This window comes from Ambystoma mexicanum, chromosome 12 (genome assembly GCF_040938575.1).
Source record: "Ambystoma mexicanum isolate Mex_15411 chromosome 12, UKY_AmexF1_1, whole genome shotgun sequence".
Taxonomy (NCBI): Eukaryota; Metazoa; Chordata; class Amphibia; order Caudata; family Ambystomatidae; genus Ambystoma; species Ambystoma mexicanum.
The window spans coordinates 33144031-34149497 of record NC_090936.1 but is presented as its reverse complement, the minus strand read 5'-3'; the positions used below and the strand labels follow the sequence as shown (position 1 = coordinate 34149497).

Sequence of the window (1005467 nt, the reverse complement as noted above, 5' to 3'; positions counted from 1 at the left end):
AGCATGGCCAACAGCGGGGGGAGCACATCTTGTTTGTATGTTTTATTGAATTCACTGGGGAGCCTGTCCGGCCCCGGGGCCTTGCACGTGGACAGGTGCTGAACCACTATCTCCAGTTCTTCTAGCATGATTGGGGCATACAGGTCCTCTCGTTCCCGATCATCTAGTTTGGGCAGGCCTATGTCCTCTAGTGTTTACTGAATTCTTTGATCCGTCCCTTCCCCTGCATCTCTCTAAAGACGTTTATAATATCTAAGGAACCCCTCATTAACTCCCTCTTGGGTGTCCCAGCACTGGCCCTCGTCCCCTTTGATTTCCCTGATCACTGGCCGAGGCGTTTCATTTTTATATAACCATGCCAACAGCCTACCAGGCTTGTCTCGACTCGCGTGTTGCCTTTCAACGTATTTCTTGTAACACAGCTTGCATAATCTATCCCAGTGCTCGCTGCTAGCCTGGTGTAACAGCTTTATCCTCTCCGCATCCTCCTGTGAGTTGCCCCCCTTACGCATTATGTCTTCCAGCTTCTTCTCTGTTTCTTGCAACTCCCGCTCCACGCCCCCCTGGAGCCCTCTAGATTTTTAAATGGCTACTCCCCGTATTACTACTTTGAATGCCTCCCACAAGGTTTCCTCCGATTGGACACTACCCATGTTAGTATCAAAATACTCGGCGATCTCCTCCCTCAAGTCCTCCTGGAATCCCGAATCCTGCAGGACCTCGGCTCTGAGCTTCCACATTGGGATTCTCGCTCGGGGGGCTGGTGTTACCACTCCAGGACCAAGGGGGAGTGGTCCGATAGCACTCTAGCCTTGTATTCCGCACCCGTCATCTCTCCCACCAGCTCTGAAGCGGCAAAAATGTAATCCAGCCTCGTGTGCAGGTTATGTGGAGCTGCAAAGTGTGAATACTGCCTATCTGTTGGGTGTAACTGTCTCCAGACATCTTCAAGTCCCACGTCTTTCAGTAGGGCCTGCAATGCCTTCGCGGCTGGAGTGGGTCTGTCTGGTTTACCATCTGATCTGTCCATTTTAGGGTTTCATGTACAGTTAAAATCCCCTCCCCATAAGATCCAATAGAGGGCCGATTTTGCCATATAGGGTCCTAAAGTAGGCCACTGTATCTTGGATAGGGGCATATAGATTTATAATGCTCACTTCCCTGTTTTCCAGCATCCCCCTCACCACTGTCATTCTGCTTTCTGGGTCTATCGTGGTCTGAAGCAGTTGGAATTGTACGTGCGGTGCCACCAGCGTGATGACCCACCCTTGCGTATGCTGGGTATGTGGCTCCCGTGGGGCACCCTTTCCACTTTCTCTGGACCACCTCCAGCTTCTCCCTAGTGAGATGGGTTTCCTGTAGTAGCGCTAAGTCAATCTTCAGCCTTCTCAGGTACATCATTACTTTATTGCACTTCAAGTAACGGTTAAGGACCCTCACGTTCCAAGGCACCACCCTAAGGCTACTCGACACCATCTATGGGTTGTCCCGCCTCTCCTGCCAGTTTCTCCCTCCTGCCTGATTTGACACAAGATTGGGCTCGTTTCCCTCGCGCTCCCAACACTGCACACAACCCCTTCCTCCCCCCACCCTACCCAACCCCAACAAGTGCCCAGCTCCATCCCTGGATCTCAGGCTCCCCCGCTTTTGGTCTAGCTTCGGAGCACCGAATGCAGGACCCGGCAGGGTGTCACCGGTCTGCCGGTGACCCGACTAATCTATTCGATGTGGGGATATGAGGGCTAGTTCCGTTAGGCTCGTATGCCATTCTAAGTTCCTCATGCTCAAGGATCATACATGTATGTTTCGCCCTAATCACACACCTCCAGCAGGCTATATCCCTTACTATATTCAAGTCCCAATGTCTTAGGCTGCGACACCATGTGCCGCATTGACGTGTTACTTATCTGCGCCATCTTCATTCTGGATGCCCGATTCTTGGGGGCAGCTCTGCATGTCTAGCCATTCCATAGCGTCTTCCGGGTTTCAAAAAACAGAGTTCTGCTCTTGTGGAAGACCTTCAGTTTCGCCGGTTAGAGCAGCATGTATTTGTGACCTGCTTCACGCAGCCTCCTTTTCATGGTCCCGAAGTTCATGCATCGGCGTTGCACCTGCAGGGTGTAATCCGGGTATGCAGTTGTGTGTAGATGCCCTTTGTATTGTTCCGCCCTTCCGGAAATGCTCAAGGATCCTCTTCCGGTCACGGTAGTTCAGGATCTTAGCTATCACTGGTGTGGGGGAAGTTCCCGGTGGTGGCTTCCTCATCAGGGCCCTGTGCGCCCTTTCCACAGCAAACCCCTGGGACAGCACTCCCCCGGTTATCTCCTGCAGCAACATTGATTCAATATATTCCGTAGGGTTAGGTCCTTCAGCTCCTTCAGGCAGTCCGACAATGTGTATATTATTTCTTCGGGCGCGTCCCTCCGCTTCCTCCACCCTACTTTGCAAGTTGCCCACTCGTTGACGAGGGCATGAAGTTCAGATTTGTGAGCTGCGCATGCCGCTGTGTTCGGGGCCACCTCTTTTTCTAAATCACCTGTGCGTTCAGCCAGCGCTCTGACGACTTGCCGGAGGAGGTTTACTTCTTCTTGTACTGCCCCGACTTTGAGCTCTAGTGCGGCCTTCAGCTCGGTCATGGCCAGTCCTAGTTTGGTTTCCCAGGCTACTTTTAAGTCAGCAATCGCAGCGAGGATCTCCTGGTCTCTGCCCACAGCATCCACCCTCCGACAGGGTGTTTTATCTTTGCTCCTGGTCCCTTCTACACCTGGTGATGTTCTGGCATATTCATCAAGCGTGGGTTGCTTGCCCTTCACTCTGGGCAGTTTGGTGGACATCTCAGTGTTTCAGGGCTGCATATACGAGCCCGGCCACTTGAGGTTTTGGCCCTCGCAAGATTGGACTGCTTCTGGTGCCCGGACCCTGGTAAGCGGCACCAGGAGATCTCTTATACGGCCAGCTCTGCTCCTGGAGTGGGCTGTCCTCCCACGTAATTTTTCTAGGGTGAGTCAGTCCGCTGTGGCTGCCCGCCCACACCGCTGTTGGTCCAGTCCCATGGGCCCACACTCTAGTGCCAACAAATCTGTTCGGGTGCGAGCACTGCCCCGACGTGTGTTAGCCCTAAGCCCCGCCAGGTCACCGTTGCCCCTTGCACTTAGGTAGTAATTATGGAGCTCGGCGCCAGGCATGCTTCTCTGCGCCCCCCAGGCTAGGTGGTGTCTCCCTCTCCACTGCCTCTATGATGACTGTACGCTGTTCTGAATCCTGAGGGGCATGTTGACAACTTTAAATGTTTGTACTGTCCAACTAATTCGTATGGGCATGTCACTTGCACCCAGGTGTTCCAGCAATGCTTCCACCCGGAGTCCTCTTTGTTAGTATGCAGCCGATCGTGCCTCGGTCAGCTTCAATAGGTTTGAATGCTCCCAGCTGCCTCCAGGCGAGATTCGGAGCTGCGGGGCTCAGTTCCTCACATCCCAATAGCCGGCCTGGATACAAATGTAGCGGCCGCTCCTCTATTCTCTCGGCGGCCTCACCTCCCGGGGCGCGTCTCTTGTAGTGCGCTCGCCGGGGCCCGTGAGGCAGAGACAATGTTGCGCTCCGGACAGGCCCGGCTTCTTTGTTATACACACGCAGCGCTCCTTGTCACGGGCGGACCCCACTCGGTTCCCGCAGGCACACTCTGGCTCCGCACCTCACAGGATTACAGCCTCACACCACTGGGCCAGCCGCGTGCCCCCGTTCCTCGTGCCCAGCTCTCCCCACGTACCTCTGGCACAATCCAGACACAGGCCAGACTCTGTTTGTTTGTTGGCCGCTCAGGCGACGGCCACTTTCCTTTTGTGTGCCGCAGACCCTTGCGTTGCAAAGCAGGCTCTGATGTCTCTTCCACGCAAGCGATCCATGTATTATGATCCCAGGATATGCACCGCTGCTTCCCCTGCACGGGTGGTTATTTGTGGGATGGATCTTGCGAATATAGCACGATTAATACAGGATGTTGTTCGGATCGGACGGAGCCCTGGACGGACACGTCCTCTTACATGGCTTCTTAGCCACGCACCCCCAGAAACACATTATCTACATCCAGAGTTAGCCCTGAGGATGGACTTGAGTCTGAAATGCTTCAGCTTTGGGTTCTGTATCTGCAACTTGCATGAAGGCTAACTAGATGCCAATAAAGGACTATCACCAAGAAAATCTTACGACATTTAGCATTTTTGTAATGAAGTTCTCAGGTTTTGGAGATATGTGATAATGCAGTAGTTGTTACTACAAGGGGAGTCAGCGTCGCCAATGAACTTCGGTCATCCGGCTGTCTTTATGTTGTATTAAACCCAAAATATATGTCAGCATTGAAATTGTTGATCTTCATGATGGCGGTGCACTCCTTCACCAAACAAATAAAGGCACAATTCACACTTCATAACATTAAAAAAAAAAATTGCCCTAAATTTCATAAAAGGAATTGGGCAAAAGGGTTTATTTCGGTTTGCTTGTATGAATGTAAAAATCAGAGAAAAGCACTCAGGAGTCGTATCGCAAATGGACAAAGCAAGACTACATTTATTAGATGGTTGCAACTAGTATAAACAGATAGCATCCTATCAACCCACCGCCCAAACTAATAACACAAACCGCCTCCAGTTCACCTTCCCTTATATACCCGCTAAGTTTTGTTTTCTTACATTGGTGGTACATCCGTTTAAGTGTCTCAGCCCGTTCATAACAATGGAACACATATTGTATACAATCATTGTCTGTCTTCAGTTTCCATCTATCCTCCTGAGACTGTGCTGTTCTTCACTTCTGGGTCAGTTGCTCTAACCTGACGATATCCAGTGTGGTCCTCCTCAGGAGAGTGGTGTGGGGCCAATGCCACCTAATGCACATCCGTTCGAGAATAGTGCCCCATAATCCAAGCAGGTTTAGGCCAGTACAATCCAGGATGGAGGTACAGGTTACCTTCACCCAGTGCCTCAACAGTCCTTTAGTGCATGTCAGTTTTAGCAGAAGCTCTTGGTGCAAGCCTTACCAACAGTCAATAGGCGGGGGTAGTCCTATCCAATGTCTGTGTAAAAGAATAATATCAATGTGACGGGCACATACATAATTATAATACTGTAGGCATAGAATACTGTTCCCGGACTTCTCCCATATCATGGTTTATTTACCCATTAAGATCATAGTCATACAATAACCTTTATGGCAACATTTTACAGTAAAAATCAGATTCCCCCATCAGCGTTAACAGGCCCCCCTTTTGCGCTTACTGTGCAACTAACCTAGTTGATCTAATACTCCTATGATATCCCCAGTTCACCTGATTTTCTGTTTTTCATTTACACAGGAAATTATATTCTAAACCTGCCATTACTGTGGCTGTTAGGGAGACTTCTCATTTATGGCTAATTTCCCTTATCTAGTGAGTCCCTCAGCAGCTTTGCCGGATTTCTGGGGTTTATTTCTTCCACCTGGTAAGAGTGTGAACCTTTTTCCCACTCTTACATGTGTTTTGCCATGTGTATTTCTACTTTTTGTGTGATCTTGGGCTCTGAAGCCACTCACTCCATGAGCCCAACGTTTTGTGTGGGTTACACAGCACCTTCAGTGCAGTGACACAGGGTTGTCTGTAAGACTTCCCACTGATTCAATTTTTCTGGGGCTGACTACTGTTCCCCAGAAACAGGTAAAGTTGCCATTTACTTTATGTAGTCATTTAACCTACAGACCCAGTACACCCCATCTTGCATGGAGTATTGGAAAGGGATAACTCTGATCCCTTTTTGTCTATACCCCCTGGAGCCTTGTTACGCTCCATTAACACTAAGACTTGGCTGGTGGCAGTGGTATCTAACCTAACATTTGTACCGCGATTATTGTGTATAAGCGTGGTACGGTTTAGGCTATTGTGTTAGCCTCGAACATATACCCGCTTGACCAAATATACTTTATTTTGGCTCCGGTCGGGTTTAGTCGCCATTTCTTTGTGTTAACATCCTTCTTGTGTTTTACTTTGCACGGCAAACCAGGTTTGCCTTCTTTGTTCGCCGTCCTTTGGCGGGCTTCTGCGAAGAAGCCCTCCTTTGGCGTCTGGGTGTCTAGGTGGGCTGAATGTGAGGGAGGGGTTTAGTAACTCCCTGCACAGGGTCTCCTTGGAGACCCAAGACGCACTTTGTGTCCATTGGCTGAGGTGGTTGTCCGGGCTGGACAACCCCACTGCTGTGTGATTGACAGCCAGGCTGTGTGAATGGGGGATTTTGGCATAAAAGGCAGGACTCTTGGGCTGAAAGTCAGAGTTGCCACTGGAACTACAAGAACCGAAGAAGAAGACGGCTGCTGCAACCTTCGGGTCCCGGTGAAGCCATGCTGCAGTCCTGAGCTATCTACCCTTCAACGACAGAGAAGATCCAGTCCAGTCTTCTTCCCCTGAGCCTGGCGGGATTAACCAGGTCACCTTTCTACAGCCTGAGAATCCTGTCCTGGGTCGAAATCACTGCACAACACTGTAGTGGTCCGGATAGCCATCAGAAGAGCCCTCTCCTGTTTTAAAGGAGCTCACCTTTTATTCACTGTTGCTTTGCTGCTGCTGGTCTCATCCCTGGGTAGTGCAGATCGCTCCAGACGTCCTCCTTCTTGTCCCCACGACTGAAGCTGCAGGAACTACCAGGAACAACTGCCGTGGCACCAGCTTTCTTCATTCGAACAAGGTACTGTGTCCATTTGGTCGTTCCCTCCGTCCGACCTTGAGGAATCGGGGTGAACCCTTTTCCTTACTGGAGGCTTGTCCTTTCTTCCTTCCCTCTTATAACTTGTGCCTCCCTTTGACAATATCCAAGTACTCCTGGCAATGTTAATCTCGAACTATTCTAATCGTGTGATCCTCAACAACATAGCCCTGCTCCATCTGACACTGGCGCAGGCCTATTGACTTTATCTGTCTCTTAGAATACATCCTCTGATTCAAGTGCCTTGACAAAAGTATTTGCCTATGATTTTTATCCCCTTTTCTTTGGTTTTTATTCAATGTGCTAAATGTGTTTTGACTACGGTTACAATTCTCCCCCTGGGTACGCTTTTCTTTTGCAAGACCAAACTGTCATTACTGTCAAAAAGTGAGCGCTGCTTAACCCCCAGTAACGTCTTGTTTCACAACACCGGTCTGTCAAATCCTAATCTACTTACCTTGAATTGACCTGAACCAAAGGAATTGGTTGTGTGTGGTATATTTAGAGTGTGGCTTTGTTTAATAGAAGTGAAGTTTTTTGTGAACAGATGGTTTAAAAATAAATGTACTTACTTTTTTTTTTTTTACCAGAAGCCTTGAGTTAGTGTTTGTTTGAGTCACAGTAATTGTAGTCCTTGGTGTAATCCCTATTACTGCTCATTTGCTCTTGAGAAAAGTCTGGCTGCTCCGCTACTGCTACCACTATAACTGTGTAGTACAGGCTTGTACCAAAGGTGAAATAATACTACCACTTGTAGACTTAATTGTCTGTAGTGTTCCCTAAGGGTACTGCAGAGGATTCTGCCTGACAGTGGCCCATTCCTGCTTTTTTCGTTTGTGCAGGTGAACCATCTACTTTTTCCACACTTGATCAACAATACATACAGTCATTGTCATGTTTTTTTTTACATTTCCCAAGCTCTTGTTGCACCATCATACTGCCACCCCCACTGACTGCTCAGTGGCTGGCTTCCACTTCTAATCCCTCTACTGCAGTGGTCTTCAAACCTTTTATGCCAAGGCCCCCCTGAGCAAAAAATGCATTGTTTGGGACCCCTCTGCCCCGCTCCTCTGTGTTGATGTTATTTTTCTTTTTATAGAGATGGCTGCAGAATGCGTGGTGCCATAATTTTGAAAGGATATGTTGTTGGGGAAACATTCCAAGACAGTAGGACAATCACTTCCAATCCACATAGAAACCATGCAAGTAAACACAAAATTCTCCAGTAGGGCTTTTATTTTCTCAAAATACATTCCTATTGGTATATTCAGCAGAAGGCAATTTGATTTTACAGAGCTAGTACTAATGGGAAGGGTGGGCCTGTCTCTCTGCAGAAAGCAAAGCAATGCGTGGCTTTATTTTTGAGACCTCCACCTCTGAGGTTGTCCTCCACTTCCAGCGTTGTGCGGTATTTCATTTTCAGTAGAGCCAATGCTGAAAAGCATATCCCGCACAAGTAGGAAGACCCAAAGGGTAAGAGAGACTGTATAGCAGACTTTGCCAAAGTAGGATACTCCAGTATTACCTTCAGCCAAAAGTCACCCACTGCAATGTTCCTAAATTCAGATTGCAGAGTAGTGTCCGACTGAACCTCAATCATCTCCTCCTGGACATCAAATGGAAGATACACCACCTCCTCTGCCAGAAAAGGCAACATCACCCAGTGATTAATGCCAGCATTTTCTTCAGGGAAGTATTTATCAGAAGCTGGACCTTAATGTTGTTAGATGACTTGATCAGCATTCAGTGAGTATTATAACCTTGTAAAAATAAAATGCAGCTTTGCATTAAATTAAAGAGAATTTTGGGATTATCAGGCACAGTGAAGGCCCCTCATATGAAAAAGTTGAAATGCCCTGGTGCCTTCCCTGGCTACTGCTGCTGCAGGAGAAATGAGGACCATGGGGTCTTTGTTCTATTCCCTTGTACAGAGTCCCCACAGTCCTCATTTCTCCCCCGCTTAGAGTGCAACCAGTCTGCGGCACACAGTTTGTAATGCACAGCACACATTTTAAGCACTAGAACAAAAAACAGAGACTTGAATACATTGCTGAGCTAAATTAATTCTGACTGGCAACATGGGGGCAGTTGCCCCACCCACCACCCTCTCCCATCTGAAAGTAGGGCAGTATGTCACTAATGAGCCATCATTAGTGATTTCCTGCTCTGCATTCAGATGGGAGAGGTTGGTCATCCCCCAAAATAGGGTGTGTGCTGTAATTAGGGCAGTTTCTAGCCAACTCGGTGCCCAGGGCGAAACATCAGAATGCGCCCCCACTGTCTGGCACACGTCACTCCCAAACTACACCTCTGCCGTGCGACAAAACCCCTCCTCAATATGAATAAATGGCTACATAAATGAACTTGGTTTCATTCCATTGTAATTCAAGTACTTTACAGAAGACATCTAATGTGAAAACACAGCTGTTGCGGCCCAAGTAAATGGTGTTTCTGTCACTTGCTCTGAGGGAAGGCCTTGCCTGAATGCAGTTTCAAACTGTCAGTACTGGCACACTGCGGTGTGAATAGCCTATCGGGGTCTGAGGCCCACTGACCTGGCCCTGTGTTGCAGGTGTTCTGTTCGTACCACCTCACTTGTATTTCGTAAGGTGCAATACTAGACTAACCATATGAATTATTTTCTGATAGAAGGTTATCATTCCAAGATGGACATTCTGGTACACTCTTATTGTACTCTTTCAAAATACCTCTCTGAGAGTGGGAAAGGGGACAAATAGCACCAATGAGGATCCTAATCACAGAGCATTTCAGGACTATAACAGTGATCAAAGATCTCTACATTTGATAAACAAGTCTGTGATAAAAGTGTGAATCTCTAAATGCATAACTGATGCATGGCTTGGTGCTCACATCATGGTTCACAATACTCACCCTAACATTAAAATATTTGTAACCATGAAGCATACATGCTCATTTGGACAGCTTCGGTTTTTGGATGCGAGTATAAAATGGCTCCAACATCAGCCACTCCAATGAGGTACAAGGGCTCTTTTGCTTCTTGTTTCTGAAGAATTTTAGAGGAGGAAGGGCTGGGTCTCAGTGTGGGCATAACCAACCCCACTACAGAAACATCTTTAGGGAATTATATCTACAGACAGGGCAGAATACTGCACAAGAGAGACCCAATAAACAATGTACAGAAAGGATTGTACGTCTTTCAAACTTTAGCCTGACCACTAATAAACTGATGAAGCGTTTTAAACAAAACCGGCTTCTGATGCGTGGTATAGGACCCAAAGTTCCTCAGCCGCTACCTCCTCACCATTGTGCAGGCCTCGGGGGTTATTTCGGCAAAAAAGAGCAGGCCCATGCTTTATCTAAAAGAACTGGCATTAGCATCTCTTATTAGTGCTGGCCTGCAGCTAGTGAAAATCATGGTGTGGCAGTGTAGAGAGGGCGTTTGGCCTCATGGATTTACAACTTGAGGCAACTTCTTTGATTGCTTTATGTGTTTAAGTGTGGGCACAGTATGGCATGCTCGTCAGAGTCACATACACAAAACAGTCCAGTGTGCTCTTGTATGGACATTGGGATATCAGACAAAAACAGGTATATGTGCTGTTACATAAGGGAGCACCACATAAACACCATTAACCAACATGGTAGTGACTTGTGCAACGCACAAATCATTGCTGCACACATCACTGCACTAATTTGCCATGGACTACTGTCTGTATGGTGACACATTCCTAATCAAGGTGCCAAGTGACACTGAGTTGCCATCTGGTGTGCTCGCTAGGCAGTGGCTGGCTTCTTTAGACAATTAAAAGACCTTTGATGCTGAGAGGATGCATTTAGTCCCTGTCCCAAAGCAGCCGCTAGAGTTAACCTGTCCAGGGATGTCCATATGCAGCTAATAAGTAATATTAAAAAAAAGGTTTTGGTGTGTCAAATAAAGAGACAAAAAAATAAAGAAAATAGTTTTAAAAGTTCTGTGTGGCACGTTAATTCTATTTTAATTGATTTAAGTGTATTTTAAATTGAAAAACATAACATCTTCGTCAGTGACATGGAATTCCCTGGTTTTATATAGAAAGGCGATATGAGGCGACAACATCCCGCAATTTATATTCCTAAACATGATTTGTAAATGCTGACGCGGATAGCCTTATAACTAAGTGGAAAATTGCCTGTGAAGTTATCCCAGAGCAGCTGAAAATGGATAAAGAATGCGTAATGAAAGATCCAAATGCAGTAAAAAAAAATTATATGAGCAAGATTGGATTGAAACGAATGATAAAAGAATCCAACATACAAGAATGATAAACGCGCCGGTGGAAGCCAAAAAACTGAATGTGTAGCCGGAATAAATGGCAAAGTTCCCTTGCAAGATGATAAGGGCAACATTTCTAAAGTTCAGATTGAATACACTCGGCACAAGGAATGTCTGTCATGATATGAAGGATGTCGAGAAAAAAAAGACTATCTGTAGACTCTGTAATTGCCAGGAAGAATCTTTGAAAAATCTGGTCAATTTCTACCCCAAGATGGGAGATGAAAGAACAAGATATATGGTCAGAGAATTGGACAAATATCCATCTCGATGTGCAGGAGATTGGTGGCTGATAATGCATGATGGCAGCAACAATAAGATGATCTTTGCACTAGCTTTTTATTTGTTGATGAAAGAGTCTATAGAGGGTCATCGATGAGGAGTCATGATGATAGTCCAGAGCTATGTACTTGATTTATTTTTTATTTTTTCAAAGGACTAATCTGGAATATGTAAATAGGGATTTTAAACTGTTTGCCGGTTTAAAGCGAACGACCCTCCTCCTCACCTGAATCCAGATCCTCCTGTTGTAATTTGTGTAGCCTCCTCTCCCAAATGCTTCTTTTTTTTATTGGTGGATGTCGTTTGCCACGGAATGAAGCCACCGTGGGAGTTGAAAACAACAACCCATGGGACCCTTTCCGGAATAGGGGACAAAGCCCTTAGGCACAAAAAAAACCTTTTCTCGTATGTCGTGCTGGTCCCTGTTGTAAGAATCTGTGGAGACTGGGTGCCAGAGAACAGCCGTATATGTATTCAGGTGAGGAGTGGAGTGGATGGCGGACAGAAAAAAACACTTGAAATACCAGGAACAACAAGAAACGAAGGTAAGTCTGAGCGAAGAAGAAGAGGGAGTGGCCAGAGTACAAGAGGAAAACACTGTAAAGGAGGAGAGATGGAGGTAAAAGAAAGCAAGGTAAGGCGCGGAGAAGAGGGAGAAGAATGGCTAAGAAAGCCACCGTAGCGGGGTAAGGAGAGGAGAGACAAAGGCAGAGTACGATGTGTACTAGAGCGGAAAAACACTAGCGAAGCCTCCCAAAGAGGAAAAGCGAAACGCCGAGCCAAGGGTTGCAACGCGCCGTCTGCCGGAAGAGGAGGGAACATATACCCGTCGGCGGACAGCTTCAGAGCAACTAGACCGCTCGAAGCGTTTCCAAAAACGAAATGGCACTAGTAATGGCGGTTTAGACGCCAGCGGTCCCACAGATGACTACCAACTCGAGACATGACAGGATGGTCGGCATGACAAATGCCTCTACTAGTAGCACCCGGACCACGATGGGGATAACTGTTCCATCTGCAAGTCCTTCTCGAAAACTCTACGTGATCGTTGCAGAAGGTTGGTGACTTGGCTGACACGGCCTCAGTGCAAAGTCATGCTGCTGCCCGGGTCAGTAGATAAATTGAGCGTACTCTTTCTACTAAGAGTTCAAGATCATTTGAAGCCTAAAAAGGAGAAGCAGCCCCATATATTCAGTCATCAAAACTGGTGTCAGTTGGAGTCCATGACTAAGTCATGGTCATCAGTCCATCGACTGAAATCTCTTACCACCTCGTCATCGGCCCCTCCGTCTACTGTTGTATCAACGGTTTTGACTACTTCGCCTGTCCCGTCAACGACTAAGATAACCGTCCACCAGCTTGCTCTACCTATACAGCCGCCCTCATCCGGCCCATCCGCAGCTCCATCAATGACACCGCAGGCTCCTGTCATCGCCTCCTTGCTCAGGGCTGCAAGTGTGGACAAGGAGATGGCGCCATCTCTGCTTTCTCCCAAGACCTACCAAGGCATAACCAGTCAACACCCTGTTATCTGTTGTTTCTCCAAGAGTGTTACCACCTGCTCAACTACTTCATGCAGGCACTCCTATCAGGCAACAAGCCCCCAGGGTCTTTCTCGTCTCATGTGGAAGAGGTCAGGGATTCTTCTGACCCCATTCTTCCTAAACCTAATCACTCTCCGCAGCCACCACTGTCTCCTCGCTCTCCGCAGCCACGATTAACTCTGCCAACGGTGCCCTTGCCTGCAGCTCCAATCGGAACAGAGCCAAGAGACTTGTCCTTAAACATCCTGTATACTCTGCAAACCTTGGTTTCTGAGCGGCAACAGCGCCTGTTTCCAACAGCTCCCCAGGCTGGTCCCTCTAGCTGACACCCATCTTGGACTTCCTCATGGAGGACAAGAAGAATAAGGCATTATATTTCACGAGGGTGAAGTTGCCTCTGACACAATTACGGTGGCTTTGGACATTGCGGATTCAGATTTCTGACAAATGGGCAATGTGGCAGTGCTCTGCATGTAAGGCTGGTTGAAGGCCTCTAACCTTTGCCCAGAGGCCCAATCGAGAGTTATCGATATGCCTTTTGAAGGCGTGGACCTTTTCGGCAACACTGTAGATGAGATCCTGCAGTCCATAAAGGCAGACCCAGATACAGCGCGCTCGCTGGGTACCCTTCAGCAACGAATGCAGTCCTTTCGTTCATCCAAGGGCTATTTCTCCAAGTGCACGAAAGAGTACAGGCCAGCATATCACCAACCTTTGCGCTCCGGCATGCAGCATCCAAGAGGCGTACAGAGGATGTTCACAGTCCTAAAGAAGGGGAAAGCATCGCCTGCAGGGACATCCTTCAGGATGCAAACATCCAAACAGGCCTGACCACGTCCAGGGCCTGGTCCCCCACTTCAGCACCCCATTGGGAGGAAGTCTATCACAGTTTGTCAGTGAGTGGCACAACATCTCCACTGATATGTGGGTGCTCAGCACTGTCCAGCAGGGTTACACCCTCTTGTTACTGGACAAATGCCCCTCCATTCCTCCCATCATAAGATAGAAGCAACACATGTCTCTGTTCTTGCAAGGGACCCAAGCACTTAAAAAAAAAAGGGCGGGGGGGCAATAGAGATGGTGCCAAAACACCACCTGGGCTCCGTAGTGTTCTCCAGATACTTTCTGGTGAGAAACAAGTCAGGTGGATGGAGTCCCATCCTTAACCTGAAGCAATTCAACACATTTCTCAAGTCTCCGAAGTTCTGAATGGTCACATTGCAGCATGTGCTCAAACAACTGGACCACAGAGACTTACTGGCTTCGCTAGACCTAGAGGATGCCTACTTTCACATCCCATTCATCGTAGGCATCAACCCATCCTCTGGTTTGTAGTAAATGGCAGACATTACCAATTCAAGGCAATTCCCTTCGGCCTCAAGTCCGCTTCAAGGGTCTTCCCAAAGAGTCTGGCTCCATTGGCAGCCCATCTACGGTGTTCAGGGATCTGTCTGTCAATTCCTAGATGACTGGCTGACCTGCACCCCCTCTCGTCCACTGGCCTTAAGCACACCGAAGAGACCATCAGTTGCCTGTCTTCTCTGGGATTCTCAATCAACTTTCCTAAGTCCTGCGTGGTGCCTTTGCCGGACACACTTTCTAGGCTCACATCTCAACACACGGACGTGCCTGCCTTCTACATTGGAGGAGAGGGTCGAGGCCATCTTGAGCAAAGTGCAACAGCTCCCAATCTTCAAGTGACAACCGTCCGCTCCATCAAATCTCTGTAAGGGATGATATCGTCATGCATAGCCCTACTCCCTCATTGTAGCCTGCACATGATGCCTCTACAACAGTTCCAAGATGCCAGGTGGCAGCAAGTATCAGGCCCCTGGAATGGCAAGATCACCCTCATTCCAGTTTTCAGGAAGACCCTGCAGTGGTGGTCCGTTCATCAGCATCTCACGCAAGGTGCTCCTTTTCACCTTCCAGCGCATCCCTGGAAGGGTGGGGAGCACACAGAGGTAAACCTCATGCCAGTGGCTTATTGGCACCCATAGGAGGAGATGCCCATCAACAGCTTGGAGATGCAAAGAGTGTTATGGGCTCTCAAGTCATTCAAACCCCAACTCCAAGACAAGGTGGGATGCATATTCATGGACATCATGACCACCATGTTCTACATCAGGAAACTGGGGGGAACCCGCTCTCCCATTCTATCCAAAGAAACGCAGGCGATGTGGAAATGGGCGCTAGATCAGAAGATTGTTTCCCATTCCATTCCATCTTGCGGGCATTCACAATACCATTGCAGTTTCACTGAGCAGGGAACTACGATCCTGCAATGAGTGGGAACTTCATCAGACTCAAGTTCTTCTGCTCTTCTCCATGTGCGGTCACCCTCAAATCGACCTATTCACCAGGGAAGCAAACGCAAAGTTCCCCAGGTTTGCCTCCGAGTACCTGCAATCAAGGAGTCTAGGGGATGTCTTCTAGTTCCCCCTGGGAGGGTCAATTCCCCTGATGTGAGTGATAAGGGCACTCACAGACCCATTGCAAGATGATACTCATTGCTCTAGCATGGCACAGGCAGGTCTGATACTCAGACCTTCTCCACCTGTCTGTGGCTCCTTACATCAAGTTTCCTCTTCTCCCAGATCGGTTATCCAGAGAGGGAGGGTCTGTCCTCCGCCACAAGCCAGCATCCTTGTTATTGTCAGCTTCTCTCCTGCCAACCTAGAGTTTGGCCATTACTCATGCCTGCAGAAGATATATTCTGGCTAAAGCTAGGGTGCTTGGAGGGTACGATATCCCGGCAGACTGCTAAGGCGGTGCTTGCAAAGGCCAGGGCGTCCTCGACTTTTAAGTGCTATGGACATAAGTGGAAGAGGTTCTCTCTCTGGTGCCGTGTACAGAAGATTAACCCTCTGCGGATTACGGCCCCCCCAGGTGCTGCCGTGCCTACTGTCACTGGCCAAGGCGGGGCTAGCCCACGCCTCCATCAAGATACATCTAGCGGCGATCTCCCGCTACACCAGAACTCAAGGACGATCATCTCTGTGGTCCCATCATCTGGTGAAGGGGTTTATGAAAGGATTGTTCCAATCATTCCCTCCGGTGAAGGCTCCAGCCCCGGCGTGGGAGCTCAATGTGGTGCTGAGCAGGCTCATGGGGCCGCCATTCGAGCCTCTGCATTCGGCACCGTTGAAGTTCCTCTCGTGGAAGACTGCGTTTCTTGTGGCCATCACCTCCGCACGACGAGTGTGAGAGATCCAGGCCCTCTCCTGTAAACCTCCATACCTGACTTTCCACGAGACGAGGGTGGTGCTGAGGACGCATCCCTCCTTCATGCCCAAGGTGCCATCGGACTTCCATCTCAACGAGCCCTTGGTGTTGCATGTTTTCTTCCCGTCGCCAGCCGAGAGGACTTTGCACTCGTGGATGTAGCCAGAGCGCTGAAGTTCTACATAGACCGGACAAAGAGTTTTCGGAAGACATCACAGCTGTTTGTGAACTTTGGACCTGTGAACCAAGGGAAGGCCCTCTTGAAGGCTTCCATTTCCAGATGGCTCTCCGGCTGCATCATGCACTTTCACCGGTTGGCAAACCGACCGTTGCCCGGCCGTCGAGAGCCCATTCGACCAGAGCGATCGCAGCCACCACAGCGTTCCTATCTGGTGTGCCCCTGCTGGACATCTGCAGGGCTACTACGTGGAGGTCGACGCACACCTTCACTAGATTCTACTGCGTCAACAGGGATTCCAGGGAGGAGTCCAGAGTCGGCCAGGCAGTGCTGCGCAACCTGTTCGCCTGAAGGTGGGCCTGGTGAGGAGTTAAGAGATGCTTAATGTTGAGTGATGAAATGCTTAATGTTGAGCCTTGCCACCTCCCGTGGTTGTGCATGTGTGTACTGCTATGAATTCTTAAATTCATGAGCATGTGAAGCCAGACCCCATGCTGGAGAAGGAAAAAGTTACTTACCTTTAACTGTTGTTCTCCAGCATGGGTCTGGCATGGATTCACATGCAAACCCTCCCTCCTACCCCTCTGCGGCTCTTCTCTTGGTCCTACTGCCACTTTCCGTGCTACCAAATCTGAAGATGGCTGCCAAAGGAGGGGCTTAGGTAGAGGGCAGTCATTGGCTGGGGGCAGTATGACCCAGAGACCAGCGATTGGTTACTAGTAGAAAGACAGTTCAGAAAAGAAACAAACAGATTTTTTCTTTACCGAGGATTCCCAGCCTGACGACAGGGAATACCATGAGCATGTGAATCCATGCCAGACACATGCTGAAGAACAACAGTTACTGGTAAGTAACTTATTCCATCTCATGGTTATCCGGCTGAGCAAGCTCTTCACAATTTTGATGTGTCCTGGTTTTCTAGAGGTTTGTTCATGGCTGCCATGCTCTTTTATGGCTGTATTTTCATTGGATGCCTCCAAGGCCACTATTGCCAAATGAATTGCTGTGCGTCTCAAAGGCTTACATCCTCTGTGCATTGTCACTCTGCCCCTGACAGACTATATGCATGTTAAACCAGTTCTAAGGCTTCAGTAGTTTTCCATTTCTGAGATCTTTTGGCTATCCATGTGGTCCATTTCCTAGATATTTCCTTCAGGCTAGTCCCTTCTATTGGCCATAAGTGTTGCATACTGTGTTCACCTCAGATCTCCTGACAAATGGTGCACTTCAATCGCTGAAAATCAGCTAACTGATACTTGTGCTGGCCTGGTGGATAAAAATGAACCATGTACAGCTCTTAACACTGAAATGTTAAGCATACAGTGTATAAAAAGAATGGCTTGTTAAATGAGCCATCACTTATAAATTGCCCCACTTGAAAGGCTGTAAACACAAAGAATGAGGGGCGCATGTTGTGTGACTCCAGAGCAGCTCACATGCTGCTTTTGGAATATGCGTTCCCCAGCACCCGGGCCAATAAACGGGGCTGCATGTAATTTTCTCTTTTCAGGTTGTGGATGCGCGCCCCCCCCTTGACATGAGGCTGCGGCCCACCAGAGGGGCGCACCCCACAGTTTGACTACCGCTGTTCTACTGCCTCTGCCTCTGCCAACAGCTCCCAGTTTGAAAGCATCATATTTTGCACCCCACCAGAAGCTCGAGTTAAGTGCCATAGAGGCCCCGGTTGTTAGAGCAAACAGAAATTGTGTACATTTAAATGTTTGAAAGCATGAGTAGCACAGCATGCGCAGTAGTACCCAGCCCCCTGCCTGCTTCCTCCTCCGTCCACATCCCTGCCTCCCAGCCCGTCCCTACGTCCTTATTTGGTCCTCTCCCACATATTAGGCAGCACTCTAGGGCAGCCCCTCTGCACAGCAGCCCCTCTGGCTAAGGGCCCAGAGGCGAAGGGCGGCTCGCACAGTGGTGGCTCCCGACTGTCTCTGCAGGTGTCAGCAGGGGAAGTAGGCACCAACTAACAACCCAGCCTAAACAGCCAACTACCCCCTCAACCCTCAGTCACATATATAACAAAACCGACCCGCTGTGCCCTACTATCTAGCTCCTTCTCAACGCTAAGCTCAAGGAACAGGACCAGCAGTGCTCCCACCTAGTTCCCCGGGCACAGTAGTAAACTCTGCCTATTCCCCCTAAGCAACAGGCAACTTGTTCCTTGCTGCCACCCTACTCATTTCAGTGGTTGCCAAGGCATAATTCCACCCGCAACCAGCAGTAGCAGCTTGCGACAGTGTCCAGACGCGCCAAACAAGGACCAGACTTCCGTCAACCAGCGTCAACGGATAAGGTAGGCGCAATCACTGGTACTTATAACCATATTAACACCCCACTGTACACCATCACAACTTGCATTAATTACACGAACCACGCACATCCGTCACACTCTCTAGAAAATCTGCTGTGAACACAACTGTTTAAAAGCATATTGTATTGTGAAACCTAGGCCTTTTTCCCACTAGACAGGAATCGCATATGTAGGTGTGTTCTCCCATATCTGCCTATTGTATTGGGAAACCTAGACCTTTCTCCCAGTATACAGGAACACAAATCTAAGTGTGTTCCCCCATATCTGCCCATTGTATTAGGAGAACTAGGCCTTTCTCTCACTATGCAAATTGACAAGGGGGGGGTCCTGGGAGTCTCTCTGCCAGACATTAGTCCTGGTTACGAGAGACTTACCCAGAGTCTTTAGCTCACTATCTTTCACAGAGAAGAAATATCCCAAACATATCAGTCTTTGTCCTGCCCTGGGGCAGTCCAGCACCGAAATGCTAGGCAATTCTCCTCTGAACAAGAGTACCAACAGCATCCCCAGACACGTGTTTCGGTCTGGTTGGACCTCATCAGTAGGGAGGAGCTGTGCCTCTCTAAGAATAGTGAGCAAGGGGTCCACGTCTGGATTCCCCTAGTAACTTAGGGTGAGACCCAAAGTTACTCTCACTATACAGGAACTCAAATCTAGGTGTGTTCACCCAAATTTGCCTATTGTATTGTGAGACCTAGGCCTTCCTCCCATTATAAAGGAACTCAAATCTAGGTGTGTTCACCCATACCTGCCTATTTTATTGTGTGAGAAACCTGACGGTGTCTCTCAAACTTGTCCCCGGGAATATGTCATCCAGGTGGCCAGGAAACGGCCATCACTATTGGATCCTGTTCCTGGGGGTGGGCCAGTGAGGGAGGATCACCTGGATGAGGGAGGGGGATCCTAAGGGAGTGGAAGTGGGACACCGACGGGTGAGACACGATAGCCCCCTTCTTATAACACCTTTTCCCCATCCTACCTCGTTGGATATAGAAACACTCTACCCCCCCACTTCCCTTATCCAACTCTAACACTTTCGCACATCACGAAAGACGACGGACAAACACCACAGCCGTTTACCTGACGTGTCCCAACACCAGGGTCAGGCAAAGTCAGGCAATTGACCAGAATCACACACACACCCGAGGGCCCTTTCCCTCCCCAACAGGGATAAAAGGTGCACAAGAGCACCATACGAGCAAGGCAGACCGCACAACGAGACCGCTATCCAGGCATGGCAGTTCAAGAGCAGGAGAAAGACTGCGCAAACCGAGAGGGTGACGAGGATAGAAGCAACCTTGCCCTTTCTGACCAAGGCCTGTGAGACCTCCGTGGAAGTAATTGTAAGACCTCGAACAATAGCCCAAGTGTGTTGTAGCAGATGAAAACAATACACAAAGCATACCTATGCTGATAAGCAGGACAGAGGGAGAAGCCTGCTACCGTGGTACCGGCCTTGACTCTTGATACGAAGAAAGCCAAGCGGTTCATCACAGCCGCTGAGTTGAGGGGAGAACCGATAAAGAAACCCGAAGGAGGAATGCCGATGGAAAGGGGCAAAGACGAAAGTCCCAAAGGACAGTGTGTTGACAAGAGTGAACCCAGCAGAGAGTTGTCCACCCTGAACTGCTTAGAAAGACATTAAGATTAGTGAATACCACAGAGGGGCAGCCAAGGGTGAAAAAGCATCACCCAACGTAAAAGCAGAAAGGAATTTTTGTTGTTATTTTGAATGCATTAGGCCCTCGAAGGCAAGAGACTTTTTACAGAGCAAGAGACTTGGCCATCGAAAATCTTGATAGATGAAAACAGAACTGTCGTCTCGTGCTAGGAAAGCTCGAGCGTGTGCTGTGTGCCAGAATCCTGCCTTGTCCTGTGCTCAAAACATGGGGAAGGGAGACCACGACTACTGCATCCTGACTTATTATTTCTAAAAATTCATTTCTTGTGAGCCCTATCCCACACTCTTTTGTATTTAGCGTAAGGATTGGCAATAGGTTTTTCTTAGTATAGGCCTTTTTATTTTGACAAGATGCCACTACGACTGCCTTATTTTTGATTTGATGGTCATAGCTTGCTCCCATCTTAGGTTTAGACTAGGCGTTTTTCCAACCTACCTATACAGTTTAATAACCACCCTTGAACTGTGATCACTTTTGTCCGTCTATTCTTGATACCGTGACGTCCTTACAAACCTAGGCCTTTCTCCCACTATACAGGAATCTCAAATCTAGGTGTATTCTCCCATACCTGCCTATTTTATTGTGAACTCTTTCTCCAATTAAACAGGAATCTCAAATCGAGGTGTGTTCTCTCATATCTCCCTATTATATTGTGAAACCTAGGCCTTTCTCCCACTATACAAGAATCTCAAATATAGGTGGGTTTTCCCATATCTGCCTACTGTATAGTGAGACTGAGGACCCGTCCCACTAGACAGGAATCGCACATCTAGGTGTGTTCTCCAATATCTGCCTACTGTATTGTGAAACCTAGGCCTTTCTCCCACCATACAAGAATCTCAAATCTAGGTGTGTTGTCCCATACCAGCCTATTTTATTGTGAAACATATGCCTTCCTCCGACTATACAGGAATATCAAATCTAGGTGTGTTCTCCAATATCCGCCTACTGTATCGTGGAAACTAGGCCTTTCTACTAACTCTACAGAAATCTCAAATCTAGGTGTGCTCTCCTGTACCTGCCTACTGTACCTGCATACTGTATTGTGAAACATAGGCCTTGCTCCCACTATACAGCAATCTTAAATCTAGGTGTCTTCTCCCATATATGCTCATTTTATTTTGAATTCTTTCTCCCACTAGACCAGAATCTCAAATATAGGTATTTCTCCGATATCTGCCTATTTTATTGTGAGACTTAGGACCCCTCCCACCCACTAGATAGGAATCGCAAATATAGGTGTGTTCCACCTTGCGTGCCATTTTGCCAAAACCCAAGACTTCCCCACTATCCAGAACACCCAGCTAATCACCGAAAGCAATTGCTTAGAGCTAGGTCACTGCCCCAGTTAAACACAAACTCAGTCTAGTTTGAGGAACTAGTCATACCAATTGCGCTACCCTCACTCAAACCCCTTAGTAATCAGACACTGCCCTGCTCAGACCCTGCACCCTCGGAAGGTAGAAGACCAGAACCGTAAACCACTACCCGGCCAATCACTGTGAAACCTTGAGCTATCCAACCCACATCCAAGAACAAACCAAACCAGGACCCCCCCACATCTACAACTCAGTCTTATGCAGACACCCCAGCCAACCTACAACAACTGCCCTCAAGAGAACCTCCACCTTTGTATCATAACCAACCTACAAAGACAAGCCCACAGAGTACACTCCACTATCACAGCGGAAGAGGACAAAACCCAACAACATCCAAATCACACATGGTCCTGCAGGTGGGCTACAACCCCTGTAACCCAAACTCCGAACCATCCCACCACCAAAGATGCCCCGACAGAGCTGGACACCGCCAAAGAGAAATGGAACAAAGAACAAACCGACCGGAAACGCGCCCGCCTCCAGCAGAAACCGCCGCAAATACAGAACAGACTCAGAAAAACACCCCAGCCAACGAAACAAACATCACAAGAAGAGACACATCCCTATATCTAACACTGTACCTCACAACTGCCTCACCACCTCAACAACTCAACAGCACTGACATGTCTTGGCACGAAGAGAACCCACCAAAACCCTGCAGGAAAAGAGAAGATCTGAGACGAGAAAGCAACAAAACCAACGCCCTCACCACTTACATCACAAAAACACAAGGGCCCTGGGAGCAACCACATCAAAACATAGAAGATGAAGAAGCAGAAGAATTAACATCAGACCGACAATCAACCTAACACATAGGTTCTGCAAGGAAGCAGACTACACAGAGCACCAATACATTTGTGACCAAAACACAGAACTCCAACAGAACAACCACAAGACAAAGCAAGGATTAAAAAAAACAAATCTAACTGCGTCAAAAAGATCCACCGCAACCTAATCAACACCAGATCAATGTCCAAACATGCCACAGAGAATTACGACCTCCTATACAACAGTGGTATCGACATCTTATTCATAACCGAAACATGGCTAGACGACAACTACAAAACCACATTGCATAACTGCATCCCTCACAACTTCAAGTGGTCACAAGCAAACAGGAAAAACAAAAGAGGAGGAGGACTGGCAATAGCATACAAAGAACACCTAAACATTAAAACGCATGAATCACTAAACATCAAAAACTGTGAATCCCTAATCCTTCACCTAACAGCAAATCCCAAAACAAACCTCAAGTTTGTTCTGGTATACAGACCACCAACATACGATGTAACCTTCACTTGTGCATTCACTGAAGACATCACCAACCTAGCCATTGAGCAGGAATGCCTGATGATCCTGGGAGACTTTAACATCTGGTTTGACTAAGAATCCGCCAACTCACAAAAATGACTAGCCAAACAACTGAAGACAATGAAACTTCATCAAATAGTGAAAGGAGAAACCCACACAGCGGGACATATGCTAGACGCAATCTTCGCCAAACAAAACCTCATCACCACGACGCCACCATTCCAGATCGTCTGGAGCGACCAACTCGTCATTCCCTTCGTGTTCTAGCTCCACACGACAACAGCCAAACAGCCTGACAAACTAACAACGATCATGAAAAGAAACTGGAGAGCCATCAGAAGTAGCAATTTAGCAGAACTAGAAATCATCAAATCACCAACGACAACCCTGCACGAAGCTGACCTCAATAGAAAAACAGAACTTAATAAATGGATTGCTGGAACAATCAACAGGATCTCCAAGGAAAACCTTTGACCCCATCATGCAAAAGAGCGACCTCTATGTTTTACCTCGCTAAAAGTGGAGTTCTGTTGGAGTTGTTCTGTGTTTTTGTCACAAATTGATGGTGCTCTGTGTAGTCTGCTTCCTTGCTGAAATGATCTGTTAGGTTGATTGTCGGGTTGATAATACATTCTTCTGCTTCTTCATCTGCTATGTTTTGATGGGGTTGCTCGTCTCGGGAAGATAGCTCAGGGGCAATGTGCTCACCTTGGAAGCAAGACAACGCAGAGCAACACAGGTTCGATCCCAGGGTCCATGCTTAGAAACCTCTAGGTATTGAGCGTTATAAATAACCCATTACAATTACTCAGCGCCATGAAAAGGAAAAACAGGAAGCATGAACTAGAATGGAGCTAAAAAATGATTGGGTGAAGAAATTAAAACTTTAGCGACAAATTAAATTATACAAAAAGGAAATTCATAATGCCAAAAAGAAATACTATGACAACAGAATCACCAAAGCCACCAACACCCAAAAAGAATTGTTTAAAATTATAAACGAAATGAGAAACCCTCCTGGCTGCAACAAACTCAGATACCTTCATTGAAACTATGCAATGACCTTGCAGACCACTTCAAAAACAAAATCACCACCATCCAACAGATCATACAAAGCAGACCAGTCAACTACAACATGCAACCCATCCAGCCATCCCAGAATCACCAGAAAAAACTCTGAACCTTCCCCCAAATATCAGCGGAGACATTCGCCAAGCTGGTAAGGTAAACAATAGCAACAAAGCAGGTTCCCCCATGGATCCATGCTCCCCACAGATACACAAATCAATCCTTACACAAGGAATGCCCATGGAATACTACAGAAACCTTTTTACCCAATCACTTTCAACAGGGAAAGTACTGCGATCATTCAAATCGGCATACATCAAGCTGCTCCTCAAGGACAAAGCAGGAAACGTGGAAGTTCTGTCCAACTACAGACCCATATCCAACATCCCCTACCCAGGGAAACTACTCAAGACAGAAGTCTGATATCAATCTGGGACAATCTAAAGACTATTAGAATACCCTAGTGGTGTTTTCAGGGTTGTGATTGGTCAATCTGCGGGCTATACGAACCGGTATAGCCCGCAGATTGATTACAGCCTGCAATGGTAAGTGGAGTTGCTTACTTGTGGCTGCACCACAGCTGCGGGCCATTGAAGGCTGAAAAGTTGCTTTCTGTGTAATTGCAGAACAGAAAGAGTTAACGTTCCGTTCCATATTACATGTAGGAAACCAACGTGAGCCACACAGCCCCGCCCGCTGAAATTAAACAGGAAGAAACGCTTTCGCAAGGAAAGTGTTTGACAAAGTAAAAGCAGAATGTTTGCCTAATACAGAACGTGTGCACTTTAAATCTTTCAGCGCAATCATGTTAAGAGGAACCTTGCCCTGACGTCCTTGGTGCAGCGTACTATGGGAATGGCAAATGAAATGGAAGAGGATGTAAAGGTAAGTTGATGGTGCTTTCTTTATTTGCATGTTAAGTTAGTGTGTGTGGAAAGACACGTCAGAAATGGTTTGCTACTAGATGTAAATGTGCATTGATTGAAAGGTAAAGGTTTTGGAGTGTATAAAAAAAGAAACACCTGAAATGTACTTAATTAGGACACTGGGCAAGGCATACACAAACCTTCCACCACCCTATAAAAAAAGCAGAACCAAGGCAATGGCAGCAGCATTTTCAATTTGTTCTACTTTAATTAAACATGTCTCATTTATTCTACTTTAATTAAACACTGAGGGTGTTCTAATAACTTTATAGACCTGTACCGAGGGCCGTACCAGGCGTTATGGTCCCTCCTACGTTGTTAAAGGCCCAAGCAAAGCTCAGGCCATTGATCCAGTCTTCAGAGCCCATAACACCCATGTATGGGGCTCGCTGCAGGTCTATAAAGCTATAATGCAGAATCAGACAAAAGCACAGCTCTAATACTTCTGGAGCTCTCCGCAGCAATTGACGCCGTCAACCATGAAATCCTCAGCGGGAGACTAGAAGAAATAGCAATCACCGACTAGCCCTACAATGGATTAAATCCTTCCTAACAAACATAACAGAAACCATATGGATCAAACCTTTCAAATCTACTACAAGGGGATCCACTTGCAGAGTACCACAAGGATCATCCTCCTCCCCATTGCTGTTCAACATATACCTGATGCCACTAACTAAGCTCATTAAAAACACGGCCTCAAATGCTACAACTACGCTGATGACACACAGATAGTCTACAAAATACACAGGAAGAAAACAAAACGCTGAATTACTGCATACAAGAGCTCTACAGCTGGATGAACACAAACAGACTCAAACTCAACCCAGGCAAAACAGAAATAATAATCATAGCAAAAAGCGGGGAAAACAACCACTACATACCATGGGCGTCGGAACTGGGAATAGTACCAACTCTATCAACGATAGAGAAGAACCTGCAAGTCTTGATGGACAACAAACTAACACTTGAACCACAAGTAAACGCCATCAAGAAATATTTCTTCCTGCTACACGCAGTAAAAAGGATCATGCCATTACTCTCTTTCACCCACAAAACACTCACCATCATCGCACTCCTGTCCAGAGTAGACTATGCCAACAGCCTATACCTAGGAATGCCAGAACGACTGCTAAAAAAACTTCAGTGCATCCAAAACACTGCAGCAAGACTCCTGCTCAGACTACCACGAAGAGAAGACATTACCCCAGCATTCAAAATGCTACACTGGCTACCAATAAAAGAATAAAGTTCAAAACAATGTGCATATCGCCCAGAGCAGTCCACGGCCAAGGAACAGAGTGCCTAAAGAAAAACATAAGTCTACCATCCAACAAGATCACTCGGATCAAGCAACAACATTCGCTTAGAACCAAAACCATACAAGAACAGAAAATTCAGAGGATCATCTTTCTCTCCCCTGGGAGCTATAACCTGGAATAACCTACAAAAAAACATATGCAACACAAGAGATCACCTCGAGTTCAGAAAACTACTCCAAACTTGTCTCTTTGCTCCAGAAACGGGAGGAAATGTCTAGGAAGCATAGACCTAAAGGGAAACGTGAATCCCCTAACTTGGTCCTCCGTTATCTAAGCAGGGGAGGTGCCCGCCGCCCACCCATGTCCACACGCCGCCAATCCTAAAGGGAACTTGGATAGATGGACCGGATGGGCACTGAGGGACCAGAATCTTCTGACCAAAACATTGCCAGACGCAGAGCAGGGGAACAAGCACGGAAACCAGGTACATACCCACACCACTGGAGTCACACAGAGGAGGGCTCCCACTCCTCAACTTGCTTGCCAACTAGGCAGACAAACTACAGTACCAAACATACAGGATAACCCTAGAGGTTGGGCGCAGAAACGCAAAGACAAAGAGGTAAGAAATCGACAAAATATATATTTAAAAAATAAAACTTTAACCCAACCCTATAACCTCAACTTTCTGCATACACTCCTCATACAGAAACGGATACAATCACCTCTCTGTACAACAATCCACACGCACTTCATCACACTGCAACAACAGACTAACAACAACTCTCACTTTCCTATTCCCACTACACCCTACTAACCACCCCGTTTCCTCGCCTCTTCACACTCTCCTTTTCAGATCTGCCAGCGCACCTGGGGACCACTGCAATAATGACAGTGCGCGGTACCAATACCTTTAACATTAACATATAATAAAAGGCCAAATGTATGTTTGTCCGAAGCCGGCCTGCCTGCTTTGCTTGTTATCACCGCTAGAGGGAGCTGTAAGACTTCAAGTTCATCTTCCAGGTGAACACACATTTCAACAATGTAACATACAATTAGCTGCAGGAAAGACCCAAAACAAGAATACTACTTTAACAGCATACTTCAAGTTGCATACACCAAGAAAATATATACATTTTGTTTTTAAAAAAACATATAAACAGAAATTCATTTGATTACGCACGATTTCTCTACCAAAATTAATTACTTTTTTATTTTCAATGTACTTATGTAAATATTAATTGTAATATTTCTTTGTGTGTATTATATCACTAATATTCTTCACGTACCTTTGAAACTTTGACTTCAATTTACTATATTTCATGATCTCATGTCTACTTGAAATCATGCTGCACATGAATTGTATTACTCCGACATCTGTCAACATAGTATATTTGAGTCCAAAACCCGTAAGTGGAATCCAAGAGAATGAAGAGCAGATACAACAATTGGCCATATCTAATATGTTGAAATTTCAACAGATTCTGTGGGATTTTGTTTGAGGTTACTACTCCTCCACGTAAAAGGAGCAAGATGCTTTACAAACATTAGTTTTTTCTATTAACATAAATTATGTCAAAATACACCACGTAATATATTTACACTCTGAAAATGTCTTCCTTTATGCACATTAGCCCGTATAAATAGGCTTTTTCACTGGTATTCAATAATGAAATGGTTCACTTTGGCTTACAAATGGGCTGTGGAATTGAGGGCATTGAACAGGATCCAGAGGACTCGGTTGAGTTCCTGTGATGTCAGTGGCCTTGACACCATCGGAGATGGAATTGATGGGTGAAGGGATGGCGAGTAAAGGTTTTGGGCCCCACGGCTTCTCATAGCATGGTGAGAATGAGGTTCATCAAATGGTTCCCTATAGGATCACGGGGTCTCAGCTTTCAGGAAGTTCAGGATCCTCCATAAGAGAAACGCGCCACTGATTGTGTTAGTGTGCAGAGTGTAACGAAAGCCAACTGTCCAAAATTACAGACATCTGACCCTTGTGGAGTGGATACTAATGTTGGGTGTACTTGTATGTAGTTTAACCCTCTGTGATATAGTTCTGCTGTAGCGCCTAGACACACTCATAAGCCCGCCACTGCACAGCTCATCTTGATGGCACACCACCAGCATGTTGGCATCTGTAGATGTGCATACACACGTGTGATTTGTGAATCGGGCTGCACACCTCATTAAAAACATTTTGACTTGAGCAAAGAATGTGCAAGTTAAAACAAAATGCTTAGTGAATCGGCCATATCTTGTTAAGTGCTTCAGAAAAGTGACCTCTGATCGGTGCATCTTTTGATAAAAGTTCAATGTTGCCTAAACAAGCAACAGAGTATAGTAATTACTAAAACAGCAAAAGCAAACATGAAATGCATAATTTTATTTTAAAATAGCGTACAATTTCAAAAATCGTGTATTTAATCTACCAAATATAAGGGACAACAATCAAAATGTTTTTCCTCAATGCTGAAAGAAAATATCAGGCTATGGACTGCAATGTTTTTGCAAACACCATTTGAAACTGAGAGCGCGAATGCCGCCCGCGCTATGTGTGAACGCATCATCAAAAAACATCATTTGATCAATTTTCCCATTTTCGCCATATTCTTGTGTTGAACCTAGAAAAACAACTTTCCTCATCACATAAACTGGATGCTAGATTCACTCGGGACGCATGTCACAAACATTTGATTACGGCCGGATCAGCATTTTCATCAGCTCTTTGAATGCTTTATTTCACAGGTTTGTTCTCACTCCTTGTACAAGTTTTGCTCTGAATTGCCAAATGTCCTAAAGAAAACAAAGATATTTTAACAACAAACGCATGGCCCATCTTCAACAAACATGAAAGATTAATCTTTACAGGCACTTATTAAAATGTGGCCTCTAAACTAGGCTTTTTTTTTTTTATAACTTTGTTTTTATTGTCATATTACAAAAAAGGTAGGGTGCGCGAGCAGTCCCTGCCAGCAATACACTGAGCAAACATAATTGACAGAATTTGTTTTACTTTTTACTCCCATCCCACCTCCCCCCCCCACCCTACCCCCCCCAACTTTTGCAACATAATCCCCTTCCCCCACCCCCCACCCTCCCCTCCCCCCCAGTTTTGCAACATACCAAGTCTTTAGGTTTTTGCAGGTTGCGGAAGCAGCAGTGAGAACTTTCAGACATCATTACATACACTTGTTTTACAATTTGACATCGTGGGAGCAGCGCGGTGCAGAGCAGAATGGTGGAGAGTCTCCAGTTTTAAGGCCGGCGCTAGGGTATGCTCGGGGGACATATATTGGGGTCCAACATTACAATCGCATAGAGACACATTCGTCGTGGAGGAGAACTGCTGTCCATTCCTGTGAGAACTCCGAGAGTTTATCGTTTTTCACTGCCGTAAGTTTTTCATAAGTAAATATACCCCTTAGTTTACAGAGCCACTCCTCCTTGGTTGGTGCTAAGGCGCTTTTCCACTTTTGGGCCAATGCTAACCTCCCCGCCCTCAGCATGGCCCCGATGACCCTCGGGAATGCACTCTGTTCCGTTTCCGGCATGGGGGAACCCAGGAGGATTTCCAAGGGGAGAAGCGATGGGCAGAATCCCTCTATATCCTTAATCCAGCTGAGGAGCTCTGACCAATACACCTGGATAACCGGGCATCCCCACCACATGTGGAACCATGTGCCTCTTTGGTGACACAACCTAGGACAGTAGGGGGATACTTCTGCGAACATTTTAGAGAGAGTGGTTGGGGAGCGATGCCAGGAGTGCAGAATCTTGAAACTATGCTCCATGGCTGCGGTGTACAGAGTACCGGAGAATATGGTTTTGAAAACTGCCCTCCATGTATGGTCATCCAACGCCATACCCAGCCTTTCTTCCCATATACGTTTGAAGGGTTGCCTACCCTCCAGGTTGGCCGTTATCAAGGTACTATAGAACTTGGACAGGGAGCCTTTTCGAGAGACACTTTTAGCTATTACTTCCTCAAAGGGGGTGAGGGGGCGGGTCAAGTTGTCAGCCCAGCGGGGGTGACTAAACTAGGCTTTTAATGCTGCAATGTCCTGCTTGGCACTGAAGACTTGCACAGTAAGAACTTGCTGCTTTGTGAGTGCAGAGTTCATATTTTCTGTTTTTCTATATGGGCATTATGATGTCAGCGCACCCTGAACAGGAGAACACTGCTGCCATGATAATTACTATATACAGTGGCAGACCTCCTAAGGCCAATGAGAGGTAAGCACAGTAGTATAAACCATAGGTCTGTAATGAGGCACTGTTCCTACAAGGCTCAGACACACCAAAGGCATGGTCAGCAGTTTGCAGGCAGTCAATCCTTACATATGGTGGTGCGACCCACCAAGATTAAAGAGTGTGTATATGTAAGACAGAGGTGTATAAAAAGGAAATATGTCACTCTTAATGAGCACTGCCAGTTAGAAGTTGTTCGCTGGGAAGCTTAATAGTTAATTTGATTAAGGATTTATAATGTGACTCTTACATACTGAACTGTGGCACAGAGCTCTACTAATCGGTATCTACTGCAGAAAGGGAATTCAGAAAAAAGCATGAGTTTAAGGCTTTTCAATAGCGAGGGAGATTGTTGATTTTGATATCGTGGATAAGGGAAGCTCATTCCACAAACATGGTGACTACATCAAATCTACACTCGCCTTGATTTTTGGAATTGGATTTAGGAACAGCAAATTAATTGATGCTGCTAAGCGCGTTCTTGCTTCCATGACCAGCTGGTTACCCCTGAGCTATCTGTCAAACCCATAATAATATATTGTTACCTACCCTGTTGAACGCTCCAAATCAAGCAAAGCGAGAGGAGTCTCGTGCCAAATGTAACCAAATCGTGTATCTCGTCACTGATTTATGCTTCTCATGGTCTAAAATCCACTGAATCCTTTACGCGCTAATTACCGTAAACCAGGCTCTAAGCGCGCAACCGGGATTCAAACCTGTGTTGCTCTGCATTGTCTTGCTCCCAAGATCAACTTGTTACCCCCTGAGCTATCCGTCTGACCTGTAAATAATTCTTAAAATTGATTTTGGTTCAATACATTTACTGAGAAATGTTACAGGAGTCTTTGAGCCCCATATTTATTCGGCCTGCTAAAGAGAAATGCTTTTCACACTAGAAAGTATAAAACACATAATATTTAATAAATGAGCATTCATCTAAGACAACACTAATGTCGTAAAGCTTAACATTACTTTTTTTGAATTCATCATTTTGCAGTTTTTAAATATAAAGCTTGGATATCAAAGTTATTGCATCATCCCAAAGTTTCATAAAAGCAACCGTTAGAGGAGGCTTTGATCCCACCATGCATCTACCCCAGAACATTGTGGTCGACAATATGTCAGGATTGTGCACAAAACGTCCCAGATATTCCATTTGTCTACTTTGAAGTACCGGGCACTGGGTAAGAAGATGCCTTAGTGTCTCTGATACTCTTTTGCCTGAACATAGACGATGATACCGGGCTTCCGAAGCCGGCAGTGTGAATTGTCTCATGAGCCAAGGGTTGGGAAACTTGAGTAAGTATGACTGCAGACTGCCAACAAAGTACGGATGTTCACACATTCCTATATTAACTTGTAACCTTTAAGCAGCTTAAAATTGTGGCAGAAATCCCAGGTTTTTGCTTTTGTAAGCAATTACTTATTTAAATGGTGGAAGCCTACTGCCCAACCAATGTTCCAGTCAATTTCCTCGATTTAAAGAGAGACCTGTCTCTCTGAATCTGCTTAACACTTTGCAAACCCAATCTCCAACTTCTTTACCCAATATAGCATATATATGGAAGTTTTCCTGAAGTCCACTTGAGGTACGACTTAAGAAAACTATCCCTTGGCATGCAGGTCCCCAACTCTTAGTGTAAGTCTGTACTGCTCAAGGAACCTTGGTAGAGTGGCAAAGCAGTCGGGTTTAATATAGAAGGAAGATGTGGGCTTTAGGTAAGTACACAGAACCCAGTAAATGCAATAATCCAAATAAACATACTTAAAATGTTATATTAAAATTTCTGATGTTTGTTAATCTGCTTAGAATCACATATCACATGCTGTGCATAGTCCGACATCCAGTGGTCACTGCAGAGTATTGCATTTTGTTTTTCGTAGTCGAAAAGGGGGCGTCGACAAGGCGTGTCTGTAACACTATCCCTATAGTGACGTGCAGTGTACCCACAACCCCTCACGCGTCGAGGTCCCTCAGATTGTTTTTTTCCGCCCAGTTATTGGTCACCTTTATGCAGAGCTCCTCGAGAGACATTGCAAAATCATTTCCTCGACCCTTGGTCGTTTATTATTATTAATAACTATCACATAGATCCCTCCCTCGACGTAGCTGCCAAGCTGTTCTCTGCCGAGCAAGATCTTCGACGGAGGGACGAGCGGAGGAGATCCTTCGGCACTGCCGAACACGTGGCCTGGCCTCGCCGGCCTAACACAGTAGGGTTGTGTGGTAATTTCTTTGTTTCACTCTGAGAATGCCTTTCTCTTTCCCCTCCCTCTCTTTCAAGGTCATAATCACATTTCATGCCCTCAGCTATGGAGAGGACACCCTTTAGGTTTTGCCCGCGTTGCAAGGGCAAGTTTACCTGGAAAGACAAGCATAAATGGTGTAACTGTTGCTTGCCCCTCGATCACAAAGAGGACGGCTGTGCGGCGTAGAAGAGTGTACGTAGCCAGTAAAGACTCGGCACTGCCTAGCGCGACGGCGAGCGATCCCTCGACGGAGAAGCTGATCGCCGAAAGCCTTACGCGTATAGCTTCTAAAGACGGCCAGAGACGGACGGCGGGTGACACGTCGAAAACCGCTCACAAGGCCAAAGAAACGCCGAGGACGCCGGAGGGTAGGCTGGGACAGCTCCCACTGTCGACAGAAGACCCTAGCCAGCGAGAAGGTTTCTCAGAAGGCGAAGGGACCCTATCTTCGACGCTATGGGACAGAACTAAGCAACTACAGGGAGAGGAAACTCCCTTTTCACTCTCAGACCGCTCTGGCCTACTTACTGGACTGTAGAGAGGTTCCAGTCATGTATGGACAAGCTAGACAGGTCCATGGCCATCCCAGAAAATAGGACACCCAAGAGACCAAGGGAGGTACTCCAGGAGGGGCCAAGGGCTAAATACCCGAAGCTCTTTAACCCCCTACAGGAAGACATGAACTCTTACGACCTCACTGAATAGGACTCTCACTCCCAGGAAGAAGATGAGTTTGTGAATAATGAAGACCAACAAGAGGAAGAAGGTTTTCATGATGACACTAACATAGGTGAGGAGGGCTACGAGGAGGACCCAGGTGAAGGCAGCTCACAGCCCTGGCAGTCGCCATCAGGGTCTACAGACCCCGACATTATAGACATTTCTTCTCCTCAGACCACACCGGTCAGGAACCCATCTCCAGTAGACGATCAGCCCACCTTCAATGCGCTACAGCAGCACATTTTGAAGTTGAAACTGGGGTGGTCACCCCAGATACTGATTTCGTTGAAAGGATTATTAAAGAAAAACCTCCCACTAGTCAAACTATTCCTATCCTCGCCTCGGTTAAGAGACGACTCACACCATCGCTGTCCACCCCCGCGCTGGTAAGAGGGGTCAATCCAACAATCGAGAAATTGTTCTCACCCTCTCAGTCAGACCCATTATATATCAGGGGTCACTCAGTCCCAGACTCCTTAGACTCCTTAGTGGTGACTAACACAAGGAAGAGAGCTGGGGTTCCACTGTCAACCAGCGAGGCACCCCCAGATAAAGAAGGGAAAAAGCTATATGCCTTGGGCAAAAGAATTACCGCCTCGGCAGCGTTTTCAATTAGGATTGCCAATAATAATACAATGCTGGCAAGCTATGCTGATGCTCAATGGGGAAAGCTTAAGCAGGACATCGAAGAAGCCCCTGAACCTCTAAGAACTCGCTTATTGGCTACAGTTACAGAAGGAACTCTGGTCAACCAGAGCATCATTAAGAACACTCTTGATGCGGCAGAAACTGCGGGCCGTTCTTTGGTGCAGGGAATTCTGCTGAAGCGTCACGTCTGGCTTCGCAATTCCGGTTTCAAGGCAGAAACGCAGGCATCACTCATTAATAAGCCAATAGAAGAGTCAAATATCTTTGGAAGGGCAGTGGATGACGCACTGGAAAATGCGAAGAAAGAATTCAACACCATTAAGACCTTAGACCAAATCTCGAAGACTCCAAATAGGCGGGGATTTGGCAACAAGTGCTTTTTTCGTGGCCAACGCCAACAGCAGCAGCAACAGCATTACACTGCGGGAAACTGGCCCTCTAAACAGGGTACCAGTAACCAGTATACCCAAAGAGGACAAGGCCGTGGCAAGGGCAGAGGCCGGGGCTCCAGCCCCAGAGGCACCCCGGCAAATAACACCAAAAGACCCGAAGGTTCGGGTCCCCTCCCATGCGTCTCCGGTTGGGGATAACATCGTTCCTATCAGCATGGGAGGGAATAACATCAGACCGGTGGGTATTGTCAACCATAGCCCACGGGTACTGTATAGAGTTCAATCGGTCCCCCACCTACAGACCTCCAAGGGGACGACGCCTGTCACCAGAACACCTCGTCATCCTCCTGCAATTAGTAGAACAGCTGCTACAGAAAGGAGCAATAGAGGTCGTGCCCCTATCTCAGGTAATGGAAGGTATTTATTCAGTGTACTTCCTTGTACCCAAAAAGGACCTAACCATGCGCCCTGTACTAGATCTGCGCCCAGCGAACAAATTTGTAAAACCACAAATATTTCGTATGGTAACATTACAGGAGGTAATTCCCCTGCTATCTCAGGGGGACTACATGACAACACTGGACATGAAAGATGCTTACTTTCATATTTTGATGTTGCCAGGGCACAGAAAATACCTCAGGTTCATGATAGAGGGCAAACACTACCAGTTCAGAGTACTACCCTTCGGCATAGCGTCTGCACCGAGGGTATTCACGAAGGTACTGGCAGTGGCAGCGGCCCACCTGCGCAGGTTGTCCATACCGGTATACCCTTACCTCGATGATTGGCTCATAACAGGGGAGTCTTACGAGACATGCTTCTCAAACACCCAAAAGACAGTAGACCTTTTGTCCCAACTGGGCTTCTCCATCAACGAGAAGAAGTCCAGCTTAGACCCCAGCCAAATCAAACAATTCCTAGGGGCGCTAAATCGAACAAAGGACGGCCTTGTCTTCCCCTCCAACGAGAGGGTCCAAAATATGCTGTTTCAGATCCCTCAATATGTGGCCGGTCGAGAGGTGACGGTACGCAAAGCAATGCGCTTGCTAGGAATGATGGTGTCATGTATTTATTTGGTACCTCACGCGCGCCTGCGCATGCGCCCAATGCAAGAGTGGCTCAACAGCCAGTGGTGTCAAGCCAGCGGACAATGGGACGATCTAGTGGTGGTCTCGCAGGCCTTGGTTCTCTCGCTACGGTGGTGGTCGAAGGAAAACCTGGTAATAGGGAAATCATTCGCCACCCCCGCAGTGGAAGCCACTCTAACCACAGACGCAACCCTCACAGGATGGGGGGGCTCACCTATCCCATCAAACTGCTCACGGAGTTTGGACTCCGAGCGTAGCTTCCAAGCACATAAACTTACTGGAGCTACTTGCGGTGTTCAAGGCACTAAAAGCCTTCCAGACACACCTACAAGGGAAAACAGTGATGGTCCTCACGGACAGCACCACAGCCATGTACTACCTCAACAAGCAAGGGGGCACTCACTCTCCAGGACTGTCCAAGCTGTCCCAGAACATCTTGAAGTGGGCTCTCAGACACAACATGTTCCTATTGTCACAACATGTACCAGGGGAACTCAATCTGCTAGCAGACGAACTCAGCAGAGACTTCCCTCTGCCCTCAGAGTACGAATGGCGGTTACACGAAGACATCGTCTTCGACGTCTTCACACAATGGGGCTTCCCAGAAATAGACCTGTTCGCAACTCTGGAGAACTCACAATGCCTAGATTACGCCTCCAGATACCCACAGAACCGCTCCAAGGGGAACGGTCTCTGGATACCATGGTCAGGGAAATTTGTTTACGCTCCCCCCCACCCCCCCCCGACTCCTCTGCTGAACAAGATAGTGCACAAGATGCACCAGGAACCAGTCACCATGATACTGATAGCCCCGATGTGGGCCCGCCAACCATGGTTTGCGCACCTGATGGAGATGTCCCTGTCCCCACCGGTGAAACTGCCCTGCCCGTACAACATGCTGTCACAGGACAAGGCCAAGACACTACACCCATGCCCACAGAACATGAATTTAGCAGCCTGGCTCCTGAGGTCATAGAATTTGGCCATTTACAACTCCCACAGAGATGCATGGACATTCTCAAAGAAGCAAGAAAACCCAACACTCGCCACTGCTATTCTAGCAAGTGGAAGAGATTTGTCATCTGGTGTAGAGGTAAGAGCATCAACCCAATCCACTGCTCTCCCACACAAATTGTCCTTTACCTGACCCATTTACTGGACTCTGGTCTAGTGTTCAATTCTATTAAAGTCCATCTAGCGGCACTTTCTGCATACACCACCTCTCAACTTAAGGTGTCATGGTGGAAAGTCCCAGTTATCAAAGCCTTCATGGAGGGGGTAAAGAGAATACACCCTCCGATAGCAAACCCAGCTCCCGGCTGGGACCTTAATGTGGTACTTACCAGGCTCATGGGCTCACCCTTTGTACCCATGCACAAGGCAACTCTTAAGGACCTCACTCTTAAGACTGCTTTCCTAATAGCTATCACCTCCATTAGGAGAGTAAGTGAAATACAGGCTCTTTCTAGTTTAGACCCCTTTGTAACAGTGCACAAAGATAAGGTGGTTCTACTCACACACCCAAGGTTTGCACCGAAATTCATATCGAAATTCCATGTCAACCAGTCAATAGAACTACCAACGTTCTTTCAAAACCCTTCCAATTTGGGAGAAAAGAGCCTGCATACACTTGATGTGCGCAGAGCTGTCATGTTTTATATGGAAAGAACTACGCCACTGAGAAAGACTAATCAGTTCTTTGTCTCAGTGGCAGCAGGAAGAGAAGGAGCGAGAGTCTCAAAGTCCACTATATCTAGATGGATTGTTCAATGCATCACTCTCTGTTACACTCTTGCTAAGAGAGAACTACCCTTCAAGCCAAGAGCACACTCTACTCGAGGCACTGGGGCATCCATAGCATTCATTGCAAACGTTCCCCTCGAGTCCATTTGCAAAGCGGCAACCTGGAGTTCTGTACACACCTTTACAAAACACTACTGTCTAGATGCTCACTCTAGATCTGATTCCCAGGTGGGACAAGCAGTATTAAGACATCTTTTCTCTACTGTTCCTTCTTACAACCCACCTCCAACTCCGGGTACTGCTCGCTAGTCTATGCACAGCATGTGATTCTAAGCAGATTAACAAACATCCGAAGACAATGGGCCTCATTACACGGTAGGCGGTAAGGGTTTACCGGTACCGGTATTTTACCGGTACCGGTAAATCCTTACCGCCTTACTACGAGGTCCCTTTGCGGGTTGGGGAATTTAACGCCTGCTTTTTGCAGGCGTTAAAAACCAACCCGCAAAGGGACCAGTGGAGCTAATTACGGTACCGCAATTTGCGGTACCATAATTAGCGCCTTCCCCATTCCCATAGAGCCCTATGGGGCAAAAATGGGAATGGGGAAGGGCAATGGTGGAAGGGGAAATTACCGCCGGCCAACCTTGGAATAGGGCGCTAATTCCCCTTGCCACCAAGGCGGTGCCGGTATTTTACCGGCATGAACACCGCCTACCGTGTAATGAGGCCCAATGCATTACTTACCGTAAAAGCATTTCTGATGGTTGTATCTGCTTAGATTCACATGCGCCCACCCTTCCTCCCCGCTCGGATGGAAGGAACATAGACATCTTTCTACATCTCTCTCTCTTTTCTGTACTCACTCATGTATAGAAGGCTCCCTCAGGCCAGAAAAAATACAAACAGAGGGACCTCGACGCGTGAGGGGTTGTGGGTACACTGCACGTCACTACAGGGATAGTGTTACAGACACGCCTTGTCGACGTCCCCTTTTCGACTATGAAAAACAAAATGCAATACTCCGCAGTGATCACTGGATGTCGGACTATGCACAGCATGTGAATCTAAGCAGATACAACCATCAGAAATGCTTTTACGGTAAGTAATGCGTTGTCATATACATTTAGTATATGTCATGATGCCTACCCCCCCCCCCCCCCCCCCCCCCCCGAGCACCAGGCCAGGCCCAGCACCCCCGGGAGCAGGCATCATGCCCCCAGGTAAAAGCTCAGCGGCCCCTTATAGGGGCTCTTTGGACTCTGTCCTGGCGCCTTTGGCGCCAGGCTCATAAAGGAAGGTGTTTTGTGCACTTACCTGATGCAGACCATGCTGCAAGATTCAGGCCTCCCTGAGACCTGAAGGGGACTATTTTTTCATTGGGACTATTTTGCCACTCGGGCGTGGCCAGGGAAGGATACTTACCTGGAACTACTTTGGGGCTATTTAAGCCACGCCCAGACAGTAGCTCACGCTTCGCATTGTTCTGCATCCAAGCATCTGAACGCTCACCGTGTCTGCTCCTGCATCTGGTCTCCAGCCACGCCCGCCTCGATCCTGGAAAACCTGTAAGGAAAGAAGAGAAGAGAAAGGTGAAAACCAAGAATTTTATCAAACTTCTTACCTGCATCCGGAACCTTCACGCCAGCGTTCCTGAGAAAAGACTTTCATTTAAAAGCACCGCGTTGCTCGCTGCAGCGCCGCACTTCACTCACCTGTCCTCGGGGGTTCTTCTGGCTCCACCGCGACTGTCTGCACTGGTCGCCACATCTCTGCGCCTAGCGGAGAGAAGAAGAGACAAAAGGTGAGCAGAAGGAACATATGAGGAAAGCCTAATTTTCCGCCATAACACTTACCGGTCTTCTGTTGGTGGATCATTCCTCATTTCGGGTCGGCGCTGCTTCGTTGGCAGGTACTGCACCCCGGCCCCTATGGGGAAAGGACAAAAGACATTACTGGAGGAATATAAAGACATTAAGAGGGATCGCCCCCATCGCTAACTCACCTGAGTTTACCATCGGCAATTCAAGCCCTCAACGCATCGCCTTCATTCTGCACCTGAAATAAAGGACAGATCACAGGTTAGGAAGGCAACAGAAAAGGAGGCTCAAAACTTGAACTTTTGTAATCTTCATACTTACGGCGTTCTGCTCGGAAAAGTCAAGTGGATCTTGCCAGAGCCATTCTGAAAACCAGTGAAGTAACTGGACAAACACGCGCCCCTGCACCAGAAGCAGGATGGAGAGTTCATCCTTTCAAACCATAAGGTGAGCTTCAACCGGGGATTTCGGAGGAAGTTAGAGAAGAACGAAGGGGGCAAGGGGGGATCAAGCACACTATTCTGCAGACTGTTCATCCCCTTTCTCATCTGCAGAAGGATATTCCTACGGGCCAGACAAGCAAGATTTGAGGGTCCTGTTCAGTCGGTGTTCCGAGTTCTGCGCATCACGCTCAAAGAGGCCACAGCAAACCAGACTAGACCAGCGCCTCCGTGGGAGTCAGGTGAGCGTTACAGTATATTTACACAAGAAGGGTCAATTAACCAACACACTTAGGAATACTTAAACCCACTTTTCAAAGGCCACTGTTTCAGAGGTAGTTACTTGCAGTCCAATTGTTACAGAGTTTGACACTAATGATAGTTGTACCGTATTATCGGTATGGCCCCGCACGCACGTGAAGACAAAGATATAATGGAATTGTATTTAGTTAGCAAAACCACTGAAGATAACGTCTTTTAGGAAGGAAAAAGGTTGGTTTATTACACAGCAGCAGAGCTTAATGTTCTAGAGACACTTTTGCGGGAACACTAACGCTTTTAAAAGTCCAATCCCTAACTATATGAAAAGGTCAGTTTGGAGTGGATTCAAAGTCTTAAAAAGCAGCAGAACCGCAAAGGTTCCTCAGGATACTTTTAGTCTCTAGGAAAGGATCCTTGGTAATTCAACAAAATGATGGCCCTGCAAAAGGACTCATTAAAGGGACACAAGCCGACAGCTTAGGTCAGGGGTAGAGTGGACACCCGGGACACCTCTTCAGGTACTCCAGTCACTCTGTAGTGACTTATTGGTTCAAAATAAGTTCTACCTTTTCACCCGACAGTACCTAAGTTTAGAAGAAATGCTGGCAGCTGTATTCTCTTTGGTGCAGCAACAAGGGACCCGGTCTCCTGATTCATCGGTCTGATGAAAGTAAGGACTCTGAATGGGATGTCTCAGCAGCAGTCTCGAGAGAGGACCCTTAGCATGGATTTCATCAGTCTCCTTGGTCGGTCTGCAGTTTTGATGCCTTTTTCTCAGCAACAACAAAGGACTATATTCGCCCAGTCGATCTTTGATTCTGGAGTCCTGCACTCTGGTGAGGGGACTTGGATGAGCCGAATTGTGTCTCTGTAGGTTCACCTGGAGCTCAGCAAAGACTTGGATGGATTCGGCCTTGTAAAGACGATGCACTTCAAATGGGTCAGAGGTCACCTGGTATTCGCGGTCTGCAGCTCTGAAGAGGCACAGCACCACAGGAGATTGCTCAATTTGTAGTTTGTTCCAGGGTTGGTTGGTCCCACCAGCCAAAGGGAAGGAGTCATCCACTTTAGAGCTCCTCTGTCAAGTCAAAAACCCAGCAGTGGTCCCTCCACTGTGATGAGAAGGGTCTGCAGGCTTCACTGGTCATCTTCAGCTTCATTAACGTCATTTTCCAGTGGTCGACTTGCCTTTCACCTCAGGAACCTTACCTTTTATTCAGATTTCCCACACACTCCTCTGCGCTTGGCTCAATAGACATTCCTACATATATATATGTATATGCGTATATGATACATTACTCACCGTAATCGTATTTCTGATGCTTGTATCTGCTTGGATTTACATGCTATGCAAAGGCCGACATCTAGTGGAAGCTGTAGAGTATTACAGTTGTTTTCGAAATGGGACGTCGACAGGGCGTGCCAGTAATACTATCCCTAGTATGACATCTACTGTACCCATGGTCCTTCATGCGTCGCGGTGCCTCGGATTGTTTTGTTCTGACATGAGGTTGCATGAAGTGTAATGTGAGTACAGTTGTATCCAAGCAGATAAAGACAGAAAGCTCATATAACATCTATGCACATTCTCCCAGGGGAGGAAGGGTGGGCGCATGTGACTCTAAGCAGATACAAGCATCAGAAATATGATTACGGTGAGTAATGTATCCCTTCTGAGGCTTGTGGAATCTGCTTAGATCACATGCTACGCATAGATTAGCAAGCAGTGTTATGAGAAGGTGGTGGGTCGTGAGAAGGAGCAGCGGCAAATAGATGTTTTAGAACCGCGTGACCGACCTGGGTGTCGGCTTTGGAATGTGTGCCAATGCAGTAATGCCGAGTGAACATATGTAATGAGCTCCATGTAGCTGCTTTTCAAATGCTGTCTAAGGGGACATTTGCTATAAAGGCCAGAGTAGCTCCAGTGCTCCTTGTGGAGTGAGCTCTTGGTGTAAAAGGCAGCGTTTTGTTTGATAATGAATAGCACAATTGAATACATCTTACTATCCATCTGGAGATGGCATTCTTCGAAATGAGGTCTCCTCTGCCTGGTGCTATGGAGACAGTTGATCTGTTTTCCTAAGCGGTCTAATCTTGTTTAATTAGTAAATGACCGCCCTCCTCAAATCCAGTATGTGAAGTTCTACCTCTCAGCTGAGCTAGTTGGTTTCTGAAAGAAAGCCGGAAGCTCAATAGATTGGTTCACGTGGAATTTGGAAATGAATTTAGGGGAAAACCTAGGATGATTACGTAAAACCAATTTGTCTTTATGTATGATAAAGAAAAGGACCTGCACTGACAATGCTTGCAACTCACTAACTCTTCTTATGGAAGTAATAGCCACTAAGAAGGCAGTCTTGTATGTCAGGTGTTTAAAGACTGACTTATGCATAGGCACGAATGGGGGCCCCATGAGCTTTGCTAGCACTACATTGAGATCCCATACTGGTGGTGGGTTTGAAATAGGAGGGTGGAGTCTCTTGACTCCCTCCATGAATGCTTTAATGACTGGTACTTTCCACCACAAGACCTTGCTCTGAGAGGTGGTATAGGCTGAAAAAGCTGCCAGGAGCATATAATTTAAAATGTGTGATGGAGTACATTCCACGGGATTTGTTTTGTTTTGACTGGCACCAAATGACAAATCTTTTCCACTTGTCGAAATAGCAGTGCCTAGTGTTTGGTTTTCGTGCCTCCTTGAGGATATCCATACACCATTGTGGAAGATTCAGGTGTCCAAACTCTATGACTTCAGGAGCTATGCTGCCAAGTTCATTGAGTGTGGTTGTGGGTGCACCGTTGTCCCCCCCTTGTTGGGTTAACAGGTTGCTTAGGTACGGGAGCTTGATGGGATCGCACATCGCCAGCGTGTGCAAATGTGGATACCACGGTTCTCTCGCCCACATAGGAGCAACAAGGATGAGCGTTGTCTGTTCTCTGTGCATCTTGTTTACTATCCTGCTCATTAATGGTGTCGGGGGTGGGAGGGGGGGAAGCGTAAGCAAATTTCCCTGACCAGCTCATCCATAGGGAGTTTCTGGTTGGGGGAACCTGGACGCGAAGTCTGGGCATTCCTTGTTTTCTCTTGTAGAGAACAAGTCTATTGTAGGGTAACCCCACTGAGAGAAGATGCGGTCTACAACGTTTGAGTCTAGTTGCCACTCGTATTCTTCTGGTAGCGGGTCTCTGCTCAGAGAGCCCGCTAGAGTGTTGAGTACCCCTGGAACGTGTTGGGAGGATAGGGACGTCCCACGTCTGAGTGCCCACTTCCAGATTTTCTGAGCCAACTTGGACAGATTTGGAGAGTGTGTGCCCCCCTATTTGTTGATCTAAAACATGGCAGTGGTGCTGTCTGTTAGAATTTGAACTGACGGATTTGTCAGCTGCAATTCGAATGCCTGCAGTGCTTTGAAGAATGCTAGTAGTTCCCGTTGGTTGATATAGTTCTGTGCCGTGACTTGTGTCCACAAACCGTGTGCTATGTGGTGAAGATAATGAGCCCCCCCAACCAGAAAGTGATGCGTATGTTGTGACAATCGCTTGTGCTTCCGGATCGTGGAAGGGTTTTCCCTTTAACAGATTTTCTCTCGACCAACAGCGTAGGTTTTGAACGAGTGTAGGCGAAGCGACCACTAGATCGTCCCACTGACCACTTGCATGAGACCATTGTTTCGCCAACCATTCCTGCATTGGTCACATGCGCAAACGTGCATGTGGGACCAGATAAATGCACAATGCCATCATGCCTAGTGACTGCATTGCTTTGCGTACGCTTATCTGGAGACCGGCTTGATACTGGGGTATTTGCCGAAGCATGTTTTGTACTCTTTCCATGGACAGAAAGGCTAAGCCTGTCTTTGTGACTGCCAGGGTTCCCTGGGTCTTATTCTGTGGTTGATTTAGGGTTGTTGATAGAATCCCAAGTCAAGATGGAGGGTCACAGCAGTGATCTGATTGGCTGAGAATTCCTTTTGTTCAGCTGGAAGGAGTGCTCAACTGCCTTTCATTGTCTACCATCAGCTGAGCAAGTCAAGTACTTTAGAAGATCCAGTGGTGGGTCCTCTTTGCCTGGGCCTGGCCTAGCTTGAGAGAGCTAAGAAGACAGTTTTGGTGTTTTACTGGAGAGAAAAGGAATTAACTGTGAGCTGTGGACGCTTCAAGTTAAAGAGATAAGTGCCTGGCTGACTTTTACCTCATCAGTTAATTGACTGATACAAGTAAATAAGTGGTTATAATCAGATATTATAATCTGTGAGACTATGCAGTAAACCAGGTTTTATTTTTTGTCACGTACGCGCATGACTTTCTTTTATCTGAGCCAGCGCTATGAAGAAAGCTAATTCTTTCCTAAAAAGAAACGTGATTTAATGTAAATATTCTTTGAGAAATATTCGCTGTGTTTTAGGCTAGAAAATACTTCAGCATGTCCATAAATTACAACCCCGGCGGCCGCTGAGGGAATTACATTTTAAAAGTTGATAAGTGATAACATAACAAAAGTTAGTTTATAGATATTAAACAGGTATGCAGCTTAGGTGGAGTTAGTAAATAATTAAACAGTGGTTAAGGTTGTAGAGGACGTGTGATAAAGACTTTGAAGATCGCAGTGACTTTTTATCCATCAGCGGAGACAGGAGTGCGGAAGACTCAGTATTCTGTTTGCATCCAGGTCCATAAAAACAATTTGTTTGAACAAGAAGTTTAAAGAAAAGAGGTTGAGAAGACAGAGCTTAAAGAGCAACTATTTCTCTGTGCATATCTTTATTCTTTGGAGTAAAGACAGACTGATGTTTTGTCAACACAGTTTTTCAGCCACTCTAGGGAAAGCTGTATTACCTTTATTTTGGTGAAGCTTTAATGTTTCCATCCTCTGGGCAGGTTGCAGAGGATTAACAGGTACAAGAGTTATTCAGCAGTTCATTATACCTTGAAGCCAAAGTTAAAGTTGATTTTGTATGTTGACTGCATAATCTTTGCTTCCTTCCTTGCTGCAGATATCCTGAGGGTCCAGAGATCTGGAAGGAGTCTGTTTGTTGTTTTTTCCACATCCCCTATCCCCCCCGAGATGTGGAATATTTAGCTGTGGAAATTATTGGTTGAGTGTTTCACACCTTAGAGGGTATGTCAGGGTTCAGCAGCTTCCGCAGATCATCAGACAAGACTCAGCCTGAGAGTATGAAAGGCCAAAGATAATTGAGTCTGCCTGAGCTGCTATGAATCCCGATGAGACCGCTATGGATGTTTTGGGAGATATGATTAGGGAATTGAGAGATGAGTTAAACATTTCTCATAGGGAGAACGAAAAATTGAGTGAGAAGGTTACAAGTTTAGAGGAGGCAGAGGCAAGAAGAATGGGGGATTTCAGAGTTCAGGATGGAGAGGATCCTCCTGTGTTATATGGGGTGGATGAGGATCGATCTCAGGCAGGGAATAGCAGTGGAGTGACAGAGGGAATTCGCTCTTTACTTTTGCCAGTTCCATTGGCGGCTCCTGAGCGGTATGAAGGAGAAGCTAAAAAATTTCAGATTTTCAACACACAATGCGAGCTCCATTTTTTGACTAAACCAGAAATGTTTTCTTCTGAAACAGCTAAAGTCACATTTGTTATGTCTTATTTAACAGGGGAGGCGGCCGCTTGGGCTAGGTTATTGGTAACTCAGAAACATTGAGCCCTGAGAAACTTTGCTTTGTTTAAAGAAGAGTTCTGTAAAATGTTTGATAAGAGTCAGACCTCTTTTGAAGTAGATGTAGAATTATTAGAGCTGCGTCAGGGAGGACGTGATCTGGTGTCCTATATTACTCAATTTAAGTCATAGTTTTGGAAAGTAAGTGGCCGGAAGAAAAGAGGTCTTCTCTTTTGTATAGAGGCTTAAGGGAGGAATTGAAGGATGCTTTATCCAATGTAGTGACTAGGCCCTCCTCTTTTGAGGAGCTAATGGATAGTTATTCAATTGGACTATCGTTTAAATGAAAGGAGGAGTGAGAGAAGGCGAGCATTTGGTGATGGCAGGAGTTTGGGCAGGGTTGAGCGGCCAGTTAAAGTGGAGTTCACAAGTAAAGAAGTAAGAGTTAGAGGTATTGAGGCTAAGGGATCAGAACAGTGTTCTAGGGTAAGAGCCCCTTTAATTAAGGAGGAAAGGGAGAGAAGGCGTGCCAGTAAGTTTATGTCTGTATTGTGGACGGGGCAGTGATTTTCTAGATATGATAATGATATGATAGGTTATTTATAACGCACTTAATACCGAGAGGTTTCTAAGCGCGGACCCGGGGATCGAACCTGCATCGCTCCGTGTCGTTTTGCTTCCAAGCCAAGCACGTTGCTGCTGAGCTATCCTCAGAGGACGAGCTATCCATCCTAGGGAACTGTCCATTTACTCCCAAGAGACCAATTACTCAGCGGTTACAGATCAGCAGGTGGCGAATACCATACAAGCAGCTGTTCCACATATTACAGTGAAAGTATCCTTGTTTGATAAGGTAACAACTCTAAAGGGTTCTGGGCCTGTAGTTATTGATTCAGGAGCCACGGGTAACTTCATGGATTGCGGAGTGGCCAGGGCCTTGGGTATTCAGTGTATCCAGAAGGAGGTTGTAGAACAAGTGTGGGCTGTTGATGGAACTTCGCTCTCATCAGAGCCTATTACCCATGAAACTGAAGTGTTGAATATGGTTCTTGTTGGGGGTCATAGGGAGGACATTTCTTTTGAGCTGATAGATGCACCTCAGCTAAAAATTATTTTGGGTATGCTTTGGCTCACTTTCCATAATCCCCAGATAGATTGGGGACGAAGGACAGTTGAAATGCAGTCCGAGTTTTGTTTGGAACAGATCTGTTGAAACTTCTTCTCAAATAGAAGGGGTATCCGTGTCTAAGGCTTTGGCTGAAGAAGAAGCTTCTGTAATTCATCATGCAATTGGGGCTGTAGTGGAGGAACTACCAGATTGTTATCAGGAGTTTTGGGACATTTTTGATGAGGATTGCAGGTGAGTTACCCCCACATAGATCTTTCGATTGTAGGATAGATCTGGAGCCAGCAGTGGTATTACCCAGTAGTAGAGTTTATTCTCTTACTGAGAAAGAGAACGAATACCTGAAAGAATACCTGGCTGAGGATCTAGAAAAGGGATTTATTCGGCATTCACAATCCCCTGCGGCTTTCCCCTTGTTATTTGTGCCAAAGCCAGACGGTTCTTAAAGAACTTGTATTGATTATCGTGCAGTGAATAAGGTGACCATTAAGAACAGGTACCCTCTTCCATTAATTTCTGAGATACTTAATCAGATCCAGGGTGCTACCATTATCTCGAAACTTGATTTGCGAGGAGCTTATCATTTGGTCAGGGTTTAAAAGGAGAATGAGTGGAAGACGGCTTTCAAGACCCGGTTTGTGCTCTTTGAATATCAGGTGATGCCTTTTGGCTTGTGCAATGCTCCAGCTGCTTTTCAGTGTTTCATTGACGAAGTCTTTCGTGAGTTTTTGGACGTTTTCGTGGTAGTGTACATTGATATCTTAACTATTTCTTCCAATATTAATCAACATAAGATTCATGTCAAGAAGGTGCTCCAGAAATTGCGGGAAAATCATCTGTTCGCCAAATTGGGAAAAAGTCAATTTCATTCTGAATACATCAAGTTTTTAGGATTTATTATTTCTCCAAAGGGGTTAGAAATGAATCCTCGGAAGGTTCGGGTAATATTAGATTGGCCCTCACCCACTAAGGTGAAAGAGGTCCAGAGTTTTGTGCGGTTTGCCAATTTTTATCAGAGGTTTATAGAAGGATTCTCACAAATAGCTTCTCCAATTACCAAATTGCTCAAAAAGGAGTGAAGTTTGTTTGGAGCTCAGAGGCAGAAAAATCTTTTCAATTGCTAAAGGCTCGTTTTGTGTCTAGTCCAATTTTGATTCACCCTGATCCTGCGAAGCCTTTTTTTGTTGAGGCAGACGCTTCGAACCTAGCTATGGGGGCGGTTTTGTTGCAAAGGCTTGCTGTGATTGGACAGTTACACCCTGTGGCTTTCTTTTCTAAGAAATTTTTACCAGCAGAAGTCACACTATTTCTGATCGAGAACTTTTGGCCATAAAATCAGCATTTGAGGAGTGGCGACATAATTTGTTGGGAGCTAGACACACGGTTACGGTTTTAACCGACCATCGCAATCTGCTATTTTTAAAATCTGCAAAAACCTTGACTCCTAGACAGTTGAGGTGGTCCTTGTTTTTCGCAGATTACGATTTTGTTGTTACTTTCAAGCCTGGGAAACTTAACGGTAAGGTGGATGCCTTGTCTCGCCAATTCCCGGGAAGCGAATCTTTGAGAATTGACTGCAATCCTGTACCACTGATTGCTCCGGAACGGTTCGTGGCTGCTGGAACTCAAGACAAGAGAAATTTGGCAGAAATGATAAGGAAGGTAATGTCTGTAAAGCAAATGGATGGTTGGGAGCGACAAGATCCAGCTCGCTGCATTCGTAATGGTTTGCCTTATTTTTACCCTCTCTGGAGTTGAGGGAGCACGTATTAAAGGATTGCCATGAATTTCAGTTGTCAGACCATCCTGGTTTCAGAAAGACCCTTGAGTTAATCAGATGAGAGTTCTGGTGGGAAAGAATTAGAGAAAATACTTTGAATTATGTGAGGACTTGCCCGGAGAGTGCGCGAAAAGTCAAACTGTAAAGCCAATGGGTTTACTGGAGCCTCTTCCGATTCCTACTTGGCCCTGGCATACTGTAGCTTTGGATTTCATTTCTGACCTGCCTAAAGATCAGGGTTGTTATTCCATTTTGGTGGTGGTTGACCTTTTGACTAAAGAGGGACATTTTTTATTGCCTAGTAAGATCATTTCTGATAGAGGATCTCAGTTTATTTCTAGGTTTTGGATAGCGTTTTGAAACGATTGGGGATGGCGGTCAGTTTGAGAAAAATATCTGAGGTGCTATTTGAGTGAGGGTTCTGAGTGGCCGAAAGCAACACCTCCATCACGTCTTCAGGGAGGTCCAAATCCTTATACCTCATCCTTTCAGAAGCCAAGCGTGAAGGTTGAGGGATCTGACCTCGGGATGGAGAACCTGACCCCCCTCCCATGAGAGCAGATCGTCTCGGTAGGGAAGACGACGTGGAGGGCAGATGGACAAGTCGAGAAGATCCGGGTACTTCGTCCTCCGGGCCCATGCCGGAGCAATGAGGATCATCCGGGAACCGAACCTCTGACCTCCGCAGCACTTGCGGGATGACGGGGACTGGAGGAAACGCGTGCAGCAGTGGGAAGGACCACTCCACCACAAACGCGTCTCCTAAGGCTCCTCTTGGAGGAAATTCCAGCGAGCAGAACCTTTCATACTTCCGGTTGACACTGGAGGCGAAGAGATCCACTTGAGGGGTCCCCCAAAGGGCGAAGATCTCCAGGAGAATCTCCTGAGCCAACTCCCACTCGTGAGAGATCGCGCTCTGCCTGCTCAGAGCGTCCGCCGTCTCGTTTCCATCTCCGGCCAGATGAAATGCCGAGATCGAAATTTCCTGCTGGATGGCCCAAAACCAGAGCTGCATCGCCTCCTTGCACAGAGGAAGTGACCCTGCCCCTTCCTTTTTGTTGAGGTAGTGTATGGCCACTGTGTTGTCCGGAATCAGGACATTCTTTCCTTGCACAGTTGGCAGAAAAGCCTTCAGGGCAAGCCTGACGGTCCTCAGCTCCAACAGATTGATATGGAGTCTGGACTCCGACGGAGACCAACGACCGCTGACTGTCAACTCGTTGGCATGAGCTCCCCATCCCATGAGGGATGCGTCCGTCACGATCGTCACCTCCGGCCAGGGTAGCCAAAATGGAGCCCCCCTCATCAGAGTGCCTTTGTCGGCCCACCACAGAAGGTCCTGAGCGACTGAGGGCGGCACCTGAACGGGGTCCGACATCCTGCCGGAGGACTGTGACCACTGCATCTTGAGAGCCCATTTCAGAGATCTCATCCGCAGCCTGGCCTCTGGCACCAGAAGAATGCAGGATGCCATGACACCGAGCAACCTCAAGAGCTCGAACGCTGGGAGACTCTGGGCATGTTGAAACTTGTGTACCATCTGCTGAATGTGATGAGCCCTCACCTGGGGAGGAAAACACTGCCCCAGGGATGTGTCGAGCACTGCTACGATCTACTGGAGCCGCTGAGTTGGCATCAGGTGGGACTTCTTTAAGTTAAGGGAGAAGCCCAGCTTGTGAAGGGAGTGGCAGATGACGGACAGATGATCCAGGACTTGCTCGGGAGAGCGTGCCCTGATCAAACAATCGTCTAGGTAGGGGTAGACGTGAATCCCCCCTTTCCTGAGTTACGCTGCCACCACCACCACCATGAGCTTGGTGAAAACCCTCGGGCGGAGGTCAATCCGAACGGCAGGACCCGAAACTGAAAGTGTGAGTCGCCAACCGCAAACCTCAGGTACTTTTTGTGCTTCGGATGGATCGGCACATGAAAGTAAGCATCCTTGAGGTCGAGAGACACCAACCAGTCCTGAAGTTGAAGGGCCTGGAGGACTTGAGAAAGAGTAACCATCTTGAACTTGTCCTTCCTGAGGAGCTTGTGCAAACCGCGCAAGTCCATGATGTGTTTCAATCCCCAGTCTTTCTTTGAAATCAAAAAATAAGGGGAATACCATCCCTTGTTCCTCTCCGCTACAGGCACCAATTCTATGGCGCCTTTCTCCAGCAGGGCTTGTATTTCCTGCGCAAGGAGCGGATCCGGACTCTTTAAAGAGAGATTCCCTGGTAGATTGTCGTGAGGCCTCTGCCGGAAAGGAAGACATTAGCCGTGGGCTATGATCTCCAGAACCCACACATCTGAAGTAATGGCTCGCCATTCTACAAGATGCTGCACCAGCCTTCCCCCAACCGGAGAACCATGGGACATGGCCTCATGACTGAGCTGAAGCGGCTGCGGCATTGCCCGAGGGTAGAGAGGCTACTGCCCGAGCGGCCTTGGCACCTCGAGTACCCTGTTTTCCACCTCTGGCACTCCTACGGTGGCCCCTTTGACTTGCAGCTCCTCTCGATCTACTAAAGGATGAGTAATATCGAAAGGAACCTCCCCTCCATTGCTGTCCCCTAGGACGAAAAGGCAGAGGTTTGCGAGCGCTCAACGACTTCGCTGCAGCTTTGGAGGTCTACAACCTCTCAAGGCTCTCGTCAGCCTTGCTTCCAAAAAGATGTTCACCATCAAAAGGGCATGTTGAGGAGCCGGGCTTGCACATCAGGAGCAAACCTCGACTTCCGCAACCACGCAAACCTGCGTATTACAGTGCTCGCCGCCATGGACCGGCTGACACAATCTGCCATGTCCAGACCCGACTGAACGGACTCACACATGGTATCCTTGCCATCCTGCACCAAGGCAAGAAAATCATCCCGTTCCTCCCCTTCGGGAATATGATCAGCCGCTAACGAAATACAGTTCTACAGAGTGTGCGTGAAACGTGACAAGGCACACACGGAGTTGGCTGCCTGTAAAGCCATACCCCCTGAAGAAAACACTTTCTTCGCCCAGCCATCAAAGTGCTTGTCGTCCCTATCGGAAGGGATGGTAGGGTACGACGCCTGCTTTGCTGGGGCCGTAGCCGCCTGCACCACCAAACTATCCGGAGTGGGTTGCGTGGTCAAGTAGCAGTGGTCGCTACTGGCTGGACGGTATTTTCGCGGCAAAGACTTATTCACTGCCGGGAGACTCTCCGGGGCAGTCCAAGCCGCCACCACCCTTCTTTGCAAGGCCATATGGAATGGCAGTACCGGGTCAGTTGGTGGACCTTGGTCGAGGATATCCGTCAGGCCATCCTGCAGAAAATCTCCTAGTGGCGCAGACCACCCCAAGTATTCCGTTACCCTCGACATAAGGCGCCGGTACGAGGACTCGGCATGGGTGCCAGGCTCAGGCCTACAGAACTCCACCTCCGGAGAGGTGTCCAGAACACTTGTGTCGTGCAATGACTGCCGCAGGTCTTCAATCTGGCTATGCCCAGACAAAATCTCGTCAGGTAGCTCCTCAGGAACCAAACCTTCCTCGGACCCTTCATCCACCTCAGAAATAAAATCCAGAGGTTAGAATGAGGGCACAGAAAAAGGGACAGACATTTTTAGCCTTGGCCAGAGCTTTTCTAGGGGGTTCCACCGTGCCATGGGGTACCTCCGACAAAGCAGCCTCGAAAGGAGTCGACGGAATCGGCGTCGACAACTTCGACGGCGTCGACACAGTCCTCAAGGGCGTAGCCCCGAGCGTGTCCTTCGACAGCCTGGGCGCCGATGGCGTTGACGGCTTCCTCGGAGGCGGAGCCTGGAGAGAGTCCCTCGACGACCTTGGCGCCAAAGGCATTGATGTCTTCCTCAAAGACTTCACAGACTCCGACAGTTTCAAGGGCGTCGATGACCGGGACCTGGAACGGGCATGCCTAGAGCGACCAGCCTTGTCCGACCAGGACCTCGAAGGCGCCCGGCGGTCGCGACGACCGCTCTAGCCCGAAGGCACACGAGTGGCGTCTCTAGCACGCTCATGCCCGGCGTATTTCGACGGCGCGGACGGAACGGAGCCCTGCGACTGAAAAATCGTCATCATCTCCTGCCGGAACTAATCCCATTCCTCAGGAGTGGAATGCTTGTTGGGACAGGCAGAGTCCTCGGATGAGGACGGGGAAGGCAACCTGTGATGGCGCTTCCGTGAGTACCTCGAGGAGGCAGAGGAATGGCGAGACCACTCCTGGACCAACACTCCCCGAACTCACGACGACGATGCAGAGAGTCGCCCCTCGAATCGTCCGTCGAAAGTCCAGTGGATCGCAACTTCCGGGGCTTGGCTACCTTACCCACCGACAGCTTCTTCTTACGCTCCCGCAAGGCCTTCGATGTAAGCGACTGGCAGTCGACACAGTCATCCGTATCGTGGTCCTCCCAGAGGCAAGCGTTGTGCGTGTCCGTCAACGACATCTTGGACCCGCAAACCCGACACTTCTTAAAACCCGACCGCAGGGTGGAAGAAGCCAAAGACATCATTGTTAATACACAAACAAACAGGTTCGAAGAACCTAAAGAACAGGATTCAGTAGAACCGAGGCGCGCCGAGATCTCCGAAGCGAACACGTTGGCGGAAAAAACAGAACTGAGGCTACGGGCGTCGTGCGTCCTACTTGTAACATCCGGTGACGTCGGCTCAACGGAGGCCCTCGAGGACAGCGTATAGACATCATCGATGCAGGACGCAGACAATTTTCCGAAGCAGCACAGCTGTGGTGATTACTGTCATAGATATGGAATACGTCGGAGGACCCAATCCCCTCGAAATTGCTTTACTTGACTGGGCACTAGACTTGACTTCTTTACGTTTATAGACAGCAGATTGATTGTTTGCTGCTTGTTTTGAAGGCACCTCTATGGAGAGTCCCCCGTAATTAGCCAGTCTTCCAAGTAAGGGTACATTGGAATGGACTGCCTTTGCAAGTGTGTGGCCACCACTGCTAGGACCTTCGGGAATACCCAGGGGGCTGATGAAATGCTGAATGGTAGCACAATTTAGTGAGCGTTTTGGCTTTGAATGTTAGAGGGAGAATCAAGCCTGTAGACTTACCTCCTTCAACACCGAGTGAAGCTGCAGAACCAAAGTGACTCTACAGTTACACTCAACAACCCTATACCAAAAAGGGAGAGTAGAGGAATAGGAGTTTCATTTATGTAGCCTTTGTTAGAATGAAAAGACATGTCAGGTAATATCAAATAAGGAACACATGTATGGTTTCATATTTGCCTATCGCAACAGGCTATATATTCCCATAGACTCACCTTAAGGGATACCTCAGATTCCACCCCATGCCGCCTCCTTGCAATTTGTGCCACTTCCTTCTCAATGTTCTCTTGACTTGTCCCTTTCACATCAATGTATTCACAGTCTGAGCTTGCGTAATGGCATGAAATTGCCTGTAATGACAGTTACGTATTTATTCAGAAGAGGTTTTCCAGAGGGGTGTCAAATTTCCACATAAAGAAACTGCGCAAAAACCATGACAAAAAAAGTAGGAGTAGGTCATAACATCAATCATTTAGATAGTCCAAAAAATCATTTGCAATTCCTGTCCAAATAAATACAGGTTATTTCAATTTACAGAGAATATCTCAAAGTGGTGTAATACAAATTGTGATTGCATTTTGAAGGCAATCAGTAAAAATTACTCTGTTTTGTAAAGTGGCTCCTTCAAAATGATGAGGTGTGGGTCGGGAGGATGAAGAGGAGGCTGTCATGGGTATAATTTGTCACTTTAGTGAATGCACTGCACAATAGAAACAGTATAAAATAAATATTGCTAAAATATTTATGAACAGGAGCTGAAAGAAAATGTTTTAGGCACAAGCAGAAAATAAAAGGATGATAAAACCGGTTTGAGGTTACTGGCTCCAGTGTTTTGAAGTGCGATTGAGCAAAAATGAGACTGAGCACTGGAGAGGATTGGGGCGGGGTGTGCGTTTAGCAACTGCTAATAGAAAATGAGATTGGGAACGAAGAAAGTGAGACGGTCGAAAGAGCTAACCAACAAATGAAGAAGAATAAGGAGAGCCAGGCCGTAAATGCACAAAGACAATACATGCAATTAATTCATGGAATGATGTGAGGAAAGACAGAAAAGAACACGAGAAAAGTTGTACACAGGCTAAGAAGAGCGAGTTGATAGGCATGAAAACTAATAGAAAGAGCTGAGCAATTGCTGTTTAAGTATGGGGAAATAAATAAGAACTTGACCTGTGTGAAATAGCAATTGAACACTGCAAGTTTGGCTTTGGGAAGGAAGACCCTTCAGTAAAGGAGATAGATTAGTATTTTTTACTTGAGGTCACTGATGAGCTATTCCTAGCGGTGCTAGATTAAAAATAATTCCCCTAGCCATAGAAATATCTTGAAAAGCCAAATTAATTAGACCTGATCTCCTTGTGAGTGGGCCGGGCCATACCAAGGCAACCAACTAGGGTGTATCCTACACATTTTACTTTATTTAAGATTCCTGGCTGCCACAGATGAAGTCCCTTTGTGTTCCTCAAAAGGTGAGATCAAAACCATGGAGGTGTACTGTATTTTGAAGATCTCGGTACACACCATTTTGAAGCAACTCCCAGCCTTGATGTATGCAATGTGTCGTGCAAGTATTAGAGGACATCAAATGTAATTTAGCTGAACCTTGCATAGTGGGACTTCTACTAAGTCTGTACTAAAAATGGTGGTCTCTTGGCACTCAGTCTGTTCCTATAACCTCTCACTTCCATATAGAACTGAGTGGTGAGGTGCAAAACCTGACATGTTAATGCATGCAGGAATCAGATCGTCTTAGAGGGCGATCTGGCACGGAAGCCATGTTTGGGGGCCACAGAGGAGCAGGGAAGAAAGTAGGGTGCATGGGTGAAAAATGTAAATGCCTTGTCAAGCAGGGAGAAAGAGTAGAAACAGGCCAAGGAGGAGGCTCGTACAGTAGTCAAGGCAACTGATAACCAAGGATCTTAGTATGAGGATCTTGGTGGAGTTGCAACTAAGATGGGGATTGATTTTCCGGGTATCAAATAAATTAATCCTGGCTGGAGTCAAAGCCGAGGTAATAAAGTGATGAAGGTTAAGGTCAATGTCCAAGAGGACCCCAGGTTTGCATGCCTTAGTGAGGGGGGAATCAGGGGTGGGGCAGGGTGCAGCATGAGATAAAGTTCCATTCGGTTGTTGACAGCAGTGAGGCAAGCTGAAATGCGAACAGAGTAGTTGAGAGTAAAAGTAGAAAAGGATAACATGACATCTATTTGGATGAATTGGAAGCATCAGTATAGAGATGAGGACAGCATGCAAAAACTAGCCTTTCTAAGAATTCACCATAGGCGTCCACAAATAGATTAGTACAGTGCTTGTGGAGGGAAAGGAAAATATATGGACCCTGCTCGTTCCTGCTCACTGGGTCCTGCAAGGTTCAGAAGAACTATAAGAGCTGCAGTGTAGAAGAGTAGCAGACCTCAAAAGAATTTTCAGTAGCGGAGCCGCTTGGCAAATATTTCCAAGATGAAGGATGCATGTTTTGCAACTACAGCTAGTTGAGCAACATGATGGCCAACTAGCAAAGGCTGGGCAGACGAAACAAATGAAGCGGGCCTACCCAATCAGAAGACGCACCGCTTACACAGATCACCACACTCAGAATTATTACCTGACTGGGGCCTAACCCTGTCACTCTATACAAGGTGAATGGAGTGAAGAGGATGTGAGGGAGTTTAACTTGTCAGAGTGCAGAAGAGCAGGCGCAGATTAGACTGTGGTAGAATGATGAGTAGGTGAAGGAGAATAGAGGGGATGGTAGAGAATGGAAGAAGTAAGTTGAGGATGTGAAAGCTGAGAGAGGAAGAGTAGTAGAAGAAGCAACAGCAAACAAGACATCCTTAAGATGTGGGACCCTGAAAAGGATCCTTGCTTAGTGGATTCTGAATCCAATAACCAAGCTTAGCTCCGGTTGGGGAAGCAGGCTTGCAACTGCCCCAGAAGGAAGAGAGAGACATTCCCTGTGATTCAAACAGCAAGACAATTTGCTGTCCAACCCGCAAGAGGATAAGAGTACCAGGTGGGGGTACCTGGTAGAAGAGCTCAGGAGAACCAATGAGTGCTCCTGACAACTTCAGCAACAGCACAGAAAGTCTCAACCAAAGTCGAGAATTGGTGGCAGAAGCGTTATGCATCTCAAAGACTGCGACTCAATGTTTTTCCAGCATTGTTGTGGCTGGGAACAATGGGTGGGAGAGGGGAATTGGAGACCATGTTCCTGAAGATGTTTGGGTGGGACAGACCTGAATCCTAACCTGATCGATTCGGAAATTCAATAAACCTCAATTTTTAACTTTTACAGGCTCTTGAGCCTTCCATTGAGCCATTGTCCATGGCACCACGCATACACACACATACACACACACACTATTGTTTAGGCCACTATGCACAGCATGTGAATCTAGAACAGATTTACGTTGCAAACACTGGGTTTTGATAAGACTGATGAGGCAGGAAAATCACTATCAATAAGATCACTGGGGAATCTGATCAAGGGGATGAAGAACAGAGGGCTCTCTGTGATGCTTGTTTAGTTGTTAGAGCACAGGTGTTGCAGTTCTGTTGCAGGTGTTGAATGACAAACTGAATGTGTGTAACATGAGCCGCACCCCCATTGCCAAGTGGCTGGTGTTACCATAGTAGGCGCACTATGGCTTTGCAAGATTTTGGTCATGCAGTTGTGAGGCATGCACTACAGGATAAAGTGCCCAGACGTAGTTATTTGTTTCACTGATGGCAGTGCCTGTTGACTCTCTGCTCATGACTTTGCCTCCCACATCTCCTCTCAGATCACCAAGATATGACACTTTGTCCACCATTCTGCCGGTCATAGCTCCTCCCTCCTTATCCATAGCTCTCACTCCCACCCTCAACACTATCCCACTTTACCCCCATCTTCCCTACTTAACATCTACCTATCCTTTGCTATGATCAGTAAAGGGCAGTATGGAGAGTGTGTGGGGATGGGGACCAAAATGGTGGAGCTATTCTTGTCAGGCAGGAGGGGAGAGAAGATGGGGGTAGGGTTCGAGTGTCCTGGTCTTTACGGGTCAGATTGGGAACAGGGGAGAGTAGCCCTGGGCCGGACTGCTCAGCACTTAGGATGTTGTCTTAGGTAGTGACCAACTGAAATAAGTTGAGTCAATAGGCCTATAGCGACTGGCCACACACACAGGGAGGTAACAGTTCAACTCAGAAGTGATTCATTGCTGATACTGTCTCTTACAAATCTTTGTAAGAACAGCTCATAATTTGTGATAGAGTCACCTACATTATTATTGTGGATCAACCACAAGGAGATCCAAGAACACTTCTGAGAAAAGTCTATATTTTCGCACTCAACTTGTCCGTCCTCTCAAATTCTATTCTCCCGAAAGGACACTTGAACCTCGAAACTTTATTGTACTCCATCTCCAGTTTTAAAGGCCAGTGCCTGGATCTGAATGCACTCATGGTCTACTACTCTGTAGCCCCACCAGCTAACCTTTAGTCCCGTCTGATCGCCATCACCAAACAGTAAGCCCATTTCTATATAGGTATTAACCTCACTGAGAAATAATCACCTTTTGCACTGCTTGCCACCCCAAAACAAATGTAAACCTTCTGGCATGCCTCCCTTTCTTTCCAATGTACAGTTCCTCCTCTCCTCCTTAAAGCCGGTGCTTCTTCCACTAACACTGCCTTCCCCAGCTTCCAATACTTAGTATAGGACTCCTCTCACTTCTGTAAGGAAGGCCTGGTATCAACAGTAAGACAGACACAAATGACCACAGTTCAAGGGTGTTTCATGAGCTTCAGAAAAGGGTTGGAAAACGCCCATCTAATGCTAAATTTACAGATGGGAGCAAGCTATGACCATCAAATAATAATAACTTGGTCCTAGTGGTGTATAGTCAAAATAAAAGGGCTGATACTAAAACCTATTGCCAATCCTTACCTCCAAATACAAATAGTGTGAGAAACAATGTTATGAAAAGAAACAAGTGTTCACAAAATGATATGTCAGGATGTTCAGGCCGTTGGCCTCCCTTCCCCATGTTTTCACAGGGCGGTTCACTCGACCTTAGCACAGTCTCTTGCTTCTCTAGCACAAGGACACAGTTCAATCATTCGCATCAGGGCCTTTTGTGGCCAAGTCTCTCTGCCTTTCTCTGTCTCTTCCTTCAGATGACCTGATGCATCAAATAAACTAAAGTGATTTTCCCCTTTGATTTCACAAGTATTCACTTTCTTAGGCGATTTACCATCCCCCTACCCCCCTGGACCTCCTTCAGCCGGGCTCAGATACTCTTTATACAATGTTGGAACAATATTCTTTCTCGGGGGACTCACGGTTCACCCCGGATCCCCCTCAACCGGGCTCAGATCCATTTTAACACAATTAGGCTCCCTCCGACGGGCTCAGACCAACTTCATTTACTTTCTTTATATTCTTACTATCGAAGACTTTCAAATGTGCCCAGGGTTTTGCTTGACCTGTTTCAGCTTTGATTTCAGGTCTTACGTTTCTTATTCTAGAAGGCTCATGAAACTAACAGTCTTTCTCTGAAAAAGTCAAGGGCACTTCCCTGCTTGCAACCCTCTTCGGGCTTGCCGTCATTTTGCTTGTATTAAACTGTCATCTTTTATCCGTGTGAGGAAGTGTGATGGAAGTCAGGTGTGTGTGTGTGTGTAATGATCAGTAATTACCCGACTCTGCCTGACCATTGTATTGGGACATGTCAGGTAAACAGCTCTGGTGTTAGTCCGTTTTCTCTCACAATGAGCTGTCCAGAAGAAAGTGTTTTTGTTGGAAAAGGGTGGGCGGAGAGAGGGAGTTTTAGGTTCCTAAGTATCCTACCTGGTAGGATTGGGTAAAGGTCTTATAGGGAAGGGGATACTGCGTATTGCCATCCGGTGTCCCACTTCCACTCCCCGAAGACCCCTCACCCAGGTGATCCTCCCGCACCGTCCACCCCCAGGAACTGGATCCAAAAGCGATGGCCATGGTCTGGCCACCTGTATGACAGATCCCCGGGGACTAGCGGTGAGACACCTTCAAGTTTCTCACACTTCCCACTGCTAACTTTCACCACTAAGTCTCAGCATTCTCAATCATGGCTCACCTTCGTATGCTGTCTGCGCACAGACATGCATCGACTTCTGTGCAAATGGAGGTGTATGAGGACCTGCAACTCTACTTCTCTGCCCTAAACTCTCACAAGTCCTCTCTTGATGGAACAAAAATGGAATTCTACCTCACCCTCCAACCATCCTCACCGGCTATAGCGCCCCCTATTCTCACTCCTAAACCGACAACCATCAACTCCTACCTGGCATCTCGCCAATTCTGTCTCCTGGAACAACACCTCTTGACTAATTTCCTTAACTGTTGGTGTTCTACATGGCTCTGTCTTGGGTCCCCTCCTCTTTACACGCTACACCTCTGCTGTTGGGGCATTCATCTCCTCCTTTGGGTTCTCGTACCAACTCTTTGCGGATGACACTCAAATCATCTGGTTTCCTCTCCTCTGATCTCTCTATCAAAATGTCCAACTGTCTCCCTGCCATTAAACATTGGATGGCTTTGCACTCGCTGATGATTAAAGTTGTGCCTATCGTGTTCCTACGAGCCACTCTCCTTTACTCTGCAATGGTGGCTCACCACATACTCCTACGTCCCATTCCCTTTGCTCCATCCTGTATGGGCGTCCCTCGCTAGGGACGGGAAGGGAACCTTTTTCAGCAGGAAAATAACACTTTCCCTTTGAATGTATACGCGTGTGGCCCTGGGAGCATGTGCTCCGGTAACCCTGCTGCCACCCCTCAGTCCTAGTCCATATTCCTCTTTCCGCCATACGTCCCACCGTCTTTCCCCCTAATAAAGAGCAGAGATGTTGAGCAGTTTAATACAGCAGGCACATCACAGGGGACTGAGGTGTTGCACCGGTGGGTGGGGTTAATGGATGGCATGCTCCCAGGACTGCACCCCCGTGCTAGTATAAGTGAAAGTGTTATTTTTCTGGTGAAAAGGGTTCAGTTCCTGTCCCTAGCGAGGGACGCCCATACAGGATGGAGGAAAGGGGATTATGGACTAGGAATACGTTAGTCACTCCGGTGAGTAACACTTAATATCTCCTGAATATTAGAAAAATTAGGCATCACCTTCCTTTCAACACTGCCAAGCGTCTCTTAACCGCTCTTATTGTCTCTAAACTGGACTACTGTGCCAGAATCCTCTTTGGTCTCCTCAACTGTGCTTCCTGTTCCCTCGCTGACGATGCAAAACGGGGCCAGATTAAAAGGTCTTCTCCCGATTGACAAAGCTATCCACGGTAGGGCACCACTATATCAATCCTCCTCTGTCCAACTCTACAAGCCTTCTCCTAATCTCTGCTCTACCTCCTCGACTACCCTTGTGGCACCTAGTCTTCCCTGCTCTTTCTTTTCTTGCTGCACTTGCATGGAATGGTCTTCCCCTGGACCAGTTCACACAACCATGTTCTTTCAAAACCAAACTAAAAGCCTATCTCTTCGCCTCCAAGCTACCCTCTTAACCTACCTCACATCTGCTTTCTAGCTAACATTTTCCCCTTGCCTCCAACCTGCCCCTGTCCCTCACTTTCTCTGCCTCCACCATAGTCACACCCCAAACACAGCTGGCCTTACCACCTTCTACACTTAAAAATGTGTAATGTTGATTGTCCTTAATCTTTATAAATCCACCCATTTATTGACCCCGGTGACTGTTACATACACTCACCTCCACAACCTAGTCAGAATGTCACTCAAACTCACCCCATTGTAAAAGGCTGACTGCTTCCCATCAAATCTTATTTCTGTGTTCAAAAGATCATTGTTCCTTCCTGTATATAAATAAATAAGATCTCAAGGAATCACTCAGAGCTAAATGCTCATCAGTTAGCCTTTTAGTCCTGTCTGGTCACCACTTCCAAACGATAAGCCGTATACAAGTATTAACCTCATTGAGTGTCGTGATCCGACCCCATATACGGCCACCTGGAAAATCCCTTGGCGTCTTGGTTAACACCGAAAGCGCGGCGGTTCCGTGCGGACTACAGCGTCCAACATTCTGCGTTTGTGCCCGAATCGGACACTGTGGTCACGTGACACGCACGGACCGTTTTGTCGCATCCGTACGCGGATAGTCTACTTATTCCAGCATCTCACACGGATCGGGTGCTCCTTAACTGAGTATTATTACCAGTTTCGTAGCGTTTGTATCCTGATATTCCTTCGTCTTGAATCCTGTCTTTGACTTCTTGACCTGCTACTACGGGCTACTCTTTTGGATTGCCCTTGATTTCTGGTGCCTGGTTCCTTTGGATTGATTCCCGATACCCCTGACGCTGCATACGTTTACTCGGATTTCCTTTTGCTTAGTGTCTGGTTACGTTGCTATCTCGGATCCCTGCAACCTGGTTTGATCGCTCCTGAAACTTGGTAAAGTACTTCCTGATTTCCGATTGGACCCCTTTTTTGCCTACCTTTATTTCCTCTCTTTCAATCTCATTTCCTTCGCCTCCTATCCTTGCTTTTACCCCTCCTCCACACCCCCATACACGGACTCACTTACCTACTAATTGGGACGCTTTGCTGAATTCCAAGGATCATTCTTTTTGGACATAAGGGTGACTATTGTGGACGCTCTCCTGTTTTCTTCATTGGTCGCTCCTCCCACTAACACCGGGGCGCTGTGCAGAACGATAATGGACTGTCGTGGAATTGTTCTATTGGGATCGCAGGACTTCTTCTGGAATTTCGTTACCTTGTCTTCATTCTACTTCATCCTGTGTGGCCAAGTAGGTTTCGGGTCTTATTCTTCACGGAGCAGGTAAGAGTGGGAAATAGGGGTGATGGCTGCCAGGGCTGGTATCTTCGATCAAAGTACTGAACTGCTGTTGTTGTTTCCTCTAGCTCTGTTGCTGCTGCTCCTGCCTTTTCACTCAAGCCCCTGGTCTGTCAGGTGTTTTTTGTACTCCTTCAGACTGCGCTCTTGTGAGGAAAGTCTGGTTGCAAATTAGCTCCTGGCTAAAGAGGGGTTGTGGTAAGAACTGTCTAGGTTTTGACATTGAGAAATCATCACCTTTCGCACTGCTCTCCATTACAAAATAAAGACCTCAAGGAATCACTGAGGTAAATGCCTTGCACTGCCCCATGCATCCACAGCACTCGCCCTTCTGTCTTCTCTCAAGAGGCACATCCGTGCCATAATTAATAATATTGCCTCCTTAAGAACAATAAAAAAAGCTCACAACAGCTGGTTCATAGAAGAACTGATAACCCATCACTAGCTACTATGCCTCCACGCCCAATATTCAAAACATGTGGAATTTCCACCTACCAAAGAAAAGTCCCCAAGCTGATATATCTTTCTTTGCTTAATTACATTATTTGTGTACTGTGTCAGATGTTAGCACAATCGTGTTTTCTGTTTAATGGTGTTAGCATGGCCTCTTTTGGGATTGTGATGCTTTAAGTGCTGTGTGAGGGTGCAGGAGTAAGGCTTAGACACAAGTGTTGCATTGTTTTGGCTATAAACCTATATTCATTAAAGTAAAGGGATTGGAGAAAGGCCTTTACTATCCCTAAAACTAAAAGTGGTTTCCCTGCCTCAAAGAAACTAAGGATAACTGTCCGAATTTCCAAATGAAAATAGTCCATCACGGTCATGTCTCCAAACCCTACTTCTGACCCTGACACTAATGACTTACGCGCAAGGACTCAAAAACACCAAAGTAAACAAAGTGACAGTTCTTGGTACTTCAAAGTTCTCAAAGTCTCAAGTGTTCAAAGGAAAACAAATATTCAGTTTCTTAGCACACGATATTCCAGTTACCAGGGTTTGGCTCCTTTCCCCAGGCTTCTAATGGGTTCTGATTAGTATCTTATCTTCTCCTGTTCAGTAGTGAACAGGTTTTTCAGACCCTTATTCTCAGGTCTTCATGTGGGAGCAGGTCCGAGACTTGCAAAGCTGCATCACAAAACGCTGATTTATTCTCTTGACAAACATACTTCCTTTTGGACAGTATTTATTTTTTGTAGGGTCCCAAACCCTCTTATTTGATCCTCATGTGGGGGTGAAGACCCAGACTCGCAATGCGGCAACACCACAACTTGGTTTGCTCTCCTGCCAAGTACATGTGTCCCTTTCGTTTTGTTTCTTGTGGGTGTTCGTGTCCCAGACTACTCTGCTGCTTTCAGGGTCCCGACCCTTCTCACATGCTTTCCGGACTTCTCGCTCTGCTTCCCCAGACCTCCAGCCCTTCTCGGTATGCCAGCGTACCTTTTCTCTTGGTTTGCGTCTCCCGGGAACGGTGCTCTTCTGTGAGGGTCCAGCAGCACTTGGAGACTTGGCTTTGCTGTTCGTCGCTTTGCAGCCTATGGTGTCTTTCTAGGGAGTGGGTCCGCTCCGCGTTGCAGCTCTCCGGTTCCATCAAACATCTGATTAATGATTATTTTTCTTTGACTTTTCTTTAATGTTTTCTAGCCACATAAACGTTCCATGAAAAGCACTGAAACAAATACATTACAAACATTCTGTCACAACGAGGACAGCTTGGCAGGTCTCTCAGGAACCACAAAGTAATGTACACACCAACCGCAAAGGTATAGTTCTACAAACAATAATGAAACTACTGTGCAAATGTTTCCTGGAGGCAGGAAGGCTACTGGACACGCCCTCTCAGTAGTATGATTACTTTCCGAGAGCGAAAGGGGAAAACAAAGAAAGGATTAGACACAAGGAGATGCCAAACCTGACACTTTGAACACTATGTTACCTAGGGCCCCCAGGAAGTCAGCCTTGAAGGTACTGGAAATTCTGTGTTAACGATATGGTGTTAAGCAAAAAATATAGGAAGTATCCTGGAAAGGGTTCCCGGGATACAGGGCCAGGTTTGCATGGAGCCTGGTGGATGGGTTTCCCAGGATGACCTTTATCAGATATCAGGAAGAAAAGGACACAGCAATAAAAGAAATCCCACAAATTACCTAATAACTTAACAGCTCTTCAGAACAAACGTTACCTGGAGTAATGTCTGCGAGAACACGTTGATGTGTGTCTCATTGAGCTGTGTCTCCCATCACTGAATCCGCTAGGCGTGACGCATCTGATTCAAGGAAGGGACCCAGCTTGTTACGCCGCTGCCAGCTTCCGCATCAATTCTGCCGTGGTTGTCTACGGACATAGCTCTCAACTCACACGCTTTTGGCGGGTGTCACCTGCCCTGTAAAGGGCTGACTCACCTGCCAAGCCTCCTGCACGCCCATTAATTCCAATGGGCGTCTCACTCGCCAAAAACAAAATCTGGTGATTTCACCCGCCTTTGTAACAGAAATGGTTGAGAGGTATGTACGGAGATGCTGCCCCACCCTCCACAATAAGTGGTGTGCTGGAAGCCCCCCATAGTGGAACCTAGTACAAGTATTCAAACATGTGGCAAATGGTTCTCAACATGCTTTGTCGCAGTTGGATGACAAAGTGCTGCATGAAATGCCGTTATTGCCACTTGAACATGATGATAGGCACACATCAGTGCCATCTTCCGTCCTTGGAATGATTTGCATTTCACACGTTTTTAATATGCCAAACTTTATTACCATGTCTAATATTTCTTATCAGTTTTTGAGAACTTTGTAGGTTGTCTAGCTAGAGGTTTCATCTCTTTGTCTTATTGTATGGTCCAAAGTTTCTAGGTACACTTTTTCCACTTTGAACATTTTCAGTATACATGTAGCTTCTTTGGGAGTTTATTTTGCTATTTTTCTTCTTTCTCTAGTCATGCTCATTGCAAAAATGTTTGCATTAATGCCAAATCCCAAAACATTCTTTGGGTATTTTCATTTCTGTTTTTGTTCTTTTATCTGCTTCTGCCAGGTTAAATATTGTTTCATTGGTGGTAAAGTTTAATTCTCAAATTAAAAGAACTGTATCTGTGGTAACTTTTAGGGTGTTAAAGTGAAGAGAAGTATTTTTTATCAATGAGTTTGCTGAAGCTCCAAAATGTTCTGAATCTTTCTGAAATAGACCACGTACCTAGCCACAACTAACCTTTTCAATCCAAAATTCGCAGTAGGCGCAATTGTTTCCAAACATCTGTATGTCTCCCGCCAGTGGAAGATAAACTATTGCCAATGAAAGATCAACACAGATGATGTGAGCCTGTGTCAGGAAACGACGGCACCCTTGGTCGTTATGGCAGCGTGGGAAGAGAGCTTTGATATGTGCCCTCTTGGCCTTCCCAAGATGGCACTCACATGTTCTGTCACAAGGTGGAATAGGCACTGTTTCAGTTGTTTCCAAGATGGCGCCTTCGTACTTCGATGCGTTCAGGAAACTGAACGCTACATTCATCCACAAGGAAAATATTGCAGACAGCCAGTCACAGCTGTGCGTCGTTGTGCTCTGATGAGCTTTTCATTTCTGTCTGCCCCTATTCCGTCCTCGCTGTTTCTCCTTACCTTGCTCTTTCCTAAGCTTGTTGATGCCTTCTGTCCTTCATATGTTACACTCGTGCTGTTCCGCTGGGCTTACCTGCTCCAGCTATGCAGTTCAACATTCAGCTGAGTGTCTACACCACAATCCAGCCATCAAGGGTTTTTCTTCACCGGGGAAGTTTTCACTTGAGTGTTTTCCTTTTGGGTACATAACCCTCCTGCTGTTTTCCTGGGGGTCTGACATCCTTTGGGAGATATTCACATTTTCTGTGTTGTCGCAAGTCATCCGGTCAGTGCTCGCTTTTATTGATTTTTGATAGCCTGTTAAGAGTCACTATGTGGCATCTTGGGTACATGTACTATGTAAAGTGCTCACTACTGGAATTTACAAGAGAGCATTATATTATGTCATTTGATCCTTCTAGACTCTACAGGCGTCGGCTGTAGTCCAAGTTAAAACTGCTTGAACCTAGTTATTTGTAACCCGGCTAGTAGAGGCTATGTGCTTGTCCCCTAGTAGGATTTAAAAAAGGGACAGTTGAGAAAAAACAGATGAAGGGAGGAAAGAAGAAGAGACTTACAGGGGGGCTGCTTGCTGCCTCGATCAGCCCCCAGTTCCTATCTTCCATAAGTGGCACTGTGCGGCGGGTGGGGGAGAGCGTTCTAGGGGGTCAAGCTGCTGATGCAAAGGGGCACCTCGGCTAGCCAGGGGCCTTGGCAGCGGTTGGCCAACCCAGGGGCCAGACTGGATGGACCTGCAGTATCAAGGGACCAGGTAGCGTGACAGGTGCTGCCTGGGCCAAAGAAGAACATTCCAGGCAGCGTGTGGGGGCAGCCCAGACCAGGCTCCCCAGCCAAGTCCCTGATGGCGCATCTCATGGATAGCCAGGCGGGCCCTTCCAAAAGAAATTTTGTGGACTACGCATGCTAGGCGCAGCCGTCAAGATGAAGAGCAGAGAAGCCTGCTCCACCCAGGAGAGTAGAGCAATGTAGAACAAGCCTCAGATTGCCCTTACCAGCCAACCCTGGTAAGGAGGAGGAACTCTCTTGCCGCTTTGTTGAGTGTCCCGGGTGAAGGAAAACTCTGACGGCCAGTGGAGCAGCTGCATGCGTCTCATGACACATTTCAGAGGGGGTGGGTGGCCCAGAAGATCAACCAAGATGCAGGAACGCAGCGGCGTTCCCATTGTTATGGGAATGCCGCCTCAACCCAAAATGCCCAGAGTGTCAGTATCAGTTTTGCTTCAGCACTCCTGCCTTACCTGAGACTGCCGCCGACTACGGGTATCGAAGAGAAAACTTCTGTCTACAGAAGAAGCCAGGCTGTCACCCCAGTTATTAGACAGGGTTTCCAGGAAGGCTGCTTCTGAGCACAGACCGCTGAACACAGAGGGGAAACCCTCCAGGGAATAAAACTCCCCTGTGATGTAAAAATGGAATCCAACAACACTTTTAGGCAGCAGGATATCAGCAGAAGAAACTCCAATCGCAAAGTAAACCAGCACAAGCAGATATTAGGATGCAGAATGCAGATTGCAAAAGGAACGTGAAAGTACAATCAAATGCGAGAATACAGCATCAGGAAGCAGTAGGCTGGGTGGGTTGCCAGACATTTCGTCGAAAAAAATTGGTCGACCAGACAAATGGTCGAACCAATTTGGTCGAAAACCAAATGGTCGAATTTTTTTTTTATTTTAACCCTTTTTTTTTTTTTGGGGGGGGTCCCCCCAACCCCCTTTTTTTTCTCTAAAAACCCCTTTTTTAACTAAACGAAAACCCGAAAAATAAATATATAAATAAATAAAAAATTCGACCATTTGGTTTTCGACCAAATTGCAGTCGACCAGTTTTTTTTCGACGAGTTGACTGGACACCGGTTGGGTGTACTATGAAGGAACAAAGAAACAAGAAACAAGAAGATCAAAGAGGCAAGCAGAGCAAGAAACGAGAATTGTGGAAACTCACGAGGACAGTTGCGACGCGGCGATCCTCTTCCAACATCGGAAGGAAAACAAGAGTCTGGATGTCATTCCGCAGGAGTGCTGTGGAGCCAACGAGTAACAACTAGACCACTGTTAACGCCTTCCAAAGACGCTGTAGCAGGACCAGATGACGTGCCTGAACTGTGCCGCACAGGCACTCATGACACACAGGAGCGCATTGGTCAGGGGGGCGGCATCCCGGTGACAACGGGATGCTGCCCGAAATCAAGCTGGAGGCACTGGCAGTCCCCCAGCCAACGGGGCCCACCCCGAAAATTGCTCAAGTCAGCAGCAGTGAGAATGGGCGGTCCCCTACTCACGCAGGGGGCCGCCCGGTCCAGGACAATAAAAAAAAAAGAGTGGCGGCTGCATGGTGAGTGCAGGTGGCCCCACGTGGTGGACGGGGGCCACCCTGAAGAAAAAAGAGGGGCCAAGCCCCATCATTCATCTGAAGGGGACAAGCCACCAGCAAGTCACCTTCCAACCATGCGACAGCCAGCTGTTTCGTTAACCAACTTTGCAGTCACAAAGCAGTTGGCTAGCACCACCAAAGACAGACCCATGAAAGTACTGTGAAGGGGGTGACATGAATGCAGCAGTCACCCCATTGTGACATAGTATTTATACGTAGTATATATATATATATATTGTATGTTAATGTATACATGTATGGGTAGTTATAGGTATATATTTAATTACAGTTATGTAGGATAATTGTTAAGTAGGGGAAGTGTAGAAATGGGGTAAGTATTAGGGGGTATGTTAAGATTTAAAAGTTAAGTATGGGTTGGAAGTTAAATATACATATATGGCCATTCTTTTAAGAAAGCGGGTGAGGGAGGATACCCTAGCGTGAGATAGTGGGTTAGTGTGGCGGCCTGCCTCAGGCTGTCTAGTGAGATGGGAGCACCCACAGAGGCCATCCTCTGGCCTCACACTCCATGTGGGTGGTACCCAAGTTTGGCAAGTAGGGGGGTCTGTTGTGCCAGTCACCCTAAGGGTCCCTGAGACCCCTTGAACAAAGGGTGAGCCGACGTAGCAGGGCACCAGTTAGTTGGTGCTCACGCTAGGGGAATCCTAGGGACGGTAAAAGGGAATTGTGTTTTATAAATAAAGCAGGGTCCCTGTTGGGACTACGTGTACAATTCACTCTAGCGTCTTGTGTCCATTAGTGATCTAAGAATGAGTGTACCCCATCTCCTGTTTTTATTTTGAAGTGCACTGCCACTCCCTGACCGGTGGGTGTTAGGACTGATTTTTCTTTCTCTGTTCTGGGGGACAGATGTATAGACGGCCAACCTATATTGTGACAGGAACAACTCTGGGAAGCTGTAGCCAAAGCAGTTTAGGTAGCAGTAACAGGCGGTCTAGGCTAAGTTCTTCAGAGGTGGTGGGCTTGTAAGGGGTCCACAATGAGGTCACACAATGGGAATCACAGATTACACTTAGACAAATTCAATTATTTATTTATGGCCAAAACACACTACAGAAAAATGACTACTGGCAGGTAACCCTTTCACACAACACTATCAAACTAAATACATATATACATTCACTTTGTTATAGGGCATAATACATATCAGAACTCATGCAAAGGAAAGGTTAGACAAGTATTATGCACTTATGGTCCACAGAGATGATTCCCATCTTAAATTGTCCAGCCCTTTTGCCCAATAATTCAGGTTTGTTTGTTTATTTATTTATTTATATAGCGCTCCAAACCCAAAGGTGTCTGGGCGCGTTACAAGTTGCTTAGAATACGTGGTGGTTAAGATTAATTCTAAACCTTCCAGCCATCACCTCTTCGTTTTTGCTATGTCACCCCAAGTGGGACGGGTATGCCCAGACGTGGGTCCCGTGCCTGCTGGGCCTAGAGACCCAAGCTACTCCTCACTGATGAAGCCCAAAAAGGCCGAAACATGTTTGGGGATGCTTGTGGTCTCGTGCAGAGCAGTTCGGGCTGGACTGCCCCTTTTGGGGTGGGGCCAAGTCTGATTTGTATATGGTATTTCCCCTTCTGTAATGGCTTGGCAGGCGAAGAACAATGGTCTGGAGGGTTGCCCAGAGCAACGCCAGTGGTTAAGATTAATTCTAAACCTTCCAGCCATCACCTCTTTGTTTTTGCTATGTCACCCCAAGTGGGACGGGTATGCCCAGACGTGGGTCCCGTGCCTGCTGGGCCTAGAGACCCAAGCTACTCCTCACTGATGAGGCCCAAAAAAGCCGAAACATGTTTGGGGATGCTTGTGGTCTCGTGCAGAAGGGATGTGACCTAGCAGTTCGGGCTGGACTGCCCCTTTTGGGGTGGGGCCAAGTCTGATTTGCATATGGTCTTCCCCTTCTGTAATGGCTTGGCAGGCGAAGAACGATGGTCTGAAGGGTTGCCCAGAGCAACGCCAGTGGTTAAGATTAATTCTAAACCTTCCAGCCATCACCTCTTTGTTTTTGCTATGTCACCCCAAGTGGGAAGGGTATGCCCAGACGTGGGTCCCGTGGCTGCTGGGCCTAGAGACCCAAGCTACTCCTCACTGATGAGGCCCAAAAAGGCCGAAACATGTTTGGGGATGCTTGTGGTCTCGTGCAGAAGGGATGTGACCTAGCAGTTCGGGCTGGACTGCCCCTTTTGGGGTGGGGCCAAGTCTGATTTGCATATGGTCTTTCCCCTTCTGTAATGGCTTGGCAGGCGAAGAAAGATGGTCTGGAGGGTTGCACAGAGCAATGCCAGTGGTTAAGATTAATTCTAAACCTTCCAGCCATCACCTCTTTGTTTTTGCTTAGAATACGTGTTACAGGTCATAGAGGCAGTACAGGATGAAACAATTGCATGATAAAAGTTTACAACAAGAATTTGACGTTATTATACAGAGGAGTTTACATCACAAATTACAAGGCTCTACGGATAATATATTATATTGAGTTGAGATAGTAATGACATCCTGATGAAAGTTATGAATCTCAGGCAAGGAGCAAACTTTGTGATTTATTTCTAAAACTAGAGAAGGAAGGGTCTGCTCTTAGGGTCACCATAGCAGGACGACACAAACTGACTCAGCAGCTGCAGTCAGACTTTCCCTCCTATCACGGGTCCCCTCGATGCTAGGATGCCGTCATTTCACAGGAGGTAGTTTCGTAGGGCAAGCTGAGGATCCCCCAAGTGTCAGGCCGAAACTTGGTACGGTGACACCGGCAGCCCAAAAACAAAGCTCGTCAGCCACAGGACGGTTCCAGGGCACTTCAGAAGGCTTCCTTTGGTAGGGCATGAGCAGACATCGGGAATGGATGGTGTTAGGCAGAAACCTGTGCAGTTCCATCTGGGACCACTGCAAAAGATTTAAGACTACAGGTGTTTGGCAGTAAACCCACTTGGTAGCAGCCTGTACCACACAGATTCACTTGGTAGCTGTGGCTGAGCAGTCAGACTTCCCTCAAGAAGAGTTAGGCAGCATACAGAGTATTCACAATAGGTCAAGAGAACACAATAGAACAAGTAAACACTGACCAGGGCTTGGTGTAAAAGAGAATTATTTATTTAAAACCACATCTAGAAAAATACACAGGCACTAATAGTAAGCAATTAAAAAACACGGTCACTATAAGATATACACTCCCTTAAAAGAATATTAGACAAGTCTTAAGTAAAGCCCCACTTATTTTCAGACAGCGGTGAGCGCTTAACGTAGATGGCACTCTAATAATTCGTTTTAAAACGGGAGAGAAAAGCAGAGAATAAATTGAAACAGATCCCAACGCTTTTACAAGAACATAACACAAGAGGAAGGCAAAGTAAAACCGTGAAGTTAGAGTTCAATAGGCCGGATCCACTTTAAGAGGATCAAAACGAAATGTGTCCAAGGTCACACGGTTGCAGTGCACAAAAGTCTTGTAATGGTTCAAAAAGGAGTTGGACCAAAGAAAGGGACCAGTTAGAGGGTCAAGGCGGCCAGCCCAGTCCAGAAGGTTAAGGGGTTATTATTACCTTGTAGCAATCTTTAGAAAGGGAGGCCTGGCGGACACGGTACCTTAAGTGGTGAGAATACATCAGCGGGGGCAGTTGTTGCTGGCAGCGGATGCAAGTCGGTGCTTCGTCCGGGGGAAGAGAGGATCTCGTTGTGGAGGAAGACAGGAGTCTGTTGCACTGCCAGGGAAGAAACCAGCCGCGGAGTTTCTCAGGTACAAGGAGCGGTCCGTTGATTCGCGGTTCAGTGGTGAGTGGCTATCCGGCCGCCGGGGTGCTTGGCACGGGCAGTTCGACCACAAACCGGTCTGGGGTACGAAGAAAGAAGGTAAAACTGGTTGTGCCCACTAGTCAGGGGAAGAAGCCTCTCCAGCCGGGAGATCTCTGTCGTCGGGAAGTGGCGAGTCGGTTCCGCAGGGCTCCACCGGTGGTGTCGTCGTGGTAGGTCGGCTCAGCTTCTCCCTCGTCAGATTCTCAGGTCCTGTGGCGACTTCTGAAGTTCCAGTCCCCAAAGCCCTGCTTTTATCTAGCAGAGCCCCATTCACTCAGCCTAGCTGTCAATCAAACATGTTAAGTGGTGAGCCGGCTGGCTCACCACTTGTGCCAATCACACAAGAGTGCGACTTGAGCTACCAAGGTAAATCAGTCCAGGGTGCCTAAACCCCCTCCCACGCCCCTGTGGTACCCAGACAGAGTGGCACCACTTTTGGAGGCTTCAGTGGAGAAGCCCGCCAAAAAGTGGAACAAAGGGCTCGACTTGGGTTGGAGTCACAGAAGAGAACACAAACGCCATTTTAGAATCGAGTCGTGGCAAAAAATACCAACCGGCGAATTAATATTAATTAAATAAACCGGCGGTATGTTCGAGGCTATGAGAATTAAATAATTAAAGTTGGTAGCCTCGAACAATGGGAAAATCCCATAGGAAAATATTCGCGGTCGAATATAACAAGTAGTTTCCACTGCCACCACCCAAAACTCGATCAGGGGGAACGGAGACGTGCCCCCTCGACTAACAGACCCCAGGGCAATCGAATTGCCCCAACCAGTACTTCCACAATATGATGGTTTGTACTGGTTTCTGTTAATAATTTGGGACTAGTAAAGCCAATGGTGACTTTACATGCCCTGGGAGACCGTAGTCAGTCCCAGGGTATGGAGTCTATGGTGGAGTGTCACTATGACACCCCTGTGTTACTGCACGGAGGGTGCTGTGTAACACACATAGTAAAAACACATGAGACCCTATGGAGTAAAGGACCCCATAGCCCATAAAACACATTACCAGTCAAAGGAACACCATAAATCATGTCCAAGAGTGGGAGAAAGAGTCTCACTCTTGGCAGGAGGAAAAAACAAACTCCAGAAATCCAGCAAAGCTGCTGGGGGACTCACTAGGTTAGGAAATTCAGCCTAAAGAGAGAATTCTCCCTAACAGATGGTCCCTCCACTCCAAGGGTCCCAGCTACGTCCCAGGACTGCTAAAGATCACGAGCAAGACAGGACTCCTCCAGGACAGCAGCAGATGTTGGTTGCCAGGCCTCCGTCAGTCAGGTCTCAGGTTTCTTCGCAGGTCTTGCAACTGGACAGGATTCTGGGCTCCTTCAGGTTTCTCCAGGATCTCTGAAGAATGGGCGCAGGGGTCCTCTTCTTATCCTAAAAGCCAGGTAAGAGCTGAAACTCCCAATAGCGGGACTAGCCCACACACACGGAAACATTCATGCATACCACTCGGACACACCGAAACCAGTTTGTGGACTGGGATCAGACAGACCCAGCCCACATCCTGCCAGCAAACACACACAGCCCTCCAGTAGCCTGCCAAAAGCTCCTCCTTTCCCTGGCACTGGAAGTCTTTATAAGGAAGACGGCTAAAGAACAAGATGGCAAAAGAACAGGCAAATCTCGTGGCACGGCCATGTTTGACCAGTAGCCACAGTTAGTAGCCAAACACGGTAAAGCTAAAACGAAAATCCCCAAAAAGTGGGGAAAAGTCACTGCTGCCACCAGCCTATCCTTTTAGCACACCTAGAGTAACCAAAAATCCTCTGAGTGTTTGTCTAGGGCAAATCAAAAATGTTCCCCATTGTACTGCAGTGTAAGCTGCATTGTACAGTGATGAAAAGGTTACCACAAGTGATACAAAAGTAACAAAAAGTAGTAACATAGCAACACGACTAAGGGAAACAAGGTTTCCCAGTACTGACAGCCTGAAGGACATATCAGTTTTCCCATAACATATGAGCAAAAACCAGTGTAGTGAAGCTTAAGGCGTCACTGCACTGCAAAAAGTACAGATCAGATTCAAAAATCAAATCAAAAGGTTTGGGGGTTCAATAAATATGGAAGGAAAGGTGCAGTAAAGATCAATCATTCCTAACAGCGGGTCTGGGGGATGGGTTGGTGATTCCCATGGGACTGTCCGTGGATCTGGCTGAGGGGGGTGCACACCCTTGCTTGGACCAGGGCCGGAAACAGGGGCTACATATTTGTTTGCTCGCTGGTTCTGTTAGACTAACCCTGCACAGTATTCTGTGTACAGGCTCAAATCTAGGACTGTTAGGATGTTTTCTTTCTTTTTAGCCTACATCCTTCTTTCTGCTGGACATTTGGCAACTGTGACGTGATCTCAGAACTACTGGTTATCAGAGGTTATTTGATCTAAGATTCATGACCCTTTTGCACTCTTATTTCATGGGTTAGACTTGTTGCAATTTTGTAGATTTACTGTGCTTTCTATTCTTACACCGAAAAATGATAATAAAAATACTTTTAAAAGTCTCATTGACAAGGCCCCACATATTGGAGGGACAGCATCCCTAAGCAACTAGATCAAAATCCATCATCCACAAGGACTCATGATTTTTAAGTCACTTTTTCAGTCCTAAGATTCTCCATGATGGGTGGGTAGATGAGGGTTTGCAGTCCAATGACCCATCCTCAGGAAAACCTTTCCTTTACAGATACTACAGGAACAGAACCATCACTACTCAGGCACGCTCTCAAGACTCATTTGTTCGCCACATGATCATAATCACATTCTTTTGTATTGCTGCCTCCTTTTCTCCCCCTTTTCTCCCCCTCTCCTCTGTGGTTCCCACCACCCACATCTTACTTCATCCACTTGCACATTCTGACGCGACTGGCTGGCCACATGGGCTTACTAAACCCAACCATTAAATCAATACGTATGTTTTGGGGAGGGGTTTACGTGGACCATATCCTATCCAATGCTATGAAAGGCCCAGCACTACCTGCCTCCTGCAACATGTTTTCTCTTTTTTTTTTAGATCCGCAATCACAAAGTGGATACAGAGGGACAAAGCATAAGAATGTCCCGTGCATTAACCAAGCATACATTATCTCAATGCGTAGTGTAGTCCACGTGTCAAGACCACTCCTGCAACATTTTAAGGGTGATTACGAATACAAGATTTTATGCACTGGCCGTAAAATGTCCCCAGCAGCTCAAAGATGCATATTTCTAAGGAGTTTTGCTGATCTGTAAGCATTACATTCCTGGAATGATAAAAAATGTGAACTGGAGCAAACTGAGATATTCTATCATAACATCTGGAACAGTTGTCAAAAAAGAAGTGTTTATATTTGGAGTACATGGGTGATAATTGACTTGTGGTCAAACATTTTCATAAAACACGTTTTTTGAATATTTATATTAGTTGATTTTCTTCTCCCCATAGAAAAGAACACATAATAAAATACAGCAGTGAAATATGGACACAACAGTGATCCGTTAGATAAAAAAGGTACTGTTCTACAGAGCGATGACATGCAGCATTTTAATGATAATAATTCTGTACCTTTCGAAACCCTGGAGTCCTGTTCATTCCAGACCCATGGATAAGCAGCGGATGGAAGAAAACAGTGTCGCCTTTCTCCATAACAAGATGAACCCTGGGAAGGCTTGGATCATAGTCACGCACGCCATGGTACAATGCATTCACACCACCCTAGGAAGTATAGGAGTATGTCAATATATATTTCATTACATTTCTTATATGGGCTTCGGCTGAAATAAATGTTGGCCTAGCATGAAGAGGAAGAGCAAAGGACAACATTTTAGTGAACTACTCCAGTGTTATTTTTAATTCTTGTTATATGCTATGTGGAATTGCTTAAGCAAGAGGATAGTACAGTTTACCATATCGAACACTGATGTGAAATCCACTAAGGCCATATTGATGGGCTAATTATTAACTTGCTGAAGTTACACCAGCCACATCAGGTGCAAATAGCATAATCGGGTGGTGGTAGGAGGGCAGGGAGGGGTTCTGGTTGCATGGCATTCCCAATATCTGAGATGTAAATATTCAATAGGCACAGTGCCAATAAGCACCCCTGCCGGTCCACAATGTGTAGAAATCCTGCCGGTAGTATCACCATTTGTGTTTAATCTCACTCTGTGTGTGTCCATGCGTAGATATAGTAAAATACTTAATAATACACCCGGTAAACCCCAATCAGGGAGTTTCTGCCAGAGAATAGTACAGTTTACTGCATCGAACGCAGATGTGAAATCCACAATTGCCATATTGATGGGTAAATTGGCTGTTTTAGTGGTTTTCAACTTCAGCAAGTTAATAATTAGCCCATTTAGTGAAGTGCTGATATTCTGATGAAATCCTGTCTAGTATTTAAGTGTCCGTCGAGGATCCGTCAATATAAATACTCCTCCCCCTCTCAAGGGCATTCTCTCCCACTTTCGGAATGTCCTCCTATCGTTCCATATACGTAGTAATGTCATGCACATAGTCTGCCTCTTCCACTGGTTCAGCTATATATGTCGCTGGGTTTACAATTCTGCACCTTACTACCTTTATCGTGGGATTCGAGAAAATTACCTCATAGCCTGATGATGTCCAAGTAGTCAACATGCTTTTGAGTTTTTCGAGGATTGCAAAGAGGGCATGCTCCACGTAAAGTGTGGTGCTGCACTGTCACGCCTGCAAGGCTGTCCAGAATGGCTTCATCTGCCTCTGCTCGATATCCCGTTCGGAAGAGGAGGCTTGTGCAGATTAGACAGCATTATGCAACCAGAACGGCTGCCAGACCCTTCTATTCACGTTATAGACTCTCTCTGAGATTTCCATGGAAATGACACTAGTTGCTTTCAGAAACTCGCATCTTACGTTGGTTTTGTCACATGAGGTTTTTGTCACGTGAGGTTTGGAGGTGTGTCTATTCCCATTTAAGGAATCTTGGGAAGTTGCCCAGTGCTTCTGAATAGTGTGTTTTTCACTCTGTTGAGGCGGGACAATTTGTAACAGTTTTGTCAACTTTCCTGAGCCGTTTCTATTTGGCAATTGGGGTTCTATTGATGCCATTCAACACCTTGCTGCTGTGCCTCCCTTCGTTTGGCACAGCTGATCCTTCCTCCATTGCACAGATCTCCGCAGCTCTTCCACATCCTGCTACTTGACCGCTGCCCACCTGTGGCGTACTTCAGTGGATCTTTCCAGCGCCGCATATATTTACGCGGCTCTTCAGCGTTCCGCTACTTGGCCGCCGCCCGTCTGTGGCCAACCATTCCTTCTGCCCGAGGCCGATTTCTGGCTCTGCTCGCCTGTGCCCCGTCCTTCAGCCGCACGAAGCACGCAGTTTCTTTGGCAACATTCCGTTGCCGGTCATCTGTCCTTGGTACAACTCCATTTCAGCAAACTCTTGCCAATCATTCACCACAGTTGCTAATTTCCTCCTAGCTCTACATGAAGGACGTTTCTCCGGCTATTGATCAACGCCAGCTTTAGTTCACTACTGCCTTATTACAACACGTGTTAATACCAATTAAGTTAACCCTTCTTTTTTTTTTATTTATTTTTATACGGTTTGTTCAACCTTTAAAAAACCCTTCAGTACTGGAATCCTGTAGCCTGGTCAAACTGCTTCCTTAACTACTGGAGACATTTTCTGTTTGAACAACTGGAACTATTGGAACTTTTCATTACTGGAAACTGCTTTTGCCTTCCAATATCATCCGTGCACTGAACTTTAAGATGCTTTCCTGCTTTAAGTGCACCTACACGACTCTAGTGCGTCCCTCATGCCGCCCGGGTTTAGTTCCTAACTAACCCCCATTCCTTTTTCGTTTCCTTGAAGTTTTCAGTTCTTCTCCTCCAGTTCTCCGAGCTTCAAGACTCAACTCTTCATCCTAAGGTAGGAGAAATTAAGAAATTCATCTACAGAACAGTTGGGGGGTGATTAAGTCATCTATTGTGATTTGGTTAGGTCAATACTCAATTCAGCCATCTTCTTTTAGGCGAGGAGATTCCATCCAGCTGAACAAGTCATCCAGCAGAATTAGCAGCACTACAACAATAGTAATAGGGAAAAACTACACCCTTCTCAGTGATTCACTGAATTAGCTTTAAGTTTTATCAGCTGGTGGGGTTGACGATTGTGAAGGTTTTATACCTTCAAGGGTGGTCATCATCTCAGGGCACTGCAACTTCATCCCAGACCTTTGCCAGTCCGGTAAGCTTTGTTTACTTTCTTAATTGAAGTTGCCTTCTTTGTGTCCTGCATAACATGCACCCCATTGTGATACTCGCTTACTTTTCTACTGCGAATTAAGCAGCAGCCAAAGCTTGTTCGCATGGGTAATGTCCCCTCATCGCTGGGTGTAAACACCCACTATAGTAAGCCATTTGCTTATGTTCTAAGGTTGTCTTCTGCGTGAGTAGCGCAGTCATCACTACTCTGTTGGAGTGCGAGAACAAATAACATTTGTCATGTAATCAGGAATCCCTAACACCGGAGCTGTGCATATTGCCTTCTTCAGCTCCTCAAATGCTTCAGTCATTTTGTGTGTCCATAATAGGTTACCATCCCCTCTCTGTGCCTCCCGGAGCCTACTTAATAGGGGTCTCGTGTACTATTTATTACATGTCTATAACGCGCATACAACCCGTAGGCATTTCGGTGCTGTTACAGGTACAAGACTACTAGTCAAGCTAGTGTCATACAGGCATAGTTTTGTCATACAAAACAAAGATAACATAGGTACAATAACCAAGTGGCTTTTATCATACATAAACGAGCAGTAGGGTGGTGGGACTGGAAACAATTCCTGGCGAGAGGCCGAGGGGGTTCGGGTTTAGATGAAAAGCTGAGTATTTAGTGCCTTACGGAAGATCCAATAGGATTTCTCTGCTCTCAGGGAGGGTGAGAGGTCGTGCCAGAGTTTGGCAGCAAGGCATGGAAAGCTGGAGCCTCCGGCTTTGCATCTCTTTACTTTGGGAACAGTTAGTTGATAAATGTAGGGGGTCCTAGTGGGTCTCGATGATTGGGCTTTGGCAATTCTTTTGGAGAGGTATGGTGGTGCTGTGTTGGAAAGGCACTTGTGGGCAATGGAGAGTGTTTTGAAAGTGATCCACTCCTGGATGATGAGCCAGTGTGCTTCTCTTCTAGAGACGGGCTCTCTTTTCAGGATATTCAGAACTGCTCTGAAGGCGTTATTCTGGATGACTTGGAGTTTATGGATATTTCTGGATGAGGTGCCATTGACTAGGACATTGCAATAACCGATCTTGGAGCCAATGATTTCACAGGCAATGGTTAGGCAGTTGTTTTTAGAGAGGAAGGGTCTGGCTGCATTGAGGACCTTGGTAGCATAGGCTGCTGAGGAGTCAATAGCGCTTACTTATCTAGTCATGGTGAGTAAGGCATCCAGGTAGACCCCTACATTTTGTACGGACTCTGAGACCGGAATTGAGCAATTGTCAATTTGGAAGGTAGCGTATTGATTGTTGAGGGTCTTTAGGCCGCTCTGTGGGCTCACAATTAAGATTTCTGTTTTGTCGCTGTTGAGACAAAGATGTTTGGCTGCCATCCAGGTCTGTATTGTGGAGTAGATTGTGTTAAGGGTGTTAGAGTCATCTGTGTAGTTGCCTAATAGAGGGATCAGGATTTGAGTGTCGTCGGCATAGTTAGTATACGCTATGCCGAGGGAGTCCAAGATGTGCAATAGGGGCATGGTAAAGATATTGTATAGTGTTGGGGCGATGCAGGATCATTGTGGCACACCAGGGGTGATAGGAGAGGCGTTAGCGATCTCTGAGAAAACCCCCATTACTCTTCCATTCAGGAAGGATGCTATCCAGGCAGTGGCTGAGGGTGAGAAATGAGCGTCAGTGGTGAGGTGGTGGCAGAGGATTTGGTGGTTGACCAGGTTCAATGCCGCAGATAGGTCTAGACGGAGGCGCAGCGCAGACTTGCCCTGGTCCCTAATCTCGTGTAGTTGATTTTTTAGGTCAAGCAGGGCAGATTTCCTACCGTGCCTTGGGCGGAAACTGGATTGACTTATCCCTAGGATTCGATTGTGTTCCAAGAACTGCTGAACTTTTAAGTAGGCTGCTCAGTCCTAGGGGAAAGGGGGGAGTGGTGATGGGCCTGTAGTTGGAAGGGATGGCTGGGTGTAGGGATATTTTTTTCACGAGAGGGAGAACCCATGCTTCTTTGAGGCTGCCGGGAACAGTACTTTGACCGAAGGAGGCATTTATGAGGGGGTTAGTAGGTCGGCACAATCTTTGATGAGGGATATAGGGCATATGTCGCCTTTGCATTTTGATGGTTTTAGGCTTTTAATCAATTTAGTGACTTCTGTTTCGGAGAGGTCTCTGAAGAAGAACTGAGTGGTGGAGTGAATGGGGACTATATTGAATTTTGCTTGTTGAGAAAGGATTTTCCTGTTCAAGGGGTCAATTTTGCCTAAGAGTGCTGCTTGGATGCTTGAGCGCCACGTCTTGTCTTAAGTGATGGTTGTGGGGGTACTGCTGGGGATTCAAATTCTCTGTAGATGGTAAAAAAATCTCTTTTGCGTCTGACTTGGCATTGCTGATTCTGGTGTTGAAGGAATTGGATTTTGCTGTGATTATGGCTGATTTGTAGTATTTGGAAATTTTTGAGTGGGGCAGATTATAAAAGAGAAATTAGGGGTCTGCGGCAGGGCTACAAGCATTGGTCAATGGGAAGAAAGATGCTGCGTCTCCAGCAGGATGGGTAACATATGTTGCAGTTGATAGGCAAAGGGGGCTCTAGAGACTTGTGGTCAGATATACATCAACTGGAGGGTAATTAAGATTGCAATGTAATCTGGTCTCGGAAGGAGCGTGGATTGAGTACCTGTCAAAGGTCTTTGAAAATTCCCTCAGGACCGCCTTCTTTCCCAATAGGGATGTAGTATGGAGTCTCTCTTTTGATGAACAGACTGTGGTAGATCTAATTATGAGCTGTTCGTCATCGAAAGCAGCTGGTCCTAACGGATTAACATACCAGGTTCTGAAAAATAATCCTCTTCTTTGGGAAAAGCTATTGCTGTGGTTATTTAGAAAGATTCTCGTGCAACAAAAGTTTCCTCTATCTTGGAAATCGGCAATAATCATTTCTTTGTTCAAGGGGGGCAATCGGTCGACACCAACGAACTATCGACCGATCACCCTCCTGGACATTGAAAGAAAGTTATTTATAAGAATCCTTTTGGGAGAGTTGGAGACGTGGATGAAGGAAGCAAACATCCTCTTTAAGTATCAGACAGGATTTATGAGGGGTCTCTCTGCGGCTTTAAATGTGGTGGCAATAAACATCTTAAGGGAAGAGCAACAGCTGTATCGGGCCTGGGTGGATTTCTAAAAAGCGTTTTTATCAAGTGGATAGAAATCGCTTATGGCTGAAACTTAGATACGTGGGGCATCCCAGAAGGGATTCTAGCAATGCTGGTTGAAATCCATAGAGACACCACAGTTAGAGTTTGTTTAGAGGAGGACGGGCATTTATCCCATTAAGGTGGAGAGAGGGGTTAGACGGGGCTGTCTAGGGGCTCTTTTCTTGTTTAATTTGTATCTGGCGGATGTGGAGGAATTTTTGAAGTCATCAGAGTTGGCCAGCCTCTCGATTAACGAAGCTAAGATCCACTGGCTGGCTACGCCGATGATCTTGTCCTGCTGGATAAGATACCAGTAGGGCTGCAGCGTCTCCTAATTAGTGTGAATTGCTATGCTGAGGAAAATGGTCTCACGTCAAACCCTAAAAAATCAAGAATCATAGTCTTCAGACATAGGAATAAAAGGATCACATACCCTGCATGGGTGATTGGAGGGCAGCCGAGTATAAGAGTTGAAGACCTGATCTATTTGGGCTACAAAGTCGATGCCTCGCCGACAATATGTAAGGTGGAGCAGGATGTTCATAATAAAATCATGCAGCTCATCCCACAGATGAAAAAAATCTTAGTAAAATATTGTGGATTCTCACTCATTCCATTTATCAAATATTATCAAGCAAAGGTGGTTCCGGTCGTTCTATATGGGTTGGAGGCAAAACCTCTTATGTGGAATGGTAATTGGCAAAGATGGGAGGGCTTTATCTGGAAGAATGTTCTTGGCCTCCCTCTGAGCCTTCCCATGCCATGCATGAGATTTGAATTGGGCCTGCGTTCACTCAAGGCCCAAGCAGGTTGGACATTGACCTCCCTCCTTCTGCTTATTGTTACGGCACAGGAGGGGACATTATATGCAGATATTAGAGCCCACCTGGAAAATTCCTGTTCCAAAATGCTTCTAATCCTGAAAGCTTGGGTAAAGGATGGGCTATCTAAAGCTGATATGGATATGAAAACCTTAATTGAGAACCCAATGAAGGTAAAAAAGGCGCGGGATGAAATAGACTGGATAGGTACAATAGATAATCTGCGTTCCATGGCCTGTACAAATCTATTCCTGAAAGTTGATAAAAAAGCAAGGGTACATGGCAAAATATCTGGTGAAATTTCCTGATTGGAAGATCAGGAAACATTTTCTTAGAGTACGCCTAAACATGGTCCATACTGGGGAGGTTCTTTCTAAAAGGGGAATGAGTGATACTGCTATCCTTCTTTGCAATGTCTGCAAATGTCCTGATGATCAATCTCTCGAACACTTGCTAATGGACTGTGAAGGTACGCAGCATGTAAGATCTCTGTTATTTGCTAGATTTGGATTTGGCTCTGAATCTTTTCTACCGGAGTTATGGGACAGACTGATTTCAGGGCATGACCAAGATCTTACAATTGCAACGGTCCAGGTCTTGGCAAGAAGCAATACAGTATTTTAATATTTAACTCTGGTTTGAGGTTCACTGAGTGTGAGGTTTTTTTCCCCCGATAATGGGCCGTTTGAGTTGGTCTTTTGACAGTGGTGAGGAGGGAGATTTAAGAAACGTATTACTTTGAGGGATAGTCTGGTGGTCTATCTTATGCATTTTTCGCCTCCTCAGTTTAGTTTCTTTTTGCTTTTTGCCTTGCATTTCTTCTCGTCTTCCTACTCGATTAACTCCTCAATTTTGTTTTTAAGATTATCTGGATATTAGTTCTTAGGAGTTATATCCTGAAATTTACCAATTGTATTTTCACTTTCCTGTTTTGCTTTCTCTCTTTCTTTTTTGAAGGTGAACAAGAATGTATTACTTTGTGTTTTATGAACTGCCATAATTGTATGATTGTGTCACTTTTCTTGTCCTTTTTGTAAAAGGGTATTAACCAAATACAAATAAAAAAAAAAGAATTTGTCTTTGGTGGTGAAGCCAGAAACAATGTAGCAAAAACCTTGGTCTCTGGAATGGCATAACACAAGGTATTTAAATTCTAAGTAGACCTTGCTGTTGAGATTTTACCAAGTGTCTAGAAGGTTTCTTAATTAGCTCTAGAGAGTCAGCAGAATGACAAAGGAAACAGTTTGAAGGAAACAAGGATATGGTCTAGTAGTTATAAGATAGAGTTTCGTTTTCCTGCATCAAGTGCATTGGGAAGTTCAGTGTAACCTATTTCTAGTCTGGAATGTTGCATGCCGGATAATTTTTACTAAGTATCCTTTTGGCCACACAGTCTTTTGTGCTTTAAAATACAATCTAATTTGTACAGTTATGCAGGACCTGTGCAAGATGTGTCAATTGCACATTTTGTAAGGGTGCAAAATGTATGTGGGTCATAAATTCACAAGCATGGCTTGCCTTTAGTATGTTCATTTTTCTTGGGAATTACAAACTACTAAAGCAACCTTCCGTGGACTAGATGTAAAGAACATGGCCAGTTTTTACTCTATTCCAGGTCTGCCCTGGATGGGACAGTCATGGAGTGTTGCAACCCAAATAACTCACTACGTTATATAACAACTTGCTGGAAACACGCTGGTCTGGTTTTCATTCAGGGTGCAGTACATAAGCCGCTACTCTACAGGTGCTGGACGACTCCTTGGGAGGAACCAATAATGTGTTGTTTCATCCTTTCTATATAATAGACATTAGGTTCTGAGTGATGGCAGCCAGAGCTCACTTTCCGCTCCTCCTTCCTTTGGTGTCTCAACAGGTTGTATTTTGTCACTGCTTGACGAATCCTCTGTACTGGATGGCACCTCGGTACAATGAAAACTGAAGGAAATACGGGGGTGGGGGAATAAAAGGCTTGACAAAGTAACAAGACAGAGGCAAAGAAATGAAGGAATGGGCATTTGGAAATTCAAAAGGGCCAATATGGTCTACGATAAAAGGCGTTATAATGAAACTGATAGGAGTGGAAAACGCACTGTGCTTTCTGTAACTTTGGTAAATACCCATTACTGTAATGACTACAATGAGAGAACACCTATCTCTTGAGTTTGCCGGGGAGGTCCTCTTCACAGGATCCAGTTACAGCATTGGAACCCACATATTCCATATAATGAGATATGGAACCTAAACACCAAGGTTACAGATTGATAAATTAACACTAGGCCTCACAATGTAAGCTTTGTATTTTGAACACCATCACAATAAGCATGTTCCACTTTGAGCCAGCAAGAATATACCTCCCACTCAGGGTAGTCGTGCTGTTTCAGGGAACTCTCGTGTGTTCCTGGAAGTACTACTAGACATCCATTGCTCCGATCGATCCTCTCCATTGCAGTCCAAGCACAAACAATCTTATCTGCGGGCCGGAATGGAAAGTAATGGAGGTCCTGATGCATTGGGTGACGAGACGTCTTTTTCCCTGAAACAACATCATCACAGGTGAAATGATGCCTTGAACCTTTGTACAGAACATTTATAAGTGCTTACAGGAAGGAAACAATGTCACACATTAAATGTCTGAGTTAAGTTTAAAAAAACAAAAACTATATCATACAAAATTTAGTCGCCTTCTATTGTCATGATCACAGTTTAAATATCTGTGCGCTCGTTCTATGCAAATGGTGGGTAAATCTCAAGAAAATATTCAGTCTAGGAGATTGAGGAAGACCTGCAGAGGAATATCTGCTCCATCTTGGATATCACTTCTCAATACGACTGCTTGGCTAACCCAAAAATGTTCCTGAAAATGAACCCTTCGAAGACTATCTGCTCTTCTCAAACTCGTTCCAACTATCCAGTCTCATTATCACTATATGATTCTCAATCTCTGATAGGTTACCTTATTGAAATGTATAGAGTGCAGTGTTTGCTGGTATAAAGCCGCCTGAGGTTAGTGTGTATGGCCCGATGAACAATTGCCATTGCGGTTTACAGAAATATACATCTCTACTTATTTTGTAACATTTTATGGCCTGTGATTGGTCACAAAATGTAAATGAAACATGTTCCAGAATGTCTAGGTCTGCGCAGAACTACATTTCTCAATGCATTGGACATACGTAGAGTACCATGCTTTCTTTTTGTTATGAAGGAAGAGTGAGTACCCCCCATACAGGGCTTTCTAGGCTACTTTACATCTGATCTACAATTTACCAGCAGCTAAGGAAGGCTGGTCAGCACTAGGGAGTTGTGAAATAAGCATCAAAGCTTAAATCAGTTGCCGGCCCAATAGGTTCTGTACACTCTGTAATTTCACCAAGTAGTCCATATATGTAAAGCTAGTCTCCACTTGCACTCAACTCGACTAAGAAAACATTGGTGCATTCACTAGAGACAGGTGCTGAGGAAATCTTAAGTAGAGGGAACATCTTTTTCAATAGTCATCGATCTAAGCAAGCCAGCTTAGATGTAGCATTAACCTGTTTTTATAGTCTACCATATGTGGGCCACCCAGTACATCAGCAAAAATCATTAGTAACATGTTTGCCATTCAACTCTATTGGAAGCAATTTTATTCCTAGTTGTTTGTTGTGGCGAGGAGTTGCCAGACCCCCCCTCAAATTTTATGTGAGGCACCAGGGACTGGGCTGGTCCGACCTCTAAACAATGTGCATCCCTATGGTGGACTGCCGTCCCTGCAAGCATGTAGAGGTAACAAGCGGGTGACTTCCCCTCCCAACCCACCACCCCCGACCCTCCTCTGAGCAATTCAAGTTGCATGGAACTACATCTTCCAGGGCCGGGCAGGAACAGCGAGCAACAAAAGATCTGGAGAAGCTGGTATATGCCAACCAAGTGTTGAGAGGCAGGTGAAACCGTCACTCATAGGGCCGGCCCCTCCCCAGCCTCTATATCATAGGAACGAAAGGAGTGCATCATTTATGGCATCTGCCCCTTCACCGCCGCCATACCGCAAGTACAAGAGAAGCTATTCACTAAAGCAGCTGTACCGACCTTATCCCGTAGCGATCGAAGAAGAGATGGATTTGTAAACTCTAGCACACATGAACATGCTGTAACCAAAGATAACGAGAGCAAGAGACATCACAGCTGACATACATAGACGCACTAGACACGAAGCAGATATGCACTCACCAAGAAGATACACCGACACAAGGTCAAACTTGCATTTACACATGAAGAATGTTACCTGCACCAATAGACACTATAAAACATATAATAATCAATGTATACGCTGAAACTAAACGCAAATGAGGTATACGCAAAGCTGATTAATGTAGAAATGCAACAGTAACGAGTGGCTATTTTGGATAAAATGGACGGCGCAGCCACGTTCGATTGACTGGGAAGCATCGAAGAAACCTCAAAGCTGCAGGGAGGTTACACTCACTGAATCATCTTAAAATACAGATCCGAGCAGGTCAGACAGTAGCTGGACAACTCCTGCCAAGGTTATAGTGGAAAAGGTTTGGACTAGCACTGAGGAGAACAGAAGAAAATTCCCAAGAATAAGACACATTTCTCTTAGATTAAGTAAAGAAACAAACAGCCCTTGAAAACCAGGTGCTCATTAATTGAGGCTTAATATTGGAAGAAAGGTAGCTCGAACAAGTCTCCAGTGGCCAGGAAGGGTAAGGACATCTGTATTAATATGGACTAAATCCTAGTAAAAGTCGAGCAGAATAATTCACAACGTGGTCTCCTCAGACGGGACTTATAATTGGAGAACAGTGGCTATTCATTAACTCCAGATACAGATAGACTGAGGCCTTCACTCCCCTCAAGTTCTCAGAACAAAGATGCCGGACAAAGACAAGTTCAAAGCTAAAGTCCTGGCTTGTGGCCTAGGAAATCCGTGCTGGTGTCTTATTAATTGTGAAAAGTAGCACCTTGATGCCGCTCCGCCTACTACTATAGTTGCTCATGACCTGCCAAGTAGTCAAGGTTTTAAAGTAGTCACTTTAGGGATGATCTCAGGTGGAGCCATCAGATAAAGCAGAACCAATGAGGAAACCAACACATACATTGCATATATAGAGGATTCCCCTAGCCAATCCAACCTTCCTGTAGATTTTCTTTGTAACCAAAATTGTAATGAGATGTCAGTTGTGACGTATTTTGTATTCTTAAATTGTTGTCAGGTTCGAGAGCGTGGAAACATCTGTTATTTACTGCTGTCCCTGTTTTATCTGTATTGTTAATAAAAAACCGGCCTTTGTCAATTACCTTGACTCTTCAGTTTTTGGGCACGGGATTTCTCGGCCTGTCCGTTCCGCTCAGGACTGGGGATTTCTACCCCTCCATTACATATGGTAGTGGCTTGGATGGTTGGCCAGAGCCCTCAGATTGTCAAGTCTTCCCACTGCGAGCCAGAGGACTGCGGAGTGACCCATGGAAAAATTGTGTGTGAACTGAGACGCTAGTTGGGAGCCCCCTTGGAGAAAATCTTGCCCGATCCTTGCAGGGCAAGGGCGTAGTGGCCGAATGACGGAGGATCGAGATCAAATGCCTCGGCTGATCCGCAGATTTAAGTATAGAGCATCGAATTGACAAACGAAGGTGGAAGGGATTTATTTGGTATAATGTTGGGGAAGAGTGATAAAGGATTTATTTATGAAAGTATATCTGTAACCAGGGTGATGGAAGGGGGGGCATTAAACCTCGGGACGAGGCACTAAGTTATTAAGTAGTAAAGAGATTTCCTGCGATAAGGTCAAAGAAGAGTATGCCATGCCCCGGTTGGGGTCGTTTTAAGAGAAAAGAGGATACCTTGTCAGAAAGGACAAGAAGATGGCCATAGGGGTTTTGTCTTGTTGTGTTATATTGAGGGTGCACCCATGTGTGTAGTAATTGTTGGCCCCAGCGGGAAGGTGAGAGAAGTGGTTAAAAACAGAAAAACAAGGCTAGAGCATGTGGAGCTTTGGTCTGGACTCAAAGGGCGGACTCCTGAGCGTGGGTGGCGTTTGTGGTGCTTACCCAAATAGTTGGTGTTGTGACCAAGAGGCTTGGGAAAAGGCGTAGAAAGTGTTGCAAATAAAGGAAAGTATTGTTGATAGGAGATTGTGAAGGAAGAGTGAAAAGATAGCAGGTTTGAACGGTTATTAAGGTCCGGTAAGTATCAGCAACCAGGAGCTTGACGTGCCATCATGGGAGACACTCCCCCTATGCATATCCCTGGCGAGATGCAAAAGTAAAATCTGCAAATAGAATGCTGAGTGGGTGTGGGGCACAGCGGGCAAAATGTTTATGGCTTGGCCCCAGGAGGGAACTCTTTCAAAATCAGTGCTGCAACACATGATGACATTTTTACATGCTGCATATAAGGTAAAGAAGCTGCAAGAGAGATTAGCCATTTCAGAGTTATGGAAGATGTTTGGGGACGTGGTGGAGGATAAATCACAGAGTGGATGCTTAATCAGCAAGAAGGAGAGGGCTCGGCTCCTCCTCGTCCTCCCCAGAGCATCGATCCACCAGATGAAGGACAGGGATTCTACCCATTGAAATAATTAAAAGCAGTGGCAGGGTATACCAACGCTGTATATGCGCCCCCCGCTTACAGTAGTGAAGATGCTACAAATTGAGCCAAGTTAAATAATCAAACACCAGTGTCTGTAACGCTGCGAGCTGCAGGTGAATCTAACAGATTGAAGAAGAGTTACAAAAACAGAAAGGTAGACAGTGACAAGGAAGAGACGGTGACCCCCCCCCCAAATGAGTGGTTAGGAGGACAAATATTGCTTAAATTAGACGGAAAGAACATGGACACTAAAGACAGAGAAAGGGAAGTTAAAGAGAGACTGGAAGAGGCACGACAGAAATAAGGAGGGAGGAGGAAGAAAGCGAATGGGATAAAATAATGGAGGAAGAGAGACGGAAAGAAAATGAAACAAAAAGAAAAAGGAGACGAAACGACAGGAAGAAATTAGAAGGGAGCTAGAAGAGAAAGGGAAAGAGTGAGAAAACACAGACAGAAAGGGAAAGGCAAATGGAAAAGAGAGCGAGGTCAATGGAAGAAGAAGGGGACAGATGGCACTGAGGCGAGAGAAATGCGAAAAGAGGTTCAAAGGATTGTCAAGGATCACATACTTCGGGGGAAGGAGAAAAGTGAAGAACAAGAGCAGGAAAGGAGCTTGAAAACGCGCTTTAGAGGAGATCATGAAAAATCATACTCCCCCAGATGAAGATGTGTGAGCAGCAATACGAAAAAGGTTCAGTAACCTGTATAGAAGGAGGGACAGTGGTGTCATCCTTAAGGTCAAAAGGATTGTAGTAGGGTCCCCACAGAGAGGAGAACCAAGCTTATTGGAAAAAGCTTTGAAGGGGTTGTACGGAACAAGCCCTCTAAAACGATTAGATTTCGAGGACAGAGAAGATGAATGAAGTGATAAATTGTGGGACAATGTTTTCAGATGAGGAAAAATATGAAAGTAAAAATGAGGAAGGGGAGGGAGCCGCGCAAGGCACCTCCATGGCGTAAGCCCAGAGAAAGAGATAGTGGTCTGATGGGGAAGAACTAGAAGGGGAAAAGCCTGAACCTGTGTCAGACCCCAAATGTCCAAAAGGACGATCATAGAGTTTGGAGGAGACATCCCCATATGCCAACAGGTTAAGAATATTACCAGGATGAAAGAAAGTGGGCATGAAAGACTACTTTACAAAAATACAAAGGCGCAAATGGTCTTGAACCTAATGCAGGCTTAACGCAATTCCCATTGCTAGAGAAGGGGGGGGCGGATGACTGCAATGTATACCATGGCCATAAATGAACAAAGATAATTTGAGGTGTAAATTGCCAACTTTGACATCGGGAGGGAAAATGGATTAATGAATTAGAGAGACTGACAGCAGGAATGCCGTTAGCAGTGGGCGACATAACAAGTTTGCTCACTGCCACCACTGGTGAGTGTAAGGAACTCATGGTGGGAACAGTAAAGACAGACACAAGTGATCACAGTTCAAGGGTGTTTATTGAACTTTATAATGGGTGAGATATAAACGCCTTATCTAAACCTAATTCTAAGATGGGAGCAAGCTACGACCATCAAATAATAATAAGGCAGTCCTAGTGGTGTCTTGTCAAATAAAAAGGGCCTATACTTAAAAAAAAAAACTATTGCCAGTCCTTACCACTAAGTTACAAATAGAGTGTGGGATAATGTGCACCTGAAAAGAAAGAAGTGTTCCCAAAATGATAAGTCAGGATGGTATGTCTGGGTCTCTCTTCCTCACGTTTTAGGCATGGGACAAGGTGGGACCTCTGAGCACAGCACACTCCTGGGCCTCTCTAGCAAGAGGTTACAGTTGCATTCAACGATACCAGGACCTTCAGAGGTCTCTGTTTCCTACAAAGTTTCTTGCCTTAGAAGGCCTGCTGCACCAAAACAACAAACAAACAAAAGTTCCTTAGGTAATCTTGCACCTTGGCCGATTGCTCTGCGCCACTTGGATCTCCCTCTGCCGGGCTCGGATCCTTCTTGCAACTTCGGCCTCCCTTCGTCGGGTTCACTACAGCCTTTCGAATGCAGCTTGCAATATGCACATTTCTTTTAAACACCTTCCCACTGGGGACTGCCATCGACCGGGTTCACATTTCCTAATTTCACAGTTCAATTTAGTTTTAACACAATGCAAGATTGATTCTCCTTAGCTATCCCATTGGCATTCCTGCGTCGGGTTCATATAGCCATCTTTAACACAGTTCATGCTTTTGCTCACACACACTTATCAGAAAGCGGGGGTTCCCTTCCCCTAGCTTTCTTTCAGAAATGGGTCAGAGTCTTTCGATTGTACAAGGGATATGACATGACCCTTGAATGGCCACTCTGGCACCTCACGCCACCCTCTCCTAGAGCCTTCTAGTACTTTCAGTTTCAAAACAGGTCCCGTTCAGAGTCTTTCGAATGAGCGCCCCACGTGGTGCCAGACCCCTCTGCACCTGGACCTTAACTGGCTTTCTTTAAAGTTAATAAACACACAAGTTCTTTGTTAATCAGTTGCTTGCATTCATACTATGCTGCCAATTGCAACCTTGGGCTCCAAACAGTTCAGTTCGCTATCAGCTTTTCCTGACTCAGTGGCTGTGCGGCACCCATTGACTTGCCTTGCCTCTGCAGTCCAGGACAGTGTCACAGAAGCCAGCGTGCCTCCCTGCTTGGGTTATCGATGCAGGAGGCCCCCATGCACCGTTGACATCAGCTGCTCCACACGTCAGCTGTTAATTCTGGTCTTATGTTTCCTCTTTCAGAGACTTTGCAGGTCTGGGTCAAAAGGGGGCAAGGGCATTTGCCTCCTTGTTGTCCTTTCAGGTCTTGCTGCCTTTCAGCTCTGTTTGAACTGCTGTCCTGGAATAGCTGCTTCCTCGTTGAGGTTGGCCTTGCTCGTAGTGTGCTCTGCCTTTTATCCCCGTGGGGAAGGTAAAGGGCTGTCAAGTGTGTGCCGCTATAGTCAATTGCCTGACCCTGCCTTGGGACATATCAGGTAAATGGCTCTGGTGTTAGCCAGTTGTCCCCAGGAAGGCAGGGGGGGGTAGAGCTTCTAAGTATCCTACAGGGTAGGATGGGGAAAAGGTGTTACAAGGAAGGGGGTACCGCGTCTCAAACATTGGTATCCCACTTCCTCTCCCCCGAAGACCCCTACAGGTGATCCTCCCCCGCTGGTCCACCCCCCCCCCCCAGAACTGGATCCAATAGCGATGGCCGTGGATGACAAATCTCCAGGGATCTGCGGGTGAGACACCTTCAGGTTTCTCACAGGAGAGAGCTGACTACATATGGAAACAAGAGGGGTATCCTGGGGTGACCGCTCAGAACACGGCTCATGATGGAGCCCCATTTAACAATTGCTGGGCAGATGTATGGAGGGCGCTCAGAGCGCAATAGTCCGATATGTCGGATATGATTGCGATTATGAAGCACAAGATGCATGTTGATGAAGATACAGTTGCTTATATTGAAGAGATTCAAGAGCGATGGCATCTTGGCACAAAACTATAGCTATTTTGATCATATATTGTGTCAGGCGTTACCCAAGCCAGTGCAGAGGCAATTGAAAAAACTTGTGGAAATGGAAGCGAAACCATGGCCAGAGATTCAATTGGCTACAGTTCACCATTGTCGATTATTGCAAGAGAAGAAAGAAGCTTTAGGAAAGAAAGCTAGAAGAAGCAAAGTTAGTTCAGCAAAAACTCATTTTCGGGGAAGGAGCAGTGTTGACAAGTGGAGAGGGAGTGGTTACACACGACACACAGGAGATACAGCCAATAGCTGCAGGGAATTTTGCAGGAAGGGGATAATATAATGATTGGCCACGAGGAAGAGGGGTTACACTAAAAGGAACAGGGGTTGGATTTCAAGCTCCACAAGGAGGAAGGTTTAATAGGGGCAGCCCAAATTTGGAGGACCCCCTCAGCAATGTTGGACATGTGGGAAAATGGGTCACATCGCTCGAGCATGCAGAAGCAGGGGGGGATGCAACAGAACTGGCAAGACTCAAGAGAAGGGACGGCATATCCTCCACCATACAGTGCAGAGCCACCCAAATATTATGGCCAGCATCACACACAGCATTAGAGACATTCACCACAAATTCAACTTGTACAAGCACCGATGCAAGCATAGTAAGCCCCCATACAGACACAGCAAACACAGATGCAACCGCAAGCACCAATACAACAGAATACCATGGCAACATGAAATGCAAAAGCAGGAGCACAACACCTACACCCAGAATAGGGAGTGTGGCCATAGTGGGAGGGAACCCTTTCACTGGGACAGGGATGAACCTATACCCACAATAGGACAGCCCACACACTGACTTCATGTGTTCAATTCTATCTGTTACACCAGAGGAACCATGGGTTAGAGTGACCATATGTGGCAAAACATTTCCCTTCCTTGTAGATAAAGGGGCAACCAGGTCCTGTGTTATGGAAGTACCCAATGTCGGGCATTGCCATGAATGCACAAGGTTTCTCTGGGGCTACAAATGTGGTTCCTTTTACTGATGATGATGATTTGCCTATCACCATAGGCGAACATGACCTTTTCATGGCACTATTATAGACCTGCACGACGCCAGTCAACATACTGGGGAGGGATATGAGCAAGCTTAATATGACCATATCATTTACTGACGAGGGGATAGTGCACTCCATGGATTAATTATATGAATGCACAAAAAGTTATATTAGCGTCTTTTGGCCAGAAACCACAGCGGGCGTGCCCATGGATCCCGAAGTATTTCAGTATGGGGTACAACTCTTACTAGCATGACTTCCTGGGATAAGGGGCAAAATATATCGGCTACCTGCAGAATTTGTATTCAGGCCAGAAGTTCCCATGGATGAGGAGGAAGGACAGGTGTTCCAACTAGAATTAGAAGCAGTTATAGTGAGAGAAGAGAGTGTGATTATTCACAGGAGACTGATGACGAAAGGGAAAGCATGGCATTCAGTGACGGCTCTAGATGAAGGACACAGATTGACTGATTTGACAGATGAAGAGTTGTTCAGAGATGATAATCAGATAATGAGGTGGTGTTCTTTATAAGCCTCACGTATTGGGTGATAATTTAGAGCAGGGAAGTGCCACAGAGAATGGCATTGATAAAAAAGACACTTTTTTTTATAGAAGCTTTGGCACAGGTACTTTGTACTCTGTGGACCAGCAGGCTCTATGACATTGACCTGCTGAAAGGAGTAGGTGCAGTTAAAATCAAATTGAAGCCAGGAGCAATCTTGCCAAGAGTAAAGAAATATCCTATGTCAAAAAACGCAGATGAGGGTATTTGAGACAATGTTCGCGTTAGTGCAACAGGGATACTAATGCAATCAGAGTCCCTATGTAACACAGGGGTGTAGCCAGTGAAGAAAAGAAGAAATTGTGGATATTTATTCAGAACCTGCGCCCCAAGCAGAATTTCCATTGGTCTAGAATACAGCCACAATATTGTGCAACATACCATCCAAAGCCAAATATTTTACAGTGATTGATTTAAAGAATACGCTCTTTTCAATCCCCCTCCATGAAGAGTCACAAGGCCTAACTTCGCTTTCATATAGAACCCAGAGGTGGAACAAATTGTTTGCACCAAGGGTACTGTGAGTCCCCATCAATATTCAACAGGGTCCTCCAGATGGACCTGGGACACATACACCTTGACAGTACAGTGATTCAATATGTAAATTACATTTTGTTTTGGAGACAAACAAAAGAACAGTGCAGAAAAGACTCAATACAGTTGATGACAGTCTTGTAAGACAAATGGTATATAGTAGGCAAAGGGAAATTACAGTATTGCCAGGAGGAGGTCTTGTACATCGGACAGTTGATATCTCAAGAGGCCAGGAAAGTGACCCCTGAAAGAGCAGAAGCGATCATGAAAACACCTCAACCAAAAACAATGGGGAGATGCAACAATTTCTGGGCCTTTGCAATTACTGCAGGGCATGTGCCTTTGACTACAGTACGTACGTCAGACCCCTTTTAAAAGGACTCAAAGAAGCCCAGAAACATGACAGTTACAGACTGGACAGGTAAAATGACAGAAGCATTCAATAAATTAAGAGGCGATATGTACAGCACCCGTTCTAGGGATCCCTGATTACAAGGCTCAATTTTTCTTATTCTCCCATTCAAATGGGGTAATAATGACAACGGTGCTCACACAGAAGACTACCCTAGGATAGAAACCACTAGCGTTTTACAGCGGGATCCTAGTTCCGGTGATGAGGGGCCATTATCCCTGTGAACAATCGGCCAGTATCACAATGGGCTATGAAGTAACGTTATACGTGGAGCATGCCCTGTTCGCCATTCTTGAGAAGCCCAAAAGCATATTGACCATACAGAGAGCATCTGTGTACCAGGTGATTATCATAAACCCAGCAAGCAAGATTGTCAGATGTAAAGTAGTGAATCCAGCAGCGTTTAAATAGCAGAGCCAGTAGAGGAAGGAGAGAACGTGCATTACTGCACGAAGTACACTGAAAGTTGACGATATACCCCGTTAGAGAAAATGCTCCCTGTAACGGAAAGTGGGGGGGGGAATGATCCTCTTCATTGACAGTTCATCATCGATTGAGACCAGAATTCAGGGAAGAGACACACGGGGACCGCAGGGGTAAAAGGCAACTTTGAAGTAGTGGCGAGTGCAAGATTGCCTTTAAATTTCTCAGCGCAAGCAGCAGAATTAGTAGTGCTTATTATTATTGGAACGCATGAAGATTAGGAGATCACAGTGTATTCCGACCCCACCTATGTGACGACAACAGTACACACAGGTCTGTCACTTTGGAAGAGGCAGGGCTTCCTACGTGCAAATGGCACGCCAGTGCACCATTATTGGACAGGCTCAGAGACTCACTACAGCGCCTCCCATCGGCAATACAAAATGTTTGTACATGTCCCATGCGAACATTTCCATTACATATCACACCCCACCAGACCCCCATTTCCCTACTTACCTTTCCTTCAGATGCGCTGTGTCCCTGTGGCGCCGGTTCCCTTTCACTTCCGTGATCGGGAACCGGCGCCGCAAGGTCCGTTTCTTTTCTTTTTTTTAAACATTTGCTTGGGTGAGCTGCGGGGTGTCCCCCACAACCCCTGCCTACTATACTGTAAACTATAGTGAGCCGGGTGTTGCAGGGCACCCCCCTTGCAGCCCCTGGCTTTTTTTGTTCTTTTTTTTTGTTCTGGCGGCGGGTTGTGGGAGGGGGTGTCCCCTGCAACCGCCGCCAACTATAGTGAACGGGGGTGTAGCATGGACATTCCCCCTGCCCCCACCCAGCCTTTTTAAAAAAAAAATGTTTTCATACCGACTCCACCAAAACACCTAAACACATACCACGAAACTTTCAAACTTTTGGTAGTTGGAACTTTTCGTGGTGTGTTTTAGGTCTTTTGGTGGGTTTGGTAATTTATATTCTGACATTTCGTCCTATTCCTAATGAGCTCATGAGGAAAGTGCTAATAATGTCTTTAAAGCAATAAGCAAATCACCTTACAAAATTCGAACTTCCTTGCCACTATTGGTGGCAAAAGTACCCGCCAAACCCACAGGCAAAGAGGCTAAAAGAAGGAAAGCAACAGGGAGCGAGACTCCAACACTCCCAGAGGTAGCAGACATGCCTATAAACTCTCCCTTGATTCAAGATGACCTTTTGACGAATGAAAGAGTAGCTTGAGAGTGGACAAGTTTTGTAAAGCCAAGGCAAAAGCCATCTACACCATATGTCGCCGGAGGAGGTAACTACGAGGAGTGTGCACCTTTATTCCTGTACTAACGAACTGGAAGGCTGCAAACAAAGGCCCTACATCAGCAACCCAAAAGGTACGAGTGCAGAAACCCTAGTAGGTGGTTAAGAATAACACCTGAAAAGGACCCTAATGCAAGAGGGAGAGAAATACCAATCCCTCAGAGCAGTTGAGAAACTCTGTCCTTGGTGGATCTATGGTAAAGCAGAGGTACGTGAGGGACCAGTTGTGAAGAGAAGTGCCAAGTGGGGTCTGTTGTGACGCTCAGGTCCTTGAGAGATCCACTATGAAAGTAAGGTCCTTGAGGGATCAGTTGTGAAGATGAGGTCAAGGAGTGACCAATTGTTAAACATTTTGAAGCAGATGTCAACGTGGGACCCTTCATGAAGTCCATGTTCAGGAAGAGTCTGTTGTGAAACTCTGGTCCAAAGACAGATCTATAGAAGCCAGAGATCCTGGTGGAAGAGTACAGGAACCTGGGAAAACACTGGTCAAAGAGTGACAAAGGGTGAATGTTTTTTTAAAACACTTTATTTATTCATTCATAGTCACAAATTTCAAGTACATTGCCAACAGTATCATTCGTATAATTGCTTCAGGCGAATCTGCTTTTAAAAACATCTGTCAGCACGTCATAGCGCTATCGTGAGTAGGAGTTTATTTAATAAAGCCCAAACTTTTAACCATAACTCTTCCAACCCCTCCCCCCGCCCTCCCTCACCCCAACACATATGGCTTAGTCATATTAGTCTGGGTGTGGAACCCTGTTCGTCCTTTTCCACGGGTTTGGCGTCTCGCCCGCCCTTTCCTCTTGTTCAGCAGACATGAATGTTCCTCAATGATGTTGTCTTATGCAAGCGCCCTTCCCTGTCCTTTACATAATCATGAAAGGGGCACCATACTGACAAACATTTCTGATACGTCCCCTCTTTCAAGGCGCTTACTTTCTCCATGGCCAGTACTCCCCAGATTTTGACCCACCACCACACTATTATAGGACGTTCCTCCGTTTTTCACCCTTGCGCCAACGTCATTCTCGCTGCCATTAACAGGCGAGTAGTGAGGGTGGCATTGTTGCCGGTTGCTGCATACACCCCTTCCACTTCTGCACCCAATAGTATCCCCTTTGGATCATTTTGCAATTGTGCCCCTGTGATCTCTTTTATATGCCCTAGAACTTCCTTCCAAATATAATGGCCTTGGGGCACAACCAACACATATGATATAGATCCCCCTTCCTTCCACATTGTCTCCAGCATAGGGGGGAATAGTTTGGATTCATTCTGTGCGGCCTATGGGGAGGAAGGTACTCTCTGTAATAGATTGTATATGCCGTTTCCTTAATAGCTGTGTTTCTAGAAGCTTTGTGTGCTCTCCTCTAGATCTGCCCCCATTCTTCCTCCGTGATAGGCACTCCAAGGTCTTTTCCCCAATTATCCTTATACACAAGCTTGTCTCCCATTTGTGCTGTATCTAGCAACCTATACAACCTTTCTAATGCCCTTGATGTCATGCCCTCCTGCAGGGTCAGTTCTATTCCCAATGGAGTTCTTGTGCCTGCCTCTGTGACCACCTTCTGGGATATCCAGTGCCTTATCTGTATGTATTTAAACCTTTCCCTATCCTCAATACCACATTTCTGTTTACATTCTTCAAAAAGAAGGGGGGTGTCACCCTGGAAGAATTGCTTTAAATGAAGATTCTCCATCTGTGTCCAGTTGTCCCAAAATTTCTTCTGCCGACCCGGGGTGAAATCTGCATTATGGGCCATTGGGGTGTACGGCCCTAATCCCTGTGATATCTTTTGTCTTCCCAGTGCTTGGTCCCGTCCCCGCAGCAACACTTTGGTAGCTTCTAGCAATTGCCCTTCTGCCCCTCGGGCCGTTGCTCTCAGGGCATGTAGCATTCTCAATGGGATGGATGTGACCCCTTGTTCGATGCCCCACCAATCCCTTGGTTTATCATGCCGTGCCCATTTCAGCATTGGTGCCATTTGTGCTGCTAGGATAGATCTTTCAACATCTGGCACTCCCAGACCCCCCCAACAGCGTTGGTTGCATTAGGACATTCCTTTGTATTCTTGATCTCTTTCCATGCCACACAAAAGGTAATTATTTCTTTTTGTAGTGTTTTGCTCATTCGGAGGAGTATGTCTATCGGTAGCGAGCCCACTATGTATAGTAATCACGGGAGCAATGTCATTTTGATGGCCGCAATTCGTGCAAACCACGATAGTTCCTGGGCATCCCATCCGGGCAAATCCTCTTTCAGTTGTTTCCACAGCCGGACTATATTTGCCCCATATAGCCCTTTGTATTCCCTCCTTACATTTATACCCAGATATTCTATGCTCTCTTCTTCCCATACCAGGGGGAACTGTACACCCAACTTATCTATCTATCCCCTCGGTTATGGTCAATGCCTTTGATTTGGTGTAGTTTATGGAGAATCCCGAGACCGTGGCAAACTCCTGCAGCTTCTCCATTACCCTAGGCAGTGTAGCCGTTGCGTTTCCCCATGTATAGCAAAAAGTCATCGGCATATAGCACCACCATATGTGTCTCCTTCCCGCAAGTCACACCTGCAATTTCCTGATCTTGGCTGATTGCCTCCGCCAAGGGTTCCATGGCTACGGCAAAGATTAGGGGGGACAAGGGGCATCCCTGGCGTGTGCCTCTCCGTATTCTAATCCGTGCAGAGGTTTGTCCATTGACCACAAAATGTGTGGTTGGTATTTGGAAATTCGCCATGACCATCCCAGTGAATTCGGGTCCAATTCCGAATTTTTCAAGGACCACCCAGAGGTATCCCCAGTCCAAGCTATAGAGAACCGCTGCCCCGACCTGGTCCCCAAGTCTCTTATGTCAGTGGCCCTTCGTATGTTGTCCTGTGTATGCCTCCCTATTATAAAGCCTGCTTGGTCCTCATGGATTATCCCGGGTAAAACCTTAATTAGTCTTGCTGCCAGCACTTTAGCATAGAGTTTAGCATCAGTGTTGAACAGAGAAATGGGGAGATGGCTGGCACATTCTGTGGGGTCTTTCTCAGGTTTGTGCATTAGGATTTTGGTGGATTTCCCCATGTCCTCAGTGATCTTACCTTTCTCCCTTATGTGGTTAAAAAGCCTTGTTAGTAGGCCTAGTAATTGAGATCGGAACGTTTAATAGTAGCCATTACCTAACCCATCCGGGCCCGGTGTCTTGTTGCAAGGACGTTATGGCATCATGGACTTCTTGTGCCGTTATGAAGCCTTCTAGGGTGTCTCTACCCTCTTTTGTTATTTGGGGTAATTGTACTGTTGACAGCCATCTTATTTGCTGCTGTGTTCAGGCCCTCCTGCGTCTTCGTGAAACCTCTCCATTATTTCCAATTTCTCCTCTTCCGCTACACATAATTCGCCCTGTTCATTTTTAAGCTGGGCAATGTAATTGTGGTATCTTAGTTTGGCAGCTAGAAATCGATTGGCTCTCCCGCCCCCGGTGTAATACACCTGTTTGACGTTTAATAATGTCTGTGCCGAGCGGTCTGCAGCATGTGCTTCCAGTTGGGCTCTAGCTTTTCGGAGTGCTCTTAGCAACTTTTGCGTTTGCTGCCCTTTGTGTTGCGCTTCCCTTTCCTTGAGCTCTGCCTCAAGCTTCTTTGTAATAAGCCCTCTTTCCCTCACGTATGCTGTAGCCTGTGATATGATTTCACCCCGGACCACCGCTTTCCCTGCATACCACACTATTATCCAATCTGTTTCCCCATTGTCGTTGTCAGTAAAGCAGTTATTTATAGTTATCTCCATGAGTTCTCTGGTGCATGGTTAGAGAGGCATTTAACCCCTGTGTGTACCTTTCTTACTTGAGGGACCAGCGTGGGCGAAACCAGGATCATGTCTATTCTTGAGTAGCCTTTGTGTACTGCTGAATAGTGGATAAATTCCCTCTCATGCTCGTGAAAGAATCTCCATGTTTATATTACCCCAGGTCCCTAAAAAATGTCCCCAATGCCTTTCTGTTTTTCCCATTCGTGGTGGTGAGCCGGAAGTGTTTTGTCCAGTGCAGGATCCATTCCGCAATTGAAATATCTGCCTATGACAATCTGTCCTTCGCACCACCCAACCAGTATCTGCAATAGGTCCTGTTTCTCATTGGGGGCATATATTGCAATCAATGTGTATAGTCGGCCCTCTATTGTACCCTTAAGCACCAGGTATCTGCCTTCAGTATCCTAATACAGATATTGTTTTTGGAAGTTCAAATTGGCGCACAATATTTCCCACTTGTAGCATAGTACTGTTTTGGGAACGCTTTATGTATTGTCCTCCATTCGTCTTTGGGAAGGAGGTGTGTCTCTTGCAAGAACACTATCGATGCCTGGAGCTCCCTTACTCTCTGTATTATGGAGAGACGTTTAGCCGGTGAATTTAGGCCTTGTACATTCAGGGTTATAATGCTCAATTCAGCCGTCACCGGTGACTTTGAATTTGCCCTTGACCGTACTTTGCCTTCTTCTCCTTCCTTTATCCACACCCCTCCTGCACGTTAAGCCATACTCCCAACTTTCCCTGAATCTCTGGACCCCAACTTCCCCTCCACTTCCACCCCCCCTTACCCTCTGTTCGTTACCCTTCCCCTTGCCCTAACCTCTTTCTGGCCCAGGTTACCTGGAACCTCCCAGGATAATCCTCAGAGGGGTGTTGGACCCTGTACAACCCAGGCATTCTCTACGCCAGGATATTCACATACCCTGAAATGAGTTCCAAGTTGCCTCAGACTCCTCCCTCTGTCCGGGCCTATACCTCTTCATTCTTTACTAATACCATTCCCTCCTCACTTCCCCTTAACTCCACTGATGAGACATGAATTTATCGTGTGTTCAGTCCTTTACCCACCCTTATTTTCTGTGAGGGCTAAACAGTTTTACTTCTCTTCCCTGCCTCTTTTTGCTGCCTGTTGACCATTCCCATGTTCTGGCACCATCACTTGAGTCACGCTTTGTTGGCTCCTGCTCTGCTTGGTTTCCATCGTCCTCCATCTGTAGCAGCGCCAGGCCTTCCTCACACGTAGTAATCCGCTGTTTGCCCTGCCAGGTGAACAGCAGACTGAAGGGGAATGTCCATTGTTTTGCGATAAGTGCCCTAGTGATGGGTTGCATCAATGTTCTTTTATGCAAAGTGGATAACGCCAAATCTTGGTATAGATGGACCTGTGTCTCATTGATTGACACCTCTTGTTGAGTTCTTGCCGCTCGAAGTATCACTTCCTTCATAGTGTAGGAGGTCAGAGCTATCAAAGCGATGCAGGGTCGTGCCCCTGGGTCCCTTTTCTTGGGTCCTATTCTGTGCACTGTGGATTAATACATCCTCAGGTTACGATCCTGTCAAGAGGCTGCTGAAGCAGTGCTGCATTGCGTCCTTTAGATCCCGATCTGTGATTGTCGCGATTAGGCCTCTGACCCTAATGTTAGATGGGCGGTATCTGTTCTCGAGGTCCTCTGCCTGGATTTCCAGATTGTGTGTTGCTCTAGCCACTTGTTCAAGGAGAATGCTATTCTGCTTCATGTCCTCCGATATCTCCGACAAGCCATCTTCTGTTACGTAAACCCTGTTTCCCAGCTCATTAATTTCTTTTCTCACCTCCTGGAGTGATGTTTTAAGTTCCTCTTTCATCTTCCCGAATTGCTCCTGGAGGGAATTCAACATTCGACTCTCCATCCCTCCCAAACAGTCTTGTAATTCTTCCTTGTTCAACGCCATTGTGGCTCTGTTCTCCATCTTATCGTTCCTCTCTTCCCCCTTTGATGGTTCCACCGTTTGCATTTCTTCGTGTTGTTGTTGCCTCCAGCACCTGCCTCCCTGCGATCTTGTTGCTCCTTTAACTCCTGCTGGGGTGCTACTGGGTTTGGTCCCTGGCATCTGGGAGCTGGTAATGACTACGCAAATGCTCTCTGTGCCACTCTGTAGGAGTGGTAGGGAGATCTGCTTTCAGGCCTACTCTGTCCACCTGTACACCCGCTTTTCTGCATTGTCTGATATGAGATAGGTTTCCACTTCTCCCAGTTTCCACCTCTTCTATCACTCCAGTTTCTACTCCACTATTCCAGGGTGGTACCAGTGGTGGGGCAGAAACACCTCTGTCGATATTACATCCCCACTCCAAGCATGCTGAGGTGCTACCAATCGTATCTCTTTGGGTCTGGCCGCTGCTCCCTGATTCGTTGCCTCTTCTTCCTCAACCGTGCCTTACCTAACCACCCAATACTGGCGCGGTCATGTAGGGCATTTTCCCCGGTGGGTATGCTGTGCTCTGAGGTGCGCACCACTGCCCCTGTGTCCGCTGGCTCTCGGGTGCTTTCTTTCCCCCAATTGTCTCTTATTTTTGTGTGTTCTAATGCCCCTTACTGCGAGCACTGCTTTGTATGTTACGCTCTGTCCAGTGGCTATCCCCATTAATCCATCATGCAAATAAACCGTGCCGGGCTTCCCCCCTCTTGTATGCCTTGCTTCTTTACGGCAGTTTTTGCAGTCTCGTTCACCCGATCTTATTTGGATGAGCACGGGTGCTCCAAATCGTGACTTTAAGTATTACCGGGCTCCCCCCCCTTCCTTCGCGCTTCCGTGCTCTTCCTACTGTGCCTGCTCAGTGTGGGATAGCGCTTCTCTGCCCCTTCTATGGCCCCCCCCTGGTGCCCACCTTCGCCGTGCCTTCCCCGTCTTACTTGCATCGGGCTAGGTGCCTATTGTAGCCTCTGCGTTGTTTGCGCAAGTTCCTGCTCAGCCTCTTCTCCGCTCTGTGTTCCTTCCCACTTTTCCACCGCTCCTCCTATCGGACCGGACCGCCAGGCTCTCTCACTGGGCTCGATGTAGCTTGCTGGTCTGTCCCCTCCTCTAATGTCCCTTCAGTCAGTGGAAACGTGTGGCGCGGATGCCGCTTTGTTGTAGGAGCCTTTTACTGCCTGCTGCTTGCGTTGTGGGCGGTTGCGTTATTACTTTCGTTTTCCTTCCTGGGATTCGATCCTCGGCGGGCCTTGCTACGCCGTATCTCCAGTATTACGTCTCCGCGCTCCAGAACATTGATTAGATGAGTTTCAGCCAGATTCTGCAACACGCTTCCTTCCGCTGGGTAGCCTGTCTTCTCTGTGGATCTTGGGGAGCAAGGGAATGCTCAACCCCCGCTTTCTGTCGAGGCTAAGTCTCCTTATTTAATCTGCCCGGACGGAGCACAGCAGTGTGCACCCTCACGGATCAGCGGCCAGCTTGGAATCCTTCTGGACTTGTTTCTAAGGTTAGATTATGGAACGACTCAAATAGTTATTTTCACGACTTTTCTTTGTCAATTGTTTGAACTTTGTCTTATTAGATTAGGGGTAGCTGGGAAGATACAGGACTAATTGTCAAGCAAACGTAATGCTGGTAACCCATACCAGATATCCTTGGTGTGGCAGGATGAGACAAAGCCACAGAGCCGTAGTGGAGCATATAACTTGGGATAAAGTGATGCAGGAATGCGGTCCAGCACCTTTGCAGTGAACTGAGAAACATTTGGGGGAGCAAACTGGATCTCTCTGCACCACAGGAAGTAACCAGAGATTAATGTGGTGCAAGGACATTGTCAGGCACTGGACTAGGGTAACAGAGCTGGCTTTGCCGAAGAACAAATGCTGGACAGGAGGACCGCCGGCTGATAGAGGAAAAGCAAGGATATAGTCGAAATGAAGTAGCTGGGAAGACAAAAGATGGGCGATTTAAAACCCCAAAGTGCCTGACCTCAAGAATATGGTGCCCTCAAATGGCAACAGATGAAATAAAGGGTTACTGCACAGAACACTGCATAATCACTGGCAGTTAGCCTCGCTCCACACCACACTTCTCAAGTCACTAAAGCCATAACAAAAATACCCAAAGGCAAATTGGCTTTGACTGGCTTATCTAGTGGACATGGATGAGATCATTTCGAACAGACATGTTGCACAAAAAGCCCTATAAAAACAGACCAATGTATGAGGAAACAGGAGGCAGGATGAACTTTCTGCACCAGCACAATCACATACCAATACCGTTATTGACCATGGAGCTGCTCAATAACACGATTTATTGTCCTTTTCCCTCCTCTATGCACCTTAGCCTGTGGCTCAAGCCCATCAGTCAAAGTATGACCTATATCTATATAATTATTTACTGGCCACTTTCACAGTCAATGCTATGTTAAAGTAGTAACAGGCTGTGAAATGTGAGAAACCCGAGGGTATTCTCACTCCTGCACCCCTTGGATCCTCTGCACAGGTGGCTAGGGAGAGGCCATCACTAATGGATCTCGACCCTGGGGGCAGAGAAGTGAGGGAGGATGACCTGGGTGGTGGATCCTTGGGAATGGGGAGTGGGGAGTGGGATGCCCTTGGCCGAGACATGGTATCCCCCTTTCCCTAATGACAACCAACCCAACCCCCTCCCCAAACTTTATGGGCCAGCTCCCCTCATTTCTCCACCATTGACACTTGACAGTACTGGGACGAAGAAGAGGTAACTAAGAGCAATGAAGACTATGCTCTTTTACCACTCTACTGGGAAGAGAAAGATGCTTGCTAGGAGTATTGAAGGTCAGGTATGTCCTTTAATGGGAATCAGGCAGGACTGAATAATCATTCACACCTGCAGCCTGTCAAGGGGCAGAAGGTGTATAAATGGTGCCCAACCCAGTGGCAGAGGGAATCAACGGGAGAGGGACCAGGAGGCTGGTGCATGCAGCAGAGGACCGTTCAGCATGGCGTAGGAGTGAGGGCTCCCTGGAGCAGACCAAGAGAGGTGAAGGGAGCTGTGCTGGAAGGCTGCCCTGTTCCTTTCTATTTAACGTGCTTGTTCCCCTGTGGTGGAGGACCACCCGAAGAGTCTGAGGGGCAGAAGCTGGAGCCCCAGCACAAGAAAAAGGAGGCTGCGAGATCCACACTGCAGCACTAACATCCTAAGCGACCAGTGAGTTCTGGTGCTTAAGAAAGCCGCTGCGCGTGTGTGAACTTAAGCACTTTATGAAATACATTTTATTTAAGTGATCGTGTGTGGCAGAAAGCACGTTTTGGAAGGTCTCTAAACAGTGAACAGCTCAATTAAAGTGGAACGAACATTTATGCTTGTTGAGTATACAAGAAAGGGGAAGACTTTGCATCAGTGTGGTCGCGTGTGGCAAGGCACACATTCTGGAAAGTCTCTGAACACCAAACTATCCAACTAAAGCAAAACAGGCAGTTATATTTGTCTACCATTAAACAAAAGGGAATATATTGAATCGGAATGATCGCATGTAATGAGAAACACGTTTTCAAAGGTCTCCGCACATTGAACTATACATTTAAAGTGAAATTAACATTTATTGAACTTATTGAAGGAAAAACAAACCCCTAATTGTTGAACACCAAATTGAGTGAAGACGTTGTTGTTAAACAGCACCAAACCTTTGAAACCAAAAGGTGACAAGAACAGGCAGACAAAGGACACTGCAGCCTGATACACAGAGACAATTTCAACCTGTTGGAAAACGACAGTCATTTGAACTATGCATTTGAAAACAACATTAACCAAACTCTGGAAGACAAAGACATTTTGTCTTTCTTTTGGAATTGTGTTTTGAACTTGGGGAAGGGAATCTTGAGTCCTGATTAGAAGCCTTTCATTTCAAGGTCATTTTGTGTGATTTGGAACTTAGGGAAAGTGATCTTGAGTCCTAACTTGGGGAAGGAAACCCTGAGACTTCTTTGCATTCTAATTCTAAATAAGGGGATTTCAATACTTTACTTTGTTGAACTGTTTTATAATTGGTGAAGGGAGCTGAAAGGAAGCTGCGAGCTGGAAGAAGCTCAGGACTTTGTGTAGAACACGGTTTTCTGTTGGTTGCCGACATCCCTACACGTTGTGTAGTTATCCTTCTGAGGGCAAGCATGGGTTTTGGACACAGACAAATTCCTAAATTGAACTCTTTGACTCCGACTTTCCTTACTTTTATTTATGTAGGGAAATCCCACCTATCATAGGGCAAATAAGGCTTTTTTTCCCCCATCACGACATTTAAGTTAATAAAAATTGATTTTTTGTATTTGGAATCTGTTGTCTGTGTCCTTCACAGTGAATAGATTGGAATCTTTCCTTCTGCAGCACGATCCAGGGCTAGAAAGAAGCGTTAGTAGAACATACTTATGTTTTTTGCAAATCAGAAACCTGGACCGGGAGCAAGTGACATTTTTCAATAATTCATTCTTTTCATGTCCAACTGTGATTAAGTAACAGCAAAACATTTACCATCACCAGCTTTCTATTCCCTTCAAAGTTGCATTCACATAGACTTAATACAGCGTCCAACCTCATGATGTACAGTTGACTTTTGCAGCAACACTAAACACGCTGCCATGTAACCTACATAACAATCTATAATTACACATGGTTTGGAGAACAGTGCCCATTTTTATGTTATTACCAATCACCCCGATCGGCTTGCTGCATGGAGGATGGGGTAGCCATGTGGGTCAAATGATGATGCTGCCTGCTATGCAACATAAGGCCTGGGCGGTGTGGAGAGAAGCATCTGGCCACCCCACCCCACCATACCATACCCTGGCCGTTCAGCAGGGGCTAGTCACATCGATACACCACACATCCATTAAAAGGAGGACGCAAACGTAGGTACATTTACCGACTAACATGTAACTCGGTGATGCCAAGGCGTCCAAAGTCTACCGCAGCAGTGGTCGAGGTACACCTCCTTCCCCCACATGCAGCAGGAGATTCATTCTCTGCTTACCTGCATCCGGAGGCTTGTTTATCAGCATGGTGTGCATGGCCATGATATTCGGTCCAGTGAAGCATTCCACGTACTTCACAATCTGGAGACAATACAAGATTGCAGCCACAAGTCAGTATATACATTTATTTTTTGATTAACTAGAACTAAAACTAACCTTAACAATAAGAAAAGTTCCTACAGTCGTTCATTTCTGTACGATGTGCACCGTTTCAAATAATTAAACAAGACAAAATGCATGTACTATGTAAATACCACTTTGAAGTCATTTTTTTCTTGGGTACAGCAAGAAGGTGCTTATGTGCACTCAAGTGGAGACAGGTAGTGAGGGCGCTGAATTACTCAGCTGCCCTCCACTCATAGAATTAGGCGTATTTTCTTTTATTGCCAGTTGGAATAGCAAGTGACGCCACCCATTTGTGCTATACTTCTTCCCTGTCAAGCACAATACACCTCCTCCTGCAAATGTGCATTAATGGCAGACCAGGTTTTGTTATTCTCAGCAAATTAATACCCAACCTACAAGGCACACCCACTGGAAGCTGGCATGTGATCACCAAACATACATGTTAATCTACACTTTTAAAATGAAGGGGATGGAGCACCAACCATGGGGTGGATGCCATTTTAAAAGTTCCTCCATGGTACTGTAAAAACAGAGGGGAAAAATACTATTGGTGGTGTGAGAAACCAGAATGTGTCTCACCCACTAGTCTTTGGGATCGGTCATCCAGGTGGCCAGGACACGTCCATCACTTTTGGATCCAGTTCCTGGGGGTGGACCAGTGTGGGAGGATCACCTGGGTGAGGGGTATTCAGGGAGTGGGGCACCGGATGGTGAGATGTGCTATCGCCTTCCCTGTAACACTTTTACCCCATCCTACCCGGTCGGATATTTAAGAACTCTACCCCCCTGTCCTTTTACAACACAAACACTTTCTCACTGACAGCCTGCTCTAAGGGAAAACAGACTAACACCCGAGCTGTGTACCTGACCTGTCCCAATACTATGGTCAGGTGTGGTCAGGCAGTTATCGACAATCACTCACATCCAACTTCCATTACACTTCCCCACACTGATAAAAGGCGGAGCACAAGAGCACACTCTGAGCGAGGCAAAGCACACAAGTAAACAGCCGTTCCAAGGTGGCAGTTTAACGAGAGGAGAAAGACAGTGAAACTGAAGGGGGTCAAAAGCAGGAAGTTCCCTTGACCTTTTTCGACAACAAAACGTCAAGAGAAAGTGTAAGACTAGGAAACGAAGCTGAAGAATACTGCATTGTGTGTCGGAGATACCCGGAGCCCCCCCCCCACGTCAGTAATCAAGGCGAGGTGAATCTCCAGCCACCGTGGTATTGTCCATAGCTCCAAGACTAAAGCCACTTCAGTGAAAGAAACACAGCCGGTGAGATGGGGAGACCGATACAAGACCGGTCTGTGTTGAAGCCAAGGTTGCAAGCAGCAACACTGCGAGTGCTGGAACGAACATTGTTAAAACTTGTGTGATAAGAGATGAGAATGCAGTTAAACTGCTGACGACTGATTGAACTTTAAAGCGAACTACAATACCTTAGACAGAGTGGTCCGGCACAGCGTGGGTGCTCAGTGGAAGGTATCTGTAAGGTACCCAGCTGAGGGAGATCAATTGAAAGGTTTTGCGTTAAAGTGGGTCTGAGCTCGGTAGATGGGGCTCAGGGTGAATCGAAAATCACCCAAGAATGTGTACACAAGAATCCTGAGGAGAAAGGAACTTTTGAATGAAAGTCGCACCAGGCCCTCTGAATTAAGAGACTCTAAATGGCAAAGATACTTTGACATAGAAGGCCCCAATACTGAGATTTGAACTGCATCCTCATGCTAGAGAAGCCAGCTACTGTGCTAAACTTGAGTCTATCACCTTGTCCCGTGCTGGAAACGTGGGAAGGGAGCCCAATGGCCTGAATATCCTAACATATTTCTTGAACACTTGTCTTTTACATAACATGGTTTCCCACACTATTTGTATTTAGAAGTAAGAATTGGCAATAGGTTTATTAGTATATGCCCCTTTTATTTTGACAAGACACCACTAGGACTGCGCTATTATTATTTGATGGTCGTAGCTTGCTCCCATCTTTAGATTTAAGTTTAGATAGTCGTTTTTCAAACCCAGTTGAAGTTCAATAAACACGCTTGGACTATGATCGCTTGTGTCCGTATTACTGTTTGATACCATGCCTTCCTTACAGTAGTCTTAGGGAAATGAAGACAAACTGAAGGGACATACGCCTGTCTGTTCTTCTGCATAACTTCTAACCTTACTTTACTGTATCCTGTAGATTACTTTATGGTGATATGTTATGCAAACAACATATTTTATTGCCCCCAAAATAGACCTAGTGTGATGCTATGCAAAGTCTTTGGAGCCGATGGTCTCTTCAGTTTGTTTTCAGCAATTTCTTAAAGTATACTTTTGTGAAGTCTTAGACATTTTGTTAACATTTAACTGCATTATCACTGCTTTGTCTGGCAAATAAACATTAATAATGCCATGTGTACAACTATCTTATTAGAAGCAACTCTGTCTTCTGCTTCTAATGCTAATTATGAGCTATGCTGGTAGGTTTTTTAAAATAACCATGAAAGGTAAATGAAAATAAAAATGTTGCATAGCCCTGAGCTCTTGGTGTCCACTAGATGAGAAAGCCTATGACTGTTCTGTGTGTGCCAAGTGCTGCTTCTGGATTCCTGACATTTTGTGAACCCAAGTTTCTAGATTTGGTTTCCGAGTCTCACAAGGCCCACGAGGTGATGTCACAGCAGTCCATCTTTTGGGGAGATTGACAATTATAATTGTTCTTTTATAACGTGCTTCTAAGCGCGAGCCGGGGATTCGAACCTGTGTTGCTATGCGTTGTCTTGCTTCCAAGCCAAACTTGGGAGCTATCCTCCTGGTCCAAGACAACAGTTGTCACAATTATTTGCTGAAGACTCCATAACATTTCATTTTCTGCATTCCCTGGGGTACAAGGCCGGTCTTTGCATCAGGCAGCTCAGGCGGCTGCCTGACGTCAGTCACACTCTGGGGGCGCTGCAACAGCAGTCTGCAGTGCCAGTGCTAGAATACATGTGTAACACGTTTGTTTCCTAACATTATAAATGTGAATGTGCCTGTTAATTTTGATAATGTTAGGAAACAAACGTGTTACACATGTATTCTACCACTGGCACTGCTGCAGGCTGCAGCCAGGAACGTAATTTCACCAAAATGCCAGGGGTAGCAGAAGTGACATCACACGACCCTTGACCCCTGACGACATCACAGGAAGTGATGTCATTCGACCCCACCCCAAAGTGATATCGCGGGAAGCCATGGAACACGACTTTTCACCCATTGACAAAACAGGAAGTGGCATCACATAGCATTGTACAATACAAAAAATATGGTTACGATATCATTATAATGTGATGTACATTTCATACAAGAATGGATCACCATATGTATCGTTAAGATCGGTGTGTATAGGCCCATATTATAAAATGACTGTGAATGTAAGCAGACGTCCATGACCAAATGATAATGATGTGTTATTATATAGCGCTTACGCTTAAGCGCTTTATTTATAGAAAAAATATACACCCAATATCACCCAACCTGTGTTGGTACTCATTTATCGACCTCAGAAGGATGAAAGGCTGAGTTGAGGCGTGTAAGAACAGACTAAATCAGTGACTCACCCCCTGAAGTGTGCCTGAAATAAACCTTTAATGAGTCTAGCAATTATTGTCTAGAATTCCAGAAAGACACATTATTTGGTATTCCTATTCGTTCTTATTTGCGGTCAGTGCTGAAAGTGTTAGACTTGTGGCACTCCTGTTGTTATTTTCTTCTATTTTAAGGGGTCTGAACAAGAAAGGCAGCCACTCCAGAAGTAAAAAGCCACATGGTGCTGGCCACAGCCCAGGAGCTTGCATTTAAAAAAAATAAAAACTTTTGTTTTTTTGAGACCACAGAGGTCGCAGTTGCGACCTCTGGCAACCCCTAAATGACGTCCTTGGCTGCAGCCTCGGCCCTCAGGCAGGGCAGTGCTAGCATACACGTGTAACACGTTCATTTCCTAACATTATAAAACTGAATGTGCCTGTTCATTTTTTAATGTTAGGAAACGAACGTGTTACACATGTATTCTACCACTGCTGCAAGCTGCAGCCTCGGCCCTCAGACAGGGCAGGGCAATTGGCAAATAAATGAGCAACATTTGTTGCTTTATTCACTTCCCCCAGCCCCGGGTGGCACCGGCGCCGCTGGCGCCAGCCAGGCCCATGGCGCACGTGCGGCGTGCCCTCCTCCAGGCTATGCGGGCGCACTAACAGTGAAGTGAGGATTGATTGGGGCTGGTTGGCGTTGTCAGCCCCGGCCAGAAGTAACTACAGCCTGCCGAGGCAAGCACACTTCTTCCCTCCTGCTCCCGTCCTCGCAGGTGAACGCTATTGCTGCATAGGCATTTTATTTATTTTAAAATGGTATTGCGGAGATGATTGGGCCAACCGAGCATGGCCTCTCTGGAGGCCACAAAGCTAGACACTTTTGTCAAGGCTCAAGTAGTCATGAAAAAGGAAGCGGGCACTGGTGGTGGACTCACCTCAGGAGATCAAAGTGCCGGTTCACGGAAGACCTGGGCAGAATGTCTCCGTCAGCAGATCTTAGACAGTTGCAAGTTCCAGAGGGGTTGGATTGGTCCGTCTGTCGGCCATAGGGCGAGGTCCTGGGCACCGGTACCATGCTTGGTCCGGTTTGGGGGTTACTACACCCCCCCCCCCCCTAGTTCCCACTCCTTAGCATATTGTTCATCGTTCCCCCTTTCCTGGGCATGCACTGCTGACTGTATTTTAGTGCAAGAGTTTCATACATTTCACTGTTCACTCAGTCTTGTCTTATACTCTTCTTTGTCGTTGTGCTTCTTTTGTTTGGAATAGCAATCACGCTAGTCTAACGAGATAAACAAACCCCTACACTAACACACCTTACGAATGATGGTGTGAAGGATGGATGCAGGCGCTGGACCAAAAGCTGAGCGTAATGTGCACAGCAGCTGGCTTAGGAAAGCAATTTAGCAACTACAGTAGAAACCGTCTCCATGGAAGGTTGGCCCATCTTCCGTATAATGCAAATGCCCAGACTTGCAGAATGCATGCTTCACTTTCTTTCTTCGAGTGGGGGCGACATGCTGTAGCATCAATTCATGCCCTTTAAAATACCCCACACAGTGCAGCTTCTGATCTCCTTTAACACAAACGCTGGGAAATGGCCATGACTAGCTAACGCCACATTAATCAAAGCCAGGTCTCTAAAGAATGGTTCAAGTGTTGGGGAATCACCTTCTCACACTTTCTGTCGTGTGACCAACCAGTGCGCAAAAGATGTTTCGAGGGGATTGGGTCCTCCGACGTATTCCATATCTATGACAGTAATCACCACAGCTGTGCTGCTTCGGAAACTTTTTCGGCGTCTGCGTCCTGCGTCGATGACGTCGATGCGCCGCCGTCGAGGACCTCCTCCGACGTCCGACGTCATCCGATGTGATAAGTAGGACGCACGACGCCAGTAGCCTCAGTTCCGTTTTTTCCGCGAACGTGTTGCTTCGTGTTTCTCGGTTCTAGCCTCGACTCTTTGGAGTTCTGTTCTTTCTGGTTCTTCGAGCCTGTTCGTTTGTGAATATTCCTTCGCAGCGATGTCTTCCACTTCGTCTTCAACCCCGCGTCCGGGCTTCAAGAAGTGCGGGGTGTGTGGGTCCAAGATGTCGGTGACTGACTCGCACGACGCCTGCCTCTGGTGCCTCGGGGAGGCCCACGACACGGATGACTGTGTCGACTGCCTGTCGCTCACTTCCAAGGCCTTACGCGAACGTAAGAAGAAATTGTCGGTAGGTCGGGTGTCCAAGCCCCGGAAGTCGAAGTCGGCGGGGCTTTCGACGGATGATTCGAGGGGTGACTCTCCGCGTCATCGTCGGAGGTCTCGTCGGTCTTCTTCTAGGAGTCGGTCTCGCCACTCCTCTGCCTCTTCGAGGCGTTCTCGGAAGCGCCGTCACCGGTCGCCTTCCAGGTCCTCTTCCGAGGACTCTGCCCGGCACGTCGGTTATCCCACCAGCCGTGCGACGCCGGAGGAATGGGCTTCCTTCGGGAAGAAAATGTTGGCGATTCTTGAGTCGCAGGGTACTCAACCGTCCGCGCCCCCGAGTGGGGTCGGCCGTGTGAGGTCGAGAGACGCCGCTCGCAAGAGTGGTCGGCACGAGTCACGGGAGAGGTCCCGTTCGGACAAGGAGGCTCGTTCTCGCCGTACCCGTTCCAGGTCCCGGTCCTCGACGCGATCGAGACCGTGTGCACCTGTGATGTCTTCGAGGAAGACATCGACGTCTGAGGCGTCGAGGGCGTCGACAGGCTTTCTCGAGGCTCCGGCTCCGAGGAAGTCGTCGAAGCCGTCGACGTTCAGGTCGTCGAGGGACACGCTCGGGGCTCCGGCTTCGAGGGCTGTGTCGACGCCGCCGATATTGGAGGCGCTGCATCTGACGTCGACGCCGATTTCCTCGACGTCGACGCCGATCCTCTCGGCGCCGTTGCCGGTTTTCTCGACGGCGGCGCCGATTCGCTCGACGCCATCGACGCCTTTCGTGTCGGAGGTGCCCCGTGTCTCGGGTGTACCCCCTAGGAAGGCTCTGGCTAAGAGCAGGCACTCTCAGGTGCCTTTCCACCTCTTGGATTATATTTCGGAGGCGGATGAGGATTCGGTTGGCCTGGTTCCTGATCGGGTGCCGGATGACGTTGTCTCGGGCCATAGTCAATTTGACGATTTGAGGCAGTCGCTGCATGATGCTAGTGGTCTGGACACCTCTCCGGAGGTGGAATTTGGTCGGCCTGAGCCTGGCTCCCATGCCGATTCCTCATACCGGCGCCTTATGGCTAGGGTGTCTGAGTATCTGGGATGGTCTGCTCCCCCAGGGGAGTTTGTGCAGGATGATCTGACGGACATCCTTGATGTTGGTCCCCCATCTGACCCGGTTCTGCCATTCCATATGGCTTTACAGCGTAGGGTGGCGGCGGCTTGGACTGCTCCGGAGAGTCTCCCGGCAGTGGGCAGATCCTTGTCGCGGAAATACCGTCCAGCCAGTGGCGACCCCTGCTACTTGACCAGGCACCCCACTCCGGAAAGTTTGGTGGTGCAGGCGGCCACGGCCCCGGCAAAGCAGGCGTCGTACCCTACCATCCCTCCTGATAGGGACGACAAACGTTTTGATGGCTGGGCGAAGAAGGTGTTTTCTTCTGGTGGTATGGCGCTTCAGGCGGCCAACTCCATTTGTGCCTTGTCACGTTTCACGCACACTCTGTGGAACTGTGTTGCGTTAGCGGCTGAACATATTCCCGAAGGGGACGAACGGGTTGGTTTCCTTGCTTTGGTCCAGGATGGTAAGGATGCCATGTGTGAGTCCGTTCAGTCGGGTTTGGACTTAGCTGAATGCGTCAGTAGGTCCATGGCGGCGAGCACCGTGATACGCAGGTTTGCGTGGTTGCGGAAGTCGGGGTTTGCTCCTGATGTGCAGTCCCGGCTCCTCAACATGCCCTTTGATGGTGAACATCTTTTTGGCAGCAAGGCTGACGAGAGCCTTGAGAGGTTGCAGACCTCAAAAGCTGCAGCGAAGTCGTTGGGCGCTGCAGTTCGCCAACCTCCGCCTTTTCGTCCTAGGGGACAGCAGTGGAGGGGTGGCTCCTTTCGCTATTACTCGTCCTTTGGTAGAGCGAGAGGAGCTGGCAGTCAAAGGGGCCAACGCAGGGGTACCAGAGGTGGACGACAGGGTACCCGTGGTGCCAAGGCCGCTCGGGCAGTTGCCTCTTTGCCCTCAGGTAACGCCGCAGCCGCTCCTACTCAGTCATGAGGCCTTGTCCCATGGTTCGCCGGTTGGGGGAAGGCTGGCGCAGCATCTTGTAGAGTGGCGTGCCATTACTTCGGATGTGTGGGTTCTGGAGATCATAACCCACGGCTACTGTCTTCCCTTTCGGCACAGGCCTCGCGACAATCCACCGGGGAACCTCTCTTTGAAGTGTCCGGATCCGCTCCTTGCGCAGGAAATTCGAGCCCTGCTGGAGAAAGGCGCCATAGAACTGGTGCCTGTAGCGGAGAGGAACAAGGGATGGTATTCCCCTTATTTTTTGATTTCCAAGAAAGACGGGGGATTGAGACCCATCATGGACTTGCGCGGTTTGAACAAACTCCTCAGGAAGGACAAGTTCAAGATGGTTACTCTCTCTCAAGTCCTCCAGGCCCTTCAGCTTCAGGACTGGTTGGTGTCACTCGACCTCAAGGATGCTTACTTCCATGTGCCGATCCATCCCAAGCACAAGAGGTACCTGAGGTTCGCGGTTGGCGACTCGCACTTTCAGTTTCGGGTCCTGCCGTTCGGTTTGACCTCCGCCCCGAGGGTTTTCACCAAGCTCATGGTGGTGGTGGCAGCGCATCTCAGGCAAGGGGGGATTCACGTCTACCCCTACCTGGACGATTGGTTGATCAGGGGGAGCTCTCCCGAGCAGGTCCTGGATCATCTGTCCGTCGCCTGCCACTCCCTTCACAGGCTGGGCTTCTCCCTCAATTTAAAGAAGTCCCATTTGACGCCAACGCAGAGGCTCCAGTACATCGGAGCAGTGCTCGACACTTCCCTGGGGCAGTGTTTTCCTCCCCAGGTGAGGGCTCTTCACATTCAGCAGATGGTGCGCAAGTTTCAGCATGCCCAGACGCTCCCAGCGTTCGAGTTCTTGAGGTTGCTCGGCCTCATGGCATCCTGCATTCTTCTGGTGCCAGAGGCTCGCCTGCGAATGAGATCTTTGCAGTGGGCACTCAAGATGCAATGGTCGCAGTCCTCCGGTAGGATGTCGGACCCGATTCAGGTGCCGCCCTCGGTCGCCCGGGACCTTCTGTGGTGGGCCGTCGAAGGCAACTTGATGAAGGGGGCTCCGTTTTGGCTTCCCTGGCCGGAGGTGACGATCGTGTCGGATGCATCCCTCACGGGATGGGGAGCTCATGCCAACGGGCTGACAGTCAGCGGTCGTTGGTCTCCGTCGGAGTCCAGACTCCATATCAATCTGTTGGAGCTGAGGGCCGTCAGGCTAGCCCTGAAGGCTTTTCTGCCGACTGTGCGAGGGAAGAGTGTCCTGATCCTGACGGACAACACGGTGGCCATGCACTACCTCAACAAAAAGGGGGGGGCAGGGTCACTTCCTCTGTGCAGGGAGGCGATGCAGCTCGAGTTCTGGGCCATCCAGCAGGAAGTTTCGATCTCGGCAGTTCATCTGGCCGGAGTCGAGAACGTGACGGCGGACGCTCTGAGCAGGCAGAGCACGATCTCTCACGAGTGGGAGTTGGCTCAGGAGATTCTCCTGGAGATCTTCGCCCTTTGGGGGACCCCTCAAGTGGATCTCTTTGCCTCCCGTGTCAACCGGAAGTGCGAAAGGTTTTGCTCGCGGGAATTTCCTCCAAAAGGAGCCTTAGGAGACGCGTTCGTGGTGGAGTGGTCGTTCCCGCTGCTGTACGCGTTTCCTCCGGTCCCCGTCATCCCGCAAGTGCTGCGGAGGTTACGGAAGTTCGGTTCCCGGATGATCCTCATTGCTCCGGCGTGGGCTCGGAGGACGTGGTACCCGGACCTTCTCGACTTGTCCATCTGCCCTCCACGTCGTCTTCCCTACCGAGACGATCTGCTCTCACGGGAGGGGGGTCAGGTTCTCCATCCAGAGGTCGGATCCCTCAACCTTCACGCTTGGCTTCTGAAAGGTTGAGGTTTAAGGATTGGGACCTCCCTGAAGACGTGATGGAGGTGTTGCTTTCGGCCCGAAGGCCCGCAACTAAGTCTCTGTACCGTTGCCGTTGGCGTAAGTTCTGCGACTGGTGCAGAGTTCAGAATGTGGATCCTTTTGCATGTGACATCCCCATGGTTCTGTCCTTTTTGCTTTCTTTGGCCCACAGGGGCTTGCAAGTGGGTACCGTTAAGGGTTACCTGGCGGCGCTGTCCATCTTTAAGCGCTCATCTGAAGAATGTTCTTACTTTAAAATCCCTTTAATTTCACAGTTTCTGAAAGGGCTCACTAATGTGTTCCCTCCGTCGCCTTTCCTGGTGCCCGGTTGGGATTTGAACCTTGTTCTTAGGTTTCTTATGGGTGCTCCGTTTGAGCCGTTACATTCTTGCCCTTTGAGGCTGTTGACTTTGAAAACTGTGTTTTTAGTTGCGGTTACTTCCGCTCGCAGAGTGAGTGAGTTACAGGCACTTTCTGTTAAGCCACCCTTCACTGTATTTCACAAGGACAGGGTTGTCCTTCGAGTTCGTCCTTCTTTTCTTCCGAAGGTAGTGACGGAATTTCATTTGGCCCAGAAGATTGTTCTTCCGGCATTCTATCCTCCTCCGCATCCTGGTAAGGAAGAGGAGAGGCTCCATAGGCTTGATCCTAGGAGAGCTTTGAGCTTTTATGTTTCTCGCATGTCCCGGGTCAGAGTGGACGATCAACTCTTTATTGGTTACGCTGGTAAGCGCTTGGGGCAAGCTGTGACGAAACAGACTTTGTCCCGCTGGATTATTTTGGCCATCTCGGAGTGTTACCGCTTGGCGGGCAAGGACCCTCCGGCTGGCTTGCGGGCCCATTCTGCCAGGGGCTTGGCTGCATCTACTGCCCTGCAGAGGGGTGTTCCTATTCGCAACATCTGTGATGCTGCCACCTGGGCTTCAGTGCATACATTTGTGCGGCATTATTCCCTCGATTCCATCAGAGGGCAGGATCTGGCCTTTGGCAAGGCGGTCCTTTGCTCTGCTATTTGATTGGCTATTCTAAATTTTGTTTCTAAATTCTTTCCCTCCTCCTTGATTTGGTACTGCTTTGGGAGTCTGTCATAGATATGGAATACGTCGGAGGACCCAATCCCCTCGAAGAACAAGTTACTTTCTTACCTGGTAACGTTCTTTCGATGGGATGGTCCGACGACGTATTCCATATCGCTCCCGCCCTGCCTTCCCCGCTGCAGAATTTCTGTTGCGTTTGCAGCTTACGTTCCGCAAGGCTTTGTGTCGGACTGGCAGTTGACTATTGTCACACGTTCTGGGGGAAAAAACTACAACTGAGGCTACTGGCGTCGTGCGTCCTACTTATCACATCGGATGACGTCGGACGTCGGAGGAGGTCCTCGACGGCGGCGCATCGACGTCATCGACGCAGGACGCAGACGCCGAAAAAGTTTCCGAAGCAGCACAGCTGTGGTGATTACTGTCATAGATATGGAATACGTCGTCGGACCATCCCATCGAAAGAACGTTACCAGGTAAGAAAGTAACTTGTTCTTCAGAGCGTGGGGCTCTTGATGCCACCAGTTTCTGCATTTGATACACCAGCAGCTAAACACACCCCGGGCAGGCAGCTCCTTCTGAATAGTCCATTTCTCTCCTAAGCTCGGGACAATGCTCTTTACCATAATGGAAAATGTGAAAAGGCACAGGGCTGCAAGGTGGGGGTTGGGGGTGGCGGGCAAAGCGCACTACGCTTGGGGTACACTGGAGATGCTGCCCCAGATACCTGCAGTACTCCAAGTTCCTTGAAATGAAATTCGACTATACACTGCACAATGTGCACGGGCCGATGTTATTCAAGCACCACGTGACTAGGAATTTGCAAAAAGTAAACTTAACGAGTCCCAAGAAAAGGCTGCCTTGCACCCTATAATAATTTGATTGTTTTTATGTTTGGATGGTAGACATCATTTTTCTTTGCGATCTTACAGTTTCAGTTTCATGGTGCTGTCAGGAGCTAAAATGAGTGATCACGAGCATCAGCATGAGCAAAACAAGCCCCAATACTCGAACTGCCATTTCGAAGGGATTGTGTTCTCCGACGTATTCCTTATCTTTGATAATTCGTCTCCAGCTTACTGGCCTCGGAAATATTTTCTCTGTAGAGGGCGCTCCCATAAATAGCCATGCGCAGCGTCCGTTGCTCAGTTCCGTTTTTCCGCGCTTCGTGGGGCCTCAGAATATCGTTGCTCAGTTCAGTCAGATAAACCTTCTAGATTTACTCAAAAATACCAACTTGTTCTCGATGTTTTCTTCATCAGAACCGACAACGCCGCGATCCGGCTTCAAAAAATGTGGAGACTGCGGTAAAAAAATGTCGATAACAGATCCACACAGGATCTGCTTGTGGTGCTTGGGAGCCGAGCACCATTGTTCGGAGTGTGAGGACTGCATGTCCATGATGGCGAAAGCCTTGAAGGAGCGCAAGGGGAAGCTCGAGAGAGGTAAGTCAGTCAAAACCTCCTCGAAAGTTTCTTCGGCTGAGTCGAGGCATTCGTCTCCTCGCCGTCGAAAGCATTCCCATTCTAGATCTCGAAGTAGCTCCCACCATTCATCGAGATCGAGAGACTCAAAGAAGAGACGTCGAAGATCCCCTTCCTCGTCATCTTCTGTTTCCCCAGAAAGGGTCTCCTGCCCCACAAAACACAGCTCTCAGGCTGAGTGGGAGGAATTCAGGAAGAAAATGCTAAGCGTCTTCGAGAAAGCGGCCTCGACCCCTCGAAGACAGCTGAGGGTGATACCCCGGGTGAAAACCCCCCAAAAAATCGAAACACTGCGGGTCGCTGCACCCGTCGAAAGAGTCCACCCAAGGGCGCCACGGGCCATCGGGTAACAAGGCACCGCCTTCGACGAAGATCCCTTCGACGCATGGATCGGCGCCATCGACGCCATTGTCGAAGGGTTCTTCGACGCATCGGTCGATCGACTCGACGCCATCGCCGACATCGACGCCGATGAAAGAGAAAACCACGGCTACTTCACAGCCAACGGTGCTACCAAGAGCCTCCGGCACGACGCCGAGACCGTCGTCGACATCCTCGAGTAGGATCCCAATCCTCTCGAGTTCTTCGGGGCCTCTTCCAGTTTTCTCGACGCCGTTCTCGGCACCTTCGAAGCCGGTCACATCGGCATCAACGTTTTCTCGCCCAATAATGACGAGTTTGGCTCCTTCTGCCTTGAAAATGGGTTTTACACCATTTCCGAGGTCAGAGTACCCCGGATTATCTTGAATCTATGAAGAAGGGGAGGATTCTGACCAGGAAACCTTTGGGTTGCAGAGGACCACACTACCTGTTTCAGAGGATTTCACCTCTGAGGAAAGAAGGTTGAAAGACCTACAGGAATCATTACATGAGGCAAGTGGGCTGGACACTTCCCCAGAAGTGGAATTTGTTAAACCAGACCCAGGGGAACATGCCGAAACACCCTATAGAACCCTGATGGCAAGGATTATTGAATTTATGGGTTGGTCTGCGCCTTCACCTGTTTTTCAACAGGATGACCTGAAAGGTATATTAGACAAAGGTCCACAGGAGGATCCTGTGGTACCCTTCCATGCAGCCTAACAAAGAAAGATTTCATCTAATTGGGAAACTCCTGAAGTTATCCTTGCAGACAATAAAAGATGGTCAGCCAAGTATAGGGTAGCTGCGGCTGACCCTAAATACTTATCAAGACACCCGACTCCGGAGAGCCTGGTGGTTCAAGCGGCAACTTCATCAAGCAGCAGGTCCGCTTACCCTACTGTTCCACGGGATAGAGATGACAAAAGATATGAGTCTATGGCAAAAAAACGTATTTTCTGCTTGTAGTATGGCGTAGAAGTCCATCAACGCCACGTGTACGCTCGCCAGGTTCAGTCACACACTGTGGGAGTGTGCTTCATCAGCGGCTGACTGCATACCCGAAGGAGAGGAAAGGGAATCCTTCCTTAACATTATTAAAGATGGCAAAGATGCCATGTGCGAGTCACTTCAAACTGGCATCGATTCCGCTGACAGTATCGGAAGGGCCATGGCGGCAAGTACGACAATCCGCAGGCATGCGTGGTTGCAAAAGTCTGGCTTTTGAATATGCCCTTTGAAGGCTCTTCATCTAAAGCAGCGGCAAAATCGTTAGGAGCTGCAATCCGCCAAACTCCTTTTCGCCCCTCAGGAACCTCTGGGAGAGGAAAGTCCTTTCGCTATTATTCCGCATTTGGGAAAGGCAGAGGACAGCCGGCTCAAAGAGGCCAAAGGAGATCCACCCGAGGTGGACGGGACAAAAGTACTAAAGCCGCAGCAGCAGCAGGTGCCTCTTTACCCTCGGCATCTGCATCAGCCGCCCCCAAACCACTCTGAGGTCTTTCCACACAAAACACCTGTACGGGGCAGGTTAACTCACCATCTGACGGAATGGCAGGCTATAACGTCAGATGTTTGGGCATTGGAGAAAGTTGCCCAGGGTTACTGCCTACCCTTTCTACACATCCCTCAGAGTCATCCACGGGGCACAGTTCTCTAAAAGTTCCAGATCCGCTCCTCTTTCTTCTCAGAGGAACATCCCATCGAAAGAACGTTACAAGGTAAGAAGTAACTTGTTCTTCTCTGCCGCAGTAGTGCACTGCCGTGTGTTTCAATGTAAAGTCCACATTATAATGTTATAATTTTAGAACGCCATCTCTCCAACATTTACATTGGGAGCTATGTTGAATTCTACATGCATGTCAACTCTCTGCATATGTTTAAAGAAGACTTTACCACTCACATGGAGTAGTGATATTGTTTACGTGTGCCCCTCCTAAATCTATTTAACTTCCCATGAAATATTTGATGCAATACATATTGCATAAATGCATGTATTTTAATGATGAGATAGACAGGCTTGTACAGCTATCGGTGGGTATGTTGCTGGTGCTTGTTCTTGGAGGTTCGAGTAACACCGTTCAAAACAAGTTCATCGCCTTTTAAGAGTGGCTAAATGTTTGAGGTCATACGAATGATATTACTGTAGATCTGAAATTGTCGATTCTCTGACCTGAGTCAAAGCAGCAAACTGGCCATTGTTACTAAAAATGAAGAGCAAAAGCAAACTAACATAACCAGGCCTGTTCGGGTTTGACCCTCTTATTGCGGTTTTCTGAGGTTCATGAAATTCAGCAGATGCCAGCATTGACAATTATGTTAACTCATAGTCCCCACTCCCGCTGCTCAGCCCATGACCTATGCAGGAGATCACAGGTCGGGGGTCGGGAGGGCGCCAACGATGCTTCCCAGCTGGGGTGAAATCTGGTGTAAGACCGGCCCTGCTGGGGTACTCAATTCAGCTGAGAGCTTAGACCCACCAGAATCACATCAGGGTTAGCTTCCCTTTCCAGTAAGGGGTCCTTCAAAGCCATTGGAAGAGTTATGCGTGTTGACACTGTCCTCTGCTGAACTGCACCCAATCCCTCTAGTTTACCCAGTAAGTTGGCATGAGACGGCTTAGCTTGGGCTCGGGGAATAGGAACAGGGATGTCATTTCACCAAAATCCCAGAGGTAGCGGAAGTGACATCACATGGCCCTTGACCTCTTATGGCATCACAGGAAGTGATGTCATTTGACCCCGCCCCGAAGTGCCATCACGGAAAGCGATGGAACATGACCTTTCACCCCTTGACAAAACAAGAAGTGGCATGACATAGCATTGTTCCTAAATACACTACAAAGAATCTGGTTACGATATCACTATAATGTGATATACATTTCATAAAAGAATGGATCACCATATGTATCGTTAATATCAGTGTTTATAGGCCAATATTCTCAAATTACTGTGAAGGCAGACAGACATCCAAGGCCAAATGATAATGATAATGATGTGTTATTGTATAGCACTTACGCTTAAGCGCTTTATATAGAACAAATATACATACAATATCACCAAACCTGTGTTGGTCCTCATTTATCGGCCACAGAAAAATGAAAGGCTGAGTTGAGGTGTTTAAGAAGAGACTAAATCAGTCACTCACCCCCTGAAGTGTGCCTGAAATAAACCTTTAATGTGTCTAGCAATTAATATATAGAATTAAAGAAAGACAAATTATTTGTTATTCCTATTCTATCTCATTTAGGGCCACAGCTGAAAGTTTTACACATGTTGACCTCGCCCCCCCCCCCCCCGAACAAGAAAGCCATCCATTCCAGAAACAAAGAGCCACATGGCGCTGACAACAGCCCAGGAGCTTGCATTTAAAAAATAAAATGTTTATTTTTTTTAGGGGTAGCAAGGAAGGATCGATGTTGCGACCCCTGGCAAACCCCAAATGACGTCCCTGAATAGGAACCATCTTCCTCTGTGGGGGTCTCTCTGTTCTTAGACTCACTTGGGCAGAAATTAGTCTAGTTAGGGGGTACAAGACTTAAGGCTGGTAATGGACAGGCATCCCCTCACCCCCAGGTCACCCAAGTCCCATCACCCAGTCTACACATGCTACAAGTTCATTCCATTCTGCATAGCTGCAAAATGTATTCGCCAAAGGCTTGTACTGGCCCCATAGCGCAATAAGGTAATGCCCAAACCCAAAACACATAATGCTTGTGTGGGCACTTTTTTGGGTCAAAGTGGGCCAGTTTTTTGGCCTATGCAGGCCAGTTTGAAAAGTAACTTCACTATGCAGCTAGCAGTTTTGACCAGTGTTACTGAAGAAATACTCTTTAAAAAGGCACGATTTGCATCACATTTTATCAAAAACCTCCCCCTTCGGTACTACTCAAACAGTCTTGTCACAAAAAGGAATGGATTGCCATTTGCAACTTCGGGCCACTTTTTCATTGATGCCCGAGACAAGTTTATGCCCCAGTCCAACCCTGGTTTACCACAGCTATTTAATAATTATAGCAAGTGGTTACAGAAAACGGAGGAGCAGCAAAATTAAAGTTCTAATGCTTTTTACCTGGGGTAACCTGCAGTATCTGAACAGCTCCTCATCCTCCTGATAATCCTGTACTTTAGTGACCGCTTTCTGGTCTGGAAGAAATTCCGATTTCGCGATGGCCACATCTCTCATGATCATCATTCCAGGAACTGAGACTTCTCTTCTGCAGATCCTTTCAAATTCACTCCTGGAGAAAAGTGAGTAATGGAATGTCATTCTAGAAATTAAAGTTAGCTTCTAAGGGACTCTGGCGGGTTCTTTTCTTAATGCATATTTTTATTTAATGCAACAAAACCCTTGAAACTCTGCAGGCATTGGTAGCTCTGTCATCTTTACAATGAGCCCCAATTGCACAGCCCCCAAGCACACTGATGAGATCACAAATGACATCACTTAGAGCATCATCAGTGGCAGCACTGGTACAGCAGATTACGAGTGCAAGTAAGACAGAAGCACAATTTTAAAAGTGTGTTTCTGCATGCAAGTGTAGATTCAAGTGCAAAGCTTGATTGGGGTTTGCATTTAAAAATAGTGTCCATTTACAACCATGGTATTCTTACACATTAAAGTTACTCTGTATTGCATGAGCGTTTACCATGATGAGATGCTCTAGTAGCTTCATCGCTCTGTTCTAAAATCAGTCCCCTTTTCAAAGTAGATATTTAGGTAGTACTATTATACCATCCCACCAAAGAATACAAGATAAATGAGAAGGAACACTTTCCAGAATCAATGCATCTTCATGTATCAGACTACTACTGTTAAAATAACAAGTCAAAAGGTAGGCATTGGCCATGTCAAATGGTAAAGGTTAGGGCAGGTGGCCTGCAGAGGTCAACCATGCGGAAAAACACTTTCATGTTGCAAGGACACCGGGTTATCAGGACTAGTGTAACTAATGTAGTGAGCGGATGAAAGTTGCAATCGTTTTAGTGGTGGGTTGGAAGCCTCCATTTCACTCCGCTGCATGTTTTGGACTGCGACGCCCATGATCCCTCACCATCACCTATGCTTTGTGCAGCTAGCAGAAGTTGTAATTGAAAGCCTCTGGAGATCCAAAGGTTGCAGACTCCCACTGTGCTACATCTGAAATTGTAGATTGCCATGTACAAGAGAAACGTTCTGTAGTTATACTACAGAAAGTTTAGAATGCTTGACAAATGTTTTTGGACCTTCCTAAAAGACATGGCATACAAAATCCTCCTTCTGATGTTACTGCCACCTCCTGTTCCTTCTCCACCTCTCAACTCTGCTGCCACGCCTTTGCCTTTGACCACTGCCAGACTGCCTGCAACAACCCCCCACCCCCCAAAACATGTCTGGGGATGCTTATGGCCTCGTACCGAAGAGATTGGACCCAACAGTTCGGCCTGGACTGCCCCTTTGGGGGTACGACCAAGCCTGATATGCATATGGTCTTTCCCCTTTTGTTATGGCTTGGCAGGCAAAGAACGATGGCCTGGAGGGTTGCCCAGAGCAATGCCAGAGGGTAAGATTAATTCTAAACCTTCCAGTCATCACCTCTTTTGTTTTGGTATTGACAACCCTGTCCAACAACACATACACTGACCCAATGAGGCTGTTGGCTTCTACAAAATATTCCACCTTCTCTCAGGGGAGACACTGTTTGGAAGGGTCTGCATCCCGGTGACTTGTAATTGGGCGCGGGGGGGGGGGGGCGGGTGGGGTTGGGTGCTGGTTCTAAGTGCACCTTGGACCGCTTTATGTGCAGGGGGCTGTACCAAACAGAAACTGGCCTTTCTGCAATTATGGATCCCCTCTCTGACCCACCGTGGAATGTACTGGGTTGAGCTGAGGTCTTCCGTGTTTCCTTCATGTTAATCATACTCTAAAAATACGCTGAGTAAGCCCTAGAAACACTGTTCCAATTTTCTTTCGTTCTTGTCTGCATATAGGTTGTGTGTTCAAATGGAAACATTATAGCCTGTGGCCTGAGATTTTCTTTTTCCAGATAGTAATAAGTTTGTATCTTACTTCCTGCGTTTTGCTTGCAGCGATCAGGGAGCAGCAGGTTTACATGGTTGTATCGGCAGAACTGCAGAACTTACTGCAGGTTCCCTGAACTTTATGGAGAAACTCCTTTGTCGTGTGAAGCTGAAACTCTATCCAGAAACATGGTACTATTATCAATTGAATGAAGAACGTTACTCTTAATGGGGTGGGAGGAGGGGGGAGGTGGGGTTAAGTGGCGTTTAAGAGGTCTGTTATGCCAGAAGTTTCTGTGACTGGTTTTGGCATCTACCCGGATGGGGTTTTGGGCCAGCTGGGAGAGTAACTAGGGGTTCCTTCTATACCCGTCCCTGGACCTCACACCCACTAACTTGGGGGGGATGGGGGGGATGGCTTTGGCCCCAAAGTCACTGCCACAGGACAGCCCAGAATCAGGCAGAGGACTGCACCATAATGGGGATATAGTGCCATGGGTCGGCACTTGTGTCAGTACAAACTAATATTGCTGACATACTCCTCATCAGCATGATGTGTGTAATTGTATGTGCTAGAAAAGCTCAATGCAATGCAATGCAGGCAGCACACAAGTGGCCAACACACATTAATGTACCAAGCAGCAGGGAACCAAAAAACACTTTCGAGTGGATTGTGTCCTCCAACGTATTCCTCATTTTAGATGTATTCCATCCAGCTTTGCTGCTCTTCGGAATTTTTTACGGCAGAGGGCGCCGTGCGTCGATGTTGTCGAGTCGATGGTCCCTCGAAGGCCTCCGTCGAGGGTGACATCATCGGGTACTATAAGTATAAGCGAGTTCTGCCAAGAAATTTAATATAACGAGAAGTAATATTATATTGACGCCGACCACGACCCCGAGATCGGGTTTTAAGAAATGCAAGTCGTGCGGCTCAAAAATGTCGATCACGGACCCGCACCGCGAGGGTTTGTGGGGTCTCGGGAAAGGCCACGACATGGAGGCCTGTTCAAAGTGTCAGGCGATGACGGGGAAGGCCTTGCGAGAAAGGAGAGGAAAGCTACAGGTAGATCGGAAGGATCGAAAAGCCTCTAGCGTCGAGTCGAGACCCCATGGGGAAAAATCTCCTCGACACGAAAGGCCTCAATCTAGATCCCGAAGCGATTCTCATTGCTCGTCTTCTTCGTCGAAAAAGTCGAAGAAACTACGCCATAGGTCTCCCTCCACCTCGTCGTCAGACGAGTCTCCGAAAATGAAATGCCCCACAAAACATTTGTCTATCGAAGAGTGGGAAGCATTCAGGGTCAAAATGATGAAGGTGTTTGAGAAGGCAAAGGCTCGGTCCGCGCCTTCTTCGGAAGCCGGCTGGGAGTGTCATCGCTCTGACACTCGCACGCCCCCGAGCCCGGGTGATCGAAAAAGGAAGGATAGGGAACCTTCCAGAACGCAGAGCGATAAACGGTCGAGTCGAGTCGACCGCTCGAGGTCACCGACGCCGTCCGAGACCTATCACACCTCGAAGAGGAAACCATTGAAGGCCGCCTCGACTCCTTCGAAGCAGTCCCTGTCGACGACCACTATGTCATCGACGCCGTTGACGCCTTTATCGACGTCGACACCCTCGGCGCCAAAGGCTCCAACCAAGCCAGGGCAGCCAGAAAAAAAGGAAAAAGTTAAAAAACATGTAATTCCTTCAGAGCCTGGTACTACACCTCTTCCTCCTCCTCTCCCACAGAAGGTTTTCAAGCCTCTCCCTAGGAAGTTTTTCAAATCCTTGACCTCAATTTTTGAGGAACAGGAGAGATCAGAGGAGGAAAATATACCTTATGTATTGGAGTATGGCACCCCAAATGTCCCAGAATGCTTGATCTGAGACAAAAGCAGAATGAGGGATTTGGTGGAGTCTTTACACAATGCAAGGGGCATTGACACCTCTCCTGAGAATGACTTCGGTAGACCAGATCCAGGAGAGCATGCCAGTCCATCTTACTGTCGGTTAATGACCAAGGTGGTAGATTACTTGGGCTGGGCTAGACCACCAGCCCAATTCGTCCAGGATGATTTAACAGACATATTGGACCATGGTGTAACACTCACCTGATTCCCGCAGAGGCGCCGGTCTTGACTGGGTGAATGCCGTATCTTCAAAGGTGATGTGTAACACATGGTTGGCTCTTTGGGCTGGACCTCTGTGCACTGTATGTCTGACTCGAAGAGTAATATGTCTGCAGATAGAAAATATGGGATTAATGAACTGGGGTTATTGGCTGCCTCTCTCCTCTTCCCTTTCTCTTCTCCTGTAGAACCCCAAACGTTAACACCCTTACCTTAGGTAAGTGAACGCCGAGCTCTCCATCTGCCTCAGGGCAGGGTGCCGTAACCAGTTTCTTCACTGGATAAGGGTGCAGGCCTCTTGACCTCAGAGGACTGCTGTCCGTCGTTAACTGCACGAACGGTAAGTTCTGGGCACTTCAAATGTCTTAAAAGTCTTTTGTAATGATATCTCTTGTTTTGCAGGGTTCCGGCGATGGCGGATGGCGGGCTGATGAGAGTTGAGGATCGAACCCGCGTGAGGAATAGAAGCGCCTGGAAGCACGTAAGTAAGCGTTTGTAGCCTGCTTCACGATGCGCACTAACTGTCCCTTTTATCTTGCAGGTACAAGTTCGGAGCTTTAGAGAAGCTGAAGGGTGCTGGAATACCCACTGGATTCGGCGTGGTAAGGAGTAATGGCACGTGAGTAATAAAGTTGCCCAATGTCTTTAAACGCACCTTCTTTTGTCTTTCAGATGCGGGATGCAGCGCCGAAGGCCTCCGGAGCGTGCGAAGAGCTGGTAAGCTTTTGTCTTTCAGATGCCGGAATGCAGTGCGAAGACCTCCGGAGCATGCGAAGAGTAGGTAAGCCTTTGTCTTTCAGATGCCGGAATGCAGCGCGAGGCGTTGGTGACAGCCGATGGACCAGGTAAGAGATGCGCTGCCACTGAAGACCGTAGTGCTAACCTGTTCTTTCTTTGTCTTTACAGATGCTGCTGAAGACTGGATTCCAGGATGGTAAGCCTTTGTTCCCTTAGGCCCAGGATCAAAAGCAGAAGACACGATGAGCGTTCTGCTGCAGAGAATGCAGAATAACGCAAAGCAAGATTCATCCATCGGGTGTGGTTTAAATAGCCTCCTGTAGTGCTTAGGTGTCTCCTTCCACAGCCACGCCTAGGTAAGAAAAGAGTTCCTGCTTTCCAGAAGAGTTCCAGTGTTCTGAACCTAGGGAGTGGCTCCTGCCCCACCCAACAGGAAAAGTAGTCCCAAACAGAAGAGGATCAGGGGTTCAACTGGCAGGTAAGTAAGCAGCATGGTCTGCTGCAGGTAATTCCACCCAAGCATTATGAGCCCGGCGCTTCCAGCGCTGGGACTGGGCATCTTTATGAGCCTGGTGCCACTGGCGCCAGGACAGGGTCCAAAAGGTCCCAATTGGGACTGGCTGGCACTCGGAGCCGGGGTTATGGGTCTGCTTCCAAGGGAGTCGGGCAAGTCCTGATCTTTTGGAAGCAGAGATCATGACAGCACCCCCCCTCAAGACCCCTCCCAAACCGGGCTTCTCCGGGGGTTTGGGCTTGTTAGGAAATGTTCGATGAAATCTTTTGATTAGACGAGGCGCGTGGACATATTCTGCAGGTTCCCAGGATCTTTCTTGGGGACCGTAGCCTTTCCAGTCAATCAGGTAAAATAGTTTAGATTTGGAGATCTTGGAATCCAGGATGCTTTTGACTTCAAACTCGAGTTCTCCATCAACTAGAATAGGTTTTGGAGATGTAGTTAGTCGGGTTTGAGGTTGCACGGGTTTTAATAGAGAGACGTGGAAGACCGGATGTATCTTCATGTGAGGGGGCAAGTCCAACTTGACCGCTACTGGATTTACTATGGTAGTGATGGAATAGGGACCAAGATATCTTGGGTTGAATGTGCGTGGTCCTTTTAGAGGTAGATATTTGGTGGATAACCAGACTTGATCTACTTGATATTGGGGGGCTTCCTTCCGATGTTGGTCTGCTCCTTACTTGTATTGTTCTTTAGCCCTTTGAAGGTGAGAAACGGCTTCCTTAAAGGCTTGGGTGATTGTAGAATGCAAGTGGTCTACTGCTGGTGTTCCAAGATCTTGGAGTGGATCCAACTCCGAGGTTCGACGGTGACTACCGTATAAAAGAAAAAACGGGGTCTTCCCAGTTCCCGAGTGGACAGAGTTATTGTAGGCATATTCGGCTATCCAAAGGATATCTTTCCAAGTTTTTTCAGTTTGTTGTAGCATGCAGCGTAAATACTGTTCCAGAGTTTGATTGGTCCTCTCGGTTTGTCCGTCGGTTTGAGGGTGGTGGCTGGTCGAAAGTCTCACATCAATTTGAGCCGACTGACAGCAACTTTGCCAAAAATGAGAAATAAATGGACTACCTCGATCCGAAATTAGAACTGAAGGAAAACTGTGCAGTCGGACGATGTTTTCGAGACATTATCGGGCCAGAGTTGCTGCTGTTGATAAGCCTTTGAGTGGAATGAAATGCGCCATCTTGGAGAATAGGTCCACGATTACCAGGATCGTATTGTATCCGGAGCATGGAGGTAGATCGGTGATGAAGTCCATAGAAAGCGTATGCCAAGGGCGAGGCGGGATGTCAATAGGGCGTAAGAGGCCGGCTGGTTTTTCCTTTTGACTCTTGTTTTGGGCGCATACTCCACAGGACATTATAAAGTCTCTGATATCTTTTTTCCAAGACGGCCACCAGAAGTAGCGCTTGATCTTTTCCGAGGTCTTGGTCATACCGGGATGTCCTTCCATTAAAGAATCGTGATAACAAGAGATTACCTTTTTCTGTAAATCTGTGCTGGGCAGGTATAACCGTTCTTGGAAATGTAATAGGTTGTCCTTCACCGTAAAGTCCTTTCCCTGCAGATGCCAATTCTGTATGTCTGCTGGAGTTACCAGTAGCCTGGCTTTATCCTTAACTTCCTCTATGGATTGTGTGGCGATTACACCTAGAATTCTTTGTTCGGGAATGATAGGTACAGGTTTAGGATTGATCAAATGTTCTTCCACTCCCATCCGAGAAAGGGCATCAGCTTTACCGTTTTTTGTACCAGGTCGATAGGTAATTATGAAGTCAAACTCGGCAAAGGATAGTGCCCAACGGAGTTGCCTAGAGGATTGAGCTTTTGCGTTTTTCAAATATTGCAGGTTTCGGTGATCTGTAATCACAGTAACGGTGTGTCGGGCCCCCAGAAGATAATGCCGCCAAGCCTTAAAGGCGGACTTGATAGCTAGAAGTTCCTTATCAGTAATAGTGTAATTGATTTCAGGAGGCGAGAATTTGCGGGACCAAAATGCCACGGGATGCAACTGATTGGTTACTGGGTCCTTTTGTGATAGAACTGCCCCCATGGCAAGGCTCGAAGCATCAGTTTCAACGATGTAGGGGAGTTCTGGGCGAGGACGTTTTAAGATCGGTGCAGAGATAAATCTAGTCTTCAAATTCTGGAAAGCTTGTTCCGCCTCGGTAGACCATTCAAAACATTTGTTTTTCTTTAATAAGGCGGTGATGGGCTGGACTATTCGAGAGAATTCGGGGATAAACCTGCGGTAAAAGTTAGCGAAGCCTAACATGCTTTGAACACCTTTTACGGAGGATGGCGATGGCCATTTGAGAATTGCATCGACCTTCTTTGAATCCATACGCACTCCGCTAGGTGATAATATGAATCCCAAGAATTCAACTTCAGTCACGTTGAAAACACATTTTTCCAACTTAGCGAAAAGTTTGTGTTGACGCAATCTCTCGAGGACCATTTTCACGTGTTTCCGATGTTCAGTTTCCGATGAAGAATAAACGAGGATGTCGTCAATGTAAGCAACAACACACACATCTATGAGCTCTCTGAGGACATCGTTCATAAAATATTGAAAGGCGGCCGGGGCATTGCAAAGTCCGAAGGGCATGACCTGATATTCAAATAGCCCATACTTGGTGCGGAAGGCCGTCTTCCATTCATCGCCCTCTTTTACTCGTACCAAGTGGTAGGCTCCTCTAAGATCCAGCTTTGTATATATGCATGCTTTTCTGACTTGGTCCAGGAGTTCAGGGATCAAAGGTAACGGATATCTATTCTTAACGGTGATCTGGTTCAGGGCGCGATAATCTATACAAGTTCTAAGGTCCCCTTCTTTTTTTGGAACGAAGAACAAAGCTGAGGAAGCAGGGGACTTGAAAGGACGAATAAACCCATTCGCTAGGTATTGATCCAGGTATTGTCGGAGGTGAAGATTCTCAGGCTCGGTGAGGGCATAAATTCTACTACAAGGAGGAGTAGATCCAGGTATCAGGTCTATCTGGCAGTCATAAGACCTATGAGGAGGTAGAGAGTTAGCCTGATCCTTCCGGAAAACATCTTGGAATTCTAGGTATTCAGGAGGTAACTGGGGAGCCTCCGAGGAAATTGCTGCCAGTGCAACACCAGGTCGAGGGTGACAAGTAGAGACACATTCTGGAAACTGAACCGTTCTTGCTCGCCAATCGATCTGAGGATTGTGCTTCTCTAACCAAGGAATTCCTAGAATAATCTGGAACTGAGGGGCCTTGATCACATCGAACACGATCTTCTCATGGTGTCCATCTTGACTTACTAGCGTCACTTCTTGGGTGGTATGCGTTACTGGTCCGGAGGCTATCTCCGTACCATCCACCGTAGTAATGACGTCCTTTACAGCCATTGGACAAAGAGTCAGATTCATCCTCAAAACCATTTCATGATCCATATAATTGCTGATGGCACCGCTGTCGACGTAAGCTTCAATCGCATGTAATCGATCCGGATGTTCAGGGCTAATGAGGACCATAGGTATCACGAAATGCGAGGTCACGGAACTGGTTTTAACGCTCGGCAAGAGGACCTCTATTCTTGTTGGGCGAGGTCGTTTCCCTGCTCAGAGTTTGTGACCCTGGTAACTGCAGCTCCTACTGCCTTCTTGGCTGGTTTCACCGGACAGTCTCGAAGAAAGTGCCCCGAGTTTCCGCAATAGAGGCATAATTGCAGCTGTTTTCTCCTTTCCCGCTCCTTTTGTGTTAGTGGTCCTTTCAGGCCCCCTATTTGCATGGGTTCCCCGGAGTCTACTCCTTTGGTAGGAGTTGGTGGTTTGGAAAATACTCGAGCATCAAACTTGGAACGATCGGCCTTCCTGTTCTGCAGTCTGTGGTCAATTTGAACGACTAAGTCAATATAGTCCGAACAGTCTTGCGGGGGATTCACTACTTGGGCTAACACATCTTTGAGCTCTCCACGTAGACCTCTATAAAACAGCGTAATCCTTTTGTCCTCAGGCCATCGAGTTTCCACTATCAGTCTGTTGAAAGACGCAATATAAGCCAAAAGGTCTTGATTACCCTGTCGCAATGAAAGGAGCTCATTGTCCAAGGCCTGCCCCTGTGAATGTCTTGCAAACAGTTTTTCCATACTGAGCTGAAAAGCTTGAAAATCATGGAGAACCGGATCATCTTGATTAACTAGAGGGATCGACCAGTCTGCCGCATTGCCACTAAGGTAGGAAAGCACGAAAGCTACCTTAGCTTGATCAGTTGGAAAGGCTGCTGGCCGGCATAAGAAGTGCAACCGGCACTGATTAATAAATACTGCAAACCTCTTTGGGTCACCAGAAAATCGTTCGGGCGGAGCCAGAGGTACATTCCCAGGTAGGTTGATCTGCACTGGGTTCGTAGAGGATGTTGAAGGAAGATTTGCCCCTGATGCGGTTAACGGAGTTTGTCCGGCTTGTGACTGTAGCAATTGTCTAGCGAGATCGTCTGTTCTCTCCTTGGAAATAATCAGTTCCCTTCTTAGAGCATTCGTTTCCTGACGGGCTGCATGCACTTCTGCTCTTAGTTCCCCAAGTAACTGGGCTAGCTGGTCGGTATCCGAGGTTTCCATAGCGTCTGGGTGGGAGTTTTGCGATGGGCTTTGCGTTCTGTAACGCTCACCTGATTCCCGCAGAGGCGCCGGTCTTGACTGGGTGAATGCCGTATCTTCAAAGGTGATGTGTAACACACGGTTGGCTCTTTGGGCTGGACCTCTGTGCACTGTATGTCTGACTCGAAGAGTAATATGTCTGCAGATAGAAAATATGGGATTAATGAACTGGGGTTATTGGGTGCCTCTCTCCTCTTCCCTTTCTCTTCTCCTGTAGAACCCCAAAGGTTAACACCCTCACCTTAGGTAAGTGAACGCCGAGCTCTCCATCTGCCTCGGGGCAGGGTGCTGTAACCAGTTTCTTCACTGGATAAGGGTGCAGGCCTCTTGACCTCAGAGGACTGTTGTCCGTCGTTAACTGCACGAACGGTAAGTTCTGGGCACTTCAAATGTCTTAAAAGTCTTTTGTAATGATATCTCTTGTTTTACAGGGTTCCGGCGATGGCGGATGGCGGGCTGATGAGAGTTGAGGATCGAACCCGCGTGAGGAATAGAAGCGCCTGGAAGCACGTAAGTAAGCGTTTGTAGCCTGCTTCACGATGCGCACTAACTGTCCCTTTTATCTTGCAGGTACAAGTTCGGAGCTTTAGAGAAGCTGAAGGGTGCTGGAATACCCACTGGATTCGGCGTGGGAAGGAGTAATGGCACGTGAGTAATAAAGTTGCCCAATGTCTTTAAACGCACCTTCTTTTGTCTTTCAGATGCGGGATGCAGCGCCGAAGGCCTCCGGAGCGTGCGAAGAGCTGGTAAGCTTTTGTCTTTCAGATGCCGGAATGCAGTGCGAAGACCTCCGGAGCATGCGAAGAGTAGGTAAGCCTTTGTCTTTCAGATACCGGAATGCAGCGCGAGGCGTTGGTGACAGCCGATGGACCAGGTAAGAGATGCGCTGCCACTGAAGACCTTAGTGCTAACCTGTTCTTTCTTTGTCTTTACAGGTGCTGCTGAAGACTGGATTCCAGGATGGTAAGCCTTTGTTCCCTTAGGCCCAGGATCAGAAGCAGAAGACACGATGAGCGTTCTGCTGCAGAGAATGCAGAATAACGCAAAGCAAGATTCATCCATCGGGTGTGGTTTAAAAAGCCTCCTGTAGTGCTTAGGTGTCTCCTTCCACAGCCACGCCTAGGTAAGAAAAGAGTTCCTGCTTTCCAGAAGAGTTCCAGTGTTCTGAACCTAGGGAGTGGCTCCTGCCCCACCCAACAGGAAAAGTAGTCCCAAACAGAAGAGGATCAGGGGTTCAACTGGCAGGTAAGTAAGCAGCATGGTCTGCTGCAGGTAAGTCCACCCAAGCATTATGAGCCCGGCGCTTCCAGCGCTGGGACTGGGCATCTTTATGAGCCTGGTGCCACTGGCGCCAGGACAGGGTCCAAAAGGTCCCAATTGGGACTGGCTAGCACTCGGAACCGGGGTTATGGGTCTGCTTCCAAGGGAGTCGGGCAAGTCCTGATCTTTTGGAAGCAGAGATCATGACACATGGTCCCACTGAAGACCCAGTACTACCTTTTCATGTAGCCTTACAAAACAGGGTGGCCAAGAATTGGGAAACTCCGTATTCTATTCCTCCGGTAAATAAATCCCTCGCATCAAAATACCGCCCAGCCAGTAGCGACCCCGGCTATCTGTCAAAACATCCAACTCCTGAGAGTTTGGTCATACAGGCAGCCACAGCTTCCAACAAACTTGTGTACCCGTCTATCCCTCCAGACAGGGACGATAAGCCTGTGGATGGTTGAGCACGGAAGGTATTTTCAGCCGGGAGCATGGCATTAAAATCTGCCAACTCCACATGTGCCTTGGCAAAATTTTCGTACACTCTATGGGAGTGCATCGCAATGGCGGCGGAGCACATACCAGAAGGGGAAGAAAGGGAGGGTTTCCTAGCCATCGTTCGAGATGGAAAGGAGGCCATGCAGGAATCCCTTCAATCTGGATTGGACACTGCGGATAGTGTAAGCAGGTCCATGGGCACTAGCATGGTAATGTGCAGGTTTGCGTGGTTACGGTCAGGTTTTGCACTGGACGTACAGAACCGCCTGGTCCCACTGAAGACCCAGTACTACCTTTTCATGTAGCCTTACAAAACAGGGTGGCCAAGAATTGGGAAACTCCGTATTCTATTCCTCCGGTAAATAAATCCCTCGCATCAAAATACCGCCCAGCCAGTAACGACCCCGGCTATCTGTCAAAACATCCAACTCCTGAGAGTTTGGTCATACAGGCAGCCACAGCTTCCAACAAACTTGTGTACCCGTCTATCCCTCCAGACAGGGACGATAAGCGTGTGGATGGTTGAGCACGGAAGGTATTTTCAGCCGGGAGCATGGCATTAAAATCTGCCAACTCCACATGTGCCTTGGCAAAATTTTCATACACTCTATGGGAGTGCATCGCAATGGCGGCGGAGCACATACCAGAAGGGGAAGAAAGGGAGGGTTTCCTAGCCATCGTTCGAGATGGAAAGGAGGCCATGCAGGAATCCCTTCAATCTGGATTGGACACTGCGGATAGTGTAAGCAGGTCCATGGGCACTAGCATGGTAATGTGCAGGTTTGCGTGGTTACGGTCAGGTTTTGCACTGGACGTACAGAACCGCCTCCTGAACATGCCTTTTGACGGGTCTCACCTTTTTGGCAACAAGGCTGACGAGAGCCCTGAAGGGTTGCAGACCTCAAAAACAGCAGCAAAATCCTTAGGAGCTGCTATTAGGCAACCTCAGCCTTTTCGTGCGCAAGGGCAATCATGGAGGGAACGATGCTATCGTTATTACACCTCATACGGGAAGACGAGAGGAATGGCCACTCAAAGGGGCTAAAGAAAGGCCACTCGTGGTGGACGAGCAAAACGTGCTAAGCCGGCTCCAGCTGCAGCCTCTTTGCCATCAGCAGCTGCAACATCCGCCACAAAACCACTTTGAGGACTTGCACCACAAAACACCTGTAGGAGGCAGGCTGTCGCGGCATCTGCAAGAATGGCGAGCCATTACTTCAGATGTTTGGGCTCTAGAAATAATAGCAATCCACCAGGGAGACACCCGTTGAAACTTTCAAACCCGCTCCTACAGCAGGAAGTTCTAACCCTGCTGAAGAAAGGTGCTATAGAACCAGTACCTGCAGTGGAGAGGAACAAGGGTTGGTACTCCCCGTATTTTTTTATCCCCAAAAAGGACGGAGGACTGAGAAGTTCCTCAGGAATGACAAGTTCAAGATGGTTACCCTTTCTCAGATCCTTCAGGCCCTTCAACTCCAGGACTGCTTGGTGTCATTGGACCTCCAGGATGCTTATTTTGATGTGCCGATTCATCTCAAACATGGAAAATACCTGAGGGTCGTAGTTGGCGACTCACACAATCAGTTTCGAGTACTGCCATTTGGGTTGACCTCCGCCCCGAGGGTCTTCACCAAGTTAATGGTAGTGGTGGCAGCGCACCTCAGGAGAGGGGGGATTCATGTCTACCCCTACCTGGACGATTGGTTGATCAGAGCGCGCTCTGCACTGGATCATCTGAAAATCACCTGCCACTTCCTCCACAAACTGGGCTTCTCGATCAATTTCAAGAAGTCACAGATGACACCTTCCCAACAGCTTCAGTACATAGGAGCTGTATTAGACACGTCCTTGGGAAAGAGCTCGCCTCCCAAGTCGGGCTCAAGACATTCTTCAGATGGTTTCCAAATTCCAAAATGCCCAAAATCTCCAGGCTTACGACTTTTTAAGGTTGCTGGGCCTCATGGCATCCTGCATCTTTCTGGTGCCAGAGGCACGCTTGAGGATGAGATCCCTTCAATGTGCCCTAAAGACTCAGTGGTCCCAGTTCTCGGGTCAAATGACAGATCTTCTTCAGATTCCGAACAAGGTCAGACAAGACCTTCTATGGTGGACCTGTACAGAGAAAATCCTAAAAGGAGAACCTTTTTGGCAACCATGGCCAGAGATCACAGTAGTGACGGAAGCCTCACTCCTGGGGTGGGGAGCTCATGCCAACGATTTGACAATCAGCGGTCGTTGGTCTCCATCGGAGTCCAAACTACATATCAACCTTTTAGAGCTGAGGGCAATCAGACTAGCGCTGAAGGCCTTCCTGCCATCTGTCAGGGGAAAGAATGTCCTGATAATGACGGACAACACAGTGGCCATGCACTTCCTAAACAAAAGAGGGGGCGTGGGGTCACTACCCCTGTGCAGAGAGGCAATGCAGCTCTGGTATTGGGCGATTCAGGAGGGAATCTCTTTAACGGCAATTTATCTAGCCGGGGAAGAGAATATGACGGCAGATGCTCTGAGCAGGCAGAGCACGGTATCCCACGAATGGGAACTGGCTCAGGAAGTCATTCAAGAGATATTCGCCCTTTGGGGAACCCCTCAAGTAGACCTGTTTGCAACCGGAATCAACCAAAAATGCAAAAGGTATTGCTCAAGGAAACTCCCCCCAAGAGAGGAGGCCTGGGGGACGCGTTCGTGGTGGAGTGGAATTTCCCACTATTGTACGCGTTCCCTCCGATTCCCGTCATTCCTCAGGAGGCTGAGAGGGTTTCGGAGCCGCATGATCCCAATTGCCCCGGATTGGGCCAGGAGAACGTGGTATCGGACCTTCTAGACATGTCCATCTGCCCTCCAGTACGTCTTCCTCAGAGAGAGAACCTTCTCTCGCAAATGGAAGGTCAGGTTCTCCATCCAGAGGTCAAAACGCTCAACCTTCATGCTTGGTATCTGAAAGGCTGAGATACAGGGATTGGAACCTTCCAGATGACGTTATGGAGGTGTTGCTTTCGGCAAGAAGGCCAGAAACAAAGTCTCTATACCGTTGCCGATGGAAAAAGTTTTGCAACTGGTGCAGAGAAAAGAATGTTGATCCTTTTCTATGTTCTATCCCGGAAGTATTATCTTTCCTTCTGACTGACCCTAGCAAATAGAGTTCTGAATATCGGAACAATAAAAGGTTACCTTGCGGCGCTTTCCATTTTCAAGCGCTCATCGGAAGAATGCTCCTACTTCAAAATTCCTTTGATAATACAATTCTTAAAAGGACTCACTAATGTGTTTCCTCCTCACCCATTTCAAGTACCGATCTAGGATCTAAATTTAGTCCCAAAATTCTTGATGTGTGCTCCTTTTGAGCCTATGCACACGTGTCCATTAAGATTACTAACGTGGAAAACAGCCTTCTTGGTTGCTCGAACATCAGCAAGAAGAGTGAGCGAATTGCAGGCACGGTCTTCTGGGCCACCCTATACTGTGTTCCATAAGGACAGAGTTGTGTTGAGGGTAAAACCATCATTTTTATCGAAAGTAATATCTGATTTTCATTTAAGTCAGAAAATTGTCTTACCCACATTCTATCCTCCACCCCATCCTTCGAAGGAGGAAAGATTACACAGGTTGGATCCGAAAAGAGCTTTAAGCTTTTACATCTCTAGACTTTCCAGACTTAGAGTGGACAACCAGCTGTTTATAGGTTACACAGGAAGGAAACTGGGTCCATTGGTGACAAAACAGACAATTTCACGCTGGATTGTGCTTTGCATTTCAGAATGCTACAGAATGTTAACCTGATTACCCACTGACCCCTCATTGTACCTCCTTTGACATTATCCTTTAATCTGTAACATAACCTGCCAACTGCCTACCACTACACTGTACCCAGTATTGCAGTAACTATATATTACTTGTTTGATATATGTATGTATATGTACTTATCTGACTTCCTTTGTAACTAAGCTAAAGTTATCTTGTTCTACTGCGCCCGGCTACCCATGGGTTTGGCGCGCAATATCAAATATATAAACAAATAAAAAAACAAAACAAATACAGACTAGCTCAAAAAGACCCCCCGGAAGGGTTAAGGGCTCATTCCACCAGAGGCATCGCCTCCTCCACGGCCCTTCAAACAGGTGTTCCAATAAGATCCATTTGCGAAGCAGCAACTTGGTCTTCGCTACACACCTTCTCAAAATTCTATAAACTGGATGCTTCCCAGTCTAAGGAGCTAACTTTTGGAAAAGCAGTACTATACTCAACCATCTAAGAGTATCGAAAAATCTACCCCCTCCTCCAGAGGAATTGTCCATACTGCTTTGGGAGTCTATCTAAGATAAGAAATACGTTGGAGGACACAATCCACTCGAAGAACAAGTTACTTACCAACTGGTAACGTTTCGATTGGATGTTCCTCCAACGTATTCCTCAACGCCCACCCAACCTACCCCTCTGTAGATTTTTCCGGGTTACTGCTATCTCAAATCTCGCAAGGCTCATACCTGTCTGCCGGCACAATCTACACAGTACAAGATCAAAGATAAAAAGGGGGAAAAACAGAACTGAGGCCAACGGGTGCGGCGCATGCTACTTATAGCACACGATGACGTCACCCTCGACGGAGGCCTTCGAGGGACCATCGACTCAGCGACCTCGACGCACGGCGCCCGCTGCCGAAAGAATTTCCGAAGAGCAGCAAAGCTGGATGGAATACATCTAAGATGAGGAATACGTTGGAGGAACATCCAATCGAAAGAACGTTACCATTGGTAAGTAACTTGTTCTTTTAAAGGTTGACACACCTTGACTAGCTTTTTAAAAAGTGGCCCGTTAGAAGTGAGCTTTCAGTAGAATGTACACATCATGCTTGAAATGTGTATCTGCAATATGTCGGCAGGGAGCAAGGTCTCTTGCGAGACCTCAAAAATAAGAATGGTACATTTTCCTGAGCAGTCAGGAATTTTTCTCACAGCATCAAATTAGTTTCATATGGTATGACGTGTCTCACAAGTGCACATTCATAGTTCTACCTGGGGACGCTTAACAAGAGTTGTAAAAAGGTTATAGCTGCTCCTCCTGACACGTGACAATATTTTGTGCTGATGGAATCTAACCTTACCAGGCCAACGTTACCAGTCCTTTTGTAATTGGCGGAGTTGAGGATAGGTTTATGTTGGTTGTATGTGAAATATGTACTTCAGTAGAGACAAACAGCAATCAATCTTGTACCAAACTCAAGTAGACTTGCAGTATCACAGTCTATGGGCAAACCAGGGTCCCATCCTTCTTAAGCCCAACCACAGCACACTCACAGACAAAAACAACCCACAGTGCCTTCTGTAGTAAATGCAATCAAATTGAATACCTGAACCTTTCGATGTCATTGGGCGAAACCAGATTTTTAATAACAAGAAACCCATTTTCTTCATAAAAAAGTCTCTGGTCTGGGGACAGGAGGTTATTATCCAGGGTGTACCTGTGGCGATAAAAGGAAAGACAACCTTAAGATACAAAACACTAGTCTGGTAAAACGTCGCGAATTCAAAGTGTAGCATACAAATGTAAAAATCACATTAACTATGTAACAGCTTTCACATAGACATGCTACTGTAACCATTTTATTGGGTGTTTCCATCCATAACACAATCTCCATCCTACAACAACCATCCACTCAGTGAGAAGATACATCACATTTGCATATTGTATTTAACGCGTCGCGAACAAACTTAAAACCCCAGAACTCGAGTTTTTCAGCTTGCTTTTAGCAACTTGATGCATTTTAACATCTATACACACTGTGTCCGAAATTAGGGTATAGGCAGCCATTTCCAACGTTTTGTCTTTCGACAATAGCAAGAAATGGCAGAAGTGTCACAACAATAACTGTAAAACTTTCGATTGTATCCATCAGGAAGAATACCAAAGGTCATTAATTTTTATCTTGTAATGGATACATTCCTCCCTGAGATTCCTCATCTTTGAAAGACACCCAAAGCCGTGTCAAAAGACAGAATGGAGGTAGGAAGAACAGCAAGAATGCAGCCCATATAACAGGAAATGCTGCAACGCAGACCTCACAACCCTGGTGCGGTAATACATTGTGAAGGTATGCAAAGAGGCACACGTAGAGCGTTTGGAAGATCACCCCCTCTGTAAAGCTGAAGTAGCTGCTTACCCACTGGCGGGGTGGCCTTGAGACCCCCCTGGAACAACTTCACCAATAGCTAATTTTATGCTCAGAAGAATCCACCTCGAAATAGCTTTAGTAATTGCTCTACCCTAATAGGGACCAGCAAACCCAAGACCTGTTTCAATATGTCATCTAGACAGGTCCAAGGAGAGGAGAAATTCAATTACTATGCCTGTGAGACATAGCAAAGGATCAGTTCACCCATCCTCACACTTTCCTCTGTATCATCTTCCCCCGAGTTAGGTCACAACTTCCCAGTTGTTCCATTTCAGGATTAAGGGCTGTCTGTCAATTGGGTAAGGGTCATTTCACGCACTTTCCTGTTGTCATTGCATATGTTCTTCCGACACAGTCCCGACTTATTTTGATGGTATTGGGCCTTGGGGTGCAGTCTCTTCAATTTCCTGCTTTCCAGGCTATTGTTTCTTCCAGGGCTCTGGTTGCCTGATCCTGTTCCTCCTCCTGTATTCTGGGAACCCATACTCATCTCTGTGTGTGTATTACTTTCTGCTCTAAATCCCCACCAAGGTGGCTTTTTCCATTTTCTGTTTTTCCTCTCTCAGCGTTCTCTTGCTGTGTGTTTTCTCCAGTTGTGGCATATTTTTCACTTAACTTCTCATTCATCTCCCTCTTCTTCCAGTGTACCCTTCACCCTACAAGACTCCTACTAAATTCTCAGTTCACTTTTTATCTCCTCACAAAGGGTGACGCGACTTCTATATTTCCCCACTCCTGCTCCTCTCCCCTCGAGCGTTCCAGTTTCTACAAGTTCTCTACTCTTCCCTTATGCATTAATTCTCTACAATCTTCCTTTCCCCCCAGCACTGCTGCAATGCTTCTCCCTACTCTTAATCTGTCGTCCCAACCTCCTTGTCACTCTTATCGCATATCTTCCCTCCTTTCTTTTCACTCTCGTTCTCCGAGCATTCATATCACTCTCCAAGATGGATATTCTTGCTGTCTGACTAACTTTCTTTCCTGACTCTATGAAGCACTCTCTTACACCTTTGTCTCTGGTTTTTGAGCCTGACACCTCTTTCTCCTGCTCTCACCTCCCCTATACAATGTTTTATCTTTCCACTCCTTTTTCTTCTACAGAGTTCTTACTCCCTTGCTCCTTCCCGGGTCATCTCCCTCTTCTGCTCCCCACCCAATCTCCCGTCTCGCAATAAGTGTGCCTTGCTTTCTGCTATCAGCCCACTTGCCCTTTCTTCCTTCCCTCTAACTTTCTTCTGGCCCTCTCTCCTTAGCACCAGGAGGATAGCTGAGGGGCAACGCGCTCGCCTTGGAAGAAAGACGACGCGGAACAACACAGGTTCGATCCCAGAGTCCGCACTTAGAAACCTCCAGGTATTAAGCACGTTATAAATAACCAATCATAATTGCCCTATGTTTCCTCTACCTCTCCCATTCAGGGTCTTGAGTGTGCCTCCTTCCCCTGCTCCTGCTCACTTCCCCATCACTGGCTGCTTCTTCGTGTGTTGAGGTCACAAACTGTCAGGCTGTGCTTCTTCCTGTTGAACCTAAGCTCCTCTTTGGTCTTCTTTTCCTCCCCCTTCTTGACTGGTGTTCCTCTATTCCATGTCCAGGCACATTCCCTGCATCAGACAATCAACTTTCTGTTCGTCTGCCCAAAAATTAGATCACACCTATAAAAACGAATAATATGGTAATTTTTTCATACATATAAATCTGAAAAGAAATGCACATCAAGTACAGCGGGACAGAGGACACTACTGATCATTCAAATTTCTTCTTGCAGCAATCCAAAAACATCAAAAACTTACACAAGGTCAAAAGCAAAGAAACACTGTGTCCTTCCATCAGCCGAGACCACAAGGATTGCATTGCGTCAGTAAAATCAATGTGCATATATGGGGTGAAATGTAGTCGTAGAGGAGAGGTCTTGGAGAAAAACAACGTAAAATGTTTCAAAGACCATTTCATCATGATTGTCACACAGCCTGCAAGCATGAGCAGTGACTGCAAGTCGTAGTCCTTTACATTTAAGAGTAGGTCGCTGGTTAAATTTAAACCGCATTTCTAACCCGACTATAAAGAAAGAGACCCAAATAGCTAGGAAGCTGGTCTCTCAGTCTAAACAAAGCAGCATAACCCTTGTACATTTTGTAAGAACCTAGACACACTATAGAAAGCTGCCAGTCATATTCATATAGTAGCTTCTTAATTTTCATTGGATTGTTAACCAATTGCTCAGGTCCAGACTCTTTTTACAAGATGGTGTTCATAAAATTGCCAGATTCAGAAATAAGAAACGGAATATGGTTTCAACATATCAGCGAGGTCTATATGGAGTGAATAATGGGGAGGAGATAAGATTTTTAGATATAGGCATCATTTTTTCCAGATAATCTTGGTATTCAATGAGACAAAGCCCATTTCATGTCTAATGATAGGATTCAGGATAGAAAGCGGTAGGTTAAGTACCCGCTTCCATAAGACACCTTGTACTGTGTTATGGAAATCGCCCAAATCTAACTGTGAAACCTCCAATCAATAGATTAAAGAGGGTTCAACTTTGGCAAGGTAGACTAATAGGATCGGAAGAAGCGAGAAAATCTTACAAAAACCTCTTGATTTGGGCTAATAAGGGAGCAATTTTGGATCTCACTTTGAGTTATTCAGATTTGGAAGCAGTTTTGGAAAGTCTGAAACCCAAATAATGCATAGAGGGAACCCTTCCAACTTCAAATCACCTGCCACCCAATGCATTGACTTTGGTTTATATGTGTTGTAATAAATAACTATATTCGATTTGGGCCGTTGATCACACGATTATTTATGATCATGTATTCTGCAAACAGATTTTCTTTTCTTTGCAGACCTAGTGGGGTTTGGTCAATGAATAGCAAGTCGGGCGGGGGGGAAAGGGGTATGGAGCAGCGCATGATGGCTGCTTAGCCCTCGAGCTCCGTGTGGGCCTGGCTGACATCTGCTTGCATCTGCGTTCGCCTGCGTCTAGTACACACATTCTACAGCTGGGCTGCTGCCCCTTGGTGATGGGCCGCAGTCTGTGAAATTCCGGTTTGAATCGGACTCTGGAAGCCCGTGAACGGGCCCCCTCTTGCAGCGGCCTACAGCCTCGTTGAGGCCGCGGCGTTGGCCCGGCCCCTGTCCCCTCCTTGCCGGGGTCCGGTGCGCTGAGCGGCGGCGGGAGGTGAGGCGCAACTCCTGTGGACTCCGCCCATCCCTGTGGGAGCCCCGCTGGGCTGTGCACGGCCCAATCAGGGCACTGTGCCTGCGCCGCTGTCCGCGGCCGCCCCCCCCCTGAGCAGGCCGCGTTGCAAGCAGTTTCCTGCTGGGGCCGTCGCGGGTGCGCGCCCCGGCCCCCTTCCTTCATAAGGTGCAGAACCTCCACCGCCGACCCACAAGGGGTGGATGTGCCGCGGCTGAGCTGCGAGGCTGATCCGGTGGGTCTCGAGGACGAGTGGGACCGCGCCGTTCAGGTGAGGTGCGGGGGAGGGGTCCCGCTCTGGACGACCACAGCGCCCCCCCTGCTTCTTCTGCTTTCCCCACTGCCCCGCTGCTCATCTGGGGCCACAGGGCCCATACACTCTCCGGATCTGGTCCGGAGCCTGACCTACGTGCTTTGGAGGGCGGGCCGCAGGAGGATCCCTTGAAAGGCACCTTTCACGCCCCCGCGGCGCTGACTTGGTCTGAGGATCGCACCTTCCCGCTGCATCATTGTGGCATGCACAACACTTGGAGGACAAAGAATCCGACCTGTGGCCATCCGACCAGTGAAAATATACATACTGTTCCCACATATATAAATCAAGCTTCTGAATCGGCTATACTGTGGGGTCAGTGAACATTCTGCAGCATATATTAGCGACCTCCGTGCCTCCAGATACACTCTCCGACCACTCCTCAAACCTACTGTCATTTGGCATAACATCAGCCATTACAATGGACAATATGGCAATTTAAGGGGAACTCCAGTACAGCCCTAGTGAGCCCTGTGAACACTAAATGCCTGCCCCCATTTCACACCTGATACACAGTGTCTGGGCTCCTCGTGGAGTGGGATTGGCGGACCGGTCCCTAACCCCCTGCATGCACTGGGACGTGCCCAACAACACAACTTCTGCAACTGTTGGCCCTAGGGGCCGGCGCCCTCCCTCTTCTGGACCCAGGGGCAGCCCCATGCTAGCACACCGGCTGTGGCCATCTTGACTCTCTCTCTACTGGAACCTACTTCCCCTGCTGTTAGTGGGAAATCAACATCTGCCCCTTGGCCCCACGGTCCATGGGCCACGCTCCCTCCCTCAGTGTCTACACTTTTGGTCTGCGCCGCTCCTGGGGCTGAATCCACGATGCCAAATAAGTCATGGGGGACCTCCAAGGGGGGAGCCATGGATAGATTGGCCAGAGCTGTCCCGAGGGGAGAGGGGTGTCGTGACTCACCCACACAGGAGGAGCAGGAGGTTGAACGCCATCCCACTGCCACGCCCCCTGATTTGACTACACTCATGGAATCGATGGCTAAAAATTTCGCTTCCTTTAACGAGAAATTGGATGACATCAACGCCAATGTCGCCTCTTTAAAAACACGGATGGATCAGGCGGGGACCAGGATTACTGACGCTAAGAATCAGACATCTACTAATGAGGATGACATACATGTATTACAGGACACTGTTGCCTCCCTGTCGCGCGACATGAAGAGTGTGCGAGCAAAGTGTGACGACTTTGAATCGTGCTCTCGCAGAAATAACTTACGAATTATAAGGGTCCCTGAGAGTGCTCTTAAGGGGCGCATGGAGGATGCTGTGGAAACATTATTCAAAGATCTTCTGGGAAACCCTGCTCTGTCACCATACTTCACAGTTGAGCGCGCTCACCGAGCTCTGTCACCAAGACCCAAGCCGGGCGACATCCCCAGGCCCATTATAGCCAGGATTCTCAACTATCGGGACAGAGATCTCATCCTCTGCCTGTCGCGTGAGAAGGGAGACCTGCGCCTTGATTCACACACTATTAGGATCTTTCCAGACTTCTCGGTAGCGGTGCAGCAGGAGAGGCGCCAGTTCAGAGTCAAGAAGCTGCTTAGAGAAAGCAATGTTCCGTACGCCATCCTATCCCCAGCGCGCCTCATAATTACACACAATGGTAAACTGTACTTCTTCACTGTCCCAGAAGAAGCGGTGAAATTCATTGAGATGCATCTATCGCTTCCCAACCCAGTTGGGGACCTCGCCGACGACGGTTAACCTAGTGAGCCACTACCCGGACGAAATCTACCTCTCGAGTAAATCCGAGAGTCGGAACGTGCCCATGGCAACAATGTACTGTGAATTCAGCGAACCAGGTTCCTTCAGCGCCCGATCGGGCTGAGATCCGGCCCGGGTACGGCCGACACTGATCTTCTGGCCCCAAGGGGCATCGAACTTGCCATGAACCCTAGTCGCCTCTCCAGTCTTGTCTCGCCTGCAATGGCCAGCTGGTAATGGGACGCTGTCTTAAGATCCGTCCATCGCAGAACCTGCCTCTGACAGCCCTCGTTGTCCTACATGTTATGCTAAGAGCCGCCCACACGGCAACAGCACACCTTACTGCAATTGCAAAATTCATGTTTTGTTGGTTTTCACTGTTTTTTGGCCCCTGTTGGGCACTGGAAGGACGTAGCCCTGTTGGGCTTCGCCGCCGACCTCTACTTCTAATTGGTGACGCCTGCATTGGGGGGTGGGGGATCTACCCTGCAAGTTGGGGGTGGGCAGTGAAGGCGGGGGGTGGTACTGTTGGGGACTGGAGAAATGTTATAGTAAAAGGCAGGGGCGGGTTGGCAGAACGCGATACACTAGGGCATCCGCATTAGAGATGGCTCAGTCTCACATCTGAATTGCGGCAGCAGTGGTGGGATGTACATTAGACCTCTGTGATGCTTATAACTGCGCTGTTTAGGAGCACTTGGGGATTGAGTAGCTGTGCCGGGGCTCCAGAGGCTGTGGCACATCTTGGTAGTCATGGGCGCAAGTGTCACCTATGCAAGAAAAGCACTCCATGGGCTCTTTGTCTAAGTGTATATTATTTAGATAATTAAAATGCCGGTAACGATAATGTCCTGGAATGTGCGGGACCTAAGCAACTACACCAAGGGTTGCAGGATTATGGCATATGCCAGCACGGCTACAAAATACTGCTCCTGCAGGAGACACATTCCACGGGTCCACTGGCTAGGAGTATAGCGCCAACCTGGGGGCCTCACAGATATTTCACCTCATATTCCACACGTGCCAGAGGAGTGTTGACGTTGATCCATAAGTCACTTAAATTTGTCCTACACAAGAGTTACATAGATCCTGAGGGGAGATACACTGGGCTGCACTGCGCCATTGTCAACAGGGACTATTTGTTGGTGAACACCTATGGTCCTAATGTTGATTCTCCCGAATGTATTGACCAGGTGGTATCCATACTGCTGGGGTACGTGGGAGTGCCGATCATCTGGGGTGGGGATATGAACTTCATTCTTGAGGCCATGTTGGACAGGACTGGTACAGCCACCAGGCCCCTGCCAGGCGCAGCGCGTAGACTCCTGACCCCCAGCGTGACACTCGACATTCACAATGCATGGAGGGCTTTACATCCGCAAACGCGGGAATATACTTATTACTCATCAGTGCATGACAGTTCCTCCAGGATCGATCTGTTCCTATTATCCGGCCCTATGTTGGGAATCATGTATACTTGCACGCACACTGTCTGACCACTCACCGATCTCGATATGCCTAGAACTGGGAATACCGGCTCCCACCATCAACACATGGCGCTTCAAATCAGGCGCCCTGCAGGACATTGTCTTCAGGGCAGATATCCTCGCTGATATTCAGTCCTACTTTGAGCACAATTTGCCACAGGCCACCACCCTGGGGGTCCGTTGGGATGCCTTCAAAGCCTTCATTAGAGGGGCATCCATCTCCAGGGAGTCAGGAGTCCTCAAAACCATTAGAGCCACCCTGTCCCGCACTGAAGCCAAACTACGGGACCTGGAGCAAGCACATCCGGCCTCTGTCGACCCTGGTGTCCTCTCCCAGATCAGAGAGGAGCTCAAGACCTTCAATGAGCAGGCCAATAGGGAAGTGCAGTATTTCAGCCGGCCACAGGCTGCACGGAAATACGGCAAGGGTGACAGACCCGGCAAAACGCTGGCCGCTTTGGCGAGGAGGGAGTGGGGCCAATCCCAAATTACCTGTGTTAAGGACAGTCAGGGGACGATGCAGTGGTCTGATCAGCATATCCTCGAGGTCTTCACAGGCTTCTACTCTGAACTGTACTCTCAGCCTCCTGACCACAGTGACTCCCAGATGCGGGAGCTCCTAGAACAGATCCCTACCACTATCGTCTCTCCAGCGACAAGAGACCAATTGGATTCCCCTGTTACATTAGAAGAAATTGTGGAGGCCATCTCTAGTCTCCAAAAAGGAAAGGCGCCGGTCCCTGACGAGCTAATGGCGGAATTCTATCAGGAGCATGTGGCTATACTGGCCCCCCGAGTTGCTTGGGGTGTGGAATGAGTCACTCCGGCTGGGATCCCTTCCCTCGTCATTACGCGAGCCCGTTATTACGGTCCTGCTCAAGCCTGGTAAGCCTAGCGATGACTGTGCATCATACCGGCCCCTTTCACTCATGAACTTGGATACAAAAATCTTTGCCAAGGTGATCGCTAACCGCTTCCTACCTGTTATGCCATTCATGGTGCACAACGACCAGTCAGGTTTCGTGCCTGGGAGATCCATGTCACATAATATCAGGAGGCTTCTTAACGTTATGGCATGCATCAATCAAGATGTGAGTGCAGTCGCGGTCACCCTAGATGCCCAGAAGGCCTTCGATATGGTATCCTGGAAGTACATGTGGTTGGTCCTGGAGACCATGGGCATTGGGCCTAGGATGCTTGCATATATCAGACTGCTGTATACCTCCCCGGTTGCCAGGGTCCGTGTCAATTCTCAAACGTCCGCCTTGTTCCCTCTCTTCAGAGGCACCCGCCAGGGATGCCCGTTCTCCCCGATAATGTTCGCACTGGCCATTGAGCCTATGGCGGACTTTGTCAGGGAATGCAACTCACGCAAAGGGATACGACTACAGGGCACCCCCGAAATTATCTCACTCTACGCAGATGACGTGCTGCTGTTCATCAGAGATCCAGACCTCCACCTTGACCCTATTTTGCGTGATATCACTCGTATTGGTACATACTCTGGCTTCACCATCAATTATACCAAATCTCCTCACGGGCTCTACGCTCCAACCTACCACGGAGTACCCGCTCTGGTGGTCCCCTGACGGGATTAAATATCTGGGAATTCAGGTGTCCCTGACCAAAGAAGCCCTCTTAGCTAACTACCTAGTCGCGGCAGAATTGGCAGAGACCAAAATAGCACGCTGGTGCTCTCTCCCGCTGTCACTGGCAGGGAGATTGTCACAGGTTTAAATGGTATTGCTCCCCAAATTGTTGTACACATTCACAAATGTCCCCATATGGCCCAGCAAGAAGTACTTCGCTGACCTATACAAACTGTGCGCGCAGTTCCTGTGGCATTCTGGAGCAGTATGCAAAAAATGGACTGCCATGACTCTTCCCTACGAGAAAGGTGGGTTCACTGCTCCTGACCTGATGCGGTACTGGATCGCAGCCCAGGCACAGTTTGCCACCTACTGGTACCCGGGCCCCCCTCACCCCTCTCGCCCGCATGTCAAGCTAGAAACCCTTGCTGCATCTGGCACCAATATAATGACCTTAATTTTACACCGACGTTACGAGCCAGACTCACCCATAGACCCAGTCCGAACCACCCTATTGGCCTGGAAGCGGATATTTGCTGAAGGCATTGAGGAACGCCCATACTATAAGTGGCTCCCCGCCTGGCAGTTCCCCGGGCTGGAACCCACGAACGACATAGCCCTAGCACGACACTGGCGGAACCTGGGGTACCTAGCCCCAATTGACTTCTACCCGGATGGGCTATTTATAACACCACAGACTTGGAAGCCGGGCCACTCGGGATCACCAATGGAACTGCTACAGTACTACAGACTCTGCGCTGCATTCTGCGATGCTTGGCCCGAGTTTCCCAACGAACGTCCCGACTCCCCCGAGATGTCCTACATTGCCAACTGTGGTGGGGCCCGCAGGGTAGTATCCTCACTATATAAACTCCTTCTCACAACTGCCACACTGCAGCTCTTTAGGGTGCGGGACGATTAGGCTTCCGAACTGGAGGTAGAAATCACGGACCAACTATGGGGGAAAATGTGCTCCCACACTAGGAGGGTCTCCCTGAACTTTTGATACCGCACTATACAGTATAAACTACTGAATAGGCTATACTACACCCGGCGCAGGCTCTCCAGGTTCGTTCGCTCCGACCGACGGCTCTGCCCTCGCTGTGGCGCGGAGGATGCGGGCCATCTCCACATTTTTTGGGACTGCCCGCGGCTAGCCCCATTCTGGGACGAGATCCTGAAAACTCTGTCCGAAATCTGCGATACTGTTATTGAGCCTGACCCCCTGGGGGTACTATTTGGGGTGTGGGGTGGTGAGGGGGCCAGAGAAGCGGCTAAACTCTTAAATGTGTGCTGTATAATTGCCAAAAAGTGTGTTTTACAGAACTGGAAATGCTACGCTCCCCCCTACCTTCCGGAAATGGCTGAATTTATTGACTTGGTCTCGGAACTGCGAGGAGGAATACATTAGCACCCTCCCGTCCCGATCCCGGCCTAAAAACATTTGGACTGCCTTTAATAGTTATCTCAATGGCCTTGACGCCCACTCCTCTGTAGACGACTCACTGTAAATAGTGTTGCCATGTGCTTTGACACTAGAAGTTCTGTAGTGCTGCATTCTCCATGTGTCTATTTCTAACTGCTCATTTGTGCCACTGTATGCTGTGGATTACTCAGATTGTTATTTCATAATTGCTCTGCTGTGCGTGTATGTCATTTGCGTCTGCCAACAAAAATAAAAATTCCAAAAAATGAATAGCAAGTCAGGAACAAAAGGTGAGCACGTTGATTCTGGTAGTACCTATTTGAATTTAAAGCTCTTATCTCATCAAGGTCAGGTAGGTATAAATCAAATTGTGGGGGTGCGAGCACATAACCTTGTCGTAAACCAATAAAAGTACTGATAGGTTGTGTCAACACACCCGCTCTTGTCAGATTTTGGACCTGAGGAGCTGGAACATCCCACTTCAGTAGTTTTGCCCAAGATTTCTCACGTATATCCTGATCGAATATGCTATTCGTATCGATCAAGGCTATATATACTGTGCCAAAGGCACTTTTTTTACTTGGACAAATAAATGGCCTATAACAATGCCATTTAGAGATGTCCGAAGAGCTCTTCTGAACCCAACTTGAAGGTGAGAAAGCAGGTTTAGTTTCTCAACCCATACATCAAGATCCTGGAGTATTAGGGAGCCAAATCATTTGCTAGAGACGTCCAAAATAGCTATCGATCTATAATTGGCTGGTAGTGCGCAATCGCCCATTTTAAATATTGGGATTATATATGAGGTGTGCCAGGAGGATGGAAAATCCAAATAACTACTTCAAGTTGATGGGAATGCCTGATGTATAGAGGAGTTTACAGGTTGTCCCATGGTCCTTGAGCACAGTGTCCTGTGACTCGGCTCAAAAAAGTTAGTCCTCAAGGTAGAGAAAGGTATGCACTTTCCTTCTGTGAAGATTCGTTGCAAACAATTCCAAGACATTTGTGCATACGCTGGGGCCAAAGTCAAAAGCCAGAACGAATGGGAGCAGTGCGAATGGTAGTAAAAGTGCTTTCCTTTACAAAACAAAGGCAGTTCTGATGTTTGGGGCAGATAGCGACCTGAAAGTGTAGTGTAGTAGTGGTCCTGCAGATCTAGCGATACGAGCCAATCGTGCATCGCCAAAGCTTGAAGGATCTGCACCATGGGCACCATCTTGAAATCCAAGCCACCATTACAAGGGAAGGGCTGCCAGCGCTCTAGTGGCAAGGGTACTGAATTCTGAACTGTGCCAGCACCCTTGCCACTAGAGGGCCAGGAATTATTTCCTTTTGTTGGTTGCTTGGATTGGTTTGGCCTGGCCCATGTCCTCTCTGTAGGAGAGGACACATTAAACTGAAGGAAAACAAAATGTAGGGATTGCCTTACTACATAGCACTAAATCCCCAGATCAAAACAGAAAAACTTGAACATAAAAAAAAAAACGATTTGCAAAATAAATCCATGTGCACCTCATTAATCAAGTCATCAGTGCACTACTGGATTTAAAAGTGCTGTATAGTATGTTACACTACACATTTCTCCTAATGTTAAAATGGTTATATGGGATCTAATCCCAGGAATCACAACTAAAGCAATACAAATGTAAAAGATAAGACATTGTGCATTGAAAGTAATGTAAACATTCAAAGCAGATAACATGGAAATGAATTAAGTCAAATTAACCTCATGCTCAAATATCATATTCTAAAAAGGGGTCTATGGATGCTTTTTAATTTGTCGTTACAGGAAAGTTACTCCTGCACACCGAGCGAAGCGCAGCAATCATTCATTTTGTCCCCTCCCCCATTTCCATTCGTACCAGGTTTACTTTGAAAAGAGTGGGAATCTCGCCCTGCCTTACCTTGGGCACTAAACACAGCCCTTCATATTTGCTCTCAGCCATACAACCCCGGCCACAAGCGATTTGCTTTATTGTTTTGCTCCATTTCAAGTTTTTTTAATTTGAATGGTGAAATAGGGTTATCTTTGCATTATTCATTTTTTGCATTGTTTAGTAAGTTACTTTTATGTCTTTATTTTCATGAGTCTTCATTCCAGTAGAGCTATTTTTACTGCCCATTGTTAAATGCCCCCCCTTATCATTCCACATGCAAACACAACCATGACATACGATCAGCAATACATTAAAATCTCGCTTACCGAAACTCTGCCGGATACGTCGCATTCACAACCTGGGTCGATGTTTGTACGGGTGTCTGAAACATTATTGAAGGAAAGTAGTATTTGCAGGAACACACAAAAATTGCCAACACAACATTTATCTTGTGATCTAAATTGTCCTTCGAAGGAATTATCACTGTTATTCATAATCTGTCAGGATTCCATGGTACATTTCTAGAGTTTCAAAGGTCCACAACCTTAAAAGACATACTGTTAGAATTCCAATGTAATTTTCAAAGACTTCATTTGCTTACACATTAAATTAAGAATTCATCATTTAGAAATAAAACCCTGTGGATGTAGTTTTACTTTAGTAGTGTGATGTTTGGGTTAGAAATAGAACTTGTACAAAAATTCCTTAATGCAATTTTCAGGAATCGCTTATTTCCCCAAAGCAAGATGGAGGGTCCTTTCTGCAGCAGTGATTGGAGTACAAAGATTATGAGGTAATTTGGAATGTTGGTCAGAGTTCTAAACTGCCTTTCATTTTAGCTGTCTTAGTGGCAGATCGCAGACTACTTAGCTCTAAGAGTATGTTTTAAAAATATTTATAGTTTGCTGATACTAAGAAGAGTTACAAAGATTTCCAAAACTTCAGAAGAAAAGACTTTGAATTCAAGACTTTCTAGGAAGCAGTGAAGATACAGATGAAGCAAGCTAAGTGATTCACTCTTTCAAGATATATGAAATTGAGTGAAGTTCATTTGCCTTTTCTTTTTGGAAAAAGACGTAATTAAGAAACTGTATTTTCTATTATCAGATTTGATTCCGTTTTATTATCTGAAATCTGCATATTGCGTATATACATTTTTGTGTTAAGTTTTAATATGCGCGATGCTAATCTACTAACATATGCGCGGTTTATTAAAAGTATATATTTTTTTACAAATACAGTTAAGATCGGGCTGTACTTGTAACTTTATCTAATTAGTTAGTTGCTTGCGCAAGCGTATCTTTGTCTCGCTTTTGTCGTTATTAGTAAGGTTAGAGTAAAGAACCTTACGTTCATTACGTGCCGTCGCGTACACGTCATTTCTATTACGGAAGCAGTGCGCGGTTCGTTTTGTCAAGAAAACAAGCGTCGGATGGATGCGCGGTTCGTCTGTCAAGAAATCAAGCGTCGGATGAAAGCGCGGCTCGTTTCTCAAGGAAGTAAGCGTCGGATGAATACGCGGTTGAGTTTTTCAGAAAAGAAGGCGTTGGAAGGAGGCGCGGTACGTTAGACTATAAGGGATGCATCAGATTAATGCGTGGTTCCTATTTAAGTACAGTAGTCATCGTATTACGTGCGTGCAAGTCTAAAAGGCACCAGCAGAGTTTTAAAGAAGAGTGAACAGACTTTATTTGATTTTTGAAGATAAAGAAGTTTAGTTAAGTCAGAAGCGTTTCAGTTAAGGTTATTACAATTCCTTTTAAAATATAAAGACATTTATTCTGATATATGAAGAAAATATAAAGAGACATTTTTAGCAATTGCAATATTGCAAGACATTTTCAGAGGAAGTTAATTCGAATTCTGGCAGCAAGTTATTTTTATTAGAATTCGAGGAAAACCTGGTTAAGAAGTTTTAGGAAATATTTAATAAGAAATAAGTTACTCAAGATCTACAGAAGTATCTACTCAACACCATCTGAAAAGAAAGCCTATCAGCATTATAGCATAGGCAACAGGTATTTATTAGAAAGAAAACAAATCATAGTAAAAGAAATAGTAGACATATTTATCAGTTATATATCAACATCTATATGTTATTGTTTTCCCTAGATTTCACAGACACTGAGGCGAGTAATCCAGTACCAGAGGGCATCAGTGCAATACAGTGAAGATCTGTCTTTGTTTTGTTCTCCAATTCCCCTTTCCCTTTGGGTTTGCCAGCTTGGTAGTTTTATCTGCTGAGAGACGGTTAGGCAGGCAGACTTAGGGGGTCTGGTGGGCCAGCATCACTCCTGCAGGAAGAGTCAAGATTGCACCTGACATAATTAGAAGGGAAGACTATTTAAATGACATTTATGTAACTGAAAAGTTGACGACAATTGCATAAAATGTTTTGTGTAAACCGTATTACATAAAAATGTAATACTATTTGCTATATTTATGGCAGATATCATTATCCTAGTTCCATAATTTAATTGAAATTATTTGTCTTTGCCTAAATATGTTATTTAGGTATGGTAATGCAATTTGGAATCATCTGCCATATGATAATTTCAGTACATTGGACCCTGCGAGTTAAGCGCATGACATTGCGAGACCTACATAACACAGGTGCAGTTCCTGATACAGTCGGTCTTCCTTCTGTGCGATTAGAATAGACATTATCTGCAGGGCTCTGAAGTAATGGTTTATTGATCAAATGTACTTTGCTTCACTGCTGCTCAACAAAGAAAACGTTACTCACTGTACTGATTGCTATACTCCTAGCCCATAGTTCCCTTTGCTCTAATATTATATGCCCCATCCCCCTCCTTTGGGAATGGGATCATGGACATTTCTATCACAAGAGAGCGTTCCCCTGTATCTGGAGTCCTCCACGAGCACATAGTCAATAAGGCATCAGGAGTAATATAAAAAAGGAGCGCAAGCGTACACCAGGAAAGATATAACGCTGTTTATTACAGCTGGGCAAGCACAACTAACAGCCAAGTGGGACAGAACTGGTTGATAGCTGACAACAAAACCCACTGCAGACATCAACGAGAACACAAAATACTTGTTGCCTTTCAGGGATTCCAGAACTCACCTTCTGGTTGGCTCTTCCTGTATCATCCCCTCGTCCCACATCCTTCTTCCCAGGCCCACCTGCCAAGTGGCAATATGAAACTGCTGACCACACTGTCAGTGCCTCCCCAAACATGTTTTTATGAGCTTTCAATTCTCCCCGGTCTTAGAGCCTGGTTCTCTGACCTTGTATGTATCTGCTGGTCCCTGTTCCCAGCGACTACTGTCTCTTGGGAACAGTCAGCTGGCATCATTCTTCCCGCTCTCCATTTACCACGGAGTGCTCTTTGGGAATGGATAGGGGGCATTTCTACAACAAAAGAGCTTTCCCCCTTTAAAAGTGCACATAGGTACAGCCATGGAACATCACTCCCCCGCAAGTCCCAAGCTACAGTCCCCTTTTAAGAACAGGAGTGTTGACCACATTAACACAAGGCATCCACCAAAGCAGCCCCCTGCGCATCAGGAAAGTTGTCTAAATCAAATGCAACTTTGCTCTGTAATCCATACATTGAGCTGTGCGAATTTAGCTGGATTAGAGCAGTCACAGTCACTGATGAGTGTTAAAAACACAGCTAAAGTTGTCGAAAGAACTTACCAATGTTAAATGCTGTGACTTTCCGTGGTTTTCGTTGACACATGCATGGTGTGCTGTTGGAATTTCAGCGCAAATAGCCAGTGGCAGTTTATATATACATTTTGTATACTTTGGGCTTCCTCGTCATTGACCACAGAGGACCACAGAGAAAGCCTAGGTCGCACTCCACAACACTAAACACCAAACGCACTGAGCGCATACTGGTCGCGCTCTATGCTGGTGTATTTTAGGGTGAGGCACAACTCCTTCAACAGCCAGTGAAAGCAGACTCCAGGATTTCAATAGTGCTCCACTGTTAACCGATGATACCAAACACACTGAGCGCACACCGCCACTTCACATAAACCTGTTGGAGCGGAGGGCGATCAAAGTAGTGCTGATGGCCTTCTTGCCATCCATACAGAGGAATACTGTCCTGATCTTGACGGACAACACAAGTGGCCATGCACTACATCAACATCCCCCTGTGCAGAGAGGTAATGTAGCTCTGGTTCTGGGCGTTCCAGAACAAGATCTCCCAGTCGGCAATTCACCTCGCCAGGAAAGAGAATATGATGGCGGACGCCCTGAGCAAGCAAGGCTTGGTCTCTCACGAGAGGTAGCTGTGCTAGGAAGTTCTCCTAGAGATTTTCACTTTCTGGGGAACCCCTCAAGTGTATCTGTTTGTGTCCAGTGTGAACAGGAAATGCAAACTTTTCTGCTCTAGGGAATATTCCCTGAGATGAGAACTGGGGAACGCATTTGTGGTGGACTGGAACTTCCAGCTCATATGTACGTTTCCACCAAGTCCTGTCATTCCTCAGGCGACCAGGAGGTTGAAGAGGTACGGAACAACTATGATCCTGGTTGCCCCGAATTGGGCCAGGAGGATTAGGCCATCTGTCCTCCACATCGTCTTCTCTGGAGGCCAGACCTTCTCTCTCAGGAGATGGGGGGGGGCCGATTCTTTACCCGAGCGTACACAGGCTCAACCTGCACACCTGGCTTCTGAACAGTTAAGCTACAGGGATTGGGATCTTCCGGAAAACCTGATGGAGGTGTTGCTTTCAACCAGAAGGGCCAGTAACTAAGGCTCTGTACGGCTGCCGTTGGAGAAAGTTTTGCGGCTGGTGTAGGGCACAGGATGGGAATCCTTTTTACGCTGCATCTCAAGGGTGTTGTCTTTTCCGTTTCATCTAGCAAGACAGGGTCTTCAGGTCGCCACCATCAAGTGCCATTTAGTAGCACTATCCATTTTTAAGCGCATGCCAGAACATGGGTCATATTTCATGATCCTCTTGGTGGTTCAAATTTTAAGACTCGATTAACACCTCCCCCTTGGTTGTTTTTTTTTTATTTTTATTTATTTAAAGTGCATATTGGTTAATTAAAACCTTATACACTAACAAAATTTAATTACATCGAAAACAAAGAACATACATTAATTTCATATTATCCATACATAAGAAGGGAATATCTCACATCAAATCATGTAAATCATACAAGCAGAATATCACATTTTTAAAATAAGATATTACAGGTTTTAAAAAGAAATTGCTCACTTCCAGATATAAAAGGCTGCCCCAATAAAAACCTTAATTTCACCGTCATAAATTACTGACCAAAATTGATTAGATTCAATCATTTGGAGGTCACCGACTAAATTTGAGTATCCTTTATAATACCATTCCTTTAATTTAATACACATAGTTAAAATGTGTCTTACTGTCTCCACCTCTAATTTACAATGCCTGCACAGTCTTTCAGCACGGGGTATATTTGCCCAAGCCCCAGTAATTTCATTACATGGGAGAGTATTCATACGTAACTGTAAGATAAATCTCCTCAGAGTCCTATTTCCCGTATTTAACAAATATTGTTTCGGAGTGGCTGGTTTAAGACCTTGAAGAGCATACATTGTGTATCGGGGGATATTATATAAATAGGACTGATTTTCACACAAATCCCAGATACATGCTTTTTCTTTGAGATTTTTCAGGATGCGTACTATGTTGTCCTTCCCCGGGAGCTCATTAAAACCTAAAATTTTTAGAAAGACTAGTACTGTATTCTGTAACCTAACCATGTAGGGATTCTTAAACCTACCTTCGGTCTTATTTCGTCCTATGAGACCAAGAAGGCTTTCTTTCCCCTCTTTCCCCAATATTATTTTAAAATAGAGTTTACAACATCCTATTTTCCACCACGTGGAGAGGGAAATTATCCCCAACTCGCATCTTATTGCTTGTATAGGCACGGCTTTGGGCAACCCCAGGACTGGTCTCCAAAGCTTCCCTTCGAGTTGGTCTAATTTACCCAAATATTTACTTTCCACTGTTTCTATAGCGTACATAATTCCTGGGATAATACAACTCTTATATATTTCTAAGAAACCTTCAATGGACTGTCCACCCTTACTAGCCATGTATTTCCTTATTACATTCCATTTTTTCAAAATTTTCAAATTAACCGCCTCTTGGAAAAAATTAATACATGGTTTACTCAGGATGGGCATCCCCAAATAGGGATAGGCATCAACAACTTCTAATTTAATATTATTAATATGCCATCTGGAGATAAGCCTTTTCTTTTCCTGTTTAGTAACTCCGAATGCCATAATTTTTGTTTTATTTATATTAATATTGAGGTTGTTGGCCTCCGAGTAAGCAGATAAACCATTCAACATTCTTTGCAGTCCTATCGGAGTTTTATCCATTAGGATAGTATCATCTGCATACATGAGTCCACATATAGGTGGGAAGGTGTTTAAGGTCTTAAAGCTCTCCCACATATCTAATACATATAGATTATACAGTATCGGAGAGGTAACACAACCCTGCTTAAGACCGATGTTAGTTCTAATGTCAGATGACAACATTCTTCCTTTACCCAAGCAGACAGTCACTGTAGTATCCCTATACATTTCCTCCAAAAAATGAAGGATTTTTGGGCAAATCTTTTTCACTCTCAATTTCTCCCACAAAAGTCCCCTATTAACACAGTCAAAAGCTTTCGAATAATCTATAAAACATACATATAGTTTTTCCCCCTTGTCCTTTGAGTTGGCTATGATGTAATTCAGCATGGTCAAGTTATCCAGGGTGCTATATCCCTTTCGAAATCCCGTTTGTTGAATAGAGAGTAAACAATTTTCCTCTATCCAATTATTCAAGATGTTTACTAACAAGGAGCAAAAAATCTTACAACTACTATCCGCCATTGCTAAAAGTCATTATCCGGCAGTTTTCGGTCCCCTTTCTTAAAAATAGGGACGACAATGGCTTTCCTCCAACTTTCTGGTATAATACCTGTTCCCCATATACTCGTGAATAGTTGGAGAAAGATACCTGCCCATTTCTTAGGGTTGTGCCGGCATGGGACCGGAGCCTGGTGTTTATGGCTTCTCCATTTGAGCCCTTGCATTTGTGTCTTCCGAGACTTATTTCAGGGAAGACGGCATTCTTGGTCGCTATCTCCTCAGCTCGAAGAGCGAGCAAATTGCAGGCCCTGTCTTGTAAAACACCTTTTAAAGTCTTTACCAAGCACAAGGAGACTCAGATTGCACTCTTCGTTCCTTCCGAAGATTGTATCCGCGCTTCACTTGTTGCAGACAATTTGCCAGCATTCTATCCACCTCCACATCCATCGGAGAAAGAAAGGCTGCATAGGCTTGGTTCTGAGTTTTTACATCGCCAGGACAAACAAATTCAGACTGCAAGATCAACTGTTCATTGGATATAGTGGCCCGAAAACTGGCAAGGGAAAAAAGAAAGCAAACTATCTTTAGATTAATAGTGCTTTGGGTTTCTGAATGCTACACCAGAGCGGGTAAAGCAATCCCTGAAGGCTTCAGGGCACATTCCACCAGAGGTGTAGCAGCTACCTCTGCTCTTCAAAGAGGAGTACCTGTAAAGCATATCTGTCAGGCACTGACGTGGTCCACTATACACGTTTGCAAAAACATTACTGGTTTATAGTGATAATACCGAAATACAAAATCTCGAAAAAAAAAAATCTCGAGTTCAAAATCTCGAAAAAAAAAATCTCGAATTTTTTTTTTAATACGTTTTTATCTCGAAATGGGGGGGTTCCCCCCCAACCCCCCTTTTTTCTATTTTTTTTTTATTTTAACCCTTTTTTTTACTTACCCGACCCCAAAAACACATATAACTAAATAAATAAATAATTCGAGATTTTTGTTTTTCGAGATTTTGGAATCGATATTTTTGCAGTTCGAGATTTTGTTTTCGGTTTTTTGACTGACCACCAACATTACTACCTGGACACAGTGTTTGCAAATGAGTCTCGTTTCGGCAGGCCTGTCCTCCAACAAGTGGCATCATAATCGCCAAGGAGTTCACTCCTCCCGCCACCATAATGGTCTTACTGCTGTGGGAATGTATCAAATATAAGGAATCCGTGGGAGGACACAATCCATTAGAAGAACAAATTACTTACCCCTGGTACTGTTCTTTCTACTGGATGTTCCTCCCACAGATTCCTCATCAATCTCCCAGTCTACCCCACCGTTAAGGCGCTCCCTAATTTGATTATACAATGACTTTCCTTTAATGCTTGAACAGCTATCCCGGTCTCTAATCCCTAACATGGCTGTCTAAGGGGAAAAATGACAACTGAGGTCACAGTGTGCTGAGTGCACTATTTGTACCTGCATCAACGTCGCATCCGATCATGAAAATGACTCTGCGTACATCGACTTCAGTGTGTACGACACCCCCTGCTGGGAAAAGGTTTTCGTAGAGCTGCAAAGAAGGAGAATATATACCCAAGATGAATCCGAGGAGGGGAACATACAGTAGAAAGAACACTACCAGGTGTAAGTAATTTGTTCTTCTCAACCCAATTGCCTATATAGTAATCGAGTTATGGAGGTAGAGAAGATAGGTCTCCCCAAGGAACAATGACAATGGATCCCATCAATAATGGCCTACTTTTTGTACCCAACACACACTTAATAGAACTTTATCCAGAATACTCTTCTCTCACCATATATCCAATTATTTCCCCTTAGGAATCTCCAAACATGGTTCTGTAGGACAGAAATATGCAGGGTGCTTATTGTCGTTATATTGATATTTGTATCCAGGAACAATAGGAAATTGGTAACCTGGATTGTTGTTATTTATTCTTGGATTATTTGGTGCCAAGAGTTAAACTACATTTCCGGTTGCCAGAAATCAATCAACTGGCCTGGCTGTATCCTTTATGATGTTTCCACAGTTTACAGGACTGCCATATTCTGAGTCGTCTGGGGCCCTTGGTTCCTGGGGTCAGAGTTGTGTCCAGACTTTCGACTGGGGTTGCCCAAGTAGGTCACTGACTTATGCAGGGGTGGCATAAAGTACAAGCGCTCACACACATAGTTTAGGATAATTGGGTGGCACCTGGGGTGAACAATCAGATTCCAGGGGTAGCATGCACCACACCCAGGCCACGTCACTGCCTGGGGCAGAGAAATCTAATCGGAGTGAGAAGTCTGTGGTATGTCACCCCTCCTGTGAGCATGGCAGCTCCCACGACTTGTGTAATGATCACAATATGCTAACCATGTGACCAACCTATTAAATGCGATGCGTCGCTTCTGGCTTGTCAGTCGAACAAAGAACTGACTCTGGTGGATTCATTGCAGCACCATGCTGGTGCCACACCATATGCAGCCGGCCCACTGGAGGGCCCCCTGCATCAGGACTGTGCCCCTGCAGGGCAACACCGTCCCCCCTGGAATGATTGTGCAATGTGACCACGGCTGTCGGTGCAAGCTTGGCCTGGGTGCCCCCAAAGTCGGGGCTGCAGTGTTCCGCCTGGGGTATCCGGAGCGTGCAGAGTGCTCCCTGCTGTGTGTATACTGCGTGGAGGCAGCCCTGTGGTCCAAGTCGGGTGACCCCGACATCTGCGGTGGCCCGCTCCGGTGCTCTGGGAGCGGGCCACAACAAAGTCCACAAGGAAAGCAACAGGTATTGCTTTCAAAAGGAAGGACGAACTGTTTGTAAAATAAATCTTTACATTTTTCATGGCAGTCCGTTTAAGGTTTAAATTCATGGAATATTTTTAAGTATAGTTTTGTCCAAAAACTATAATGACATGTGCCAAATACGGATTCCACTTAATCCTATTGTTTTGTTTGTATACTGGTTATTTGTTTAAAATGTTACATTTTGTTATAGCAACTGTCACAGATATTAAATAACTGCAATCATTGGCAATGAAACATATAGTTTCCAAACCAACAGTAAATTCAGTCAACTCCATTGTCACAAAAACACATTTGGGGCCAACTCTTTAAAACAAACCTCTTGGCATGATGCCGGGCGTATAGCCGTTATGCGCACAAGGCGTTCATAGCTTCAGCAATCCTCACGCACGTGCACTGTGGCATGCCCCGCCCACGCGCGTGACGTCCTTACTCTCCTGTGCACATGCGCGGATGACATCGCAATGTCACCAAAAGGCCCGCTACGGGTTCTGCGTCACAATATCGCGCATCATCCTTTTTGGATGGAGAAACGCCTGCGTGGGTCCGCCCACGCATTCGATAATTTGAAGCGTCACAATATTCCACATATTACCCCTGACAGGAACGACGCCTGCGGCAGTCGAGCAGCAGAGCAGGTGATTAACATAAAACAGTTTGGGGAAAATGTGAGATTTCATAATGACAAGGCATTACGTTGGAAGCAGTGTGCGGAAGTGGAAACTCCTTTTAGTGGAAAAAAAGTATGAGAGCGAAAAATATCATCTGTCAGCTGGGCAAAGTGTGGCTGCGGCGGAGAACACGATAACGCCGTGTGGCTGTGGTCATTTTTTTTACTAAAGCTTTTTTAAATTACCGCGTAGACACGTTAGAGATAGAAAAGCAATACTATTATTGATATTGTATTTCTATCGCGCTCTTACACAAGTGTTACAGAGCGCGACGAGGCAAGGCAGACGGGAGAACAAAACCACGATTTTACTAGGCCCAGTGACATTGAGAACGCGCAAGTGCAGGGGGAAGGGAAAAGTGCATGAGGGGGGGAGCAAAGGAAAAACAGATAAAATAAAAATTGTGGTTGAGTTTGTTTTGTCAAAACATTTCCACAATCCTCCAGGGGCTAAGATTCCTTACAGGACACTAAATATGATGTTAAGTGCTAATAAACATCTTTAACATTCCACCAGACCTAAACAGCATTTTTTCCATTTCCTAAAGGTCTGGACAAATTCTAATAATATTAAATCTATACTTCTAAAATCTGATTTTAGGTATTTCAGAGGTCGACAGGTCACAAAAGGGATTAGGCATGTTCGGTTTTTTTTATTTTATTTTTTAAGAGATACTTTGGAGGAATTTTTGTCTGGAGAAATAGTTGCTAGGTGGATGGGCAGGGGACAAAGCCACAAGCGAGATGCAATGGGTCAACGAAAGGCATACTTGCATCACAGAGCAGGCGATACACACATAGGGTAGGAGGAGGGTGTCTCAGTTCTACACCTCAAAGAGCTCTGGGATGGAACCAGTGGTGTGGCTTGAGAGCTTTGAGGGTACTGGCCCCCTCCTCTGAAGCCCTGGGGCCCACTAGCTCAGCTGGGCTACTTTCTCTGCACTGTCTGCAGTGCTGTGTCCGCCAGCACACACACATGGCTGCATAATGCTGCCGCACAACAATTAAGAGCTGTTAAGTTCCCCCCTCAGCCAAGAGCAGCCCCTCCAATCAGAATCTAGCGGACAAAACCACTAATGATGGGTCATTAGTGACTTAATGGTTTAGTGCCTACATTCCAATGGGAGGGGAGGTGCAGTGGGTTGTGGTAGTTGGTGTGCACAAAATTCTCTCCAGGAGTGCTTCGGACATCACACGTTGCTCTTTTATAGGCTGCCCCCCAACTTTTGTCTGTGGACTCCTCTGTGCCCTGCCTAAATTTGATTGCTAGCGACACCACTGGATGGAACTAAATCTCTCTTGCTCTAAAAAAGATGTTCTCATCAAAAGAAAGTCCCTGTTCTAAGACATTAGGGGTCGGTGGGGAACCTTTACTGTGCCATCTCCCTTAAAAGGGACATGCAGTCTTGGGAGAGAGTGCTTCAATACATGCTAGCTGTATAATTTTGCCTTAAATTCACTAAATGTATGATTTGCCACAAGCAGGTTGAGCTAAACACCTCCGACAGATGTCTTAATGACAGTGGCACTCGGGTGACTCACCTGAGTGTAGCATTAAGAATGTATATTATGCATAATTTAAAAAAAATGTGAGTCCTTAATTGATTAAACATTAAAGAAAGCATTTGACCCTATACATATCATTTTATCAGGTGTCGGGCAGGACAAGGCACCCAACAAGTGCAGCACAATGCAATCAATAATGTCTCAAATCCCTCACTGGTCACATTAGTGGAGCACACAAGCAAGCAGTAAACATTTTCAACTGGCAAGTGTAAAACTCACTCTTGAACTTCCCATTTAGATCTTTACCCCTTTACCTGACAGGGCAACACTGCATGCTTAAATGTACCTGGAGGAGGGCTGTATCCAGACCAACCTTCATCTCAAGGGGGAAAAAACCACCAAGCCATAATTGGAAAAGGCAGTAAATTGAACTGCATAGGTTGATAAAATTGGGGACTTTGTGGGTGGGGAGCCAATTGAACAATGAAAATACAGGCACCATTATCTCATGAGGTTTGAAGCCTGCTCTTAGTAAGAGAATATGATGGATCAACATTCTCAAAGGCCGTCCATGGGTTGCACTTTATGCAGGATGAAGAAAGACTTTACAAACACCACTATTAATGGTCAATAATGTCCATCAATGCTGGGTTTTAAGCAAGTTCACCAGCGAGGCAAGTTGCTCTAAATGCTTTGGTCAGGGGGAATAGATCAGGGGCAATGTGTTTGTCTTGGAAGCAAGACAACGCAGCACAACACAGGTTTGAATCCATAGTCTGCGCTTAAAAAACAATCTCTGGTATTAAGCGCGTTCTAAAAGAACAATAATTATGCAAAGAAAAGGCTTCTTTTGCAGAGCATGTGTGAGTTAGTCTCCAATACGTGCATCCACCTGAATACGGCAAAGGGGGCACTCTGCCACAAATTACCTTTAGCTTTGTGGCTTATCCCTCCTGTCCGAGAAGACTGTCACAAATGGCTGAAACTGAAAAAGGTTTAAATCCAGAGGGGAGTTAAAGGAATCTTAGAACTAAACTAAAATTGTGCTAATAAACAGCGTCGCAAATATCATAAAGACGCATACTTGACGCCATTTTAAAAATCTGATTTGGGAGCAGACAAAGGCTCTCAGTTCAAGAACGGGATGCAAGCATCAAATGATCTATGGAGAAATGAATATGAAGGATAGGAGAACACTCCCTGTGTGCCAGTAATGGTCAGGAAGACTGGTCAAGAAGAACCTGCTTCTGAACTGTGATGTGTATTACTAAGGCTAGGGGGAAAAGCCACCCCATTAAAGAAAATAAATACATGCTTTGACAGGGCGCAATCTGGTGAAGGTTGGAAAAGCACAGTGCACACATTTACCTTTGCTGTGGCCATCACAAGATATCCCCTACCCCTCAGGGGTATCGGTGCAAGTTCAATGGTCTCCTGTGCATTACTGAACAGCTACTGTAACGCAAAGTTCCATCAGGCTGAGGGTTTTTTTTAATTGCCTGCATCTTAAAAAATCTTATAATGGTGTATCCAAGCAGCCTTGTCAGGGATTGAAATTAAGATTGGATAAACAGGAGCTAAAAGCAGCTCCTGGGTATCCAGCATTAACCAGAGACCAGGAGCTACCACTGGGGAACAAGGAGCTATTACATAGCGTTCCGCAAATCTTACTTCCACATAAGTTGCAAACTTAACATTTTCTTCATTATTTAACACCCCTTATGATTTATAGGTCATAGATATGTGCTAATGCATATTTATAGATTGTCCCAAACACACAGAGTTAAACTCACTTAGATGTGTTTGTTCGGCATCAGTTGCGCTGGGGAGCCAAAAGTGCCTCATGGTAGCTGTTGTTGTCAAGCTAACTAGGCTCTTCTGGGCTACAAGCAGGAGCTAAATAGCTCCCAGCTCCCCTCAATTTCGAACCCTTCCTGTGGTACGTTAATATCCAACTATAAGCCGTGTCTGGTTAGGATGTGGCATCTACTGAGATTACACAATTTTTAAGCCCAAGCATTTGGATGTCCTGTTAGTGTTTGCTTGTTGAGGTGAGCCATTCATGACAATGCTGGGTGTTTAATAGCTATCTGGCCTGGATGTACTGTAAGAATACTAGTCGTATTCCCCCAAGCACACCTCACAACTACCGTATTTAGGTGGCCAAGGAAGGGATGACATGCTCAGATGCCAACTCTGGGGGCGAAAGAGCAAGAAGGGATTACCTCAATGGGGAACATGGGGTTATGCTCGGGGGAGTGCCCCAGATAAGATGCAGTATTACACCAGGGACGAAGGCTAGAAGGACGAAGTCCCTGAAGTCTTCATAGGTTGTTCGTCTACCTCTCTTCCACCCAAAGAATTTCCCTCACCCAAATCCAAGAATCCCTCCATATCTGGCAAATCCCATAGGAATCTAAACCGCGGTACACTCAAAAGCCACAACTGCCAGAATCCCTGTGTTTCTGTTTCCTATCCCAACACTCCCAGTCATTCTTCTCCATGTCCCTCTGATTATGGTTTTTCATGTTCCAAATCTATTTGGACCAAACACTACCGTTCCCACAGTCGCCCCTGTTTATTTTCTGACCATAATCCTGGTCATTCCTGTTTGTTCCATAAACCCTACAAATCTTGCCCTGCTGAATTTACTGAACCTCCTTGTATGAGGGCTATCATTTCATATAACGCCTCTTCTCCCTCCTATCCCGAAGGATACATGGAATCTCTACCCCCCTCTTTTCCGACACAAATATTTGTTCACACCATGATAAACAACGGACTCACACCAGAACAGTTCACCAGACATGTCTCGACACAAGGGTCAAGCAGAGTCAGGCAATTGACAGGGATTACATACACCTGACGGCCCTTTCTCTTTCCCACCATGGATAAAAGGTGGAGCATAATAAGAGCACAGTACGAGCAAGACAGACCGCACAACAAGAGAGCTAACTCAGCACGGCAGTTCAAGAGGAGGAGAAAGACAGCAGAAATCAAAAGGTTACCAAGGAGGGAAGTGACCTTGCCCTTATCGACAGATGCCCGTGAAACCTCTCGAAGGAATAGTAAGACTGCAAACAATAGCCAGCGTGTGTTGCAGAACATGTCAACGGTACCCAGGCAACTCCTTTGCTTACAGCCAACCCGGGGAGAGACGCGTGTCCCAATGGTACCGACCTTGACTCCACAGACAAGAAAGCCGAACAGTTCATCACAGCCAGTGAGTCGAGGGGAGAGCCGATAAAGAAACCAGACTGTGTTGAACAAAAGTAGCAAGAGGCTGATTAAAGAAAGCACAAAGAACTATTGATACGCAAGGGGAAAGCCAGCAGAGTCACCAGAAGGCCTTGGGAGAAAGGCGAGAAGGAGGTGGTCAAAGTGGTCATACATGGGTCTTGTAAAACCCTCTGTACAGTCTGAAGTCTTTGACCGACAGATGATTTTGAAACTAAGGGAAGGGAATCCTGCATTGAAAAAGTTGGCAAGTGTGAATCCGATCAAGGGATGCCAAGAAGAGGGCGCAAAGTCTGAAGTCCCGATTAAGAGTGTGTTGACAACTGTGAACCCGGCAGAGGGATGTCCACAGTGAACTCTGTAAAAGACATTACCATTTGTGAGTGTTACAGATGAAGATTGTGATTGAAAGACAGTGAACCCGGCGGAGGGAAGCTAACAATCAAGAAGGGTCTGAGCTCCAACAAGGGGGATCCAAGGGTGAAAAACATGACCCGACAAAAGCAAATCGAGAGGGGTCGTAACCTGAACGAGGGGTAAAGAGCCGTAACCCGAAGGTTTGTGAAAGTCAACAAGTAAATTGCATTGACAGCCATAGTGAACCCGATTGAGGGAGGCGAACAGTCAAGAGGGGTCTGAGCCCGGAACATGGGGAACCCTGCAACGAAGAACCATCACCCAAGTAAAGAGAAGAACATTTTGTTGCAACTTTTGTTTCGATATTTTGAACATGACAAGATCTTGAAAGTAAGGGAACCTATCCATCAGAGGTCCTGAAATCATTAAGGAACTTTTCTAAGGGTCTGAGCCCGCACAAGGGGGATCCAATGGTGAAAAGACATCACCCGACATGCAAGCTGAAAGGAACTTTTGTTTCTTATTTTGTTGAAGACATCGGGTCCTTGGGAGGCAAGAGACTTTTCTTTATGGAAAAGGGACTTAACCACTGACGTTCCTGAGAAACTGAAAAGTGGAACTGTTAGCTCGTGCTGTGCTCCGGAATTCCACCTTGTCCCATGCTGAAAACATGGGCTAGGGAGAACTCTGGCTAATATCCTGACATCATTTTTGTGAACACTTCCTTCTTTTCCGATGAACATTATCCCACACTTCTTTTGTATTTAGCGTAAGGATTGGCAATAGATTTTTCTTAGTATGGGTACTTTTTATTTGACAAGATGTCTCTATGACTGCCTTATTATTTGATGGTCGTAGCTTGCTCCCATCTTAGATTTAGGTTTAGATTAGGTATTTTTCCAACCTGCAAGTACAGTTTATTTTTTTTTATTAATTTGTATTGGATAATAAAATCCTCCTTTCAAATTATTTAAACATATCATCACAAAAACACCAATTCATACATTTTTGTCATCACAAAATAAAACATTTAGACTTCAAGACATGCATACACCAATCAAAAAACAAGCATATCGGGAAAAATGGCCAACAAAAAATGAATAATCACTATGCGAACTGTTAGCTTGACATTGTTAAATAAATGATGCCAGACTAATCCTGGTTCCATAGTACTATAAAACTACCAATTCATTTTTTAAATGTATGCTCCTCAGATTTGTTAGTTTCAGGCAACCAGTTAGACAATGCTCTAAGTTTTCTTTTATGGATTTGTTTTCACAAAAGCGACAATAAAATAGCTCTTTTGGAATGACTCTCCTTCTCACCAAAATTTCACGAGTTGGCCACAGGTTCATCCTAAACCTAAAATATAGATTACGCATTTGGACATTTGGAAAGATAGTCTGCCATACTTCGAAATTGTTTATGTAAAAACGGATTTGACTTAAAGTCAGTATACCCAAAACACAAGTTTGAATTTATTATCCAGTCGTGTTGGTATAATTTTACTTTTGCTCGATCTGGGTTCACCAACAATAATTCAAGAGTTATGGATGCATCCGCTAGTGCATGCAAGATATAATCGCACCACTCTTTCGTGAATATTTGATCCCGAGCTAGAAGATGTTGAAGTACAGTTTAATAAACCCCCTTAAACTGATCACTTGTGTGTCTGTACTGTTGCCACCATGAGTTCCGTTCAATTCCCACAAAAACCATATTGTACCCTGCCCAGTAAAATTCTCTTTTAACACCCACTGAGAAAGGTTGACATCTTACTCTAGGAGGCCAAAACCCTCCAAAGGTGGTACCCTGGGAACCAGTGCCTCAAACAGTAATGCATGACAATGACCTTCTCTCACCATAGTGCTGATAATTGCAGTCCTTTTGAGTAGGCAGACAGAAGAAGGGGGTGGAGTGAGTTTAGCATAGAGCAGAGATTTGGCCCAGATCGAGGTTTCACCATCTTGGATTCTGCCACAGCTCCCTTAAAAATGCTTGCCCTCCATTCTTCCTGCAGAGAAATTACGCTGGGTGTGGTATGACATCCGAAGGTAAAGGATACTTATTACAGCATCCTGGATTAGACCCACGACAACAGGCTTGCTTTGGACGAATCCGATGTAGGATGTTGCCTTTTATACGGGGGAAGCCCTCCCTTAATTAATGAATCTTTGGACTTCAAGGCAAGAAGGATTCAGCTGAAACTCTGTTGAGGATAAAGTCTATTCCAGACAAATTTCTTAGAAAATCAGTTTATGGCCAGTGATGGGTCCCGGGTACAGGAAACAATGGCTGAAATCCTTCGTAAAGTCACTTCAGATGTTAGACGACCAGGAAAGAGGTTGTAAATAACTTTCTCCGACCTGTCTGTCGCTTCGGCCAGACTAGTGCAAAAAAAAAAGAGAGGGAGTTAAACTCTACCATTTGGAAGGTGAGAAAAAACTGTGAGTGTCCAGAATCGGAAATGAAGAACAGGATCACTTTTCTAAGGAATAATTATAAATCATGGCTGAGAAACCATCGGGCCTCAAGTAATGATGAGGGTTGGAAATACCTGAATAAGTTCATCAGAATAAACAATTCAAATTTTTTTTTGGCACTGGCTGGGAAATCTCCAAAGCATGCCCAACTGACCAAGGGAAATTACCACACTAGCAGAAGCAAATTGGGTCGAGTACATCAAAAAGTCCTTTCAGGGCCCGCAAAATACATACTGGAAAGTTTGCCCGTTGACAAATGGTGGCTGAATATATTAAAATGGTTGACTATGTTGCAAAAATCAATCAATTAAAATTTCTAGCGGAGCGGGCCAAGACGGGCTCACAAATATGATTTTGAAGGCAGATCTCGAGCTATGGGCATTCATCTTAAAACAAACTTATTTACATGTGTGCCAACCAGGGGTAATACCTGAGACATGGAAGAATGCCATCTTAATTCCAGTCTTTAAAAAGGGGCACGAGATAGACCCAAAAACTGCAGATTGCTAGCTATGCTAGACTGTAGTGGGAAAGTATTTGGCTGGATTTGCTTTCCGACTGGGTAGCCCAAAAGTGAATACCAACGTACCACCAAATCTGGACTCGACAACTCACCCAATCTGGACTCTTTGAACGTTAATTTCTGATACTCAAATTATACTGGGCACTGCTTTATTTGCCTGCTTTGTGGACTTTTTGTCTGCTTTTGATAGCGTTGACAGAAGGAAACTATGGGCAATGGTAGAAGATTGGCACATAGATCCCTTGTTGCTCTATGCTATTAAAGCTTTGTATGGTGATACAGTGGTCAAAATTCGACTATCACATGGCGGGATTTTATCAGAGTCCATCCCAACATGGAAGGGACTGAAACTGCACCCCTGTTGTTCAATATCTATATGTCACTACTTGCCCAAGATTGGGGGAAGTATTGAATTCACCGCCTCAATATGGGATGAAGGACTTGGTTTGCATATCGTATGCTGATGATGTTGTAGTCCTTGATAAAAAAAAATAATAAAAAAATAAATAAAAGAAAAATCGGACTACAACGTTCCCTCAATTATCTTTCAAACTTTGCATATGAGCACGCCTTGAAACCCAACATCAATAAAACAAAAATTATGGTGTTTGGTAAAGGCGTAGTAGTATGTAAGTCTAGTGATTGGTGGTTAGGTGGAGAGAAGGTGGAAACAACAACTAGCTACCGATATTTAGGAATTACCATTAGGGCTACATTTTCTGCAGCTGCTATTTTAGAGGAGGTGACACAAAAAGCTTGGAAGAAATGGCTTGTACTAAAAAGGGTGATCCAAGGGGGAGATCCCTAGAAGCCAAGATTCTACCTTACAAGGTATGAATCGTCCATACGATTTTGTACACCCTGCAAGTATTTCCATGGAAGTGGGTAGAAGCAGTGGGCAAACTAGAGGGAAAGATCCTACGCTCTATGTTAAACTTACCCCCAGGTACACCAATACAGGCAATTTGATCAGAACTGGGGCTTCCCTCTCTTGGTATGCTGTGGGCAGTAGCATCTTGTAATTTATGGGCCAAGATAAAAATTTGCATTAGCAGACCCGGACAGCCTACTCTCACTCACTCTCCAACATGGTTGTAGATACGAATCGAGTAAATGGTTTAGTAATTTGGACACTAGAGTCACAAATTATCTAGACGATATTGGTGTTACCCCAATCCCTGAAACATGGTTGGGATTTAATTTAGCAAAGATCCCTGTAAAAGCAAGGGCTCATGATACAGAACTGGCCCTGACTCATCTTAATTACTTAAGAAAGTTCTGTGAATACTCAGGACAATCTTTTGCAATAGGTAGCCTCAAGTCTTATTTAATAAAGGCGATACCCCGCCCTGATTAGGTTCTTTCTCTCAGTCAGGCTCCAAACAATAATGGTCCTTGAAAATACAGGGGCATGGAGAGGTATTCCCTACTACAATAGGCTGTGCAGACTTTGTGGTAAAGCAATTGAATCAGCTAGAAACGTGCTAACCCAATGTGAAATGTTGGAAATCATGTATGGCCGAGCTTATGATAAATTCAAAAATCCTGCGTCGGACTTATTTTGGAGTTTCTTGTTTGGAGCTGGCTCATTAGTGCTGTCAACAGCGGCGATGCACATATGGGAAGTAGTATGTATGAAAGTAATGAAGACTCAATATAATGTGGATTTTAGGTTTTGTGTTTCATGATAACGCAGAAAGCGTATTTTAAGGGAAGTATTAATGTGTTTGTTATCACCGTTTTTAACATGTTTTTGTATGTGTCAGTGTGAAAAGATTGCACAACAATCAAACTGCACTTTAAATAAATAATAATTTAAAAAAAAAATAGTCTGTTCCAAAGTTCTCTGCCATAGAAGTGAGCATAGAAGGCTCCAAGACAGGAAAGCTCTTCTCCCAACCCACCTCAAATCCACAATTGGGATAACCTGTTTGTTGGTGAAGATCCTCTGGTACTGAGACAGTGGTATCCATGAATCGGCTTACTGTAGGTAGTAGAACAATTCAAGTGCATTATACAACCATTTCTGGCGAAAGCACAGGCAATGACACCATGCCTTTGGAGACCCTGGTGTGCATCTCACAGCATATCTGAAAAACAGACACAGCATAAAGCTGGTTTACTGCCTTGAACCACCTTCAAGCTGGCTCAGCCGTGCAAAACCCACTTTGAGCAACTACAAGAATTTCGGTACAGCCTTTGGAACACTAAGTACTTTGAACCGCTTCCCTGTTTAAATGAGGCGTCTCAATGCCAACTCCACCCAGTGAAGCACGACTTGATCGCTAGCTATCTGCTCTGGAAGCTTCTGAGTCGCTGCATCTCAAGACTTGAACCAACTGAAGCATATGTTCGACCCAACCCAATGGAAGCCATCGACTCACCAGTCTTGAGCGCCGACTTGACCCAGAGGAAGCATTGTCTTGACCGCCGACTCGATCCACAGAGCCTCATCTTGAAGCGACTTCTCCACTGGATCAGTGTGATCAGCCTGCCCTGCACAGTCTGTACACAGGCTTCACTGTAGAAAAGCGCCAAGAGCCTGGCTCAATGCAGTTAAGCCCCCAAGACAAATAATACGTGTGTCTGTAGTGGTCTGGTCCAACTTAAAGGGCTGTACTGACTCATAGGACCGCACTCTTAGCTTTTTAAGACATGTCCAAGAACTTCTGCTGTGAAAATCAATTGCCTCCACCACTGTCTTCACCCAGTTTGCCCCCTTTTGCTCTTAAAGTCTGCATTCTCTGTTTCTTTTACAGGGGTGGGTCTTCAGTGTTTTAATAAGTTGTGTACGTTGTTAGATATTATTAAAGTTTCTATTTTTATAGAACCTTGGTTAGACTTTTTTTTATTATGATACCACCGTACTATTGTTTTTTGTTGTTTCTGTGCCAGCTCACACCCCTTCAGTGTAGCCTGCCCTTGCCCCATGTTATCAAAAGAGGCGAAGGAGGTATACCTGTCTGGCTGTTCCTTTCCACCTTTCTGATTGGGAGCACTACTGGTTAAAAGCTGTGTGGAGTCAAGTAGGCCTTTTAGACATTTCTTATCCCTGTACTCTTGCATAGCAGTAGTTGTTTAATCCACAAGTACTTAATTTCTTCAAAGCCATGCTCAACAAGCTCAATACTCTACAAGAAAAAATCATCAGTCACCAAAAAGCCTTATCGCAACAACTATCTGACCTACACCAGAACACCCCATCCGTAATCCCAGCTTTCTCATTCCAGGAGATGATAAAAGAGGAAGTCCTAACCATACTCAACTCATCAAACCTTCCGACTGCAAAGGCGACTCGTGGCCGGCCCAGCTCATCAAGGACAGCGCCCCCACATTGGTACCGTTCTTCACAGCCTTCATCAACGCTTCTTTCAAATCCAACCAAGTGCCATCCTGCCTCAAAGCAGCATGGGTCCGCCCACTGTTGAAAAAACCAACACTAGACCCCAAGATACCAGGGAACTACAGGCCCATCATGACAGTTCCCTTCCTTCTTAAGATTTTGGATAAAGCCTCATACATTAAAGTGCAGAATTACCTTGAAGCGTACCTCAACGCAACGACCTTTGAAACCGGTGACCCTGAGCATTGTGATCTGATGACACACTTACCCCTCCACTCTTACATGTAAAATGTACATAATGTATTTACTGTATACAATTTATGTTACCAGCAACCTGTAATATGCAACCTGTAACCAAGTTCTAAGCATTCTTGTTATTCTGTGCGCCCAGCTACCCAAGGGTTTTCGGGCGCCCTATAAATAAACAAACAAACAAGCTTGGTCTCCAGCAATCTGGCTTCCGCCCCAACCATGGTACAGAAACCGCATTATTGGACCTTAAGAACCAAATCGATGACCTCATAGACGTAGGCAGACCAGCTCTTCTACTTCTACTGGAACTTTCCGCGCCATTCGACTTGGTCGACCATGACACCCTCTGCCATCACCGCTCTACAGCGGGCAACTTTTCAGCAGACGCCACCGCCTGGATCTCATCCTTTCTTAGGGGCAGAGAAATAAGTCTTCTCTGACCTAGCCTGCGCCCAACCACATTTAATTGAGTGCGGTGTCCAGCAAGGGTCTTGCATATCCCCCACATTGTACAACCTATTCACAAGGTCACTATTCAAATATCTCGATTCAATGGGCATCACATACACCAACTACGCGGACGATACACAAGTCCTCATCCCTCTTACAGGCGAGAGGCCGACCAAAAAACCCTTAACTCCATCTACAACACCATCCAAACCTGGATGGATGAAAACTGGCTTTGCCTCAACAGCGATAAGACAGAACTACTTATCAGATCGCCAGTTACAATAAAAAAAATGGGATCCCAATATGACTCCTTCCTCATCGACAACTGCCATATCTCGGTCTGCAAAGCAGTCAAAACCCTAGGAGTTTACCTGGACTCTTAACCTCACCATGGATAGACAGGTGAATGCAATCTCCTCAGCAGCAGCCTACCACTCGAAACTTATCACTGCCGCAATGCCCTTCCTCTCGCAGCAAAACTCCCTCACCATCGCCAGAGCAATCATAGGCTCCCGCCTAGACTACTGCAATGCACTTCTACTAGGCAAATCAGCTAAAAACATCAAAAAAATTCTAATGGTGTACAACAATGCCCTCAGAGCAGCCACTGGAGTCTCTAAAAGAGACCACATCTCGGCCACCAGGAAATACGTCCATTGGCTACCCGTCAAGGAACGGATCCTCTTCAAATCACTGGCACTCACCCACAAATGTCGCCACGACACAGCACCTTGCTACCTTGCGCCGAGATTCTCTGGTCCCCCTTCAAACAGATTGACCGGATCCAGCCATACCAGCTGACTATCAATTCCAAAAAGCATTAGGACCAGAGCAGGTGGCGCCAGCTTCCCAGTCCTCGCGGCCACCAACTGGAACCTGTTACCTGCCTCTATCGGGGGCATCGAGTGCCGCCTGGGCTTCAGAAAAGCAATAAAAACCATGTTGTTCGTGTAAACCCCACTCTGACCTGGTACTGGATATATGCACTTCTCACTTGTCAGTGCTCACCTTGCCAACTGCATAACTTATGTAAGGCAACCTTCGATGTCCAAGCTATTGTTAGACACGCTCTCTCTGTAACATTCACTTTCTATTGCATCCTGCACTGTAACTAAGTCATTTTCTTGAAACAGCACCCCGAAGCCCCCGGGCTGCGTGGCGCTTTACAAATGCAAAAATAAAAAAAATAAAATAAAATGTGTTCTGCTATTCAAGACTGGGTAACAGCCATCTGGTTGATATTCATTGCCGTAAATCAGATCGCAAGGCCTTGTATGACACAGACCTCTTCAAACAAGAGAAATGGTTGCTGCCGTTTACCCTCTCAAATGAGTTCTGTGGCCAGAGCTATACAAGATACAGCATGAGCCATGCATTGACATATTTCCACCTCTTGCTGCAAATTGTCTTCTACCAAACTCATACATCTCAAATACCTCTTTCAATAGTCTCAGTTTACTTTCCTTTAGGTATACTTCTTTCTTTATTATTTGCCTTTCTCATAGCTTTTTCCATCTATTCCTAATGCTCTTTTAATGGGCAATGTTTCATATACCCTTAAGTGGGTAGGAAAGAAAATACACACAAAAGAAACAAAGCAGTTGGGTTGGTGAGCCCGAGAGACTACAAATAAATGCTGCAGAAACACCAAAAGTTGGGGAAGCAATGGTATTCGTATAAAATGTCCCCAAACAATAAACATATGGTAGAATTGGTCGAATTTCGGCTGTACCAAAATTTCGTACAGCCAAAAATGTTGCACAATTATACCATATGTGCCCATTTATAGCAAACAAGGGTAGCAGCAGGGGATCCGTGGGTGAGGTCACGTTACTGTTGCAGTAGGCCATGCGAGTAGAGTTTGCCTAATAGGAATGCACGCGGAGAGGAGGCACAACAAAACACAGCAAAGTGCTCTTGATTGTGATGAATGAGCGAACGGCTGACATCGTGCCTGCTTTTTTTAAATCTTCGGCTGCATGAAGACTTCTAATTTTTGCCGCCATTGTGCTTACAAGACCCCGAGCCTGAGAGGGTGGAAGCTCCTCATGCGAAGATTCTTCCTTTACCCCTGCTAATAACAAGTTGGCAGTGAGGCCGACACCACACTGTGTTCAGAGCCTTTCATCAAAGAGCTGCCCCCGCTTGCTTGCATCAGGTTGCACTACCAATACTTAGAATTGGTTTAAGTGTGTGTAATTCCGATTGTTGTCTACAGTACATCCCCCCTGAAGAATTTCCCGTGAATAATTCTCTTGAAGAAATATGGGAATGAAACATGTCGGGTCTCTCTGGCTGTGAGATAACTAAAAGCTGCTGTCTACTTAGAAACAATAATAGGATCTTAATACTAATGTGATAGATCCACAATTAGACATCAGATTGGTATTTGTACTTAAGATGCTAATGTTAGATAGTGTATTTTTTATGTGTTGTTTAGTATACAATTGGATGTGTGTGTGTTATATTATTAACAACCTTTAATGAGAAATATTGATTACTTCAACTGCTTTACTGTTTTTCTGTCTATTAAAGGTGCAGGTGTTCGTTTTTAAGTTTAACACAGAACCTCTTTAGTTCTATCTTTGGTGTTTTGTTTTCTTTCCTGACTTTTTTATATACTTTTTTTATATTTTTTCACTTGAGGTTTGTTTTGTTGCTCCACATATATGGATTACTGTGGTCGAAATACTGGTTGTATATATATGAAAAAACATTTTAATATGGAATGAATTTTGTAATAAAATATGCATATATTTTTTCAATGACGCTTGTGAGTGTAGTCTGTTGCAACTGAGGAGGGCAGTTCGTTAGGTATCCAAACTATTGCTGTTGGATGCTTAAGGGCGAGGACTTGAGAGGAGCTAGGACCTTCTGTTTGTAATAATACAAGTTCAATTGGGCATTGTCCTAGGCCTCTTTTCACAAAAAAACCCAGTCCTTTGTAGTTCTTTGGATCCGTGGGTGTCCCCCACTTGCTAGGAAAGTTGTTTAAAAACAAAAAAATGAAAGAACCCAGTGGCTCCGGTTTCCATCCACGTAAGTGAAGGGAACTGGCGTTGCAGGGAGATGTAGGCACACAGCGAAGTGTGCCACCAACAGGTAAGTAGGGATGAGGGAGGGGATGCAGGGAATCCAATATGGGATTACACCGCAGTGGACATTTCAGATTCGACATTTTCGAATTCAGACATTTCCGCCATGTTATAAACATGTACATCTGGAATCAACATTGTGCCGTGTTGGAAAAGGACAACAAACGGGGAAATCTACAACAGTATTAGTCGAGATTTAATACATCAAAGATCATTCAAGTTTGAGTCGCAGAAAATTCCAAAGTAAGAGTGTTGGCTGGTAGCATTGTTCCATTGCAACACGCTTCCCTTGGGAACAAGGTGATGCCATGCAGCATCTGGAGACATCCAGCATTAAGCGCGATATAAATGGCCAAGAAAATAAATGTTAAACCAGCGGAAAGGTTGAAGCACATAAATGACCAGCAGATGGGCACATGAGTGGATCAATACAGTGCCCTGCACGAGCTACTACACCAAACGTGTTTTTATCTTTGAAACCAGTACAAAAAGAAATATTACAGAACACGATGATGGCATGATTACAATCAGAGTGTGGAGCTCTGTTGCAACTTGTTTGTCCCTGAATGAATCTATAACTAGATTTGGGGGAGAAACACTAATTTTGTGGGGATAAAAAGACAACAGTCTTCGCACCATGTCTCAGGAAATGGCCCATGTCTATGCGAATGTAGCAGCCCTGGTGGAGGGGGCATCATTGGCATGGGAACGGATTACTTGGACAGCCAAATAAAATGTTGGCAGCGAGATACTAGAAACCAGCAAATGAAAAGGTAAGAACCAGCAAACACAATCCTAAATGAAGAGATAGGCAGCAAGGAGGCAGACGGATGCTGCTCTACGCGCCTCCCACTTTATTGTAATGCCGCAGGTTAATTGAAACCATACAATCAAAAGATTCATCCATAAGGACATTAAAGCCATACAAGTTGCATCCCAAATTCATCAATTCAAGTAGGTGATCTATAAATATCCACATCTTTTCCAGTTTCCACATATCATTATCTTCTAACATCGCGTTGTTACTCAACAGATTTCAATACACTTAAGAAAGCTCAATATGACTACACCATATCTGAGTATCTTCCACTTTAAAAAAATCAAAACATGTCAACTCGTTTATTGCATCCTAGATCTCTCATCAGATTATTCATGTTTTTCACCTATTGAATTGATTCAAGGCTGCTTTAGATGGTGAATACAATCTACTCCATCTGGGAATGTTACGAAATTTACCCTCTAAGGCCCTCAGCATGGGTAGAGCTAGCCTACATTTTAAAACGTATCTTATATGTCCAAATGGAACACTAGAATTGTAAAACTGTGAACTTCCAACTGTCTTGTGTGGGAACGTGTGCCGCATAGACGCAGTATTCCATTTAACCTGTTTCCTTTTATGTGAGGCTTTATTCATGTCCTTATTTTTGCTGTACGCCAGGTAATCCCATCTTCCTTCGACACATTCAACAAGTTGTTGAACTAGGTGTCCCTCACAGCCCAACTACTCATTAGTATTTCTTTATAAATAAGCGTTCTTCGAAAGCATCTCCATTTATGTTGCAGCTGCTCATAAATAGTAATTTCATTTCCCTATTCTACCAGTTATCGGTAGGACTTTCTGTTCAAATCGATTGGGCTCCATGGTACGGAAAGGGCCATGATGGCAATAAGGGATAATATCCTCGTAGTCGACGACTCTGAATCAGTTTCTTTTCTTGCGCTCCTGGGCCAATGCACACAGCTTTCGATACCTGTCAATTTTAATATCTCAGTTCCTGGAGGCAATGGTTACGACTGGGAGCTGCTTGTTCAGGTCCCCTCTGCATGGAAGCACAAGCAATTCCAGACTCGTTTCAGCATGGTTGAGCTTCATAGGCCCAGCTTGGTTCCCTATGGGATCCAGGCACCCACATCTTATGGAGAAAAATAAATCAAATAAATTGATGCGTGGAAGGCTAAGAATTGACCACAAGCACGAACAGTGCTCAGGATTCATGCGGCAACAGAGCTGAAAGGCAAAATGAATGATCTGGGTGTCTGTGGGATTCCGATTCATCAGACCATAAACCCTCTAATATGTTCTCCAGTGTATCCCTAAAGCAGGTGGAGAGATGATGGACTTCACGCTGGAGTACTGTAATGCTCTGTATGCTGCCCTCTACATCCATTAGACAATCAGGAATGCAACCTTCAGACCCGTGTCCAGGCAACAGGCATGCAAACATTACCAAGTTTCTGAACTTAGGAAGACTTTGCACTTTCCCCTTATAAACACTCGGATCGAGTTCAAATCCTATTTTCTTCTGCACAGAGTCTTAATGGGAAAAGGCCATTAAACGTCACATGGCTTAGGTCACTGGGTCCCAAGGTGTTTGCCCGACCGTGATCCGCAGCAGGTAGATAATAAAGGCAAGATTGGGTCCAGAGGTTTCCGTGCGCAAGGTCTGACGTTGGGAAACATGCTTCCCTTGGATGGGTGCCAGAATCCAATCATCTGGGTTTACAGGAAGGACTACAGCATGCTGTCCCAGATGATTTGTTCTTTCGGGAGCAGGCCTTACAAATGCTATCACTCACCTATCTTTTGTTGTTGAGATTGCTGTTCTCTCTTACTTTGTCTGCACACCTACAACCCCTCTACAGTATTTCTTCAATATTTTGTCTTGCATTAAGACTTTTTGTTTGCACATCCCTACCCATTCAATGCTGCTACAGAGGGCACCTCTGCCCCTCCATATGAATCTGCATGGGTGTAATATTAGGGGGGACGTTTGTCACCCCAACTTTTGTGGCACACCATTTTGTCCCACTCATTTGACAGGGGCCCCTTACATTTACATGCCATGTCTCCCCAACATTTTCAGCAAAGTGACTCCACGGCTCATCTATCTGCCTTGTCTTCAAATGAGCCCATTGTCTTGCGTCATCCTATATTGCATGACTGCTCCACCTCTGTACCCCAACGCAGTCTGCCACACTCAACTACTCATTTACCCTAGCTCGATTAAGACATCCAATCTCAATCTCAGGAATGGCCCAATTTCCTTTGGTTCCGCCCTAAAGCCTGCATCGTAATTGCTTTACTATTTGCCTCATATCGAATTAAGCACAAAAACAAAAATATATCCAGTTTTGTAGACTAAGACAGGTAGCAGAGATATTGTTATACACTAGCCAGGGACAGCTCATGGGTTAAGCGCTCAACTCAGACTTGGTGCTAGCATGCACTTTGCACGTCAAATCCCACCAGTGCTGACTCAGCCCTTCCTCCTTCTGAAGATGAATACCATTACATTTAGCAGCAAGAACAGCTACTAATTCAGCAGTTAGAATCTAGCATGACATTTATATTTATAAAAGTCAAAATTTGTTTGTTGGTGGGTTTGTGGCTTGGCGAAGCGTTGTTTCTTATACAATTCCACACAGTTTCACCGGTCTGCACCACCTTTTACATAGTTACCTGTTAGGACCCTCCGGGCATTATTGGCTACATGACATTTGGACACCTCACCCCTTTCCCTGGATTTCAGCAACTTCACACAAGACGGTTGCCTGAAATCGGCGAAACATCAATGTGGAAGGACGTCTCGACATGAGCAACAAAACTTAAGTGACCTCGAAAACCACCTTTTAGTCCCTGGGATGCACGGTTTCCAAGATATTTGCCCCGCAACAAACTGCACCATGCTAGCAGGGTGTGTCAACAGGTAAGGGAGAGAGCACAGAAAGTCTCCGTATGCAGCAGTACACCAACTCTCACCTCCCCCGCCCAACGTCGGCTCTGGGGTATGTCAGCCAGCCACACATGCGCATTCTCAGTGCAGTTGACTTCAGGGTGCAAAGCACATCAAGCGATAAGTTAATCAGAACAGCTACCTATAGGATCATTGATTTTCAACAATTGAGGAGAGTGGTTTCATGTCTGTCTACAAAACCGTTCGAAGAACGGGTACTTTTTGCTAGTACTATTATAAAACCGGACATCAACATATCATAATAGCAACACAAAAAAGTGCACTAATTCATATTAAGAGTTAATAAACGGAGTAAGGCTTTCGGGCAGTAAAGACAACTGCAAGACTAAGATTTCAACTCTAACGCTCTCGACAATAAAGTTAACCTTCCACACATTGGCTTTAAAGACAGTTACGTGGAGAGGCCGTGAAAATGGCTGTATAGTGTACTAGAAAATACTATTGAATACAGTATACAACGGTTGTTTGAAGAGTGGGGTGGAACCAGCTGTGGGGTAGGGGGAAGGGTGTGAGCCCTTTAGTAATGCCACCACATGTATATAGCACATTATGCTACATTCCTTTTGCATCCAAGTGATGTACTAAGTATTCGCTTTACCCAATGTAATGGTGCTCTATGCAGCAACCTTGGAAAGACCAAGGGCTGAATCCGCCCTGCTAGGATTCAAACCTTTGGTGTAGATTTAAGACAAGTCTGTAAAGGCAGTGTTGAATTGGGGGGCTTGCTTCTCATCTAAATGGAGTAGGTGAGACCCAAAGTTACTTAAATATGCAAATTAACAAGGGGGGGTCCTGGGAGACTCTCTGCCAGACATGAGTCCTGGTTTACAAGAGCCTTACCCAGAGTCTTTAGCTCACTATCTTTCACAGAGGAGAAATATCCTAAACATATCAGTCTTTTTCCTGCACTGGGGCAGTCCAGCACCAAAATGCTAGGCAATTCTCCTCTGAACAAGAGTACCAACACGTGTTTTGGTCTGGTTGAACCTCATCAGTAGGGTGTAGCTGTGCCTCTCTAAGAATAGTGAGCAGGGGGTCCACCTCTGGATTCCCCTAGTAACTCACCATTCTCAGAGAGGCACAGCTCCACCCTACTGATGAGATCCAACCAGACCGATACACGTGTCTGAGGTTGCTGTTGGTACTCTTGTTCAGAGGAGAATTGCCTAGCATTTCGGTGCTGGGCTGCCCCAGGGCAGGACAAAGACTGATATGTTTAGGATATTTCTCCTCTGTGAAAGATAGTGAGCTAAAGACTCTGGGTAAGGCTCTTGGAACCAGGACTAATGTCTGGCAGAGAGACTCCCAGGACCCCCCCCTTTTTTTTTGCTTAGTCATATGGGGCCCACTTCTAAATTAAGAGAATCTTCACAATATACATTTCACCTGCCTCTCCTGGTTACGGTCTTGAGGGTTGCTGAATATTTAAGGACTTTTCAGAGGCAGTGAATTGAAACTAAGGACGTATCTGTGAAAGGTTGCGAATCTTGTTGTGGTTCTTTCAATTGTGCAGTATAATTGACTTTGTTGTGACACATACACCATGATGCTGGTATGAGTATTTATGTAGAAATTCCCCATGAATCTTATGACATCTCCATCAAAGTAATATAAAGATGTTTGAGGTTGACCTATCCAGTTACCCCCATGCAGTAGGCCCTCCAGAACACTGGCTGCTCAAGAGGATCTTTAGGGATTGAAGTTATACTGAGAGCCATTTGGCACCTCTGTGTGTAGCTTAGAAGAGGATTGTTCCCTTAATAGAGATTACTAATCATGCCATCATACACCTGTTATTGATCCATTGATATTCCAGTGACGATGCGTCTTAATCACTGTCCAACTTGGAGTTATTTGTAAACTATGTGAAATGATGCAACATGCATTTGTTCTTTGGAATAGACAATGCCTCAAGTCAGGTGTTAATCAGAGGCATAGTACTGAGCAGGCGCGAATTTGTTGGCACGCACTAGAATCTACCATTGAACAGAATGTGTCAAGAATGAAGTTATGAAATGTAATGTTCATTGCTTGGATCGTATTTTGAAGGCAGATTTGTTGCATGCAAGAAGTAGCTCATGCCTCTACCCGATGTCCTGCTCCCGGTTCATTTTAGTTCCTGCTTATGAATGCTTTTTTTTAAATCTCTGGTCCATGGGCAAGTACCTCTATGCAGTAGTGCATGGTATAAATCCCAAAAAGATAACATAAATTAAGAGATGTCCTATGATTTTGATTAAAATTCAGTTATATCATTTACTTGGTTCAAAATCATGGGGTGGTCAACATGGATTCAGCAGTGAACAGATCGAGCTTTTTTTTTTTTTTTAAACTGTCCTTTTAAGTTTCATAGCTATCAAAATGTAAGCAGAGAGCTTGTGGAAAAGAGATCTTGAACTCCGGAAAATGGGAAATGTGGTGCCAATAGCTACTACACTTATACACATAGTCAATCCATCAGTCAGGAAACCACAACCAGCAGCCAAATAGATCACTGTCAGGTCACTACAACCAGAACTTTAAGTGGGCCGGGGCTAGCAGGAGCTCAGCCCCGACAGTATTCGTACACAACCCCTGCCCATGACAAGCCAATGTCACGTCCACTGTGCTCTTTGCTAGGCTTTATGTGGCAAGCGGCCCATTGAATGAAACAGCAAATCCACCAGCTACCGAATAGCACATGTGGTGTGACACTGGCTGGTAAAGCCCGCCCCCACGCCCCCCACTTACAGCACTGACTACAACCCATCCCACTCCTGCCACCACAACAGGAGGCTTCAGCTCAGCACGCAGTGTCCCTCAGACTCTCAAAGTCATGGGCAGGCGCAATATGTTGGAGGATCGTCACATGAAACTGCACTTGCAAATATAACATAAAAAAAGAGAATAGAACCGAGATTCATGCGCGAGCTATAGAAATCACATTCCCCCCACTTCACAACTGACTGTAAGCAAAGCAGCATTAAAACACACGCCGGAGATTGGTGGCAGGCAACTATAGCACAGCTGGGGGACGCCCACCACCCCCCAGGGCCGTTTCTAAGCGCTGGCAGACGCTCGCTCGCTCCCCCGGACTGCGCCCAGTGGGGGTGTCCGGGGTGTTGCGGCCCCCGGAAGCTCGCGTCAGAGCCCCGACTTCCCTCTGCCACCCCCGGTAGTCTCGTCCCGCCATGGCGGCTGAAGGATACGATGTCCGGCGGCAGCGGGGAGATGTGGCGCAGCAGCACCCGCAGGCGGGCGCCCCCCGGGCTGTGGCTCTCTGACAGCGGGCGCTGCATGGCCAGGGCGCAGGCAGGCGGGCCGGCTCAGCTGATGGCTCCTCACCAGGAACTGGCGGGCCGGGCAAAGCGAGCGCAGGTCCCGGGCTCTGCGAGGGACCTCCCCGGCGGCGCAGTGCGCATGCGCCGCTGGGCCACGGCCGGACGCTGCATGCCACCGCAGCACGGCCAGGGTGGCAGGGGCAATGTCCACAGCGTGCGCGTCACCGCAACAAGAACTACCATAAATACAAATATACGGCGAGACATACGCATGCATTCAATCGAGAACTCGACTAACGCCTTTTCAACAGCTCGCTTTATCCTTTGCACATACCTCAGTGGACTTACCTGCACAGGAAAACCAATACTAACAAATGCATCAGTGGGCTATTAGACTGTACAATTACGCAATGAGGTAAAACTCATCCAATTAACACCTGGTTCTCTAAGGTAACACATTAAAAAATCCAGCAAATGCCAGGCCACCACACAGGTTTTACATTTTCAAGGTTCCTGTGTCTGCAATATATGCCAGCATTGCCCCTATGGAACACTTTAATGATGCTGGTCCTCTGAGGATAAGTACATATTACCACTGTAAAACCCTTCCATAATGCTGGTTCCATGATTATATGTCGGCATTACCGATGTAAAACAATTTCACTGCCACTACGTCTTTTATGAAGCTGTGCCCACAAAATGTCAGCATTCAAAATGTAAAACACTTTCATGATGCCACACCCAAAATGTATAGAACAATGTGAGCGGGCACCACTTCAGTCAATAGAGCGTATCAAGTAATACGCAATGTAATAGTATATCCATCAGTATATTCCTGCACTTGCACGATCGGAAAGACGCAGGGCCTAGTAAGATCGTTGTTTTGGACTTCCTGCTGTTTGCCCCTCCTTGTCTTGTGGCGCCTAGAAACACATCTGTACAGGGGCGTTATAAATGCCATATCATAAAATATTTGTAGTGTACCGGCTCGATGCCACATAAAGACCGCCTGAGACCGAAGTTCATCAGAACTGGTGACTCCCCTTTTAGTAACATCTACTGTATTATCACATTAAATCTAAAAAAAAAAACGTGATAGCGTCGTTCCAGAAATTATGTCATAAGATTTTCTTGGTGATAGTCTTTATTGGCATCTAGTTAACCTTCATGGAAGTTACAGATGCAGAACCCAAATAGTAAGTAGGTCACACGCTGCACATTGTGAACTACTTACTATTTAGAGGAACCCTTCCACACATGGAGTGATGACCTAATTGGTGATGACATACATATGATCTACATCCAGAGTTAGCCCTGAGGATGGACTTGAGTCCGAAATGCATCAGATTTGGGTTCTGCATCTGCAACTTGCATGAAGGATAAATAGATGCCAATAAAGGAATATCACCAAGAAAATCTTATGACAAATAGCATTTTTGTAAAGAAGTTCTCGGGTTTTGGAGATATAATGTGATAATGCAGTAGTTGTTACTACAATGGGAGTCACCGGTTCTGATGAACTTCCGTCATCCGGCTGTCTTTATGTTATACAACGCCCAAAATATAGGAATAGGAAGAAATTACCGAATATAATTTACCAACCTTACAAAAATACCTAAAACACATGCCACCAAAAGTTCGAACTACCAAAAGTTCTAACTTTTTGTGGTATGTGTTTTGGTGGATCGGTGAATAAAAAAAAAAAGCCGGGGGTGTCCCCCGCAACAACCCTCTCACTATAGTATACAGTATAGTGAGCGGGGTGTTGCGGAGGACACTCCTGCAGTTCACTCAAGCGAGAAAAAAAAACAGGGGCGGTGGGATGTCACCCGCAACTCCCCGCTCACTATACTATAGTATAGTATGTATACTATACTATAGTATAGTGAGCAGGGTTGTAGAGATGTCGCGAGAGTTCCGCTCTCGCGAGATCTCGCCCGCGAGACAGCTTCGCGCGCATTACGGGACGAGCTGAGGACGCGGACAGCTGCGTCTTCCCGGCTCCTCCGAGCACGGGACTCAATCTGCCTTAAAGCAGAGATATTATGTTTGCTGCAGCTCGACCCCAGTTGGCCACGTTTGGCCCCATACTTACCAGGGCTCTGTTTATATGAGAAACGTTCCGGAGCAACCAGGAGAAATAAAGTACTGGTGAAACTCCTGCTTGGCTCCTGGCTTCTATCGGGGAAAATTTATACTACATAAATTGGCGACGAGGAACACCACCAGAATCCGCGCAGAAGCATGCAGGGAGCCACACCGCCGCCACCCTTTTTACAAACGCCAGGTAGGCCTGCCATTCCTTGGCCACAATGGCAGCCCCTGTTCACGACGTACGTGGAGGCCATGGGCGGAGCAGGATTTTCGGCGGCAAGGCGCAGGGCCATGTTACTCAATGCCTTAGGGGTGGAAGGGCAAAGAATATTCGAGGGCCTTACCCCGATTCCAGTAGAGGATGACAATGATGATGTGTTCAAGGAAGCGGTTAGAAGAATCATCAAGAGGTTCGCCAATAAAGAGAACACAGTACTCCATAGGATACGGTTTTACACTCGGAAACAAGAACAATCCGAACCCGTCGATGACTACGTCACGAAATTGAGAGAACTAGCAGCCCTGTGTAACTTCGGCACCAATGCTGAGAACCGCATATGCGACATGCTAGTTGTCCACACCAACAGTCGGAAAGTTCAAGATAAGTTCATCCTTGAAAAAGAGCTGCAGTTAGAGAAAGCCGTTGAGATCGCCAGAGCTGTGGAAGAAACGGCGGGAAGAAGGAAAGAGTTTACAGGGGCCCAAGGTCCCACTGAAATACAAGCTGTGGGGTTCCATTCAAGAAAAGAAAGATTGGCACCAGACACGAGAGAAGTGAGAAGCAACAAGAAAGAACCCCTCAAGTGTCATAGGTGCACCAGTACCAAACACTTGGCCTTTGACAGAGAGTGTCCAGCCAGAGACAAGGAGTGCTCCGTCTGCAAACGCATTGGACATTTCTCGATAGTGTGTCGATGGAGAAACAAGAAAGTCGCCAGCCTCAACACAGATCGTACAAGGGAAAGAGAATCCTCCTCGGATGAGGAAGGAAGACCCACAGTCATCATGGTGAACAGCACACGAGCCAGGAGAGAGAAGCCCCACTGCGTGATCAAAATCGATGGAAGAGAGACAAGGGTCATGGCAGACTCCGGTTCAGATCTCACCATCTTACCCCTTCAGACATATAAAGAAATGGTGGGTAAAGAGAAAGTGAGAGTGCTCACCACGCGACACAAGCCCACGGTGTTTGGGGGAGCCTCAGTTGAACTCCTAGGTTATATCAACGGCAAAGTCGAATTCAAAGGAAGAGAAACCATCACCAGGGTCTACTTCAGCCACGAAGGGCCGGCAGTGTTGGGCTGGGACGATCAAGACAAATTAAAAATCAGACTAGACCCCAGCACAGAAGATCAAGTCCTATCAGTCAATGCGAGGAGCGGATCCGTTGTCAAGAGCGATTACCCAACACTTTTCTCGGAGGAGCCGGGGCACATTAAAAGTTTTCTTCCCAAAATTGTGCTCAAAAGAAATGCTGTCCCCGTCAAGCACCGGGTGAGACCAGTACCGGCCACAGCAAGGGACGCCCTTAGACAACAGCTAGACAAAATGAAGAAGGAAGGAGTGATAGAAGAAATTGACAGGCCGATTCATGGAATAATTAGCGCGGCGCAAGTGGCCAAAAACGTGCGATTCGCAGTGGAATAGCGAAAATCGCAGTGGAATAGCGAAAATCGCACGAAAAGCAGCGCACATCGATTCAGGGAAGGCCGTGCGCGAGAAAACCATCGGACGTGCGATAAGAAAGTGCGCGGCGCACGTTGGCGCACAGGCCATCTAACGGCATGCGCCAGGTCACAGCGAAAATCGCACAGTCCACAGCGAAAATCGCACATAGCGCGGCGCACGCAACAAAAGTAGGCGGAACACGGGGCGTAACACTCGAAATGGGGAACAACTTGCCAAAATGTGGGCGTCACGGGGGAAGCACAGGGTAAAAGTGCGCAGAACGCCCACACGCTCGCCTACAACACGTATTCATGGAATACAATAGGTCAAAAAAGCGCACGCTCAAACCAGCGCACAGGCACAAACACAACCGCCACAAGAAAGCAGGCGGTAGCGTCTCAGCGGCTGTAAGAAATGTGCGCCAACAAATAGCACCCATATACTGCCATGATGAATGTCCTATACTGTGGCCCTCCAGGACAAATGAGGTGCAAAGGGGTACCCACAAACACGGACACGCTGACAAAAAATACGTGTGCGCGGGAAGTCTCACACGCGATTTGGCCGGGTACGTGGATTTCAGGGGTGCGCGGGAAGGTCCACACGCGATTACAGCAGGGTACGTGCATTTCAGGGGTGCGCGGGAATTTCCACACGCGAATAGCCTGGCCGCGTGTATTTCAGGTGTGCGCGGGAAGTTCCACACGCGATTACAGCAGGGTGCGTGTATTTCAGGGGTGCGCAGGAATTTCCACACGCGAATAGCCTGGCCGCGTGTATTTCAGGGGTGCGCGGGAAGTCCCACACGCGATTACAGCAGGGTACGTGTATTTCAGGGGTGCGCGGGAAGTTCCACACGCGAATAGCCTGGCCGCGTGTATTTCAGGGGTGCGCGGGAAGTCCCACACGCGATTACAGCAGGGTACGTGTATTTCAGGGGTGCGCGGGAAGTTCCACACGCGAATAGCCTGGCCGCGTGTATTTCAGGGGTGCGCGGGAAGTTCCACACGCGAATAGCCTGGGCGCGTGTATTTCAGGGGTGCGCGGGAATTTCCACACGCGAATAGGCTGGGCGCGTGTATTACAGGGGTGCGCGGGAAGTCCCACACGCGATTACAGCAGGGTACGTGTATTTCAGGGGTGCGCGGGAAGTTCCACACGCGAATAGCCTGGCCGCGTGTATTTCAGGGGTGCGCGGGAAGTTCCACACGCGAATAGCCTGGGCGCGTGTATTTCAGGGGTGCGCGGGAATTTCCACAGGCGAATAGGCTGGGCGCGTGTATTACAGGGGTGCGCGGGAAGTCCCACACGCGATTACAGCAGGGTACGTGTATTTCAGGGGTGCGCGGGAATTTCCACACGCGAATAGCCTGGGCGCGTGTATTTCAGGGGTGCGCGGGAATTATCACACACGATTTGGCTTGGTACGTGTATTACAGGGGTGCGTGCGAAGTTACACACGCGATTAGGCTGGGTGGGTCCTGTCACCCTCGACGGCCCCTGCAGGCAGCCCACAAAACAGGGGACTACCCTGCACACCTGCTCATGTCTCCCACCACCCCCACCCCCCCAGTCACCAGGGGTACCCTCCACCAGGCCCCCACTCATGTCTCCCACCACCCCCACCCCCCCAGTCACCAGGGGCACCCTCCACCAGGCCCCCAACCATGTCTCCCACCACCCCCCACCATCCAGGGGCACCCTCCACCAGGCCCCCAACCATGTCTCCCACCACCCCCACCCCCCACCATCCAGGGGCACCCTCCACCAGGCCCCCACCCATGTCTCCCACCACCCCCACCCCCCAGCAGTGCAGGGGCAGCCTCCACCAGGCCCCCACACATGTCCCCTATCACCCCCACCCCACCGCCACCAGGGGCACCCTCCACCAGGCCCCCACTCATGTCACCCACCACCCCCACCCCCCCAGTCACCAGGGGCACCCTCCACCAGGCCCCCACTCATGTCTCCCACCACCCCCACCCCCCACCATCCAGGGGCAGCCTCCACCAGGCCCCCACTCATGTCTCCCACCACCCCCACCCCCCACCATCCAGGGGCAGCCTCCACCAGGCCCCCACTCATGTCTCCCACCACCCCCACCCCCCAGCAGTGCAGGGGCAGCCTCCACCAGGCCCCCACTCATGTCTCCCACCACCCCCACCCCCCACCATCCAGGGGCAGCCTCCACCAGGCCCCCACTCATGTCTCCCACCCCCCCACCCCCCACCATCCAGGAGCAGCCTCCACCAGGCCCCCACTCATGTCTCCCACCACCCCCACCCCCCAGCAGTGCAGGGGCAGCCTCCACCAGGCCCCCACTCATGTCTCCCACCACCCCCAGCCCCCACCATCCAGGGGCACCCTCCGCCAGGCCCCCACCCATGTCTCCCACCACCCCCACCCCCCAGCAGTGCAGGGGCAGCCTCCACCAGGCCCCCACCCATGTCTCCCACCACCCCCACCCCCCAGCAGTGCAGGGGCAGCCTCCACCAGGCCCCCACTCATGTCTCCCACCACCCCCACCCCCCCAGTCACCAGGGGCACCCTCCACCAGGCCCCCACTCATGTCCCCTATCACCCCCACCCCCAGCAGTGCAGGGGCAGCCTCCACCAGGCCCCCACCCATGTCTCCCACCACCCCCACCCTCCCGCCACCAGGGGCAGCCTCCACCAGGCCCCCACCCATGCCTCCCACCACCCCCACCCCCCCGCCACCAGGGGCACCCTCCACCAGGCCCCCACTCATGTCAACCACCACCCCCACCCCCCCAGTCACCAGGGGCACCCTCCACCAGGCCCCCACTCATGTCCCCTATCACCCCCACCCCCCAGCAGTGCAGGGGCAGCCTCCACCAGGCCCCCACCCATGTCTCCCACCACCCCCACCCTCCCGCCACCAGGGGCAGCCTCCACCAGGCCCCCACCCATGCCTCCCACCACCCCCACCCCCCCGCCACCAGGGGCACCCTCCACCAGGCCCCCACTCATGTCACCCACCACCCCCACCCCCCCAGTCACCAGGGGCACCCTCCACCAGGCCCCCACTCATGTCCCCTATCACCCCCACCCCCCAGCAGTGCAGGGGCAGCCTCCACCAGGCCCCCACCCATGTCTCCCACCACCCCCACCCTCCCGCCACCAGGGGCAGCCTCCACCAGGCCCCCACCCATGCCTCCCACCACCCCCAACCCCCAGCAGTGCAGGGGCAGCCTCCACCAGGCCCCCACCCATGCCTCCCACCACCCCCAACCCCCAGCAGTGCAGGGGCAGCCTCCACCAGGCCCCCACTCATGTCTCCCACCACCCCCAGCCCCCACCATCCAGGGGCACCCTCCACCAGGCCCCCACTCATGTCTCCCACCACCCCCAGCAGTGCAGGGGCAGCCTCCACCAGGCCCCCACCCATGTCTCCCACCACCCCCACCCCCCAGCAGTGCAGGGGCAGCCTCCACCAGGCCCCCACTCATGTCTCCCACCACCCCCACCCCCCACCATCCAGGGGCAGCCTCCACCAGGCCCCCACTCATGTCTCCCACCACCCCCACCCCCCACCATCCAGGGGCAGCCTCCACCAGGCCCCCACTCATGTCTCCCACCACCCCCACCCCCCAGCAGTGCAGGGGCAGCTTCCACCAGGCCCCCACTCATGTCTCACACCACCCCCAGCCCCCACCATCCAGGGGCACCCTCCACCAGGCCCCCACTCATGTCTCCCACCACCCCCACCCCCCAGCAGTGCAGGGGCAGCCTCCACCAGGCCCCCACCCATGCCTCCCACCACCCCCACCCCCCCGCCACCAGGGGCACCCTCCACCAGGCCCCCACTCATGTCACCCACCACCCCCACCCCCCCGCCACCAGGGGCACCCTCCACCAGGCCCCCACTCATGTCACCCACCACCCCCACCCCCCCAGTCACCAGGGGCACCCTCCACCAGGCCCCCACTCATGTCCCCTATCACCCCCACCCCCCAGCAGTGCAGGGGCACCCTCCACCAGGCCCCCACTCATGTCTCCCACCACCCCCAGCCCCCACCATCCAGGGGCACCCTCCACCAGGTCCCCACTCATGTCTCCCACCACCCCCACCCCCCAGCAGTGCAGGGGCAGCCTCCACCAGGCCCCCACCCATGTCTCCCACCACCCCCACCCCCCAGCGGTGCAGGGGCACCCTCCACCAGGCCCCCACTCATGTCTCCCACCACCCCCACCCCCCAGCAGTGCAGGGGCAGCCTCCACCAGGCCCCCACCCATGTCCCCTATCACCCCCACCCCCCAGCAGTGCAGGGGCAGCCTCCACCAGGCCCCCACTCATGTCTCCCACCACCCCCACCCCCCCAGTCACCAGGGGCACCCTCCACCAGGCCCCCACTCATGTCTCCCACCACCCCCACCCCCCCGCCACCAGGGGCACCCTCCACCAGGCCCCCACTCATGTCTCCCACCACCCCCACCCCCCCGCCACCAGGGGCACCCTCCACCAGGCCCCCACTCATGTCTCCCACCACCCCCACCCCCCGCCACCAGGGGCACCCTCCACCAGGCCCCCACTCATGTCTCCCACCACCCCCACCCCCCACCATCCAGGGGCAGCCTCCACCAGGCCCCCACTCATGTCTCCCACCACCCCCACCCCCCACCATCCAGGGGCAGCCTCCACCAGGCCCCCACTCATGTCTCCCACCACCCCCACCCCCCAGCAGTGCAGGGGCAGCCTCCACCAGGCCCCCACCCATGCCTCCCACCACCCCCACCCCCCCGCCACCAGGGGCACCCTCCACCAGGCCCCCACTCATGTCACCCACCACCCCCATCCCCCCCGCCACCAGGGGCACCCTCCACCAGGCCCCCACTCATGTCACCCACCACCCCCACCCCCCCAGTCACCAGGGGCACCCTCCACCAGGCCCCCACTCATGTCCCCTATCACCCCCACCCCCCACCCCCCAGCAGTGCAGGGGCACCCTCCACCAGGCCCCCACTCAGAAAAGAAAGATTGGCACCAGACACGAGAGAAGTGAGAAGCAACAAGAAAGAACCCCTCAAGTGTCATAGGTGCACCAGTACCAAACACTTGGCCTTTGACAGAGAGTGTCCAGCCAGAGACAAGGAGTGCTCCGTCTGCAAACGCATTGGACATTTCTCGATAGTGTGTCGATGGAGAAACAAGAAAGTCGCCAGCCTCGACACAGATCGTACAAGGGAAAGAGAATCCTCCTCGGATGAGGAAGGAAGACCCACAGTCATCATGGTGAACAGCACACGAGCCAGGAGAGAGAAGCCCCACTGCGTGATCAAAATCGATGGAAGAGAGACAAGGGTCATGGCAGACTCCGGTTCAGATCTCACCATCTTACCCCTTCAGACATATAAAGAAATGGTGGGTAAAGAGAAAGTGAGAGTGCTCACCACGCGACACAAGCCCACGGTGTTTGGGGGAGCCTCAGTTGAACTCCTAGGTTATATCAACGGCAAAGTCGAATTCAAAGGAAGAGAAACCATCACCAGGGTCTACTTCAGCCACGAAGGGCCGGCAGTGTTGGGCTGGGACGATCAAGACAAATTAAAAATCAGACTAGACCCCAGCACAGAAGATCAAGTCCTATCAGTCAATGCGAGGAGCGGATCCGTTGTCAAGAGCGATTACCCAACACTTTTCTCGGAGGAGCCGGGGCACATTAAAAGTTTTCTTCCCAAAATTGTGCTCAAAAGAAATGCTGTCCCCGTCAAGCACCGGGTGAGACCAGTACCGGCCACAGCAAGGGACGCCCTTAGACAACAGCTAGACAAAATGAAGAAGGAAGGAGTGATAGAAGAAATTGACAGGCCGATTCATGGAATAATTAGCGCGGCGCAAGTGGCCAAAAACGTGCGATTCGCAGTGGAATAGCGAAAATCGCAGTGGAATAGCGAAAATCGCACGAAAAGCAGCGCACATCGATTCATGGAAGGCCGTGCGCGAGAAAACCATCGGACGTGCGATAAGAAAGTGCGCGGCGCACGTTGGCGCACAGGCCATCTAACGGCATGCGCCAGGTCACAGCGAAAATCGCACAGTCCACAGCGAAAATCGCACATAGCGCGGCGCACGCAACAAAAGTAGGCGGAACACGGGGCGTAACACTCGAAATGGGGAACAACTTGCCAAAATGTGGGCGTCACGGGGGAAGCACAGGGTAAAAGTGCGCAGAACGCCCACACGCTCGCCTACAACACGTATTCATGGAATACAATAGGTCAAAAAAGCGCACGCTCAAACCAGCGCACAGGCACAAACACAACCGCCACAAGAAAGCAGGCGGTAGCGTCTCAGCGGCTGTAAGAAATGTGCGCCAACAAATAGCACCCATATACTGCCATGATGAATGTCCTATACTGTGGCCCTCCAGGACAAATGAGGTGCAAAGGGGTACCCACAAACACGGACACGCTGACAAAAAATACGTGTGCGCGGGAAGTCTCACACGCGATTTGGCCGGGTACGTGGATTTCAGGGGTGCGCGGGAAGGTCCACACGCGATTACAGCAGGGTACGTGCATTTCAGGGGTGCGCGGGAATTTCCACACGCGAATAGCCTGGCCGCGTGTATTTCAGGTGTGCGCGGGAAGTTCCACACGCGATTACAGCAGGGTACGTGTATTTCAGGGGTGCGCGGGAATTTCCACACGCGAATAGCCTGGCCGCGTGTATTTCAGGGGTGCGCGGGAAGTCCCACACGCGATTACAGCAGGGTACGTGTATTTCAGGGGTGCGCGGGAAGTTCCACACGCGAATAGCCTGGCCGCGTGTATTTCAGGGGTGCGCGGGAAGTCCCACACGCGATTACAGCAGGGTACGTGTATTTCAGGGGTGCGCAGGAATTTCCACACGCGAATAGCCTGGCCGCGTGTATTTCAGGGGTGCGCGGGAAGTCCCACACGCGATTACAGCAGGGTACGTGTATTTCAGGGGTGCGCGGGAAGTTCCACACGCGAATAGCCTGGCCGCGTGTATTTCAGGGGTGCGCGGGAAGTCCCACACGCGATTACAGCAGGGTACGTGTATTTCAGGGGTGCGCGGGAAGTTCCACACGCGAATAGCCTGGCCGCGTGTATTTCAGGGGTGCGCGGGAAGTTCCACACGCGAATAGCCTGGGCGCGTGTATTTCAGGGGTGCGCGGGAATTTCCACACGCGAATAGGCTGGGCGCGTGTATTACAGGGGTGCGCGGGAAGTCCCACACGCGATTACAGCAGGGTACGTGTATTTCAGGGGTGCGCGGGAAGTTCCACACGCGAATAGCCTGGCCGCGTGTATTTCAGGGGTGCGCGGGAAGTTCCACACGCGAATAGCCTGGGCGCGTGTATTTCAGGGGTGCGCGGGAATTTCCACAGGCGAATAGGCTGGGCGCGTGTATTACAGGGGTGCGCGGGAAGTCCCACACGCGATTACAGCAGGGTACGTGTATTTCAGGGGTGCGCGGGAATTTCCACACGCGAATAGCCTGGGCGCGTGTATTTCAGGGGTGCGCGGGAATTATCACACGCGATTTGGCTTGGTACGTGTATTACAGGGGTGCGTGCGAAGTTACACACGCGATTAGGCTGGGTGGGTCCTGTCACCCTCGACGGCCCCTGCAGGCAGCCCACAAAACAGGGGACTACCCTGCACACCTGCTCATGTCTCCCACCACCCCCACCCCCCCAGTCACCAGGGGTACCCTCCACCAGGCCCCCACTCATGTCTCCCACCACCCCCACCCCCCACCATCCAGGGGCAGCCTCCACCAGGCCCCCACTCATGTCTCCCACCACCCCCACCCCCCACCATCCAGGGGCAGCCTCCACCAGGCCCCCACTCATGTCTCCCACCACCCCCACCCCCCAGCAGTGCAGGGGCAGCCTCCACCAGGCCCCCACTCATGTCTCCCACCACCCCCAGCCCCCACCATCCAGGGGCACCCTCCACCAGGCCCCCACTCATGTCTCCCACCACCCCCACCCCCCAGCAGTGCAGGGGCAGCCTCCACCAGGCCCCCACCCATGTCTCCCACCACCCCCACCCCCCAGCAGTGCAGGGGCAGCCTCCACCAGGCCCCCACTCATGTCTCCCACCACCCCCACCCCCCAGTCACCAGGGGCACCCTCCACCAGGCCCCCACTCATGTCCCCTATCACCCCCACCCCCAGCAGTGCAGGGGCAGCCTCCACCAGGCCCCCACCCATGTCTCCCACCACCCCCACCCTCCCGCCACCAGGGGCAGCCTCCACCAGGCCCCCACCCATGCCTCCCACCACCCCCACCCCCCCGCCACCAGGGGCACCCTCCACCAGGCCCCCACTCATGTCAACCACCACCCCCACCCCCCCAGTCACCAGGGGCACCCTCCACCAGGCCCCCACTCATGTCCCCTATCACCCCCACCCCCCAGCAGTGCAGGGGCAGCCTCCACCAGGCCCCCACCCATGTCTCCCACCACCCCCACCCTCCCGCCACCAGGGGCAGCCTCCACCAGGCCCCCACCCATGCCTCCCACCACCCCCACCCCCCGCCACCAGGGGCACCCTCCACCAGGCCCCCACTCATGTCACCCACCACCCCCACCCCCCCAGTCACCAGGGGCACCCTCCACCAGGCCCCCACTCATGTCCCCTATCACCCCCACCCCCCAGCAGTGCAGGGGCAGCCTCCACCAGGCCCCCACCCATGTCTCCCACCACCCCCACCCTCCCGCCACCAGGGGCAGCCTCCACCAGGCCCCCACCCATGCCTCCCACCACCCCCAACCCCCAGCAGTGCAGGGGCAGCCTCCACCAGGCCCCCACCCATGCCTCCCACCACCCCCAACCCCCAGCAGTGCAGGGGCAGCCTCCACCAGGCCCCCACTCATGTCTCCCACCACCCCCAGCCCCCACCATCCAGGGGCACCCTCCACCAGGCCCCCACTCATGTCTCCCACCACCCCCCAGCAGTGCAGGGGCAGCCTCCACCAGGCCCCCACCCATGTCTCCCACCACCCCCACCCCCCAGCAGTGCAGGGGCAGCCTCCACCAGGCCCCCACTCATGTCTCCCACCACCCCCACCCCCCACCATCCAGGGGCAGCCTCCACCAGGCCCCCACTCATGTCTCCCACCACCCCCACCCCCCACCATCCAGGGGCAGCCTCCACCAGGCCCCCACTCATGTCTCCCACCACCCCCACCCCCCAGCAGTGCAGGGGCAGCTTCCACCAGGCCCCCACTCATGTCTCACACCACCCCCAGCCCCCACCATCCAGGGGCACCCTCCACCAGGCCCCCCACTCATGTCTCCCCACCCCCCACCCCCCAGCAGTGCAGGGGCAGCCTCCACCAGGCCCCCACCCATGCCTCCCACCACCCCCACCCCCCCCCGCCACCAGGGGCACCCTCCACCAGGCCCCCACTCATGTCACCCACCACCCCCACCCCCCCCGCCACCAGGGGCACCCTCCACCAGGCCCCCACTCATGTCACCCACCACCCCCACCCCCCAGTCACCAGGGGCACCCTCCACCAGGCCCCCACTCATGTCCCCTATCACCCCCACCCCCCAGCAGTGCAGGGGCACCCTCCACCAGGCCCCCACTCATGTCTCCCACCACCCCCAGCCCCCACCATCCAGGGCACCCTCCACCAGGTCCCCACTCATGTCTCCCACCACCCCCACCCCCCAGCAGTGCAGGGGCAGCCTCCACCAGGCCCCCACCCATGTCTCCCACCACCCCCACCCCCCAGCAGTGCAGGGGCACCCTCCACCAGGCCCCCACTCATGTCTCCCACCACCCCCACCCCCCAGCAGTGCAGGGGCAGCCTCCACCAGGCCCCCACCCATGTCCCCTATCACCCCCACCCCCCAGCAGTGCAGGGGCAGCCTCCACCAGGCCCCCACTCATGTCTCCCACCACCCCCACCCCCCCAGTCACCAGGGGCACCCTCCACCAGGCCCCCACTCATGTCTCCCACCACCCCCACCCCCCCGCCACCAGGGGCACCCTCCACCAGGCCCCCACTCATGTCTCCCACCACCCCCACCCCCCCGCCACCAGGGGCACCCTCCACCAGGCCCCCACTCATGTCTCCCACCACCCCCACCCCCCGCCACCAGGGGCACCCTCCACCAGGCCCCCACTCATGTCTCCCACCACCCCCACCCCCCACCATCCAGGGGCAGCCTCCACCAGGCCCCCACTCATGTCTCCCACCACCCCCACCCCCCACCATCCAGGGGCAGCCTCCACCAGGCCCCCACTCATGTCTCCCACCACCCCCACCCCCCAGCAGTGCAGGGGCAGCCTCCACCAGGCCCCCACCCATGCCTCCCACCACCCCCACCCCCCCCGCCACCAGGGGCACCCTCCACCAGGCCCCCACTCATGTCACCCACCACCCCCACCCCCCCCGCCACCAGGGGCACCCTCCACCAGGCCCCCACTCATGTCACCCACCACCCCCACCCCCCCAGTCACCAGGGGCACCCTCCACCAGGCCCCCACTCATGTCCCCTATCACCCCCACCCCCCAGCAGTGCAGGGGCACCCTCCACCAGGCCCCCACTCAGAAAAGAAAGATTGGCACCAGACACGAGAGAAGTGAGAAGCAACAAGAAAGAACCCCTCAAGTGTCATAGGTGCACCAGTACCAAACACTTGGCCTTTGACAGAGAGTGTCCAGCCAGAGACAAGGAGTGCTCCGTCTGCAAACGCATTGGACATTTCTCGATAGTGTGTCGATGGAGAAACAAGAAAGTCGCCAGCCTCAACACAGATCGTACAAGGGAAAGAGAATCCTCCTCGGATGAGGAAGGAAGACCCACAGTCATCATGGTGAACAGCACACGAGCCAGGAGAGAGAAGCCCCACTGCGTGATCAAAATCGATGGAAGAGAGACAAGGGTCATGGCAGACTCCGGTTCAGATCTCACCATCTTACCCCTTCAGACATATAAAGAAATGGTGGGTAAAGAGAAAGTGAGAGTGCTCACCACGCGACACAAGCCCACGGTGTTTGGGGGAGCCTCAGTTGAACTCCTAGGTTATATCAACGGCAAAGTCGAATTCAAAGGAAGAGAAACCATCACCAGGGTCTACTTCAGCCACGAAGGGCCGGCAGTGTTGGGCTGGGACGATCAAGACAAATTAAAAATCAGACTAGACCCCAGCACAGAAGATCAAGTCCTATCAGTCAATGCGAGGAGCGGATCCGTTGTCAAGAGCGATTACCCAACACTTTTCTCGGAGGAGCCGGGGCACATTAAAAGTTTTCTTCCCAAAATTGTGCTCAAAAGAAATGCTGTCCCCGTCAAGCACCGGGTGAGACCAGTACCGGCCACAGCAAGGGACGCCCTTAGACAACAGCTAGACAAAATGAAGAAGGAAGGAGTGATAGAAGAAATTGACAGGCCGATTCATGGAATAATTAGCGCGGCGCAAGTGGCCAAAAACGTGCGATTCGCAGTGGAATAGCGAAAATCGCAGTGGAATAGCGAAAATCGCACGAAAAGCAGCGCACATCGATTCATGGAAGGCCGTGCGCGAGAAAACCATCGGACGTGCGATAAGAAAGTGCGCGGCGCACGTTGGCGCACAGGCCATCTAACGGCATGCGCCAGGTCACAGCGAAAATCGCACAGTCCACAGCGAAAATCGCACATAGCGCGGCGCACGCAACAAAAGTAGGCGGAACACGGGGCGTAACACTCGAAATGGGGAACAACTTGCCAAAATGTGGGCGTCACGGGGGAAGCACAGGGTAAAAGTGCGCAGAACGCCCACACGCTCGCCTACAACACGTATTCATGGAATACAATAGGTCAAAAAAGCGCACGCTCAAACCAGCGCACAGGCACAAACACAACCGCCACAAGAAAGCAGGCGGTAGCGTCTCAGCGGCTGTAAGAAATGTGCGCCAACAAATAGCACCCATATACTGCCATGATGAATGTCCTATACTGTGGCCCTCCAGGACAAATGAGGTGCAAAGGGGTACCCACAAACACGGACACGCTGACAAAAAATACGTGTGCGCGGGAAGTCTCACACGCGATTTGGCCGGGTACGTGGATTTCAGGGGTGCGCGGGAAGGTGTCCACGCGATTACAGCAGGGTACGTGCATTTCAGGGGTGCGCGGGAATTTCCACACGCGAATAGCCTGGCCGCGTGTATTTCAGGTGTGCGCGGGAAGTTCCACACGCGATTACAGCAGGGTACGTGTATTTCAGGGGTGCGCGGGAATTTCCACACGCGAATAGCCTGGCCGCGTGTATTTCAGGGGTGCGCGGGAAGTCCCACACGCGATTACAGCAGGGTACGTGTATTTCAGGGGTGCGCGGGAAGTTCCACACGCGAATAGCCTGGCCGCGTGTATTTCAGGGGTGCGCGGGAAGTCCCACACGCGATTACAGCAGGGTACGTGTATTTCAGGGGTGCGCGGGAAGTTCCACACGCGAATAGCCTGGCCGCGTGTATTTCAGGGGTGCGCGGGAAGTTCCACACGCGAATAGCCTGGGCGCGTGTATTTCAGGGGTGCGCGGGAATTTCCACACGCGAATAGGCTGGGCGCGTGTATTACAGGGGTGCGCGGGAAGTCCCACACGCGATTACAGCAGGGTACGTGTATTTCAGGGGTGCGCGGGAAGTTCCACACGCGAATAGCCTGGCCGCGTGTATTTCAGGGGTGCGCGGGAAGTTCCACACGCGAATAGCCTGGGCGCGTGTATTTCAGGGGTGCGCGGGAATTTCCACAGGCGAATAGGCTGGGCGCGTGTATTACAGGGGTGCGCGGGAAGTCCCACACGCGATTACAGCAGGGTACGTGTATTTCAGGGGTGCGCGGGAATTTCCACACGCGAATAGCCTGGGCGCGTGTATTTCAGGGGTGCGCGGGAATTATCACACGCGATTTGGCTTGGTACGTGTATTACAGGGGTGCGTGCGAAGTTACACACGCGATTAGGCTGGGTGGGTCCTGTCACCCTCGACGGCCCCTGCAGGCAGCCCACAAAACAGGGGACTACCCTGCACACCTGCTCATGTCTCCCACCACCCCCACCCCCCCAGTCACCAGGGGTACCCTCCACCAGGCCCCCACTCATGTCTCCCACCACCCCCACCCCCCCAGTCACCAGGGGCACCCTCCACCAGGCCCCCAACCATGTCTCCCACCACCCCCCACCATCCAGGGGCACCCTCCACCAGGCCCCCAACCATGTCTCCCACCACCCCCACCCCCCACCATCCAGGGGCACCCTCCACCAGGCCCCCACCCATGTCTCCCACCACCCCCACCCCCCAGCAGTGCAGGGGCAGCCTCCACCAGGCCCCCACTCATGTCCCCTATCACCCCCACCCCCCCGCCACCAGGGGCACCCTCCACCAGGCCCCCACTCATGTCACCCACCACCCCCACCCCCCCAGTCACCAGGGGCACCCTCCACCAGGCCCCCACTCATGTCTCCCACCACCCCCACCCCCCACCATCCAGGGGCAGCCTCCACCAGGCCCCCACTCATGTCTCCCACCACCCCCACCCCCCACCATCCAGGGGCAGCCTCCACCAGGCCCCCACTCATGTCTCCCACCACCCCCACCCCCCAGCAGTGCAGGGGCAGCCTCCACCAGGCCCCCACTCATGTCTCCCACCACCCCCAGCCCCCACCATCCAGGGGCACCCTCCACCAGGCCCCCACTCATGTCTCCCACCACCCCCACCCCCCAGCAGTGCAGGGGCAGCCTCCACCAGGCCCCCACCCATGTCTCCCACCACCCCCACCCCCCAGCAGTGCAGGGGCAGCCTCCACCAGGCCCCCACTCATGTCTCCCACCACCCCCACCCCCCACCATCCAGGGGCAGCCTCCACCAGGCCCCCACTCATGTCTCCCACCCCCCCACCCCCCACCATCCAGGGGCAGCCTCCACCAGGCCCCCACTCATGTCTCCCACCACCCCCACCCCCCAGCAGTGCAGGGGCAGCCTCCACCAGGCCCCCACTCATGTCTCCCACCACCCCCAGCCCCCACCATCCAGGGGCACCCTCCACCAGGCCCCCACCCATGTCTCCCACCACCCCCACCCCCCAGCAGTGCAGGGGCAGCCTCCACCAGGCCCCCACCCATGTCTCCCACCACCCCCACCCCCCAGCAGTGCAGGGGCAGCCTCCACCAGGCCCCCACTCATGTCTCCCACCACCCCCACCCCCCCAGTCACCAGGGGCACCCTCCACCAGGCCCCCACTCATGTCCCCTATCACCCCCACCCCCAGCAGTGCAGGGGCAGCCTCCACCAGGCCCCCACCCATGTCTCCCACCACCCCCACCCTCCCGCCACCAGGGGCAGCCTCCACCAGGCCCCCACCCATGCCTCCCACCACCCCCACCCCCCCGCCACCAGGGGCACCCTCCACCAGGCCCCCACTCATGTCAACCACCACCCCCACCCCCCCAGTCACCAGGGGCACCCTCCACCAGGCCCCCACTCATGTCCCCTATCACCCCCACCCCCCAGCAGTGCAGGGGCAGCCTCCACCAGGCCCCCACCCATGTCTCCCACCACCCCCACCCTCCCGCCACCAGGGGCAGCCTCCACCAGGCCCCCACCCATGCCTCCCACCACCCCCACCCCCCCGCCACCAGGGGCACCCTCCACCAGGCCCCCACTCATGTCACCCACCACCCCCACCCCCCAGTCACCAGGGCACCCTCCACCAGGCCCCACTCATGTCCCCTATCACCCCCACCCCCCAGCAGTGCAGGGGCAGCCTCCACCAGGCCCCCACCCATGTCTCCCACCACCCCCCACCCTCCCGCCACCAGGGGCAGCCTCCACCAGGCCCCACCCATGCCTCCCACCACCCCCAACCCCCAGCAGTGCAGGGGCAGCCTCCACCAGGCCCCCACCCATGCCTCCCACCACCCCAACCCCCAGCAGTGCAGGGGCAGCCTCCACCAGGCCCCCACTCATGTCTCCCACCACCCCCAGCCCCCACCATCCAGGGGCACCCTCCACCAGGCCCCACTCATGTCTCCACCACCCCCAGCAGTGCAGGGGCAGCCTCCACCAGGCCCCCACCCATGTCTCCCACCACCCCCACCCCCCAGCAGTGCAGGGGCAGCCTCCACCAGGCCCCCACTCATGTCTCCCACCACCCCCACCCCCCACCATCCAGGGGCAGCCTCCACCAGGCCCCCACTCATGTCTCCCACCACCCCCACCCCCCACCATCCAGGGGCAGCCTCCACCAGGCCCCACTCATGTCTCCCACCACCCCCACCCCCCAGCAGTGCAGGGGCAGCTTCCACCAGGCCCCCACTCATGTCTCACACCACCCCCCAGCCCCACCATCCAGGGGCACCCTCCACCAGGCCCCCACTCATGTCTCCCACCACCCCACCCCCCAGCAGTGCAGGGGCAGCCTCCACCAGGCCCCCACCCATGCCTCCCACCACCCCCACCCCCCGCCACCAGGGGCACCCTCCACCAGGCCCCCACTCATGTCACCCACCACCCCCACCCCCCCGCCACCAGGGGCACCCTCCACCAGGCCCCCACTCATGTCACCCACCACCCCCACCCCCCCAGTCACCAGGGGCACCCTCCACCAGGCCCCCACTCATGTCCCCTATCACCCCCACCCCCAGCAGTGCAGGGGCACCCTCCACCAGGCCCCCACTCATGTCTCCCACCACCCCCAGCCCCCACCATCCAGGGGCACCCTCCACCAGGTCCCCACTCATGTCTCCCACCACCCCCACCCCCCAGCAGTGCAGGGGCAGCCTCCACCAGGCCCCCACCCATGTCTCCCACCACCCCCACCCCCCAGCAGTGCAGGGGCACCCTCCACCAGGCCCCCACTCATGTCTCCCACACCCCCACCCCCCAGCAGTGCAGGGGCAGCCTCCACCAGGCCCCCACCCATGTCCCCTATCACCCCCACCCCCCAGCAGTGCAGGGGCAGCCTCCACCAGGCCCCCACTCATGTCTCCCACCACCCCCACCCCCCCAGTCACCAGGGGCACCCTCCACCAGGCCCCACTCATGTCTCCCACCACCCCCACCCCCCCGCCACCAGGGGCACCCTCCACCAGGCCCCCACTCATGTCTCCCACCACCCCCACCCCCCCGCCACCAGGGGCACCCTCCACCAGGCCCCCACTCATGTCTCCCACCACCCCCACCCCCCGCACCAGGGGCACCCTCCACCAGGCCCCCACTCATGTCTCCCAGCACCCCCACCCCCCACCATCCAGGGGCAGCCTCCACCAGGCCCCCACTCATTTCTCCCACCACCCCCACCCCCCCACCATCCAGGGGCAGCCTCCACCAGGCCCCCACTCATGTCTCCCACCACCCCCACCCCCCAGCAGTGCAGGGGCAGCCTCCACCAGGCCCCCACCCATGCCTCCCACCACCCCCACCCCCCCGCCACCAGGGGCACCCTCCACCAGGCCCCCACTCATGTCACCCACCACCCCCACCCCCCCCGCCACCAGGGGCACCCTCCACCAGGCCCCCACTCATGTCACCCACCACCCCCACCCCCCCAGTCACCAGGGGCACCCTCCACCAGGCCCCCACTCATGTCCCCTATCACCCCCACCCCCCACCCCCCAGCAGTGCAGGGCACCCTCCACCAGGCCCCCACTCAGAAAAGAAAGATTGGCACCAGACACGAGAGAAGTGAGAAGCAACAAGAAAGAACCCCTCAAGTGTCATAGGTGCACCAGTACCAAACACTTGGCCTTTGACAGAGAGTGTCCAGCCAGAGACAAGGAGTGCTCCGTCTGCAAACGCATTGGACATTTCTCGATAGTGTGTCGATGGAGAAACAAGAAAGTCGCCAGCCTCAACACAGATCGTACAAGGGAAAGAGAATCCTCCTCGGATGAGGAAGGAAGACCCACAGTCATCATGGTGAACAGCACACGAGCCAGGAGAGAGAAGCCCCACTGCGTGATCAAAATCGATGGAAGAGAGACAAGGGTCATGGCAGACTCCGGTTCAGATCTCACCATCTTACCCCTTCAGACATATAAAGAAATGGTGGGTAAAGAGAAAGTGAGAGTGCTCACCACGCGACACAAGCCCACGGTGTTTGGGGGAGCCTCAGTTGAACTCCTAGATTATATCAACGGCAAAGTCGAATTCAAAGGAAGAGAAACCATCACCAGGGTCTACTTCAGCCACGAAGGGCCGGCAGTGTTGGGCTGGGACGATCAAGACAAATTAAAAAATCAGACTAGACCCCAGCACAGAAGATCAAGTCCTATCAGTCAATGCGAGGAGCGGATCCGTTGTCAAGAGCGATTACCCAACACTTTCTCGGAGGAGCCGGGGCACATTAAAAGTTTTCTTCCCAAAATTGTGCTCAAAAGAAATGCTGTCCCCGTCAAGCACCGGGTGAGACCAGTACCGGCCACAGCAAGGGACGCCCTTAGACAACAGCTAGACAAATGAAGAAGGAAGGAGTGATAGAAGAAATTGACAGGCCGATTCATGGAATAATTAGCGCGGCGCAAGTGGCCAAAACGTGCGATTCGCAGTGGAATAGCGAAAATCGCAGTGGAATAGCGAAAATCGCACGAAAAGCAGCGCACATCGATTCATGGAAGGCCGTGCGCGAGAAAAACCATCGGACGTGCGATAAGAAAAGTGCGCGGCGGCACGCGCACGTTGGCGCACAGGCCATCTAACGGCATGCGCCAGGTCACAGCGAAAATCGCACAGTCCACAGCGAAAATCGCACATAGCGCGGCGCACGCAACAAAAGTAGGCGGAACACGGGGCGTAACACTCGAAATGGGGAACAACTTGCCAAAATGTGGGCGTCACGGGGGAAGCACAGGGTAAAAGTGCGCAGAACGCCCACACGCTCGCCTACAACACGTATTCATGGAATACAATAGGTCAAAAAAGCGCACGCTCAAACCAGCGCACAGGCACAAACACAACCGCCACAAGAAAGCAGGCGGTAGCGTCTCAGCGGCTGTAAGAAATGTGCGCCAACAAATAGCACCCATATACTGCCATGATGAATGTCCTATACTGTGGCCCTCCAGGACAAATGAGGTGCAAAGGGGTACCCACAAACACGGACACGCTGACAAAAAATACGTGTGCGCGGGAAGTCTCACACGCGATTTGGCCGGGTACGTGGATTTCAGGGGGTGCGCGGGAAGGTCCACACGCGATTACAGCAGGGTACGTGCATTTCAGGGGGCGCGGGAATTTCCACACGCGAATAGCCTGGCCGCGTGTATTTCAGGTGTGCGCGGGAAGTTCCACACGCGATTACAGCAGGGTACGTGTATTTCAGGGGTGCGCGGGAATTTCCACACGCGAATAGCCTGGCCGCGTGTATTTCAGGGTGCGCGGGAGTCCCACACGCGATTACAGCAGGGTACGTGTATTTCAGGGGTGCGCGGAAGTTCCACACGCGAATAGCCTGGCAGCGTGTATTTCAGGGGTGCGCGGGAAGTCCCACACGCGATTACAGCAGGGTACGTGTATTTCAGGGGTGCGCGGGAATTTCCACACGCGAATAGCCTGGCCGCGTGTATTTCAGGGTGCGCGGGAAGTCCCACACGCGATTACAGCAGGGTACGTGTATTTCAGGGGTGCGCGGGAAGTTCCACACGCGAATAGCCTGGCCGCGTGTATTTCAGGGTGCGCGGGAAGTCCCACACGCGATTACGGCAGGGTACGTGTATTTCAGGGGTGCGCGGGAAGTTCCACACGCGAATAGCCTGGCCGCGTGTATTTCAGGGGTGCGCGGGAAGTTCCACACGCGAATAGCCTGGGCGCGTGTATTTCAGGGGTGCGCGGGAATTTCCACACGCGAATAGGCTGGGCGCGTGTATTACAGGGGTGCGCGGGAAGTCCCACACGCGATTACAGCAGGGTACGTGTATTTCAGGGGTGCGCGGGAAGTTCCACACGCGAATAGCCTGGCCGCGTGTATTTCAGGGGTGCGCGGGAAGTTCCACACGCGAATAGCCTGGGCGCGTGTATTTCAGGGGTGCGCGGAATTTCCACAGGCGAATAGGCTGGGCGCGTGTATTACAGGGGTGCGCGGGAAGTCCCACACGCGATTACAGCAGGGTACGTGTATTTCAGGGGTGCGCGGGAATTTCACACGCGAATAGCCTGGGCGCGTGTATTTCAGGGGTGCGCGGGAATTATCACACGCGATTTGGCTTGGTACGTGTATTACAGGGGTGCGTGCGAAGTTACACACGCGATTAGGCTGGGTGGGTCCTGTCACCCTCGACGGCCCCTGCAGGCAGCCCACAAAACAGGGGACTACCCTGCACACCTGCTCATGTCTCCACCACCCCCACCCCCCCAGTCACCAGGGGTACCCTCCACCAGGCCCCCACTCATGTCTCCCACCACCCCCACCCCCCACCATCCAGGGGCAGCCTCCACCAGGCCCCCACTCATGTCTCCCACCACCCCCACCCCCCACCATCCAGGGGCAGCCTCCACCAGGCCCCCACTCATGTCTCCCACCACCCCCACCCCCCAGCAGTGCAGGGGCAGCCTCCACCAGGCCCCCACTCATGTCTCCCACCACCCCCAGCCCCCACCATCCAGGGGCACCCTCCACCAGGCCCCCACTCATGTCTCCCACCACCCCCACCCCCCAGCAGTGCAGGGGCAGCCTCCACCAGGCCCCCACCCATGTCTCCCACCACCCCCACCCCCCAGCAGTGCAGGGGCAGCCTCCACCAGGCCCCCACTCATGTCTCCCACCACCCCCACCCCCCACCATCCAGGGGCAGCCTCCACCAGGCCCCCACTCATGTCTCCCACCCCCCCACCCCCCACCATCCAGGGGCAGCCTCCACCAGGCCCCCACTCATGTCTCCCACCACCCCCACCCCCCAGCAGTGCAGGGGCAGCCTCCACCAGGCCCCCACTCATGTCTCCCACCACCCCCAGCCCCCACCATCCAGGGGCACCCTCCACCAGGCCCCCACCCATGTCTCCCACCACCCCCACCCCCCAGCAGTGCAGGGGCAGCCTCCACCAGGCCCCCACCCATGTCTCCCACCACCCCCACCCCCCAGCAGTGCAGGGGCAGCCTCCACCAGGCCCCCACTCATGTCTCCCACCACCCCCACCCCCCCAGTCACCAGGGGCACCCTCCACCAGGCCCCCACTCATGTCCCCTATCACCCCCACCCCCAGCAGTGCAGGGGCAGCCTCCACCAGGCCCCCACCCATGTCTCCCACCACCCCCACCCTCCCGCCACCAGGGGCAGCCTCCACCAGGCCCCCACCCATGCCTCCCACCACCCCCACCCCCCCGCCACCAGGGGCACCCTCCACCAGGCCCCCACTCATGTCAACCACCACCCCCACCCCCCCAGTCACCAGGGGCACCCTCCACCAGGCCCCCACTCATGTCCCCTATCACCCCCACCCCCCAGCAGTGCAGGGGCAGCCTCCACCAGGCCCCCACCCATGTCTCCCACCACCCCCACCCTCCCGCCACCAGGGGCAGCCTCCACCAGGCCCCCACCCATGCCTCCCACCACCCCCACCCCCCCGCCACCAGGGGCACCCTCCACCAGGCCCCCACTCATGTCACCCACCACCCCCACCCCCCCAGTCACCAGGGGCACCCTCCACCAGGCCCCCACTCATGTCCCCTATCACCCCCACCCCCCAGCAGTGCAGGGGCAGCCTCCACCAGGCCCCCACCCATGTCTCCCACCACCCCCACCCTCCCGCCACCAGGGGCAGCCTCCACCAGGCCCCCACCCATGCCTCCCACCACCCCCAACCCCCAGCAGTGCAGGGGCAGCCTCCACCAGGCCCCCACCCATGCCTCCCACCACCCCCAACCCCCAGCAGTGCAGGGGCAGCCTCCACCAGGCCCCCACTCATGTCTCCCACCACCCCCAGCCCCCACCATCCAGGGGCACCCTCCACCAGGCCCCCACTCATGTCTCCCACCACCCCCCAGCAGTGCAGGGGCAGCCTCCACCAGGCCCCCACCCATGTCTCCCACCACCCCCACCCCCCAGCAGTGCAGGGGCAGCCTCCACCAGGCCCCCACTCATGTCTCCCACCACCCCCACCCCCCACCATCCAGGGGCAGCCTCCACCAGGCCCCCACTCATGTCTCCCACCACCCCCACCCCCCACCATCCAGGGGCAGCCTCCACCAGGCCCCCACTCATGTCTCCCACCACCCCCACCCCCCAGCAGTGCAGGGGCAGCTTCCACCAGGCCCCCACTCATGTCTCACACCACCCCCAGCCCCCACCATCCAGGGGCACCCTCCACCAGGCCCCCACTCATGTCTCCCACCACCCCCACCCCCCAGCAGTGCAGGGGCAGCCTCCACCAGGCCCCCACCCATGCCTCCCACCACCCCCACCCCCCCGCCACCAGGGGCACCCTCCACCAGGCCCCCACTCATGTCACCCACCACCCCCACCCCCCCCGCCACCAGGGGCACCCTCCACCAGGCCCCCACTCATGTCACCCACCACCCCCACCCCCCCAGTCACCAGGGGCACCCTCCACCAGGCCCCCACTCATGTCCCCTATCACCCCCACCCCCCAGCAGTGCAGGGGCACCCTCCACCAGGCCCCCACTCATGTCTCCCACCACCCCCAGCCCCCACCATCCAGGGGCACCCTCCACCAGGTCCCCACTCATGTCTCCCACCACCCCCACCCCCCAGCAGTGCAGGGGCAGCCTCCACCAGGCCCCCACCCATGTCTCCCACCACCCCCACCCCCCAGCAGTGCAGGGGCACCCTCCACCAGGCCCCCACTCATGTCTCCCACCACCCCCACCCCCCAGCAGTGCAGGGGCAGCCTCCACCAGGCCCCCACCCATGTCCCCTATCACCCCCACCCCCCAGCAGTGCAGGGGCAGCCTCCACCAGGCCCCCACTCATGTCTCCCACCACCCCCACCCCCCCAGTCACCAGGGGCACCCTCCACCAGGCCCCCACTCATGTCTCCCACCACCCCCACCCCCCCGCCACCAGGGGCACCCTCCACCAGGCCCCCACTCATGTCTCCCACCACCCCCACCCCCCCGCCACCAGGGGCACCCTCCACCAGGCCCCCACTCATGTCTCCCACCACCCCCACCCCCCGCCACCAGGGGCACCCTCCACCAGGCCCCCACTCATGTCTCCCACCACCCCCACCCCCCACCATCCAGGGGCAGCCTCCACCAGGCCCCCACTCATGTCTCCCACCACCCCCACCCCCCACCATCCAGGGGCAGCCTCCACCAGGCCCCCACTCATGTCTCCCACCACCCCCACCCCCCAGCAGTGCAGGGGCAGCCTCCACCAGGCCCCCACCCATGCCTCCCACCACCCCCACCCCCCCGCCACCAGGGGCACCCTCCACCAGGCCCCCACTCATGTCACCCACCACCCCCACCCCCCCCGCCACCAGGGGCACCCTCCACCAGGCCCCCACTCATGTCACCCACCACCCCCACCCCCCCAGTCACCAGGGGCACCCTCCACCAGGCCCCCACTCATGTCCCCTATCACCCCCACCCCCCAGCAGTGCAGGGGCACCCTCCACCAGGCCCCCACTCAGAAAAGAAAGATTGGCACCAGACACGAGAGAAGTGAGAAGCAACAAGAAAGAACCCCTCAAGTGTCATAGGTGCACCAGTACCAAACACTTGGCCTTTGACAGAGAGTGTCCAGCCAGAGACAAGGAGTGCTCCGTCTGCAAACGCATTGGACATTTCTCGATAGTGTGTCGATGGAGAAACAAGAAAGTCGCCAGCCTCAACACAGATCGTACAAGGGAAAGAGAATCCTCCTCGGATGAGGAAGGAAGACCCACAGTCATCATGGTGAACAGCACACGAGCCAGGAGAGAGAAGCCCCACTGCGTGATCAAAATCGATGGAAGAGAGACAAGGGTCATGGCAGACTCCGGTTCAGATCTCACCATCTTACCCCTTCAGACATATAAAGAAATGGTGGGTAAAGAGAAAGTGAGAGTGCTCACCACGCGACACAAGCCCACGGTGTTTGGGGGAGCCTCAGTTGAACTCCTAGGTTATATCAACGGCAAAGTCGAATTCAAAGGAAGAGAAACCATCACCAGGGTCTACTTCAGCCACGAAGGGCCGGCAGTGTTGGGCTGGGACGATCAAGACAAATTAAAAATCAGACTAGACCCCAGCACAGAAGATCAAGTCCTATCAGTCAATGCGAGGAGCGGATCCGTTGTCAAGAGCGATTACCCAACACTTTTCTCGGAGGAGCCGGGGCACATTAAAAGTTTTCTTCCCAAAATTGTGCTCAAAAGAAATGCTGTCCCCGTCAAGCACCGGGTGAGACCAGTACCGGCCACAGCAAGGGACGCCCTTAGACAACAGCTAGACAAAATGAAGAAGGAAGGAGTGATAGAAGAAATTGACAGGCCGATTCATGGAATAATTAGCGCGGCGCAAGTGGCCAAAAACGTGCGATTCGCAGTGGAATAGCGAAAATCGCAGTGGAATAGCGAAAATCGCACGAAAAGCAGCGCACATCGATTCATGGAAGGCCGTGCGCGAGAAAACCATCGGACGTGCGATAAGAAAGTGCGCGGCGCACTTTGGCGCACAGGCCATCTAACGGCATGCGCCAGGTCACAGCGAAAATCGCACAGTCCACAGCGAAAATCGCACATAGCGCGGCGCACGCAACAAAAGTAGGCGGAACACGGGGCGTAACACTCGAAATGGGGAACAACTTGCCAAAATGTGGGCGTCACGGGGGAAGCACAGGGTAAAAGTGCGCAGAACGCCCACACGCTCGCCTACAACACGTATTCATGGAATACAATAGGTCAAAAAAGCGCACGCTCAAACCAGCGCACAGGCACAAACACAACCGCCACAAGAAAGCAGGCGGTAGCGTCTCAGCGGCTGTAAGAAATGTGCGCCAACAAATAGCACCCATATACTGCCATGATGAATGTCCTATACTGTGGCCCTCCAGGACAAATGAGGTGCAAAGGGGTACCCACAAACACGGACACGCTGACAAAAAATACGTGTGCGCGGGAAGTCTCACACGCGATTTGGCCGGGTACGTGGATTTCAGGGGTGCGCGGGAAGGTGTCCACGCGATTACAGCAGGGTACGTGCATTTCAGGGGTGCGCGGGAATTTCCACACGCGAATAGCCTGGCCGCGTGTATTTCAGGTGTGCGCGGGAAGTTCCACACGCGATTACAGCAGGGTACGTGTATTTCAGGGGTGCGCGGGAATTTCCACACGCGAATAGCCTGGCCGCGTGTATTTCAGGGGTGCGCGGGAAGTCCCACACGCGATTACAGCAGGGTACGTGTATTTCAGGGGTGCGCGGGAAGTTCCACACGCGAATAGCCTGGCCGCGTGTATTTCAGGGGTGCGCGGGAAGTCCCACACGCGATTACAGCAGGGTACGTGTATTTCAGGGGTGCGCGGGAAGTTCCACACGCGAATAGCCTGGCCGCGTGTATTTCAGGGGTGCGCGGGAAGTTCCACACGCGAATAGCCTGGGCGCGTGTATTTCAGGGGTGCGCGGGAATTTCCACACGCGAATAGGCTGGGCGCGTGTATTACAGGGGTGCGCGGGAAGTCCCACACGCGATTACAGCAGGGTACGTGTATTTCAGGGGTGCGCGGGAAGTTCCACACGCGAATAGCCTGGCCGCGTGTATTTCAGGGGTGCGCGGGAAGTTCCACACGCGAATAGCCTGGGCGCGTGTATTTCAGGGGTGCGCGGGAATTTCCACAGGCGAATAGGCTGGGCGCGTGTATTACAGGGGTGCGCGGGAAGTCCCACACGCGATTACAGCAGGGTACGTGTATTTCAGGGGTGCGCGGGAATTTCCACACGCGAATAGCCTGGGCGCGTGTATTTCAGGGGTGCGCGGGAATTATCACACGCGATTTGGCTTGGTACGTGTATTACAGGGGTGCGTGCGAAGTTACACACGCGATTAGGCTGGGTGGGTCCTGTCACCCTCGACGGCCCCTGCAGGCAGCCCACAAAACAGGGGACTACCCTGCACACCTGCTCATGTCTCCCACCACCCCCACCCCCCCAGTCACCAGGGGTACCCTCCACCAGGCCCCCACTCATGTCTCCCACCACCCCCACCCCCCACCATCCAGGGGCAGCCTCCACCAGGCCCCCACTCATGTCTCCCCCCACCCCCCACCATCCAGGGGCAGCCTCCACCAGGCCCCCACTCATGTCTCCCACCACCCCCACCCCCCAGCAGTGCAGGGGCAGCCTCCACCAGGCCCCCACTCATGTCTCCCACCACCCCCAGCCCCCACCATCCAGGGGCACCCTCCACCAGGCCCCCACTCATGTCTCCCACCACCCCCACCCCCCAGCAGTGCAGGGGCAGCCTCCACCAGGCCCCCACCCATGTCTCCCACCACCCCCACCCCCCAGCAGTGCAGGGGCAGCCTCCACCAGGCCCCCACTCATGTCTCCCACCACCCCCACCCCCCACCATCCAGGGGCAGCCTCCACCAGGCCCCCACTCATGTCTCCCACCCCCCCACCCCCCACCATCCAGGGGCAGCCTCCACCAGGCCCCCACTCATGTCTCCCACCACCCCCACCCCCCAGCAGTGCAGGGGCAGCCTCCACCAGGCCCCCACTCATGTCTCCCACCACCCCCAGCCCCCACCATCCAGGGGCACCCTCCACCAGGCCCCCACCCATGTCTCCCACCACCCCCACCCCCCAGCAGTGCAGGGGCAGCCTCCACCAGGCCCCCACCCATGTCTCCCACCACCCCCACCCCCCAGCAGTGCAGGGGCAGCCTCCACCAGGCCCCCACTCATGTCTCCCACCACCCCCACCCCCCCAGTCACCAGGGGCACCCTCCACCAGGCCCCCACTCATGTCCCCTATCACCCCCACCCCCAGCAGTGCAGGGGCAGCCTCCACCAGGCCCCCACCCATGTCTCCCACCACCCCCACCCTCCCGCCACCAGGGGCAGCCTCCACCAGGCCCCCACCCATGCCTCCCACCACCCCCACCCCCCCGCCACCAGGGGCACCCTCCACCAGGCCCCCACTCATGTCAACCACCACCCCCACCCCCCCAGTCACCAGGGGCACCCTCCACCAGGCCCCCACTCATGTCCCCTATCACCCCCACCCCCCAGCAGTGCAGGGGCAGCCTCCACCAGGCCCCCACCCATGTCTCCCACCACCCCCACCCTCCCGCCACCAGGGGCAGCCTCCACCAGGCCCCCACCCATGCCTCCCACCACCCCCACCCCCCCGCCACCAGGGGCACCCTCCACCAGGCCCCCACTCATGTCACCCACCACCCCCACCCCCCCAGTCACCAGGGGCACCCTCCACCAGGCCCCCACTCATGTCCCCTATCACCCCCACCCCCCAGCAGTGCAGGGGCAGCCTCCACCAGGCCCCCACCCATGTCTCCCACCACCCCCACCCTCCCGCCACCAGGGGCAGCCTCCACCAGGCCCCCACCCATGCCTCCCACCACCCCCAACCCCCAGCAGTGCAGGGGCAGCCTCCACCAGGCCCCCACCCATGCCTCCCACCACCCCCAACCCCCAGCAGTGCAGGGGCAGCCTCCACCAGGCCCCCACTCATGTCTCCCACCACCCCCAGCCCCCACCATCCAGGGGCACCCTCCACCAGGCCCCCACTCATGTCTCCCACCACCCCCCAGCAGTGCAGGGGCAGCCTCCACCAGGCCCCCACCCATGTCTCCCACCACCCCCACCCCCCAGCAGTGCAGGGGCAGCCTCCACCAGGCCCCCACTCATGTCTCCCACCACCCCCACCCCCCACCATCCAGGGGCAGCCTCCACCAGGCCCCCACTCATGTCTCCCACCACCCCCACCCCCCACCATCCAGGGGCAGCCTCCACCAGGCCCCCACTCATGTCTCCCACCACCCCCACCCCCCAGCAGTGCAGGGGCAGCTTCCACCAGGCCCCCACTCATGTCTCACACCACCCCCAGCCCCCACCATCCAGGGGCACCCTCCACCAGGCCCCCACTCATGTCTCCCACCACCCCCACCCCCCAGCAGTGCAGGGGCAGCCTCCACCAGGCCCCCACCCATGCCTCCCACCACCCCCACCCCCCCGCCACCAGGGGCACCCTCCACCAGGCCCCCACTCATGTCACCCACCACCCCCACCCCCCCCGCCACCAGGGGCACCCTCCACCAGGCCCCCACTCATGTCACCCACCACCCCCACCCCCCCAGTCACCAGGGGCACCCTCCACCAGGCCCCCACTCATGTCCCCTATCACCCCCACCCCCCAGCAGTGCAGGGGCACCCTCCACCAGGCCCCCACTCATGTCTCCCACCACCCCCAGCCCCCACCATCCAGGGGCACCCTCCACCAGGCCCCCACTCATGTCTCCCACCACCCCCACCCCCCAGCAGTGCAGGGGCAGCCTCCACCAGGCCCCCACCCATGTCTCCCACCACCCCCACCCCCCAGCAGTGCAGGGGCACCCTCCACCAGGCCCCCACTCATGTCTCCCACCACCCCCACCCCCCAGCAGTGCAGGGGCAGCCTCCACCAGGCCCCCACCCATGTCCCCTATCACCCCCACCCCCCAGCAGTGCAGGGGCAGCCTCCACCAGGCCCCCACTCATGTCTCCCACCACCCCCACCCCCCCAGTCACCAGGGGCACCCTCCACCAGGCCCCCACTCATGTCTCCCACCACCCCCACCCCCCCGCCACCAGGGGCACCCTCCACCAGGCCCCCACTCATGTCTCCCACCACCCCCACCCCCCCGCCACCAGGGGCACCCTCCACCAGGCCCCCACTCATGTCTCCCACCACCCCCACCCCCCGCCACCAGGGGCACCCTCCACCAGGCCCCCACTCATGTCTCCCACCACCCCCACCCCCCACCATCCAGGGGCAGCCTCCACCAGGCCCCCACTCATGTCTCCCACCACCCCCACCCCCCACCATCCAGGGGCAGCCTCCACCAGGCCCCCACTCATGTCTCCCACCACCCCCACCCCCCAGCAGTGCAGGGGCAGCCTCCACCAGGCCCCCACTCATGTCTCCCACCACCCCCAGCCCCCACCATCCAGGGGCACCCTCCACCAGGCCCCCACTCATGTCTCCCACCACCCCCACCCCCCAGCAGTGCAGGGGCAGCCTCCACCAGGCCCCCACCCATGTCTCCCACCACCCCCACCCCCCAGCAGTGCAGGGGCAGCCTCCACCAGGCCCCCACTCATGTCTCCCACCACCCCCACCCCCCCACCATCCAGGGGCAGCCTCCACCAGGCCCCCACCCATGTCCCCTATCACCCCCACCAGTGCAGGGGCAGCCTCCACCAGGCCCCCACTCATGTCTCCCACCACCCCCACCCCCCACCATCCAGGGGCACCCTCCACCAGGCCCCCACTCATGTCACCCACCACCCCCACCCCCCCAGTCACCAGGGGCACCCTCCACCAGGCCCCCACTCATGTCTCCCACCACCCCCACCCACCCGCCACCAGGGGCACCCTCCACCAGGCCCCCACTCATGTCTCCCACCACCCCCACCCCCCCGCCACCAGGGGCACCCTCCACCAGGCCCCCACTCATGTCTCCCACCACCCCCACCCCCCAGCACTGTGGGGAACCTGCCAGCAGGCCCCCACACATGTCCCCCTGGCCCCAGGTCCTGACGATACACAATCATGGCAGTAATGGCCAGCATACCCAGCACAAACACCCAGGCAAGGATTGCATCCACCCACATAGTGAATGCAATCACATGACACAACCCCAATGCCAAGTATGCAAAAGAACACATGTCCGTCACACACACATACACAATGGGTGCAAGTGAATGTCAAAACCCATATCATGACATGTAACAAACCAATGAGAAAATAACACAAGTGTAAGAAAATATAAAAAATGTATTAAATACCAAAAATAAGGGAACTTTTCAAACATACAACGATGTGGCTAAGTAAATAAATGGTCCATGTCCGAGAACAAAAGTGATAAACAAAAAAACAAAGGAATAAAAAATTAAAATGAATTTGTCCAAAGCAATATCATGTCATAGGAAATTAATGAAAAACCATTACGTCATGGTGAAAACAATAAGAAATTAAAAAAATGTATCTCCCAAAAAAACAAACTATATACAGGAATGTTCCAGGGTCCATGAGCCCAACACCAAAAATGAAACCTACCACTAACTAATGAAAAATATATGTACAAAAAAGTGGCCATTGTCCGAGCGGTCCAAAATAATAAAAATAAATAAAGGAAACCTAGCACTAACTAACTAAATAACTATATACAAAGGCAGCGGGCAAGTCCTGCGGCTCACTTGGTGATGTTGCTGGCCAGGGCATCATCGAACTCCATGTCGATGTCCTGGAGGCGGGACTCTGTCCTGGCCCCGAGGTCTCGCAGGGACAACCCCATGTCCACCTCAAACTCCCTGCGAGCTTCCTCGAGGCACTCAGCCCGCCTCAATGCCCGACGCATGGAGAACTCCGCCCTGACCATGGCGAGACGCTCCTCTTCCGCCCGCTGCCGCTCCGCACCTATCCGCTGGCCAAACTCCTCCCACACGGAACACACCACCATCCCAGGGTTGCCCTGCCCTCCGGCCGATGCCTGCCCCTCTGATCTTGATGGCCCCGAGCCATGATGCCTCCCACGTCGAGCCCGCTGCTGCCTCCGACGCCACTGCCTCTGCCAGCACGACGGCATCCAGGCTGATGGAAACCACCGACGCCGTCGTGCACGTGCCCTGCCCGATGATGCCGTCACATCTTCCATCTGCTGGGGTCCACTTGCTGTGTTGTCCACCCCTGCTGGACCTCCGACTCCCAACTGTGGCAGGGATGGGATCCCCACCGAGCTGGCTGCATTGGTCGGGGCAGGTCCACAGGGGGCCCTGGTGGCATCTGGGCCGGAAGACGGCAAGGAGAACGACCGGTGGATAGCCTGCACAGAGGAGGAGAGGGCCGTCAGATTGGCCAACACATGCAGGAAACCCCCGAACATGGCCGATCCCAATTGGGCCACGTCGGCACGGTGCACTTCGTGATGACGTGCGTGCTCCTCCCGGGAAGCACGCACGTCATCACGAATCACAGCCGTGCGCATCGCGACCCCAATCAGGACCTTCTCCACGCGGCCAGGGGTTACCACGTCCGCAGGTGGAGGGGAGTCAGGTGACATGGACATCCCCTCTACCTGCGGACGGGCCTGGGACGGGGCATCCCTGCTGGTGCATGGTGGTGCACTCACAGGGTCAGGGACAGTGACATGCACAGGCCCCTCCACGGTGACCTGTGCTGCCTCCTGCCCCTGGCCCTGGACTGCACCACTTGCACCAGCAGGGATGCTCCCACCAGGCCCCATGTGTGCACCAGTGTCGGCCTCCTCCTCCTCTGTGCAAACCACCAACCTGGATGGCTCCTCACCGTCTCCCGCCGTAGCAGGCCCCTGTGGGGGCTCACCCACCCCTTCCGCTGCAGCCGTGGGGGCATCCCCGCCGCCTTGCTCCACAGCGCCGTCTCCGCCCTCTTCTTCACTAGCCGCTGCGTAGAGGGAGACAAAGGACACAAGCATCAGGCTACTGTACAATGGTCCCCTAGACAGGAAGCAATAGCAGATGAGCACCACTGTCAAAGTACACTTCCATCATGTCCCTCCACAACACATGGGTCAGTCCAGGCAAAACACACACAGTAACAGGCATGGTGCATGCCATGGACATTTCCATGCATGTCCAATGGACTCTAGAAACATTCAATGATATGTAACTCACATGCATCATGGCTCATGCATATCACATGCACACACTTCACCTCAGTCACATCCATCTGGCCCCAAACACACCGAACACAGGCGAAACAAGGGTAAGTTGGGTGCGTCACTGAATCTGTGCATTGTCACACACATGTGTCATGCATCCATGGCATGCACAAGTCACAGACACGCAGGTCAGGCACACAGACATGGCTACCATATATGTACCTGGCATCAGCACCCATCCTTCACCCCCATCCATGTCCAGGTACAGAGACTGGCATGCTCTCATGTCCAAAATCTGCATAGGGCTCCCCATGCCGCATTTCAACACATGCAACAACCATGTGGGTCACACATCACTGGTCGCACATGCATTACCATGATGTCCCTGCACACATACATGCATACATGGCCCATGGCACACATACAGGCAAGTATCATAGAACCAGCACACCGCAACATGCCCTGTCTCACACAGTAATGCTTGGACACATACCGCTCAACTCCAGACGGGCCTCCCTCTCAAGGACCTGGGCGTGGAGCGCTGGGCGTACGCGTTCCAGGACCCTCTTCTGGATGGAACTCATGCGGCCCCGGCCCCCCTCCACGAGGCGCCGGGCCTTCACAAGGGTCCTGGACCTCAAGTCCTCCCAGCGCTTCTTGATCTTCTGGACGTTGCGGGTTGCCACCCCCTCCGCGTTGATGGCAACCACACAGTCGGCCCAGATCCTCTCCCGTCCTTCCTTGCTGGTGCGGGACGATCCAAAGAGGGCATCATACTGCCCCAGGACATGCTCCACCAGGACACCAACTTCGGTGGCAGTGAAGCTGGTGCCCCTCTGCCCCTCTGGCCTGGGGTTGCCACTGGTGCCAGATGTGGAAGTGCCCGACATGGCAACCCCAGAGGCAGGTGTGGGTGGGCAACTGGGTCCTGGGGCTGGGCTGTGGAGCGATGTAATCCCAGTTGGGAGTCTTCAGTTCCAGCAGGGGTGGACACAGCAACTGGACCCCTGCAGATGGCTGATGTGCAGGCACCAAATGGCAGGGCATGGTGGCAGCAGGCAGGCAGGCAGGCAGGCAGGCAGCAGCAGATAGCACGTGGGAGGCTGCTCGGGGCACTGGGGGGCAGTAACTCGGCCTTCTGGGCAGGAGCGTGGTGTTCCGTGTGTTTTCGTGTGGCCAGCTTGATACGGAGTGATTTGGCACGTGAAAATCCTGCACGTCAGCGTGAAATCCGAGGAAAGGCCCTTAGCGCGTAAGCGCGTCAGCACGCATACGCGATTCTATTGGACCAGAGTCCCTCAGCGCGTAAGCGCGTCTGACGTGACCCGCAAGGGCGTTCCCCACTCAGCACGTGATGACGGAACACACGTGGAAATACTGCACGTCAGAGTGTCATCGCGTGATTGGCCTATGTATGTGTATTTCATTGCGTGTAATTGGACAAAAGTGCGCGTACACGCGATTGGCCTATGTACGTGTATTTCAGGGGTGCGCGGGCACTTACACACGCAAGTACGTCAGCGCACCTGTATGGCTGCTGCGTGGGAATTTCCACACGCTATTGGAGTGGGAACTAGATTCCAGGGGTGCGCGGGTCACACGCTCGCCTAGAACACGCGCAAAGCATTAATTTGCGCACTTTTCAAATAACAAGCCAGATGCCAGGATGAACATACCGTTCCTAGCAGCAGTGGCAGTGGGCTACCAGAGGAGGAGGAGAGTCAGGGCCAGAATATTCACACCCAGAACCAGCCTTTTCGGGATGCCTGATGACCAGGTGTATGGAAGGTACAGGTTTCCACCACACATAATACTGGACCTGGTGAGTGAGTGGGAGGATGACCTCACATCACCCACCCTGTGCTCTCAAGCACTCAGCCCCCTGGAGAAGGTCCTCAATGTACTGCACTTCTTAGCCACTGGATCATTTCAGCGGACAAGTGCCATAGTGGGTGGGGTGTCACAGGCCACCCAGTCACGCTGCCTACACCAGGTCTTGGACATCATCACTGCACGCCCATCAGTCCGCAGGCACATATACCTGCCCAGAACACCTGCTGAAAGGCATGCTGCCGCCCTGGATTTTTACGGAGTGGCACGATTCCCCAAAGTGCTAGGTGCCATCGACTGCACCCATGTGGCTCTACGTCCCCCCAGGGCATCAGAGCACATCTATAGGAACCGCAAGCACTGGCATTCCATCAACGTGCAGGTAGCATGTAATGCCAAGGGAATCATCACCTCAGTATATGCCAACTATCCCGGGTCCACCCACGACAGCTTCATTTACCGAATGTCCACCCTATGCCGGGACATAGATGCTGGGCGGCATGGCGATACATGGCTTCTCGGTGAGTATGTATGCCACTGCACATGCATGCATGTTGGATACTGAGCAAGGTCACAACCCCACCAATGATACCAATCACCACCTCCACAGGGGACAGTGCCTACCCTCTCAGCCCCCACATGATGACGCCAATTCGGAACCCCTCCACGCCACCCGAGGTAAGATATAACACAGCCCACATTACAACCCGGGGCATAGTGGAGCGCACATTCGGAGTGCTAAAGTCACGCTTTCGCTCCCTTGACCGTTCTGGCGGGCAGCTGTTATACGCTCCCCCAGTAGTGTGCAGGATCATAGTGGCAGCATGTGTCCTGCACAACGTTGCAACACGCCGGGGCCTGCCCGTGGACATGGTGGTGGCCCCACATCCCCAACCACATGCACAGCCGCTGCGCATGGGAGGGGAAAGGGCACGAGGGGAGGCAGCCCGTACACAGCTAGTGGCTAATTACTTCACATAGTATTCACTCCCCTGTGGAGTGCACACTGGCCTGGCACATTCCATCTGACAATCAATGATGACTCAACCTGACACTGATCCTGAATGTCTGGAGATTCAACCGTGAAAAGCATATCAGCCTGAGATTGTTCACCTGGAAGTGTTACAATGTGTGCATCCCTACCCACACACAACACCAATGCAGTTTTGTGAAGGAACACATTCAAGCAGCCAAAATTAATACCCACTTGCTAAATGCAACAAGAGGACAGTGCCATGTCACCCAACCCATCCCCAGCACCGCCACACAACACACCGTGCCATGTCATGCTATGTGCAGGTAAACAAAGTAATCCCCACAACGTGACAAGTGTTGCGATGTACAGTGTCCCCAATTGAAACTTCTACACCTGAAATGCTCACTGTAATGCAGGACAAACAACATACTTGAGCACGTACTACCATAAACATGACTTCAGTAATGTAATAAATCAGTTGTCTCACCACCTGGATATGCCTGCACTCCCACCACTTCCAACTGAACAGTGTTGGTGCCATGTAGAGTTGTAGGTGCACTGCTGCCAACAAGGACCCCATCTCCAGACTAGAGGGCCTTGTGTAGACATGAGGAAGGGACCTGCAAATTGGGAGGCAGACACAGATGATGAGTTACACATCAATGCAACATGCAGTGTACAACACAACAGCAATATGCACTAGGAATGTATACACAGTATTGACTAGACTACCCACACATGTAGTGGGAGTCCAATGTCACCATGTACTTCAATGTCACTTGGGCACACCCTTTGCAAGCCCATGGAAACGGGAAGCTGGAGGGGTGTGTGTGACTCAAACCCAGGCATCTGAACCTAATACATGACAAGCCTGCATGTGCCCAGCCACAATGCAGCGTATGCCCACAGGAACCACGGAAGCCAACAATGTGTCCCCAAAAAATTGGGAAAAATATAAAAATAAAAATAAAAATTTAAAAAATATAAAAATAAAAAGAAAATCAAAAATGGCCATTAAAGGGCCCGGGGGGGGGGGGGGTTGGGGAGGCCACCCAGGAGGTCCGAGGTCAGGGTGCACACCAGAAACCACCTGTGTGGATCCTGGGAAAAAAAAACGCCTCCATGGGCTCATGGCCCACACGGCTACCCTATTGTGGGAGTATCACTGCTGTCGCTATTATCACCCTGTGTAGCTGCATCCGGAGGTGGTTGCACTATGGGAGGCAGCCCACGCAAGGCCCTACTCTGTTCCTCCATGGCTGCAAGCATGCGGGTGTGGTAGGTCTCGTTCTGGAGGATGAGGGTGCGGAGGTCCCCATGCAACAACTCACGGGATGCCCGGACCTCCGCCCTCGTTGCTTGCATCTCAGCTGAGAGCGTACGGGTGAGACGCTCCAGCTGCTGTTCTGTCCTTTGGTGTGTTGAAGCCTCTAGCTCAACAAGAGTCGTCCTGAGTTGATGTAGCTCCTGCCTCAGGGCTTCCCTGTGGCCCTGGGACTCTATGGAGATGGCCTCCTGCAGAGTCGCCAGTGCCGCCCGCCTGTCCCTGTTGGACGCCAACATGTCCTCCCTGTGTGACTGGCAGATGGAGTCGGTTGCCTGCTCTAGTCGCTCCATCAGCCTTTCAGGGGGGACAATGGAAGTGGCCACCCTATCCATGGCCTGAGCCATCATCTCGGATGATGCTGCCTGTTGGGTAGCCATACCGTAAATGGATTGCTCCCATACGGTATTGCCAGGTGGCGTACGGCCACCACGTCGGCGGGCACCACACCTGTCTGGGGCAAGGCGGACTGCGCCTTGCTGTGCCGGCACTGCCTGAGGCTGCAGGACTGCATTCCCCCTCTGATCTGCTGGCCCAGGAACAGGATCAGATGTCGCGGAGTGTGACCCTGCATCCGTAACCACCAAAGGCCTAGCTGCCAACATTGACATCCCCATTGAGGGTTCTGACCCTGGTGCAGGTGGGTGGGACAGAACAGATTCCCTCCCTGGAACACTCACCTGCGACGGCACGTAGGTCTCATCATCCGAGTCAACAGCTGAGTACAGCTCGGGGGAGGTGCAGCCAGAGACACCCCTTGAGAGCACGACCTGCAGCACTTGTGGGTTTTCACCCACCAGCACACCACGTCCCTCACTGGTGGTTGGTCGGCCCTCGGACCCCTCCTGGCTCTGCACCATCTCCACAACCCCAGCAGTATCAGGTGCGTCTTCCCCTGCAATGACATAATGACAAAGAAATGGAAACCCGCATTAGCACCATGGCACACAATGAGGGCTGTGAAACAAGAGAACCAGTACTTGATTGACACATGTCCCACATGACTAAGACCCTCCCATGCATGCACCCTCACTGCGTATGAAGGGCAGGCAAATGGCACACACTCATTACACAAAGATGGAAGATGAACACATTTCATGCATGCTGCCTGGCAGTGGCATCACACATTGCCCTGTGATTGCCAGGTGACACACACATGCCATCACACAGATGGCATGTGCCATTGCTATTGAGTGTAGATGGAGAGGAGGGCAGCACTTATTCATTTTGTCCAGTTCCCACATGCAATAGCTTTTCTAATTCTGACAGGTCTGCTTTATCACCTGGAGCTGCCAGTCCAATATGGTCCAATTGCACAGGGACATGTGTGAACATATGATATCCAGGTAACAAAGTAACTCCACTTTACCATGGCCATGCCATACATGTGACTAGAGGACTGAGGAATGCCTAGTATAAGTGGTGGAATGCATACAATCTGTCTGATTGAACATAGGAAAATAATCAACAATGTAGTGGCAAGGTGACACTTCAAGGCCAACTTGGGTGCTGTTGGGCTAGATGTCTACTGTTGGCAGAAGGGATACTGCAATGGCGAAATGCAGCTGCCCAGGATGTCTTGCATGAAGCACATGGCTGACCCATTCGACTCAGGCGCACACACTCTCACCTGGCACACAAACAGATGCCCTCACACACACACCATGCACATGGATGACACACACATGCATGTGCACTCACCGGACAATGCCTCGTAATCAGGCAGATCTCCCACGCCTTGGATCTGTTCCTCCGTGACGTAGGTCCCAGCGACTGACTCATGTGGAGTGAGTTCCATGTCTTCTACTGGAGACCCACCTCCAGTCACTAGAGTTGCGGCATGACTTGAGGCCAGCTTCTTCTTTGCCCTGCGCTTTAGGTCATTCCAGCGCTTGTAGCAATCATTGGCTGTGCGCCTCACGATTCCAAGGGCACTTACGATGTCCGCAATGGTCTGCCAGTGTGCCTGGCGTTGTGCAGGTGTGGTCTTGGATCCTGCAACAATGACCATCTCGTTATCATGTCCGGACACATACTCGACAAGTGCATTCAGTTCCACATCCGTGAAGCTGGGCTTCCTCGACGGACCGGACTGTGTAGCCGTGTCGGGGGCATCAGCCTGTGCCGGACGAGCACTCTTCCTCTTCCGCTTGGAAGGTGGTGGTGATCCTGAGTGTCCTGCGCCGCTCTGGACACTAGGGGCAGGAGCCCTGGTGGGCTCTGTATCAGGTGTGTGGGATTGCACACTCAGCATGGGAGTTGGTGCAGGCATTGGCTCAAGTGTAATGGTGTCATGGGGAATGTCAGCAGAATGGACTAGGACGGACACTGTCCTGGCTGGGTGTGTGAGAGCTGGGGTGGATGGAGCTGCAGCTGCCCCTGCAGCCTCTCCGCCCTGCCTACTTGGGGCAGCAGATGACCTTGCTGCCCCAGATCCACGTGGCATGATAGCATCAACGTGCACCAGCGCACGTGTCGTAGCCCTGCTGACCTGGAAGTCAGCCATGGAGTCAGCCAGGTCTGGTGCCACAATGGGCTGGTCCAACAAGGGCTGAGCATGGATGGTGTCAGCCACTTCAGCCTCAACGGGAGGGGGGGGGGGGATGATGGGTGCCCTTGACTGGTCCTCCACACATGGGGGGACAGGCTCACCCTGCAAGTTACGACCACGTCCCCTACCGGATCCACCACGGCCACCACTTGTGGCTCTTCCACCTTTGCCACCCTTACGGAATCCTCGCCTCCCAGCCATGGCACTGATATTAATGTGCGTATGGGAGTGGCTGTAGACAATTGTCCTGGGCAATTGGGGGTCAAAGGGGTTGGGTACCAGATGGTAATTGTACCCTAGTGCTCTAGCACGGCTGATTGTAACCCCTGGGGAAAGATGACGGGTCACGCAACGCACAGGAGGCCCAAAAAAGGGAGATGACGTGCACGCAACCCCTCCTAGACCACGTGTGCAGAAAGAAAAACCTGCACTACGCTGTGGCACCCAGTAACACAAGAATGAACGTATGCGTGTCACACGCAGCCTAGAATGACCTCTGAAGGGGTAGGCTACACACGGGGCAAGCACAGAAGTTGGATACGTGCGTGACTCACCGTCTGCCAGGTAAAAGAGCGTGAAAAATGAGCGCGTTTGGCTGGCTAAACCCCCGCCAAAAGAAGATGTGTACGCTGTCTGAGAAGACAGGACAACAGTAGAAGGGGACACTGTTTGAGGGAACAGGCCCAGGTAAACCAGTACAAGAGGAAAAATAGAGAAAAAGCTGTCAGAGGTAACAGGGAGTACGAACTGGAAACGCCGTGAAGTAAATCGCGTGTGAAACGACAAGAAGTACAGAATTCACCCACTCGCTCTCCACGAAAAGCACGTACAAGGAAATGGTGTTCTACATGTACCTTATATACAGGCCCACACGTACAGCGTCACTTACGCGGCGTGTACGTTCACCAATCACACGCTTTGTCACTCCTGCGTGTAGATCCATTTTCACCAATCACACGCTTTGTCACTTCTGCGTGTAGATCCATTTTCACCAATCACACGCTTTGACACTGGGACGTGTCACGCAACAATTTCCTGCACGTGCAGGTGACTATAGGCGCGCATATGCTGTTGACGGGTTTACGCGCTAAGGGCCTTTCCTCGATTCACACGCTGACGTGTGGGATTTCACTCCCTATCAGGCTGTCCACGCGTTCACACACGAGAGACCACGCTCCTGGCCAGGAGGCCAAATTACTGCCCCCCAGAGCCCTGAGCACGCTCCCACCTGCCATCTGCTGCTGCCTGACTGCCTGCTGGCCACGTGCCCCACAGTGCTGGTGGGTGGGGGTGTTGGGAGACATGGGTGGGGGCCTGGTGGAGGCTGCCCCTGGTGGCGGGGTGGTGGGGGTGGTGGGGGGCATGGGTGGGGGCCTGGTGGAGGCTGCCCCTGGTGGCGGGGGGGTGGGGGTGGTGGGAGACATGGGTGGGGGCCTGGTGGAGGCTGCCCCTGCACTGCTGGGGGTTGGGGGTGGTGGGAGGCATGGGTGGGGGCCTGGTGGAGGCTGCCCCTGGTGGCAGGAGGGTGGGGGTGGTGGGAGACATGAGTGGGGGCCTGGTGGAGGCTGCCCCTGGTGGCGGGGGGGTGGGGGTGGTGGGGGGCATGGGTGGGGGCCTGGTGGAGGCTGCCCCTGGTGGCGGGGGGGGGGGTGGGGGTGGTGGGAGACATGGGTGGGGGCCTGGTGGAGGGTGCCCCTGGTGGCGGGGGGGTGGTGGGAGACATGGGTGGGGGCCTGGTGGAGGCTGCCCCTGCACTGCTGGGGGTTGGGGGTGGTGGGAGGCATGGGTGGGGGCCTGGTGGAGGCTGCCCCTGGTGGCGGGGGGGTGGGGGTGGTGGGAGACATGGGTGGGGGCCTGGTGGAGGCTGCCCCTGCACTGCTGGGGGTTGGGGGTGGTGGGAGGCATGGGTGGGGGCCTGGTGGAGGCTGCCCCTGCACTGCTGGGGGTTGGGGGTGGTGGGAGGCATGGGTGGGGGACTGGTGGAGGCTGCCCCTGCACTGCTGGGGGTTGGGGGTGGTGGGAGGCATGGGTGGGGCCCTGGTGGAGGCTGCCCCTGGTGGCGGGGGGGTGGGGGTGGTGGGAGACATGGGTGGGGGCCTGGTGGAGGCTGCCCCTGGTGGCGGGAGGGTGGGGGTGGTGGGAGACATGGGTGGGGGCCTGGTGGAGGCTGCCCCTGCACTGCTGGGGGTTGGGGATGGTGGGAGGCATGGGTGGGGGCCTGGTGGAGGCTGCCCCTGCACTGCTGGGGGTTGGGGGTGGTGGGAGGCATGGGTGGGGGCCTGGTGGAGGCTGCCCCTGCACTGCTGGGGGTTGGGGGTGGTGGGAGGCATGGGTGGGGGCCTGGTGGAGGCTGCCCCTGGTGGCGGGGGGGTGGGGGTGGTGGGAGACATGGGTGGGGGCCTGGTGGAGGCTGCCCCTGCACTGCTGGGGGTTGGGGGTGGTGGGAGGCATGGGTGGGGGCCTGGTGGAGGCTGCCCCTGCACTGCTGGGGGTTGGGGGTGGTGGGAGGCATGGGTGGGGGCCTGGTGGAGGCTGCCCCTGCACTGCTGGGGGTTGGGGGTGGTGGGAGGCATGGGTGGGGGCCTGGTGGAGGCTGCCCCTGGTGGCGGGGGGGTGGGGGTGGTGGGAGACATGGGTGGGGGCCTGGTGGAGGCTGCCCCTGCACTGCTGGGGGGTGGGGGTGCAGGGGGACATGAGCAGGTGTGCAGGGTAGTCCCCTGTTTTGTAGGCTGCCTGCAGGGGCCGTGGAGGGTGTACAGGGAACACCTGTGAGGACCCACCCAGCCTAATCGCGTGTGACTTCCCACGCACCCCTGTAATACACGTACCCAGCCAATTCGCGTGTGATGATTCCCACGCACCCCTGTAATACACGTACCCAGCCAAATCGCGTGTGATAATTCCTGCGCACCCCTGTAATACACGTACCTGGCCAAATCGCATCCCTGTAATACACGTACCCAGCCGAATCGCGTGTAAAACTTCCCGTGTACCCCTGTAATACACGTACACAGCCAAATCGCATGTGATAATTCCCGCGTACCCCTGTGATACACGTGCCCTGGCTAATCGCGTGTAAAACTTCCCGCCTACCCCTGTAATACACGTACCCTGGCCAATCGCGTGTTAAACTTCCCGCGTACCCCTGTAATACACGTACCCTGGCTAATCGCATGTAAAACTTCCCGCATACCCCTGTAATACACGTACCCTGGCCAATCGCGTGTTAAACTTCCCGCGTACCCCTGTAATACACGTACCCTGGCTAATCGCGTGTATAACTTCCCGCCTACCCCTGTAATACACGTACCCTGGCCAATCGCGTGTTACACTTCCCGCGTACCCCTGTAATACACGTACCCTGGCTAATCGCGTGTATAACTTCACGCGTACCCCTGATATGCACGTTACCCGCTTTGCGTTCCTTGTTTGGCAGCCCTGTAAACTGGTCCAGGGTTAGCGCAGCCCTTTGCGATGATTTTGCGATTTTGATGGCTTTTCCTTGCGCGAGGGCGTTCTTGGGGGCGTTACTGGCGCTGCTGCAGGGTCGCTGCGATACTCTGCGCCACAGCTGGTTTGGGAGCCTAAAATCCATGAATACGCTGTGCGCGGAAATCGGTTTTAGCGCACGTGCCTGGCGCAGTCAATCGCACGCGGACACTCTGCGCCAGCCGCTTGCAGCCGCTTGCGACACTTTTCTGCGAAATTCTATGAATTACCCTGTGAAGCGTCCGAATGGCTGAGCCCAGTCGTCCTCATAAAGAAACCCCAATCACAAGAATTAAGGGTGTGCATAGATCTACGCAGCCTAAACTTAGAAGTCATCACGGACAATTACCTGCTCCCAAGTATAAATGAACTCATTTTATTAATGAAAGAGGCCAAAATATTCTCTAAACTAGACATGAGAAATGCGTATCACCAAATTCAGCTGCACGAAGAATCGAAACCCCTTACGGCATTTATCACTCCATTTGGCACGTTTCAATTCACCAAAATGCCTTTCGGGTTGTCATCCGCCGCATCAGCCTTTCAACGTATGATGGACGTTCTTCTACGGAATGTTAAAAATGTGGTATACTTTCAGGATGACATATTAGTCTACGCAGGCGATAAACAGACGCACGATGCCGCGCTTGAATTGGTTCTCAGCAAGCTACAAGCAGCAGGAGTGCGATTACGCCATGAGAAATGTTCTTTTGGGGTAAAAGAAGTCGAATATCTGGGGTACAAGATTTCGGAAAAGGGCATCAGTCCAAAACAGAATCTCATGCAAGCCATCAGCAAAGCTCCAGAACCCACCAACAAAGAAGAGGTGAGGTCATTTCTAGGATTGGCTGAGTACTATGCGAAATTCATACCCAAGTTTTCAGAAACCACGTCACCCCTACGCGATCTACTCAAAAAAGGGACAGAATTCTCGTGGAAAGAACCCCAGAAGTTGGCGATAGACACCGTAAAGCGTCATATCATGAAAGCTCCATGTCTCCAACCATTTAACCCAGAGTGGGATACAGTCATCACCACTGACGCCAGTGCGTACGGACTAGGAGCTGTGCTAACGCAGGGGAGAGGTGACACCGAACATGTGGTGACCTTTGCGTCAAAGGCACTATCAGAGGCGGAACGGAACTATTCCACCATTGAAAAAGAAATGCTAGCATGCGCATGGGAAGTCGAACATTTCAGAACATACGTGTGGGGCACAAAGTTCAAGCTGGTGACAGATCACAAGCCGCTCATCCACATGCTCAGTCCGGGAGGCACCAAAGCATCGACACCCAGACTAGCTCGCATTGCAGCGAAACTACAGGAATACACATTTGAAATCCATCACATCTCAGGCTGGAAAAACTCGCAAGCCGACTGCATGTCGAGACTGCCTGAGAACAAGGAGAAGCCCACCACATTCCTACACGGAGAATGCATCGTTGCATCCATTTCAGACATAAGGGCACCAGGCTACCTGGAACTCAGTGAGAGACATTGGGAAGAAGAAGATGGGAACAACCCAACCATGGCTAAGATTCGCAAATGGATCAGAGAAGGGTGGCCCAATGAGAAAATGCTGCCCGAAGGCTTGAGACCATATTGGAAGGTGCAAGATGAGTTGTCGGAAACAGAGGGGATAATCATGAGAATGGATCAAATCATCCCCCCCACAGGAATGAGACGTACAATTCTCTGCAGGGCCCACGCGGGACACCTCGGGAACACGATGACCCGCCGCAGGGTGAGAGAAGCGTACTGGTGGCCGTCCATGGATCAAGAAATACGCTCCATGATAGAGCGCTGCCACGAATGCCTAAATAGCGACAAAAGACTGAAGGTTCGCCAAACACCTCTCATACCCACGGAGATACCAGAAGCAGTATGGTCCAAGGTGGGCATAGACTTCATAGGGCCCCTTGAGGCGATGCCGACGGAACACAGATATGGCATAGTGCTGGTCGACTATCTATCTAAGTGGGTGGAAGCTGAGTTTGTTCCAAACATAACCACTGAGACAGTCATAGAAGTACTCACTGAAATCTTTCAAAGGGAAGGCCTCCCCAAAGAAGTTGTCACGGACAATGGAGTACAACTAGTTTCCAAAGACATGGAAGAATTTTTAAAAAGGAACCACATCAAACAAAAGAAGGCGGCCCTATATCACCCCCAAGCAAATGGACTCGTGGAGAGGGCGAACAGGTTCATAAAGGGGGCCATCCAACTAGCAACAGCGTCGGGCATGGACCCCCTCAAAACCGTTAAAGAAGCAATAGCAGCCCACAGGCTCACGCCAAATGGAATTACTCAAATATCCCCGTTCAAAATGTTGAGAGGGAGGAGTGCGGCATCTACGCTCATCCCACCATGGCTGTCGAAAGTAAGGGAAGATGAAGCAGTAGACATGACAGAAGTGGTTTGGCGCATTGAAAGAAACAAGACACGCATGAAATCGTGGAGTGACGAAAGAAGGAGAACGAAACAAGCGCCCAACATAGAAAAAGGGGACTGGATCAAAATCAAGCTACCAAGAAAAGATCAAGTCACCGGATCCCGGTATAGTCAGCCCATAAAAGTAACTCACAAAGGAACCAATCACGTCCGCACAGAAGACGGGCGCACGTGGAACTTGGAAAGAGTAGCATTATACCAGCGAAGGCAAGAAAAAGCGAGGATCCCAGAGACACCACACATAGAAAGTGAGAGGAACGATGAGAGAAACGAAGAACTAGAACCCGAAGGAAACGACGGAGAAAGAGAAGAAACCGATATAGAACTGGAAGAACCGAATGTAAGCCCAGAACCGGTTCAGCAGGGACCGTGCCCTGGAACCAGTGAGAGGCCCAGAAGGGAGCACAGAAGACCGGTGAGATACAATGACTATGTATTACAGTGAACCCGCTCTGCATTGAAAAAGGGAGATGTGTAGAGATGTCGCGAGAGTTCCGCTCTCGCGAGATCTCGCCCGCGAGACAGCTCCGCCCCCGCGCGCTTCGCGCGCATTACGGGACGAGCTGAGGACGCGGACAGCTGCGTCTTCCCGGCTTCTCCGAGCACGGGACTCAATCTGCCTTAAGGCAGAGATATTATGTTTGCTGCAGCTCGACCCCAGTTGGCCACGTTTGGCCCCATACTTACCAGGGCTCTGTTTATATGAGAAACGTTCCGGAGCAACCAGGAGAAATAAAGTACTGGTGAAACTCCTGCTTGGCTCCTGTCTTCTATCGGGGAAAATTTATACTACAAGGGTGTTGCGGGAAACACCCCTGCAGCTCACTCGAGTGAAAAAAGTAAAAGCCGGGGGCTGTGATAGGTGTCCCCCGCAACACCCAGCTCACTATACTATCTAGTATAGTGAGCGGGGGTTGCGGGAGCCATCCCCCGCAGCTCACCCGAGCAAAAGAAAAAATATAAAAAATCCAGTGGCTGCAGGGGTGTCCCCCGCAACTTCCTGCTCACTATGCTACGCAGTATAGTGAGCGGGGGTTGCGGGGGACACCTATCGCTTACCCGAGCAAAACTTTAAAAAAAGAAAAGGACCCTGCAGCGCCGGTTCCCGATCATGGAAGTGAAAGGGAACCGTTGCCGCAGGGACATAGCACGTCTGAAAGAAAGGTAAGTAGGGGGGTTGGGGTGTGTGTGAGGCTGTGTGATTTTCAATGGATGTCCGCATGGGAAATGTATGGAAATGTTTGTGTTGCGTACTTTTCCCATGCGGTCATTTCCGACGTGGACCTTTCCGCAATGGTATAATCACACAGATCCAAAATATATGCCAGCATTAAAATTGTTGATCTTCATGATGGCGTTGTACTCCTTCACCAAACAGTACTCCTTCACCAAACAAATAAAGCCATAGGTCACACTAGATAACGTAAAAAAGAAAATTGCCCCAAATTTCAGAAAATGAATTTGGCAAAAGTGTTTATTTCGGTTTGCTTGTATGAACATAAAAATCAGACAAACGCACTCAAAAGTCATATCTGAAATGAATAAAGCAAGACCACATTTATTAGATGGTTGCAACCAGTTTTAGGAGAACGGAAAGTTTCAGAGCACCTGATAGGCATCATATCCGCCTTATATGCCAAAACTAAGTCCTGTGTACGGTACAATCTGGGCTGTGAACATGCTACATATTTTGAGGTGGCCCTGGGAGTCAGGCAAGGCTGTGTCCTGGCCCCCCTCCTGTTCAATCTATATATACAAGGAATCGTAGATGAGCCAGTAAGGGGTGGTCAGGACTGGCCAAAGCTGGCGACAACCAAGTGTTAGAAAATGGCAGCAGACACGTGGCGCATCCCAACCACACCTCTCACCTTCCAGTTCACGGCAGGCAACCCCATCTGGCAGAGCTCCGCGGAGGCCAGCAGTCCGCCTACAGAACGGAATTCACAGGGTGGCATCTCCGGGTTTACATCGCTGCCGGTATTTCCAGTGCCAGGTTGGGGAGTTGCCATGGCGACTCTAGCAGCGGACGTGCCTTTGCACACGTGGTTCACTACGTTCCCGATCACGTGTCCACAATGTTGTTGGAACGCTGCTACATAACTACGCCCCCAGGTCTGCTCAGTGCTTCTGATCCCGTATTAAGATACAGACAGCAGCGTTTACCTCGTTTGATCTTATTTACTGACTTCGGCTTGATTCCTGGAATTGTCCCCTGTTTTGACCTTCACTGCTGCACGGACTCATCGGATTGACCTCGGGCCGCTCTTGACCTGCTTCCACTTTCTGAACTCCTCCTTGTTTACCTTTTGTTTTCGGCTTGTTCCTGGACTCCTCTTTCTTCACGAACCTGCTTCTCGTAAGTATTCGATAAAGACAAACTCTGACTGAATCATGCTTTGCTTTTTGGATTACAAACTTTTGCTTCAGGATTGTTTAACAGGCGTCCTCGTGCCAGCGGGTATAGGGAACCCAGTGCCGGACTAGAGACTGCCTCAGCATCTTAGGCGTCCTCGTGCCGGCGGGGTAGGGTTTCTCCTACCGGATCATATATGGACTCTGCCTCCCTGTAGAACAGCAAGGACACACCCCTGTAACACCTCCTTTTGAACATGCATGGTAAGAGTAAACATTCATCATTATCCTTCTTCTGTCTGATCTCTGCCACATCCTGAATTAATCTGATTCCGTTTACCACCCACAGATCACCTTCCTTGGTGGCTGGTTATACTGGTACAACTGTTCTCCTTTGCATTTACTGCAATCCTACCTCATGTTGGTCTCTTTGGCTATTCATTTGTTTGTCTTGCCATTGTTGTACACAAATGTTTCCCACTCGCTTTTTCCCTAAAGCCATTGGGGTTTCCAGTGTGTCCATAACATCTTTCAACCAATTGGTTTCTCAGTCTGGCCACCTGATGCACATCCGTTTGAGAATAGTGCCCCATTGCCCAAGCAGGTTTAGGCCAGTACAATCCAAGATGGAGGTACAAGTTGCCTTCACCCAGTGCACCCGAGAGCTTCCAAAAGCGATGCCTCAACAGTCCTTTAGGGCATGTTAGTTTTAGCAGAAGCTCTCGGTGCAAGCATTACCAACAATCCATAGGCAGGGGTCTCCCTATCCAGTGTCTGTGTAAAAGAAGAAAAATAACAATGTGACAGGTGCATACATAATTATAATACTGTAGGTATAGAATACTGTTCCTTGGCTTCTCCCATATCATGGTTTATTTACCCATTATGATCATAGTCCTCCAATAGCCTTTATGGCAACATTTTACAGCACAAGTCAGATTCCCCCATCAGCGTTAACAGGCCCTCCTTTTGCGCTTACTGTGCAACTAACCTAGTTAATCTAATACTGCTTTGATATACCCAGTTCACCTGTTTTTCATTTACAAGGAAGAACAAGTTACTTACCAGTGGTAACGTTCTTTGGACTGGATGGTCATCCGACGTATTCCTCAACTTTGATATTCGATATCCAGCTTCAGCTGCTTCGTTATTTTCGGCAGAGGATGATGTGCGTCGATGGCGTCGACTCGGATGTCCTTCGAGGGCCTGCGTCTCCAGGATGATGTCATCGAATGCATATATACCATGCGCAGCGCCCGTTGGCTTCAGTTCTGTTTTTTCCCTTACCAATAGAAATACCTGAATAACCACAGGAATGACCATACTCCGCCTTGAAGGAACAAAAGCTGTAATAGCATGGGAAATTTTACTGTGCGGTAGGTTGGGAGGGTAATGAGGAATAGGTGGGAGAAGCATCCAGTCGAAAGAACGTTACCAGGTGTAAGTAACTTGTTCTTCGAATGGATTGTGTCCTCCCACGTGTTCCTCATCTTTGATAGACCCGCAAAGCAGTATTTGATTTGGTGGAGGGAGTAGAATTATATTTTGATGGTTTTCATGAACCGAGTGCAGGACTGCTTTTCCAAAGCTACCACCCTGACCAAGGAAAGATTCCAGGCAGAAATGCTTGGTGAACGTGTGGATAGTAGACCACGTTGTCACATTACAAATACTTTTTATTGGCACGCCCCTTTGCAGGGCTGTGGAGGTAGCCATGCCCCTGGTGGAATGGGCCCTTAAACCTTCAGGAGGATCCTTCCCTGCCCGCCTATAACATTCTGAAATGGCCAGAATGATTCATCTGAATAAGGTCTGTTTAGTAACAGCCTGACCCAGTTTGTGGCCCATATAGACAATGAAAGATATAGAAGTCTAGATATATAAAAGCTTAAAGCTCTACGAGGGTCCAACCTATGTAACCTCTATGTAACCTCTCCTCCTCCTTGCCAGGATGAGGGAAGGGGGGATAGAAAGAAGGCAAAAACAACGTTTTCTCTTAAGTGGAAATCAGAAATGATTTTGGGTAAACAATGAAGGTTAAACCCCTAGAGCAACCATATCCTTATGAAAGATAGTAAAGGGTGGCTTGGACAAAAGTGCCTGCAACTCGCTCCCTCTACTAGCTGATGTTAGAGCTATCAATAGAATGGTTTTAAAGGTTAACAATCTTAAGGGATATGAGTGTAGAGGTTCAAAAAGTGCACACATTAGTACTGTTAGAACCAAATTAAGGTCCCAAATTGGAACCTGGAACGGAGATGGAGGGAACACATTGGTGAGCCCTGTTAGGAAAGATTCACATTTATGTAAAGTTTTCCCTCTAGGTGTGTACCCCCCAACTTGTTGCTGCTGTTTGAAACACCATAGTCTGACTTTGACCGTGGAGCACAGCCTTCAGCTGCACTCCCCTGGGCTTTCGTCTCACTTTGTTATGGGGAAACTGACATGCCCTTAAAGACAGTCAGTATTGGGAGACTTTATTTCACTTAGTCCTTTCCAATGTTGCAACTTTTCTACAACATGTTGCAAGTGAACAATGTACCTTACAGTACAGTGCACTTGGGTGGTCTTCCTTTAATTTCTAAAGGCCCTAGACACTCTTGAAGGATTTTTTAGGAGAAGTGCGGATGTGCCTTGGACAGGGCTACTGGCAGCTTATCTTTTCAAATATTTGTAACCCTTTCCTGCCATGCAAACTGCGTTTACCACATTTGGCACAGAAAGTTGGCCTAGCTCCAAAATGGCCATGCCATGAGGTTCTTTATCCTGTCCTTTGGCCATCATGCCCCTTTGGCATCCTGAGCCCGCTGTTGTCCCGCTGGACCCCTCTGCATTTGATTGAACTAGAAGGTCTTCAAAGACGCTTTGACCCATTGGAATAGTGGGACCAACTATTCTCGGCACCTTCATCAAACCCTGCAAGTAAGCCTTCTTGGAAGTGTCCCTCGGCCAACTAGTGGGCTGACCATCTTGCGCAGGACCTTTGCTCTGACACTGCCGCCGTTTCGTGGAGAGCCTTGAAATTTGGGACATCGCAAGCTCTGTGTTCACAGCACTCTCATACTGAATTTTGTACACCTGGCAGTCCCAGGTCTGAAGTAAAGAGAGAACGCCCAAACCGGAGTGCACGCTGTTACCGTGTCGCCCAGCCGTGGTGACGAACTTGTCAGGTGCCTTGCTGCTGTGCCCCTTTGTGCCCTGAAGCCTGCTACAGTGAAACTGGCCTGATCCATCCACCAGGAGCGGAGAAATCGGCACTTGCCTGTTTGGGAATCAACACAGTAACTTCGCAGCTGAAAGCCGCAGAGCCGCACAACTGCCACATTTGAACCTACAACCGAAGTGGACTTGAATGCCGAAATTTGGTCTGGAGTGTGCTGGGGGTCGATGAGTACTTGCAACTCTTACCGGTGGCCCCTAGCGCATCCACCCATTTTTACGCACGAGTCTCCCCTGAGGGACACTCCCCTTTCCACAGATAGCCTGAGCTATCGAACCATTCCCAACTCCTGGAACCTGTTGTGCCCTTTTGGGGTGACCCTCCACGAACAGTGGGAACTTATTCTGCATCACCACACCCACTTTCCTGAGCTGCTACAGACCCTACAAGAGACCCCGTTTTCGCCCTCTGCACTATCGCGTGCACCAGCACCTGAAAGTACATTTGAGCACTGGGCTTTTCGCAACATAGCGACTGCACTGCCTTTCAGATAGGTATTGAACTTTGCAGAACTGCCTAAATATAATTTGCACTCCCTGTTCCCATCCCTTGCAGGTTGTAGGCCCATTCTGTGCGTTTAACCATTTAGGCCACTTGGAATTGTATATATGTATTTTAATAGGATTGTTTTGGTTTAAAAGTATTACTGTTGATTGTGTTGAAAGTATTGTGTTGAAACTCAAAGGCCTTAAATACATGTATTTGTATTTTTAATATATATACACCTGACTGGGAGTGATTTTTAATTGTCCTTTACTCTGTGTGCTCATTGAGGTCTTTCAGTCACCCTCACCCCTCATGAGACCTAGTCTTGACCGCCGCCAATGCTGCCTTGATTGGTCTGGCTTGTCCAGAAGGTTACCCTGTTCCAAGAAACAAGGCTGGACTTCTGAACCTCTGCCCACCAGGTCAGAGATCAGCAATCCATCTTAACAAGCCCCTTTGGAAATGGTGTCCCCAGTGGAATTTTGAAGTATGAACAGTCCTCTGATGAGCATTTAAATATGGACATCGCCGCCAAATAGCCTTTAATACTACCAATCTGGAGCCCCAAATTGGCTAAAGATAGCAGAAAGGATAAAACATCCTGGGCCTCATTACGACCCTGGCGGAGAACCATGGTGCAATTTGCACCATGGTCCATGGCGCAAAGCTGCCAACTCCGCCATGGGGGTTGGCGGACTTACCGCCCCATTCCGACCTTGGCGGGGCGGTAAGTCCCCAATCCCCATTTACCCTTCCCCATTCCCATTTTTGCCCCATAGGGTATAATGGGAGTGGGGAAGGCGTTAATTACGCCACCGTAAATTACGGTGGCGTAATTAACGACAAGTCCCGTACCGCCATGGATTTTTCCGCCTGCAAAAAGCAGGCGTAAAAATCACCATGGCGCTACGGGAACTCGTAGTCGGGCGGAAAGGTACGCCATGGTTTACGCCGGCGTAAACCCCTTTCCGCCAGGGTCGTAATGAGGGCCCCTGAGTTTTACATAGAAAATGATCTACATTCTTTTCTTTGCACCAGTTGCATAATTTATTCCAACGGCAATGGTACAAAGACTTTGTTGCTGGACTTCTGGCCAAAAGTAAAATCTCCACGACTTCATCGGGGAGGTCCCAATCCTTGTATCTCAACCTTTCCGAAACCAAGCGTGAAGGTTGAGTGTTTTGACCTCTGGATGGAGAACCTGACCCTCCTCTCGCGAGAGAAGGCCCTTTCTTTGTAGAAGACGTATTGGAGGACAGATGGACATGTCCAGAAGGTCCGTGTACCACGTCCTCCTGGCCTAATCCAGGGCAATTAGGATAATGCATTTCTCAAACTTTCTCAACCTCCTGATCACGTGAGGAATGATGGGGACTGGAGGAAACACATACAGGAGTGGAAATTCCCAGTCCACTACAAACATGTCTCCTAGAGCTCCTCTTGGGGGAAATTCCCTGGAGCAATACAGGTCACACTTTCGGTTGACACAGGTCGCAAACAGATCCACTTGCGGGGTTCCACAAAGGGTGAAGATCTCTTGAAGGACTTCCTGAGCTAATTCCCACTCGTGGGAGACTGTGCTCTGCCTGCTTAGAGTGTCCGCCGCTGTGTTCTCCTCTATGGCTAGACGAACTGCTGATAATGAGATTCCATCTTGAATTGCCCAGTACCAGAGCTGCATTGCCTCTCTGCACAGTGGTAATGACCCTATACCTCCTCCCTTGATGAGGTAGTACATGGCCGCTGTGTTGTCTGTCATTATCCGGACATTCTTTCCCCTTTACAGAGGGCAGAAAGGCCTGCAGCGCAATTCTGATTGCCCTCAGCTCCAAAGGATTGATATGTAGTTTGGACTAAGATGGAGACCAACGACCACTGACTCAGATTGTTGGTTTGGGCTCCCCACCCCGTGAGTGAGGCATCCGTCACTACTGTTATCTCCGGCAAGGTTGCCAAAAAGGTTCTCCCTTCAGAATGTTGTCCTCGTAGGCCCACCACAAAAGATCCTGTGCGACCCTGCTTGGAACCTGAAGTAGGTCCGACATCTTTCCTGAGTACTGGGACCATTGAGTTCTGAGAGCCCATTGAATGGATCTCATTCTCAGTCAGGACTCTGGCACCAGAAAAATGCAGGATGCCATGAGGCAGAGCAACCTCAAAAAATCAAAGGCGGGGAGACACTAATAGAAATAACTTATAGAAACGAAAAACCTGTGACGCCACCATCGGCATTCCGGATGGACTATCAATGAACCCTCATCTGACTTTATCGCCATTAACGCATTGTAAACCTACATATTAATGCTCATTGCACACATGTACCCATACCTTCTCAACCCTACCCAAAGCCTAGCGCAACGGCAGGCCACCTATATCTGATTATCACCCTCCACTGCACATGCCTGAACCCCTGTCTACTACCTTGCCAGATACATCTCCATAGCACACCAGCTAGCCGTGTCATACTTACACTGCTAGCTGGCAATCTCCCTCATCCTGTCCCCTCTGCATCATTATGCCTTAAAATGGAAATGTTTGTGTCCTCGCATGTTGTTGCCCCACTGCTTCTTAGCCAAATGTATTATTTTGAACTTAGGTGTTGCCCCATTGCATTTTAGCCTAATGTATTATCTTGAACCTAGGTGTTGTCCCATTGCATTTTAGCCAAATGTATTATTCTGAATCTATGTGTTGCCCCATTGCATTTTAGCCAAATGTATTATTTTGAACTTAGGTGTTGCCCCATTGCATTTTAGCCAAATGTATTATTCTGAATCTAGGTGTTGCCCCATTTCCTTATAGCCAAATGTATTATTCGAGGGGATTTGGTCCTCCGCTGTCTTCCATATCTATGATAGTAATCACCACAGCTGTGCTGCTTCGGAAAATCTTTCTGCGTCCTGCGTCGATGACGTCGATACGCTGTCCTCGAGGGCCTACGTCGAACCGACGTCACCGGATGTTATAAGTAGGACGCACGACGCCTGTAGCATCAGTTGTTTTTTCCGTGAACGTGTTCGCTTCAGAGATCTCGGCGCACCTCGGTTCTACTGACTCCTGTTCTTTCGGTTCTTCGAACCTGTTCGTTTGTGTATTGAAATTATGTCTTCGGCTTCTTCCACCCCGCGGTTGGGTTTTAAGAAGTGTCGGGTGTGCGAGTCCAAGATGTCGTTGACGGAGGACCACGATACGGATGACTGTGTCGACTGCCAGTCGCTTACATCGAAGGCCTTGCGGGAGCGTAAGAAGAAGCTGTCGGTGGGTTAGGTGGCCAAGCCCTGGAAGTCGCGATCCACTGGACTTTCGACGGACAATTCGAGGGGCGACTCTCCGCATCGTTGTTGTGAGTCTGGGGGGTCTCGGTCAGGAGTCAGTCTCGCCATTCCTCTGCCTCTTTGAGGCACTCAAGGAAGCGCCGTCATAGGTCGCCTTCCCCATCCTCATCCGAGGACTCCGCCCGTCGGCAGGTTGCTTGTCCCAACAAGCATTCCACTCCTGAGGAATGTGATTCCTTCTAAAGGAGATGATGGCGATTTTTCAATCGCAGGGCTCTGGTCCGTCCGCGCCGTCGAGGGATGCCGGCCTTGACCGTGCTAGAGACACCACTCGTACGCCTTCGGGCTCGAGTGGTCGTCGCGACCACCGGGCACCTTCGAGGTCCCGGTCGGACTAAGATGGTCGCTCTAGATATGCCCATTGCAGGTCCCGGTCCTCGACGCCCTCGAGACCGCGTGAGCCTGTGAAGTCTTCGAGGAAGACATCGACGCCTGCGGCCCCGAGGTCGTCGAGGGACTCTCTCGAGGCTCTGCCTCTGAGTAAGTCGTCAACGCCATCGGCGCCCATGCTATCGAAGGACACGCTCGGGGCTCCGCCCTCAAGGCCTGTGTCGACGCCGTTGAAGCTGTCGGCACCTCGCACCACGTTGACGCGGATTCCGTCGACACCCTCAATGCCGTTCAAGGCTGCTTTGTCGGAGGTACCCCGTGGCCCGGTGGAACCCCCCAGAAAGGGTCTGGCCAAGGCTAAGAATGTCTTTGTCCCTTTTTCTGTGCCCTCTTTCCAACCTCTGGATTATATTTCTGAGGGGGATGTGGGATGTGAGGAAGGTTTGGTGCCTGAGGAGGTGCCTGACAAGATTTTGTCTGGTCACAGCCAGATTGAAGACCTGCGTCAGTCACTGCATGACGCCAGTGGTCTGGACACCTCTCCGGAGGTGGAGTTCTGTCGGCCTGAGCCTGGCACCATGCCAAGTCCTCGTACCGGCGCCTTATGTAGAGGCTCACGGAATACCTGGGGTGGTCGGCGCCACCTGTGGATTTTCTGCAGGATGACCTGACGGACATCCTCGACCAAGCTCCTCCAACTGACCCGGTATTGCCATTCCAAATGGCTTTGCAACCAAGGGTGGCTGCGGCTTGGACTGCTCCGTAGAGTCTCCCAGCAGTGAGCAAGTCTTTGCCGCGAAAATACCGCCCAGCCAGTAGTGACCCTTGCTACTTGACCACGCCCCCCACTCCGGAGAGTTTGGTGGTGCAGGCGGCCACGCCCCCAGCAAAGCATGCATCGTACCCTACCATCCCTCCTGATAGGGACGACAAGCATTTTGATGGCTGGGCGAAGAAAGTGTTTTCTTCAGGGGGTATGTCTTTATAGGCAGCCAACTCCATGTGTGCCTTGTCAAGTTTCACGCACACTCTGTGGAACTGTATTTCCTTGGCGGCTGAACATATTCCCGAAGGGGAGGAACGGGATGTTTTTCTTGCTATTGTCAGGATGGCAAGTATGCCATGTGTGAGGCCGTTCAGTCGGGTTTGGACATGGCAGATTGTGTCAGCCGGTCCATGGCGGGAGCACCGTAATACGCAGGTTTGCGTGGTTGCAGAAGTCGGGGTTTGCTCCTGATGTGCATATCCGGCTCCTCAACATGCCCTTTGATGGTGTACATCTTTTTGGCAGCAAGGCTGACGAGAGCCTTGAGAGGTTGCAGACCACCAAAGCTGCAGCAAAGTCGTTGAGTGCTGCAGTTCGCCAACCTCCGCCTTTTCGTCCTAGGGGACAGCAATGGAGGGGTGGTTCCTTTCGATATTACTCATCCTTTAGTAAATCGAGAGGAGCTGCAAGTCAAAAGGGCCGCCGTAGGAGTGCCAGAGGTGGAAGACAGGGTACTCGAGGTGCCAAGGCCGCTCAGGCAGTTGCCTCTTTGCCCTCAGGCACTGCCGCAGCCGCTTCAGCTCAGTCATGGTTCGCTGGTTGCGGGAAGGCTGCCGCAGCATCTTGTAGAGTGGCGTGCCATTACTTCAGATGTGTGGGTTCTGGAGATCATAGCCCACGGCTACTGTCTTCCTTTCCGGCAGAGGCCTCACGACAAACCACCAGGGAATCTCTCTTTGAAGAGTCTGGATCCACTCCTTGTGCAGGAAATTCAATCCCTGCTGGAGAACGCACCATAGAACTGGTGCCTGTAGTGGAGAGGAACAAGGGATGGTATTCCCTGTATTTTTTGATTTCAAAGAAAGACGGGGGGATTGAGACCCATCATGGACTTGCGTGGTTTGAACGAGCTCCTCAGGAAGGACAAGTTCAAGATGGTTACTCTTTCTCAAGTCCTCCAGGCCCTTCAACTTCAGGACTGGTTGGTGTCTCTCGACCTCAAGGACGCTTATTTTCATGTGCCGATCCATCCAAAGCACAAGAAGTACCTGAGGTTCGCGGTTGGCGACTCACACTTTCAGTTTCGGGTCCTGCTGTTCGGATTGACCTCTGCCCCGAGGGTCTTCACCAAGCTCATGGTGGTGGTGGCAGCGTATCTCAGGAAAGTAGGGATTCACGTCTACCCCTACCTGGACGATTGGCTGATCAGGGCGTGCTCTCCCGAGCAAGTCCTGGATCATCTGTCCGTCACCTGCCACTTCCTTCACAGGCTGGGCTTCTCCCTCAACTTGAAGAAGTCCCATTTGACGCCAACGCAGTGGCTCCAGTACATCGGAGCAGTGCTCGACACTTCCCCGGGGCAGTGTTTTCCTCCCCAGGTGAGGGCTCATCACATTCAGCAGATGGTGCACAAGTTTCAACACGCCCAGAGTCTCCCGGCGTTCCAGTTCTTGAAGTTGCTCGGCCTCATGGCATCCTGCATTCTTCTGGTGCCGGAGGCCAGGTTGCGGATGAGATCTCTGCAGTGGGCCCTCAAGTTGCAGTGTTCGCAGTCATATGGCAGGATGTCGGACCCCGTTCAGGTGCCTCCCTCAGTCGCCCAGGACCTTCTGTGGTGGGCCGTCAAAGGCAATCTGTGAAGGGGGCTCCATTTTGGCTACCCTGGCCAGAGGTGACGATCGTGACGGACACATCCCTCATGGGATGGGGAGCTCATGCCAACGAGTTGACAGTCAGCGGTCGTTGGTCTCCGTCGGAGTCCAGACTCCATATCAATCTGTTGGAGCTGCAGGCCGTCAGGCTTGCCTTGAAGGCTTTTCTGCTGACTGTGCGTGGAAGGAATGTCCTGATTCTGACAGACAACACAGTGGCCATGCACTACCTCAACAAAAAGGGGGGGCAGGGTCACTTCCTCCGTGCAGGGAGGCGATGCAGCTCTTGTTCTGGGCCATCCACCAGGAAGTTTCGATCTCGGCAGTTCATCTGGCCGGAGACGAAAACGAGACGGCGTATGCTCTGAGCAGGCAGAGCGCGATCTCTCACGAGTGGGAGCTGGCTCGGGAGATTCTCCTGGAGATCTTTGGCCTTTGGGGGACCCCTCAGGTGGATCTCTTCACCTCCAGTGTCAACCGGAAGTGCGAAAGTTTCTGCTCATGGGAATTTCCTCCAAAAGGAGCCTTAGGAGACGCGTTCGTGGTGGAGTGGTCCTTCTCACTGCTGTACGTGTTTCCTCCAGTCCCCATCATCCCGCAAGTGCTGCGGAGGTTCCCGGATGATCCTCATTGCTCCGGCTTGGGCTCGGAGGACGTGGTACCCGGACCTTCTCGACTTGTCCATCTGCCCTCCACGTCGTCTTTCCTACCGAGACGATCTGCTCTCACGGGAGGGGGGTCAGGTTCTCCATCCAGAGGTCAGATCCCTCAACCTTCACGCTTGGCTTCTGAAAGGTTGAGGTATAAGGATTGGGACCTCCCTGAAGAGGTGAGGGAGGTGTTGCTTTCGGCCAGACGGCCGGCAGCGAAGTCCCTGTACCGTTGCCGTTGGAGAAAGTTCTGCGACTGGTGCAGGGTTAAGAATGTGGATCCTTTTTCATGTGACATTCCTGTAGTTCTGTCTTTTTTGCTTTTGTTGGCACACAGGGGCCTGCAAGTGGGTACTGTTAAAGGTTACCTGGTGGTGCTCTCTATATTTAAGCGCTCGTCTGAGGAGTGTTCTTATTTTAAAATTCCTTTAATTTCTCAGTTTCTCAAAGGACTCGTTAATGTGTTTCTGCCGGCACCGTTTCAGGTGCCTGGTTGGGATTTGAACCTTGTTCTGAAATTCCTTATGGGTGCTCCGTTTGAGCCTTTACATTCTTGTCCTTTGAGGCTGTTAACCCTAAAAACTGTGTTTTTAGTTGCGGTCACTTCTGCTCGCAGAGTGAGTGAGTTGCAGGCACTTTCATTTAAGCCACCTTTCATTGTGTTTTATAAGGACAGGGTTGTCCTTAGAGTTCGTCCTTCCTTTCTTCCGAAGGTGGTGTCGGAATTTCATTTGAGCCAGAAGGTTATTCTTCCGGCATTTTATCCTCCTCCACATCCTGGTAAGGAAGAGGAGAGGCTCCATAGGTTGGATCCTAGGAGAGCTTTAAGTTTCTACATTTCTCGCATGTCCCAAGTCAGAGTGGACGATCAGCTCTTTATTGGTTACGCTGGAAGGCGTTTGGGACAAGCTGTGACTAAGCAGACTTTGTCTACATGGATTATCTTGGCAATTTCTGAAGGTTAGCGCTTGGTGGGTAAGGACCCTCGGTAGGCTTATGGGCCCATTCTACTAGGGGTATGGCTGCCTCTACTGCCCTGCAGAGGGGTGTTCATATTCGTAAAATCTGTGATGCAGCCACTTGGGCTACGGTCCATACTTTTGTACGTCACTACTGCCTCGATTCTATCCATGGGCAGGATCTGGCCTTTGGCAAGGCGGTCCTTTACTCTGCAATTTGATTGGGCATTCTAAATTTCTATCTTCTAAATTCTTTTTCCCTCCTCCATACGTTGGTACTGCTTTGGGAGTCTGACATAGATATGGAATACGTCGGAGGACCAAATCCCCTCGAAGAACAAGTTACTCTCTTACCTGGTAACGTTCTTTCGATGGGATTGTCCGACATATTCCATATCACTCCCTCCCTACCTAACCCGCTACAGAATTTCTTATGCGATTGCAGTTTACGTTTCCACAAGGCTTTCTGTGGTCATACTGGCAGTGGTTTGATGCCACACGTTCTAGGGGAAAAAACTACAACTGAGGCTACAGGCGTTGTGCGTCCTACTTATAACATACGGTGACGTCGGTTCGACGGAGGCCCACGAGGACAGCGTATCGATGTCATCGACGCAGGATGCAGACACCGAAAGATTTTCCGAAGCAGCACAGCTGTGGTGATTATTGTGATAGATATGGAATATGTCGTCGGACCATCCGATTGAAAGAACGTTACCAGGTAAGAGAGTAACCTGTTCTTCTGAATCTAGGTGTTGCCCCATTGCATTTTAGCCAAATGTATTACTCTGAATCCAGGTGTTACCCCATTGCATTTTAGCAAAATGTATTATTCTGAATCTAGGTGTTGCCCCATGCATTTTCGCCAAATGTATTATCTTGAACCTAGGTGTTGCCCATTGCACTTTATCCAAATGTATTCTCTTGAACCTAGCTGTTGCCCCATTGCATTTTAGCCAAATGTATTATTCTGAATCTGGGTGTTGCCCCACTGCTTCTTAGCCAAATGTATTATCTTGAACCTAGGTGTTGCCCCATTGCATTTTAGCCAAATGTATTATTCTGAATCTAGGTGCTGCCCCATTGCATCCTAGCTTAAGTGTATCATTCTGAATCTAGGTGCTGCCCTATAGGCCTGCCCCCTACCCAGATCAAACTAGCTATCTGCAAGCCACAGCCTGTTTTTCTCATCCAACCAGCTCCACAACTCAGGCCACCAGTACTGCGTATCCTCGTAGCCAGACCATGATCACCTGGTTCGCTCTTATCATGTTCCCCTTCTGCGTCACACTGGACAACGTACCTTGCAGCGGTAATAGTTACATAGCCTACAAGGACGGCCTAGCCAAACTTGGATGTCCAAGACACTACCCCATCCCCTGCCCCACGCCCTTCCTACCACCTCTGCCCCCTTCCCACCCACTCACCACTTGCCTTCTACTTCCCCCCATAAACATTGGCCTCCCAGCCAACGCTGATATAACCCACATCCACCTCAGACCGAGTGCTCTAGGCAGCGCCTCACCAATTGCTAAGCCTAACCACACCAAACTGAACACTAAGCCCCCTGCCCCACCCAAGCCTCCTGGACCGACCCCCTCTATCACTCCTAACCTCACAGGACGCAACAATAGACTAGGCACTAGGCTCCCCATTACAACTAGCAGGGCAACTGCCAAATCCAACACCAAAACCAACAAGAAGCACAAGGCACCTAATAAGCCCAAACTACTCCCACTAAAAGGAGCTTTACTTAATGTCAGATCCCTTGCTGCCCACCTTACAGAAATTGCCGACATCATTCTAACCAATGATCTTGACTTCCTAGCCTTAACAGAAACCTGGCTTCATGCAGTGTCCGGACCATACTTATCACTAGCCATCCCTGACAAATACTCCATCCTCAGAGTTGATAGACCCAACGCCAGGGGAGAAGGCGTAGCAATCATCTCTAAATCTTCCTTAGACTTCAGATCAGCCTCCTCAGTGTCACTCAAATCCTGCAAGCTACTTACAGTCAAATTGCAAACCTCCCCCACAAGCACAATCACCTTTCACCTCATATATAGACCCCCAGTCCCCTGGGGTCTTTGAAGAAGACATCACATCTCTCATTGCTGAAAACTCCAAGCCATCAGCAGAAATTATCCTCGGAGACCTTAACCTTGGTTACTGCGACCCTAATGACGCACCTGCTGCATCCCTAGCTAATGCCCTAACAGGACATGGCTTTGCACAACTCAATGTCCTCCCCACCCACCAGAAAGGCAGAATTATCGACTGGGTAGCGACCTACAACTGCAACACAACCTGTAAGGACCCCCAACCTCTGGCATGGACGAATCACTACCTCATCCTTCTTGACGTTAACATTAATCATGTAGTACCTAAAAAGTGCCCCACGGCACCAGCCCGTCCTACCAGAAACAGATGCAACATTACTGCTGAGGCCCTACTACCCCTGGTCCTACCCACCCTCAAAGCACTTCCAGCCAATGCTCATCTAAACCTACTGATTGACACCTTCAATGACTCCATGGCCAAGGCGATGGATACCATCGCCCCTCTGAAATTGCGCAAAGATAAACCAAGAGCTCATCTGAACTCGTGGTACACCCCCAAACTCAAGTTACTCAGAAAAAAGAAAGCTAAGGCACAACTCACATGGAAAAACAATCTGCGGAAAATAAATCAAATCTTACGAATATATCTTCCTTATATAAAAGTGAGATAATTCGCACCAAAAAAGATGCATACAACGTCAGGATTGATCAGGCAGGGTCTTCCACTAAAGAATTATTTAAAATTCTAAAAGAACTAGAAAATCCCAATCCACCTACAGACACCTGCTTGAAAGACAAACCTTAATCACAGGACTCCAAACTAAAATTGAGGACAAATGCTAAACAACTCTCCAACAACAAGTTCACCAACCCTGGCTCACCAACGCCCATCGATACCAAATCGGGCTTCACATTCAAGCAAGTAACTACGGTAGAAGTTCAAAAAATCATCACCTCATTAAAACCCTCGAACTGCAAAGGGGATAGCTGTCCCGTGCAGATCATAAAAGACGCAACTAGAGATCTATCCCCCTTCATCACTAAACTTATTAACCTATCATTCATCAATAACTCAGTCCCCAGCAACCTAAAACAATCATGGGTTCTCCCACTCTTGAAAAAACAATCACTAGACCCAGCCATACCCACCAACTACAGACCCATCACCACAGTCCCATTCCTACTAAAAATCCTGGACAGAGTTGCCTACCTCCAAATTCAGCAATATCTGGAATCTAACCAACTGCTAGGAATACGTCAATCTGGCTTCAGACCTCAACATGGAACAGAAACTGCCCTTGTTGATCTCAAAAGTCAGATTGATGAAATCAAAGACAAAGGCAATATCGCGATCCTACTCCTTTTAGACCTTTCAGCGGCCTTCGACCTGGTCGACCACAAAATCCTCTGTAGCCACCTAGCCACCGCAGCTCACTTCACCTCCTCCGCCGTCACATGGATACAATCCCTTCTGGCAAACAGATACATGCGTGTTTTCTCTACAATAGCTGCAGTAGACCCATCCCCATCTCATGCGGGGTCCCACAAGGCTCCTGTGTCTCCCCCACTTTGTATAACAAATTTACAAAGCCACTATTTGACCAACTGGACCGTCTGGGTGTCACCTACACAAATTATGCAGATGACACCCAGATACTCCTCACCATCACAGGCAACTACCATGCAGACTTCACCCTGATTAACAAAATATTCTCCATCATTCAGGCATGGATGGCCTCTCATGGCCTTTGCCTGAATGATGAGAAGACGGAGCTCCTCCTTGCCGGCTCTCCCAGTAACCTATCTAAACTTAATCCTAATTACAACATCATCATTATCGATGGTCACACCATCCCTATTGCCAAAAGTGTGAAAACTCTCGGCTTTTACTTTGATGCCGACTCTAACCTCTCCAAACAAACCAACATGATCGCCTCAGCCTCCGCCTACACCGGCAAGCTTATTAGGGCCAGTGGACCCTTCCTATCATCTAATAGCTGCCTCACTCTTGCTAAAGTCCTCATACAGTCCAAACTGGACTATTGCAATAGCCTGTACCTAAGTGCTAACCAATCTATAATTAACAAATTACAGGTACTTCAAAACAACGCACTACGTGCAGCACTTAACATCCCCAGGCGAGAGCACATCTCCACTGCTAGGAAATCGTGCAAATGGCTCTCCATACGACAAAAGATTGATTTGAAAACCATTTGCTTCACGTACAAGGCATTAAACCACCTAGCCCCACCATATCTCACTAATAAATTCACCATGAAACCCGCCACCAGAACCACCAGATCCTCCAACACCTTATGCTTGACAGTGCCTAGATTCTCCTTAAAAAGAGCTGGAGGGGCCAGCTTCACAGTACTCGCCTCCCAACTCTGGAACACCTTACCACTCAACATTAAAACTATTGAGTCCTTCCAGATCTTCAGGAAACATGTTATCGGTTGGCTCCTAAACAAAGAGTAGCACCACAGATATGTGGGTACACCGCCTTCTGCTTAACTATGTCTGTGAACTCTGTAAATTGTTGTACTTTGAAATTGCAGTACCCCCCGAGATATGTGCGTACACCTCCCACTGCTTAACTAAGTTTGTATACTCGGTAAATTGCTGTATATTGAAATTATATATATCACACTATGTAACCGTCTTCTTTAAGCGCCCTTCTACCTCTGGGTTTGGAGCGCTATACAAATAAATAAAACGAACAAAACAAACACTGGGCACTTTGAAATGGGTTAACCATCTGTAGAATGTCTTGAGCCCTCCCCTCGGGTGGCAAGCTCTTTCCCAAGGATGAATCCAGAACAGCTCTGATGAAATGGAGTTTCTGAGAAGGTGTCATATGGGACTTCTTGTAATTGAGGGAGAAGCCCAGTCTGTGAAGGGAGTGGCAGGTGACGTTGAGATGATCCAGGACTTGTTCGGGAGAACGTGCCCTGATCAGCCAATCGTCCATGTAGGGGTAGACATGAATCCTCCCTCTCCTGAGACTCGCTACCACTACTGCCATCAGTTGGGTGAAAACCCTTGGGGCGTAGGTCATCCCGAATGGCAGAACTCGAAATTGAAAATGAGAACCGCCAACTGCGAACCTCAGGTATTTTCTGTGCTTGAGGTGGATTGGCACATGAAAATAGGCATCCTAAAGGTTCAATGACACCATCCAATCCTGGAGTTGGAGGGCCTGAAGGATCTGAGAAAGTGTAACCATCTTGAACTTATCCTTCCTAAGGAACTTGTTCAAGCATCTGAAGTCCAAGATGGGTCTCAGTCTGCCGTCCTTTTTGGATATTAGGAAATAAGGGGACTACCGACCCTTGTTCCTCTCCGCTACAGGCACCGGTTCTATAGTGCCTTTCTCTAGCAGGGTTAAAATCTCCTGCACAAGGAGCGGATCTGTAATCCTCAAAGAGTGGTTCCCCGGTGGATTGTTCTGAGGTCTCTGCATAAATGGAATGCCGTAAACGTGGGCTACAGTGTCGAAAGCCCAAGCATCCGAAGTAATATTGCACCATTCTTCTAGATGCTGAAACAGTCTGCCTCCCACTGGTGAACTGTGACTCAAGACCTCAGAGGTAAGCTTGTGGGTCTCGGAGGGTGTAGAGGGGTTGGTTTTTGCCATCAACCAACGGTATGTAATATTTACCTTGTTTGTTTCTTCCCTCTAGCTCCGCTGTGCGTTCCGCCTTTTTGCCTGAGCCCTTGGCCTGACAGGTTTTATTACCCTGCAAGCTGTGCTCTCAGGAAGGAAGTCTGAATTACTTCAGTGGCATCTGGTCCAAGTGGTTTTCCAGACTTACGGTGGAACATACGGAGTACGACACTCAACCACTTAACCTTCTTCCTCTGAGGAGAGTTGCCTCTCGACTCGTTGGTCAAAGGTTTTTTGGACCGGGTTAGGAGATTTAGGGATTCAACCTACCTTCAGTTTCCCCTTTCGTTCCTTCAAGACCTTTCCTGTCATCGACTGGCACTTGAAGCAGTCCAAGGTGTTATGGGAACAAAACAATGTGAGGGCTATTGTTTCTGTATAGAATCAATTGTGAAAATTGGTCACTCACTAAAGGCTACTAACCTCACCTATGATTGTTGTGACAATTCGATTCAAACACATTGTTTGACATTGTTAAGTTTCAACTTGATACATTGACTTATGTATATCCTTTTTTTATAACTAAGTTTTTACAATCTGGATGTTATTTACGTCTTTTTAAGATGATTTTTCAATAAAATTGTTGTTGATATATCACTGACTCATTACCATTTTTGAATTTAATTAATATTATGGTACTATCACACCTATGTTATTCTTTTTCTCCCTAGCCTAGAATGTAACAGCTGGGTAGCTTTTGTGAAATTGTGTATATACTATTGTACCTGTCCTCGTTCACAAAGCCCACTGCAAAAAAAGAGGACTGTTGTGCTCATATTGTATTTACCACAATGAGTTCTTTACATATCGTGTCAGGAGTAGGATGTGACTCAATTGAAACTAATTGGGGAACCCTACCATTATAGAGAGATTCTAACCCTTCCATTGCCACCAAGGAATCAATAGGAACGAGTAAAAGTTAAACTTGAGTACCAGGATTGGATAAATACCAATGAAAGAAGTCTGCTATACAAATCTCTAAAACATCTGCCCCCGGTGCACAATCAGTTGAAGGTCCCATTGAAGTACTGTGAAAAATTCCCAGAGAAAGAACTTAGGAAAACTTTCATGCGTGCACGACTGAACCTGCTTCACACGAGGGAAATTCTGGCTATCCGAGTCGGTTCGACTAGATTAAACTGTCGGCTATGTGGATCTACAGACCAGGCAGAAACCATTCGACATCTTCTTATGTCTTGTCCAGCACTAACAGTTGAAAGACAATCGTACTTGGCACCCATTACTTCAGACCCTTCTATTTTGGATGAAGAAACTGGCTGGTTTCGATTAATGGCAGGCGATTCTGCGAAATGGTCTCGGATGGCAGCCAAATTTCTAATAGTGGCACTCAAAAGAGCCAACTTCTCAGATACCACCTTGACCCCGTGTCTGTAGGAGTCCGTCCTTAGCCTAACGGCCCCTTCTCGACCGAAAGTGGTGTCCCAAGTATTGAACTAGTACCTCTAATGGAAGCTTTGAACTTCTTTTGTAAAAACCACTTTGGTTAAACACAAAAAAAAAAATATAGGGTTCAATATCTGTAGCAGTAGGGAAGCTATAATTCCCCTGGAGAAAACAGGAATGATTCCTACAGACTTGGTTTTGATACCCCCTCTGGGGTACTACATAAGATTGGCCTCAAAATCTGGCTTAGCGTGGAAGTTCGGGATAGACTTCATAGCAGGCATTATTGATCCCGACTTCCGGGGAGATTTGAATGTTCTCTTACAGAATCATGGAGAGATCCCCTTTGAAGTAGGTCATGGAGATCAAATTGCGCAGGGATTTTTGGAAAGCTCTATTTCCTCAGTTTAAAGAAAGTTTGCGACTAGTAAATAAATAGGATGCTTCAATCGGTCCCAAATTTGTGACAAGACTGCTCCCAGCCCTGTAAGGGAGGCGTCGGTCAGTAATGCAAACTCTTTCGAGAAATCTACCTTTAGAAGCGGGTTCTGGCAAAAGGTTTGTTTTAGGTTGTTGTAACACACATCGTCCTCAGTCCAATTAATTTTCTGGGGTTCGGCGTTCTTTAATTTGTCTGTCAGTTTAGCTGTCCTGTCCTAGAAGTTAGGGATAAACCTACACTAATAACCAATTAACCCTAACAATGCTCTAAGGTCCGTCTTGGTTTTAGGGTGTAGGAGTATCTAGGACTGACTTTACTTTCTCACGTTGACGTTGGGCATTACCATTCCCTACAAAGAATCTGAGGTATTTCAAGGCTGATTGCGCTATCCTACATTTGGATGGATTGGCAGTAAGCTGCCTTCCCTGAGGGTTCTCATAATAGTAAAGAGGTCGAAAAGGTGGTCTTTGCAGGTTTTACTATAAATTACTATTTCGTCAATACAAGCTCCACAGAAATCCGAGTAGGGCTCTAATATTCTTTCCATAAATCGTTGGAAAATGGCGGGAGCCCTGTGTAAGCCAACAGGGAGGACTTTAAACTGAAACAGCCCCAGGGGCGTCGAAGGCTGGCTTGTCCGTATCAGGTCCATGTACTGGGATCTGCCAGTACCCCTAGGTTAGGTCTAGGGTGGATAGAAAGGTGGCGTTTCTGAGTTTCTCAGTCAAGTCATCGCTGCATGGCATGGGATAGGCATTGAAATCGGAGATGGCATTAACTTGGCGGAAATCTATGCAAAATCTCCAGGTATGGTCCTGTTTGGTGACCAATACTATAGGGGAGGACCAAGGGCTTGAAGAGGGTTTGATAATATTCGCTCATAACATTTAATTCACTTCCTCAACCACTATCTGTTTACAGGCTTTCGGGAGTCTATATGGTTTCAGATGGACCACCTTTCCTTTAGGTGTTCTAATATAATAATAGGTGCCCTTCACTCTTCCTGGTTTCTCTGAGAATACATCGGGAAATGATATAACTAAATCTTTTAAATCTTCTTTTTGTTGATTAGATAGCTCTTGGGGAATGAACTCGAAATTATTTATTTCTCCTGGCACCAAACAAGATAGTATCGTGGCATTAGCGGCTAGAGGATTTTCCTTCCACTCTTTGAAGAGATTTACATGATATAGATGGGTCTTTTGTTTCCTATCGGGTTGGTTTCCTGTTTGTTCCAATCTTTATATATAAGGCAGAATGTATGTATGTGTTTGTGTATGTTTGTCCAGCTATACAAACCCACAGCGTTGAACCCACGTCTACCAAATTCTGCATGGATTCCTCTTTTGCCTGGGGCAAGATCGTAGTCTGTTTGGATGCAAAAATCATATATGCAAGCTTTTCTTTGATGTGTGTCTGTATGTTAGTCCGGCTATACAAATCCGCACTGTTCAATCAATTGCTACCAAATTTTGCATGGATTCCACATTTATCTGGGGCAAGATTGTAGTCTGTTTGGATATAAAAAACTAAAAATTCACTCCGTAGACACCCTTATTTACTGATGCTCTCCCTGATTCACTACAGTAGGAACTACAAGGAGGCAACATTTGGAAAAGTGTCTGAAGCAAAATATTCGATGTGTTGGTTATTCCTTTAAAATGTATCACTACTGTATACAGGTTGAATGGTTTTATTAAGCATTTTTAAAAGGAATAAACATTTTTTTTTTTTTTATCACGCCACTCCAAATATGGGAAATGGTAAGGTTACAGTTTAATTACGTTCATTCACGAGAACAGAGCACAATCTATCAATCTTTCTTGGACATTTTCTCAAATGTGCAGAAGCCATTGAGTGACTGAAACATGCCACACAAAAAACGAATATCACTTGGAAAAGCTCCATCTGATGCAAAGCGAAAATCAATATCAAGAGCTTCTGAAACACAACAACAAACAGCAGCACGACTTGCCGACTAGAGGACAAGAGCAACTTTCTCCAGGGCAAATGAGATGCCAGAGCAAACCGAACCAAGACTTGCTGACATGAAGACAAGAGCAACATCCTCCAGGGCACATGAGGCACCACTCGATCAGGACACAGGCAATGCCGGGTACCCCAGGTAGTATTTCATATGGCCCATGCCCCTTAGAGACAAGTTTGTTTTCTGAAGAGGGTAGGAGAACCAATACTTTTTTGTCATAAGTGGACATTTGTTGTGCTTGGGCTTTTTCCATATGAGTATGTACTAGATTTTGAACAATTTTCATATGCTCCCGCAATCGGTTAGTGGTTTGCAAAAGGGGAATGGTTGCCTCTTCTCTCTCTTCCCAGGTCTCCCGGGGCATGTCCACGATATCTCTGGGTTCTCTGCCCTAGAGTAATTCAAAAGGAGAGAATCCAGTGGATGCCTGAGGGGTTTTCCTTACTGTATATAGTGACCAGGGGATCATACGGTCCCAGTTCTTCCCAACCTTATCTACCAACTTTCTCATGATTTTTGAGTGTTTTATTGAATCTTTACCAATCCGTCTGTTTGGGGATGGTAAACTGAAGTTCTTAAGGTGGTGATATGGAGTAGCTCTTTGACGTCACCCATGATCTTGCTCATTAAATTGGATCCTTGATCCGTCAAGATTTCCTTAGGAAAACCAACTTTGGAGAAATACGGTAATAGGTGTTTTAAAATCTGCTGGGTGGTGTTTTTCCACATAGGAAATGCCTCAGGATATCTAGTTGTGTAATCGACAATCACAAGTACATATTTGTTACCTACTCTAGAGGTTTCCAAAGGACCAATGATATCCATTCCAATCCCTGAGAACGGAATTTATTATTGGTGCAGGCAAGAGAATGAGAGTACTGGTTTTCTGACATATTTCACATGTCTGAATAAAGTTTTCTATATCAGCATGGATACCTGGCCAGTAAAACTTCCCACTGATATGTGCCTCGGTCTTAGATTGTCCTAAATATCCCCCCGTCATATGAGAAGAACAAGTTACTTACCCCTGGTAACGTTCTTTGGATTGGATGTGCCTCCCACGCATTCCTCATTTTATAATTATCTCTCCAGCTTCAGCTGCTTCAGAATTGTTTTCCCACAGAGGGCGCTGTGTGCAGTGTCATAGAGTGGATGTCCCTCAAGGGCCTCCGTTCGACATCATCATCAGTATAAGTAGCGCACGCAGCGCCCGTTGGCTTCAGTTCTGTTTTTCCCTCCCTCGAAAGAGGAATTACCAGGCGTTCCCTAGATCGTAGGCTCACAGAAAGCGTAAAGTGTAAAAACAAGTCAATTGTATGGCAGGGTAAGCTGGGAGGGGCGATGAGGAATACGTGGGAGGAACATCCAATTGAAAGAACGATACTAGGGGTAAGTAACTTGTTCTTCGAATGGATTGTGTCCACCCACATATTCCTTATCTTATTGTAGACTCCCAAAGCAGTAATAATGTGGAGCTGGGAGTACCAATTACATTTAGATCCAATCATGGACCGAATGGAGGACGACTTTTGCAAAATGCCCTCCCAGACTGGAAGATGAATCCAGGCAGTAATGTCTTACGAATGTATGGATAGACGACCAAGTGGCCACTGAACAAATATCATTGATTGGGACACAGCTTTGAAGAGCAGCAGAGGTTGCCATGCCCCTTGTGGTATGTGCCCTTGGGCCTTCCGGCGGGTCCTTGCCCACTAACCTGTAGCATTCGCCAATAGCCAGGATGATCCATCTGGATATTGTTAAGTAACTGCAAGGCCCAATTTGGGACCAGTATAGCCAATAAATAGTTGGTCGTCTTGGCAGAATTTTGCTATTCTGGATACATAAAAACTGAGAGCCCTTTTTGGGTCCAGTCTATGTAGCCTCTCCTCCTCCTTTCCTGGATGAGGAGGTGGATAGAAGGTCGGTATGGTAATTTTTTGTGACAAGTGGAAGTCACAGATTACCTTCAGAAAAAAAGTAGGCTTTACCTCGAGAATAACTTTGCCTTTATGGAATACTGTATGAGGAGGTTTGCAAGAAAGAGCCTGCAACTCGCTTACCCTACGGGCTGACGTTATTGCAATAAGCAAAATGGTTTTTAATGTCAAGAGTCTTAAAAGACATGAGTGTAAATGCTCAAAGGGAATGCATGTTAAAAACCTTAACACAAGATTGAGGTCCCATACAGGTACTGAATGGAACGGGTGGATATACATTAGTAAGGCCTTTCAAGAATTGGACAATCAGAAGGATCTTAAAATTGTTACACTCACCTGATATCCCCGGGGGCGTCTGGAAGGCTCTGAGATCTGGAACCCTGGATGCGTAGTAGCCCAGTGCTGAATCTTAAATATTTGTGGGGTGAGCTATCTGTCCTGCGGTTCTTGTGCAGGGGCGCTTGACGTTTGTTGGCGAGCTGCCCGAGTTGCTTCACTGGTGCAGTAGCCTTCCTTGGGCCAAGGCCTGCTGTGACCACGAATCTGCAGGTAGGTTTGTTAGTTGTAAGTCTTTGTTCTGTTTATGGTGGGAATTTGTTAATGTCTTTATCTCCTTCTTTTCAGGTGCGAAGGTCTTGATGCTGGCGTGCCGGATGGAGAGGCATGTTTTCTAGAAAGCACGATGCGTAGCGCCTTTATTGTCTTTTAAAGCTAACCTGTGTTTTCTTCTTCTTCTCCTCACAGGCCGCTGTGGTGCTGTGAGTGAATGAGAGCGTGATGAAAAACAGGCCCCCGGAATCCGTTAAGGTAAGTACAGCGCTGTGCGGTTGTTTAATATTGAAAGCAAACCCGAATATGTCTCCTTTCCTTTGCAGATGTTGCTGTGGTGCTCCGGATGGAAGTGTGGCGTAGCGCGATGGAATTCAGGTAAGACTGAAGGAATTCGATGTTTTGGAAGCGTGCGTTCTAATATTGTTTTTCCCTTTCTCGTTTTTGAAGGTCGCAATGTTCGAACAGCAGCTGTGGTAGCGGTTCGCCGTAAGTCCTTAAGCTAGTACTCACAGGTGAGTGATGTTTCTTCTTCTCTCGGTTTTCACAGATTGCAGCCCAGTTGAGATGCTGAGTGCTGGATGGTGTTTTCTCAGGTAATACAGAATAATCTTGCTCTTGCAGGATTACAGGAAGATGCTGAAGACCAGGAGCTGGACACGGTGAGCGTCACGCTGCGGGTTGCAGAATAACACAAAGCATGTTCTGCAGTCAGGGTGTGGTTTATATAGCCCAGGTAAAGTAGTACCAGGGAAAGTAGTTCCATGCCTGCCACACCCAAAACAATAGGCCGCATGGCTTGGTTCTTAGAACTAGACTGTGTGGGTGCCCATGTACATAAATGGGACCTAGTTTGAACATCCCTTCCTTCCTACATATGAGCCTGGTGCCAAAAGCGCCAGGACTGGCTCCAGGAGCCCTTTTGCATTAGTTTTAAGGCCCTCAGGGTTCTGGGGGAGCCTGCTTGTGGCACAACTTGTGCCCCCTCACAGTGGTCATGACAAAAATATAAATCCTCCTCTGAGGAGCGCTTGAAAATGGAAAGCGCCGCTAGGTAACCCTTTATTGTTCCAATCTGTAGCCCCAGATTTGCTAAACGGAACAGAAAGGAAAGCACCATAGGTGTGTCACATAGAAATCGATCCACATGCTTATCCCTGCACCAGTTGCTGAACTTGTTCCAACGGCAACAGTACAAAGATTTAGTTGCTGGCCTTCTGCCAAAAGCAAAATCTCCATTACATCATCCGGCAGGTCCCAATCCTTGTATATAAGCATCTCAGAAACCATGCATGAAGGCCGAGTGTCTTGACCTATGGATGGAGAACCCAACCTTCCTCTTGCAAGAAAAGATCCTCTCTTTGTGGAAGACGTATTGGAGGACAGATGGACATGTCCAGAAGGTCCAGGTACCACGTCCTCCTGGCCCAATCCGGAGCAATTAGGATCATGGATTTCACGAACGTTCTTGACCTCCTGATCACATGAGGAATGACGGGTCTGGAGGAAACGCATACAGGAGTGGAAAATCCCAGTCCACCATGAACGCATCTCTTAGAACTCCTCTTGGGGGAAATTCCCTTGAGCAGTACTGTTCGTACTTCTGGTTGACGCCGGTCGCAAACAGATCCACTTGAGGGGTTCCCCAAAGGGTGAAGATCTCTTGAAGGACCTTCTGAGCTAGTTCTCACTTGTAGGAGACTGTGTTCTGCCTGCTCAGAGGGTCCGCGGCCGTGTTCTGCTCTCCGGCTAGGTGAACTGAAGACAGAGATTCCTTCTTGTATTGGCCAGAATTAAAGCTGTATTGCCTTTCTGCACAGTAGTAGTGACCCTACACCTCCTCTCTTGTTGAGCTAGTACATGGCTACTGTGTTGTCTGTCATTATCAGGACATTCTGTCCCCATAGAGAAGGCAAGAAGGCTTTCAGCGCTTGTCTGATCACTCTCAGCTCCAAAAGGTTGATATGTAGTTTGGACTCCGATGGAGACCAACGGCCGCTGATTTCAAATTGTTGGTGTGGGCTCCGCACGCCATGAGTGCGGCGTCCATCACTACCGTATTCTCAGGCCATGGTTGCCAAAAATATTCTTCCTTTGAGAATGTTGTCCTTACAAGCCCACCACAGAAGGTCCTGAACAACTCTGCCCGGAACTTGCATGTGGTCTGACATCTTGCCTGAGAACTGGGACCACTGAGTCCTGAGAGCCCATTGGAGGGATCTCATTCTCAGGCGAGCCTCTGGCACCAGGAAAATGCAGGATGCCATGAGACAGAGCAACCTCAGAAAATCGAAGGCCGGAATTTGCTGACCATCTGCAGAATGTGCTGAACTCTCATCTCGGGTTGCGAGGCTTTTCCCTGAGGAAGGATCCAGGACTGCTCCAATAAATTGGAGTCTTCGGGATGGTATCATGTGGGATTTCTTGTAATTGAGGGAGAAGCCCAGTCTGTGGAGCGAGTGGCAGGTTACCCTGAGATGTTCCCAAGCTTGCTCGGGTGAGCGAGTCTTGATCAGCCAATCGTCCAGGTAGGGGTAGACATGAATCCCCCCTCTCCTGAGACTCGCTGCCACCACCGCCATCAACTTGGTGAAGAGCCTCGGGGCGGAGGTCAACCCGAATGGCAAAACTCGAAACTGAAAATGAGAACGGGCAACTGCGAACCTCATGTACTTTCTGGGTTTGAGATGGATTGGCACATGAAAGCATCCTGAAGGTCCAATGATACCAACCAGTCCTGGAGTTGGAGAGCCTGAAGGATCCGAGAAAGGGTAACCATCTTGAACTTGTCCTTCCTGAGGAACTTGTTCAAGTTTAAGTCCAAGATGGGTCCCAAATCAGTCCTTTTGGGGGATTAGAAAATACGGGGAGTACCAACCCTTGTTACTCTCCGCTACAGGTACATGTTCGATTGCACCTTTCTCTAGCAGAGTCAAGATGTCCTGCACGAGGAGCGGATCTGGAATTTTGACAGTTGTTTCCCGGTGGATGATCCTGATGCCTTTTTTGAAAAGGAAGGCAGTAACCATGAGCCACAGTTTCCAATGGCGCGCCATTCGTTCAGATACTGAGAAAGTCTGCCTCCCACTGGGGTCTTGTGGGTCAAGGCCTCAGAGTGGTTTAGAGGCGGCTGAAGCAGTGGCTGAAGGTAATGTTGCTGCTGCTTGGGCTGACTTAGCACCTCTCCCTCGTCCACCATGAGGGAATCTTCTATGTCCTCTTTGACCGGCTTGTCCTCTTCCTCTTACAATTAAGTAGTAGAATCGAAAGGATCTACCCCTCCAGGAAGATGAGCCTGAATAGGGTTGTTGAGACTGTCTAATGGCAGCGCTAAGGGACTTAGCCGCCGCCTTTTGAGGTCTGCAGCTTCTCCAAGCTCTCATCCACCTTGCTGCCAAACAACCTCGAGCTGTCAAAGGGCATGTTGAGTAGTCTTGTCTGCACATCTGGTGCAAACCCTAACTTCCTCAACCACGCATATCTGCGTAACACTGTGCTAGCCGCCATGGATCTTCTGATGCTGTCTGCAGTATCCAAACCTGACTGGAGACATTCACCTCTAGCCTCCTTACCATCCTTAATGATTGCCAGGAAGCCATCTCTTTCTTCACCTTCCGAGATGTGTTCCGCCGCCATAACACAGTCCAACAGGGTAAACCTAAATCTAGATAATGTGCAAGTCACAGTAGTGGATTTCAAAACCATACTACCTGCAGTGAAACCTTTATATGCCCAGGCATCCACTCTCTTATCATCCGTGTCAGGAGGGATGGATGGGTACGCTGACTGCCTGGTGGACGTAGCCACCTGAACCACCAAGCTTTCTGGTGTGGGATGCTTGGTGAGATATTCGGGTCACTGCTGGATGGTCTGTACTTCCTTGTGAAGTTTTTATTTCCTCGAGCTGCAGTTTCTGGGGTCTCCCAATTTGCGGAGACCCTTTTCTGTACCGCCATGTGGAAAGGCAAAATTGGGTCTTTCTGAGGACTCTGGTTCAAGATGTAACTCATATCATCTTGCTGAAAAGTTGGAGTATGCCTACTCATTCACATACATTCAATAACCTTTCCCATAAGTTTTCTGTATGAGTACGCATGCTCAGAGGGGTCTGGCTTGCCAAACTCTAACTCTGGCGAGGTATCCAACCCACTAGCTGACTGGAGATTATTGTATAAATCTCTTAACCTGTAGGACTCGTCAGCTATTGGTTCCTGTGGCACATTAGGGGTGCCAAACTGTAGATCAAAATGTGATGTATTGTCATCAGAGGGTTAATCTTCCTCATATACAGTTGACTGAGACTTAAAATAGTCTTTTTTAGGTAAAGGCTTGTAAATGTTGTCTTGGACTGTTAATGGCTTCGACAATGTCGAAGTAGTCATCGAAGTCGTCGATGATGGCTTCGAAATTGTGCCTTGTGCTTCTTTGAGGGAACCCTAGATGGACTAGGTTCTCGACTCGTCGAAGCTCTCGACGATTTTTCATCGGATCGAGAACTTTCTCAATGTAAAGCCGGAATTAAGATTGGCTTCAAAGATTTAGTCTTCGACTTCCCCTTATCGTCCTTATGCGGAGCGACTGCAGCATGGCTCTTCTGCTTCTCCTTCGAGGGGGTCAAGGCCGCATTCTGGAAGATATGCATTATCTCACTTTGAAATGCGTCATATTTAGCAGGGGAATCGGATTTCGTAGGACACCCGATTACCTCCATTGAGGAATCACTGGAGGTCAAAGGTGACCCATGACGCCTCTTCTTGGCCTTCTTAGAAGAAGGCGAAGAATGGCGCGATCGACTTCTCGACTGGGACCGGTTTGATTTTTTGCGTCAGGAAGAATCCCTCGACTCATCAGTCTTTTTCTCCCTCTTCGAAGGTGACTTTGACGATAACCTCCCCACTGCCAGTTTACCTTTACGCTCCCTGAGACAAGAGCCACAGTCGGCGGTACGGTACCAAGACACCACAGACATACGTGGTGGGGGTCAGTGATCGACATTTTCGACCCGCAGTCCTGGCACTTTGAAAAAAAAACGACTTTGGCATTGATGGAGTCGAAGAAGAAGACATTTTCCCCAAAAAATCTTTCACTGAAGCGTGCCTTAATTCACTCGAAGCGTTACTGATGATGATGTCAAATGGAGGCCCTCAAGGGACATCGACTCGACAACACTGCACACAGCACCCTATGTCGATTTCTTTTAAAAAAAAAAAATTCTCAAAGCAGCTGCAGCTGGTGACATAATTATCATAAGATGGGGAATATGTGGGAGGACACAATCCATTTCAATGTTCAATTTCTAGTACAATCTTCCGGTGGGTTTTGGGGATTACTAACTGAGTTTTACTTAGGCCTTCTATGGATGTTTCCTTTCTATACAGTAATCCTTGTTTTAAGAAGAAAAAAGGACTTCTCTTTTCTACTCCCTCTCCTTCAGGAATTGCTAGTAGGAAAGCCTCAGCGAGAGCTGGATCATTTCGCTGAGCGAAAGCTGGGTCGGGAAAGATGGTAAGCTTTTCTTCCCTTTTCTCTGTAGTTGTGAAAGGTTCCATCAGCTTTCCCAAAGCCTAAGGTACCTCTCTCAGTATCTTCCAGTTCACTCTCTTCAAAACGAAAAAATATAGCCTTATCAAGAATTCCCTGTGCAATTTTGTCCCCGCAATGTACCTCAAACGGTATTTCCCATGGTTCTGTAAGAGAATCTTTGTCTCCCTGAAGTTGGGATCTATGACGCCCGCTAGAACATCTAGGACGAACTTCCAGACTATGCCCGATTTTGGGGCTAATCTGATATAACACCCAGGAGGCGGTATCAAAACTAAGTCTGTGGGAATCATTCCTCTTTTCCCTGGAGGGATAGCAGCTTCTCTGCTGCTACAGATATCAAAGCCTTTTGATTCTGTTGTGGCAACAGATGGATCTGAGGCTCTATGACTAAGCCTCTGGAATTTTAGGGTTCCCCAATTTGTTTCAGTTGAGTCACATCCCACTCCTGACACCACATGTAAGGAAGGCATGACATCAACAGTAAGACACAAGTGACCACAGTTGAAGGGTGTTTATTAAACTTCAAAAAGGGTATAATAAACACCTATCTAAACCTAAATCTACAGATGGGAGCAAGCTATGACCATCAAAAAATAACGCAGTCCCAGTGGTGTCTTGTCAAAATAAAAGGGCTTATACTTAAAACAACCTACTGCCAATCCTTTCTTCTAAATACAAATAGTGTGGGAAATAAGGTTATGAAAAAGAAAGAAGTGGTCAAAATGAAATGTCAGGTTTTCAGGCCATTGGCCTCCCTGCCCCTTGTTTTTAGCATAGGATAAGCGGTTCACTCGAGCATAGCACAGTCTCTGGCTTCTTTAGCACAAGGTTACTGTTCACTCATCAGCATCAGGCCCTCTGGAGCATATGTATCCTTGCTTCTTTAAAGTCTCTTCACTCAAAGGGCCTGATGCGACCAAATAGATAACAGTTCTTTTCCCTTCTAGATTTTCACAAGTATTGCCATCGGATGATTCACTATCCAACCCGGATCCCCCTCAACCGGGCTCAGATTCCTTTAGCATAAAGTTCTGCTCAGACTTCCCCCTGCTGGGCTCGAGTCTGTCTTTCACCTTTCACTTAATCGCACAATGCTCGTAGGTTATTCCTCTTCAGGTGACTCATGGTACAACCCAGACCCTCTTCTGCCGTTTTCAGATCCCTTCTACACAATTAGTCTCCCTCACCCGGGCTCGGACCAATGTCAATTTTACATCAAGCATCAAAGACATTGAATGTGCACGGGGTTTGGCTTGACCCATTGCAGGACCACTTCGATTTCACAATTCTCTTTCTCTTAAAGTTCACACCCTTTCGGTTGGATACCGAACAGAGACTTTCAAATGAACACCGACGTGATGCCGAACCACTCCGTCTACGGTATCATATTTTAGCTTTAAAGTTCATTCACCCATCTGCTGTCTTAATAATCAACTTAATGCAATGTTGCCGCTTGCAACCTTGGTTTACACACAGACCAGTCTGGTATCAGTCTTCCCAACTCACCGGCTGTGCTGACTTCACTGGTCTTGCTTTGTCATAGGAGCCAAGGACAGTACCACGGCGGCAAGCGCTCCTCCGCTCCTTGACTCTCGATGCGAGGGAGCCCGAGGTACCTCTGACGCACAATTCAGGATTATTTAGCTTTTATTCTAGGTCTTACGTTTCCTACTTTGGAAGGCTCATGAAAGACGCGGTTTGTCACTCGGTTTGCACACTCGAGCTTAGCACACACTCTGGATTCTCTAGCACGAGGGTGCAGTTCAAGAACTCAACATTGGGGCCTTCTGTGTCAAAGTCTCTTTGCCATTCAAAGTCTCTTATTTCAAAGGGCCTGATGCGACACAACAGACATTAAAGTTCCATGCTTGTGAGGATTTCACATATACAACTTCTCGGGTGATTTACTGTTCACTCCGGATCCCAGTAGTTCAACTTAACTTGTGTGTTTTTATCACACACGTTTTAACAATGTTCGTTCCAGCACTCGCCATACCATGTTGCTACTTGCAACCTTGACTTCAACACAGACCGGTCTTGTATCGGTCTCCCCATCTCACCTGCTGTGTTGATTTCACTGATGCTGCTTTGTTCTTGGAGTCACAGGGGCTGCTGCTTCTCCCCACCTTGATTATTGACACTGAGGGCCCCGGTATCTCCAAAACACCATGTAGGATTCTTCAGCCTGGTTTCCTGGTCTTACACTTTCTAATCTCGAGGGCTCTTGAAAGTAACGTTTCCTTGTCTGAAAGGTCAAGGAAATTTCCCTCTTTGCGAACCCCTCCTGTTTTGCTGTCTTCTCTCGTTCAGCTGCCGTCTTGAAACTCCTGTTTCCTCGTGTGCTTTGCCTCACTCAGAGTGTGCTCTGAGTCATGTGCGCTCTGCCTTTTATCCGTGTGGGGAAGTTTAATAGAAGTCATGTGTGAGTAATTGTCATTAATTGCCTGACTTTGCCTAACCAATGCATTGAGACATGTCAGGTATACTGCTTGGGCGTTAGTGTATTTTCTCCTAAAGCGGACTGTCATCATGGGGTAAAATGCAGACAAAATATTCAAATTTTGTTTCAACATTTTTATTTTACTCGTAGAATGAAGTAAGGACTAACGTGCCCTAGGCCAAGGTGGGATTTCCCTACCTAAAGGAAACTACGGTTATTCTGTGTCAGGATGTCCAAATCAAAATGTGTCTGTATCTGAAACCTATACTTTCCCTCACAACTAACTGTACATAATGTGTAGGGATGTCAGCAAGGAATAGTGGTCAAAATAAAGTTCCAAGCTTCTTCCAGCTCTTGGTTTGTATTGTACTCAGCTTCCCCTTCCCAAAGTTCAACACAGTTCACAAAGTCTCTGGATTCCATTCACCAAGTACAACACAGTTCACAAAGTCTTTGGGTTCCCTTCCCCAAATTCAACACAGTTCAAAAAGTGTTGGGGTTCCCTTCCTCAAGAGTTCAACTCTTCCAGGTTTAAAAAAAAAAACACAACCAGTTCAAATCTTCCAGCTTTTCCAAAATAACACAGTTCTTTGGGACACTTCCCATATCCTTTGTCATCAATGCTTTTCACTGGTTCTTATTTGGGGCACTTCCCGGTTCCTTTAAGATTAGTATGTTGTACCAGTTCACTTAGACAGATCTGTTTCTTAACTTCAATTTCATATTTCAAGCTGTTGCAAAACAAACTCCTTTATGTTTACTTTCTTTGGCTCTTTCCAATAAGGGCACTCTGTCTAGGCACAGTTGTCGGGCCACACAGTCCACAAATGACAAGTCACACAACCAATACTCCTTATTGTTTCCATCAACAATTGCCCACTGCTCTACCTGACAGTGATGTATAGATGATTCTCCAATGTCACACTCTTCAGACACTGTACCATGACTTGCTTAGCCAATATACAAGGTTTCCTCTTAGCCTGCAATTCCTAGGCCCCTCTTGGCTTTCGGCCAATACTTGAGTTCTTCTTTTTATACCCTTCTTGTTATTCTCTTGACTTTGCCAATATTTATTTTATGGGCCCATCATAACTTTGGGCCAATACTTGGTTTTTCATTTTTATGCCCATCCTGATATTCTCTTGACTTTGTCAATACGAGTTTCTTGGACCCCTCTTGACGTTGGGCCAATACTTGGTTTCTCACTTTCATACCCTTCTTGGTATTCTCTTGACTTTATCAATACTTTTTTCGTGGGCTCCTCTTAACTTTGGACCAATGCTTGATTTCATACAATGCATTCCTTGCTTTCTCTCTCATGCAATGCTCCACTTTCACTCCATTTATGAGTATTTAATGTGCTTTGCATTCTGTGCAGCATTCAAAGGTGCTCTCAATCAGTTTCAGTTCCCTCAGTATCTTAAAGGTACTTGTTCTGGCATGCAAAAGTACTTTTAGTTACTTTCAGTTTGTTCAACATTCATGAAAAACTTTGTCATGCGTTACCGCAGTGCCCCGACATGAGTGTGTAACTGCTTTGCACTCACCGGTCGCACACGGCAGTGTCCTTCTCTTCAGCATCCTTCGCAACGGGCTTCTCCAGGCTTCTTCGGCTTCCCAGCATCTCTGGACTCTGTGCTCATTAGCAGCCTCTGCAGAGAGCTCTGCTCGCACTCCTGGCTTCCCACAACGGCGGCTGGGGTCAATGGGAATTCCACAGCTTCCACGAAGCAGACCGAATCCAGAGGGTGACAGGACCTCCAGACCTTCGCACAACAGACCATGAGTCCGGCGTCTCCTCCTCCTGCACAACACTGCTCCTGGCACCTGCGTCTCCAGCTTTCTTTCCTCCAGCCTGTTTCCCTTCTCCAAAAGCGGCAGGCATTTTTATATCCATCACATGTGCTAACTGACCCCAGCTGTGGGTCATTGAGTTCCCTTGCCTGACTATGGAGAACTCCATTAGGCGTACATGCGTTGTTGCTCCATTGGTATGCCTCCATAGCCCGCTTCTTTGTCTTAGTACCAGAGTGGCGTTTGTAAACTGTCTGGTTTAATAAAAGAAGCATTAATAACTCTGTTTTGTCTCTGATATGTGTGTACATCAGAAAAATTAGGATGTGTCCTCATAGTTGGTCTCTTCCTTGTCGCAGAAAAGGGAAAGGGTTTACAATACCCTACAAAGGCTCTTTGGATAGAGGGCTCATTGTGAAAAGGAAAAGGGGGATATCATGTCTCGCCTAAGGATGTGCTCTCCCCGCTCCCCAAGTTCCCTCCACCCAGGTGATCCTCCATCGCATATCCACCCCCAGGGTCGGGATCCAAAAGTGATGGCCTTTCCCTGTCCACCTGAGAGGAGGATTCTGGTGGAAAACAAGTGAGGACGCCCTCAGGTTCCTCACAATATCAAAATGATTTTCATGAAAAATATAACATTTTACCTATGTGTAAACCTTTGATACTAAACACAGACAACAGCATGTAAAGCTTAATGCTCATCTAATTCCCATTTGTAAAAAAGCCTTTAAATCCAGCCACATACTACTCCAAGTAAGCATGCTTAATAAACACAAAAAATTAAGTATGTATTTAATCTCTTTATTCATATTTAGTTTTCATCAAACCCTGACTTGGGAAAACTACAGGGATGAAACTGTTGGTAAGGGAAAAACACTTAAGCATCGACAGAAAGGCAATAACAATACCGAGGTATTACTTCTCAGAGCTGTTACTAACCCAGCAAACTAAACATGTGAAAATGTCAGCCCATTAGCTTGACATAAATCACTTTAATGTGACAAGCAAGTAAAACAAGAGAATGTAAACAGACACGTGCCTTCCTTTAATAGCTTGCTCTTGAAACATCTGAATGACATCTGAATGACACTATCAACGCACAATCTGCAGATGCTGCCAATGTCCTGTTAAGGTACCACCAATGCTTGCAAGGCATTACAGTGTGGAGAGTGTGGGGACATGGTCTAAGCACTGGCGTGTCTGTATCTGCAGGAATCCTAGTTAAGATCGTATGAGCAGAAGCTAACAGCCGCTGCTGGGCATCTGGCATCAACCAGTGAGCAGGGCCCATCTCTGAGGAAAGACTGGTACACTGCGTTCTACAAATCTAACTTCCACAGAAGATGCAAACTGTAACATTCAGTCCATTATTTATGACGCAATATACTTTAAATGTCATCTAGGTGTACCTAATGCTAATTTATAGACCATCCCAAACACACAACGTTAATGTCATATGGGTAGGATTGTACCGCATCGAAAAGTAGCTGCTAGTAGCTGCTAGTAGCTGTTGATGTTAAACTAACCAGACTCTCTTCTAGGCTATAAGCCGGAGCAAAGTAGCTCCCAGCACCCCTCAATTTGGAACCCTGTATCCATCCGAGAATGTCATATTTCCTTGTGCACATCCATAGCATGACAAAAGAGACATCTATGAGCAAAAGCTTAATGAAGTGTTGAAGGTTCGTTTGAATGTCGACATGCCCCAAGGTTAATGAAAGTGTACAGTGCTGTGGTGAAAATCGATCAACAATCCTGGGGACAAGATGCTCAATCGATAGGTTAAAACATCTCTATATTGTTAACGCCATGTGCTTGTCACACTCACCTTTTCAAATCATGCAATACCTAACTCACACATTTAACAAAACACACAAAATTCAGATTAAGTGCTTCCTGTTTTTAAAGCGTTACATGTGATAATACTACGAGGAGTAAGCAAGTTGGTGGCCACGTTCTGGATTGGTGCTGCAGGTTTGTATGAACCTCCCTGGAGTACAGTCGCAGAAAAGGAGCTGCAGTTTTTACACATCCGATCCATCTGATAAGTGCCTTTACAAACTAAGCATGGAATCTTGGTCAAACCTTGAAAGAAAGAGAGCAGACCTTGTAATCTCATTCTGTTGAAATACTAAATATACAATATTACAAATACTAGAAAAATACTGGTGATTGCTGTGACAACCTTTGACATAAAATGTTGATCTCACTGTGCAATAATTAAACATGAATGCAATACATTGGTAGTACACAAGTATATAACATGCTGATTAGTCATTCATGATTAAAAAAAAATGCCACTGGTATACAATTGAGTTTAAGGCCCCCCGAAGGTTATAAAATGCAGCTCTTTTGTACCATCCATGCCTTTTTATGGTTCCCGTTTATCCCATGTTGACTGTTGCCTGCTAAGGTCTTATCAGTAAGCGCTCCAAGGACGAATTCATGATGCATGCCCCTGAACGCTCTTCATCCTGAAGGCAGGTTTTTTTTAATGAAGCCACATTTTCCCTATTAAGCATATGTCATCCCAAGGTAGGTAAGGTCGCCTGATTGGTTGCAACGAGCCTGGCTGGCTGGTGGCGGTCTTCACATATTCAGAGAGTACAGTACGACTGTACACCCAGCTTGCACCAGATCATTCCCATTCTAAGATCCAATTGCGAGATCGAGACGTCATTCTGATAGAGGTATGTGTGCGGCACAGAAGTGGGCATATGTAGTCGTGGCTCACTGCCTAGGTTTTCCAGGGGCAGGACCAGCTAACACCAGTCTGAATGAATCCATATTCTGGACCTTTCCCAGGAAAAGCAAGGGAAGATTACCTACTATAGTCCTAGTCCACAGTCCCTTGCCCTCCATAATTAGTATGGAAACGGGGTGTTGCAGAGCTGCATAGTCATGAAAGAAAACATATGCCAAGGTGCATGTGTGGCCATGCCCGTGTGTGGCCCCTTCCTCTAGCAATCTCGGGCCCCTAACGCTTAGTCCTTATATTAGCGCAACGCTACTGGCGTTAGATGGAGGAGACGGCAGAGAGGGCCATATGGAGGAAAGGGGGCTAAGAGTACAGTAACTTTAACTTACTCCTACGTCCCCTATCCTTTTCTCCATACTTATGGAAGAGTGCAAAGAACCCCCGAACAACTCCGAGGATGGCTAAACATGTAACGGAAATGCCAGATGCCTAATGGTGGTCTACCCGAAATGTTGGAGACCATCCTGCCAAAAGCTAGTATCAGCCCTTGAGCTGGAGTTCATAGAATAACGTTTGCAAACCAGGCAGTGGTCCACACTGCTGCCTTGCAGATGACGTGTCAATGAAACGTAATGTAAGCTCTCTTTGCTCTCTCAAAATGGGCATGAAGCCCCTTATGAGGGGTCCCTTTTTTTAAGCAAATAAAACAACTTTGCGGCCTTAGTTCCTGGCGAGAGACAGCCACAACTCACACACAAATGATCAGAAGACCTGAGGTCTCTTGTACATTAAAGATACACCTTGAGGGGCCGACGTACACCCAAGTTAACGCCAAAACCTCTCTGCATCTGTGGGTGGATTGGGGAAAAACACGGGAAGGTTGATAACCTGGTTGAGATGAAACTCTAGCATAATAGTCACAATGCTCATTATGACACAATAGTACTTCTGATAATGAGCATAATAATAATTATAATAATACTGTAGCATTATTAACCGGGTTTGAGGAAGTAAATGCTAGTAATAAGAGACTAGTACACGTCAGGTAGATCCAGGTATAGCAAGGGTCTCCACAAGGGCTAAGGGCAATTGACAACCTACTATGCCCCCATTATGCTCAACTATTAAAGCTAGTAGGCCATGGCCCAAAATCCTGGTTGCTCATAGCATGTTTTTCCTGCTCTCCACTGATTAAATGCGGTTAAAGCTGCCTTTTTCTTTTTTTGTTTTGTTACAGGTATTACTGCTTTAATGCTTGTAAGGGGTTTCCAAGTTTATGAACTCCTCAGATTACCATTCCTCTTGCCCCTGTTTCGTTTTTGGAGCAAATCCATTTGTGTCTCAGGAAATAAATACTTTCTATGATCTGCCCCTGTGTCTCACAACCAAAACCAAAAGTTGATGGCTGGAAGGGTCTAAATATATCATAACCACGGGCCCAGCTACAGGAAATATTCAGACCATCGTTTTTCAGCCTACCAAGCCATTACAGAAGGGGAAAGACCATATGCAAATCAGGAATGGTCCCACCTCAAAAGGAGCAGTCAAGCTCGAACTGCTAGGTCACATACTTTCTGTACGAGACCACGAGCATCCCAAGACATGTTTCGGACTGGTCTGTGTCTCACAACAGCAAAAGATAACAAATCCATTGGTGGTTAGAGCTAGTTTCATGAAGAGACAGGTACGATAAGTTAGGAAAAGAGGGAACCTGTGTGAATATCTAGTTACTGCCTATACCCCTGTTAACCCACTATTCCTATGGTTCCTTTATCAAACTCTAGCTCCTGAACCCAGGCACCAAGATTCTCTCGAAAGATGCACATTAAATAAGCCAAATCTACCACAAAAAAAGGGAACATCGCTAGTTTTGTTATCTCTAAGTGGGGCAGGTTTTCCCTTCCTGGGGGGGATGCAGGTGATATCTTCTGTGACTCTCAGGAGACCTGTGAGCTTCCCACCGTGGCTTGACACCTCAGCCCCAGTGCCATTGCAAGCCTTCACAGCCTCTGAGCCAATCCAGGTTGGTCTGGGAAGATCTGGAGGTACACTCCCTCAACAGATCTTAGTGGCCTTAGATATAGAGGCTCTTTATACAAATATTCCCCAAGACAAGGCTATCCAGTGTCTCCAAGTGATGTTGGACCGCCGACCACCTGTACATGAGGTCCCTACTAATTTCTTGACCACATGCATGGAATTGGTCCTCTCCAATAGTTTGTTTAAGTTCAAAGAGGAGTTCCTTTTACAAACTAAAGGGACGGCTATGGGCTGTGCTTTTGCCCCTAATTTGGCTATCATTTTTATGGCCCTGTTTGAAGAGAATTTTGCTCTGAATGACGGTAATCCTTACATCACTAACATCAAGTTATATCGTCGGTATATTGATGACATCCTATTGCTGTGGGAGGGCGACATTGCCACAGTGCAACTTTTTGTTCAGTGGCTAAATCAAGTAGATTTAAACATCAAATTTACTTTGGAACACTCTACCTCTCGCATTGCCTTTCTCGATCTATCCATTTACAACAAGGATGGGTTTCTGAAGACTGAACTCTACAGAAAACCCACAGAAAGGAATATGTTACAGTTCAAAAGCCAACATCCGAAAAGTCTTTCACGCAATCTTCCTTATGGGATGTTTTTAAGGCTGCGCCGCAATTGTTCCAATCTTACACAATTTAATACTCATGCGGACGTCTTACAGGTTAGATTGTTAGATCGGGGGTACCCGCGCAAACTTATTAAACACTCAAGAAAAAGAGCGCGTTATACCAATAGGGACGCCCTTCTCAGGCCAAAAAACAAAACTGTCGAGAAAGAACAGTTAGTTTGTGTGTCTACTTTTTGCCGACACAGTGAGACTATTAAAGCTTTTGTTTTGAAAAACTGGAGGATCCTTAACTCTACGGATCTCAATTTAGAGAAACCTGTATTTGCTTTCAAAAAAAGCAAAAATGTAGGGCAGAAACTTACTCGGGCAACCAGACTCCCTGTTAGTACCACCCAAGTCAGGGATATTAACCTCAAGCAGGTAAAAGGCCATTATCCATGCACTTCGTGTGCAGCTTGTAAATTCTCAAAAAAAAGACACTTTTCCTACAACGGGAGGTCTTGGGCACTACGTACATTTACTACTTGCCGCAGCAAGAAAGTAATTTACGCCATTCAGTGCCCGTGCCCGCTGTTGTATGTAGGCAGAACTTCTAGGGAAGTCCACCTACGCATCGTTCAAAAATCAGAACACGTAATTTATCGGCTCCACTAGCGATTCATTGTGTAGAAATGGGGCACAACCCAGATTCTTTAATCTGGTTTTGCTTAGAAAAAATCTTTGCCAATAACACAGTACAATTGGCCAACAAATTGTCCTATAAGGAACAAACGTGGATCTTTAATTTAAAAACACTCCACAAAGGTCTCAATACATTAGAGTCGTGGGACTTCAATACTTGCTAGCGATAATTTTTCCTGCCTGCTCCAATGTGCTATTACCATCATGGCTGTGCAGTGAATCTATATTCTCTTGCCTACAAGTTGCGTGTACTATGGCCGTCTGGTCTAGTGAGTTTTTCTTGCACCATTTTCTTGCACCTATTAACGTGTTTTGCTCACTAAGTGTGCCCAGTACATGAACCTAATTCATATTAGGTACTGTCACGTTTCCATCCATTTTTGTTCCATTTATACAATATTTACTGACATTCTCTCATAATAGAGCACCCCCTCTTTGGCTCTTCTTGAGGTAGTCTCTGTGCATTTTTCAGAGACCCTGTGAAGCTTCCATCTTTAGCGCCCAACTGTTGGAACGTGATATTCTACATTAGGTGCACCTCCACTTTCATAATACATTTGGTGCTTAGTCAGCAGCTTTCTATTCATTTTCGCTGCCTCTCTGCACCCGTGGTTCTTTTCTTGTTTTTTCTTTCTAGTCAGTGACAGCAGCATTGACTTATCCTCCAAGTCATTTTCTATTAAGCTGTACTACCTTCTCCAGTATTTATTGGGCGCTCAGCCTGTCAGTTTGAATTTCTATCTTTATTCATTTACGCTTAGCGGTACCACCAGTTCCAGTATTCAACTGGTATTTAATTTGCAGCTTCGAAATTGGCACTTTTTTGCCTATAAACTTTTTTGCCAGCGTCAGCAGCATTGACTATTCACAATCCATTATATTGTATTACCATCCTTAGATTTCATTTGGCGCGTAACTGGCAGCATTTAATTTGTATTTGTTTATTTTAATTTTTTTGTAAATTTATTTTTTAATTTTATTTATTTATTTTCATTCATTTTATTTTCATCCATTTATTATTTACTCAGCTGCACTACCACTCCCAGAATCCATCTGGCGCCTAACTGGCAGCCTCCAATTCACTCATGTGGCTCTCATGCATCTGGGTTCATTTCTCGGCTTTATTCCTCTTCCAGCCGCGATAGTGTTTACTTTTTTACTTTTTGACTTCTTGAGTCAATTACACTCTGGGCGCTTGTATGCGCCGGGCCCTGCGCCAGAGCCTTGATTTTTCAATAAACTATAGCCATGCGCAATATCACATCTCCTTGGATTCAAATAGACCTCGGCTTTCGGTTGGCTGCAGCCAGCCCCCTTTTGTGTAGGTTGCCTACACGCATGTGTGGCGTTTCGACTGGCAAATGTACTTGGAATAAAGTCAGTCATCTTCACTCCTACTGAGCGGGCTATTTAACAGATTCGGCATCTGTTTAATGCAGGTAGGTGGGCGGCCTGTGTTGCTGTCATGTACACGTTAGCTGTGGAATCTGTGATTATGTCAGAGACATGCCGTTTTTCGGATGGCAGCTTTCTGCCGTCATGCATTCTTTTAACATGGAACATTTATGGTTACTTATGTGGCCATAACACTCTTTGCCCCCCTTGAAGGGCCGGGACATCTGCTGTGGACCCACATAGAACTGCAGCATTCGAGTCTTCACTAATGCAGAGGTTGCATCCTTACTAGGTATTTTCGGGTCAATCCCAGCCACTAAGCATTCTAATGGGTTTCTTTGCCATCTGTTGCAGTGACCTACAGACGACACCGAATTGCCGGGCTAAGCCGTGCTGCTTCCTCATTTTTCAACATATGCAGCCTTGGCCTTCCCTATAGTTCATAGGGTGCCCTGCAGGTGAGCCACCACCTCCTTTTCAGTCACAGGTACTTCAGTTAGAGCCCTCACCTTGTTCCATCTCATTTAGTGCATGCCGGGTCTTTTTCAGGTCAGGATTTCATCTTGATTTTTCCAGTGCTTTTGGCCGTACTACATCGCTATGGCCGCTACAGCAATTTGGCAGTCACCAAGTCAGTCTAGTACTAGTCCTTTTGAGGCACCGCTCTACCGTTCTGCATGCCTTATATTCACATGTACCTATATTTCCTATAAATGTTTACACACTTGTTGCCGATTAACTATGGTCCTGAAGGTTCTCTACCACTTTGCATGGTCTTCTTTTGGGAGTCACTAACCCTTTCGCTCTGGTATATATAGCTGTTAGAGTGGGATTCCTATATGCTTACTTGGTATATGGTATATATGATCCCTAAGAGTTTGTTCTCAAAAAATGTTTGGGCTGCCTTCAGCAACTGTTTTCTTTTACATTGTATCATGCAGGCAGTGAGCATAGAATTGGATTTTCTATGTAGTAGTTTATAGCCATGTATTTGTGTGTTCTTTTACAGAATGGTAACATCTACCTCCTGAGGAAGACGTTGTGTTCACTACCACTATATGTCGAAACCGGTTGAGAGATCAATCCTACAGGGATGCGATCCTTTGCACTTGTTCTTCCGATCCACCCTGACAATAGATTATTTGTGAAATTGTTTCTATTGATTGTGAACATAACAATAATGTCTGTTATTATGGGGACTAGTCATGAATTCCTTGTCCTCATAGGTTTTTAGCATGATTCCTTCGTTTTTTAGCTTTTTGGATGCATGTCACGGTATGATGAGTTGTGTTTGAATGAGTGCACCATGAATGGCAAGTATGTGTGACGTTGTTTTAGCCAATTTTAGGCATATGGTTGCTGCTGTTTTGTTGTATTAAAATGTTTAGTGTTTCATTTATTTTTAGTGTTTCATTATTTGCGATTGATTCACCATTGCCCAAATTGTTGGTATCACTTTAAATACATTTTGATACATTTTTTCAAATATATATTCTCTGGACATATCCTTTCTGCTTTTCTATATCATTATAATACTCTGGTCCAGAGGCTAGAGTTTTCCTGCTCTCTTCAGTTTTTTGTACACTCCCTCTTACAACAGTCCCAGAAAAGGGTCGCTGTGCTGGGGTGCTTGGGAAAATATTGCACTTATCTCTGTTGGGCGTGATGATCCCAACCATTAATTCGGGACAACATTCTGCACATGAGACAGAGGAGAGCCACCAAACAGGTCCTTCCACCGACTAAGCCTATAACAGATAACGCACAAGACCAAGACGAACACCACATGCAGGTGTCCCAGATGTGGTCAGGGCCCAGGCACCCCAAACAAATTAAGGTATGAAAACCAGTAATCACTGGCATATGCTGAAGGTATGGTGCCAAGTGGTTAGAGAATGAACACATAGAACAATTAGAAAAATGTTTTTTGTTGAGGAAGTTAGGTGCGACTAAAAAATGAATAAGCTGCAGTGGTGCAAGGCGTCTAGTCCCATGAAGTGGTAAAAAGGACTGATGGGCGAGGCCTGTGGGAAGAGTCAGCGCGGGGGGAACACCTAGGCAATCCCTTAGCCTGGCATACATCTAGATATTCCAGCATTCTGCTCAGTGTGCCCCATGAACCCTAAGACCTCCCACAACAATGTAAGAAATGCCCCTCTTCAGTCCTTCCCCATTATCGAAGAACCCTTTTCCAGGAAAGGCATCAATGTAATGGGACACCTCAGCCTATCCAAATCTGTGAATCTCTATATTCTAGACATATTAGCTTGCACCACCTGATATTCTGAGGCATGTCCCACGAGAAGTAACACTGCTCAGAGCGTGCTCATGCATTTGTTACCATACTTTTCTTGGAGATGGAGGGGACTGCGAAAGAGATCGTTACTGACCAGTGAACTAGTTCCATGTCGAAAGTCATCACCAAAGTGAAAAAGTCTTACAAGTTGACACGCTCTGTACCTTCATCTTTCAACTCCAAATGATGATCTAGTGGAGCACTTTAATTAGACCTTCAAGACGTTTCTAGGGAAGCCAGTGTCCTATGATGCAAACGGTTCAAGAAACTGGGATGAGCTCCTTCCTGAGCCTTTCCCATTGACTGGAAACCAGTCAATGGGAAAGAAGATTAATTCATACTGGCCACCAATGAGAGACTGAGGGTGATTTCTTGCCTGGCTTAAAAGAGAAGCAGAAACTCCTGCATAATCGTCCCTACAGCTGAGTTGCTTCAAGGTTGGGGACCTGGTGCGCATCCTGTTACCCAGTTCTAAGAACAAACACATGGCCAAGTGGCATGAACCATATGAAATCAATGAAGTACTCGTCAATCACAACTAAAAAGTATTATGGGGAGACCGACGAAAGATAAGTGTACCACATGAACTGGCTAAAAGTCTGGCCGGGGCCCGAAGAACCCGCTTTGGTGGCCAACCTACTCCCGAATGACAGTAGACCAAAGTTGGCAGCCCTGACAGAACTGATTTCGGAATACCTCCTGATGGAACAAAAAGATGTTCTGACCTAACTGAAAAAAACCTTGATGTCTTCTGTGATCAGCTAGGAAAGGCTCATGGCTTCCTTTGTTGAATTGTGACTCTCCTTGGGAAGATTGTTCATCTTTGTTCGTATCACTTAACCAGAAGCACGCAAAGAGACTATAGAGTAGGAGGTACATAATATGCTCTAGCTCAGTGTCATCAAGACATCAAAAAGCCACTAGTCATCGCCAATTGTTCTTGAGCCAAACCTTTAGAAGCTGGAGCTTTTTCATCGATTTTCGCAGGGTTCACAAGATATCCAAATTCTAAACCTACCCCATTCAGAGAGTAAATGAAATAATCAAATGGATCGGCCCGACAAAGTACATCTCTACACTAGACCTCACGAAGGAAGAAGAGAAAACAGACTTCATTGTCCGATGGGTCTATACCAGTTCACATTGTTACCATTTGCCATACATGGTGTACCCTTCACATTCCAAAGAGTAATGGGTGTGGTTCTTCATCCTCATAAGGCATCCTTCAGGCATATATCTTGATGATATTATTTACAGCCACACCTGGGCAGATCTCCTGAAGAACCACTACCTGGTTGCCAACAGTTTACGGAAGGCCAGTCTTACTGTTAAAACAGCCAAGTATCATCTGGCCTTGGCTTCAGTAAAAGATCTGGGTTTCCAAGAAGGTAAAGGCATGGTTTAAGCACAAGCGGCCAAAGTAAAGGGAATCCAGGACAGTCGCAAATCAAAGACCAAAAAGGACAGGCACGCCTTTTTGGCTTCATGAGCTATTAAAGGCATTTCATGCCAACATTTACAATCATAGCTGTACCCCTAATGGACCAAATCTAGATCCACAGATCAAGTGGAACAGGGCAACCAAAGAAGGATTTGTTCAGTTAAAGTGTGCTCTATGTCACCCGCCCCTGCTGATCATGGCTCATTTTATAGACTCATTTATCCTTCAAACAGATGCATCATTGGTGTGCAGGCAGTGTTATCCAAAATTATGTACAGGTTGGGGAAACACAATTATCAAAAGGAAGCTCCAATCCAAGGAATAGAATAACACCTACTGCAGTGCGCCTAGCTATCTAGTGGGGCACAGACCCTAAATTAATACTGGACAAGGCAGAAGTGTGAATTGGTCACTGAACATGCCCCTCTGGCTTGGCTAACTGGGCCCAAATATACCACTCAGAGGGTCATGAGCTGTTATTGGCCCAACAGTCCTACACCTTATCAGTAATGCACTGAGGCATCTGCCAACAGGCCAATGTTGATTAGCAGGTACCTGGTTGTTGAAACACCAAGTGACAAAGGAAAATAGCAGGAAGATATGTAACAAAGTCTCCTTCTCTAGGGGGTACGAGGGAAATGACTCCAAGCTCCAGGTGTCTACGCCCGAGCCAGTGAATTATGGATCCAGGGGGAGGATGGGGAGGAACAAATGGTCACACTGCCTGGGGCCTGTCACACAGTAGATAAGGTCAGGTTTCAACAAAAGTCCAATCTCTATCCATAGTGGGGTCTGTTCTTGACCGCAAGCCTGCCTGCAAAGTCCATGAATATGTGGATTTGAAAAACACAGACCTTACAGGGAAACTGAAGATAGGGTTCACACCAAACCCCAAATTTCACTTACCTGTACAACTGCCCTATGCAGACTTTTTCCTCTCCTAGGTCGCTCTGCCTGGCACTGCCTATGTAGACATGGAACACGCGATGGCCACTAGCTTCATATAGACTTAGGCCTGCCCCCTCAGCCTCATTTTCACCCAAAGGAAGTGAAAGGCCTCAATCAATTCCAGCCTTCAGACCCTGGGGAAACACAGGTGCAAGCCCTCAATCCAGGTCCAACCAGAGGGACAGGAAACCAGCCCTGCAACTCATTGGAAGGGTGTAAGCAATTGGTGCAGTTTGTAGCTGGTGGTTGGAAGACTTTGGAGAGAGTTGCAAGGACAGAGTTGGAGTAGAGGCTGCTGGATGAGATAGAGCAAGACTGAGCCAAGAGGAAGAGGTGAAGAACTTGGGGAGGTGGTAGTGTTATGAAGAGGGGGTGAAAGCTGCGAGGAGAGGAAAGCAACATCAGGAGGATGAGGTGGTGAGAGTTTGGAGAAAGGGTTCATATAAGGAGGAGGTGGTACAAGATTCGAACAAGAGGAGGTGACATCAGAATGAGGTAGAGTCTTTTAAGGAGGCAGTATCAGAGGGAGGTTGTGAGAGCTTGGAGTAGAAGGGTTTAATATCAGGAGGAGGCAAGGAGACTATGGAAGAAGAGGGGTAGCATCAGGCAGAGGTGGTGAGAGTTTTGGAGCAGAAAGTAATGTCTGGAGAATATCGGAATGTATGTAGAAGGGGATACAATCCAGAGGAGGTGCTGGAGATCTGGAGAAAGTGGTTACAGCTGGACGCGGTGAGAATGAGAGCAGGAGCAGTAAGGTAGAAGATCAGGTTTGCCCAGATCAGGTGGAAGAGGTGGGAGGAGGCATGAGACTTGGGTAGAAAGATCTGAGCAGTGAGGAGTCTAGAATCCAGAAGCACTTACAGTACTACCTGAAAGGTGAAGGAGTGGCCGGGGACTAGAGAGCGGTAGTGGAAACTCCTGGCTCTAAATCCCAATTTTAGAGAACCTTGAGTACTACTTGAAGTTGGTGGAGGTGACTAAGAAGTGCATCTACCAGGGGTCTCAGGGAGGCATCTCTGACTTGGACTTAGTGAAGGCTGTTTTAGTTACTAGCTGTGGGTATGGGACATGGAAAAGCCTGCATCTATGTAGTTGGCCCAAAGGAGCCGTGATCACTCTGGGAGGAGGGGGTGCGAGTCTGAGTTTTGTTAGTGCTTCAGATGATTTCTCTGATTTGGTATTTCTTTTGTTTTGTGCGCTGTTTGAATAAAAATTCTGCGTGAAACTATAACACAATAAAGAATAATTAAAAAAAGACTTAAACCATACTTCCTTGGTCCAGTCGTTTGTGCCTCCAACTCAACATTCCGTGACAGACCCTGCTGGCCTACCCTAAATATCTCCCTGGTTGTATTGTAGTTCAAAATCTGTGCTTTCTAGATTTCATAAGGAGAAAATTGTTCCTTTCATGGATTATGGAGATAGTTTGGGGGTGCAGTGCACTTGCAAGCCTCTCTGCCCAATCGACTAATGTCCCCCCAGTCCACAACATTTCCATCATTTTGGTAATAAAGACTCAACCTTGCAATAATAAATGTGTGCATAGCACACACAATAATTATCAAAATCTGCCTTGTGCTGGGTGCATGTTACATATTTGGGGCAGACATTCTGTTTCCACCCCCATCCAATGGAGGCATAAATGCTGCTAAGAAAAATATATCCACATGCGCATCATTTTTAGGAGGTGATACAGTTGTTTGTCCCCAAGTCTTTTTAACGTCCTACTGAAGTTTCAGCTCTGCACAGGTAAAAAACCTAAGTGGGCCCAGTAGAGCTATTGAAAGGCAAAATCTGTACATGCCAATCTCTTACACTACACAAGGGCCCTCTCTGCACCCTAGAAAAAGGGAATCAGGTGCTTTAGATTTCCTGAAATTGCTAGATGGCAATGCTTCCATTTCTTTTCACGCTATGCCTATTCTAAGAAACAGCCTAGTTGTAATTATTCACATGAGCAAGCTTTGGCAAAACAGGATTCTGCGATCAACTGAAGAAAGGTTGCATTCGCCAACTCTGTGTTCCAAGTCTTTTGGTTTGATCTTGGAATTAATCCTGCTTGGGATTCTCTTTACAAGCGTATCGACACCTTGCAAAATTATCTAATCGTTGGCCTTCAAATATTTTTGCATTACACCTTGGACCTGTGCCTTAACTCAAAATGTGTCAAAGTACCCCACCAATACAAGCAAGTCATATGCAAGGCTACTATAGTCACTTCTGAGGATTTGTAACTACACACCTTTTTAGATGATAGGAGCATTATCATTGTTGATGCTACACAATCACATGATCCATGAGCTCTATCTAGCAACAGTCTGGAAGAGCAATCTTCTTCAAGTAATACGTCCATCTTCCAAGGTGCATTGTGCAAGTTCTCACCCATGAGGGAGTACCTGTACTCATAGCTGATGCATTCTGCATGCATGCCCGTTCTTCCATAGATTTTTCGGAATCATTTGCCAGCGTGGTGCATGCGTGCATTGAATTTTGCAACACAAGTCTGCTCTGTCTTTTTTCATCAGAGAGAACAATTTCCTCTGTACGTCTTCTCTCTGTGGAAGAGGATTGCATATATTACGGCTTTGATTCAAATTGTAAATGTAAATATGTATGCATAAAGGTCTAGATAGACATCAGGCTGTCCTGACTCCTTAGTTAAGGTTATAACTAGGGGTGCGTGGAATGTTCCTCCCACAAGTGGAATGGTGCGGAACCCGATCTACCACGAGAATGATATGCATAGCATTTCATGTACATTTTTCCATTCACAATAGTAGCAGAGCAGGAGGTAAATGGCTTGCAACGATATGTTTCCATGCAGTTTCTGTGGTCGAAAGGTCCTGGCAACAAGGATGGCCCATAACAACACAACAGACTGTCTGTCACTGTCATTAGATGGAACATTCTTTGCACTCTGGCAGAAATATTAAAGGCCTCTCTTGCTACATGACCTGGCACCCATTTGTGTCAAATCCGCTGGCAGGTGGGTGGCACTGATGTTCTTTCCACAATGCTGGGCGGAACAACGAATGCAATGGAATGCCCCTGTGTGCCCCTCCCCCATTCCACTAAGCAGGTGGATGGTGGAGGATTCACCCATCATTCGCTACAAGATACTTTAAAAAGGAAGTTAACTTTTAGAGAGCCTATTACCTTGGACCCTACTACTAACCTGTACAAAACTTTACAAAAATGAGTCTGGATCATATCGATTTTGTTTTTTGCTAAATGCGCTTTGCCATTGGAAACCGTATAGAGAGTTTTTCAGAATGCATAGCACAAAACATGCTCAATGAAAATTCACCAACTTTCAAGGGCAGATATGTGAGGTCTCATTAATGGCTTGCAGGTTTAGATATTTTTCAACTGTCCAGTTGGTGTAAAACATAAACCTACATGTCAGTGTGCATGTGGCTTCATGGATATGTGTTTACGAAATTCTGGAATTGTTTGGCATCGTACAAGCTATCTTTTCATTGGTTACAGCTGGGTTTACAAAATGTAAGGTAGCATCCATTATACTACATTTGTTCTCAAACACAACATGATTGCAAACGAATGGAAAGGGAAAAACAGTTCTTTCCTCACACACATCATCTATGGGGTTGTCAGTTCACTGCTCGCCTGTTCTGCATAACCCTCTTTGCTACTCACTCCTGGATCCGCCCCTTGTGAATAAGCCAACAAATTTGTGCATCATTTATAGCCTCAAATCTTTATCTGAAACAGGAATTCCAAGCTACAATGAATGGAATCAATGACTGCAACTGGGAACAGTATACAACACTTGCTCATTGGACTTAGTGGGTTCACCCATGATGCACCAGGTGCTTATCACCCTCTCCTAGGAACCAGCCATTGTCACGTACCAACCCAAGGACCTAGCCAACGTGCCACACTCCCAGGATACATCCTGCTTCTGTGACGAATCCTTGGATGCCGTCCATTCTTCCATAGGGGGGAACCCTTCCCATGGGGTCAGGGCAGTGCAGCCACAGTCCAATAGTCCCTCCCCCTGGGAGTGGTGTGCTGTGGGAGGAGCACATGGGTAAGGAAAACCCTTATGGGACGAGACCACAAGGAGAACACATCATCCCTCTTCCCCCTTTTCAGCCTCCCTTATCCTATCTGCCTATGCGGGGTAACGTAGGTACAAATTCCTCAATGTATAGGTGTAAAGTTTACAACCCCACTTTATTCATACTGAGAGGGACTACCCATATGTATCCTGTAATGGGGCTCGGAGGAAGACCACCACTAGTAACCCTAAGGAGGAAATCAGTATAATTACTGAGACAAAGAAGTGCTTAAGAGTACTCCGCGGGAACAACATGAGGGGTCTAGTCTATCTGTATATTGTTTAAGCATACCCGTGACAAAAACCAAGCAAGGACTCATGTTTACGACAAGCCCTCCCTCAACGAACTGCAAAGTTCCTCATTGCAGGTGGAGAGAGGTCAGACAGGGACGCCACGAGAAGAGCAACCCAGCCCAGAAGAGCCACCGAATAGAAGAGGGAGAAGGGAACAGAAGCTCCTGATTGGGAAAGCATCAGCAGTACTCCTCATAGTCACAGTAGCTGGCAGGAGAGTATAACAGGTAAACTGTGCACAAAAGCAGAATTTGTGTTTATGGGACCTGCACCCATACAAGCAATCAAAGGCATCAGCATTGATCATTACAATGTGGTGAATCCAGTGACAACATCATTCCCTCTCCGGGGAAGTTCTCATCCCATGTGGCCAGGGAATTGCAGCCGCTTCCTGATCCCAACCCTGGAGGTGGCTGCCTGCGGGAGGATCACATGGCGGGAGACAACCTTCATGGGAGGGAAGGAGACTCACTGGTAGGAATCTGGTATTCCCCTTTCCTCTCAGCCTATGACGCTCACTCTTTAACTCCCCTAACCTGTATTGCATATTGCGACATAGAACCTGTTCCCCTACTTAGTACTGACTATGAGGCTGAACTAGAGACGCGCTTTAGTCGTTGGAAGTGTCGGACAGGTGCCGGGACATTCAAAAGCCTGCTACTGCGAAGAAGATGGAGATCGAGGGGAAGCAGATTCACTTTACCCGACGCAGGTTGGGGAACGAAGGAGAAAACAGCAAGAGGAGGGGGCAGGCTAGTGACTTTTGCCACCGTCGCATGAGGCTGAAAGAAAGGTATGCCGTCTGAGAGCCTGCAGCAGGAGATACTGCGAGAAGCAGGCCACAGTGAAGCTGCTACTGAAGAGCTGACAGAATGCCGCCAGCAAGATGAGGCTCCCCAGAAAAGGAAGTGTGGATAATGAAGAATGCCAAAGCCACCACAAGAGACAGTTGAGCCCAAGCAAGGGAAGTGCGGCACTTCGTAGCATAGACCGCTCAGCACACAGAAGCGATGTGAAAGCGATGTGAAAGCGAACCCAAGCAAGGGAGCGGAAACGCTGAAAGTATTAAGAATGGAAACCAGTGAAGAGGGGTTGAAAACCCCAGGAATAATCTAACAAAACTAACATATGTTGAAGAAGACCTGGCACGCGAGTATACCAGGCAACGTGTGCCGAGTCTAAGACTCGCACACAAAAGTGTATGTTGTAAAAGCCCTGGAAGAAGCGTACACCAGGCAACAAGCTTGTGAATCTGGGACTGCAACCAAATACAAAGTGTACATTGTAAAGGTGGAACCTACTGTGAAAGCCCTGGCAAGAGAGTATACCATGCACAGGAGAAGTGTGAGAACACAAGGGAGGATACATACCTCTGGTGCAGAGATACAAAGAAGCCCTGGCATGAGAGTATACCAGGCAAAGTAGAAAGGTGCATAGTACAAAGTGAAAATTGTGAAAGCCTGGCAAGAGAGTACACCAGGCAATATGACTGTACTGTATTGCGAAGAGGCAGCTCTTAAGATTGTGAAAACTCTAGGAGAAAGGAAGCGTAACCCTTGAGAAAGAAACCTGTGTAAATTGTGTAATCAAGGAGCGACAATCACTTGATTTTGTTGAATCTAGGGGAAGGGAGCCATACTGCCTGGATTGGAGAATTATATAATTCTAAGACTGAGAAACTCACGGGCAGGAAGCCCCCCTCCTGAGACTTGTGAACTTTGATTCTTTTTTTTCTTTTTGCACTCTTTTGGGACTTGTGTTGAAACTGTGGAAGGAACCACCTTCAACCAGTTGAGAGACTATACCCCTTTTTCACATTATTTTAGGTTTAGAATGTAAGGGTCAGATTAGGATTTCAGACACAGGACATACAACTCTTTTGCTCTGGGACATTCTGACATTAACATCTTTTAGTTTTGTTGAGGCAGGGAAACCCCTCAAAGTGACAGCGCGAGATGGGTCTTTCTACAACCCAATTTTCTGTTGATAAAAGTTTATAGCAATCAACACAATGCCCTTGTGTTTGAGTCTTACTCCTGATTCCTTACACTAGTCACAGTACCTGGTAAAGCAGTGAACCAGGTTGATTGTGAGAAAGCTAAGAATATTCAGGGGAAGGATTCACCTGGTAGTTGTGGATACTGTGAAAAGCCAAGTGAAGGGTGGCATTCTCTTGGTATTGCGAGAAAGATAAGAGGAACCAGTGGAAGGGAGTCATTCTCCCTGGTATTTGTGAGCACTGTAAAGAGCCTGAAGAAGACCAAGCTAAGTGAGCCATTCTCTTGCTGTCAAGGATTGTACTTTGATACTTTAGTTTTTCACATCATTTTGGAACTTTGTCTTACACAGCTTGGAACTTGGTTGGAACTTTGTTTTCCTAAGAGAGGGACTGTGAGCTGGGGATGGAAGTCATTCCCACAAGAGATACTTTCCTAGAACACAAACTGCAAGTCCCTGTCCAGAAGAAAGGAACCATACCCCTGAACCAAGACATTAGCAGAACTATTAGTTTAGTTATAAGTGTGAGGTTCAGAGATAGGGTTTTGACACAGGATGGTGGACTCTTTTAGTTTCACAGACATTCTGACAACTCCTTAGTTTTTGTTGAGGCAGTGAAACCCTTCCTAGAGCTAGGAAAAGTTAGGTTTCCTTTTCTTAATGTTGGTAACAATAAAATTGTCTAGCAACAAGCATGCCATTTGGGGAATCAGGCATGGGGGAGTAGTGTTGGGTTGGAAGAGCCTGTTGAGTCAAGTGGTAGTGAATCTAAGGGTGTAGAAGTGAGAGATAGACAGAGACAATGATCCCACCAAAACGCCCCAGTCAACCCCTCCGTGCACTCACTGGAGACATGATGCTCTTGAGCCCCTGGCTCCTGAGATTGTGCTGCCTCCTTTTTGTCTCTTTGAAGCTCTTGCTCTCTTAACAGTTTTTGCCTATGCAGGTTAAAACCAAACCAAACATGGTCACCAGATAAGAATAAACCTAAGGGAGATGTGCTCTCAATGCGCCCTAGTTTCCAAATTGACAGTCACTCTTCCAATGCTAATAGCCTCAACTGGATTCCTTGATGGTCATTGGCAATGTTCGGCATGATCGTTTCAACCTCATTGTCCCTCTTCTGGACATGCAAAATATTGAAGCCGAGCTCTGCGACCATTTGCATCATATCAGTTTTGTTACTGCCTATCTTTGTCTTAATATGTAGGAGCATTTGGGCAAGCTCACCCTTTTTTGCAAGAGCCAAGGCATCATTCACATATTGCTAGTGGCTGTGAAGAAGTCCCCTATCTGGCTCTTTGAATAGACGATGAAGTCACCATGGGAGCCAGGTGCAATCACCCATTAAAGCTATGAGATTTCTGGGCTGTAAGGGGAGGATCCCTTAGCCCAACACACCATCTGTCTGACATCTGGCAGGAGCTTGTCACATTAGTTCAGCATATGACGATAATCTCTGTAAGGAGAACCCTAGCGTAATGATGGTCAATGACCCTCCTGTAGCCCTGGAGTGATATTGCTTACAAAGTGTACCCTGTAAGTTTTGGGAAGCCAAGGGGCTAATACTAGGAGAATGCTGGATGTCAGGAAAAACTTGATGCATGCAAGAAAGTGTACTTCCCACAGTGCTACTACAGGTGTGGGTAAGTCCCAGGAAATCCTAATTCTATTAGCTGTTAGTTACTGAGCTGAATGCCAATATGAAGTGCAGAGCTTCATGGGGTAGCCCTGCTCCAGATAGGCAACGAGTGGGAAACCAAGTTGGAGTTTTGGAGGGGGATGAAAACTTGGGTCATGGCCCCCAGAACCTAGGGGTGGGGTCAACAGAGCAGCTGAGAGGCTGCAGTTGATCTCAACTCGGGTCCCCCTATCAGATTCAAGACATTATTTTGGTACCCACCTGGGAATGGTTAATAATGGATGGGCTCCAGAGGGAGGGCTAAATCACTCAAACTCATGGGAGTGTTATGAGAGGAGTGTGAGCAATTTTAGAAGCGGACAAAACTTGGCAAGGGTTGGTGGTAGAATGAGAGAGGGGAGGTGGAGCAGGAGAGGTGAGGCTGGAGAAACATTGCAGGAAGAAGTGAGAGTAAGAACAGAGCAGAAAGCAAGAGGATGAGTACAGATAAGAGGGTGGTAGCTGGAGATGAAATATAGGAAAATGTGAAAGGAAGAAGAAATACAAAGGAGCCAGGAGGTAATATCCAGGGGGAAATTAGGGGTGCACGGAGGAGGAGACTGAAGGAAGTTTTGGCCTTCGTGGACTGGAGAGACATTCCTCCAGAGAACACTGTAGTTGAGGTCCTAAACGACTAAGGGTACAGAGGGCTCGGGCAAAACGGCGGTGGGAGGAATTCCACCAGGTTCTCTCCCAGGGCTGCAAGAGAAGGAGGGATCCCTCACAACCTGCAAAAATAAGGAGTATGTGTGTGAAAACAGGACAAATGTCCACATACCTTGACCACCAGGATGTGGAACGAGGGACCGAGGAGTAGGGCAAAGTCTACAGATGGAGAATAGTCGATAGGTCAGAGGGGCCTGCCTGACGTTATAGCCTCACACAGAAGGAACAAGTTCCAAAATTCCACAAGAGGCGGACCCGAACAGCTCGAGGAAGCAACTAGAAGGAAGCTTCCTATGGGAAGCACCAACTGCACAACAGATCCCTGTGGAAGCAGAGGAACAAAACCAGCCAGCAGGAGCAAACAGGAGAATTAAATCCAGACCAACACAATCCCAAGATGGAGACAACTCCAGTGTACAACAAAACAATTCAGTAAACCATCCAAGGTCTAGCACAGTTAAGGAAGAATTAATACAGAAGGAGTATCCAAAGGCACCCCAACACACAATCAGAGGTCAAAGAAATAATCTGAGTAGTAACAGAGGGATAATCCAGGCGGAAATCTAAAAAACGAGTAATACAAAGGTCAGGTAACATAGGTAATCAAGGAAGGCACAGAAAATCGCTACTCGAAAGAAGACGTTGAGAAACACGGTCTTGCGTTAGCTACTTCCTTATATTCCTGTTATGCTCTCTCGATGTGAGGCTTCTTCTTGGGATGGCTCCGCAAGGGTGGGAGCTGGCGATTTCCATCTGGAGAGATAATGTTCGCCGTTAGTCACCCTTGTCAGTCACGCAACTCTGCTAAAGCTCCTCCCACTTCCCAGTGTCCCTAACATATTGAAGGAGGAACCTGCACTGCTTATCCTCAGAGCCCGTCTTGAGGTGATGAAAGTCGTCTATACTCTTCACTGCCACCCCAATGCTACTCATCCTGGCTATTAGTAATTCCCTCTGCAATCTGAACTTTATCCATCTTAAACCACCATCCTTTCAAACCTACTTGTCCCACTCTTAGCCGATTCAGAATAGTTTCCTCTCTGTGTGCCAACTCTGCATTCACCCTACATCTTTTACACTGAACCTTGCTTTGTACCATGTACAAGTGCCTCCTCTTCCTGCTCGTACAGCACCTGCATTTCCATTCTACCTTAACTCTGCCTTTCACCACCACCTGGACCTCAGAGACACTTAAGGGGATCTCTATAGCCACTACCTCCCTAGTCCTAGCCTCATATGCAGCTCTGTCCACAAACTAATTTCCCAAAATCCCACAATGACTGGCAATCCATGCCAACTCAATCCCCATCTCACCCACTGTGCATTTCTCCAGCTGCTGTCTAATACGCAACACATTGTCTTTTCTATCGCCATTCCATTCCTTTATAGCTTTTAACGCACTCAACAGATCCACAAATACCACTACTTTTGCCAGCTGTTTTTCCATAGTGCTAACCACTGCCATATTTACTGCCCTCAACTCTGCCGTGCATATGGAGACATTATCTGATAACCTTGCCTTGTTAAACTCCTCTTCCACCTTAAAATAGTAGGCCATACCTACTTTGTGCTTGTCTGGGTCCCTGGATCCATCAGTATACTCCTGTGCACCTACTTTACCCTCCACATACCCAAGCGCCAATTTTGATTTCCACTCTATCACCCTTCTTTTTCACCACTACCTTTGGAAATTCTAAACAGATTTTCAGTTCATGCATCATCCATATGGGAAACGGCATTCTATCAGCATTCTCCACAACCTGTAGCACCTCCACCCCAAATGCTTCACTAACCCATCAGCATGAAACCCAAAGTTCCACCCTCTTCTCTCCCAGCTTTCACCTTTGTACACATGCATCCAGTTCACCTCCAGGCACTTTTTCACTGGGTGCCATTCATTGTAGGAGTGGCATTTCAACCAATATTTAACACACAATTCTACTCTCCTCAGGTCCAAGGGCAAAACCCCAGCCAACATCTGCACGGCTTCAGTAGGTGAAGACCTTAGTGTGCCTGTCACAATTCTCGAAGCACTTGCCTGAACTATCCAGTGAACCAAGCTGAGTCTTGCTGTAACGAAGCTGCAGTTGTACCCCGTATTCCAACTCATTCCTAACCATTCCAATATACATCATTCTCATGCTCTTTTGACATCCCGCCACTGCTGACCGGACACCGCCTTTAGCAGATTAAGGTGTCGTTTACATTTCGCTATTCTTCTGTCCACCTGTTCAATCTAAACGTTTATCCAGAGACACTCCCAGGTACCTAAATTCCGTCACTAGTTCCAGCACTATCCCACGCAGTCTAAGATCCAGGTTTACCCTTGTTCTACATCTATGAAACAGCATACAAACTGATTTGGAACTAGACATCATAAAACTCAATTTCGTGCATCATCCTTCCATGACATCCAATGTCATTTGCAACCTCTCCTGAATACTCCCACCTCACTTGCTTCTTACTCATAGCACCCCATCATCCACATGGAACCCGACTTTACATCCACACGCCTGGACCTTTCTTATAGGACCATACACTGCTACATTAAAGATGACAGGACTAATAACAATGCCCTGAGGAGTCCCATTCTCCATCAGATATTCCTGGGATAGCATTTCCCTCACTTTCACGCGGAACACTCTTATTTTCCCAAACGTTTTTCACCCAGGAAAATAATTTCCCTTGAACACCTTTCTCCCACAAAGTGTAGAGTAGACCTCCTCTCCATACCATATCATAAGCCTTCTCCATGTCTATTGCTATTGCACCCACCATTTCACTGCAGCTCAAGGCCTCTTCAATGTCCGATGTCAGAGCAATCACAGCATCCATAACTGACCTATGTTTCCGAAATCCATGCTGGAAAACACTGAGTTTACCCTCCGACTCCAGAAACTATACCAGTCTTTCACATACCATTTTCTCCATTACTTTGCATAGGACAGACGTCAGGGCTGTGGGTCGATGAGACCCATAAGAATCAGCTGGTTTTTCCGGTTTCAATATCGGGAGGATGATAGGCCTCTTCCACCCAAGCGGCAACGTCCCACTGGCCCACACCAAATTATACAGTCTCAACACTACCTCCAAGCAGTAATACAGTAACTTCTGCAGGAAGACATAGCGCACACCACCCTCTCCCGGGCTAGAGTCCCTACTTCCCTTCAAGGCTCTCCATAACTCCCAATTAGAGAAAGGCGTCCACACCTGCACATTCTCCAACACACTCACATTTGCAATCATGAAATTTGGCATCTCTTGTCTAGCTGCTGGGGAATATTTGCATGTACTGTGCACACCTGCAAAATGTGCCTCTAAAACCTTCACTTTACTACAGTCATCAACCAATTCATGCCGTCGACAATGAGTGGGACCTGATAAAACCGGCTCACCTGACCCGACATGCATTTAAATCTTGTCCATACCTGCGCCATACTTGTATCTCCAGAAAGATTACTGCACATCTCTTATGTGACCTGATTACACGTTGGGCAAAAGCCCTGGCCTTATTTCTTTAATATACTTATAACCAAGAGGTTTTGTATATACACTATCAAACATTTCACAATAAAAAATAAGCAACATTACGTGTATTTAAAGAAATTATCATAAACTGTGCAAGCTTAAAATAGATAAAAAGATTAAAATAAGAGAACAATACAATCTTTACAACATAAAACATATAGGCCTATAAGGAACCGTGCTAGACCTCCAAAAGTCTCTATACACTTAAGCAGCAATGACTGGGATACTATTTTTGTTTACAACACTCCTTCAGACAGGTGGTTTCAAATATTTATACATTTCCAATAAAACAGTACTCAAAAATATATAAAATTCATATCCTGTCCTTCCATAAGTAAATCCCAACATTGCGAAATAGTGATGTAATTAAACTGATTTTATAGAACAGTTCACTATTTGTAAAAAATGCATTAAGAATATGCCCCATCTTGGGCCAACTAACACATACCTTAAAACTGCAACTGTTGGTAATTCTCTGTGTTCCACTGCGGGTTTTTGCATATTCTACTTGTAACTACATTCTTAGTTCACATGACATTCTTGGAGTTCTATGCTTGAAATGACATTTTTTATGCAACGTTCTGTATGCCTGATTGCCATTTAACCTTTCTACGAGATATGTAAGATTTTGTGTCAGCGCCACAGTCGCTTTTTCTCATTTGAGAAAGTGCACGTATGTTGTTCTACGCACTAGCTTCCCTGTTCCCATGGTGATTGTCCCGCCTTCTGTGACGCCACGAAGGTGGGACCCAAGGCGTACGTGCTACCACACAACGCCGTTGGGTCACCATGGAAACATTCAAATACAGAAACAGTAATTCGTGCGCGTGCTCGTGCGAATGCAGTTGTCACCAACACAGCGTCTCTGACAGGTAAGGTTGACTCCATTTTCCACGTTCTTACGGCTTCAATTAAAGTTTCTTGTTACTGATTGTGGGTTTTACAGGAGCCCGCACTTCTACCCGTTGCTTCTCACGCTTATGGAGAAACATTTAAGAATTATTTGAAACTTAAGGTATGGGAAAAATATTTTTTATAAACAAGGTTTTGTTAATTTGCGGTATATACAGATACTCAGTTATTGACATAGAGCTTTTTCTGCTTCTGTCTTTTCATGTTCTTTCCGTTGTGGAACCCTTGGATTGGGTATGTGTTTAAATTTGTTCATATGAAACGTTGTTGTTACGCAATGGTTGACAATTGTTGAAATGTTCGTCAATGTAGATAGATCACTGAATCAATGTACCGCCCTGATGAAGGTTTATTGTAACCGAAATGCATTGGCATCTGTACATATGATCCTAACCAGATTTGGTGCAGCCTCATTGAATATGACAGAATAATATTCAAAAAGAGCTACAAATAAGGGATGTGAATAAACATTTCTGTAAATCATCATAATTGACAGCGATAATTTATTACTATAAAAGTTGTGGATAAACAATTTGATACATTTTCTTCCGAATGTTCAGCCCTCTTTAGGGACAACTGTGAGCACCAGTTCTTGATAGAGCATTTTTCCGTAGTTAAACTGATTGTCATAACATTTTAAGAACAACATTCTAAGACGAATCAAGCTTTCACATTCAATTAACATTTGCTTCAGTGTTTCCAATTCCATATTGCTACACAGTCTACACCACCTATTAGGTCGTAGACCTCCATCAAGGGCACCCCTCTTCTTCCAGGTAGTGCTAGAATTAAATTTCATTAGCAGATACTGGCTAATTACTTTAGGAGCTGGGAAGGCTTTGAATTATGCCGGTGGAGATTTTTTCGATGGAGGCGATACTCCAAATAGACACCACTAATATTTAGAGTTGCCAAATTTATAATGTTGGTTTCTAAACTGACTTCCTTAGTCTCCTTTTTCACCCATCTTTTAAAGGTGCCTAACGTACACCTGGGCATAGTATTAGCATATTTGTCCCTCCAAATTGTATGAATGCCCATCATCTTACCCAGACATCCCAGCTTGATACAACTCTCAACATCCTTAAACGTTGCCAAAAATGGGACAAAGCACCAATTGTGTTATTATCAAGTATTGAAAGTTTTTCATAGGTCATTGTTATTCTATTAATAACATGTGCAGTAATACTCTTAATGTCAAATTCAAGCAGGATATATTCTATTGAAACACTTTGCAGAAGACGCAACAACTTAAGCAATATTAATGCACTGTGAGAAACCTGGGGGTATTCTCCCTCATGCAGGCCTCGATAATCCCTTATTCAGGTGGGTAGGGAAGGATTGACGCTCTCAGATCCCAACTCTGGTGGTGGGTTGTGTGTGGGGGAATTACCCAGGTGAGATGCAGTATTATACTGGCAAGAAGGAGAAGAGGACAGGATCCCTGAGACCTTTGTAGGCTATACCCGATCTGCCGCCTTTCCTCCCAATGAATCCCTCTTGCCCAGATCCAATGAACCCTCCGTATATTTGTATTTGTATTTATTATGTTTATATAGCTCTTTACTCCAAAACGCTGTACATTTTAACAACTGGATACATATAACATTAACACTAGAAGCAATTTACAATTATGAATCAAACCAACAAAACAGTAAGTAGAGCAATTAAACTGAGAGGTAAGGGTGAGGAGGGGATGGAGGAGGGAAACAGAAGTGGTATAAGGGCGAGAATGGGGTGGGTGTAGGGAAGGGTGGAGGGAAGGTAGAGGATCATAGGGAAGAGACAAAGGAAGGAGGGGGAGCAAGAGGCAGGGAGGGTTTCATGTCGGGGGATGGAGAAGGAGAGATTTTAGGGAAGTGCGGAAGGAGGAGAAGGTAAGTATACAGCGGATTGAGAGTGAGATCCAGTGCACGGGGCGCTAGGAGCTGGTAGGAGCAGAAACGGGAGGGGTCACACGGGGAAGGAAGAACAGTGAGAAGGAAGTGGTTAGTTGAACGAAGGGAGCAGGAAGGAGTGTAGAAAGAGAGGAGGGAGGAGTGATAAGGGGGAGTAAGACCATGGAGAGATTTAAAGACTAAACAGAAGAAATGAAATTTAAGTTGGGAGTGAAAGGGAAGCCAGCCAGGGGAAGTAGAAATGGAGTCTCAGGAGGTTAGTAGACACCGAACCGCAGAATGGTAGATGGATTTGAGGGGGCGAGGTGAGAAGTAGGTAGTCCAACGAGTAAGGAGGAGCAGTAGAACAGGCGAGAGAAGATAAGGGAGGAGATTAAAAGTTTAGTAGCATGGAAAGTGAGAGAGGAGCGGACTTTGTGAATATTAAGGAGGTGGTAGCGACAGGCGCGAGAGGTGAGAGAAATATGATGGGGAAAAGGAGAGGGAGAAGTCAAAGTGAGTACCTAGATTGCGAGCGTGGGCAGAGATGGGAAGATTAGAGTTAGGAAAGTGAATGAAAGGTGGAGGAGAGGGAGGGGGAAGAGAATTGGAGGGGAAGAATAAGACTTCTGTCTTATCAGTATTGAGGGAAAGAAAGCAGGATGACGTCCAGTTTTTAATGGCAGTAAGACAGGAATGGCAGTATATGACAAATCCCCTAGGAAACTAAACCCTGTTGAACTCAGAAACTATCTGTCCCAGGACCAATGTTTTTCTATGTCTTACCCAAATACTCCATCATTCTCCTCCCCATTCCTCTGATTATTATTTCCTGAACTCCCAGTTTGTTTCGACAAAACACTACCCTTCCCACGCCTCCTCTATTCAATTGACAAACTCTGCAAAGCTCACCTTTCTGAGTTGACCAATCAACCCCTTCCTTATGACACCTTTTTCTCTATCGTACCCCGTAGGATGCTTAGAAGTTATACCCCCTTTTCCAACACAAACACTTTCATACACTGTGACAGACAACAGACTAACACCAGAGCCGTTTACCTAACATGTCCCAACACAAGGATCAGGCAGAGTCAGGCAATTGACAATAACGAAGCACAACTGTCATGATCTCTGCTTCCAAAAGGTCAGGGTTTTCCCAACTCCCTTGGAAGCAGATCCATAACCCAGGTTCCGAGTGCCAACCAGTCCCAATTGGGACCTTTAATTGGGCTCATAAATATGCCCTGTCCCAGCGCTGGAAGCGCCGGGCTCATAATGCTTGGGTGGATTTACCTGCAGCAGACCATGCTGCTTACTTGCCTGCCAGTTGAGCCTCTGATCCTCTTCTGTTTGGAACTACTTTTCCTGTTGGGTGGGGCAGGAGCCACTCCCTAGGTTCAGAACACTGGAACTCTTCTGGAAAGCAGGAACTCTTTTCTTACCTAGGCGTGGCTGTGGAAGGAGACACCTAAGCACTACAGGAGGCTATTTTAACCACACCCGATGGATGAATCTTGCTTTGCGTTATTCTGCATCCTCTGCAGCAGAACGCTCATCGTGTCTTCTGCATCTGATCCTGGGCCTAAGGAAAAAGGCTTACCATCCTGAATCCAGTCTTCAGCAACACCTATAAAGACAAGAAAGAACAGGTTAGCATTACGGTCTTCAGTGACAGCTCTTCACTTACCTGGTCCATCGGCTGTCACCAACGCCTTGCGCTGCATTCCGACATCTGAAAGACAAAGGCTTACCTACTCTTCGTGCGCTCCGGAGGTCTTCACACTGCATTCCGGCATCTGAAAGACAAAGGCTTACCTACTCTTCGTGCGCTGCGGAGGTCTTCACACTGCATTCCGGCATCTGAAAGACAAAAGCTTACCAACTCTTCGCACGCTCCGGAGGCCTTCGGCGCTGCATCCTGCATCTGAAAGATAAAACAAGGTGGGTTTAAAGACATTGGGGAACTTTAATACTCACGTGCCATTACTCCTTTCCACATCTAACCCAGTGGGTATTCCGGCACCCTGCAGCCGCTCCGAACTTGTACCTGCAAAATAAAAAGACAGTTAGAGCGCATCGTGAAGCAGGCAACAAGCGCTTACTTACGTGCTTCCAGGCGCTTCTATTCATCACACGGGCTCCATCTTCAACTCACTTCAGCCCGTCATCCACCATCGCCGGAACCCTGCAAAACAAGAGACATCATTACTAAAGACTTTAAAGACATTAGAATTACTCGAAACTTACCGTTCGTGCAGTAAACGACGGACAGCAGTCCTCTGAAGTCAAGAGGCCTGCTCCCCTTATCCAGTGAAGAAACTGGTTACAGCACCCTGCCCCGAGGCAGATGGAGAGCACGGCGTTCACTTACCTAAGGTGAGAGCGTTAACCTTCGGGGTTCTACAGGAGAAGAGAAAGGGAAGAAGAGAGAGACATTCAATAACCCAGTTCATTAATCCCATATTTTCTATCTGCAGACATCTTACCCTTCGAGTCAGAAATACAGTGCACAGAGGTCCAGCCCAAAGAGCCAGCCGTGTGTTACACATCACCTTTGAAGATACGGTATACGCCCAGTCAAGACCGGCGCCTCTACGGTAATCAGGTGAGCGTTACAACAACTGACAGCCCTTTGCCTTCACCACAGGGTGGACCGGCAGTTCAAACAGAGTAGAAAGGCGGCGAGACCTGGAGGGACAACGAAAGGGTAACTGCCCTTGCCCTTTTCAACTCAGACCTGCAAAGCCTCAGAAAGGGAAATCATAAGACCGGGAAGTCCAGCTGGCGTGTGGTGTAACAGATGTCAATGGCACATGTCGCTCCCCCGCAATGATAGCCAAAGTGGGAGGAAGCTCTTGCCGCCGTGGTGCCTTCCTTGACTCCCCAGACAAGAAAACTCTGACAGTTCAGCGCAGCTGGTGAGCCGAAGAAGGCAGATAGTAAAACCAAACTGAGCTGGGCCCACGGTTGCAGGCGGCGACCTCGTTTAACAAAGAACTTGTGTAAATGAGTGGGCAGGCGTCGCAGGGCGCTCATTTGAAGGACTCTAACTGAAGCCTTTTTGGCTTGTGTTTTTTTTTGTTGAAACTACAAAAGCCAAAAGGCCTTAAGAGAGGCTGGAGTGAAATGTTAAAGTGGTCCTATGATGCTCGAGCAAAACCCCTTGTACACTCGAATGTCTTCGACATATTGGAGGAAATGGATCGAACTGTAAAACTGGCCAATGTGAACCCGACAGAGGGATGCCTGCGAATTGAGGGTAAACAGGAATATACCCATGAACTATGAGACTGGTGAATGCTACGATTTTGAGCGAAAGGCCATAGTGAACGCGATTGAGGGAGGATAACTTTACAAGAAGGATCAGAGCCCGGCTGAGGGAGATCCAAGGGGTCGAAGAGCAATGCCCAACATGAAGGATTACCAAAGGAACTTTTGTTTTGTTTATTGTTAATGGTACAGCCGGCCTTCTAAGGCAAGAGATTTTGCAGGAAAGAGACTTGGCCCCAGAAGGTTTGGCATTGTTGAAAAGATCTGGAACCTTGTGCCGGCGAGGCCCAGGAGTGTGAGCTGCTCAAAGGTCCTGCCGGAACGTGGGGAAGGGAGACCCCAGCCCTACCATCCTGACTTATCATTTGGTGAACACCTTTTTTCTTTTCTTGTGAACATTATCCCACACTACTTTGTAATTTAGTTTTAAGGATTGGCAATATTGTTTTTTGGTATAGGCCCTTTTTATTTGACAACACACGCTTAACTCACACAAAAACCGACACAACCACCTCTCTCACAGCAAACCACACGCACATCACCACACCGCAACAACAATCAATCAACACATAGATAGCAACAACAGCACACAAGGACTTGCTTCGATTCTATATTAACACTCAAGCTCAGCGCACAGTGAATACCGAACTGAAGCTGCCAACAGGACACCACTTCTCACTTTCCTGCCACCTCTTCACCGACTAACCCAACCCCACCTCTTTGTTTACATATCCGCCTGAGCGCTTGGAGACCAACTACATTGGTGACTTTGCGTTATATAAATACCTTAAATATTAACATTAAGATGCCACTAGGACTGCCTTATTATTATATGTTGGTTGTAGCTTGCTCCCATCTTAGATTTAGGGTTAGATTAGGTGTTTTTCTCACCCATTATACAGTTTAATAAACACCCTTGAACTGTGATCACTTGTGTCTGTCTTTATTGTTGCCACAATGAGTTCCTTACAGCACATTGCACAAAACTTCACCCAGTCCATTTTTTTAATGTTACAACCCTTGGGGGGTAGAACTGGTCACTATTATCATCCTGACGTTTACCTCCAGCGCCATATATCCATGATCACTCGCCATCCGTCCTCACCTTTCACACGCACTTAGGCACCAAACTCGCCGAAACCCATGTCAAATCAAGGCAGAACCCTTGCCTGTAGTCACGTCCGTCCCTGTATATTCTTTAGAGTTCAACAATACAAGCCCACACTCTTCTGCCATCTCCTCAAGTATTTCCCTGTTCATATCTGTCACAGAACTGTTCCATAAGGTATTATGACTATTGAAATTGCCACCGAATATAAATGTTCCCCCTTGACCCAGGGTGAGCTGTAACGCCCCTATGTCTAGGGGTTTGCACGGTTTATAGAAGTTGAACACAACTATCGTTCCATTACCCACTTGTAACGCTCACCTGGTATCCACAGGGACGTCACTCAGCCTGTTCTGACCTCTTACGACTTCAAACCCTTCCCTGGAGTCTACTAGACTGGAGACTGGGCCTGAAACATAGGATTGGTAGAGTTTAACTCCCTATTGTCTCTGTGTGCTTGAACCCCTTCTTCCCTGGGGTCCAACCCTTCCCTTTGATCCACAGCTCACCTTGTTTTCTTGGAAAGTGTGCTCTCTGTCCTGCTTTCAGTGCAGGGGCGCGTTGATTGATGCGGGCTCGTTGCGGCCTAGTTACTTCACTGGCAAGAGTCCGACAGGTAAGTATAATGAGTCTTTTGAACAGTTCTCTAACTTCGTTCCTTTCCTTCCTTAGATGATGGCCGGCGTCCGGAGATGGCGACGTGCTGCTGAGATGAGTAGCGGTGAAAGCGTGATGCGCAATGTGACCCTTTCGTATTTGTATTGAACTGAGTTCTTTTTCTGTGTCTTTTAGGTGCCGCAACGTTTTCAGCGTGGATGCCAGTTATGAAGAACAACTGCGGTGAGTAAGCGCGGTATGCAGCGACTCTAGATGTTTCCATGCTAACCTGGAGTGTCTTTTTCCTCTTGTAGATGGATGAGAAGTTCCGGAGACAGAGTTCCACTAGAGCGGCTGGGATTCAGGTAAGCGTTTGAAGCTCGTTCAGTCTTTAAAAATAAGCGAAGATTTGCTGAATGCTTACTAATGCCTTTTTTCTGTTCTTTTCCCTTTTCCTTAGTAAGCGGCGTGCCAGGATGGGAATGACACCGCCGAAGATGCCTGCAGAACAGAAGAAGCGATGAATGATGGGCAGAAGCGCCGCAAGGTAAGGCTGTTCCTAACAGTGTTCTTGTTCTTGCAGGAGCTGAGCGCAGAAGGAAGATGCAGGCCTACTGGAGACCGATCCGAACACGGTGAGTGTCACGCTGCAGGTGCAGAAAACACAAAGCATGTTTCTCAGCCTGGGCGTGGCTTAAATAGTCTCTGGGTATCCCAGGTGTCTCTGGGCTGAACCATACCCAAAAGACTAGACTGCACATGCAGTTCTGGGAACCGAAATATGTGGGGGCATCCATCTTGTCCCCATCAATGCACTACAAGTCCAATCCTCAATGCTATCCTATGGGAGTGAGTGAGTCTGGTGCCACAAGCGCCAAGTCTGACTCCAAGTGGGTCTTTGGAGGGATGGAGAGGCCCTTGAGGGCCATGTAGGTGATTGTGGCCTGGCTCCATCCTGACATCTTGGAGGGCTGGGGACATGAGGGGCAGGAATCATGACACCACTGGTATTATGCCTATAAGTTCAATGTCCTTATCAAACTCAACTACTGAACATTGAATACCACTGTTAACCAAAATACCAACACCACCCCCTCTACCTATTACTCTATCCTTCCGATGCAACACATACCCATGAAAGTGAAAGTTGAGACCGCCTCTCAACCAAGTCTCCTGTATACACACAATATCCACATCACCTTCTTTCAGTAACCATCTCTTCAGCTCCTGTCCATTCGCCAATAAACTCCAGCATTCCACTGCCATATTTTCATAAGCCCGGACTATCATGGGTAGCACACCTCCACTCATCATTCTGTGCACATCCCTGTCGGTGAGATTTCCTATCTTCAGATACATCTTTGCAGCCCTCACGACCGCCTGCATCTGTCAGATTTCGACTGGCACTCAAACGTCATGTTAATGGTTGCAATGATAAAACATAACAAGTCCTCCATTTTGACATTAAACCCCTGTACACGCACCTCACCACTCCTATGGATCTACTGCAGCCCCACCTCCACCTGTCCCTCAAGGACTGTAGGACTTCTCACCACTTCCTTCCTCTCCTCTCTCACTTTCTGAACTGCCCCATCATAGCTTATTTTTTGGCTCACTTTTGTTTGCATTACTTTCCAGCCCTCTACTTGCTTAAGGCAACCTCTGTATGAAGCAACATATTCACCACCACAATTACAACACTTTGGTGTATCCTCGCTCACACATTCCTTAATATCATGGGGCCCACCACATTTACTACACTGCTTATCCTTCCTAGATATTCGTGCCACATGGCCATACTCTTGGCATTTATAACATCAAAGAGGTGCCGGGACATACTGCTTGATCCTAAAGCACTGATACCCCAAATACACACATTCTGGTACTACGCTCCCCTTAAACCGCAGTGCCACAGTCATAGAGCTAGTGCCTCCATCAGAAGTTTTTTTCCCCCATCCGCCACACTTTCAACACCCTCATATCTTGCAGTGATTTCACTATATCCGTATCGTGTGTACTAATAGGGACCCCATTTATCACACATTTACATGAGACCCCATACTGTTACATCACAGTAATAGGGTGCTTCCCTAGACTAGCTAAGCCCAAAGCATTATTCCTGGTTTCATCACCTACACCTTTCACCAACAATCTCCCTCCACTTATCACCTGCACAGACTGCACCTCACCAATTCCTTTCTTTACTCTTTCTGAAATGACAAAAGGGCTAACGCCAGCAAGGTCTTCATCAGGCTTAGTCGACTTAATGACCAGTAGCCACTCAAAATCACCCTCCATTGGCTCCTCCCCAGTTCCACCCCTGCTATCAGTTTTTTCACCCAGCTGTCCATTACCTGCCCTCCTAGCTCCTCAACCGTCCTAGCCATTGGGGACCTACTGCGGGACTGCTCATTAGTACCAGCCCCTTGAACACCTTCCCATCTTCCCTTGACACTACTTCCCACTGGAACACCTACTCAAGTGTTACCTCCATCCCCCTCTCCCACCAACAGTCTCCTTGTATCACATTCCCCTTTAGTTCCTCTTTTCCCACTCTTTCTACCACCTTCCTTTTGTGCCCCCTTGTCTTTCACCCCCTCCACTATACTCTTCTGTACTGAGCTTCCCCTTTTCATAAAGAGGCTCTCCCTTCGCAGCAGCAAGCAGAGCTCCATATGCCATGCTTTCCCCTAGTCTTCCAAAAGCAACCCGTGTCAGTGTGCCAGACGATTCACACAGGGGGGGAGCCGTGGCCTAAGGCAGCCAAGCCACTGCGATCCAGCCCCACCCCCTGGGGCCATCCAACTCTCCCCTTACCGTAGTTGCAGCACTTCAGTTTCTCTCAGAAAATGAGAGAACATTTTTCTCTCAGCCTCCTTCCCGAAGTGCCAGAGGTGTCCTTGTGGTGCACTAGGGAATTTCCGTGACGCAGCCCTACTTTTTGCTGGTAACTGCCCGATGTGAAGCCGTTTCTGCATTTGATGTCATCACGGAGAACGTGATCACGTCATTGCCCCTGGCGTCACATCAGTCTGGAAGCCCCCATGCACGTTGCATGGCACCATGGTAGGCGTCATGGCAACTGCCAGGTACTGGTACAGGAGTCCTTTCTTGCCTGAATCCTGACAAAGAGGTTTTATGAGGGGAGAAGAGGAATACCATGAAGAGGTGGGTGGGGGAGAGGGTTGAGACAATTGGGGAAGGCGTTGAAGGGGTCCTATCTGGGGAAAAAGTTGAAGAACATCAAGGAGGTAATTGGTGAAAAAACCAAGCGAGGTCTGAAAATGAGACGGGTGAAAAGGAGGTGAAGGTGAGGAAAAGAATCGTAGAACTGAGGTTGGAGGGATCAAGAAGGAGGAACAAGCACACTACAAGTCCAAAGGGGGAGGGCTAAGGATCAGTGGAACAATGGGCATTTGGCAAATCGAAAAGGAGGTGAAGGAGCAAGATGGTAGTATGATATGATAGATTATTTATATCGCACTTAATACCCAGAGGTTTCTAAGCACGGACCCGGGGATCGAACCTGTATTGCTCCATGCCATCTTGCTTCCAAGGCAAGCACGTTGCCCCTGACCTATCCTCCTGAGACTCCAAAGTAGGTGGAGGAGGACAAGGAGGGCAAGAGAATTTCCCCTAGACTGAGCTGGGAGGATAGCTCGGGGTCAATGCGTGTGTCCTGTAAGCAAGGCAACACAGACCAACACAGATTTGAATCCCAGCCCCGCACTTCAAGACTGCTCTCTGGAATTAAGCATGTTATAAAAGATAAATTAATTGGACATGAGCCTGTTGTGTCTCACCTATGTGGTAGACAAGCTGGGGGTGTTGGGGGAATAGAGCAAGGACCTTGAAAAAGGGAGAAAGAGAGGGTTGTCGCCTATTCCAGTGTATAGAGATGTTTAACTGGCCTACTTCAATCTGGAGCTTCTGGGACTTGTTACCTTAACAACCCACCTCTGCCTTGTCAGTTTTGTTGATTATTTCTAGTCCTGGCTTTGGCTGCCACCCCCAATTAGCCTACATGCATACGTCAGAGATAGGCATGCTTGAAACTCTGATAAAGGGAAGGTCTGGCGGTTATCTGGGATGAGAAGCAGAAGACCCGAAGCTGCATAACCAAGGGTCAAGGAAGAAATGTATGGACACAAATCTCAAGGTCTATGTGTGACTGAAAAGTGAGAAAACATATATCTGGGGAGGAGAACCCCAGATTATGTATCATGATACCCAGAAACCTTGTCTTGTATTGTCAGAGAATTCTGTTGACACCAGAGACTTTTTATGATCCCAGAGACTTTTGGTGACCTCAGAGATTTTGCTATTAAAACCTAAGGCAAAGACAGCCCATTTTTAAAGTTTTAACTCTTGTGCATGGTATATCCTGAATATTAATTGAGGAAAGCTGTAAGAAGTAGATATAGTCCTGAGGTCTGGCTGATCTAGGGATAGGAACCTCTAAGACCATAGCTTGGCATCCTGCTTAGAAAGCCATTTCCCATCCAGCCAAATGGTAGTTGTTTGGGAGATTGGGAAATACACTGCAGCATTGTTTCTTTTATGTTTGATGTGGAAAATTACAGTTCCCTTAATTAAACATATTTATTTTCACTTAAGATGGTCTATGTCTGCCTTTAATTTCCTATCACTTTGAGTGAGTTTCTTTTTTGTCTCTTGGAAGTACATAATATCCTTGATGTTGCTCAATTTGGAGGTTTTAGATGAAGGCATGCCATGTAACTACACAGGCTCTACAAGTGTAACATACTGCAACCCAGCCACCTGACCTGCTCAGTCGAACCTCTCTCTATTTCCTTTGTGTACCACTATCCTTCCTCATTAGATTTCCAGCTGAACTCAGACTGACTGCTTTATGGCATGTAAACCAGCTCTTTGGAGGCAAAGCCCATGCATGAGTGTTCTGGAGATAATCTGGAAGAGTGGAAACAAGGTAGTCACCATACGCCTGCTACACACAACACCTTTCAACTGTGTAGTATCCACAATGGCACATTGATCTGTTTAAATACCTCTGGGTAGGGGCCTACAAGTGCGTCATCGATGTATGGGCAACTGACATTCCGACTAATTATCACATTCACCCATGCCAACTCCTTATGCACTCCTCCTGCTACTGCCTGATGTTCCCCTCCTGCAACCTCCAGATATTCTCTTTCTGCCACCTCTGGATTCCCTCCTCTTACCGCCACCTGAGCTTCACCTCCTCATATTCCCCTACTGTAACTTCGGGATACTCTCTTTCTGCTACTACCGTCCTGTCGCCTCCTGATGGTGCCTTCCTGATCGTCTCCTACCCCCTGGATATTCACCGCCTGCCACCCCTCCTGATAACTCCTAATGTCACTTCTCCCGCTCTTCTCTGCAGGCTCTTCCACTCTTTATTTTCTACATCCAGCCCCCTTCTCTCATTTCCTGCCTGTATCGCCAACTTACTCCAAACTCTGACCACAGCCTTCTCCAAACACCTACCTCTCTGTGTGGGCTTATGTCCCCCGGTGTTCCCTCTACTTAGAGCAGCCTTTTGGAATAGGCCTCCACCTGTTAGGGGAAATTAATGTTGATTTGTGATTAGGCCGATCATACCGGGGTTCATATTTTAGGTGTGCAAGGGCTTGGGGTGGGGTTTTCTATTTGTTTGTGGCCCAAAGTTCTAAAAGCCTGGTCCACCATTTTGTAATTCTAGTTTCTCTCTAGGTGTGCCCACAAGTATGCAGTAGACCCTCAGAGCATTCCCAGAGCTCTTCCTGACCTATCGACAGCAACAAGGTGCCCCAGTCTGTCCCTGTGTAATCTTATGAGCTCTTGTTGCATGGTGTGTACATCATATTAGTGGAACGTCTTGGTTTGGTGCACTTACACTCTGGTAGCGAAGGGGATTTTAAAAACCTGTGGTCCCACTATTACTAGATCTGTGGTGCCTGAAGTACACAGCCTTTCTTCCTAAGCCTTTTCATTTAAAAGGCCAGCAGTGTTTTGGTTGGGCATGTGGCTATCCCCAGCCCATTGACGGGGAATAAGAGGGGATGGACAGGAGACTCTCCCCATACTAGCACCCACTAATTGGGGGAGGGAGCCAAACCCCTTGGTCTCCCCACTAGAGATCCCAAAAGTAAGGAATGGGAATTTCAATCAGTCAAGCACCTTTTATTCGATATCCAATGAATAGCTAAACCTGTTATGAACAATAAAACAATTCATACAAAAAAATGTATCATAAAACCTTATACAAATAAATATGGAGTACAAAGAAAAAAGGCTTCATCCAGCCCGATTAAAACATATCTAAAATTTTAAAAACCGCAAATACTAAAAGGCCTGCACACGAATACTCTTCTTTGCGGTGAGAAACATTGCAAAATACAATAGCTAGTTTGCACATGCGTTTTACCTTGTAGAACCTTTATGTTGGAGCTGTTATATTTTCATTTATGAACACTTTTTGCAAATACCTGGTTAAAGACATTTCCCTTCTCACCTTATTATTTAGTTTGTAGTGTAAGGGTCAGGATAGAACATTTGACACAAGGCTAGCTTTTGATTTCTGATATCCTGACAAAGACCGTTCTTTAGTCTTTGGTTTTAGGTAGGGAAATTCCTCTTAGAGTAGGGTCAGAGAGGCATTTTCCAACCCGTTTATGTTAATAAAAGTCTTTAAACAAAAACATGACAACTTTGTGTTTGGCTTTTATTTCTGACCCCTCGCAATGTAAGTCGTGAAGAGTCAAGGATCTCATCAAGAATATGTTCTTTTTCTCTAACTTTAAACACCGCTTTCACCAATGCTTTGGGGTTGCTGAGTGCAGATATTTACAAACTTCCATATGGCCAATATAAGTCACCAGTTTTCTAACAAAACTGCACCATGGTACAGGGGTACCTCCACTGTATCCTAAAAAGTATTTGATGGCTTATCTATACCCATGCAAAGATGGAGTACTCTAGGTCCGAACCCAGAACAGTAATGGTTTTAAAGCAACCTGCTGATCAATGCATTCTAGATTAATCTCAAGATGCAATGATAAAGTGGGAGAACTCTTGGGAAGAGACAATACTTTCTTTAAGAAACCATTTTCTGTTTTAAAAAGCAAACGGCAAGGCTTATATTCCCAAACCTCTGCCACATAAACTGCAGCCTGCTTGGCCTTCATTTCGTATAACTTGAGGGGTATGGGGGGGAAATGCTCCTTGCCAATGTGTTCTTGCAAAATGTATGTAGCAGAGGATTGCCTAGCTAGGACCATATTTGCTTTGGCAATATGGTCAATCTGACTCCCATTAGAAGGGAATCTAACTCCCAGATAATCAAAAGCTCTAACCTGCTCAATCTGGGTGCCTTCTATTGCTAGATTTAGTTTTGGAATTTGTTTAAAGGTAGGTTGTAGGGCCATGCATTTTGTCTTCTTTTTACTGATTGTGAGGCCTTTATTGTTACAGAATTCCTGGAACACCACAAGCTGCTTCTTAAGTCCTGTCAGAGTGGGAGATATTAGGGCTGCAACATCCCTAAACAGGAGAATGGGGCATTTGTGCTTCCCCAGGATTGGTGCGTCAGTTGGTACGGAAAGCAAATTCACAATAAGTACATTGATGTAAAGCGAGAAGAGCAGGGGTGACAAACACAAGCATGCCAGGCCGGACTCCTTATCGGAATTTGTTACAGGTGCAGAGGAGGCATCATCCGCAATGTTCAAGACAATTGTTGGAGTTAACTGTACTAAGACCAAATAGGACGTATATTTAGCAGTCTGATCAATTATCTTTTGATCACTATTGCTTCACAAGCACTATCTGTGCTCAACTAGTGGCGTAACTTCATACGCAATGTACAACACATACAGAAAGACGGAATTAAAAGTGAATTTTAAAATCGCTGATCTATGTTACATAGAACTTTTAGGATGTTAACAATTACCCACGTGCAGCACCATAATCATTTAATGGTGACTGCAATGCAGTTCAAATGGTTTGGAGTTTCATTAGCATTCATGCTACAACTGTGGACTACGGACCCCAGGTGATTTATTCTAATATACCCTTGCCAGCGCTCAGCATGGATCGACCCTACAATCTCAAAAACCCACTACATGACATGCTCAATAACATTTGATCTCGCTTTGGTTTCTTCACACTTTAGATGCTGGTAACTTTAAATCTTGAAGTATAGGATCACCAGAATCCTAGGTCAAAGCTGCTGTTCAGTAGACATTGTGACAAAGTCCCCTGCCTCGCTTTGGGGACATATAGTGGGGAGTATAAGGGGTCAGGTGCCTCTGCAAGCTAGATGATGGGCCTGCAGGTTCCCCAGGTCACCATCCCTTACCCCCTGTCAAATGGCAGGTAACAGTCACATGAAGAATCTTTATGGCGCCCTCGAGGTTAAAGAGCTTGATGGTCCTCTAGCTAGTGTGACGGATTTGAGGATGTCGTCCCTTCTCCCCTACGGGGAGATCTTTCCCAGGGTGCCAGGGCAGTGTGTCCACAGTACAATAATCCTGCGGTGGGGGAGAGGGGGGGCGGTGCACAGGGAGTTGATCACCTGGGAAGGGAAGCCCTCTATGGGACTAGGGACGACCATCTTCAGGAGACACGGTACTGTCCCATTGAAAATCCTTTCAACCCCTTTCCAGATATCAAATTCCCCTTCCACCTATCCTGATAGCACGGGTATATTCTTTTGTAATATCAAACCATCTCATTCATTTATTCAGACTGAAGATCTGAGAGTGACTTTAATACATTACAACTGAAACCATGTACTGGGACAAGGAAGAGAACTGCAAGCATGAAGATCACTCGGGTGACCTAAGTGAGCAGTCTAGTTTTTTGACAAATCTGATTGGTTGCAAGCAGCTCCTTTACCCAACATGGGAGTTCAAACATAGAACAGCTGAGAGCCAAAAGAGAAACCCTATGGGTAGCTGTGACCAGGGAAACCAAAGCTGTCAGCTGGCGAGCGGAGCACGGAGGTACGAGACTGACACGGATACGGATACCATAAGCTGTTGGCCGGAGAAGCAGAGAGAATGGACATAGCCCGGAAGGTGGCTACACTGAAGCTCACTTACCAAATAGGCGTCCGAGCGATTTACCGTGCCCACAGCAACACCGAGACGAGAGTCAACTGCGAGAGGGATGCAGAACGCTTCAAACAAGAAACTGAAGCGAGAACAAGCCCAAGGACTACCAGAATCTCAGGACAGAATCCCACAGCCCAGAGGATACGAACTAAGAATGAAGGTACAGGGGCTGGTATGAAGTAAGAGGAGGTTTGGGGAAGCCGATAAAAGCACAGAAAGGACCAAATAAGGGTCAGCGGACAGTTTGGTCTAGTACACTGAGAGAAATACGAAGAAGCAAGGGGGTAGTGTGAGAAACCCAAGGATGTTCTCACAACTACTACCAATGGATCCTCTATCCAGGTGACCAGGGAAAGGCCATCGCTTCTGGAGCCTGGTCCTGGAGTGGACAAGTGAGCCAGGACCACTTGGATGGAAGGTCCTTGGGGATTGGAAGTAGGATGCCCTTAGGTAAGACACAGTATTGCATATCCTCCTTTCTGGAGAGAACCCCCATCCCCGAAGTGGTTATAGGACATTGTCCACCATGTCCCCTGGTCTATTAGAAAGGCAGGAGATATTATCATCCCAGATGTGTTAGAAAGAGAAGGAGAAGGATTGGGGATGAGGTACCTTGGGACAAAACACAGTATCGCCCTTATTCTAGTAACAACCTACCAAACCCTCCCACAACCTTTATGGGTCATTACAAGGTAGTGGCCCTTTATTCCCCTCTTGGGGTACCTAACAGTACTGATACAGGGAATACACAACTGAGAGTTAGGATCATTACATACTTTCCCCACTCTACTACTGAGACAAGGAAGAAGCAACTGAGCGTAATGGACACCCCTTACTCTCACCACTTTGGTATTGGGACAAAGAAGATACATGAAGGTCAGGCATGTCCTTATAATCAGAGTCAGCCAGCCAGCCTTAATTAATGGAATACACCTGCACCCCATTAATGGACCACAGGTGTATAAGAGGTGGACTGCAGAAGCACAAGAAAGCAGAGGCAGTGTCATGCTGAGAACCTGGTGTCTGCAGAAGCTGCTGAACCCCCGACAATCCACCCAAAATGTGGCACTCTGAGCTGACATAAATATAACTGCTCAGTTTACCTCACTTTCAGGGGAAAGGGGGAAGGGACAAAGAAACAAACACCAGGCTGGAAGCTATCAACTCGATGGTTCTTCACCTGTAGTTAAAACATAAACATGCAAATTACCTCATTACTCATGGGTTACTATACTAACCTTAAACTCTAAATCCTTAATCAAAATAGTTTAAAAACCATACCTGGTTCTTCTCTTCAGAATGCCCAGAGAAGTGAAAAGCAGACAAGACTTCCTTACTTGTGGACCAGAATCTTATAGATAATTCAGCCTTCTCAGTAGGTCCATGAATGTAACTTTGTAGTTAGTCTGCTCAAATCAAAGATTCTTGAACAAGGTCTTCAAGTAAGATTTATGAAGTTCTTTAAAGTTCTTGTATTTGTTTTTTAATATTTTCTTTGTAGAGAGTCTTTTTCTCAGGAATGAATTTAACTTGCGCTGGAATCTTCACGTAGAAAGCCAGAAACCGCGGGAAGAAGAAAAATCACGCGCTTTTTCTCCAATTCGTGGGAAATACGCACACGCGTAAAAACGCACTCGCGCTAAAGTCTAAGATGCGATATAAATTTCACACGCTTTCCTCCAAGTCGCGGGAAACACGCACACGCGCTGACGATTCAATTCGCTGGTAAAACGCACTCGCGCTGAAATCCAAGACGTGATAAAAATTACACGCGCCTTCCTCCAAGTCGCGGGAAACACGCACACGCGCAGACGATTCAATTCGCGGGTAAAACGCACTCGCGCTAAAATCCAAGACGCGGTAAAAATTACACGCGCTTTCTTCCAAGTCGCGGGAAACACGCACACGCGCTGATGTCCAACTTACGAATAAATACGTACACGCGCAACATACACACGCGCTTATATTATCACGCAGAAAAAACCCTTGCGTAAACGAACAGTAAACGCAAGTCCAAAGTGCACGCTCGCGCTTCACTCTCACGCGCAGAGACACACGCCCGGGCGAAAAGTAACGGACAAAAACTCTCGCGCTAGTTTGATTTGACATGTAGCGATAAAAACAAACGTACGCGTTTCAATCTTTTTAGATACAGATTTGATTTCAGTCCCTTAGATAAATATAACCTTTTTACAAGTTCAACAAATCTGGAAAGTCATTTATCTTGAATAAGACTTGAAAACTTCTTTTCTCAGAATAAATGGAAGTTTCTGACTCTTGTCCTGTGTCTCCACCAAACTCCAAACATGACTCCTGTTATACCTTCAGATCTTCCGCTCAACCGCTAGAAACTTGTCACCCTTGACAAAGTTAAGCAGGAGCAACAAGGCACACGACCTCTCAGCTGGGCAAGGACGGTGAAAGGCAGTTTAGAATGTTCATTGTCCTCCCTATAAACAATCTCCAGCCAATCAGAATTTAGACTGAGAACCTCCATCTTGGCTTGGGGCAATCTCCATAGACTGCAATGAAGGTTAAGGGCAAAATTGGCTGTATAAAAAATATAACCCATAATAACTTCCTAAAACCTTTCTATACTAAATATGTGTCTCCCCTGACCCAATGTAAGTGAGTATATGATACTGTATGTAAAGAATATGTCACTCCAACCTGACAGTACCTGACAGGCAGCAGCTGGGGAAGAGTGAGATACAGCAGAAGGAGTCATGCGGGAGCGCGAGAAGCCGAGACCAAGATCCCAGGAGTCCTGTCGGTGGGACTTTGCTGGACGAAGAACCCTCAGAAGGGAATGCGGGAAGCAGGCGCTGCAGTGGAGCAGAGGCAGAGCGGCACACGAGAGCCAGCGTTTGCTGAATGAAGCACCCGCTTGGAAGAAGCTGCCCAGAGGAGCTGCCGGGTCCTAGTGGGTGTCAGGGACACTGGAACCACCCGGGTGCTCCAAGGACCATAAATACAATGGTGGTTCACGACAGTGAGCAAAGTTGAACACCGAATTGAATGAAACTAACAAAGCTAAATTTATTAAATACTGATTTGAATGAAACAAGTAAAACTTCACCTTTTGAATACCGCATTGATTGAAACAAGTAAAGATGCATTTACTGAATATCGAATTGAATGAAGCAAGCTAAGTTACATTTATTGAAAAACTATTACATTGAACATCAAATTGAATGCAACTATCAAACCTCCTAAAATTGAACCATGAACTGAAAGAAAATAGGAAACTAAGTTGAATGAAGGACTCTAACTGGAGAGTTTAAGTCAAGGCTGAGCAAGTTCTTTTTGTGGAAATGTATTTCAGAAACCACTTGTTTAGTGAAGTTGTGGAGCTGCATTTAAGAAACCACTGGTTTAGCTGAATATTGAACTACTCAAAGAGAACTTCAAGTCCTGGTTATGTGACCTGTAATAGCTGGATCGTGCGATCCAGCAACTGCGCCTAGACCAGAGAACTCCTACATGTTGAATAAAGTACTGTTGAAAGCGAATGCAAGTTTCCAGATTGCGTGACGGTCATGGGTGGACCAACAAGGAAACTTGCTGTTATAAAAAAGGAAAGCTACCATTGGTGTATACCAGACTTAGGGAACGGAAACCTGAGCTGTAAATAATTGTTGAAACACAGTCTAAAGTACAAAAACGTCAAGATACTTCTTTTTGTGACATCTTTTGACATTGAACTTGGGGAAGTGAACCCTGAGAAGTACTGCCCTGGAACGATATTGAACTTAGGGAAGGGCATCCTGACATTTACAAAGTGTGAACTTTATTTCAAGTGCAACAGAAGGTAAATTGAACATTGTGATAAACTGGTTGACATTTGGGGAAAAGAGGCTGCAGCCGAGGAGCGAAGGCCAGGAGAAAAGGCCTCCCGTACTCTTTGCAGCTCAGCTGCGAGCACGCATGATCCCCTTGCAGCTGGATGCCAGATCAGCTGCTCCTTTTTGCTTCGGAGCCGACGTGTGCCCCGTGTTACTGCCTGCCGCGTATCCCGTGGTCGAGGAAGCACCCAAAATGGCGGACCGCGTTGCCATGGAGACCACAACAACAAAATATGCCGCCAAAATCACCGCCACAAGCCCAGGATCCGATTCGCTGCGGCCGCCTGCCTGCCCCTCCCATCCTGCGTTAAATGGAGGGGGTGAGGACCGAGAGGCGCAGCCGAGGAGCGAAGGCCAGGAGAAAAGGCCTCCCGTACTCTTTGCAGCTCTTCGCTGCTCGTCGCCATCAGCCAGGAACGATCTGCTCTCACCGCCTAGAGGTAAGAGGATCCATGCATCCCCTCCCATCCAGCTCCTCATAACTCAACCTAGACATGATCGGCTACGCGCCCGCACCTTCTGTGCTCCACACAGATCTATTCCACAATCTACTAGCATGCGGAATACTCGTTTACCACTGAGACCCATTGCAACTTCCACATCATCCACATCAGGTACGCTCCTGCGCACCAGACCCCTTTGTACCTCCCCACAGATGAACTCCCTCCATGGCCTCCATGGCCCCCACCCTTCATCCAGCACAGCCATCAGATCTGTATCGAGGGCAACAGACACAATAACTAGAGCTAAACTTCTCGCACACCCGAAGGCCAAATCTGAGGTCTACAAAACCGCGACCTTAACGCCTATGACCCCTGAAAATGGGACCCCCACTATTGCCAATTCTTCTACCTCACCAGTTGAATGTATTGATGTACCTGCCTATGTTACCATGCCTATGACCCCTGAAAATGGGACCCCCACTATTGCCAATTCTTCTACCTCACCAGTTGAATGTATTGATGTACCTGTCTTTGTTACCATGCCTATGACCCCTGAAAATGGGACCCCCACTATTGCCAATTCTTCTACCTCACCAGTTGAATGTATTGATGTACCTGCCTTTGTTACCATGCCTATGACCCCTGAAAATGGGACCCCCACTATTGCCAATTCTTCTACCTCACCAGTTGAATGTATTGATGTACCTGCCTTTGTTACCATGCCTATGACCCCTGAAAATGGGACCCCCACTATTGCCACTTCTTCTACCTCACCAGTTGAATGTATTGATGTACCTGCCTTTGTTACCATGCCTATGACCCCTGAAAATGGGACCCCCACTATTGCCAATTCTTCTACCTCACCAGTTGAATGTATTGATGTACCTGCCTTTGTTACCATGCCTATGACCCCTGAAAATGGGACCCCCACTATTGCCAATTCTTCTACCTCACCAGTTGAATGTATTGATGTACCTGCCACTGTTACCTCACATATGAGCCCGGACACTACTGACCCCCCACCAGTCTCCACCCCCCCTCACCCCCCCATCTCAAATGTGCCCTGATCAACGCCCGATCCGTCAATGCCCATGCCTTAGACATCCATGACCTCATCACCTCAAACAACCTAGACATCCTCCTAGTCACCGAAACGTGGCTGCATGAAGCTTCGGGCCCTGCGCTCTCCCTTGCACTCCCACCTGGATACACCATCATCAGGCAAGACCGCCCCACCAAAGGCGGGGGAGTTGCAATCATAGCCAAAGACTCAATTAACATCAGAAAAAACGATAAAACCACGAACAACACCAGTGACTACCTCCAACTTAAACTCTCCACCTCCCACCACTGCACCATTACACTCCATCTGGTCTACAGGCCACCCGGCCCCACAGGAGACTTCCAATCCACTATCACCCACCTTCTGACAGACAACCTTAAGAAATCCACCAAAGCGATCCTCCTCGGTGATGTCAACCTTGGTCTTAATGACCCCAAGGACCCTGCCTCCAAAGCACTCAACTCAGCCCTCGAAACTCTAGGCTTCTCCAACACTGTCACAGACCCCACCCACTCATTGGGCAGGACACTTGACTGGATTGCTCAGCACAACTGCCCTCTAACAATCACTGGCAACTCCCCCTCCCCATGGTCTGACCACCACATCATTACCTTCAACATCCCCACCTACGCCCCCCCACCCCAACCCCCCCATCCCCTACCACCCGCCCTCACCAGAAGCGCTCGCCTCCTTACGAAAGAAAGACTTCTACCATTCCTCCAGGGTCCTGCCTTCAGACCTCCCTTCTCCAATAACCCAGAAACCCTGGCGCAAAATTACAATAAGGCTATATCAGCAGCAATCAACTCCATTGCTCCTCTCAAACCCCGAAAGTCAAAACCAACAAGCCACTCCAACACCTGGTTCACCCCAGACCTACTTAAACTCCGGATGAACAAACGTGCTGCCCTTAAGCGCTGGCAATCCTCCCAAGATGACAAAGATAAACTTGACTTCAAAACCCGCTCAAAGGAATACAAAAAAGCCATCATCCTAGCAAAAGCCAAATCATTTGAAACTAGAATCTCCGAAGCCAACTCCAACACCAAAGAAATGTTCTCCATATTCAGGGAACTTGAAACCCCTATCCCTACACCCCAGAACTTCACTAAAGACAAAGCCTGGTGTGACGGCATCCAAACTGCCATGCGCAACAAACTAGACCTCCTCCAAGCCAAAATCTTGAACTCCAGACTCTCTCTTCCCACCCCCCCCCCCCCCCACTCCCGCCCCCTCCCCCTCTCCAGAGGCCACCCCCACCTTCTCCTTCAAAACCATCCAAGAGAAAGACATCATCACCCTAATGAAAGGAATCAAACCCTCCAACTGCAAAGGAGACCCCTGCCCCGCCACCATTATCAAGGACTGTGCAGAGTCCCTCGCCACATTTATCACAGCCTTTGTAAACGCATCCTTCACCACAGGCATTGTACCCTCCTCCCTCAAGGAAGCCTGGGTCAGGCCACTCATAAAAAAAAACACACTTGACCCCACCTCTCCCAACAACTACAGACCCATCACCACCGTCCCCTTCCTTCTTAAAATTCTGGACAAAGCAGCCTACCTGCAAGTCCAACACTTCATCGAAGAGAACCAACTCCTAGGCCTGAGACAATCTGGTTTCCGCCCAAAACACGGAACCGAGACCGCCTTACTGGATTTAAAAAACCAGATGGACGATGCCAGAGACATGGGCAAACCTGTCCTGCTCCTCCTCCTCGATCTCTCTGCGGCGTTTGACCTCGTGGATCACAACGTCTTATGCCACCACCTAACCTCCACTGCTAACTTCTCAGCCCACGCTAGTGCCTGGATCACCTCCTTCCTACATGGAAGGACCATGCAGGTCTTCTCTGATCTAGCTAGGGCATCCCCAACCATTATGCTGTGTGGTGTCCCTCAAGGCTCCTGCCTCTCTCCTACCCTCTACAACATATTCACTCGCCCTCTCTTCCTCATCCTTGACGCCATGGGGATCTCATACACAAATTACGCGGACGACACGCAGATCCTCGTAACCCTGACAGGTGACTATGAGACCGATTCCAAGGCTCTTAACACCATCTATAACGCAATCCAAACTTGGATGGCCGCCAACAGTCTCTGTCTCAACTCTGACAAAACTGAAATCCTACTTGTAGGCTCCCCTGACACTCTTAAAAAACTTGACGCTCAGTTCTCCCACTTCACCATTGACTCTAGCACCATTCCAGTATCTGAGTCAGTGAAAACCCTAGGCCTCTACCTGGACTCCAATTTGTCCATGACTAGACAGGTGAATGCCATTGCCTCCTCAGCTGCCTACCAGGCCAAACTCCTCAATGCAGTTAGACCCTACCTCTCCAGCGACACCTGCACAAACATAGCTAGGGCTATCACTGGATCTCGGTTGGACTACTGTAATATCCTCTTCCTAGGGACCTCCACTAAAAACCTTGAGAAACTGCAAGTTACTCAAAACAACGCCTTACGCGCAGCACAAGGCATCTCCAAAAGAGAACATATATCTAATGCAAGAAGAGCCTCCCACTGGCTACCTATAAAAGAGAGGATCATCTTCAAAACCTTGACCCTCACCCACAAATGTATCCACTCTGCAGCCCCAGCCTACCTTGCACAAAGGATCCACCCGGCCATATCCGCAAGACCAACCAGGACCCCTTATACTAACCTACTCACGGTACCCATGATAAAAAAATCAAGAGCAGGGGGTTCTAGCTTCCCCTACCTTGCGGCTCTACACTGGAATGCCCTTCCCACTGCCCTGCGAGCTGAACCTTCCCTGACCACCTTCCGCAAAACCTTGAAAACCACCCTGTTTGCTTGATTCCCTACCGTCTATCACCTACACTCGCCACATGTATACCTGATCTTTTGTACGCCTCCATGCATAATATCTGTAACACCTAAATGTCAATGCCAAATGATGTAACCTATGCATAATGTAACTAAGCTGTCTGCAAGTAACAGCGCCAAAATGCCCCTGGGCTGCCTGCGCGCTATACAAATGTAAAAAATAAAATAAAATAAATAAGCCTGAGCTGAAAATAGCTCTGAACTTTACTTTCGGAACACTGCTTAGTTTATGGTTGATATCTCAACACATTGTTCTGTCTTAGCTGTGAGAGTAAGCACAGGTTTTGGACACAGACAAACATTTCAGTTGAACCTAATGACACAGACTTTCCTTAGTTTCTTTAGGTAGGGAAATCCCACCTTAGCATAGGGCAAGTTAGTTCCCACTCCATCTTGGCATTTACTTTAATAAAAGCCTTTTTATACATTGAATCCGTTGCCTGTGTCTCCTTCCATAATGCCAATCTCATAGTAGGTACCCCAGCTAAATGTGAATGCATGACAAATTAATGTTTAACAAATAAACGCCAGACAAAAGGAACATTGGCTTGGCAGGAGAGTGAACCATTTTATTGTAGACAACAATTGTGAGTTTGGGACCTGTAGCCAGTTGAAGTAGAACACATAAGGGAGCCGGAGACTTTGCAGCAAAGCAAGTTTGAAAGGAAGGAACTAGGTCTTGGCAGGAGAGTCACCAACACCCCTGAAGTATTGTGAGTCTGGGATTTACACCCATTAGATATAACAGGGGGCTGTAGCCCTACATATAAGGAAGAAAGAGATTATACAAGATAACTGTGTCTTGGCAGGAGAGTACGTCAAGACCTCTCAAATATTGTGAGTCTGGGATTCACACCCAAATTGAAAGCTGGAAGCAAAGGGGTTTTAAAACCCTAAGACTGAGAAATGTGCTGAATCGTTTGGAAAAAGTATAAGAGAAGAAACACCGGTATCTCACACTAGATTTAAAGTCCCTGAAAGAGAAAAAACAAAACACAGACTTAACGAGGTATAAAGTTATATTACTGTTAGAAAAGGGTATCATTGGGAGAGATATATTATTTTCGTCACACTATTCAGCACTTTTAGAAAAGGGTATCATTGGGAGAGATATATTATTTTCGTCACACTATTCAGCACTTTCCCCACATATTCTAGGAGCTTGTGTGTATAATTGTACCAGTCCTGGATTATGCTGGGAAGGTTGTTTAGTGTGTGAAAACAAATATTGTTTACCCAACAATGTTTTTTTAGTGATAATATCACAATTAACCACGTATTGACATACGGTTTTGTAAATCAGGATTCTTTTAAAACCCCAGACTGTTACGTTGCCAAAGAGTCCTTTCTGAAGATTAACTAACCTCTAAGGCCCAAAGAAATTATCTCTGAGCCCCGAGTTCCTGTGACCAGGGGTGTTGCTAGGTCTGGAAAAGACCCGGGGCTACGCTAATGTCGGAACTGTCGGGACTGGGGGCTAGCTTGCCTTTTGGTTGTAGCTCCTGAGATTCTATCCGGGGCTACAACCAAAAGACCAGGGGCTATAGCCCCCTCAGCCCTGCCCCCCCCTAGCAACGCCTCTGCCTGTGACTGATGCAATGTTACCAGTTCACTGTCTATCGGCAAAGTTTTCACTTGAGATTGATACAAAGATGCAGCTTTGCCATAACAGGCATTCATTTCACACTCAGAAGGAATACAGAGGCATTTAAAGCAGTAATTAGCATCAGTTTCACACACTATGGAAGAAGCATGGGCGTTGTGTTCTTCCTAGCCATCAGTTTCACACACTATGGAAGCAGGGGAGTTGTGTTCTTCCTAGCCAGTACAGTATCAAGATGGCTGATGGGCCAGTTAAAGGCTTTGTCTGGCCCCTAGAACTCAGAAGAATTTCAGATGAGCCTGAGGGCAGCCAATCCCAGACCCTCAACCATTCCAGGACACAGTTACAGACTCTTAACAAACAGCCTAGACCGGGGAGGCAGTGGTGCATGGTTATAAAAGCCCACACTGTCAGTGTGTGTATTTGGAGAGAGGCCAGAGTTTGGAGACAGAGCTGGAGTTGAAGAGAGAAGTTTGACTGACATTGGCAAATACAGAGAGTACACAGAGCAGGTTGAAGGAGAGGTCCCGAAGGCTGGATTAGGCTAGGCAAGGGAGAAATGGGGATAGATAGGAGGTCAGGATTGAGGGAGCTGGGAGAGGCCAGACAAGGAAGCGCTGGATCTGGATGAAGGCTCAGGACCCTGAAGGCAGACCCAAGGTGCTGGGTGAGGCCACGCCAGAAGGGCCCTCTTCCAGACATAGACCGGGAGGGTCAAGAAGAGATTTGGAGCTAGGAAGTATTAAGGAAGAGATTTCTGACGGTAAGGAGGGGTCAGTGATAGTAAGGAGGATATTGGCAATAGTAAGTAGCTGGTGGTGATGGGCATAAGAAGGAGATTGCTTACAGTACAGAGAAGGTTCTTCCCTAATAGCAAGGAGGAGGTTGGTGATAATATGTGGAGATCAGTAAAGAGCATAAGCAGAAGCCAGATGATAAGAAGAAGGTTGGAAAGAACAAGAAGGTGGTTGGGGAAAAGATAGAGTAGGCTGGAGAACACCAGGAGATAGATGCAATAGTTTGGAGGACGTTGTCAAGACAGTAAGGAGCTGTGTGAAAGGTATGAGGAGGTTGGTGATAGTGTGAAGGAGTTTGATACAACAGACAGGGAATTGGTTGAAGATCATAAGGAGGAAGTACGAGTATACGAGAATGAGAAAGTGGGAGAATATCTGGATGTTACAGGTAGGAGGTGGAGAAGATTTCAGTCATTGGCAAAGAGAGCTTGAAGATGTGATGAAATGGGTATTGCCCAGCAATAGTACAGGGCCAGAGCAATGGCTTCTAAGCTTTATGCTCCATCCAGCACAACTACTAGCTCAAAAGTGATCCACTCATAAACATGAAGGAGATGCTCACAAATAAATTGTACACCTCCTAAATTGTGTATCTCCTTTTAAGATAGCGTGGGCCGAGGGCAGGCTATGCTCTTCAGGGTTTGTGAACCAGTAAGGAGGCATCCAAGCAACAATACGACAGTGAAACCAAAATAAAATGAGTGTAGTGTCCACACATTGGGGCTCATTGTAAGTCGGGCGGTCCAGTTAAAAAAGTACTGGGATCCTACCAGCCAAAAAAAACCCTTGTGACCGCCACCGGGAGTCCTATGTGACTCCATGAATGGGGATCAACACTGCTGCACCGGCACCCGTAATCCGACGGCAATGTCGCTGGACCGCTTGCCGGAAACAGTATCCACATTTGCCGGTATCCTGGCGACTCTACCGATAGAATACCGGCAGGGTCGGAATGAGGCCCATTGTTTTCATAAAATATAGATACTTTACTAAAACACAGATAAGTCATTACAAACACTAAACAATCCCACCCTTTTAAAAAGAAAACACAAAGATCAGGGAAACAATAAATATATATATTTTTTCTAAGGGTGCAGAAGTACGATTCTAACACAGTGGTGGCATGCATGTTGGCAAAGACTTATATTTATATATACAAGTAAAGAAAAGGAACTTCGAAGGGCTTGTGTCCTCCGACGTATTCCTTATCTTTGATATAATCCATTCCAGCTTGCTGGCCTTGGAAATTTTTTCCCAGTAGAGGGCGCTGCGCGTTGACGTCCCACGAGTCGGTGTCCCTCGACAGCCTCCGTATAGGCCCCGACGTCATCATGAGTATAAATAGACTTGCGCAGCATCCGTTGCTCAGCTCCGTTTTTCCGCGCTTCGTGAGCCTCGGAAACGTAACACTTGGTTCCTTTCTTCACAAAAATCTTCTTGTTCTTCGAAAATACTAAATTTACACAATGGCATCTTCATCCGAACCATCAACTCCACGGTCCGGTTTTAAAAAATGTTGTGACTGTGGGAAGAAAATGTCTTTAACGGATCCTCACAGGATCTGTTTGTGGTGCCTGGGATCGGAGCACCATTGTTCGGAGTGTGAGGACTGTATGTCCATGACGGCGAAATCCTTGAAGGAGCGTAAGGGGAAGTTAGAAAGAGGTAAGGCTTTTAAAACTTCTACCCCTTCAAAAGTTTCTTCAGCTGAGTCGAGGCATTCGTCTCTTCCTCAAAAGAAACATTCTCGATCGAGATATCGAAGCGGTTCACATCATTCTTCGAGATTGAGACATTCTAAGAAGAGGCGCCATAGATCTCCCTCTTCTTCTTCCTCTAGTTCCCTGGAAAGGGTCACCTGTCCCACGAAACACAGCTCTCCGGCTACGTGGGAGGAATTCTGTAAAAGAATGCTTAGCATTTTCGAGAAAGCGGCCTCGACCCCCTCGGAGACGTCTAAAGGTGATACCCTGGGTGAAAGACCCAAAAAATCAAGGCGATGCAAGTCATTGAACCCGGTAATAAAAATACTCGAGAGCGTCATGAATCCCCGAGTAAGGGCAATAAGACTGCGTCATCGACGCCGTCATCGAAGAATCCTTCGACACATAAATCTGCCTCATGAACGCCGTCGTCGACTCCGATGAAGTCTAGAACTGCCTCTACGTCACAGGCACCCGAGGTGTCGAAAGCTCCGACCATGACGTCGAGAGTGCCATAGACAATCTCGACGACGCCGAGAAGGATTCCGATCCTCTCGAGTTCATCAAGGCGTTTTCCGACACCTTTTACAGGATTGTCGAAGCCAACAACGTCCACGTCGACAACCACAACGCTTTCCCAGGCAGTAACAACAAATTTGGCTCCTTCTTCTCTAGAAATGGGTTTTACTCCATATCCTAGGTCTGATTACTTTAGAGCCTTGATCTCCATATATGAAGAAGGGGAGGATTCTGGCAATGAGAGACCTTTTGGTCTACAAAAGGACTACAGTACCCATTCCAGAGGAATTAATCTCTGAAGAAAATAGGTTAAAATACTTACAGGAATCTCTACATGGGGAAAGTGGTATAGATGCATCTCCAGAAGTAGAGTTTGCTAGACCAGAATCTGGAGATCATGCTGAGATACCCTATAGGGCTTTAATGGCTAGAATAATTGAATTTATGGGGTGGACTACACCTGCACCTTCTTTTCAGCAAGATGACCTTACTGATATATTGGATAAAGGACCCCAAGAGGATCCTGTTGTTCCTTTTCATATCTGCTAATTGGGAAACTCCTGAAGTTATCCCTGCAGTAAATAAAAAACTCTCTGCTAAATACAGAGTATCAGCTTCAGATCCAGAGTATCTAAGTAAACATCCAACTCCAGAGAGTTTAGTTGTGCAGGCAGCGACTTCATCAAACAGTAAATCGGCATACCCCACTATTCCACAAGACAGAGATGATAAAAGATTTGTTGCCATGTCAAAAAAAGTATTTTCGGCATGTAGTATGGTACTTAAATCTACGCCACTTGCACGCTAGCAAGATTCAGCCAAACGCTTTGGGAGTGTGCTTCATCTGTGGCTGACTGTCTCCCACAAGGGGAAGAACGGGAAGCATTCTTAAACACCATCAGGGATGGAAAGGATGCAATGTGGGAGTCCCTTCAAACAGGCCTTGATTCTGCTGACAGCATCAGCATGGCTATGGCAGCGAGTACCACAATCCGCAGATTTGCATGGTTCCGGAAGTCTGGGTTTGCTCCAGATGTGCATCTGAATCGGAATCTGTGCAGAGTCATCGTGAGTCTGCTGAGGGCTGTTGTGTGCACAGTTTGCTTTTCGTTTCCATTGACTGGCTGGGAGGAGTTTTGCTCAAAAAACCCTGTACTCCGCGGAGCAGCGCAGAGTCTGCGTAGAGTCTCGTGAGTCTCTGGAGGCTTGGGGGGCTCGTGAGGCTCAAGCGCACACTTCTACTCAGCCCGCTATTATGGAGCAGGAGAAAGAACCGACGTGGAAATATTGTCAGCCTCTTACACGCTTACAATTCAGGCGCGGTGGAGAGGCAAGTATGGCCAGCTTTCCTCCACCTGTAAGCGGCCCGGAAAGAGATCATTTCAAACGCCAAGTAAGACTTCATTGCTCCATACCTGTTATTTCTTCCGATTCTGTTACTCAGTCACTGAGCGCACTATCTTGTGAAATGTCTAACTTGAATACTAACTTGAACAAGAAGGCAACTATATTTAGTTTTGAGCAGGGAAATTTGACACAACATGGACAAGAAGGGGGGGGGGGTGGCTATACATTGGATATAGCTGCATTACGTGCGACTAGTGCGACCAACAATATAGTCGTGCGCCAGTCGCCAAATTCATCAAACAGCGAATGCGATAATGATGTTGCCCATCTGGGCAATTTGCTTTTTCCTCTTCAAAAAGCCAAAAATGATAACAAGCTGGAAAAAATGACGGAACACATTTATTCATTGCGGACGTTAGCGTGGGCAAAAATACAAACCTTAAAAATGCCTTTGATTCTAGTTGAAGACGCAGATGTCTTTGAAACGAGGCATGGTAGTCGGACCCAGCGCTTAACCTCTGAAATCACTAGTGCTTGGTTTAAAACCGTAAGCGTCCCAAATAAAATAAATACATGCATATTCCTTCCTCAGGAAGTAGATTTGGATATGGAGAAAAGAAGCCAATTGGATTGTAAAATCTTACCAAGTACGATCCCAGCAGCGGTTATTCAACCACCGCCAGCGTCAACAAACAGTGAAGAAGCTAAATGTACCAAACAACAAAGCACATGAGGATAGTGCTATTCAGAGAGAGGAAAACCCGGATACCTCCATACAAAGCAATAATAGGAATGGACTCAATAGAAGTGTGAATATGGGTTCCAGTCCCAAGAAACGGCGTGACTCACTGGCTGTTGCGGATAAACTTCTAGAAGAGCTAACCAGAATGAATGGTGAACATAATGTGAAATCTACAAACAACTACACACCGAGTGCCTGTGGCCTGGACAATCAAAAAAAGGATAATGAAATGCCGGAATCACAAGCAATACCTGCTAGTAGTACTGACCTGATTAGTCCAGTACTCAAATGGCCTCCAGGAGTACGGAAACGCTGTCGAATGGATTCCAGCCCGCTGCCAGCGATCTGTTGTTCTCAAAATAGAAACAAGCTGCGGGATAACTTCACACACTTAAAAGATGAGAAGATTGACAGAAGTGCTAACAAGCAACATTCCATCCATGTAGAGTCCCTACAAGAATGACTTAAAGAAAAACAGACCTCGTCCTCCTCATCTGATGAAACTTCATCAGAATCATCCATCATGGAACGGCAATATCCAAAAATAAGACGCCTTTACTAGAAATCAAACGCCAAACAGGCTCGTAACGAGGAGTACTTGCAGACCAGTGTCAAAGACTCGCTAAATGACTTTAGATAATACATTATGTCTGCTCTGGCTATCTCAATTGCACCCCTGACCAAACTTTACGAACAAATTAATGAAAACGCAAAGGATCTACCAACATTGTCTGCACTTATGAATTCAAAACTGGTAACGAGTGATTTAGACAACACCTCGGAAAAAGTATTGATTTGGGATAACATAAAAAGAATTGATCTGTCACTCAAAGAGTTGGTAGATCAAAAAAGAAACAATAGTGAAGACAAACGATTTCTGGCTGAAGTTGCCAGAGAAGCCTTAGGTCTCCTTAAGCATAATCAGAATGTGCAAAATGTATCCAATCTTAGATTCCCTACAAACTCTCAACAAATCAAAATGGATGCAAAACAGAGCATTGTGACTGCAATGAGTGCCGGAACTGTAGCTGATGTTCAAACAGCAAATGCGATAATGATGACTTCAATGAGTGCCGGAACTGCAACTGATATTCAAATAAATCAGAAGATTGGAACATTAGACAAAAGAGAGACACAGGATCAAGAGAGTGAAGTCATTGTTTTGGAAGAAAGCAATGAACTAGAGGCGGAACCTGTCATTCAAGCGGCTTCGAAGGAAGCTGACCAATGTGGAAGTGGGAACAGCAGAAATAAAGCACAAAATGTTATCCTGAGCTCTCCGAAACCGTCAACGTCTGCTAATGGAGAAGGCATCATTGGTAATCCTGACGCAGAGGATTGCAAAATACTTGAAGAGAGTAATAAAACATACTCAATATTTCAAAAGAAAATTGCGAGCACATCTAAACCACTCCAAGAAAAAAAATTCAAAAAACCAAAAAAGCACAAGAAAAAGGAACAATTTGGGGTCGAGAAAATTTCTCTGAAATCGGAAAATGTCTTTGTTAATTCAGGAAGCCAAGGCCCGAAGCTAAAAAAGGACGAGGAAGTCATTAAACAAAATGTAGAACCATTAAGTATGTCTCAACCTAATACGATCTCATGTGTAGGCACGTCCATGAACGAGTTAATAAACATCTGTACATACGAGGATGACATAACTATGGACACGGACAAGGAAGATTGGGGTGAAGAGAACATAGATCCTTCTCGTGACATAGTGGCTCTGGAAATCGCAAATAAAAGCGAGCTACCAAACGGAAGTAAGGAGACTGGCGAACCTGCGCAAGGCAGAATGTGCTTGCTGGTATTGCCCCCGGAACGCTCGAAATTGACCAAATCTCCGGAGCAAGAAGAGAAATTTGTGACCATGCATGAAAAAAGAAAACGCCTCATATTAGCAAACAAGACAACTAAAAGCAATAATTCTTCGAGAGTAACATTTGAGGATTATGAGCACATTTCCTTACCATCCACGAGCGAGAATAACATATTGAAAAAAACGGACAACAGAAAATTGAATGACCAACCTACCAATGATAACAACAAAGGATTAAATGTGGTAGGAAAGAAAGGAAAGCAAGTTCCGCTAATGAATAAATTGAGTAAACAGCATTGCAACACTGCAAAATATCGACTGATACTTGAACGAATCCTGACAGCTAAGGATGATCTGATCCTAAATCGGAATAATGTACTACGTTTGTTATATCAAGTTCCTGGGCTGAGATCAATTGAATCGAGCGCATACAAACTGTAGAATTTATTGATGAAGCACATAACGACAGAGCTCATCTGCATATAAATTTAAGGCTGAAATGTGACCTCCTTTTGAATGCGATCCCTTTTATTCTATCATAAGCCCACCCCGAAGACACGAATAGAGGAGGCTGCTGAAACTCTCAGCCCTGTAGAAACATCAACCAGTTGGAACTGGCTAGCTGTTGTTGTGGGAGGACACAAGAGTTAATGCCAGAAGGAGCCAGAAGACCGCGACCTAAACTTTATATCCTGGAACACCAGAGGATTTACTCATTTATACAAGGATTCCTTAATATGGACAGATGGCATATCATATGCCTACAAGAAACTTGGATGTCTTGTTGCCCGATATCAGAGGACTTCGAACTGGCTATGAATTCCGCTATAGTGAGAAAAAAGGGTCGTCCGTCTGCAGGCTTGTTGACATTAATCAAGAAAAACTCAGGGTGGAAAATTGTGAGTCAACCAATCATTCAGCTTTCATTCAACATACAGTGATTGAATCCAAATGCAGCTCAACCAAAAAAATCAAAGCGACTAAATCTAATTAATGTATATTGGCTTCATGTTCTAGCAGGTACAACTAAGTTCATAAACATGGTGTGTGAAATAATTGATGACACCAATAGTATTTATGAAGATGCAAATATTATTCTTTGCGGGGATCTTAACCTCGACTGTAGAAAAGTGGAGAATTGCAGTATGGGTGCGAAAAATATCCGGCAAAGAATGGTCACTAGATGGTGTGCTGCGATGGACGAAAGAAATTTAATGATGGCAAATGGCAATACCAAGGGTGATATCCCGACACAGATAACTTGAAGCAATAAGATACAGTCTTCAATCATTGACTACATTTATGTATCAGAAAAGTTGAACGATCAAATTGTCTCCTTGAAAATATGGATGTCACCTTGGAGTGACCACAGCCAACTTAAGTTATCACTTTTGTGCTCAGAGAGAAGCAAGATGGAAAAATGGGCACATAATGTTGTAGTAGAATCTAATCAAATACGGCTGCAAATCAAGCCAAAGGCGGTAAAGCCATTGGTTGACACATATATAAAACACTCAAGAGGTCCTATGGAAAATAAAGTGGAGTAATCTTATCTGCTGACACAGTACACATATCAAGCTCAAGGTTTAAGAAAAGGTGCCTTCAAAGTACTGCACCAGTAAGATAATGAACATGTAAAGAGAAGGCAACAGCTGCGCAGAGAACTAAGACAACATGCCAGTTTAGCGTGTGAGCTAAAACATCTAGCAAAGAAAGCAAGCAGGCAAAGGTATAAAAACTGGCTGATTTCTCACAAGGCGATTCTTCTCCAACAGGATGCAGAAAAGATGATGGCTAGTCTGGACAACAAAAAATCACAGGAATTCTGGAAACATACAAACCATAATAGTTGTCAACAGCAAGCTTTACAAACATCTATGGTTTTGGAGCCCCAGTGGGTTCAGCACTTTGGAAAGGTGTATGAAAAGATCAATCTTGTACCAGAACCAAAGTTCCCAGTTTTAGCAAAATGGGGCCTTCAGTTCGATCTAGATGACATTGTAAAAAAGCATTCAGCGCTGTAGCTCATCTTGTGCACCTGGTCCTGACGGACTGACAAATCAGATATTTAAACAGAATCCAGAAGAGTGGGCGTCATTGTGCCTAACACTATTTACAAACATAACTCACACAAAGACAACGCCAGTGAGTTGGAAGAGTGCGATTGTAGTCCCAATGTTTAAAAAGGGAAATCGAGCGGATCCCAAGGACTACAGACCCATAGCCCTCTTAGATGTTTTAGGCAAGATCTACGCAATTCAGCTGCAAAAACAACTGCTGAACTGGTTAACGTCAAGTGGGCATTTGGACAGTCGACAGACGGGTTTTGAGAGGGGTGTGGCATGTGGACTAAACCTGCTGACCCTTAACCTCTTAAAAATGGAAGCCATTAAAAACAACACCAACATAATATTTGGCTTTCATCGACCTGTCACAGGCATTTGACAGCATCAATAGAGAACTCCTGTGGACAAAAATGATTGCCTAGAAGTGCCCCAAAAGCCTCATTCTAGCAATAAAAGAACTCCATGCGGACACTGTAATAAGAGTAAGACTGGATTAGACAGGCAAATTATTAGAACCTATAAAAACTCATCAAGGCATCAAACAAGGATGCCCCTTGGCAGCAATAATTTTCAACTTGTTTATTTCCGATATTGGTGACGCCTATGTAGGAAACGAGATCTACCCTCCAAAAATTAATGGCAATGAAATCAATTGGATCCTATATGCGGACGACCTGGTCCTACTCGACTTAACACTGATTGGCCTGCAGCGGAAACTAAATATTCCTACAACAATATATCCTCCTAAATGGACTATGTGTGAATACAAAAAAATCTGAAATACAGATCCTCCAAAATCTTCAAAAGAATGGAAGATCGAAAATAAATAGACATTTCACCTGGAAAATGGGAAAGGAGCCAATTGAGCTGGTAACACAAACCATGTACCTAGGTATGTGTGTTAGTGCCAGTATCAATGATGCACCATGGATCCAGAAATCTAGAGCTAAATGCAAGCAACTGACTGTGCAAGCTTGTTTACAAAATAAAAAGTTCGGAAAATGTTCACTAACTCCAGTTTTGAACTTTTACAAGCAAAAAGTTGTACCTGCATTGATACATGGTGCGGAGGCGGCTCTGGATTGTTATCCAGAATTTTGGTCTTCGCTGGAACACTCATTCTGGTCAAAGGTTCTCTGGCTTCCCAAAGGTGTTCCGACAGCTTGTATAAGACATGAGCTAGGCTTGGTTTCAATGAATTCAAGAATTTCTTGGAGCACCCTTAATGAATATCGCAAAATGTCTGGAATCCAGATAGCCCCTCAATATGCTATAATGAAGTATCCTGGAAACGGCCAAAGTGAGAGCGTTGTAAACATGTGGGCTAAACGCTGCGAAAAGATCTTAGAGGACATAAATGCTGACTGCTTGATGTTGATCAATAATCCTAACAAAGTCAAAACTATGTTGTGGACCCAGGATTGGATTGATACTGGGGACATCCGTAGCAAACACCATGAGCCAGGTGCCATTTGAAACAAAAAGGTTTAATGTAGCTCAGAAATATCTTGCGAAATTTCCTGGAACCATACGCAGATTACTATTCTTAAAATTTCGTCTAAACCACATACCAACGAGAGAAAATCTGAAGTTTTGGACTATGGATAAGTCTGTGGACATACAATGCCGCTTGTGTGGAGACCCCTGTGAATCATTGAAGCATTTAACTTTAATGTGTCCAGCATTAACGGAAGATTGAAGGCAGCACTTAGGACCTTTTATTGTAGAAAGGACAACTTTAGGTGTAGAGGATTGGTGGCGGGAACTATTTAGCGACTCAAATCGAAAACGGACTATCGAATTAACATTTTTGTTAGAATTTCTTTTTAAAAAGTTGATAAACACTTGAATATGACATCGCTTACGAGGCTGCATAATAATTTTTCTGGACTACAAATTTATTATGTTAGTCAAAAATTATGTATTGAGTTTTATGTGGTGTGATTTGTTCTTGTGTATTATTTTTATTCCTGTTCGTCCTTTTTCAAAGGTTTGTAACAAACCAATAAAAAAATTATAATATGCCCTTTGACGGCACTTCTCTATTCGGAAAGAAGGCTGATGATAGCCTGGAAAAATTGCAAACATCCAAAGCAGCAGTGAAATCCCTTGGGGCTGCAATCAGGCAAACTCCAAATCGCCCCATAGGTACATCCTGGAGGGGAAAGTCCTTTCGCTTTTACTCTGCATTCGGAAACGGCAGAGGACAGCCAGCTCAAAGGGCCCAGAGACGATTCACCTGTGGTGGATGGGCAAAAGGTACAAAATCCGCAACAGCAGGTGCTACTTTACCCTCAGCATCCGCGTCAGCCGCTTCTAAACCCCTCTGAGGTCTCCCCTCACAAGACACCAGTAAGGGGGCAGGTTAACTCAACATCTGGCAGACTATTACGAAAGATGCTTGGGCATTGGCGACAGTTGCCCAAGGTTACTGCCGGCCTTTCCTACAAACCCCTCAGAGTCATCCACCAGGGAACAACTCTTGGGAGTTTTCAGACTCGCTCCTTATCCAGGAGATTTCAGACCTGCTAGAGAAAGGTGCCATAGAACCGATATCTGTAGCGGAGAGGAACAAGGGTTGGTATTCCCCCTACTTTCTAGTACCAAAGGAGGATGGAGGATTGAGACCCATCTTGGACTTGCGAGAATTGAACAAATTCCTCAGGAAAGACAAGTTCAAGATTGTAACCCTTTCTCAGATCCTTCAGGCCCTCCAGCTTCAGGACTGGTTGGTATCTCCAGATCTTCAGGATGCTTATTTCCATGTGCCAATTTGTCAGGGTTTCTACTGTGACTAATGCAGGTTTGGGGCATTTGTTGCACACCACGCACGGAGGGCAAAAGCCTGGACTAGGGAAAGAGAGGCTGTGGTCCAAGCATCTGCATTTTAGGACTTTGTTGTGTCCTTATTGTAGAGTGCAGGCCTGGAGGCAGCAGAATGCAGCATTCGGCATCAGGACCAAGAAAGACTTCAATTCCCAGCATGCTTGCGCCTTCGCGAGCAAAAGAACTACTTCGGGACAACGCCTGAGGATCAGCGCATGCGCACGACACGCGCAAGGATCCCTGCTTGTGCTAAAGGAAATGGACCTGAGAAGACGTGCGGATAGAGGGCTCCTGCAGGCAGCGACCCGCGGGGCCACACCCCACCTGTGAACACTGCAGGCCCCGCGCACCATGACAGATAAGTGCATTTCTTTTATGGGCAAAACTAATGTGAACAAGCGACTGCCAACGGAATGCTTGCAGAGAACAGCTGATACTTTCGGCGTGTGTCTGGAACACGTCGATTGGGATTCGACGTTTTGTGCACACGTCGGTAGTGGGGGGAAGCCTCAGCAACACTGGGAGGGATTCCAAAGTCCGTCTTAGCGAATCACTTACCCGGTGCCAATTAGTTTGTGTGAAGCAATACGGCCTGTCTAACTCAGCACAGAACAAATTAATGTGTGATTGTGCCGTGTGAGGAAACACGGTTGTTGACATTAAACTCACATCTTTTTTTGTAGCGGCGCTCCGCTGTCATGTACAGCAAGAACTTGTATCGCACCGTAGCGTTACGGCAAGAACTGGGGCACAGCTCGCATACCTCTCAGCAGCGTCACACGAAGCTAAGTGTCTTTTGGGTTATTCCATTACAGTGCTTGGTAATACTTGTTCCAGGGGTGTCTGCGTGGGAGAACCGAGGGTTGAGACTGTGAACAACCCAAGGAGCATGATAGGAACGCTTCCACAAAAAGTAATGTAATATGTGCATCTATCATCATTATGTATAGCGTGAGACCCAACAGGTCTCTGAGGTTATAGCTTGCTGAGTGTAAGAGTGAGTGTAAGGGCGGAGTACCACCGATCTCAGGAACCCCACAAGGGGACAGCAAGACGGACCTTTCCTAAAACCCCCTTTACCTACCCATTACCATTCCCTTACCCTTTTTTCCAGTTACCCTAATTTCCCCCTGCCTATCCAATCCAGCGGACCCTAACCCTCTTTCCCCGGCGGGTTACGGAAGCCTGAGTTTATTACCAAGCCAGGCACCAAGACCCAACGGGGAGGCAGGTGTACGTGCTACCTCCGCGTAAGGTTGAGAGTCTGACACAATTCATCTCAAACACAGAAAATACCTGAGGTTCACAATCGGCGACTCTCATTATCAATTTCGAGTTCTGCCATTTGGGCTGACCTCTGCCCCGAGGGTCTTTACCAAGCTAATGGCAGTTATGGCTGCAAGTCTAAGGAGGGAAGGGATTCACGTCTACCCCTACCTGGACGACTGGTTGATCAGAGCAGTATCCCCAGAACAAGCTCAGATCCATCTAGATTATGTTTGCCACTTCCTTCACAAGCTGGGCTTCTCCCTCAACTTAAAGAAGTCACAGATGATACCATCACAGAGACTCCAGTTCATTGGAGCAGTCCTGGACACATCCCTGGGAAAAGCCTTGCCACCAGAGGTGAGGGCTCAAGATATTCTACAGATGGTCACCAGGTTTCAAAATGCCCGTCTACCAGCCTTCGACTTTTTGAGGTTGCTCGGCCTCATGGCATCCTGCATCTTCCTAGTGCCAGAGGCTCGCCTGAGAATGAGATCCCTCCAGTGGGCACTAAGGACCCAGTGGTCACAATTCTAAGGGAGAATGTCAGATCTCCTACTAATTCCGGACAGAGCAGCTCGAGAGCTTCATTGGTGGGCCTGTCGGGAGAACATCTTAAAAGGAGAACAGTTTTGGCAAACATAGCCAGAGATAACAGTAGTTACGGATGCTTCACTCACAGGGTGGGGAGCCCATGCCAACGACTTGACCATCAGCGGTCGTTGGTCTCCATCGGAGTCCAGACTACACATCAACCTATTGGAGCTGAGAGCGATCAGACTAGCGCTGAAAGCTTTCCTGCCATCAGTACAGGGAAAAAATATCCTGATAATGACGGACAACACAGTGGCCATGCACTACCTGAACAAAAGGGGAGGCATAGGGTCACTGCCACTGTGCAGAGAGGCAATGCAGCTCTGGTTTTGGGCAATTCAAGAAGGAATCTCGCTATCAGCAGTTCACCTAGCCGGAGAGAAGAACTTGATGGCGAACGCTCTGAGCAGGCAGAGCACAGTCTCCCACGAGTGGGAACTAGCTCAGGAAGTCCTTCAAGAGATCTTTGCCCTTTGGGGAACCCCACAAGTGGATCTGTTCGCCACCAGTATCAACAGGAAGTGCGATCAGTATTGCTCAAGGGAATTTCCACCGAGAGGAGCTCTAGGGGACGCATTTGTAGTGGACTGGGAATATCCACTTCTGTACACATTTCCTCCAGTCCCCTTCATTCCTCAAATGATCAGGAGAGGTTGAGAAGATTCCGGAAACCTATGATCCTAATTGGCCCGGATTGGGCCAGGAGAACTTGGTACCAGGATCTTCTAGACATGTCCATCTGCCCTCCGATTCGTCTTCCGCAAAGAGAGGATCTTCTCTCGCAGAAGGGAGGTCAGGTTCTCCATCTGGATATCAGAACCCTCAACCTTCACGCCTGGTTTCTGAAAGGTTGAGATACAAGGATTGGGATCTCCCGGATGACGACATGGAGGTGTTGCTGTCAGCCAGAAGGCCAGCAACAAAGACTTTATACCTCTGCCGTTGGAACAAACTTTGCAGCTGGTGTAGAGAAAAGAATATTGAACCCTTTTTATGTAATACACCGATGGTGTTATCTTTCTTGCTTTACTTAGCAAATTCAGGTCTCCAAGTTGGTACGATCAAGGGCTATCTCGCAGCGCTGTCAATCTTTAAGCGTACTGCTGAGGAGCCTTCATATTTCACATTACCCTTGGTAATTCAATTTCTGAAAGGATTAACTAATGTTTATCCCCAAAACCTTTTGAAGTTCCATTGTGGGATCTAAACCTAGTCTTGAAATTTCTGATGGGTACTCCATTTGAACCACTTCATTCCTGTTCATTAAGGTTTCTCACTCTTAATACAGTTTTTCTAGTGGCTCGAACTTCTGCCAGAAGAGTGAGCGACTTACAAGCTCTATCTTGCAAACCTCCTCATACAATCTTTCATAAAGATAAGACTGTTTTACAAGTGAAGCCCAATTTTCTCCCAAAGGTGGTCTCTGAATTCTACATTACTCAGAAAATAACTTTACCTTCATTCTATCCTCCTCCCCATCCAGGAAAAGAGGAAGAAAGATTACACAGGCTGGATCCACGGCGTGCCTTAAGCTTTTACATTAGCAGACTCGCAAGAATCAGACAAGCAGACCAATTGTTTGTGGGATATGCAGGGCACAAATTAGGTTTGCCAATTACAAAACAAACCATTTCAAGATGGATTATTTTAACTACTATAGGATCCTATAATTTGGCACGAAAAGAGCCCCCTCAACATCTTAGGGCTCATTTAACCAGGGGTATCGCAGCCTCTTTGGCTCTCCAAAGAGGAGTTCCAATTAAGGAAATAGGTGCAGCTGCCACATGGTCGTCCGCACACACTTTTACCAAATTTTACAGCATTGATTCATCCTCTAGCCAAGAGACACAATTTGGAAAAGCTGTGTTGCATTCTGTACATCTTTAAAGGGAGACATTTCATTTTTACTCCCACCTCCTCTATATTCTACTGTTATGGGAGTCTATCACCGACACAATCCCTTCGAAGAACAAGTTACTTACCAAACTGGTAACATTCTTTCAATGGGATGTTCCTCCGATGTATTCCTAATCACCCCTCCCATCCATCCCCGCAGTAAAACCACCCTTGTAGTTGCAGCTTACGCTTCTTCAAGGTTACTAACCAATTCATGCAAAGCAAATCTAAACTTCAAAACGGAACTGAGCAACGGACGCTGCGTGAGTCTATTTATACTCATGATGACGTCAGCACCGATACAGAGGCTGTTGAGGGACACCGATTCGAGGGACGTCGACGCGCAGCACCCTCTATTAGGAAAAAATTTCAGAGGCCAGCAAGCTGGAATGGATTATATCAAAGATAAGGAATGCGTCGGAGGAACATCCCATCGAAAGAATGTTACCAGTTTGGTAAGTAACTTGTTCATCTATCTTGCCCTCTGTCAGGATGTCCAGTAAAGTAAAATGTCCACCGTCCTGTGTCCAAACCTATTTCCGTCCCTTGCACTCTATACTAACCAAGGAAAAGGTAGGTTTCTTCTTGATCCAGAAGGAGGATTCTCTCATTCTGGATGCCAACTGAAATTTGCAGTTCTTGATTAGGAAACACGAGTTGTGTTTTAACTTAAAAGTTCTTGATGTTAGATGTTCCTCCAAACATATACAAAGACACAACAGGATTATTGGGGAATTACTTTCCCTCCTCTTTTCTTTCACAATCTGTCTTATTTCACAAGAACACAGTTCCCAAGTATCAGGGGGGAGTCACTGCCCCTGTTCCTTCGCTGGTTCACAAATGTAACATCAAGCCTGGTTCACTATCCTGCCAGACTTGACTATAGATCTTAGTGTTCCAGAAAATGTCCCTTCTTTTAGCAATATGTCTTTGACCCCTTATCTTCACTTGTCACACTTCTCTCTCTCTCTCTCTTGTGTGACTCCCAGACCCCTCTGGGTTCTCTCGAGATCGCCCTGACTTGTTGTGTGACTTCTCTCTCTCTTTTGTGTGGTTCCCACACCCCTCTATGTTGTCTCGGAATGTCCCTGACTTGTTCTGGGCCCCAGCCACATTGTTGAGTGTTTCTTCGGATTTAAATGGGTCCCTGACCCCTGTGTGCTGTTGTTGCAGTGCTTCCCCGACTTTGTGTGGGTCCCAAACCCTGGGGTGCTGCCTCTGTGGGGCTTCCCCTACTTAATATGGTCCCAGACCCTGGTGTGCTGCTGTTGCAGGACTTCACTGACTTTGTATGGGTGCCAGACCCCTCTCTCAGGTTTATCATATGTTATACCCAGGCCTGGTTCACTAACCTGCCAAGCACTGTTCTCATATGTCCATTTCTTATTTCTCCCCAAGTACTGGGACGTGGGAGATGTGGATATTCAGCGAAGCGGTGAGTGTGCACAGCAATAGTTTTGTTTGTAATTCCTTCGTTAAAACATATACGTCTCTGCATGGGGTGCAAACTCAGTGAGAAAGGTGCCCCCCTGAAAAGCACATGGAAAATGCAAAAAAAGGACCTTTGCTATAAAGCCAGCGGTGTGGGCTGCTCTCCCAATATCCACATAAGTGGTTTCTAATTGTTTAAAATATTCAATAATTGGTAACTCAATTATTCCAATGATGTCTTCATTTATTCATTAGTTGTATTCATAAATGATAATTTTTTCACATTTTTGCGCAGATGCGTAATAGGGCCAATGCATTTCGGACATATGTGTCCTTCATCAGGGCCTGTTATATCCTCTACATATGTCAGACAATTATAAGTCATTGTCCAATCACAGAGTGAACATTATTTCCAAACCCAATTCACAATCAACAATAAAAATCCCAATTTGTAAAATCCCAGAGGCAGATTCATTATGAAGTTCACAATGATCATAAATTAATCATAAATTGGCATCAACATTCATTGCGCATGTAGCACATGTTCATATATTCAATGGTTAAACAAGTTTTGCGGCAGCCATAAGAAGATGTAATATAATCATACGTACTACATGTGGAATTTTGATGAAAGGAGAGTAGAACAAACATTTCAAAGAGAAAGAGAAGCAAAACCTCTATTAGAATCTATAAGACTCAATAAGTAATAGACAATCACTCAATAGAGTCCTAACTGACCTGCTGGCGCTGCTAAGTGCTTGATCATTTCTGTGAACGTGAACAGAGCAGCGTATTATTGATTACATACTCAATTGGTACTCAAATGGGAGAAAATAGAGTCGTGTTTAAGTCCTTAACAGTTCAGAACCCTGTATTCTCATACTGAACTTCGTTGCACTGTAACGCAATTATTCGACTTCCAAATATAATTTGTCTGCAACTGTATGAGAAATTGTATAACTCATTTTAGTGTATGTGCGCGACAACTATACATTCTAATGTCCTTAATGACCTAAAGAGAGATCCTTACCAGTTGTATGAACTGTGCGTGGGCGAACTGAATCGCTTACAGTAGTTCTGTCTTTCTATGTTTCCCACGTGTAACTTTGCTGAGATGCTGCGGCTGTTCAGAAAAATTATATAATTCTACATTGTACTTCTTAATATCTGAGATTGCCATGTGTCTATCGAAATATGCTATTTAAGCAAAGCCGATGCCTTACCACTGTCCCACACTCTCACACCTATGTGTAGTAGTTCCAAACCTAGCCCAGGCGTCCCAAACACCCAGGTTAGTAGATACTGCTTATTAACACCTACTATCTAAACTCTGTCTGTTAGTGAGGGCCTATAGCAAAATTGCCTTATCTATCTAGGGCTCCCTCAGGCACTCGATAGGTGTGATCTACTCATACCCCAGATTAATTCTGAGGAACACAGAGTTGCCATCCAAATACTCTACCTTTAATACTCTGTGTCTCACCCTGTATCTCTGTTACTTTCCCTTCCTACACCTGCTCTCCTCCCTAAACTCCACCCACCTCCTCTTTCTCTCCTTATGTCTTCCTTCTATATCCCTCCTTCCACTACCTGCCTCCACCCTTCAATGTGACTACGCCCTCCTCCACAATACATCTCTGTCTACCACACTACTGCCCCCTCCTCCACACTTCTACTACTACAACTCCATACTACTACCACTCCATTGGTTTTCCAGTCACCCTCCTTTTACTCTGACCCTTACTTTTCACTCTCTCTAAACTCCCTTTAACACTTTCTCCCTTATCTTCCACGCACACTCACCACACAGTACCATTTGCTCTCACCAACCAATACCTCACATCTTTGAAAGGTTGCCTCCACACTGCAGTATGCCATCCTTTCTCCTCCTGGTCTTTTGATCTGTCACCACCTCCTCCTCTGACCTCACCCGAATAACCCACACCTTCCGGTTTCCTTTCTCCCTTCTTATACTTTCCCTCCTTCTCTCATTGGACCTCTTGCCCTGTCCAATCCAGCGCTGTCTTGCCCAGCCATGGGGTGTTACAACTGTAAAAAGATTCAAATAGGGGGTTACGTCCTGCCCCTTTTCTCTGCGCTGGGTCATTGTACTGCAACAATGACGACCCCAGCGGTGTATGCCCCAATTCGTGTTCGGATGTCTTGTTGCTGTAAATTCCCTGGTAGGTGTTGGGGAATCAAGGCTTGTTATATGCTGCTTTGTTGCTCTGTAATATGTCCCTCGTAGTGGGGCTTCCTCTTAGCTGTTAGAACCGGGTGTGCGCTGCTGCCTATCGGAGGTGTGCGGCAGTCTAAGCAGCTCTCCTATTTTCCTAGTTGTTGATTCCCTTTCTTCTGTAAATGCATTTACGTCTGCTGGTTAGCGCAGCGGTAGGCTTTGATGAGCTATATTTATACGAGTTATCCTCTTGCTTCAAGAGGCGTGAATATGCCTGTAATTAAATAAATCACACTGGCAAGCATTTTACCGTCTAGGCTTGTGGGGGGATACAATGTGGTATCATTCATATATAAGCAGTCACTTGGGAAGGAGGCCAGAATTGGGTCACTCTCAGTTACCACCTTCCCCCTCTTGGATAGGATGGTTCTGGCCTCCACTCTGGTAAGCCTCCAACCCCTGGCTGAGAGGGGTTCCTATCCCCTTGTGACAAGGTCAGATTACTGACCTTGATGATTCTGGGTATAAAGGTAGTGAATGGTGTCCCGACTGTCCATATGGCCCAAGGTAAGAATGCCGAGGGGACAGAACCTAGAAAACCCTTTTTTGGGGCCTCTACTTCAGTCACAACTTTACCTCTGTTTGTTTTGTTGCAATGGCACGAGTCATGGTTCGAAGCAGCGAGTAGATTCGTGCAACAGTGGGCGTATTGCTGTTCACAGACTGCTCCAGGAGCATTGAAGTTGCCTCTGCTCAATCATTCGATGGGTACCTCGAAGGTGAAAAGCGGGCAATTCTGTCTCGATGGTGCAATGTGGCAAAATGATCTGGAATTTATGAAATCAGTAGCAAGTGGCCTTTACTTTACAGCTTGACTTGATTTTCTGGATTGTTCGACACAGAGAATCATAGCTTGGAGCTCAGGCGATGGGGAAGCCAGCGCCAGCGGCTTGATTGTTGTTCGATAAGGGCTTGATGTGTATTGAATCAGGAAATACTGACTCCTGCAATCAGCATGGCCAAAGGCAGTACGTCTGGACTTGAAGCTCATTTTGGGGGCTTTCATCACGACCCTTGTGGGAAAATAAAGCTTACCCTGCTTTTCAAAGTCTAGGGAAATACTTCAGAGATGTTTGCAGAGTCTTGGCCATTGTTCTGAAGAGTGCTCCCTGGGTACCAGAAGTCCTCAGCAGCAAGCAAGCCTTGCCTACAGCTTTACCTCGTGTCCCACAGAACTGGTCAGGGAGGGAGCTGCCAGGTCTGCTGGAAATGGCTTTACCTTATGCAAGGGCCATTGTGCAGATGTAGCTCCAAATAATTGCACTTACTCTCAATTAAACTTTGTTGTTTAACAGAGAAGTTTGATCTGGCAGGTCAATTGATTCTGTCATCTTGCATGTCAACATTGTTCAGATATTTTTTCGATAAACCCAGAGAATTGAAAATTGCATTGTTAGGGTGTTTTATCGGATTCTATTGGATTGATCTGAAATCCAGAAAGGCTATTAATAATTCAGTTCATTCTGGGCTTTAAAGCTCATTTTACCAACATGCAGCATTTCAGGTAGTAGACAGTGGTGGCCCATTCTTAATGGGTGCGAGGACCCAGCACTCCCATTTTGGAAGGACTGTTGTTACGTTTCTACTATGACAGTCGTTCTCCTACATAACTGACTTTAAAATACACACATTCTTACTCAATTTGTCGCATTTTTGGGCTGTAAAATGCACCCTTTTAACCCATTATTTTCTGTCCTCTGGGCAAACCTTTCGACCCAGACTGATGCTGCTTGGGCTTGCTTGTGTCTGCTCCATCACAGAATACACATGTGCCAGCTGCCACTGGTGATACATATTGCTGTACCCTTTCCTGAACTTCAAGACACACTTTCCCAGCATGCAATTGTTATAAAATGAATCATGATTGTACTCACCCAGCATGCAGCATTTCACATATCTTTGAAACCTTCAATTCTGGTTCCAATTCTGATGTTCAATGCATCCCCAGCTTTTCATCCATATCTTGCAGTAAGAAACAAGCTTTTCCCCTCCAGGTCACTCTACCTATGTGGTGTGGTGGGTGGGGTGAAATTGCCCAGGTTCCATGGATCTTCAGCAGCATCCTTTTGATCGTTCTGCATGCAACAAGGTTAGTCACTTCATCTGTCCTAGAACTAACAACCTCTGCATCCAACATTAAGCAGCCACTTGGCTGTAGGTTTCTCTTCAGATTTCTTCTGCTTTCGGGAGAAACCGCCTAATGGGGTTTGCACATCCCCTCTGTTTGATGATGCGGTTGCCGGCCTTCCACTCATGTGCTGGCCTTCCTCCTCACAATGGGTGGGTGAAGACACTGACCTTACTTTACTGTGGGGTTTTAGAGGCTGGCACCATTGCTAATTGTCAGCATAATAGAACAAATTACTTACCCCTGGTAATGTTCTTTCTACTGGATATCCCTCCCACGCATTTCTCATCTTAGATAAATCCATATTCTGCTTTGCAGTCTCGGGAAAAGAGTTTGACAGCACAGGGTGCTGTGCAGCATCGAGCCAATGTCCCTCAACAGTTACAATTCCTGCATCTAGACATGACGTTGATGGTAGAATAAATAGCATGCATAGCGGCCGGTGCCTCAGTTCTTAGTCTTTCCATCTTTCTGCACAATCGACATGAGGATACTATAACCTGCATGGGCGTTAAGAGAGAGAGGTATATTAAAAAATGCACCCATAGACCTAGGGGTAGGCTGGGAGGGCGATGGGGAATCTATGGGAGGAACATCCAGAAAAAAAAAACATTATACAGGGTAAGTCATTTGTTCTTCTAATTGATTGTGTCCTCCATGGATTCCTCATCTTAGATAGACTACCATAGCAGTTTTGGAAATGGAGGTGGGAACAGTGGATTTTTTTCCCACTGTTGATTAATGTTGTGCGGAACCGCTCTTGCAAAACGAGCATCCTGACCTGACAGTGTGTCTAATCAGTAATACTTTGAGAAGGTGTGTAGATACACGCAAGTAGCAGCATTAAGCATGTCCTGCACTGGAACACCTCTTTGAAGAACAGAACTAGTACCCACTCCTATGGTTTTCAGGGACAGCCTTTCCCGCAATGGAGTAGCACACTGAAATGCATATGATGACTGAACCGTTTACAGTTTGTTTGGTCACAGCTTGGCGTAGCTGTGGCCTGTATAACCAAAAATAAATTGGTCATCTTGCCTGACATTTTCCATCCTAGAAATGTAGAAGCTGAACGCTCTTTTTGTGCCTAGCCTATGTAGCCTCTCTTGAACCTTAGAAGAATGAGGAGGTGGATAAAAATCCGGAAATGTTATTTTCTGTGTCAGATGGAATTCAGACACCACCTTGGGAAGGAAGGAGGGACGAACCCTCAAGATTACCTTCTCCTTGGAGAACATTTTAAAAGGAAGTTTACATGACAGGCATGTAGCACACTCACTCACTCTGTGAGCAGACATGCAGGCTACCAAAAAGATGGTTTTCAGAGGTAACTTCCTGAGTGGACAAGAATGGAGTGGTTCAAATGGCACTCCCATTAAGAAGTTTAAAACCAGATTCAAATCCCAGGACGAGTCCAGAAAGGGAACCGGTGGGAAAGTATTTGTCAATCCCTTGAGGAATTGAATTACAATCAACCTCTTAAAATAAGAGCCTTGGTCTGGCGTGCGTTTAAACATGGATAATGCCACCAGGTAGTCATTGACGGTAGCTACCTGCAGCCCTGATGGGCTAGGTGCAGCGAAAAAGAAAGCACTGCAGGTGTATTGCAAGTAATAGGATAATATCTTTAGCTCTACCGGTCTACACCTGCTGCAAAACCTGTTCCAACAGCAGTGGTATGGTGGTATGGTGCTTTTGTTGCTGGTCTTCTGGCCGAAAGCAACACCTCCATGACGTCTTCTGGGAGGTCCCAATCTTTGTATCTTAATCTGTCAGAAAACAGGAGTGAAGGTTTAGAGTTCTGATTTCTAGGTGAAGAAGACGGCCTCCCTCTTGTTAGAGTAGGGCCACTCTCTGAGGAAGATGGAATGGAGGGCAGATGGACACCTCTAGAAGGTCTGGGTACCATGTCCTCCTGGACCAATCCAGAGCAATCAGGATCATGGACTTCCCGAACTTCCTCAACCGCCTGATGACATGAGGAATTACTGGGACTGGTGGGAACGCATAATTCCAAGTCCACTACTAACACATCCCCCAGAGCTCCTCTCAGAGGAAATTCCCAGAGCAGAATAGTTTGCATTTCCTGTTGAAAATGGAAACGCACAGATTTACTTTAGGGGTTCCGAAAAGAGCGAAGATATCTAGAAGGGCTTCCTGAGCCAACTCCCACTCATGGGGTAGTGTGCTCTGCTTGCTCAGAGCATCCGCCATCATATTCTCTTCTCCGGCTAGGTGAACAGCCGACAGAGAAATCCTGTTTTGGAGTGCCTAAAACTAGAGCTGCATGGCCTCCCTGCACAGTGGTAGTGACCCTACACCACCTCTCTTGTTGAGATAATGCATGGCCACTGTGTTGTCTGTCATTATCAGGATGTTCTTTCCCTGTATGGATGGTAAAAAGGCCATCTGCGCCAGTCTGATTGTCCTCAGCTCTAAAAGGTTCATATATAGTCTGGATTCTGATGAAGACCAAAGTCCGTTGATCGTAGGTTCGCTCATGTGAGCTCCTCAGCTCGTGAGGGAAGAATCTGTGACTACTGTTATCTCTGGCCACGGTTGCCAAAAAGGTTCCCCTATCATCACATTCTCCTCACAGGCCCACCACAGGAGATCCTGTGCGACCTTGCTCGGGACCTGAAGAAGGTCCGTCATCCTGTTCGACAATTGTGACGATTGGGATCTGAGGGCCCACAAGAGGGACCTTATCCTTAGTGAAGCTTCTGGCACCAGGTAAATGCAGGAAATCATAAGGCCCAGCAACCACAGAGAATAAAATGCTAGTACATGTTGGGTGTTCTGAAGGGAGTAGTTTCTTACCTGTAACTCCATTCCTCCAGCGTTAGTATCTTTCATGGATTCACATGCTTAGAATATTCCCTGTCAGGCTGGGAACCCTCGGTATATTTATAAAGACGTTTTCCCATAGGAAACATTTCGACACTTCTATGTCCTATCTACATCGTTTTGGGCCGCTTACGCCTGCCCCAATAGGACATAGTGGTATAAATAGCCCCGCCCCCGCGGCTCCCTTCAGATTTTAACCCCCAAAGTAGTATGGGGTATATATGGTTTGCATGCAGGGGAGTCCGGAGGGCGCATGTGAATACATGAAAGATACCAACGCTGGAGAAATGGAGTTACAGGTAAGAAACTACTCCCTTCTCCAGCATTGGATCTTTCATGGATTCACATGCTTAGAATAGATTGTATAGCAGTACTCCTAATTTGGAGGTCTGTAATGCAAACCAATATCATCAAAGCCACACATGCATTTTGCAATGGAAAAAACTTCCAGACGTAGTACATTAACAGTAAAGAACACATTAAGATACATTGATAGAAGGATACAACCCCTCTAAGGGGCTTACCTTACTGAAACAGGTGTCGTAGGACTGCTCGTCCCATGTGTACATCCTCTGCATGTTGTTGCTCGAGGCAATAATGCCTGGTAAATGTATGTGGCACCGACCAGGATGCCGCTTGACAGATATCTCCCAGCGGGATTCCGGACCACAATGCTGCCGATGATGAAGTGGATCTCGTCAAATGGGCTGGTGGACGCTTTTCCAGCGGCTTCCCTGCTTTCGAGTGGCAGAAAGCAATCGTCGACGATACCTACGGGCAAGTCCTTGCTTTGAGATCGCTTTTCCTTTTGCCGAAGGGCCATAAGCCACAAATAGTTTCCTTGTACCTCTAAAATCTTGAGTACGATGGAGGTAAAACTTTAGAGCTCTTTTCACATCCAATGTATGAAGAGCTTTTTCCGTGACAGATGAAGGTGTTGCGAAGAATGTCGGCAGTACAATAGAAGAATGCTTGTGGAATATACTCAGAACTTTTGGTATGAAATGAGGGTTGGTTGCCAATACCACTTTATCTTTAAAAAATCTCAAGTATGCTGGATCAATAACTAATGCTTGCAGTTCCGAAAGTCGTTATGCCGAAGTAATAGCCACCAAAAAGGCTAATTTCCACAATAAGAATTTTAAAGATGACAACGACATAGGCTCGAAAGGAGCCTTCATTAGTCCTGCCAGTACCAGGTTCAGACTCCAGCTCGGAGGATACTTTTTAGCTGGAGGAAAAGTTCGAAATAAGCCTTTCATGCGATGTTTAACGAACCGGTCACTAAACAGTGGTGTTGAATGTCTTTTATGAGTGAATTTCGAAATGGCCGCCAGATGAACCTTTATTGAAGAAAAAGATAAACCCCTTTCTGCTAAGTGCAGCAAGTATGGAAGAAGCTGTTCTACCGCGATCTTCAGGGGGTCCAATCCTGGTTGATCCTTGCACCACATGCAGAATCTACTCCACTTACATGTATACGGAGTGTTCGTGGACGGAGCCCGTGCGGCCTGTAAAATTAGACGACAGTCCGATGAAATGGTTAGAGCCCCAAATTCGGAGAAGTCAGGAGCCAGGCTGTCAGGCTGAGGCCGTCCGGATCGTGATGCCATACTGCTCCCTTGTCCTGAGATAGAAGGTTCGGGATCTTCTGGAACCTCACTGGTCGCGTTATTGACAGCTGAAGAAGGTTGGAGAACTACGACTGTCTCGCCCAGTAAAGGGTCACTAGGATCACATAACATGGGTATTTGTGAATCCATTGTAGAGTTCGTCGGATGAGTGGAAACGGAGGAAACGCATACACCAACGTGCCTGTCCAAGGGAAGGAGAATGCTTCCCCCAGCGAGTTGGGTTGTGGCCACCTGCTCGCGTACTGTGTGCACTTCTTGTTCTCTCTCGTCGCAAAGAGATCCAGGGAAGGATGGCCCCATTTTCTGAAAACATTCGCCAGTTTTTGGTCGTTCAACTCCCATTCGTGCAGTTGATTCATCTCTCTGCTGAGAGAGTCTGCCTGTACATTTTTTACTCCTGGCAGGTGGAACGCCAATATACTTATCTTCTGTTCGAGAGCCCAATGCCATATTTCTTGAGCTTCGGTTGAAAGAGTTCTGGAACGAGTACCTCCCTGCTTTCTCAGGTAGAACATTGTTGTTGTATTGTCTGTCAATATCCTTACGACCAATCCTTTTATGCGTGGTAAAAATGATTTCAGGGCCCAACGTACCGCCCTCAATTCCAGTACGTTGATATGAAGGGTCTACTCTTCCGACGACCACAGACCTTGCACTTGCAGGGACTCCAGGTGGGCTCCCCATACCGTCAGAGAAGCACCCGTCACCACTATCATCTGAAACTCTGGTTCTTGCCGGGGCATCCCTCTCGTTAGATTTTCGGAGAGTTGCCACCACTGCAGTGCTTGGAGAACCTTGTTGCTGATAGTCAATTTGTCTGACCATAGTTCCTGACTTTGGGACCATCGGCCTGCCAGAAATTCTTGTATTGGTCTCATGAAGAGACGACAGTTGTTTACTAAGGGGATACACGACGCCATGGCCCCTAGTAGTGACCTGTATTTCCTTACCAACACCTTCGTGTTGGCTTTCCACTCTTTTGCCTTGTGCCCGAGCTTGTGAACTCTCTCCATAGTTGGTTTCACCAGTCCTGACTGCGTCTGGAACTCCGCACCCAAAAATACCAAATTCCTTGAGGGAGTTCAGGAGGATTTCCCGAAGTTGATTGCAGAGCCTAACCGCTTCAGAAGTTGCATGGTGGCTTTTAGACTTGCTTGTGCTATTATCGGCGACGACCCCTTTACCAACCAATCGTCCAGATAAGGGGAAACATGGTGACCTTTTCTTCTTAGCCAAGCCGCTACTGGAGCCAAACACTTTGTGAACATCCTGGGAGATGACTTTAGTCCGAATGGGAGTACTTTTAATTGATAGTGGGTTCGTCCGACTACGAACCTCAGAAATGTTCTGTGTCGTCGACGCATTGGTATATGAAAATATGCGTCTTGCAGGTCTAACGACGCCAGAAAATCCCCCGGCTGTATAGATCGGATGACCTCCTGAAGCGTAAGCATCTTGAACTTCAGACTTTTTAGTGTCTTGTTGAGATCTCGAAGATCTAGAATGGGTCGCCACTTGCCGTTGGGTTTTTTGACAACGAAGTAACGGGAGTAAACCCCCTGACCTCTCTCGGCCACCGGGACCAATTCTATAGCCCCTTTTTTCAGCATAAGCACCACCTCTTGTTGTAATATTTGAAGATGGGGTTGCGCTGAAAACGCAGGTGGAATGTGCGGTGGCACATTTTTGAATTGCAAAGAGTGGACTAGATTCACTGTGTCTAGCACCCACAGGTCTGATGTTATTTTCTCCCACTCGTCGACGCAGCAAGACACTGTGCCTCCCAGGACGTCCTGAAGCTCGTCATTGTTGGGTCTTTGATAGCGTGTCTTTCGTGCACGATGAATAACCTCCTCTTCTTCTCGAAGCCTGATATTCTAGGCCTCTTCGAGTCGCTTGGCCAGCTCGCCTATAGACTTGAGAGGAGTACAATGGCCTGCTGAAGCCCCGGTCCCTGGATGACAGAAATCTGGAATTTCCTGATGCCCCTCTGAAGGGACGAAAAGAACAAAAACTTCTGCCACACTGAAGGGCTCCAAGAGAGCCTGCTGTGTCTGGGTCTTCTTTCATGCCTTTTAAGGCCTCGTCCACTTTCTCCCCAAACAATTGCTCACCCTCACACGGCATATCGAGCACTTTGTATTGTACCTCCGGTCTAAAGTTCGTACACTTAAGCCAGGCTTGCCTCCTCAAAACCACTCCGTTGTTTATTTGTTTAAATCCTGATTCCGCCAGGTCTACGGCGATGTTAATTGAGTGGTTTGACGCCTCTTCCCCCTCACGCACCAGCAACATAGCAGATTTTCTGTGCTCATCCGGTAGATGTTTGTCAGGTTTCCTTAATTACTGTCATCAGGTTTCCTTTAATTACTGTTAGGTTCCCTTTAATTATTTCCCTTTATTTCTGTGTGGGTTTGGCCTTGACCTTTCTATACAGATTCCTGGCTCTGGCCCAAGGCAAGATGGAGTTTTACAATAGAAGTCTTGATTGGCTAGAGAGAACTGCAGGACAACAATGAACGTTGTAAACTGTCACTCTCTGCCTTTCATCGTCGTAACCCCAGCTGAGAGGACGTGTTTGTAGCTGCTCCTGCTGAAGTCTTGGGCCTAGTGGATTTGAACTTTCAAATCCTGGCAGTCGAGCGGCTAATTATGTGGGGTTGTTCAGGAGAAGAATTCAGGTTCGCAGGAGAGTTTCTGGAAGTTCTTTTGGAGAAGAAAAAATTCTTAAGCTAAGTGACTTTATTTGGATATGTAAATCTTTGCTCAGATTCATTAGAAACTTTAGGAGATTGTAAATGAAAATTCAAAAGAAGAACTGATGTTACTCTGTTTATAGTTCAACGTTTAATTTTTAAACGCGCGCAAGCAATGTTAGACTGTTACGTGTGTTCATTGCGCGTGTGATCATAGCGCGAGCGTGAGAAAAGACTGCTACGTGAAAACTACAGCGCGTGAATTCATTGCGCATGTACGCGTGCGCGAGAAAAGACTGCTACGTGATTTCTATAGCGCGTGTGTTCCAGAGCGAGTGTTCATAGCGCGTGTGTTCATTGCGTGTGTAATCATAGCGCGAGTATACGTGCGCGAGAAAAGACTGCTACGTGATTTCTATAGCGCGTGTGTTCCAGCACGAGTGTTCAAAGTGCGTGTGTTCATTGCGCGTGTAGTCATAGTGCGAGTACCCTTGCGCGAGAAAAGACTGCTACGTGATTTCCATACCGCGTGTGTTCCAGCGCGAGTGTTCAAAGCGCATGTGTTCATTGCGCGTGTAGTCATAGCGCGAGCACGCGAGTGCGAGAAAAGACAGCTACGTGATTTCTATAGTGCCTGTGTTCATAGCACAGGTGTTTATAGCGCATGTACGCGAGAGTAAGAAAAGACTGCTACGTGACTTTTTCAGCGTGTGTTTTCTTAGCGCGTGTGTTCCTCAGCGCGTGTTTTTTTCCGGCGCGTGTTTTCTTCAACGCGTATTTTGTACGGGTAAATTTTTGCGCGTGTGCGTGAAAAGGTTTCAACGGACTTTGGAAAAGTTTGCAAGTTCTTCAAGACACTATGAACTTTATTTATTAAGAAGGAAGAACAGGATTCAACTAAGTCTTCTTAACTGGAACATTTAACAGTTTATAAGGCAAGAGTCAAGGTTCTTAAAGAAATGGTTCACCCAACATTTTTTATTTCAAAAATAGATAGGCAATATAAAAAAAAACGATTGGCATTTTTTTTTTCAAAGTCCCCCTATATAACATTTTTAGCAATTCAAGCTCAAAGATACCACATGGGGGCATCCATTTTGTGAAATGGATGCCCGCCACTGTGCTCGCTTTAGCTTTTGCGGCACTAATAAAGGAAAAGCCAGCCAGCTGTAGTAAACAAAAGCTACCACTGGGTGGCTTTTCCTTCATTGGTGCTGTACGCGGAGGACGGGGACCGGAGACTACAGGCAGAAAAGCTGCAGCTGCATCTCGGTAAGTGTTATTTTTTTTTTTTATAAAAATAAACATTAGCTGCGTTTTTTTTTCTAAGTTTTCCGGGCTGGAGGAGCTCGGAAAACTTAGAAATAAAACCGCAGCTTTAAAAACATTGGGCCTCATTACACGGTAGGCGGTAAAAAATGTGATTTACCGTCATGGCGCTATTAGCGTGTCCGCCATCGTAGGAGACCGCTAATAGCGTTCCATTACGAGTTAGCGGACACGCGCATAGGGCCATGCCGGTAAATGACCCTACCGCCATGGCGCAAAAGCACCTTTCCGGCTCCGACCAAAGTGCTGATAGCACCTCCGCCCTCATGCTGCACGCTATTAGCGGTCACCGCTGTTAGCGGTCACTGCTATTAGCGGTCACCGTAAAACACCGGAACCGGAAATAGCGTCATCGCACCGGAACGGGAAAGAGCCCGGCGGCCATCTTTAAAAACACAATCCATTGCCATACCCTGCACTCAGGACCTGCAGCAACACCACGACTGGCAAAACCACATCCCACAAGAACAAACAATGCCCAAGGCCCTAAAGAAAGCCGATGCGCACAAGCGCAAAGAACGCTTCTCAAACGAGGAATTGAAAATGCTGGCAGACACCCTGGCTGCAAATGCAGACGTAGTGTTCGCTAGCGACATGCGGCGCCCTGCACTCCTGAGAAAAAAGGAAATCTGGGCTGAGGTGGCGCAGAAAGTCAGTGCGGTGGGCTCCACCCCCCGCACCATAAAGGACGTGCGCAAGCGGTGGGATGATCTGCGCCTCCGTGTACGCAGCATTTTATCGGCCAACAGGAATCTGGCCATGGACACAGGAGGCGGAGGTGGATCCCCGATGAAGATGCAGGAGTGGGAGGAGACATGTGCCAGCACCATTGGCATAGAATCCATCGAGGGAGTGGGCCAAATGGAGTGTGGTGTGGCAACAACGTCAGATGGAGGTGAGTGACCACGCAAAACACAGCAATGCTAAGCATGAGTCCCTCCCCCAAATGTGAAATGGGAATTAGCTAATGGATGGGGTCATCACACACACGTACACAACCCTGCATATATGCCGTGCACATCCCCACACAACCACATGCATGCAGCACCTCACACACGTGTCACCCTGACACATGTCCGGATGACCCACCCATCTGGCCAACAACCTGCAGGCCCAAACTAGATGTCCAAATCCTAAGAACTGCAGCAACAACAACATATGCATGATGCACGTTGACCCATCACTGATGCTATCCCTGTCTTGCTCCCCCACAGGGTCACATTCTGACAGAGAGGAGCTGGACTCTGCAACGCAGGCCCCACCACCCAAAAAGCAGGCCAAGGGAAAGGATGCAGGCACCAGGCCCAGTACATCGAGGGGCACTGGGATATCTGGAGTGGCCCAGCGTTCAAAAGCCACACACGCAACGACCACACCAAGGATCGAAATGCCATCCGACACTGTGGCAGCACCCCCACCACCCACCCCCACCACTCAGGAGCCAGTGCCAGAAGGCACGCCGTCCGCAGCCAATAGCTCCGTCGGGGAAGCAGCAGCCACGGCACCTATGAGTGATGTGGACGACCCATGTCCGACACCGGAAGGGCAGCGTACACCCAGCTGTCCCCACTCCACAGCCCATGCAACACATCCAATGGCAGCATCCATGAAGTGCATGCCGGAGATTCAATGGATGGATCATTCAGTCCCGTGGCGAGCTCACCTGATGTCGGCCACATGCAGCAAGCTGCGCCGAGGAGTAACAGGGGCAGGGCCGCAGTCGACACCATGAGCCTGATACGCCAGCGCCAGGAGGAGCTCAATGCCCTGGTTGCCCGGCAAGTGAGCGAGGCTGCCTCGACCAGGGAGGAGATCCGGGTGTTGTCAAGGGACATGAAAGCTGCCATGGACAGCAACACGACGCGCCTATGTGACGAGATGGCCGCTGTGAGGCAGGTCCTAACGCGCATTGCTGAGGCGATGGAGAGCATGCATCACTCACAGGGAGCAGATCAACCAGCCACCCCCTCATCTACTAGCTCCGACCAGACAACCATCCTGCGCAGGTCCAGCCGGTCCTTGCGGCGGTCAGACTCACAACCCCCCAATGGTGATAGTGGAGGAGGGAAGTAGGGCCAGCCTGTCCCTGTTGACACTTGGGAACTAATGCAGCACTGATGTGCACACCATGTTTGGTGGAGTTGTGGGGGGAGGGGGGAGAGGGTGTTTGGTGGAGTTGTGGGGGGAGGGGGGGTGAGGGTGTTTGGGGGAGTTGTGGGGGGAGGGGGGTGAGGGTGTTTGGTGGAGTTGTGGGGGGAGAGGGGGTGAGGGTGTTTGGTGGAGTTGTGGGGGGAGGGGGGTGAGGGTTGTTGGGGTGGAGGGTACATGCACGTTTGAATGACATAATGCTCAATACACACGTAATGGCATGGATAATCACATGACTGGACATTGATCATTGTGTATGTGTGCTTTATTGTTGAAGGGTGCACTGTGTTTATGTCCTCCATACACCCCGTGCCCTGAGCTGAACACCAATTGCACCCTCCTAATCCATGTGCATCAGAAACAATGGTCTATCAGGTGCTGCCGCACAGCACGTCCCTCATGGGCATCGCCACCTGCATGACCTGCAGCCCCCTCTCCTCCATCCTCATCCCCGTCATCATCCTCAGACGGTGGTCGCAGTTCTATGTCAGGGGGCATTGGCACATTCCGTCTGATACACATATTGTGAAGCATGACACATGCCATGGTGATCTTGGCCACCTTCTCATGCCCGTACAGGAGTGCCCCGCCCGACCTGCTGAGGCACCGGAAGCGTTCCTTCAATAGGCCGAATGTCTGCTCGATCACCACGCGGGTACGGGTGTGTGCATGATTGTAGTCCTCTTCGTGCCTGTTCTGTGGGTTCCGCACAGGGGTAAGGAGCCACCTCTTCAGGGGATAACCTGCATCACCTGCATGGGTGCAACAATGGGTATGTGTAAGTGTCTACATAATGTGGAGCGTGCACATATCACACAAACAAACATTGCATATTCAACGACATCCACAGATCCAAGCACGCATGGCAATCAGGGTAACTGCTATGTGGGAAGGTGAGGTGGTCCTTGCAAGTGGACATGCACCATGCATGCATACGGCAGGGATTGCCATGTCCCGCCTGAGTTTAAGTGATTTGTGTTTCCTGGCCCTGGCAACGTTAGTGCCACACTGCTAGTACACTGCCATTCCTTAGTTGATGTACCCATGCTGTTTGATGGCAATTCAGTGGTGGGGTACGGGTGTGCCTCACCACAATGGCTACAGGGGATCCATTTGTATGCACTCATGTGCGCGGACCATTTCTGATGTTGTTCAGTGTACATTTCAGTTGTGATTTTGATATGCATGTTGCTGATTTGTGTAATGGGGGGAATGGTGTGTTGTGCGGTGTGCATGTTGTTTCGAATGGCCTGTTTGGCGTAATGGGTTGATATGTTTGTCGTGGCACTCACTTCCAGCATGTGGTTTTGTCTCTGGTCCATTGTGGGTTGCCTCACTGTACAGTGATGCAAAAATGTATGTCCATTCTTCTCATGACACCAGTTCACGCCCAGTTGGAGTATGCATCTCCCCCCCCCCCATTCACGCCCAGTTGGAGTATGCATCTCCCCCCCCCATTCACGCCCAGTTGGAGTATGCATCTCCCCCCCCCATTCACGCCCAGTTGGAGTATGCATCTCCCCCCCATTCACGCCCAGTTGGAGTATGCATCTCCCCCCCCCCCATTCACGCCCAGTTGGAGTATGCATCTCCCCCCCCATTCACGCCCAGTTGGAGTATGCATCTCCCCCCCCCCCATTCACGCCCAGTTGGAGTATGCATCTCCCACCCCATTCACGCCCAGTTGGAGTATGCACCCCCCCCCCATTCACGCCCAGTTGGAGTATGCATCTCCCCCCCCCCATTCACGCCCAGTTGGAGTATGCATCCCCCCCCATTCACGCCCAGTTGGAGTATGCATCCCCCCCCCCCATTCACGCCCAGTTGGAGTATGCATCTACCCCCCCCCATTCACGCCCAGTTGGAGTATGCATCTCCCCCCCCATTCACGCCCAGTTGGAGTATGCATCTCCCCCCCCACTCACAATCCACATCACACTGACATGTGGTCGGCCTGCTACTCACCAAGTAGCCACGAACGTTGTCCAGCATGTCGCTCCATGTATCGTGGTATTGTCGAGTTCCGCAGGACCATTGCATCATGGGTTGAACCGGGATATCGGGCACAGCAATGTGTGATGATCTTGTTGGAGTCACATACCATTTGAACGTTGATGGAGTGGTATAGCTTTCTGTTACGGTACACTGCCTCATTGGCATGTGGGACCACCAGTTCTACATGGGTACAGTCGATGGCCCCGATGCAACTTGGGATGCCTGCCAGTGAATGGAAGCCAACTTTGGTGTTGGAGATCTCCTGGGCAGTCCGTGGCATGTATATGTGTTGACTTGTGTGCTTCAGGAGGGCATCGAGCACCTGGTTCAGTGTGCGTGAGAATACTGGTTGTGATATGCCATGCATCTGACCTACCGTATGCTGGTAGGTGCCTGTGGCCAAGAAGTGGAGCACTGTTACTACCTTCAGTAGAGGGGGGATGGCAGTACGGATGTCAATGAGACTCACAATGTCGTTGTATATCATGTCTACTATGGTGGTGATGGTATCCCAGTCCAGACGGTACAGGGTGTGTATCTGCTCAGGGGTTAGGTTGACTGGACTGGCTCTGATCCTGGGAATTGGTGGCTGCCTCTGTGGTATCACTAGGTGCACTGGTGGTGCTTGCTGCGCCTGTCTTGCCCTCCTCCTCCTCCTCCTCCTCCTGCGTCTCCTCTGTGCTGCCTGTTGTTGTAGCTGCTGCACTGCAATCATGTCCTCTAGCCCATGTAATGCTGCTAGTATTGCATCCATCTTGGTGTGGGAATGGGTGTGGGGAGGGGTGTGGTGTGCTCTTTTGTGCTGCCAGTCTCCATTGCCTCCACCTGTGCTGATTTTGTCCACCTGTGGCAGGTGGGAACTCTGCTGTGCTCTTTTAACGTGTGGTTCGCGATGCCGGTATTAGCGCCTTGCCGGTAAGGGTTCTTTGGGTCTACTACATGCCGGTATTGCCATGTACGCATGGCTCGTGATGCCGTGATATTAGCGCTATGCCGCTATTTCCGGTCTGAGGGGGCGCGCGCTCACGGACTTGCCGCTAATAGTGCCACCGTACTTAGCGGTGCCGCTAATAGCGGTATGTCCGGGTCGTGATTGGGGAGGGGATTTACCGATACCGGTAATCCCTTACCGGTAACGGTATGTCCCTACCGCCTACCGTGTAATGAGGCCCATTGTATTTAAGTTCGCGGTAGCTTTTGAAGCGACCGCAAACATAAATACAACGTAATTGTGTTTGAAAACGCTGCCACATCTCCCTGTCGTATCTCGCCATAATAGCTAGAGAGTTGGCTGCCTTTACCATTGTCGCTCCTATCGACAACACTTTCTTGCCAAAGGCATCTTGCCTCCTGGCCTCGTTGTCCGGGGGGGGTCGTGCATTTATGCTGTGACCTCGCCTTTCTGGCAGCAGCTGCCAATACCACTGATTCCGGGGAAGGCTGAGAAGACAAACATTTCGGAGTAGACTCCGGAGCTTTACATGTCTCTTCCAGTCTGCCTTTAACCGCAGGCTCCGAAAACAGTTGGTGCATGATTCTTAACCCTTCTTGCCAGACGTGGTCTAAAATGGGGACAGAAAACACAGACTTCCTCCTCTTCCCCATATGATCAAACAAGAAGCAGTCTTTCTTTTCCTCCTCCGGTGCCAGGCCAAACTCGGTACATGCTTTTCCCATCATTGCGTGGAAGGAACTGATGTCATCCGGCGGGGATGGTTGTGCCGGACTTCTTGGAGCTTCCACCTCAGCTTCCGACTTCCACGTCGGGTCTCTTGAAGAGGATGATGATATGTCTGAAAAAGACTCTCCTCGTACCGACTCGGACTCTGGTAACCTCTCCTTCCTCCGGGTGTGAGCGTGGAGGATCTTCGCTAACCGGAAGAGCTGTTGGCACTCTGGCCATTGCCCGCGGGGCTGGACCTGGCTCGTCGTCGGCTGGCGTAGCATGTACCACTGCAGGTGCACCAATGTGAGGCAACTTCGCGTCCAACCGGCTCAGTAGAGTCTGCAATGTGGACAATACTTCCAAGGACAACACCGCCTGGGGGGTTCAGTAAAGACGTTGTAACTGGGATACTTCAGCCACTCGAGACCGTCAACGAATTGACACCTTGTAATCCAAGATCCTGTGGACCAACCACCGGTTCACGGTCGTCTTCTACAGATGATATTGAAAGGGCCGCCTCCTGTTGAAACAGGGTCTCTGGTAAGATCGGATCGTACACCTCCGGTTGCCAGCCCTCAGGAGGGGCCACGATCAACGATGCCAACTTCTCAACAGGCGTCGTCTGAATCGACGGAGCGATTGCAGAAATAATCTGCGCTGATGGTAATGAAGCTCCGATCGACGACAACGGTGGTTGTGGCACAGAGTCTTTAGGCGTTCCCGCCTTTTTTGAACTTGACTTATGCTTCAACAAATCTCGACTCTAGGATGACCTGTGTTGGTCTCCTGAGGAGACCTTCAACAGATCTTTTCTCTCCTTTTTTGACGAGGAGGAAGAGGATAAAGCTTTCCCTTTTGATGACGATTCCCTCGTAGAATGTTTCTCAGAGGAACGTTTCTCTGTCGAACGTGGCTTCCTCGCCGGTGGCTCTGCAGATACAGAGCGGCAGAGGGCCACCGGAGATTTAGATCTCGAGGCTAAGCTATGTGTAGAGCCTCCCTCCGAAGGAGGTTACGCTCCCGTGCCATCATTCAGCCACGTCACCAGACGCCTATTTCGGTCCTTCAGGGTCTTCTGTGAGAAGCCTTTACAAATCTCACAACTGTCAGCCGAATGATGAGGATGAAGATAATACAGGCAATCCATATGCCCATCTCCTTCGTAAACCTCTTTTAATCTGCATGTAGCACACGGACAGAACAACGCCTTCCCAGACATTGGGAAAGAAAACCAAAAATCAACCTTGTAAAATAGCAGATAACACAAGGTGATCCCACTACTTTGGTAGATGGTTGAAATCTGAAGGGAGACGCGGGGGCATAGCTATTTATATTCAACGTCCTATTGGGGCCGGCGTAAGGGGCCCAAAATGATGTAGATAGGACACAGAAGTGTCGAAATGTTTCCTCTGGGAGAACGTCTTTATAAATATACCGAGGGTTCCCAGCCTGACGACAGGGAATATTCTAAGCATGTGAATCCATGAAAGATCCAATGCTGGAGAAATGTCATTACCATCTGCAAGATATGTTGAGCCCTCAATTTGGGAGTCGTTACCTTGGCCGAGAAAGAGTCCAGGCCTGCTTCAAAGAATTGCAGCTTTTGGGATGGTGTCACCAGTTTGTGGAGAGTGGCAGGTGCTGTTGAGGGGTTACAGAGCCTGTTCAGGAGTGTTAGGCAGGATCCTGTGCAGTGCCCTTAGGGTCCACTGCACATAATTAAGACTACAGGATGTGATACAAGTTTTACCTTTGGTACAAGCCTGTACTACTATGTCAGAGTGGTAGCAGTGGCGGAGCAGCCAGGCTTATCTCAAGAGTATATGAGCAGTAGCAGAGATTACACAAACGGACCACAATTACTGTGACTCAAGCAAACACTGACTCAAGGTTTCAGGTAGAAAAATATAAGTACATTTATTTTTAAACCATTCGTTATAAACACAACACTTCTATTAAACCTCAATAAAAACCACACGTTAAATATACTACAACTAACCAATTCACTTTGTACAGTAAGTCTCAAGGTAAGTACCCTGTGTTGGAATGAACCGGTGTTAGGCACAAAAACACGATACCGCGGATACGATTGCGATCACTTTTTGACAGTTCGGTCTACTAAACAAACACATATCCGTGACATGAAATGCTACCGGGGCAAAAACACACTTAGCACCTGAGATACCCAGACGGAGTTGTAGGCAAAAATCACAGGCAATATTTTGGTTAGGCAGGCAGAATCAAGAAACACTCAGAGACAAGAGTTCAAAAGTCAAAGGGCCGGAGCCAGGGTCGAAAGACACCGAGGCCAGTTGCCGAAGATCACACGGTCAAACAGTTCACGATTCAACTGAGCCAAAAGTACTTCGATATTGTCAATGTTCGGAAGCAAAAGTTATAAGAAGGAGGGAAGACATGGTCAAGCCTTGGAAATGAAGAAAAAGGGATTCACCCAGTTTCCTCAACCGAACACAGTACCTTGTTCCAATGTTGTTCCTGTTGGTTTCCTGCAGACCCACGATTCCTGGAGCTTCGTCGAGAAGGAGGACGTCTGAAGGGGATCTGCACCACACAGGGATGAGGCCGGCAGCAGCGACATGGAATAAAAGGTGCGCTCCTTAAAAACAGGAGAGGCTCTCCAGGTGGCTATCCGGACCACTACAGCAGTGTGCAGCGATTTCAACCACGGAAGAGGATCCTCTGGCTGTAGAAGATGAGCTGGTTATCCCCACCAAGCTCAAAGGAAGAAGACTCCGGACTGAATCTTCTCTGAGTCGTTGAAGGGCAGATAGCTCAGGACTGCAGCAGGGCTTCACCGGGACGGGGTAGTTGCAGCAGCCGTCGTTCTCTCCGCTTCTCTTCGGTTCCTTGTAGATCCAGTGGTGGCTCTCTGACTTCTAGCCCAAGAGACCTGCCTTTTATGCGAAAAACCCCCATTCACGCAGCCTGGCTGTCAATCACCCAGCAGGGGGGTTGTCCAGCCTGGACAACTACCCTGGCCAATCATGACAAAGTGCGACTTGGGTTTCCTAGGATACCCTGTGCAGGGGGAGACTACACCCCTCCCTCACATTCAGCCCACCTAGACACTCAGGTGCCTTGAGGAGGGCTTCTGGACAGAAGCTTGCCAAAAGACAGTGAACAAAGAAGGCAAACCTAGTTTGCCGCGCAAAGTAAAACACAAGAAGGATTTTAACAAAAAGAAATGGCGAATAAACCCAACCGGAGCCAAGAGAAAGACGATTTGGTCAAGCAGGTTTATGTTCGAGGCTAATATAATAGCCAAGAACAGTACCGCATTTATCTAATATAATCGCGTAGAAAAGTTAGGGTAGATACTGCTGCCACCAGCCAAGTCTAAATGTTAAAAGAGCGAAACAATGCTCTAGGAGGTACAGATAAAAAGGGATACGAGTTAACCCTTTCCTGTACTCCATGGAAGATGGGGTGTACTGGATCTGTGGTAGATTAACTAAGTAAAGTTAATGGTAACTTTACCCTTTTCTGAGGGACAGTAGTGGCCTCAGAAATGGAATCGAGGGAAGTCTCAAAGACAACCCTGTGCCACGGCACTGAAGGTGCTGTGTGACACACACAAAGAAGGGGGCTACTGAAGTGGTGTACTTCCGAGTCCACAATCACAAAAACAGATGGAAACACTTAGCAAAACACAGGTAAGAGTGGGGGGAAAGCTCTCACTCTTACCAAGTGGAAAAAAATAAACTCCAGAAGTCCAGCAAAGCTGCTGGGGGCCTCACTAGGTGAGGGAAATTAGCCATAAATGAGAATTCTCCCTAACAAGGAGAACGGGCTCTGATCAGCAAATCGTCAAGGAAGGGAAAGCTGTCAATCCCTGCCGCCACAGCCATCAACTTGGTGAAGACCCTCAGGGCGAAGCTCAGCCCGAAAGGCAGTACTCAAAACTGATAGTGAGAACTGGCAATGGTGAACTTCAGGTACATCCTGTGCTTGGGATATATAGGCACATGAAAGTAAGCATCCTGAAGAACGAGTGACCCCATCCAATCCTGGAGTTGAAGGGCCGGAAGGGTGTGCGAAAGAGTGACCATCTTAAATATGTTCTTCCTGAGAAACCTGTTCAAGCGTCTCAGCTCCAAGATGGGTTGCAATCTTCTGGGCCTCATTGCAAGCTTGCTGGTCTGGATACAACAGTACCGGTAAGCTTGCCGGTACCGTTGTATCTGGACCAGCAAACTCTGAGTTGTGCTCGCGGGTGCCTTCCATTGCGCCAGGTCTGACCTAGCGGAATGAAAGGCACCCACGAGCACAGCATGCCTGTAGCACAGGCACCATTATGGACTGTGCATGCGCTTCAGGCATCCCCATTCCCATTGAGCCCTATGGGCTCAATGGGAATGGGGATCACCCGATTCCGGCACCCGCAAAAGGGAAATTACTGGGTCCGGCGGGGCCAGAATAACCCGGTAATTGCCCATTCGCGGGTGCCGGACTTTCTTGCAAGTTTCGAGGTAGCCTGCCGGTTTTACCTTGTAATGAGGCCCTGTGTCTTTTTTGGGAACCAGAAAAAAGGTGGAGTACCAACCCTGGTATTGTTCCGCTACAGGTACCCTTTCCACAGCACCTTTCTCCAACAGGGAAAGAGTCTTCTGTTGAAGGAGCAGATCTGGTTCCCAAACAGATTGCTCGCTTAGGGGAGAATATGGAGGTCTTTTAGAAATGGGAAGCAGTACCCTTGAGCCACTGTCTGAAGGGCCCATGCATCTGAAATATTGCAGTGCCATTCTTTCAGATGTTGGGTCAATCTGCCTCCCACCAGGGTCCTGTGCACAAAGTGCTCAGAGAGGTTTTAGGGCTGTGGCAATGGGCAACACAGGGTGGCTGCCTGAGCAGTCTTTTCCCCCATCCCCTCTAGGGCTGGGTGTGAATCTCCTCTGTTTTCTTTGAGTAGCTTGCCATTGCAGCTCTGACAGCCTGGAATTGTTTGCCATTAGATCTTAGCCTGGAAACCAAACTTGAGCTTTTTAAAAGAAAGCTTAAAACTTGGCTGTTTCATTAAGGTCCCCTTCCGCTCTAGTCTTTGACTTCCCTGGACTGTCTTCTTTTTGTTTTCTGTTGTGTTATGTCATGCCCGCGCCATCATGCCTACAGGTTCATTGCTGCGCATTATAGATCTATTAAAGTAAAGTAAAGCTTGGCCTCTTCCTCTTTGGCCAAAAGAGGAGTAATAACGAAAAGAACACCCTCTCCAAGCTTGCAAAGGTGGGTGTTGCTGTTGCCACTGACGGATGGCCACCCCCAAAGATTTTGCAGCAGCCTTAGAAGCTTGCAGCTTCTCTAAGCTATCATCAGCCTTTGGACCGGAAAGGTTGTAGCAATCAAAGGGCATGTCCAGTAACCTTGATTTTCACCAGGGGCAAATCCAGACTTGCCTAGCCATGCAAAACGTCTGATTACCACACCGGAGCCCATACACGACCAACGCAGTCTGATGCATCAAGCCCTGATTGGAGGGATTGGCAGGAAGCCTCTTTGACATAATTAATTATATTGGTAAATCCATCCCTCATTTCACCCTCAGGAATTTGTTCTGCTTCCTAGGAAACTACATTCCATAGAGTATATTTATATATCTATATATATATAAACAAAAAGGAATGGTGGCAGGGGCGCTTCTCTGGGTCCCAGCTGCAGTAATCTCAAACAGTCCAAAAATGTTCTGCCACAATGTTGGTAACCCCTCGCCTCCTCTCCCTATTGAGGGCTGACATTGAACATTGGGGGAGAGTTGGATCCTGGCTAGCGGTACACTACAGATACCAGAATTCCTTGCTGCTACAGACTGGTACTTCCCAGAGGGATTCAACTCTGAACACCTGAAACCAATCAGCCTCCCTGATGATTGTTGAGGCATGAAAGTGCGCTAGGAGGAGAAGATCTTTGGACTCTTGAGCAGATTGCAGCTGGGACCCAGAGTTATGCCCCTGCCACCCCTCTTTTTACTTGCACGTATAACGCGCTTAATACCGTTGACCAGTTTCTAAGTGGGAGACCGGGATTTGAACCTGTGTAGCTGTGCATTGTCTTGCTTCCAAGACAAATGCGTTGCCCCTGAGCTATCCTCCCGGCCCTAGTATATGTATACTTAGCTGGGGAACAAGATGCATTAATGTCTTTAAGTGCCATGCTTTCAGCAGAAAATACCCTTTTGGCTAGTGCATCATATTTCTTATTGTCCCTATCTGTTGGGATGGTCAGATAAGCGGCAGCGCTTGAAGTGGACTTAGCCACCTGAACAACTAAACTCCCGAATAGGGTGTCTCGAAAGATCATCTGGGTCAACAGATGAAGGCCTGTATTTTTTGCCAACTTGTTATTCAAAGCAGCGTTGGTGTCTGGTTTGTGCCAGTTCTCTAACATTTAGAGCTGTGTGACAAGGCAGCACAATCACCTTGGGAGGACCTCGATCCAGGATGTCCGTAAAGGACATTTTGGGTTATGTCCTTTGTAGGACGTTTCCAGCCCCAACATTCTACAACCTTGTTCATCATGGTTCTATATGCCATATAAGAGTGAGCATTTACATCAGGCATATCAAAATCCACCTCAGGTGAGGTATCTAGCCCACTGGCATCTTTAAGGCAAGCAGCTAGATCCTCTAAACAAGATTGATCAGAAATCAATTCCTCTGGAACATTAGGTGTTCCAAACATTCATACCCGAAGGGAATGATATTATCATCTTCTTTAAAGATAGACCCAAAGGACATGAAAAAATCCTTTCTAGATTTAGGTTTAAAACTTACAATTGGGTCCGAAGCCGACATTGAAGGGTCCTTAGATGTCAACTCCTTTGACAAAGAAGTCCCTGAAGCTTTTGGCTTCAATGAAGTCATCCTGGTGGACTCCTTTGACGCTATTCGAGACGACATCTCTGAGGCCTTCTGACTCTGGCTTTTGGCATGCGGGTCAAAGCCTTTCCTGATTCTCTGTCAGTCTTGGAAGACATAGTGGGATTGCTAGCCTTTTCTGCCTCTTTCTGGGGCCCAAGAGGGCCAGCCTTCGAAAACACATCCATCATCTTTTGACTGAACTTTTCTTTTTCGGCCGCCGGGGCGGTCTTATCAGGAAGACGTACCTGACGCTTGTCGGGTGTGGAGTCAGAAGACGAGGAACAATGGCAATTCTTCGACTTTTTTCTTGAAGAAGTCGACGAAGAGTGACAGCAATCGCTCCAACATCCTGAACGCTTGAAATGTTTGGAGCGTTTCTTGGGCCTTTCTGGAAACTTGTCTCCAGTAGAGCTCCTACCTTCTGATGATTTTCTCTTCGAAGGAGTAGAAGATGGGCACTTAGCAAACGACCGACCTAGGACAAGTTTCAACTGTCTCTTTTGTAAGGCCTAACTAGTCATCAACTAGTATAAGCCTCACTCGATGACGTTGTGCACCTTGTCGAGGCACCAGAGACATATTCTGTGATTGATATCTCGAGTCACAGTCTGCACACCTCTTGAAGCCTGTCTTTGGAGTAGACTGTATGGGAGCGAGGGGCCCCCAGTCCCCCTCGCGCCGTACACTCCTCAGTACAAGGCTTGGACCAGGTGCCTCCGGTAGTGGGTTTGCCCCTTGCCCTTATGTAAAGTTAACCACGGTTGACCGCTACATAGATGGGACTACTGAGCAGGACACGGGGCATCCATCTTTTGTACGCCGGTCAAGTGGCACAGCGAGTAGAGCGCCCGCTTTGACACCCGTGCAGAGCCTGTTAACGCAGGTTCGAATCCCGGCGGGGCCAAACTCAGCCTTTCATCCTTCCAAGGTCGATAAATGAGCACCACACACCGTGGGTAATAATAAGCAGCGCTCAGATACCTGAGGGTTTGTAGCGCTATATAAAAGCCTAATTATTATTATTATTATTATTATTGTGCCCCTTTCGACTCCATCTTTGGGTAAACAGGCCTCACTGTGATAGTACAGCAAGGCTCAGCTCGGACAGAGGCACACACAAGGTGCGCAGGCAGCTGGCGGGCCCCCACCCTTGCACTCCCCCTGTGAAGGAAAGCTCTGCGCTCCCATTCTCACGCTGAAGCTGGAGAAAGTTCCAACAACCAATATGATACAGTTTTCTTCCTCTGAGATCACTGCCAGCATGAGAACCAGCATGTGAACCAGGATGAGCTAAGCACTTTTTGCTCGTTCGTCCCCATAAACGTGCAAGCCACCCACCCCCATTTAGTCATTTATTGCCATCCTGACCCTGCGCTCCCTTTAAGGTATTTCTTTCAAGTGCCAGACCCTCGCCTGCGCTGCGAAACCCACCCAACACACCCGCTACTAACCTTAAGCACTTTGCCACAATATATGTTTTTACTTATACTAATAGGTCTAAAGCTTAGGAGATATGTGAAACACAGATTAACTCTTTTTTACATGCACAATAAAGGTCAAGGCCTCCAATTAAAGCCACGAATGACCCAATTGTACTGACAATAAATACTATGTGTGATTTGTGTAGAAATATGAAAAGTAGCATAAAACGTTTAGATAATTTGATATTTAGTGTTTTACGAATGCAACATATTATCTTAGGTAGTGACCACAGTGACCAGACCCTGACCTGCGTGGAGCACAAGATATCTGACATCCATCATCTCGTCAGCCACTCAGCCAACCAGGAGGAAGAAATGCCACCCACACCTACAGCACCACACCGCCTGGCCAATCGGGTCCCTTTAGTATTTTTTGTTAGAGTTACTTTAATTGATATATATATGAGTGATGATGTAAATGAGGTTGGGCTTTTTTGGGTTATTTCCTAGCTGGAGAAATAAACCATCCTTTGAACTCTTGGAGACGGTTCTCAGTGCCTCATTCCCCGACAGGGGTTGTGTTGGTTATTTTATTTTCTCTTACACTTAGTAAGACAGGGAAAGGCATCTACATTTTTGGTGACCCCCACAACGTGATTTAGAGAGGTGCCTCGAGGCCTGCACCGCCCGGCAGCGAGATCCAGGACACCCCCAGCAAGACCATCGCCTCCGCGGTTGACCAGACTGTGCACATCAAGAAGAAAGGGTCAAGGGTTCCCGGTTGACAAATACCCGATCGAAAAGGCTGCTCGCCAAGGCAGGACACGGCTTGGTTGGGGGATGGACCTGAGCGAGGTCTGGCCGTGAGCGGTGACCCTCGGAGTACCTGACTGAACACGTGGAGTCCCGGTTGCAAAGATCCCAAAGGAAGGTAAGGGGAAATAAGGGAAGAAGGGAATTAGCAACAAAGGGAAGGTAGTTAAGAATAGGGTCTGTGTGAGTGACGGCAAGGCTTTTCTGATCTATCCTTTATATGGCCATTAGGTGTTGTAAGAAGTGAGAAGAAGAGAAGTGGTATCCTAGCCCGTACGGGGTAGAAGGCGGCGCCACGTAGCATTTGTCCCGACCAAGTGCAGAATAGAGATAAAGAGAAAATAGTAGGGGTCTCGTATATTGAGTAGACTCGGAGTACTTTTAGAATATTCTTTTTCCGTGGAGGTAAGAAATCTTGAGACATAATAAAGGTGAAAGAGGTGGGAAGTGAATGCGAAATAGTAGGTAGAATAGGGAAGAAGAAAAACCGGGGACAGTAACGGGAATAGGGAAAGAACAAACGTACGCAGGCAGTGCATGTGTATGTTGCATGATTATATGTTTGTTGGTCTGCTTTGTGTATATGTCCTGTTAAACACGCCAAAGTATTTCAGTACAAGTAACTTGTTGATTAATGAATAATAGGCAAAGAAATAAATTGTGAGAGGTGACCAGGTAACACCTATCAGAAAGAACAGCTAATGTGATATACCATAATTGCGAGCATTGATAAAGAACGTATTTTCACATATTGTAACTGACATACCAAGTGAGAGGTGGGAAGGGACTCAAGGGTACCAGAACACACAAGAAAGGAAAAGAAGCATTGCCATGGGGGGAGTAACGCCACTAGCACATATTTGCCAGCACCTTCCACCATATAGCGACAGTATACAGAAGTATCACGATCAGTGGATCAAGGAGATAAAAGGAGATGGGGTTATACCAATTTTGCCAGAAGGAGGGTCATTCGACAAAAGAGTGTTGGACCTAGTATCAACACATTTGCTAACACGATACAAAGGGAAACAGTTACAGAACCGGAGAGAACTATTAGATTTATGGCTAATGTTCGAGGAAGTTACCCCCACGGCAGAGGTAGGCACAAGCCGAATGATAGAAAAGCAGATAATACCTGAAGAAGTAAGAGGGACACCAAAAGGGAAGTGCTCAACAACTTGCAACCGAGAACGAAGTAACAAAAGTCTATCCCTTAATGAGCAGGCCAGCAGTACGGTTTAGTGAGCCCATGTATATACCACCCACCCCCACTGCTCCATGCGGGGCAACAGCCCATGAACCCCCACCATATGACAAAGGAGGCCTGTACGGCCCCACGAGTGCACCTCCTGTGAACCTAGCATGTTTAACAGGCGATTTAAATCGCCAGCTAACACACGCACAAATGGAAATAACACGGTTAAGAGCTCTATGCGACAAGGGGCAAATGCTGCCAGAGGGAGGGGAGGTACCCCCGCTGTCACTGGCAGATCTCACACCTCCGATAGGGGCAGCAAGCAATGCAACCCCAGCAGTCTCAGTATCAGGACAATCTATAGCATCACAAGGGACATCATCACAGCAAAGACAAGAACAAGAGTGGCAGTCAGGACAGTTCCTGTTCCAATTGAATAACAAGCCAGTGAGAATTATACGCCCAGATACACCAGAGAGTCAACAAAGTGAGATCAGGGTGAAAGACAAGGAAGTGAACCCAAGGAAAACTGTGAGGATAATAACGAGCCAGAAATAGAAGAAGTATGGGATGATTTAGATGAATACGAAGAGGAAGCTGCCGCAGAGGGTTCCCCACTGCCAAACTGCCGTTACCCAGACACATATCACCACCATTATGGCAGGGTAGATTAAGACAACGAACAGGGAGGACAGGGAACATACTAGTAAGTAAAACGAAAAAAGGGAGAACGAGCAAAACAGGAAAGAAACAGAAACTACAAATGCCACTGATACATAAAGGAGCAGGTAGGCCAAACTATATCCCGTGGGCCCAAATGGACAAAAACAACCTGTTAAAACCCCTCCCCCCGCTGACGGGAGGAGCAGGTAAGTGGATAAATGTATTTGAGAAGAACACGGCAGGCGTGCCGTTAGCTATAGGTGATGTGAAAAGCTTATTAGTATCAGCAATCGGGGACCAAGCAGACACAATCTGGGAAAGGGCAGGGTTCCCAGGAGTAACAATGAGCTGTGATTGCCACGATGGATCACCATTCAACAATGTTCGAGCACAAGTGTGGGATGCATTGCGGCGTGCTTTTCCAGACGTTCCAGATTTACATGCAGTGATGCAGTGCACGATGGAGGAGAGCGAGGATCCTGCGCAATTCATTTTGCGAGTGCAAGACTTATGGAGAAGTGAAACTGGTACAGCATGGAATCCATCAACAGCCTTATTTTATTTTATCATTAAAAAGGGGTTGCCGAAAGAGGTGCAGAAGGCCTTGGACAAAATAGCTGGGATCGAAGCCAAAGGGTGGCGTGAAATTCAGAGCATAATTGTACACTATTGGAGGAGGATCAAAGAGAAGGAAAAGGAGGTCACGCAAAAGAGGCTGGCCGACGAAGCAAAACTAGTGCAGACAAAATTAGTGAAGGTCGCCGCCATTACTGCCAGTGTAACCACACACAGAGAAAACAAAGGAGAGGAAAACGTGGGAGGAAGGCCCCTTGGGATAGCAGCGCAGTGGGTTGGAGAGGACCAACGACAGTGGAACGGAGAGGAACAGCCATGCCAAGGATCACAGTGGCAGAACAGGCCGGCCCAAGGAAGAGGTGGGTACCGTGGGCAGAGGGGAGGATACAGAGGAATGGGAAACAGAGGGTATGGTGGGCAAGGACCAAGAGGAGGACAACAAGGGGTCATGTTGGAATTGTGGAAGGTGGGGACATTATTCACGAGATTGTAGAATGCGACCATCAAGGTATTTTCAGGGGTAGCAGCAGCCCATGAACAATGAACAGGGGTGGGGCTGCCCACACCCAGGTAGCCCTTGTGGAGCTCCAATGGGGAGGGGGGGACAACAAGATCAGTACTGCTATGACCCCCAAATGCAACAAAGACAGCCAGCCCCACAACAGCAGCAGCCATAACATCAAAACGCACTACAGCCCATGGCAAGACAAAACTCAGTAGGGAACATAAACAATAACCCTTTTGCAGCGGCTGCAAATGGTGCCCTTGCACCATTCCGTGGCGTAACGGTCGTAGGTGACAATGTTTTTTCAGTGCCAGGTCAGCAAAGATACCAAGACTAGGACAGCCCACAGGGAATACTTGCGTGTCCAGTCCTATCCACCACACAAAGTCCAAATGAGGAACCACTAGTGGCGGCAGAGATAGGAAACAAGCAGTTTATCTTTATGGTAGACTCTGGAGCAGAAAGATCATGCCTCATAGAAGGGCGGTTTCAGCTCTCGGGAAGAAATTTGGAGACGCAGGGGTTCTCTGGGGCTATTTTAAAAGTTCCTTACACAAAAGATCTTGATGTAACAGCAGGGGGAAAAACAGTGCGTGCACCCTTATTGTATTACGAAGACGCGCCAATCAATTTGATGGGACGAGACTTGCTCAGTAAGTTAAACATGACCATAGCTTTTACTGAAAGAGGGATAGTGTGCTCGACGCCAGGGGTATGCCCAGTACGAGCACTCCTGATAATAAGCACGATTACAAAGGAAGTTGCAGTAAGAGGGATCCCCATTGACATGGACATGTTCGACTATGGAATACAGGTATTAGCCCGAGTAGTGTCTGAAATAACACAAAAAGAGTGGAGAATACCATCAGACTTCATATTCCACCCAATCGCACCAACAGATGTAGTGCCAGGCACAATTATATCTATAGACATTGAGGCAGTTCAAGTTTCCAACAGACGCATTGTGGTCATAGGCCTGGACACGCAGGGACGTGAGTGGAGAAGTGTGCTATGCATAGAGCCGAACATAATGCTAAAAGATATAACTGATGAAGAATTGTTTACCGATTACGAGGGGGATGGAGAAATAATAATGGAAATAAGCATACCATGTGACATTATGATCCAATACAGAGAAATACACAACCCACTCATGGCTAACATAAAGGCCCCACTGACAATATTTGAGGAAGACATGGCCAGGGTAGTACCTGAAATTTGGACTACAGGGCCACACGATGTGGGATTGTTGCATGAGGTGACTCCCATAAAGATAAAACTGAAACCAGGTGCCCTCCTGCCCAGAGTGAAACAATACCCAATATCCAAAGAAGCAGAGGAATGTATTAGAGAAACAGTGAATGCACTCCTAAGCCAAGGTATCTTAGTGCCATCAACTTCCCCATGCAACACATCGATTTTTCCAATTAAAAAAGCGAAAGGAGGGGCGTGGAGAATGGTCCAGGATCTCCGCCCACTCAATGACGTCATCCAAAAAGAGTTCCCATTAGTGCCTAACCCGGCATCAATATTGTGCAGTATACCAAAAGAGGCAACTTGCTTCACTGTCATTGATTTGAAAAATGCTTTTTTCTCTGTGCCACTCGCACCAGAGTCGCAGTACCTTACAGCCTTTACATTAGGAAACAACAGATATGAACACCGCAGACTCACACAGGGGTATTGCGAGAGCCCAAGCATTTTTAACAGAATACTACGAGAAGACATCGGCAACATGGATGTAGGGAGCACCATTATACAGTACGTAGACGATTTACTCATCTGCAGCAAAACAGAAGAAGAGTGTAGAGAAGACTCGATAACACTGGTTAACGTATTGGCTACCAAGGGATACAAGGTGGACAAAGGAAAGTTACAATACTGCCTTGCAGACGTTGTATATCTCGTCCAGCAAATATGTAAAGATGGAAAAAGAATACTACAAGACAGAGCAGCTGCCATTCGAAACATGATCATACCAAAAACAGTGAAGGACATGCAGAAATTTCTTGGCATATGTAACTATTGCCGAGCATGGATCCTCGATTATGCAGCATACACACGGCCAATGCTACAAGCACTGAAGGAAGCACAGAAGAACAGGGCCCCAATAAAATGGACACATGAGACAATTGCCCAATTCTCCCGATTAAAATACCTTATTGCAGACGCACCAGTCCTTGCAAATCCAGATTATGAAAGGGAATTTTTCCTGTTTTCACACAGCAATGGAACATTGATGACAGCAGTATTGGCACAAAAGACATCGCTAGGCCACAAACCATTAGCATACTACCGTGGAATATTAGACCCAGTAATGCAGGGACATTTCGCTTGCGAACAGGCCCTCGCTGCAGCGGCCTTCGCCATTGAGAAAAGTGCCACGATTGTAATGGTATGTTCAGTGAAGCTATATGCGGAACACTCATTATTTGCTATCTTGGAAAGATCAAAATCTACTCTCACAACACAGAGAGCATCTGCTTATGAAATAATAATATCCAGTCCAAATGTACACGTGGTCAGATGCAAGACAGTGAACCCAGCCACATTCATTACAGAGCCATGCACAACTGAAGATTTACAGGAACACGATTGTAGCACGTATGAGGGAGAGGGCGATGACATTCCCAAAGCAAGAGAAGATGCCCTTACAGAAGGAGAAATCTATTTCATAGACGGGTCAGCATCCATAAAATCAGAGAAAGGAGAGAAACGTGGGGATGGCAGTAGTGCGCATGGAAGAAGACACATACGAAGTGATTGTTCAAAAGCGCCTCCCCTCACACTACTCTGCACAAGCAGCCGAACTGGCTGCACTAATCAGCGCGTTACACACAGCCAAAGATTGTGCAGTAACAATATATTCAGACTCAGCTTACGCCACCACCACAGTTCACTCAGGGCTATCACGTTGGCGAAGGAGAGGGTTCAGAAGAGCAGACGGGTCCCCCATACAACATGCCACGTTGCTAAAGGAACTAATAGAAGCTTTAGCAGAGCCATCGGTAGTGGCAGTGGTTAAATGCCAAGCCCATACCAATAAAACAGACGCTGTCTCATTGGGGAATGCGGCAGCCGACACAGCAGCGAAGGAGGCCTTCGTACTTCAATAAGACACCAACATCAGAGTACGTTGTAAAAACAGCCACAGCAGAACAACCAGCAGAGCATACAGTAACACGCCCATAGCCCAATTGATAGAACTCCAGAGAAGGGCCCCACCGGAAGAGCAGGAGTTGTGGGGCAAACAAGGGTGTAAACAATCAGCCACAGATCTCATTTGGAGACAGGAAACAACAGGCAAGGTGGTGATGCCTGTAGAATTATTAGAAGTAGCGTTCCAACAACTGCACTTCCCAGCTCACGTTGCAAAACAACACATCGCCTCAGACATTCAGGAGGATTGGTTTGTTCCCAATCTGCACGAATACTTGTCTAAATTTGTGATTGAATGTACTACATGCCAAACTTACAATTCAGGAATGACATTACGAACTCTGCGTGGCACTTTGCCACGCCCTACAGGTCCATTCAGAGAACTACATATTGACTACGCTGATATGGGAGAAAGATGTAATGGAGCGAGATACTTGATTGTGGTGGTATGCCCTTTTTCACGGTGGGTGGAAGCGGGCCCCTGTCCCTATCCTGATGCAAAATGTGCTGCCAAGTTCCTTGTGCGAGAAGTATTCTCGCGGTGGGGAATATGTGACGTGATCCGTTCTGACGACGGCACGCACTTTGTGAATGATCTTTGCAAAGAAGTAACCTCCCTTCTGGGGGTGAAACATAAACAATGTTCGATTTATCATCCAATGGCCAATGGAGTGGTGGAGAGGATCAACGGGCTGCTCAAAAGGAATTTATCGAAATTATGCAGCAGGTTGAAAAAAAAATTTGATATACTGTCTGCCCCTAGCACTGTTCCAACTCAGAAATCAACCATGCAAGGATCACCATTTGAGCCCCCACGAGATCGTGACGGGGAGAAGAATGCACACGCCACTCTCTCCTGTTAGGAGGGCGTCTGATGCACACAGGGCTGCCACAGTGTTGGGGGAAGAGTTTAAGGAATACCTAGCACAGCTAACGCGCGCAGTACGCAGCATAGCAAAACAAATTGTTCCGCCATTTACTGAAGATGTAGCAACAGACACCTCCATGCCAGCAGCAGATAGCCCGGAGGGGCCATTAATGCCAGGGAAAGACATCTATGTTAGAAGCTTTGTAAGAAGGTGGAATTCACCAAGATTTCATGGTCCATACACAGTGGTGTACAGCACACCAACTGCAGTTAAGGTGAAGGGACTGAAATACTGGGTACATCTCTCGGACGTGAGAAGGGCGCGCAGTGTCGCACTCCCACAAAATGAAACAGACTGTGTGGATGGCATTGCTAACACAGTCTGACATGATGAAAACTGCAGCTAAGAGAGGAAAAGTATAGTAGAAAAGCAAAATGTTTTTTTTACATATTCTGTCTCTCTCTCTCTCTCTTTCCCTTTTTTCCTCTCTTACTCTCATATGAATTGTTATTTTTCCTATTTTTCCTCATTGTTTTTATGATAAATGGAAAGAAATTGTTAAATGCCTAACTAAGCAAAAGATGAAAAAGAATGAACAATTGCAAATATGTTTCTTTTCATGATGACTTAACAAATTTGTCTCGCCCACATAGGTTCAACATGAGCCAATGCGATGAAACGGCTGAGCAGGCTGAAATGTTAGATAGAAATAGGGATGCCACTAAGGCCAGTAGATTGAGCAATGTGGAATGCGTTATAAAATATGCTGCCATACTATTTGCAATAATTTTTATTTGTGGCAAATGAAATGAACAAAGGGGGGAGCAGGGCTAACATGATAAAACCAGGGTCTAAACTAATATGGACTGGAGTAACAACCATTTGGAAGGACACTTATAACGTTGAATCGAATAGTATAAATACAACGCCACCCTATGAACCATCGCAGGAAAACAAAACTGCTATCCCATTGTTGAGAAATACTATGGCCAAGGAAATAGAGCCTGAATGGGATGTAAATGACGATTACTAATGGTTGACTAACTCCAGAAATACAAGCATGAATACACACATGTCACCATGAACAACATTGATGATGCATGGTCCAGAATATTCCCGCTGCAATATCAACGAGTTGGTACCCAATTAAAAAACAAAAGAGGGAGGAGAAAAAGGGGGGCGGGAAAAAACAGATAAGATATTTATCACAACCTGGGGTTAGATGAAATAGAGGACCCCCGACACCCTGACCAATCAAATAAATGGTATTCAGACATGAGCACTGCAGCAAAGCAAGCAAGTAATGAAAGTTGCTACGTGTTCTCACTTATTCCTCATGCAACTGGAACCCCAAAAATGTTAATTCCACAGAAAGTACGATTGTCTGAGGCCCAATGTTTGATTCATCTGATGCTGTGTAGAATAAAAGACATTTCAGGCACACACAGTCACCATGGAAAAATTGGAAAACAAACAAACATGCACCAGCAGACGACAAGGAGCAATTTGCCTCCAAGAGCCATTTTTCATCATAAAAGGGACAAGGTATGCAGACAACAAGTGGCATGATGAAACGATTGAATGCAAAGCTGAGGGGCTTCGAGAGCTGCCAGACGAAACATACGAGTGGGTAAAATAACGTGCATCCCCATCTGGTCACAGCATATCACCAAGCTGACATGGGTTACACCATTGGAGAGACCCATAAAGATTCAAAAGGAAATACCGCACAAACTTTGCTTCCATGGAGAAGGGAAGGTGAATATGGGAAATGCAAAGCAGTGCAATAAGACTTTAATAATGCCAGATATGAAAAAAGGCACTGCCGCATTAATGGACATATACTGGATCTGTGGCAAACAAGCTTACCTGCATCTCCCAGCATCCTGGAGGGGCACTTGTGCCCTAGCCACACTTCACTCAGCACTAATGGTGATACCAGAGAGCCACATTCAGTTTACAGCAAGGCCTTCGGCTGACAGTTCGACAGCAGGCCAATCGGCTGACATATCGGCAGCAGGGCAATCGGCTGAACCATCAACCGCGCCCGATGAGACAATCACGGAGCCCCCAGCATACGAACTATTGTCAGAAGAAACATTGAGAACTAAGTTGTCACGCAGCAAAAGATCCAATTATATTTCGTCCAAATCGTCAGAACTCCTTGCTGAAATCCCGCAGCAGTACACGCTTTTCTCATCTGCAGAGACATTTTTTGCATCATTTCTAGCACCAGGCGTTCAAGCCAGCACAAACGCGAAATGGCTGCAGATAACACGCTGGGAGCTCATCCAGCTGGCTAACGACACTGAATAAGGATTCAACATCATAAAAATAGAGCTACGTGCACTGCGCCTGATGACGATGCTAAACAGATATGTCTTAGATCTTATCACGGCGATGGACGGCGGTGTTTGCAAAAAAATTGGGGGGGCGTGCTGCACGTTCGTACCAACTTCAGATGCTGATAACGGAACACTGTCACACGTGATAACAGCAGTGCATAATTTAGGAGAAAGAATGAGAATGGAAGGTGGAGCAGACAACAGCGCGTGGTTCGACAATCTGTCCAGCTGGATACCATCATGGGTGAACATAGCAGCGAAGATACTCATTCCCATTATTGTCTTTCTTCTCCTAATATTCTGTGTGTGCCAACTGGGACTAAGATGCTGTGAAAATAATATGCCTAATTCAGCGATGATGATGGTAACAGTGGGCCGACAGACAACGGTGGCTACCATGATAGATACCCAAGTACAAACTGGAGAGTACACCACACTGCGGTATAGAATGACTGCCCTCTATAGGCAGTATGGGGACGTGGTCGATAATTTACGTCACACTACCATTAAAGAACCAAAGGACTTGCTGTGGTATAACGAGGTTTGGATAGATTTGGATGGGGATGGTGGGATATACTTAATGGTCACCCCAGAAGAATGCGCAAGAAGGGGTAACAGCTTGAGAAGTGTGTGCAAAGCATGGATGCCAATAAAGGGTGCACCCGCTTGGGATGAGGCTGTGGCTGAAGCTGAGCGCTACCGAAGGGAAAACGGAAAGAACAAGATAAGTAGTTTGTTACTTTAGATGTAACGAAAAGGGGGAATGTAGGGGAGCGAGGAGCCCCCAGGCCCCCTCGCGCCGTAAACTCCTCAGTACAAGGCTTGGACCACGTGCCTCCGGTAGTGGGCTTGCCCCTTGCCCTTATGTAAAGTTAACCACGGTTGACACGGGGCATCCATCTTTTGTGCCCCCTTTCGACTCCATCTTTGGGTAAACAGGCCTCACTGAGATAGTACAGCAAGGCTCAGCTCCCCCTTCCACCGCAACAGCCAAGGACAGAGGCACACACAAGGTGCGCAGGCAGCTGGCTGGCCCCCACCCTTGCACTCCCCCTGCGAAGGAAAGCTCTGCGCTCCCATTCTCACGCTGAAGCTGGAGAAAGTTGCAACAACCAATATGATACAGTTTTCTTCCTCTGAGATCACTGCCAGCATGAGAACCAGCATGTGAACCAGGATGAGCTAAGTACTTTTTGCTCGTTCGTCCCCCATAAACGTGCAAGCCACCCACCCCCATTTAGAGTAATTTATTGCCATCCTGACCCTGCGCTCCCTGTAAGGTATTTCTTTCAAGTGCCAGACCCTCGCCTGCGCTGCGAAACCCACCCAACACACCCGCTACTAACCTTAAGCACTTTGCCACAATATATGTTTTTACTTATACTAATAGGTCTAAAGCTTAGGAGATATGTGAAACACAGCTTAACTCTTTTTTACATGCACAATAAAGGTCAAGGCCTCTAATTAAAGCCACAAATGACCCAAGTGTACTGACAATAAATATGGGCCTCATTACGACCCAGGTGCTAAGTGAAAAACGATGGCGGTAAATGATTACCGCCATCGTTTTCCGCTAGGTCTGATCATGACCCGTGACCGTTAACTACGATGCCATTAGTGGCATCGTAGTTAACGCTGCCGCTAACTGCACCAAGGACGCGCGCACGCGAGATCCCACACCGTAATTACCGGCATGGCGCAAAGGTACGCGAATGCTGACCCAAGCGGACATGCACCTAACGCCATCACCCAGCCCGTTAAGTACCTTACCGCCATGGTGCTAATTACGCCATCGCAAACCAACCGTAAAGGGCCATGTAAAGTGAATCCAGCTGCCACAGGTGCACAGAATCAGCATAGGTGGAGGCAATACATACTCAGGAAGTACAAAAAGAGCACACCCAACACCTTCCCACACCCAGTCACACTCCACAATGATACCAATAGGACTAGCAATGTTGGGGCTGGAGGACCTGATAGCAATACAAGTGCTACAACTTCAAATACAACAACAACAACAACAAGAGGCTGCACAGAGGAGACGCAGGAGGAGAAGGAGGGCAAGGCAGGGCCAGCAAGCCCCACCAGCACAGCCAGTGGCACCACGCAGGCAGCCCCCAATCCCACGCATCAGAGCCAGTCCATTCACCCTCACCGCTGAGCAGATCCACACCCTGTACCGACTGGACCGGGACACCATCACCACCATTGTGGACATGATACACAACGACATCGTCAGCATGATTGAAACACCCACCGCCACCCCCCCACTGAAGGTAGTGTCCGTGCTCCACTTCCTGGCCACAGGCACCTACCAGCACACAGTGGGGCACTTGCATGGCATATCACAACCATTATTCTCACGTACACTGATCCAAGTGCTGGATGCCCTCCTCAAGCACACAGATGACCACATCTCATTGCCACGGTCTGCCCAGGAGATTGCTAACACCAAAGTGGGTTTCCATGTACTAGCTGGCATACCTGGTTGCATTGGTGCCATCGACTGCACCCATGTGGAATTGTCGGTCCCACGTGCCATGGAGGTACCGTACCGCAACCGTAAACTATTCCACTCAATCAACGTGCAAATGATCTGTGACTCCAACAGGATCTTCACAAATTGTTGTGCCCGATTCCCCGGATCAACCCATGTTCAATGGTCCTGCGTAACTCCACAATACCACGCTACATGGAGCGACATGCAGGGCCAAGATCCTGGCTACTCGGTGAGTCTCATGTCATGAGCATGGAAATGTGAAGTAGGTAGGTGATCGACGTACCAATGCATACTTCACCTGGCAGAAAGGGGGGGGGGGAAATGATGCATACTTCACCTGGCAGAAAGGGGGGGGGGAATGATGCATACTTCACCTGGCAGAAAGGGGGGGGGTGATGCATACTTCACCTGGCATAAAGGGGGGGGGAATGATGCATTCTTCACCTAGCCAGATCATACCCTGAGGCAGCACTTACGTCATCTGACACCTGTATATGTGATGCCTGACCTAAGCAGCCCTAACATGTGAATGAAGGTGTGTCCCAACCATGACACAACCATCTGCAAGTGCATTGTACAAAATGTGACCACATTGACTCCAACGAAATGCACCTACATGCACGTCACCAAACACCATCTACTGAAAGGCCTGTCCCCCATAACTGTGCCCAAAGGAGGCACATGATGGACTGGAACATCAATGCACCACAACACAGACAGCAAGGCCCACAAACTGTCCCTATTAACATCAGTATTGTTCACTGGGGTCATAGTGAGGCAGACAGCAATGTTGCGATCATGTGAGCGTTAACCTCACAGGACACGTGCCAGGTCACCTAAAGAAACGGCCTGAACGTACACAGTGGATGGGCACTCACAAGACACTTGCGCCCCCTGCATACATTGTGTTTTGGCATGCAAAACAGTACATGAGAGCCATGAACATTTACCGGTTGCATAGTGTGAATCCATTAGCGCAACTAAAAGTGGTGCAAAGTTACAGTTGAATGCAAGGCATGGTGGCACGTCATGTTCAGAAATCAATCTCATCCCTGACACATACATTGTTGCCCACATACAGGTGATGCAGGCTATCCCCTGAAGAGGTGGCTTCTTACACCAGTCCGGAACCCAGAGAACCAGCATGAGGAGGACTTCAACCGTGCCCATGCACGTGCCCGTGTGGTGATTGAGCAGGCTTTCGGCCTACTGAAGGCACGTTTCCGCTGCATCAGCAGGTCTGGCGGGGCACTCCAGTACCGCCATGAGAAGGTTGCGAAGATCGTCATGGCATGTGTCATGCTACACAATATGTGCGTCAGACGAAATGTGCCCCTGCCCCCTGACGCAGAACTGCAACCACCTGACGATGAGGATGAGGAGGGTGGGGATGTGGCAGCACCTCAAGGAGGCAGCGATGCACAGGAGGGGCGTGAAATGCGTCAGAATCTCATTGACCAATGCTTCTAGCACACACGGCGGGTGTGTGTAACATGGAGACGGCACTTGGGGCACTGTGTGTGTCTGGGACATGCACACTGTGGACTGTACAACAATAAAGCACACATACGCAATGAGCAATGTCCACACATTGGATTTGTGCTAAACGATAAAGTGTATTATAATAGTGAAAAGGTATGACACACCAACTCCTCCCTCCCCCCACCCCCCTGAACACCCCAACACACCCACTCCCCCCACCCTCCTGAACACCCCAACACACCCACTCCTCCCTCCCTCCTCCCCCCTGAACACGCCAACACACCCACTCCCCCATCCCCCCTGGAATCCCTACGAAGGTGTGGTTCAGTCTGTGCAGCAGTGTGTGATGTAGTTCTTCTCCACTGTCCGGGCACTAATGACAGTCCCCTCCCCTGGCCCCTGGGCACCCCTGCCCGTGCTGCGCAGGTTCCTCCCTGATCTGCGGATGGGGCTGCTCTGTGACGAGCTGGTTGACGAGGAGGGTCCTGGCTGCACATTTGGACGGCTGTCCCGAATGGTCTGCACCAGTTCTGAGAGGACGTGCCGCACAGCGGCAAGTTCTGTGCAGAGGTCCTTCGTGGAGGACTCAATGGCAGCCGTGACACTGTCTGCGCATTTCTCCATGGCATCCCTTGCCCCCCCACACTCTGCAACGTGTTCATTGAGGAGGGTGGATAGCTGCTGCTGCCGGGTGACAATCTCATCCAGGGTCTGCTGGTTCCTCTGGCTCATGGCCAATGGCATTGCCATGCCCATTGGGCTGCTCACCTCCGGCAGCGGGGATGGGGTGTGTAGGGGGAATGTGGGTGGGCAGTGGGGCTTCCATCATCAATCTCCTCGATGCTCCATGCCTCACTGTCGGAGGATGCTGCTATGGCAGCAATTTCACCAAGGGTGCTGCTTGCAGCAGAGCCTGTCCCTTCGGTGGGCACGATGTGTGTCATGTGCGCTGCTGCTGCTGGTTCTGTGGTGACAGTTGTGGTGGCTGTCAGTGCCCTGTCCTCTTCCCCTGGCAGGGTTTGTGGCTGCTGGGGTGTTTTCCTCGGGACGGCAGAGGTGGAGGCTTGCGGCCTAGGCACACTTGTCCTGGCCCTGCTGGTGGCTGTGGAGGCAGTGGTGTCCTCATCCTGGAGGTCTGAATCAGAGCCTGTGGTGGAGCAAAGGAGGGAGAGTGTTATTGATGGGTCTGCGGACATTGTACGTGCATTGTGACGAATGACATCTTATCAGTAGGTGCATGCAGCACATTTGAGGCAGGGGCATACAGGTTGTCTGCCTTTTGTGTGGAAGTAGCATGGTGGTATGTGGGGGCCGGCAGTTAGGGTGTGCATGCTGCATGTGTACAGGGTGGATTTCGGATGTGTCTGTGGGCAGTCTCCTGCTGATGTGTTGCATTTGCACTATGGGGCAACATAGTACTTCACTTGATTGGACTTTGGTGATTTTTGCAAGGCTTGATTGGAGCCACCTACCTGCATCTCCTGATGTCGGGACTCCTCTATCCATCCCTCCGACTCCTTGTATGCTCTCCATTCCAATGGTGGATGCACAGATTTCCTCCCATGCTTGCAATTTGATGGGGGAATCACATCCACCCCCGGTTGCCATGCCCAGGTTCCTATTCGCCGAGAGGATGCTCCTGACGCGGAGCCTCAGGTCGTCCCACCGCTTTCTGCACTGCTGTGCGTTGCGGGGTACGCTCCCCACCGCACTGACACGCTGTGCCACCAGGGACCATATGGCCTTCTTTTTGGCTATTGCCGGCCTGGACATTTGCGTAGAGAAGACCACCGCAGCATTGTCCTGGAGGGTCCCAGCAAGCATGGTTAGTTCCTCCCGGGAGAAGCGGTTCTGGCGCTGCCGATAGCATGCTTTTTTAACAACTTTGGGCATTTTCAGATTGGTAATTGGGTGGGTTATGGGTTTGGACAGGTCTCAGGGTCGGATGTGGAATGGTTGTGGAGGATGGCAATGGATTGTGTTTTTAAAGATGGCCGCCGTGCTCTTTCCCGTTCCGCCGCGATGACGCTACTTCCGGTTCCGCTTATTTACGGTCACCGCTAACTGCGGTGACCGCTAATTATGGTGACTGCTCACTACGGTCGCCGCTATGATCGGTGGCAGTAGTGCACCTTGCGCAGCGTACTATGCCGGTAGGGGCCGTTTTAGGGTCATTTACGCCATGGCGTAATTTACATTACCGGCATGGCTTAATGCTCGTGCGCGATGGGTCGGAATGTGCCGCTCTTTACGCCATCGGACCATGGCGTAAATGTTCATTACGCCATGCCGGTAATGTTCAATACTTACCGCCTGGGTCGTAATGAGGCCCTATGTGTGATTTGTGTAGAAATATGAAAAGTAGCATAAAATGTTTAGATAATTTGATATTTAGTGTTTTACGAATGCAACATATTAGCTTAGGTAGTGACCACAGTGACCGGACCCTGACCTGCGTGGAGCACAAGATATCTGACGTCCATCATCTCGTCCGCCACTCAGCCAACCAGGAGGAAGAAATGCCACCCACACCTACAGCACCACACCGCCAGGCCAATCGGGTCCCTTTAGTATTTTTTGTTAGAGTTACTTTAATTGATATATATATGAGTGATGATGTAAATGAGGTTGGGCTTTTTTGGGTTATTTCCTAGCTGGAGAAATAAACCATCCTTTGAACTCTTGCAGCCGGTTCTCAGTGCCTCATTCCCCGACAGGGGTTGTGTTGGTTATTTTATTTTTTCTTACACGTAGTAAGCTGGGGAAAGGCACCTACAAGACATTGGCCCTTATTACAACTTTGCCAGTCCGGAAACAACGGTGCCGGTAACCTTACCGGCACCGTTGTTTCCGGACCGGCAAAGTACAAGTCTGGTGGCAGGTGCCCTCCTGTCCGGCAGGTCTGACTTGCTGGGTGGACCGGTCCCCGCTCACAGACTTTCACAAAAGCAAGCACCCAACCGTGCTCGTGCTTCCGTGTTCCCCATTCCCATTGAGTCCTATGGGACACAAATGGGAATGGGGAAGAACATGTTACCAGCACCTGATTTACTCGACCGCCGAGGTTGTAATACCCCGGTGTTACCGGCAAGTCACGTGCTGGTAACTGTTTATGGGTCCGCCAGCTACCTGATGGTTTTACTGGTACGGTTACCGCCAGACGCATTATGAGGCCCATTATCAAAATTCAGTTAGAAATTATGAAGTTGAATCGCTGAGGCATGTCGAATTGTTCTGAGAGCGTGCTGTGCGTGCAGAGAAACAGAACTTAGGCAACGGGCGCAGTGCATGTTATTTATAATACCATCAACGTCAGCCCGGACGCGGGAATGGTAACCGTCGAGGGACATCAACTCAATGCCGTACAGCACTCTCCGCGGTCACATTTATTTGCAGAGACTGCAAAGCAGGATATGGATATATCTAAGATGAGGAATCCATGGGAACACACAGTCTATTCGAAAAATGACTTCTATGAGTTGACTCTCCTTTCAGCTTGCAGTGATGATTTATCATGCAATCCAATATTCTAGTATTGCCTGTATGGTGCCAGTGCTCGTGTACAACCGCTTTTTGATTTTTGCAGTATTTCACATTACTTCATGCAGGATGACATATAGTAAAAGGCATTCCACAAATCATCTTGGCTGCACTTGCTGCATCTCGTACAGGGCATGTAGAGAACACAAATAATTTCTAGTTGATAGGCAACCTGAATGACTCTAAATTAATCAAATTGTATTCAATATGATTTATTATTAATCCCACTGCAGGGGCTTGCCTGGCACAAATTAAACCCTCCTTTTACTCTCGAGTATTGTCTGCTTCACTAATTTGTGTACTTTCTGTCCTGAAAGATACAACAGTGATGGCATCATAACCCCAACTCAGCTGGTATCTGTCTGTATCGGAAAAGGGCTCTGTCTGGCACATTATGTTCTGTTGACCAGGATTCCACCAACCACCTAACTGGAAGCTGTAGTGACAGAGGAAGAACGTGGAATGCCACACCAGACAACAGTCTAGTCTTCTGCTTTTAGGAGACCACCCAGAAATCTTCCTGGGTGGCAACACAATGTGTGTTCCACAGTGCTACCTCCCCTACAAGCATGTCTTGTATATGCTGGAGCATTTTACATATGCACACACTGTGAGAATAGATTCTACAAGACCCCTTGTTGCAGCCTGGAACCTGGGCATTGGTAACCAACATGCACATACAAATGTTTATGTTGTCAACTGCAGCTGCAGCATCATTTGCTCATAGTCCCAACATAATATCACAAATAACTGATTATTTAATCTGAATGGACTTTTGCTGCATGTAGAAGCAATCTGGTGTCAATATACCTTTGCCACACTGATCAGATGCCTTGCCTTACTTTGCCCTAGAAGCAGGCCTGTCAATATGTGAGGGTCAGACCTACCTACAAAATAACACGTGTTGAATAGTGCCATGCCGTTGTTACATGTGCAAATAAGTAACATCAGCATACACAACAATGGGAAAAAAGGGTTGGATACTAGACCACCTACAGCATCTAGTGAATTTGCACTAGGTACTTAAGCTTACGACTGGTATGGGTAGCGGCTATTAGTACTATGTATGCAAGTGAGGGATCAGAAGTAAGGCTCGGACACAGTGGCGTCAGCTTTGTGATCAGAAACCTGTATTATATGAAAAAGGGTTGGAAAAATGCCTCTCTGTCCCTAAAACTAAGAGGGGTGTCCCTGCCTCTAAGAAAACTAATGAAACTGTCAGAATGTCCAAATTATAAAGTCTGTTGCTGTTGTGTCTAAAAAAAAAAAGCCTACTTCTGTCCACTCCCTAACACAAATAACATAAACCAACTGTGTAAGGATGACCTCTTCCTAAAGTAAAAATGCTCTGTGTGGCTCCAAGCAATAGAAAAGTTCCCAGTCTCTTGAGTAAAAAGTGGCAGAGATAAAGAAATGTTCAGAACTGTAGGATTCCAATGTTAGGGTCGTGCCCCTTTGCCCTAGGATCCTTTTATAGTGTTTCTCTCCTTATAAGACCCTTCAGGTCTGTACTTGCTTCCACAAATGTCAATAGGCAGTTCACAAGAAAATCTTCCTTATGCTTCTCCTATTAATCCTATCAACATTGGGCATTCCCAGACTCGCAAAATTCAATCCGACTTGGTATACTCTCCTGCCAAGCCTGCCTCTCATTGACTGTCCCTCCATAGGTGCGAGTCCCAGACTCCTAATGTTCACAGTTGCTTGGTTTACTCTCCTGCCAAGTAACATTTTCCAACATACGCTATCGCTCTTTGGGCATGGGTTCCAGACTCGCAATATTCGGTTTTGTTTTGTTTCAAATTCTCATATGGGTCTGGGTCCCAGACTCACAAACTTCAGACTGGCTTTTGTCTTTGGATTTGAAATTAGTGCATGTTCCAGACTTGCACTCGGTTCTCAGGGTCCCAGACCCCCTTTCTGTGGCCTCCACCTTCACCACTTCATTCCCCCGGACCTCCTGTACCACTCTGGTAACCCTCATACCTGTTTGCTTCCCACTGGAAGATACCAGCATTTTTGTGAAAAGCGAGCATTCAGAGCTTCGTCACAGCCAGCAGCAGCTTGCCGGACATCAGCTTCTTGCCGGTGGTGCGTCCTTTCTCCTGAATGCTGTGTCAGAGCTCGGGAGGGCCAGATGTTCCAGACGGCAATGACACTGCAAGTCCTGGCTTCTGGGAACTTGCTTGCGCTCTCCTCTTCCTCTGCTCTCAGCTTCCCTCCAGCTAGCTCTCATGCTGCTGACCGCGGCTCGGCTTGGTGGATTCCTCCTTGGAGGATCATCTCTCAGTTGCATCTCAGCTGTCTGATATTTAAACTCCTGCATTGGGAAAGGGAGCTGCTTTGGCCAATCACGTTCATTGGGAAACTAGAATGCTCATTCTGCTTTTCAATAACGATCCTTGGACTCCTGACCATCTTCTTCTTCTCAGTACATGTCATTGAGTGAGATCTAACTGACTTTGCATTTTCTAGGATTTGAACGCTATCACGTTTATTAGATTGACTAACCTGACTTTAACATATATTCTGTTATAGTATCCCCTGCTTTATTTGCCAAAATAAGGGAGGGGAGGATTGAACATTGGAGAGGGTTTAAGGGGTACTACTGCAGGGACTTACAGCATTCTCTGAAGATAGTTGTCTCTAATCAGATAAGGGTTGCCTTCTCCATGTGATCCTCCCTCGTGCACCACCCCAGGGGAACTACTGTACTGCACCTGCCATGTTTCATCTATAAGTAATGGCATAATTCGCACATGAATGCATCAGGTTGCTGCTCATGATTCCGCTTAAATTAATGTAGAGTCTATCTACAGGGGATAGGTTGTAAAAGTATTCATAAAGAGACAGAGTTCAAAAGAACCACTGACATCTCTGCATTAGGATCACAATTGTTGTATTATTAAGATGCAAAGGCATTTGCACTCTAGCTCTATTAGTTCATGCAAGTGTTTGATAGCCTGTTACCATGGTTGTGTCAGTCGACAGCAGCCATTGTGACATTGGTGCTGAAGAGATCACAAGGTTGCAGTAATGCACGATAGAAATAGCTCCCTATGTATGAGGGAGGTTCTGCAGGGAGCAATGCACACTTAGATCTTCCATGCCAAGATCACCAGGACATATCTGTTTCGATGCTTTTATATTTCATCACCTCTCTATGTACGATCTAATGTATGCTAATGGTGAATGGTCACTGCCACCTCTTTGTGTCTGTCATTTTTCTTTTCAATGTAATAGCCTCATGATGCAGGTCAATTTATTGCATGCGGTCTGTCACAGTACGCAGTGCGGATGACCTTGCTGATGGCTTTACATTTCCCATCAACCTTCTGCCAGACTTTTTCGCTCTATGAGTAGTTACTTGAAATTGTTGCCACAGAACATAGCTTGGTACTTTGGTAGCTTGCAACACAGCATTTGCAGGTTATCTGAACTGAATTTCACCTTGCAGAGGATCAATGATATGTAGTTCTGTTGTCTCAATCTGTGACCAAACCTGCCTTTGGTCGCTTCATCAACAGTGCATGATGTCTGCCTCTTCTGGATGGGTTACTCTTGTGACAAATCCTTGGATGTCGTCCCTTTTCCCCTGGGGGGAGCACCTTTTCATGAGGCCAGGTAGGTGAGGCTGCTACCCGACTGTCCCCCTGGAGGTGGTACTCATCGGGTGGATCTCATGGGTAGGCATCCCCCCTGTGGGGCTGGGGATGACTGTCCAGGGAGAACGCAGTATACTTCCCATCAATCCCTCTCACTCCTGTGGGGCCATAAAAGTGTCAAACCACTCTGAGGTGAGAGAGTCTCACCGCATGAGGCAACTTCTTTACTCTCTGAAGCTTGAAATCCTGAAAACGATAAGACCTGTGAATAGTGGTTCTGAAGATACTAATGCATATAGTTGTCACATCTTCTTGTTTAGGTCTGATATTTCTGATGCTGCTAAAGAATTTAAGCCAGACCTATTCCGTAATTCTAGCTTTTCAGTTAACAACACTGAAAGAAAAAGCCAGAAAGGAAGACAGACCACTACGATAGCAAGGGTTGAAAGTACTGAGGCGAGGAAGAAGAGCACTTGGAAGAATTGGGATAAACATTTTAGTTGATTGGATAGTTCAAACATAAAAACCAAAGGAGGACTAACAGAGTTGTCAGATCCTCCCTGGAGGACCCGCAAGAGCCATGACGGTTTGGGAAGGAAGAGAGGAGACTGGGATGCCGAAAATGGAGCGGGAAGGTCCAGAGCCGGACCAGACATGGAGGACCACTCAAAAAATGGTGAGAAACCTGACGGTGTCTCCCTGTCTAAACCTAGAGGACCCATTATCCAGGTGGCCAGTACACGGCCATCACTGTTGGATCCAGTTCCTGCAGGGTGACAAGTGAGTAAGGATCACTTGGAGAGGGGGTCGTTGAGGGGGAGGAGTGGGACACCCACGGGAGAGATGCGGTTTCCCCTTTCCTTTGACACCTTTTCTCCATTCCCTTACGTACAACATTCAAAGATACTGCCCCTCGCCCCCCCTTTCTGGCACGAACACCTTTACACCTCACAATAGACAACAAACTAATGTTAAACCTGTGTACCTGACATGACCCAACCCGAGGGTCAGGCATTTGACTTAAATCACACACGCCTGACAGCCCTTCCATTTCCCCACTTGGTTAAAAGGTGGAGCAAGAGAGTGCAGTGCGAGGAAGGCGAGTACAGCAGACAGCACAACGAGACAGCTACGACGCGGCAGTTCAAGAGAACGAGAAATGCGACAGGAATCGAGAGGGTGGCGAGCGAAGAAGTAACCTTGCCCTTTTCATCCCAGGCCCGCGGAACATTCATGGAAGAGAGCCTAAGATCTTGAACAATAGCTCAAGTGCTCTGCAACAGATGTCAACGGTACAATTCAATAATGCCATGTCCTTTGCTCTTGACAGAGTGGCTCCGCTTAAACTTAGGAACAGTAAACCAAAAAAGCATCGGAACTCCTGGTTTACACCCTACCTAAAAAACTTAAGATTACAGAAGAGAAAATGCGAAACAGCATGGAACCGGCATCCGACCGCTGAAAATAAAACTAACCTAATAAACATCTCTTCGCAATACAAAAAAGATATTATCCTGGCCAAACAAGAAACTTACAATAACAGGATCACTCAAGCCAACTCCAGTATGAAGGAGCTATTCTCCATCCTAAAAGAATTGGAAACTTCTATCGCAGTACAGGATGATTCCATCAAAGATAAAACCTGGTGTACAGACATACAACTGGCACTAACCAACAAAGTGGCCAACCTCCAAACTAAAATTGCCCTAAAAAAAGCCTCATTACCAACTCAACCTCCGTTGGACAAAATTCCCACACCCAAACCCAAAGAATCTACCCTATTCCGTTGCTCCAAGTTCTCGGTAATTGAGGTAGAGAAGACCATTCTGACGCTTAAACCCTCTAATTGCAAAGGTGACCAATGCCCCGCACAACTGATCAAGGACGCGGCTAGAGATCTAGCCCCCTTCATCACAAAACGTATAAATGCCTCCTTCACTACGGGCACCATCCCTCGCAATCTAAAGGAATCTTGGGTACTCCCCCTTCTAAAAAAGCAAACATTGGACCCCAACATTCCTACAAATTATAGACCCATCACCACGGTGCCTTTCTTACTAAAAATATTAGACAAGGTAGCGTACACCCGAATCCAGAACTTCCTTGAGATGAACGATCTCCTTGGCACCCGCCAATCCGGTTTCCGTCCGCAACACGGCACAGAAACTGCCCTTATCGATTTAAAGGTCCAAATAGACTCACTCAGAGACCAGGGCAAATTAGCTCTCCTCCTCCTTCTAGACCTATCAGCCGCCTTTGACTTGGTGGACCACAGAGTCCTATGCAATCACTTGGACTCGACGGCCCACTTCTCAGGGGAGGCTATAGTCTGGATACAGTCATTTCTTAGTGACAGGACCGTGAGGGTGTTCTCCCCCACAGCGGCAGCAGACCCGATTCCCATCACCTGTGGAGTGCCCCAGGGATCCTGTGTCTCGCCGACACTCTATAATATCTTCACCAAGTCACTCTTCGACGATCTCGATAATCTGGGTATCACCTATACCAACTATGCAGACGATACCCAGATTCTCCTACCACTAACTGGGGATTAAGTCGGCGATCTGGCTTTGGTGAACAGAGTCTATAGTATCGTTCAAGCATGGATGGCCAACCATGGCCTATGTTTGAACGATGACAAAACATAGCTCATCATCCTGGGTATGGCAGCCCGCATCTCCAAACTCAACCAAAACTATTCAGTCTTCATCATCGATGGTAACACTATCAAGGTCGCTAGAGAAGTAAAAACCCTAGGTTTTTACCTTGATGCGACACTATCTTTAACCAAACAGGTGAACTCACTGGCCTCATCCACGGCCTATACATGCAAATTAATACGAGCTGGGAAACAATTCCTATTAGATGACAGCTGTCTTATCCTAGCTAGAGCCCTCATCTTATCAAAATTAGACTATTGTAACGCCCTTTACATAGGGACAACCAAACAAATCATCAATAGAATCCAAGTGCTCCAAAATAATGCACTTAGAGCGGCCCTAAGTATCCCTAGAAGAGCACATATCTCAGAAATAAGACGTAAACACAAATGGCTTTCCACCCAAGAAAAAATCAACCTCAAATCTGCCTCCCTTATCCACAAATGCCTAAACAACAAAGCCCCCCGCTACCTTTCAGAACGCTTCAACAGAAAAAATCCCACTAGACTTACAAGGACAGTCAGCCCTAACTGCCTCCTAGTGCCCAGATTTAAACTAGCCACCATTGGAGGATCCAGCTTCCCAGTCAAGGCAGCGCAATTATGGAACGCCCTACCTCATGCACTTAGATCTGACCAAACGTTCAACAACTTCAGAAAGAATACCATAAAATGGCTCACTGAGAATGAGATATAAATGACTCTCTACCCTCGCACTTCCACTTGTACTTCACCTGACACGCAACGACCTGCTATATTGCTCGTTCGCCATAGATTTGATTGTTTGGCTGCGCTTTGTCTGCACCTGCACTTGTCTTACCTTGCAAAGTCAAGAAATGTCCACTCTGCCTGCTCTGTAACCTGTAACTTGTAAAGTTTGTAACCAAGCTGTAAACTTCCTTGTTCTCTTGCGCCCTGCTACCTCAGGGTCCGGTGTGTACAATAAATAAATAAACAAACAAAAAATAAACAAACACGGGGTAAGCCTATGCCAATGAGCAGGAGTGACGGAAGCTCCCGCGCCCCTGGTACTGGCTCCAGAGAAAGCTGAAAACCATGTGGTGCAACACAGCCGGTGAGTCGAGGGGAAAATCGATAAGCACCGGGCTGTGTTGAAGGAAAATAGCAGAGTGGCGAAATTGAACATATTTAATTAAACTGTGATGGAACTATAAAAGGTGGTTAAGGGGAGACCAGCTGAAGCGGGAAACCGGCACCATGCGGGTGTCAATTCAAGAGACTCTGGTCAAGCCCCATATTGAAAAACTACATAAACCAAAAGGCCGTAGGTAGGCCAGCGAAATAGGTCAAAGTGGTCATACAGAGGGTCGAGCAAAATCCCTGTACACTCGAAAGACTTTGATCTAAAAGCGCTCTGAAAGAAAGGGAAGTGAATCCTTAAACCTTTGAACTGTATAAAAGATATAAAAGGGAACATTGAAAGTAAAGCAGGGTTAGCCACTATCACCCTTCTTGAGAGCTGTGGTAAACCTGATGAAGGGAGGCTAAGAATTGAGAGGGGTCGGAGCCCGGCGGAGGGGGACCCAAGGGTGAAAAGTTGTCACCATGACATTGAGCAAGAGGAAAAGCAGAAACTAAAGAGATGGCAAGAGTGAACCCAAAGGAGGGATGCCAAGGGTGAAGCTATCATCCAAACTTTAAGAAAAGGAAATTACATATAAAAGTAATTAATATGATATGTAAATGACAAGCCCCGAAGAGGGGCACCCAGTGGTCAAACCGTCACTCCCTCTGAACTTTGGATTACAATTGAAAGGGGTCAGCCCAGAAGAGGGGGACACAGGGGTGAAATTGTCACTCCCTCTGAACTTTGGATTACAATTGGCAAGGGTCAGCCCAGAAGAGGGGGACCCAGTGGTGAAACCATCACCAATCTGGAACTTTGATAACAAACTTTCATTTTTTTTGTATTTTTTTTTTTAATTGAATTGGCTAAAATGAATCAACCTTTCAAAAAGATTTATAAAATTCATAAATATTAATTCATATTGAATCACATAAAATCTAACTCCACATCATATATAATAATTCCAATTTCTTCACAAATTAATTAGATTACACAAATTAAATTATTTTAAGCAAATCTATACATCAATTGATTATCATGTTCATAAAACAATCATTCATCATTAAATCCACCAAAAATGACCTGTTTCGTTGTGAATGTAACCTAAACAGAATTAAAAACAATTCCAGTACAAAAATCTTTTTTTTTCTTATCCACCTTCTTTGTCCAAAAATAGATTTTTCAGAAAATTCACTGTTGCTAATTGAATTGGTAAATACGAACAATCCAGAATCATTGACCAGCATTGTTGTTGATTCACATTACCTAAATATCTACAATGTCTGGCGTAATGAGTTTCTCTAGCAACACACAGCTCCGGACACTGAGTAATTAGTTGTTTTAGGGTCTCTCTTGCACCAGGCTTTCGACAAAAACGGCAGATGTTATTTTGAGCCAAGGGTAAATGCCACCTGGCCTGTAAGTCTCTAGTTGGCCAAATAATAAAGCGTACACGCAATATTGCCGAGCGATAAGCCACTGACGGGGCTTTAACTAAATAAAGCGGAATCAACCACATTTCTTTGGTGGAAAGCGATAGATATCCCCTTCTACATATTGCATGCACATCTCACATGTTTTAATCCATTATGAATTATAGATTTTTGCTTTAGGCTTATTTGGATTATTAATCAACATCTCAATGGAGACATCTGCATTTGCAAGAATTTGATAGATGTAGTTCAACCACTTTGTAACAAAAGGGTGCCTAGTTGTAAACATATATGTTGATAACACTCGTAGTACGATATTTAATCTGGTCGAAATCAAGCATTTCCCAAATAAAGAACACAGTATCCAATTATAGAACGTGTGGAGGGAAGTCAGACCTAGCTCATACTGTATCCAGGCAATTGGAATACACAAGGGAAGATGTAACAATTGTTTCCAAAATCTCGATTCCCATTTGTCAAAACGGAATGACATTTGAATGGACAAGGTCTCCAGCCCATACAGCAGGCAAGGAACCACTTTCTGATTCCAATAATTCCAAGCCGGCTTAAGCAAAAATTTGCCATATTTATACATCACGATTTTAGACTGGGATATTGCTGTGTCTAACTTCTTCTCCACACCCTCCAACTGACGACTTGAATGCAGATTACCATCAAAGCTCATTCCCAAATAAGTATATTCTCATACTATCTTCAAAGGAGTATGATTAACAAACCACAAAAAGAAATGTATCTAGATCTTTTTGGATGATATAGGACAATTTGAGTTTTGTCTGTGTTAACTCGCAATTCATTTTGTTCAATATATTTGGTGAATGCTGTCAACAGATTTTGCAATCCTATTTGAGTCTTGGAGATTAGAACCAGATCATCTGTGTACATTAGAGATCTGATTGAATGATCATTAAATTTAGGAGAGTCTGACATTACCTGGTCGAACATATATTTAACATCATGAATAAAGTAATAAAAAATTGATGATGCGAGCAAACACCCTTGTTTGAGGCCACGCATTGTTACAATTGAATCTGATAATGTTGCATCCAGGGCAAGATGGACACGGATGGAAGTATAGTTAAGAGAAACCAGGTTGATGTGAGTACCCATGCCCTTAACAAACCCTGTCTGCTGTGGATCACGCAGGACGTTTGCCAATGTCCAGGAGTTAAAATCCTGCAACACTAGTTTTGTGAAGATTTTACCAGGCGCATCCAACAATGTAATTGGCCGATAGTTTTTGGCCAAACTGCGATCTCCCTTTTTAGAAATTGGGATGATCACTGAAGTTTTCCAAGACGGGGGGGACTGATTTTGTGGTCACCACTAGATGGAAAATACTATTTAGTATCATGGCCCACTCTGTTACATTCGCTTTCAGCATTGTATTATTTAAACCATCGGGGCCCGCCGCCCTGGATAAACCGGCCTTTCTTGGAACATCTTCAATAATTGCAGGAAAGAGTTTTAAATCCCATATTGATGCAGAATGCTGCACATAATGTAGTTGATTGAAAGATGCATCGGCATATAAGTTAGTATAGTAAGAAATCCATTGTTGTTCATTCACTGGATTTAACTGGGCATCTACTTGATGATTTACAGACTGATGATTTAAAAGATGCCACATCTCTGCCGAGTTTCTTTTGGCCATCACACTCTCCATTTGTTCACTGTCCCTTTGGAACATAACAGATTTTTTAGACTTCAGCCAATTATTATAATGACATTTCACTGATTTTAACTCTTGCCAGCATGAGGTATTAGCTGCAGCTAGTATGATTCTCTTCTGTCGTCTGAATTCAGTTAGTTTGATCTGCATGTCATTGTCAAAGACATGCTTGTGTTGAATTCTATTTTTCAGAGGTATGCAGACAGTGTTAACAAATGGCAGCAATAGATCTGTATAGTGAGCTGGGCAACTAGAACTAAAATTGTTATCTACAACCTGACTAAAAGCTGAGAGTTTAACATCGGTTCATCTTACTCTTATCTTAGATGAGTTGACCCTCACAGCTTGATCTAGATGGTGCTTGCTAGATTGAAAAATGTCCCATTTAATAATCAAAGATAGAGGATTATGATCACTGGCTGATTGCTCTAAGATCTCTAATGTCTGCACAAAGAGCCCCTGATCATCATAGATATAATCAACGATACTGGAGCTAGTATTTCGATGCCAGGTCGCATGGGCCAGGATATCTCCAGGTTCTGATCCATTCACCATGTGGAACTGTCTTTTCGACATGAATGCTATCCATGTCTGCACTTCATTTGTTTCACGAGTGGACTCGCAACAGTCCAAGTTCATATCCCCCATGATGATAATTTGGGAGATATCTACTGTGGTGTACATCAAGTAATCCTGCATCGAAAACTTGATCTACTATGCCTGCTGGATTGCTGTACAAATTTATTAGGGCTATGTTATGCTCCCCTGACCTGATCTTGACCAGCTGTATAATATGATAGGTAGTGGGTAGATGAGCATTGTAAATGTAAGTGCCCTCTTGTATTCCAACTCGCTATTTTTAAGAGCGATGGGGTCACTCCTACTAATGGTTAAACCTGCGTGCAAGATGGTCCCACCGGCCTTCTAGTGTGATCAGCTTGAACAGTCAAGTAGATATTTAATTTCGGAAATGTCTGGTGACTTTTGTCGATAGGCTGTTCTGGATCCTGTGCAAGAAGGAAGCCCATTTCAAAGAGTTGCATTTTTGCTTGCCAAATAATATTGACTACAACCTGACTATGGACTGCGTGATCTCTGAACAAAACTCCACTTGGTCTATGTCTCTCGTGGTTATATGTTGTAACTCCATTACATCATTAAATATTTTCAATACATTTCTCCTATTCAACACATATTTGTCTTCCCTACATTTCAAAATGAAGGTATGATATGTTGACTTTGGTAGATATGTTTGTGTCTTAATGGTTCGATGAGGTAGCTCGTTATTAGAGCTATTTAACTGCATTTGTCCTACAGGTCATTTTTGTTTCAATTCTATGGTCACCCTGTTTGGGATTGTTAAAGGAAATTATATTAGATTAGAATTAGTCAATGCGGGAAGTCGTTCCAACAAATAGGCATCAACTGCCTGTTTCAACTTCGTAGTTGCCTCCTGATTTTGTTCTACCGACACCGCCGTTGGAAGAGGTGGTGATGGTAGAGAAAATGTATCTTTCTGCAAAGTGGCTTCTTTCTTACTTCCCCCCCCTCCGGAATCACTGTTTGTTCAATTGAAGAAAGCAGATTATTCAAAGGCGAATATGACAGTGGAGACTGGGCAATGGGAAGCCTGCTTGGGAGCTCACCCTCTGACACAGCTACAGTCACTGAATTAGATTGGTTAAACCCAGCATCATCTAAGATCTGAACTCGTTGCTGCTTTTGTTGTTTATTCATCAATTGTGTTGAACTTCCAATTGCTTGGAAGAAAGCATTCAGGGTATTTTTTTGCACATCTTGCACTAGGCAAGTTCTTAGATTTTTTTGTAAAAGTGCATGGACCTTTACCTTGCTTCTGTATAGGTTGTTTTTTGACCAACACAGGGCTCTCAAGTATTGTATACTGTTCATGAGAGAGATCTATCTTCTGACCAGAGGCCCCCAAATTAGGCAGGCATGGCACATCTGTGATCCGCCCTTCTTCTATTATGGTCGAGGGCATGTTTACATACACTACATCAACTGGTCGGATAATATCTACAAACACAGGTAATAGTGGTAATATATTAGATGGCATTTGAACATGTACTAATGAACAATGTACAGGTATTTGGGGGCTGGTTTCCCCAGTAATATTCATTGAGTCCAGCACTTCTTTCCTACATGAGTGGTAATTACAATCCATGATGGACCCACGATTCTCATTGACCCATTCTATTATCTCTGCTAATTGTAATGTATGTTTGTTACTTTTTTCATCTAATGTTTCAAATAGCTTAAACAAACTCAAAACTGATCTATTAATAGCCGTCAGAGCAAGTTCAACCATGACATTGTGGGTGGACATATCTTTCTGTAGATTAGTCTTCTGAGCCTGCGGAGTTGGATGTGCAAAAGATAATGAAGATGAATGAGCATGTGAAAAGGTGGAGTTTGTCATAGCAGATCCTTTGTCAGATGATGCAAGGTTTTCCTAATGGGAACCAGGGTCTCGCACTGGCTAGCAAAAACAGAAATGCCAGTGCGGTCTCTACTTGTGATTATACATGGAATTGGAGAAATTGGAAAAGGTGGCGACTTAATGTCATACTCTCTATTTGCCTTTATTGATTCCAGCATCATATGATCAGACAATTGAAGGGGCTGGCTGGAATCAATGGCTGAATAGTATCTGTTTTTGGGGATAAATTCACCTTGTAAAGGCGCAGGACTCAATGTATGTACAGGGCGCGTTCTTTGTGGCGACATCAAAAGAGATGTTTCTAAATTACGTCGTGGAATTCTGGAACTGCTCAAACTTCTTACAGAGTTAGCTGCTTTAGCTGGGATGGGAGTAGTAACAGAATGGGGTGCACGCATTTTTTGAAGTGCTGTACTCTCACGAATCTCATTTACTGTATTGGCAGGCATATTAGATTTGAGTGAGTAAGGAGCAAATACCATTCAAGTGCTGTAAGAATCAATACACTCAGGCTACACGCTTTTATCTCAACCCCAAACCGCACTGCATAAGATGAAAGTCACTTAGCAAGAAGCCACAGGTAAGGCTTGTGAGCGACTGCTGAGTGAAGGCAGATGGCTGTGCTTCCGACTGTGGTGCGATCTCATGTAAGGCGCGCGTTGATTCAGGTAGGTGGCGAAGGGCTCTGGAGACTGGGAGCCCATGTGCTGGATCAGGTGAGATTCTTCTGGTCTGCGCTGAGCGTTACGTTGCTGATAGCAAACTAACGCGAAGCGCCATTGTTCGGGTGGGGCCGGCGTATATAGCCTGGCCCCAGCCACTCCCTGTAGGCTCCGTCTTGTGGTCCCACCTAGCTCCTCCTTCAGTCTTCTGCACGTGCCTTCTAGTGTTAATTGGGCCCCACCCGGCCCTGCTACACGTGCCCCTGATATTCTGTGTGCTGAGTACACTTTGAAATGAGCTTGGTGCCATAGGCGCCAAGACTGAGTCCATTGGGAACTTGTCTGTAGTGGAGGACCAGGCTCTTGCCTAGTGACCATGACAGCAGCCAAGCAGAGCACAAAGCAGGAAAGAGGTACTTAGCCAGGTACTTGCCAGTGTGCGCACACGCTGTGCGCGAGCGTGCTCGTTATGTGGGCAGTTCCAAACAAAACCCATGGATGACAGGCGAGGGCGGGACAACAGCACTCACCAACCACAAAACGGCACTTGAATATTATTTGTTCAGCGTTCATCACGTTCGCAGCAAGGCAGCCAAGCAGAGCACAAAACGTGAAAGCGGTACTTAGCCAGGTACTTACCCGAGTGCGAACTTTCATCTGTTAAAGGAACTTTTGTTTTTGATTATCTGAATACATCAGGCCCGAAGGCAAGAGACTTTTTAAGGAAGCGAGACTTGGCCATTGCCGGTCCTGAGAACTGCCATTGGAACTGTCGTCTTGTGCTAGAGAAGCCTGAGATAGTACTGTACTCCAAGCTCCCACCTTAGCCCGTGCATTAAACGTAGAGAAGGAAGGCCCAGGCTATCGCCTCCTGACTTATAATTTGAGAATACTTCTTTCTTTCTTGAAACGTAACCCCCACACCCTCTGTATTTAGTGTAAGGAATTGGCAATAGGTTTTCTTATTATAGGCCTTTTTATTTGACTTGACACCACTAAGACTGCCTCAGTTTTCATTTGATAGTTGACACCTATCTGCATCTTAGAGTTAGGTATAGATTAGGCGTTTTTTCCAACCCACATGCAAACTTTCATTGTTCAATAAACACCCTTGAACTATGATCACTTGTGTCTGTCTTACTTGTGTCACCATGAGGTTCTCACAAAACCCAGTGAGAGAAGCTCTGGATGTTTCTTAGGCTGGGAGAGCGCGAGCAGGGAGAACTGCGCTGTCCGACTGAAGCTTGCAACTGTGGAGCCTTCATAGACTGAAAGGAGACCTCAAGAGTCAGGGAAGCCCCACGAATGGTCACAGGCGAGAGGCTAGAACCAGGACGATCACTCGCGAACCATGAGAAAAGGCACGCTCGTTGCTGGGAAGGCACAGGATCCCCAAGAAGGTGGTGGAAAGCTCAGAAGGGAGAAGGAAGCTGATAATAGAGGATCTGGGACCCTAACCAAGAGAAAGAGTCTTTGTCATTCCAAGGGTCGTACGATAGTACTTGGCAGGAGAGTGCACCAAGTCTATCAAGAAGAAGGGACAAGCAAGAAAGGCGAGTCTCGGAGTGAATCCCTCTGGTGGTCTGGACTACCTAAAAGCCTGAGCAAGGCCAGGAGAAGGGAGGAATTCCCCCATCGTTGTGTTGTCTGAAAAGCCTGATCAAGGCCAGGGGAAGGGAGTCATTCCCTAGTGTATTTGTGAAAATTGTGAAAAGTCAAGCGAAGGGAGACATTCCCTAGGCATTGCAAGAAGCCTGGGAAGAGCCAGGAAAGCCACGAATAGAAAGTATTCTCTTGGCAGTGCAAGTAGCTGAGAGAGAACCCAGAGCAAGGGAGTAATTCCCCGTGCTTTGTTTGTGAACATTGTGAAAAGCCAAGAGAAGAGAGGCATTACAAGAAACCTGGAGAGAGCCAGGAAAGCCACGAGAGGGGAGCCATTCTCTTGGCAGTGCAAGGTGCCGAGAGAGAACCAGGGGAAGGAAGTCCTTCCCTCTGGTGTGTTTTTGAATATTGTGAAAAGCCAAGAGAAGTAGGAGGGGTCAGAAATGAGAGACAGACACAAAGTTGTAATATTTTCATTATTAGGCATCTTTATTAAAAGAAAAGGTTAGATAATGGGTTCTTTGTCCCTATCCTAAAGAGTTTCCCTAACTAGAAAAGTAAAACTAAAGATCAGTCTGTAGCTCGTCAAAACATATAAACTGTCCTAGTGTCCAGAACATACTACTCTGACCCTCACACTAGAAATTAACAACTACGGGTGGAAGGAAATGTCTCTGACTTAGGTTTGGCAAAAATTGTTCACAATTAAAGCAAGTACATAAATCCAACGAAAATAGTATTTTCTGAGGAGAAAACCTTGGATCCAGAGGGTGGATCCCTCCCCCTGGATTATTTAGGTAGGATGGCAAAAGTATTTCTCTCTCAAACAACTGTTTCTTAAGAATGGCAAATGTGTCACTTTTGAACAACAATTCCCTAGGGATGCAAAAGAGTTTCTTTCAAACAACAGTTTCTTAAGTATGGCAAACATGTCTTTTCCAAACCAGAATTTCTTAAGGATGGCAAAAGTGTTTCTTTCAAACAACAGTTTCTTTGGGATTTGTATTCCCAGTTCCAAAAAGTTCTTATGCAAACAATATGCTCCAGCTTTGGACTGGGTTCACAAACAGAAAGGATCTTATTATTTATTTATTTTGTTTATTGTTGTTTGGGTAATGACACATTTTTTTTACCTGTGAGGCTAAAAACCTCAGAGTCATCTTCAACTCGACGCTCTCCTTCTCCCCTCACATCTCTGATGTCTCTAAGAAGTCACACTACTAGCTGCACCTCCTTAGAGGTATTCTTCCTTTCCTCTCCTTCCCCCAAATGTTCACTGTCTCCAGAGCCCTGATTCTCTCTAGGCTGGACTATTACAACAGCCTCTTTCTAAATGTGCCTGCTTCTACTCTCCGTCCTCTGCAACTCATCCAGAACCGGACTGCGAGACTTGTCCTTGGCCTCAAGCCCAGGGATGGTATCTCTCCAGGACTGACATCTCTGCACTGGCTCCCAGTGGCTGCAAGGATTAAGTTCAAAACCCTCTGCATTGTCCACAAGGCCTTCTGGGGCCTGGGGCCTCAATACCTTCAACTCTCTCTTCCTAAATATCTTCATTCTCAAGCTCTTTGCTCATCCGCCTCCAACTCCATCAGGGTCAGTCGAATCTCCAAGCAACAAGTTGGTGGTAGATCACTTTGTTCGGGTGGGGCCTCCCTCTGGAACAGCCTCCCTGCCCCCCTGAAACTTGAGGAGAACCATCTCCGGTTCTGGAAGCACCTCAAAACCTTTCTCTTCTGCTTTTTCTCATCGGCTCCCCTGCTGATTTCCTGGCTGATATTGAAACTGCACTGGGTTACCTGGCCACCGTCTGATCTCGAGCCCAGGTCCCCTCCTCCGCCAGTCGCACACCTGCACTGCCCTCCTGGCAACCCCCGCACTTGGAGACAGTTTTCTCTGTATCCCTACAGTCTCACTACAAGCACTTGCCACCTGATGCCTTCACTTGCCACCTGCTGGCCTTACCTTTCTATTGTTATTTATTCTATTATCCCATATACTGCACTGTGCCCTCCCCCTTCACCCCTGCACTTTCACCCCTCCCCTTCCCATGCACTTGCGCGATCTGAATGACACGTGGCCTAGTAGGATCATTGTCTGTCCTCCATCTGTTCCCCCTCCCTTGCCTTGTCGCGCCTTGAAACATTTGTGTATAGGCGCGTTATAAATGCCATATCATAACCTTTAACCATTTTCTTTTCAAAAGAGAACAAATAACATAGCAATTAAACAAAACAAAAACACGTGTTAAAACAATAATTAAACCAGACCCTACATTGCTATTCTATTTAAGATAAAATCACAGTTCTGTGAAAGCAAAAAACGATATCGAGGCTGAGTACCCAAAAGGGAAATACACCAAACGTGGGTTCAAAAGATACACAGATCTTTATTCTACAACTGAACAGTTTCAAAGGACAAAGCAACAGATAGCTATCAGGCCCTCAGTACAACACAGCGAAAACCAGCCATGTTCGGTGTGCTCAGTGAGTGGGACTGAACATCAGAATAGTCGCACCTTTTATACACTCCAAAACATGATGTCCAACCCACTTGCAGGTTAATGACTCTTGGATCTAGAGTTTGTTCCTAATTTATGCATTCATACATTTAGGAGTTATCCTTAGTCCATTCGCCAACAAATTACAATAGCAACAGTGTGTCTTCGGATTTCCCGTTGAGCCTTTGCGCATATCTTTATACAATATAGTTAAACATGTGTTCACATAAGATGCTCCAACAGTATTGTACACGATATATGTTCATGGATTAATATTGATGTCGCAGGTGATCCTCTATACACAGGTCAACGAAGGACAAGGTCTCAATACGTGACCCTAACATTTGGCCTGCGGGCAGTTTAGACATTAACTTGTACACAGAGGTCAAGACGGCCATGTTACACTCAAAAACGACATTGTCCACCGTTTTAGAACACAGGGTGACTTTAGAATAAGAATCTAAAATGGCGGCTTACCCAGATCTAAGGTCAGGACCTTGCAACGTGGATTTCCTCGCAGCCAGAGGAATGAGTAGGAGAAGAAGGAAGAGTGGAAAGGAGGTAGGAGTCAAGGATGGAGAAAAGGGGTGAGGAATGAGGGGGAGAAGGGAGGTGAAGATTAAAGTCGCTGAGTACAGTTAGAGGAAAGGGGGAGGGAGAGATGAGCGAAAGGAGGTGATCGAGGTCTTCATAGAAAGAAGAGAGAGGGCCAGGTGGTCGATAGATGATTAGAAAGGAGATGGGGTGAGGAGAGGAGAAAGATTTGTTTTTTTTAATTTATTTATTTATAAGATTTACACAAAGAAAAACAAGCAAATCAATTAATATAATTAAAACAAAGCAATTAAGTACACACAGAATATAATATACAAATAACCATCAAAGAACTAATACAAACTTATAAAATCATCCCAGATCTTTTCATGTAATCTCAACCTCCCTTGTCGCTTATAAATCACCCTCTCCATGGTTGCAAGCCCAGACATTCCCTCAATCCAGTCTTCCACAATAGGTGCAATCCGTGTTTTCCAGCCCCTCAGAACTAGTTTCTTGCCCAAACTAGCACCACGGAGCAGACATTTTTTCCATGAAACAGAGAGATCTTCTAGCAATTCACCTCCCCCCAAAATCATCGTCATGAAATCCAACTCAACATCCAAATTCAAAACACGCAAACAAATACAACAAACATCATGCCAAACACACGCACACACTCCCAAAGCAGATGTTCCAAGCTTCCCAATCCATTTCCACAACACCAGCAATCATCCGAATCAATCATCCCTCTCTTGAACATTCGTTCTGGAGACCAAAACACTCTATTGAGTATCTTTACTTGTCTCGACCGTTCCCCCAAATTAATAGCACAAAGCCTAACGTTCGCACACATTTCAGACCACATCACAGGCGAAATCTTACATTCCAATCTCCTCCCCCACTCATCCCTCAATCCAGAGTTCTCCTCATAAGAAGACACAATATTATTGTAAATCCTGCTAGCAATTGAACAACCACCTGGCTCCCTCTCCTTAAGAAAGAGATTCACCATTGCACCCCCTTGTTCTACCACATCACCTATACATCTCATCAATTTTCTGAAATCAGTAGTTCGAAAATTGTCAATGTTAAATCTCGTCTGTAATTCTCTTTCACCTATCCACTCACCGTCCACAAAGACATCGTCAATCCAGTAAATCCCACTCAAAAACCAATCTGGCCAGAATAAAGACCTACCTCCAACAGAAATCAACGGATTCAACCAGATGGATGCATGAGTGGTCTTCAAAGCAACAGATCCAAGCAATTCATGTATATGTCTCCATGTTTCTCTCAGAAAAACTGTCAAAGGCGATTTCTTACACAATGTGTTCGTAGCTGTGAGAATTGCCCTAGGAGGAAGCGGGCCCAGCAAACTCGCCTCAGCAATTGCCCATTTATCGGGTGCGTCAACCAAAAAGGGTACAATGAAGTGACTGGAAAACGCTAAGTGATATGCCTTAAAGTTCGGAACTCCCAGTCCCCCTTTTTCCACAGGTAATTGAAGTTTCCACAACCAGAGCCGTGGCGGTTTGTTATCCCACAAAAAGGACTGCAACAAACCATCAATTTTCCTCCAATAGTGTTGACCAATTTTCACCGGGAGCATACCCAGAATGTAATTAATTTTCAGAGCCGCATTCATCTTAAGAGCATTCACCTTGCCCCAAAGAGACAAACGGAGTAACGACCATCGCAAAAGGCTCATTTTCAAGTTGCTACACACCTCACTCATGTTCACTCTCATCTACCAGCGGTGTCAGCCATATACCCAGATATTTTAGTTTCCTTTCACACCACTGAAACCCAAGTCCAGTAATCAAATTATTATCACAGTATCCCGAAATCGGCAACACCTTGGATTTAGACCAATTGACCTTAAATCCTGCCACTGCATAAAATCTATCCAAAACAGCTAATAAGGCCGGAAGGGACACTGTCAAATTCCGCAATAATAATAGCAGATCATCTGCATAAAACCACAATTTCTGATCGGCACCATGAAAGTTCAATCCCTGTATTTGCACATCACACCTCAAGGTTATCGCCAATGGTTCCATTGCCAAAACAAAGATCAGAGGGGACAAAGGGCATCCCTGTCTCGTACCCCTCTGTAGAACAAAAGAATCTGATGATTGTCCATTAGTCCTGACAGTGGCCGTTGGACAAGCATAAAGCAGGGCAACCCATGAAATAAATTCTTCCCCCAGGTTCATAGCACGCAATACCGAAAAAAGATACTTCCAATCCACACGATCATACGCCTTCTCCGCATCTAAAGAAAAAATGGCCACATCATCATCCAAATCCTGTGCATTCGTCATCAGCAGTAACAAGTTTCTAATATTACTAGATGTCCTTCGACCAAGAACGAAACCTGATTGGTCAGTGTGCACCAGTTTCACAAGCAAAGTCTGCAAGCGCACAGCCAACAACTTCGCCAATATCTTGTTATCCGTATTAATCAAACTGATCGGACGATAATTTGAAGGCAAACTGCCATCTTTATCCTTCTTAAGAAAAACCGAAATGGTGGCGTGGTTGGTAGAAGCGGGAAGCTGACTCCCCACCCTAGACTCCACATACATATCCCGTAAAAGTTCCACCGCTGAATCTGGCAAGATTTTATAAAACTCAGCAGGCAGACCGTCGGGACCAGGAGACTTGCCTGAGTTCAGTTTTCCGATAGCCAACCTCATCTCATCCACAGTCACATTCTCACCCAAGATGCCCTTCTCCAAATCATTCACTCTAGGTATATCCAAACCATCCAAAAAGGACTCATCCACACCACTGACACCCAATTCATTCTGATACAATTTCTCATAATAATCCTTAAACGTCTCATTAATCTGTTTTGGATCAGAAGTCACCATACCACCTACCGTTACAATGGAACTGATTGCACCTTCCGACTGCCGTTGCCTTAATCTGTACGCAAGCCAGCGGTCACATTTCTCACCATATTCATAATAGGAACATTTCAACCTGAATAGATCTTTCTCAGATCGTACTCTCAAAATCTCATTCAACTCTCTCTGCATATTCCTTAGTGACCTCTTATTTTCCAGATTTGCAGGATCATTCATCAAAGCATTTGAGAATTGTTTAATACATTGTTCCAAATCTAAACTTTTCTTCTCCAAGTTTTTTCTCCTGTTACTGGACAAACCCAGGATCAGACCCCGCATTGTACATTTAAAAGCCTCCCAGATTGTCCCAACACTAAGCCCCTCTGTTCTGTTTTCAGCCACAAAATGTTCAGCCTCGGATCTGATTTTTTCCACAATCTCCTCGTCCTGAAGAATAGAGGTGTTCATTCTCCAACAAAATGACTTGGATGTATCAAACTTCAGACCCACATTCAGAAACACCGGTGCATGATCAGTAACAGCAATACAACCAATCTCGCAACCTGCCAAATTCGAGGTTGCAGAGCCAGCCGTGAGAAACATGTCAATACGAGAGTGTGAACCATGTGAGCCAGAATAATAGGTATATTCCCTCAAATCAGAGTTATGCAATCTCCAACAATCTTCCAAGGCAAATTCAGACACAAGAGAGCGGAAAGAACAATATGTCGGATCCCTCCTCCGATTAGCACAGGGACCACTACGATCTTTGGCATCATCCATCACCAAATTAAAAACCCCCCCCAGGATCACATTCCGTGAACCAAAATCCTGCAGCATCTGAGCAACTGTTCCAAAAAAGGAGCCCTCATCCACTGAGGGAGCATAAACATTACAAAGAATAGTTTGGACCCCCTGAACCTCCACCAAAAGTGCAATGAACCTGCCCTCATCATCTGAGCGTGAACGTAAGACTTTAATCGGGGCATTTTTCCGTATCAGAACAGCCACCCCTCTACTCCTAGAAGAAAAACACGAGACAAAAAACTCCCCAATCCACCGTTTGCGGAACAAATTAACTTCATCTAACAATACATGTGTCTCCTAAAGGAAATAAACATCACAGCGCATATCATTCAAACAGTTAAAAATCGTTTGCCGTTTGGTTGGATTGTTGAGACCATTCACATTCCAAGAGGAGATGGACAAAAGATCCCCCCTCCCTGACGGCATTGCAAAAACAGTAAAAAAGACAAAAAACAGCAAGCACAAAGATTCTGCCCCCAAAATAGCCAATAACCCACCCCCACCCCCTAGAACAGAAGTATGAATCCAACGTCAACGAGAACTAACAAACCCCGGTACCCCTCCCAATCACATATTAGAATTTAAACTAGTCAACCCCACCAGAAACACCCCAACGTCTTTCCACAAGTCAAGCAAATGCTCTAAATAAATATAGCAAACATTAGTCATAATCAAAAAGGCATCAAGGATGCACAGGAAACCACCCCTCCACCATAAAGGAAGGTGGAAGATCAAAAGAACCCCCTCTACATGTGTCATCAGCAAAAGGCCGATAACAAAAAAAAAAAAAAAACAAAAAAAAAAACCAAAAAAATTAAAACCCAATTGAAAAACAGCAATTGTTAAACCCAGTACCACTGCAGTAGTAACGGCAAACAATATTCAACCCAATATTAGTCTCAGAGTAGTCCCGATGTTGATGGGAACCACTCCAGTATGTCACTCCCAATGCCTTTTCAAATAAATAAATAAATAAATATATGCTCTGTTAGTGACATGTATCATTATGGGACCATGACATTATCGATAGTTGCAGGTTACATTCTGGCCCCCACCTTTGCATCATACATACATATTATAGGCATTACACCACATCAGAACGTTTGTAGCATTTGCCTATACGAATATATCCATAACATAGTACAATAAACTGAATGCCATTGAATAACCCTAAAGTCCACAGGTCAAAAAGTCCTCAGTCCATGACAATCCCCCACAGGATAAAACTACATATCCCCAGAGCAAGGCATTAAACATCATCATAAATCAACATTTCAAAGATTTCACTAATATCATATCCTTAAAACGGTGTCTTTCTTGCATTACATAACTACATGTCATTTCCCATAGTCCTTAAATTACACGTCGCCTTCTATGCCTTTATATGTAACCATAACATGTTGCATCTCATATCTACCCATAACGTGTTGCACCCAAAGTAAACAATCAATCTTGGCAACATCTTATGACCAATACCTTCCCTAAACTAATAACATGTAGATTGAAGTTCTGTCTTTTCCTTTGCTAGCCAGTAACACAAAACATACCTTGAGTGACTGCCGGCATTTCAAAAAAAAAAAAAAAAAAAAAAAATGGGGGGAAACAGCGACGGTATTATTCCAAATGGGTTCTCATCACTGGCATGTATTCACTCTGCAACCAGCAGTCCCTCTCTTCCAGGACAGCCGGATAGCAGACAAACATTATCTGATGCACAAATGATGCAGGCACCCATCTCCATTCTTTTCCTTCTTTGGCACGTCGTAAAAATTCCCATCCACACGGAAAGCAAAACAAGTGCCTCTTCTGTGCACGTCATCACGGCAGACCACGTTTTCAAGTCCCCTTCCTCTTTCGATGCACTTTCTCTTCTTCAATCGCACGGAGCAAATAAAACATGCTGCTCTGTGTACGTGAAGCCCATACACAGTGGAAATCATTTCTTTTCCGGGCACGTGACAAGATGAAGATGATCACATGGCTCAACAATTAAGCAAAGGGTCCATTACTCCAGCAATAGTCGCATCACGAATACAATACAACAATGCAGCAGTATTCCAATGCCGAAATGGAAACCCGAACATGAAGAAAAACGTTAAACTGTAAGATGCAGGCGGCGCCATTTTATCAGCGCTCAATCCAATGTAAAAAAAAAAAAAAACACACCAGGCGGGACAATGTTGTAATAATTAAATGCATTTAAACTGTTAACTGTTGTTATTCCATTGTATTATGTTCATCCCGCAGCGCTTCCAGCCATGAAATAGCCTCTTTTGGGTCAGATGTAGCCTTCTCTCCCTCTGGCAGCATAAGAGTCATAGTATTATATCTATTCAACAGAGTCTTTACCTTCAGGGACTTCGCCAGTTCTTTCACGCCCTTGAAGCCCCTCCTGGCAACCATGACTTCCTTAGGATAATCTGGAAAAACATAAATAGGTTTCCCTTTGTAAGAGGCAGGACCCTTAGATCTAGCTGCAAGCAACAAGCTCTCCTTCTTCCTGGCCAAGACAAAGACCACCATGATGCGTCTGGGCTTAGAGCCTGGTTGTTTGCCTATCCTGTACACATGGTCTACATCCTCTTCAGTAAAGGACACCAATCCAAAGCAGTCTTTAAAAATTCCAATAATCACTGAAATCAGATTTTCAGCACCAGGATCTTCAACCACTCCAACTAATCTGATATTCCTCTCCCGCAGTTTGAAGTCCATTTCCAATCTCCGGTCTTTCTCAAAATGGAGGTCCTTTTTCAAATTATTGTATGCTCTGTAGCTCCCCGCCATCTCCGAAGTCATAGAGAGTGATTTCCTTTCCAAGTCTTCTACCCTGCCATCCAGGTGACAAACTTTAGAGTTCAGCTCCGCCAGGGTAGTTTTCACTTCAACCATGTCCAGAGATACCTGCTTCAGAAGCTTGTAGATGTCCTGACTACTTGGATTTTCATCTTCCATCTCCAGCAATTGTTTCTGTTTTTTAGAATTAGGGTTTTCTGGCTCCTGAATCTTTTTCTTTGAATTCATAATCATTTTGAAATAGCTTCAGGGAGGGGACCAGGAGCTGCAGGCTCAAGCTGCTGTCACCTTGGCCAACATTCTGGAATCCAGGAGAAAGATTTGTAAAGAAATTCGAAGGAAGGAAAGGAAGGAAGAGATGGTGGGGAGGTAGAGGAAAGGTATTTAGGGTGGAAGAGGAGGCCAATACCTCTTCCACGGCCAGTAGCACAAGAGATATGAAAGAAGGCGGATGAGGAGGTGGTTAGGGATGCGGGGACAGTTGTGTTGTGGGGGGGGGGGTCCAGGTTTCAGTTAGACATAGGAAATGAAGGTTGAGACGAAATAACTTGTCTAAAACGGCTGCAGTCTTGTTGCAGATGGATCTGGCGTTCCAGAGAGCAATGTTCATGTGGCTGGAGGGATGAGCAGTGGGGGTGGGGGGTACAGAAGATTAGGATGGTGAGAGAGGGTAGGTGTAGGGCAGGAAGAGTGGGGAGGGGATTGAAGAGGGGACTGGGCATGAGGAGGAGGGAAAAGGATAGTAGGAGAGAAAGGGGAAGATGGGGTGAGGGAAAGAGGGGGGGAGTGAGGGTGGTGATAAAGAGTTTTGGCAGAACGCATAACAGAGGGACCAGGCGAGACGAGGAGCTGGGATGATCCGCCGATGTTGAGTCTTATGATGGTGAGAACAGGGACCAAAGTAGCAGCTCCTAGATGAGCCCACGTTGGTGTAGGAGTGGGAGGAGGCTCAGCTGCAGAGGCAGTTTGGTAGGTAGTAGGCAGAGAGTCGGGGGGTACAAGATCAGGAGCAGGCTGCGAGGATTGGTTGGTCCCAAGCTGGGAAGGAGGTGGGAAGAGGCTCAGCTGCAGAGACTGTATGGCAGGTGGTAGGTGAGGAGGGGTAGGGCAAGAGCTGGAGCAGTTTGCGTGTGCCTGGTTGAACCCGGTAAGAGTGGGTGGGGGTTCGGCAGCAGGGGCTGTGTGGTAGGGGTAAGGGAGGAGTTAGGCAGGACAGGATGTGGGGCCATGAATGTGGTATTGAATGGTCACGCTTTGATGAGGAAGCGGGATGAGGCCCAGCAGTAGGGACTGTGCGGGAGGTGGATGGCATATGATTGGCAAGGCGGCAGGTTGTCAACTGGTTGCAAGTGCCCAGTGGATGGCAAGGTTGGTGTGTGGTTGGCAAGGTCCTCAACAACGTGGCTGAATCTGCGCCGGTAAGGAAGCCCAGCTGCAGTATCAGTACGGCGGGTGGCAGGCATGGGACAGGAGACCTGGGTCAAACCCGCGCCGATGGGGAAGCGGGATGAGGTCCAGCTGCTGTCCCGACCAGGATGGTGGAGAGTGTCGACTGGCGTCTCAGTCCGCGGAGGAGGGCAGGAAGCTTCAGCGCAGTCCAGAGCGCCCAATCCAGGACCAGGATGGTGGAGAGGGTCAACGGGCGTCTCAGTCGGTGGAGGAGGGCAGAAAGCTTCAGCGCAGTCCAGATTGCCCGCCCCAGCGACCAAGCAGGAAGAGGCCGCACTGGGGGCTGAGTAGGGAACAGCCGAACGCGGTGGAGGCAGCGCCGCAGAGAGCATAAGCAGGCGGCTGAGCGGGAGGGGCCGCAACAGGGGGCCAAGCTGGGAATGGCCGAGGGACCCGCAGTGGTGTTTTCGTGGGCAGAGGCTCTGTTGCAAGGCAGCTGAAGAGTCAAGACTGGACCGGGGTGTAGGATGCAGCACCACCTGCCATTGCCAGATGGAAGCCCTGAGCAATCAAGCCTGGACCGGGGTGCAGGAAGCAGCGGCTCCCGCCACAGCGAGATGGGAGCCCGGAGCAGCAGAGGTGGGCTGGAAGATACCAAAGTCCGGAGAGCCCGTGCCGGCCTGTGTAGAATGCAGCGGCACCCACCGTTGCCAGATGGAGGCCCTGGGCAGACAAGAGTGGACTGGGGTGTAGGAAGCAGCGGTTCCCACCATTGCAGATGGAAGCTCCGGGCAGTAGAGGTGTACAGGAGGATACTGTAGTCCGGAGACCCCGTGCAGGCCACTGTATTGCTAGGGGAGAGTGCTCCTTCTGTCACACATAACATATGGAGTTCTGTGCAGCCTTTTGGGAGCAGATAAATGGGCTGTTGAGGTCTGCAGGGGCTGGAGCCTGGTGGCTGGCACCTTGATTTTAGTGGACCAATTTGTACTCCACTGTTGGTAAGGCATGTAGTTTGCAGGCCAGGATGAACGTGGTAATTCAGTGTGTCAGGCAAGTGCCGCCCAGAAGTCTGGATCCGGGTGCGTGTTACTCGTACAGCGCGGCAGTGACTCCTAGGGGAGCTGGAGATACAGATTACTCAGCGTCTGTCGGCTTGTGTGCTGTGCCGAGAGGTAAAAGTACGAATGCGCTGGGAGGCAGTGTTACATTGTATACAACAACAAAGAAACAACATAATTCACAAAATGATCAGCAAGACCGAAGGTACCTTCCAATCACAAGATCGCAAGAGGTCCCAGAACCAAGCGCTAAGATCCCAGTTTCCCTCGGGAACATGCACTTCTGAACTTAGGACATGCAGATTCTGTATTGCCTTGAAGATAGTTCGGGAGGAATCTGGCATGAAAACACAGAAAGCAGACCCAACTAATTTACATACCCCTCCACTTTCAGCCAGGATGACAGCTAATGCTATCCGGTTCTGAAGTGCTACTAACCTTATTGCTTCCGGTTCTAAACTCATATTATAGAGTATGTCAGTGGTCCGGTTGATGGTTCTCTCCAGTACTCTCGCTAGTCTCCTGATATCGTCAGAGTTCATTATTTGTTCCCAAAATGGCACAAAGGATTTCACTACTTCTCCCAGAACTTGTGCTGGAGTGTCACCATTCTCGTCCCGCCGTGGACGAGACTTTGAAACCTCTACAGTACTGTCTATGAATACCCTGGGTAACAGGATCCCTAAATAACAATTTCCCTGGCAATCCCTGGGTAACCATGGAAATGCTATATTACCGCAAACAAAGTAGACAGGTCTGTCTTCCCCAGTCAAATTCGCAACTTTGGCGCAACCTTTAAAATCACCCATTGACTGAGTACCATTCCTCTGTACGCAGAAAGAAACTGACTCAGGGCTATCGTTAACAGTGTAGGAAGGAGGCGTGGCATCCTTATTGCCTATTGGAGCCATTTTAAAAGAAATCATAGATTGAAAAGGATGAGACAGTCTATCAGGAGGCCTAATAGAAGCAACATTAAGCTTACTCCTATTTGCAAAAAGCAAGCATCCCAGGGGAGTCAGAACACGTTTCTCAAACTGATTCAAATTAGTCCCATCAAAGTTCCCTGAGATGCTATCGTTCCAGCGACCAAAGAATAGTGCTCTAAGAGAAGCATAGCATGCAGTTGTCAAAGGTAAAGGATGAATATACCAACCTAGCCCCCTATCCCCGTGTTGCAGTAAATGTGAACAGACCTAACAGTTGGACTTATTAAAGATGGCATGTGTAGATTCATGATAAGTAATAATGTTTCGAAGGGATTATGTCCTCCGACGTATTCCTTATCTTGGTAGATTTACTTCCAGCTTGCTGGCCTTGGAAAAACTTTTCAGTAGAGGGCGCTGCGCGTCGACGTCCCTCGAGTTGGTGTCCCTCAACAGCCTCCGTATCGGCGCCAACGTCATCATGTGTATAAATAGACTCGCGCAGCGTCCGTTGCTCAGTTCCGTTTTTCCGCGCTTCGTGGGCCTCGGAATCGTGTTGCTCTGTTCGTTCTTCGAGTATATTCTACTTATTTCTTGAGTATATCTCACTCTTTTCGATGGCTTCCTCACCTGAACCGTCGACCCCACGGTCCGGCTTCAAAAAGTGTTGAGATTGTGGAAAGAAAATGTCGTTGATGGATCCTCACAGGATCTGTTTGTGGTGCCTGGGTTCGGAGCACCATTGTTCAGAATGCGAGGACTGCATGTCCACGATGGCGAAAGCCTTCAAGGAGCATAGGGGAAGCTCGAAAGAGGTAAGACTGTCAAAATGTCTACTCCTTCAAAAGTTTCCTCGGCAGAGTCGAGACATTCGTCTCCTCGCCGTCACAGGAAACATTCTCGTTCGAGGTCTCAAAGCAGTTGCCATCACTCTTCGAGATCCAAACATTCGAAAAAGAGGCGTTGAAGATCTCCCTCTTCTTCGTCTTCTTCTGTTTCCCCGGAAAGGGTCACCTGCCCCACAAAACACAGCTCTAAAAGATGCTTAGCGTCTTCGAGAAAGCGGCCTCGACCCCCTCGGAGACGGCTAAAGGTGATACTCTGGGTGAAAGACCCAAAAAATCGAAACGCTGCAAGTCGTTGCACCCGGCGAAAGAAACTGCCCGAGAGCGTCACGAACCCTCGAGCAAAGGCAGTAAGACCGCGTCATCGACGCCATCGTCGAAGGTCCCTTCGACTCATAAATCTGCGTCATCGACGCCATTATCGAAGGGCCCATCGACGCATAGATCGGTCGATACGACGCCGTCTTCGACGCCGATGTCGACGCCGATAAAGGATAAACCTACGGCTGTCACTACTTCGCAGTCAGTAGTCATACCGAGGGCTTCCACCATGACCTCGAGAATGTCATCGATAACCTCAATGACTCCGAGTATGATCCCGACCCTCTCGAGTTCTTCGAGGTCTCTTCATACCTTTTCGATGCCTTTTTCGGTTTCTTAGAAGCCTTTGACTTCCGCGTCGACAACGTCGACGTTTTCTCAACCGGTTACTACAAGCTTAGCCCCTTCTGCTTTAGAAATGGGATTTAAGCCTTTTCCAAGGTCAGATTATTTCAGAGCCTTGTCCTCTATGAGGAAGGGGAGGATTCTGATCAGGAAAGACCTTTTGGATTGCAGGGAACTACAACACCTGTACCAGAGGAATTTATCTCTGAAGAAAATAGGTTGAAGGACCTTCAAGAATCCTTGCATGATGCAAGTGGGTTAGATACTTCCCCAGAAGTAAAATTTGCCAAACCAGACCCAGGAGAACATGCTGAGACCCCTTATAGAACTTTAATGGCCAGAATAATAGAATTCATGGGTTGGTCTACACCTTCACCTGCTTTTCAACAAGATGATCTTACAGAGATCTTAATTAAAGGCCCACAGGAAGATCCTGTGGTTCCATTGCATACTGCATTACAGAGTAAAATATCGGCCAACTGGGAAACTCCTGAGGTTATCCCGGCATTTAACAAAAAACTATCTGCCAAATATAGGGTATCTGCTTCTGACCCTGAATATGTGTCCAAACATCCAACCCCAGAGAGTCTGGTTGTTCAAGCATCAACGTCATCGAACAGTAGATCTGCATACCCTGCTGTTCCACAAGACAGGGATGATAAGAGATTTGACGCTATGTCAAAAAAGGTCTTTTCTGCGTGTAGCATGGCCCTTAAATCCATTAATGCTACTTGTACGCTTGCAAGATTCAGCCATACACTTTGGGAGTCTGCTTCATCAGCGGCTGACTGCCTCCGGAAGGAGAAGAAAGGGAAGCTTTTCTGAACATCATTAAGGATGGTAAAGACGCAATGTGCGAATCCCTTCAAACTGGCATTGATTCTAATGACAGTATCAGCAGAGCCACGGCGGCAAGTACTACAATCCGCAGATTTGCGTGGTTGTGAAAGTCTGGTTTTGCTCCAGATGTACAGGCCAGACTTTTGAATATGCCCTTTGACGGCTCTTCTTTATTTGGTAAGAAGGCTGATGACAGCCTAGAGAAGTTACAAACATCCAAGGCAGCTGCAAAATCCCTTGGAGCTGCAATCCATCAAACTCCCTATCACCCCTCAGGAACCTCTTGGAGAGCTAGGTCCTTTCGTTTTTATTCCGCATTCAGAAAAGGCAGAGGACAGCCGGCTCAAAGAGGACAAAAGAAATTCACCCGAGGTGGACGGGTTAAAAGTACAAAAGGTGCAGCTGCAGCAGGTGCCTCTTTACCCTCGGCATCTGCATCAGCCGCCTCTAAACCACTCTGAGGACTCTCCTAACAAGACACCAGTAGGGGGCAGGTTAACTAAACATCTGACAGAATGGCAGGCTATCACGTCAGATGCTTGGGCATTGGAGACAGTTGCCCAAGGTAACTGCCTGCCTTTTCTACGCACCCCTCAGAGTCATCCACCGGGGAACAACTCTTTGAAGTTTCCAGATCCGCTCCTTTTGCAGGAGATTCTAGACCTGCTGGAGAAAGGTGCCATAGAACCGGTACCTGTAGCGGAGAGGAACAAGGGTTGGTACTCCCCCTACTTCTTGATACCGAAGAAGGACGGAAGACTGAGACCTATCTTGGACTTATGAGAATTGAACAAGTTCCTCAGGAAGGACAAGTTCAAGATGGTAACTCTTTCTCAGATCCTTCAGGCCCTCCAGCTTCAGGACTGGTTGGTATCTCTGGACCTTCAGGATGCTTATTTCCATGTGCCAATTCATCTCAAACACAGGAAATACCTGAGGTTCGCAATTGGCGACTCTCATTATCAATTTCGAGTTCTGCCATTTGGGCTGACCTCTGCCCCGAGGGTCTTCACCAAGCTAATGTCGGTAGTGGCTGCAAGTCTAAGGAGGGAAGGGATTCACGTCTACCCCAACCTAGACGATTGGTTGATCAGAGCAGTATCTTGTACTGACCACTGCGCCTCACTTTGAATGTGCCTACTTGCTAGCCATTGTACTGACCACTGCGCCTCACTTTGAATGTGCCTACTTGCTAGCCATTGTGCCTTAGTCTGCTGAGCACTGCGCCTCACTTTTGTATGTGCCCACTTGCCAGCCACTGTGCCCTAGTCTATTGACCACTGTGCCTGCCTATTGTACTTTAGTCTGATCTTGACTACTTTCCTCCCTGCCTATCCCGGCCCAGTCAGCTCCCGCTCCACCCCAAACTATTCTATTGCCATCTAGTCAACCTCACCCAACTACATCCAGGTCTCACACTGACCACCCATGGCGAACCTCTACCTAGTCACTCTCACCTTAACGGCCACACTCTCCTTGCTCCACCACAACAACACCACCTGCCACAAACCCCGTCCACAATCACCCCCAACCCAACATCCCTCATACACCTCGACTATGGGTTTTTTCGAGGCCCAACATATTGACCAGCCTAACGACACCCTCAGCCCCATAGAATGGATCCACCGATTTGCTGCTCCGCCCACTCCTTGGACCCCTTGCACATTGAAAGATAGAAACCTGAGACTCGGCTCTCGGTTCATAACCCCAAAGACTCTCGCCAAAATACATTCCCCTCATCCCACGCTCAATCAAGCTAATACCGCCCAAATTTTGAACATCACCCAAACAGCCCCGTTGAGCACCTCTGAACAGCCATTGATGAAGGGCGCCATCATCAATGCCCGCTCCCTCGTCGCCCATGCGCTAGATATATCGCAGACTTCATCTCTGCCAACAACCTGCACTTCCTGGCTATCACTGAAACTTGGCTGCACCAAGCAGCAGGCCCAGCTCTATCCCTCGCCATCCCAGAAGGTTATTTAATACTAAGGAAAGACCGGGACATAGTTAAAGGAGGAGGAGTAGCCTTCATCGCCAAAACATCCCTTGGCCTTAGATTAGCCCCACCGTCTAGCGTCCGCTCTGCAGAACTTCTGTCAGCCAAGCTCCAATTCTCTGCTACACAATGTCGAGACTTGCAGCGTAGTGAAGAGTATTGAGCCTCTGTCCACAAATCACCCACAGGGAGAGAAAGACAAACACTCCCTGTGCGAGCTTTGAGGCCACAGGTGGTTTGTTGGTTGTAGAATCAGGTGGCGCTGAGGACTCCAGAGGCTGTTGGAAGGAAGTCGGGGTTAATAGAGGCAAAGACAGTGCTTTAGTTAAGAGTGAATAAGGATACTTTCTTACCTATGTTCAATGGAAGGGAGCCTGAGGAATTGGTGCAAGGGAGCGCCGATGATTCAAACAGGCAAGTATCTGGAGGTGGAGACGAGAATGACCACCAGTAACCCGTAATGATTTCCAAGACTGAACAGAAGGAAGGTCTTAAACCTTCCAAGGGTCGAGATCCGGGTTGTAGCAAGTGAACAGATAGGGAAAATCCAAAGCAGTCCGTTAAGTGCAAAAAGGGTCCAAAGTACCAGTATCCGTGCAGAGTATCGGCAACCGTATCCAAGGAGCAAGAGTTAATCAAATCCGTGAGAGTAAGCCTGAGGTCGAAATCCGATGAGGTCAAAAAACGAGAGTCAAGAACGCCGAACAGTGTTAGAGAACAGCTGTGAAGCGGCGAGTCATTCAAAGCTCCCGGCTTTTATGCGAGCCGCCTCCCGATCACGTGAGTGGGGCTCCGTGCACGTGATCGGGAAGTTGATGTGCAACCAGGAAGCGATCGCGATCGGCTGTTCCAGCCCGATCGCAATCTCCATGGCAGTTGCCATTGGAGATGAGGAAACAGACCACACCGTCCCCTTCGTGTGATCCGCAACCATCGGTGATGGCGACTCCCCTGCACCCTAGGTGATGGGACGTGAGGAGGGTTGGGCGGTGAACCGGGGAGCCTGACAGTATTTTGTATCGGAGTGTCATGCAGGGTGTTGTGTGGGTGTGTGACTGACCTATCGTGCATAACAGAGCCCCCCCTCAATGGCCCACGACCGCGTGGGCAGGTGGGATGGTCCAAATGAAAACGGGAGACCAGCCTCGGAGCATGGACGTCACTCGCAGGGACCCAACACCGCTCCTCCGGACCATAACCCGCCCAGTCCACCAGATACTGGAGACAACCACGAACCATACGAGAACCCAGTATACCCGACACCTCATATTCCACAGAGCCACCCACAGACACAGGGCCCGGCGTAGACCTAAGGCGAGTAGGAGCAGGACAAGGCTTCAGCAGAGATGTATGGAATACAGGGTGAAGGCGCCAGGAGGCGGGAACCGAAAGGCGATAAGCCACAGGGTTGATCACAGCAGATATCCTGTACGGACCCACAAAACGGGGTAGCAATTTGCGACAACCGGGCAGGCGGAGGTGACGAGAGGAAAGCCACACCCTGTCCCCCACTACATTGGAAGGTGCAACGGCCCTCCGCCGGTCAGCCGCAGATTTAGCAGAGACTTGGGACTCACGAAGGTGAGCGAGAGTCCGGGCATGAACGGCCGAAAGGTCACGTGCACAGGAAACAGCAGCAGGGTTAATGGAATGTGTAAGGTCTGGAACAGGTAAGGTGCGGGGGTGTTGGCCATATAAGACAAAAAAGGGAGAAAAGCCAGTAGAAGAATGCAGAGCATTATTATACGAGAATTCAGCGAGATGTAGTACACTCAGCCAGGACTGTTGGTGCTGTAGAATGAGGCAACGTAAATATTGCTCCATGGCCTGGTTCACCCTCTCCGTCTGGCCGTCTGTCTCCGGGTGATATGCGGAGGAAAAACGGGAATCAATGCCCAAGAGGCCTGTGAGCGCCCGCCAGAACCGAGAAGTGAACTGGGGTCCCCTGTCTGAGATTATGATAGTGGGTAACCCGAAAAGACAGAAGATTGACCTAAAGAAAAGGTCGGCCAGAGCCGGTGCAGATGGGATGCCAGAACAGGGAACAAAACGAGCCATTTTAGAGAAAGAATCGACCACTACCCAAATGGTGTCGAAGCCCTTGGTTCGAGGTAGGTCTGTCACAAAATCCATCGACACTGTGTGCCAGGGCCTAGGAGGTATAGGCAAGGGAAGTAAGAGTCCCACTGGACGTCCCCGGCGATGTTTACATTGGGCACACACGGCGCACGTGTTGACATACCCTTCAACATCGCGCTTCATGGAGGGCCACCAACACCATCGCCTGAGGAGGTCCAGCGTGCGCTTCTGTCCAGGATGACCGTTAATGGCACTGTCGTGAGACCATTCTAGTGCAAGATTACGAGTGTCGGATGTCGGTAACCATAATTTGTTTTGTATGAATGGCAGCCCATCATGTAACACCGGATCCCACTCAGAGGTCTGTTCGGGATGTAACGAAACCCATGCGCGAATGGACTCTAGAAGCGGTAAAGGAGGAGTACAGAGGCAAATGACATGCTGATCTAATAGTTTTTCAGGGAAAACAGGCAAGGATACCCCACCAGGAGAACGTGATAAAGCGTCCGCCTTCCCGTGGGACAGACCCGACCGGTGTTTTATCTGGAAGTCAAAGGCTGCAAAGAATAAATGCCACCACACCTGCCGACTATTGACACACTTGAGTGAGGCTAAATCTTGAATGTTACGATGGTCTGTGTACACCGTGACTGCATGTCTTGCTCCCAACAGGTGATGCCGCCAGACCTGAAAGGCATCCTTGATGGCCAACAATTCCTTCTCCGTAACCGTATAGTGCGTTTCTGTAGGGGTAAACTTTCGAGAATGAAACGCCACCGGGTGTAGCCGACCGGAACAAGGACAATGTTGGGATAATACCGCTCCAAGAGCAAAGGAGGATGCATCCGCCTCTACAATGAAGGGGAGTTCCGGGTCGGGATGCTTCAGCACAGGAGCGGTAGTAAATGCAGCTTTTAGCGCATCAAAAGCCTTTTGGTGTTGTTCCAACCAGATAAAAGGCAACTTGGGGCTGGTCAAGGCAGTAAGAGGCGATACAAGAGACGAGAAATCCTGGATAAAGCGCCTGTAAAAATTCGAAAACCCAAGGAATGATTGTAGTGCCTTAACATTACAGGGTTTTGGCCAGTCCAAAACTGCACGAACCTTGGATTGATTCATTGCTAAACCCCCAGGGGTAATGTGGAATCCCAAGAATTCCACACTTCCAGTATGGAACTGACATTTTTCTGGCTTTGCATAGAGTGAAAAACGGCGAAGCCGAGATAATACCTCGCGGACATGTAGTACATGTTCTTTCAGGTCCTGTGAAAATATCAGGATGTCATCGAGATATACCGCTACACAGATGTCTAACAAATCATGGAAAATCTCATTCATGAAACGCTGAAACGTAGCAGGGGCGTTACAAAGCCCGAAGGGCATGACTACGTACTCAAACAGTCCGTAACGAGTGCAAAAAGCCGTTTTCCACTCGTCTCCGGGGCGAATTCTGATTAAATTATAGGCTCCGCGGAGATCGAGTTTCGTGAAGATGTTGGCGTGACTCAACCTGTCCAACAATGGTGTAATCAGGGGTATAGGATACCGGTTCTTTATGGTGATAGCATTCAAGCGTCGGTAGTCCACACAAGGACGTAAGTCGCCCTCCTTTTTGGGGACAAAAAAAATAGGGCTAGCTGCCGGAGAGGTGGAAGGACGTATATGGCCAACCTTTAGAGCCACTTGAATGTATTCTTTCAATGCCTGTTCCTCTGAGGGGGACAGGGAGTAAATACGTCCTGAGGGAATGCTGGAATCAGGGATGAAATCAATAGGGCAATCGTAAGAACGGTGTGGTGGTAGTACCTCCGAAGAACCCTTGTCAAAGACCTCATGAAAGTCCTTATATTCCCCAGGGATATTTGTCGCCACCACCCCCACTATGTGAGACTCCAAGGACGTGGACGCTTCCTCGTGTAGGGTAAGTTGTGCGACGGCCCCCAAGGCACGTGAAGGAGATTCGGTGTCGTCAGGTGCGGTGAGGCAAAAATTCTGGCAGATTTCCGATTCAAAGTGAACCTGCCCAGACTTCCAGTCGATTAAAGGGTTGTGTTGATGTAACCATGGGAGCCCTAGTATAATCCCGAATTGGGGCATCGTAATCAAATCAAAGGATATGACTTCCTGATGTATTTTCTGTATAGTTAGGGTGATCGGGGCAGTTTGTTGTCGAATTGGGCCAGAAATCAGTGCTGTGCCATCCACCGCCTGTACTGGTTCCGGACGTTGTTTGGTAATCAGGGGCAGATTCAATGACCCGGCCAGGTTTATATCGACATAATTGCCAGTGGCACCAGAATCGATATAAATCGAAACAACATGAACGATGTCGGGTGTGGGTTTTAACGTAGCCTTTACCATCACCGGTCTGATCCTGCCAAATGTGGGGAACCTGTCCGAGGGAGTTGAAGGATTGCTCGATCCGGCCCCCGGATCTAGGGTCGAGCATTCCGAAAAACCGGATTTTTCAACTTGGGGCGTCTGGGACAGGACTTTATAAAATGCCCACTCAGGCCACAGTAGAAGCAGGCATGGTCGGTTCTTCTGCGGTCCCTTTCTAGTTGTGTGATCGGGCTACGAATACCGCCTATTTGCATAGGTTCACCACCGGTATCAGAGGAGGGGGAGGATAAACCAGGAGTAGGGAACCCTGTTTCGAACCTGCGTTCGGAACGCCTTGCATCGATCTGTAGGGCGAGATCCACTAAGTCAGTATGAGATGTGGGCAAAGAAGGAACGACGGACATAGCATCCTTCATGGTACTATTAAGCCCCCGGTAAAACACTACTGCCCTTTTGGGTTCAGGCCAAGACGTTTCAGCAGCCAGTTGGTTAAATCGGGCAATGTACTCTATGAGTGACCCCTTTCCTTGAGTTAGATCCAACAATTCAAGATCCCGGGATTGGGCTTTGTGACGTGTGTCGAATACATGAGACATTTCTGTGACCAGTAACTCGAAATCATATAGGACAGGGCTATTGTTTTCCAGTAGGGGATTGGCCCATGCTGCCGCAGTGCCGGCCAGATGGGACAAGGTGAAAGCTGCCTTTGTGGTGGAGTCGGGAAAGGCCTGAGGTCTACAAAGAAAATGTAGCTTGCATTGATTTACAAAAGTGCGGTACTTTCTGGGGTCTCCGTGGAATCTTTCTGGAGCAGCCAAGGGAAAAGGTGTAGGCATGAGTACAGGAATTTGTGGTGCTACAGGGGGAGTAATAGGTTGGACAACTGGGGGTTGGGCAGCGGCTTCCCCAAACTCTACATCAGCAGGTAATGGGTGTTGTACACTTTGGATTAAATCTAACCTCTGATGTATAGCCGCGTTGGCGGCTGTCATGTCTGCCCTCAAAACTGTGAGTGCCTGTATCAATGCAGCCACGGGGTCCTCGGCTACAGGCTCCATACTCAACACAACGCAAGGCTTCACAGTCTGTCGAGACTTGCAGCGTAGTGAAGAGTATTGAGCCTCTGTCCACAAATCACCCACAGGGAGAGAAAGACAAACACTCCCTGTGCGAGCTTTGAGGCCACAGGTGGTTTGTTGGTTGTAGAATCAGGTGGCGCCGAGGACTCCAGAGGCTGTTGGAAGGAAGTCGGGGTTAATACAGGCAAAGACAGTGCTTTAGTTAAGAGTGAATAAGGATACTTTCTTACCTATGTTCAATGGAAGGGAGCCTGAGGAATTGGTGCAAGGGAGCGCCGATGATTCAAACAGGCAAGTATCTGGAGGTGGAGACGAGCTGACCACCAGTAACCCGTAATGATTTCCAAGACTGAACAGAAGGAAGGTCTTAAACCTTCCAAGGGTCGAGATCCGGGTTGTAGCAAGTGAACAGATAGGGAAAATCCAAAGCAGTCCGTTAAGTGCAAAAAGGGTCCAAAGTACCAGTATCCGTGCAGAGTATCGGCAACCGTATCCAAGGAGCAAGAGTTAATTAAATCCGTGAGAGTAAGCCTGAGGTCGAAATCCGATGAGGTCAAAAAACGAGAGTCAAGAACGCCGAACAGTGTTAGAGAACAGCTGTGAAGCGGCGAGTCATTCAAAGCTCCCGGCTTTTATGCGAGCCGCCTCCCGATCACGTGAGTGGGGCTCCGTGCACGTGATCGGGAAGTTGATGTGCAACCAGGAAGCGATCGCGATCGGCTGTTCCAGCCCGATCGCAATCTCCATGGCAGTTGCCATTGGAGATGAGGAAACAGACCACACCGTCCCCTTCGTGTGATCCGCAACCATCGGTGATGGTGACTCCCCTGCACCCTAGGTGATGGGACGTGAGGAGGGTTGGGCGGTGAACCGGGGAGCCTGACAGTATTTTGTATCGGAGTATCATGCAGGGTGTTGTGTGGGTGTGTGACTGACCTATCGTGCATAACACACAAACCATACTAGTACACCTCCTCTACAGACCCCCAGACCCCATCACCACATTTGAGGAAGAGATATCTGACCTCTTGACCACCAACACCAAAACAGGATCTCAAATTATCCTACTTGGCGGCCTCAACCTCGGTCTCGGCGACGCAAACGATGCCAATGCGCTCTCCCTGGAAAGCACCATCACCCAACTAGGGTTCAAGCTCAGAATCACAGACCCTACCCACAACAAAGGCAGGACCCTGGACTGGCTAGCGGATCTCAACTGCTCTACGACCATCACAAAAAACAAGCAAACTGCATGGTCTGACCACCACGCCATCTCCTTCTCCATCCAAGGGAAATTACAACCAAACCCTCACCAGAAATAACCGCAACATCACCTTACAAAACCTCTGCCCACTTATAGACAACATCCTTACCCCCACAAACTACGTTAACCTAGATGCGGAGAAACTTGTTGACCTCTACAACAAAACGTTAGAATCAGCACTAGACACCATCGCTCCATTCAAACTCACCAAAGCCAAACCGGCAGCCCACATGAACAAATGGTTCACACCAGAGCTAAAAATCCTCCGAAACTCCAAACGAGCGCCAGAAGCCACCTGGAGAAAAACACCCAACCTATCCAACAAAACACAACTCTTGATGGCAGCCTCCACCTACAAAACCGCCATCCTCAAGGCCAAAAAAGAGACATATGACAACCGAATTGAGAGCGCCAAATCCAAAACAAAAGAGCTCTTCAATATCCTCAGGGAACTCGAATCCCCCCCCACCCTGGCAGAAACCTGCGTGAAAGATGCAAACTGGTGTGAGAGGATTCAAAAAGCCCTAGCAGACAAAATCACCATGTTACAATCCAAAAGCGAACAGAAAAAGCTTAGCCTATCCAAAAAACAAACCATCCACCACTCCCAAAACTCCCACTTGCCCCCCCTTCTCCTTCTCACCAGTATCCAATAAAGAAGTAGAAAGCATCATTAAAGGCCTCAAACCCTCCAGATGCCAAGGGGACTCATGCCCAGCTCCCATCATCCAGGAAGGTGCCAACATTCTGGCCCCCTTCATAACAGCCCTTAACAATGCATCCTTCACATCAAGTTCAGTGCCTAGCAGCCTCAAGGAGGCCTGGGTCATGCCACTACTAAAAAAAAAAAAAAACTAATCTAGACCCCAATAGCCCAACCAAATACAGGCCTTTCACCACTGTTCCCTACATCCTAAAGATCTTAGACAGAGTGGCCTACCTGCAAATACAGAAACACCTGGAAGACAACAACCTCCTGGGTCTCAGACAATCCGGCTTCAGGCCAAGGCACAGAACAGAGTCAGCCCTACTGGACCTAAAAATCCAGATGGACGAGGCAAAGGACAAGGGTAATCTAGCCATTCTCCTACTGCTAGATCTATCAGCAGCCTTCGACCTCGTTGACCATCAGATTCTCACGGAACATCTGATGACCTCAGCGGCCTTCTCTAACCAGGCGACTGCCTGGATCCAGTCCTTCCTAGCCAACCGAACCACCCGGGTTTTCTCCCCGGGGCCTCAGCACTCCCTATCCCTATCACCTGCGGCGTCCCTCAAGGCTCGTGCGTCTCGCCAACCCTATACAATATCTTCACTAAGCTATTGTTTGACCGCCTAGATAACCTGGGTGTCACATACACAAACTATGCTGACGATACCCAGGTTCTCATCACCCTATCAGGGTGCTACGATGAGGACTCCACCAGAATCAACAACCTATATCTGGAGATCCAAGCCTGGATGGCAGAGCACGGTCTATGCCTCAATGACGAGAAAACGGAGCTCCTTCTTGTCGGCTCCCAACCGTGGCTAAACAAACTAGACCCCCGTTACGCGTCCATCAACATAGACGGTAACCTAATCACAGTAGCCAAAGAAATTAAAACCCTTGGGGTTTATCTAGACTCTACTCTCTCGCTCAAAAGACAGGTGAATGCCACAGCCTCATCCACAGCTTATACAAATAAGCTTATCAACGCCTGTAAACCTTTCCTATCTCCTTCCAGCTGCATTACACTAGCCAGAGCACTAGTGCTCTCAAAAATTGACTACTGTAACACACTCTTTCTCGGCACGTCAGAACGCAACCTGAACAAACTACAGGTGCTTCAAAATAATGCCCTCAGTATCCCCCGACACGCCCACATCTCCAGCATCAGGCAAGACGCTCACTGGCTCCCTGTAAGAGACAGAATCACTCTCAGATCCCTCGTCATCGTCCATAAATGCCGCTCCAATGATGCACCCAAATACCTGGCAGACAAATTCCACAATCACACATCTACTAGACCAACTAGAACGCCATACTCACATTGCCTTTCCATTCCCAAATTCTCCCTAAAAAAAGCAGGTGGCGCCAGCTTCCCGGTCCTAGCTGCCAAACTATGGAACGCTATGCCTCTAACCCTTAGAGCTAAACCCTCCTTTTGGACTTTTAGAGCCAATACTAAAACACGGCTTGCCAACCAAAATTCTGCTTAATGTACTTCTTCTCCGCATGTCCTTGTCGACCATCTTGTAACCTGGTCTACTACACTTAATGTTGTTATATCACAGTCTGTATTGTATATTTTTGCCATGTTGTAACTGTCTCCAAGTCTCCAGCGCCCGGTTACCCCAGGGTTCGGCGCGGTACAAATAAAGAAACGAAACTAAACTAAACTAAACTTGGGAACAAGCTCAGATTCAGCTAGATTATGTCTGCCACTTCCTTCACAAACTGGGCTTCTCCCTCAATTTAAAGAAGTCACAGATGATACCATCACAGAGACTCCAGTTCATCGGAGCGGTCCTGGACACTTCCCTGGGGAAAGCCTTCCCACCAGAGGTGAGGGCTCAAGATATTCTGCAGATGGTCACCAAGTTTCAAAATGCCCAACGTCTCCCAGCCTTCGTCTTTTTGTGGTTGCTAGGCCTCGTGGCATCCTGCGTCTTCCTTGTGCCAGAGGCTCGCCTGAGAATGAGATCTCTCCAGTGGGCACTAAGAACTCAGTGCTCGCAATTCTCAGGAAGAATGACAGATCTCCTTCAGGTGCCAGACAAAGTGGCTCGAGACCTTCAGTGGTGGGCCCGTCGGGAGAACATTTTGAAAGGGGAACTGTTTTGGCAACCATGGCCGGAGATAACAGTAGTCACGGATGCCTCACTCACGGGGTGGGGAGTCCATGCCAACGACTTGACCATCAGCGGTCGTTGGTCTCCATCGGAGTCCAGACTACATATCAACCTGTTGGAGCTGAGAGCTATCAGACTAGCGCTGAAGGCTTTTCTGCCATCTGTACAAGGGAAAAATGTCCTAATAATGACGGACAATACAGTGGCCATGCACTACCTTAACAAAAGAGGAGGCGTAGGATCACTGCCACTGTGCTGAGAGGCGATGCAGCTCTGGTTTTGGGCAATTCAAGAAGGAATCTCTCTATCGGCAGTTCACTTAGCCGGAGAGAAGAACTTGACAGCGGACGCTCTGAGCAGGCAGAGCACAGTCTCTCACGAGTGGGAGATAGCTCAGGAAGTCCTTCAAGAGATCTTCGCCCTTTGGGGAACCCCTCAAGTGGATCTGTTCGCCACCAGTATCAACAGGAAGTGCAATCAGTTTTGTTCAAGGGAATTTCCCCCGAGAGGAGCTCTAGGGGACGCGTTCATGGTAGACTGGGAGTTTCCACTTCTGTATGCGTTTCCTCCAGTCCCTGTCATTCCTCAGATGATCAGGAGGTTGAGAAGATTCCGGAAGACTATGGCGGTCATTACAACCTTGGTGCTAAGTGCACCAACTTTACCACCATGGTGTAAACTATGTTTACACCATGGTGGATGGCGGATTTACCGCCCCATTCCAAGGTGAGTGGGGCAGTAAATCCCCATTTCCCACTTTCCCTTCCCCATTCCCATTTTTGCCCCATAGGGCATAATGGGAGTGGGGAAGGCGCTAATTACGCCGCCGTAAATTACGGCGGCGTAATTAGCACCATGGCGGGTTAGCGCCATGGACTTTAACGCCTGCCAAAAGCAGGCGTTAAAGTGGGAATCCGGCATTAAGGGTTAACACCGTCGTTAACCCTTAACGCCGGGGTTGTAATGACCTCCTATGATCCTAATTGCCCCAGACTGGGCCAGGAGAACGTGGTACCCGGACCTTCTGGACATGTCCATCTGCCCTCTGATTTGTCTTCCACACAGGGAGGATCTTCTCTCGCAGGGAGGTCAGGTTCTCCATCCAGACATCAGAACCCTCAACCTTCACGCCTGGTTTCTGAAAGGTTGAGATACAAGGATTGGGACCTCCCAGATGACGTCATGGAGGTGTTGCTTTCAGCCAGAAGGCCAGCAACAAAGACTTTATACCGCTGCCGTTGGAACACATTTTTCAGCTGGTGTAGAGAAAAGAATATTGAACCCTTTTCATGTGGTACACCAATGGTGTTATCCTTTCTACTCTATTTGGCGAATTCAGGTCTTCAAGTTGGTACGATGAAGGGCTACCTCGCAGCGCTATCGATCTTCAAGCGCACTGCAGAGGAGCCATCATATTTCAAATTACCCTTCGTAATACAATTTCAGAAGGGGCTAGCTAATGTCTATCCCGCGAGACCGTTCCAAGTTCCCTTATGGGACTTAAATTTAGTCTTAAAATTCCTGATGGTACTCCTTTTGAACCACTCCACTCTTGTTCGTTAAGATTTATCACCCTTAAAACTGTCTTATTAGTGGCTTTGACATCTGCCAGGTGGGTGAGCGAATTGCAAGCCCTAACTTGTAAACCCCCTCATACAATTTTTCACAAAGACAAAGTTGTCCTACAAGTGAAGCCTAATTTCCTCCCAAAGGTGGTTTCTGAATTCCACATCACTCAGAAGATAACCTTACCCTCTTTCTATCCTCCTCCCCATCCAGGGAAAGAGGAGGAGAGGCTACATAGGCTGGATCCAAGGGGAGCCTTGAGTTTTTATATCAGCAGACTTCCTAGGATTAGGCAAGCAGACCAACTGTTCATAGGTTACACAGGGCACAAATTAGGATTGCCAATCACAAAACAGACCATTTCCAGATGGATTATTTTAGCCATCCTAGATTGTTACAAACTGGCAGGGAAAGAGCCCCCTCAAAATGTTAGGGCTCATTCAACCAGGGGTATCGCAGCCTCTTCGGCCCTCCAGAGAGGGGTACCGATTCGAGACATATGTGCGGCTGCCACATGGTCGTCCGCACATACCTTTAGCAAATTCTACAATCTGGATTCCTCCTCTAGCCAAGAGACTAGATTTGGCAAAGCTGTGTTACACTCTGTTCATTCTTAAAGGGTAATATGGCAATTTTACTCCCACCTCAGTTTACACACCACTGCTATGGGAGTCTATCAAGATAAGGAATACGTCGGAGGACACAATCCCTTTGAAGAACTAGTTACTTCTTACCTTGTAACGTTCTTTCGATGGGATGTTCCTCCGACGTATTCCTTATCGCCCCTCCCATCCATACCCTCAGTAAAACTTCCCTTGTGGTTGCAGCTTACGCTCCTTCAAGGTCAATAACCAATTCATGCACAGCTACTCTTAAGCTTCAAAACGGAACTGAGCAACGGACGCTGCGTGAGTCTATTTATACACATGATGATGTCGGCGCCGATACGGAGGCTGTCGAGGGACACCAACTCGAGGGACGTCAACGCGCCGCGTCCTCTACTGAAAAAGAATTCCGAGGCCAGCAAGCTGGAAGTAAATCTATCAGGATAAGGAATACGTTGGAGGAACATCCCATCGAAAGAACGTTACAAGGTAAGAAGTAACTTGTTAGTTGTTGTGATATCTCTGTCTGTGCTGAGAGTCCCTAGGAGATAGAGTGTGCAGATGCACAAAAGGTGTAGAAACAGTAGGTACAAATTCTCACGCGGATGTACTTCTTCTAGATACCAGAAGCCTAAAAGAATGACCATTATAAAACTAATTAACATTGTCACAAAACAGCAGTACGTTTTCGGGGCCCACATAACTAAATGTTCATTTCCGTAAATGGTCACACAGTCTTTTCTCTTTTCCATACGAGTGGAAGCGGTTGCAGGCATTGTAGTTTTCAAACGAAAGCACCAATGTTTTTAGCTGGCGACCTCCAGGCCGAGCATTGTCTTAGTCCTTCCACAAACCCTAGCCAACAGAATCCCCCTTTTCAAACAATTGATTGGGCCAAAAGCAAGCCCTTGATGATTTTCTTCTTCTCCGAGCGCACAGCTGAGCCGTGCCGTAAGTCTTTTTCCATGGATGCAGATGGTACCTTTTGATCCCTGGTACTGATTGATCCGTGAACAACGTGTCGTCACTTCCCATTGGAAGCGGCGAATGAACGGAAGTAAGGTTAGAGGCACAATTTGGGATCGCCTCTGGAAACAAAATGGTTGGAGAGTGTGGGGGTGGAATGGCTGTTTCCCCTGACCTAACAGGATCAGGGAGAATCCCCGACACACTTTCAATCCTAGTTACTGCTTCAGGATCGTTGGTTGCAGTACTGGTGGGGGTTTCTGCTTCTTCTGTATCGTATGGCAGTGGGTGTGGAATTTTCTTGGTGTGTGTCGCGTGGATCCAATTTTTCCTGCCTGCCACTCGCACCGCCGTCTGTGTGACCAGTAGGACCTGGAAGGGGCCCCGCCAACGAGGTGCAAGGCAAGACGATCGCTCGAAGGATTTTGTGAGGACCAACTCCCCAGGCCGTATGCTGTGACCGGGGCCCTCGTATCGTACAGGTAAAGCCTCTCGCACCTGGTGATGCATCAAATACAAGTTTTTAGTCAACTAGCTACAGTAATCTGAAAGAAGTACATTTTCAACATTTCTCAAGGAACAACATTTTGGAAGGTTCCAGATATTAGCAGGCCTCTCCATTACCACCTCAAAGGGAGAGAGCCCAGTCTTAGTTTAAGGGGTTGTACGCATTGATAACAACACGATCGGTAAGGCGTCCGGCCATTTTAGTTTGGTGCCGGCACATGTCTTGATGCCGTTGTGTCTTTCCACTAATCCAGCACTCTGAGCGTGTCTGGCCAAATGGAACCGTTTATCGATCTGCAATCCCGCACATATCTGCAGAATTACAGCAGCGATAAAATGTGGACCATTGTCCGACCAGATGACTCTTGGTAGCCCGAACCTTGGGAAGTATTCTTTTAACATAGTCTTTGCAGTAGTCATGGCTGTAGCGTCTTTAACAGAAAAAGCCTCTACCCATTTGCTAAAAGCACAGATGACAACTAGCACGTACTTCAGGTTGTTATATCGTTCCATTTCAATAAAAATCAAAGTGTATAACCTTAAAAAGGGACAGAAGGTGGACCAAAACCTCCCCTCGGAGTTGATGGTCCCTTTCCCAGATTATGCTGTAAACAGATCATGCAGCCTTGAACAAAGCTTTCAGCTACCTTAGAGATTTTGTCGTTTACCCATACTTTTTACCCATAACAACCATCATCATAATGTACGCGCCGGGAAGTAGCCATTTCCCTTCAACTCTGTACACCCAACACCCATCATCATCAAGTTTCCGCAAGCCCTCAGCCCACTTCTTAGACTCTTCTAATGTTGCATCGGCTTGGATATCCCTTGCAGAATCAATACCCTCATCCATAGAACAGGCATTTGTGGCTTCCCTCGAAGTATACATGTCTGAAGAGAGATCAGTGGCAGTCTGTTTAGCTATCTGATCAGCAAAAGCGTTCACTTTTCCTACATCATCTACAATCTTTTGATGCGCTTTGCATTTTACAATAGCCAACTGAGTAGGGAGTGCAAGTGCTGAGAGTAGCCGTACTATCAGGGAGCCATGCTGGATCTTTGTACCATGTGAAGTTAAGAACCCTCTTTCTGACCAAAGTCTCCCAAAGTTGTGAACCACCCCAAAGGCATACTGACAATCAGTGTAAATATTCACAGTAAGCCCTTCGGAAAGTTTGCAAGCTCGGGTCAAAGCTATAAGTCTGCGGCCTGCGCGGAATTATGCGTGATTTTATTGGTCTCCACGACCGTGCTCAATGTAGTGATTGCATAAGCAGCTGTGGATGTACCATCTGGAAGTTTGAAGCAGGAGCCATCGCAAAACAGCTCCCCTTGTGGATTTAGATTAATTCTACCCTTTGTCTCTTGTTTGGTAGTGTAAAGGCAGTCATGTGACTCTTCGTCACTGCAAGCAGTACCTTGCGGGAAAGGTAAAAGTTCAGCCGGATTAAGAGCACAACACCTCTTAATTTGAATTTGTGGTACAAACAAGATCAACTCATATCTCGTCAGCCGTGCAGAAGTGAGGTGTTGCGTTTGAGTTCTGTTTAGTAGAACATCTACAGAGTGAGGTACCATCAGGGTTAAAGCATGGCCTAGGACCATTCTCTCACTCTGTTTTACAGACGCAGCAGCAGCAGCGATAGCTCGCAAACAAAAGCGCATGCTACAGGATCGAGGGCGGAGGAAAAGTAACCGCACGGCCATTCCTCCCTCCATGTTCCTGTGTTAACACAGCCAAAGCACATCCATCACATTCATGCACAAACACAAAGGCCTTTTCATAATTTGGTGTGCCCAAAACCAGTGCCGAGCACAATGCAGTCTTGAGCAAATCAAATACACGCTTGTGCTCCATGTTCCACAGCAATGGCGAAGAAATGCCCTTCTTCGTCAGAGCCAACATCGGCTTAATCGTTAACGAAAAGTTGGGGATCCACTGCCTACAGTAAGAAGCCATTCCTATCAAGGCTCTAACTTCTTTCTGTGTATTTGGAACAGACATGCTAGAAATGAGTTCTATCCATTGAGGCGTCAATCTTCTTCCCTCCTTTGACAGGAGATAGCCTAGATAGGCGACCTCCTGGCAACAATATTGAAATCTTTTTAGCGAAGCTTTATGTCCGTGTTTAGTCAGGTGAATAAGTAACAACACAGTGCCCTCCTTACAAGCGCTTTCTGAGTCGGCAGCTAAAAGCAAGTCATCAACATATTGAAGCAGTGTACAAGTAGAGGGCAACTCAAGGGTATTGAGCTGCTCTTTCAAAGCCCCACTGTAGATGCTAGGACTTTCCGTGTACCCTTGTGGTGCACGAGTAAATGTGAAGGAGTGTTCCCCCAAGGTGAACGCGAACACATATCTACTGTCCTTGTGTATAGGAATACTAAAGAAAGCATTCTTTAGATCCACAACACTAAAGTAAGTATCTGAAGCCGGAATCAAAGTCAATACCGTCGTCACATCAGGCACAATTGGAAATTGTGGAGCGACGATCTTATTGATGGCACGCAAATCAATTATGAAACAAAAAGAAATTGCATTATCGCCTTTTTTGTACACGGCCAAAATCGGACTATTGCACAAACTACCTGAAATTTCCTCAATCACTCCTCGATGCACAAAATCGGAGACGATGCATTTCAAGGCTTGCTCACCATCAACTGAGATCTTGTTATGTTATGTTATGTAACATGATTTATATTGCGCACCTGGTACCCGAAGGCTGAGGGGCGCAGACTGACAAACACAAAACAGACCGCAAATGCAGCAGAATAGTTATCTAAACCGAGTCTCCATTGGGGGGGTTTAGGCAAAGAGCAGTGTTTTCAGTTTCTTTTTAAAGAGTTCTGTTGAAGCCAGCGTTCTTAATGCCGTGGGAAGGGCATTCCATGCAATGGGTGCTGCAACTTCAAATGACCCCTGCCTTGTTTTGTTATTTTTATGCTGGGGTACACTGAGTGTATTAGAATTATCAGATCTGAGAGACCTACCCTTATCCTTCACAACTATGGCCTCCTTCAGATATGATGGCATTTTACCTACAATGCATTTTTGGTTAATGAGCAGGAGCCTAAAATGAATTATTGTTCCAACCGGCAGCCAATGAAGACTCCTTCTGGCATCTGATACATGATCTCTTTTACCTAAACCCTTAACTATTCTCACAGCCCCATTTTGAATTACCTGAAGACGATGAATCTCTGTCTGAGGAGTGCCCACCAAAAGACTACATCCATAGTCTAATTTGGAGGAACCTCTCTCATAGGCAACTGAGAAGTAGGCAACTCCGAACGCTTACTAAACAACAGGGCTAAATCGAGCGCTAAAGCAGCCGAAGAAGTGTCAAATGAAAAAGCTCTCTTGTAAATACTCAATAACTTTGTGGGACAACAAATCTTTCTTTTTACACACTCATCCTGTAGGTATTCTACCATGACCTGTATCACTCTCCTCTGCATCTCTTGCGTATACTGACTATATGTGTCATATACTTCGATAGCAGTTATCGATGTGTCTGAGATCCATCTAATCGCATCTTCCGTGCAGATTCGCATTTCCTCAGATACCGATTCACGACAAGGAAGGAACCGTTTCTGCACATACATAATGTCCAAACTATCTCCATCTTCCTCCTCATTCTCTAACCTTTCCAACTCCTTTCTATACTCAAATACCCTCTCAACATGCTCTTGTACTCTCTCCGCACTGTCTCTAGAGAATGCTAAGGTGTTCAGATCCCTCAACCCTTGTGGGAGATCTGTATCGTTTAATCTGTCCCACATTACACACAAATGAATCTCTAATCCCTCAATAAAAACATTTTTCTCAGGAAAATTCTCCATATTAGAAAGGGTGACAAAAACACCAGCTTGATCATCCCTCTCCATACAATGCTTAGCCCATACAATCATCTCACGTTTCTTCTCTGGAGGTAAAGTATTGCGAGTGACAACCCTTGATCCCGCTCCCTGATCTACTACAAGTGGCATAGAACCTCTTGGAAGAGGGAGAATAGGCAAATTTAACGGAGGTGTTATTACTGGTGCAACAGGTACAGGTGGAAGAGCAAGTGGAGGAGCAGCGACAAAAGGAGGACGAACAACTGGAGGAGGGGGAACAGCAGAAGGAACGATAGGAGCAGCAGGAGGAATAACAGCAGGAAGAGGCAAACCAGCAGGAAGAGGAACGTACGGAGGTGGCGCAGTGGCACCAGGCCTTCGTTCATTTAACAACTTATCGATAAGTTCATCGGAAACATGAAAGTCTTTAGAAGGATAGATTTTCTGGATACCATGTGAGAAAGCCCTATCCATATTCCTAGCTGACTCAGAATGTTTGTCTTGGTCATATAAGAACGCTTTTTCGGCGTTCGTCTTATGACGCCGCGCATGTTTTTCTCTACTTTTAAGCTGCTGTAAAGCTTCCTTCTTCCAATTCTGTAATACATCAAATGCTGCAGGTCTATCCTTTTTCTTTAATAATATAGATTCTAAATACTCAATACGAGGGACTTCAAAACTACCATTGATTGGCCACTGAAGTTCGGAAGCATGTCTAGTTTGTCTGTGCCAAATATCATTAAACACTATACTACCAATGCCTTTCTTACAGTACATAGTACAAGCCGGCGACCCCTCCTGTGGTGCCAGACGGCTAAATTCCAAAGATTGTCTGTCCTTGCGGGATAATGCCCCGAAGCAGGCAGACAATTTCCCAGGCATATCAGAATACTGGTGTTACCTGGTCAGTAATTGCACTTGCAAGTGTAATGCGCCAAAACAAATTATTAGGATACTTAAGAATCGGGTCACGACTCACCTGATCAAGCCTAAGGTGGTCCGATCGGATTTCAAAGTTTTTCTAACAAATTTTACCTTGTGTTTGGTGATTTCGGCAAATCTGCCGCCTCGATAAGTGGACCCTTGTCAAGATGCCGACTCGGACCGCGTGCTCACCGTCCAGGGATCGGGCCGTGCAGCGCTGCTGAGGTGTTGCTTCTCATTCAGGAAAGGGGCCCCTTTTACACCGTCCGATCCTGGTCCGATAGCCGCGTCAACCTTCAACGAGCTGGCATCAATCTTGAGGGTCCCTATTCGGGCGCCATCTGTGAAAGCAAAAAATTATATTGAGGCTGAGTACCCAAAAGGGAAATACACCAAACCTGGGTTCAAAAGATACACAGATCTTTATTCTACAACTGAACAGTTTCAAAGGACAAAGCAACAGATAGATATCAGGCCCTCAGTACAAAACAGCGAAAACCAGCCCTGTTCGGTGTGCTCAGTGAGTCGGATTGTACATCAGAATAGTCGCACCTTTTATACACTCCAAAACATGATGTCCAACCCACTTGCAGGTTAATGACTCTTGGATCTAGGGTTCGTGCTGAGTTCGTTCCTAATTTATGCATCCATACATTTAGGAGTTATCCTTAGTCCATTCGCCAACAAATTACAATAGCAACAGTGCGTCTTCGGATTTCCCATTGAGCCGTTGCACATATCTTTATACAATATAGTTAAACATGTGTTCACATAAGATGCTCAAACAGTATTGTACACGATATATGTTCATGGATTAGTATTGATGTCACAGGTGATCCTCTATACACAGGTCAATGAAGGACAAGGTCTCAGTACAGGACCCTAACATTTGGCCTGCGGGCAGTTTTGACATTAACTTGTACACAGAGGTCAAGACGCCCATGTTACATTCAAAAACGACATTGTCCACCATTTAAGAACACAGGGTGACTTTAGAATAAGAATCTAAAATGGCGGCTGAACCTAAAATGGCGGCTTACACAGATCTAAGGTCAGGGCCTTGCAACGCGGATTTCCTCGCAGAGCGACTTGGCCTAGGCCAATATATATATATATATATATATATATACACACATACGATCAAGAGGATCAAGAGGATATAATATGGTTTCCCGTTCGACAGTACGACTAAACATCCCCTCCTCTACTTGATCTACTGTTGATGTCGCAAGACCAGCCAGTCAGCACTTCCACACTGAATCCTCATCACCCAATACAAATAACCCAGAAAACGCCCTTAACATATTCCATCTCAGACCTTCAATATTCGTACAAGAGTGTCAGGGTCCGGCTTGACTGAATTCCACAGGAGCTGATGCTGGCCCCACAGACCCTCACTAGGAGTTCACCTCTCAACCCTTAATTATAAGCTGAGCTGAAAACCCCTAGAAAGGGAAAGGGGAATTTGGATAAAATACCAACGGAGACACTGCAGCCCTGCAACCGTCTGGTAGGCTCTGGTATCTGTGGTAAACAAATACACCTGGTTATTTATGTAATAAGAAAATTCTGTTTTCTAAAAGTATTCTAAATAAACTCTAAACTCATTACCTCTTAACCTCAGTAAAAGACTTAGAGGCTATTAATCTGTGTGTGATATCTTGTAAATGTCTCTTGTGTTGTGCATACAGTTCAAACCACTTAGTCTCTCTAGAATTCTAAAGTGATGGTTTTTTGCAAACACCATTTCTGGATTAAACTTTCCTCTTGCTTCAGAGTTTTCTTTAACCTTATGCAATTTTCAATGCTTTCATAGTGGCAGTCTTTCTCTGAAATATTGAATTCCATTTGCATAAATTACATTAAGAAAATAAGCATTCTTCAACTTCCTGGAATATTGCTTCCTTATGCGTGTGAATAGTTTTCTTTATTTACATAAGAACGTATAGTTTCTTCATTAAATAGCGTGTGCGATAAACACGTAAAAATCAGAAGAATTGTCCTCGCGTTAAAAATACACACGCGATACCTAGCAACACACGCGCTCGCGTTTAAAAATCCACACGCGATTTTTAGCAAACACACGCGCACGCTTTTAAAATCCACACGCGATTCTTAACAAACACACGCGCATGAAAAAATACGTACACGCGATAAAAATCACACGCGCTGGTTAAAAATGGACTCGCGCTCTATCGCTACCGAACTCACGCGGAGAGACGAAATGGATTTCACGTAAAACAGTTCACGCGCTTAAAACCACTCGCGCTTCACCAAAATGGACTCGCGCTCTATCGCAAACCCACACGCGCTTTTCCATGAGACGTCATTTACGTTAAAATGGACACGCGCTAAAATTCACTCGCGCAATCTTTTGGACACGCGCTCTATCGCTCCGAATACCCGCGCGTCTTCAAAAAACACGTAAACAACAACTTGCGAGCTCGCGCACACATTTAACAGTCTTTAAGAGCATTACACGCAATTAATTTCATTTAAACTCCTACGCATATCTTCAAACTTGTCTTCCTTAATAATAACTTCAACTGTAAATGTCTCTTTTCTCAAAATGACTTTGAAATTTGGTTAACTTTTTAAATGTTCTTAAAAAAATGAAAGTTCACTGTGACAATTTTAAATCTTTAAAGAAACGATCCCACCTGATGACTTCTTGTTTCAAATGGATCAGCAAACGAAATTCTTACTTCTTTAGTTGATCTTCTGAGCTCTGAAAAGGCCTTACTTAAGGAGCTTAACTAAAACACAACCAGCCACTGAATTTCTCTGGATGAAAGGCAGTTTAGAATCTTGCTCACCTCCGAAGAATCAAACCCATTGTTCTCTCCACCAATCAGGCAAACCAAACATATCATTGTTCCTTTAACCAATCAGATTGAGTTTCTTTCGCTCCATCTTGACTTGGGCAAGCACAATGTTAATCCTATGAACAGATTCTTCCTGTTACTAACCCAGCCAGTTCTAAAAGCATAACTAACCCAACCAGCTCTGAAGGCACAATGTTAATCTTGTTACTCTTCCTGTTCCTAACCCAGCCAGTCCTGACAAAGAGACCTGAAGGTGCCTGAGCATTTCATGTTGACCAGTCTACTTATAAAACCTGCAGGTATTTTGCTCTGTAGTCAGTCTCCCATATCTGATCAGTATCTGTTTGGTTAGAATGAGATTCAAACAAAATCGAAGAAACAAATGCCTGGTAGCCTTATCTGGGTAAATTACAAGAAATGTTGGTAGTGTCCTCAATTTTTTATGATTGTCCACCAAATGGATCAGAGATGGACACATGTTAATCCAGTCCTGAGTAAAAAGACTATTTTTGTACTTTTGGCCACAGTATCTACCAGTTCTTTCACGGTGCTTCCAATTTTGAGAAGCAAAGCACAACACAATTAATTTTCATCATTTAGTACAGCACAGCCCTTGTCCTCCAAAATCTGCTTTAGGTCAACAATGAACCGACAGTTGGACACAAGATCTTCCTGAACAGGGATAGATATTTCCAGTGTGCTCTAGCCAACAAGGAAACTATACCCAGTTAATATCTAATAGCGTCCACAGGGACTGAGCCTTGGAGGTGCAAAGACTTCCTCCATATCACAGCCTCTAACGTGAGCACAAAATCTAAAACACTTATCATATATATATCAGTACCATAAAGGCTCTGCGGGACAATCTTCCCTTCATAATACAGAATGGCAGGACGTAATGAAAATTTGCCATAACGCACATCAACCCAGCTAAAATGATTTGCTTGGGTATAAGTACGGTTCTTTAGCCATCTCAATAACTGGGATGTGCCTGGTTTAGATGCAATCAAAACTCACAGATAGATAAGGCTATCCACCTCCACAGGATCAGCACCAATTTGCCATCTAAAAGTGGAGCCCTTGTGGCGCTTTGTACACTGGACAACTTTTGTCTTGGCAGGATTCATTTTTAAGGAATGGGTATCCACAAACAGAACATCCATCAATTAAACGCTGCAAACCTACAGGTGTGCAGTTAAAAATAAGATCTCATAGGCATAGGCCATCCAGAGTGGTCTCATGTTCTGCAGTTTAGGTGTTATGAAAGCAAATGGAGTCAGATAATCGCCAATATCTGCCATGTAGAAATTAAACAGGCAAGGTGCCAATACGCAACCCTGCCTGACTCCCTGAGGGGTCTAGATATGGTGAGATAGGAGGCCTGAATGGTTAAGCCGCACTTGGATCTTAGAATTTGCATATAGGTGTGATGGAATTCACCATGATCTAAGTTTTGACCACAGGAGATTATGGTCTACTGCATCAAAAGTGACTTTGAGGTCAATGGATGCAAAAAAAACAGAATCGTATTTCCTTCTCCACGCAAGATGTTGTATATACTGCAGCATGAGACCATTCAATGATGTGCCCATGTTTCGACGGAATCCAATCTGCCATTTATTGATCCTGCCCATTTCGGATGCCCACAGCTCAAGGTGCGATAGTAATATAGATGCAAATACCTTGCTGTCAGCATCTGAAATGGCAATGGGTCGGTAGTTGGTTGGGTCAGATTGTTCTCACTTTTTATGTATAGGCACAATATGTGCCATAGACCAGGATTCAAGAACATATTCAGTTCTCACTATGTTTTTAAAAAGAAGGGAGAGAACAGTTGTGCAAATAGCAGGATTGGATTTAAATAGGAAATTGGATAGCTTGTTAGGGCCAGGTGCACAGGTAGTACTGATCTTACATTCTCTTACATTATCGACTTTGTCTCGTGAGGGTAGCTGAGGGGCAACGTGCTCGCCTTGGTAGAAAGACGACAAGGAGCACCACAGTTTAGATTCCCAGGTGTGCGCTTAGAAACCTCTGGGTATTAAGCACGTTATAAATATCATATCATAGACATCTAAGTCAAACAGGCTGGGACTGTCTTTATTATTTTTTAATTTTTTATTTATATATTTATATAGCGCCGACTGCCCACGGGCATCGGGGCGCTTACAAAAAGACATGTACATGCTCAAGATAGAGCCAGAAGAGGCGACGGGACGGCAGACAGATTTATACTGGTTAGCTAATTCAGAGTGGCCTAGTCGAGTGATTACTTGAAGAGCTCTGTTTTGAGTTTTTTCCGAAAGACCAGAAGATTGGACTCAAATCTGAGGGGCCTAGGTAATTTGTTCCAGTTGGAGGCTGCTCGGTTCGGGAAAGCTCTGCCCAAGCCGAGTTCTTTCTTGAATTTCAGGGGCGTTATCAATCCATTTTCCTCTGATCTTAATGCCCTACGAGGATGGTAAAACGTGAGTTTGGACTTCATGTAGGCAGGTGCTTTGCCATATAAGCACTTGTGAGTAAGGCACATAGACTTGAATTGAATACGTTCTTCTGTTCTCATCCAGTGAAGGTCTCGTCTAGCTTCACTTATATGTTCACTTCTTGATTTCATTTTGACCATTCTGATCGCGTTATTCTGGACTAGTTGGAATTTTTGGATGTTATGCTTACTAGCTCCTACCAGGAGAGCATTACCATAGTCTAGACGTGACAAGACGGTCACTCTTGCAATTGTGGCGCTGTTTTTTTCACTCAATAGTGGTCTGATGGCTTTAAGTAGCCGGATGTAGTAATTGCAATTTTTACTAACATAAGTCGCCTGGGCATCAGAATTGAGAGATGCTTCCAGCGTCATGCCTAAAGTTTTAACCTTATCTGTCACAGGGATAAGGGTCTCTTTGATTTTGAAAGCCTGATATTCCGCTGAGAGTTTGGCACGTGCCTGAGTAGAACCGAATACCATTAATTCGGTTTTGTTTGCGTTCAGGCACATCCAGTTATTGTCCATCCAGTCTTCGATGTTACCATAGAGTGTATTTAGAGTCTTACTATCTTTAGCATAATCCCCAGTCAGTTACAGGACCAGCTGAGTATCATCAGCATAGTTGGTGAAGAATATCTGGAGTTGTTGTAGTAGCTCACATAGAAGCCGGATATACAGATTGAAAAGTAAAGGGGATAGACTAGCTCCTTGTGGAACCCCGCAAAAGATGTTAAATTCGGAGGAGAATTTGTCACCCCAGTGTACTCTGGAAATTCTGTTTTCTAAAAAGGATGTTAACCAGTTTATAGATTCCTTGGAACAATTTGCGGCCTTCTCCAGTGCTTGTTGCAAGAGCTGGTGGTCAAGCAGGTCGAAGGCGGCACTGAGATCTAACAATATTAGTAGACCAGCCTTTCACTGATCCATAATTTCCAGCATTTTGGACTGTAAATCCAGCATGGCGGTTTCAGTGCTGTGCGCAGCTCTAAAGCCAGATTGTTGAGGGTGTAAGATCTCATGGCTTTCTACATATTCTTGGAGTTGGGCTGTTGCTATTTTATATAGTACTTTAAGTGTAAAATTACAATTAGTGATGGTCTTAGGTTGTTAGGGTCGCGAGGATCAAGGGTAGGATTTTTAATCAAGGGTGTGACGGTAACCTTTTTTATATTATTGGGTACTACTTGGTCCCGGAATGAGGTGTTGACAATTCTAGTATAGAGTGGCGCAAAAATTTCGGGATGTTGTAGGATGATTTTGGTGGGAAGTACATTTTCAGCGCAGGCGGATGGTTTCATGGTTGCTAACGTTTTTAACATAGTTTCTGAAGAGATGGATTGAAATTGAAACTTCTCCTTGTCCATTGCGGTTAGTTGTTCTGCAGGTAAGCTGTGTTGCGGTTTATTGGCCTGAGATAATGTAATTCGTTCTCTGGCTTTGGATATTTTATTTGCAAATGCAGCCTGAGTGTTTTCGCATTCGGTTTGTGAGGGAATAAATTCAGGGGCCAGCACCCTAGGTTTTTCTAAGGATTTAAGAATGTCAAATAGCTTACTGGCTGAATTGGATGACGCTTCAATTTGACTATTGAAATAGTTCTTTTTCGCCTCGTTGATCTTAGTTTTGTAGGATTTTTCTAGTGACTTCCAGCTTGTTTTGTGGTCCTCTGTTTGGTTTTTTTGCCATTCAACTTCACTACGCTTTTTTTCTTTCTTGAGAGAGATGAGTTCAGGCGTCATGGATGCGTCAAAGTGGTTGCAGTTATCGCACCCGAAGGGGATGAAACAAGCTCTGGAAATGAATCACTGAGTCACTCTAGGAAGCTGCATTAATTTGTTTAGCAGACTGAGAAGAGTCTATTTCATTAATCAGTTTCCAAAATACTTTAGAGTTCTTACTGCGCAAAGTCACCAGCATGGACTCAGCGGGATTCATTACGACTGAGGCGGAACGGGTTAACGAGCTCCGCTAAAGGAGGCGGACCCGTTAAACCCGTTCCACCTCATTACAAGCTCCCCTTGCGGGACCCGGTAAGTAACGCCTGGTCAAACCAGGCGTCCTTACCGGGTCCCGCGAGGGGAAGAGGGAGCAAACAACGGGCCGCTCATAATCGGCCCGTTGTTTGCACCCTCTCCCATTCCCATTGAGCCCTATGGGGGCTCAGATGGGAATGGGGAAGGTCCGGGCCCGGGTTCCTGGAGGGAGGAATTACCGGGTCCTCCGAACTCGGAATGGCCTGCTAATTCCCCATTCTGGGAACCCGGACCCGATTTCGGCGGCAGCCATGCCGCCAATAGCGGCATGGCTACCGCCGAAGTCGTAATTAGGCCCAGTGTCTTCCTGGATCCTTCCAGCTCTACTATTACAAAGCCACCTCCTAAATTCCTGCTTAATCTCCCTGATTTTGGCTGATTTAATTACAAAAGACATTGTAAGGAACTGATGGTGGCATCAGTAAAGACAGACACAAGTGATCACAGTTCAAGGGTGCTTATTAAACTGTATGTGCGGGTTGGAAAAATGCCTAATGTAAAATGGAAGCAAGCTACGACCATCAAATGATAATAAGGCAGTCCTAGTGGCGTCTTGTCAAAATAAATGGGCCTATACTAAGAAAAACGTATTGCCAATCCGTACGCTAAATACAAACAAAGAGTGTGGGATAGGGTTTACAGGAAAGAAAGAAGTGTTCACAAATAATAAGTCAGGATATGATATGATATGACATTTATAACTCGCCTATACACAAGTGTTTCAAGGCACTGAGGCAAGGGAGGGGAAACAGAGGGAGGACAAAGACAACAATCTTACTGGGCCTAGTGATATTGAGATTGCACAAGTGCAGGGGAAATGGGAGAGGAAAAGTGCAAGGGGAAGGGGAGGTTAGGAAAGTACCCGACATGGGATCAATAAACAATAAGTAGTACGGCCAATGGTTAGCAAGTGAACGTGTTGAAGTGCAGACAGCAGGTGTCTAATAAGTGCAGGTAAGGGGACTGTAGGGTTGCAGATACAGACCACAAGTGCAGGGGTTGCCAGTAGACAGTGCAGGAGTGAAACTGGGCGGGCAGGGACCTGTGCCCGAATTCAGAGGGTAACCAGGTGGCCAGTGCAGGATCAGACAGGAGATCAGCAGGGGAGAGGAAGAGAGGAGAAGGCAGAAGCAAGGAGGAAGGTCTTGAGGTGCTTCCGCAACCGGAGATGGTTCTGCTCAAGTTTTAAAGAGGCAGGGAGGCCGTTCCAGAGGGAGGCGCCAGCCAAGGGGAGAGATCTTCCCCCAACTCGTTGCTTGGAGAAGTGGGTGACCTTCAAGGAGTTGGAGGAGCGAAGAGCTTCAGTAGGAAGATATTTCCGAAGAGAGCGTTGGAGATATTTCGGTCCCAGGCCCCAGAAGGCCTTGTGGACAATGCAGAGGGTCTTGAACTTGATCCTTGCAGCCACTGGGAACCAATTGAGAGATTTCAGGGCTGGAGAGATATGATCCCTGGGCTTAAGGCCAAGGACAAGACTCATAGTCCTGCACTGGATGAGTGGTAAAGGATGGAGAGTAGAAGCAGGCAGATTTAGAAAGATGATGTTGCAGTAGTCCAGCATAGAGAGAACCAGAGCTCTGGAGACAGTGAGCATGGGGGAGGGTGAGGAAAGGAAGAATACCTCTGAGGAGGTGCAGCTGGTAGTTTGACTTCTTAGAGATCTCAGAGATGTGAGGAGAGAAGGAGAGTGTGGAGTCGAAGATGACCCTGTGGTTCTTAGCTTCACAAGTGGGAGCAGGAAGAGGGCCAAGAGTGGCCCGACCAGGGAGTGACAGGAAAGGAAGGTGCAGGTGTGCCAATGAGGAGGATCTCCGTCTAACTGGCATTAAGGCAGAGGTCATTGGCGGCACACCACTACTGGATTGCAATCCGGGTTGAGGTAGGGAAAAGAGGCGGCAGAGGGGAGCCTGAAAGCGAGTTGAGTGTCACCCGCATAGCAATTAAAGTTGGAACAGAGAGCAGCAATGCAGTGGATGAGAGGTGCCAGGTATTGGTTGAACAGCCAGGGAGAAAGGTTAAACCCCTGGGGAACACCACAGGTAGAGGGTGAGATTGAGGAGAGGAAGGACCCAAGTTGGACCTGGGAGGGTCGGTCCGAGAGGAAAGAGGTCATCCAGGCCAGGGCCTAATCAGTGATACCCAGGTTATCACAGAGCTGGTTGAGCAGGATGGCATGGATGACCGCGTCGAAAGCAGAAGGGAGATCTAGTAAAATGAGGACAGTGGGGTGATTAGCACCAAGGTTAGAGAGTAGGTCTTCATGGATGTTCAGGAGAGCAGTTTTGTGCTTCTTGCTGCTGTGAAGCCAGACGGCTGGTCATGGAGACGACCAACAGATTCAGTGTGAAGATTAAGCTGGGAGATGTACAGCTTTTCCAAGAGTTTGCCTGTGAAAGACGCAATGGAGATCGAGCGATAGTTTGCCAGACAGGAGGGGTCGGCTGAGGGTTTCTTGAGGAGGGAGTGCACGAGAGAGTGCTTCAGGAGGGAAGTGAAGATTCCAGTGGCAAAAGAGTGATTGCACAAGTCGGGCAAGGCTGGAGTAAGCATGTGGTCCTTGATGGTTTTAGAAGAACAGGGAAGAACCTGTTTTGACGAGACTTTCATGGATCAGACTTGTCTAGAAACCTTGTCAGGGGTGAACAGAGGAAAGGCATAGAAGGGCAGTAGAGAGGTGGCCGCAGGGAGGCCAGAGGTAGAGAACAAGGTAGAGGGAGAAGGAGTAGAGGAGGATAGGGTGGACAGGATGTGCTGGGTTTTAGAGATGAAATGAGATGCCAGGGCTGTGCAGAGGGCCCGGAGGGGACAGGAGAGGTAGAGACTGGTGCAGGATTGGCAGCTCCTTGCAGATTTGAGAGTTTGGCTGAGTTGTTTGATGCCGCAGAGACACAGGCTTGGATATGAGCTCTCTTCTTGGTGAGGACAGAGAGTCGGTATTGCCTTTGGAGCAGGCGGCAGGCCAGTTTGTCAGAGGATGCACAAGATGCCAGTCATTTCCTCTCAGCCACCTTACACTTGCGTTTAAGGGTGACGAGGTCTGAGTTGTACCAGGAGTTGCACTTGGCTTTGGCTTCAAGTGGATCTTCATGACAGGGAAAGGTACATCAAGAGTATCGCAGATAGAAGAGTGGAGCTTGGAAAGGGCTATCTTAGAATGTGAGTCAGCCAAAAGTGCAGGAGGGGGAGAGAAAGTGTCTCAAAGGCCTCAACTGACACACACTTCATGGGTCGGATGACCGAGAAGGTGGGTGGCAGTGTGGGGGTTGGCTCGGCCTGCGGGATAGAGAGAGAGAGATGAGAGGAGAAAGTGGTCACTCCAGGAGAGAGGAGTGGTGAGAGGATTAGAGAGGGCGAGGTCTTAGGAGATCAGAACATCCAGGGTGTGCCCTTCAGAGTGAGTCGGGCCAGAGGGAAGAACACAGAGAGAGAGAGAGAGAGAGAGAGAAAAGAGAGAGAGAGAGAGAGAGAGAGAGAGAGAAAGAGAGAGAAAGAGAGAGAAAGAGAGAGAGAGAGAGAGAGAGAGAGAGAGAGAGAGAGAGTTGCAGAGGTCACAAAAGAGTCCAGAGGAGGATCCAAGTGGATGTTGAGGTCTCCAAGGAGGAGGAGTTGAGTGGTTGAGGCCAAGAGGGAGGAGGAGAGGTCCGCCCATTCGGAGAGGAAGGAGGTAATCTGACCAGGTGCCCAGTAGATAGTAGCCACATTGAGAGCGCGGCCAGGAGAGAGAGAAAGTCTGCAGACAAGGTATTCAAATGAGGAGTAGGACTGCATATATATAATAGAGGCAAGAATCCAATCTGGGAAGATCAAGACTACACCCCCACTGCAACGGTTGCATTTGGGCGTGGAGAGGATCTTGTAGCCATCGGGAAGGAGAGTGTCAAAACTTGTGAAAGAACTGGCTGTGAACCATGTCTCGGTGAGACCGAGGACATCAAGGTCGAGTTCTTCCAGGAGACGGCAGATGTCAGAAGAGTGTTTGACAGCTGAGCGAGAGTTGAGAGTGGCAATTTGGAGAAGGTTGCCATCCTTGAAAGACATTCGGGGAGGGGCACAAATCAGAGGTACTCCCTGTGGAAGTGTAGGAGGAGTGGGCAAGGTAGCCGAGGAGGAGGATGAGGGTGCCAGAGAGGTGGCAGAGGAAAGAGGCAAGGAAGCCGAAGAAGGGGGAGAAGGGACAGCAGGAGAGGAAAGGAAATTGATAAGGCACTGAAAGCGTCTATCAAAGAGGAGGAGGTTGGCCTGAGGGCCTTGGACCAAGGAGGTGCCATTCAGGTAAACATTAATGATGACCTTAGAGGAGTGGGAGGGGGCCAGTAGCTCCTCCGACTGGGTGTCACCATTAATGGGAGAGGAAGAGAAAGGAGAGAGCACAGAGACCATACGAGGAGAGCATGGGTCTGGCGAAGGAACGACAAAGAGGACGTTGTGATGGTCTGTCTGGAGGAAGCGCTGGTATAGGTGTCAGCGACAGGGAGGCCTGGGTTGGAGACCAGGATATTATTTTTTAACTTTGTCCTACCAGACTTAGTGAGAAGATCAGGATAGTCAATAGAGAAGCAGTTTGAGAAGATAGGAGAAACAGAGAGCCCCATAGAGGATGCAGAAGTGGGGGTCTCCCTACCCCACGTTTTGAGCATGGTACATGGTAGGACTCTGGAGCACAGCACCAGCTTGAGCTTTCCCAGCACGAGCCAACAGTTCTGCTCTCAACTATCAGAGCCTTCGGTGGTTAAATCTCTTTTCTACACAAAGTCACTTGCCTCTGAGGATATGATGTGTTCTAAAATAATAAACAAAAGTTAGTTTCTGCTTGCATATTGGGTGATGCCTTTTCACCCCTGGATCCCCCCTCTTCCGGGCTCAGACCCCTCTCGAATGTCAGCCTCCCTCCGTCAGGTTCACTACGGTTTTCAACACAAACTCACATTCACAAATCATAATGTCTTTTTAAACAGTTCAATGTGGACATCCCTCTGTCAGGTTCACTTTTGTGAACACATTGTACTTCAGAATTTGCCCCTATTCATCGGCATCCCTCCATCGGGTTCACTCTTACCAATTATCACAGTTCATACAGTTCCTTGAACAGTTCTTGCGATACAGGATTCACTTCCCTTAGCTTTACCTTCTTTTGCTGGTCAAAGACTTTCGACTGTACGGAGGATTTTACTAGTCCCAAATATGACCACTTTGACCCTCTTCTCGTGCCGTTCCCAAGGCCTTCTCTTAACGATAGTTTCAACCACAGGGTAATCACCCAGAGTTTCTTAAGTGAACACCCATGTGGTGTCTAACTCCTCTGTAGCTGGTTGTTCCCTCTTGTATCTAACACACAGTTCTTTGTACTTTCTTCAATTAGCCATTTTGCTACCTTTGTTCAAGCACAGTTTGGTTTCTTGTCGGCTCTCCCCTCGACTCACCGGCTGTGATGAACTGCTTGGCTTTTTTTTGTTACTGGAGTCAAGGCTGGTACCATGGTGGCAAGCATCTCCCCTCGGGTTGGTTATCAGTGAGGAGGGCCCGTGTACCGTTGCCATCTGCTGCAACACATGCTGGCTATTGTTCGCGGTCTTACGTTTCCTTCCACGGAGGCGGGTCGGAAAAGGCAAGGCCGCTTCTCTCCTTGTAACACTTTCGGTTCTCACCGCCTTTCTCCTTCTCTTGAACTGCTGTACTTGGATAGCTGAGTCGTTGTGGGGTCTGTCTTGCTCGTAGTGGGCTCTCGTGCTCCACCTCTTATCCCTGTGGGAAATGGAAAGGGCTGTCAGGTGTGTGTGATTCTGGTCAATTGCCTTACTTTGCCTTACCCTTGTGTTAGGACATGTCAGGTAAACTGCTCTGGTGTTAGTCCGTGGTCTTTCGTGGTGTGAAGTGTTTGTGTCGGAAAAAGGGGGTGGGGGTGGAGTTTCTGATTATCCTACATGGTAGGATGGGGAAAAGGAGTTATAAGAAGGGGAATACCGTGTCTCACCCATTGGTGTCCCACTTCCACTCCCCGAGAATCCCCCATCCAGGTGATCCTCCCGCACGGGTCCACCCCTAGCAACTGGATCCAACAGCGATGGGCGTGTCCTGACCACCTGGATGACAGATCCCTGGGGACTAGCAAGTGAGACACCTCTACGTTTCTCACATGAGGTATGAATGGTACTCTGCCTACAGTCTTTTGTCTGAAAGAGTTTGGGGGTTTTACAACAGGAGGGATTTGTATAGTGACAGGTCATCAAGAATTTAGGAATTATGAGGCCTTCTTCTCACTTTCACCCGACAGCCGTCTCCTGCCACATAATCCTCCCTCATGGTGCCATCCCAAGGGTTAGGATCAGGTAGAAGCTGCCGTCCCCTGGTCACATGGGAGGAGATTGTTGCTGAGGAATCAGTGATGACTCCACAGGATTCATCACATACCTTTCCCCTAAAAATCTGGTCTCCTGCTTTTTGGTTTGGTGAAAACCAATAGTCTGCCCCATGTAAGGAAGAGGTTCCGATAGCACAGCGAGTAGAGCGCTCGCTTTGACATCCATGCAGAGTCTGCTGACGCAGGTTCAAATCCCGGCAGGGCCAAACTCAGCCTTTCATCCTTCCGAGGTCGATAAATGAGCACCACACACCGTGGGTAATAATAGGCAGCGCTCAGATACCTCAGGGATTGTAGCGCTATATAAAAATGCAAATAAAAGGAAGAGGTTCCTTAATTTGAGCTTCCCAATTCCAAACAGGACTTGGTAAAGGAAATCCGTTATCCTCCCATGAGTGAATTGGAGAATATGAGAAGAAGGTTTTCTTGTAGTCAATTTGGGTCTCTTTAGATATTTTTGTACGGTCAGTGTTTTTGGGTATTTGAAGTCCTATTTGGGGCACTTGAGAGATTCAGTGGTCAAAGTTTGGAACTTCACTCCCCAAGACCAACTGTGCTGGTAAACTAGGAATTACAGCTACTAACAAATGTACTTCTTTTCCCAGAATCATAACAGAGATTTGAATTTGTGGATGTCCCTCTGTATGGCCATGAATACACTCTATGTTCTTTCGTCCAACTGATCTCCATACCTGTAGACTAAATCTGCTCGTATTGCACATCCCTTACTTCGTGTATCTAATTGGGCCCAAATATTTTTTCCTTGTAAAACAACAGGGATTTTGTAAAGGTTTTTATCCCCATTACCGAGTATAATATTGGATTTCCCTAGAGGCTATGTCTCCGCAGAATGAAAAAATATAGTGCTTTCACAGGAAAATCCAGTATCTAACTTTTGTTGCTGCTCTGCTAGTAAATTAGAATTTCCTGACCTATGAGATGGACAACGGTATGTGAGGTGTCTTAAACTCCAGCAAATACCACGTCCCAGTTCTAAAGAGCAGTAGTTTACAGTAGACTCATATTTTTCCTAAGAAGGATCTGATTCTTCCTCAGAATATGAGACAACAGTTTTTCTAGTTTCAGGTTTTATTTTTCTTTGAGAAAACCTTTCAAAGATGTTGACATATTGGGAGATTTGGCACCCCTCCCGAAGTCTCTTCCTTGGCTGATTTACAATTTGTTTCATTCATCAAAGGATAAAAAACAAAAAGTGGGGCTAGGTGGGGGCTATTTTTGAAATAGCCTCTATGCTTTCCTTTGGTGGATGGTTTCCAAAGAACCTCATACACCAAATTTCCTAACGCTTTTGACCCCATTGATTTTTATAGGGACTGGAGAAAGATTTAGAAAAATAAATCTCAATTTGTCTCCACAAGAAAGAAGGGATACATTTTTATCCTTCCGTCTTTACAGGGGATAACATAGAAGGATAAACTGGTGGGGAAATCTATCAATAACTGCAAAGAAACTATCATTTTATCCTTTCCAGGTATCAGACAGTCCTGTGGGCAGATAAGATGGTAAATGTTACCCTCCACAGTTTTTCTAATTGGTAAAATGGCTTGACTAGATAACAATTGGAAGACAACTCTGACATTAGATTGTGCAGGAATGAAGGTCTCAGAGTCTTTTCTAGCAGATCCCAATTCACTGGTAGAGAAAAGAACCTGCCTAGACTTCTCTCCAGTTTCAGGTGTTAAAGGGATGGAACTTGTCCCCATTTTCTCGGTATAAGGCCAATTAGTAGGAGGGGTATTGCTATTCCACTCTTTGCCAGATGTAACAAATGTGGGGCTAGCATTTGTGACACTCATGTGGGATCCCCAGTTTGTGTCAACTGAACCAGATCCCATTACTGACACCATATGTGAGGGGTAGGAAATAAGAGTCAGACACAAAGTTATAATATTTTCACTATCCAACATCTTTATTCAAATAAAAAGGTTGGATGAAGGCCTCTCTGTCCGTATCCTAAAAAGAATTTCACTACCTAGAAAACTAAAACTAAAGATCAGTCTGTGTCTCATCGTCAAAACATAGAACATGTCCTTGTGTCCAGAACATACTACTCTGACTCTACAGTAGAAATGAACAACTAAGGGTGTAAGGAAATGTCTCTGGCAAAAAGTGTTTACAATTTAAGCAAGTAGATAATCCAACAAAATAGTACTTTCCAAGGAGAAATACTTGGATCTAGAGGGTGGTTCCCTTCCCCTGGATTATTTAGGTAGGATGGCAAAAGTGGTTGTCTCTCAAACTACAGTTTCTTAAGGATGTTAAGTGTCTTCTTTGAACAACAATTCCCTAGGGATGGCAAAGGCATTCCTTTCTCAAACAACAGTTTCTTAAGGATTGAAAAAGTGTCTTCTCTTTTGAACAATTCCCTATAGATGGTAAACGAGTTTCCTTTAAACAACAGTTTCTTAAGTACAATGAAGGTGTAACCAGCCCCAGGGACCAGGCATGGAGAGGGGTTGGGGGGGCGTCAATCTACATATAAAATAATATGGACACAAGGAAACATGTTGCATAAATAAAAGGAAGGCGAAAACGCAGGTTAGCGCTCTCAATGGGGGTGCTGCAGATTGGCCTCTCACAGTCGGCTAGTTTTGAATACACAGCCAGTACCCAGCCGGTGAGGGATGGGGGAAGCTGAATTCGGGCTGCTCGTTTCCAGCAGACCACAGTCGCTGGGAACAGCACCAGGCGATACAATCAATGTCGTTGAGCCTGTCCCGTGGTTAGACGTGGCAGCTGGAGAGATCGACCTAATCCAGGGAGGCACTCGCCTCTTGGCCAATGGGTATGGGAACACGGATGTGGGATCGAGGGGCGCACAGAGAAGAGCCAATCACACAGTACGTTTTGGTGTCTCTTTGCGAAGGTTATCATCGGGCAGGTGTTGTGTGAATGTCTCCCTTCCCACTAGTTCAGGGTGTCTCGTGTTCTTTCGTTTCTGCTGCTGATGTAAGGCAGACGAATAAAGATCCGGAGGTCAACACAATGATGTTATTAATAATTGCAAACAGGTTGCCTGGTGTACGCTCCTTCATGGACTACTACTGGTAACTCATTGCTTACGAGCCCCTAGAATTTCTTAAGGATGGCAAAAGTGTTTCTTTCAAACAATAGTTTCTTAAGGACTGTTATACTCGGTTCAGAAAAGTTCTTATGCAAACAATATGTTCCAGCTTTGGAGTGAGTTTTGTAAGGAAGGCATGGTATCAAACAGTGAAGACAGACACAAGTGATCACAGTTCAAGGGTTATGTTATGTTATTTGAATTTATAGAGCGCACTGTCACCAACGGTATCTTGGCGCTGAGGAGAAGATGAGGATGAACAGCCAGTACATCCACATAGATTTAAAATAAAAGGGTCTTCAAGTATTTTCTAAAGGCAAAATGATTGGATATAGCCTTAACGGGAGGAGGGCGATTATTCCAAATTTGAGCTGCCGCAATAGAAAAAGCCCGGCCTTCAATGCGTTTGCAGCAGAAGGAGGGGACTACCAGCAGCTCCGCTGTGGAGGAGCGTAGCATACGAGCAGGGTGGTAACGAACAAACTTAGACTGAAGGTATTCTGCTCCTAGTCCGTGGAGTGCTCAATGACTTAAACTCGATTCTTCGACTAACCGGAAGCCAGTACAAAGCACGTAGCACCAGGGAAATATGAGCTCCATAAGGAGATCCAGTGGCAACACGAGCAGCCAGATTTTGGAAGCGCTGTAGCCGCTGGACTAAGCCCTTAGGTTGCGCAAGATCCAGCGAGTTACAGTATTCCAGACGGCTAAGCACCATAGCTGCAACAACTGGAGGGCGAAGATTAGCCGGAAGAAGCAGTAGAACCTTTTTCAAAATTTTAAGATGAAAGTGGCCTGTCTTGGCCACAGCGGAAACTTGATCGTGCATTGAAAGAGAAGCAGAGAGAGTAACACCAAGGTTTCTAATCTTTGTCACAGGAATCGGCATAGAGCCTAGGGAAGAGGGCCAAAATGAGGACACCCAAAGTGAGGGATCAGGGGGGGCACCAAACACCAGCACCTCTGCCTTGTCCCCATTCGGCTTCAGCCAGTTCCCGCTCATCCACTCACCTACAGCAGTCAGGCACTGATGGAAACGCGACGACACCTCAGTAGGAGCCACGTCCAAACGGATTAGGAACTGGGTGTCGTCGGCATAAGAATAGCACCTGACGCAGAGGGAGCAGATGAGACATATAAGAGGCCAGATGTATCTATTGAAGAGAATGGGTGACAAGGCAGAGCCCTGTGGCACACCACAAGTGAGATTAAAAGAGCGAGACAAGTAAAGAGGAAGATAGAGCACCTGAGTGCGATCAGCCAAAAAGGAAGAGAGCCACAAGAGGACCTGCCACTTAATCCCGATCTGGGCCAGACGGGAAAGCAAGATTGGGTGATCAACCGTATCAAAGGCCGCTGAAAGATCCAACAAAATCGGGGCCCCAACCCCACCTGCATCAACCAGCCTGGCCATGTCATCTAAGACTGACACTAATACTCTTTCGGTACCCCAACCAGGCCTAAAGCCAGATTGAGCGGGGTCGAGCAGTGAGGGTGTTTATTGAACTTTAAATGGGTTGGTTGAATGCCTAATCTAACCCTAAAGCTAAAGATGGGAGCAAGCTACAACCATCAAATAATAAAAACACAGTCCTAATGGAGTCTCTGTCAAAATAAAAGGGCCTATACTAATAAACCTATTGCCAATCCTTCTAAATAGAAATGGTGTGGGAAACAATGTTATGCATAAAGAAAAGTGTTCAAGAAATATGTCAGGATAGTTGACCAGTTGGCTTCCCTGCCCCACGTTTTCAGCACAGGGCAAAGCGGCACACTCTGGCTCCGCACACACTCTGGCTTCTCGGTCACGAGGATGCAGTTCAAAACATAAGTTAATGGCCTTCTGCACCAAAGTATCTTTACCATTCAAAGTCTCTTATTACAGAGGGCCTGATGCAACAAACGAACATCAAAGTTCCTTTCTTTCTAGGATTTTCACATTCATACGTTCTCGGGTGATTCACTGTTCACCACGGGCCCCGCTCCATCGGACTCAGACCCTTTTTAACACAATGTTCACAACTGGTCTCCCTCCCAGGCTCGGATCACAGATCTCCCTCTTTCGGGCTCAGGCCCCTTTAATTGCAATCTTAACAATTATACACAGCTTTTCTCTTTCTATCAAAAATCAAAGACCTTTGATTGTGCATTGGATTTTGCTTAAACTTCGATCCACAGCTCCTTTCACGTTCTCTTCTTTAACTTTCACTTTTGCCACATCTTGGCTGGATACCTGACAGAGACCTTCGATTGAGCACACTCGCTGTGCTGAACCATTCTGTCAACGGTATTGTATCTTTCCTTCTCTCTTCAAACATTCATCAGCAAGTTAACTTTACTTGCGTCTTTCATCACACGCGTTTAACAATGTTAATTCCTGTGCTCATTATACAATGTTGCCAATTGCAACCTTGACTTCAACACAGACCGGTCTTGCATCGGTCTCCCCAACTCACCGGCTGTGTTGATCTCTCTGGCGTTCTTTTATTCTTGGAGCCAAGGAAGGTACCAGGGTGGCTGCTGCTCCTCCCCGACTGGATTAGTTACGCGGGAGGGCCTCAGTATCTCCGACACACAATGCAGGGTTCTTCATTCTGGTTTCTTGGCCTTGTGCTTTCTAATCTGAAGGTTTCTTTAGAGTAACGGTTTCTTGCCGAAAAATCAAGGGTATTTCCCTCCTTGAGAACCCTTCTTAGTTTGCAGTCTTTCATCCTTCGTTCAGCTGCTGTTTCAAAAACTGTTGTTCCTTCGCATGCTTTGCCTAGCTCACATTGCGCTTTCGTGCTCTGCCTTTTATCTGTGTGGGGAAGCTCAATGGAAGCCAGGTGTGAGTGATTACCAGTAATTGCCTGACCTTCCGTGACCATAGTAGCGGGACATGTCAGGGACACTGCCCAGGTGTGAGTCTGTTTTCTCCCAGAGCGGTATGTCCGTGTGAAAGTGTTTGTGAAAGGAAGGGGGGTAAAGTTCCCACATATCCTACCTTCTAGGATCAGGTGAAGGTGTTACAAGGGTGGGTCATCCCATGCTGTTCCACCCCCAAGGTCTGGATTCAAAGGCAATGGCCATGCCCTAGCAACCTGAGGGAGAGATCAGCAGGGATTAGACAGTGAGAAACCTTCTGGTTTCTCACAGTTCACACACAGAAAGGATCTTATTCAAACCCAAAACAGGTTTCATGTACCTCATGGTATACTCTTTCGCCAGGAATCCCTTTATGGGCTTTTCAGATCCCTGGTCTACTCTCCTGCCAGGTTTCTTACCCACCACATCCAGTCTTTTCCAGAATGCTTTGGGTGACGGGTCTGGTATACGCCCCTGCCAGGAATTCCCACCCGGGGTCTTGTTATTCCCTTTAAGTTTTCTTTGCCTGATGTATTACTTTCACCAGGACTTCTTTTCTATTTCACTGTCCTTCATCATAGTAAAGTTACACCACTTCACTATGTTTTATTTGCTTGAGGGATTACTTGTTCCCTCATTCCCCACAATGTCATCTCATACATGGGGTCTTGTCAAGTTGAGCTACTGTACTTATTTCAATAGTGTTCATTTGTTTAGGGTAATACTTGCTCCAACATTCCCCATACTGGCATCTCATACATGGGGACTTGTTCATGTTCTGTTTTTTCACTTTACTTGGTCGACATTCAAATATTCATATCTGCTTACATGGCTGTCAGTACGCCCCAGTGTCCCCAATGGCTCTGGGCAGACTCACTGGTGTCTGGCAGTGTCTCCAACAAGTGGCACGTTGCAGCGATGAAGCTTCCCCTCTGGGACAGCATTTCTCACACTGCAGACCTTTTCCTAGTTCTCCTGGCAGCTCGGCGTAAACCCGCCGGCAGGACTGCTTCTGGCTCTCCAACGGTTCTCCCACGGTGCCTAGTGTGTCTCTCTTGGCCTCACACCACGCCGGTATGTAACACTTGCGAGCGGCCATCTGAAAGTACCTGCCTTCTCCAGCATGGTCTGTTTACGCACTGCTGCCTTCTCCCTCCGTTCTGCTTCCTTCTTCTCTGGTTCTCTCTCTCTGAATGTGAACACCATGTTTAAATATCCCAGGCACACATGCTTCATTGCAACAGCTAGTCCACATGTTTAGTTTGGCGTTTCCTTCAATCCACTTTAACTCCTTCTTCCTCTTCCTCGTCTCAATTCTTGAGGCTTTATGGGAGTTGAAGTCTATAGGATTTCTGGGACTTCTAAGTGATATTTTTTAGGATTTATGTTTAAAACAAAAACATCACAGACATGAGATGTTATGTGTGGGTTATGTTTATTTTAGGTATGAATGGTACCCTGCCCAGAGTGTTTTGTAGGAAGAGGTTTTGGGGTTTTACAACGGGAAGGATTTGTATAGTGACAACAAGTCATCAAGAATTTGGGAATTAGATGGTTTTCTTCTCCGGGAAAGGAAGAATACTGCGGCCCTCCTGCTGGGGTCACCACTTTACCCCAACAGCCATTTCCTCCCACATGATCCTCCTGCCTTGGTACCAACGCTAGGATCAGGATCAGGTAGTGGCTGCCATCCTCTAGCACATGGAAGGAGATCTGTGCTGGGGAATCAGTGATGACTCCTCTTAACATTGCAAGAAGGAAGCCATTCTCTTGATACCAGGACTTTGAGTTGGAACTTTGTTTCTGTTAGGATGTGCAGTGTTTCCAATGTTTACCTGTTAAACCATGAGTGTATAATATTTCCTTCACTATGTCTATTGTCACTTAGATACTATAGAACATAGAACTGCATCTTATGTAGCAGGGTTCCAAGGAGAGCCAGTGAAGAAGCAGGGCCTTAGTGGGAAGATTGTACTCCTCCTGCTGGGGGTCGTCTTATGTCATCAACTTGCAAATAAAAGGTTCTTTACCTTTAAACTACTGGTTATGTGAAAGCCTCCCTTTGTACATAACATTTGGCGACGAGGATTTTGACTGGGACCCGGAGGACGACCCCCAGCGCCTTTTCTACAGATCTAGTGTGCTGGCTGTGGAGCGGAGCCAGCCTGACTTGCCTGAGGGAGGGCCTTTTTCAGTGGATTATTGACGGCCTGACATCCAGTGTGTGGCATCCACCGGAGGGACATTGCTAGCGCCAGAGGAAAACCCTTGAGGCTCTGTGGTCTGTGGGTGCTCGAATTGGACCCCTGCAATTTTGTTGAACTTGTGGAGACCGGGCTGGCAAAGACACGGCTTTGGCACTTTTATAATTGGATTTTGGGTTGTGTGTTTTCCGAGCGGCCATTGGACACCCTGGCCCCACACTGAGCAAGGTTGAGAAAGGAGTCGCCGCCGATGACCCTGGTGAGGCGCTCCAGGGTGAGTACATAACCAAGCAGCTATCTTTTAATTAGTGTCACCTACCTGTTTGGGTGGGAGCTCTATTGGTTAAACCAGAATTGCAAGCTTGTTATTCTATTCTGCAACTTTGAGACATGGCAAATGTGCCTGCTCCTGTGTTTTTTCTGGCAGTGCCAGGTGAACCCAGGGTTAGATGGGAAGACTGGAAGGAAGGATTCAGCAAATATGCCTTAGCAGTGTTTGGTGCCAACTACTCCAATGAGCGCAAGGAGGCATTGCTATTTCACTGTTTGGGAACTGCAGGCCAAGAGGTCTTAAAGAGATTGCCGGAGCCTTCTGACATTTTGGATGCTGGTCCATATGAAAGGACATTAGCCAAACTGGACAGGCATTTTAGAGTGGAGGAGAACATTATATTGGAAAGATATAAATTTGCCACGAGAGAGCAGAAGAATGGGGAAAGTATCGAGGATTTTGTCACGGCTTTAAGGGGCTTAGCAGTGAAATGCAAATTCACTCATTGTCAGGATGAGCACTTGAGAGACCATCTAATGATTAAATGTTCCAATGACAGTATTAGGAAAGAACTATGGAAAGAGAGGAACCCCACTTTGGATCGAGCAATTGAGATAGCGAAAATGGTGGAACACACAGATAAGTGCATTGAAGTTCTTCAATCGGATACTGTGAACAATGGTAAACCCAAGTTGGATGAGAGTCAGGGTTCAGTGCTGAAGGTGTCAAAGGTTGTTCAGAGGCAGAGTATGTGGAATCCAAGACGCGCCTCGCAGAATGCTAAAAGGAGCGAAGAGAACAGACCGGCAACTGGCAGAGGATGGCGTCAATGGGTTCCTGCAAAAGATAGCAGAGGGATTCCCAAAGACATGAATTCTTTCAAGATGGTTAGGGATTCAGGACAATCCAGAGGTTTTCCAGGGAGAAGATGCTTTAGATGTGGAAGCTTGTCGCATATAGCCTCGGATAAGGATTGCTTTGCTATTCATATCATATGCAATGAGTGTGGTGTGAGAGGGCACATTGCCCGATGTTGTAGAAATTTTAATGCTGGGTCAAATCAAGTGCATGAAATAAGTGCAAGTTATGAAGATGAGTCATATTGTGAGGATGGCAGAGAAGTGGTATTTACAGTGAATGCTGTCAATGGCAGAGTGAAAATGCAGAAACCTTATGCTGAGGTTGTAATTCGAGGTGTACCCGTACGCATGCTAATGGATAGTGGTGCTGACTACACCTTGATAAGTGTGGAAGTGTGGAGGAACAAATTCGATAGTTGTACTCTGTGGGAAAATACTGTTAAAGCAAATGCTTATGGAGATGTTCCCATAGATATTATAGGTTGCTTTGATGCTGAATTACAGTTTAAGGACAGGAAGGCCAAAGGTTGTGTGTATGTTACCAACAGAGGGGGTGAATTGTTGTCATGGAGTGATCAAGCTGAATTGAAGATAAGGCTTGAGGCAAGTCATCCCGAGCAGGTAATGTCTGTTGCGGGAGGAGAGCCCACAGAGATACAAACCACGTTATCTGGGAAATTGGGGTGTTTTAAGGGCTTTGTACATGTAATTCGCCTAAAGAAAGGAGCTGTCCCTAAGATTGCAAAACTGCAAACTATTCCTCTTGCTCTTAGAGGAGATGTAGAGGAAGAACTCAAGAGAATGGAAAGAGATGGTGTCATTGAAAAGATAGAAGCATCTGAATGGGTCAGTCCTATAGTTGTAGTCAGAAAAGGCAATGGGTCTTTGAGGCTCTGTATAGATCTTAGACATCTAAACAGCATGGTTGTGGCAGACAGGGTTCCTCTTCCCCGAATAGATGATTTGATGGTGGGAGTAGCTGGGTCAAAAGTGTTCTCCATACTAGATCTTAAATCAGCCTACCATCAGGTTGAATTGCACCCTAATTCCAGGGATCTCACCGCCTTCATCACCCCGATTGGATTGTTCAGGTGTGTTCGCATGCCATTTGGTTTGGTCTCAGCCGCAAGTGTGTTTCAGAGTATTATGCATAAATTACTTGGGGGTGAAAAAGGGGTGATGTGTTATCAGGATGATGTTCTTGTATGTGGGAGCGATGAGAAGGAGCATGATGTTCGTTTGAAAAGAGTTTTGGATATTTTGAAGGAGGCAGGCCTCACCGTTGCCTTGGAAAAATGTACTTTTAAAGCCAACAAAGTGGTGTACCTGGGTCATGAGATCACTGGGGAAGGGGTTAGACCCAAGGAGGAGGCTATTGAGGCCATAAAAAGAATGGAGGAGCCTAAGTCTAAAGGGGACATACTATCATTTTTGGGACTGGTGGAGTTTTACGGCAAATTTGTCAAGGGGTTAGCAGAAATGTCGAGGAATATGAGATTTCTCACTCGCAGGGGAGTCGTTTTTAAATGGTGTGACCGGTGCAAGAAAGAATTTTTGATGATAAAAGAGGCTATTGTCAATGCTCCCATTTTGAAAATATTTGAGGAAAGTAAACCCACATTGCTTTTTGTTGATGCCAGTGATTATGGTGTTGGGGCTGTTCTGATGCAGGAGGATCAGACAGGTTTACAGACTGTGGCTTTTGCGTCCAGGTCTTTGAAGGGCCCAGAATCTAGATATTCAGTTATTGAGAAGGAGGCTCTAGCATGCGTTTGGGGTGTCGAGAAATTTAAAAGATTCTTGTGGGGGAGGAGTTTCACCATTTGCACTGACCATAAACCCTTGGTTGGAATTTTTACGAAAGGTGGTTTGGAGGGAGTGTCAAGACGCATTATGAAATGGGTCACGGCATTGCAAGGGTTACAGTATACCATGCTCCACGTAAAGGGGGAGGTTAATGTGGTTGCAGACGCCTTGTCTAGATCTGTCCAGAGGGGAATTTCTGACGATAGTGACTTTACAAGTTCAGAGGAGAGTGCAGAAATATTCCAGGTGCATGAAACATTAAAGAAAAGTGAGTGGGATGTGTCTTGCACGGAGGATGTTGTATATCAAGGAGTACTTACTCTGGTTGCAGAAGATAAAATTAAGAGCCACAGGGGCGAGATGAATGGTTTTGCCAAAGTGAGGGAGGAGCTATGGATTCAGGATGGTTATTTATACAAGGGTCACGAGATGGTTGTGCCAGTCGGTATGAGGAAGTCTGTCTTGGAGTTGGCCCATGTTGGGCATTTAGGTCTGGCCAGGACGAAGGGACTTGTGAGGTCTGAATTTTGGTGGCCTGGTATCGACAAGGACATAGAGGAACAAGTCAAAGACTGTGTGGAATGTATTGAGGGAAACAAAGGCTTGAAAGTGCAAAAAGTTCCCATGGTAGTGAGGGAGTCCCCGCGTGTCCCTTGGGACGAAATTGCGTTGGATCTCCTCGGTCCATTTAATATTGGTGGTGGCAGAGATAGCTACATATTAGTAGTCATGGATTTATTATCAAAATGGCCGGAGGTATGTGTACTCAAGGACATATCCAGTAGTAGTATAATCAGATTTTTGGAACAACTGTTTTGGAGAGAAGGGTTTCCAAGAAAGTGTTTGTCTGACAATGGGACCCAACTTGTTTCCAGAGAGTTTAAAGAATTCTTAGAGAATCATGGGATTGAGCAGGTGAATACTTCTTTATATCATCCCCAGAGTAATGGGTGTGTGGAACGATTTAATAGGACTCTGATGGAGGCTATTAGGATAGCGGTGGCTACTGGAGGAGATTGGGTGAGAACAGTGATGGAACGCACGTTCCAGTATAGGCTAACTACCCATAGTGTCACAGGCGTGAGTCCATTTGAGATCTTGAGAGGAAGAAAACCAAATACTCATTTATGTCCAGGTTGGATGGGCAAATCAAAAATGGTGGATGTGGATCTAGAGAGTGTAAAAAGGAGAATTTTTGAAGCTGGAGTTAGATCCAAGGAGAGGTATGATCAGAAGAATTGTTGTAGGGAACTCAAGGTCAAAGAGGGTGATTGGATTAAAGTCAAGCTCCCCACCAAAGTTCGTAAAGGAGCCTCGTTGTTTTCTGAACCCAAGCAAGTTGTGAAAGACTTGGGTTCGTCAGTGTTGGTCAAAGGAGGAGCTATTTGGAATAAGGAAAGGGTGGCTTTTCCGTTTCAATGTTAATTTGTCTTCAGTTAGTTGGAGACAGGGACTTTCTTGTGACTCTACCTAATCAACCACTAGATGTCATATATCTATGCTCTTGATTTGTGCCAGGACTTGCAGCGCATCCAATGTTTTACCTGTTAAACCACGAGTGTATAATATTTATTTTACAGGTTTCAATTTCAGTTGTTCAATATGTGTTTTACAGGTTTCAATTTTAGTGGGTCCTCACCCACACAGTTACTTGTTATGTTTAAGGAGGAGAGGTGTTAGGATGTGCAGTGTTTCCAATGTTTACCTGTTAAACCATGAGTGTATAATATTTCCTTCACTATGTCTATTGTCACTTAGATACTATAGAACATAGAACTGCATCTTATGTAGCAGGGTTCCAAGGAGAGCCAGTGAAGAAGCAGGGCCTTAGTGGGAAGATTGTACTCCTCCTGCTGGGGGTCGTCTTATGTCATCAACTTGCAAATAAAAGGTTCTTTACCTTTAAACTACTGGTTATGTGAAAGCCTCCCTTTGTACATAACATTTGGCGACGAGGATTTTGACTGGGACCCGGAGGACGACCCCCAGCGCCTTTTCTACAGATCTAGTTTGCTGGCTGTGGAGCGGAGCCAGCCTGACTTGCCTGAGGGAGGGCCTTTTTCAGTGGATTATTGACGGCCTGACATCCAGTGTGTGGCATCCACCGGAGGGACATTGCTAGCGCCAGAGGAAAACCCTTGAGGCTCCGTGGTCTGTGGGTGCTCGAATTGGACCCCTGCAATTTTGTTGAACTTGTGGAGACCGGGCTGGCAAAGACACGGCTTTGGCACTTTTATAATTGGATTTTGGGTTGTGTGTTTTCCGAGCGGCCATTGGACACCCTGGCCCCACACTGAGCAAGGTTGAGAAAGGAGTCGCCGCCGATGACCCTGGTGAGGCGCTCCAGGGTGAGTACATAACCAAGCAGCTATCTTTTAATTAGTGTCACCTACCTGTTTGGGTGGGAGCTCTATTGGTTAAACCAGAATTGCAAGCTTGTTATTCTATTCTGCAACTTTGAGACATGGCAAATGTGCCTGCTCCTGTGTTTTTTCTGGCAGTGCCAGGTGAACCCAGGGTTAGATGGGAAGACTGGAAGGAAGGATTCAGCAAATATGCCTTAGCAGTGTTTGGTGCCAACTACTCCAATGAGCGCAAGGAGGCATTGCTATTTCACTGTTTGGGAACTGCAGGCCAAGAGGTCTTAAAGAGATTGCCGGAGCCTTCTGACATTTTGGATGCTGGTCCATATGAAAGGACATTAGCCAAACTGGACAGGCATTTTAGAGTGGAGGAGAACATTATATTGGAAAGATATAAATTTGCCACGAGAGAGCAGAAGAATGGGGAAAGTATCGAGGATTTTGTCACGGCTTTAAGGGGCTTAGCAGTGAAATGCAAATTCACTCACTGTCAGGATGAGCACTTGAGAGACCATCTAATGATTAAATGTTCCAATGACAGTATTAGGAAAGAACTATGGAAAGAGAGGAACCCCACTTTGGATCGAGCAATTGAGATAGCGAAAATGGTGGAACACACAGATAAGTGCATTGAAGTTCTTCAATCGGATACTGTGAACAATGGTAAACCCAAGTTGGATGAGAGTCAGGGTTCAGTGCTGAAGGTGTCAAAGGTTGTTCAGAGGCAGAGTATGTGGAATCCAAGACGCGCCTCACAGAATGCTAAAAGGAGCGAAGAGAACAGACCGGCAACTGGCAGAGGATGGCGTCAATGGGTTCCTGCAAAAGATAGCAGAGGGATTCCCAAAGACATGAATTCTTTCAAGATGGTTAGGGATTCAGGACAATCCAGAGGTTTTCCAGGGAGAAGATGCTTTAGATGTGGAAGCTTGTCGCATATAGCCTCGGAAAAGGATTGCTTTGCTATTCATATCATATGCAATGAGTGTGGTGTGAGAGGGCACATTGCCCGATGTTGTAGAAATTTTAATGCTGGGTCAAATCAAGTGCATGAAATAAGTGCAAGTTATGAAGATGAGTCATATTGTGAGGATGGCAGAGAAGTGGTATTTACAGTGAATGCTGTCAATGGCAGAGTGAAAATGCAGAAACCTTATGCTGAGGTTGTAATTCGAGGTGTACCCGTACGCATGCTAATGGATAGTGGTGCTGACTACACCTTGATAAGTGTGGAAGTGTGGAGGAACAAATTCGATAGTTGTACTCTGTGGGAAAATACTGTTAAAGCAAATGCTTATGGAGATGTTCCCATAGATATTATAGGTTGCTTTGATGCTGAATTACAGTTTAAGGACAGGAAGGCCAAAGGTTGTGTGTATGTTACCAACAGAGGGGGTGAATTGTTGTCATGGAGTGATCAAGCTGAATTGAAGATAAGGCTTGAGGCAAGTCACCCCGAGCAGGTAATGTCTGTTGCGGGAGGAGAGCCCACAGAGATACAAACCACGTTATCTGGGAAATTGGGGTGTCTTAAGGGCTTTGTACATGTAATTCGCCTAAAGAAAGGAGCTGTCCCTAAGATTGCAAAACTGCGAACTATTCCTCTTGCTCTTAGAGGAGATGTAGAGGAAGAACTCAAGAGAATGGAAAGAGATGGTGTCATTGAAAAGATAGAAGCATCTGAATGGGTCAGTCCTATAGTTGTAGTCAGAAAAGGCAATGGGTCTTTGAGGCTCTGTATAGATCTTAGACATCTAAACAGCATGGTTGTGGCAGAAAGGTTTCCTCTTCCCCGAATAGATGATTTGATGGTGGGAGTAGCTGGGTCAAAAGTGTTCTCCATACTAGATCTTAAATCAGCCTACCATCAGGTTGAATTGCACCCTAATTCCAGGGATCTCACCGCCTTCATCACCCCGATTGGATTGTTCAGGTGTGTTCGCATGCCATTTGGTTTGGTCTCAGCCGCAAGTGTGTTTCAGAATATTATGCATAAATTACTTGGGGGTGAAAAAGGGGTGATGTGTTATCAGGATGATGTTCTTGTATGTGGGAGCGATGAGAAGGAGCATGATGTTCGTTTGAAAAGAGTTTTGGATATTTTGAAGGAGGCAGGCCTCACCGTTGCCTTGGAAAAATGTACTTTTAAAGCCAACAAAGTGGTGTACCTGGGTCATGAGATCACTGGGGAAGGGGTTAGACCCAAGGAGGAGGCTATTGAGGCCATAAAAAGAATGGAGGAGCCTAACTCTAAAGGGGACATACTATCATTTTTGGGACTGGTGGAGTTTTACGGCAAATTTGTCAAGGGGTTAGCAGAAATGTCGAGGAATATGAGATTTCTCACTCGCAGGGGAGTCGTTTTTAAATGGTGTGACCGGTGCAAGAAAGAATTTTTGATGATAAAAGAGGCTATTGTCAATGCTCCCATTTTGAAAATATTTGAGGAAAGTAAACCCACATTGCTTTTTGTTGATGCCAGTGATTATGGTGTTGGGGCTGTTCTGATGCAGGAGGATCAGACAGGTTTACAGACTGTGGCTTTTGCGTCCAGGTCTTTGAAGGGCCCAGAATCTAGATATTCAGTTATTGAGAAGGAGGCTCTAGCATGCATTTGGGGTGTCGAGAAATTTAAAAGATTCTTGTGGGGGAGGAGTTTCACCATTTGCACTGACCATAAACCCTTGGTTGGAATTTTTACGAAAGGTGGTTTGGAGGGAGTGTCAAGACGCATTATGAAATGGGTCACGGCATTGCAAGGGTTACAGTATACCATGCTCCACGTAAAGGGGGAGGTTAATGTGGTTGCAGACGCCTTGTCTAGATCTGTCCAGAGGGGAATTTCTGACGATAGTGACTTTACAAGTTCAGAGGAGAGTGCAGAAATATTCCAGGTGCATGAAACATTAAAGAAAAGTGAGTGGGATGTGTCTTGCACGGAGGATGTTGTATATCAAGGAGTACTTACTCTGGTTGCAGAAGGTAAAATTAAGAGCCACAGGGGCGAGATGAATGGTTTTGCCAAAGTGAGGGAGGAGCTATGGATTCAGGATGGTTATTTATACAAGGGTCACCAGATGGTTGTGCCAGTCGGTATGAGGAAGTCTGTCTTGGAGTTGGCCCATGTTGGGCATTTAGGTCTGGCCAGGACGAAGGGACTTGTGAGGTCTGAATTTTGGTGGCCTGGTATCGACAAGGACATAGAGGAACAAGTCAAAGACTGTGTGGAATGTATTGAGGGAAACAAAGGCTTGAAAGTGCAAAAAGTTCCCATGGTAGTGAGGGAGTCCCCGCGTGTCCCTTGGGACGAAATTGCGTTGGATCTCCTCGGTCCATTTAATATTGGTGGTGGCAGAGATAGCTACATATTAGTAGTCATGGATTTATTATCAAAATGGCCGGAGGTATGTGTACTCAAGGACATATCCAGTAGTAGTATAATCAGATTTTTGGAACAACTGTTTTGGAGAGAAGGGTTTCCAAGAAAGTGTTTGTCTGACAATGGGACCCAACTTGTTTCCAGAGAGTTTAAAGAATTCTTAGAGAATCATGGGATTGAGCAGGTGAATACTTCTTTATATCATCCCCAGAGTAATGGGTGTGTGGAACGATTTAATAGGACTCTGATGGAGGCTATTAGGATAGCGGTGGCTACTGGAGGAGATTGGGTGAGAACAGTGATGGAACGCACGTTCCAGTATAGGCTAACTACCCATAGTGTCACAGGCGTGAGTCCATTTGAGATCTTGAGAGGAAGAAAACCAAATACTCATTTATGTCCAGGTTGGATGGGCAAATCAAAAATGGTGGATGTGGATCTAGAGAGTGTAAAAAGGAGAATTTTTGAAGCTGGAGTTAGATCCAAGGAGAGGTATGATCAGAAGAATTGTTGTAGGGAACTCAAGGTCAAAGAGGGTGATTGGATTAAAGTCAAGCTCCCCACCAAAGTTCGTAAAGGAGCCTCGTTGTTTTCTGAACCCAAGCAAGTTGTGAAAGACTTGGGTTCGTCAGTGTTGGTCAAAGGAGGAGCTATTTGGAATAAGGAAAGGGTGGCTTTTCCGTTTCAATGTTAATTTGTCTTCAGTTAGTTGGAGACAGGGACTTTCTTGTGACTCTACCTAATCAACCACTAGATGTCATATATCTATGCTCTTGATTTGTGCCAGGACTTGCAGCGCATCCAATGTTTTACCTGTTAAACCACAAGTGTATAATATTTATTTTACAGGTTTCAATTTCAGTTGTTCAATATGTGTTTTACAGGTTTCAATTTTAGTGGGTCCTCACCCACACAGTTACTTGTTATGTTTAAGGAGGAGAGGTGTTAGGATGTGCAGTGTTTCCAATGTTTACCTGTTAAACCATGAGTGTATAATATTTCCTTCACTATGTCTATTGTCACTTAGATACTATAGAACATAGAACTGCATCTTATGTAGCAGGGTTCCAAGGAGAGCCAGTGAAGAAGCAGGGCCTTAGTGGGAAGATTGTACTCCTCCTGCTGGGGGTCGTCTTATGTCATCAACTTGCAAATAAAAGGTTCTTTACCTTTAAACTACTGGTTATGTGAAAGCCTCCCTTTGTACATAACATTTGGCGACGAGGATTTTGACTGGGACCCGGAGGACGACCCCCAGCGCCTTTTCTACAGATCTAGTTTGCTGGCTGTGGAGCGGAGCCAGCCTGACTTGCCTGAGGGAGGGCCTTTTTCAGTGGATTATTGACGGCCTGACATCCAGTGTGTGGCATCCACCGGAGGAACATTGCTAGCGCCAGAGGAAAACCCTTGAGGCTCCGTGGTCTGTGGGTGCTCGAATTGGACCCCTGCAATTTTGTTGAACTTGTGGAGACCGGGCTGGCAAAGACACGGCTTTGGCACTTTTATAATTGGATTTTGGGTTGTGTGTTTTCCGAGCGGCCATTGGACACCCTGGCCCCACACTGAGCAAGGTTGAGAAAGGAGTCGCCGCCGATGACCCTGGTGAGGCGCTCCAGGGTGAGTACATAACCAAGCAGCTATCTTTTAATTAGTGTCACCTACCTGTTTGGGTGGGAGCTCTATTGGTTAAACCAGAATTGCAAGCTTGTTATTCTATTCTGCAACTTTGAGACATGGCAAATGTGCCTGCTCCTGTGTTTTTTCTGGCAGTGCCAGGTGAACCCAGGGTTAGATGGGAAGACTGGAAGGAAGGATTCAGCAAATATGCCTTAGCAGTGTTTGGTGCCAACTACTCCAATGAGCGCAAGGAGGCATTGCTATTTCACTGTTTGGGAACTGCAGGCCAAGAGGTCTTAAAGAGATTGCCGGAGCCTTCTGACATTTTGGATGCTGGTCCATATGAAAGGACATTAGCCAAACTGGACAGGCATTTTAGAGTGGAGGAGAACATTATATTGGAAAGATATAAATTTGCCACGAGAGAGCAGAAGAATGGGGAAAGTATCGAGGATTTTGTCACGGCTTTAAGGGGCTTAGCAGTGAAATGCAAATTCACTCACTGTCAGGATGAGCACTTGAGAGACCATCTAATGATTAAATGTTCCAATGACAGTATTAGGAAAGAACTATGGAAAGAGAGGAACCCCACTTTGGATCGAGCAATTGAGATAGCGAAAATGGTGGAACACACAGATAAGTGCATTGAAGTTCTTCAATCGGATACTGTGAACAATGGTAAACCCAAGTTGGATGAGAGTCAGGGTTCAGTGCTGAAGGTGTCAAAGGTTGTTCAGAGGCAGAGTATGTGGAATCCAAGACGCGCCTCACAGAATGCTAAAAGGAGCGAAGAGAACAGACCGGCAACTGGCAGAGGATGGCGTCAATGGGTTCCTGCAAAAGATAGCAGAGGGATTCCCAAAGACATGAATTCTTTCAAGATGGTTAGGGATTCAGGACAATCCAGAGGTTTTCCAGGGAGAAGATGCTTTAGATGTGGAAGCTTGTCGCATATAGCCTCGGATAAGGATTGCTTTGCTATTCATATCATATGCAATGAGTGTGGTGTGAGAGGGCACATTGCCCGATGTTGTAGAAATTTTAATGCTGGGTCAAATCAAGTGCATGAAATAAGTGCAAGTTATGAAGATGAGTCATATTGTGAGGATGGCAGAGAAGTGGTATTTACAGTGAATGCTGTCAATGGCAGAGTGAAAATGCAGAAACCTTATGCTGAGGTTGTAATTCGAGGTGTACCCGTACGCATGCTAATGGATAGTGGTGCTGACTACACCTTGATAAGTGTGGAAGTGTTGAGGAACAAATTCGATAGTTGTACTCTGTGGGAAAATACTGTTAAAGCAAATGCTTATGGAGATGTTCCCATAGATATTATAGGTTGCTTTGATGCTGAATTACAGTTTAAGGACAGGAAGGCCAAAGGTTGTGTGTATGTTACCAACAGAGGGGGTGAATTGTTGTCATGGAGTGATCAAGCTGAATTGAAGATAAGGCTTGAGGCAAGTCACCCCGAGCAGGTAATGTCTGTTGCGGGAGGAGAGCCCACAGAGATACAAACCACGTTATCTGGGAAATTGGGGTGTCTTAAGGGCTTTGTACATGTAATTCGCCTAAAGAAAGGAGCTGTCCCTAAGATTGCAAAACTGCGAACTATTCCTCTTGCTCTTAGAGGAGATGTAGAGGAAGAACTCAAGAGAATGGAAAGAGATGGTGTCATTGAAAAGATAGAAGCATCTGAATGGGTCAGTCCTATAGTTGTAGTCAGAAAAGGCAATGGGTCTTTGAGGCTCTGTATAGATCTTAGACATCTAAACAGCATGGTTGTGGCAGACAGGTTTCCTCTTCCCCGAATAGATGATTTGATGGTGGGAGTAGCTGGGTCAAAAGTGTTCTCCATACTAGATCTTAAATCAGCCTACCATCAGGTTGAATTGCACCCTAATTCCAGGGATCTCACCGCCTTCATCACCCCGATTGGATTGTTCAGGTGTGTTCGCATGCCATTTGGTTTGGTCTCAGCCGCAAGTGTGTTTCAGAATATTATGCATAAATTACTTGGGGGTGAAAAAGGGGTGATGTGTTATCAGGATGATGTTCTTGTATGTGGGAGCGATGAGAAGGAGCATGATGTTCGTTTGAAAAGAGTTTTGGATATTTTGAAGGAGGCAGGCCTCACCGTTGCCTTGGAAAAATGTACTTTTAAAGCCAACAAAGTGGTGTACCTGGGTCATGAGATCACTGGGGAAGGGGTTAGACCCAAGGAGGAGGCTATTGAGGCCATAAAAAGAATGGAGGAGCCTAACTCTAAAGGGGACATACTATCATTTTTGGGACTGGTGGAGTTTTACGGCAAATTTGTCAAGGGGTTAGCAGAAATGTCGAGGAATATGAGATTTCTCACTCGCAGGGGAGTCGTTTTTAAATGGTGTGACCGGTGCAAGAAAGAATTTTTGATGATAAAAGAGGCTATTGTCAATGCTCCCATTTTGAAAATATTTGAGGAAAGTAAACCCACATTGCTTTTTGTTGATGCCAGTGATTATGGTGTTGGGGCTGTTCTGATGCAGGAGGATCAGACAGGTTTACAGACTGTGGCTTTTGCGTCCAGGTCTTTGAAGGGCCCAGAATCTAGATATTCAGTTATTGAGAAGGAGGCTCTAGCATGCGTTTGGGGTGTCGAGAAATTTAAAAGATTCTTGTGGGGGAGGAGTTTCACCATTTGCACTGACCATAAACCCTTGGTTGGAATTTTTACGAAAGGTGGTTTGGAGGGAGTGTCAAGACGCATTATGAAATGGGTCACGGCATTGCAAGGGTTACAGTATACCATGCTCCACGTAAAGGGGGAGGTTAATGTGGTTGCAGACGCCTTGTCTAGATCTGTCCAGAGGGGAATTTCTGACGATAGTGACTTTACAAGTTCAGAGGAGAGTGCAGAAATATTCCAGGTGCATGAAACATTAAAGAAAAGTGAGTGGGATGTGTCTTGCACGGAGGATGTTGTATATCAAGGAGTACTTACTCTGGTTGCAGAAGGTAAAATTAAGAGCCACAGGGGCGAGATGAATGGTTTTGCCAAAGTGAGGGAGGAGCTATGGATTCAGGATGGTTATTTATACAAGGGTCACCAGATGGTTGTGCCAGTCGGTATGAGGAAGTCTGTCTTGGAGTTGGCCCATGTTGGGCATTTAGGTCTGGCCAGGACGAAGGGACTTGTGAGGTCTGAATTTTGGTGGCCTGGTATCGACAAGGACATAGAGGAACAAGTCAAAGACTGTGTGGAATGTATTGAGGGAAACAAAGGCTTGAAAGTGCAAAAAGTTCCCATGGTAGTGAGGGAGTCCCCGCGTGTCCCTTGGGACGAAATTGCGTTGGATCTCCTCGGTCCATTTAATATTGGTGGTGGCAGAGATAGCTACATATTAGTAGTCATGGATTTATTATCAAAATGGCCGGAGGTATGTGTACTCAAGGACATATCCAGTAGTAGTATAATCAGATTTTTGGAACAACTGTTTTGGAGAAAAGGGTTTCCAAGAAAGTGTTTGTCTGACAATGGGACCCAACTTGTTTCCAGAGAGTTTAAAGAATTCTTAGAGAATCATGGGATTGAGCAGGTGAATACTTCTTTATATCATCCCCAGAGTAATGGGTGTGTGGAACGATTTAATAGGACTCTGATGGAGGCTATTAGGATAGCGGTGGCTACTGGAGGAGATTGGGTGAGAACAGTGATGGAACGCACGTTCCAGTATAGGCTAACTACCCATAGTGTCACAGGCGTGAGTCCATTTGAGATCTTGAGAGGAAGAAAACCAAATACTCATTTATGTCCAGGTTGGATGGGCAAATCAAAAATGGTGGATGTGGATCTAGAGAGTGTAAAAAGGAGAATTTTTGAAGCTGGAGTTAGATCCAAGGAGAGGTATGATCAGAAGAATTGTTGTAGGGAACTCAAGGTCAAAGAGGGTGATTGGATTAAAGTCAAGCTCCCCACCAAAGTTCGTAAAGGAGCCTCGTTGTTTTCTGAACCCAAGCAAGTTGTGAAAGACTTGGGTTCGTCAGTGTTGGTCAAAGGAGGAGCTATTTGGAATAAGGAAAGGGTGGCTTTTCCGTTTCAATGTTAATTTGTCTTCAGTTAGTTGGAGACAGGGACTTTCTTGTGACTCTACCTAATCAACCACTAGATGTCATATATCTATGCTCTTGATTTGTGCCAGGACTTGCAGCGCATCCAATGTTTTACCTGTTAAACCACGAGTGTATAATATTTATTTTACAGGTTTCAATTTCAGTTGTTCAATATGTGTTTTACAGGTTTCAATTTTAGTGGGTCCTCACCCACACAGTTACTTGTTATGTTTAAGGAGGAGAGGTGTTAGGATGTGCAGTGTTTCCAATGTTTACCTGTTAAACCATGAGTGTATAATATTTCCTTCACTATGTCTATTGTCACTTAGATACTATAGAACATAGAACTGCATCTTATGTAGCAGGGTTCCAAGGAGAGCCAGTGAAGAAGCAGGGCCTTAGTGGGAAGATTGTACTCCTCCTGCTGGGGGTCGTCTTATGTCATCAACTTGCAAATAAAAGGTTCTTTACCTTTAAACTACTGGTTATGTGAAAGCCTCCCTTTGTACATAACAGTTTCCTTTTGAACCAGAGAACATTTTGCTACTTTGGGACTTTGCTTTAACTTTTGAAAAAGGATTGCGACCTGGGAAGGGATCCATTCCCTCGGGAACTAGTTCCTCTGATACATGGAACTGTGCCTGTCCAGAAGTAGGCAGTCATTCCTTTGGAACAAGAGGCCAGCAAACCCCCTTTTAGTTTAGTTGTATGTCTAAGGGTTGGAAATAGGATTTAGACACAGAACGGTGGACTCTTTTAGTTCTTAGACATTCTGAAAATTCCTTAGTTTTAGCTGAGGCAGGGAAACCCCTCTTAGAAATAGGGCTAGATAGGTTTTCTTTTCTTTACTTCTATAAAGCAATACAAGTATTTGCCAATCACCATGCCACCCTTCTCAGAGTGCCTTTGTCTACCCACTGCATTGTCGCATTTATGCTGTGATGTGCACCTGTAACTGGTGGTGCTAGCTGTGATGCAAGGAACGTGGCTGTGCTAGATCTATGTGGTAAGTGGCCCCGTTTCACTGTTCAGCTATGTCAAGGGTCACAGGTCACATTCTAGAGGATGCTTGTGGTTTAATTTGACTCTGTTGGGAGTCTTAAGACCTGATCCTGATCAGAACACCGATGACATCAATTGATTACAGACCTAACGAAACATACCATTGAACAAATGTGATATCAGCTGCTGTAAGTAGGGTGTTGTGACAGATCCCTATAGGTCGTCACTTCTCTCCAAGAGGCATCCACTTCCCAAGAGGGTGTCAGGTACTGTCAGGATTGGGTTCTGGTATACTTGGGGTTCAGGTCAGGGTATATGAATGCATGAAAGTGTGCTGGTAATTGATGTTCTTTGGGAATAGGTTGTTCCTCCATTTTGAAATGGGTCCTTAACTACATTTCTCAGAATGAGGGATCCCCAAGCCATCACGGTGGAGAGCTTAAAGACTGTTGATTGGCTCATTAGGTCAGGTCTTCTCCAATTGGTTGATTTTAAGACACTGGCAGAAAACTGTAAGTTCTAACTGCCTTTCATCTTCCTTCCTCAGTGAGGAAGGTTCTGTGTATTTCTGTTTATGAAACTGTGGCCTGTAAATTCCTTTTTGAAGTTTAATGACAGGTAACGGGGTGACTAGGAAAGTCTACGTAGGACAAGACAAGCAGAAACATTGGTGGGAGCGCAGCGCTCTATTACTCATTTTGAGGAACATCATTCATCTGTGAGAGAAAATTTGTTAAGAAACTGTGTTCAAAGATTCATTGAAAGAATTAGTGCGTAGTTTAGGTAATTGGTTAGTTTAAGGGTACTGCGAGTCAAGAGCTACGTACAGATTGCAGCGCAAGCTTAAAGATCTTCAGAGTTTCCGTATTAAAAGTAAAAGAGTGTCTTCATGGAACGACTTTATTTCTCATGTGCGTGTGATAAGTGTACATAGTTTACAATCCGCGACTGTTATAGTTTCGACAGTCACTTCGGCCAGTAAAAGTTCATCCAGAAACTTGTCTATTTTAGAAGAAGGAGAGCACATAGATTGCGTCGGACGGACGCAGAACATTAAACCGAGTGACTCATTTTATATTCATTTGAAGTATCAGTGTTGTGAAGATGTGCGCAGCGACTTGGTGAAACATTAACTGTTAGGTTGCTACGCGCACACGCAAACCTCATTTTTCAAGGTCAGGCAGAAAGCGGGCAGACTTAATCTGTCTGAGGCTGCGCATGGGAGAAATAGAGATTACTCGCTTCAGCGCTCTCCATCCGCAGATGATTTGAGACACTAACTGACTGTGCAAGAAATGAACTACCTTCCCGTTTCAGTGCACGCTGGGAGTTGGAATACAAGCTGTTAATCCATGGTGCAATACTAAGCGCGAGCCACAGCTTTCTCCATTCACTAGTATTCATTGTTCAGTGATGAAGTTGGGACACTAATCCGAGGTGCCACATTAATCACAAGTTTGGGTAATAAAGAAGCGTTAAAGACACAAAAGTATTTAGGGTTCTACAGTGAATTAACTTCTCAATAAGAACTCAATTTCAAGAAGTACAGATTTTCACTTACCTTAAGTCACACTGTTTCTGTAGGGGATTTGTGACTGTCACTTTGGACTAGCAGTCAGAAGTCTCCAATCAAGATTGTCAGTGAACTGGGTTCAAAAACAAGGCAAGGATCGTTGTTCTCAGGAAATTACTCTATAGTGCTTCACAGCCTTTAGCAGAGGCAAAACAGGTAGGAACAGTGTTGGGGAAGGGAGAGGGAAATTGTTTAGGATTACTTTATCTCATGTTATTCTTCTTTCATCTTTCTGCAGATTCCCGAGTTTCCAGTTTGAAGACTGAAATCTGTTTTTGTTAATTTCTTCCCCTTTCCTCTGGAAGTGTTGGGATCTCTGCTGTTAACTAATCAGTAGTTGACCGGTCTCTTTATAGGGACTGTGGAGCTCAGCAGCTTCCGCAGATTAAGATCCACAGAACCTGATAGAGGTAAGGCTGCTACTGAACAATCTCCCTGGGGGTGGTGCACAGCAGGAGGATCTAATGGGGAGAGACTCCCCCACTGAGGACAAGCACACCCATCTAGGGAGAGTGCTGTATAACTCAAACCATCAACACTCAAAACCCTGCACACTCTACAACCCAACACAATAATTAATGCCCAAAATGTATATGTGTAGGGCCATCAGCCTAACACCTACTGGGGCAAGGAAGAGTCCAGACTACCCAGGAGTGTCTGATGTGGTAAGGACTGAGATGAGGAGGAGGTGCAGAACTATGAAGAATGCTACCGGGAACCAGGGTGAGCATTCTAGTTGTCCACAAAAGTACATTGAAGAAACTGAGATAGAAACTCACAATGGACGAAGCGCCTTGTCAAGCCATCCGTGGAGGATCCGTAAACTGCACAGCGGTGCTGCATGGAGAGACAAAGCTGTATACTGGGAAGCTGGGTGAAGGAGCAAAACATGTCTCTCCTGATGCAGAAGGACTCTTTCGCTGGAGAAACGCTGACTAGAGCAAGGAGAGGAACTGCGTGGTCCATGTTGGACAAGCGACCCAGAGGGAACCAGCAGCTGCAGAGCCACCGTACCCGGAACGTACTATGTCAAAGCAGCAACAGTAGCAAAACTGAGTCCCAGGACAGACCAGAGCTCACAGCAACATTCTCAGCAAAACCAGGCCGGCTGGTGGAGAGGGAGTAGAGAGTTGTCATCCATATAAGAGGGTCAGACATACCCTGACAGTGAGGGGTAGGTAAAGAACCCCAGAAATAGACTTCCTATATTACCAAAGGGAAACTCTCCCAAACAGGGGACAAATTAGAAACCCGCCATTAGAAACAAAGAGGCAAGAAGATGTTAAAAAGCCTCTTCTGTGTGACAGTACTCGCCAGGGAAGTACACTAAGTCTGGCTAACGAGTTGAATAGAGACATCCAGGTTCAGGAACCAAATTCAAAAAGAGCAACAGAACTTCCTTGTGGTCCTACTGGGCAGGTTAGTCAACCTAGTCTGCCCTACCAAAGGAGCTAGGGAGGAAGAGACAGCGGAGTACTCTTTCTCATGGTAGTCCTTGGTGGAGTCAGACAACAAAGTGGCCCATTGTCTAAGGAGGATAGCTCAGGGGCAACATGCTCGCCTTGGAAACAATAGCTGGAAAAAGCTGGTTTCAAGGACCCTACCAACACTCAATTGGTATTTCTGTGAAACCTGAGAACAGGTGAAAGGAAGCCAGGGGAAGGGAGTCATTCCCCCTGGGTACTACTAAGTGTGAAGTGACTATGAAACCAAGATACCAAGAGAAGGGAGTCATTCTCCGGGTAGTGTTATATCTAAAGGAAAAAGCCAAGCAGCCTGTGAAGGGGTCATATCCCGAGGCTGAAGAAAAACCACAGTCAAGACAAGGGATTCATTCTCTTCACAATTAGGAAAGCTGATCACAGAAACTTAAGCCAGGGGAAGAGAATCATTCCCCATGGTTTTGTGTATAAAACAATCAGAGCTGGAAGGATCAAACCAAGAGATCAGGGGAAGTGAGACATTTCCCCGCTAACAAGACAAATACTGTGTTGGATACAGTGGGTCCAGGGGAAGGGAGTCAATCCCCCTAGAGGGACGAAAGAGAACTTTCTGATACAGAATTGACAGTCCTGTGGAGGTATTGGGACCAGGGGAAGGTAGTCATTCCCCCTGGTTAAGAACTTGCAACCAGAACTGTGCTGCCTCGTCCAGGAGAAGGGAGTCATTATCCAGGACCAAAAACATTGATGCAACCTTCTAGTTTAGTTGCAAGTGTAAGGGAAAAGGGAACAAATTGAGATTTTGAGACATGATGGTGGACTCTTTAATTTACAAGGACATTCTGACAGACCCATTAGCACTTTAGTTGAGGCATGGAACCCCCCTCATAGAGATAGGGAAAGTTAGATTTTTTTCATTATTTTCTTGGAAAATAAAAGTCTATAGCAACAGCTAAGTCACCTGTGTGTCAGCCTCCTCCTTCTGCACCCTTATAGAGTGCATAGCCTGTTAAGCATCTTTCCTCTGGTGATATTTTCATACCACTGATTGGAGCATTACTTTCTGGCGTGCATCTACATCTGTTTGCTGCCTTGTTTCAATAAAACGGCTAGTGCCAGCACTTGTGTCCATCGTTATTTTATACCAACTGTAATCTTTCTACAGTGACCCCAACTTCTAAATCTAAATTCATAAACAGTGGCCAGTTGACTCCACAACAAATGTCTTTCGAACATCCAACCCAGTCACTTAACTAGTTGATGAGATTTCATTTTTGACCTGTAGTGGCACGGATCTGATGTATAATAAGTGGTGTATCACAATTATATTATTTATAGTTTAAGGAGACTTTCCCCTAGATGCACATTATGTAGCCCTGCTAGGAGTTCTCATTGATCGCAGGGACCCAGTTCTGAGAGAAGCCAATATTTGCTGAAAAGAAACTTTGATAAATTTGAAAGGGTGGCGAGGAGAATTGATCAATTCTGTTTTTTTACTGTCACTCAGGCAGCAAACATCTATCTCAATTGTGAGAAACCTGACGGTGTTTCCCTGACTAGTCCCCGGGGATCTGTCATGGGGGGTGCTCGGGGAGTGTAAGTGGGAAACCGACGGGTGAGACGCGGTATCCCCTGTCTTATAACACCTTTTCCCCATACTACCACGTTGGATATACAAACACTCTACCCCCGCCTTTTCCAACTCTAACACTTTCGCACATCACGAAAGACGACGGACAAACACCAGAGCCATTTACCTGACGTGTCCCAACACAATGGTCAGGCAAAGTCTGGCAATTGATCAGAAGCACATACACCTGACTGCCCTTTCCCTTCCCCACAGGGATAAAAGGTGAAGCATGAGAGCACCATACGAGCAAGGCAGACCGCACGACGAGACAGCTATCCAGGCACTGCAGTTCAAGGATGACCATGTGGGTCTCACTCGAGAAACTCTGGGTCGATTACCCAATTGTTGAAACTACTATTACCAAAAGGCCTTGGGAAAGGCAAGAAGAGGGTCAAAGTGGTCATATGGATGTCTAGTAAAATCCTCTGTATAGTCGAAGGTCTTTGACCGGCAGATGATGGTGAATAAGGGAAGTGAATCCCACTTCGTAAGAAAGTAAAAGGAACTGTGAGATGGGCAACAGTGAACCCGAAAAATGGATGCCGATGGAAAGGGGCAAAGTCTAATGTTGCAAAAAGCAGTGCGTTGACAAGAGTGAACCCGGCAGAGGGTTGTCCACCTTGAACTGTTTAAAAAGACAGTAACATTTCTCCAGCATGGGGTCTGGCATGGATTCACATGCTCATGAATATTCCCCGTCGTCAGGCCGGGAATCCTCGGTAAAGAAAAAAAATCAGTATCAGTTTAGTTTCTGATCTCTCTTTCTTAGTAGTAACCAATCACTGATCTCTGGGTCATACTGCCCCCAGCCAATGACTGCCCTCTATCCAAGCCCCTCCCCTGGCAGCCATCCTCAGATTTTTACTGCACGTTCAAGTGTTGGGAGTTCTCGTGTTTAGCTCTCGAGCTTTTACTGCGTTTTCGCGCTTTTTCAGGAGATTTTTCTCTTTTTTTCGGTTAATCGAGCCTCAAGCTCCACCGTTTCTACTTCCGATAACGGGGACCCGTTTCGGAATTCTTTTACGCCCCTCAAGGGTGAAGTTTTCGTCGAGTTACGCTTCTTGGAGGATTCCAGAAGATCTGTGGCCTACCTCAACGGACATGGCCCAGGACAAGGGAAGCTCAACGCCCGGATCCAAGCTGTTCAGGAGCTGCCCAGGATGCGGATTGCAAAATGTTTTCAAGGAGGACGAGCATTCGAGAAGTCTCTACTGCCTTAATGAGGACAAGACGCACGTGGAGAAGGACTGTGCGTTCTGCAAGAACCTGTCGGAACGGACCAATCAAGATCGTCGTTCCCGCCTCGCCGGGAAAAAAAAAAAGCATCACCAAACGTACAAGCAGAAAGGAACTTTTTTTTTTTTTTAATGCATCAGGCCCTCGAAGTCAAGAGACCTTTTTCAGAGCAAATGACTTGGCCATCGAAGATCCTGAAAGCTGAAAATGGAACTGTTGTCTCGTGCTGGGAAAGCTTGAGCTTGTGCTGTGCTCCAGAGTCCCGCCTTGTCCTGTGCTCAAAACGTGGGGAAGAGAGACCGCGACTACCGCATCCTGACTTATTATTTGTAAACACATCTTCATTTCTTGTGAGCCCTATCCCACAATCTTTTGTATTTAGCGTGAGGATTGGCAATAGGTTTTTCTTAGTATACGCCTTTTTATTTGACAAGACGCCACTAGGACTGCATTATTTTTGATTTGATGGTTGTAGCTTGCTCCCCTCTTAGATTTAGGTTTAAACTAGGCATTTTCCCACCCTACCTATACAGTTTAATAAACACCCTTGAACTGTGATCACTTGTGTCTGTCTATTCTTGATTGCATGCCTTCCTTACACAATGCAGCAACTTTGTGCTTTTCCAAGAGTATGGAGGAAAGGGGACAGGACGCAAGAGTACTCACAAATAACATGATATACCAAACAGCAGGTATTTTTCCAGTGACGATAATGCAACCTAGTGGCAAGATAAAGAAGTTGAACTGGCTAAGATTCTTCCAATTTGTGGCTCAAGCTCTCAATGGGCCTCATTACACGGAATGCGGTAATGGTTTACCGGTAAGGGAACCGGTACCGGTAAACCCTTACCGCCTTACTACGAGGTCCCTTTGCGGGACCCGACCTCAACGGCCCGCAAAGGGACCTTGGTGCTAATTACGGTACCGCAATTTGCGGTACCGTAATTAGCTCCTTCCCCATTCCCATTGAGCCCTATGGGGGCAAAAATGGGAATGGGGAAGTGCCTTGGTGAATGGGGAATTACCACCCCTGCTCACCTTGGAGTAGGGTGGTAATTCCGCCATCCACCAAGGAGGACACGGTAAAATACCGGCGGCAACCATGGCGCTAATAGCGCCATTGTTACCGCATACCGTGTAATGAGGCCCAATGTGTTAAATTGTCTTTCATCACTACTAAATATCAAAGATTAGAATTGTACTGGGCTAACCCATTGACATGATCACAGTTGTTAGTAATGTTACTCGAGTAAAGGAATTGTTGTTTTGTGTTAATTATTTATATTGCAATAGATTTGTAATTTAGCACTTACTTGACACTTTTGAAGGCTGAAGCACTGTCCAGTCAATTGCATTAGCAGTCAATGGAGGATGGTCTGTTTCGGTCTTAACCAAGCGGGCAGAAACTGTGGTCTTATGTTTCACCTTCGGAATGCTCAGAACTTGATGAGGTTTAAAGGCAGGAAATCCAGAATGATCGCTTTTGTCTATGGATTCCAGGGGTGTATGCTTTGGTTTTGAGCTCTTCTTTTGGGCACATTTTGCAGGTGCAGAAACACTGTAGGGAAGTAGTCGTTCTTTTTTCACAGGAATAGTTTGCTTGATGTTTAGACTGGAACTTATGTATGTCGGTTGATCTTCATAGGAAGTTAAGAATTGTTTTGCTCTTGGCTGCACTGGGCTTGATAGACGTCCAGACATCTTCATTGAAGGTATGAGCATGGGTTGTGTTCTAGGTCTCTTAATTTCAGATCCTTCGATTACAAGGCTCGTGCAATTGGTTGGTGGTATTTCAACACTGGGCTGAAGTAGAGAACAAAGTATTGCATAAAATAATTGTGATTAGAGTGTGTCATGACCGATACAAATGTCATCAAAACAGTTTCTAAATCTTAATTTACAGAAAGGTTATATGTAGGGGCCTACTAAATAACATACTTACTATTCAGACAAATATTGAAAAGCTGGATAAAGGTTCTGGCCAGAAGCAAGGCTGAAAAGATGCTTTCTTACTAAGTGAACCTCCAAGATGTAAAAACACACTTTATAAAACAGACACAATCACTCTTGTGCATTTTTATTCCTATGTTTCTTCATAAATTTTATTCCTTTAGCATAACTTACATAATGAAAGGATTAAAGATAGAAAATAGCAAGTTAACAAGCAAAATGTAATTTTCAATTGGTAAAACACCAGTATCATCCACATTTTTTTAATTTGGGAAGGAAACAATAAAAGTATTTCACCAGAGTGAAATGTCTACATTTGAGTTAAACATTGTCCAAACAAATATCACTAGCCAATAAATCCCAAGTTACAGGCTTGCATTTAATATTGTAGGCACAGATATAGTTAGCACTCTTGAGTTTCCTTTATGTGAGGCACAACTCCTATAACATGGCACAAAGGATTGCTATTATGCATAACATTTTTTCTTTATTTTACAAATAGCAGAAAGCATTTCTATTTACGTTTAGTTTTTATTTAGCAAAAACCTAGCTAGAAAGCAACACAGCACTGTCCATATAATTAAGACAGACTGCATTGAGGAGGCTGCTGTTCACGTGACCAGGCCCTGCCACTCATTTGCTTCGCCCACCACCAGTTTTTACGACCTTCCAGGTAGCTTCTTAAGGACTCTTGACAGACTACATTGAGGAGGTTGCTAGTAACATGACCAGGCTTTGCTTCACAGTTTCCCAGCCCACCGCCAGTTTTCGCGCCTTCCAGGTAGCTTATTAAAGGCACTAGGCCAGCTCCAGGTAGACTGCATTGAGGAGGCTACTGTGTGTCATGACTTGGACTGGACTGATGCTGATCCCACAGGCCCTCACCAGGAGTTCCCTGCTCAACCCTATATTCACATCTGAATCGAGAACCCCAGGGAAGGGAAAGGGGTAGTGGATAAAATAACAAATTCAGACACAGCAGACTCCTCCCGACCTCCTGGCCTAGCTCTGGTATCTGTAGTGGAACAAATACACCAGGTTACATTTACTTAATGTTAACCATATGAACTACTATAATGTCTTAAATGAGTTACCTTATTACCTGTTCTGCCTCTGCTATTAGCCTAGAGGCATGTTTTATGCAAGGTTTGCTGTATTCTTTGGATGACTGATGCTTTGTACCCAATATAAAAAGTGGAATGCAGTCTATAGTTCTCTCACTAACCTTTCAATGAAGACTAAATCTCTGAATCCCTGACTCTTTTTCTATGGTAATTGTCTTCCTTTTAATTGCTGAAAAGTCCTGCCATTTCTGTGTGCTTCCTGCCAGACTTGCTTGCAAAGAACCACTTGATAGTGAGCAATGGTTTCATAGTTTATCACAGTCTGATTTGAGGATTACTGAGTTGCAAAAAAAAGTAAATATCTTTAACTTTGTACACTCTTTGTGGAAAACGCTGTTCTCTATTTCGTTGAATCGCTTCGGAAGCCAGAGTGAAATAGACGAGCACGCGCCTCAGCAACCGACGAACAGGTGGGCTGGGAAACCTTGGTGATCCCTGCTCAGACTCCGTAGCATTTCTCCAGGTACCGCGCACACAGATTTATACTTGCACTTTGTTACATGCGCAACGCTGGTCCTCTTACTTCAGAGAAAACCGTTGTGCCTCTCTAATTCCCTATTGTTGATGCATGTCTGTATTTACAGCGCACACCACTTTTCACTAGCGCCCCTCAAACTGAACAACACTGGTTCTCTTTCATCTTGGAGATCCGCCGTGCCCCACAATCATCTGCTTCCTGCCAACGCGTGCCTGCATTTACCCGCGCACAATAAATCAGCAGTTCACATGCTCCGTAGCTCTCAGAAACTATTCACACATGCAACAAACTTACTCAGAGTGACTCGTTTAACAATGCACTTACTCATAACAACTTGGCTTGCACAGAATGTTCAACAATACATAATGTACAGTTTTTTCAAATGGAAAAACACAGTTCTGTTGATTTCCACAAGATTTCCCCTTAACAAATCATACGAAGTTCATTTCCATTTGGCACAGCTGTATGGATCATGTACTGTTCAAGCTCACCCTTTAAATTCATGTTTACTCTCAAACTGTTACGGTCCCACCTGCGGCCTTCTTAAATACTGAACCGCTCAGCTGCAGATGTCTTCTTACTTCTTGGGTTGAAACTCTGTGCTCTGGATTGGGCCTAAATTAAGGAGCTATAAATTACACAACCTGACAGAAAATTACTATGGCTAGGGATGAAAGACAGTTATAGAACCCTGAGTTCAAGCAAGGCACTCCAGGCTATTGTTCTCTTCATCAATCAGATTAACCCTGTACTCCATCATCTTAGCTGGGGAACCCTGCCATACTTAACATTGTGAATAAAACAGATAAAAGAAATAAGTCCCCTCCAACTCCAGACACCTTTCCTAGATGAAAAACATCCTCCTACTCTGTGAACCACCACAGGCACCTTCCAGACCTGACAGTACCCCCTCCACACACAAAGCCCTGTTCCAGGGCCTGGCTTAGTAGGAAACCTTCTATGAAATGTCCTTACCAAGCGGGATGCATGTACATCTGCCTTGTCTTCCCAAGATCTTTCCTCTGGTCCATAACCCTTCCAAGCTACTAAATATTGGAGCTATCCTATAACTACTCTTAAATCTAGAATGACCTTGACTTCAAATTCTTTTCCATTATCTTCTGTAACTATAGCTGGAGGTGGTCTTCCCAGACGAGTTCCCTCCATACAAGGTTTTATCAGACTCACATGGAATGTTGGATGACTCTTGATATTCAAACTTTCACCTAACCGCTATTGGGTTAGCGATTCTTTCTTATTTAAAATGGACCTATAAACCGTGGGCTGAATTTCATTCTCCCCTTCAAATGTAAGTTCTTAGTGGACAGTCATACCCTCTGCCCAACCCGATCCTGTAGACCACTTTGATCTTTCCGGTCAGCAAAAGTCTTGTATTTTAGTTTATTATTTTTAAGAGTTATTGTGGCCTCCGCCAATCCATCTCTAATACAAGTCAACATGTCCTCAACCGCTGGGTTAGAACATTTTAGTGGCACCACCTGCTTTAAGAATCTGGGATGATAACCATAATTTCTGAAGAAAGGTGAATAATCAGTTGAATCCTTAATCGAGTTATTCTAACAGAATTCTGCTAACGAGAGTAAATCTAATCAACCCTTCTTCTCCTGCAAAAAACATCTCAAATATTTCTCTAATTCTTGATTCACCCGCTCCGTCTGCCCATTAGTTTGTGGGTGGTAACCAGAGCAGAGCTGTACTTCATTCCACATCTCCTTGTAGAAAGCCTGCCAAAATATAGAGATAAACTGTGGTCCATGATCAGACACAATCTGTGTAGGCAAGCCATGCAATTGCACAACTTCTTGTAAAAAATGATTTGCTAGATTCTATGCTGAAATCTCTCCCTTCATAGAAGGAAATGTCCTGCCTTGGTCAATAAATCTACGACCACCAACAATGCAGTACAACCTTGATGTCCGGTCCTGACTTTTCTTGTCCGTGGGAGCTGCTGAACCCCACAGATCCCTCAAGACTGTTTGATCAACAACTGTGTAAATTACTAGCTGAAAAACTAACACTCCCAAGGGAAAGGGGAAGTGGAGAAAATAAAAAACAACAGGCTCCAATTTCTGAATGGCTGTGAATCTGCAGAAGGGAAGGAAAAAGGTTAATCAGAAAACAGCATAACCTTCAAAGTCTCTTATCCAAAACTACTTCATAGGAACAGTACCTGTTAACCCTCCATTAACAACTTGGAGGATGTTATTTGCAATTGTAAGTAACTTTGGTTATTCTGATGAGTTCTTAGGGTATCCTGCAATTAGACTTGGATTCTTTTGAAGGGAAGTTAAGTTCCGAATTGCAGAAAAACACCTTATCCTCTCAAAAGGTGACTACATGACATTCCAACTCCATCATGTTCCTGTCTTGCGGGTAAATGAAAGCACAGCCAGCAAAACCCAGATCTCAACTCATGAATAAACAGATACCTGGAATCAACCCTGGACATAGCATCTTTCACTTCCCTTTGAAAGTATTCCAACAGAGTTCCAAATTGCAGAAAAATACCTTATCCTCTCAAAAGGTGACTACATGACATTCCAACTCTGTTGTGTTCCTGTCTTGCGTGTAAGTGAAAGCACAGCCAGAAACACCCAGATCTCAACTCATGAATTAACAGATCAACACCTGGAATCAACCCTGGACATAGTGTCTTTCACTTCCCTTTGAAAGTATTGCAGCAGAGTTCTTAAAGTATCAATTAACCTTGTTGCTCTTGCACTGTCTTTCTTTCTTTAAAATAAAACATTCAAGTAAGAATGTCTTCTTTCATTCACAGTTTTTTAACCACGCATTTCCACACTGCTGTAAGCCAGCATGACTTCTACTTGCAAGGATTCTTTGCATGCAGCTCACATGTCAGGTTCAGTATTCATTCAACATGTATTTTACAGAATGTCTTTCTTAGTAAGTATAGGTGATTTCCAGCAAACTAACACTTGGCAATGTCTTTAAGAAGTAAACTCTCTGCAGCAACCTAAATACCTAACTCACTAGATACCTAATGAAGATAAGAAACTTGATGGAAAGGTAATGCTCTTTCCACTTGAAACAAACGCTGCGCTCCCACCAGATTAACAGCATTGCCTGTCCCACGTAGTCCTTGATCAACTGGAAAGCAGATTTCAAGGATCTCTCTGCCAAATCTTATCATAAAAACCTCAAATTGGGCCTAAAACTAGGAAATTAACAAAAGCAGGACCTTACTACTAGGGAATGAACAATGAAAGGCAGTTTAGAATGTTAGTGCTGCCCTGAGCCCCTTCACTCCACCAATCAGTGAGCAGCTTCACTTCCTCCGTGATGACTTGGGGAATTCTCACTCTGTAAAAGGGAGGTTAAGTACAACAACAAATTATGAATTCCCTTCTCACAATGAATCAATCTTTTTACCTAACCCAGACATACTACCTATCTTACTTCTCACATACATTCAGACCTGACACTTGATCTCTTGGAAGATCCACTATGAAATCCATAGAGATTGTTTACCACGGACTTGGAGGAACAGGTAAACGATTGTGCAGACCAGATGGTTTCTCTCCACCAGACTTCGATCGGGTGCAAACTTCACAAGTTTTAACATATTCTTCAGTATACCGTCACATATTTTCCCACCGAAATTGCCTGCCAATGTAGACTCATGACATTCTTGTAAAATCTCCTCACAAAGCTCCTTATTAGGTAAGTATATTTTGGTGTTCAATCCGTCGTTCAGGATCTTTTTTTACCCAGGACAGAATTTCCTCCTCAGGCATCCTCAGGCATCTCCTTCAAAATCTTCATAAGAAATTAATCCTCTTCCGGAGTGGCACTTAAAATAAATCTGTCCTCAGCTAGCACTGGTTCCGGCTGGGTTTTACACTCTATTTCACCACCTGAAAATTGTCGAGATGAGGCATCTGCCTTTCCATTCAAGCACCCAGGTTTGAAAGTTATAACAAAATTATAGTCAGAGAAGAACAGTGATCATTGTAGTTGTTGAGGTGACAAAGTTGTGGCCGATTTCAAGAAAAGCAAATTTATATGGTCAGTTAAAACAGTGACTGTGAATTTGGCTCCCAATAAATAGTGCCTGCATGCTTGAAAAGCCTTTTTAATGGCTAGAAGTTCCTGATCAGTAATTGTATAATTCAACTCGGTAGGAAGTAATTTTTTGGACAAGTAAGCCACAGGATGGAACTGACCAGTCTCTGGGTGTCTTTGAAAAAGTACTTCTCTGATAGCCAAATTGGGTGCATCAGCCTCCACAAAAAAAAGTTGTAGTGGATCAGGGTGTAACAGTATTGGCCCAGAAGTAAAATTCGTCTTCAATTTTTGAAAAGGCTGCATGTCCATTTCCAATCACTGGGGAGAAATAACAAATCCTAAAAACTCCACCTCTTCAGTATGGAATTGACTCTTCTCCAACTTTGTGAACAACGTGTTCTCTCTCAATCTTTGTAGAACCTTCCTAACATGTTCTTCATGTTGCTGTAAATCTTTGAAGAATATCAAAATATCGTCTATGTACACCACTACAAAGGTGTCCAGAAACTCCTGCAGCACGACACTAATACAAAATTGAAATGCTGCTGGGGCGTTACATAGACCAAAGGGCATCACTTGATACTCAAACAGGCCAAATTTGGTTCAAAAGGCTGTCTTCCATTCTTCGCGCTGGCGTACTCTCACCAAGTGATAGGCTCCTCGTAGATCTAACTTGGTAAACCGTGACGCTCCTTGAATCTGATCCAACATCACTGAAATCAATGGTAATGGATATCTGTTCTTGATTGCTATCTTATTTAAAGCTCTGTAATCAATACATGTTTGTAAAGTGCCTTCTTTCTTTGGAACAAAAAACAGTGGAGATGCCCCCGGAGACTGGGAGTGTTTGATAAATCCTCTTGCCAAATTCTCCTGAATATAATCCTTCAAAGGCTCATTCTCCTTCTACGTCAGTGCATAAATGCGACTAAACTGAATTTGAGCCCCTGGTTCTAAATTCATCTTACAATTGTAGTCTTGATGAGGAGGTAGTTCATTGGCTTCTTTTTCATTCAAAACATCACTAAATTCCTGATAACATTCCGGTAACTTCCTGACAGCAGCCATAATAGAATGTACAATTGCACCCACATTTACCAACCCTGCCACTACCTCCCACGCCTACTTGAGCAACTTTCTTGAATTATCATTTCTTTCATACAATTCTCCGTACAAAATGTTAAAGTAAATTCAACTACCCTCCTACCCCAATCTATACAAGGGTAATGATACATCAACCAGTGCATAGCTAAAGTAACTTTTAATTGGGGTGTATCTATCAATTCAAAAATAATGTCCTCCCAATGTCCCCCTGGCATTTCCATCTCCAACAAAACTGCTTTGTGTTTAATCAAACCAGAGGTTAACTGAGACCCATCCACCGATCTCACCTGTTTGCCCTTTCCTTAAGAACATATGGTAGATCCATGGACTTGACTACATTCCAATCCATGAAATTCTCTGTAGCACCAGAATCTATTACCACCGGGCCAGTCCCCTTTAATAGCCCTTTAACTGACAAGGATACATTTAATGTAAGGTGCAGCACTGCTGCTTGAATAGTGTTGGCTACTTGCTGACTTCTCGAACTGCTGGATGGTGAAGGGGTCTTGGGACACCAAGGACCATTTCCCACAAAATGTCCAGACCTACAGCAATACATGTATAAACTAATCGATCTACGACTCTCCTTCTCATCCTTAGACAAAGGCTAGACTAGATTGGCTTACTAGTACCTTCTGAATTCCCAGTTCTCAACTCTCTACGTCACCTCTTCCTCTGTCGACTCAGGTAAAAACTTCTTCAATCTGCATCACTAAATCCATCAGTGCTTCACAGGAAGTAGGTCTATTTACAATGGTGGCTCTACGACCTTGATAAAACAATGAGGCTTGTTTCTCCTCAGGCCAACTACTTCTAAAACCAAGGATTTAAACTGATTAATATAGCTCACGAAATCATTGGTTCCTTGTTTGAATTCTAACAGTTCCCCATCCACTTCTTGGGACAACTGACGACTATCAAACATTTTCTTAAATTCTAACTTAAACGCTGACAAATCCTTTAAGAATGAATTTCCTTGACATACTAATAACACGACCAAGCCGCTGCCTCACCCATAAAATAAAACAGCATAAAGACTATCTTAGCTGAATCAGTAACAAAAGCCTCTGGTCTACAGAGGAAATTAAGTTCACATTGAGTCAAAAATATTTGACACTTCTTTGTATCCCCTCCAAAGCATTCTGGTGGTGCCAAAGGGACCGGATCCAACTGTGACCTCATATCTCCCTTATTGGCTTCCCGAGACACAGCACCTTCAGCTAAATCTTCTCTAACTAGCACTGAAAGCTCTTGAAAGAGACTCTCGTCTTCACTAGACACATGTGATGTACCTTTCGGCCCTGAAGTTGGACACTTTAATATTTAACTCTAAACAAGCCTGCAAATCTTGATTCTCCCTCCTAGCAGCCCTTGTCTCCTTTCTTAACTCTTTAATCATGTCTCTTAGAGAACCAGCTAAGGCTCATTGGGATCCATCTCAGCTCAGGTGGATATTTTAACGTGGGCATATTCCATGACATCCTTAACCGGTTCGTGGTGGTCTACCTGGATAACATTCTGATCTATTCACAAAACCAGACGGAACACGAACTACATGTCAAAACAGTGCTCCAACGTCTTCGGGATCACAAACTGTTCGTAAAGGCAGAGAAATGCATATTTCACGTTACAGAGGTGGAATTCCTAGAGTATGGCCTCACTAGCAACGGGGTTCGTATGAGCCAAACCAAAATAAGTGCAATCGTGGAATGGCCAGTACCCAAATCTGTCAAAACTCTACAATCATTTCTGGGATTCGCAAATTTTTATAGGCGTTTTATCAGCGGCTTTTCAGAAATCTCTGCACCGCTCACCTCCCTGACCAGTGCCAAGGTGCCATATGTATGGTCCTCTGTGGCCCAGAAGGCTTTTGATCAGCTAAAAGCCGCCTTCACTTCCGCCCCTGTCCTCAAACTTCCCGATCCTGATCTTCCATTCTTTGTGGAGGCTGATGCCTCGGCTATGCTCTGGGTGCGGTGTTGTCCCAATCTTGTCCTCATTCGGGCGAGGTTCAACCCATTGCCTACTTCTCTCGCAAATTGATGCCTTACGAAAGGAACTTTTCCACTACGGAACGCGAACTCCTAGCCATCCGAGACGCTTTCTTGGAATGGAAACATCACCCCCTGGGGGCTAAACACCCTGTGACGGTGTACTCGGATCACCGTAATCTGTTAGCCTTCAAATCTATGAAATGTCTTACGGCCAGACAGGCACGCTGGCATTTATTTTTGTCGCAGTACCAGTTTGTTATCACCTACCGTCCTGCTAAGGCCCAAGTGTCGGCTGACACTCTCTCCCGCCTCTATGCGGGAGACCAGTCCCAACGGCCCGAAGCACTCCCTCTTCTACCTAACAAGGTTGTCTGCGGGTGTTCGGTTCAGCCGTCTTTGCGTTCGATTATCCTTGAATGTGTCTCGACTCATCCAACAGAAATCATTGACTACAACCTAGAGTTGGTTCAAGGTTTGCCATTCATCCAAGGGCGCGTCTTTGTTCCATCAGATCAGACCCGAACCTTGGCTCTCCAGTAGTCCCACAATTCTTTGGTTGCAGCACACCCAGGATGCCAAAAAACCCTTGAGGCACTGCGGCGTTGGGCCTGGTGGCCTTCCATGCCACGCGACGTAAAGGACTACATATTGACCTGTGCCGTATGCACCCAATGCAAAACCTCCACAACCAGACGGTGGGGTTGTTACAGCCTTTGCTTGTTCCGTACAAACCTTGGCAAATGGTGTCAATGGATTTCATTGTGGAGTTGCCCAACGTCCGGGGGCACGACACCATTTGGGTGATTGTGGATTACTTCACAAAATATGCACTGTTCATCCCTTGTTCTGGCTTGCCCTCGGCTCGAGAATTGGCTAGACTGTTCATGACGAACTTGTTTCGTTTCTTTAGATTGCCATCGATCATTGTTTCCGATCGTGGAACCCAATTTACCTCACGGTTTTGGAGGGCTCTTAGGACTTCTTTAGGCATCGAGGACAGATACCATCCTCAGACGGATGGGCAGACTGAAAGAACCAACACTACTATCGAACAGTTCTTACTTTGTTTATGTCTTCAATTCCAACAGTCCTGATTCACTTCTCTGCCTTACGCTGAGTTCGCATTCAACAATTCCCTGCATAGATCTACGGGGGTTTCTCCCTTCTTTGCCCTGTATGGTTGCCATCCTAGGGCACTCCCACACGATCCAGTATTGCCAGCTATCAACCCAGCTGCAAGAGACTGCGTAAGAGATCTGGATAAGATACATCGGGACGTCCGCTGTCATCTGCTCCGAGCTCAAGACCGTGCTAAAAAGTATGCGAATGTGCATCGTTCCCCGGCAAAGAACTATCACAGCGGCATGAAGGTGTGGTTGTCGTCCCGTAACTTACGGATTGCGGGCAAATGTTCTCTTCTGCCTAAATACGTGAGGCCCTATACCACACCTGAAGTTAATAACCCTGTGGCGGTCAAGTTGTCGCTGCCACGTTCGTGGCACATTCACCCGGTCTTTCATGTCTCCCTGATCAAACCTTTTATCCAGGGTACCCGTTTGCCTACGCATCCTTCACCAATCATGGTGGATGGTGAGGAGGAGTGCAAGGTTTCACGCATTCTGGACTGCAGGATGTCTAGGGGTGCGGTATTCTACCTTGTGGATTGGAAGGGTTATGGGCCTGAGGACCGTACCTGAGAACCTTTATCTAACCTACATTGCCCGGAGATTTTGAGGGATGTTCATTCCGCCCGGGGGTTGCCTGTGTCTTTGGGGGAGGATGCTGTTACACTTCGGGCTCCCCTGCAGCGTTCCACTCATTTGCAAGCTCCTTTGTGGAGCAGGTACAGGTTGCCATGGAACCTGCACAAACAACGGCGGAATCGGTGTCAGCTGACACATCTTGTACGTAGAAGACATACGGCAAGACATGCCCCCATACGGCTTTAAAACCGCTGTCTTTCAAAGGTTTTGTTGCTGCTAATTAGCGTTACAGCTACTGCGGTTACACCCGTTCTTTCCTTCATGAAATCTTCCTCACAAGACCTTGACCTGATTACCTGGTTCTGACCCTCGCCTGGCTTCCGGATTGAAACTCCTCCTCCTTTTCTGGCAATGTCTACTGACTGCTACGGCATTGACCCGGACTGCTCCTGACCTGCTCGCTCTTCCCCCTGGTCCTTGTCGTGCTCTCCTGGTTCTAGACACGGAACGTTATTGGATTGCTCTTCCTGCTTTCTGCTGCCTCTCGCGGCACCTCTCCGGCTTGCTGTCAATAGAACATTATTCTTCCGGCTCCAGCTGCCTCTCGCAGGTTCTCCGCTACCAGCCACCCGAAGCACTTCAACTACTCCGCTCCTACTTGAATGTGTGTGTTCTCAGGTAACTCACTGTAGCAGTACCTCGGGTGAGCTCTGCCAACGCCATCTTTGCCTTTAACATACCATTTACTTACTGCTCTGTGGGGAATTTCCTTTTGCTGAATTCTGGGACACTAATTGGAATATCAGACTTTGTGGACTCACCATCAAAGTGCATATTAACGCTTCATTCTGCACCAACCCGACACTAGTGCGACCCTCGTGCCACCCGGGCTTATTTCCCTGTACTAATATTCCTGTTTGTTATTTTCTCCTGCCGTTGTCTCCAATCCTGGACATTTCTCAACCCTCTTCTTGCCCACAACTCAGATCCATCCCGGGAAAGCTCGACTCCAATACCTGCCCACCATTGGTATTGGCGGTGCGTGTTCTCCCCGCTCTTTTATTCAATTGACATCTCTGCCTGTTCCAATCGAAACAGCAGAGAGGGACGTTGTAGAAAAGAGCCCCTCTTTTGAGGAAGCCTGAGTCTTGTACTCAGGGGAGCTGGAAGCGAAGGGGGAATCGATTCCTGTACTCCCATCATCTCCAAGGTCATTCACCCACATCCTTGACCTCCTACGGAGTGGTGAGTAACACCTCATCTCGTACAACAACCTTGACGCCCTCTTCATCACCAAAACATGGTTTACTCCATCCACCCCCATGTTTTCGATGTCCTCTGTGATGAATCTGTAGGTTTTGTCACTTCTTCTTGGGGGAGTAACCTCCTTTGAGGCTAGGCACGTGAGTCTACTAAGCAAAACCATCCCTAAGGGTTTGGAAAAGCAGGACCTCACTAGGAGTGAAACCTCCCCTCCATGGTACACGGACTCCCATTCTGGTAAGGAACTCCCTATAACGGAGACATTGAGGCACATTACAAGTATCCCGGTATCCCGCCGGTAATTCCGGCGGGATACTGTGAAACTGCCCCTATTGTCTCTGTTGCTTGATATCCAGTATTACCAGTATATTACTGGAAGCGGAGACAGCAGTAAGTTCCCATTCCATGGAGTCGCATAAGACTCGATGGGATGGGATAACCTGAATGAGTGGCCCCCGGTTGCACTGGTGCCGGTGATTCCAGTATTTCTTTGCCGGAAGAAGCCTGATTTACTGGGCGATCATGCCCTGCCGGTAGATAAGTATCCCCACCGGCAAACTCTGGTTTCCCCAGTCCGGTAAAAATGCTGGTGCCGGCATTACCAGCAATTTTCCCAGCATTTTCACCAGACCGGGCACCTCGTAATGACGCCAGTTGTCTGCATCTATGGAAATACCAGAAGTGCAGCCACCTCGCTGGAGCAGGACCTGCTATGGAGCAGGTACGTGGGTTGCTTCCAGTAGACCAGACCACGTGAAGGTGAAGAGGAATGAAGACTCTAGATCGCTACGTGGGGCAAACAGGTCTAGAGATGGAGACGAATATAAATAATGAGAGTGGTTACAGGAGCCCTAAAAACCTGAGCCTTGGAATCAGCAAAACGGCTCAAAGCCACACGCAAAAACTAAGAGAAAAGTATACTAGGAGGGGATACACATACCCCTACGAATCAAGCAAGATTCTGAAAACAAGATAACCCAGGCAGCCAGGAGGCCCCTAAAAAGGAAGTAAGGAATCTTTCCAATGGGTAACCAGTATCCCTCTTCTCTAGGATAACCGTGGCGGGATTTCTTAGAGGAAGATCAAGCCACCACAGTTCAGGTGTATCTTAGTCATATCAGTCATTGTTGTCACCTAAATACTAAACAGTGTTTATTCCTTTACAGCTGGTGGTCATAGTGGTGCGTGCTCCCGCTTTTTTAAGTGATCGGCCTCACTTGGCTGTCTGTTTAGTACAGTCTGGGGGCATATCATTGAAAAGAGTTCTATCCCTTAACAGAGAGGAGGCCCTGGTTTAGGTCTAACTGGGTCTCTGCAAACAAGTCCGGGTCGGGTCTCTGCGGTGTACTGTCAGGTACTGTCAGGTTGGAGTGACATATTCTTTACATACAGTATCATATCCTCATTTACATTGGGTCAGGGGAGACACATATTTACATACAGTATCATATACTCATTTACATTGGGTCAGGGGAGACACATATTTAGTATAGAAAGGTTTTAGGAAGTTATTATGGGTTATATTTTTAAACAGCCAATTTTGCCCTTAACCTTCATTGCAGTCTATGGAGATTGCCCCAAGCCAAGATGGAGGTTCTCAGTCTAAATTCTGATTGGCTGGAGATTGTTTATAGGGAGGACAATGAACATTCTAAACTGCCTTTCATCGTCCTTGCCCAGCTGAGAGGTCGTGTGCCTTGTTGCTCCTGCTTAACTTTGTCAAGGGTGACAAGTTTCTAGCAGTTGAGCGGAAGATCTGAAAGTATAACAGGAGTCGTGTTTGGAGTTTGGTGGAGACACAGGACAGGAGTCAGAAACTTCCATTTTTTCTGAGAAAAGAAGTTTTCAAGTCTTATTCACAAGATAAGTGACTTTCCAGTTTTGTTGAACTTTGTAAAAAGATTATATTTATTTAAGGGATTGAAATCAAATCGGTATCTAAAAAGATAGAAGCGCGTACGTTTGTTTTTATCGCTACGTGTCAAATCAAACTAGCGCATGAGTTTTTTGTCCGTTACTTTTCGCCCGCGCTTGCGTCTCTGCGCGTGAGAGTGAAGCGCAAGCGTGTACTTTGGACTCGCGTTTACTGTTCGTTTACGCAAGGGTTTTTTCTGCGTGATAAAATAACCGCGTGTGTATTTTGCGTGTGTACGTATTTAATTGTGAGTTGGACATTAGCGCAAGTGCGTTTTACCCGCAATTGAATTGTCAGCGCGTGAGTGTATTTTGCGCGACTTGGAGGGAAGAGCGTGTAATTTTTATCGCGTCCTGGACTTTAGCGCGAGAGCGTTTTACCCGCGAATTGAATCGTCAGCGCGTGTGCGTATTTCCCGCGACTTGGAGGAAAGCGCGTGTAATTTTTATCGCGTCTTGGACTTTAGCGCAAGTGCGTTTTACCCGCGAATTGAATCGTCAGCGCGTGTGCGTATTTCCCGCGACTTAGAGGAAAGCGCATGTAATTTTTATCGCATCTTGGACTTTAGCGCGAGCGCGTTTTTTCCCGCGAACTTGATTGTTAACGCGTGTGCGGAATTCCCGCGATTTGGAGAAAAAGCGCATGATTTTTTTTCTTCCCGCGGTTTCTGGCTTTCCACGTGAAGATTCCATCGCAAGTTAAATTTGTTCCTGAGAAAAAGACTCTCTAAAAAGAAAATATTAAAAACAAATACAAGAACTTAAAAGAACTTCATAAATCTTACTTGAAGACCTTGTTCAAGAATCTTAGATTTGAGCAGACTAACTACAAAGTTAAATTACATTCATGGACCTACTGAGAAGGCTGAATTATCTATAAGATTCTGGTCCACAAGTAAGGAAGTCTTGTCTGCTTTTCACTTCCCTGGGCATTCTGAAGAGAAGAACCAGGTATGGTTTTTAAACTATTTTGGTTAAGGATTTAGAGTTTAAGGTAAGTATAGTAACCCATGAGTAATGAGGTATATTGCATGTTTATGTTTTAACTACAGGTGAAGAACCAGCGAGTTGATAGCTTTCAGCCTGGTGTTTGTTTCTTTGTCCCTTCCCCCTTTCCCCTGAAAGTGAGGTAAACTGAGCAGTTATATTTATGTCAGCTCAGAGTGCCACATTTTGGGTGGATTGTCAGGGGTTCAGCAGCTTCTGCAGACACCAGGTTCTCAGCATGACAGTATGAAAGGCCAATAAAAAAAAAGTGTCTGCCCGAGCTGTTATGAACCCCGACGAGACAACCATGGAGGCATTGGGAGTAATGGTTAGGGAAATGAGAGAAGAGTTTCGGGTGGCTCATCAGGAGTATTCAAGTCTTTGTCAAAGAATGGATGAGTTAAATTTAAAGGTAACCCAAATACAAGAAAGAGAAGGTGAAGTTTCGGAAGGTGCAGGAAACCCACCTGAGTTGGTAAGAGTAGGAGAAGAACAAGAACCTAGGCTTCCCAGGGGGGCAGAGAGAGGTTTAGGAACTTTAGTTATGCCTGTTCCTTTGGCAGCTCCAGAACGTTTCTTAGGAGAATCTAGAAAGTTTCAAATCTTTCAGACTCAGTGTGAATTGCATTTTCTAAGTCGTCCAGAGTTGTTTTCCACAGATGCTTCAAAGGTAACATTCATCTTATCATATTTATCTGGAGAAGCTTCTGCATGGGGAAGTCTTTTGGTTAGTCAAAAGAATTTGGCTTTGAATAATTATTCCCTTTTCCAGACAGAATTTAAGAAAATGTTTGATAAGAGACAGTTATCTTTAGAGGTTGATGGAGAATTACTGGAACTGCGCCAGGGAGGAAAGGAGTTGATTTCTTATATCACTCAATTTAGAACTTTAATTTTAGAAAGTAAATGGCCAGAGGAGAAGAGGGCTTCCTTATTTTATAGGGGCTTAAAGGATGAGTTAAAAGAGGCTCTGGCTGGAGTTTTGGAGCGACCAAATACTTTAGATGCCTTAATTGATTTGGTGGTACAGTTGGATTTTCGTTTAACAGAAAGACGTTCTGAGCGTAGACGTACTCAGGGAGAGGTTAGGTTTCCGGGAAGAATGGAGAGGCCTAAAGTTGAGGTGGTGAACAGAGAAGTGAAGTCAAAGATAATTGACCAGCAGAGCCGGGTGAGAGGTCCGTTGTCCAAGGAAGAGAAGGCAAGAAGAAGGGAGAATAATTTGTGCTTATACTGTGGTAGGAGTGGTCATTTTCTTGAAACCTGTCCTTTTACCCCCAAGAAGATCTCCAAATCTTCAGGCAGAGTACAACAAGTGGCAAACACAATACAGACAGCGGTTCCTCACATAACGGTGAACGTATCCTTGATGTTTGAAAAGGTATTTTTAGGTTCTGGGCCAATTATTATTGATTCAGGAGCTACGGGTAATTTTATGGATAGAGGATTGGCTAAAACTCTAGGTGTTCCTATAGTTGCTAGGAAATAAATGGAGCAGGTCAGAGCAGTTGATGGGACATCTCTTTCTTCAGGTCCAATCACTCATAATACAGAGTTACTTGAGATGGAGATGACTGGAGGTCATAAAGAAAATATCTCTTTTGAGTTAATTGACGCACCAATCTTGAAAATTATTTTGGGTATGCCCTGGCTTACACTTCATAATCCCAGAATTGATTGGAGTGCAAGAATTGTATCCTTAGAATCAACCTTTTGTCAGGAACATTGTCTTTCAGGAAAATCTTTTGAAGAGAAAGAAAAAGTTGTGAATTCCGTTTCAGTCTCGCTTGCAGAAAGAGGGGCAATAGGTTTTGACATTGGAGCAGTTGTGGGTGAACTTCCAACTTGTTATCAGGATTTTTGGGATGTTTTTGATGAAAAGGAAGCTGGAGAGTTGCCTCCTCATAGGCCTTTTGACTGCAAGATAGAGTTGGAGCCTGGAGCTATTTTACCAAGCAGTAGGGTTTATGCCTTAACTGAAAAAGAGAATGATTATTTGAAAGAATATTTAAAGGAAAATTTGGCTAAGGGATTTATTCGGCACTCTCAATCGCCGGCAGCCTCACCATTGTTCTTTGTGCCTAAAGCTGATGGTTCTCTCAGAACTTGTATAGATTACAGGGCAGTAAATAGAATGACAGTGAAAAATCGGTATCCTCTCCCTCTCATTTCAGAAATGTTAAACCAAATCCAAGGTGCAACCATATTTTCTAAGTTGGATTTACGTGGAGCTTATCATCTTGTAAGGGTCCAAGAGGGGGATGAGTGGAAGACGGCATTTAAAACCAGATTTGGCCTGCACGAGTACCAAGTGATGCCTTTCGGTCTTTGCAATGCCCCAGCGGCTTTTCAATTTTTTATCGATGAGGTTCTTCGGGAATTTCTTGATGTTTTTGTTATCGTCTATATTGACGACATTTTGATTTTTTCACAGAATTTGGAGAAACACAAAATTCACGTTCGACAGGTCTTGAGGAAATTGAGAGAGAATAATCTTTTCGCTAAATTGGAGAAGAGTCAGTTCCATACGGATTCGGTAGAATTCCTAGGATTTGTGATTACTCCTTGTGGTCTGGAAATGAATCCAAAAAAGGTGGAAGCCGTTCATGATTGGCCTACTCCAACTAAGGTGAAGGAGATCCAGAGCTTTTTGGGATTTGCCAATTTTTACCGAAGATTCATTGAAGGCTTCTCCAGTTTAGTAGCTCCAATTACTCGACTTTTAAGAAAAGGAGTTCCATTTGTTTGGGAAGCTAAGGCTGATGAGGCTTTTCATATTTTGAAGGAGAAATTCATTACCTCTCCTATTTTGATTCATCCTGATACTTCCAAACCATTTTCTGTAGAGGCTGATGCTTCCAATGTGGCAATGGGAGCAGTGTTGTCTCAGAGGCATAATGTTACAGGACAATTGCATCCAGTGGCTTACTTTTCTAAGAGATTTTCACCTGCAGAGGAAAATTACACCATTTCAGACTGAGAGCTTCTTGCTATCAAAGCAGCATTTGAAGAATGGCGACATTTTTTAAAAGGAGCATTTCACACCGTGACTGTATTAACTGACCACCGAAATTTACTCTTTTTGAAGACAGCAAAAACTCTCACACCTCGACAACTTAGGTGGTCATTATTTTTTGCGGATTATGACTTTATAGTTACTTTTAAGCCAGGTAATCAAAATAAAAAGGCAGATGCTCTGTCACGGCAGTTTCCAGAAAGTGAGGTTAAGTCGGTTTGTGAGCCTCTTCCATTGATCGCTCCAGAACGTTTTGTTCTTGCTGGGGTTGAAAAGGAGAACGAAATCTTCAAGAAAGTAAGGGAATCCATTTCTGAGACACAACTTGAAGATTGGGTTCGTTTGGATCCAGCTCGCAAAATTAAAGATGGTTTACCTTATTTAGATGACAGACTCTATTTACCATCAATTGAACTTAGAGAAAAAATCTTGAAGGAGTGTCACGAATCAGTCTTGGCAGGACATCCAGGGTATCGGAAGACTCTTGAGTTGATCAGAAGACATTTTTGGTGGGAACGAATTCGACAAGATACCCTTAATTTTGTTAAGACCTGTGAAATTTGTGCTAGATCTAAGAATCTCATTGGAAAGCCTTCTGGGTTATTGGAGCCGTTACGAGTTCCACCGCGGCCTTGGTACTCAGTGTCTTTAGATTTCATCACGGATCCTCCACAAGATAAAGGTTGTACTTCTGTATTGGTTGTAGTTGATTTACTCACCAAAGAAGCACATTTCATTCCAATGAAGGGAGAGGTTACCGCTGATAGTTTAGCTCATAGTTTCTTGCAAGAAGTGGTAAGATTACATGGAATTCCCAGTCAGGTCATCTCAGATAGAGGTTCTCAATTTATTTCTAAGTTTTGGAGAGCTTTTTGTAAGAGATTGGGAGTGGAGGTATGTTTATCATCAGGTTACCATCCAGAAACCAACTGGCAGGTAGAAAGGATAAATCAGGAGTTGGAAAAATGTTTGAGGTGTTATCTGCAGACAGGTGAAGAGTGGGTAGATTTGTTGTGGGTTGCAGAATTCGCATATAACAACTGTAGTAAGGATGCCACCTCTATGTCTCCGTTTTATTTGAGACAAGGTTTTCATCCTTGTTTTCTTAGTATTGAGATTAATAATGATTCAGGAAACCCAGAAGTCGAAAGGAGACTAGAAGTTATGAAAATAAATTTGGAAAAGGCAAAAGGGGTGTTGGTGGAGAGTAAACAAAAATACAAGGGGTTTGCTGACCGTAAAAGGAAGATTAGTCCTCAATATAGTGAGGGAGATTTGGTGTGGTTATCAACCAAGTTTTTGAGAATTAAAGGAAGAAATAAGTTTTGTCCTCGTTTCGTAGGACCGTTTGTTGTTGAAAAGGTGATTAATCCAGTGGCTGTTCGTCTTAAATTACCCAGTCATATGAAAACTCATCCAACTTTCCATGTTAGTTTATTAAAACCTGTGGTTAAAGGAACTAGATTAACACCTACTCCTTCGGCAGTTGTGATTGAGGAAGATGCTTCCGAAGAATTTCTGGTTAAGAGAATTCTGGACTCTAGAAGAGTAAGAGGAAAGCTACATTATCTCATTGATTGGGAGGGCTTTGGTCCTGAAGAGCGCACTTGGGAGAAAGCTAGTGATGTGCATGCTCCTCGTTTGGTAGAAAGATTCCATAAAAAATTTCCATTGAAGAGTGGCCCAAGAACTGGGCGTTAGGAGGGGGGGTACTGTCAGGTACTGTCAGGTTGGAGTGACATATTCTTTACATACAGTATCATATACTCATTTACATTGGGTCAGGGGAGACACATATTTACATACAGTATCATATACTCATTTACATTGGGTCAGGGGAGACACATATTTAGTATAGAAAGGTTTTAGGAAGTTATTATGGGTTATATTTTTAAACAGCCAATTTTGCCCTTAACCTTCATTGCAGTCTATGGAGATTGCCCCAAGCCAAGATGGAGGTTCTCAGTCTAAATTCTGATTGGCTGGAGATTGTTTATAGGGAGGACAATGAACATTCTAAACTGCCTTTCATCGTCCTTGCCCAGCTGAGAGGTTGTGTGCCTTGTTGCTCCTGCTTAACTTTGTCAAGGGTGACAAGTTTCTAGCAGTTGAGCGGAAGTTCTGAAAGTATAACAGGAGTCGTGTTTGGAGGTTGGTGGAGACACAGCACAGGAGTCAGAAACTTCCATTTTTTCTGAGAAAAGAAGTTTTCAAGTCTTATTCACAAGATAAGTGACTTTCCAGTTTTGTTGAACTTTGTAAAAAGGTTATATTTATCTAAGGGATTGAAATCAAATCTGTATCTAAAAAGATTGAAGCGCGTACGTTTGTTTTTATCGCTACGTGTCAAATCAAACTAGCGCGTGAGTATTTTGTCCGTTACTTTTCGCCCGCGCGTGCGTCTCTGCGCGTGAGAGTGAAGTGCAAGCGTGTACTTTGGACTCGCGTTTACTGTTCGTTTACGCAAGGGTTTTTTCTGCGTGATAAAATAAGCGCGTGTGTATTTTGCGCGTGTACATATTTACTTGTGAGTTGGACATTAGCGCGAGTGCGTTTTACCCGCAATTGAATTGTCAGCGCGTGAGCGTATTTTCCGCGACTTGGAGGGAAGCGCGTGTAATTTTTATCGCGTCTTGGACTTTAGCGCGAGAGCGTTTTACCCGCGAATTGAATCGTCAGCGTGTGTGCGTATTTCCCGCGACTTGGAGGAAAGCGCGTGTAATTTTTATCGCGTCTTGGACTTTAGCGCAAGTGCGTTTTACCCGCGAATTGAATCGTCAGCGCGTGTGCGTATTTCCCGCGACTTAGAGGAAAGCGCGTGTAATTTTTATTGCGTCTTGGACTTCAGCGCAAGCTCGTTTTTTCCCGCGAACTTGATTGTTAACGCGTGTGCGTATTTCCCGCGATTTGGAGAAAAAGCGCGTGATTTTATTTCTTCCCGCGGTTTCTGGCTTTCCACGTGAAGATTCCATCGCAAGTTAAATTTGTTCCTGAGAAAAAGACTCTCTACAAAGAAAATATTAAAAACAAATACAAGAACTTAAAAGAACTTCATAAATCTTACTTGAAGACCTTGTTCAAGAATCTTAGATTTGAGCAGACTAACTACAAAGTTAAATTACATTCATGGACCTACTGAGAAGGCTGAATTATCTATAAGATTCTGGTCCACAAGTAAGGAAGTCTTGTCTGCTTTTCACTTCTCTGGGCATTCTGAAGAGAAGAACCAGGTATGGTTTTTAAACTATTTTGGTTAAGGATTTAGAGTTTAAGGTAAGTATAGTAACCCATGAGTAATGAGGTATATTGCATGTTTATGTTTTAACTACAGGTGAAGAACCAGCGAGTTGATAGCTTTCAGCCTGGTGTTTGTTTCTTTGTCCCTTCACCCTTTCCCCTGAAAGTGAGGTAAACTGAGCAGTTATATTTATGTCAGCTCAGAGTGCCACATTTTGGGTGGTTTGTCAGGGGTTCAGCAGCTTCTGCAGACACCAGGTTCTCAGCATGACAGTATGAAAGGCCAATAAAAAAAAAGTGTCTGCCCGAGCTGTTATGAACCCCGACGAGACAACCATGGAGGCATTGGGAGTAATGGTTAGGGAAATGAGAGAAGAGTTACGGGTGGCTCATCAGGAGTATTCAAGTCTTTGTCAAAGAATGGATGAGTTAAATTTAAAGGTAACCCAAATACAAGAAAGAGAAGGTGAAGTTTCGGAAGGTGCAGGAAACCCACCTGAGTTGGTAAGAGTAGGAGAAGAACAAGAACCTAGGCTTCCCAGGGGGGCAGAGAGAGGTTTAGGAACTTTAGTTATGCCTGTTCCTTTGGCAGCTCCAGAACGTTTCTTAGGAGAATCTAGAAAGTTTCAAATCTTTCAGACTCAGTGTGAATTGCATTTTCTAAGTCGTCCAGAGTTGTTTTCCACAGATGCTTCAAAGGTAACATTCATCTTATCATATTTATCTGGAGAAGCTTCTGCATGGGGAAGTCTTTTGGTTAGTCAAAAGAATTTGGCTTTGAATAATTATTCCCTTTTCCAGACAGAATTTAAGAAAATGTTTGATAAGAGACAGTTATCTTTAGAGGTTGATGGAGAATTACTGGAACTGCGCCAGGGAGGAAAGGAGTTGATTTCTTATATCACTCAATTTAGAACTTTAATTTTAGAAAGTAAATGGCCAGAGGAGAAGAGGGCTTCCTTATTTTATAGGGGCTTAAAGGATGAGTTAAAAGATGCTCTGGCTGGAGTTTTGGAGCGACCAAATACTTTAGATGCCTTAATTGATTTGGTGGTACAGTTGGATTTTCGTTTAACAGAAAGACGTTCTGAGCGTAGACATACTCAGGGAAAGGTTAGGTTTCCGGGGAGAATGGAGAGGCCTAAAGTTGAGGTGGTGAACAGAGAAGTGAAGTCAAAGATAATTGACCAGCAGAGCCGGGTGAGAGGTCCGTTGTCCAAGGAAGAGAAGGCAAGAAGAAGGGAGAATAATTTGTGCTTATACTGTGGTAGGAGTGGTCATTTTCTTGAAACCTGTCCTTTTACCCCCAAGAAGATCTCCAAATCTTCAGGCAGAGTACAACAAGTGGCAAACACAATACAGACAGCGGTTCCTCACATAACGGTGAACGTATCCTTGATTTTTGAAAAGGTATTTTTAGGTTCTGGGCCAATTATTATTGATTTAGGAGCTACGGGTAATTTTATGGATAGAGGATTGGCTAAAACTCTAGGTGTTCCTATAGTTGCTAGGAAATAAATGGGGCAGGTCAGAGCAGTTGATGGGACATCTCTTTCTTCAGGTCCAATCACTCATAATACAGAGTTACTTGAGATGGAGATGACTGGAGGTCATAAAGAAAATATCTCTTTTGAGCTAATTGACGCACCAATCTTGAAAATTATTTTGGGTATGCCCTGGCTTACACTTCATAATCCCAGAATTGATTGGAGTGCAAGAATTGTATCCTTAGAATCAACCTTTTGTCAGGAACATTGTCTTTCAGGAAAATCTTTTGAAGAGAAAGAAAAAGTTGTGAATTCCGTTTCATTCTCGCTTGCAGAAAGAGGGGCAATAGGTTTTGACATTGGAGCAGTTGTGGGTGAACTTCCAACTTGTTATCAGGATTTTTGGGATGTTTTTGATGAAAAGGAAGCTGGAGAGTTGCCTCCTCATAGGCCTTTTGACTGGAAGATAGAGTTGGAGCCTGGAGCTATTTTACCAAGCAGTAGGGTTTATGCCTTAACTGAAAAAGAGAATGATTATTTGAAAGAATATTTAAAGGAAAATTTGGCTAAGGGATTTATTCGGCACTCTCAATCGCCGGCAGCCTCACCATTGTTCTTTGTGCCTAAAGCTGATGGTTCTCTCAGAACTAGTATAGATTACAGGGCAGTAAATAGAATGACAGTGAAAAATCGGTATCCTCTCCCTCTCATTTCAGAAATGTTAAACCAAATCCAAGGTGCAACCATATTTTCTAAGTTGGATTTACGTGGAGCTTATCATCTTGTAAGGGTCCAAGAGGGGGATGAGTGGAAGACGGCATTTAAAACCAGATTTGGCCTGCACGAGTACCAAGTGATGCCTTTCGGTCTTTGCAATGCCCCAGCGGCTTTTCAATTTTTTATCGATGAGGTTCTTCGGGAATTTCTTGATGTTTTTGTTATCATCTATATTGACGACATTTTGATTTTTTCACAGAATTTGGAGAAACACAAAATTCACGTTCGACAGGTCTTGAGGAAATTGAGAGAGAATAATCTTTTCGCTAAATTGGAGAAGAGTCAGTTCCATACGGATTCGGTAGAATTCCTAGGATTTGTGATTACTCCTTGTGGTCTGGAAATGAATCCAAAAAAGGTGGAAGCCGTTCGTGATTGGCCTACTCCAAGTAAGGTGAAGGAGATCCAGAGCTTTTTGGGATTTGCCAATTTTTACCGAAGATTCATTGAAGGCTTCTCCAGTTTAGTAGCTCCAATTACTCGACTTTTAAGAAAAGGAGTTCCATTTGTTTGGGAAGCTAAGGCTGATGAGGCTTTTCATATTTTGAAGGAGAAATTCATTACCTCTCCTATTTTGATTCATCCTGATACTTCCAAAACATTTTCTGTAGAGGCTGATGCTTCCAATGTGGCAATGGGAGCAGTGTTGTCTCAGAGGCATAATGTTACAGGACAATTGCATCCAGTGGCTTACTTTTCTAAGAGATTTTCACCTGCAGAGGAAAATTACACCATTTCAGACTGAGAGCTTCTTGCTATCAAAGCAGCATTTGAAGAATGGCGACATTTTTTAAAAGGAGCACGTCACACTGTGACTGTATTAACTGACCACCGAAATTTACTCTTTTTGAAGACAGCAAAAACTCTCACACCTCGACAACTTAGGTGGTCATTATTTTTTGCGGATTATGACTTTATAGTTACTTTTAAGCCAGGTAATCAAAATAAAAAGGCAGATGCTCTGTCACGGCAGTTTCCAGAAAGTGAGGTTAAGTCGGTTTGTGAGCCTCTTCCATTGATCGCTCCAGAACGTTTTGTTCTTGCTGGGGTTGAAAAGGAGAACGAAATCTTCAAGAAAGTAAGGGAATCCATTTCTGAGACACAACTTGAAGATTGGGTTCGTTTGGATCCAGCTCGCAAAATTAAAGATGGTTTACCTTATTTAGATGACAGACTCTATTTACCATCAATTGAACTTAGAGAAAAAATCTTGAAGGAGTGTCACGAATCAGTCTTGGCAGGACATCCAGGGTATCGGAAGACTCTTGAGTTGATCAGAAGACATTTTTGGTGGGAACAAATTCGACAAGATACCCTTAATTTTGTTAAGACCTGTGAAATTTGTGCTAGATCTAAGAATCTCATTGGAAAGCCTTCTTGGTTATTGGAGCCGTTACCAGTTCCACCGCGGCCTTGGTACTCAGTGTCTTTAGATTTCATCACGGATCCTCCACAAGATAAAGGTTGTACTTCTGTATTGGTTGTAGTTGATTTACTCACCAAAGAAGCACATTTCATTCCAATGAAGGGAGAGGTTACCGCTGATAGTTTAGCTCATAGTTTCTTGCAAGAAGTGGTAAGATTACATGGAATTCCCAGTCAGGTCATCTCAGATAGAGGTTCTCAATTTATTTCTAAGTTTTGGAGAGCTTTTTGTAAGAGATTGGGAGTGGAGGTATGTTTATCATCAGGTTACCATCCAGAAACCAACTGGCAGGTAGAAAGGATAAATCAGGAGTTGGAAAAATGTTTGAGGTGTTATCTGCAGACAGGTGAAGAGTGGGTAGATTTGTTGTGGGTTGCAGAATTCGCATATAACAACTGTAGTAAGGATGCCACCTCTATGTCTCCGTTTTATTTGAGACGAGGTTTTCATCCTTGTTTTCTTAGTATTGAGATTAATAATGATTCAGGAAACCCAGAAGTCGAAAGGAGACTAGAAGTTATGAAAATAAATTTGGAAAAGGCAAAAGGGGTGTTGGTGGAGAGTAAACAAAAATACAAGGGGTTTGCTGACCGTAAAAGGAAGATTAGTCCTCAATATAGTGAGGGAGATTTGGTGTGGTTATCAACCAAGTTTTTGAGAATTAAAGGAAGAAATAAGTTTTGTCCTCGTTTCGTAGGACCGTTTGTTGTTGAAAAGGTGATTAATCCAGTGGCTGTTCGTCTTAAATTACCCAGTCATATGAAAACTCATCCAACTTTCCATGTTAGTTTATTAAAACCTGTGGTTAAAGGAACTAGATTAACACCTACTCCTTCGGCAGTTGTGATTGAGGAAGATGCTTCCGAAGAATTTCTGGTTAAGAGAATTCTGGACTCTAGAAGAGTAAGAGGAAAGCTACAGTATCTCATTGATTGGGAGGGCTTTGGTCCTGAAGAGCGCACTTGGGAGAAAGCTAGTGATGTGCATACTCCTCGTTTGGTAGAAAGATTCCATAAAAAATTTCCATTGAAGAGTGGCCCAAGAACTGGGCGTTAGGAGGGGGGGTACTGTCAGGTACTGTCAGGTTGGAGTGACATATTCTTTACATACAGTATCATATACTCATTTACATTGGGTCAGGGGAGACACATATTTACATACAGTATCATATACTCATTTACATTGGGTCAGGGGAGACACATATTTAGTATAGAAAGGTTTTAGGAAGTTATTATGGGTTATATTTTTAAACAGCCAATTTTGCCCTTAACCTTCATTGCAGTCTATGGAGATTGCCCCAAGCCAAGATGGAGGTTCTCAGTCTAAATTCTGATTGGCTGGAGATTGTTTATAGGGAGGACAATGAACATTCTAAACTGCCTTTCATCGTCCTTGCCCAGCTGAGAGGTTGTGTGCCTTGTTGCTCCTGCTTAACTTTGTCAAGGGTGACAAGTTTCTAGCAGTTGAGCGGAAGTTCTGAAAGTATAACAGGAGTCGTGTTTGGAGGTTGGTGGAGACACAGCACAGGAGTCAGAAACTTCCATTTTTTCTGAGAAAAGAAGTTTTCAAGTCTTATTCACAAGATAAGTGACTTTCCAGTTTTGTTGAACTTTGTAAAAAGGTTATATTTATCTAAGGGATTGAAATCAAATCTGTATCTAAAAAGATTGAAGCGCGTACGTTTGTTTTTATCGCTACGTGTCAAATCAAACTAGCGCGTGAGTATTTTGTCCGTTACTTTTCGCCCGCGCGTGCGTCTCTGCGCGTGAGAGTGAAGTGGAAGCGTGTACTTTGGACTCGCGTTTACTGTTCATTTACGCAAGGGTTTTTTCTGCGTGATAAAATAAGCGCGTGTGTATTTTGCGCGTGTACGTATTTACTTGTGAGTTGGACATTAGCGCGAGTGTGTTTTACCCGCAATTGAATTGTCAGCGCGTGAGTGTATTTTCCGCGACTTGGAGGGAAGCGCGTGTAATTTTTATCGCGTCTTGGACTTTAGCGCGAGAGCGTTTTACCCGCGAATTGAATCGTCAGCGTGTGTGCGTATTTCCCGCGACTTGGAGGAAAGCGTGTGTAATTTTTATCGCGTCTTGGACTTTAGCGCAAGTGCGTTTTACCCGCGAATTGAATCGTCAGCGTGTGTGCGTATTTCCCGCGACTTGGAGGAAAGCGCGTGTAATTTTTATCGCGTCTTGGACTTTAGCGCAAGTGCGTTTTTTCCCGCGAACTTGATTGTTAACGCGTGTGCGTATTTCCCGCGATTTGGAGAAAAAGCGCGTGATTTTTTTTCTTCCCGCGGTTTCTGGCTTTCCACGTGAAGATTCCATCGCAAGTTAAATTTGTTCCTGAGAAAAAGACTCTCTACAAAGAAAATATTAAAAACAAATACAAGAACTTAAAAGAACTTCATAAATCTTACTTGAAGACCTTGTTCAAGAATCTTAGATTTGAGCAGACTAACTACAAAGTTAAATTACATTCATGGACCTACTGAGAAGGCTGAATTATCTATAAGATTCTGGTCCACAAGTAAGGAAGTCTTGTCTGCTTTTCACTTCTCTGGGCATTCTGAAGAGAAGAACCAGGTATGGTTTTTAAACTATTTTGGTTAAGGATTTAGAGTTTAAGGTAAGTATAGTAACCCATGAGTAATGAGGTATATTGCATGTTTATGTTTTAACTACAGGTGAAGAACCAGCGAGTTGATAGCTTTCAGCCTGGTGTTTGTTTCTTTGTCCCTTCCCCCTTTCCCCTGAAAGTGAGGTAAACTGAGCAGTTATATTTATGTCAGCTCAGAGTGCCACATTTTGGGTGGTTTGTCAGGGGTTCAGCAGCTTCTGCAGACACCAGGTTCTCAGCATGACATGTACTAGGCATTCCATCCGGTGAGTGACAGGAGGATTCACATCCAGCTATGAGCTGGAGGTAAATCCGCAGACTTTTGCCCATTTTTGACACAATTACTGACGTAGTAATTCCACTTAAAATGGCCAATTGAGTCCTATGGACTCAATAAAATGGTGACTTACATCGCCACTGCCACTTGTAATCTGGCGGTAATACCGCCGGACCTAGTGGCGGTAACTTTAATTGCGTTGGGAGGTATTCTGGTAGAATTACCACCGGGATACTGCTCAGCTCGTGATGAGGCCCAAAGACTTTTATTTTAAATTGAAAATGCCTCTCTGACCCTGCTCTAAGAGGATTTATATGCCTAAAGCAAAACTAAGGGTCTGTCGGTGTCAGAATGTCCAAAACAATACTGTTCTGTGTCCAAAGTTCTATACTGATCCTCACACTAAAACTAAACTCTAAGTTTAAAGGGGAAATGTCTTTAACCTCTGGGAGGTTTTGGAAAAGTGTTCACAAAATAAGAATAAATGGTTTCAACACAAACATTCTTTGAGGATAAGAGGTACCTGCTCCAGAGGGTGGCTACCTTCCCCTGGATTCTTGCTTGCTCTTTAAAGTTTCACATATAACAAGTCTTTAGGCCTCTTGTGACCCACAACAATGTAAATGCACAACTTATCGGATTTTACAATATGTCTCTTCTTGAATATATCTATTCTTGTTTTCACACTCTTGTGATTGCCTGGTATACTTTCCTACTAGGGCTTCTGATTCCCACACACTTGTGACTGCCTGGTATACTCTCCTGCTAGAGCTTCTGATTCCCACACACTTGTGACTGCCTGGTATACTCTCCTGCCAGGGCTTCTGATTCGCACGCATGTGTGACTGCCAGCTTTATTCTCTTGTCAGGGCTTCTGATTCTCACACACTTGTGACTGCATGGTACGCTCCTCTGCCAGGACTTCTATTTGCACACTTGTAGTTATACAGGCTCAGTGCCCTTTCCCAAGTTTGCCTTTCATTATGTCCTTCAGATGTATTCTCCGTTTCGAATTCGTTTTGCATTTGCGCAAAATATATTTGTTTGTTTGTAAGGGTTTTGTTTGCAATTTAAAATCCAATCTTATATCCAGTTCATATGTTCTTTCCCTATTGGTTTCTTGGGCTTCATTCACTTTCATTCGGTGTGGCTGCTGATATTCCCTGTGCTCCCCACTGTCTCTGGGCAGACTGACCGGTATTCTTTGGAGTGGTTGAGCAGCTCTGTGGTCAACGGGAGAAACGTCTCCATTGACTTTTCTCTCCTGACAACTTCCTTCTGGGTTTCTCCGATCTCATGGGTTCTCTACTCCACATCGGCTCTGCTTTGGGGGCTGGTAGGCAAAAGGCTGCTTGCGATTACCCCTGAAAGCCCAGGAGGCCTTGCTGGCTCCTGGCATTCGTGTAATGTGCCATTGCTTCGCAGCAGCTTCTGCTCTCTTCATTGGCGAGCCTCCTCACTCCGCCACTCCAGTACTCATCTTTTGGTTTCAGCCTCACAGAGAGACTTTGCTCTCTCCCACCAGCTGCAGTCGATGATCATTTTTTGCTTCAGGTGCCTTTTAAAGTTCCCGGGCGCTAGTGTTAAGGCATAACCACTAGAGCGCTTGCTGGAGTTGTTGCTTTCTGCGCTCTGCATTGCTCGATCCCTCTTCCTTGTCCCAGTATATCAGTCATTCTGGCAAAGGAAGTCCAATTTTGAAAACGGATTTGGAATACGTGAAGAACAAGTTACTTACCCCTCGTAACAATGTTCCTCCCACATATTCCTCATCTTATGAAAATTATCCTTCCAGCTTCAGCTGATTTGGAATTTCTTTTCGACAGGGGGCGCTGTTTGCCGTCTCATCGAGTCGATGTCCCCCGGGGGCCTCCGTTCGACTGTCGGTGTCATCATAAGTATAAATAGCGCACGCAGCGCCCGTTGGCTTCATCTCGTACCCCCCAACCTGTAGAGGAATTACTAGGCGTACCATACACCATAGGCTTCAAGAAAGCATAAAGTGTAAATACACATAAATACTACAGCGGGGTAGTAGGCTGGGGGAGAGGATGAGGAATATGTGGGTGGAACATCCAATTGAAAGAATGTTACCATGGGTAACTTGTTCTTCGAATGGATTTGTGTCCTCTCACTTATTCCTCATCTTATGATAGACTCGCAAAGAAGTAATAATTTGGTGGTGGGAGTACAAATTATATTTTGTCTCAATTGTCATGGACTGAATGAAGGACTGCTTTTCCAAATCGTCCTCCTTGACTGGAAGAAGAATCCAGGCAGTAATTTTTCACAAATGTTTGAACAGACGACCAAGTGGCCGCTGCACAAATGTCTTTGAGCGGAACAACTCCCTGAAGAGCAGCAGAGGATGCGATACCCCTTGTGGAATGTGCTCTCAATTCTTCCAGTGGGCCCTTGCCCGCTAACCTGTAACATTCCCTAACATTCAGGAGGATCCATCTGGATAGGATCCGTTTTGTCCCAGCTAAACCCACTTTAGAACCTGTTTAGCCAAAGAATAATTGGTCATTTTGATCAAATTTAGCCATTCTTGATATGTAAAAGCTGAAAGCCCTTTTTGGGTCCAGCCTATGTAATCTTTCCACCTCCTTTCCAGGATGAGGACGTGGATAGCAAGTTGGCAAAATGATCTTTTGCGACAAGCGGAAGTTGGAGACTACCTTATGTAGAAAGAAAGGTTTCACCCTGAGAACAACCTTGTCTTAATGGAAAATAGTATGTGGGGGTTCACAGGAAAGTGCCTGAAACTCGCTTAGCCTGCGGGCTGATGTTATGGCTATTAGCAAAACAGTTTTTAAGGTAAATAGCCTTAATGGGCATGAGTGTATTGGCTCCAAAGGAATGTATGTTAGAAATGTTAACAGCAGGTTAAGATCCCATACAGGGACATTGAATGGACCTGGTGGGAATACGTTAGTAAGACCCTTTAGAAATTGAACAATCATAGGGATTTTAAAAATATGAATCTTCCTCTGAAGAGCGCTTGAAAATAGATAGCGCCGCCAGTTAACCTTTAATTGTTCCAATCTGGAGCTCCAGATTAGCCAAATGCAACAAAAAAAGATAGGACCATAGGTGTATCACATAAAAAGGGATCCGCATTCTTATCCCTGCACCAACTGCTGAACTTGTTCCAATGGCAGTGGTACAAAGATTTCGTTGCTGGCCTTCTGGCCAAAAGCAAGATCTCCATTACGTCATCTAGGAGGTCTCAGTCCTTGTATCTCAACCTCTCAGAAACCATGCGTGAAGGTTGAGAGTCTTTACCTCTGGATGGGGAACCAGACCCTCCTCTCACGAGAGAAGCTACTCTCTTTGTGGTAGACACATTGGAGGGTAGATGGACATGTTCAGAAGGCCTGGGTACAATGTCCTCTTGGCCCAATCCGGGGCAATGAGGATCATGGATTTCCCGAACTTTCTCAACCTCCTGATCACATGAGGAATGACGGGGACTGGAGGAAATGCATACAGGAGTAGAAGCTCCCAGTTCACTAAGAACGCGTCCCCGAGAGCTCCTCTTGGAGGAAATTCCATGGAGCAGTACAGTTCGCATCTGAAGTAATGCTGCGCCATTCTTTCTTTCAGATGCTGAGTATGTCAACCTCCCACCGGGGTATTGTGAGTCAAAGCTTCAGAGTGGTTTTGAAAGGCAAAAGGGGTGTTGGTGGAGAGTAAACAAAAATACAAGGGGTTTGCTGACCGTAAAAGGAAGATTAGTCCTCAATATAGTGAGGGAGATTTGGTGTGGTTATCAACCAAGTTTTTGAGAATTAAAGGAAGAAATAAGTTTTGTCCTCGTTTCGTAGGACCGTTTGTTGTTGAAAAGGTGATTAATCCAGTGGCTGTTCGTCTTAAATTACCCAGTCATATGAAAACTCATCCAACTTTCCATGTTAGTTTATTAAAACCTGTGGTTAAAGGAACTAGATTAACACCTACTCCTTCGGCAGTTGTGATTGAGGAAGATGCTTCCGAAGAATTTCTGGTTAAGAGAATTCTGGACTCTAGAAGAGTAAGAGGAAAGCTACATTATCTCATTGATTGGGAGGGCTTTGGTCCTGAAGAGCGCACTTGGGAGAAAGCTAGTGATGTGCATGCTCCTCGTTTGGTAGAAAGATTCCATAAAAAATTTCCATTGAAGAGTGGCCCAAGAACTGGGCGTTAGGAGGGGGGGTACTGTCAGGTACTGTCAGGTTGGAGTGACATATTCTTTACATACAGTATCATATACTCATTTACATTGGGTCAGGGGAGACACATATTTACATACAGTATCATATACTCATTTACATTGGGTCAGGGGAGACACATATTTAGTATAGAAAGGTTTTAGGAAGTTATTATGGGTTATATTTTTAAACAGCCAATTTTGCCCTTAACCTTCATTGCAGTCTATGGAGATTGCCCCAAGCCAAGATGGAGGTTCTCAGTCTAAATTCTGATTGGCTGGAGATTGTTTATAGGGAGGACAATGAACATTCTAAACTGCCTTTCATCGTCCTTGCCCAGCTGAGAGGTTGTGTGCCTTGTTGCTCCTGCTTAACTTTGTCAAGGGTGACAAGTTTCTAGCAGTTGAGCGGAAGTTCTGAAAGTATAACAGGAGTCGTGTTTGGAGGTTGGTGGAGACACAGCACAGGAGTCAGAAACTTCCATTTTTTCTGAGAAAAGAAGTTTTCAAGTCTTATTCACAAGATAAGTGACTTTCCAGTTTTGTTGAACTTTGTAAAAAGGTTATATTTATCTAAGGGATTGAAATCAAATCTGTATCTAAAAAGATTGAAGCGCGTACGTTTGTTTTTATCGCTACGTGTCAAATCAAACTAGCGCGTGAGTATTTTGTCCGTTACTTTTCGCCCGCGCGTGCGTCTCTGCGCGTGAGAGTGAAGTGGAAGCGTGTACTTTGGACTCGCGTTTACTGTTCATTTACGCAAGGGTTTTTTCTGCGTGATAAAATAAGCGCGTGTGTATTTTGCGCGTGTACGTATTTACTTGTGAGTTGGACATTAGCGCAAGTGTGTTTTACCCGCAATTGAATTGTCAGCGCGTGAGTGTATTTTCCGCGACTTGGAGGGAAGCGCGTGTAATTTTTATCGCGTCTTGGACTTTAGCGCGAGAGCGTTTTACCCGCGAATTGAATCGTCAGCGTGTGTGCGTATTTCCCGCGACTTGGAGGAAAGCGTGTGTAATTTTTATCGCGTCTTGGACTTTAGCGCAAGTGCGTTTTACCCGCGAATTGAATCGTCAGCGTGTGTGCGTATTTCCCGCGACTTGGAGGAAAGCGCGTGTAATTTTTATCGCGTCTTGGACTTTAGCGCAAGTGCGTTTTTTCCCGCGAACTTGATTGTTAACGCGTGTGCGTATTTCCCGCGATTTGGAGAAAAAGCGCGTGATTTTTTTTCTTCCCGCGGTTTCTGGCTTTCCACGTGAAGATTCCATCGCAAGTTAAATTTGTTCCTGAGAAAAAGACTCTCTACAAAGAAAATATTAAAAACAAATACAAGAACTTAAAAGAACTTCATAAATCTTACTTGAAGACCTTGTTCAAGAATCTTAGATTTGAGCAGACTAACTACAAAGTTAAATTACATTCATGGACCTACTGAGAAGGCTGAATTATCTATAAGATTCTGGTCCACAAGTAAGGAAGTCTTGTCTGCTTTTCACTTCTCTGGGCATTCTGAAGAGAAGAACCAGGTATGGTTTTTAAACTATTTTGGTTAAGGATTTAGAGTTTAAGGTAAGTATAGTAACCCATGAGTAATGAGGTATATTGCATGTTTATGTTTTAACTACAGGTGAAGAACCAGCGAGTTGATAGCTTTCAGCCTGGTGTTTGTTTCTTTGTCCCTTCCCCCTTTCCCCTGAAAGTGAGGTAAACTGAGCAGTTATATTTATGTCAGCTCAGAGTGCCACATTTTGGGTGGTTTGTCAGGGGTTCAGCAGCTTCTGCAGACACCAGGTTCTCAGCATGACATGTACTAGGCATTCCATCCGGTGAGTGACAGGAGGATTCACATCCAGCTATGAGCTGGAGGTAAATCCGCAGACTTTTGCCCATTTTTGACACAATTACTGACGTAGTAATTCCACTTAAAATGGCCAATTGAGTCCTATGGACTCAATAAAATGGTGACTTACATCGCCACTGCCACTTGTAATCTGGCGGTAATACCGCCGGACCTAGTGGCGGTAACTTTAATTGCGTTGGGAGGTATTCTGGTAGAATTACCACCGGGATACTGCTCAGCTCGTGATGAGGCCCAAAGACTTTTATTTTAAATTGAAAATGCCTCTCTGACCCTGCTCTAAGAGGATTTATATGCCTAAAGCAAAACTAAGGGTCTGTCGGTGTCAGAATGTCCAAAACAATACTGTTCTGTGTCCAAAGTTCTATACTGATCCTCACACTAAAACTAAACTCTAAGTTTAAAGGGGAAATGTCTTTAACCTCTGGGAGGTTTTGGAAAAGTGTTCACAAAATAAGAATAAATGGTTTCAACACAAACATTCTTTGAGGATAAGAGGTACCTGCTCCAGAGGGTGGCTACCTTCCCCTGGATTCTTGCTTGCTCTTTAAAGTTTCACATATAACAAGTCTTTAGGCCTCTTGTGACCCACAACAATGTAAATGCACAACTTATCGGATTTTACAATATGTCTCTTCTTGAATATATCTATTCTTGTTTTCACACTCTTGTGATTGCCTGGTATACTTTCCTACTAGGGCTTCTGATTCCCACACACTTGTGACTGCCTGGTATACTCTCCTGCTAGAGCTTCTGATTCCCACACACTTGTGACTGCCTGGTATACTCTCCTGCCAGGGCTTCTGATTCGCACGCATGTGTGACTGCCAGCTTTATTCTCTTGTCAGGGCTTCTGATTCTCACACACTTGTGACTGCATGGTACGCTCCTCTGCCAGGACTTCTATTTGCACACTTGTAGTTATACAGGCTCAGTGCCCTTTCCCAAGTTTGCCTTTCATTATGTCCTTCAGATGTATTCTCCGTTTCGAATTCGTTTTGCATTTGCGCAAAATATATTTGTTTGTTTGTAAGGGTTTTGTTTGCAATTTAAAATCCAATCTTATATCCAGTTCATATGTTCTTTCCCTATTGGTTTCTTGGGCTTCATTCACTTTCATTCGGTGTGGCTGCTGATATTCCCTGTGCTCCCCACTGTCTCTGGGCAGACTGACCGGTATTCTTTGGAGTGGTTGAGCAGCTCTGTGGTCAACGGGAGAAACGTCTCCATTGACTTTTCTCTCCTGACAACTTCCTTCTGGGTTTCTCCGATCTCATGGGTTCTCTACTCCACATCGGCTCTGCTTTGGGGGCTGGTAGGCAAAAGGCTGCTTGCGATTACCCCTGAAAGCCCAGGAGGCCTTGCTGGCTCCTGGCATTCGTGTAATGTGCCATTGCTTCGCAGCAGCTTCTGCTCTCTTCATTGGCGAGCCTCCTCACTCCGCCACTCCAGTACTCATCTTTTGGTTTCAGCCTCACAGAGAGACTTTGCTCTCTCCCACCAGCTGCAGTCGATGATCATTTTTTGCTTCAGGTGCCTTTTAAAGTTCCCGGGCGCTAGTGTTAAGGCATAACCACTAGAGCGCTTGCTGGAGTTGTTGCTTTCTGCGCTCTGCATTGCTCGATCCCTCTTCCTTGTCCCAGTATATCAGTCATTCTGGCAAAGGAAGTCCAATTTTGAAAACGGATTTGGAATACGTGAAGAACAAGTTACTTACCCCTCGTAACAATGTTCCTCCCACATATTCCTCATCTTATGAAAATTATCCTTCCAGCTTCAGCTGATTTGGAATTTCTTTTCGACAGGGGGCGCTGTTTGCCGTCTCATCGAGTCGATGTCCCCCGGGGGCCTCCGTTCGACTGTCGGCGTCATCATAAGTATAAATAGCGCACGCAGCGCCCGTTGGCTTCATCTCGTACCCCCCAACCTGTAGAGGAATTACTAGGCGTACCATACACCATAGGCTTCAAGAAAGCATAAAGTGTAAATACACATAAATACTACAGCGGGGTAGTAGGCTGGGGGAGAGGATGAGGAATATGTGGGTGGAACATCCAATTGAAAGAATGTTACCATGGGTAACTTGTTCTTCGAATGGATTTGTGTCCTCTCACTTATTCCTCATCTTATGATAGACTCGCAAAGAAGTAATAATTTGGTGGTGGGAGTACAAATTATATTTTGTCTCAATTGTCATGGACTGAATGAAGGACTGCTTTTCCAAATCGTCCTCCTTGACTGGAAGAAGAATCCAGGCAGTAATTTTTCACAAATGTTTGAACAGACGACCAAGTGGCCGCTGCACAAATGTCTTTGAGCGGAACAACTCCCTGAAGAGCAGCAGAGGATGCGATACCCCTTGTGGAATGTGCTCTCAATTCTTCCAGTGGGCCCTTGCCCGCTAACCTGTAACATTCCCTAACATTCAGGAGGATCCATCTGGATAGGATCCGTTTTGTCCCAGCTAAACCCACTTTAGAACCTGTTTAGCCAAAGAATAATTGGTCATTTTGATCAAATTTAGCCATTCTTGATATGTAAAAGCTGAAAGCCCTTTTTGGGTCCAGCCTATGTAATCTTTCCACCTCCTTTCCAGGATGAGGACGTGGATAGCAAGTTGGCAAAATGATCTTTTGCGACAAGCGGAAGTTGGAGACTACCTTATGTAGAAAGAAAGGTTTCACCCTGAGAACAACCTTGTCTTAATGGAAAATAGTATGTGGGGGTTCACAGGAAAGTGCCTGAAACTCGCTTAGCCTGCGGGCTGATGTTATGGCTATTAGCAAAACAGTTTTTAAGGTTAATAGCCTTAATGGGCATGAGTGTATTGGCTCCAAAGGAATGTATGTTAGAAATGTTAACAGCAGGTTAAGATCCCATACAGGGACATTGAATGGACCTGGTGGGAATACGTTAGTAAGACCCTTTAGAAATTGAACAATCATAGGGATTTTAAAAATATGAATCTTCCTCTGAAGAGCGCTTGAAAATAGATAGCGCCGCCAGTTAACCTTTAATTGTTCCAATCTGGAGCTCCAGATTAGCCAAATGCAACAAAAAAAGATAGGACCATAGGTGTATCACATAAAAAGGGATCCGCATTCTTATCCCTGCACCAACTGCTGAACTTGTTCCAATGGCAGTGGTACAAAGATTTCGTTGCTGGCCTTCTGGCCAAAAGCAAGATCTCCATTACGTCATCTAGGAGGTCTCAGTCCTTGTATCTCAACCTCTCAGAAACCATGCGTGAAGGTTGAGAGTCTTTACCTCTGGATGGGGAACCAGACCCTCCTCTCACGAGAGAAGCTACTCTCTTTGTGGTAGACACATTGGAGGGTAGATGGACATGTTCAGAAGGCCTGGGTACAATGTCCTCTTGGCCCAATCCGGGGCAATGAGGATCATGGATTTCCCGAACTTTCTCAACCTCCTGATCACATGAGGAATGACGGGGACTGGAGGAAATGCATACAGGAGTAGAAGCTCCCAGTTCACTAAGAACGCGTCCCCGAGAGCTCCTCTTGGAGGAAATTCCATGGAGCAGTACAGTTCGCATCTGAAGTAATGCTGCGCCATTCTTTCTTTCAGATGCTGAGTATGTCAACCTCCCACCGGGGTATTGTGAGTCAAAGCTTCAGAGTGGTTTTGAAAGGCAAAAGGGGTGTTGGTGGAGAGTAAACAAAAATACAAGGGGTTTGCTGACCGTAAAAGGAAGATTAGTCCTCAATATAGTGAGGGAGATTTGGTGTGGTTATCAACCAAGTTTTTGAGAATTAAAGGAAGAAATAAGTTTTGTCCTCGTTTCGTAGGACCGTTTGTTGTTGAAAAGGTGATTAATCCAGTGGCTGTTCGTCTTAAATTACCCAGTCATATGAAAACTCATCCAACTTTCCATGTTAGTTTATTAAAACCTGTGGTTAAAGGAACTAGATTAACACCTACTCCTTCGGCAGTTGTGATTGAGGAAGATGCTTCCGAAGAATTTCTGGTTAAGAGAATTCTGGACTCTAGAAGAGTAAGAGGAAAGCTACATTATCTCATTGATTGGGAGGGCTTTGGTCCTGAAGAGCGCACTTGGGAGAAAGCTAGTGATGTGCATGCTCCTCGTTTGGTAGAAAGATTCCATAAAAAATTTCCATTGAAGAGTGGCCCAAGAACTGGGCGTTAGGAGGGGGGGTACTGTCAGGTTGGAGTGACATATTCTTTACATACAGTATCATATACTCATTTACATTGGGTCAGGGGAGACACATATTTACATACAGTATCATATACTCATTTACATTGGGTCAGGGGAGACACATATTTAGTATAGAAAGGTTTTAGGAAGTTATTATGGGTTATATTTTTAAACAGCCAATTTTGCCCTTAACCTTCATTGCAGTCTATGGAGATTGCCCCAAGCCAAGATGGAGGTTCTCAGTCTAAATTCTGATTGGCTGGAGATTGTTTATAGGGAGGACAATGAACATTCTAAACTGCCTTTCATCGTCCTTGCCCAGCTGAGAGGTTGTGTGCCTTGTTGCTCCTGCTTAACTTTGTCAAGGGTGACAAGTTTCTAGCAGTTGAGCGGAAGTTCTGAAAGTATAACAGGAGTCGTGTTTGGAGGTTGGTGGAGACACAGCACAGGAGTCAGAAACTTCCATTTTTTCTGAGAAAAGAAGTTTTCAAGTCTTATTCACAAGATAAGTGACTTTCCAGTTTTGTTGAACTTTGTAAAAAGGTTATATTTATCTAAGGGATTGAAATCAAATCTGTATCTAAAAAGATTGAAGCGCGTACGTTTGTTTTTATCGCTACGTGTCAAATCAAACTAGCGCGTGAGTATTTTGTCCGTTACTTTTCGCCCGCGCGTGCGTCTCTGCGCGTGAGAGTGAAGTGCAAGCGTGTACTTTGGACTCGCGTTTACTGTTCGTTTACGCAAGGGTTTTTTCTGCGTGATAAAATAAGCGCGTGTGTATTTTGCGCGTGTACATATTTACTTGTGAGTTGGACATTAGCGCGAGTGCGTTTTACCCGCAATTGAATTGTCAGCGCGTGAGCGTATTTTCCGCGACTTGGAGGGAAGCGCGTGTAATTTTTATCGCGTCTTGGACTTTAGCGCGAGAGCGTTTTACCCGCGAATTGAATCGTCAGCGTGTGTGCGTATTTCCCGCGACTTGGAGGAAAGCGCGTGTAATTTTTATCGCGTCTTGGACTTTAGCGCAAGTGCGTTTTACCCGCGAATTGAATCGTCAGCGCGTGTGCGTATTTCCCGCGACTTAGAGGAAAGCGCGTGTAATTTTTATTGCGTCTTGGACTTCAGCGCAAGCTCGTTTTTTCCCGCGAACTTGATTGTTAACGCGTGTGCGTATTTCCCGCGATTTGGAGAAAAAGCGCGTGATTTTATTTCTTCCCGCGGTTTCTGGCTTTCCACGTGAAGATTCCATCGCAAGTTAAATTTGTTCCTGAGAAAAAGACTCTCTACAAAGAAAATATTAAAAACAAATACAAGAACTTAAAAGAACTTCATAAATCTTACTTGAAGACCTTGTTCAAGAATCTTAGATTTGAGCAGACTAACTACAAAGTTAAATTACATTCATGGACCTACTGAGAAGGCTGAATTATCTATAAGATTCTGGTCCACAAGTAAGGAAGTCTTGTCTGCTTTTCACTTCTCTGGGCATTCTGAAGAGAAGAACCAGGTATGGTTTTTAAACTATTTTGGTTAAGGATTTAGAGTTTAAGGTAAGTATAGTAACCCATGAGTAATGAGGTATATTGCATGTTTATGTTTTAACTACAGGTGAAGAACCAGCGAGTTGATAGCTTTCAGCCTGGTGTTTGTTTCTTTGTCCCTTCCCCCTTTCCCCTGAAAGTGAGGTAAACTGAGCAGTTATATTTATGTCAGCTCAGAGTGCCACATTTTGGGTGGTTTGTCAGGGGTTCAGCAGCTTCTGCAGACACCAGGTTCTCAGCATGACAGTATGAAAGGCCAATAAAAAAAAAGTGTCTGCCCGAGCTGTTATGAACCCCGACGAGACAACCATGGAGGCATTGGGAGTAATGGTTAGGGAAATGAGAGAAGAGTTACGGGTGGCTCATCAGGAGTATTCAAGTCTTTGTCAAAGAATGGATGAGTTAAATTTAAAGGTAACCCAAATACAAGAAAGAGAAGGTGAAGTTTCGGAAGGTGCAGGAAACCCACCTGAGTTGGTAAGAGTAGGAGAAGAACAAGAACCTAGGCTTCCCAGGGGGGCAGAGAGAGGTTTAGGAACTTTAGTTATGCCTGTTCCTTTGGCAGCTCCAGAACGTTTCTTAGGAGAATCTAGAAAGTTTCAAATCTTTCAGACTCAGTGTGAATTGCATTTTCTAAGTCGTCCAGAGTTGTTTTCCACAGATGCTTCAAAGGTAACATTCATCTTATCATATTTATCTGGAGAAGCTTCTGCATGGGGAAGTCTTTTGGTTAGTCAAAAGAATTTGGCTTTGAATAATTATTCCCTTTTCCAGACAGAATTTAAGAAAATGTTTGATAAGAGACAGTTATCTTTAGAGGTTGATGGAGAATTACTGGAACTGCGCCAGGGAGGAAAGGAGTTGATTTCTTATATCACTCAATTTAGAACTTTAATTTTAGAAAGTAAATGGCCAGAGGAGAAGAGGGCTTCCTTATTTTATAGGGGCTTAAAGGATGAGTTAAAAGATGCTCTGGCTGGAGTTTTGGAGCGACCAAATACTTTAGATGCCTTAATTGATTTGGTGGTACAGTTGGATTTTCGTTTAACAGAAAGACGTTCTGAGCGTAGACATACTCAGGGAAAGGTTAGGTTTCCGGGGAGAATGGAGAGGCCTAAAGTTGAGGTGGTGAACAGAGAAGTGAAGTCAAAGATAATTGACCAGCAGAGCCGGGTGAGAGGTCCGTTGTCCAAGGAAGAGAAGGCAAGAAGAAGGGAGAATAATTTGTGCTTATACTGTGGTAGGAGTGGTCATTTTCTTGAAACCTGTCCTTTTACCCCCAAGAAGATCTCCAAATCTTCAGGCAGAGTACAACAAGTGGCAAACACAATACAGACAGCGGTTCCTCACATAACGGTGAACGTATCCTTGATTTTTGAAAAGGTATTTTTAGGTTCTGGGCCAATTATTATTGATTTAGGAGCTACGGGTAATTTTATGGATAGAGGATTGGCTAAAACTCTAGGTGTTCCTATAGTTGCTAGGAAATAAATGGGGCAGGTCAGAGCAGTTGATGGGACATCTCTTTCTTCAGGTCCAATCACTCATAATACAGAGTTACTTGAGATGGAGATGACTGGAGGTCATAAAGAAAATATCTCTTTTGAGCTAATTGACGCACCAATCTTGAAAATTATTTTGGGTATGCCCTGGCTTACACTTCATAATCCCAGAATTGATTGGAGTGCAAGAATTGTATCCTTAGAATCAACCTTTTGTCAGGAACATTGTCTTTCAGGAAAATCTTTTGAAGAGAAAGAAAAAGTTGTGAATTCCGTTTCATTCTCGCTTGCAGAAAGAGGGGCAATAGGTTTTGACATTGGAGCAGTTGTGGGTGAACTTCCAACTTGTTATCAGGATTTTTGGGATGTTTTTGATGAAAAGGAAGCTGGAGAGTTGCCTCCTCATAGGCCTTTTGACTGGAAGATAGAGTTGGAGCCTGGAGCTATTTTACCAAGCAGTAGGGTTTATGCCTTAACTGAAAAAGATAATGATTATTTGAAAGAATATTTAAAGGAAAATTTGGCTAAGGGATTTATTCGGCACTCTCAATCGCCGGCAGCCTCACCATTGTTCTTTGTGCCTAAAGCTGATGGTTCTCTCAGAACTAGTATAGATTACAGGGCAGTAAATAGAATGACAGTGAAAAATCGGTATCCTCTCCCTCTCATTTCAGAAATGTTAAACCAAATCCAAGGTGCAACCATATTTTCTAAGTTGGATTTACGTGGAGCTTATCATCTTGTAAGGGTCCAAGAGGGGGATGAGTGGAAGACGGCATTTAAAACCAGATTTGGCCTGCACGAGTACCAAGTGATGCCTTTCGGTCTTTGCAATGCCCCAGCGGCTTTTCAATTTTTTATCGATGAGGTTCTTCGGGAATTTCTTGATGTTTTTGTTATCATCTATATTGACGACATTTTGATTTTTTCACAGAATTTGGAGAAACACAAAATTCACGTTCGACAGGTCTTGAGGAAATTGAGAGAGAATAATCTTTTCGCTAAATTGGAGAAGAGTCAGTTCCATACGGATTCGGTAGAATTCCTAGGATTTGTGATTACTCCTTGTGGTCTGGAAATGAATCCAAAAAAGGTGGAAGCCGTTCGTGATTGGCCTACTCCAAGTAAGGTGAAGGAGATCCAGAGCTTTTTGGGATTTGCCAATTTTTACCGAAGATTCATTGAAGGCTTCTCCAGTTTAGTAGCTCCAATTACTCGACTTTTAAGAAAAGGAGTTCCATTTGTTTGGGAAGCTAAGGCTGATGAGGCTTTTCATATTTTGAAGGAGAAATTCATTACCTCTCCTATTTTGATTCATCCTGATACTTCCAAAACATTTTCTGTAGAGGCTGATGCTTCCAATGTGGCAATGGGAGCAGTGTTGTCTCAGAGGCATAATGTTACAGGACAATTGCATCCAGTGGCTTACTTTTCTAAGAGATTTTCACCTGCAGAGGAAAATTACACCATTTCAGACTGAGAGCTTCTTGCTATCAAAGCAGCATTTGAAGAATGGCGACATTTTTTAAAAGGAGCACGTCACACTGTGACTGTATTAACTGACCACCGAAATTTACTCTTTTTGAAGACAGCAAAAACTCTCACACCTCGACAACTTAGGTGGTCATTATTTTTTGCGGATTATGACTTTATAGTTACTTTTAAGCCAGGTAATCAAAATAAAAAGGCAGATGCTCTGTCACGGCAGTTTCCAGAAAGTGAGGTTAAGTCGGTTTGTGAGCCTCTTCTATTGATCGCTCCAGAACGTTTTGTTCTTGCTGGGGTTGAAAAGGAGAACGAAATCTTCAAGAAAGTAAGGGAATCCATTTCTGAGACACAACTTGAAGATTGGGTTCGTTTGGATCCAGCTCGCAAAATTAAAGATGGTTTACCTTATTTAGATGACAGACTCTATTTACCATCAATTGAACTTAGAGAAAAAATCTTGAAGGAGTGTCACGAATCAGTCTTGGCAGGACATCCAGGGTATCGGAAGACTCTTGAGTTGATCAGAAGACATTTTTGGTGGGAACGAATTCGACAAGATACCCTTAATTTTGTTAAGACCTGTGAAATTTGTGCTAGATCTAAGAATCTCATTGGAAAGCCTTCTTGGTTATTGGAGCCGTTACCAGTTCCACCGCGGCCTTGGTACTCAGTGTCTTTAGATTTCATCACGGATCCTCCACAAGATAAAGGTTGTACTTCTGTATTGGTTGTAGTTGATTTACTCACCAAAGAAGCACATTTCATTCCAATGAAGGGAGAGGTTACCGCTGATAGTTTAGCTCATAGTTTCTTGCAAGAAGTGGTAAGATTACATGGAATTCCCAGTCAGGTCATCTCAGATAGAGGTTCTCAATTTATTTCTAAGTTTTGGAGAGCTTTTTGTAAGAGATTGGGAGTGGAGGTATGTTTATCATCAGGTTACCATCCAGAAACCAACTGGCAGGTAGAAAGGATAAATCAGGAGTTGGAAAAATGTTTGAGGTGTTATCTGCAGACAGGTGAAGAGTGGGTAGATTTGTTGTGGGTTGCAGAATTCGCATATAACAACTGTAGTAAGGATGCCACCTCTATGTCTCCGTTTTATTTGAGACGAGGTTTTCATCCTTGTTTTCTTAGTATTGAGATTAATAATGATTCAGGAAACCCAGAAGTCGAAAGGAGACTAGAAGTTATGAAAATAAATTTGGAAAAGGCAAAAGGGGTGTTGGTGGAGAGTAAACAAAAATACAAGGGGTTTGCTGACCGTAAAAGGAAGATTAGTCCTCAATATAGTGAGGGAGATTTGGTGTGGTTATCAACCAAGTTTTTGAGAATTAAAGGAAGAAATAAGTTTTGTCCTCGTTTCGTAGGACCGTTTGTTGTTGAAAAGGTGATTAATCCAGTGGCTGTTCGTCTTAAATTACCCAGTCATATGAAAACTCATCCAACTTTCCATGTTAGTTTATTAAAACCTGTGGTTAAAGGAACTAGATTAACACCTACTCCTTCGGCAGTTGTGATTGAGGAAGATGCTTCCGAAGAATTTCTGGTTAAGAGAATTCTGGACTCTAGAAGAGTAAGAGGAAAGCTACAGTATCTCATTGATTGGGAGGGCTTTGGTCCTGAAGAGCGCACTTGGGAGAAAGCTAGTGATGTGCATACTCCTCGTTTGGTAGAAAGATTCCATAAAAAATTTCCATTGAAGAGTGGCCCAAGAACTGGGCGTTAGGAGGGGGGGTACTGTCAGGTACTGTCAGGTTGGAGTGACATATTCTTTACATACAGTATCATATACTCATTTACATTGGGTCAGGGGAGACACATATTTACATACAGTATCATATACTCATTTACATTGGGTCAGGGGAGACACATATTTAGTATAGAAAGGTTTTAGGAAGTTATTATGGGTTATATTTTTAAACAGCCAATTTTGCCCTTAACCTTCATTGCAGTCTATGGAGATTGCCCCAAGCCAAGATGGAGGTTCTCAGTCTAAATTCTGATTGGCTGGAGATTGTTTATAGGGAGGACAATGAACATTCTAAACTGCCTTTCATCGTCCTTGCCCAGCTGAGAGGTTGTGTGCCTTGTTGCTCCTGCTTAACTTTGTCAAGGGTGACAAGTTTCTAGCAGTTGAGCGGAAGTTCTGAAAGTATAACAGGAGTCGTGTTTGGAGGTTGGTGGAGACACAGCACAGGAGTCAGAAACTTCCATTTTTTCTGAGAAAAGAAGTTTTCAAGTCTTATTCACAAGATAAGTGACTTTCCAGTTTTGTTGAACTTTGTAAAAAGGTTATATTTATCTAAGGGATTGAAATCAAATCTGTATCTAAAAAGATTGAAGCGCGTACGTTTGTTTTTATCGCTACGTGTCAAATCAAACTAGCGCGTGAGTATTTTGTCCGTTACTTTTCGCCCGCGCGTGCGTCTCTGCGCGTGAGAGTGAAGTGCAAGCGTGTACTTTGGACTCGCGTTTACTGTTCGTTTACGCAAGGGTTTTTTCTGCGTGATAAAATAAGCGCGTGTGTATTTTGCGCGTGTACATATTTACTTGTGAGTTGGACATTAGCGCGAGTGCGTTTTACCCGCAATTGAATTGTCAGCGCGTGAGCGTATTTTCCGCGACTTGGAGGGAAGCGCGTGTAATTTTTATCGCGTCTTGGACTTTAGCGCGAGAGCGTTTTACCCGCGAATTGAATCGTCAGCGTGTGTGCGTATTTCCCGCGACTTGGAGGAAAGCGCGTGTAATTTTTATCGCGTCTTGGACTTTAGCGCAAGTGCGTTTTACCCGCGAATTGAATCGTCAGCGTGTGTGCGTATTTCCCGCGACTTGGAGGAAAGCGCGTGTAATTTTTATCGCGTCTTGGACTTTAGCGCAAGTGCGTTTTTTCCCGCGAACTTGATTGTTAACGCGTGTGCGTATTTCCCGCGATTTGGAGAAAAAGCGCGTGATTTTTTTTCTTCCCGCGGTTTCTGGCTTTCCACGTGAAGATTCCATCGCAAGTTAAATTTGTTCCTGAGAAAAAGACTCTCTACAAAGAAAATATTAAAAACAAATACAAGAACTTAAAAGAACTTCATAAATCTTACTTGAAGACCTTGTTCAAGAATCTTAGATTTGAGCAGACTAACTACAAAGTTAAATTACATTCATGGACCTACTGAGAAGGCTGAATTATCTATAAGATTCTGGTCCACAAGTAAGGAAGTCTTGTCTGCTTTTCACTTCTCTGGGCATTCTGAAGAGAAGAACCAGGTATGGTTTTTAAACTATTTTGGTTAAGGATTTAGAGTTTAAGGTTAGTATAGTAACCCATGAGTAATGAGGTATATTGCATGTTTATGTTTTAACTACAGGTGAAGAACCAGCGAGTTGATAGCTTCCAGCCTGATGTTTGTTTCTTTGTCCCTTCCCCCTTTCCCCTGAAAGTGAGGTAAACTGAGCAGTTATATTTATGTCAGCTCAGAGTGCCACATTTTGGGTAGATTGTCGGGGGTTCAGCAGCTTCTGCAGACACCAGGTTCTCAGCATGACATGTACTAGGCATTCCATCCGGTGAGTGACAGGAGGATTCACATCCAGCTATGAGCTGGAGGTAAATCCGCAGACTTTTGCCCATTTTTGACACAATTACTGACGTAGTAATTCCACTTAAAATGGCCAATTGAGTCCTATGGACTCAATAAAATGGTGACTTACATCGCCACTGCCACTTGTAATCTGGCGGTAATACCGCCGGACCTAGTGGCGGTAACTTTAATTGCGTTGGGAGGTATTCTGGTAGAATTACCACCGGGATACTGCTCAGCTCGTGATGAGGCCCAAAGACTTTTATTTTAAATTGAAAATGCCTCTCTGACCCTGCTCTAAGAGGATTTATATGCCTAAAGCAAAACTAAGGGTCTGTCGGTGTCAGAATGTCCAAAACAATACTGTTCTGTGTCCAAAGTTCTATACTGATCCTCACACTAAAACTAAACTCTAAGTTTAAAGGGGAAATGTCTTTAACCTCTGGGAGGTTTTGGAAAAGTGTTCACAAAATAAGAATAAATGGTTTCAACACAAACATTCTTTGAGGATAAGAGGTACCTGCTCCAGAGGGTGGCTACCTTCCCCTGGATTCTTGCTTGCTCTTTAAAGTTTCACATATAACAAGTCTTTAGGCCTCTTGTGACCCACAACAATGTAAATGCACAACTTATCGGATTTTACAATATGTCTCTTCTTGAATATATCTATTCTTGTTTTCACACTCTTGTGATTGCCTGGTATACTTTCCTACTAGGGCTTCTGATTCCCACACACTTGTGACTGCCTGGTATACTCTCCTGCTAGAGCTTCTGATTCCCACACACTTGTGACTGCCTGGTATACTCTCCTGCCAGGGCTTCTGATTCGCACGCATGTGTGACTGCCAGCTTTATTCTCTTGTCAGGGCTTCTGATTCTCACACACTTGTGACTGCATGGTACGCTCCTCTGCCAGGACTTCTATTTGCACACTTGTAGTTATACAGGCTCAGTGCCCTTTCCCAAGTTTGCCTTTCATTATGTCCTTCAGATGTATTCTCCGTTTCGAATTCGTTTTGCATTTGCGCAAAATATATTTGTTTGTTTGTAAGGGTTTTGTTTGCAATTTAAAATCCAATCTTATATCCAGTTCATATGTTCTTTCCCTATTGGTTTCTTGGGCTTCATTCACTTTCATTCGGTGTGGCTGCTGATATTCCCTGTGCTCCCCACTGTCTCTGGGCAGACTGACCGGTATTCTTTGGAGTGGTTGAGCAGCTCTGTGGTCAACGGGAGAAACGTCTCCATTGACTTTTCTCTCCTGACAACTTCCTTCTGGGTTTCTCCGATCTCATGGGTTCTCTACTCCACATCGGCTCTGCTTTGGGGGCTGGTAGGCAAAAGGCTGCTTGCGATTACCCCTGAAAGCCCAGGAGGCCTTGCTGGCTCCTGGCATTCGTGTAATGTGCCATTGCTTCGCAGCAGCTTCTGCTCTCTTCATTGGCGAGCCTCCTCACTCCGCCACTCCAGTACTCATCTTTTGGTTTCAGCCTCACAGAGAGACTTTGCTCTCTCCCACCAGCTGCAGTCGATGATCATTTTTTGCTTCAGGTGCCTTTTAAAGTTCCCGGGCGCTAGTGTTAAGGCATAACCACTAGAGCGCTTGCTGGAGTTGTTGCTTTCTGCGCTCTGCATTGCTCGATCCCTCTTCCTTGTCCCAGTATATCAGTCATTCTGGCAAAGGAAGTCCAATTTTGAAAACGGATTTGGAATACGTGAAGAACAAGTTACTTACCCCTCGTAACAATGTTCCTCCCACATATTCCTCATCTTATGAAAATTATCCTTCCAGCTTCAGCTGATTTGGAATTTCTTTTCGACAGGGGGCGCTGTTTGCCGTCTCATCGAGTCGATGTCCCCCGGGGGCCTCCGTTCGACTGTCGGCGTCATCATAAGTATAAATAGCGCACGCAGCGCCCGTTGGCTTCATCTCGTACCCCCCAACCTGTAGAGGAATTACTAGGCGTACCATACACCATAGGCTTCAAGAAAGCATAAAGTGTAAATACACATAAATACTACAGCGGGGTAGTAGGCTGGGGGAGAGGATGAGGAATATGTGGGTGGAACATCCAATTGAAAGAATGTTACCATGGGTAACTTGTTCTTCGAATGGATTTGTGTCCTCTCACTTATTCCTCATCTTATGATAGACTCGCAAAGAAGTAATAATTTGGTGGTGGGAGTACAAATTATATTTTGTCTCAATTGTCATGGACTAAATGAAGGACTGCTTTTCCAAATCGTCCTCCTTGACTGGAAGAAGAATCCAGGCAGTAATTTTTCACAAATGTTTGAACAGACGACCAAGTGGCCGCTGCACAAATGTCTTTGAGCGGAACAACTCCCTGAAGAGCAGCAGAGGATGCGATACCCCTTGTGGAATGTGCTCTCAATTCTTCCAGTGGGCCCTTGCCCGCTAACCTGTAACATTCCCTAACATTCAGGAGGATCCATCTGGATAGGATCCGTTTTGTCCCAGCTAAACCCACTTTAGAACCTGTTTAGCCAAAGAATAATTGGTCATTTTGATCAAATTTAGCCATTCTTGATATGTAAAAGCTGAAAGCCCTTTTTGGGTCCAGCCTATGTAATCTTTCCACCTCCTTTCCAGGATGAGGACGTGGATAGCAAGTTGGCAAAATGATCTTTTGCGACAAGCGGAAGTTGGAGACTACCTTATGTAGAAAGAAAGGTTTCACCCTGAGAACAACCTTGTCTTAATGGAAAATAGTATGTGGGGGTTCACAGGAAAGTGCCTGAAACTCGCTTAGCCTGCGGGCTGATGTTATGGCTATTAGCAAAACAGTTTTTAAGGTTAATAGCCTTAATGGGCATGAGTGTATTGGCTCCAAAGGAATGTATGTTAGAAATGTTAACAGCAGGTTAAGATCCCATACAGGGACATTGAATGGACCTGGTGGGAATACGTTAGTAAGACCCTTTAGAAATTGAACAATCATAGGGATTTTAAAAATATGAATCTTCCTCTGAAGAGCGCTTGAAAATAGATAGCGCCGCCAGTTAACCTTTAATTGTTCCAATCTGGAGCTCCAGATTAGCCAAATGCAACAAAAAAAGATAGGACCATAGGTGTATCACATAAAAAGGGATCCGCATTCTTATCCCTGCACCAACTGCTGAACTTGTTCCAATGGCAGTGGTACAAAGATTTCGTTGCTGGCCTTCTGGCCAAAAGCAAGATCTCCATTACGTCATCTAGGAGGTCTCAGAAACCATGCGTGAAGGTTGAGAGTCTTTACCTCTGGATGGGGAACCAGACCCTCCTCTCACGAGAGAAGCTACTCTCTTTGTGGTAGACACATTGGAGGGTAGATGGACATGTTCAGAAGGCCTGGGTACAATGTCCTCTTGGCCCAATCCGGGGCAATGAGGATCATGGATTTCCCGAACTTTCTCAACCTCCTGATCACATGAGGAATGACGGGGACTGGAGGAAATGCATACAGGAGTAGAAGCTCCCAGTTCACTAAGAACGCGTCCCCGAGAGCTCCTCTTGGAGGAAATTCCATGGAGCAGTACAGTTCGCATCTGAAGTAATGCTGCGCCATTCTTTCTTTCAGATGCTGAGTATGTCAACCTCCCACCGGGGTATTGTGAGTCAAAGCTTCAGAGTGGTTTTGATATTGATTGATAGTGATGCTTTATTTGTATCATGCTCGTACACAAGTGTTTCAGGTGAGACGAGGCAAGGGAGGGGAAAAAGGGAGAACAAAACAACGATCTTACTAGGTCCAGTGACATTGAGAAAGGGGAAAGTGCATTGGGGGGAAGAAGTGGAAAGTGCTGAGCAAAGGAATACAGATAAATAATAAATACATGATGAAAAAGCAACATACAGTGGTAGTGCAGCCAGCAAGTGGCAAGCGCTAGGTTTAAGGAAACAGACAGGGTGTGTCTGATAAGTGCAGAAAAAGGGGGGTGCTGTATGGTTACAGATACAGACCCCAGTGCAAGGGATTGGGCCCGAAAGTCAGAGGGTAAACTAGGTGACGGTGCCGAGACAGAGCAGATCAGCAGGGCAGAGGAGGAGCGAAGGCAGAAGCAAATAAGAAGGTCTTGAGGTGCTTCCGGAACCAGAGGTGGTTCTGCTCAAGTTTCAGAGTGGCAGGGAGGCTGTTCCAGAGGGAGGCCACAGCCGAAAAAAGAGATCGACTCCCAGCTCGTTTCTTTGAAAAACAACTGACCCTGAGGGAGTAAGAGGTGGAGGAGCGAAGAGCTCGGAAGGGAAGGTGTTTACGAAGAGACAGCTGAAGGTATTTTGGACCCAGGCCCCAGAAATTCTTGTGGACAATGCAAAGGGTTTTGAATTTAATCCTTGCAGCCACTGGGAGCCAGTGGAAAGATTTCAGGGCTGGAGAGATACGATCCCAGGGCTTGAGGCCAAGGACAAGTCTTGCAGTCCTGTTCTGGATTAGTTGCAGAGGGCCGAGAGTAGAGGCAGGTAGATTTAGAAAGAGACTGTTACAGTAGTCCAACCTAGATATATATATATTTCTGAGGCTTGTGGAATCTGCTTAGATCACATGCTGTGCATAGGCCGACATCTAGTGGAAGCTGCAGAGTATTACAGTTTGTTTTTTGAAACTCGAAAAGGGGTGTCGAACTAGGGCGTGCCAGTAATACTAGCCCTAGTGTGACGTCCACTGTACCCATGATCCCTCATGCGTGTAGAACCCTCAGATTATTTTTTCCGCCATACTTGTCAGAAGTATTATTGCGGAGTTCCCTGGCTTTCAGCCATTTATCATAAAATTATCAAAAATCCCTGTTCTCCAACCCTACGTCCGAAGATCGACGTCGATACTTGAAGACCGAGGAAGAACAGCCGTCGAGACTACACGCCAGACTTTGGGCTTTGGAAGGCCTTTGGCCTCGGCCCTGCAAGTAGGGAGAGTGGGGGGGTGGACATACACACACTCTCGTTTTCCTACTTATACCCGCCCGCTGCCAGATATTGACATATGGAGAGTACTCCTTTTAAATTCTGCCCTAAGTGCAACCGTAAGTTCCCCTGGGTAGATAAACATAACACCTGTAACCTGTGTCTTCCAAGGGACCACCCCAAGGCAAATTGTAGAGCCTGTAAACTCTTCAAAGCCAAGACACTTAAGGACCGCTCCACCAAGCGTTGGGCTCACTACGCCAGGCAACTCGAGGCCATGGACGCAGTGGGTTCCTTCAGTGATGGCAGCAACGCCGCCGTATCGGATGGCGAGGGCACAGGGGTGCCGTCAGGCACCCAAGCACAAGCCCCCGACCTCGGAGAACCGACCGGCGGGCCAGTTATGGGGCCAACACCCGGCTGCAAGAGCGCTACCCACACCTCTTCCACTAAACACACAAACCCCTTCCGAGATTCCACACGCGTGTTGAGTGATTGGAAAAAGAAGGCCCAAAGAGAGCGGTCCGCTGAATCGGTGTCGTCTGGGCTTTCCAGGTCATGGTCGCCCCATGACACACAGCAACCATCCACGATTGCTAAGAGTGCCACACTACCTAAAGTCACAGCGGTATGGTTGTCTGAAGATGAATCTGACCTCTACCCCCAGGCAGCTGTCAGGTCCCAGGTTAGGTAGGTGTACTTTGTAAATGAAATTAGATTATAGATTTAAATAATTTATTGTTTTAATCTGATTTTGGGTTGTTGATCTTAACTTCTGTTCATCAGAGTGCTAACTCCCCAAACCAACATGGTGGCAGTAGTGCCAGTTCCTGATTGGAAGTTTCATGAACCTCTGACCTTCCATACAATTCTAAACTGCCTTTCATTGTTCACCTTCAAGAAGGAAGGTCCTGTTTTGATTAAGTTCCTGCTTCAAGGCCTTTTGATGAGATTCTGGTGAAGTTTACAAAGATAAATATTGTTTCCTGAGAAGCTGGTCAACGTGGGACAAGCTCAGCTGATAATTTGGTGGGAGCGTCGCTTTTTCTCAAGCTGGAGAAAAGTTGCTTTATTTTTATCACTTTATTCATGTTAGGTATTTATTTAGTTTAGGTATTTAGATTCGTTTCATTTTACTTCAAAAATCTGCTAGGCTTTTTATGACTCAGTGTAATTGACACGGTTTTGAAGTTCTGGCTTTGTACTGAAGGAAGAAGCGTTTGGAATTTTAACTGTGCAGTTTTCTTTGATCAGTGCTTCAGAGCATTCATTTTTGTTTCACGCATGCGCGAAGGAGAAGTGTCCTTGTTTTACTGCCGTGTCTCGTATCTGATCTGATTTCAAGCCTGTCAGTTTCAGTACGGTCGCGTGAGTGAAGATTGCTTAAGGAAAAACCTGAGTCTAAGTTTTTGATGTTATTTAACTTGAGTTCATAAGGCTTTTAATTACGCTTGCGCGCCATGATATAAGGTGACATCTAAAATAATTCACTGTGCGCATGTGGAAAGTAAAGACACATTGATTTCATGAGCATAGCACATGTTTTCTGAAGGATAAGGCAGCACCTGAACTTATCTACTGTGCGCATGTCAAAGGCAAAAGCAGTTGTTTTCATTAGCATTGCGCATGTGCTCAAAAGGTAAACAGCATCTGAACTCATTTACAGTGCTTAAGTCAAAAGCAAAGCATCGGATTCCACTAGCATTGCGCATGTGCTTCAAAGGTTAAACAGGATCTGAATTCATTCTTATTGTTCATGTAAAAAGTTTTAAAATATCATCTGAACTCTTAATTGCGCATTTGTTTACTAAAGTTGAAGAAACATCTGAACAGGAATACAATGTGCTTGAGAAAGGATGAAATGCATTTGAATGAATGAGCACTCTAAAGTGAATTCCTGCTTAATTTAAGAAGATTTCATATTATTGAACTCATTATTTTGAGCAATTTTGTTAAGGAACAAAATGTATTCTTAAATTCACATTGCCCTTCTGAAATTGAACATTGACTGTGCAAGATAAAAATCTCAATGGGTCTTTGTGAAAAAGAAGTTAATTAATCTCCAAGGGTATTTCGGAGATTGGACAGGTATGGGTTTAGATATTAAATTATTTGATATTTAGAGATTGAGTTAATTTAATGCATGTCTTAATTATTTAATAAACATTAATGTCTCCTTCTACAGATTGCAGTCCACCAGAAGTAGGCGTCTGTCGTTTGTTATTTTCTCCACTTCCCCTTTTCCCTTGGGAGTGTTAGTTCTTCAACTGGGTTAAAGACAGTTGTTGATCAAACGTTCTTGAGAGATCTGTGGGGCTCAGCATCTCCTGCAGACGCAGACGCCAGGACCGGACAGATGAAAGGCCAAAAAATAGTCTGCCTGGGTTGTTGAGTCTCACAGATTTCATCATGGAACAGTTGGGAGAAGTAATCCAAGAATTGAGAGAAGAATTAAGAGTTTCTCATTTAGAGAATTCAAAATTACATAAAAAGGTGGAGGAGTTGGGAGTTAAGATGACTCGGATTCAAGAATCCATTGGGGAATCTAGAACACAGAGAGTAGAGTATTCTGGTGAAGGATTGTCTTCGGAGTTGGGAGCCACAGGGAACAGTGAACAACAACCCCCAGTTCTGGAAAGAGCAGATGGGAGAGATGAAGATAGAGTAGGAAGACACATTTTGAGTCAGACATCAGTTCCTTTAGCGTCCCCAGAACGTTTTAGTGGAGATGTTAAAACATTTTCAACTTTTGTTACACAGTGTGAGTTACATTTCTTGTGTCGTCCTGAGAGTTTTAGAACTGACATGGCTAAAGTTGCATTTATGTTATCTTATTTAACTGGGGATGCATCATCTTGGGCAGTTCTTTTGGTTGCTCAAGAGAATCCAATTTTGAAAGATGTTGTTCTATTTAAAGAAGAGTTTCGAAAGATGTTTGGAAGAAGAATGATTTCACAAGAGTTAGATGGGGAACTGTTAGATTTAAAACAAGGAAATAAGGACTTAGTGAGTTATGTAACAGCTTTTAGAGCTCTAGTTTTGGAGACAGGGTGGCCAGAGGACAAGAGATCGTCCTTATTTTACAGAGGTTTAAGGGACGAATTTAAAGACGCTTTATCAACCATGGTTGATCGTCCCACTTCTTGTGATGCCTTAATTGACTTAGTTATGCGAATAGATTTTCGATTGGGAGAAAGAAGATTTGCAGGAGTTAATTAAAATAAATCTGAATTTTCAGAAGATGAAAGAATGGGCACAGTTGGATGTTAAAAGAACTATTAAAAATGGTTTACCTTATTTTGAGGATAAGTTGTATCTCCCGAGTGAGGACCTTAGAGAGAAAATTTTACAAGATTGTCATGATTCAGTTTTAGCTGGACATCCGGGTTTTCATAAGACTTTGGATTTGGTTCTACGACATTTCTGGTGGGAAAGTATTAAGAAAGATGTCTTAAATTATGTAAAGACTTGTGAAGTCTGTGCTAAGTCAAAACATGAGACTGGAAAACCTGCTGGACTTCTTGAACCCTTGCCTATTCCTCCTCGGCCTTGGCATACAATTTGTTTAGATTTTATTGTAGATTTACCTAAAGATAGAGGATTCTCCACAATTCTGGTAGTGGTAGATTGTTTCTCTAAAGAGAGTCATTTTATTCCCATGAAAGGAGGAGTTACAGCTTCAAGTCTAGCTAAAAAATTCATTCAAGAAATTGTACGATTGCATGGAGTTCCCAGTCAAGTTATTTCAGATAGGGGGTCTCAATTTGTGTCGAGATTTTGGAAGGAATTTTGTAGGAGATTGGGTTTGAAGATAAAATTAACATCAGGATATCACCCAGAGGCTAATGGTCAAGTAGAAAGAATCAATCAGGAATTAGAAAAATATTTAAGATGTTTTGTCGAAGGAGAGTTTGAGTGGGTGGATTTGTTGTGGACAGCGGAATTTGCATATAATAATTCTACTAAAACCTCTACTTCCATGTCACCTTTTTTTTGTGGAAGAGGTTATAATCCTCGATTTCTATGTGAGAATGATGGAGTAAATGAGACATGTCCAGCTGTGAAAGATATAACTGAAATAATTCAGAAAAGTTGGACTAAAGCAAAAGAAATGTTACAGAAAAGTAAGTCTGAGTATAAAAGATTTGCAGATTTTAAAAGAAAGAAAAGTCCAAGTTATGCTAAAGGTGATTTAGTCTGGTTATCAGCAAAAAATATTAAATTGAAAGGAAAAAATACATTTTGTCCTAAGTTTTTGGGTCCTTTTGAGATTGAGGAAGTGATAGGACCAGTATCAGTCAAACTTAAATTGACTACAAATTTGAAAATTCATCCAGTATTTCATGTAAGTTTATTAAAACCAGTGTCAAAAGGAATCAGAATGAGACCAGTTCCTAAACCAATTGTTTTGGAAACTAATTCAGAAGGGGTTTGGTCCTGAGGAAAGAAGTTGGGAGTCAGAATCTGATATTCATGCGGAAAGATTAGTATCTAAGTTTCACAGAAGAAATCCAAATAAACCTGGCCCTGAGGTCAGGGCTTAAGGAGGGGGTACTGTCAGGTCCCAGGTTAGGTAGGTGTACTTTGTAAATGAAATTAGATTATAGATTTAAATAATTTATTGTTTTAATCTGATTTTGGGTTGTTGATCTTAACTTCTGTTCATCAGAGTGCTAACTCCCCAAACCAACATGGTGGCAGTAGTGCCAGTTCCTGATTGGAAGTTTCATGAACCTCTGACCTTCCATACAATTCTAAACTGCCTTTCATTGTTCACCTTCAAGAAGGAAGGTCCTGTTTTGATTAAGTTCCTGCTTCAAGGCCTTTTGATGAGATTCTGGTGAGGTTTACAAAGATAAATATTGTTTCCTGAGAAGCTGGTCAACGTGGGACAAGCTCAGCTGATAATTTGGTGGGAGCGTCGCTTTTTCTCAAGCTGGAGAAAAGTTGCTTTATTTTTATCACTTTATTCATGTTAGGTATTTATTTAGTTTAGGTATTTAGATTCGTTTCATTTTACATCAAAAATCTGCTAGGCTTTTTATGACTCAGTGTAATTGACACGGTTTTGAAGTTCTCACTTTGTACTGAAGGAAGAAGCGTTTGGAATTTTAACTGCGCAGTTTTCTTTGATCAGTGCTTCAGAGCATTCATTTTTGTTTCACGCATGCGCGAAGGAGAAGTGTCCTTGTTTTACTGCCGTGTCTCGTATCTGATCTGATTTCAAGTCTGTCAGTTTCAGTACGGTCGCGTGAGTGAAGATTGCTTAAGGAAAAACCTGAGTCTAAGTTTTTGATGTTATTTAACTTGAGTTCATAAGGCTTTTAATTACGCTTGCGCGCCATGATATAAGGTGACATCTAAAATAATTCACTGTGCGCATGTGGAAAGTAAAGACACATTGATTTCATGAGCATAGCACATGTTTTCTGAAGGATAAGGCAGCACCTGAACTTATCTACTGTGCGCATGTCAAAGGCAAAAGCAGTTGTTTTCATTAGCATTGCGCATGTGCTCAAAAGGTAAACAGCATCTGAACTCATTTACAGTGCTTAAGTCAAAAGCAAAGCATCGGATTCCACTAGCATTGCGCATGTGCTTCAAAGGTTAAACAGGATCTGAATTCATTCTTATTGTTCATGTAAAAAGTTTTAAAATATCATCTGAACTCTTAATTGCGCATTTGTTTACTAAAGTTGAAGAAACATCTGAACAGGAATACAATGTGCTTGAGAAAGGATGAAATGCATTTGAATGAATGAACACTCTAAAGTGAATTCCTGCTTAATTTAAGAAGATTTCATATTATTGAACTCATTATTTTGAGCAATTTTGTTAAGGAACAAAATGTATTCTTAAATTCACATTGCCCTTCTGAAATTGAACATTGACTGTGCAAGATAAAAATCTCAATGGGTCTTTGTGAAAAACAAGTTAATTAATCTCCAAGGGTATTTCGGAGATTGGACAGGTATGGGTTTAGATATTAAATTATTTGATATTTAGAGATTGAGTTAATTTAATGCATGTCTTAATTATTTAATAAACATTAATGTCTCCTTCTACAGATTGCAGTCCACCAGAAGTAGGCGTCTGTCGTTTGTTATTTTCTCCACTTCCCCTTTTCCCTTGGGAGTGTTAGTTCTTCAACTGGGTTAAAGACAGTTGTTGATCAAACGTTCTTGAGAGATCTGTGGGGCTCAGCATCTCCTGCAGACGCAGACGCCAGGACCGGCTACTCCGGTAGCTCGCTCGACGTCTGTTTCTGGGATTCCACGCCCCACTGCCAAGACTCCCGAATCTCGTGATCCCTCCTCCGATTCTCGACACCAGGCGTTGAAAGATTCTGGAAAGTCCAAGGGGTCAGGAAAACACTCCTCCACACATGGGAAAGGGGAAAAACAACATAAGAAGACCCCTGAACACCAAGTTCAGAAGGAAAAACATCCCAAATCTTTAGAAAGGTCCAAGGCCTCTGACCCTGTCACTAGGCCAAAAAATGTCCCTCCCACTCCCCAGGATATGGGAATAGAGGAGGAACCACAGCAGGAAAGAGTTATTTCCAGTTCTAAGGAATGGAACTCGGAAGACATTGACAGAGTAATGAGGAGGATGTCCTTTTTTGTAGACTTTTACGAAAAAAGACCCTAGTTACTTCCAGAGCTATCACAATACCCCTGCTACCACTGCCCCTTCGGGATCCAAAGACCCTATAACCTCCTACTAAGAGACTCCGTATTGAGACTCAAGTTCAGGGGCTGATTTCAGACCCTTTCAGTGTTGAACCTTACCAGCAGTATGGTGAGGATTCGGAAGTACAAATACTAGACGACCAGACCGGGGTCGATTACTGTGGAGATGATGAGGACCAGGAAGAGGAGGAGGAAGACGAGGCAGAGGCCTATAGTCTCGACTCCCCTATTGCCAAGGATCCCCCGGTGAATGACTCACCTATTGACAATCAGCCTTTGCTTAACGAAGTTTTAGCCAAGGCGGCAGCCCAGTTCCAGATTGACACTCAGGGGGCCCAAGAAGAGAGAGATTTTGCTGAGCAAATTCTAGGGGATAAAAGATCCATTGCCCAGGCTATTCCCATTTTAAAGTCTATTCAACGCAGAATCGATCCTTCTCTGCTCACCCCTAATCTTACCCGGGCAGTTAACCCACAAATAGAAAAGTTATTCAGGGCCGCCTCCTCCGACCCACTTTACAAAAGGGGTCAGCTAAAACCCAACTCATTAGTGGTTACAACCACCAGAAAGAGAGCGGGAACACCACTAGCATCTTCAGAAGCTCCCCCGGACAAGGAGAGCAAGAGAATATATGGTCTAGGAAGGAAGGTGGAATCCACGTTGGCATACCCAGCACGTATTGCCAATACTACCACTCTGCTGGCAAGCTACAATTGCCACCAATGGGAACAGGTAGCTGCCCTCATTGCCTCCGCACCAGAACCTCTAAAGAGCCAGTTGGCCTAGATTGCGTCGGAAGGAAGATCAGTGTCCAGATGCATTGTCAAGGCTAACTTCGATGCAGCAGACAATACAGGGAGGCTGTTGCAGAAAGCATAGTAATCAAAATACACGCTCGGCTGAGACAGTCGGGATTTAAACCCGAGACCCAAGCCACCCTCATTGATATGCCGGTAGAACCAAAAATCCTGTTTGGGAAAGCAGTGGAGGAAGCACTAAAAACGGCTAAGGACGAATATGACACCCTAAAGTCCCTTGGCCAACTAACAAATAAACCCACAAACCAGCGGGGAAATAGTAATTTTTGTCGCTCACGCAGCCAAAACTCCCAGAGAGGGTCCAATTACTATCACAACCAAGGAACCTTGTGGGGCGGCAACCAACAAGCTACCCAGGGTTTCGCCAGAGGTCAAAAGAGGGGCTGTGGTATGGGGAGAGGCAGCCCAGGTAGAGGCGCTACGCCTCCCAACAAACAACAGTGACGTTCCGCTTCGGGTCCCTTCCCATGCATCCCCAGTAGGGGGGCGAATTCCCATCTTCACCCACGCATGGGAAGAGATCACTTCGGACAGATGGGTTCTGTCCACAATGTCCGCGAGATACTGTATCGAACTATTGGAACGCCCCCGAGACCATCCTCTAAGACAGAAGATACACACCTTGGAGCACCAAAGAATCCTCCTCGAAGAGATCACCATTCTTCTTACAAAGGACGCGATAGAACTCGTCCCGGGCAACCAGGTAAACAAGGGTATTTATTCAACTTACTTCCTTGTGCCAAAAAACTAACAATGCGCCCAGTATTGGACTTATGCCCTGCAAACAAGTTTGTCAAGCCACAAAAAACTTTGCATGACTACACTACAGGAAGTAATCCCCCTACTAAAAAGAGGAGATTACAGGGCAACATTGGATATGAAAAATGCTTATTTTCATATTTCCATGCTCCCAGCGCACAGAAGATTCTTACGTTTTAAGGTGGACAGCCAGCACTACCAGTTCAAGGTACTGCCCTTCGGGATAGCCTCGGCTCCAAGGGTATTCCCCAAGGTACTGGCGGTGGTGGCGGCGTACCTACGCAGGGAGGCAATCCCAGTGTACCCTTACGTGGACGAATGGCTCATCACATGGGAAACCCCTGTAATTTGCAGATCAAACACTCAACAAACAACCGACCCCCTCTTCCAATTGGGCTTCTTAATCAACGAGAAAAAATCAAGCCTGGTACCAAGCACCTCCAAACAGTTCCTAGGAGCTCTCCTGGCACCAAAGAGGGGTTAGCCTTTCCATCAGAGGAAAGAATTCGGAATCTGTTACTGCAAATTCCTCAATATCAGTCCAGCAATTACCGCCAGATAAGGGTGCGCAAAGCGATGTGTTTACTAGGCATGATGGCGTCATGCATTTACCTGGTTCCCCATGCGCGCCTGCGCATGTGACCCATGCAGGAATGGTTGGCGAAACAGTGGTCTCAGGCAAGTGGTCAGTGGGACGATCTAGTGGTCGTTTCGCCAACACTAGTACAGAGTCTTCGTTGGTGGACAAGAGAGAATCTTGCAAAGAGGAAACCCTTTTACGATCCAGAAATACAGGCCGTAGTCACAACAGACGCGTCCCTGTCAGGGTGGGGAGCACACCTCCTTCACCACACAGCTCAGAATCACATCAACGTGCTAGGACTTCTGGCAGTCTTCAGAGTGCTTTGGGCGTTCAAACCCCAACTATACAACCTGTCAGTGCAGATCCTAACAGACAGCACAGCGGCTATGTTTTACATAAACAAACAAGGGGGCACTTGTTCGCCAAATCTGTCCAGACTTGCCCAGAAAATTTGAATATGGTCACTCAGACGGAACATTTACCTGTCGTCCCAACATGTTCCGGGGGATCGCAATTCACTAGCGGACGCTTTGAGCAGAAATCCCCTTCCAGAAGAACACAAATGGCATCTACACGAAGAAGTCGTAGAAGAGCTCTTCTCTCAGTGGGGTTTCCCCACTATAGACCTATTCGCCACAAGCGAAAACCAACAATGCCCAGAATTCGCATCCAGGTTCCCCCAACCAGGCTCCAAGGGGAACGCGCTTTGGATGAACTGGTCAGGGATGTTTGCCTACGCTTTTCCACCAACCCCTCTGATGAGGAAGGTGGTGAACAAGATACACAGGGAATCGATGACGCTCATCCTAGTTGCTCCTATGTGGGCGAGACAACCATGGTTCCCACACCTGCGCAGACTGGTGGTGTGCGACCCCATCAGACTTCCGTGCTGGTACAACCTACTCTCCCAGCACGAAGGACAAACAGTGCATCCTCAACCGAACTCGTTGAACTTGGCAGCATGGCTCCTGAAGTGATTGAGTTCGGCCATCTCAAATTACCCCAGAGATGTATGGATATCTTAAAAGAATCAAGAAAACCTAACACAAGGCACTGTTACGTTGATAAGTGGAAAAGATTTGTTATTTGGTGCCAGAATAAACATATCAACCCAGCTGATTGCACTCCTTCCGATATTGTTACCTACATGCTCCACTCACTGGACGCAGGTTTGGTATTTAATTCACTTAAAGTACACCTGGCGGCGCTGTCAGCCTACACCACCTCCCATAACAAGGTGTCATGGTGGAAGGTGCCAGTTGTCAAAGTCTTTATGGAAGGGGTGAAGAGACTCCACCCTCCAATTTCTAACCCACCTCCAGGGTGGGACCTTAATGTGGTGCTTGCTAAACTCATGGGACCCCCCTTAGAACCCATGCATAAAGCTAGTCACAAACACCTGATTTATAAAACTGCTATCTTAGTAGCCATTACATCCATAAGAAGGGTCAGTGAAATTTAAGCTCTGTCAGTGCAGGATCCTTTCTTTTCTATACATAAGGACAAACTGATTCTACTGACTCACCCTAGGTTCTCACCTAAGTTTATTTCTAAATTCCATGTTAGCCAGTCCATTGAGCTACCGGCCTTTTTCCAAGAACCCAAAATCTCTGCTGAGGTGAAACGTCACACTCTAGATGTGAGAAGAGCGGTCCTCTACTACGTAGACAAGACCAGACCGCTTAGAAAGACAGATCAACTGTTGGTCTCCGTAGCTACAGGCAGAGAAGGAGATCGCGTCTATAAGGGTGCAATCTCTAAATGGATAGTCAAATGTATCCAAATGTGTTACTCCCTTTCAGAAAAAACACTGCCTTTCACGTCTAGGGCTCACTCTACAAGAGGTACTGGGGCCACTCTGGCTTTCATTGCAAATGTAACCCTTGACATCATTTGCAAAGCAGCTACATGGACCTCTATTCACACTTTTACTCAGCACTACTGCACTCATTCCAAGACAGATAGTCAAGTGGGACAAGCGGTTCTAAGACATTTGTTCGCTCATGACCCTACTCACATCCCAACTCCTTCTTCTAACACTGCTTGCTAATCTATGCACAGCATGTGATCTAAGCAGATTCCACAAGCCTCAGAAGGGATACATTACTCACCATAATCGTATTTCTGATGCTTGTATCTGCTTAGATTCACATGCGCCTGCCCTTCCTCCCCTATGAGAGAAGGTGCATGGATGCTTGTAGTCTTATCTATCTATCTGCTTGGATACTCTGTACTCACGCTACTCCTCATGCTACCTCATGTCAGAAAAAATACAATCTGAGAGTCCTACTCACGTGAGGGATCATGGGTACAGTGGACGTCACACAAGGGATAGTATTACTGGCATGCTCTAGCTCGACGCCCCTTTTCGAGTTTCGAAAAACAAACTGTAATACTCTGCAGCTTCCACTAGATGTCGGCCTTTGCACAGCATGTGAATCTAAGCAGATACAAGCATCAGAAATAAGATTACGGTGAGTAATGTATCATATATATATATATATATATATATATTTATATATATATATATATCTCATAAGAGGAGGACACAATCCATTTGAAATATTCCTTCATCTACAACCCCTGAGAGAATTGATTTTTTTATGGGACCGTATGAGTTTATGCTGTACACCTGAGGAAAACCTTTCCTTCATTTGGAACACTGATAAGATTTCCCTTTTAAGTGGAAGGCCAAGTTTAGAATTTAGGATTTGTACAGAGGACAAGGTTAATTATTTGGACTAATTTTGACGAGCACCTATAGATTAGTTTGTTAGTTAAGAAACTTTCCTATTATCAAGAGAGTCAGTAAGACAGTGGGCCTCTTTACGGGTCTGGCGGTAAGCCTGTCTGTGATACCGGCGGCTTGCCGCCGGACCCGTAAAGAATTACTGGCGCCTGACTTCCCGGTAACACTGGGGTATTCTGACTCTGGCGTCCGGGAATTCGTGCTCCAGTAATTTTGTAAGTCCCCATTCCCATGGAGTCCAAGAGGACTCCATGGGAATGGGGACCACAGAAGCACTGGCACTGTTAACAACGGTGCTGGTGCATCTGTGAAACTCTGCGGGCGGGTGCTGTTCCGCCGGCCAGGTCTGACATGCAGGACAGTACTCTGCCGGTCTGGAAACAATGATGCCGGTAGGGTTACCGGCTGCGGTGTTTCTGGACCGGCATAGTTATGATGAGGCCAATTTTCTTTAATTTAAATAAAACTCCTATAGTAAAAATATGTGTTCTGGTCCGAATCTTTCTAGTATGCCACACCTCCTACCCCCAGGCTACTGCTTGCATAGTTGACAAAGTCTTGCTTTCTAAAAATTGTATTTGGTTCATTAAAAACCTTTACAATGTCGAATGACTTATACATTGGTAAAAAAAAAGAATTTCCCACAATTTAATACAGATATCACAAATACATATTTTCAACCTTAAATTCATAAATTACACATACTGCTGTATAAACAGTTTACATAAAAAAACAATTTGTCTAAAACCACATTTATGATAAAAACCCTAAAACACAATTCAAACAATAAAAAGTTTGCTCACACTCCAAATTTATCAATTATGCATCTAATGTTAAACATCACAGAAATCCAATTACAGCGATGCCCCCTGAAGCTGGATAGCCCTTTAGGCATCTCAACCAGAGGGAATTACAGTCAATAAAAGATATATTAGAGATAAAATTTCTAAAATTTAAAGTACGTAGTGGTAAAAGTGCTTTACAGTGAATCAGCAGATGTCGTAGAGTTTCGAGTTCTGCTTTATCTTTACAAAATCAGCAAAAGGACTCTTCCGCTGGAATATGTTTATGCCTTAATAGTATATCCTTTGTATAAAACAGATTCCACCTATATCGTGTAAAGTCCTCCCGATAATATTGATTGGGAAAACTATTCAGATAGGGTGCAATCACCCCACATTGTTTATGTTCCAGAAAGAAATGATATAACGAAGGATAACTGTGAAATGAGTCAAGAGGAGTGAGACACCAGACAGCCTGTTTGACCACTCTGGGATGTACCCAGAGGTCTGAGACACTTTTCCCAATTTCAACAAGGAGACTGTCGCACTGTTCACTCAGCCTTTTCAGTAGATTTACATCCTTAGAACCCAGCAGGAAACTCAAATCTTCATATAAAGAATTCTTAACTGGGAAACGAATACTGGGGTAAACGTTTACGGGTCACCATATCACCCTTTTTTGTGTGATTTTAACCATAACTCAAACCGAATGATGGCCACAGAGACCACATTGGGTACTTTCAGAACTTTCTGCCATATTAAAGCCTCTAATTTCTCCATATAGTTAAACACTCATGGGACAAACAGTTCTGCTCCATAAATAACCTTCTGGAGTACTTTACCCTCATAGAAGTGCAGGACTTGCTTCAAAGAAAACCTTTCATACTTCAGATTTATTTGCATCATCTGATGCGACCGGGTACTCGATTTTAGTTTTAAAAAGTTACTAATCATACCCTTTAATGGTTTACTACAAATTGGAAAACCCAAATAGGTTAGACTGTCCACTTAGGTCAGGGGCACCTTTTCTAAATACCATTTAAATGTACATGGCTTGTTACTTGCAGAAAAGTGCAGTATCTTTGTTTCGTCAGAGTTAATAATCAGAGAGTTGTCTTTAGCAAAACAGGAAAATGGTGACAACAATCTGTGTAGGACTATGGGGGTTCTGTCAAATAACAGAAAGTTATCTGCATAAGCTAGCATACTATCTTGAGTAAACCTAACTTGGGTGAAATTGGAAATCGATAGCTATTCCGAAAGAGGTGTTGTTACTCAAAATTATACTTTGAGGATCATTATAAGGTCTACTATTGATGCCGGATGTAGAAAAGGTCCCTGGTGTTAGAGAATTACCAACTGGGACCTGAAACAATCCTATTCTCATTTAGTGTCATCAATTGGTTACCAAATTGGGAGCTGGGGTACTGGGGGCTTTGAAAGGAATTTAAGATCAACATTCTGGTTTGGGACAGGGTAAATGACCATAGATATCTACAGAGGCTAAATTCATAACAGTTTACACCATACATGCTGTACACCACAGGAGTGGCGCAGTTCTATCTTCTGCTTAGTCCATCAAGAAATCTCTGTAGGTTTATACTGCTCTTTTGATCAAATAGGATGCTAATGCTGAGTAATATCGGACCGGCAATGAAAACGAACCGCAGTGAAATATTTTGTTGTGCTTGTAAAAATGAAAGCTGCTTAGAAACTGAGAAGCATATATTAACTGAGTCCCCTTGTGTGGCAACAGGTATCTTGTTAAATCTGTCTGACTGTGTACATGATCTGACATCAATCAGCGAGAGCGCTTTTTTGGCTCTGTGGCCTGAACACAAGCAACAATAGCCTACATTTGGTGTTATATCATATATAGATATCATTTGGAAATTGCTGGCACATGCAGGGCTGTGAACATATTCTATATTCTGTCTGACATCTGTGGGGCGAAGTTAGAATATGGAAATGTAAGCTAGAACACATGCTGCTGTCACGCAAATTACTGCGATACGATAAAGGCCATATTTGATGATTCTGGGCTTTCTATCATACTGCATGTTACCTTATTGTATACCTGTAACTCTGCTCTGATTGGCCTTGCTCATAATGGTCATAATAGATCATAACGTCCCAACAGATTTGTTCTTGATGATACCATGAATGATGAATTTAAAATTTTATGCATTCGAAATCTGAATTTTGACTATAGTTATTTGTATGAATTTGGATTTAAAAGAACAACAAAAACATTTGATGAAGTACGTTTAATGGTGTTTATCATTTTAAAATTTTGTTTGTATTGTATATTTTGAAATAGAATTTATTTTTTCTTCCATGCGTAAAATGTCTTCAACTAAAACACATTAAAGTATTAAAGTATAATTAATAACATTAGAAACAATCTCTATTCCACCAATGATGTGCTTCTTCCACTACTACTACCTACTCTCACTACTCCTCATTCCAAACTACTCAAACACCCTCCTTTCACTCAATAATCATCTGCTTCACAATCACACTACGTTGTCAATACACTTGTCAAACAATCGTGCATTCTCACACTGCAGTACCACTTCCACTCCCTAGCCAATACCTCACCTACTCCACAAACCGCTTCCACAATCTGCAGCTTGTTCCGCCCTCCTGCTGTTCTCTTGGTCATCCTCAACATCCACCTCTGATCTTACCAGAAAAACCCACACTTCCTGCTTGTTGTTTATATTCCCTTCTTGCCCAGTACTGGATCCCTTTCCCTGGCCAATCTGGCCCTGTCTTCCCCACCCTGAGGCATGTCAGTAATGCAGAAAATCATAAGTAGCGGGCTAAGCCCTACCCACTTCTTCAATTTGGGCTCCCTGCATACCAGAGGTGGTAGCCTGGGACGGACAGTGTCCATGTTTGTGTTCTGGGACCCTGCTTCGTGCAGTATCCTAGTAAGTATATTAGGGGAGGGTGGGTCCTTTTCCCCCCTCTCAGCCCCTGGTGATCTAGGGGGCCTTTTGGAGGTTGTGCAGGCTTGCCTGCTTTATGCGGGAGCTCTTCCCTCTGCACTGTTGCATATGCAAGGGGCTACTGTTTCTCTTTGTTGTGTAGCACCGCTGTCTCTGGTGTATGTTTGTGGCAGCGTTTTTTCTTTTTCTTCAGTCAATGGGCCTCCTTACAACTCCGGCCATGTTGCCGCCACAGTTCTGATTTTTTCCGCCGGCTGGCTCCACGGAAACACGCAGGGTTTACGACCTCGGTCTTCCTGGAAGTCAGGCGCCAGAAAAATGTAAATTCCCATTCCTATTTAGTCCCATAGGACTCAATGCGGATGACGGAAGCACTGACACCGTTAATAACGGTGCCAGTGCTTCCCGGAAAGTCTGAGTGCGGGTGCGTTTTGCCCGCCAGGTCGCCCGCAAAATCAGAGTGGGCCAGTCCGGTAATAACAGTGCCAGTAGGCTTACCGACATTGTTGTTACCGGACCGGCATGCTCATAATGAGTCTCTCTCTTCCTCCCTCTCTCCCTCTCCCTCGCTCTGTTCCTCCCTCACCCTATCCCTCCCCTCACCCTCTACCTCCCCCTCTCTCCCTCTCTCCAGCCTACCTTTGCAGCGGTCAGACATTTTTTCGAATCTCTCTTGTGTTTGACAGGCTTTATTTGATTCTGATTCGGGAGCTCTGAACTCGGTAGAAAGAGACTGGCAAGCATGTGACATTGGAGGCAATGCCAGAGAGAATAGTGGTCTGCAAATACACATGGTGGCACAAGGGGGAGCAGGAATTGGGTCCTTCCCAATTGTAACCGTCCACCTCAAGGCTCGGACTGGCTCTGGCTTCCTCGCTGGTAGGCCTCGCATCCTCGGCTTGCCATCCTCACTTGACCAGGCCTGATTACTAGCCTTATCACACAGGGAAGGCAAACAACTTATGGTGAAGATGCGCTTCCCAGCCAATTACACCAAGGTAATGTTTCCTTGCTCAGCTGATTTCAAATGTTTTACCAAACAGTCCTCCATAAAAATAAGAACTAAAGAACTTGCATTCCAGACATGAAGTTTACATTTCAAATGTAAAACTTCCATAACAACTCTACTTTGCACACTCCATATTAGAGTTTGAATTCTTAAACCACTTGCATGTTATTTCTCCAATTCCATAGCAACTGGCTGGAAGGTGTCAGCCAATTAGGCGTCTGGCAGGTTATATTCACCAGTGTACGCCTGCATGGAATTTGTCTAGCTAGGGCCTTCCTCTCCACATCTCCCCACCTCGGCCTTGCCCTGACCCAGTCCCTGTCCCAGCACCCTCCAGCCACCTTCACTGCTGCCGCCCACTCCCCCTCCTACCCAACCTTTACTTTCCGCCCGCGCTTCCCGCTCTGCCCCAATTCCTCTTCCCCGTTGCAATACGTTTTGGTCATACCCCCCATGGCAGACAAATGAGTCGCTCCGACTTTAAATTCAATGCTGGCCTTTTCTTGGTGCATTTAATTTGTTTTTACATCTTCGCTCTCATCTGACTGTCAGCATCCCAGTGCGTCACGTGCCATTGCCTTAAGCTTAGCATTTGGGGAAGGTATTTGCCGTTAATGGCCGTGAGCCCTGGCTGAGGCCCTTGCGCATTGTCATGGGTTGGTGGACTGTTACCGGGCAAGCCTACTCTCGATCATGGGGTTTAACGCTACATTCAAGCCCACATTTGAGATTTAAAATTCCACTCTTGAAGAACTATAATTATAAACTAAAACCTTACATCTTATATGCATACCTCACAAACTAAGGCACAGTAGCCCATCAACATTGCCCACTCTTTGTAACTAGAGGTTCCTTGAATGGACTATATTACATAGGTAATGAGATCTATGCATTACGCAAATGCCCTCATGCATGTAACTAAACCACACAACAATAGTCTTGAGGAACGTTGTGATTTCTGCAACTTTAAAACACCTTTAAAGCGGTCACAAAGGAATCCCATGAAATCACCTCTAGGCACACTTACCTGTTTCCACAGGAGCTCGAATTTCCCAATATTGCAGCTCTTATCAGTCTGTCTGTCAATCACAACCTTGATCAGATCCTCTTGCACCTGAGCGCACAGGTGTGCTGTGATTGGTGTAGAAGGGAACAGCGTTGGGCTAGAATTGATTTCTATGAGCCATGGTTTAAAGTCCTCTCCAATAATGAAATCCGCTCCATACAGCTCAAAGCTATTCTTTCTGGCTTCAACTGTATCTTGAGCCATCTTCATGGTATACGTGATGGCGTTTTTCATAGACGGGTAGATAACGCTTTCCCACATGCCTCCAAATCCTCTATTTTCCAGGTAGTCTCTGAATTTTGTACTTCCCCACATGTTGTGTTTTGGCAGGAGAGGATTACGCTCAGAACAGTTTTTATAATGCTTCTGAATGGAATTATTGCAAAGATGAATGCAGCTAACGAAATAGGTATAAATATACACATTATTGTTAGAGATGACACTTAAACAACAGAAACATGTTGAGAGCCAAACATATTATACACGTTCAGGCAATAACTATTAATATACAAAATCCTTCCTTACCTGTCTAACTTTTCTAGGGTGTAATGTTGAGTAGAAAACCTAAGATAACAATCTTTATAGAACCAAACAGTCAGGGGATTCCAATCAGTGACAAGAAACCACTGTCTAATATCAAATTTTGTGCTATAAATTAGCAGTGGTGTTTCGATGTACTTTTGGACCACCCACTTATGGTCTCTTCTTGCAGATGGGTCGGCTTGTAGTAGACGTAGAATATCTTCCACTTTGTCCATGCATACTATGTCTAGAAAACAACACATCATCAAATGCATGTTAGCGTGGTGTCATATGCAATTAGGGCTTGCTCTTGTGAAAAAGTTGTTTACTACATCTAACACATAACAGATACTGGCATCAATTGAATTTTTATTTGATCTTATGGGCTAAAAAATGCACTTGTTAATTATCTGCATATGCCCCATTAATACCATAAAGTGTGATGGAGTGGGTCCCTGGTTTAGTTATTGGAATAGCATGTCAGAAGCCCCCATCAAACATTGCGCTGGTCAGCATTCTAAGTCACTTATGTTACACATTGGGTCTAAGGGCGAAAACACCAGTCAAGCAGTTTGCTCCTCTGGTCATTGCACTGCTTGCACATTTTGGGGAGTCTCAGGACTATAACTCCCTTGAAGCTGTTCATTTAGTTGGCCAGTGCAGCTCTACTATTGTCTTATATATCAGGGAGTCTCGGGTCTACAACTCATGTCAAGCAGTGCACTGGTCTAGTCAGCTTACCACGTCACTTGTCTCACACATTGGAGTCTCAGGACTGCAACTTCAACAAAGGAGTGCATACAGTTGGTCAGCACACGGCTTCAATTGTCATTCAAGAGGGGATGGAGATCCCTCTCAACATAGGGCAGGAGGCCAGATCTATTCCAGCTCCAGTTGCGGGACTTGGGAGGGGCCCAGAGTCTGTCCCTTCTACCTGTGCCTGGATGTGCAAACTGAGTACCAACTTTTCTTGCCCCATACCTGTTATGCATAATGCTGGCCACTTTGTTTCTGTTTGTTCTGTAGGACTACATCACCTAGAAGGCTTGGCGGTAGAGGAAAGAGCGAGAAACCCAGCTAGAGAGAGCCAGCAAAGAACTGCAGGACTGTGGCCCAATCCCTACATCAAACCAGCAATCTCAATGCTCTGCTCCAAACAAACGGTGGCATTGTTCCTATCTTCAGCAGGACCGCAGAGCGGTCCACATATCAAACCAGCATTCATTCCTGATACAAGCTTTGAAATGTACTGTATTCTGAGCCGGCCGCCGTTACCAAATGCTTGTGGGCCCACGTATGAAAAGGGGGTGGGGCTTAAAGCCTTTTATGTTTTTTCTTACCTGTGACCGAACATCGGGGGAAAAGGAAGGCACCAGTTGGCTCTGGGAACCAGCTTAGGGAGAGAACGAATGGAAGAGGAAAGTGGAGGATGAAAAGGGACACATGAAACCAGATGGTGTGGGTTGTTGGTGAGGTCAAGAGAGAAGGACCAAAAGACCAAGCGCAGAAAGGACAGTGAAGAGTAGTGTAGGGGAAGAATTGCTAAAAGCGTGTGCTAGGTTGAGGGATTGAGAAAATGGTACTTGGGTGTGAGAGTGCGTGCAACGAAACTGAGTAAGACTATCAGAGGGATAGTAGAAGGTGAATGAGAGTGAATGGGAAGGTGACTGAGATAGTGAAAGAAGGGTGACAATGGGGGAAGGTGTGGGTGGAATGTAGAGAAGTGTAGAGAGAGAGTTGTAGAGGGGAGAGTATTGGGGTGAGGAGATTACACCGGGTAGGGGAAAGAAGTATAACAGGGAGGTAAGAGTTGTAGAATAGTGAAGGGAAGGTTGTAGAGTGGAGAGGGGAGATTGGTGGCAGAGAACGAGGGACAGTAGACGTAGAAAGGAGAACATCAGAGGGACAGTGAAAAGGAAGAGAGGGAGGGAAACGCAGTATGAGGAAAGGAGGCAAGAGTGTAGGAGACAAGAAAAGAAAGGATAGAACTGGGTGAGGTGTTCAAGAGCGTGCAAGGACAAAATGTGCTACTGAGCATGTACGAGTATATATTTTGTTCCTAGAAAAGGAAGTTCGAGATCCCGCTCACAAGTTTATTGTATTGTAGTTGTCATTGATATAGCGCCTTTTCCCATTATGGCCTCAAAGAGCTTTGTGGTAGGAACGCCGTTGGGGACCGAAGTCCATTCTCGGAAAGGCTTAAAGTGCATGTGTGCATTTGGCCAAGATTAGGAATTAGGTGGGCAAGCTAGGCTCAAGTAAGCAACCCAGGAGGTCAGGCATGTGTGGATAGGTGCTGAGGAAGGTCACGGCAGAGTGCTAGTGCAAGAGACTTGATATGTGACCAGATAGACCAAAAACTGTCGTAGGTTGTCACTGAATTCTAATGGCAGAGGTGTTGAGGTAAGTCTGGTGTAAGGGTGAAGCGGTTATTTGTCCAGCTAGACCCAATTTGCCGTAGTCGTAGCCGCATTCTAAAGTGTGTTGATAGATAGCCGTGTCTGCGGCAGATGCCCACCAAAGTGGTGCATTTAAACAGACCTTAAGCTCAGATGGAGCTTATCTTTGTCACTGTGTCATCTGATCATCTGTTAGGAAGAATATACATTACCCTCAGACTCTTCTAGGCACTATGGAGAGGCTACCCTCAAGTCTAATAAGCACACTAGAATGGCTGTCCTATAACATCTTCTAGGCACGACAGGCAGGCTACCATAGGATCTAGGATAATAGGATTCATAAGTGCAACAGACAGGTTACCTTTATAGTCTTACTAAATATCTTCCAAGTTCTATAGGCAGCAAAACTGCGTACCCAGGCCCGGGATATTTCAATCCTGACCCTCTCCCGCCCTGGCACTGCTAGCAGCCATTCAACAACTCCAGTAACTGCACCTTAGGGGCACTTCCACTTCTTCCAAAGCATGGCCCTCTTCGCAATACTTATTTGCTGTTTCTCTTTCTTTCAAGAAAGACTTTTCGGAGTTCGAAAGAAACCATATTGATAAGTGATACTTGCTACATTGTGCTGTTATCTCTGTTTTACAAAAATGTACTTTCCTGTTCGTGTATTGTTTTCCTCTCTGCTTTCTCTTGATAAAGATTATATTTTTTTATATATAGTGTGGAGCCTCTCTTATGGGACGTTTAAAGGAAAGAGTACTGCAACCATGAACCACCACACCCCCCTCCTTTGAGTTAGGCCTGGGCTCAGTCATGATTCCCACTTGGAGAGCCTGGTGAGCATGAGGAAGTCACTATGGGCACCCGGGGTGGGGAGACACCCCATCAGGTTGCTCAGACCGCAGGCTGAATCCCACGACCTAAGTCCGTGTTTCGAGCAACCTGAAGGCTGGTCACCTGCCCCACGATCTCCCCACCCACACCATTTATCGGATTTCTTCAGCAGTGGCGGCACCACCACTCCGCGTCTACCATGAAAATAAAAGATAGGCACACCTTCCATCTTCACAAAAGCCATTTTAGGTAAATATTTTGTTTGAATGAACTAGACGGCGTGAGCCCCGCTCATTCAACCAAAATGAATTGCTGTCATCACCTTTGGTTTACGGATTGAAAACCCAGGGAACTAATAGCAATAAACCCCCATAATGAGGACATGTACAAACAAATACAAACATGAATCACTCTACTTCAGATTTTGTAATACAAGAGTTGGAGATTGTTGGAGCTGTTGCATTTGACTAATGAAAGAAAGTTTCAAAACACAGAAGTAAAACTTACCACGACCTCGTGATTTTGCCCCTGGTTTAATAATCCAAACGTTCCGAATGCCTTCTATTGTCAACTGTGGATTGACTATTTGCACTCTAGTCAGAATCTCCTGGCATTGTGCAATGTGATCAATTGAAGTGTCAATATTTCCACCATCGCTACAAATATTCAGAAAGGTATGTTAAGTTAGCATAATAATACATTCCTACACGATCTGCACTAAACTGCATTACTTTATTATTTATTCAGGTTTAGTGCGTTTCAGTTAAAAACTTTACACATATAATCCATAATATCATTAATTTACAAAATTCATCAATTCATCGTCAAGTATCTCAAACTTCAAAGTTAAAGAGTTCTAACATCACAACTATCAACCAAATTCTAAATAGTTCTAGGTGCCAACTCTTGCACCTTGTATTCACGCAACCGCCAAACATCTGAGCTCTTAATGGTGTCCAGAGTAGGTACAAACTTTCCCAAATGTGAAATTATGTATTTATTATTTATTAATATCCATTCAGCCAAAAGGCTTTGCATATACAACAATAAAAATGGAATACAATGACATTGACAAAAAATATATAAAACCAATAGAAATCTGGTATAAAACATCATCACATAAGAAATCAATAATTTGAGGCACATCTCGCTCATGACATAGCTAGGCTCAGGGTTATTAAAAATTAAAATTAAGTTTTAGACAAAGTAAAACATGACCTTAGTCAAAATCTTTAAGCTAAAAACAGATGTGAAATGTAATCAGGCAGCCCAAGACATGTGCATTCTGTCAACACGTGCCTGGATGTCTCTAGTACCTCCCCTTTTTTGCACATGCTGCAGAACCTTTTGTCAGATGCTAATTTCAAACGATTTATGCGTAAAAGTAAGATAAAACATTGTAGGTTCAGGCAGGGACACAATACCAGGTAGAACTGCGGCTTCTTATAAGTGTACACCACCTGTGAGTATACGTTTTTAATCTTTCCAGATGGGAGAAATTACTGCACCAATCCCATTGCTCAAGTTTATGTTCAAATGACTTCTTTAGCTTGTAGTAGTCAGAAGTCCAATCAGGAGACCAATATATAGCACACAACTGTCTCCAGAAGTAGTTTTACATACTTTGTTACCCCCCTTTGCTTCATTTCCGTTCCCAGTATCTGCAGCAAAGGACATTTACTAAGTAATCTCTGTTTTTAAAGTACCATGGCCCCCATGGAGATAAGACCCACTTCTAGTCGCAGTATCTCCATGGCAATACATTTAGGGAAACCTAGAATTTTCCACCAGAACCAACTCTCCAACGTCAGTAACCATGAGACGTCTTGAATGGGTAGACACTATAGCCCGTACAAGATCACAGGGAAAAAGCACTGCTTATATAGACGGATTGTGCCATCAAGCGTGAAACTACCCATCTGTCCTGAGAATCTTGCTATGAGTGCTATAAGTTGGGACGCCTTTCTACATTTACTGTTAATACATTCAATGTATCCCAAACCCCTTTCCATCTCTACTCCCAGGTATCTGTAACTGTCAACATATGCCAGCTCACAATCCTTCGCTTCTACCAGGGTCTGCTTACTTTCGTGTTAACAAACGGGATCGCCTGAGTTTTTTCTTATTTATTCCCAAATGATTAGCCTCTGCGTACCACCATAGCTGAACCATTGATTTCACCGAAAAAGTGTGATCCAAGATCACAAGGTCAGCAGCGTATGCTAGGCAAGCCAGGTGTCTGGTCACAACTTTTGGAGGGCAACCAGCTACTTTTAATAGACACTGCGGGAGGTCAGACAAATAAAGTTTAAAAAGTAGGGGGGCAAGGACACATCCGTGTTTAACCCCACTCGTGGTAGGGACAGGGTTTGTTAATGCCTCCCTCCCATCAAGTCTAACGTGAACAGAGTTTCCCTCATGAAAAAGCTTCAAATAATGTAGAATGTATTTAGGACATCCCATGATCTCAAGTTTCTGCCACAATTTAGTTCTACAAAAGGAATCAAATGTCGATTAAAAATCGACAGAGTGCATATATTCCTGGATTCTTTTTTATTTTTGCACACTCTGATAACATGTCCATATGTCTAAGATTGTGTAATGTTGATGACGCAGGTTGGAATCCTGTTTGGGAACTATCTAATATACCCATCGATTCCACCCTTTTCTGCAATTCACCTAGCAGGAAGGATGCAAAAATGTTTCCTGTCACGTCCAGCATAGACAAAAGTCTATAATTGCCAGGCACTGCAAGGTCGCCTTTTTTTAAGACTGGTATTAAAATTGCACTTCTCCAAGACAATGTTATTTTGCCATTTTCCACTACCTTATCAAACAGGATTTTTAAAATTGTAGCCCAAATCTCAGGATCATATTTCTTTTATTTTATTTTTTTATTGGCATTTTGTATTAGACACAACATTAACAGAAATAAAAGAAAAACAATCTAACATAAAAAACATAAAGAAAATAGGAACTCATCCTTCCCCCTCCCTCTATGCGGTCCAGGGTGAACAAAGTATACACTTCCTTTCACTCGATCCCTAGGATGCATAGTTTTTGGGGACAGCAAGATTCCTTGTAATCGTCATATAAAAAGGTCAGCACCATCTCCCATTCCTTTGTGAATTTTGTCTGTTTTCCTTGCAGTAAATATGAGATCAATTCCAGTGAGACAACGTTCCATACCTTAACTAACCAATCTTGTTCATGTGGGGGATCAATAATCTTCAATTTCTGCGTGATGACCAAAAGCGCAGCTAGGCTTAACATGGCATAAGATTTCCGTCTATGCTTTGGCCAGAGTCTGGTGTTTTGATCTCCTTTACAAAGTAAACTTTCTTTGGGTCCTCTGACCCCTTGGTTTCCAAATATCGATTGAATATTATCATTAACTGTCTTACAGTATTCCCCCAATTTCGGACAGCAACACGAGGCGTGCATCCAGTCCGCTAAACTCCCACATTCTCTCCAACAATTCCGGGAGACTGTGATGTTCATCCGGTGTTGGCACACCGGCGTACAGTGCCATTGATTCATAATTTTATACCAGAACTCCCTGATTTGTATGGTTTGTGCTAATTTGGGGCTATCTACACAGAGGTGTTCCCATTCATCCTCAGGGATTGGTTCGCCAAGAGTGTTTTCCCATTTGGCCCTATATGTAAGCCCTGTGTCCACCTCTGCATCGAGCATTAATTTATATAGATTGGAGATTAGGTGTTTATCACCCGGATTCGCTATCAGGAATTTCTCAAAAGATGTGTGGGGCCTGGCAGCTGCCTCTCTATTGTGGGCGGCTGATGGCCAATGGCAAAGTTGGAAGTATTGTAATCTATCACTCGCCTTCAGCCCTAATTCTGTCTTGCATTGAGCAAAGGGTTTAGTTACTTCCCCCTGATACATGTCCCTTAGTTTTGTGCATCCTGACGATTTCCAAAGGGGAAAAGTGCCCTTCTCAAGCCGAGGGGTAAATTGTGGATTATGAAATAATGGCAGGAAAGGGGAAGGGAACAAGGTGGTTCGAAAATGCATAGCCACCTTATCCCATGTGTCTTCTACTAGTTGTATAATCTCGCTTTTGTGCATATTCTGTGGTCGGTCTGATTTATGTAGCAAAAGAATCTCCCTTGGCGGTATCCCTACTACTGCCCTATCCATTTGTATCCACCTTTTCTCAGAACCTTCCGCAAACCTTCCGCAAACCAATCTTTGATCACCCGAAGTTGAGTCGCCCCATAGTACTTTTGAAAATTCGGAAGACCTAGCCCGCCTTTATGTGGGGGTGTCATTAAAACCTTCAATGCCGTACAGGAAGGTTTGTTATTCCAAATATGGGGCGGAAAAATGACGGCAGGATTGGGATCGGTAGAGCTTGAAAATAGTAAAGAACCCTGGGGAGAACAACCATTTTGATTGCATTTACCTGTCCTAACCAACAGACCGATAGCAGACCCCATTTATGTAGTTGCTGTTTGAAATGAGCCAACAAGGGTTGGTAATTTGGCCTATACAGCATGTTTAATGTCTGTGTTATTGTAAACCCCCAGAAGTTTAATGTCCCCCCTTGTACCCATCTAAATTATGTCGTCCCCATGGCCTGTTGTAGCCCCTCCAACGATAAATTCAGATTTAGATACATTAATTTTTAGGCCTGCTACTGCTACGAATATTTTGATGTCTAAAAGAGTCCCCTGCAGTCAATTCTCTAGCTCCGTCAATGTGAGAAGCATATCATTGCCGTATTGTCATGGCCACTGGCCCGAAAACACAAACCCCGCACCGTCAGGGGACGAGGGTAAGCGGTAACACAACTTTTAATTGTCCCTTTGGGACAATAAAGCATAGAGGGCTCAGTTGGACTCGGTCCTGGCCCCATTGCAGCTCATGAACAAATGTAAGCTGACACACTTTGTTTGGTGCAAAAGTACTTTATTTCACCTGCAGGAACTTCCACGTGCATTTATTCGGGTGTGGCTGCTGGGGTAAACTGGATTGCACGTGCAGCATCCTTTAGGAGTGGCACAGTGGGGCCGGTAAGCCAAGGCTAATGGGTGTGGCCAGAGCTAAACTATATAAGTCCGCCCAGCCTTCATGCAAGCGCTTCGCGTTATTCTGCACTGATGGCAGCGTAACGCTCGCCACCGCCAGAGCACATCTTACCTTTGATTCCAGCTACCAGCCTCAGCACTTACCTTGGGACCTGTTCTCGTCGGCACGCATCAGCGCTGACTCTGGCATTCATCAGCCATCTCCAGACCTCCGGAAAACAGCATTTCAACCCCGACATCGCGGCACGGCGAGCAGTTCATCCGAAGACGGCACCTGCAAGAGAAAAAGTTAAAGACAAGGTTAGGAATTACAAAGACATTACGTTTAAGGTTGTGCTTTTGACAAATCTTCACGCTCAAAATTTAAACCAAAACTCACCTTCTGTCAGAGCATTGTGGGCTCCTTTCTCTTCCATTTTGGCCTCGCTTCATGCACCGCAACTACCGCAGGGCCACAATTTCACCTGTTGAAAGAAAGCAAAAGAGAGACATCATTAAAAGACACAGACAATAGTCAGGAACTAACCACATTATTTTAAAGCTATAAGACACTTACCATCAGGAGCGGCTAAGCCACAGCTGGTCTGGGCTGCCACGTACAATGGGCAGTGAAGGAACTCAGTCCATCAAGAAGCTCCCCTGCAGTGAGAAGCAGGACGGACAGCTCATCATCATTGATTAACAGGTGAACCTATATGGGTTGGTGCATGCTCGCCACACTTTGGGAAGAAGGGTTTGAGAGAGACAACAGTCACATAGCCGCATTCTCACGATCTCTCATATCCACGCAGGAGCAGTGTCACCAATTGTCGCAGCCCACAGCATATGTGCAGGGGAAGAAGCCTGACAAGGGTGATCCACTTCCAGGGAGGGCTGCAACCGTGCTCCAACGTCCCTGCAGAGACCAGGTTAGCGTAGCAGAACGCGAAGCCTCTACAAATCTCTGCCTGGGCGTTATGGATACTTTGGGAACAGACCAGTTGGCCCAACTATTGGGAAAATTACAGGCTGAAGTCCATGCCTCTAGACAGGAAACCAATGCTTTAAGGAGGGATCTTATTGTAACTCGAGAACGAACTGACGACTTGGCAAGACAAATGCTTCAGGCCCACGCGGGTCAGGTTCCACTACCTGGATTTGCCCATCCTCCCACGCCGTAGCCATCAACACAAGTTCATTTGGTTCTTCCAGGTGCAGTGCCACTGGCCCTGCCCGAACGCTTTACAGGCGACCCTAATAAGTACGCTATATTCATAAACCAATGTCACCTTCATTTTTTGTGCCAGCCTGGGACTTTTCCTAATGATCAAGCCAGAGTCGCATTTGTACATATTTAGGAGGCAGTGCAGCAGACTGGTCAATACCGTTGGTAAACCATGATGATCCTCAGCTTCGAGACTTTGGTGAATTTCAGCGTGAGATGGAGAAATTGTTTGCAAGGCATGCTCAAGGACAAGCTCTGGACAACGAATTGGTGTCACTCAGATGGGGAAACCAAGGCCTATTGACCTACATTGCAACCTTCAATCGTCTCGAAGCACAGACAAACTGGCCAGAAGAAAAGAGAACTACGGTCTTTTATCAAGGGTTTCGTGGGGAACTTAAGGATGTTCTAGCTCAAGTGGTAAATCCCCCCAAGGGATGTGCGGAAAACATCAACTTGACTGTGCAGCTCGATCACAGATTGCAGAATCGAAAAATGGACCGAACAAGAGCTGGAGGTAGGTCGGTCTATGTGCGACCCGTCACAATCAAGCCAAATCACACGAACAGACTAAACCAATGCAGATCGGTGGATTACGGAGTTCTATCACCAAGGCAAAAAGGGAGAAAAGAAGGCAACAACAGCTCTGCTTATACTGCGGGGAAGCAGGGCACTTCTTCCGAGAATGCACGGTGAAACCACCCAAGAAATGAATCGGAGCAACGGACAAAGACCACGAGGAAGAAAAACAAAGTTCGGGAAACTCCAATGCCCGGCAAGCGTAGGGGTCCACTTGTCGAGCGAAAATAAGGAATCCGTACAGACCTCACATCTAGTCATCCCGGTACTTTTGGTTAACCACAAACAACCGTCAAAGATACATGCCTTGGAGGCATACATTGATAGCGGAGCCGTGGGAAATTATATGGACCAAGATCTGGCTACACGAATAGGCCTTCCTCTCCGACAAAAGCAGAAATCGGGAAACATCACAGCAGTGGATGGTTCTCAGCTATCGTCCGGGCCAGTGACGCAGTATACTGGAAAAGTCATGCTTATGTGTCAGGACGGTCATCAAGAAGACATTACCTTCGATCTCATTGGTGCCCCTCAGTTCCAGATGATATTAGGAATGCCTTGGCTGGAAACCCCCAGCCCTAGGATCGACTGGCGAAAACGAGTTCTGACCTTTCCTCAAGAGTGTGCTAACACCTGTTACAATAAAAATGTTTGCAACCTGAAACCAAAGAAAGGAACCATTCTGCGACTCACTGGTTCCTTACCACCTGAATATCTGGAGTACCACGATGTTTTTCAGAAAGAGCAAGCGAACATCCTGCCTCCACACAGGCCTTACGATTGCCAAATTGATCTGGTGCCCAGAGCCCAAATCCCCTGCAGTCGGATTTACGCCCTAACGGAGCAGGAAAACCAGCATCTAAAATCTTACCTGGATCAGTATCTAGCTAACGCGTTATCCCCCAAGTCCCCTGCCTCCTCGGCTCTCTTTTTCGTACCTAAAAAGGAAGGCGACTTCAGAACTTGTATTGACTATAGAGCGCTTAACAAGATCACGGTAAAAAACAGATATCCACTGCCACTTATTCCAGAGCTTTTGGATCAGGTAAAGAATGCTCAAATTTACACAAAACTGGATGTACGAGGATCCTATCATCTTGTAAGAGTTAAAAAGGGGGATGAGTGGAATACGGCTTTCCGCACAAAGTATGGTCTTTTCGAATACCAGGTTATGACCTTTGGGTTATGTAATGCACCCGCAGCGTTCCAATTTTTTATGAATGACGTGCTTCGTGAATTAGTGTACATTTGCGCATTTGTCTACATTGATGACATTCTCATTTACTCGGCTTCCAAGGAGGACCATGTCGGCCATGTGCGAGCAGTATTATAAAAGCTTTGACAACATCGGCTGTTTGCCAAGTTGGAAAAGTGTTTCTTCCATGTAACAGAAGTTGAATTTGTGGGCATTATGCTTACACCTGGACACACGCAAGGTGGATGCTATCCTCCAATGGCCATCACCAACATCCACAAAAGGAGTACAAAGTGTGCTTAGATTCGCCAATTGTTATCGTCGGTTTATCCCCAGGTTTTCGCAGATAGTACATCCAATTACCTCCCTGCTGAGAAAAAACAAGAATTTCCTTCAGAAGCAGAGAAAGCCTTCCAAGAGCTGAAACTAGCCTTCACCACAGCACCAGTTCTTCGACACCCTCAAACAGACCTGCCATACGTGGTCGAAACAGATGCCTCCAAAGTAGCCATGGGGGCAGTATTGTCGCAGAGGGACCCTGAAACAGGACAATTACATCCTGTAGCATTCTGGTCCCGTATGTTTTCTGCACCCGAGTTGAACTATGCGATCACAGACAAAGAACTGCTAGCGATTAAAGCAGCCTTCAAAGCATGGAGACACTACCTTCTTGGAGCGAGACATAGCACTGTCATCACGGATCACCGCAATCTGCAATACTTCAAGACTGCCAAAGCCCAATGCTCATGCCAACTTCGTTGGGTTCTTTTCTTTGCGGAATACGATTTTATCATCGCCTACAGAATCGAGGTACGCAATGGGAACGCAGATGCTATATCACACATGAGTGATGAAAAAGAAGCTTTCACCACCCCTGAGCCTGTGGCCATCATTCCTGAAGAACGAATCCAGAACAAAATCGCTGCAACCACCTGTTTGGACGACTTGAAAACTGTTCTCTAATCTCATATGAATCAATAAACACAACAGGAATGGCTATCTAGAGGAGACCAATACACCATTGAAAATGATCTACCGTATTTTAAAGGGCGACTGTACATGCAGGACAAAAAACTACAAGATCAAATAATAGCAAACTATCATGATTCACTAGGGGAAGGACATCCAGGAATTGCCAAGACTCGAGCTAAAATACAAAAAAACTATTGGTGGCCAACTTGTAGAAAAGACATTGCCCAATTTATCGCGACCTGTGGTGTGTGCGCATAACACAAATCTCAAAAACTAAACGCAGCCGGTTTACTGCATCCATTGACGGTACCGCCAGCACTGTGGCATATGTTGTCAATGGACTTTATCACAGATCTTCCTCCCTGCAATGGATATAACACCATCTTAGTTATTGTGGATTTGTTCTCCAAAATGGCCAATTTCATCACATTAAAAGGACTGCCCACTGCTTCCGCCCTCGCCACCGTGTTTTTGGAACAGATTGTCAGATTACACGGGTTCCCATCAATATTAATATCAGATCGTGGAACTCAGTTTGTCTCAGCACTCTGGAGGAGATGCTGCAAAATAGCCAAAAATCGACCGCTAGTTATCCACTAGTCATCATCCACAAACCGATGGCCAAACCGAACGGACCAACCAAACCTTGGAGCAATTTCTAAGGTGTATGTTGCAACAAACTGAGGAATCCTGGAAAGACATACTTTGGCTGACCGAATATGCCTACAACAATTCCATCTAGCACTGGGCAGACTCCATTCTACACAGTGCATGGTCGACATCCTCGAATGTCAGTTTTTGATTCACTTCATGAATTGGAAATGCCAGCAGTGACAACCTGACATAAAACCATCACTCGGATTCTTAAAGAGGCAGCAGAATATTTGACCAGAGCTAAAGAGAAGCAGAAACAGTTTGCAGACCGACACCGAAGAGAGGCCCCATATTATCAGGTCGTAGACAAGGTTTGGTTAGCATCCAAAAACATTCCCCTGAAAGGACCACGAGCCTTCCGTCCCAGGTACCTGGGGTCTTATCCCATCAAAGCCGTGATAAACCTTGCTGCCATGAAATTGGAACTACCACCTAATATGCGAATCCATCCGGTATTCCATGTTCCACTCCTGAAACCAATGAAACCAGGTACTCGGATTGAAGCACCACCTGAGCCCGAAATCATAGAAGGAGAACTGGAATACGAGGTCAAAGCTATTCTGGATTCCAAGATAGTACGAGCTAAATTGAATTACCTTATAGACTGGAAGGGTTAAGGACCTCAAGACCGTACCTGGGAACCCAGTGAATTCGTCCACGCTCCACGACTGATCAGACAATTCCATCACAACAATCGTACCAAGACAGGACCAGAAGAAAGAACACTCGTGAGAGGGGTCTTGAGGGGGAGTGCTGTCATGGCCACTGGCCCGAAAACACAGACCCTGCACATCAGGGGACGAGGGTAAGGGGGAACACAACTTTTAATTGTCCCTTTGGGACAATAAAGCATAGAGGGCCAAGTTGGACTCAGGCCTGGTGCCTTTGACGCCAGGCTCATGAACAAATGTGAGCTGACACACTTAATTTGGTGCAAAAGTACTTTATTTCACCTGCAGGAGCTTCCACGTGCATTTATTCGGGTGTGGCTGCTGGGGAAAACTGGATTGCACGTGCAGCAGGTTCTGTCAGGAGATCGCTGGTAGCGTTACCCGCTGTCAGCGGAGAAGACACAAAGCGAGCACTCTAGCAGAGGCGGGGCTTAAGTAGCTCCCTCTGCAATAGGTATAGTATATGCTGTAAGTTAGCAATGGACTTGACGGTGGCCATGTTGAGTGTATGAAAACAAATGGTAATGGTATGTGAGCCTATGGGTGCAATGCTATGAATGAGACAAATGCCATTTGTGCCAGGCTTGTAGCCACTGTTGACCCACTGACTGAAGTAAAGTTCCTTGCTTCCCTGGTATGCCTGGATGGGAACTGTGCTCCTTTGCTGGGATCATGACAGTGGAAGAACTCTTTGAATGAAAAATCAAGAACACTATTCTCACAGATGAAAATGATCTTTAAAATATACTGCAAATACTCTGTTATGTCGGTAATAGACTTTTACATCCTAAAGGTCGAATTGGTTTTACTGTATGGTCTTGACATGTGTTTGGTGGATATAGACAATCTACAGGGTCGAATCTGGAAGCAAACTCTGGGTCTAGCCAATTAATTACCTAATTCTATGCTTAGACATGAATTAGGGCTTAATTTATTATCTTCGAAATATAAATGGAGGATGTTGAACAACAACTCGAAAATGATTAATCCCCCCGTAATTCCCTTTATGTTGACCTATCCATGATGCTCAATGATGCTCATCTAGCATCCCTAAAATAGTTCAGTATCAATATGCAAATTCTATTGAACAAATTAGACATTGGTAATCAAGATCTTACCAAACGTCCTGAACAAGTTAAAAAAAAAACCGAAATGGTCATGATTGGGTGTGTACGATTGAGGATCTCGGTAAATACAGCACCTACAAGGAATATGCGTGCTTCATTAAAAAAAGAATTCTGCGATCCTCTCATTTACTTTGTTTTCCATGTGAAAAGGCTCTCTCCCTGTACCTTAGGTTTAAGCTCAATCAATTCCACACTAATGACCAAATCAAACATTGGGTTCCTAAAGGGGTTATGAAAACATCTGGTGCTTGTCGCTTCTGTGTATGTCATGAACAACTTAAAACTCTAAAACGTCTTGTTATTGCGTGTCCTTATTTTGAATCTGCAATAATGCAATTTTTTGAAAAACACGCAATAGGGGAAACTGCCTTCTCAAGGGATTTTATGTGGCTCGTTGTAAGTGGTGCAAAAATATCCCTTTGGTCCTTTTGCTCACATGCATCTTAATTGTAATCAACAATGAATTATCAGCAAATATCTAGCACTGTACTTAATGATCTGTACATTTTATTGTTAGCAGCAACTGTGCATTGTTGTAGTGGAAATGTAAATTGGGGTGCACTTATTCAATCTTAATGTCAGATCTCTCTGCTTCAAAAATGGAAGTGTTTACGTTTTGAAAGTGTATATGTCTGACTTACTTTTAAATATGTATTTATAGGTCGCGATATTCGAAGGTTTTATTTCAATTTTAAGCATTTGCACTTGCACATTTGCTATTTTGCACAAGGCATTGGAGATATTGTGACTTACTTGTTCATATTACTTGTTCATATTTATTCTTATACTATGTGTTTTTAGGGCAACTAACGTCTGAATTATTCAAACGTATGTAATAGTTAACTGTTTTTAAACAACTTTTGTAAAGGTTTGGAATAAACCATATTCAAATATTTTTTTTTAAAAAAGACACCCCTCTTTGAGAGAATCCCCATGTTTTAAGTTTTTCCTTTCCTTCTCTGCGTGGAGAGATGGTGGGGCGTTTGGCTAGTAATTGTGTTTTCCCAGTTCCTGTACCATGACTCATTCTTGGAGTATGTTCCTAGTTTTATCCTATATGTCTTCCTTGGTTCCCAATTCATTAAGTGTGGTGTGCTGTTTAGCCCTGCTCCTGTGTGAATGCCTATGTTTTTCTCTCTATCCTGTAAGCATCAAAAGTCTCATGCATTAAGTTATCTTCCCTTTGCTGTGATAGCCTCTCTGGGTCCCTGATTGATCAGCAGGGGTTGTGGGCTTCACTGGCATCCCAGGTGGTGTTTCTTGTCCTTGTGAGAATTGTCTTGAAGTGACCTTACATAACAGGTTCTGTCATTTATTGTCCTATATGTGAGTTTAGCACTAACAGTACCCGTAACAGCAATTGCGGTTGAGGAGCTTGCTGGCTTTCTGTCAGGGTAGCCAATCCAAGTTGCCCTTGTGGTGTAGACGACGAATTCTACCCTGCAATGTAACCCTGTGTCTGGATAAAACAAACCAGCACCAGGGATCAATTACTTGGAAGAATGGACCCAGACGCGATGCCGAAGACTCTCTTCTTGAAAGGAGACGATTTCCCAGGCAAGCCCCTTGTTTGCAATAGCATCAACACCAAGAAAACACCGCAATGATTCTGTCACAATAAACAAACAAGTGGTCTTAGTACTTACAGAAATATCAGAATGAAGTAAAAGACATGAAATCAGGAGTAAGGACAGACACTCTTAACATGGGATAAGTGATCTTCCAAATGATGCAAATGCTCCCTGTAAAACCACCAGGTGCAGGGGTGACTGGGACTATTCCCGCCGGCACGCGGACGCCTGGGGGTAGGAAGTCCAACAGGGAACACCCGACGGCTCAGAGGACGCTCCCCCCTCACCCTGTATGAATGCTCCTGCAGTCTCTAGTTCGTATTAGGGCGAGGAGAGGAGAAAGGCACCGGCGGTCTTTTCGGGACACTTGCAACAGCGTGGGTCCAAAGGAAAGCAATCCAAAGGGAGTCCGGGTCGGCAACACAGGATCTTTACTAATGACAAAACGTGAGGCAGAAGCAGTCCAAATGGAGTCCGGGTCGGCAACAGGGAATCCTTACCAATGACAAAACGTGAGGCAGAAGCAGTCCAAACGGAATCCGGGTCGGCAACTGGGAATCTTTACCAATGACAAAACGTGAGGCAGAAGCAGTTCCTGTAGAATTCCGAGTCGTCAGCAAGACAAAAGTCTATAGCAGAGCAAGAGAGGTACAGGTAGTTAGGGGACAGGAGGGAAGCGCTCAGAGGGTGAACGGGGAATCAGGAAACCAAAACATAGACAAGGACTTGGGAAGAAGGGCGAGGATCACAAGGAATCAAAGGCAGCAACAGGTTACGATATCCAGGATACGTAGCATACTTCAGCCAAATCAGAAGCACCGAACAACTTACACAGTAAACTTTATCAAGCCCAAGTCACATGATCCAAGCGTGCGTCTGACGTATGGGTTCGGAGTGCTTGCCCCAATCTCCATGGCAACTGCCAACGCGACCAAGCAGAAGGGTAAGCATTCAGATACTCGGCGCGGCGAGATGTTAACCTTTGTTTTGCTGTGTGAGGAGGAGAACGAAGCCGTAACAATGGAGTATGGTGAAAAGGGCATATTCTGTAATGTCTCTGTTGTTTACCTGATGGGAACGGCATTTGTCTTTCATGATTCCGGCCAGACGCACCTCGATTCCTGACACTTTCCCAGTAGTAATAAGAGCGTCAAAGTGCTTACCCCACACCTCTTTTCGTATATTTGTATTTATATCATTTAAGGGTGTCGAAGAAGGGTGCAGACACAAAGGTGGAATGGTTTTGGTTATACAAAACAAAATAGGTGATGGCTGGAAGGTTTGGAATGACTCCTAACCGTTGGCATTGCTCTGGGCAACCCGCCAGACCATCTTCCTCACCTGCCAAGCCATTACAAAAGGGGAAAGATCATATGCAAATCAGGCTTAATAAAATACCTCACTGTCCCTATCTCTACGAGGGGTTTCCCTGCCTCAAACTAAAACTAAAGGAATTGTCAGAATGTCAGTCAAATCAAAGTTCCGCCGTCACGTGTCAAATTCTACTCTAACCCTCACACTATAACTAAAGAATAGACTAACAGAAAGTTCTTCTTCCAGGGTAATGGCCCCCTTCCCCTGCTTCTTGAACAGTGTCTAACAACTGTCTACTTTTCACAGAAAATAACAGGTGTAATGACTCCCTTCTCCTACTTTACGGGCTTCGCCCAGTCTTTATCTAATGTCCAGGAGAATTACTTCCTTCTCCTGGTATGAGATTATGCAGTTCCCAATAGAACCAAGGGGAATGACTCCCTTGCCCTGTTGTCTCCAGTAGCACTCTCAGCCCAGTGCCAAGAGGATATCTCCTTCCTCCTGGAGTTATTTTGTACCGTTCACTACAAGGCTAGAGGGAAGGACTCCCCTTCCCTGGCGTCTTTAACACAGGCTCTGGGCCTGCACCAGCAGATTGGCTCCCTCCTCCTGGTGGTGCTTTATTCAAGTCACATTTATTCAATTATAACTTTACCTTTAGAATTAATCCATGCTAGTGAGTTCCTGAGTTTTGCCTTCAGGGTTCCACAAGTGTAATTCATTTTCTGTGTTACTTTCCAAATAAACATTCATTTTTATTTGCGTTTTTTGGATTTTACAACTGATTAAAAATCTATAGAGTATCGGACCTCAATTGATAATAGTCAAAATATGATTAATCGTCAGAGGTAACTCCTATGTTGCAAGGAATACGATGGTCTATTTATTTCGTGCATGGACTCCGCTCCTCAATAGGTAGGTGAAAGTGATGGAAAAGATGATCCTTTCTAGTTACTGGGATCAAAAAGCGGTCTGATGTAGGGATCTCCCTGATCCGTGTTGATCTACTCAGGTCGCAAAAGAAGCCGACCGGTTTCAGTGGTATAAAGATGGACGTCACCACCTTCTTCAGGGCTGGGGACACGCACCAGTTTTATTGTGCGGTCGCATTATTTATTGTTGAAAGAGCTCAGTCTCTAGTATCCAGGAATAGGAGGTCGCCCCAATAAAGCTGTATAAACTCCCATCTATCAGGGTCCTGGATTCGAGTAGGGTTCTTTCACTATATCCCAAATCCAAAAGTGTTTATTTATTTACCAACCTCCCACTTGCTAGGAGAAACGCAACAGTCGTTTTCCAAAACATTTTCCAAAACAAGACTTTATACTTGTTCCGAAAACCAGGTCACAAACACACTAGACTCTGGTGGGTGGCGGATTCACGTACCCCGTTACACCACACACAACTAGGACGTGTGGGTTTTTTTCCTTTGTTTCCTTGTTTTACTTTTACTTTTGTGCTGGAAAGATTGCACATCCAGCTACACATGTTCAGAATGGGTTTTGTTTGAAAATGTTCTTTCTTTCCTAACATTTGTTTGTATGTATACTACTGTTTGCTGAAATTGATAATGCACACCAATAGTTGGTGATTCTATGAAAGTGTAACCTGTTTAGTACCTTTCTTTGAGAGAAATTTTGCATTCGCTATTAGAATTGCCAAAATTAAAAATGGCTATTAAGTCACAGCAGTAGACCACCTTAATCATTGTTCTTCTGCTCCAGATCAGTAACAATGGATTCTTTGGGGTAGCCTGAGATATAGAACTAATTGTATATCCAGAGCACGTGGGTTCTACATTTATTGTTCTTGGAGGCTAACTAGTCACGAGCCTCATCTGTTTGAAAGCAATCACACGTAAAGATATAGTGTGTGTAACTATCCATTCGGGTAGGTCAGTCCTCCTTTTGTATAGCAGGCTTCTCTGATCTAACAGTACTTTGTTCATTTTTATACTTTGTATCCAGTTCCTCCAATGCGGATTACACAAGTCCTTCTTTGTTATTGGTTCAATCCTTATGCCTCCTTGAGGCCACGTCGTACCAGTGTTATCACATTTCATGATCTTCATGTCTCCTGAGTTCTTCCTCATCCTAGTGCTTTTGGTCTTCGACCCTATGTTGCAACCATAGGTTTGTTCTCTATGTAGTGGCTCTGGACATTAGGGCGGGCTAGGGAATGTTGGGTAGTGGCAACCTGCATTGGGCTATACCACAGGTGATCGTCCTTATCCCCAGAGTGGGAGCCCCTTCCCGTGAGGTCCTCCTGCATTAAACACTCCTAGCAGAACTATTGGGTAGTGGCTGCTCTTCCCTAGCCTCATGGAAAACGTCTCCCTTCTCGGGAGAAGTGACGACACCTTGTGAATCATCACAATCACCACATTCTTGCACAACCTGGGTGTTAGAGTGGATGTATCTTGGTTCATGAGTGCATGTTTGCCACATATTTACTCACTATGTGCATATTTTCCTTAACATATCCTCTTGACACTATATGTGCATGCAAGCACATAAGAAGCTGAATGAAGCCAGAAATATTGGCTAAAATCCAACAAGGACAAACACACCCAAAATGTGCTTTTGTGGAGTTTTGCATACACTTGCAACAGCGAGCACTTATGTCACAAGACATAAACAGAGAGTGGGCAGTGTGATGAATCAAATTCGCCCCTTCTCCCCAAGAGGGAGCCTACCCCGTTTTGCAAGACCATCCCTCAGGGTCTGGGCATGTGGGACCTCACTGGGAGAGACAAGGACTCCTGTTCCGGTGCGGAACTCTCTAAGCCATTTTCCATAGTGGCACATATGGGACTGTCAGATTTGAAAAACACTATAGAAGCCAATTGACTTGGCAGAAGACAAAACTAAAATGTACCTTTGCGAACAAGAAAGAGGATTTAATTAGAGACCTCCATAAAACTGATGAGTAGACTGAAGAGAGAGCAACACACGCTGAGGAGAGGCAAAGTCGAGACTGAGAGCAGAGAGCGTAAGCAGGGGAAGCCCCCTAAGGCGTCACACCTGTGAGAGGTGAAGCCGAGGAGAGCCGCGGAGCCCATGACTTTCAGAATTGGCCTGAAATTGAGAATGGTTGGCAGCGCGTCCGTCCAACAATGCTGAAACCGAGACATCCGCTTACACGCAGCCATGCCTGATCCCGGAATCAGAGAGAATCGAGAGTGGGACGCCAGCAGAGTCGAGAAGGCGAATAAGCGGAGCAAACGAAGAGAACCTGAGCCAGTTCAAACCCCGGTGACGTTCCACTGCAGAATCAAATATAAGGGGAGAACCGGGAGACTGTCTGCAAATTGTTATGAAGCAAGAGAAACTCATCCCAGTAGAATTGATGGCTCTCATTACAAGTTTGCTGGAATCGGGCTGCTAATTCCGGCAGGATACCGTCAAACTGACCTACCGTTTCTGTTGACTGATATCAAATAATCCTGGGATATTACAGGTGGCGGAAAGGGTGGTAGAGCCCCATCCCATGAAGTCCCATAGGACTCCATGGAGGGGATTGCTGGTATTGCCGGCACTAGTAATACTGGTGCCGGAAATACTGGCTGTTTTTTTACAGTGGGTGCCTGATTTACCTCCAGCTCTTTGCTGGAGGTAAAAAATCTGTAGTTTGCCGGTCCGGCAAAAGTGCTGGTCGCAGTATTACCGCCACTTTTACTGGTATTTTTTTTTTCTGGACCACCAAAACTTGTAATGAGGGCAATGAGTTTAAAGTCGATAAAGTGAATTCACAGGTTATCGTCACTTATCCCCAGGGGGAGTCCTTCCCTATGTGGTTAGGGAGGTGAGGCTGCTACCCAATAGTCCCACTAGGGGTGGTGGAAAGCAGATCGGGGTTGAAAGCCCAAGATTGAAATGTTCAAGGGAGAAAAGACCGAAGATTATTTTTCCAAAAGAACCTCCGGTCTTTTCTCCCCTGCACATTTTCGACTTGGCCACGACCCACAGTCCCATCCCCCTTTCCCCTACTTATCTTGCTGCCGACAAGCTGTGTCCCTGTGACGCCTGTTCCCTTTCACTTCTGTGATCGGGAACCGGCGCTGCAGGATCCTTTTTTTTTTTCGGGACCGGCTGCGTGGGGTACCCCTGCAATCCTCACTCACAATATAGTGAGCAAGGGTGTGGGGGACGTACCTGCCATCGAATGGGGGATTTGGTCGAACTTTTCGGCTGTTGTATTTTCAAACAGCCGAAATTCGTCCAAATCTCCCATTCGGTCTTTCAATCTCTGTCTTTTTGACTGATTTTGTGGAAAGCAGGACCTCACAGGGAGAGACTCCCCTCATGGGGATAAGGACTCCCTAACCCTCTCGGCCTTGCACCCATAAAAAACCTGAAGTATACAGAGAGTGCAACTCAAAATACTACTGTGTGTTACGCTAACATTCCCTCCCTTCCTTCCATAAGACTTGACACCACTGAGACGAGGAAGAACATGAATGATGGCACACCTTTTTCTAAGAGTACTGGGAAGTGGTGGCCATGAGGAGGCATGAAAAGTACATAATGGAAATGACCAAAAGACGATGTCATTGCGCTGGGGTGGGGCCAGCTAGGAGAGATAAAAACTGAGAATGGACTGAAGGAAGAGAAGAGAAGCCAGCAAGGAGCCAGCAAAGCCCAGGAAGTTCTAACCCAGGAACCTGTCAGCTGTGCAGAGAAGCTGGTTCTCGGAAGAGAGAATGCAGAAGAGTGGAAGTCGCAGAAGAATCCCGTGAGCCGGCAGGGAGTGGAATCACTCTGGTGCCGGGGAAGTAGACGTGGTGTTGTTAACTCTTGGAGGTGGACCGCTCGGTCCAACAATGCCGAGACCACCAGCCCAGACCTTCACGGAGCCGCGCAGGCTATCCAGAAGGAAGTGACGAGCAAACAGCAAACCCGTTATCAGACATGCATTTCCAACTCAAACAAGGTAACAGGAACTGCGGGAAACCCGGGGGGGGTTCGCGGAGACCAGAGAGTGGAAGTTGAATCAGAAGTAATCTCCCTCATCAAAGTAATTACCAAAGAGGTAGAAAGAGTGGTAGTTACATCGGGAGTAATCTCCCAGTAATTGCCAAAGAGACACAGAGAGTGGAAGTTGCATTGGGAGTAATCTTCCTCGTCACACTGGTGATACCCAGAGAACCAAGAGCCAAGAAATCCTTGTGAGTAATCTCCCTCATCACAGTAGTGATACCCAGAGAACCAAGAGTCAAGAATGCCTCTGGAGTAATCTCCATTATCACAGTAGTGATACCCAGAAAACCAAGAGTCAAGAAAGACTACGGAGTAATCTCCCTTGTCACAGTAATTACCAAAAAGGTACAGAGAATGGAAGTTGCATCAGGAGTACTCTCCCCTGTCACACGAATTACCAAAAAGACACAAAGAGGGGAAGTTGCATCAGAAGTAATCTTCCTTGTCACAGGCATTACAGAGAGTGGAAGTTTCACTCGGAGTGATCTCCCTGGTCATAGTGATTATAGAGAAGATGCAGAGAGTAAGAAATATGTCAAGAATAATCCCCCTCATCACTGTACCAGTGTTGAAGGAAGTAAGAACCAAGGTGATACCAGAAGTTATCGCCCTTGTCAAAGTGACAGCCAGAAAAGACTCGGAGATAGAGTGCCTTGGGAGAAATCTCCCTTGTCAAAAGGGTATCCAGAGCAAAAGAACTTTCAAGAATAGATCTTCTAACAATATTGTGAACAAAAGAAGGGGTAGAAGCCAAGATCCAATTGACGGTGATCTTCCCTGCTTTAGTAACAGAAAAGAGGATAAAAAAAGTCCTGGTATATATATTTTTCGTTGACAAAGAACACTTGTTGGACACTGTCAGGACCTGTTTCTGGACCTTCGCGGGAGTTGCTGAACCCCACAGACCAGGGTCAGACTGGGACAAGAAATAGGCCGGACACCCAAAAAAAAGTCATCCCTCACCTCAAAAAGTGGCCCACCGCTCGCCTCAAAAAAAGTGGCCCTCAAACCTTCATCCGTGATTCGCGTCAATTCATGACTTTACAGAAAATGCTACTTATGAAGGGTTCATATGTCTGTTGCATGTTATGTTTCGTGTAAACGCTTGAGAAAGTGATAACATTCCTTTTGTTCTTTTTTTTTTTAAAACAACATCATCACATTGCTAAATACTTATTTTGCAGAACCAGACTCAAGGCATGTCTACTCGTTGTCACCAGTAATGAAAATAGAGTTGCATTTATTAAGCCAGTACAGCCAAATGATGACACTGGAAAGTACCGTGCCAGTTGCATTTATGCTCAAATATTACATTTCAATACATTTCTGAAGGATTGTTGTTGTGCTGAGAAGCAGCTGTCACTGTGTTTGGTCTACATCCGCCTAAAAAGTGTACTGACATTGGTCCGCCACACAGGGCTCACTTTAGCCCACACACACTTTAACCTGCCACTGAGGATATTGATTGGGCCTGTGTTTTTTCATATCCCAGGCAGTGCTGGAAATGGTGAAACAGTACTGGGGGAACTGTCACTTCTTTGGAGGGGCGGGGCTGTGGTGAGGAGTGGGCAGGCCAAGGGGCGTGCCTCTCCCCACCCCAGGTTGCACAACACAGTATCTCTTCATAGAACCCAATCCTGGCAATTTGCATAAAAGTCGAGAGTATTATGGGAACATCATAATTTCCACAGTTTTAAATGTTAAACATGTCTTATAGTGATTCAGTAAGAAATCCGTTTAAGCGAATAATTGACTCTTCTATTTTTATTGGTCACAATATTCACCCTAATAAAGAGATGTCTCTAAATTGCAGGACATATGTATCAGTTTGGACAGCTGCTATACTGAATGTGAGGTTTTGGCAGTTTCCAGTACTGACACTTATGAAAGCTGGTTGTGCGTGCGAAGATTTCTGTGCCAGCCCCTCGGAGCTGCCTTCAGTGGGAAGAGGTTACCAGCTTTGATATATCTTGGCATGTCTTTTTAATGCTTTGTTAGGCTATATTATGTGACGTCAGATCACACTATGACAGGGTGAAACTGTGGGCCCACAATTTGTTATCAAGTGACTGGGGCTTTCCTTCCTACTACCCACAGACTTTTCACACATTGTACTACTGTAGCGCCACTCAACCTTGCATGTGGTGATGATACAATGCACTCGTTATTTTAATAGCCAAATGCACACCACATTGCAACATTTCTAAGTTCTGGGGTACCAGTAAATGATAGTCCAGTATATGTTGCCGATTTTCCATGCTGCACTGAATGAAATGTTATGTCAATGGTATACCCCACTTTTGCCGAATTGCAACTTTACCAACTGCATTTTCGCTCTATTTTTCAGCACTTTTTTTTCTACCACAGATAGCAAGTTTGGGTAAGGTAGATAGAAGTTGGCCGGTTGCATGGGTTTTCTCCCACGCTGAACAAAAACAAATTGGTGAAGTTGCCATGCAGCAAAAAATGTTTTTTTAAAAGCAAACCTTCATAGAAACCTGTTAATGCACGTTTGCTAAATATAAAGGTGCCAGATGTTTGCCATTCTACAGCGTCATAATTAATTTAATGTATTTTGCACATTTGGATCAGAGGGCCGGAAGGCGCCTATGGCAACAAGCGCCCTGTGCCATTGCCTCGACCAAAGCCATTACCATCTACAAACTAGCCTTGCAGCCTCCCACCCCTCCACACCACCGAGGCATGGAACACTTCACGTTAGCCCACAACCTCCAAACACATGAAATGCCTACCGAAGTCCATGTGGGTCTCACTGAACTCTGCTGCTCTGCACCTCCAGAAACTCCTGGAGACTTTCCCACACCGAACCTGTTTGTTTTTTTCCTTTCAATGTACACACTGCATCACTTCCTTGTCCCGTCTTCCTTGTCCCGGTGGGCGCGATTAGTGACGGACGAAAAACTCCTCGCCATGTAATTTGGGCTGAAATGTCAGTGGGATTTCTTCTGAGGACCTCATTTCGTTGGGATGTGGGGGAGCCACAAAAAAGGTTGCAGGTGCACAGGCGTGTGCAGCGCAGAGGAACATTTGGCAAGCAACAGTTTCCCTTGTTCGAGAGTTGCATAAGAGGATGCAGAGAGTTCTGCTGTGCACTGAAGGTTGCCTTCAATGAACCGACATCACATGCTTCAAGCAGATGGAAACATGATGCGAGGCTCTCAGTTCTGGGCAGAAATCCAATAGTACCCCAGTCACAGGTCAAAAAGCAGCACGCGGGGGCAGGGCAGACCGGGTGAGGGAGCATCTGATACACAAAGGGAGTGCTCGTCCCACGTGCGCCGTGGGATGGGAGCAGTCAGGGCTGAATCTAGCAGACAATGGCAACCTCCTAGGAGAAGCGCCACGAGCTGTACAGGTCAGAGCGCCTGAGGTGGGGGCATCCTTAGAAGGGGCTTGCCAGAAACCGTGGCCCGCTTGCACAAGAGGCTGTTGTGCCTTCAGGCGCAGAAGTACATGACTCCCTGCTCTATGGTGGCCCCAGCCGGCCACACGTGTACACCTAGGGGGGCGGGGCCAGAAGAGCGCTCATGCCGGCAATGAGCTGCTCTGCCCCCCTACTCCATGCCGTTGCAGGTGGGTTTCTTTTTCTTAGAGTCCCTGGGGGCCGGTTTCTGCCCAGTGCCCACACCACACCTGTGCCTGTTTGAGCAAGAGTAGAGTGCTCAAACAGGCCCATGCGCTTTCGCTCAAACAGGCCCAGGCGTGGGCAGAAACCAGCCCCCAGGGACTCGCCTAAATAGAAATGATTTCAGCCCGGTGACGGGCCGAGTGGCCGATGGGCCAATCCGACCCTGCCACAGATCCACAAAGGTGTTACGCTCTCAACTAACTTTAATTGCCAGCTGAGTTTGGTACACGCCTGGGGGAAATGGGAATTGGATCAAATAAAAAAACTCAGACTCTGGATCTCCATCTCATTTTGGTATCTGTGTGAATAAGAATAGAACAATACAAGGTAAGTGCACCCTTCTTCCACTACCTATCCAATCTCAAATATTTTGAGAGGGCCTGTACCTGAGATTCCTCTGCAAAATCTTAGAGGAATTGCTTAATTTAACTTGAACCTTCCAAAATCTGCAGAACAGGATTCTCAAACTCTTGTTGCGATATGACTGGAGGTTTTGTTGACTTGTTTTCTTCTTCAAGGAAACATCTTCTTGTTAATGGATTTTTCTTTTAAATCTGGATACTTTAATACTAAACCCTAATTAATCTATTTAAAAAGGCAGTGTTGCCCAGAACTAAATACTAAAGCTCACTTTCAAAGGAGGTCTTCCTATGTAAGTTAACACCCCCTGTCACTGCGCAACCGTGCTCTATTTGTTACCAATTTTAACTTTATTTTTATTGTTTTCTCTGAATTGTTCGTAGATAGCTACCCAGATGATCAGTAGTCTTCAATCCACAGTCAGCCTTAGTTCTTCTATCGCAGCGCAGCACAGAACTCGTAGTGTCACTCACCTATTTTCTGATGACCGATTGACACTCCCGAATGCCGCACTGATTCCTCACCTCATGCGTCTCTCCCTCTCTCTGTTACTCAGACAAGCTCACCCGATCATCGCTCCGCTTCCTCACCACTGCCTCTCAGCCAGATACGCAACGCAATCCATATGTGAAAGAGCTGGCCTGTTCGAAGTAAAAGGAAATTTACGTTGCTGGCGCAGTGTGATTTTTGACCTTCCTCTGAACTGGAAAAAACAGTGCGCGCGGCAAGGTCAACCTATTTAATGAATTTCCTAACGAAACGGCTAATTCAACTAATCTTATTTCTTCAATAAACATAGTGCTGAATTAAACCTAAACGTTACAAGACGCACTATCTAAACAAACGATTTACTTGACTGTCTGTTAAAATCTTTTCCTAATTTAAACAAAACTTCAGGAATTGACTTAGCTTTTGATGAATCTTCTCTTTTCAACTTTTCCTGTTCTTAAAGTCTGAGGTGCTTTCTCTCTTCACGGCTTCTTCCTGTTAAGGCCTTACTTAAGGAGTTCATAAAAAACATTACCTACTTAATTGACAACTTTAATGAAAGGCAGTTTAGAATGTTCTGCCTAGCCCTTTGTCTTTCCATCCTCCAATCACGAGTCCAGTTCCTTCCCTCCATCTTGGCCAGGGAACCCATCTGCACTCTGATCAAAGAAGTCAAGGCCCAAATCAACTCCAATGGGAACTAACAGAATAGAAACATTTAGTCTAAAATAAACATAATAAACTTAATGCTAAAAGACTGTTGTGTGCATGTTTCCTATTGTGCATCAAATCTACCTTGAAACTTGACAGACACTATCTCCGCCCAGAGAAGGTTCCTTGGAGGAATTAAAGGAGCTGTTAAGAATTGTTACCAAAGGCTGAAGCCAGTTTACCAGGAGAAGGGAGTAATTCTCCTATCTTTAACCTTTGTTAACAAGATTTAACTAAATTGCCAGGAGAAAGGAGTTATTCTCTTGCCCTTATCTTTTGACTTATTCTTCTGTTGTCAAGACGGAACCCCGTTTACCAGGAGAAGGGAGTTTATCTCCTGGACTTTTCTTGTTCTTGAATCAGAAGCTATTGCAAAAGGACTTCTGAATATTCCCTTAAAACTATTCCCGTTTTACCAGGAGAAGGGAGTCATTCTCCTGGTACCATTCCCCTTTATGTTGAAGCCTTTTCTCATTAGTGGTAGGGTTACAGCAGGATAGAAGATGGACTATTTGGTTGGACAACCACCCTGACGACAAGCACCTGAGTTAACTTTCTTTTGGGTGTGGCCAACTCTTTAGGGATAGGGAAAGGTGGGCCTTTTTCTTATGTATTGGAACAACTCCTTTGTGCAACTCCTGCTTTCGGACTCGCCACAAACTGTATTAATGTGAAAAGAGAGATATCTGCCACAAGGGTACAAATAACCTGGGAAGAGGTGCAAGTATCCCATAAGTAAAGAGTAGAGAATATCAGAGAGAGAATTCTGTGAATGGGAAAAAAAGCCATTTAAGGGACGAGATGCTCAGAGTAAACCACCCGAGGAGAGGGGGGGACCCCTAAGAGCCAAGAAGGCATCTCACAGCTATGAAGGTACATGGTACTGATTTCACAAGGGTATAGCAACCTGAACCAGCAAAAAATAAGGACACCAAAAAGAGAGTATTGGAGAACTATCCGAAAAAGGAGAGAAAAATCCAAAGACATTGTAAACGAGTGGCCAGAACTGATACAGGAAGGGACAAGACAAGAGATTATTCAAGAATAGCCGACTAAAAAGGATTTGTTAAGAGAAGAAGCGACATTGCCATAGCACAGTCAGGAGAAGAGAGAAATTCTCCTGATCTTCTTTATGTTGGTTAGAACAGTGGTAGGGCCAGTTAGAACTCGTTTTTGGAGAGCGGACTGCTTCATTTGAGACTTTCTGATGACTGACGAGCACCTTAGTTATCTACATAGGCAGGGAACACAAACATAGCAATAGGGAAGGCTAGGCCTTATTTTTATTATTTTAATAAACCCTAGTAAAAGGTCCTCAAAGTGTCTGTGTGCTTCTTCTGCCCGCCACAGCAGTTACAACAAATAAATGGGAAATTGCCTGACTTTAGCATGCAGAGAAAATGAGGAGATAGACTTGGATGAGCCAGGACAGTTACCAGTGCATATTTTGTTCATAAAAACCGAGAAGCCATTCAGAAATGCAGACAGGACGTGTGCAGACTTGAACTCTGCCGGTGCAGATGGGAAAGAACCAGAAGACAGGCCTTCTCTGTCTATACCCCAAGACTCTAGAACCACCTCCCCATCAACATCAGACTTGCCCTGTCACTTCTACAGTTCAGGATACAGCTCAAGACCTTTTTCTTGACCGAATGGCTCCTCCCTAACACCTAGGTACACCCACCCTCCACTCCCCACTATCAGGTTCCTGTTTGGCCTTCCGTAGAAGCTGCTGAACCCCACAGTCCCTCTACAGCTGTTCTGTGCCCCACTTTTGATTTACAGTGCAGATCAGATCAGATATGGGAGGAAAGGGACACAGGAGCTTTTCTTGATTCATGCTCACACACTGCATAAGAATTAAAGTGTGTTAAAACATAATAGCACATACAATTGAAATTGAACACTTCCAATTAAACTCTCTTTGTACTGTTATATACCTGTGACTCCTCCGCCTCTGGCTTGGAGGAAAGGATTAGACTTGTTATGCTTTAAATGTCTTTTGAAATTCTAGATTTCTTTGGCTCTATTGCCTTTCTTCAGATTTCACCTTTTACACTCCAGACAAACTTGCGTTCCTTCTACTGTATTAGAACTTAGAACATCTCACCAGTTTTCCAAAGAAGAGTAGTTAAAATGTGCAACTTGCGAAATAAGCTTTCATTTCCCCACTGCTTGCTATATTCCGCTAGTCTTTAAACTAGAAGGTATTAAACTTCAGAAAGAAACGAAAAATGAAAATACAGTTTATTTCCTGACAAAAAACGACTAGCTACCTAAGATGCACATCTCTGACTACATTTCCCAGAATGCCCAAACAAGATGGCCACCGGCTTTTTGATTGCGTGAAAAGCGTCTCAACCAGCTTTTTATAAATGCGAGGCTTTCAGAAAATGTGTTGCTTCCTGGTGCTCATGCAGGTACAGGCTTTCTTGTTATTTATTTTCAAATTCATAAGTCTAACGCTTGCTTGCTTGTTTTATCTGCACATGACACCAAAATTGGAGTTGCATAATCCAGCAGAACTCCAGTAATCCTTTTATATTAAAGAAAAACGCATGCGCGGCTTTGCGAAGCTTCGCAGCAGAGAAATGAATCACACGCGCGTGGTCACGTTTACTCAGAATGCTTTTTTTTAATAGCAAAACTGTTCGGGAAACATTCAAAGCAGCAGCCCTGCCAGCAACTTAGTAATACTTTATGCGCGGCTTCACAATAGCGAAATACACCATACACGAAAGGTCGCGTTTCATCAGAATACTTTCCTAGTTTAACCGCAACAGTTCAGGAACATCAGCCAGTCCGATAGCACAGGCAGGATGTGCAGAGCCTGCTGATGCTGGTTCGAATCCCGGCCAGGCCAAACTCAGCCTTTCATCCTTCTGAGGTCAATAAATGAGCACCACACACCGTGGGTAATAATAAGCAGCGCTCAGATACCTTAGGGTTTGTAGCGCTATTTAAATGCTAAATTATTATTATTATTATTATCAGAGCGACGATTTCGCCTGCCACGTTGAAAAACTTATTTTCGAAAAGGATTGTGTCCTCCGACGTATTTCTTATCTTTGATGTTATCCATTCCACCTTGCTGGCCTCGGAAATGATTTTCAGTAGAGGGTGCTGCGCGTCGACATCCTTCAAGTCGGTGTCCCTCGACAGCCTCCGTATCGGTGCCGATGTCATCATGAGTATAAATAGACTTGCGCAGAGTCCCTTGCTCAGTTCCGTTTTTCCGCGCTTCGTGGCCTCGGAAACGTAACGCTCATTTCCTTTCTTCAGAAAAACCTTCTTATTCTTCGAAGATTACTACCATTACACGATGGCTTCTTCATCCAAACCATCGACTCCTTGGTCCGGTTTCAAAAAATGTTGTGACTGTGGGAAGAAAATGTCCTTAGCGGATCCTCACAGGATCTGTTTGTGGTGCCTGGGATCGGAGCATCACTGTTCGGAATGTGAGGACTGTATTTCCATGACGGCGAAAGCCTTGAAGGAGCGTAAGGGGAAGTTAGAAAGAGGTAAGGACTTTAAAAATTCTACTCCCTCGAAAGTTTCTTCGGCTGAGTCAAGACATTCGTCTCCTCGTTGACAAAAGAAACATTCCTGTTCAAGATCTCGAAGTGGTTCTCATCAGTCTTCGAGATCAAAACACTCTAAGAAGAGGCGTCGTAGATCTCCCTCTTCTTCTTCCTCTACTTCCCCAGAAAGGGTCACCTGCCCCACGAAACACAGCTCTCCGGCACAGTGGGAGGAATTCCGTAAAAAAATGCTTATCGTCTTCGAGAAAGCGGCCTCGACCCCCTCAGAGACATCTAAAGGTGATACCCTGGGTGAAAGACCCGGAAAATCAAAACGCTGCGAGTTGTTGAACCCGGCGAGAGAAAGTACTCAAGAACGTCATGAACCTTCGAGTAAAAGCAATAAGACTGCCTCATCGACGCCGTCGTCGAAGATTCCTTCGACTCACAAATCTGCATCATCGACGCCTTTGTCGAAGGGCCCTTCGACGCATAAATCGGTTTCATCGAAGCCATCTTTGGCGCCACTATCGACCCCGATAAAAGACAAACCTACAACTGTCACTACGTCACAGGCAGTAGAGGTGTCGAAAGCTCCGACCATGATGTCGAGGATGCTATTGACAATCACGACGACGCCGAGTAGGATTCCGATCCTCTCGAGTGCATCGAGGTCTTTTCATACTTTTTCGACGACTTTTTCAGGATTGTCGAAGCCTATGACATCCACGTCGACAACCTCGACGTTTTCTCAGGCAGTGACAACAAATTTAGCTCCTTCTGCTCTAGAAATGGGTGTTAAACCATATCCTAGGTCTGACTACTTTAGAGCCTTGCCCTCTATATATGAAGAAGGGGAGGATTCCGACAATGAGAGACCCTTTGGTTGGCAAAGGACTACAATACCCATGCCAGAGGAATTAATCTCTGAGGAGAACAGGTTAAAAGACCTTCAAGAGTCTCTACATGAGGCAAGTGGTTTAGATACTTCTCCAGAAGTAGAGTTTGCTAAACCAGACCCTGGAGAGCATGCTGAGACTCCTTATAGGATTCTGATGGCCAGATTAATTGAATGCATGGGGTGGACTACACCTAAACCTTGTTTTCAGCAGGATGACCTTACTGATATTTTAGATAAAGGTCCACAGGAGGATCCTGTTGTTCCTTTTCTTTTTTAACTTTGTTTATTTTAAATCAAGGCAGGATGACAATTACAAACATTATAAGCAGTGATTATTTAGGCATGTTGATCCCCAGTCCTTTATCCCCCCCTGAGTTTCCTCCCTCTCGCCTCCCTTTGGTCCCTCTGTCCCTTAGGCATTGTAGGCAGAATCTTCCCTCCTGGGCTGTCCAGTTTGCGCCTCAGCGTCTATGTATCTTCCTCAGGGATCTCTTGATTTTTCAAGATCCAGCGGGCCCTGGTAGGTTTATAGGTCAGGGCGGGGAAGCGCTGGTCGAATTCCAGCACTAGGGCCCAGATATTCTGGAAACGATGGAGAGTTCCCGCTTGTGCTGCCGTCACCTTCTCCGCTACCAGAATGTCCCAAAGTTTGGTCCACCATTGGGCTATGTGAGGGCCTTCCGGGGTTTTCCAAGCTCGGGCCACCACCGTTTTCCCTGCTAGTAGGCAGTGGGTTAGTAGTTTCGCTCTGGTCCCGGAGCGCGGGTAGGTCCCGGGGATTGGAGCTCCCAGCAAAACTGGTTCTGGTTCCAGGGGAATCGTTGTTCCGGTAATTTGTGTGATGGACCCCAGGCATGATTTCCAGAATTGTTGGACCTTTGGGCAAGCCCACCACATGTGGAAGAAGGAGCCTGGGTGGCCGCATCCTCTCCAGCAAGAATGATCCACCTGGGGGTTCATATGGTGAAGTCTGAGGGGCGGGTAGTACCACCGCAGCGTGATCTTGTACGCACATTCCCTATTGGTAATGCAGGTGGACGAGGTGTGTGTTCTGGTCCATATGTCCACACAGGTTTGATCCTCTATCGGGTGACCCAGGTCCGCCTCCCATTGGGCCATGCAGCGGGTTTTTGTGGTCAGGAAGTCACTTAGGAAGCGCCTGTATAGGGTGGATACTCTGCCGCGGGTTGGAAGGTCTCCCAGAGTGAGTTCTAGGGCAGTAGGAGGGTGTGTCGCTGCTTGCAGAGTTTGGGGATGTGAGCAACAGTGGCGTAATTGAATGTAGGTGAATCTATCCCTTTCCTGGAGTTGGAATTTCTCTTTGCATTGGGCGAATGTGAGAGGTCTCCCCCCCATATACAGCTGGTCTATGGTCTCCAGCCCGCCTTTAATCCAGTTACGAAAATTGTGAGGATTCGTTCCCGGTGCGAACGTTGGATTATGGAAGACCGGGGAGCGTGGGCTCAGTCCTCTTGGCACTCCCTTTCGTTTTAGCGCCCAGTCCCAGGAGCTAAGGGTGTGTTTGGTTGATAGCAGGAGATCTCCCCATTGGGTCCTGAGGGGGGGCGGGATGTGTGGTAGAAATCGTAAGGGTAGGGGCACTCGTGATTGTTCCAGCTCTACCCATCTAGGGCGGTTTGTCGTATTTTTCCATGCCTGGACCTGAGCCAATTGGGCTGCCACTCTGTAGGCCTGCAAGTCTGGGACCCCCAATCCTCCCAGTTTGGAACTCCCCAGCATAGTTCTGAGAGGAATTCTCGCTTTCTTACCTTTCCAGATAAAGTTCAGCATTTTTCTCTTGATCCTTCGAAGAGTTGGTGTGGGGATCGCTACTGGTAGGGAGGCACAGGCGTATAGGAACTTCGGAAGGAGGTTCATCTTGCATGCAGTGATGCGCCCGAGCAGTGAGATCTCTTGGGTCCCCCAGCGCTTCAAGTCGCCTTCCAGTTCTTTAAAGAGTCGGGGGAAATTGGCTTTGTATGTGTCTCTTGGGTCAGCCGGGATGTGGACCCCTAGATAGGGGATGGCTCTTTTTTCCCATGTTATCGGGCACATCTTAGTCAGTGGTTCTCGTTCTGTCGGGGTGAGGCCGATACCCAGAGCGGATGATTTATCGAAGTTTATGGTGAGGCCTGAGACATCGCCATAGCTGGCGATTTCTCGTATCGCGTTTTTTAGAGATGAGAGGGCCTCCGAGATCGTGAGCAGAATGTCGTCCGCTTATAGGGCGATTTTGTGATGCGTGGGGCCACTTTGTATGCCCTTGATTTGGTCGTTTCACCTGATCTTTTGTGCAAAGGGCTCCATGGTGAGTGCAAAAAGCAAGGGTGACAGTGGACAGCCTTGCCGGGTTCCGCATGATAAGGGGATTGGAGCCGAGCTGTGTCCGTTGATTCTCAGGCTAGTTTTAGGGCTATTATAGTTGGCTAGAACCATCATTTGGAAAGTTGACCCGAAGCCGAAGGCCCCTAGGGTGTGTCTCATGAATGTCCAATCCACCCTATCAAATGCCTTAGCTGCGTCGAGAGCCACTAAGACTAGTTTTTGGGAGTTCCGGGAGGCAAGGTCCACCAGGTTCAGGGTTCTCCGGATGTTGTCACCTGCTGTCCGGTTTAGGATGAAACCTGCCTGGTCGGGGTGAATGATCTTCGGCAAGATGCGATTTAAGCGGGTTGCTAAAATTTTTGAGTATATGTTCGCATCGATGTTTAAAAGTGCGATCGATCTGTAGGACGTTATGCTTCTTGGATCTTTTCCAGGTTTGGGCAGGAGGATGGTGGTTGATTCCTGCATCGATGGGGTCACTCCTCCCGTTTCCCTGAAAGAGTTGAATAGGGTAACCAGGTGGTGGGTCAGTTGTGCTCTAAATAGTTTGTAAAACCTGGTTGAAAAGCCGTCTGGGCCGGGGGCCCGTGTTTTAAGTGATTTGATGGCTTCCTCAACTTCTTCCCCTGTAATGAGCTCCTCCAGTTCGTCTGTCGCTGCGTCGGAGAGACGGGGCACTGCTGCCTGCTGCAGGTATTCCTTCTGTTGTGGTAAGTTTCGTGGGGTTGCCTTCATGATTTGGGTCAGATAATCTATTGCGAGGCGTTGCTTTTCGGTTCTGAGTATAGTGTGACCCCGTTGGGATCACGCAGGCCAGTGATCGCGTTGACGCGTCTCTGCTTGGCTAGCTTGGCCACCAGGAACTTGTTCGCCTTGTTACCCTTCGCATAGTATGACTGTTTGGCCTTCGCCATTAGTTGGGCGGTTTGTTCCGCATAGTGGGCTTCCAGTTTTTTCCTTGCCGTACGAATGATCCGTTGCGTTTTGGGGGACCAGCCTTTCTCCTTGTGGAGTGCCTCGGCCTCTCTTAGTTCGTTCTCTAGAGCCGTCCGGGTCTGACGCCTGTCTCGGTGGTAGGCCGCACCTTGGGCTATCAGGGAGCCCCTGATTACTGCCTTCATGGCGTCCCAGTTGTTCGCTAACGAGGTGTCCGAGGCTGGATTTTCGTTAAAGAAATTTCTTATTCCTGTTGCGATCTTGTCTTTAGTGGCCATGTCGTTAAGGATCGGGTCGTACAACATCCATTTACGTGGGTTATTGAGGTTAGGGTTCTGAACCCGGAGTTCCAAGAGCACTGGGGCATGGTCAGATATCGCTCTTGTGCCGATGGACACTTCTTTCACTGAGGGGAAAGTTTGCGGGGAGATCAGGAACAGGTCGATCCTTGAAAAGGTGCGATGGACGAAAGAGTAAAAAGAGAAATCTTTTTCGTCAGGGTGGAACACCCGCCATGAGTCTATTATCTCCAGGGCCCTGAAGAGTCGGAGGAGGCTAAGTGCTTGGGTGAAGTCGCTTGGAGTCGGGGGGTGTGACCGGTCTTTGGTGGGGTCGGGAACCCCATTGAAGTCCCCACCGACTATTGTTTGGCCCTCCACAAAGCTAGCGAGAGATGTGCCCAAGGAGTCATAGAAGTGTGATTGTCCGGTGTGTGGCATACACCAAGATGAGAGTACATAGATCTCCCATTAGGAGGCATTTGACTGCTGTAAATCGGCCTTCTGGGCAGATTTTCGTTTCCAGAATCTGTGGGTTCAAGTCTTTCCTGAAGAGGATCGCCGTACCTCCTTTTTTGTTTGTGCCAGAGGCGAAGAATTGGAGCGGGAATAACCGGGAACGAAGCCGGGTCACATCTGCCGGCAGCAAGTGAGTCTCTTGGAGAATGGCTATCGCTGCGTCTTCGTCGCGGAGTTTCAGTAGAATTGCCTTTCGCTTGTTTGGGGAGGGACCCGAAGCGTCTGGAGGTCCGCCGAAGTCTCACTCTCCTTTCCTTGGGTTAGGGGGGGGTCGTGGGGCGGTGATTCAACTGCCATGTCTGTTGAGGAATCTCTTGTTATCATCCTGCACTTGAGGTTTTAACGCGGAACCCCAACGGGGGCCGCAACTTTAACTGGAGGGCAGACTGACATTGTAAGTACGGGCATACCCTCGGCCAACAGGGCCAACTGTCCCATCACGTATTGTGTACTGTGGGTTTCCAAGGAACAAAGGTTGGAAAGTATCCTTGGAGTGGGTATGAGCCATGGGTATGGCCCACCGCCACCGCCTTCAAGGTTCCTTAGTTCGAGACAAAGGTGGCGGGTCCTACTTTAGGTAAGGGCACTTGCGTCAAGGCTTTAGCGGTGAGTTCCGAGAGGCAGGCGCGAAACTCCGATTTAATATCCACCATGAAGGCTATCAGGTCTCCTTTGGTAGTGAGGGCGCCCCTGTCCTCTTGTGGCTTCTGTGGGGTCAGTTTAGGAGGATCTTGTTTCTTGGGTTTTTCCGGTGCAGTAAACATGGCGGAGATATCTGTGCCCTTGCTCACCTTTGTTTGCCTCGACATGCTGCTCGTATTGGGCGGTCTTGATTGAAAGAGTAGCAGCGGGGCCCAGGGCAGTGGGAGGCTGCACTCGGGTTGTGTATCGCTCTCGACCCCCTCTCTGGTCCAGATCTGGGCGAGTGGGCAGGGGCGCCCCAGGAAGCGTTGGTGTGGGGGGGGTCTCAGTCGGGAACGGTGCAGGATGGCCGACTGTTGCGTGAGGGGGGGGGTATGTCGCTGCGATGAGGCCCACGGGCTCGCGGCCTCTCTGGATGAAAGCAGTTCTTCCGCTGCTTCCCCCGCCCCTCCTCAAGTCTCCATCGGTGGTCCTTCGCTGGTGGAGGTCCCAGGACCCTCTGTGAACCTCCCGTGTGCGGTTCTGTAGATGTCGGCTGTCGCTGAGCGGAGGTCCCGAGTCGTTCCGCGTAGCGGGGGGAGGGGTGGAAGCCCGCTCTCCCGGTCCCTCGGAGTGTGCGTCGGGTACTCAGGCCCCAGCCGTCGAGGATGCACACATCTGCGTTCCGGGCAGCCTTGGTATGAATCGGATGGTTCTGTGCTAGAGTCCGCTCCCCCTCTCCAACTCCCCGGCGCTCTAAGGCCCCATTACCACCAGGTGCGGAGTGTGCTGCTGGGTTCCAGCTTGGCGGCCATCTTGGTTTCTTCGGTTGGAGACGAGGGAGAAGTTCGGCCGCTGAATTCTGGTAGAACGCCTCCTCGGTCGAAGGCTATGTTTGGCCAGGTTGTGCCATGTCGGTTCCGGTCGCCTTAGATGGCATTGGCGACACGGAAACCCGCTTAGAACCGCCAGGAATTGACGGCGGCGGCGGGCATCCCACGGGCGGCCTCAGAGGAGCAACCACATCGATGGCGCTCCAAGCCACGCCCCCTGTTGTTCCTTTTCATACTGCTCTGCAAAGAAAAATATCTGCTAATTGGGAAACTCCTGAAGTTATCCCTGCAGTAAATAAAAAAACTTTCTGCTAAATACAGAGTATCAGCTTCAGATCCTGAATATCTAAGCAAGCATCCAACTTCAGAGAGTTTAGTTGTACAAGCAGCGACTTCATCTAACAGTAAGTCGGCATACCCTACTATTCCACAGGACAGGGATGATAAAAGATTTGATGCCATGCCAAAAAAAGTATTTTTGGCATGTAGCATGGCGCTTAAGTCTATCACCACCTCTTGCAGGCTAGTAAGATTCAGCCACACACTTTGGGAGTGTGCTTCATCTGCGACTGACTGTCTCCCAGAAGGATAAGAAAGGGATGCATTCTTAAACATCATCAGGCATGGAAAGGATGCAATGTGTGAGTCCCTCCAAACAGGCATTGATTCTGCTGACAGCATCAGCAGGGCCATGGCGGCAAGTACCACAATCCACAGATTTGCGTGGTTGCGAAAGTCTGGTTTTGCTCCAGATGTACAAGCCAGACTTTTGAACATGCCCTTTGACGGCACTTCTTTATTTGGAAAGAAGGCTGATGACAGCCTGGAGAGATTACAAACATCCAAGGCAGCAGCGAAATCCCTTGGGGCTGCAATCCAGCAGACTCCAAATCACCCCTCAGGAGCTTCCTGGAGGGGTAGGTCCTTTCGCTGTTACTCCGCATTCGGAAGAGGCAGAGGACAGCCAGCTCAGAGGGGCCAGAAACGATTCACCCATGGTGGACAGGTCAAAGTTACAAAAGCCACAGCAGCAGGTGCCACTTTACCCTCAGCAACTGCGTCAGCCGCTTCTAAACCCCTCTGAGGTCTCCCCTCACAAGACACCAGTAGGGGGCAGGTTAACTCAACATCTGGCAGAATGGCAGGCTATTACGTCAGATGCTTAGGCATTGGAGACAGTTGCCCAAGGTTACTGCCTGCCCTTCCTACACACTCTTTAGAGTCATCCACCGTGGAACAACTCTTTGAAGCTTCCAGACCCGCTCCTTATGCAGGAGATTTTAGACCTGCTAGAGAAGGGTGCCACAGAACCGGTACCCTTAGCGGAGAGGAACAAGGGTTGGTATTCCCCCTACTTCCTAGTACCAAAGAAGGACGGAGGACTGAGACCCATCTTGGACTTATGAGAATTGAACAAATTCCTCAGGAAAGACAAGTTCAAGATGGTAACCCTTTCTCAGATCCTTCAGGCCCTCCAGCTTCAGGACTGGTTGGTATCTCTAGACCTTCAGGATGCTTATTTCCATGTGCCAATCTATTTCAAACATAGGAAATACCTGAGGTTCGCAATTGGCAACTCTCACTATCAATTTCGAGTTCTGCCATTTGGGCTGACCTTCGCCCCAAAGGTCTTTACCAAGCTAATATCGGTAGTGGCTGCAAGTCTAAGGAGGGAAGGGATCCACGTCTACCCCTACCTGGACGATTGGTTGATCAGAGCAGTATCTCCGGAACAAGCTCAGATCCAGCTAGATTATGTCTGCCACTTCCTTCACAAGCTGGGCTTCTCCCTCACCTTAAAGAAGTCACAGATGATACCATCACAGAGACTCCAGTTCATTTCAAAATGCCCAACGTCTACCAGCCTTCGACTTTTTGAGGTGGCTAGGCCTCATGGCATCCTGTATCTTCCTAGTGCCAGAGGCTGGCCTGAGAATGAGATCCCTCCAGTGGGCACTAAGAACCCAGTGGTCGCAATTCTCAGGAAGAATGTCAGATCTCCTACAAGTCCCGGACAGGGTAGCTCGAGACCTTCAGTGGTGGGCCTGTCGGGAGAACATCTTGAAAGGAGAACAGTTTTGGCAACTATGGCCGGATATAACAGTAATCACGGATGCCTCACTTACGGGGTGGGGAGCCCATGCCAATGACTTGACCATCAGCGGTCGTTGGTCTCCATCGGAGTCCAGACTACACATCAACCTGTTGGAGCTGAGAGCAATCAGACTAGCGCTGGGGGCTTTTCTGCCATCAGTACAGGGAAAGAATGTCCTGATAATGATGGACAACACAGTGGCCATGCACTACCTCAACAAAAGAGGAGGCGTAGGGTCACTGCCACTGTGCAAAGAGGCAATGCAGCTCTGGTTTTGGGCAATTCAAGATGGAATCTCTCTATCAGCAGTTCACCTAGCCGGAGAAAAGAACTTGACGGCGGACACTCTGAGCAGGCAGAGCACAGTCTCCCACGAGTGCGAACTAGCTGAGGAAGTCCTTCAAGATATCTTCACCCTTTGGGGAACCCCTCAAGTGGATCTGATCGTCACCAGCATCAACAGGAAGCGCGATCAGTTTTGTTCAAGGGAATTTCCCCGAGAGGAGCTCTAGGGGATGCGTTCGTAGGGGACTGGGAGTTTCCACTTCTGTATGCGTTTCCTCCAGTCCCTGTCATTCCTCAAATGATCAGCAGTTTGAGAAGATTCCGGAAAGCCATGATCCTAATTGCCCCAGATTGGGCGAGGAGAATCTGGTATCCGGACCTTCTAGACATGTCCATCTGTCCTCTGATTCGTCTTCCGCAAAGAGAGGATCTTGTCTCGCAGAAGGGAGGTCAGGTTCTCCATCCAGACTGTCAGGGCTGGGCAGGTTGGCAGCACTTTTTGTAGAAAACAAGTGTACCACAGTGATCAAAACCCTGTGAACCCTTTGGCTAAACCTTATATGCAGTATATAAGCAGGATTTTCCATCCATGTTGCAGGCAAAATATGCAGGGACTCAGAATCCTTAAGAGACTGCATTTCCCAGCAGGCCGTGTGCTTCACAAGCCTGCCGGGAGACGAAGAACCACACGCGAGCCGCGCCTAATGAACTGCGCATGCGCGAACCGCGCCTACGCTTCTCTGCTTGCTATTCCGGCTTCCGAGGAGATCAGACGTGTTTCCCAGCACTACGCCCAGGGCCAGCCTACGCGGAGCACTCCGCCCACCTGAACTCACCACAGGCCCCGCACCAGCTTGCAGATAAGTGCTTCTTGACTAATATTGTGTGTGGATAGAAAGACTAACGAAGCGATTGAGTTCGCGGATCTGGCAGACATTTTGGCTGCGCAGTCCACAACGCATGACTGAACATTAACCCGCATGCAGAGTGCATATATAGGGGTAGCTACATTCCGGGTGAGGCAACCTGGATCGTACAATTCTGATCCTCCAGCGGGGCAGGGCAGGAGGCGCGGGTGTAGAGCCACGGGTGAAGACAACCCGACTCAAGCATACTAGCGGGTCATGATGGCCCATTGTTCTGGGGGTACAAACATAGTTTAAGAACGTATAGTCAGACCCAGCACACGCTTACTGTTCTATTGGTATTTTCCAGCGAACCCCGCTACGGAACACTTGGGAAAATCCTGTGTTCCTGTGTCGTGTTATAAGGACAACAAGACTACGATCCGCAGCTAAGTACATTTCTGGTCTTTGCTAATGTGCTATGTAATGACAAAGGATGTCGTGTAATAGTGCACGTAAGCACAAGTATTTAAAACTGCATGAAGCAAATCCAGTGGGGGAAAAATAAGGCTCATGCTAACGCTGTTTTTGGTGCAGCATATCGTGGTTGAGAGCTCCAAGCAAAAGCTCTTCTAGTGGTTTCAGGCTCCACAACAAAGGCCCCCAACTACTGGTCAACGGAGTGAATGAGCATAGCATGAGTGGGCGGAGAACTCGCCATAAGAATAACCAGTGGAAGGGGCGGCAGGAGCTGAGGAGCATCTTTCCCTAATCTCCCCCTTCCCATCCATAACCTCACCCTAATCCTCTCCCCGGTGATCCTACAACCCCTTACCCATCCACTCTACGGATCCTAACCCTCTTTCCCCGGCGGGTTGCGGTAACCTGTGTTTCCCGTCGGGTCCAGGTGCCAAGACCTCACGGGGAGGCAGGTGTTCATACTGCCTCTGCGCCAGACAAGATTGGAGACACCCTGACAGAATAGCAAGCCCACGTATATCTAGGCGCCCGGGCAGCACGACCAACCATGGCTGAGATGGTAGTATTGTTACAGGAGCTCAAGCAAGAGCACGCAGCAACCAGGCAAGAGTACCAGACTCTAGTGGGGCAGGTCCATGCCCTAACAGTTCAAAGTCAAGCCCAGGCAACCCCATTACCCCGCAAACCCCCGACCCCTGTCCAAGTACAGGTGTCTAGCGAACACCCGCTTCCATTGGCTGCCCCAGAACGGTACCAAGGTGTGATCCCCAAAGGTACAACCAATTCATCATGCAATGCGAATTACATTTTCTAACTAAACCCAATGTGTTCCGGACAGAACAGGCTTGCACTGCCTTTGTGATATCGTACTTGAGTGGGGACGCGGCTTCATGGGCTACACCATTGGTTCATAAGGATGATGCCCTTTTGTATTCTTGGGGAGACTTTCTAGAAGAATTTGGTCGGATTTTCAATAGACGTTCAGCCGCCCTGCAAAAAGACAGGGAGTTGTTGACCCTCCGTCAGGGAAGCAAGGAATTGGTCACCTATGTTACTTCATTCAATAGGTTAGCCATAGAAACGGACCGGCACCAAGAAAAAAGAATGGCGCTTTTTTATCAAGGTCTTCGAGAAGACCTCAAAGATCTGATTGCGCAAGTAGATCCACAGCCAAATGACTGCTCCGGGATGATCGATCTAGCATTACGCCTAGACCAACGCCAGAGCAACCGGCATCAAGACAGAAGGAAGTGGGATGCCAAGACGATGGTGCGTTTAGATGAGCTAAAACCCAGTAAACCCACCGAAAGATGTACAAGCTCGGAGGAGCCTATGCAAATTGGGATGATTCGGGGACCATTGTCTAAAGAGGAGAAGGACAAGAAAAGGCGAGACAAGCTTTGTTTATACTGCGGAAAAGCAGCACATTTTGTGAGAGAGTGTCCCACAAAACCGAAAGGTAGTCAATCGGGAAACGCCACAGCTCGTCAGTGAGGGTGGCCCAGGCGAGCTTAGTAGAAGACACCCCGAAGAGCTTGGCTAACACTTATCATGTGCTGCTAGAAGGGCAGTTGTGTTGGCAGGCAATCAGGTCCCAGTAATACTCATGGTCGATTCAGGTGCAACGGGCAATTTTGTTGATGCGCAATTAGCACAGAAACTAGGACTTCCTCTAGTCAAGAAAAGAACGGAAGAAGAGGTAAAGGCAGTGGATGGATCTCCATTGTCCTCAGGACTCATCACGCACCAGACACAAGATCTGCGATTGACATGCGGGGATCATCATCAAGAGCAGTTACGGTTCGACGTCATTGCAGCTCCGCATTTTAGATTCATCCTAGGTTTACCTTGGTTACGAATGCATAACCCCGGGATAAACTGGAAGTTAAGTCTAGTCCAGTTCTCGTCAAACTATTGTGAAGAACACTGTTTGAAACCACGTAACACGCAGATCATTGGAAGTACGAACATGACGCTACCCGAAGAATACGCCGAGTTCAGGAATGTCTTCAGTAAGGCCGCGGCAGAGACCCTACCACCGCATAGACCATTCGACTGCTGCATTGATTTGGAAGCAGGAACCGCGCTGCCATGCAGCAGAATTTACGCACTGACTGAGGCTGAAAATGAACACCTCAAGACTTATATAGATACCAACCTGGCGAACAGATTTATCAGACACTCAACTTCACCAGTCTCTTCTCCATTATTCTTCGTCCCTAAAAAGACAGGAGATTTACGCACATGCATCGACTATAGAGCAATAAATCGGATAACTATTAAAAACCGTTACCTGTTACCACTAATACCAGTATTGTTAGATCAAGTGAGAGGATCCACGGTATATACAAAATTGGACTTAAGCGGAGCATACCATCTAGTCCGCGTAAGACAAGGAGACGAGTGGAAGACGGCGTTTAGAACCAAATTCGGTCTATATGAATACCAAGTAATGCCGTTTGGACTCTGCAACGCCCCAGCAGCGTTCCAACATTTCTCCAGCATGGGGTCTGGCATGGATTCACATGCTCATGAATATTCCCCGTCGTCAGGCCGGGAATCCTCGGTATAGAAAAAAATCAGTATCAGTTTCGTTTCTGATCTGTCTTTCTTAGTAGTAACCAATCACTGGTCTCTGGGTCACACTGCCCCCAGCCAATGACTGCCCTCTCCCTAAGCCCCGCCTCCGGCAGCCATCCTCAGATTTTTACTGCACGTTCAAGTGTTGGGAGTCCTCGTGCTATAGCTCTCAAGCTTTTGCTGCGTTTTCGCGCTTTTTCACGAGATTTTTTCTCATTTTTCAGTTAAATAGAGCCTCAAGCTCTACCGTTTCTACATCCGATCAACGGGGATCCGTTTCAGAGTTTTCTACGCCCCTCAAGGGTGAAGATTTCGTCGAGTTACGCTTTTGGAGGATTCCAGAAGTTCCGAGGTCTACCCCGGACATGGCCCAGGAGAAAGGAAGCTCGACGCCCGGGAAGCTGTTCAGGACCTGCCCTGGAAGCCAGCTTCAGAATGTTTTCAAGGAGGACGAGCATTCGTTATGCCTCTACTGTCTCCATGAGGACAAGACGCACAAGGAGAAGGACTGTGTGTTTTGTGGGAACATGTCGGAGCAGACCATGAAGGATCGCCACCTCCGTCTCGCCAACTGGCTGGAAGGGAAGAGCCCGTCAGGCGAGAAGAAGAAAAAGAAGTCTGAGCGGTCTTCTAAGTCCTGTGAGGGTGCCCCGGCGACGGGGGCCCAACAAAAGGCTAAGCACCGCGAGTCCGCGGGCACCGGGAGCGCCGAACGGTCGGGCTCCTTGGCTGCCAGGCAGGGAGCACCCTCCCCGGCGCCATCAACCACGAGCCAACGCTCTGGCTCGGGTAAGAGGAAGTCCGAGAACCCGGCGAAGCTTCTGGAGAGGCCCCGGTCGATCTCGAAGATTGCGGCAGAGGGGGAGCGAGGTGCGGACCCTCCCCCAAAGGTGAAGGCCCCAGGCGTCCAGAAGGTGACGATGGCCTTAATTCACCCTGCTAAGACCTCGATTGAGGATGTCGCCGCGGCCCTGGCTCAGCCTGTGGAGGCTACACCAGTGGAGGCGCCCTCAGGACCCAGAGTCTCCCTGCCACCGCAGAGGGAGTCGTCTTTCAGGCCCATTGAGAAGACCCCCACGAAAGTCCGCGTTGGAAAAGGTGGGGGAGGGGCTGGTGGCCATCGTGGATACGGACACGACCTCTGAAGAAGAGCTCATCGAAGTCGTGGAAGAGGCCCAGCCCATCGGGAGGGATCCCGACGAGGGCGACGACGAGAGCGACGGTGTTGCTGACAAGGCTCCTCAAGAGCCCTCGCGCCCGTCGTTTCCGGCGCTGCAGAACATCTCGGCGGACATTTTGTCAGCGATTCAGTCCTTATGCTCAGAGAAAAGGACAAGGTTGCCCCTTCCCCCAACGGAGGTACCTGAGCCAGACCCAACGGGGGAACCGGAGCCAGGACCTTCGGAGAGTCCACCGCATAAGAGGAGGAGGACGCATCCTACGCCACCTCTCCCACCTCTGCGGCCTGCTCTGCCTTCCCCCCAGTCTACTACCCACGGGGATGATACAGGCACGGACACGGCTACGACAGGTACAGATGAAGACGGAGGCGACGACGGGACGTGTCCCCCGTCACCCCCTGCTCGGGCGTCCCCGCCCGACGAGATTGGATCCTTTCATGCCATGATATCCAGGGCATCCAAGCTTTTTCAGCTCTGCCCACAAGAAAAGAAGAAAGAAGGGTTCCTTTACCAACGGCGCGAGGCTAAAAGGAAGACAGTCCTCGCCGTACCGCTTCTTGATGACATCTGGGATGAGGGGCTCGCCCTCCTCAAGAACCCTGCCACGGCGCCGGCAAAGAGGGACCGGTACGAGAAGAAGTACCAGGTCCCCGACGCTGCCCCCTTGTGCCTTCGAGCACAACCTACCCCGGATTCGGTCGTCTCGGCGGCAGCAAAGAAGAAAGCTGGGGGAGCCTCGGCCTCGACATCAACTTCCCCGCCGGACGGCGAGGGTAGGAAGTTGGACACGATGGGAAGACGGATCATCTCATCCGCAGCGACGACAATCAAGGCGGCCAACGCCCTGGCTATCGTAGTCCGCTATGACAGGGAGTTGTGGTTCAAATTGGTCCCTCTGTTAGACTTCCTTCCGGACGCCAAAAGGGCTGAGGCCCTTGAAATCCTACAGGCGGGGGAGATTGCTTCGGACCACACCTTCACGGTGGCAACGGACATCGCCGACACCGGTTTCCGTCAGTTGGGCAACAGCGTTTGCTTGAGACGACGAGGGTGGCTCAAGGCCACGGATTTCCGCCAGGATGTACAAACCAAGGTTTTGGACATGCCCTTCGACGGGAACAACCTGTTTGGGAAGGCGGTTGATGAGTCCCTTCAGGCCATCAAGACAGACACAGAGACTGCCCGGGCACTGGGAGTGCTCCAACAACGACGGCCGTCCTTTCGGAGCTCCGGAGGCAGACAAGGTGCCTCCAAGGGATCCGGCAGTGGCTCCTCCACTTACCGCCAAGCGGCAAGATCTTTGTCCCAGGAAGCCTACAGGGGACGCAGCAAGTCAGGTGGTGCCCGTCGTCGTCGACAAGGAGGTCAAGGAGGCAAGGTGGCCTCCAAACAAGATTGAACCGACCGTGGGGTCGGGCCCCCGCCGAAGCACCCCGGTGGAAGGCCGGCTGGCGAGGTTCGTCAGCGTGTGGGAGTCCATCTCCACCGACTGTTGGGTGCTGGACGCCCTGGCCCAAGGGCACACCCTCGAGTTTCAGAAGAAGTGCCCTCGCGTTCCACCCGTGGCCAGGAAGGAAAATCACGTCCCTCAACTACTGTTGGAAGTAAGGGCGATGCTCAAAAAGGGTGCCATTGAGCTCGTCCCAAAGAGGCTTCGGGGCTCCGGAGTTTACTCAAGGTACTTCCTCGTAAAAAAGAAGACAGGAGCATGGCGCCCCATCCTGGACCTACGACGACTGAACAAGTACATCAAGGCACAGAAATTCCGTATGGTCACCCTCCAGCATGTGCTGGGACAGCTGGAGGAGGGCGATTTCCTGTCGTCGTTGAACTTGGAGGATGCGTACTTCCACATCCCCATTCTAAAAAGACACCGGAAGTTCCTCAGGTTCGTGGTCCAAGGGCGGCACTACCAGTTCAAGGCCCTCCCGTTCGGATTGAAGTCGGCACCCAGGGTGTTCACCAAGTGCCTCGCACCGGTGGTGGCGCGGCTGCGCCTACAGGGGATCCACGTCTACCCCTACCTGGACGACTGGCTCATCCGGGCAAGGACAAGGGAGCTCGCCGTGGAGCACACTGCGAAGACCGTCCAGCTGCTCACGGACCTGGGATTCTCCATCAACTTTCCAAAATCCCACCTGGTTCCATCGCAAGTCGCCCTGTTTCTGGGAGCCAAGCTCGACACAGTGGCGCGGCTGGCCTCGCCGTCTGAGGAAAGGACCAGGACCATTCTGGGCAAGGTGCAGTGTCTGCTGGCCACGGACATGGCCAGGGTAAGATCTATCAAGTCCCTCCTAGGGATGATGTCCTCCTGCATTTATCTGGTGCGCCTTTGCAGGCTTCGGATGAGACCCTTACAGGAGTTCCTCGACGCCCGCTGGATCCAGTCGACGGGCAGCTTCGAGGACAGGATCCCTCTCAACGAGACGTTCCGTCAGGCGATCCGGTGGTGGGGTATCCGCTCCCATCTGTCGGCGGTCACAGACTTTCAGACCCCAGCTCACCAGGTGACGGTGACGACGGACGCCTCCCTGGAAGGTTGGGGAGCACACTCTGGAGATCTTCACGCGAGAGGCCTTTGGCTCCCGGAGGAGAAGTCTCTCCACATCAACATCTTGGAGCTCCGCGCGGTGTTCTGGGCCCTCAGGTCCTTTCTTCCGTCCCTCAAAGGCAAGGTGGTGAGGATCTTCACCGACAACACCACCACGATGTTCTACATCCAGAAGCAAAGCAGAACCAGGTCCCCGGCCCTATCCAAGGAAGCCCAGGATCTGTGGCATTGGGCCGTCGCACGATCGCCGACTCACTCAGAAGGGAGCTGTGCTCGTGCCACGAGTGGGAACTTTGCCAGGATCAAGTGGATCGACTCTTCCGACGATGGGGCGAACCACAAATCGATCTCTTCGCGACGGCGACGAATTCCAAGTGCCGGAGGTTCGCCAGCAGGTTCCCCCAGCCGAGGAGCATGGGCAATGCTTTCTCGTTCCCCTAGGATGGCCTATTTCTTTATGCGTTCCCTCCGCTGCCGTTGCTGCTCCGGCTCATCAACCAGCTCAAGAGGTCCCGGTGCAGGATGATCCTTGTCGCACCAGCGTGGCCGAGGCAGATCTGGTTCCCGAACCTTCTGGACTTGTCAACTTCCCCACCAGTCAAGCTGCCGACGGACGCAGACCTTCTCTCCAGAGAAGGAGGTGCCATTCTTCACCACGACCCGGAGTCGCTGAACTTGCAGGCCTGGCTCCTGCAGCACTAGAGTTTGGAGGGTACGACATCCCGGCCGACTGCAGAGAGATTCTTGCAAAGGCCAGGGCGTCCTCAACTCTCAAGTGCTACGGACATAAATGGAAGAGGTTCTCTGTCTGGTGCCGTGCACAGAAGATTAACCCTCGGTGGATTACGGCCCCTCAAGTACTGCCGTACCTACTGTCGCTGGCCAAAGCTGGACTGGCTCACGCCTCCATCAAAATACATCTGGCTGCAATCTCCCGAAATACCAGGACGACGGGACGGGCGTCCTTGTGGTCTCATCGCCTGGTGAAAGAATTCATGAAGGGACTATTCCGATCATTCCCGCCGGTGAAGGCTCCTGCCCCGGCGTGGGAGCTTAATGTGGTGCTGACCAAGCTCATGGGGGCCCCATTCGAGCCTATGCATTCGGCGCCTTTGAAGTTCCTGTAATGAAAGACAGCTTTCCTCGTGGCCATCACCTCCGCACGACGAGTGGGAGAGATCCAGGCCCAAAGCCTCCATACTTGACTTTTCATGACACGAGGGTGGTGCTGAGGACACACCCATCCTTTATGCCCAAGGTGCCGTCGGACTTCCACCTCAACGAGCCCTTGGTGTTGCCAGTTTTCTTCCCGTCGCCTTCGTCGCCGACTGAGAGGACTTTGCACTCGCTGGATGTAGCTAGAGCGTTGAAGTTCTACGTGGACCGCACGAAGAGTTTTCGGAAGACGTCACAACTGTTTGTGAACTTTGGGACTGTGAATCAAGGGAAGGCTCTCTCGAAGACTTCCATTTCCAGATGGCTCTCTGGCTGCATCATGCAATGTCACCGGTTGGCAAACCGACAGCTGCCCGGCCGTCCGAGAGCCCATTCGACCAGAGCGATCGCTGCTACCACGGCATTCCTGTCTGGTGTGCCCCTGCTGGACATCTGCAGGGCTGCGACGTGGAGGTCGACACACACCTTCACAAGATTCTACTGCGTCGATCGGGACTCCAGGGAGGAGTCCAGGGTCGGCCAAGCAGTGCTGCGCAACCTGTTTGCCTAAGGTGAGCCTGGTGAGGAGGTAAGAGTTGCTTAATGTTGAGTTGTTGTATTGCTTAATGTTGAGCCTGTTGCCACCTCCCGTGGTTGTGCATGTGTGTACTGCTATGTATTCTCTTATTCATGAGCATGTGGATCCATGCCAGACCCCATGATGGAGAAGGAACAAGTTACTTACCTGTAACTGTTGTTCTCCAGCATGGGTCTGGCATGGATTCACATGCGAACCCTCCCGCCTACCCCTCTGCGGCTCTTCACTTGGTCATACTGCCACTTTATGTGCTACCAAATCTGAGGATGGCTGCCGGAGGCGGGGCTTAGGGAGAGGGCAGTCATTGGCTGGGGGCAGTATGACCCAGAGACCAGTGATTGGTTACTACTAAGAAAGACAGATCAGAAACGAAACTCATACTGATTTTTTTCTATACCGAGGATTCCCGGCCTGATGACGGGGAATATTCATGAGCATGTGAATCCATGCCAGACCCATGCTGGAGAACAACAGTTACAGGTAAGTAACTTGTTCCTTTCTAGACAAAGTCCTACGAGGTTACCTAGATGTTTTCGCAATTGTATACATCGACGATATATTAATATATTCGCAAAATATGGAAGAACATCGAAAACATGTGCGAGCTGTTTTGCAAAGGTTAAGAGAACATCAACTATATGCAAAGCTTGAGAAATGTGAGTTTCACCGGTCAACTGTAGAATTCCTAGGGTTTATCCTATCGCCTCAGGGAGTCACCATGGACAAGAGGAAGGTACAGGCCATTGTAGATTGGCCATCCCCTAGCTCTGTTAAGGAAGTCCGAACCATTTAGGTTTCGCCAACTTTTATAGGCGTTTTATAGATGGTTTTGCTCAAAAGGTGCTTCCAATCACTCATCTGCTCAAGAAAGGAGTAATGTTTTGTTGGGATTCAGCAGCCGAGGAAAGTTTCCAGGCATTAAAAAAGGCTTTCACCACAGCTCCAGTGCTTTTGCACCCAGATCCTGCAAAGCCCTTAGAAACCGACGCATCAAGTTATGCTATCGGGGCTGTTTTATCGCAGCGCGATGATCATGGACAATTACACTCCGTAGCGTATTATTCTAGAACCTTGCTGCCAGCTGAACAAAACTACGTAATAGCTGACCGGGAACTATTGGCAATTAAAACTGCATTCAGTGAATGGCGACACTATTTAATGGGAGCCAGGCATACCATCACAATTTATACAGACCACTGGAATTTGCAATTTCTAAAGTCAGCTAAAGCATTAAGTCCAAGGCAATTAAGATGGGCAATGTACTTTGCTGAATTCGACTTTGTAGTCACATATCGGCCTGGCGCCGAAAATAAGAAGGCCGACATGTCTAGATATCCAGACTCCTCATCAGTCTTCGCAGAGAATCCAATTGAAACAAAACCCATCGTTGATCCAGTACGGATAATTGGGAGTATTACTGTGGATGATATGTTCCAAGATATCAGAAGGCCGATGACCGCTCAAGAACTAGCGCAATGGAAAACACAGGATGCAGACCGAACCGTAAAAGAAGGATTGCCATTCTACAAAGGCTGCCTTTATCTACCCACTAACCAACTACAAAAAAAGGCTCTTCGGTGGTGTCATGATTCACCATTCGTGGGGCATCCTGAGGTGACTAAAACGCTCAAACTACTCCGCAGGCATTTCTGGTGGCCTCGCATGATCCGAGATGTTCAAACATATTTGAATCAATGCGAAAATTGTTTACGTAATAAGGCTGATCATCAACGACCCTCAGGTTTGCTTCAACCTTTACCAACACCACCAAGGCCTTGGCATTCGATTTCATTGGACCTCATTGTTGATCTACCTAAATGTTTGGGCTTCACATCTATTTTGGTGGTTATAGACTATTTAACTAAAATGGGACACTTTATACCGTGTACAGGAACGCCCTCTGCTAGCGACCTCGCCGAGTTGTTTTTGAAGAATGTAGTACGATTTCATGGTATACCTCAGGGAATCATTTCGCACAGAGGCCCACAATTCACCTCCCATTTCTGGACTGCCTTTTGTAAAGCAATAGGTATTGAGATGCGTCAGTCTACAAGTTATCATCCCGAGACGGACGGTCAGACCGAACGTCTGAATCAAACTTTAGAGCAGTATTTAAGGTGTATGATTCACAGTCAAGGAAAATCTTGGGCTGAGGTAATTTGGCTAGCTGAATTTGCCTATAATAATGCTGTCCACCATCCACTAAAGTGACTCCTTTTTTTGGCACATACGGATTTCACCCGAGGTTTCAACCAGTACCCGACCTCGCGCCTATGGCACCAGCTGTAGAAGAACGAAGGAAACAACTTATCGGCACTTGGCAAGTCATGCAAAACAATCTGTCCTCAGCAAAACAAAGCTATAAAAAATATGCAGACAATAAGCGCAGACCGAGCCCACCTTACCACGTTGGGGACACAGTCTGGCTGTCCACTCGAAATTTGCACCTCCAAGGTCCTAGGACTCCAACCAAGATTCATTGGCCCATACCCGATAGAAAAAGTGACAAGTCCAGTGGCAGTACGTTTGACACTACCAAAACACATGCGCATACATCCAGTCTTTCATGTATCCCTTCTAAAAACAGCACCCCCGTCCCTGAAACCCAAGAAACCCCCGCCTCTTATTATTGATGACAATCCCGAGTTTGAGGTCAAAGCTATTTTGGACTCACGTGTTAAGCACAATAAGCTTTGGTACCTAATAGATTGGAAAGGGTATGGCCCGGAAGAACAATCCTGGGAACCGGCTTCTAACCTGCATGCTCCTTGGCTCCTCCGTCAGTTTCATCGTATGAACCCTTCTAAACCTGGGCCTGCGAGAGAGAGGGGGAGTACTTTCAGGGCTGGGCAGGTTGGCAGCACGTTTTGTAGAAAACAAGTGTACCACAGTCATCAAAACCCTGTGAACCTTTTGGCTAAACCTTATATGCAGTATATAAGCAGGATTTCCCATCCATGTTGCAGGCAAAATATGCAGGAACTCAGAATCCTTAAGAGACTACATTTCCCAGCAGGCCGTGTGCTTCACAAGCCTGCCGGGAGAAGAAGAACCACACTCGAGCGGCGCCCACGAACTGCGCATGTGCAAACCTCGCCCACGCTTCTCCGCTTGCTATTCCGGCTTCCGAGGAGATCGGACGTGTTTCCCAGCGCTCCGCCCAGGGCCAGCCTACGCGGGGCACTCCACCCGCCTGAACTCATCACAGGCCCCACACCAGCTTGCAGATAAGTGCTTCTTGACTAATATTGTGTGCAGAGAGAAAGACTAACGAAGCGATTGAGGTCGCGGATCTGGCAGACATATTTTGGCGGCGCAGTCCGCAACGCATGACTGAACATTAACCCGAATGCAGAGTGCATATATAGGGGTAGCTACATTCCGGGTGAGGCAACCTGGATCGTACAATTCTGATCCTCCAGCGGGGCAGAGCAGGAGGCGCGGGTGCGCAGCCATGGGTGAAGACAACCCAACTCAAGCATACTAGCGGGTCATGATGGCCCATTGTTCTGGGGCTACAAACATATCTTAAGAACGTATAGTCAGACCCAGCACACGCTTACTGTTCTTTTGGTATTTTCCAGCTAACTCCACTACAGAACACTTGGGAAAATCCTGTGTCGTATTAAAAGGACAACAAGACTACAATCCGCAGCTAAGTACATTTCTGGTCTTTGCTAATGTGCTCTGTAATGTCACAAGGTGCTATGTAATGACAAAGGATGTCGTGTAATAGTGCACGTTAGCAAGAGTCTTTAGAACTGCATGAAACAAATGCAGTGAGGGAAAAATAAGGCTCATGCTAACGCTGTTTTTGGTGCAGCATATCGTGGTTGAGAGCTCCAAGCAAAAGCTCTTGTAGTGGTTTCAGGCTCCACACCAAAGCCCCCCAACTACTGGTCAACGGAGTGAATGAGCATAGCATGAGTGGGCGGAGAACTCACCATAAGAATAACCAGTGGATGGGGCGCCAGGAGCTGAGGAGCATCTTTCCCTTATCTCCCCCTTCCCATCCATAACCTCACCCTAATCCTCTCCCGGTGATCCTACAACCCCTTACCCATCCACTCTACGGATCCTAACCCTCTTTCCCCGGCGGGTTGCAGTAACCTGTGTTTCCCGTCGGGTCCAGGTGCCAAGACCTCACGGGGTGGCAGGTGTTTGTGCTGCCTCTGCGCCAGACAAGATTGGAGACACCCTGACACAGACATCAGAACCCTCAATCTTCACGCTTCGTTTCTGAAAGGTTGAGATACAAGGATTGGGATCTCCTGGATGACATCATGGAGGTGTTGCTTTCAGCTAGAAGGCCAGCAACAAAGCCTTTATACCGCTTCCATTGGAACAGATTTTGCAGCAGGTGTAGAGAAAAAAATATTGAACCCTGTGGTGTTGGCTTTCTTGCTTTACTTAGCAAATTCAGGTCTTCAAATTGGTACGATCAAGGGCTACCTCGCAGCGCTGTCTATCTTTAAGCGTACTGCTGAGGAGCCTTCATATTTCAAACTACCCGTAGTAATCCAATTTCTGAAAGGATTAACAAATGTCTATCCACCAAAACCTTTTCAGGTTCCTCTGTGGGACCTAAATCTAGTCTTAAAGTTTCTAATGGGTACTCCTTTTGAACCACTTAATTCTTGTTCACTAAAGTTTGTCACTCTTAAAACAGTCTTTCTAGTGGCATTAACTTCTGCTAGAAGAGTGAGCGAATTACAAGCTCTATCTTGCAAACCTCCTCATACAATCTTTTTATTTTTTTATTGTTTTGGCTTAAAAAAGAAACAAATCTTTTTACAGCCTTTCAACAATTTACATATCAAAGAACAATTTACATATCGAAACAAGATAAAACATCATATGACTATTCATTTGTCAGATGAAGATAAAACTAGTTTATCATTAAAGAGATAAGATTGTAAAAATATAAATCATTATTCAGTAATTTCAATAGTGTCAGTCTAGAAATACGGATACCTCTACTTTGAGACCGCAAACGCATTTTGGTGGCCGTGGGCCAACCGTCTCATGCACGATACGACAGAATATAGGTTTTCGAGTTTGCCAATAAACGGCCGTTTCTATTACTTCGCAGTATATTTTCCGCTTACACTGCTCGACTGTGAAACATTGTTGTCTGTATGTGAAAAGGACAAGGCCGCAGGGCCGTGAGGATAACAAGAGTTCGCTGAAACACAAACATAGGCAGCGCCAGGAAGAATGCCCGGCTCCCTCCCGAATGTAGCCTTGAAGCAGAGCTGCAGGGCATTTAATCATTTCACAGCTGCCAGCCAGTCTCGTTATATGGTAGGATATGTTAGAATAATACAGCTAAAGGCTTGAATTATGCTTTTCTTACGGCCCCCCTCTTGTTGAGCCTGCTAGAGCATGTCGGCTCCCAGGACGCGAATAGCACCTGATAGATAGCAAGGTCCGGAATGCAACTCCCCCCCCCCGTATGTAGTTCGCTTCCAAGAACAGAAGCGCCGTGTTCTATTCAACAACCGAAAGATGCCCTTGCACTCACAAATTGCAAATTGTTACTAGAATAGATGTTTGAAGGTGTCATAATGGTCGGAGATGTCCATCATCACACCAAGTTCAAAGAAACCCAATAAAGGGGGGTGTTAAACATGTCATAGCTGATTGTTTGATATGCATTTTGTATATATGCAACTGATGTATGTAATTCACTCTCTTGCGTCCCTCGGGGTCTAGAGATACACGTCGCGGGGCGTGAGACCGAGTTGGCCAACTGAGACTTTTGCTTTGCAATAAAACCCTAGCTTTGGGAATACAACCTCGTGTCTGGCGTCTCTATCCTGTGTGGTGACTCGCCTTGTTTCCATAGACGTCAGGGTCCCCTAGGGGCCACTTTCAATAGCACCTGCACCAAGTTGTTCATGGTCCTGTAACTTTAGCAAATTCAAGAAGTTGATAGTTGCATAATTAAGTGATTTTCTGTTTGTATGAAATAGAGTATGCCATAGTTGATCATGGGTAACATTCACATGATCCTCAAAGAAGGGTTTAAAATATTTGCATCTTAACAATAACAATTCAACACAGTCAACCAATAGATGCCTTAAAGTCTCTTTTGCTGTGTGACAAAAACGGCAAAGTATTCTGATCTTGGGTAATAAGTTACATCTACACAAGACTTCAGCTGTCAAATAATTGTGAAGTCTGAAGCGCAGAAATGCCAACCGGTGTAGCAGACTTGGAGACACTAATAGATAGTGCGCTGTCTTTCCATGTCTCTTTAACTCAAATGGGTTTTGCTGAAACTTTTTATACCATAAACACTGAAGGCGCGTTAAATTCCAATCATGGTCCCACATTTTTTGCTTGGCCTTCTCGGAATTCTCAATTAACAGCTTTAGTGATATATCAGCATCGTGTAGCAACTTCTGCGCTCTCAGTCTCCATGATTTAATGAAATTATCATTCGAATTTTGACACATATGTAAGGACAATAAGCATAACAGGCCATTCTTGTTGTCACCAATCATCAATTTTCGATAGAGTGCACACCATTTCCACTAGTGCATCCCATGCATAGAAATAAGCCCCAGTTCGTAACGAATCATGGGCAAGGGCTCTGATGTAGGTAATTGTAACATTTTCCTCCAGTAAGCGCCTTCTATCTTAGACCAATATGTATATGGGCGCCATCTTTTGGTCTCAGTACCATACAATAAAATTGGCATCAATTTTTGCCTATAGAATATTATCAAGGGTTGGATTGAGAATTTACAGAATCTGGCTTTGATAATCCTAGCTTGAGAGATGAGCGTATGTTTTTTAGTTTGTTTGTTCTCTTCAAAAGGAACATCCATAGGGTGATTGCTTATTATCACACCCAAATAGACATAGCTTGTGACCACGCCCAGATTACTGTTCTGTAGAATCCAGGAGTGTGTACGGCATCTTTGCTTTGGGAGGCCGAACTGCATAATCTGTGTCTTGTTCACATTAATTGTAATGTAGTTTTTACCCGCATATTCATCTAGGGCCTTTAGCATGATTTTGAGACCTGAGGTGTTTTTGATAGGAGGACCATGTCATCTGCATATAATAGCCACTTGATAGGAACACCCATGATTCTTGGCGCATCTGTAATTAAACCCTTGAAGCCACATCCAAAATCCGAAATGAAAGAATTAAAGACGGCTGAGGCAAGCAGATAGCCCTGTTTTAAACCGCGATCTGTTTTTATGTCAGTTGATAATAACCCATCTCTTCCTAATCGAATCTGGATAGTGGTTTTTGAGTGAAACTGAATTACCCATTTTAGAATTGGCCAAGGGCAACCTTGCTTCAAAAGTTTCAAATACAATAACTCACGGGGCACAGCATCAAATGCTTTGCGAAAGTCCACAAAGGCCACATAGATTGCTTGTTTTTTTTGTTTGCTCGCTTGAATAACAGCGTTAAGGGTGAGCAAATTAAGTGCAGTGCCTATGCCCGGAATAAACCCTGTCTGGAACTCATCCCTTAAGTTTTTTTCCGACAGCCAGGTGTTAAAGGCCATTAATATTAACCTTGCAAAGATCTTCCCCGGGCAGTCTAATAGGGCAATGGGCCTATAGGATTTAGGGTCAGTCCTATCTCCCTTTTTATAAATTGGGACTAGTATCGATTTTGTCCAGGATTTAGGAATCTTACCCGTCTGAATTGAGTGATTAAAGATTTTAAGAAGAATAGCTGCCTAAGCTGATGGATTCTCTTTGAGCGTGAAATTACAAAGACCATCCGAACCACACGCCCTAGATCGACTGAGTTTCGATATACAATACTCTATATCCTCTTTATCAAAGGAAATGTCATGATTCATTTTCAACATTGACCAATCAAGTTTTATTCCTGGAAAGGGGGATGAGTAAACACCCGCATAGTAATCAATCCACTTTTCTTGTGGAACTGGGTTAGTTTGTAGGCCTATTTGACTCAATGAGTTAATTTCATTTAGCAAAGACCAAATGCCACCTGATGATTTTGCTATCAGTTGATTCATCATTCTTTTTCCATCGAGTTGGTATTGTATGGATTTGTGACCTCTTAGCCAATTCTTGTAAGTCATTTTCAGATGTTTTATTAATGCAATGTTGATAAAACATGGATTTTTGGCTAGGAGGCGGATGTCTTTCCTCAGTTGTACTTTTCTGAGTTTTAAATCAAATGCATGGGTATGTTTGATGTTATGCTGGTGATTACTTCTTCCGCTCTCTTTAAAAATGTGCATTGATTGCACATAGCATACTCCCTCCTTGAGGCTAAATCCACCCAAATCAAGATCCAGGACATGTTCAAAACGCATTACCTTTTGCTTACTCCATCTAATGCGGTTTCCTGCTTGGTTTATTTCAATATGGGCCAATTCTTTCTGCATAGGTAAAACCTTGGAGTTCTCGGCCATTTCCACAACATGCATAATTGGTCATGGTCACTCATGGTCGTTCCTTTCACCACCAATGAGACAATCATATTTAAGAGTGACCTATCAACATAAATATAGTCTAAGCAAGCAGATAAAATATCTCGGTGCCAGGTTGTTCTCGGCAGAATGTCGCCCTCAACGGAACCGTTTAACATAACAAAATTCCTCTCTCTCATCAGCTTGGACCACCAGAGTTCATCAGGCGAAAATTCCACGGTCTTACGCAATAACATGTGCAGATTTAGATCACCCATAACAAGGGTGTGATCAGCTGTTTTCTCCAGAACCAAAGAATTAAGGACCTCATTCATTTGCGAGAAGAATTTCTTAGACGTTAGCTGCTGTTTAGCCCAGTATATATTAATAATTGCAATCGAAAGGGAGGCTCTGGAGATTTTCACTACTTGAATGTATGGTGAGGGAGAGAAGATCGAAGTTATCTTACAGTTCATAGATTTTCTAACCGCTATGAGTAGACCTGCCATCGGCCGACCAAACAAGTTCTTAATTGCTGGAACTGCTAAGATGTAATGAGAGTCCCATATCGGTTCATTTATGAGCCACGTTTCCTGGAGTACAATTACGTCATAGGCAAATAACCCATCATTCGGCGCATTTATGAAGTGCCTATGACCTCGAGTATTCCATGAAAGAAGCCTCACATTATCCTCGCTCTCGGGTTGTTATGAGTTATTCGATTTTGGCTGCCAGTTCGATTGCAGCTCTTTAGATGACTGAGTGTCATACTGGGCCTCTTTCATATTTTGATAGATTCGGGGCTGGTTCTGCGGCGGGGCAGGGCTCTTACTCAATGTTAAATCTTGGGTAATTAGAAAACCCAAATCATAAAATTCTGACCTTGCCTGCCAAAGAGCATTCAAAGTGATACCCGCTTTCATGAACAGTCTTACTCGAAATAGATCAGTGTGATCTATAAATTGAACCAGATCAATATCAGAGCTAGATAGATCCTGTAGGGTTGACATTTCTCCACATATGTTGAAGAAGCTCATGCGATTCAGATCATATTTTGGAAAGAGATGCTCGCGGCACGTCATTAATAGACAATGGCATTGTCTGAATTCTCCATCAGTACAAACTTGTCCCTCCGGACCCAAAATATCTTTAGGGCGTATTATGTTTGTCACATGGGGGATCAAAGATGATTGAGGGTGACCATTGGGGATTCCCATTGGGCCTTTCAGTAATAGGGATATGTTTGGGATTGCCATGGGGAGGGCCTGAGACATCCCAACATCTTTGCTTTGTTCTTGGAACTGACCCATATATTGAGCGATAGACTCCCTGATCTCATCACGAAGTTCCTGCACAGTTGGGCATAATTGATTCACCATCTGGAGTTGCTTGTTCATTACCAGTGGCAACTGAGGCTCTTTTTCCTCTATGGTGATCGATGTTTTCACCATGGCGAAGCCTTGAGCAATAGAGCCCCTGATTTCATTTTGTATTTCACTGATGATAGGATGAGTTAATTTCTCATGTTGCATTTGGGCAGATGTTAATTGTTTGGACAGCAACCCCTTTTCCGGCACCTCTGTGGAGGTATTTGTTGGTGAGATCACAGCTATCAAGTTATTCAGGGGTTCATGTTCCTGTGGGGGGGTGATTTCCAGCACCTGAATTTTATTTACTTGTTTCAATTGGGCTTTATCAGTATTCGTCTTGGAGAATTGAAAGAATGGAATAGGCCCAGCATCTTTATTAGTTCCAGCAAATTGACTCACCATATTTTTGGTTGCTGGAACGGTTTCAGAAGCTATTTCCACGTTAGCCCCGTTGACAACAACATCATTGGCCTCCTTTTCAACAATGTTTGAGCAGGCCTTGTTTGGGGTTGGTGGATGTGTTAATTCTGTGTTGACCCCACACTCAACTACAATAATGGCCTCATTTTTGCTAGTAGTAGAGATGAGGCGGGAGTCCAGCTCCAGCGGCATCTCAACAACAGCCACTTGAGGAGAAGTTAAGGATGGCCTGTTTGTCTGAATGTTGACTATTTTTTATTAGTTGTATCAACATTTCAGATTGAGCATTTATCTTGCATTCAAGCACTTCATATAATTTGGCTATTGACATTAGTGCGGTGTTCATGGCACTCAAGGTATTGTTTAAAGCCAGGGCTTCAGGAAAGATGGTCGACCGGACCGTTGACCATTTATGAAGAAATTGTGTTCTTGTACCAATTCACCAAAACGACTGCTCCTTGGAGTAGGGGCTATAAAGGAGACAGAATTGTTCAATAAATGCTCCTGGGATTTATCAAACAGTATGGGGTTTTGGACAGATCATGGCTAGCAGTATTCACCTCATTATCTACAGCTTGATGCCTAGGTTGAATTGCTTTTTCCATTGGAGAAGTCACACTTTCACACATTGATTGACTTAGGTCCCCAGTATTTGAACACATATACATCACATCTCCAACATCGGTTTCCGTATTATTGCTTGTATTCTGAAGCTTCCGGCACCCGCATCATAGCCGCATTCACTTCGGAATGTATTTCACCTCCCGGACTTGGATCAACTGCCGCCACACTTGGAGTGACCTTTCTCGGCGGAGTCATCCAGGCAAACCGGGGTTTAGGGGGGTGCCTTCGAAGGGGGCATTCTGTCATGCCCTGGAACAGATGGCATGTTTGGGATCGCTGGAAGGGGAGCCGCCATTGATTATTTCAGCGCGTTTTGTCTGTTACGTGCCTTGCCGGTCTAGTTTTCGTCTTCGCGTCCGTCACCGGTAGATTTTAACCAGCCACTTCCGGGTAACGGACGTGTTGCAACTTTCAGGCTTTCTCCTTTGTTGCTATGCTCCAGATCATTTCCTCTTGCGTATTCCGCTCGCTTACCTGTCTTCTGCTGCTTCTTGTTTTTCTCCACTCGCTGCACCATTCCTTACTTCTGCCGTGCTTCGGCTCCTCTCTCTCCTTTCGTTCTCCTGCCCTCTTGTGCTTCGCTTCCTTTCTACGTTTCCTCTGCCTGGTGTCTTTCCGCCATCTGTTACTTTTTTCTTGTCATTCTCTATTTCATTCAGTTTCTTGACCGTTGTCAGTCTTGTTCTTTTGGGAGCCTCCTCGTCCTCGGAGTCCTCGACACTACATACCTCCTGGATTGCAGTTCCATTATCTGCATTCTGTCATCAAGGTTGGGTTTTTTTGTGTCTTTGGCTTAATCCCCATTCCCGACTGTCATGGGGAATCGATTACAGCCCACTATTCCAGTGGCACTGTGGCGTCCTTCCGTGGCCGTCCTTATCTACTAAAAAAAAAAGGAGAAACCCAATCAAAAAGGAAAGAAGAGGTGAGACCCCAAGTCTAAAGTTAAAGGTGGGTAGGAACTGGCAGGAGGGGAGACAGGCATTTCTTCAGGAGAAGAGGATATTACCAATCCATGTGATAGATTGCAATACCTGGAATCCAACATGGCCACTCCCCAACAAATCCAAGAATTATTAGCGGTAGTCCAAAATCTGAATTTGGAGGTTCAGAATCTGAAGAGTGCCAATACTGCCTTACAACAGAGAATAACTGAGAGGGAACAATCCTCAACCGATCTCCCCCCACTTCCATTGGTTCCGGGGAAATTTGACGGTTCGCCTAAAAGAGTTAAGGAGTTTTTGGATGCCTGTAATCTACATTTCGCCTTTCGGACACATACCTTTTCCTCAGATCATGCTAAGGTGGGGTTTATGATTACCCACATGACTGGAAACGCCCTAGGTTGGGCTACTCCATTGGTGAATCAAGCTGATCCGGTACTCCAAGATTACAGCGCCTTTAAGACGCTCCTTCAGCAGACATTTCTTAGAACTGAAAGTACTTACATAGCTTCAGAAGATCTCCTGGATATAAGACACGGGAACTCTGACCAGTTGTCCTATATTACCTCCTTCAAGCAACTCGCATCCGAGGTAGGATGGGAAGAACAAGCACAATATGCCATCTTTCGCAGAGGCCTAAGAGAAGATCTGAAAGACGAACTTGCTCGTATTGCCCGGCCTCCGACATTTGCCGACCTACTTACAGCAGTACTGCGCATAGATTTCCGCCTAAAAGCTGTGGTTTTATTTCTAAGTTAAACCGCAGCTAGTGCTTATTTTAGAAAAAATAATAAATAGCACTTACCGAGATTCAGCTGCAGCTTTCCTGCTCTGGTCTCCGGTCCCCGTCCTCTGCGTACAGCACTAATGAAGGGAAAGCCACCCAGCGGTAGCTTTTGTTTACTACAGCTGGCTGGCTTTTCCTTCATTAGTGCCGCAAAAGCAAAAGCCAGCACAGGAGGGCCTCCATTTTACAAAATGGATGCGCCCATGTGCTTGCTTTTGCGAATTTTGAGCTTGAATAGCTCAAAATTTTACATAGGAAGTTTTAAAAAAGAGAATGCTAGTATTTTTTTTTTAATGTTGCCTATCTATTTTTTAAATACAATGTTTTACTAGACCATGCCTTTAAAACTTCTTCGAAAGTTTCCTCGGCAGACTCGAGACATTCGTCTCCTCGCCATCACAAAAGACATTCTCGTTCTAGTTCTCGAAGCAGTTCCCATCACTCTTCGTGATCTAAGCATTCAAAAAAGAGACGTCGAAGATCCCCTTCCTGGTCTTCGTCTTCTTCCGTTTCCCCAAAAAGGGTCTCCTGCCCCACAAAACATAGCTCTCAGGCTGAGTGGGGGGAATTCAGGAAAAAGATGGTAAGCGTCTTCAAGAAAGCGGCCTCGACCCCCTCGAAGACTGCTGAGGGTGATACCCAGGGTGAAAGACCCGAAAAATCAAAAAGCTGCGAGTCGCGGCACCCGGGAAAGACGCCACTCGAGAGCGTCACAAACCCTCGAGTAAAGGCAAAGTTGCGTCTTCGATGCCGTCGTCGAAGATCCCTTCGACGCATAGATCAGCATCGTCGATGCCGTTATCGAAGGGTTCTTCGACGCACAGGTCAGTCGAGTTGACGCCGTCTTCGACGCCGACGTCGACGCCGAGAAAGGATAAACCCACGGCCACCTCACAGCCAGTGGCCATACCCAGAGCCTCGAGCACGAGAATGTCGTCGACAACCTCGAGTAGAATCCCGATACTCTCGAGTTCATTGAGGCCTCTACCACCTTTCTCGACGCCTTTTTCGATGGCTTTGAAGCCTTTAACGTCCGCGTCGATGACGTCGACGTTTTCTCAGCCAATCAAGACGAATTTGGCTCCTTCTGCTCTGGAAATGGGATTTATACCATTTTCAAGACCTGATCACTCCAGAGTCTTATCTTCTATTTATGAAGAAGGGGAGGATTCGGATCAGGAAAGACCTTTTGAGTTGCAGGGATCTGCAACTCCTGCACCAGAGGAATTTACCTCTGAGGAAGGTAGGTTGAAAGACCTCCATGAATCCCTACAGGAAGCAAGTGGGTTGGACACTTCCCCAGAAGTAGAATTTGCCACACCAGACCCAGGGGAACATGCTGAAACCCCTTATAGAACCTTGATGGCAAGGATAATAGAGTTTATGGGATGGTCCACACCCTCACCTGCTTTTCAGCAAGACGACCTCACAGACATCTTGGTCAAAGTTGGTCAGGATCCTGTGGTGCCATTTCATGCGGCATTACAAAGGAGAATATTGGCAAACTGGGAAACACCTGAGGTAATCCCGGCGGTTAACAAAAAATGATCAGCTAAATATCGGGTGTCTTCTGCTGACCCTGAATATTTATCCAAACACCCAACTCCGGAGAGTCTGGTTGTTCAGGCAGCTACTTCAGCAGGTAGTAAATCGGCTTAAACTACTGTTCCACAGGACAGGGATGATGAGAGATATGACTCTATGGCCAAAAAAGTATTTTCTGCATGTGGCATGGCGTTGAAATCCATCCATGCTACTTGTACGCTCGCAAGGTTCAGCCACACACTTTGGGAGTGTGCTTCATCAGCGGCTGACTGCCTCCTGGAGGGAGAAGAAAGGGAAGCGTTTCTCAACATCATTAAGGATGGTAAGGACGCAATGTGCGAATCCCTTCAGACTGGCATCGATTCTGCTGACAGCATCAGCAGGGCAATGGTGGCAAGTACAACAACCAGGAGATTTGCTTGGTTGCGAAAGTCTGGTTTTGCTCCAGATGTGCAAAGCAGACTCTTGAATATGCCCTTTGACGGCTCTCCTTTGTTTGGTAAGAAGGCGGATGACAGTTTAGAAAAACTACAAACATCAAAGGCAGCAGCAAAATCCCTAGGAGCTGCAATCCGTCAGACACCATGTAGCCCCTCAGGAACCTCTTGGAGAGGTAAGTCCTTTCGCTTCTATTCCGCATTCGGAAGAGGCAGAGGACAGCCGGTTCAAAGGGGTCAGAAAAAATTCACCCGAGGTGGACGGGGTAAAAATACAAAAGCCGCAGCAGCAGCAGGTGCCTCTTTACCCTCGGCATCTGCATCAGCCGCCTCCAAACCGCTCTGAGGACTCTCCTCACAAGACACCAGTAGGGGGCAGGTTAACTCAACATCTGACGAAATGGCAGGCTATTACGTCAGATGCTTGGGCATGGGAGACAGTTGCCCAAGGTTACTGCCTGCCCTTTCTACGCATTCCTCAGAGTCATCCACCGGGGAACAGCTCTCTGAAAGTTCCAGATCCGCTCCTCTTGCAGGAAATTGTAGACCTGCTAGAGAAAGGTGCCATAGAATCGGTACCTGTAGCGGAGAGGAACAAGGGCTGGTACTCCCCCTACTTTCTCATACCGAAGAAAGACGGAGGACTGAGACCTATCTTGGACTTACGAGAATTGAACAAGTTCCTCAGGAAGGACAAGTTCAAGATGGTAACTCTCTCTCAGATCCTTCAGGCCCTCCAGCTCCAGGACTGGCTGGAATCTCTGGGCCTCCAGGATGCTTATTTCCATGTGCCAATCCATCTCAAACACAGGAAATACCTGAGGTTCGCAATTGGCGGCTCTCATTATCAATTTCAAGTTCTGCCATTTGGGCTGACCTCCGCCCCGAGGATCTTCACCAAGCTAATGTCGGTAGTGGCTGCCAAGTCTAAGGAGGGAAGGGATCCACGTCTACCCCTACCTGGACGATTGGCTGATCAGAGCTGTATCTTCGGAACAAGCTCAGATCCAGCTATATTATGTCTGCCACTTCCTCCACAAACTGGGCTTCTCCCTCAATTTAAAGAAGTCACAGATGATACCATCACAGAGACTCCAGTTCATTGGAGCGGTCCTGGACACTTCCCTGGGAAAAGCCTCGCCACCAGAGGTGAGGGCTCAAGATATTCTGCAGATGGTCACCAAGTTTCAAAATGCCCAACGTCTCCCAGCCTTCGACTTTTTGAGGTAGCTAGGCCTCATGGCATCCTGCATCTTCCTTGTGCCAGAGGCTCGCCTGAGAACGAGATCTCTTCAGTGGGCACTGAGATCTCAGTGGTCGCAATTCTCAGGGAGAATGACAGACCCCCTTCAGGTTCCAGACAAGGTGGCTCGAGACCTTCAGTGGTGGGCCTGCCAGGAAAACATCTTGAAGGGGGAACTGTTTTGGCAACCATGGCCCGAGATAACAGTAGTCACAGATGCCTCACTCACGGGGTGGGGAGCCCATACCAATGACTTGACCATCAGCGGCCGTTGGTCTCCATCGGAGTCCAGACTACATATCAACCTGTTAGAGCTGAGAGCAATCAGACTAGCGCTGAAAGCTTTTCTGCCATCTGTACAGGGGAAAAATGTCCTGATAATGACAGACAACACAGTGGCCATGCACTACCTCAACAAAAGAAGAGGCGCAGGATCACTGCCACTGTGCAGAGAGGCAATGTAGCTCTGGTTTTGGGCAATTCAAGAAGGAATCTCTCTATCGGCAGTTCACCTAGCCGGAGAGAAGAACTTGACGGCGGACGCTCTGAGCAGGCAGGGCACAGTCTCCCACGAGTGGGAACTAGCTCAGGAAGTCCTTCAGGAGATCTTCACCCTTTGGGGAACCCCTCAAGTGGATCTGTTTGCCACCAGTACCAACAGAAAGTGCGATCTGTTTTGTTTAAGGGAATTTCCCCCGAGAGGAGCTCTAGGGGAAGCGTTCGTAGTGGACTGGGAGTTTCCACTCCTGTATGCGTTTCCACCAGTCCCTGTCATTCCTCAAATGATCAGGAGGTTGAGAAGATTCTGGAGGACCATGATCCTAATTGCGGCAGACTGGGCCAGGAGAACGTGGTACCCGGACCTTCTGGACATGTCCATCTGCCCTCCAATTCGTCTTCCACTCAAGGAGAATCTTCTCTCACAGAAGGGAGGTGAGGTTCTTCATCCAGACATCAGAACCCTCAACCTTCACGCCTGGCTTCTGAGATGCCAGAAGGCCAGCAACAAAGTCTTTATACCGCTTCCGTTGGAACAAATTTTGCAGCTGGTGTAGAGAAGAGAATATCGACCCCTTTTCATGTGGTACACCAACGGTGTTATCCTTTCTACTCTACTTGGCAAATTCAGGCCTTCAAGTAGGCACTATCAAGGGCTATCTCGCAGCGCTATCGATCTTCAAGCGCACTGCAGAGGAGCCTTCGTACTTCAAATTACCCTTAGTAATACAATTTCTAAAGGGATTAACTAATGTCTACCCTCCAAGACCTTTCCAGGTTCCTTTATGGGACTTAAATTTAGTCTTAAATTTCCTGATGGGTACTCCTTTCGAACAACTCCACTCTTGTTCGCTAAGATTTCTCACCCTTAAAACTGTCTTATTAGTGGCTTTAACATCTGCTAGAAGGGAGAGCGAATTACAAGCTCTATCTTGTAAACCCCCTCATACAATTTTTCATAAAGACAAGGTTGTCCTACAGGTGAAGCCTATTATCCTCCCAAAGGTGGTTTCTGAATTTCACATCATTCAGAAAATTACCCTACCTTCATTCTATCCGCCTCCCCATCCAGGGAAAGAGGAAGAAAGGCTACATAGGCTGGACCCAAGGCGGGCTTTAAGCTTTTACATCAGCAGACTTGCTAGGATTAGGCAAGTAGACCAACTGTTTGTGGGTTACTCAGGGCACAACTCAGGGCACAAATTGGGACTACCGATAACAAAACAAACCATTTCCAGATGGATTATTTTGGCCATCCTGGAATGTTACAAACTGGCAGGGAAAGAGCCTCCTCAAAATCTTAGGGCTCATTCAACCAGGGGTATCGCAGCCTCCTCGGCGTTCCAAAGAGGGGTTCCGGTTCGAGACATATGTGCGGCTGCCACATGGTCGTCCGCACATACCTTCACAAGATTTTACAACCTGGATTCCACCTCTAGTCAAGAGACTAGGTTTGTCAAAGCCGTATTACATTCGGTACATTCCTAAAAGGAAACATGGCGTTTTCTCCCACCTCCAATTACATACCACTGCTATGGGAGTTTATCAAAGATAAGGAATACGTCGGAGGACACAATCGCTTCGAAGAACAAGTTACTTCTTACCTTGTAACGTTCTATCGATGGGATTTTCCTCCGACGTATTCCTTATCGCCCCTCCCATCCATCCCCGCAGTAATACTTCCCTTGTGGTTGCCGCTTACGCTCCTTCAAGGTCAATAACCAATTCATGTAAAACAACTGTTAACATCAAAACGGAACTGAGCAACGGATGCTGCGCAAGTCTGTTTATACGCGTGGTGACGTCAGTGCCGATACGGAGGCCGTCGAGGGACATCGGCTCGAGGGACGTCGACGTGCAGCGCCCTCTACTGAAAAAAAAATTCTGAGGTCAGCAAGCTGGGAGATGATCTATCAAAGATAAGGAATACGTCGGAGGAACATCCCATCGAAAGAATGTTACAAGGTAAGAAGTAACTTGTTCTTCTGTGACGTCCTCCATGACTTCAGAAGACTCCCGTCTCATGGTGATTGTCGTGACACTGAAGTTAGAGGATTCCGACATCCAGACACAAGCCCTCCTGGATTGCGGAGCTGCCGGAAACTTCATCGACATACACTGGGCGGAGAAGATGAGTCTATCCCGCGTTGCCAAGAAAGAAGATCAGAAAGTAGAAGGTGTTGACGGTGAACCTTTAAGTTCCTGTTACGCTCACCTGGCTCCCACAGGGGTGTCGAGCGGAACTGGACAGCCACGGTCTCCACCAACGTGATGCGTAGTGCAGAGATGACTGACTGGACTGGCCCACCTAGCTTCGTCTGCTTGACCCGTAGAAGTAGTCTCCTAAAGACGGGGAAAGGGAATTAGCCACCTGTGGATTTGAGTATTAATACATCACTGCGTCCCCACTTATCACTTCTGACATTCCCTTTCACAAAGCTCACCTTATAGTTTTGTATGATGAGCTCTCCATCCTGCGAAGAATGCAGAGGTGCGTTGATGGCCAGTTACTTCACTGGCTTGAGGATATTGGAAGAGTTCTGGACAAATCTTGGCTCCAAACCTCCGGGTGAAAGGCCGTAAGTATATAGTTCTAATGAGTTCAAAATGTCCGAATAATCACTCTTGTCCAATTCCTTGTTTCTTTTGCAGCTTAGACCCAAAAGATGATCGTCTTGTGGCAGCTGAAAGCGTTCAGGTAAGAGTCTGTGTTTTGTAACACTGTCCGGTAAATGATGCCAAGGTTTAACTCGCTGCTTTCTCTTTTCTTGCAGGTGCAGTGTAGGAAGATTTGGCGTGCTGGTGGATAATACCTCCTGCGGTAAATCAGGTAAGCATATGGTGGCAAGAGATTGTCCTTGTTTGTTCCCTTGGCTCACCTTGTTGTTTTCTTGTCCCCCTTAGGCGCTGGAATGCGGCAACCAGGTGATGGAGACAGCACCGGTTCATAGAGATGCTGCGAGGAACGGTGAGTATGGCACGGCGCTGCTGCTGGCGATGCGATGCGTTTAAAATGAAGTCTGTTTCTGGTTCGAAGATGCGCTGAATCTGAAATCAGGTAAGAAATCCAGTAAAGTTCTTGTTCTAACCTTTCTTCTTCTTTCCCTTCTTTCTAGGCGCTCTGGACTCGAGGCAGCCGTGGCAGGATGCAGGATGCTGACTGCAGACACGGTGAGCGTTACACTGCTGGATGCAGAATAACGCAAAGCATGTGCTGCTCATCGGGCGTGGTTTAAATAGCCTTCAAAGTAGTCCCAGGTAAGTATTCCTCCACAGCCACACCCGAGTAACAAAATAGTCCCTAAGATAAAATAGTCCCTTCAAGTCTCACATGGGCTTGGATGCTTGGATCCCTTGCAGCATGGTCTGCATCAGGTAAGTTTTAACATATGAGCATGGCGTCTATGGCGCCAGGACTGATGTCCCATATGAGCCTGGCACCATAGGCGCCAGGACTGTACCCAGATAGCCCCTAACAGGGGTTGCTGGGTTTGCTCCATGTAACATGATGCCTGCTTCCGGGGTTGATGGACTTGGTCTGGATGCCCGGGGGTAGGCATCATGACAGCTCCGGTCTCATAACTCATACCACTGAAGAACTCACGATGAACATCTTCCAACATTCGGAAAGGATCACGTTTGATATCATCCGTGCCGCTCATTTTCCTCTTATTCTCGGCATAGGTTGGTTACGGACACATAACCCAACCATCAATTGGACCAAGAATATCCTCAGCTTTCATTCCTCCTATTGCAAGACAAGATGCCTTTCTGACACTCATTTTGAAACCATCAAAGCAGTTTGCTGCTCGGAATCGAATACCATACATTGTCTGCCAAGCTATCTCCGTGACTACTCAGAAGTAGTTACAGAAAGGATCCCCGTTGAACTACCTCCTCATCGGGCAGAAGACTGTAGTATTAAGCTCACTCCTGGAGCTCTAGTGCCCTTTGGTTGTATGTACCCTCTGTCATTAGAAGAGAAGAAATACCTTAGAGAATACCTGGACAAAAACCTCGCCAACTAATTGATTCAACCATCCAAATCCCCAGCAGGAGGTTCCTTGTTCTTTGTCCCCAAAAGGGGGTCCCAGGAATTACGACCCTGTATTGATTACAGGGGACTAAACAAAGTGACCATCAAAGATCTGTACCCAATGCCACTTATATCCGATATAATACAAGCTGTTCAAGGTTCCACAGTGTTTACTAAGTTGGACTTACGGAATGCCTACCATTTGCTCCGGGTCGATAAGGGCGACGAATGGAAGATGGCCTTCCGTACTCCATTCGGACTTTACGAATATCAAGTAATGCCTTTTGGGTTAGTCAATGCCCCTTCAATCTTTCAATGTTTTATGGATCGTCTCTTCTCAGACTTATTATGTCATACCACTATCAACTACTTAGATGACATCTTGATTTTCTCTCAGTCCCAAAAGGAACATGAGGGACATGTCAGAGAGGTCTTCCGAAGGTTACAAGCTAATCATCTCTCAGTCAAACTCAACAAGTGTGTTTTCTCTGCCTCCTCCATCCCATACTTGGGATTCATCCTGTCCGAAATCGGCATCTCAATGGACCCCTAGAAAGTCTCCTCCATCCTGGACTGGCCTTCCCCCAAGACATTTAAAGAAGTTCAGAAGTTTCTCGGACTTGCAAATTTCTACCGGAAATTCATCCCAAATTTCTCTCAGCAAGTTTTACCCATCACTACTCTCCTAAAAAAGTCTTCAACTCCTTTTTTCTTGTCCCAGGACGCCGAAAACAGCTTTTGTCACCTTAAACAGTCCTTTTGTTCCGCCCTGATATTACGTTAACCAGATCAAAGCCTTCCTTTCATCTTGGAAACTGATGCATCCTCCGCGGCTGTAGGAGCAGTCTTACTCCAACTCCATCAAGATAAGAACACCGCATTTCCTACTTTTCTAAAACACTCACCATCAGTCAGAGGAATTATTCCGTTATTGAACGGGAACTCTTAGCCATGAAACTGGCCTGTCTGGAATGGCGTCATTTACTCCAGGGAGGAGAGCATCCTTTCACCATCCGTACGGACCATAAGAACCTACAGGTCTTGAGACAGTTTGAATGCTATAACACTCGCCAAGCAAGATGGGCTCACTTCTTCACACAGTTTGACTTTAACATCTCTTACATACCGTGTCCTCAAAACCTCTTGGCAGATGCTCTTTCCAGACGCAGCAACTACTTAACCGACACAGAATCAACAAAGGAACTCATGTTTCCCCAATCCAAGAAGATCGGAGTACTCTCCACCTTTCTACAGCAAGTTAGAGAAGCCTCAGATGGAGTGTTTGAGGTTGAAAAACACCCCAAGAATACACCTTACGAAATCACGGATGACCTTTACACTGTTGATGGGAGATTGTTCTTACCCACGAGACCATTGAGGAAGATCGCGTTCTTTTGGTGTTACGACTCTAAGATCGCCGGACACAGAGGGTTTAAAGGTACTCTGGATTTCCTACAATGGTATTTTTATTGGCCGAACATGAAGAAGGATACCATCCAATATGTTCAGTCCAGTACCACTTGTCTATGCAGCAAGAACCTCACACAAAGGCCTTTGGGACTGTTAGAACCTAGTTCTGTGCCATCCGGCCCTTGGCATACCATATCTACTGATTTCATTGTGGACCTACCGAAATCTCAGGGCTACATTTGCATAATGGTGGTAGTAGACTCCTTGTCTAAACTGGCGCATTTCTCTCCTCTGCCGGGGGTACCTGCCGCAACAGAGATGGCAAAGGTATTCTTGAAGGATGTATTCCGTCGCCATGGTATCCCTGCCAAGATCATTTCCGACAGGGGCTCCCAATATACTTCACACTTCTGGAAGGCTTTCTGCGAGAAACTGGGGATAGAGACAGCCCTATCATCCGGCTTCCACCCTCAATCTAATGGGCAAACAGAACACCTAAACGGCACCCTTGAACAATATCTCTGTTGTTTTATCACCACACAACAAGACAACTGGGTAGCACTTCTGCCTACTGCCGAATTTTCCCACAACAACACTATTCACTCAGCTCTAGGAATGAGTCCATTTTACTGCACCTATGGCTACCATCCACGTTCCATTCTACCCATTTCTGGGATATCATCTGGTATTCCTGCGGTAGATTCTTCGTTGGCACACATTCAAGATGCGCAAGCCAAGGTCAAGACAAGTCTTCAGGAAACTGGCCACCGTAATAAGTTGCAGGCCGATAGGCACCGCAGACCGGTTCCAGTCTGGGACATTAGTCCCAAGGTCATACTCTCCACCAAATACCTACCCAGGTGGGGACGGCCTTCTAAATTATCCCCCCATTACATCGGACCCTATGAGATCACACAGAGAATAAACCCTGTGGCATTTTGCCTTAAAGTTCCGGTGGGTTTGCGGCAAGTCCACCCAGTTTTTCACTCATCTCAACTAAAGCCGTTTCAGGCTGATGAATGGTCACGGACTCCGAGGAAGGTTTCCATACCTTCTGGTTCCTCTGGTGAAGAATATGAGGTTGCTCAAATATGCGATTCCAGGTATCATAGGGGGCGACTAGAGTACTTAATACACTGGAGAGGCTACCCTTGGTCAGAAAGCTCCTGGGAAGCCAAATCTCACATACACGCCCCACTGTTGGTGCGCAGGTTCCATCGGAGTCATCCAGGCAAACCGGGGGTGGGGAGGGTGCCTTCGGAGGGGGCATTCTGTCATGCCCTGGAACAGATGGCGTGTTTGGGATCGCTGGAAGGGGAGCCGCCATTGATTAATCCAGCACATTTTGTCTGTTACGTGCCTTGCCGGTCTAGTTTTCGTCTTCGCGTCCATAACCGGTAGTTTTTAACCAGCCACTTCCGGGTAACCGACGTGTTGCAACTTTCAGGCTTTCTCCTTTGTCGCTATGCTCCAGATCATTTCCTCTTGCGTATTCCGCTCGCTTACCTGTCTTCTGCTGCTTCTTGTTTCTCTCCGCTCGCTACACCATTCCTTACTTTCACCGTGCTTCGGCTCCTCTCTCTCCTTTCGTTCTCCTGCCCTCTTGTGCTTCGCTTTCTTTCTAAGCTTCCTCTGCCTGGTGTCATTTCGCCATCTGTTACTTTTTTCTTGTGATTCTCTATTTCATTCAGAGTTTATTGACCGTTGTCAGTCTTGTTCTTTTGGGAGCCTCCTCGTCCTCGGAGTCCTCGACGCTACATACCTTCTGAATAGCAGTTCCATTATCTGCCTTCTGTCATCAAGGTTGGGGTTTTTTGTGCCTCTGGCTTTTTCCCCATTCCCGACTGTCACAGGGAATCGATCACAGCCCACTATTCCAGTGGCACTGTGGCGTCCTTCCGTGGCCGTCCTTATCTACTCAAAAAAAAGGAGAAACCCAATCAAAAAGGAAAGAAGAGGAGAGGAGAGACCCCAAGTCTAAAGTTAAAGGTGAGTAGGAGCCGGCAGGAGGGGAGACGGGCATATTACCGATCCATGTGATACCGTGTGCCACATGTGGAAAGAAGAATGTTTATGAAGGAGATGGGCACATGGATTGCCTTTATTGTCTTTATTGTCTTTATTGTCTTTATCCCCATCACTCTGCGGACAGCTGTGAAATTTGCAAGGGGTTCTCACAAAAGACATTGAAGGACCGTAATCGGCGTCTAATAACGAGGCTGAACGAAGGGGCCTACCCTTCATCTGAGGTAGGATCAGTGCGCAGTCTAGCACTGAACAGGCCTAAGTCCCCTGTAGTTCCTCGCCGCTCTGTGTCTGTGGAGCCTCATGCGAAGAAGCCACGTCCTACAGAAAAGAGTCGTTCCTCGTTGGGGAAACATCCGGCGAAAGACGCCCCTTCATCATCATCAAAGCATGGTTGTGTGGACCAGGACCGTCAACAAGGAAAATCTTCCTCTTCGTCAAAAAGGACAAGTAGAGACTCGATGAAGCACCGGTCTAGAGACTCCATAAAGGCAGGATCGCCTAAGGAGTCTGCATCACAACTACCACCGCCGTCAACGGGAGTCCCGTCGTCGACGGCCTCACTACCGCCTGCGTAATCAATACCCGCAGTGGCTTGTCGACCCCAACGGCGATGATTGACAGGGAAGTGGCTCCTAAATTTCCATCGTCGACAGTGGATCCTCCAGAGGTTTGGCAACCGGCGGTGTATGATACAGTTCTGCCAGATACACTATTACAGCAGGAATCAGCTTTCTCTGTATTGTCGATGGAGGAGGAGCGGGAACAGGTTGTTTGTCCAACAAATCTTGGCTTACAGGGCGTTGGCCCGTCGACGGCCTCGGGATGCAAAATGCCCCCTCTACATCGTCTCTGCTGAATCCGCAGTCAGTGTTGTCTTTGCAAGTGTTGTCTATGCTGCAATCCCCCTTTAGCCAGTTAGATGCAAGATTGCCTCCCATGGGTACACCTCCAGGGACACCAGTGATACCTGTCGACGACACGGCAGGTCCCGCTCCACGGTCAACGTCAACGGCTGGTTTGCCGGTCTCCTGTCTGGTTAGCGAAGAACATCCTTGCTCACACCCGGAGGAAGGTGAATTGCAGGATTCTGAGTCAGATCAAGGTCCTAGAGACCCCTTCTCGGACATTTCATCGTCGACTTTGAGGGACCCTATGTGGGAATCGGAGGGAGAAGTGGAAACTCCTAGAAGCCCAACACAGCCGTCACCTCCAGATGACATCAGGTCCTTTCATGCTATGATGGCGAAAGCCTGTATCGAGTTTGGTCTGACCCCAGAGGAAGAAAAGAAGGAATGCTTCTTATTTGACCATATGGGGAAGAGGAGAAAGTCAATCTTCTCGGTTCCCATTCTGGACCATGTTTGGCAGGGAGGCTTGCGTACAATGCGCCATCCATTTTCGGAGCCTGCAATCAAGGGCAGGCTAGAAAAGAAATTTAAAGCCCCAGACTCTACACCTAAGTGTTTGACCGCGCAGCCCTCCCCGGAATCAGTAGTGTCGGCGTGGGCTGGCAGAAAAGCTAGATCGCAACACAAGTGCACAACACCTCCAGATAGTGAAGCTAGAAGGCAGGATGCCTTTGGTAAGAAAGTCTTGGCAGTGGGAGCGACGACGGTCAAGGCGGCTAACTCGTTAGCTATCATGGCACGATACGACCGTGAAACGTGGCCCGAAGAGCACAGAAAGACAGCCATGTTACTGGTGCGTGAGGGGAAGAGGCATCAAACCACTCTATCAACATCGCTGTGGATTTGGCGGAGTCGGGAATCAAACAAATAAATAATGGAGTGGTGCTGAGAAGGCAAGCCTGGTTAAAATGTACAAACTTTAGGCCAGAAGTCAGTATAAAGTGCTAGACATGCCATGTGAAGGTGAGCAGTTATTCGGGGAAAAGGTGGACAACGCCCTTAAAGGCATGAAGGAAGATTCAGATACGGCAAGGTCGCTGGAGGCCTTACAAAGTGGACGAGCATTTCGGCCTTTTCGCCCCTTCCGCAGAGCTTCGGGGAATTCCCGGTTCGCTGCAGCCAGGGATCGGAGTTTCAACAGATCATCATACTCCTCCCAAGGGTACAGGCGGGCTGTCCAGGCGACACGAAGAAGCCGGGTTTTCCAGGTTTCTAGGAGGAGGGGAGGTGTCAGAAAGCACCAAAGTATTAACTGAAAAGGATACGGTTCTTAAAAGGATACAGGTGGTAGGGTCTTCCGGATCCCTGTTCACGCGTTTTGATAGTTGTGAAGTCAAGTTAAGACCTTCCAAATGATACAACTCTCTGACTGGTAAACAGGCAGAGCGATGGATCACTGGAAAGGGCGTGGGTAAGGTATAAGAAGTCAGCCTAGAACAAAATAAAGTATCATGAATAACTGCCCCAACCTGGGTATGATGGAATAGGAAATGTCATGAATGCACACACTGACCTTGAGTCTAGGGCAGATGAATCCAGAAGAGTCTCTTGCGGAATCCAAGGTAGAACAAACGACAAGGAAGGGAAGATTAGTAAGGGAGACTTATCCCGAACGGAACGAGGCTCACGCTAGATACCGGGTTGATGCACCACAGGATAGCGTCCAAAGTACTGTTCACTGTCACCTTCCAATTATCCTTGAAAAGCTTCCTTCCCACGTAGTGTAAAGTATAGAAATTAATCAATCCCCCTGTTAATAACACAGGTGCAGGAGTTGGAAATAGCGCTCCTTTTAAGGTATAAACAAAGTACACGCGGTTCTGGACAGCCGCGAAGAAAAGAGCGTGTGCGTGTGGATTTACACGCGATTAGGATTCAGGCAGTCCAGGCCAGCAGCGCTTGTAGACAACATATGCGTGTGGATTTACACGCGAGCAGGATTCACGCAGTCCAGGCCAGCAGCGCTTGAAGATAGCATACGCGTGTGGATTTACACGCGATCAGGATTCACGCAGTCCAGGCCAGCCGTACTTGAAGATAGCGTGCGCGTGTGGATTTACACGCGAGCAGGATTCACGCAGTCCAGGCCAGCAGCGCTTGAAGATAGCGTGCGCGTGTGGATTTACACGCGAGCAGGATTCACGCAGGCCAGCAGCGCTTGAAGATAGCATACGCGTGTGGATTTACACGCGATCAGGATTCACGCAGTCCAGGCCAGCCGTACTTGAAGATAGCGTGCGCGTGTGGATTTACACGCGAGCAGGATTCACGCAGTCCAGGCCAGCAGCGCTTGAAGATAGCGTGCGCGTGTGGATTTACACGCGAGCAGGATTCACGCAGGCCAGCAGCGCTTGAAGATAGCGTGCGCGTGTGGATTTACACGCGAACAGGATTCACGCAGCCCAGGCCGGCCGCGTTTGAAGACAACGTGTGGATGTACACGCAACCAAACAGCTCCAGATTTCAGCGTGTGGCGGAAAACACGCTATAGAAGGCCAAAAGGTAGCTGTAGTAACCTGCAAGGATGCAGACCGGAGGTTCAGCTACACAACGCCAAATGATTCGATGAGAAGCAGCGAGTGAAGTTTCCACGCTGCTTAAATACGTAATGCCGTAGTTCACGTGACGAAGCAGAATACACGTGAGTTAGCGACGTGAAAAGTGCAAACGTCGTTTTCCCGGCAACGTGTCGAACAACCGCCATTTGGAATAGAACGGTCTAGCTGTTCTACGAGCGTAGGAGGACAGTCTTCATCCACCAAAAGTAAGCAATCAAAGTCTCAGCAATGACAATCTTCAGGACATCCTGGGAGGCAGTGTCCTGCCGCGTCGACGAGTGGGAGAGAATGACATCGGACCGTTGGGTGTTGGACATGGTAAAACTAGGCCACTCTTTGCAGTTCAAGACCATGCCATCTCACATTCCACCTGTGTATTCGGCGCAACCCCATCTTCACATATTACAGCAGGAGGTTGTGCTTATGCTGCAAAAAGGGGCTATAGAATTTGTTCTGGTGGCCAAGAGGGGCCTAGGGGGTTTACTCCCATTACTTCATGGTCAAAAAACCCAGCGGCAAGTGGCGACCCATTCTGGAGCTTCGAGCTCTCAACAAGACTCTGCGACGCCTGAGGTTCAAAATGCTTACGCTTCAGGAGGTCATCCGGTCTATACAGCCGGAGGATTTTCTGGCGTCGTTGGACTTACAAGATGCATATTTCCACATACCCATGCGTCGACGACACAGAAAATTCCTGAGGTTCGTGGTGGGTCAGAGTAATTACCAGTTCAAGGTGCTTCCATTCGGCCTGAAATCGTCTCCCAGGACGTTTACGAAATGTTTAGCTCCGGTGGCAGCGTGGCTGCGAAGAAAAGGTCATCACGTCTACCCTTACCTGGACGACTGACTAATAAGGGGCTCGTCGCCGGCAGTGGCGCAAGCAAGCCTAGAGGCCACCATGCAACTACTATAGCGGTTAGGCTTTGCAATCAACTTTGAAAAATCCTTTCTAGCTCCCTCAAGGTGCTTGGTGTTTTTGGGAGCAGAGTTCCAGACTCAATCAGGACTAGTGAACCCTTCCTTAGAGAGAGTTCAAAAGCTCAAGCAAAAATGCGGAGGAGTGGAAAACTGGCACCAGGGTGTCAGTCAGAAAATACATGTTGCTGCTAGGAGCCATGGCATCATGTATTTCGCTAGTGAACAACTGTCGTCTCTTCATGAGACCGATACAGGAATTTTTGGCACACCGATGGTCTCAAAGTCGCGGATTGTGGTCCGACAATTTGAGGTTCAGCAGCGAGCTTCTAGAAGCACTTCAGTGGTGGCAACTCTCAGACAATCTGACAAGAGGGATGCCTCTGCTGGAACAGGCATTTCAATCGACAGTTGTGACGGATGCATCTCAAACAGGATAGGGAGCCCATCTGGGATCCCTACAAGTTCAAGGCCAATGGTCCCCAGGAGAGTCGACCCTTCACATCAATGTGCTGGAACTAAGAGTGGTACGTTGGGCTCTGAAGTCATTTTTGCCGCGCATACGGGGATCAGTGGTGAGAATATTAACGGACAATACGACCACAATGTTCTACCTCAGGAAACAAGGGGGCACTCGTTCCAGAACGCTCTCGAGCAAAGCTCAGGAAATATGGCATTGGGCCCTCGAACAAGAAATAAGCATAGCGGCGTACCACCTACCAGGGGTGAACAATGTGCAGGCAGACTCTGTCAGGTTCCGGTTCCAGTTCCCCCTTCTCCTCACCTGAATACTCGGAAGTACGTTCCTTAAGTGCTGTTTCAGGCTTCTTCTTGTCCTTCTTTCTTTCTTTGGGCGGACTTTCCGTTAGTCTCCGTCCTTTTCTTTCGTGTAAATAAGGTCTGGCCCCTCCAGAGGCCACCGTGACAGAGATGAGAACCTGCTCAAGGGGACCTCCAGGAGGGCCAGCCTCGCCCCAGGGAAAAAGCCGGAAGGCAGAAAAAACCCTGGTTCTGGTGCTTTGCAGATGTGGGGAAAGTTGAGTTTCCAAAGACCAAAGTCCTGAGATGATCCAACGGGATGAGAAGGGCAAAAGAAATAAGAGGATGGAACCTAATAAAAAAAAAGGAGGAAGTACCAAAAATACAGAGAGATAGCACTAAAGCCAACAAGGGAATTGCTATGGAAACTGAAAACCTATACAGATGGAATCATAAACAGAAATAAGTAGGAACGGACAGTACACAAACACAAAGTAAACTTGTATGTAAAAAGAAATCAGCTATGCAGAATAGGCAAGCTCCGTGAATATACGGAGCAGAAATGGGAGTCGCGAGAGCAGCTCGCGTGTAGAACGAAGAAAGGAAGCAGTGCGGAACGGCAGGCGCCGTGAAGGTAGGAAGGAGAAATGAAGTCGCGAAAGCAGTTCGCGTGCAGAACGAAGAAAGTAAGCAGTGCGGAACGGCAGGTGCCGTGAAGGTAGGAAGGAGAAATGGAAGTTGCGAGAGCAGTTCGCGTGCAGAATGAAGAAAGTAAGCAGTGTGGAACAGCAGGCACCGTGAGGGTAGGAAGGAGAAATGAAAGTCGCGAGAGCAGTTCGCGTGCAGAACGAAGAAAGTAAGCAGTGCGGAACGGCAGGCGCCGTGAAGGTAGGAAGGAGAAATGAAGTTGCGAGAGCAGTCCGCGTGCAGAACGAAGAAAGTAAGCAGTGCGGAACGGCAGGCGCCGTGAAGGTAGGAAGGAGAAATGGAAGTCGCGAGAGCAGCTCGCGCGTAGACCAATGAGAGAAAGCAATGCAGAACGGCAGGCGCCGTGAATAGAGATATGGAGTCTAACCTAGCGGAAAGAGGAAAACAAACAGGCAAACCGAAGTAGAGTAGCAGGGAAAATACTGCGAGTAGCCGTAGAGGTTAGAAAGGACTGATAGTAACGATACTATAGAATGACAGAATTGAAATCACGAGAGAAGGATTCAGAAAAGTGGAGCGCAGTAACGAGAGGTAAACAGATACAACGCACTGGCTGGAGGGGCGGAGCCGGAAGATATAGTGCGTGCTGCCATCTTGAATGAGGACTAGAACGTTACCCTGAAAAGGTCACTGCCTCCAACCCTTCCAAAGTCTCCACCTGCCGATCCTGACAGACTCTCTCAACAGAGAGATGCACCAACTCCACGAGTGGGAGCTGAATGATCAACAAGTGTCGAGCATCTTCAGGAAATGGGGTCGTCCATCTCTGGATCTTTTCGCAACCCGGGAGAACAAAAAGGGCAAGTAATTCACCAGCAGATGGCCACAGCCCAACTCGTTGGGGGATGAGTTCTCCTTCCTGTGGACGGGCAGGTTCACGTATGCGTTCCCTCCGTTTCCGCTCATTCGACGGCACCTCCAGTGGATTCACAAATATCCATGCTGTGTGATTCTAATTGCTCCCCACTGGGCGAGACAGTTGTGGTTTTCGGACTTGGTCCAGCTATCTGTGGCAGAGCCAGTGAGGTTTCACGAGACGCCTGACCTTCTATTCCAGGACAAGGGAGCGATTTGGCATCACAACCCGGGCTCCCTCAGCCTGACAGCTTGGCTCCTGACTTCTCTGAGTTTGGGGCCCTGAACATTTCTTCGGATTGTCGCCGAATTTTAGAGGTGGCGAGGGATCCATCCACGAATATTTCATATGCATGTAAGTGGTAGAGATTCTGTGTGTGGTGTAGGGATCAACCGGGGGTGGACCCTTTAAACATCTCATCAGAGCAAGATCTGCCTTATTTGCTACACTTGGCGAAAAAAGGTTTGTCTTTCTCCTCCGTAAAGGTTCACTTGGCAGCCATTTCAAGATTTACTTGAAAAAGGCACTCGACTCCGTTGTTCAGTGATCGACTAGTCAAGCATTTCCTGGGAGGGTTATTTCGGGCCTTTCCTCCGGCAAAAAAGTTCCCTCCTAGTTGGAGTCTCAATCTGGTGCTGTCAGGGCTAATGAAGGCTCCTTTTGATCCTATGTCGTTGTCACCCCTCAGATTTGTCGTGGAAAATGGCCTTTTTGGTAGCTATTACTTCAGCAAGAAGACTGTCGGAACTGCAAGCGCTGGTGATTGATCCCCCATACTTGCGTTTCTTCAAGGACAAGGTGGTGTTGGCAACTAAACCGCATTTTATACCAAAGGTTCCAACTGGATTCCACAAGCACTCTTCAATTGTGCTACCAGCATTCTTCGCTGTGGCTTCTTCTTTCGCAGAAAAAGCTCTCCATACGTTGGACGTCAAAAGACCATTGAAGTTTTATCTGAGTCGTACTCAAGATTTCAGGGGTACGAGACAACTGTTTGTGGCTTATGGACCCTCTGTAAAGGGAAGACAAATCTCCAAACAAGGACTGGCCCACTGGGTGTCGGCAACTATTGACTTCTGCCACTCTAAAGCAGGGAAGCCTCTGGAGAGACGTCCAAAGGGTCACTCGACAAAATCCACCTCGTCATCGGCGGCATTGTGGTCCGGAATCCCGCTGGTGGACATCTTTCAGGCGGCCTCCTGGTCGGTGCCGCATACATTTACTCTGCATTATTGCCTAGAGCAGCAACATGCAGCGGATGTGCAGATGGTATGGGCAGTCTTGCGACACCTGTTTCAGTAAAGTAAGCCCCACAGAGGGGAGTAACCTCCTTTCAATGTACCATGGTTATGGGCTTTCTTGCTTACTGCATGTGGTGTTCTTGTAGTATTGGTTTGCATTGCACACCTCCAGATTAGGAATACTGCTATATAATCTATTCTAAGCATGTGAATCCATGAAAAATCCATGCTGGAGAAGGGAGTAGTTTCTTACCTGTAACTCCATTTCTCCAGCGTTGGTATCTTTCATGGATTCACATGCGCCCGCTGGCCTCCCCTGACTGCAAACTTGATATGCCCCTACTACTTTGGGGGTTAAAATCTGAAGGGAGCCGCGGGGGCGGGGCTATTTATAATGTATGTCCTATTGGGTCATGTGTAAGCGGCCCAAAAGGACGTCGATGGGACACAAAAGTGTGGGTTTTTTTCTGAGGAAAAACGTTTTCATAAATATACCGAGGTTCCCGGCCTGATGACGGGGAATATTCTAAGCATGTGAATCCATGAAAGATACCAACGCTGGAGAAATGGAGTTACAGGTAAGAAACTGCTCGCATATCAAGCGCCACTATGCTGCAACTCGTATAGACACGCAAGTCAATTTCAGTTAAATAAGCAAACCGCAAAGGTCGCGTCAAAGCTGAATGCACACAGAGTCTGATCACATCAGTCCAGGAATCAACGTCATTACATCAAACACCTTGCGGCTAAGCCTTAACTCATTCCTTCATGCGCTGCTTTCCCTGACTAGTCACACTATTAAGAGTCTTTAAAACTAAAAATTTAATTTGCAGTTAGCTCGCCAAAAAGCTATGATCCCACCAGTTTATAGTAGACAGCTGGGCTCTTCAAACTTCCTTCTTCAGGTTTCGAATGGCAAAAAGGGTAGGACTAAAGGGAGCTAAACCAAAACATAACTGTAAACTCTAAGAAATTTGATGAAAGGCAGTTTATAATTGTCTGCCAAGATAATCTGCCCTCGACATTCTAAATTGGATCACTGCTGAGGGAATCCACATATCTTGGCCCGGGTTTGAGCCCAATCCACCATTTTGAGTGCACAACTCTGCTGATCTCTGAGAAAAGGCATTAAGGAAATAAGATAACCATTTTGCACATAATTCCACAACCCTCCAACCTTTGCACCCCAGAGACTCTGTGTATCCTAGATGTTAGCCTGACTTTTCCCGTATAACCCCTGATGTGCCTGACATCCACCGACCCTACCTGAGACTCTGTGATCTGCTCCTCACTGTTTCTTCACCTGGCTACTTGTAGATCCCTTGCTGCCAATTGCCCAAACCCTCCCCTGCTGTTAACTCCCTGCTCCCCCTTTCTGTGATTCCCTCAGTATGTTCTTGCCCCTATGATTGTAAAACACTCTGTTGCTTCCCAAAGCTAGGTCCATGCTCAATAAAATAAAATAATACTACTAAATTAAGCAATGAAAACCTTTTTGCAAACACGTGACCATATTTCTAATTGAATTATGGAAAATAATCTTACTGAATGAGGGTATAGTACTGCTTGAGCAAGTCGTTCCATTCCAACTCAGAAGGAAGGGGGGACAAGTCTACATCTAAGTCGATATCTTCATGCTTCGCCTTTCCAAGGTAGTTTTGGCATACCGAATATGCACGGTTAATTAGTTCTGCAAAACAAGGACACAATTGATTGTGTTAACATTTCCATTGGCTTGAAGAACCTTAGCCATTTGGTTCAGATTCCATTATTTCAGTTTTGAATCCTGATGGTGGTGTAACCCTTCCGGTTCTTTATTACTGAAATATGTTGTTTACACTTTACGTATTGTCCTTTAGAAAGATTAAGAAAATGCATGATTTTCAAAGCGGGCAGTTTGTTGCTAAGAACAGAACAGATAAGCTGCATTAGGACATTTCCTGACTATAATATCTCACATGAAAGTTCTACTTGCCTATGTCATTCCAAGAAGAGATGAATGGGTCACAAAAGGTTATTAGGACGGAGGCCATTGGGAAGACTCTTTGTGTCACATATATTAATTATTATTATTATTGTATTTTACATGCCCTTTGACCATTGTACTTCTTCAACCAGAGTAACTAATGTAACCTTGTCTGTAAGAAAGCGCCAAGATGCCTTAGGGCTTGGCGTGCTATATAAGCACCAAACTAAATGAATACATAAATTATTTTCTTCTATTATCAAAAAGATTTTATTACATTGACATAATTCACACTTAACACACATTGCCACTGAAAGCTGCTTCAAAGCATGCGGTAGAGATGTGGGGTAAGGGGTATGGAGAGCCATGGGAGGTTTCACTGACAGGTTATTATGTGCTTTAACCCATTGTTTCAAGTGTTGGGGTAATGTTTTGGGCTGGGACCTGGAGCATAAGCATGAGAACATTGCCTGCACTCCAGACTCTGCCCAGTCCAGATGCATCTTACACACTCTGTCATGGAGATCACTGAATGTTCAACTCCTGCATTCTCGTAAAATGTGATGCACTTCCCACAGTTGTCATCTGTGCATGCCATTGGGAGTATGTTGCCTGAGCCAATGGTTCCAGTTTTCGGGGAATAAAGGCAGAGAGAGAACACGCACAGGCTGCCTATGCAAAAGAGGGCACCTCCATTTCGCTTGGGGCTGGCTGCCATGCTCGTGTCCTGCTACAGGTGCATTTTACATCTCTCCAGTGTCTATCCTGCTCTGCTCTCTGTCCTTGTTGCAGTCACTCCAGCTTCATGTCTTATGGTTCCTTCATCCACTTTCCTTGTGTTACCAGTGGACTTGCCTGGGATACTCCTCCAGTGGCACGTGTTTGTTCCTAGTTTGTACTGTTGATTTTCCCTTGTGAGAAACCTAGAGGTGTCTCACTCGCTAGTCCCTGGGGATCTGTCATCCAGGTGGCCAGGACACGGCCATTGCTATTGGATACAGTTCCTGGGGGTGGACCAGTGTGGGAGGATCACCTAGATGGGGGGGTCCTCGGGGAGTGGAAGTGGGACACTGACGGCTGAGACGCAGTATTCCTCTTCTTATAACACCTTTTCCCCATCCCACCACGTAGGATACTCAGAAACGTAACCCGCCCCCCCCCTTTCCCGACACAAACAATTTCTCACAACACGAAAGACAATGGACAAACACCAGAGCCGTTTACCTGACATGTCCCAACACAAGGGTCAGGCAAAGTCAGACAATCGACCAGAAACACACATAGATGACGGCCCTTTCCCTTCTCCACGGATTCGGCCGAAATGACTGAATCCAATTTACCTACCCCATCAAAAGACCTAAAATACATACCACCAAATGTTCGAACTACAAAAAGTTTGAACCTTTTGTGGTTTGCATGTTTTGGTGGGGTAGGTAAAAAAAATGAAAAACAAAGGCTGCGGGGGTGTCCCTCGCAATACCCCGCTCACTATACTATAAAGTATAAAGTATAATGAGCGGGGTATTGCGGGTGACACCCCCGCAACTGATCCAAAAAAATAAAAAGGCTGCGGGGACTGCAGGGTGTCTTCCACAACACCCCGCTCACCATACCATACAGTATAGTGAGCGGGGGATGCAGGGGACACCCCCGCAGCTGATCCGAAAAAAAACGCTGCAGGGGTGTGCCCTGCAACACCCCACTCACCATACTTTACAGTCCAGTAAGCAGGGTTTCAGGGGAAACCTCTGCGGCAGCCTGACAAAAGAAAATGAAAAGGACCCTGCAGCGCTGGTTCCCGATCAAGGAAGTGAAAGGGAACCAGCGTTGCAGTGACACCGCGCTTTGAGATGAAAGGTAAGTAGGGGGGTGAGGGGGTGGGCGGGGGTGAGGGGGTGGGCATGGGTTAGGTTTTGGGGTTGTTTTAAACGAATGTCCGCATGAGAAATGTACAAAGATTTATGTATATCGTACATTTCTCATGCGGTCATTTCCGTTGCGGACCTTTCTGCCAGGGTAAAACAACGCCAATTCATCTCCACTGGGATAAAAGGTGGAGCCTGAGAGCACACTACGAGCAAGGCAGACTGTACGACTAGACAGCTATCCCAGGGCGGCAGTTAAAGAGGAGCAGAAAGGCGGCGAGAGCCAAAGGGGCGACAATGAGAGAAGCAACCTTTCCCTTTTTGAGCTGGACCCACAAAGCCTCCGTGAAAGGAATCATAAGATTGCGAACAATAGCCAGCATGTGTTGCTGCAGATGTCAATGGTACACAGAGCCCTCCTACACTGATTACCAGGACAGGGGGAGACGCTTGCTACCGTCATTGACTCCAAAGACAAGAGAAGCCAAGCGGTTCATAACGTATATACGGAAAGGAACTTTTTGTTTGGTTATTTTGAACACATCAGATCCTCGAAGGCAAGAGACTTTTTTTTTGCATAAAAGAGGTTTAACCACCGAAGATTTTGATACTGCAAACTGAACTGTAGTCTCGTGCTGGGAAAGCTTGAGAGTGTGCTGTGCTCAGGAGTCCCGCCTTGTCCCGTGCTCAAAACGTCCACATCCTGACTTATCAGTTTGTGAACACTTATTTCATTCTTATGAACCCTATCCCACACTTGTTTGTATATTTAGTTGTAAGGATTGGCAATAGTTTTGTTTTCAGTATAGGCCCTTTTATTTGAAAAGACGCCACTAGGACTGCCTTATTATTATTTGATGGTCGTAGCTTGCTCCCATCTTAGATTTACGTTTAGATTAGGCGTTTTTCCAACCTAGCTATACAGTTTAATAAACACTGTTGAACTGTGATCACTTGTTTGGTGGCATCTTTACTGTTGCCACCATGAATTCCTTACACTCTCCACTTTTGAATAATTGCTTCTGGTTTACGCAGCTACTATTTATTCAAACTGTTCCTCCTGTGATTTCCTTGTTTCCCTGATATTGACGACATCCGGCAACCTCCAGCCCTTACGCTTCCACCTTTTTATTGTCTTGTTTGAGGCTGTCTTAACAGAATCATCCTCTTATGAGCATTTTTAAAGCTTGCCTTCCACGAGCAGGAGCATGGATGGGCAGGATCATAATCACTAAGTCTGGTATTGACTGTATTTCTCCTTTCCAGAAACCGCAATCATGGATTGCTCACTTCAAGCAAGACCCTATTCTCTGCTTTCGATCATTGGTCTTGATTGTTCCCTGTGATGCTCTGTGTTTTCGGTTGTGCCCTATTAGTTTCTGGGTGGGTTTAAGGGATGTTGCTACTAAGTACCACAACATATATCAAGTAATTGTGAAAACTGTGGTTACTTACCTGTTTCTAGAAAATTATACAATATTCTAGTTTGATGAGGGGCAACTGTAAGGATGTTGAAGAAGGAAGCTGACACAAAGGTGGCATGATGGTGGTTATAGGGCCTCATTACGAAGTTGGTAGTAACACGCCGGTGACACTGGCGTGTTGTCGCCAACCCTGTAACACCGAATCTGGCGCCTGACTTCCCGGTGCCACCGGAACATTACAAGTCCCATAGGGCTCAATGGGAGTGGGGAGAAAGAAGCACCGGCACCGTTGCTAAGGGTGCCGGTGCTTCCGTGACAGATCTGCCTACTGGGGCCGCTGCGCCGCCAGGGTCAGACCTGTTGGGCGCAACGGCCCCGGCAGGCAGACTCATAGTGTGGCGGTCCGGAAACAAGGGTGCCAGTGAGCTTACTGTCACCCTTTTTTTTCCCAGAGCGCCACACTTGTAATGAGGCCCACAGACTTTTATTTGTGCATAAAAAGGCCCTCACTATACCTAAGTTCTAAGAAGGGTTTCCCTGCCTCAAGACTAATACTAAAGAGTCAGTCAGAATGTCTGTCAAATCAAACTCCACAATCCTGTTTCACAACCTACTTCTATCCCTCACACTACAACTAAAGGATAATCTAACAGAAAGTTCCTTCTTCAGGAGAATGTCTCCCTTCTCCTGATGCAGGGATAGTGTTAACAAATGTTTTCTCTTGCAACAAGAATGCCAGGGGGAATGACTACCTTCCCCTGGATTGTGGGTTTCACACAGCCGTTATACCCTTTGTCATGCGTGCCAGCTCCTGGAAACGGAAACATTGGCATCGTTTTAGATGGAGCGGCCATTGAATGTCCCATCACGTGGTTCACTCGGGTGAGATGACGGTCTAGTCTTTTTTCCTTTCTGTTGCTAATGCGCAGCTGGCTGGGAGGTATTTATTTCCGGTTCTCCCAGCGACCCGCGTGTTGCAACGTCATAGTTTTTGCTTCCGCACGCTCCTGTGTTTTGTTCCAACGCTAGTTTTTCTCTCCGGTTGTATTGTTCTCTGCTACGGTCTCCGGACCTCAGCCCCTCCTCTCTCACTTTCTCTCGCTTACTCTTACGCTTTTCTCGCTTGCCTCTTCTCTGCCTTCCTCTCTCCTCTAGCGCTGTAGCGCACCCTCTCTGCACCTACCTTCGCGGAATGTTATTTCCAGTTTAGTGGCTTACTTCCATCTCACAGGGCCAGGCTCCTTCCTGCCTGGAGTTGTTCGCTCCGGAAACGATGATTCCATCATACTTACCATCTCTGTATTTGTATCCGGATCATTCATCACCTTTTCTTTGTGCTACTTCCAGCTACCAAGGAGGACTCAACTGGCATTGTTTTTTTTAGCCTACGGCTCTTTCCCCATAATTTTCGCCCGTCGCGGTGGAGGGGCCACAGGGGCTACAGCTCACCGGTGGCCACTGTGGCTTCCTATCGCGATAGGTACTCAGCTCCATCTCTACATCAGTGCCGAGAACCAGTTCTCTTCAACACGGATTCCAGCTCAACAGGTGAGGAGTCGGAGGAGGGTAGTGGGTCTGAAGAATCCCAGTTAGCAACTGACACCCTTCCATGCCCAGGAGAATGGCTCCCTTCTCCTGAAGTAGATGGATCAGTTTCAATAAAACCAGGAGGAATGACACCCTGCTCCTGGCGTCTCTAGCACAACTCCCAGTCTGGGACGAGGAGGATGACTCCCTTCTCCTGGTATTACTTGGCATAGTTCACAAGGCCAGGGGGAATTCATTCCTTCCCCTGGCGTCTTTAACACAATTCCCAGTCCGGGACCAGGAGAATTACTCTCTTCTCCTGGTATTGCTTGGCACAGTTCACAGGTTCTATGTAATTTCAACATAGTAAATTACTTTGATGTAATTTACTTATTTGAAATTACTTCACCAAAGCATTTCAAATTTAGTTTTTTTGGTGTGGGGCCATGCACCCATTCACCTTCACTACCATCCCCACCCTAACCCTCTACAGATCCCCCTTTTACTCAGGGCCATCTTAATCACTTCTGGGGCCCTGGGCATGGACATATTTGGGCCCCCCCTCCACCAAACCAAAGGAATTAAGGGTTCAAGAACATCACACCCCCACCCATTGCGCTCACAACCTATAGGTTGATATGCTGTCTCGCAGCATAATGAGCACGTTTACTCCCTTTAAGTCCCCTTACCTTCGTCATTCTTGCTCTAATCAGAATGATAAACAAGTAGCATTTAAAGACCAACATTAGCAGTCTACGAATAGGTTACTGCTCTAGTGCTAGTATTAATGCAGGACCATATGTAAAATGTACATGTCACCCATAATAGACAGAGAACTCACATTAGCTGCCTCACAGAATACAAAAGTGCTCATGCATGGACAGAGGAGACCAATTGGAAGGAAGGAGAACGCTACACATACCGTAGCATGGATAGTGAATGCAGATTAGAAGCTTCCAGAAAGGTGTCTTTATCCAGACAGATTGAGATTAGAAGTGGGATATGGTTTTCAAATAGTGTTGCCATTAGATATCAAAGGAACAAATGCCTGTGATGTGGGATATGAATATGCTCACTATTAAAGTGGAAGCAACCCTATAGCCAGTAAAACCATGAATACATCTTTTATGAAGATCATACCATGAGAAGGAAATCACTCTGAGGGGCTGACAATTTTGAAAGGTTTAAGGACTGGCAATATAGGAATAAGATGCCCATGGTCACACATTGGTTAAGGGCTGATGGGGTGAAGCTGGGATTTGTGCCAACACTGCAATTTCTGCATTTGAACACTTTCTTTTCCAGTTCTTACCATTAACTAAAACAATGGGCCTCATTACGACCGTGGCGGTCCGGAAATAACGGTGGCGGTAAACCCGCCGCCACCGTTGTTTCCGGACCGCCTGATCCCGACCCCTGCAGGCGGGAGGTGATGTTCCCGCCAGGTCTGACCTGGCGGGTTTAACACCGCCCGCCTGCAGGCGGACGAGGAAACACCGGCAGCATTACAAGATGCTGCCGGTGTTTCCATGATCCCGATTCCCATTGAGTCCCATAGGACTCAATGGGAATGGGGATTTACACCATTCCGCCTCCGTGATTCCCGGAAAACCGGGGTTGTGATGCCCCGGTAATTCCGGGAATCACGGAGGCGGAATGGTAATACGAGTCCGGCGTTAACCAGGCGGTTTTACCGCCTCGGTTAACGCCGGACTCGTAATGAGGCCCAATGTCATTTTATAAAAATGGACTTGGAATGTACACAAATCACATTACCAAACATGACCATTTTTAACAAAATATTATAGAAGGGTTATATGCAAAATGGGAATGTTTCTAGCTTCATTCTCTCCATCATCAAGGGAAGTATGTAAGTACCAGCATACTAATCGATGTGATTTAACAAATGTTAATCTGGGTTTGTCTTTTGTATTTTAAACCTTTAAATACTTGCAAAACAATGGCTTGTGACATTTTAATTTATAAACGTGCATAAAAACCTTTGACTTTTACCAAAAAGCTAACCATTTTTTGTGTCAAACAAGCAGACCTTGAAATATGCTTGCCTAAGGCCTGCAACATCTGGTCCACTCTCTTCTCTCTACCACCACTTCCACTCAAATGGTCTACATAAGAAGAAAGATCAAGTAATGGGTTAAACGATACCAGAAGCATGCACGAAGGCAAACCTCACAGAAGACAGCAAAGTAATGTAAGCTATATATATTAGATGATTTGACCAGGATCACTGTATCATCTGCTGGCAAAGTCAGGATACAAGCATGAACACTTTCATTCCATAGTCTTGAATTTGGATACTTAGTCACCTCTTGGACTAACAGTTTATGCCATCATTGGAGGCGATTGCCTAGGTTTTACAACACCTCATCTGAACAAACCAATTTCTAGACCTTCACCATACGGATGACAAGTTAGTTTCTCCAGCATGGGGTCTGGCATGGATTCACGTGCTCATGAATATTCCCTGTCATCAGGCTGGGAATCCTCGGTACAGAAAAAAATCAGTATCAGTTTCGTTTCTGATCTGTCTTTCCTAGTAGTAACCAATCACTGATCTCTGGGTCATACTGCCCACAGCCAATGACTGCCCTCCCCCTAAGCCCCGCCTCCGGCAGCCATCCTCAGATTTTTACCGCACGCTCAAGTGTTGGGAGTCCTCGTGCTATAGCTCTCAAGCTTTTGCTGCGATTTCGCGCTTTTTCAAGGAGAATTTCTAATTTTTCGGTTAAATTGAGCCTCAAGCTCCACCGTCTTTACATCCGATCAACGGGGACCCGTTTCGGAAGTTTCTACGCCCCTCAAGAGTGAAGATTTCGTCGAACAACGCTTTTGGAGGATTACGGAAGTTTCTGAAGCCTTCCCCGGACATGGCCCAGGAGAAAGAGAGCTCGAGGCCCGGGAAGCTGTTCAGGGCCTGCCCTGGATGCCAGCTGCAGAACATGTTCAAGGAAGATGAGCATTCCTTATGCCTCTACTGTCTTCACGAGGACAAAACGCACGTGGAGGAGGACTGTGCGTTTTGCGGGAACATGTCGGAGCGGACCATGAGGGACCGCCATCTTCGTCTCGCCAACTGGCTGGAGGGAAAGAGCCCGTCAAGTGAGAAGAAAAAGAAGAAATCCGAGCGGTCTTCCAAGTCCTGTGAGGGCGCCCCGGCAACGGGGGCCCAACAGAAGGCTGAGCACCGCGAGTTCGCGGGCACCGGGAGTGCCGAACGGTCGGGCTCCTCGGCTGCCAGGCAGGGCGCATCCTCCCTGGCGCCATCGACTACGAGCCAACGCTCTGGCTCGGGTAAGAGGAAATCCGAGAACCCGGCCAAGCTTCTGGAGAGGCCCCGGTCGATCTCGAAGATTTCAGCTGAGGGGGAGTGAGGCAGGGAGCCCACCCCCAAGGTGAAGGCCACAAGCACGCAGTCGGTGACTAAGGCCTTGATTCACCCAGCCAAGGCCTCTATCGAGGAGGTCACGGCAACCCTGCTGCAGCCTGCGGAGGTTACACCTGTGGTGGCGGCCTCGGGGCCCAGAGTCTCCCTGCCACCTAGGAGGGAGGCATCTTTCAAGCCCATCGAAAGAACCCCCACGAAAGCCCCCAGCGGAGAAAGAGGGGGGGGCAGTGGCCATCGTGGATTCAGACACAACCTCCGAGGAGGAACTTGTCGATGTCCCTGAGAGCCACGATGTGGGCATGGAGGAGGACCAGCCCGTCGAGAGGCATCCCGACGAGGGTGACGACGGAAGTGACGGCGGCACCGACAGGACTCCAGACCAACCGTCGCGCCCGTCGCAGCCAGTGCCGCAGGACAACTCGGCAGCCATTTTGATGGCAGCTCAATCCTTATGCACTGAAATAAGGACTAGATTGCCTTTACCCCCGACGGAGGAGCCCGAGCCAGGCTCGACGGAGGAGCCAGGGGCAGGGCCGTCGGGAAGTCCACCACCCAAGAGGAGAAGAACACATCCTCCTGCACCCTTCCAGCCCTCGAGGCCTGCTCAACCCTACTCCCCATCCATGGTCCACGGGGATGACACGGGCACGGACACGGCCACGACGGGCACGGACGACGAGGGCAGCGACGGCAGGGTGGACCTCCCGTCGTCCCCCCCTCCCCGGGCTTCCCTGCCCGATGAGATTGGATCCTTCCATGCGATGATCTCCAGGGCATCCGAGCTTTTCCAGCTCTGCCCCGAAGAAAAGAAGGAGGGGTTCCTCTATCAACGTCGAGAGACCAAGAGGAAGTCGGTCCTCGCTGTACCTCTACTGGATGACATCTGGGACGATGGGCTCTCCCTCCTCAAGAACCCGTCCACGACGCCGGCAAAAAGGGACCGATACGAAAAGAAGTACTGGGTCACCGACACGGCTCCTCTATGCCTTAGAGCACAGCCGACCCCGGATTCAGTCGTCTCGTCGGCGGCCAGGAAGAAGGCGGGGGGGGCATCGGCATCGACGTCGACTTCACCGCCAGACGGCGAGGGAAAGAAGCTCGACGCGATGGGACGACGAGTCATCACGTCGGCGGCGACGACGATTAAGGCTGGCTATCGTTGCCCGTTACGACAGGGAACTTTGGTATGAAATCGCTCCCTTGTTGGACTTCCTGCCGGACGACAAGAGGGCAGAAGCCCTGGAATCCTACAAGAAGGCGAGGTGGCGTCGGACCCCACCATAACGGTGGCGACGGACATCGCTGACACCGGTTTCCGCCAGTTGGGCAACAGTGTTTTCCTCGGACGGCGCGGATGGCTTAAGGCGACGGATTTCCACCAGGACGTACAAGCCAAAGTGTTGGACATGCCCTTTGACGGGAACAACCTGTTTGGGAAGACAGTCGATGAGTCCCTGCAAACCATCAAAACGGACACGGAGACAGCCCGGGCCCTGGGAGTTCTCCACCAACGTCGGCCGTCCTTTCGGAACACCGGAGGCAAGCAAGGGGCCTCCAAAGGTTCCGGCAGCGGCTCCTCTACCTACCGTCAAGCGGCCCGTTCCTCATCGCAGGAGGCCTATAGAGAGCGTGGCAAGTCTGGAGGTTCCCGCCGTCGTCGCCAGTGAGGTCAAGGCGGCAAGGCGGCCTCGAAACAGGACTGAACCGACCGTGGTGTCGGGCCCCCACCGAAGCACCCCGGTGGGAGGCCGGCTGGCGAAGTTTGTCAGCGTGTGGGAGTCCATCTCCACCTACATTTGGGTGCTGGATAACCTGGCTCAGGGGCACACCCTTGAGTTTCTGTAGAAGTGCCCTCGCGTGCCACCCGTGGCCAGGAAGGAAAACCACGTACCCAGCTGCTGCTGGAGGTAAGGGCGATGCTCAACAAAGGTGCCATCGAGCTCGTCCCAAAGAGACTTCGGGGCTCTGGGGTCTACTCAAGATACTTTCTCGTAAAGAAGAAGATAGGAGGTTGGCGTCCCATCCTGGACCCGCGGCGACTGAACAAGTACATCAAGGCTCAGAAGTTCCCGGTGGTCACCCTCCAGCACGTGCTGGGACAGCTGGAGAAGGACGATTTCCTGTCGTCGTTGGACTTGGAGGATGCCTACTTCCACATCCCCATTCTAAAAGGACACCGGAAGTTCCTCAGGTTCGTGGTCCAAGGACGGCTGTCCAGTCTTGTACCTGTGTCCGCGGAAGCTGCTGAGCCCACACAATCCCCCCGAGTTGTGCAGTCAACTACTGAATTTTAACAGCAGAAATCTCCACAACCCCAAGGGAAAGGGGGAAGTGGAGAAAATAACAAAAGACACAGGTATCTCTTCTGGTAGTCGGAAACCTGCAGTGGATAAAAAACAAATTATGTTATCTTTCTTTATGATTATTTCTTCTCCCACTATGTCCCTTTTAGAACCTACATTACCTGGTAAGCCTCCCTGAAGATCTGAAAGGCTTGCTTATTAGTAACTTCAAAATGAATTGATGAAAACTGAAGAATACTTCTTGGCTTCACATTTTAGATGAATATGTTTTCCATGACTCTAAACATAAAGTTCTTTAAATTAAATTGAACTGAAGTTTTCTTTTTACTGCTAGTCTCTTTTAAACCTTGTATTTCGCATTTGACGACTCCATAAGTGTAAACTTCATTAACCAGAATTAATATGAAATTACTGTTTTTAAGATGCTTTAAAAAGAACACATCTTCAATTAAAGAGTCTGTAAAATGCTTCTTTGCTACAGATACGGCGTTTCAGTTCCTTAACATTAATTGAAATTGTTCATGCGTTTTGAATCATTGCAAATAAAAACCTTTTAGCATGCTTATGAAAGTCACTATTCATTTATATTTGCAGAGTCTGCGCGTGCGTGAAGAAATGTTATACATAGACTCTTCTACGCATGCAAACTGAAAGTCTTTCACAGTTCGTGTTATTTCACTCCATCAGCGCATGCGTGAATAAACACTTCTTCGACTCAAAACTAACGGCGAGTTGAAATAATAACTCGACGCCGTTTACACTAGTTCCTTGTTGTTGCGCAGTATAAAAAAATAGTCTTTCTCACTACTTCACCGCACATGCCCAGATAAAACTCCCTCACAGAGCATGCGTGAGAGAGTAGCGACGGAACCTTTTTAAAATCTAAATGAGTCTGCGCACGTTAGGAAAATAAAGCTTTCACAGAATATACAGCATTTACAATAAAACGAACACGCCAACTACCTCCTCACGCATAATCAAATTACGCTCTCTCTCTCAGAACATGTGCAAGAGAGTAGCGTTTTAAACAAAGGAACGTTACTTTTCTTCGTAGTGCGCAACACATGGAATAAAACTTTAAGCACTACTCTTGAGGAAATAAACTGTTGCCAATATAATTAGCAGATTACTTTAACAGTTCCTTTGGATTCCAATCTCCAAATAAAAAAAAAAGGCAATAAGAAAACTTTAAATTGAAAAGATGCTAAAAAGCAATGTCACTTAAAAAGACCTAAATACTTAACTAAATACCTAAACGTTGAAATGACTAAAAAATAGGCGCTTTAGTAGATGACTTCTTTACTTGACTTGAATTTAACTTATTCCAGATAGCTAGTTATTTGACTTAAAAGATTAACTTGAGCGCTGCGCTCCCACCAAGTCTCTGCATGTCTTGTCCCACGAAGATTCTTCACCAAACCTGCTTCATACTAAACTCCTGATTCAAAAAGGTAAATACCAAGGCCAAAACTCAGAGCTGAATTATACAGGACCTTCCTGATAAAGGTTGAACAATGAAAGGCAGTTTAGAACTCTGAAACTGCTTCCAAGACTCCATAGCTTCCAATCAAAATGTATCATCTTGACTACCAATCAGATCCCTGATTGATTCCCTCCTTCCTTCCCACCATGCTGGATTGGGACAATCTCCCTCTGATAAAAAGATAGTTAAGGAATATGAGGGGAATAATAGGCAATAACATTACAAACAGATTACAAATTAAAAGTGTACACTTGTAGTTGTCAGGACTGGCTGGGTTAGGAACAGGAAGAGTAACAAGATTAACATTGTGCCTTCAGAGCTGGTTGGGTTAGTTATGCTTTTAGAACTGGCTGGGTTAGTAACAGGAAGAATTTGTTCATAGGATTAACATTGTGCTTGCCCAAGTCAAGATGGAGCGAAAGAAACTCAATCTGATTGGTTAAAGGAACAATGATATGTTTGGTTTGCCTGATTGGTGGAGAGAACAATGGGTTTGATTCTTCGGAGGTGAGCAAGATTCTAAACTGCCTTTCATCCAGAGAAATTCAGTGGCTGGTTGTGTTTTAGTTAAGCTCCTTAAGTAAGGCCTTTTCAGAGCTCAGAAGATCAACTAAAGAAGTAAGAATTTCGTTTGCTGATCCATTTGAAACAAGAAGTCATCAGGTGGGATCGTTTCTTTAAAGATTTAAAATTGTCACAGTGAACTTTCATTTTTTTAAGAACATTTAAAAAGTTAACCAAATTTCAAAGTCATTTTGAGAAAAGAGACATTTACAGTTGAAGTTATTATTAAGGAAGACAAGTTTGAAGATATGCGTAGGAGTTTAAATGAAATTAATTGCGTGTAATGCTCTTAAAGACTGTTAAATGTGTGCGCGAGCTCGCAAGTTGTTGTTTACGTGTTTTTTGAAGACGCGCGGGTATTCGGAGCGGTAGAGCGCGTGTCCAAAAGATTGCGCAAGTGAATTTTAGCGCGTGTCCATTTTAACGTAAATGATGTCTCATGAAAAAGCGCGTGTGGGTTTGCGATAGAGCGCGAGTCCATTTTGGTGAAGCGCGAGTGGTTTTAAGCGTGTGAACTGTTTTACGTGAAATCCATTTCGTCTCTCCGCGTGAGTTCGGTAGCGAAAGAGCGCGAGTCCATTTTTAACCAGCGCATGTGATTTTTATCGCGTGTACGTATTTTTTCATGCGCGTGTGTTTGTTAAGAATCGCGTGTGGATTTAAAAAGCGTGCGCGTGTGTTTGCTAAAAATCGCGTGTGGATTTTTAAACGCGAGCGCGTGTGTTGCTAGGTATCGCGTGTGTATTTTTAACGCGAGGACAATTCTTCACGTCTTCTGATTTTTACGTGTTTATCGCACACGCTATTTAATGAAGAAACTATACGTTCTTATGTAAATAAAGAAAACTATTCACACGCATAAGGAAGCAATATTCCAGGAAGTTGAAGAATGCTTATTTTCTTAATGTAATTTATGCAAATGGAATTCAATATTTCAGAGAAAGACTGCCACTATGAAAGCATTGAAAATTGCATAAGGTTAAAGAAAACTCTGAAGCAAGAGGAAAGTTTAATCCAGAAATGGTGTTTGCAAAAAACCATCACTTTAGAATTCTAGAGAGACTAAGTGGTTTGAACTGTATGCACAACACAAGAGACATTTACAAGATATCACACACAGATTAATAGCCTCTAAGTCTTTTACTGAGGTTAAGAGGTAATGAGTTTAGAGTTTATTTAGAATACTTTTAGAAAACAGAATTTTCTTATTACATAAATAACCAGGTGTATTTGTTTACCACAGATACCAGAGCCTACCAGACGGTTGCAGGGCTGCAGTGTCTCCGTTGTTATTTTATCCAAATTCCCCTTTCCCTTTCTTGGGGTTTTCAGCTCAGCTTATAATTAAGGGTTGAGAGGTGAACTCCTAGTGAGGGTCTGTGGGGCCAGCATCAGCTCCTGTGGAATTCAGTCAAGCCGGACCCTGACAGTAGTGGATTATAGGCTGGCAGTGAGTGAGTGAATTTTAGACTGGCAATGATTAAAACCTGACACGGCACTACCAGTTCAAGGCCCTCCCGTTCGGATTAAAGTCGGCACCCAGGGTATTCACCAAGTGCCTAGCACCGGTGGCGGCATGGCTACGCCTGCAAGGGATCCACGTCTATCCCTACCTGGACAACTGGCTCATCCGAGCAAGGACAAGGGAGCTCGCCATAGAACACACAGCGAAGACCGTCCAGCTACTCACGGACCTGGGGTTCTCCATCAACTTCCCCAAATACCACCTTGTCCCTTCGCAGGTCGCCCTGTTTCTGGGAGCCAAGCTCGACACAGTGGCACGGCTGGCCTTGCCGTCCGACGAAAGGACGAAAGCCATCCTGGGCAAGGTGCAATGCCTGCTAGCCACGGACGTAGCCAGGGTAAGATCCATCAAATCCCTTCTCGGGATGATGTCCTCCTGCATCTATCTGGTACGCCTGTGCAGACTTCGAATGCGTCCACTGCAACAGTTCCTCGACGCACGCTGGATCCAGGCGACGGGCAGCTTCGAGGACAGGATACCGCTCAACGAGACCTTCCGACGAGCGATCCGGTGGTGGGGCACCCGCACTCATCTGACGGCGGGCGCAGACTTTCAGACCCCAGCTCACCAGGTAACGGTGACGACGGATGCCTCCCTGGAAGGGTGGGGAGCGCATACCGGAAATCTCCAAGCGAGAGGCCTTTGGCTCCCGGAGGAAAAACAGCTTCATATCAACATTCTGGAGCTTTGCGCAGTGTTTTGGGCCCTCAGGTCCTTTCTTCCGTCCCTCAAGGGCAAGGTGGTGAGGATCTTCACCGACAACACCACCACGATGTTCTACATCAGGAAGCAGGGTGGAACCAGATCCCCAGCCCTGTCCAAGGAAACCCAGGATCTGTGGCACTGGCCCATCGACCAGGGGATGTTTCTGGTACCTTTTCATCTGGCAGGGATAAAGAGCACCATTGCCGACTCACTCAGCAGGGAGCTGCGCTCGTACCACGAGTGGGAGCTATGCCAGGATCAAGTGGATCGACTCTTCAGGCTGTGGGACAGACCCCAGGTCGATCTCTTCGCGACGGCGACAAACTCCAAGTGCCAGAGGTTCGCCAGCAGGTTCCCCCAACCGAGGAGCATGGGCGATGCTTTCTCGTTCCCCTGGGACAACCTGTTCCTCTATGCTTTCCCGCCGTTGCCACTGCTACTCCGGCTCGTCAACCAGCTCAAGAGGTCCCGGTGCAGGATGATCCTCGTTGCACCGGCGTGGCCGAGACAGATCTGGTTCCCGGACCTTCTGGACTTATCGGCGTCCCCACCAGTCAAACTGCCCGTGGACGCGGATCTTCTCTCCAGAGAAGGAGGCGCCATTCTTCATCACGACCCGAAGTCCCTGAACTTGCAGGCCTGGCTCCTGCAGCACTAGAGTTTGGAGGATACGATATACCGGCCGACTGCAGAGAGGTTCTTGCAAAGGCCAGGGTGTCCTCAACTCTCAAGTGTTACGGACACAAATGGAAGAGGTTCCCTGTCTGGTGCCGGGCACAGAAGATTAACCCTCTAAGGATTACGGCCCCTTAAGTACTGTCGTTGGCCAAGGCTGAACTAGCTCACGCCTCCATCAAGATACATCTGGCTGCCATCTCCAGATACACCAGGACAACAGGACGGGTGTCCTTGTGGTCTCATCGCCTGGTGAAGGAATTTATGAAGGGACTATTCTGCTCGTTCCCGCCGGTGAAGGCCCCGGCGTGGGAGCTCAACGTGGTGCTGACTAGGCTCATGGGGACCCCTTTCGAGCCTATGCATACGGCACCGTTGAAGTTCCTATCGTGGAAAACAGCTTTTCATGTGGCCATAACCTCCGCACGGCACGTGGGAGAGATTCAGGCCCTATATTGCAAGCCTCCATACTTGACTTTTCACAACACAAGGGTGCTGCTCAGGACGCATCCCTCCTTCATGCCCAAGGTGCCGTCGGACTTCCACCTCAACGAGCCCTTGGTGTTACCAGTTTTCTTCCCGTCACCTTCGTCGCCGGCTGAGAGGACTTTGCACTCGTTGGATGTAGCTAGAGCGCTGAAGTTCTACGTGGACCGCACAAAGAGTTTTCGGAAGACGTCACAGCTTTTTGTGAACTTTGGTCCTGTGAATCAAGGGAAGGCTCTCTCGAAGGCTTCCATTTCCAGATGGCTCTCCGGCTGTATCATGCACTGTGATCGGCTGGCAAACCGACTGCTGCCCAGCCGTCCGAGAGCCCATCCGACCAGAGCGATCGCTGCTACCACGGCGTTCTTGTCTGGTGTGCCCCTGCTGGCCATCTGCAGGGCTGCTACGTGGAGGTCGACGCACACCTTCATGAAATTCTACTGCGTCGATCGGGTTTCCAGGGAGGAGTCCAGGGTCGGCCAAGCAGTGCTGCGCAACCTGTTCGCCTGAAAGGCCTGGTGAGGAGGTAAGAGTTGCTTAATGTTGAGTTTATGTATTGCTTAATGTTGAGCCTTTTGCCACCTTCCGTGGTTGTGCATGTGTGTACTGCTATGTAATCTTACATTCATGAGCATGTGAATCCATGCCAGACCCCATGCTGGAGAAGGAACAAGTTACATACCTGTAACTGTTGTTCTCCAGCATGGGTCTGGCATGGATTCACATGCGAACCCTCCCGCCTACCCCTCTGCGGCTCTTCACTTGGTCATACTGCCACTACTTTACGTGCTACCAAATCTGAGGATGGCTGCCGGCGGCCGGGTTTAGGGAGAGGGCAGTCATTTCATTGGCTGCGGGCAGTATGACCCAGAGATCAGTGATTGGTTACTACTAGGAAAGACAGATCAGAAACGAAACTGATACTGATTTTTTTCTGTACCGAGGATTCCCAGCCTGACGACGGGGAATATTTATGAGCATGTGAATCCATGCCAGACCCATGCTGGAGAACAACAGTTACAGGTAAGTAACTTGTTCCTTTTATAGCATTCCCTATCTGGTACAGGTACATTGCTGATACCAGCAGATGTTGTTCTGCAAAACCAAGTACATATGCAGGCAGTTTTATAAACTTCAGCCAGCCTTGCTGGAATATGATATTCTAATATTGCTTATGAACAAATATCTCTGCAATGGGTGCTTCACACACTGAGCTAACTTCTGAACCATTGTCGCACTCAATTTATCAATATGCATTTCACTGTTGCCTATTGTAACGCTCACCTGATTCCCGCAGAGGCGCCGGTCTTGACTGGGCGAATACCGTATCTTCAAAGGTGATGTGTAACACACGGTTGGCTCTTTGGGCTGGACCTCTGTGCACTGTATGTCTGACTCGAAGAGTAAGATGTCTTAGGTAAGTGAACGCCGTGCTCTCCATCTGCCTCGGGGCAGGGTGCCGTAACCAGTTTCTTCACTGGATAAGGGTGCAGGCCTCTTGACTTCAGAGGACTGCTGTCCGTCGTTTACTGCACGAACGGTAAGTTCCGAGCATTTCAAATGTCTTTAAAAGTCTTTTGTAATGATGTCTCTTGTTTTGCAGGGTTCCGGCGATGGCGGATGACGGGCCGAAGTGAGTTGAGGATGGAACCCGTGTGAGGAATAGAAGCGCCTGGAAGCTCGTAAGTAAGCGCTTGTTGCCTGCTTCACGATGCGCACTAACTGTCCTTTTATCTTGCAGGTACAAGTTCGGAGCTGCTGAAGGGTGCCGGAAAACCCACTGGGTTCGGCGTGGGAAGGAGTAATGGCACGTGAGTATTAAAGTTACCCAATGTCTTTAAACGCACCTTCTTTTGTCTTTCAGATGCGGGATGCAGCGCCGAAGGCCTCTGGAGCGTGCGCAGAGTTGGTAAGCTTTTGTCTTTCAGATGCCGGAATGCAGTGCGAAGACCTCCGGAGCACGCAAAGAGTAGGTAAGCCTTGTCTTTCAGATGCCGGAATGCAGCGCGAGGCGTTGGTGACAGCCAATGGACCAGGTAAGAGATGCGCTGTCACTGAAGACCGTAGTGCTAACCTGTTCTTTCTTGTCTTTATAGGTGTTGCTGAAGACTGGATTCAGGATGGTAAGCCTTTTTCCCTTAGGCCCAGGATCAGATGCAGAAGACACGATGAGCGTTCTGCTGCAGAGGATGCAGAATAACGCAAAGCAAGATTCATCCATCGGGTGTGGTTTAAATAGCCTCCTGTAGTGCTTAGGTGTCTCCTTCCACAGCCTCGCCTAGAAGAAAAAGAGTTCCTGCTTTCCAGAAGAGTTCCAGTGTTCTGAATCTAGGGAGTGGCTCCTGCCCCACCCAACAGGAAAAGTAGTCCCAAACAGAAGAGGATCAGAGGCTCAACTGGCAGGTAAGTAAGCAGCATGGTCTGCTGCAGGTAAGTCCACCCAAGCATTATGAGCCCGGCGCTTCCAGCGCTAGGACTGGGCATATTTATGAGCCTGGTGCCACTGGCGCCAGGACAGGGTCCAAAAGGTCCCAATTGGGACTGATTGGCACTCGGGACCTGGGTTATGGGTCTGCTTCCAAGGGAGTTGGGTAAGTCCTGACCTTTTGGAAGCAGAGATCATGACACCTATTGCACATGATCAACATAATTCCCACAGGAAGGAAAGAATGCTACAGGGTTGTGCTGTAAAGAACACACAAACTATGCATACCACAGTGAACACAGAAAGCAATACATGATGAATTGATCAAGGCAAAATGTACTTGTCAAAACAGAAAGGCAATGAGATTAAGGACTCAGCAGCACCCCATGAAATATCCTGATGTGTGCTATTTAAGACTGGTTAACAATGTAATCTTACTTCTTCAGATCAGGCAGCCTTTTTGGGGCCCCCCTCCAAGGTGGGGGCCCCAAAAGTGCCCCTTTTGCCCTCCCATAAAGACGTCTCTGCTTTTACTCCTTGCACCCCAAATACATATACATTTCAAAGGTTTTGCGAAGTAATTTCCACAAAGTAAATTACATTGAAGTAATTTACTTAGTGGAAAAAACGGGATACCCAGTTCACAACAAGGCCAGGTGGAATGACTACCTTCCCCTGGCGTCCTCAACACAACCCACAGTCCGGGACCAGGAGAATGGCTCTCTTCTCCTGGTATTACTTGGCACAGTTCACAACACAGCCAGGGGGCATGACCCCCTTCCATTGGCATCTTTAAAGCATGTTCTAAGAGATTTAGCTCCTTCCACAGGAGAACGACTACTGTTTCCTGGTGTCTAGCACTATCTTTCACACAATCGTCCGCTTTATGTACAGGTTGCCACTCTGTTTTGGTGTTAGCAAAGTCCCAAATCCTTCTTTGTGAATCACTGGGCTTAGTGCTGCCACTACGACAAGGAAGTTCTCCTTGTTTGCTCAGTTCCCTTTTGTTGGGGTCAAATACCCTTCTCTGGTGGTTGGTGGGCATATTACTGCCACTGTGATGGGGAGGTTCTAGTCGGATGCTTGATTTCCAACCGTTAGGGTCTCTGACCCATCTCTGGTGGTCAGTGGGCTTATGATCGCCGCTGCAATGAGGAAGCTCTACTCAGATGCTTGTTTTATACTTGTTGGGGTCTCCGACCCATCTCTGGTGGTCAGTGGACTTATTGTCACCACTGCAATGAGGAAACTCTCCTTGGAGGCTTGATTTGCACTGGTTAGGGTCTCCGACCTGTCTATCTTCCACCCAATGAGTCCCCTCTGGGTGTCTCGCACCTCCCGTTACCTTCTGAGGGATTTCGGCACCCCACTGGGACTTCATGGGACTGGGGCTCTTCTCTCCGATGCACCGGGCTGCTCTCTCTGTTTTCCACAGCACCGTGGCAGCTCTGTGCTTCGGTATGCTGCTCGGCTCTTCTCTCCTGCTTCGTATTTGGGTCTGCGTCAGCTGGACCCATGGAGAACTACTTGCGTCCTTCGCCGGTGTCCTCTGCTCTTCTCCGACTCTGGTCTGTACACAGCGTTTGAAACTCACGCTGGTTTCCACACCTCTTGCCTCTTCCGGCTGGGTTTGACAGGTTTGTTCGCTCATCGTCTATACTTATACAATGTTGCCAGTCCCGCCCTGATGGATTGTAAAAGTCCTTTGTTTCTGTTGATAACTTAGTCCTCATGCATCCTTGGGGCCATCTCGTACCAGTACTAGCACAGTCAATGACCTTCATGTCTTCTGTGCTCTTCTTTGTCCTAGTACTTTTGGCTTCAGCTTTAACCCCTGTTTTACAACAATACATAGGTTTTCTTTCAATAAAATGGTTCTGCACAGTGGGGAGGGCTAGGGGAGGGGATGTTGGGGAGTGAGAACATTCAATGGGCTGTACCCCAGGCAATCGTCCTTGTCCCCAGAGGGGGAGTCCCTCCCCATGAGGTCCTCACACATTAAACCACCCCTTACAGGGACTATTGGGTAGTGGCCACATCTCCCTAGCCTCATGAGAAACGGCTCCCCTGTTTGGAAAAGTGACGATACCTTGCGAATCGTCACACAACCCAGATATTCTTTTTTGATGGTGGTCCCTTGGCACTTGCTTCGGAATGTGCGGTACTACACTTCCGTGCTCACAGTTACTCCTAGACCTAACCGCTCCTGATAATTAATACCTAGGGCCTTAGACCATCACCTGATCCCCCAAACCCTTGAAGATTTGTATTAGCTGGTTGCTCTGCTCCATCCCTATAGGATTAAAACAGAAAACCCTTACATAAAGCTTGTTAATTTCAATTCTATCTCTGTCCATTACTCCTATTATATGTATTATTGTTTATCAACTGTGTAGTATCAATCCTCTTTAGGCATCACATGTCATGCATGCATTCAGTCCTGAGAGCACTAACCAAGAGTGGGCGCAGCTCCTGCATTACTGTTACGGAAGTACCTGGTGAACAATATGTCTTTTCAGCATCAGTCCTGTTGTCATCTGTCGTCTTCAAAGTAGGTCTGCTGCTACTCTGGAGGACAACCCATTTGAGTATACTGCACACTGCAGTATGCCTGAAATCCTCTGAAATATAAATAATAATATTTAACATGGCTTGCCAGACCAATACATAATACAATAGTTTCTGGCAGTTAAATGAAGGCACTTTGTCTTTGTTAAATATACTCAAGTTTAGACTATGTCTGTTTAGAAATAGCCTGCAGACACCCTCTCTACCTTCTTGACTATATTCATTAGAAGTGCCCTGCGGGGAACAGCGGTCAAATATCTCTCACACATTTGCTTATCACCCCCTGTTAAAGAAGCCCTCCTATACTAGTCGGGTTTCTGCTCCCTTTGTGGCACGGATTCAATCTGATCTCTGTTTGCAATGAACTTGAGAAGACAAAAAAACATTGACAACAAGGCCCTTTCCATGTTTTCAATGCTCGATCTCTCAGCCACTATTGATATGGTAGAACACACTGTTAATGAACTTACTAAAGCAGCACTCACTACACTTTCTCTTAAATGCAGGGTTTTGCAGCATCCATCTGCATGTTTCTGGTTCAGGAAACAAATTCAGCACTTTGTCAATGGACTTTGAATGGATTGAAACCTGGATGTGAACCAACAGCCTTGTGCTAAATGATTAAAAGACCAAGTAAACTTGTTAGGGTCAAACGCTGCAAACTCACTGTGTCTGGTTGGATTCCTGAATGTCAACAGACCAGGCAGAAACTTAATCCAGCAGCACCTGCTCTATCCCTGTCTTGGAGATCTTCCTATTGATTTTGACCCACAAACATGAACAAAAAGAAAATTGATGTCCTGGAAAACCCTAGTCCTAAGAAGTCCAAGCAGTTTCCAGAATCTCAGGAGATGCCCGGGACTGGAGACATCCACAACCTTCATCTTAAGGTGGCTGGTGATATAGGGGAAATGCAGTCAACCCTTTCTGAACTCACATCTAAAGTTGGTAATTTGGAGTCAAGAATGGTGAAAGTGGAAAGTGACATTACTGGCCTGGCTTCTGAGGTTAGAGGGAGCTGCAGGGCCAAGGATCTGCAGAGAGAGGTGTCTTTTTTAAGGGCTAAACACCTGAGACTGGAGATGATATCCAGGAGCCTTAATTTGCGCTTGGTGGGTCTACCTGAAATCCCTGACCTGGACAAAAATCTGGCAGAGGGCCCTCAGGCTTCTCCGGGAAGTTTTTGGGGAGAGCCTGGCTGAAACAGCAGATCTGGACTGTGCATACAGGGTTAGCAGGCCTGTTAGTGGTAAACCGTGGCATGTTATTTTGGTTTTTACTAAGTCAAGCACTAAAGAAAGGATCCTGAAGGCTGCGATGGAGAAAGGGAAGATTTTGTATGAGGGGGACACCCTTTATGTGTATCCAGACTATCCTCAGGAGGTTGTGGCGAAGAGGAGAGCCTTCAAAGAAGCAAAATCACTGGCCAGGGAGAAGAACATATGTGCCATTTTGATTAAACCAGCTACATGAAAGATTTTCTTTTATAAGGAAACCAGGAGCACTGAAAACCCACTAGAAGCAGTGCAATTGCTCAAGGAATCTACTGCCAGAACTGATTTGGAATAGTTTTAATTTGACTTGCTAGATATGTCCCCTTTTATGGTGTCTGTTTCATCTGTACAGGTGGGGCTGATTTATCTGTCTTTTTAAAATGAATTCCATTTTTATTTATGTGTGGTTATTGTTTATTGTGTGAATATTGTTTACATATATACTTTCTATTTCAGGATTGACTGGCTACGGTTGGTTAAATTACCGTTTGGTTTAAATGTTAATGACTGTTCTTTTGCTGGAGCCACACTTTCTCGAGCTCAGGATGGGTCCTAAACTTAATTATACATGCTGCACAGGAAATGGATGGCCATCCCGGTTGGTCCCACTGGTCGAATGGGTCCTTCACTTAAATACACGTCTCATCGCTCTGGCGGTTGCATGTGCTGCCGGTAGCTTTGTGGATGATTGTGAATTGTCGGTCGGATCCAATGGTGCGTCAGGCTAGTCCATCCCCTTGAGATAAAGCAGTTCTATGCGCGATCAGCCTGAACAGTTACAGAATGTTCAGCGCCACTCCGCCGACCATGTCCATGATGTTTGAGCTTCAGTGAGTAAGGTGCGATCCGCTTCCTGTTTTCATGAAGCCCTGCTAGCTCGCTTACCTGGTGTCAGCTGGCGACTTGCTTACAAACTCTCACATACACACACTTTATTCGCCACGTACAGGGTTCTCTAGATGAATAGTATTGGGAGTGCTGTGGGCTCCTCTCAATGCAGAAACAGTTGTAATAGCACTTGCAAAGGCAAAGGAAACGCAGTCAGGGGGATTTTTGTTGAGATTATGTCAAGGTAATTTCATTTTACTGGACTCGCCCATTGCCTTGACATACTTGACTGGCTGCAAGTTATGTCGACGGTTTTATGTCACGTCTTAAAAGTATTAGACTTGCCCATCATTTTACGTTTTAGCAATTTATGGCATCTCTTGGTTCCAGTTTTTGGTCCTGACGCTTACTCTAAGGAGGGCAAGTGATTCAAACAATGAGTGAAATCATCTTCAACGTGTAATTTGTTACATTTTACAAATTAATTATGATACAACCTAATATTCACTATGCAATACCGGATTAGTCCCTTCTCTTAGTGTTCAGCCACAGTTAGATGGCTCTTCCGACTACATTATGGTGTAAGGTCTTGTACTGATTTGATTTGGAGTCGTCTGGGACGCTAGAGTCTGTCGGCGAGCACTTTAATTATTATTCTGTGTTTACTTTGAACGGATCTGACAGGCGCATAAGAATTTTGAGCTAACTGCAGAGTGGGGGTATCTATGAGTCTGGTGGAGGGCACTGAGACTGGACTTGCTTCAAAGTATATTCAAAACCAATCACATTTTCATGTTTGCCAATTTACCAGAGTACATTAGCAGGGGCACTATTTTGGGCGTGGTAGTGTTTTACGCATAGGTATGCCGACTCAAGGGTTTGATGGTATTCAACCCCATTGGATGAGTGGAAAAGAGAAACGTTTAGTATCCATTCTTACTGTGTATGCTTCAGTTGGCGCTTTGCATGTGGATTCGGCTTTGTACTGACGCCAGTGAAGTCTAATGTACCAGAGTACATTAGCAAGGGCACTATTTTGAGCTTGGTGTGTTTTATGCTGGAGAAATGTATGGCGACTCAAGGGTTTGATGGTATCCGGCCCAATTTGATGAGTGGAAAAGGGAACTTTTTTTATCAGTTCAAACTGTGTATGCTTTCGTTGGTGTTTTGCATGTGGATTCAGCTATGTACTGATGTTGGTTGCAGTTGTTGGGGGTAATTGAAGATTGTATCTTATGGGTTGAACTGACTGTTGTATGGTGAGTCTTTACTTGTATTACTGATTGAGTGCTCATGCTTTAGTTTACTCGAGGGTGGTATAGATGCGGGGGATGGAGGGGTTTGGGGTTGTTTGTACACAATTGAGGCTATGTGGAGCTTTGCAGCCTGGTGCGTTAATACCAGGAAGTATTTTGGTGTTTTGTTGTTGTTTTTTTGTGAGTCTGGTTGTGTTTTTGTCTGTTCGGAGTGTCTCTGACTGGGAGAGGGGGGTGATATTTTCATGATGCCGGTGCCAGGCAAGCACAGTCTGGAAGTGCTTTCCTGGAATGAGAACGGTATTAATGATTCAAATAAAAGGAAGAGGGTCCTGGATCATCTGGATAGGTTGAAGGAAGACGTGGTCCTCCTGCAAGAGACCTTCTTGGTGGATGCTAATGTAGACCTACTGAAGAGGGGCTGGGTGGGTTTGGTATTCTCCTCGCATCTCGCCTGAACAGTGGGAAATGCCCTGGCCAGGATGGTCTCCTGGCAGAGTCGTATAGGGCCATGCCAAGGGTGGTCTTTGGGCTACTGCTGGAACTGTTGAATGTTTCAAGGCGGAAAGGTGTGCTCACTCTTATGGCTAGGCATTCTTCAATCTCTGTATTGTTGAAAAGAGGGAAACCCCCAACCTCTGTGGGGAGTTACAGGCCCACCAGTCTAATTAATGCAGATAACAAGATCTTGGCCAAGACACAATCTCTGTGAGTGGAGAACACTTTGGAGCACCTCAATGATCCCAATCAGTCCGGATTTGTTAGAGGGAGGATACTGTCTACCAACATGCGAAAGCTGATACTAACGCTTTAGGAATGCAACAAATTGGACTCTGGTGTGGCTGTGCTTTCTCTAAATGCTGAGAAGGCGTTTGATTGAATCGAATGGGGCTTTTGTTTTTGCACTAATTAAATGCTATGGATTTGGAATGGAGATTTTGCAATGGATATCGTTGCTGTATTCGAAACCAACGGCTAGTGTTAACACAAATGGCTGGTCGTCCAACTTTCTTGAGTGAGGTTGGGACACAAGGCATGGCTGCCCTCTACCACTGCTGCTCTTTGTTTTAGCGATGGAACTACTGGCTGTGAGGATTCGTTGCGATTTAGGAGATAAAGGGAGTTCGATATGGAGATATGCTACAGAAGGTGTGGCTATATGCCGATGATATGCTGCTTGTGCTGAAGGGCCTGAATTCTTTGCTGCTGGCTCTGATGCGGCAAATAGAGAACTTTAAATCATTTTCAGGATATAAAATGAGTTGGGAAAAGTCTGAGGCCATGCCGGGCTCTTCCGTTTGCACCAGTGCATGTGTCGCCAGGTTCGGGTTCCGCTGGTGCCCAGATAAAATGAGATATTTGGGTGTTTGTCTCACCAGTGAGGTACGACAGATGGTGGATGTGGACATGCAGTGCATAATGGCAAAGCTGAAGTTGGAACTGGCCAGATGGTCCGAACTGAAGCTGCCTCTTTGGGGGAAGGTCTATGCCATTAAGATCTCTTCTGCGCTGCGTATCAACTATGTGCTGAGCATGCTGACATTGCATGTTAAGAAGATTTTCAAGGACATTAACAGCATGATTCAGTGTTTTCTGTGGAGGAACAAGCAGCTGCTGCTGAAGCTATGGAAATTGCAGTTCCCCTGTGAGAGAGGTGGTTCAGGAATTCCAGTTTTTGCTATTTACCACCTGTTTGTTTTCTGCTATCCACCTTCTACCATTCCTTGATGAGTCAGCTGATGAATGGGTGAGGGCAGAGTCTGGGCTGAGCACACTACTGGCCCCTGAAGCTCTCTTGACATCTACAAATAGGAGGGGGTACACAGCCTTGGTGGCGACAGATTGTTTGAGAAAAACATGGCGGAAATTGGGGAACTTGCCTGGGGGGCAAATTCAGTTCAGGCCAGGTCATCTATCTGGCTAAGCACGAGTGTGCAAATTGATGTGAAGCATTTTGTTACCCTCAGTGGCTTTTGTGTGGGGTGCAGTGGGCTGTGTAGCTGATTGTGAAGAAAAAATGGGGTCCCTTTTCACTCTTTGTCTGCGATGAAGGGCCTCCGAGACTGTGCCATGAATTGAGGTTGGACCTTGGTGGGGTGGAGGTGATGGAGGATGATGTTCTTAGAATACAGTTGATGAGAATGAAAGCTAAAGGTAATTGTGCATCAAACATGTATAGGGTTCTGATGACCTATAGCCATTCGATTGAGCAGCTTCTCAATGCTTGGTCTGAGTCTCTGGGCACAGAGGTGACAGCTGGGAGGTGGCAGAGAATGTGTGGAAATGTGGCCTCGACATCCCTGAATGTAGGGGAAATGGCCCGTCAAGTTAAAATATTGAACAATGTTTACTGGACGCCGGTTAAGATGTGTGAGAGGGGGATGGTTGCCTCTGATGCTTGTTGGGTTTGCGGCCACAGGGTGGGCTCCTTTGAGCACATGATCTGGAAGTGCTCCAAGGTGAGGTCATTCTGGCAGGAAGACACTGTGACTAGGAGTAGTGTCTTACTAACAGACCTTGATTTTGACTTTCAAACTGTGATTTTGGGGGAGGATATCCTCTTGGAAGATTTGAGTTATCCACAAAGGTGTTGGTTTTTTAGAGCTGCCCTGTCAGCAAATAGTCATTCTGAGGGATTGGAAAAGTGTCGTCTTTCCATCCAGGTCCGCTTGGATTGAGAAATTGCGCAAAATGTCTCTGATGGTGAGGGTTATTTTATGTAAACAGGAGGAATTGAATTTGTATGAAGGGATTTGGGGGAGGTTTTTGGAGTTGGTGTGATTTCAGGACTTGTGCTTTGACATCCCGGTCTAATTGTCTGAAAGGTGTTTAGTATTATTATAAATAAGTTGATAAACATGTGAATATAAATTTAAAACTCACTGTGCCCAGCTATTAATATCTTTGGATAAACAGCCTTCTTTAAAAAAGCAAACAAGAAGTTTTGAGGTAACTTTGAAAGATGACCTGAGCCTTGATGCACAGACTAGTATCAAAAAGGGCATTGTTTCAACTTTAACATTTAATCAGAAAATCAAGAATGCTACACATGGGGCCCACTCTAAGATGAAATGACTCAACTTTTCTCATCACCCATTCATCAAAGTGCAATGCAAAATCAGGGTCACACGTGTTTCTTTATGAACTGTCTAATAGCTGTGGGGGCCCACAAAAGTGTCCAGACAGCAGTGTTATAGAAACAGCATTACATTGAACAGGAAGAAATTCTCTGTGGCAATTTAAACCAACTACTAACACTCCTTTCTAGTTTTCAGTTCAAAAGGCCTCCTTCAAAACGTTCCAAGGAATTTTAGAGTAAAGACCCCAGCACTGTCTCTGCAGAGCAGCATGTTCCAATAAGTATCGTCCTTTGGCTTGACTCCTGTTGGCATTGGGATGCAAGCAGTTTCAACCCCTCCTGCAGGATCTGAAGAGGTTGTTGGGTCTTTACCACGAGTTATAAAAGCAGATGGATTTTTGCTTTAGGCGGTAAGCAGAGCCACCTAATTTCCACCATGATGCCCTCAAGGACCTTATCACCTCCCTCCTCTGGGATCCTGGAACCTACACTCTACGGCTTCTGGCTCACCCTCCTCTACTCCTGGATCGCCTAACCCTCCTCTACTCCTGGATCTCCTTGACGAGACTTCATGTGTGTTTTCTCCAAACACAGTGGGCCCCTCCCCTAAGAAAAGGGCTTCACCTCTACCCCCCTCCTTGGGTGATACGTGCCCTCTCGTTTCTTCCTGGTTTCACCTGCAATCACTAGTCCTGCCTATTCCCTCCTCCTGATGGCTCCTTCCTCCCACAACCTTATGTTCTCTTGCCACCAGTCTAGGTTCTCCCACCACCTTCTGATGGTCTTGCTTCTGCTCTTCTCACCTCTAGTCTCCTCTGCTGCCTTCACAATCCTTCTATTTCCAACTCTCAGCTAAATTGCTAATTTGTTCCACACTCCAGTTGTGACTTTGACTTACAGACCTCACAGGGTTTCATATCCTGCTACTCCCTCCCCCAGTGTGTGACAATGTGACCACTATAGCAAACCATGCAATAAACAAACCTGACCCGTACCAGAAGGGTATCTTCTAGGAAGATTGACGTAGGAGACAAAGCCCAAGTTACCACTCATCCCTTCGTTATTGCAACGAAGGGGGCAGTAATCACAAGGCCTTGCCCAGATAAAAGGGGATAACGACTGTGGCAAAAAAAACCTGCAAATAGTGCAGCAGTCCACGTGTTGAGGATGCCGAAAGTGTCACTGGAGCGTGGAATCCAGAAATGTTTTGTACCAGCGTGGAACCCGTACGGAGAACACATGAACTCTGGGAATCAAAGATGAGTAGGAAGATGAGAACCAGGGAAAGGAGAGATAAGAGACTCCCAGGAGGAAAATGAAAGCAAGCCAAGAGAAGAAAGCAAGGAAAAGAACCTTGCTGAAAGAAGCAAGGGCTGAGTGTCGAGAGAGCCAGAACTCAGAATGGAAAGTAGGCTGCGAGAAGGGAGGAGGCCCAACCTAGCGAAGCCAAGCACTGAGCTCCGGAGGAGTCGGAACCCAGGTAGGTGAAACAACTGCAAGAAGGGAGAAGCCGACCCAGCGAAGCTGTAAAGAGAGCAGCACGGAGACCGAAAGCCACGGGGGGAGGAGCCCAAACAGCGTACCAGAACAAGAAACCTGGGAAGCTGGTACAGTGAAGCAACCTTTCCAGAGTACGAGGAAGCCAGGGCACCAACAGGGAAGGGAACAGAGAAGCCAGGAGGCTAGAAGGAATCAGTATAATACAGGGGGCATGGTGAGAGCAAAACGCACGAAGCAATGCAGCAGGCTGAATTGTTTGCATGCTGAAATAGTCCCGACTAGGCGTTCTGTTGCCTCGGCAATGAGCAGCAGCAGCCATCTTGGGAAAAGCTAAAAGGCTGCAAGATCTACGGAAAGTCCCATTTAGATAGCACCATCTTAAAGGAGCGAAGATGCCGGTAGGGTGTCTGTGCCTCGAGCCCTGCCAGACTGACTAGAAACTGGGGAGAGTCCTAACACACTGTTGGGGTTTATTTAAGCGTTTCCACCTGGGATTTATTATGATTGTCTCTAGTAGATTGGTCTTAGCCTGATAGACACTTAACCACAGATGTTAAGGGTTTTTTGGATAGCTAGGCAGTCCATGACTTTAACAGTAGTGTCTGCCATCTTGAATTGCGATTATGTTTTCATGCATGTGCAGTCTTGGAGCGGAGCCACATCTGCTTTGCTCTGTGCAGTAATTGTGTTGTGGAGCACAAATTGCAGGTATAATGTGAGCATAAACTTTGTCTTTCTTTGCCCATGGATGTCACTTCGAACACAAATGGCTTTATCTTGATGGGGCAGTATCAATTTGTTGATAAATATGGTTGTCCCCTCCCCACTGGCAGGGACAGAGTGGGGTGACCAGGAGGTGCATACAGCCCATGGGCCCATCATCTGCTAGCTCAGGGAGGCACAAGGCCCTATTGGTCACCTCACTAGATGTGCTCTCAAAAAAGTCATGAGACTTTGTCCCAGAACCTAGACAGTGGAAAAACTTGAGCACATGGTTTCAAGATGTACCGTTTTGCAATTAAAGATGCCTCTAGACTATCTGCATTGAGTTTTCCTATTACTCTGTAGATCCAGTGAGGGGTCAGTAATGCGAGGCGGACAACTGCTTCTATTTTTCTCAGAATAAACATTTTATTAAAAGAAAAAGATGCAAATAAATCCTTGCTAAACCTACTCTATCAGGGTGTTCCCTACCTAATCTAAGAGCTAAGGGAATCACTCCTAACATAACTAAACTGGCCCTCACACTAAACAACAAAACATGTAAATGACCAACAACATAAATGAATGAAGAACACGCAACCAGTAATTTGGATGACATTCACCTGTCCTGGGTAAATCCCTTCCCCAGGATTGCTAAAAGTAAACTTCTCAAAATGTTCATACAAAAGAATAGAATCTTGAACACGTTCTTGTAAGTTCCAAATGAAATACAAGTTCACCAAACAAATATCCACTGGTAAATGTTCTTCAGCTATCAGTTGAAAAGATCCCTTTCCAATTCCAGGAAATAGCATCAATGGTAATCCTGGATGTCTTCTCTCGAAGATTGCTTTGCCACAGTTCAGACAATAGGCTAGCCACTTCTTCTTCTACAATTCTTCAAGTGTTCATAACCTCTGCAGTACATTTGGTGTAATTGTCAGGATGCTTCTTCTTGTGTTGTTGTTCTCGTCTTGACAACCACCCTTCTACTACTGTGGAAACCGACTCCTTGGTTCCACACTATGCCACTACTTCAACCAACTTCAATGTGACATCTACTGACAGTATTATACGTTCTGGTACTTCTGCTTCAGCTTTATATATTAGAATGGTTAGGCATTGTAAAGACACGACACATCGACCTCTACAGGTAAGCAAGGCACTCTTCTTTCCATGCTCCATGAAAAGGGCAGCCTCTTTGCCTCTTCAGTCTGCCTTACTGCCTCAGGTATAACCTGCCTCTGCTTCAAGACTGACATTCTCCCAACTTCAACAGTCTCAGCATCACAGGTTATTTGCTCAATCTTTGTGCAAGCACACCACTCCCTTCCCCAGCTTTGTATACACCTTCTTGGTTCCAGTAGCTACCTTGAAGCTGTATTGCTACACTTCCAACTTCAGGTAACAATGTCTCACTTGTATCAAAGAACACAGAACCTTTAACAACTTAGCCAGCTAGGTGGATTGATTTAAACAGGGTTTTCTTTACCATAGAAAGGGATCATATTTTGGCTTGGATAATGCTTGTTCTTCTTCTAAATACATTTTCTGCGTTAAAAGGAAATTTGTTCGTAGGGTTACATGATTCAGTTTCCAAAGGAAAAACAACTTTAGGCATACATGACCACTCTTTGAGGTAGATCTTCAACCTTAAGTGTCTGTAAGGGTTTGCATTCCCACGTATTAACCCAGAGACACTTTCTACTCCGTCGGGAATCACAATTGGTCACACGCAACCTTCCTTTGATGCCTTAAGATCTTGTAACAAATGTGAAAGTCAGCTTCAGAGTTTTCAGAGTACTTTACAAAGCGTTCCTCCTCTTTATTGGAGACGGCGCCCACTACCGTAACATTTAAAAGTTTGACAATGGGAAATGAAAAGCTTTTCTTCCCACACGAGCACTATAACTTTTCACTAGAAGCGTGTGTGATACATTTCCATTGTAAAGAATAGCTTTCACAACAACAGTCTATACTCGCTTCTACTCTTACGCGAGCCACTTTAGAGCTGGTTACAGTTACCGGCAAGGGTTTATGAGTGAACCGGAACACCAAGCTTCACTCATCGGCTCCTGGAACACTGCAGTTGCGGGCTGCTTCAACTTGCCGACCTCTCCTCCTTCTTCTGCTACAGCTTTAGGCACACTTGGGACCCACACCCCTAAGCAGCACGGGCGTCTCTGGTCCGGCCACGCACCAGGGAGTCTCCTGCACTACTCTGTCCCTGTCATGATCACTGCTTCCAAGGAGCCAGGACCAGCCCAACGTCCTTGGAAGCAGGCCCCTAACCCTAATCCTAAGCACCAGCCGGTCCCCACTGGGACCTTTTGGACCTTGTCCTGGCGCCGGTGGCACCAGGCTCATCAAAACCATTGGTCCCGGCACTGGAAGCGCCGGGCTCATAATAGGTGTGAAGATGCTTGGGTGGACTTACCTGCAGCAGACCATGCTGCTGTAACGCTCACCTGATTCCCGTAGAGGCGCCGGTCTTGACTGGGCGTATACCGTATCTTCAAAGGCGATGTGTAACACACGGCTGGCTCTTTGGGCTGGACCTCTGTGCACTGTATGTCTGACTCGAAGGGTAAGATGTCTGCAGATAGAAAATATGGGATTAAGGAACTGGGTTATTGAATGTCTCTCTCTTCTTCCCTTTCTCTTCTCCTGTAGAACCCCAAAGGTTAACGCTCTCACCTTAGGTAAGTGAACGCCGTGCTCTCCATCTGCCTCGGGGCAGGGTGCTGTAACCAGTTTCTTCACTGGATAAGGGGAGCAGGCCTCTTGACTTCAGAGGACTGCTGTCCGTCGTTTACTGCACGAACTGTAAGTTTCGAGTAATTCTAATGTCTTTAAAGTCTTTAGTAATGATGTTTCTTGTTTTGCAGGGTTCCGGCGATGGCGGATGACGGGCTGAAGTGAGTTGAAGATGGAGCCCGTGTGATGAATAGAAGCGCCTGGAAGCACGTAAGTAAGCGCTTGTTGCCTGCTTCACGATGCGCTCTAACTGTCTTTTTATTTTGCAGGTACAAGTTCGGAGCGGCTGCAGGGTGCCGGAATACCCACTGGGTTAGATGTGGAAAGGAGTAATGGCACGTGAGTATTAAAGTTCCCCAATGTCTTTAAACGCACCTTGTTTTGTCTTTCAGATGCGGGATGCAGCGCCGAAGGCCTCCGGAGCGTGCGAAGAGTTGGTAAGCTTTTGTCTTTCAGATGCCGGAATGCAGTGTGAAGACCTCTGGAGCGCACGAAGAGTAGGTAAGCCTTTGTCTTTCAGATGCCGGAATGCAGCGCGAGGCGTTGGTGACAGCCGATGGACCAGGTAAGTGAAGAGCTGTCACTGAAGACCGTAATGCTAACCTGTTCTTTCTTGTCTTTATAGGTGTTGCTGAAGACTGGATTCAGGATGGTAAGCCTTTTTCCTTAGGCCCAGGATCAGATGCAGAAGACACGATGAGCGTTCTGCTGCAGAGGATGCAGAATAACGCAAAGCAAGATTCATCCATCGGGTGTGGTTTAAATAGCCTCCTGTAGTGCTTAGGTGTCTCCTTCCACAGCCACGCCTAGGTAAGAAAAGAGTTCCTGCTTTCCAGAAGAGTTCCAGTGTTCTGAATCTAGGGAGTGGCTCCTGCCCCACCCAACAGGAAAAGTAGTTCCAAACAGAAGAGGATCAGAGGCTCAACTGGCAGGCAAGTAAGCAGCATGGTCTGCTGCATTTAAGTCCACCCAAGCATTATGAGCCCGGCGCTTCCAGCGCTGGGACTGGGCATATTTATGAGCCTGGTGCCACTGGCGCCAGGACTGGGTCCAAAAGGTCCCAATTGGGACTGGTTGGCACTCGGAACCTGGGTTATGGATCTGCTTCCAAGGGAGTTGGGAAAACCCTGACCTTTTGGAAGCAGAGATCATGACAGTACCCCCCCTCAAGGCCCCTCCCAAACCGGGCTTCTCCGGGGGTTTTGGCTTGTCAGGAAATGTTCGGTGAAATCTTTTGATTAGGCGAGGAGCGTGGACATATTCTGCAGGTTCCCAGGATCTCTCTTGGGGGCCGTAGCCTTTCCAGTCAATTAGGTAAAATAGTTTAGATTTGGAGATCTTGGAGTCCAGAATGCTTTTGACTTCAAACTCGAGTTCTTCATCAACTAGGATAGGTTTTGGAGATTTAGTTAGTCGGGTTTGAGGTTGCACGGGTTTTAATAGAGAGACGTGGAAGACCGGATGTATCTTCATGTGCGGGGGCAAGTCCAACTTGACCGCTACTGGGTTTACTATGGTAGTGATGGAATAGGGACCAAGGTATCTTGGGTTGAATGTGCGTGGCCCTTTTAGAGGTAGATATTTGGTGGATAACCAGACTTGATCCCCTACTTGATATTGAGGGGCTTCCTTCCGATGTTGATCTGCTCCTTTCTTGTATTGTTCTTTAGCCCTTTGAAGGTGAGAAACAGCTTCCTTAAAGGCTTGGGTGATTGTAGAATGCAGGTAGTCTACTGCTGGTGTTTCAAGATCTTGTAGGGGATCCAACTCCGAGGTTCGAGGGTGACTGCCGTACAAAAGAAAAAACGGGGTTTTCCCAGTTCCCGAATGGACAGAGTTATTGTAGGCATATTCGGCTATCCAAAGGATGTCTTTCCAAGTTTTTTCAGTTTGTTGCAGCATGCAGCGTAAATACTGTTCCAGAGTTTGATTGGTCCTCTCGGTTTGTCCGTCGGTCTGAGGGTGGTGACTGGTCGATAGTCTCACATCAATTTTAGCCGACCGACAGCAACTTCGCCAAAAATGAGAAATAAATTGACTACCTCGATCCGAAATTAGAACCGAAGGAAAACCGTGCAGTCGGACGATGTTTTCGAGAAATTCTCGGGCCAGAGTTGCTGCTGTTGGCAAGCCTTTGAGCGGAATGAAATGCGCCATCTTGGAGAATAAGTCCACGATTACTAGAATCGTATTGTATCCGGAGCATGGAGGTAGATCGGTGATGAAGTCCATAGAAAGCGTATGCCAAGGGCGAGGTGGGATGTCAATAGGGCGTAAGAGGCCTGCTGGTCTTTCCTTTTGACTCTTGTTTTGGGCGCATACTCCACAGGACATTATAAAGTCTCTGATATCTTTTTTCCAAGACGGCCACCAGAAGTAGCGCTTGATCTTTTCTGAGGTCTTGGCCATACCGGGATGTCCTTCCATTAAAGAATCGTGATAACAAGAGATTACTTTTTTCTGTAAATCTGTGCTGGGTAGGTATAATCGTTCTTGGAAATACAATAAGTTGTCCTTTACTGCAAAGTCCTTTCCCTGCAGATGCCAATTCTGTATGTCTGCTGGAGTTACAAGTTGCCTGGCTTTATCCTTAACTTCCTCTATGGATTCTGTGGCGATTACACCCAGAATTCTTTGTTCGGGAATGATTGGTACAGGTTTAGGGTTGATCAAGTGTTCTTCCACTCCCATCCGAGAAAGGGCATCAGCTTTACCGTTCTTTGTACCAGGTCGATAGGTAATTATGAAGTCAAACTCGGCAAAGAATAATGCCCAAAGGAGTTGTCTAGAGGATTGGGCTTTTGCGGTTTTCAAATATTGCAGGTTTCGATGATCCGTAATCACAGTAACGGTCTGTCGGGCCCCCAGCAGATAATGCCGCCAAGCCTTAAAGGCAGACTTGATAGCCAGAAGTTCCTTGTCAGTAATCGTGTAATTGATTTCAGGAGGTGAGAATTTGCGGGACCAAAATGCCACGGGATGCAACTGATTGGTTACCGGGTCCTTTTGTGATAGAACTGCCCCCATGGCAAGGCTTGAAGCATCAGTTTCCACGATGTAGGGGAGTTCGGGGCGAGGGTGTTTTAAGATTGGTGCAGAGATAAATTTAGTCTTCAAATCCTGGAAAGCTTGTTGCGCCTCGGTAGACCATTCAAAACGTTTGTTTTTCTTTAACAAGGCAGTGATGGGCTGGACTATTCGAGAGAATTCGGGGATAAACCTGCGGTAAAAGTTAGCGAAGCCTAACATGCTTTGCACACCTTTTACGGAGGATGGTGATGGCCATTTGAGAACTGCATCGACCTTCTTTGAATCCATACGCACTCCGCCAGGTGATAATATGAATCCCAAGAATTCAACTTCAGTCACGTTGAAAACACATTTTTCCAACTTAGCGAAAAGTTTGTGTTGACGCAATCTTTCGAGGACCATTTTCACGTGTTTACGATGTTCAGATTCCGATGAAGAATAAACGAGGATGTCGTCAATGTAAACAACAACACACACATCTATGAGCTCTCTGAGGACATCGTTCATAAAATATTGAAAGGCGGCCGGGGCATTGCAAAGTCCGAAGGGCATGACCTGATATTCAAATAGCCCATACTTGGTGCGGAAGGCCGTCTTCCATTCATCGCCCTCTTTTACTCGTACCAAGTGGTAAGCTCCTCTAATATCCAGCTTTGTATATATGCATGCTTTTCTGACTTGGTCCAGGAGTTCAGGGATCAAAGGTAACGGATATCTATTCTTAACGGTGATCTGGTTCAGGGAGCGATAATCTATACAAGTTCTAAGGTCTCCTTCCTTTTTTGGAACGAAGAACAAAGCTGAAGAAGCAGGGGACTTGGAAGGACGAATAAACCCATTTGCCAGGTATTGATCCAGGTATTGTCGAAGGTGAAGGTTCTCAGGCTCGGTGAGGGCATAAATTCTACTACAAGGAGGAGTAGATCCAGGTATCAGGTCTATCTGGCAGTCATAAGACCTATGAGGAGGTAGAGAGTTAGCCTGATCCTTCCGGAAAACATCTTGGTATTCTAGGTATTCGGGAGGTAACTGGGGAGTCTCTGAAGAAATTGCTGCCAGTGCAACACCAGGTGGAGGGTGACAAGTAGAGACACATTCTGGAAACTGGACCGTTCTTGCTCGCCAATTGATCAGAGGATTGTGTTTCTCTAACCAAGGTATTCCTAGAATAATCTGAAACTGAGGGGCCTTGATCACATCGAACACGATCTTCTCATGGTGTCCATCTTGACTTACTAGCGTCACCTCTTGAATGGTATGCGTTACTGGCCCGGAGGCTATCTCCGTACCATCCACCGTAGTAATGACGTCCTTTACAGCCTTGGGACAAAGAGTTAGATTCATCCTCAAAACCATTTCATGATCCACATAATTGCCGATGGCACCGCTGTCGACGTAAGCTTCAATTGCATGTAATCGATCCGGATTATCAGGGCTAATGAGGACCATAGGTATCACGAAATGCGAGGTCACGGAACTGGTTTTCACGCTCGGCAAGAGGACCTCTATTCTTGTCGGGCGAGGTCGTTTCCCTGCTCAGAGTTTGTAACTTTGGTAACTGCAGCTCCTACTGCCTTCTTGGCAGGTTTCACCGGACAGTCTCGAAGAAAGTGCCCTGAGTTTCCGCAATAGAGGCATAATTGCAACTGTTTTCTCCTTTCCCGCTCCTTTTGTGTTAGAGGACCTTTCAGACCCCCTATTTGCATGGGTTCCCCGGAGTCTACTCCTTTGGAAGGAGTTGGCGGTTTGGAAAATACTCGAGCATCAAACTTGGAATGATCGGCCTTCCTGTTCTGCAGTCTGTGATCTATTTGAACGACTAAGTCTATATAGTCCGAACAATCTTTTTTTTTTTTTTTTTTTTTTAAAAAGTTTTTATTAGAACCCAACAACCAGCATTCAGTAAAGCTTATGACGTTTCATTTAAACACGTTTGACAACCTAAAACACTACACTCCCAATCCCACCCCACCCCTATGAGCCTGCGTGTTCCTCACTTTCAGTGTCTGCTCCGTGCGGTTGGGCATCGCTGCCCTCAGATTCAGCTGGATCCGACACTGCTCCAAACAATTCAGCTATCAATAGTTTCCACGCCATGAGGGAACCCATTTCCTCATCCCCAGTATAACTACTAGCCTCTTGCCACACCACCGTTTCAGCCTCCGCCCATTTTTGTAGGTCCCTCCACCAGACTTCCACTCGTGGCCTGTGACACCCCTTCCATCCCATGGCAATCCTTCGTTTCGCAAGTACGTATGCCAAGTCTTTCAATTTCTCTACATGTCTAAGTTTCTTCGCTCTGGGATACCCTCCCAACAAGCAGGCCCAGGCCGAGTCTACCTGGAGCGTGACCCTCTTTGCCGCTAACCTCTGCGCCACTTCGCCCCAGTAGCTTCCAATTACCGGGCACGCCCAGAACATGTGTATCATGTCAGCGCTCTCATCGTCGCACTTAGGGCACGCCTGGCGCCCAACATTTCGGAACTTCGATATTCTGAGAGGGGTCATGTATGCCCTGTGCGTAACATATAGCTGTATTTGTTTAAACCTGGCATTTCTCGACACCTTCTTATGATATCCCAAAGCCCTTTGCCACATCCCATCTTCAATCGGGGCTCCCATTTCTGTTTCCCATTCTAATCTCAAGTGCCCCAAGTCCTTCCCCACCTTGGTCATCATCATCTCATACAGCCTTGAGACCTCATGCCCACCCTCCGATATATCATATATTACCCCCGCCGTAGCATCTGGTTCCTCCGCTAACGACGTTTCAGGCCACATACTACGAATCTTCTGCACTAGTACATGATAGGTGACATATTGGCCCACGTGTAGTCCCGTCTCCCCCCCGAGTCCTTCAAAGGTCGTGATAGTCCCGTCTCGCCACATGTCTCCTAGCGTGACCAGTCCCACTGATTCCCAGTAGGTCCTAATAATTACTCTCAGCTGCCTGTCCCCCTCCACCAGTGCGACCAACGGTATCTGCAGAACACACGGGAAAGGGTCCCCCATCATCCGACAGGCTCGCCGCCACATGTTCCGCCCCAGCAACAGCATTCTAGGGCGCTCCTTCAATTCCGAGCTAGCCACCCAGATAATTTCCCGCAAATAAAAAGGAGTACAGTTCCTCCCAAACAACTTGTGCTCAGGGGTCACGTCATCTGAGAGCCACTTAGCCACGTATTGCAGTTGGGCCGCTACATAGTAAACCTCAAAATTAGGCAGTTTAATGCCGCCTTTCTCGTAGAAGTTCTGCAACTTCCATAACGCAACTCTATTCCGGGTGCCGTGCCACAAAAAGTCCCTGCACATACCATGCAGCTTAACAAAAAACTTCTTAGGTATCATGTATGGGATATTGTTAAAATAATGCAACAGCCTAGGTAAAACCACCATCTTAAGCATAGCACCTCGGCCCATCATCGCCAGAGGCAACCTCTCCCAGAACCTCATGCATTTCCCGATTTTCCCAATGGCTATTTCCGTGTTGCGCCTATGTTCCTCCTCTACCGTGTGATACACATCTATTCCCAAGTAGCGAAAAGAGCTCACTGCCCACGGGACCTGCAACACCGGCAACCCTTCTGCCTGAATTCCCACATAGCTACCCAGCGGGAACAAACTAGATTTCTGGGGGTTCACCGCTATACCGGACAGCCTGGCATACCTCTCCATTACCTCCAGAACATATTGAAGATTTTCCTCCGGGTATTTCAGATATAGTAACATATCATCTGCATACAAGGATATAAAATGTCGTTCCCCTCCCACCTCTATACCGATTGGGTCATATTGTTGCCTAAGATAGATTGCTAAGGGCTCCAGGGCTAAAATATAAAGCATCGGGGACCAGGGACACCCCTGTCTAGTGCCCCTGCCCAGCCGCCACCTTTCGGACACCACCGAACCCGTTCGAACTCTAGCCAGCGGTTCATTGTATAGTATCTTAGCCCATCTGATATAGCCTGGCCCCACTCCATATCCTGCTAGGGCCGCCAGCAACCATGGCCACTTAACCGAGTCGAACGCCTTAACTGCGTCCAGTGCCACAATCGCCATTTCGCCCTCGTTATTGCACCCCCATTCGAGCACTCGATGGAGCCGTCTGTGATTGTGGGTGATGTTCCTGCTCGGGACATAGCCTGTCTGGTCTGGGTGAATTAGCTTGCCAATTACTTTTCGCATTCTGTTGGCCAGGACGGCTGTCAGTATCTTACTGTCCTGGTTCAGCATCGACAAGGGCCTGTAGGAGCCACAATCGTGTCCCGATTTATTGGGCTTGGGGAGCGGTATTATAATCGCCTCCCTAAGTGATTCTGGCAGCCGTCCCACCTCCAACGCCTCGTTGAGCATTTCCAGCATGTGGGGGAGCACCTCCTCCCCGTACACCTTATAAAATTCGCTGGGGAACCCGTCTGCGCCTGGAGCCTTGCTAGTGGGTAACTGCCTTACGACCCCCTTAAGTTCCTCCAAAGTAATCGGTGCATCCAGCTCTTCTCTCTCCTCGTCGCTAACTTGGGGCAGGCCAATATCTTCCAGTACCTCATTTATCTCCTCATTGCTGCCCCCCTCTGCGTCCTCATACAGCACCTTGTAATATTCGGCAAATGCCCTATTAACACCTTCTTGGGTGTCCACCGTGACGCCCTCTGCGTTGGTCACAGTCCGAATCAGAGATCTAGGGGTCTCGCTCTTGTACAACCACGCTAGGAGCCGGCCCGTTTTATCTCCCCCTGCATGCTGCCTCTCTACATACTTTTTGTAATTAAGGTTACAGAGCCTGTCCCAGTATTCCGCGCACTGCCGCTGCAATCTGAGCACTACTTCTGTATCAGCCGCGCCCCCTCCCAACTCTCTCTCCAGCTCTATTTCGGCTTTATGCAGGTCAGCTAGAACTCCACCCATCAGTCCCTTCGACTTCGCAATGGCAGCCCCCCGCATCACAACCTTGAAAGCCTCCCATAAAGTACCCGCAGACTTTACGCTCCCAGTATTCACCTCGAAATAGGCAACAATCTCCTCTCTCATGTCCTCTTTGAAAACTGGGTCCTTAAGCGCCTCCGCTCGGAGGCGCCGTAGTCCGAACAATCTTGTGGGGGATTCACTACTTGGGCTAACACATCTTTGAGCTCTCCACGTAGACCTCTATAAAACAGCGTAATCCTTTTGTCCTCAGGCCATTGAGTTTCCACTATCAGTCTGTTGAAAGACGCAATATAAGCCAAAAGGTCTTGATTACCTTGTCGCAACGAAAGAAGCTCATTGTCCAAGGCCTGCCCCTGTGAATGTCTTGCGAACAGTTTTTCCATACTGAGCTGAAAAGCTTGAAAATCATGGAGGACCGGATCATCTTGATTTACTAGAGGGATCGACCAGTCTGCCGCATTGCCACTAAGGTACGAAAGCACGAAAGCTACTTTAGCTTGATCAGTTGGAAAGGCTGCTGGCCGGCATAAGAAATGCAACCGGCACTGATTGATAAATACTGCAAACCTCTTTGGGTCACCAGAAAATCGTTCGGGCGGAGCCAGAGGTACATTCCCAGGTAGGTTGATCTGCACTGGGTTCATAGAGGATGTAGAAGGAAGATTTCCCCCAGATGCGGGTAACGGGGTCTGTCCGGCTTGTGACTGTAGCAATTGTCTAGCGAGATCATCTGTTCGCTCCTTGGAAATAATCAGTTCCCTTCTTAGAGCGTTCGTTTCCTGACGGGCTGCATGCACTTCTGCCCTTAGTTCCCCAAGTAACTGGGCTAGCTGGTCGGTATCCGAGGTTTCCATAGCGCCTGGACGGGAGTTTTGTGGTAGGCTTTGCGTTCTGTAACGCTCACCTGATTCCCGTAGAGGCGCCGGTCTTGACTGGGCGTATACCGTATCTTCAAAGGTGATGTGTAACACACGGCTGGCTCTTTGGGCTGGACCTCTGTGCACTGTATGTCTGACTCGAAGGGTAAGATGTCTGCAGATAGAAAATATGGGATTAAGGAACTGGGTTATTGAATGTCTCTCTCTTCTTCCCTTTCTCTTCTCCTGTAGAACCCCAAAGGTTAACGCTCTCACCTTAGGTAAGTGAACGCCGTGCTCTCCATCTGCCTCGGGGCAGGGTGCTGTAACCAGTTTCTTCACTGGATAAGGGGAGCAGGCCTCTTGACTTCAGAGGACTGCTGTCCGTCGTTTACTGCACGAACGGTAAGTTTCGAGTAATTCTAATGTCTTTAAAGTCTTTAGTAATGATGTTTCTTGTTTTGCAGGGTTCCGGCGATGGCGGATGACGGGCTGAAGTGAGTTGAAGATGGAGCCCGTGTGATGAATAGAAGCGCCTGGAAGCACGTAAGTAAGCGCTTGTTGCCTGCTTCACGATGCGCTCTAACTGTCTTTTTATTTTGCAGGTACAAGTTCGGAGCGGCTGCAGGGTGCCGGAATACCCACTGGGTTAGATGTGGAAAGGAGTAATGGCACGTGAGTATTAAAGTTCCCCAATGTCTTTAAACGCACCTTGTTTTGTCTTTCAGATGCGGGATGCAGCGCCGAAGGCCTCCGGAGCGTGCAAAGAGTTGGTAAGCTTTTGTCTTTCAGATGCCGGAATGCAGTGTGAAGACCTCCGGAGCGCACGAAGAGTAGGTAAGCCTTTGTCTTTCAGATGCCGGAATGCAGCGCGAGGCGTTGGTGACAGCCGATGGACCAGGTAAGTGAAGAGCTGTCACTGAAGACCGTAATGCTAACCTGTTCTTTCTTGTCTTTATAGGTGTTGCTGAAGACTGGATTCAGGATGGTAAGCCTTTTTCCTTAGGCCCAGGATCAGATGCAGAAGACACGATGAGCGTTCTGCTGCAGAGGATGCAGAATAACGCAAAGCAAGATTCATCCATCGGGTGTGGTTTAAATAGCCTCCTGTAGTGCTTAGGTGTCTCCTTCCACAGCCACAGTAAGAAAACAGTAAGAAAAGAGTTCCTGCTTTCCAGAAGAGTTCCAGTGTTCTGAATCTAGGGAGTGGCTCCTGCCCCACCCAACAGGAAAAGTAGTTCCAAACAGAAGAGGATCAGAGGCTCAACTGGCAGGCAAGTAAGCAGCATGGTCTGCTGCAGGTAAGTCCACCCAAGCATTATGAGCCCGGCGCTTCCAGCGCTGGGACTGAGCATATTTATGAGCCTGGTGCCACTGGCGCCAGGACTGGGTCCAAAAGGTCCCAATTGGGACTGGTTGGCACTCGGAACCTGGGTTATGGATCTGCTTCCAAGGGAGTTGGGAAAACCCTGACCTTTTGGAAGCAGAGATCATGACAGCTGCTTACTTACCAGCCACTTAGAAGCCATCTGAGAACTGGAACTACTTTCTTACCTGGGTGGGGCAGCTCCAATCCCTGGATACAGCACTGGAACTCTTCTGGAAACTGGAACTCTTTTCTTACCTAGGCGGGGCCGTGGAAGAAGACGCCTCATCATTCCAAGGCTATTTAAACCACACCCGATAGATGAAGCGTGCTTCGCGTTATTCTGCATCTGCAGCAGAACGCTCACCGAGTCTGCTCCGGCCTTTCTTCTTCCGATCCTGGACCTGCAAGAATCCTACTTACCATTTCAGTATCCAGACATCATCAGCACCTGCAAAGAACAGAAACAACAGGTTAGCAAGGCGAACTTTACACGCAGTGCTTACTTACCTGATCCATCGGCTGCGGCCGTTTCTTCACGCCGCATCTCCACCTGCAAGAACAAAAGCATTGCCATATTTACCGGCACGCTGTGAATTCCGGATTTCTTCGTTCTGCATCGCCGCCTGTGAAGACAAAGTATCGTTAACAACTTACTGGCATTCCGCGGACTCCGGCCCTGCAACCCAACATCTGAAAGGCAAAAGAAAAGACATTAAGCAAGTATTTACTTACGTCCATAACGCTCGTCGCAATAAAACGCCTGCGAATACTCCGGCGTCTCTTTAACACGAACTAAGAAGCAAGGAAAGAGACAGTTAGAGCGCTTGCCATACTTACGAACTTCAAGGCGCTTCACTTCATCTTTCATCTCAAGAGCCCTGCAATACATAAGGGAAAGGCATTATACAGAGCATGCATATAAACGTGCCACGCATGTAAAGACTATAAAGACAAAAGGTGTCCAGAAACTCACCGCTCGTGCAGATAACGACGGTAACCATCCTCTGAATTCAAGAGGCCTGTGTTTCACCAGTGAAGGAACTGGCAACGGCACCCTGCACCAGACGCAGATGGAGAGCCCAGCATTCACCTCTATAAGGTGAGCACGTTGACCTGGGGGCTCTACGAAAAAGCTGGGAAGAGAGAGAGAGAGAGAGAGGGACATTCAACAACCCAGACCATTAACCCCCATATTCTTTCACCTGCAGAAACCTCACTCTTCGAGTCCGACACACAGTGCGAAGAGGTTCGACCCCAGAAGCCAATCGAGTCCTGCACATCACTTTTCGAGTCACAGACAGCTTCCTGCCAAGACCTGCGCCTCCGTGGGAATCAGGTGAGCGTTACAGAACGCGAAGACCACCACAAAACTCCTACCCAGGCGCAATGGAAACCTCAGACACTGATCAACTAGCCCAGTTGCTCGGGGAATTAAGAGCAGAAGTACATGCAGCTCGTCAGGAAACAAACTCTCTAAGAAGAGAACTGATACTTTCCAAGGAGCGAACAGAGGACCTTGCTAGGCAGTTGTTACAAACGCAGGCAGGACAGACACCTTTGCCTGTTCCAGGAGGAAGTTATCCTTCTGCATCATCTTCAAATCCAGTGCAAATCAATCTGCCCGGTAATGTTCCCTTGGCTCCGCCCGAACGCTTTTCTGGTGATCCAAAGAAATTTGCAGTGTTCATCAATCAGTGCCGCCTACACTTCTTATGTCGACCAGCTGCATTCCCAACAGACCAGACCAAGGTGGCTTTCGTGCTTTCTTATCTCAGTGGCAGCGCTGCAGATTGGTCGATCCCTTTAGTCACCCAGGATGATCCGGTTTTACATTATTTTCAGGCCTTCCATTCCAGCATGGAGAAACTGTTCGCAAGACATGCACAAGGGCAGGCCTTGGACAATGAACTTCTCTCATTACGACAGGGTAATCAAGACCTCTTGACTTATATAGCCTCCTTCAATAGACTCATAGTGGAAACACAATGGCCCGAGGACAAGAGAATAACACTTTTCTACAGAGGCCTGCGTGGAGAGCTCAAAGATTTGTTAGCGCAAGTTGTGAATCCTCCACAAGAATGTTCTGACTATATTGACTTAGTTGTCCAATTGGACCATAGACTACAGAACAGGAAGGCAGATCGTTCCAGATTTGATACCCGAGTGTTTTCTAAACCACAGACCTCGAATAAGGGAGCTGACACTGTGGAACCCATGCAAATAGGGGGCATGAAAGGACCTTTAACCCAGAAAGAGCGGGAAAGAAGAAGACAGCTGCAATTATGCCTCTATTGCGGAAACTAAGGACACTTTCTTCGGGACTGTCCAGTGAAACCAGCTAAGAAGACTGTAGGAGCCGCGGATACCTGTACCACAAATTCTGAGCAGGGAAACGACTTCGCCCGACAAGAGTAGAGGTCCTCTTGCCGAGCGTTAAGATCTGTCCCGTGACCTCGCATTTCGTGATACCCATGGTCCTCATTAGTCCTGAACGTCCGGATCGTTTGCATGCAATTGAAGCTTACATTGACAGCGGAGCAATCGGTAACTATGTGGACCGTGAAATGGTATCAAGGATGAATCTACCCCTTGTCCCTAAGGCAGTGAAAGACGTCATCACTACTGTGGATGGCACGGAGATAGCCTCCGGACCAGTAACGCATGCCACCCAAGAAGTGACGCTAGTGAGTCAAGATGGACACCGGGAGAGAATCGTGTTCGATGTAATCAAGGCCCCTCAGTTCCAGATCATTCTGGGAATCCCTTGGTTAGAGAAGCACAATCCTCAGATCGATTGGCGAGCAAAGACGGTTCAGTTTCCAAAGTGTTTTACCACTTGTTATCCTCGGCCTGATGTTTCACTGGCGGCAATCTCTTCTGAGGAGGTGCCCAAATTACCTCCCGAATACCAGGAATTCCAAGACGTCTTCCGGAAGGATCAAGCCAACACCCTGCCTCCTCATAGGTCTTACGACTATCAAATAGATCTGATACCTGGAACAACTCCTCCTTGCAGCAGGATTTATGCCCTCACCAAGCCAGAGAACCTTCACCTCAGACAATACCTAGACCAATACCTAGCTAACGGGTTTATCCGTCCTTCAAAATCTCCAGCTTCATCGGCTTTGTTCTTCGTTCCGAAAAAGGAAGGAGACCTTAGGACTTGCATAGATTACCGCGCCCTGAATCAGATCACCGTTAAAAACAGATACCCATTACCTTTGATCCCTGAACTCCTGGATCAAGTCAAAGATGCATGTATATACACAAAGTTGGATCTCAAAGGAGCCTTCCACTTGGTACGGATAAAAGAGGGCGATGAATGGAAAACGGCCTTCCGCACCAAGTACGGGCTATTCGAATATCAAGTGATGCCCTTTGGACTGTGTAATGCTCCTGCTGCTTTCCAGCATTTTATGAACGATGTCCTTAGAGAACTCATAGACGTGTGTGTTGTTGTCTACATTGATGACATCCTCGTCTATTCATCATCTGAAGAGGAACATCAGAGACACGTTAAAAAGGTTCTCGAGAGATTGCGTCAACATAATCTTTTTGCTAAGCTTGAGAAATGCGTTTTCAACGTAACGGAAGTCGAGTTCCTGGGATTCATACTGTCACCTAACGGAGTCCATATGGATTCAAAGAAAGTTGATGCAATCATCAAGTGGCCATCACCAACCTCTGTAAAAGGAGTTCAAAGCATGTTAGGGTTCGCTAACTTTTACCGCAGATTCATTCTATGAATTTTCTTGGATAGTCCAGCCCATCACCGCTCTGTTGAAAAAGAACAAACGTTTTGAGTGGTCTTCTGAAGCAGAACAAGCTTTTCAGGACTTAAAAGCTAAATTCATTTCTGCACCTGTTTTAAAACATCCTCGCCCAGAACTCCCCTACATCGTGGAAACGGATGCTTCTAGTCTTGCTATGGGGGCAGTTTTATCACAAAGAGATCCGGTCACACACCAACTACATCCTGTTGCCTTTTGGTCCCGCAAGTTTTCGCCTCCCGAGATCAACTATTCAATTACAGACAAGGAACTTTTGGCCATCAGATCGGCCTTTAAAGCCTGGCGGCATTATCTTCTAGGAGCCAGACACACAGTCACCGTAATGACTGATCACCGCAATTTACAATATCTAAAGACAGCCAAAGCTCAGTCTTCCAGACAGCTTCGCTGGGCTCTGTTTCTAGCAGAATTTGACTTTATAATTACTTATCGACCAGGCAGTAAGAACGGAAAAGCAGATGCTCTCTCCCGGATGGGAATAGATGAACATTTGACCAATCCAGAACCAATACCCATAATCCCAGAACAAAGAATTTTGGGTTTGGTCAGCGCTCAATCTTTTGAAGACATCAAGACCATGGTTAAATCACTCCTAACTCCGGGCGATTTGCAAGATTGGCAATTAAAGGGGAAAGAATTCTCAGTGGATCAAGACCTACCATATTTCCGAGGACGATTGCATTTACCCTGTGAGAAAATACAAAAACAAGTAATCTCCTGTTATCACGACTCTCTAATGGAGGGTCACCCTGGCATTACCAAAACCATGGAAAAGATTAAAAGACATTTCTGGTGGCCGTCATCGAAAAAGGATATTAGAGACTTTGTAATCTCCTGTGGTGTGTGTGCCCAGAATAAAAGTCAGAAGGAGAAACCAGGCGGCCTATTACAGCCGCTAGACATCCCTCCCTGTCCATGGCATACCCTGTCCATGGATTTCATCACGGACTTACCTCCATGCTCGGGGTATACTACCATTTTAGTAGTCGTGGATCTATTCTCCAAGATGGCTCACTTCATTCCCCTGAAGGGTCTACCATCAGCCTCAGTATTGGCCCGAGAATTCTTAGAAAACATTGTTCGGCTACACGGTTTTCCCTCGGTTTTAGTCTCCGATAGGGGAAGTCAATTCATCTCTCACTTCTGGCGCTGTTGCTGTCGTCTAGCCCAAATTGATGTAAGACTTTCAACTAGTCACCATCCCCAAACTGACGGACAAACGAAAGGACAAATCAAACTCTAGAGCAATATCTACGTTGCATGCTCCAACAAACTGAAAACCCCTGGAAGGATATTCTTTGGATCGCTGAATACGCTTACAATAATTCGATTCATTCTGGAACAGGGAAGACTCCCTTCTTCCTACTATACGGACACCATCCTAGAACCTCTAACCTGGATCCTCCCCAAGAATTCGAAGCACCTGCTGTGGATCACTTGCACTCGGAGATCACCCGTGCTTTTAAGGAAGCCTCGGCCCATCTGCAAAGAGCTAAAGCTCAATTCAAAAGAGGAGCAGATCGACACCGTAAAGAGGCTCCTCACTACGCTGTAGGAGATCAGGTCTGGCTATCCACTAAGCACCTGCCTCTAAAGGGACCCCCGCACCTTCATCCCGAGGTACCTTGGACCCTATCTCATATCTGCCATAATTAATCCGGTGGCTGTCAAATTGGAGTTACCTACGCATATGAAAATACACCCAGTATTCCATGTCTCCTTATTAAAACCAGTACAACCAGAAACCCGATTGACTGAATTCCCAGAACCGGTTTTAGTAGATGGAGAACTTGAATTCGAAGTTAAGAACATCCTAGACTCCAAGATCTCCAAATCTAAGTTATATTATCTGGTTGATTGGAAAGGTTACGGCCCCCAGGAAAGGTCTTGGGAACCTTCAGAATATGTCCACCCACCTCGTCTGGTCAAGAAATTCCATCTGAATCACCCCGACAAGCCAAAAACCCCGGAGAAGACACGCTTAGGAGGGGCCTTGAGGGGGGGTACTGTCATGATCACTGCTTCCAAGGAGCCAGGACCAGCCCAACGTCCTTGGAAGCAGGCCCCTAACCCTAATCCTAAGCACCAGCCGGTCCCCACTGGGACCTTTTGGACCTTGTCCTGGCGCCGGTGGCACCAAGCTCATCAAAACCATTGGTCCCGGCACTGGAAGCGCCGGGCTCATAATAGGTGTGAAGATGCTTGGGTGGACTTACCTGCAGCAGACCATGCTGCTTACTTACCAGCCACTTAGGAGCCATCTGAGAACTGGAACTACTTTCTTACCTGGGTGGGGCAGCTCCACTTCCTGGATACAGGGGACATGGCTTTCCAGGGGTTTTAAACCCTATGGTCCAAAGTCTCAAACACTAGGGAAAGATCTTGATTGACACCCATTGGAAAGGCAATTACAGCGAGCAATGGGAACAGCAGGAGGGGTAGTGCAGGTGAGGCAATAAAAGCCCAGCCAAACACAGGGCGGACGAAAGGTGCTCAGGTGAGGTGGTATTGGTGGACTAAAAGACCAGGCGATGGAAAGCAGACAGTGGCATGAAGTGTTGCGAGGACTGTGGGGATGTTGCAAGAGAGTGCAGGTAAGGTGTTGTGTAAGAGAGCGAGTGGTACCATGAGAGTGGATTAAGTGAGAGGGAGTGAATAGTATAGAGAGAGGTGAGAGTAGACGTAAAAGGGGGAAGGACGTTAACCAGAGTGCAAAGTGAGTGGAGTGATCAGAGAGAAAGGGGATAGGAGGGAGGGTGAAGAGCAGGAGGAGAGATGTGATATAAGGAGCGCAGAGATAGAGCAGAAGAGCGAGCAAGTAAAAGAGAATGGAGCAGAAGACCTGGAGAGAGAGAGGATAGTCGAGAAGGGTGAGCGTAGAGTGGGACAAGAACAGAACAAAGAGGGAGAGAGGTGAGAAAGTTAGACGGGTGAAGACAGAAGCTGAGAGAGAGACTATTAAGAGGAAAGGGGGAGAACAGAGATATGATCGAGGGGTAGTACAGTAGGTGGAGGGACAGTAAGATTGTGAGAGGAAGGAGTGGTTTGGAAAGAGAGAGGTGAAGAATGAGACTAGTGGCACAAGAGAGGATCTGAGAGAACATTACCCTTTGGAAAATCCACTAGAGCAACATCCCATTTAGAAAGACACTAGGGAGACGGACATGGAACACTATGGCCTTTAGGCCCAACCTTAGGAGAAGTCTAGTTCAGACATTAGGGAGCACCTTACTTTACTTGTTACCTTGGGAACCGTGGTGGGGAGTAGGGATACCTGGCATAGGGTGAAGGGAGCACAGTGGAGGTTAAGGAAAGTCCATGGGCACCCCAAAACATACATTATCCTTGTCTTTCAATTTGTGAGGCCATCTGTGGCACAACACCATAGTACCAATAACTTGTCCAATGCACAGCACACAAAATAAATGATTAAAGATGCCCAAGAAAACCTGTAATGTGTTAATCTTTGTCACATAAAAATTCAAAATGAACTTGTTTTGTTTTGGATTCTTTTAACAATATGAGAGTGACCAACTTATTCAGAAAGATTGTGTAACATATCAACTTACCAATGAAAGCATTCTTCTCATCCTCTGAACAAAGGTTATAACATCTTGGAAAGAAGGTGTCTGGATTTGCTTCTGCATACCATGGCAGATTTCGCAGATTGAGGCATAGTCCGATCTTAAATTTAAATTAAAGAAAGAGTCCATTATTGATAGAAAGTATTTTCCAAATGTGCTAATCGTAGTGTGTCCATCTGTCTGTTTATATTTCTTTTAATCCTTAAAATTACAAAGTAAGTAAATGATGAGTATGATGAGATTCTATGGATAAGAGTTTTAGGACAATTAAATAAAACAGAGAAAAACACCCACTGTAAAGAAGGTTGATTCAAAGTCAAACCCTCAACCCAGAGGTGAAGGAGGAGTAAAGATTACCATTCACATATGCAATCATGCATTGGGCCTCATGAACACGTCACCTCATGAGGTTGTTCCTGATCCAAGCAAAAAGCCAACAATTCCTGTTTCAATGTCATTCCCCTACTGTCTAAAAGCTGGCTTATTGTCAGAGTCCTCAAGATAGCAGGCGCCAGTAAAGTCACACCATACGGTCCACGACTGGCTGTATTCCCTAGAGATGACGCGTGATTGAGGTGGAGGCGGCCGTGTGCGTTCTGACAGGGGGGATCTCGTCCCAAAGAATCACTCAAAGTCTTAACGAAAAGACCAAGGGTGTTTATTGCAAAGGAAAATGGTCAGAATGGCTGGTGATGTCAAATTCATGGGCTTTCTGGGTCATTTGGGAGTTGGCGCTAGGCCTGGCTCTTTTCTCTCCCATCTTTCCTTGGCCTGACTCCCCCTCCCAACCCCAGACGTCCCTACCGGGTTGTTAGTAACTGGATGATCGGTAACCCCTATCTGTCTTTCACTTCTCTACAGCTCAGGTGTTTACCCTATGACAGTGGTTATCTGACTCCCTAGGGAACATCTAGCTTTCTCAGGAAATGGGGGAATGGTGCCTTCTCTCGCTCAACGGCACTCTTGCTTCTTTCACGCTCTCGCTTCTGACACTTAGCTATACTGGTCCTTTATGTTGTTCTCCTCCCACCACGTCACTGTCCCTCCAAACTCTCACTCTGCCTTCCTACCTTCGACCTTTGATCTTACTTCCTTTCTCACTCCTATTCCTATTACTACTTGTATCCACAACCGTTCTATACCTCCCTCCCTCCTTCTCTTTCCTCCCTCTCACTCTACTCACCACCTCCTGTTATGCCTCCCATCCGGCTCTACCTCTCCTACTCTCCTTAATCTGCTACTACCACCGCCACCTCTCTACTACCACTGTCCTCCTCAAGGGATATGGTGCCCTGCTCACCTCTCTATTACTGACTACCACTCTACCAGTTCTGTCCTTCTCTTACTACTCCCGCCACCTTACTCCCAACTACTACAGCCACTACCTCTGCTTCACTACTCTTACTCTCCTACTCCCACTCTTCTCTCTCTCACACAAAAACTCCACAGACTCACTCTCACCGATAGTTTCTGCATTGCTTTCTGCTTTCGCCTCCTCTGGTCTTTTGGGCGTCCTTATTTTTTTTTTTTGTTTTTACATTTGTAGAGCACGCTGCAGCCCAAAGGCATCAAGGCGCTGTTGCGTGAAAGTGTACGTAGGCAAGATTATGGTTACATAGAAAACATGAGGTACTTAGTCACATATGGGTACTGGGTTAAAGTTGCAGTTGGCATACAGGCAAAATCAAAAACAAGTGGGCAAACAAATAGCCTGGTTTTGATGGCTTTGCGGAAAGCTAGGTGAGAGTCAATCCGCCTAAGGTGCGTAGGTAAGGCGTTCCAGTGTGAAACTGCTATAGCTGGGAAGCTGGTACCACCTGCACGCACTCTGCAGGTCTTGGGGATAGAAATCAAGTTGGTGTAGGCCGTCTAGAAGGCCTGGAGGAAATAGGCCGGGCTATTCTTTGGGCAAGGTATGGAGGAGCCAAGTCATGGAGGCATTTGTGCGTGAGGGAGAGGATATATATGTTTTTTAATTTGGTTTAGTTTTCAAATATCTAACATACATTAAAAAGATTTTTTTCTTCTTTTCAACCTCCATATATATATAGATTAGGGAACAGAAAATAGAGAACCAAAATTACCTAAAACATTCATACATATTGCCAATATTACTCTATACAGATAATTTCCCCCAGTTTCATTAACTGAGCGGACCACTACATAACAATACATCATTGCACTTTGATGCCCTAAATTCTGATATATGGACATACACTTCTAATTAAGAACATATTAACAACAAACATCAGAGGCAAGATAACAACTTGTATTAATAGGTAAACAGATCTTTGATCCCTTAACCGCTTTGCGTTTATAACACACTTGGTAATACCATATTCAAAAACTGAACTATCGCTAACTGTACCCTCACCCTTGGGTTTGAGAACAGCATTTGCCATATCTGTTCTTTTGACAGCTCCATGTAGATTGTGAACACATTATTAAAACATCTTGCACGCACTCTCTTTAGGGCACAACATTCCACCAACAAGTGTTGTAGAGTTTCACTTTTGTCCGTTAATAAACAATATCTACAGAAGTTTCGTTCAACAGGGATCAATTTCCGCCTACAGAGAACCTCACGGGTACCCCATAGGTTGAATCTAAGCCTTAGATATTCAGCACGGACCTTAGGTGACGGGAATTTCACTAGGTATGGTGCCAACATTCCATAAGGCTTCATTCCAAATGACCAGATGTTAAAGTCTTTATATTGCATACACTTAGTGATGTTCCTAGCCCAGTCTGCTTGAAAGATTTTCACTTTCGAACGCCCAGGGTACAGTAATAGTAAATCAAGAGTCACATCAGCCTCAACCAGATAATCCATCACACAATTCCGCCCAGTTTTCAGGAATATATTACAAAAATTTACCAAATTGTGCCCAGTGACCTCTAAGATTGTTCCACTTTTTACTCCCAACAGGCATTTCCGAAAGAACGCACATTGTCTCTGCAGAGCCTGCGAGTATAGGGATAGTAGACCAAATTCATAGTGAATAATCGCAATCGGCACAGTATTTGGTAAGACTAAAATTTGTTTCCAATATTTTGATTCCAGAGCATTCCCAATACTGGCGTTTTTCCACCAATCTACCCTCTACCCCATATAGCATAATTGGCAACACCTTCATTTTTATAAAAGGACCCATGTTTCAATGAGAATTTCCCAAATCGTTTAATTAATATTCGAGACTGGGCAGTTAAATGCTGCAATTTATTCATGCGGAGACCGCCTCATCACTCCTTGATTTATTTTCAATTATATCCACTCCCAGATATTTATATTTGGACACCCGTAGTAATTTATTCTCTTGTAGGGACCATAATCGTGAAAATAGATGTTTTCTTGGCCCCTGTGTTGTACAACAGCTTATTATCTGCGATTTGGACACATTAATCACACGTTTATTTGTGTGGACATAGTCACCCAGCAGTAAGAACATGTGTTGAAGACCTTGTGGCGTTTGGGATAGTAACATAAGGTCATCCGCATATAGCAGATATGGAATTTTCTGGTACCCAACCTCGGTGTGTTACCCCTACAATTCATAAACTCGTGGCCCAGATCTAAAATAAAAAAATTAAATAGAAACGCTGCCAATGCACAGCCTTGTTTTAAACCACGAAGCGTCTCAATTTCAGGTGATAACTTCCCATCAAGGTTGATGCGGACTCCCATTGTGGTTTTTGAATGCAAAAGAATTAGTAATGGCAGGAGGGATTGAGGGCAGCCGTACAGTTTTAATTTTCGGAACAACAATGCTCTAGCCACTGAATTAAACGGCGGCTCTAAAGTCGATGAACCCCATATACAGGGGTTGCCTTCGCTCCACCAGTTGGGCTTTTATCATATTCAGTGTGATTATATTAGGAGCAGTTCTAAGGCCCTTTATAAATCCTGTTTGCAGCGGGTCTGTTAACTTTTTACACTTTGCCCAAGCCTGTAGTTTTCTCAAGATTAACCGACAGAACAATTTTCCAGGTACATCAAGTAACGAGATGGGCCTGTAACTGCTCGGGTCTTGTCTGTCGCCCCTTTTATAAATGGGTATTGTGATCGCCTGTGTCCATGAACTAGGAAGTACCTGGGATGCATTTACCAACGTAAAGATCTTAAACAAGATAGAGACCCATAATTCTGGATGCTTTTTAAGCTCAAAGTTCGACAGGCCATCAGGGCCTCTTGCTTTTGAGTTACTAGCCGTGTTAATCAAGTATAGAACATCAGACACCTCAAACTCCAGATGGAATGCCAACGGGGTAGTATCTAGGTCCACCGCCTCACCGAGATCGGGTAGGGCATACAAACGAGTGACGTGGGATACCCATACCTGCGTTTGCACTGCACTTACCTGCAGAGCAACTTGCGGGGCGACAACAGAATGATTTATGGCTGACCACATTTTGGCAATGTTCTTACTCGCCAGGATCTTTAACATGTTAGCTTCATCCTCTTGATACAGGGCAGCAGAATGACCTCTCACCCAATTTCTATAAGTAGTTCTTAACGAGGTGGTTAAAGGTTTTCTTAAATACATGGGTTCTTTTTGTGCAGATCTCAAACCAGCACAGAGCTGCGTTTTCCTATCTTTAAGTTCCTTATCATAAGAATGGAGATGGGTAGTCATTTGCTTTTTTTTACAAGAATTTTGCTGAAATACCTGGAATAAATCCGCTTGAACATTACACACATTACCATCCAAATGCCACAATCGGGCAACCCTAGTCTCAACAGTCGCTCAAGATTTACTACCTCTTTTACCGACCATCAGAGTCGGTTCCCTCCCTCATTAACTACACATGATCCCTTCATGGACCTTTGGTCATGTCTGTCTCGCGCTGGTCCAGTCAACCATTTTGCCCTAAGGATGTTATGGTCACTTACATCCGTTTTAGACACACAGAAATTTGTTGCAGCCGGCCACAAAGAACCATTGACATATATGTAATCAATAGTAGATTTACTTTCGCCCTTTTGCCAAGTCGGAGCTGGTGGAATATCCGATTCAAATGCTCCATTCAGAGCGATAAGGCCTCTAGCTTTCACTAAAGAGGACCACCTTCTTTAATCTTGCTTTATTTCTATTGCCCAGTTCACTTAAGCAATTTAGATTCAGATCCCCTGCAACTACTAAAGCCCTTACATCTTGTGCCAGTTCTACCAGGTCTAGGAGTGAATTTAAATCAGTGTCATCCGACATGGCAATCGGGTTCCAATAAATATTCAAAATTGCATATCCATCTTCCCCGGCCATTACTTTCACCAGAAGCATATATTTATTTGGCATCGCCCAAAATTCTGAGGTCAACCCTCTACCCATTTTTATAGCTGTTAAAATTCCAGACATTGGGCGCCCAACCACAGGTTTGATTGCAGGATTTAGGTAGAGTTCATGATTGTCCCAAATGGGCACTGCAGTGAGTCTTGTCTCTTGCAGGAGTATATCATATTTCCTCAATTTGCTATGGTCATTATTTATTAGGTGACTAAATCACCTGGTATTCCAACTTACCAGGGATAACTGCTCCACCCCAACCTCATCCTCACATTGCTTCTGTAACCCCACGCATCGACTCATACCTGAGGTAAAGGGCAGGAGTGCTTTCAGATCTTTCCTAGCTCCCCCCAGAACTCCCTTCTGCGTATTCCTTAAATGGTTTGTAGTGGACGGCATTGTCTGTAGGACTGGCAGTGTCGAGAACAAATCCCAGATTGAGTAGTTCTTCTTTGGCTTGCCAGATTGCATTTTGCACTACTCACGATTTAAACCATAGCTTTACAGAGTTTAATTGATCCTTCACCAAAAACTCCACTAAAACCATATCTGAGGAAACAACATCCTCCAGTTGGGGAATCTCTGAAAATATTGCTATTACCGCCCTTCTATTTAGATCATATTGCGTATATGAGGGGCTCCTACATGCCAGAACTAATGCATACGGTGCAGTTACATTCCTAACTGATGGCTGACGGGCACTATTCTTGACATAAGGAGTGATGGCAGACGGGACAGGAGAACCACTTTGAAAATTAGGGCCTTGCATCTTATTGGGGGCATTTTCAATTAGGGACATAATCGCCCCCGACATATGTGACAAATCACTTGTGTTTCCTAATTTGATCAAGCCTTCTTGGGTTTGGCTGGGGCCACCCCCGCACCCCCCTGCGCTTGGGGCGACACCAGATTCAGGATAGGGGCCCTATTTCCTTCACATGCAGCTATTTCCTCTGTGCCATTATTACCCACACCAATTCGCACTGCTCCCACCGTACTCACTCTCTGAGGACCACTCGCAGGCATTTGTTGACCCTTAACGCCTCCGCTCGAACTCCTTTGGGGAGGAGGTACTAGTAAAGCTGGGGACTCACCCGCCATATACGCATCCACAGCTTTCTGAATTTCCAACCTCTGTACAGCCAGGGCTAAGTCATCTACTCCTGGGACAGTAACTGGTTCAACAGCCACCTTTACACTTAGTGATACCTCACGATTTCTTGTTTGGACCACTTCACTATCTTTTTTTTTGCTATGACCTCTATGAGGTCATCCAATGGAGGGTACGCCATTGCCTGAACTGGGGTGAATTTCAGGGAGTCAGTTCTTCTCTCCTGCACGCGTTGCTGATATTTTTGCTTGATGGCCTGGAATACAGCTATCGTATTTTGTTTTGGCACTGTGATCACCTTAAAACATTGTTTTACTAGGGATTTACCTACATGTTTCGGTATTTGCTGTTTTTTTGGAAGTTTTTTGGAGGTTTTTTCCCCTCCCCAACCTTGCCTTTTTTCTCCACTTGACTAACATCACAAACGGGCCTACCCGCCTTTTTGCAGTGGACCTGGACATCCTGCACCACCCCACTAACATAGGGCTTTGATCCCGATCGACTTTCCTCAGGGATTCCTAATTCCGGCTCAATCATTACCTTTTCGTAAATGATTTCATCAATACAAGGGATTACCGATTTTCCCATATTGGCATCTTTGTGTACAACCGGTACATTTCGGCAGGTTTCAATGCTCTTTAACTTATTCTCTGTTTGGGTAGCCATCGAGCTCTTAGACCTCTTCAATTCACTTGTGGATACTCTCTTATCCATTACTTTCACATTTTGGCGAGCATTCCTCATTTGCCATTCAATCATTTTTTGCAAACATTCACTCTGTACGCTTAGTTTTTGTTCACACACAGTCAATGCACTGGACATAGAACCCAGCGCAATATTCATGGCCTGTAGGGTGATTCCCCATACATTATCCGATTGATGTATGGTCACAGAGGTATTCGTACTGTGAGTGTTAGTTGTTGCTTTTATCGATAAAGGGGCAGCCATACCAGGGGTAGAGTCATTTATACTACTGTCCGAAAACATTACAGGGGATGCTGACAAATTTTCAGGTAACAGATTATCAGAAAACACTGAATCATTTGCATCCAGATCAATAACCAAGACATCAGTCCCAATCTCCTCCTTGGGCACTGGTGACCCCACATGAGTCCGCACAGTTGCAGGTACTGAGTTTAACATAGCCGTGTCTGAAATTGAACACACTGCCATCGGGCACCCGGCCGGTTGCTCCCTGTTTAGCCCCAAGCTTTGCCCAATTTGATTTGGAGTCACCAAGTTGGCATCATGGTTCATTCTCGAAGGCTCCATTACCTTACCTGTAGCCCCCAGCTCACTACTACTTTGGGGAGTGTTCCCAGATTGCGCACGGAAGGCCGACAGCGAACCGTTGCAGAATTTTCTGATGTCCGCACTTCCCGCTGCGCTATATTTACTTCCACCCCGTCTCGGCGTGGAGTTTTTAGGTACAGCCTCACTCGGCTTCTCTATGCGCCCCACTCTCTCACTCCTCAGCGGGCTATGCACTGCATGCCAGATTTCAAGGATAGTCGGATCATCTGCTCAAGACAGATCGCCTATCGCTTATTTACAAAACAGAATTTGAATTATCACTGATAGCCCCCGATGCCGCGACGCTGCGGCAAAGCGGGACTCTCCGGGACTCACTCGGGTGCGCACGCGTGCTCTGTTTTATAGCTACTCCCACAACGTGAGGCACACAGCCTAAACAGAAGGGAAAGATGTATAAGTAATCATGAAATATGATAAATGTCAAGCTATTGTGTCCTTGGTTATATCTTCACCTTGTGGGGAACGTAGTCTTTAAGTGATTGGAGTGCCGTGGTCCGTGTTTAGAAAACAATCCAGACACAATGCAGATACGTCTGCGGCAAAGCGGGACTCTCTGGGACTCACTCGGGTGCCGAGGCATTGAGAGAAAGGATTTTAATGGGAAGCCAGTGGACCTGCCTTCTGAGATCAGAAATGTGATCCTTCTTGGAAAATCCTGTGGCAGCCCTAAGGGCGTTGTTTTGAACGAGTTGGAGCTTAGCAATGTTTTTGCCAGATGTCCCACCAAGGAGAGCATTGCAGTAATCCAATCTGGATCCTATCATGGCCCTGGCGATGGTGAGGCCATTTTGTGAAAATAAGAAGGGTTTTGCTGCATTAATCAATTTGTAGTAGTATGCCAACGACCAAGCAATGGTGGTCCTTCTCCACCGCCTGTCCTCACCCAACTAACCCACACTTGCATACTCACACACACCTCCTTAAATACCTCACACCTCCCAGGAATGGCTACACACCCTGTGAAATCACTTACCTGGCTCAAGGGAGTGTGGAATGGGGAGTGCTTAAGGAGACTTCAAAAAGGGCTTGTAAGCCCTGCCCACTTTTCTGGAAGCATCTCTGGCAAGGAAAGTGAGAGAGTTTGTGAGGTACTGGAGTCCCTGTGTTATAAGGCCTTCTGATGGGCCTTTCAATCTTAATGTCTCTGGTAAGCTTGTGGGTGCCTCATTTTCTGAATGGCGTGTAGATCCCAGGAGACTTTGCTGCATCCCTCTCTCGCATGGCCGGTGTTGGGCGGCTGGCTGTATGAATTGCTGCTGTGTGGTGGCTTTTCCCTCTGCTGCTTCCTTCTGTGGCTTTCTCCCATCAGTGTTCGCCATCATCATCGTCAGTAAGGTAGGGAGGGGGTCTGTAATCACTTGCACGAGCACCAGGGAATGTTTGGGGTGGACCCCCCTTTCCCTGACACGGCCTGTAAGCAGGCCTTGTCACAGAGGCCATGGCACGGAACCGCACTAAAGTTCAAAGACTGCTGTGTTGCCATGCAACGTTATGTTCTGACGCAGGCACTTTCCACCACAAATAACATGGCCTTGAGCAGTAGCGCAGTGCTGAACGATTTCGGCTTGTGATTGTTGCTCCGAGCTGGCGACTATTCGTATTTGGTTTGCCTATCCCGCGGACGCTGTTTTTTCTCTATTGATTGTTGGATAACTTTTGGTGTTTTCATTTGTTTATGGATTTCGGTGATTATGGACTGTGTCATTGTCGTGCCTGGAAGGAATAGGACTCTGGATGCTTCATCTTTTTTGTTTGCTATAATTCTTTCCCCTACGCTTCATAGAGGAACAATGTGGAGAGACCTTGTATATCTGCCCCACTCTTGGGTGTCTACACTAGACTGCATTGTGTATTTCTTGCTTCAGTCTTGAGTGACCTATTGGGGTTCGTGGGGAACTGTGGCGGCCCACAAAAGTCACAGTTGAGAGACTTATGCTGGAGATGATAATCTAAATGCTGGCTGCATAACTCCCTCACGGACCTTCTAACTGTCCCTACCCCATTCAGATGATCATGTCAATTACGGTGTTTCACATATACTACATACTTGTATTCCTTGAGGCTTCTCTTCAGCTTTCTTCTGATACAAATGAGGTAATGACCTGTCAGGGCTGGCTGGATTAGTAATCAGAAAGAGTATGTACATAGAATTGGCTGAGTAGTGGTCAGAAAGAGTTTGTACATAGAATTAACATTGTGCTTGCCCAAGTCAAGATGGAGAGAAAGAAACTTAATCTGATTGGTTAAAGGAACAATGATATGTTTGGTTTGCCTGATTGGTGGAAAGGACAATGGGTTTGATTCTTGTGAGGTGAGCAAGATGCTAAACCGCCTTTCATCCAAAGAAATTCAGTGGCTGGTTGTACATTTGTTAAGCTCCTTAAGAAAGGCCTTTCAGAGTTCAGAAGATTTACCAGAGAAGTAAGAGAATCGTTTGCTGAGCCAGAGTGAACAAGAAGACCTCAGGTGGGATCGTTCTTTTTAAAGCTTAAAGATTTTCACAGAGAATTTCCCCTTTTCTAATAAGAAGTTAAAGTGTTAAGAAGTTATTAACTGAGAGAAGTTTACAGTTTAAATACAGTAAGCAGACAAGTTTAAAGGTTATACATTACATGGAAAGTGTTTCAAGACTGTTTAACTCGCGCGTGAGGCCTCGTGACTTCAGAAACGTCGTTATGGGAGCGCGCGGGTATGCAGAGCGATAGAGCGCGAGCCCATTTTTACAGAGCGCGAGTTGTTTTTAACGTGTGTACAATTTTCGCGTGAGTGACGTTGCGTACGACAGCTGGTGTTTGGTTGCGATAGAGCGCGAGTCCATTTTTACGTCGCGTGTGATTTTTCATCGCGTGCATGTTTTACACGCGTACGTGAATTAGTTAAGGTTCGCCTGTGCTTTTAGCGCGTGTACGTGTTTTCTCTTTAATTTAGTGCGCGTGTGATTTTTTCATCGCGAGGACAATTTTCACGCCTTGTGAATTCGCGTGTTCATCTCAAAACGTTCGCACTTGTAAAAAGGAAAGATTCAGACGCAGGAGCAGCAGCATTCAAGAAAGTTAACGAGTTTCATTTAAGTAACCTTCACGCAAAAGGAATTCAATACTTCATTAGAAAAGACTGCATTGTTTTTAAAAGTGTTTAAAACTTAAATCTCATAGAGTTTAATGTTCTTAAGGAGGAAACAAGAATATCTAAGTCAGTGAACTGCTTGCAAGAGTCATTACTTAGGATTCTAAAGAGACTTGAATGGCTAGTGACAATATGCTCTAAAGTACTACAATTGTTCTATACTCCATGCAGATAATTAACCTCTAAGTCTTAAACAGAGGTTTAAGAGGTAAAGAAGTTAGAGTTGTTTCCAAAATAATTTAAGATAAGAAGTCTACACTAATGTATAAGTAACTAAGGGTATTTGTTTACTACAGATACCAGAGCCTACCAGACGGTTGCAGGGCTTCAGTGTCTCTGTTGTTATTTTATCCAAATTCCCCTTTCCCTTTCTTGGGGTTCTCAGCTCAGCTTTACTTTAGGGTTGAGAGGTGAATTCCTAGTGAGGGTCTGTGGGGCCAGCATCAGCTCCTGTGGAATTTGTTCAAGCCGGACCCTGACAGGATGAAAGGCCCACAATAATTTTTTCCACCTGAGCTGATATGGATCCCACAAAAGCATTAGCAAGTTCCATCAGGGACATGTTTTCAGAGTTAAAGGAGGAAATGAGGGCTGTGCGAAAAGAAAACCAGGTATTAAAAGTGAAGTTTGAAGAGTTAAACTCTAAGGTTACCCGTAGGGATGAGGACATTTCTTTGGAGTCAAGAGATTCAGAGAATCCTAGTAGAGAATTACCAGTGTTAATTAGAGAGCATTTGGGTGAAGGAACGAGTTCTCAGGGGAGAAGTAGGGGAAGTTTGAATATACCTATAGGTCCAGTCCCTTTAGCACCTCCAGAACATTTTGGGGGAGATGCCAAGAAATGCCAAATTTTCCTTACACAGTGTGAACTTCATTTCATTTGTAGACCTGAAGCTTTTAATACAGATGCTTCTAAAATAGCTTTTATGCTCTCTTACCTTACTGGTGAGGCGGCAACTTGGTCAGTATTATTAGTTGGTCAAGAGAATCATATACTAAAGAACTTGTTAGCCTTCAAGTTAGAATTTAAAAATATGTTTGACAGACGACAATTATCTCAAGAAGATGATGGAGAATTATTAGAGTTAAAACAGGGAACCAAAGATTTAGGGGCCGATTCATGGAACAAACGTGCGCCGAAAATCTACGCGCAAGCAGGCGCAAGGAGGCGCAAGCAGGCGCAAGCGGAAAAAAAGAGCGATACATGGAAGTCCCTGCGCGTGTCTTCCTCGGGATGTGCGCCAAACCCGTGCATGGCGCACACGTCACTGCAACATCCCGAAAGACGTGCGCGACGCGCACAGTGAAAGCGCACAACCTCTGCGCATACACTAGAAAGTGGGCGGAACACGGGGCGTAACGCGCGGAATGGGGAACAACTTGCGAAAACAAGGGCGTAACTGGGGATGTACTGCAGGGAAGCAGAGGGAACGCCCACACGCACCCGAACCACACGTATTCATGGAACCGAATAGGGCAAAGCCACGCACAGTGAAAGACACGCACAAGCCGATACACGTCCGCCACACGAAGGCAGGCGGTAGCGTCCCTGCGCATTACAAAAGTGGCAACATACAGCAATTGTGCGAGCGGGGCACGTGTATTTCGGGGTTGCGCGGGAAGTTACACACGCGATTGAGCGGGATACGTGTATTTCAGGGGTTCGCGTGAACTTTCTCACGCGATCGGGCCTGGGGGAGCGGGCTACGTGTATTTCAGGGGTGCGCGTGAACTTCTTCACGCGATCGGGCCTGGGGGAGCGGGCTACGTGTATTTCAGGGGTTCGCGTGAACTTTCTCACGCGATCGGGCCTGGGGGAGCGGGCTACGTGTATTTCAGGGGTTCGCGTGAACTTTCTCACGCGATCGGGCCTGGGGGAGCGGGCTACGTGTATTTCAGGGGTGCGCGTGAACTTCTTCACGCGATCGGGCCTGGGGGAGCGGGCTACGTGTATTTCAGGGGTTCGCGTGAACTTTCTCACGCGATCGGGCCTGGGGGAGCGGGCTACGTGTATTTCAGGGGTGCGCGTGAACTTCTTCACGCGATCGGGCCTGGGGGAGCGGGCTACGTGTATTTCAGGGGTTCGCGTGAACTTTCTCACGCGATCGGGCCTGGGGGAGCGGGCTACGTGTATTTCAGGGGTTCGCGTGAACTTTCTCACGCGATCGGGCCTGGGGGAGCGGGCTACGTGTATTTCAGGGGTGCGCGTGAACTTCTTCACGCGATCGGGCCTGGGGGAGCGGGCTACGTGTATTTCAGGGGTTCGCGTGAACTTTCTCACGCGATCGGGCCTGGGGGAGCGGGCTATGTGTATTTCAGGGGTTCGCGTGAACTTTCTCACGCGATCGGGCCTGGGGGAGCGGGCTACGTGTATTTCAGGGGTGCGCGTGAACTTCTTCACGCGATCGGGCCTGGGGGAGCGGGCTACGTGTATTTCAGGGGTTCGCGTGAACTTCTCACGCGATCGGGCCTGGGGGAGCGGGCTACGTGTATTTCAGGGGTGCGCGTGAACTTCTTCATGCGATCGGGCCTGGGGGAGCGGGCTACGTGTATTTCAGGGGTTCGCGTGAACTTTCTCACGCGATCGGGCCTGGGGGAGCGGGCTACGTGTATTTCAGGGGTTCGTGTGAAGTCTCTCACGCGATCGGGCCTGGGGGAGCGGGCTACGTGTATTTCATGGGTTCGCGTGAACTTTCCCACGCGATCGGGCCTGGGGGAGCGGGCTACGTGTATTTCAGGGGTTCGCGTGAACTTACCCACGCGATCGGGCCTGGGGGAGCGGGCTACGTGTATTTCAGGGGTGCGCGTGAAGTTTCTCACGCGATCGGGCCTGGGGGAGCGGGCTACGCTTATTTCTGAGGAGCGCGGGAAGTGACACACGCGATTGAGCGGGGTACGTGTATCTCGGGGGTGCGCGGGAAGTTACACATGCAATTCCATCAGGATACGTGTATTTCAGGGGTTCGCGTGAACTTTCTCACGCGATCGGGCCTGGGGGAGCGGGCTACGTGTATTTCAGGGGTGCGCGTGAACTTCTTCACGCGATCGGGCCTGGGGGAGCGGGCTACGTGTATTTCAGGGGTTCGCGTGAACTTTCTCACGCGATCGGGCCTGGGGGAGCGGGCTACGTGTATTTCAGGGGTTCGCGTGAACTTTCTCACGCGATCGGGCCTGGGGGAGCGGGCTACGTGTATTTCAGGGGTGCGCGTGAACTTCTTCACGCGATCGGGCCTGGGGGAGCGGGCTACGTGTATTTCAGGGGTTCGCGTGAACTTTCTCACGCGATCGGGCCTGGGGGAGCGGGCTACGTGTATTTCAGGGGTGCGCGTGAACTTCTTCACGCGATCGGGCCTGGGGGAGCGGGCTACGTGTATTTCAGGGGTTCGCGTGAACTTTCTCACGCGATCGGGCCTGGGGGAGCGGGCTACGTGTATTTCAGGGGTTCGCGTGAACTTTCTCACGCGATCGGGCCTGGGGGAGCGGGCTACGTGTATTTCAGGGGTGCGCGTGAACTTCTTCACGCGATCGGGCCTGGGGGAGCGGGCTACGTGTATTTCAGGGGTTCGCGTGAACTTTCTCACGCGATCGGGCCTGGGGGAGCGGGCTACGTGTATTTCAGGGGTTCGCGTGAACCTTCTCACGCGATCGGGCCTGGGGGAGCGGGCTACGTGTATTTCATGGGTTCGCGTGAACTTTCCCACGCGATCGGGCCTGGGGGAGCGGGCTACGTGTATTTCAGGGGTTCGCGTGAACTTACCCACGCGATCGGGCCTGGGGGAGCGGGCTACGTGTATTTCAGGGGTGCGCGTGAAGTTTCTCACGCGATCGGGCCTGGGGGAGCGGGCTACGCTTATTTCTGGGGAGCGCGGGAAGTGACACACGCGATTGAGCGGGGTACGTGTATCTCGGGGGTGCGCGGGAAGTTACACACGCAATTCCATCAGGGTACGTGTATTACAGGTGTGCGCATATCAACAGGGTACGTGTATTACAGGGGTGCGCGGGGAGCAGCACACTTGAATTGCACGTGTGGGTCCTCCCAGGTGTACCCTCTACACCCTCCACGGCCCCTGCAGGTGGCTCACACCACAGGGGCCTACCCAGCACATGTCATGCAGGCACCCCACCCACCATGCCCATGCCCACCAGCCAACCCACATGTCAACTTGCACTACTCCCCCCCACTGCATGTGACCCTGCACCCCCAGCCACCAGGGGCAGCCTCCACCAGGTCCTCACAATCCCCAACACACATGCACGTCAGAGTGTAATACGAGGAAAGAGCCTATGCGCGTAAGTGACGTGACGCGCGCGTGCGTTACCCTCAGCACGGGTTAAAGGTGAGCGGGCCCAGCAGTTCGCTGTACGTGCCTTTCGTGGAGACCGACGTGTGTTGCTGCTTCCTGTTGTTTCGCGCGCCATCACAACTTCACAGCTCTCAAGGACGTATCTCTTCATTTGGCGGGGGTATTGGCTACGCGTGTTTTTCTGCATCGCGCTAGTCAGACGGTGAGTCACACACGCTCTTTGTCCCACTGCGGGTGCCCCTGTGTATCGCACCCATTTTTGATGTCATAGTAGCCTGCGTGTCCCACGCGTACGCGTTATTCGTGTTACTGGGTGCCACCGCGTACTGCGGGAGGTCCAATCCACGCACGTAGGCTGCAGGGTTGCGTGCACGGTTTTACTGCAGTTTTGGGGTGCCTGAGCGTTGCGTGACCCGTCACCACATCACCGGGGTCACATACAGCCTTGCAGGTGCAGGGGGGCTGTTAACATCTTGCTTCCCACCCCCTTCACCCCAATTGCCCAGGTCAATTGTGGTGTACACCTCCCATTGGCACCACTCCATCTGTGCCAGCACTACTACATCTGTGCCATGGTTGGGAGGCCACCAAAGGTGAGGGGCGCCTCAGCTGGGCGTACTCCTCGTGGCGGGCGTGGTCGGGGACGTGGCCGTGGTGACCAGGGAGTAGGGGGACTCCAGGGTGTCCAGGGCAGCCACAGAGGGGGAAGAGGCAGGGGTGCGCCACTTGAGCACAATGTTGTGCCATGTGTCGGTGCAGCCATGCCACCACCTCCTGTGGTTCCGGGGGATGCAGCTCCTGCATCTGGCACTGGCACCCATATGACCCGGCAGTCCGTTCCATCGACTGCCACGGGCCCAAGGGTGGTGGTAGCTGCAGGTGCAGCTGTGGACACCGCCACCCAGGCTCAGGGTCTGCCAGCGCAGGCTGCGTTGGCACTTGAAGAGCCCTTGGTAGATCTCCAACAGGCCAGGGGGGAAACCATAGGGGCACGCTGGGCTGCTCAGACCAAGACACGTGTCCCTGGGGCAGTCATGTCATCTGCTGCCCCGAACAGCCGGGTGTTGGCAAGTGCAGGGGCAGATGCACCCAACAGCACCCCGGTTGTGAGCCTGCCAACCAGGACCGTTGCGGCCAAGCACCCTGCCACAGCTGATGTTGCTGCGCAGGGTCCATTAGTGGGCACCCAGCTGCCACTGACACAAGTCAGGCCTCTGGTCATCCCTCCACCTGCCACTCCCTTGGCTCAATCCACCGAACCCACTGGCCATGCTGGTCAGGGCGGCATTAGCCAGCCAGGGTCTGCGCCACAGTCCAAGAGGAGGAAGGTTGCACCTGCAGCACAGGCTGCGACCCCACACACAGCCACGACCTCCTGCACGTCGAGGAAGAAGCCTTTCTGTAAGCAGGAACTGGACTTCCTCGTGGACTACGTGCGGGGACACAGCCGTGACATGCTAGTGGGTGCCAATAGTCAGACCACGGCTGCCCAACGTGACACCCACTGGAAGCATGTTGCGGAACATGTCAGTTCATTCGGCCATGAGGTGCGCACAGCGCAGGAGTGCAAAAAGCGCTGGAATGACATCAAGCGCAGCACTAAGGCTAAGCGTGCCTCAAATTACAACTTGACTCTGGTGACTGGCGGTGGGCCTGCACCAGAGGAGGAAGAACTCACTCCGCATAAGGCTCTCGTTGCGGAGTTCATACCACCTGAATTGGTCGAAGGAGTGGGAGAGAAGCTGGACTTCGATGCCCAGTCCAGTGAGTGTTGATGCGTGTTTGTTGAGGACGTGTGTGGTTCACTTGTGGGATGTGTTGTGCATGATTGCTGCTACATGTGACGTGTACATGGTTCTGATGTGTAATTAATGCAATGCTAACGTCATGCATGTCACCTCTGCCTGCATGCGGGACTCCATGTAGGCATGCTCCCTTGCCCCTCCTCCGCCACTCTGCACCCCAGTTCCACCTTTGCACTGGTCTGATCCAATCTTGCCAATGTGTAGTTTCTTGTCCATGTGTCCTGTGTAGATGCTAACTTCCAGCGTAGAATCTGCCAGACATATGCCATGTCGTACAGCCTTAGTACTCGATGCAGGGTATCTCACTTGTACTGTGCATGGGTCAGATGTCCCGCAGGGACATGAGTGCCCATTCATGCTCCATGTGCATTGCACGCATGCCCCTATGTGTCCTTGACTGGATGATCACTGTAATATCAGTCCTTGGTTACATACATTGCCTGCCATCTCATCAGCCTTCCCATGTCAACTGTGCCTCAGTCCTGCGTTGCACACATGTTTAGGCTCTGACAATCTGTGTGGCTCACAGGCCTCAGCCTGTTCAATGGCCAATGACTCTGTCCAACTCTTGTTGTGTCTTCTTCACACGTGGGCGGCCTCCGGAGTTTCCATCATGTGTCCTGCCCACTGTCCCAGCATCATTTGCAGTGTTGTCATTTGAATCACATGAAGCTGTTGATGCCAGTCAACACTGCCTGTCAATACACAGGTGTATGGTCAGCCTTTTGATACCATGATAGGCATCCCTGCTTTGGTAATGGGGTGGAGGGGTGCTTGGCTACTGGACATGGTACACATTGAATGCACAATGCACGTGATGTCTGATTTTGACATTGCACTGCCTTCACATTTCCTGGCACACACCATGTAGTGCTTGTACATGTAGGTAGTGAGTGGCGTACACATTTTCTGCACTGCATAGACCCACTTCCATGGAAACTGCCACCTTTCAACAGGTCTGATCACAGAAGCTATTCAAAGTAGACCCAGCATGCATGCCAGGTCATATGTTGTGTGTCACATGTCTGCCTGATGCCTTTGCTGTCGGTGTGTGTGTGTGTCGTGTGCTTCTGACATGTGTATTGACCTTTTCCCCTCTATTTTTCAGGTGATGACGCAATGGAGGCAGAGGATGGTGTTGTCATGCCAGACACAGGGTTGGTAACGCCACATCAACCCGGCACTAGTGTGGGTCGTGGGGTGGTAGGCCACGAAAACCCCCAAGTGCTGCAGTCCATCTTGTCTCTGGCTGCCTATGAGTCCAGCCTTGATGATGACTCTGACGTCCATGTTGAGTTGGATGACCATCAAGTCCATGTGTCAGGGGTGAGTGATTCTGATGTGGACACTCCTCTGTCTGCGACACCTGCACTGAGGGATCAGACAGTCTTGGTTCCTCCGCCCGTGGTGGATCGGGACGCAGGGTCACCCTCCACACCAGTCACTGATGTGCCTGGGACATCACGTCGACGGGGGCATGTAGTCGTGCAGCCGCAGGCGGTGCCAACACAGCGAGGACCCCCGGTCCTTGGGTCCCGCAGGGGTCAAGCCCGGCAATGCGGTCGCCGCGCGCAACCGCTGTATACTGAGTGGGAGCAAGACATGACTGCCAATTCCGAACGGCAGGGGGCAGCAATGGAGAACATCGCGGAGAGCATGGAGCGTGTGGCCCGATCTGTGCTCCCCCCTGCTAGGCAGGTGCTTCTCCAGCAGCAGGCGGCACGGTCCACGGCCCGCTCGCTCAGGCTGGGCATGGCGGCCTCAGACAGGGCACGCCAGGCTGAAATGTCGTCTCTGCGTCAAGCAATTGCTGCTCACGCAGAGGCGCACAAGGATGCCTTGAGGGAGGAGTATGCTTCCCTCAGATCCACTCTGGGTGTCCTTATGATGTCCCAGAGGCAGCGGGCAGAGGAGCGGTTTGCACAGCTTGAGTGTACCATCTCGGCTGAGCTACAGGCTTGCCGGGAGGTGCAGCGGTTGTCAAGCCAGGCCTTGCAGGAGGAACTCCGTGTTACACGTGCTACCTTGCAAGAGGAAGCACGTGTATCACGGGAGGTTCTGCATGCAGACCTACGTCACATCGCCACACAGAACCAGGCTCACCCGTCCGGCAGACTTGCTGCCGACGAGGGGCAAGCTGCGGCTAGGCGTGGCCAGGCTACTGTGCCACGTCCTCCTTTCCAGGATGAGCCAGACTCGGACGACCATCTATCTCCCACATAGGTCGTGCTGTGCAGGCGTTGAGCCCATGGAGGTATTTTTTTTTGGCTCAGCATCATCGCATGTGGATGTTGAGCAGCACCCTGTACCTCCCCCCTCCTGGGTGCCTCCCCTCCCCCCCGGGTCGTATGTGGCCATTTTTGATTTTTCTTCTAGTTTAGTTAGTTAAGTTTCTGTTTGATAGTTAGTTTAAATAGGTAATGTAGGTTTTCCATAGTTAGTGTAATTAGTTAATAGTTGAGTTAGTTTAAAATTGCTAGTCTATTGTGCTTTCATGTGACGGTGCGGTGCTTTGTGGCTTTTGAAGGCATCCACTGTCTGTTCCAGCTGGGCCCTTCATGGTTGTCTTGTGTATGTGTTTGCTGCTTGGGTTCCTTGACTCACATATGCCACTCCTGCCTCCCTTATCCATGGGCTCGCAAGGATGGTTCGGTTTTACAGCATTTTACACAAGGGCATTGGACTGTCATATCTGTGGCATGTCTGGTGCTGTGTGACTTGTGTTGACACCCCTAGTGGGGATGATTTAGGTGTCATTGTCCACTGTTCAGCTTTTGCTAGATGGGGTGTATCATGATTAATGTGGACATTGATTGCTATGCATTGTGTAGTATGTTTAATTTCTTTCCTGTACATGTGCGTGTTGCTATTCATGCTGTAGATAGTGTTCCACACTTTGTAGGTGAAAGACGGACTGATGGTGTGATTTGTGATGTGACTCTCTGACATGGTCAAGTAATGAGATGCCTGATGAGACACACACAGATTACTTTGAAGCATTAATCATGTGTTACATGCCCTTTCTGCAGGGGGATGAGCCTCCAGAGCACCTTTGCCAGCAGACATGTCCCATTGGACGACGGAATTCTGGACCCGTTTGTTGGTGCCCACATGCACATGTGTGCAGGAGCAGAGGCACAGTGATTGCAGACCCACATCCTAGTACTGCTGACATGTTCCAAGGAACTCCAGGCAAGGTGAGCATCACAGGGGGGCCACGACACAGCAAAGCTTGCACCAGGCGAGTTGCACATGCAGGCTTAGTCACAGCACTGAGGGTGAGCTTAGACGAATATTGGTGTTGAAGCACACAATGCAGCTCAGATGTGTTTGTGGACTGATGGCTGCTGATAGTAGGGTTGTCTGGGACACATGCAGGGGCAGTGGCACATACCCTCCGGTACACCAAGGTCCATTGAGCCACTTGTATCAACCATGTAGCCTTCCGAGACATGGAAAGGGGCAGCTCACAGGGACATGCAGCAAGGGACATACTCGGGTGCAGTGCATGTCTTTTCCACGTACTTCATGATAAATGCACTGCCAACTTTGTTTCGGTCATGGTGGTACACAACTTGCTCTGTAGTCATGGCTTGCAATATGGGTCTGTCTGCTTACCCAGGGAACATTGCATGTTGTGTGAATTGTGACACATTGGTGTTCCATTTTCCACGCACCCAGCAGCGGCTGCCTTACTGCATTGACTGTGTATGACCCGTCACAGGGGTGATGTTATATATGGGTACGAAGCATCAACCACAGATTGTCTGTTTGTAGAGTAGTCTGTTGCTATGGGGCATGTTTGGTGTTGTGTTTTTGTGCAATTGGCACGTACAGGTTGTTGACTGTGTCTCTCTTTGCAGCATTGCAGTGCTCCTGTAACCGGACCTGAGAGTGCGCAGGCAGGAGGCCAGCACTCAAAACCAGAGCTAAGTGTCTTGTTGTTTTTCTTACAAACTGCTCTGCATAGGCTTGCTGGGGAGTGTACTGATGCATGGATGTATGTGTGGTTCTATTTGGTATGTTATTTTCTCCCTAATCACCCGTGATCCTATGCAATTTTGAAACCTGTACCCTCTACCCGGTGTTCCTGCTTCCCGTGCCTATCCAAGCAACGTTCCCTGACCCTCTTTCCCCACTGGGGTTGCGGATGCCTGTGTAAGCCCCGAACTTGCAGGCGCCAAAACCCTAGAGGGGGTGGTGGGTTCGTACCACTCCTGAGCCTGGACTACAGAAGGCCATGACAATGATGTCCAAGTCTGTTTGGATTGTGTATGTGTTCATGCAGGTTGTACATTTTCGTGCATTCCCTAGTTTCATGTGTCATTCCACCTCCCCTCTCCTGCCGCTCATTCCAGTCATCCAGTGTGTCAACACCTGTCCCGACTGCATATCCCTGAACCTCCTTCCCCACCAGGGTCTCAGGGGCCTGTGTGAGTTTGACCTTGCAGGCACCCGGGACATGGTGGGGGTGGTTGTTTCGTGGCACTCCCGCGCCTGTACAGGGGACCTGTGACAGTACACATCCATTCATGGTGCATCATCCGATGTCATGTACCACACATGTCTCACATCCTGTCGTGACATTGTTTTGCTGTGCTACCTTGGTTGTTGCATCATTGTGGTAGTACTTGGCCTTTGTGAGGTACTGCTACGTCAAGTCATATACTGGAGGGTGTTTGGGTTCGTTTTTATGCCTTGGATTTTGTGTTTCGGAAATGAGTGTGTATTCAGGGGGTTCAGGCATCTTTTTACACACAAGGTGGGAGATGATGACGAAGGGTAAAGGTGATCCTGTGGCCAGGTGGAATTGAGGTTTGGGGGCTCCATGACCCAGGTGCAGTTGTTCAGTGGGTCATGGTCATTTGTGAGGGAGGGGGGGGTTGTTGTTGATTGTTGCCTTGCCCTGCAGTGTGATGGGAACTCTGACATAGTAATGGTGGTATTCCCATGTACATGTTGTGTTCTGCTGATCAATGCCTGTTCATGTGTTGTGTTTTCCTTTCAGGTGCGAGGGGATAGTTGAGGTTTGACATGCTGGGGTGTACACATGGTGGATGTTCACATGTGATGTGTAGGGAACACTGATGGTCACTTGAGTGCACATGCATATGTGGAGTGCATGTCCTTGCAGAACCACACACTTGCACTCTGATGCACTACATGTACTCCCACCCTTGCATATACACATGTACACTGTTTGCCTTCTGGTGCCCACTGTGTCCCGGCAGCACATGTTCTGTGACCGATCATGGATCCAGTACATGCCTGATTTGATGTTTGACGTGGTCTGTCACTTAGATTTGATGCTCAGGGTGTGCATCACACACAATGGCTGTTCACTGTGCTGTGCGCTGAGCAGTGTGATGCAGGAGTAGGACACTGCACACATGAGCTGCAGTGTTGATTTTGCAATGCATGATGTGCATGTAGACAGGCATTCATTGTGATATTACGTCTACGACTGTTGTAATGCATTTTGAAATGACTTATTTTGGGTGGGAGGTTGTTGGTCTGTCATTTCATCTGATTCCGGGTCAGGCAGCAGTGTCCGATGCCACTGTGCATTTAGGACATGGCAATGTGTACCTTATCGTTACTGCATTGGTGTATGGGTATTGCGTGCCATGACATGTTGATGTTTGGGAGGGTTTGTGTGACATGACAGTGATGGCCATGGCCTGGTGTGCAGGTGTGTGTGATGCACACCTTGCATGTCCGTGTCATCCGCTTCTCAGAGCAACTAGCTGGGGGTAGATTTCTCTCCGCAGCAGGGCCCTCCCCCTGGAACAGACTTCCGGCCTGGCTTGAACTTGAGGGGAATCATCTCCAGTTCTGGAAGCACCTCATGTCCTTCCTCTTTGCTTCTGCTTACTCTCTGCCTCTCCCTTGCAGAATTCTCCACTGGAACTGCACAGGAGCTGCAACTGGGCCACTCTCACCGACCTTGGTCCCTGGCCCAGCCACTCTCCACTTGCACTGCCTCCCTGGCAACCCCTGCACTGCAGTACTGTCTCTCTATCCCTACAGCCCTCCCTTCCCAGCACTTGACTGCACTCACCTTTGTAGTTGCCACCAGGTGACCTATGTATTATTTTTTTGGGCTACTTCCCCTGTACTGGACTCCCCCCCACCCTTCCCCTTGCACTTTTCCCATTCCCCCTACCCCTGCACTTGCACAATCCCAATGACACCTGGCCTAGTAGTACCGTTCTCTGTGTTCCCTTGTTCCCCCCTCCCTGCCTCATTGCGCCTTGGAATACTTGTGTATGGCCCATATCATGTCATATGTCATATGTGTGCCTTTTGGTCACACAGGATAGCTTGTGTTTAAGTAGCTAGGGATGCAGACGATGTGGCACTTCCATGGCAACTATCTCAGGGTGGTAAGGTTGTGACAGTTGACTGTCTCTTTGTCATCATCGATTGTCACCTGGTATGTGCCAGGCCTGTGTGCACTCCGCAGGGGTGGGAGATTAGGTGAAAAATGTGGCCACAAGCTGGGTCCGGGCTTCCTCGCCACGTGCCCTGTCCCCTCCCATGGGCAGCGCCTGTGGTTGGGGATGTGGGGGCACCACCATGTCCACCGGGACGCCCTGCCGTGTTGCAACATTGTGCAGGACACATGCTGCCACAATGATCCTGCACACTACTGGTGGTGCATAGAGTAGTTGCCCGCCAGAGCGGTCAAGGGAGCGGAAACGTGACTTGAGCACTCCGAATGTGCGCTCCACTATGCCCCTGGTTGCAATATGGGCGGCGTTGTATCTTACCTGGGGTGGTGTGGTGGGGTTCCGGATTGGCGTCATCATGTGGTTGCTCAGAGGGTAGGCACTGTCCCCTGGGGAGATGATAATAGTTGAGATTATTAGGGTTTGGATATTTGTCTGTGTGTGACTTGCATGCATGTGCAAGGGCATTTGTACTGACCTAGGAGCCATGTGTCGCCATGCTGCCCAGCTTCCAGGGCCCGGCTCAGGGCGGACATTCTGTATATGAAACTGTCATGGGTGGAGCCAGGGTAGTTTGCATAGACAGAGGTGATGATTCCCTTTGCATCACATACCACCTGTACATTGATGGAATGCCAGTGCTTGCGGTTTCGGTAGATGTGCTCAATGGCCCTAGGTGGACGTAGGGCCACATGGGTGCAATCTATGGCACCGAGCACTTTGGGGAAGTGTGCCACCCTGAAAAAATCCAGGACAACGGCCTGCCTTTCTGCGGGTGTTCTGGGCATGTATATGTGCCTGCGGACTGAGGGGCGCGCTGTCATGATTGCCAGTACCTGGTGTAGGCAGCGTGACTGCGTGGCCTGTGAGACCCCCCCACTATGGCAGTGGTCCGCTGAAATGACCCAGTGGCCAGAAAATGCAGGACATTGAGCACCTTCTCCAAGGGGCTCAATGCTTGGGAGCAAAGGGTGGGGGATGTGAGGTCATCTTCCCACTCCCTGACCAGGTCTAGGATGATATGGGGTGGAAACCTATACCTGCCATAGACCTGGTCGTCAGGCATCCCAAAAAGGCTTGTCCGTGTTGCGAAAATGCGTGCCCTGGCTATTCTCCTCCTCCTGCGGTGTCCCACGATCAGTGCAGCGACAAATGGGGCATTCATCGTAGCTGTATATACGCGTTTGTTGTTTGCGCGCACTTTTATGCTGTGCGCGGGGACGCTTCCGCCTGCCTTCGTGTGGCAGACGCGTTGACGCCTGTGCACGTCTTTTGCCGTGCGCGTGTTTCCCGTGTTCGGATACGGTCCGAGTGTCATCGCGTGTGATTGGAGGGGAGTGTGCGTACACGCAAGTGGCCTGGGTACGTGTGTTCCGGGGTGCCGGGAACTTTCACACGCGATTGGTGGAAATCCACGTGTGTTCTGTCATCACGTGCAATGAGGGTAACACCTGCGTGCGTCACGTCACTTACGCGCATAGGCCCTTTCCTCGTATTACACGCGGACGTGCAGTTTCCACTACGCGCATGGCCCTTTCCTCGTATTACACGCTGACGTGCATGTGTGTTGGGGATTGTGAGGACCTGGTGGAGGCTGGCCATGGTGACTGGGGGGGTGGGGGTGGTGGGAGACATGGGTGGGGGCCTGGTGGAGGCTGCCCCTGGTGACTGGGGGGGTGGGGGTGGTGGGAGACATGGGTGGGGGCCTGGTGGTGGGTGCCCCACAGTGCTGGGGGGTGGGGGACATGAGTTGGACATGGGTGGGGGCCTGCTGGCAGGTGCCCCACAGTGCTGGGGGGTGGGGGTGGTGGGGGACATGAGTTGGACATGGGTGGGGGCCTGCTGGCAGGTGCCCCACAGTGCTGGGGGGTGGGGGTGGTGGGGGACATGAGTTGGTGTTCATTAGTTCAAGGAGACATGTGCCTTTGCTGGGGGGCATGCCCATGTTGGGTGGGCTGCCTGCGGGACATGACCAGGGATGCAGGGTAGTCCCCTGTGGTGTGGGCTGCCTGCAGGGGCCGTGGAGGGTGTACAGGGAACACCTGGGAGGACCCACACTGTCAAATCACATCGAGGACTCCCCGGCACCCCTGAAATACACGTACCCTGCTGAAATCGCGTGTAAAACTTCCCGCGCACCCCTGAAATACACGCGCCCAGGCTATTCGCGTGTGGAACTTCCCGCGCACCCCTGAAATACACGCGCCCAGGCTATTCGCGTGTGGAACTTCCCGCGCACCCCTGAAATACACGCGCCCAGGCTATTCGCGTGTGGAACTTCCCGCGCACCCCTGAAATACACGCGCCCAGGCTATTCGCGTGTGGAACTTCCCGCGCACCCCTGAAATACACGCGCCCAGGCTATTCGCGTGTGGAACTTCCCGCGCACCCCTGAAATACACGCGCCCAGGCTATTCGCGTGTGGAACTTCCCGCGCACCCCTGAAATACACGCGCCCAGGCTATTCGCGTGTGGAACTTCCCGCGCACCCCTGAAATACACGCGCCCAGGCTATTCGCGTGTGGAACTTCCCGCGCACCCCTGAAATACACGTACCCTGCTGAAATCGCGTGTGAAACTTCCCGCGCACCCCTGAAATACACGCGCCCAGGCTATTCGCGTGTGGAACTTCCCGCGCACCCCTGAAATACACGCGCCCAGGCTATTCGCGTGTGGAACTTCCCGCGCACCCCTGAAATACACGCGCCCAGGCTATTCGCGTGTGGAACTTCCCGCGCACCCCTGAAATACACGCGCCCAGGCTATTCGCGTGTGGAACTTCCCGCGCACCCCTGAAATACACGCGCCCAGGCTATTCGCGTGTGGAACTTCCCGCGCACCCCTGAAATACACGTACCCTGCTGAAATCGCGTGTGAAACTTCCCGCGAACCCCTGAAATACACGCGCCCAGGCTATTCGCGTGTGGAGCTTCCCGCGCACCCCTGAAATACACGCGCCCAGGCTATTCGCGTGTGGAACTTCCCGCGCACCCCTGAAATACACGCGCCCAGGCTATTCGCGTGTGGAACTTCCCGCGCACCCCTGAAATACACGCACCCAGGCTATTCGCGTGTGGCACTTCCCGCGCACCCCTGAAATACATGTACCCTGCTGAAATCGCGTGTGAAACTTCACGTGAACCCCTGTAATACACGTAGCCCGCTTGCCGTGCTGGTACAGGGTTAGCGCAGCCCTTTGCGCTGGATTGGGGATTTTGATGGCTTTTCCCTGCGCGGAAGGCGTTCTTGGGGGCGTAACTGGCGCTGCTGCAAGGTCGCTGCGCCACTGTGCGCCACGGCTGGTTTTGGTGGCTGGAATCCATGAATACGCTGTGCACGGAAATGTGTTTCGGCGCACGCGGCTGGCGCAGACTACCGCACGCGCACACTGTGCGCCAGCCGCGTGCGCCACTTGTGCGCCGAATTCTATGAATTGGCCACTTAGTGTCTTACATCACACAGTTTAGATCTTTAGTATTAGACAGCAATTGGCCAGAAGAGAAGCAATCATCTTTGTTCTATAGAGGCTTGAGGGGGGAGTTAAAAGATGCTTTATCGACAATTGTTAATAGACCCACTTCATGTGAAGATTTAATTAATCTAGTCATATAAATTGATTATAGATTAGGGGAACTCAAGGCTGAGCGTAGAAGAGGAGGAGTTGAGCAACCCAGAGTTTTCCCTACAGTTGATAAAGGAAGATTAGAATTTGTAAATAAAGAATTGAGAACTCGGAATGCAGAGAGAGCAAATAAAGTGAGAGGTCCTTTAACTAAGGATGAGAAGGATAGGCGAAGACAGAATAATTTATGTTTATATTGTGGTAAATCAGGACATTTTGTTGGAAATTGCCCTTGGTGTCCAAAAAACTCTTCATCTACTAACAGCTCCAGAAATCAACAAGTGGCTAATACAATCCAAGCTGCAGTACCACATATTACATTGAATGTATCCTTATATATAAAAGAGGAATTAAAGGGAAGTGGTCCAGTAGTAATAGATTCTGGAGCCACTGGTAACTTCATGGATTGGAATGTGGTTAAAGATATGAATGTGCCTTACATTGTAAAAAATATACCAGAGAATGTGAGAGCGGTGGATGGGTCTCAACTGACATCAGGTTTAATTACACATGAAACCATCCCATTGGGGATGGAAATTGGAGGACACTGGGAGGAAATTGTGTTTGAATTAATTGACACTCCACAGTTGAAAATAATTTTGGGAATGCCTTGGTTGACGTATCATAACCCTCAGATTGATTGGGGAAGAAGAGTGGTGAAATTGAATTCTTCTTTTTGTGTTACAAATTGCTGTAAGGAAGAAGTTCAGGAAAATATTTCTAGTAGTAATTGTTCAGAAGTAGTGGAAGGTTTGGTGAAATGGGGAACCATAGTACATTCTATAGGGGCTGTAATTGGAGAATTACCAAAGTGTTATCAAGATTTCAATGATGTGTTTAGTGAAAAGGGAGCTAATGAATTACCTCCTCATAGAGAGTATGATTGTAAAATTGATTTATAACCAGGGGCCCACATTCCTTGCAGTCGCATCTATGCCCTGACAGAGAAAGAGAATCAGCATTTGATAGATTACATCCAAGAAAATCTGACTAAGGGGTTCATCAGGCACTCCCAATCGCCAGCAGCTTCTCCACTATTTTTTGTTCCTAAAAAGGAAGGTACTTTACGGACATGTATAGATTATAGGGCATTGAATAAGATAACAATTAAAAACAGATATCCTCTGCCCTTAATCTCAGTAATGTTAGACCAGATTCAAGGAGCTTCAGTATTTACCAAATTAGATCTTCGTGGTGCATACCATTTGGTGCGGGTACGCCAAGGTGATGAATGGAAAACAGCATTTAGAACAAAATGTGGTCTTTTTGAATATCAAGCAATGCCATTCGGATTGTGTAACGCTCCTGCGGCCTTTCAATTTTTTATAAATGAGGTATTGAGAGATTTTATTGACATCTTTGTAGTAGTATACATTGATAACATTCTCCTTTACTCTAAAGATCTACTACAACATGAAGAACATGTCAAGAATGTGTTACAGCGACTAAGGGAGAATACATTATTTGCCAAGTTAGAAAAGAGCCAATTTCATACCATGGAAGTGGAATTGTTAGGTTTTATTATTTCTCCCAAAGGTTTGGAAATGGATATGAAGAAAATTAAAGCAGTTGAACAGTGGACAATTCCAACTTGTGTTAAAGATATTCAAAGCTTCCTGGGTTTTGCAAATATTTACAGGAGGTTCATTAATGATTTCTCTCAAACTGTTTCTCCTATCACCAAATTATTGAAGAAAGGAATGAAATTTGAGTGGAAGGATGAAGCGGATCAAGCTTTTAAAAAATTGAAGAACTGTTTTACATCTGGACCAATCTTATTACACCCAGATCCTTCTCAACCATTTATTGTTGAGGCAGATGCTTCTAATGTTGCAGTTGGAGCTGTGCTTTCTCAAAGGCATCCTGAAACTGGGCAGTTGCATCCTGTGGCCTATCTATCCAAGAAATTGCTTCCAGCAGAAGTGAACTACATGATTACTGATAGAGAACTCCTGGCAATCAAGAAGGCATTTCAGGAATGGAGGCATTATCTGTTAGGAACAAGATTCACAGTAACCGTTTTAACCGATCATAGAAATCTTCTGTTTTTGAAATCAGCTCGAACGTTATCACCTCGACAACTTAGGTGGTCACTCTTCTTTTCAGAATACGATTTTGTGATAACATTCAAGCCTGGGTGGTTAAACGGTAAAGCGGACGCTTTATCGTGACAAGGTTCTTTGGAAGAGGTAGAAAATCAATTATTACCAGAGCCAGTGATTGCAAAAGAAAGAATTATTCTAAGTACTACAAAAGAAGAGAATCTGCTTCTTGAGAAAATTCAAAAGGAATTACCAGAAGAGGCAATTCAATCTTGTCTAGCGGAGGATTCTGGAAGGCATTTAATTGATGGATTTCCATGTGTCCATTCTAAAATTTACCTTCCAAGTAAAGAACTGCAAAAGGAAATTATGCAAGAATGTCATGAATCAGAGTTGGTGGGTCACCCTGGAATTCGTAAGACAATTGAATTGGTAGAAAGGAAGTTTTAGTGGAAAGAGATGAAACAAGATATTGAAGACTATGTGAAAACATGTGAAGTCTGTGCGCGAGTGAAGTCAGGAGGAGGAAAACCATCTGGGTTACTTAATCCGTTACCAGTACCCCCTAGTCCTTGGTTTACAATCTCTATGGATTATATTGTAGATCTTCCTAAAGATCAAGGTTACACTACAGTATTAGTAGTTGTGGATTTACTGACCAAAGCTGGGCATTTCATTCCCATGAAAGGAGAGGCTTCTGCAAGGAATCTGGCAAAGAGTTTTTTTTAAAGAAGTGGTGCGATTGCATGATCTACCAACACAAATTGTATCAGATCGGGGGTCTGAGTTCATTTCTAAGTTTTGGCGAGCTTTCTGTACAGAGTTGGGAATTGAGGTAAAGCTTTCTTCAGGTTATCATCCACAGACCAGTGGCCAGACAGAACGAGTAAATCAGGAGTTAGAAAAATATATTAGAGCTTTTGGGCAGGAAAAAGGGAGTTGGGTAGATCTTCTTTGGTTGGCAGAGTTTAGCAATAAGAATTCTGTCAAGGATTCTACTAAGTATTCTCAATTTCTTTAGTAATTATGGCTTCCATCCACGATTTTTGAAAGAAGTGTTGCCATCTGAGTATTCCAATCTGGAGGTTGAGCAGCGATTGACTAGTATTAGAGATGGTTTAGTGAAAGCTAAAGAAACTTTAGAGAAAAGTAAATTAAGGTTTAAGACATTTGCTGATAGAAAATGTCAAAAAGCACCACATTATCAGGTGGGTCAAAAAGTTTGGTTGTCCACAAAAAACCTACGTCTAAAGGGAAGAACTAAATTTAGTCAGAGATTTATTGGTCCATTTGAAATAGAAAGAATAATAAATCCCGTAGCAATTAGACTGAAATTACCCCCAAGTATCAAAAGTCACCCTACATTTCATGTCAGTTTAGTGAAAACTTGTGTGTCAGGAACTAGATTGGGAAAACCACCACCAGCAGTTTACACAGAGGAAAATGAAGAAGAGTTTGAAGTTAAGAAAATTTTAGATTCCAGGATTGTTAGAGGTAATTTGCAGTATCTTATTGACTGGAGGGGATACGGGCCTGAGGAAAGATCTTGGGAGGATCAAACAGATGTACATGCCCCTCAATTGATAAGCCAATTTCACAAAAAGTTCCCTGCTAAGCCAAGCCCTGGGATAGGGCTTTGAAGAGGGGGGTACTGTCAGGGCTGGCTGGATTAGTAATCACAGAAAGAGTATGTAAATAGAATTGGCTGAGTAGTAGTCAGAAAGAGTTTGTACATAGAATTAACATTGTGCTTGTCCAAGTAAAGATGGAGAGAAAGAAACTTAATCTGATTGGTTAAAGGAACAATGATATGTTTGGTTTGCCTGATTGGTGGAAAGGACAATGGGTTTGATTCTTGTGAGGTGAGCAAGATTCTAAACTGCCTTTCATCCAAAGAAATTCAGTGGCTGGTTGTACATTTGTTAAGCTCCTTAAGTAAGGCCTTTCAGAGTTCAGAAGATTTACCAGAGAAGTAAGAGAATTGTTTGCTGAGCCAGAGTGAACAAGAAGACCTCAGGTGGGATAGTTATTTTTAAAGCTTAAAGATTTTCACAGAGAATGTCCACTTTTCTAATAAGAAGTTAAAGTGTTAAGAAGTTTAAAATTAACTGAGAGAAGTTTACAGTTTAAATACAGTAAGCAGACAAGTGTAAAGACTGTGCGCGCAAGTTTTAAGGTTATAAATTAGATGGAAAGTGTTTCAAGACTGTTTAACGCGTGCGTGAGGCCTCGTGACTTCAGCAACGTCGTTATGGGAGCGCGCGAGTATGCAGAGCGATAGAGCGCAAGCCCATTTTTACAGAGCGCGAGTTGTTTTTAGCGCGTGTACATTTTTCGCGTGAGTGACATTGCGTACGACAGCTGGTGTTTGGTTGCGATAGAGCGCGAGTCCATTTTTACGTCGCATGTGATTTTTCATCGCGTGCATGTTTTACACGCGTACGTGAATTAGTTAAGGTGCGCGTGTGCTTTTAGTGCATGTACGTGTTTTCTCTTTATTTTGGTGCACGTGTGATTTTTAATCGCGTGCACGTTTTACACGCGTACGTGAATTATTTAAGGTGCGCGTGTGCTTTTAGCGCGTGTACGTGTTTTCTCTTTAATATCGTGCGCGTGTGATTTTTTTCAGCGCAAGGACAATTTTCACGCCTTATGAATTTGCGTGTTCATCTCAAAACGTTTGCACTTGTAAAAAAGAAAGATTCACACGCAGACGCAGGAGCAGCAGCATTCAAGAAAGTTCACGAGTTTCATTTAAGTAACCTTCACGCAAAAGGAATTCAATACTTCATTAGAAAAGAATGCATTGTTTTTAAAAGTATTTAAAACTCAAATCTCATAGAGTTTAATGTTCTTAAGGAGCAAACAAGAATATCTAAGTCAGTGAACTGCTTGCAAGAGTCATTACTTAGGATTCTAAAGAGACTTGAATGGCTAGTGACAATATGCTCTAAAGTACTACAATTGTTCTATACTCCATGCAGATAATTAACCTCTAAGTCTTAAACAGAGGTTTAAGAGGTAAAGAAGTTAGAGTAGTTTCCAAAATAATTTAAGATAAGAAGTCTACACTAATGTATAAGTAACTAAGTGTATTTGTTTGCTACAGTTACCAGAGCCTACCAGACGGTTGCAGGGCTGCAGTGTCTCCGTTGTTATTTTATCCAAATTCCCCTTTCCCTTTCTTGGGGTTCTCAGCTCAGCTTTACTTTAGGGTTGAGAGGTGAACTCCTAGTGAGGGTCTGTGGGGCCAGCATCAGCTCCTGTGGAATTCGTTCAAGCCGGACCCTGACATGACCTTACGGAAATAATGGCCCTGAGAGCAAACCCCCACAGAAAAACTTGAGAAATACACACTCTTAGGCTTCCTTTTCTGAATACCTGTACCACGTTATGGTTTTCCCTGGTTTTATGTGGCACAGGGACAGTGGAGAGCATTGACAAGGAAGTCTGAAGCACATGTTGTATAGCTGGTCCACAGGGGAAGCAGGCAGGCAACTGACAGGCTGCATGGAGACGAAAGGCAGTAAAAAGGCCCGCTTTAGAAAGATGGCAGGCAGTAGGCTGGCTGACAGCAGGCTTCAGACAATATAATGACAGGCAGGAAAAAGGCATGAGGCCAGAATGAGGGCAGGTGGAAAAGGCAAGGGAGGTAACAGAGAAGGACCGACCCAGACCCGACTTACAAGATCCCCCCCACCCTCAAGGCTGTGCAGAACCCAAGGATATCAGGGCCAGGGGACGGGCTGGAGAAAAGTCAGGCACAGGAGCAAAATAGTGTCATTACAAGAAGCAGAACACAGAGCTTTAAGATGTACCGTCCTGAAAGAAGTCAAGGCTTTTATAGCCCAACGAAGCGCTGCGCTGGATGCATCACCCTGGGAACAGAACGCTCGGGCACGTATGCATCCTAACTGAAGGGCGGGTCACACCCTGATGGGGAACCACAAACATGGAGGTCAGCTGGGACACACGTGGTGCCGGTGCCCTGGTGTTGTGGCACCATATCCTAGGTAGCCCTCCAACGCCTGCTATCTGGCAGTGGAAGCGCCAGCGCATATACAAGGGCCATGAGCCACGAGGTAAGTGGCAGACAGAACACGAAACAGTCAGTGATATATAGTGATGTGGAAATACAAACTCACTGTGTGATTCAGGCGTCTTCTAGCATACCCACTCTCACTTCTCCCTTCTCTGCTCTTTCCTCTTGTCTACTCCATCTCACTCCTCCCACCACTCTTCTGTCCCTTCAATGTTCTCACTCCTCCTAGGTGTTACCTCAACCCTTTGATGTTACTCCTCGTGCACTACTCTACAAGTCCCTCTTCCTCACTGCTACTCCCTCATCCCTGCTACTGCCCCATCCTCCCACTACTACTCCATCCTCCACAAAACTAACTCCTCCTGACTTCTACTACCTCCTCCACTCTACTATCATCTCCTCCAAACCTACCTCTCCTCCATCCAAACCACTACTCAAGCACTCTACTTTCACTCAGGCACATTCTCTTCACAAACCACTACTTTAACCACCTTGTCTACCAACCCGCCACACAAACACACACACTCAAACTGCAGACCACTTTCACACCTAAACCAATACCTCACCTGTTCCACAAATCTCCTCTGCAAGCTGCTTCTCCCTTCTTCCTCCTGCTGCTCTCTTAGTCATCCTCCACCTCCACTTCTGACCTCACCCGAAAAACCCACACTTCCTGCTTCTTGCTTGAATCCCCCTCCCTCTGCTTGGATTGGATTTGGCCCTTTCTTCCTCACACGGTGTGTGTGTGTCTGTGTGTGCGTAATGAAAAGTCAGAAGAAGGGGACTAAGCCCCACCCACTTTCTCCATGCTTGCTTACTATGTGCTGATAGCGGCGTTGGAGGTTCATTGTTTGCTCATGTTTTGAGCCCTGGCTTTCTAGGATCCTCTGGTGGTCTAGGGGACCTGCAAACTCCTCTCCATGCTCTGGGAAATCTGTGGCAGTGCCACAAACTAAGATAGATGGCCAGAGATGGCCGATGTGCACATTCGTTTTCTGGGACCAACCATGGTCATGGCCCAGAAGATGTCCTGCAAGAGCTGCTGACCCACAGATCCTCAGAAGTGTCGAACACACAACCACGATCATTTCTGCTTCGATTGCAAGGGAAAGGAGAATGGGACACAATTATAAACCAGAATCTCGTTACTCTTCCTCAGAAGGAGACCTGAAAAGAGAGAATTGCAATGGTTACACTCGGTGTCAATACTGGAATCCAATTTTATTGTCTTTACTTTCCCCGCGAACTAAGCCAACCCGAAACACCTCTGCGAAGAGCTGAGAGGTTAAGATTGAACAGACATTATGCACATGCCTGAACTTTCTTCAATATGGCATCTTGAATCTCTCTTAGCCTCTTAGGGTGATTCTATGACCCTATGTTTCTATTTCTTGTTCTATAACATAAGAGAACACTACTCTATTCTTACTTCCCTACTTACTTCTAATGAACTCCTAATTACTGCTACTGTTGTCTTATGTAAAGTTTTTCTTTAGCCCAATCTAAAATGTAATTACCATATTTACATTTAATGCGCTTAAGACTACGCAAAGAGAAATGTACATTCTTTCTTTTGTTTTTTCCTTTTACAATTGTTTTCTAAACGTTCAAGTTGAATTGGAGTACCTGTCTTCACAGGTAGTTGCTGCTGTCTTTCTAAACTGCACACCCACGCAGAACTCCAATACCTCTAACGAAACAAAATGAAACCATCCCTGTGCACAAAACAAACAGCTTTTCTGTAACGGTACTTTTCTGAAACGCTTGCTTTCTCTACATTGCTTTTGGCCTGGATTGAGTTAATGAGATTTCGCTTGACAGTTGTACACACTTCTTTAATCCTTTCAATTTTGTATAAAAACCATAAAGATCCCACCAGATAACTAGATCATGTCCCACGTAAAAAAAACCTCTGTCATCACCAAACACCAGTCCTCTTAATCCTTAGAGGTCAAATAGTCGATCTTATTCATAATGCATCCAGCTCCCTGAAGGTCTCCTCATAAAAGGTGGTTTAGTACCTTTCCAAGATTGCAAACTGCTGACCTCATCGCTACTGCACTGTTTTGGCATCAACTCATCTTGGAGTGGGTTATTATCTACCACTCCCTGACATTGGGATAGTTAAGGAACAATTACAATCTTAATCACCAAACCGAACTACCCTTCCATCATTCCTCCTGAGTTCCTTAGTTAAACGTCTCCTACCTCCAAGACACCCTGGGAACCCTGGCAACCCGGCCCGTTGATATCTCCTGTTACGTTTTCCTGGGGAGATGCCTTTCTCCCTTCTTGGTCCGTAGTGGTTTAGGGGGCTCTTGTGCTTATGTGCGGGCTTGCCAATTCCAACCGGCAGCTCTACTGTGTTTCCTGTGTTGCTGCGTATGGACGTGGCTTCTAGCTTTCCATGTTCTGGAGCTTTGGCATCTCTGATATACTCTACTGGCATCGCTTTGGGTTATTTTCTCTTGGGTGGTGCGCTCTCTCTTTGCGGGTGATACTCATAATGGAAAGTTGACATCTAGTTTCTCTTCTGCTTGAGGCTGTACTTCTGGTTGTGGAGATTTGAAATCAAGACAAAGGCACTGGGAAGTTTCTGGTACATGAGCCAAGGATGGAGATATGTTGTCGGCAATAAGACATGCTGACACAAAAGGGGGTGTAACACCGCACCTGGCTCACAGTCAGGCTCCACCCAGGGAGCGTAGAGCGACCAGACCGCATGCAGGGTATGGGAGTGGTGATACCCAATCACTTTAGTGAAGCTGCCCAGAAAACACACTACACATGTACTCTGCACAGCTCCCCAAAAGAGTTGGGTCAATAATGCCTTTCCCAACTGCCTGAAACCTTTGTTAGGCTGAACCTCCCTCTTGGTGGTTTGTTTCCCTCTTAGTGGTTTGTCCGTGTAAATGCAGAGCACAGATTATAGTGATAGGTTTGGCAACTGATATCCCTACCTTACTTCCCCCTTTCAGTGACTGGTACCTGAAAGGCCGGCACTCTGGGCATGAGGAAGCTCCAATCAAGCAAGCAACGAGTTTTCAGCACTCCTTGGGAACTATACAATGTACTCCACTCCTAGTGTTTGATGTCCTTGGGGACTAGGTTAACATCACTCAGTGAGGCATAAGCAGCCCTCTGCAGTCTGTTAATATTGGTTTTGCGCAATGTTAGAGCCTCAATGGCAGATTAGTATTGAACGCATAAGCAGAAGCGTAAGCATTCTGTGAGTGTGCATTTGCAGCACACTCACTTGTATTTCTTCTGCTCCTGGCATGCTGGTATGGGGCATTAGTAACTTCCCTCCTCTTTTCTTTTAGGTGCTGAGCATGAAGCAGAACAGGACATATGGTGGCCATAATTGAAGAGCCAAGCAGGCCGGTGTCACAGAGAGAACCAATGCAACGCCAAGCACGTGCATATCCGGGAAGTTGCCTTTTATTGTACTTTTTCCCTTTTATTGTAGTTTTTACAAGATGGCCCCTGAAACTTGGGTAATCTCACAGGATCATGGAAAACTACATGCTAAAACTCCCTTTTTTCCTCCCTCAATTACTCCTGTCACCGAGAGCTGGGCTCGCCATATATAGTCGTTTTCATCTGACACCTTTCTAACTTTTTTAATAGTATACAGAATGTCTACAATAGAATCAGTAAAACAATGATCAAATATATCTAGTCAAGGAGACAGACAAATTCCATGGTAATCCTATATACAACGTCTAGTTTCGGCCATCTGGTAGAGCTTAATAAAAGCACTATACTTATTTTAAAAGAACATACTTTACCAAAATTAGAATGTGATTGGGGTACTCAAGAGATTACTCAAACCCTGAATAGGTACCATAATATCATTACTCTAACTGTTGGGAAACACCCCTACGTTACACGGTCATCTTCCTTGAGACAGCGATCATTAATAACCAAATTACATTTTTATTGTCTTCCATTACACTCCGCCATAGCAATACAGTCTCCACATTCATGAACAGTATTTGCCCATTTTGCCTTGCCTCCAGGGCCTGTGCAAACACAAGGCAAACTAGGCCGCTTCCTATGATGCTGTCCAGCAGGGGGCACCAAAGAGAAGGTTTTCTACTCTGCTGCCATGAATTACAAAAGATATGTAAACCAATATGTATTAGTGTAGCTGAATAATGTCTTTCTGCACTTAGGAGGTGTCCTGCTGCTAATCATACAGCTCACATTTGTAGGAGTCTCCAACGTGGCTGTGGAAGCAGGATCATTGCCTATTTGCACATATTTTTTAGCAGCACAGTGCATAGTCTGTCTCAAATACAAGCACAGTGGCCTAGCAAGAACACATGTTGACAAAACAATGAGGTCAGAACCGGGGCACTCACACCAAGAGTCACGGTAGAAGCCTCCTGGAACTACTGGCGATAGAGCAGTACACCTCACAGGTAGGAGAAGGAGAGAGATGGGGGTTTAAGGGCTTCATGCATGTTCTGAAAAAAGTTAAAGGGCCGTATGCACATAATATTAGAACAGGGCAAAGTCTGCTGTCCCGCAGCACATTTCCTCAGACACATTTTCATTAGCATGAAGAACCTGAAAGTTATAACTTTTTAAGCATTGCTGAAAGGGCTGACTCTGAACACTGACCCCCAAAATTTACTTGGTTAAGCATTTGCTCTCAATTGGAAGTAATGCATATTTATTCATGCAACTTTAAAACGACTTCATGAATAAATAGACTTTATTTTGGGCACACATCCTGTGTGAAAGTTGAATTTCTTTACGGGTGGATTTAAAGCTGCAAGCATTGTCTAGCATTTCTTGGCGAATTAACAAAGATGCCCGATTAATATGCAATTTTCTGTGCATATCTTCAAAGCAATACTGAACCGTACTCAAGCCTTGCTGTCTTTGCCAGCATATTTATATCCAGTGCAGGTTACAAATCCAAGTTTCTGATGGAGAAAATGTGCAGGTTAAGGGTTGTCAGGTTTCCCAGTTTCCTCGATTACATAATACACTTTCCTGGCATGCATTATATATGATTCTGTGTGCTCTTGCAAATGTACCATTTGTAATATAACCGTTCCATGTTGGCTTGCCCTTGACTTGTTTAATTCAGAGTGCTGTAGTCTTCCCAAGTCAAGATGGTGGCAGGAAGCAGAGTCCTGATTGGATGAGGATTGACAAAGGACAAGAATTATACATTCTAAACTGCCTTTCATTTTGAGCTGTCTTTGGTTATGGTCCTGTTTGTTTGAACTCCAGAGTTTTAGGCTTAATTGTCCTATTTGGATCAGTAATCTTGCTGTCAAAGTGAAAGAAAAGAAGATCCCTGTATGAAAGAAGAAAGAAGATAGTTTGGTGTTTTTTTCTTGCAAGCTAAGAATCTTTTTAATCCTTCAAGAAAAAGAAAGATACATTTCAATTTATAAAGAGAGTATTAACTAGTTAGGGATTAGTATTTCGCTCTCAGAAGCCTAACTTTATGGGTTTTAGAATTTCAGGCTAGTGCGGTTTTTCCTGTCACACAAATAATTAACTTTATTCATTGACTACTGTGCATGAGCATGCAACGTTTGTAGTGTTGATCCTCATTCACAACGCAGTTTTCGGAGCTTGTGTGAGACTTTCGCTGACTAGTTAATTATTTTGCTTTGTTTCCGGAGCCGGTGTCCTCATTTAGATTGCGGCGGTATCCAGAGCCTTTTACCATCGGTTTCGTACTTTGTGTCAGAAGAGGGAGTAGGAGCTGCGCGTCAGGCTCATTGGCGGGAAAGGAAGTCGCTGGTGCTGTTTCCCATCAGAGATGAGGAGAGGAAGGCATTCTGAGACGTTGCAAAGGAAATCTTTCTTGGAGAAGAGAGGGGCGGTGGGTCTTTGCCTCAGGCGCAGCAATAGTGTTTATGTTGAACTCTCAGAAATAGGTTGGTGATTACTATTGTGACTACTTAGCTCCTTATTCAGTGATTGGCACTATATCGTGTGACTAGAGGCTATCCAAATCTTGTAATAAAAAGGTTCTAATTTAGAGAATTTTCAATAAATACGCAATCAATATTTGAGCTTCAGTGAGAGAAGGAAACCTTTCACTAGTTGGAGTTTAGGGTGCAGAAGTTTTAGTTTTCGCACGATAGAAAGAACTTCCTTGGACTCAGCCCCAGTATCATAATTTCAAGTTACAAGTTTGAGAGCTGGAAATAAAGACTGGTACTCAACCCTAAAACCACACAGCCATGTTGTCAGTTGGACATTGTGTTTGAACCTAAATTCTTTATTAAGAAGTTGTTTTGGTCTACAGCAAAGACCAAAGATAAGAATTCCTCTTAGCTTTTCGCAGAGGAACCTCAGGTACAGTTTACTGCTAAGGGACACGGGAGGGAAAGAATTATGGAAAGTGAGACCATAACATGTATCTGTGTTATTTCTTTTCTTTCATGCAGATAATCCTTTTCGTGAGAAGGGTCCTGTATCTGAGTTTATTATTTCATCCAGTTCCCCTTTCCCCCAGGGATGTTCCGAACTCAGCTTTGAGTTAGAGTAGTTGAGAGCGCAACATCTTTGTGGGTGTGTAGGGTTCACCAGCTCTGGGGAACCTTGAATAGGGGACCTGACATGGGTAAATTCATAGCACTCAATCTGTCAAAGTTTCTGTAGGTCTTCTGACGTTAAAATAATGGTCAAATTTTAACTTTCTGTAAGTAAGTATAATGTGCTATTTGGTGAGACAGAGTGCAGAAAACAGGCAAGTTTGCACAGTGCACTTCCTACCTGCCTCTCTCCCCAGCCAGCAAACAGTCACTGTTAAGAGCTGGTTATTGGGTTAGAGGGTCATATAAAATATAAAAGAGGAGTTCCCCACATGCATGGGAGCTAACGGGCTGCATGAATAGAGAGCTCATGCTGTATGTGATCTTTTTAAGTGAAACCTGCATTGTCACTTCCTCTGCTGTGAAAGATATCTGTTTAGGGAGCTTAAGCCGGCTCTGACCATGCTGTGTCTGTACTATTTTAGGAGGGAATCCTGCACTGGCCTTGCACATGATGTACCTGGACCAGTGTGCGAGGGAGCTTCCACAGATCCTGTTTGTGCTACAAATGTACCAATTCGAGTGAAGTGTGCACTGGCCCTTGCAATCAGGTGCTCTGAAAATGCTTTACTTGTGCATATTTGTGAGGGTAATTAACAATGGCCCTGGTATGCTGTGCGAATACCTGTTTGCATGGGACTTTTCACTGACCCTGCCCATTATGTACCTGTTTGTCATGGAGGCTTGCAGTGACCCTGCACATATTGTGCCTGTTTGTGAGGAAAGCCTGTCTGGCCCTACCTATGCTGTCCACGCTCCCATGTGTTAGGGAAACACGTCAGACTTGTCCATGCTGTTTTTGTACCCACTTGTTAGGGGAACATGCACTGGCCTGTCCACTTCTTACCTGTATGTTTTTGTGAGGGATGCTCAAATTGACTTTTTTGTGGAGCAACTTTCACTTGACAATGCTGAACCCCTTGTGAGAGAAGTTTGCTCTTGATGTATAAATGCTGAATCTGTTTTAGGATGAATGTTGCACCAGCCCTGTCCATGCTGTCCATACTTGATAGTTGAGGCAGCATGTAGTGCCCCTTCACATGGTGTACCTGTTTGTGGAAAGTGTCCACTGGTCCTGCCCATGCGGTTCCTGATGGATTATGAGGAAAGCTTGCAATCGCCTGGTCTATGTTGTACCTGTCTGAGGAAAGCCTGTGTTGGTCTTGTCTATGATGTGCCTATACCTTTTCTGTTTGTGGAGGAAGCCTGTGCTGGTCCTATGCATATAGTAACTATATGTGCTGTATTTGTGAGGGAATCTTGTGCTGAGTAAACTGTGACTTATGGCTGCCTGTGAGGGAATTTGGACCTGCTGCTGCCCCTGCTGCACCTGTTTGGCGTCTTATAGTAACTTGAGGTGTTGCTGACCTTGATGTATCTGTCCAGTGTGGGACGGAAGCTTTCAATTCTGCTCCTTATGTGGTTCGTGTTCTTTGTGTGAGGGCACTTACTCTGATACCCATATTGTAACATTTCTATATGTCAGGCAAGTTTCAACTTTTGCTGCATGTGATGTCTTTTCTATGTGTGAATAACGTTTGCACCGTTTGTGCCAGTACTGTACCTGCTAGCGAGTTAAGGAAGCAGTGTAGCACACATTCATGAAACACAATATAAGTAGCTTTATGCAGAAATTGAGTAGCACCAGGAAGGAAAATGTGTAAGGAAATGGGGCATTTTAAAGAACTTTGGGCCAGTAAAATGGGTTACAATTCTCAAGTTTACAGTGCGCTAAAGATCCTATTTAGAAAACCTGGTGGAGGAAGAGCTTTCACCACATCTTCACTCCATCTCATGGCAGCCTGGCCCGGGAGGCAGAGCCACTGCCCCTTTTTGGTGTCTGGCCCTAATGGCAGCCATTTGGCGGTCATCAACCTGACCAAAGAATGTTCACCAGGTGGATTTCCTGCAACAGCAGATGGTGCTTTCCACCTCCTTCGGGGTGGTAGGGAATGTCTCACTCCTGTTCTCCTCTCCATCTCTGAGGTGCCCAAGGAATGTCCTCCACTCGCAATGGAATGCAGTCAAGCAAAGGGAATTTTCTGCCATCCCAGATCTATGGAAAGAGTATGTAAGGGCACTAACAGACAGAACTAGAAATGGCGGTAGCAAAACTGACCAACACTAACGCTGTCTCACTGTCAGTGACTCGAGTAGCGGAGGCAGGGCAGAGGTACAGATATAGCAAACATAGCTAGTGGTAGCTCCACCTCCAAATTGGGGGTGCTTGCAGAGAGCTAGTGGGGTTGATAGAAGTAAGCAATAGCCTCCTTCCAACAACCTTTAAATAGACCCATACTGTATGTACTAAAGTGGCGCACAATAGCCCAGAAAACGGCCTTACAGAGGCAACTACATGTGTGTGGACATACAACCTCATTACGAGTTAGGCGGTAAGTGGTAAAATTGGCAGTAATTGCGTTATCGGCAATTTTACCACTACATCAAATTATGAATTTGTGGTTTGAGTGGAAAACCATGGAGGTAAATCTTCTCACTCAATGCAGTAAAATGGGAAAAATTGGCAGAATTACCGCCACTGTAATTCCACAAAAAAAAGCCCCATTGGGTCCAGTGGACCCAAAATAAATGGGGATTTACACTGCCACCACCACTTATAATCAGGTGGAAATTCTGCCTAACCAAGTGGCGGTAACAGTAATTGCTTAGGACTATTTCTAGCGGATTTACTGCCGAATTTCCACCTAACTTGTAATGAGTCCCATAGTTTCTAATCCAGCCTGCATATTGTGAGTGTAAGAGAGAATGATTTAATTCTACCCTGTTATGAAAAGGTCTAAAAGATGATGGAGAAACTGCAGCTTATAAAAATGATGGCCAAGAAATGCATATGAGGGGGCGAGGACACATCTGGGATGAGGGGATTGTATAGTCAGGACACATGGGGTTGGTAGTTTGGGCGTCAAAATGACCTTTTGACTAGGGTGCCAAAAATCCTTGCACCGCCCCTGCTTGCCTCCCAAGAACCGAGAATACATTTTTTGTTCTTTTACCCCAAATACAGCGTGATAAGGCAAAGAACTGTGAAGCCTGAGCTAAGATGGCGTATTATTTCTACTGGGTGTGACATCTACTGATTGTACTTGGGCTCATTTATAGTTTCTATCTCTAACCTTGTCATCGAAAAGTAGGTCAGTGACTCAGAAGACCACAATATTATTGTACTGTTGAACAGGGTGATGTGAAATTCTAGATGCCGTATATTTATATCACCTGACCCTACCTGGATTTTAATAGCTAGTATTATTTATGTTAATGTGTAGAGTTTACATTTTAACTTTCATTAACACCGTGATGAATAATGCATATGTTTGTAAATTTCACTGTCATGTGGAAACGTTTATCACACATTTTGCTGAAATAAAGTGGAATGATGATGATTATGATACAAAGATGGATGGGAAATGTAATCTTTTGTCCCTGTTGTGCTGATTTGCCCCAAGGGGATTTTGCTGAGGATGGCACGCTTGGAACTCACTCGCCCAGGGCTACATGGGTATTTTGTTATGTCTGGTGTTCCTTCAAAGTTGCCTACTGAACCTGTCTCTCTTGTCTTTGCGTGAGACCCTCTTGAGGCATTTGTGGCTATGTTATGTGTGTCCCTGACCCTTATGCCAATCCTGACATAGGGGATAGGAATTGGGGCCCTCTCAACTGCTGCTGTCCACCTTAGGTAGGATTGGCTCTGGACTCTCCCTTGTATGCCTCTCATCCCCCACTGAGAGGCTTTCCTGTCTCCTCTTCACAGGGCCAGCATAAAGACCAGGACACTTCCAGTCATCCCCACCTCCTCCGAGCACCCATGTGTTGATAGTTTCCTGGATCTCATAGATAGAGGAAATGTTATTTTTATGAAGGGAATCACGTTTTGGTTACACCCTTGACCTCTTTGTAAAGAAGGTTTTAAAAAATGCAGCAAGAATGCATTCTCTCAATCTACCAAACTTACATTCACACTGCGTCTAACGGAGTATCTGCACAGGCTTTTACATAAATTAGAATATAGACTAGCCTGGGCTCCTCCGGGCTGAACCCAGGCGGATACATCAAGAATGCTTATTATGGGGGTAATTACTTCATGTACAGAGCTTCAATCCTGCTAGTGTTGATGGATACAAACAATTGAAATTTAATTGGCAGTCTCGTCTGTGTATTACCCTTGGAATGGTAACATGTGGTGAATCATTGCACCAGTTCTGTACGGCACTTTTTGAGAGGATAAGGAATCGTGTAGTACTAGAACAGTTTTCTTACATTTGTATGGCAGTAACTCCCTGTTTCAATCCAACGTGAATAAGGTAGGTGAGATAAATAGATGCCATTTCACGTTACGATACGGAATTTGAAAACAATTCCCATATTGCCACTGGAGGAGGTTTTCTAGTCTGTCTTATTGACCCAACTCCTATCCAATGTACAAACACCATCGCACAAAAGAAAATACAAACACGTTCCCTAGAATTACTATTGTCTATATTGCTGGACTTTAGTGAACTACTTTTTGTATTATTTAAATAATGTATTCTCTGGAAATATTGATTTGATATTTAATTTAATTTATTATTAATGTGTTATAGCTTATTATAAGCTTTTCACATGACATAAAAATTACATTTAAGAAAAAACAATTGATCGTTAAGATAAATACTAGCATATTAAATGAATAAAGAAAATAGTAGCATAAGAAACAAAATAAGCAGAAGAGAAAAAAAAAAAATAATAAATTGAGAATAAGAAGAAAAATGAGTTACATTCGGAATTCAAAATTAAGCGGATATATGAATGTGTCCATGGTCCACCAGTAAATAAGTATTAATTCTTTTACATATTCGAGACTACAAGTCCAAATAGTAATTGCGGATGGCAAATTTATAAGCAGTTTTTCCTGATAAAAACTTTCCCATAGTAAAAAGGAAGGAGAACATCCATGAATTGGCAGTTCGCTATATGTTTATGTCCAATGATTTCTCGACAGTCGTCCAAACATTGTACATAGCAATGTATAATTTCATCCCGTTTCCCTTTGCGTTAACGGCTCTTTGCCAGAATTCATTACTGCCAACGTGTTCCAAGTTATGGACAAAATCTGTATAAAATGTTGTGTAGACCTTTATCATAGCGACACATCTGGTAAGAACATGTTTGCCCGTTTCCGATTTCATTCTGTCCTTACACAACCTGCAGAAACGTTCAGGTAGGGGGAGATTGTTCTTAATCCCACTTATGGCCAGTACAGGCAACTGATCGATCCTTAGCAAAAGAATGAATCGTCGTAGCCGTGGCGAAGGGCATAGATTCAGATATGGCAATGGCTTCTTAAGAGTGTAATTCATGAATTGCACAAATTTATAGCGCTTTAGATTTTCCAAGTGTGCAAAATTGCTAATCCAATCGTGTAATTCAGATTTCTTGGCTAGCGCTCTCAGCACAGGAGGGGAGACCTCTTGTTGTTTTTGGGTCCAGCCGATCTCTTCAAGATATTTAACAATGTTCTTTTTCATAAAAGAATATGAAGATGCTTTGTTAATTTCGCAATGAATCGCCACTAACAATAAGTTGGCTGTATCAGGTGTTGTTTTTAGATATAATTCGGCTCTTTTCCTGAGTACAAGAGACTTCCAGGAAATAAGGCCGAGCTCTAATCTAAGGATGGCCATTGGGATACAGCCCGGGAGACCGAGTATTTTTTTCCAAAATTTTCCTTCGAGGATTTGAAGCCAGTCAAGTTCTATCAATTGCAATGCCTCCAGGCCATAGATTATCATTGGTGTTAAGACCTGAAGGTATAGTTGGCGTGCTGCCCAGATGGTATAGCCACAGTGAGTTGTAGAAAAACGATAAATAAGTGCTGTTACTTGGGCAGCTCTTGTGGTTCTAATTTGTTTGCAAATGGTATAGTGCCCCTTGGGCTCAACCTCGACACCCAGATATCTATAATATGGGGTATTTTTAATTGCCGTCCCATATATGTTTAGACCGATTCTTGCTGTCTTCTTGGAACTGAACATTACCATCTGTGTTTTATTTAGATTGATAGCCAGCCCATTGGATTGAGTATAGGACCATAGTGCCTCAGCTGATCTACGAATGCCGCTGATAGTGTGGTCCAAGATGACTAAATCATCAGCGTATGCTAGCACTACACAGTGAGTGGATCCAATCTTGGGGGGGCAGTTGTTTTCCAATGATAGTGCTTTAGGTATATCGTGGACAAACAGGTTATACAGTATTGGTGCCGTAACACATCCTTGTTTCACGCCACAGTTTTGGTTGATCTTGTTAGTCATATTCCCTTTCGCGTCCAGCTTCAGGGAAACTGTGGTATTGTAGTGCAATAACTTGAGGTAATGTAGTATTTCTATAGGACATCCCAATTTTTCAAGTTTGGCCCAAAGTAGTTCCCTGGGGACTAGATCAAAGGCGGACTTAAAATCTATGAACAAGGCGTATAAAGGTGGATTACCTGATGTTCTGGCCTTGTTACAAAGAATATCCATTACTACCAGATTATGTGTAGTAGAATATCCGCTTCTGAATCCACATTGGAAACAATCAAGGATCTTTTCTCTGTCTGCCCATATTTGGAGTTCCTGTAGAAGATATGCTGCAAATAACTTGCCCGTGCAGTCCAGCATTGAAAGTAGACGGTAATTACAAGGGTCTGAGCGGTCGCCTCTCTTATACACAGGGATCAAAATTGCAGTCTGCCAGGATTCAGGGATTTGACCTTCCTTCAGAATCTTTTCAAAGAGGATCTCGAGTACCTCTGCCCAATACTCCGGGTTGCTCTTTAATACGGCATTTGCTAAGCCGTTGGGTCCCGGAGCTCTTGAGGATTTGAGCTTTTTTATCCTGATTATCAGAGATTCGACTGACACTTTGAAAGGGGTCGAAAGTGGATCCTGGGGCATCCTCTCCTGTGGCTTTGCCTGGTCCGTGCCGTTCTGGGTTTTCAGGAATTCCTCCCATTGGCTAATGCCGATTGAATTGGTTAAGGGGATACTGGTGTCACCACGAGCCGTGCTCAGTAGTCCCCATATGGTTTGGGAGTTCCCCGTACATAACGTTTGGACTGTTGTTTGCCATTTGAGCAGTTTTATTGCATAGCGTTTCTGCTTTAGCCATGTTCTGTAGGCATTTTTCAGCTTCTTGCTTAGAGTCAGATAGTTGTACGATGTAGTGGAAGCTTTACGTAATTTCCTCAGGTCAGCTCTTAGAGTTCGTTTGGCATCTCTAATTTCAATATCGAATATATTAGTGGTCTTGGTCTCAGGGGCCCGCATATTTGTTTTAATCGCTGCATAGGTGTTTGAGAATGCTGCGATCCATTCTTCAATCTCCTTGCTGGTCATGGCTAAGAGTTCTGTGTGACACAGATTTGGATAGTTGATTGTGTGCTGTATAGCTCGTTTAATGTTGTTGTCAGACCATCGTATCTTGGAGAGAGCATGATTCGTCTTCAACTCGCCAATAGGTTTATGCGATATAAATTGTGTAATGTAATTGAAAGAGAGTGTGAGAGTAGCATGGTCGCTCCAATCATTATCCTTGATCTTCATATCTGTGACCCAGGTGGTCATGGTAGGACTTACGTACATATAGTCCAATGTACTACTGGATATGAGGTTTCTCCATGTTGATTTTCCCGGATAGTCGCTAATGGTTCTGCCGTTTAGTAGTTCAAAGTTCCATGACTTAAAGAAATTAAACCATAGCTGTCCCTCCGTATTTACGCTTCCATGTTTCAATTTGCCTATTTTCTTCAGCAAGGGGTTGTTACTGATGCTCGGCTCACCAATTAAGTGACAATTAAAGTCACCAACAAAGATAACCATATTTTTCTTCGGCTCCGTCAGCCAGCTGATCAACAGATCGTGGCAAGCTTCCTGGATAGTCTCACTCTGAGAAGATTCAGATGGATTATATATATTAACCAGGAGAACATGTTCCGTTTTATCTTCGCCAGGAAGCTCCAGTTCCACTGCTAATATAAATTCGTCCGTTTTCGTGTGAATGCGGATAGATCTTAGTGGATGCAAGATGCCAATTAGTAGACCTCCATATGGTCTTCCCCTTAGTCCCTTTTTTGCTAATTCCTGGTGTATAGTGTACCCATTTAACAGGGCTCGGGCGGTAAGCCACGTCTCTTGTAAGCATATGCAGGTATGGCCCATTATTAAGGGCACTAAGCCATCAGGCGATAATAGATGGCTGAATCCCCGACAATTCCAAGAAATGATGGTTTGATCTCATTGATTTGCTGTTGTCCCTGGTAGGGACTCTATTAGCCATTTGAGGACCTTCTGTATGTCTACCAACTGTACAGAGTCATCTTTAGGTGGCTGTGTTATGGTCCTTTCTTCCATAATTGGATTTGGCATCTGGATCGGCCACTGTGGATCAGTGATATTCGGATCAGCATCTATTTCCAGGTCAACTTCCCTCAAGTTGGTTTTAAAATTACGCAGCAGTTCTGCAGTGGCTAAGAATTTGCAGTGAAGGGCCGATGTACTTGAGTTCGTCACTTCTAATGGTTCGACAAATACAAAGTCCTCAAATCGTAGCACTCTCAGCTGCGGAATGGTATGCAGTCTGGTCATCAATGCTGATCTGGTAATCCAGTCGTGGTTACTAGATTGATAGAGATTTTTAATCAGGCAGATTCTTCCGCCTCTAGGTACCATAAAATTGCCCTTGTCCTCCACTGGTGATGCTGTTGTTAATTGAGGCTCGTTGGTCGGAGGTATTGAGATAGCTGATATATTGTTTGTGTTATTCTGGGATACCTTTGTATCCTGTTCTTTTTCGCATAGAGAAAATTCTGGTTCTAGTGCCGCTGTTAATTTAGAGGTATTGCATTTGTCATTAATAAGCCAGCTAGTGAGCTTTCCTTCTTTTACTGCAATACGTTTACGTGCCCGTGCCGCTCTCCGTTTGACTTTTCTCTGTCCTTTTTTGGGAGTGCTGCCTTCTGTTGGCCTCGAGATTTCCTCCACTGTCTCTGCTGTATCTGGTAGTATGATTGTTGCAATTTGACGCTTTCTTCTTCCAATCGCCTTTTTTGTCAGGCGTCTCTGTTTGCGTGAGAGGTAGATTTCCGAGTTATTAGTAATGTTTGGGTCCTGGGTCCCAGAGTCAGAGCCATCTTGCGTGTTAGTATTGATGAGTTCCAGCTCGGTCTCCTTTGGGTTGTTTTTCTCGGTATCGCTTGTTGCGATTGCGAGAGTAACATCGAGTATCTTCCCGCACATCTTCAATAGAATATTTAATGCAAATTGTACAGATGCGACTGATGCTTGCAAATCCCCCAGGCTCGTACTGCCTTCTCTGAGGTCACTGTTGTTTTCGGGTTCCTGCGAGTCTAAATGGACATCAAGGTTAGGGGAAGCGGATGATCGCTTCTCGTTGTGAGGTTATCGTCTGGGGTTGGTAACTATTGATTTGATTGCTTGTGCTGCTTCGCGGTAGCGGAGTCATGGCTCTCTGCATGGACAGACAGAGGTCAAGCAGTGAGTTATTATCAATTATACTCTCCCCTAGGCACACTGAGTTGTTCGTTCTGCTGTAAATGCTCGGCTCCTTCTCCTCGTTTAGCAATGGACTTATGGTATCTGAAGTAGGCGGAGGTGGAAAAAAATCAGTAATAATTCCTCTTTCCTTCGGAACTGGTTTCGTACCCTTGCCCTTGTTCGGCCCTGTGGTAGAGGTTCTGCCCTTCTGGTTCCGAAGGTTGTATCTCGTGGCAGAACACTTCTTGACAGTTAGCATAGTGATACTGTTCCTTCGCTTCCTTGTCGGGTCAGGGTAGAAGGGAAATGACCCGTGGGCAATATATCCAATAAGATTGCCTTTAGCTGATGGTATATAATGTTCCCTTGGTACTTTCAAGAACGTTGGGAAGCGCAAGCAGGGGGTCTTAGGGGTATTTGAGCAAATCCTCAGGTAATTAGTGCCGTTACTGTAAGGGCACAGAATAGAGCTTTCAGTCAATATGCACCACTGTTGTGTCCTAGGCTCAATCAAATATCCGAAGATTTCCCCGATTCACAGTATATGTGAATGAGGGAGTGACTAAGGCATGTATCTTTAAGTTGCGTCTACCCTAGCCTCTGACTGACATGGCGTTGTTCTGAATGCAGGCAAAGCAGGCAGGGGAGCATGGGAAATATACAAAGGTGCCCGTTGTGAGGTTTTCGTCTGGTGTACAGAGGTTCCAGGCGACTGTGCTGAATGCAATGGCAGAACACGTGTGCCAGCTGATAAAAAGTAGAAACCACAGGGCAGAGGGAAAAGGGGAAAGATGGGGGGGGGGCACTACGGCCCAGGTTCCTTTGACAAATTAAGGGGGGGGGGGAGCGAGAGGGTCCGAGGGCGAGGAGAATCCCTGCTCAATCCCCCGGATCGCCGCTCGCTATGCCTCACCTCCGCTGCGCACGTCAGCGCAATTTACAGGAGCTCTGGGAGCTGTCTGAGCCTCAAGTCAACTAGGCTCGGCTCCGCTCCACTTCTCGCCTCTCCCAGCTCTCCACAGTCCCTGTTTCAGCCCCGGGTCCCTTTTGGCAGAGTAATAGAAAAAAGGGGGGGGGGAGGGGTGAGAGGGGTGAGAGGGGCCGAGGGCGAGGAAAATCCCAGCTCAGTCTCCCGGATCCTCCGGATCACCGCTTGCTATGCCTCACCTCTGCCGCACACATCCACGTCCCAGCCAGAAGTTGTAGGTAGTTTGCGGGAGCTATGGGAGCTGTCTAAGCCTCAAGTCGACTCGGCTTCTCGGCTCTTCCGGCCCTCCGCAGCCCCTACTCCAGCGCGGCGCCCGTCCTGATTTCCACAGCTGCGCCCGCTTCACCTCGTCGCACGTTTCTGGGTTGCTGCTAGAGAATAGCACCCAACGGCTTCAATACCCGCGTCAAGCCGCGTCAAGCCGCACCTACAGACACACACTCAAACTCCAGCAAAGTGGCGTGTGACGTGGCCGCTTCCGACGCTAAAAATAACCGGGAAATATTTCGGGAAACCAACTCAAATGTGGCTCTTTGCTGAAAACTGGCGGAGTGGCAGGGTTCAAAAGTGGATGGATTGAGGAATGGATTTCTGAATAAGAGTGGTCTCCCTTTCACTAATGCCCCAAAGCTTATGAATACCGTAGTTTGGAAACATTACTGAAAATCACCAAATGTTTATCATTATTTCTTAAGATTTGTATTGACATGTTCTTCCACTCGCTGCGTGTCTGCTTGGTTTCGTTGGTCCAGTTCACAGAGGTTGGTGTGCTTTTTAGGCAGCACAATCTGTGATTTGGGTTTTCTGGCGCACCATTTAAAGGATAGTGATGGGTTTCTGTCTCCTCTTTTATGCCAACCTATGTGTCAGATTTTATTATGATGTTGTGGCACTGGAGTCAAGCTAGAGGAGTAGCTGGCTCCTGATCTGCCTTCTAGAGTTCTGGTGGTTTGCCAACAGCAAGGCAACCAGGGGCAGAGTAACCCATCAGGCATGACCAATACAGGTGGGGTAGGTTATTCTGGCAGGGGTGTTCAGGGTCACCTAAATCTCATTCTTGTGCTCTGGGGATGGCATCCAGTACCAAAGCATGTCACACCCATTGCATTAGATAGAGGATGACACCTATGGCACTGCCTTTCCTGGTGAATGTGTGCTATGCTATGGGTATTGTAGTGCACACTGTGTCGACCTTCCTATACAGCGACCACCAGCACTGCTTTAACTAGGACAGGCCCTACACAAGAAAGAAAATGAACTGGAAATAAGACACTGCAATTAAGTGTCCAGATTATGTGTCTAAGAAAAGTTATATGTTGTTTTTAGTGTACAAAATATTGAAGGCCTTCTTTTGTCTGGCCAAATGAATGTGTATAAATGAACTGTTTAGAAATATGTTCCTTGTAAAGAGAAATGTATACAAGACTTGTTAATGCCAAAATAATAAAACAGATTTTTATGAAAAACGAAATATTTTTCATGATACTAGCTACAAACAAAGGAAGAAACAGGCTAGTGTGACAAAATACAGAGTTGACGATTTTCTGTTTATCAGAAATCAAATCATTATAGTTCTAATGACTGGAAGAGGCAGGAAGCTAAGAAAGATGAAGATTGTAGAAGATGCATTTGAACGGGCTATCAATGCACACTAATTTTGAAAACTGAAGATTCTACCTCAAACACACTATGTTGCATATTTTGATAAAAGGCTAAAAAAATCCAAAAAGTATTTAGGAGCCACTTGGGTGTGCTTGTTGCAGAAAGCATGAGAAACCTGCAAATGACTTTGCCTTGAGGGGGTTGCACAGACATAAGGGGTATTGTGATCTCCCTGAGACAAATATTTCGACCCTAGCTTGGACACCATGTCATTGATTAGGGAAGTCAGAGGTTGTTTTAGAAAAATAATGTTTGGGCTACATCAAGATAAGGACAAGTAATCCTGGCCCTAATGAAGGTAAGACATGCCTCCTGCATCTGTATTGTCGCATGTAAAATCAGATGCAGCTTTTCCTGATAGGTCTGCTTTTTATCTCAAAGATAACTTCCCTATGTTCATAATAGGGAAACAGCACACATTCCAACATGTGCATCTCCACCATTTTATAAAGTGATGCTGCAATATTAATCATGTGGATCATTAGATCAATCTTCTGGTGTTTTCTATCTTGGGGGAGGTATTTAAGACTGTAATCTCCTTGCATGGATTTTTTAGGTGTAAGGGAGTCTATATTCCTCTTCACAAGGTGGAAAAACTTTCAGCAGGAAAGCATCATTTACTGGGAAAGCATTTTTATCCAAGGGACTTGTGATTTATATGGGTGTAGAAAGGTTTTTCTAGCCCCTTTATGTAGGTGCTACGATTCCAACCTTCGTTATATGGCACTATTTGCCTATCAAAAATTAGATAAGGTTGTCAACTTGGGTAGAAGGTTTAGGCTTCCTGAGACCAGGGGCCTAACATCATTCACAGTCACAGAATAGAGTGCTATGACTGTCCCACCCAGCCACCACTATCATTATTTCTAAACAGTGTATATAATGTGGTTCAGCCCTAGATTGCACCGATTTGAGCTAGGATGGCATTTGTTGGAATGAATCCTTCTTCAAGTATTCGTATGCTGCCACTATTTACACAAGGACACAGGCTGATTTAGGATGCACAGAGGCGTAAACAAGATGCAGGCATAAGGGTGACCTCTTCTGGGTATATGCGAGGCACTCTCACCAAGGTAAAACAAATAATACAAATTCCTAATGCTGCTAGTAGGCAAATGGTTTTCTCGCAGGCAAAGAAATCTGGAGTGTGCATATGATGGGTGCTTTCATAAATGACATCTTGGATCAGTATCAGTAGTGGAATATGTAGGGGTAACAACCCGTTTGGGTTCTCTCATGCAGGCTTAGTGCCATAATGTCTTTTTTGATATCCTTTATGCCTATGCCTAACGTCTTCTGGCAGTATGCAGGTTATCCAGTGATCTTTTCCAAGGCAGACCCCCACAACCTATGCTTAGTTTACTTAGGTGCCAAGCTGTAACGCCAGTGAGTCTCCCCCCACAGGGCTTTACAGTAAAGGCCTGCATGTTGGCAAGAAGTGTTAGGACGGATCTGCAACTTTGCGGAGAACATGACTAATTCCTACTTTGCTTTCCTGTGCGTCTCAGCTGGGGCACATTATAGAAAAGGGTCCCTAGGCTTGCAGGGGTCGAGCACACCCTGCAAGAAGATTTCAGCAGGTCTAGGCCAAAGGTCCTTCACGGGAGTACAGTGATAGCCCACTCCAGTGCCTTGACCAACCACCAGACCAGGAGAGGTGCAGGTCACCTAGATTTAGATGCGCTGACCAGTCATATCCTGCACACTGTGCATAGAAGCATAGAACCGCTAACTAAGCAGTGCTGCACAGCCATTGGTACCGGAGCTGGCTCCGATGCCTTGCCTGAGGCTAGCCAATCTGCACAACTTATTGAGACAAAATATGGAAAAACGGTTCAAGTGGGGCCCAACTTTCTCCTAAGACGAGTTTTGACAAAAAAACACACCCACAGAAATTGCTGTTTCAGGCTGAGAGCTGTGTCATGTACATTTCCCTTTCTGCTAAAATAAATAGACATTGCTAGGTAAAACACATGCTCAGGTGGTGGTGTTAGAATGTACAGACATGTATGATAAAGCAATGTTACATACCAGGTGGAGTGTGTAATGTAAACGTTTTTTTTTCACTTTTAAATGGAAACAATGGATCTGTAAATAAATAAACAGAAACATATGTTCTTACTTTGGTTGTAAAGCATCCGGTCCTTCCATAATGATTTAGCATCTGTTCTTTCGTTAGATGATGATAATCAATCACATCCCTTCTTACTGTCCAGATAAAGTATGGCATTTCATTTCGCATCAACCTAGACTGACAGAAAACAAAAATGGACATATTTGGTAATTCCATACAAATATTTGCTTGTAAGGATCAATATAATAATGGAAACACCCATCAGATCTGTTTTTTACTTTGGGCAACATGACTCTGGTTTTATAAAAAGCCATTTTTGTTTTATAGGAACCTAATTTAATAGGTGTCCCCTTAAGGAGTTCCTTGCTTTATCTACCAGCCTTTAAAATAGAAGTAGTTTTACTCATATTCATTTATTCTCAATGAGATGTGACAGGTGGCCTTAAGAGTCCCCAAGAGAGTTCAAGGGTTTTTATGTTTTAAACAACCTAAGCACTGCAGATTGTTCAATGTTAATAGAAGCAGACTGTTCAATGTTAATAGAAGCAGACTGTTCAATGTTAATAGAAGCAGACTGTTCAATGTTAATTTAACACAGATTGTACTGTGTTATGTGCTAGAGTTGGGAAAGGGGTAGGTATACGATGGAGTGTCTCATCCTCCCGTGGATTTCCCATCTCCTTAGCCCAGGTTTTCCTAATCCCCAGGTTAGCAAATCGAGATCAGTAACACCTACTTTCGAATGGATTGTGTTCTCCCACGTATTCCTCATCTTATGACAATCGTATCCCATCTTTAGTTGCTTTGGAAATTTTTTTCACCAGGGGGCGCTGTGTTTGAGACCGCGGAGTTGATGTCCCTCGAAGGCTGCCGTTGGGCGTCGATGTCATCCGCAGTATAAAGGGCACGAGTAGCGCCCTTTACCTCAGTTCCGTTTTTCCGACGCAACTGCTTCGTCTCACGAACGGCGCATCTAAAATATCTTCGACAACGTCTTCGTCTTCAACTCCCTCCACACCCAAGACAGGATTCAAAAAATGTCTGAAGTGTGGCAGGAAGATGTCTATTACCGATCCCTATTGGAATTGCCTCTGGTGCCTCAGCCCAGACCATCGGGTTGATGAGTGCGGGTCCTGTCAGGCCATGTCAAATAAGCCTCTTAGGGAACACAGAGGTAAGCTGGCGGTGGGGGAGGACAAGTATAAGTCTTCGAAAAGACAAAAGCATTTAGACGAATCCGTTAGAAAATCTCGTCACGAATTGAGAAGATCAAGATCGGAAAGTCGCTCGGGGAAGTCTTCCTCGTCTACGACAAAAAAGTCAAGAAAGCAACATCATAGGTCTTTTTTTTCCTCGTCCTCTTCAGAGAGGAGAGTGACATACCCTTCAAAACACGATTCCCCAGTAAAAATGGGAGGCCTTCAGGGTTTCGATGATGAAAATATTCGAGAAAGTGGCCCAGACCCCCTCAAAGTTGCCTCGTGGTGATCATGCCTCGACTCACTCTAAAGTTCACAGAGGAAAATCAAGATCCAAGCACGCAAGGGTTGAAAAAGAGATGAGAGTATCGTCAAGGGAAAGTTCCCCGACACCTCACTCTAAATCTAAGCCTCTGGTGCACAAATCGGGGCAAAAAGAATTGGCGCCGAAGTCGAATACTAAATCTGACACGACATTATCGACGACCATAGCGTTGAAATCGATTACAAAGATGGCGTTGATGCCGGTAGCTTCGATAGCATCAAAGCTTTCTTCGACAGTATCGAAACCCTCTTTGACAGCGTCGAAGCCGCCTTCGACTTCGTCGAAGCCAGCGCTAACTTATTGACGCCTTCGACGCCTTTATCGAGGCCTTCGCTAATTCCAAGGCCCAAGTTGACGCCATTTTCTATGCCTAGACAAGTTCCACCTTCCTTGCCTGAGAAGTCTTTTCATCCCCAATCTAGACAGCAATTCTTTACTTCCATGTCTTCTATATATGAGGAACATTCCTCTGAAGAGGATGTCACTCAAGCTGGAGTTAGATTTGGGGCCAGAGAGGTCCCTTAAGAACTAGTGGACCCACAGTCAAGAATAACAGACTTGTATGATTGCCTACAAAATGCAAGTGGCTTAGGTACTTCTCCTGAAGTGGATTTTGAGAGGCCAGACCCTACAAATCATGCAGTTCCCATCTATAGAAATCTTAAGGGAAGAGTCATAGATTTTATGGGATGGAAAGCAGCTTCCCCAGATTTTGACCAGGATGACATGACTGATATCCTGAGTGAGGATCCCTTAAAAGATCCTGTTTTACCATTCCATAAGGCTTTACAAAAAAGGGTAATGGCAAATTGGAATAACCCAGATTCGATTCCAGCAGTGAATAAAAAACTGGTACCAAAATATAGACCAGCCTTATCAGACCCAGAATATTTGTCCAAGCATCCCTCTCCCGAAAGCCTTGTATTTCAAGCTGCAACTTTCACTAGGCAATCAGCTTACCCATCAATACCACCAGACAGGGACGATAAAAAAGTTGATGCTTGGGCCCGGAAAGCCTTTACTTCGGGCAGCATGGCTCTGAAATCAACTAATGTAACTTGCACATTGGCAAGATTTACTTTTACCCTGTGGGACTGTATGTCATCAGCGGCTGAACGCATCCCGGAAGGTGAGGAACGGGATGGTTTCCTGGCTATGGAGGAATGCCTTCAGTCAGGATTGGACACTGCGGATAGTATAAGCAGGTCCATGGCTTCTAGCACAGTCTTGCGCAGATTTGCATGGCTAAGAAAATCTGGATTTGCATCTGATGTGCAGTTTAGACTACTTAATATGCCCTTTGACGGCTTGAGGTTGTTTGGCAGAAAGGCGGACGAGAGCTTGGAGAAGCTGCAGACCTCGAAAGCGGCAACAAAATCACTCAGCACCACTATAAGACAACCTCAACAGCACTCTTGCTCAGGGTCACCTTCCTGGAAGAGTCACACTTTTCACTTCTATTCCTCTTTTGGAAAAGGGAGAGGGCAGGCCAGTCACAGAGGCCAACAGAGAAAACCCTTTCGTGGTGGAAAAGGGAGAGGTGCTAGATCAGCCACAGCAGCGGCTACTACCTCCTCAGCCACTGCTGCAGCAGCTGCAAAGCCACTTTGAGGTTATAACCCACAAAACCCCAGTGGGAGGCAGAATCACTCAGTATCTGGACGAATGGCTGGGCATTATGTCAGATGTTTGGGCACAAGAGATATGACCCATGGTTACTGCCTTCCCTTTATTCAGAGACCTCAAGATCATCCACTGGGAGCCAACTCTGTAAAAATTCCAGACCCGCTCCTTGTGCGGCTACTACCTCCTCAGCCACTACTGCAGCCGCTGCAAAGCCACTTTGAGGTCTTAACCCACAAAACCCCGGTGGGAGGCAGAATCACTCAGTATCTGTACGAATGGCTGGGAATCACGTCAGATGCTTGGGCACTAGAAATAGTGACCCATGGTTACTGTCCTCCTTTTCATCAGAGATCTCAAGATCATCCACTGGGAGCCAACTCTGTAAAAATTCCAGACCCGCTCCTTGTGCAGGAGATTTTAATCCTGCTAGAGAAAGGTGCTATAGTACATGTACCTGTAGCAAAGAGGAACAAGGGTTTGTACTCCCACTATTTTCTCATGCCCAAAAAAGACGGAGGATTGAGACCCATCTTGGACTTGAAAAGCTTGAACAAGTTCCTCAGGAAGGACAAGTTCAAGATGGTGACCCTTTCTCAGATCCTTCAGGCTCTTCAACTTCAGGACTGGCTGGTTTCATTGGACCTTCAGGATGCTTATTTTCATGTGCCAATCCATCTCAAGCACAGAAAGTACTTAAGGTTCGCAATTGGTGGTTCTCATTATCAGTTTCGAGTTCTACCATTTGGGCTCACCTCCGCACCGAGGGTCTTCACCAAACTAATGGCGGTAGTGGCAGCGAGTCTCAGGAGGTGGGGGGATTCACATCTACCCTTATCTGAACGATTGGCTAATCAGGGCAAGTTCACCTGAACTGGCCCAGAGACATCTGGCCATGACCTGCCACTTTGTACACAAATTGGGCTTCTCCCTCAATTACAAGAAGTCACAAATGATTCCGAGCCAAAGACTCCAATTCATCGGAGCGGTCCTGGACACCACCTCAGGGAAAGCCTTGCCTCCCGAGGAAAGAGCTCACCACATTCTGCAGATGGTAACGAAATTTCAAAATGCCCTACATCTACTGGCATTCGACTTCCTAAGGTTGCTAGGCCTCATGGCAGCCTGCATTTTTCTGGTGCCAGAGGCCAGATTGAGAATGAGATCTCTTCAGTGGGCCCTCAGGACTCAATGGTCCCAGTTTTCGGGGGAGATGTCAGATCTTCTACAAGTCCCAACTAAAGTAGCTCAAGATCTTCTATGGTGGGCTTGCAAATAGAATATCCTCAAGGGGGAACCATTTTGGCAACCCTGGCCGGAGATAACGGTAGTTGACAGACGCCTCACTCACGGGTTGGGGAGCCCACATCAACGATCTGACAATCAGCAGTCGTTGGTCTCCATTCGAGTCCAAACTACACATAAACCTTTTGGAGCTGGGAGCAATCAGACTAGCGCTGAAGGCTTTACTCCTACGTCCCGTCCCCTTTCCTCCATACTTATGGGACATTCCTCAGTCCTGTGGGACGGGACCAGAGCACTTTGTAAAAGCATCCAAACATTTTTCAAAGTATTTAGTCCTTCCTCTTTTTCTACGTGGGGCCCGGCACACGGCCGTAACCCCGCCCATCTCGGCTCCGCACCGCGCATCGCCCATCAGTCCTTTTCTCTGCTCGTTCTGGACTGGACGCGCTTGCACCCGCAGAAGATCTTCCCTTTTTTCCTACTCTCTGGCTCTCGCTAGCGATCGTGTACTAGTCTGTCTATGTCATTCAAACTAGACTTTCCAGATTGTTCATCGTGTTACAAACGCTTTGCGAGGGCAGATCCCCATCCACTTTGTCTAGAGTGTTTGGGTCCGGACCACCATTGGGATTCCTGTTTTTATTGCGATTCCCTTTCGGTCCGGGCACTTCAACGTCGGTTGGAGCTGTGGGAGGACGTACTCCTCCTTCGCATTTTCAAGCGTTTATCGACGAAAAGAAGAAACGCCCGGTAAGTTCTTTACTTTTCAGAGCACCCGGGCCGGTAGATACCTTTCCGTGCTCTTCCCGAGCTGGGAGGAGCGTCAGCCGCTCTGTCACCGGGGATTGTCCCGAGATGCCTTCTGGGCCTAATAATTGTACTGGAGTTTTCTCCGGGGGTCTCCGTAAGGGGCATGTGGATACCAGAGTACGCTCCAAGGTCCCTCCTGTGGGGGCTGCTTGTAGACCCAGTTCTACTGAGTCGTGGGGTACCGGAGCTCGCTCTGAGGCTTCCATCAAAAGTACCAGGGTGCGCCGCAAGGCCTTGGCTGGGCTTGGTGTTACTGAACGGATGTTCGAGGCCCGCGCTAGTAAGGCTGTTACCGGACCTGGGTCCGAGGTCCCTCATACAGAGGCTAAAGTAACCAACATTTCTGAGAGGCCTGGCAAGGCCTTATTGGTGAAAGTTGTTTCTCACCGTTCCCGCTCTTGTGGTGACGCCAGAACTGTTGAGGGGGCAAGGAGTGAAAGTTCTTCCTTTATCGGCAGTGCCGAGGTCCTTCCTGTGAAGGCTAGTTTGGCTATTGTTATGTCGCAAAAACATTCCAGGCCTCATAGTACTGGCTCAGCCGAGGTTCCTTATGTAAAGGCTAAAATTAAGACCCCTGATCCATCGATGGGGACCCCTTCCTCACTTCCTCACATGCCGCAGTTCCCCTCAGGTGATGGCAAAATGGCAGCCGTTCCCGCCACAACCACAGTGGCCATTTTGGGTGCTTCCCCTACAACTGTGCCATCGGCCTCAGGTGTAGGGGTTGGTTCTGTGGGTGTACATATAATTCCCTGTGCGCATCCGTTACGCCTGGTTTACGACTGGAACACTCGGATGCCCCTTCCGCACAATGTCTCGTTGCCTGTGGATACATCGGGGGATGGGCCTGTGTGGCAACTCTCCCCTTTGCGTCCCTGGAATTATCCTCCTCAGATAGCTCCAACACTGTCTCTGGAGGACGCCTTTTTCTGCAAATTTCAGACGCTCATGCGTACCGACCCCATGAGAGAGTATTTCAAGGGTCATTTTAGGGAGATATGCCTGCCTGCGCCTCCGGCTCCACCCGCTCCTCCGGTGGCTCCGCCGGTGCCGCCCTTGCCTGCAGAGCCTCCCCCGACCCTTCCGTCCTTGCCTCCATTGTCCACTGTGGAAAAGGCAGTGCCTGACATGGTTCAGCAGGATCCTGACCTGTCGGATGATGCGCAGGGCGATCAGGACAGCGAAGACCAGCCCCGCTCTATTAGAGCTTTTCATGACTGGGTACTGGACATGATGTGTCTATTGGATGTTCCAGTGCCAGAGGCACCTTCTCCGCAGGAGGGTGTGCTTTCGGGGGTGTTCACCCTGTCTCCTTGGGAGCATACCGGCCTGTTCTTGCAGAAGGACGTTTTGGCCGAGGTCCGTAGAGTCTGGGAAAAGCCACACTCTGGACTTTTTGCTTTCCTGCCAAAGGTGGTCTCTGATTTCCATCTGAACCAGTCGATCTCCCTGCCGGTCTTTTTTCCGAACCCCGCTTCAGAGGCGGAAAGGGTTCTGCATTGCCTGAATGTTAGAAGGGCTCTTAAATTCTATCTGAACAGAACATCAGAATTTAGAAGCTCTTCTCAACTGTTCGTGACCTTTGGAAATCCACAAGGTAAGCAGGCCTCTAAGGCAACTATCTCCCGATGGATCGCTGCCTGCATTACGGAGTCTTACACTGTCCAAGGGCTGAAGCCTCCTAAAGGTATTCATGCACACCTGGTGCGGCAGGGCAGCCGCAGTGGCCTTTCAAAAATATGTCCCCTGGGAGACCATCGCAAAGGCGGCTACTTGCGCCTCCCCATCGGCTTTTTGTAAGCATTATTGTCTACACCTGAGTTCAATATCTGATGCGCAGTTTGGTCAGGCTGTGCTGAAGAACCTTTTTCAGTAAGGTTTTATTTCCATCCACCCATAGTTCCTGTAAGGAGTGCTTGGGAATCTCCCAGAACTATGGAGGAAAGGGGATGGGACATAGGAGTATAACCAGGTTACTCACCATAGTGACCACCTTACTCCTAGTCCATAGTCCCCTTTCCTCCATACGCCCGCCCACTGTCCCCTCTAATAAGGTTGCTCTGTTATTGCTAAAAGGTCTCTGACCTGGCGATAGAAAAGGACTGATGGGCGATGCACGGGGCGGAGCCGAGATGGACGCGGTTACGGCCGCGTGCCGGGCCCCGCGTAGAAAGAGAGGAAGGACTACAAATTTTGAAACATTTTTGGATGCTTTTACAAAGCGCTCCGATCCTGTCCCACAGGACGGAGGAATGTCCCATAAATATGGAGGAAAGGGGACTATAGACTAGGAGTAAGGTGGTCACTACGGTGAGTAACCTGGTTATTCTGCCCTCTGTACAAGGAAAGAATGTCCTGATAATGACAGACAACACAGTGGCCATGTACTACCTCAACAAAAGAGGAGGCGTAGGATCACTTCCACTGTGCAGAGAGGCAATGCAGCTCTGGTTCTGGGCAATGCAAGAAGGAATCTCTCTATCAGCAGTTCACCTGGCCGGAGAGCTAAACACGGCGGCAGATGCTCTGAGCAGGCAGAGCACAGTCTCCCACGAATGGGAACTAGCTCAGGAAGTCCTTCAAGAGATCTTTGCCCTTTGGGGAACCCCTCACGTAGATCTGTTCGCGACCGGGACAAACCGGAAGTGCGAACAGTATTGCTGAAGGGAATTTTCCCCGAGAGGAGCTCTAGAGGATGCGTTCGTAGTGGACTGGGTATTTCCACTCCTTTACCCGTTTCCTACAGTCCCCGTGATTCCTCATGTAATCAGGAGGTAGCGAAAGTTCAGGGAAACCATGATCCTAATTGCCCCGGATTCGGCCAGGAGGACGTGGCACTCGGACCTTCTGGACATGTCTATCTGCCCCCCAATACGTCTTCCACAAAGAGAGGATCTTCTCTCGCAAGAAAGTCGAGTTCTCCATCCAGAGGTCAAGACACTCAGCCTTCATGCATGGTTTCTGAGAGGCTAAAATATACGGATTGGGACCTCCCGGATGACGTAATGGAGATTTTGCTTTCAGCCAGAAGGCCAGCAACAAAATCCCTGTACCGGTGTCGTTGGAATAAATTCAGTGACTGGTGCAGGAACAAGAATGTGGATCCATTTCTTTGTAATACTCCAACAGTACTTTCTTTTCTCTTGCACTTAACCAATTTGGGTCTCCAAGTTGGTACGATAAAAGGTTACTTGGCAGCGCTATCAATCCTTAAGCGCTCCTCGGAAGAGGTGTCCTATTTTAAAATGCCTTTAGTCATTCAATTCTTAAAAGGGTTGACAAATGTATACGCTCCAACACCTTTTCAGGTGCCCATCTGGGACTTAAATCTAGTCTTAACATTTCTTGTGTGTGCTCCCTTCGAGCCCTTACACTGTTGCCCATTAAGACTGCTCACTCTTAAGATGATTCTGTTAGTGGCTATAACATTAGCTCGCAGGGTAAGTGAGTTGCAGGCACTATCTTGTAAGCCTCCTCACACCATTTTCTATAGGAACAAGGTAATTTTAAAAGTCAAACCATCTTTCTTGCCTAAAATAGTGTCTGATTTTCATCTGTCACAGAAGATTGTTCTACCTTCCTTTTATCCTCTACTTCACGCTAGTAAGGAAGAGGAAAGGTTACATAGACTGGACCCAAAAAGGGCTCTCAGTTTCTATATTTCCAGATTAACAAATCTCCAACAATGTGACCAACTATTCGTTGGATATACTGGGCACAAATTGGCATTGCAGTAACTAAACAAACCTATCCAGATGGATCATTTTAGCCATCTCCGAGTGCTATAAATTGGCTAGAAAAGAGCCTCCGGATGGTTTAAGGGCTCATTCAACCAGAGGCATGGCAACTTCCACGGCCCTTCAGAGGGGTGTCCCTGTGCAGGATATTTGTGTTGCGGCTACCTGGTCATCAATGCACACCTTTGTAAAGCACTACTGCTTGGACTCTACTTCATACCAAGGAGGACTATTTGCAAAAGCTGTCCTTCATTCTGTCCATAATTCAAATTTCTAGTACTCCCACCTCCAGAATTACCACTGCTATGTGAGTTTATCATAAAATGAGGAATACGTGGGAGGACTCAATCCATTCGCAGAACAAGTTACTTACCAACTGTAATGTTCTTTCGATTGGATGTTCCTCCCATGTATTCCTCATCGACCATCCCATCCTACTCCTCTGTACAGTTTACGCCAGTTACACTCTAACTTCCTTAAGAGCCTAAAGACTTAAAGCCTGGTCAACTGATGTGACCATGAACACCGTAAAAACAGAACTGAGGTAACGGGCGCTGCTCGAGCCCTTTATACAGTGGATGACGTTGACACCCGACGGCAGCCCTCGAGGGACATCGACTCTGCGGTCTCAAACACAGCGCCCCCTGGCAAAAACATTTCCGAAGCAGCTGAAGCTGGGATACGATTCTCATAAGATGAGGAATACGTGGGAGGAACATCCAATCGAAAGAAAGTTACAGTTGGTAAGTAACTTGTTCATCTAGTGCTAGCTGTTAGAGTGAGGCTAAATGCAACAACCGTATCTATCTGGCACCCTCTGAAAATGTTCTAAAGATTTCCCTAGCCTAAAACTCCCCAGGGTTGTCAATATTGTTTAATGGGAAAAGTGCCAATCAGATGTTCTATTTCAGTCTCACCCTCAGTCGCTCCCTTTCACTCCTCTACATAATGTTACTACGCCCTCTCCCATTCTGTCTCACATCCTCTGGTTGTCTTCCCACTCTAATTTTACTGTCCCTCCGATTTTCACACTCTTTCTATGCCTCTCCTTTCCACTCTATTCACCCTTCTCCTTTTCCTCTCTCTTAGCCCTTCTCCTCTCTTTTAGCCATTCTCCTCCCTACTCTCTTGGAGGATTACGATGAAATGATTGGAAAACAAATACCTAATGAAAAATGGCAGAATTTTTTTTATAATAAGAGGGGAACATCCTGCCTACTTCCCCCTACCTTCCCCCTACCTTCACCTATACCCTTACCCCACCCCACATCTATATATTATTAAACTGTACAAAAATACCTAACAAATTCGACCAAATAAATTCAGTCATTTCTCATTAGGTATTTTTGGATTCGATTTTTCTGCAGATACCTCTCTTGTACACGCTATATCAATCTACACTCTTTTCCATGTTCTATTCTACTCCCCTATCTACTTTACTCTCTGTACAACTCTCCTCTCCACTCTACGCACCCCTCTCCTACCCACAATCCCCTGTCTACACCTCAGCGCACTAACTTTACCACTCTCTTTGCCTATCTCGTGCAACTACCTTCACACCTCCTCTAACCTCACTCCACCCTCACACCTACTGCCACAACTGCCTTACACTCTCTCAGCACCCTCTCTCTGTAATCCTCCTTATAATTGTCTCTCTAGATCTTTTTCCCTCTCATCCACCTTTTACACCTACCTCCTCACACTACAAACACAACAGTACTATTTTGTTGCACAAATACCTCACCTGCACTCTGCTCCAATTCCGCCACCAATTCTTCATCACTTCGCCCATTTTCTACCTGATCTGCAACCTGCACTATACATCTCATTCAGTCCCCCTTTATTCTGTGATCCTGCTGGTGCTGTCTCCCCCCTTCCCCGTCTTCCATTGGCTGTAGTGCTCACCTGACTCTATGAACCAATCAAAAGCTGTTCTTCCCACCACACAGGTGAGAGGTTTAAAAAAAAACTCTAAGCCCCTCCCCCTTTTCCAGCACGGTTTTCTTTGCAGTCTCTGATTGCAGGTCTGAAATGTAGTTTTGCTTGTGATTTTCCTCCTATGCTGATGAGTTTGGTTTAAAAATTGGGTTCCGGAATGATTTCAGTGTCTCTACTGTTCCCCTGTAATCTCTTCTCACTGCCAGTACATGTTCTGCTTCCCCACCATTTCCATAGGTTGGAAGGTCAATGTTTGAACACAAGCTAGACAGGGTACCGGGAAGCATCATGTGACAGAGTGCTACCATTAATGACATGCATGGCACATAGGGATTTTAAGGGTTTTGGGCTCTCCCAGTCCCCACTTCCCACATCGGGTACAGGGCTGGCTTGCAACCTTTGTCCTAGTAATGCTCCTGCTCCAGGATGGGAGTGGTTCCTATCCCCTTTTACAGGGTCATGACCAAACTCTGTCACAGAGAACACCAATAAGCTTTGTTCTTGTTAATAAATGATTAGACAAGACGTTAATTTGCACCAAAACATAAAACATGATAGTGCTGAAAAATGACACAATCGGCATACTATTAGGTATACATTTGGGGGCCAATTCATAGAATTCAGCGCACAAGTGGCGCACGCGGCTGGCGCACAGTGTGCGCGTGCGGTAGTCTGCGCCAGCCGCGTGCGCCGAAACACATTCAGGCGCACAGCGTATTCATGGATTCCAACATCCACAACCAGCCGTGGCGCAGAGTGGCGCAGCGACCCTGCAGCAGCGTCAGTTACGCCCCCAAGAACGCCCCTTGCGCAGGGAAAAGCCATCAAAATCCCCAATCCAGCGCAAAGGGCAGCAGCAAATGCAGAGCGGGGAGCGTGTATTTCAGGGGTGTGCGAGTGTCCCCACACGCGATAGGCCTGGGTACGTGTATTACAGGGGTGCGCGAGAAAATCTACACGCGATTGGCCTGGGTACGTGGATTTCAGGGGTGCGCGAGAAATTCTACACGCGATTGGCCTGGGTACGTGTATTACAGGGGTGCGCGAGAAAATCTACACGCGATTGGGCTGGGTACGTGGATTTCAGGGGTGCGCGAGAAATTCTACACGCGATTGGCCTGGGTACGTGTATTACAGGGGTGCGCGAGAAATTCTACACGCGATTGGCCTGGGTACGTGGATTTCAGGGGTGCGCGAGAAATTCTACACGCGATTGGCCTGGGTACGTGGATTTCAGGGGTGCGCGAGAAATTCTACACGCGATTGGCCTGGGTACGTGGATTTCAGGGGTGCGCGAGAAATTCTACACGCGATTGGCCTGGGTACGTGGATTTCAGGGGTGCGCGAGAAATTCTACACGCGATTGGGCTGGGTACGTGGATTTCAGGGGTGCGCGAGAAATTCTACACGCGATTGGCCTGGGTACGTGGATTTCAGGGGTGCGCGAGAAAATCTACACGCGATTGGGCTGGGTACGTGGATTTCAGGGGTGCGCGAGAAATTCTACACGCGATTGGCCTGGGTACGTGGATTTCAGGGGTGCGCGAGAAATTCTACACGCGATTGGCCTGGGCACGTGGATTTCAGGGGTGGGCGAGAAATTCTACACGCGATTGGGCTGGGTACGTGGATTTCAGGGGTGCGCGAGAAATTCTACACGCGATTGGCCTGGGTACGTGGATTTCAGGGGTGCGCGAGAAAATCTACACGCGATTGGCCTGGGTACGTGGATTTCAGGGGTGCGCGAGAAAATCTACACGCGATTGGCCTGGGTACGTGGATTTCAGGGGTGCGCGAGAAATCCTACACGCGATTGGGCCTGTGCGAGTGGGGCAGTGTATTACGTAGGTGTGCGGGAAGTTGAAGAGGTGAATTGCCAGTGTGGGTCCTCCCAGGTCTCCCCTCTACCCCCTCCACGACCTCTGCAGGCAGCCCACACCACAGGGGACTACCCTGCACCCCTGGTCATGTCCCGCAGGCAGCCCATCCACCATGGGCATGCCCCCCAGCCAAGCCACATGTCCCCTTGCACCCCCACCCCCCAGCACCGTGGGGCACCTGCCAGCAGGCCCCCACCCATGTCTCCCACCACCCCCACCCCTCCAGTCACCAGGGGCAGCCTCCACCAGGCCCCCACTCATGTCCCCCTGCGCCCCCACCCCCCAGCACTGTGGGGCACCTGCCAGCAGGCCCCCAACCATGTCCCCTTGCACCCACACCCCCCAGCAGGCCCCCACCCATGTCTCCCACCACCCCCACCACCCAGTCACCAGGGGCAGCCTCCACCAGGCCCCCACCCATGTCTCACACCACCCCCACCACCCAGTCACCAGGGGCAGCCTCCACAAGGCCCCCACCCATGTCTCACACCACCCCACCCCTCCAGTCACCAGGGGCAGCCTCCACAAGGCCCCCACCCATGTCTCCCACCACCCCCACCCCTCCAGTCACCAGGGGCAGCCTCCACAAGGCCCCCACTCATGTCCCCTTGCACCCCCACCCCCCAGCACTGTGGGGCACCTGCCAGCAGGCCCCCAACCATGTCCCACTCATGTCCCCTTGCACCCCCACCCCCCAGCAGGCCCCCACTCATGTCCCCTTGCACCCCCACCCCCCAGCACTGTGGGGCACCTGCCAGCAGGCCCCCAACCATGTCCCCTTGCACCCCCACCCCCCAGCAGGCCACTGTGGGGCACCTGCCAGCAGGCCCACAACCATGTCCCCTTGCACCCCCACCCCCCAGCAGGCCCCCAACCATGTCCCCTTGCACCCCCACCCCCCAGCAGGCCCCCACCCATGTCTCCCACCACCCCCACCACCCAGTCACCAGGGGCAGCCTCCACAAGGCCCCCACCCATGTCTCACACCACCCCCACCCCTCCAGTCACCAGGGTCAGCCTCCACCAGGCCCCCACCCATGTCTCCCACCACCCCCACCCCTCCAGTCACCAGGGGCAGCCTCCACCAGGCTCCCACCCATGTCTCCCACCACCCCCACCCCTCCAGTCACCAGGGGCAGCCTCCACAAGGCCCCCACCCATGTCTCCCACCACCCCCACCCCTCCAGTCACCAGGGGCAGCCTCCACAAGGCCCCCACCCATGTCTCCCACCACCCCCACCCCCCAGCAGTGCAGGGGCAGCCTCCACAAGGCCCCCACCCATGTCTCCCACCACCCCCACCCCTCCAGTCACCAGGGGCAGCCTCCACCAGGCCCCCACCCATGTCTCCCACCACCCCCACCCTCCCAGTCACCAGGGGCAGCCTCCACCAGGCCCCCACCCATGTCTCCCAGCACCCCCACCCCCCAGCAGTGCAGGGGCAGCCTCCACCAGGCCCCCACCCATGTCCAACCCATGTCTCCCAGCACCCCCACCCCCCAGCAGTGCAGGGGCAGCCTCCACCAGGCCCCCACCCATGTCTCCCACCACCCCCACCCCTCCAGTCACCAGGGGCAGCCTCCACAAGGCCCCCACCCATGTCTCCCACCACCCCCACCCCTCCAGTCACCAGGGGCAGCCTCCACCAGGCCCCCACCCATGTCTCCCACCACCCCCACCCCCCCAGTCACCAGGGGCAGCCTCCACCAGGCCCCCACCCATGTCTCCCACCACCCCCACCCCTCCAGTCACCAGGGGCAGCCTCCACCAGGCCCCCACCCATGTCTCACACCACCCCCACCCCTCCAGTCACCAGGGGCAGCCTCCACAAGGCCCCCACCCATGTCTCCCACCACCCCCACCCCTCCAGTCACCAGGGGCAGCCTCCACCAGGCCCCCACCCATGTCTCCCACCACCCCCACCCCTCCAGTCACCAGGGGCAGCCTCCACCAGGCCCCCACCCATGTCTCCCACCACCCCCACCCCCCAGCAGGCCCCCACCCATGTCTCCCAGCACCCCCACCCCCCAGCAGTGAAGGGGCAGCCTCCACCAGGCCCCCACCCATGTCTCCCACCACCCCCACCCCCCAGTCACCAGGGGCAGCCTCCACCAGGCCCCCACTCATGTCCCCTTGCACCCCCACCCCCCAGCAGGCCCCCACTCATGTCCCCCTGCACCCCCAACCCCCAGCACTGTGGGGCACCTGCCAGCAGGCTCCCAACCATGTCCCCTTGCACCCCCACCCCCCAGCAGGCCCCCACTCATGTCCCCCTGCACCCCCACCCCCCAGCACTGTGGGGCACCTGCCAGCAGGCCCCCAACCATGTCCCACTCATGTCCCCTTGCACCCCCACCCCCCAGCAGGCCCCCACTCATGTCCCCTTGCACCCCCACCCCCCAGCACTGTGGGGCACCTGCCACCAGGCCCCCAACCATGTCCCACTCATGTCCCCTTGCACCCCCACCCCCCAGCACTGTGGGGCACCTGCCAGCAGGCCCCCAACCATGTCCCCTTGCACCCCCACCCCCCAGCAGGCCCCCACTCATGTCCCCTTGCACCCCCACCCCCCAGCACTGTGGGGCACCTGCCAGCAGGCCCCCAACCATGTCCCACTCATGTCCCCTTGCACCCCCACCCCCCAGCAGGCCCCCACTCATGTCCCCCTGCACCCCCAGCCCCCAGCACTGTGGGGCACCTGCCAGCAGGCCCCCAACCATGTCCCCTTGCACCCCCACCCCCCAGCAGGCCCCCACTCATGTCCCCCTGCACCCCCACCCCCCAGCACTGTGGGGCACCTGCCAGCAGGCCCCCAACCATGTCCCACTCATGTCCCCTTGCACCCCCACCCCCCAGCAGGCCCCCACTCATGTCCCCCTGCACCCCCACCCCCCAGCACTGTGGGGCACCTGCCAGCAGGCCCCCAACCATGTCCCCTTGCACCCCCACCCCCCAGCAGGCCCCCACTCATGTCCCCCTGCACCCCCACCCCCCAGCACTGTGGGGCACCTGCCAGCAGGCCCCCAACCATGTCCCACTCATGTCCCCTTGCACCCCCACCCCCCAGCAGTGCAGGGGCAGCCTCCACCAGGCCCCCACCCATGTCCAACTCATGTTCCCCACCCAACATGTCATCACAATCCAGAACCCTGGTCTCTATGGTCAGCCCCCAAATGCAAAACACCCACCCGAGTATTGCATCCACCCACTCATAATTTGCAATCACATCACAGAACACCAATTGGAAGTTCCGAAACAAACACATGTCCCTCACATACACCCAATGGGTGTCAGTGAATCTCAAAACACATAACATGAAATGCATGAAAACAATGAGATACCACACATTGAAGTTCAACAAAAAAATAATGTATTAAAGGAAACATGAATAGAATCAAAAATGAAGAAACAGAAATGTGAATGTAAAAAAATGAAAAGAAGCATGTCCGTTCAAAATAAAAAAAATAAAAATATATTGAAATCCAAAGTAATGTTGTACAAAGTCAATGTCCACAAAACAAAATCCAATGGGAAATAAAAATAAAAGCCATTGATCCATGGAGAATGTTAAAAAAGAAAGTATGTACAAGTCTACAACTATGTACAATGCAAGAAGCCAGGGTCCATTATCCCAACAAAATAAAGGAAACCTATCTAACTACACTAACTAATAAAAAAAATATATACAAAAATGTGGCCAATGTCCAAAAGGTCCAAATGAAACAAAAACAAAAATGAAACCTAACACTACCTACATAACTATGTACAAGGGCAGCGGGCTAGTTCCACGGCTCACTTCTGGATGTGCCGGGCCAGGGCATCATCGAACTCCTCCTCAATGTCCCGGAGGCGGTCCTCCTCCATGGCCCCGAGGGTCCGCAGGGCCGTCGACGTGTCCACCTCCAAACCCCTGCGGATTGCCTCGAGGCACTCGGCCCGCCTCAGGGCCCTCTGCATGGAGTTCTCCGCCCTGACCATTGAGAGCCGTGCCTCTTCCGCCCGCTGCCGCTCCGCATCTATGGCGTGGCCCAACCGCTGCCACACGGAAGACACTTTTTGTCCTGGGTCCTCCTGCCCTCCGGCCGATGCCTGCCCCTCCGATGTCGAAGGCCCCGAGCCTTCATGGCTCCCACCATGGTGCTGCTGCTGCTGTGCCTCTGCCCCTGCACTGCCTCCTGCTGCCTGCACATCCTCCACCGGCTGGGATGCAGTCGTTGACGTGGCCACCCCTGCTGGACGTCCGACTCCCGACTGTGGCAGGGATGCCTCCTCCACCAGCCTGGCCGCACCGTCAGAGGCAGCTCCACAGGGCACCCAGATGACTGATGCGTGGGAAGATGGCACAGAGGACGACTGGCGCGTAGGGGGTCCAGCTGAGGAGGGGGTCGTGGCAAGCCCCATCAGACGGAGGAATCCGGCCTGGGTGACCTGTCCCAGCAGGCTGACGTGGTCAACGAGCCATTCGAGATGACGTGCAGTCTCTTCATGAAAAGACTGCAGGTCACCTCGCATGGCCCGTTGACGCAACGCCACACCAGCCAGGACAGGCTCAACCCGGGCCTGGATAGCCACGTCCGCAGGCAGAGGAAGGCCAGTTGACGTCAGCTCATCCCCTGCCTGAAAACTGGTCTGGACATAGGCATCCCTGCTGGTGCAAGATGATGCAGGGACAGGATCAGGGACAGGATTGCACACAGGCACCTCCGCGGCGGCCTGTGCTGCCTCCTGTCCCTGGTCCTGCACTGCACCACTAGCACCAGTGGGATCCCCACCCCCAGACCCCGTCTCTGGTGCTTGCACGGCCTCCTCCTCCACCAAACCCCCCACCAACCTGGATGACTTTGTGCCATCTTCCCCCGTTGGGCCCTGTGGGGTCCCAGCTGCCCCTTCTGCTGCCGAGGAGTCCAACTGCAACCTCCGCCTCTTGGACCTCCCCCCGGCAGCTGCGGCCTGGGACGCGGCACCGGACTCCTCACTCCCCGACGAGATGACAACATGGGAGGGGAGCCGGGCCTTGCGTCTCCGGCTGGCGGTCGGATCCCCGCTGCTGTGCTCCACAGCACCTTCTCCGCCCTCTTCATCAGTTGACGCTGCAGACAGGGAGAAACAAAACACACGCATCAGGGCAATGTACAATGGACACATACACACATGCCAGTTGTACATGAGTGGCATTGGCAAACCTCAGACATGTCATCACGATCCCCAACACACATGTCATTACAACTCGCACACACGAGCCATACCACAGCCATATCGCAACTGCCAACACCATCCATACACATACAACAGCATGAGCAGCCAAAGGTGAGCCAGACATCACATGCAACACAGGAAGTGCACCACACATGTACACACACCACCACACTTGCATGCATGTGTACACCTCTGGCAAGTGTCGCAGTGTTCAGACGGGCATCCATGTCACATCTGCCCATCAGGCTTCCACATACCGCTGTCACATGCATCCATGTTGCATCACTGTTGCACCCTTGTCAAATACACACACATGCACATGTACACAGCGCTGATACATGCAGCTGAAAACAACATACATGCGTGACATCACGGACATGTCTACTCACATACACATTCATACAAACTTGTGTGCCCACACAACTGCATTTGGCATGCAAGCCCACACACACAGGCACCATCCATGTCTCACACATTACAGCCCTCGCATGTGTCAGCCCCACGGACCTGTACACCCGCACCCATACTCGACCCCATACAAACAGATGTGCAACCTGCACACTACTGAACAATCACCACACGCACTGCTCACAATCAGGATGCATGTACACTCACCGCTCGACTCCAGACGGGTCTGCCTCTCAAGGACCTGGACGTGGAGCGCTGGGGATATGTGTTCCAGGACCCCCATCTGTTCTTCCGACAAGTGGCCCCGGCGCCCCTTGGCATCCGCTGCCTTCAAGAGGCGCCGGGCCTTGTTCAGGGTCCTGGACCTGAAGTCCTCCCAGCGCTTCTTGACATGTTGGAAGTCGCGGACTGCCACCCCCTCCGCGTTGATGGCAGTCACGATGTCAGTCCAGATCCGAGTCCGTCCTTCCTTGTCGGCGCGGGAACTTCCGAAGAGGGCATCATACTGCCCCAGGACTTGCTCCACCAGGACACCAACTTCGGTGGCACTGAAGCTGGTGCCCCTCTGCCTCTCTGGCCGGGGGTTGTCAGTGGTCACAGATGGAGTTTGCCCCGACATGACAACCCCAGAGGCAGGAGTGGGTGGGCAACTGGGTCCTGGGGCTGGGCTGTGGAGCGATGGAATCCCAGTCGGGAGTCTTTGGTTCCAGCAGGGGTGGTCACACCAACAGCACCCCTGGCTGATGTGCAGGCAGCAAATGGCAGGGCACGTGGGCAGCAGGCAGTCAGGCAGCAGCAGATGGCAGGTGGGAGCGTGCTTGGGGCTCTGGGGGGCAGTAGTTCGGCCTTCTGGGCAGGAGCGTGGTCTTCCGTGTGCTTACGCGTGGCCAGCTTGATACGGAGTGATTTGGCACGTGAAAATTCTGCACGTCAGCGTGTAATTCGAGGAAAGGCCCTTAGCGCGTAAGCGCGTCTGCACGCATACGCATTTTCATTGGACCAAAGGCCCTCAGCGCGTGAGCGCGTCTGTGACGTGACGTGCGAGGGAGTATCCCTCATTGCACGTGATGACAGAACACACGTGGATTTCAGCCAATCGCGTGTGAAAGTTCACGGCACCCCGGAACACACGTACCCAGGCCAATGGCGTCACGTACCCAGGCCAATGGCGTGTGGAACTACCCGCGCACCCCAAAACACACGTACCCAGGCCAATGGCGTGTGGAACTACCCGCGCACCCCGAAACACACGTACCCAGGCCAATGGCGTGTGGAACTACCCGCGCACCCCGAAACACACGTACCCAGGCCAATGGCGTGTGGAACTACCCGCGCACCCCGAAACACACGTACCCAGGCCAATCGCGTGTACGCTCGCTCCCCTCCGATCACACGCGATGACACCCGAATACGGGAAACCAACGAGTCCGCCCACACGGAGGCGTCCCGCGCCCGCGCACAGCATAAAAGTGCGCGCAAACAACAAACGCGTATATACAGCGACGATGAATGCCCCATTTGTTGCTGCACTGATTGTGGGACACCGCAGGAGGAGGAGAATAGCCAGGGCACGCATTTTTGCACCACGGACAAGCCTTTTTGGGATGCCTGACGACCAGGTCTACGGCAGGTATAGGTTTCCACCCCATATCATCCTAGACCTGGTCAGGGAGTGGGAAGATGACCTCACATCCCCCACCCTTTGCTCCCAAGCATTGAGCCCCTTGGAGAAGCTGCTCAATGTCTTGCATTTTTTGGCCACTGGGTCGTTTCAGCGGACCACTGCCATAGTGGGGGGGGTCTCACAGGCCACGCAGTCACGCTGCCTACACCAGGTACTGGCAATCATGACAGCGCGCCCCTCAGTCCGCAGGCACATATACATGCCCAGAACACCCGCAGAAAGGCAGGCCGTTGTCCTGGATTTTTTCAGGGTGGCACACTTCCCCAAAGTGCTCGGTGCCATAGATTGCACCCATGTGGCCCTACGTCCACCTAGGGCCACTGAGCACATCTACCGAAACCGCAAGCACTGGCATTCCATCAATGTACAGGTGGTATGCGATGCAAAGGGAATCATCACCTCTGTCTATGCAAACTACCCTGGCTCCACCCATGACAGTTTCATATACAGAATGTCTGCCCTGAGCCGGGCCCTGGAAGCTGGGCAGCATGGCGACACATAGCTCCTAGGTCAGTACAAATGCCCTTGCACATGCATGCAAGTCACACACAGACAAATATCCCAACCCTAATAATCTCAATTATTATCACCTCCCCAGGGGACAGTGCCTACCCTCTGAGCAACTACATGATGACGCCAATCCGGAACCCCACCACACCACCCCAGGTAAGATACAACGCCGCCCATATTGCAACCAGGGGCATAGTGGAGCGCACATTCGGAGTGCTCAAGTCACGTTTCCGCTCCCTTGACCGCTCTGGTGGGCAACTACTCTATGCACCACCAGTAGTGTGCAGGATCATTGTGGCAGCATGTGTCCTGCACAATGTTGCAACACGGCAGGGCGTCCCGGTGGACATGGTGGTGCCCCCACATCCCCAACCACAGGCACAGGCGCTGCCCATGGGAGGGGACAGGGCACGTGGCGAGGAAGCCCGGACCCAGCTTGTGGCCACATTTTTCACCTAAACTCCCACCCCTGCGGAGTGCACACAGGCCTGGCACATACCAGGTGACAATCGATGATGACAAAGTGACAGTCAACTGTCACAACCCTACCACCCTGAGATAGTTGCCATGGAAGTGCCACATCGTCTGCATCCCTAGCTACTTAAACACAAGCTATCCTGTGCAACCAAAATGCACACATATGACATGTGACATGACATGGGCCATACACAAGTATTCCAAGGCCCAATGAGGCAGGGGGGGGGAACAAGGGAACACAGAGAACGGTACTACTAGGCCAGGTGTCATTGAGATTGTGCAAGTGCAGGGGTAGGGGGAAGGGAAAAGTGCAAGGGGAAGGGTGGGGGGGAGTCCAGTACAGGGGAAGTAGGCCAAAAGAATAATACATAGGTCGCCTGGTGGCAACTGCAAAGATAAGTGCAGACAAGTGCTGGGAAGGGAGGGCTGTAGGGATAGAGAGACAGTACTGCAGTGCAGGGGTTGCCAGGGTGGCAGTGCAAGTGGACAGTGGCTGGGCCAGGGACCGAGGTTGGTGAGAGTGTCCCAGTAGCAGCTCCTGTGCAGTTCCAGTGAAGAATTCTGCAAGGGAGAGGCAGAGAGTAAGCAGAAGCAAAGAGGAAGGTCTTGAGGTGCTTCCAGAACTGGAGATGGTTCCCCTCAAGTTCAAGTCAGCCAGGAAGTCTGTTCCAGGGGGAGGGCCCTGCTGCGGAGAGAAACATACCCCCAGCTAGTTGCTCTGAGAAGCGGATGACCTGGACATGCAAGGTGTGCATCACACACACCTGCAAAACAGGCCATGGCCATCACTGTCATGTCACTCAAACCCTCCCAAACATCAACATGACATGGCAAGCAATACCCATACACTGACGCAGTAACAATAAGGTACACATTGCCATGTCCTAAATGTACAGTGGCATCGGACAATGATGCCTGACCCGGAATCAGATGAAATGACAGACCAACAAAATGTCCCACCCAAAATAAGTTGTTTCCAAATGCATTGCAACAGTCGTAGACGTAACATCACAATGAATGCCTGTCTATATGCACATTATGCATTGCAAAATTAACACTGCAGCTCATGTGTGCAGTGTCCCACTCCTGCATCACACTGCTCAGCGCACAGCACAGTGAACAGCCATTGCGTGTGATGCACACCCTGAGCATCACATCTAAGTGACAGACTACATCAAACATCAAATTTGGCATGTACTGGAACCATAATCGGTCACAGGACACAGTGGGCACCAGAAGGCAAACAGTGTACACGTGGATATGCAAGGGTGGGAGTACATGGAGTGCATCCGAGTGCAAGTGTGTGGTTCTGCAGGGACATGCACTCCACATATGCATGTGCACTCAAGTGACCATCAGTGTTCCCTACACATCACATGTGAACATCCACCATGTGTACACCCCAGCATGTCAAACCACAACTATCCCCTCGCACCTGAAAGGAAAACACAACACATGAACAGGCATTGATCAGCAGAACACAACATGTACATAGGACAACAACATTACAATGTCAGAGTTCCCATCACACTGCAGGGCAATGCAACTATCAACAACAACCCCCCCCTCCCGCGCAAATGACCATGACCCGCTGAACAACTGCACCTGGGTCATGGAGCCTCCAACCCTCATTTCCACCTGGCCACAGGATCACCTTTACCCTTCGTGTCCATCTCCCACCTTGTGTGTAAAAAGATGCCTGAACCCTCAGAATCCACACTCATTTACAAAATCACAAAATCCAAGGCATGAAAACGAACCCAAACACCCTCCAGTAGATGACTTGACGTAGCAGTACCTCACAAACGCCAAGTACTACCACAATGATGCAACAACCAAGGTAGCACAGCAGAACAATGTCACGACAGGATGTGAGACATGTGTGGTACATGACATAGGATGATGCACAATGAATGGATGTGTACTGTCACAGGTCCCCTGTACAGGCGCGGGAGTCTCATGAAACAACCACCCACACCATGTCCCGGGTGCCTGCAAGGTCAAACTCACACAGGCCCCTGAGATCATGGTGGGGAATGAGGTTCAGGGATATGCAGTCGGGACAGGTGTAGACACACTGGATGACTGGAATGAGTGGCAGGTGAGGGGAGGAGGAATGACACATGAAACTAGGGAATGCACAAAAATGTACAACCTGCATGAACACATACACAATCCAAACAAACTTGGACATCATTGTCATGACATTCTGTAGTCCAGGCTCAGGAGTGGTACGAACCAACCACCCCCTCTAGGGTTTTGGCGCCTGCAAGTTCGGGGCTTACACAGGCATCCGCAACCCCAGTGGGGAAAGAGGGTCAGGGAACGTTGCTTGGATAGGCACGGGAAGCAGGAACACCGGGTAGAGGGTACAGGTTTCATAATTGCATAGGATCACGGGTGATTAGGGAAAAAACATACCAAATAGGACCACACATACATCCGTGCATCAGTACACTCCCCAGCAAGCCTATGCAGGGCAGTTTGTAAGGAAAACAACAAGACACTTAGCTCTGGTTTTGAGTGCTGGCCTCCTGCCTGCGCACTCTCAGGGCCGGTTACAGGAGCACTCCAATGCTGCAAAGAGAGACACAGTCAACAACCTGTATGTGCCAATTACACGAAAACACAACACAAAACATGCCCCATAGCAACAAACTACTCTACAAACAGACAATCAGTGCTCGATGCTTCGTACCCATATATAACATCACCCCTGTGACGGGTCATACACAGTCAATGCAGTGAGTCAGGCGCTGGTGGGTGCGTGGCAAATGGAACACCAATGTGTCACAATTCACACAACATGCAATGTTCCCTGGGTAAGCAGACAGACCCATATGGCAAGCCATGACTACAGAGCAAGTTGCGTACCACCATGACCAAAACAAAGTTGGCAGTGCATTTATCATGAAGTACGTGGAATAGACATGCACTGCACCCAAGTATGTCCCTTGCTGTATGTCCCTGTGAGCTGCCCCTTTCCATGTCTCTGAAGGCTACATGGTTGATACAAGTGCCTCAATGAACCTTGGTGTACCGCAGGGTATGTGCCACTGCCCCTGCATGTGTCCCAGACAACCCTACTATCAACAGCCATCAGTCCACAAACACATCTGAGCTGCATTGTGTGCTTCAACACCAATATTCGTCTAAGCTCACCCTCAGTGCTGTGACTAAGCCTGCATGTGCAACTCGCCTGGTGCAAGCTTTGCTGTGTCGTGGCCCCCCTGTGATGCTCACCTTGCCTGGAGTTCCTTGGAACATGTCAGCAGTTCTAGGATGTGGGTCTGCAATCACTGTGGCTCTGCTCGTGCACACATGTGCATGTGGGCACCAACAAACGGGTCAGGAATTCCGTCGTCCAATGGGCCATGTCTGCTGCCAAAGGTGCTCTGGTGCCTCATCCCCCTGCAGAAAGTGCATGGGACAAATGATTAATGCATCAAAGTGATCTGTGTGTGTCTCATCAGGCATCTCATTACTTGACCATGTCAGAGAGTCACATCACAAATCACACCATCAGTCCGTCTTTGACTTCCAAAGTGTGGAACACTATATACAGCATGAATTGCAACAGGCACGTGTACAGGAAAGAAATGAGACATAATACACAATGCATAGCAATCAATGTCCACATTAATCATGACACACCCCATCTAGCAAAAGCTGAACAGTGGACAATTACACCTAAATCATCCCCACTAGGGGTGTCAACACAAGTCACAAAGCACCAGACATGCCACAGATATGACAGTCCAAAGCCCTTGTGTAAAATTCTGTAACACCGAACCATCCTTGCGAGCCCATGGATAAGGGAGGCAGGAGTGGCATATGTGAGTCAAGGAACCCAAGCAGCAAACACATACACAAGACAACCATGAAGGGCCCAGCTGGAACAGACAGTGGATGCCTTCAAAAACCACAAGGCACCGCACTGTCACATGAAAGCACAATAGACTACAAATTTTAAACTAACTCAACTATTAACTAATTACACTAACTATGGAAAACCTACATTACCTATTTAAACTAACTATCAAACAGAAACTTAACTAACTAAACTAAACGAAAAATCAAAAATGGCCACATACGACCCGGGGGGGAGGGGAGGCACCCAGGAGGGGGGAGGTACAGGGTGCTGCTCAACATCCACATGCGATGATGCTGAGCCAAAAAAAAATACCTCCATGGGCTCAACGCCTGCACAGCATGACCTATGTGGGAGATAGATAGTCGTCCGAGTCTGGCTCATCCTGGAAAGGAGGACGTGGCACAGTAGCCTGGCCACGCCTAGCCGCAGCTTGCCCCTCGTCGGCAGCAAGTCTGCCGGACAGGTGAGCCTGGTTCTGTGTGGCGATGTTACATAGGTCTGCATGCAGAACCTCACGTGATACACGTGCTTCCTCTTGCAAGGTAGCACGTGTAACACGGAGTTCCTCCTGCAAGGCCTGGCTGGACAACCGCTGCACCTCCCGGCAAGCCTGTAGCTCAGCCAAGATGGTGCGCTCAAGCTGTGCAAACCTCTCCTCTGCCTGCTGCCTCTGGGACATCATAAGGACACCCAGAGTGGATCTGAGGGAGGCATACTCCTCCCTCAGGGCATCCATGTGCGCCTCTGCGTGAGCAGCAATTGCTTGACGCAGAGACGACATTTCAGCCTGGCGTGCCCTGTCTGAGGCCGCCATGCCCAGCCTGAGCGAGCGGGCCGTGGACCGTGCCGCCTGCTGCTGGAGAAGCACCTGCCTAGCAGGGGGGAGCACAGATCGGGCCACACGCTCCATGCTGTCAGCGATGTTCTCCATTGCTGCCCCCTGCCGTTCGGTATTGGCAGTCATGTCTTGCTCCCACTCAGTATACAGCGGTTGCGTGCGGCGACCGCGTTGCCGGGCTTGACCCCTGCGGGACCCAAGGACCAGAGGTCCTCGCTGTGTTGGCACCGCCTGCGGCTGCACGACTACATGCCCCCGTCGACGTGATGTCCCAGGCACATCAGTGACTGGTGTGGAGGGTGACCCTGCGTCCCGATCCACCACGGGCGGAGGAACCAAGACTGTCTGATCCCTCAGTGCAGGTGTCGCAGACAGAGGAGTGTCCACATCAGAATCACTCACCCCTGACACATGGACTTGATGGTCATCCAACTCAACATGGACGTCAGAGTCGTCATCAAGGCTGGACTCATAGGCAGCCAGAGACAGGATGGACTGCAGCACTTGGGGGGTTTCGTGGCCTACCACCCCACGACCCCCACTAGTGCCAGGTTGATGTGGTCTTACCAACCCTGTGTCTGGCGTGACAACACCATCCTCTGCATCCATTGCGTCATCACCTGAAAAATAGAGAGGAAAAGGTAACTACACATGTCAGAAGCACACAACACACACACACACCGACAGCAAAGGCATCCGGCAGACATGTGACACACAACATATGACCTGGCATGCATGCTGGGTCTACTTAGAATAGCCACTGTGATCAGACCTGTTGAAAGGTGGCAGTTTGCATGGAAGTGGGTCTATGCAGTGCTGAAAATGTGTACGCCACTCACTACCTACATGTACAAGCACTCCATGGTGTGTGCCAGGAAATGTGAAGGCAGTGCAATGTCAAATTCAGACATCACGTGCATTGTGTATTCAATGTGTACCATGTCTAGCAGCCAAGCACCCCTCCACACCAGTACCAAAGCAGGGATGCCTAGCATGGTATCAAAATGCTGCCCATACACCTGTGTATTGACAAGCAGTGTTGACTGGCATCAACAGCTTAATGTGAATCAAATTACAACACTGCTAATGATGCTGGGACAGTGGGCAGGACACATGATGGAAGATCCGGAGGCCAGCCACGTGTGAAGAAGACACGACAAGAGTTGGACAGAGTCATTGGCCATTGAACAGGCTGAGGCCTGTGAGCCACACAGATTGTCATTGCCTAAACATGTGTGCAACGCAGGACTGAGCCACAGTTGACATGGGGAGGCCGATAATATGGCAGGCAATGTATGTAACCAAGGACTCATATTACAGTGCTCATCCAGTCAAGGACACATAGGGGCATGCGTGCAATGCACATGGAGCATGAATGGGCACTCATGTCCCTGCGGGACATCTGACCCATGCACAGTACAAGTGGGATACCCTGCATCGAGTACTAAGGCTGTACCACACGGCATATGTCTGGCAGTTTCTAAGCTGGAAGTTAGCATCTACACAGGACACATGAACAAGAAACTACACATTGGCAAGAATGTAGCAGACCAGTGCAAAGGTGGAACTGGGGTGCAGAGTGGCGGAGGAGGGGCAAGGGAGCATGCCCACATGGAGTCCCGCATGCAGGCAGAGGAGACATGCATGACGGTAGCATTGCATTACTTACACCTCAGAACCATGTACACGTCACATGTAGCAGCAATCATGCACAACACATCCCACAAGTGAAACACACACGTCCTCAACAACTACGCTTCAACACTCACTGGACTGGGCATCAAAGTCCAGCATCTCTCCCACACCTTCGACCAATTCTGGTGGTATGAACTCCGCAACGAGAGCCTCATGCGGAGTGAGTTCTTCCTCCTCTGGTGCAGGCCCACCGCCAGTCACCAGAGTCAAGTTGTAATTTGAGGCACGCTTAGCCTTAGTGCTGCGCTTGATGTCATTCCAGCGCTTTTTGCACTCCTGCGCTGTGCGCACCTCATGGCCGAATGAACTGACATGTTCCGCAACATGCTTCCAGTGGGTGTCACGTTGGGCAGCCGTAGTCTGACTATTGGCACCCACTAGCATGTCACGGCTGTGTCCCCGCACGTAGTCCACGAGGAAGTCCAGTTCCTGCTTACAGAAAGGCTTCTTCCTCGACGTGCAGGAGGTCGTGGCTGTGTGTGGGGTCCCAGCCTGTGCTGCAGGTGCAACCTTCCTCCTCTTGGACTGTGGCGCAGACCCTGGCTGGCTAATGCCGCCCTGACCAGTATGGCCAGTGGGTTCGGTGGATTGAGCCGAGGGAGTGGCAGGTGGAGGGATGACCAAAGGCCTGACTTGTGTCAGTGGCAGCTGGGTGCCCACTAATGGACCCTGCGCAGCAACATCAGCTGTGGCAGGGTCATTGACCGCAACGGTCCTGGTTGGCAGACTCACAACCGGGGTGCTGTTGGGTGCATCTGCCCCTGCACTTGCCAACACCCGGCTGTTCGGGGCAGCAGATGACATGACTGCCCCAGGGACACGTGTCTTGGTCTGAGCAGCCCGGCGTGCCCCTATGGTTTCCCCCCTGGCCTGTTGGAGATCTACCAAGGGCTCTTCAAGTGCCAACGCAGCCTGCGCTGGCAGACCCTGAGCCTGGGTGGCGGTGTCCACAGCTGCAGCTACCGCTACCCTTGGGCCCGTGGCAGTCGATGGAACGGACTGCTGGGTCATACGGGTGCCAGTGCCAGATGCAGGAGCTGCATCCCCCGGAACCACAGGGGGTGGTGGCATGGCTGCACCGACACATGGCACAACATTGTGCTCAAGTGGCGCACCCCTGCCTCTTCCCCCTCTGTGGCTGCCCTGGACACCCTGGAGTCCCCCTACTCCCTGGTCACCACGGCCACGTCCCCGACCACGCCCGCCACGAGGAGTACGCCCAGCTGAGGCGCCCCTCACCTTTGGTGGCCTCCCAACCATGGCACAGATGTAATAGTGCTGGCACAGATGGAGTGGTGCCAATGGGAGGTGTACACCACAATTGTCCTGGGCAATTGGGGTGAAGGGGGTGGGAAGCAAGATGTTAACAGCCCCCCTGCACCTGCAAGGCTGTATGTGACCCCGGTGATGTGGTGACGGGTCACGCAACGCTCAGGCACCCCAAAACTGCAGTAAAACCGTGCACGCAACCCTGCAGCCTACGTGCGTGGATTTGACCTCCCGCAGTACGCGGTGGCACCCAGTAACACGAATAACGCGTACGCGTGGGACACGCAGGCTACGATGACATCGAAAATGGGTGCAATACACAGGGGCACCCGCAGTGGGAAAAGGAGCGTTTGCGACTCACCGTCTGACTAGCGCGATGCAGAAAAACACGCGTAGCCAATACCCCCGCCAAAAGAAGAGATACGTCCTTGAGAGCTGTGAAGTAGATGGCGCGCGAAACAACTGGAAGCAGCAACACACGTCGGTCTCCACGGAAGGCACGTACAGCGAACTGCTGGGCCCGCTCACCTTTAACCCGTGCTGAGGGAAACGCACGCGCGCGTCACGTCACATGCGGACGTGCAGTTTTTCATGCGCGATTACGCGCATTACACGCGGACGTGCAGTTTTTCACGCGCGATTACGCGCATTACACGCGGACGTGCAGTTTTCCACACGCGATTAGCCTGGGTACGTGTGTTCCGGGGTGGCGTGAACTTTCACACGCGATTGATTGTAATCCACGTGTGTTCTGTCATCACGTGCAATGAGGGATACACCCTCGCACGACACGTCACAGACGCGCTCACGCGCTGAGGGCCTTTGGTCCAATGAAAATGCGTATGCGTGCAGACGCGCTTACGCGCTACGGGCCTTTCCTCGAATTACACGCTGACGTGCAGATTTTTCACGTGCCAAATCACTCCGTATCAAGCTGGCCACGAATACACACGGAAGACCACGCTCCTGCCCAGAAGGCCGAATCACTGCCCCCCAGTGCCCCGAGCAGCCTCCCACGTGCCATCTGCTGCTGCCTGCCTGCCTGCCTGCCTGCCTGCTGCCACCGTGCCCTGCCATTTGGTGCCTGCACATCAGCCATCTGCAGGGGTCCAGTTGCTGTGTCGACCCCTGCTGGAACAGTAGACTCCCGACTGGGATACCATCGCTCCACAGCCCAGCCCCAGGACCCAGTTGCCCACCCACGCCTGCCTCGGGGGTCGCCATGTCGGGGCAAGCACCATCTGAGACCAGTGGCGACCCCCAGCCAGAGAGGCAGAGGGCCACCAGCTTCAGTGAGAAGGAAGTTGGTGTCCTGGTGGAGCATGTCCTGGGGCATTATGATGCCCTCTTCGGAAGACCACGCGCCAACAAGGAAGGACGGGAGAGGATCTGGGACGATGTAGTGGTTGCCATCAACGCGGAGGGGGTGGCAACCCGCGACATCAAGCACATCAAGAAGCGCTGGGAGGACTTGAGGTCCAGGACCCTCAATAAGGCCCGGCGCCTCGCGGAGGGGGGCCGGGCACGCCTGAGTGACATCGAGATGAGGGTCCTGGAACGCGTAGACCCAGCGCTCCACGCCCAGATCCTTCGGAGGCAGACCCATCTGGAGTTGGCCGGTAAGTGGCCAAGCATTACTGTGTGAGACAGGGCATGTTGCAGTGTGCTGGTTGTCTGATACCTGCCTGTATGTGTGACATAGGCCATGTACGTATGTGTGTGTGCAGGGACATCATGGTCAGGCATGTGAGTACAGTGATGTGTGAACCACATGGTTGGTGCATGTGTTCTATTGCAACATGGGGGGCTCTGTGCGGAATGGACACATGGAAGCATGGCAGTCTCTGTTCCTGGACATGGGTGGGGGTGAGGGATGGGTGCTGGTCCCATGTACACGTATGGTGCCCATGTGTGTGTGTCTGAACTGCGTGTCTGTGACTTGTAACTGCCATGGATGCATGACACATGTCTGTGACAATGTTCAGATTCACTGATGCAGCCTAGTCATCCTTGTATCCACTGCGTCTGTGGTGTACGAGGCCAGATGGATGGAACTACGGTGAGGTGTGTGCATGTGATGGCAAGACCCATGATGCATGTGAGTTTAAAACCAACATTGTATGAATCATGAGTCCCTTGGTCATGGAAGCCAATGTCCATGGCATGCGCCATGCCTGTTACTGTATGTGTTTTGCCTGCACTGACCCATGTGTTGTGGCGGGACATGATGGAAGTGATGTATGACAGTGCCACTCATCTGCTGTTGCTTCCTGTCTAGGGGACCATTGTACAGTACCCTGATGCTTGTGTTCTATGTCTCCCTCTACACAGTGGCAAGTGAAGAAGAGGGCGGAGAAGGCGCTGTGGAGCAGAGCGGCGGGGATGCCACCACGGCTGCAGCGGAAGGGGTGGGTGAGCCCCCACAGGGGCTTGCACCGGCGGAAGATGGCGTGGAGACATCCAGGTTGGTGGTTTCCACAGAGGGGGAGGAGGCCGCTACTGAGCCACACATGGGGCCTGGTGGGGGCATCCCCGCTGGTGCAAGTGGTGCAGTCCAGGGCCAGGGGCAGGAGGCAGCACAGGTCGCCGTGGAGGTGCCTGTGCATGTCACTGTCCCTGACACTGTGACTGCACCACCATGCACCAGCAGGGATGCCCCATCCCAGGCCCGTCCGCAGGTAGGGGAGATGTCCATGTCATCTGACACTCCTCTACCTGCGGACGAGGGGACCCCTGGCCGTGTGGAGAGGGTCCTGATTGGTGTCGCGTTGCGCACGGCTGGCATTCGTGATGAGGTGCATGCTTCCCGGGAGGAGCATGCACATCATCACGAAGAGCACCGTGCGTACGTGAACCATTTGGGAGCCGCCATGGTCGGGGGTTTCCTACATGTGTGTGGCCTTCTGGCGACCCTCTCCTCCTCTGTGGAGGCTATGCGCCAGTCGTGCTCCATGCCGTCTTCCGGCCCAGATGCCACCAGGGCCCCCTGTGGACCTGCCCCGACCAACGCAGCCAGCTCGGTGGGGACCCCATCCCTACCACAGTCGGGAGTCGAAGGTCCAGCAGGGGTGGACACACCAGCAACTGTCCCCCTGCAGATGGAGGATGTGCCGGCATCATCTGGCAGGGCACGTGCACGACGGCATCGGTGGATTCCATCAGCCTGGATGCCGTCGTGCTGGCAGAGGCAGTGGCGTCGGAGGCAGCAGCAGGCTCGACATGGGAGGCATCATGGCTCGGGGCCATCAAGATCAGAGGGGCAGGCATCGGCCGGAGGGCAGGAGAACCCTGGGATGGCAGTGTCTTCCGTGTGGGAACAGTTGGTCCAGCGGATAGGTGCGGAGCGGCAGCGGGCGGAAGAGGAGCGGCTCACCATGGTCAGGGCGGAGTTCTCCATGCGTCGGGCGTTGAGGCGGGCTGAGTGCCTCGAGGAAGCTCGCAGGGAGTTTGAGGTGGACACGGGGTTGTCCCTGCGAGACCTCGGGGCCAGGACAGAGTCCCGCCTCCGGGACATCGACATGGAGTTCGAGGATGCCCTGGCCGGCAACATCACAGAGTGAGCCGCAGGACTTGCCCGCTGCCATTGTATATAGTTCTTTAGTTAGTTAGTGTTAGGTTTCCTTTATTTTTTAAGTTTTTTTTGGACCGCTCGGACAATGGCCACTTTTCTGTATATATTTTTATTATTAGTTAGTAGTAGTAGGTTTAATTTATGGTGTTGGGCTCATGGACCCTGGGATATTCTTGTACATAGTTTGATGTTTGGAAAACATTTGTTGGATTTATATTTGTGTTCACCATGAGGCAATGGTTTTTCCTTATTTTCCCCCCCATTATTTTGCTTTGGACTACATTAGTTTTTGGATTCCTTTGTTTTTTGATTTTTTCTATTTGTTCTCGGACATGGACCATTTGTTTTGTCATCCCCATTGTTGTGTGTTTTATTTCTTTACTTCATTTTCATCTTTAATACATATATTTATTACTTACATTTGTGGTATTTTCTCATTGGTTTCATGCATGTCATGATATGGGTTTTGACATTCACTTGCACCCATTGTGTATGTGTGTGTGAGGGACATGTGTTCATTTACATACTTGCCATTGGGGTTGTATCATGTAATTGCATCTACTATGTGGGTGGATGCAATCCTTGCCTGGGTGTTTGTGCTGGGTATGCTGCCCATTACTGCCATGATTGCGTTTCGTCAGGACCTGGGGGCAGGGGGACATGAGTGGGGGCCTGCTGGGGGGTGGGGGTGCAAGGGGACATGAGTGGGACATGGTTGGGGGCCTGCTGGCAGGTGCCCCACAGTGCTGGGGGGTGGGGGTGCAAGGGGACATGAGTGGGACATGGTTGGGGGCCTGCTGGCAGGTGCCCCACAGTGCTGGGGGGTGGGGGTGCAAGGGGACATGAGTGGGACATGGTTGGGGGCCTGCTGGCAGGTGCCCCACAGTGCTGGGGGGTGGGGGTGCAAGGGGGACATGAGTGGGGGCCTGCTGGGGGGTGGGGGTGCAAGGGGGACATGAGTGGGGGCCTGCTGGGGGGTGGGGGTGGTGTGAGACATGGGTGGGGGCCTTGTGGAGGCTGCCCCTGGTGACTGGGGGGTGGGGGTGGTGGGAGACATGGGTGGGGGCCTGGTGGAGGCTGCCCCTGGTGACTGGAGGGGTGGGGGTGGTGGGAGACATGGGTGGGGGCCTGGTGGAGGCTGCCCCTGGTGACTGGAGGGGTGGGGGTGGTGGGAGACATGGTTGGGGGCCTGCTGGGGGGTGGGGGTGGTGGGAGACATGGGTGGGGGCCTGGTGGAGGCTGCCCCTGGTGACTGGAGGGGTGGGGGTGGTGGGAGACATGGGTGGGGGCCTGGTGGAGGCTGACCCTGGTGACTGGAGGGGTGGGGGTGGTGTGAGACATGGGTGGGGGCCTTGTGGAGGCTGCCCCTGGTGACTGGCTGGTGGGGGTGGTGGGAGACATGGGTGGGGGCCTTGTGGAGGCTGCCCCTGGTGACTGGAGGGGTGGGGGTGGTGGGAGACATGGGTGGGGGCCTGGTGGAGGCTGCCCCTGGTGACTGGAGGGGTGGGGGTGGTGGGAAACATGGGTGGGGGCCTGGTGGAGGCTGCCCCTGGTGACTGGAGGGGTGGGGGTGGTGGGAGACATGGGTGGGGGCCTGGTGGAGGCTGCCCCTGGTGACTGGAGGGGTGGGGGTGGTGTGAGACATGGGTGGGGGCCTTGTGGAGGCTGCCCCTGGTGACTGGCTGGTGGGGGTGGTGGGAGACATGGGTGGGGGCCTTGTGGAGGCTGCCCCTGGTGACTGGAGGGGTGGGGGTGGTGGGAGACATGGGTGGGGGCCTGGTGGAGGCTGCCCCTGGTGACTGGAGGGGTGGGGGTGGTGTGAGACATGGGTGGGGGCCTTGTGGAGGCTGCCCCTGGTGACTGGGGGGTGGGGGTGGTGGGAGACATGGGTGGGGGCCTTGTGGAGGCTGCCCCTGGTGACTGGAGGGGTGGGGGTGGTGGGAGACATGGGTGGGGGCCTGGTGGAGGCTGCCCCTGGTGGCTGGAGGGGTGGGGGTGGTGGGAGACATGGGTGGGGGCCTGGTGGAGGCTGCCCCTGGTGACTGGAGGGGTGGGGGTGGTGTGAGACATGGGTGGGGGCCTTGTGGAGGCTGCCCCTGGTGACTGGGGGGTGGGGGTGGTGGGAGACATGGGTGGGGGCCTTGTGGAGGCTGCCCCTGGTGACTGGAGGGGTGGGGGTGGTGGGAGACATGGGTGGGGGCCTGGTGGAGGCTGCCCCTGGTGACTGGAGGGGTGGGGGTGGTGGGAGACATGGTTGGGGGCCTGCTGGGGGGTGGGGGTGGTGGGAGACATGGGTGGGGGCCTGGTGGAGGCTGCCCCTGGTGACTGGAGGGGTGGGGGTGGTGGGAGACATGGGTGGGGGCCTGGTGGAGGCTGACCCTGGTGACTGGAGGGGTGGGGGTGGTGTGAGACATGGGTGGGGGCCTTGTGGAGGCTGCCCCTGGTGACTGGGTGGTGGGGGTGGTGGGAGACATGGGTGGGGGCCTGCTGGGGGGTGGGGGTGCAAGGGGACATGGTTGGGGGCCTGCTGGGGGGTGGGGGTGCAAGGGGACATGGTTGTGGGCCTGCTGGCAGGTGCCCCACAGTGGCCTGCTGGGGGGTGGGGGTGCAAGGGGACATGGTTGGGGGCCTGCTGGCAGGTGCCCCACAGTGCTGGGGGGTGGGGGTGCAAGGGGACATGAGTGGGGGCCTGCTGGGGGGTGGGGGTGCAAGGGGACATGAGTGGGACATGGTTGGGGGCCTGCTGGCAGGTGCCCCACAGTGCTGGGGGGTGGGGGTGCAAGGGGACATGAGTGGGGGCCTTGTGGAGGCTGCCCCTGGTGACTGGAGGGGTGGGGGTGGTGGGAGACATGGGTGGGGGCCTTGTGGAGGCTGCCCCTGGTGACTGGAGGGGTGGGGTGGTGTGAGACATGGGTGGGGGCCTTGTGGAGGCTGCCCCTGGTGACTGGGGTTGGGGGTGGTGTGAGACATGGGTGGGGGCCTGGTGGAGGCTGCCCCTGGTGACTGGGTGGTGGGGGTGGTGGGAGACATGGGTGGGGGCTTGCTGGGGGGTGGGGGTGCAAGGGGACATGGTTGGGGGCCTGCTGGCAGGTGCCCCACAGTGCTGGGGGGTGGGGGCGCAGGGGGACATGAGTGGGGGCCTGGTGGAGGCTGCCCCTGGTGACTGGAGGGGTGGGGGTGGTGGGAGACATGGGTGGGGGCCTGCTGGCAGGTGCCCCACGGTGCTGGGGGGTGGGGGTGCAAGGGGACATGTGGCTTGGCTGGGGGGCATGCCCATGGTGGATGGGCTGCCTGCGGGACATGACCAGGGGTGCAGGGTAGTCCCCTGTGGTGTGGGCTGCCTGCAGAGGTCGTGGAGGGGGTAGAGGGGAGACCTGGGAGGACCCACACTGGCAATTCACCTCTTCAACTTCCCGCACACCCACGTAATACACTGCCCCACTCGCACAGGCCCAATCGCGTGTAGATTTTCTCGCGCACCCCTGAAATCCACGTACCCAGGCCAATCGCGTGTAGATTTTCTCGTGCACCCCTGTAATACACGTACCCAGGCCAATCGCGTGTAGCATTTCTCGCGCACCCCTGAAATCCACGTACCCAGGCCAATCGCGTGTAGATTTTCTCGCGCACCCCTGTAATACACGTACCCAGGCCAATCGCGTGTAGCATTTCTCGTGCACCCCTGAAATCCATGTACCCAGGCCAATCGCGTGTAGATTTTCTCGCGCACCCCTGAAATCCACGTACCCAGGCCAATCGCGTGTAGATTTTCTCGCGCACCCCTGTAATACACGTACCCAGGCCAATCGCGTGTAGCATTTCTCGCGCACCCCTGAAATCCACGTACCTAGGCCAATTGCGTGTAGATTTTCTCGCGCACCCCTGTAATGCACGTACCCAGGCCAATCGCGTGTAGCATTTCTCGTGCACCCCTGAAATCCACGTACCCAGGCCAATCGCGTGTAGATTTTCTAGCGCACCCCTGAAATCCACGTACCCAGGCCAATCGCGTGTAGATTTTCTCGCGCACCCCTGTAATACACGTACCCAGGCCAATCGCGTGTAGAATTTCTCGCGCACCCCTGAAATCCACGTACCCGCTCAATCGCGTATTTAACTTCCCGCGCGCCACTTTTTGGATGCGCTGGGACTCTACCGCCTGCCTTCGTGTGGCGGCCGTGTTTCAGCTTGTGCGTGTCTTTGGCTGTGCGTGGCTTTGCCCTATTCGATTCCATGAATACGTGTGGTTCGAGTGCGTGTGGGCGTTCCGTCTGCTTCCCTGCAGTACATCCCCAGTTACGCCCTTATTTTCGCGTGTTGTTCCCCATTCCGCGCGTTACGCCCCATGTCCCGCCCACTTTCTGGTGTGTGCGCTGCAGTTGTGCGCTTTCACTGTGCGCGTCGCGCACGCCTTTCGCGATGTTGCAGTGATGTGTGCGCCATGCACGGGTTTGGCGCACATCCCGAGGAAGACACGCGCAGGGACTTCCATGAATCGCACGCGTGCGCGTGCGCCTCTTTTTTTCCGCTTGCGCCTGCTTGCGCCTGCTTGCGCCTGCTTGCGCGTAGATTTTCGGCGCACGTTTGTTCCATGAATCGGCCCCTTAATCTATCATTCTGCCAGTAGAATAACACCAGCTGTACTGTAAAATGGCTTCATCCTGCTGGCAGAATCATGCCGGCTTCCCGCTTTGCCTGACACACCAAAAGTGGGTGAATCTGCCACTGGCATCTTTCCATTACATTGCTTTCTCTTGGGTAGAGAGGGCTTCTCCAGCCCCACCCTATTCAACTGATTCTTACCCACTCTGCTTGTGTTATCTTTCACCAGCCACTCATCCCATAAATCGCACCTCTGTACATGCTGCTCCACCTACACACAGTGCATGCTCTGAAGCCAATAGTACAAGCAAACCAGAGACCAGCAAACCCGCAAAAAGCTCAGTGAGAGAGGCAGGGAAAAATCCGCCAGGGACAGGCAATGATCAGAACGAGAAACTGGAGCTCCTACTTGGCTAATCAGCATACTGCGTCCCAGCCATGGCCCAACCAGAGGGGAACCAGCACAGGGCTCCTAGACTGACCAGGAACATCAATCCCATCAAAATGAACGTACTTAGGGACAGCCAGGCTAGACTCCCCAACAAAAACTGGGACACTGTTGAGACGCCATTACTGATCCATGCTGACTGAACACGGAGAATGGGGGCAAGAAGGGGCTTTAAACTGGGACACTGTTGAGACGCCATTACTGATCCATGCTGACTGAACACGGAGAATAGGGGCAAGAAGGGGCTTTATAAAGTTTTTACTATATGTAGCACCTTCCAGACACGGAAGTCAGGGCCAGATTGGCCAGGGAAAGCATATCAACCAGCAGAAAGGGAAGGGTTTAAAAGCAACCCCAGGAAGGAGCAAGTTGTGTGTTGTTTGTTTGGGTGAGAGTGGAGGAGGTGGCAGACCAAGGGACTAGCAGGATGAAGGACTGTGCAGAAGAATTTGGGGGCATATTGCTCAGGTGAGGCAGTGGTTATAGAGTGCACGTGGTGCTGCGTTGCTAGTGTGCATTAAAGACTAGTATGTATAATTAACCTTTTTTGAAATAACCTTTTTTGAAATATATGCAAGGAACTTGGGGTTGGTCACCCTGAGTTACCTGGGGGCAACCAGACGTGGACTCCCTGCTCACTGTGCTCAGAGAGGTACAGCTTCACCTCACTGATGAAGCCCAACAAGGCTGAAACACCTGTATCGGGCTGTTGTTGGTATTCTTGTTCAGAGAGGAATTGCCATAGCATTTCGGTGCTGGACTGCCCATGTGGGCGGGACAAAGACTGATATGCAAATGCATATTTCCCATCTGTGAAAGGTACAGTGAGCAAAAAGCATCTGCTGCAAACTCTCATCTCGAACAGGTTATCATGCCATGTTCTTTCTGGAGAGGAGCGCCTGCTACCTTTTTTGAAATATTTATAATTAGGAGATGGAGTGTAGGGAGTGACTGAAGTGAATGTGAGAGTGAAAGAAGGCTAAGAAGAAGGTAGGTTTGATTGGTAGTGGGGTGGCAGGAGAAGTAATACAGAGAAAGGAGTAGTAGCGTAGAGGTTGAAATAGTAGTGGGGAGGATAGTAGTGTGGAGTAGGGAGTGGTAGCATGTAGTAAGGATTAGTGACGAGGATTAGTGACATCAACGAGTGGAGGTGGGGTGTGTTTAACAAACTGATAGTGTAGGGTGAGTCTAGGAAGTGTGATGAATCTTGCCGATCCCTCACAAAACCCCTGCCTAAAGTGGCCAAGGAAAGGCAGACAATTCCTGATCCTGACCTTGGGGATGGTCTACTGCGGGAGGAACACCTGGAGGGAGACAAGGCCGAGGGTGCTGAGGAGATTCTGTGGGATGAGAGGCAGTATTTATCCTTGAAAGGGAAAACCCTTTTAAAGGTACCAAGACATGTAATGTATTATTGTCATTATAATGTGCCTGAACCCCATATTAAGTCTGCTGATGTTGGTAAAGCTAGGGTGATATCTTTAAATACCACAAGGAAGGAAAGACGGTTTGAAACTCCTAAGGTTAAAAATCCCCCTTACTCCCAATGTGAAAGGAAATCTAGAAATAATGACTTAAACAAACTGCCTCCCTCTTTTCAAGTACACTCAATGATCCCTCTTTAAATACAATTAAGGGAAATAGATATGCATTTAAAAATAAGAAGATAGCAAGAAAACCTAATTGTGTTGTTAAGAACTACAAGTCCCAGAATCCCCTATGTACTGGGATGAGGAAGAGGGCTCAAGAGCAATGTTGCATGAGTATTCAACCTGTTAAGCTTAATAACTCACACCTGAGAGAGGCAGAGAGGCTTAAAATGCCCCTCAGGAGCAGGCCATTAGATGGAGCTGTAGCTGAAGAGGTTGCAGCAGTAGCATCAACAGATGCAGTGCACAGTGTTGGCAATCCAGGCAGAAGAGGGTGGAAAGAATAGATGCCGGGTCTTTAACCAAGCAGATTTCAGCTGCCTGTCCTGAGAGGGTCCTGTTTCCCCTAACTCTGAAGTGCAGAAGTTGTGCAGCGGAAGACGTGAAGGAAAACTGCTTTTCCACATGTGAACCTGATTACAGAGATTGCGCAGCAGGAAGCGTGCCAGAGGCTGTGGCTGAGAAGTGTTATACAGCCGAGGGTCCTGGGAGCAATAAGGAGCTCTGTGACTATATGGTGGAGTCTGAGACACCTTTGCAGAGGAGGGATGTGCGCCCAAGAGAGGCCTGAAGCAGTCCAAGTCCTGCGCGACACGAAAGGTGCAAAACAGAAGCCGGTGAGTCTTACCGAATGTTCTGAATCCTTGCGCGAACAAAGGCAGGCAACTATATTCAGTAGAATCGCTCGCGTATGGGTGAAAGCTGTATATAACCGGCCAGAGATTGTTGGACAATGAGGAGCTGAAAAGTAGCACTCGCGTATCACTGAAATTCATTTCTTTCACTCACGTAAGAGTGAAAAGCTTTGAAAAATGTTAATTAAATATTTAACCTCTGAAAACAGATGAAAGACTGGTTGCATGTGCCGAAAGATGATTCGGAGGTAAAGGTTAACCTAGTAATCAATCATGAAAAACCAATGTTATACTAAAGTTAAGGGACTGAATGTTACTGATTGTGAGTTTGGGAAACAAGAATTGCCTATTCCAAGAGTGGAACAGGAATTGCCTAATCCAAGAGGGGTACAATCATTGCCTAATCCAAGAGAGATACAAGTATTGCCAGAGCCAAGGGTTGGTCAAACACTGTTTAAAACCAAAAGAGATTAACAACACGCATACAGTTAAACTACTCTGGTTGGCAGGAAGCAAAGAGGTGAATGCATGGCTGTAAAACAGGGGAGCTTGTTGATGGTGATTATTCCCTTAATGTTTATATGACTCACATTGCCAAAACCAAGAAGAGGAAAAGTAGAAGCATATCTTCAAAGGCAGTTTTGTTATTGATTTGGCAGTCAGACAAGATTGGCCAAGAGGCTGCCCTTCAGAAAGGTGAATGTTCAGAGGAAGAGCGCCTTGCTTACTTGGAAGTGTTGAGGGGCACTGAAGTGAATTTTGTCTTTTCTGAAAAATTATTCAAAGTCACAAAAGCCCAAACTACTGAAATTGTGGTAAATATTGATGTGGCAGAAGGATAAAAGTGGCAAAGAGTATACCCTTCTGAAAGGTGCATGTTCAGAGGAAGAGTGCCTTGCCTACATGAAGGTGTTGAGAAGCCCTGAAGTGAATGTTACCTTTATTGAACCGTTGCTAAAAATCACAAAGTTGTAGATTGTTGAAGCTGTCATGATACTTTTGGTTGTCAGTAGATCTACAACTTCAGAAGCACAGTTGAATGTGTAACATTATGGGGCAGGCAAGTAGGCCTGCATGGTGAACTGTTGCTGAAGCTAACCTGGCGTGAGTTATTCAGGTAAAAGCACAAGTGCTGTGAGTCCTCCTGACAAATATATAAACTGTGATTCATAATATTATAAAGAGAGATTTAAGAAAGGCTACCAAGAAGCTGTGTTTCTTTTCCTTTGCCAGAAGTTGTGTTTCTTTGAATCTGACGAGGAACTGTATTTCTTCTTTGACCTTTATAAATTGTGGCAGAGCATCTTGTCCTGGAACATTATTGATGCTATTTAATTAAGTGGAAAATCACTGTTCAAGGAAAAGGAGAAACTTTTCAATTGGTTGAACACTGGTTGACAAAACTTGCTTTTGATACTGTGAAGAAGCCAAGAACTGAATTGAAACTTTATTGTGAACCCTGATTTCCTTGTTTCTTTTTGTTGAACATTGGAGTTAAATTTACCTTGAAACCTGGGGAAGGGGAATTCACTCAGGTTACCAAGAAAGACTGTGAATGCAATGGAAATATCATTGTTGACATTTGTTGGGAATTATATATTTTTTTGTGTATGTGTGAAGGCCAGGTATCCCTTGTTAGTGTTTTTCCTTTAGTTTTTGATGGGCAGGGAAATCCTCGTCAGGGTAGAGATAGTGAGCTGTTTGTTAAACTTTATAATTTAATAAAAAGGCACAATTTGAGAAATCATCTAAAAGTTGTCTGCCTCGCATTTCTGACCCCTCACAAAAGTCCCTGATGTAGTTTTGACAGAAAAGGCAACTGCTCAGGCTCACATAACCAGCTGTCTAAAGAATAGACAGAAGGGGTCCACCCGGGAACATGTGTCAATGGGTTGGGGTGGAATATCATACATTGAGATGAAAGGGACAGCCCTAGCACCCAGTTGAAACTCTCAATAAACACCATTGAACCATTTCTGGAATTTGGAGTGTTCTTCGAGCCATCTGTCATAAAACACTTCACTCTCGTCCAAATCTGAGCCCTCTTCCTTCTCCTCACCTGATGTATTGGAATCCGTACTGTATCCGATGGGTTCACGATACTGTTGTGGAGACTGGAACCTGCCTCGATATGAAGCCACAGTGGACACCGGTAAGCTGTTGCCACCTGTGGCTCCACTACTGAAGCAGGTAAAATTCCGGGGGAAAAGCCTTTGGCGACAAAAAAACCCAACGTTGATAGTGGCAGGTCTTGAAAGCTCTGGTGAACGGTTGCAGAAGTAGTGATGTCAGCAAGACTAATGGAGTAGCCTCTCCCGTGAAGATAGAGTGGGGGAGCCGGTGCCGTATGAAGGTCCAGAGGAAAGAGAAGAGAAAACTCCTGAGCCAATCTCCGGAATCGGGAGTAGAAGAATGGCTGTTTCCAATATCCGGCTGGAGGGGAGAGAGAGGCTGTGAAGCGCCAGGCAGCTACCTCCGAGAAAGGAAGCCCCCCCGGCAGGAAAGAAAGTAAACAGAGAATTCCCTGGGAGAAACCAACAGAAAGGCAAAAGGGAAGGCAGCGGGGTGCCGTCTAGTACAGCGAGAGAGAAAATAGAGAAAAAACAGCAAAAGGCAGCTCAAGGCGAGCGGGGCGATGAAACCGAAGCAGGAAGCACTCGAGTAGAGAAACTCCAACGTTGCAACGCGCGGAACGCCGGAAATGGGGACAGTAATTGCTGTCCGGCATTCCGCGCATTGAACAGAGCGGAAAAAAGACTAGACAGTCACCCCAAAAAACAAGAAAGACGTGATAGGACACTAATGGCTGCCCAACCTATACCTGTGCCACAGCTTCCAAGGGCCGGCACCCATGACACCATCTGTGTGACACAGTACTACCTCTTGCTGTCTTACCAACTCGGCAAGTCAATGATGCAAAGACGTACTCAATGCACAAATTCTTTCTGCAGAGAGGCCTGCAAAGTGGAGGTGGGAAGGGCTTTGTCTTCAAACCTGATTGTGGCGGAATTCATGTGACCAGAACTGTCATTAGCGTGGATGACTGGTTTCACATGGCTTGACATTTTAAGCTTAACTTCCTAATAGTGGGAGATGGTTTTTCTACATTGGCTTTGAAGAAACAGTTTGGAGTGTGTGGCTTGCAACTGGATATACAGTGAAATGCTGTCAACTTTCCTTTATTGATAAACTCTTCCCACAAGCTCTCTGTTTCTTGTGTTTGTAACGTCAACAGGACCACCAGCAGCAGTTCTTCAACTGGGAAAGAGGACCGTGCATGATTGGAACTGGCCCATTTCCTCACAGGCCCATTTGTTCGCCTATTTTAAAACATTTCGCCACAAATTTAGATGGGGGTTAGGTTTAAGTATTTATTAAGGTGGGGGATATGAGGAGGGTTGGGGGGCATCTTTTCATTTCAGTGAAACGTGTTAAAAAAAGAAGTCAAGCAAATAGGCTTCAAACAGTTTTCCATGAGGAAATATTGTAGGTCTGCATGATTCCCATGAGTTTTCTTTTCTGGCAGCTTCTGCATCTCAAATGAATAGCTTTACTTCTGTTGAATAGGTAGAGAAAGGGTCTCAGCTTGCAACTGGCTCCACTCCTCTCGGGTCGTCCAAGCTTAAATCACTGTGTCTATCTCTTGAATTGACTGATTCCTGGAATTGTAGGGCTTTTGCCACTGCAAGTTCTTCTATGTGCTCATGAGCAAATCATACACTTTCAAGAGTAATTCTTGGCATCCCTCTCTGAATGTTCTTCTTCCTTCTGACTCTCTACGCTTTTCGTCAAGGAGGATTTGCATTTTCTTTATCCCTTCTTTCTAAGATCACTGACAGGAAGTCTGGAACCCACTGTATGCACATTTTACTTTAGTTTCTGTGTCTCCTGTCTTGTCAGGGTTCCATTGTATGCCCCGTCGGATAATCAGAGGAGGAGTTTACGTAATAACAAACTGTCTAGTAAACCCAGGGGAGCTAACATTTCAAGGTCCAAAGTGAGAGGGTCTGCGGTGACTCCGAACCGATCTCCCTTATTTCTTGCACGTCGTTTTGCAGAATGCTATGGGTTACCGTGGAAACGTTGGCTGCCATGGTATACGCGTAGATGCTCAGGGCTACGGCGCCGTCCCGTGCGCAAGGTCAGCTGACCTGTATTCAAGCTGCGCCTCCGCCCACGGCAGTGCTTCTGAATTTGTCTAAATCCAAAGCTCCTTACCTCGTATTTTGCTTTCTTGGCTTCTTGTATCCCCAGCCCTTCTTGTTACCTGTATCAATCGCCCCTTGTCATTGCTACCAAGTCTTACCTGCTCAAACCAGACCCGGAACGGCCACGGACTGCACTCGTCTAAATCCTCAAGTCTTACCTGCTCAAACCAGACCTGGAACGGCCACGGACTGCATTCGTCTAAATCCTCAAGTCTTACCTGCTCAAACCAGACTTGGAACGGGCACGGACTGCACTCGTCTAAATCCTGAAGTCTTACCTGCTCAAACCAGACCCAAAACGGCCACGGACTGCACTCGTCTAAATCCGCAAATCTTACCTGCTCGTACCAGACCTGGAACGGCCACGAACTGCACTCGTCTAAATCCTCAAGTCTTACCTGTTCATACCTGACCCGAAACGGCCACGGCCTGTACTCGTCTAAATCCTCAAGTCTTACCTGCTCTTACCAAAATCGGAACGTCCACGGATTACAACCTCTTCATCCCAAAAGTCTTACCTGTGTCAACTCTTCTTTCTGGAACGGTCAAAAGACTTTTTTGAACATTCAGGAATACCGCATATCAGCGCAAGGACCATGGACATTGGCACATCGGCGCAGTATTTCAAGAACAGCAGCGCATCAGCGCCAGGATCAATGAACTTTTAGGTGTCCTCGTGCCAGCGGGTATAGGAAAACCAAAGACATTGTTTTCCCGGACTGCCAACTCATTTTCCACATTTCTGCAGCGACTATCCAGGACACTCATTTGGTAAGCACAAGACTATTAGTTATTTCTTCCTTGTTATTCCTGCACTCTTGGTAATAGTTCCTTTGGCTTTCAGGGTACTCATTTACTAACTTGGAACATTCTGTCCCAGTCTGATTTTCTTGTTTGTGAGAATCAGTTCAGTAACTTGCTTTGGAGTTCCCATTGCATTTCGCCTCATGTTAACGCCTGATTAATTTTCTTGCAGCCAGCTGTTGGAGTACCAGCGTGTACCTTACTTCGGGCAGTACTCACCTCAAACTGTCCTTATGTACACTTGAGGGTATAATGTCAGAAAGCCTAAATTGCGTGTCGACGTGTCAAGCCACCACTACTATTTGGCGTTCCCGGTTCCTGACATATTCAGAAGCCTATACAAAATGGAAGAGGCCATTGATCATTTGGCGGCTCTATCCAAAGTGGTGGAAGACCTTAGGGCTGACATGTCTTCCGCTCATGATGCGACCCAACGTCGTATTAACGAATTACATGCTGGGCTGCAGTCGGGGGTTGGAGCGACTAGTCCAGGAGTGAGTTCAACTCCAGGGAGAGCTCAGTCAGGAAACGAGTCAAGTCCAGTCTACATGACTACACAGTTTCCTCTAGCCCTACCAGAACGGTTCTTAGGAGACCCTAAGACCTTTCGAACATTCATTAATCAGTGTCATTTACAATTCTTGTGTAGGCCTGCATCTTTTCAGGATGCTACAACAAAGGCAGCGTTTGTTCTGTCTAACCTTGGGGGCACTGCTGCAGTGTGGGCTAATCCCCTGCTGGAACAGAGTAGCACGTTACTCTACGATTGTGAAGCCCTGATTACGGCTATCACCCACGTGTTTGATACCAGATATAAGTCACAAGCAATGGATTTGGAAATACTTTCTTTACAACAGAAAGACAAATCCTTTTTGGTGTATTTGGCAAAATTTAACCAGTTGGTTGCCGAAACTGATTGGCCCGACGAAAAGAAATCTGCACTGTTTTACAAGGGTCTTTCGGAAGGCTTAAAGGATGTTTTGGCAACAGTACCGGTGGTTCCTACTGGTTTCCCAGAACTGGTTGACCTGGTGTTACAAATCGATGCCCGCCAAGCGGAATGTAAAGGTGAACAAAGAACCACCCTAACTGTTCCAATGCCAGTGACTCCTGTTTCAGCCACAGAACCAATGCAAATTGGGGCAATTTGAGGTCCGCTTACTCCCTCAGAAAGGGAGCTTCGAAGACTCAACCATTTATGCTTCTATTGTGGTTCATCGGGTCATTTCCTGAAACTTTGTCCTAAGAGACCTAAGAAGGTGGGAAATGCCAAAGCTCGACAACAGAAGGGGTCCCTTTGTCGAGTCAAGCTGTCATGGACCCCAGATCCTGGGTTCCTTTCTCAGTCTTGGCTACTTTGTCTTGTACTCCTGAGACAACCTGGTCTGTTGAACCTATGATTGATTCCAGTGCAAATGGAAACTATGTGGGTGCACAATTTGTACGTGATCATTCCATTCCTCTAATTCCCAAGAAAACACCAGAATTAGTGAATGCAGTAGATGGTACATCACTGATTTCTGAGCTGGTGACAGAACAAACCATCGACCTTGTTTTATCGATTGGTGACAATCATTCGGAGAACATTCAGTTCAATGTCATTTTCGCTCCTCAACTTAAACTGATTTTGGGACTACCATGGCTAGTGAAACACAACCCTTCCATTGATTGGAGGTCACGTACGGTCGAGTTTACCTCAGACCAATGTCGGGAGTTTTGTCATGCAGGTGTGGGGGAGCTCCTAGACACTGCCTTAACCATTGGGGCGGTTACTACAATGCTTCTTCCACATGAATACGATTCTTTTAAGGACGTGTTTGATAAGAAGGCGGTGGAAAAACTGCCTCCTCACCGCCCTTATGATTGTCCAATAGAATTATTGGCTGATGCCCTTATTCCCCCTGGAAGGATCTATTCGCTTACACAAAAGGAGGATGTGATACTAAAAAAGTATTTAGATCAAGCACTCCGGACGCTGTTCATCCGCCCCTCCAGGTCTCCAGCAGCATCACCACTTTTCTTTGTACCTAAGAAAGAGGGAGATTTACGCCCCTGCATTGATTATAGAGAATTGAATGCTGTGACTGTACGAAATCAGTATCCAATTCCCTTAATATCTGTTCTGTTGGATCAACTAGGTTCTTACAAGTATTCTACCAAGCCTGATCTAAGGGGGGCATACAATCTGGTAAGAATCAGAGAAGGCGACGAATGGAAGACAGCTTTCAAAACCAAGTATGGGCTCTTTGAGTACTTGGTTATGCCATTCGGCCTTTGTAATGCCCCAGCCACCTTCCAGTATTTCATCAACAATGGCTTCAAGGATTTACTGGATAGGTTCATGGTTGTTTATCTTGATGACATTCTTATCTATTCTTCTACCTATAAGGAACACGTCAATCATGTATCCACTGTTTTGCTGAGATTGAGTGAAAACAACCTGTATGCAAAATTGGAAAAGTGTGCCTTTCATGTTGACCAGGTGGAATTCTTAGGCTACGATATTACCAGTGAGGGGGTGAGGATGAGCCAGAATAAAGTAAAAGCCATCTTGGACTGGCCTGTCCCAAAAGATATAAAGTCCATTCAGTCTTTTCTAGGGTTTGCAAATTTCTACAGGTGGTTCATACACTCCTTTTCAGCCATCGCAGCACCTTTGACTGCTTTAACCAGTGCTAAGAAACACTTTATATGGTCTGATCAAGCCCAAACAGCCTTTGAAACACTAATGTCCACGTTCACCTCTGCCCCGGTCCTTCAACACCCAAATCAAAATTGTCCGTTTATTGTTGAGGCCGATGCCTCGGATGTGGCTGTAGGAGCGGTGCTGTCCCAAAGGTGTGAAGACACCGGTCTACTTCATCCTGTGGCATACCATTCCAGAAGGCTCACTAAATACGAGATGAACTATACAATCACAGAACGTGAACTTCTGGCTATACGCGATGCGTTCTTGGTATGGAGACATCATCTGTTGGGTACTATTACTCCCGTACAAGTCTTCACTGATCATCGTAATCTTCTTGCTCTTATGTCTGTACGGTGTACCACCGCTCGTCATGCAAGGTGGCATGAATTATTTTCCATGTATAATTTCCAGATCATGTACCATCCCAGTAAGATGCATTCAAAGGCTGATGCATTATCAAGACCGAATGAAGGCAACCTGACGCCTCACCGGGAAAGCACTGTGTTACAACCATCTTTTCTTGTATTATAGACTCATCCCTGAAGGGTATGATTACATCCTGGATGGAGAGGAACCCTCCTGAACTCCACAACCCTGACATACATATCGTCAATTCCAAGAGCCTTACGTACAAGAACGGTTGTATCTCCCTACCTCAGAAAGACATGTCTTAGCCCTGCAATGGTGTCATGATGCCTTGATGGCAGCACATCCAGGGAGACACAAAACACTCAAATTGTTAAAACGTTGGCCGTTCTGGCCTTCTATGGTTAATGATGTTTCGGATTACATCAAGAAATGCGCAGTTTGTGCTCAGTGCAAAGGTACTGTGTCTAAACCTATGGGTTTGATTCAGCCTATCCCTGTTGCTAAAAAACCCTGGCTAATGATCTCTATGGATTTTGTGGTGGAACTACCTCATGTACAAGGTCATGATACTATATGGGTGATCGTTGACTACTTTTCCAAGATGGCCTTGTATGTACCTTGCCAGGGTATACCTACTGCTCCGGTTCTAGCAGATATGTTCTTGCAGAATGTGTTCCTTCGTTTTGGACTCCCAGAAATCATCATTACCGATCGTGGCTCCCAGTTTACCTCCCGTTTCTGTCGCCACCTGGTTACTGCAGTGGGCATTGATGCTCGCTACTCTACGGCTTATCATCCCGAAACGGATTGTCAAACTGAAAGAACTAATGCCACTATGGAACAATTCTTACGTTGTTTGATTACTCAGCATCAGGAATCATGGTTAATAGTGCTGGGGGCGGCAGAATTTGCATACAACAACTCTATTCATTCTTCTACCGGTACTTCTCCGTTTTTTGCCCTTTACGGTCTCCATCCTAAGTCATTTCTTGAGGATCTAATACCTACCACTGACAATCTGGCAGCACAGGCTTGCATTCATGATTTCATCTCCCTTAGGGAGACGGTCTTTGACCATTTAAAAACCGCTCAACAGCAAGCCAAACTTTACGCCGACAAACACCGGAGGCCAGCTCCTGATTATCAAACTGGTATGTTGGTCTGGTTATCCTCCAAGAACCTCTGTTTGCCCGGTCGTAAATGTTTGACACCTCAGTTTGTGGGACCTTTTCCTATTAAGGAAGTGATCCATCCTTTGGTGGTTCGTTCAGATCTACCTTCCCAATGGAAGATCCATCTGGTATTTCATGTATCCCTGCTAAAGCAGTGTCCTGCAGGTACCCGTCTCCCCTCTCGTCCAGCTCCTGTGATGGTGGAAGGAGTGGAGGAGTACGTGGTTAAGGCCATTCTGGATACTAAGTTGGTGCAGAGAGTCCGTAATTCCCTTATTGATTGGGAAGGTTATGGTGCAGAGGAGCATACCTGGGAACCTGAGTCTAATGTACATGCTCCTCGTCTCTTGTCTGATTCATGACTGCCCGTTCCGGGGAGGCATCTTTAGGGGAGGAAACTGTCAGGGTTCCATTGTATGCCCCATCGGATAATCAGAGGAAGAGTTCACGTAATAACAAACTGTCTAGTAAACCCAGGGGAGCTAACATTTCAGGGTCCAAAGTGAGAGGGTCGGCGGTGACTCAGAAACGTTCTCCCTTCTTTCTTGCACGTCCTTTTGCAGAACGCTATGGGTTACTGTGGAAACGCTGGCTGCCATGATATACGTGTAGACGCTCAGGTCTAGGGCGCCGTCCCGTGCGCAAGGTTAGGTGACCTGTATTTAAGCTACGCCTCTGTGCATGGCAGTGCTTCTGAATTTGTCTAAATCCAAAGCTCCTTACCTCGTATTTTGCTTTCTTGGCTTCTTGTATCCCCGGCCCTTCTTGTTACCTGTATCAATCCCTCCTTGTCATTGCTACAAAGTCTTACCTGCTTATACTCGACCCGGAACGGCAACGGACTGTACTTATCTGAATCCTCAAGTCTTACCTACTCATTCCAGGCCCGGAACGGCCACGGACTGCACTCGTCTAAATCCTCAAGTCGTACCTGCTCAAACCAGACCCGGAACGGCCACGGACTGCACTCGTCTAAATCCTCAAGTCTTACCTGCTCAAACCAGACCTGGAATGGCCACGGACTGCACTAGTCTAAATCCGCAGATCTTACCTTATCATACCAGACCCGGAACGGCCACGGATTGCATTCGTCTAAATCATCAAGTCTTACCTGCTCATACCTGACCCGGAACGGCCACGGACTGCACTCGTCTAAATCCTCAAGTCTTACCTGCTCTTACCAAAATTGGAACATCCACGGATTACAACCTCTTCATCCCACAAGTCTTACCTGTGTCAACTCTTCTTTCTGGAACTGTCAAAAGACTTTTTTTGGACATTCAGGAATACCGCACATCGGCGCAAGGACCAAGGACATTGGCGCATCGGCGCAAGATTTCAAGAACAGCAGCGCATCAGCACCAGGATCAATTAACTTTTAGGCGTCCTCGGTGCCGGTGTCAGGCTGAGAGGTCCTGTGTCCGCGGAAGCTGCTGAACCCCCGACAATCCCCCTGAAATGTAAATCCCAGAACTAGATTTCAATTCAGCTCTGCAAACTACACCCCAAAGGGAAAGGGGGAAGTGGATAACAAAACAACACCAGGCTGACTGCGTCAAGGCTAACCAAATCTGAACCTGCAGAGGATATAAGAAAAGCAGATACAAATCCTTTTATTACTTACTTAACCTTAAGAGTGGGAAAGACTTTAAATCCTTAACTAATAATTAAGAATCATACCTGGTTCTTCTCTTGAAATTTCTTAGAGAAGCTTGTAAAGAAGCTGAAAATCTCTCTTACTTGAGACTCTTGAAATTCACAGCAACTTCTTAATTTGGGCAAACCTGGAAAGTTTTGTTCTTTGCCTTTTTTCCAAAATTCACTAGTTGTCCAGTTAAATAGTCTTTATTTTTTCTTTCTTTTTCTTTCAAACTTTTCTTTTGTTTTCAAACTTTTTACAATTCAATAAAGTTTGTGAATTCTTGAAGAAACACTGCTAAACACACACGCGGATAATCTCAATACAGAAGATTTGCACGTTGAAAACTTCCTGCGTTGAAGAACACGCGCACTGTAAGAAAAGTCCACGTGCAGAAAACACACGCGCTTGTAAAAACACGCAAAGCAGAATTCACGCGCAAATGGAATCACGCGCAGATAACACATGCGCTAGTAAACTCCTGCGCTGATGAATTTCCGCGCCTATTCACACGCGCCTTATAACCCACGCGCAAAAGAGTTCACACGCGGTCGAGTACTCGTGCTAAAAAAGCACACGCGCAGGAAACCACACGCGCAATTGAGTTCTCGCGCTGAAGCACACGCGCTTGAAAACACACACGCAATAGAGTTCTCACGCGGCAAACAGATTATCGCGCCAGGAAGCACACGCGCTGGAAACACACACGCTATAATGTTCTCACGCGACGAACGATTCTCGCGCTAAGAAGCACCCGCGCTGGAAAACACACTCGCTATAGAGTTCTCACGCAGCGAGCCGATTCTCGCGCTAGGAATCACACGCGCTGGAAAACACACGCGCTATAGAGTTGTCACGCGACGAACAGATTCACGCGCTAGGAAGCACACGCGCTGGAAAACACACGCGCAGTTGAATACTCTCGCACGCGCAAAGGTTCAACGGTTAGTTTCAGATTACACGTAGTACGAGTTTTACAAATAGCGTTCAAGCGCACTCAGAAAGTTCAAAAATATAAATTCAAAGGTAACATTTTGACGAGTTCTCACTTAAATGTCATTAAGATAAACAGAGCTGCAGTTAAAACAAAGTCACTTATCTCCAGAACGATTTCTTAAAGATCTTCAGAGTTTCCTGTCTTCAAAAAGAATTCCTGACAGCTGATAGCTTCTCCTGAAACCCCCAAGAAAGTAGCCGCTCAACTGCTAACGCCTGAAGGATAAAATCCACCAGGCCCAAGTCTAAAGCAGGAGCAGCCACTAAACACGTCCTCTCAGCTGGGGTTTAGATGATGAAAGGCAAAGAGTGACAGTTTAGAATGTTCATTGTTGTTCAGCAGTGTTTTCTAACCAATCAGAGCTGTCACTGTGAAACTCCATTTTGCCTTGGGTCAGAACCAGGATTCTGAATCAGCAAGTAAAGGCCAAACCAACTACAATAGAAAACTTCCCACCCACACAAGGCTAACCTAAAAAGGATAATAAAAGAGAAATAATAGGAAAGAAACTTGAATAAGGGAAAATAGCCTGAATAGGGGAAGGAAACCTGACAGTACCCCCTCCTAATGCCCAGTCTCTGGGCCTACCTTATGTGGATTTTTAGCATGAAACTTAGCAACTAAACGGGGGGCATGTACATCAACTGAATCTTCCCATGATCGTTCTTCAGGTCCATATCCCTCCCAATCAATTAAATACTGCAACTTTCCCCTCACTTTCCTGGAATACAAAATTTGTTTAACCACAAATTCCTCAGATGAATCCTCCAAAATCACAGGGGAAGGTGGTGTTCTAAATCTAGTTCCTGAACAAACTGGTTTTAAAAGGCTAACATGGAAAGTAGGATGTACCTTCAAATGCTTGGGTAATTTCAATCGTACTGCCACAGGGTTGATGATTCTCTCTACCTCGAATGGGCCTACAAATCGTGGACTGAATTTATTCTTCCCCTTAATTTTTAGGTACCGGGTAGAAAGCCAAACTAAGTCTCCCACCTTATATTCAGGACCAGCCTTCCTTCTCAAATCAGCGCACCTTTTATATTTCAACTTGTTTTCTCCCAGCACCTTTTTTGCTCTATCCAAGTTATTCTTCATTACCAACAAACGATCTTCCACTCTAGGATTCCCGGAATCCTCCAACACCTCAAAACTCAGAAAGCGAGGATGAAACCCACGACCCAAAAAGAAAGGGGACATAGAAGTAGCATCTTTACCACAATTGTTGTAAGAGAATTCTGCCAACCATACCAAATCTACCCATTCCTCTCCAGCTTGTAAATAACACCTTAAAAACTTCTCCAATTCCTGATTTACTCTCTCCACTTGTCAATTACTCTCCGGATGATACTCAGAAGTCAAACTAACGTCTACCCCAAGTTTCCTACAGAAGGCCCTCCAAAGTTTTGAAATAAATTGAGATCCCCTATCAGAGATAACTTGACTTGGGAGTCCATGTAGTCGAACCACACCTTGCAAAAAACTATGAGCCAGTTTTTCCACGGTAACCTCTCCCTCCATTGGTAAAAAATGCGCTTCTTTAGTAAGAAGATCCACCACAACAAGAATGGTAGTACAACCCTTATCTTGAGGGAGATCAACAATGAAATCCATAGAAATAGTGTGCCAAGGACGAGGAGGAACAGGTAGCGGCTCCAATAAACCATGCGGCTTCCCAACTTGACTTTTTGCTTGTGCACAGACTAAACAAGTTTTAACAAAGTTCAATGTGTCTTGGCGAATTTTTTCCCACCAAAAGTTCCTTCGAACCAATTCCAGAGTTTATCTGAAACCAGGATGTCCTGATAAAATGGATTCATGACAATTTCTCAAAACCTTTTCTCTTAACTCTTCAGTAGGTAAATAAAGCTTGTTATCAAAAAATGGAAGATCGTCTTTCAAACTTCTGGCTGGATCCAGTCTCACCCACTCCTCCATCTTCTGCAAGGACATATTCTGGCGAACTTCATTCAAAAAATCCATTTCTTTAATGGCTCCGGCTAACAAAAAACGTTCTGGAGCAATTAGAGGTTCTGGCTCCAGAATCTCTCTCTCCTCACTACCAGGAAATTGGCGGGATAAGGCATCAGCTTTTTTGTTCTGACTTCCGGGTTTAAAAGACACAACGAAATCATAATTGGCAAAGAATAAGGACCAACAAAGTTGTCGTGGAGACAAGGTTCTTGCAGATTTTAAAAACAATACATTTCGATGATCAGTAAGAACCGTTACCGTATGTCTTGCCCCTTTCAGAAAATGCCTCCATTCTTCAAAAGCGGACTTTCTAATATTTCACGATCTGCAATGGTATAGTTCACTTCAGCAGCAGAAAACTTCCTAGAAAAGAATGCAACTGGATGTAGTTGACCAGTAGTTTCATTCCTTTGAGAAAGCACCGCCCCCAACGCTAAATTTGAAGCGTCCGCCTCCACAAAAAAAGGTTTAGAGAGATCAGGATGAATTAGAATCGGACTAGAAGTACATTTTTGTTTTAACTCTTGAAAAGCTTTTTCTGCTTCAAGGTCCCAGTCAAATTTCACTCCTTTTTTCAAAAGTCTCGTTATAGGAGCAACCAACCGAGAAAAACCTTCGATAAATCTCCTATAAAAATTGGCAAACCCTAAGAAACTTTGTATTTCCTTACCCTTAGTAGGAGAGGGCCATTCAAGAACTGCTTGAACTTTTTTAGGATTCATTTCTAAACCCTTAGGTGAAATTATAAAACCTAAAAACTCCACAGAATCTGTATGGAATTGACTTTTTTCCAATTTGGCAAACAAATGGTTTTCTCGCAGCTTTTGTAAGACTAAGCGAACATGTTTCTGATGTTGATCCAGGTCAGAAGAGAAAATCAAAATATCATCGATATACACGACAACAAAAATATCCAGGTATTCTCTAAAAACCTCATCAATAAAAAATTGGAAAGCCGCTGGAGCATTACATAAACCGAATGGCATAACTTGGTATTCAAACAGCCCAAACCTGGTCTTAAATGCTGTCTTCCATTCGTCCCCTTCCTGCACACGCACAAGATGGTAAGCTCCTCTCAAATCTATTTTAGAGAAAATATTTGCTCCTTGTATTTCATTAAGCATTTCCGAGATGAGAGGAAGAGGATACCGGTTCTTAACAGTGACTTTGTTAACTGCTCGATAATCTATGCAAGTTCGAAGCGTTCCATCCGGTTTTGGTACAAAAAATAAAGGAGAGGCCGCCGGTGACTTAGAGTGACGAATAAACCCTTTGGCCAAATTTTCCGTCAAATATTCTTTTAAATAATCATTCTCTTTCTCTGTAAGAGCATATACTCTACTACTAGGCAAAATTGTTCCTGGCTCCAGCTCAATTTTACAATCAAAGGGCCTATGGGGTGGTAATTCTCCTAACACTTTCTCATCAAATACGTCCCAAAAACCTTTCTAACACTGGGGAAGTTGACCCACTACAGCTCCCACATCATGACATCCAATTCCAGTCTCAGCCAGAAAACTAGACACTGAATTACTTTGTTTGACATCTTCCTCAAAGAGACCTCCTGAAAAGCAATTCTCTTTACAGAAATCTGACTGCATGTCAATTGTCCTAGCACTCCAATCAATCAGAGGATTATGGAGAGTAAGCCAAGGCATACCCAAAATAATCTTTAACATAGGAGCATCAATTAACTCGAACGAAATTATCTCTCTGTGACCTCCTGATAACTCCAAAGTTAAAGAACCAGTTCTGTGAGTAATAGGACCAGAAGATAGAGACGTACCATCAACAGCCCTAGCTTGCTCTACAACCTCTTTCTGAAGAATTGGAATTCCCAAATATTTTGCCAGACCCCAATCCATGAAATTCCTGGTGGCACCTGAGTCAAGCATAACGGGACCATTTCCCTTACTGTCATGATCTCTGCTTCCAAAAGGTCAGGGTTTTCCCAACTCCCTTGGAAGCAGATCCATAACCCAGGTTCCGAGTGCCAACCAGTCCCAATTGGGACCTTTTGGACCCAGTCCTGGCGCCAGTGGCACCAGGCTCATAAATATGCCCAGTCCCAGCGCTGGAAGCGCCGGGCTCATAATGCTTGGGTGGATTTACCTTCAGCAGACCATGCTGCTTACTTGCCTGCCAGTTGAACCTCTGATCCTCTTCTGTTTGGAACTACTTTTCCTGTTGGGTGGGGCTGGAGCCACTCCCTAGATTCAGAACACTGGAACTCTTCTGGAAGGCAGGAACTCTTTTCTTGCCAGGAACTCTTTTCTTACTTAGGCGTGGCTGTGGAAGGAGACACCTAAGCACTACAGGAGGCTATTTAAACCACACCCGGTGGATGAATCTTGCTTTGCGTTATTCTGCAACCTCTGCAGCAGAACGCTCATCGTGTCTTCTGCATCCGGTCCTGGGCCTAAGGAAAAAGGCTTACCATCCTGAATCCAGTCTTCAGCAACACCTATAAAGACAAGAAAGAACAGGTTAGCATTCCGGCATCTGAAAGGCAAAGGCTTACCATCCTGAATCCAGTCTTCAGCAACACCTATAAAGACAAGAAAGAACAGGTTAGCATTCCGGCATCTGAAAGGCAAAGGCTTACCTACTCTTCGTGCGCTCCGGAGGTCTTCACACTGCATTCCGGCATCTGAAAGACAAAACAAGGTGCGTTTAAAGACATTGGGGAACTTTAATACTCACGTGCCATTACTCCTTTCCACATCTAATCCAGTGGGTATTCCGGCACCCTGCAGCCGCTCCGAACTCGTACCTGCAAAATAAAAAGACAGTTAGAGCGCATAGTGAAGCAGGCAACAAGCGCTTACTTACGTGCTTCCAGGCGCTTCTATTCATCACACGGGCTCCATCTTCAACTCACTTCAGCCCGTCATCCGCCATCGCCGGAACCCTGCAAAACAAGAAACATCATTACTAAAGACTTTAAAGACATTTGAATGACTCGAAACTTACCGTTCGTGCAGTAAACGACGGACAGCAGTCCTCTGAAGTCAAGAGACCTGCGCTACCTATCCAGTGAAGAAACTGGTTACAGCACCCTGCCCCGAGGCAGATGGAGAGCTCGGCATTCACTTACCTAAGGTGAGAGCGTTAACCTTTGGGGGTCTACAGGAGAGGAGAAGAGGAAAGAGATAGGGACACCCCAATAACCCCAGTTCATTAACCCCATATTTTCTATCTGCAGACATCTTACTCTACACGTCAGGCATACAGTGCACAGAGGTCCAGCCCAAAGAGCCAACCGGGTGCTACACATCACCTTTGAAGATACGGTAGTCGCCCAGTCAAGACCTGCGCCTCTGCGAGAATCAGGTGAGCGTTACAGAACGCAAAGCCTACCGCAAAACTCTCGCCCAGGCGCTATGGAAACCTCGGATACTGACCCCCTAGCCCGGTTACTTGGGGAACTAAGGGCAGAAGTGCATGCAGCTCGTCAGGAAACGAATGCTCTAAGAAGGGAACTAATTATTTCCAAGGAGAGAACAGACAATCTTGCTAGACAAGTGCTACAGTCACAAGCCGGACAGACCCCGTTACCCGCATCAGGGGCAAATCTTCCTTCAACATCCTCTATGAATCCAGTGCAGATCAACCTACCTGGGAATGTACCTCTGGCTCCGCCCGAACGATTTTCTGGTGACCCAAAGAGGTTTGCAGTATTTATCAATCAGTGCCGGTTGCACTTCTTATGCCGGCCAGCAGCCTTTCCAACTGATCAAGCAAAAGTAGCTTTTGTACTTTCGTACCTTAGTGGCAATGCGGCAGACTGGTCGATCCCTCTAGTTAATCAAGATGATCCGGTTCTCTATGATTTTCAAGCCTTTCAGCTTAATATGGAAAAACTGTTCGCAAGACATTCACAGGGGCAGGCCTTGGACAATGAGCTTCTTTCGTTGCGACAGGGTAATCAAGACCTTTTGGCTTATATTGCATCTTTCAATAGACTAATAGTGGAAACTCAATGGCCTGAGGACAAAAGGATTACGCTGTTTTATAGAGGTCTACGTGGAGAGCTCAAAGACGTTTTAGCCCAAGTAGTGAATCCCCCACAAGACTGTTCGGATTATATAGACTTGGTCGTTCAAATAGATCACAGGCTGCAGAACAGGAAGGCCGATCGTTCCAAGTTTGATGCTCGAGTATTTTCCAAACCGCCAACTCCTTCCAAAGGAGTAGACTCCGGGGAACCCATGCAAATAGGGGGTCTGAAAGGTCCTCTAACACAAAGGGAGCGGGAAAGGAGGAAACAGTTGCAATTATGCCTATATTGCGGAAACTCAGGGCACTTTCTTCGAGACTGTCCGGTGAAACCTGCCAAGAAGGCAGTAGGAGCTGCAGTTACCAAAGTTACAAACTCTGAGCAGGGAAACGACCTCGCCCGACAAGAATAGAGGTCCTCTGGCCGAGCGTGAAAACCAGTTCCGTGACCTCGCATTTCGTGATACCTATGGTCCTCATTAGCCCTGATAATCCGGATCGATTACATGCAATTGAAGCTTACGTTGACAGCGGTGCCATCGGCAACTATGTGGATCATGAAATGGTTTTGAGGATGAATCTAACTCTTTGTCCCAAGGCTGTAAAGGACGTCATTACTACGGTGGATGGTACGGAGATAGCCTCCGGGCCAGTAACGCATACCACTCAAGAGGTGACGCTAGTAAGTCAAGATGGACACCATGAGAAGATCGTGTTCGATGTGATCAAGGCCCCTCAGTTTCAGATTATTCTAGGAATACCTTGGTTAGAGAAACACAATCCTCTGATCGATTGGCGAGCAAGAACGGTCCAGTTTCCAGAATGTGTCTCTACTTGTCACCCTCCACCTGGTGTTGCACTGGCCGCAATTTCTTCAGAGACTCCCCAGTTACCTCCCGAATACCTAGAATACCAAGATGTTTTCCGGAAGGATCAGGCTAACTCTCTACCTCCTCATAGGTCTTATGACTGCCAGATAGACCTGATACCTGGATCTACTCCTCCTTGTAGTAGAATTTATGCCCTCACCGAGCCTGAGAACCTTCACCTTCGACAATACCTGGATCAATACCTGGCAAATGGGTTTATTCGTCCTTCCAAGTCCCCTGCTTCTTCAGCTTTGTTCTTCGTTCCAAAAAAGGAAGGAGACCTTAGAACTTGTATCGATTATCGCTCCCTGAACCAGATCACCGTTAAGAATAGATATCCGTTACCTTTGATCCCTGAACTCCTGGACCAAGTCAGAAAAGCATGCATATATACAAAGCTGGATCTTAGAGGAGCTTACCACTTGGTACGAGTAAAAGAGGGCGATGAATGGAAGACGGCCTTCCGCACCAAGTATGGGCTATTTGAATATCAGGTCATGCCCTTCGGACTTTGCAATGCCCCGGCCGCCTTTCAATATTTTATGAACGATGTCCTCAGAGAGCTCATAGATGTATGTGTTGTTGTTTACATTGACGACATCCTCGTTTATTCTTCATCGGAATCTGAACATCGGAAACACGTGAAAATGGTCCTCGAAAGATTGCGTCAACACAAACTTTTCGCTAAGTTGGAAAAATGTGTTTTCAACGTGACTGAAGTTGAATTCTTGGGATTCATATTATCACCTGGCGGAGTGCGTATGGATTCAAAGAAGGTCGATGCAGTTCTCAAATGGCCATCACCATCCTCCGTAAAAGGTGTGCAAAGCATGTTAGGCTTCGCTAACTTTTACCGCAGGTTTATCCCCGAATTCTCTCGAATAGTCCAGCCCATCACTGCCTTGTTAAAGAAAAACAAACGTTTTGAATGGTCTACCGAGGCGGAACAAGCTTTCCAGGATTTGAAGACTAAATTTATCTCTGCACCAATCTTAAAACACCCTCGCCCCGAACTCCCCTACATCGTGGAAACTGATGCTTCAAGCCTTGCCATGGGGGCAGTTCTATCACAAAAGGACCCGGTAACCAATCAGTTGCATCCCGTGGCATTTTGGTCCCGCAAATTCGCGCCTCCTGAAATCAATTACACGATTACTGACAAGGAACTTCTGGCTATCAAGTCTGCCTTTAAGGCTTGGCGGCATTATCTGCTGGGGGCCCGACACACCGTTACTGTGATTACGGATCACCGAAACCTGCAATATTTGAAGACCGCAAAAGCCCAATCCTCTAGACAACTCCGTTGGGCATTATTCTTTGCCGAGTTTGACTTCATAATTACCTATCGACCTGGTACAAAGAACGGTAAAGCCGATGCCCTTTCTCGGATGGGAGTGGAAGAACACTTGGTCAACCCTAAACCTGTACCAATCATTCCCGAACAAAGAATTCTGGGTGTAATCGCCACAGAATCCATAGAGGAAGTTAAGGATAAAGCCAGGCAACTTGTAACTCCAGCAGACATACAGAATTGGCATCTGCAGGGAAAGGACTTTGCAGTAAAGGACAACTTATTGTATTTCCAAGAACGATTATACCTACCCAGCACAGATTTACAGAAAAAAGTAATCTCTTGTTATCACGACTCTTTAATGGAAGGTCATCCCGGTATAGCCAAGACCTCAGAAAAGATCAAGCGCTACTTCTGGTGGCCGTCTTGGAAAAAAGATATCAGAGACTTTATAATGTCCTGTGGAGTATGCGCCCAAAACAAGAGTCAAAAGGAAAGACCAGCAGGCCTCTTACGCCCTATTGACATCCCACCTCGCCCTTGGCATACGCTTTCTATGGACTTCATCACCGATCTACCTCCATGCTCCGGATACAATATGATTCTAGTAATCGTGGACTTATTCTCCAAGATGGCGCATTTCATTCCGCTCAAAGGCTTGCCAACAGCAGCAACTCTGGCCCGAGAATTTCTCGAAAACATCGTCCGACTGCACGGTTTTCCTTCGGTTCTAATTTCGGATCGAGGTAGTCAATTTATTTCTCATTTTTGGCGAAGTTGCTGTCGGTCGGCTCAAATTGATGTGAGACTATCGACCAGTCACCACCCTCAGACCGACGGACAAACCGAGAGGACCAATCAAACTCTGGAACAGTATTTACGCTGCATGCTGCAACAAACTGAAAAAACTTGGAAAGATATCCTTTGGATAGCCGAGTATGCCTACAATAACTCTGTCCATTCGGGAACTGGGAAAACCCCGTTTTTTCTTTTGTACGGCAGTCACCCTCGAACCTCGGAGTTGGATCCCCTCCAAGATCTTGAAACACCAGCAGTAGACTACCTGCATTCTACAATCACCCAAGCCTTTAAGGAAGCTGTTTCTCACCTTCAAAGGGCTAAAGAACAATACAAGAAAGGAGCAGATCAACATCGGAAGGAAGCCCCTCACTATCAAGTAGGGGATCAAGTCTGGTTATCCACCAAATATCTATCTCTAAAAGGGCCACGCACATTCAACCCAAGATACCTTGGTCCCTATTCCATCACTACCATAGTAAACCCAGTAGCGGTCAAGTTGGACTTGCCCCCGCACATGAAGATACATCCGGTCGTCCACGTCTCTCTATTAAAACCCGTGCAACCTCAAACCCGACTAACCAAATCTCCAAAACCTATCCTAGTGGATGGAGAACTCGAGTTTGAAGTCAAAAGCATTCTGGACTCCAAGATCTCCAAATCTAAACTATTCTACCTAATTGACTGGAAAGGCTACGGCCCCCAAGAGAGATCCTGGGAACCTGCTGAATATGTCCACGCTCCTCGCCTAATCAAAAGATTTCACAGAACATTTCCTGACAAGCCAAAACCCCCGGAGAAGCCCGGTTTGGGAGGGGCCTTGAGGGGGGGTACTGTCATGATCTCTGCTTCCAAAAGGTCAGGGTTTTCCCAACTCCCTTGGAAGCAGATCCATAACCCAGGTTCCGAGTGCCAACCAGTCCCAATTGGGACCTTTTGGACCCAGTCCTGGCGCCAGTGGCACCAGGCTCATAAATATGCCCAGTCCCAGCGCTGGAAGCGCCGGGCTCATAATGCTTGGGTGGACTTACCTTCAGCAGACCATGCTGCTTACTTGCCTGCCAGTTGACCTCTGATCCTCTTCTGTTTGGAACTACTTTTCCTGTTGGGTGGGGCTGGAGCCACTCCCTAGATTCAGAACACTGGAACTCTTCTGGAAGGCAGGAACTCTTTTCTTACCAGGAACTCTTTTCTTACTTAGGCGTGGCTGTGGAAGGAGACACCTAAGCACTACAGGAGGCTATTTAAACCACACCCGGTGGATGAATCTTGCTTTGCGTTATTCTGCAACCTCTGCAGCAGAACGCTCATCGTGTCTTCTGCATCCGGTCCTGGGCCTAAGGAAAAAGGCTTACCATCCTGAATCCAGTCTTCAGCAACACCTATAAAGACAAGAAAGAACAGGTTAGCATTCCGGCATCTGAAAGGCAAAGGCTTACCTACTCTTCGTGCGCTCCGGAGGTCTTCACACTGCATTCCGGCATCTGAAAGACAAAACAAGGTGCGTTTAAAGACATTGGGGAACTTTAATACTCACGTGCCATTACTCCTTTCCACATCTAATCCAGTGGGTATTCCGGCACCCTGCAGCCGCTCCGAACTCGTACCTGCAAAATAAAAAGACAGTTAGAGCGCATAGTGAAGCAGGCAACAAGCGCTTACTTACGTGCTTCCAGGCGCTTCTATTCATCACACGGGCTCCATCTTCAACTCACTTCAGCCCGTCATCCGCCATCGCCGGAACCCTGCAAAACAAGAGACATCATTACTAAAGACTTTAAAGACATTTGAATGACTCGAAACTTACCGTTCGTGCAGTAAACGACGGACAGCAGTCCTCTGAAGTCAAGAGGCCTGCGCTACCTATCCAGTGAAGAAACTGGTTACAGCACCCTGCCCCGAGGCAGATGGAGAGCTCGGCATTCACTTACCTAAGGTGAGAGCGTTAACCTTTGGGGGTCTACAGGAGAGGAGAAGAGGAAAGAGATAGGGACACCCCAATAACCCCAGTTCATTAACCCCATATTTTCTATCTGCAGACATCTTACTCTACACGTCAGGCATACAGTGCACAGAGGTCCAGCCCAAAGAGCCAACCGGGTGCTACACATCACCTTTGAAGATACGGTAGTCGCCCAGTCAAGACCGGCGCCTCTGCGAGAATCAGGTGAGCGTTACACTTACACTCCAACTCAAAGGATACATTTACGGTTATATGGGGAACCGCTGTCTGCACAGTATTGGCGATCTGTTGTACCTTGACCGCCGAAGTAGAAGTCTTCTTGGGAGTGTAAGGACAGTTCCCTAAAAAGTGCCCACCTCTTCCACAATATAAACACAGATTGTTATCTCTCCTCCTAGCCTTTTCTTCCACAGTTAAAGGACCTCGGACCCTGGGAGGTGGATTATTCCCTTTGGATCTACTCTCTACTTTAGATCTATCCACTCTAACTAGAGACTTTACGTCACTCTGACAATGACGCCTCTCTGCTTTCCTTTCACTCAAACGAAAGTCCAATTGAATAACCAAATCAATCAGACCTTCACAAGTAGAAGGGCGTTCAACCACTTCAGACAATGCATCCTTTAACTCATCTCTAAGGCCCTGATAAAACAACGAGGCCTGTTTATCCTCGGGCCACTTGCTTTCTAACACAAGGGACTTAAATTGTGTTATATAGGCAATCAAGTCTCTATTACCTTGTTTGAGTTCTAAAAGTTCACCATCCACTTCCAGAGATAACTGTCTTCTATCAAACATCTTTCGGAATATCTCTAAAAAACTGGTGTAATTTCCTAAAACCGTACTCTTTTGACTCACCAACAACCCAGCCCAAGCAGATGCCTCCCCAGAAAGATAGGACAACATAAAAGTTATCTTAGATGCATCCGAGGGAAATAATTCTGGTCTACTCATAAAATGTAATTCACATTGCGTCAAAAACACCCTAAACCTCTTGGGATCCCCATGATAACGTTCTGGAGGCGCCAAAGGAACTGGCATAATTAAACTCCTTACACCTTCTGCCTCTGGAGGCGCCCGTTGTATTTGTGGTAATTGATCTCCACCTTCCCTTTCTAACTCAGGTGGAGAACCAGCACCCCCTGAAACCTCATCCTCTCTCCTTTCTCCCCTCTGTTGAATTTGTGTTACTTTAACACTCAAGTCATCCACCTTTTGACTAAGTAAGGCATTTTCATCCCGAGATATTTTCAACTCCTCCCGTAACTCCCTGATCAAAGATCCTAACGCCTCCATGGATTCGTCGGGGTTCATGACAGCTCGGGCGGACAAAATTATTGGCCTTTCATTCTGTCAGGCTGAGAGGTCCTGTGTCCGCGGAAGCTGCTGAACCCCCGACAATCCCCCTGAAATGTAATTCCCAGAACTAGATTTCAATTCAGCTCTGCAAACTACACCCCAAAGGGAAAGGGGGAAGTGGATAACAAAACAACACCAGGCTGACTGCGTCAAGGCTAACCAAAGCTGAACCTGCAGAGGATATAAGAAAAGCAGATACAAATCCTTTTATTACTTACTTAACCTTAAGAGTGGGAAAGACTTTAAATCCTTAACTAATAATTAAGAATCATACCTGGTTCTTCTCTTGAAATTTCTTAGAGAAGCTTGTAAAGAAGCTGAAAATCTCTCTTACTTGAGACTCTTGAAATTCACAGCAACTTCTTAATTTGGGCAAACCTGGAAAGTTTTGTTCTTTGCCTTTTTTCCAAAATTCACTAGTTGTCCAGTTAAATAGTCTTTATTTTTTCTTTCTTTTTCTTTCAAACTTTTCTTTTGTTTTCAAACTTTTTACAATTCAATAAAGTTTGTGAATTCTTGAAGAAACACGTGCTAAACACACACGCGGATAATCTCAATACAGAAGATTTGCACGTTGAAAACTTCCTGCGTTGAAGAACACGCGCACTGTAAGAAAAGTCCACGTGCAGAAAACACACGCGCTTGTAAAAACACGCAAAGCAGAATTCACGCGCAAACGGAATCACGCGCAGATAACACACGCACTAGTAAACTCCCGCGCTGATGAATTTCCGCGCCTATTCACACGCGCCTTATAACCCACGCGCAAAAGAGTTCACACGCGGTCGAGTACACGCGCTAAAAAAGCACACGCGCAGGAAACCAAACGTGCAATTGAGTTCTCGCGCTGAAGCACACGCGCTTGAAAACACACGCGCAATAGAGTTCTCACGCGGCAAACAGATTATCGCGCCAGGAAGCACACGCGCTGGAAACACACACGCTATAGAGTTCTCACGCGATGAACGATTCTCGCGCTAAGAAGCACCCGCGCTGGAAAACACACGCGCTATAGAGTTCTCACGCGGCGAGCCGATTCTCGCGCTAGGAATCACACGCGCTGGAAAACACACGCGCTATAGAGTTCTCACGCGACGAACAGATTCACGCGCTAGGAAGCACACACGCTGGAAAACACACGCGCACTTGAATACTCTTGCACGCGCAAAGGTTCAACGGTTAGTTTCAGATTACACGTAGTACGCATTTTACAAATAGCGTTCAAGCGCACTCAGAAAGTTCAAAAATATAAATTCAAAGGTAAAATTTTGACGAGTTCTCACTTAAATGTCATTAAGATAAACAGAGCTGCAGTTAAAACAAAGTCACTTATCTCCAGAACGATTTCTTAAAGATCTTCAGAGTTTCCTGTCTTCAAAACGAATTCCTGACAGCTGATAGCTTCTCCTGAAACCCCCAAGAAAGTAGCCGCTCAACTGCTAACGCCTGAAGGATAAAATCCACCAGGCCCAAGTCTAAAGCAGGAGCAGCCACTAAACACGTCCTCTCAGCTGGGGTTTAGATGATGAACGGCAAAGGGTGACAGTTTAGAATGTTCATTGTTGTTCAGCAGTGTTTTCTAACCAATCAGAGCTGTCACTGTGAAACTCCATTTTGCCTTGGGTCAGAACCAGGATTCTGAATCAGCAAGTTAAGGCCAAACCAACTACAATAGAAAACTTCCCACCCACACAAGGCTAATCTAAAAAGGATAATAAAAGAGAAATAATGGGAAAGAAACTTGAATAAGGGAAAATAGCCTGAATAGGGGAAGGAAACCTGACAGCCGGCGGGTATTGGAAAACCAAAGACATTGTTTTCCCAGACTCCCAACTCATTTTCCACATTTCTGCAGCGACTATCCAGGACACTCATTTGGTAAGCACAAGACTATTAGTTATTTCTTCCTTGTTATTCCTGCACTCTTGGTAATAGTTACTTTTGCTTTCAGGGTACTCATTGATCTAACTTGTAACATTCGTTCCCAGTCTGATTTTCTTGCTTGTGAGTATCAGTTCAATATCTTGCTTTGGATTTCCCATTGCATTTCGCCTCATGTTAACGCCTGATTAATTTTCTTGCAGCCAGATTACGAAGGGTGTACCTTATTTCGGGCAGTACTCGCCTCAAACTGTCCTTAGGTACACTTGAGGGGTATATTGTCAGAAAGCCTAAATTACGTCTCAACGTGTCAAGCCACCACTACTATTTGGCGTTCCTGGTTCCTGAAATGTCTTCCCTTCTCCTTTTGTCAGCACTTTTTGTTGCAAGTGGGAACTGGATCTAAGTTTGCAATATGTACTTACTTTTGGATTCTACATCCCTTTGTGTAGAAGGTGACACACATTATTTTCGTCAGTTGTTGTCAGGTTAGGATGCCATGTGAGCAGTGAAGATGCTTTGGGCCTTAACTCTTGCATGCAGAGCCTGGTATCTTCTCCATGACAAGGTGGAGGTCTGGTACTGCATCCTGATTGGTCTTTGGATGGACAAAAGTCAGTCTTAGAACATTCTAAACTGCCTTTCATTATCAACTGTCAACAGTAAATTTCAGTTTTCTTTAGCTCCTGTAATTTGAGGTCTAAATGCAGGACGAAGGAGTGGATTCTCACTTTCCAAGCAAATAGGACACTTTGAAGATGTTTGGCAGCGTTACGTCAGGAGAAGCTAAGGGATTTAATTCTATCTTTTTTAAAGTCAAGTGATATTGTGTTTCCCAGAGGAAAGACTGTTCTGTATTAGTTAGTACAATTTCCTTATTTGTGGAATGTTATCTCTCTAAAGAGAATAGATTACCTTTTCAGTGAACCCCGTTTACGACGCAGTTTAACACGTCAGTGATTTTTCGTCTTCAGTTTTTCAGTTTTTGTTTGTTTTACCGCAGAACCAGGCTGCGTCAGGATTTTCTTTGCGCAAGTAGATTTTAATATGCACAGTCGCACGTAAGATTCCTTCTCTTCTATATGATTCACAAGGAACAAGAGGGCAGTGAATCAATTGCGGGCAGCACATTGATTGTTTTCAGAGTAAGAGAGGCGCGGGCAGCACAGTGACAATCTCCAAACCTTGGAGACATTTTGTCTTGTTTTTCTGGTGCAGAAGCACAGAGACGTGTAAGGGTTTCAGAAAATAGCAAGTTACAAGCAAGGTATCAGCTGCATAAATACAAGAAATGGCTAAGCCAAAAGAATAGTTATCTCTTCAGCCCGAGAGGAGGGTATTGTGCAAAGGTTAAAAAAGCAATTTTTTATCTCCTCTGACAAACTAGGCAAAAGAGAGACATCAACGCATGGAAGGGTTCTTCGACATTCATCGGTCGATCGAATCGACGCCATCGTCGACGCCGACATTGACGCCGATAAAAGAGAAAACCACGGCTACTTCACAGCCAGCGGTTATACCAAGAGCCTCCGGCACAACGCCGAGAACGTCGTCGACATCCTCGAGTAGGATCCCGATCCTCTCGAGTTCTTCGAGGCCTCTTCCAGTTTTCTCGACGCCTTTTTTGGGCGCCTTTGAAGCCTGTCACATTTGCGTCGACGACATCAAAGTTTTCTTGCCCAATAATGACGAGTTTGGCTCCTTCTGCCTTAGAAATGGGTTTTACACCATTTCCGAGGTCAAAGTATCCCGGATTATCTTCAATCAATAAGGGGAGGATTCTGACCAGGAAAGAACCTTCGGGTTGCAGAGGACCACATTACCTGTTTCAGAGGATTTTACCTCTGAGGAAAGAAGGTTGAAAGACCTACAGGAATTATTACATGAGGCAAGTGGGCTGGAAACTTCCCCAGAAATGGAATTTGTCAAACCAGACCCAGGGGAACATGCCGAAACACCCTATAGAACCCTGATGGCAAGGATTATTGAATTCATGGGTTGGTCTGCGCCTTCACCTGTTTTTCAACAGGATGACCTTACTGACATACTAAACAAAGGTCCACAGGAGGATCCTGTGGTCCCCTTTCATGCAGCCTTGCAAAGGAAGATTTCATCAAATTGGGAAACTCATGAGGTTATCCCTGCAGTCAATAAAAGATTGTCAGCCAAGTATAGGGTAGCTGCGGCTGACCCTGAATACTTATCAAAACACCCGACTCCAGAGAGCCTGGTGGTTCAAGCGGCAACTTCATCAAGCAGCAGATCCGCTTACCCTACTGTCCCACAGCATAGAGATGACAAAAGGTACGATTCTATGGCAAAAAAAGTCTTTTCTGCTTGTAGTATGGCATTGAAGTCCATCAACGCCACCTGTACGCTCGCCAGGTTCAGTCACACACTGTGGGAGTGTGCTTCATCAGCGGCTGACTGCATACCGGAAGGAGAGGAAAGGGAAGCCTTCCTTAACATCATTAAAGATGGCAAAGATGCCATGTGTGAATCACTTCAAACTGGCATCGATTCCGCTGACAGTATCAGCAGGGCCATGGTGGCAAGTACGACAATCCGCAGGCATGCGTGGTTGCGAAAGTCTGGCTTTGCTCCAGATGTACAGGCCAGACTTTTGAATATGCCCTTTGACGGCTCTTCTTTATTTGGTAAAAAGGCTGATGACAGTCTGGAAAAGTTGCAAACATCTAAAGCAGCAGCAAAATCTTTAGGAGCTGCAATCCGCCAAACTCCTTTTCGCCCCTCAGGAACCTCTGGGAGAGGAAAGTCCTTTCGCTATTATTCTGCATTCGGGAAAGGCAGAGGACAGCCGGCTCAAAGAGGCCAAAGGAGATCCACCCGAGGTGGATGGGTCAAAAGTACTAAAGCCGCAGCAGCAGCAGGTGCCTCTTTACCCTCGGCATCTGCATCAGCCGCCCCCAAACCACTCTGAGGTCTTTCCACACAAAACAGCTGTAGGGGGCAGGTTAACTCACCATCTGATGGAATGGCAGGCTATTACATCAGATGCTTGGGCATTGGAGACAGTTGCCCTGGGTTACTGCCTACCCTTTCTACACATCCCTCAGAGTCATCCACCGGGGGACAGCTCTCTAAAAGTTCCAGATCCGCTCCTCTTGCAGGAAATTGTCGACCTGCTAGAGAAAGGTGCCATAGAATCGGTACCTGTAGCAGAGAGGAACAAGGGCTGGTACTCCCCCTACTTTCTCATACCAAAGAAGGACAGAGGACTGAGACCCATCTTGGACTTACGAGAATTGAACAAGTTCCTCAGGGAAGACAAGTTCAAGATGGCAACTCTCTCTCAGATCCTTCAGGCCCTCCAGCTCCAGGACTGGCTGGTATCTCTGGACCTTCAGGATGCTTATTTCCATATGCCAATCCATCTCAAACACAGGAGATACCTGAGGTTCGCAATTGGCGGCTCTCATTATCAATTTCGGTTTCTGCCATTTGGGCTGACCTCCGCCCGCGGGTCTTCACCAAGCTAATGTCGGTAGTGGCTGCGAGTCTAAGGCGGGAAGGGATCCACGTCTACCCCTACCTGGACGATTGGCTGATCAGAGCTGTATCTTCGGAACAAGCTCAGATCCAGCTAGATTATTTCTGCCACTTCCTTCACAAACTGGGCTTCACCCTCAATTTAAAGAAGTCACAGATGTTACCATCACAGAGACTCCAGTTAATTGGAGCGGTCCTGGACACTTCCCTGGGAAAAGCCTCGCCACCAGAGGTGAAGGCTCAAGATATTCTGCAGATGGTCACCAAGTTTCAAAATGCCCAACGTCTCCCAGCCTTCGACTTTTTGAGGTTGCTAGGCCTCATGGCATCCTGCATCTTCCTTGTGCCAGAGGCTCGCCTGAGAATGAGATCTCTTCAGTGGGCACTGAGAACTCAGTGGTCGCAATTCTCAGGGAGAATGACAGATCTCCTCCGGATTCCGGACAAGGTAGCCCACGACCTTCAATGGTGGGCCTATCCAGAGAACATCTTGAAAGGAGAACTGTTTGGCAACCATGGCCGGAGATAACAGTAGTCACAGACGCCTCACTCACGGGGTGGGGAGCCCATGCCAACGACTTGACCATCAGCGGTTGTTGGTCTCCATTGGAGTCCAGACTGCACATCAACCTATTAGAGCTGAGAGAGATCAGACTAGCGCTGAAAGCTTTCCTGCCATCAGTAGAGGGGAGAAATGTCCTGATAATGATGGACAACACGGTGGCCATGCACTACCTCAACAAAAGAGGAGGCGTAGGGTCACTGCCACTGTGCAGAGAGGCAATGCAGCTCTGGTTTTGGGCAATTCAGGAAGGAATCTCTCTATCGGCAGTCCACCTAGCCGGAGAGAAGAACTTGACAGCGGACACTCTGAGCAGGCAGAGCACAGTCTCCCACGAGTGGGAGCTAGCTCAGGAAGTCCTTCAAGAGATCTTCGCCCTTTGGGGAACCCCTCAGGTGGATCTGTTCGCCACCAGCACCAACAGGAAGTGCGATCTGTTCTGTTCAAGGTAATTTCCCCCAAGAGGAGCTCTAGGGGACGCGTTCGTAGTGGACTAGGAGTTCCCACTCCTTTATGTGTTTCCACCAGTCCCTGTTATTCCTCAAATTTTATTTATTTATTTATTTATTTATTTATTTATTATATTTGTTATAATGATCAAGAGGTTGAGAAGATTCCCGAAAACCATGATCCTAATTGCCCCGGACTGGGCCAGGAGAACGTGGTACCCAGACCTTCTAGATATGTCCATTTGTCCTCCAATCCGTCTTCCACTCAAAGAGAATCTTCTCTCACAGAAGGGAGGTCAGGTTCTCCATCCAGACATCAAAACCCTCAACCTTCACGCTTGGCTTCTGAAAGGGTGAGGTACAAGGATTGAGACCTCCCTGATGACGTCATGGAGGTGTTGCTTTTGGCCAGAAGGCCAGCAACAAAGTCTTTATACCGCTGCCGTTGGAACAAATTTTGCAGCTGGTGTAGAGAAGAGAATATCGACCCTTTTTCATGTGGTACACCAACAGTGTTATCGTTTCTACTCTACTTGGCAAACTCAGGCCTTCAAGTTGGCACTGTAAAAGGTTATCTCGCATTGTATTTCAAACTACCCCTAGTAATACAATTTCTCAAGGGATTAACTAATGTTTATCCTCCAAGACCATTCCAAGTTCCCTTATGAGACTTAAATTAGTCTTAAATTTCCTAATGGGTACTCCCTTCGAACTACTCCACTCTTGTTCGCTGAGATTTCTCACTCTTAAAACTGTCCTATTGGTAGCACTAACATCTGCTAGGAGGGTGAGCGAATTACAAGCTCTTTCTTGTAAACCCCCCCATACAATTTTCCATAAGGACAAAGTTGTCCTACAGGTGAAGCCTAATTTCCTCCCAAAGGTGGTTTCTGAATTTCACATCACTCAGAAAATTACCTTACCTTCGTTCTAGCCTCCTCCCCATCCGGGGAAAGAGGAAGAAAGGCTACATAGGCTGGACCCTAGGCGTCCATCAGCAGACTGGCTAGGATTAGGCAAGCAGACCAACTGTTTGTAGGATACTCAGGTCACAAGTTGGGACTACCCATAACAAAACCGACCATTTCCAGGTGGATTATTTTGGCCATTCTGGAATGTTACAAACTGGCAGGGAAAGAGCCACCCCAGAATCTTAGGGCTCATTCAACTAGGGGTATCGCAGCCTCTTCGGCCCTCCAAAGAGGGGTACCGGTCCAAGACATATGTGCGGCTGCCACATGGTCTTCCGCACATACATTCACAAGATTTTACAACCTGGATTCCTCCACTAGTCAAGAGAGCAGATTTGGTAAAGCCGTATTACATTCGGTCCATTCCTAAAAGGCATACATGACATTATTACTCCCATCTCCAATTACATGCCACTGCTATGGGAGTCTATCAAAGATAAGTAATACGTCGGAGGACACATTTCTTTCGAAGAACAAGTTACTTCTTACCTTGTAACGTTCTTTCGATGGGATGTTCCTCCGACTTATTCCTTATCGCCCCTCCCATCCATCCCTGCAGTAATACTTCCCTTGTGGTTGCAGTTTACGCACCTTCAAGGTCAATAACCAATTCAGGCATGACTTATCTTATGCTACAAAACGGAACTGAGCAACGGACGCCGCGCGTGGCTATTTATGGGCATGGTGACGTCGGCGCCGATACGGTGGCTGTCGAGGGACATCGCAGCGCCCTCTACAGAGAAAACATTTCCGAGGCCAGCAAGCTGGAGACGAATTATCAAAGATAAGGAATACGTCGGAGGAACATCCCATCGAAAGAATGTTACAAGGTAAGAAGTAACTTGCTCATTTAGGGAGTCCGGTTTTCGGGGATTACTGATTTTCCCCGATATCTAGACCCTGTTAATATTTATTTATTACTCAGGGACTCTGATAAACCCCGGTAATACATTAAATCATACTTATTTACTATGTGCAGGGAGCGGGAATATTTGAAGCTGTGATGTCCTGTATTCAAGACACACGCATTGCCAGTGAGCTAACCTAGCAGCTCTATGAAAGAGTTGTATTTAATGCCTTAAGTGATTATGCACCATTGCCACGTTGTGGCCGAATGGTGAATTGAGTGCATTTTTGCGAACTGCTTTTTTTTTCTTCCCTCTGTCCATTAGTCCCTTATTGTTGCACTTATTTCTTCATAAGCGCAACAATAAGGGAACTTCAGTACCCACTGCAGCTAATACCAGCCCCTCCCATCACAATGCTGGCAGGAAACTGCTAATGATGGGCCAATAGTCACTGAATGATTTTGTGCCAGCATTGTAATGGGAGGGGAGGTCCAGTGGGGTGTGGGGAGTGGGCGTGCATTGTAGGCAGCTTTGCCTCTCTGCAGGTGTGTAAGTGGCATGCTCTGGCCAGAGGCAGTACATGCCTTAACCACGTGTCATGATGCCTACCCCCGGGCATCCGAATCAAGCCCATCAGCCCCGGGAGCAGGCATCCAGATATTTAATAATATCCAGTCTTCAGCCACGCCCGGCTCGAATACAGAGCTCCTAGCAATAGAAGAAAGAAGAAGGAAAGGTTAGAACACAGATATTATTCCAATCCTTACCTGAATTCCAGATCCATCACATCTTCGAACATGAAAAGGACATTATTCTACACGTGTCGCATCGCCAGCTGCAGCGCCGCGCCATACTCACCAGTCCTCACAGCATTTTTCGATCCAGCGCAGCCTCCATCATTTTTCTTCGCCGAATTCCACCATCTAGGGGACAAAAGAAACATAAGGTGAGCAGAGAGAGCCAACAAATACAACCTCTTCACCATAGACTTACCTGATTAACAACTGGAGGCATTATTCTGTAACAAACCTCAACTTCTTACGCCGCACCTGTAAGGAGAGAGAAACCAGCAATTTAAATACACGCATCTTTTACCGGACAGTGTCGGGTAATACAGACTCTTACCTGAACACCATCAGCTGCCATAAGACAATCTTCCCTTGGATCCAGCTGCAACACAAGAAAGGAATGTACAAGAGTGAACATCAGACATATTGAACTCTTTGAACTTTATACTTGCGGGTTCTCGCCTGGAACCTCGGAGTCAATATTCATCCGGAACTCTTCCAACGCCTTCAAACCAGTGAAGTAACTGGTATCTACGCGCCCCTGCATTCCACGCAGGATGGAGAGCTCATCATTTAAAAACATAAGGTGAGCTTACTGAAAGTGAATATCGGTGGTGATTAGTGGGGAGAACAGTGGGGAGCGATTACTAGAATCCACGGGTGGCTAAATCACTCTCTCCACTTGCAGGAGAATACTTCTACGGGTCAAGCAGACGAGATTAGGCGGTCCAGTCCAGTCTGTCATCTCTGCACTACGCTTCACGTTGGAGGAGGTCGCAGCTGTCCGGGTCCGATCGACGCCCCTGTGGGAGCCAGGTGAGCGTAAGACCACGGCCTTGTTTGTCCCGACCAACATCGTGGAAATAAATAAATTAATCGGGTCCACGGACCCGAAAAACATTGTCCAAATAAATAAATAAACAAGGCCGTGGCAAGGGGGCACCAGAGGCAGTTAGAGGCCTCAGCCACGGCCTTGTTTATTTATTTATTTGGACAATGTTTGTCGGGTCCGTAGATCCGATTAATTTATTTATTTCTGCAATGTTGGTCCCGACCAACATCGGAGAAATAAATAAATTAATCGGGTCCACAGACCCGAAAAACATTGTCCAAATAAATAAATAAACATGGCCATGGCAGCGGAGAAGGACGTGGGCAGGACTGTTACAGCCTCTGGTTCCCCCTACAAGGGGGCACCAGAGGCAGTGACAGGCCTCAGCCACGGCCCTGTTTATTTATTTATTATGGACAATGTTTTTCGGGTCCGTGGACCCAATTAATTTATTTATTTCTGCGAACTCATGATGTCCTAAGGAACAAAGTAAATAAAAGCTGCAGATATTTTGGTTCTGTACATTTTAAGGGTGCAGGGAATGTGGGTTTCCACCAGAATAATGTATGAGGTACCAAGCTATAGTACTGAGTGTATCTTGTATGTGCATCTACAGTTATAGAATAAGTAGCATCTCTTTACATGGCAGCAGATATACTAAATGGGGTAAAAAAAATATATTTTTAGATTCTTACTGGGAAGGTTAATCCCCTGGTACAATTACAAGAGGGAAGATCCTAGAGTTGGCGTTAGGATGAACCTTGAATTAGCAACAGGCTTAAGGTCAGGGGGTACTAGACTAGAGCTGGATATAAGCCTGGGGGCATCTTGCATCAACACCAGTACAGTAATCAGTTATCACATGTAAACTGTTACTAATAGACCCCTGCGCTATCAATAAAATCTTAGAACTCAATGAAGTAACGTTCCCAAAAGAGCAATAAACTGAATAAAGCAATTCACAGATTTCCACTTGAAAAGGCACCCCAGATTATTACAGTGGGAGAAGATGAGAAGTTAAGCTGTAGAAAGATGCAGAGGTAGCTGAGAGAGTTGCAACAAAAATCAGCCTGTAAATCTGGAGACTCAAAAAGTGTGTGCAGAGTACCAGTAAATTATCTTCTAGATGGAGAGTGTGTGGCTTAGTAGTTTTAGGGATTGGCCTCCTGTACTGCTCTATAATATTGAAAATAGGAGAGGTGCACATTCAAGGACTGGATGGGCTGCACAGTTAGAGGGGATGCAAGAGCTGCACATGCAAGGAGAGGGAGAGGTGCACATGCAAGGATGGATCAGCTGCACAGGTGCTGTAAGAGCTGCACATGCATGGAGAGGGAGAGGTGCACAGTTAGAGGGGCCGTAAGAGCTGCACATGAAATGTTCTTGTGCCTTTGAAATGGGCTGGGCTTGCATTTCATTACGAGTGGCCAGAGAATACCTTTTGCATGTGTGTATATACGCATCGAGGTGCAGGCGTGCAACACCATTGGGCTAACTGTGCTTCAGTGCCCATTCCACCACCCCCTCCTTGAAATATGACTTGATGGGCGGGACATCCACACTTGCTTTTTGTTAGGCACTGACAAAAGCCTTTCTTGAAACTGGTGGCGTAAAGTTTTACCGTGTTCTTGCAGAAAAATGTATTTGCACAAAGGCAGCCCAACTTTAAACCTGCTAGTTTTAAGAAAGCCTTCCATTACTTCTCTGCCTTTGAAAAAATGAAATGCACACATCAGCCCCCTTCCTCCGTATAAGATCGAACATATAACAATGTTATTTATTTATTAGTATTTATATACCGCGCAGCAGCCCGGAGGCATCGTGGCACTGTTACATGTAGAGTCAAAGCTGGTTACAGAAGAAGGCATACTTGGTTACATGGCAGTTTGTTAGGAAATACAGCTCCTACATATGCACGCAATGAAGCAATAAAAGGACATTTCTGTGTTTACACCTGGAAAAACAGTCATCAGTGATTTTTTGATAGGGGTAAACGGGAAAACACTGATAAACACAGATTCTGAAATTTTTTGAAAACACTGGAAAAACACCCCTGCAAGTAAAAAAAAAAATAACCCCCAAACAGGAAACCCTACTTAAATTGTGAGTCATCCTTGAAAGGGTCAGGTCCGTCCAGGGATTTTTGGCTCTGCAGTGACAGAATGTACTGGGGGTGCCTAATTATGATAATGGCTGGTAGTCACAGGGAGGAGTTGTCGTTTGAGTTGATTGATGTGCCCCAGTGAAAGATAATCCTAGGTATGCCCTGGCTCACGTTCCATAATCCCAGAACAGACTGGAGTAGACTGGCAGACGAGTTGCGGTCTGGCTTCTGTAATGAACACTGTTTAGGAAACCAATTTTTGGAAACATCTTTTTCTGTAACTAAGGATTTGACAGAGGAAGGGGCCTTTGTCATGATGCCTACCCCCGGGCATCCAGACCAAGTCCAGCAACCCCGGAAACAGGCATCATATTACCCAGAGAAAGCCCAGCAACCCTTGTTAGGGGCTATATGGGTACAGTCCTGGCGTCTATGGCGCCAGGCTCATATGGGGGAACAGTCCTGGTGCCATAGACGCCAGGCTCATATGTTAAAGTTTACCTGATGCAGACCATGCTGCAAGAGATCCAAGCCCATGTAAGGCTTGGAAGGGACTACTTTACCTAGGGACTATTTTGTTACTCGGTTGTGGTTGTGGAGGAATACTTACCTGGGAGTACTTTGGTGGCTATTTAAACCACGCCCGAAGGGGAGCACACGCTTCGCTTTATTCTGCATCCTGCAGCGTAACGCTCACCGTGCCTGCAGTCAGCATCCAGCCTCGTGCCACGCCCGCCTCGAGTCCAGAGCGTCTAGAAAGAAGGGGAAAGAAGAAGAAAGGTTAGAACAAGAACATTATTGGGTGTCTTACCTGATTCCGGATTCATAGCACCTTTGAACAAGAAAAAGACTTTATTTTAAACACGTCGCATCACCAGCAGCAGCGCTGCGCCATACTCACCGTTCCTCACAGCATCTCTACGATTTGGTGCTGTCTCCCTCATTGTGTTGCCGCATTCCAGCAACTAAGGGGGACAAGAAAACAACAAGGTGAGCCGAGGGGAAACAAACAAGGACAATCGCTTGCCACCATATACTTACCTGATTTTACCGCCGGAGGTATTATTCACCAGCACGCCAAATCTTCTTACACCGCACCTGTACGAAAAGAGAAAGCAGCGAGTTAAACTTGGGCATCATTTAACGTACCGTGTGGGATAGCACAGACTCTTACCTGAACGCTTTCAGCTGCCACAGAACTATCTTCTTTTGGGTCTAAGCTGCAAGATAAACAAAGGAATTGGACAAGAGTGATTATTCAGACATTTTGAACTCTTAAGAACTATATGCGTACAGTCCTTCGCTAGGAGTTTTGGAGCCAAGATTTGTCTAGAACTCTTCCAATATCCTCAAGCCAGTGAAGTAACTGGCCATCAACGCGCCCCTGCGTTCCTCGCAGGATGGAGTGATCATCATTCAAAACTATAAGGTGAGTCTTGTGAACGGGAATATCAGAGTGATAAATGGGGACGCAGTGAGGGGCTATTACTCAAATCCACGGGTGGCTAATTCCCTTTCTCCACCTTTAGGAGACTACTTCTACGGGTCAACCAGACGAAGCTAGGTGGGCCAGTCCAGTCAGTCATCTCTACACTACCCATCACGTTGGTGGAGACCGTGGCTGTCCAGTTCCGCACGACACCCCTTTGGGAACCAGGTGAGCGTAACACCCTTGACTCATTCAATTGGTGCTGTGGTTTGTGAGTTGCCTGATTGTCACAAGGATTTTTGGGATTTTTTTTTGATGAGGGAGAAGCTGGAGAACATTCGCCGCACATGCCTTTTGACTGCAAGATTGACTTGGAACCGGGATCAATTTTGCCCTGTAGCAGGGTCTATGCTTTCACTGAAAAGAAGAATGATTACCTCAAAGACTACCTTGCAGAGAATTTAGCCAAGGGTTCTATTCGTCACTCTGAGTCTTTTTCTGCATTTCCCTTGTTCTTTGTTCTGAAAAAAGAAGGCCTTTTGAGAACTTGTACTGATTACCAAGCTGTAAATAAGGTAAAAATTAAGAATCGTTACCCACTTCTGCTAATTTCAGTCATGTTGGATCAGATTCCGGGGTCTGCCATTTCTATAAGTTAGATCTTTGGGGGCTTATTTTCTAGTTAGGGTTTGAGAGGTGGGGGGTAAGTGGAAGACGGCCTTCAAGACCAGGTTCTGGCTATTGGAGTACCAGGTAATGCCCTTAGGTCTCTGCAACGCGCCTGCTGCTTATCAGTTCTTTATAAATGAAGTGCTCTCTGAGTTTCTGGATATCTCTGTTATTGTATACATCTATATTTACATTTTTTCTCAAAATCTTGATCAACATCAAATTCATTTGAGATTAGTTCTACAGAAACTACAAGAGAATCATCCTTTTACAAAGGTGGAGAAGAGTCAATTTCATGCAGAATCTGTGGAGTTTTTAGGATTTGTAATCTCCCCCAAAAGATTGGAAATGGACCCGAGGATGGTACTTGCTGTAAGGAATTGGCATTCACCTACTAAGATGAAAGAGGGGCACAGCTTTTTAGGCTTTTCACATTTCTATAGAAGATTCATTGAGGGCTTTTCTCGCATTATCACTCCGATCACTAAACTCCTCAAGAAGGGGGGTAAATTCATTTGGAGTCAAGACATGCAGGGGGCTTTCCAGTCTTTGAAGGAGAAATTTATTTTAGGAACCATTTTGATTCATCCAGACCAGTCTAAGCCTTTCTTTGTGGAAGCTGATGCGTCCAATTTGGCCATGGGAGCTGTTCTTTCCCTGAGACATGAAGTTACCAGTAAATTGCACCCTATGGCCTATTTTTCCAAGAAGTTCTCTTCAGCTGAGATAAACTACACAATTTTGGACTGAAAATTTCTGGCAATTAAGGCAGCCTTTGAAGAGTGTCAACAAAATTTGAAAGGAGCGAGACATACGGTTACTGTTTTGACTGATCATCGAAACCTGCTCTTCCTTAGGTCTGCCAAGACCCTATATATTAGACAGCTCCGGTGGTCACTTTCTTTTATCGACTATGACTTTGTAGTTACCTTTAAGCCAAAAGATTAAATGGTAAGGCAGATGCCTTATCTGCCAGTTCCCTGGTAGTGAATCAGAACCAGAATGAAGTTGTCAACCTTTGATTGCATCAGAACGTTTCATTTTAGCAGGCAGTTTAGAGATTAGTTATTTGTCTAAGGAAGTCCAGGAGAGCATTACCAGAACACAGATGGAGGAGTGGGTACGTCTGGATCCAGTCTGGAACTTGAAGGATGATATACCATTTATTGACACAAAACGTTTTCTACCGTCTGAGGCACTCCAAGATAAGGCCCTGAAAGATTGCCAGGATTCAGTCTTGACCGGAGATTCTGGTTTTTATAAGACTCTGGAATTAGTTTGAAGGGAGTTCTGGTGGGAAAAGTTTTGATTAGACACTTTACATTTTGTTAAGACCTGTCAGGTCGGAAAGGCAGTAGGTCTTTTAGACCAACGAATTCCACAGAAGTTAGATCACCCTCTACATCACCTAGACCAAACGGCACTGGGGCCTTTTTAGGACAAAAAGAAAGAACAAATAGGTGAAAACTTGGTCGTTAATATCTCTAAAAAGATCCTCAAAAGTGGTCCATTAGAAATGCTGAACCGTGGATTGTCCTTTGTCCCCACCAACAACACTACATTGTTTGATGAGAAAATGTGTCTGCATGGGCTATTAAGAAAACTAAGGCTAAACATCTTTTTTTAATCAGAAGAAAATCTTGAAACCTTACACTTTGAGGGGGAAATGTTGGAAATTCGAACAAGAAGTAACTTTGATCCACATATCCAGAACTCCATCCTCAATCTCTTTGAGAAGAATGTGTTGGCGGATTTAAAAAAGAATTGACTACCAGATAACTACACCCTTCAATGTTAAAAAATGCCAACTGGACCAGATTGAGGCACTAGCAAAAGATGAAGACCTGACCATCAAACGATAGTGATCATGGACACAGAGAATTACACAAGAAAATGTCTGGAATTACTCAATTAAGTAGATACATATGTCATACTGGATGGGGATCCGATCATGAGGATAAGAGCACTCATTGAAAAAACAATAGACGAAGCACTTCAAAATGAATGGATCAGCAGTAAAACGTGTGAATTCCTAATTAACCAACATACCATCACGCCAGTATTTTACGGCTTGCAAAAAATACATAAGATCGAAATGTATCCACCACTGAGACCAATAGTGGCAGGGACCAATAGTATATTTGATCCCCTATCAATATACGTTGATCGGTTATTACAACCGGTGGTTCAGAACATCCCTACGTATTTAAAAGACACCACTGATTTCCTCAACTGTATTCAGGAAATTACAGCATTAAGTCTAGAATGCATATTGTTCAGAATGGATGTCTGTAGCTTGTACACATCCATTCTACATGAGGAAGGAATTCAAGCAGTAGAATGGCTTTTACTGAATTCTAAATTTGTCAGCGACCAGAGAAGATCCACAATTCATCATGAAACTCTTGAGTCTAATACTGAACAACAATTACTTCAGATTCCAGGGTAATGTTTACCTCGAGGCGACAGGAACTTCAATGGGCTCAGCAATGGCCCCGGTGTATGCAAACAGCTTTATGTACAGATTTGAGTACATGTATGTACTGGAGAATCTGGAATGGTCAAGCAAGATACTTTTATGGAAGCGTTTCATAGATGACATTTTCAGCATCTGGTATGGGACGATGGAAGAATTGACCACCATTTTCAATGATCTGAACTCGGTACGCCAAAGCATTAAATTCACAATGGAGATCGGAACACCATCCTTGCATTTTGTTGATGTTTGCCTGGAGCTCAAAGATAATCAGATCAGCACTAATGTCTACCACAAACCCACAGATGTGAACAATCTCCTGCATTATACAAGCTTCAACCCCAAATCCATGACAGGGAGCCTAACATACAGTCAAATCTTGAGACTCAAGAGGATCATTTCAGATCCAGCCGGACTTGACGTTGAATGCACGAAGTTATGGGACAAGTTTGGGAGGAGAGGTTATCCACATTCGGTCCTTGAGGAGGAAAAAGATAGGTCATCTAATGTGAGTAAAGAACATCTACTTACTCCAAAAGATAAGGACAAAGAGACTCCACTCTATCCAAATATTCAAGACAAAGTTTCCAAGTGGGGAAAACCATCAAAATACATTGGAGTATTCTACAGAGTGATCCACTTCTCCATAAACTGTTTCCAAAGTGGCCAATGATGGCCTTCAAGAGAGGCCAAAACCTGAGAGATAAATTGGTCAGAGCTGAAAAACCTCCAAAGGAGAAACAATTGCTGTTAAAGACACGTAAGAAGGGCACTTACCCCTGTCTAGGGTGCAAACATTGTAATAATGTGATTAAAGGAGAAACAATTGCACACCCTCAAACAGGCAAGAAATTCAAAATGAGAGATTTCGCCACATGCATCTCAACAGGCGTCATTTATGTGATGAAATGCCCTTGTGGCAAATTATATGTGGGTCAGACCACAAGACCAGTAAAGGTTTAGGATCACTGAACACAAATCGAATATCAGATGCAAGAACATAAAATCTCCTTTAGCCAGACATTTCACTGAACACCAGCACACAGCCCAGGTTAAATTTCAAGTCTTGGAAGCTGTCAAGAAACCGTATAGAGGGGGTGATTATAAATCCATCCTTTGACGTAGGGAAAAGTTCTGGATACATCTCTTAGATACTTTGAACCCAAAGGGACTCAATGAAGAATTTTCCCTCAAATGCTTCATCTGAAGAGGACTATAACAATGACGCACAGACAGGCGCTATAGACTATAAAATAACTAAGACATTGAAGAAATAGCAACTATGGAGTACTGTGTATGATTCACAACTGGAACCAATGGTGGAACATCTGTTAAATTAGAGTAAGTCCAGAATATGTTTACCGGCCCACCCACAAACAATGAATGTATTTGATGATTTACTGTATATGTAGAAATGATTAACATCAATTCGAATGCTCGTGGAACTGCATTCATTGTCCATATTAGAATGTCCCAGTGGGAATAGCACATTGAAGATGGAATAACAGTAAGGTAACGTTAGCCTGAACTTACAGTCCACAACTAGTGCCTCCTTTATCATTACTCTTTTGTCAAAAAATAGAAAAAACGTTTTTTCCATTAAACACTCTATTCATTAGATGTTCAGTATGGATGTAGATATCATCATTATCATTGTTGCATCAGGAATTAGCTGTATTAGAGTCTTGGTTTAATACACATAGGGAGTGAGCAATAGTAAGAATAGACCTACAAGAACATACAGGATGGCGCTCAGGTAATCCTTAACCTGACCATGTCATATGCCAGTGACAATATCACGTGGATAAAAGTGAACCCCTCATCGCTGTCTATGATAGCGACTCTGCATATTGGGTACAGGAACATATGCTGTTTACTGGCGTCCTGTGAGTCTTTCGTTACTCCATAGAAACCCGACAGGGAGCATTCAAGGGTTGTGGCTCCCTTCCAGTGAGAGAAAGTGCATTTCTGTTTCAGCACGATCCAAGTAGATAGTGAACCGCAGCAACTACAATTCCGAGCAGAGGCAACCGGCTTCATGGGTAAGAATACATGCAACATAGACATTGAACTCCAGAGAGAATACCATTCCCGACTTGGTGATTATAGATTGGATGTATATTTCTCTTTTTAGACTGCAACCACATATTTGTGCAGTGGTAGTACCTGAGATGGGAAAACGAGATAAGGATTAGAATGATGGAGGGCGTGTAGCACACGGAAAAACGTATTTTTCAATCTGCCCTACTGGAACAGAGGTGAGCCTAGAGTCATGTCTGCTATATTGTCCAAAGGTCTTGACAAACTTTATAGTGAACATTATAATTATCATCTCTAACAGATTACAGGCGCACTGCATGTACCACTAGAGAGACCCAGGATTTGGGATAAAGGCTACAGCCGCAAGCCATCTAAATAAAGGCGCTTTCCAGAAATAGAAGGCTGCACCTACTGGAACCGGTGAGATTTATCACATTGACCTCATAGGACTTAAGCATATCCTTTCCTAATAAGAGTACTTATCCATAACACACTTAAGAATACTCTATCTGTAGGAGGTTCCAAGTTTGAAGAGAAGATAGCAACACAGTTGCTTGAACACAGCACCTACAACACAGATTTCGAAGACCCTCACAAGAAGTTTCACAGACATTCACTTAAAGGTATGCCTCATCCTTGGTGTTCTAGAGATAAGGCAATAGCATTCCACCGAATCAAATGAAATGTTAGATTACAGACTGGTACCTAAGAGATGCATGAGGACACTGATTTGATGTATCTAAATTCAGCCCAATTGCCTTACTGTGAATTATTAGTATCTCCAAGGGGAGGGCATATACATGCATGAGAAGTTTAGAGCCTAAATAGATGAGTTTGGGGATCATCCAGCATAGTTGATGCAAGACTGATCATGATACTGCATAAGTTTCCAAACCACAGTACCATTCCAAATAACCCCCTTGACGACTATGACTAATATGTCATACCTGCTTGAATGTGTTTCACTTGTGTCTTTTTAGACTTGTTCCTTTAGATTAGAGTGTGTCTCTTCAAGATAATCATTGTTCTAATTTCTGATTGTCAGGCAAAATGCTTATAGATCTCTTTTCTATTTTTCCATATTGGCAGCTTACAGTTCAACTTTGGCTCAGGAAGAAGAGTTGGTTAACTCGAAACGCGTCAGCCGTTTACATTGAACTTTGCATATGCGATGTTGGAATTATTCACACAAGCCGTTGATTCGGGACTTTGTATCTGCATTACAAAAGAAAATGACGTTTGTTCACATTAAAATTATCACTTTTTATTAACTGAATGGTCAGTGCTGTGTTGACATTGATAATTGTTGAAAACAGTAAAAGAGCTCATTCTTTGCGTTATTAGAACATTGACAACCGTCTTATGACGGGATGACAATAGTGTGCAGGGGACGGGAGGGTTCCAATTTTGGATCCTCTTTTCTTGTTTGCTTTTAGAACCATTACCCATTCCAGCCCGGCCATGGCATACCATTATTTGTTGCAGATCTTCTTACTAAATAAGGACATTTTATTCCAATGAAGGGCGAAGTGACAGTGGAAAGTCTGCCTCATTATTTTTTACAGGGAGTCGTTAGACTGCATGGGTTACCTAGTCAGTTATTTTTGGACCGTGGTTGGCAGTTTGTCTCTAGGTTTTACAGAGACTTTTGTAAGTAGTTGGGGATGGAGGTGAGACAAATTCAGGATACCATTCTGAAACCAATGGTCCGGTGGAGATGGTCAAAGATATTTGAGGTGTTATAGGCAGGCATGTAAAGGTTGGGTAGAATTGTTCTGGTTGGCGGAGTTTGCGTATAATAATTGCTCAAAGGATTCAACTTCAATGTCTGCGTTCTTTTGTGGTAGAGGCTTTGACGAACAATATGTGAGGGAACAGATTGGGAAGGATTCTTGGAATTTGGCAGTTGTTGACAAACTGCATGTTATGAGGTCAAATCTGAAGTGGGCACGTAGGACTTTACTGGGGATTAAGATGAATTACAAAAGGTTTGCTGATGAGAAACAGGGAGCTGGTCCTTAGTAAAACATTGGAGATCTGGTCTGGTTATCTGCTAAATATTTGCAGATTAAAGGAAAAAATAGGTTTAGTTCTCGATTTGTAGGTCCCTTTGAGGTGGCGGAAGTTATCCATCCTGTGGCTGTTGTTTTGAAACTGCCTTCTAGTTTAACGGTTTATCCCACTTTTCACGTGAGCCTGCTAAAACCTTTAAATAAGGGAACTAGATTGGGAATACCCCCCTCACCAATCACTTTTGAGGATCAATATGATGAGTTTGAGGTTAAAAACATTTTAGACTCTAGAAAGGTATGAGGGAAACTGCAGTATGTTATTGACTGGAAGGGATTTGGTCCTGAGGAGCGCTCTTGGGAGGCAGCATCTGATGTGCATGTCTGCAACTGGTTGCTAAGTTCCACAGGAGATATCCAAGTACGCCAAGCCCTGAGACATGGCTTTAGACAAGGGATTCTGTCTGTTTCGAATGCCATGTGAGCAGTGTTTGTGTGTTGGTGTTTTGGCTGCAATGTATGTATTTGTAAGTACCAGGTTCTTTGAAGTTGGTTTGTGCCTTAACTCCTGTGTGCAGAGCCTGGTGCCTTCCCCAGGACAGGATGGAGGTCTGGGCATTGCACCCTGATTGGTCTTTGGGTGGACAAATGTGAGGCTTGGAATCTTCTAAACTGCCTTTTTTTACCAACTGTCCAACAGTAAAGTTCAGTTTTCTTTAGCTCTTGTTTTTGAAGCCTAAAGGCAGGAAAAAGTACTCAGGAATGGATTCTCGCTTTTCAAGCAAGCAGGAAATCTTGAAGACGTTTGGCAGCGTTGAGTCAGAGGAAGCTATGTGATTTCAGTCCATCTATTTAAAGTCAAGCAATATTGTGTTTCCCCTAGGAAAGACTGTTCTGGATTAGTCAGTACAATTTCCTTATTTGTGGAACATTATCTCTCTAAAGACAATAGATTACCTTTTCAGTAAACCTCATTTGTGACACAGTTTAAAGCATCGTGATTTTTTTATCTACAGTTTTTGTTTGCTCCAAGCAAGGGTATTTGAGGAAAGGACCTCTTGCGCAGTGCTCGTCAGAGCAACCAGGCCATCAGGGTTTTCATTTTCTTTGGCAAGTAGATTTTAATGTGCACAGTCGCGCATATGATTCCTTCTCTTAAATATAATTCAGAAGGAAGAAGAGGGCATTGAATTGATCGCGGGCGGCGACAATCTTCAAGCCTTGGGGACATTTTGACTTGTTTTCCTTGCGCAGAAGCGCAGAGATGTGTAAGGGGTTGTCATGATGCCTACCCCCGGGCATCCGGATCGAGTCCATCAGCCCCGGGAGCAGGCATCCAGATACTCATTAAAACCCCAGCAGCCCCGGCTGGGGGCTGTTTGGATTCAGTCCTGGCGCCTTAGGCAATAGGCTAATCATAGAAATCAGTCCTGGCGCCATAGGCGCCAGGCTCATATGCAGACCATGCTGCAAATGAGTCCAAGCCAACGTGAGGCCTGGATGGGACTATTTTATTACAGGGACTATTTTTCACTCGGGTGTGGTTCTGGGGAACTTCTTACATGGGACTACTTTGCAGGCTATTTAAACCACGCCCGAACAGCAGCCCATGCTTTGCGTTATTCTGCATCCAGCAGCGTGACGCTCACTGTGTCTGCAAGCCAGCATCCAGTCTTCTGCCACGCCCGCCTCGAATCCGGAGCTCCTAGACAAAAGGAAAAGAAAGGAGAAGAGGTTAGATCACGGACATTATTTGATTCCTTACCTGATTCCAGACCCAGCACATCTCCGAGCCTGGAAAGGACATTATTTGGGCACGCGTCGCTTCGCCAGCAGCAGCGCCGCGTTATACTCACCAGTCCACCGCATCTTTCGACTCGGTGCTGCCTCCATCATTTTCTTTGTCGAAACCCAGAACTTGGGGGGAAAACAAAAGGAATAACAAGGTGAGCCGAGAAAACCAACAAAGACAATCTCTTTGCCACCATAGGCTTACCTGCTTTACCACAGGAGGTATTATTCTTTAATTCGCCGCATCTTCCTATGCAGCACCTATAAAGGGAGAGAAAACAGCAAGTTAAACTCATGCAACTTTTACCGGACAGTGTTTGGTAATACAGACTCTTACCTGAACGCCATCAGCTGCCTCCAGGCAATATTCTTTTGGACCCAGCTGCAACCTAACGAGGGAATGGAACAAGAGTGAACATCGGACATATTGAACTCTTTGAACTTTGTAGACACTGGAGTCAATATTCCTCCAGAACTCCTCCAGTACCTTCAACCCAGTGAAGTAACTGGTATCTACGCGCCCCTGCATGCCATGCAGGATGGAGAGCTCATCATTTAAAAACATAAGGTGAGGTTACCAAAAGGAGATATCGGAGGTGATTAGTGGGGAGAACGAGAACTGTTGTGGGGCCATCACTAAAGTCCATGGGCGGCTAAATCCCTTTCTCCACTTGCAGGTAAATACTTCTACGAGTCCAGCAGACAAGATTAGGTGGCCCAGTCCAGACTGTCATCTCTTCACTACGCATCATGTTGGTGGAGACTGCAGCTTTCTGGGTCCGATCGACGCCCCTGTGGGAACCAGGTGAGCGTAACAGGGGTTTAGAAGAAAGCACGTTATAAGAAAGGCATGAAATGTTTAAATACAAGAACTGCAAAGCCAAAAGAATGGTTATCTCTTCAGCCAAGAGCTCAGGGTATTGTACAAAGCTTAATAAAGCAACTCAAGGCAGTTTGTGTTTATTTTATCTCTTCTGACAACTGAGCAGAAGGGAGAAATCAAGGTTGCAGATCCAAAACTTAGTTAAGGTCAAGAAGCTCTACATTTCTTTCTGTGATTCTAATTTCCTCTGGGCACTTGCAGTGGAACCTTAGGCACACAGTGTTCAATGCATGAAGGGAAATATGGGAGGAGAGGGGGAGTTCTGAGTAGGACAGGTAATAACCCTAAATGTTGCCCCTGCAGATTCCCTTTTGAGAAGAAGTTCAGAGTAATTTCTTTGTTTTATCCACTTCCCCTTTCCCTCTGGGGTGTTCCCAGCTTAGCTGTAAATTTACTTGAGAACGACACTACCTTGTAGGTCTGTGAGGTTCAGCAGCTTCTGCGGACGGCTCAAGAATAATCTGGTTGCAAAAGAGGAATGGCATTCTGAAATCATATGAGTTCCCAAACACAATTGTCTTGGATCTTTTACTAGTCGCAGTACCAGGACAGAGAACACTATCAAGACTTTTGGGGTTAAGCCCTGTGCTCCATGGCATCTTTAATGAATATTTCTTAGGTTTTCTCAGCAGTTAAACTTCTGTGAGTCATAATCTATATTGGTTATTAGTGTGCATCCTTCTGCGCATCACGACAATGATCAAACTATTGGGAGAGTAGTGAAGCAAAAAGTACAGAATAAGGGCAGAGGACTACAAAATGTACACAAATAGATTCCATTTATTACCAAATTACATCTTGTGAGCAGGCGGTTCACCATATCTCATGGCTACTGTAGGGGCTTCTCAGATCCTTAAGCTACTTGGAGATCACAGGTTCTCTCGGTATCTTCTCTTGCAGTTTACTTGTGTCAGGGCTGGCTGGAGTAGGTGGTCTGGTAGCAGGAAAAGGAGCAGGAAAGGGCCTGTACACAGAATAGGAAGCTGTTTTCTTAAGTATAAACATTGTTGGTTGCCCAAGTCAAGATAGAGAGAAGGAAACCTTTTCTGATTGGTTTAAGGAACAATGATATGTTTGCTTTGTCTGATTGGTGGAAGGATAATGGGTTGGATTCTTGGGAGGTGAGCAAGATTCTAAACTGCCTTTCATCTATAGTAATTCAGTGGCTGGTTGTACATTTATTCAGCTCCTTAAGTAAGGCCTTTCCAGAGTTCAGAGAATCCACTAAAGAAGTAAGGAAACCAATTGCAGTGACTGTAAGAACTTGAAGACATCAGGTGGGATTGTTCTAAAAGTTCATAGACTTTCACAGAGAATTGTCAATCTAAAGTGATATATACGTTGTGAAAGAGAAACCTTGAGACAAGAGAATAAGGAGGAGACATATGTGAATAACTATGATGCGTACAGAGAGAAGACTTAGCATCTATATATATATATATATATATATATATATATATATATATATATATATATATATGTATACACACATATTTTCGTGTAAAAAGTTTTTAGACAAGAAGTTCACTCATTAAGCAATTTGTCAAGATTCAATACTTAAGGAATATAACTGAGTTTATGCTGTTTAATGACTGTACAGTGTGTGAACTATATAAACACTGTTTAAAGTAATAAGAAAGTAATAAGACTGAGTGAAAAGTTTGTAATGTTTTGTGCGTGGTGAAATTTCAAACGGCATTAGTGCGAGCGCGAGTCTTCGCATCTTTAGCAGCGTCGTTCATGGAAGCGCGTTTGCGGTGAGCGATAGTCCGTGTGTCCAAATGAACTGTGCGCAAGATCGTTTTTTTTTAATGGAAGAGCGCGAGCGCAAGTCTTTGCGTCTTTAGCAGCATCGTTCATGGAAGCGCGTGAGCGGTGTGCGATAGTGCGCGTGTCCAAATAAACTGTGCGCAGGATCGTTTTTTAAAGGAAGAGCAGGAGCGTGAGTCTTCATATCTTTAACAGCATCGTTCAAGGAAGCGCGTGTGCGATAGTGCGTATGCCCTAATGAACTGTGCGCAAGATCTTTTTTCAAAGAAGAGTGCCGGTGCGATCAGAAAGAAAAGCGTGTACGCGAATTTAAAGCGTGGGTCGAGAAAATAACTAGTGCAAGGTTTTTTCTGAGTTTTGAACGCGTGTAAAAGCGGTGCGTGCGCGTGTTTATTTTTCTCATCGAATATGCGTGAGTGAACGCGTGCAAGGATTTATGTGTTTTTTTTAAAATGCGCGTGTGAATTACTAAGTCAAGCGCGGGAGGAGCTGCATTCATGGAAGTTAAAGAATATCTATTTTAATGCAACACTTACACTAAAAGGAGATTCTATAAAGAAAAAACTGCATTCATTAAAGCATATGAGTTCAGACTTTACAGAGCTATATGTAATGAAACAAAAGTGTAAAATATCTAAGACTGTTAAGTACTTGCAAGAGTCATTCACTTGAGAGTTTTCAAAAGACTATTTAGTGACATTGTGACAAGTTTCATAAAGAGAACCAAAACAGTTTTTAAGGGTTTTCAACATGAATGTATAACCTCTATGCCATAACAGAGGTTAAGCAGGTAAAGAAGTTAGCATATTTTAAAAAATATTTTAAGAAGAGAATTTTGATTAATGCATAAGTAACCAGGCTTATTTTTTTATCACAGATACCAGAGCCTACCAGAAGGTTGCAAGGCAGCAGTATCTCGTTTGTTATTTTCTCCACTTCCCCTTTCCCTTTCTGGGGTTCTCAGCTCAGCTTTTACTTTAGGGTTGAGAGGTGAACTCCTGGTGAGGGTCTGTGGGGCTAGCATCAGCTCCTGTGGAATTCTGACAAGCCGGACCCTGACAACTTGAAAGGGTAGAGGAGTCCAAAATGCTCCCTGGCTATTCTGTTTTCCTCCTACACATTTTACACCCTAAAGCTCCCCTACTACCACTGTTGCTCAAGCCCCCACAATACCCACAATGCAGTAGCACCCAGCGGCTTTGAGATAGGTTGTGGTAAGACTCTATGTTCAGCAGAATTGGTGGGAACATCCGTGTCTGTTTCTGCTTTCCGCTGCCCTCTCTTGTCCAACACTGTGTTTGCAACCTCGGTACCATGCGTTTCTCTCCGGAAGCAAGTGAATGTGTACATTATCCTAAATACGTATTGGCTGAAAAAACTATTTCTAAAAAAATAATAATGTTTACATTGCAAGCATGGATATTACGAGAAATTGGGCACTTCTGGAAGGGCTCTTGAGACTGATATGCTTTTGCATGAAAATGCAATCATTAGAATCAGACTTAATAAAGAAAGTTCACTGTCGCGATCCATTAAGACATCTGTTGGACTGCGACAGAGATGCATCCTTGCCCCCAAGCTCTTCAATCTGTAAATTGCTGATATGCATCACTTACGGGCAGATTCCAGCCATCTACCAGTTAAATTGGAGTCTATATCACTACACTGGTTGGCGTTTGCTGATGATTTACTTCTCTTTGCCCCACTCCCATTGGTTTGCAAAGGAAGCTGGCTATGTTCTCACAATATGCAGATCTTAATAACCTACAGACCATGGATCAAAATCTAAGACTGTGATCTTTACAAGGAAATGTGCTTTGAATACCTGCCCTTGGGAGAGACTAGGTTGGATAGATTGGACACCCTGACCTATGTGGGAGTTACTATTTCCAATCGCCACAGGCGTAATATACTAGAAGTGCAAAATAGAGATAAGAATAAACCTCTTTAGGCCCAATTCAAATGTATTCATGAGCGTTTATGTAGATTTTCCTTGATCATTTGTTAGGTCTGATATCTCTAAAAATACTAGTGTTGTGGACAAAAAATGTCCCCTGTATACAAAATATATCTGTCCCCCTAAGAACTTGCTGTTCGTAGACTTGGGGAACGTTTTACAGGAATAAAAGTAACTTCCATAGAGGTATTTGCCAGATCCCAGGACCTTTTACTAAAGGAAACTGGCTCAAATACATAGGAACTAACACATAACCCCAATCAGGTAAAGAAAAAACTCTACTTGTGGGATTGGAGGTGTACGCTTGATCTAATTTATTTCATTTTTTACATTTATAAAGTGCACAAAGTAGTCCCTGGGCATCGTGATGCTGTTACATGCAAGGTTTACTTAGTTACACATGAATGACAGCCTGTCTGTGGTTCGTGGGTTACAGAGAATGTAATACAAGGCAGGTCTAATGCAAACTTACCCTCTATATATAGAATAAGCAGCCTCCATACACAAGCTTGAGGACTTAACTAGATATTTGACGCTTTTTCCTTGCAGTGAGTCAAGGAAATGTATTTGTGATTTAAATTCAACTTAATTCCAACCTTAGAATGCATGGGCACTAGGAAGGGTTTGGCTATTAAGGAGAGAATCTGCAGGTTGTATACTAGCGTAAATGTAATTGAAACTTTGAAACACTTGGTGATATTTTGTCTGTGATTACATAGATCCAGGGTCCTCCATTGCTATAGGTTTATTAATCCTTCGTTTAAGCATGCAGGCGATCGCCTATGGGCATCCCTTCTACAGAGAGAGGATACCTCCTTGATTTTAGCCCTTATAAGATGTTTAAAGATATTGATTAGCATGCTCTAGTTTGATCTGAGGGTTTAATTTTGAATTATATCCTTGGACCATACCTATGAAATCAAATGGAAAATTGCAACGTTCCATGTTAGATTGATATTAATAATACTTATGTCATGTTTTAATAGAGGTGTTTTAACAGAGTGTGAACAACCAGATGTTTTTATGCTCTGAAACAATTGTGTACGAGCGCGATAGAAATAAAATATTAATATCAATAACCTAATCCCTGGGGATCCCAAACTCAGGTATCCAGGGAAGGGCTATCGCTTTTGCATCCCAAGCGAGGGAGGATCACCCGGGTAGGGGGCCTCGGAGGCTGATGGAGAGATGGAGAGACCCGATGGTCCGGCTTGACTGAATTCCACAGGAGCTGATGCTGGCCCCACAGACCCTCACTAGGAGTTCACCTCTCAACCCTTAAATATAAGCTGAGCTGAAAACCCCAAGAAAGGGAAAGGGGAATTTGGAGAAAATAACAACGGAGACACTGCAGCCCTGCAACAGTCTGGTAGGCTCTGGTATCTGTGGTAAACAAATACACCTGGTTACTTATATGATAAGAAAAACCTCTTTTCTAAAATTATTCTAAATAAACTCTAAACTCTTTACCTCTTAAACCTCAGTAAAAGACTTAGAGGCTAATAATCTGTGTGGAATATCTTGTAAATATATCTTGTGTAGTGCATACAGTTCAAGCCACTCAAGTCTCTCTAGAATTCTAAAATGATGGCCTTTGCAAACACCTTTTCAGGACTAGATATTCTTCTTGCTTCAAAGTTTCTTTAACCTTATGTAGTTTTCAATGCTTTCATAAATTGCAGTCTTTCTCTGAAGTATTGAAGTCCATTTGCATAAATTACATTAAAAAAAATATTCTTTAACTTCCTGGAATACTGCTTTCCTTATGCGTGTGAATTGTTTCTTTATTTACGCAAAGAACGTATAGTTTCTTCCTCAAATAGCGTGTGCGATAAACACGTGAAAATCAGAAGACGTGAAGAATTGTCCTCGCGTTTAAAAAAACACGCGATTCTTTACAAACCCGCGCGCGTGAAAAAATACGTAAACGCGATAAAAAATAACACGTGCTGGTTAAAATGGACTCGCGCTCTATCGCCACCGAACTCACGCAGTGAAACAAAACGTATTTCACGTAAAACAGTTCACGCGTTTAAAACAACTCGCGCTTCACCAAAATGGACTTGCGCTCTATCGCAAACCAACACACGCTTTCTCATGAAACGTCATTCACGTAAAAATGGACACGCGCTAAAATTCACTCGCGCTATTCTTTTGGGCACGCGCTCTATCGCTCTGGATACCCACGCGCTTTCAAAAACACGTAAACAACAACTTGCGAGCTCGCGCACACATTAAACAGTCTTTAAGAACATTACACGCAGTTAATTACTTTAAACTCCTACGCATTATCTTCAAGCTTGTCTTCCTTATAATAACTTTTACTGTAAATGTCTCTTTTCTCAAATGACTTTGAAATTTGTTAACTCTTTAAGTTTTCTTCTAAAGAAAATGAAAGTTCACTGTGACAATCTTAAAATCTTTAAAGGAACGATCCCACCTGATGACTTCTTGCTCAAACTGGATCAGCAAACGATATTCTTACTTCTTTGGTAGATTTTCTGAGCTCTGAAAAGGCCTTACTTAAGGAGCTTAACTAATGTACAACCAGCCACTGAATTTCTCTGGGTGAAAGGCAGTTTAGAATCTTGCTCACCTCCCAAGAATCAAACCCATTGTCCTCTCCACCAATCAGGCAAACCAAACATATCATTGTTCCTTTAACCAATCAGATTAAGTTTCTTTCGCTCCATCTTGACTTGGGCAAGCACAATGTTAATTCTATGAACAAACTCTTCCTGTTACTAACCCAGCCAGTCCTGACAGCTTTGTGTCAAAGCCACATGCTAAAAGTGGCAGACTTCTCCAAGGACTTTATCCTCCAGACTGACGCCTCCCTGGCTGGATTAGGCGCTTTATTATCACAAATCCAGGACATCTTAGAACATACTATATTATTTGCCAATCACAAATTATCCCAAGGGAGAATAATTACTCAGTACTGGAATTGGATGCTCTGACCATAAAATGGGCCATCCTCCATCTAAAATACTACTTCTTGAGAAGAAAATGGACTTCAATTACTGACCACTTTCCCCTTATCTGTATAAGTCAGCGAAAGGAATACAACTCACAAGTTATGCGATGGTTCCTGGACTTACAACCGTACTGTTTCTCAGTAGAAAATTGGAAAGGTAAAGATCAGAGCAACATATACTTCCTTTCTCGATTTCCCTGTAAAACAGACCTGTCCAGATCGCATTATGTGAAGGTTATGTGAGAAAACAGAGGGTGTTTCACAACCTGGGGATCCCAAACTCAGGGGGCCAGGGAAGGGCCATCGCTTTTGGATCCCGACCTGGGGGGCGGATAACCTGGGTAGGGGGTCCTCAGGGAGTGGGGGAGAGACACCTGATGGTGACACATGGTATCCCCCTTTTTCCCAACCACTCTCAAACCCCTATCCCTACCTATTTTCTGGGACACTACAGCTCCCATGATCCTTACCCTCTCTTTGCTGACAAAGCTACTGAGCCGAAAAAGACGAGGAATGAGACGAGTAATGAGGCTATGAAGATTACCCCTAGCACTTTGGAGCACACAGGTACACTTTGAGCAAGGCTGGGTACGAGAAGGAACAGCTCTTCCTGAGCTGCTGCAACCAGGCTCTGGAGATAGGAAGACCAAGGAACCTTTTGAATGCTGAGATGAGCAAAAGAAAGCAAGGCGAAGTAACCGTATATTCAGAGAGGCCATAAGGGTTCGCAAAGTGAGGCCAAGAATACAGAGAGAGCTGTCATGATGCCTACCCCCAGGGACCCAGACCAGGTCCAGCAACCCCGGAAGCAGGCATCAAGTTATTTTGAGCAAGCCCAAAAACCCCTGCTAGGGGCTGTTTGGTTGTGGTCCTGGCGCCTATGGCGCCAGGCTCATATGGAAAGTCAGTCCTGGCGCCTATGGCGCCAGGCTCATAGAGTAGAACTTACCTGATGCAGACCATGCTGCAAGCTTACCTGATGCAGACCATGCTGCAAGAGCTCTAAGCCAAATGAGGCTTGGAAGGAACTATTTTCCCTAGGGACTATTTTTTACTCGGGCGGTGCTGGGGAGGAATACTTACCTGGGACTACTTTGGATGCTATATAAACCACGCTCGAAGAGCAGCACACGCTTCAAGTTATTTTGCATCCAGCAGCATAACGCTCACCGTGCCTGCAAGTCTGCATCCAGTCTTCTGCCACGCCCGCCTCGAGTTTGGAGCTCCTAGAAAAAAGGGGAGAAAGAAGGAGAAAAGGTTAGAACAAGAGCAATACCTTTGATCCTTACATGAATTCCCGATCCATCGCGCCTTCGAGCTGGAAGAAAGAAGTTATTTTATGCGCGCCGCCTCGCCTGCTGCAGCGCCGCGCTGAACTCACCGGCCTTCGCAGCATCTTCACATTCCCCGGCATCCTCCTCCATGTTCCCGCCGCATTCCGGCACCTAGGAGAAGACAAGAACAGCAAGGTGAGCCAAGGCAATACACAGAGGAATATTAGTTACCCCCCCATAGACTTACCTGATTTTACCACCGGGGGTACTATTCCTCTTCACGGGTCGGCGCAGCTTCCACTGCATCTTCGCCGAACCCCGGCCCCTAAGGAGAAACAAAAGGACAGCAAGGTGAAACAAAGGCACTATCAAGGGGAACCCTCCTCACCACAATAGACTTACCTGATTTTACCGCCCAAGGTATCATTCCCCGAGACTTCATACTTTCTCTCAGCGCCTGAATAAGGGAGAAAGCAACAAGTTACATATTGACATTATTTTATCGAACTGTGTTGGAAAATACAAATCCTTACCAGAATATTACCGGTTGCCACGAGGAACTCTTCACTAGGGTCAAGCTGCAACCTGCAAGGAACCGGACAAGAGTGAAAGTCAGGCATTTGAACTCTTACGAACTACATACCTTTCGGAGTCAATATTGTTCTGGAACTCACCAATTCCTTCGGGCCAGTGAAGCAACTGTTTATCAACGCGCCCCTGCACTCAATGCAGGATGGAGAGCTCATCTTTTCAAACCATCAGGTGAGACTATAAGAGGGGACATCAAAGGTGATCTGTGGGGAGAACAGCGGGGGTGGGGGGTTTTACAACTCCATGGGTGGTTAATTCCCTTTCTCCATTTGCAGAAGAATATTCCTACGGGCCAAGCAAACGAAGCTAGGTGGGCCAGTCCAGTCCATCATCTCGGCCCTACGCGTCACATTGGTGAAGACTGCAGCTGTCCAGTTCAGATTGACGCTTCTGTGGGAGCCAGGTGAGCATAACAGAACGCGAAGCCTACCCACAAATTCCCACCCGGGCGTAATGGATACCTCAGAGACTGGCCAATTGGCCCACTTATTAGGGGAACTGATGGCTGAAGTGCATTCCACCCAGAAACCAATGCTCTTAGGAGAGAACTGATTTTGTCAAAGGAGCGAACTGATGACCTTGCTAGGCAACTATTGCAAAGCCAGGCTGGACAAGCACCCCTACCTGGTTTCCGGGGAAAATCCAGCTCCTGTGTTATCGAGTAACCCTGTGCAAATAAAGCTACCAGGAAATATTCCATTAGCTCCACCCGAACGCTTTGCCGGAGATCCCAAAAGGTTCGCTGTGTTTATGAACCAATGCCGCTTGCACTTTTTATGCAGACCTGGAGCCTTCCCAAACGATCAAGCCAAGGTAGCCTTTGTATTTTCATATCTCAGCGGCAGTGCAGCTTGTTGGTCAATTCCACTAGTTACTCAGGATGACCCAATTCTTCGGGATTTTCAGGGCTTTCAAACGAGCATGGAAAGACTATTTGCCCGGCACTCCCCAGGACAGGCCCTGGATAACAAACTTTTGTCCCTACGACAGGGTAACCAGGACCTTCTATCCTACATCGCGACCTTTAATAGGTTGATAGTGGAAACTGGATGGCCTGAAGTAAAACGAATCACGTTATTTCATCGAGGGCTTCGAGAAGAACTCAAGGATGCCTTGGCTCAAGTCGTGAACCCACCTCAAGACTGCGCTGAATATATAGACATAGTGGTCCAGTTAGATCACAGACTTCAGAACAGAAAGGCTAATCGAGGCAAGTTTGAAAATCGGATGTTGGTCAAAAACCACGCTAACCCCAAAGGAGCAGATGCTACAGAACCCATGCAAATCGGAGGGGTTAAAGGACCCTTAACCCAGAAGGAAAGAGAAAGGAGCAAATGCAATTGTGTCTATATTGTGGAACTTCTGGGCATTTTCTACGGGATTGCCCTGTAAAACCACCCAAGAAGTTGGTAGGAGCTGCTGATAAAAGCCATATGGAGTCAGACTCGGGAAACAACCACGCCCGAGCTTGAAGAAGGATGCTCAGACCTCGCATTTCATCATACCGATGGTCCTCGTAGGTCCAGGGCAGCCATTGCGTATGCACGCAGTAAGGGCATACATTGATAGCGGGGCCATAGGAAACTATGTGTACTATGAATTGGCTTCCAGGATGAATCTACCTCTCTGCCAAAAAACCACCTCAGATGTCATCACCACAGTCGATGGAACTGAAATTGCCTCTGGGCCTGTAACTCATTCCACCGCAGAGATGACACTATTGGGTCAGGATGGGCATCGAGAGACTATTGTGTTTGATCTAATCAAAGCCCCACAGTTCCAAATAATACTGGGGATACCTTGGTTGGAAACACATAATCCTTGTATTGATTGGCGAGAGAAGAGAATAACCTTCCCGGATTGTGCACAAACCTGTTACCCAAAGAAAAATCAGAACGCAGGCCTGACCACAGTAACCACAGCAGTCATGCAACTACCTCCAGAATACCAAGAATTCCAGGATGTCTTCCAAAAAGAACAGGCAAACACCTTACCTCCTCACAGATTGTACGATTATCAAATCGATCTCATACCCGGTGCACAACCCCCTTGTAGCAGGTTCTATGCCCTTATGGAACCTGAGAACATTCACCTACGGCAATACTTAGACCAGTACCTTGCCAATGGCTTTATTCGCCCATCCAAGTCCCCTGCATCTTCAGCTTTGTTCTTCGTGACCAAAAAGAAAGGTGACCTCAGAACGTGCATAGAGTACCATGCATTGAACCAGATAACTGTTAAGATCCGATACCCATTGCCTCTGATCCCTGAACTACTAGACCAAGTGAAGGACGCTTGTATATACACTAAATTAGATCTCCGGGGGGCATACCATCTGGTACGTGTAAAAGAGGGCGACAAATGGAAGACTGCTTTTCGCACTAAGTATGGGTTATTCGAATACCAGGTGATGCCTTTCGGGTTGTGCAATGCACCAGCAGCCTTCCAATACTTCATGAACGATGGCCTTCGTGAACTCATTGACGTTTGTGTTGTCAATGATATTCTAGTACACTCCTCTTCAGAATCTCACCATGTGAAGCACGTCCGAGCAGTCCTTGAGAAATTGCGCCAGCACAACCTATATGCAAAATTAGAAAAATGCGTTTTTCATGCCACAGAAGTTGAATTCCTTGAGTTTATCCTGACCCCAAAGGGAGTCCAAATGGACTCACGAAAGGTGGACGCAATCCTTAAGTGGCCATCACCAAGTTCAGTTAAAGGAGTACAAAGCATGCTCGGCTTTGCCAATTTCTACTGCAGATACATCCCAGATTTTTCACATGTCGTACATCCCATCACAGCACTCTTGCGAAAAAATAAACGCTTTATGTGGACTGAAGAAGCTGAAAGCGAAATTCACGTCTGCACCTGTATTAAAGCACCCGCACCCTGACCTTCCATACATAGTGGAAACTGATGCATCCAGTCTAGCCATGGGAGCTGTCCTGTCTCAAAAGGACCCTGAAACTGGCCAGCTTCACCCAGTAGCATTTTGGTCCAGAAAGTTCTCGCCACCTGAGTTAAACTATGCGGTTACCGACAAGGAGTTATTAGCCATTAGATCCGCCTTCAAGGCTTGGCGGCACTATCTTCTCGGTGCCAGGCATACCATTACTGTGATCACCGATCACAGGAACTTACAGTATTTAAAAACAGCCAAGGCCCAATCGTCACGTCAACTCCGATAGGCATTGTTCTTTGCCGAGTTCGATATCGTGATAACCTATCAACCAGGTTGTAAGAATGGTAAAGCCGTGCCTTATCCCGAATAAGGATGGGAGAGGCAGAAGTGAACCAAGAACCAGTACCTATAATTTCCGAACAAAGGATTCTTGTTTGTTTGTTTGTTTATTTTATTTAGTATAGCGCTCCAGACCCAGGGGTAAATGGGCGCTTAAGGACGAGTTACAAGGTTGCAGAATACAAACAGTTATACAATAGTGGCGGAGATATGCCATATATGGTATGTACAGGCAGGTATTAGGAAACATTTCAGAGTATGTACAATATATACAATTAGTACTGAGCTTAGTCTATCTGAGGATTACCCTCTCCAGAAGCCAGCTGATGGCTAGTTTTCTGAACAATTGGAAGGATTTGGCCCGTTTAATATTCAGTGGCAGGGTGTTCCAAAGTTGAGGGGCGAGGACAGTGAAGCTCGAGCCTCCCGCTCTTTTGGCGGTGAATCTGGGCACGATGAGGCTGAGAGTATTGGATGATCTGGTGACTCTTGTTTTGGGTTTAAGAGTGAGTTTGTTGGTCAGGCACTGGGGGGCTAGGTGGTTTAAGGCTTTGTAGGTGAGGCAGAGGGTTTTTAGGTCAATTTTTTGCTGAATGGATAACCATTTGCAAGATATTCTTGTGTGGGAGATGTGCTCTCTCTTGGGAATATTTAGTGCTGCTCTCAGCGCATTATTTTGGAGGATCTGAAGTTTCTTGATTATAGCTTGGTTGGCACCAAGGTAAAGGCTATTACAGTAGTCAAGCTTTGATTGTATGCGGGCCCTCGCCAGAATGAGGCAGCTGTTTGTAGATAGAAAAGGTCTACAGGACCTGATTAGTTTTCCCCTGTATGCGGTGGCTGAGGCAGTCATATTAACTTGTTTGGCGAGGTTGGTATTGGCGTCAAGGTAGAAGCCTAACGTTTTCACATTTTTTCACAACTGGGATGATGTTGCCATCTATGGTGAAGTTTGAATAATCGGGGCTGAGTTTCTGTAGATTATTAGGGGACCCAACTAGGAGGAGCTCAGTCTTCTCATCATTCAGGCAGAGGCCGTGTGTGGCCATCCATGCCTGAATGATGGCGAAGATTTCATTAATCCTGGTGGCGTCAGTGTTGTAGTTGCCAGAGATGGTGAGGAGTATCTGGGTGTCATCTGCGTAGTTGGTGTACGTGACACCCAGATGGTCCAGTTTATCAAAGAGGGGTTTCGTAAAGATGTTATAGAGGGTAGGGGAGACGCAGGAGCCTTGTGGGACACCACAGGTGATGGGGATGGGGTCTGCTGCGGCCACGGATGAAAAAACCATCATGGTTCTGTTGGCTAGGAAGGATTGTATCCACATGACAGCAGAGGGGGAGAAGTGGGCAGCAGAAGAGAGGTGGTTGCAGAGTATTTTGTGGTCAACCAAGTCAAAGGCTGCTGAAAGGTCTAGGAGCAGTAGGATAGCTGCTTTGTTTTTGTCCTTGAGATCATCAGTCTGGCTTTTAAGGTCAACAAGGGCAGTTTCCGTTCCATGTTGAGGGCGAAAGCCAGATTGACGCAGGCCTAGCAATTGATTGGACTCCAAGTAATCCTGGATTTGCAGATAGGCAACTCTGTCGAGGATTTTTAGCAGGAAGGGGACCGTGGTGATGGGCCTGTAATTGGTGGGAATGGCCGGATCGAGAGATTGTTTTTTTAGGAGAGGGAGAACCCAAGACTGTTTTAGGTTGTTAGGTACAGAATTGGTTCAGAAGGATAGGTTTACTAGTTTGGAGATGAAGGGGGTGAGGTCTCGCACCGCGTCTTTGATAATCTGTGCGTGGCAGCTGTGCCCTTTACAATTAGATGGTTTAAGGGATGCTATGATTTTTTGAGTTTCGGGTATAGTAACCGGTTTGAATGTAAAGCCGAAGGTATTGCTGGTAGGGGTGGGTGTGCTAGGTATGAAGGCGTTACTGTTTGAAAGTTGTAATCTTTTGGATTCGATTTTGTTTTGAAGACCAGTGATTTTGTTAGCTAGTGCATTTTGGATGCTTGTGCACCACGACTTGTCCTTCACGCAGGTGTCAGTTGGAGGATTCGGATTTTCTAATTCCTTCAGGATGGTGAAGAGTTCTTTAGCAGAAGATTGGGCATTGTTTATTCTGACATTATAGGCTTCTTTTTTTGTCCGGATTATCTCTTTCTTGTAGTAGGAGGAAATGGTCGTAAGATTAGCTTTGTTTTCTGCAGAGGGGTTAGTTTTCCATAGGGTTTCCATCTTGGCTTTCTTTTTTCTAAGAATTTTGAGTTCTGGTGTGTACCAAGGGTTCAAGTGAGCTATGGGCTTACATTTGCGTTGCTTTAGTGGGGCAACAGCATCAATGGTGCTAGTTAGGGCATCATTGTAGGTGTCGACTAGAAGGTTAAGGTCGGCGGTAGCTGGGATTGTGTTTAGAAGGGGGAGGATCAGTGGTGTGAGGGTCTCTGCAGTGATGTTGCGCTTGTTTCTAGTCAGGCAGGCTGGTGCGTAAGGGCGCTGTTTAGGGTTAGGATTGTTTTGGTAGATGTCGAATAATATTAGGGCGTGGTCAGTCCATACAAGAGGTTGTGGGGCTTTGCAGGTGATATTGCAGTTGTGGGCTGAGACCCAGTCGATAGTTCTACCTTTCTGGTGGGTGGGGAGTGTAACAACTTGGGTGAAGTCATGCTCGGATAAGGCGTTAGCCAGGGAGGCAGCAGGAGAGTCGTTAGGGTCATTAAGCCCTAGGTTAAAGTCTCCTAGGATGATATTTTGGGAGTGGGGCTTGGAATTGTCTGCTATGAGAGAGGTAATGTCTTCCTCGAAGGAGCTTATGGGGCCTGGGGGCCAGTAGATAAGTTGCAGGGTAATGGTGCTCTTAGGGGTAGTTTGTACTTTGATGGTGAGGTGCTCGCAGGACTTTAGTGGGGGGGTGATGAGTCTGAAGTCAAGAGAGGACTTGAATATGATTGCTACACCTCCTCCGCGAGCATTGGGTCTGTCCGCTCTGAGGATGGAGTAGTTATCTGGAATAGCAAGAGTGAGGCAGGGTCCTGCTGCTTCATGTAGCCATGTTTCTGTAGTAGCAAAGAAGTCAAGGTCTCCTGAAAGGATAATGTCGGCAATTTCGGTGGGGTGGGCTACTAGGGATCTAACGTTGAGTAGTGCCCCTTTTAGAGGTGTCGTGTTAGTGGCCTTAGCGCTGTCCTTAGTTGTGGTCTTGGTCACAGGTACGGTAGGCAACTTGCCAAATGTGGTAGGTAGTCTGGCGCCGAGTCTGTTATTGCGGTCCTGGAGGGTAGGCTTGCTTGTGGGGCAGTGAGCCAATGGATTGGGATGGTGAGGGTTGAAAGCAATGTGGTCAACTTTAATTATGTTAGAGGTGTTGGGTAGGATATTAGCTAGTGTGGCATTAATTATGGGAGTGGAGTGTTGGAGAGTGAAGTGTGGGAAAGGTGCGAGGGAGGGGAGGAAGGGTGTGGGACAGGGGATGGGGTGGTGTCTGGGGCAGCCTAGTTTAGCTAGTCCATTGTTATATGGTATATAACTGTTGCTGCTGCATGGAATGCTGTTGTTTATGATGCAGAAAGGGAGCATGGTGAGCATGAGCCAAGGGAGCATAGTTGGAATTATGCAGTGAGTGGGCAGTTTGGTTGATAGCAAAGCAGAGTGCAAAGGAGGGCAGTTGCAGTAATTGCGACGACAGGCGGGCAAAAGCTGAAATCGAAATTGCCCCTACGGATACAAAACGGGCGGTTCTAGTAATGCAACAACAGGTAGGCATAGGCTAGATTCCAAGTTACTGCTATGGTGCAAAAAAGGGCAGTTCTAGTAATGCAACAACAGGTAGGAATAGGCTAGATTCCAAGTTACTGCTATGGTGCAAAAAAGGGCAGTTCTAGTAATGCAACAACAGGTAGGCATAGTCTAGATTCCAAGTTACTGCTATGGTGCAAAAAGGGCAGTTCTAGTAATGCAACAACAGGTAGACATAGGCTAGATTCGGAGTTGCTTCAGGTGCAGAAGAGGACAATTCTAGTAGTGCAATAACGGGTGGGCATAGGGTAAGAATCGAAATTTGCTAGTGAGGCAGCATCAAGGTGGCCCTAGCAGATGAAGGGCATCTGAACCATTACAGTTGTGCAGCAATAGTTTCATTTGAGCTGCAGTGAGGCAGTTGCAGTCATGCAAGGTTCGAGGTTGTTGACGTAGGATGAATGAAAGCTGGGTACTTCTATTAGTGCAGTCCAATGAGTGTACGTTCATGGGGGGGTTGTAAAGGAGGAGGGGCGCACTTACCCTTTAGGTTGATGGATGGGCCGGGGAGGGTCAGGGTCTGTGCCCTGGGCTCGCTGGCGCAGACAGGCGAAAGACAGGCACTGTGCCTTGGAGCGAGTGCCTTCGAGCGTGGGCCGGCTCCCAGCCTGCCGGCCTGTGATTGGCTGTAAATGCTGGTGGGAAGCCAATCACAGCGCGCGCAGTGCTGAGGGGCCGGATGGGAGGCTGTGATGATGGCGGGCGGCCATCTTGGAGTGTGGTAAGCCTCGTGGCTTGCAATGGCGACTAATGCACTCCAGTGCAAATCTGGGGTGCTCTAAGTGCAGAAGGGAGAGCTGGGCAATTCAAATGATGGCGCAAGTGTAAATACTAATTCTTGGCATGACTACTCTACAGACACTAGAGGACATTCAGATAAAGATCCAGCAAATCTTTGATCCTACAGCCCTGCAGGACTGGGTAAAGAAAGGCCCAGACTACTATGTCACCAATGATCTGCCTTATTACCAAGGGCGGCTATTTCTGCCACACAAGGAACTACAAGAGCTAGTCATTTCCCGTTATGATGTTACCCTAATGGAGGGGCACCCAGGTATTGCAAAAACTGAAGTTAAATTAAAAAGACAATTCTGGTGGCCCACCTGGCGAAAGGATATTAAATCATTTGTGATGTCTTGTGGCATTTGCACCCAAAACAAAAGTCAAAAGAAAAAACCAGCTGGACTCTTACAACCTTTAGACATTCCGCCTACACCATGGCACACCTTATCATTAGACTTTATTACTGATCTACCTCCTTGTAATGGATTTAACACCATTCTAGTTATTGTGGATTTTTTTTCCAAGATGGCCCACTTTATTCCTTTAAAAGGATAACCTTGAGCCTCAATCCTGGCCAAAGAATTCCTCGAAAACATTGTTCGTATACATGGATTTCCATCCGTGTTGGTCTCTGACCGGGGCAGTCAATTCATTTCACATTTTTGGAAGAAATGTTGTCAACTGGCGCAAATCGACGTGAGATTATCGACCAGTCACCACCCCCAGACCGATGGTCAAACGGAGAGGACCAACCAGACTCTTGAACAACACCTGCGTTGTATGTTACATCAGACTGAGAGTAATTGGAAGGACATTCTTTGGATCGCCGAATATGCATACAATAATTCAGTACATTCTGGAACTGGACAAAGCCCCTTTTATACCATATATGGGCACCATCCTCGAACCTCAGACCTTGACTCACCCCAACACTTAGAAATGCCCGCAGTGGACCATCTACACGCTACGATTACACAAGCCTTTAAGGAGGCAACTGCACATTTAAAACAAGCGAAAGAGAAATATAAGAAAGATGCTGATCGGCATAGAAGTGATACTCCACAGTACCAGATAGGGGATCAAGTATGGTTGGCCACAAAACACATACCTCTCAAGGGAACGCGGACCTTTAACCCTAGATATTTGGGACCTTACTCTATTAAGGCCATCATCAACCCGGTGGCCGTCAAGTTGGACTTACCTGCTAATATGCGAATTCACCCCGTATTTCATGTGTCACTCTTGAAGCCAGTGCAACCAGGGATAAGACTAACCAAGCCACCAGACCCCATCCGTATAGACGGGGAACCCGAATTTGAGGTTAAGAACATCCTGGACTCCTAGATGGTGAAGTCAAAACTTTTTTATTTAATCGACTGGAAAGGTTACGGACCACAGGAAAGGTCTTGGGAACCTAGTGACCACGTGCATGCACCTCGATTGGTGAGAAGATTCCAACGAAATTTCCCAAACCAAAACCACGGGGAAGAACGACTTTAGGAGGGGCCTTGGTGGGGGAGTGCTGTCATGATGCCTACCCCCGGGGACCCAGACCAGGTCCAGCAACCCCGGAAGCAGGCATCAAGTTATTTTGAGCAAGCCCAAAAACCCCTACTAGGGGCTGTTTGGGTGCAGTCCTGGCGCCTATGGTGCCAGGCTCATATGGAAAGTGAGTCCTGGCGCCAAAGGTGCCAGGCTCATAGAGTAGAACTTACCTGATGCAGACCATGCTGCAAGCTTACCTGATGCAGACCATGCTGCAAGAGCTCCAAGGGAAATGAGGCTTGGAATGGACTATTTTACCTAGGGACTATGTTTTACTCGGGCGGGGCTGGGGAGGAATACTTACCTGGGACAACTTTGGAGGCTATTTAAACCACGCCCGAAGAGCAGCACACGCTTCGCGTTATTCTGCATCCAGCAGCGTAACGCTCACCGTGCCTGCAAGTCTGCATCCAGTCTTCTGCCACGCCCGCCTCGAGTTTGGAGCTACTAGAAAAAAGGGGAAAAAGAAGGAGAAAAGGTTAGAACAAGAGCAATACCTTTGACCCTTACCTGAATTCCCGATCCATCGCGCCTTCGAGCTGGAAGAAAGAAGTTATTTTATGCACGCCGCCTCGCCTGCTGCAGCGCCGCGCTGAACTCACCGGCCTTCGCAGCATCTTCACATTCCCCCGCATCCTCCTGCATGTTCCCGCCACATTCTGGCACCTAGAAGAAGACAAGAACGGCAAGGTGAGCCAAGGGAATACACAGAGGAATATTAGTTACCCCCCATAGACTTACCTGATTTTACCACCGGGGGTACAATTCCTCTTCACGGGTCGGCGCAGCTTCGCCGAACCCTGGCCCCTAAGGGGAAACAAAAGGGCAGCAAGGTGAAACAAAGGCACTATCAAGGGGAATCTTCCTCACCACAATAGACTTACCTGATTTTACGCCGGAGGTATTATTCCCCGAGACTTCATACTTTCTCTCAGCGCCTGAATAAGGGAGAAAGCAACAAGTTACATATCGACATTATTTTATCGAACTGTGTTGGAAAATACAAATCCTTACCAGAATATTAACGGTTGCCACGAGGAACTCTTCACTAGGGTCAAGCTGCAACCTGCAAAGAATCTGACAAGAGTGAAAGTCAGGCATTTGAACTCTTACGAACTACATACCTTTTGGAGTCAATATTGTTCTGGAACTCACCAATTCCTTCGAGCCAGTGAAGCAACTGGTTATCAACGCGCCCCTGCGCTCAATGCAGGATGGAGAGCTCATCTTTTCAAACCATCAGGTGAGACTATAAGAGGGGACATCAAAGGTGATCTGTGGGGAGAACAGCGGGGGTGGAGGGGTTTACACTCAATTCCACGGGTGGTTAATTCCCTTTCTCCATTTGCAGAAGAATATTCCTACGGGCCAAGCAAACGAAGCTAGGTGGGCCAGTCCAGTCCATCATCTCAGCCCTACGCGTCACATTGGTGGAGACCGCAGCTGTCCAGTTCAGATCGACGCCTCTGTGGGAGCCAGGTGAGCGTAACAAGAGCCTTCCTTTGAAGTATTCCAAGGTTGCCTGTTCCTCACCCGGGTGAATGATGGAGTTCGGGAGGAGCAGAGGAGTCGTTGGTAAAGACCTTTATAGCTGCATTCAAGGCGAAGAAGAAAGAACCAAGATAAACACAACCGGTTTGTGTTGCAAGCGAGTGAAAGTGTATCAAATGAAGGTTACGCGAATGATGATAATCGCGTGACGAAGGGGTCAATTGTTAAAAGCAACGCAATTTATTACAAAGTAACAGAGTGGTCCTGTGAAGGTAAATCGCATTATCGAAAGTCTCTGTGAGATGTGTTTGAACTGCAGCGTGAGACTAAAGAAAGAAAGCTGCAAAATATTTTGAAAGCATGCTGATAATAAAGAAATGGCAGGCACGAGCCCAGCCGAGGGAAGCCTGTGATAGTTTGTGAAAGGAACTACAAATACCAGAAAGCTTTAGCATGTTGAGAAATCACGTATGAACTGTGAATCATATTGAATGGTACGTCGAAGTGGTGATGCATAGGAGTATCTAACAATTGTGCAGTTTCGAAAGCCTTTGACGCTAATGAGGTAACGAGAAGAAACCTGGAGAAGGTAACCCTACAAAGTGAATATTGAGAACCAGAGTCATAAAGTGAAAATGAAAGACGGCTTGAGCCCGACTGAGGGAAGCCTAAGTGAAAGTGTGTTACAAAGAAGGTGAATGACAAAACCTGAGCTCAAAACAAGGGAAACTTGAGTGAATTACAAAGTGAACTGTAAAGAGCAAAGACAGCCTCGAGCCTTAACGAGGGAAACCAGAATTCATTTTACCAAAGAGAAAGTGTCAAGAAAGACCCAGACTTGGGTAAGGGAAACCTGAGGGGTCTATTTAAGAAAATGTTTAACTGAATTTTTGATTCAAGGCAAAGAGGCCTAAATAAACTGTTTTGAACTGAGAAACACTTAATGCCAAAGAATGAACTGTTGAATCGTACCAGCAAGCCAAAGTGTGCCACATTGAGAGAACTGTGCAATCCACCTATCGTTTTCTTAACTCTTGTGACCCTGTGCCTTGAACGTGGGGAAGGGAGTTGTCACCTGCTTATAAAATCTATTCTGACTTTGCTTTTCAAACACTATTTTCTTTTGAAGCATATACCATTTTCACGTATTTTTTTTAAGAATGAGGGCAAAGTTAGGTTTATAACACAGACAATTTGTTTGACTAGATTGACTTGGGCTTGTTTTCTTTTGTTTAATGGTAGAGACTACTCCCAGTTAGGAATTCTCCCAACACTTTAACATTAAAAAATAAAGGTTTTGAAAACTTGCATCTTTTTGTGTCTGTGTCTGCTGTTGATACCATGCCTTCCTCAAAAGAGGTTTTCTTTTTTAGGAGTATTTATAACTATGAAATTGGATCTATGCTGTGATTTTGTATGTTGATCGTTAATGTATTTTGTATAACATGTCGTAAATTGTGTAAGGTTTTTAACATAAAATCAACCACAATGAAAAGAAAAGCCAATTTATTGTCTAGGTTGAAAATAACTAGCACACATATAATATGTCAATGTAATAGGAAACTGTTTTTGTTATGTTCACATAAGAAAAATAATTTATAAACTATGATATTAAAAATGTAGCATCTAATTTCAATCAATATTATTCTTCCAACGTGCCTTAAAATGCATTATTTGGTACTAGCTTTCCCAAAAGAATTACGCGTGCTTTTTTCTTAGAAAAAGGAAGAATATTATCCCCAGGTGAAAATCAAACTTTGTCACTAGCAAATACAATCTATCTGTTGTGCAGCAAAAGTGAGAAACACCAACAATATTTACACTTTCGAGTAGCAGAAAGAACTGAAAACCCAACTAGATTTGGAAAGGCATTTTTATTATTGGCTGTATTATGATAACACTAGTGTGAAAGCCTGTCTACACTGGCCAAAGTGCGTGAGGAAAGACACTTTTTCAGAGTGTCCATATATTGTGTGGTATATTTTGTGTGATTTTAATTGAATGTAATTCATGTTCATAGAAAAAATATTTTTTAGGTTTTCATCAACACAGTAGGCCCACTATATATCCTAAGGCAGAACATACAGTAGGTTTTCATTCACGCTGTAGGACCACTATATATTCCTGAGGCAACAGCTCCCTCTAGCGGTGACAACAGGCGATGCGGGCAGTCTCTACTGCGCATGACTGTATCGGACAAACATACACCTGGCCTTTTATTATATAGGATAATACATTTTTAACAATAAGGTAAAATATATGGTAGTCCGGTTGTGGTGTGATTTTCTTGATTGATTGATTGATTGATTGATTGATTTATAGAGCGCTTTACACCAAGGCGCTGTACAATGGAACAACATAATACAAAGTAACAACAACAAATAAAATTGGGAGCAAAAATTACATCTTGAATCATTCAACAAAATAGTGCAAAGAGCAATTAACTGAGGGGGGAAGGGGAGTGGGAATAGGTGTGTGGAGGGGAGTCTTATGTCATATCTAACATGAAATAAGGATATTATTTACAGGTTTTACGCATGTTACCTGCAATGGTATTCTCTGTCATGAATGGAAAGAGCTTTCCCTGCCTTTTGTTTCCTACACTTTCCGACGAGTAGTTGGAAATACCTATCACAGCAGGTTGGTGGAGTTGATTGGATAAGCCCACATTGGCATGGGGCTATGTCCCATGCAAATTTCTCCACATCCCAGTTCTGGCAGCACTACGACCAAACTGGTAATATGGTGCCAGCAGAGCCTGGCAGGATTTAGAGCATTATTTATCTGGTACAAATCTTGGAAGTTGACTGAGTGGGGTGAGTCATTGGTTTACCCGTGACCCATTGTATGATGGGGGAACCAAATATCCGGCTGCATTAAAGGGGAAGTGGCCTCAGCGGACAGCATCTCAGAGTGACTGACACTATATAGTTCTCCCTCTATTGAGCTGAGACATTTAAAATGGGCGTCTCACTGTATAACGATGAGGAACTGGGCCCTGCTGTCATTTTACCCACATAACCCTAGCTTTCCAACATGCAGAAACAATGACCATCTGCCCATGAGTGCCTAGCGATACCATGCCAGGAGTCCCTGCAGATAAAAAAAACACAGCAGTTGTGCCGGCAGATATCTCACAGTTGAAGCAATGCTATGTCAGAAAGCGATGGCTTAAGAGGCAATCTGAACAATATGCACACATCTATCCAGTGCTTACAATGCAATTATGAACAAATGTAAATCATCCAAATGTTTAAAAATCCAAAACAATGAAACCACATTTTTTTCAAGATTACGTTGTAGAAAAATGTATATAAATGTAATCCTACCATTATATCATGAACACTGTCTGAACATTGAAAAGGGGATGACATTTCTTGTTCCTCTTCCAAGGACTTATCTTCTTCATCTTTAATGAAATTTAGGGCTGGATTAGAACTATAATGAATCAACCACATATCCAGTTTATCGATGCAAAAAACATCTCTACAGTAAGCGTGTATTTGATAATTATTCTTGAAAGAAATTACGATTTACGTTTGCACATTCAATATGAAACTAAGCAGCAATCAATGTTATTGTACATGTGTGAAAAAGTATAGTTCATAGGCATCAAGCCCACAAAAATTATATTTACACTTAAACATTTTCACAGTATTAAATGCTAAAAATACATAATCTTTGGGGAAGTGGCAACATAGATCATCCAGTTATTTCCTACCTATCTTCATCTAGGAAATTACAGTGCACCCCCCAGTAAACAGTACAACAGACAGGTGAGCATGCAACAATACATTCAAGGCGTATACATTTATCTGCTTCGTTGCCTTATCCTCTGAATACTGTGAGAAACCTGAGGTATTCCCCCAGTTAAGCCCCGAGATTCCTCTATTCAGATGGCCAGGGGAGGGCAATCACTTTTGGATCCCAACACTGGGGGTTGACAAATGAGGGAGGATCCCCTGTGTTGGGGATTCCAGGGTAACAAATCTGGGTGACCCTCAGGCAAGACCTGTATCCCTATTAGGATGATAGGGGTAAGGAAGACATACCCAAAGCCTTCATAGGATATTTGGGTCCATCCCTCTTGAATAAGGAAGAAAAGTCCAATCATAGTAGAATTACAAGAGTGGGGAAGCACAGAAACCGGAGGGAAACAAATCTGTTTGGTTATAACATCAACAGGTCCTTCCCAAACTCAATTCAAAGGACTTCTTATTCATATCCGTCCAACCATTCCAAATCGCCAGTAAAGAACGATAATATGGGGAAAAGGGAATAGTCCCGGTTATATAAAAATCAAGCTAGGTGTTCCCCCTTCTCCCCAATTTCACCCACCTTATTACCCTTCACCCTGTGTGAAAACCCTGAGGATATACTCATGAGCAGACCTTGAGAATCCCTTATTCAGGTGGCCAGGGAAGGGCTGACACTCTCAAATCCCAACCCTGGGGGCGGGTGAGCGAGAGAGGATCACCTGGAGGGGGAGGCCTGGGGTTGTACTTGGGGTAGGGACACAGTATTATACAGGGGAAGAAGGAGAGGAGTACAGGACCCCTGAGACCTTTTTGGGCTGTAGCACATCTGCCTCATTTCCTTTCAGTGAATCTCTCTTGCCCAGATCCTATGAACCCAAACCCTGTTTCACTTGGAAACTATATCTGCCAGAATCCCTGTTTTTCTGGGTCCTACCTGAATATTCCCAGTGATTCTCCTCCCCTTCCCTCTGATTATTATTTCCCAAACTCCCAGTTTGTTCTGACAAACCCTTTCCCTTCCCACGGCCTCCCTATTCAATTCACAAACCCTACAAAGCTCACCTTTCCGATTTGACCAACCAACCCCCTCCTTATGACACCCTTTCCCCATCCTATCTCGTAGGATATTCATAATTTCTACGCCCCCCCTTTCCAACACGCACACTTTCCTACACTGTGACAGACAACGGGCTAACACCCAAGCTGTTTACCTGACATGTCCCAACACAAGGGTCAGGCAGAGTCAGGTAATTGACAATGACTACGCACACCTGACATCCCTTTCCCTTCCCAACAGGGATAAAAGGCGTAGCACGAAAGCACACTTTGAGCAAGGCCGAACGCACAAGGAGCAGCTATTCCAGACCGGCAGTTCAAATAGAGAAGAAAGGCGGAGAGACCTGGAGGGACGACGAGGAGGGAATTGCCCTTGACCGGGAAGTCCAGCTGACGTGTGTTGTGACAGGTGTCAACGGCACACAGGGCCCTCTCATGCTGATAACCAAAGCAGGGAGAAGTGCTTGCCACCGTGGTGCCATCCTTGACTACTGAAACAAGCAACTCTTAACAGTTCAGCACAGTCAGTGAGTCCAAGAAGACAGAAAAACCAAACTGTGCTGGGCCCAAGGTTGCAGGTGGCAATCTTGATGAAAAATAACTTGTGTAATTGAACTTTAAACAAAACCTAGTAAAGGCTCAGAAGCAGAGTGGTCAGGCGTTGTGGCGGTGCTCATTCGAAGGACTCCGACTGAAGCCTTTTTGGGGTTGGGTTGTTTTGTTGAAACTATGAAGACCAAGGGGCCTTAGGAGAGGCTAGTGTAAAGTGTCAAAGTGGTCCTACAAGGGTTGAGCCAAGCCCCTCGGACATTCAAAAGTCTTTTACGTATAAGAGAAAACTGTGTGAAATGTGAACCCGACTGAGGGATCCTACAAATCCGGTTAACCAGTGACACACCCAAAAACCAGGTATTAATTAACTGTGTGAAGCCTGGCTGGGGAATTTAAGGAAAGCCTGACTGGGGGCTGAGAACTGAGCTTAACTAAAGAGAAGAACCTAAGAGAATTGTGAAACTGGCAAAAGTGAACCCGACAGAGGGTTGCCTGCGAATTGTTAATTGTGAACTGGCAAGTGTGAACCCGGCTGAGGGATGTCCACAATGGATAGTTGGTGAAAAGGACATTGAGACTGTTAAGTGATATTTTTTTGAGTGAAAGGCCTTAGTGAACCCATTTGAGGGAGGCTAACGTTGCAGAAAGGATCAGAGTCTGGCTGAGGGGGATCAGGGTCGAGGAGCAGTCGGCCAAGGTGAAAAGATTGCCAAAAGGAACTTTTGTTTGTTTATTGTTTTGGTACAGCCGGCTTTCTAAGGCAAGAGACTTTTGCAGGAAAAGAAACTTGGCCCCGGAAAATCTGGCATCATTGAAAGGAACTGTTACCTTGTCCTGTGCTAAAAAACGTGGGGAAGGTCCCGCCATATCATCCTGACTTAACATTTGGTGAACACGTCTTTCTTTTCTTGAGAACATTATCCCACACTGTTTTTGTAACATAGTTGTAAGGGTTGACAAAACATTTTTTTAGTATGGGCCCTTTTTATTGGACAAGGCGCCACTAGGACTGCTTTCTTAATATTTGATGGTCGGAGCTTGCTCCCATCTTAGTTTTAGGTTTAGATTAGGCGTTTTTCTCACCCATGATACAGTTTAATAAACACCCTTGAACTGTGATCACTGTGTCTGTCTTTACTGTTGCCACCATGAGTTTCTTACACCTGCAAGAACCCTCATTGGTCTTGTCCCTCCCCCTCCTCATTGCCAATAAGTACTGGGGCAAAGAAGAGGTGACCAAGAGAAATGAAGATTACCCATAAAAACAACATAGGAATACAAAGTGAAGCCTACCACCTTACACCTTTGAACTGTCCCACTAAAAGAGTCAGGCAAGGTCAGGTACTTTTCCCCAACTGTGCACACCTGACTCCACTGAGGACTATAAAAGGTGTGGTTTTGCAAAGGTGAATGGGCGAGCTGCAGATGCTGTGTCGAGCATGGGAGCCAAGCAGCAGAGGGAAGCAGTGAGGAGGACCGGGCGAACCTGGAAAAGAACGGAGTGCCAAAATGCTGGTCTGGTATGCCAGAGGGGTTGCAGCGTGGGTAGGGAGCCGTGTCTCCAAGGTTCTGGAGCTAGGTACTCAACTGCAAGCCGCTGGCCGTGTTTAAAGAACTGCTCATTCCCTTGTGACGTGTGCCGGTCCCAAGGGTGTCAGAGGGCACGTGGTGAGACCCCGACCTAGACCCAAGCAACAGGACGAAAACCACTTGCTAGCGCTGTGCTTACTTGTGAGTTTCATGAGAAAAGAAGAGAGAAACTCGGTAGCGTGCAAGTGGCTGGAGCGGAATTGAAATATTGTTGCAAGTGGTATGAAAGTAAAGAAAGTTCCAAGGAAAGCGAATCGCAAGTGTTGCGAAATGAAAGAAGATGGAAAAGAAACAATGTTTAATGCACTAGACATGCAGAGTTAAAAGGAGAAATGAACTTTAAAAGTGAAAAGCGCTAGAGGCGCAGAGAAAAGAAAAGGGAAAGAAACACAGAAAGCAACCCGAAAGCAAAGAGAGGGTGCAAGCGACCCCAAAAACAAGGAAAGGGTTCAAGCATCCCAAAAGCAAGAAAAGGGTGCGAGTGAGCACGATAAAAAGGAAAGAGTGTGCAAGAGGAACAGTAAAGTGAAAAGGAGCAAGAAAACAGGTGCAAGTGGCCACAGTTGCCCGGTAAAACGAGAAGAAAGTATGAAAGGCATGGAAAATGTGCAAAGGGGTGCAGAAAACTCCAAGAAAAGGAAGTTAAGAGACTTGTGAAAGTAGAAGAATAGGAGATGGGTTATCCAACAAAGTGGTGGCGCTAAGTAGGAGCAAAGAGCCTGGCATTCTCTAAAGTCTCTGATAGTGACCCTGAAAGAACTGTGATTAACAGAGGGAGCGTCTGACAAGCAGAACTTTTGTGTTATGTAAAAGAGGGCCTAATCTTGGAGAAGGGAACCCTCAGAGGCCTACATAGTTATTGGAAGCTGAACTTTTGTGTGTTGCATCATATGGCTTAGCTTGGGGAAGGGAACCCTGAGGGGCCCACTAACGCTGAATACTTATTTTTTAAACACAGAGGCAGGAGCTTGGGGCAGGGAACCTTGAGAAGCCTACGAGGAACTGCGTGGTATTCTGTTTGAAACTTGAAAGAATTGAAGCTTGGGGAAGGGAATCCCAAGGAACCAGAGATCTTGAAGGTTGTTTAAAAATATCGCAAGAACCCTGTGGAGAAGGTTTCACGGACAACTCTTTTTTTATTGCACTCATTTTTATGACATTGGCAGAACTACACATGGTGGGAAAACCACCTAAAACCAGCTTTGGTTTATATTTCTTTTTGGAGTCACTATTTTCATTTAAGAAGACTTCCTACCACATTTTGTCAAAGAGTGAGGGCAAGCATAGGTTTAGACACAAGCAGATTTAGTTGTGTACTTGCAGACCTCGACGGCCCCTGGAAACATCAGTTGAGGGAACAATCCCTTTAGATTTAGGGCTAATTAGGTATTACACCAACCCTAGAACTTTAGCAAATAAAGGTTTTTCAAACTATTACTTTGAGTCTGTGTCTGTCTTGATACAATGCATGTCTCACATATGGTGTCAGATGTGGGATACAGTTCAACTGATGAAAATTGAAGATCTCATTCTCCTCAAAATAATTCCACCAAAGGGGGGAAAGATTATTGTACAGAAGTCTGAGGAATTAACACATATTCCTCTTCAATATCAAGATTTGTTCTTTCAAAATCATCTTCTTGATACCCTTCCTCTTACAACATATCAGTTAAAACAGTGAGATCATATTATCCGGAAGGTCTGACAGCCACATACCTACATTAAGCAAAGTGGGTTGGGGACCTTTCTGGCAGGGAAGGGACTTACAGTGATCAGCCTTCGAAGGGATTGTGTCCTCCGACGTATTCCTTATCTTATCTTTGATGATATTGATGATATTGATGATATTCCAGCTCGCTGGCCTTGGACATTTTTTCAGTAGAGGGTGCTGCGTGTCGACGTCCCTCGAGTTGGTGTCCCCCGACAGCCTCCATATCGGCGCCGACGTCATCATGCATATAAATAGACTCGCACAGCATCCGTTGCTCAGTTCAGTTTTTCCGTGCTTCGTGGGCCTCGGAACCGTGTCGCTCAGTTCCTTTCTTCAGGAAGATTCTGTTTATTTTTCTATGATATCATCTAAATTCGATGGCTTTTTCATCCGAACCATCGACCCCACGGTCGGGTTTCAAAAAGTGTTGTGACTGTGGGAAGAAAATGTCATTGACGGATCCTCACAGGATCTGTTTGTGGTGCCTGGGATGAGAACATCACTGTTTGGAATTCGAGGACTGTATGTCCATGATGGCGAAAGCCTTGAAGGAGCGTAAGGGGAAGCTAGAAAGAGGTAAGACTTAAAACTTCTACTCCCTCGAAAGTTTCTTCGGCAGAGTCGAGACATTCGTCTCCTCGTCGTCACAAGAAACATTCCTGTTCAAGGTCTTGAAGCGGTTCCCATCAGTCTTCGAGTTCAAAACACTCTAAGAGGAGGCGTCTTAGATCTGCCTCTTCTTCTTCTTCCTCTGCATCCCCAGAAAGGGTCACCTGCCCCACGAAACACAGCTCTCCATCTAAGTGGGAGGAATTCCGTAAGAAAATGCTTAGCGTCTTCGAGAAAGCGGCCTCGACCCCCTCTGAGACGTCTAAAGGTGATACCCTGGGTGAAAAGCCCAAAAAATCAAAACGCCGAGAGTCATTGAACCCAGCGAGAGAAACTGCCCGAGGGCGTCATGAATCCTCGAGTAAAGGCAGAAAGACCGCGTCATCGACGCCGCCGTCGAAGGTTTCTTCGACTCACATATCTGTGTCATCGACGCCTTTGTCGAAGGGCCCTTCGACGCATAAATCGGTCGCATTGACGCCGTCTTCGACGCCTCTGTCGACGCCGATAAAAGACAGACCTACAACTGTCACTACATCTCAGACAGTGGAGGTGTTGAGAACTTCGACCATTACGTCGAGGATGCCGTCGACAATTTCAACGACACCGAGTGCGATCCCGATCCTCTCGAGTACATCAAGGTCTTTTCAAACTTTTTCGACGCCCTTTTCGGGATTGTCGAAGCCGTTGACTTCCACGTCGACAACCTCAACATTTTCTCAGCCATTGACAACCAATTTGGCTCCTTCTGCTCTAGAAATGGGTTTTAAACCTTATCGTAGGTCTGACTATTTTAGAGCCTTGTCCTCTATATATGAGGAAGGGGAGGATTCCGACCATAAGAGACCCTTTGGTTTACAAAGGACTACAACACCCATGCCAGAGGAATTAATCTCTGAAGAGGACAGGTTAAAAAACCTTCAGGACACTCTACATGAGGCAAGTCGTTTAGATACTTCTCCAGAAGTAGAGTTTGCTAAACCAGACCCTGGGGAGCATGCTGAGACCCCTTATAGGGCTCTGATGGCCAGAATAGTGGAATTCATGGGGTGGTCTACACCTTCTTTTCAACAGGATGACCTCATTGATATTTTAGATAAAGGTCCACAGGAGTATCCTGTTGTTTCCTTTCATACTGCTCTGCAGAGAAACATTTCTGCAAATTGGGAAACTCCTGAAGTTATCCCTGCAGTAAACAATAAACGTTCTGCTAAATACAGGGTATCTGCTTCAGATCCAGAATATTTGAGCAAGCATCCAACTCCAGAGAGTTTAGTTGTACAGGCAGCTACTTCATCAAATAGTAGGTCTGCATACCCTACTATTCCACAGGACAGGGAAGATAAAAGATGTGATGCTATGTCTAAGAAGGTCTTTCCAGCATGTAGCATGGCGTTTAAATCTATTAACGCCACTTGCACGCATCTGCGGCTGACTGCCTCCCAGAAGGAGAAGAAAGGGAAGCATTCTTAAACATCGTCAAACATCGTCAGGGATGGAAAGAATGCAATGTGCGAATCCCTTCAAATGGGCATTGATTCTATTGACAATATCAGCAGGGCCATGGCGGCAAGTACCACAATCCGCAGATTTGCGTGGTTGTGGAAGTCTGGTTTTGCTCCAGATGTACAAACCAGACTTCTGAACATGCCCTTTGACAGCACTTCTCTATTTGGAAAGAAGGCTGATGACAGCCTGGAGAGATTACAAACATCCAAGGCAGCAGCAAAATCTCTTGGGGTTGCAATCCGGCAGACCCCAAATCGCCCCTCAGGAGCCTCCTGGAGGGGTAGATCCTTCCATCTTTACTCCGCATTCGGAAAAGGCAGAGGACAGCCAGCTCAAAGGGGCCAGAAACGATTCACCCATGGTGAACGGGTCAAAGGTACAAAAGCTGCAGCAGCAGGTGCCACTTTACCCTCGGCATCTGCGTCAGCCGCTCCTAAACCCCTCTGAGGTCTCCCCTCACAAGACACCTGTAGGGGGCAGGTTAACTCAACATCTGGTGGAATGGCAGGCTATTACATCAGATGCTTGGGCATTGGAAACAGTTGCCCAAGGTTACTGCCTGCCCTTCCTACACACCCCTCAGAGTCATCCACCGGGGAACAACTCTTTGAAGCTTCCAGACCCGCTCCTTATGCAGGAGATTGTAGACCTGCTAGAGAAGGGTGCCATAGAGCCAGTACCCGTAGCGGAGAGGAACAAGGGTTGGTATTCCCCCTACTTCCTAATACCAAAGAGGGACGGAGGACTGAGACCCATCTTGGACTTGCGAGAATTGAACAAATTCCTCAGGAAAGACAAGTTCAAGATGGTAACTCTTTCTCAGATCCTCCAGGCCCTCCAGCTTCAGGACTGGTTGGTATCTCTAGACCTTCAGGATGCTTATTTCCATGTGCCAATCCATCTCCAACACAGGAAATACCTGAGGTTCGTAATTGGCAACTCTCACTATCAATTTCGAGTTCTGCCATTTGGGCTGACCTCCGCCCGAGGGTCTTCACCATGCTAATGTCGGTAGTGGCTGCAAGTCTAAGGAGGGAAGGGATCCACGTCTACCCCTACCTGGACGATTGGCTGATCAGAGTAGTATCTTCGGAACAAGCTCAGATCCAGCTAGATTATGTCTGCCACTTCCTTCACAAGCTGGGCTTCTCCCTCAACTTAAAGAAGTGACAGATGATACCATCACAGAGACTCCAGTTCATTGGAGCTGTCCTGGACACTTCCCTGGGGAAAGCCTCGCCACCAGAGGTGAGGGCTCAAGATATTCTGCAGATGGTCACCAAGTTTCAAAATGCCCGTCTTCCAGCCTTCGACTTTTTGAGGTTGCTAGGCCTCATGGCATCCTGCATCTTCCTTGTGCCAGAGGCTCGCCTGGGAATGAGATCCCTCCAGTGGGCACTAAGAACCCAATGGTCGCAATTCTCAGGAAGCATGTCGGATCTCCTTCAAGTCCCAGACAGAGTGGCTCAAGACCTTCAGTGGTGGGCCTGTCGGGAGAACATTTTGAAAGGAGAACAGTTTTGGCAACCCTGGCCGGAGATAAGAGTGGTCACGGATGCCTCACTCACGGGGTGGGGAGCCCATGCCAACGACTTGACCATCAGCGGTTGTTGGTCTCCATCGGAGTACAGACTACATATCAACCTGTTGGAGCTGAGAGCAATCAGACTAGCGCTGAAAGCTTTTCTGCCATCAGTACAGGGGAAGAACGTCCCGATAATGACGGACAACACAGTGGCCATGCACTACCTCAACAAAAGGGGAGGTGTAGGGTCACTGCCACTGTGGAGAGAGGCAATGCAGCTCTGGTTTTGGGCAATTCAGGAAGGAATCTCTCTATCGGCAGTTCACCTAGCCGGAGAGAAGAACTTGACGGCGGACGCTCTGAGCAGGCAGAGCACAGTCTCCCAGGAGTGGGAGCTAGCTCAGGAAGTCCTTCAAGAGATCTTCGCTCTTTGGGGAACCCCTCAAGTGGATCTGTTCGCCACCAGCACCAACAGGAAGTGCGATCAGTTTTGTTCAAGGGAATTTCCCCCGAGAGGAGCTCTAGGGGACGCGTTCATAGTAGACTGGGAGTTTCCACTTCTGTACGCGTTTCCTCCCGTCCCTGTCATTCCTCAAATGATCAGGAGGCTGAGAAGATTCCGGAAAACTATGATCCTAATTGCCCCGGATTGGGCCAGGAGAACGTGGTACCCGGACCTTCTGGACATGTCCATCTGCCCTCCAAATCGTCTTCCGCAAAGAGAGGATCTTCTCTCGCAGAAGGGAGGTCAGGTTCTCCACCCAGACATCAGAACTCTCAACTTTCACGCTTGGTTTCTGAAAGGTTGAGTTATAAGGATTGGGATCTCCCGGATGACGTCCTTGTCATGATCTCTGCTTCCAAAAGATCAGGACTTGCCCGACTCCCTTGGAAGCAGACCCATAACCCCGGTTCCGAGTGCCAGCCAGTCCCAATTGGGACCTTTTGGACCCTGTCCTGGCGCCAGTGGCACCAGGCTCATAAAGATGCCCAGTCCCAGCGCTGGAAGCGCCGGGCTCATAATGCTTGGGTGGACTTACCTGCAGCAGACCATGCTGCTTACTTACCTGCCAGTTGAACCCCTGATCCTCTTCTGTTTGGGACTACTTTTCCTGTTGGGTGGGCAGGAGCCACTCCCTAGGTTCAGAACACTGGAACTCTTCTGGAAAGCAGGAACTCTTTTCTTACCTAGGCGTGGCTGTGGAAGGAGACACCTAAGCACTACAGGAGACTATTTAAACCACACCCGATGGATGAATCTTGCTTTGCGTTATTCTGCATCCTCTGCAGCAGAACGCTCATCGTGTCTTCTGCATCTGATCCTGGGCCTAAGGGAAAAAGGCTTACCATCCTGAATCCAGTCTTCAGCAACACCTATAAAGACAAGAAAGAACAGGTTAGCATTACGGTCTTCAGTGACAGCGCTTCTCTTACCTGGTCCATCGGCTGTCACCAACGCCTCGCGCTGCATTCTGGCATCTGAAAGACAAAAGCTTACCAACTCTTCGCACGCTCCGGAGGCCTTCGGCGCTGCATCCTGCATCTGAAAGACAAAAGAAGGTGCGTTTAAAGACATTGGGTAACTTTATTACTCACGTGCCAGTACTCCTTCCCACGCCGAACCCAGTGGGTATTCCGGCACCCTTCAGCAGCCCCGAACTTGTACCTGCAAGATAAAAGGACAGTTAGTGCGCATCGTGAAGCAGGCAACAAGCGCTTACTTACGTGCTTCCAGGCGCTTCTATTCCTCACACGGGTTCCATCCTCAACTCACTTCAGCCCGTCATCCGCCATCGCCGGAACCCTGCAAAACAAGAGACATCATTACAAAAGACTTTTAAAGACATTTGAAATACTCGGAACTTACCGTTCGTGCAGTAAACGACGGACAGCAGTCCTCTGAGGTCAAGAGGCCTGCACCCTTATCCAGTGAAGAAACTTGTTACGGCACCCTGCCCCGAGGCAGATGGAGAGCTCGGCGTTCACTTACCTAAGGTGAGAGCGTTAACCTTTGGGGTTCTACAGGAGAAGAGAAGGGGAAGAAGAGAGAGACACCCAATAACCACAGTTCATTAATCCCATATTTTCTATCTGCAGACATCTTACTCTTCGAGTCAGACATACAGTGCACAGAGGTCCAGCCCAAAGAGCCAACCGTGTGTTACACATCACCTTTGAAGATACGGTATTCGCCCAGTCAAGACCGGCGCCTCTGCGGGAATCAGGTGAGCGTTACAGAAAGCAAAGCCTACCGCAAAACTCCCGCCCAGGCGCTATGGAAACCTCGGATACCGACCAGCTAGCCCAGTTACTTGGGGAACTAAGAGCAGAAGTGCATGCAGCCCGTCAGGAAACGAACGCTCTAAGAAGGGAACTGATTATTTCCAAGGAGCGAACAGACGATCTCGCTAGACAATTGCTACAGTCACAAGCCGGACAGACCCCATTACCCGCATCAGGGGCAAATCTTCCTTCAACATCCTCTATGAATCCAGTGCAAATCAACCTACCTGGGAATGTACCTCTGGCTCCGCCCGAACGATTTTCTGGTGACCCAAAGAGGTTTGCAGTATTTATCAATCAGTGCCGGTTGCATTTCTTATGCCGGCCAGCAGCCTTTCCAACTGATCAAGCTAAAGTAGCTTTCGTGCTTTCGTACCTTAGTGGCAATGCGGCAGACTGGTCGATCCCTCTAGTTAATCAAGATGATCCGGTTCTCCATGATTTTCAAGCTTTTCAGCTCAGTATGGAAAAACTGTTCGCAAGACATTCACAGGGGCAGGCCTTGGACAATGAGCTTCTTTCGTTGCGACAGGGTAATCAAGACCTTTTGGCTTATATTGCGTCTTTCAACAGACTGATAGTGGAAACTCAATGGCCTGAGGACAAAAGGATTACGCTGTTTTATAGAGGTCTACGTGGAGAGCTCAAAGATGTGTTAGCCCAAGTAGTGAATCCCCCGCAAGACTGTTCGGACTATATAGACTTAGTCGTTCAAATAGATCACAGACTGCAGAACAGGAAGGCTGATCGTTCCAAGTTTGATGCTCGAGTATTTTCCAAACCACCAACTCCTTCCAAAGGAGTAGACTCCGGGGAACCCATGCAAATAGGGGGCCTGAAAGGACCACTAACACAAAAGGAGCGGGAAAGGAGAAAACAGTTGCAATTATGCCTCTATTGCGGAAACTCAGGGCACTTTCTTCGAGACTGTCCGGTGAAACCAGCCAAGAAGGCAGTAGGAGCTGCAGTTACCAAGGTCACAAACACTGAGCAGGGAAACGACCTCGCCCGACAAGAATAGAGGTCCTCTTGCCGAGCGTTAAAACCAGTTCCGTGACCTCGCATTTCGTGATACCTATGGTCCTCATTTACCCTGATCATCCGTATCGATTACATGCGATTGAAGCTTACGTCGACAGCGGTGCCATCGGCAATTATGTGGATCATGAAATGGTTTTGAGGATGAATCTAACTCTTTGTCCCAAGGCTGTAAAGGACGTCATTACTACGGTGGATGGTACGGAGATAGCCTCCGGACCAGTAACGCATACCACTCAAGAAGTGACGCTAGTAAGTCAAGATGGACACCATGAGAAGATCGTGTTCGATGTGATCAAGGCCCCTCAGTTCCAGATTATTCTAGGAATACCTTGGTTAGAGAAACACAATCCTCAGATCGATTGGCGAGCAAGAACGGTTCAGTTTCCAGAATGTGTCTCTACTTGTCACCCTCGACCTGGTGTTGCACTGGCAGCAATTTCCTCGGAGGCTCCCCAGTTACCTCCTGAATACCTAGAATTCCAAAATGTTTTCTGGAAGGATCAGGCTAACTCTCTACCTCCTCATAGGTCTTATGACTGCCAGATAGACCTGATACCTGGATCTACTCCTCCTTGTAGTAGAATTTATGCCCTCACCGAGCCTGAGAATCTTCACCTCCGACAATACCTGGATCAATACCTAGCGAATGGGTTTATTCGTCCTTCCAAGTCCCCTGCTTCCTCAGCTTTGTTCTTCGTTCCAAAAAAAGAAGGGGACCTTAGAACTTGTATAGATTATCGCGCCCTGAACCAGATCACCGTTAAGAATAGATATCCGTTACCTTTGATCCCTGAACTCCGGACCAAGTCAGAAAAGCATGCATATATACAAAGCTGGATCTTAGAGGAGCCTACCACTTGGTACGAGTAAAAGAGGGCGATGAATGGAAGACGGCCTTCCGCACCAAGTATGGGCTATTTGAATATCAGGTCATGCCCTTCGGACTTTGCAATGCCCCGGCCGCCTTTCAATATTTTATGAACGATGTCCTCAGAGAGCTCATAGATGTGTGTGTTGTTGTTTACATTGACGACATCCTCGTTTATTCTTCATCGGAAACTGAACATCGGAAACACGTGAAAATGGTCCTCGAGAGATTGCGTCAACACAAACTTTTCGCTAAGTTGGAAAAATGTGTTTTCAACGTGACTGAAGTTGAATTCTTGGGATTCATATTATCACCTAGCGGAGTGCGTATGGATTCAAAGAAGGTCGATGCAATTCTCAAATGGCCATCGCCATCCTCCGTAAAAGGTGTTCAAAGCATGTTAGGCTTCGCTAACTTTTACCGCAGGTTTATCCCCGAATTCTCTCGAATAGTCCAGCCCATCACCGCCTTGTTAAAGAAAAACAAATGTTTTGAATGGTCTACCGAGGCGGAACAAGCTTTCCAGAATTTGAAGACTAGATTTATCTCTGCACCGATCTTAAAACATCCTCGCCCAGAACTCCCCTACATCGTTGAAACTGATGCTTCGAGCCTTGCCATGGGGGCAGTTCTATCACAAAAGGACCCAGTAACCAATCAGTTGCATCCCGTGGCATTTTGGTCCCGCAAATTCTCGCCTCCTGAAATCAATTACACTATTACTGATAAGGAACTTCTAGCTATCAACTCCGCCTTTAAGGCTTGGCGGCATTATCTTCTGGGGGCCCGACACACCGTTACTGTGATTACAGATCACCGAAACCTGCAATATTTGAAAACCGCAAATGCTCAATCCTCTAGGCAACTCCGTTGGGCACTATTCTTTGCCGAGTTTGACTTCATAATTACCTATCGACCTGGTACAAAAAACGGTAAAGCTGATGCCCTTTCTCGGATGGGAGTGGAAGAACATTTGATCAATCCTAAACCTGTACCTATCATTCCCGAACAAAGAATTCTAGGTGTAATCGCCACACAATCCATAGAGGAAGTTAAGGATAAAGCCAGGCTACTGGTAACTCCAGCAGACATACGGAATTGGCATCTGCAGGGAAAGGACTTTACGGTGAAGGACAACCTATTATATTTCCAAGAACGGTTATACCTGCCCAGCACAGATTTACAGAAAAAGGTAATCTCTTGTTATCACGATTCTTTAATGGAAGGACATCCCGGTATGACCAAGACCTCGGAAAAGATCAAGCGCTACTTCTGGTGGCCGTCTTGGAAAAAAGATATCAGAGACTTTATAATGTCCTGTGGAGTATGCGCCCAAAACAAGAGTCAAAAGGAAAAACCAGCCGGCCTCTTACGCCCTATTGACATCCCGCCTCGCCCTTGGCATACGCTTTCTATGGACTTCATCACCGATCTACCTCCATGCTCCGGATACAATACGATCCTAGTAATCCTGGACCTATTCTCCAAGATGGCGCATTTCATTCCACTCAAAGGCTTACCAACAGCAGCAACTCTGGCCTGAGAATTTCTCGAAAACATCGTCCGACTGCACGGTTTTCCTTCAGTTCTAATTTCGGATCGAGGTAGTCAATTTATTTCTCATTTTTGGCAAAGTTGCTGTCGGTCGGCTCAAATTGATGTGAGACTTTCGACCAGCCACCACCCTCAAAGCAACGGACAAACCGAGAGGACCAATCAAACTCTGGAACAGTATTTGCGCTGCATGCTACAACAAACTGAAAAAACTTGGAAAGATATCCTTTGGATAGCCGAATATGCCTACAATAACTCTGTCCACTCGGGAACTGGGAAGACCCCGTTTTTTCTTTTATACGGTAGTCACCCTCGAACCTCGGAGTTGGATCCACTCCAAGATCTTGGAACACCAGCAGTAGACCACCTGCATTCTACAATCACCCAAGCCTTTAAGGAAGCCGTTTCTCACCTTCAAAGGGCTAAAGGACAATACAAGAAAGGAGCAGACCAACATCGGAAGGACCCCAATATCAAGTAGGAGATCAAGTCTGGTTATCCACCAAATATCTACCTCTAAAAGGACCACGCACATTCAACCCAAGATACCTTGGTCCCTATTCCATCACTACCATAGTAAATCCAGTAGCGGTCAAGTTGGACTTGCCCCCTCACATGAAGATACATCCGGTCTTCCACGTCTCTCTATTAAAACCCGTGCAACCTCAAACCCGACTAGCTACATCTCCAAAACCTATTCTAGTTGATGGAGAACTCGAGTTTGAAGTCAAAAGCATCCTGGATTCCAAGATCTCCAAATCTAAACTATTTTACCTGATTGACTGGAAAGGCTACGGTCCCCAAGAAAGATCCTGGGAACCTGCAGAATATGTCCACGCGCCTCATCTAATCAAAAGATTTCATCGAACATTTCCTAACAAGCCCAAACCCCCGGAAAAGCCCGGTTTGGGAGGGGCCTTGAGGGGGGGTGCTGTCATGATCTCTGCTTCCAAAAGATCAGGACTTGCCCGACTCCCTTGGAAGCAGACCCATAACCCCGGTTCCGAGTGCCAGCCAGTCCCAATTGGGACCTTTTGGACCTTGTCCTGGCGCCAGTGGCACCAGGCTCATAAAGATGCCCAGTCCCAGCGCTGGAAGCGCCGGGCTCATAATGCTTGGGTGGACTTACCTGCAGCAGACCATGCTGCTTACTTACCTGCCAGTTGAACCCCTGATCCTCTTCTGTTTGGGACTACTTTTCCTGTTGGGTGGGGCAGGAGCCACTCCCTAGGTTCAGAACACTGGAACTCTTCTGCAAAGCAGGAACTCTTTTCTTACCTAGGCGTGGCTGTGGAAGGAGACACCTAAGCACTACAGGGGGCTATTTAAACCACACCCGATGGATGAATCTTGCTTTGCGTTATTCTGCATCCTCTGCAGCAGAACGCTCATCGTGTCTTCTGCATCTGATCCTGGGCCTAAGGGAAAAAGGCTTACCATCCTGAATCCAGTCTTCAGCAACACCTATAAAGACAAGAAAGAACAGGTTAGCATTACGGTCTTCAGTGACAGCGCTTCTCTTACCTGGTCCATCGGCTGTCACCAACGCCTCGCGCTGCATTCCGGCATCTGAAAGACAAAGGCTTACCTACTCTTCACGTGCTCCGGAGGTCTTCGCACTGCATTCCGGCATCTGAAAGACAAAAGCTTACCAACTCTTCGCACGCTCCGGAGGCCTTCGGCGCTGCATCCCGCATCTGAAAGACAAAAGAAGGTGCGTTTAAAGACATTGGGTAACTTTATTACTCACGTGCCAGTACTCCTTCCCACGCCGAACCCAGTGGGTATTCCGGCACCCTTCAGCAGCCCCGAACTTGTACCTGCAAGATAAAAGGACAGTTAGTGCGCATCGTGAAGCAGGCAACAAGCGCTTACTTACGTGCTTCCAGGCGCTTCTATTCCTCACACGGGTTCCATCCTCAACTCACTTCAGCCCGTCATCCGCCATCGCCGGAACCCTGCAAAACAAGAGACATCATTACAAAAGACTTTTAAAGACATTTGAAATACTCGGAACTTACCGTTCGTGCAGTAAACGACGGACAGCAGTCCTCTGAGGTCAAGAGGCCTGCACCCTTATCCAGTGAAGAAACTGGTTACGGCACCCTGCCCCGAGGCAGATGGAGAGCTCAGCGTTCACTTACCTAAGGTGAGAGCGTTAACCTTTGGGGTTCTACAGGAGAAGAGAAGGGGAAGAAGAGAGAGACACCCAATAACCCCAGTCCATTAATCCCATATTTTCTATCTGCAGACATCTTACTCTTCGAGTCAGACATACAGTGCACAGAGGTCCAGCCCAAAGAGCCAACCGTGTGTTACACATCACCTTTGAAGATACGGTATTCGCCCAGTCAAGACCGGCGCCTCTGCGGGAATCAGGTGAGCGTTACAGTCCTGGAGGTGTTGCTTTCAGCTAGGAGGCCTTCAACAAATTCTGCAGCTGGTGTAGAGAAAAGAATATCGAACCCTTCTCATGCAGTACACCAATGGTGTTATCTTTCTTACTCTACTTAGCAAATTCAGGTCTTCAAGTTGCTACGATCAAAGGTTACCTCGCAGCACTGTCAATCTTTAAGCGCTCACCGAAGGAGCCTTCAAATTTTAAATTACCCCTGGTAGTCCAATTCCTGAAAGGGTTAACTAATGTTTTTCCCCCAAAGCCTTTTCAAGTTCCATTGTGGGACCTAAATCTAGTCTTACGTTTTCTGATGGGTACTCCTTTTAAAGCACTCCATTCTTGTTCATTAAGGTTTCTTACTCTCAAAACAGTATACCTAGTGGCTATAACATCTGCCAGAAGAGTTAGCGAATTACAAGCTCTATCTTGCAAACCTCCTCATACAACCTTTAATAAAGACAAGGTTGTTCCACAAGTGAAGCCTAATTTCCTCCCAAAAGTAGTTTCTGAATTTCACATTACGCAGAAAATAACTTTACCTTCATTCTATCCTCCTCCCCACCCAGGGAAAGAGGAAGAGAGGTTACATAGGCTGGATCCAAGGCATGCACAGCTAATTTTAAGCTTCAAAACGGAACTGAGCAACGCAAGCTGCGCGAGTCTATTTATACGCACGATGATGTCGGCGCCGATATGGAGGTTGTCAAGGGACACCAACTAGAGGGACGTCGACGTGCAGCGCTCTCTACTGAAAACATTTCCGAGGACAGCAAGCTGGAATGGGTAACATCAAAGATAAGATAAGGAGTACGTCGGAGGAACATCCCATCGAAAGAACGTTACAAGGTAAGAAGTAACTTGTTCTTCCATCTTCATCCACTAAGTCCCCACGTGACCTTTCTGACCAGTTCCCTGCGATCCAATGGAGTTCGGAGCAGGACTCTGCCACCAGCTCAGAATTATTTTCAGATTCAGGATCTAAGGGGAAAGTCTGATAACCCCATTACTTTGCCCTACGACATGGCGTCCATTGATGAAGCTCTAACCTGTCTAATAGACCATCAAATAGAGGCTGCCAATCACCTGCAAACTAAACTGTATTGCAGAAGTTGATAGCTATCCTGACAAGACCTAGCATTACCCAATGTATCATACAGCCCTATAAAGAGGGAGATGATTTAGGAAATGTTTTCCTAAATTTTGAAAGGCTTGCTACCCAATTCCAATGCAATGACAATTTGAAGTGATGTTACTTAGGAACCCTTTTGAGAGGAGAGCTTCAAACATTTTATCAACTCTTAAACCTCCCTGGAACCGCATCCTTTGCCAAGGTCAAAGAAAGCCTTTTACAAAAAGTAGGGCAGACTAGTCGTTTTTATCGACACAAATTGCAAACCATAAAATTAAATCCGGGTCGAAACACCTATCGAATTAGGAGAAAGAATCAAAAACACTCTCTCACTATGGTTGAAAGGTAAAACATTACCTGACGTTATTGAAGAACTGACTAAAGAGCAACTTATCAACTCTCTATGCCCCTTTCTCCAAAGGGCAATTTTACAATTGATTAAACCCACTCTCACTCTAGCAAATGAGACCACTCAGAACAATGCAGAGGCTATTAGACATTTTCACTCATTACATTAGAGCGAAGAAAAGAGGGAAGGTCGGGGGCCTACTCGTCCCAATCTTTCTCAACCGGATAACTCTGGGATCCCTATAAGAACCACGGATACCTCAAACTGAGAGAGAGAGAAACCCAAGAAAAGATCAGAGTTTGAGTCGAGAACAGTGGCGGATGGTGACTTTAGAAAGTGGGGGGGCGTACATGATATTTCCAATGAAGAACTCAGGATTTATTTAGTTTTTAAATAGGTGGCAATGGGGCTTTCCCAGCACAATTTCCAATAAAAGTTGTAGTAAAAGTCACAGGATTTCCAAGCATTTCTCTAAGAGGGACCAATTAAATAATACAGCTGTCGGGTCACCCAGGAGTATTATGCAGCAGTAAACCACATGTGTGCCCATCGGAAAATTGTTTAACCTTCTCCTATTGCAGGGTGCATACTTATGCCCCATCGCTGAGGTAAGAGCTTATACAATTTGGCAATACCACCTCTGAAAAAATGCCATTCGAAATGACACGTCTTAAATAGTGTGCCAGATATCTAATGACGCATTTGACTATCCTCGTGTTCCTTTTCCTCTCCCTAACACAATGCCCACTTTGTCTTATCCCACACATATACCTTTTGTGTTATAGTGTATAGTCATGGGCAGACTAGAAGGTCACCAGCAGCCCAGACAGTAAAGAATTCCAGCCCATTAATAAACATACTGGAATATTTCTATCCTATACACACCACTGTAAATTCCTCTGTGTAGAAGCGCTGCCACAAAACAGCCATATGCCAGTGCTAAAATGGCCCTGGCACTCATTCAACACTTGGGCTCTGGATCAGTCAACAAACAAACGCAGACTGCACACACCATGGTACAAATAAAGCAAACTGGTAATAGAATATTTAATATTGCTTTCCTTGCTTCACATAAACTGTTTCATATACACATCTGTTATGTTTTGTAAGTCAATATTTATACTGTGCCCATAGTGGTTTTACAGCGACCTAACCTTGTCCGAGAGGTGATGCATTGTGAACCGCCAGGGTGGCACCAAACCTTGGTCTGTGTAAAGTAAAGAAGAGGGTTGGGTTTGAGTGGTAAGAAGAAAGGAAAAAGGGGATTAAATAATGGGCATGAGAACTGAGTGGGGGTAACACTTAGAATGCAGGGAGGGAAAGGGCTTTTGATAGTATAGATGCATGTTTCTAATGTGATTAGTTGTCAGCCTGACAACATTTCAGTAACATGCATCTAGACTTCAAGCAGGACTTTGATATGAAGGCAATAGCTAGACCAGATGGTGCGAGATACTAGATGTGGTTGCTGTGTGGTTGTGTGATGGGCTTAGGAGGGCCCTGGTGGTGTGGATGCTTTCCCCAAATTGGTTTGTAAGACACAATCCCTGTATCAGGGTCAGGACTGTGTTTGCCAAGCCCCCCTCTCCCCCGGTAGAAGTGTCAGGAGCATGGCTATCTATAGCTGTGTGCATGTGGACGGCATGAGGTAAGTGGTATAGGGGGTGGATCGCAGACATGGAGTCCAATTCATGTTAAGTTCCAGAGAGCGTGAGCTAGGTAATATTCTGCATAATTTTCAAGGAAGATCAACAAAATAGGAAGAATGTGGATAAGAGAAGTAATATCCTGGCAAGGTGGGATTGCAAAACTGTCCAGACAGTTTAAATGACGCTTGGACGGTAAGGGAGACTAGTCGCTGAAGCCACCGTATACTATAATATCACCCATGTAACAAAGGTAATGGAGTATCCATTGGCATGGGAAGCAGCGCAGGAAAGTCCCACCCACTTGCCATTCGCAGGGTGGAGGCCTTCACTTTTCCATGTCTTACAGTTTCTGTCAGGAAACCCTAACCCTGCATGCTACGTTATCAGCTGCATGGCGCCATATAGCACGTTCATGCCATGGTGCCAGCCAATCACGAGCCCGGCATTCACACATTGCCAGATAAATGGTGCGCACCTCGAAGTATCGCCGCACAGGAGTTTCATTATTACGCATGTGAGATGCTAAACAGACAGTAGCAGCCGCTTCCATCTGACAACAAGACCATAAACTTCAGTAAACGCAGAACATAGTGAAGCAAACCATTCCAATCCTGTCAGAGAGAGCGGCCGCGGATCTCAACAACACGCGCCATTCTTCACTACAAAGCAATCCTGGCCTAGTAATTCCGATTATATATTCAGAGGCCCAGAGAGTTCATACGTTTTATATATAAAGGTATGAACTCTCTGGGCCTCTGAACGGTTGTAAAGCACTACGTGCTTTTGATTTATGATGGCACTGGCAGACCAGGCAGAGTGCAGACTGCATTGAGCAAAACAGCTCGGAGTCAGCATGCTGGGATCCTTTCTGCACCCCCTCCCCCTGCTGAAATTCCTTCATTAACACCACCAGGCCCTGCTAGGATGCACTCACCTAGACCACACAGGAGTCGGAGAGGGCAAACTTCTTCGGCCTGCAGCAGACTGTTCTTTCTCTCTGGTGGGAAGCAGGGCAGGGCAGCTCAACACGTTCCAATCACGAGGACGGAAGAGAGAGAGGAGTGTGGGTGGATGCAGCCTGGGCCATCACCCCACCCCCACGGCTGCCTCCTGCATAGATACAGTAATCTCATTGGCTGTTTGCCAGCCATTGGCAAACAGCCAATAAGAGTACTGTATCTATGCATGGAGGGAAGGAGACTCCCTCCCTCCCTGCAGATTACAGATCTTTGCTGCGCTGTTTGCGCACATAGTGATACTGGCGGGGCTACCCTTCAAGCGCCCCGCCAGCATCCTAATTAAAAGGCTTACGTAAAGTACGTGGAGCTAGGAGCTCCACACACTTTACTATAAGCAAAGCCAATGTAAAACGGGACGCGCCCCGCTGTTTCATCCGGCCCATGAAAAGGAATCCTATTAATGGGCCGGCTGCGGGGCTGCAACAACAGGAATGTATTATCACCAGTGTCTCGCCACAGCGCCCCCACAAGGTGGAAAATACTAACAGATTCAGAAGAAGAACTTCTGAACTTCTTCTGAATTTGTTGTACTCTCACACCTGGTGGGGGGCTCAAGTGGGGGGGCGGCGCCCTGCCGCCCTATGATAGCGGCCGCCACTGGTCGAGAAGATATACAATGAGAAGAAAGCTGATCTAGTACACCTACCTCTTTTGTCTGCTTCTCCTGGCTAGAAATTGCCCTCAAAACTGGAAGGACGAGCCAATGGAGATTGGTTGTGCGATAGATGAAGAATGGGAGGAACAGGAAGAGGATGTTTAGAACATCAGTGCTTGTTACTGTGATATTCCTACTACCTCCACTCACAAAACTGCCATAGTGAATGCAATCTCAGGGCAGGCCTTTATAGACTCAGGAAGCAAGCAGATGGCAGTCCGGTCTGATTTAATACCTGAAGAAAATATCAAAAACGCTAATAAGGTTAGGATAACATGTGTCCATGGGGATCAAGAGATCTACCCAAAAATACCCCTCCGTATTCAAATCAAGGACGCCTGTAATGTCATTCCCACAGCAATGATACCAGGTCTTCTTGAGGAAGTTATTGTCAACTTCACGAGGTTCGTCACTCAGACAATACTTCTTCGTCCTCACCTGTTCCACTGGAGCTCATCTGAATCTGCTTTCCTCGTCCTCTCCTCCGGGAGTTCTTTTTCATGTGGTAGAGGTAAGGTCTCCCTCAGAGGGAAGCCACTATGCCTGCCTACTGGAATTGGCGGGCTAGTGGCCTCTTCTCCGAAGAAGTCACAAAAGGGGGAAAAAGCCTCTTAAGGCAGAAAAAAAAACCTGTCTGTTGAAGTGGTTTGGAGTGAACTTGCGTGTGGTTTGCTTGAATGATGAAGTCCGATGACCCAGTTCCAATATACTGGTGCAGGAGAGTAAGTCTGTGTCTTAAACTGGAGCCTGTACTGAGGCTCAGTTCCAACAGTGAAAACGTCCCCCAAAGAAGCAGATTGCCCAAAGAAAGCACCAGGTAAGCAATGCTCTGTTAGACTGATGGTGAGGCCACGAAGGGAGACGAAGGGCAGTAATGAGCCCTAGCTATCAGGGAGAGACCAGGCTGCGGAGTGCATGAGATAGCTGTGGGCAGCACAGGCGGTAAGGATGCAGAGGCAGCGCTGCCGTGCCCACAAGGGGAACACCAGTGTGAACTCCGAAGCAGAAAGCAGAAGCGAATGCAGCCGTGACAATCAAAAAAGCTGGAGGGAGAAGGGAGACAGCGAGAGAGAGAGAAAGCGGCGGCCGGAACCACAGAGCGCCAGGAAAGACGAAAAGGCACCGTGTGGAAACGGCAGTGAGAAAGGGAAGCAAGAGAGACAGAAGAGGAAAAAAGACAGCTCGGTGTCGAGCGAAACAACAGGAGACTAGCGTCTTACCCAAAGATGAGAAAGCAATAGGGTTGCAACGTGCCAACTGCCGGGTGTGGAATGGATAAATGCAACCTGGCGGCAGCCATGTTGGAAAGATCTAGACCGACACAGATGTTGGGAGCAGAACGTGGTGCGCCTTTCAATTGAGGCTCATCCTCCATCTATTCCACAAGCGCCACCGGAGGGGACGTGTCACAGTATGCCCCCACCCTGCCCAGGGGTTCCCGGGTTTACCAGGGTGTGTTCTATGGAACCTCTTGACGAGCTTGGGGGCATGTACGTAATAGCAGGGTTCCCATGAGTCTTCGGAACTGGAACAGCCTTTCCATCGTACCAGATATTCTAGCCTACCCTTCTTGTACCAGAAATCTGGTATCTGTGATACTGTCACGCGCCTGCCATCCTCGCGCTTGTGATACGCTCACCTGGTATCCACGGGGATGCCACCCAGCTATAGGGACCCTTCTCAGCCGCTCCCAGGTATAATCAGCGGAGAGGTTCTGCCTGGAAAAGAGGTGGGCAATGTTCAAGACTGGGCAACTGGGGTAAGAGCCTCCCAACACCCTGTATGCCCGCAGCCCCTCCCCGGACCTTTCCTCACATTTTTATAGGTTTTGGTGTGCTCTCCGTCCTGCCTTTTTGGCAGGGGCGCTATGTCCTTTGTGGGCGAGTGCGATCTAGTTACTTCACTGATGCAAGCCCTTTAGAGTCTTTCAGGGAGATCTTATTACTGTTATACTGTATGCCTTTCTTGGATTTAAATAATGTCTTTCTCTCTCTTTAGATGCGCGGAAGTTCGCTCTGGAACATTGGCTGAATTGGGACTCGCCGACAGGTGATGGTGTCTTGAGAACGCCTTGATGCGGTAAGTAGGGGCTATGCGCAGCGCTATGATGCCTTGCCTTTGCTAACCTGTTGTCTTTTGTTCATAAGTTGCGGTGCTCACCTGGAGCAAGAAGTCCCAAGGCGATGCTAGTCGATGGCCGACTTGTGAGGTAAGCTGCCGGCACAATTGCACAATGTCTAATGTCCTTTTCTCTCCTTTTGCAGATTCAACGATCTGGGCGGCTCAGTGTACCTTGGATGATGGTTGCAGGAGCGGAGGGCAGCTTGCGGTGGAATCACAGGTAAGCTGCTGCTTTTCACAATGTCCTTTTTTTTCAGATGCTGTTCTTCCGAGGTTCGCAGATGCAGCTGAACACGATGAGCGTCACGTTGCTGGATTGCAAAGTAACGCGAAGCATGTACTGGAGTCCGGGCATGGCTTATATAGCCTGCAGGCATCCCAAGTGTCTCTGGGCCTGCCACACCCAAAATGCTAGACCACATAGTTCAGTTCAGGAACTGAGCCATGTGGAAGCATCCATGTTGTTGCGCAATGCCCTTATGGGCCCAGATTACTGCTTAAGCACATGAGACTGGCGCCAAAGGCGCCAGGACTGACTCCAGGAGAGTCTGGGGGCAAATGTCAAGGCCCTTGAGGGCCTGATGGGGGTACTAGAAGTAGCCCACCTGGCCTGGCAATCCAGGCCTAGGGCAGGGGTTGTGACACTTTTGGCATACTTGGCTTCTACGCCGGCAATGATTGGACTCCACGCTTCTTTCTCGTATCCCTGGTGGCGGTCTAGTCTTTCTGTCTTCCCTTCCTATTTACTATTTTAGCCCCACCCACTTTCTCTCCTCACATTGCAACCCTTGGAGTTTTCCGTTTCGCTTTGGGTTAACGCTCCGTAATTTTTCTCCTTGCACCAGTTGCTGCCTTCTTTACTGTCTTTTCGCTTTCCTTACCTTTGCCTTATCCTTGGACTCCGTTTACCTTCGGGTTGCCGTTCTTCTCAGCGCTGCTTTTTCCCGTTGTTTTTCACTCCTGTCCTTCGCTGCCATGTTGCTTGCGGTACCGGGTCCACTGTGTTCCTCTCTTTCCTTCGCCGAGCCAATTTTCTCTGGCATCGGCTCTTCTGTATTTTCCTTCTTTTTCTTTCCGCCTGTTCGCAACTTTCTTTGGCTTGGCTTACCCTCGTCCTTTCTGTTTCACTGCTAGCCTCTGTGTTCTACTGCATTGTTCCACAGCCCTGTGATCTGTCTTTTGTTGTTATTGAGGTACTTGCAGTTTTGCCTCCGTCCTTCCTCCGCTCAGTACTACTATACAGCTACCATTTAAGGACTTCCATCAAGTAGATTCCACGTTCTGCAATCACCTTCGGAATCTTCAAAGAGGTTTTTTAGCCGCTGGCTTTTTCCTCTTGCTATTGTAGTTCTCGGAAGGGGGTCCTGTGTTTTTTTGCCTTTGCTGGCAACACAGTGGCTTCTTTCCGAGGAAGGTCGTATCACTACCAGAAGAAGAAGAAAATAAACAGTAAGAAGAAGGGTCGGGCTCTCGTGTTATCACTAGAAGAATCAGGTGAGGAGGTGGAGGAGGGAGTGTTAACAGATTTAACGGACATAATTGATGAGAAACCAGACACTCCTGACAGTTTGCAACGCCAACTTAATCTGAACATGACTACAGCTGAACAAATACAGGAACTGTTCACTGCTGTACAGGGCCTGTCTCAAAAGGTCCGGACACTTAAGGCAGAGAATGAAACCCTCCGTCAGATGGTTACTGCTCGAGAGCAGCCTCGCATTGAATTACCTCCCATGCCCCTAGCTTCGGGGAAATATGACGGTAATCCCAGGCGCTTTAAGGAATTTATGGAAGCTTGCATAATTAATTGTACCTTCTGTCCTCACAATTATGCTTCTGATCAGGCCCAAATTGGATTTTTGGTGTCTAATTTAACCGGCAACGCTTTGGCGTGGGCAACCCTGCTAGTGACTGGTGCTAGTCCCCTCTTGCAAGATTAGGGGGCTTTTACTGCACAATTTAAACCAACATTCGAAAAGCATGAAAAATCACAAGTTGCCAGTGAAGAATCGCTGGATATCCGGCAAGGAACCACAGACTTGCTATCCTACATAACTTTATTCAAGAAGATCGCCGCCGAAGCAGATTGGCCTGAAGCCGCCCAGTACACAATATTCAGGAGAGGTCTCCATGAGGAGCTGAAGGACAAGCTTGCTTGATGTCCTAGACCTGCCACACTAATAGACCTACTGACTACGGTCATTCAAATCGATTTTCGGCTCTCAGAAAGGAGGTCCAAAAAGAAGAAAGGAAGATCATCCATGCTGTTAACAGATGTACCATCCTCCTCCACTCCTACCACTTCTTGTCTTCCAAAAGAAGAACCCATGCAAATTGGGACAACTAGAGGACCACTCTCATCAGAAGAACGCAAAAGACGTAAGGACAAGAACTTATGTTTATACTGTGGATCTGACAATAATCTACTAAGGGATTGTCCAGAAGTACCACCCCGCTGATTGAGAAACGATCGTCCTTGGAACCAGTAGGGACAGGTTTCCAAGGACAGCAGGATAGTCCCTATGTCTCTGTCATGGTTTCCTCAGCTGTTCCGGTTGAGGACATCAGACTTATGGTGGTTCCCATTATGCTTCAAGTCGAAAACAAACAGGTAGACACTTTGGCTCTACTGGACTGTGGTGCAGCCAGAAATTTCATGGACATAATATGGGCAAATCAGACCGGAATAGAACAGGTGGCTAAAAAGGAGGACCAGAAGGTTGAAGGGGTTGACGGTACACCACTTAGCTCTGGTATGATAACTCATGCCACGGCCGCAATGGAAATGACCATCTCACAACACAAGGAGGCCATCCAGTTCGATCTGATCCGTGCCGCCCATTTTCCGGTCATATTGGGAATTTCCTGGCTCCGCAGACATAACCCTGCCATCGACTGGTCTCGTAATTCCATTACTTTCAACTCGAGCCATTGTCGAAAGTCCTCTTCTACGGAAAGATCTCACGAAACTATGAAGGTTATGATGCAAGACCTGCTTCATCACTTTGTGTGGTGTCAATGTTATACCGACCAACCTTCAGGAATTCAGATCGGTATTTGTTGAAAATAACCCTCAAGAGCTACCACCCCATTGGCCTGAGGACTGCAGCATAGATTTACTACCGGATGCCCTTGTTCCTTTTGGACGTATGTTTTTGCTCTCTCAAAAAGAGAAAACAGAACTCAAGAAATATTTGGACTCCAACCTTCAAAATGGGTTGATACAACCATCCCGTTCCCCTGCGGGGGCATCCCTATTCTTTGTACCAAAGAAGGACACTGATGAGTTGAGACCCTGTATAGACTACCAAGGCCTCAACCGCATCACCATACGGGATAGATATCCCATGCCCCTTATTCGGGACGTCCTCGAGGCCGTACAAGGTGCTGTCATTTTTTCTAAATTACATCTGAGATGGGCATACCATTTACTTTGTATAAGAGCGGGGGACGAGTGGAAGACCACCTTTCGTACCCCGTTCAGCCACTACGAGTACAGGGCCATGCTGTTCGGCCTCATGAATGCACCCGCAATTTTTCTGCGGTTTATGGATCGAGTATTCTCTGATCTGTTATTCCAAAACATGATTGGATACCTGGATGACATACTGGTGTTTTCATCTACCAGACAAGCACATCAAGAACATCTTAAACAAGTGCTTAGACGTCTTCAGGAGAATCAGCTGCAGATTAATCCCGACAAATGCCTCTTCGAAGTTTCCAAGGTTTCCTACCCCAGGCTTCATTCTCACGGAAAAGGGGGTTGAGATGGATCCTAGAAAACTAACTGCGGTTCTCAACTGGCCTTCACCAAATTCAGTAAAGGCGGTTCAGTGCTTCCTTGGACTAGCCAACTTCTACCGTCGGTTTATACCCAGGTTTTCGGAGGTAGTCCTTCCTTTGACATCCCTTTTGAAGAAGACATCCCTACCTTTCCACTGGTCCCTCGAAGCAGAAGAAGCTTTCAGGTGTCTTAAGAAATCTTTCTGTTCTGCGCCTATCCTGCAACAACCCGATCAGTCTCTTCCCTTCATTGTGGAGGCTGATGCTTCGGCTGCCGCCTAAGGGACTGTCTTTTTACAGGAACATGAGGGTCTCGAACACCCGATTGCCTACCTTTCTAGGACTCTTAATCCCAGTCAGATCAACTACTCGGTTATCGAGAAGGAGCTCCTGGCGATGAAGACAGCCTGCGAGGAATGGCGTCACTTGCTTCAAGGTGCTTCACATCCTTTCCAACTAAGTACAGACCACAAGAATCTCAAGGTCATACAACAAATGGAATGCGTTAATTCCCGGCAGGCCAGATGGGCTCACGTTTACGCTCAATTTGATTAGACTGAACCTAAGGAGAAGAAACCCTGTGAGGGTTGTTAAATTCTACTGAGCTTTGCTCAAGAAAAAGTAATTCCATTGTTATGGTTAAACCTTATTAAGTTGAGCTGCAGGAGAAGCCATCTGTTGCTATTTTTTATTTTATTTGTATTTTACTGGTTTGTTACAAACCTTACAAATACACATATACTCAATCATTTAAAAAACAATCATTTAAAAAACATAACTGATTACACAAGAATTCAATTACCAGATATCCTTATATGCATTAATGCTAACTAAAGGTTATTTCATTTCATTCCCAAACCATCTTAAGAGTATATTTCTTATAAATCATCTATCAATTTTAAATCTTTTAAAAAGGTCACTGCCCTTATTATTAGCGGGGTCGGTCGCCCCCTAAAAATCGGCACCAGAATGGCAATACAGATAAATACATTACATCATGCACATAGTCCATGAAAAAGTCTACACGTTTTTCAGCCACAGACGGACAAAAAATAAATATATTCTTAAGCGTTTTCGTTCCCCCCCCCTACAGAATCTGCATGTATTATTTGCACTTAGGCCCCTGGCACATAGAATGTCGTTAGTATGAATGAGGCTGAGTCTGATTCTTAAAAAGGTTCTCATTATTCTTGCATCAGGGCATTGCATCGAGTAGCTAGGTAATACATCTCTTTTTTGTTTTCCATACAGAGGTCTATAGAAAGCTGTTAGGATCTTCATTTCTTGCAGGTTGCTATCCAGTACACATCAAAAAAATGTCTCTTTGTTACAACATAATTTATATTAAAATTGTGCATCGATATATTATTTTGGTTACAAATGAAATCACATCTCCTTTTAAAATCAGTCAAGCAGCCCGCGTTAGAATTCATCAATTGTACAAGCATTAAATGATAAGTGATTAAGAACCTGCTTCCATCCATTTTTATACAAAGATATTGTTTTCCATTGGACCAATGAAGCTATAGAAATTAGTCTCAACTCATATGCACTCATCACTATCGGAACACAACTAGGGAGGCTCAGGACTTTACACCAGAGAATGCCCTCCAATGTCCCAAAGCCAAACCTTTCGGAAAAGGATGATAATTCCATTCCATAAATCAGGGCAGGAATCACCTTTGACTTATAAAAGGCCAATTGAACCCTCTGTTGCTATTGGCCAACATTAATTTAAATTAATTATCAAAAGTGATTTGGTCCATTCCTGTGAATAGCCTTAAAAAGCTATTTGAATAATCTCTCTTTGTCTGCCTATTATTGATCCTTCACAGCTTCATGATAACAGGATACAATGACAGTAGTGTTTGCAAAGAGTAAGCATGAAAACCTATGATTCCCAGTCTCTGAGCATTGCAAGTGCAATCGAGGTCTTACAACCATACCTTTGTATCATTAAGAAGAGGGAGCAAAGAATGGGAGACAGAGCACCCCACAGAAATTGAAAATCATCTGCTACTTCTCTACACAAATATTCTGCAGCCAATAAATGGTTGCAACATACAGACCCTCACTAAATAGAAACCCCCAAAATAGGTCTTGAGCTATTGATCCTATTCTAAATAGCTTCATATAATATCTAAAAATAGAGCTTCTTTCTACAATCATTAAATCCTTGCCAAAAATGACTGTACTGTCAGGCACACAATCACGCAAAGCTGTAAAACTATGATTAATAGCTTGTATAATAAAGGTGATGGTTGGGGAACTAGACATCTCTGTCCACTCATATATATATATATATATATATATATATATATATATATATATATATATATATATATATATATTGTAATTTCAAAATGTACTATTGTGACAGGTCCTTCCTGTGTCTACAGTCTGGTCGTCGCCATGATGCAATAAACAGCACTGCAGCCCCACCATGACATGGTGGTTAAACTCATGCAGGTGGGATGCAGTTGTGGGTCTCTGAATGCCCAGATAATGCTGCTTTAGTACTCAGAAATGTTTTAGAGCAATATTAGATGACTTGTGTATTGCATTGGGGGAAGGAGAGTAGGCACCTTGATGATCACTTTAAAGATACAAGTGATTTAAGTGATATGATTTTCCTCGCCAAAGAGGCACTACATGAACTGTTTCCATAGAGCTTTGGTCTCTCGTAGAGGCAGAGTTCACAATGAGGACTACTTAGCACCGTTGTATCCTTTATGTTTAGCAATGATGGCCAAGATTGGCTACACTCATAAGGGATCTTTCAGCAGGGCTCGATATTGGTGGGGGCAGAAGCTTGTGGCCTAAAGGAACCTGGTAAGCTTGCCATCAACAGCTACCATGAGCTACTGTTGACTACTGTTGTAATGCCGAGGGATCATCCGATAACTCAAAGCCAGTGTTCAAACTCCAAGAGTTTGGGGGAGGGTGGGAAATGTGGATAGGTTTTTAACAAATATTGTGAATCAATCTCCCTTGTTGGACCGTAGTCCTTCAGTTCTTCCCTCTGTCCCTCAGTGTGCGCCCCTTCAACCATATTCAAAATGTGAGAAGAGAATTGATGCTGAGCAGAAAAGTTCCTTGGAAAATCTAACTGATGATGCTGAGGTCTTGGCAGCCTTGTCTGAGAAGCAGACAGACTTCCATAGGCCTGCAGTGGAATTTTATAAACACTTTGATGGCAAAATACTGAATCTCATCTGAAGAATGGTCAGAGACAATGGTCATCGGGAAGACATTACTAAATCGCATAGGAAAGTTTACTGTGTTCCCGCAGGACAGGAGTCCAGAAAGCAAGTGTGCTAGCTACAGGCCAATTTCTCTTCTGATCGATAATGCCAAACGGTATGCAAAGGTCCTTGCGAGCAGAATACATGGGCTACTAGGGCATCTAGTTAAGACAAACGAGGCTGGCTTTGTGAGGGGAAGACAGGGTATCCATAATACACGCTTACTCCTGGACAATCAACCATTGTGTAGGGACAAAACTGAGCCATGTGCTGCAATCTCAATAGATCCTGAGAAAGCATTTGATCATGTGGCCTGGAATTTCGTGTTTGCTGCTCTCCGATGCAGTTCTGGGGCCTGATGAATTGATTATGATCAAGGAACTCTACAAGGAGCCTGAAGCATTCATTTGTCAATGGTAACCAGCCTACCTTATTCAGTCTATGGCCTGAAGCACGCCAGGGGGACTGTCCATGCTTTCCAATGCTATTTGATCTTGTGCTCGAACCCATATCCGAATCATTCAGAGCAAATACATCCATACAGCCATTTCTCTGCATCAAAAGAGCATTAGCTGGTGCAATTTGCAGACAACATCTTTGTCTTAGCAAATGATCTGGAAAGGTCTGCTTCAGATCTTGGTTTTGTCCTAAGGAGTGTCGAAAGTTTTCAGAGTGTACAGTGAACCAAGAAAAGTATGTTACCTTTTCACACTCGGGCTTGTCATAGGGTGGTCGCTGAGGACTGGCTCATGAGATGGGGATGGGAGCCTGGCTGGTTCAAATACCCGGGTATATACTTCCCGATAAACTTGGTGAGAACTGTGGGGGCAAACCTAAATGGACGATTGAAGAAATCAATGCCATGCCCATAGAACGAGGTGGTTTTCATTTTCTCAACATAGCATTGTACCACAAGGCAGCAGTCAAGCATCAAGTATAGTGGTTGGAGTGAGGAATGGAAGTGGAAGCTCCATTGTGGGTCTGACAAGGATCTGATCCAGAAGCTGGCCCTGAGTGATCCCAGACATTCTTCATAGTAAGAAGGTGGCGAACAATAGCAGGCACAGATCGTGTGACCTTTGTAAGAACTTAAGTGAGAGCTGCTGCAGAATTGTTTGGAGAAGACATATTTTCGCATAGGGAAGAACTCCTGGGATACTTGGGAATAAAATAGTCATTTTGGGTAATTTTCCCTTTAACTAACAGGCAGCCATCCCCTTCGCTCTGCTGCCGGAAGCCATTTTTAGCTTTGGATAATGCCCATAAAGCTTCATAAAGGTTTGGAGGGCGGGCTTGCATGTGAATCTATAGAAAAATATCAATGCTGGAGAACTCTGGTTACAGGTAACCTTTCCTTCTCAGCATTTTATCGTTTATAGATTCACATGCTGTTGAATAGATTACAAAGGAGTTAAACAGATGTTCACAAGGCTGCTACGAGGAGAAGAAAGGCTCACCTTAAGTAGACAGTCAGCATAGGACCATCTCTGCCGCCTTCTTGTCCATATAGTAAAGCTATGTTACAACCCTGCAGATGGCTTTAAGTGCTGCCCCGGCGAGTAGAGCAATAGAAGATGACATGGTGCTCATAGGTGAGCCGTGGGTTTCTCGGGAAGTGGCTTGACGGCTTTTCTATGCCAAAATCTGATTCAGGCTGATAGACAACCACCTGGAAATGCCGGCCCATGATACTACCTTGCCTGTTCAAGATTCTTTTAGACCACAGGGAAGGATCCTTGGGCTGATGAGTGGAATGGAAAATAGCTACCAAGTGAACTTGAACAGAAGCAGATGCCAAGCTTTCTTTAGCCAACTGCAGAAATGATTAAAGCCCTTATTGGTAGCAGGAGTTCTCAACATCGCCAGGATATGCCCTCTCAAGATTCCAATTTAATTTTTTAAACAAACCCACAAGATGCTTGTATCCTTTAATAGAAGCATAAACAGCAAAGATTACTGATTAGAAAATTCAAACCTGCAACAACAAGTGATAGTTTACAATGGTCCCATTTTAGATGATGTCATCTTGCAGATATTTAAACTTATTTCCTCCTTGCTAAGATTGTGAAATGTCCTGTTATTAAAGGCACCAATCCAGTGATCTTGAATGTGACACATGTACATTTGGCCCCTCACTAGGGAGCAACAATAACCTATGTGTTGGAACTGAAGCAATCAGGTGGACTTTCTGGTTAATACACAGTGGGCCTCTTTATGACTTCAGCGGTGTGGCCAAAAACGTTGGCAATGCAGTTACCACTGCATTACTGCCACATTTCTGTACCGCCAAACTATGGAGGTATGGTGGAGGAAAAACCTCCAGCAGAATGCTGGGGGTAATTCCTCCGCCTTAACGCCCCAAACCAGCCAAATCGATGAATTATCGCTGGCGGTAATTCTGCCAAAATCCCCGTAGAGTCCTATGGACTCCAATAAATGGGTACTAAGCCTGCCCACCAGCACTTGTAATTCGACAGTATTTCCACCGGACCAGGTGGCGGTAACGGTAAATTTGTTTGGTGGTATTTCAGTGGATTTACCACTGAACTACCACAAAACTTTGTATGAGGCCCCATATGTTTACATTAGGTGATTTCTTTTATTATAATGCTTTGTTAACTTCCGAAGCTATACAGGTGAAGTTTGGCTTGTCACAGATTGATTTTGTTAAATATGTTATGCTTAGTGTATCCTCTCTTTCTCTATCATATATCTGATCGCTTTATTAACAAGCTATCTAATGCTTAATGAGGACCCCCTTTTCAAAATTGGTCCTCTTTCGTCATGTAGAATCTCGATTATGTTGTTCTTTTCCTCTAAGCTGTTGAGGGTTAGGGTGAGGATTATGATGCAAATGACTGGATTATAGAAGAAGCAAATGAAAATCAATCATAGCTACCGGCACCGTTGTTACCGGACCGGCGGGTGGAACGGCACCCGCTCGCAGAACTCGCAGAACATTCATGAATGGTGCCCGTGCACCCGTCCTCCCCGTTCCCATTGAGTTCAATGGCATTCAAATGGGAATGGGGAGTCATTATTACCGGCACCTGGCAAAGGGGAATTACCAGGTCCGCTGGGGCTGGAATGCCCCCGTAGATCCCCATTGCCGGGTGCCGGTAAATTCATTACTCCGACGGAAGCCATGCTGTTATTTACTGGCATGGCTACCACCTCAGTCATAATGAGGCCCAATGCCTATGACAACTGGAACACATTTACCACCACAATGTGAAATATTTCCCACCGCTATTTCACCGCCACCACGACACAAACATGCAAATTAACTCAATCTTAATTTACAGAAAGTTGTGGTGCAGTTTTTTGTAATCCAGTCCCTACATTTCTTAAATTCACTGCTGCTACAGCTGTCAAGAAAATAATTAACCTGTGCCTACCTTGCATTTTCTTTTCTCCGGTCAAATAATATCCTGTTAACTGCTTAGTAGTCCAGTCCCTCCCATCATTCATTTGCATCTTACCTACAAAAAAACAAAACATGCACAGTAACGAGTCAGAGGTCAACCGAAAGGCTAATCGTCTGTGTTCTGTTGGCATAATGTATTGGTTGATAAATGTAAAAATTCGGAGTTTCTTTATTTGTGTTCGATCTCTGTAACATTCGACCTATGTAACATGAGTTATTAAATAACTATAGCGACAGACAAAACAGGAACGTTCTTGGGACAGTACTGGGGTCTTAGGAACAATACATGTAACACAATTATTCCAAAATGGAACGCCTGCTCAATATCGTAGTACACATGTGGGAATGGTATGCACGGTTATCTTTTCATTTTTTTTGGGTGGGAGGGGGTGAGTATCCTGAGAATACAATACTGCCAAAATGACAAGATGAAAGACACGAAAACATTTAAAAGGAGATGTAAGATTTTTGAATACTTATTTTATTTTTAAATAGTTTTATTGGACACTACAAAGAACTGGGGCAAGTCATTGTACAGAATACAAACCTGAGAACCCATGCACAAGGGCCACGCCACATAATCATGCACGCGACCAACAGGCATTCACATTTAATGGCAAATTCAGTCTCGCACAGACATCTTCCATGCGCCTCATCCATCCAATAAAGTGACAATCCCTTCATTATGAGTGTGGCAGCCATTCCGTCAGTTTTATTGCCAAACTTCAACTCGGTCCTGCAGATGTTGCATGCTTAGCGTTGGGTAATGGCAGAGTTAGACGCCATTTTTAGAGTTCATTGGAGTCTATGGGAATTTTGGTGGATTTAGTACAAGTGCCAAATGCGCTAATATATGGAGGTAAGTGGAGCTTACAGCACCAGCTACATGCTGATTGTAAACTCTCCACTACACCTCCTGGGTCGTAGTTCGGTGGTGCTGTAAAGTGGCGGTACCAGTATTGCCAGACTTGAAATGAGGCCCATGGTGTCTAGAACCCTTCTGGAGGGCCTTTGCCCATTTTAATAGCAATGAAAGATGGCTGGCAACCGTTGATTGCGCCATAAGCAAGACAATCAAAAAACATCTCCTGGTTCCTAAAATCTTTTGTGACGAGGTGCCGGGTTAAAAGTTTTACAATCAATATGTTAACCTTCTTGAACACTCAGTGGAGCCGAACAAGAGAGATGACGGAGAGCACACTGTCACAGGAAAGACGTAGAAAGCCAAACAGCCCATGGCAGAGACATAGGGCCTCATTACACGGAAGGCGGTAAGGGTTAACGGTCACCGGTAATGGTACCGGTGACCGCTAACCCTTACCGCCTTACTACGAGGTCCCTTTGCGGGTAGGTACTTTAACGCCTGCTCTTTAGCAGGCGTTAAAAACCAACCCGCAAAGGGACCAGGGTGCTAATTACGGTACCGCAATTTGCGGCACCATAATTAGCGCCTTCCCCATTACCATAGAGCCCTAAGGGCAATGGGGGAAGGGGGAATTACCACCCTGCCAACCTTGGAATAGGGCAGTAATTCCCCTTTCCACCAAGGCGGTGCTGGTATTTTACCGGGATGGACCAAGGTGCCTCCTGTCTAATGAGGCCCATAGCCCCTTAGGCTCAATCAAGACAAGCACATGTGCCTGGTATGACCATTTTCCGGTGACATTTGAGGTTGTCCCACAAACTAAGCTTGATCAGTTAGTTCATATGAAACATGTGAAAATAACAAAGTCGAGCACATATAATTATTGCTTTAATGATGTACTTGCGAAGGTGTGAATGCTTTTTAAAAAAATGAATGAACTTTGAGATGGAACTGTAGCGCAGACAAAAAGGTTATTCATTGGAGAAAAATTAGGCAGTAGAAAAAAACAATTCAGACATTTAACGGTTAATTATAGTATAAACAGAATTGAAGCAGCAAATAATCTAACCATTGAGGCTTTTGCACCCTTTGGTGAACTTTGTAATCCAACAGTTATAGATAGTCCCATTCCTGACTCAGTAGAGTTTTGCAATACATTAGCTCAATATTATCTCACAACTTCGGTTAGACCTAGTAGAACATGAGAAGTCCTTTCCTGACCCCACCACATGTGATGTATCCCAGAGACTAGCAGCCTCTGTGCTCACTTTTGAACAGCTCCCTAATACACAAAGGGGAAAATTTAATCATAAAGGATAAACGCATGTGGGTCCCCGAAGTATCTCATTTCAGCTAGGTAATTTAAAGAACTGTGCCCATCAATTATAACAGGCTAGCAGTATTACCTGTGATTCGCACAGTAATTCCTACTAAATAAATAAACAAATGAGACAAAAGTATATTTATATGTTATACTTTTTACATTGCCTACACCATGAAACCTACCCAATGCCAAATTTCTGGTTTGTAGCATGTTGGGAAGTATGCTGAACATTTCAAACAGACATACACCCACGATCCCTTACTGTTGCGGCTCAGAACTGGTGGTGAACTTCCAGCGATGGCTACAAGGGGTGCTGGGGAGTGTGTGGCTTGACTCAAATGGATTTTCCTACACATAAATATATATATATATATATATATATATATATATACATTTAGCTATCTATAGATAAATATACCTTATCTACTGAATTTATCATTGGAACAGTTAAGACTTCATTAAAGAAACCCACACCAGATCCCACTGTCCCTTTGGGTTGTCATCCAATATCCCAGCTCCACAATTTAGGGAAGCGTTTGTTAAAGAAACAGTAGCTTCACAAATAAAGCTATCATTTCGGGTTAACAAACTGCAATGGTTTAAATCTTCTTCGCCTGCTATGCCACTCCAGGAAAAGTCTTAACACATTATGCAGTTAAATAGCAGAATATTATACTACAATGCCTCTAAGCTGTGGAACTCGCTTTCAATATCTATAAGAGCAGTATTCGACCCTGCAACATTACAAATGCTCATTAAGAGCTCGATATTCTCTGGAAAAAACCTTTTTACCTGCTGTGTCAACTATCATAGTTGAGGTAGCTTCTTAATGGGGTCTTTGTATCTATTTCTTGTCCATGTTCATGTTAGTACCAAGATGCTATCAGGTGTGAACATAATGAGCTTTACAAATAGGTAAACATGGAAAGCAGAAAAATCCACAAACTGATGAGAGGTTCAAAAAGACGTGAGAATTGGGATCTCTCACATTCCATCCTGGAACGATAGCAGTCGCTAAACCTACGAGTGGTTGAACAATGGACATTTGATGTCAATCGCTGGCAGTGGTTTAAGTACCTGAGCAGATGGTGAGAATCTCTGCAAATGGTGTGAGTATATTGGTGGAATTTGATAGCAATGGTGTGGCCTTTGGATGACAATACTAAGCAATGATATTTGTACTTCAGCATTTGATGGCAACACCTGACAATGGATACCAATAGTTGCCATATGATGTGAGCCCCAGTGCATATTATGCCAATACCTGGCAAGTAATGGCTCTGCCTTTGCAGCTGCATCAGACACGCAGCTTGCAATGTTGCAAACAATGACCTAATACAACAGCCGTCCAATGATCAGCGCCTGTGCCGCTTAGCGCCATAAACCATGCTTTAGTGTAAAGGTGTTCTATAAATCTATTAGGACTACAACAATGAGAATGAGAATATAACCATTGGCAAGGGTCTGAGTGGCTGGATTTTGGATTACAATACCAGTTTATAGATTTTGCGTTTGCCAAAATAATCCAAGGTTCCTAATTTAATCAGTGTTTCTTACCATCCACAAAGAAGGCTTCGTCAGAAACTTGTTGCTCAGTTTTCAGAAGGTCCGTTTGCAATATTGGAAATTTCCTTTCAGCCCAGCCTCTCTTCCTTAAACTTGCACGAATTATTGGGTAGTGGCCATAGATGGTAAAGATCTTTTTTTCCTAAAATGATAGTAAAAGGACATATCAGAACTTGCAAAAATGCCATGCATACTTGTATGCGAAATGCGTCATTCAATAAATGTATTGTTATTTATTCTGCAACAGCAGAGATAACAGACAGCTCATCAGGTTAGGTATGCTATATTTGAATGTGACAGTAGGACATTTGGGCTCGTATGAGTTTGGCGGACTTTTGAAAAGAATTGCTGATTCAGAAATTACCTTTTTCGCATGCAACAATTCTTGGAACAGCTGCCTCCAGTGACACCTTTTTGGAAGGGTGCGAAATGAAATCTATCTTAAAGCACGAGGCAAAAAAGCCTTGAGCAATGTCGATAGAGGTAGCAATGCTTTAGAAAAGTCATTTTTGAACATTTTGCTGGAATTTTTGTCCTCCACATATGTCACAAGATTAACGGGAACAAAGAAGGGAGGACAAATCTTTCAGAGAAACAGGGCCAAAATCATCCTAAATAGAAATTCTTACAAAGATAAATAATGGGAAAGGTGCAAACAGAGAGTTTTTGCTCCCGGCTGCTTACGCATAGCTGCGGTTGTATTGCTAGAGAAGACATTTATAACAGCACATTTATCCAGTGAATTAACAATATCGGTTGGAGGAGTGGGATTAGTGCAGTGCCTAAGGGTCTGTCAAAACATTCCAGACTGGTTAATAGTGGTGGGCATATATTGAGTATAAAATACAGAATTTGCTTGCAAGAGCAGTTTTTTCAGTGACTCTGGAAACTGTAAGGGGACATTTTTGTGTCAGAACTTCTTTAAACATCATAATTAACATGTGTGTTTGACCAAGTGTCTGGGAGGTTATGAATAAATCAGTTTTCAAAAAAGGTAGCAGGCGCTCCTAATCAGAAAGAACATGGCATGATAACATGTTCTGTGTTTTTTTCCCACTTTGAGAGTTCGCAGACATCGCTTTTTGCTCACTGTACCTTTCACAGATGGGAAATATCCATTTGCATATCAGTCTTTTTCCCGCCCACATGGGCAGTCCAGCACCGAAATGCTATGGCAATTCCCTTCTGAACAAGAGTACCAACAGGAACCCCAATACACGTGTTTCAGCCTTGTTGGGCCTCATCAGTGAGGTGGAGCTGTGCCTCTCTCAGCACAGTCAGTAGCGAGTCCACGTCTGGGTTCCACCAGGTAACTTAGGGTGACCAACCCCAAGTTCCTTGCAAATATTTTTCTAAAAAGGTCAATCAGAGCTGGGATTTACGAGAGTACATGGATTGTAACTAGGAGGGGCTGGGCTGGATTAGAAGTGGAAAGTGGAGGCTAGAGAAAGAGGGCAGTTCCTAGATAGAAGGGTTTAAAGCCCCAGGGTATGGGAGCCTAGAAAGAGAATGTTTCAGTTCTGGTCATTCCTAGGTGGCGTTTGACTCTGCAATCGCATTGTGGTGGAACCGCGGATGGTGACAGAGCAACCAGCTAGATATTGTTTCACCTTCAGTAGGTCGGTTCGCGAGAGTGTCCTGCTTTGTAACGGTGCACAGGGATTTGAAATGCATAGAGACCACAAAGGGGTTGCCAATGGAGGTCTTTAAAAGTAGATGTAATGCAGTCAAAGGGGCGCTGGCCACAGATCAGACAGAGTGCAGCATGGACACATTTTTATTTAACATATTTGAAATAGCTTCCAGGTTGTAACACACTCTTTGGAACAGCAATTCCTTTACAGTCTTTAGTATACAAGAGCTGCAGAGTGCTTATGGGCAGGAGTATTTGATGCTTTACGCACTTTATAGTAACATACTACAGTTATTTGTCTTTGGCTTATTTCACCATGCCCTGTTATCAACCTAATAGGAACACAGGTTGTTTGGACAGCATAGTACATTACTGTAATTAAAGAACAGAACAATCCACAGTTGACAGCTTCACAGGAGTAGGCAGAAGCCAGGTCATGTTTCTGTGTACTTTATGCACTGCTGATAAAGCAGAAAGATAGAAATCCGAATGGGAAACGTCATAGCAACCAGGCTCATGCATCAATTGAGAGTAATGGCAAAGGGATGTTTTTTTATTCATTGGTTTGCAAGTCAAGGGAAACAGCATGCTGTGTCTATCGGGATCCCACCTGACTGACCTGACCAGCCCTTCAGACCCCATACCTGCAAGAGACATTTCCACCACATATTCTTTAGTCGCATATGCATATCAAAGATCTTCTCCCAGAATCCCCCATTGGAACTTTAGTGCACTCTAAAACATAGGATTGTATTTTTCGCACATCCTAGTCCCCCACCCTCTTACACAAGCAACCAAAGTTTCAAGGGAACAGGCCAACACAGAGAAGCTTTTAATACCCCCTCCATTACAATCTAGATTTCAATACGATTCAACGTGTTTAGTTCCATTAGTAGCTCCTTGGTCTTTTCACAAATTATTTCAAAGACCACTGATGAATAATACTCCCCTTGTAAAATTCCCTGGGTCTTGAGGGTTATCCTTCACCACCAATTCATCCCTTCTACTGCAACATCGCCAATAACCATTCTTGCCAAGAGAACAAATAACAGTAGGTCACAGATGGCTCAAACAATGCTTCAGGTCCCCGAGACAGTTCCAGGGTGTGTATTAAAGATGTTATGGGCCCTAGGGCCATCCCTCTCTCTCTTCTACAAATGACCCTCCCCCCTAGCCCTGGTATTCCTCCCTAGTCCATGTATTGCTCCCTAGCCCAGGTATCCATAACCCACAGGTTAATAACCCCTACTATCTAAGGGCTGGCTTTTTTTTACAGATGGTATTCTAAAAGCGGGACTTACTTCTTGTCTCTATGCCATTGTTATAGGTCTAATGGGGTTTGGGATTGTACCTTACCTTGCCCTTACTTTGTTGGATTCGGGCTCCTTCAATCACACCCACACTCACCTCTTCCCTTCCACACGTACTACTTCATCACTGCATCTTTTCACGTCCCACCAATCTTCTGTCCCTCCAATGTGTCACTCCTAGTTTCTGCCTCCACGCTTTGATGTAACCACTCTTCCCACTGCACCCTACTACTCCCCTTCTTTGCTACTATTCTCCTCCCTACTACAAGACCCTCTGTTACACTTTTACTCTCTCTACTACTCTCTTCCTTCCTTTACTACACTACTCCTCCCATTACTACTCCCCATTACTACTTTTCTTCTACCACTACTATTCTCCCATCCACGCTACACATACACCCACTCGACTACTCCCACACTAATACTCCACCCCCGCTACTACCAGGCAGACACCTTCCTTCCACTCTGTACCATTTACACTCAATCAGCAGTACCACTATCACCCAAAAATCAATACTTCGCCTTCTTTAAAATACTCCACAACTCGTTCCTTCTTCCTGCTCTGACCTCCCCCAGATAACACACACTTCCTACTGCCCTTCTTATTCCTCTTCTTCTCTAATGATTGGAACACTTTCCCTGAGCAATCCGACCTTGTTATCCCCACCTCGGAGGGTTGAGCTACAATTAACCTAAGAAAACGGCTTAAGCCTTAAGCCTCACCCACTTCTTCTGCGCAGCTTTGCCATGTAGCAATGGCAGCCTGGACTGGGCAATGCTCGAGTTTGTGGTTTGGGTTTCCAAAGTTAAAGTACACTTTTCATGTGGACAACTGGTCTGCTGTGGTAGTACCTGGTGATCAGATTGCATGCACTGGTGTCCACCAGTGGTTCTTGGCGGCACTGTGCTGTCTCTCTGAATGCGTAGGCTCACAGATTTGTCCAGCGGCTCTTTTTCTCCTGTTCGTCATGTGCCTTGGCCTTAAAGGATAGTTCCGGGACTTTTTTTTATTGTCCCTACGGGTCGGCCATGTGTTTGTAAGCATAAATCGGTAGATCGTAGGAAACTTTCCTATGGACCTTACCCGACTTTTCGCCCATTATCGCACTCGAAATCAGCCTCCATTTTGTGATAATCCTATCATTCCGCCGCATCGACCTGGCTCACCTGCCTTTGCGGCACTAAATCAAATCCCCCGCCCCTGAGCCTGACATCAGCAGACGCGTACTGCCCATTTCAAGCACGTCTCGTGTCAACAATCGCTGCGCCTCAGCTATTGACGTGTTGCCATGGAAATGGCAGGACGCCTCTTTCCCCAATAAGTATAAACAGACCGTTTCACAACATACAGCAGCAGATTTTCGATTCCATTCCTCTCTCTGTGTTACTTTGAGTATTCTGTGACTCGTTTCAGTGCTCTGGTCAGCTACCTTCGCCGCTTGTAGCCCGTGTGAACACCTGTACCATCTCTGTAAATTATTTTACTATCTTTACCGCACAATGGCCACAATAATGCCGTATATGTACGAGCCCGAGTACACCGAGGAGGAACTACTGGAAAGGCAAGCACGCGAAAACGATGGGGATTCGGACGGCAGTTGGGAGGACCAGTCAACGGATGAAGAGCCTGGACCATGTCGCATGGACGGCGTCTCCACCTGGTGCACGTGCAATCGGTGCGAGCTAATGCCAACTGAGGAGGAGAACTGCTGCTGCCGTGAAAATTCCGGGTGCTTGGCCTACATTTCGGAAAGCGAGCAAAGTCTGCAGGAAGGCGAGCAAAGTCCGCAATGCATCACCGAGCTGCCAGAGTTCAGGGAAGCCTGCCTCTCACGGACAGTGTTGAGGATGATGATGGTGCTTATGCACGAACTTCGTGGCACTGTTCGTCCGCGTAATCCGAGTAACGAGTAAGTATACTCTGTTTGTGATGTCAGTGATGCCACCACTATTTCATGGTCGTCTCCCACATATAAAATTACATTTACATATCATTCGAACGCATGTAAATTGGTTCCATATAGTGCATTTTCTAGATATAATTTTTTTCTAAGAAAAATGACATGTGTTACCTGAATCGACATTGATAAGAAAGTTTGGTCAGTTTAAAACAGTTTGCATCTTTTTTTTTCACAGGTGGTACAGGCTGGTGGCCTATCGTTGCTTCACTTGGTGGCTTCATGGGAGGCTCGGACACCGCGTTCGGAGAGTAATACCTGCCTGTGCGGTACTTGCCATTAGACAACATTTCCCCAGTGACACTGGACAATACCGCGGATTTTCCCTCGATGTGCTGCAACCTCAACTTTACAATGTGTAATGTTTATTATTTATGTTTAACTAAAATCTAAAATAAAGCCCAACATATATTTTAACAATGGTTGTTTTGATTTTTTAAATGAATCTAGTGTATATTCTCCTGGGAGGGTGAGGTATTTATAAACTCACCCCCCTGCCTTCCATGTAGTAGATCCTGCAGCCATCCTCTTACATTCAGTTAGATGGCCTCTCCTTGGTGAGGCCCTGCGGCAAACGGGTCTTGTCTGCACGACCACCGCCCCGATCCACCCCCCCCCCCGCCCTATCAAAGGCAGTTCGCACCAGGGTACTTGCGCTGCTGGCAAGTGGAGCTGTCAGGGAGCGATAAAGGCCAAGAGGTGCCAAAGACCATGTACACTTCAAAGTGGTCTATAGAGCATGGGTTGTTGTTCCCATGTCTACCTCCAGACCCCGTGTCTCCTGCCAAGCATCCCCCCTCACGCTGGACGCCCCCCTGCAATCCACATAAGTGTGTCTCCATTCACGAGTCTTCCTGTGTCTTGTCTGCACGACCACCGCCCCGATCCACCCCCCCCCCCGCCCTATCAAAGGCAGTTCGCACCAGGGTACTTGCGCTGCTGGCAAGTGGAGCTGTCAGGGAGCGATAAAGGCCAAGAGGTGCCAAAGACCATGTACACTTCAAAGTGGTCTATAGAGCATGGGTTGTTGTTCCCATGTCTACCTCCAGACCCCGTGTCTCCTGCCAAGCATCCCCCCTCACGCTGGACGCCCCCCTGCAATCCGCATAATGCCACGACATATACACGTCATTCATTCACAAACACACCCCTGTTTCGAATTCTTTATAACCCACTTCATATTTCTAATGAGAACTTCTTTGCGCTTTGCTAGTCAACCCGTGAAGGTGCTGGTTATCTGCTCTTCGTCTCTGTGAAATTCCGTGACCACTTTGAGCAAACTCGTCAGTTTGCAACCTGTGAACTGCTCCCTGTTCTACGACAAGAAACTACTCTGATCCCTGCATCTAACTGTTTGTTCGTCAAGGTAAGTCCATGTACCATAATCATTTTGCGTCCAATTTTTTAATTTATATCTATTTGCTAGTAGTCATCAAATTGCATCCATGTTTTCTTTTCGTTCACGACAGTACATGCAAGGAACTAGTCACATGTTCTGAGTTTAGTCAAATTACTTTTTCTATTTTTTGAAAGTTATTGAAATACTTATCCGCATGTGAATAACGTGTATAGTTCCAAGAACCAAAACGGACCTTGCATTGAACCTTTTATGTGTCATTTAATGTTTTAACACATTGGTATTCATAGAGAATTGTTGATCTTTACTTTTCAGAACTTTCCATAATGCCTGCCTGTTCCATTGGCGGTTGCCCTTCGAAGACTCATAACAAATCTGAAGGTACTATAATGCATGTTTTCCCTAAGACAATAGATCAGATAAGAGAATGGGTCCGATATTGCGGATATCCAGCCTCTGAGCTAGAAAGTAGAGTCCTAGAAGTCTTTGCGGACAAGAGGGGTGATCGATACCGCATCTGCAGCAGGCACTTTAGCCCAGACATGTACTACACATCATTGCTAATAAAGAAGAAAACACCGCGAGCGAGGCGAAAATTGCTCTCAACCGCTATTCCCACTCTATTCGTCCACATCCCTCCACTGGTGAGTCAAGTTTACGTATTTGTCTCTCGGCCTTGCGGTAGTGTGTAGCATTAGCTAACAATAATTTCCCCATTTATGTATCCACTCAATATGAAGGCGGAAGATTCTCCATCCGTGTCGTTATTGCAGTCATCAGCCACTTCAAGCGCCTATCGGGTAATCTTACTTAGCTATTCTGACACTGACTTGTTTTAGGCATGTAAATCAATAGTTTTAATTGATCCAAAATAATGCAAGTACTGTCTTTCAGGGAGATGCTGAGGAGTCCAACGCATTGACGACAACCGTAGATGTCACTCAGATGCTCGAGGTACGTTTCCGGACAGTTCCATCGATGGAGATCATCAGATCTTGCATTCTTGTAGCGTGATTGTTACACACAATGTTTCTTTAGTTTTTAGCCATTGGTATGTCCTTCTGTCGTCGCCCTCCTATGTGTCTTCTTTTTTCAATATTGTGTTCATTACTAATGAAAGTCCTATGTTTCAGGGAGTCGATGGAGCATTAGTCCAAGAAGAAGGGGGAGCATGCAGTTACGGGTCGGCGCAACAGCTTGCAGAAGTGTGCACCGCAGTTACAGCGTCCCTTGATGTTCTTATGCATTTCGAGGTATGGATACTGACAGATCAATCATGCGAGATCAAATGACGTGATTACATCCGCTATACTTCCTTCTTTATTAACGCAAGTACTATGTTTCAGGGAGCTGACGGAGCTTCTTCAACAAGAACATCACCCCTAGTAGTTGATGCAGATCTCTGGGTGGTGACACTTCCAACGATGGAGCAAATCGAATCATATTTAGATATCTATTATTTATTTTAGACAACTGATCATTTGTGCAGGTCTATTTAGATGAGCCGTTGACGCCTGCAGAAAGTTTATGTTCTTTTAAACAAAATAGAAAACCATACTAATGCAATTACTGTGTTTCAGCGAGTTGCTGAAGCGTCATCTTCAATAATATCATCAATGGAAGTCTATGCGGAGCCCGAGGTATGGATCTTGACAGTTCAATCTAACTAGATCAACAATGCGTGAACTATTGTCGTTTGAATGTTCTACACAATGCGTTCATTCGTGTTTTGCTATTGAGATGTACGTATGGGTATTGGTCCCCAAGTACATTTTGTGTTTTCAATATTATTATACATACTAATGAAAGTTCTATGTTTCAGGGAGTCGATGGAGCCTCAGTGAGTGATGGATGTGCTTATCATGAAAATATAGTCGTTGCAGCGCGAGAGGAAGTGGAGACATGCACACACGAGTCGGAGCAACAGCGTCCAGATGTTGAAGTTCGAGGCAAGAAAGTTTCAAAGAAAAGAAAGCAAAAGAAGGTTAGTGTCCTGTTCACTATATTATGTTGTCTTTCACTGTCAATAGTTCAATACTGTAAGTTGTGTTTAAACTGAACATCCCTTTTCTAATCTGTCCTCTAGTTGCGAGTGGGTGTAAGAACTAGATCTACACAGACAGTGAAGCGAACGAGAGATGTTGCTTGTCAAACCTTTTGGCAGGGACTTGAGACTGGAGATGCATCGTGCCAATGGGAAGAATATGAAGTGATTGACAACGGAGCTATACCACCACCAGCCATTGATAGTGAATGTCCTCCTGGTAGTTTGGATGCAGTCGGAGATCAATTCACAGAATCCACACCCGCAAAAAATAAGAGCGCGCGAAAGTTGAAGACATTGTTTTTTTCTCCCATCTCCGGACAAGGAACAGATGTTGCAATGGAAGAGAATGAAGTGGACGACAATGAAACACCATCAATATCACTCAGCATAGCGGAAGACGATATCAGAGATTGTACCTTTCATGCGAGTGACATGTCCTCAACGTTACAGGCCGAACCAGCTGGGATGCAGAGTGACAGTATAAGGAAAGAGGCCAAATTCATTGTATTCGATAGCTGTTTGATGGATATTATTATGATGATGAAATGTGGGCATTGGGTTGGTGGGGAAGTATGTGGGGAGCCATTGATTAATGTGACTCGTGCAATTCGAGGCACTAACCTTAAAATACATGCCACCTGTACACAATATCATCCGTTCGCATGGTCTGCACAACCCATGCTGGGGCAACTGCCAGCAGGCAATCTACTTTGTGCAGCGGCCGCACTTTTTAGTGGTTCAAGTTTTAAAAAGTTACAGTATTTCTTTCAGTTTGTGGGAATCCATTTCATTGCGAAAAGTCAGTTCTACAAATACCAAACCGATTATCTATTTCCAGCCATCAGCGAAGCTTGGAGAATGGAAAAAATGTCAATGGAAAGTACATTCGCGGGCAAACGCTTCAGGCTAGCCGGTGATGGACAGTGCGACAGCCCAGGATTTTCAGCCAAGTACTGCACCTACCACTTTCAGGACATGGAAAGTAAGAAAATTGTGAGTTCGGTGGTCGTGCAGGTGTCACAAAGTACATCCTCAGTGGCCATGGAGAAAGTTGGCTTTGTAGCATCATTGCAAGAACTACAATCGCGGGGAATGGTGATCGACCTGATAGCCACGGACAGACACGTTTCAATTGCCAAGACAATGAGAGAAGAGTATAAAAATATAAATCACCAATTTGACGTATGGCATCTTGCAAAAACAATCAATAAAAAATTGTCGGCTGCAGGAAAATTTCACAGTGGTCCAAGTCAATCAGCAACCATCTTTGGTGGAGCTCAAAAACATGTGAAGGGTCGTTGGAAATTCTACTGGAAAAATGGCGGTCAGTAATGTTGCACTGTATCAACGTACATCGATGGTCGACAAATGAGCATTTCCACAAATGTGAACATGGCCATTTGTCCACAGAGGAGGCAAGGAAGAAGAAGTGGTTGATTCCTTCATCACCCACTCACAAGGCCATTGAAAAGATTGTATTTGATAAAACTATAACAAGAGATTTGAGGGGACTCACGGAATTCTGCCACACAGGAGATTTGGAGGTGTTCCACAATATGTGCCTAAAGTACAGGCCCGAAAGATTGCATTTTGGCATGGAAGGCATGATAAATCGGACTCTTCTAGCGGTCTTGGCACATAACCATAATGTTGGCCGTCAACAAAGTAGGACGACCGGAACTTTAGGGACGCTTCGCTACAATAAGGCCTTCGCTAAAAGAAGTAAACAATGGGTGATCAAACCAGTGTTTGAGGATATGCAATATGAGTTTATTGAGAGACTTATCGTAGATGTCCTCGATAGGCACATACATGGAGTGGTGAACGAACCTATGCAGGGGACAACTGCATTGCCACCCAACATTGCCTCTGTTCCATGTCCACCTAAAGCAGAGCTCATTGAGAAATACACATCACGGTTTAAATGATTGTAATTTGATTGTCTGTTCTCTCGAGTCTCCTCATGTTGCAGGCCCATTGCAATTAAACCAAACAGTAATATAAATCATTTTTACAAAAATTATAGAATGTTTCCGTATTACAAACACATGGCCGACCCATAGGGACAATAAAAAAAAAGGCACGCAGACAAGATGCCCTTACACTAACTGCAGCTAACTAGAAATGTGTGCTCGCTCAAAGTGAAGGTCAGCTGCTTTGATGTTTTGCTCGGGTGGCGGAACGGCCCACGACCCAGTATAAGGTTCTATTGTGATTTGACCTTGACAGGCCGGGACCATCCTGAAAGACTAAGAAAAGATAATGAATAAAATTTCAGAAACGAAACGATGAGCCACGTTCATTAGAAGAAGTAACGTCGGCAAAGAAGGAGTGGTGTTTCGGGTCTGCCCTACACAGAGACACAATGGAAAATGCAAATATAATGTAAGTAACTTTTGATGAGTTTATACCGCAATTTCATTACTATACAGTGGCTTTAAAGACGGGTTCAGTTGTACTTGTTCGTTCTATGTGGCATATTGTTTTCTACCGCGCACTATCTTGAGGAGAAACATCTGCTTTTACTGAAGCACCTCAAAACCTTCCTCTTTGCTTCTGCTTTCTCTCTCCCTCTCCCCTGCTACAACTGGTCCACTGTCTGCGACCTCGGTCCTGGGCCCTTCCACTCTCCACCTGCACTGCCTCCCTGTCAACCCCTGCACTGGGGGACTGTCTCAGTATCCTACAGCCCCCCCTTCCCAGCACTTGTTCTGCACTTACCTTGCACTTGCCACCAGCTGGCCCTATTTATTTATTATTTTATGCTACTTACCTTGTACTCCACTCCCCCCCCCCCCTCCCTGCCTCGCCACGCCTTTAAACACTTGTGTACACCCAGTAGCGCTGTCCTCGCTATGATTTTAATAAGGATCTGATGGTGAGACTAATTTCATTTTTTATGTTTTTAGGTACATCATTCACTACTGTCTGTGTCACGAGTACCGGACACCGGCGGACGGCTTCTACAGCCGCCAGTTGCTTCTCCGCGTGAACAACGTTACCACCCTGACCATTTTATGGGACGATCGCCAAGTACAAGTATGCCCTTATGCGGTACTAACGGTTAGATGCAACATACCTACCGTTGTGGTGGCCTAGTGCCTCGTTGTTGGAACAGCCATGCGATTATCAGTGCGACCGAAGAGCTTATTTTTATCGTAAACCAACACCCTGTGTACTGCACACTAACATCGCTTCCCTCAAGACGAACTAATTTGGATCGAGAGCAAAGAAAAATGCAAATCGCTGAATATTCTCTAAACATTTGATGTCCAATAAACGTACTTTGCCAAATGTACAATCTTGCCGTTTGCTTTTAAACCACGGTTTCACATTCCGAATTGTGGCGCTGTATTGTGAGATTCTCTAAGACCCTGTGTACAGCAAAGGACCATCGCGTTCCTCAATACGAACTTTTTGGAACATGAGCAAATAAAAATGCAAATCGCTGAATATTCTCTAAACATTTGATGTCAAATAAATGTACTTTACCACATTTACAATCTTGCGGTTTGATTTCAAAGTACAGTTTCATATTCCGAATTGTGGTGCGCTGTATTGTGAGCTGATCTGTGTTGATTTCCGGGGTCTGTGTGGAGTCGCGTAGAAGACGCCTGGGCGCGTTTGCCTACGCAGCACAGTAACGTCACGGAGAGAGGCGGGGAATATGAATGTTTTGATAATGTCTGTTTCAGGGGCGGGGGATTTGATTTAGTGCCGCAAAGGCAGGTGAGCCAGGTCGATGCGGCGGAATGATAGGATTATCACAAAATGGAGGCTGATTTCGAGTGCGATAATGGGCGAAAAGTCGGGTAAGGTCCATAGGAAAGTTTCCTACGATCTACCGATTTATGCTTACAAACACATGGCCGACCCGTAGGGACAATAAAAAAAAAGTCCCGGAACTATCCTTTAACTGCAGTCTGTTCTGTCTTAACTTGGATGCTTCCAACTTTTAGCTGTCTCCGTCCCTCTGTGTTTCTGCTGTTTTGATGGCTTCCCTGTGCTTTCTCTGGTACAGCTTTTTTGCTGTAACAAAAGGAGAAGCACTTGCAGACATTTTTGCAAAGAAACATGGTTTGAGGTGGGGTACTGCAAAGGTGCATTCTGGCACTAGGGGAGCGGATAGGAATTGGGACCTTCTCTGCTGCAACGGGGTAGTACTCTCTCTAGATGGGTCCCTTTTAGGCATCCCACTCTTGACAACGCCAGTTTTCTGCCTGGTCACACACCTCCACCCTTTCTCCTACGCCGCCCTCTTCTTCCTCCTCACCCTGCGGCCTATCTGACCTTGGATATCGGGTTAGAAATCCACATTTGTTTGTTTCTCTCCCTTCGATGCTCTACTGTGACTGTGAGTGAAAAGGATTGTCAAGCCAAGAATCATCTCAGGACCTGTGGTTCATGTCTTTATACGGGCCAGCCATACCAACGCAGCGTGGTCAATGATTAATTTAATTTGTTTGCCCCATTAAGTAATGGCTCATACTGTATTGGGACCATTAGTTGGTGAAGGCCCCCAGCGCTATAATTGGGTGATTCATCTCATGGGTTTGGAGCGTCCTGCTAGTATACATTATTGATTTCTCTTCTCCGTTTTCCATTTGGGACAAGACTGCCTCCAAGTCAATAGTAGAAGCATCTGTCAGCAGAATTAATTATTTAGCAAAGTCCGGCATAATCATCAGTGAGCTCTTGCATGGCGCCGTTTTTTTATACAGTCTAGGCCAACTGTGCAAAGAAATCCCATAAAATAATATTTGAGCATTCTATTTTTTGTTTTTCAGTAAGAGGTCTAGCCATTTCAGAGAAGTCTGGGATGAACGGGCGGCAGTCGCTGACAAGGCTTAGGAAGGCTGGGATATGCTTCTTCGTCATGGCTCTCTTGAGGTGTTGGACGGCTTCCTCCTTGGAGTCTTAAGGCAACACTTGACCACTACCCAGTTGAAAACCCTGGTATTATAATGAAGCCCAGGTGAGATGGCACTTAGCAGGATTAGCACTCCACTGAACCTTTCTCAGTGGGCTGCACACCAGGGTTAGGTGACTTATGAGGTTTTCTCATGTGTAGCTATGAACCACAATGACATCCCGAAATGTTGCAGCAAATTCATCATCCATTAGCCTCTGGAAGGTGACCAGGTCTCAATGAAGTTCAAAGGGTATAGCTGTCAACTGAAACAGGCTATCTGGCTAGAAAAGGCTGTTTTTGCATTGGCTTCTTCATCCAGGAGGATCTGACAGTAACCCAGGTCGAGAGATGAGATAAATGTTTGGCTGCTCCCAGTCTCCCCACCAATTCGTCAATCCTTGGCATTGGATATGGATCAAAGCGAGACATCTCGTTCAATCATCTGATGTTTACGACAAATTGAGGACAATTGGGGAGGAACATTCACAATGCAATCTTTCAATGACTCCTAAATCGATCATTTTCTTTAGCTCTGCCTTTATTATTTGTTTTCGGGCTTCTGGCATCCGGTACAGTTTAAAACAAATCAATCTTCTGGGTGGGGTATGGATCTTGTGGGTGAATCCTTGGACTCTTGTTGGTTTTGAGAAGCGGATATTCGTATAACGCTCAATCCGCAGCAGCAGTTCTTCATGCTGGGATGTGGTTAACCCACTCTCCTAACTTCCATCTGTAAAGGTTCCTTCCATGGTGGTGGTAGCACGCGGAATCATTAATTGAGAATTGTCATTTTCCCTCCATTCTTTCAGTTTGTTGATGTGATACAACTGCAAGGGTTTCCGGTGATCTGCCTTCTATACCTTGTAAGTTGACAGAGAGCCTGATTTGGAAACTACATATAGTCTGTACCATCTTGCCAATAGCATGTTTTGAGTGTTGGTAGCAGTACTATGACTTGGTCTCCCACTTGAAAAGTACGTAGTCATGACCCTTGGTTATAAGATGTCTCTTGTCGGGTTTGAGCCTCTTCCAGATGGGGATTCAACAGTTGGCAGACCATGTTCATATATTCTCTGATGTTTCTTCACCGCTTGGCATGCTGGTACTCGAGGTTTCCTACAAGAAACAGAATAAAACTGACCAGCATCGTGCGAGACAGGTATGGGGTCATCAATAGTGATAATGTTCTCTTACATGCAGATACCGGGAGAGGGAATAGGAACTGAGCCATACCAACTGCCACCTTCCCCCCTGGTAGGCTTCCACACGAGGCTGAGAGGGGTGCCAGTCACAGTTATTGACATTGCTGCATCACAACCTTTTGATTTATGCACTGCCAATGTGGATACTTTCACTTCTGAACACCAAAATACAATATTGATTGAGCTTTTATGCTAACTTGGAATTGGTGTTAACTAGCTTATCATCTCTGGGGCCTAGCGGGATACAGTCTTTCGATCAGAAAATCTTTCATTGAAGGTGTTTGCATCGAATTTTTTTCCAATGACAAAATGCATATTTTTGTGGGTTAAAGGGTTAATTTTGTTTGGGGTGCGTTTTTAAGCGTTCAAAGCGTGAGGCTCGGGGGCACACCCACCCCCCCCAAAAAAGAAAAATAAATATGCTTTTAATGCACATTCTTTCATTGGAAGAAAATTCGATGCAAAACACCCTTGGTGGAAAATTTTCGATGGAAAGACTAGTAACCAGGCCTACCATATCTGTTGGTTTTGTGATGAAGTCAGGTCCCTTATGTCTAATCCCAAGGCCTGCAGGAGACTCTGCAGGCCAGGAGAACAGCCTAACACGGAACAGTACAGGATGAGGACTGCAGGGCACCCCTAAAAGCCCATGGTCATGTTCTGGCCAAAATGCTCTGTCCTCAAAGGAGGAGATTCCGAAGCTAGGCCTGCCCACTTCCTCTACAGTCAACACCTTCTCCGTAGCTGTATATGTAAAGGGCAAATGAAGAATATATTAACTGTGGCAAAAGACGGTTTGGGCAATTCTTGTGTCAAAGGAGACTGAGGAGTTCAGTTAGTGCTGAGTCACATGAATTCCCAGAGACTGACAGGGAGGTTCCTAGGAGGCGGATTGCATGGAATCTTGAAAAGGGTTATACTGCTCGCCAGTGTGATGGGCATCTACCCCTTAAAGAGTGTGAGACAGGTGCAATACTCATTTGGGGTGAGAAGGGCACCATATTGCTTAAAGTGAGCGAGAAGGGCACTGTATCCATTACTGTATGAAGGTCGGAAAATGCCTTACAAGTAGGAAGGGGGGGTACATCTCTTAGACAAGTGGAGGATAGTGCACCCCTTAGTAGTGGGAAGGGCACAACACCCTTTAAAAGTGACCTGGGGTACTGTAATTCTGGATCAGGAAGATATGGGCTACTTTCCTCTTGGCTGGATTACAGGTGTGAGCTAGGAGCTATATCCCTATGAAGAAGAAGCATGTGGGTGCCATATTACAATGATTTGATCTGAGCCAGGAAGCGGCTGGGTGCTATATCCCAATGAAGAAGAAGCATGTGGGTGCCATATTACAATGACTTGATCTGAGCCAGGAAGCAGCTGGGAGCAATATCCCTATGAAGAAGAAGCACATGGGTGCCATATTACAATGACTTGATCTGAGCCAGGAAGTGGCTGGGTGCTATATCCCTATGAAGAAGAAGCACGTGGGTGCCATATTACAATGACAAGATCTGTGCCAGGAAGCGACTGGCAGCTATATCCCCATGAAGAAGAAGCACGTGGGTGCCATATTACATTGCCTTGATCTGAGCCAGGAAGCGGCTGGGAGCTATATCCCTATGAAGAAGAAGCACGTGGGTGCCATATTACAATGACTTGATCTGAGGCAGGAAGCAGCTGGGTGCTATATCCCTATGAAGAAGAAGCACGTGGGTGCCATATTACAATGACTTTATCTGAGCCAGGAAGCAGCTGGGTGCTATATCCCTATGAAGAAGAAGCACGTGGGTGCCATATTACAATGACTTGGTCTGAGCCAGGAAGCAGCTGGGTGCTATATCCCTATGAAGAAGCACGTGGGTGCCATATTACAATGACTTGATCTGAGCCAGGAAGCAGCTGGGTGCTATATGCCTATGAAGAAGAAGCACATGGGTGCCATATTACAATGACTTGATCTAAGCCAGGAAGAAACTGGGAGCTACATCCCTATGAAGAAGAAGCACGTGGGTGCCATATTACAATGACTGGATCTGAGCCAGGAAGCAGCTGGGAGCTACATCCCTATGAAGAAGAAGCACGTGGGTGCCATATTACAATGACTTGATCTGAGCCAGGAAGCAGCTGGGTGCTACATCCCTATGAAGAAGAAGCACGTGGGTGCCATATTACAATGACTTGATCTGAGCCAGGAAGTAGCTGGGAGCTATATCCCTATGAAGAAGAAGCACGTTGGTGCCATATTACAATGACTTGATCTGAGCCAGGAAGCAGCTGGGTGCTATATCCCTATGAAGAAGAAGCACATGGGTGCCATATTACAATGACTTGATCTGAGCAAGGAAGCATCTGGGAGCTATAGCGCTATATCCCTATGAAGAAGAAGCACGTGGGTGCCATATTACAATGACTTGATCTAAGCCAGGAAGCAGCTGGGAGCTATATCCCTATGAAGAAGAAGCACATGGTTGCCATATTACAATGACTTGATCTGAGCAAGGAAGCAGCTGGGTGCTATATCCCTATGAAGAAGAAGCACGTGGGTGCCATATTACCAGTGGCGGCCGCCCTCATAGGGCGGCAGGGCGCCGCCCCCCCCTCTTGAGCCCCCCACCAGGTGTGAGAGTACAACAAATTCAGAAGAAGTTCAGAAGTTCTTCTTCTGAATCTGTTAGTATTTTCCACCTCGTGGGGGCGCTGTGGCGAGACACTGGTGACAATACATTCCTGTAGTTGCAGCCCTGCAGCCGGCCCATGAATAGGATTCCTTTTCATGGGCCGGATGAAACAGCGGGGCGCGTCCCGTTTTACATTGGCTTTGCTTATAGTAAAGTGTGTGGAGCTCCTAGCTCCACGCACTTTACGTAAGCCTTTTAATTAGGATGCTGTCGGGGCGCTTGAGGGGTGGCCCCGCCAGTATCACTATGTGCGCAAACAGCGCATCAAAGATCTGTAATCTGCAGGGAGGGAGGGAGTCTCCTTCCCTCCATGCATAGATACAGTACTCTCATTGGCTGTTTGCCAATGGCTGGATAAACAGCCAATGAGATTACTGTATCTATGCAGGAGGCAGCCGTGGGGGTGGGGTGATGGCCCAGGCTGCATCCACCCACACTCCTCTCTCTCTTCCGTCCTCATGATTGGAACGTGTTGAGCTGCCCTGCCCTGCTTCCCACCAGAGAGAAAGAACAGTCTGCTGCAGGCCGAAGACGTTTGCCCTCTCCGACTCCTGTGTGGTCTAGGTGAGTGCATCCTAGCAGGGCCTGGTGGTGTTAATGAAGGACTTTCAGCAGGGGGAGGGGGTGCAGAAAGGATCCCAGCATGCTGACTCCGAGCTGTTTTATTCAATGCGGTCTGCACTCTGCCTGGTCTGCCAGTGCCATCATAAATCAAAAGCACGTAGTGCTTTACAACTGTTCAGAGGCCCAGAGAGGTCATACCTTTATATATAAAGCGTATGAACTCTCTGGGCCTCTGAATATATAATCGGAATTACTAGGCCAGGATTGCTTTGTTGTGAAGAATGGCACGTGTTGTTGAGATCCGCGGCCGCTCTCTCTGACAGGATTGGAATGGTTTGCTTCACTATATTCTGCGTTTCCTGAAGTTTATGGTCTTGTTGTCAGATGGAAGCGGCTGCTACTGTCTGTTTAGCATCTCACATGCGTAATAATGAAACTCCTGTGCGGCGATACTTCGAGTTGCGCACCATTTATCTGGCAATGTGTGAATGCCGGGCTCGTGATTGGCTGGCACCATGGCATGAACGTGCTATATGGCGCCATGCAGCTGATAACGTAGCTTGCAGGGTTAGGGTTTCCTGACAGAAACTGTAATACATGGAAAAGTGAAGGCCTCCACCCTGCGAATGGCAAGTGGGTGGGACTTTCCTGTGCTGCTTCCCATGCCAATGGATACTCCATTACCTTTGTTACATGGGTGATATTATAGTATACGGTGGCTTCAGCGACTAGTCTCCCTTACCGTCCAAGCGTCATTTCAACTGTCTGGACAGTTTTGCAATCCCACCTTGCCAGGATATTACTTCTCTTATCCACATTCTTCCTATTTTGTTGATCTTCCTTGAAAATTATGCAGAATATTACCTAGCTCACGCTCTCTGGAACTTAACATGAATTGGACTCCATGTCTGCGATCCACCCCCTATACCACTTACCTCATGCCGTCCCCATGCACACAGCTATAGATAGCCATGCTCCTGACACGTCTACCGGGGGAGAGGGGAGCTTGGCAAACACAGTTCTGACCCTGATACAGGGATTGTGTCTTACAAACCAATTTGGGGAAAGCTTCCACACCACCAGGGCCCTCCTAAGCCCATCACACAACCACACAGCAACTACATCTAGTATCTCGCACCATCTGGTCTAGCTATTGCCTTCATATCAAAGTCCTGCTTGAAGTCTAGATGCATGTTACTGAAATGTTGTCAGGCTGACAACTAATCACATTAGAAACATGCATCTATACTATCAAAAGCCCTTTCCCTCCCTGCATTCTAAGTGTTTCCCCCACTCAGTTCTCATGCCGATTATTTAATCCCCTTTTTCCTTTCTTCTTACCACTCAAACCCAACCCTCTTCTTTACTTTACACAGACCAAGGTTTGGTGCCACCCTGGCGGTTCACAATGCATCACCTCTCGGACAAGGTTAGGTCGCCGTAAAGCCACTATGGGCACAGTATAAATATTGACTTACAAAACATAACAGATGTGTATATGAAACATTTTATGTGAAGCAAGGAAAGCAATATTAAATATTCTATTACCAGTTCGCTTTATTTGTACCATGGTGTGTGCAGTCTGCGTTTGTCTGTTGACTGATCCAGAGCCCAAGTGTTGAATGAGTGCCAGGGCCATTTTAGCACTGGCATATGGCTGTTTTGTGGCAGCGCTTCTACACAGAGGAATTTACAGTGGTGTGTATAGGATAGAAATATTCCAGTATGTTTATTAATGGGCTGGAATTCTTTACTGTCTGGGCTGCTGGTGACCTTCTAGTCTGCCCATGACTATACACTATAACACAAAAGGTATATGTGTGGGATAAGACAAAGTGGGCATTGTGTTAGGGAGAGGAAAAGGAACACAAGGATAGTCAAATGTGTCATTAGATCTCTGGCACACTATTTAAGACGTGTCATTTCGAATGGCATTTTTTCAGAGGTGGTATTGCCAAATTGTATAAGCTCTTACCTCAGCGATGGGTCATAAAGATGCACCCTGCAATAGGAGAAGGTTAAACAATTTTCCGATGGGCACACATGTGGTTTACTGCTGCAGAATACTCCTGGGTGACCCGACAGCTGTATTATTTAATTGGTCCCTCTTAGAGAAATGCTTGGAAATCCTGTGACTTTTACTACAACTTTTATTGGAAATTGTGCTGGGAAAGCCCCATTGCCACCTATTTAAAAACTAAATAAATCCTGAGTTCTTCATTGGAAATATCATGTACGCCCCCCCACTTTCTAAAGTCACCATTCGCCACTGCATATTACAATGACTTGATCTGAGCCAGGAAGCAGCTGGGTGCTATATCCCTATGAAGAAGAAGCACATGGTTGCCATATTACAATGACTTGATCTGAGTCAGGAAGCAGCTGGGTGCTATATGCCTATATCCTTATGAAGAAGAAGCACGTGGGTGCCATATTACAATGACTAGATCTGAGCCAGGAAGCAGCTGGGAGCTATATCCCTATGAAGACGAAGCACATGGTTGCCATATTACAATGACTTGATCTGAGCCAGGAAGCAGCTGGGTGCTATATCCCTATATCACTATGAAGAAGAAGCACGTGGGTGCCATATTACAATGACTTGATCTGAGCCAGGAAGTAGCTGGGAGCTATATCCCTATGAAGAAGAAGCACGTGGGTGCCATATTACAATGACTTGATCTGAGCTAGGAAGCAGCTGGGAACTATATCCCTATGAAGAAGAAGCACGTGGGTGCCATATTACAATGACTTGATCTGAGCCAGGAAGCGGCTGGGAGCTATATCCCTATGAAGAAGAAGCATGTGGGTGCCATATTACAATGATTTGATCTGAGCCAGGAAGCGGCTGGGTGCTATATCCCAATGAAGAAGAAGCATGTGGGTGCCCTATTACAATGACTTGATCTGAGCCAGGAAGCAGCTGGGTGCTATATCCCTATATCCCTATGAAGAAGAAGCACATGGTTGCCATATTACAATGACTTGATCTGAGCCAGGAAGCAGCTGGGTGCTATATCCCTATGAAGAAGAAGCACGTGGGTGCCATATTACAATGACTTGGTCTGAGCCAGGAAACAGCTGGGTGCTATATCCCTATGAAGAAGCACGTGGGTGCCATATTACAATGACTTGATCTGAGCCAGGAAGCAGCTGGGTGCGGTATCCTATATCGCTATGAAGAAGAGGCAAGTGGGTGCCATATTACAATGACTTGATCTGAGCCAGGAAGAATCTGGGAGCTACATCCCTATGAAGAAGAAGCACGTGGGTGCCCTATTACAATGACTTGATCTGAGCCAGGAAGCAGCTGGGTGCTATATCCCTATGAAGAAGAAGCACGTGGGTGCCATATTACAATGACTGGATCTGAGCCAGGAAGCAGCTGGGTCCTACATCCCTATGAAGAAGAAGCACATGGGAGCCAGGAAGCAGCTGGGTGCTATATCCCTATGAAGAAGAAGCACGTGGGTGCCATATTACAATGACTGGATCTGAGCCAGGAAGCAGCTGGGTGCTACATCCCTATGAAGAAGAAGCACATGGGAGCCAGGAAGCAGCTGGGTGCTATATCCCTATGAAGAAGAAGCACGTGGGTGCCATATTACAATGACTTGATCTGAGCCAGGAAGCAGCTGGGAGCTATATCCCTATGAAGAAGAAGCACGTGGGTGCCATATTACAATGACTTGATCTGAGCCAGGAAGCGGCTGGGTGCTATATCTATATCCATATGAAGAAGAAGCACGTGGGTGCCATATTACAATGACTTGATCTGATCCAGGAAGCGGCTGGGAGCTATATCCCTATGAAGAAGAAGCACGTGGGTGCCATATTACAATGACTTGATCTGAGCCAGGAAGCGGCTGGGTGCTATATCTATATCCATATGAAGAAGAAGCACGTGGGTGCCATATTACAATGACTTGATCTGAGCCAGGAAGCGGCTGGGTGCTACATCCCTATGAAGAAGAAGCACGTGGGTGCCATATTACAATGACTTGATCTGAGCCAGGAAGCGGCTGGGAGCTATATCCCTATGAAGAAGAAGCACGTGGGTGACATATTACAATGACTTGATCTGAGCCAGGAAGCGGCTGGGAGCTATATCCCTATGAAGAAGAAGCATGTGGGTGCCATATTACAATGACTTGATCTGAGCCAGGAAGCGGCTGGGTGCTATATCCCAATGAAGAAGAAGAATGTGGGTGTCCTATTACAATGACTTGATCTGAGCCAGGAAGCAGCTGGGTGCTATATCCCTATATCCCTATGAAGAAGAAGCATATGGGTGCCATATTACAATGACTTGATCTGAGCCAGGAAGCGGCTGGGTGCTATATCCCAATGAAGAAGAAGCATGTGGGTGCCCTATTACAATGACTTGATCTGAGCCAGGAAGCGGCTGGGTGCTATATCCCAATGAAGAAGAAGCATGTGGGTGCCCTATTACAATGACTTGATCTGAGCCAGGAAGCGGCTGCGTGCTACATCCCTATGAAGAAGAAGCACATGGTTGCCATATTACAATGACTTGATCTGAGCCAGGAAGCAGCTGGGTGCTATATCCCTATATCCCTATGAAGAAGAAGCACGTGGGTGCCATATTACAATGACTTGGTCTGAGCCAGGAAACAGCTGGGTGCTATATCCCTATGAAGAAGAAGCATGTGGGTGCCCTATTACAATGACTTGATCTGAGCCAGGAAGCAGCTGGGTGCTATATCCCTATATCCCTATGAAGAAGAAGCACGTGGGTGCCATATTACAATGACTTGGTCTGAGCCAGGAAACAGCTGGGTGCTATATCCCTATGAAGAAGCATGTGGGTGCCATATTACAATGACTTGATCTGAGCCAGGAAGCAGCTGGGTGCTATATCCCTATGAAGAAGAAGCACGTGGGTGCCATATTACAATGACTTGATCTGAGCCAGGAAGCAGCTGGGTGCTGTATCCTATATCCCTATGAAGAAGAAGCACGTGGGTGCCATATTACAATGACTGGATCTGAGCCAGGAAGCAGCTGGGTGCTACATCCCTATGAAGAAGAAGCACGTGGGTGCCATATTATAATGACTTGATATGAGCCAGGAAGTGGCTGGGTGCTATATCTATATCCCTATGAAGAAGAAGCATGTAGGTGCCATATTACAATGACTTCTTCTGAGCCAGGAAGCAGCTGGGAGCTATATCACTATGAAGAAGAAGCATGTGGGTGCCATATTACAATGACTTGATCTGAGCAAGGAAGCAGCTGGGAGCTACATCCCTATGAAGAAGAAGCACGTGGGTGCCATATTACAATGACTTGATCTGAACCAGGAAGCAGCTGGGAGCTACATCCCTATGAAGAAGAAGCACGTGGTGCCATATTACAATGACTTGATCTGAACCAGGAAGCAGCTGGGTGCTATATCCCTATGAAGAAGAAGCACATGGGTGCTATATTACAATGACTTGATCTGAACCAGGAAGCGGCTGGATGCTATATCACAATGAAGAAGAAGCATGTGGGTGCCCTATTACAATGACTTGATCTGAGCCAGGAAGCAGCTGGGTGCTATATCCCTATATCCCTATGAAGAAGAAGCACATGGTTGCCATATTACAATGACTTGATCAGAGCCAGGAAGCAGCTGGGTGCTATATCCCTATGAAGAAGCACGTGGGTGCCATATTACAATGACTTGATCTGAGCCAGGAAGCAGCTGGGTGCTATATCCCTATGAAGAAGAAGCACGTGGGTGCCATATTACAATGACTTGATCTGAGCCAGGAAGCAGCTGGGTGCTATATCCCTATGAAGAAGCACGTGGGTGCCATATTACAATGACTTGATCTGAGCCAGGAAGAAGCTGGGAGCTACATCCCTATGAAGAAGACGCACGTGGGTGCCATATTACAATGACTGGATCTGAGCCGGGAAGCAGCTGGGAGCTATATCCCTATGAAGAAGAAGCACGTGGGTGCCATATTACAATGACTAGACCTGAGCCGGGAAGCAGCTGGGTGCTATATCCCTATGAAGAAGAAGCACGTGGGTGCCATATTACAATGACTTGATCTGAGCCAGGAAGCAGCTGGGTGCTATATCCCTATATCCCTATGATGAAGAAGCACATGGGTGTCATATTACAATGACTTGATCTGAGCCAGGAAGTAGCTAGGAGCTATATCCCTATGAAGAGGAAGCATGTGGGTGCCCTATTACAATGACTTGATCTGAGCCAGGAAGCAGCCGGGAGCTATATCCCTATATCCCTATGAAGAAGAAGCATGTGGGTGCCATATTACAATGACTTGATCTGAGCCAGGAAGCAGCTGGGAGCTATATCCCTATGATAAAGAAGCACGTGGGTGCCATATTACAATGACTTGATCTGAGCCAGGAAGTGGCTGAGTGCTACATCCCTATGAAGAAGAAGCACATGGTTGCCCTATAACAATGACTTGATCTGAGCCAGGAAGCAGCTGGGTGCTATATCCCTATATCCCTATGAAGAAGAAGCACGTGGGTGCCATATTACAATGACTTGATCTGAGCCAGGAAGCGGCTGCGTGCTATATCCCTATGAAGAAGAAGCACGTGGGTGCCCTATTACAATGACTCGATCTGAGCCAGGAAGCAGCTGGGTGCTATACCCCTATATCCCTATGAAGAAGAAGCACATGGTTACCATATTACAATGACTTGATCTGAGCCAGGAAGAGGCTGCGTGCTACATCCCTATGAAGAAGAAGCACGTGGGTGCCATATTACAATGACTTGATCTGAGCAAGGAAGCAGCTGGGTGCTACATCCCTATGAAGAAGAAGCACGTGGGTGCCATATTACAATGACTTGATCTGAGCCAGGAAGCGGCTGGGAGCTACATCCCTATGAAGAAGAAGCACGTGGGTGCCATATTACAATGAATTGATCTGAGCCAGGAAGCGGCTGGCTGCTACATCCCAATGAAGAAGAAGCACGTGGGTGGCATATTACAATGACTTGATCTGAGCCAGGAAACGGCTGGGAGCTATATCCCCATGAAGAAGAAGCACGTGGGTGCCATATTACAATGACTTGATCTGAGCCAGGAAGCGGCTGGGTGCTACAACCCCTATGAAGAAGAAGCACGTGGGTGCCATATTACAATGACTTGATCTGAGCCAGGAAGCGGCTGGCTGCTACATCCCTATGAAGAAGAAGCACGTGGGTGCCATATTACAATGACTTGATCTGAGCCAGGAAGCGGCTGGGTGCTATATCCCAATGAAGAAGAAGCATGTGGGTGTCCTATTACAATGACTTGATCTGAGCCAGGAAGCAGCTGGGTGCTATATCCCTATATCCCTATGAAGAAGAAGCACATGGTTGCCATATTGCAATGACTTGATCTGAGCCAGGAAGCAGCTGGGTGCTATATCCCTATGAAGAAGAAGCACGTGAGTGCCATATTACAATGACTTGGTCTGAGCCAGGAAGCAGCTGGGTGCTATATCCCTATGAAGAAGCACGTGGGTGCCATATTTCAATGACTTGATCTGAGCCAGGAAGCAGCTGGGTGCTATATCCCTATGAAGAAGAAGCACGTGGGTGCCATATTACAATGACTTGATCTGAGCCAGGAAGCAGCTGGGTGCTATATCCCTCTGAAGAAGAAGCACGTGGGTGCCATATTACAATGACTTGATCTGAGCCAGGAAGCGGCTGGGAGCTATATCCCTATGAAGAAGAAGCATGTGGGTGCCATATTACAATGACTTGATCTGAGCCAGGAAGCGGCTGGGAGCAATATCCCTATGAAAAAGAAGCACGTGGGTGCCATATTACAATGACTTGATCTGAGCCAGGAAGCGGCTGGGAGCTATATCCCTATGAAAAAGAAGCACGTGGGTGCCATATTACAATGACTTGATCTGAGCCAGGAAGCGGCTGGGTGCTATATCCCTATGAAGAAGCACGTTGGTGCCATATTACAATGACTTGATCTGAGCCAGGAAGCGGCTGGGTGCTATATCCCAATGAAGAAGAAGCATGTGGGTGCCATATTACAATGACTTGATCTGAGCCAGGAAGCGGCTGGGTGCTATATCCCAATGAAGAAGAAGCATGTGGGTGTCCTATTACAATGACTTGATCTGAGCCAGGAAGCAGCTGGGTGCTATATCCCTATATCCCTATGAAGAAGAAGCACATGGTTGCCATATTACAATGACTTGATCTGAGCCAGGAAGCAGCTGGGTGCTATATCCCTATGAAGAAGAAGCACGTGGGTGCCATATTACAATGACTTGATGTGAGCCAGGAAGCGGCTGGGTGCTATATCCCTATGAAGACGAATCATGTGGGTGCCATATTACAATGACTTGATCTGAGCCAGGAAGAAGCTGGGAGCTACATCCCTATGAAGAAGAAGCACGTGGGTGCCATATTACAATGACTGGATCTGAGCCGGGAAGCGGCTAGGTGCTATATCCCTATGAAGAAGAAGCACGTGGGTGCCATATTACAATGACTTGATCTGAGCCAGGAAGCAGCTGGGCGCTATATCCCTACGAAGTAGAAGCATGTGGGTGCCATATTACAATTACTAGATCTGAGCCGGGAAGCGGCTAGGTGCTATATCCCTATGAAGAAGAAGCACGTGGGTGCCATATTACAATGACTTGATCTGAGCCAGGAAGCAGCTGGGTGCTACATCCCTATGAAGAAGAAGCACGTGGGTGCCATATTACAATGACTTGATCTGAGCTAGGAAGCAGCTGGGAGCTATATCCCAATGAAGAAGAAGCATGTGGGTGCCCTATAACAATGACTATATCCCTATATCCCTATGAAGAAGAAGCACATGGTTGCCATATTACAATGACTTGATCTGAGCAAGGAAGCAGCTGGGTGCTATATCCCTATGAAGAAGAAGCACGTGGGTGCCATATTACAATGACTTGGTCTGAGCCAGGAAGCAGCTGGGTGCTATATCCCTATGAAGAAGTACGTGGGTGCCATATTACAATGACTTGATCTGAGCCAGGAAGCAGCTGGGTGCTATATCCCTATGAAGAAGAAGCACGTGGTTGCCATATTACAATGACTTGATCTGAGCCAGGAAGCAGCTGGGTGCTATATCCCTATGAAGAAGAAGCACGTGGGTGCCATATTACAATGACTTGGTCTGAGCCAGGAAGCAGCTGGGTGCTATATCCCTATGAAGAAGTACGTGGGTGCCATATTACAATGACTTGATCTGAGCCAGGAAGCAGCTGGGTGCTATATCCCTATGAAGAAGAAGCATGTGGGTGCCATATTACAATGACTTGATCTGAGCCAGGAAGCAGCTGGGTGCTATATCCCTATGAAGAAGAAGCACGTGGGTGCCACATTACAATGACTTGATCTGAGCCAGGAGGAAGCTGGGAGCTACATCCCTATGAAGAAGAGGCACGTGGGTGCCATATTACAATGACTGGATGTGAGCCGGGAAACAGCTGGGAGCTAAATCCCTATGAAGAAGAAGCACGTGGGTGCCCTATTACAATGACTTGATCTGAGCCGGGAAGCAGCTGGGTGCTATATCCCTATGAAGAAGAGGCAAGTGGGTGCCATATTACAATGACTTGATCTGAGCCGGGAAGCAGCTGGGTGCTATATCCCTATGAAGAAGAAGCACGTGGGTGCCATATTACAATGACTTGATCTGAGCCAGGAAGCAGCTGGGTGCTATATCCCTATGAAGAAGCACGTGGGTGCCATATTACAATGACTTGATCTGAGCCAGGAAGCAACTCGGAGCTATATCCCCATGAAGAAGAAGCACGTGGGTGTCATATTACAATGACTTGATCTGAGCCAGGAAGCAGCTGGGTGCTATATCCCTATGAAGAAGCACGTGGGTGCCATATTACAATGACTTGATCTGAGCCAGGAAGCAGCTGGGTGCTATATCCGTATGAAGAAGAAGCACGTGGGTGCCATATTACAATGACTTGATCTGAGCCAGGAAGCAGCTGGGTGCTATATCCCTATATCCCTATGAAGAAGAAGCACATGGGTGCCATATTACAATGACTTGATCTGAGCCAGGAAGCAGCTGGGTGCTATATCCCTATGAAGAAGAAGCATGTGGGTGCCATATTACAATTATTTGATCTGAGCCAGGAAGAAGCTGGGAGCTACATCCCTATGAAGAAGAAGCATGTGGGTGCCATATTACAATGACTGGATCTGAGCCAGGAAGCAGCTGGGAGCTACATCCCTATGAAGAAGCACGTGGGTGCCATATTACAATGACTGGATCTGAGCCAGGAAGCAGCTGGGTGCTATATCCCTATGTAGAAGAAGCACGTGGGTGCCATATTACAATGACTTGATCTGAGCCAGGAAGCAGCTGGGAGCTAAATCCCTATGAAGAAGAAGCACGTGGGTGCCCTATTATAATGACTTGATCTGAGCTAGGAAGCAGCTGGGAGCTATATCTCTATGAAGAAGAAGCATGTGGGCGCCATATTACAATGACTTGATCTGAGCCAGGAAGCAGCTGGGTGCTATATCCCTATGAAGAAGAAGCACGTGGGTGCCATATTACAATGACTTGATCTGAGCCAGGAGGAAGCTGGGAGCTACATCCCTATGAAGAAGAGGCACGTGGGTGCCATATTACAATGACTGGATGTGAGCCAGGAAGCAGCTGGGAGCTATATCCCTATGAAGAAGAAGCACATGGGTGCCATATTACAATGACTTGATCTGAGCCAGGAAGCAGCTGGGTGCTATATCCCTATGAAGAAGAAGCATGTGGGTGCCATATTACAATGGCCCTCATTACGACCCTGGCGGATTTCGCGGTGCTAAATGCACCGCGGAGCACGGCGGAAAGCCGTCGATAGCGCCATGGGGGTTGGCGGATTTACCACCCCATGCCGACCTTGGCGGAGCGGTAAATCCCCAATCCCCATTCTGCCCTTCCCCATTCCCATTCTTGCCCCATAGGGTATAATGGGAGTGGGGAAGGAGTTAATTACGCCACCGTAAAATACGGTGGCGTAATTAACAACGAGGTCCCGTAGCGCCATGGTTTTCTCCGCCTGGTAAAACCAGGCGGAAAACGGCGCCATGGCGCTACGGGAACTCGTAGTAGGGCGGACGGGTCCGCCGCGAATACCGCTGGCGTAGACCCACTCCGCCAGGGTCGTAATGAGGCCCAATGACTTGATCTGAGCCAGGAAGCAGCTGGGAGCTACATCCCTATGAAGAAGAAGCACGTGGGTGCCATATTACAATGACTTGATCTGAGCCAGGAAGCGGCTGGGAGCTACATCCCTATGAAGAAGAAGCACATGGTTGCCATATTACAATGACTTGATCTGAGCCAGGAAGCGGCTGGGTGCTATATCCCTATGAAGAAGAAGCACGTGGGTGCCATATTACAATGACTGGATCTGAGCCAGGAAGCGGCTGGGTGCTACATCCCTATGAAGAAGAAGCACGTGGGTGCCATATTACAATGACTTGATCTGAGCCAGGAAGCGGCTGGGTGCTACATCCCTATGAAGAAGAAGCACGTGGGTGCCATATTACAATGACTTGATCTGAGCCAGGAAGCGGCTGGGTGGTATATCCCTATGAAGAAGAAGCACGTGGGTGCCATATTACAATGACTTGATCTGAGCCATGAAGAGGCTGGGAGCTACATCCCTATGAAGAAGAAGCACGTGGGTGCCATATTACAATGACTTGATCTGAGCCAGGAAGCGGCTGGGTGCTATATCCATATGAAGAAGAAGCACGTGGGTGCCATATTACAATGACTGGATCTGAGCCAGGAAGCGGCTGGGAGCTATATCCCTATGAAGAAGAAGCACGTGGGTGCCATATTACAATGACTTGATCTGAGCCAGGAAGCGGCTGGGAGCTATATCCCCATGAAGAAGAAGCACGTGGGTGCCATATTACAATGACTTGATCTGAGCCAGGAAGCGGCTGGGTGCTACATCCCCATGAAGAAGAAGCACGTGGGTGCCATATTACAATGACTTGATCTGAGCCAGGAAGCGGCTGGGAGCTACATCCCTATGAAGAAGAAGCACGTGGGTGCCATATTACAATGACTTGATCTGAGCCAGGAAGCAGCTGGGTGCTATATCCCTATGAAGAAGAAGCGCATGGTTGCCATATTACAATGACTAGATCTGAGCCAGGAAGCAGCTGGGTGCTATATCCCTATGAAGAAAAAGCACTTGGGTGCCATATTACAATGACTTGATCTGAACCAGAAAGCAGCTGGGTGCTATATCCCTATATCCCTATGACGAAGAAGCACATGGGTGTCATATTACAATGACTTGATCTGAGCCAGGAAGTAGCTGGGAGCTATATCCCTATGAAGAAGAAGCACATAGGTGCCATATTACAATGACTTCTTCTGAGCCAGGAAGCAGCTGGGAGCTATATCCCAATGAAGAAGAAGCATGTGGGTGTCCTATTACAATGACTTGATCTGAGCCAGGAAGCAGCTGGGTGCTATATCCCTATATCCCTATGAAGAAGAAGCACATGGTTGCCATATTGCAATGACTTGATCTGAGCCAGGAAGCAGCTGGGTGCTATATCCCTATGAAGAAGAAGCACGTGAGTGCCATATTACAATGACTTGGTCTGAGCCAGGAAGCAGCTGGGTGCTATATCCCTATGAAGAAGCACGTGGGTGCCATATTTCAATGACTTGATCTGAGCCAGGAAGCAGCTGGGTGCTATATCCCTATGAAGAAGAAGCACGTGGGTGCCATATTACAATGACTTGATCTGAGCCAGGAAGCAGGTGGGTGCTATATCCCTCTGAAGAAGAAGCACGTGGGTGCCATATTACAATGACTTGATCTGAGCCAGGAAGCGGCTGGGAGCTATATCCCTATGAAGAAGAAGCATGTGGGTGCCATATTACAATGACTTGATCTGAGCCAGGAAGCGGCTGGGAGCAATATCCCTATGAAAAAGAAGCACGTGGGTGCCATATTACAATGACTTGATCTGAGCCAGGAAGCGGCTGGGAGCTATATCCCTATGAAAAAGAAGCACGTGGGTGCCATATTACAATGACTTGATCTGAGCCAGGAAGCGGCTGGGTGCTATATCCCTATGAAGAAGCACATTGGTGCCATATTACAATGACTTGATCTGAGCCAGGAAGCGGCTGGGTGCTATATCCCAATGAAGAAGAAGCATGTGGGTGCCATATTACAATGACTTGATCTGAGCCAGGAAGCGGCTGGGTGCTATATCCCAATGAAGAAGAAGCATGTGGGTGTCCTATTACAATGACTTGATCTGAGCCAGGAAGCAGCTGGGTGCTATATCCCTATATCCCTATGAAGAAGAAGCACATGGTTGCCATATTACAATGACTTGATCTGAGCCAGGAAGCAGCTGGGTGCTATATCCCTATGAAGAAGAAGCACGTGGGTGCCATATTACAATGACTTGATGTGAGCCAGGAAGCGGCTGGGTGCTATATCCCTATGAAGACGAATCATGTGGGTGCCATATTACAATGACTTGATCTGAGCCAGGAAGAAGCTGGGAGCTACATCCCTATGAAGAAGAAGCACGTGGGTGCCATATTACAATGACTGGATCTGAGCCGGGAAGCGGCTAGGTGCTATATCCCTATGAAGAAGAAGCACGTGGGTGCCATATTACAATGACTTGATCTGAGCCAGGAAGCAGCTGGGCGCTATATCCCTACGAAGTAGAAGCATGTGGGTGCCATATTACAATGACTAGATCTGAGCCGGGAAGCGGCTAGGTGCTATATCCCTATGAAGAAGAAGCACGTGGGTGCCATATTACAATGACTTGATCTGAGCCAGGAAGCAGCTGGGTGCTACATCCCTATGAAGAAGAAGCACGTGGGTGCCATATTACAATGACTTGATCTGAGCTAGGAAGCAGCTGGGAGCTATATCCCAATGAAGAAGAAGCATGTGGGTGCTCTATAACAATGACTTGATCTGAGCCAGGAAGCAGCTGGGTGCTATATCCCTATATCCCTATGAAGAAGAAGCACATGGTTGCCATATTACAATGACTTGATCTGAGCCAGGAAGCAGCTGGGTGCTATATCCCTATGAAGAAGAAGCACGTGGGTGCCATATTACAATGACTTGGTCTGAGCCAGGAAGCAGCTGGGTGCTATATCCCTATGAAGAAGTACGTGGGTGCCATATTACAATGACTTGATCTGAGCCAGGAAGCAGCTGGGTGCTATATCCCTATGAAGAAGAAGCATGTGGGTGCCATATTACAATGACTTGATCTGAGCCAGGAAGCAGCTGGGTGCTATATCCCTATGAAGAAGAAGCACGTGGGTGCCAAATTACAATGACTTGATCTGAGCCAGGAGGAAGCTGGGAGCTACATCCCTATGAAGAAGAGGCACGTGGGTGCCATATTACAATGACTGGATGTGAGCCAGGAAACAGCTGGGAGCTAAATCCCTATGAAGAAGAAGCACGTGGGTGCCCTATTACAATGACTTGATCTGAGCCGGGAAGCAGCTGGGTGCTATATCCCTATGAAGAAGAGGCAAGTGGGTGCCATATTACAATGACTTGATCTGAGCCGGGAAGCAGCTGGGTGCTATATCCCTATGAAGAAGAAGCACGTGGGTGCCATATTACAATGACTTGATCTGAGCCAGGAAGCAGCTGGGTGCTATATCCCTATGAAGAAGCACGTGGGTGCCATATTACAATGACTTGATCTGAGCCAGGAAGCAACTCGGAGCTATATCCCCATGAAGAAGAAGCACGTGGGTGTCATATTACAATGACTTGATCTGAGCCAGGAAGCAGCTGGGTGCTATATCCCTATGAAGAAGCACGTGGGTGCCATATTACAATGACTTGATCTGAGCCAGGAAGCAGCTGGGTGCTATATCCGTATGAAGAAGAAAAACGTGGGTGCCATATTACAATGACTTGATCTGAGCCAGGAAGCAGCTGGGTGCTATATCCCTATATCCCTATGAAGAAGAAGCACATGGGTGCCATATTACAATGACTTGATCTGAGCCAGGAAGCAGCTGGGTGCTATATCCCTATGAAGAAGAAGCACGTGGGTGCCATATTACAATTACTTGATCTGAGCCAGGAAGAAGCTGGGAGCTACATCCCTATGAAGAAGAAGCATGTGGGTGCCATATTACAATGACTGGATCTGAGCCAGGAAGCAGCTGGGAGCTACATCCCTATGAAGAAGCACGTGGGTGCCATATTACAATGACTGGATCTGAGCCAGGAAGCAGCTGGGTGCTATATCCCTATGTAGAAGAAGCACGTGGGTGCCATATTACAATGACTTGATCTGAGCCAGGAAGCAGCTGGGAGCTAAATCCCTATGAAGAAGAAGCACGTGGGTGCCCTATTACAATGACTTGATCTGAGATAGGAAGCAGCTGGGAGCTATATCTCTATGAAGAAGAAGCACGTGGGCGCCATATTACAATGACTTGATCTGAGCCAGGAAGCAGCTGGGTGCTATATCCCTATGAAGAAGAAGCACGTGGGTGCCATATTACAATGACTTGATCTGAGCCAGGAGGAAGCTGGGAGCTACATCCCTATGAAGAAGAGGCACGTGGGTGCCATATTACAATGACTGGATGTGAGCCAGGAAGCAGCTGGGAGCTATATCCCTATGAAGAAGAAGCACCTGGGTGCCATATTACAATGACTTGATCTGAGCCAGGAAGCAGCTGGGTGCTATATCCCTATGAAGAAGAAGCATGTGGGTGCCATATTACAATGACTTGATCTGAGCCAGGAAGCAGCTGGGAGCTACATCCCTATGAAGAAGAAGCACGTGGGTGCCATATTACAATGACTTGATCTGAGCCAGGAAGCAGCTGGGAGCTACATCCCTATGAAGAAGAAGCACATGGTTGCCATATTACAATGACTTGATCTGAGCCAGGAAGCGGCTGGGTGCTATATCCCTATGAAGAAGAAGCACGTGGGTGCCATATTACAATGACTGGATCTGAGCCAGGAAGCGGCTGGGTGCTACATCCCTATGAAGAAGAAGCACGTGGGTGCCATATTACAATGACTTGATCTGAGCCAGGAAGCGGTTGGGTGCTACATCCCTATGAAGAAGAAGCACGTGGGTGCCATATTACAATGACTTGATCTGAGCCAGGAAGCGGCTGGGTGGTATATCCCTATGAAGAAGAAGCACGTGGGTGCCATATTACAATGACTTGATCTGAGCCATGAAGAGGCTGGGAGCTACATCCCTATGAAGAAGAAGCACGTGGGTGCCATATTACAATGACTTGATCTGAGCCAGGAAGCGGCTGGGTGCTATATCCATATGAAGAAGAAGCACGTGGGTGCCATATTACAATGACTGGATCTGAGCCAGGAAGCGGCTGGGAGCTATATCCCTATGAAGAAGAAGCACGTGGGTGCCATATTACAATGACTTGATCTGAGCCAGGAAGCGGCTGGGAGCTATATCCCCATGAAGAAGAAGCACGTGGGTGCCATATTACAATGACTTGATCTGAGCCAGGAAGCGGCTGGGTGCTACATCCCCATGAAGAAGAAGCACGTGGGTGCCATATTACAATGACTTGATCTGAGCCAGGAAGCGGCTGGGAGCTACATCCCTATGAAGAAGAAGCACGTGGGTGCCATATTACAATGACTTGATCTGAGCCAGGAAGCAGCTGGGTGCTACATCCCTATGAAGAAGAAGCGCATGGTTGCCATATTACAATGACTAGATCTGAGCCAGGAAGCAGCTGGGTGCTATATCCCTATGAAGAAAAAGCACTTGGGTGCCATATTACAATGACTTGATCTGAACCAGAAAGCAGCTGGGTGCTATATCCCTATATCCCTATGACGAAGAAGCACATGGGTGTCATATTTCAATGACTTGATCTGAGCCAGGAAGTAGCTGGGAGCTATATCCCTATGAAGAAGAAGCACATAGGTGCCATATTACAATGACTTCTTCTGAGCCAGGAAGCAGCTGGGAGCTATATCACTATGAAGAAGAAGCATGTGGGTGCCATATTACAATGACTTGATCTGAGCAAGGAAGCAGCTGGGAGCTACATCCCTATGAAGAAGAAGCACGTGGGTGCCATATTACAATGACTTGATCTGAACCAGGAAGCAGCTGGGAGCTACATCCCTATGAAGAAGAAGCACATGGGTGCTATATTACAATGACTTGATCTGAACCAGGAAGCGGCTGGATGCTATATCCCTATATCCCTATGAAGAAGAAGCACATGGTTGCCATATTACAATGACTTGATCAGAGCCAGGAAGCAGCTGGGTGCTATATCACTATGAAGAATGAGCACGTGGGTGCCATATTACAATGACTTGGTCTGAGCCAGGAAGCAGCTGGGTGCTATATCCCTATGAAGAAGCACGTGGGTGCCATATTACAATGACTTGATCTGAGCCAGGAAGCAGCTGGGTGCTATATCCCTATGAAGAAGAAGCACGTGGGTGCCATATTACAATGACTTGATCTGAGCCAGGAAGCAGCTGGGTGCTATATCCCTATGAAGAAGCACGTGGGTGCCATATTACAATGACTTGATCTGAGCCAGGAAGAAGCTGGGAGCTACATCCCTATGAAGAAGACGCACGTGGGTGCCATATTACAATGACTGGATCTGAGCCGGGAAGCAGCTGGGAGCTATATCCCTATGAAGAAGAAGCACATGGGTGCCATATTACAATGACTAGATCTGAGCCGGGAAGCAGCTGGGTGCTATATCCCTATGAAGAAGAAGCACGTGGGTGCCATATTACAATGACTTGATCTGAGCCAGGAAGCAGCTGGGTGCTATATCCCTATATCCCTATGATGAAGAAGCACATGGGTGTCATATTACAATGACTTGATCTGAGCCAGGAAGTAGCTGGGAGCTATATCCCTATGAAGAGGAAGCATGTGGGTGCCCTATTACAATGACTTGATCTGAGCCAGGAAGCAGCCGGGAGCTATATCCCTATATCCCTATGAAGAAGAAGCATGTGGGTGCCATATTACAATGACTTGATCTGAGCCAGGAAGCAGCTGGGAGCTATATCCCTATGATAAAGAAGCACGTGGGTGCCATATTACAATGACTTGGTCTGAGCCAGGAAGCAGCTGGGTGCTATATCCCTATGAAGAAGCACGTGGGTGCCAAATTTCAATGACTTGATCTGAGCCAGGAAGCAGCTGGGTGCTATATCCCTATGAAGAAGAAGCACGTGGGTGCCATATTACAATGACTTGATCTGAGCCAGGAAGCAGCTGGGTGCTATATCCCTCTGAAGAAGAAGCACGTGGGTGCCATATTACAATGACTTGATCTGAGCCAGGAAGCGGCTGGGAGCTATATCCCTATGAAGAAGAAGCATGTGGGTGCCATATTACAATGACTTGATCTGAGCCAGGAAGCGGCTGGGAGCTATATCCCTATGAAAAAGAAGCACGTGGGTGCCATATTACAATGACTTGATCTGAGCCAGGAAGCGGCTGGGAGCTATATCCCTATGAAAAAGAAGCACGTGGGTGCCATATTACAATGACTTGATCTGAGCCAGGAAGCGGCTGGGTGCTATATCCCTATGAAGAAGCACGTTGGTGCCATATTACAATGACTTGATCTGAGCCAGGAAGCGGCTGGGTGCTATATCCCAATGAAGAAGAAGCATGTGGGTGCCATATTACAATGACTTGATCTGAGCCAGGAAGCGGCTGGGTGCTATATCCCAATGAAGAAGAAGCATGTGGGAGCCATATTACAATGACTGGATCTGAGCCAGGAAGCAGCTGGGTGCTATATCCCTATATCCCTATGAAGAAGAAGCACATGGTTGCCATATTACAATGACTTGATCTGAGCCAGGAAGCAGCTGGGTGCTATATCCCTATGAAGAAGAAGCACGTGGGTGCCATATTACAATGACTTGATGTGAGCCAGGAAGCGGCTGGGTGCTATATCCCTATGAAGAAGAATTATGTGGGTGCCATATTACAATGACTTGATCTGAGCCAGGAAGAAGCTGGGAGCTACATCCCTATGAAGAAGAAGCACGTGGGTGCCATATTACAATGACTGGATCTGAGCCGGGAAGCGGCTGGGAGCTATATCCCTACGAAGTAGAAGCACGTGGGTGCCATATTACAATGACTAGATCTGAGCCGGGAAGCGGCTAGGTGCTATATCCCTATGAAGAAGAAGCACGTGGGTGCCATATTACAATGACTTGATCTGAGCCAGGAAGCAGCTGGGCGCTACATCCCTATGAAGAAGAAGCATGTGGGTGCCATATTACAATGACTTGATCTGAGCCAGGAAGCAGCTGGGTGCTACATCCCTATGAAGAAGAAGCACGTGGGTGCCATATTACAATGACTTGGTCTGAGCCAGGAAGCAGCTGGGTGCTATATCCCTATGAAGAAGTACGTGGGTGCCATATTACAATGACTTGATCTGAGCCAGGAAGCAGCTGGGTGCTATATCCCTATGAAGAAGAAGCACGTGGGTGCCATATTACAATGACTTGATCTGAGCCAGGAGGAAGCTGGGAGCTACATCCCTATGAAGAAGAGGCACGTGGGTGCCATATTACAATGACTGGATGTGAGCCAGGAAGCAGCTGGGAGCTATATCCCTATGAAGAAGAAGCACGTGGGTGCCATATTACAATGACTTGATCTGAGCCAGGAAGCAGCTGGGTGCTATATCCCTATGAAGAAGAAGCACGTGGGTGCCATATTACAATGACTTGATCTGAGCCAGGAAGCAGCTGGGAGCTACATCCCTATGAAGAAGAAGCATGTGGGTGCCATATTACAATGACTTGATCTGAGCCAGGAAGCAGCTGGGAGCTATATCCCTATGAAGAAGAAGCGCATGGTTGCCATGTTACAATGACTTGATCTGAGCCAGGAAGCAGCTGGGTGCTATATCCCTATATCCCTATGAAGAAGAAGCACATGGTTGCCATATTACAGTGACTTGATCTGAGCCAGGAAGCAGCTGGGTGCTGTATCCCTATATCCCTATGAAGAAGAAGCACGTGGGTGCCATATTACAATGACTTGATCTGAGCCAGGAAGCAGCTGGGTGCTATATCCCTATGAAGAAGAAGCACGTGGGTGCCATATTACAATGACTGGATCTGAGCCAGGAAGCAGCTGGGTGCTACATCCCTATGAAGAAGAAGCACGTGGGTGCCATATTACAATGACTTGATCTGAGCCAGGAAGCAGCTGGGTGGTATATCCCTATGAAGAAGAAGCACGTGGGTGCCATATTACAATGACTTGATCTGAGCCAGGAAGAGGCTGGGAGCTACATCCCTATGAAGAAGAAGCACGTGGGTGCCATATTACAATGACTTGATCTGAGCCAGGAAGCGGCTGGGTGCTACATCCCCATGAAGAAGAAGCACGTGGGTGCCATATTACAATAACTTGATCTGAGCCAGGAAGCGGCTGGGTGCTACATCCCTATGAAGAAGAAGCACGTGGGTGCCATATTACAATGACTTGATCTGAGCCAGGAAGCGACTGGGAGCTATATCCCTATGAAGAAGAACCACGTGGGTGCCATATTACAATGACTTGATCTGAGCCAGGAAGCAGCTGGGTGCTATATCCCTATGAAGAAGAAGCGCATGGTTGCCATATTACAATGACTTGATCTGAGCCAGGAAGCAGCTGGGAGCTATATCCCTATGAAGAAGAAGCGCATGGTTGCCATATTACAATGACTAGATCTGAGCCAGGAAGCAGCTGGGTGCTATATCCCTATGAAGAAAAAGCACTTGGGTGCCATATTACAATGACTTGATCTGAACCAGAAAGCAGCTGGGTGCTATATCCCTATATCCCTATGACGAAGAAGCACATGGGTGTCATATTACAATGACTTGATCTGAGCCAGGAAGAAGCTGGGAGCTACATCCCTATGAAGAAGAAGCACGTGGGTGCCATATTACAATGACTGGATCTGAGCCAGGAAGCAGCTGGGAGCTACATCCCTAAGAAGAAGAAGCACGTGGGTGCCATATTACAATGACTGGATCTGAGCCAGGAAGCAGCTGGGTGCTACATAACTATGAAGAAGAAGCACGTGGGTGCCATATTACAATGACTTGATCTGAGCCGGGAAGCAGCTGGGTGCTATATCCCTATGAAGAAGAAGCACGTGGGTGCCATATTACAATGACTTGATCTGAGCCAGGAAGCAGCTGGGTGCTATATCCCTATGAAGAAGCACGTGGGTGCCATATTACAATGACTTGATCTGAGCCAGGAAGCAACTCGGAGCTATATCCCCATGAAGAAGAAGCACGTGGGTGTCATATTACAATGACTTGATCTGAGCCAGGAAGCAGCTGGGTGCTATATCCCTATGAAGAAGCACGTGGGTGCCATATTACAATGACTTGATCTGAGCCAGGAAGCAGCTGGGTGCTATATCCGTATGAAGAAGAAGCACGTGGGTGCCATATTACAATGACTTGATCTGAGCCAGGAAGCAGCTGGGTGCTATATCCCTATATCCCTATGAAGAAGAAGCACATGGGTGCCATATTACAATGACTTGATCTGAGCCAGGAAGCAGCTGGGTGCTATATCCCTATGAAGAAGAAGCACGTGGGTGCCATATTACAATTACTTGATCTGAGCCAGGAAGAAGCTGGGAGCTACATCCCTATGAAGAAGAAGCATGTGGGTGCCATATTACAATGACTGGATCTGAGCCAGGAAGCAGCTGGGAGCTACATCCCTATGAAGAAGCACGTGGGTGCCATATTACAATGACTAGATCTGAGCCAGGAAGCATCTGGGTGCTATATCCCCATGAAGAAGAAGCACGTGGGTGCCATATTACAATGACTTGATCTGAGCCAGGAAGCATCTGGGTGCTATATCCCTATGAAGAAGAAGCACGTGGGTGCCATATTACAATGACTAGATCTGAGCCAGGAAGCATCTGGGTGCTATATCCCTATGAAGAAGAAGCACGTGGGTGCCATATTACAATGACTGGATCTGAGCCCGGAAGCAGCTGGGAGCTACATCCCTATGAAGAAGAAGCACGTGGGTGCCATATTACAATGACTTGATCTGAGCCAGGAAGCAGCTGGGAGCTACATCCCTATGAAGAAAAAGCACGTGGTGCCATATTACAATGACTTGATCTGAGCCAGGAAACAGCTGGGAGCTATATCCCTATGAAGAAGAAGCACGTGGGGGCCATATTACAATGACTTCATCTGAGCCACGAAAAAGCTGGGAGCTACATCCCTATGAAGAAGAAGCACGTGGGTGCCATATTACAATGACTTGATCTGAGCCACGAAGAAGCTGGGAGCTACATCCCTATGAAGAAGAAGCACGTGGGTGCCATATTACAATGACTGGATCTGAGCCAGGAAGCAGCTGGGTGCTACATCCCTATGAAGAAGAAGCACGTGGGTGCCATATTACAATGACTGGATCTGAGCCAGGAAGCAGCTGGGTGCTATATCCCTATGAAGAAGAAGCACGTGGGTGCCATATTACAATGACTTGGTCTGAGCCAGGAAGCAGCTGGGTGCTATATCCCTATGAAGAAGTACGTGGGTGCCATATTACAATGACTTGATCTGAGCCAGGAAGCAGCTGGGTGCTATATCCCTATGAAGAAGAAGCACGTGGGTGCCATATTACAATGACTTGATCTGAGCCAGGAGGAAGCTGGGAGCTACATCCCTATGAAGAAGAGGCACGTGGGTGCCATATTACAATGACTGGATGTGAGCCAGGAAGCAGCTGGGAGCTATATCCCTATGAAGAAGAAGCACGTGGGTGCCATATTACAATGACTTGATCTGAGCCAGGAAGCAGCTGGGTGCTATATCCCTATGAAGAAGAAGCACGTGGGTGCCATATTACAATGACTTGATCTGAGCCAGGAAGCAGCTGGGAGCTACATCCCTATGAAGAAGAAGCATGTGGGTTCCATATTACAATGACTTGATCTGAGCCAGGAAGCAGCTGGGAGCTATATCCCTATGAAGAAGAAGCGCATGGTTGCCATGTTACAATGACTTGATCTGAGCCAGGAAGCAGCTGGGTGCTATATCCCTATATCCCTATGAAGAAGAAGCACATGGTTGCCATATTACAGTGACTTGATCTGAGCCAGGAAGCAGCTGGGTGCTGTATCCCTATATCCCTATGAAGAAGAAGCACGTGGGTGCCATATTACAATGACTTGATCTGAGCCAGGAAGCAGCTGGGTGCTATATCCCTATGAAGAAGAAGCACGTGGGTGCCATATTACAATGACTGGATCTGAGCCAGGAAGCAGCTGGGTGCTACATCCCTATGAAGAAGAAGCACGTGGGTGCCATATTACAATGACTTGATCTGAGCCAGGAAGCAGCTGGGTGGTATATCCCTATGAAGAAGAAGCACGTGGGTGCCATATTACAATGACTTGATCTGAGCCAGGAAGAGGCTGGGAGCTACATCCCTATGAAGAAGAAGCACGTGGGTGCCATATTACAATGACTTGATCTGAGCCAGGAAGCGGCTGGGTGCTACATCCCCATGAAGAAGAAGCACGTGGGTGCCATATTACAATAACTTGATCTGAGCCAGGAAGCGGCTGGGTGCTACATCCCTATGAAGAAGAAGCACGTGGGTGCCATATTACAATGACTTGATCTGAGCCAGGAAGCGACTGGGAGCTATATCCCTATGAAGAAGAACCACGTGGGTGCCATATTACAATGACTTGATCTGAGCCAGGAAGCAGCTGGGTGCTATATCCCTATGAAGAAGAAGCGCATGGTTGCCATATTACAATGACTTGATCTGAGCCAGGAAGCAGCTGGGAGCTATATCCCTATGAAGAAGAAGCGCATGGTTGCCATATTACAATGACTAGATCTGAGCCAGGAAGCAGCTGGGTGCTATATCCCTATGAAGAAAAAGCACTTGGGTGCCATATTACAATGACTTGATCTGAACCAGAAAGCAGCTGGGTGCTATATCCCTATATCCCTATGACGAAGAAGCACATGGGTGTCATATTACAATGACTTGATCTGAGCCAGGAAGAAGCTGGGAGCTACATCCCTATGAAGAAGAAGCACGTGGGTGCCATATTACAATGACTGGATCTGAGCCAGGAAGCAGCTGGGAGCTACATCCCTAAGAAGAAGAAGCACGTGGGTGCCATATTACAATGACTGGATCTGAGCCAGGAAGCAGCTGGGTGCTACATAACTATGAAGAAGAAGCACGTGGGTGCCATATTACAATGACTTGATCTGAGCCGGGAAGCAGCTGGGTGCTATATCCCTATGAAGAAGAAGCACGTGGGTGCCATATTACAATGACTTGATCTGAGCCAGGAAGCAGCTGGGTGCTATATCCCTATGAAGAAGCACGTGGGTGCCATATTACAATGACTTGATCTGAGCCAGGAAGCAACTCGGAGCTATATCCCCATGAAGAAGAAGCACGTGGGTGTCATATTACAATGACTTGATCTGAGCCAGGAAGCAGCTGGGTGCTATATCCCTATGAAGAAGCACGTGGGTGCCATATTACAATGACTTGATCTGAGCCAGGAAGCAGCTGGGTGCTATATCCGTATGAAGAAGAAGCACGTGGGTGCCATATTACAATGACTTGATCTGAGCCAGGAAGCAGCTGGGTGCTATATCCCTATATCCCTATGAAGAAGAAGCACATGGGTGCCATATTACAATGACTTGATCTGAGCCAGGAAGCAGCTGGGTGCTATATCCCTATGAAGAAGAAGCACGTGGGTGCCATATTACAATTACTTGATCTGAGCCAGGAAGAAGCTGGGAGCTACATCCCTATGAAGAAGAAGCATGTGGGTGCCATATTACAATGACTGGATCTGAGCCAGGAAGCAGCTGGGAGCTACATCCCTATGAAGAAGCACGTGGGTGCCATATTACAATGACTAGATCTGAGCCAGGAAGCATCTGGGTGCTATATCCCCATGAAGAAGAAGCACGTGGGTGCCATATTACAATGACTTGATCTGAGCCAGGAAGCATCTGGGTGCTATATCCCTATGAAGAAGAAGCACGTGGGTGCCATATTACAATGACTAGATCTGAGCCAGGAAGCATCTGGGTGCTATATCCCTATGAAGAAGAAGCACGTGGGTGCCATATTACAATGACTGGATCTGAGCCAGGAAGCAGCTGGGAGGTACATCCCTATGAAGAAGAAGCACGTGGGTGCCATATTACAATGACTTGATCTGAGCCAGGAAGCAGCTGGGAGCTACATCCCTATGAAGAAGAAGCACGTGGGTGCCATATTACAATGACTTGATCTGAGCCAGGAAGCAGCTGGGAGCTACATCCCTATGAAGAAAAAGCACGTGGTGCCATATTACAATGACTTGATCTGAGCCAGGAAGCAGCTGGGTGCTACATCCCTATGAAGAAGAAGCACGTGGGTGCCATATTACAATTACTTCATCTGAGCCACGAAAAAGCTGGGAGCTACATCCCTATGAAGAAGAAGCACTTGGGTGCCATATTACAATGACTTGATCTGAGCCACGAAGAAGCTGGGAGCTACATCCCTATGAAGAAGAAGCACGTGGGTGCCATATTACAATGACTGGATCTGAGCCAGGAAGCAGCTGGGTGCTACATCCCTATGAAGAAGAAGCACGTGGGTGCCATATTACAATGACTGGATCTGAGCCAGGAAGCAGCTGGGTGCTATATCCCTATGAAGAAGAAGCACATGGGTGTCATATTACAATGACTTTATCTGAGCCAGGAAGAAGCTGGCTGCTACATCCCTATGAAGAAGAAGCACATGGGTGCCATATTACAATGACTTGATCTGAGCCAGGAAGAAGCTGGGTGCTACAACCCTATGAAGAAGAAGCACAACCCAGCCCTATGAAGAAGAAGCACGTGGGTGCCATATTACAATGACTTGATCTGAGCCAGGAAGCAGCTGGGTGCTGTATCCCTATATCCCTATGAAGAAGAAGCACATGGGTGTCATATTACAATGACTTTATCTGAGCCAGGAAGAAGCTGGCTGCTACATCCCTATGAAGAAGAAGCACGTGGGTGCCATATTACAATGACTTTATCTGAGCCTGGAAGAAGCTGGCTGCTACATCCCTATGAAGAAGAAGCACGTGGGTGCCATATTACAATGACTTGATCTGAGCCAGGAAGAAGCTGGGTGCTACAACCCTATGAAGAAGAAGCACGTGGGTGCCATATTACAATGACTTGATCTGAGCCAGGAAGAAGCTGGGTGCTACATCCCTGTGAAGAGGAAGCACGTGGGTGCCATATTACAATGACTTGATCTGAGCCAGGAAGAAGCTGGGAGCTACATCCCTGTGAAGAAGAAGCACGTGGGTGCCATATTACAATGACTGGATTTGAGCCAGGAAGCAGCTGGGTGCTACATCCCTGTGAAGAAGAAGCACGTGGGTGCCATATTACAATGACTTGATCTGAGCCAGGAAGCAGCTGGGTGCTACATCCCTGTGAAGAAGAAGCACGTGGTTGCCATATTGCAATGACTTGATCTGAGCCAGGAAGCAGCTGGGTGCTACATCCCTGTGAAGAAGAAGCACATGGGTGCCATATTACAATGACTTGATCTGAGCCAGGAAGAAGCTGGGTGCTCCATCCCTATGAAGAAGAAGCACGTGGGTGCCATATTACAATGACTTGATCTGAGCCAGGAAGCAGCTGGGTGCTGTATCCCTATATCCCTATGAAGAAGAAGCACATGGGTGTCATATTACAATGACTTGATCTGAGCCAGGAAGCAGCTGGGTGCTGTATCCCTATGAAGAAGAAGCACGTGGGTGCCATATTACAATGACTTGATCTGAGCCAGGAAGAAGCTGGGAGCTACATCCCTATGAAGAAGAAGCACGTGGGTGCCATATTACAATGACTTGATCTGAGCCAGGAAGCAGCTGGGTGCTGTATCCCTATGAAGAAGAAGCATGTGCGTGCCATATTACAATGACTTGATCTGAGCCAGGAAGAAGCTGGGAGCTACATCCCTATGAAGAAGAAGCACGTGGGTGCCATATTACAATGAGTTGATCTGAGCCAGGAAGCAGATGGCTGCTATATCCCTATGAAGAAGAAGCACGTGGGTGCCATATTACAATGACTTGATCTGAGCCAGGAAGCAGCTGGGTGCTATATCCCTATGAAGAAGCACGTGGGTGCCATATTACAATGACTTGATTTGAGCCAGGAAGCAGCTGGGAGCTATATCGCTATGAAGAAGAAGCGCATGGTTGCCATATTACAATGACTTGATCTGAGCCAGGAAGCAGCTGGGAGTTATATCCCTATGAAGAAGAAGCACGTGGGTACCATATTACAATGACTTGATCTGAGCCAGGAAGCAGCTGGGTGCTATATGCCTATGAAGTAAAAGCACGTGGGTGCCATATTACAATGACTTGACCTGAGCCAGAAAGCAGCTGGGTGCTATATCCCTATATCCCTATGACGAAGAAGCACATGAGTGTCATATTACAATGACTTGATCTGAGCCAGGAAGTAGCTGGGAGCTATATCCCTATGAAGAAGAAGCACGTAGGTGCCATATTACAATGACTTGATCTGAGCCAGGAAGCAGCTGGGAGCTATATCCCTATGAAGAAGAAGCATGTAGGTGCCATATTACAATGACTTGATCTGAGCAAGGAAGCAGCTGGGAGCTACATCCCTATGAAGAAGAAGCACGTGGGTGCCATATTACAATGACTTGATCTGAACCAGGAAGCAGCTGGGAGCTATATCCCTATATCCCTATGAAGCAGAAGCACGTGGGTGCCATATTACAATGACTTGGTCTGAGCCAGGGAGCAGCTGGGTGATATATCCCTATGAAGAAGAAGCACATGGGTGCCATATTACAATGACTTGATCTGAGCCAGGAAGCAGCTGGGTGCTGTATCCCTATGAAGAAGAAGCACGTGGGTGCCATATTACAATGACTTGATCTGAGCCAGGAAGAAGCTGGGTGCTGTATCCCTATGAAGAAGAAGCATGTGGGTGCCATATTACAATGACTTGATCTGAGCCAGGAAGAAGCTGGGAGCTACATCCCTATGAAGAAGAAGCACGTGGGTGCCATATTACAATGAGTTGATCTGAGCCAGGAAGCAGATGGCTGCTATATCCCTATGAAGAAGAAGCACGTGGGTGCCATATTACAATGACTTGATCTGAGCCAGGAAGCAGCTGGGTGCTATATCCCTATGAAGAAGCACGTGGGTGCCATATTACAATGACTTGATTTGAGCCAGGAAGCAGCTGGGAGCTATATCGCTATGAAGAAGAAGCGCATGGTTGCCATATTACAATGACTTGATCTGAGCCAGGAAGCAGCTGGGAGCTATATCCCTATGAAGAAGAAGCACGTGGGTGCCATATTACAATGACTTGATCTGAGCCAGGAAGCAGCTGGGAGCTATATCCCGATGAAGAAGAAGCGCATGGTTGCCATATTACAATGACTAGATCTGAGCCAGGAAGCAACTGGGTGCTATATCCCTATGAAGAAAAAGCACGTGGGTGCCATATTACAATGACTTGATCTGAGCCAGAAAGCAGCTGGGTGCTATATCCCTATATCCCTATGACGAAGAGGCACATGGGTGTCATATTACAATGACTTGATCTGAGCCAGGAAGTAGCTGGGAGCTATATCCCTATGAAGAAGAAGCACGTAGGTGCCATATTACAATGACTTGATCTGAGCCAGGAAGCAGCTGGGAGCTATATCCCTATGAAGAAGAAGCATGTGGGTGCCATATTACAATGACTTGATCTGAGCAAGGAAGCAGCTGGGAGCTACATCCCTATGAAGAAGAAGCACGTGGGTGCCATATTACAATGACTTGATCTGAACCAGGAAGCAGCTGGGAGCTATATCCCTATATCCCTATGAAGCAGAAGCACGTGGGTGCCATATTACAATGACTTGGTCTGAGCCAGGGAGCAGCTGGGTGATATATCCCTATGAAGAAGAAGCACGTGGGTGCCATATTACAATGACTTGATCTGAGCCAGGAAGCAGCTGGGTGCTGTATCCCTATGAAGAAGAAGCACGTGGGTGCCATATTACAATGACTTGATCTGAGCCAGGAAGAAGCTGGGAGCTACATCCTATGAAGAAGAAGCACGTGGGTGCCATATTACAATGACTTGATCTGAGCCAGGAAGCAGCTGGGTGCTGTATCCCTATGAAGAAGAAGCATGTGGGTGCCATATTACAATGACTTGATCTGAGCCAGGAAGAAGCTGGGAGCTACATCCCTATGAAGAAGAAGCACGTGGGTGCCATATTACAATGAGTTGATCTGAGCCAGGAAGCAGATGGCTGCTATATCTCTTTGAAGAAGAAGCACGTGGGTGCCATATTACAATGACTTGATCTGAGCCAGGAAGCAGCTGGGTGCTATATCCCTATGAAGAAGCACGTGGGTGCCATATTACAATGACTTGATTTGAGCCAGGAAGCAGCTGGGAGCTATATCGCTATGAAGAAGAAGCGCGTGGTTGCCATATTACAATGACTTGATCTGAGCCAGGAAGCAGCTGGGAGCTATATCCCTATGAAGAAGAAGCACGTGGGTGCCATATTACAATGACTTGATCTGAGCCAGGAAGCAGCTGGGAGCTATATCCCTATGAAGAAGAAGCGCATGGTTGCCATATTACAATGACTAGATCTGAGCCAGGAAGCAGCTGGGTGCTATATCCCTATGAAGAAAAAGCACGTAGGTGCCATATTACAATGACTTGATCTGAGCCAGAAAGCAGCTGGGTGCTATATCCCTATATCCCTATGACGAAGAAGCACATGGGTGTCATATTACAATGACTTTATCTGAGCCAGGAAGTAGCTGGGAGCTATATCCCTATGAAGAAGAAGCACGTAGGTGCCATATTACAATGACTTGATCTGAGCCAGGAAGCAGCTGGGAGCTATATCCCTATGAAGAAGAAGCATGTGGGTGCCATATTACAATGACTTGATCTGAGCAAGGAAGCAGCTGGGAGCTACATCCCTATGAAGAAGAAGCTCGTGGGTGCCATATTACAATGACTTGATCTGAACCAGGAAGCAGCTGGGAGCTATATCCCTATATCCCTATGAAGCAGAAGCACATGGGTGCCATATTACAATGACTTGGTCTGAGCCAGGGAGCAGCTGGGTGATATATCCCTATGAAGAAGAAGCACGTGGGTGCCATATTACAATGACTTGATCTGAGCCAGGAAGCAGCTGGGAGCTATATCCCTATGAAGAAGAAGCACATGGGTGCCATATTACAATGACTTGATCTGAGCCTGGAAGAAGCTGGGTGCTACAACCCTATGAAGAAGAAGCACAACCCAGCCCTATGAAGAAGAAGCACGTGGGTGCCATATTACAATGACTTGATCTGAGCCAGGAAGCAGCTGGGTGCTGTATCCCTATATCCCTATGAAGAAGAAGCACATGGGTGTCATATTACAATGACTTTATCTGAGCCAGGAAGAAGCTGGCTGCTACATCCCTATGAAGAAGAAGCACGTGGGTGCCATATTACAATGACTTTATCTGAGCCTGGAAGAAGCTGGCTGCTACATCCCTATGAAGAAGAAGCACGTGGGTGCCATATTACAATGACTTGATCTGAGCCAGGAAGAAGCTGGGTGCTACAACCCTATGAAGAAGAAGCACGTGGGTGCCATATTACAATGACTTGATCTGAGCCAGGAAGAAGCTGGGTGCTACATCCCTGTGAAGAGGAAGCACGTGGGTGCCATATTACAATGACTTGATCTGAGCCAGGAAGAAGCTGGGAGCTACATCCCTGTGAAGAAGAAGCACGTGGGTGCCATATTACAATGACTGGATTTGAGCCAGGAAGCAGCTGGGTGCTACATCCCTGTGAAGAAGAAGCACGTGGGTGCCATATTACAATGACTTGATCTGAGCCAGGAAGCAGCTGGGTGCTACATCCCTGTGAAGAAGAAGCACGTGGGTGCCATATTACAATGCCTTGATCTGAGCCAGGAAGCAGCTGGGTGCTACATCCCTGTGAAGAAGAAGCACGTGGTTGCCATATTGCAATGACTTGATCTGAGCCAGGAAGCAGCTGGGTGCTACATCCCTGTGAAGAAGAAGCACATGGGTGCCATATTACAATGACTTGATCTGAGCCAGGAAGAAGCTGGGTGCTCCATCCCTATGAAGAAGAAGCACGTGGGTGCCATATTACAATGACTTGATCTGAGCCAGGAAGCAGCTGGGTGCTGTATCCCTAAATCCCTATGAAGAAGAAGCACATGGGTGTCATATTACAATGACTTGATCTGAGCCAGGAAGCAGCTGGGTGCTGTATCCCTATGAAGAAGAAGCACGTGGGTGCCATATTACAATGACTTGATCTGAGCCAGGAAGAAGCTGGGAGCTACATCCCTATGAAGAAGAAGCACGTGGGTGCCATATTACAATGACTTGATCTGAGCCAGGAAGCAGCTGGGTGCTGTATCCCTATGAAGAAGAAGCATGTGGGTGCCATATTACAATGACTTGACCTGAGCCAGGAAGAAGCTGGGAGCTACATCCCTATGAAGAAGAAGCACGTGGGTGCCATATTACAATGAGTTGATCTGAGCCAGGAAGCAGATGGCTGCTATATCCCTATGAAGAAGAAGCACGTGGGTGCCATATTACAATGACTTGATCTGAGCCAGGAAGCAGCTGGGTGCTATATCCCTATGAAGAAGCACGTGGGTGCCATATTACAATGACTTGATTTGAGCCAGGAAGCAGCTGGGAGCTATATCGCTATGAAGAAGAAGCGCATGGTTGCCATATTACAATGACTTGATCTGAGCCAGGAAGCAGCTGGGAGTTATATCCCTATGAAGAAGAAGCACGTGGGTGCCATATTACAATGACTTGATCTGAGCCAGGAAGCAGCTGGGTGCTATATGCCTATGAAGAAGAAGCACGTGGGTGCCATATTACAATGACTTGACCTGAGCCAGAAAGCAGCTGGGTGCTATATCCCTATATCCCTATGACGAAGAAGCACATGGGTGTCATATTACAATGACTTGATCTGAGCCAGGAAGTAGCTGGGAGCTATATCCCTATGAAGAAGAAGCACGTAGGTGCCATATTACAATGACTTGATCTGAGCCAGGAAGCAGCTGGGAGCTATATCCCTATGAAGAAGAAGCATGTAGGTGCCATATTACAATGACTTGATCTGAGCAAGGAAGCAGCTGGGAGCTACATCCCTATGAAGAAGAAGCACGTGGGTGCCATATTACAATGACTTGATCTGAACGAGGAAGCAGCTGGGAGCTATATCCCTATATCCCTATGAAGCAGAAGCACGTGGGTGCCATATTACAATGACTTGGTCTGAGCCAGGGAGCAGCTGGGTGATATATCCCTATGAAGAAGAAGCACATGGGTGCCATATTACAATGACTTGATCTGAGCCAGGAAGCAGCTGGGTGCTGTATCCCTATGAAGAAGAAGCACGTGGGTGCCATATTACAATGACTTGATCTGAGCCAGGAAGAAGCTGGGTGCTGTATCCCTATGAAGAAGAAGCATGTGGGTGCCATATTACAATGACTTGATCTGAGCCAGGAAGAAGCTGGGAGCTACATCCCTATGAAGAAGAAGCACGTGGGTGCCATATTACAATGAGTTGATCTGAGCCAGGAAGCAGATGGCTGCTATATCCCTATGAAGAAGAAGCACGTGGGTGCCATATTACAATGACTTGATCTGAGCCAGGAAGCAGCTGGGTGCTATATCCCTATGAAGAAGCACGTGGGTGCCATATTACAATGACTTGATTTGAGCCAGGAAGCAGCTGGGAGCTATATCGCTATGAAGAAGAAGCGCATGGTTGCCATATTACAATGACTTGATCTGAGCCAGGAAGCAGCTGGGAGCTATATCCCTATGAAGAAGAAGCACGTGGGTGCCATATTACAATGACTTGATCTGAGCCAGGAAGCAGCTGGGAGCTATATCCCGATGAAGAAGAAGCGCATGGTTGCCATATTACAATGACTAGATCTGAGCCAGGAAGCAACTGGGTGCTATATCCCTATGAAGAAAAAGCACGTGGGTGCCATATTACAATGACTTGATCTGAGCCAGAAAGCAGCTGGGTGCTATATCCCTATATCCCTATGACGAAGAGGCACATGGGTGTCATATTACAATGACTTGATCTGAGCCAGGAAGTAGCTGGGAGCTATATCCCTATGAAGAAGAAGCACGTAGGTGCCATATTACAATGACTTGATCTGAGCCAGGAAGCAGCTGGGAGCTATATCCCTATGAAGAAGAAGCATGTGGGTGCCATATTACAATGACTTGATCTGAGCAAGGAAGCAGCTGGGAGCTACATCCCTATGAAGAAGAAGCACGTGGGTGCCATATTACAATGACTTGATCTGAACCAGGAAGCAGCTGGGAGCTATATCCCTATATCCCTATGAAGCAGAATCACGTGGGTGCCATATTACAATGACTTGGTCTGAGCCAGGGAGCAGCTGGGTGATATATCCCTATGAAGAAGAAGCACGTGGGTGCCATATTACAATGACTTGATCTGAGCCAGGAAGCAGCTGGGTGCTGTATCCCTATGAAGAAGAAGCACGTGGGTGCCATATTACAATGACTTGATCTGAGCCAGGAAGAAGCTGGGAGCTACATCCCTATGAAGAAGAAGCACGTGGGTGCCATATTACAATGACTTGATCTGAGCCAGGAAGCAGCTGGGTGCTGTATCCCTATGAAGAAGAAGCATGTGGGTGCCATATTACAATGACTTGATCTGAGCCAGGAAGAAGCTGGGAGCTACATCCCTATGAAGAAGAAGCACGTGGGTGCCATATTACAATGAGTTGATCTGAGCCAGGAAGCAGATGGCTGCTATATCCCTATGAAGAAGAAGCACGTGGGTGCCATATTACAATGACTTGATCTGAGCCAGGAAGCAGCTGGGTGCTATATCCCTATGAAGAAGCACGTGGGTGCCATATTACAATGACTTGATTTGAGCCAGGAAGCAGCTGGGAGCTATATCGCTATGAAGAAGAAGCGCGTGGTTGCCATATTACAATGACTTGATCTGAGCCAGGAAGCAGCTGGGAGCTATATCCCTATGAAGAAGAAGCACGTGGGTGCCATATTACAATGACTTGATCTGAGCCAGGAAGCAGCTGGGAGCTATATCCCTATGAAGAAGAAGCGCATGGTTGCCATATTACAATGACTAGATCTGAGCCAGGAAGCAGCTGGGTGCTATATCCCAATGAAGAAAAAGCACGTAGGTGCCATATTACAATGACTTGATCTGAGCCAGAAAGCAGCTGGGTGCTATATCCCTATATCCCTATGACGAAGAAGCACATGGGTGTCATATTACAATGACTTTATCTGAGCCAGGAAGTAGCTGGGAGCTATATCCCTATGAAGAAGAAGCACGTAGGTGCCATATTACAATGACTTGATCTGAGCCAGGAAGCAGCTGGGAGCTATATCCCTATGAAGAAGAAGCATGTGGGTGCCATATTACAATGACTTGATCTGAGCAAGGAAGCAGCTGGGAGCTACATCCCTATGAAGAAGAAGCACGTGGGTGCCATATTACAATGACTTGATCTGAACCAGGAAGCAGCTGGGAGCTATATCCCTATATCCCTATGAAGCAGAAGCACGTGGGTGCCATATTACAATGACTTGGTCTGAGCCAGGGAGCAGCTGGGTGATATATCCCTATGAAGAAGAAGCACGTGGGTGCCATATTACAATGACTTGATCTGAGCCAGGAAGCAGCTGGGAGCTATATCCCTATGAAGAAGAAGCACATGGGTGCCATATTACAATGACTTGATCTGAGCCAGGAAGCAGATGGGGGCTATATCCCTATGAAGAAGAAGCATGTGGGTGCCATATTGCAATGAGTTGATCTGAGCCAGGAAGCAGCTGGGTGCTATATACCTATGAAGAAGAGGCACATGGGTGCCATATTGCAATGACTTGATCTGAGCCGGGAAGCAGCTGGGTGCTATATCCCTATGAAGAAGAGGCAAGTGGGTGCCATATTACAATGACTTGATCTGAGCCGGGAAGCAGCTGGGTGCTATATCCCTATGAATAAGAAGCACGTGGGTGCCATATTACAATGACTTGATCTGAGCCAGGAAGCAGCTGGGTGCTATATCCCTATGAAGAAGCACGTGGGTGCCATATTACAATGACTTGATCTGAACCAGGAAGCAGCTGGGTGCTATATCCCTAGGAAGAAGAAGCACATGGGTGCCATATTACAATGACTTGATCTGAGCCAGGAAGCAGCTCGGAGCTATATCCCCATGAAGAAGAAGCACGTGGGTGTCATATTACAATGACTTGATCTGAGCCAGGAAGCAGCTGGGTGCTATATCCCTATGAAGAATCACGTGGGTGCCATATTACAATGACTTGATCTGAGCCAGGAAGCATCTGGGTGCTATATCCCTATATCCCTATGAAGAAGAAGCACATGGGTGCCATATTACAATGACTTGATCTGAGCCAGGAAGCAGCTGGGTGCTATATCCCTATGAACAAGAAGCACGTGGGTGCCATATTACAATGACTTGATCTGAGCCAGGAAGAAGCTGGGAGCTACATCCCTATGAAGAAGAAGCACGTGGGTGCCATATTACAATGACTGGATCTGAGCCAGGAAGCAGCTGGGAGCTACATCCCTATGAAGAAGCACGTGGGTGCCATATTACAATGACTGGATCTGAGCCAGGAAGCAGCTGGGTGCTTTATCCCTATGAAGAAGAAGCACGTGGGTGCCATATTACAATGACTTGATCTGAGCCAGGAAGCAGCAGGGAGCTAAATCCCTATGAAGAAGAAGCACGTGGGTGCCCTATTACAATGACTTGATCTGAGCCAGGAAGCAGCTGGGTGCTATATCCCTATGAAGAAGAAGCAAGTGGGTGCCATATTACAATGACTTGATCTGAGCCAGGAACCAGCTGGGTGCTATATCCCTATGAAGAAGAAGCAAGTGGGTGCCATATTACAATGACTTGATCTGAGCCAGGAACAAGCTGGAAGCTATCTCCCCATGAAGAAGCACGTGGGTGCCATATTACAATGACTTGATCTGAGCCAGGAAGCAGCTGGGTGCTATATCCCTATGAAGAAGAAGCACGTGGGTGCCATATTACAATGACTTGATCTGAGCCAGGAAGCAGCTGGGTGCTATATCCCTATGAAGAAGAAGCACGTGGGTGCCATATTACAATGACTTGATCTAAGCCAGGAAGCAGCTGGGTGCTATATCCCTATATCCCTATGAAGAAGAAGCACATGGGTGCCATATTACAATGACTTGATCTGAGCCAGGAAGAAGCTGGGAGCTACATCCCTATGAAGAAGAAGCACGTGGGTGCCCTATTACAATGACTTTATCTGAGCCGGGAAGCAGCTGGGTGCTACATAACTATGAAGAAGAAGCACGTGGGTGCCATATTACAATGACTTGATCTGAGCCAGGAAGCAGCTGGGAGCTAAATCCCTATGAAGAAGAAGCACGTGGGTGCCCTATTACAATGACTTTATCTGAGCCGGGAAGCAGCTGGGTGCTATATCCCTATGAAGAAGAGGCAAGTGGGTGCCATATTACAATGACTTGATCTGAGCCGGGAAGCAGCTGGGTGCTATATCCCTATGAAGAAGAAGCACGTGGGTGCCATATTACAATGACTTGATCTGAGCCAGGAAGCAGCTGGGTGCTATATCCCTATGAAGAAGCACGTGGGTGCCATATTACAATGACTTGATCTGAGCCAGGAAGCAGCTGGGTGCTATATCCCTATGAAGAAGAAGCACATGGGTGCCATATTGCAATGACTTGATCTGAGCCAGGAAGCAACTCGGAGCTATATCCCCATGAAGAAGAAGCACGTGGGTGTCATATTACAATGACTTGATCTGAGCCAGGAAGCAGCGGGGTGCTATATCCCTATGAAGAAGCACGTGGGTGCCATATTACAATGACTTGATCTGAGCCAGGAAGCAGCTGGGTGCTATATCCCTATGAAGAAGAAGCACGTGGGTGCCATATTACAATGACTTGATCTGAGCCAGGAAGCAGCTGGGTGCTATATCCCTATATCCCTATGAAGAAGAAGCACATGGGTGCCATATTACAATGACTTGATCTGAGCCAGGAAGCAGCTGGGTGCTATATCCCTATGAAGAAGAAGCACGTGGGTGCCATATTACAATTACTTGATCTGAGCCAGGAAGAAGCTGGGAGCTACATCCCTATGAAGAAGAAGCACGTGGGTGCCATATTACAATGACTGGATCTGAGCCAGGAAGCAGCTGGGAGCTACATCCCTATGAAGAAGCACGTGGGTGCCATATTACAATGACTGGATCTGAGCCAGGAAGCAGCTGGGTGCTATATCCCTATGAAGAAGAAGCACGTGGGTGCCATATTACAATGACTTGATCTGAGCCAGGAAGCAGCTGGGAGCTAAATCCCTATGAAGAAGAAGCACGTGGGTGCCCTATTACAATGACTTGATCTGAGCTAGGAAGCAGCTAGGAGCTATAATTCTATGAAGAAGAAGCACGTGGGTGCCATATTACAATGACTTGATCTGAGCCAGGAAGCAGCTGGGTGCTATATCCCTATGAAGAAGAAGCAAGTGGGTGCCATATTACAATGACTTGATCTGAGCCAGGAACCAGCTGGGTGCTATATCCCTATGAAGAAGAAGCAAGTGGGTGCCATATTACAATGACTTGATCTGAGCCAGGAACCAGCTGGGAGCTATATCCCCATGAAGAAGCACGTGGGTGCCATATTACAATGACTTGATCTGAGCCAGGAAGCAGCTGGGTGCTATATCCCTATGAAGAAGAAGCACGTGGGTGCCATATTACAATGACTTGATCTGAGCCAGGAAGCAGCTGGGTGCTATATCCCTATGAAGAAGAAGCACGTGGGTGCCATATTACAATGACTTGATCTGAGGCAGGAAGCAGCTGGGTGCTATATCCCTATATCCCTATGAAGAAGCACGTGGGTGCCATATTAGAATGACTTGATCTGAGCCAGGAAGCAGCTGGGTGCTATATCCCTATGAAGAAGAAGCACGTGGGTGCCATATTACAATGACTTGATCTGAGCCAGGAAGAAGCTGGGAGCTACATCCCTATGAAGAAGAAGCACGTGGGTGCCATATTACAATGACTGGATCTGAGCCAGGAAGCAGCTGGGAGCTACATCCCTATGAAGAAGAAGCACATGGGTGCCATATTACAATGACTGGATCTGAGCCAGGAAGCAGCTGGGTGCTACATCCCTATGAAGAAGAAGCACGTGGGTGCCATATTACAATGACTTGATCTGAGCCAGGAAGCAGCTGGGAGCTATATCCCTATGAAGAAGAAGCACGTGGGTGCCCTATTACAATGACTTGATCTGAGCCAGGAAGCAGCAGGGTGCTATATCCCTATGAAGAAGAAGCAAGTGGGTGCCATATTACAATGACTTGATCTGAGCCAGGAAGCAGCTGGGTGCTATATCCCTATATCCCTATGAAGAAGAAGCACATGGGTGCCATATTACAATGACTTGATCTGAGCCAGGAAGCAGCTGGGTGCTATATCCCTATGAAGAAGAAGCACGTGGGTGCCATATTACAATGACTTGATCTGAGCCAGGAAGCAGCTGGGAGCTAAATCCCTATGAAGAAGAAGCACGTGGGTGCCCTATTACAATGACTTGATCTGAGCTAGGAAGCAGCTAGGAGCTATATCTCTATGAAGAAGAAGCACGTGGGTGCCATATTACAATGACTTCATCTGAGCCAGGAAGCAGCTGGGTGCTATATCCCTATGAAGAAGAAGCAAGTGGGTGCCATATTACAATGACTTGATCTGAGCCAGGAACCAGCTGGGTGCTATATCCCTATGAAGAAGAAGCAAGTGGGTGCCATATTACAATGACTTGATCTGAGCCAGGAACCAGCTGGGAGCTATATCCCCATGAAGAAGCACGTGGGTGCCATATTACAATGACTTGATCTGAGCCAGGAAGCAGCTGGGTGCTATATCCCTATGAAGAAGAAGCACGTGGGTGCCATATTACAACGACTTGATCTGAGCCAGGAAGCAGCTGGGTGCTATATCCCTATGAAGAAGAAGCACGTGGGTGCCATATTACAATGACTTGATCTGAGCCAGGAAGCAGCTGGGTGCTATATCCCTATATCCCTATGAAGAAGAAGCACGTGGGAGCCATATTACAATGACTTGATCTGAGCCAGGAAGCAGCTGGGTGCTATATCCCTATGAAGAAGAAGCACGTGGGTGCCATATTACAATGACTTGATCTGATCCAGGAAGAAGCTGGGAGCTACATCCCTATGAAGAAGAAGCACATGGGTGCCATATTACAATGACTGGATCTGAGCCAGGAAGCAGCTGGGAGCTACATCCCTATGAAGAAGAAGCACGTGGGTGCCATATTACAATGACTGGATCTGAGCCAGGAAGCAGCTGGGTGCTACATCCCTATGAAGAAGAAGCACGTGGGTGCCATATTACAATGATTGATCTGAGCCAGGAAGCAGCTGGGAGCTAAATCCCTATGAAGAAGAAGCACGTGGGTGCCCTATTACAATGGCTTGATCTGAGCCAGGAAGCAGCTGGGAGCTATATCCCTATGAAGAAGAAGCACGTGGGTGCCCTATTACAATGGCTTGATCTGAGCCAGGAAGCAGCAGGGTGCTATATCCCTATGAAGAAGAAGCAAGTGGGTGCCATATTAAAATGACTTGATCTGAGCCAGGAAGCAGCTGGGTACTATATCCCTATGAAGAAGAAGCAAGTGGGTGCCATATTACAATGACTTGATCTGAGCCAGGAACCAGCTGGGTGCTATATCCCCATGAAGAAGAAGCATGTGGGTGCCATATTACAATGACTTGATCTGAGCCAGGAAGTGGCTGGGTGCTATATCCCTATATCCCTATGAAGAAGAAACACGTGGGTGCCATATTACAATGACTTCATCTGAGCCAGGAAGCGGCTGGGTGCTACATCCCTATGAAGAAGAAGCATGTGGGTGCCATATTACAATGACTTGATCTGAGCCAGGAAGCAGCTGGGTGCTACATCCCTATGAAGAAGAAGCATGTGGGTGCCATATTACAATGACTTGATCTGAGCCAGGAAGCAGCTGGGTGCTACATCCCTATGAAGAAGAAGCACGTGGGTGCCATATTACAAGGACTTGATCTGAGCCAGGAAGCAGCTGGGAGCTACATCCCTATGAAGAAGAAGCAAGTGGGTGCCATATTACAATGACTTGATCTGAGCCAGGAAGCAGCTGGGAGCTACATCCCTATGAAGAAGAAGCGCGTGGGTGCCATATTACAATGACTTGATCTGAGCCAGGAAGCAGCTGGGAGCTACAGCCCTATGAAGAAGAAGCGCGTGGGTGCCATATTACAATGACTTGATCTGAGCCAGGAAGCAGCTGGGAGCTACATCCCTATGTAGAAGAAGCACGTGGGTGCCATATTACAATGACTTGATCTGAGCCAGGAAGCAGCTGGGAGCTACATCCCTATGTAGAAGAAGCACGTGGGTGCCATATTACAATGACTTGATCTGAGCCAGGAAGCAGCTGGGTGCTATATCCCTATGAAGAAGAAGCACGTGGGTGCCATATTACAATGACTTGATCTGAGCCAGGAAGCAGCTGGGTGCTATATCCCTATATCCCTATGAAGAAGAAGCACGTGGGTGCCATATTACAATGAGTTGATCTGAGCCAGGAAGCAGCTGGGTGCTATATCCCTATATCCCTATGAAGAAGAAGCACGTGGGTGCCATATTACAATGAGTTGATCTGAGCCAGGAAGCAGCTGGGTGCTATATCCCTATGAAGAAGAAGCACGTGGGTGCCATATTACAATGACTTGATCTGAGCCTGGAAGCAGCTGGGTGCTATATCCCTATGAAGAAGAGGCACGTGGGTGCCATATTACAATGACTTGATCTGAGCCGGGAAGCAGCTGGGTGCTATATCCCTATGAAGAAGAGGCATGTGGGTGCCATATTACAATGACTTGATCTGAGCCGGGAAGCAACTGGGTGCTATATCCCTATGAAGAAGAAGCACATGGGTGCCATATTACAATGACTTGATCCGAGCCAGGAAGCAGCTGGGTGCTATATCCCTATGAAGAAGCACGTGGGTGCCATATTACAATGACTTGATCTGAGCCAGGAAGCAGCTGGGTGCTATATCCCTATGAAGAAGAAGCACATGGGTGCCATATTACAATGACTTGATCTGAGTCAGGAAGCAGCTCGGAGCTATATCCCCATGAAGAAGAAGCACGTGGGTGCCATATTACAATGACTTGATCTGAGCCAGGAAGCAGCTGGGTGCTATATCCCTATGAACAAGAAGCACGTGGGTGCCATATTACAATGACTTGATCTGAGCCAGGAAGCAGCTGGGTGCTATATCCCTATATCCCTATGAAGAAGAAGCACGTGGGTGCCATATTACAATGAGTTGATCTGAGCCAGGAAGCAGCTGGGTGCTATTTCCCTATATCCCTATGAAGAAGAAGCACGTGGGTGCCATATTACAATGAGTTGATCTGAGCCAGGAAGCAGCTGGGTGCTATATCCCTATATCCCTATGAAGAAGAAGCACGTGGGTGCCATATTACAATGAGTTGATCTGAGCCTGGAAGCAGCTGGGTGCTATATCCCTATGAAGAAGAGGCACGTGGGTGCCATATTACAATGACTTGATCTGAGCCGGGAAGCAGCTGGGTGCTATATCCCTATGAAGAAGAGGCAAGTGGGTGCCATATTACAATGACTTGATCTGAGCCGGGAAGCAGCTGGGTGCTATATCCCTATGAAGAAGAAGCACATGGGTGCCATATTACAATGACTTGATCTGAGCCAGGAAGCAGCTGGGTGCTATATCCCTATGAAGAAGCACGTGGGTGCCATATTACAATGACTTGATCTGAGCCAGGAAGCAGCTGGGTGCTATATCCCTATGAAGAAGAAGCACATGGGTGCCATATTACAATGACTTGATCTGAGTCAGGAAGCAACTCGGAGCTATATCCCCATGAAGAAGAAGCACATGGGTGTCATATTACAATGACTTGATCTGAGCCAGGAAGCAGCTGGGTGCTATATCCCTATGAAGAAGAGGCAAGTGGGTGCCATATTACAATGACTTGATCTGAGCCGGGAAGCAACTGGGTGCTATATCCCTATGAAGAAGAAGCACATGGGTGCCATATTACAATGACTTGATCTGAGCCAGGAAGCAGCTGGGTGCTATATCCCTATGAAGAAGCACGTGGGTGCCATATTACAATGACTTGATCTGAGCCAGGAAGCAGCTGGGTGCTATATCCCTATGAAGAAGAAGCACATGGGTGCCATATTACAATGACTTGATCTGAGTCAGGAAGCAGCTCGGAGCTATATCCCCATGAAGAAGAAGCACGTGGGTGCCATATTACAATGACTTGATCTGAGCCAGGAAGCAGCTGGGTGCTATATCCCTATGAAGAAGAAGCACGTGGGTGCCATATTACAATGACTTGATCTGAGCCAGGAAGCAGCTGGGTGCTATATCCCTATATCCCTATGAAGAAGAAGCACGTGGGTGCCATATTACAATGAGTTGATCTGAGCCAGGAAGCAGCTGGGTGCTATATCCCTATATCCCTATGAAGAAGAAGCACGTGGGTGCCATATTACAATGAGTTGATCTGAGCCAGGAAGCAGCTGGGTGCTATATCCCTATGAAGAAGAAGCTTGTGGGTGCCATATTACAATGAGTTGATCTGAGCCTGGAAGCAGCTGGGTGCTATATCCCTATGAAGAAGAGGCACGTGGGTGCCATATTACAATGACTTGATCTGAGCCGGGAAGCAGCTGGTTGCTATATCCCTATGAAGAAGAGGCAAGTGGGTGCCATATTACAATGACTTGATCTGAGCCGGGAAGCAGCTGGGTGCTATATCCCTATGAAGAAGAAGCACATGGGTGCCATATTACAATGACTTGATCTGAGCCAGGAAGCAGCTGGGTGCTATATCCCTATGAAGAAGCACGTGGGTGCCATATTACAATGACTTGATCTGAGCCAGGAAGCAGCTGGGTGCTATATCCCTATGAAGAAGAAGCACATGGGTGCCATATTACAATGACTTGATCTGAGTCAGGAAGCAACTCGGAGCTATATCCCCATGAAGAAGAAGCACATGGGTGTCATATTACAATGACTTGATCTGAGCCAGGAAGCAGCTGGGTGCTATAGCCCTATGAAGAAGCACGTGGGTGCCATATTACAATGACTTGATCTGAGCCAGGAAGCAGCTGGGTGCTATATCCCTATGAAGAAGAAGCACGTGGGTGCCATATTACAATGACTTGATCTGAGTCAGGAAGCAGCTGGGTGCTATATCCCTATATCCCTATGAAGAAGAAGCACGTGGGTGCCATATTACAATGACTTGATCTGAGCCAGAAAGCAGCTGGGTGCTATATCCTTATGAAGAAGAAGCACGTGGGTGCCATATTACAATGACTTGATCTGAGCCAGGAAGCAGCTGGGTGCTATATCCCTATGAAGAAGAAGCACGTGGGTGCTATATTACAATGACTTGATCTGAGCCAGGAAGCAGCTGGGTGCTATATCCCTATGAAGAAGAGGCAAGTGGGTGCCATATTACAATGACTTGATCTGAGTCAGGAAGCAGCTGGGTGCTATATCCCTATGAAGAAGCACGTGGGTGCCATATTACAATGACTTGATCTGAGCCAGGAAGCAGCTCGGTGCTTTATCCCTATGAAGAAGAAGCACGTGGGTGCCATATTACAATGACTTGATCTGAGCCAGGAAGCAGCTGGGTGCTATATCCCTATGAAGAAGCACGTGGGTGCCACATTACAATGACTTGATCTGAGCCAGGAAGCAGCTGGGTGCTACATCCCTATGAAGAAGAAGCACATGGGTGCCATATTACAATGACTTGATCTGAGCCAGGAAGCGGCTGGGTGCTACATCCCTATGAAGAAGAAGCACATGGGTGCCATATTACAATGACTTGATCTGAGCCAGGAAGCAGCTGGGTGCTATATCCCTATATCCCTATGAAGAAGAAGCGCATGGTTGCCATATTACAATGACTTGATCTGAGCCAGGAAGCAGCTGGGTGCTATATCCCTATGAAGAAGAAGCACGTGGGTGCCATATTACAATGACTTGATCTGAGCCAGGAAGCAGCTGGGTGCTATATCCCTATATCCCTATGAAGAAGAAGCACATGGTTGCCATATAACAATGACTTGATCTGAGCCAGGAAGCAGCTGGGTGCTATAACCCTATATCCCTATGAAGAAGAAGCACGTGGGTGCCATATTACAATGACTTGATCTGAGCCAGGAAGCAGCTGGGTGCTATATCCCTATGAAGAAGAAGAGCATGGTTGCCATATTACAATGACTTGATCTGAGCCAGGAAGCAGCTGGGTGCTATATCCCTATGAAGAAGAAGCACGTGGGTGCCATATTACAATGACTTGATCTGAGCCAGGAAGCAGCTGGGTGCTATATCCCTATGAAGAAGAAGAGCATGGTTGCCATATTACAATGACTTGATCTGAGCCAGGAAGCAGCTGGGTGCTATATCCCTATGAAGAAGAAGCACGTGGGTGCCATATTACAATGACTTGATCTGAGCCAGGAAGCAGCTGGGTGCTATATCCCTATATCCCTATGAAGAAGAAGCACATGGTTGCCATATTACAATGACTTGATCTGAGCCAGGAAGCAGCTGGGTGCTATATCCCTATATCCCTATGAAGAAGAAGCACGTAGGTGCCATATTACAATGACTTGATCTGAGCCAGGAAGCAGCTGGGTGCTATATCCCTATGAAGAAGAAGCACGTGGGTGCCATATTACAATGAGTTGATCTGAGCCTGGAAGCAGCCAGGTGCTATATCCCTATGAAGAAGAGGCACGTGGGTGCCATATTACAATGACTTGATCTGAGCCGGGAAGCAGCTGGGTGCTATATCCCTATGAAGAAGAGGCAAGTGGGTGCCATATTACAATGACTTGATCTGAGCCGGGAAGCAGCTTGGTGCTATATCCCTATGAAGAAGAAGCACGTGGGTGCCATATTACAATGACTTGATCTGAGCCAGGAAGCAGCTGGGTGCTATATCCCTATGAAGAAGAAGCACATGGGTGCCATATTACAATTACTTGATCTGAGTCAGGAAGCAGCTCAGAGCTATATCCCCATGAAGAAGAAGCATGTGGGTGTCATATTACAATGACTTGATCTGAGCCAGGAAGCAGCTGAGTGCTATATCCCTATGAAGAAGCACGTGGGTGCCATATTACAATGACTTGATCTGAGCCAGGAAGCAGCTGGGTGCTATATCCCTATGAAGAAGAAGCACGTGGGTGCCATATTACAATGACTTGATCTGAGCCAGGAAGCAGCTGGGTGCTATATCCCTATATCCCTATGAAGAAGAAGCACATGGGTGCCATATTACAATGACTTGATCTGAGCCAGAAAGCAGCTGGGTGCTATATCCCTATGAAGAAGAAGCACGTGGGTGCCATATTACAATGACTTGATCTGAGCCAGGAAGCAGCTGGGTGCTATATCCCTATGAAGAAGAAGCACGTGGGTGCTATATTACAATGACTTGATCTGAGCCAGGAAGCAACTGGGTGCTATATCCCTATGAAGAAGAGGCAAGTGGGTGCCATATTACAATGACTTGATCTGAGCCAGGAAGCAGCTGGGTGCTATATCCCTATGAAGAAGCACGTGGGTGCCATATTACAATGACTTGATCTGAGCCAGGAAGCAGCTCGGTGCTATATCCCTATGAAGAAGAAGCACGTGGGTGCCATATTTCAATGACTTGATCTGAGCCAGGAAGCAGCTGGGTGCTATATCTCTATGAAGAAGCACGTGGGTGCCACATTACAATGACTTGATCTGAGCCAGGAAGCAGCTGGGTGCTACATCCCTATGAAGAAGAAGCACGTGGGTGCCATATTACAATGACTTGATCTGAGCCAGGAAGCGGCTGGGTGCTACATCCCTATGAAGAAGAAGCACGTGGGTGCCATATTACAATGACTTGATCTGAGCCAGGAAGCAGCTGGGTGCTATATCCCTATATCCCTATGAAGAAGAAGCGCATGGTTGCCATATTACAATGACTTGATCTGAGCCAGGAAGCAGCTGGGTGCTATATCCCTATGAAGAAGAAGCACGTGGGTGCCATATTACAATGACTTCATCTGAGCCAGGAAGCAGCTGGGTGCTATATCCCTATATCCCTATGAAGAAGAAGCACATGGTTGCCATATCACAATGACTTGATCTGAGCCAGGAAGCAGCTGGGTGCTATAACCCTATATCCCTATGAAGAAGAAGCACATGGGTGCCATATTACAATGACTTGATCTGAGCCAGGAAGCAGCTGGGTGCTATATCCCTATGAAGAAGAAGAGCATGGTTGCCATATTACAATGACTTGATCTGAGCCAGGAAGCAGCTGGGTTCTATATCCCTATGAAGAAGAAGCACGTGGGTGCCATATTACAATGACTTGATCTGAGCCAGGAAGCAGCTGGGTGCTATATCCCTATATCCCTATGAAGAAGAAGCACATGGTTGCCATATTACAATGACTTGATCTGAGCCAGGAAGCAGCTGGGTGCTATATCCCTATATCCCTATGAAGAAGAAGCACGTGGGTGCCATATTACAATGACTTGATCTGAGCCAGGAAGCAGCTGGGTGCTATATCCCTATGAAGAAGAAGCGCATGGTTGCCATATTGCAATGACTTGATCTGAGCCAAGAAGCAGCTGGGTGCTATATCCCTATGAAGAAGAAGCACATGGTTGCCATATTACAATGACTTGATCTGAGCCAGGAAGCAGCTCGGTGCTATATCCCCAGGACCGTAAGTCGAATCAAGATGCCGCTGACCACTATGTCTCTAAGACTGCATTAAGCCTAGAGAAACCCAGACCCTTTACAATGACTGACACTTCATAATGACACCCATGTAATCAGAATAGACCCCGGAAGGGAGTGCCTTGTTTGATTGGGGTGTTAGGACCCCTAGATCTCATAGGCGTTTCTCCAACATCGATTTCCTTTTCTTTGGCGCAAACTGATGAGTACTACGGCAAGACATTCCCAGCCAAGAAGACATCAGGGCGAGCTAAAAACTAACAACAGATGTTTTATTTTACTACTTACAGGCCCTGACACTTTACATTCGACCCAACTTGTCACCTTTTACTTAGGACATTTGCCAGACGGAATATTCTGTGTTTCTGCAGAAAAACCCTTGGACCCATTGGCGTTCATCCCAACATGCATCTGTTTGTGAATAAAATAAGCTTGAAACCAAATATCTCATGTATTTTGTCAGGACCTACGTGTTTTCAAACACTTTCATTTGAAAGTCTGCATTTTGCTCGAGCACTTTTGGTCTAACCCGAATTTGACCTTTTTCTTTGTTAAGGTGGAATCCCAATTATTCCCCCTCCCTATCAAGCGTTCCAGCCCCCCTCCCCCCAACCAACCCCCTACTCTCCTTCCCCTACTAACACACACACACACATATATATATATATATATATATATATATATATATATATATATATATATATATATATATATATATATATATATATATATATATATATGCATATGTAATTGGTCTACGACAAAAAGTGCATGAACAAAATGCAGCCTTTAAAATGAAAGTCTTTCAATACAGATCTTCCGATGTTTCAGTCCAATACAATATCCACTTACTTCTTATCTAGACATGTATAGTTTGCAAGCAGCTTCTCTTTATTTCTAGTGTATTCCTCTACCCAACCTTATATATGTCGCCACAATACATACATACCTAAACTTAACTTCTTTTCTGGGTATTTCAATTGGACGTTTCTTTTCTCCATTTGGAGATAACCTCTCCCCTTTTTTATGTTATTTTCTTTGCGCTACGACGTGGACCAGATCACTGTCCGAAAAATGTTATTTCTATGTACCATTTCTAGGGCAGCTTCAGATAACAGCCCCTATTAAGCTTGTCTTCTAAAATCCAACATATTGGCTATGCATGACCCGGGCGTCATAGCTCATATTATAAAGCCAAACAAGTGTGACCAATGTATGCATATGGACACAATTATCACATGGGAGGGGGGATAGCTCATAACATAGGCAACATGTCTAAGATGAGAGGGTGCTGTCGCTTAGATATTGGGGGTCGAAGCGGTTTCGGCCCAACTCATGCCTTCATTTTTCCAAAGTCGTAAATTGGGTACCACAAATGTGGGAAACAATGAAGGCATTTAGTAACAGCTGTCATTTAAGACTCTGAAAGGGGAATTCCTGGTAGGTGCTCCTACATAAAACTCCAAATAATGATAATAATAATAATATTGATAAGAAAAATGTTGAGCAATAACAATTGAAAATATATACTCTTTACCTTGATTGCAGTTTCTGCTAAGAACTTGGCCTGTTTGAATTTATCATGTTTAGAAAATGAAGGTAGTTCCATTATTTGTTTTACTCTTGGTTCTGAAATAAAAAGATATGATAAATAGAGATACATGTGTAAACTGATGTTAACATTTTATTGAGATATGCCACTATATGATTAGGCGCCAGGCCAGCAGTAGCTGTAGAACTGTCCACCAAAAGGAAACCGAGGCTGTAATCTAAAGGACTAATTAAACACAACCTGATGTGCCACTCCCCTCATTCCATTCACAAAATAAACAAACGTTATCTAGGACCATTGAAGAAGTATACATTCTACCACGGGTTAAGAACAGAGGATTACAACAACAACATCATCATTAATATCAATACAGCAAGTGGACAAAATTGGCTGCTTATGTTTTCAATACATTGGCAATTACCTTAACTATCAATGGCACCCAGAGATGACTTTGGAATTCTGAGAGCCAATCAGGATCCATGCCTTTCTAGCATTATTCTCCAGGAAGGCATTGGCTCCTGATGGCCCTCATTTCTCTTTAAGCTATGCTGGAAGCTATCAGCTGTCCCTAAAGCCTCCTTGCACCCTCCTACCCCTTGCCCTCTTACTTCAGCCCTCATTTCCATTGCTGCTGCCTGCCTCAGGCTGGCCCTCCACTGCGCAGCCCGACTTGTGGATGGCGTGAAAACCAACAATGGACTGTTGCCGAAGTTCGCAGAGCACCACTTGCCCTGCAGCCTTGTTAGAATGTGTGTTTCTTTTTAAACTAACGTTAGGATTAAAACGTAGCACTTGTTAATAGGTACAACATTATGCAAAAAAAGAGAGAAGACCCCAACAACTCAAGGAACTACATGGACCACAAAACATGTCGAAAAAAACTCCTTGAATAAATCCAAAATGTCAGAAACAAAATTAAACAAAAGTACATACTACTTATTTAAATAGGACTCAAAAAAGATACCAGTATTCATACCACCAACACTTCAAAAAGCTGAAACCGAACCTCCGTAGAATTAGAATGTAAATATACACTGTGTAAATATACACTGGAGGTCTGCAAGGAACACATTTTCCTAACAAAAGGGAAGAAGCTTCCAATCGCTTTTATTTGAGTAGAATAACTAAAAACCAAACATATCTTGTAACCAGGATGTTGAACCAAATCCTTCACACAAAAAGAAAGATGAAAGTAAGGAGGTGGGGTGGGTCCTGTTTTGGCGCGTGTCCCTCCCCTGCTACCTGCCTAGTGCAGTGAGTAGAGGCATGTGGCAGAGTACCTGAGAATGTCCATCCGCGTAGGGCAGCAAAATCCGCAGGGCCTGCACAAGGGCACAAAACAGACAAATGCCTGAACAAAGGGGGTTACACAACCATAGACAAATCTTCAAAGGGAGGGGCAGTGTAGCAAATGCCTGCAACATATGAAACAGCTGTAATACTGACAGTTGTGGAATGAAAGGAAAAATGCACACTAGTGACTAAAAACAAGGCTGCCGCTTTAACAGTCGAAATTCTTATTTAATAGCATATCTTTCTAATATCACAACACGCAGATTACTAATGCTCACAAGCAGTGCCACCTACAGTTCCTTATCTGCAGAACGCAAAAGAAAAGGAATAGCTTTAAATACAAACTGTATTCCTCTTGTGATTTCTCTTCTTCATTTGGAGATGTTTGACACGTTTTCTTTCTTGTATAAGTACGCTTCATTTTGCTTTTTTTCTGTGTTTCATCTTCCCTCTGAAAAAATATAACTAAATGGTTATGTGAACGACACATCAAAGTGGAAAATGTTCCAAGTGTTTCGCTTATGGGCACATTAATATTCTCATTAGCACTTAAAATCGACATAATAGAGCTTGACTGCTACTGCATCCGTGAAGATGGGCTATTTTATCCTGCTTCTCCGCAATGGCACTATGTCAGACCTCGCAGCCATCAGGCCCTTATCATGCAACATTTTATTTTTCTAAAACCCACAAGAAGGAAAAAAAAACTGTTCCATGTATTTTTACTGGCCAATTCTTTACCAGCCCTTGTTTTTTACTATTTTTTGCAGCAAAAATCAGGGTGAAGACTCCCTGCACCTTCTTACCCCCTCCTACACCCCTAACCTCCCTCCATCCAATACTGCCTTGCCGAAACTTACTATCTACCGTTTGCAGCAGAAAAGGGTGCAAAATATCCTGTAACAAAACAGTCGGTACAAATTGTTCTGTAAAGTGACTGTATACTGGAAAAAAACTTTTGTAACAAAATATTGCAAACATATGGACAGCGTATCCCAGCCATAATTGCATGAAACAACCATAGAGAGTGTCAATTCTGGTAGCTCCTGGGCCCATAAAAGGATCTTCTGCCACATGCATATCCTCTTTTCTTGCTGTGGTTACTTGTGGCGAGACCAGTACGCCAGGGGTGGGAGGACTTTCAGGGAAAAGTCCAGAGCCAGTCCCATCCCTGTGGTGGGCAGTGGAAGTTGAGAGGACTCAAATGTCTGCCCCCCCCTTGTGCCAGTCTGTTTTTAAGCAGTCCATCTTCTTCCTATGTCATACCTCAACAAGATGCTTGCCAATACCTTCTCTTTCTCTTTTCCAGAGATCCAACATTGAAGCAAGACACCAGCAGAAAGCATCAGAGGGAGAGCCTGTTTCAAGCAGCGCTCATCTGTAGTAGAGAACCCAAACCCCTACCACCAGCAGTTCCCCAAATTCCTGCAAGTTCCTTCCTGCGGAGTGCAGTCGGCGGAAAGAGAGTGGGTCGATACCACAACTCTTTTGCGCTGCAGTGAGAACAGTCTCGCAGTTTAGCTGAGTTAGAGCGGCATGCAGGCACAGCCTACATCGACTATCCTAAACCATCAGGGACTTTTGAGGGAGCTATGACAAATCATGGGATTCTGTCACTTCTCCCCAAAGGGGAGCATTTCCTTGTGAGGCTAGGGAGGTGTGTGTCCGCTATGCAATACCCTCCTTAGGAGTTGAAGTAAGCAGGTCCTCTCCGGGAGAGACTGCCCCTTAGAAGACAAGGACTCCTGTTGCGGTAAGAAACTCTCTCAGTCAAAGATGACTACACCATCTTCAATTAAATATCATGAAGAAAGATGTGAACCATTGAAATGTATTATTGTCAACCAAGTACACCTTTAAAGTTTGTGAGAGAAAGCTTTAAAGTAACTGGGATAAAGATGAGCATTCGAACCATATTGAATATGAGTCAGAAAGTGAAGGACGTATCCAACATACCAGGGAAGCCACCTGGCTACGTCATAAAAATGGAAGGCAGGTCCCTGGGCACAGAGAGAGACCAGGGGTTTCGAATAAGAGATGCCGAGAAGCCTATGAGGCTATTGGAACGTGAAGAGCCGCTGAGTGTGAAACCAAAGCATATTACCAACGTGCAGCATTGTAAAGAGAACAAGACAGAGCACACTGACAGGAAGAGAGGATGCACACAGAGACGTCCCAAACCCAAAGCATGTAGATGTGGTGGTGTGACCGTCCCAAACCCAAAGCATGTAGATGTGGTGGCGTGACCGTAGAGGGGACATGGTGGACACGTGAGTCCATAAACAATGCAGAGACAACAGTAGAAGAAATACTGCAGAAGGAAGCACACAAGAGGAAAACGAAGCAGCTGTCGCTGACGTTGTTGACGGGGCAAAAGGCTATCCTGATAAGGAGAAAAAAAGCTCTGAGTCCTTACACAAGTCCCTGGTGAGGTTATCCCTGCAAAGTACAGGCAACAGAGAAAACGGGAGACCCATGTGGGACCTTAAAAAGAATACAAATCTTTATTGGCGTACTCATACTCTTCCCAGTCAACCAGAAGTGTTGAAAAGTGTTAAAACTGGAACATTCATACTCGTCCTAGAATGATGATGAGTATTGAAACACTAGAACTCGTCCCAGTCTAGAGAAACATGAAATAGAAAAGGAATAGAAAGAATATTTGGACTTAATAACTTGTATTGAGTAGGATGAAAAATCAACAATAAGAGGTTGGAAAGACTGTTATGAAACTAGAGATAAAGGTGTGGAAATAGTCTATCAGAGAAAAGAGGTAACAGACAAAGCAGAAGAAAGAAAGATAAACCAAAGGAAACAAGTAAAGGAACATAGTCAAACCTGGGAGAACCCAGTATTTAAACTGAACAATCTGATAAGAGTGGTGGCCAAAGAACATTTATGAATTCCCCAATGGTTAAAGGTTGGGAAGAACCCCAAAGAGGAGAAGAGAGGCATTATCCAAAACCTTAGTTGTTATAATAGTGGTGGGACCAGAAAAGATTCGTTTTTGGATGGTGGACAGTACCTTTTTAGGCAGGTGAAGGTGGGCACCCAACCACGTGTCCTCACAATATATAGAATTAAAGATAATATACCGGTTCAGGGAATGAGACCAAGAGATAAATTGCAAGGATGACAAACTTTATATAAAATAAAGTATGCAAGCAAAGAACTCTGCTGCCCGAGAGCACTCTGCCAACACTTAAACGGGCAGCACATTATAAGAAACAAACTAGTCATTACTCACATCATCATATAATGTACAAAATAACAGTGATATATGGCACAGCTTGTTCTATAGGGGATGACAGGCTGCAATTGGCTGCTGCTTTCCAGTCGATCTTGTGGCACGTGGGTCAGCGGGGCTTATCTCTGCAGTGAAAGTCGGGACAAATTACTGACTGTCTAAGCTAAACAACTGGAACTGATAATAAGAGAATAATGGCGAACATAAAAATACTTGAATGAATGGGGGTACTTAGAGAAAATGGGTTAATATATTGGCATGCCGACCTCTACATTCAGGGCTTCATTGATACCGGGGTCACTTTCCAAGATGTCTCCCCCTGAGGGTTTGATCTACTCTATATGTTCCCTGATGCCTCATGATACGAATAGACATTTGTTGCTTTGAAGAGAATATACTGCTGCACAGGATTAAGTCTACGGTGGGTGTTCTGGAATGGTCAGTGCGAGGGGGTCAGATGTGTATCAACATGAAAGAGAGTAGGAGGTCGGACTGGTGGGCCATTGCCTGACGGGGCGGGGGTTGAGAGGGCATGGGCAGTTTAGTGGAGATGGATGGGCAATTGTGCTGGGGCCCGCTGCAGTCTCACGCTCTGCAGAGAGCACATTCTATTGAAGTGATACTAAACAATTGCAACAATAAATGGTTGGACTTACGTGAGAACAAGGCTCATGCGGAGCTGGCAGGGCGTGGTGATGTCGTGGGCTCTTTGTGCGAGGTGCTGGGGAAGAGAGAGCTGAATTTACAGAGGGATGATTTTTGGGCCTAGTAAAATGATGGCGTCTGCGCCCATGCAAAATGGAGTCTGTTCTTGGGCCTGTGAGCAACGCCATTTATATAAGCCTTTATGTTTTATCATACAGGGACATGTCACAGGGATGGGTGTCTCCCCCCCCTTGGCTCACCCGTCATCTATTTACCGCGGTAAGGGCTAGGGGGGTGGGATTGGACCATCTCCTTCCCAACATTCCCCCTTTCGTTACTCCTAAAGTAACAAATACCCTTCCCCAGTATTTCTACGTTCCTCATCCCGTTTTACTGCTTCCTCCCATGCAGGAGTGCCTTTAATGGGCATCCATGTTCTATACACACTTCTGAAACTCTCCCCACGTCGTGCATATTCATCAGGAGTACATGTCATTTAAATACATCCCCCATCTAGGTCAACCCACACCTCCCTATAATTCTCAAGATCTTGGGGCTGTTTGATAGTAGTATGGTGGTAATTATCTACCTCATCCCCTATGTGGTATATTGCCAGCATGCAGTACTTGGGCTCATCATTTTCACCAGTTTGTACCTGAGCTTCCCTAGTATCATGAGGCACCTTGTTATTAACATTTCTATTGCCGATTGTCAACATCAGCCTTGCACCATTTGGTATCACTTTTGTGCAGCATCTGAGACCTAACTGGCACACACATAAGATCAGCAGGAGGAACACAATGAAGGGTACCAGCATCTTCATGATTGTCCCAAGCCATGAGGGTACCCAGCTGAATGCCATATTGAACCAGTCATTTTTTGGGATTCCCCCTTCTATTCTCATTTTCACACCCAGTTCATGTACTGCTGCAATCACATGTGATAGTGTCCCGTTTTATGCGTCTGAAGAAGGTCTCAGGAGGATAGCTCAGGGCAACGTGCTCACCTTGGTAGCAAGATGACACAGCAACACAGGTTCAATCCCTGGGTTCGCGCTTAGAAACATCTGGGTTTATTAGCGTGTTATAAATAACATATCATATCATATCAAGGTACGAATGTGCGACATGAACGCCCGATTTTCTTGCAAACACCACCTTCCATCGCCATGAGAAGGTCCAGCACAACAATTTTGCATCATCATGAGTCGTAGGGCTCTTAGTTCCACCCTGATGACGTTAAAGCCTTTTTCAGTGTCATTTGCTAGCTGGATGAGCGCCCATCTCACTATCTGCAACCATTTGACGTTTGCTCTTGTCTGGACACTGTGCACAAGCGATGCAAAAAATGTCTCTGCTGAGTTAAAGAGTTTGTATTCATCTGGGATCTGTGCAAGGATGTCAGAGGACTCCTAAAATAGGCAGTTGGAGGCACGCTTCTTCCGGAGCAGGTGATCACACTGCCCTTCCTCAGGGAATATTCAAAAGATGCGGTGCTGCGCTTCGGTTGGACAAGTTGCCCTGGGTCGGTCTTGAGGCACTGCTCCCCCCTTACATGTTCTTCAGGTATCACCAGCAGTGCAGAGTGCAGTGTTGCAAGTGTACAGTAGCCCCTCCATGATGATGGGAGGTGCAAGTATGCCTGTTTGCCGCACCCCCAATAATAGTCCATTAGGGCAGCAGTGCCTTTCTGAGGATCAGGGATGATGAGGGTTCTGTTGCAGCATGTGTTAGAACCCATAGACACTTTTGCTTCCTCATAGAACCAAAGTTCGTAATTTTCTTCCTGCTGGAACTTAATCGTTTTTTCAAGCGCTGTGACCAATGTTTGTTTGGTGATATGCTCTGTCCACATTTGTGCACATGTCTTGTCAATCCATTCTAGTCTTTGATCTGACAAGCCACGCAGTCCTTCAGCCTTGCACATGTATGTTGACTCTTGCCATTTGTTTTCCGTGAAGCTTGTGCCCTCTATTGCCAGGATGGGTTCTTTGAAACACTTTGGACCTTGCGATCCCTCTTTGCACATTTTTTCATCTAGCGGGAGGAATTTCAATTTTACTGTGCGTACTTCTTTATGCTGCGAGGTGGATGAGACATTGGGCTCCTACTAAGGGGGCCTCTTGAGGCACTAAAACCTTGGGCATTCCAGAGGCATGCAGTATTAAAGAACATACGTAGCAACTACCATTGGTCATTCTTTTTCCTGTTGCACTCATATCAGAATCCCAACTGTTAGTCTGCCCAGAATGGCGGAGGTCCTCAACCATGTCTAATCCCAACCCATGGTAGGCATTGTATCTATGTTGACATGCTTGTCTTTTATTCCTTCTATTATGTAAGAGAGATTATTGTTTCCCTGTAAACCTTCTACACAGCCTATCAGTAGCACATAGTGATCCTTGTACGTTTGCGAGTTGCTGACTGTACATTGGAAAAATACCAGCATCTGACATTCATGTTAGTGTCTGTGGTGTCTTGTCAGTATACCATAGTGAGAGAAGAGGAAACAAATTTCATATTGAAAAATGGGGTGTGGAACACATTGTAGATTTCACTAAGCAATGAGGTAGATACTATGGTAGGTTGTGAGGTGGCTTGTGAAACTGTAAGCACGGTGGGGGTGGTGACTTCACAGTTAATGCAATAGATGTGCTTTCAGTTCCGTTATCCATAAATAATTCAATTACTGGGGTCAATTTGGTCACATTCTCATACAAAGTTGTTACATTTAGGGACATATTTCTGCCTCCCTTCCATATCAACCCCCCCTTCTTTTATATGGGGCCCCAGATAAAAGATGCTGCCCAACATGTTCCTAAAACCAATATAATTATTGTGAAAACAATTGCAACAAAATTAAGACCACACTCATAACTGTATGCTCGGGTGGCGCTTTTCGTACTCCTGCTGCTATCTGACTGTACATTATTAAGTGGCGTCAACTCCATCATCATGGCACCTAAAGAAATTATAAAAACCGGGTGGGTATTAATAGAATTTTAGACGGGACGAGATATAGAGGTGAATTAGAATGAGGGCATTGCGAGAGAGAGAGAGAGAGGGAGAGAGAGGGCGAAAGAGAGAGCACTTTATTATATTTATCCATGTGACATTTCTTCACTACGTATCACTTTTAATATCTACATGTTTCTCTTCTGCTTTTTATTCCAATACCCCTCTATGGTACTGCAACATTTGTTTAATTTTTATCCAATGTTTCAGTCGCTATGCTGCTGTGTGATTGTCTGTTTTCTGAGAGGTGGATCCATTACCCTAACCCTTTCACTTTTACAGCCATTGTGCTACAGTAGATCACCTCCTAATGTCCATGGGATCTTGGGGATTTCCATTTTCTTACACAACTCTGCACATACACTAATTCACTGGCATTAGGGGTTGTGCCGGGCTGTCGGTTGCTGCGGTTGTTGTGTCTGTTTCATTTTCTTTCATAAATGGTGGTGCAATTTGTTTGGCAATTGTCATAAATCACCAATGTATCAACTGAAAAGGATACGGTAACCAATAAAGGATACAATTTGGTAGGGCTCTTCCGGATCCTATTTTCACACGACTTGATTGTAGCAGGTCAAATTAGACCTTCCAAATGATACAACTCTCTGACTGGAAGAAACAGGCAGAGAGATGGATCACTGGAAAGGGCGTGGGACTTGTGTAGGAAGTATGCCTAGGATAGATAAAGTATCATAAGAAACTGTTCCAATCGAATTACTAAGATAACACAATTTAGCATTTATTCAGACACTGACCTTATGGCAAAACTGAAGTAATCCACGAAAGTTCCTTGAAGAAAACCAGGAGTTGAACAAACGACAAAGGAAGGGAATATTAGTAAGGGAGACTTATCCCGAACGGCACAAGGCTCTCGCTAGATACCGGGTTGGTGCACCACAGGATAGCGTCCAAAGTACTGTGCACAATAACTTTCCAATAGTTCATGAAATACTTCCTTTCCCACGATGAACAGAAATTAGAATTTCACCTGTTAACTGTCACAGGTACCAAAGGTTAAAAAATAGTTCAGAAAGCCACATGCAGGATAGCACGCGATAGAATACACGCAGCCAGGCCAGCTGCACGTGAAAACAGCGTCCGCGTGTAGATATTAGCACGCAAACAGGATACACGCAGCTCAGGACAGCCGCGCTTGCAGACAGCGTCCGCGTGGAGATTTGACACGCGAAAAGGATTCACGCAGCTCAGGACAGCCACGCTTGTAGACAGCGTCCGCGTGGAGATTTGGCACGCGAACAGGATTCACGCAGCTCCGGACAGCCGCGCTTGCAGACAGCGTCCGCGTGGAGATTTGGCACGCGAACAGGATTCACGCAGCTCAGGGCAGCCGCGCTTGCAGACAGCGTCCGCGTGGAGATTTGGCACGCGAACAGGATTCACGCAGCTCAGGATGGCTGCGCTTGCAGACAGCATCCGCATGGAGATTTGGCACGCGAACAGGATTCACGCAGCTCAGAACAGCCGCGCTTGCAGACAGCGTCCGCGTGGAGACTTGGCACGCGAACAGGATACATGCAGCTCCGGAATTAGCATGTGTAGGAAAACCTGCTCAAAATAGGCCAAAGAAGTTGCTGAAGGGAATGCGAGAACGCAGGTCTGGAGTTCAGCTACCAAAATGCCAAAATTGACTTAATCAGAAGCAGCGATCAGAGTTTCCAGGCTGCTTATGTACGCACTGCCGTGATACACGTGACGGACCAAAGTCACGTGAATTTTAACGACGTGAAAAATGCAGACGTCGTTTTCCGGGCAATGCATCGAACAACCTCCATTTTGAGTAGAATGGTCTAATGGTTCTATGGGCTTAACTCATTTTGTATGGAGAGGTCGTTCCTGGTCCAGAGGTATGTCCAGCAGGCATGACAGCAATACATCGTACTGCCCGCGTGAGCTCGGTGAGATATTCTTTAAACTCTTTCCTTAGGACAGTAGCTGTTCTATGTGCATCAAACATTCACCTCACTGGTGACAATGGTGTTTGCATGCGTCGACCAGTTACTATTTCGTGGGGGACAAGCGGTGGTCCTTGCAGAGTGGTGTGAGCAGCTGGAAAAGGGCCAAGGGCAAGCAGTATACCCAGTACTTTTTTAGCGAGGGGCACAGCTTTGATAACATACCCTTGAGGAGGCCGTTGATTTTCTCGACCATTCCGTTTGCTTATGGGTGGTAAATCAAGCACATTTTGTGTTTTATTCCTAGCTGTGAGGACACTTCCTTGAAAAAATAATTTACAAAGTGTGTTCCTTTGTCGGAACGTATGACATCACATATGCCTCAGCGGGGGAATACCTCTCTGATGGGAACTTGGATACACACTTTGTGTCTGGGTGGGCACAGGACCCTGCTTCCACGCATTGGGAAAAGGGACACACCACCACAATCAAATATGTGGCTCCATTACATCTCTCTCCGATTTCTGCGTAATCAATATGCAGCTCAAGGAAGGGCCCTATATGGCGGGGTAATGTCCCCCTTAGTGTTCTGAGATTCAACCCTGAATTGAATACTTGGCATGTCGTATATTCTATCAACATGTTGTTAAGGTACTCCTGGAGGTTTGGGATAAACCAATCTTCCGGGAGATCGGCGGCAATGTTCTGTTTGGAAGTATGTGCTGGAATGTGCAACTGTTCGAATGCTACTCACAACAGTTCTAGGGGAATTACTACTTTTCCTGCTATGTTTTGTCTCCACAATAGATCAGTAGATGACTGTGTGTACTCTCGTTTGGTCCACAACACTTGCTCTGTGGGTGGGGCTCTCTTCTGTAACTCTATGATTTGGGCAATAGGAAATGAGTTATAGCTCTCTGCTTTGGATTTTTGTTTTGTTTTGTTTGTTCATTTATTTGTATGGCACGCCTGACCCGAGGGTATCTGGGTGCCTTTAGCACAGAGGATACAAGTATACTTTTGGCTTGGTTACAGTAGATTCAATATACAATATGAAACATAGAAATATACAGTTTATACAGGAAGAGCATTTCTACAACTATGCAAGGAGTAATACAGTGGGAATCTATATACGACGGCAGCAATGGAAAGATGTGCCAGGTAATGTAAATGGTATAGGAAAGGGTAAAGTGAGAATAAATATAATGTACCAGGGCAGGGGTATCCAGTCATAATCAGAATATGTAATAAGCAGGTCAGGGGGTCATGTAACCTGGTATAGCGTACGGCAGGGATTATCCCGAAAGGTTGGTAACCAACCAGTTTATGTTGTTAGGCCTGAACATATGGAATGGTTGGTTGGTTCGGATTCTTCTTGTTTGCTTACCAATATGCATTCTGTGCTCATTGTTATGGATAGATATGGTGCTTCTTCGGCAGCCGCATTCACGGCTGCATTCCCCAAATATATTTCGTCATTATGGGTATGGGCTTCACATTTCACTAGGACCACTACAGAGGGTTCCACAAGTGCTTCAATCAATTTATTCAGTAACTCTGCATGTTGTACCGGGTAGCCATCAGCTCACCTGAACCTCCTCTTTCTCCATCTCAACAGTCCAGCATGTACCGTAGTGGTCATGTATGCCGAATCTGAATATATTGTCACTACATACCCTTTTGCTGCATGGAGTGCTTCAATCAATGCCACTAGCTTTGCAGCTTTGGCGGAATAATGCATGGGCAAATGTTTCTTAACCAGTACCTCGTATTCCCCATCTTCCAATCTCACTACTGCTGCTCCAACATGTTTTACGCCTGTTTCATGGCAAGTGGATGCTGATCCATCTACGAAAAATACTTCTCCTTCCTGTAGTGTGTTTTCCCTAGCTTTAGGAATGTCACCTCCTTCTCCCTCATAGGTGGCACAATCATGCTCTTGCATATCTTTCACGGTGCATGGCTCTGTATGAAACGTGGCTGGGTTTACTGTTTTACAGCGCACCACAAGAGTATTATCTCGTAGGCGGATGCCCTTTATGTGGTGAGAGTGGATTTTGACCTTTCAAGTATGGCGAACACGGAGTGTTCAACGTACAGGGTGACAGAACACTCCATGACAATTGTTGAGCTCTTTTCAATAACAAAGGCGCCAGCTGCAAGAGCCTGTTCACAAACAAAGTGACCTTGCATTACTGAGTCGAGTGTGCCACTGTAATAGGCTAGTAGTTTGTGACCCAGGGAGGTTTTTTGTGTTAACACAGCTGTCATCAGGGTCCCATTGAAGTGGGAGAACAGGTAAAATTCCTGCTCGTAATTAGGTGTGGCTAAAACTGGGGCCGTGTTCATCAATTCTTTTAGGCTATCCAATGCTGTCTGCATTTCTGCTGTCCAGGTTATATGAGTCTTGTCTTTCTGTGCTTATTTTAAACCTTGCAAGAGGGGCTTGTGTTGGCAGCATAATCTAATATCCATGCCCTACAGTAGTTGCATATTCCGAGGAACTTCTGCATATCTTTAACAGTGTGTGGTCTGGCTGAGGCGCGTACTGTCGCCACCCTGTCGGGTATTATTCTCTTACCATCCTTTGAAATCAATTAGCCCAAGTACAGGACCTCAGTCAGACAGTACTGCAGTTTTTTCATGTCTACTTTATACCCCTTTTGGGCGAGTAACTGGAGAAGGGCAATTTAGTCTCTTCGACAATTTTCTTCACTCTCACTGCAGACTAGAAGGTCATCTATGTACTGAATGATGGTACTCAGAACTTGAATATTGCTTAGATCTTCGTGCAATATCCTGTTAAAAATACTGGGGCTCTCACAGTAGCCCTGGTGCAGTCGACGGTGTTCATAACTACTTCCACCCAGTGTAAATGCTGTGAGATATTGTGAGCCTGGGTCCAGGGGCAGTGAGAAGAACACATTTTTCAAATCGACCACAGTAAAATGAGTGGCCTACACAAAATGGAAGCGGGATTCGGGACAAGAGAGAACTCATTTTGGACTATATCATTGAGTGGGCGAAGGTCCTGGATCATACGCCATGACCTCCCTGTCGCTTTCTTAATCGAATACACATCCGTGTTACATGGTGAATTGGAGGGACAATTATCCCTTGCTGAAGAAGTGCACTTAGTGTTTCCTGAATCTCTTCCTCTGCTTCTCTGGACTGTGGGTATTGCTTGACCCTGGGTGATATTACTCCTGTCTTTAGGGTAATCTTTACAGGGGTCACTTACCTCAATAGTCCAACATCATGGGGGTTCATGGTCCACAGGTGAGGGGGCACCTGTTGCATATCTGTTTTCATAGTAGCAATGTGGTGCACTGACGACAGCCATAATTTCCCTGTCATTGTTGTCATCAGTGAACAGTAGCTCATCTGTTAACTCGCGCAATGGTATGTTTGGGTCAATGCACAACACTGTGTGCCATTCATATCCATGCATGTCCATCCCTGCCTGGGGTGGAACAATCAATCCCTCTGTCGGTGAACAAACAATCCCTCTGTCTGTGAATGATATAGTCATGTTTAGTTTGCTAAGCAAATCTCGTCCCAGTAAATTAACAGGGGAGTGTTCATAATTTCCCCCCTATCTTGACATCCAAATCTCCTGCATAAGGAACCGGGACCACAGCCCCAGAGAACCCTTGCGTTTTGAAACTTTGGCCAGATAACGGAAAATCACCTTCACATATCTCTGCCCCCACCAGTGGTTCCTCTTCTGGATTCAAGGTAGTGGATAGGACTGGACACGCAACTGTTCTCTGTGGGATGTGCTAGTCGGGGTGAGTGTCTGTCCCAGGGCAAGAGAAAATATTTTCGCTGAGCACACATGCCCCTTGGTAGGGTGCTGGCACGCTGTTCGGGGTGGTGGCAAAAGGATTGTTGTGCCGGTGGGCCATCTGGTTGGGACAGTTTTGCTGTGATTGCATTGTATGTGGGGGTCACAGAGTGTATTGTAGCCAGGTGGTCGAGGGGACTGCTGTGAATATTGCAGGGGTTGCTTGTAAGCCCATTGTGGATTCTCCGGGTGAGGGTGTCCACATTGGGGTGGGCTGTGATAGGGTTGGTTATATTGGTAATTTCCACCTTGCCTGCTGTGCCATTCGTGCAAGAAGTGGCCCCACCTCCCACACAACCCCGTAGCGCCCTCCTCTCTGTCTCCGAAAACCCACCTGGTCCTCTTGCAGGCATTCCTTGCCACTGGGGTCCCATGTTCTGTTGTTCTCCTCCCCACTGCTCCTGCCCGTTATTTGTCCACACTGCAGTCATCCTTGCCTGTGTTTCTACAAAAACACTTCCCTCCTCCCTTGCTGCTCCAAGGGAACTATATATTGTTATTTACTCCTAGGAAAAAAGGGGGTCCCTTTTTTCCTAGGAGTCAATAATAATATATTCAGTGTCAGGAAGGAAAAAATGTCCTTTCTTTGATTCATGATTTTGACTCCATGCACTTTATACAGTTGGTTGCCTTGTGTTAAAACACTACACTATGTTTCTTTGCACACATTGAACATTTAGGCAAACAACCAATAATTATGTATTTGTATGTTTTGTCTGTTAATTTTCTTCAAGCATTTGCTACCTTTCCTTGATGCATTTGTTAAACAAGATGAATGTGTTTTGATTTATATGTACACAAAAAAACTAAAAAGTATCATGTTAAACTGAATTAGAAAAATAAATTCTCTGCACCTACTAACACTGGCTAAATAAAAGCTACAGTGTAACCTTTAAGGGCTTAACTGCTCGTCTTTTTGATTACGTATGAGAGTTAGCTTAATGAAATGGCTTCTGTCATACCAAGCATGCTGAATAACCCAGCCTTTACAAAAATGTATATGTAAAGTGACCAAAAGCAAGTGGTAGGACGCCATCTCTTTTGTTTCAAGTCTTATTAGCTCTTAAATCCTCCCACTTTTCCATGAGCTGGCCCTCCAGTTACCTACCCTTATGGATAAGAGGTATCTGCAGTTTTGATTTTACCTTCCCGCTGTACACCTTGGTTCCTTCCTTTTTTGCTAGGGCCATCCTTCCCATTCTGTTTTGGATCCTCCCCTCCCATGTCTCTCCCATTCTAGAGGAAGCCCATTGCACCTGTGGTGTCCCTCCCACAGCACATTCTTCTGATTCATCAAAATCGCTCCAATACTCTTCACCCCTCACTGAGGCCACAGTGTCATACACCAAACTATCAGTCTCCCCTTCTCGTTCTACTCGTACAGCCCGTATGGGCGCACTGTGAATCCTGAAGAGGGAGTCTCCTGATTTCCATTCATCTTTGGGTATAGGAGGGGTGCCTCTCGGGTGTTGAGGCCCTCCTTCAGATACTTGCGCTGCTTTGCACACATCTCATAATCGAGCCAATTTGGTACCGGTCGTGGTTAATGCCACCTCAAGATCTTGATTACTTACTCCAGCGTGAGCGGGGGTGATGGTAGATGAGTCATACAGAGGCGGTGGTACTGTACCTGGGCTAATGGGCAGATGTCCCCCGATATATACGTTGAGTCTGTATAACCTTCCACTGCCCTTGTGAGCAATGGGTATATTTTCTTGGGTTCCTCCTCCCCCTTCTAATTTTCGCCTTGGGTTCCCCTCAATACTGCTGGCACTTCTGACCCTTTTTCCCTTTTATTTGTGGTAGGAGTTTCTTCGAACATCCTCCCTTAATCTAACACCTCCCTTCCATTTTGGAGCTGCTTCCCCTTGTACTTTGCTGTCAGATATGTGGATAGGTGCTCTAATGTTCCCTTATCAAAAGACCCTTCTTCCGACCATGTGTGTGACATTCCCTCCCCTTTTGTTTCTGTTACCCATTGGCTATTGTATTTTCTAATTCGCTCACTATATAGGGGAAGATGCTTACAAATATGTGATAGTGGAGTGTCCATCCCCATGACCACAGATCTTTTGCCTTTTATGTATGGATTCCCCAATACTTATAGGGCTTTGTCTTCCCCTCAGCCTCTCTACTATACTTGAGGCCTTCTTACGGGGACAGTCACTAATATCTTAGAATCTCTATCTTAAACATCACAATACAGTGCACAATTACATACAAAGAACATCGAACAGCTTAAGAACCAACAAAAACAGACCAAGAGCAATGAACAAAAATATGTACCCCACCCCCCTTTCTTAGAGCATATTCACTTCCTCGTTTACTCAACACTCACATCACCTTCTGCCCCTCCTGGGCCTTTCTCCACATATTAAAGAAAACACTGAAAATAATTAACTAAAATAACAAGCTAAAACAATAACCCCAAGCCCACTACTTATATGGGGCTTCTACTTTTATCTCCATATTTATCTTCCGCACTGGTTGGGACAGTGCACCGCAGCACCGCCTTCCACCCCCTTTCAGAGCTACGTTCCCGTATCTCCTCTGTATTTTCTCCTTACTTCTCTACTAAAAAAACGTAATGGCCATAAAAAGGAAAAAACGCTTCACTTCAGATAATCACACAATTCATTCACATTCAACCCTTGCATGTTCCCTTCAAAGATACTGCTCTATATTCCCCACATCACTTCATTTGTCGTTCCTTGCAATTTAGACTCACGTGCCCGTGTTCTTCCAAGAGCCTCCATTTGCGGTCTATCCACACCATCTGGGCTTCTCCCTGTGGCCGCACCCGGCTCAGGAACCCACAAGAACCTTTTCCTTCTTCGTATGCGTTTTTGGGGACTGGATCTGACTGCAGGTGCGGGGGGTCTCAGGGAAATCATGCTAAGGGGTCACCAAATGACTAAGAGATAAGTTGCAAGTATGACAAACTTTATATAAAATAAAGTATGCAAGCAAAGAACTCTGCTGCCCAAGAGGGCTCTGCCAAAGCTTACACGGGCAGCACATTATAAGAAACAAACTCGTCATTACTGACATCATCATATAATGTACACAATAACAGTGTAGATTGGAGGGGCCATATGCCACCGCATGTTCTATAGGGGATGCCAGGCTGCAATTGACTGTTGCTTCCCAGTTGATCTTGTGGCACGTGAGTCAGCTGGGCTCATCTCTGCAGTGAAGGTCAGGACAAATGTGACAAATTACTAACTAAGCTAAACAACAGGAACTGATAATAAGAGAATAATGGCGAACATAAAAGTCCTTACATGAATGGGGGTACTTAGAGACAATCGGTTAATATATTGGCATTCTGACCTTTACATTCAGGGCATCATTGATACAGGGGTCCCTCTCCCAGGTGTCTCCCCCTGGGGGTTTCATCTACTATTTATGTTCCCTGATGCCTCATGATATGAATAGACATGTGTTGCTTTGAAGAGAATATACTACTACACAGGTTTAAGTCTATGGTGGGTGTTCTGGAATGGTTAGTGTGAGGAGGTCAGATGTGTATCAACATGAAAGAGAGTAGGGGGTCGGACTGGTGCGCCCTGGGGCCTGCTGTGGCCTCACGCTCTGCAAAGAGCACATTCTGTTGAAGTGATACTAAACAATTGCAACAATAAATGGCTGGACTTCTGTGAGATGAAGGCTTGTGGGGAGCTGGCAGGGGGTGGTGATGTTGTGGGCTTTCCTTGCAAGGTGTTTGCGAAGGGAGAGCTGAATTTACAGAGTAAGGATTTATGGGCCTAGTAAAAAGATGGCATCTGCGCCAATGCAAAAGGGCATCTGTTCTTGGGCCTGTGAGCAACGCTATTCACATAAGCCTTTATGTTTTATCATATGAGAACGTGTCATGGGGTGGGCGTTTCTCCCCCCTTGGCTTACCCATCATCTATTTACTGTGGGAAAGGCTAGGAAAAGATAGGAGTTTACACTTTTCTGTTGAATAAACTTCAGTCAAAATGGAAAATCAGAGTATGCGTTCTTCTTCTTACCTGCCACAGAGCCAGAAACCTTCACCCACCTGGGACTTAACATCTGTGCACCCAGATGAGACCCTCTAACACAAACACTGACAATGGACTACCCTGCCTGGTATTGCTGTTCTGTGGCGGGACTGCATGGCAGAAGTGGGTGAGGCTTTGCTTGCGATTTCTAACTTTATATGACAAATCACTGCCACTGGTGGGGAGGACATGGCCAGATTAGCCAGTGTGATGAATCCCGAGATGTCGTCACTTCTCCCAGAGTGAAAGGGGCCCCTAGGGGTCCCTCGTGCTATGGAAACAAGGCAATAACCATACACGAAAAGATGCACCAGACAGTGGTCAGTGGAAAGGCCGAAAAAATAATACCGAATGACAAAAATCTCGAGAAAAAAAAAATCGAATTATTTATTTATTTATTTATATGTGTTTTTGGGGTCAGGTAAGTAAAAAAAAGGGTTAAAATAAAAAAAAAGAAAAAAAGGGGGATGGGGGGAATCCCCCCATTTCGAAAAAAAAAACGTCATAAAAAAAATGTGTTCGATATTTTTTTTTTTCAGCCTTTTTTTTCGAGATTTTTATTTCGAGATTTTACAATTCGGTATTATCACTATAAACCCTGCTTACTCTGCTCAACTGTTAACATTGTTGTCTGAATATGAAAGGACAAGGTCGCAGGACTGAAGAGTTTGTTGAAACTCCTCATGAGTAGCCCAGAGAGGAATGCCCACGCTCCTTCTCTGTAGCCTTGGGAGAAAGCTGCAGGGCACTTAATCACTTCACAGCTGCCAGCCAGTCTCGTAAAATGGTAGAATGTGTTACAATAAAACAGCTAAAGGCTTGAATTATGCTCTTCTTACGGCCCCCCCTTCCCAAAACCCTTTAGAACGTGTCGGCTCTCAGGACACGAATAGTACCTCATAGATAGCAAAGCTTGGAATGTGGCTCTTCCCCCGTGTGCAGCTTGCTTCCAAGAACAGAACCACCGTGTTCTGTTCACCAACTAAAAGATGCCTCTGCACTTTCTAATTGCACATTGTTACTAGAATAGACATCGAAAATGTCATAATCGTCATACTCGTCGGATATGTCCATCGTCATCCCGAGTTCAAAGGAACTTAATAAAGCGGGGTGTTGAACATGACTTTGCTGATTGTATGATATGCATTTTGTATATATGTAACTGATGTACATAATTCGCTCTCTTGCGTCCCTCGAGGTCTAGGAAACTCAAGTTGCGGGGCGTGAGATCAGAATTGGCCAATTGATACTATTTTTTGCTTGCAATAAACCCTAGCATTGGGAATTTGAACCTTGTGTCTGGCGCATCTTTTCGTGTATGGCTATTGCCTTGTTTCCATTCAATTCGCAAGAATTGCAAGCTGCAAAGCAGTTTTAGACAGAAAGCAGTGAGCAATGGTTAACAAGCAAAATGGCGATTCTTGCTACGTTTAAAATGGCCACTCATTGGTCAAGCATAGCAGTTTATATTTCTATAATTCGGTGCATAAGACGGTTGGCCCACGGCCATCAAGTTACGTCTATCATTCAAAGGAAGCGTATTCATTTTTCCAGATTGACAAACGCTCCTTTTGGCCGTATGCCAAACGTCTTATTTATTCATTGTATCTTCCTCCAATGAGGATAAGTCTGGGGTATCTATGTCTGAATCATCTTCATCATTAATGTCTATCGCCATGAATTGTTTTACTGTTTTTGTTTCCTCAGTGTCTCTGTTATTTCGGCCATGCGTTTGTTTTCCTCTCGACACCATGTGCATACATCCCTTAGTACATCCTTCAGTTATTTCAGTGCACACTATTGATAAGCATTGTATGCAACAGCAGCATGTTATGAATATCCCAAGTACCATCATTAGTATCGAAATTAACTTCCATCCCCAAGACCGCAACAATCCCCAAAATCAGGATCCTATCCCCCATCCCCCTTCTTCAGTAGAGAGTGTGGAACTTATGACATGTAATTTCCGGATCGCTTTGAATATCGTAGGGGAGTAGTCATCTATATACACACAGCATGCAGTTTTTACGAGTTTGCAAACTCCCCCTCGATCAACTATTATATTGAGAGCCATCCTGTTTTGAAGTGCCATTAGTCTTATTCCTTTTTCTTCTAACGTCATATTCAATAAAATATCCGTTGTGGAATCTATTGTTTTTTGTAATATTTCAGACAGTTTTCTTATATTGTAAAAATTTTCTATTTGGGACAAGAACGGTATAAATGATTTGGCTATATCCATTGCTATCATTCCATCCTCGCTACTCCTTTGAGTTCTACCTTTTGTTCGTTTGGATAGGAACACTCCTGGAAACAGTAGACCTAGGTAGCATGTACCTCCCCAGTTTCTAGGTAACCATGGATATGCTTTTTCTCCACATATAAAGTAAACAGGGTCTCCTACATACACGGGTTCTATTTCGTGTTTTAAAACCACTGTGTTCAGGCAGTTGCTAAACGTTCCTACTTTATAGGAACCCTTTTTCTGTAGACATAGGGGAGCAGTTTTGGGGCTGTGATCCACTGTATAGGCAGGGGGCACATCATCTTTGTTCCATTCACCCCTCATTCGAAATGTCATTACTGATGTTTTTTCTGCTGGCGGGGTTGGTCTATTTTGCCTATGTAATCTATCTAGTCTTGTTATCTTTCGTGTATTCTTTCTCATGGCTTCTAGTGCAAACACGCGAGCTTTTTGGAATATGGAACAACCCACAGGTCTCATGATCACTTCCTCAAATTCATTCATATTGGCCTCATCTAGCTGACCCGTATTACTCTTGTTCCATTTCCCAAATAACATTGCACTTAATGTTACCTCACATGAATAAATCAATGGCAACGGTGGCACATACCAGCCTATCCCTTTCCCACCGTGCTGTGCAGTGCTCCAGATAAGATTTTGAGGTGGGAGTATTTTACTCCCCATTTTTAAACTTTGAGCGTAAATGTGATTTCAAGAAAGTAAAAATGACTTTTCTCCTTTGCAAGAGAGTAAAATGTATGTGACATCCAGCCGACGTATGGAAATCATTGCTATGTGGCAGCCTTCTGCATTGTGACAGAATACACCATTTCTTATTTCTGTAATGTTTGGCCATTTGATCTCTCCTGTATATATTTAAATGTTGAAAGCGTTCTGGCTTCTGTCAAGCACCTGACCTTTTCACTGCCTTCTGCTCACAACTTGTGTGTAAATGTACACAGGAAAATAATAAAACTGTCGTATTTACAAGATTTTCATGCGTAAAAACGCCTAGTACGCACCTTATCTGGAGGCCTGGTGCTGTGGTATATGGGCGCAAACCCAGCAATCTTTTTTCTTTAAAACCGCATGGGTCATGTTCATGATGAGCAACAATGTATTGTTGACGTATCCTTCTCTATGTCTCTCTTCCATTGGGGGCAAAGTACCAGTGATTACATGAACCAGGCTTTCAGTAGCTGCTTTTGGCAAAAGTGTTTCTAATGGGTGTATGTACTCCAGGAACCATAGTGTAATAGCAATTATTGTTGGTACTATCATACTTAAGAAACATAGGACCAATGTCCAAATCAGTGCCTTATTCCTTTTACCATGCTTTTTCCCTAAATTTACAGTCTCTAAATCTATTATCTTTTCAGCAGGAGGAAGCTGAAACCGGTCTTGACTTGTTCTTCATCGTCCTCCTTCTTGCTGGCAAAGTTCGTCGCGGATGTCTCTCGTTCTTGATGCCAGAAAAGTTCAACGAAAAATGTCACAGTTCAATTCTGCCAGCCTTTTCACAGCCTAGATCATTTATCCTTTCCGAGCAAGATTAGTTGTTCTTTCTCCCACTGCTCGGACGATTTCCGAACAGTTCTTTATTGTTAGAGTACTATGTGCATCCAGCTTGTCCCGCTCTGGCATAGGACACATGTACTCTATCAGCCTTAGTACTTATGTGCGTCCAGCTTGTCCTGCTCTGGCTCCTGACACATGTACTTTTATAAGCGCACCGAGGAGCCGTGAGTCTTGAATTGTCCGATTTGCACAATTCTCACACTTCTCTCCTCTACGCCCCTGGCTCCTACTCCGTCCCTGAGTGGAACCAAAGGCAAAAAGAAACGCACCAAAGATCTGTGGATCACTTTGCCTGTCAAGGCTGCAAATTATACCGATTCACTCCTGGTATTGTATGATCCATGAATAGTGCCGTTGCATTTTCAGTATTAGGCTCAGAGTCAGCCTGTGGCACAATGATGGGTAGCGATGAGCGCCGTGGCAATAATGTAGTTTCTTTCTTTGGCTTTGGTGCATTTGCAGGAACTGGTGGGCGCCAAAGGGGTACACGCGTTGTTTCTGCTCGTGTTTGCCATGCAGGGTTTGTGTCGCTCGGCAGTGATGTTGTTTCTGTTGCGCACCGTTGGGGCACTTTTCGCCCTTTTCCCTTACTGGCAGCCTCCTCAGGCTCTATTTCGAGTTTCACTTCTCGCTTGCGCTTTATTTCAACTTTCACTTCTCGCTCAGGCTGATGCTGTGGCACTGGACTGGCAACAGTTTCTTTCGTTTCCGAGACCGTTTCCTTTCCCTGGTCGTCGGAAGTTGTCAGCAGTCCTGGGAATATTTTGGCATGTGTCGCGTGGATCCATGCCTTCCGTCCGTCTACTCGGATGGCCGTCTGCGTTGCCAAAAGTACTTGATAGGGGCCGCGCCACCTGGGTGCTAGTGCTGTCTTTCGTTCGAAATTTTTAATCAAGACCCAGCTCCCAGGCTCCAGCGAGTGCCCCGGTCCGGTATATCGCACTGGTAACGCCTCCTGCACCTGCTGATGAATCAAACGCAACTTTTGTATTAAAAGCCCACAATAAGTGCTTAACATAGGATGCTCTACCTCACACAATCTTTTGGGCTGCGGTGCGCACCACCCATTTGCTGGTCTCCCCATTATAATCTCATAGGGGGAGAGCCCAGTCTTAGCCTGCACAGACGTGCGCGTACACAACAGTGCTAGGGATAATGCATCCACCCAACTCAACTTGCTCCCAGCGCAGATTTTTGCTATCTTTGACTTCAAGATTCCGTTATGTCTCTCCACAAGCCCGACAGAACTGGGATGCCTGCAACTGTGGAATCTTTTCTCTATCTGCAGACCTGTACAGATCTGTAGCACTACTGCGCCCACAAAGTGGGGGCCGTTGTCTGACCACAGGACACGGGGCGACCCAAACCGGGAGAAATATTCTTTTAACATTACTTTTGCTGTGGACATGGCAGTACAGTCTTTTAAAGGATATGCCTCCACCCACTTGCTGAATGCACAAATTACCACTAACACATATTTGTAGTTCTGGCACCTTTCCATTTCTATCAAATCAAAATGGACCACCTCAAATGTCATAGAGGGTGGGCCGAAACTACCTGCTGGAGTCACGGTTCCCTTCCCTACATTGTGTTGCAGGCACGTAATACAATTTTGCACTAGTCTTTCTGCATTCTTTTTTATGTGCTCATTCTTCCATACTGTGGATAAATGTTGTACCATCTTCTTCACGCAAATGTGGGTAGGGCTATGCGCCATTATAACCATTGCAGTCACGTAACAATTTGGTAACATCCAGTTCTTTGTTTCCTTGTTCACCCAACATCCTCCCAAATCTAACCCAGCAGAGCCCTCAGCCCACACCTGAATCTCTTCGGTCGTGGCCTCAGCCTGCATTTCTTTGACTGTGGCAACTCCATTCTCTATCATACAAGGTACTTCCTCAGTCTGTACTGTCATCATTTTATTCCCCAAATCTGTGGCTGTTTGCTTCGCAATCCTGTCTGCAAATGCGTTTCCCTCTCCCACTCTACATGTTACTTTCTTATGCGCCTCGCACTTCACTATAGCTAGGCGCTTTGGAAACGTGAGTGCAGACTACAATCGCACAATCAAAGGGCCATGCTGAATCCTGGCCCCATGTGATGTCAAGAAACCCCTCTCAGCCCAAAGTCGGCCAAAGTTGTGAACCACGCCAAAGGCGTACTGGCTGTCAGTATAAATATTCAGGTTCAAATTCTCAGAGAGTTCACAGGCTCGGGTCAGTGCTATTATTTCTGCGGCTTGCGCCGAATTGTAGGGGATTCTTCTGCTTTCTACAACACTCTTTAGGGTAGTAATTGCATATGCGGCCGTTGATGTGCCATCAGGTAATTTAAAACAGGAGCCATCACAAAATAACTCCCCATCTGGCTCCTTCTGTGGGATATCGCTCAAATCAATCCTTCCCTTTGTTTCTTCTTCAGTGATCATTAAACAATCATGGGGTGGTGATTCGTTGTCACCAATTTCTGCTATGGGCAGTGGCATTAATTCTGCAGGATTCAATGCGCTACACCTCATAATTTGGATGTTGGGTGCAAACAAGATGAGCTCATATCTTGTCAGTCTAGCTGAGGTGAGGTGTTGCGTCTGCGTCCTATTTAATAGAACGTCTATAGCATGTGGAACCATCAGAATTAAAGTGTGCCCCAATATCATTCCTTCCGTTTATTTCACGGACGCAGCAGCCACTGCGACAGATCGCAAACATCGTGGCAGTGCACACGCTACAGGGTCCAACGCGCAAGAAAAATAGCCGCACGGCCTATTTCTTCCACCTTGTTCCTGTGTCAAAACCGCCAATGCACATCCTTCACTCTCACTCACAAATAGTCTGAAGATCTTTTTATAGTTAGGAGTGCCTAAAACTGGCGCAGCACACAATGCAGCTTTCAATTGCTCAAACGCTTTCTGACATTCCTCATCCCACTGTAAAGGCATCTCTGCATCCTTTTTTGTCAACTTTATCATCGGCTTCATAATCAACGCAAAATTACTGATCCACTGCCGACAGTAAGAGGCCATGCCTATTACAGCTCTCACTCCTTTTTGTGTTTTTGGAATAGGCATACTAGAAATACTTTCTATGCGTTCTGGTGTTAATCTTCTCCCTTCTTTCGAAAGTAGGTAACCCAAATAAGACACCTCCTTCTGATTATACTGGAATTTCTTCAAACTTGCCTTATGACCATGGGTCGCTAAGTGTGTCAATAGTAATATAGTACTTTCTTTACAGATCTCTTTCGTGTCAGCAGCTAATAACAAGTCATCTATGTACTGCAAGAGTATGCAACCTTTGGGTAATTCTAGCATGTCTAGCTGCTCTTTTAGCGCTCTGCTGTAAATGCTCAGGCTTTCTGTATATCCTTGTGGAATGCGTGTGAATGTGAATGATCGACCTCCTAGAGTGAACGCGAACAGATAGCTACTGCTTTTATCCACTGAATGCTAAAGGATGCGTTCTTCAAATCGACTACACTAAAGTATTCTGCAGTGGCCGGTATCATTGTCAGTATTGTTGTGACATCTGGGACCAAAGGGAATTGTGGGTTTACCACTTTGTTTAATGCGCGCAGATCAATTATGAAACGATAGGGTACCTCATTGCCTCCTTTCTTGTAAACTGGAAGAATCGGGCTGTTGCACGTGCTACCTGCAATTTCCTCAACCATCCCCAATCTCACCAGGTCAGTAACAATGCTTTTCAATCCCTTTTCACCTTCAACATAAATTTTATACTGGGGAATTTGTGGTAGTGTGACACCTTCTTTCAAAGTTATTTTTGCTGGCTCTATTTTCAAGCATCCTACATCGTTACCATGCATTGCCCACAGACAGGTTGGTACTCTACTTAGCTCTTCTGGCAATTCTTTTGACATAAATTCCGTCACTGGTGCATCGTGAGGCCACATCGTGAGGAACACCCCGTCTGCCGTACAATGTATGACTGCCCCCAATTTTCTCAACAAATGTAATCCTAGCAAGTTCTCTCCACAATTTTCTGTCAAAAGAAATGGACACTGTTCCGTAAATGGTCCTATTGTAATTGGGACAGCTTCGGACATGGGGTTAATTACTGGTGTACCTGCGAATCCTACAGAAACATTCTTCTGCCCCGACAGTGGTATCTCCGGAACGAAGTGGTGGTCTATCGAGCACTTCTGTGCCCCTGTATTTACAAGAAAATGATGCTCCTTATTCCCGACTCTCATTTCTACGTAGGGTCTTCTCTGATTCACGGGAATAGACACTGGTTCCGACCCCTGCCGTGGGCTGTCCTATCGCGAAAATAGCCCATCGTCCGATGTGTAGTCATCGCTACTGCTATAATGCGTGTTTGGTTGTGTATCAAAAATATTCCCATTTCCCCCTCGATGTCCTCCACTCTGATCATTTCTCGGTTGGCCCTGCCCGCCCTGATTTTGGTTCGAAACACTTTGGTTCAATGCCTGGTTCTGTTGTGCTTGGTTTTGACCATATGATTGGGTTTGAGTACCTCCATTGGTATATCCCTGCTGCTGCTGCATGTTATTTCTGCTTGGGCCGTTTGACCCCTGTTGTCCTCTATGAGGCCTTCTCTGACCAAACCCACCTCTATTCTGTAAGTGCGGGCATTGCGCTCGCCAGTATCCTTCCTCATTACAATACGCACATTGATTTAATCCCAATGACACCCCATGCATATTTATTCAAATTTCCCCTGCCTTGTGCGTTTCCTCTACCCTTCTATTGTATCCAATGGCCTGCTGCAGTAACAGCCCCACTATCGTTTGCATCGCTTCTTTTCTCATCTCCAATGGGTACCCATTACATATTTCATTTACTTCCTTCACTGACGTTCTTTTGTTCGACATCCATCGCATTGTTTCCCCCACCCATACCTGCAATCTTTGTTTATCACCTATTTGTCCCGGTATCGGCAAATGCTTTGTACCACCTGGAAAAACTCTCGGCCATGATTTTTTCATATTCTACCTTGACGCCTCCTTCCTACCTTTCTTAATAAACTCTCTACTATACTCAGGTGTAGCAAACATCTCAGCATATCTGTCTTCCATTTAATGTTTTACTTCAATGAGTTTGTGCACATGTTTTCTTACATCCTCATCTCTTTGCTCACTGCGTGCCAACTTATTCAAATCTAACAATCGCTGTGGCGCTACATTCCCGAGTATCTTTTTCCATTCTCCCACCAAAATTTCCCCCATGCATTCCAACACTACCTGTCTCTCGTCGCTTCTTCGGTACCCATACAATGAGGCCAATGCTGCCATCTCATCATTTCCTTCTATGTACATTTCTGCCTCTTGCCGTAATTCAATCTTTCTTTCTTTGCTGATCGCGCTGCGAGTTACCCGTCCAAATCCTGTCCCTTCAGCCCTGCCTCTCGCCTCCCCGGTCTCAATTTCGACTTCGGGAGGGGCAGATGGTGCTGAATCTGTCTCTGGAGCGGGAGGTGCGAATGGGACAAGTGACACAGGTGGCATCTGTGAAGGGCCTTCCTGGATGCTGGGAAATTGTGTGTCCGCGGTCTGCACTTGTGGGAGTGCTCGGGCTGTGGGCGGGGCTTGGGTTAACGCTTGCGTGAGGGGAAGTGTTTGGGCTACGGGACGGGGTATGAGAGCTACTGGTTGGGCCTGCGCAGTCACTGCTGGCGTGTTTGGTTTTGATTCTGGTTTTGGGCCTCGACCCGTGTTAGTTAACAAATGTTCCATTAATTTGTCTGCTATGTGTAGTTCCCGCTGCGGGTATATTCTGTCTATGTTCATCTGGTCACGTCTCCCTTCCCGTCTTAGACTTGCAGTCCACTCCTCCTCTTCCTACTCTTCTGCTACCTCAAGCTTCGTTTTGTGCCTACGCGCATGCTTCTCTCTACTCCTAAATCGGAGCATTGCTTCCCTCCTCCAATCTTTGACAGTCTCAAAAGCTGCGGGTTGCGCTTTCTTTCTAATTAGCACCCTTTCTAGGTTATCTATCCTCCCAATCTCAAAACTACCATTAATCGGCCACTGATGGTCGGGTTGCTTTCTAGTTTGCCTATGCCAAATTTCACAAAATATTATCGCACCCACACCATATTTTGCATACATATCATAAGCCGGCGTTCCCCCAGGAGGTGCACTTTGGCTACCGCAGATGAAAAGCCCCGCTAAAGTGGACAGTACTCCAGGCATGTTTCTTTAACCTTCCCCTTTGGTTAGCCACTTTTACCTGGACGTTTGAGTTTGCAAAATCCCCACTCTACCAAAAATCAGGTTTTTCTTTGAATCAGGGAATGACTCACCTGATAAAACCAGTCGCCTGTTCTAACGCAACCTCTCCCAATGTCGTGTCTGCGCTTCTCTGGCTTCTGCCTCGTCTCGGGACCCTCGACTCCTTTGCCCTCTGGCCCGGTACGTTGATCAGGGATCAGATGTGTGCAGATCTGCGGAAGGAATCTCTCCTCACTTCTACAGGGCGCCCCGTACACTTCTTGATCCCGGCTCGACCGTCCCGTCCTCGCCGTTCTGCCGCCTTTACTCCGTTACAACGTATACGATGGGGCAAGTGGGGGAGGGTCCTTATTCGGGTGCCATCTTGAAAGGGGCCCCTATGGTTCCCTCGTGCTATGGAAACAAGGCAATAACCATACACGAAAAGATGCGCCAGACACGAGGTTCAAATTCCCAATGCTAGGGTTTATTGCAAGCAAAAAATTGTATCAATTGGCCAATTCTGATCTCACGCCCCGCGACGTGAGTTTCCTAGACCTCGAGGGACGCAAGAGAGCGAATTACGTACATCAGTTACATATATACAAAATGCATATCATACAATCAGCAAAGTCATGTTCAACACCCCTCTTTATTAAGTTCCTTTGAACTCGGGATGACGATGGACATATCCGACGAGTATGACGATTGTGACATTTTCGATGTCTATTCTAGTAACAATGTGCAATTAGAAAGTGCAGAGGCATCTTTTAGTTGTTGAACAGAACACGGTGGTTCTGTTCTTGGAAGCAAGCTGCACACGGGGGAAGAGCCACATTCCAAGCTTTGCTATCTATGAGGTACTATTCGTGTCCTGGGAGCCGACACGTTCTAAAGGGTTTTGCGAAGGGGGGCCGTAAGAAGAGCATAATTCAAGCCTTTAGCTGTTTTATTCTAACACATTCTACCATCTTACGAGACTGGCTGGCAGCTGTGAAGTGATTAAATGCCCTGCAGCTTTCTCCCAAGGCTACAGAGAGGGAGCGTGGGCATTCCTCTCTGGGCTACTCATGAGGAGTTTCAACAAACTCTTCAGTCCCGCGACCTTGTCCTTTCATATTCAGACAACAATGTTAACAGTTGAGCAGAGTAAGCAGAATCCGCAAGAATTGCAAGCTGCAAAGCAGTTTTAGACAGAAAACAATGAGCAATGGTTCACAAGCAAAATGCCGATTCTTACTACGTTTAAAATGGCCGCTCGTTGGTCAAGCATAGCAGTTTATATTTCTATAATTCGGTGCATAAGACGGTTGGCCCACGGCCATCTAGTGATGTCTATCATTCAAAGGAAGGGTATTCGTTTTTCCAGATTGACAAGAGGGGGAGCCCCTTTCCATGATGCTAGGGAGGTGAGGCCACTACCCGATAGTCCCCCTAGGCGTGCTGTTCAGCGGGAGGAACTCATGGAGAGAGGGTCCCCCTCTGAGGATCCGAGAGAACCTTTCGGGAGAACGTGGTATAAAAACTCTCATTCCACATCCTGCACACCTCCTACATTAGGAACCCCAATTACCTATCTACTTCGTCATGTATGTCTGTATGGCAACATGTTTAACACCCACTGAGACAAAGAAGAGGGATTACCTGGTGAAGACTCCCTTGACAGGTACTGAGACAAGGAGGAGGTGTGGAGCCATGAAGAGCCATGATGAGAACTAGTTGTTGCTGTCTACTTTTCATAAAAAGCAAGGAAGGACTACAAGAAAGAGATAAGCATGCAACCAGATTGCAGGAGGGTGAAGCCCGGGAAGTTGGAAGGAGAGGCGGAGCCGAACAGGGAGGAACAGAGAGAAGTCTGCTCCCATGTTCGGGAAAGCCAGCAACCTACTCTTTCCTGCTGCGTCCGGGTGGAACATTGGCGTACGGGGACCTGAAAGCAGGAAGAAGAAAAGAAGCCTTTGGTCCCCACACAAGGCAACAGGTCCACAAAGGGAAGGAACCCGAATACGAAGATGCCCCCGCAACCGAGATGCAGAGAGAAAGACCCCAGGAAGAACTGCCCGCACACTCGGAGGAAAACAAAGGTAATTGGAACTGTGCAGGATCCGGTGGGGGATGGAAACAACAGGATAACAAGACCCTGTATGAAAATAACGAGTGGGGGATTCTTTCTCGTCACACTGCTTATCGGGGGAATAGACCAAGTCTGGCACAAGTAGGAGGAAGAGAGGAAAGGGTCTGGGGCCGAAACGCCAGCCAGCAATGGGAAGATAGTTGTCATCGTCTTTGTGGCAGTACCAGAGAGGAGAGTGAACCAGGTCTGCCAAAACTAAAGAACAGAGGGATACAATATGGGACCCGTGATGACAGAGGGCAGCAGACAGAGGCAAGCCCTCTTCCTCTGGGCAGCACTTGACAAGCCAGACAACCAAATGGGCCATATTGGGAAAGCCTGAGTTGAGGACCCTACTGGTACATGAACTGTATTGCTGAGAAACCCGAACGGGAAACTAAAGGCCAGGGGAAGGGAGTCATTACCCCAAGTGTTGTGAACTGTGAAACTAAAGCTAAGAGAGGCCTGGGGAAGGAAGTCATTCCCCCGGTGTTGTGAACTGTGAAACTAAAGCCAGGAGAGACCAGGGGATGGGAATCATTCCCCCTGGTGTTGTCAACTGTGAAATGCGATGAATCTGAAGGTGTCATCACTTCTTTCCCAGCTGTAGGCTCTCCCCATGTGGCACGGGTTCAGCAGCCACTACCTGGTCCTGTGGGTGACTTTGAGGGAGAATCACATGGCGGGAGGCAACCATCAAGGGAGTGACACAACATAATCTGACAAGACATGGTATCCCCCTTTTCTTTCTAGGGATACCTCCTCCCTTCCCCATGCCTTAATGGCATATTTTCATGACTCCCCTCACACACACCCCTGAAAGCTACTGAGAATACCTACCCATATTCTGTATATAAGTCATCAAGAGCTTACTTCTCTTTCCCTGGATGTAAAAATACTGTAACGAGGAAGCCGAGTGGAGTAATGAAAATCGATAGAGGCCAGAAGCACTCTAGTTGTTTGCATTCTAGTTGTTTGCAGAGCCAGCTGACTGAAGGGAGACACTGGCTGGGAGAATATCATCTTCTCGGTAGTGACCGAGAAAGCGCGGCGCTGTCGAAACATCCGTGGGGCCAACCAGGTCATGGAGGAGGCCGAGGAAAGCAGATTGCAGAAGCCAGTCTGCTGTGAGGATGCCACGAGAGGAGGGAAGACATTGGGGCATGTCAGCAACCCTACCGAGGGCAAAACAGAGTATAAAAAGCACAGGGAGAGAGTGGGAGACTCTATTTCCTACAGATATATGACCTAATTAATACAATATATTGTCAAGTTTGCAAGTGTGCCCAGTGAAGCATATGAGAAAGTCCTGGCAGGAGAATATACCAGGCAAATTCAAGGTGCAAGTGTGTTAAATGAAACATAGAAGAAAGTCCTGACAGGAGACTACACCAAGCAAATTCATGTTGCAAGTCTGTTAAATAAAGCACAAAAGAAACTCCTGATAGGAGAGTATACCAGACAGTTACAAGAGTGTTGAGTGAAGTACATGTGAAAGCCCTGGCAAAAGAGTATACCAGGCAGATTCAATTTGCAAGTGTGTTAAGTGAAGCACAGAAGAAAGTCCTGGCAGGAGAGTATACCAGACAGATTCAAGTTGCAAGAGTGTTAAGTAAAGAACAGAGGAAAGCCGTGGCAGGAGAGTATACCAGGCATATTTCAGTTGGACAAAGTGTAGAGCAAATAGTATGACGGAATACTGATAAGTATACATTAGGTATAGCCAAAGACTGTACTGAAAACATACTAAAAGGAGAAGGAACAGGGCAGGAGAATAGGCTAGGTATCCTACCAAAATTAAGACTGACAGCCAATTTGTTCTGCATAAAAGTTGTTTTGCTGACCAAAAGAAACCCAAGAAAAACTCATGTTCTTAAAAGTGTAGAGTACAATGAAGAGAATTCCAGTGGAAGGGAATCATGCTCTGAACTGTCAACTTTATCCACCTGGAACTGTTGTGCTGGCGTTACGCCTTTTCCTTTTTGAACATTTGTGCACTTTTCATGGCCAAAGATATTTCCCTTTTCACTTTAGAGTTAATTTATAGAGTGTGAGGGCAAGGATAGTATTTCAGACACGGGACGTTTTTGCTTTGGACACCTTGACATCGGACAAAACCATCAATTTTGTTTTAGACAGGGATACACCTCCTAAAATAGGGATAGTGAAGCATTTTCCAACCCCTTATTGTTTCAATAAAGGTTTATGGCCAACACTGTGAGCTTTGTGTGTCCGTGTTTCATTCCTGGTTCATCACAGAAAGTAAAGCGAGGCCAGGGAAAGGGAGGCAATCCCCCTAGTGTTGTGAACTGTGAGAATAAAGCCAGGGAAGGCCAAGGGAAGCCAGTCATTCCCCTGGCCTTGTGGAATCATGGAACCAAGGGGAAACAGAGTGCAGAGAAGGAAGTCATTCCCCTGGCTTTGTGTGTGGACAAACACTGAGAGCCGGACATAAAGACAAGGGAGTCCTTCTCTTGATAATTGAACTTACAAGGAGGATCAAACCAGGGGAAGGGAGTAATTTCCCCTAGAGGGAAAAAACAGTGAACTTTTCATGCAGCTTGTTGAAGGATCAGCAATCCTTTCTTTTGAAATATTAAAACCAGGGGAAGAGTGATTCCCCCTGGTGAGGAACATGCAAACGGAACTGTGCCGTCAAGTCCAGGAAGAGGGGATCATTCTGCTGGACCAAGAACATTGGCGCAACCTTTAGTTTAGTTATAAGTGTGATGGACCGAGACAGGGATGTTTGACACAGGACAGTGGACTCATTTTAGTAACAAGGACATCTGACTGGCGCATTAGCACTTTAGTTGAGGCAGGGTAACCCCTCGTAGATATAGGAAAAGATAGATTTTCTCTTTATTTTGATCTTAAATAAAAGTCTATAGAAACCATGATGCCACCTGTGTGTCATTCTCCTCCTTCTGCACCCCTACACCAGGGAAAGAGGACCAATTCCGGGAAAGGGGGATATGAAGTAGAAACAGGAAGCCGGAAGTGTAGGTTATCCAGGGTCAGCTCAGAGCAGTAGGAGGTGAACGGCCAAGAAACCAGTAGGAGGCAGGAAGGAGTGGTCGACTGTGGGGGCAATTGTTGAAAAAGATGAGGTATTGGCAAATGAGAGAAAATGAGACTGCTTTGTGAGTGTGCGTGTTTGTGTGTAGCACATGTGACTAGAAATATTAGTGTAAGGAGTGATTGTTAAGTGGCAGTACCAAGTGAAAGCAAGGTGTTTGAATAGTTGATAGAGGAGTAGTAGTGTGGAGATGGGAGTAGTTGTGTGAAGGTGGGAGTAGCAGTGTGGTGGAGGGAGCAGTAGAGTTGTGGAAGGATGAGGCATAGAGAGGATGAAAAACATATGGGAAGGTTGTATAAGGTTTATAATAAAGCAATTTACAATACAAAATAAAAAAATTAAAAAACATCAAAGGGATGGAAGATTGAAGGGAGGAAGGAGGGGAGGTGGGTGCTAAGAAGGCACAATTCTCAAATCTCCTTAGGAAACTAACAACTGGCTGGAGAACGGAATGTTAAGTCCCTGGGGGAGTTCAGAGAGATAAGGCGTTCTGCTTTTTAGCTTCTCATAACTAGCCGAAAACAAAATTAGACAATGGGTGTCAACCTTCTGTCATAATTCCTGCCCCTCATGTCCCCAGCCCTCCAAGATGTCAGGCTGGAGCCAAGCCACGGTCACCTACATGGCCCTCAAGGGCCTCTCCATCCTTCCAAAGACCCACTTGGAGTCAGACATGGCGCTTGTGGCACCAGACTCACTCACTCCCATAGGATAACATTGGGGATTGGACTTTTAGTGCATTGATGGGGACGAGATGGTTGCCCCCACATATTTCGGTTCCCAGAACTGCATGTGCAGTCTAGTCTTTTGGGCGTGGTTCAGCCCAGAGACACCTGGAATACCCAGAGACTATTTAAGCCATGCCCAGGCTGAGAAACATGCTTTGTGTTTTCTGCACCTGCAGCGTGACACTCACCGTGTTCGGATCGGTCTCCAGTAGGCCTGCATCTTTCTTCTGCACTCAGCTCCTGCAAGAACAAGAACACTGTTGGGAACAGCCTTACCTTGCGGCTCTTCTGCCCATCATTCATCGCTTCTTCTGTTCTGCGGACACCTGCGGCGGTGTCATTCCCATCCCGGCACGCCACTTCCTAAGGAAAAGGGAAAAGAACAGAAAAAAGGCATTAGTAAGCATTCAGCAAATCTTCGCTTATTTTTAAAGACTGTACGAGCTTCAAACGCTTACCTGAATCCCAGCCGCTCTGGGGGAACTCTGTCTCCGGAACTTCTCATCCATCTGCAAGAAGGAAAAGACACTTCAGGTTAGCATGGAAACATCTAGAGGTGCTGCATACCGCGCTTACTCACTGCATTTCTTCTTCATAACTGGCATCCACGCTGAAAACGTTGCGGCACCTAAAAGACACAGAAAAAGAACTCAGTTCAATACAAATACGAAAGGGTCGCATCGCGCATCGCGCTCTCTCTCACCTTCAACGCTACTCATCTCAGCAGCACGTTGCCATCCCCGGACGCCGGCCATCATCTAAGGAAGGAAAGGAACGAAGTTAGAGAACTGTTCAAAAGACTCATTATACTTACCTGTCGGACTCTTGCCAGTGAAGTAACTAGGCAGCAATGATCCCGCATCAATCAACACGCCCCTGCGCTGAAAGCAGGACGGAGAGCACACTTTCCAAGAAAACAAGGTGAGCTGTGGATCAAAGGGAAGGGTTTGACCCCGGGGAAGAATAGGTTCAAGCACACAGAGACAATAGGGAGTTAAACTCTACCAATCCAGTCGAGTAGACTCCAGGGAAGGGTTTGAGGTCGTAAGAGGTCAGAACAGGCTGAGTGACGTCCCGTGGGTACCAGGTGAGCGTTGCACCTTCTGTATCTACTAAAATGGGGACAGGGATGCCTGGTGTGGAGAACCAGAAGGAGGAGTCGAACAACTTAGTGACATGTTGTCATGTACCTGGTCACTGTTGGTCCGGGTCTGTGGCAGGGGTGGTTCATTTCTGGGTCTTCTTTTGTCCTCCAGTATTCCAACCTGTGGTCAATATGACGTGGAGCCTGACCCCCGAGTCACCCCTGGACTTGGAAAGATAGAAAAGGCACCCGGGGGCCAACTCCCCATGCCACGAGGCAACTGTTCCTTGATTTACGCGGCGTGAGGACAGCGCAGGGCCCTTGCCGGGAAAGTTGGTAACGCTGGTGCAATAGATGTTGGGTAACACCAGAAAGGCAGTCCAGGAAGTGGAAAATGACTGCCAGAAGAACTGGATAACAAGGCAGGAAGGCAATGGCTGAAGACAGTAGAAGAGGAACTAAGGCAAGGCAGGAGAAGGGAGACCAAGGCATGGCAGTAGACAGTAGAAGGAAGACTAAGGCAAATAGTCCCCAAGAAGAAGGAGAGAGAGCAGGGAAGAAACAACCCAGGCTGGAAAGGGCCAGGCTATAAGCAAGAAGCAGGCACGGAATGCAGGAAACAGGCACTATGCAATTCCCCAGAGAGGTGTAGGGGAGGAGTGGTCCAAAAGACCCCCCTTGCCTACACCTCCACCCCAGGTGAGGGCCATGGCTCATCGTGTGTCCCCTCCTACCACCAGGGCCCAGGTGGTGGATGGCTCACCTGCTGAAGACATTGCCCGCACGTATTGAATTTAGCTAGGCCTTAGAAACCATTTTGTCTACTAAAGATGGTGTGTGCTCAGCGCACTGTAGCATGGCCCCCACCCTCGGAGAGTTTCAGTTATCCCTGTCGCTGCAGCACCCTGGCAGATCCGCTGTGAGCCCGTTCCCACGAACAAGACGGACATGAGCTAGCATAAGATACTAACATTGTAACAGTTCACCTTCTGCAGTGTATCATCGCTCCCAGCATGACCCGGCCAGCAGGCCTGGGCGATGTAAAGAACGGTAAAATGGTCATCAGATGGCAGAAAGTCTCTACATATTAATGCCAAGACCACTTGCAAAGTATGCATTTCTCCACAAAATCCCTTATATTACAAAAACCTGTAAAATGTATAAACATAGAAAGCATGCTTCCATGATATAAGCAATGGCGAGCCCACACCCCTGCAGTTGGGTACTAATAATGAAGGAGCGTTCCAGGGATCTATTTGTTACGTGTATCACTGGGGAACATACACTTCATGGTTTTGCGCCATAACCGAACTAATGCTGCTAGAGTACACGAGAAGACGAATGTAACCATACAGAGGGCTCATGTGACGGATGCGCGAGAATGCACTTGTCATGTGTGTATGTCTAAACCCCTTATGTGCCACCACCGTCACGTACAGTGGCGGGTCATTTTCTATGTACTCCACCAACCTCAATACTACCTCACTTACTGCAAATGTATATGCATATAACTAAATACTGTAATTGTTAAAACATAGTGTACGAATAAGGTGCTCAGGCTGGATATAATGGAGACACATCCAGCAAAGTTGAAATGCATGTTTTAAAGTGATTTGAATAAGTATTACAGAGTGTTCAAATGTTTGTGATGTTTTTACCTAAAGTCGGCAACATACGAGGAAGATACCTTTTGTGAATATGTGCAAGGCCATTCCCCCTCCCACCCTGCGAAGACTGCCAAACATGAGAGCAGAGGCCCGCGCCGCGCTGCTCCACCTCCCCCAACCAGACTGGAGCCGCTTCAAAGATTGGTAGCCCCCTCTGCAGCACCCAAGGCCACGGCCTGCCACCTGCATTATTTACAGCACAGCAGTAAACCTCTGCCTGAACACACACTTCCAAAGGCGCCCCCTCGCAAACCCCACAACCCACCGGATCATCTTAGACTTATGGCCCTGTGCAATCAGGACACCCAATACTTTGACAACACACAGCGGCACATCCATAACAACTTCTAACAAGACAGAATGACCTGTACCGCCCGTCCCAGGCCCTGAAGCTTAGCACCTCGACCTATGGCCCCGGTCAACAGGACACTGGTAACCATGTCCTGACGTATTACCATCACACCCCTCACAAGGTGCATTCCTCCTGTGTTGCATTAACCTGTAGAATAACCTATTGGAAGATTTACTAAAGAAGATAATATTGCAATGACTGAATGACTGCGGTGTGCATGGCCTAGGGCAAATAAGTCAGGAAAAGACATTCATCTCTGACACTGGCCGCGATGGCACAACAACACCGCCCGGATGAACTCAGCCAACCTGCCAGGCCCAGCCCAACCCACGAGGCTGACCAGTGACGTCCTCCAGCCAAGGCCAACCACATTGCAGCAGCACCTATAGCTAGTCATCACCACCCAATCCCATTGAACTTGTGCCCCCTATAGTATGTAGGTTCTTATGACGTTTTTTGTAAATATATACGCCTGTCTTTGCTATTGTCAGACGGAGTGCTCTCGGAGTTTGCAGAGTTCTTTGCATGCCCTATTCTGATTGATAAACTCCCATTTAAGCTCACCCGCACTCTGTCTTGGCTTTATTCCCAACTTGGGAGAGTTCGTCATTGTCTCTCATTGCGGGGAGGATCGTGCTGGCTGGGGACGCTTGCCTTCAGTGGTGACCCCGAAAGCGTGATTATTACTATTATTATTTTTTCCCGACTTAACATTACCGTCCCCTTTTGGCACGAGAATCTCCGGTCGAAAAGGGATACGCACGGTGAGCCGGTTCCGGGAGGCTGCCCGCCAACGGCGACCGGTACACTAAGAAGTGCGCACTCAAAAGAGAGAGGGTACGGGATCCCAGTTGAAAAATCCCCTTTGAGTACCGCTCGCCGGAGCCGGGGCTGACTGTTGAGCGGACGGCAACACTGCCTGGACGGACCCAGTTTCGGAGACTATCGGTTCAAGACGGGCACATGAGTACTGAGTGCGAGCGATCATAAAGAGAGTGGAGGAAGTAATCTAGGACAGAGAACGAAGAGGGGTAGAAAAGGGGGTACGAAGATCTACTAAGGATCATCCTAAACTTTCTTTGCTTTTTCTTTGCATATGGCCATTAGGATTAAGAGGTGAATAAAAGATAAAAGTGACGGGAACCTAGCTCCGAAAGGGGGTGGAAGGCGGCGCCGCATAGTGCTATCTTGACTAGTACTGGGAATATATGAAGAAGTGGATAATAAGTTAAAAGTGTCTGGCAAAGGGGGACACGGAGAATATATTAGTGACTGCTATTTCTTTTTTCTATTCTTTTCTTTAAGGTTGGGGGGAAAATAAAGGTGAGAACAGTACAAAACGTTAGGGAGAAAGTAAGAGACAGAGAGTTCTACTAGAAGAGGGAAGAGTTGATCAAAATATATATATATGCGCATCAATATATCTGAATAAGACGAACAGGGACAGCCGGCTAGGGAGGAAAGGGAGGGCAGCCTAAATTGTGAATAGAGTGTTACAGAGAGGTGTGTGCACCTCGTATGCGTCAGAAGATAATTTGGTACTGCGAGTGTGTAAAATGGCTATAAATGCATAGTAATTGAATGGTCATGGTAAGTGTGGCCGGATAAAGCTCATTGAAGATAAAAATGACAAGGTGAAGTGAGTGTGTACCTTTTTGATTTCCGGGTTGATATTGTCAAAATCACTGATGGTTTGCTCTTGTACGTGCCCCCCCCCAAAGAGGATAGAATAGAAACGGTGTACAGCCAGTTTTGTATTGTGCAGGCAGGGGGAAGAGCACAAAGGAGCCCATTATTGAATGTGAAGTAGAAAACGAAAAATAATATTGGTAATACATCTACATTATAGTTGCGGACACATAGAGACACACAAGTACTAGGAGGGCACAAAGATGGGGACCGAAACACCCTTATCACATATTTGTAAGAACCTACCAGGGTACGCGGAGCGGATTAAGAAATATCATGACCAATGGATAACAGAGCTGAAGGGAGAGGGGTTACCCCAGATATGGCCCGAGGGAGGGTCATTTGATAAAAGCTTTCTGGATATGGTAGCCACATGCATTTGTTTAAAATACATGGGGAAGCATTTGCACAATAGGAGGGAAATATTGGATCTCTGGAGGTTATTTGAAGAGATACCACCGCCTAAAGCACCAGCAATAAATCCTGACCTACCATCCACCACAGACAATCCACTGATGATACAGAAAGATGCTAAAGAATTGTCAAATGTAGAGCCACCAAAAGAGGTTATAAGCTTGTACCCGATATTAAACAAGCCTGTGCCCGCAGAGGGGTACAGTGACCCCACTTATGTGCCTCCCCCGACAACTACTACACCCCACCGACCAACGGCACCCCCACCATATGAAAGTACAAGGGAGCGAGCCCAGGCAAGTACACAAAGGGTGGACATAGAAAAGCTAACAGATGATTTACAATCACGGCTCTCAATAGCGAAAGATGAGCTCTCAAGGATAAAAGACATATGTGAACAAACAGCACTTAATGCAGTACGATCAGGGCGCACGTCTAGAGCGCCGAGTGAGAATAGAGCACTCGAAGAAGGGTGGAAAAAAGGTGAGATCCTGTTCAGAATTGAGGAAGAACCGACACAAATAATTGAAGTAGGGACACGAGAGGGAGGTATTGATAATGAAGATAGGCCTATAGGGGACAGAGAGGAACTACTATGTGATATAAGGGACGATTTGGAAGAAAGCGACAGGTTGAGCCTGGCAATGGGAGGGGGAAGTGAAGGGGTGGATGGTACATGTTCAATGAGAACACTGGATGATGAGTGGACAGGACGATTAAGGAACAGGGTGGGGAAAATGGCATCACTGGGAACATCAGCAGCCAAAACGGGTGCAGATGCAACGACAAGAGGAAAGCTACAGCTCCCGTTGATACATAGGGGAGGAGGGAGGCCGAATTATATCCCATGGGCTCAGATGGATAAAGCCAATTTATTAAAGTTATTGCCCCCGTTATCGGGAGGGGCAAGTAAGTGGATATACGCCTTTGAGAAACATACTGCCGGGGTACCCCTAGCAATAGGAGATGTGAAGAGCTTGCTCGTATCAGGAGTGGGGGATCAGGCTGAGAGAGTATGGGTTAAGGCTGGTTTCCCGGGAGTAACATTAGACTGCGACCGCCATGACGGAGCTTCCTTTAACACAGTGCGTGCCAGGGTGTGGGATGCCTTGCGAGAAACGTTCCCAGACACACCAGACTTACAGTCAGTAATGCAGTGTACAATGAATGACGGGGAGGAGGCTATGGATTACATTTTTCGGGTCCAAGAGATGTGGAGAGCAGAAACGGGCACGCCCTGGTATCAATCGACATCTTTATTTTACTTCATTATAAAAAGAGGGCTCCCAAAGGAAGTGCAAAAGGCGCTCGACAAGATAGCAGGTATTGAAGCGAAGGGATGGCCTGAGATTCAGAGCATAATAGTGCACCATTGTAAGAGAATAAAGGAAAGGGAGAAGGAGGTGGCGCAGAAGAGATTGGCAGACGAAGCGAAATTAGTGCAAAGTTGGTGAAGGTCGCAGCAGCAGTAGCCGTGCTCCCACACAGCAGGGAGGGAGATGAAGAGGAGGAGGGGCTGATAGCAATACAAGGAAGGGTGGCAACTAATTGGGTTGGAGCAGGACAGCGGCAGTGGAACGAGCAGGAACAAGGTGGAGGTCAGCAGTGGCAAGAGTGGACCCCTCGAGGGGGACGAGGTGGGTACAGGGGCTAAAGAGGAGGTGGACCGGGGTACGGGGGAATGGGAGGAAATGGATGACAGGGCCCTAGAGGTGCCCAAGGGAGTTGCTGGAACTGTGGAAGATGGGGGCATTACTCTAGTGAGTACGGAGCCAAACCCAACAACGGGTTCCAAGAGGTAGAACAGTATGGCCATCCCCACCCGGGGAGCCCATATGGTCTTCCAATGGGACAACAACAACCAAGAAACCCAGGCCAAGGTAATAATGAGCAGCAACAGGGGGACCAGTATAGAACACAGAACCACCCACAAAACAATGAGAACATGCAGTACACGCCAGGAAACCCTTTTGAGACAACAGCAAACGGGGCCCCCGCACCAGCACCCTACAATGGCGTGTCAGTAGTCTCAGGTAGTGTCTTTAATCAAGGGGGGGCGATGAGACACCCCGCATAGGAAAGCCCACAGAGAACACTTGCGTGTCCAGTTCTATCTACCACCTACAATGCCGCAGAGGAACCATTGGTAGGGGCGCAGATAGGAGACAAGCAGTTCATATTCATGGTTGATTCGGGAGCGGAGAAATCATGCATTAGAGAGGGCCGGTTCCCGTTATCTAACCGGAAGTTAGAGACGCAGGGGTTCTCTGGGGCTGTAATTGAAGTTCCTTACACAGAAGCATTGGATGTAACAGTGGGGGGTAAGACTGTAAAGACACCTTTACTGTATTATGAACACTCACCAATAAATTTATTAGGGAGGGATCTCCTGAGTAAACTCAACATGACCATATCATTCACTGAGAGAGGTATAGTGTGTTCAACACCCGGAATATGCCCTTTGCGTACAATGTTGGTAGTACAGGCCCACACAACCACACAAGAAGTACGGGGGTTGCCGGAAAATGAGGAAATGTTCATCGAAGGGCTAAAGACATTGGCTCTCATAATTCCAGAGCTGAGAAAGATGGACTGGAGGATTCCAGCAGAGTTCCTCTTCCGCCCCATAGTGTGCCCCGACACAGCACCAGGGTCAGTGGTATCATTAGACTTGCACGCTGTACAGGTATCAGCGAAAAGGATTGCTGTGATTGGATTAGATATGGAAGGATGTGAGTGGCGTACAGTACTGTGCACGAATGCCAACATCGCCCTAAGAGACTTAACAGACGAGGATCTCTTTTCAGATGCAGAGGGGGATGGTGAAATTGTAATGGAAATAGCGATGCCCTGTGACATTTTGATTCAAGCTAGGGAAATCCCCGCTCAACTGATGGCAGTGGTAGGAGCACCGCCGTCATTTTTTGATGATGACATGAGACTCGTACCAAATAATTTGTGGACAACAGGCCCCCATGATGTAGGGCTGTTGCATGGAGTACAACCTGTGATAATAAAACTAAAGCAAGGAGCAATTTTACCCCGAGTGAAACAGTATCCATTATCCCGTGAAGCTGAAGAAGGGATAAAAAGAGACAATAAATGCACTACTAGCACAAGGGATAATAGTGCCTTCAAACTCCCCATGCAACACATGTATTTATCCAATCAAAAAAGCAAAGGGAGGGTCTTGGAGGATGATACAGGATTTACGCCCCCTAAATTATGTAATTCAGAAAGAGTTCCCTTTGGTCCCGAACCCTGCATCAATATTATGCAGCATCCCAAAAGCGGCATCACACTTCACAGTGGTAGACTTGAAAAACGCATTTTTCTCAATCCCCTTGGCTGAAGAGAGTAGATACCTGACAGCATTCACACTAGGGGGAAAGAGATATGAACACTGCAGATTACCGCAGGGATACTGTGAGAGCCCAAGCATATTTAACCGCATATTGCATGAAGACTTGGGAAACCTATCAGTTGAGAGTACAATCATTCAGTACGTAGATGATTTACTAGTGTGTGCACAAGACAAGGAAACATGCAGAAAAGATTCAACAACACTCCTAACACTATTGGCCAACAAGGGGTACAAGGTAGACAAGGGAAAGCTACAGTACTGCATGACAGAGGTCTTATACTTGGGACAGCTGATATCAAAAGATGGAAAGAGAATAATACCCGATAGGGTAGAAGCTATAAAATCAGTAGGAGAACCCACAACAGTGAAAGACATGCAGAAATTCTTGGGAATGTGCAACTATTGCCGAGCATGGATACTAGACTATGCAGCATACACGAGGCCCCTACTACAAGCACTCAAAGAAGCACAACAGGAAAATAAAAAAATCGAATGGTCAGAAGAGATGAGCGCATCATTCCAATCATTAAAAGAGTTAATTTCAAGCGCTCCAGTGCTAGCGAATCCTGATTATGGACGCACATTTTACCTATTCTCACACTGCAAGGGAACACTCATGACAGCTGTTCTGACACAAAAGACGTCCCTAGGACACAAGCCTTTAGCTTACTATAGTGGTACGTTAGATGCCGTGATGCAAGGCCATTTCGCGTGCGAGCAATCACTCGCTGCAGCCGCGTTCGCGATTGAGAAAAGTGCCACAATAGTAATGGGTTGCCCTGTGACATTGTTTGTGGAACATTCACTATTTGCAATACTTGAGAGGTCAAAAAGCACACTGACAACACAGCGGGCAACAGCCTATGAGATCATATTGTCTAGCGCCAATATCCATGTGGTAAGATGCAAGACAGTGAACCCCGCCACATTCATTACAGAAGCGTGCACACTAGAGGACATGCAGGACCACAATTGTGCTACTTACACAGGAGAAAGAGGGGAGGACACAGTGGTGTGTGAGAACGCTCTGAGCGAGGGGGAAGTGTACTTTGTGGATGGGTCTGCATCGATTGACGTGGACACGGGAGAAAAACATGTTGGTATGGCAGTAGTGAGGTTAGAAGACGGTGAGTATGAAACACTAGTACAGTACCGCCTCCCAACACATTACTCCGCACAAGCAGCAGAACGGATTGCTCTCATAGAAGCACTACATGCAGCAAAGGGTTGCGCAGTGACAATATATACAGACTCAGCTTACATGACGACGACAGTACATGGAGGTCTAGCAAGATGGGGGCGGAGGGGATTCCGACGGGCAGACGGAACACCAGTACAGCATGCAGAATGGTTAAAAGAGTTAATTGAGGCCCTACAAAACCCTACTGCAGTAGCAATAGTGAAGTGCCAAGCACATACATCCAACACAGACGTTGTGTCTTTGGGAAACGCGGCAGCGGACGCTGCCGCCAAGGAGGCTTCCTATTTTCAGAAATATGAAGCAGGTGAGTACATGTTGCAGCACAAGACAAACGAAGAGCTCCCAGAAGGCTACAACATGATGCCTATCTCACAAATACTAGAATTGCAGGAAGGAGCTAGTGCAGACGAAAAATTGATGTGGACAAAACGAGGGTGCAGCAAGTCGGCAACAGACTTACTGTGGCGACAAAACAACTCAGGGAAAGTGGTAATGCCAATCAAGTTATTAGACATCGCGTTTCAACAACTACACTTCCCTGCACACAATACCAGACAGCACATTGCAGCAGAAATACAGGAAGAATGGTTCGTGCCCTGTCTCCAGGAGCACTTATCTCGATTAGCGATGGAATGTCAGATATATAATTCAGGAATGACATTACGCACGCTCCGGGGAACAATTCCAAAACCCATTGGCCCATTCAGAGAGCTACATATTGATTACGCGGACATGGGGGAAAGGTGTAATGGAGCACGTTACATGATCGTGGTTGTATGCCCATTCTCAAGGTGGGTAGAAGCAGGCCCATGTGCACGACCTGATGCCAAAAGCGCTGCAAAGTTCCTAGTTAGGGAAGTGTTTCCGCGCTGGGGAATTTGTGATGTGATTCGCTCAGACAATGGCACTCACTTTGTAAATGAGCTTTTCAAGGAAGTTACTACATTATTGGGAATAAAACATAAATTGTGTTCGATTTATCATCCTCAAAGTAATGGCGTAGTGGAAAAGATGAACGGACTGTTAAAGGGCAGGTTATCAAAACTATGCTTTTCATTGAAAAGGAATTGGATTTACTGTCTGCCCCTTGCGCTATTTGAGCTGAGAAATCAGCCAAGCAAAGACCACCATTTGTCCCCGCACGAGATCGTGACTGGGAGACGAATGAACACAGCACACTCCCCACTGCGTGAACACTCAGATGCACACAGAAGCGCCGCGATATTGGGAGATGAGTTCACAGACTATTTGAAGAAATTGACAAGGGCAGCGTGCGCGATATCAAAGCAGCTCTCTCCACCCTTCACTAGAGAGGAGGGAAACATAACAGGGTCTGTCACGGAGCCTGAACAAAAGCTACAGCTGATGCCGGGCGACTCAATTTATGTCAGAAGTTTTGTGCGTCGATGGAATGCACCACGGTTCCATGGCCCATACGAGGTAGTGTTCTGCACGCCCACGGCAGTGAAAGTAAAGGGCTTGAGGTACTGGGTGCACTTGACAGATGTACGAAAAGCATATAGTAACGTGCAGGAGGAGGTGGATGAGGAGGCACAGACAACAGCAAACAATGCAACTGAACAGGATGTCTGAATATGAACTTGTGTATGTGTGACAGTAATGGACCTGAATGGGAATATGGTTGATAAGTATACTTGCATTCCTTTTTTTTTAGATGTTACAAAAAAAAAAAAACGTTTTTTCTTTTATCTTGTGGACTTATATGTAATTAATGAAGTGATCAAATTATGAAGTGTTTACACCCTTGTCTGTGCATCCCGTCCCTACAAACCCTACCCGCTTCCGGACCCTGTCAATATATATTGGCACTAATAGTGCCACCAAAATGTTTACATGCATGCACTTAATGCACTTTTATATCTCAAACAGGAGCTACCATGGCATCTAACGGGCAGCCTGCAACAGAAAGAATTAGTAGAATGAGAGAATTATTACATGAGAGATGCAGATATTCGCATGAGTGTGGATTATCTGTGTGCATTACGTTGTTTTTTATACTAATGTTTGGCCTCGTTACATATTGGTTTGTAGCGTTCATCTCTATCGAGATGAACGAGGGGGGAGGGATTAACAGCACTGGGATTAATAGCACTACTGGGACCAATACAACTGCAAGTGTCAATACTAGGGAAGGTGATTTTTTGGTATGGGACGGAACTAAACTTGTATGGGGTTATCATACCACACCATCCAGTGCTGTCATCTTACAAAAGAAAGAGCCACAGGGTGGAATGCAAAACAACACAGTGTCTCCACCAGGGATATCTAATTACAATGCCCGCAGTTTAAATGACCGAAACCCGTCTGCCATATCATGGTTGTATAACACCCCCACCAGCCAGCCTGCCCCCATACTAAAAAACAACCTGCAAGATAACGTCAGGGACGAAAAGGAAAAGCTGCTAGCAATACACGAAATATTATATGATGCATGGGCCAAGGGGGGCGGGAATGAGAAAGGGGGGTCTATTTTGTCCCTCGCCCAGGAGGCTGGGAAGTACATGAGGAACAAGAATAACAGACGAAAGAGGGAAGCAGGGAGGAGGAAGTATGATGAGTACTATGGGTTAGGACTAGATAAAATGGAAGACCCACGACACCCCCACCAGACAAATAAATGGTATGCGGATATGAGTGCCACAGCTAAACAAACAACAAACGAGAGCTGTTATGTCTGCTCCCTCATTCCTCACGCTTCAGGTACACCCAAAGTACTGCTACCCAAAGAGTTGCCAATCATAGATGCCCAATGTCTCCTTCATCTCACGTTATGCAGGATTAAGAACACCTTCCAGGCACATGAAGTTACTTTTCAAATGCTGCAGAACGAGAAAACTTGCTACCCAAAAACGGCAGGGGTGGTATGTCTGGAAAAACCATTTTTTGTAATACAAGGGACACTTTTTTCGGACAACAAATGGAAGGATGAAGAAGTAATGTGTAAAGCTGAAGCACTGAGAGGCGTGGCACCAGAGAAATTGCAGTGGATAGAAGAAACATGCACACCAGTGTGGAAGGAACACATTTCAAAACTAACTTGGGTAACCGCCATTGAAAAACCCTTCAAACTACAGAACGAAATAGACTATGAATTATGTTTTAAAGGAGAGGGGAAAACCTAATGGGGACGAACAAGAACTGTAACAAGACCCTCACCATCCCAGATCTAAGAAAAGGGACAGCGGCCCTGATGGACACGTACTGGGTATGCGGCAACCAGGCATACCTGCACCTCCCCCCGTCATGGAGTGGCAGCTGCTCAATGGCCACTCTGCACTCAGCCCTAATGGTGATACCAGAAAGCCACATCGATGGGAGCAAAAGGACACAGGAACGCATGCAACAGAGTGCGGCCCAACCAACTGCAGAGTCACAAATGTATGTCCTGTCTTCCGGAAGCAAGGGAGAGGTGCTGACCCGTAACAGACGAGCATCAAATTACATATCAAAGGCATCATCAGAACTATTGGCTCAGATCCCAGACAAATATCGATTATTCAGCTCAGCAGAAACATTCTTTGCCTCACTCGTCTCAAGTGTCCAAGCAAGAGCAAACGCAAAATGGCTCCAGATAACACGCTGGGAATTGATTCAGCTGGCAAACGACACTGAAGAAGGGTTCAACGTAATAAAAGTGGAACTGAGGGCTTTACGACTGATGACCATGCAAAACAGGTATGTCCTGGACCTGTTGACGGCGATGGATGGAGGTGTTTGCCGAAAAATAGGAAGTGCCTGCTGCACTTTCGTACCTTCTGAAGACGCAGAGAACGGCTCCCTGTCCCATGTGATCGAAGCAGTCCACAACCTAGGAGAAAAAATGAAAATGGAAGGCGGAGCAGAAGACAGTACGTGGTTCGATAACATCTTCTCCTGGGTCCCCTCATGGCTTGGAACAACCGTGAAATTTTTGATGCCAGCTGTGGTGTTCCTCCTTTTAATTTTTTGCCTGTGCCAGGTGGGTCTTCGAGTTTGTGCTAACGCAGTACCAAATGGTGCAATGATGATGGTGACAATGGGCAACACCCGTGGGACAATGCAAAACATGCAGGAAGTGCAGGTACAAACAGGAACAGATGACACACCAAGATATCAGCTAGTGCCTATCTACCACGACAAAGATATCATAGATAAAGCATGGCACACCACCATTAGAGAGCCCCATGTACTAGAATGGTACCAGGAGGTGTGGGTAGATTTGGCGGGAGATGGCGGATGCATATACCTGACTTGTACCCCAGATGAATATGCCAGAAGAGGGGAAAGCTTACGGGGGGTGTGCAGAGCATGGACGCCCATAAAAGGCACACCTGCATGGGACGAGGCAGTGATGGACGAAGCAGAATGTAGAAGGCTGGAGGACTTAAAGTATTTGTTACTTAAATAACGAAAGGGGGGAAATGTAGGGGAGGAGTGGTCCAAAAGACCCCCCTTGCCTACACCTCCACCCCAGGTGAGGGCCATGGCTCATCGTGTGTCCCCTCCTACCACCAGAGCCCAGGTGGTGGATGGCTCACCTGCTAAAGACATTGCCCGCACGTATTGAATTTAGCTAGGCCTTAGAAACCATTTTGTCTACTAAAGATGGTGTGAGCTCAGTGCACTGTAGCGCGGCCCCCACCCTCGGAGAGTTTCAGTTATCCCTGTCGCCGCAGCAGCCTGGCAGATCCGCTGTGAGCCCGTTCCCACGAACAAGACGGACATGAGCTAGCATAAGATACTAACATTGTAACAGTTCACCTTCTGCAGTGTATCATCGCTCCCAGCATGACCCGGGCAGCAGGCCTGGGCGATGAAAAGAACGGTAAAATGGTCATCAGATGGCAGAAAGTCTCTACATATTAATGCCAAGACCACTTGCAAAGTATGCTTTTCTCCACAAAATCCCTTATATTACAAAAACCTGTAAAATGTATAAACATAGAAAGCATGCTTCCATGATATAAGCAATGGCGAGCCCACACCCCTGCAGTTGGGTACTAATAATGAAGGAGCGTTCCAGGGATCTATTTGTTACGTGTATCACTGGGGAACAAACACTTCATGGTTTTGCGCCATAACCGAACTAATGCTGCTAGAGTACACGAGAAGATGAATGTAACCATACAGAGGGCTCATGTACGGATGCGCGAGAATGCACTTGTCATGTGTGTATGTCTAAACCCCTTATGTGCCACCACCGTCACGTACAGTGGCGGGTCATTTTCTATGTACTCCACCAACCTCAATACTACCTCACTTACTGCAAATGTATATGCATATAACTAAATACTGTAATTGTTAAAACATAGTGTAAGAATAAGGTGCTCAGGCTGGATATAATCGAGACACATCCAGCAAAGTTGAAATGCATGATTTAAAGTGATTTGAATAAGTATTACAGAGTGTTCAAATGTTTGTGATGTTTTTACCTAAAGTCGGCAACATACGAGGAAGATACCTTTTGTGAATATGTGCAAGGCCATTCCCCCTCCCACCCTGCGAAGTCTGCCAAACATGAGAGCAGAGGCCCGCGCCGCGCTGCTCCACCTCCCCCAACCAGACTGGAGCCGCTTCAAAGATTGGTAGCCCCCTCTGCACCACCCAAGGCCACGGCCCGCCACCTGCATTATTTACAGCACAGCAGTAAACCTCTGCCTGAACACACACTTCCAAAGGCGCCCCCTCGTAAACCCCACAACCCACCGGATCACCTTAGACTTATGGCCCTGTGCAATCAGGACACCCAATACTTTGACAACACACAGCGGCACATCCATAACAACTTCTAACAAGACAGAATGACCTGTACCGCCCTTCCCAGGCCCTGAAGCTTAGCACCTCGACCTATGGCCCCGGTCAACAGGACACTGGTAACCATGTCCTGACGTATTACCATCACACCCCTCACAAGGTGCATTCCTCCTGTGTTGCATTAACCTGTAGAATAACCTATTGGAAGATTTACTAAAGAAGATAATATTGCAATGACTGAATGACTGCGGTGTGCATGGCCTAGGGCAAATAAGTCAGGAAAAGACATTCATCTCTGACACTGGCCGCGATGGCACAACAACACCGCCCGGATGAACTCAGCCAACCTGCCAGGCCCAGCCCAACCCACGAGGCTGACCAGTGACGTCCTCCAGCCAAGGCCAACCACATTGCAGCAGCACCTATAGCTAGTCATCACCACCCAATCCCATTGAACTTGTGCCCCCTATAGTATGGAGGTTCTTATGACGTTTTTTGTAAATATATGCGCCTGTCTTTGCTATTGTCAGACGGAGCGCTCTCAGAGTTTGCAGAGTTCTTTGCATGCCCTATTCTGATGGATAAACTTCCATTTAAGCTCACCCGCACTCTGTCTTGGCTTTATTCCCAACTTGGGAGAGTCTGTCATTGTCTCTCATTGCGGGGAGGATCGTGCTGGCTGGGGACGCTTGCCTTCAGAAGCGAACCTACAGAGTGTATTGGGACACACCAGTGTCATGGAGATCTGGGTTTAAATAGCCCTCTGCTCCCGTGATGCAATTATCATAGTGGGCGTTGTTGCCTAGCAACACAGGACGCCGTGAGCATGGCGCGAGCGCAAGGAGGTTGTGTCTGGGTATTCGCGCATGCGCAGTGAGTCCTGCAATGGCCGTTCCCATGCACTGCGTTAACCCAGGATCCCTGCACCTGACACAGAGACCGTGCCAGGATCCAACGCCTCCAGCCAGCGGGCCAAATCCTGCATGTTGCAGCCACCACTGAGGGTATAGTAGCCCCGGGTTGCAGCCGTGAAGAGCTTGGGGCCTAACACATGTTCAGCAATGGTGTTATTTAAATTAAAAGAAAGCTCCTAACTTACACAATAGCTATGAGCAAAGTTCCCTGTATAACACAAGTAAAACTAAGGGTGCCCGTCAAGTCCAAAGAAAAATTATTCAGTTTGAATACTAAGTACCTAACTGGCCCTACAACTTTGCGAAAATACCTCACTAAAAGAAAAGGGAGTCTTCTATAATAGCGTCGGTGTGGACTTCTGCCTGGCCCACTTGTATTCGACGTGTTCTCAGTCTAACAGTTCTTGCATATTGTCTTCACCGTGTTATTATTGAATCCTTTTGGAAAATTCACAAATGCCTTTGGTCTGGATTTCCCTCTTCCTTTGATAAGTAAACAGTCTATGATTTTTAAATTCCAATCCCTCCAGGACGACTTGAAAATACACTTCTTTCTTTCACACCGTTGTAGCGTTGAGACTTCCCCGAAGTCTGTGATAAAAAGTCTTATCAAGCAACATACAAATTTTCTTGGGGTTCTTGCCCAGTTGAATAACACCACTCCCTGTGATTTATGCACTATGCTGTATGTGTTATACAGTATTCTGTTTCCCTTTACTCTGTTTTCAAAGTGGGATTTTTTGCTGTGCTTTCTTTGACGCTCTTGGTGGTGCAAGGAACTGATGGTGGCAACAGTAAAGACAGACACAAGTGATCACAGTTCAAGGGTGCTTAATAAACTGTATAAGTATTTTGGAAAACATGCCTAATCTAAACCTAAATCTAAGATGGGAGCAAGCTACGATGATCAAACAATAATAAGGCAGTCCTAGTGGTATCTTGTCAAATAAAAAGACCAATACTAAGAAAATCCTATTGCCAATCCTTACAACTAAACACAAGAGTTTGGGATAGGGTTCACAAGAAAGAAATAAGTGTTCATAAATGAAAAGTCAGGATGTGGTAGCTGGGGGGGTCTCCATTCCCCATGAAAAATTTAAGGCACTTCCACACCAGGAAAGAAAGCCTCAACCCTATCCTTTTCTCCTCCCCTCCCTTCCTTATCTATGTCTTAGCTCTTGCACTATCTGAAATGTTGAGCGGGTGCAGTGTTGCTTTGGCATTGCTTGTGAACCTATAGAATAGATTGCATCGAGCCCAGGACATACAGCATTGATGCGAGGCAATGTTGATCTTGCTCTATGTGATATGAACATTCTCCCTAGAGTATCATTAAGGGTTGCTGTCAGTGGACTTGCAATAGGATGAAAGGGGAGGTATGGAGAGGAAGGGTAGGGGTACCCTTATCCATGACCATTCAACTTCTGGTGACATACTGTTGTCCTGGGGTAGAGGGTCTGGATGAGAACTCTGAGGATGCCACCCTCGTCTGCACATTGGAAACTGTGGTTGGCCTGGATATTCAACTACCTCTTTGCCACCAAGGAAATCGAATAGGCAACTGAGCAATATTCTCCTTGCGGGGAACGATGCTCAAATACTCCTTCATAGATACTCAACGCAATGTATTTAATACTAGCGTATCAGTGCTCAAGTCGCACTCAGCCACAGGCCAACCCAGACTATGAACTCAGCATTTGGTGATGACTGCGAGAACTGTAAAATAAGGACTGACTTCAGAGTATCAACATACGAAACAATCCCTCAAAGAATGGCACGAACTGTAAAATGTTGTAAGTGTCAGATGGTGTAGCTTGATGTAGGGGGTGTCATCCAGTAATAGATGTCTGTGGAACTATAGTCCATATTTGATACCTAGAATATGATAGTCTGTTACTATGTGTGGCTCATGCAAACAACACGTATGTCCCATATTCACAAACTAAGTACTGAGCAGCCCAACCCACTGACTATATACAACTAACCTCTTCCTAATGCAGGGATGTTGCCTTTAGATATAGGCAGACTTCCACCCTTGACACATTGGGGCACATTACAAAGCACGCACAGGGGAGGTTCAGACATAGTAGGGCATCCATTTGTAAAGAGACATTCTCCAATATGCACAAGTCGTTATCCTAGGCTTGTTGCTGATAGCTTTTATGAGCATGAATAAATGAAGACCTATATATTTGCGGGTATGCACAGATGCACAAAGGGGGCCTATGCTAGGCTTATGACGGTGATCATGTATTTATTGGGTCGTTGCTCTATATCTACGGGCTCACTGCCGATGTGCTGATAGTTTAAGAATATGGGATATGTTCTATAAGGTGATAATTGATGTTGCATGCATACTCTTCTTTACATGGCTTACTACTTTGATACTATGTCCATGTGTGTATACATTACGTCTTTGTAAACTTTCAAAGTGTATTGAAATGCTTGCTGAAACAGATAACTACAATAAACATTCGCCAACATTATAAACCTCTTTGTGTCTATGTGGTCACACTCTAGGTTTGTCAAATTACACTTCATATCCAGGGGTTGATACTCTGTGTATGGGTTGTTACGTTATGATTATAATGCTTTGACCATGTGGGTGCTACGTAGCATGTCTGAGAGGTGATACGTACAGTGGTCTTCAAACTGTGGTGCTGTCCCCGGTGGCGGGGCGTGGGGGGAGATGGGTGTTCATGGGGGCGCAAGGTTGTTTCAAATGAGAGTATGGTATCTGCTTTTGATAGATAATATCAGCAGATAAGGCACATGCGGGGCTTGGCAACAATATTTTTCTCAAGTGGGCTTGGCAACAATATTTTTACTGAAGGAGGGGCAATGCATAACGAAGTTTGAAGACCGCTGCTTTAGTAGATGTTGTTAGTAGATGGTTACTGGCTAGTACACTGTATTCTTAAGATAGTGCCATTTGTGTGATATTCTCAATCGGATGATGCTATGTTCATGCAGTTTTGCGATATGTCCGTCAGTTTATCTTTATTTTAAAATCCATTAAACTTTGAATCATATACATACAATTTAGCAATCCATTCTACATAGCGTAATGGAGGCAGAGAGGTACTACTAGGGTATCTAAGGCAGTGGTCGATGGGTATGAAAAGAAGTAGTGGAACTATGTTCCCTGCTGGCTTGCCCTACTCCCAACAGACCCCATTGCCACGCCTCACAGACCCCATCGCCACACCCTGTCCCACGCACAATACAAACCCTCAAACAAATGTGGCTGCTGTTTAAGGGAACGTTTAGTGCAATGCACTAAAGAGCAAGTTTCAACTGGTTCCTACACTTTTATTTTAAAACTAACCCATTCCAGAAATGGTTTCCTTTTTAAATAGTAGTATATGTACAGTAAAACGTAATTTAAAAAAAGCAGAGGACAACTGCTCCCAAAGGTTCCCGCCCCCTTCAACTCTGATCTAACCACTCGACCAAGTACCACAGGAAAAATGGTACCAGCAAACTAAAAGAGGAAGGTTTTTTACTATTTTTCTGAAGACCAACAGAGTACTAATACACTGAATATCTTCTGGAGAATTCCAGAGTTTTGCTGCTCTAACCGCAAGGGCCCTGTCGAGGTCTTTTGAAAGTCTAAAGCCATTCATTATCCCAGTATAGTGGGAGGCTGAGCTTAACGGCCTTGGATGGTATACCATTCCAGGGACTATGGATGCAAGTAGGGGTATGACTCCAATGCCAAACATCACAATTATAAAGGATACTGCTAAAAGTGGTGCACAAATGGTAGCCGAACACAAGCTCCTTACCAATAAACCTATGAAACACCATGGGTATGCCCTACATCTCTGAGGAGAAACCGTTTATGACCAGGAGATTATCTGTTTATTAGGCAATGTTTACACTTGGTCTATGAGGTAATACCTTATGTTGGAAATTTACATTCTATTAAAAAGGTAATCTTGTATGCCCATAGGTTTTTTGATTCTCTTGGTCTAGGACGCATTAAGCTCTGCCAATACAGTGATATTCTATATCATTATGATAGTATAAAAGGATTGGATAATTATCTAGGTCTGAGGGGCAATGTGCTAGTGTAATGCTCTGGGGGTCATGTTTATTATGGCGTACGGTTCATGTGTGCAAAAAGAAACTCTGAAAAACCATTCCAGAGAACTGTGTGCTCCCAATATAACTGTAAAAGCTAGTTTACGAATACATTACAGACACAATCTTTTTAGATTATAGACTTTACACATATTTGGGGGTAAATAGAGGCTCATATTTAGGGAGAAGTACTATGGACAGATATTTTTTGCTCTGACGAAATGCATTTGTAGGCACTATCAGATGGGAGGTGTCTGTTTTCTCTGGCATATAAAAATATGAATTAGGGATAGATCCGACCAGATTATATAGCTATTAAATTCATATCATGTATCTGTTCATATGATTGAATTTTGTGTAAACTCACTTTTACAGCCATGTTGTAAGCACACAACTCTCTGGAATGATTTTTCAGAGTTTCTTTTTGCATTTCTATTTGTCCACAGTGCTAAGGGCAACTCACGGCAGTGCTCCTGCAAGTTAAATGTATAAGAACTATTCATAGAGTATTGATACTACTAGGTAGTACCCACATTCCTCATTTCTTGTACAGTTCACGCGTAAAATAAATTTGTAAACATTTTTCACATGAATGTTACCCCACGTCCTATTTTCATTCTTTGTATGGCGAAAAGGGGACACGGATCTTAATTTACAATTCTGCATCCCCTTGCTCTCAGCCATACAAATACTGCAGGATTTTCATGATGGGGTAAATGCTGTGGATTCCTATAGAATCTGTCTACATTTTACACTTGCAAAAAGCAGGCAGAATCCACCGTAAACACTGCCTACCGTTTGTAAATATCAGGCAGTGTTTACTCTGTTTTCAAGACAGAGCGCAAAAGTGAGTTGTAAAGGCACGACTTTACGCCTCCCTTTTGCACTGTGCCATGCAAATGATGAAAATTATGCAGAGGTGACCTGCTTGAATAGTGCAAATGTAACAGTCCCATTAGTGTCATTTATGGGGAATTGAACATGCGCCTCTCTACCTCTATGAGGTAATTCTGTCTGGTTGTAATGTGATTTTCTTGGACCATGAGGTATTGATATTGGTTCCTCAATATGGTGATGAGGCCTAGACTAGCTATGGGCCTGTGGGAGGTTACAGCAACATTCTCAGGGTGGTACTCGACGCCCAGGGAGAAATACCCAAAGCCTGCGGGTGATATTTCCATTCGCAGGCCTGCCACACACCCAGCCATGCCTGCAGTCGGTGCCTCGCTGATGGGCAAGAAAGCGCGGGAACAATGGGAGCGCGCGCATGCGCAGAGCTGCGCAGTAGTACGTACCCCTCCCTCCGAGGCGCGCTGTGGTGGCTCCGTTGTTGATCTCTCGGGCTCCGCTGACCATGCTCCGCCTCCGTCCTCCTCCGCATGCTACCGCCTTCTGCGAGGTGAAGCGTCTCCGCGGGGAGGGGGAAGAAGAGGTGTGCGTGCGTGTGGTGTGCGGGGTGGGGGGGCCCGCTCCCAGCCGACACTGAGGTCGGCCCTGGCGAGCGGCGCGGACCCCGCGCACAGGGGTTGCCAGGGGCAACCGCGCTAGGCATTGTGTGCTCGTCCCTGCTGTATAATGGAGCCGCCCCCAGCCGCATTCTGAGGACTTCTCCAGTGCCACATCTAAGGTGTCTAGGTGGGCCGGTACCACGACCTGGCCATACAACCTGGATTTTACTCTCGCCAAGAGCTTCAATGCTTCGGAAACACGGGAATCAAACGCTGGAATAGGCGCTCTTCAAAAGCAATACCTCTACATCGCATTTCCAACTACTCAATTTATATTAATTTCAATAAATACATTTTGTTTTCGTTTACGATCTATGCGAGCTATTCAAACAATTTAACAGATAACCGGGTAAAAAAAGAATACACAGGCCCTCATTACAACACCGGCGCTAAACCATGGTGCTATTAGCACCATGGTTGGTGCCAGTGTTGTAACGGGTCCGCCTTGGTTCAATGGGGAATTACCACCCCATTCCAAGGTTGGCGGGGCGGTAATTCCCCCTTGAACCATGGCCCTTCCCCATTCCCATTTTCGCCCCATAGGACTCTATGGGAATGGGGAAGGCGCTAAGTACGGTACCGCAAATTGCGGTACCGTACTTAGCACCAAGGTCCCTTTGCGGGTCACTACTTTAACGGCTGGTCTAGACCAGCCGTTAAGGTCGGGTCCCGCAAAGGGACCTCGTAGTAAGGTGCTAAGTGTTTAACGGCGCCGCAGCCTTTTACGGCACCGTTAAACACTTAGCGCCAGGGTCGTAATGAGGCCCTGTGTCAATTAACTGTGGCACATGGGATAGAGAATGCTTTTTTGCAAAAAAAAGACAACAGGCCTCATTACACGGTAGGCGGAGGACCTAGCACCTTGGTCCATGCCAGTAAAATACCAGCACCGCCTTGGAGGAAAGGGGAATTACCGCCCTATTCCAAGGTTGGCGGGGCGGTAATTCCCCCTTCCCCCATTGCCCTTCCCCATTCCCATTTTTTCCCCATAGGGCTCTATGGGAATCGGGAAGGCGCTAATTACGGTGCCGCAAATTGCGGTACCGTAATTAGCACCCTGGTCCCTTTGCGGGTTGGTTTTTAACGCCTGCTAAACAGCAGGCGTTAAAGTACCAACCCGCAAAGGGACCTCGTAGTAAGGCGGTAAGGGTTTACCGGTATCGGTGCCCTTACCGGTACCGGTAAACCCTTACCGCCGTCCGTATAATGAGGCCCAACATAAAATAACAACGAGCGTCTGGAGACTGGCCCTGGGTGGTAGCTGTTCGCAGTCTAAATCAAGTAATCAACATAACAAATGGTTGTTAAAATTCGGATACTTCAATTAAATACACCAGGAAGGAACTCGACGTCAACATGGTAAAAGATCAAGCATTCTAAGATAGGCCAACTGATTGAAAAATGAGATAAGCTTGTTAAGGTTCGTCAGTTTGTGGAAATGGGCTTCAACAACGTTAGTTGTAATAAATAGACCCAAAAGTAAAAAATACATGCAAAAAGCAATGCGTATGTTGGTTTGCAGTATACCTCAACCTTTCACAGATAGTTATTTGCAAGCCATCCTGACAACACTACAAGAATGCAAAATGAAAACTTGTGTAATCACGTGTTTTGTTAGTAGTTGAACATTGTGCCAAATGTGCTATCAACAGACCCTGATTCAGAACTTTCCCCACGCTTTCGGAAGGTGAGATCGACCCATGATCCGCCCAGGAATTTCACCAGAGAATTGTCTCTGGCACCGGTAGGACATATTTTAAGCCATCCATACAAAAAGTATTCAAAGTTAGGAAAACAAGCAAGTCTCCAACTTTCTATTCCTTTAATTCCTGCAGAGCAAGAATTGAAAGACTTGACAGAAGACGCTGGACTTCTCTGGTGCAGTTGATCGAATGAGGAAGTCCATAACCTTTTGGGGCAGCCAAGTGCACCCATGGTGGCCCATCTACAGATCTTGGTTGAGGGGCAACAAAGACAGATACGAGGCACTAGGAGAGGATACTGCAGATACGAGATACTTTGGCAGCTCAACAGGGACAACCAAAGATTTCATCATCTGTGCTTCAAAGATTTGCAGATGGAGATAACCCCAAGGCCTTTTTCATCAACCTAGAACAATTAACAGAGATTAACCTATGGCCGTGAACAAGGTGGTGTAGAAATGTTGCCCCACTACTAACTAGAAACTTACAAGTCTACCAGATCCTGAACTCCATGATGATTAGAGGAAAAGGCATTTGAACAAGATGGCGAAAATGTTGAGCAAACCTTTCTGACCCTGTCATTAGAAAAAGT

General features: G+C 47.1%; 2 protein-coding genes across 5 annotated transcripts; both read right to left on the bottom strand.

The window, feature by feature from the left end:
- Positions 1-28573: 28573 nt before the first annotated feature.
- On the bottom strand, positions 28574-186370 carry LOC138513217 (phytanoyl-CoA dioxygenase, peroxisomal-like). 2 transcript variants are annotated; one of them, XM_069627871.1, is made up of 9 exons: positions 186083-186370; positions 153915-153970; positions 141151-141261; positions 124113-124281; positions 107348-107429; positions 84603-84784; positions 75591-75740; positions 53619-53753; positions 28574-28998 (listed from the first exon to the last, which is right to left on the bottom strand). In XM_069627871.1, the coding sequence occupies exons 1-9, from the start codon at positions 186170-186172 to the stop codon at positions 28945-28947; spliced, it is 1029 nt and encodes a 342-aa protein (XP_069483972.1). In that variant the 5' UTR covers positions 186173-186370; the 3' UTR covers positions 28574-28944. The 2 variants fall into 2 exon arrangements, with proteins under 2 accessions (XP_069483972.1, XP_069483973.1); XM_069627872.1 differs by lacking the exons at positions 153915-153970; positions 186083-186370 and adding an exon at positions 143378-143624.
- An 84557-nt stretch (positions 186371-270927) lies between these two features.
- TTLL8 (tubulin tyrosine ligase like 8) lies at positions 270928-1003039 on the bottom strand. 3 transcript variants are annotated; one of them, XM_069627868.1, is made up of 17 exons: positions 1002960-1003039; positions 948856-948961; positions 948498-948539; positions 947203-947294; positions 880802-880952; positions 877027-877110; positions 842554-842633; positions 732871-732999; positions 678879-678993; positions 649868-649993; positions 628564-628708; positions 549596-549744; positions 545856-546099; positions 545292-545727; positions 476587-477076; positions 283442-283754; positions 271012-271211 (listed from the first exon to the last, which is right to left on the bottom strand). In XM_069627868.1, the coding sequence occupies exons 2-16, from the start codon at positions 948929-948931 to the stop codon at positions 283507-283509; spliced, it is 2607 nt and encodes an 868-aa protein (XP_069483969.1). In that variant the 5' UTR covers positions 948932-948961; positions 1002960-1003039; the 3' UTR covers positions 271012-271211; positions 283442-283506. The 3 variants fall into 3 exon arrangements, with proteins under 3 accessions (XP_069483970.1, XP_069483969.1, XP_069483971.1); XM_069627869.1 differs by lacking the exon at positions 283442-283754 and having other exon boundaries at positions 270928-271211; XM_069627870.1 differs by lacking the exon at positions 649868-649993.
- Positions 1003040-1005467: the final 2428 nt, after the last annotated feature.

Excerpts from the sequence above, each read along its gene's own strand:
- TTLL8 (XM_069627868.1), bottom strand. The coding sequence starts at position 948,931 with ATGAAGCGTACTTATACAAGAAAGAAAACGTGTCAAACATCTCCAAAT. Across the intron at positions 649,994-678,878 it reads TGAGAAGAATGCTTTCATTG|AGGATTTCAGGCATACTGCA; the intron begins GTAAGTTGATAT and ends TTTATATTTCAG. Across the intron at positions 546,100-549,595 it reads GGCAAAATCACGAGGTCGTG|ACATAGTATGCATGGACAAA; the intron begins GTAAGTTTTACT and ends GTTGTTTTCTAG.
- LOC138513217 (XM_069627871.1), bottom strand. The coding sequence starts at position 186,172 with ATGCAGCGCCCGCTGTCAGAGAGCCACAGCCCGGGGGGCGCCCGCCTG. Across the intron at positions 141,262-153,914 it reads ACGTATCCGGCAGAGTTTCG|GTACACCCTGGATAATAACC; the intron begins GTAAGCGAGATT and ends TTATCGCCACAG. Across the intron at positions 75,741-84,602 it reads ACGACTACCCTGAGTGGGAG|GGTGGTGTGAATGCATTGTA; the intron begins GTATATTCTTGC and ends TATACTTCCTAG.